At 46.5% G+C, this 1153433-nt stretch overlaps 2 protein-coding genes across 14 annotated transcripts in view; both read right to left on the bottom strand.

Moving 5' to 3' along the window:
• The window catches only part of PPEF2 (protein phosphatase with EF-hand domain 2), a 703213-nt gene extending 167347 nt beyond the window's left edge, over nt 1-535866 (bottom strand). The window contains exons 1-14 of one of the 10 annotated variants that reach the window (XM_069626300.1): nt 535618-535866; nt 528798-529090; nt 490833-490904; nt 439536-439559; nt 353502-353549; nt 309252-309379; nt 273439-273496; nt 223219-223394; nt 222919-223033; nt 189628-189674; nt 114370-114536; nt 114223-114259; nt 109564-109713; nt 10874-11281 (exon numbers count right to left, since the gene is read on the bottom strand). In XM_069626300.1, coding sequence (XP_069482401.1) covers nt 10874-11281; nt 109564-109713; nt 114223-114259; nt 114370-114536; nt 189628-189674; nt 222919-223033; nt 223219-223394; nt 273439-273496; nt 309252-309379; nt 353502-353549; nt 439536-439559; nt 490833-490887 — 1413 coding nt within the window. In that variant the 5' untranslated portion in view covers nt 490888-490904; nt 528798-529090; nt 535618-535866. Of the gene's footprint in view, nt 1-10873; nt 11282-109563; nt 109714-114222; nt 114260-114369; nt 114537-189627; nt 189675-222918; nt 223034-223218; nt 223395-247162; nt 247224-273438; nt 273497-309251; nt 309380-353501; nt 353550-439535; nt 439560-490832; nt 490905-528797; nt 529091-535617 lie in introns of those variants that run through there. The other 9 variants (XM_069626302.1, XM_069626301.1, XM_069626304.1 and 6 more) reach the window with 9 other exon arrangements.
• Nucleotides 535867-612953: 77087 nt separating this feature from the next.
• Nucleotides 612954-1152949, bottom strand: NAAA (N-acylethanolamine acid amidase). 4 transcript variants are annotated; one of them, XM_069626299.1, is made up of 12 exons: nt 1152846-1152949; nt 1095020-1095187; nt 1023334-1023460; nt 993619-993709; nt 946886-946962; nt 869095-869267; nt 859044-859106; nt 797437-797503; nt 730749-730777; nt 663026-663097; nt 630742-630807; nt 612954-617164 (listed from the first exon to the last, which is right to left on the bottom strand). In XM_069626299.1, coding segments are annotated over exons 2-12 (834 nt in total). In that variant the 5' UTR covers nt 1095088-1095187; nt 1152846-1152949; the 3' UTR covers nt 612954-617163. The 4 variants fall into 4 exon arrangements, with proteins under 4 accessions (XP_069482400.1, XP_069482399.1, XP_069482397.1 ...); XM_069626298.1 differs by having other exon boundaries at nt 1152852-1152948; XM_069626296.1 differs by lacking the exon at nt 1152846-1152949 and adding an exon at nt 1152293-1152673.
• Between the last annotated feature and the right edge of the window lie 484 nt (nt 1152950-1153433).

Raw genomic sequence — 1153433 nt, 5'->3', positions numbered from 1 at the left:
AGGTGACTGGGCCAGCGTCTAGAGGTTGAATGCGGCCTCGCATTTCGATTGTGTAGCACCGTACTGGAAGTGCTTATCGGCTTGCAGAGTGGCTCTCCAGTTTCACACTGGTCCCCGTGTATCAACCCGTGCCCCACTGTGCGTGATGGGTGGCTGGGCCAGCATTTGGAGGATGAGTGCGGCCTTGTGTTTATATTTTGTAGCTCCGCATTGGCAGTGCTGATCAGCTTGCAGGGTGGCTTTCCGAGGCTCGCTGAAGACTCAAATGTGAGCGTATTCAATGTGTTTCACCTCCGTTGTGGCATTGCAACATTGTTGCTGGGGCTTCGCAGAGCCCAGCAGTGGATTGTTCTTTTAAAAAAAAAACATTTCCTCCGATCCTTACATCCCCCAGTCCGGTGCCTCTGCCAGGGAAGTGGGCGCCCGCAATGTCATATTGTTCTGAGCATCCGCTCAGTGTGCCAGGCAGCTCCCGTGTCTCCCGGCGCGTGCGTCTGTTTCTCGTGCGCCGATGCTGTAATTGTCTGTTAGTGGCCCCAGGCGTGCTTTTCAAGCCCGTTGTGTGGCGGCGAGGGATCCTAGTTCTTCGCCTCCATTGAGACCAGGCATTCTCGTATGTGTTCGGTTTCGCTTGGTTCACCTGCAAGCGCCCGCCTATGAACGGATTCTAGGTATCGGAGCAGCTCCTTTGTTTGCCTTGGGCCGCCTCTTGCCTGCTTTGTCTCCGCGCCACTGCAAGTTTCCTCGGGCTGCTAGCACACAAGTCACTGTGCCGGTCCGCTCCGCATTTTGCTCCAGTCGTGCCTCAAGTATTCACAGGTCTGCACATGAAATTTCTGTCCCCAGCAGTTGGTTTTGCGTGGCTTTTAAAAAGGATCAGTGTAGGATCGACGGGAGCCCCTCGGTGGACACGTCCTCTTACATGGCCCTTAAGCCACGCCCCCCTCTTGAGACACCCTTTTCCAAATATTTTCTTTGGTTTTTGCTTTTCTAGGTACTGGGTTACTACCTGTATCAGAAGCTGCAGTATCATCTTCTACAATACCTAAATCAGGCTCTTCAATGGGATCTGAACTAACAGAGTGATTTAAACTTGACATGCCACCATGTCTCAGTGTCCTCAAATATTTATGAGAGTCCTTGTTTTTTTTTTCCACATTTTTATTGGTTTTTGTGTACAACACTTTGACAACAAACAGTGCATATAATGCAACTCTCGGTCGCGGGAGCATCATACTGTTTGTATGGTTTGGCGCTTGTTCCAGTCACACTACGTTCCATTTCCCAATGTCTCTTGTGGGTGTCCAGGCATGTTTTCCTAGAACGGCGTATGGTCTCTGGTCTACCCGCTTCAAACTGTCTACAGCTCGCCGCTAGTACAGCGTCCCCACCTTCATTAGAGTCCTTGTTTGCATTACTCTTCTTCGCTGGGCTCTCCGGGTTGTTTCCTGCATTGGGTGCAAACAGCTCCTGCACCATTTTGTTCCATGGCATTATCTTTTCGCTGATTTTGTGTGCTCCTCTTTGTAGGGCCACTGTCAATACTGTCGACTCAGCCAGTGACAAGAGCTTTAAATCAGCCCACCATGCTTCGATTGCCAGACCTGTTCTGGATTTCCAGGCTATCGCAATTCAGCGTTTCGCCAAAATACTCATTAGGTCTTTCATTTTAGCCAGATGCACTCTTTGCTTGTTACCCCTCAGGAATAGTCCCAGCAAGTAGGATTCTGGTGTCCAAGCATGCATTTGGATCCCTCTGTGGCATCTTTCGTCTTGATTTGGTCCCAGAATTGTGCTATTACTGGGCAGGTCCAGAACATGTACAGCATATCTGCATTTTCTGCTGCGCATCTGGGGCAGGTCTGTCTTGTTTTGCATCCCATCCTGGATATTCTACTCAGGGTAACGTAGGCTCTCTGCGTGACGTATAGTTGTCTGTTTGAATCTCACGTTTCCGGCACTTTAAAGCCATTGCTGGAGTCGGTATTCAGCCCCTTAGATGCAGGGGCAGAGACAGCCATCAATGCTGGATTATGCAGATTCTGAAGGGTGCAGACAGGCTCTGGCCTTGGCATACAGCCATCATGGTTATGAAATCTTCAGAATTCAAAAGTGGCAATGTTTGAAGTGGTTGGCCTTACAGTGGTGGAGATGGGGGTGGTAGGATTCCATGTTTCGAAAGTTACTGGTAGACTCAGAGAGCTACCTCTCAATGTGTTGGGATTCAATGACGCAATTCCAGGTGGCAGCGTTCAAACTGATAAAGTTCAATGTGAAATGACTCAATGTTGCAGAAGATTCAAGGTTGAGTGGCAGGATTCAAAGTGGCAGAGTTAATGGTGTTAGATTCAAAGCAGCTAGATTCTCAGGCTGCAGGGGTTAGGGTGGTAGGGTTCAAAGTGGCAAGATATAGAAGTTGCAATATTCAAGAGTGGCAAAGTTCAAAGCAGCAGAATTCTAATGCAGTAAAATTCAAGGTAGCAAAATTTCCAGGTTACAAAATACAAATGCTAACACCTACAAGTGGCAATGTTCAAAGTGGCGAAATTCAAGGATGCAAGCTACAAATTGGCAAAATTCAAAGTAGCAAACCTCACAGTCGGAAACTCAGTGTGACAGAATTCTAGGTGTCAAAATTCAAAGTGGGAAAATTCACAATGGCCTGATTAAAAGTGGTAAACCCTCATAGTGGCAAAATTCAAGGTAGCAGAATACTAGTAGGCATAACCATACAGTGGTAAAATTCAAAGTGGCAAAATAAAAACTGACAGAATACAAAAAAACGTAATTCAAAGGCAGATCATCACAGTGTCAAAATTCCAGGTGGCAAGATACACATTGGCAAAATATATGTTTGCAAAATTCAAGGTGACAAAATAAGAATTTGTCAAATTCAGAGACAAATCCTCAGTGGCAAAATACAAATTGGCATTGACCTTCAAATATTTGAAATATGCAAAATAATTAACTAAAACATCAATTATACAAATCAATGGCCAGGCTGCTACAGGCAAAAGCTACCTAGCCTGTGTAGTAAGTGACACAAGAGGCCTGGCTGTGTACAACATGCGCAGGAATAAAGTAAATAGACTATTCCTGGAACTAATTGAAAGTACTACTGAAATGAGCTACACAAAGCTCAGTGCAGAAGCTGCTCAAGAGGTTGCCAAAATGTAAAGGCAAGAAAGTACTACATGTGTGGAGTTTCTTTGAGCTGGCTCAAAACATAAAATGCTCTAAAGTTGAAATTAACTTTAAAATGTCTTAATTGGTTTTTTCACAGAGTAGACATCTGCATGATTGTGCAGCTCCTGTAAAAATAAATCACTTCTGCTTGTATATTTTCGAAAGTGGAACTTAATTTTCTTCACCTCAGCCTTATCACAAAGATTCAACTACAACTAAATTGGTCCTTAAGCACATGAAAAATAAACAAATGTGCAAAGAAATAAACACAGGAAATGGATGATGACTTTAAATAACTGAGTGGCGGTGAGTGGCAGTCTTGCAGCAGCCAGTGTTTTTTCCAGCTCTATCCTCGAGAGGTGTGTCTCCCGCTACACCTTTCCCTACAAAACCTCATTGACTCCGCGGAGCGGACGCGGAGTGGCGGTGAGTGGCAGTCTTGCAGTCATGCCAGGCAAGACGGGCCTGGCGGCCTCATCACCTTCAAAACCACAATGGTTGGACTCAGAAGACTTTACAGGCCGCTCTCTAAGAAGTAAAATCAAGTTGCTAACCAAAAACACAACTACATCACCCACACAACATCAACTTCAAACTAGTCCCCCTTCGACTGCAATGGAAACAACAGACGACCGTGATATCCTCACGAACCCAAGCCTCAATACTAAAACAAAAATGGGAAATAGAATCTGTGTTGCCAACGTCCAATTTCCCCACCATAAAACCATTGAGAAAGGCTCTGCTACCTATAGCAACAAACATTTACCACCCTGCAGCGAAGCTGCCTTACCCGAGGAGGAGCTTGCAGTCCTGGGAGTAGACGCCGCGGGTTTCCCCCAGACCGCTGTGTTGAAGCCGGCCGCTGACAGCCCGCGGCCCGGGCCGGCACTCTCGGGGGTTTTGCTTGGCCCCGAGAGAGAGTCGGCGCCGCCCGCGTCGTTGCCTCGTCGAGGACTCGGGGGGGCCCCCCGGAGGGGGGACCGCCTTGAGCCCGGAGTCGGAGCCCCCGAGGGCGCTGATAGGGCCGAGTGCTCTGATCGTCCCCGCCACTGCAGCCGCGGCTCCGCGGCCCCTCGAAGGGGAGGCGGCGTTGAGCGGGCAGGCAGCGCGGGTCTCGACGGTGATCGAGGCTTACACGGCGGGGTTGGGGGGGGACCCCAATGAAGGCGCCTGGCACGCCAACCAGTTGAGAGAAGGAGAGACACAGCCAGTTGGAGCCTCTGAGATCCGGCGCCCATCGGCAATAGGGCAGGAGTGCCCGAGTGGCTTGAGAGTCAAGCACGGCTCATCAACCTCATCTTACGGTATCAGCAATGATACATAGGGAAACCCATATCAACTTACCAGCAAACATACCAAATCCAGAAAACAACGCGATGGCTTCAACAAGCTCATTTGTGCCCCAAGAAACAAAGTCACCATCGCAGGAGTCTAATATCATAACAAAAAAAAAGAGATCACGACCTAGAGACGTCTCTACCAAGAAAAATTCAACCCTAGAATTGTCAAATAACCAAGCGGAACCCACAAGATTGGTTAAACCGCTACCTAAACAAACACATCCTACTAAAGCTCCTCGTGCCGGCTCCAAAACAATAAGAAAGGGCAGTAAAAAACCACAACGCCCTTTTAAGCTATTATCAGACTTTTTCAACAGACACTCCAAAGCCATCCAAGAAAAATGTAAAGAGCTGACTGACGCAGAAATTCTAGAGGCAGCTGATGCAATAACACCACCTAGCAAGCATCGTAGATTGTTACAAGCAAAACGAAGATCCCCTATCCCCCAAACAAAAGATGACACCTGGCCAGCTCCGGATATTGATCCAACAAAATGGCATTTCTCAGGCCAAGTGTCCTCAAAAATACCACAAATTATCCAGGAAGAGTTGGGGAATTCGCAGGTTCGAAACTTGGCACTACTATCTACAACTAATCTAACACCAGCCCCAGAAAGCACTACTTCTGCGAAAACCTTCATCAGTGATCAAGAAGTGCAGAGTCGCACCCAGACTTTCACGCGAGAGCAAGTCGAAGGAGAGAGCTTTGTTCCTCTCCTAACCATCTCGGCACCACCAAAGCAAACTGGCTCTACGATAATAAATCCCACTCAATTTCTGATACAAGACCAACAAACGACCAATGACACATTACATCAACCAAACGACAGCACCAAGCACAAAGATCAGGTTCTGTCGACCTCACCACAACAACTAAGCGAGCCCTCAAGATTAATCCGACAAACTCAAGACAAAGATGGTGGAAGTCAGTATTCTGTCAAATCTAAAAACAAGTTACAGTTTGAGAAAACTTTAGATTCTTTCTACTCAAACCTAGACAATTATAGTAACCAAAGAAGACATTCTTATGACTTCCCCCCTAGAAGATCATCAAACATTATTGCACCCCCTATACGACCATCAACTCCGGGGATAATTAAATCAGCTGTTCATCATGACACCAATGCAACTGACCCACATCCAAAAAAGCTTGACACTTGTACTTTAATGTCAGCACTATCGATAGCCCTCAACCCTTTCATTAAACTATACGAAACAATAGCGGACTCGTTGAAAGATCACACAGCGATTCAAACTTCAATGCTGAACAAAATAACTTTTTTAGAGGGTTATATCATGGCACAAGAATCAAAGATTTCCGCATCTACGATCAAACTGAACCAAGATCAGATTACTGACCCACCTCAAAAATTGGCTCCAACTACGTGCTATACCCCCCAGGTCATCTCGCAAACAAACTCAGAAAGTACTCAAATTTCTTCATTCATCGACCTAACTGTCCCACCCACTTTCTCGACAGAAAAAACCAAGTTGACAAAAAGGGTGGAAAAAACAAATTCTCACCAACAAGGATCAATACCAATAAAACCTTTAATTCAACAAGTGAATTCAACAAGCTTAAAAGCTATAGATGCTCAAAGAGACCTCTTTACTCCATCAAAAATAAAGGATAAACCAAAGAAAACTGGGGTGGTAAGCAGAGTCGAAAAAGAAATACAAAATGTATCTCCTAGAGGAATAGAAGCATTTCTAAATGACGAAGAAATGATGAACATCTCTCAACATATCAGTGACCAATCATCCACCTCGAACCGAAACTCGGAAGAAATACTTGATTCATCTACAATTCCTACACTGCCGGTAGGAAATTCCAATAAAGAAACAAAGACTAGAGAATCTCCATTTCTAACTCTAGAGGAACGAAGAACGCGACTGGCCATGACCAACCATAAATTTAAAGATCCTGCACTTGAAAAGTCCTTGATAGCCCCTAAAACGAACGATCCAAAACAAGAAATTGAAATACGGAAAAAAACTTTTTCGAGTAAACAGCCAGCAAGACGATCCCATAGATCGCATAACAATTCCCAACGTTCGTGGCCAAAAGCACAACCAAAGAAATTTTCAACAAGAGCCCCCAGCAAGGAAGCCCAACGACCAATCTACAAATCAAAAACCACAAAACACCACACAAAACCTCTAATACGATGGATATTGAAACTAGAACAGATCCCGGGAAATCATGATGAGGTAATATTAAATAGAAGATCGGTTATGGACTTATTCAGCTACATTCCGAAACTACGAGTAGTGAAGTCTGATGATCTCCAAATTGTTGACCCGAGCCATCAGGGATCCAGGGCAATTTCACACCTATACATAGCGTCATACGCAACAAAAAATGCCCTGGAATCTGCCCTTGAGGAACTTTTAATAATGGGCTACGATCTCACCGAATCTTCAAGAGAAATTAAAACCTGCAACTACCAAGCTAATAAAGATTTCTTGGCATCTACAAAAGTAACAGAACACTCCCAGTCTTCACGTCAAAAACATCACCAATCATCAAAAAAAACGATCAACGGCCCAGCATTGGATCAAAAACCTAACCAGTCTGAAATAATCAATAAATCAAAATCTAAGGAGCCATCTAAAGGCCCGGAAAACCTAAACCCAGAGTATAGAGAGCCGGCTGGTAGACTGACGTTCCCAAAAGAAGGTCAAAAACTCCAAAGGACAGTTCAGAACGAACCCTATCCAGTGACAACAAATCCATCTTCAAACCCACCTCTACTTTCTCTCTGGTCATGGTTACCAAAGGCTCTAAAGTTAAACCAACAAAAGTAGCCATTCGAGAATACGATCAACAGCAACACAACAGACCGTCTAAATGCAAATGTTCAAAACCAAATAAAATTGTGCTCGTGGAACACCAGAGGTTTCCTTCATTTAACATCAGGATCTTCAAACCTAATAAACTATGATATTGTCTGCTTACAAGAGACATGGCTTATACACTCTCCAGTACTTGATGGCTATGAAACCCACACAGTGTTAGCTAAGAAAGGTTCTTTAGGCCGCCCAACGGCTGGTCTCCTGATCGCAATCCGTAGCGGACGAGGTCTCGTAAACTCGCAAAAGCTAAAAGAAAACCATTTCATGTTGATGGTAAAGCTAAATTGGATTACCAAAAAAAGAGAATCGTCTAAAACCTTGCTAAAGACACTCATAATTGTGACCATCTACTGGAACCCAGCCACTATTGAAAGTTCAAGATTCATCAGTACAATAGAACAAGAACTGGACTGGGTGCAAGTTACACATAAGCCTGACCACGTAATTTTATGTGGTGACCTCAACATAAACAGTCAACCCTCGGTAAACACAAAGGGATATAGATCAAAAAAATCAGCAGCAGACCAGAGGCCGACAAAATGGCAAAACTTAATGAAGTCTAGATCTTTTGACAACTTAGATCTAACATTTCCCGACCCTAATAGACTTCCAACTTGGGAAAGAGCAAACTCAACCTCCACAATTGACTATATCTTTGTATCTCGTTCTCTATTACCTCACATCATCTCCTTTAAAGTGATTAAAACAAAGGAAAGTGACCATAACCTACTAGAAACAATCTGGTCTACCTCCTCTCCGATTAACCACACCATGACTTCAGATATTGAACTCTCCACGCAAGGAACAAGACTCAGATTAACGGAAAAAGCAATAACTACTATTACAGCACAATATAAAGACCACAGTAATCAACTCCCTAGGACAGACGTGGACTACCTACCCCTACTGACCATCTTCAAAGCTCCTCAAAAAAAAAAGAAGACTCCACCACCAGACCGAAAACATACCTATGACACATTAGTCACGGAAAAAAAAAGAGAACTGAGGAGAATAAAAAGACAAGCAAAAGGGTTGGAGCCCTCATCTGCACTTGAGACCATTAAAGTGGCCGTTAAAGACTACAAATCATGGTTAAAATGCTACCGTCATAAGTTGTACCAACAAGACGCGGAAAATATTCTCACGGCCATCACCAGAAACAACGCCAGAGACTTTTGGACCTTACTTCATTCAACTGCACCAGGAGATCGACCATGCCAAATAAATGGAATTGGTCAACTGACCTGGGAACACCATTTCCAAACCCTTTTTAAGAGTCCAACTATCAAAACCCCTTTGATGGAACCAAACGAAACCCCCTGGATCAGTGTGGACAACATTGAGGACATTATCGCCTTAATTAAAAAGTTAAAACCATCACGTGCGCCTGGACCGGATGGCATCACGAACCTCGATTTGAAATCTCATCCAGAGACTTGGGCTCCTCTTTGGAGCCAAATATTTAAACGCTGCACAGCCACAAAATCAATTCCATCTTCATGGACTTGTGCAAACGTTGTCCCTATCTACAAAAAAGGGGATAGATTAGATCCAGCGAATTATCGCCCTATCGCCCTCCTTGATCCAATAGGCAAAATGTTTGGGTCCTTGCTGCTAAAACATTTCATTACTTGGGCCAAAGATTCCCCGTGCCACGACAAGCTTCAAACTGGCTTTAAAAAGAATTTGGGGACAAATGCCAACATTTTGATATTGAGTGCCCTCAAAAGCAAAATCTTGGAGGGTCGCCCACGCCTACATATCATCTTTGTCGATCTCACACAAGCTTTTGACAAAGTCGATCGAGAAAGACTGTGGAGAAAGCTTACCCTATGGAGATGTCCATTAGACGTACTCAACCCAATTAAAGCCCTCTACTCAAATACTACCATGAGGGTCCGTCTGAATAAGCAAGGCACTCTAACACAAGCAATAACAACTAACAGAGGCGTCAAACAGGGATGTCCACTGGCACCGGCTTTGTTTTTGTCCTATTTAGGCGACTTCCAGGAAACGGAAACAAAGATTAGAGTTTTCCCCCCTAAACTCGGAGGAGAACAAATTAGTCGCCTACTCTACGCCGACGACCTGATTTTGCTGGATAATACCCCTATTGGTCTTCAACGCCAATTAACAAATCTTCAACTCTACATGACGTCAAACAATTTGGAAATAAATGAATCCAAAACAAAAATGATGATAATAGAGAAATTCCCTAAAAAGAAATCAGCACCGAATTTGAAACTTGGCACTACTACCATTGAAAAAGTCACAAATTTTTAATATTTGGGAGTCACCCTAGATAGCTCATACAAAGAAAAAGCAATGCAAGAGTCCCTACGCGCCAAAACTACCAAGCTAGCCACACAAGGAAAGGCGATTGACATCAAATATGGTAGATTCTCAATTAGACCTGTAAGAGATTTCTACAAAAGGAAAGTTATCCCATCCTTGACATATGGCGCCGAAGCAATGCCGAATCTTCCTCACGATTTATGGCCAAAACTAGAAGCAAACTTCTGACGCCCAATCTTGGGCCTGCCGAAAACAACTCCGATACCAGTAATTAGACGAGAACTAACTCTCTCCTCGCTAAAATCAATTGTGGATTGCAATAGCGTCAGGCTTTATCGGAAATGTAGACAGAAAGAAACGCCCTACGCATACCAACTGATAAGTGAAGAAATCCGACTGGGTACTTGCCATATGCTCACTCGATGGGAAACTAAAGTCTTGAACATCTTAGACTCAGTTGCCTGCAACACAGAAGATCTCATCGCCAATCCCGTTCGAGTTGTCAAGAAAATCAAAGAACTCGACTGGATCAACACCAACGACTCTGCCTCAAAGTACAAACTTGCCAGTCACCTTCCTCCCTTCTCTAAGAAACTCGACTGTATCCGACCTTTTCTGAAATTATTTCCAAATAGAGCGGCCCGAAATTATTTTTTAAAAATAAGATTGAACCTTCTAGAAACTAACGAAATACTGGCGATTAGACAACAATCCTTATCCAGCTTCTGCCGTCTCTGCAAGTCCACTACGGACAAGGAAACCATACGCCACCTTCTCCTGAACTGTCCGGCGACGATAGAAATTCGTGACAGATACCTGACAGACATTTTTACAAACTTTACTCTTCAAAAGGAAGAAACGTGTTGGAACAAACTGTTGGACGGAGACAAACAGGCATGGCAGTTGGCAACTATAAACATCATGAAATACATCCTTAACGTGCTTCTTCCAATACAGACTGAATGAAAAGTTCCACCGTTTCTTTCGAACAAATCCTTTCTTCTCAACTGTTTTTTTTTTTTTGGAAACTTTGTTAAAAAATCTAGAAAGATTATATACAAATAAAAAAAAAAAATAAAATAACTTGAAAAAGTGGAAGCTCTATATAGGCTTTTGACAGCAATAAAACAGTGGTTCAACAGACTGAAAAACGCAAAGGGGGTGGGGGAATACAGATGCTTTGTAGACTAGCTCACCTGCTTCCTCTCTTTATCATTGGTATCCATGATTTGAGTTTCGTTGGATTCAGAGTCCGATTCGGACACTGAGTTGGAACTGGTTGGCTCGGCATAAGACTCTGAAAAGCCAACCTGCCGCCGGCACTTCTCCAGTTCCTCCTCCACTGACTGCCGAACCCGTTTTGATATCTCCTTCTTGTCAATGGTCATAGTAGTCGGGCTGCTGGCAGATCTTTTGTCTTTGCAGGGATTGGGAAGAAAACTAGAGCTTGAGCTGTAGGTTAGTGATCCACTTCTCTGAGGGATGCAAGCAGGCTCAAAACTGAAGCTCTTCTCTTTCACTGAGATTTTCCCTCCTTGTGTGGAATTTGCATCCAGCTGTTTTGTCTTCTCTTTCTTCTTCCGGGGACGTAAGGTTGACACAAACTAAAATAAACAAAAAATAGATGGGTAGATGTTAAAGACTGAAGGTAACAGGAATTCTATTACAGATTGTGGCATACATGTAATCAAAAGAATACAGGAACATGAAGTGGTGAGTCGGTGACAGGGGTTTTAGCTATATCACCTATCTTCCTGCAAGTTATGCTGTAGCTGGCTATCGTAAGCTTTTGTTTACCAGGTTGCTAGAAATGTTATGCTTTACAATGGAAATTAGTGCAGTAGAAATGGGATGTCACTTTACCAATTGGTTGGCATACGCTGACGATTTGGTCTTAATAGACCACACTCCTACTGGACTACAAAGTCTGATCGTCGCACTTGGGAATTTTGCTGAAGCAAATGGTTTAGTTATCGATATAGAAAAAAGTACAACAATGACCGTCGCCCAGTCAGCCCACATGTCATCATCTCGTCTATACCCTTCATGGGTTGCAATTGGAGGATGTCAGCTGTTAGAAATATGTAGGCATACACTTACAAACTAATCTGAAGTGGGATACTCATTGGCAGGATATTAAATGTAGATGTAACATAGTCAGCACCATGAGGACTTTTATAGGTAGGCAATGTGGCATCTCAATCAAAACCATACTGTTGCTGTATCAGCTGAAAGTACGTTCTTTTGAATCTGGGGCATTAACTGTGGATCGTCAATGAGACGATTTGAAGCGGTTATATTGCGTAAGTTACTCTGTTTACCACTGTCCCTTCCAGTTGAGTTCCTGTATGTGGAATTTGAACTGACACACTTGTGAAGTCCATAAAATTTTGTGATAAGTTGTTAAAATCTAAGACTGGCACTATGATGGGGGACCTTGTGACAGCCTTTTGCGAAATCGATGCCCACAACACAGTAGGAACCCTTGGTAGTCTGATAACTAACCACATTAAATGGCAAGAGGGTTTCTGCAGCCTCTCGTTAAATGGAGCCACTTATGTGGTAAAGGCCCGTTTGAAAACAAAGCTCTCACAGTTTAGCAAAGAACAGCACCTAGTAACCTTATTTACAGGAATCCATAACTCAAGTCTTTTGTGAGTATATCTCCAATCGAGAAGTCAAACCCATATCCTCATAGCACCATTGCAAGACAGTATTTAAGAGTGAAATTTAATATAAGTATAGCACTCATGACTAATGGTGCTCAGTTAGGGATTTTGCATAATGCACAATTTTGTAGGTTATTTTGGGACTGAGGAATTGAACACTTGCTAGTACATTGTTAAAGAGCCTCCAAAGGCTAAGACAAAGCTATCTGAAGGCATATAATAATTGTATCAACTTGGATGACCTAACACCTATATATGGTACGTGAAATTTAATTTGGCATTCTATTTTATGGTACTTCATTTACTTATTCGTAGCCCCTAGGAGAGCCCCAGCTTCGAGTGCCATTCCCCTGCACTCACCAGTCCTCAGCGTTCCTCTCTGGCTGCTATGTTGCTATGCTTCAGCTTCGCTGACTGGCTTGCACTTCGGGTGCTTTTCTGCACATGCCGGCAGCTCTGCTTCCCTTCCAGGGATGCTGGCGGGATCCTTTCTCCTTTGTCTGCAGTTCCCGCTGCTCTGCTCTCTGCGAACCACGGAGGCTCCCACGCCTGTGGAAGTCTAGCGGGCCAGCACTCCCTGGGTTTCAAAGGTCTCCTGGGTTGTCTGCCGGTGTCCTCGCTTCCTCTCAGGTCCCAGCACGGATGCCTCTTAACGTGCAGGGTCCCCTGCTGGTCTCTCCGACTCAGGCCTCCCTGTTGGTTGTCCTCTTGCTGCTCTTTTCCTCTCCACTTATACACCTGCAACCACTTGACAGGTTGCAGGTCTGAGCTCTCAGTTGGGCTTGCCTGGCTGTAGTTAGAGGGACATGCCTGACCTTCACAGTACTCTACAGGCATTTTCCTTATCCCAGTACTAGAGCAGTGAAAGGAGTCTTACTAGTTTTCATTACTCCTAGTCGCCTCTTCCTCATCCCAGTACTGTCATAGGAAAAATGTGGGGAAATGAGGGGAGATGTTTTACAATAGCCTAGAAAGGCTGGGGAGGGTTAGGTTGGTTTTCAATAGGGAAAGGGGGATACCATGTGTCAACCTGTGGGTACTCCACTCCCAATCTCCAAGGACCCTCCACCCAGGTGATCCTCCCTCGCTTCTCCACGCTCAGGGTCAGGATCCAAAAGCGATGGCCATTCCCTGGTAACTTCCCCCTTGCATATATTTACAGATATTCTTTGGGAGCTTGTTTTTTCATGCGCACGAACACGTCACCCCGGAAGAAACTCCCCAGCCATTTTTACATGCACCATTGCACAAAAGGGAAGCAAGGTCAGTTTTTCTTACATACTCTGCATATATTTTGGTGGTGCTTTACTTTAGAGTAATGATTAACTCTCGTTCCCTTTTTGTTGGTTTTTTATGTGCTGTGCTCCCTTCACTTTCATCCACCAATCCAATCCGTATGTATACCTTTTTATTTCTGCATTTACTGTGTATGACTTTATATTGTTTTTATGCTCTGATTGGTGACATACACTTATATATGGGATGAATACCTTTGGAAATAGACGTGGAATGAATGTGGCCGGCATTGACTCTGTGCTAAATGGATTTATGTACTACGGTCATATGTTTTTTGAATATCTCCTTCATTTGGTGATGTTTTAATTTCAACTTGTGTTATTATGATCATTACTAGGCCCTGATGAAGGAAGCTAAGATAGGAAGTCTGTTACCTTGTTCTCGGCCTTTCCGGTGTTCCACTGTTAAGCAGTAAGGTTGAAGGTCCAGGTACCACTGCATTACCCAAGGGTTGGATTCCTTCCTCTGACTGATCCATACTAGAGGAGAGTGGGTGTTATTAAGTGAAACCTGTGACCCAGGAGGTAATACTGTAGATGAATCACTGCCCACTTGATTGCCATTACCTCTAATTTGATGATTGAGTAGTTCTTTTCTCCGTGAAAGAGCTTCCTGCTGATGTACAAAATCAGATGTTCCAGACCTCGTAGACCCATTAAGGAAGCATCAGTCGGGAAGAAGAATTCTTTGTAAAAATCTGCAACGTATAAAATGGGGTTTTGGCATAGGGCTTATAACATATCTCTTCTTCTTCCAAGTTGATCTTTTGGGGCTCAGCATTTTTCAATTTATCTGTCAGTCTGGATGTTTTGCTGGAGAAATTTGGAATACATCTCTGGTAGTACTGTATTAGTACCAAAACGGCCATTAGATCTTTCTTAGTTTTTGGAGTGGGGGTATCGAGAACAGCTCTCTCCTTCTCTTGCTGTGGTTGGACAGTGCTGTTATCCACAAAGAACCCCAAATACTTTACTGCAGATTGGACCAGTTTGCATTTTCTGGGATTAGTGGCCAGTCCTGCTTTTCTTAACGCTCTCATGACTGTGTAAAGGTGGTAAAAATGGTCTTCCCATATACTGCTATGTATCACAATGTTGTCTATATAAGCTCTGCAAAATTCTGAATATGGGTGTAAGATTTTATCCATTAATTTTTGGAATGTTGCAGGAGCACCATGCAGACCGAAAGGCCGGACTTTAAAAAGAAATACCCTATGGGATTGGCAAAGGCAGTTTTCTTTTTATCTGGTCCAGGCAAAGGGACTTGCCAATACCCTTTCATTAGATCTATCGTCGAAAGGTAGACAACATTACCCAGCCAGTCTATCAAATTGTCGATACAGGGCATTGGGTAAGCGTTAAAGGCAGAGATGGTGTTGACCTTTCATAAGTCTATACAAAACCTCCAACTTCCATCAGGTTTTGCCACCAACATGCTAGGGGAGGACCAAGGACTATTAGAAGGTTCAATGATGTTAGCATCTAGCATGTTTTCAACGTCCTGAATGATGGTCTCTTTTCTAGCCTTAGGTAACCGATGAGGTTTCAAGTGCATCACTATGCCTATGGGAGTGCGGATGTGATGATAAATATCCTTCACTCTTCCAGGCTCCTCTCGGAACACATCAGTAAACTGTCATATAAGGTTGAACAGGTCTTGCTTCTGATTGTTACTGAGGCCAGGGGAAATTAAGGCTTTGTTTTCTGTGTCTTCTGGTAAAAGACAAGATAATATTATAGCCTGGGACTCTGTAGGATTTTCCCTCCATTCCTTCAATAAGTTTATGTGGTAAACTTGGGTTTTTAGACAATGGTCTGGGTGTGAGATCTTATAATTACAGGGACCCATTTGTTCCAGTACCTTGTATGGTCCATGCCATCTGGATATCAACTTATTTTCATAAGTAGGCAAAGGTACAGCACCTTTTGACCTAGGGAAAAGGTCCTTAAAGAAACCTTTTTATCATAGGAGGACTTTTGTTGTTCCTGTGCTTTACCCATGTGAGTCTGGTCTAAAGATCTAACAGCTGTCATGTGCTCTTTCAAACTATTTGCCGTTTGGAGCCTCCTCTCTCTCTTCCCATGTTTCTCCCAGCATATTTTGGACATCTTGGTGTTCTCGTTCATAAAGGAGTTAAAACGGGTAACATCCAGTGGAGGCCTGAGGGGTTTTCCAGACTGTAAACAAGGCCCATGGTATCATTTGATCCGAGTTCTAACCATCTTGCTTGTCTAACTTGCAGAGTATGATTTCTCCTTCAAATTCTTTGTATTAAATTTTGGTATAACATAAAAACCAACTCACTCCCCCCTCCTCCCTTTCTCTCTCCACTCCCTTAGTCCCCCTTCCTGGACCCAAACTGTGTATATTAGATATCAATGATTCACTCGTCTTGCCCTATGATATGCGCAATGTTTGCACTCTTTGAGGGCACATGGACTCTTTGTAGTCATTATGCAGAAATGATAGAAATGATACCCACTCCACGCTGAAGTGGGCCTGCTCCCTTGGAGGGAGTAAGTAAACCATTCCAAGGACACAAAGTTCCACACTTGGTTATCCATTCTTGCTCATCTGGAGGGTGTGGTTGTTTCCATCTCTGGACTACTGCCAGCAAAGCCGCCAGGGACACAATAGTATATGCTTTCCTTTCACCTCTGATCATGCCTTTATGCTCTGTGCCCTTGAGTCCCAGTATGCCCATTCCATGGATCTGTTCCTCGGGCACTCGAATGTCTCTTCCAGCCTCCCATTCACCTCCGCTTAGAATTGATGCAACTTGGGACACAACCACCAAATATGCCCCCAGTCTCTTACTCCCCCACATCCCCTGCAGCATAGCAAGGGCATGCTTGGGTAGAATCTGCGTAGCTTTTCTGGCATGTAGTGCTACAGAAACATCACCTTTAGCCGCATTTCCCGTGTCTGTATTGCCCTTGTTAGTTTAGGGATATCGGCCGATAGACACTCCCATTGTTCTAACTGTATCTGGCGACCGATTACTTTTTTCCATTGGAGCATGTACGGCCAGTTCGGGGGCATCCACCAGCAGTTTATATAGTGCAGAGATCAGATTTATGTCGCCTGAGTTAGTAGTAATGTATAGTTCAAAAGGGGTTAAGGGTCTTGTTGTGGCAGTTTTCACTGCGGGATTGACCAGCCAGTGTCTCAATTGCTGATAGCTGAACCTTGCAGATTCTGTCAGCCCAAAATCGAGTTGACACTGGTCAAATGTTTTAATTTCCTGGCCCTGGTTCAAGTCCCGCAGTCGCTTGCAATTGCCCCCCACACACTGCTTTTACCTTCCCCGTTCGATGCCAGGGGTAAATTGAGGATTATGGAAAATGAGGGTAAACGGGCAGGGAAATGACGTAATCCCCCTACACTTAACCTGCTCATCCCAGATACCTTAACTACGGCTGTGATTGCACTCTTGTGCATATTCTATTGCCTGTTGACTTGTGGCAGCCATAATGCTTTGTCTAAAGGTTTGCCTACTATCACCCTTTCAATCCTGCACCATATTTTTTCACGATTACCCATCCGCCAGTCTCGTATGATTCTATGTTGGGCCGTCTTGTAATATATACAGAAGTAAGGAATGGTCAGGCCCACTTTGCTACGGGAGGCCACATCACTCTCCTGGCTATTCTTGGTATCTGCTTTCTCCAAATAAAAGCCGAGATATGTTTGTCTAGGGCATTAAAAAAGGATTGGGGAATTTTGATCGGCAGCGCTTGGAAGAAATATAGGATTTTTGGGAGAATAGACATCTTTATTGTGTGGACCCTGCCTAACCAGGAAATTGCCAGAGGGCCCCATTTGTTCAATGCGTCCTTTATTTTCTCGAGAAGGGGGACATGGTTTGTTCTATAAAGCGATACTAGGGAGTTAGTTATCTGGTTTCCCAAGTAGGTCAGTTGCTTTTCCACCAAGGTATATGGTGATGTGGACTTTAGTGCGAGGAGCTGGGGAGCCCCCAAGGACAGATTTAACATTTTGGATTTCTTGACGTTAATCTTAAGGCCCGTCACCACCCCAAACATTCCAAGTTCCCGGGATATTCCCTGTAAAGACCTATATGGGTCGATTACAGTGAGAAGCAGGATATCAGCGAACGCCGTGACTTTATGCTCCTCCCTCCCAAACGAGATACCCTTATTGTGTTCCGCAAGTTGTATTTTAGTTAATAGTGCATCTCAGTATATTGCATAGGGTAAAGGGGATAGAGGACATCCTTGTTTCATGCCCCTGATAATATTTATCGATTGGGAGAATGACCTGTTTATTACTAATCTAATTGTTGGGGTGACATAGTTGCTTGGACCATATGGATGTAACTCCTGCCTGTTTATTTATTATCTGAATGATTTTCTGGCTAGCCCTTTTCCTCAAGAGATGTCTAGCCAACAGGCTATCCACCTTGTTCGCTTCAACATAACATTTTTGTTTTGCATCTAGGAAGGCCTTTTCTGAACTCCTTGTATATACCATTTCCAGTTGTCCTTGCACACTTCTAAGTTCCCGTTTTAGTGACCTACTCTGGTCTTGCAACATACTTGACATTAACCCCTTAAATTTGGTTTCTAAATCCATCTCCAGTTGATGCAGCTGCTTGGCCCTCGCCGCTGTCACTGCAATGATATGGTCCCTCATTACAGCCTTAAAGGCATCCCATACCGTCGCCTCTTCCACATCTGGTGTACGATTCATGGAAAAGTATTCCCTCATTGTGTCTCCTAATTCCCCCGTCAGGACTTTATCTTTTAAAGGCTCTGCCAGGAATGAACCCTGCCAGAGCCTATCAGATATGTTTGGTCATTGCAAGCTGATTATCAGCGGAATGTGGTCTGACTGAAAAATAGCCCCGCCCTCTATTTGTTTTATCCTGCCCACAATCAAAGAGGATGCCCAAACATAATCTTTTCTAAAGAATGTGCGATGTACATGGAAGAAATATGTGTACCCCTCCAGGTCCCCTTGTTTATTCCTCCATACATCTTTTAATGTTAGGAGGTCCATTTTTAGTTTCAACGCGTGCAAGGGCGGCGCCTGACTGTGATATATTTTCGCACAGGATCTTTGAGTGAGTCCCATGCTATGTTGAAGTCACCCATTAAAATGCTATCCCCTGAGGCGAATACTTCCAGAGTCGCCAACGTGGAGCTTATGAAACTATCCCATCCCACGTTTGGTGCGTAAACGGATGCAATTGTCATCAGTTGAGTCCCCAATTTACATTTCACAAACATATATCTGCCCCATTCATCCACCTTAGAGTCCAGGATGGTTAAGCCTTGGTTTTGTCTAAATGCTACAAGGGTTCCTGCCTTCTTCCTTTCTGCATTGGCCTAAAACAGAGTCATGTATCCTCTAAGTTTACGCCTCTGCCTTTCTTTTGTACAAATATGTGTTTCCTGGAGTGCTATAACCTCTGGGTGTTGTTTGGCAAGGAAAAGCTCCTGTTTTTTTTCATTTAACCAGAGGAGTTGAGACCCCACACGTTGTATGTTAGCATGTTAAACTGACCACCGATTGCACATCCAATCCAGGGGGCACTAGCATTGCTTGTCCTGGGTTGCTAGTATACCCCGACCACAAACCTGAGAGCCCTACATTCACATGTACCCTATGCATCCCTAATCCCCAGCACTTGGATCTGCTACCTCCCCTAACTCCCCTGCCCCTCCACCCTCCCTCCTGCTCCTCTTAATCCTCCTCCCACACCTCCAGCCCCCCTCAACCCCTACCCACCCCTCCAGCCCCCTCCACCCCTACCCACCCCCAAACCCTCCCCTCTGGTGCAAACCAAAGTTCCTAGTGAATCCAGGGGGACCATCCTCCCGGCATTGACCCGCCAGACCCCCCCAAAGAAAATGTGTAGGGCGCAACTATTCCCTAGCGAGATCCACCTCCTCCCCCCCCCCCCCCCCACCAACTTCCTACTTTGCTGGCTTATGACCGTCTGACCTGGGTTTCTTCCAGAGTCCTCCTTTTTGGTCGGCTAGAACCGAGTTTCCATCACGGTACCTAGCAATCTTGTTTGTCTTTTCTCGCACCTTCTCCTATTCCCAAGGCTTCCACTTTGGCAGAGCCTGCTTCCCGCCCACTGTTGTGACTTGCTAGTCATCCTTGTCTATCTGTAGAATGGACATCTTATCTCCACAAGTTGTGATTCTGTGCTGTTTGCCTTCCCATGTGATTAGGATACCAAATGGGAAAGTTAATTTACATCATATCTTCTTTTGTATGAGAGCCCGAGTAACCAACCCCATTGCCCGGCGCTTGATCAACGTGGATTGTGCAATGTCTTGCAATAGGAGAATTTCCATACCATTCACCTTCAATGCTCCCGGCGTACTTGAGGCGTATAGAATTCTCTCCTTCTGGCTGTATATTGATAGCGCCGCCAGCACATCCCTGGTTCTGGGGCCATGTTCCCTCCTCTTGGGGCCCACCCTTTCAATTCTGTCTATGGGTATAGGCATTTCCGGGTCTTCCCCCAGAATATCCTTGAAAACGTTGTGGACTGGCTCTTTCAGGTCTTTGTCCTCGATTGTTTCTGGTACATTTTTGATTCTGATATTAGAATGTCGTGAGCGATTCACGAGGTACTCGCATTGGAATTCTAAATTGTGAGCCACCCTCGATAGGTTCTCCATCAGTTTGTCACCTTTCCTGACATACTCTGCTAATTCCTGGAGCGCATCTTCAGTGGCATCTGTGCGCGCCCCCACGCTGGTTATATCCCCCTAATCTCTTGCAGCAATTGTTTCAAATCTGCTTTCATAGCTATGAATTGAGACTGTGGTGAATACGACATCTTAGCCTGGAACTCTTGAAAGCATTGTTGTAGATCTTCCTTATTCATTTTCATGAATGTGAGGGAGCTTGTTGCCTGAGGCTCTGTTGGGGTGGTGCTGCTGCCGCTCTGGGTCTCCTGTCATCAGCACCTGTGGAGACTGCCTTCCAGTTGCCTTCTTGTCGCTTTGTTGTCGGGCATACATTCTTTAGATTTGATTCTGGGCATTGAAAACTGGAGGAGGGGTCACCCTGTCCTAGGCCCTAGGACTTGGCTCACAGCCCTGTGATGGTTGGCTCTGCCGGGTGGCCACTTGTTACCTTGCCTCGGGTGCCCCGTTCCTCACGCGCCCTCTCCACTCATATGGCCTTCTGCTGGTTGTCAGGGGCTGGTTACTGCCTCCCTCTGGGTTAGTGGGGGTGTGCCACCACCCACATGTGTCCTTGTGCCTCATGAATTAGTTGTTAAATGGCCCCTGGGTGCTCACCTTGCTGCAATGGACTGTTCGTGAGGCGGCCCCGGCCTCCCTTTTCCTCTCCTGATCAGTTCAGACCGTTACTGAGCTGTATGCGGCCCCGGTTGATTCGTCTGCCGGGGGCTGCCTCTCCTTCCGGCCTGCTGGTGATTCTAACTTTGTGCGGTGTACCTCGCGGTCTCCTCTGCACCTCGGGCACTCCAATACCGTGTCCGCCTGGTTGTTCTCGATGTAGTCACTGCTGCCAGGCCACCAAAGCTCTAATGATCACGGCCCTGGGAATGGTTAGCCGCTGGGGCCGCCTCACCTCCTAGGCACACATGCCTACGCAGCTGCCCGCCCCTCGGCTACTGTACTCCCACTTTGGCTTCTCCGGCGGCTTTTCTACACCCCAGGCCCAAGGACCAACTTGCCCAGATCTGATTGTGGTGTCCCAGCAGGGCCTCACTTACTGCAGGCCGAACCTGCGCTGTGCTAGTTTTCCGCAAATCACTCCAGTTGCCAACCCAGGTCAGGCTTGCTTATTTGTAATTAATCTATTTTGAGAGCCACAGGAGAGCAGAGCCCGCACCTTCATGGAGTACCCACACTGGTGGCCATCTTGGATCTTCCTCGGAGTATGGTTTTGAGGGTTTTATTAAATCTTTCCACAAGTCCATCTGTCTGGTGATGGTACACGGATGTTCCGATGGTGGTGATATGCAACAGTTGTTTAACTTCCCCCATAAACTTGCTCATAAATGTACAGCCCTGGTCAGTCAATAGGCAACATTACGGGTCCGGCGGTAACCGTGCCGATGCTACAGACGGGTTGCCATCGGACCCGTAAAAAAATGACTGCCACCTCACTTCTCGGTGCCACCTGGCTATTCCAAGTCCGGCGGCTGGGAAGTCAGGGCCAGCAATTTCGTTACTCCCTATTCCCATAGAGTCCCATAAGACTCTATGGGAGTGGGTACACAGAAGCACCGGCAACGTTTTTACCGGTGCAGTTGCTTTCGTGATGGCTTTGCCTGCTGTGACCACTGTGCCCGGCAGGGTCAGACCTGTCTGGCACAGCGGCTCTGGCAGGCAAACCCGTAGTTTGCCTGTCCGGAAGCAACAGTTCCGGTAAGCTTACCGGCACTGTTGTTTCCGTACCTGCAAACTTACAATGAAGCCCAATATCTCCTATGGAAACCATACTTGAGAGAAGATAGGGAGCAGGTGTTTCAGGATTTGTTGTGTTGTGTTGTTTTTGCTCTCGGGATATCGCCTAGCATAATTTACAATGACCAGAATGTATTTATTCCCCAATTTGGAAGTTTCCAGGGGTCCCACAATGTCCATACCAATTCGAGAAAAATGGGAACTGGTGATGGTATGTGTGCGGTAGTTTTCTGGCAGATTACGCACGCTTGAATTAAGTTTTTAATGTCAGTGTGGATTCCAGGCTAGTAAAACTTGTTTGCTATATGTGTCTGAGTTTTGGACTGTCCCAGATGGCCTACCTTCAGATGTGACTGGGCTAGCTCTAGGGCCTCCTGCTTGGGACTTTTAGGGACACCAACTGTGTTTTGACCAGGTCCTCTAAATTGACGTCGCATCAATAAAAGCCCATGTTTCAAAAAGAAAGAAGATCTTCCTTTCTCACAACCCTCTGGCTCCGATGTCAATTGCAAAAATGCTTCAGCTAACAAGGGGTCGTTTCTGTGGGCAAAGACTAAGTCTGGAAGTTTGTCAGGCTCTTCCTCTTTAGCTTTTCTGGGTTCGGGGTTGGGAGGGCCATCAGATGTTTCATTGGCCTCCCCAAAGCCTTGAGTTCCTCTGTGTCCTTTCCTTCCCAGATTCATCCTTAAGTCTAGTGAACAGTGCTTTCTCAAGCACCCCTTGGGCGATTTTATCCCCTTGATGAATTTGGAATGGGTTCTCCTCGTGATTTTGTAACAATACTTTAGCATCTTCTCCAAAGTCTGAGTCCATTACTCCTGCTATACATCAATACCAAACCTCCATGCAAGCCCTGATTTAGGTGCTAGTCTAATGTATGCACCAGGGGGTGGAATTAGTATCAAATCAGTGGGTATCAGTCTTCTTTTGCCTGGAGGAATAGTCTAATCCATACTGCTACAGATTTCAAATCCAATAGAGCTCTTAGTAGCTACTGAGGGGTCTGATGCTTTGTCACTTAGGTTTTTAAATCTTAAGGTCCCCCAACTTGTATCGATTGAGCCGCATCCCACTTCTAACACCATTTGTGAAGGTATCATGAGTTAAGACACAGACAACAGATTTAAAGTTCAAAGTAAAAAGATTTATTAACTTAAAAGTCAGGATGGTTAAAATCCTAACTTGCCCTAAGCTAAGGTGGGATTTCCCTACCTGAACGAAAGTAGGGAAAGCCTGAGTCAGAAGTTTCAATTTAAGTGTCTGTCTGTGTCCAAAACCTATTCTTGCCTTCACAACTAAGCTAAACAATGGGATTCAATACAAATTTGCAGGTCCGGAAATAAGGTTGCCGGTAAGCTCACCGGCACCCTTGTTTCCGGACTGGCACCCTATGGGTTTGCCTGACGAAGACACTGTGCTCGACAGGTCTGACCCTGCCAGGCACAGCGGTCACGGTAGGCAAAGCCATCACGGAAGCACCGGCACAGTGCCGGTGCTTCCGTGTCCCCACTCCCATAGCCTCCTGCGGGACTCTATGGGAAAGGGGAATAACATAATTGCCGGCGCCTGACTTCCCGGCTGCTGGACGTGTAATAGCACGGTGACACCGTGAAGTCAGACGCTGGTAATTTATTAAGGGTCCGGCGGCAACCAACCAATAGAACTGGCAGTGTTACAGCCCGACCTGTAATGAGGCCCAATGTGTAGGGATGTCAATAATCAAAGAAAAGATGATCAACACAAAGTTCCGAGCTTCTTCAACCTCTGAGATTCCTTTTGAACTCCCCTTCCACAAGAAAGTTCCGCAAAAGTCTTATGATTACCTTTCTCAAGTGCAAATAGTTCCACAAATCCTTGGGGTTAACTTTCCCAAGTTCAAGGCAACACAGTTCTACACAATCCTCAGGGTTCCCTTCCCCAAGTTCAAGACAACACAGTTCCACACAAAAAGGTCTTGAGGGCTCCATCCTCAAGACAGCATTGTACTTATACTTGGCTTCAATCTTTCAATGTTCAACACAACTTCAGGTCAACCTGACACTCCTTCTGGATTGCAATAACAGTTCACTTACAGTGCTTCTTCTTGGCTTATTTCACAATGTCTTTCACTTTCACAACTGAGGGCTCCCTGGTCTAGGCACAGTTGTCAGTTGCGCAACCAGGAGCCCTAGGCTCTTTAGCCCATACAGGTTCTTCTGTATCTGCTCCTATGTACAGATTCACATTCATTTGGTTTCTCCTTGTTGGCCTCTAATGCGTTATGTGCAGGGGCACCCTCTCCTGGCTTCTCCTGGTTAGTCTCTTGGCTTTGCCACAATGTGTCACACAACCAATGCCAGTCTTTTGCCTTGCTGCACTGTATTCAATAATAAAGTTCACTTTTTCGTGGTCTTATTTATTCCCCACCTTTCTGTCATGCTCTTTCATACTTGCGCTCTTATTTCATCTGTTGCTTTCAAATGGGCGTTTTCACTTTTAACTTTCATCAGCCCATAGATTTGATCACAAAGTTCTCATTCAGTTCAGTATTCAATATGCGTGATTTTACTTTGCTCTTTAATTCTCATTCAGCATATGGTTTAGGGTTTATATCAATCTGTATATGTCATTTCATTTGGCATTCCATTTTTCTTCATACAGCACTTCATGTACTTATACGTAGCCCCTAGGAGCGCCACGGCTTTGAGTGACATTCTCCTGCACTCACCGGTTCTCGGCGCTCCTCTCCGGCTGCTGCATTGCTCTGCTTCAGCTTCGCCGGCTGGCTTGCCAGTCACTGCGAGCTCCGTGCGCACTTGGGGTGCTTCTCTGCACACGCCGGCAGCTCTGGTTCCCTTCCGTGGATGCTGGTGGCGTCCTTTCTTCTTTCTCCTTTGTCTGCAGCTCCAGCAGCCCACTCCCAACCACAGAGGCTCCCACACCTGTGGAAGTCTAGCTACCCAGCCCGCCCTAGGCTCCACAGGTCCCCTGGGTTGTCTGCCGGCGTCCTGGCTTCGTCTCAGGTCCCACCACAGCTCCCTCTTCACGGGCATGGTCCCCTACTGGTTCCTCCCAGACAAGCCTCCCTGTTGGTCATCCTCTTGCTGCTCTTTTCCTCTCCTCTTATACACCTGCAACCACTTGACAGGTTGCAGGTGTGAGCCCCCAATTGGACTTGCCTGACTGTAGTTAGAGGGACATGCCTGACCTTCACAGTCTTCTGCAGGCTACTTCCTCATCCCAGTTCTAGAGTGGTTAAAGGAGTTACTAGTGCTCATTATTCCTAGCTGCTTCTTCCTCATCCCAATATAGAAAAAATGTGGGAAATGAGGGGAGATGTTTTACAATAGCCTAGAAAAGCCGGGGGAGGGTTAGGTTGGTTTTCAATCGGGAAAGTGGGATACTATGTCTCGCCTGTGGGTACCCCACTGCCGATTCCCAAGGACCCTCCACCAGGTGATCCTCCCTCGCTCCTCCACCCACAGGGTCAGGATCCAAAAGTGATGGCCCTTCCCTGGCAACACCCCAGAAGATGGTCCAAGGGGAGTAGGAGTTTGGATACCATGAGATTTCTCACAATACTTTGCAAGCAAACCTTATTTAAAGCCTCACCATGATATTATATGCAGTTTGGAACAAGTTACTTACCTGTAACTGTTGTACTCCAGCATGGGTCTTGCATGGATTCACATGCTCATGAATATTCCCCGTCAGGCTGGGAATCCTCGGTAAAGAAAAAATCAGTATCAGTTTCGTTTCTGATCTGTCTTTCGTAGTAGTAACCAATCACTGATCTCTGCGTCATACTGACCACAGCCAATGACTGCCATCTCCCTAAGCCCCGCCTCTGGCAGCCATCTTCAGATTTGGTAGCACGTGAAGTGGCAGTATGACCAAGTGAAGAGCCGCAGAGGGGTAGGCGGGAGGGTTCGCATGTGAATCCATGCCAGACCCATGCTGGAGAACAACAGTTACAGGTAAGTAACTTGTTCCTTCTCCAGCATGGGGTCTGGCATGGATTCACATGCTCATGAATATAAGAATACATAGCAGTACACACATGCACAACCACGGGAGGTGGCAAAGGCTCAACATTAAGCAATACAACAACTCAACATTAAGCATCTCTTACCTCCTCACCAGGATCACCTTAAGCGAACAGGTTGCGCAGCACTGCTTGGCCGACCCTGGACTCCTCCCTGGAATCCCGATCGACGCAGTAGAATCTCGTGAAGGTGTGCGTCGACCTCCACGTAGCAGCCCTGCAGATGTCCAGCAGGGGCACACCAGATAGGAACGCCGTAGTAGCAGCGATCGCTCTGGTCGAATGGGCTCTCGGACAGCCTGGCAGCGGTCGGTTAGCCAACCGGTGGCAGTGCATGATGCAGCCGGAGAGCCATCTGGAAATAGAAGACTTCGAGAGAGCCTTCCCTTGATTCACATGTCCAAAGTTCACAAACAGCTGTGATGTCCTCCGAAAACTCTTAGTGCGGTCCACGTAAAACTTCAGCGCTCTAGCCACATCCAGCGAGTGCAAAGCCCTCTTGGCCGGCGACGAAGGAGACGGGAAGAAAACAGGTAACACCAGGGGCTCGTTAAGATGGAAGTCCGACGGCACCTTGGGCATAAAGGAGGGGTGCGTCCTAAGCACCACCCTCGAGGCATGGAAAGTCAAGTACGGTGCTTTGCAGGATAGGGCCTGGATCTCTCCCACTCGTCGTGCGGAGGTAATGGCCACCAGGAATGCAGTCTTCCACGACGCAAACTTCATCGGTGCGGAGTGCATCGGCTCGAATGGGGGCCCCATGAGCCTAGTCAGCACCACGTTAAGTTCCCACGCCGGGGCCGGGGCCTTCACCGGCGGGAACGACCGGAACAGTCCTTTCATAAACTCTTTCACCAGTCGATGGGACCACAGGGACGTCCGTCCTGTGGTTCTGGTATATCTGGAGATCGCCGCCAGATGAATCTTAATGGAGGCATGGGCTAGCCCAGCCTTTGCCAGCGATAGCAGGTACGGCAGCACCTGAGGGGCCGTAATCCGTAGGGGGTTGATCTTCTGTGCTCGGCACCAGATAGAAAACCTCTTCCACTTGTGACCGTAGCATTTGAGAGTCGAGGACGCCCTGGCCTTTGCAAGAACCTCTCTGCCGTCGGCCGGTATGTCGTACCCTCCAAACTCTAGCGCTGCAGGAGCCAAGCCTGCAGGTTCAGCGACGCCGGGTCGTGGTGGAAGATGGCGCCTCCTTCTCTGGAGAGAAGATCCGCGTCCGCCGACAGCTTAATGGATGGGGACGTTGACAAGTCCAGGAGGTCCGGGAACCAGATCTGCCTCGGCCACGCCGGTGCGACGAGGATCATCCTGCACCGGGACCTCTTGAGCTGGTTGATGAGTCGAAGCAGCAACGCCAACGGAGGGAACGCATACAGGTATAGGCCGTCCCAGGGGAACGAGAACGCATCGCCCATGCTTCTCGGCTGGGGAACCCTGCTGGCGAACCTCTGGCACTTCGAGTTTGTCGCTGTTGCGAACAGGTCGATTTGGGGTTTGCCCCATCGTCGGAAGAGTTGATCCACCTGATCCTGGCGCAGCTCCCACTCGTGACACGCGCGCAGCTCCCTGCTGAGCGAGTCGGCGATGGTGTTTCTTACTCCTGCCAGGTGGAAGGGAACCAGGAACATCCCCTGGGCGACCGCCCAGTGCCACAGATCCTGCGCCTCCTTGGATAGGGCTGGGGATCTGGTACCTCCCTGCTTCCGTATGTAAAACATTGTCGTGGTGTTGTCCGTGAAGATCCACACCACCTTGCCCTTGAGCGACGGGAGGAACGATTTGAGAGCCTAGAACACGGCTCGGAGTTCCAGGATGTTGATGTGCAGGAGCTTCTCCACCGGGAGCCAGAGGCCTCTTACGTGGAGATCTCCGGTGTGGGCACCCCAACCTTCCAGGGAAGCGTCTGTCGTCACCGTCTCCTGGTACGCCGGCGTCTGAAAGTCCTTGCCCGCCATGAGGTGCGCTCGAACGCCCCACCACTGAATAACCCGCCGGAACACCTCGTTGAGGGGGACCCTGTCTTCGAAGGTGCCCGTCGCCTGCGTCCAACGGGCATCGAGAAATTCTTGAAGAGGGCGCATCCGTAGTCTGCATAGGCGCACCAGGTAGATGCAAGAGGACATCATCCCCAGGAGGGACTTGATGGACCTCACCCTGGCCACGTCCGTGGCTAGCAGGCGCTGCACTTTGCCCAGAATGGTCTTCGTCCGTTCTTCCGACGGTGCCGCCAGGCGCATCACTGTATCGAGCTTCGCTCCCAGAAACAGGGCCACCTGCGACGGCACCAGGTGGGACTTTGGGTAATTTATGGCGAATCCCAGGTCTGTGAGTAGTTGGACGGTCCTCGCAGTGTGTTCGACGGCGAGTTCCCTCGTCCTTGAGCGGATGAGCCAGTCGTCCAGGTAGGGGTAGACGTGAATCCCCAGCAGGCTGAGCCGCGCCGCCACAGGTGCTAGGCACTTGGTAAAGACCCTGGGGGCCGACTTCAATCCGAACGGCAGTGCTCTGAATTGGTAGTGGCGTCCCTGGACGACGAACCTGAGGAACTTTCTGTGACTTCTGAGGATGGGAAGGTGGAAGTATGCATCCTCCAGGTCCAGCGACGATAGAAAGTCGCTGTCATGATCTCTGCTTCCAAAAGATCAGGACTTGACCGACTCCCTTGGAAGCAGACCCATAACCCCGGTTCCGAGTGCCAGCCAGTCCCAATTGGGACCTTTTGGACCCTGTCCTGGCGCCAGTGGCACCAGGCTCATAAAGATGCCCAGTCCCAGCGCTGGAAGCGCCGGGCTCATAATGCTTGGGTGGACTTACCTGCAGCAGACCATGCTGCTTACTTACCTGCCAGTTGAACCCCTGATCCTCTTCTGTTTGGGACTACTTTTCCTGTTGGGTGGGGCAGGAGCCACTCCCTAGGTTCAGAACACTGGAACTCTTCTGGAAAGCAGGAACTCTTTTCTTACCTAGGTGTGGCTGTGGAAGGAGACACCTAAGCACTACAGGAGGCTATTTAAACCACACCCGATGGATGAATCTTGCTTTGCGTTATTCTGCATTCTCTGCAGCAGAACGCTCATCGTGTCTTCTGCTTCTGATCCTGGGCCTAAGGGAACAAAGGCTTACCATCCTGGAATCCAGTCTTCAGCAGCACCTGTAAAGACAAAGAAAGAACAGGTTAGCACTACGGTCTTCAGTGGCAGCGCATCTCTTACCTGGTCCATCGGCTGTCACCAACGCCTCGCGCTGCATTCCGGCATCTGAAAGACAAAGGCTTACCTACTCTTCGCATGCTCCGGAGGTCTTCGCACTGCATTCCGGCATCTGAAAGACAAAAGCTTACCAGCTCTTCGCACGCTCCGGAGGCCTTCGGCGCTGCATCCCGCATCTGAAAGACAAAAGAAGGTGCGTTTAAAGACATTGGGCAACTTTATTACTCACGTGCCATTACTCCTTCCCACGCCGAATCCAGTGGGTATTCCAGCACCCTTCAGCTTCTCTAAAGCTCCGAACTTGTACCTGCAAGATAAAAGGGACAGTTAGTGCGCATCGTGAAGCAGGCTACAAGCGCTTACTTACGTGCTTCCAGGCGCTTCTATTCCTCACGCGGGTTCAATCCTCAACTCTCATCAGCCCGCCATCCGCCATCGCCGGAACCCTGCAAAACAAGAGATATCATTACAAAAGACTTTTAAGACATTTGAAGTGCCCAGAACTTACCGTTCGTGCAGTTAACGACGGACAGCAGTCCTCTGAGGTCAAGAGGCCTGCACCCTTATCCAGTGAAGAAACTGGTTACGGCACCCTGCCCCGAGGCAGATGGAGAGCTCGGCGTTCACTTACCTAAGGTGAGGGTGTTAACCTTTGGGGTTCTACAGGAGAAGAGAAAGGGAAGAGGAGAGAGGCACCCAATAACCCCAGTTCATTAATCCCATATTTTCTATCTGCAGACATCTTACTCTTCGAGTCAGACATACAGTGCACAGAGGTCCAGCCCAAAGAGCCAACCGTGTGTTACACATCACCTTTGAAGATACGGCATTCACCCAGTCAAGACCGGCGCCTCTGCGGGAATCAGGTGAGCGTTACAGTCGCCTTCCTCCAGCTGTCCCAGCACGTGCTGGAGGGTGACCATCCTGAACTTTTGTGACCTGACGTATTTGTTCAAACGACGAAGGTCCAGGATGGGGTGCCAGCCGCCCGTCTTCTTCCTGACGAGGAAGTACCTTGAGTACGCCCCGGAGCCCCGGAGCCTCTTCGGGACGGGCTCGATGGCGCCTTTCCTGAGCATCACCCGTACTTCCAACAGCAGTTGCGGGACGTGATTTTCCTTCCTGGCCACAGGTGGAATGTGAGGGCACTTCTTCAGGAATTCGATAGTGTCCTCTTGCCAGGGTATCCCGCACCCAACGATCGGTGGAGATGGACTTCCACACGCCGACGAACTTCGTCAGCCGGCCTCCCACTGGGGTGCTTCGGTGGGGGCCCGAGGCCACGGCCGGTTCAGTCCTGCTTGGAGGTGGTGGCCTTGCCGCCCTGGCCACCTTGCCGACGGCGGCGAGGCGCTCCCTGCTTGCCGCGACCCCTGTAGGCCTCCTGAGACGAGGAGCGTGCCACCTGGCGGTAAGACGACGAGCCACCGCTGGATCCCTTGGAGGCCCCCTGTCTGCCTCCGGAGCTCCGAAAGGGCTGTCGTTGCTGAAGGGCTCCTAGGGCGCGGGCCGTCTCCGTGTCCGTCTTTATGGCTTGGAGGGATTCATCCACCGCCTTCCCGAACAAGTTGCTGCCGTCGAACGGCATGTCCAACACCCTGGTCTGGACATCCTGACGGAAGTCGGTCGCCCGGAGCCAACCCCGTCGTCGTAGGCAAACTCCGTTGCCCAGCTGGCGGAACCCGGTATCGGCAATATTGGTTGCCACCGTTATGGCGTGGTCCGACGCCACCTCGCCTTCTTGAAGTATTTCCAGGGCCTCGGACCTCTTGTCGTCCGGCAGGAAGTCCAATATGGGGGCCAGCTTAAACCAGAGCTCCCTGTCGTAACGGGCCACGATCGCCAGGGCGTTGGCCGCTTTGATAGTCGTCGCCACCGACGAAATGACCCGTCGCCCCATGGCGTCCAACTTCTTTCCCTCGCCGTCCGGAGGGGAATTCGACGTTGAGGCTCCTGACCCCGCCGCTTTCTTCTTCGCCGTCGCCGAGACGACCGAGTCTGGCGTTGGCTGGGCCCTGAGGCACAGGGGAGCGGTTTCGGGGACCCGGTACTTCTTCTCGTACCGGTCCCGTTTGGCTGGTGCCGTGGAGGGGTTCTTGAGTACCGACAGGCCCTCCTCCCAGATGTCATCGATTAGAGGCACCGCGATGACAGTCTTCCTCTTGGCCTCCCGGCGCTTATAGAGGAAACCTTCCTTTTTCTGCTCCTCCGGGCAGAGCTGGAACAATTCGGACGCCCTGGCGATCATGGCGTGGAATGAGCCAATCTCGTCGGGCGGAAATGGCTGTGCGACGGGAGACCCGTTCCGTCGTCGTCGCCCTCAAAACCCGTCGTCGAGCACACCGCACCGTCATCTCCCGACTTGTGGGAGGATGAGGAGGGAACTGCAGGCCTTACGGGGGCGAGCGGAGGAGAGGGTTGGGTCCTCCGTCGTTTGTTCTGAGGACTTCCCGACGGGCCAGGTTGCGGGTCCTCCGGCCTGGGCCCTGGTAATCTCGTCCTTATCTCAGAGCAAAAGGACTGGATCGCAAACAAAATGGCCGCCGAGCTATCCTGAGGCCTAGGTTCCGGCTGCGCCGGAAGGGAAGGCTGCTCTTCCTCGCCATCGTCGTCTTCCTCGGTTATCTCCCGAGGATCTTCCTTGCGGGACCGAACCTTCTCGAATTGTACTTCGAGATTCCTCGCGACCTCGGTCAGTTCCCCCTCCGAGGCTGACTCCGAGCTCGAGGAGGCTACCGTGCCCCCCCCCCCCTTGTTCCATCATGGGGGCCATGACGATGGGCTGAAAAGAGGATTCCCTCCTTGGCGGCAGGGAAACTCTAGTCCCGGAGGCAGTCTCCGCTGGCGGGGTCTCTGCCGGCTTGGCCAGAGTACCCGCGATCGCCTCGATAGAGGCCTTTGCCTGCTGGGTAGGGGCCTTCACCACCTTAGGTGCGTCCCAGGCCTTCTCCTTGGGGGAAGAGGCGACGCCTCGCTCCCCCTCTTCCGAGATCGGACGGGGCTTCTCCCGAAGCTTACCCGGGGTCTCGGACTTCCTCTTCCCCGAACCGGAGCGCTGGCTCGTGGTTGACGGTGCTGGGGAAGGTGCGCCCTGCCTGGCGACCGAAGAGCCCGACCTTTCGGCGCTCCCGGAGCCAGCGGACTCACGGCGCTTGGCCTAGTGTTGGGCCCCCGTCGCCGGGGCGCCCGCACGGGACTTAGAAGCCCGCTCGGACCCTTTCTTCTTCTTCTCACCCGTTGAGCCCTTCTCCAACCAGCTGGTGAGACGAGATCGACGGTCCCTCATGGTCCACTCCGACAAGTTCTTGCAGAACTGGCAGTCCTTCTCTACGTGAGTCTTGTCCCCATGAAGACAGTAGAGGCATCGCGAATGTTCGTCCTCCTTAAACACATTCTGCAGCCCGCATCCAGGGCAGCTGCGAAACAGCTTGGGTCTGGGTGACGAACTCGCGTCCTGGGCCATCTCGAAGTAGGCCGCGAATCTTCTGGAATCCTCCAAGAGATTGATTCGACAATATCTTCACCCTTGAGGGGTGTAGGAAAATCCCGCAACAGGTACCCGTTAACGGGAGTAGAAACGGTGGAGCTTGAGGCTCGATTAACTGAAAAAATGTAAAAATTCACCTGAAAAAGCGCGAAACACGCAGTAAAAGCTCGAGAGCTAAGCACGAGGACTCCCAACACTTGAACGTGCGGTAAAAATCTGAAGATGGCTGCCAGAGGCGGGGCTTAGGGAGATGGCAGTCATTGGCTGTGGTCAGTATGACGCAGAGATCAGTGATTGGTTACTACTACGAAAGACAGATCAGAAACGAAATTGATACTGATTTTTTCTTTACCGAGGATTCCCAGCCTTACGACAGGGAATATTCATGAGCATGTGAATCCATGCCAGACCCCATGCTGGAGAAAGAAAATGTTGTGAAGCTGCATGTGCACAATTATTTTGAGGTGCATACAAGATTGTTTGCAACATACCCCACCCTTATATTGTTGGGTAGGATTATACAAGTACAAGTTCATGCCCTAATACTATATATGAATAATGCCAGGAATAGTCTGTACCTATTATCCCTTGAAGGCCCCATAAATGATATTGCAATGTTGCTCTCCATACATAGGATAATATTAGCAATGCTAAAGTAGGCGATGCTGCAAAACCAAAAGGTGATGTCTGGAAGGTTTTGAATCAATCGTAACCACTGGCACAGCTATGGCAACCCTCTAGACCATCGTTGTTCTGCCTGCCAAGCCATTAGAGAAGGGGAAAGGCCATATACAAATCAGGCTTCGTCCCACCCCAAAAGGGGCAGTCCAGCTCAAACTGCTAGGCCACATGCCTTCTGCATGAGACCACAAGCATCCTCAGACATGTTTCAGCCTTATTGGGCGTCATCAGTGAGAAGTAGCTTGGGCCTCTAGGCCAAGCAGGCTCTGGACCCATGCCTGGGCATACCCATCACTCTCGGGGTGACTAAAGCAAAACCAAAAGGTGATGGCTGGAAAGTTTTGAATCAATCATTACCACTGGCACATCTCTGATCAAGCCTCCAGACCATTGTTCTTTAGCCTGCCAAGCTGTTACAGAAGGGGAAAAACCATATGCAAATCCGGCATAGTGCCAGATAATAGATGGTGAGCATGACATTTGCCTACTAAAAATCCTAAGAGGGAAATTTCATATTTGAGTTTTATAATGCATCAACTTGCAAGGGGACTACTTCAAAGTACTGGTGTCACATATGTACAAAGAATAGCAAGCATGGGATGAGGTTACACATCCAAGTGGCGTGCTTACTTGCAGTCAGTATCCGATATTTGATCTGACAGTTGGGTTACATGGTGTGGGTGGGTAACGTTTTTGCTAAGGCACTATGAGTAATAGAAATTCTGATGCTTGAACGCTATTCATATTATAACAAACAAAAAACAAGTGGATGCAGGTACACGTGTGGTAACCTTTCACAGAGCCATGGTAGGACAAAGTTGTCTGTTAATATATAAATGGGACCTGTGGCGGACGTTAGTCATACAGTATAAGTGTGGTAGAATCAAGTATGGAATTCATGGGTGGGGAGGGAAGATAATTTGGTTAATGTGTGCAGGCATTTTGTAGTTAGATTGTGTGTTCAGGGAGCCACAGTTTCATAATAGTTTTTAACCTTCTCTTGTGTGTGTTTTGTTTTAGGGTTTTGAAGATCACACTCGCTAATGTAAATGGGCTACACCAGACCCGCAAGGCAAGGTAGTATAATCTTGTTTTATTTTGAGAGAAAGCAAATGTAAGATACTTGCTATGACTTGTGCCTTATTAAATCCTTTTGGTGGGAATTGTTTGTGTGTGCTGCTAAAACTCTTTTGAGCGGCACCCAGAAGGAAGCTAGGCAAGCACACATGCACACAGCTTAGAGGGAACAATATGTCTCTTAGCTCTAAGGCTGTTTTTGAGTATAGTAATCACAACTCACAGGACAACAGAATCTGTATAGTAAGCAAAGGCGCAGGAATTCTGATCATAATGTTCTGTGGTGCAGTTATCCTAATGCAATTATCATCCTTACCAAATTATATGGGGCCTGTTCTCCTGGTCTTAGCATGTTTTCTGACACATTCCTTTTAGTTGCCATTATTGTATTGCAAATATTGTATCCTGTCTACATTTTGTGACAGCCTGTAACTCACCGAGCCGGAAGGTGTGCGTGACCCCAACCTGGATCAAGATGTAGGATGAGCCATAGATGTCTCCAAAAACCCAGGTCCCCTGATTTCAAAGAATCGGGCTTCCTCTTCGAGAGGGGCTCTTTTTCACGATGTACCACTCTGCTATTTATGTAAGAACAGACAGAGTAGTCTATTATGCAAAAGAGCGGGATTGAGCGCACCGCCAGTCCAGTGCTGCAAGAGATACAGAAAGGTTTTGAGTATTATGCCTAACTTGTTTCTTTTTAAATTATTTTTATTTAACACAATAGAACTGCTGGTACCTGAGGTAGTGTATGTGAGTAGACCTGAGAGGAAATCCTGGACCAGTTTCAATAAGGAATACAAAATCCAAATGGTGGATGACAACGACAGGAAAAAATAATAAAATGGGAAGGTTAGTATTAGGGAGGACAGCCCGAACGGCACGAAGGACGCACTAGGGCCGGGTTGGTGCATGTCCTGGAAAGCGTTCGTAAATGCACTTCAGTAGAAAAACAAACAGTCTCCCAGTATGCGAACACAGTTAATCAGGTAGTTGGAGCAAAGGCAATCCTTGATAAGCAGCACTGGTAGGAATGGACTTATACTTCCAAATAGATGGTTCAGATAGAACAGGAAGAAAAGGACCAAGCAGCGTCGCGCTGAAGCAGATCTCAGCAGATCTTGATAGTAGAGCCGGAACTCAGATGGAAAGCAGAGGCGTTCGTGCAAGCGTAAGTTGTATGAGAACTGGAGTCCAGTTTTGAGCGGAAGTGAAGAGCCGCAGAGCCCGTAAAACTGAAGCTTGAGCGGGGAGGCTCCTGCAGTTTAACGGCAGTAAAGGAAAACTGCATGTGAATAGAAAAAGCCGTGGCAACAAGTCCGTAGGGTAATCCAGATAAGCAGAAACAGAGTACAAAGCAGAGGTCTGGTAACAAGAGTTCAGAGTCAAAGGTTCACAGAGGGTAATCCGAGGAAGGCAAACAGTGCCGTAGGCGGGCTACAGAAAGGCACGTAGTAACTTACAATTAGCAGCAACGAAGTTCCTGCGGCTGAAGGCTTTAAGGAAGAAGGGGGCCTGGCTTCCGTGTAAGTGAAGCACGTCCGATCAGCTGACTAGCACGTTTACGTAACCTGAACAGTTTCCAAGGCAACTTGTAACGATGCCAAAGCAGATTCCATGGTCGGGAAGTTCTTCGTAAGAAAGCCCTTTGCTGCCGTAGTGTAACACAGCCACATCAGTGATAAGTGATATTTGTTTTTTTAATACACATTTGTTTTACCAATGGCATAAAATACTTTCTGCATTGTCTCTGAGCAGTGGTCATAAAAGAATAGCCACAACTAAAACTATTGTTTATACTCAGTATACACAATGCTTTTTTGTACATAGACTTTCTTTCTCTGCACAGGCGTACTTTTGGTAGGTACTGTGGCAGATCTTGAAGTCTTGGACTGGTTGATGAGCTCTCCTTATCATATACAAAATAGTTGTTTTTTAGCTTATATGGTTGGAAAAAGTGCTGAACGATGCATCCCTTTTACACTGATTTGTAAAGAATTGCAGTGGTTGTGAAGGGGACATTCCCTTCCAAACTCTGCAGAGATGGTAGCTCACTAACTACGTACGCTCCACATAGTGGCCTACATCGTTAGTTAGTTGTGCACATGGAAAATAATGTTTGCACAAAAGGAAACCATTTCTGTACTGAGAAAACTGTTAAACGGACTGTCCTCAATAGATGCAAGTCATCAAAATTAAACTGATTTTCTATGATGCCTTTGCCCACAATGCATGTCAGCATATTTTCATGCTGGATGTATCCATACATGCTGCACCAGTAGATAGCAGTATAAACATATAAACATATATACCTCTTGGCTTTACAAGTACAGAATGGAATGCCACAGTAAGAAAATATGTCCAGGTGACTTCTCAACGTAGGCCAGTTTTTCCAGGTAACAACACTTATCATGTTTGCTTTACCCATCTTGGGATGAATGCAATGTCGTAGTAAGAAAAGATATCCAGACTGGCTGCACAAATATAGGTCAGTCCAGACACATAACATCACTCATTACGCTGCCTTTACCCTAGATGCGTAGCTAAAATGCCATGCCACAGTAAAGAAATATATCCAGACTGGACCCACCAATGTGGGATGGCACACGTAGGAACACTTATCATGCTGTCTTCTTCCTTGATGCCCAGTAAAAAATACCATGAACAGTGAAGACTTGTCCGGACTGGTTCCACAAATGTGGCCCAGTATCATGTAGAAACACTAATTATTCTGCCTTCACACTTGATGCCCAAAATAAAATGTCATGCCATAACAAAGAAACCTTTCCAGGATGGACCCACCAATGTTGGCCAGTAGCACGTAGGATCACTCATGCCAAATAAAAATGTGAAAACCTTTTGTTTTTATTCTATGGGGTTTAAAAAGGAGCATACAGATGTTCACTCTTACTTTGTTTTGATTACTGGAGTTGATCACATACAGCATTTATACACGCTCTCATTCACGCACCCACTTACAAATACAAACCCTCGCATATACGCACACACAAACCTACATTTTAAAGAAATGTTCTTACCTGAAGCCCGTTCTGGGCTGCAGTCGACTCAGCCTTATTTTGGCTGCTCCCACGAAGACCCTCCAGGTCCCCCGCAACATTCAGTAGGAACCAGGTAGCAGAGTGTGCATCCTGGCTCCTGCATATGCGCAATTCAACCGGAGCGCTTTCATCAGAAGGCCACTCATTATTATTATTATTTATTTTAAAGATTCTTGTAATGGATGTTCGGTGAGGTGGAAGAAAAACGCCCCCTGTCTTGCATGGCTCATTGCACAGGCACGCTGCGTTACTACTGGGTTTCCCTTTGGCCATTGCACAGAAGCCAGCACAGGGGCGTGCCCTCAGGGGCTTACTGCAGCTGCGGGAGCGCTCAGTGTTTTCACAGGACTGCCATGCCCCATCCATAATGAGTTGCTGGTCAATGTCAGTAGCCCATTGTGGATGTGCAGCTGCTGCTCTGTGCCAAGGTTTTGGGGTTCAAGATCTATTTTTCAGGAATTTAATACTAATGAAACACCGTTTTATAGATTCTTGCCATTGAAAATGACTGCCATTTATGAAAAGAAAACATTTTGCATACCTATGCTTAGGGCAGGGAGTTTAGCTCACCTGTAAGATTGGAGGACAAGTGAATACCTCAAGCATAGTTTGATCCCCCAGCCATGTTCAACTCAGTCTTTCATCTTACTCAGCCTTTTATCCTTACAAGGGTGAGTATCAATTTCTGTGAGTTTAGTGTGTGTGCCTAACACACCCAACAATGCATATGTAATACATTCGTTATTTTCTCCCTTTTTGCTTTTCTGTTGACCTTTGAGTATTTTTCAAAACTATTTTTCCCTCTGCTTCTATTCTTATTTGTGTCAAGTCAAATCAAATATTAGCTTTTAATTTTTTAATTTGCCATTTGGTTTATTACAGACCTTTGCCAGTTCATATAAAAAAAGTCAGCAGAGATAAACCAGCATTACCATGTAACACAAAATCCTGTCATTTTTCCTTTAAAATTGTTTTAACTATTTCATTCATAAATTTTTTTATAACAAATGTAATTCTAATGTTGTCGCCTTTACACAACAGCTCCCACCATGCTTCGGCCTCTTGGTTTTGGGATTTGCTCACGAGGACACCTAGGAACTTAGTTCGCTGGGCCGCCAGTTCTGGACAGATGAGAGCTTGGTTGTCATTTCTGCAGGCTCTCGTGTTCCTAACAGAGCCATGGTTCCTGCCAACTCACAGAGAACATCTTTTCCTTTTGCCCAAAGAACGGTTTAGCCCTGCGTTCCAGGAATTCGTCCCAATCACGTAACAATACGCGCCGTGCATCACGGTAGAGCAGCGTTTGAAGACGCTACTTAAGTCATTCGGATTCCGAACACCAACACTTCTGATTATTGTTTTCAACCCGAAGCTATCTCCTGATCTGTTACTCCTTCCGGCTGTTCCTTGACTTCCTATCACTGACCTATTTCTGCTCACGGACTCCGCTCCAGTCTCTGCCCTGGTTACTGTTATTGCACGAACGGTTAAATGACCACGGCTTGAATTTGGATTGCCTTTTGTTATGTATGTTCTTGTTAATAAAGTAAAAATACATCTGCATTCAGATCGTTATCTCGTTTATTGGTAAAGGAGAGTTCCCCCACTGCGTCCGCTATCTGTCTTCCTCCAGCTCAGTCTCACATCGAATCTCAGCTCGAGGAACGCCCCATCGAACCACAGTATGTGAAGGTTCTATTAACCTTCACATTGTAGCATCTCCCCCCCCTTAATACAAATCACAATAATTACATACAGAGGGCATAGGAGAAATGAAAACAAAAACGGAACAAAACATTAAATGCAGAATCAAAAACAGAGAAATCTGCAAGTGAAAGGATACACGTTGTCTCATCTTCATTAAGTTACATTGGTCTATAATGTAACCTGTTCAATAATAATAAATGAAGTCTTCTTTCATCCGTGGCACTCTTCTCCTGGATCCCAAACCAGGGACATCATTGTTCATTAGGTCACTATGGCATGCAGTTTTGGGTGATGCAGATCCTTCTTTCTCCATCATATCTCTCCTCTCCACCCTGTTGTTGTCATCCATCATCACTCTTCCATCCGTTACAATGATGTCATCACATGACCATTTACTACCATCCTCTAGTATTACAGATTTATTTGAACAGTTCACCACTCTTTGTGGATGACGATATTTAGATTCTCCTTTCAAAACTCTCCTGGGTTCTTTCACTCTGATCAAGTCACCCACCTCGATCTTAATCTCCTTCACATGCTTCTGTCTATCATAATATTTTTTGTACTTCTCTTGTTTGTCTTTTACTCTCCTGACCACTGCATCCATGTCCACAGATTTATTCTTCTTCAACGGTAGCCAGGCTGGTCTCAATCTATTTGTGGCAACTCTTCCCCTCATCATAGTAAATGGCTCTTCCTCCGTCTTAGAATGTGGCGTGACTCTATAAGTTACCAAAGCTTCTTTAAGAGTCTCTCTCCAGGGCAAGTTGTTAGCTACAGCCAGTTGAATAGTATCTTTAATAAAGCGGTTCATCCTTTCCACCAACCCGTTCCCTATGGGATGGTATAGAGCTGTGGTTCTGTGCTTAATAGCCCTTTCCTTGAGAAACTTCTGCACCTCTATTGACATAAATTGTGCACCATTGTCCGATATCATCTCTTGGGGTTCCCCTTCTCTATTAAAAATTTCTTCCAGAAATGTTTTAACCTTCATAGCTGAAACTGACTCTTCCATTATGCCACATTCCACCCACTTGGAAGTGTAATCCACCAACACAATGATATAGATTTTGTGGGGTTCTAATATTTCAAATGGGCCCGAAATATCAACGGCCAACTTCGTCCACACTGAGTCTGGTATCGTTATAGGCTGTAACGGTGTGGCTCTAGTCACTTTTCCTTTGTCGCTCACTGCGCATGCAGAGCATTCTCTTACAATGTTTTCTAGATCACTCCATATATTGGGCCACCAAAATGTCTCTCTGACTCTTCTTTTCGTCAAGTTTCTTCCTATATGCCCCTCATGTGCTATTTCCATTATCTTCTCTCAAAAACTCGAAGGTGGAACTATACGATCTCCACGGTATATACACACTTCATCGCAAGACATTTCATCTTTCTTACTTTCCCAAGGAACAATGCTTTCTGTTACCTCTCTCCAATCACTTTTAATTGCCCTCCTAAGTTGCTCTTGCTCATCATCCCTCTCGCTAGCCTTGACCCATTCTTCTTTGGAAAAACTGGGGTGTATTTGTGCTATCACACAATCCATTTCCACCTCCTCTTCCTTGGCCACTTCATGAGTTGTGGAACATGGCAAGCGGGATAAGCAATCAGCAACTCTGTTCCTTTTGCCAGGGGTAAAACTAACCGTGAGATTGTATTGCATTATAATTAGAATCCACCTTCTGATGCGAGGAGACATTAAATGCGAATTCTTGGGACTTAGAATGTGTATGAGAGGCTTATGATCCGTTTTAATTTCAATGGGGCTTCCCCAAATCAACCCTTTAAAGTGCTCTAAGATCCACATCACTGCCAGAGCCTCTCTTTCAATTGTGGAATAGTTTTTCTCTGCATCCTTTAGTGTCCTAGAGGCAAAAGCAATCGGGACAATTGTTCCATATTGAACTTGTTCCAACACACCTCCTAAACCCACATTACTTGCATCAACTGATATAATGGACTTGGCTCTGCAATCAAACATCTTCAAAACAGGGGCCTTGTTTATTGACATTTTGATGTCTTGCAGTTCTCGCCTGCATTCAGGTGACCAATCAAAACTCACACCCTTCTTCATCAAGCTCCTCATGTGGCTCGTCCTGTGCGTATAGTGATCAATAAATTTGGAGTAATATTCCGTTAATCCCATTAAGCTCCTCAATTGATCCTTATTAGATGGGTCAGGCATTTTCAGTATCGTATCCACAAGACTTTCTTTAGGCCTTATCCCTTCTGCATCAATACAATGGCCCAGATATGTTACTTCCTTCTTTTTAATTCTGCATTTTTCTATTTTTAATGTGAGTCCTTTTTGTTGTAAAATCTGTAGAACACCAACAAGTTTGGCATCATGGTCTTCTTCTGATACAGCTGATATCAGAATGTCATCTTGAAAAAAATAGACACCCCTTAAGCCTTCAAAAAGGTACTGCATCAGCCTTTGGAATACAGCAGCTGCAGATGCTAATCCAAATGGCATCCTTTTAAAGCGAAAAGCACCCAAAGGGGTTATGAAAGATGTGAGGTGCCTAGACTCTTCTTCCAACACCACTTGGTGGTATGCAGAGGATAGATCAAGTGTGGTGAAGTATCTAGCTGGTTCCATAGTGGAGAGCATCTCTCCTATGTTAGGTAGGGGGTGGCGATCAACCCGTATACTGTTGTTCAAATCTCTTAAGTCCACACACATGCAAATTTCTCCCCCTGGCTTCCGCACTATCACAATAGGGGACAACCATTCAGAGCTCTCTATAGGCTCAATAATGTCTTGAGAACACAGTCTTTCTAACTCCTTCTTCAAAGGTTCACGGGTACCAACTGGTATGTTCCTTAATTTATGTACAACGGGCTTTGCTCCTTTTTTCAGAACAATGCAATGCTTAAAACCCTTGAGCAAACCTATATGGTTATTGAATACATCTGGAAAACTGAACCAAACTGGCATCTGAATTGCAGCACTTATCTGTGACACTCATGATGGGAATGGTTTCCCCCGGATGGATTCTGATTTTCAAAGCCGCTTGTTCCCACCAGCCGACTATGGCAAACCCTTCGCGGGCAACATATAACTTGCAATATGTTTGTCTCCCTTCAAAAGCCAACTGGACCCACACATAACCAAGAATGTCAATGGGAGACTTGCCATAACCCGTCGCTTTGACTTTGCTGAGACATAGATCCTCACTTTTTTTTAAGGATTCTATGGAACGTGTTTTCATCCACTATGGTATATGGGGATCCTGTATCCACCATTACTTCTATGGTAATTCCATCAATAGACATTGGTACCCATGAGCCAATATTATTTTCTTTAGACGAAAGAGTTAAAATTTGCACCACATCATCCATTTCTTACGGCATCATCAGAACCATGTGTCATTTCCACGGCTCTCACCCCCATCATGTTGCTCCTGGTAGACTGGCGATAACCCCTGTTTCCACTCCCCCGCATGAAATTCCTTCCTCTGATACTTCTGCACATTTTTCCATAGTGACCCATCTGGCCACACTTGAAACACTCCACACCGTTAGCTGGACAGTCTCCATCTGGATTCGCATGTTTGTGCCAACCACACCTATGATATGATATGATATGATATGGTATTTATAACGCGCCTATACACAGGTGTTTCAAGGCGCGACGAGGCAGGGAGGGGAGGAACAAGGGGAGACAGACAACGATCCTACTAGGCCAGGTGTCATTCAGATCGCGCAAGTGCAGGGGTGGGGGAGGGGGAAAAGTGCAAGGGGAAGGGGAGGGGGGGAAGTGCAGTACAAGGTAAGTGGCGAAAAGTAATAAATAAATAGGGCCAGCTGGTGGCAAGTGCAAGATAAGTGCAGAACAAGTGCTGGGGAAGGGGGGGGGGGCTGTAGGGATACAGAGACAGTCCCGCAGTGCAGAGGGGTTCAAGGGCATCAGTGCAAGTGGAGAGTGGCTGGGCCCAGGACCGAGGCCGTTTAGAGTGGTCCAGTTTCAGGATCAGTGCAGTTTCAGTGAAGAATTAATTTGCTGTTCAGCAGGGGAGAGGGAGAGAGAAAGCAGAAGCAAAGAGGAAGGTTTTGAGGTGCTTCCGGAACCGGAGATGGTTCTCCTCAAGTTTCAGGGAGGCAGGAAGGCTGTTCCAGAGGGAGGCCCCTGCCGCGGAGAGAGATCTACCCCCATCTCGTTGCTTCGAGAAGCGGCTAACCATGAGGGAGTTGGAGGCGGATGAGCGAAGGGCTCGGGAAGGAAGATATTTGGGAAGAGAGAGTTGAAGGTATTTAGGACCCAGGCCCCAGAAGGCCTTGTGGACAATGCAGAGGGTTTTGAACTTTATCCTCGCAGCCACTGGGAGCCAGTGTAGAGATTTCAGTCCTGGAGAGATACCGTCCCTGGGCTTGAAGCCAAGGACAAGTCTCGCAGTTCTGTTCTGGATGAGTTGCAGAGGGCGGAGAGTGGAGGCAGGCAGATTAAGATAGAGGCTGTTACAGTAGTCCAGCTTCGAGAGAACCAGGGCTCGGGAGACAGTGAGCTTCTGGGGGAAGGAGAGGAAGGGAAGAATACCTCTGAGGAGGTGCAGCTGGTAGTGTGACCTCTTGGCGACGTCAGAAATATGAGGAGAGAAGGAGAGTGTGGAGTCGAAGATGACCCCAAGGTTTTTTGCCCTGCACGTAGGAGCAGGGAGGGGGCCAAGGGAGGCAGGCCAGAGAGCTGCAGGGAAGGAGGGAGTGGGAGTACCGATGAGTAGAATCTCAGTCTTACTGGCATTAAGGCAGAGGTCATTGGCGGCACACCATTCTTGGATAGCAGACAGTCAGAGATGAGGGAAGGAGAGGGGGAGGCTGAGGGTAGCCTGAAAATGAGCTGGGTATCGTCCGCATAGCACTGGAAATTAGGGCAGAGAGCAGCGATGCGGTGGGCAAGGAGTGCCAGATACTGGTTGAACAGCCAGGGAGAGAGATTAGATCCCTCGGGGACACCACAGGTGGAGAAAAAGATGTCGGAGAGGAAGGGCCCCAGTTGGACCTGGGAGGGTCGATTTGAAAGGAAAGAGGTCAGCCACGCCAGAGCCTGACCAGTGATACCTAGGTTTTCCCGGAGACGGTTGAGCAGGATGGCATGGTTGACAGTGTCAAAGGCAGAGGAGAGATCGAGCAGAATGAGAACACACGGAGTGTTGGAATCGAGGTTCAAGAGCAGGTCTTCACGGATGTTCAGGAGAGCAGTTTCCGTGCTTCTGGCAGCTCTGAAGCCAGATTGATGGTCATGAAGACTACCAACAGATTCAGCATGGAGGTTAAGCTGGGAGATGGCCAGTTTCTCCAGGAGCTTGCCCAGAAAGGGAGTGATGGAGATAGGGCGATAGTTATCCGAGCAGGAGGGGTCGGAAGAGGGTTTCTTGAGAAGAGGGTGCACAAGGGAGTGCTTGAGGGGGGAAGGGAAGACTCCAGAGGCGAAGGAGTGGTTGCAAAAGTCAGCCAGGGCAGGAGCCAGGGAGTCGATGTGGTCCTTGATAGTTTTGGAGGAACAGGGGTGAACCTGTTTAGACGAGACTTTCATTGATCGGACATGTCTGGAAACCTCGTCAGCAGAGAAAGGTGGAAAGGCAGAGAAAGAGGGAGGAGGGGTGACCGCAGAAGGGCCAGAGGAAGGGCCGGGTAGGGAGGGAGGGAGGTGAAAGGAGGAGAGCGAGGACAGGATGTCCTGAGTTTTAGAGATGAAGTGAGAGGCCAGTGCAGTGCAGAGGGCCTGGGAGGGGACAGGAGAGGTAGAGACTGCAACAGGGTTGGCCAGCTCCTTGCAGATTTTAAAGAGTTCGGCGGAGTTGTTTGATGCCGCAGAGATGCGGGCTTGGATAAGGGCTCTCTTCTTGGTGAGAACGGAGAGCCGGTACTGCCTTTGGAGCAGGCGGCAGGCCAGTTTGTCAGAGGATGAACATGAAGCACGCCATTTCCTCTCTGCAACCCTGCACTTGCGTTTTAGGGTGACGAGATCCGAGTCATACCAGGAGTTACATTTGGCTTTGGGCTTCAGGCGGATTCTCATGACGGGGGCAAGGATATCAAGAGTAATAGATATAGCAGAGTGGAGCATGGAGAGGGCTGTGTCAGGGTGGGAGTCAGCCGAAGGGGCAGGGGGGGGCGAGAAGGTAGCAGCGAAAGCCTCAACTGACACACGCTTCATGGGTCGGATGACCGAGAAGGTGGGTGGCAGTGAAGAGGGTGGCTTTGCCTGTGGGGTAGGGAGGGTGAGGTGGGAGGATAGGAGAAAGTGATCACTCCAGGAGAGAGGAGTGGAGAGAGGGACGGAAAGGGGAAGAACACCTACCGCAGTTGCCTTGATTCCATGGTAGCATCTCCTTACTTTGTCTGGTGCCCTTGTTTAGATCTGACCTTGCAAACTTTTTTACCATGGCAATCAATGTCTCTTCATCTTTATTCATTTCATCTCCTACTACAGCTTTAATAGGGCCTTTGTCGAACATTTCTTGCTTACTTTGCACTTCTCGCATGCATTTGTCACCCAACTCAATGGAGCGTGCAATATCCAAAGTCTGTTCCAAAGATGGATTCTTCGCCTGCCAAAGTCTTTGTTGTATTTTGGGATCAGCAACATGAAGAACAATCTGATCTCTCAAATATTCATTTGTTAACCCAGTAAATTCACATGTAGCTATGAGACCTCGTAACGCTGCAACATACATGTCAATGGACTCATTTTTGAGTTGTCTCCTGGTGAAAAACCTGTATCTTTCTAACACCACATTAGTCTTATTTCCAAAATGTTTGTTTGATTTCAACAAGGCAATATCGTATTTCCTTGAACCGGATGTGGAATCACCAGAACCACTTGCAGTATCACCACCATCAGGTAACGTCCGAAATATTCTTAAGGCTTCAGCCCCACTACAACTGAGTAAAGTGGACTCCTTTAAATCATCACTGAACTTTGCGCCGCCAATGGCCCTCATGTAGACCTGGAAATTGTCTAGCCATTGTTCCCACGATAAGGTTGGAGTCCCAGGTTGTGCTAAGAACTTCTCTGGTGCCACTATGCTTTGCATGGTAGAATATTAGAAACACTTTTTTTATTTTTTATTTATAATTTCTTTTTATTTCTTTATCTGTGTATACAGTATGTGCAAATTCCACATATGTACTTAGTCATGAGCCAGCTGAAAGTCTGTGGTGGTAAATGTGTTCTGCCTACACAGTGTAGTTAATCCACTTGCATCAATGTAGTATAGCAGCCTGATCTGTTCGTTTGACAAACGAATATCCTGTTACATAACTACTTCATTAGTGTATTGGCAGTCTGTGAATTCATATTGTTATTGTATAATTGCCATAATGCGTCTTCCAGTTGTCTAGCGTAGTCTTTAACTCATACAGACATAACGTAACTATGCGTTGTTAAAACACACCGCTCGGTGTTTTTTTTGTTTTTTTACAGTTACTATGTCCCAAAATGGCGGCACGTACAGGACGCTGCAAGGTCCTTTACTCTGAGTACGTCACGCCGTGCTTCGTATTGTACACGTATGGTTTCAGCAACCGAAGCTTGTCCACGTTTCAAAAAATGCTCCGCTTCGTTGCCAGGTTATTACGCAACTGTACTTGTTATCTTTTCCTTTTTATCACTTCTCTTTCTTTTTTAAATTGGCATATTCTTATGTTGTACCTTGGTTTGATCAGGGTCCTTCTTATTTCTTCGTTGTATCGCCCGTATTATTTAGTAGTTGTTGGTTCCGGCCGCCCGTTCCTTATATAATCACGACTCCGGAACTCTCCTTCGTGTGAAACAGGCGGCCTCCTCGTCGCCACTTGTTATGTATGTTCTTGTTAATAAAGTAAAAATACATCTGCATTCAGATCGTTATCTCGTTTATTGGTAAAGGAGAGTCCCCCCACTGCATCCGCTGTCCGCCTTCCTCCAGCTCAGTCTCACATCGAATCTCAGCTCGAGGAACGCCCCATCGAACCACAGTATGTGAAGGTTCTATTAACCTTCACATTATAACACCTTTTCTTACGGTCTTGCTGTTGTTCCTCTGCCCGCACGTTGGTGACCGGGAAATCTACACGGACTCTGCTTCTCCTGCCTCTCCACGGCTGAATCATTGTAAGGTACTGTAAACTCTGTTTGCATTCTGAGGGCTAAAACCTCCAGTGTTCTAGCACCCAGCACTCGTAGCATACATAATTAAAGTATACCTGATACTGAATCTACTTCAAACCTTTTCTACTGGCATAATTACCTCCTTCTATCCTACCCCTTACTCCATGTCCCCTCTCCCTTGGTTTTCAGTGCACTGGACATTTGGACACCCTGCTGTACTCTCCTAAAAGTGCGTCCCTCCACAGTGTGTATAGGGGTGATAGGAGGGTGGAGGGTGGTTGTTTGGCATCTCCCTAAATTCTGCTTTCAACTTGCCTTCCTAGGAGGAGTCGAGAAGGAGGTACATTACCATCATTCAGGAAGTCCGACATCCCATTCCTACCAGGTTAGTCCAGCACGATTGGGAGTATATTTACTGTACTAGAAGAATCATTACTGATCTTTTGTCTATCTGATTACAGCCTGGTGTGTTCCTGTTATCGTGGATTCTCAGCCCTTCCAATTGATTCACTCCTCTGGCTTTTTGATTCTTAATAGGTAGTGAGGTGTATCATTGGGAAGGTCATTATTTGAATAGAGGTAATCACCTTCTGAGCCCAGGGCTTCATCGATTAGGGCAGTGAGATTCCTGGTCCATCCAACAGAGGTCCGGAGCCATCCTGGTGAGTCTTCCTTGTTCTTAGTTCTAAGTCTCTACCAGATTGTGATATAGGTGCATTAGCATTTCTTTCTGGGCTTTGCACAGTCTGCAGGCATCAGAATCTCCAATCCCCATTTTTCTCGTTGTCAACACTTGGTTTGTTAGAAGGAGGTTCAGTCTGATGCATAGCAAATTTCAATGTTAAGGGCTGGGAAATTTTGTCAGGTATTTTGGGACTACATTTCTTGTTTTAGCGTCAGTTATTATATAGCCATGAGGGTTATACTTCTCATTCGATTCGACAGTTTTTATCCAGTCCGAGTCCCAAATTTCTTTCTCGCTGCATCTGGTTTATTCATGAGGAGGTCAAGATTTACGTCATCTTCCACCATTACTGCTAGGCATTGATTAGACCAAAGAGCAAGTACCCAGTCATGGGTCGCCCTGTTGTCTAGATGAATATTGTCATATTGCTTTGATCGATTTTGCAGAGACAGAGTCCTAAACAGGGCAATAGACTTCCACACAACGGCCGCGTAGATGGAAGGCAGGCCTAATTCTTGTTGAATGACCGGTATGGGGACACATCTTGGCAATTCTTGGATTTTCTTCCAAAACACACCCTCTAGGGTGATCCATGTCTCCCATGGAAGTCATAAGGAAGCTTCAGAGGCATAGGTAAGTATAGGAATTACTTTTTGTCTGTAAAACCTAATTACTGGCAACAATGAGAATTTACCAAATATTTTATGTATAATGTTGACTTGGGTTGCCAAGTTCTTTGTTTTAGACATTAGCTATTTTATCCGTGGTGTATTATTTATGCTCAAGTTTATACCCAAGCTGAGATATCTCATGTTGGTCACCTGAGTTAAAATTTCATTACTGATTTGCCATTGGAAGTTTTGGAGTTTCTTCTTTCCTGTTGAATTAAGATTTCTGATTTTGGGGCGTTGATTTTTAGTGCATTTGTGTCGATGTAGGTATGTAATTTGTCGAGTTTTCTCTGTAGTCCGATGTGAGTTTGATCTAGGATGATAAGATCATCGGCGTACAGCATCCACCCGACTGGAGACCCTGGAAGTTTTGGTGGAAATGATCCATCAGATGACATTAGATGTTGTATATCTGAAATTAAAAGGTTAAATAATTCTGCTGCAAGAGGGCAGCCTTGTTTTAGCCCTCGTAAAGTCAGTATTTATTTGGCGAGTAGGCCTGCTTGATTCAGCCTTATCCAAAGAGATGTTGATGTGTACAGCGCCTTAATGGGTTCCAAGATTTCATCCGGGCAACCCCAGGTCTTAATTATTTCCCACCACAAGGCTCTGTCGGCACTGTCGAAGGCTTGTGCCAGGTCTACTGCAGCTACGTAGATGTTTGTTTTATCCTTTAGAGCCCTAAGTTTGAAGATCTTTAGAATAAACAGGTTCAAAGAGCCAGTGCCCTTGACAAATCCTGTTTGCCTCTGGTCGTAATGGCCTGAGCTCTTAAACCAGCCTTTTAGGCGGCCCAGGATCAGAGAGGCAAATAATTGCCAACAATATGTAATAATGCTATGGGGCGATAACTCTTTGGGTCTAATCTAGTGCCTTTTTGTAGATGGGAATGATGACAGCAGTTTTCCATGACTCTGGGGTTGCTTTTTTATTAGAATTGTGGTGAATAAGGACAAGCATACCTCTGCCCCCTACTACCTTTTTTGTATTTTTGCAAGGAACTTGGGGTTGGTCACCCTAAGTTACCTGGGGGAACCCGGATGTGGCCCCCTTGCTCACTGTGCTCAGAGAAGCACAGCTCCACCTCACTGATGAGGCCCAACAAGGATGAAACATGTGTCTGTGGTTGCTGTTGGTACTCTTGTTCAAGGGAAGTTTGCCTGGCATTTCGGTGCTGGACTGCCCTTGTGGGCGGGACAAAGACTGATAAGAAAATGGATTTCCTCCTTTGTGAAAGTACAGTGAGCAAACAGTGATGGCGCTGGACTCTCAAAGTGGGGAAAAAACACAGAACAGGTTATCATTCCATGTTCTTTCTAGACAGGTGCGCCTGCTACCTTTTTTGTGATGAAAAGTAGAGGCCCCTGTCAGCAGATCTATATTATTCAATAGCAGAAAGGCTTATTAGGATCATGATTTCACAATCCCAAGAAATGAAACTCATTCAGTGAACATTACTCATGCATTGAAAAACAAATGTTACCTTTAAATTTACAAATGTATCACTTAGAAAAAAATGGCAAAATGTGTTATGACCTTGAGGATCTACTCTATCATATGAACCCACATTTGAATTACTTATTTTTTTAAATCATAGATAAAATAATAATAATTTCATAAGAAATTATGCTGCACATTTGTGTCGCAAAGCCAGACGTCTATCTAGCCCGGGGGAGCCCAGAAATCCATATTTCATTGAGGTGACACGTTGCTACAATGAAATCTAGAATACAATGATTTCTGCATTTATACATTTTGGAGCAAGTAGTCCCCACTGTCTTCTTTCTTTCACATGTATAGAAATTATGATTAACCTATAAGAACTGGGGTGTCTAGTCTATTGCAGTGTCTGACTATTGAACGAGCCAAAGAGAATGATTTGACTTATCAAAAAGTATGATGCCATCAATGACATAGTGTGGGAATCATTTCAATAATAAAAAGAGGAACACACAGGGAATATGGCTATCTGGATGTGAAATCAAAAGCTGCACACAAGGGATACCACCTGTGCCAAACAGATGAGTGCTGAATCTGGATATTACCTAGAGAACTGGGCCCTGCTCATGAGAGCAATATTACCTGGAGCAAATTTACAATCTATGAGGGAGGAGTCTCTGAAAACTCATCAGGGCCCCTTCCAACTAAACACCTTAAAGACTATTTCATTGCCATTATAAATATTCCCCCAAATACAATTAGAAAAGCCCTTTAAAATCATTGCCCTGTTAAGTCCCTTGAGTGGAAGAGATTGGGAGGTGATTTTAACTAAGGGGTGCTCATTCCAAATAGAATATCTTGGTATTTTTTGGTGAAATACAACAGTGCATTCTCACTATATTAAATGCCAAGTGAAATGTAACTGCTGGTAGAAGTATATAGCATTTTCTGTGCAGAGAGGTTTTGATGCATTGACTGGATACATTATGGTATCCAGTCAATGCATCAAATACAAAGCATTGAATGACAAAAGCTTTGAAAAAAAGCATTTTGAAAGGTAAAGGTTTTATTTTAATTGTAGTGGGTTTTAAGGGGTAAAAAAACAGGGGTTGGGGGGGGCATTAAGAAAAAAAAATACATGCAATGCTTTTTTTGTTGTTGCTTTTTCTTAGATGCTAAGGCATTAGATGCTTTGGGATTCGATGCAATTACTATAAACCATACATTATTATTACAAGAATGAGGATAGGATATTGTACTTTGTTATTGTGAGTTATATCCTCCTTTCATTGTACTAAATCTAAAGGAGATTACATTTAAATAAGAATAAAAATGTTTTCTCTGTGCTGTATGCGCTGGATAAAACAGGGAACCCTTCCCAACACCAACAGTGCTGCATATGGTAAATGATAGCTAAAATAATCAGAATCCTGTGGTATTCACAAGTATAGTTTAACACTTTAGGTTGTGAATCAGTGGCCATGCTTCCTACCCTAAATACAGAATGCCATGATGATTTGCCAACTGTGAGTGCCACAGATATATAACGATGTCAATATAAATATATTCTCCTCTAAATTGACATTGTCGGCAAGGGAAGATTCTGCATGTGTGGAACCTGATTTGTGAAGTAAAGTGGGGAGGGTACTCATTCCTGTGTAAGAAAATCATAAAATCAGTGTCCTATGTTGAGCTGGTGAATCAATATCCTGTGCATTATACATTGACAACATTACCCTTCCTCAACCAAAGCTGTAGAATTAGATGAAACACACTACAGTGTGCCTTCCAATTGCAAGCACATTTTAGAGATCCACAATCCCACAATCACAAAAGAGGGTTTACTGATGTAAATATGTTTAAATAAATGTCATTTTTCTATGCAACTTTTCTCTAATACCAATACTTGTTTTTGATACTGCAGAAAATAAAAAAAATGTTCTAAATTTACTGATTGATTGTAATGTATGAGTGTTTGACCACACTGGCCGATATGCAGCAATGCCCTTATTCAAGTATTTGGTATGGTCCAGATCCTATTTTGTAATGATGAAGGTTAGCAAGATTGTTACAGGTAGGCCAACTTTAATTGTGTAAACAAACCAATGTTAAAGTATATCTGATATCTTGTGGTTACTTCCCCTGCATCAAGTAAGGGGAACACCATTTCTGGGTTCTTTTTATGTAAATAAATTTGAGTTTTGATGATACAAGCAGTCTGTTAACTGTACCAGAATTGTGGGATGGAGTGCATATTAGGGAATGTTAGATTTGAGATTGCCACTTAGTGAAAAAAGTGACATATAAACAAATATCTTAACAGGGCTAAAGGGGCCACATACCTCTCTAAGCCAGGGGATGAGGGTCTTAGGAGTGGTATGGGGAGGAGCCACTGGTCACCAATTCTTAGTGCCTGTCGCATGGCTGGGAACAGTCACATTATCACCACAAACACTCTTGCTCCTTTAAGGTAGTAGAGAAACCATGGTCCTGCAAAACCAGAAAGGCCTGCACACTCTTCCTGTAGATTTGTAAGGGATCTCTGCACCCACGTGAGGGGTGAAATCCAATATAAATCAACAGAGGGAAAGAGAGGGACCTGAATAAGGATAGGAAACTCGACAGGCGGTCAGCCATCATACAATGCCTCCACTCTCATACAGTTAGAAATAAATAGTCTAAGGGAGTCTACCCTGGTTGAGGGGACAGAGCATGTCAACCAGAGAGGGCCCATGAGGAGAGACTAGCCAGCCCTATGTTGCACATCAGAACTGGTAGCCATCATCAGGGGAGGGACTCAGCAGCCAATGCCTTCACCAGCTGCCTAAAGTAACATAAAGTAACACTGTTGAGTCCCCTTTCATCAGAGGGAGGCTCTAAAACAGGCTCCGGTCTTGTCAGACCGAGTTAACTGCCCATGGGAGATAGGTGTTTTGGAGCAGAGTGGCAAATATGGAGAGCACATGAAGGAGATTGGAGGGAGAAGAGCGGGTTGAGGAGAGAATTAGGTATTTAGAGACATGCAGGGTAAGAGCAGGTGCTTAAGGAGGAAGTTGGTGAAGAACATCAGAAAGAGGTTGGGTAGGTGTGTCAGATGAAGGTTGAAGAGTGTAAGGAGGAGCATGGAAAATATCAGGAAGTGTTTAATTACTGGAAGTCAGTGATAGTGAGGAGGTGGTAAGGAAGCACCAGGTGGAGGTTGCTGATAGTTCAGAGGAAGTTGGGGAAATAACAGTAACTGGGTGGTGAAGTGTTCTTGGATGAAGTTGGTGGAGAGTGTCAGGAGTAGATTGGTGACAGCAGTAAGAGCTCACTGTAGAACACCAGGAGGTGGTTGGAAAACATCAGGAGGTAGAGATCACAAGCAGGTCGTAGTAGGTGGAAAGTTTTGTGAGAAGAGTTTGAAGAAGAGGCTGAAGATGAGGGGGGAGATGGAAATGGTTGGCGAGAGTAAGGAAGAGGCAGAACAACCCCATGATATTATTGGGGGAAGTCAGATAGAGGTTGAAGAGTATAAGTGAGGGGTCAAAGGACAAAAGTGGTAGGAAAGACAAGCTGAGAGAAATGTTTTGGGAGGTATCACACAGAAATATAGTTGAAATAAAACCGATTGGTTGAAATGATTGAATTTCGGCTGTACCAAAATTACATGCAGCCGAAAATGCTGAACATTTTACTCAGTTTTCATTATAGCGAATAAGGAAAACAGGGTTTGCGAGGGTGTCCCCCGCACCCTTGTTCGCTATAATGGAATCGGGGATGGTGGGGGTGTCCTCCGCATCCAAAACAACAATGTTTCAAAAAAAAGAAAAACAAAACAAAAGGACCTTGCAGCACCGGTCCCATCCATGGAGGTGAAGGGAACTGGCGCTGCAGGATTCGGCGGCACAAAGAAAAGTGTGCCGCCAAAAGGTAATTAAGTGGGTGGTGGGACCGGGGCCTCCAAAGGCCATTTTGCTCTGGGGTGCTTATTTCGGATACAAACATTTCAAATTCAACATTTTCGTCTTTGAAATGTTCGTATTCAAAATAATCACGTACATCTGTTTTGGGAACATATGAGCTCAAGGACACAGAATAGAAAGGTTTGGGAACCCTGTTTAAACCTGCAACCGACAGTATAGAAGTGCAACTGTGCGGCAAACCCTAAAACCTCAAAGACAAAGCAGGGATCAAGAAGATCAAGCCTAGCAATTCTGTTATGTGGGGACTTGAGAGAAACAAACCAGACTCTCTCAGGGAAGAAGAGTGAGAGACTAGGATAGGAAGCACTTTATAAAGAAGAGGATAACCTCATGTGCTGGGAAAACCTGAGATTTTGAGTTATGTACTCATAATTTAATATTTTGGCCCTTCATGCATTACTAGCAGTTTATTACCATTTGTCTTGCATACATCTTGATCCTGGTCACACTCATGACCATTATGAAACTGTAATCTTAGAAAGTTCTAAATGTGCCAGTCACTAGTCCTCTTAAAAAATTGAAACTTGCACTTTACACTGGCAAATTTGATATGGTGTTGAGATTTGATAGGATTTTTGAATATGTGCATTGATGTATTGATTTGTTTTAACTTTAACACTGTGTATTGTATTGTTATGTACTGTTTATAAGATGTGTAAGGTTTTATTATTAAAACCGACCACAATTAAAAAGAAAAATGTATCCTAACTGGATCCCTGTCTCAGTCAGGGGATCATGTCTGGTGTGCGTTTGGATATAGCAGACAGCTTGGGAATCAATGTTTACAGTCTTGTGTGGCAAATACTATCCACAGAACTTCTGAAGAACATACTGTGTGTGTTTCAAATCTGTTAACAGGTATATTTATCTACGTATAAAGCACTTCTTCTGACACACAACCCCTTCTTGCTTCGCAATGACAGTAAAATTGGTATTTGGTTGACCCATCTGTTTAGTTCAACCAAGTATTATGCCGGTACAAAGACTTCAATTTGTTGAGAACCTATTATTGCAGTATATTTTGTTTTACCAGATACTTGCTTCTTTGAATCTGAAGCCCTTGCCAATCCTATCTAGCTTTCGTAAGTAACTGAATCGGAAGAGTTTAAACATCTATACTGTGTGTTAGGCTCTTCGGTAATCCATGTGTAAGGACAACATCTGACATGATTTCTGTGAAATCCACCTATCTAGCCAGTCCAGGCCAACACTCAAGTGGTAAATACCACCAGTGAGAGGAAGGTGTAGAGGTACAGTATTAAATATATCTCACACTAGAACCTCACTGGGTGAATTGGAAAGGTTGTAAACTGGATTTACTAAGACACAAACGACAATCCTCTTGTCACAGATTGGCTCAAGAACACACCAACTACCACATAGAGTGCAAGGGTTTTTACTTAAAATCTTGGCACGGCCTTAGTGGCTGTCCTATTCTCTCTTTTTCTCTCTCTCTCTCTGAACTAGGCATGGGTAATAATCCCACCCTAACTCTGCCTTCCCTCGACCCCCTACTGGTATAGTGATTGTCAACCCCTGCTATCTAGAAACTATCTATAGGTGATGTCTTAAAGGCAAGCACCTTCTCTAGGTAGACTCCCTCTTGAAACAATCTAGGTGACACCTATCGGGGACCCAAGTTGGAGAGTGTTTTTCAGTCTCTCTGGGTAGTTAGCCTGGTCTACCATTCCCTTCTACCCCTTTCCCTGGATCCTGCCATCTCTCTTCCTTTGTCTTTTGACACTCCCTTCTTACTCTACCCATGGTCTTCTCTTTTTGTCGCCCTACCACTTCATCTCCTGCCCCTCCATGTTTTCTCCTACAACTACTTGCCTCTACCCTTCAATCTTACACCTGCCTACTCTTGCTTTCCTCGCTATTGCTTCTTCTTACAATCCACTGATACTCTCTCTTCCTCTCTCATCTACTGCTTCCACTTCTAAACTGTCACTCCTCCCACCTCTACACTTCGACTCCAACATCTACTCTACCACTTTGCCCACCTCTAGGCTACTTCTACTTCACTTCCGCCTCTCTGTTATGCCCCCTATAATCTACTGCTTCCTCCACCTTCACACTAGTATGACTGCACTCCACCTTCTCCTTAGTCATCCTCCTTTCATTCCGTCAGTCAGGGGAGCCGACTTATGAATTTCCCGGAGGGGTGCAAAATATGACCGCATTTGCACATAGTCGCTGACTTGGTGCAAGGGGGTGGCGCAGAACAGTGGAAACATTGTCTAGCATGTACTGCATAAACTAAAGTCAACTAAGAAGAGTTCCATGTGTTAATATCTCTGCCAAAATATCGCCATACAAAAATATTGCCATATTTTTGCTGCTAAATTAAGGCATGGAACCTGCTGGGGACACCCTGGCAACCCCTGCATTATTTTTAAAGGAGCAGGGAACAAGCCTGCAACCCCCACTCCCAAAAACCCCCAAAATTATCCCCCCCAAAAATATTGCCTATAGCCGTTCCAGATGACCATATATATGGCGATATTTTTGGTGGGGATAATATGTAGTGATACCGTAAGAAGGAGATTTAAGCCTCCCAGTTGCATTCCAGTAAGCCATCACTGTCCCTACTCCACCACTCTATAATCATCCAGGTTGGAGCAGCCCTCAAAAGGCAGAGCAACAAGACTAGGATGGGATAACGACATGCTCGCTAAACAGAAGGTACAGTTGCAAGGTGGAGTACCACCACCACCACCCCCTACATAACGTTCCCAATTCAAGGGAAAACAATAAGTAAAGAAGTTTTCTGATTAAAAAGGACAACAGTGCTTTGTCACGACCTACATCATACCTTGCATACCGCAGCATGACTATCACCCCAAAGGTGGTCTACATGCCCACCTGAAGCTATGGCAGGTTTTCCTCTAGACTGTATTGCTGTACCAGAAGGACCCTCTGGAAGTTAGGTCACTGCACTCTGGTGCAAGAGAAACTACTACCCCTGAGAACAGGGCAGACTTACTATTAGACAGCAATATTGTATTGGGTCCACCTTCTGTGTGAATATATATATTATGCTTTTTACCCAATTGTTGTGTTTTTGATTAACATTAATAAAGCCACACAACAACATGTAAATCCTTATAGAAAAATGTTAAGCCAAAAGAATATCATTGTGGCTTTAATTTTTACATCCCGAATGGTAAACTATAAGTCCCAGAATGCAAGATAATGTCAACCAGAAGAATCTATTTAAGCCCACTATACTTTCAGTGGTTTTAAGACATGTAATAAAAGAAGTTGTGTAATAAACATAGATATGCAGATTCTTTGTCACAAACCTTCGGTATATCCTTGCTGGCTACACAAATCCCCCACTCCCACTAGAAGTATGGTGTATTTGCTCACTAACGGCAGTAAAAAATGTCATGCCACAGCTAAAAAACATAGCCTTGCATGCTGCACGAATGCCCCCATCCCAATGTAAGAATACTTATGTTGCCTTTGGCCGCAACACCAGTAATAAACTGCAGTGCCATAGTAAGAAAACATGCCCTTGCTGGCTAGCAGGTAAGATCGCTCCGCAGGCTGAGTGCATGTTGTTGTATTTAGAGTGTGATTCGCATGTTCGAATCCTGGCAGGACCGACTTAGCCTTTCATACTTCAACGTTACCTCCCTGATCTCTACCCTCCTCTATGGACCTTGTACTATTATGTTGCTTTTGCACTGTGTTCCCTCTCTCTTACTCTGTACTGTACTGTTTTCTCTGCTCACCAAGTTGTACCAGTGTTGTGATACTTACGGGTTTGGGCGCTGTCAATAAATGCAATAAATAAATAAAGCACATTAAATGAGTGCAGACTTCAGCTACGTGATACATTTTATGTAAATATGTTTTCTGTACTGCGCTTTGGCGAAAGCGCTATTTAAATAGCATACCATTACATCAATCCCCCCCATATAAGAACACTTATGTTGCACTCATGTTATACTACCCCGATGTAAGAATATTTATGTTGCCTTTGACCTTAACACCAGTAAAATAACCCAAGTCAAAACAAGGAAACATGCCCTCACCATGTAAGAACACTCATCATGTTTCCTTTGACCTTAATGCAAGTACAACATTCCATGCCACAGTAAGACGCAGCCAGGCCAGCCCCACTACAATATTCCCCACCACCCCCACTCCAACACGTGCATACACACATATACACAGATATAGACGCATTCAGACACATGCACCCACACAGCTGATCTGTCATTCACACAGCACCCAGAACATTCAGGCTGTGTGCTCAATAACACGTGCAGTTACACCCATGCACACCATTCACACTGTATTCATTCATAGGTGTGCACTTGCAAACACATCCTAGCATACAACCACTTACACACTCCCTCGCATGGATGCACGCATACATTCATACATGCATGTATACAAACAATCCCTGCATGCACACAACCCTACTTTTCTTTAAGTCAATCCTAATTGACAGCATGGGCCATGTATAAGCTGAGTCAGGAGTTAAGCCTTTAGCTGAATCATAGGGGTGGGGGGGATTACTGATATCCCCCCAGGCAGGCTTTTGTCCTCTGCCTTCATTTCAATGCCTTTTGTCTCACCTCGGAGAGCAGTGTATTTGCTTAAGTAAATACACCACTCTCCGAGGTGAGAAATGTGACAGGTTCATTGCTGTTCTAGTGCGGCTGGGCCACAGCAGACACTCCCAGTGCCACGGACCAGGCCCGCTGAGAGAGAGACATATGTCTTCTCTCCATCCCGCCCAGAGGGGGCTCAGCCCCGAACACATTCTCCTGGCAGGTGCCCGGGCCCAGTAGCGCCCGCGTACTCTGTGCCCCTGCCATCAGTCAACCTTCACTCACTCCGTACTGTGCTACTACTGCTTTCACTCACACACCTTACAAGCACACTTACAACAGAGTACCACTTTCTATCAGTAGCCAATAACCTTTTCTATAAACCACCTCCACGCTCCTTCCTCCTTTTGGTCTCTTGGTCCACCTCTTCTCCTCTGACCTCACCCCAACAACCCACTTCTTCCTTTTGTCGTCTTTTATCCTCCTCCCTCCAATGGTTCTCCCTATCTGGTTCCACAGGCCAATTAGTCCCTGTCTTCCCCTTTTGGGAGGTGTTACAATCAGCAAAATACATGTGAGAGGGGTCTAAGCCCCACTCCTTTCTCGCATTCAGGCCTGCTGAAGTTTGTCAATGGCTGCTCGCTATAGTAAATGTTCCATTTTGTATGAGGGTTTTTTAAGTTTGTGGTATTGCAGTCCTTGTCGGGCAGCCATATTGTGACTCCATTGCAGGTGAGCGCTATGCTGGTATGAGCTGATTTCAGTTCTTGTCATAGAGCCACTCTGCCTCTGTTTCACAGGTGAGCATTGCTTCCATATGGAGTGCATTGCAGTGTTCTGTTTCTGCGCTGACACTTGTTGTGATGGGAAGTTCAGCGTCAAGCAACTGTTTCCCTTAATCTTTCTGTCGGTTGTGGTGTTATGGTATGCAGTTTCTATGTGGAGGCTCTTGTGAACTGTTTTCTTGTTGGGCCACTGCTAGGGATGTTAGTTTTTGGAGTTCTCAAGAGAAAGCAGTGAGAAACTGGCCAGCAACTTGCAACATAGGTGGGGGGGATCAATAGTGGTACTACTGACCAGCACAATAGCACTTCACGAAGAGACAGGGACTGGGGCCGACTCAACTACCACCTTCTCCAACTGGGGTAGGACCGGCTCTGCCTTCCACCCTAGTAGGATTCCCAACCCAGGATGAGAGGGGTCCCCATCCCTTTATTGACCGGGTCGGTTACTGGTCCTATCACAATAACTAACAACACTTCATGTGAGCTTTATTGTTTGTTAACAAAGCGCCTCTTGGTGGCATAGGCCTTTAGTAGCATAGGTTTATATGTAAAGTTAAGGTTTGTTCTACTTATGTTCGACATGTATAAGTGCAAAGAACAAGTTACTCCTTACCTGGTAATGTTCTTTTGATGGGATGTTCCTCCGACGTATTCCTTATCTATGATATTTGTATCTTCAGCTTGCTGGCCTCGGAAAAAAATGTTCCCCTGTAGAGGGCGTTGTGCGTCGACGTCCGTCGAGAAGGTGTTCCTCCACAGCCACCGTATCGACACCGACATCATCATGCCTATAAATGGCCACGCGCAGAGTCCGTTGCTCAGTTCCGTTTTGTAGAGTAAGGTAGTTATTGCATGAATGGTTACTACCCTTGAAGGAGCGTAAGCTGCAACCACAAGGGAAATGTTACTGCGGGGATGGATGGGAGGGGCGATAAGGAATACGTCGGAGGAACATCCCATCGAAAGAACGTTACCAGGTAAGGAGTAACTTGTTCTTCGAAGGGATTGTGTCCTCCGACGTATTCCTTATCTATGATAGACTCCCATAGCAGTGGTATGTGATTGGAGGCGGGAGTAAGAGATGCCATTTACTCTTGAAGAATGAACAGAGTGTAACACAGCTTTGTCAAATCTAGTCTCTTGACTAGAGGAGGAATCCAGGCTATAAAATTTGGTAAAGGTATGTGCGGACGACCATGTGGCAGCCGCACATATGTCTCGAATTGGTACCCCTCTTTGAAGAGCTGAGGAGGCTGCGATACCCCTGGTCGAATGAGCCCTTAGATTTTGAGGGGGCTCTTTCCCTGCCAGTTTGTAGTATTCCAGAATGGCTACAATAATCCATCTGGAGATGGTTTGTTTGGTTATTGGTAATCCCAATTTATGTCCTGCGTAACCTACAAAGAGTTGGTCTGTTTGTCTAATTTTAGCAAGTCTACTGATATAAAAACTCAAGGCTCGCTTAAGGTCCAGCCAGTGTAGTCTCTCTTCCTCTTTCCCTGGATGGGGAGGAGGATAGAATGAAGCTTAAGTAATCTTCTGAGTAATGTGAAATTCAGAAACTACCTTTGGGAGGAAGTTAGGCTTCACCTATAGGACGACTTTGTCCTTGTGAAAAATTGTATGAGGAGGTTTACAAGATAGGGCTTGTATCTCGCTAACCCTTCTAGCAGATGTTAATGCTACCAATAAAACAGTTTTTAGGGTGAGAAACTTCAATGAACAAGAGTGGAGTGGTTCAAAAGGAGCACCCTTTAGGAAGTTTAAAACTAGATTTAAGTCCCATAAGGGAACTTGGAATGGTCATGAAGGGTAAACATTAGTTAGACCTTTCAGGTATTGTATTACCAATGGAATTTTGAAATACGATGGCTCCTCTGCAGAGCGCTTAAAGATCGATAGCGCTGCGAGATAGCCCTTAATAGTGCCAACTTGAAGGCCTGAATTTGCCAAATAAAGTAAGAAGGATAACACCGCAGGTGTACCACATGAAAAGGGTTTGAAATTCTTTTCTCTGCACCAGCTGCAAAATGTATTCCAACGGCAGCGGTATAGAGTTTTAGTTGCTGGCCTTCTGGCCGAAAGCAACACCTCCATGACGTCATCTGGAAGGTTCCAATCCTTGTACCTCAACCTTTCAGATACCAAGCATGAAGGTTGAGGGCCTTGATGGCTGGATGGAGAACCTGACCTCCCTTCTGCGAGAGAAGATCCTCTCTGTACGGTAGACGAATTGGAGGATGGATGGACATGTCCAGAAGGTCTGGGTACCACGTTCTCCTGGCCCAATCCGCGGCAACTAGTATCATGTTCTTCCGAAACCTTCTCAACCTCCTGATCATTTGAGGAATGACAGGGACCGGAGGAAACGCGTACAGAAGTGGGAACTCCCAGTCCACTAAGAACGTGTCTCCTAGAGCTCCTCTCGGGGGAAATTCCCTTGAGCAAAATCTGACGCACTTCCTGTTGATACTGGCGGCGAACAGATCCAATTGAGGAGTTCCCCAAAGGGCGAAGATCTCTTGAAGGACTTCCTGAGCTATCGCCCACTCGTGGGAGACTGTGTTCTGCCTGCTCAGAGCATCCGCTGTCAAGTTCTTCTCTCCGGCTAGGTGAATTGCCGATAGAGAGATTCCTTCCTGAATTGCCCAAAACCAGAGCTGCATCGCCTCTCTGCACAGTGGCAGTGACCCTACGCCTCCTCTTTTGTTGAGGTAGTGCATGGCCACTGTATTGTCCTTCATTATCAGGACGTTTCTCCCCTGTACAGACGGCAGAAAAGCCTTCAGTGCCAGTCTGATGGCTCTCAGTTCCAACAGGTTGATGTGTAGTCTGGACTCCGATGGAGACCAACGACCTCTGATGGTCAAGTCGTTGGCATGGGCTCCTCACCCCGTGAGTGAGGCGTCTGTGACTATTGTTATCTCCGGCCATGGTTGCCAAAAGAGTTCTCCTTTCAAGATTTTCTCTGGACAGGCCCACCATTGAAGGTCGTGGGCTACCTTGTCTGAAATCCGGAGGAGATCTGTCATCCTCCCTGAGAATTGTGACCACTGAGTCCTTACTGCCTACTGAAGGGATCTCATTCTCAGGCGAGCCTCTGGCACAAGGGATATGCAGGATGCCATGAGGCCTAGCAACCTCAAAAAGTCGAAGGCTGGGAGACGTTGGACATTTTGAAACCTGGTGACCATCTGCAGAATATCTTGAGCTCTCACCTCTGGTGGCGAGGCTTTTCCCAGGGACGTGTCCAGGACTGCTCCAATTAACTGGAGTCTCTGTGATGGTATCATCTGTGACTTCTTTAAATTGAGGGAGAAGCCCAGCTTGTGAAGGAAGTGGCAGACATAATCTAGTTGGATCCGAGCTTGTTCCGAAGAAACTGCTCTGATCAACCAATCGTCCAGGTAGGGGTAGACGTGAATCCCTTCCCTCCTTAGACTTGCAGCCACAACCGACATTAGCTTGGTGAAGACCCTCGGGCGGAGGTCAGCCCAAATGGCAGAACTCGAAATTGATAATGAGTTGCCAATTGCGAACCTCAGGTACTTCCTGTGCTTGGGATGGATTGGCACATGGAAATAAGCATCCTGAAGGTCCAGAGATACCAACCAGTCCTGAAGCTGATGGGCCTGAAGGATCTGAGAGAGAGTTACCATCTTGAACTTGTCCTTCCCGAGGAACTTGTTTAATTCTCGTAAGTCCAGGATGGGTCTCAGTCCTCCGTCTTTCTTTGGTATGAGAAAGTAGGGGGAGTACCAGCCCTTGTTCCTGTCCGCTACAGGTACCGGTTCTATGGCACCTTTCTCTAGCAGGTCTACAATTTCCTGCAAGAGGAGCGGATCCGGCACTTTCAGAGAGCTGTTCCCCGGTGGATGGCTCTGAGGGATGCGTAGAAAAGGCAGGCAATAACCTTGGGCAACCGTCTCCAATGCCCAAGCATCTGACGTAATAGCCTGCCATTCCGTCAGATGGTGAGTTAACCTGCCCCCTACAGGTGTCTTGTGATGGGAGACCTCAGAGTGGTTTGGGAGCGGCTGATGCAGTTGCCGAAGGTAAAGCGGCTCCTGCTGATGCGGCTTTCTTTCCTTTACCCCGTCCACCACGGGTACATTTTCCTTGGCCTCTTTGAGCCGGCCGTCCTCTGCCTCTTCCATATGAGGAATAATAGCGAAAGGACCTTCCTCTCCAAGAGGATCCTGAGGGACGAAAATTAGTTTGGCGGATTGCAGCTCTTAGTGACTTGGCTGCTGCTTTAGATGTTTGCAGTTTTTCCAAACTGTCATCCACCTTCTTACCAAACAGGGAAGAGCCGTCAAAGGGCATATTCAAAAGTCTAGCCTGTATGTCAGAAGCAAAGCCGGAATTTCTCAACCACGCATGCCTGCGGATTGTGGTACTTGCCGCCATGGCCCTGCTGATACTGTCAGCAGAATCAATGCCAGTTTGAAGGGACTCACACATTGCATCTTTACCATCTTTGATGATATTTAAAAATGCGTTGCTTTCTTCTGCTTCCTGGAGGCAGTCAGCCGCTGATTAAGCACACTCCCAAAGAGTGTGGCTGAACCTAGCGAGCGTACACATCGCATTAACAGATTTTAAAGCCATGCTACAGGCCGAGAAGACTTTCTTAGCCATGGCATCATATTTGTTATCATCCCTATCCTGTGGAGCAGTGGGGTATGCAGATGTACTGCCTGATGAAGTTGCAGCCTGGACCACCAGACTCTCTGCAGTAGGGTGCTTAGATATGTATTCAGGGTCAGCAGCAGATACCCTATATTTCGCTGTCAACTTCTTGTTAACCGCAGGGACAACTTCAGGAGTTTCCCAGTTAGTTAAAATCTTTCTTTGTAAAGCAGAATGAAAGGGAACCACAGGATCCTCCTGTGGACCTTTATCCGGAATATCTGTGAGGTCATCCTGTTCAAAAACAGGTGAAGGCGCAGACCAACCCATGAACTCCATAATTCTTGACATTAGGGTTCTATAAGGGGTTTCAGCATGTTCCCCTGGGTCTGGTTTGACAAATTCCACCTCTGGGGAAGTGTCTAGACCACTTGCTTCCTGTAATGCATCCTGAAGGTCTTTCAACCTTCTTTCCTCAGAGGCAAAAGTCTCTGGTTCAGGTGATGTGGTCCTCTGCAGTCCAAAAGGCCTTTCTTGATCAGAATCTTCCCTTTCTTCATAAATTGAAGTTAAGGGGGGATGCTATGGCCTGTGAAATGGTATAAAACCCATCTCTAAAGCAGAGGGAGCCATCATCAGTGGCCTTGAAAAGGTTGATGTCGTTGACGCCGATGTAAAAATCCTCGAAGGCACTGACAAAGGCGTCGAGAAAACTGGAAGAGGCCTTGAAGAAGTAGAGCGGATCGGAATCCTGCTCGAGGATGTCGACGACGTTCTCGATGTCGTGTCGGAGGCTCTTGGTGTAACCGTTGGCTGTGGAGTAGCCGGGGGTTTTTCTTTTATCGGCGTCGATGTCGGCGCCGGCGTCGACTCGATCGACGGATGCGTCGAAGAACCCTTCGATAACGGCGTCGATGGCGCCGATCTATGCTTCGAAGGGGCTTTCGACGATGGCCTCGAACATGCTTTACTTCCCGATGGCTCATGGCGCTTTCGGGTTGACGCTTTCGCCGGGTGCTGCGACTCGCGGCGTTTAGATTTTTTGAGCTTTTCACCCGGGGTATCACCCTCAGCTGACTTCGAGGGGGTCGAGGCCGCTTTCTTGAAGACGCTTAGCATCTTTTTTCTGAATTCCTCCCACTCCGCCTGAGAGCTGTGTTTTGTGGGGCAATTTACTCTTTCAGGGGAACTAGAAGACGACGACAAAAGAGATCTTCTACCTCTCTTCTTCGAGTGTCTAGACCGCGACGAGTGGTGGGAGCCACTTCGAGACCTAGACCGAGAATGCTTTCGACGGTGAGGAGACGAATGTCTCGACTCTACCGCGGAAACTTTCGAGGAAGTTAAAACTGACTGACTTACCTCTCTCGAGCTTCCCCTTACGCTCCTTCAAGGCTTTCGCCGTCATGGATAGGCATTCCTCACACTCCGAACACTAGTGTTCGATTCCCAGACACCACAAACCGATCCTGTGAGGATCCGTCAACGACATTTTCTTCCCACAGTCTCGGCATTTTTTGAAACCGGACCGAGGAGTCGTCGGGTCGGAGGAGGAAGCCATCGAGTACGAGTCGGTTTTCTCGAGGAAATATGAATATATTTCGACTGACGAACTGAGCAACGGTATACCGAGGCACACAAAGCGCAGAAAAACGGAACTGAGCAACTGACGCTGCGCGTGGCCATTTATAAGCATGATGACGTCGGCGTCGATACAGTGGCTGTCGAGGAACACCTACTCGACGGACGTCGACACACAGCGCCATCTACAGGGGAAAATAAAATTCCGAGGCCAGCAAGCTGGAGATACAAATATCATAGATAAGGAATACGTCGGAGGACACAATCCCTTCCAAATGCATTTACTGCGCTACTACATATTCATAGATAAATATAATGTAACTGCCTGCCTCACATAGCCCATAAGTCACAAAGTGGGTTGAGCGCCCATTGTGTGTGCTCTGCGGGTCGCAGTTTCGAATCCCAGCAAGGTGGACTCAGCCTACCATCCTTCCGGGGTCGATAAAATGGGTACCAATTTCAATTTGCATAATAGTTGTATATACAAATGTTTTCTGAAAAGCGCTTTCCATACAAGCGCTATATAAACAAGTTATTATTACATATGCATGACATTATATGGAACCGAAAACACTACTTGCTCTTGAACTGTGTGGTAAATCAGAATCAGGAGACTGACAACTAATTGTGGTTTATACTCCATGATTTTATTTTGGTTCCCAAAAAGACTACGCTAGCCCTAAGACTTTGGTCACTATACTAAAAGAAAGGAAAAGAGCTCAATGGGTGCAGGTCGGGATGTCGTTTCAATATCACCAATAACTGTCTCTGTACCTTTTGCCTGAGCTACAGTACCAGCACAAATGTTCAATAAGTCTCCTTAGGGCCTCTTGCCCATGGAATAATGAATGTCACTAGGCCTCCTGGCCTGCTGTTCAGTTCCATTTCTCTACAAAGCAATGTCCTTAGATATCCGGGTCTCTCCCGGCTTGGCTCGGAACCCCTTTGGTTTCTACCCCTACTAGGGTCTCGAGTTTCACACGCCCTCTTATGGTTGGTCTGATAGTGGCCCACTCCAGGCCCAATGGATTCTCTCGGAGGTCTAGAGTGGCATACACCCTTTTGGGGTGTCTGCTTTCTCAGCCCCGCTTGTGCTGTTTATTCTCTCTGTCCCTCTTGTGCTCTTTGGGCTCTGAGTCCAGCTTGTGCTCTTTAGTGTCTCGCCCCAGCTTGGCATATATGGGTTCTCCCCTTGTCTCAGGCTAACTGGTGCCTCATACCCTCTTGGGCTCTTTGCCTTCTCACCCCAGCGTGGGATAGATTCTCGCCCTCTCTCGGGCTATCTGGTGCATCAGCCCCTTTTGGGCTCTTAGCTTCCTTACCCGGGTGGGGTATATAGACTCTTGCTATCTGGTGCCTCAGCCCCTGTTGGGCTCTTGCTTTGCCACCCTGCATGGAGTATATCAACTCTCACCGCCTCTTGGGCTATCCAGTGTCTCACCCCTTCTTGGGATATATCCGAGCCTGTCCAACCTCCTCCCGGTTTCCTGAATGCAATGCATATCTGACTTGTTACATTGGTGTTCCTCGGGCTAGACAACGCGCTGTTCTGGCTTAGAGAGAGTGGTACCAAGTTGATAGGGTGAAGCTGTGATTGGGAGTGTGTGAGAGATAGGAGAGGGAGCAAGAGAGTGCAGGTAGAGAAGTGAAGAAGGTGAGAGAGTGTAGACGGAGTATGCATGGTTTGAGACAGGAGGCAGTAATCAGCAGAGAAGGGAAGAGAGATTGGGAAAGATAAAGGAGAAGACAGAAGATAGGTGGGAGTAAGGAGCAGGATGAGAGACAGGTGGAGAGGACCTAGCAAGCAAGACCATAAATCGGAAGAGGGAGCGAGGAAGAGACCAGGAGGGAATATGAGGAGAACATGAAGTAGATCAATGTGTTGTAAAATCAGAGAGAGAGAGAGAGAGAGAAAGAGAGATATCATTTGTGTGTCTTTGTCTGTCTGGAAGCCTACAGGCAGAGTCATGAAGCACACTGATACAATCTTGGGGAAACTGGTTGAGTAGGGAACCCGTAGGGAGTAAATTGGAGGAGGCCCTCACTTTAAGCTTATTTTAGATTAGACATTAGGGGTCACCCATCTCTAGTCTCTGCTATAATATTCACAAATAGGGAATCCTCGGCTAGGTGGTGCGAGCCCATGGGAGTATGAGGGACCAAGTAGAGAAACCCCATTAGCTTTAACCATCATCAGTCTACCAAATGAATAAAACCCTTGAACCATCCTCTGGATTCTGGAGATTATGGAAGCCACCTGTGACAATGCTGCTGGCATTGCATTATGGGACCTTAAGTGTTGCGGGTTCCACCGAAAAGGTAATGGCGCTGTAAACATAGTGTGCTGCAAATTTTGCAGTGGTAAACATGAAGTAAATTAAATTTGTTGTTTGGGAGATGAAGATGCCTCTGGGAATGCTTGCACTGTGCCATAAAATTGAAAGTGGAACAAATAGTTTTATTATCTGCTGTTGTACAAATGTCTTCTTCCAAAATGTATAGGCCTTTCCACAAATCCACCAGAGATGTAATAAATTGCCTTTGAGCCCACAGTCTCTCCAGCATTGAGGAGAGAGAGTCTGGTTAATCCTATTCAGACGAGTTGGATACATGTATCATTGAGACAACATTTGATGCACATCTTCTTTGTGTCACACAGCGGGATGCTGTGGTGGCCCTCATTCATATCCTTCCCCAGGTCTCCTCAAAAACAGACTGGTCCAAATCTCTTTGACATTGTGACATGTAAGCAATCTTCACAGCAAGGTCTGATCTATCCAGCAATTTGTACAATTTGCCGATCTATTTCTTGAAACAGCCCTCCCTCATGCTGAGCTAAGGTGCTGTGGGCATGAGCATTCCAGCGCTATGTGTCGCAGCATTTGGCACCCAATGCCTAAATTGACAGTATCCCAATCGGTCAGACTCGGACATGTTAAATACAGTCTTACATTATCCAAAAGTAAGCAGGGTATCCCCACAGTATAAGTGGCTCAAGTTTTTTTTATGCTTTTGGCTATTAAACAAAACATAAGTACATTTACAAATTAATATCATATCAATCATACATAATATAGTTTATGTATCATCATATGTGTTAAAAACATGTCAAAATTAAGAAAAAGCCTTAAAGACACATTTCAACAAATTTTAAAAATTGATAATCAAAACACTAACATTTCCTGGAAATGTTTCTAATGCTACTTAAACACCTTCATAAATCAAGAATAGCTTTTGTGCCTTATTCCAAATGTTGTAGGCGACCGCAGTTACAACAATGGATTCGGCACCGTGGAGCACACTCCAAAATTGATCGGTTCAATCTGTTTCACAAAATTATTGTACCCCTTAAGGTAGTAAAGTTTTAAAGCTGAACAGACGATAAAATGTGACGACTTGTCTCCATCGTGTTTCTGCAAAGGCGGCATAGCCTAGCTTCATGCAGAATCTTTTCCCAAGCGCCGGTATACTCCAGTGTGGGAAGAAGATTTAAGCGTAAATATATAATAAACCGCCTTAATGCGAGAAAACAGGGTTTAGTTAAGTATGTTCTAGAAGTGTTTTAAAGAAAACCTTGATGAGAATATTCTTTGTATCTCTTTTTGGTGGAGAGTTCATCAATGTTTTGTATTCTATCCCAGTCTCTCAATGTATTCTTAATGGCCACTTCTATATTCAGAGTTCCCAAAGCAGCTCCCAATTGTCTCAAGTGGGTAAACCCACCCTGCGCCATTCTTCAAAGACCCCACCAGTTAAGCCAGGGAAGAAGCCTGGATTACTAAATATCACCTTAAGGGTGCCCAGCCCACGAGGTACCCCCGACAGACTGACGACTTTGTCCCAATTGAAAGCCATACCAATCTGGAGGACAGGAGAGCACCATATAATGGGTTTCAAGCTCTCAGGGTCTTGCTGAGGTGTGGCAGATCTTGTAATGCCATCTTAGTGTCAGACTTCTCAATATCGACCCAATGTGCCCTGCCAATATCATTCATCCACTCCAGCATATGCAATAAATTAGCCGCCAAGACATAGTTATGGAGTATGGGAAGACGCACACCTCCATTATATTTGTCAGTATGGCAAGACTGTTTCTTCACTCGCGGCCATTCGATCTGACCATACACATTTCATCATCTTTTGATGTAGGACCCGGATAGAGGAGTGTGGAATCACAACTGGGAGGTCCGGCGCATGATATAAGTGTCTGGAGCTGATATTCATTTTGATAGACATGATACAATCCATCCAAGAGATCCCTAGTGCCCCACCTTCAGAGGTCATCTCCTAGCTTCCTGAATAAGGATGGAATGTTGCCCTGATATAACTTTGTAAAACTCTGTGTCAATTTAAACCCCAGGTAATCCAATTCACTAATGCCTCAAATAAAATCAGAACTCACTTTTGATTTTAAACATTTCATCTGAAGACTCGTCCCATAGATTTGCCTAGGTTTACGGGGAAACCCAAAGCTCATTCAAACTTCCCAAGTTCTACCATCTAAGCCGACAAAGATTAGCAAGTTTGCGACATCATCCATAAAACGTCATCCACATATAAGACTGCCTTATGTTCAGTCCGCTCAGTTGGGGGCTCGGTATGCCAAATTCCTGGATTATTTCTGGGTTGATTGGCCGATGGTTACATTATAAAGGTCAAAGCTAGGAGGGTCAAGGGGCAACTATGTTGTGTAACTATGTAGATCGGTATATAGCGTGAATAGTTTTCATTAATGCATATCTAACAGGCCATAATTAGGGTAATAAAATTGAGACCAAACCCAAACACCCAGAGCATCGAGGAAATTAACCTCTGATTAACCCCATGAAAGGCTTTGTTGGTGTCGAGTGCAAGCAATGTTATTGGGATTTTAGGCCTATGGCCGATCTCCACTACATTCATGGCTGCCCTAATATTGTTATGCAACCTTCGCTTGACAATGAATCCAGTCTGATCTCGGTGTTTCAGGGATAGAAGAGCCGCCATTAGCCTGGAAGCCAGTACCGGTGTCAGCGGTAAGGAGGGAAATTGGGCAGTAAGAATTGCACGATGTGGCATCCTTACAAAAACTAAGGATCAAAGACATCAAGGAGTCCCCCATTGTTTCCAACACCGTCTCAGACTGCAGAATAGACTTAAATAGTGCAGTGAGGGAAGCAATCGGCTGGGCCTTAAATGTTTTGTAAAACAATGGTGTGAACCCATTTGGACCTAGGGCCTTCTGATTGAGAACTGAATTAATCACCATTTCATTTTCTTCTTTCGTGAATGGAAGCTCCAATTGGTCACAGAGTGTCTGAGAGAGTTTGGGAAGCGAAGTAAGATAAGTGTCCTGCTCTACAGAGTCCAAGCACTCAGAAGTCATCAAGCATTCATGAAAGTTGGAGAAAGTCTCCAGCTTCTCAGGCTCTGTGAACAGTAAGATCCCAGAGTCAACCCTGATGCCCGTTATTTGATTTCTGGATCTCTCTTCTCATCTTATATGCAAGCAGCTTGTCACCCTTGTAATAATGTTTTTTGTCCGCAATAGGGATGCGGCAGTCTCAGTTGCCATGTGCACTTCCAAATTTGGCTTTGCCAATCACAATTCCCCATAAGCCTTTGGGGATTTCATTTGGTCATGGGCCTTCTCTCGTTCGCGCACCTGCGTCTCCAGGTGCTCCATCTTGTTTTTTCAAGTTAAAGTAGGCCACTATGAGGCTGATGAATTCTCTAATGAATTTCCCCCTTTATCACTTCCCACAACACTCCCCTCTGTATCATTATCAGTAAAATAGTTACTAATAGATGTGGCAATTTCTCTACTAATGACCGGGTCCTGGAGGATCGTATCACAAAGAGACTTTGGAGTGATCTGAGAATAGTCTAGAGCCAATATCGGAGCTCGAAACAAAATGGACCAAAGAGGCTGATAATAAAAGGAGTTTGATTCGAGAAGATGCCCTATGGACATTTAAGTAAGAAGTATATTCTCTTTTAGTCCTATGGAGGAGCCTCCAGACATGAACAATGCCCAACCTCCGCAAGGGTCTCAGCAAGGTGAGACCAATTCTGTAATCTGCAGGAGTGGGCGGGAGCATTTTATACACTCCCCGATTCAGAACCAGATTGAAGTCACCCCTGATGAGAAGTTCAACCTTCGTAAATGCTGCAAGGGTTGGGGGAATTGTCCCCAAAAAGTCATGCTAATTATCATTCAGCATATATAAGGAGGCCAATGTTACAGGATGACCAAGTAGGATTCCTTGACATATGAGGTATCTGCCCCTGGGATCTTTCAGCAACCCCTTTTTCACAAAGCGGATGTTTCTTGCGATCAGGATAGCAGTGCCCCTTTCTTGGATACTGTTGATGTGCAAAGTATTGTGTGTGGTAAGCCCTGCACCTCAGCCTGTGCAGATCATGTAATAGAAAATGAGTTTCCTGAACCATGACTATACCAACATCAGACTTTTGGAGCCTCCATAAACGTCCTCTTCACTGGGGAATTTAAACCCTGAGCATTCAGGGTTGCAATTATTTTAAGCTTCCACTCCCGCAATCTGGGCGCAGGGGATGGAGAGAGGGAATCAGACCAGAATACAACTCTTTGGAATGAGACTCCTCTTCCCTGGTTAACAGTGAAACCAACCTGACAACAGCGCTAATGTTGTGAACTTATGCACCAAATTAAAAAAGAACTCCCAGAAAACAATTCCAGTTAACCCCCACCCCTTACTAATCCCAAAAGGAACAAACCAGCCATTGCCTTCTGACAAATTATGCCACAGTGGTAGAAAGGGCATAGCCTGCAGCACACCTGTCTAGAGTAAAGCGCATACAACCCAAGTCATGGCCCATCCGTGATCGACTTAAGTTCGGGTAAGCCATCCCACACTCCTTCATGATGAACAAAAGATATTTGATAACAACACTTCAGCTGGGCATTGATCAACATCCAGATTGGCTTCCCATATCACATGTTAATGAAGCACGTGGGATCTGGCATCAGGGGGCTGTTGCATGTGGAGTATGAGATATGGTATTAGTTCCATTCAACTTTCTATGACCATGTGAACATGTGACCTTAGTCAATGCACCCCTCTGAGATGGACGACCTTCAGATTGCTCCTTAACTGATCTGGTGGGCGACGAGGGTTGTGAAGTTGGGTTCATAAGAAGCATAGCATCCTGCATGGTTTTGACTTTTTTCTGTTCTCCATCAAGGGTAAAAATCACTGCAAAAGGAGACCCCCAGCAATATCTTGTACCCCTCTCCCTTTGCCAGGATGTAAAATCACAAAGGGCCCTTTTCTTGGCCTACATCGAGGGGGCAAGGTCGTGCAGCAGAATTATTTTCAGGCCTCTGAAAACAACCCCCGGGGGTTGCCCTGGCAGCAGTCATGAGATATTCTTTCATACGGTAGTAGTGGACTCTCGTCAAAACATCCAGAATCCACTTATTTCGGAATTGAACAGTAGAAAGCACTTGGTGGGTTCTGTCCAATTTGTTCTCTGGCCTTTGGGTCAAGAATTTAAACAAGTAAAAGAAATAGGCTCGAACGTCAGAATTCTGAATCTGCAATGATATGCCTCGAGGCTGAATGTTATTACTGCTTGACCTGTTCTGCAGCAGGAATAGCGTGGAAATATGTGTCTCCTGCTCCTCCACTCTGGTAGTCAGCTGAAACAGCTCATACAAATATTCACAGGTATTGTACTCCAGTTCATCACTGCAAGCTTCTGCTGAATCCACACGCTTGCTGACTGTGGCTACCGTCTGCTTGAGCTTGCCGACCCACCATGCCCTGCATTTCTTTCTTAAGGTCAGAAACGATTGGCAAAAGATAGGATTTCGTAGCAAGTACAGACGGTGGCAACCAAGAAGGAGGACTTGGACTAGAGGATATAGTTTACACATACATTTATTTAAATAAGAAGAAAACACCTCACTGACCCTATCCTAAAAACTATAAACTAAGGTGATCATCGATAGTCCAAATAAAACAGTTCTCAGTCCAAACCGTTTCACTAAACTGGTCTCACCACTTTGAAAAATGTAAAATAAAAATAGGTTGAGTGCCCTGCATGCAGGGGTTTTCACCATCACCTCTCTCGGGGGTCCCAGCAAACCCTCCTGGATCTCGATCCAATATCCATTAGTTAATACCAGTTTCCTTAAAAGAAACCCTTCTTGGCAGTCTGCAAAGGTTCCTCAAAGGTTTCGCCAAAGTTCCAACAAACAGTCTCAAGTTCCTGAAAACACAAAATGCCCACATTTCTTAAGGTGGAGGAATATTTCCCTGATCTCTCTCCGCCACGTTGGCTGATCTCTCCCCACTTTAGTCAACTGTTGGGTGCCTCCGTGCCCCCTCCTGTTCTTTACTTTACCTATTGGACCCCTGTGGCTCATTTGGGTACATCTGTCCCAATGTCTTCACTTATCTCTTTGGGGTTTTGATGACCGCTCTGTCCATTTCGCTCTCTAAATTCTGTTGGGACCATGTGACCCTTCTGAAGGTTTGTACAGCTTGGGTTGCTTGGGCTCCTGCAACCCTTCTTCTCTTCTGGTATTACCTCTCTTTTCAGGTCCCTCTGACCCTTGGATGGGGTTAGGGTAGTCCTTCCCTCTACCCCACTCCCTCGTTCCTCTCCTCTCACCTGGGTAGCCCGCGTACCTGCTGTATTGCAGGGTTTGCTCCAGTGAGGATCTGCTTCCCCAGCGGACATAGCTTTCTCCACGGTTTGCAGCCCTTCAGTACTGGAGATTAGTGGTTTTCGCATCCCACTTGTCTCAGAGTTCTCTCGCTGGTTGGCTCTTGGGTTGAAAGTGATGGACCCTATTCTCCCTTTGTTCCCGGATTCGGCGGCTGTTTGTGTACTCCGGACCCACTATGTCCTGTACATGGTCGCGCCTCCAGGTGAGATCTTCTTTGCATGGCCTCTGCCTCCCAGGTACCGTGTTCTGCTATGCTGGGAGGACAGCGTCTCCCACGGGTGTCGCGTTTGCTTTCTCCCACGGTACAGCTGGCTCCACTGTTCTGCGTGGCTCCGTCCCTCGCTGACTTTCTCATGCCAGAGGCTTGCCTCGGCATAGGGTTACTCCTCCTCTATTCAAGGGTTGTTGGCCCTTTATTCTTGCTCCGAGATGGAAAAGGGCTGGGCTATTCACCACAGGCTGTGAAGCCTCTATGAAGTTTAGCTCTACCTTGAGATAAACACATAGAGGTAATGCCAGTGTTACCTCCAGTCCAACACATAGATGTAATGTCAGTCTTTCTTACTCCCATGTAGGCAAATAACGCTTTTATGTATTGGGAGTTCGCAGTGGGAATAGGAGTTCTTGCCCGCTTACAGGGAGTCACTCTCAGTGAGGTACCGCTTTCCTAAACCCCTAGGAAGGGTTTTGCTGTGTAGGCTCACCTCCCTACCCTCAAGAGGGTGGCTCCCCCTAGGGAAGAAGGAACTATGTCTCCAGATTTGTCATGAGACATATCCCTCTCTGCATCTGAGCCAGAGTAGACCTGGGCCTCCACCAAATGCTCTGTCTTCTTGGACTTATCTTGGTTTTACATCAGGGTTAATACAACGCCGCATATACCTCCTTTAGGTGTTTTTGCTGACATCATAGCAAATTCTGGTGTGTAGCAGCTCAGAGGTCAACAGAGGGCCAATGGGGCTGATTCAAACATGAAAGAGGGCCAGCAACAAACTTCAATTCAGGGAGAAGATCAATCCTTCCAGTTTCTCCTATAGTACTATTCTATCCTTGCAGCAGTGGAGGCCACTAGGCGCAGAGGTATATCCTCTGGAGGAACCATCATGAGAAATAGAGCACAAATTGAACAGGACTATATTTGTTACCTCCCCTCCAGTGCAGGGGCTTACCAAGTGCTAACAGTTCACCCATGGGAGCAAGTAGACATTCAAAAACAGCTTTGAGAGGACCAGATGTTGAAAAATACCTTCTCTGTGCAATCATTTTACTATGCCAGTCCACTGAAGGTCACCACACCAATCAACAGTCTCTGTCCAACAGAGGTGGAAGAGCAATGGGGGAGGTTGTAGAAATGGTCCCCACAACAACATCCAACGACTCCCTGTTGAAGGGGAGAGATACCTAGTAGTCCAGGTCCCACCTTCATGCCAGTGGCCAAACTTTGCCCCCCACTCTCAAGGGGAAGGGATGCAAGCCACCCTCACTTCAAGGCCCAAAGATCACTGCAGGAAGAGGAGCCACTGACTGCACAGCGGCCCGTGGCATCATGCGCCATCTTGGATGGCCTCCTGTAGCCAGCATCGTAGCTGAAACAGCTCAGTTCCTGGAGGCCCTGTGCCAAAGAAATGATGCTTGTTGCACCCAGGGACTGCAGGAGGACTCCAGCATGACCGCCAGCAAAACTCAGGTGGTATGAGTCTGCAGTGGGTCCTGGATCGCCCGCGGTCCACAGAGCTCACATCAGGCACATTTACCGCTGTGCCTGCCTTGGCCAACCAAATATCCTCTTTCAAAGTGTGCTGTAGGATGCCAAGTAGTGACACACATGACACAAAGTAAATGTAGTTGAAACAGTTGGTTTTATTTATTTGAATAATATTTTATTTTATTAATAATATGCTCACAACAATAAAAGCTTTGCATATATAAACACATATAAATACATCTCAATAAACTCATTAACAATCAAGATCTAAAAATTCTATTAGTTTCCGTAAAATAGACATATCTTTGTTAAAACACCAATATTCCATTCGATAATTCTTTTAAAATAGATAATATTATCACATAAAATGTCATAATTTAAAAGATTAAATTCATATCATTCCCTTCTAACAATCTTACCCAAATATCGCTCAGATTGCAGTTATGCGTGGTATCATCATACGCCAAAATATGTTTACTCCGTAACTCTATTAGGCTTTCACAATCACATATAATATGCTGCACAAATTCTAATATATTTATTCCACATAGTCTGCAATATCTATGTTCTTTTTTAATACCACCTTTTGCACCTAATATTTCTAAAACATTACATAAATTAAATTTAAACATCAAATACCAACAAATGGTTATACAGTCAGGGTAGGTAAGTTGATATACTGGTTTACTCTCTCTAAAATACCAATGTTCTAAGAACATTCTACTATTAGCTTTTGTTGCCAGGTTAACCAGCTTTTGTTCTCTATCTAAATCATATATCAGGCTTTTCAACTTCCACTTAACCAGAGCAATTGAGTATAATAGCCAGCATGAAACATCATTATTGATCCATTTAAGATAAACTCCTCTCCATCTATGTACTGTTAGTAAATCAGCTTTGTTATTTAACTGTCCATACTGTTCTATTAACTTCACCATAAAGGTACCGTTAGTTAGTCTTGTCAATTTAACATACAGCATAGCCATCATATATTGCACTGAACAACTAAAGGAGCTACGGGAATCTCTACAAATAGGCAAGTTCCGAATAACTGTGTCAAGAATGGGTCCGCACAGCATGAAATATTTGTCTGGTGGCCAACACCTTCAATGGCGTTCCTCCAACGTATGCAGTTTAAACGTAATCTTACAAGTCCTTGTTCCTGCAGTGACACCCTGATCTACAACACAATGTCCAACAATGTAGCCAACAGAAAAATCCAAACCGATGCTTAACAAGATTTTAGCCTACAGGCTACATCATATGCCCAAACACAAGTGTCCCAAGCTTTGGTGAGCACAAGGAATCACACAACCTATGCTATAATGCACGGCCATATTCTAGCATACAAAAGAAAGGATTGTCTCCTGGTAAGGACTTTCCAGGCTTTATTCACAGTCTAGGCCCACCTTTCGTCTTCCTGCTTCCAGTGAACGGAGGATAGCACAGGAGTAACACGTTGTTCATGGAAGCAAGACCGCGTAGAGCAACAGAGGTTCGAATCCCGGATCTGCGCTTAGAAACCAAACTCAGGTACAGTATTAGATGCGTCATAAAAAACAATTAAATAACTAAATTAAATAAATTCTCTCACTCTAACCACTTCTCAGATGATGCCTCTATAGGCTACAACTCAGCGGGCCTCATTACGAGTAGGCCGGTAAAAACAGGTTCATTAACGGCATGCCAGTAAGAGCGGGTCCGTGTTCGTATGAACCCGCTAATAGCGGGTGATTATGAGTGCGCGAGCACGCGCGAACCCCCATGCCGGTAATGGAAATACCGGCATGCCGCTAAAGGCCCTCCAACCCCCCGATAGCGGCATCGCGGGACCCGCCTATACCGGCACCGCCTAGGAGCAACCCCTAAATACTGGCCCGGTAATACCACTATGCTAATACCGGGTTCGCAAGACTGGACCCGGAAATAACGTCATCGCGCAGGAACTGGAAATGGGCCGGCGGCCATCTTTAAAAACACAATCCATTGCCATCCTCCCTAACCACCAGTCGATACTCGGAGAGCAGAGTGGAAATCCATAGAGAATGTCAAAGGCTACCAGGAAGACCACCCCCCGGCTGCGGAAACAGCGTTACTCAGACACAGAGCTCACCATGTTAGCGGACACTCTAGCTGCACATGCAGACACAATACAATCCCACGACAAGAAGCGGGAGGTGCAGCAACAAAAGAGGCAAATCTTGCAGGAGGTAGCCCGCAATATATCAGCCGTAGGTACCACCCCGCGCAGTGTGAGGGACTGCAGGAAGCGGTGGGATGACCTCCGGTTGAGGGTACGCAATATCATGGCCAGCAATCAGAGAGAGGCCATGGCCATAGGCGGGGGAGCCCACCCCCCTGCCAAATTGATGCCCTGGGAGGAGACGGCTAGCAGATTCATCAGTCCTGAGTTCATCGAGGGATTATGCGGGATGGAGACGGGTGCGGCATCAACCGCGGAAGGAGGCGAGTGACCCTGCAGATCCCTGTAGGGAAGACCATGACGTAGCACAAGTGAAGTGCTAGAGAGTCTAGGCAAGGCAATGCATGTCCCAACACCCACATGACCATATCCAAGTCCAGATGGCAGGCCAAACGCTGCCACACTGAAATTCAAGCAGAGTGCCAATCCCATTACCAACACACAGCCAACACACCTGGATCTTGCCCATGTGATACATCACACAAACCCAAAATCAACGGCATGCCACCTGCCATGCAGTGAATGCTAACATGCCCCCTCTGAATACCCTGCGTGACACACCTGTAAGACATGAATGCATGATCAAATGAATAATGAACAGCACCATCTTATGCCTCTGCCATGTCACACCATCACTGATGCCCTGCATCTCTTCTACCCCCCCAGGCACTGACGAGGAAGAAGCAACCCAGGAGACAACCGCGAGGGCATCCACCTCACACCCTAAGAAGAGGGAAACCACCACCACCACCACCACCACCACCTCCGCTGTAGGCAAGCAGACCACACCCACACCTGTCCAAGGGGAGTCCCTGGAAGCACCCGCCTCCACTGGGGAAGAACTTGATGCCAGTGTGGAGCCTGAGGGAGACACTGAGGTGACATGCCCAGCCGCCCTGAGCCTCATGCCCACCCCCTCGCCCCAACACCTGCAGTCACCCACCTGCAGTGAAGCTGATCCCTGCCTCCGTGACTGTGACCTAGCCACCTCTGAGGATTACAGTCCCGAAAATGCCATCCACATGACTGCACAACTCACCACTCCAGCCCTCTCCAGAACCCTAGAGACACGATTGTCGATGGTGGAGGCCCAACAGGAAGCCATGTTAGTCCTACTCTGCCAGTACATAGCGGACGGGGAGGAAACCAGGCGGGGTATTGCCACAGCAATTGCGGGGACCACAGCGGCCATTGAAGCCAACACAGCCACTGTCAATGCATCGGCTCGGCTAATGAGGGACTGCCTGGGGGCGGTGACACAGGTGCTGACTTCAATGCTGCTTCATATGCAGCGGCTACTGCTTGCAGGAGGTGTGGAACCTACTACCTCCACACCAGCTTCATCTGTCCCCACCAGCCCAGTGCGCCACACACGTAGGAGTGCAAGGCACACTGAAATGCCACCTCTGGACAGGAAGAAGTCCCGGAAGTAGTGTGGGGGGACAATGGTAGTGGGACACAAGTTTGGGGGTGAAGGGGTGCATCTTGTGGAGTCTATTGGGGGTGTTGGTGTTTGTTGGGGGGGTCTGGGAGTTTGTTGGAGGGTCTGGGAGTTTGCTGGGGGACTGGGAGTTTGTTGGGGGGGACTGGGAGTTTGTTGGGTGGGTCTGGGAGTTTGTTGGGGGGTCTAGGAGGGGGGACTGGGCACATTTTTGCTGTTGTAAATAATACACACATTGTGATTAGAAAAATCCATGGCTTATTTTCGCGTGCATCCATTTAATGTGTTACGGTGTTCAGTGGCCAACTCCCAACATTCCCTGTGTGCATGTCCACATTGGCCCAGTGTCTGACTGACACATGTCTTTCATAGTCCCCGTGTTTCAGAAGTATTCGTGAATTAGTGCTTGGCGTAGAGCATGGCCATCCTGTGCATTAAGTACTGGCATGGGGGCTACTTCACCTCCGTCTCCATCCTCACCCGGGCCATGCATGTCATGTCAGGTGGCAGTGGTACATTTCTCCGGACGCACATGTTGTGCAGCATGACACAGGCCATGGTGATCTTTGCCACCGTCTCAGGCCTATATAGGAGTGCCCCACCAGACCTGCTGAGGCAGCGGAACCACGCCTTCAATAGGCCAAAGGTCTGCTCAATCACAACACGGGTACGGGTGTGCACACGGTTGTACTCGTCCTCATGGCTGTTCTGCGGGTTCCGCACAGGGGTGAGTAGCCACGGCCTCAAGGGATATCCTCCATCACCTGCAAGCAGATACAAATTGGTGTGTGTGTCACTCTGAACTGCCACCTTCAGGGAGCACAGTCATGGCGGCAGCTATTTGGTGTGGGCATGCACATGTCCCTGTATGCATGCAAAAATGTTACCTAGATGCAATCTATATTGTCATGAGGTGTCGTAGTCTGGATGGCGTTCAATAGATGATGCAGGGTGTAATCATGCATGCTGAGGCAGATGTGCTGTGGTAGTGCAACAATGTTTAGCCTCCAATTCATGCTGTTCATTCTTTACTGTGCATGGTCACACTGACCACATTGCCACAGTTGCCATCCTGTTCATTCATGCATTGCTTGCCATCAACATGGTGGCCTGGTTGTGCCTCTTACTTGTTGTCATCGATATGCATTATTTGTGATTTGTGGCCCAGTGATGTGTCATGTACCGTTTGACTGGTTCAGGTCAGGAGTGTTTAGCTCTACATGTATTCTCCAATCAATGGCTATTGCCACCCAGGTGCAGTATGCCCCCTCCTTTCCCACCCAAGTGCAGTATTCCCCTCTCTTTCCCACCCAGGTGCAGTATGCCCCCCCTTATGCATCCTCACACATCAGTACCTCAAAGCACTGCCATGGGACAGTTGTGCAAATCACCAAGCAGCCAGGCACGTGGCCCAGCATGTCGCTCCATGTGATGGGGTACCGTGGAGTTACACAGTACCATGGCATCATGTGTTGATCAGGGAAATCGGGCACAGCAATGTGTGATGATCCTGCTGGAGTCACATACCATTTGCACATTGATGGAGTGGTATTGCTTGTGTTTGCGGTACACCGCCTCTATGGCATGGGGGAATACCAATCCCACATGGGTGCAGTCGAGTGCACCGACACAATTGGGCATGCCTGCCAGTGCATGGAAGCCTACTTTGGTGTCGGCTATCTCCTGGGCAGTCCGTGGTAGGGATATGTGGCTGCTTGCGTGCTTCAGGAGGGCACCCAGCACTTGGTTCAACATGCGTGAAAATAGTGGCTGTGAAATGCCATGCAGCTAGCCCACTGTGTGTTGGTAGGTGCCTGTGGCCAGGAAGTGTAGCACAGACACCACCTTTAGTAGCGGGGGGATGGCAGTGCGTATTTCAATGAGGCTGGCAATGTCATTTTGTATCATGTCCACTATGGTGGTGATGGCGTCACAGTCCAACCGGTACAGGGTGTGGATCTGCTCAGGGGTTAGGTTAAAAGAGCTGGGTCTGGTGCGAGGGATTGGTGGTTGCCTATGAGGCACTGCTGCCTGCGCTGGTGGTAATTGCTGGGCTTGTCTCACCCTCCTTCTCCTCCTGCGTCTCCTCTGTGCAGCCTGTTCTTGATGCTGTAGTTGTTGCTGTAGTTGCTGTAGTTGGAGCAGTATAGGCATGTCCTCCAGCGCCATGATTGTAACAGCTAGTGGTAGCATTTTGGTGTAGGAAGGGGTGTGGTGTGTAGGTGTGCTCAGTTTATACTGGCACAGCCTCAATTGACTCTACCTGTGGGGATTGTGTGCACCTGTGGCAGCTGCCTTGTATCCTGCCTGCTGTTTGCGGGTGGTCCGCGATGCCGGTATAGCCGGCATCGCGCAGGCCGTGATTACCGGCTTCGCGATGCCGGTATTTGCATGTATGCGTGGGTTGGAATTACCCCCTATTACCGGCATGCCGGTATTTGCTCCCTGAAGGGGCGCGTGTACGCGCCTATGCCGCTATTAGCGGCACCGTTGTTTAGTGTGCCGCTAATACCGGGTCGGAATGCAACGGGACGGTAAACGATGCCGGCATTACCGCACCGGCATCGTTTTTGCCTTACCGGCATACCTCGTAATGAGGCCCAGCCTCTTTATCTTATTTTATTTTTTATTTGATCATTTACAGCACAAACCTAGCTCAATAGCAGTATAGCACTTTACAACATGTGTAAGTCAGCGTTGGGCATGAGGTTATTGGATCATAGCACAGAGCTGTTGGCGGAAGGGTAGAATTACATAGATTTAGTCATGATGGAGGTATTGCTGGAAGGGCCACGTTTTTACTGTTTTTTGGGAGCTGCATGATAGTGGTGACGTTCCGAACATGCAGCAGGATAATGTTCCACAAGGTTGGGGAGTGGCTGGAGGATGTCTGTTTGCAAGTCTGCTCTTAGCAGGCTAGTTTTAACTCCAACCTTTTGATGCATTTGCTACAGTAGGTGCAAAAGCCTCCAGGGGTGTGAGGTTTAGCCACCAGGTATGTTGGTGTGCCATTCAAGACTGCTTTGTAGATGATTCAAGCACTTGTGAATGTGATCGTGCTAGTGAGGGGTGTCAGTGGAGGGAAGGAGATATGCGGACAAATTTGCTGGTGACTGTATGGGGGTTGCGGTATGAAGGACAGCCTTGATGGGGGCCAGATATGTGATTAAGAGCTGGTTAAGAGGCCAAGTGCCTCATGTGCGAGATCAAGAGAGCCCGAATCACAGTGCCGAAGTTGCACGGGGTGTGATGAAGGGTTTGATTTGCAGAGTGTGTAGTTGTGCATAAGGCCATTCGGGCTTTCTTGACTGTGCTTTTGGAACGAGCAGCTGCTGTCGTCAAGGGAGCCTAGGAACTTAGCTGGGTCTGATTCTTGTAGTTGCATAACCTCAAGACACTTTTGGATGACAAGGGGACTGATGAGGATGACTTCAGTCTTGCTGGGGTTAAGCTTAAGGTAGGCATTAGACATCCAGGTTTGGACAATGGCCGGGCATTCACATAGGTAGCTAATATCCTGGGGGGCTTTGATCTCGAGGTACAACTGGGTGTCGTTGGCATATTGATGAATGGAAAAATCCTAGAGATTCCATAAAGTGTTTAAAGGTGATTGGGAAGAGCGAGAACCCTTGGAGGACACCACATGTGACTGGAGGTCGTTTGCATCTGAACTGACCTACATGTACGACTTGGTGTCTTCAGGATAGGTAGGAAGCAAGCCCTTTTGGGAAGGTACTGGAGAAGCCCTTAAACTGGTCTTGTCATTGGCTCTCCTTGCTGCACTGTTGGGTTTATTCCCAAACTCTGGTAATCCACTCGTTGGGATCTTGGATGGTATTAGATCACATTGAACCAGTCTCGCAGGATCAGTGGTAGATGATTTGCTAGAAACACACTGCTCTGGGTTGGGTACCTCTCTCGCACTAAACCACCTCTTCAGGGAGCCACAAAGAACAATGGATGGAAAGGAAAATGGGAACTTGAGACTGGCAAAGATCTTCAGACTGCCTAGTTACCTGTCCATGGTCTCCTTGAAAAGACTATACTGTTAGAACAGATAGCCGACAAAAATGATTTACCCAACAGATTCCACCCTTCGTCCACTTAGAGTTGCCAGATAAACATTCTACGGCTTTTGTCCTCTGATGAAGTAGTTGAGGAGACCCTTTAGTCATCTCCCCGTTCAACACCAGATGTTATCAAAACTAATTTTGGTAACAGTAAAATGCATGCTGCCACTGTGTACCTTAGCAGCAGTGTGGTTTATGTTCAGCGCTCAGGCCTGCACAATCAGTTTCACAAAAACGATATATGCCTGGTCCCTGTTTTAAGGGCTTAGATCCTGCATAGGTCAGCATTTCAGTATATAAGAAAATAAACTTGATTGGGAGGCGGACATGATTTGTTTCCTTTCCTGCTTTCATCAAGAAAATGCACCGTGCCAAGATTCTAACATTCCCTACGTGTACTACCCCCGCCCTGCCCACTGTAAAAATGGGCACACTCATAAAAGTGTGATTGAACACATAGTGATGTATGCTCTACTTTTTGAAATGCTAATTGTATGCATATGATACATGGCGAACCTGGAACCAAAGCATGCAGAGCGCTTCAGAAATTCAAATATTAAGCTCACAAAAGTTATAAAGTTGAATTTAATGCAGATATTATTTCAAATAGAATTAATACAAATATAAAAAGTAATACCCACAGCCAATAACCTATCAAAAACCTAAGAAACAGTTACTAATGATTCTACACAGCAGACATGTAGGTTTTCAGTTACTAACAAAACAAGCTTTGGCAACGCCAACAGTTTGGCCTTTTATTTTTTTACAGAGCACGGCTTCAATGTTGTGTTGCTTCAGGCCTGAAAATTGTTAAGAAGATCCTCCGTTTTAGACCACCCGAAAGACAACACTGATTGAAGACAGTTTAGCAACAAACATCCATCCTGCCGTCCTTATCGCCGGCAGGAAACCCATGCTTTGCGTTTCATTCATTCTCTGAAGTCGGATACATGGTTCTTTAGGAGTTAACCGGTGCTAATGACAGGATGACAGACAGCTGTGCGGGCCTGATTGATGCTTCGAAGTGGTCATGAATAAAAACTCGATCCACGCGGAGAGCTGTACCCTGCAAGGGGACATCCGTTCGGGCGTTAGAGAGCTGTACCCTGCAAGGGGACATCCGTTCGGGCGTTAGCAGGCCAGGGACTGTGGTGTCCACGAGCATGCCCATACGGTGCAGTCAGTGCACGACACAGTGCATTTGGAGTGCACGCAACGTAGGGTGACCAGATTTTTCACACAAAAAAATCTGGACAGGTCATGGATATAAAAGTAGGACTAACATAAATAAATAAAAGAATACAGTCCTACTTCCATGTCTATGGCCTGTTGCGGGGGCTCTGAGGGTGTGCTCACATGCACACCCCTCCCATTGGAGGAAAGTGGCCGGGGACGGGAAGGAAATGGGGACACGCCCCCATTCGCGCAGTTACAGTTGCGCCGCGACCCGATTTCGGGATTTCGAAGTCGGTTCCCGGCACAAAGTGACCGTGGGCACCCACCATTGAAAACTCCGGACTGGGGGCGATTTCCCCGGACTGTCCCGGAAAACCGGGACGTCTGGTCACTCTAAGGCAACGTCTTTTGTGCTTCCGCAATCCGCTTTCCCAGAGCATGCAAAGTTAACGTGAACACCACTGCACACATTTTGTGCATCTGGGTATGCGTTGGTGTGCTAAGGTACATGTATGCGGTACTGTCAACTATGTAAAAGGTGCAACGACAAACTGCCCCCCTACCGCCCTCCCCCCCGCATTTGAACTATGTAGTAACCACTAGTGAAGTAGAGCGACCCCAGACTAACTGTGCACATATTTGAACAGTAGAATTGAGTATATTGCTATGAGGATTTGTTATTGATGTTCAAGGTGCACTTCATGAAATGGCCCAGTGTGGAAAAAAAGCGCAGTGACGGGTAGATCAGACGCCTCCCCCAACCTCGAGGATACAATTTTGCCTCCACAGGAGAATGACATATGCGGCTATGTATATATACAGGGAGGGCGTCATGGCATCATAATCGTTCAAACCTTTCAGTGGCAATGGCCTCCCAGGCCTTGGTGGCCACCTCCTACCTCGTCCCCCTGGACCTGGTAAATAAAACAGCCTTCCTTAAGTGGTGATTAAGGAGATCAAGGTCAACACTGAAACACTGGCTGCCTTTGTTTGTTCCGCAGTGCGACGGCAATAACATGCCGCCTGCACACCACACACTCCTTTGCCTTATTGAGGATCTCATCACATATGACACCTGGGGCATTGGGCAGACCGGTGCTGGCAGAGCAAGCTACGTTCTTATCCCGTCCATCTAGGGGACATGCATTCCCTAGAGGAAGCCACTACACTGATGGCAGCCTGAGAAATGGGGTTAATTGTGTTATCAAATATGTGCACCAAAGAAAACTGCTTGTCCCCCAAAACGTAAATACCGTTTTCCACCACCCTTTCGATTATGTCCCTTAACTGCCAGGCTATTATGCAATTCTGCAAAAACGGACGAGCATACACTAATGCATTTTTGTAGCTGGCAATGAAGGCAAGGTTTCCCAGCTGAAGGTAGCAGCTCACCCAGACATCGTTTTGAAATGGGCACATCTTCAGTCAACCGTCACTGGGCTGACTGAAGATGAGCCCATGCATATATCATTGCTTTGTTAGTGCGCATTAAACTACCCAGTGCATAAAAGGGGCAGTGATTAGCAAGGCAGCTCGCCCAACAGCACTTAACCAAACCATGCACAGTCACAAGCAGCATGGCATGATGCCTGCTGACCGCCTGCCCTCACCTTGGTTTACATACAGGTTCACCCGAGTGCTATAACATTGCTGTGCTTGGAAACCGCTCAGTGTGCATAAGAGATAACAGCAGGGCGGATCCCTGAGCTTCTGCTAGTTCCTGTAGTGAAGGCTCTTCTTCCTCTCATTGGGAGGGACGCATTTACTGGGATAAAAATTCCTGCAATCCTTCCGCATCTGAGACTTCAAAAAAGGTAATTTCTTTGCGATTTTTAAAACCTTTTATACTGAAAACCTGTTTGGAAGCAGTCACTGCACTGTAGTTATCGTGACCCAAGAGCCTGGCGTGCGATTCCTCCTTTCAGCTTCTTACTGGGCCATCACCAGTAATCCAGTAGAGGAGGGCATGAAATCAGGAAGGGATCCCTTGTATCAACCCAGATCCCAACCCTGGGGGCAGACAAGTGAGGGGGGGATCACCTGGGTAGAGGGTCCTCGGGGATTGGGAAAGGAGGGCCCAAGGCCGAGGCATGGTATCCCCACTTCTCGAACCCTGACCTATCTTACCCTCCCTTTACTGTGGTTGGGTATTGCCATGCATGTCTTGCCTCATCCCAAAACCTTCTGACAAATATTCATTCTCAAAGGATGGTAAGACCTGGCGGGAGTAACGCCACCTGCCTGCAGGCGGAAATGGAAACACTGGCTCCGTCATAGACCCATGGGACTCTATGGAAATGGGGAACCACATAGTTACTGCCTCCGGAATAACCGGCACCCAGAGTTGTAATACCCTGGTGTTACCGAGTGGTTCGAAGGTGGTAACTGTTTACGGGTCCGGCGGCTACCTGCTGGTTTTTCCGGCACGGTTACCGCCAGATTCGTAAGGAGGCCCATTGTGTGGGAAATGCCTGAGAATAACACTGACACATTTTAATGGGTAATTGATTCACTAAATAACTACTTTGCGCCATTGAGGAACGTAGATTACGAGAGACATATTTTTCACACTACCACCCAAGGGGAAAACATGGACAATTTTGTGATGAGACTACGGAAATGTGCCAAATATTGTGACTTTGACAGATATTCCACAGAAGAAGCACTCGAGTCGCAGGCAATAGCAGGCTGTGAGTCTCCCGAATTCCCGGAAAAAATTGCTACAAAAGAGCAAAACTCTGGAAGAAATTTTCCAGCTAGCAAGAACAGACTCTGCTTTATCACTGCAAACAGAATCAATTGGCAACATTAAAATTACACAGTCCGCATCCTCAGCCACCGTGTGCCCCATCCTCATATCAGAAAATTCAGTAGAACAAAAAAAATGCTACAGATCCGGATACAAGTTCCCACATGTCGGCCCATGTCCAGCCATAGGACACCACTGCGACAAATGCAGGGGTGAGAATCATTTCAAGTCAGTCTGCCGAAACATCAGATTCTTTCAATCAGCAGAAACCAGCAATCCAGGACGATCCCCCACCAACAGGAGATGCAGCTCCCACATCGACCCACGTGAATCATCGCACAGAGACAGATGGCGCGAAGAGAAAAGAGATCACTCCAGTCATTATAGGAGCAGGCGGGACTCACAATGAAGGGCCCCGTGTTACTCACCGGAATGGAGAGTACGTAAACAGGCCGGACCTCTATTGCTGGGGAGTTGCTTGAAGGAGCTAGGGTTGGAGCCTCCTACCCAAGCCTCCTCTCTGTGAGGGAATGAGCTCTTTAAACCGATATGACCACTTGCTGAACTGTACAGACAAGGGGACCGATCGATCAAAAAAGCGGGGAGAACAGACCGTCTCAAACCCAGGCTGTAAAGGAAAGGATAACAAGTTAATAATCTGCCAATAATGAAACTGGTTTATTCCCAAGACTATTCCCCTTTAGTAGTACCTGGTTTAATCTCCCCTTAAGCCAAAGGAACCGGAGTAACCTATAAAGTAGAGAGGTCTTAGTATATGGCTAACGTATAATTCTGCAGTATGGAAAAACCAAGAAAAACTATACTTTACCCCTGATGGAAATAGGATTGAAGTAAGAGTCCTGGGAAACAACGAAAGTATAAAATAAAAAAAATAGGGAGGTTAGTAAGGTAGCTATCCCCGAACGGAACGAGGGTCGCACTGGTTTCGGGATGGTGCACCACAGCAAAGCGTTCAAAAGATGCACTTAGGAATGAAGTCGAATTCCACAGAAAATGGTGTTCCACTTAGAGTTTTTCTTACCGGAGTAGTTACTGTCTGAGTCCAGGAAGCAGGCAGGGGTCTGGTGCACAGGCGGTCACGAAACACAGCAGAGTCAGTGTCCAAGAGTTCCGAAAGCAGGCAAGGGGTCTGGTACACGGGCGGTCACGAAACACAGCAGAATCAGTGTCCAAGAGTTCCGAAAGCAGGCAAGGGGTTTGGTACACGGGTGGTCAGAAAACAGTTCAATCGGGGATTCAGAATAAGGAGTCCGTGTGCAGGCAGGGTCGGTACACGGGAAAACAAGGACTTCACAATTCAAGATACCGGGAGAGCACTTCGGAAAGTATGCCGGTTGTAACTTTAAACAGAAGCAGCGTTCTGTATGCCGCTGTGGAATAAATAACAACAAGAGGCGTATAGTTAGAAAATGAGGCTCCCCTCTCAACGCCGAGAACTACAACGTAACAGGTTTTCTGGATACTGTAGTTCGTGTAGAAATTTGCCATGGCAGCTGCCAGCGCGATAAGAAGGGCGCATGCCGGCGCCGTAACCCTTTATGAAGGGCGATCACTTTCCTGTCCCTTATTTTGGTTTTAACCGGAATTCCCCAATTGTTCTTGCTCATACGAGAGTAACGAGGCAGAACCCGGGAAACGCGGCGCGGCCGAGGGCGAGGTGTAACACCCCGAGACAAAAAGTTAGATACTTGGAGGAATCACCACGACATCGATGAGACTCGCACTCCTCCTCATCCAGCTGAGACAGTAAGAGAGGATACGTCCACGCCATAGGGAACAGCATTGCCACAGAATACAGCCCGACATTATTAATACAGCTAAATGGAATTCCTGATCCACACGGGAGCCACAGTAAATGTGATCATCGAGGACACCTACAAGTCCTTAACAAGCAAGAAAGAATTAAGTGAAGTGGACACGCAAATCTACCCATATGGGTCGAACAAGTCCGTCAAATGCCGAGGCATGTTGACAGCCACATGCCAATACAAGGACAAGTGTCTGAATGTTAAAATATATGTCATAATAGGAGAAGTACCAGGAGGAAGCATACTGAGCTTCTTGTCAGCCATTCAGATGGGCCTCATACATATAATGTACCAGAGCATGTCTGCATGTATGACCAACCTGAAGGACATGGTACAGAAAATATTTCCATCGTTGTTCAAAGGACTAGGGAAGCTCAAAGACAAACAGATCAAATTACACATAAATACACAAATACCACCGGTCGCTCAACACTATAGGGGCATTCCCCTCAATATTCAAATACATGTAGAAAATGAAATGAAGTCCCTTTAGAACAAGACATAATTGAACCTGCATCAGGGCCCACCCCATGGGTGTGTCCCGTCGTGCCCGTGCCCAAAAAGGAGATCAATGCCAGCATTCAAATCTGCATGGACATGAGGGCCCCTAACGTGGCCATAGAAAGGCAACGTCATCTTGCACCTCGGATGACGGACATGAGGCATCTACTGCATGGTGCGAAAGTATTTTCAAAATTAGTCTTAAATAAGGGTTATTACCAGCTTGAGTACACCAGTCCTCCAAATACATCACTGCATTCTCCACGCACCTAGGACTTTTCAGGTACAAAAGGCTGTGGGATATACTGACCCACTAGACAGCAGTTCCTCACATCACTAAGCTGCATTTGCGCAAGAAAGAGCAACCTGACTGCGCTGGCGCCTCTGTGCACCAGGACCTCAAAACTGCGTTTTGGCAGCAACAAAAAGATGGCTGCACCATCCTGCGTAGCACACTTCAGGCAAAATGGAACAAGGGGGCACACTGAACAAGTATGCCCGTGCGTTCTGAAACCTATAAATGCAATCAAGTGAAAAGGAAAGCCTGCCATTGCTGCAAAAGCCAAAAAGCCCCTTCAAACTGAAACATTTTCACCCTTTAAAAACGCTGCTTTGATGCTAATTCAATCTGTTCATTCTGAAACCACTGTGATTAAAAAGGCCCTGTCATGCCCAGGATATTTCACTGTGTTTCACCAAAACCAGGTATAATTCTGGAGTGACAGGCCCAGTCAAACCAACTCTGAGAGAAATCAATAAGCAAGTTCACTTTCACTTGCACAGGAACACACGTTTATTTCTTGCCAAAAAGTATCCAGGCTCAGCAGTTCAAAGAGACTTTAACTCTCTGAGCCAGGTCAAGTGTAAATGTACCTATACTTTAGATAAAACTCCTGCATTCAAGGAAATGACTACAGCTGCAAAGACAGTGTGGGCATCTGAGGGAGCTGCCAAACCGAATTGAAAGATAGAAATGCTATCAGTTTTTACACATGTGGAAAAATGGGCTTTGCTGACTGAAGAAAAAATGGGCCTGTTTAAAAATAAATTGTGAATGAAATCCTGCTTACTTAGCAATGTAAAGTGATTACGTTAGTGGTGATAATACACACACAGGCTATTTTCTTTCACAGGTTTGTTTTAATTCAGGACCCAAAATAAGAAATTAAAGAGTTTAAAACACATGGGCTAGATTTGCAAGCTCTCAGAAAATCCAGTCATTCCAGTTGCCAGCCAGGAAACTTCCCCAAGGAAGGGAGATGCACCATAAATTCAGGACACGGAAGTGAAAATTGCCAGCTTGAAAAAACTTTGAGTGGGCCAGGACAAAGAAAGCTCACACGCTCGTCAGACATTCGTCTGTGCTCGAGGCTGGGACAATAGAAGTCAAGGGGCAATAAAACCTTCAATTAAACTGGGAACACCCCACCCCACACAGGGATGAAATGACAGTTGGTTGCAGTTGGAGGAAGAAAAAAAAAAAGATCTATTGACAATGGACTGCCTTTTGGTTACAGCAGCGAGAATTAGTAAAAATGTAAAAGATTTGCAGGTGGAGTCTGGCAGAGTCTGAGGAGCGAAGGAGTGGAGTCTGTTTTCCTTGCTGCTCTGCTGGAAACTCTACTGTGTCTACACTGCTGGGCGTGTTTACCTTCAAAAACTGCTTCCCCCTGCGGAGCGGGTGCAGAGTCTGGCAGAGTCTGAGGAGTGAAGGAGTGGAGTCTGTTTTCCTTGCTGCTCTCCTGGAAACTCTACTGTGTCTACACTGCTGGGCGTGTTTACCTTCAAAAACTGCTTCTCCCTGTGGAGCGGGTGCGGAGTCTGGCAGAGTCTGAGGAGTGAAGGAGTGGAGTCTGTTTTCCTTGCTGCTTTGCTGGAAACTCTACTGTGTCTACACTGCTGGGCATGTTTACCTTCAAAAACTGCTTCCCCCCGCGGAGCGGGTGCGGAGTCTGGCAGAGTCTGAGGAGTGAAGGAGTGGAGTCTGTTTTCCTTGCTGCTCTGCTGGAAACTCTACTGTGTTTACACTGTTGGGCGTGTTTACCTTCAAAAACTGCTTCCCCCACGGAGCGGGCAGAGTCTGAGGAGTCCGAGGAAGTCCGTGGAGTCTTGGTCTGGGCGTGCTCCTCCTGGGACTTGCCTCCTCTAGCCCCCTGTCTTTGCTCCACCCTGTCTCGCCCGTGTACCTTGCTGCTTCTGGCCCCAATTTTTGCTTTGGCCGACTTCGGTGTGGCTGTCCCTCCACCTTCATACGGAGCCTCTACTGCTGTAACTTTTTGCTGAGCCATGTGCGATACTACGAAATCTGTTTAATTTTCCAAAACACGTGCACAACGTAAACTGGAAGCGGCCTCGTACGGGCTTCAGGAAATGCATCCAGAGCCATCACTGCTACTGCCTGTGTCCACGCCACTGCACCTGCTACTGCATCTGCCTCAATTAAGTGACAGTCAAACACATTTGATAATGTACTTGAGAATGCAGAGAAAGCGAAAAACAATACGCGAGAAGGGCACCTCGCAAATACTTATGATCCTGCAAACGGGGCACACTCGCATGCGACGGATGGGAGAGACTGTGTGAGTGTGAGCGCGGCCCCCCCCGCCAGACATTGCAATCGACGTTTCAGTGAGCTGCTCTACATCCACAGTGCTTTCCACCCAAGATGTTGCTACCCTGTGCGAATTGGTGTGGCGTTTGCTCAACAAACGTGTCCACACAATGCCCAATAGTGACGGCTTGAATGTTTCTCCTGAACTCACGACTGGCGAGGAGGAAGGCGAACTCATGTACACGCCGAGTTGCTACAGAGTGTGTTCGAATGGGAGCAACTGTACGAGGATGGGGTCCCCTCGCTTCTTCAGTACTTTTGAGAACCCAGGCTCTTTACCATTGCGTAGCCCGGAAGTTGTCCTCGTAAAAGGGAACGAGGATAACGTGTTTTGCCCCTCTCATGGTTGTACGGCAGCGAGGGGCATCGCAATGTCAGGTTCCATGCAAACCCAGTCTCCTTTTAAACTATCTGACCCTAAAGAGCCACACTGTCGTGACGCAGAAGAAACTCACTGGATGTGGTAAATAAAGTACTGACTGACCTCACTCGACTAAACAAAGAGAGAACTCACAAAACCACAACTAAGGCAGCATCGGTTGTGTTGGAGTCTTTAACTGAGCCACTTGCTGCCGTAAATTCTTCAGCCGCGAAGCTACAACAGGCTAAAGTTGTTGGCACAATGAGTCTCCCCAAACGCAGGAGAGTAGACTTGAGCACCTCACCTAGCATCAGATGCTCACAGAAAAAGAAAACTAAAATGGCGAATAGTTCGCTAAAAACTCAGCCTAACTCTTCAAGTGAGGAAGTGCCTCTAGGCGGAGGCGTGACAGATGCTCGACGTTTGTCAGCAGACTCTTCATCATATCAATCCTCCCCAGATTCCCCCCTAATGGAACGTCCGTTTCCAGAAATCAGACGGCAATACACCGTCAGAGGTGCCGCACACGACACGAGGTAACGGATGACGATGTAGTGGAAAAATACACAACATTCGAAAGATCTGCAAGCAATAATAATGTCTTCCATGGTGATAACAATTGCGCCATTTATTAAAATGTATGAGCATCTTAATGATAACATCAAAGATCTTTCAACTCTGGGCTCCTCCATGAACAGTAAACTTTTGTGTATTGAAAATGACCACAGCTCCCATAAGAAGCACTCCATGGGATGCACAAGAAGACGGACAGGGCATTGGACATATTGGCTGAGTACACCAAAAACACCAATTTAGATTAAAAAAAACTCTTGGCAGAAGTAGCCAAAGAAGCACTGAAACTTTTCAAACAAAAACACGAGGGTAGTCACTCAGTCGCAAAATCTGACACAGATCTGGGAGAGCAGGTCATGCCCAATGAGAAAGTTGTGCTCAACAGCGAACCTGTTAAGAACGCCCAATGGCCAGCGTCCTTGTGCCTGCATGAGACAACTACAGATCCGAGTGGGTCACTCCCAGCTGTGTCAAACCGGCTGGCAGACGCTTCCGGGACTGCAAGCGTCAAAAAAGAAGCCAGAGCTACTGTGTCACCACAAGTATACAACATACACCTTGAAGACAATCTGCCGCCCACTCAGTTCACAACCATCCTAAAAGAGAGCCAAGCAGAAGGAAATGTGGCCCTACAAGACCCACAACTGGCGTCAACTTCCAACATAAGTCTAAATCCTCAGACAGTGGACACATCCAATTCACCTCTCAAGTCTGTCGTTCACAACAATTCTCCAGTCCTGTTCGATATATTCAAAAAGCCAGTGAACAGCCAAGTGCCACACCTAGCCCAGTCACAACTTTGAGGTGTAAGCCTGAAAAAACCTAAAAATCAACCTCTAAAGAGAACGAAACAAGGAAATGATTCACGTAAGTTTTTACGTAATATTAAAACGGTCAATGTGACGCTAAATAGAACTATTGTAAATGACAAAAGATGTGAAACAAAAGTGGCCCCGAAAGACGCAAAATCATTGTCTGACAAAGCAATGGCTGTTGCTACGTGCATCAGCGATGTTTCTGCGGACTTGATGAATGAGTCAACATATGAAGATGATGATGGAACGGAACTGAGTGAGCCTGATGTTCCCTTGCAGGTGGAGTGTAAAGATACACACGACACATACAGTCGAGAGAATTCAGACATGGCTAAAGATATAATTCACCAAAACAAAGTTCCACCTGTCATGACCCATACGGAGGTCCCGAGAGAGGGAAAAGGTGTGTCCCATCTAAACAAAGTGCCAAGACTTTGCCAAGTGATTCAACAACCCCTCAAATAGCAAGATGGAAATACTGATCCTGTGGCAACTTTTATGACACTGGATGAAAAACAAACAAAGTTGGCTGCCAGGCCCCAATCAATAGATGAGTACACAGGTACAAAAGACAATCTATTCAGAGGTTCCACCTGCAAAATGCCACAATTGGCTTGTCGTCCTTTAAGCAACGACCAAAATGGCACACCAAATGAGTCTAAAACTGACCCAAAGTTGGCTTTTCCTACACGTGTTACCACAAATAACAAAGTAAACGTGCCAGAAAACAGCTAAATCTACCCTCAAACACTGAATGGTCAAAAAACACAAGCTCTCAACCGATTGCTATTAGAACGCATAGAGTCATCGGACGACTTGATTTTAAATCGTCACAATGTGCTGTGGCTGTGTCATCTTGTCCCCAGCCTCAGAGCCATTGAATCTGAGGACTTGAAAATCATTGAATTTGTCAACGAAAGAAAAAATTACGCTGTGATATTGAACTTGAAGTCCAAACTCATTGCGCACACCCTGCTTGAAGCTGGACCGGTGTTGATGTCATTGGGGTTTGACATCTCCAAAGTGGCTGACTGCTCATCGTCTAGACTTCTAGAAAACGACACATTCAGTGTGTTAGACCGAGGACTCAAATGAAGCAAGCTCATCTGCCCCACTGAGCTCAAATCTTCCAGATATTGAACCGCCGGCCAATTTACAGATGGACGAACTTATAAGGATAACAATCCAAGGTGCAGAAAGAGCAATTCCAAACTTAGACGGAGTTGAGTTGGTCGCTAACCTGGCAAACAAGGCAAACGATTGGTCCTGGCTTGCAGGGACATTAAATATGGAACAGGACAAGTAACACCAGGCTCAAGAGGGGCCCCGAGGATGTACCATGCGATCCTGGAACACAAGGGGGTTCATGCACCTATTTTTGACCGTTGGGCTGAAGATCTTGATTTGCTTTGCTTACAAGAAACCTGGTTAACTGAAACTCTGATCAAAGAAGGATTCGAAATAGTGACTAATCCTGTCATAAAACAGCCAAAGGGAAGATCAATGGAGGGCCTTCTGTTGGCGGTAAAGAAAGTTTCTGGCTTTAGGATCGAGAGAGCCTTCATTATATCACCATTCATTCAAGTGTCCGTTGTCAGTTCTTCGCAAAAAGAAAAGTCTCAAGTACCATGGATATATATCATCAACTTATACTGGAATTACTTGGCAACTGGCTGCGTGGCCTTTATTGACCAAGTATCAGTTGTGATTGATGATGTAATCGAAAGAGAAAATCCAACAGACTTAATTATATGCGGAGACCTAAACATCGACTGCATCACACACAAAGATCCATCCAGTGGCAAAATGAAAAATAACAGCCAACAAGCGCAGATAACAAACCAATGGTGCCTAGAAATGGACCTTCGTGGGTTAACGATGCTAAATGGACACACGGCCGGCGACATTCCAGCTCAGCCAACTTGGAGAAGACTTGCACAAAGCTCGATTCTCGACTATGTTTTTGTGTCAGAAAACATCCACACAAGGACAACTCGCCGAGAAGTCACTAAAATGACTCACAGTGACCACGATATGGTGAAACTAAGTTTCATCTACGACATTCAACGCGAACAAGCTTCTTGGCCACATGTGGTGAGAACCGGATCCTGCAGGATTCGTCTACACTTACAAGACGATCATGTAACTTACATTACATCTGAATTTCAGTTGAAACCGAGGCTATTGGAATATCAACATGTGCTGACACAGTTCGAGGAACGTAAACGCAACTTAAAACATGCTGATTTCGCCCCAAAACACAAATTCGACTTGGCGATACTGCAACGGAAAAGAATTCTGTGGCGCGAGCTAAGAAACCTGCAAGGAACGACTAATGTCAATACACGTGAATGCAAAAGAATAATCAAACAAACATATTAGAACTGGCTCAAGTTGCACAAGGCTATTATGTTACAAAACGACTCGGAGCTCATGTTGTCCAAAATGGCAAATAAAAACTCTGCCGACTTTTGGAGGTTGATAAACCATACCTTAGCCCCGCAACCTGCCTTACAGGCAAATCTGGTTTCGGAAGCAGAGTGGGTGTTGTTTTATACTAACCTCTTCTGTAAAGATGAAGCAACTAAGGTGTGGGAAGCCCAAGTTCTGACACATTTGGACCTAGTGTTTGAAAGTGAGGACATCCCACAAGTCATTAATAATGTGCACGACTCCAGAGCACCAGGCCCGGACGGGTTAACGAACTATACCATCAAGCGTTACCCGGACCGATGGGCAGACTTTTGTGTCATCTTGTTTAACAGAATAGTCAAGTGTTGTACCACCCCAAAAATCGTGAAAGAGTGCTGTGATTGTACCAATCTTTACAAAAGGAGACAAAACAAATCCAAAGAATTACAGACCAATAGCATTGCTTGATGTGCTGGGAAAAATCTATGCTACCCTTCTCCAACAGAAACTTTCAAAATGGTCTGCGGAAACGAATCACGTAGATCCAAGACAAGCAGGGTGCGTAAAAGGGGTTGGATGCTGAGTGAACCTGTTACTGGTGAACCTGTTGAAGATGGAGGCACACAGATCCAACACCAAGGTCTACTTAGCCCTAATAGACCGCTCTTATGCCTTTGATAGCATAAATAGAGAGCTGATGCGGAAAAAACTAAGTGTGTGGAACTGTCCTCCTAGTCTGTTGGCTGCTATCCGAGAGTTACATTCCAACACTTCAATAAAGATCAGACTTGACTCTAAAGGCACGCTTTCTGCTCCAATTAATACACATAAAGGCGTCAAACAAAGCTGCCCTTTGGCAGCGATTATTTTCAACCTGTTCATATCTGACATCAATGTGGGTTTCAACGGTGCAGCCACTTTTCCACCCAAAATTCATGGCTCCCGTATTGATTATCTTGCCTATGCGGATCACCTTATCCTAATGGATTTGACACCTATAGGTCTCCAGCGGAAGCTCACTATCCTCAAAACCTACATAACATCTAACAGGCTTAACATAAATAAAGGAAAAAGTGTAATCCTGATCTTTAAAAACTGTCAGGAAATAGTGGGAACAGAAAAAAATGTAATTGGTTTCTCGCAAACCAATTAAGATTGTAAAAAAACCCACTTACCTAGGCATGAGGATCAGTGCAAGCAGAAACGATGCGCCATGGGCCGAGGTGACTAAGAGTAAATGTCGCCAGTTGGCATGCCAAGCTATATTGATCAATAAAAAATATGGTAAATTCTCATTAAAGCCAACTGTTACCTTTTTTCCAACAAAAAGTTGCCCCGGCACTTATTTCTGGTGGTCAAAATGCATTTGGATGTGCATATCACTTGTGGAACTCTCTCGAAAATATCTTTTGGACAAGAGTGTTACATCTGCCCAAGGGTACATCAACGGCCTGCATAAGGTTTGAACTGGGTACATCTCAATACAAGCCAGAGTCCCTTGGAATCTCCTGAGCCTGTTTAGAAAAATGATGCAAAAGGTTCCTGTGCCTCAAGTTCAAATACTGCACAAACCGGACATGGAGGAAGTACACACAATCCTTTCTAAATGGAGCGTACTATGTCTCGAATGTCCTGGGAAAATACGACATCACTATACAACCTTTGAAGGAAAATCCAGAGTTGGCCAAGAAGAAATTATGGAGAGCAGACTGGATTAACACATGCAATTTAAGATCTAAATTGAAAATGATGAACCAGGTCCCTGGAGAAGCTAGAGCATACGGCCAGCTTCAAGCCTACTTAACTTGCTTCCCAGACCAACACACGAGAGCCCTATATATGCACTTTAGGCTTAATGCGCAGGCAACTAAGGAACGCTTAAGCACCTGGTCCCAGTTCGCCGACTTGAATCTAACATGTTGATTTTGTAGAGCAAATAAGGAGACTCTGAAACATCTGACAATGTCTTGCCCCCCGTGTTTCTTCAGCACAGGAAAAATATCTTCGGCCCAATCATCAGCAAACACCAAACCTTGACTGTTGAAGGCTGGTGGAGTGCACTGTTTGATGGGTCAAATAGATCAGTGATATTTGCATTGGTTGTGTTTCTCCGAGTTCTAAAAGAACGTTTAGACGCTGAGAAAGTAAACTCAGAGATCAGCCAAAGAGTGTGTTTAAAATCATTGCTTGTGTGGTAATAAGACATGCCATTTACTGTACTTATCCGTGGACAGAAGATTAGATGACTGAAATGTGTATAAAGGGAAAAATGTATTATTCTTTTGTTTGTTCTTGACGTTCTGCTTTTAAAGGTTTAACCAAACCAATAAAAAAAAAAAAAAAGTTTGCAGTTTCTAATCTATATATTTATATGGGCTTTCTTGTAAGACTTGGCCGCATGGGCAACAGAAGTTACAAAATATGACAGATTCCAAGGGAAGTATTAATGTTGCAAACATAACATTTTGTACATACATCCCTGGGGATAATTTGCATCTGTGTGTAAAATTGTGGATTAGGCCAAATCGTTTATTTTTAAAATTACCAAAATGTATCAGAAGGGAGAAACAAGGTCCCACAGACCTGAGGATTGGACTGATCTGTGCTGCACATAATATGTAACATGTGTGTATAATTTGCCAAGAGATTGCAATTGTGGAAATGTATGTTTTTGGCAAAATCAGATTTTAAGTAAAGTAAATGTGGGAGTTTCTGGATATTGTAAAACTCACCTCATAAACCTGATATCATTCCCTTGGAAATCCAACCAGTTGAGAGCAAGGCGGAGACTAGCACCCCTGCCCAATCCAAGCAGTTTAGGGGCAAGCATAGTTAACCCTGCCCAGCCTCTACCTTGATGATGTCATTTTGCACTATAAATAAGGGTCCCTGACAAGACTCTACACACACACTCTTCCTGATTTTCCTGTGCCACCGTCCTGTTCCATCTATCCCGACTCCAGATCCAAACTACAAGGCCAAGCATTGCTGATCCTGCTCCAGCAAGGTCTTAAATTCTGAAAACCACTAAATTTCCCATTACCAAGGGGAAAACTATGGTACCTTTGGCATCCTGATCCAGCTTGGCTTGCTTACACTCACTGCATGCTGTTGCCATGCTGCTACCCTGATGACCTATATTATCCAGTGGCCAGAATTGCCAGTCCAGTAATGCTACCCGGTAACCAGTCCCTGCCCAGCTGATCCTGTCCCACTGATTTTGTCTGGCTGTCCTTTGTTAGACCAGATCCGTGTGGTGACCAGAACCGCTGACTGTCCAAAATCCAAACTAAAAATTGGACTGTAAGTATCAATAGGAACCATAGAAAACCATAGTATACTTTGTCCTTAGTTCCCCTCTCTAAGTCATCCTATACTTATCCTGATAACTTGTAATATTGTCAGAATTATTCTTGAAACCCTGTGTTTAATTTCTAGTGCTAGTGCCATCTCTGAAGTAATTCTGCCTTGTGTAAATCCTAAACTATTAATCCTCTTTCGAGTGATCGGACTGGTTCCGCCAGGGCGGGCGCTGGGGAGCTAGGGTTAAATTTGCGAATCAACTATGGAGCTTACTGTGTCCCTCTTTGTAGACTAGCCTGAATGCTCTAGTGTAGAGTAAAACTGTTCTTGTCAAAACTGATTTCCTTTCCTTTTTCACCGCTCCATTTTACTCAAAACGCACCTTTCTAGATCTCGCATAACTCACTCAATTTACCAGCTAGAGACTTAACTTCACTTCCATAGTGTACCTATGATATATAGCTACACCCCAACACCACAACCGCATTGCGATTTACAATATTTCACCTGTTTTTTCTTAAAAACCGTTTTGGTAATTTCAGGCGGGAATTGCAAACTTTGATAATTTTCCAACGTGTCATTTGCTGCAAACATTTTTTCAAACCTGCTACTCATATACGAACTGTATGCTCGTGCTAATCCATTGCTTGTGATTGTTAGTACCTTTACATTGTTGCTTTAGTGAAGAACAGTATTTGTTTCAAGGTTTTTGCATACATTCATAATTCTATTCATCCATTTCCCAGTGTCATTTTTAGCATTGCCAGGGTTTAAAATCCATTTTTCTCTCTCGTTTGGGGAGGGAAGGTCGGATTTTAATTCGGTTTCCTGTTTGTCATTCCTGATTACCTGCTGCTTCTGTTTATCCACATAGAATTGATTATTTGTGGATTGAGGGAACCTTGCAGGGGGAAATTTCAGTGCTATGTTTCCTAAAATCAAAAAGTGCTCCTATTCCCTGATGTTTTGTAGATGTGTCAATAGAAGGTTAAATTAAGTGCATTGCTTACATTCCTATTGTTCTGATCACCCCAATGGTGATTGCTGCCCCATATTAAAAATTGTATGATTTCCTTTTATTTTAAAATAAATATTAAATTTTATCAACCAGCCTGGTTCACGGTCCATTGTGACCTAGGGTATTTGAACAGGGTGTGTGATATGAGTGGTGTACCATCTCAATATTGAATCTAATCTAAAAACATAAGTATTTCAGTTGCGCACTGCATACTAGGCCGAGACTAAGGTGTGCGTCGCCTTATTGAAATACTTAACAAATTTGGGGTCTCGAGTCCGGGATTGAGTTTGGTTGCCACCCGTGACAGTCTAACACAGCAGACTAAGCTGCTGGTTAGTAATACTTTGTGTGGTGTGAATACTGTGTTACACTGAACAAAGTGCCACCCAAAACAAATACTGTAAGCACCAGGCCTGTCTATAAAAGTAAAATTAAATCAACCCCGAAATAATCAATAAATAAAGAACATTTCCAAAATGGCTGTTCCAGTAGAGATCAATATGGCTAGGGAGCACCTTCTGCACAAGCTATTTGTCAGAGGTGAGTGGCCAGAACAGGATGAAAAAGTCTGGCTACAAGAAAAACCCAACAGGTCACCGCCATAGACCTGGATACATGGCAAGACGGTGGCCTATTACACCAAGCTGTGAGCAAGCTGTATATGGCCCCAAAAACTAAAGAGGAGCAAAGCAAAATTGCCAGAATCACAGCCTACCTGTATCTCCACACGGGAGTTATGCGGGGAAGGCAGGAGGAAAATGAAATTTTAGCGCAGAATCAATCTGAACTGTTAAATAAAATCCAGATTGATTTAAGTTTAGCGGAACAAACATTACAAAAGAGCCAACTAGAAGCAGCAAAAAATAGAGTGTCAGGAGAAGGTGGTCTCTCTAGAAGAGAGTCAACAGAAGCTGACTCAACAATTAACCTATAACAGGGTCTGCTCAGGACAAATAACCATGTTGTAAAATCAGATAGATGAATTGAAAGAGGAAAATAATAAGTTAATCTTGAGAGACCTCCACTCTCAAACGGAATTTCATGAAGAGCGCCAGAAATTCAATATCATCAGGCAACAAAGGGATGACCTGGCTGAACAGAGGGGCACCCTAAGTCAGGAGAGAGACATCCTAGGCCAGGAAGTAAGCCAATTAAAAATTCTGGCCATGGCGAGCTATTGTACGCAATACATCTAAGACTTTGCATCAGTGAGCACCCCCCTTCGACTACTCACAAGGAAAAATCAAGAATTCTACTGGTCTCATGAAACACATCTCATCAGCCTCCTGCATGGCATACTATGGCCCAGACCTCAACACGGAGCTGACAGTGGATGCCAGCCTGGTGTCATGATCTCTGCTTCCAAAAGGTCAGGGTTTTCCCAACTCCCTTGGAAGCAGATCCATAACCCAGGTTCCGAGTGCCAACCAGTCCCAATTGGGACCTTTTGGACCCAGTCCTGGCGCCAGTGGCACCAGGCTCATAAATATGCCCAGTCCCAGCGCTGGAAGCGCCGGGCTCATAATGCTTGGGTGGACTTACCTGCAGCAGACCATGCTGCTTACTTGCCTGCCAGTTGAGCCTCTGATCCTCTTCTGTTTGGAACTACTTTTCCTGTTGGGTAGGGCAGGAGCCACTCCCTAGATTCAGAACACTGGAACTCTTCTGGAAAGCAGGAACTCTTTTCTTACCTAGGCGTGGCTGTGGAAGGAGCAACCTAAGCACTACAGGAGGCTATTTAAACCACACCCGATGGATGAATCTTGCTTTGCGTTATTCTGCATCCTCTGCAGCAGAACGCTCATCGTGTCTTCTGCATCTGATCTTGGGCCTAAGGAAAAAGGCTGACCATCCTGAATCCAGTCTTCAGCAACACCTATAAAGACAAGAAAGAACAGGTTAGCATTACGGTCTTCAGTGACAGCTCTTCACTTACCTGGTCCATCGGCTGTCACCAACGCCTCGCGCTGCATTCCGGCATCTGAAAGACAAAGGCTTACCTACTCTTCGTGCGCTCCGGAGGTCTTCACACTGCATTCCGGCATCTGAAAGACAAAAGCTTACCAACTCTTCGCACGCTCCGGAGGCCTTCGGCGCTGCATCCCACATCTGAAAGACAAAACAAGGTGCGTTTAAAGACATTGGGGAACTTTAATACTCACGTGCCATTACTCCTTTCCACATCTAACCCAGTGGGTATTCCGGCACCCTGCAGCCGCTCCGAACTTGTACCTGCAAAATAAAAAGACAGTTAGAGCGCATCGTGAAGCAGGCAACAAGCGCTTACTTACGTGCTTCCAGGCGCTTCTATTCATCACACGGGCTCCATCTTCAACTCACTTCAGCCCGTCATCCGCCATCTCCGGAACCCTGCAAAACAAGAAACATCATTACTAAAGACTTTAAAGACATTAGAATTACTCGAAATTTACCGTTCGTGAGGAAACGACGGACAGCAGTCCTCTGAAGTCAAGAGGCCTGCTCCCCTTATCCAGTGAAGAAACTGGTTACAGCACCCTGCCCCGAGGCAGATGGAGAGCACGGCGTTCACTTACCTAAGGTGAGAGCGTTAACCTTTGGGGTTCTACAGGAGAAGAGAAAGGGAAGAAGAGAGAGACATTCAATAACCCAGTTCCTTAATCCCATATTTTCTATCTGCAGACATCTTACCCTTCGAGTCAGACATACAGTGCACAGAGGTCCAGCCCAAAGAGCCAGCCATGTGTTACACATCACCTTTGAAGATACGGTATACGCCCAGTCAAGACCGGCGCCTCTACGGGAATCAGGTGAGCGTTACACCTGGTTTACGGGCAATATTACCAGAGACACCACCTGGAGCCTCTCCTATGTCCCTGAGGCACATCGTAGCATACTCAAGCCGCAGCCTCTCAGCAACCGAATGCGCATACTCACAACCGGAGAAAGAGAGCTTTTACAGGTTGTATGGCCATGTGAACACTACCATCTGTTTCTCTATGGACGCCCATTCACCATTATCACTGATCACCAGGCTCTTACCAAAATGTATGGCAAACCAACAGCTAAAATGCTACCGCGCATCGCAAGATGGGGACTCAGGCTCCAAGTATACTCTTTCAAAATTGTACACCACATAGGCAAAGACAACAATCCGGCAGACTTCCTGTTGAGACATCCGCTCCCAGCTCATGATGAGCATCAGTCCATCAAAGCGAGTCAATACAAACATTACTTAATAACCAACACACACCCCAAATCAATCACCAGTGATCAACTAGCAGAACCCCTGAAGAAGGATCACCTTCTCCTCTGAATACAGGAATATCTGCGATCAGATCGGTGGCACGTCAAAGACAATCATGGACAACCCATGTCACCAGAGGAAGAAAGACACTTTCACACATTCAAACTAATCAGACACACCCTATCCATGTCCCCGGAAGGGTTCCTCCTGAAAGAAAACAATCGTCATTCCGGCAGTTCTGCAAGAAGAAGTGCTCGCACTAGCACACTCGGTACACATGGGAGTTGTGTCGAGGAAACGACAACTTAGAACCAAGGTATGGTTTCCCCAGATGGACGAGAAAGTAGAACAGCTACTAGGCAAATGCATTGCATGCAAGTCAGTCGCTCCACGCACCTTCCCACAGCCACTTAGTGTCATCAATGCCAGCGCAGGTATCGGACGAAGTGGCTGTCGATATGTTAGGTCCACTAGCCAACGGCAAGTATGTGTTGGTAATCTTCGACAAAATGTCCAGATTCCCAGAGGTACATCTAATTCACTCCACCAGTGCTCAGGCCATCATACCGGCTCTATGCAAGAAATTCGCGGACTGTGGAATTCCAAACAAAGTAAAATGAGACATTGGTCCACCTTTCAGTGGACATGACTTTGCCATGTTTTGCAGAAAATCTCGGCTTTCAACACCGCAAGATTATGCCTATGTGGCCACAGGCCAATGGAATGGTAGAAAGATTCATGGGGAACCTCAAATGAACACTCCAAGTCTGCTCCATCACCAATGGTTCTTTCATGCAGGCCATATGCAATCTACTAAGGGACTATAGAAACACACCGCACAGCTCAACAGGAGCATGTCCCTCAGCTTTGATGTTTGAACAAGTGGTAAGAACCACGTTGCCACACAACCCAAACAGCATTCTTTCTGACACTTATATCGACACAGCACGGACAAAGGACAAGGAGAGCAAAGCTATGACTGTTCGTGCTGTCGAACCACGTCTCTCCCCTGTACCTCCACACTCTCCTCACCTGAACTTCCCGAGTTGTCTGTGCCTTGTAGGTTCCGCCGACTCAGGTAGTCTCTTTCCTTTTTTAGGAGCACTTGCCTGTCACGGAGAGAAGCCACAGTGACTGCTGAATGGACAGCAGTTCCGGGGCTCCTCTTCCGGGAACAAGCTGGAAAAAAGGGAAAAACCCACACGGGGAAAAAAAACCTTGAGGTTACAGAGTTACCGTTGCAGTCTGGAGGATCCAAGCAGGCAAGACCGGAGAAGATACAAGTCCAACTTGCAGGTACGGTGGAGTTCAGAGAAGATCCAACGAGGATGAGACCGTAGCTGAAGGGTCGAGAAGTACTCCGTTGGAAGGCGGGGCAGTCCTATGAAGTAGGAGCAGGCAGCAGTGAAAAGGTGGCCAGTAGGTACTAAGTGGACCGAGGAACACGGCCCAGAGAAAGGAAGCAAACAGTTCCCAGAGAAGGAGAAAGGCGGAGGGAAGAGAATGCAGGAGATCCTTACCGCTACGGAGAGAGAAGCGGCCAGGGGGAGAAGGGAAAAACGCACGCTGCCGAGGCAGCGACCGCGAGGGGAGAAAGCGTAAAACAGAAAAAAATACCGGCAAAGCAGCGAGAGAAGAGGAGGGAGAAAGTGTACCGCAAAGGGAGCGGCAGCGAACGGAGAAAAGACAGGAAAATAGAATCGCTAGGAGAGCGACACCAGCAGGCACCAAGATCCTCTTCGGAGGCCGAGGCAAGCGGAGGGATCAAGAGGGGCCAAAGCAGAGCGAAGGAACCAGGAGCGCTGGAGCGAAATCAGCGTGGGTTCAAACGCAGCGACTTCCGCGTTGAGGGAGAAGATAACTCCCGGCAGCCCTGCGTCCGGCCAATGAGCCTGGACCAGAAACAAAGGAAGGACTAAAATCCCTTTCGTCCGGGTTCCAACTGCGGCTGTGGTGGCGGATGACAAAAGCAAAGATGTAGGAATATGCGGCTGTACGAAGAAAGGCAAAACCATGTAACATTCAGATAGGGGACCAAGTACTGGTACGACAGTCACAAGCTGCCAAAGAGGTCCATGCCTTCAAGCCTCAACCGATGACTGTGACCCACATACAAGGGTCCATGATAACGGCTGTAAGCCCCCAAGGCACTATCACCCGTAACACATCATTCTTTCTAAGTTTCAAGGGTGACAAAACCCAGGAGAGCACCCACCTCACTTCAGAAGAAGACTCCTCTGACCTGGACTCTGATTCCAGAGAAGAAGACAGGGACGCTGACAACAGTGCCAGTGATTGCCCTGCAAGTGGCGCTCCACCTGCTTGCAGCCCCTCACGAAGAGAGGAAATTAACTAACAGGCCCCAGGTTTTGGGTTAAGGAAGGGGGAGATGTAATGTCCTCTTTCGATAGCTATGGTCGTGGGTTGCGACCCAATTGTAACGTCCTATTTTGATTACTATATTTGTGGGCTATGACCATGTGTTTGTGGTAGGTGGGGTCTCCTGGCAGAGCGTCAGTTCGCACCTGATTAGTAGAGTGTTTGGCAGCTCCATAATCTGTCTCATTACTGATGCCCATTGAACTGTGTGCATGTTACTGGCGAATATTTAATACATGCCAGCCTCTGAAGGTGCATAGGATTAATAGAATACATTAGAGGTTGAAAATAAATTCACTTGAAATGGTAGATACTGTTACAAAGAAAGGAAAAATAAAATATGGTTGAACTCTTAAGAAACATTTGGCGATGACGTTTACAATGGCATTAAACTATTTATGTGAAAGAGAACTAACCCAGCATAGGTGATCGAAAAATGCCAGCATGTAAAAATGGTTTGATCTCTATAAGCATAGCCATTTGGTAGCATGCTCTCTAATCTAACCCCTTTTAGCTGAGTTCAACTTGTAGAAAGCTTGTTTTCAACCTAAAGTCCCATGAAACGAGCAGATTACGTTAAAAAAAAGAACACCACTAATAAGCAGACAGTATTCAAGACTCAACCAGCTCAAGACAGCCTTTTCGTCTGGAGGCGGCATCCTGACACAACCCTTTTAGGCAAATTGAAGTGTCGTTGGAATATTGATGAATGCTGATGCTGTACTCTGCTACAAGACAACCTGAGCGGCTCCATGTAGTTTACACAATATAGGACATGTGCTAGACCTCTGAGGTACTGAAGTGGTTAAGGTAAGGCAAAGAGGCATGTACTGTTAGGAGATTATTTATTTATAATCAGAGTTAAGTAAAGGTGGACAGACCCCACCGACCGCGGGCAGCAACTGAACGTTACACGTTTGAAACTCGCATTGACTCCGTCGTGCGTCACCGCATTCCATTCATCCTTTTATCACGAGGGAAACTCGCGCAGCGCCTCGTGATGAAGGATGATGAGTACATTACAGGTACGCACAGGCAATACTGCCCTACTCTGGCACACCTTTATGCCCGCTACAACATTGCTGTACCTGAGTCCTGAGCTAAAAAAAAAACTACGGCCTCCCATATGTTGATATTTAGAACTGCCCCATGTAGCTCAGAGGATACCTTAACCTTACTTCCTGTTTTGAGGCCTGGCGCATCTTGTCTGTTAGTTCACCATTGGGAGAATTCAATTGATTTCATTAACCCCTCTCAGACCCAGTTATCAGTTTGGATAACTGCAGACCATGTTCCGGCATTGCTGTAGAACCCAATGTGTTTTCAATTTCCAAACATTGGACTGCATGTTTGTAAAATCACTTATCTGAGACACTGGAAACACGCACCCACTGTGACCTTTAGTTACCCACCAAGCTAAATAATAACTTGCTGTATTCATTCTTTATTTTACAACAATCAACAACCCATTAACAAACACAGTGAACTACTCTTTTCCAAAGTTTCTGGGGAAAACAAATACACCCTATGACACTAACCTTACATTTATAATACACTAAAATGCACCAGGTTTACAATACTTGTGCATTAATCAAATTAAACACCATTCACTGCAATGAAAACTTAATATAATGTTAGAACGTGTTACTAACATTCCATTGGTCCTGTGGATACTTGTGTATTCCATATGATAATTGATTTTAATTTTCATGCATAAGGTTTTAACTAACCAATTGGCACATTAATAAATACAATTAAAAAGTATTCCATATGTGACAATTAAGGACCCTCTATAATAGGGCTACATGTTTCAAACCCTTCTAATATGTATCAGGATTTTTTTCAGGGGGAGCAGATGGTTGTCATGGTGTGGGCTACCTGGGAAAACAATAAATTAGGTTTTAATGAAAAGGTACCATAAACTGAGTAAATAATTCTGTGTATAGGAAACACCAAATTAGTAAGTCTTACCTACAACCGGCTCAGGGCAGCCATCAGGAACTAACAGGTACCTAAAAATGTATTATTTTTTACTTCTATTATACGCTGCCAAATATTTTTATTTTACTTATTTGCGTAGAGCTATAATTCGACATATCAAAGCATTCTGAAGGTTCAATATTCGTTTTAACGGAATATATGCAATGGCATTCCTACGTAGCTCTCTAAAGTGTCTGTAAATTGGCAGCATCTTGAATGTTTCTGAAATACAGTCAACAGAGTCTAGCTCGCGTGGTGAAAATACCATTTAAATTGGAGTTATCCTGTGAGAATGTGGGTTCATGATGAAATTATCTTCATATTTAGAATCAGGAATATGTTTTTTGAAGTGGCTTCTTGTATAAAATAATACTTCCACCTACACGCACATTCTCTTATTCCTCCATCATACCTAACTATTTTTACTCTTTTCTGTCCTCTTACATATATAAAGCCAACAAACATGCACATTCAAACAAAAGTGGCCACGAAGTAGGAAGGTATGCATGTAACTATTCAAACTGTGGGCAAAGAGAAATGTGCTTATTACGATTGTCCACTTTGTGGATGGTACACTACTACTTCCCACAAGTAATATCTCATTTTAAAATCAATGCAATGAAGAAGAAATCCAACCATGACTGCCATCCATAGAATCAGTGATTTTCTGTGCTTTTATCAGTACTTACTCTTTGAATCGGACTGAGGATACTGTGTAAGTACATGTATCTGAAAAGAGAGAAATACTCTTTACTGTACCATACCTTGTGTCTTTCAATCCTGGCCAGAAAATCCAGGTCAGTAGTATCTGAGACTCCTCCATGTGTAACCAGGACTTTCTGATCAATGAGGGTGGCCAGCGGCAACCAGCTAAAAATACTCTGCAGCATTTTCAGGATCTTTTTCCCATATACCTGCAGAGGCCAAGACAAGCAAGTCTGGCTAAGATGGCAAGACTGGAATCACAAATCAAATGTTTAAACACTGGTTATCCAAAATGATTGATAGCAAACGATAGGGGCCTATTTGCATAGAAGTTACTCTGACCTACTCTTTGACTTTAACTTGGAGTGGTCTATTTGATTCACAAGAAAGCTATTATGAGGAAGTCCAATTTACTCAAAGGAAATCAGCAGTATGGCATAGTAACTCATAGAAACGTCTTTTTATTATTTTTTATTTTTATTTTTTAAAACATTTTATTGATTAACTCAACCAAACAATACAAACCAAACAGGCAGTACATATATAAGCAGTTTCATTATAGTTTCCTAACTTCTAGCCACTGCTTCCCTTATCCCCTCCTACGAGTCTATGAAACATTCTGTTTCTGCATCCTGTGGTACAGTCTCCCCTTCTACAGGTTCTGCCGGGTCCCCTATTGACCCAAACAGCTCGGCTATCAATGATTTCCAGGCCATCAGGGACTCAGTCTCCTCCTCCCCCCTGCATTGCTTGTTTCTTGCCATACCATGGTTTCTGCTTCTGCCCATTTCTGCAAATCTCTCCACCACACCTCCACACTTGGTTTGTGGCATGTCTTCCACCCCATGGCAATTCTCCTCTTTGCAAGCACATAAGCCAGATCTTTCAGTTTACCCACATGCTTGAGCTTCTGTGATCTTGGGAACCCCCCCAACAGACAGGCCCACACTGTGTCCACTACAATCTTGACCCCCTTTTTTCCCAGTTTCCCTTTCACTTCACTCCAGAAGCGTTCTATGACCAGAACATATGCACCATGCCTGCGTTCTCCTCATCACACTTGGGGCATGCTTGCCGTCATGCATTCTCAAACCTCGATATCCTCTGGGGTGTCATATATGCCCTGTGCGTAATATGCAGTTGTAGCTGTTTCAGTCTCGCATTTCTTGATATCTTCTTATGATACCCCTGCGCCCGTTCCCACATCCCGTCCTCCATCGGGGCTCCAACTTCCGTTTCCCAATCTAGTCTCAACTGCGTGACCTCCTTCCCCACTTTGAACATCAACATCTCATATATTCTGGATATCTCAAGGCCCCCTTCCGCTATATCGTATATAATATCTATGGTGGCATCTGGTTCCTCTTCCAGCACAGTTTCGGGCCATGTTCTCTTGATTCTCTTCACCATTCTGCAATATGTAATATATTGGCCCTCGTGCAACCCAGTTTCTTCCCGCAGCCCCTCAAAAGTAATGCTAGAGCCCTCCTGCCAAATGTCACCCATTGTTGCTACCTCAACCGGTTCCCAGTGGTTTCTGATTATCATTCTTAGCTGTAAATCTGCCCCTGTTAATGCAACCAATGGTACCTGTGGAGAGCATGGGGACGGGTTCTCCATCATCTGGCATGCACTACGCCACATTTTCCACCCTAGTAGCATCATTTTAGGGCGCCCCATCATTTCCGCCTTGGGTACCCACATCATCTCTTTCAAATAAAATGGTGCACAGTCATGCCCAAACAGCCTGGATTCAGAGGTCTCCTCACCAGAGAGCCATTTAGCAACATATTGCAACTGGCTTGCTACATAATACACCTCATAGTTGGGCAATGTTATCCCTCCTTTGTCATGGAAATTCTGTAGCTTCCAGAACGCCTCTCTATTCCGCGTGCCATGCCATAAGAAATCCCTGCACATGCTATTCAGTTTGGTGAAGAACTTCTTAGGGATCAGGTACGGTATATTCCCAAAGTAGTGTAGAAGCCTTGGCAGAACCACCATCTTGAGCATTGCTCCCTGCCCCATCATTGCCAAGGGCAGCTTTGCCCAGAATTGCATGCACGTCTCAATTTTTTTAATGGCTACTTCCGTGTTGCACCTATGCTCCTCTTCCACTGTGTGGTATATGTTTATCCCTAAGTACCGAAATGTGCTGACCGCCTATGGTACTTGCAATATGGGTAATCGCTCTGATGGAATACCTATGTACCCCCCTAATGGGAACATGCTGGACTTCTGGGGGTTCACCGCTATACCGGACAACTCAGCGTATCTCTCCATCACTTCTAGAATGTAATGGAGATTTTCTTCTGGGTGTCGCAAGTACAGTAGCATGTCATCTGCGTATAGGGAGATCAGATGTCGCTCCCCTTTCACCTCTATGCCTATGGTGTCATATTGTTGTCTCAAGTATATTGCTAGAGGTTCCAGGGCCAGTATGTAGAGCATTGGGGACCACGGACATCCCTGCCCGGTGCCCCTGCTGAGCTGCCACCTTCCCGATATCACTGATCCTGTCTTAACTCTAGCCAGTGGTTCGCTATACAATATTTTTGCTCACAGTACATATCCAGGACCCAACCCGTAGCCCTCCAGGGCCGCAAGCAGCCAGGGCCATTTAACTGAATCAAAGGCCTTTATTGCGTCCAAAGACACAATTGCCATTTCACCATCATTTTCGCTGCCGCTCTCAATAATTCTTTGGAGTCGTCTATGGTTATTGGTGATGTTTCTGTTTGGGACATAACCCGTTTGATCAGGGTGTATTAGTTTGCCAATAACCTTCTTCAGTCTATTTGCTAAGACAGCAGTCAATATCTTGCTGTCTTGATTCAGCATCGACAAGGGTCTATAGGAGCAGCAGCTGTGCCCAGGCTTATTAGGTTTGGGAAGCGGTATTATAATTGCCTCTCTCAGTGACTCTGGTAAGCTTTCTGTCTCAAACGCTTCATTTAACATTTCTAACAGTGGGGGAAGGACCTCTTCCATATATACCTTATAAAATTCAGTTGGGAGTCCGTCTGCCCCCGGGGTTTTGCTAGTAGGCAACTGCCTCACCACCTCCCCTAGTTCTTCGAAGGTAATTGGTACATCTAGCTCCTCTTTCTCTTCCTCACTTATCTTTGGCAAACCTATGTCCTCCAACGTTTCTCTCATCATAGCGACACTACTCTTACCATCGTCTCCATATAATGCCTTATAATAGTCTGCAAATTCTTGATTAACTCCCTCTTTGGTGTCTGCAACGCTACCGTCTTCTCTCTCTTTAGTCCTGATTGTGACTCTGGGGGTCTCGCTCTTATATAACCACGCCAAGAGTCTCCCTGGTTGATCACCTCCCGCATGCTGTCCCTCTACATATTTTTTATAATTGAGGTTACACAATCTATCCCAATATTCAGTGCATTTTTGCTGTAGCCTGAGTATCAATTCTAACTTCTCTGCTGTATCAGCTTCGCCCCTTAAAGCCTCTTCTAGTTTCTCCTCCGTCTCCTGCAGATCAGCTAGATTCCCACCTTATAGACCCTTGGATTTTGCTATGGCTGCTCCCCTCATCACAACTTTAAAGGCCTCTCACAGTAACGTCTTTGTGAATCATATAGTCCGCTCCAGCTTTAAGTCGTGAGTAAGTCAGCATTATTTATTATAACTCCTTTGTGAATCAGCCCCTATGTCACGGGCCAACACATTGTCAATTGTTTCAAAAAAAATTAAAACATCCTCAGTATGCACTTATGGAAGGAAGCTTTGTGTTAAAATGTTTTTCTAAGAATTTAGCAGCAGATGTTTAACATACAAATGCATACAGGCCAGATGTACTATGTACACTTGCTTCCTATTCCATGAGGCAGACTTTATGCCATAGTACCTCCAATCAGATTGTGAAACTGTGATGCATAAAGGGCTGAATTGACACGTATATTTCAATTCACAAGCGTGAGAGATCCTAGTTTACTTGCTGTCTCATTGCTAAGCAGTGTAACACTGATGGCAAATCATTGTCTTGCTAGCACTTGGCCAGGCCAAGACTGTGGCAAATTTTTCATTTTGAAAAGTCATACTGAGAGTACATTGGTAAGATGGCCGGTACCCACTCAATCTCCTGCTTATGACATTTACAACCGCTTCCAGTCATTCTACAATATTGTTGGGACAGCCAAACACATGTTCAAACCTGTTGGTTTGTGCCACGCCTATTGCAGTCAATGTCACATAATCTTCATCCAACAAAGATAGCAATGTGTGGCACAAATCATTACAGGCACCTGCTGTGCAATTCAGGATTCTTCCCTGATCTTACATTAACTTATTTAGATGCCACATTGCTGTAAAAAATAGGGGCACAGCCTAATCATTCTTAAAATCCGGATTGGCTTTGAAATGCCCTGCAAAGGAGTCCAGCTCATGCTTCACCAGTGGCATGTAGGTAGACCAGAGTTGAGCAAACCTGCTAAGGATTTGTGGAAAAGGCAGATTTTTATGGCAAATTTGCAGGTGGTGGGAGGGCCATCAGGATATAAAAGGAACAGAAGTGGGGGCGGTGATATCCTCAGCCCCTTCCCTAGTCCTGTCACTGATTTTCAGTACAGTACACTGCTTATTTTCTATGTGCTGTGTCTATCAAGTATTTAAAATATGAACCCTGAGGTACTTTTGTTTTCTTTGCATTGCAATATAGGGTGCACATTTTAGATACCCAAGCTACTATAACTTACCGTGTACTTTTTCATAACTTCCTTAGTGAACCCATACCTATTGTTAAAAAAATACAAATGTAAAAACAAATAAAAATGATGTTTCACTACTGAAATCCTAGTGCTCAACAATTTCAAGTTTAAATTGTTCTGCTCCATTTGCCATACCGTAAGTTGACCATGTAGTCTTCGTGGTTTCCTCGGTTTAAATGAACCTCTGTGGGGTACACCAGCAGGAAAGCAAACAGGATCAGCAAAATCTCAATGGATTGTTTTCCCCTGTCCACAAAGTCACCATTAAATACATAGGGTCTTTCTGGGGAGGGAAGGCCATTCTAAAGCAAAATGTGAAATGGGTCAGAATGACATGCATAGGGTTGACATGAAAGCAAGACAAACAATTTCAGGACGCTTTTCAGGTATTGCTAAATACACTACAGTGCTGTGCCTTTTGAGAGAAGGACTCAAGTTGATCAATACCAGCATTACCTTTTTATCAAACACATTTTATTGGCATTTAACATTGCTCAAAATGGCAACCATAAAACAATAACCCTCTCACTTTTCCCTTTATCTCCACCCACCCCCTTATACTTCACACTTTTAAGTCCCACAGTCACAAACATCTGTTAAATTGGAAAACCATCTCTACATCAAATGGCCTTATGTCCACCCAGCATGAGCTGAGAATTAGATTGCATTTAGAGATTTTCCCTAAACCTGTCAATGTTTCATTGGGCTTCCCTTTCCTTGTAGACTCATTTCTCATTTGCCATACTTCTGTTCGGTCCATTCCCCCACCGTACGCAGGTCTGGAGGCCACCACTTCCTATCAATCTCTCTTTTGGCTGTTAATAAGGCCATTGCAATGATCCATTTCTCACACCACATGCAAGGCTGGCCAATGCACGATGTGGGTCAAGCTGCCATTCCAACACCATATTAATCTCTGCAGAAATAGCCCTCCTGTGATGCTGAAGTTGGGGACAGGACCAGGTCTATGGAGGAAAGTGCCTATAACAAATATGCATTTGGGTCACAGGGCATTTTCCCTTCCACTAATCCTGTTCAGTGCCATGAGGGAATAGTAGAGCCAATGTAGGTTTGAAATTGGATCTTGCGCTTATTGCAAACTCTCTGGATGTATACAAAGCCCTATCCTAATTGCCTCAGGTCTGCCTCCCACCTGGTCTTCAGTATAGTAAGTGGTCTGCCAGTATTATTAACAGTTACCTTATACAGGGGCGATTGATTTGCTCAACATCTGACTTCCCACCCCATTTCACTCCAATAGAGAGGATTCTGGGAGTCTATAATCCCCTTTCAGCTGAGCATTTAGGGCATCCCTGAGGTGTATGTATTGATAAAATCTCCCTTGGTCCAAAACCAAACTCTTCCTGTAACTCTGTAAGAAATGTTCTATGCCCACATTTGATGACGTTGCCTTAGGGTCTGAACCCCTGGAGGCTAACCAACTGTTGACGCAGGAATTATCCTAATTTCTGACAGTGATGTGTTGCCCCGCAGCGGACCCACTAAAGTGACCCTATCTTTCAAACCCATTTTATTTGTTAACTGCCATCAAGTCTTCATCAGCAAAGCACTGACAGACGGGAGTCTGCATAACTTATACCTGCCATAGGGAACATGATCCTGGATTTATTACCCCTTCCCATTTAGATTGCACGGTTATTACGATCTAAGTGTGCCCGCTTATAAGCTACAACCATCTGTATTTCCCAGTAGTATTTTCCAAGTCTTGGAAACCAGCATTCGCCCTTCAAGGCTATATTAGTGCCTCCACCCTAGGGGCTATCATGCACCAAAATGATTTCTAGATCTCTCCTTTCAATTTGTTTAACTCCATTTTGGGAATCCTGTATTGTGTAGATTGCAGGATCTTGAGGAATCAATGTAATGATTGCAGCCCCTCCTAAATATTCAATCAATTTCTGTGAACACCCCCGCAACCTTTGTTTTGAAAAAAAAATTCCCCTTACAAATGGTCACCATACATAATGTCGCCACTGCCTTTTCCCGTTGACTATATGTATGGCGACCATTTGTGTGAGGGGTAATGTTACTGGATAGCTTTTAACGGCACCAAAGGCAGCCCTCAAATCTAAATGCTGTATACACTGGTTCTTTCATACTATAGACAGATTTGGATATTACAAGATCTGAAATTAACATGTGGTAACCGGCCCCAAGGCCCTCACAAGACCGAATTGAAAGTTTGCCATCAGATTATTCGCAGTAACCCAGGCTTTCAAACATTTTAAACATTGAGTCCAGCAGCATTCTGGGTCTTGTAGCAATTTCGGACTACTCTTTCCCCCATTTAAAACAAAGCAACATTGCTGCTTTTTGCCAAGAGAGAGGATGGATGCTTTTAGTAGTCATAACATTAAACATATTACTGAATAATGGGGCTCACAAATTGAGAATTTGTTTAAAAAGATCCCCTGGGACATTATCCAGCCCTGAGCTTTAATTCAATTTGAAAAATGTACGTGCATCTAGTACTTCTGTGTCTGAAAAGCTTTGAATTTGTGCTTGTTCACCCCTTTTTGGCCTGTGATCATTTTCCTATGATGGGTGAACACTTGTGGGTCTTGATATAATGTATAAGAGTGAGCCACCCACTTATCAGAGGGAACATTAGCTTGTAAATTGTTCACCTGCTAGACGTTCAGTCTGTAGGCTACACATTTCTTTAATGTGCGGAAGTCATGATCCTTAGAGACCTGAAACAATTCTCTCAAGCTAAAATTCTGATAGCTGTTTTCCTTGCTGCGAAAGTACTATTATCCTTCCGTAAACTAACTAATGTGCCAAAAAACATCTTGGAAAAACGTATAAAAGCCCGAAGTAAACTTGTTTTGGCAAGTTTACAGGATTTATCAAATCAACTTTTGTGCTTACATTACCTGGTTGGTCGATAATATTTAACCTGGGAGGATAGCTCAGGGGCAACATGCTCGCCTTGAAAGCAAGACGGCACGGAGCAACACAGGTTTGATCCCCAGGTCTGCGCTTAGGAACCTCTGGGTATTACGCGCGTTATGAATAACCTATCATAACATCATAACTGCAAATCTCTAACACTGTTCCGGGCTCCCAGTGACACAGGACTCAATGAGGACAGAAGCAGGAAGTGGGTGTTAGCATACGCTTTATTGCCAGTATAATGTACCACACAGGGTACTACCGAGATGTAATCTCCAGACACCAGCACCCACCACCCAGGCTGGCTGCCAGGATCTCTCTTCTACTCCAACGGTAACCACTAACTTGCACCAGGGGACTCCAGCACTCGATACACCAAAAGTTCCACACATGAGCTCACACTGGAGTAGAGCTTGCACCACACCTAGCAGATCCAGATGACCTCCACAACTGTCTTAAAATTAACAACGTTTCTAGATTGATTTCAATATTCAAACAAACCTGTAATTGCTGGTTAATCTTGATGTGCAGTTTTTCCAATAAATCTTTTGAGATTACTGTGCTCCATTTGATGGAACACTTATTTACTAACGGTTTGCGTTCAGAAATACAGAAGATTCTAGAACTGGCAGCAGAAGCATCAGCCCCTTGAGAGCTACATTTCTGCCATCTCTGAAAACACAAAGCAATACTGTTAGAAAATATAGCAGATTCACATGAAATGGACGAGGAGCCTTCCTCAGAAAGGTCTTGAGAGAAGCATGAAAGTGGGGAAACACCTATTGAATCTCCAAATGATGTACAGCCATCTAAGAGAGTTAGAGAACAGAAGCAGTTGGACTCTGCTGTTAATACCTGTGCTGAAGGCCAGTCCATAGAGGACTATTTGATGGAAATTATGGATGGAGTGGTATTATCAATAGGAAATATCAAGCAAACTGCTTCAAATGAAACAAGACCATGACCTGGTTAAGGAAAGCACTGAGGGGCTGGTGTATAGAGTTTGCAATTCAGAACATTGTGTTCAAACATTGGAGAAAAGGTTGCTGATCTGTCTCTGCTTTTGGATACAGCCAACAGAAGGATAGCTGAGCAGGAAAATTACTCAGGGCGGTCAAATATTAGGATCATTGGATTTCCAGAAGGTGTTGAGAAAGGCCGCCCCATTGACATTTTTCAGAAAACTTTGCCTAAACTTTTGGAACTTCCTCCTGGAAAAGTGTTGGAAATAGAAAGAGCACACTGTACCCTGGGTCCAAAACCTAAACCAAGTGAGCCTCACAGAGCTCTATTAGTCAGGTTATTACGATCCCCAGTCAAAGAGATGTTGTTGAAGAGAACCAGAGCTCTAGGTGTGGTGAGCTGGGAAGATAATTGCAAGTTATGCTTTTTAATGACTATAGCAGGGAGGTTGTTTCTCAGGGAAAATTGTTTGATGAGGCAAAACAGATGGCAGAAGTAAAAATCTCAATTATTACATGATATATCCAGCCACCTTCAAAGTGATTGTGGAGGGAGTTTCTCACTCTTTTTGTGGAAAATGAAAAGGCAACGCATTTTTTACTGGAAGTGCTGCCTAAAAATATGAACCCTTGAACTCTGGATTCAAAACGTTAATGGTGGCATCATTTCTGCTAATATGCTATTCTGACACTACTTTTCTATAATTTTTCTTAGGATCAATGCTTTCTTATAGTTACAAATTTTGTATTATTATTCAATATCTACTTTCTGCACTGTTGGATTGCATGGATCAAAATGGCGCTGAGTTCACTTGTTTGTTGGTTTTAAGAACGATGCAAATGTCAACAATTATTTTGTGAGATTCAGCGTCCTTTCCTCAGAAATGCTATATGGAGCAATGCGGTACGTTGTGTTTGTGTCGGTCCATTACAGACTTGTTTGTGGGCGTCGGCGGGGACAAGTGTTGCTAGGGGAACAGCATTTTTCACTGAGAGGCTGGGCATTCACCTGACTGTGGAGTGTGTCACCGCAGACAAGGACAGTTTGCTCAGGAATTGATGGATGAACTGGAATGGAAAATTGCAATGGTGGCGAGACTGGCATAACTGTTTCAGCATGTACTGTCACTTATGCTTTGGTATTTGTCTTATATGGCCACTGTGCATATTCGTTTTTTTACAAACATGATTACATGAGTATGTGGGGCAGCTTAGAATATAAGAAAGGATCTGTTATAAAATATATGATGGGGATGGGCACTGTTCACGTTCATGCCAGGAAGGGACACAGATTTATTTTGTGATGGGTAGTGCCTATGCTGACTTGGATATATATATGTGATGTCAAGTAAGGTATATGGCTGTTTTAGAAGACCTACCTTTTTTTTTTTTTACTTTTCTTCACTTGCCTTGGCCAATGAGCTGCATGGTGTTATTTAATATTTCAATTGAACACTATGGATGGTTGTATTGCCTTGTATTTGTATAGATGGTTTTGCTTGATTGAAATGCATATTGAATTGTGTGTTTATAACTGTGCTATATGAGTACATGTTTGCACATTCTGAGCTGTAATGTCAGGGGAATAAACGGATCTACGTGAGAATTTTGAAGCCGCAAATTTCAAATTCTAAAATTACGAATTTGAAATGTATGGCGCTGAATAATCACATACATCACCACCACACTTTATCCCCCCACTCTCCACCCTTACCCCTTAATCTTTGGGGTATTAAAACTTACCTGCTGTCCCTCTCTGTGGCTCTTTCCCTGTGACGCGATTTCCACCATTGAGAGGTGGAACTTCTGAAGCAGGGGGCATTTAAAAAGAAAAATGCTATTTGTCCCCCGCTTTCCTTCTTACGACAGCAGGGGACTCCCCTGCAATTCCAAATCCCATTAATGTCCAACAAGGGGAGCGGGGGACACCCCTGCAACCGCTGCTCCCCTTATTCAACATTTTCAGAATTCCTATTTGTTTTAACAGCCGTATTCGCCATTTTTGTGCATTCAGGTTTTTTTTTCTGGATTTCTGGGTAATGCCGAACAAAGAAACTGTAAATAGGAGAAAAGTACTGAATTACCAAGAAAGAAAGAAGGTGGATATTGCACTTTTACAAGAAACCCATTTGTGAATGGGAAATATGGTCTATATATTGAAGAAGTGTTTTGAGAAGGAGGTTTGTAGTTGTTACAATAGTTGTCCCAGAGAGGTGAATATATTGTTAATGAAACAATTACGAATTTCATTTGAAAATGTTGTACTGGATCAGGAGGGTAGATATGTGGTGTTAAGCTTCATGGTAAAAAAAACAAGACATTTGACCTCATTACAAGTGTGCCTACCAGCAATGTTGTTTCCGCCCCGGGCACTGCAGCCACGGTAAGCGAGCCGTCACGGAAGCACCAGCATCGTTAACAACAGTGCCGGTGCTTCTGTGATCTCCATCCCCCAATAGGACTCTATGGGAATGGGGACTTACAAATTGCTGGCACCTGACTTCCCGGACCGCCAGGGCTGTAATCCCCTGGTGTTATCGGGAAGTCAGGCACCGATAATTTATTCTGAGTCTGGCAGCAACCCGCCGGTAGCACCCGCCGGGTTACCGCCAGACTCAGAATGAGGCCCATTGACTCTATGTGCCATTTATGCACCCAATCTGGAACAAAGATAATTATTTGAAAAACTTGGTGATGTTCTAGGAGATTTGGGTAACCCAGATATAATAATTGGAGGTGATTTTAATATTACTTAGGATGGGAAGCTGGACAAGACAGGAAAGCAGAACTCGTATATTAAAAAGAGATTACGCACAGGCCTTTTACATTTTATGCTGAGTTGGTATTTAACAGATATATGGCGAGAATTACACCAAGATCATAAACAATACACATTTAATTCTACTCCACATGAAGTGTTTTATCGTATTGATTTTTTTCAAGTTTCTAGGAATATCTTTGGTAATTTTAAAGCTGCTGGAATAGATAGTTTAATAATTTCTGACTATGCTAGTGTTGAGGTACTACTGGATAGTTCAAAGGGGGGTGCGAGGGACGGTAGGTCAGGACACAATCGTTGGCGATTTAAGGGACACCTTTTGTCAGATGATGAACTCATCAACCATATCAAATGTGAAAATTGAGTTTTAATTAATGTACAATGTGAATACCGTCTCTGAAATATCTGTTGTATGGGAGGCTTTGAAACAACCATACGTAGTAGAATAATACGTTATACAGCATATAAATGGAAGAGGGGAATGATATAGCTGATTAAACTACAATATGACCATAAGGAAGCTGAGAAGAGGTATAATGATTACCCGTCTAAACGCAATAAAATTGAATTGGACAATGCGAGATGCCCCCTCGGGCATAAGTTGAATAAAAAAGAATAGCGGGAATTGTTTTTGTATAAGGCCGGTATATTGGGAGTATGGTGAAAATGTTGGGTTTCTATTGGCAAATCACTTGAAGAAGAGAAATGTGAATAAGGGGCAAGTTGTATTCATATAGAAGGAAGGATGGCACTGTTCTTAGAAAAAATTAAGATCTCTGTGAAGCCTTTATAGAGTACTATTCACATTTATATTGTGACTCGGGAAAAATGATGACGTAGCAATGAATGATTACTTAAGGGGAAGATAGACATTCCTACATTTACTGATAAGAAATTGTAGCGGCAATGGGGGACGTGTGCTTGGGGAAGAATCCGGGTCCAGATGGCCTACCTATTGAATTTGATAAGACTTTTAGTGATGCCCTAGTTCCTTTTCTTAAAAAATTATATGTGGGCAATATCCAGAAAGAAAGGGTTACGGCTTCAGTGAAATCAGCCTGATTACTGAGATGCCCAAGCCTGGCAAAAATCATACAGAATATGGTAATTGCCGCCCAATTTCTCATTTAAACGTGGATGCAAAGTTGCTAGCAAATTATTTTTCTAGAAGATTAAGTAGGCTTTTTCCTGTATTGGTTCACAAAAACCAGACAGGCTCTGAGAAGGGTAGAAATAGTTTTGATAATTTACGAGAGTCAGTTAATGTAATTAATCTGCATAAAACTTCTAGTGAGGTTTGTGCGGCTATGAGTATAGATGCTGAGAAGGCCTTTAAAAGGGTCACTTGGATTACTTAAAGTAATCTGTGGCCCAATGTTCCTGAAATTATTCTCAGCCTTGCATAGTGGAGTGAAAGCGCAGGTAACAGAGAATGGTCTCTTAACAGACTTGTTTGATGTCAAAAGGGGAACGCGTCATGATGTTCCCATTATTATTTGATTTGTTTATTAAACTGGTAGCAATTTTAATTAAAGGAATTGAGAGTAATTCCTGTATGTCAACGGTTCTTCTCTATGCAAATGATTTTCTGGTACCTTCTGAAAGTGTTGTCATCTTTTGGAAAAGTATCCGGCTATAAAATGAATTCTTCCAAAACTGAATTTGTTCAGATCACGACTTTGTGTCAAAGAGACCTTTTTGGGACACCTGATCATACATGGGCAAGTAAGTGCCAAATTCATGATGGTGATGACTTAATAAGGTTTGAATTTATGAAGTTCAAGTACAAACTACATGACCAGGCGATAAGTCGATACCAACAGCTTCAGGACTTATTTCTGGTTGTGTTTGCGCCTTTGAATACCAAGTTCCATGATTCCCCAGTATTTTACAAGTGTCTGCACTTATGAGAATGTCTGCCTCTTCTATTTATAAGCTTCTGACTACTCCTGGGATAGGTCCAATCTGACATAGGAGCAGAGCTGCTTGGGATTCTGATCTGGGAGTGGTGCTTATAGACAATAAGTGGAATCAAATATGTGCAGGTGCAAGTAGATGTAAAATAGATCTCAACCTAAGATACACTCAGCAAAGAATCATTAATTATTCTTACTGGTCACCATGGAAAATGTGGTGTTGCAAATTAAGATAAACTAGTGATTACTGGCAGTGTAAGGGTAAGGATCAGACAGATACAACCTTACATATGTCATGGTCTTGTCACAAAACTATTATTTTGGGGTGAAATTATGCAGCGTATTGACCTTGTGTTGGGGTTCTCATTCCCATGTACATCGACTGCTTGTGTATTGGGATTACCTCAGTTTTATGTGAATTTAACAGCTAAATTAGGATGGGTTTATAGGGCGCTTATAGTGGCAAAGAAACACATTATGAATCATAGGATGAATAATTCTAGACCTATGCTTGATGATTGTTTGAACAGTATGATCATTCTTTTGCTAGGGAGAACGTTTTATTTCAGGACAAGAAGAAAACGATAAGTATGAAATGTTGGCCATTTCTAAATTACTTTATAATTGGTTGTATGAAAGCTGTGGCTTCTAATTTATCTCTTGCCCCTCCCCCCCTTTTTCATAATACATGAATTTCTGTTTTGTTATTGCATAATATTGTTGCAAGTTATAGTCTGTTGGTTGTATTGGAAAGAAAAACATTTTAATAAAATACATTTTACAAGAAATACAGCCAAAGGCCAGGCAGTGAGATTTAAATTTTCCAAAATTGTCTGTTTTAAAACTGCATGATCGCTCCCTGCCCAATTAATTACTTGAACTTCAATAATCGTTTTCCATATGATCAGGAATGCTATGAAGTACTCTTATTTATGTACAGTTTGTGGCTACAAATATTGGCTTACTTGGGCAATCAGAAGGGATCAACTATTTACTGACCTAAATCCTCTAAGGAAGCTATGAAAAATCAATCACTCTGTATCAACCTTCTTATCTAAACTACAAATCAGGTTTATTTCATATGCTATGTCCTAATTAGGACTGAATAAACCTGCTGAAGGCCCAAGCCTTAACATAGCGTTGAAATCACCCTTTGGTATGACGATCAGCTCTTTTCCATCTAAGCACATGTCCTCAGCATATAAACTCAAATCATGAAATTGTGTTCCTGAAAAAAATTTCAAGTAATGGCAGAAGGGAAGTTGTAACAGTTAATCAAGAAGAGACATTTCACATCATTGCAAACAATGTTTACCACATTAATAGTTTCCTGATGAATTACAGTATTTGTGTATTTGAATACTAATCGTACCATAAAATAAAAGCTCACCAAGTGTAGTTCCTCTCTGCTGGATGAAAAACAAATAAATAACCATCATCAAAAGAAAGGGAGTCCTTAAACTGGGCTTAAAGGGGTCACTGTTCAAAACTTATGCTAGATCCTTCACTTTCACTTCCTTATCCTTCGGAGGATTGTCCATTTTAATCAAGGCCTTGCCACCATGCCAGAAGAAAGTTAACAGAAGCTTGGACATTCTATTTATATGTTTAGTAGATATCACTAAATGAATCATGCTGAACTATGTGGTTCTGTTCTATACGTCGATGCTTTATAGTCAGTTTTGTGGGTGAACCGGCTAGCTGATGTCATGCCCTACTAAAAAGCTCCAAAATAATCAGTGAATGTGTGTACATTCATGTTTCTATTACTGCAGAACCATATCATTTTGCTCAAATGCATGGCATTAAGTGTCCCCTGAAGCAAACACATTATACAGGGATAATATAGTGCTTGGAAACATCCTCTAACACTGAATTTCGAAACTACTAATGAAGCATTTTGAGAAGATAAAATACAAATACATAAGGTTTGTTTGCATTACACACACAAAACATGAGGGATTAGTATTTCTCACAACGTGGAGTTAAATCTAACAGACCTCATTAGAAACCCTTTCTGAATTAATTGGTGTTTGTTATAAACACAGAAGGATAGAGATGCTAAGAAGCAAAGAAATACAGCATTTTATCATGAGACGAGATCCAAGGTTTTAAAGGTCCATTTTCAAGGATATTGTTTTTTAGAAAAAGAAATGGCATTGATCCCAATGCTCACTATGGCATCCTACCAGAAAAAGCTACATTTCCCTTGTGTGGTGTCTCTCCCTAGTAAGCACTGGTGGGCCGCCTCTTTGGTATGGGGGAAGGGAAAGTAGGGGAGGCTGACTCTAACTCCTCAATCTAGCCTCCAGAAATACTCCTATGTTATAGGGTTTCGCTTGATAAGTGTCTGGAGCACACCCAAAAACACCACTGTTCCTTGAAATTAAAAGAACCCCAATACTTGGTTGAGGACTTGGTACAAATGGTCTCATGCATCGTGATGCAAGGGTACTTTTCCCAATCAATAGCATCTGTTGTATAGCTAATTTCTTTGTTACTATCAGTCATAGCACCTATTACCTCTATTAACTTGGTCTAGTATTTTCCAAGCTTGGGGCGTCTCTGCCATATATGTACGTAGGTTCCGCATCAGCAAAGTCCTCAGCCTAATCTCTGCCCATGTGTTTCACCCAGTCAGAAACCATCTTCCTATAGATTTGTATGTAACTTCCTAATGTTGGGCACTAACAGCATTTTCTCTGATCCCATTCCAAATCTTACTCCAAGTGTCCTCACATGATAGATCTTGTAAGTTTCTTTTCCCAACCTAAGATATATGGATGTATGCTTGTATCTATGCTCTTGTTTAAGTATTTAGAGTATAGATGTGGGATCCTTTTCAATATTCAAATAAAATAAAATGTTTTCAAATTTTGTTGGCAGTCTAGTAGCAGCCTCTTTATTCAATGTTTTGTAAGACTCAATGGCCCTCATTACAAGTTTGCCGGTCCGGAAGCAACAGTGCCAGTAAGCTTACCAGCACCGTTGTTTCCAGACCGGCAAACTACGAGTCTGCGAGCGGGTGCCTTACCACCCGCCAGGATCACCTGGCAGGCAGAACGGCCCTCGCCTGCAGACATTCACGAAAGCACCAGCACCGTTATTAACGGTGCCGGTGCTTCCGTGATCCCCATTGAGTCCTATGGGACTCAAATGGGAATGGGGGTTAACATTTACCGGCGCCTGACTTCCCGGAACGCCGGGGTTGTAATCCCCCGGTGATTCGTGCAAGTCAGGCGGAGGTAAATCATTATGAGTCCGGCGGCTACCTGCCGGTTTTACCGGCACGGTTTCCGCCACACCCGTAAGGAGGGCCAATGTCTCAATTTTCAATATTTGAAGCGCACCCCAAAATCCATCTTCCATTCTTCAAATAGTCTGATTGTGGCTCCTCTGAATAGGTGCACCAGGAATTCACATACCCCTGTCCAATTATCAAAGATCTTCCCTTAACACCCTTGTATAAAACTTGGGTTGTACTGTATTGAGGTCGATGGTGTGAAAAACCAGAGGGTTTTTCACTGCCCAGTCCTCAGGGATCCTTTATTCAGGTGGCCAGGGGAGGTCCATCACTTTTGGTTCGCGACCCTGGGGGCAGACAAGCAAGGGAAGATCACCTGGGTGAGAGATCCTTGAGGAGCGGGGATGGAACACACAATGGTGAGACGCGGTATCCCCTTCCCTGTAACACCTTTACCCCATCCTACCAGATAGGATATTTAGGAACTCTGCCCCCATCCCTTTTACAACACACTTTCTCACGGACAGTCCCCTATGAAAGAAAACAGACTAACACCCGAGCAGTATACCTGATGTGTCCCGATACAGTGGTCAGGCGAGATCAGGTAATTACTGACCATCACACACACCTGACTTCCATTAAGCTTCCCCACACAGATAAAAGACGAAGCACGGGAGCACACTCTGAGCGAGGCAAAGCACATGAGGAAACAGCAGTTTCAAGACGGCAGCTGACGAGAGAGGAAAGACTGGAAAACAGAAGGGGAATCGCAAGGAGGGAATTTCCTTTGACCTTTTCGACAAGGAACTTTTACTTACCAGCGTAAGACCAAAAACACAGGCTGAAGAATCCTGCATTGTGTGTCGGAGATACCCGGGGCACTCCCGTGTCAATAATCAAGGCAGGGAGAAGCGCCAGCCGCTGTGGTACCGTCCTTGGTTCCAAGAACAAAGCAACACCAGTGAAATCAACACAGCTAGTAAGTTTGGGAAACCGATTTGAGACTGGTCTGTGTTGAAACCAAGGTTGCAAGCAGCAATATTGTATGGCAGCCCTGGAATGAACATCACAAAAAGTTGCAAATAAAGTTGAACTGCTGATGAGGGATTGAACTTTAAAAGCAAAATACAGTGCCTTTGACAGAGTGGTCTGGCACTGTGTGGGTGCTCAATTGAAGATCTCTCTAAGGTATCTAGCTGAGAGGTGGCCAAAGTGAACTGAGAAAAGGGTTATATCAAGACGAGAACGAGTAATTGTGAATCGAAGTGGTCTTGCGACGGGTCAAGCTAAATCCTGTTTACAGTCGAAAGTCTTTGATTTTATTGAAGTAAAGAAAGTTTGGAAAAGTAGATGAATTTGGTCCGAACCCGGCAGAGGTAGAGCAATTGAAGGTTTTCTGTCAAGGTGGGTCTGAGCCTGGCGCACGGGGACCGGGGATGAACAGTAAATCACCCAAGAAGTTGTATATGTGAAATCCTAAGAAGAAAGGAAATGTAATGTTTGTCTTGTTGCATCAGGCCCTCTGAAATAAGAGACTTTGAATGGCAAAGAGACTTTGGCACAGAAGACCCTGATGTTAAGGTTTTTGAAATGCATCCTCGTGCTAGAGAAGCCAGAGAGTGTGCTAAGCTCGAGTGAGCTGCCTTGTCCCGTGCTGAAAACGCAAGGAACGAAGCCAACTGCTTGAATTTCCTGACCTATAATTTCTTGAACGCTTTTCTTTTGCATAACATTGTTTCCCACACTATTTGTATTTAGAAGTAAGGATTGGCAATAAGTTTATTAGTATAGGCCCTTTTATTTTGACAGACTCGACTAGGACTGCGTTATTATTTGATGGTCATAGCTTGCTCCCATCTTTAGATTTAGGATTAGACAGGTGTTTTACCAACCCATTTGAAAGTTCAATAACCACCCTTGAACTGTGATCACTTGTGTCTCTCCTACTCTTTGCTACCATGTCTTCCTTACAAAGGGCTTGCAAATGTGGTACATTTTCTCCTGGTTGCGATGCCATTTCAAATATTCAGAGCCTTTATAGAGGGAAATTCATAAATGGCTGCAGGTCGAGAGGGCGCTAGAGCGCGACCAAGATGGCCGCTCTGGTGTGAGCTCTGACAGCGCACCTTATACATCCTGCTAAAAATCGCGGATCCGGGGGCCATCCGACCCCCCCAGCGGTGGGATAGACATCCCAATTCAAGACGCACCTGCCATCACCCCCACAACGCCAGGGGAAACTCCTGTGACTACCAGCTGGAGTGGAGGAGTGGAGTGGGGAGGCCCCGGTCGGCTGCGGCCGGCGGCGGCACCAGCATCACACGCGGTCTGGAGATATAACCCCGGAGGGCAGCCATAAGACCTGCGGCCCCTCCCAGAGCCACCCGCGAGAGCCTAGAACCACAGAGCGATGGCCTGTGACGACCGCACTCGAGGGAAGATGCGGCAAGCTCCGAACTGCACAGTGACCAGCAGGGGAGGCCCGGTCCCGGCGGCCGCCTTGGCAGAGACAAAAACCCGGCGGAAACAGTGCTAACTTCGAGCGCCGAGGCGGCAACCCGACCCCGCCCAAATGTGTATCCAGCTGATTCAGGGGCCATCCAGCCCCCCGGAGGTGAGACAGGCCTGCGGCGACTTGGCGGGCGGCGGCACAGGGAGAGGGAGGCCTGCTCTAGCTGCATTCCACGACCTCCCCGAAGCGGGGAGAAACCACGCAAAACACAGTGTGGCGGGGCCAGCGGCCTTCCAGACCAGACCGCGTGGGCCGGGCGTCCACCACCAACATCCAGGTCAGTCGGGGGACCTGACTCACGAGGGCGCCATACTACACTCAGCGGGCCCCTGGATGGCGGGCCAACTCTGTCGACCACTCAGCACCCAGGGAGCCCACACCTCGCTGCAGGAGGACAAGAACGGACAGCGGCAACTACCAGCGTCCCAGGCAGGCCCCCCCTCGAACCCCGACGATTTAGGGGAAAGGCAGCCCCATTATCAAAGGTAGAGCACAGAGCAACAACGACGTGCTGACCAAAGCCTACGGATCACCAAGCACACACCCAGGAGGGCCACAATATATAGAGAGAACATTCACCCCCAACATATTCGGCCTAAGCACAACGACACCACTGCGATGGGGAAATCAGACAAATCTCAGCGGAAACTAACATTCGAGGCTGGAACCATAGTTAAAACCCCAAAAGCACACGAGCATCAAGAGAACCTGGAAGAAGCCATGCCCCAGGACGATGTACCCGCTCATGACACGGACATTAAAGAAATCCTTCTCGAATTAAAAGCGGGGATTGGCAACATAGACAGCAAGCTTGACTCCCTGTCCACCAAAGTTGACCAGCTACATCATCGTCTGGACAAACATGGGGACAGGCTCGACACTGCTGAACAACAAATTTCCGACGTAGAGGATAATGTGCCCTCCATGGCCACCAGGGTATCAACATTGGAAACACAAATGTAAGCTGTCATGGCCAAAAACGAGAACCTCGAAGGGCGATCACGGCGTAACAACATCAGGGTACTTGGGGTAGGAGAGCAGCAAACCACGAGGAAAATGGAAGACTTTATCGAAAACCTATGCAAGGAGGTATTTGGAGGCCCAGCGCTGTCCAACCTATTCGTGGTGGAGCCGGTTCACAGGGTACCAACCAGCCAACCTGTTCCTAGAGTGGCCCCCCCACCCAATAATAGCAAAACTGCTCAATTATAAAGACCGAGATACAATTCTCCGCCTAGCAAGGGAGAAAGGAAACATACAGTATGACTTAGATAACATGCAATTTTTTCCCGATTTCTCCCCCTCGGTCCAAACACTCCGCAGAACATTCACTGGTGTGAAACGCCGTCTACAGGACAACAAAATGTTGTATTACATGCTCTACCCAGCCAAACTTCGAATTCAACACAATGGCAAGTCACAATTTTTCAACACTTCCGAGAAGGCAAATTTGTTTCTCGATAGGCTGGGGTGCAAACAAAACTTCAGCAATCTAAAACCACAAAGGGAGAACGAGCAAACGGAGACCCACCGTGAAGCCCATCTATACCCAGAAACGAGCTGCCTTGCGCCGCTCAAAATGCCCCCCCCCCCGGATTGAAGAAGTCACATTAGAGTTTAAGGTGAGCTGGACATTGGAAGTTCCCTAGCACCCCAAGAGCAGCTAAGTTATGTTTGGGGACGTTGGGAGGGGAAAACTGATGGGCGAGTTGGGGGTTGCCCATGGTTCGGAGGAAAACTGTTTAATGTTATGGAAGCGTGCTTGCCAGAGTCCCGCACCACCCCCCCCCCCCCCCCGCCGCCTCCTGGTGACACCCAGCAGAAGCACCAAAACCGGCCCACATCCCGGAAAACGAGAACTCATAAACCACATTTCTGGGGCATCACTCGACAAAAAAAGTCTGACATCCCGGCCAATAACCGATCAAAATTCAACTATCCACAACATTCAAACTAGCCACGTGGAACATTAAAGGGGGCAATAACCTGACCAAAACCAGGAAAATGACACAATACGTCCGAAGACACAAAGTAGATCTCGCCCTGGTTCAAGAAACTCACCTCCTCCACGGAACGGAGAACCGATGGGCCCGTGACTGGGGTTGCCACAGGTATTTTGCGTCCTACTCCACGTACGCCAGGGGAGTGGCAATCCTAATAAACAGAACACTGAAATTCAAACTGCTCACAACCAAAAGCGATGAAGAGGGGAGATCACTTCTGGTCCATGGGACTCTGGAAAACACAGAATTTATAATTATAAACTCCTACGGACCGAATATAGACCGATACAATAACTTTGATTGGGTAGTGACACACCTGGGAGATACAAGATCAGCAACAATCGTATGGGCAGGGGACATGAACACCACTCTCGACCCTAAGAAGGACAGATCACACTTGACATCCACAACCACCCCCAAAGCAGCTCTCCAGGTCCTCGAGATCTGCAAGGCATATGACCTCGTGGACATTTGGAGGCGCAAACATGGTGAGTCCCGAGACTATTCTTTCCACTCCTGGGTCCACCAAACTAGCTCACGTCTGGACTATATCCTTGTGTCCGCACACAGCCAAGATCAATGGACAAACAGCCAAATACTGCCCAGATCCATGTCCGACCATTCAGCCGTCACGGTCGAATACACCCCACCAGACCCATCGGGAGGGAGGAGGCACTGGAGGTTTAAGCCCGGGTCCCTGCAAGATCAGGTCTTTGCCGATGAACTCCGTACAGAAATCATATCCTTCCTTGAAATCAACCAGGGCTCAGTGACATCCGCCGCGTCCCTGTGGGAATCCCTGAAATGCTACATCAGGGGGGGTATGTCTCTCCAAAGAACAAAGTATCTTGAAACTCATTAGACGAGAACTGTCACTGAGTGAGATCAGACTGAAAGAGCTCGAGCAAATGCAATTAAACTCACCAGAACCACTAGTGCTACCATCTCTAAAAAACAAACTCGACAAGTTCAGAGCGGCTGCTGAAAGAGAACTAAAATTCATATCACACGGCCACCGAGTCCGCCAATACGGAGAAGGTCAGAAACCGGGCGCCCTTCTTGCGAGGCTGATAGCAGCAGACCGTAAACCCATGCAGATAGAGCAGATTAGAAACCTCCAGGGCATCCTAGTGTATACCGAACAAGAAATAGCAGAAACGTTCCGCATTTTCTACCAAAACCTATATGGAAGCAACTTCAATGCCATCCGGGAGGATCTGTCCCACTATTTAGCAGATATAGAATTATACTGGGTAGACGCCATGCTGAGGGAACCCCTAAACGCACCAGTTATGACGGAAGAAATCCTGCAGGCCATTAAAGACCTACCAAGCACCAAGTCTCCTGGCCCTGACGGGCTGATAGGCGAATTCTACAAAACATTCGCACTCATTCTTGCCCCGTTATTACAACAGGTCTATAAGGAGGCACTCGAAGCCGGATCACTACCCCCAACCCTCCGAGAGGCGAACATGATATTACTACACAAAGCCGATAAACCCCCAGAGGAATGTGGCTCATACATGCCAATATCTCTGATCAATTTAGATAACAAAATATTAGCCAAGATCTTGGCTTCCAGACTCGTTCCCCTGATGCCAGCATTGGTACTGACTGACCAAGCCGATTTTTGTGCCAGGCCGCAATACCACGTTCGGCATAAATCGCATGTTTGGGGTCATGGAGGCACTAGATCCCTCGCACCAAGCGGTGGCAGTCGTCTTAGACGCCGAAAAGGCGTTTGACTCCATCGAATGGCCATTTCTCTTTGAAATCCTTCAGAGAATGGGCCTCGGTAAGAGGTTCCTCCAACTAACTGCCCTGCTGTACAATCAACCCCGCTCCTACATCATCCTAGGGAAAACCAGATCGATGGCAATCAACCTCCAGAGAGGAACAATGCAGGGGTGCCCACTTTCCGCCCTGCTCTTCGCACTGGTGATGGAGCCCCTCGCCTCTGATCTTCGAGCTAAGCACTTACAAAGTGGCCTGTCCTTCGGTCCCCATAAACTAATAATATCACTATACGCTGACGACATTGCCCTTTATATACGCAACCCGACAACAAACCTAAATCCAGTAATTTGCGATATAATAATATTCGGCAATTTCTCCGTCTTAAAGATAAATCACAGTAAGTCAGTTATATTCCCACTCACTCCAGAGACCCACGAATTCCAAGACGATTATGGCTTCAAATGGGAACGCATGAACGTACGCTACCTAGGCATTCACTTAGCCAGAGACCATCAGACCCTGTTCCAAGACAATTACGGTAAAGTAATCCAGTCACTACTGGGGAAAGTAGACAGGTGGAAATCCCTGACGCTCACCCTATGGGGCTGAGCATCGCTGGTAAAAATGGTGATACTCCCCAAACTTCTTTACTTATTCGTAAACCTCCCTATATTAGTACCCAAAAAACAGTTCCAACAGTTGAGGAGCATAATCCTGGAACTACTCTGGGCGGGCAAACCAGCCAGAATAGCCTATGAGACGCTAATTCAACCAGTAAAAAAAGGCGGAATGGCACTCCCCGACATGGAACGCTATTACTGGGCGGCACAAGCCCAATTCCTAGGGCACTGGTACGCCACGCAATTCATTCGTCCTCATGTCCAACTAGAGTGAGCCTTGGTATCCCCAAATCTGCTTAGAGCAGCTATTTTAGGCACGTTGCAAACCCTGCACCAATCCCTATACCCGGTACTTTCCACCATAGCAATATGGAAAAAAATAGCGCTGAAATGCAACATTCAGACCAGGTTCTCCCCCTTGCTCCCGGTAAAATTCATCCCCGGAGTCCTCCTAACCGCAGAGAAAGTCTACCTGAATTGGGTAGACGAACTAAAATTTGAAAACATAGGCGACCTCTTCGTCGATGGGCACTTCCTCACCCCCCAACAGGCCAAAACTCGTGGAGCCTCCACCGCCCTAGATACGTTCATCTACTTCTGCCTGAGAGGCACCCTACAAACCATTCTGCCCTCGTTTCCCCAACAACCCGCAACTTGGCAGCTTCTCCACGGGGTTATCCAATCACAAGGAGGGGGTAGGCTGGTCTCAATGCGATATAAATCCCTCATAACAGACAGCCCCGAACCCGACAACATTAAAAGTGAGATGGGAAAGAGCCCTCCAGACCTCAATTCCAGAGGAAGATTGGGATTATATTTGAGCACAATCGCAGAAGGTATCACTGAACACAAGATACAAACTAATCCACCTAAAATTCATCCTTCAGGCATACCATACCCCCACCAGAATCCACCCCTCGACCCCCCCACAATGCGGCCGCTGTGGTGCACCATCGGCGGACTTCCTCCATCTCGCATGGGCCTGCCCAGCAATACAACATTTCTGGACATCGATATTGGAAAAGACGGCCGCAATAGTAGACACACCCATTGATCCCGACCCCAAGATCACTCTATTGGGTCTCACCAAACACCTTCCCCCCACAACGCATAAACTAGGAGGGCTGCTACTACTTTTGGCACGCAGAAGAATTGAAATGTCTTAGGGAAAGGGTCCCACACCGACCACGCAGCATACTGCCAGGACACAGAAACAAACTTCATCAAGTTATTGCCCCTGCACGCTCGACCACCTGACATCTGGGGCCGTATATCGCATACTTGCTGTCCACCGAAGTCAGTGACTCCTCCAGAAATGCAACCCCAGAATCCCAAAGGAGTCGCAAGGAGGCATGTCCCAACACGACCAATGCAATCGCCTGCGAACTATTACTAACTCAGGCTCGGGTGTGATCCGGCAGGGGGTGGGGGTGGGGGTGGGGGGAAAGGGGAGCCAGGACTAGAAGGACAGTTACTTCCATGTATGTTATGTTATGTTTTTGTTTTTTACAAATATCAAAAAATAAAGTTTAAAAAAAATAAATGGCTGCAGGTCTATCTTTTTTAGGCAGCCAGATCATGTATCTGAAAGGCTTGCCCACTATTTCTTTCTCTATCGTTTTCTAACTTTTCAGACTGCATGGGTTTACCCAGTCTCTAAGAGGTCTCAATTGAGTTGCTTGATAATTTAAAAAAAATTTCGGGCCTCCAATTCCTCCCCTTTCTTTAGGCATAGTGTATTCCGTAAGTGGATCAGAAATGGGATGCGGAAAACTGGAAATGTTTGAGAAAATCATTGAGGATTTTATTGAAGTAAAAAGAATTCCCTCATCTAGCCCTATTGCTATGGGAGAGAATCCCGTCTAATAAAGAAAAACAAAAAGGTGCTAGTCAGGATGTCGTACACAAACGGGTTCTTTCCTCTGTCCAAAATCTAAGCTATCTACCTGACCCTAACACTATTAAAGGAAAAGCAAATTCAGACAATAGCTGGTGCTTGTCCCCTCCTAACCAATGTCTCTGGAAATTGCCCCTCTTGGTTTCCCAGGTTCTCTGTTACTTTCACAGTTTCAATGAGTCACCAAAAGTTTAGTGTTCCACTTGTCTTTCTTGGACCTGGCCTCCTGTAATTGTCTCAATAAGCCATGAAGTTCTTCATAGTTTCCTAATAGCAGGAAAGAGCAACTCCAAGTCTGTGCAAACTTTACAAGATTCTGTTCTGTATGTAGGGCTTGGTTTGGTGTATATTTCAACTATTCAAGAGTTTTCTTTGCTCACCCCCTCCGGGCTCTCTCGTTCTCCGAATTGCATAGTTCTTGGCAGCCCCACATTGGTCTGTAGTTTCAGATTCAATCAACTGATTTTGGGTTTCTAGCCATCGTCTATGACTCTGGTTTTGTCTGGTTCTGGCCTTTGCTTCTCTGTTGGGTATTTCCCTCAGGGAGGCTGTGTTCTTTAAATAACCTCCCCTCTGGACTTTTCCTCCTCTTCACTCTTCCCCTTTCTTGGGTAAAAGCTTCTCGTTTGCCCCATTTTAGGGATTCTTTTATCTCCTGGTTTCTAGTAATCCCCTGTTTGGGATTCGTGAACCTCTTTGTTGGAGTTTATTTTCTTTTCATTTTTTAAAAATTGTATTTGGTTAAATATAAACCTCTTAAAATCTATAAAAACACAATTTTTATACAATCAACATTAACTTATAAAAAGAAAAGACAATACATTACAATTCATATTTCTTTGAGGCCATATACGTTTCATTAAACATTAAATAACATAACATAAGCTATTATTTAAAACTACAATACATCTTACTATCCATTATAGTATTAAATAGAATAAAATAGAACTCTCTTTTCTTTGCTAAACTCCCAGAGATCCCGATTATGGGTTTTTAACCTCTGTCTGTGGCTTGAGTTATCTGTCTGGTTCTGCATTTGTCTCTTCACTGTGTCTTTAAGGAAGGTTACATCCTTTACACAAACCCCCTCTTTGGACTTTTCCACTTCTTCAATATTCCTCTTTCTAGGGTATATTCTTCTTGTTTTCCCCCTTGTAGGGATTCCTTCATCTCCTGGTTCTAGTAATCCACTCTTCTGTTCTGGATTTTCACTGCACTACTCGATTAGCTTCATTAATCATTCTCTCTTGTGTACTACCGCAGAGCTGAGCTGCTCTTCTCCCTCCCCTTATTGCATAGTGCGCACCCCGGTCTCCATCCCAGGGGGAGGCAGTTTTCCTGTTGTAGCTTCCTTCGCTACGGTTCTTTGGTCTCCTGCATTGGCCGTGGTTTGGTCTCTTGCCGACAGAGACCCTCAAAGCTGTGGTCCTCGGGCACACCTGGACTTGGCAGCATTGCCTGGCTGTCCGGCCACCAAGTAGCGGTTGTGGTCCAGACTGCATTGGCTCCACAGTATAGTGGCAGTGTCCACTCTTAACGGCTTCCTCTGGGTTGGCTGGATTCACGACTGCTCCTTTCTCCTCCCATGTAAGGGCTGTATCACTCATATGCCAGTCTCTTAATGGAGGAACTTCATTCCATTGGTCCTGAGGCGGCTTCTTCAAGGACGATTCAGCAAACAAGCCAAACATGTGGGAGCCCTCCGTTACATTAATACCATCATCTGCTTGAATGTATGCAGAAAATGCGTGGCACGTTAGATTTAAGGGAGATGTTACAACCTTGTTTGACTGGGAGTCCTTGTACCCTAAAGGGGTGTCACTCCCAGTAAGATTCTGCATGCCCAAACCCCTAGGGAGGGCTTTGTGTAGCAGGCTCACCTCCCAAGTCTCACAGGGGATGGCACCCCCTTGGGGTGAAGGGACACATTTCCTGTATTTGTCACAATTCATTGCAATCCTAACTAATCTAGAGCCCCTTATGAATGCTTTTAACTATTTTTGCAGTTTCTGAAGGGTTATTGAAGGTATCGGCACAGTTAGAGCCTGGAAGTGGTAAAGGAGTTGTTGCAGGATATTCATTTTTATGGACGCTATTATTCCAAACCATGAAATCGCTTTGTTATTCGAGCTTCTCAAGTGTCTCCCAACCTCTTTCCACAGCTTTGGGTGTTTCCACCTGTGGCGTGAAACATTAGTTACCTCTAGAATCACTCCCAAGTATTTTAATCCTTTGTGGGTGCTGTAAGGAAGGCATTGTATCAAAGTAAGACAGATACAAGTGATCACAGTTCAAGGGGGTTTATTAAACAGTAAAGTGGGTGCGATAAAAGCCTAATCTAAACCTATATCTAAGATAAGAGCAAGCTAAAACCATCAAATCATAAGAATACAGTCCAAGTGGAGTCTAGTCAAGTAACAAGGGCCTATACCAAGAAAACCTATTGCCAATTCTTACCTCTATGCTACAATAGAGTGTGGGATAGTGTTCACAAGAAAAGAAAGAAGTATTCACAAAATAATAAGCCAGGATGTTATGGCTGGGGTCTCCCTTCTCCACGTTTTAAGCACGGGACAAGGCAGGACTCTTGAGAACAGCACACTCCTGGGCTTCTCTGGCACAAGCTTACAGTTCCTTTTCTCTAGATCAAGGCCTTCTGTGCCCAAATCCCTTACTTGGAGGGCCTTATATGCCAAAACAACAAAACAAAAGTTCCTTCTGCTAACTTTCACGTCGGGTGATTAATCATCACCCTAGGAACCCCCTCAGCCAGGCTCCGATCCTTCTTTCAGCTTTAGCCTCTCAAAGCACTTGCCAATTTCACAGTTCACATGGCGTTTCCCTCAGCCGGGCACAAATGCTAGCTTCACAACACCGTCTGTCAGGTTCACACTTTCCACAGTTCACAATTTCAACATCTCCTCAGAAAGCAGGGGTTCCCTTCCCCTAGCTTTCTCTTGACATCCCTCCATCGGGTTCACATTTGCCACTGTTCAAATCTCAACAAAAGTCAGTCTAGACTCTTTAGGTTCTTCCCTTTCCCTAAGTCAGGCTTTCTCTAAAGCCCCCAGTCACGCTCTCTATAAAGCCCTCAGCCAGGCTCTCTATAAAGCCCTCAGCCAGGCTCTCTCTAAGGCCCCAAGTCAGGCTCTCTCTAAAGCCCCCAGTCAGGCTCTCTCTAAAGCACCTAGTAAGGCTTTGCGCAGTTGGTTCACACTATGTATGCGCAGGTGTCCCTCAGTCGGGTTCATGTCTGCCTCCACAACATGTCAAAAATGTCTATAATGTGTCAAGGACTTTCGATTGTACAAGGGTTTTGGCCCTTGTATGACCACCTTGATACCCACGCCTGCCTTCCCTATGGCCTCTTGGTATTTGTAGTTTCTCATGTTTCGGGAGTGGTGGCACCATCCAGAGACCTTTCAATGAGCGCCCACGTGTCGCTGGACAACTCAATCTCTGGTACCAGTTTCCGTCTCAAAGTTCACAAGGGTCTCCCACTGCCGGGCCCGGACCCCTCCTAGGGTTGACAAGGGGTCTCGCTCTGCCGGGCTCAGATCCCTCTGCCAATGTTCACAAGATTAAGAAAGGGTCTTCTTCCAGGCTCAGACCCTTCACAAGATTTCCAAGTTTACAAAAGAAGACTTCCCTATGCCAGGCTCAAGTCTCCTCTCACACATCACAGTTTTCCAAAAGAAAGGTATTGGTACTTCCAGTCCCACAATGCACTGTCAGGATTTTGCTCCCATTTCTCAGCTCCCCAAAACTACATTTGGCATTGTGAGCCGCAGGAGCTAAAAGGGGATAATGTTCTGAGGTCAGGGTCTCTTCTGTTGACCCTCATAGACCTGGGGTGACTGGCCCAGGGGAGGGGTATTGCTGTGGGCACTGCCAGGCAACCCCAGCTGCCCCTGGAATTGCCTTCTGGAGGTACAGTTCCCTCTGCACAGTGCAGTCTCCTCTGGACTCACAGGGCCAGTGTCAGGGAGGTTTTCTCCTCCTCCAGGTCTCCCAGTGTCTCTGCAACAGCTCTTCTGGTCTTCCTCTGGCTTTCTGCACCTTCCAGCATCCCCAACTCACTCAAAGTGTGCTTTCTTGCCCCGCCTTTTATACTTCCTGGGAGTAGTGATTGGATTCTGGTGTGAGTGGTTGTAAGGGAATGCCTGACCCTGCCTATCCTCATTAGCGGGACAATATGGCAGTCGTCCATAGTAATTCATGGCCCAGGGATTCCTATAGGTAATTCCTTCCTCATTCGTGCTTCCTCTTCTTCACAGTATTATGGTTCAAAGCACAGCCTTAAAACAACTGTTGGCGGGTCCACAATTTACTGTCATTTCTAGAATGACTAATGTCGGATGTATAGATCTGATCGGCTGCAAAATCGGGACCAATGATATTGAGGCTGTCCAATATGCTTAATACTGACTATAAAAAGAAAAGGAGGAATCCGGAAATTTGTGCCAAAATCTAATGATTTTATTGATAGAGTTCAGGTGGAAAAAGAAAATCTTGTTCACTTTCTTAGGATATTTTGTGGTCCCTCAACACGCATCTCCCCACCTGTTTGTGGTGGTTCATCAGGAGGGTTTAGTAATTACATTTTTGGGTATTAGCTGTCTGTCTCAATTGATCAATACAAATTGACCAGTTTCAAGTTGGCGAGTTAGAAAGAAGCACTTCTTTTTGTGGTTATTGACATTCTGCAGTAGGTTGAGTGGGGTTGTCTGGAATAATCCTGCTGAAGTGGCTAATTGAGCAGATCCTTGTAAAAACATAAGGCAGTAAGAAAGGTTTTCTCGTAATAGGTGATGTGATGAATCTGGACTTTTTGACCCTTCTCCCCAGAGGGGAGGCACCCTCTTTGAGGCTAGGGAAGTGAGCCCACTCAGCAAGACCCTCCGTAGGGGTCTGAAAAAGCAGAATCGTACTGGGAGTGACTCCCCACTTGGGGACAAGGACTCGCATTCCTGCAAGGACCTCCCCATCCACCACACATTATGTAAATGCATGGAAATCAGAAAGACTGCTGTTAACCATGTTTTGGATTCACTGAATAGAGACATTTCTGCAGTCTCTTTTGCTTCAGGTAATGCTGCATCATGCCACAGTCAAAGAAGGACAACCCCTTTTGTTTGTGATGATGTACATAAAACCACGAGGAACCTTGAAGTGAGGAGAGAGAATCCAACGCAGAGGCGAGCCTCAGACGGGAGGACGCCCTGGAAGGGCAGAGCCACACTAGACTGTGGAGGCGGTGGTAGCATGGAGAGTGAGCGAATCGCTAGGAAGACGCTGGAAGGCTGGCACCCTGAACGACCAAGAAGCTACGGTCGGGAGAGAGACGGAGATGCTAAAGCGGCCATCTTGACTGGTGGCACAACTGCACTAAGCCACGGTAGGCCTGGGGTCCTTTAACCGACACCCAGACCAGACTACACTGGAGAGCTTGGACCCCCGAGCTCCACACGAGAAGTGCATTAGCTGCCGAGCAGAGCAGTGGAAGGAAGCTACCTCTCCCCCGAGGAGGTTATGCTGTTGAGAGGGGCGAACCGCAGTATCAGAAGCTGGGAAAGATGAGCAGACGCCATACTGAGGCCTTGCTAAAGCAAGCCTGTGTTGGGACAAGAGGACTTTGGGGAGTCCTGGAGACAGGAGACATAGTGAACAGAACTGGGAGGAGATATAACCTGGAGGGTTCCAATGTTTAAAAACAAGCACCAAGTGAGAAATGGTAGAATTGTGTTAAGAAAGCCTTGTCTTTTCTGAGAAAAGGGAACCGTATGGAATCTATGTAAAGCCTTAACGCTTGGCATACTGAACCTGCAGAGTGGCTGAGGACTGTACTGCAAGACATTGATGAACTTTGTGTAAAGAAATACAGAAATGTATAGTATAGTGAGTGGGGTCTTGCGGGGCATACCCCGCAACTGTTCCGACCAAAGAAAAAGAAATGACCTACACCACCAAATAGATACTACAAAATGTCCTACGAATATTTAGTTAGTAGGACATTTAGTAGTATCTATTTTAGGCAATTTGGTGGTGTAGGTCATTTGGATCCTGTCATTTTGAACGAATCCGTAGAAAGCACACAATGAGAGGCCTTGGGCATTTACCTTGGTCTTTTCTGTGTCTCACAGATCTGTGTGCCCTGTCAATTTATTGCATGGTCCTCAATGTCAAAATGGAATGTAGAGGGCACCAGTTTTAGCATAAAGGTGTGGGGTAGGGCTGTCATTTTGTGAATGTTGGGTCCAGTGTATGTTGATGCCAAGGTTAAAATCCCAACAGCCTCCAGCTCAGACAGCATTTAGAGTAGGAGCGGAAGATGGAGCTGTGCCAGCCGCACCAGCATAGTGGTGCAGAGAGGGCAGCACCATCAAACAGTGATATTTGAGCACAATACCTGCAGGTCTCCAGAAGCAGGCCCAGTGGGGCACCACAAAGGCTAATACATGGGAAGCTCATTAGCGAAGAGGCAGAAATGAGGCACCCCCTCTAGGATGTAAAACTGTGGGAACACTTGTGGGAGGAAACAGCTGGCTCCCCTTTGTCAGCACACTTGCCTGTTGTGTCAGCAAGGCGAGTTAGCACCTGCAGCCTCTTGCAGGATGTGCAGGCTCTTATAGGTTCCCGAGGGTCTGCGTCCAACAGTTGTTCAGTCCAGTGGAGATACCACTCCAATCAGTGGCGGTCTGTGCCCTAGTAAGTAGGGTTAAGGAAGGCAGTCTCCCAGATGCCTCTCAATCATCGGAACTTGCAGGGCAAGCATCTTTCTTGTCTGCAGTTCAACAACTCCTGCATTTATCTCAATCTCGTCTGGCCAACTATGCCAGTTTTTTGCCCGTTTTATAATTTGTATACTCTGCACTAAATGAACTAGCTCAGGTGTCGTGTGTCATCAAGGGAGAGTGACCTGAGCTACTCCTGGGTTCTCACTCCCTTCCTCACTTTCTATGGTCCCTAACCTACAGTGTGCACCTGAACTCTATTTCCAAATTCAGAATAATTGCCTCAGCTTTTTTGAGTTCCCTGCCAACTGCTTCACTCAGTGCCAGGGAAGGCTCGCTCACTTAACGCCTTCATCCCAGAGACCACCGTCATTTCCCCCAAGAGCTAACACCTAAGACACTTCACAGTAACTGGTTTGCTACTTTGTTGTTGCTTCCCTATCAATAGTGATCTTATAGAAGCACTTGTCCATTGAGGGGAATCCAGATTTCAGCTGCACCTGGTTTCCTTAACATCTATCGATGTATCTCAACCCATGTCTCTTCTGCATTAGTAAAGGATCATGCTTTTCATGCTTTGTCACAGAAGCTGAAAAAAACATTCCAAGTCTTCGATACTGTTCAAAAGTTTTTTTGTTAAATATTTCAATGGGCACTATTGCTCTCCTCCTCTCTCTACTCTTTTAAAGCCTCTCCTATCCCTAACCCAGGAGTATCTCAACCCTACATTAGTAAATACTGAATATTGACCACTACTGAATAAGTTATGACTTCAACTAACTTCCACCGGAAATGAAGGTCTAAAGGTAATTTGCCTTTTCTATCTATAATTCCTCAGAGTCTTCCGAAAGTGTCCCTACTCTATTCTGCTTAGTAATTCTATAGGGCACTGCGATGTGCCTTTCAGGCAATCTCCATGACTCTATCAAACCCCCTTCTCCCTTTCCCTCTTACCATCTGATATTCCTCCAAGCCTTCCTGCTCCTCACTCTACTCCTGATGTCTGTCCCTGATGTCTCTCACTCCTTCCAAGTCTCACCTCCACTCTGCAATACTACTGCTCCCTCTTGCCCTCTTTTACTCCTTCCTCCACACTACTTTCTTCTCCACACTACTACTCCCTCCTCCACACAACTAATGCAACTCCACCCACTTCCTACTCACTTGTTACGCTTTCATGCACACTCACAAGGCAGTACCACTTGCACTCACTATCAAATGCCTCACTTGCTCCAAGTATCACCTCCATCGTCCCCTCAATCATCTTTCCACCTCCTGACTTTTGGTCTGCCACCTCCACCTTGTCTGACCTCACCTGAACAACCCAGACCTTGCAGTTTCCTGGGGGTTTTCTTAGCCCCTTCCCTGTCCAATGACTGACAGTCTTTCACTATCAAATTGAGCCCTGTCTTACCCGTCCAGGAGTTGTTACAAACAAGGAAAGTTTTAAATTACAGGTTAAGTCTTGCCCTTTTCCTCCCTTCAATACCGTCATGAGGCAACAATATCAGCCTGCACTGCATATTGGCCAACTTTGTGTCATGGAGCCTGGTGCTGCCTCCTTTGAAGTTAAGTGTAGCCCCACTAGCGGTTTCTGCACTTTCATTAAATCTCTGGTGGTTTAGGGGTCCGTTTAGGGATCCCCTACAGGTGTCCCAGTGCTGACGTGTAATGTGTGGTTGACTACTCTGCCACATAGGAGTTCCCGCTCCAGTCTCTAGTGCTCCTACCGCACCGAAAACAGGCATATGCGGTTAGCTGCAGGGATAGTGTCACTCTTTCCTCTGGTTGTTCTTTCTTGTCGGGGTGCTCACGGGAATGTGAGTGGTGCGCTGTGGATCACCTGTGCAGTAATTCCTCTTCTGGTTTCTCCATAGTTATGAAATTAGAAGAGAACACCCTGCTAGGATTTTGGTTCAGAGGCATTGGGTGATGTAATTCAGCACTGCCCAAAAACATACTTGCACTTCAGGGGGCCGGTTAACAGCAATTGGGGTCTTCTTAACTGCTTCCTCAGGGGTAGGACTTGCTCTGAATATTCCCATCTAGGCCTATAGACCTCCTTACCCTAGTGGTGAGGGGTTCCTCTCCCCACCTAGGCTACAGTACTGGCCTTGTTACATTTATCACTCTCACCTTTATTTCTATGAACTTGTTGGGTTTATATGGTTGCCAATCAAGCTGGGAAGCAACACATTGATTTGCAACAAGGCGCTTATGTAATATTTGTTTATTTATTTATAGTGCGCACCAGACCCAGGGGTATCAGGGCGCAGGGTACAGAGAGAGTTGCAAGATTACTTTCAGCTTAAAGATGATTAAGTTACAGGGATACAAAACAGACGTAAGCACCGCTCCCTAATACAGAGCAATTTTAGGGATTGGTAAACATAGTAGATATGCAGGCAAATTACAATAGTAACTACAAGAGAGCAAATATATAAGTAGATAACGTCAAGTAGTAATTACATATTTATTTATTTATTACACTTGTATAGCGCACAAACAGCCCTTTGGCATCGTGGCGCTGTTACTTGAGGGGAACTCAGTTGCAGGTACAAGTGGGTTTATACATTTACATGTTGTACATTTATACATTTTTTAGCATAGTTTATAAATACACTTTGCAGGTTAACAAGTGATGAATAGGATTCAATAGTATAGATTATCACAAATCCGGGGAATACATGCCCTCTCCCCAGGGAGGAGCCACCCCCTTTGGTACTAGGAAGCTGAGCCCACTAAGATTAACACCCCCTAGAGGACATGGCAAGCAGGATCTTTCTGGTGGGGCCCTCCCTGCCAGAGGTCAGGTGATCCCAAGATAGGGATATTTTGCATCCTCCCTCATGTGAGGGGTCAGAAATGTGAAGCAGGCAACTTTGTGAAGGTTTTTAAAAAGATGCAATTATTATTAACTCAAAAGGTTGGATCACTATCCCTACCCTGACAATGATTTCCCTGCCTAAAATAAACTAAACGAAAACACTCTAACAAAAAGGTTTCTGTCCCTCACAAGTATAGACACCATGAATCAATAAGGAAATATATCCCAGTTTAGCAACATGTGTAACAGTATAAGTCACATCCCAATATCTGCTTCTTCTGATAACTTGGGTGAACTCCCCTTTCCCAGATTCTAGCAGGCTTTTCTTTGAATGTTCAAAAAGCATAATGAAATCCTGTGTCATAAGGTTCCTTTTCAGTTCTCTTTCTAAACCAACTGGATAACACCACAAGTTCCAACTTGAATTCCAAAGATGGTTCACAATTGTCTAACAAAGCTTTCCTCTTTCCACTTGTAGTCAAGGTCTTGAGACAGCTTCTTGTCATCAACAATGAATATTTCAGAACTTCATTAACACAACTGAAACGCAATTTACTTGATGTTTAAGTGCCTTACAAATGCATAATGAAATAAATAAAACAAATGTCTTTTTGTCAGGATATTATGGCACCACTTCAGCTCCAAAACAAACATCAGCTAAGAATATTTCAAAACTTCATTAGCTTCAAAACAAATGTCTTTGTCAGGATATTTTGGCATCACCTCATCATAAGCTTTACTCCACCACAATACTTTATGAATTTCCACCTGGTTTACTCTCATGCCAGTTTACCACTTCTACAACACTCTGCTCCGGTGTGTTCCTGCCAGAACAGAACCAATGTTTACAAATGCTCTTGGTCTGGTATACCCTCCTACCAGCCAAGATAAACTACTGAAGTTCCCTTTGCAGGAATACTCTCCTGCCCAAACAGAACCAATTGGCACAAAGGCCTAGGACCTGGTATATTCCTTTGCCTGGTCCAACTACTACCCCCAAGTACTTCTGTGGTAAGGGTCAACTTCAAAAGGTGTTAACAATGTCTTCTGCTTCACACAATTATGTTTAGAATTTTCTTCAAACGATACAAGAATTACACTGGTGCTATTTATAACACCTGAGTGTTTGCCACGTGCCAGACAGGCAATGCCTCCTTCCAGCATCACAATATAATAGCTCACCAGGTTTGGCGTGTATGTCCGTGTACCTCGCTGCTCCCAGCTAGTCTGCTTCTGTTCTTCGGCCCGGCAAACTTAATACATGACAGGTTATAATTGCATTCACCCACTGTGTTTATTTTATTTGTTATAGCATGATTCTGGCTCGTAAGCAGCAGAGCGCTTTACAGAGTTCAGAAGAAGCCAGAAGCTAGCATTGAGCTAGTGTTTTTAATAGTAACACAGTATTGTAGGGGATTGTTAGGGTTTCAGTCCTGGGGAGAAAGCAATGAAAGAGCCATGTCTTCATGATTATGCGGATGAGGCATAGCAGGGAGGACTGGCTCTCTGGTCCTTTCCTTACGGGTAAGCGTGGACTCTAACCTTTTGATGGCCGAGCTGCAGGCAGTGTAGCAACCTCCTGAGATAGAGTTTGGCTGCCAGGTAATATGGGGTTCCATTGGAAACCGCAATGTATGTGATGCATGCAGTTTTAAAGAGAATCCTTGCGGGGAGAGGGAGCCAATGGAGATCACGTAGGATGGGGGCGATGTGGTTGAATCTACAGGCACCCATGATTGATAAGACGGACTGTGTCGTGGTGGGCAGCTTTGAGGGGAGCCAGGTACGTGCCTCGATCAATGTGTGAGATGACCAGTCTCTGGACTACTGTATGGAAGTTAGCAAGGAGAATGAAGGGTTTGATTTTCCTAAGTGTGGAGATTTGAAGCCAGGCAGTTTGGGCTTTCTTGGCCACATGTTTTTGGAGTGAGAGACTGCCATCGTCAATTAAGCCTATGGATTTGGCTGAGTTGGCCAGCATGGGGGTGATTCCATCTAGCTTAATGTTGTTCAGCCAGTTTTGAACGATCTGTTGTTTGGAGGGGGGAATCAATAAGGAGAAACTCAGTTTTAGTGGGGTTGAGTTTTAGGTAGGTGGGGGATATCCAGGTCTGGATGGTGTCCAAGCAGCAGAAACGAGATTGAGGTCTTGAGGGCCAGTAACCTTAAGTTACAGCTGCGTGCCATTAGCATACTGGTGGATGGAGATGTTGGGGTCATTTTAGAGGTTTTCAAGGGGCTTCATATAAAGGTTGAAGATAATGGGTGAGAGAATGGAGCCCTGTGGCAGGCTGCAATATACTGGTAGGCGTTTGGACCTGAACTGCCCCATTTGGAAGGCTTGGAATCTGTTGGCGAGGTATGAGGGGAACCAGTCAAGGACTTTTCCTGTGAGGCCCATTCTGGTGATGCGGATCGAGATGAACGTGGGGTGGTTGACCGTGTCGAAAGCCGCTGAAAGATCGAGGAGGACGCGGAGACAGGAGTCACCTCTGTCGGTTATATGTAGTGCATTGTCTATCACCTCAATCTGTTACAAGTAACTTTAGGGAGTACCCGTTCTATTTGACAACATGCCATTACATGTACTGGCATTAATGATATTCCCTTCCTTGAGGTAAATAAGTACTGCGTCTCATCCCATGAAGTCATCCTGTTTCCCTGGGGCACTTATCCTTTCAGGTGATCCTCACGGCTAGCACCGCCCCCACGGTCAGGCTCAGGAAGCGTTTTAGGTAGGGTTTTCGTTAGAACTCCATAGGATTCATCACATACCCTTCCCCTAAAGACCTGACCTCTCAGTCCAGGTTTTCTCCCTTCTACATCATCAGTCCCAACTGCATCTTTAGTAGGTTCATCCAATATTCAGTCCCATACAGGATCTTCTGAAAATGTTTAGTCTTGAACCCAAGAATTATTAGAGGAATAAAAAGAGGGTAAGGATCTATTTACATTTTTTTGTAATATTTCAAAATTTGATGGAAGAACAGCAGCCTTTATATCGGTAGTATTCCCTTGAATTCCAATTGTGACAGGGGTTCTATAATACATTTCTTCATCTCCATATACGGAACAAGTTACTTACCTGTAACTGTTGTTCTCCAGCATGGGTCTGGCATGGATTCACATGCTCATGAATATTCCCTGTCGTCAGGCCAGGAATCCTCGGTAAAGGATCGTTTCTGATCTGTCTTTCTCAGTAGTTACCAATCACTGGTCTCTGGGTCATACTGCCCCTAGCCAATGACTGCCCTTTCCCTAAGCCCCGCCTCTGGTAGCCATCCTCAGATTTGGTAGCACGTAAAGTGGCAGTATGACCAAGTGAAGAGCCGCAGAGGGGTAGGAGGGAGGGTTCGCATGTGAATCCATGCCAGACCCATGCTAGAGAACAACAGTTACAGGTAAGTAACTTGTTCCTTCTCCAGCATGGGGTCTGGCATGGATTCACATGCTCATGAATATAAGAATACATAGCAATACACACATGCACAACCACGGGAGGTGACAAAGGCTCAACATTAAGCATTACATCAAAACTCAACATTAAGCAATTCTTACCTCCTCACCAGGCTCACCTTAGGCGAACAGGTTGCGCAGCACTGCTTGGCCGATCCTGGACTCCTCCCTGGAATCCCGGTCAACGCAGTAGAATCTCGTGAAGGTGTGCGTCGACCTCCACGTAGCAGCCCTGCAGATGTCCAGCAGGGGCACACCAGACAAGAACGCTGTGGTAGCAGCGATAGCTCTGGTCGAATGGGCTCTCGGAAGGCCGGGCAATGGTCGGTTTGCCAACCGATGACAGTGCATGATGCAGCCGGAGAGCCATCTGGAAATGGAATCCTTCGAGAGAGCCTTCCCTTGTTTCACAGGTCCAAAGTTCACAAATAGCTGTGATGTCTTCCGAAAACTCTTTGTGCGGTCCACGTAGAACTTCAGCGCGCTAGCCATATCCAGCGAGTGCAAAGTCCTCTCGGCCGGCGACGAAGGCGACGGAAAGAAAACAGGTAACACCAAAGGCTCGTTGAGGTGGAAGTCAGACGGCACCTTGGGCATAAAGGAGGGGTGCGTCCTCAGCACCACCCTCGTGTCGTGAAAAGTCAAGTATGGAGGCTTGCAGGATAGGGCCTGATTCTCTCCCACTCGTGCGGAGGTGATGGCCACAAGAAAGGCAGTCTTCCACGACAGGAACTTCAACGGTGCCGAATTCAGGGGCTCGAATGGCGCCCCCATGAGCCTGGTCAGCACCACGTTGAGCTCCCACGCCGGGGCAGGGGCCGGAGCCTGTGGGAACGATCAGAACAGTCCCTTCATAAATTCCTTCACCGGGCGATGGGACCACAAGGACGCCCGTCCTGTGCTTCTGGTGTATCGGGAGATCGCAGCCAGATGTATCTTGATGGAGGCGTGAGCCAGTCCAGCCTTGGCCAGCGACAGTAGGTATGGCAGCACATGAGGGGCCGTAATCCGTAGAGGGTTAATCTTCTGTGCACGGCACCAGACAGAGAACCTCTTCCACTTATGTCCGTAGAACTTGAGAGTTGAAGACGCCCTGGCCTTTGCAAGAACCTCTCTGCAGTCAGCCGGGGTATCGTACCCTCCAAACTCTAGTGCTGCAGGAGCCAGGCCTGCAAGTTCAGCGACTCTGGGTTGTGATGAAGTATGGCACCTCCTTCTCTGGGGAGAAGATCCGCGTCCGTCGGCAGCTTGACTGGTGGGGACGCTGACAAGTCCAGAAGGTCCGGGAACCAGATCTGCCTCGGCCACGCCGGTGCGACGAGGATCATCCTGCACCGGGACCTCTTGAGCTGGTTGACGAGTCGGAGCATCAACGGCAACGGAGGGAACGCATATAGGAACAGGCCGTCCCAGGGGAACGAGAAAGCATCGCCCATGCTCCTCGGCTGGGGGAACCTGCTGGCGAACCTCTGGCACTTGGAGTTCATCGCCGTCGCGAATAGGTCGATCTGCGGTTTTCCCCATCGACAGAAGAGTCGATCCACTTGATCCTGACGTAGTTCCCACTCGTGGCACGAGCGCAGCTCCCTGCTGAGTGAGTCGACAATGGTGTTTTTTATCCCTGCCAGATGAAAGGGCACCAGAAACATCCCTTGGGCGACGGCCCAATGCCACAGATCCTGGGCTTCCTTGGAGAGGGCTGGGGATCTGGTTCCTCCCTGCTTCCGGATGTAGAACATCATGGTGGTGTTGTCGGTGAAGATTCTCACCACCTTGCCCTTGAGAGATGGGAGAAAGGACTTGAGGGCCCAGAACACTGCACGGAGCTCCAGGATGTTGATGTGGAGCGGCTTCTCATCCGGGAGCCAAAGGCCTCTCGCGTGAAGTTCTCTGGTGTGCGCTCCCCTCCCTTCCAGGGAGGCGTCCGTCGTCACCATTATCTGGTGAGATGGGGTCTGGAAGTCTGTGCCCGTTGTCAGATGAGCGCGGGTGCCGTCGAAAGGTCTCGTTGAGCAGGATCCTGTCCTCGAACCTGCCCGTCGCTTGGATCCAGCGGGCGTCGAGGAACTCTTGCAGAGGGCACATCCAAAACCTGCACAGGCGCACGAGATATATGCAGGAGGACATCATCCCGAGGAGGGACTTGATGGACCTCACCCTGGCCACGTCCGTGGCCAGCAGACGCTGCACCTTGCCCAGGATGGCCTTCGTCCTTTCCTCCGACGACGAGGCCAGACGCGCCACTGTGTCGAGCTTGGCTCCCAGAAACAGTGCGACTTGCGGCGGGACCAGGTGGGATTTGGGAAAGTTGATGGAGAATCCCAGGTCCGTGAGCAGCTGGACGGTCTTCGCTGTGTGTTCTACGGCGAGCTCCCTTGTCCTTGCTCAGATGAGCCAGTCGTGAGGCACTGGGTGAACACCCTGGGTGCCGACTACAATCCGAACGGGAGGGCCTTAAACTGGTAGTGCCGTCCTTGGACCACGAACCTGAGGAACTTTCGGTGTCCTTTCAGAATGGGGATGTGGAAGTACGCATCCTCCAAATCCAACGACGACAGGAAATCCCCCTCCTACAGCTGTCCCAGCACGTGCTGGAGGGTGACCATCCAGAACTTCTGTGCCTTGATATACTTGTTCAGTCGTCGCAGGTCCAGGATGGGGCGCCATCCTCCTGTCTTCTTTTTCACGAGGAAGTACCTTGAGTATACTCGGGAGCCCCGGAGCCTCTTCGGGACGAGCTCGATGGCACCTTTTTTGAGCATCGCCCTTACATACAGTAGCAGTTGAGGGGCGTGATTTTCCTTCCTGGCAATGGGTGGAATGCGGGGGCACTTTTTCAGAAATTCAAGGGTGTGCCCCTGGGCCAGGGCGTCCAGCACCCAACGATCGGTGGAGATGGACTCCCACACGCTGATGAACTTCACCAGCCGGCCTCCCATCGGGGTGCTTCGGTGGGGGCCCGATACCACGGTCGGTTCAATCTTGCTTGGAGGACGCCTTGCCGCCTTGGCCTCCCTGGCGATGACGGCAGGGTCCACCCGACTTGCCTCGTCCTCTATAGGCTTTATGTGACGAGGAGCGGGTCACTTGGCGGTACGTAGAGGAGCCACCGCCGAATCCCTTGGAGGCACCCTTCTTGTCTCCGGTGCTCCGAAAGGACGGCCTTCGTTGCCGGAGAACGCCTAGGGCCTTAGCTTTCTCCGTGTCCGCCTTGATGGCTTGGAGGGACTCATTCACTGTTTTCCCAAACAGATTGTTCCCGTCGAACGGCATGTCCAAAACCTTGGCTTGTACGTCCTGGCGGAAATCCGTTGCCTTGAGCCACCCTCGTCGTCTAAGGCAAACGCTGTTGCCTAGCTGGCGGAAACCGGTGTCGGCAATGTCCGTTGCCACCGTAATGGCGTGGTCCGACGCCATTCACCTTCTTGCAAGATCTCCAGGGCCTCGGCCCTCTTGTCGTCCGGTAAGTCCAACAGGGGGGCGATCTTGTACCATAACTCCGTGTCGTAGCAGGCCACGATCGCGAGGGCGTTGGCCGCCTTAATCGTTGTTGCCGCCGACGAGATAACTCGTCGTCCCCTTGCGTCCAGCTTCTTTCCTTCGCCTTCCGGCGTGGAAGTTGACGTTGAGGCCAATGCCTCCCCCCCCTGCTTTCTTCTTGGCCGCCGCTGAGATGACCGAGTCAGGGGTCGGTTGTGCCCTAAGGCACAAAGGGGCCGCATCAGGGACCCGGTACTTCTTCTCGTACTGATCCCTCTTGGCAGGCGTCGTAGACGGGTTCTTGAGAAGGGTGAGGCCCTCGTCCCAGATGTCATCCAGCGGAGGCACGGCGAGGACTGTTTTCCTCTTGGCCTCGCGCTGTTGGTAAAGGAAACCTTCCTTCTTCTCTTCGGGGCAGAGCTGAAAAAGCTTGTATCCCCATGCGATCATTGCATGGAAAGATCCGATCTCGTCGGTCGGGGAGGCCAGGGCTGAGGGCGATGGGAGCTCTGTCCCGTCTTCACCGCCGTCGTCGTCGGTACCCGTCGTGGCCATGTCTGTTCCCGTGTCATCCCCAGGGACGGGGGACGTGGGCAAAGGTTGAGTAGGCCGCGAGGGCTGAAAAGGTGGGCTGGATGGATCCGTCTTCTCTTGTTCGGGGGGCTTCCCGCCGGGCCTGGCTCCTCCGTCGAGCCTGGTTCCGGTTCCTCCGTCGGTGGTAAGGGCAATCTTGTCCTTATCTCTGCACATAACGATTGTATTGCCAACAAAATGGCCGGCGAGTTGTCCTGCGGCTCCGGAAGTGATGGGAGCGACGGGTGACTAGGGCCCTCGCCGGTGCCGCCATCGCTCTCGTCGTCACCTTAGTCGGGATCCCTCCTGTGGGAACGGGCCTCTTCCACACCCTCGTCGAGGCCCTCTAAGACTTCTACTAGCTCCCCCTCGGATGCTGTGTCCGTGTCCACAATGGCCACCGGCCCCCCCTCTTTTTCCGCTGGGGTCTTCACGGGGGTCTTTTCGATGGGTCTAAAAGAGGCTTCTCTCCACGGAGGCAGGGAGACTCTGGGCCCCGAGGTCGCCTCCACTGGTGTAGCTTCCACAGGCTGCGCCAGGGCTGCCGCGACTTCCTTGATAGAGGCCTTGGCCGGGTGAATCAAGGCCTTTGCCACCTTATGCGGCGTGTGGCCTTCACCTTGGGGGGAGGGTCACCTCCTCGCTCCCCCTCTGCCGGATTTTTCGAGCTCGGCCGGGGCCACTCCAGAAGCTTCGCCAGGTTCTCGGCCTTCCTCTTCCCTGAGCCAGAGCATTGGCTCGTGGTTGATGGCGCTGGGGAGGATGTGCCCTGCCTGGCAGCCGAGGGGCCTGACCGTTCGGCACTCCCGGTGCCCGCGGACTCGCTGTGTTTTGCCTTCTGTTGGGCCCCCGTCGCCGGAGCGCACTCACAGGACTTAAGACCGCTCACACTTCTTCTTCTTCTCACCTGACGGGCTCTTTCCTTCCAGCCAGTTGGAGAGACGAAGGTGTCGGTCCCTGATGGTCCGTTCTGACATGTTCCCGCAAAACGCACAGTCCTTCTCCACGTGCGTTTTGTCCTCATGAAGGCAATAGAGACATTTCGAGTGCTCGTCTTCCTTGAACACATTCTGCAGCAGGCATCCAGGGCAAACCCTGAACAGCTTTCCGGGCGTCGAGCTTCCTTTCTCCTGGGCCATGTTTGGGTAGGCTGCAGAAACTCCTGGACTCCTCCAAGAAGCATAACTTGACAAACTCTTCACCCTTGAGGGGCGTAGAAAAATCTGACACGGATCCCTGTTAATCGGATGTAGAGACGGTGGAGCTTGAGGCTCTATTTGACCGAAAAATTAGAAATTCTCTTTGAAAAAGCGCGAAAACGCAGCAAAAGCTCGAGAGCTAAACACGACGACTCCCAACACTTGAGCGTGCGGTAAAAATCTGAGGATGGCTGGCAGAGGCGGGGCTTAGGGAGAGGGCAGTCACTGGCTGGGGGCAGTATGACCCAGAGACCAGTGATTGGTTACTACTGAGAAAGACAGATCAGAAACGAAACTGATACTGATTTTTCTTTACCGAGGATTCCCGGCCTGACGATGGGAAATATTCATGAGCATGTGAATCCATGCCAGACCCCATGCTGGAGAAACAAGTAACTTTAATAGGATATATTCTCTTCTGATTTTTCCATGAAATTTAATTAGGTCTTATTGCTGTTTGTCTACTAGCTGAATCAATTAGAGCTTTAAAGGGGTTTCCATTTACTAAAGCTGTATCATGGGTTTTAAATTCTTCATTCCTTAGGAACAAATTATTTATAATAATAATTTTTTTTTTTTTAGTTCAAATAATGAACTTTTACAAAAACATTTCATTTGACAGATTATACTTAAAAATCAGATCAATTTCAAATCTCAGGTCAAAATCACACATCACCATTCGAATCATGAATCACAATTCAGCAAGTCTCCCACCATACAAATCTCCCACAGTACCTACAGTTCCAAACTATTTGCAAACATACACACACACTCTCCTCGGTTTTGTATTTAAATTATGTACTCAATTGGGCTTTTATTTCACACCAAAGGCGGCAAAATGCTATCTTTACTAATTCTGTATCAGTGTTCAGGCAGTAGTGCAGAAAGCCTCTGTATATATGGAGTTGTACCGATTTATATGATATGAAAGGTTATTTATAACACGCTTAATACGCAGATGTTTCTAAGCGCGGACCCAGGGATCGAACCTGTGTTGCTCTGTGTCGTCTTGCTTCCAAAGTGAGCATGTTGCCCCTGAGCTATCCTCCCAAGACTTACGAATTTACCCAATAAACACATATACCTTGAACTCATTTTTACACATTGGGTCAAGACATGTCCCTGACGTATCTGGATTTTTACAAAGACGACAGAATTGCTGGCCATTTGGCATCTGGTTATACACTCCCTGTACCGTAAGTGAGGGAAGTAGGTTTATCCTCAATCGCAGCCTAAAACTGCGTGTCGACGGGCTGGGATTTTTAACCAGACAGGAGTGAGCTTTCAAATACTTAAATGCATGAATTTGATTATGTACTTATAGGTTCTTAATTTTTCCACAGCAGCGTAGTTACTAGCCCAGTCCCATTTTTCCATCTTGTCTATAAAGATACCCTTTAATGTCACATACTGGGTGCCCTTTTCGAAATCCGGAAACCAGTCTATTTGTTGAAAACACTTCTTGTTAAGTCTCCAATAGCATTTGGTTTTTGATCCCCTTTGGTCCTTTTTGTAGCTTTTCCCCAGGATAGCCAACAAGGGGCAATTCAGGTTACTCCTTGACTTCAGATAAAGGAGGTCTTAGCAAGTCATCGCCTGTACCTTAAGTGACACAAGACCCAACTCCAATCTCAGGTAGGCCATGGAGGTCGCAGGAGGAAGGCTTAACATTTTCCTCCAGAAACACCCCTTTAATACTCCCAGCCAAGATAAATCCTTAATTTCTAATGCTTCGAGACCATAAAGAATTGCCGGCACGAAACACTGCTTGTAGAGCTTCAAAACTCCCTCCATGGAATATCCGGCTTATTGTCTAATAAATCTATAAATAGCATGTGTCAATTGGTTGCCTTTGCGTCTCTTTCCTTCAATGATAGTATCGTAGGTACTGCTGGCTGATAGCTCCAGTCCCAAGTATGGATAACTACTAACATAATCCAGTCTACCCACATCAAAACCTAGTTTTACCCGGTTTATCTTTCCCCCCTGCTCTGACCATCATTTTGGTCTTGTTCATGTTTATGGTAGGATCGTTTTTACCAATGTATTCCAAAAATGCCCTGAATTTACTCCTCACCCCACTGATCGTTCTGTCCATTATAACCAAGCCGTCGGCATTAAAGGGCGCTAGTGACTAGACTGGACCCCACCTTAACTGAGCAACCAGCATCAACCCGAAACGACCCATGCAAGTCCGACAGGTATAAATTATACACCAGGGAGGGGCAAGCACACAGCCCTGCCTTACCCCCCAGCCGATAAGTACCCCATCTGATAAAGATCCCTCGTTGTCCAGACACACTTGCACCCTCGTGTTTGTATGGAGGCGGATGGTTATATAGAAGAGCAAATCGGGACATCCCAGCTTTCTTAGTTTTCCCTACAATATACCCCGATTTACAAAATCAAAAGCCCCTGTGAAGTCAACGTACACCGGGTATAAAGCAGGGGAACCCCTTCTAGAGGATTCCACAATCAGTGAGACTAGCAACCCGATGTTATGCATTGTACTCGATCCGGGACGAAAACCTGTCTGTGTTGTGTGTAGTATATTGTGGTCCTCAGCCCATTTCTGCATTTTTGCCAACACAAATGATGTGAATAGCTTCCCTGTCACATCTAGGAGCGAGAGTAGCCGATAATGTTCAGGCTGCTCGCTATCCCCCTTTTTGTAGACTGGTAGCATGATGCCACTTTGCCATGATGGTGCCATGATGGTCGTACCTCCCCCAGCCAACATACCTTGTCGTATAAGATTTTCAAGATTCCAGCCCATTAAGCTGGGTTTGCCTTTAAGACTGCATTTGACAAGTCAATTGGCCACAGGCACGGGAGCCCTTTAGTTGCAGTATGGCTGTATAGATGTCTTTATATGAAACACTCAGGGGCCAATGGGTAGTGATGGTGTGTTCATATAACGTAGGCATGGATTGTACGTATTTAAGTTTAAGGAAATCTATCCATTTTCTAACTGGTACTGTGGGCTTATTAACATCCATTGCCCTTCCCCCTTTGCCTTGGACAGCAGTTGCCAGCTGTCTCTAGTATTTTTACTGCACAAGGCAGTGAACATCTGCTACCAATTCACATTTATTTTGGAGAATTGCCGTAGTGATAGCTACTTTTTATATGCGCTTTTGTATAGCTTAAACTGCACTTCGTTTTGGTCAGGGTGCCCCCCGGACTGATTGGCTTTTCTGATGTTTCTCCGTAAATGTCTTTTTTTCCCCCTGTACCTCAGGGTCAAAAGTGTTATTACCCTTTTTGGCATGTATCAACAGGTTTCTTGAACCAAGTGACCCGGACTTAAAGGCAAGTTGGCTCAGATGATCGCCCATTTTATGCAAACTATAAGTGGCGGACTGGGCAGCTCGTTTCTAAATAGAAGTGAAGTTGCCTTCATGGCCCTTCCGATGTTTCTTAGGGTCCACCCTATCCGCTTTCTACCCTGGTTTATCGCTACCCCCCCCCACCACCACCCATTTGCCTTGGGCCAGAGACACGCATGTTTAAGGTCAAAACTAACATGTAGCGGTTGGTGAAATTCGGTGTCCAGTCAAATGGTTGACAGACAAATGGTCGATTTTTTTTTTTTTATTTACATATATATTTTTTTAGGTTTTCGTTTAGGGAAAAAAAGGGGTTTTTAGCAAAAAAAAAAGAGGGTTGGGGGGACCCCCCACAAAAAAAGGTGAAAAAACAAAAAAAAAAATTCGACCATTTGTCCTGTAGACCATTTATTTTTGACCAAATGACCTAGAACCGTATTCATCTCCTGTACTTTTCGAGACACCACCCTCTCTGCACAGTCATTACTGACAAAGAAATAATCAAGGGTGGAGGAATTTTTATTCATGGCCCAAGTACATTTCCCCAGCTTGTCCCCCATTGTTCAACCATTTAACATCGTCAAACCCCATTCTTTAAAGATAGATAGCCATTTTGCCCCTTTTTCGTCTTCCTTCCTCTTTACCATTACACTGACTGGGCAGACACAGTTGTAGGTCCCACACTTCAATGAATCCCTGCAGTGGGCATTTAGGTCTCCTCCGGTTAACCCTAATTCATGCCCCTCGATAGACAACCACTCAGCCCACACAGAGTCGATCATTTCAAATACCACCTCCAGGTTCACTGTAGTTGGAGCCACATATACATTTACTAAAAGCATGCTAAAATGTGATTTCTCATTTCACGCCACCACCTCTATGGCTATCACATCTTCTGTTTTGGCAAGCACAGTTGTGCTTTCTAGTGATAAACTTAATCCCACTATTAGGTCGCCATAGAGACTGCCCAGTGGGTCCTTATCAGCAAGTCTCTAAAACTGAATATATCCCTCCGGGTGTATTGGTTTTGTTAACCATGTTTCCTGCAGGAATATTATGTCATGGTGGCACAATGAGGGTAAAGACCCGTTTTGGGTGAAGAGATGACCATGGCCTCTGGTGTTCCTCGACACTACTTTCACAATTAATTTACATTCAGACAGGTTTTTCATTAGAAAGTTCTTGAACCACTCCCACCCCTTCTTATCCTCATCTATTTCTGATGCTGACTGCGCTCTCCCCTCTGCGCTAGATGTAGTGCCCACCAGTCCTCCCTTTAGCACCTGCGAGAACGGCTGCATAGTTGCTTGTTTCTCCAGGGAAACATGCGTTTCCTAGTTGACCAGATAACCCACCCCGGAGAAAGATGCTTGGTGAGCTCTGACAAGGGCCGTCACTTCTGGGGAAACACAATGAACCCAGGCATAGTTTCCCCCTTCTGAGGTCATTGGTTCCACAAATGTCTGCTGATGATAAAACCTGAATAGGCAAAACCTTGTTATACACTAGTGGCAAGTCTGATCTGTTTAAACTTTTTCCCGCAAAAGTAGACAGACAACGCCCCAGTGAAAAACCTTTTCGGCCAGGGCTGTGGGGTCACCTTCTGTTGGGGGCCACCACTTTGTGAGGGGCAACAGCCTGTCCACCTCTGTTTGGTGCTAATAACAGTTGTGTATTTGTTGGCGCTTCGATCCTGGGTTGTTTAATGGTTGTTTAATGGTGGGGTGACAGTCACTACTCAGTTCCACACATGGAATGTTTGTGGCTTTCCATCGCCCATTAACCAACTTGTTAGGGTTCCTGCGGACCTCTGCTTCCGCCTCTGCTTTTGCACAGCTTTCTTCTTTCATTTCCTTTTATTCCATGTTGCTGCTGAAATAATGGTGGAATTCAGCGGTTATGATGGTGGAGCTTTGTCTATGACTGTCGACTCAGCACTTTGATTTGCCCTATTTCGGGCTTTTGCCAGCTTTGACAGCCATCACTGATTTCTAGTCAGGTGAATGGTGATGTCAGGGAGGTTCTCCTCCATGAAAATTGAGGCTTCTGAATGAACTATTTTTCGCTGTATTTCCCTCGGACCTGTCTTTGGGCTGGCGGCTTGCGGCTTTGCTGGTCTGCTATCTGCTAATCGGATTTCACTCTCCATTTTCATTCTAGCCTTCATGAAGTCAATGGTCTTTGCCTGTCTTTGTACACCTTCCAGTATAAGACCACATAGCTTGAGCAGTATTTTAACAGCAAAATGCACCACTCCCGTGGTTGTTTTATTTGGGCTTGTTTGATCTGACTCAGCACTGTCACCAACCTCGCTGGAAAAAGCATCTTCGTGCAAGGAGGCGTGGAACAAGTCCAGCAAGGGCGCAAGCCGAGGGCTCTCTACTTGCAACACTGAGGGATCAGAGGTGTGGGGGGATGGGGGGGGGGTCCAGGGTGCAAATATCAGGGACTGCTCCTGAGTTTGCTCCCGAGCTTCCGCATCGATTTGATTTACATGTTCAGCCCCACTGACCCCAAAAGCTGCCTGTAGCGTGTAAACATGGACAATAGTGAGTTATCAACATCGCCAAAGTCGGTGCATGTACCTTTCCGAATGCCACTTGCCCCCTCATCTATTAGCAATATAAAGAAGGCCGGTGGAACTTTTTCAGACTGGTAGTAGTCTGTGATTTTTCCCCTACCATGATAGACATGTTTTCTTCATGGTTTGCCTTGTCTACTGCATCCAGGGAAGCTGCATTACTTACCAGAACATTTCTCATACGTGTATCTACACAAGTCACTGATTTAACATACAGCTTACCCTTTCTTTAGTTAGGATTCCTGGCATTGGGTTCCCCTTTTCCTGCCAGGTCTACAACTTCTACAACACTCTGATCTGGTGTATTCCTGCCAGAACAGGACCAATGGTTACAAATGCTCTTGATTTGGTATACTTTCCTGCCAGCCAAGGTAAACTACTGCAGTTCCTGTTGCGGGTATACTCTCCTGTCCCGACAAAGCAATTGGAACAAAGTTCTAGGACCTGGTATACTCCCTTGCCAGGTCCAACTACTACCTCTTAGTACTTCTGTGGTAAGGGTCGAATTCAAAGGTGTTAACAATGTCTTCTGCCCCACAATTAGATTTAGGATTTTCTTCAAGTGATACAAGAATCACACTGGTGCTATTTATTACACCTGAGTGTTTCCCACACACAAGACATGCAATGCTTCCTTCCTCCCAAACCTCTTTTATCAGAAGGGCAGCCCTCCTGCCAATCTTGTTCCAGCTTTGTAGTATTAACTAAATGCTGATAACTCTCTCTTCTTCATACTTCTTTGGCTTTGGTAATGTGAGTTTAAGACATTCTCTCCGCTGATTGTTTATAAATTCCCGTAATGTGCGTCCCTTTTGGCTTTGGCAATAGTGGTTTGTGTTTCCTTCGCAAGATACTGCCCTTTGTGTGGTTCACCTCCTTCAAGTGCGATCTTTAAAGTCTCTTTATGCCATCTGCCTTGTTTTATATCAACTTGGTATGGGTCATAATTAGTAATTTATTATACATCATTTCGGTATTCAAAAGGGATTCTGGATTCAAGTAACTGGTAATCACGGAGCGCTCCGGGGTCACAATATAATAGTGAACTCACTGGGTTTGGCGTGCACATCCGTGTACCTCGCTGCTCCCAGCTCGTCTGCTTCAGTTCTCCTGCGCGGCGCGGCAACATCTCCTGTACTGCTTCTCGTGTTTTGCATCTGTTACTTTCAGAGCCCTCGTGACTTCCCCAGCGATCTGGTGCTCGCCTGCTACCGCCGAACGCTTCACCATGAGGAAAATCACAGGAAAGTACACTTTCTGCAAATCGACCTCTGCAGCTGAAATCTCGAGCCCATATGACCCTCCCAGGACCGGCATCAATTTCTCTTGCACCTTTGGTCCCAGATTCCTGGCTCTTCCATGATTTCTTCCTCTGCTGCTTCGTGGAGATTCCAAAACTCCTACTACTCCTACTCCTCCTCCTACTACTACTAGTACTACTACTACTCTCGTGCTGCTGCTTCGGCTGCTCGCCTTCTTCCAACTTGATCCTGTGGCCTGCACCTAAGGGGGGCTCTTATGCCTCCCAGCCATCCACAGGTGTGGGTCATTAGACTTAATGGAATGCACTCTGCAATCCTGTGCCTCTGCAGCCCTCTTCTTCGTCCCAGTACTATTCTTGAAGGCCCTAACACAAAAGTCAGTTTTCTTAATAATAATTGCCCCAAGTTCCTTTTTCTCCTTAAAGGAGTATTACAAGGATACAAATATATATTTGGTTTTACACAGGACTGAGTTTTTCCAGTCTCAGATTAATAGTTTGAAAAGACCTCTCTGCATGCTTTTCCTGGGACTCATAGGATTTCCATTTCTGGGAGTGTTATACATTTTGCAAGACCTTTTCTCACCCTTAATACATGACCTGTTATAATTGTCTTCACTAACTCTGTTATAGTTAACTTTAGGGAGTACCCATTTCTCTTTGACAACATGCCATTATATGTACTGGCATTAATGATATTCCCTTCCTTCAGGTAGAGAAGTACTGTGTCTCATCCCATGAAGTCCTCCTGTTTACCTGGGGCCCTTCTCCTCCCAGATGATTCTCCCGGCTAGCACCGCCCCCAGGTCAGGCTCAGGAAGCGTCTGCCGTTCCCTGGCCAACTTAGAGGAGAGTTTGGGTAGGGTTTTCATGAGGACTCCATAGGATTCATCTCACTTATCCCAAGAAGATAAGACCTATGTGGACTATATGGGAATTGAATTGTGCACTGAAGCACAAGTGCACACAACAGTAATTGATCGGCCTTCTGACTCTTTCAGACACTGTCCATGCCTGAAGGGAAAGCTTGTAAAACAAACACACCCCTTTATGGGCTGGAACCAAAGGGTGCGATCAACGCTGAGGAAGAGAGAGCAAGATTTTCTGTGGAGTGGCATAGGCGGGGAGTCCTTCTACTGGGCGGCACGTCCAGAGGAGACAAACCAATGCCTGGTGTATCTTTTGAGCCAGTGGAGTTGACTGCCAAACGCTGAGATGCCAACCGAGGAAGAAACCGCCGACACCCAGAGTGTTGTATTCTTACACGCAATACATATACACAAGCCAATATAACAGATGTGTTCTGATATGTCTGGATCAAAACTGAAGCTGATAAGGAATCCTCTGAAACCTTTGTCTCCCTGGTACTATAAAACAGGAAGTGAGAAGTCCCAGAGAAATCCTATGGGGTACACAACCCTAAAGCAGGATGATGTTGTCTTCAGAGCGAAGTGGAAGGCTGTAATTCGATTCTTCTCAGTATCTTTGGAGCATGCTATGGGGTTTCATAAAGCAGGGTAGCTCAGAGATCACAGAAAACAGGAGGCACTGCATATAATAGAAAGGAGACAGAGTTTAGCACAAGCAGAGGATAGAAAAGAAGGGTAAAAGCTGAATAGATATCATTCAGAAAAATCACAAAACATATGGCAGCGTCAGTTGCTTAGGAGTAGCGACACATCCGGCTCCCTGAAGGCACAGCTTTTCTTGAGCTCATCGAACGGGATCCGGCTTCCTGGAACGTCATCACGTTGCATCTTGAATCCAGCAATGCGTGGAATGGAAACAGCTATACCGCTGCAGCAGAACGTAGAGAATGTGTCGGGTAAACCCAGTTTATAGTAAGGAAACGCACCATGGATATGTTTCCAGCAATGCCAGACAGAGAGAATCAGTGGCAATCAAAGCCTTTTGGCCATAATAAAATAGATCCCCCTCCCGAATCAGACCTTATTTGGAAAGCAATGATCTACAGTAAGGCTCATGTGCTTGCGATTCCTTGAGAAGATTCTGGTGAAAATCTGACCCAAAAAATAGAAAGGTAGCCTTAGGAAACAGTCTTTCATTCTGGAATCCAGGGAATGGGATCCCATATTTACGGGATAAGGCATCAGCCATAACATTGGTCTTTCCGGCTATTACTGTAAACGTGATGTTATAAGGTGAGAAGAAGTAGGCCCAGCCTGCTTGTCTGTTGTTTTGGGTTTCTGCGTGTTGAAAACTCTTTAGGTTCTGATGGTCAGTTGTTACTTCCACATGATAACAAGAACCCAAAAGAAGATGTCTCCATTCCTGGAAGGCCCTTTTGATAGCCAAGAGCTCTTTTTCAAGAATGGTATAGTTACATTCGTAAGGAGACAGTGTTCTAGATAAATAAGCCACCTGGTGTTCATCACCTTTACAGTTCTTCTGTTTTAGGACAGCCCCTAATGCACTGTGGGATGCATCCGATTCAATGATAAAACCTTGGGACTGATTCAGCATCTGTAGGACGTGGGCTGAGGTGAAGGCAACTTTGAGCGTCTGAAAAGCATCTCAGGCTTCAGGCATCCAAACAAAACTTACCCCTTTCTTGAGAAGCGCTGTTAATGGCAGTATTGTGCAAGAGAAATGTGAAATGAATTTCCTATAAAAGTTATTGAATCCCAAAAATGCTGAAGCTTCTCAAACTGTCATAGGAAGATGCCAGTCTAAAACCTCAGAGATTTTATCTGGATCCATGTCAGTATCTTGATCCGATAACACATAGCCTAAATATGTGACTTTCGGTTGGTGAAAAACACATTTTTGCAACTTAAGAAAAAGTTCATTATCTCAGTCTTTGCAATACAGCCTTTACTTACATGTGTTTCATGATCTTTGACGGACCGAGAAAAAATCAAAATGTCGTCCAGGTAGACGATCACAGAATGGAGCAGCAGGTCTGAAAACACTTGGTCCATAAAACACTGAAATACAGCAGGGACATTCAAGAGACTGAAAGCCATGACCCTGTATTCATAGTGACCAAATGGTGTCCAGAATGCCATCTTCCATTCATCTCCGGTGCGGATGCGTATAAGATGGTACGTCCCTCTGAGGTCTAACTTAGTGAAAATGGACATACCCCGGACGGCTTCTGAAATGTCAGGTATGAGAGGCATGGGATAGCGATTGGGCACCGTGATCTTGATACATGGGCGTAATTCCATGGTATTTTTCTTAGGTATAAAGAAAAGAGATGCCCCGGCATGGAATTTAGATTCTGTGATGAGTCCGTTTTCAAGATTGGTATGCAGATGTTCTTTAAGGCCCATCTTTTTGGTTTCAGACCATATGTACATGCATCCAAAGGGGACAGGCTTGTCAGGCTGTATAATAATAGTGCAATCATTCACGATGATGAGGAAGTGCTTTATATTACAGATCCATGAAGATGCCCTGAAACTCCAAGTGGGGCTCGGGAATGGTCATCACATTGTCAACCAAGGTGGTAGAGGAGTTCAGAGGCAGAGGTTGGCTAGAGAAGTGTAAACCTGCCGATCCCTTAGATATACAATGCAAGATACAGAATTCAGACCTTAGAAACAGCAAACCTACTGCCAAATAGACGAAGGGATTGAGGGGATGTAACCATGGCAAACCAAGGATAAACAGATAATGCACAGCCTTAATGAGGTCAAAAGAAATGTGTTCAGAATGAGAAGCTATAGTGATAGTTCCTTAAGAAGTCTGTTCCTTAATGGGCCCAGAAACCAAAGGGGAACCATCCACCCCTTCCACTGGAACAATGTTATCTTTTAGAGTCTGAGTTATTCCTTTTGATCTAGCCCATTGATCATCCATAAATATGCCAGCAGCCAAACAATCGACTAATGCAGCCACATGATTAAGTGATTGGGCAAGAGTAACGAGACACTGATGACCACAATAGACTGATTTGAAAGGAAGATCAAGTGTTGGGGAACACAACTTATTTTCCGGGATCGTGGTTCCCTCTACGACCGGGAGCTGGCATTTCCCGATCGCCATGTAGGAGCAATGGGGCAGTCCTGGATTTAATGGTCTTTTGATGCGTTATACATAAAAAGCCCCTGTGCCCGTCTCTTCTAGTCCTCTCATCGAAGGGGAGCGGACCACGAGCCATCTCCAACTGCATTGGTTCTTCTTGTTCATTTCCTCTTACCAATGAGCGAGACAAATCATGGGTCAGAAGCGCTGAACATCCCTTTTTGCGTTCAGTCTGACATTCTTGACGGCAGTAATCTAATTGCATGGCTAAGGCAATCCTTTATGCTAAATTCTCGGGTCTAGAAAACCGAGACACCTCATCCTTGACGCCTCTGATAGCCCTCTACTAAATAAAGTGATCAATACATCTAGCCATGCAGTATCAATAGCCAGTTGTTTGAAACATGTGACATTGTTCAATATGCCCATCGAATCTGTTTAAAATCTAATAGCTGTTCCTCAGCTGACACCGTAATTTCCTGGCGATCAAAAATGGATGCTATTCACAAATGCTTGATATGAATCTAAGATTGGGTTGCTAGTAGTTACCAATGGGATTAGCCCATGCCAAAGCCCTATCCCCCGACAAGGTTTGATATCATATAATCAGCCTTGTCGGCAGTGAAATATGCTGCTTTAAAGGTGAACTGGACTGTACAAGCGTCCTGGAACTCCTTTGATTTGTGGGGATTACCATCAAATTTACCATCAGGTAGCAGCCCAGCGGAATATACATCAGGCCCAGTGTCCTATTGATGTAAAGCCCCTTTTTTATGCTTCAGAGTCTGAGCCTCTACAGTGAAGTTCTGGCCTGCTGCAACTAGTTGCTGCATATGATCCCTTTTGTGAGGGCATTGCGTATTACACGCAATAAATATACACAAGCTAATATAACTGAACTTGTACAATATGTCTGGATCAAAACCGAAGCTGATAAGGAATGCCCTGTGACCTCTGTTTCCCTGGTACTATAAAACTGGAAGAGAGAAGTCCCAGGAAAACCCTCTGGGGTAAAAGCCCTGAAGACGGATGATGTTGTCTTCCGAGTGAAGCGGAAGGCTGTAATTTGCTTTTCCCCTTATTTCCAAACCCCAGAGCCTGGAACAGGCTCTGGGGTTTGGAAATAAGGGGGTAGCTCAGGGATCACAGAAAACGTGAAGCACTGCATATAATAGAAAAGAGACAGAGTTTAGTGCAAGGGCAGGATAGAAAAGAAGGGTAAAAGTTGAATAGATAGAATTCAGAGAAAGCACAAAACTTACGGCAGCGTCAGTTGCTAAGGAGAAGCGACGCATCTGGCTCAGTGAAGGCACTGGTTTCGTTGAGCCCATCGAATGGGATCCAGCTACCTGGAACGTTATCAAGTTGCATCTTGGATCCGGCTATGGGTGGAATGGAAACAGCTAGACCGCTGCAGAGACCGTAGAGGAACATGTCAGGTAAACCCGGCTTACAGGAAGGAAACATGAATGGATATGTTTCCACGATGCCAGACAGACCATTGTCTGCGCCAGGATGTAACACGGAGGGTCTCAACCAGAGAGACCGACAGTGAGGCAAAGCAAGAGAACCACTGAACACTCAGGGGGCGAGAAAATGTTTTCCTGTCATTGACTGTGGCCCAGGCGCAATAAGTGTTAAGGAGCCTGAGGTGAATCGCCACAGAGAGCAAGTTATGCGCTGGCTCAGGGAGACAGGAGAGGGGAAGGCCAGCCATAATCCACAACGGACTACCAGAAACTATACACCAAGTTTGTGTGCCAGACAACATACCCCAAGGTGGGGGTAGAAAGAGTATACCCCAAGACTGAGTGAGATAAACTATAGCCTAAAACGGGCTACCAGAAACCATACTCCAAGGTCGGGTGCCAGGCAAAATACTCCAGGGCGGAGTAACAAAGAGTATACACTAAGGGGGGGGTGACGGAATCTATCTCCCAGACGGGTTACCAGAAACCAGGCCCTAAAATAGGGTACCAGATATCCGACCCCAGGCAAGGGAGAGGACGATGGCATCACAGGGCGGGGAAACAGAAAGCAAAACCCGGAACAGTGTATGAGAAACCAAACAGCAAGCGAGGGTGAGAGCAACCCAATCCCAAGGCGCGATTCCAAAAATCAAAGGCCATGCTGGCCTGAGAAACCTGACGACCCTGGGAAGGGAAACCCATACTGCAGAGGGTTGACCAAGAGTCCTGGCTAGGGATCCAAGGGAAAATACTTGCCACTGTGTAGTGGTTGGGACAACAATCCAGGATGGTTCGTCATCCAGAGACTGACACAAACGTTCTGATGATCTGTATCATGGAAGAGAATAATCTGATAAGATGATGCAACCGTAAAAGGAAAAGAACACAAGAGACTTGTGTTAATGACTGAAATTCTAAGAGGGGCCAAGAGTCTGCTTTACCCGTAACCAGGAATGATCAAGAGGGGGTAATAAGTGAGTCACCATTCCTTGGGTGAGGAAGGAACCTTCTTGTGTTTATGTTAAACTTCTCTAATGTTCAAAGGTTTTTCTGGATGACTGGCATAATTTGCTTTTTAGGACATCTTTACAAGCACTCTTTAGACTTTTTTTCTAGGGTAGGGCTCTGCACATCAGTGATAGAGCATGTTTTGAAACCTTGAAATAAATAATCCCCACAAATACTACAGAGTGTCCATCTCCTGCTTCTTACTTAACACAAGATACAATTATAAGGATAGAATACTAAGGGTGCGCTTAGAAGGTAATGGAGGACCTAAATATTTACTTAAAGGAGTGTCTGGTTGTGCTCTGTTGCAGCTCAGCTCTCTCATTCACCAGGTTCCTCTTGTGATGAATTCAGGGAATTCATCCCCTCTCCCAATGGGGAGCCACCCCTTTTGGGACCAGGAAGGTGATCCATATAAGCTTATCACCAGGGCAAGCAAGATCCCACTGTCGCTAACCGCCTCCCTTAGATGATAGGTAATGCCCAGGGATAGGAGTTGCCCTCCCTTGTATGGAGACCACTTTTTCTTTGTTGGCTATATGGGAATTACAAATGACAACTATGTGAATACCCCTATAGAAGTGGCTGGTGTGGTTTCTGACCCTTTAGTGCTGGATTGCCCAATCTTGCTGCAGGGTGAAACATTAAGGTCCTGCGAGACGACACAGGAGAGAGAGTAAAGCCAGCGGGGTAGTACACAGGAGGCAGAACTACGCACATGGTGTGGACAGCAGAGCAGCCAGAAAGCCCACAGAGCACTGCTTCCTCCTATGAGACAGGGAGGCTCAAGCATGCCGGACCACAAAACCAGACCACCAAGAAGTGGTCGATGAGTGCCTGCTGTAACCAGCACCAAAGTGCTGTTGAGCCTAGACGGGAAGAACTAACGCGAAAGCCCAGAGGTACAGTGGAACCATGATTTCAGCACCGGCCGAGGAGACCGCCTCCCCGGAGTAGCATGCCGCAAAAAACAAGGTATGTGGTAGTTCCAGGGAACCAAGAGGAGGGTGGAGAGGCCCGGCCAAACTCCTGGGCGGTGTGAGAGACAAGATACTCCAAGGCGGTGTGAGAAATAAGAGATCCCAAGACGGGGTAAGAGAAGTTGAACACCAAGCTGGGTGTGAAAAGCAGGACCCCAAAGGGGAGCTTTGAGAATAAAGCCCCCCAGACAGGAAGAAAGAAGCAATACTACAACGTGGGGTGAGAGACATAATACCCCATGGTGGAATGAGAGTACTAGGACCCCGAGGCGAGGTGTGAGAAGTAATATTCCAAGGTGGTGAGAGAGACACACATCTCCAAGGTGGGGTGAGTAATGTCATATTGGAGGGAAGAGTAACTACGATCCGACTACAAAAGTCAGAGACTATTATACAAGGTGAAGAGGAAGAATAAAGAGACATTGTGCGAACCTGAACTGTACAACTGGGAAGGCAGCCTGGGAGAAACCAGAGAGACATTTGGGTGGGGGTCAAAAGCCAACCACCACTTCTTAGGTTGAAAAGAAACCCCTTACCAGACCTTTCTTGGTTGAGTTTGTGTTAATCCTTTTGTTTGGGTGGGGACAGAACTCAGAGTAGATTAGGCTTTGGACAGAGGACTGTTTTATGTTTTATGTTTGTAAGAAATCCTGATGATCACCCTTTTATTATATTCTTTATAGACCTCTGTAGAGCTAGGGATAGGATAGGCCTTATTCTCTTATTCTCTTCTGTTTAATAAAATACTGTATGAATACTGTATGAAAATGCCCTCTTGTGTGTCTCCTGAGTCTGACTTAGTAGAGTGAATAGAGAGGTTTAGAAGGATGGGATACAGGTTAGCGAGGGGAAAGGTTTTTTTTTTGTTTAATTTTTATTTTTCCAAAACAAAAAAAAATACAACCAACAATACAAACCAAACACGCAGTGCAATCCACAATTATTACATTAACATCAATTAGCCTTTTTTCACTGCCCCCCGGATCCCATCCCCCCTTTACGAGCCTGTTTGTCTTTCGAAACTCAGTACCTGCTACACACGGCAGGGCGTCAGTTTCATCAGATTCCACTGGATCTGATATTGTTCCAAATAGTCCAGATATCAATGCTTTCCATGCCATCAGGGTACCCATTTCTTCTTCCCAAGACATACTACTTGCCTCCTGCCATACCACTGTTTCAGCCTCCGCCCATTTCTGTAATTCCTTCCACCACACCTCCACCCGTGGTTTATGACACTTTTTCCATCCCATAGCTATCCTTCGCTTTGCAAGCACGTACGCCAAGTCTTTCAGTTTCCCAACATGCTTCAGCTTTCGTGCCCTATGAAACCCTCCCAACAGGCAGGCCCAGGCCGTGTCTACAGCGAGCGTGACCCCTTTCTCGGCTAACTTTTGTGCGATTTCTCTCCAGAAACACTCGATCACTGGGCATGACCAAAACATGTGTGTCATATCAGCATTCTCCTCATCGCACTTAGGGCACGCCTGTCTCCCAGCATTCTTGAACTTAGATATCCTCAGCGGGGTCATATACGCTCTATGCGTTACATACAGCTGCATTTGCTGCAATCTGGCATTCCTAGATACCTTCTTGTGGTATCCCAGGGCCCGCTCCCACATCCCATCCTCCATTTGGGCTCCCACCTCTGTTTCCCAATCCAATCTCAAATGTGTCAATTCCATTCCAGCCTTAGCCATGACCATCTCATACAATCTAGAGATATCATGCCCCCCTTCAGCTGTGTCATATATAATCCCCATGATGGCGTCCGGTTCCTCCGCCGACACTGTCTCAGGCCACGTTATCCGGATCTGTCGCACCAACCTGTGATACGTAACATACCTGCCCCCATGTAGTCCTGCCTCCTCCCCAAGTCCTTCAAACTCCCTGATGGTCCCCTCCTGCCATATGTCTCCCAACGTTACTAGCCCAACCGACTCCCAGTAGGTTCTGATAATCACCCTCAGTTGCTTATTTCCTCCCGCCAAAGCAACCAGAGGTACCTGTGGGGAACACGGGAGCGGGTCTCCCATCAATATACATACTCGACGCCACATTTTCCACCCCAGCCTCATCATCCCCGGGCGCTCCTTTATTTCTGACTCAGGCAACCAGATAATTTCTTTCAGGTAAAACGGGGCACAGTCCTGCCCAAACAATCTCAATTCAGGGGTCGCTTCATCAGAGAGCCATTTGGCCACAAACTGTAATTGACTCGCTATATGATAGGCCTCAAAATTAGGTAGTTTAATACCCCCTTTCTCATGAAAGTTCTGCAACTTCCAGAGCGCTACTCTATTCCGGGTACCATGCCACAGGAAGTCTCTACACATACCATATAGATGAACAAAAAACCTCTTGGGAATCATATGTGGAATGTTACTAAAATAGTGCAGGAGCCTAGGTAGAACCACCATCTTAAGCATTGCTCCCCGCCCCATCATCGCTAAGGGCAACTTCTCCCAAAACCTCATACATTTGCGGATTTTCCCAACGCTATCTCGGTATTACGCCTATGTTCCTCTTCCGCCGTATGGTACACATCTATCCCAAGATAGCGGAAGGAGCCCACAGTCCATGGCACCTGCAACACCGGCAACCTTTCCACAGGGATTCCCTTGTAACTACCCAGCGGGAAAATGCTAGATTTTTGGGGATTCACCGCTAAACCGGACAACCTCACATACCTTTCCATCACCTCCAGAATATACTGAAGATTTTCTTCCAGCTATCTCAAGTATAATAACAAATCATTCACATATAGGGATATCAGGTGCCGTTCCCCTCCAACCTCAATACCTATCACATCGTATTGCTGCCTCAGGTATAATGCCAGGGATTCCAGAGCCAGAATGTACAACATCCGGACCAAGGGCGCCTCTGTCTAGTGCCCCTGCTAAGTTGCCATCTCTCAGATATCACTGGTCCGGTTCGCACCCTGGCCAGCGGCGCACTATACAGCATCACCGCCCACCTAATGTACCCCGGCCCATTCCACACTCTCCCAAAGCCACCAGCAGCCACGGCCATCTAACCAAATCAAAAGCTTTTACTGCATCTAAAGACACAATTGCCATTTCTCCTTCATTGTCACAGCCCCATTCGATCACCCGATGGAGTCGCCTATGGTTGTGAGTAATATTCCTGTCCGGGACATAGCCCGTTTGGTCCGGGTGTATTAATTTACTAATTACTTTCCGCAGTCTATTTGCCAGGACAGCCGTTAGTATCTTGCTGTCCTGGTTCAGCATTGACAACGGCCTATACGATCCGCAGCTATGTCCAGGTTTATTGGGTTTAGGGAGCGGTATTATGATCGCTTCTCTGAGCGACTCCGGCAACCGTCCCACCTCAAACGCCTCATTGAGCATTTCCAGCATTGGGGGGAGCACTTCCGCCCCATATGCTTTATAAAATTCACTAGGTAATCCATCTTCTCCCGGGGTCTTACTAGTAGGCAGCTGCCTAACAACCTCCTCCAACTCCTCCAAGGTAATTGGTGCGTCTAATTCTTCTCTTTCTTCTACACTTATCTTGGGCAATCCTATATCCTGCAGAGTTTCCAGCATCTCTTCCCGCCTGCCTCCTCCTCTGTCATCGTATAGTTCTCTATAATAATCCGCAAATTCCCCATTGACTCCCTCTTGGGTGTCTGCCACCTCCCCATCTTCTCTGGTTATTGTCCTAAACGGAGGCCTAGGGGTTTCACTCTTGTATAGCCACGCCAATAGACGGCCCGTCTTATCTCCACCCGCATGTTGTCTCTCAACGTACTTTTTGTAATTAAGGTTGCAGAGCCGTTCCCAGTGTTCTGTACACTGCTGCTCCAATTTAAGCACCAGCTCGGTGTCAATGCTTTTATTTTTTAGTTCTCTTTCTAATTCCTCTTCCACCCTTTGTAGATCAGCCAAGACCCCACCCTGCAAGCCTTTCGATTTAGCGATGGCCACACCCCGCATCACCACCTTGAAAGCCTCCCACAGTGTCCCCGCCGAGTCAACACTGCCTGTGTTCACCTCAAAATAATTAATGATCTCGTCTCTTATATCCTCTAGAAAAACCAGATCTTTAAGCGCCTCCGCACGGAGGTGCCATGTCGGAATTCGTGCCCTAGTGCGGCAGTATCGCCAGCCCAGAACCAGGGGCGAGTGATCCGACAGGACCCTCGCTTTATATTCTATGTGAACAGTCTCTATCATTACATCTGGTGTGGCAAAAACATAATCAAGTCTAGTGTGCAGCTGTTGTGGGGCCGAGTAATGTGAATATTGCCTTTCATTAGGATGCTTTGATCTCCACCCGTCTATCAATTCAAAGTCGTCTAGCAACATCTGCAGTGCCCTAGCTGCCGGGGCAGGCCTGACCATCTTGTCATCCGATCTGTCCATTCCGGGGTCTAGCACACAATTAAAATCCCCTCCCCAGATCACCGCGCTACCCACACACAAGCTCAGGTTGGTGCACATAGTCCGAAAGTACTCCGCCGTGTTTTGATTTATTTTTTTTATTTATTTTATTACATTTGTTATACGCCCAGACCCGGGGGTATCACGGCGTAGTTACAGACAATGGGATAATGCAATCTTATAATGATCAAAGAGGTGTACAGGTATAACAATCAAGAAATATACAATAGTAGGAATCAATAAAATACACTAATATACAAAGCAGTCAGGTGAAATAGTTGATTGGAGGGGATTAGTGCACTGCTTCAATTAGAACTTGTTGAAGAGCCAAGTCTTCAGGAGGCTTTTGAATTTGGGGAATGAGGTTTCATTCATAATGTGGGTAGGTAGCGCATTCCAATATCTGGGGGCCAGTGTTTTGAAGCTGCTGCCCCCTGCTTTCTCTCTTTTGTATCTGCAAATACGCTGTTGTGAGTGGACTACCTGGCAACAATAGTGAGACCTGAAAATACCCACGTGTGACCCAGATGACCAGAAACGGAGCCGTGTTGATTGGACCAGGAAATCATGGCACCTGTGCCCCACTGTGCGCAGGGAGCTGAGAGGAGCGTGTAGCTATGGTGGAGGCCTTTTATTAAAGTCAGCACTCATACTGCAAACCGGTGATAAACGTTGCTGTGGGTCGGAAAGCGCACGCAGACCCCAACAGGGCACTGCTTGGAATAGTACCCCAGACCCACTTGGAGGGCACCATTGCGAGAATCCAAAAGGAGTAAGAGAACAGAGAGTGAAACTGACATCAGTACGGAGAGAGGCACCTCCAAGGAGATATTCGAATTCATTTGGGCTGGAAAATGGGTGAGAATAAAATGGGATAAGCTTGGGTTGCTTCCAACCAAAGGAGAGCTTGTACTTCCAGACTTTGAGAAATACTGTTTAGTGTTGCGTGCTCATCTCCTGGCATTGTGGTATACTGATATGTCTGACAGACCGCATGGCAACTAGAAAGAGCAGCAGCAGCCCTTCACTGCTGCATACAGTTATGGTATTTGGGGTTAAGTACAAAAGAAATTAAATAAATATAGTTGCATGCACGATTGAAGTCTGGAGGAAGATAGCGCTTAAGCAAGGAGCTATGCCCCCTTTGCTGCCAGTTAAATTCATGGCAAGGATACAAATAACTCATGGGGGAGCATATATACAACTCGTCATCAGACTAAAGGCCCCATCAGAAGTCTGGCGGTAACCCTTAAAAGTGGCGTTAATCGAATTAGCACGCCAATACCCCTCTGCCAGATCATGAGGCGGTGCAAATACTGCTGACTGTAAATTCATCTGGCGCTATTACAGCTGGCGGGGTCTGTGGGGGCAACTACAAGCGCAATCACAGCCGTATCACAAGTCCATGTGCAGTGGTATTAGTGCTGAAAACTGGCACTAATACGGCCTAATAACGGCGCTAATACTGCCGAAAACACAGTGCGATTACCTCCAGCTGGAGGTAAATGAACATAGGTGTCAGAAATGAAGCCACAGGTGCTCCCAGTGCACTCCAGGGGGCTACATAAGGCACACTCCTACCCAGACACTGTTCCAACACCATGCTGCCATTATCCACTGTGAACTGGGACAGGCAACTGCTCATGCTGCGCCTGGAAGCAGAGATGCAGGACAACCAGGCCAGGGCACAGGGCATACACGAGGTTGAGGGAGAAGGACTAGGAGAAAAGCCCAAGCAAGGCTTGCACCCATCCCCAGGGTCATGCCCTCACCCTGGACCCTCACTGCCACCCAGTTGGTGACCCTGTACTGCGTCAACAGGGAGACCATTACTAAGCTGCTCAGTACAATACAGGAGGACATAGGGAGCCGGATTAACACCCGTGCAGCTGTTCCCCCACTGCTTAAGCTAGTGTCAGTATTACAATTCCTGGGTACTGGCACCTACCAGCACTCTGTGGCCATGATGCATGGCATGGCGCAGCCTACACTTTGTGCAGTTCTTGCCCAGGTGCTGGATGCCCTCCTGCAGAATGTGCAACACCACATTGCACTGCCCGCCATCCCAGCACAGGTCAATGCCATGAGGGCACAGTTCTATGCTGTGGCCTAATTGCCTAATGTGATTGCAGCCCTGGACTGCAGCCATGTTGCGTTGGTGGCCCCCCAGGCCCACGAAGCATTGTACCGAAATCGCAAGAACTAACACTCCCTCAATGTACAGGTGACCTGCAACCCCAACCTCATCATCACCCACTGCTGTGCCTGCTACCCATGTTCCACCCACGACTCCATGTTCCTACGGAATAGCACCCTGCCAGGATACATGGAGAGGCACAGAGGACAACGGGTGTGGATAGTGGGTGAGTAAATCTGCCTGTACGTTTGCACTGTGAAGCACCTGCCCAATTTGGGGTTAAAGGGGTGTGAATAATGACACAAAGCATGGCATGAAAAGTAAATGCAAAAGCAGCAACTGTCCAGCTCCCGCACTAACAACAGAGTACAGCCCAGGGAGCATGCACATGTTGGACACACCTGGACGGACATGCTGATGAACACATACAGCAACAATTCAAACCACACACATTACTGCAGGTACCATAAAGCATCACGCATGATCCAAAGCAATAACAACAAAGTGCCACATTGCATCAAACCACAGCAGCCCTGCCATTGCCATAGCCATGTACCCATGTACAGTCACCCTGCAATGCTGACCCACTGCCCCCAGAAGTATAGGGAAGGCCAACAGGCAACCCATCATGCCACATGCACAAGAGCAATACACAGCCACTAAATAGTCACCAGGAACACATGTCACCGACAGACACATCATGAAACATCTACTGCTACATAACAGGGTGCATGTGGAGCCAACACAATGCATGATATCAGTGACACAGCTTGCACATAGATTGTACAGGCACATGTCATGGGATGAAGCCACATATGCATGCACATGATGTCCATTGGCCTGATACTGTAAGTCCACCCCCACATATTTCACAGTGACTATTGTCTGTACCTCTGCCCATGCAGGTGACTCCGGATACCCGCAGCTAGCTTGGCTAATGACCCCTGTGCGTAATCCACGAACGCTGCATGACATAGCCTACAACCACACATACAGCAGGACCCATGTGTGCATTGAGCGCACCTTTGGACTCCTGAAGGCATGTTTACGCTGCCTAGATCGTACAGGTGGAGTCCTTATGTACGCCCCAGAAAAAGTAGGAAAAATAGTGCGGGAGGGGCCCCAGCAGGCAACATCAGATATGACGTGAGGGATGGGAGACTGGCTCGGCAGGCACTGATTGACAATTATTTTAAGTAATTTCCCTGGCACAAGCCATGCACCACTGTGTGACTGTCACCTCTGTAAATAAACTTCACAACGACACAACCAGTAATGTCCCTGCATTGATGAAGTTAAACAGTTTTAATAGCATGATGTTCCCCAACTATCCCCCCTCCCACCACCAACTCCCCAGAACTCTATCCCCCTCCCTCCTCCCACCACCAACTCCCAAGCACACTCTCCCCCTCCCTCGTACCACCACCAACTTCCTAGCACACTATCCTCCCTACCTCCTCCCACCACCAACTACCCAGCATGGCCACTCAGGGCAATACGTGTCTCAATACTGTTCACAACCGAGGCCTCTTCCCCTCCCCCTGCCAGCCCCCTGTGATCTTGGGGGCGCAGATGGCGCTGAGACTGACGCCTCAGTGTGCTCTGCTGAGATTCCTCTGAGGGAGTCCTGGAACTGGAAGGGATGGAGCCTGGCCCCCGGATCTGTTGGCTTGTCAACTGGTTAATCTGGCAGATGGCTTCTGGCAGTTATAAGGAACTCATGGTGGCAACAGTAAAGACAAACACAAGTGACCACAGTTCAAGGGTGTTTATTGGACAATGAATGCAAGGTTGAAAAATGCCTAACCAAAATCTAGGATTGGAGAAAGCGTTGACCATCAAATGAAAAATAAGACAGTCCTAGTGGCGTTAAGTCAACATAAAAGGGCCTATCCTAAAAACAAAACTTTTGCTATTCCTTACCACTAATTATAGAAAGAGTGTGGGATAGGGTTTAAATAAAGAAAAGAAGCGTTCCAAATAATAAGTCAGGATGTGATTGGTAGGGGTCTCTCTTCCCCACGTTTTCAGCATGGGACAAGGTGGGACCTTGGAGCACAGCACACACTCGAGCTTTCTCAGCACAAGCTGACAGTTCAGTTCCAACTAACACAGTACATGCTCGAGCTATCTCAGCACGAGCTGACAGTTCCATTCTAACGATCAGGCTCTTCAATGGTAAAGTCTCTTTTCATTAAAAAGTCTCTTGCCTTCGAGGCTGGATGTATCCTACAAATGAACACAAACAACAAGTTATTTTCGACAGTTCACGTTGGGTGATGGCTTTCCCCCTCGGTCCCCCTCTTCCGGGTGCCCACCCCTCAAGTATCGTATTCAACCAATCAATCAAACAGTTCCTTTCTCAATTAACTTTGGGTGATGACTTTTCACCCCTGGATCTCCCTCGACCGGGCTCGGACCCACTTGACAAGGTGGACAATTCACTTCCCCTGGTCTTCCAATACCTCTTTTTTCAAGATTCTTGATGTCTTTTTTAACAGTACTTCAGGTTTCGACCCTGACTGTCAGCTTCCCTCTTCTGGGTTCACCCTCGCCAACTTTTACAGACAGTTCACTGTGGACACCCCTTGGTTGGGTTCACTTCGATCAACGTACTATTCTGGTTGTCGGCTTCCCTCTGCCAGGTTCACTTTTACCAACTTCTACAAAACAGTTCACTGTACTGCAGGACTTTGGACTTTGCCGCTTTTTGTTAGCATCCCTCCGCCGGGTTCACTCTTACCAACCTTTTACAAAACACGCTGTTCATATACTGATTTCACCATGCAGGATTCACTTCCCTTAGCTTCATAATCTTCTGTCAGTCAAAGACTTTCGATGGTACAGAGGAATTTAAAAGACCCCTGTATGACCACTTTGACCTCTTTTCGCCTTTTCCCAAAGGCTTCTGGTTACTGTAGCTTCTTACTATCGGGTAATCACCCAGAGTTTCCGGCCTGAGCACCCACGTGGTGCCCCTGTAAAACCACTTTGATCTCTTTTTGCCTTTCCCCAAGGGCTTCTTGTTACGGTAGTTTCTTACTATCGTAACCACATGGTGCCGTACTCCTCTGTTGCTGGTTTTCCCCTCTGTCGTCAATTGTATTGTTAATTCTTTCAATGTTCAAATTAGCCGTTGGCTACTTTTCATTCGACACAGTTTGGTTTCTTATCGATTCTCCCCTAGACTCACCGCTTGTGATGAACCGCTTACCTTTCTTTATCCTTGTAGTCAAGTTTGGTACTACCGAGACCAGCGTCCTTCCCCGGCTTGGTTATCAGCAGGGGAGGGTTTTGCATACCGTAGACATCTGCTGCAACACACACTGGCTATTGTTTGCAGTCTTATGATTCCTTATGTAGAGGATTCAAAGGCCTTGGTCAGAAATGTTGTGATTGCCTAGTGGAAGGCCCTGGCCCCCAAAATTGTTGTTGGAGATTGCATATATACACACGATGCCGCAGAATGCGCAACCCTCAGTTATGTGGACATCATACCTTAACTATTTGTTATCGACATCTAGTGATGCGACCTGAGATAAACCGCAAGATGTCCCCTTCATCAGTAACCAGAATCCCCTACAATATGTTTGGCAACATATTTTGGAATCCCTCGCCTCAAGATAAAATGTATCCTGCTGCTCTTGTTTATTTTTGCTTTATTCTATCATTGCAAATAAATAAATACTAATAAAACCAGTTGTTAATTCAAAAGGTGCATTCATTCTACCCCCCATGATCACCTCGTAGACCCAGCATGGAATACCATATTGTAATTTACATTTTTTTTTTTTAAATGTACATTCGTCGCCTGCAAAGGTAAGTGCCTGACAGAATATAAAAGTTGGTTTATGTCTTTTGAGAATTTGCCACACAGTACCACGCTTGAGTTTGTCTTTGTCGCACAATTCATTGACGTTTGATGACACACGTGAGACACTCTGCAGACAATATAGCCCAGGTCATGCATGACCTATGATTTGTGGAATGAACCCAAAAAAATATTCCAACTCCCTCCACCACATACTACCTGTAAAGTTGGTGTATCTGTTGCCCGAATAAAAACTATAATTGGAGTAGAGGGTGAGAAAACTGGTGTGCAGTGTCACAAACCTGCAATAGCATATCACGGTGAGCAATGTAGCATTATAGTCTTGGGTAAGACTGAACACACTAGACCCTGTCTTTAGTCTTCTACTTCTACCTTACCGGATTATCATTTATTTGGTGAGACATCAAATTATTTCACTTTCATCCGCATGCACTGTTTCCGAAGCAGCTAACGGGGCATCAGGAGTATTCTTAATCGTATCATTGTTAGTGGGGTATTTCTTCTGTTGCTGGTGGTCCAATCACTGTCTCTGATGTAGTTCGATCCATCCCCATGCTTGCTTAGCATCAGTAAAGAAGGTTGCCTGACCCTCGTAGTAAATATTTAGGTTAGCTGGATAATAGAGAAGCGTATTTGATGTCCCTGGCAAGCAATTGTTTCTTCAAGGCTTCAAGCGATCTTTTGCACCCTGTAGACCCAGTGATCCTTTTTCCTTGCCATCTCCAAGATAGCGTCCCGACATCGATAGTTAACAATTTTGGTGATAACCACTCTGGAGCTGGTGGGAGGTGGTGTACTAGGAGGCAGAGGTTTGTCCGGTAAGCGATGTATCATTTCTATTGAGAACGAATTAGAGAGACCGGTGGGACCCAACAAGCTTTTAAACCAAATTTCTAGAAATAGATCTGCAGAGGAGGCCTCTGCTCACTCGGGGATGCCAATCACCTGGATATTACTCCGCCTATATCTGCCTTCCACATCTTCCCCCTTCTCTTCCAGGATTTTGACTCAGTGTTGTGAGTCAGTTCGTTGTTTCTTGATAGAAGCGAGTGTGTATGCACGTCCGACAACCTCGTCTCCATTTCACACATGTTGGTGGAAATTTGTGTAGGTCATGTCAAAGGAAGCCCATGTCTATACCCAGAGTGTCATGTTTTACTTTCCATAGAGGATCTGGATCCCTTTAGGACGTGTATCAAGTCCATTAAGGAGGGTGCTCCGGATAGGTCTTGAGTTCAATTTTTCGACCCCTCTAACCCTTGGAATGTTTCCATTTTATTCTGTAAACCGTGTCTTTTCAACTTATCCTTTGTCATCCTTCTGCTGTAAGAGTGGGACTATTCGGGGGATCTCGCTCCTCGAGGGTCCAGAGGAGTAGCAGGGTACAGGGATATACAAATAAATTAGGGCAGATGTAGGCTAGGTATGTTCCAGCTTCTATTGATGTGAAGTCTGATTCAACCAGACATGCACGAATAGGGTTGACTCGGTAGGTACTCTTATAAGGAGTTTGATGACTATTAGAATATTAGAATTCATTTCGGATAGTGGCGTTGGGTGATCTTACCTCCAGCTTTTAGTATGAATTGCTGTCCCCCAAATCAGTCCAGCTGCAAGAGCAGAACAATTGGCTCTGATTGGGCCACAGCTCCTACTTCCTGAGCATGTTTAATGAGATAAGTCTCCAACAGTAACTTGGACGCCAGCTCTCGGCAAGTGGGCGTGAGGGCAACTAAAGCCATAGAGGTATTGGTTCGGAACAATGCTGGCAGGATATAGACTCCGGCAAGGTCACACCGCTGTGGTACTGGATTGCACCAGGAGGGACACTGTTCCTCCCGCCAATGAGACGGTCTGCCTGGCTTAGGGATGTTTCAGGCCTTGGAAGCTCAGGATGGCGACTGTCATCCAGGTCTCAGAAGGGGCCCAGCAAAGGTATGAGGGTTGATGGTTCAAAGGGGCATCCTCCATGATTAGCTTGTGCGTGGGTTTTCCCTCACCTTCTCAGGTCACATCCTCCAGCACCCGGTCTCGATCCACCATAGTGTCCAGTATACACACAGGTACCAAGCTACCCCATATTAAAGGCCATCTTGATCGTCAGGTTTCCACCATCAGAAGGTCGATGTCAATAACCTTATGTCTCGGGCCGGAGAGTAGAAAGCACAGAGGGGACCTCTGCTGTGAATCAGGCCGTTAGTGGGTCTGTCGTGTATCAAACCGCCAGCCTACTCTGTTGATCGGGCCGCGTCTTGAGACACAGGGCCACTTCATGTTACAAGTCGCTATAATCAACAAATGTTTAGCATCGGAGTGGGGTGTCAGTGTCACTTCCAATAGATTGACATTCTATGCAGGGGGCTGAAGGTTGGTGGGACTGCTCGGATAGCAGGATAAACTGCAGTTTGTATATGGTGCCACTAAGAAGTGGAAGTACATCTCGCCACTGTGCAATAGCGCACCTGTGACATTGCATATTCTACCGGGCATCAAAAGTAAAACAAACATAAGTGTTATTACATGGCTAGACTAGGCTACATTGGTGCAGCCAGTCTGGATATTGTGACAGGGTCTGGGACTGGTCTCTGTCATGTGGGAAAAGGGACCCCTCCCAACTTGAGGCAGGGGGCCTACCAGAGTGAAAGCAGAGTGTACTTGGACTCTTTCAAGGTGGAGTCGCAATCTGTGAGTTACTGCCCTCACCTCAGGTCTTGTGGCCTCTATTGAGGGAACTACAACCACTGACCTTAATGAGGGCTAACACATATCACTCTCTTAAAAGTGGGTAACGTGGACAGAGCTACAAGGCTATCCTCTGAGTGGTAGAAGGTTGATGCAAAGTATTAATTAGCCCATACACATATCTCAAGAAAATATACTAAAATGAAATACTGAAAAAAATGTATACTTTATTAAGTCACGCATAGAAAACTGAGGTCAAATAAATAATTATGGCACAATAGACAATATTATAAAGATACACAGTATTTCATAAAACAAAATAATGATCTTAAAGGACTCACCCCACTGCCTAGATGTGGGTCCACTACCATAGGTGTGCACTCAGCATAAATGAACAGGAGGTGGGGAGAACAAGGGAAAAACACAATTTAACAAGCAAGTTAATCCCTCTATTTGGCCTGAACCATCAAATATAGTGTCCTAAAGACACAGCACACCCCTGGTAAATGTGGCCAGTAAACTAGCCTGGTCAGGAACGGATGGGATCCTTTCTCAGCTGGGAGCAGGAGGCATACCAGGGAGCAGTCCGGAGCCGATCCTACCCCTGTAGTGGACTGTGTCAGTTGAGAAGGCCCCAATTCCTGACCCCCCCTGTGCCAGTATATTTCTGTGCATGCCGCTGTTATCTCCAGCTTTACCTCCAATGTCGTATACTTTCCAGTGTCTTTCCATTTTTAGAGCTCCACAACCTGAACCAGAAGCCAAACAAACCCATCAAACAGAAGAAACAGACGAGAAATCAGAATTATCGCCTGGCCACTGCAGTGATCGGCCGCAGGTAGAGAGGGAACTGTTGGCAAGAAGGGAAGCAGAAATACTGCAACAAATGTAGATAGGAGTCATCAGTGCCCAGCAACGGGGCGAGAGAAAGCAGCACAGAGAAGCTACTTCCATACATGTCAGAGCAGAGGACCTCAAAGAGCTGCTGAGCAAAGCAGGCAAGCCCACCAACCATCTGGAGGCCCACTAGACCACCAGGAACTCAAAGGGCAGAAAGACCCACCATCCCCTAAAGAGCTTTCTTTGGGATGCCTTTGAATTGGGTCCCACAACCCAAACATGAACGCTGACATTTCACTGTTTGCCATCACGAGTATGCAGCAAACTCGTGTGGAAAAGGTAGACGTGGCTTTGCCTGCTATTTAAGGCTTTCCAGTTTACACACACGCCCCGGGTGGGGAAGAACAGGCCAGATTGGCATGGGAAAGAGATCCAATCCTGGCCAAGGGAGGGGACTATAAGCCAGAAGCAGGAAGGGTGGGTCATTCGAGTGAAGTCAGAGGTGGAGGATGGCTAAGAGACCAGCAGGAGGGAGGTAGACACAGCAGATTGTGGATGTGATTTCTGGAGCAGGTGAGGTATTGGTTAGAGAGTGGCAGTGGCATTGCAGTGAATGTGCGTGTTTGTGTGGCAAATGGGTAGAGAGGTTAGTGTAAGGAGTGATTGTGAAGTGGATGTTGCTGAGAGAAAAGAGGTACTTTGAGTAGTGTGGAGGAGGGAGTAGTGTGTAAGGGGAGTAGCAGTGTGGAGTAGGTAGTATTAGTGTGGAGGAGTGAGTTGAATCAAGGAAACAGGAAAAGTAACATCAAAGGGTGGAGGCAAGACCATGCAGAGGAGTGAGAACATGGAAGACACAGAAGATTGGTGGGTTGAGCGAGCCGAAGTAGAGTAGTAGTAAGAATAGAACGCAAGAGGTAAAAGTGATCCTGTTAGACAAGGGGCCTGAATCAAATAATCAAAAAACAAACAAACAAACAAACAGGTTGTTGATCATTTATACAGTTAAAATCAAACTGGCACCATCCAAATTCCCACTAGTACTAACCGCTGGATAGTATAGGGAGAGTCAGGAGGCCCCTGAGACACGCTAGTTAGATAAGGTGTTCGGCCTTTACTTCCTCACTGCTAGCTGAAGGTAGAACTAGACAGCAGAGGTCCATGTCCTGTATCTACTAACCTGGGGTCAGGGACACCTGGTTTGGGGTCGAGATTCTAGACCAGTTGAGAGAGCGAGGGACAGCCATGGCCTCCACAAAATCCTCAATAAAACCCCTTGAACTGCCTCTGAGACTGGGAGTGATTCTTTAGCCATTTGTGACAAGTCAGTTCTACCCCACAATTATGTATCCTGCAGCAATCAACCCAAGGGAAGGCTAAAAGAAACCTCAAAGAAGAGATGCAAAGGTCCATGGATACAACAGAGCTAGCGGACCCCACCAATAGAGGTCTATGTGAAATGCGGTAGAGACTCCCCTTCAAAAGATCTCACCCCAGACCAGAGGGATCCCTGAAGTTGAGTATCAGAAATAAGCACCCACCCATGAACCTAAAAAAGGTATGAACTCACGTTGACAGTTTTTGCAAAAATAGCTCCAGCGCTGCCAAATAACATGGTAAGTACATGGCTTCTTTTCCAGGCGTTGTTTACAGAAGCTGGTGTCAAGGGGCTTGCACCCTGACCCAGTGATGATCTGAAAAGGAACAAATGACCTTCCCATGGCATTGACCTATAAACCTGCAGCAATTAACTCAGTGAGGAAGACTCAATGAAGGCAAAGGAACCAGAGCAGATGGCTCACAGCAGATTGGAGGACAAAGGATGGAGGCAGTACATCAGCAAACAATCCCAGGATAAGGATAGCTGCTGGAGGAACCCTTGGATGTCCTACGCTGATGATTTGGTGGGCTAGTGTTGTCTTAGCACCCTTCTGGACCACGGCAGGGACCCACAACCAAGAGGAAGATCCTGGCGGTAAACCGCTTCACATTCTGAGATGTGTAGACAAACGGCCTGTCATTCTTCCTGACAGCACTCTGCTGTGGGCTGATTCAACAGAACCGAACATCTGATGTTCAAAAGAAGAAACCCAAAGGGGAAAAAAACCTCTTGACGAAAGGTACCTTCAACTGTACTGCAGATATTGCTTCACTAGTAGAACTACTGAAGGTGGAAGCAGAATAAGGCCCTCAGGCTTTAGACTGATAAGAAGAGTAATCCTGGTTAGAAGACCTTACACCACAGGGATCGCTGCAGCAGGGAGCAGAGTGAGATGGTTAATTTAGCTGAGTGGCAGATAGCGGGATACTGTAGCATAGCAGAAGGACAGGTAGAAAGATGCTTGAACAGACAGAGCCAGTGGAGCAATAGAGACTGGAGGGGCACTGTGCGAGGCAAACTCTGGAAACGTGGGCATGACAGGAGGAAACACAAGGAAGGATTCAGGAACAGAGAACCATGGACAGAGGAAATGAGACTTTTGGATGGAACTGCGGATAGCGTCAACTCGGGAGCTAATCTAAGCGTTGCAGCACGCTGAGGCAGAATCCATCTTCCATTGGTAACTCTTGTTCTGGAGTCTGATCCAGAAATATAGAGACAGGACTTCAGAATACAGGACTTGCTCCGGTCAGACACAGTGAAATGGAATGTTACATTTCTGCTCAGTAATCCTAAATATTACGGCCCTCGTTTCCATCTATGCCACAGACCATAGTGATGCATGACACGGGAATTGAACTTGGACATTTAATCATTTTAGAATAGACTGCTGCATTTATTTATTGGACCTTCTTACTGGCACTGTATAACCCAAAGTTTTAAGCTCTCTTAAGTTTAAATAGCAACCCACATAGTCCCTATAGGAATTAATCCAACCCCTACCTTCCAAGCTAAAGGGTGAAAGTAAGCCACAGAGTGAGCGCTTCACTATTTTCAAAGGCAGACTATTAGCAACCTAAGGTCCTTAACCAGCCTCTGCCATACCAATATGTTGTCCCCCTAATCTTTTTTGCTCATTTTTGATAGTATAGACAACTCAGACATTGCATTCTTGTAGCCTTATTGCTTCCCATAGACCTTCATCCAACCTTCCCTATAGTGAAAATAGAGGTTATGAACTGTTTGACCCCATGCACATACGTGCACTATCACCATATCTGCTCTCACTCAACTGCTCATCTTCTTTCTTCTTTGAACTGTGCTCAGTCATGCTGCTCTGTACTGAAGGCACAAACACACGTCCATCAACCTTAATAGATCTTATTGATCTATGCCAAACTGTGTTGAATGTAGTGGCAGCCCATCTACAATGGGAGGTACGGGGGCCGGCCCTAATTACCCTCGCTCATTATATAGGAGCTGTTCCAGCCCAAAGTAAATACTGAGTGCTTCTTCTGCTGCTTTCTGCAGTTGATAGAGCGCTCCTCGGCTGGCTTAAACTGTCAAAGGGTAATCCTGTTTGCCTTTGACAGTTCAGTAGTGCCCCTGTGTACTTGAATAATGTGTCATGCAAGGCAGGGAATGTTTTGCTTCCCCAGCCTTGCATGGCCCATTGGGGATGCAGGCTTGGTACTGCAGGGCTGAGTGTGTATGGGGCGCTCTTGCACCTCCCTGCACATTCACAGCCTGAGGGGTAGCGTGATGGAGCTGCTCTGGCAGCACCGTGCATATGCAGGAGCCAGGAAGCAGATGGCAGCTCTTACTGTGGCATGGCATTTTTCACTGGGCATCAAGAGTGAAGGCAGTATGAATGTTCCTAATTGGTACTGACCCACATTTGAGAGTCCAGTCTGGGCATGTCTCTTCACCAGGGTTCAAGGGTGAAGCCAGCATAATGTGTGTTCCTACATGGTGGTGGATCCAGTTTGGACATGTTTCTTTACTGTGGCATACAGTGGTCGAAGTGTATGAAAAGAAGTAGTGGCCTGCCCCAGCTCCCCACAAACCCATTGCTGTGCCCCTCCTAGATGCAATCCAAACCCTAAGCCATTTCGGAACGGTTTCTTTTTAAAATAAAAGTATAGGAACAATAAAACATAATTTTAAAAAGTAGAGGAGCACCGCTCCGCCCACTTCAACCACTGGCTGCACGGCATTTTTAATTGGGCATCAAGGGTGAAGGCGTCATGCTTATTGTTCACATGTGATACTGGCCTACATTTGTGGGCCCAATCTGGACAATCTTCACTGTGGCACAACATTTTGTACAGCTAAAGCCAACAGGAATATGTTATTTTATGGTAACAGTGGCATATATTGGTGCAGCCTCGATGCTTATATGGGCACAGCCAGGATCAACATGTTTTTTATACTTGAATATATTATGGGCAAAGGCATCAAGAAAAGGTGTTGGAAAATGCTCCTTTGCAATGTTAGTGACATGTTGCATCTATTGGATTTTTACATGTTGCCCTACAAAACCCACTGCAAACTGTGGCTTTTTACACAGCTTTTGACAGTGTGCTGAAAGTGCAGTTTTAAGCAATTTAATTTTATTTAAAATGCTTTCGGGGAAGAACCCTGCAAACTCTCTTTTATTTGGTCCTGGCTCCCTCGCTATGCTCTGTCACTCTTTATATTCAGGGAAAACATTTGTACACATCCTATTTAACAAGCATTGGCAAAGTCAACAGTTTTGGCTTCTGTGCAAGTATTAGGCATTTGGCAAGCACTGCTATTAAATGCCCAGGTATTCACACCATTTTGCATCTGCTACCGAGCCGGTCCGATAGCACAGTGAGTAGAGCGCTTGCTTTGACATCTGTGCAGAGCCTGCTGACTCAGGTTCGAATCCCGGCAGGGCCAAACTCAGCCTTTCATCCTTCCAAGTTCGATAAATGAGCACCACCCACTGTGGGTAATAAGCAGCGCTGCGAAACCTGAGGGGGTTTCGTAGCGCTATATAAATGCTAAATAATTATTATTATTATTATTATTATTACCATCAAAGGGCAGTTAATACTACTACGTCTGTGCCTGGCAAGTGCCTTTGACATGCCTTCACAAAAGCCCAAACTGTTGGCTTTGCCACTGCTTGTTTTTTTAATGAATACACAGAACTTAATAAAATATCTATTTACTGAAACCAGTTTGGCCTGCTGGCCCTTGATGGTGCCCATCGCAATCCTCAACTCCTAGTTCTATTTGTGCCCACTTGTATGCCGCCGACCCACTATTGATTTCTAGAGACGTCACAGAAGCCAAGCCTGCTTACAATGTAAGGAGCCTTTGCTGTAAACCTAGAGACACAGAAAAATGCATTTGGGAGAGTGAGCATTACAAGCAGGCCATGAGAATTGAGTTTATGCATACCCACAATCCTTTGCACTTTCAGTTTGCATTCCTACACAAAGGAACACAAATGTGTTCCAGTTATTCGATTATGCATAGCATTATTGACCATGTACACGTATCGTTTCTTTCTCACCCACATATTGATAGGTGCCAATTCGAGGCTCTTTGACAACCTTTCTAAGAAGGAATGCTGTTTAGTCATTTGCTGCTTTCCTTATTCACATATTGTTGCTTTTTGCAGTATTAGGGGATTTGTTCACATATATCTTTTTTAAATCTGCAACTATTCGTACTTCTGACCGATGTCCAGATCAGGGGCGACAATAAGTCATCATAATTTTGTTGCGGCTTACATGTCATGCTACTGGATTAAATGATTGTTAACCTATTCTACCTCTTGCTTCCCCAATCTTCTAGAGGATACTGTATGCTATGCTGTGGTTTGGATGCCTCCAGGTACTAACAACGAACAAAAAATGGGAACTCAACCGCTTCAGCAGCGTTATGAGTTTGAATGCACCTCACCTGGGAGGTTAATGAAGGAGTACGCATATTACATTACTCTCAAGCCCTGTCCCCCTACTTGCATAAGGTTCATACATGTATGTACGCATTGTAAATGGCATAGGGATGTAAACATTCAACATTTGCCCAACTGGCTGTCCTATAGCTGGCATTCTCTCAGAGTAATTGACTTTATCACTTGCCTAATGTAATGCTTAGCACAGGATTAGCCTTTGCGCTGTCAAATAAGGCCAGAGCCACAATTGGGATAAAAGGCTGGCTATCTAAACCGCGAGACTTTGTTAGTAGGGGAACGGCTTGCTGGGTAGTGATTTACGTTGCCCAGGGAATGCAATGCAGCTAAAACTATTTTATAGTCTGGAGACTGGGATTATCCACATTCCTCAACTTCTAGAGTGATTAAACCATTTTGTGGTAACAATACATCTTTTCTTTTAAAGGTCGGTGTGCATTCAATTTTCTCAAATTTTTGTCTTTTGAAACAATACAGAAATGTTGTTCTGTGAGCGCCCTGAGACATTCTTAGGCAAACTGTGCCAGCTCATGGCCATTGTACAGACCCAAATATTACACAATGCCACCTGCACCTGAAATTTGGAAAAATACCTGTGACACTGCCTGGCTCTGTCCCATCGCAGAGCCTGATTACCCTGTATGATGGTAAGTGGAGAGGTCCCTGTGTAACTATGCTGACTGGGCCGCTGTCACGAGTATCTGACAGACACAGCACGAGGCAGCACACATTAGTTACGCTAATCACGTAGATCAAGTAACTCTGATCAAAGATGAAAATGGCACTGCTCACTCCTTTAAATCATCCAGGTTAGTCAATAGATTAGCTGTTGCTTGACAGTCTCTTAGTTACTATATTCAGACCATTTATCTTGTGCACCTTATTAGTTCGGGTGATTATTTATAAATGAAAGGAGGGCATGGCTGCCAATGCGAAAGTGACCAATTTTGAAGAGACTGATTTTCCCTGGGCTCTGACAAGCCGGCTTACATTTCAAGGTTATCATTTCTGAAATACTGCGGATATTCTGGAAACAGCAACTAAGCAGATGAAAACCCATTTCACAAGAAACTCCCCATCACGCAAGCTAAGAAAATGGCTATCTTGTGGAGACAAGCACATGCTCTACACACAATCGCATCCTACTGACACCCCTAACATACTGCACCTACAATCAGATACTGCTTACATCACAAAACATTAGACCAACACCCACAAGTAAGTACATGGACATTTTCGGGAGACATTTTGGAACCAAACGTATCTATAACAGTTGTTTATTTTTAATACAAAATAAATACAAATATTTGGCATAACTTAAAAGCACTAGTATATATTATTTTAAATCTAAAAACAAGTAAAATCATTTTGTAGAAACATTAAAATATAGCGGCTGCCATTTTGGAAGTACAAATGGCTGCCAAATTCAGCACACAATACAAATGCAGGGAAAGAGTGCAAAAGGGGTGTGGTTTTGGGTGGAGATGGATGGCAATGAGTGAAAAATCATGTAGATTTGACGTAGAAATGGGAGTTAAATTGGGGGAAACATAAGCAAACAACACCAAACGCCTATGTACCCATCCTCACATGTCATCTCCATTGAAAAGCATTACAGACCCTCATTCACAGCTCATATTTGAAGCTCTTATTTTAATGACAATAGTTTCAGCTTAAAGGTAGCACTTTCAGCATCACTTGATAGCCAAAACAAAAAATTAACCAACCACCCCAGCCCATGGAATCTCTTTTTCAGAGGTTCTCTGAACTGAAGTAGCCTAGTCTTCACTCATGTCGCACCACCATACCCACTTGTCTGATGGACACTGATGTGCTGGGTCCAAACAGCTGCCCGTGTTGTGCTGTGAAATGAATGTGTTTGTGTGGTTCACACTTTAGAAGAAGTATAAGTAATAATAAAAAAAATCTGTAAATACAACACATTTACTAATGCATTATGAGCCTATTTTCCCATTTGTATTGTTACTCGCAGCTAATATTCCTAACACAATGGGATATTGATGTGTCGTACGTATAGTAGTTAAACCACATGGCTTACACCAAAGATATCTCACTACAGCAGTTAACTTTTAAAATTCGCAATTGCAGAAACATAGTCACTTAATAATGCAACAAAGGCAGCCATCATCTAGGAACAATTGTAATAAAGAACAAGCCTGAACACTTACCTTATAAAATATCAAAAACAAGTCATCAAGCCTTCCATGTAAGTCACCTGGCATGATTTGAGGAAAAAGATGACATCTGTTTAGTGTTTTCTTTTTGTAGAAGAAAATCATTAAGATTATATTGTTAACAAATTGAAAGCATGTTTGCAGAATCCACAAATGCTACTCAAGGACGAAAGACTTAGATCTGGGACCTTGGATCAGCTCTTTTGGTTCCTGTGAATGTTGGCATATTATGCTCAGACAATGTTGCCATAAAGCCTTTATAATAACATTCTCCATTATTTTAAATTATTGTGAGAAATGCAGTTTTGGGTTAGGAAAGCTTTGTAAATCATGTGTTACATGTTAAAAATTGCAAAAGCATAACGCAAATACATATCAGTAAAATGTGCAACATACTTACTACAATGACTTCAAAACATTGAAAAGAACACAAAATAACTCATGCTTTCAGATATGTGATGTGTTCTGATTAAAATGTTTATTATGGGTGATTAGCAGTCAAAAACATGACATTATGAGCACTTCTTTTTTTATTTGAGATGTCTACAGCAAAAACATCTGAAGTTTTTGGGAACATTTATATTTAGCAGATGGTATGTACTGTCGAGTGAGTAGATTGTAATGTTTAACAATAGTATGAAAATGTCATACACAATCAAACAAAACTCTAAAATGTTCATGTACTTTGTATTTGGAAAACATATTTTAAAGGCACTCCAGTTGTAATGCAGGGAACACAAATTGGGACACTGATGAAAGCATGTTTTTCTTTTTAATTCAACACACTGCCAGTGGGGGGCAGAAGTTTTGAGATGAAGAGCGATTTTTTTGGGCAACACAAAAAGCAGGGCCAGCCCAACCTCAAAATCATAACTCATGATTTAAGTCATTAAGCTTCACACTGGAAAGGTTGATCACTAATAGTCATGGGAGTGGCCGTGTAGTTATGGTTAAGTTACTGTTTCCATAGGAAGAGCACTTTTTGGGCGGCTTATAACTTCGCTCCCCCGGGACGAATCCTTACAAAACTTTGTCAAAAAAAGTATATGGGGCACTCTGAATATTTTTGCAAAGTTTGGTGAGGTTTGGTCCGGGGGGGGGGCAAAGTTATAGGGGGGGCTCCCAAAACTTCTGTTTTTCCCATAGACTGAATGTAGGAAAAACTTTGCGCACGGCTACAGGCCAAACCGCTGGACGGATTTTCACCAGATTTCCGGCAGGAGCAGCAGCTTGATCCTGAAAGAGTGCGTTTGTAAATTTGGTTGCCTTCCGTGTAGTACTTTTCTTTAAAGCGACCAAAAAGTAGGGCTTAAAAAATTAGTGATATCTATGTCCGTTCCGCGGTCACACTTCCCTGTTCGGTCCATGGACAAGACTCCGATTGGCTAAGGGGCTGGCGTCATGCTCGCGGACACGCAACGTCTCTGCCGATTGGCTGCAGCGAGATGTGTTCTGCGTCAGAATGTTTGGGTGCGCCCGATATCTTGGATCCGCCGACCGCGGAGCAGGTAGCAGTGGCAACAACCTATTTCGAAACTTATTTTGCTGTGTCAAAGTGCTTGGGGAGGTTTAGACACTAAGAGATGGGTGATAAACTGCTTTTGTAGTGGCGGTAGGTGTTCCTGATGTACTTTCTATGGCTGACTTGTTCGGGATGTTTGTACGTACAGACAATGAGGGGTCTAATAAGGGTAGTATTTCAGTCCGTACTCTGTACAGGGAACGTGAAACTCTTCTAAGGACACGCGTGCTGTTAGCGAACATTGAAATTGAGTACATGCCGTATTTACATTACTTTTTCCTATGCTTACGCCATTCGTTCAAACGCCACCACGGCTGTGACATGCTGCGGTGGTTGTGGCCAGGGCCTAGAGTCTTGGATGCATGGCCGGAGGCCATATTTCCAAGACTCTGGACCCTGGCCACAACCACCGCAGAATGTCACAGCCTTGGCTACATCTGTAGTATTGATTATCGATTAGCTCGTTGTGGGAAGTGTGTGCAGTCTTGGGTGTGTGGCCGAAGGCCATTCACCCAAGACCAACGTTATAAGCACTGGAGGTTTAAGCCACTGTACACCCATTACTTCTAATATCTATGCACACACAGCTACGCCTCCAGTCTCTGGCCAGAAGCACTGAAGCATAACACACATATTCATATACCCATACTACGGCACATCACTGAGGCGGTTGTGGAGATGACCTGCAGTGTTCAGTGCATGGCCAAAGGCCATGCACCCAAGAACAATCCTATAAGCGCTAAATTTATAAGCCAACAAGATTTTTATGTAGTGCAGTGGTTGTCGGCAGGCCGTAACCTTTTGTTTGCATGGCTGAAGGCTGTAGGCCACACACCGAAGAGTGTAGACCCTGGCCACAAGCAGTGCAGGACATCACTTTCTTTCACCACGGCCATACATTCCATTATGTATCTGGTAGGTCTGACCAGGGCCTGGAGTCCTGTGTACAAATTGAGTACATGGTCCACTTACAATGTTTATTGAATGTGTGTGTTCGTGATGTATAAGCAACCATGGATGTAATATGCTGTGCTGGTTGTGGCCAGGGTCTAGAGTCCTGGGTGCATGTCCGTAGGCCATACTTGCAAGACTCTAGGCCCTGGCCACAACCACTGCTGCATGTCATAGCAATGGATACACCTGTCATATTGCTTATGGATCAGGTGGTTGTGCAGAGTGTGTAGAGACTTGGGTGCGTGGCCGAAGGCCTTGCACCCAACAACAAATGTCTAAGCACTACAGCTTTAAGCTACTGCACACCCACACATTGAAATATCTACGGAGAAACTAATAAGACTCTATACTATGGCCTCATCCACTGCAACATACCACACCTATACATACACCTGTAGTGTCGCCCATCTCTCCGATGGCTGTGGGGAGGGCCTGCAGTCATGGGTGCTTGGCCGAAGGCCATGCACCCAACAGCACATTTATATGTAGTTTAGTTACAAGCCACAATGGGTGTGATATGGTGTGGTAGTACATTACTCAGGTAGCTGTGGGGAGGGGCTGCAGTCATGGGTGCATAAACGAAGGCCATGCACCCAACAGCACAATTGTACGTATTGTAGTTACACGCCCCAATGGGTGTCTTATGGTGTGGTAGTTGTGGGCAGAACGTAGAGTTTTTGGTGCTTGGCCGAATGGGCATGCACCGAAGAACAAAGTTATACACACTGCAGTTGTAAACCACCATGTATTTTAAATACTATATACCCCTACATTGAAAAATCTATGGCCACACACCCGAGTCTGTAGCCTGTGGCCACAACTACTGCAACATATTGCATATATACATACACTCGTACTGTAAAACATCATTCAGGTGGTTGTGGGGAGGGGGCATAGCGTTTTTGGGGGCATGGCCGAAGGCCATGCTCCCAAAACGAACTTTATACGTAGTGAAATTAGAAGCCACAATGGATGCTATATGATGTGGTGGTTCTGGCCAGGACCCAGATTATTGGGTGCATGGCCTTAGCCCATGCACCCAAGACTGAAGTCATAAGCAGTGAGGTTATAAGTGAACATGGGTGTGGTGTGGTGCGGTAGTTGTGTGCATGTCCCAGCGTCTTGCGTGCATGGCTGCAGACTATGCACCCAAGAGTAAACTTATAAGTAGTCAAATTACAAGCCCCATGCTTTTGCTATGCAGCGATGGTTGTGGGTAGGACCTATAGTCTTGGTAGCTTGGCCGTAAGGTGTAGGTGATAGGTTAAACAACGAAGATGCAAGGCCTAGCGTGCAGCCGCTGCAGCATATTAGTGCCATAGATTACACGTGTAGATTCGCATATGTATGAAATGACTGTAATATACTTACTGTTTACTTTGTTCAGAATCCATTTATGTCTTACATGCCTTTAGTACTTGGCGGAACTATCCTTTTTTAATTTCTGTGATAAATGAAAAAGCATGTTAGTGTTTGCATTTTATGAAGACCTATTACATTGTATAATAGACAGTTTAGCTTTTTTTTTACCCTCATATTTAGTTTACAAACCAGTGTACTGTGCATTGTGCTCAGTTTCTGTGTTTACTATGAAATCATTGGGTCTGGGGGAAAAACATCCTTGTCGGATTAAAAAAAACCCTTCATTTGCTATGCTACACACTATTTTTTTGTTTTCTTTGAGTGTTTCCTTCTTCTTTCTGATTAATGTTATATTTGTTGCCTTGCTGCTGATTAGAAATTAGATACCTGTTGGCGTATCCTAACTGTGCATTTATGGTTATGGATTTGTGATATTCATTCATCTGTGTCGTTGTTATACACTCTTGGGCAGTTAGATACCTGTTGGCGTATTCTAACTGTTTGTAGTCTTTCTCTTATTTTTTTTTTGGTAATGTTGACATACACATTAGTTATTAAATTTTGGCTTTAAGAAGATTAAATACGCATTTGTGAGATTAGCTGGCAATATCTGCTTTAGAGTAATGGTGCTAACATTACATTCCAACCATCCACATTTCTTTTTAATGTATGTAGTTTAGTGACCAGCATTGGTTGTAGCTCCTGCATGGTAGATTATACCTATTGTTGTAAAGGTTTTCTTTCCAAGTGACACTTGACCGCGTGTGAATCCAGTCAGCTTGCAGTTGTTTTTGGTACCGTCTGCATTATAACATAGAAGCATAAGTATTATGTAGTTACTATGTGTTTGTATCAGTAAGGTGGAGTGATTGTCTGAATTGCATATAGTACAACATCTGCCATGGTTTGCATTCTGTACAAGTTGCTGAAATGGAATGGATTCACAACTAGGTATGGATACATACACAAATCGCTCATTTGGAATTTGTTCCTGTATCACATTGCTACAGAGAGTGCATGTATGTTTCCACATGTATGAAATCTGGAAGATTTCATGTATAGGTATGCTTTTGTTTTCCAGTACTTGTAGTAAGTACATTAGAAATTCTTGTGGATCTTCTTGTGTGTTTATAGTGAATCTCACCATTCCAGCACAGTAGTCCAATTCTTGTCTTATTCCGTGAACACTGTACGTGTTGTTTGTTGCATTTCTATGCAGGACTAACATTTGCAAATACAATTGGTCTGTACTGTGTAAGTAAATATTGTTAACAATTGGTGGCATTTGAAATAGAATATTCACTGCTACATTTGCATAGCAACTTACACCATTTTCATTTGAAAATTTGAATGGACCAGCTAGTTCTGTATCTGACTGCATTTTTCGGCCTTTCTGTTCCTTCTTTGAAGAAGTACCTGGTTTACTTTCCCTAATAGGTTCTTTTATGCTTGTGGTACTTGATGAACCTTTAGCTTCTTTGGTTTTCTTTGAAGGATTTGCTATCAGATTCTGTTGCATTTCTGTTTGATTTAGTTTTCTTTTACCACGTTTTACTTTTTCTGGAACAGGATATTGTTTCAGATGTGGAGAGTACAGTGAATGCAGTCTATTGTATTCTAAACTGCAAGGAATATCAGCGTTCACTTTACTTGCATCAAAGTTCATTAGAAATAGACCGTCAAGTGTACGTAAGCGTGATAGTGCTACGTAGCTCATGCCTTCTTTAAAGACTGTGTTTCCTATATCTATCAATGCTTTGTCTACGGTAAGACCTTGGGATTTATGAATGGTTACTACATTGGCAAGAGTTAGAGAAAATTGTTCTCTATGTATATGCATGTCTTTGAAGAGAAGGAATCGAGCATTTGAGCGCCCTATCCTTTTCACTTCTGAAAGTTTGTCAAAGCGAATATTGACAAACTGAATGTTGTTGTCACGTGGGTATGATTGAAAGCCAACAACTGTACCCAGTGCCCCATTAACTAACCCTTGCTCCACGTCAAGGTTACGTTTAAGCATTACTCTAAAATGTAAGGATAATTTTAATATTTTTTCCAACCCAGCTGTGTTGGAGATTGAATTTTCTAAGCTATTTAGTCTTTTTGTGGTTTGCTCACACATGGGTAGTGTCATACCATGTACGTCTAGTTTGTCTGTGGCGCTAATTTCTATTATTGGTTGCATTTCTCTATTTAACATTGTTTCATTGAATTTGAAACTGCTTGCAAGAGTTGGCATTAAGGCCATACAATTGACATTTTTGTGGGCTAATTGTTCCATAACATCAGGAGCACATGCATTATCGCCATAAAGTGCATGAATGTGCCGGTTTTTCAATATTGCCTGTGCTTCTTGCGACAGTACACCAACTCTTATACTTTTTAAGATGTTGGCATAAGTGAGATCTGCAGATTGCTGCATGTTTTCTGATAATTCTCTGTATTGGAAATGTTGCCAAAGGTTGACATTTCCTATGCTGCCAACAGTTTTACGGCAGAGTTTGTGTCCTAAAGTTTTAAAAATAGGTTCACCTTTCACTGGTGTCAATTGTAGAAGATCTCCGAAAACGATAATGTGTTTTCCTGCAGAGTTCCGCGTAGTTTGTTTTAAGTACTTCTTGCAATCTGAGGTGAATCAAGGCCAACATTAAGTTGGAGACCATGCTCACTTCATCTATTAGTAGCATTTTCATTTGTTTTAATACTCTGCGTAGTTCCATTGCAGCTTCTCCAGAAGGTTTGTAATAGTCTAACTTGTTTTGGTGCTCTACTGGAAGGAGTAGTAATCAGTGTAAAGTGACACCGCCTATGTTGTAGGCAGCTAATCCTGTGGGGGCAGTTACAACAGCTGACAGTTTGTTGTTTGTCAATTGTTGAAGGAACTTGCTGATGATTTTGATTAAGAATGTTTTCCCAGACCCAGCTTCACCACTGACGTACAGAAGTATAGGTTTGTAATTTTGGCAGGTATATTCGTTATTTTCATGTTGCACACCATGTACAATTTGTTTTGTTACGTCTTCAAAAATGCTGCGCTGATCTTCAAGTTTTGCTTGTTGTACAGTTAGGTCTTTTATATCTTCTTGATAGTGACACATGGTGTTTTCCACTTCTGTCATAGCTAATTCTGGCTCATTTGCTATTAGTGGCTGTTCTAGTGGTTCCTGGCTTCCTGTTACAGAAGGTTGACTACTGTCGTAAGAGTCCTTATCTAGTTGGGCCTGCAGTTCTTCTTCGTGTTGCTGATCATTGTGTAACATTGTTTTGTATTGCGTTAACTTCACATCGGTGATAGGGCTCTCATTTGCTTTGAAAGCATCTTCATAGCAGTCATAGTTATCTAGTATCTCTTCCTCTTTTCGCCACGGTTTAAAAAGTTGTAGCAGAGACATGTAATATAATTCTTTTTGTTGAGGAGTTTTTAATGACAATTTAACATGATTAATTAAGCTTCGTTTGGTAAGTTTCACTAAGCTGCCTTCGCAATCGGTTACTTCATATCCACCTTTGCTTTTATCTGGTTTTACACTATTTTTGTATGCAAAGTTTTGTGCTATGTGGTATAGACACATGCTTTCCAAAGTGCTACTCCTGTTCGGATAGTATGTGTCCAGTAAATTGTTTTTTAAAATGACTTGGCTGTTGGGATCATTTCTATGTCCTCATATGATTTCAGAACTCTTTTTCTAGATTTAGCAGGACCAAGACGTAGCCATACTATGTTGTCTGAATTTCCATACAAAGCCGTACCGGTTAAACGATCTGCTGCTTCATAGGCGCCACATTCTCTATGAGAGAGCATTTTTATGCCTAAGCTGTACAATTTCTGCGATAGTGTTTTATCTGATGCTAGGTCAACCCACAGGTCTTGAAGCTCTGTTTTTTCTGCTTTTGTTAAGTAGGCTGTAATATATCGTGCAACAGCAGTAGAATTGTCTGCAATGTACTGCACATCTATGTTTGCATTACATAACAGGGCAATGATTGCATTGTAAACATTGATATATTTTGCTTCTTCTGTTCTTTTTATGTAATACGTGTTCTTAGGTGATTTACCTTTACCGACGACAATATTTGCCACATTTGTGTCTTTGAAATTGTAAAATCTGCCCATGCAGGTCACTAAGCGTCAGTTGTGATGGGATTTCACAAGTGACATATTTTTGGATGAACTGCAAAACAGTGGCATCACTGTTGTGACCAAATTTAGGTGCACCTTTGATCCATAAAAGCATGTGAATATGTGGTGCGCCTCTCGCCAGATATTCTTTTCTCCGAGAAGTGCTGCACTTCTCCGAGGGGAGGAACAGTTTTATTGCAAATAAAGTGTAGCATAGCAATGAAACGATGATGGAAATATCTTGACACATTAACTGGATCTAGAGAGCAAAGTTCTCCAGGTGTTAACATATCTATGTTGGTTTTGTTGTTGTTTGCTATGCGTAGGAACTCATGTAAATCTTCCCATGCATATTCTGCACAATTTAGTGTCACAAACCAAGTTGGTGGTCCAAGGTTTCTGATCATACAAGGTACGTCTCTGTGCCGTCGAAACCAGTATTCTTTTGTACCACGCATGTTTGCCAACAAATTTGTTATACTTGATTGTAAAACCTCATCTTTTTCCTGTACTTTTTGTATTAATTGTGTAGCTGACATATTTTGAAAGTGGGTTCCAGATTTCAAAATGTGTGCAACTCCGTTACATAGCGTTGCTAGTTCACTTTCAAAGAGTAGGTGAAATATGTACTCCACATTTTGTCTAAATCTGGGATCTTGCGAATACATTCGTAATGAGCGGTATTCTGAGGCCGTAATCTGAGTGGGTCTATCATCGTATCTTCCACCTTTGCCAGTAGGAAATAGCAGTGGAAAAGCATGTGCTTCTATACTTTTTTCCCATATACTCATTGGTGAACCTTTGGTTTGTCGCATTTGGTAGGTTTCTAGTGCATCATCTATGCTTTCATTGGAATGCAATGGATGAATTGTGTACTGGTCCAAAAGAGTGCATACTGCAGCAGGATCCAGAAGTTTAAATTGTCCATTTTCTGATAGCTCTTGAATTATTTCAGTTGCTTCCCTTAAGGTTTATTCAATATTTATTTCCTTGTAGTACTCGTTATTGTCTTTCAGATATTGCAAGGCTTGTCTAACTTTATGTAAGTCCAACACTTGTTGCCAAATTTATTTTTCCTTTGTTGGAACACCATTTACCAAAGCAATTAAAGAATGCTCTATTGAACGTTGCACTCCTAGAGTGTGTACATTTTCGGTGAGATCTAATGGCAAATAAACTACTTTGCCACGAATGCCTTTCACCAATTCAGAGGGGGAAATTTTGCTGTTTTTGGGTGAAGGCATATAATTGCTTGAAATGGGTGAACTGTTTGAATTATGATGCTCTCATACAAATTGAGTTGTTGCAGGGTTTTGGTAGTGGGAACAATTCCAAATTATTTGTGATAGCACGTGAAGGAGTTTGGCTGTTGTCTAGTTTTGTAGTGCAGTAACTGCAACAAATTAGGGGTTCTCTTATTTCATATTTGTTTTCTACTAAAAGGTACAGAGCTAATTGAAACCATTTGGAATCTTCATTGTCTTCTATTTTGTATGCTATGTCTACATTTTGTGTGCTCCTTTTGTAAAACGTTCTGCGGCAACACACACACACATGGTTTAGTACTTCAGCCGATGCACTTTTAAATTTTAGTATTTCTTTTTTGTATGTGTGTAATAGAAGTTCGCTATGTGCAGGTTTGTTGCTACTCTGTTCTAAAACTATTGCATTTTGTGAGTGACTTTCACTTCCAAAATATTTTCTCTGGATACGGTCAATTTCTTCTTGTAGGTATTTGGGTGTACCATGCAGAAGAGTGTAATTTAAATTTGCCAATTCTGAAGCTGGACTTTTAGCATGGTATATTTTATACACTAGATTTCTTACATTTGAATGATGTATTGATATCCTTTTGATATCATGGAAGGTGCTTTTGCAAATAGGTCCAGAAATGCAGGCTAATGAATGTCCTTGCAGTCCTGTGTATTTGCGCACTGGGCAGATATTCATATTTTGCAGCACTTTCATTTTTATTTTGTCTTTACCTTTCACATACTGATTGAGGAATTGACGTAAAGATTTGAAAGATTTGTTAGGACTGGCACACATTGATGTGCACTGCCATTTGTATAGTGGGCGGTCTGGTCCAGTCAAATCGAGAGGTAATTCTGAGTTTTCAGGGGATATTTTTCGAAGCACTGCTTCTTGTTCCATGATGGTATTATTGATTTTTTCATACCCTCGTCAACTGCCATGGATGGCAATTGTGTTTGTTTGCTTTTGTTTGTATGCTTCTTCATTAAAATATGGTTCTGTGGTTGTCGTGTGACTCCATTCACCTCCACAAATATGTAAGAAGTTATGTTTGTTCACATTCCATTTATTGCTAAGTTTCTTTTGTAGTTTGGTACTTAGTTTCATTAGTGATTTCATCCTATTTAACACTAATATGAACAACGTCCTTTTGAGAAGGATTGCACTGTCCACGAGAGCTTGTAGGATTAATTTTCTACGGTAGATTTTAAGGGTTGACAATGATTTCGGTCCTGTTCTTATAAGATTCTGAAGGACTCTGTGGCAAAACATTTTTGCTAAAATATTTTTTTTACTATGCGTTCTTGTTACTATATCAGGATTAATAGGAGCATTGTTAGAAATACTGGTAGGCGATTTCTTGTGAAGAGTTTTGTGTTTCATGCTACATTTTGATGGAGGAGGTAAAGTTTCGGTAGTTGAAGCTTCCTTTGTTTTCCTAAACGACTGTATTAGCTGTTTTGTCCCAACGTTCTGTACAAACTCTGCTACAGATGGATGCTTAGGTTTGACACTTTTATTTTTATTTGCTCTACGCTTCCGTTCCTTTCTACGGACTTGCTTTTTGGTAGGCATTCTTTGGGGTCTGTTGAAAAAAAGAAGGCATGGTTTTGTCTGTTGTACAATGTATGTGTGCTGTGTGCATGCGTTGAAGGGGAAACTCTTTGTGGTGGTGTGTCAATGTGCATTGGCCTCTTACAATGATTTGGGAAGGCTATTTTTCTGTTTGTATACTACTACAATGTGCTTGAGATGAGAGTACAAAGTGGACTAGTGGTGAGCAGAAGTATTAATAGTAAACGTAATGGCATACAATTAAAACATCTAATTGTTTTCTAGTACTAACATTCTAACATTTTTTTTCTTATTTGCGTTCCAAACACACAGGGATTTCTGAGCCATTCTGCCTGTTATTCTGTACATAATAAATGAGGATTTGTGGGTACAAGGGTTCCGAAATCAATGTTTGCTTTGGTGTACAAATTAAATAAATAACCCACACAGTCTCTTTGAATAATAGTTAGAATATAAAGGTAGTACTGTACTTACTTTTTTTTTGCTGAATGACCAGGTTTCTTCGGATATGTCGTTTGCAGTGTAGATGCTGTTGATTTTCAGGAGAGTAGTTTTCACTGCGAAAGTAAAAAAAAAAATGTTCTACCTTTGTGTGCTTAATGCAGTGATGTTACTATATACGTTACTTTTGCTTCTTTTATCGGAGTATTCGCCTTTCATATTTCAACATAGTGCATGTGCACATTTCACTTCCCTATGTGCCACCTCTATATGTTATTTGCAATATCTTAATTGCACGTGCTTCAGAAATTAGTACACTTTTTAGGTTATGAAAATGCCTTGTTTTTTAAAGCTGTATTATCTATAGGAGAGAGGTTTGTAAGCGATAGGTCATTATAGTAGATGGGAAAAATTCCTCTAATTTCCGATTATAAATATGATTCCGAAAAATCGGGAGACCCTCAGCGGGAGATGCCACCACAGCAATCGGGAGCATTTATTTTTCTCATACGACCGCACTGCAAGTAGCATTAATGTAGGCGGTACACGTTACAAAATTCAGACATTTCCTAATGGACAATAGAGTTTCGCACTCAATAGGGACGGTTGTGACGTACCTATAGGTTATGCCGGAAACATTAAGAAGTAGTGCGGTTGTCAATGAAAAATCGCATATCTTGCACATAAAGGAGGAGCGTTGGTATGTATTGCCTATGCAGAATTATTGGCATTAATTTGTTTAAATTAAATCATAAGGGTGGCACATGTTCTCTGATTATAATATGCATATCTGTACTTTATACTCATGCATGTGCGCATGCATGGAGATGTACGTAGAAATCTGCAACACTTGCCCAGTAGTTTTTGAAGTAGGTGCTTTGCAATGATATGCAACTTCCCTTCAGAGTCATCGATAGTACATTTGAAGTGCGAAATGTTGATGACAGAGTTTGATTTAGCGAAGATGATTGTGATTGGTGGGTGGCTGTGTGACTGCTTAGTTCTGTCCAATGTGGGAATGGATTCGCGATTGATGTAGAAAGGGTAGAAGGACTGGGTAAGAGTTACGTTCCACACGTACACACAGCTTGTCCGGGGGTAGGGCGTGTTGCATATGGGTTTCTACAGCAAATCCAGCATGGAAAGGGAACTGTAGGCTTCAGCCAATCAGATGTTCACATTTCTCTTTTGTGATAAAAGACAGTGCGTACACTGAAGATGGCAGAGGTGCAGAGAGTCAGGGTTTTGGTGCTTGGGGATATTTTTGTCCATGGTTTACAACACTATGCCGAGAGTAGGCATGTGGCACCCCATTTCGATGTGAGAGGAGTGGAGGTGGTGTGGAGCGCTGAGAGTGATCGCAATGTTGTGGCAGTTTTGGAAGTTTGCCGACACATGCGTATGATGACCACTCCGCATGTGGTATTTTTGCACTACGGTGCTTGCCATTTGGGCTACGCGACTTCATGTACTTTGTTAAAAGACTTGGAACAGTTGGTTCAAGCTGCCATGAACATCTTTCCAACTGCAACAGTCATTTTTTCTGGTTTACTCCCTAGAGGAAAATGGGACAACAGTTCTGTTTTCTGTCCTGATCAAAATATTGGGAGGTGTATCATCAATCACGGCATGCGTGCTTTCATGTTACGAGCTGGTATGTTTTTCTGCAGCCATGATAACATTGTGCCCAGTAATGCTGATTATTTTGAAGCAGATGGTGTTGTGTTGTCTTCTTTGGGAAATTCCATGTTCTTTTGGAATGTACGGCTTGCTTTAGAGAAGGTTCTATAATGGTTGTAAGAGTAAAGCAATAAAAAAAGTATATTGAAAAAAACACAAAATAACAGGTGTCTGTAAGGCATCTGCCCAAAAACAAACAAAAAACGTCTCTTTTCAGAGCCCAACTTAAAGGGGAAAAGGGGAATAATACTTAAATGTACAGTCGTCGCGCTCGGATCCTTTACGTGTCCGCGGACATGGCGGTGGTTTGCAGGCAGCGCATGTTAACAAGGGGGATTTTGGGGTGGAGACGTATGCAAATGAGAATGAACAGAGCTAGGGATTGGTCAGTAAAGTTCAGTGGGTGTGTTCTGAACTGAGAAATTTACTGAGACCGTCTTCTCCCTGACAGCAGACTAGACAGCCATGGCTCTGTGTGCGCAAAAACAGATTATCTAGATTTTGGGAGACTCCTAGATGCATTTGTTGAAGGTGCACGCAGAAAGTTGCGGTCTATCTGCAGATATTGGATTTCCTCATGTGGATGTACATTGGCATGGCGTGCGTGGAATGAGGTGGCTCGACTTGGTACCTCTCTGTACTACTTTACAGAAAGAGCGTCATCCTGATATAATTATCATTCATTGTGGAGGAAACAGTTTAGGCCATGTCTCTGGAATTTCTTTGCAATTTCCAATGAAGGAAGGACTTGCGAAGGTCATGGACATGTTTCCAAATGGTCAAATACTTTTTTCCCGTATTGCACAAAGAAAAATATGGCTGCGTTCTTCTGCATTTGGTCCACAAATGGAGAAAGCGAGGCGCAACGTCAATAAGGCTGTTTGTGCCTTTCTAAGAGATGTTGGCATGTCCTCTTTCCACAATGAATACATTTTGTTTCGCAGCTCTTTCATTTTTCGCAGAGATGGAGTCCATCTCACATATGCTGGCAATCGGATTTTTCTTTGCAATGTACAATCCGCATTGCAACCTTTTTTGCATTGACTGTACCCTATTTGACAATCCATTTTTTTCAAAATGTACAATTTTTTGACGCACACACAACACCACCAAAAGGCTCTTTTCAGAGCCAACACTTACTCCCAGCATACAGTCCCGCGACTCAGCACCAACTGGCACTGGTTACACCTCACAAGGTTCGCACGTGCTTTTGGTACGTTCCCACAAACAGAAAGCAACCGCCACATCCACGACTCCTGGCGAGTGCTTGCAAGCGGAGTTCCTCAACCTCATTCTCTTCTTCCTCTTCCTCCTCAATCTCTACATCCTCACCCGTATATATCTCTCTGCAGGCCCTTGGGGAAGTGGTGGCGGAGGAGGGTTTGGGGGTGCTGCTGAGACTAATGAAGCAACAGTACCCATGGATGCCATGACGGATACTTTCCTATTGGTCGCAGTAAAGGCAACACAACTCAATGTGCAATAGCCAGAAGCACAATGAGGATGCACTTGGGGGTGTGGCCATTTATAGGAGTGAAGGGGGGCGGCTCACGACAATCTTCATCACTCAAAAGCGTTCCAAAACCTTCAAACAATACGTACACAGCTACAGCTATTGTATGCAAAATGTGAAATGATGATTTTATAATGTGAAATAATTTCCCTTTCCACATATAACTTCTTTTGTAATGTTGCAGAAGCACACAAACTGCGCAAATTAATCCACACGCTCAGCGTGGGTGCGGCCAAATGATGACGTCCTGAACACATCCGCGAGGGAAATTAGTGCCCGCTGGACAGCAAATGCAGAGTTACAAACGTGCACATGCGTGGAAATGTCCTACGGACAGTGTTCGGGTCCTGCGACTAATTAAAAGTGCAACACAAGTGATACGGACAGTTAGGGACAGGCGCAATGTTCGCTGTACTTATGAGTATACTGCGCATGTGCAAGCATCACCTCATGACTGTACAGACAGGTCCAGTGTCCTTAGGACACCTCCATTTTCTTTGACTACGAACATGCCGGCCACCGCCCCGTTCTACGGACACTTCCATCTTGAATGCGGACGATACAGACAGGTATAGTATCCTTAAGACACTCCCATTTTGCTCATTTCCAGACATCCCGGACACCTGGTGTCTTCTAAGAACATGTTTTATCTCATTTATGAACGGTACGGAGAGGTACAATGTCCTTAGGACAGCCCCATTCTGTTTGTTTACGCACAACATGCACAGATGGTGCGTTCCAACATCACTTCCATCTTGGTTGCCATTGCTATGGTTAGGTGTATTGCCCTTACAACATCCATACTCTATTGCTTAAGAATCGCTCGAACAGGCGCGCTGTTCGTGAACATTTTATGTCTTTTTTTAAAATAAAAAAATTTCCCTCAAGCTCTTCAATAACAACTAATACACAAAAACTTTCCACATACACACACACACACACTTCAATCGCCGGAAATACAGGGGAAGCAGATATTGACACGAATACAGGGGAATTAGGATTCAATACGGGCTGATTGTGAGGGGAAAATTTGTGCAGAGAAGAAGGGATGGATGTTTCATCAAAACGTCTATTTTCCTCTTGAAGGTTTGGGGACGAATCACCCTTACCAACAAAAGTACACACAAATATAAGAAAAATGAAGCTCACTTTCTATTTCCTTGTAATTTGCCTTCCTTGCACTGCGTGCTTCCACTGTCGATCCTGGCTGCAGAGTTTCTGCGAGGTACTTGCATTGGAGGCATACCTTTTTTTTGTTATGGTATAATCCATTTCATTCTTCATGATTATTGAATGCATGGTTTTTATTTCACACGTTTAGGTTTCCATAATAATTTATTAGTACTTATCATGTCTTTATGAGTCCATTTTCAAAGTTGCCCATTTATTGTGTAAAACAATATTACAATTTCCGATACCCCCTGACTGTTTGGTTTCTGTTGACCTCATCCGCGCCCGTCCGCAAACAGACGCTCAGTCCGTGCCTTACAGATATCAATAGCAAGAGAGCTCTGTATGTTCTATGTTACTTGTATATAAAGTCAGTACATTGCACTACAAATCTCCCAAAATCATATGATGGTGCATATTTAGCAAAAAAACTTTGTTACCCCAATGTTATGATTACGTTCTACCTTCCAAAAACCTGTGAAATTCAGTAACAAAAAAACTTTGTTAAAGGGACGTTATGGTTAGGTTGCCCTACTAAAAACCTGTAAAATTCACTATAAAAAAAACTTTAAGGGGACGTTATAGTTAAGTTGCCCTACCAAAAACCTGTGCACTTCCCTAAAAAAAACTTTTCAAACGCCCCTTTATGGTTCAAAGTAAAACCGTAAAACCCCTGAAATTTGCCAGTTATGGTAGCCTAAGCAACCACACCTGCCATCACCACTATGCACTGCTAAAACTAACACCCAGGAAATGAACGATGGCCTCACAAATGTCATTGCTGACATCACTGTCGACATGACATGTTTAGCCCCTTTGTTTTTGTTCACTCCCATATCTATATATGTATATTCAGTCCAAACATTTCTTAAAGGGACGTTACACTTCACAGTAAAACCGAAAGACACTCGACATTCCCTAATTATGGTAAGCTAAGCAACCATAACTCGCGCCACCTACATGCATTGCTAAGACTAACACCCAGGACATCAAAGATGAATTCACAGATCGGGCCTCATATTTGAATTTGGGGTGCTGCTTAACACATCCAGCTCTGTCATGCTTGCCATTCAGTCATTGACACCCATTAAAATCTGATGCCACGCTGTTGTTGGCTGGTCAGGGGTGCCCATTGAGCTCCAGTGATGATCTACCCAGTCCACCACTTCCGATTTCAGGTGGGGACATATACACATCGCAGGGTCTCTTCCCCGGGGTTCACTGGTTTAATAGCTGAAGATGGCATTATGGCTTGCCGTCGTGCTTCGGTGTGGAGGCCGTCATCAGTGCTTCATGGGTATGTCTCTGCAGTGTTGCAGCATGGGTGGCGTGCCTTCTTACTTATGCCTCTACCCTCTGCACTCAGTCAGCGGTATCCGCTCGACATGGCACTGTGAACTTCGTCATATGAGACAAGGTTTTGCTATTTGGAAGCTGGGAAACCCCGGATATCCATGATTTGTTTGAAACCAAAATGTCCAAAGGAGAAAAAAACGAAAGTTATTTGAAAGGAAATAACTTTCAGGTTTCTCTCACGCAGACATTTCGAACAACTCGCTCCACCGCCACCGCCTTACTTACTTTCGGGCAGCACACTTTGCTGTGTGCCGCCGCCTCCGCCATCCCTCTGCGACATCGGTTCCCTTCACTTATGTGCATGGGAACTGGCACAGCAGGGGCCTTTTTGTCTTTTTTACTTTATTGTGTGGGTCTGATGTGTGGGTCCGATGCGATTACAGTGAACAACGGTGCAGGGGATACCACTGTATCGCACCGAATGGTAGATGTTTTTGAAATTTTCAGCGGTGTGTAATTTTCGTACAGCCGAAATTCGATCACATCTACCATTGTTTTTTTTTTAATATGGATACCGCAAACCCCAAATCCTTCATCCTCACCTCTCAGCCCAGCATGATGAATGTGGCTGCCACTCTCCCATGTAGCTTTCACCAAGGCGATGTTGATCTTGCAGCAACTTGCCGCTCACTGTCACCTCAACTGTTAACCAGCAACTATGGTCCTCAACACTTCCATTGCTGTTCTTTTTGCCAGAAGCAGATGGTAAGTTACAGAGAAGAATCTCTGTTTGGTTTGCTCCTCTAGAATGTAGCCATCTCGCTCGGGGTCTCGAGTGCCCCACCCCTATTGGGGTCCTTTGATGCTATTTTCTCTGGGGATCCTGAATTCTGTTGCTGGAAGTGTCTGTGTCTTCACACAACATATTTGCTGCCAATATCTTTAGGTCTTTAGCCATAAGCTTTGAAGGCATTTTTGTAATGTGAGTCTTGTTGCAGGCTTTCCTGGGGCTTCCTGTCATCTGCGACTAAGATCTCTGAATCTTGCATTGCCCGTTTTCCGGGGATTTCCCTACGCTTTTGTTTATGGTGTCTGAGTCCTGCATGGTGAGATTTCTAGGGATTTACCATGCGTTTCTCATCACAATGCCTCTGTTCTTTCAGGGTATTGGAGTCTTCAGCCTCCAGTAGACTCTGGCTTATAAAGTGGTGTATTGTCTTATGAGTTGCGTCTTTTGATAAAAGGAGGTGTGAGAGAGGCATGGTATCAAGAGACAGACACAGACACAAATGATGCAAGTTCAAAAGCCTTTCCTTGGTTAAGTGGGATAGGATAATACCTAACTAGTCATATTTCTATATGGGAGTAATCTAAAACAGTAAAATAAAAGAAGAATAGTCTGAGTCTGTCAGTCAAAACAAAAAGGCTGTCCGTGTCAAACCTTTTCATGTCCTCACTCTGTGGAATAACAATGTGCAGGATAAATGGACAAACGTAAATAGTGTGTAAAAGTAATAACCAGGGGAAGAGGAGGTAAAGAGAAAAATGTCCACCCCTGCTTCAGTCTCCTCCAGTGCAGTACCATCATCAAAACTGCTTTTAGGGATTCTCCCATCCCACTTAGGTAGGGGACATCTATTGAACCATTTGTTAGAATGGTGCAATATTACCACGGACACATGGGTGCTATTCCTTTTTGTTTTCTGATCTTGAAGGATGGAGGTCTGTGACCCATCTTGGACATGAGATGCTTGAACAAGTTCCTCAGGAAGGACAAGCTCAAGATGGTAACACTCTTGCAGATGCTCCAGGCTCTGGAGTTCCAGGATTGGTTGTTGTCAAGTGTGTTTCTGGGTTTGTAAAAGATCTCGGGCTACGCTAAAGTCAAGACTGTTAGGACTTGGGGCTAGCTTGCCTTTTGGTTGTAGTCCCTGAGCTTCTACCCGAGGCTACAGCCAAAAGTCCCAGGGCTACAGCCCTCCCCTCCCCCCCAGTTGACGTCCTGTGTCAAACAGCCTACTTCTGTTCCTCACTCTTATAACTAAAATAAAGAGGTAGTGGATCTTCTTGGTCCAGAAGAATGGTTGCCTTCTCCTGGACAGCGGATCACAGTTCCAGTTGTAAGGTGGCATCTTTACCGGGGGGAATGACTCCCTTCCTGAGGTCTCAATCCCTTTCCAAGGCTCAAAAAAAGTTTCAGGTTGTAATGCCAACAAGCAGTAAAGTTCTCCATTCAACTCAAAAGGTAAAGTACTAGTTCAAACTTAATTCCTTATTGTCCATAGTTGCTCCCTCACTATTAGGTTCCTAGAGAATGCCTCCCTTCTCTAGATATCTTGCTCCTTGGTTTTCCACCACCAGGGGGAGTGACTCCCTTCCCCTGACTTCAATACTTCAAAACAAAGGATTGCTGGCTTTGCATCAAAGGTTTATAATTAATACCATACCAGGGGAATGACTCCCTTTCCCCTGGATCACTGGTTTGGTTCATTTTATTAACTCAATTACCCAGGAGAATTACTCCCTTCTCCTGGTGTCTGGTTCTCAGTGTTTTCCCCACACAAAACCAGGGGGAATGACTCAGTTCCCCATGACTCTCTTTTCACTTGGTTTTCACTTGGTCACTTGGTTTCTCAATGGCAGGGAAATGATTCCCTTGCCATGGCCTTCCTTGTTTTGTTCTCACTCTCTCTTGGCTTTTACTTTCACAGTTCACAAGACTAGGGGTAAGGACTTCTTTCCTATGGCCTTTCTTATACATAAACCTGTTGCTGCAGGTTCTTTGGGGTTTCGTCTGGGGTTTCGTCTGGGAAGAATTGGTTGACTCACCTGCCAAGTACGGCCACAAAGAAGATGGCTAGTGGTGATCTTTTCCACAACCTGCAGGTCCTCAACCCTTTTTTATCCTCTGTAGTTTGTTTCTGATATACCTGGTTTACTCTCCAGCCAGGTATTATCATATGGCCAATTACTTAAGATATTACCCTTGGGTATATCTGGGTCCCAGACCTCTGGTTTGAGGTGTCTCTTGCCCCTTCTCTCGATCCTGATAGCCCGGTTATGTACCTTCTGGGACAGTTCTTCTCGTTCGGCTTCTCGTGCTCTTGTGCTGCTTCCCTGGCATCTGCAACAGCTCCAAAGCACTTCTCTCTGGGCGGGTTGCATGTCTTGCCACAACGTGCAGTCCAGTTACTGCTTCTACCCAGACCTCTGCTCTTCCAGTTTCTCGGTCTGCCTAGGCACGGTCGATCCAGATAGGGATGCCTCAGCTCCTTCATTAAACATCTGAGTCAGTAGCAGCCTCTTTCTTCCATGCTGGATGTCTCCAGACTTGCAGATCCTCCTGGGAGGGTCTGACAAAAAGTAAGTCCTTCGTCTCTCTTTATGTTGAATGAGCAATGAAAGCTAGAATGCTCATTCAAGTTCTTAAGAGGACTCTACCTTTTTCCACTCCTCCTCCTCGACTCAGTACCTTACATGGAAATCTTCAATGAGTCATCCCTATTCTTCCTCGTCTCAGTATCTATAGGGTATTCAGTCTCACATATATACATAGACTGCGTGGTATGGAAGTGAGGGATGGTAAAGTGGGCCTCATGGACTGAGAGGAGGCAAAGGAAGTGGGTGGAGTGTGAGGGATGTTGTACTGCGTTCTTCCGAGATATCCTCCCTGATCCCCAGAGGGGATGCCTCCCCCCATGAGATCCTCCTTCTGAATACCACCCCAAGGGGGACTATCAGGTAGCGGCCTCACCTCCCTGGCCTCATGGGAAGGAGCTCCCCCTTTGGGAAAAGTGACGACATCTCAGAATTTGGTGCATGGGTCTCTCACCCTGTGCATAGAGGCGACTCAGCTCTAGGCATTACAAAACAATATTTTGTTGTCGGCAGTTCACCTAGCCGGGCAGGCAAGGTTCAGTCACCCATGAATGCAAATCTCTTCTGCTTCAGTGAATTTGCCCAGAGAGGAGCACTGGGGGATGCCTTCGGTGTGGACTGGAACTTTCCATTCATGTATGCGTTCCCAATGATTCCTGTCATTTCTCAAGTGATCAGAAGGTTGAAGTGGTATGAAACAGCCATGATATCAATTGTCACAGATTGGGCCAAGAGGGCATTGTACCCAGACCTTCTGGACCTGATCATCTGTCCTGTACTGCATCTCCCCAAGAGAACAAACCTACTATCCCATGAGAGGGGACTGGTTCTTCACTTGAGCATGGGTATGCACAATCTGCACACCTAGCTTCTGCAACGCTGTGGTATAGAGACTGGGACTTCCTTGAAAACGTAATGGAGGTGTCGCTTTCGACTGAAGTTCCAGCAACAATAGTGTCATGATGCCCGCTCCCGGGGAGCCGGTTCAAGCCCGGCGTCCCCGAAAGCGAACATCCAGTCCCCAAGGAAGGACCCAGCAACCCCATATAGGGGCCCTTTGGACAGTGTCCTGGCGCCTATGGCGCCAGGCTCATAAGACATCAGTCCTGGCGCCATAGGCGCCAGGTTCATTATGGGAATGCTTGGGTGCACTTACCTGATGCAGACCATGCTGCAGGATCCCGGCCTCCTTGAGGCCTGAAAGGAACTACTTTACCTGTGGGACTAATTTACCATCCGGGCGTGGTCGGGGAAGGATACATACCTGATTGGAGGAAGGATACATACCTGGAACCTCTTCCAAGGCTATTTAAACCCCACCCGAACAGCCACACATGCTACGCGTTGTTCTGCATCTAGCAGCTGGACGCTCACCGTGTCTGCTCCTGCATCTTGACTTCTGCCACGCCTGCCAGCATCCTGGATCACCTGCAAAGGAAGAGAAGAAGAGAACAGAAGAAGGAAAAGTCCTTACCTGCTAAACCCGCATCCCGGAGACATCTCGCCGACAATCCTGAAAAGGAAGACTTTAATTTAAAAGCTCATCGCGTCGATCGCTGCAGCGCCGCATTCCACTCACATTTACAGGGCGCCTCCATGTTCAGCAGCGATCATCCGGATTCGCAGTCACGCCCCAGCGCCTAGGGAGAAAAAGACCAGAACAAAAGGTGAGAGAGAGAAGGGAATAAGGAAAGCTAAATCTCCATGTTAAGAATTACCTGTTGATTCATTCCCTCTTCATTTCGGGTCCGCGCTGCATCCTGGCATTTCCGGACCCCGGCCCCTAAGGGGAAAAAAAGACATCAGCGTTAATGAGCAAATGAAAAGACATTACCAAAAAACGCTCATTAAAGACTTACCTGATTTCTACAAGGATTTCACCACTCATCTCGGGTCGGTGCCTGTTCCCCAGCATTCCGTACCCCGGCCCCTATGGGGAAAAAAGACACTAGCATTAGTACATTAATGCATGGACACAAGGGGAACCTCTTATCAAAAAACTTACCTGGAAGCCAAGCAAGTTTGGTTCTCACCAATCCGAAAATCCAGTGAAGTAACTGGATACCAACGCGCCCCTGCATCAGAAGCAGGATGGAGAGCTCGTCCTTCCAGACCCTAAGGTGAGACGATACGAGAAATCACAGAAGGGTTTCAAGGAGGGTGAGAGGGGAAAGTGGGAGGCCGATTGCATTACCCCGCAGACAGTTAATCCCCTATTTTCGCCTACAGAAGGATACTTCTGCGAGCCAGACAAGCCAGATTTGGGGGCCCGGTCCAGTCCGTCTTCCGAACCCTGCGCATCACCTTAGAAGAGGTCACAGCAGCGCGAACCAGGCCAGCGCCTCCGTGGGAGTCAGGTGAGCGTAACAGAACGCGAAGCCTTCCTACAAATTCCCACCGTGGCGCTATGGAAAGTTCTGAGACTGATCAGTTGGCCCAATTACTGGGGGAATTACGGGCCGAAGTACATGCCGCTCGTCAAGAGACTAATGCCCTCAGGAGGGAATTAATATCAAAGGAAAGAACTGATGACCTGGCCAGACAGCTTTTGCAAGGTCAAGCTGGGCAAACTCCTCTACCCGGTTCCGGAGGGAACCCCGCTCCTATGGTTTCCATTAACCCTGTGCAGATTAATCTACCTGGAAACATGCCACTGGCCCCACCCGAACGCTTTGCTGGGGACCCCAAACGATTCGCCGTATTCATGAATCAGTGTCGTTTGCACTTCCTATGCAGACCTGGGGCCTTCCCTAATGATCAGACCAAGGTAGCCTTTGTATTGTCATATCTCAGCGGCTGCGCTGCCGATTGGTCAGTTCCACTGGTTACTCAAGATGACCCGATTCTCCGTGATTTTCAAAGGTTTCAAGCAAGCATGGAAAGGTTATTTGCTCGACACTCTCGGGGGCAGGCTCTGGATGACGAACTTCTATCCCTGCGACAGGGCAATCAGGACCTCCTATCCTATATTGCAACCTTTAATAGACTAATTGTGGAAACAGCATGGCCAGAGAATAAAAGAGTCACATTGTTTTATCGAGGCCTTCGCGGAGAACTTAAAGATGTCTTGGCCCAAGTTATAAATCCGCCCCAAGAATGCACAGAGTATATAGACTTAGTGGTCCAATTGGATCACAGACTTCAAAACAGAAAAGCAGATCGGTCCAGGTTTGAGATCCGGGTGTTGGTCAAGACCCATGCTAATCCCAAGGGAGTTGATGTCTCTGAGCCTATGCAAATTGGAGGGGTTAAAGGACCCTTAACTCAAAAGGAACGTGAAAGGAGGCGGCAGTTAAAATTATGTCTTTATTGTGGGAATTCTGGACACTTTCTACGAGATTGCCTGGCAAAACCGCCCCGAAAGACGGTAGGAGCTGCTGATAAAAACCATGAAGACTCTGTTTCGGGAAACTACTCCGCCCGACAAGTGTAGGGGTCCGCTTGCCGAGCTTGAAAACTAACTCTCAGACCTCGCATTTCATTGTGCCAATGGTTCTCGTAGATCCAGAACAGCCTAAGCGGTTGCATGCAATAAAGGCATACATCGATAGTGGGGCTATTGGAAACTATGTGGATCGTGAATTGGTCTCTAGGATTAACCTCCCTCTCCGTCCTAAAACCAGCAAAGATGTCATCACCACAGTCGATGGAACTGAAATTGCCTCTGGACCGGTAACACATTCCACTACTGAGGTGACTCTTATTGGTCCCGACGGCCATCGGGGGGGTGTTGTGTTTGATGTAATCAAGGCTCCACAGTTTCAGGTTATTCTTGTAATCCCTTGGTTAGAGACACATAATCCTCGAATTGATTGGCGAGCTAAGAGAATAACCTTCCCGGATTGTACACAAACCTGCTACCCAGAAAACCTGAAGATTAATCTAGCATCTGTAACCTCTGCCTCCAGGCAACTACCTCCGGAATACCAAGACTTTCAGGACGTCTTCCAAAAGGAACAGGCCAACACGTTACCTCCTCACAGATCGTACGATTGCCAAATCGATCTGGTGCCCGGCGCACAACCCCCTTGTAGCAGGATTTATGCCCTTACCGAACCTGAGAATCTGCATTTGAGACAATATTTGGATCAATACCTAGCTAATGGTTTTATTCGCCCGTCAAAGTCCCCGGCATCCTCGGCTTTGTTCTTCATGCCCAAAAAAGAAGGCGACCTTAGAACTTGTATCGATTACCGCGCATTGAACCAGATAACGGTTAAAAACCGTTATCCTCTGCCTCTGATCCCTGAACTCCTTGACCAGGTGAAGGACGCTTGCATATACACCAAGTTAGATCTCTGGGGGGCTTATCATCTGGTACGAGTTAAAGAAGGCGATGAATGGAAAACTGCCTTCTGTACTAAATACAGATTATTCGAGTACCAGGTGATGCCTTTCTGATTGTGTAACGCGCCGGCTGCCTTCCAATACTTCATGAATGATGTCCTTCGGGAACTCATCGATGTTTGTGCTGTCGTATATATCGATGACATTCTGCTGTACTCCTCTTCGGAATCTGATCACAGAAAACATGTCAGGGCAGTACTTGAAAAACTGCGCCAACACAAACTATTTGCTAAATTGGAGAAATGTGTTTTCCATACCCTAGAAGTCGAGTTTCTAGGTTTCATCCTGACACCCAAAGGAGTCCGAATGGACTCAAGAAAAGTGGATGCCATCCTCAAATGGCCATCACCTAGCTCTGTAAAAGGGGTTCAAAGCATGCTCGGCTTTGCCAATTTCTATCGCAGGTTTATCCCGGAATTTTCACGCGTGGTACAACCCATTACTGCACTCTTGAGGAAAAATAAACGTTTTGAATGGTCTGAAGAAGCCGAGCAGGCCTTTCAGGATTTAAAAGCTAAGTTTACCTCCGCACCTATATTGAAACACCCGCGTCCAGATCTCCCTTATGTCGTCGAGACTGACGCATCCAGCCTAGCCATGGGAGCTATCCTGTCCCAAAGAGATCCCGAAACCAACCAACTGCATCCCATAGCATTTTGGTCCAGAAAATTCTCAGCACCCGAGGTTAATTATGCAATCACGGACAAAGAACTGTTAGCCATTAAGTCCGCTTTTAAAGCCTGGCTGCATTACCTGCTTGGCGCTCGACATACCATCACAGTGATCACTGATCACCGGAATTTACAGTATTTGAAAACCGCCAAGGCTCAGTCATCACGGCAGCTCCGATGGGCTTTGTTTTTCGCTGAATTTGATTTTGTGATTACCTATCGACCTGGCTGCAAGAATGGCAAAGCAGACGCCTTATCCCGGATTGGAATGGGAGAATCTGATACAAACTCAGAACCAGTACCAATAATTCCCGAACAGAGGATTCTAGGCATGACTTTGTTACAGACTCTTGAAGACATTCAAGCCAGAGTGCAACAACTCCTGGACCCTACAACCTTACAGGAATGGACACAAAAGGGATCAGACTTTACCATAAATAATGGTTTACCTTATTTCCAAGGACGCTTATTCCTGCCACATAAGGAATTACACGAACTAGTTATTTCCGGTTATCATGATACATTAATAGAGGGACACCCCGGTATTGCCAAGACAGAGGAAAAGGTGAAACGACAATTTTGGTGGCCCTCTTGGCGAAAAGATGTTAAATCTTTTGTGATGTCCTGTGGTGTTTGCGCCCAAAATAAAAGTCAAAAGAAAAGACCAGCGGGTCTCCTTCAACCTCTAGACATACCACCAGCACCCTGGCACAACCTAGCAATGGATTCTATTACGGACCTGCCTCCTTGTTCGGGGTACAATACTATTCTGGTAATTGTGGATTTGTTTTCCAAAATGGCCCACTTTATTCCTTTGAAAGGTTTACCTTCAGCTTCTGTCCTAGCCAATGAATTCCTCGAAAATATTGTTCGGCTACGTGGATTCCCATCTATACTAATCTCTGACCGGGGAAGCCAATTCATTTCCCACTTCTGGCGCAAATGTTGTCAAATGGCGCAGATCGACTTAAGATTATCGACCAGTCACCACCCTCAGATCGATGGTCAGACCGAGAGGACAAATCAGACCCTTGAACAGTACTTACGGTGTATGTTACAGCAATCTGAAAGCAACTGGAAAGACATTCTTTGGATAGCCGAATACGCATATAATAATTCGGTACACTCTGGAACTGGCCACAGTCCTTTTTATGCTTTGTTTGGGCATCACCCTCGAACCTCAAATCTTGACTCACCTCAGAACCTCGGAATGCCTGCAGTAGAACATCTGCATTCTACAATTACCCAAGCCTTCAAAGAGGCAACTACGCATTTACAACAAGCCAAGAGAAAATACAAGGAGAATGCTGATCTACATCGGAGTGAAGCACCTCCGTATCAGATTGGGGATCAAGTGTGGTTAGCTACCAGACATTTACCACTCAAAGGGCCTCGAATTTGTAACCCAAAATATCTGGGACCTTATTCTATTACGGCAATAATTAATTCAGTGGCTATTAAACTTGATTTACCAGCTAGTATGCGAATTCACCCTGTTTTTCATGTGTCACTTCTGAAACCAGTGGTACCCGGAACCCGACTACTCAAACCTCCAGAACCTATTCTAATAGATGGGGAGCCCGAATTCGAAGTGAAGAACATTTTAGACTCAAAAATGTTTAGGTCAAAACTGTTCTACCTAATTGATTGGAAGGGGTACGGACCTCAGGAGAGGTCGTGGGAACCCAGCGACCATGTGCATGCACCTCGATTAGTCAGGAAATTCCACCGACTCTTCCCAGACAAACCGAAACCCCCGGAGGGAACAACCTTGGGAGGGGCCTTGGGGGGGAGTGCTGTCATGATGCCCGCTCCCGGGGAGCCGGTTCAAGCCCGGCGTCCCCGAAAGCGAACATCCAGTCCCCAAGGAAGGACCCAGCAACCCCATATAGGGGCCCTTTGGACAGTGTCCTGGCGCCTATGGTGCCAGGCTCATAAAAGACATCAGTCCTGGCACCATAGGCGCCAGACTCATTATGGGAATGCTTAGGTGCACTTACCTGATGCAGACCATGCTGCAGGATCCCGGCCTCCTTGAGGCCTGAAAGGAACTACTTTACCTGTGGGACTAATTTACCATCCGGGCGTGGTCGGGGAAGGATACATACCTGATTGGAGGAAGGATACATACCTGGAACTTCTTCCAAGGCTATTTAAACCCTAGCAGCTGGACGCTCACTGTGTCTGCTCCTGCATCCTGACTTCTGCCACGCCTGCCAGCATCCTGGATCACCTGCAAAGGAAGAGAAGAAGAGAACAGAAGAAGGAAAAGTCCTTACCTGCTAAACCCGCATCCCGGAGACATCTCGCCGACAATCCTGAAAAGGAAGACTTTAATTTAAAAGCTCATCGCGTCGATCGCTGCAGCGCCGCATTCCACTCACCTTTACAGGGCGCCTCCACGTTCAGCAGCGATCATCCGGATTCGCAGTCACGCCCCAGCGCCTAGGGAGAAAAAGACCAGAACAAAAGGTGAGAGAGAGAAGGGAATAAGGAAAGCTAAATCTCCATGTTAAGACTTACCTGTTGATTAATTCCCTCTTCATTTCGGTCCGCGCCGCATCCTGGCATTTCCGGCCCCCGGTCCCTAAGGGGAAAAAAAGACATCAGCGTTAATGAGCGAATGAAAAGACATTACCAACAAACGCTCATTAAAGACTTACCTGATTTCTACAAGGATTTCACCTCTCATCTCGGGTCGGTGCCTGTTCCCCGGCATTCCGTACCCCAGCCCCTATGGGGAAAAAGACATTAGCATTAGTACATTAATGCATGGACACAAGGGGAACCTCTTATCAAAAAAACTTACTTGGAAGCCAAGCAAGTTTGGTTCTCACCAATCCGAAAATCCAGTGAAGTAACTGGATACCAACACGCCCCTGCATCAGAAGCAGGATGGAGAGCTTGTCCTTCCAGACCCTAAGGTGAGACGCTACGAGAAATCACAGAAGGGTTTCAAGGAGGGTGAGAGGGGAAAGTGGGAGGCCGATTGCATTACCCCGCAGACAGTTAATTCCCTATTTTCGCCTACTGAAGGATACTTCTGCGAGCCAGGCAAGCCAGATTTGGGGGCCCGGTCCAGTCCGTCTTCCGAACCCTGCGCATCACCTTAGAAGAGGTCACAGCAGCGCGAACCAGGCCAGCGCCTCCATGGGAGTCAGGTGAGCGTAACAAATAGTCTCTGTATTGCTGCAGCTGGAAGAAATGTTGCAGCTTGTGCAGACCAGTGACATTGATTATTTTCTGTGTGACACCTCAAAGACTCAAAGGGCCTCATCAGAACCTTGGCAGTATCCCAACGGTAAATCCGCGGGGATAACGCCAACGCAAATAGCGTTACCCAACTCATTCTGGCTTTATTAGCGCTGGATCCCGAGTTGTGGTATGGCTGTTACTCCCCATTTTTTGAAGAGTTCATAGGACTCTATGGGATAGTGATGGAGCTACTACCACCAGGGGTATTAGTACTACAGTGATAGTGGCGCAAATGGGCGGAAAGTGTAAAGTTTTACCTCCAGAAAAAAGCTGGAGGTAAACCGCCAACTTTCTGCCCAAACTCGGGATTGGGCGGAACGGTAATGCAGCGGTAATAGCATTCCCACTGCATTTCTGCCACTCCACCCAACCCCTGATGAGGCCCCTTGCCATTCTTCTTGCATCTTGCCAGGCAAGGACTGCAGATTATGACAGTCAAGGACTATCTGTCTGCACTTTCCATCTTCAAGCACACACCCGAACAGGGGTCGTTCTTCACGATCCTCATTTTAAAAAAAAAACTCTTTATTGGTTTTTAAATACAACAACCTGTTACAACCAAACAGCCGTACATACATACATACATACATACAAACATACATACAATGGGCGGTTACTTTATGCAGCACATTGTGTCTATACAGAGCACTATTGGGACATATTTCATCGTGTAAAGCCAGAGTGAGTCTGGGATTACTATTGCAGGCAAGGGGGGGCCACAGTTCCTTGTTGCCTGTCTCTGTGATGTGTTGGTCCGGGCGGTCTCAGTTCCCAGGGGATGCCTATTCTCCGGGCCATATCCCCAGAGTCATTCAATCAACGTAGCCTTTATTGGGGGAGAACATCGTTTGTACAAATGTATTCCAGGCCTCCAACCCAACCTTATTCTCATGCAGTCCTCTCTGCAATGCTCTATGCCATACTGTCGACTCGGCCAGCGACCAACGTCTCAAGTCTGTCCACCATGCTGTTTTGGGCCGGAGTCAAATTTCCAGGCTATTGCAATCCTGCGCTTTGCCAGAATACACATCAGATCTTTCATTTTGGCTAGGTGCACTTGTTGTCTGTTGATTCTCGGAAATAGCCCCAGTAGGTAGGACTCTGGTGGCCACTGTTGCAATTGGATGCCACCCACAATTGCTCTTTCTTTTATCTTTTCCCAGAAGTTCTCCATCATCGGACAGGACCAAAACATACGTAACATGTTTGCATCTGGCATCGCACATCGTGGGCATGTTTGCTCTTAATTTCCTCCCATTTTAGTTAATCTATCCGGGGTCAAATATACCCTTTGCGTTACATATAGTTGTGTTAATTGGAATCTGGCATTCCTAAATACTTTTTAAATATACTGTAGGGCTCTTCCCCGCTCTGGGCCTGTCAGATCTCTTCCCAGTTCGTTTTCCCATTTGCTACGTGCAGGTAGCTGCTCAGTGTTGTAACTGTGTAGGAATAGTTAATATAATCTGGACACTGCGTGCCCTCCCTCCGCCACATCGAACCAAGTGTCCAGTACTCTGTTGGCCCCTCCACCCCCATTTTCCACCCTGGCCTTCTTTTGTTCAGCGTCTGTCATGCTTTTGTATAACATAAATTGGCCTTTGTGGATGTCATAGACCGCCATCAATTCCGAGAACCCACCCCCAGCCTTCCTCTTTCCATAAATCGCCTATGTGAGCAATTCCTTTAGTTTCGCAGTCCCTACGGAAAGTACACAGCGCTCCCGATGTCTTGCCTATGAGCCCTGCCAGGGGAACATGTATGGAGCAAGGATCTGGTGTTCTAAGGATCTTCCATGTTCTCTTCCACAAGGCGAGGCCTAGTGTAATGAGTGTGGGGGTATCTTGCCTCTGGGCATTACCCGTCCATAATATTTCTTTCAGGTAGTATTGGCTCAGCTCAGGTTGCAAAAGTAATGTGTCCTGCGAGGCCTCGTCTCCCAACCAGTGTAGGACAAACTGTAATTGGGCAGGTAGGTAGTATAATTCAAACAGTTGTAATTTCATTCCCCCCTGGCGGTATTCCCTCTGTAGAGTGCGTAAAGCTATTGTGTTCCTGCCTCCCACCACAGGAATTATCTGATGATCATGTTCAGTTGCTGGAAGAATTGTTTGGGTATGTCGTTGGGTATGTTAATGAAGTGGTATAGTAGGGAGGGGAGCACAATCATTTTCAGCAACGCTGTTCTCCCTGGTATTCACAGGGGCATTGTTTTTCCAGAACCTCATGGAAATCTTGACCTTCTGATCTACTCTAAGCTCCCTGAGTGCTGCTAGGAGAAACACGCAGGACTTTTCTATGTTGACCCTTATGCCCGACATCTTAGCAAATTCTTTTATGACGTCTAACAGGTATGGCAGATTCTCTTCTGGTTGGTTAACATACAAAAGCATGTCATCTGCATAGAGAGAGATTAGGTGGGTGGTATTATTAATGCTTATCCCAGCGTCTACATACTCCTTCCTAAGGAAGGCCACCAAGGGTTCTAGGGCCAAGATGTAAAGCATTGGCGATAGCGGGCAGCCTTGCTTTGTACCCCTTTAAATCTCCAATTTTTCCGCGATCTGTCTGCCTGTTTTGACCCGGGATGGGGCCTTACGTAAATCAGCTTGACTCATCTCGATAATGAGGGACCTATTCCGCAGTGTGCTAGCACCTGCAGTAGCCAGTCCCATTGCACCGAATCAAAAGCCTTCACCGTGTCAAGGAGGCCACCGCGGCGTCTCCGGACATGCGGTTAGTTTATCTATGATGTGGTGGAGTCTTCTCAGATTCCACGTTGTGTTGCGGCCTGAAATGTCCCACGTTTGATCAGTGTGTACAAGTGTCGCTATGACCCGTCTTAACCTATTGGCTAGGGTGGCCGTGAGAATCTTACTGTCTTGCTTAATCATGGAACGAGGTCTGTATGATCAGCAATCTAATGGCTGCTTCCTCGGTTTCAGGATTGGTACTTCAAGATCCTCATCATTATACAATTCCTAAAAGGACTAACAACCCCCTTTGCGCCTACCCCCTTTTTGTGGTACTGGAGTGGGATTTATACCTAGTGCTAACATTTCTAATGGGTCACCCTTTGAGCCAATGCACTCTTGCCTCCTTAAGCTCCTTGCCTGGAAGACTGTGTTCCTTGTGGTGATTTCATCAGCACTTAGGGTCAGTGAGCTTCAGGCCTTGTCTTGCAAGCCACCCTTCCCAATTTTTGTCTGTGTCTGAGCTTAACCTGGCATTTGCTTACTGGGTTTTTTACAAGCCGCCTCATCACTCAGGAGGAGGAGAGGCTACATAGACTAGAGCAGAAAAGGGCATTGAGTTTTTACATTGCTAGAACAAGCCCTTTCAGACTAGACGATTAGCACATTGTGGGTTACACTGGCCTGAAGACTGGCAAGGGAGTAACAAAACACACTATTCCTAGATGGATCATTTTATGCGTCGCTGAATGCTACTCTAGGAGGGTAAATTGGCCCTGAAGTCTTCAGAACGCATTCAACCATGGGCATAGCTGCAACATCAGCATTCCAAAGGGAGTCTCTATTAAGGATATTGTCAGGCTGCAACGTTGGCTTTTATATACACATTTGCAAAACACTACTGCCTGGATACCTTGTCAGGTCAGGACGCCCGCTTTGGCAGAGCTGTCCTGCAGCAAATACTTAGTTGACACCAAAAGATAGTCTCTCCTCCCGCCCCCTGCATCCTAACATTGTTATGGGAGTATATCTAAGATGAGAAATCAGTAGGAGCACACAATCCATTAGAAGAACAAACTACTTCCCTCTGGTAATGTTCTTTCTGATGAAAGTGCCCCCAACCACTGCTTCCTCATCACCCTCCCAGCCTGCCCCTCAATCGGGGAGCTTCCTTGCACTGCCATCTCCTTCAACTCTTTAAGGCACCACCATATAATTTGTGATCCCCAACACGGCTGAGCAGGGTAAAAAAGATAAACTGGGATAGCAGGGTGCAGTGCTGTCTATTTGTACCAACGCCACGTCCAGACTTGACAACGGCGCTGAAGATCCTCAACGACAGAGCCACACTGCACCCCCTGTCGTCAAATGTTTCTGAGATCTGCTGCCGCAGAAGGAATATATCAAAGATGAGGAATCCATGGGAGGACCAACCATCAGAGAGAACATTACCAGAGGTAAGTAATTTGTTTTTCGAGTTGAAAGTAATAGGCAGTTAAAGGCCCAACACTTGCAAAGCACATTGCACCCACAAGGCTTTAGACCTGATCCAGTCCTTCCACCCCATCCATGTAGGTCTAGGATGGCCAATGCCTGTCTTGGTGACAGGTGTGTGCCTGACTCTTCAGTATTAAGGAGACCTGACTGCAAGCCACATGCTCACAACCCAGCCTTCTGTATATCTGTCTTCCTGCGAGTAAGGGGTGGTGAATCAGGGGAACGTTGTGGAGACCACACCCATTATAGTATGTGACAAGCACTTTACTCATTGCAACCTGCAGCCAGCATTCTTTGAGCCTCCCTCTCAAAACTGTAGGAAAGGCTGTTCTGTTTAGTAAGGCACTCAATACAATTCTTTGCATATTTGCGTGTCGCACAGTAAGGACCGGCTGTCCAATCAACATGCAAGCGGTTAATTCAAAGCCAAAGTATTGGATACAGTTCATTAGCATACTTGAGCATAATCGTTCGAACTAATAACACATTGCCATGAAGGTCATACATTTATATAATGCTTTTGGAAATAGAAGAAGTTCATATTGGATCATGCTTACCACAAATGGTGATATCCTTGCTGCAGCAGGTGGATATGCGTGTGATATTTGGCAGCTGTTTGAGATGCTTCCTCGTCTCATGCAGGAGCTTTAAGACATAGTAAGCATGGAGCTGCTACTGGGAGAAATAGCAAAAATGAATTCGAGAATGCAAACTATTTTTCCAATCGATCATTTTGCCCTGCAGTTTACACAAGTGTCTTATTTTACAAAACAGAGAATGTGAAGCTTTAGATGAGACAGAATAAACTAGATTCAGTTGGATAGAATGGTGGCCAAAATCACTTTTCTGACGCTTACTTGTTTTAGTTTGAAAGCTTCCACTAAGGCAGCTGCGTGGTCAGGCATGATTGGGAAGGAGAGGCAGGGTCCTTTGTAGAAGTCTGGCACCTCAATGGATTCATATTCGCAGTATTTCTCAAGTTCTGTGTCCTTGTAACTTTCTTCTTCTGTGAACATGCGACAAATGAAGTCCCCTATTTAAGTGCAAATACGTTAGTTACCTTCAAATCTGCGAACACGACAACACTTAATTTCTATATTTATCAATTGTTAGAAATTAGGTTAAGAAGTTTTTTTTCATATTAGATTAATTTGCCAGAAATAGGATGGTGCTGGAAAAGTGCAGCAATCCTCTATTGCCCGATAAATCTTCATAGAGGGTAAAGGCTAGGACATGAGAGTAGGGTGATCATTTGGCCCGGTGACTGCCCTGCTAAGTGAGGCAGGTTTTAGGCACATGCTGGATCCCCAGGGTCCAAATCCCATGTCTAGCTTTGTCTGCAGGAAACCCACTACTGCCTTGGGAACTTCATTAAGACCCAAGAGTTGATGGCAAGATTGAAGATGTACATGAGGGGGGGAACATGAAATCTTCTGCTTATTTGCTTTTACTGGGGTCCACATTCTGCATCTTGCCCAGGGATATTCTGCTTGAGAATTCTGGTGCAGCACACTCATTTTACTTAGTGGAGACCCCCACATATCATGAACTAGGTTAACCCCACACTTAGGGTATCCCAAAGGGTGAGCCTTATTAACATGCAGAAATAATTGCTTGCTCGCAGAGTACTCCCATACAAAATTACAAACGGCAGACAGCCACTTTCTTAACTCGGTGAGCAGAGCAGAAGGACGATCCACTAAGCAACAAAAGTCACCTGTGGAAATTGTCATTTGCCCAAGGTTTACCTAGCAATAGATTATTTGGCATATGCTGATGATATCGTTTTGTTCGATCTGACACCCGTAGGCCTCCAAAGGGCTTTAACAGCGGCCAACTAATATTTTACAGCACTGGATCTGCAGTTAAACGTAAAAAAATAGATGGCAACACGATTAAGGTGATGAAGGAGGTAAAAATACTAGGTTTCTACCTGGACTCTGGTCTCACCCTGACAAAACAAGTAAACGCCATGGCATCTGCCATGGTTTATATGTGTAAACTGATCAGATCAGCCAAACCTTTCCTCTCTACAAGTAGCTGTACCACACTTGCAAGAGCACTTGTGCTATCTAGGCTGGACTATTGTAACGCTCTCTACATTGGGGCCAACAAATATATTACTAAGAAAATACAATTACTCCAAAACCATGCCTTAAGAGCGGCGTTGGGAATGTCTAAAAAGATTACATCTCCTTAGCAAGGAGAAACAACTACTGGCTATCTACTCTTGATAAAATCAAACTTAAAACTGCCTCCCTTACCTTCAAAGCCCTCAACAATGCAGCACCTCCCTATCTCAATAAAAGGTTAAACAGAAGACCGACAATCCGACCTACCAGATCAACCTACACCAACTGCTTGACAGTTCCATCATTCAAACGAGCTACCATCGGGGGAAATAGCTTCCCTGTCAAAGCTGCCCAACTATGGAACTCCCTGCCTCCACACTTGAGGGAAAACCAAACATACCGACACTTCAGGTGTAACATTATCAATTGGTTTAAATCCAATGATATCTAAATCCAGACTACGGAGAGAAGGGCCTCTAACCTCTCCCAGTACCCACCGTCTCACGACTTTCATCATTACTGTTGTATACTCTTACCAACTCTGATACGCCTTGCACTGGAACCGGTACGCTCTATACCTAATATGGATTATGTAAATTTGTAAACTCCTCTGCGCCTCTGCATGCAACTCTGTAAGCCTTCTACCTATTTTGTAACATGTAAATTTATAACATGTAAATTTGTAATTTCCAATGTACTATACTATGTAACTTTGTAAGCCCCTTACCTAATATGTAAAATGTAAATTTGTAAATTCCAATGTACCACATTATGGAACTTTGTAAGCTTAAAATATTCTTTGTCTCCACGCCCGTATACCTCCGGGTATGGCACACGCTAAAAATAGATAAACAAAAATAAAAAAAATCTGGTGCTGAATTATGGAAAGAAAAACAAGGCAAAATGTAAGTGGACCACAGTAAAAGAAGGTTCGGAAATAGTCCAATCCTTTAAATGTCTTGGCCCCTTTTTTATTTAATATGTACGTTTATGTATTTATTTAATTTAATATACATTCAGCCAAATGGCTTTGTATATACAACAAGTAAAACAGAATTAACATTTACACAATTGTCCAATTGACACATAGAACAACTAAAATGCCCGGTGGTCAGTACATCAAATCTCCAGATCTTATCATAAAAGGATTTACTGATCTTAAAAATATTACAAAAACTAAAACCTTCATCATTAAATAAAATGTAACATTGGCATAATGATTAAAATCACATACAGATAAAACAAATGCCATCCATAAAATCAGCAGGCTACTAAATTCAGAATTTCCACGCATTTCCAATAAAATTTTACAAGATAAAATATCAAGTTAAGATCACATCCATTTAAAAACCTGGGCCATATTAATGTTAAGTCTTCTAAATTGTGACCATTGTTATATGATTTCAAATAGCTCATTCTTAACTTGTGTAGGCTTTCACAGTCTATTAACAGATGTTCAAGTGTTTCAGCTTCTCGTGTACCACATAGCCTGAAGAGGCGCGCATTGTGCGAAATACCCAACTGTGCACCTTGCGTCATGAGTGCAATATTTTTATAAAATGTAAGTCTTAGGTGTTGTCTTGCAATGGAACTATTACGCAGTTTTACATTAAAGATATGGGGCCTCATTACACCCCCATACGGGTTCTGGGTCCCCGTTCCCGGAATGGGGAAGTACCGGGCCATTCCGACCTTGGAGGGCCCGGTAATTCCCCATCCCGGGAACCCGGACCCGGTACATCCCCATTCCTATTCAAGCCCCCATAAGGTTCAATGGGAATGGGGAGGATGCAAAAAACCGCCCCGTTAATGACGGGCCCATTGTTTGCATCCTGGTCTGCTTGCGGGACCGCTAAGGGCGCCCGGTAAAACCATGCGTCCTTAGCAGGTCCTGCGAGGAGACCTTGTAATGGGGTGGTAGAGGGATGACGGGGTCGGCATCCCTACCGTCCCAGTTATCCCTCTACCGCATACCTCGTAATGAGGCCCATGGGCTTATGTTGGGATTTAACACGGACGAACCCTTCATATGTAGGACAAACCAAAGTCCAGTATTTAAACTACTCTGAGGATAGAATTACCTGTGATATGACACTGATTGGCCTGCAAAGGGCTCTCAACAGTACAAACGCATATTCTTTAGCAGTGAAGCTTAATCTCAATATTTTAAAATACAAAATATTAATCCTGAATGCAGAGAAATCGAAGTGGAAAGTGTTTATATGGAGAATATGAAATCAAATTCTAGAAGTTGTTAATCGTTTTAAATATCTGGAAACTTTTATATACTCAAGTGTAATGAAAGTGTCAACAAAAAAGCAATATTCCTAGCATCTGCCTCTCGGTTGTCCCAATTTGACTACAAATTCAGATAATTCTCATTCTTGCCTATGATTAAGCTTTACAGGCAAAACATACTTCCTAAACTGATTTTTGGTGCAGAAAATGTTAATGCAGATACTCCTTGGTCCAAACAGGCAGTGTTATGGAGAAAAGTTCTGCACTTGCCTAGTTGGGTACCAATGGCTGGAATTGGGAACAAATTGGGTTTACTTCCTCTGCAAATGTGTGTAGAGTATTGCAAATCTATGCCTCCATTTTGTCACCCCCTCAGTCACTATCCACAGGAGAACGTAATGTGGATAGTAAGCAGAGGCACAGGAATTTTGGATCATCATATTCTAAGGTGCAGTTATTCTGATGCCATTATCATCCTTACACAAATTAATAGAAGCATGTTTCCGGGCCCTTGAATTGCTTCATTAAAGTGGCACTAGAACTCCTTTCAGCATGTTTTTGACACATTGCTTTTAATTGACATTAATCCATCGGCAAATGTATTCTGTCTGAGTTTCTTGACAGCCACATCAGTTATGTCAAGAGATATTTGTGTTTTGTAATACAAATGAGTGATTTTCCAGTGGCATAAAACATACAGGGCCTCATTACGACTTGGGGCGGTATCCCGGCATAAATCCGCCAGAATTCCTGCCCAAACGAATTACTGTTACTGCCACTTGGTCCGGAGGAATTTCCGCTGGATTACAACTGATGGTGGCGGTGTAATTCCTCATTCATATTGAGTCCATTGGACTCCGTGGCTTTTTTGGTGGAATTACAGCAGCGGAAATTCCGACGATTTTGGCGTTGAGTTGGAGAATTTACCTCCAGGATTTTCCAGAAGGCAAATCCTCCACTCCTTGCCCAAAATCGTAATTTGGCGTAGTGGTAAAGTTGGCGGTAATGGAGTTACCACCAACTTTACCACTTAACGCCAAACTCGTAATGAGGCTGATATTTTTCTCTGCGCAGAAGTACGTCTGCAAGGTACTGTGGCAGATACTGAAGTCTTCGACTGGTTGATGGGTTTTCTGTATAATCAAGTGAAACATATTTTATTTTAGCCTATGTGTTTGGAAAAAGTGTTTTAAGATTTTTAAAGAATTGCAGTGGCTGGGACGAGGAAATTCCTTTGCAACTCTCTTCTGCGACAGTAGCTCACAAAGTGACTTAACTTACCTCATTAGTCAGTTGCGCACATGGAAAATAATGTGCGCACAACAGCCAACCGGTTCCGCACATAGAGAAAAATAATTAGTGGGAATATTGCCCCTCACCCCCCAAGTGTCTTTATATGTTAAACTAAAGGAAGAACAAAATCAAAATCAAACTGTACAGAAATGAATGGATTAAGAATAGGGATGTTTTAATGAGTTACCGTTGTTTGAACGATCATTTTAATTGGACTGTACATTTTGTTTTGGCACCTTATCTAAAAAAACACCCCTCAAAAGAGTTTAGATTCAGGATATTAAGATTAAAATTGAATCTGCTCCCAACATTGGATGTTTTAGGTATCCATTTGAAGTCTCTGATGGATAAAAAAGGTTATGTGTGTTACGCTCACCTGGTTCCCACAGGGGCGTCGATCGGACCTGGACAGCTGCGGTCTCCACCAACGTGATGCGTAGTGCAGAGATGACAGTCTGGACTGGCCCGCCTAATCTTGTCTGCTGGACTCATAGAAGTATTCTCCTGCAAGTGGAGAAAAGGATTTAGCCACCCGTGGACTTTAGTGATGGCCCCCCAACTGTTCTCGTTCTCCCCACTAATCACCTCCGATATCCCCTCTTGGTAACCTCACCTTATGTTTTTAAATGATGAGCTCTCCATCCTGCATGGCATGCAGGGGCGCGTAGATACCAGTTACTTCACTGGTTTGTAGGTACTGGAGGAGTTCTGGAGGAATATTGACTCCAGTGTCTATAAAGTTCAAAGAGTTCAATATGTCTGATGTTCACTCTTGTTCCATTCCCTCGTTAGGTTGCAGCTGGGTCCAAAAGAATATTGCCTGGAGGCAGCTGATGGCGTTCAGGTAAGTGTCTGGATTACCAAATACTGTCCGGTAAAAGTTGCATGAGTTTAACTTTATGTTTTCTCTCCCTTTATAGGTGCAGCATAGGAAGATGCGGCGAATTAAAGGATAATACCTCTGGTGGTAAAGCAGGTAAGCCTATGATGGCAAGAGATTGTCTTTGTCTGTTTTCTCGGCTCACCTTGTTATTCCTTTTGTTTTCCCCCCAGGTGCTGGGTTTCAACGAAGAAAATGATGGAGGCTGCACCGAGTCGAAAGATGCGGTGGACTGGTGAGTATAACGTGGCGTTGCTGCTGGCGAAGCGACGCGTGCTGAAATAATGTCCTTTCCAGGCTCGGAGCTGTGCTGGGTCCGGAATCAGGTAAGGAATCAAATAATGTCCGTGATCTAACCTCTTCTCCTTTCTTTTCCTTTTATCTAGGAGCTCCGGATTCGAGGCGGGCGTGGCAGAAGACTGGATGCTGACTTGCAGACACGATGAGCGTTACGCTGCTGGATGCAGAATAACACGAAGCATGGGCTGCTGTTCGGGCGTCGTTTAAATAGCCTGCAAAGTAGTCCCAGGTAAGAGGTTCCCCAGAACCACACCCGAGTGAAAAATAGTCCCAGTAATAAAATAGTCCCGTCCAGGCCTCACGTTGGCTTGGACTCATTTGCAGCATGGTCTGCATAAGGTAAGTAAAGTCTATGAGCCTGGCGCCTATGGCGCCAGGACTGATTTCTATGATGAGCCTGGCGCCTAAGGCGCCAGGACTGAATCCAAACAGCCCCCAGCTGGGGCTGTTGGGGTTTTAATAAGTATCTGGATGCCTGCTCCCGAGGCTGATGGACTTGATCTGGATGCCCGGGGGTAGGCATCATGACAATGTGGTCATTGTGTTACCAGAACTGAGACCCTAATACATTTATGTATCGAGTGCCCGGCACTATCGACAATACGAAACGAGAAACTGGGCGGATTCACACATTACCAGGAGGAGGTGTTTTTAGAACAGCTATGGATTTGTATCTTAAACACAATTTTTCTTTTTTTTTTAAATAATCATAGAAATCAGGGTAAAAGATCACACACACTTTTCCTATTGTATTCCTACACAAGACAAATAATGATTTTGAATTTTAGCAAGGTTAGCCAGATCCGTCGGCCTTGCAGTTTTTTATTTTCCATACGTTTTTCAATGCAAAAAGGCAGGACCCAAAGATACTTGACTATTTACAATTTTGTATATGATACAAATAGGTACAATCCAATCAGCTAGACTGGATTCTGGTGAACAAACAACATGTTTTGCTTCGGTTAGACGACAAGTTAAATTTTCAAATACAATGTGAACATAGAACAGGGCACATTTTGGTGAACAGAAAAAACATATATCAGTGTATTGAGTAGACACTGAATTTTTGAAGAAAAAGTTGACACTCTTGTGTTTTGGCCCAAGGTGATGCTGCTTGATGTAGCTTATGTGTGGTGGGCCTTCATCAGGACGTGTGGCAGATGTTGTGGCCATGTCCTGGGGTCTCTATCTATAATCAATGATAGAGGATGTGTGGGTTATAAGATGGTGTGATCTCGGAATATAAGTACATAATTCTGGGTATGTGCAATAAATGCTGCTATTTTATAAAACACACGAAACTGAAACAATATTGTCTCTTACCATAGTCTATCCTTTGTTATTGTGAAATCAAAAATGGTCCCTTTCTTGAGTAGATGGGGGAACAGAGGTGATTAAATCACTAGATGTTAGCCTGAATCTGGTTGCCTGCAGAGAAAAAAGAAAATCAGGAGAAAAACCTTTGTGGTTGGTTTTTGAGTGTGGCCTCTAAAGGTACAGAAAGTCAAGACAATGTTAGTGCTCTTACCTCTGTGGGCTACAGCTTTGGGTAGGTGGTGATTCTCAAAAACCTGGAATCGGGATCCCGGAGGAGGAATATTCACAACTGTTGAACAAGGATACACAAAAAATGTGGTGTCAATCAGCCCGTCAATGCCATAATGCATTAGAATGTGAGTAAATCACTGTGTGGCCGGCGCCAGCGTGTATGGTGTCTCAGCACCGTCACATGGGTGGAATTGCCATGCACTAAATGCCAACTTCAAAGGTATGCCAGAGAAAGACCCAGTGAGAACACCCTGCTGCAGTTTATATTGGATCACACAATGCACTTAAACAATCCGTGTGGGAATCATCTAAACGTATTAGTGAATTTCGAAAAAGAAAACCCAGCATCAGAAAACCCTCACAATCTAATGATGTGTCGTGACCCTGAGTGAATGTTCATCCTTAATAACACATGCTGCAGTAACGGGATCAAGTCATCCAAAACCACATTAATGCCAGTGCACACTATACGGACATTCAAGCCGATTTTAAGTATTTTGAAAATCACTATCTAGATCAGGATGCAGTTACTAGTCGGCAGAAATGCTGTACCGCTTAGCTGCGGCTGCTCGCGTGCCCCCCTGGAACGCATAGAATGCAGGATTGAACGCATTACCCGGGAGACCGCTAACTAATGTGAAATACCTGCCGCCATTTTCTAACCTAACCGAGTTGCGCCCACTTTGGGGTATCATGCCAATCCGGACTGGCCACAAGTGCCATCCCTCGGGGGTGTGTGCTTTTGGCTACGCCTACTAATCTAGCAGGGTAGAAAGTCACTGTAATGCTGCAGGACGAATGCATGATTACCGTAGGACCCTGTGCAAACGGACTATAGGACGTGTATACAGATAAGCAATCTGTCTACTTAGTCAGTTGTCTTGTCTATCGTACAGAAACATCAAAAGTGAAACACTTACGTAATAAGTCCACCACCAGGGAGACCTATTGTCTCTGCCTTCGACTCATTACTTGAGCCCCTCTCATTATACACCAATTATTTCCTAAAACCTTTTGTAGGTAAGATGAGATCCTACATCAAGGACACCACAGACGTGATACGCATCCTACAAAAAGTGGAATTGCCACAAAACTGTATGCTAGCTACAGTGGACGTGGAATCACTATACACCTCAATCCCCCAGGCAGAAGGTTTGGAGGCACTGAAGATCTGCCTTGAAAAAAGGCAGGACACGGCCACTACCCCCACCAACTTAATCTTAAAATGTGTCCGACTTGCCATGTCCGAACATTTCTTTTTCTTTTTATTTCAAGAACAACTGTTTCAAAAAGTGAAGGGGGTCAGTAGGGGGGGGCTACCTTTGCCCCAGATGTGGCCAACCTCTACATGGCACAATACAAGGAGGACCACGTGGAGAATGAAAATAATCCTTACAAGACACACATCAGATTATGGCGTCGCTACACAGATGATGTCTTACTTATCTGGACAGGCACTGATAAAGATCTTGGATGTTTCCATCAGTGGCTCAACTCAAGAAACGGCCATATACAATTCACCATAGAATGGGATTACCAAGCTGTAGACTTCCTGGACCTTCACATATACAGGTCAGGCAACGGTTTAAAAACAGAATTATTCAGGAAACCCACCGACAGACACAATTTACTGCATTTCTCAAGTTACCATCCCCAAGGCTTGAAATATAATTTACCATATGGCCAGTTTCTCAGGATTAGGAGAAACCGTTCAGACAAGGAAAAATACAAAGCGCATGCAGATAATCTACAGACAAGGTTGAGCAATAGAGGCTACCCGAAGAAATCCATCAGAAGTGCATGCAAGAGGGCGGCCAACACCGATCAAGAAGTCAGCCTGACACCACGGAAAAAACAGCGATCAACCGGATTGTTTGTGTAACCTCATTCAGTCCCCTCAGCAACCTCACCAAGCACACCATAAACAAATACTGCCATTTGATCAAAAATGAAGGAACGCTCGAGAGGAAACCCATCTTTGCGTTCAGAAAAAATAAGAACTTACAAGATACCTTAGTACACACATACATAGAACCGACCAGAAAACCAAATACACTGTGGAGTCTACCACCTGTTGTCGACACTACCAGTGCTGCCAGTGTGTGGCATGTCACTGCCCTTTACCCACCAAAGAGTTTATTCACAATGATTTTCACTGGATTCTAAAAAGCCACACCATCTACAATAGCAAATGTGTGATATATGGCATCAGATGTCCATGCAACTTGTTATACGTGGGGAAAACCATCAGACCCATTAAACAACGTATCTCTGAGCACCGCTCATGCATCAAGAGCAAAGTACAGGATAAACCTCTAGTTGAACACTATTACTTGATGGGGCACACCAATGAAGACTTGGTATGGACAGTGATCCAACAATTGACCCCACAAAAGAGAGGCAGAGACATAACTAAATCACTGACCAAACTAGAACTGCGGTGGGTCCATAAACTCCATACAGTCAGGGATGGCTTGAACGTTACTGTAGAATGGAAAAAAATGTTGCACTAACTAGCACTCTTGATTATATCTTACATTTGTTAACACTACAGTATGTCTGCTGAATCCATGATCTTAAATACGAGAACAACACTGATGTATTTTGGACACCTGATTTAGTTTGGAATGGTGCTCAAGCTTATAAATAATGCGTAGATTGGACATTTGAATTAGTTTGGAATTTTTTTAAGCCTGCGAATAATGCACAAACATGACGGTGGAAATCACTGGCTATACCAGATATGTGAGATGTAGTCACCAAAAGACCCGTTTTGATTGCTACACCAGCTAGTATTGATTAAATACACACGCAGCACCTACATTATTAACAACCATCTATTTATTTACCCAATTTAGCCCATACACACACCACATCCAACAGTGCAGGCATTGGTTACGCAGTGGACAGAATCGTATTGGTCCAATACACGGAGTTCTGCGGCGAGTAAACATGTTTCCAATCCCACTGGGCACGTATGTTATGTAAGTGTTTCACTTTTGATGTTTCTGTACGATAGACAAGACAACTGACTAAGTAGACAATACGTCCTATAGTCCGTTTGCACGGGGTTCTATGGTAATCATGCCTTTGTCCTGCAGCATTACAGTGACTTTCTACCCTGCTAGATTAGTAGGCGTAGCCAAAAGCACACACCCCCGGGGGATGGCACGTGTGGGGTGTCCGGATTGGCGTGACACACCAAAGTGGGCGTAACTCTGTCAGTTTAGCAAATGGCGGCAGGTATTTCACATTAGTTAGCGGTCTCCCGGGTAACGTGTTCATCTTGCAAATTTCATGCAACTGAATTTGGTTTAAATCAGGATCATGAGATGATACACTTTCTGTAAACTTTAAATCTAATGAACTATTATTGTCATGAATAATATAGGTCTGAATAATTAATGGTGATTCTTTACTCCGTAGTCACCTCTGAGACAGACTATTAATATGTTGTCCCCGTTTATATTGTGTATTTATTCAAGGAATCTGGAGCTTACAGTGTCAACCCAAGCCGCAGTCTATAAGTATGAACCAACATATACGCAAAATGTTGAATGTTCTTTATTAGGAAATCATCATGGAAACTAACTAGTCCTGACGTGCATCTGGCACTTTCACAAGTCCCGGAGTAATACACAGCTAATATCTTTTTGTTTTAATATGACACCCTCGTATTATATTATTTACAAATATGGTGGCGTTTTAGACTGTCCCCACGCATGTGTATATTATTGTGATTGATCACAGGACGTAATTGTATAAATAAGAGGCTCAACTAGCATTATAATTATATTTACAAATGCCATTTTTTCAAATTGATAATTATCCCGAACCAATCAATAGTTTGCAATGTATAGGGAGCACGTTGGGTTTTCTCCACTATTGTCATACAAAGCATGCAAACCTATCCCAGCATATGGCGCCCGGCAGTATTGCTATGGGCCTGGAATCATAGAAACTAAAGCAGGACAAGCGTTGCCTCGGCAACGCTTGCATATATACGATCCATCGCAGTACTCGACCGCAGGCAAGCCCTTAGAAGCGATCTTCGCCTGAATGAGTGGGTTTACCATAGCGGGTCTACACATCCCGTGGACCCTCGTGTTTGGACTACATTGGGCTTACAAATGCAAGCCCATACACAGTAAAAATGCGAATGGAACGTGTTTACTTGAATCCAAGTGTATGTGTGTACATTTGCCCGTTGGGGTGTATTATTTACTTCCTAAATGTAACTAAATGCATCTCGACAGATCTACCTCATGCAATCTATTTGAGTAGATTATTAAAACTATAGCTTAGTCATACTACTGGAATATGTAAATACCTGAGGGCTCGAATTTAAATATTTACAGCGTGATAACTTTGCATATCGTCATAAATAATATAAGGTTGCACACAATGGACCTAGAAACCAGGAATGCACCGAAGAGATTGGGCTATAAGGAGGAATCCACCAATATGCTCCCAAACTAGAACATGAGACGTTAGGCAGCTTTCAACCGGCCTGTCTAAACAGGCAATATAACAAGCACAGACATTATTGATCCATGATTCTCCTTAATTTACTCTTCAGGAGGATTTAACCCGAGAATTAATGACCTCACAGATTGGAACATGTAATATAGGAATTAGGTAAGGCGCCGCAATGGGCGACAATGTTGTTATTATGAAATAACCTGGGATTTTGGATTCAAAGTACTGACCCTTTTTTGTTTATATATTTTTTGCTTTTTCTCTCTTTTAACAACCCTTAACCTACACCCTTTTCACCCCTCCTCAATTTCTGTGACTTTGTAAACAATAACATTGTTGTAACTGAATTTTCTTTGTAAGATTTGTGCTTTTTAAAAATTCCTTTTTTTTGCCATTAATTTTGTCACTTGCATAATGCAGTTTGTATTACCCCGGATTTGAAAAGGACACTGATGTGTCAAAACACGTGTTATCCTAAAGGGCGCCGTTTGTCAATTATGTTTCATTGAACAATGATTCATTAATTCAGAAAAACTTACCTACTAAGTGTGGCGCAGTTTTTAAGTGTGAGGCAAGCTTTTTTCATTATTAAGGATGAACATTCACTCGGGGTCACGACACATGATTAGATTGCAAGGGTTTTCTGATGCTGGGTTTTCTTTTTGAAATTCACTAATACATTTAGATGATTCCCACACAGATTGTTTAAGTGCATTGTGTGATCCAATATAAACCGCAGCAGGGTGTTCTCACTGGGTCTATCTCCAGCATACCTTTGAAGTTGGTATTTAGTGCATAACAATTCCACCCACGTGACGGTGCACCATACACGCTGGCGCTGGCCACACAGTGATTTACTCACATATTCTGATGCATTATGGCATCGACGGGCTGATTGACACATATTTTTTATGTGTCCCCTTATTCTACATTTGTGAATATTCCTCCTCCGGGATCCCGATTCTGGGTTTTTAAGAATCACCATCTACTCGAAGCTGTAGCCAACAGAGGTAAGAGCACTATCGTCGCCTTGACTTTCTGTACCGTTAGAGGCCAGACACTCAAAAACCAACCACAAAGATTTTTTTTCCTGATTTTGTTTTGTCTGCAAGCAACCAGATTCAGGCTACCATTAGTGATTTAATCACCACTGTACCCCCATCTACTCAAGAGAGGGACCATTTTTGATTTCACCATAGAAAAGGATAGACTATGGTAAGAGAAACGATATTGTTTCAGTTTTGTGTTTTTTTTTTATAAAATAGCAGCATTTATTGCAAATACCCAGAATTATGTACTTATATTCCGAGATCACACCATCTTATAACCCACACATCTTCTGTCATTGATTATAGATAGAGACCCAAGGACATGGCCACAACAACTGCCACACGTCCTAGTGAAGGCCCATCACACATAAGCTACATCAAGCAGCTTCACCTTGGGCCGAAACACAACGTTGTTGACAGTTTCTTGACAAATTCACAGGGAAATTCATGGACTTAATGTGCGCTGAAAAGGGGAGTGCAAGTGCGAAAATCGCAGCGCACGCGTGTGAAAGACGCGCACACAGCTGTTTGTCGATTCATGGAATGCGCTGCGCGTTGCTTACCTGAGATGTGCGCTGAATCCGCGTGTGGTGCACATGTTATTGCGACATCCCAAAGGCTGTGCGCGAGACGGCCAGTGAAGGCACACACAGGGCAGCGCACACACCTAAAAAGGTGGTGGAACACGCAGAATGGGGAACAACACGTGAAAATGTGGGCATTACGGGGGAAGTACCGCTGCTAAATCCTCGCAACACCCACACGTGCGCCAACAACACGTAATCATGGAATCGAACAGAGGAAACCCGCGTGCCACAAAAGACGCGCTAATCTGGAAACACGTCCGCCAGCAGGAAGCAGGCGGAAGCGGCCCCGCGCAGCATAAAAGTGCACGCAAACAACAAAGAAGCTCATACGCTATGATGAACATACTGTTCCTCGCAGCAGTGGTCGTGGGACACCGCAGGAGGAGGAGGATAGCCAGGCCCCGCATTTTTTTACCCAGGACCAGCCTTTTTGGGATGCCTGATGACCAGGTCTATGGGAGGTACATGTTTCCACCCCAAATCATCCTAGAACTGGTTGCTGAGTGGGAGGATGACCTCACATCACCCACCCTGTGCTCCCAAGCACTGAGCCCCTTGGAAAAGGTGCTCAATGTACTGCATTTCTTGGCTACTGCGTCATTTCAGTGGACAAGTGCCATAGATGGGGGCGTCTCACAGGCCACACAGTCACGCTGTCTACACCAGGTGTTGGCGATCATGACTGCATGCCCCTCAGTCCGCAGGCACATATACATGCCCAGAACACCCGCAGAAAGGTAGGCCGTGGTCCAGGACTTTTATGGGTGGCACACTTCCCCGAAGTGCTAGATGCCATTAATTGCACCCATGTGGCTCTACGTCCTCCTAGGGCATCTGAGCACATCTATCTAAACCGCAAGCACTGGTATTCCATCAACCTGCAGGTTGTATGTGATGCCAAGGGAATCATCACCTCTATATATGCCAACTATCCAGGGTCCAGTCATGATAGTTTTATATTCAGAATGTCCCCCCTAAATCGGGACCTGGACCTGGGAAGCATGGCGACACATGGCTCATTGGTGAGTAGAAATGCCTCTGCACATGCATGCATGTCAGACACTGACAAATGGCAAAACCCAACTAATGACAACCATTATCACCTCCCCAGGGGACAGTGTCTACCCTCTGAGCACCTACACGTGCTACATTGTGTGCATCCCTAGCTACTTAAAACAGACCCAATGCTGTGTCAGTAAAAGGCACACGTTCATGCAGCATGAAGGACTACCCCCTTGCAAAACAGTGCACCCAAATAGTGGCATGTCACCCAACCCCACCCAAACCCCATCTCAGCTGCCCAACACACCATGGCATGGCATGCAATGTCAAACCAACCAAACGAATGCGCAACACATGACACAAGTATCACAAAGTGCACCGTCCCAAATGGAAACAGGCTAGAGACAATTCCATCTCACCAATGCAAAAGAAATAGCACACATGAACAAATACTTACCAGCAAGACAACATATTAATACAGGACCCAACAGTGGCAACCTATGACAGTAAGAAATCACAATAGTGCAAGTGTCACAACCTGACAAAGGCAGCACATCAACCCCTTTCATCTCCAGTGTGTTGCTGGTAGGTAAATGTGGCAGTGTACTGCATACAACATGAACTGCATCTACAATGGAGACAGGCAAGTTAAGACATGAAGAAGCTACATGCAAATATGCATAATGGGCAGTATGGAATACAATATACAAATCAACCATGCAGTGGAGAAATCATCAGCAATCCCCACTAGGGGTGTATACACAGTTTGGACTACAGACTGCCCACACAACTTATGGAAGCCCAATGCCTCTGTGTAAGTTACTGTCACACGGTGACACCCTTACAAGCCCATGGAAAGGGGAAGCAGGAGTGGCATATGTGGCAGGACCCCAAGTTTCAAACACAAGCACAGGACAAGCCTACATGGGCCCAGCTGGAACACACAGTGGATGCCTACGGGTGCCACACAAAGCAACACACTGTAACATGTATGTACAATCTGAAAACAAAGTTATCAGCAAAAAAGGAAAATAAAAAATGAAAATAAAATGAAAATGAAAACTAAAAAATGAAAATGAAAAATACTAATTCAAATCAAAAAATGAAAATGAAAAAATAAAAAATAAAATGAAAAATTCAAATGAAAAATTCAAATGAAATATGAAATGAAAATGAAAAAATAAACTCAAAAATTGAAAAGAAAAAATTGAAATTAAAAATTCAAATTGGAAATGAAAAATAAAAATAAAAAAGAAAGATGAAAAATAAAAATTTAAAATGGCCATGGGTCATCCGGGGGGGAGGGGACCTCCCAGGAGGGAGAAGGTACAGGGTGCACCCCAACACCCACATGCGTGGATGTTGAGAAAAAAAAAACCTCCATGGGCTCATGGCCTGCACGGCTACCCGATAGTGGGAGAACTGGGAGAACTGCCGTCGCTGTCGTCACCCTCTGGTGTTACATTAGAAGGTGTGAATGGTATGGGAGACAGACCAAGCATGCGGGTCTGAAAGGTGTGGATCTGCAGAATGATGGTCCGGATATCCCCATGCAGCACCTCACGGGTAGCACAGACTTCTGCCTGCAAGGCCTCACGTGATGCCCGGATCTTCTCACGGGTTGCCTGGAGCTCAGCTGAGATTGTGTGTGTTAGCTGCTCGAGCTGCTGTTCTGACCTTGTACTCTGGGACACCTCAAGTGCACCCAGAGTATCTCTGAGGTACCTGTGTTCTACCCTCAGGGCATCCCTGTGGGCCTGTGACTCTACCGATATGGCTGTGTGCAGAGTCTCCAGTTCAGCCCGTCAGCCCCTGTTGGACGCCAACATATCCTCCCTGTGTGAGTGGCACGTGGACTCTGTTGCCTGCTACTGGAGCTCCACTTGCCTTTCTGGGGGGAGAATGGAAGTGGCCACCCTATCCACGGCCTGAGCCATCATCTCACATGATGCCCCCTGTTTTGCTGCAATAGCATACATGGAGTTTTCCCACACAGTATTGTCTGGTGGTGCACGACCACCTCGTTGGCGGACACCACACCTGTTTGGGCCAAGGTGATGTGCACCTTGCTGTGCTGGCACTGCCTGAGGCTGCAGGACTGCATTCCTCCTTTGATCTGCTGGCCCAGGAACAGGAGCAAATATAGTGGAGTGTGACCCTGCATCCGTAAACCGCCACAGGCGGACATTCCAACACTGAATGGCCCATTGAGGGGTCTACCCCCAGTTCAGGTGCGTTGGACAGAACAGCATCCCTGCCAGAAACACTCACCTTCGATGGGACATAGAGGTTATCTGAGGTGTACCCAGAGACACCCGTGGACAGGATGGTCTGTAGCACTAATGGATTTTCCTGCACTACCACCCCACGACCTCCACTGGTGCCTGGTTGGTGCTCTGAGTACTCCTGCCCCTGCACCATCTCCTCCTCCTCAACAGCATCTAGTGCCTCATCACCTGCACAAAAATAAAACAAAATTAATGAAGACAGGCATGAACAGCATAGCCGACACACACAGGCATCACAATCTACACATCAAATACATTAATGAGACATGTCACACATGACACTAACTCTGGCATGCATGCACTGGCAATGAAGTGGAAGGGGACCCTAAAAGCAGACACTGAGGACTCCGAAATGGAAAAGCAACACATGTGCTGCATGGTGCATAGCACCTGCATCACACATTAGCCTGTGAGTGGCATGTACAATCCACAAACATAACACATGCCAGCACATAGATGGCATGTAGCATAGCCATGGCAGAATTGACAAGGACATGCAGATGGTAGTAAATCAGTACTGCCCCCCATCCATGTGAGACGCACATCATGAAATAGAACATGCAAAAGAGTGTGACAAAACACACATTTCACACGCTGCAACAACGCCAGTGTTTACTAATACAGTGATGCGAGGCACATGGATACATCAATGGTAGGTCACTTGGACATGACACAAGTCAATTGTCATGTTGAACATTCAAACAGGGCTCCGAAGTGATCGTGTGCAGTGCATGTGTAGGTGCACAAAAGTCAATCAGCCTGATTGATGAAATCATTTCCATAAAAAGTTAACAAATCTGGGGCATTGTGGGGTGAAATCTATGTCTGAAGTATGGGGAATTTGGGGCAGAACGGCACAAAAATGTGTGTTTATCATGCAAATGATTCCATCAATCAGGCAGAATGAAAAGAAAAAAAGTATTAAGAATGTTGTGGCATGATGCCAATTGAAGGGCAAGTGCAGTCATCAGGTGCAAAGTGGTTTCTGCGGTCAGTAGGGATACTGTGAAACCCAAATCCAAGGGCGGGGGCTGGTTTGGAGGCACCACATGGGTCACATATAGCAGTCATGACTACACAGCCTGACCTGGCACTCAATCAGAACAAATCACCCAAGCAACATACACATGGTCTGCACACACACGCATGGCCACTCACCGGACATTGCCTCAAGATCTGGTAGGTCTCCCATGCCTTGGATCTGATCCTCTGTGATGAACCCTCCAGCGATTGCCTCATGTTCTGTGAGTTCATCCTCCTCTGGTGGAGACCCACTGCCAGTCACCTGAGTAGAGGCATAATTGAAAGCCAGCTTGTTTTTTGCTCGGCGTTTGAGGTCATTCCACCGCCTTGAGCAATCATCAGCTGTGCGCTTCACAAATCCAAGGGAACTAATCTGGTCCGCGATGCACTGCCAGTGGGCCCTACGTTGAGCAGTCGTAGTCTTGCACCCTGCAGTCACCAGCATGTCGCGGCCATGTGCCGACACGTAGCCCACAAGTGTGTCTAGTTCCACATCATTGAAACTCTGCTTCCTTGACGTGCCAGAGGGGCTAGCCGTGTCTGGGGTCCCAGCCTGTTCCGCAAGAGCACGCTTCTTCCTCTTGAGAGGTGGTGCGGACCCTGAGTGGCTTACGCCACTCTAGTTGGTAGGGGCTGTAGGGCAGGTGGACTGGCCACTGGAAGCAGGCACTGGCACGATGACCAAAGGTCTCACTGCAGGCATTGGCTGCTGGGTGCTGTTGCCAGGACCAAGCGGCACAACTGCCTTGGTGTGATGGTCTGGGAACAACACTGTCCCGGCTGGTTGACTCAGAGCCAATTCAGCTGCAGCTGCCCCTGCAACCTCCTCACCCTGGCTACTTGGGGCAGCAGATGACATTGCTGCCCCAGATCCATGTGGCCTGGTGACAGCAACTTTCACCGCCACATGTGGATTTGACTTCGTGACATGGAAGTCGGCCTGTGAGTCATCCCGTGCCAGTTCCAGGGCCTGAGCTCGGATGGTGTCAGCTGCATCTCCCCGACCCATTGGGGGGGGGGGCATAGGTGTCCCTGATTGGTCCTCCACACACTGGCCTCTTAGGCCACCCTGCCCACGTTGGCCACCACTGCCACCTTGGCCACCCTGCTCATCCTGGCCACGTCCCCTACTGCGGACACCTCTTGGGGGTCGGTCACCTTTGCCTCCCTTAGCACTTAGTTGCCTCCCAACCATGGCACTGATGTTCTTGTGTGAATGGGAGGTGCAGTAAACAATTGTCCTGGGCAATTAGGGTGAAGGGGGCAGGGTACTAGATGGAATATGTACCCCTGTGCTCTAGCAAGGCTGTCTGTGACCCCTGGGGGAAGATGATGGGTCAAAATTTAATGTGCATGTGACCTCTCGGTAGCCCACGTGCGTGGAATTAAGGACCCGCAGTACGCTGTGGCACTCAGAAACACAAAAAAAGCATACGCGTGTTAAACACAGGCTACAATGACCTCTGAATGGGTACGTGACACACGGTGGCAACCACAGTGGAAAAATACATGCACGACTCACTGTCTGCTTGGAAAAAGAATGTGAAAAAGACACGCATGGGCATATTGGCAACACCCCACACCAAAAGAAGAATGGAACGCTGTCTCAGTAAACAAGGAGTAATCACTGCAACCGTTGTGAAGTAATCGCGTGTGAACTGACAAGAAGTACAAGAATCACCCGCTCGCTTTCCACAAAAAGCACATACAAGAAAATTGTGTCCTATGTGGACCTTTAAACCCTGCCCACATAAACGCCCATGCGTGCCACGTCACTTACACGCTTAGGGCCTTTCCTCCAATTACACGCAGTGATACGCAGACGTACTGGTTTTGCACGTGTGGATTCAATATGCACCCATGCCGAGGGAAACGCCTGCGCACGTCACGTCACTTACCCGCTTATGCGCTAAGGGCCTTTCCTCGAATTACATGCTGACGTGGTGTTTTTTCACGTGCCAAACCACTCCGTATCAAGCTGGCCACGTGACAACACACGGAAGACCACGCTCCAGCACAGAAGGCCTTTTTCCTGCCCCCATAGCCCTGAGCCACCTCCCACAAGCCATCTGCTGCTGCCTGCCTGCCTGCTGGCCACGTGCCCTGCTATTTGGTGCCTGCACGTCAGCCATTTGCAGGGGTCCAGTTGCTGTGACCACCCCTGCTGGAACAGAAGACTCCTGACTGCAGTTCCATTGCTCCGCAGCCCAGCACCAGGACCCAGTTGCCCACCCACACCTGCCTCGGGGTTGCCATGTCGGGCCAAAATCCATCTGGACCAGTGGTGACCCCCCCCGGCAGAGAGGCAGAGGGCTGCCAGCTTCACTGCAGGAGAAGTTGGCATCCTGGTGGAGCAAGTCCTGGTGCATTATGATGCCATCTTCTGAAGAACACCCGCCGACAAGGATGGACAGAAGAGGATCTGGATGGACATCGCGGTTGCCATCAACGTTGAGGGTGTGGCAACCCGCGACCTACCACACGTCCATAAGCGCTGGGAGGACTAGGTCCAGCACCCTCAGGAAGGCCCGGTGCCTCTTGGACGCAGCGGATGCAGTGAGGTGCTGGGTCCGCCTTACCACCGACCAGATGAGGGTCCTGTAATGCATTAGCCCAGCGGTTCACCTCCAGGTCCTCGAGAGGCAGACCCATCCGGAGTCGAGCGGTAAGTGTCTATGCATACTTATTGGACGCAGTGCATGTTGAGGTGTGCCAGGAGTGTGCAGCTTGGACATATGTCTGAAAAGGCTGATGTATGGATATGCATGTGCAGGGACATGACCATGCTGCATGAGTCCAGTCATGTTTGATGCACATCAATGGTGTTTGTGTTCCAAAGCATGATGCACAACTGCATGTGGAGATGCACACATGTTAGCATTTATGTGTATGTACTATGCCATGGTTGGGGTGTGACACATGGATGCTGGTTCCACCTTCATGTACGTGCACGGCGTACATGTGTGTGTTTGACATGTGTGCAACTGTGATACGCCATGGATGCATATGACACAGACATGTAGGAACCCGATTGGCAGATGTGACATAGTTGCCGATGATTGCACTGTGACAGGTGGTGGAGATGTACAGAGGCATGTCTGTCTGGTGGCGTCTGTGCATGTGTTCGGCACTCCCCATGTTGCTTGTGATTTCATGCCAAGTTTCAGACTTTTATGCTGTTGTCTGTGTATGGATGCTGCTGCCTGCTACACGATTCCTGTTAATTTGTGCATGTGTGTGGGTTCAAATGATATGAGTGTTGGGGAGTGTGATGCCATCTGTGAAGTTTGACACTGCCACTCATGTGCAACTGTCATGTGTGTATCCGACCATTGGACAGTGCCCTGATGCCTGTGTTGTCTCTCCCTGTCTGCAGCGTTGACTGATGAAGAGGGCGGAGACGGTGCTGTGGAGCACAGCGGCAGGGATCCCACCGTCAGCCGGAGACGCAAGGCCCAGCTCCCCTCCCACGTACTGATATCTTCCAGGAGTGAGGAATCTGGTGCCGCGTACATGGCCGCAGTTGCCGAGGGAAGGTCCAAGAGGTGGAGTTTGGAGGTGGACTCCTCAGCAGAAGTAGGGGCAGCCGTGCCCCCACAGGGGCCTACGGAGGAAGATGGCACGGAGTCATCGAGGTTGGTGGGGAGTTTGGTTGAGGAGGAGGCTGTGGAAGCCCCACGCACGGGGCCTGGAAAGGGGGGATTCCACTGGTGCTAGTGGTGCAGTCCAGGGGCAGGGACAGGAGGCAGCACAGGCCGCCGCGGAGGTGCCTGCGTGTAATCCTGTCCCCGATCCTGTGACTGCATCATCCAGCACCAGCAGGTATGCCTCCGTCCAGACCCGTTTTCAGGGAGGGGATGCGCAAACAAAAACTGACCTTCCTCTCCCTGAGGACGTTGCAATCCGTGACCGGATTGAGCCTGTCCTAGCTGGGGTGGCGTTGCGTCAACGTGGTATTCGGGATGACATGCTGGGTTCTCGTCTGGACAATGCACGTCATTTTGAATACCTCTTTGGCCGCGTCGAACTACTAGGACAGGTTGTCGACACTGGGTTCATCCGTGTGCTGGATCTTCTTGCGACCCCCTCCTCAACTGAACCCCCTATGCGCCAGTCGTCCTCCGTGCCATCTTCCCACCCAAGTATCACCTGGGCCCCCTGTGGAGCTGCCCCCGAGCCAGCAGCCAGGCTGTTAGAGGACACATCCCTGCCACAGTCGGGAGTCAGAAGTCCAGCAGGGGTGGCCACCCCACCAACTGGACCTCAGCAAGAGGAGGACGTGCAGGCATCAACAGGCAGGGCATGCGCACAGCAGCAGGCTCAGGGTGGGAGCGATCATGGCTCGGGCCATCAACATCCCAGAGGCAGGCATCTTCCATATCCCATTCCACATCCCAGGGGAGTGTCTTCCATATGGCAGCGGCTGGGCCAGCAAATGGATGCGGAGCAGCGGCAGGCGGAGAGGGCCTGGCTCACAATGGTCAGGGCGGAGAACTCCATGCACCGGGCGTTGAGGTGGGCTGAGTTGCTCGAGGTAACTCGCAGGGAGTTGGAGGGGGCCATGGCTGCATCCCTGCGTGACCTCCAGGACATTGAAGTGGAGTTCGATGATGCCCTGACCCGGGACATCAATGAGTGAGCCGTCGGACTAGCTTTACGCCTTTGTATATAGTTATTTATGTTTAGGTTTCATTTTGTTTTTATTATGATTTGGAGTCCACGGACTTTGCTCCACTTTTTGTATATAGTTGCATTTTAGGTAGGGTTTTAGGTAGGTTTCCTTTTGTTTTGGGATCATGAGTCGGGGCCTGCTTGGAGGTTGCCGTCACTGGGGGTTGCGGACATGAGTCGGGGCCTGCTTGGAGGTTGCTGTCACTGGGGTTGGGGGACATGAGTCGGGGCCTGCGGGCAGGTTGGCGTCAATGGGGGTAGGGTGGGGGACATGAGTCGGGCCTGCCGGAAGGTTGCCGTCAATGGGGATGGGGTGGGGGCCATGAGTCAGGGCCTGCTGGCAGGTGCCCATCACTGGGGGTGGGGGACATGAGTCGGGACAAAAGGTGAAGTGTAGGGGTGCACAGGTCTGTGTAGAGGATCATTCACTTTTTCTATCTAATTTTTTAGAAAGGACGTTATTCAAAATGATTTAATGGTAGTATACCAATTATTTCAGGTGCAATCGGGCTAATGTCACAAGGCCACTTGGGACAGAAAACTAGAAAAGAACCAAAATTATGTATTGCTACACAGTATGCCCAAATGCACTCCTAGGGGATCAGGATCCCTATTACAATATAATAATCTTCATGGACATTTTCGCCAAGAAGGGCAGACATGAAAATTCTATCATATCCTTTGTTTTTTACTCAAATTCAGTCAATTAGCTGTTGAACCTATAACAATCAAAACTAGACCTCCCACTTATGTTGAACATATAGATAAACCAGAACTCAGACCATACAGATAGCTCTTGAATTTTAACCATTCAAGTGGGAAATCAAATTTACAATGTGTCCCATAATTACAGACAGAATATTTCTTGTCAATGTCATATACAGTACAGAAAACATTTTCAACAGTGGAAATGCTTTACATCAACAAGCATTATGCAAACTAATTACAAGCGTTGACAGATTAAACCTTCATCCATCAATCAATCAAATTGACTTATATCTCCAGAGAAGTCCCTTTTTGAATATCACAAAATAACCGACGCGTTTCGGGTCATAGATCCATCCTCAGGGTTGGGGCTTCAGTGTTCCTATTCACAAATGTTTTTCTTACAGTGGACCCTACAGGGTAATGGAAATAAACATCTATTGAGTGATTACTGTACACTTCTAAAATCAAGTTAAATATCCAAAGGTAGATAATAAGTAAGGGTTACACACCTCTCCGAATTCATAGAAGGGGTCCAGTGAATGACCTAGCAGTAGTACAGGAAAAAATTGGGTGTCCGGACTAAAGGCATAGACTCCAACAGTCCAGAAGATATGTTACTGTATGTAAAATGAGAATGAGAAAGAAGGTGACCAAACTACTCACCCAGCCTTCTGGCAGAGCTCATGCGAGACTGGGGTTCGATCAATTACGGTCAGGAGATGCTCTGGAAGGAACAAAATGACTCATTTGTAATAGCGTGTGTAATATAAGCATCTCTGAGACAGTCCCGTAGGGGACTCATAGCCTAGAGTGGCGTGCATACGTTGCAGCGGGTAAAAAAGGACAAGTGTTTCAACAAGAACCGAGTTCACCATTCAGAATAGTAATAGACCAATATGGCCCAAAGTAAATGGGGCACGATTAGTAAAAGTTCCTAAAAACCATTAAAGAAATCATTCTCTAAATGTCTCTAATGGCAAAGACTGTAATCCATATTCAGGCCATGGCCCCTCACGTAAGATAAGGATCACACAAGATCGTGTATCCTACTTACCAGGGTACACAAGTTCTCCTGCTCGATCAGACTGCTGCGGGACGCGCGGTGTGAGTGAGCCTAACATAATGCGTCGTCCCGGGACCCCGCGCGTGGGGCGCCGGGGCAACGGCCATCTTGGTGTGGCCATGGCGTCATGCTTTGTTGTCTAGACAACGGGGTAGACGAGCCACCCACAACATTCGTCAATCTGAGTGTTATGTATAGACTAGATAACTAGTGTTCCAACATCCAGGACAGTGTTTAATCTGCACCCGGCTTTCACAGTGTTTCAAATCAGGTAAGAGATACGGGTCGAGTAAACCAACACAGTTACAGAAGAGTAACCATAGACGTGCATGGGGGCACAACCGCGGCTCGGCAGAAACCGCGGGGTGCCCCCATGATGCGCTGATTAATGAGGAGTGGTAGTCATCAGGGAGAATCTGGTAGACACTCATGCTCTGCGCTACACCAATCCTGCACCATATGCAGTGTTTGCGGTTAATTAATCTGGCTGCAGAACTGCAGACAGAGACACGCATGGGGGCACCACCCCGGCTCCAATTGAATCCGCGGGGTGCCCCCACAGCGCGTCATGTGTACAAGAGCGATAATCCTCCCAGTAAAAATAATGTCACTAAGAGTTGGAGGGGGTCCGACAAAGAAGATACCGTCAGTGGGGGTGGGGACATGAGTCGGGGCCTGCTGGGAGGTTGCCGTCACTGGGGGTGGGGAACATGAGTCGGGGCCTGCTGGCAGGTTGCCGTCACTGGGGGTGGGGCGGGGGACATGAGTCGGGGCCTGCTGGCAGGTGCCCGTCACTGGGGGTGGGGGACATGAGTCGGGCCTGCTGGCAGCATGCTGTCAATGGGGGTGGGGTGGGAGGACATGTGTCAGGGCTCCCAAGTGCATGGTGCCATGTGGGCTGCCTGCGGGGCATGCTCAGGGGTGATGGGCTGCCTGCGGGGCATGCCCAGGGGTGTAGGGTGGCCCCCTGTGGTGTGGGCTGCCTGCGGAGCATGGTCACGGGTGATGGGCTGCCTGCATGTCATGGTCTGGGGTGATGGGCTGCCTGCGGGGCATGCCCAGGGGTGTAGGGTGGTCCCCTGTAGTGTGGGCTGCCTGCGGGGCATGGGGAGGGTGGGAGTGGCACACCCGGGAGGGCCCACGGAATACGCGTACCCCGCTCGAGCCATGCCAATCGCGTGTAAAACTCCCTGCGCACCCCCAGAATACGCTTACCACGCTTACACCAGGCCAATCGCGTGTAAAACTCCACACGCACTCCCGGAATATGCGTACCTCGCCTGTGCCAGGCCAATCATGTGTGAAACTCCTCACGCACCCCCGGAATACGTGCAGGCAGCCCATCCACCCTGACCATACCCCGCAGGCAGCCCACACCACAGGGGACCACCCTACACCACTGGGCATGCCCCACAGGTAGCCCATCCACCCTGATCATGACCCGCAGGCAGCCCACACCACAGGGGACCCCCCTACACCCCTGGGCATGCCCCGCAGGCAGCCCATCCACCCTGACCATTCCCCGCAGGCAGTCCACACCACAGGGGACCACCCTACACCCCTGGGCATGCCCTGCAGGCAACCCATCACCCCAGACCATGACCCGCAGGCAGCACATCATCCCTGACCATGACCCGCAGGCAACCCACACCACAGTGGGGACATTTTCCATGCAATTTGCCTGGCGCAGGCAGAGAACGCGTATTCAAGGGGCGCATGAGTTGATTTCCACACGTTTTGGCTGCAACGAGCGGGGTACGCGTATCGAAGGGGGTGCGCAGGGAGATTTTCATGCATTTTGGCTGCCGCGAGCAGGGTACCCCTATTGAAGGGGATGCGCAAGTACATTTTCACACGTATTGGCTGCTGTGAGCGGGGTACGTGTATCGAAGGGGGTGCGCGGGGAGATTTTCACACGTTTTGGCTGCCGCGAGCGTGGTACCTGTAGTTTTTCACGCGATTACAGTGTAGCGGCCCTTCGCGCTGTATTGGGGATTTCGATGGCTTTTCCTTGCGCAAAGGGGTTTTTGGGGGTGTAACTGGCGCTGCGGGATGTACGCTGCACCACGGCTCAAAATGGCTTGGAAAATATATGAATACGCGGTGCGCCATAATGCTGTTTAGCGCACACGGCTGGCGCACGCTGGCGCACGCTACCTCTCTGCGTTGCCCGCGTGCGCTGCTTCTGCGCTAAATTCTATGAATTACCCCCTGAGTGTCTACTCAATACACTTATATATGTTTTTTCTGTTCACCAAAATGTGCTCTGTTCTATGTTCACATTGTATTTGAACATGTAACTTGTCGTCTAACCGAAGCAAAACATGTTGTTTGTTCACCGAAATCCAGTCTAGATGATTGGATTGTACCTATTTGTATCATATACAAAATTGTAAATAGTCAAGTGTCTTTGGTTCCTGCCTTTTTGCATTGAAAAACTTGTGGAAAATAAAAAACGCAAGGCCAACGAATCCGGCTAACCGTGCTAAAATTCAAAATCATTATTTGTCTTGTGTAGGAATACAATAAGAAAAGTTTGGGTGATCTTTCACCCTGATTTCTATGATTATTTAAAAACAAAAAAAGAAATTGTGTTTAAGATAAAAATCCATAGCTGTTCTAAAAACACCTCCTCCTTGTAATGTGTGAATAAGCCCAGATTCTCGTTTCGAGAATTTAAGAGACAACAAAAAAAAAACCATCCAGGCGCTCAGCCATGATAGTGCCGGGCACTCGATACATAAATGTATTAAGGTCTCAGTTCTGGTAACACAATGACGAAATAACCTTTTTTTCCATCGGAGACTTCAAACGTACACCTAAAACATCCAATGTTGGGAGCAGATTCAATTTTAATACCCTGTTAGGCAGAAACCTGTGCAGTTCCCTTAGGGACCACTGCAAAAGGCTTAAGACTACAGGTGTTGGCAGTAAACCCAATTGGTAGCAGTCTGTACCACGCAGATTTACCTGGTAGCTGTGGCTGAGCAGCCAGACTTCTCTCAAGAAGAGTTAGACAGTATATAGAGTATATAAGATAGGTACCACAATACAGTAGCACAAGCAAACACTGACCAGAGCTTTGGTATCAAGTATGACAATGCATTACTTACCGTAAAAGCATTTCTGATGGTTGTATCTGCTTAGATTCACATGCTGTGCATAGGTCCGACATCCAGTGGTCACTGCGGAGTATTGCATTTTGTTTTTCGTAGTCGAAAAGGGGACGTCGACAAGGCGTGTCTGTAACACTATCCCTATAGTGACGTGCGTTGTACCCACAATCCCTCACGCGTCGAGGTCCCTCTGTTTGTATTTTTCTGCCCTGAGGGAGCCTTCTAGACGTGAGTGAGTACAGAAAAGAGAGAAATATATAGGAAAGGATGTCTATGTTCCTTCCATCCGAGCGGGGAGGAAGGGCGGGCGCATGTGAATCTAAGCAGATACAACCATCAGAAATGCTTTTACGGTAAGTAATGCATTGTCTTCTGATGTTTGTTAATCTGCTTAGAATCACATGCTGTGCATAGACTAGCCAGCAGTACCCGGAGTTGGCGGTGGGTTATGATAAGGAACAGTAGAGAAAAGATGTCTTAATACTGCGTGTCCCACCTGGGAGTCAGATCTAGAGTGTGCATCTAGACAGTAGTGTTTTGTAAAGGTGTGCATCGAACTCCAGGTAGCCGCTTTGCAGATGGACTCAAGGGGAACATTTGCAATGAATGCTATGGAAGCCCCAGTGCCTCGAGTGGAATGTGCTCTTGGCTTGAAGGGTAGTTCTCTCTTAGCAAGAGTGTAACAGAGAGTGATACATTGTACAATCCATCTAGATATAGTGGACTTAGAAACTGCATCTCCTTCTCTTCCTGCTGCCACCGAGACAAAGAACTGATTAGTCTTTCTCAGTGTTCTGGTTCTTTCCATGTAGAACATGACAGCTCTGCGTACATCTATTGTATGCAGACTTTTTTCTCCCAAGCTGGAAGGGTTTTGAAAGAACGTTGGTAGTTCTATAGACTGGTTTACATGAAATTTCGAGATGAATTTTGGTGCAAACCTTGGGTGTGTGCGTAGAACCACCTTATCCTTGTGAACTGTTACGAAGGGTTCTGGTACAGAAAGAGCCTGTAGTTCACTTACTCTCCTAATGGAGGTGATAGCTATTAGGAAAGCAGTCTTAAGAGTGAGGTATTTAAGAGTTGCCTTGTGCATGGGTTCGAAAGGGGTGCCCATGAGTCTAGAAAGTACCACGTTTAAGTCCCATCCGGGAGCTGGGTTAGCTATCGGAGGGTGTATTCTCTTTACCCCCTCCATGAAGGCCTTGATAACTGGTATCTTCCACCACGACACTTTAAGTTGGGAAGTGGTGTATGCAGAAAGTGCCGCTAGGTGGACTTTAATGGAATTAAACACTAGACCTGAATCCAGTAAATGGGTCAAGTACAGAATAATGTTAGTGGCAGAGCAGTCAACCGGGTTGATGTTCTTACCTCTACACCAGATGACAAATCTTTTCCACTTGCTAGAATAGCAGTGGCGAGTATTAGGTTTTCTGGCTTCCCTGAGGATGTCCATACATCTCTGTGGGAGATGTAAATGTCCAAATTCTATGATCTCAGGAGCCAGGCTGCTAAGTTCATGGTCTGAGGGCATGGATGCAGTGTCCTGCCCTTGTCTTGTGACAGCATGTTGTACGGGCAGGGAAGTTTCATTGGGGGAGATAGGGACATCTCCATCAAGTGAGCGAACCATGGCTGCCGAGCCCACATTGGGGCCACTAGTATCATGGTAACCTGCTCCTGGGGCATCTTGTGCACCACTTTGTTGAGGAGGGGAGTCGGGGGAAAGGCGTAAACAAATTTCCCTGACCATTGAATCGACAGACCGTTCCCCTTGGACTGGTTCTGGGGGTACCTGGAGGCGTAACTTTGGCATTGTGAGTTCTCCAGGGTTGCGAAGAGGTCTATTTCTGGGAATCCCCATTGCGTGAAGACGTCTAAGACGATGTCTTCGTGCAATTGCCATTCGTACTCTTTGGGTAGGGGGAAGTCTCTGCTGAGTTTGTCTGCTAGCAGATTGAGTTCCCCTGGTACATGTTGTGATAGTAGGAACATGTTGTGTTTGAGAGCCCACTTCCATATATTCTGGGACAGCTTGGACAGTCCTGGAGAGTGAGTGCCCCCTTGCTTGTTGAGGTAGTACATGGCTGTGGTGCTGTCTGTGAGGACCATCACTGTCTTTCCTTGTAAGTGTTCCTGAAAGGCTTTCAGTGCTTTGAACACCGCTAGTAGTTCCAGCAGGTTTATATGCTTGGATGCTAAGCTCGGAGTCCACACTCCGTGAGCAGTCTGATGGGATAGGTGAGCCCCCCATCCTGTAAGGGATGCGTCTGTGGTTAGAGTGGCTTCCACTGCGGGTGTGGCAAAAGTTTTCCCTAATAACAGGTTTTCCTTTGTCCACCACCGTAGCGAGAGAACCAAGGCCTGCGAGACCACCACTAGATCGTCCCATTGTCCGCTGGCCTGACACCACTGGCTGTAAAGCCACTCTTGCATTGGGCGCATGCGCAAGAGCGCGTGAGGTACCAAATAAACACATGACGCCATCATCCCTAGCAAGCGCATTGCTTTGCGTACCGTCACCTCTCGACCTGCCACATAATAGGGGATCTGAAACAGCATGTTTTGGACCCTCTCGTTGGAGGGGAAGACGAGGCCGTCCTTTGTTCGAATTAGAGCCCCTAGGAATTGTTTGATTTGGCTGGGGTCTAAGCTGGACTTCTTTTCGTTGATGGAGAAGCCCAGTTGGGACAAAAGGTCTACGGTCTTTTGGGTATTGGAGAAGCATGTTTCGTAAGAATCCCCTGTTATGAGCCAGTCGTCGAGGTAAGGGTATACTGGGATGGATAACCTGCGCAGGTGGGCCGCTGCCACTGCCAGTACTTTCGTGAATACCCTTGGTGCAGATGCTATCCCGAAGGGTAGTACTCTGAACTGGTAGTGTTTGTTCTCTATCTTGAACCTGAGGTATTTTCTGTGCGCTGGCGACATTAAAATATGAAAGTATGCATCTTTCATGTCTAGTGTTGTCATGTAATCCCCCTGTGATAAAAGTGGGATTACTTCCTGCAAGATCACCATACGAAACTTTTGGGGTTTGACAAACTTGTTCGCTGGGCGCAGATCTAATACAGGGCGCATGGTTAAATCCTTTTTGGGTACAAGGAAGTACACTGAATAAATACCTTCTGTTACCTGAGATAGGGGGACAGCCTCTATAGCTTCTTTTTTCAGTAGCTCTTCTACTTCTTGAAGAAGAATAGTGAGGTGTTCCGGTGTCATGCGTCGGTTCCGCGGGGGTCTGTATTTCGGGGAACCGTTGAATTCAATGCAGTATCCGTGGGCTATGGTGGATAATCCCCAGCGGTCTGACGTTATTCCCTCCCATGCTGAAAGGAACGATGTTAGCCGGCCCCCGACCGGTGATGCATGGGAGGGGACCCGAATCTTCGGGTCATTTGTTGGTATTGGGCGTGGGACCTTTGGGGCTGGAGCCGCGACCTCTTCCTTTGCCACGACGTTGGCCTCTTTGACTGAACTGGGTGCTTTGGTTAGAGGGCCAGTTGGTAGCAGAGTAAAATTGCTGTTGGCTTTGCTGCTGGCGTTGGCCACGAAAGGAGCGTCTATTGCCATAGCTGCGTCTGTTAGGTGGCCTAGAAATTTGGTCAAGAGCCTTGATGGTATCAAACTCTTTCTTCGCATGTTCTAGGGCCTCATCAACTGCTTTCCCAAACAGATGTGTTTGTCGTATGGGCTTATTTATCAGGGAAGCCTGGGTTTCCGGCTTAAATCCCGAATTGCGCAGCCAGACATGGCGTTTGAGAAGTATTCCCTGAACCAAGGAACGGCCAGCCGTCTCTGCGGCATCTAAGGAGTTCTTTACGATGCCCTGGTTTACAAGAGTTCCCTCTGAGATTATAGCTAGCAGGCGTGAACGCAGGGGTTCTGGTGCGTCCTCTGCTTCGCTGCGCAGCTTGCTCCACTGTGCATCTGCGTAGCTAGCTAGTAGGGAATTGTTATTTGCAATCCTAGTTGAGAAGGCCGCGGAGGTCGTGATTCTCTTCCCAAGTGCATAGAGCTTCTTGCCCTCTTTGTCAGGTGGTGCCTCACTAGTGGATAGTGGTACCCCCGCTCTTTTTTTTGTATTAGCAACTACAAGTGAGTCCGGAAGAGAATGTCCCCTGATGTACAAAGGGTCAGAGGACGAAGGGCTGAAGAGCTTTTCTATCCGAGGGTTGACCCCCCTGACTAAGGCCGGATTGGAAAGGGAAGGAGTTATTCTTCTCCTTATAGAAGCCAGGAGCGGAATAGACTGACTAACCGGGGCTTTTTCTTTAATAACTTTTTCTACAAAGTCTATGTCCGGAAGAGTCTCCCCTGTGTCTATTTCAAAATGCGCTGCTGCCTTGCGCAATAGTGCATTAAGTGAAGGTTGGTCATCTATGGGGGTGGTGTTTCCAATAGGTGAGTCCTTGGGAGGAGAAGGGTGAAAGACATCAGGGTCTGAGTGCACTGATGGGGATTGCCAAGGCTGCACTGATGGGGATTGCCAGGGCTGTGAGGTAGCTGTATCTTCTTCAAAAGCTCCTGCACTAGTGTAAGGGTCTTCTTCAAACCCCTCTTCCTCATGTTCTTCCTCTCCACCCAAACACTCCTCATCTTCCTGGAGGTATTGCTCCTCTTCCATGAGGTCATATGCGTCTGTAGAAGGGGGAAACAGCCTAGGAATCTTGACCCTAGGGTCATCCTGGGTCCATTCTCTTGGTCTTTTGGGGGTGGGTGGGTTTTGGCTACCCAAAAACCTTTCCATCTTCTCCATACAAGAATGGAGTCTTTCAAGGGTCTCATGGGGAACCCCTGAATAGTCTAGAGGGGGGAAATCAGTGTTTTCACCTTCCAAACGCTTAGAACGCTCCCACAACGTCGACGAAAGGTTTCCGTCGCCCTCAAAAAAGAGCTCCGTTAGTTCAGAAGTGCCCTTAGATGAAGGGGGCAGTTCCTGGCTACTCTTGTGCTTTTTCAGCGTTTCTATATCTTTTTGTGCGGTATTCGACGTCTGTTTCGTCGTCCGCTTACGTTTGTCTTCGGAAACAATTCTCGCCAGGCTCTCGACAACGAGTTCGTCAGTAGAGGGTTCTGGAGTCGACGTTGCCTGCGTTACGCGTTGTTTCTCGACGGCCGCTCTATGGAGCGTTACGTCGGATGTTTTTGAGGTAGCACCCGTGTTAGATGAAAGTCCAATCGCTGGTCGCGGCTGCGTTTGCGGGTGGGGCTTGAGACCCTTACGGTCTGAGGTAGACGCCGGAGTGCCCTGCGTCCCCTTCGGCGCTGATGGATCCTTCGTCCTCGACGAAGAAGAGCCGTGGGTTGTGTGCTTAGGCCTATGGGGTCTGTGTGCGTCCTTGTCGCCGGGGTGTTCATCCCCATAAGCAGGGCGTGAGCCGAGCCCGTCGGGGCCGGGGACGGACGTCGAGGAGCGCGAGCGCTCCTTCTGGGGGTTAATGACTTCCGTAACGGACGTTGAGTTATCACCCTCCTCGTCACTTTCTGTAACAGTGGCGGCGGGTGAGGGAACTGACTTCGACATAGCGTAGTCCGCCCACCTCTTAACTTTCCGTTCTTTAAGAGTTCTTGGTTTCAAGAGCTTACAGGCCGCGCAGCTGTCCTCTTTATGATCGAGGGGCAAGCAACAATTACAGAGCTTGTGTTTGTCCTTCCAAGTGTATTTGCCCCTACAGCGTGGGCAAAACTTAAAAGGTGTCCTCTCCATAGCTGAGGCAATAAAAACTGGTGATAACAACCCCAAGGGAAAGATAGGGGAGAAAGAAAGACATTCTCGACGAGAAGATAAAAGTTCGAACCCCCACTCTCCCTACTGTATGTTGGCCGGCGAGGCCTGGCCACGTGTTCGGCAGCGCCCAAGGATTTCCTCCGTCTCTTCCCCTCTGTCGAAAACTTGCTCGGCAGAGAAGCAGCTTCACAGCTAACGTCGAGGGGAGGGATCTTTAACAATAAGTATAAATTAAGGACCAAGGTCCGTAGTAAGTGTTTTGCAATGTCTCTCTAGGAGCTCCGCGTAAGGCGACCATAAGCTGGGCGGAAAAAAACAATCTGAGGGACCTCGACGCGTGAGGGATTGTGGGTACAACGCACGTCACTATAGGGATAGTGTTACAGACACGCCTTGTCGACGTCCCCTTTTCGACTACGAAAAACAAAATGCAATACTCCGCAGTGACCACTGGATGTCGGACCTATGCACAGCATGTGATTCTAAGCAGATTAACAAACATCAGAAAATTATTTATTTAAAGACACACTTAGAAACACTCTAGCACTATTATTATAAGTTAGTTCAAAAACACAGTCACTATTAATATATATTCATCCCTTATTCCTTATTAGACAAGTCTTAGTTAACACCACTTATTTCCAGACAGAGGTGAGCGCTTAACTAAAGATGGCACTCTAATAAGTTTAAGAAAAAGGGAGGGAAAAGGCCGAAATTAGGAACAGCACACAACACAATAATTTAGAAGCACTCAGCAAGGCAGGAAAGTCAAAGTCTACTTGTGAGCAAAAAGTTCAGAGGCCAGGCTCCCTCTTGGAGAGAGTAGAACACCAATGCGCCCAAGATCACACAGTTTAAAAGGTTTGGAAAGTTTTGCAGAGAGTTTAAAAAGGAATCGGTTCAGCTCAGAAAAGTTCAGTTAGCCAGCCTAGGGCCAACACAAGTGGTAAAATGAGGATTTACGAGACACCCCACACAGACCGTTGCGAGGGAGGCCAAGCGGACACAGTACCTTGAAAGTGGAGAGTATCCTCCAGCGGGGGCAGTTGTTCCTGGCAGTGGATGCAAGTCACGGCGTCGTCCAGAGGAAGAGATGATCTCGACGTGGAGGAAAGCTGAAGGTCGTTGCACTGCCAGGGAAGAAACCAGCCGCGGAGTTCTCCGGTAAAAAGGTACTACCGTTTTATTCGCTGTAGTAGAAAAACGTGGTATCCTGGTTGCCGGGGTGCTTGGCACAGGCAAGTCGGCCACGAGATGATCCTGGAAGGCAAAAAGGCGGGCAAACTGGTTATCCCCACCAGTCAAAGGAAGAAGACTCTTCGGGATGAAGATCTCCTCTGTCGTTGAAAGAAGTGGTGAGTCGGTTCAGCAGGGCTCCACCGGTGGTGTCGTTGTTGCAGGTCGTCTCAGCTTCTCCCTCTTCAGATTCTTTGGTCTTGTGGCGACGTCTGAAGTCCCAGTCCCCAAAGCCCTGCTTTTATGCAGAAAACCCCCATTCATCTGTCCTAGCTGTCACTCAAACATGCTAAGTGGTGAGCCGGGCGGCTCACCACTGGGCCAATCACACAAGAGTGCGACTTGAGTTGCCGAGGCAACTCAGTCCAGGGTGCCTAAACCCCACTCCCACACAGCCTATAGACCCAGACAGAGTGGCACCACTTTTGGAGGCTTCTGTGTAGAAGCCCGCCAAAAAGTGGAACAAAGGGCTCGACTTGGGTTGGAGTTACAGAGGCGAACACAAACGCCATTTTAAAACCGAGTCCTGGCGAAAAGACCCAACCGGGGAATAAATATTAAATAAATAACCCGACTGTATCTTTAACATTTTACCAAAAAGTGGTGCGTTTAAAATGAATGGGAAAATCCCATAGTAAATATTCTTAAGGAATATTTCGCGTGGTAACCACTGCCACCAGCCAGAAACTCGACGAGGGGGGACTGCACAGTGCGTCCTCGAAAAACAGACCCAGGGGCAATCTAATTACCCCTACTAGTACTTCCACAATATGATGGTTTGTACTGGTTCTGTTCCCAATTTAAGACTAGTAAAGTCAATGGTGACTTTACATGCCCTGGGAGACAGTAGTCAGTCCCAGGGTATGGAGTCTATGTTTGGGGGTCACTATGACACCCCTGTGTTACTGCACTGAGGGTGCTGTGTAACACACTTACCAAAAAAACACATGAAACCCTATGGAGTAAAAGACCCCATAGCCCATAAAACACATTACAAAGTCAAAGGATATCTCAAATCATGTCTAAGAGTGGGAGAAAAAGAGTCTCACTCTTAGCAGGAGAAAAAAAGAAACCCCAAAAATCCAGCAAAGCTGCTGGGGGACTCGCTGGGTTTTGGGAAATTAGCCTTTACAGAGAATTCTCCCTAACATACCCTGAATCTAAACTCTTTGAGGAGTGTTTTTTTAGATAAGGTGCCAAACAATTAAAGTATACGCCCACCTGGGCATATCAGGGCCTAGCCAGGTGCCCTTTTTTTTTTTTTTCTTCTTAAACACAAATGAAATATTATTAATTGCAATTTTAGAATTCGTGAATTTAGTATTGGTGGATTAATTATGATGTAGCAGATTTGTGTAACATTTTGTATATTTTGTACTTTGTAATGTTTGTAATGTATTATTTGTATTAACGATGTTGAAGCATGTGTGAAAGGTTCTGTTGAGAAAACAAAACGCACAATAAATAAATCCAAATATATATTTGTGACCGGCTCTGCCCGGGACTCTGGGCTTTGAGGATGCCTGCAATGAAAGAAACAAGACTGGCAAGCAAGTGTTTGAAGAAATATGGGGTGATGCAAGGTGGTACTACTCAAATAAAAACAGGCATTTGGGGATGGGACTGGAAGTCAATGCCATCGCCCTCTTTTGGGATAGGACTTGCTCTTGCTACCACCCTGGAAGGCCTCCGACTATAATGCCTCTGAAGTGCCTGTTGTCTGGAGAGAACGCTGCCTGCATGCCGCTTCATTTGTTTGAATCAGCTGCTTGTGGCTGGGCCCCCTTCCAGATTTGACTTCCTATAAATTTGGCGTGCGCGCGCACTATAGAAGTGCCTCTGAAGTGCCTGTTGTCTGGAGAGAACGCTGGAGAGAATGCTGCCTGCACGCCGCTTCATTTGTTTGAATCAGCAGATTGTGGTACGAAAATTGGATAAGCAACAGAGAATTTAAGTGACTTTACTTACAATACTGAGGCGCAAATGGCACAACATTGCATTATAGACCCTAATACGGGCTATTTTTCTTTTTATTTAGGTTGCGCTCGCTTCCAGACTTGACTTCCTATATATTTGGCGCGCACGTGCACTGCAGAGGTGCCTCTGAAGTGCGTGTTGTCTGGAGAGAACGCTGGAGAGAATGCTGCCTGCACGCCGCTTCATTTGTTTGAATCAGCAGATTGTGGTACGAAAATTGGATAAGCAACAGAGACTTTAAGAGACTTTACTTACATTACTGAGGCACAATAGGCACAACATTGCATTTTAGACCCTAATACGTGCTATTTTTCTTTTTATTTAGGCTTCGCCCCTTCCAGACGACTTCCTATACATTTGGCGTGAGCAAACGCGCACTGCAGAAGTGCCTCTGAAGTGCCTGTTGTCTGCTATCTGGAAGCTGGGAGCGGTGAGCTGTGTCGGTAAATTGAATGAATTAAGTGCTGAACTGTGTTGGACTGTGTGAGCACTACTGAATAGCTCCTTGGCCCCATTGGGCTGAGTCACGTGAAACGCGAGGTAACCAGCAGTGCTATTAGCGGTCCCTCGTTGTCACTCTGTCTTCTGTGCCTGAGTTCATACTGATCGGATGCGGGTGTGTGAACCACTTGAGCCAAATCGAGCAGGGAGTCGTAGTCTCATATTCAATGTCATAGCCTTTACCGAACCAGTAGGTGTACAGCTCAGTGTGTGTGAGCAGCTCGCGCAGCTCATTGTGCACGGCTGCAAGACTGTGTGCACCTCGCATAGATATATTCATTATTCTAAAAGAAGGTCTGAGGTATAAAGATTGAAGACTGATAGTGCATTGCTGAGCTTACTGTTATAATTTGGTGTCATATGTGATGTTACCTAAATCCAGTCCGAACATATAAAATACGACATTTTAATTTGATACTATATGCCTAAATTGTAGGAGCTCTGGCAGCATTTTAATTGTGAAAAAATGGTGCTGTAAAACGGGCATAATTATAGTATGACTACAGAAGTACGTGTGATTTAGTAATCAACCATACGATTGTAGGTGTGGTTGCGTTGTGTTGAGTTGCACAGCGTTAACCACGCCGATTGTATTACTTGTACTTGTGGACATGTGTGTTTTAATAGTTTTTAATTTGAGTTGGCGGATATACGCACCACTATAACATATATGGAGAAACAAACTAGCTTTGAGAGCAATACGCCTGCCAATATATCGCACAGAAAAGAGCATAAAGCGCAATCGAAACCGAGAGGACGCTGTGTATGTCCGACTCAAATCATATCTCAGCCTGTAAAAGAAATGATCACCCGGAAGATGACCAACTATTATCCTAAAGTTGGTCCACCGAACTCTACTGATGCAGAACAGGCTGCATTGGCGGTGACTAATGAGCTTCAAGTATCAGTTACCTTGATTCCAAATTAGTGAATAAACTACTGGTACCTGTTAATGCTAGTGGAAGTGTAAATCGAACCGCAACTGAAATTATTCCTGTCATTCAGAAGTTTATCCAGGGTGGTAACACAAAGCCTTGAACGCAAGTTTATCTGAGAACTCGAGCGGATCATGCTCACACACTAATAGATCTATGTGAAGGCGACTCGTCCTCTATGTACAAGGAAGACTATGATAAAGAGGTTCCGCCAGCAATTATTCCTGATTGCAAACATACGTTTGATGCCCAAATACACACCTCCTCTCCGGATAATATCAAGCTACTAACTTCTCCTCCGCAGCAAATTGATCTTAACATGAGTAGATATGATATTGAGGTGGAATTTATAGGCCTGTTAGAAAACGCATTACCCTTGTTAAGTGCTCCTGATGATCCCTCTTCCTGCTTAGTTAAATCTGAGGTACAAAGTGAACATGAATCTGATATTTGTAACCAGGGTACTATTGATAATGTAGGTGAGTCAAATGACCATATATCTGGCATAATGAGTAATGCAGTCACTATACCGCATTTAGAAATTATTGGCTCTGAAAAAGATAAAGAATTAAAATGATTACATGCGGATGATATATAGTAACTTGTTAAATAATCACGGTTCTAGTACTAGAATAGACAGGAAGGATAGCACACTGAGTACCGATAGCATGACATCGGACGAAATGTTTCAAGCTTTTGAACGCCTTTTAATAACATTAATAGACAAATGCGAGAAGCTTGATAAAAAGATTGATTTACAATCCCTTTTTTGCTGCATAAAAGCATTAATAGGGGAAGGAGAAATGTGCATGATCAATCCACAAATACTGAGTCTTTTGTATTCTGTCCACCTGTTAATGCTCAATCGATTACTTATATTTTTACAGCTAAGACTAGCTTAATCAAGAAGAGCAACACACATGGTTTAAAAAGTAACTAAAGGAAAAAGAAAGTAGTATCTCAGGCGGTGATGTATGCAAAACGACCACGGGCAGGCAGAAAACGAGTATTACATCGTTTGCACCATCTGAAATACCATCCAACTATACGGGCGCCTTAAGTAGTAAAATGAAATTACATGCTGCATCAAATGCAAAGCCTAGTAAATGTAATTATGTAGTATCGGAAGATGTTGTTACTTCTAGCCTGCAGGTCCTACATGTAAACAATATGATTTGAAATCCTAAAAGTGATTGTTGCTCTGATCAGCGAAACCTTCCCGAGTTATGGGCGCTCTTGAATAGACTAGCTGAAAACACCATGGTTAATCAACAAAAAAAGAATAGATTACCTAAAGTAGAGAACCTGCTAACGGTATTTCAGCTGCAAGCTATACCGTCAAATGCATATGCTCCTCCCTTGAATTGGGCTGCAGTTCTTAATTTTTTTTACAACATAGTACTGCTACGTGTTGTATTGTCTGATGATATATTATTAGTTGACCAAGTAGATCATAGTGCTACTAATATAACTAATATGCACTTTAGGACATTGGCATTCTTAGACTATGTAATGTCTCATCAAGAAGTTATCTTTAAAATGGCCTATACAAGTGCTATTGCACAAATTCCTGCGATCAAGAAGCAAGCACGATTTGTAATATATGATTGATTCTAATGCCACAAAAATACCTGCCTCTATTCCCACCAGGAAATTAGATCTTGGTGGAAATAACGAGAATAATATTGTGGCTAATTCATGTTGCAAACACCAATGTAAACAGCAAGTTAATACATTGCCTAACAGTGTTACATAAGATAAAAATACCCAGTCGAATAGTCAGACTGGCGATATACCATCTTCTCTTGATAAACGGCAGGCCCATACTCCAAAGCCAGCCAGCAGTGATGCTGAAAGCGGTTACTGGCAATGGCTTCCGGCCAGCTTTAAAACCTATTTCACGAAAATGTCTCGATGACATTCAATTACGAATGTCATGGAATACGAGAGGATTCACCCATATTTTTAGTGATGGAGGGTTAATATCGTTCCTAAGTAATTATTCTATCATTGCGCTTTAGGTGACTTGGCTGTGTGATCAAGTCGATTTCGATGGACGCACAGCAATTTCTAAAATCGTGCTTAAAGGACCTAAAGGTGGACCCAAGGCAGGGCTGTTGATATCGGCTCCCTCTCCTTGGAAAAGCGACGAAATACAGCACCCTGCAACGACAGTGCTAGTAGCAGATTTGTCCCTCGGCTCAAATTGATTGGTTCTAATGAAAGTGTACGACCCGCCGAATAACAGTGCAAAAAAGGTGAATGTTGCGTCTGTGAGTAATGTGCTGAGTAAGTACAACTGACTAGTTCCTATAGTATTAGTAGGAAACTTCAATGCATTGATTGAAACAGAAGACCTAGAACAATGTGATACCAATTCCTCTGAACCTGTTATTCCCTCATGTGCCGCTAGGCGACGGGTAAAACAATGGGTAACGCTTATGGATGATTACACAATGATAAGACTGAATGGAAACTGCCTAGGAGATACTCCCATGACATATACTTGTGTAAGTAGAAATTCAGCTGCAACCCTTGATTACATATTTGTGAATGAGATTGGTTGCACCTTATAAGAGATATGGCTATCATCCCTCATAGCAAAAGTGATACTTTTCCATTGTGTCTGCTTCTTACAAATCTACTGAATTGGGATCAACAATCACTAACAGCTACATATATTGACTAATATACAGGGCAACAGAATACGGTGGAATGATCAAAAGATTGAAAAGGTATCAAAACTCTCACACTTGCTAGTTACTACATTTAATAAAAGCTATGAAGACCTAAATGATGGGGGGGATAGAGTAGATATTGTCTCTTCCTTTGCAAGGATGGCCACACTGATTAAAGAAGTCTCTATGGAGAAGCGTAAATATAAAAATCTAACAGAAAAGTAATAGGAAACTGCACTCGCGAATTGCATAGACCCAGAAATAGCAGCTGCTAAGCGAGAGCTTGGAAAATGTATTGGCAATGCTGTTTTTCATCAGATTAGGCCCTTATCCTGTAGTTAGGTTGGCAATTATATTAGACTGGTAAAAGATCAATCTCGTAAATGGTTATCTGATCATTAAAAAATATGCAATATGAATATTTGGAATGATATTGCCCGTCTTGCACTTGGGAAAGACACTACCCGATTTTGGGAATTGATGTGTAGTACACAACCACGTGGGCTATTGACCATTGGTGTGAATGAGACAGATTTGGAAATACATAATGCTAAAGCCCTGGGATTAGATGTGAATGACGGTAAATTTGATACATCAATAGACGAAACATGGATATGTCAATCTACCCCATCTGATATTGCTAATATTATCAGGCATTTAAATCAATCTAGGGCTTCTCGGCCAGATGGCCTTTGTAATGCTGTGGTTAAACTAAATCCTGAACTCTGGGCACAGCTTTTACTGGTTGTTCTCTCACATTGGACATTTTGGCGTAATACCACTGACTTGGAGGGAAAGCCAAATTCTGCCAGTCCACAAAAAAGGAGCTTGAAATCTGGCAGCTAATTACCGTATGCTGGTGATGCTGGATGTTCCCTTTAAAGTATTCGCCAAGGTCCTGTTGATTGAACTTAATGACTGGATTGCGGTAAAATTGGCATTCATAGAATTTTCAGTCGCATTTGACTCTGTCATCAGAGGCATACTTTGGAAAAAGCTTGTGACCTGGAACATACCGTTGGGACTCTTGAAGATGATAATGCTTCTTTACTCATATACGTCTGTTAGGATCAGGTTAGATGGTGAGGGCAGCCTGATCGCCCCATTTACTACCAGATGGGGAGTTAAGCAGGGGTGTGTGGTTGCAGCCACCCTTTTTAATCTGTACCTATCTGATTTGGGTCTGGACATTACCAATCTAACATTATGCCCTGTTAAAGTAGGTCGCCACTTCACAAGTTGGTTAACTTACGCTGAAGATTTGGGGCTGGTTGACTATACACCAAAAGGTCTCCAAAACCTGGTTGAAGCCGTGGGAATTTATGCATGTAACAACAGGTTGGACATAAATATCGACAAGAGTAAGACCATGGTATTTACTCCAACCGTCCACAAGGCTAGAATTTATCGGTGCACTCTGAATGGTCTGATGTTGGAGAATGTTGATACTTATAAGTATCTGGGTATCCATCTTCAGAGTAACCTGAAATGGGACACACATTGGAATGTGATCAAGGGTAATTGTAATCAAGCAGTCAATGTGATAAATAATTTTGTAAGCAGACAGAGAGGTATGTCATTTGAGACAGTGTTGTTGCTTTACCACATGAAAGTTTGTTCAATCATATTTCACGGCATTGAAATATGGGGTGGAAATTATTCAACTGTTCTGAGAAGATTTGAAGCAACTGCACTTCGCAAGCTTTTCAGGATTCCACCAACCTTATCTATAGAACTATTGTACTTGGAGTTTGAGATTCCTGGAATTGAATATGTTGCAATCAGGAAAACTATTCTATTTTGTGATAAATTAATAAAATTAGAAATTGACACCATGATGGGTGCATTTGTGGATGCTTTCTGTGCGCTCGACACCTACTATACACCGGGCACCCTGGGAAAGATGGTTCGCACTTGCATGAAATGGCATGCAGGATGTTGTGGTGTGAGATTGGACGGAGGGGTCTATATAAAAAAGAATAGCCTCAAACAAAAAATCTTACTGTGCAGTGAGGAACAGCATTTAATTAATCTGCTCTCTGGTAAAATTCACACTGGTTTCTGTGATTATATTGAAAGTAGAGACGCTAAGCCCCGATATATGGTGGCAATTCCTAGCCGTGTAATAGCTAAACAATATTTAAGGCTGACATTTAATGTAAGTATTGCCTTAATGACCCACGGTGCACGGTTGGGAATTCAGCACAGTAGACGCTATTGTAGGCTGTGCGGTGTTGATTGTATAGAGACTTTGGAACACCCGTGAATGCGAAAGTCTAACAGGCTTACGATCGAAACATCTGAAAGCATATAATAACACCACCAAATAGAAGATCTCTCTGTGATATGGTCAGAATTTCTTACTGTGATATTAATTTGATATTGTTTCCTGTTATATTTTATTGAAAGTGTGATGAAATCATGAAGATTTGGGATATTATGATATGATTTTACCATTATAAACATTGTTTCTCCTTGAGTAATGATATCATTTTACAAGTGAACATTTCTTATTAGCTCTGTTTTTTAAAATTGTAACAAAAATGTTATTGTTGTATTTATGAGTGTATGTTTTTATATGTTGTATATGCAAAGTTTTCGGCTATATGTGCAATAAAATAAATAAATAAATAGATAATTAGGCTGAGAATGGTTCCTATCCCCTTGTGACAAGGTCTGATTTATTTTATAATGCTTTTATTGGCATTTGGCATTTACAGTTATATTCCGGACCATTACAATCATGGTTTGTATCAAGCATGAATTGCATACCACTTATGCCTTATTTAGTTATGAGTAACATTGAACAGTGAACAAAACAAACAAGAGGAAAAAAGGGAAAAGAAACAAAAGAAGTAATAGTGATAACAGTGACTGTCCTTTGGTCTCTGAGTTATTGTAGTCTTTGCTTATGAAGGTGAACCCCAGTCTCTATTCCGTTGGGCTCTGACTGGTCTTCGTGGTGCGCGGAGGGGGGGTGGCTTGTGCAGGATGGATGCGGCAGTGCACGAATTTGGCCATTGTGACATTTGTGGGTGGTTGATTCAGGGCGGTTTATAGGTCGACGAGAAGATCATGTCTCTCAGAAGGGTCTTCCAGGCCTCAAGTGTGGAGCTCGAGTCTTCCCCACCCCGATTACTTCCCTCCTCCCATGCTCTAGTTTCTGCTATCGTCCATCTTTCCATCTCCCTGATCCAAGGTTCGTACCTGGGGCCTGCTGGGGATTTCCAGGCCATTGCGATCGTTCTTTTTATCAGCACACATGCTATGTCCATTAGTTTCACCAAGTGCTTGATCTTGCTTAGCCTCGGGTAGGTGCCTAGGAGGCACTCTTTCGGTGTCCATTCATATATCTCCAGGCCAGCTTTCCTACAGGTCTGTTCAGCAGCGGACCATAGTTTCTGAGATTTAGGGCAGGTCCAAAACATGTGGATCATGTCAGCGTGGTCAGAGGGGCACCATGGGCATATCGGGCTGACTCTGTCATTGAAGGTGGATATTCTGTGTGGGGACATGTAGGTCCTATATAAGACATTGAGCTGTATTAGCCTGAACCTGGCGTTCCTAGATATCTCCTTCGGGTATGTTAGGGCTCTAGACCATTCTCCCTCCGTGATTTCGGTCCCCAGGTCGGATTCCCATTTCTCTTTCAAACGTGTACTTCTAGGGTTAGATCTGTCGTTTATTTGGGTGTATAGTCTTGATGTTGGTTTCCAACCGTCGCTGACTCCGTGCATCTCCTGGATCAGGGCGTATGTTTCGGGTTCCTCAGGCCACACATTCCATTTCTTCTTGGCGATAAATTTTACCTTTTGGTACCATAGGTAGTGACACAGGGTGAGCCCATCGTTTCCTTGTAGTGATTCAAAGTCTCTGAATTGCCCTTCGTCGAACATGTCTCCCCACGTGTAGACACCACAGTTCTCCCATCTTCTCATTGTTGGTAGGTCGTCGGGGACTACACATACGTCAGCAAGAATGGGAATCTCGGGTGAGTATGGGTGCTTCAGACCCAGCATGGATCTAATCTTTTTCCACACCTGTCGACCCACCTGCACTATTATGGGCGGGTCAGGAGGCCCTATTTTGTTGTTCCATATTAGCTCTTTAGGATGCAGGGGTGAGGTCAGCTGGCAGAGAAGGTTCGTCTCAGTCGAGGGCTCATCGCTCAGCCATTTGGCGACATGTGTTAGTTGTGCCGCCAAATAATATCTTTGGAAGTCGGGTAGCTGGATTCCTCCAGCGGAGTAGGGAAGTGTGAGGATGTTCAGTGTGATCCTGTGACTGGTTCGTCCCCAAAGAAAGTCTCTGATCAGGGATTCTAGCTTCCTGAAGAAGGATGGAGGAATGTAGTATATTATGTTGGTGAAGTAGTAGAGGAATCTGGGTAAAATTATCATTTTAGATATTGCAGCTCTGCCCATCACTGATAGCGGTAGTTTTGACCAAAATTTGATGGATCTCCGTACCGCCGATAATGCGGCTTCAGTGTTGCATTCGTGAGTGGAGATTGGTGTGTGCTTGATGGTGATGCCTAGGTAGCGGAAGGACTCAGCTTGCCACTGAATCCCAATCTCGGGTAGCTCTTCTGTGCCCTTTCTCCTAAGGCCAGCCAGAGGGAAGGCGGATGATTTCTGTCGACTGAACTTTATGCCTGAGTATTTCGAAAAGTTATCTAAGATGTCTAGGGCTATCGGGGCATTCATCTGGGGGTCTCAAAGGTATAAAAGAACATCGTCTGCATACAAGGAAATGAGGTTATCTGTACCGCCAATACTTATGCCCGCATCAAACAGCTGTTTCCTGAAATAAATTGCCACTGGTTCCAGACCTAGTATATATAGCATTGGCGAGAGCGGGCATCCTTGTCTGGTCCCCCTCTTAATAGCCCAGGCCCCCGAGACCAAGCCCCCTGTCTTAACTCTTGCCACTGGGTTATTGTAAAGAACCTTGACCCATCGGATGAAGTGTTCGCCCATTCCAAACTCTCTCAGGGTTTCGATTAGCCACTCCCAGTAGATCGAGTCAAAAGCCTTGATGGCATCGAGCGAGAGTACTGCCAGGTCTTCTTTGCATTCCTCTCTCTGTGCCATTATGTGCTGGAGCCTTCTCAAATTGGCTGTAGTATTGCGTCCAGGGACAAATCCGCACTTGTCCACATGTACCAGGGAACCTATCATCTTTGAGAGCCTCTTAGCGAGTATGGTCGTAAGAATTTTGCTATCATAGTTTAGGAGCGCAAGTGGGCGATATGAGTCACATTTGTCAGGTGGTTTTCCTGGCTTGAGCATCGGCACTATGAGGGTCTCTCTCATGGTGCCTGGAAGCGTGCCTGTCTCGAATGCCTCCGCGTAGACTTCGTGTAGTATGGGAGAGAGGATCTCTTCGTATGCCTTGTAGAACTCGGGGGTAAGGCCATCGGTTCCAGGGGTCTTGCTTGTGGAGAGGGACCTAATCGCGTCGGTGATGTCTTCGATCGTGATGACCTCTCCCAGCATATTTCTTTGCTCCGGGGCCAGTTTAGGTAGGTTTACTTCTTCGAGGGTGTCTCTTATGTCTGACTCGGGTATAAGGTCGCTGTGAGCATATAATTCCGCATAGAAGTCAGTGAAGACCTTATTTATTGCTTGTTGTGTTCTGTGGATTGTGCCGTTACCGTCTCTGACCTCTGTAAGGGCCTGCTTCGGATGTTCCTTCCGGCACAGCCAGGCTAGTATCCTGCCTGGTTTATCCGCCTCTTTATGAGCTTTCATGGTGCGGGTAGAGAAGTCAAACTTCGAAAGCCTTTCCCATGCTGTTCTGCATTCCTCCCTGATTTCTCTCAGCTTGCACTCTGTCTCAATTGTGGGGGGGGAATTGTTTTCGAGGTGCTTGATCTTTTCCTCTTCAGCCTCTAGTTCCCTCCTCAATCGCTTCCTGATTCCACCCGCCTCAGCAATCACCTCTCCCCTCGTCACCACCTTCATTGCTTCCCAGAGAGTACTCCATTTTTCCACTGATCCCTTATTGATCTCTAAATACTCCTCCAGTTTCTCGGCCAGGTGGTCCTTGAATGCGGGGTCAGTTAGTGTCTCCACTGGCATACGCCACGTTGGGATAGGAGGTAGGGGGGGTCGCAGGCAGAATTGCACTATTAGTGGGGAGTGATCTGAAATTGATCTGCCTAGGTACTCTGCAGACTCGACCTGGGGGGTCAGCTCGTCGTTTATGAAGAGGTAGTCTATCCTGGTGTGCAGGTTATGGGGGGCCGAGTAGAATGAATATGATCTGTCAGTGGGGTGAGGGTCTCGCCAGGTGTCCACCAAGTGCAGGTCTTCAATTGTTCTGTGGAGGGCCAGAGCAGGGAGGTTATTATTTGATTGTGGTGTGGTGGATCTATCCAATTCCGCATTAATGACGCAATTGAAGTCGCCTCCCCACAGGAGGCTATGGTCCCTGTGGAGCACTAGTTTAGCGCACAGCTTCTTGAGGAAAGAGGGTATGCCATGCTGGGGGAAGTACGAGTTCACTATGCATATACGGTGCCCTCCAGCATGCCCCACAGCAGCAAATACCTGCCTTCGATATCCTGCTCCACCCCCAGCTGTTGAAATGGTGTGTCTGGGATCACCCATGTATACACTCCTCTTGCATACTTCGAGTATGATGATCCGTAGCCTTGGCCCCCCCAGTAATTTGGTAACTTCTTTGCAGAGTCGGCAGAGGGGTGTGTTTCTTGTAGGAGTGCGATTGATACCTTCTTCCTCTTTAGGTAAGAGTGTATTCGATTTCTCCGAAGGTAGGACCCCAGCCCCCTGACGTTCCATGTGATTACTCTAAGTTTTGGTGCCATTGTTTGGTTGCGTTAATTGTTGAGGAGGGGTTTACGACCTCTTTGGGACTTGTTCGCTTGTTATTGTGAGCCATGGTCTGTCTACGTTGAGTGGGGTGATTAGCTCCTGTGGTTAGTTTTGGGTTCGGTTCCCTTTGGACGGATGCTCTCAGAGTAAGGACAGTCAGAACGGTGATAACTTGTGTGAAACAGTTAAAACTGGTGCACCCAGCGACTGACACAACGGTGGAGTGCTCAGGTGCTCCCGCGCTGCCTGTCCCAATCCGGGTGTCTGGCGCGGGTAGGTGTGTGCTGGCAACTGGCCTGCACTGGTCTTTCGTGGGGTTGAGGTCCGTGTCCATGCGTGGGAGGTCAGGCGAGCCCCGCAGTCTTTTAGCTACTCACATAGTAGTTTTGCTTCTTGAGATTAGAGTTCCTTGATCTCTCAGGCTATTGTGGAAGGGTGCAAGCATCTGTGTCGGGGCGTGCTGCCCTCATCTTTGGGTACCTTCGTTAAGTTTCCCATGTGGGGATTCAACAGGGATATCAGCCAGGTTATTGTGTTCCATCCACATGTTAGCCGCAGCTGGTGTCTCGAGAAATATTGATTTTCCTTTGTAGATTACCTTCAACCTGGAGGGATATAGCAGCATATATTTTAGGTCTAGTTTCCTCAACCTGGCCTTAACTGGGACAAAGGAGTTCCTCGCTCTCTGGACCGCCTGGGTATAATCGGGGTATATCGTGATTCTCGAGTTGCCTCGTTTTATCTCTCCTCCCTCCCTTGAAAACTTCAGGATCACCACCCGGTCTCGGAAATTTAGGACCTTCGCTATGATGGGGCGAGGGTAGGAGCCTGGGGGTGGTTTCTTCTGGAGCGATCTGTGTGCTCTCTCTATGGCGAAGCCCTGTGAGAGGTTCGCCACCCCGATCTCTTGTTGGATTAAGGATTCCACGAAGGTCGTCGGGTCAGCAGTCTCTGTCCCCTCCGGTACACCCAGTATCCTAATGTTGCTGCATCTAGCGCGGCCCTCCGCTTCCTCGGACCTCGCCTCCAGCAGGGTTACCTTATGTTTAAGTTCTGCTAGTTCTGATTTCATGGCTGCCGATTCGGTTGCCATGTCCTCTTGAGAGGACTCCACAATGGTGACACGTTCAGTTAGGTTGCGAGCGTCTTGCCTTATCAGCTGGATGTCGGCTTTTACTTCCCCTATCTTTGTGTCTATAAATGATTTTAGGGCCTCAATCGCCCCTAGCAGCTGATTATGTCTGGTGTCCGGGCTATCTCGTGCTGCTGAGTCATCTGTTGAGGTCTGGGGGGTGGGGTGAGATTTCGCCGTGACAAAAGGATCTAGGGTGGCATTTTTGGTTTTGTTTCTTGCTGCCGCCATGATGGGCTGTCTCAGTTCTGGTTGGGAGCGCAAGGGGATTCCCGTCAGGGCAGGCGGCCTCTCCCTTTTCTGGTTTGATTTCGGCGGGACGTAGAGGTGCGGGGATATTAGGCCCTGTGTGGTTCGGGATCTGGGCGCACAGCGGGTGTGAGCGCCCTGCCTTAAGCGGGACAGGAGAGGTCCGGATCCTTCAGGGTGACAGCGTTGCCTAATGTGGTTAGCCGGGGGGAGCGCAGGAGTCGGGAGTTCAGTGGGAGCCGCTTGGGGTGGGCAGGCAAGGTCCCACAACCCCGTGAGAAAGCCGCCAGGCCCGGACCGCTGGGAACGGCCCAACCCGGGAAGGTCTCACCTGTGAGCGTTGTAGTTTGAGTGGATCTGGAGCCAGCCTCCGGTCCAGTTCGAGGTGTGTAGGTCTGCGCTGGTGGGGGGATCCGCTCTCCGGAGGATATGAAGTCCGTCCTGAACGCCCCGGGTCAGGAATGCAGTAGGTGGTCCGGAAAGTCCAGTAGTTCCGACTCGGTGACCCCCCTCCACAGTCGCGCTCCGGCTTCGTTGGCGCGAGCACCAGCACCGAGCGCCCCGCTCCGGTCGGTGGTCGATGTATCGATGGATCGATGGGGTCTTGTAGCGGCCCGCGCCCCGGGACGGTAGGGGGCAATGGTAGAGGCGCCTGGAGGGCTGGGATCTGGCCCCTACAGGGTGTGCGCTCCCTGTCCTGCTTCGGGGTCGTTCCGGTATCGTCAGATCAGCACGGCCGCCATCTTGGAAGTCTCTTATGGGAGAGAGGGGGAGCCCGACCGGAGCGTCTCAGCGGGCCCCGGCTCTCCGTTTTTTGTCGGGGCAAGAAGTCGGGTGCAGCCAATCGGCTGATTTACGGCCACACCAAAGGCTGGGTGCCGCAGAGAAGCCGCAACGCCCGAATCGGGAAGCGGCTGCGCAACTCGGCAGGTCCTGTGCACCTCTCTCAGGGGGCAGGGGGAGGCCGGGGCGAAGCGTCGGAGAAGTTCCCTGATCTCCGATTTCTGTCGGAACAAGTCGTAGGGTGTAGCTAATCGCCTGATGTACAGCTGCACCGAAGGATGGGTTGATTTGTTGGGTTTTCGGTACCCAGAACAGGATCGGACTGCGCGGCTCGGCCAGAGCTCACGGGAACCGCGTCCTCACACCATGAGCATCAGGCCACGCCCCCGTGACAAGGTCTGATTACTAACCTTTTCATAAAAGATTGATAATATTTTAAAAATCATTGGCATGTGGGCTCAGACTTCAAAAAACGTGTTATAAAAGGTAAGCAAAAAGATGGTCAATTCCTTTAAAGTCTTCTGAGGAATACTTTACACAAGCATATCATACATATGCTCTCTATATTCTGTTCATATTTGTTTAGAAATTATCTTCTAAACATTGTAGTTTCTCTAAACATGATTACATTTATGTGCCAGCACCTCTCCCAAATGTGCAACATCAGTGTCCACAAATGCAAAGATTTAGACTTACTTTCTTTACTGTTGCTAGGCGTGAAGTGGTCCATGAGATAGCTGAAAAAATCGTAAAGCTGCAAAGAAAGCAGATTTTGTTTATCATTGTACATAAAATGTTGTCTTTATTATGCAGTAAAAAACATCATGCAAATCGGACATATTAAGAGCCACCTTTTGTACCATTTTAAGGAGATCTCTCCAATTTTCAGAAAAGTGAGGTAGTACAAAGAGACATTAGTAGAGATGTGTGTCTCGAAGTTGAGCGCAAAACATAGTCTGGTCACAGGAGGATATTTGTAATGGGTAAGAGATTATGCATATTAAAAGGTTTGGAAAACCATGTTTAAATTGGTCTCAAGTCGGATCAAAATGGGCATTACAGTGTTTTGATTGTAGACTCTTTTAATTTGGTTCATATTTTTAACTTGCTGTAACCGATTTATCATATGCTGATGCAGGGTTCTCTATTCTCTTGCTCTATCGCTTTCTATCTGGGTAAGAGTAGTGTAATCCATGTGCATGTTTGCTAGAGCCATCAATCCTCTGCTGACAACTGTGCAACCAGAAAAAAATAGATAGCTTGAGAGAGGTTTGCGGGTGTACAAAAGCAGCTATTAAAAAAGCATACTTAATTGTACTAACATTATAGACTATCTTTATATATATATATATATATATATATATATATATATATTTATTAGTCATAATAAGTTTACATTGTTACCTTACTGGACAAAGTCCACTATCAAATCCCAGACTAACTATACAAGTTAATTTCCAAGACGGACAGTCTAGTACATTCCTATTGCACTCTTTCAAAATATCGCTGTGAGAAAGAGAACTGGGATGAATAGCACCAGTGAGGGGGTTCAGCCTGTTTTGCATAAAATCAAAGAACATTTTGTAAATAAAACAAATTCCACATATTTTATCATTAACAAATAGGTCTGTGCTAAAAGGGCAATATGTTTGAATCACTAAGTACATAATGTACATTGGGCTTGGTCTTCATTTAATTTTTAACAACAATCACCAAACAGTGAAATATTTGGCAAATGGGTATAACATCTGTAACATCTTGGCAGTCCAAAGATCATCCCCTGCCAGAAATGTAGATAAGTCTCACAGCAAGGATCGCTCTGCAAATGCTCAATTGTCAATGCAAGGTTATCCTAACAGAATTTATATATATATATATACACATTTACTGAAAAAACGTTGTTAAAGGGACGCTATGTTTAAGTTGCACTAATATAAACCTATGAAATTCAATGAATAAACTTTAACACACACAAACTGCCACTTAACAATCTTCTACAAATCATTTGCGTCTGCATTTCCCTTACTTATACAAAAATAATTGTACACAGTGATCCTATAAATGCACATATGCATTGTGCAGTGAGAGAAGTGCATAAATAGAAGGGGCAGTACGGATGGGCAAGTGCTCATGAGAAACCAGGAGGGAAATGCCAAGAGATGCCAAGGTGGGACGCCACTGGCTAACTACTGGAGCAGAGGAGTCCCAAGGGTGGGATGCATCTGAACCGTAACATCCTTTTAACAAAGTTGTTTCTGTAAATGTAATAGGTTTTTATAAGTGAAAATGTTTCATGGTGTTATAACACTGTATATTAGTCATTAATAATTCCTCTTTTCATATATATGAAAGAACTGTAAACCTCCTTTAAGAAACATATTTTTTGCAACACATATTTATGTCTGTTGTTATCAGCAGAGCATGCTGGGGATGCAAATCATTGTTCAATTGCCTACGGCATAATCCTGAACCATGACCCCAGCCCAACCAAACCACCCCTATTATTCACTGCACCTACCCTGCATCCTAGCTCAGTGTCCACTATAACCTAATAATGTAACCAATGGCCAGTGCTCATGGCTAGTCTCCAAATCCATGGTGCATGGGCATTAGCCATGCTGCACTCCCCAATAAGAAAACCAGACTACACATTTGTGTTTGCCGAGGGCCAGGGCCACTATCACTAGTTTTTCTACTTACATTCTTACACTTTGGAAAAATAAAACACAAGGCATTTTTCCAAAAACATGCTTTCAAGTTTGTTGTAATCTAGTCCACCACCGCAGGCTGTAACCTATATAGCCGACTATTATTTCCCATTCAAACCTACCGCTTCAGCCATGTTGCATGCCCCAATAAGCAAATTACAGTACATATTTCTTCTTGCTGATGGACAGGCCCATTGCCCAGAACGAACAAGTTACTTACCAACTGGTAACGTTCTTTCGATTGGATGTTCCTCCAACGTATTCCACATCTTTGACATGTAATGTCCACAGCTGTGTACTTAGGAAACTTTTTCGGCAGAGGGTGTCCCGTGTCCATGTCGAAGGCCTCCGAGGGCGACGTCACTGGATGTTATACATAGGACGCACAGCGCCGTAGCCTCAGTTTCTCCAGAGAGGCAGGCTGGGAGAGCGATGTGGAATAAGTTGGAGGAACATCCAATCGAAAGAACGTTATCAGTTGTTAAGTAACTTGTCCTTCTAATGAATTGTGTCCTCCAACGTATTCCATATCTTTGACAGACTCCCAAAGCAGTACCAGAAAATGGAGGAGGGAAAATAATTTAGAGTACTCAGATGGCGGAATAAAGAACCGCCTTACCAAAGGCCATATCTTGACCATTGATCGTATCGAGGGAGTAATGTTTAACAAAGGTGTGGATAGAAGCCCATGTGGCTGCATCACAAATATTCCTAATAGGAACTCCATGTTGGAAGGCAGTGGAAGTAGCCACGCCCCTAGTGGAAAGAGCTCGCAACCCTTCAGGAGGGTCCTTACCCGCCAATCGGTAACACTCAGTAATGGTGAGGATAATCCACCTGGACAATGTCTGTTTGGTAACAGTATGACCTAATCGGTGTCCAGCATATCCCACAAAGAGTTGATCGTCCACTCTGACCCTGGACATCCTAGAAATGTAAAAGCTCAAAGCTCTCCTAAGATCTAACCTATGGAGTCGCTCCTCTTCCTTACCAGGATGAGGAGGAGGATAGAAAGAAGAAAGAACCACTTTCTGGCTCAAATGAAATTCTGATACTACCTTAGGTAGAAAGGAAGGACGTACCCTTAGTACAACCCTGTCCTTGTGGAACACAGTAAAGGGCGGTTTAGATGAAAGTGCCTGCAATTCACTCATTCTGCAAGCGGAAGCAACCGCAACCAAGAACACTGTCTTGAAGGACAATAATCTCAAAGGACAAGAGTGCAAAGGTTCAAATGGAGCACCCATTAGAAATTTTAAAACCAAATTCATATCCCAAACCGGCACCTGGAAAGGGGACGGCGGGAACACATTAGTCAGTCATTTAAGAAATTGAGAAATCAAAGGAATCTTAAAGTAAGAACATTCTTCAGATGAGCGCTTAAATATAGACAGCGCCGCCAGGTAGCCTTTAATGGTACCTGTACTCGATGGTAATGGTACTCGAAAGCCCCTGTGGGCTAAAGAAAGTAAGAAAGACAAAACCATAGGAATGGAACACTGAAAAGGATCAACATTTTGTCCTCTGCACCAGTCGCAAAGCTTAAGGCAACGGCAACGGTACAGGGATTTTGTTGCTGGCCTTCTGGCCGAAAGCAACACCTCCGTCACATCATCCGGGAGGTCCCAATCCTTATATAACAATCTTTCAGACCACCAAGCGTGAAGGTTGAGAGTCCTGACCTCTGGATGGAGAACCTGACCCCCCACTCGCGAGAGCAGATCCTCTCAGTAGGGAAGGCGGCGTGGAGGGTAGTTGGACATGTCTAGAAGGTCCGGGTACCAGGTTGTCCTGGCCCAATCCGGAGCAATGAGGATCATGTTGGACCCGAACCTCTGTAACCTCCGTAACACTTGAGGAATGACGGGGACTGGAGGAAACGCGCACAGCAGTGGGAATGACCAATCCACTACGAATGCGTCTCCTAAGGCTCCTCTCGGAGAAAATTCCCTTGAGCAGAATCTTTCGCACTTCCATTTGGTACTGGTGGCAAAGAGTTCCAAAGGTGGCAAAGGGCGAAGATCTCCAGAAGGACTTCCTGAGCAACTCCCATTCATGAGAGATCGTGCTCTGCCTGCTCAGAGCGTCCGCAGCTGCATTTACGTCACCGGCCAGATGAACTGGAGAGAGCAGAATTCCTTGCTGGATGGCCCAGAACCAGAGCTGGATTGCCTCTCTGCACAACGGGAGTGACCCTACCCCACTTTTTTGTTGAGGTAATGCATGGCAACGGTGTTGTCCGTCATGATCAGGACACTCTTCCCCCGCACAGACGGCAGAAAAGCCTTCAGGGCTAGCCTAATGGCTCTGAGCTCTAACAGATTGATGTGGAGTTTGGATTCCGACGGAGACCACCGACCGCTGACAGTCAAGTCGTTGGCTTGAGCGCCCCATCCTGTGAGGGAAGCATCTGTCACTACAGTCACCTCCTGCCATAGTTGCCAAAACATCTCCCCCTTCATCAGGTTCCCTTCGTTGGCCCACCACAGAAGATCCTGGGAGACCGAGATTGGAATCTGAACGGGATCCGACATCTTGCCTGAGAACTGCGACCACTGCATCTTGAGGATCCATTGCAGGGATCTCATCCTCAGCCTGGCCTCTGGCACCAGAAAACTGCAGGATGCCATGAGGCTGAGCAACCTTAAGAATTCGAAAGCCGGGAGACTCTGGGCATGTTGAAACTTGTCCACCATCTGCACAATGTGATGAGTCCTCACCTTGGGAGGTGAGCACTTCCCCAAGGATGTGTCCAACACAGCCCTGATGTACTGGAGCTGTTGGGAATGTGACTTCTTGAAATTGAGGGAAAAGTCCAGCCTGTGGAGGGAGCGGCAGGTGAGACCGAGGTGATCCAATGCTTGCTCGGGAGAACGCGCACGGATCAGCCAGTCATCCAGATATGGGTAGACATGAATCCCCCCTCGCCTGAGATACGCTGCCACCACGACCATTAGCTTGGTGAAGACCCTCGGGCGGTGGTCAATCTGAATGGCAGGACCCGAAACTGAAAGTGCGAGTCGCCAGCCGCAAACCTTAGGTACTTTCTGTGCTTGCAATGAATCGGCACACAAAAGTAAGCATCCTGTAGGTCCAAAGACACCAACCAATCCTGAAGTTGAATGGCCTGAAGGACTTGAGAAAGAGTGACCATCTTGAACTTGTCCTTCCTGAGAAGTTTGTTCAACCAATGCAAGTCCAGGATGGGTCTCAATCCCCTGTCTTTCTTTGGAATCAAAAAATAAGGGGAATACCATCCTTTGTTCCTCTCCGCTACAAGCACCAGTTCTATAGCACCTTTCTCTAGCAGGGTCAAGATTTCCTGCACAAGGAGCGGATCTGGAATCTTCAAAGAGAGATTCCCCAGTCAATTGTTGTGAGGCCGCTGTAGGAAAGGAAGGCAGTAGCCGTGGGCTATGGTATCTAGAACTCAAGGATCCGAAGTAAAAGCTCGCCATTCTTCGAGATGCTGAGACAGTCTGCCCCCAACCGCCGAACCATGGGACATGGCCTCATGACTGTTTTGGAGTGGCTGCGGCAGCGCCTGAAGGCAAAGAGGCAGCTGCCTGAGCGGCTTTGGCACCTCGATTTCCACGACCACCACGGGTACTTTTACGCTGACCCCTTTGACTGGTGGCTCCTCTCGTTCTACCAAAGGAGGAGCTAGCTGTCCCCTAGGACGAAAAGGCAGAGATTGACGCACAGCTGCGCTTAAAGATTTTGCTGCAGCTTTTGAGGTCTGCAACCTCTCAAGGCTCTCGTCAGCCTTGCTGCCAAACAAATGCGCGCCATCAAAGGGCATGTTCAAAAGACGGGCTTGCACATCCGGGGCAAAACTCGACTTCCGCAACCACGTAAATCTGCGTATCACGGTGCTCGCAGCCATGGACTGGCTAACACTATCTGCCGTGTCCAAGCCGACTGAAGGGATTCACACATGGCATCCTTGCCATCTTGCACGAGAGCAAGGAACCCATCCCTCTCTTCCCTTTCGGGAATATACTTAGCCACAAGAGAAACACAGTTCCACAGAGTGTGTGAAAATCTTGCTAAGGCACAAGTGGAGTTGGCCGACTTCAACGCTATACTCCCCGCAGAAAACACCTTGCGTGCCCAACCGTCTAAGCGTTTGTCGTCCCTATCAGGAGGGATGGTAGGGTACGCCGCCTGCCTCGAGGTGGCCGTAGCTGCCTGAACCACCAAACTGTCAGGAGTGGGGTGAGTGGGTAGTATTTTTTGGTTAACGATTTGTTAACAGCCGGAAGAGATTCTGGTGACTGCCATGCAGCCGCCACCGTTTTCTGTAAGGTCAGATGAAAACAGAACATCGGGTCAGAGGACGGACCCTGATCTAAAATGTCTGTTAGATCATCTAGCACAAAAGCTTCCGGAGGACTGGACCAGCCCAGTTACTCAGTGACCCTAGCAATGAGCGTCCTGTAGGACGACTCAGCATGAGCCCCAGGCTCAGGCCTGTCAAAGTCCACTTCCGGAGAAGTGTCAAGGCCACTAGCGTCATGAAGAGTTTGCCTCAACTCTTCCAGTTGGCTACCCCCTGAAAAGACAGGAGCCCCATCAGGCTCACAGGGTCAAGATCAAAATCTGACCTCTCCTCCTTCTCATAGATGTCATTCAGAGGGAGGTAAAAGTCCTGTCTCGGAACAGCCGAGGGTCTGGAGTCCATAACAGGCCTGACAGACATAGAAGTCGCCTTCCTTGGAGGATCCCCAGTATCAGGGATCACCGATGACAAATTTCGGCCAAAAAGCCCTGAAGGCGTTGAGAGTGCTGATGGTTTCAGCATCGAGGGCGCCGCCGGCTTTGGCGTCGGTGCCGCCGGCAAAGCTTCAAAGTCTGTATCTGACAGACACATCGTCGACGCCGCCTTCGAGCCCTTAGCAGGTTTCTGCGGTCTCGCTGGGGACGAGGACCGAGACCTGGAAGCACATCTCTTGTGACCATCCTGAGCCTTATCCGAACGGGACCTTGAAGGTTCCCTATGAGGATCACGCCGAGGACACGAGCCCGAAGGCGTACGAGCCACGGATCAAGACCGTTCCTTGCCGGCGTCGTCAGAAGGCGCGAATGGAACTGTGCCCTGCAATTGGAAAATCGCCAACATCTGCTCCCTAAATGCAACCCATTCCTCCAGAGTCGAGGACCTAGTTGGACAAGCCACTTTCCTCGCGGCGCCATTTTACAAGGAGGACGGGGAAGGCAACCACTGACAGCGCTTCCTAGAACGCTGAGATGAGGACGAATGGCGGGAACCACTCTGGGACCCAGACCCCCGGGACTCCTTCCAACACGGAGAGTCACCCCTCGAATCATCAGTGGACATACCCTTGGACTTGGATTTACGAGACTTACTGGGTTTCGAACCCTGACCTACCTGAAGCTTCCCCTTACGCTCCCGCAAGGCCTTAGCAGTAAGAGACTGACATTTGGAACAGTCGTCGGTGTTGTGACTCTCACCCAAGCACCACAAACAAATGCAACGCGGGTCGGTAATTGACATTGTCGACTTGCAGTCCCGGCAAGTCTTGAAGCCAGACCGTGGAGTCGGAGGGGTTGAAGAAGACATATCCACAAGGAATAGACGAGGCGCACCGAGTCTCCAAAGCAAACACGTTTGCGGAAAAAATGGAACTGAGGCTACTCGCGCCGTGCGTCCTATTTATAACATCCGGTGACATCGCCCTCGACGGAGGCCTTCCAGGGACATCAACCCAATGCCCTTGTTGCAGGACGCCCTCTGCCGAAAAAGTTTCTGAAGTACACAGCTGTGGACATTTCATGTCAAAGATGTGGAATACGTTGGAGGACACAATCCATTCGAAACCAATGTCATATCACTGTGTTCTGTACTTATATTTTCACATTTTCAACAAAATAATATACAGGACATATTTGCAAAACCATGCTTTCAAGTTTTTGCTGATCCTCCTCGTGCATATTTACTGCAATCCCAGCCAGCATTTCAACCTGCATCCACGAGCAGAATTTATTTTCCCATTCAAACCTATACCGATTTCGAAAAACTTTACCACATAGCCGGTCCCTGGTGGCCATGCCCACTTTAACTGCATTGCTGGTCCCTCGTGGTCATGGCCAGTAGCCAGTTTGTCCGGGTCATGCTCATGAACATCTAAGACTGCATGCACTGTTTTGTAAGTCCATGTTGGTTTTAAATTGAATTTTAATGTAAGAAGAAATTCCATGTAAGAAGAAATATTAAGTTTGTTTGCACTTTAACAGACACGTGTGCTCTAACATTTTTTGTTCAAGCCTGAATGAAACTGTCTGCATTCTTCCAATTTGGTTTTTATTAGCATTTCTTGAAGCCAACATTCAAGTGGTGAAACTCCCCCCTCGCTCCGCCCCCTCTTGATCCAGGAGTAGCAATGTAGCCTGTCCTCCTCTCGGGGATATTCTGTACAGTTTAGAAGAGTCCTGTGTCCTCGGCCACTTAGTCGAAGGCAACTTCAGATGGTGCAGCTTTCCCCCGCCTCACGGGTCGGATTCTTCCTGTGGGTCGATGATTCCCAGCAGTGTCATGGACTTCAGGCACCATGCTCTGCACGCTCCCTCCTTTAAATATGCTAATAAATCAGATCAGTCCGTCCTGAACTTTATATGCTCTCCTTGTATTGAGTAAGTGAGCCACTCCATAGCTAGCACCGACCATATTTTGGCGACCCACTCATCTTTCTGTGGAGGTTCTCTGGACTTCCACCTGCGTGCCAGCACCTGCGCTGCCGACATCATAATGACGTATACTTTCCGGTGGGATTTTGTGGGAATATCCCCCAGGGCTCCACCCAAGCATATCGTATCCAGAACCCTGTTCTTGCCCCCTACGTCCCCCAGGGTCTGCACCACCGCCTGATGTGCTTGCCCCCAGAACGTGGCCAATTTTGGACATTCCCACCATATGTGGGCCCATGTGTCAACTCCCCCACAGCCTCTCCAGCATCCCTGGGTAGAGTGCAGATAGATCTCGTTCAGTTTGACCGGTGTTAGATGCCACTGGAACAACAGCTTTAGCCAGATCTCACGGATCTGGAGGGACCTAGTTAGTTTCGGTATTTGTGCCCACAGCAGTTGCCAGTCCCGCTCTCCTATCTCAGTGCCTGTGTCCACCTCCCATTTCCTCATGTACTTCCTGCTTGGTGGGTTTTCCCCCTCCTTTATGTGTTTGTATATTGACGCCATTAAACCTCTGCCCCCTTAATGCATGTCCAGATATTTCTCGAATGGGGTTAAAGGTTGTGTGCCTGCCTGCTTCAGTTCAGGATGGGTCAGCCAATGTCTCAATTGTATGTACCCATATCTGTGCCTCTCATCTAGGTTAAGGTCTGACTTGTACTTCTCAAAATCTTTCACCGTGCCATCTTGATACATATCACGTATCATCCGACAGCCTCCCAGGTACCATGCATCAATTCCCATCTTTTTGCAGCCCGGAGTGAATTGTGAGTTGGCGAACAGAGGGGTGTAGGGTAAGGGGAATGTGGTGATGTGGGCCCATTTCACTGCAGTGTCCCATGCTTCTCCTGTAGTCGATGTGATTTCGCTTGCATACATTTAAGGGGTTCTGTCTGCCCTTGACTTCCATAATATTCCCTCTAGATGCCCCGCTACCACCGCTCTGTCCATTGGCCGCCATGGTTTGCGTCGATCGTCCTTCTGCCAGTCCCTAAGGATTCTAATTTGAGCTGCGAAATAGTATGCCCTAAAGTCAGGCTCCCCCATTCCTCCCTGGGAGGTTAGGATTCTTCTGAGAGATGCTGCCAACCTCGGTTTCTTTCGGTTCCATATAAACCGACTTGTGACCTTTTGAAGGGTTCGGAAGTATCTATGTGGGACTACGATTGGCAGGGCAGCAAAGTGGCATAAGAGCTGCGGCAAAACCACAATTATTAGTACATTAATGCGTCCCAGCCAGGAAATGGTTAGAGGCCCCCAGTCAACCAATTTTGATTTAATTTTCTCCATCATGGGCAGATAGTTTGCCAGAAAGAGTTCTCCTACAGTCCTAGTTAGGTGCACCCCATGATATTTAATATCCTTAGATGCCCATCTGAAGGCATAGCCGTTTTTGATATGCCGCTTGGTGGAGAGTGATAGTCAGAGGCTGAGTATTTCTGACTTGTTTGGGTTCATTTTCAGCCGGGCCACTAGTCCGAAGCGGTCAAGTTCCTCGCAAATCGCTAGGAGAGATTACTTTGGTTCTATCAGCGTGAGAAGTAAGTCGTCCGCAAAGGCGGCCACTTTATGCTCCTGCCCCCCGAACGGTATGCCTTTTATGGTTGCTGCCGCCCTAACCGCTGCCAGGAAAGGTTCCAAGTGGAAGGCATACAGCAGCAGAGAGAGTGGGCAGCCCTGTTTTGTAGCCAATGTATTTCGGAGAACCTTCTCCTTCATCAGGGCAAGTCTGTGGTGTACAAATTGCATCCATGTGTTTTGTTAAAAATCAACATTATAAAGAAAAATGTACAAACATGATAACACAAATAGAATACAACATACTGTTAATTGATGGTTTTAAAGGTGAATGGTAGCACACAGAAAGAAAAAAGAAAAAAGATTAAACAAAGTTGAGAGGGACAATATAGTACAAAGTGTCATTGGTGCAAACAAAATGCCATAATCACATCTGTTACCTGAGTGATGTGAACAGCCCAAGTTAAAAGTGATGCAGGGTAATATCCGTACGAAAATAGTGTACAGCACCACCTGTGACCATGGCGCCCTTCTCTTCTTTATTATTACCTGTATTTTGATCAGGGTACTTAATGTTATTCAATGCTGCACACTTCTGTTTCCTATGCTTGGTTTTTTTTTTTTTTTTTTTAGTATTTTAGTTTTATTACCCCTCATCGACTTCTCCAGTCTGATCTACTTACTCCATGGCAGTTTTCCACCCACGCATCTCTAGACACGATGCAGTTCTGAGTGAATTTGTCATAGTGTTGCCACAGTAACAGTAAAACTGAGCAGTATTTCTTCTATTTTCATTTTAACAAATGATGTTGTTTTTTATTGCTCCATAATTCTTGTTAATTACCCAGATGTCCTCTAAATTGATTGATGTTGCGTTTTTTCAAATATTTGAGCTTCTACCCGTGCTCTGTATCCGCATCGCGCTACCAATCGCACTACAGATGCGGTCACGTGCTATTTATAAGTAGCGTTGCCTTGACAACGGTTTCAACACTGCAGCCCCTCGCACCGTTCACGCGCCCGCGATGAGCTGTGATTCAGTCCCCTGTGTATATCCAGGTACACTCCGCTCATTGCTCTGATTACCTGACATTGCCTTCTTATTCTACTATTGAGCTTTACTGATCCGATCTTACTGATCTTTTCCCACAGAACGCCACGTTTGTTCTGACGTGTAGTACACTGGGCGGCCATTTAGAACGCTGTACACTATTTTGGTACGGATATTACCCTGCATCACTTTTAACTTGGGTTGTTCACATCACTTAGGTAACAGACGTGATTATGGCATTTCGTTTGCACCAATGACGCTTTGTACTACATTGTCCCTCTCAACTTTGTTTTATCTTTTTTCTTTTTTCTTTCTGTGTGCTACCTTTGAAACCATCCATTAACGGTATGTTGTATTCTATTAGTGTTATCATGTTTGTACATTTTTCTTTCTAATGTTGATTTTTAACAAAACACATGGATGCAATTTGTACACCACAGACTTGCCCTGATGAAGGAGAAGGTTCTCCGAAATGCATTGGCTTGTTAAGTCTGCTATGTATATCACATGTGTCAGCCACTTCCTCACAAAGAGTTTTAGTGATGTTCCTTGGGATTTGTTTATAAAAAATATTGTTGCAAAACAACAGAGACTCTTTCTTGGCAGCAACCTGCTCACTTGATTCCTAATAACTGCAATTTCTACCAAATGCATACAGTTTTGATGAACTTTATAATTTCATTACCCAGATTGGGTGCAACCGAGAGCGGCTGTGTGACTCAGTTTTTTACCAAATCTCCGGCTGCACATGTTGTTCGAGTCACAGTGTTTAAAGACTCATCACAGCCAGCTCCTGAAAACTTACTTTGAAGATCAGAGTATTATAATTTTTCATTTTTTCAATTTGAACTATTGAGCCTAAACCAAAGTGGTGCCTGCTTTTTTCTATTTTTTCCTTATTTTTTCAGCCCTGTTTTGTACCCCGCTCCACCGTCACCGGGCCTGATATTCGACCATTGACTGCCAGCCTGAGAGTCGGGTTTTGATAATTGGCCATGACCTTGTCCATAATTTGGGACTGAACCCCATCCTGTTCATCGTGGCAAAGAGGAAGCTCCACTCCACCCGATTGAACGCCTTTTCGGCGGCTATTGCCAGGAGGAGAGCCGAAATCCCCCTCATGCGCACTTTTTCTGTCAGATGGGTTATCCTCCTTACATTATCGGCCGTCTGGCTGGCCTCTTATGAAGCCCGCTTGATCGGCCCAAACTATTGTGGGCATTACGGTGTCCAACCTGGACGCCAGTATCTTAGTATGTATCTTGGCGTCCACATTTATTAAGGCTATCGGGCGATATGCCCCGCATACCTCCGGGTCCTTGCCTTTCTTGTGTATAAGAATGACCTTTGCCTCCTCCATTGACTTGGGCAGCGCTCTGGTAGACCCTATTTGGTTGAATAGTCTAGTGAGATGGGGAATTCCTAATTCCCCAAGTAGCTTGTAAAACTCTGCTACGAACCCATTTGGGCCTGGGGATTTATTAGTTGCCAGGGTAGACAACACCTTCCTGACCTCATCTAAAGTAATTGGGGCATCCAGCTCCTCTCTTTATTCAGCACTGATCTGCGGCAATCCTATGTCCTACAGTGTTTCTAATATCGCCTGTAATAGTCTGCAAATTCTTGGTTAACTTCCTCTTGGATATCAACTGTACTACCATCTTCCCTTGTTATTGTTCTAATCATGGGTCTGGGGGTTTCACTTTTATATAACCATGCCAAGATCTTTCCTGGTTTATCCCCTCCCGCATGTTGTCTCTCTACATATTGTTTGTAATTAAGGTTGCACAGTCTTTCCCAGTGCCCAGCACATTTCTGTTGCAGACTAAGTATCAATTCAGTATCTTCCTTGGTATTATTTTTTCCCCTCAATGCCCTTTCCAATTGACCCTCCGTTTCCCTCCTTGCAATCCTTTGGATTTTGCTATAGCTAACCCTCTCATCACAACTTTAAAGGCTTCTCACAATGTGCCCGCCGAGTCCACACTACCAGTATTCGTCTCAAAGTAGTTAACAATCTCCTCCCTCATATCCTCCCTAAAAAAGGGGTCTCTCAGCGCCTCTGCTCTGAGGCGCCATGTTGGAATCCTCACTCTTGGGGGCGATATTGCCATCCGAGGATCAGGGGCGAATGGTCCGAAAGGACTCTTGCTTGGTATTCTGCTTGTGCGATCTCCATCAGCACGTCTGGTGTGACAAAGACATAGTCTAACCTTGTATGTAACTGCTGCAGGGCAGACTAATGCGAATATTGCCTCTCATGGGGGTGTAGCGTCCTCCACACATCTCCAAACCCAAAATCATTCAGCAGTGTCTGCAATGCTTTAGCGGCTGGGGAAGGTCTATCCATTTTCCCATCTGATCTATCAACCTTGGGGTTTAGTACTCAATTAAAGTCTCCCCCCCAAATCACTGCACTCCCCACACACCTGCTGAGGTTGTTGCACAGTGTTCTAAAATATGCCGATGTGTTTTGATTCGGGGCATATGTATTTACACTAGTTATCTCCTTATTTTCCACCAATCCCCTCATTATGACCATCCTCCCGTCCGTCTCAGCTATCTTCTGTACCAGCTTAAACGGGACATGTGGCGCCACCCAGGTAAGTACTCCCCTAGCATAGGCCGAATATGATGCACCCACCACAGTTCCCTTCCATTTTTTCCCAATCATTTCCATCTTATCCTGCGTCAAGTGAGTCTCTTGCAACAGGGCTATGTCTTTCTTTTGTCTGTGCAGGTATAACATGACCTTGTTCCTTTTTAAATAGCTATTGAGCCCCCTAACGTTCAAAGTAATTATTTTAAGGTCCCCCATGGCCTATTAGAATCCTCCTCCTCTTACCATCAGTGCAGTCCATGTCCAAGTGTATTCCCTCTCTGTATAGGCTTGTTTCCCAACTTAACATCCCCTTAACTAAAAACACACCAAACACCCCTACCCCCCTCCCTCCCACCTCCCTTCCCTGCCCCAACAATGCCCTCCCCAACTGTTTCCCAGCTCCATCCCTGGATCTTAGGCACCCCCGCATCTAGCCCTTTCTGGCAATTGCCTGTACTTGCGGCTCAGCAGGGTGAAGTCGCCCTAGTGGCTACCTTACTACTACTTCTGGGGGTTAAGGTGCCTTCATCCTGCTGCTCCTGTTTACTTCAGATTCGTCATACTCCATGCTACCAGGTTTACATGTGTACTTTATGCTCTATAATCCAGTCCAACAAGGTCAACAACTCTCAGGGCATCCCAATACAACTTCGACGCTACCCGTCTGTACTCTTCCCTTGTTCTCTATACCAAAGTCTCTCACGGGACTCCTCCCCCATTTATCATTTCGTCATACATGAAAATCCCCATCACTTATCGTGCTTCTCATGGTCCTGCTCCCCTGCTTGCTCTGGACAGCCCTGCAAATCCAACCATGCTGCCACTTCCTCTGGAGAGTAAAAAAAAACGCTTTACTTTTGTGCAGGACTTTGAGCTTTGCAGGATATAATAACATGTACTTGATTCCAGCCGTTCACAGCCTCCTCTTGACCGCCACATAGCTGTAACGCTGTCTCTGCACTAGCATAGTGTAATCAGGATACGCTGTGACGGTTGCAGACGCTCTTTCTATCGTTCCTCCTTTGCGAAAATACTCCAGAATTTTCTCTCTGTCTTTATAGTTCAGGATCTTTGCGATTATTGCCCAGGGGAGCCCCAGGCCGCGGCCTCCTCATCAAGGCCCTGTGCGCACGCTCGACAGTAAATCCCTGTGAGAGTTTGTCGGCCCCTATCTCTTGCAGGATCATATTCTCCACATAGTCCGTGGGGTCCTGACCTTCTTCCCCTTCCGGCAAGCCGACCACATGAATGTTGTTGCGTCTCGCCCTCCCTTCTGCTTCCTCCGCTCGGTTCTCAAGGTTAGCTACCTGCTGCTTTAAAATGTGAACCTCCTTTGTATTACTTGCGCTGGTTTCTGTGTTGGTTTTCACCGCACTCTCCAAGCCACTCGTTCTTTCTGCAAGCGCTCTGACATCTTGCCGCAGTAGGGCAACTTCTATTCCTACTGCATCTATTTTGGCCTCCAATGCAGTTCGTAGGTCCGCCATTGTTATTCCCCATGAGGGCTTCAACTCCGTTATAGCTGCTAGGATTTGGTGATTTTCTTTTGTCGGGGTGCTTTCCTCAAGTGCAGCTGTTGCGCCTTGTGCCGATGCAATGGGGGTCTGTTGGATCTTGGCAAATACGTCCATCGTGGGTTGTTTAGCCTTAAGCTTAGTCCCTCTCGCCGCCATCGCGCTGTCTGGCCTGTGCGTCTAGTTCTGGTGCTGTCGTAACGTGCCAGTTTTGTGAGCCCTCTCTGCTTTGAACCCACAAGGACAGTTGGAGCCCGGCAGCGTTATCCTCAGAGAGCTGCAGTGCGTATTACTATGTGTTGAGTTATATTTTAAATGGGTTGCATCCTCCCACGTGTTTGATACCACCAATGTTTTAACTCAACCCTGCTTACAATATTTCCGACACGGTGCCGGTCAGTGGCCTGCACATTCGTTCTCTAGGGCAATGGATATACCCTCCTTTCCTCCAGAGTCCCTCCACTGCTCCTCGGACTCCCACTGTATCTGGTGCCATTAAAGCCCCTCATCGAGGGTCTGCCTACAGTGTCGGCAGCCCAATTTTCCTATACCTCTATTCAGTCCATGCAGTCCTCCAGCGTCTTCTTGGGGCAAATCGGGTGTAGTTTTTTTTAGATGCCGCCGCATCCATATTACACAGCACAATATTTTTACGTGACAGGTTTTTAGTACCTACGCCCCATTTTGTTCCTTACTGTGATTAACAACTGATAGTCAACGTCCGTGTCCTCTGGGCACCAGTATGGCCTTTCTTCCGTATAGTGTGCTTTTTCACTTGACACCGGTGGGAGGGAAACTTTGTTCAGGGCTTCTGTTTATGCATTCATGGGCAAAGATATTGCACGCAAGCTGCGCCGGTCCCCTCTCACTCAGCGCGGCTCGTTCGTCCTTGTTCGCTCGAGGTTGCAGTGCCAATCACCATAATTTTCCCTTTCACCAGCTATGCGACCACTCGGGACAGTCCGATCCTGTCTAGGGCGCCGACACCATTGTATCCAGTTGCCACTTAGGGCGGCTACTGTATCTGTTGCGCTCTTCACCCGTCGCTCCGAGTCCTATAGATGGCCTCAACATAGCAAGGCACTGCGTGGTATGAGCCTGTGCTGCTCGTAATGTAGGTAGCGAGCAGGGACAAAGCCAAAACCCCTGCACAAGTGTTGGAAGCCAGGCCTCTTGATCACTTTCCAAGGCACAGCTCTGTCATCTCTGCTGTCGCTGCTGGGGACCCTTTGTTATCCGCCATCTTGTCTTTTCTGTGTATATGCACCCGTATACATAAGGGTTTCTTTTCTTCCCAACCTTGCACTAGCTTCTCGTGCTTCACTTCGGTATCGCAGGACACCTGTTCCGGCATCTTTATTCACATTTATGGGGCACTCCGGTCATTTATCCAGCAAATACTCTCCATGCGAGCCGCGCTGACTCCGTCACTCTGCGCGGATCATTTGCCAATGTTCGTTTGAGATCGTGATATGCAACAGTGTATCCGTCCTTTCGATCCGCGCCTGCTACTGTATGCGCGGCCACTTAAAGCATTCCATCGGTGCCTGCAGCTACAACGAATTCGTAGCGGGTGTCCGCTACACGCGTCTACCGTGCCTGCTACACGGTGCGCTCCACCACTCCAAGCACCGCAGCTGCCCGCACCCTGCTAGGCGTTGCGTTCTGCAAGCCAGCACCGCTCACAACATGGGGAACGAACGGGCACGAGAACAAAGCACCACCCAGATGTCATATGCCGGTCCGCTTCTTTAATCTCCCCGGCACTGTTCAGTTTACTCCTCAATGGCAGCTGCGACCCCTTTGTGGTCCGCCATCTAGCCTGTCCGCACATATATGTGGCCGTATGTTTCAAAGTTCATTTTCTCCATGATACTTCAATCAGCTTCCTTGCTTCTTGCAGTTGTTATGGGCCACCAATTCCGACACCTTTGCTTTTATTCTTAGAGTACGCAGATCATTTTTTCAGCGTGTTATTCCGGATCAATGTCGGATCCTCAGGAGCAGCCTAGCAAGGCACGTCCTACTCCATCGCTAGTTAGCCACGCCCCCCTTCCTGACCTCATCTATAGTTATTTCCACCTCCAACCGTTCCCTTTCTCCTTTCAATATGGACCTGAGATTCACTCTATCTAGATACCTCTTGGGCCCGCTATGGTCTGGATTACTTGAGGAATATAGATCCGGGAGTGGGTTTTGTGTGCATGTGAGTAGAATGTATATCCGGGAGAGTTTCCCTCCATGCATCCTCCATTTCTATCTCGCTGTTGCAGGTGTATGTCTGGGCATCCTCTCCTCTGATTTTCAAAATAGTTTTGTCCCTCCCTCCTTTCGGAGCATTCTGGCTAGTAAGCGATCGCATCTGTTCGCCTTAATGTAATATTTTTGGCGTAGGCGTAATAAGTTCCTTTCCACTTCCCTGGTGTGGATGAGATTTAGCTGGGTTCTAACTGTGCGGACTTCTCTTTCAATGGCCCTCAATTGTTTCTCAGCCATTCGTTCCACCGCGTCCTTGAGTCTATTACCTAGCTGTTCCTCTTTCAATCTCAGCTCCCTCTCTCTTCTTGCTTAGATCGCTATAATCTTACCCCTTATTGTGGCTTTGAGGGCGTCCCACCCAGCTATTATGTGTTACAAAATCTTGTAGTTCCTGCTCAATTTCCTTAACTAGGATAGTGCCTTTAAAAAGCCACTTCCACACCCTCGGTGCCCCTCGAGGCCTGGTTATCGACAAAAGGGTGGGAGCGTGATCAGAGACCAGGATGGGACCTAGTGTAATGTCTACTACGTTTCCTAAGAGCGAATTAGATACCCAGATATAGTCGATCCAGGAGTGGGTTTTGTGTGCATGTGAGTAGAATGTATATCCGGGAGAGTTCCCCTGGGTTTCCCTCCATGCATCCACCAGCACCATGTCTCTCATTTTCGTCTTTAGGTCCCCCGAGGGCCCTCCCTGTGAGCCCCATACCATCTTACTCCTATCCCTTTGAGGTTCCCAGGCCATATTGAAATCTCTTGTTAGTATGATGCGGCCTGCAGCGAAATTGCCCAGTCTGGTGAGGGCCTTCATCATAAAGGGATCTTGGACGGTGTTGGGCGTGTAGATTGGTGCAATTGTGTAGACCTCCAATCTGCACTCCAGCAGCACTGCCAGATATCTACCCTGGGAATCCTTCTGTGAAGCCTTAACTGTCAGCTCTACTCCATCTCGCATAGCGATGACCATCCCTCCTTATTTGGTAGACTGAGGAGCCTGAAGCAATCTAGAGTATCCCCACAATCTAATTCTATGCGAGTCTTGAGTTCGGATATGGGTTTCCTGTAGTGTGACCATGTGGGGCTTTTCCTTACGTATTAACCTCTCCACTTTCTGTCTTTTGAGTGGCAAGTTTAACCCATTTACGTTTAGGGACAGTACCGTCAATTGCACCATGCTAGAAGGTGATGAGGAATTGGGAGTGCGTCTAGTATGTCCTGTAGCTTGGGTCTCAGGTAATTCCTGTTGTCGGGAGCTCATTGATAAATTTGGTGTCTGTGTTAAAGATTTCTGCCTCCTGGATCAGCATTGGACCCTCCCTCCCCCTTTGTCCCCCTCTCTTCCCCCTCTTGGTTTCCCCCCTGGGCGAACTCAGCTGGCAGAGTGCCCCACTCGTGTCGTATCGATGAGAGCTGAGCTCTAACGCTTTCCCAGTCCTGAACAATGCGGGATCTCCCCATCCCATTCCAAGATTCCCCCCCCCCCCCAGCAATAGCCTTCCTTGTAAAGCTAATGTTTGCCTGTGTCGGTGCCCCATCCTTATTTAGCGAGTGCCCTCCCCGGACTCACTTGTTACACACACCTCTCTTTCGAGAGGCTGGACCCGGTGGGACTCTCCGGTGGACCGTTTTGACCGTTGGTGATGGGTTTTTTTTGGCTTGTTGTGTCGCGCTGCGGGGTGGTCATATTTGGTTGGACGTTTGGACTTTACTGTGGTCCATTCCCATGCTTTGTGTGGTTTGCGGCGGGGTGCTGCCCCACAGCGCTTGGTGGTTACTGCTCCTCAATTACCAGCAGATCCATGCCTTGCTCGCATATCGTGATCTTGTGTTGCCTGCCCTGCCAGTTGAAGGTCAGGTCAAACGGATGAGACCATCTGTACCTAACTTGTTGTGCTCTCAGGTGCATCAGAACGGGTCCCAGTCGTCTCCTTTTAGCCAAAGTCGCCTGTGCTAGATCCTGATACAGGAAGATCTCAGATCCATTGTAGGTGATGTGACCCGCCTTTCTGGCCTTTTCCAATATCTTCTCCTTTGTGATGAAGCTGTGAAATGCCCTTAGGACGCCTCTTGGCCTAGTGCCAGGCTCTGCCCGGGGAATCCCCACTCTGTGGATTCTGTAAAATTGGAGATCTAAGGCCAATTCCTCATCTAGGAGATCCATGAATATGGTTGTTAGCGTTTGTGTGAGGTCTTGGGTCTGAATGGCCCCTGGCAGGGCTTTAACCCGTATATTGATCCGTCTGGAGCGCTTCTCCAACTCCTCAGCCTGCAGCTCCAGATTCTGAGTGGTAACTGCCAGGGTCTCCAGCAGGGTTTCCGTTTTCCGCGCATCATCTGTTATCTCTTGCATTGCCCGTTCATTAATGTCAACCCTCTCCTCTACTTTATTAATATCCTGTTTAATTTCCCAGAGGCCTTCAGCAAGATCCTCCCTTGGGGTTTCCATCTGCCTTTGGCCTGCTGATGTGATCTTATCCACCATCTCTCCTAGGAATTGTTTAAGTATCCCATGTGTGACCAGCGCATCCTTAGGGGTATGGTTGGAGTCCTGACTTGTGTCCCCTGCTCCTTCTTCCCTGTGCGAATCCCCTTCTGCATCGGGGTCCCCGGACCAGATTCTGGTGAGTGACCCATCCTGGGTCTTTTTTATGTTCTTCATAGCTGAGGAAGGATCTTGGATCTATTCCTTGACATTGTGGAAGGAGCTACTTTCAGGCCCGGATACCCCCGTCTGTAGGAGTCTCTGGGCTGGTGTTAGTGTGTTGATCGAGTACTGCCGGGGGCCTCACTGCCTTCCTCCGTCGGCGGTCCCCAACCCTGGGTTTTGCCACCGGCCCTCGTCCCCTCGCTGAGCCAGCTGGCGTTGGTGGAGTAGAGTGCCTTTTGGCCAGATCCAGTAAATGTCCCTATATATATGGTGTGCACTTGCTGTGGTTTAGGGAGCTTCCAGCGCGGCACCCTCTAGCGAGAGCCCTCTACTGCAATTTTTGGTAAGACCTCAGGGCACCCGGGAGTCTCAGAGGTTTCAGCCCGGTCCGAGCCCCAGAGCTGAGTGGTTCGGGCAAGATTGTGTGCCCCTCTAGGTGCGGCCAGGTGCGGCGTGCCTTCCCCTCGCCTGTGGTGTTTATGCTCCTCCAATGCAGGGCAGGACTTGCCTGGTCACGGTGGGCCCAACTGGGGGAATCGCCTTCTGGGTTGGTTAGGTGGTGGACGAACTGGGGGCTCTGATTGGGGTATGCCCCCCCCCCGTGGATATGGCCAAGCAAGAATTGCGTCCAAATGAAGCTTTTCAGAGGCCCCCCTCCCCGCTCTCCTTACTTATTTCTGGGCCTGGTTAGTGGCGGGGGATCATGCGGGGCTGGAGCGGCCGCTCCGTCTGGGCGCCTCGTGTCCTCGCCACCACCCGGGGACTTCAGCCAGGGCTACCTGCTGCTGCCTCCTCCAGTCGCCGACCTCCGTGATGGGCTGCCCCGCGAGGCTCCAGGCGCCTCTCTCAGGTCTGAGGCGCTTGCAATGCTCTGGCTAGATGTGACAGGGCACTGTATCCCCGCACCGGGGGCCTGCAGACAGAGTGGTTCCTTGAGTTCTGGGCCGCTGTTCCCGAGCGGCCCGCATTGCCCCCGTTTCCTCTTCCTCTCCGGACGCTCTGCACACAGTCCAAGGCCCGCAGGCAGAGTCCCCCACAGGGCCGATCTGCCCGATGCTCGTGGTGTTCTAAGTGGGGGCGGCCTGCCGCATCCGATGCTCTGCGCTGCTGGAGTCCCCCAACGTCGTTGGAGGCTTCAGTGTCAGCACTGGAAGCCCGTGATTTGTGGCCAGTAGGGTCCCTCGAGCTGGGGGTCGCGTAACTAGTGGACCTGCCAACCGCCACCTCTGGCGTGTTTAGTGCCTGCTCTCTGCCGTAGCTGCTCCGGTGTCCTCTGACTCTCAGCACCCGATCCTCTCAGCTCTTTCCCAGTCCCCCCGAGATTCCGCCCGGCAGGTGCTTGAAGGAGGGGGCAAAATCAGCTGGGGAGGGCCTCCTGCTGCTTCTATGCCGCTGTTGGCACCGTCAGGCCCTGAGTGGATCAGGGAGCTCGGGTGTCGCGGGGGTCACCAGTCGGCGGCCATCTTGGAATACAACTGTCTACATTCTAAGTGGACCGCAAGTGAGGTTGAATGATTTCTAAATATTAAACGTTTTTTCCTGCAACAGTTGGAGCACCCGCTATAAGTAGGAAAGTGCATCATATAGTGGGAATTGTTTATTTCCATATTGTTTGCGGTAGCCGCCTCCTGTTGTATTGTGTATTTTGACATCGGTTGATATACATCAGAGCATGCAGAGTAAGCAGGGAGTCTAGGCAATGGTCACCTTTTGATTAACAAGCGATCTTAACACAACGGTTAGCGTCTTCTAGCCTACCTACAGTCATTCTTTTGTTGGTTTGGGTGTTGAAAGGGTCTGGTACTAATGCAATAGAATTTAGATTTAGCATTAGTAAGAAAACGGCATTGCTGTGGATCTAAGTGCATTTATCATCCCAGACTAGATTTAGCTGGGTAAATTATTGACCAACATAGCGGGACAGATTGAAGCCAAGAGATTTGCAGCAGCCCAAGTTCTATTTAAGATGGAAAATGCTAATAGTGCAACTCAGTGTGAAGCTCAGTTGGCTTGACAGTGACACAAAAAAAAAAATTGACTAAATGGAGGGACTGAAAAAAAAAAAAAGAAATAAGCAAATGGTGGGAGGCCATGTATATCGAGGAAAAGAGGATTCCTAGAGGGTTAAAGATTCTATACAATTCGATCATATGAGGAAATTGACCCAGAAGTGATAGAGGAATGGACAGACCACACAAATATTTTCTCTTTTTCTATGATCATGACACTCATTACATTTGCCACGACAGATCACATCAGAATTTTAAGTGATATAGAGAAATTTGAGGAAGAACTCTTCAATTCGAATGAGGACGATGAATGTAAAAAGAAAGTAGCCAGAATGGAAGATAATTTAGAACGTCATGAAGGTGAAATACGAATAAAGAAACAGAGGTTACAAAGAGATAAGAAAGACTATGAGCAAGGAAGAATGTATACCTTTGTGAGGAAATATGATGAACCAATTAAAGAACAGTTTCAAATGAATAAAAAGGTTTTGAAATCAGCTGCAATTCCTGTGACAGAATGAACTTCATCTCTGACCCAGAACTCAGACCAATGAGAATCTATTTTTTAGCTGAATTCAAGCTTATCCACCTCGAAAGCAAAAACAAAAGAAAACCAAGGGGAAGGACCACCTGGGTGGGGATGAGGAGCTATAAGAGAAAGACTTGGAGAGAAAAGAAATGCTGGGGAAAATACCTCTTAAGGTCCGAATACTCGTTTTGGGAGAGGACAAAGGAGCAGTGGGAGAGGTTGACCAAACAAGAATTAAAAGCCAAAGTATTCAATATATCAGAAAGATTGACAACAGAGATAGAAAAATATGTTTTGGAGTTGGGTTTAACTTTCTCTCCCACACACAATGTTGACTTTGCCTAGACCAGAATTGATTTAAGTTTCTAAGTAAGGTTACATTGAAAACATTCTTCTTGGCAAAGATCAGCAATCTGAGAAATGATTCATCTATAGTCATACGACAGGCAGACAAGACTGGAGGAGTGGTTGTTTGGTCAAGAGATAAATATATCAGTGAGGCAGTGAGACAAGGTAATAATGTTGAATGCTATGAACACATTGAGGTATGATATTCTTTTTTTTATTTTTTTTTATTTTTTTATTTGTAACATCTAGATTTTTTACAAACTTTTATTACAATTCATACCAGTTCATAAGTCCCAATTTATCTTTACAATTTCATTCTATGCTTTTCAGTTTAGGACCTTATCTAGAAAATTTATCACTGAGCAGGTTAAATGTACTGAGCTTCCACTCAGTATCCGGATCCACAGGTCTTCCATCGAGTCATTTGCAGGCTTGAATTCACTCAAGTGGATGGATCTCAGCCCATTTAAGGCCACACATTCAATTGTTAGGTGTTTTATTGTCTCTACGTGGATTTCACAATGCCGACAAGCTTCATCGGTAGCTAGCTTTATTTTTCTCAGCACCAACATTTGGTTTGTTTTCAGTAGGTTCGGTCTAAGTCTGAGAAATCGATCTCTATGATATCGTGAGGGAAATTGGCATACATATTTCGGCATATTGTCCACTTTATTCTTTGTCAGACCCAAGTCTAAAGCTGTCGGCATCTTTGCGTACCTATCCAAATTGTCTGTCCATAGCCACTCTTTCAATTTAATTCTCGCAATTTGCGGGCGATTCAACAATGTATCCATTGAGATATTTGCATCTAACATGATGGCTTTCACTTTATCTGACCATCTCAAAAGCAAGCCTGTATGTTGATGTTTTCCCTCTGATCTTAATATTTTAAAGGCTGGTTCACAATGCATTATCTCCATCTTACGTAGCAATGATAAGGATTTCCAGAGTACTGTTCCATAGAGACTTTCCAGTGCCAGTTCGTGGCGTATGATCGTCATTGAAAGATAATTAGGCAGTCTCAGAACTTGCCGCCAGAATAAGCTTTCCAATTTGGTCCAGATCTTATGGTCCAAATTCCAGCCGGCTTCTGCTGCAAAAGTTATTGTAGGCACTACTTTTTGAAGGTAGAACATGCGGAGCGGTATTGCCGAAAACTTTCCATACAAGGTGTGTAGTCTCGCTCCTTGTAGGGAGAGCATTCTGGTTCGATTGAACAGGTCTCGGACCCAGCTCCACTCCCGTATTGAGATGTTCGTCAATATTCCAAGATAGTGAATTTCTTTGACTTCTTCAATGACTTTATTGTCGATTCGCCATTTAAAGTTCTTATTTTTGGCGTTCCGATCACTGCCAAACTTCATGATTTTGGTTTTGTTCACATTGATTGATAGATCGTTTTCAATCATATAAGTTTCCAGTTTCGACAGCAGCCGTTGTAGGCCTATCTGAGTTTTATCAAACAGTACTATGTCGTCAGCATAGATCACGTAACTTATATGATGTCCGTTGATTTTCGGAGGGAAACAATTCACATTTGCTAGGGCCATGGCAATGTCAGCAATATAAAGCTTAAACAGAGTCAGCCCTGTTTCACCCCTCTGGTAGTAATGATTGATTTAGACAGGTCTCCACTTGCATTTAATCTTACTTTGATTGAAGTGTTGGAATGCAATGCCTTAATTGGTGACAGCAAAGAGTTTGGACAGTTTCTGTCATGATGCCCGCTCCCGGGGAGCCGGTTCAAGCCCTGCGTCCCCAAAAGCGGACATCCAGTCCCCAAGGAAGGACCCAGCAACCCCATATAGGGGCCCTTTGGACAGTGTCCTGGCGCCTATGGTGCCAGGCTCATAAAAGACATCAGTCCTGGCGCCATAGGCGCCAGGCTCATTATGGAAGTGCTTGGGTGCACTTAACTGATGCAGACCATGCTGCAGGATCCCGGCCTCCTTGAGTCCTGAAAGGAACTACTTTACCTGTGGGACTAATTTACCATCCGGGCGTGGCCGTGGAAGGATACATACCTGATTGGAGGAAGGATACATACCTGGAACTTCTTCCAAGGCTATTTAAACCCCACCCGAACAGCCACACGTGCTTCGCGTTGTTCTGCATCTAGCAGCAGGACGCTCACCGTGTCTGCTCCTGCATCCTGACTTCTACCACACCTGCCAGCATCCTATATCACCTGCAAAGGAAGAAAAGAAGAGAACAGAAGAAGGAAAAGTCCTTACCTGCTAAATCCGCATCCCGGAGACATCTCGCCGACAATCCTGAAAAGGAAGACTTTTATTTAAAAGCTCATCGCGTCGATCGCTGCAGCGCCGCATTCCACTCACCTTTACAGGGCGCCTCCATGTTCAGCAGTGATCATCCGGATTCGCAGTCACGCCCCAGCGCCTAGGGAGAAAAAGACCAGAACAAAAGGTGAGAGAGAGAAGGGAATAAGGAAAGCTAAATCTCCATGTTAAGACTTACCTGTTGATTCATTCACTCTTCATTTCGGGTCCGCGCCGCATCCTGGCATTTCCGGACCCCGGCCCCTAAGGGGAAAAAGAGACATCAGCGTTAATGAGCGAATGAAAAGACATTACCAAAAAAACGCTCATTAAAGACTTACCTGATTTCTACAAGGATTTCACCTCTCATCTCGGGTCGGTGCCTGTTCCCCGGCATTCCGTACCCCGGCCCCTATGGGGAAAAAGACACTAGCATTAGTACATTAAAGCATGGACACAAGGGGAACCTCTTATCAAAAAACTTACCTGGAAGCCAAGCAAGTTTGGTTCTCACCAATCCGAAAATCCAGTGAAGTAACTGGATACCAACGCGCCCCTGCATCAGAAGCAGGATGGAGAGCTTGTCCTTCCAGACCCTAAGGTGAGACGCTACGAGGAATCACAGAAGGGTTTCGAGGAGGGTGAGAGGGGAAAGTGGGAGGCTGATTGCATTAGCCCGCAGACAGTTAATCCCCTATTTTTGCCTACAGAAGGATATTTCTGCGAGCCAGACAAGCCAGATTTGGGGGCCCGGTCCAGTCCGCCTACCGAACCCTGCGCATCACCTTAGAAGAGGTCACAGCAGCGCGAACCAGGCCAGCGCCTCCATGGGAGTCAGGTGAGCGTTACAGTTTCTTTTTTCTAACTTCTCCCATAGTTTATTTCGACTTATTGAATCGAAAGCCTGTTGCAAATCGATAAAGGCCATGAATAGCTGGGCCTTATTATTCAGTGCTTCTAGCTTCAATAGGTTCACCAAGGTTAAGTTGTTCTCTATGCCCATGCCCTTTGTAAATCCTGTTTGTCTGATATATGGTAGATCTATTTCCTTTGCCCATGAAGTTAACTTTTTTTGCAAAAATGTCGCCAGCACTTTGCCGATAGTATCTAGGAGGGCAATCGGGCGGTAGTTGGCAGGATCGTCCCGACTGCCCTTCTTGTATATTGGTACTATCATTGCTTCAGTCCATGATCTCGGCATCTGCTTTCTGTCTGCTATCGCCACAAATAGCGTTCTGATGAAAGTTGACCACGCATATCTGTGTTCTTTTAACTGTGTTTTGCTGATCCCATCCGGTCCAGCAGCTCTCGATGTCTTTAGTTTGTCTATAGCCATAAGAATATCTTCTTTGGACTCAATTATGTTCCAGGCTATATCAGTGGTGCCACTTTCAGCGCGCTGTATCATCTCCATTCCTGTAAAGACCATTTGATAGTGCGTCACCCAGTCGTTTTCCGTCACTCCATTTATCATTAGGGCATCCTGGTTTGCTGTTCCTTTATTCAGGATTCCCCAGATTTCTCTTGAGTTGTTTTTTTTGATCAGTGCCAACATTTCTTCACCACTTTCTTGGTCTCTCAAATAGGAAAAGGATTTCAACCAATTCCGATATTGTTGTTTTCTCTGTTTTAAGATGCTCGTAGCATTCATTTCATACTCTTTTTTCAGTTTGATCAGGTCTTTGCTTAGCTGCTTTTTTTGGTTTTTCACGATGAAACTCTATTTATGCTTGTGCTCATTAAGACTTTGACAATTTCTCTTTGTAAAACCTGGTTTCAAACAAGGGAGCAGCGGTATATAGTCAAATGACTCAACATTGTCATGGTATGTTTCCTGAATTTCATTTGATATTTTAATGATTTGACGGTCATTTATACGTAAACGGTTTCTCCCATGATTTACTTCTAGTACTTGACTATTGTTGCCAGATTGCTTTTTGCACATTAGCTTGCAGGACATTACTAATATATAGTGGTCACTGTTTGTGGTTGATGTAATTTGTAAATTATTGATTGTTACAAAGACATTTCTCGATGTCCAGAAATAATCTAAGGTTTTTTTGTAGCCCATGTTTTCCCAGGTGAAATTTGGTGGTATATCACCTTTCACATGGCCGTTTACCATCATACAATCGCGGGCTTCCAGATTTCCACGCCATTGCGATCTTCTTGCATTACCTTGGCATCCGACAATCGATTTGTCTTCTACAAGCTTCTTGTGTTCATCAAACCATGAGATGTTCAAATCTCCACACAAAATAATTGCAATGTCCAAGCAAGTCCTCTGGTAGTTATCAATTATTTTCATTACAGCAGCTATGAATGCATCAGCAGAGATTTTTAGTGGGTTCCAGTACACGTTCAACAATAAAAGATGTTTTTTATTATTGTGAGCGTTCGTGGTCTGAAGTAATGTTCCTTGGACATAACTGTTGGGGTTGATTTTTTCCATTATTTCCCAGTTAGTGCCTGATTTTATCATGGTGAGTAGACCCGAAAATGGCCGTCCCTTGTTGTTTTTTACGGCTGGATTTAGCAGTGTCACATAGCCATCTTTAAACAGGGGCTCACGCATCCAGGTTTCTTGGAGACAAATTGCAAAATTGTCGGTTAGCTCGACCGGAAAGTCATTATATAAATGACTAAAGCCTCTCATATTCCACGAAATCACAGTCACAGGCGCATCATTTTCATCTTTCGTGAGTTACTTCTTTGTTGACTTGACTCCAGCGCTCCCGTTCTTTAAGTTTAACAATGGTGCAGTATTAAACTGTCTCCGTAGGTCTTCACGTCGCTGATCCATGGATACTTTTACGCTTTTGGACTCCGGTGTCTCGAATGTGCTTTGTGTACTTGTTGGATCATAAGACGAGATCTCAAACCCCAAACATAGAAGATCTTGCTTTGCGGTTAATAGCATATTACGTACCGCTTGGGAATTAATGTGCAGTAATACAACATCCACTCGATCTTCCGATAGGTATTCGACAATGCGGATGTCATCGGACGTTATGGTCCGCAGCACTGGTACTGCATGCAGTAGGCGCATAGTGTTAGCACGATTCAGATTGACATCTAGTTCATTTCTAAATATATTTTCAATCATTATTTTTTGAGACGCATCCTTAAAGGCACTGCAAGGGGCTTCATGTGATTTCGAAGGAGAATGTCGACTCTGCGCTGTTGTGTGTTTTGGATTCAACACAGATCGGCAGTTATTTGATGGCTTGGAACTAGAATCTATATGTCTTTTTTTCCATTCGAATTGAGTTTTATAGGAGGCTCTTTCTTTCGCCCATAACTCTCCATTTTTATCTTTATGGCAACTTGTCTTAATTAAGTGATGTTTCTCTTGTTGTATTCGGCTTAAAGAGTTAGAGCTACTTGTCGACGTATTCCCACCGTCCACCACAGATTCTCCAGAACAATCTTCAGCTTCGCCATCAGAATATGTGGACATGTTACATAACTCTTCCATTAGAACCGCAGAGGAAGATGAACTCACGTCGGATTCAATTCTCCTCCGCTTTTTTGGATTTACAATCACTTTATTTGCAGGTGCTGCATTTTTCTCTTCGTGTCTATCTTTGTTATTTGTGTCCGGTTTGCCAAGTATTTTATTTTCATGTAGTTTAACTTTTACAGGTGTGATCAGGTTTCTTATAAATTGCTTTATATTACTTCTATGTTTTGTAGAAGTCTGTATGTTCTTTTTTTTCCAGCTTTTTCTTGGCGTTGCCATTTTTCTGTGAGATTATTTTTTCTTTACTTGCCGTGATCTCATGATTTTTAGCCGGACCACCGAATATGTCATATGATGCCTTTGCAGAAGAACACGAAGGAATCTCCAAACGCACCTCCGGTGTCGTATTTGCCTCGCAGGCCTGGTTGCTGGAATCAGCCATCACGTCTTTGGTACCTATTGCAGATAGATGTTTTACGCTGGCCGTGATTTTGTTTGGTTCGTTATTAGTTCCATTTGTCGTTGACGTAGCTGTTGTTGTTCCACTTTTTCCTGTTAGGTCAATAAGAACGTGTAAGTTAGGCTCATTGGCTGCTGTATTTTCGTCATTTGAGTTTCCTGCTGCTGCTGTGTCCACTTCTATTTTGCATTGAATCCCTACATCTGTGCCACCGTGGGTGATGTTTGCAATAGAAGCTTGTTTCACCAGTAGTTGAGATTGCATTTGTTTTGTGTTGCCAGATATTCCATCTAGAAGCAGTTTGATTCCTTTATGTTCTAACAACCTCTGCTCAAAGTGTCTGCTTGTATGTTCGGCAGATTGAATATTTTCAGCTTCTTGTCTTATTTGAAAAGCCACAAATTGCGTCTCAATTTTATTGATTTTGTCATCTAATTGCCTCATTATAGCTCTATTATTTTGTGAAGATTCATTTAAGCTTTCATACAGCTTTATAAATGGTATCAAGGCTAGTGAAGTGGCAGCCAAAACATTGTTGTGAATCTGTATGGCAGCAGCAACTGACAAGTTCGATTTTAAGGCAGGGTCTTTACTTTGCGGGCTGCCGCTATTCTCCTTACTTGGTGAACTCAGGTCGCTCCTGTTATTCGCTGGGATGGTTTTCGGCCGTTGCTGCATGTGCTTATCTGACACTTGATCGCTCTGACTTTTCGATTTGGAGCTGGGATCATCCTTAGAGCAAAGGTTCTTTCCTTTACTTTTAAAGCACTCCGTTGTTACATTCGCCAGGTTTAAGCCCAGATTAGCAGTGTCGTTTTCCAGCTCGATAGATTTTTGGTTCGAGCCTGTCGCTTTACCACTGGTAGAGCGCTCGTGTTCGCCTTCTTTATTATGTCCCATGGCTGATTCCATAGTAGTGATATCACTTGAGGTGCCTAAAGAAAAGCTTGCTGTTAATCTCTCCTTCATTTCCTCAAAGTCGGCTAGGAGTCTCTTGGTCAGACGTGCTTCTCTCGCTGCTAAATCGATCTCCTTCAAGGGTAAGTCATTGCGGGAACCCTATTGCATTCCATTAATTAAGTTCCCTATTTCAGCTCGTGAAGAATTGTCACCACTGTTTAATCCGTTTGAGGCATTGTTTTTACTGCTATTGGTATTACATGCAAGTGTTGACTTCATGTTTTGGTTGATGTTCTTAGGACCAATTGCAATTTTCTGTATAGGGGTGCTTTCCTTACATAAGTTCAAATGCTGTTTAGCAGACACTGGGAAAGTAAATTTCAGCAAGCTTTGATCTAATGCTATATTCGGCACCTCAAGCGCAAGCAATTCATTATCGGTCACATCAAAAGGAGATTGGAATGCTTCCGCATTTATTTCGATCACTTCTGCAGCATCGTGCTCACAGTCGTTTACCCCCTTATTCAGCCTAGCACTTGGTAAAATGCTGCCCCATGTATTCATAATATTTGTATTATGCAGGTTCGTGGGATCCATACGATGTTCAACAACAACATTGTTCTTGCTAACCATTCCATTTTGCAAGGCTACAGTACGCGCGCTGACTGCCTGTGCAATTTCGTGGTTCGCTAGGTCACCTAGATATAGTTGTTGTGGTATGGAAAGTACTTTGTCATCAAGGTTCTCCATGGGTTTTACCTCACTGTCTGCCACCGAAGCCTGAGCAGGCGCTGGCTGGGGCCTTTAGTGAGTTATCCGAGGTCGTCTCGAACTCCGCAGACACCGGCTCGAGCTCTGCTTGAGTCCGAGTTTCTAGAGTGCTTGGTGCTGCTTTTGTTTGACTCTGAGACATCCCCTCTTGCACATCCAAAACTGTGTCCATAGTGCAATGGACCTTACGAGGAGCGGAAGTAACAGCGGGTGCCAGTCACTCCCACTCCCACTTCTTTCTTCGCCCCCTTCATTTGTATCGTCGGGATGACGCGGCCTTAGAACACTCCCATTCTCGTTTCCACTTTCAACATCACTCCCCGCGACACTATCTACATATAAGTCCATATCTGCCGTGGTACCAGGGAGGGGTACTATTGAATTCTGGGCTTGTTTTAGCTTAAGCCTTGTCAATGGCCCATTGTCACCCATGAGTGCCTCTTACCTCTTGATTTCAGGCAAGCGCTGCTGCCCTCCGCCGCCCGCTGCGGACTGCTGCAGAATGGACTCTGCGCACAGACTCCGCGCGCGCGCCGCGCTTTGCTGGTCTTTTTAAGGTCAGTTGTGCTTTTTTTTTCCTTAAACGCACATAGAATGCTCAAAATCACTGGAAACAAAGTTCGTGCACCGTAGCTGCAGCTCCTCTCTCCTTCTCACACTGCTGCAGACTGGACTCTGCGCACGGACTCCGTGCGCGCTCTGCGCTTTGCTGGTCTTTTTTTTGTATGATATTCTACAACCATTTAAGCTGAACTTGATGACATTTTACAGAAATGTAAATACAGAAATCTATTGGAAGGGGATGAGATTCTTTTCATGAAAAAAGACTATCCGGTTAATTCCGATATTGTATTTTAGGCCTAAGATCCATAAGAACATAGAAACACCTCCTGGGAGACCGATAGTATCCTCCCAGGGATCATTGCTTGGAAATGTCTCTAAAAACTTGGACTTTTTTCTTCAACCTTTTGTAAAGAGTTTAAATTCATACGTAAGGGATACTACAGACTTGCTTAATAAAGTACAAGGAATTGAATGGGAGCCCGATTACAATTTGGCTTCATTAGACGTAGTGTCTTTATACACTTCTATTATACATCAACATGGCTTAAAGGCATTCCAATATGTCCTGGAATCTGGGTCTAATTGCTATAAAAACATAATGAGGTTATCATTACATTGCTAAAATTTTGTTTGGACCATAATATCTGAACATTTGAAGACCAATTATGCTGCCAAAAGTGCTGGAACGCCATGGGTCGGGCATAACTCCCACCTATGCTAATTTGTAAATTGGGCAGTGGGAGTATGAGATGGCATGGTCAGAACAACATGAAAAATATCTAGAACAGATTACTTGTTGGTATAGATATATAGACAACCTGTTCGTTATTTGGAGAGGGACAAAGGAGTCTCTGAATGAATACATTAACCTTCTGAATGACAATTAATTGAATCTAAAATTGACTTCTGTTATCAGTCAAACAAATCTGGTATTTTTAGATGTTGAGCTGTTTATTGAAGAAAGAAAAATGTGTAGTAAACTTCATAGAAAAATCACAGCTTCAAATTCAATTTTGCATGGTAAGAGCCATCACCCTAAGATACTTATCAATAGTATACCTTACGTTGAAATGATTAGGGCAAAAAGAAACTGTTCTTTAGAGAGAGATTTTCAAGAAGTAGTATGTGATATGGGAGCACGCTTTTTGGAAAGAGGTTAGCCCAAGACAAAGTTTAACTAATGCCTATAATAAGACAGTTTACCGTAACAGCCATGAATTATTACAGGCGAAAAAGAAGGAAGAAGACGGAGAATCTATTATTCATCACCCAATATAGTCTTCAGGCCAATCAAGTAAGAGCCACATTTCATAAACATTGGGGGCAATCTTACAAGCAGATAATGATCTCAATAAAGTTTTGGGGACAAAACCCTAGATTACATTCTACAAGGCTGGATCATTAAAAGATCTGTTATCACTGAGCTTGTTGTAACCTATAAATAAAAAAGAAAATTGGTTGCAAAAACTGTACTTAAGAAAGGTGTTGAAAAGTGTAATGGATGTAAAATGTGTAAGTTTGTTGATTGCCACAAATTTGTAAAATATGGATCAAGAGATCAAAAGAGATGGTATTTTACACACAGAATCAATTGTTTGACAAGATATGTTATTTGTGGTATCTTATGTCTGTGTAACAAAATGTATATAGTGTCGACTATATGCCAACTAAAGTTCTGTATCTTAAAACATTATCGAGCTATCCTGAATAAGGATGAGAGTTATCCTTTAGCTATACATTTTGCAGAAAAACATAGAAGTGATGCCACATTAAAAGCCAGCGAGTTTGAAACAGGGCGATCAAAGGCTGTGTCAAAGCAGCTGTGTGGGGTGACGAAACATAACTGAGGGACGGCAGGAAAGCGTCTTATCAGTTGGCTGAGAGTTGACAACCTTGAAGCTGAGTGTGGTGGTGGCGTGACCTGTTATGGGGGCTCTTCGGTACAAAAACTAGACTGAACCTGCCAACACTAGCCTAGCGGAGTCACTTAGGCAATTGCATGGGAAGTATGAGGAATTGTGGTGGTTGTGCGACCTGTAACGGGTGGACCATCTGGTCCAAAACTTGTGGCCAGACCACCAGCATGAAAGGACTGTGAAGTCAAGTGGGCTGAAGAAAAGCAGAAGAAAGAAGGAACCCGTGACCCCTGGCAAAACCGCTGAAGAGTTCCCAGAGAGAAGGTAACAGAAACAGTTATAAGTCAAGGTGGGGGCCGGGAAAACTTGAGAAAGTAAAACAAGGAAGACAAGAGAGAAGTAGATCATTTTGTGAGGCAACTCCCAGGCCAGTTCCATAAAACTATGGTACTGAAGATTCAAGAAGGACTCGGGGAGCCTCGTCCCAGTGGGGGCAGTTTGAATAATATTGGTAAAACGTTGAAGAGTCAAGGGGAGCTTGGCGAGTCTCTCCCTCATCCCAGTGGGGCAAGTTGAAGGACAGTGTTCTACTGGAAGTAAAACAAAACTTTTGGAGTGAACTGAGACTATTGATGAATAAACTAAAATTGAAGTAACTCAAGAAGAGTCTGTTGAAAACTCAGTGTACACTAGGAGAAGGGAGCCATTCTCCTAGCCCATGAAATTGGTAAAACGTTTGTGAAATCCAAAACTTTGAGAGACTTTTACCCAGGAGAAGGGAGTCATTCTCCTGGGCTGGGATAAGAACTCTTTTCCTCAGTTTAGTCACTTGGGGAAATGGGAACTGAAGAAGCCTGGTCAGCAGAGACAAGCATCCGTTGGAAGTTGTCTTCAACAGCATCGAAATATCCCTTCCCCAAGCGGTGGAGGTCTATAAACATCCACGAGAAAGTTTCCATGTTCCAAGGTGAACTTCAGCACTGTGGAGGATAACTCATGTTAAGGAGTTGGTCTTTGGTCCAGGTGGATCTTCCTCTGTGTTTGGTATTGCGACAACACTGGATTACCACAAGAGTCAGCTCCTCTTTCCATCTTCCCTCTCTTTTCAACGAAAAGGGACGAAATCCTCAAACCCCCTTCAACAAGGGATTCTAAGAGAACAAAGCAAGGAAAGAGAAGATTGAATAAGAAGAGACTTTCAAGTGAAGGTCTAGCACACAAGCTAGGAGAAGGGAGGCTTTTTCCTAGTCATAGACATTTTGACCGAGGAGAAGGGAGACATTCTCCTGGGATTTGGTGGTGTTGTTTTTGGACTTTTGTGTTTTAGTGGCAGGGATCATTTAGAAGTTTGGATCAGGGTGGATAGTTGTTATTTTTGAACATCACAGGCTTCCCGACAACCCTGAGTTTTAGTTTGGTTGGGGTAGGAAAAACCACCTCTAGAGATAGGGAAAGATAGTTTTTTTGAATCTTAAAATAAAACTTGATAGCCCAAACTGCAATAGCCTGGCCAGACTCCTGATTCTATGTCACCACAAACCCAAGTTGGGCTAAGCAAGCCCCTGGCCTACCCGCGGCCGAAAATAGGAATGTCCAAACAGGAAGAAGAAAAGAGTGGTATTTTCCCAAACACAAATGGCCACCAATCAGAGGAACTCATTGAGGTTAATGTAGCCCTAAGGGGTTAAACCAAGAACTAATTGGGCTATCTGATACAGCCGTCACTGTGAGAAAAGAACAGTAAGAGACATTTCTTTTTCTTTCTTTTTTTGTATGTTCATCGAAACCACCAGGCCAAGAACTTTGTTGTAAAGAATTGTTTCCATTGGAATTACCAAACCAGAAGCCAGACGGGACTTTTTGAGAACTCTTTGGTGGGGTTCGGCAAACCAGGCACCACTAAGTAAACCAAGGGAAAACAACCATAATCTAAGTACAAGATAGATTATTTCTTTCTTTTCATAGTGGTAGGGCAGATGGGAGGATAGTTTAGGGCATGGATAGAGGACCAAGTTTATGTATTTAACATTCTGACGGGCACCTCTGTTTGTTGTTTTTTAGAGCAGGGAACTCATTATAGTGGTAGGGCTTGGAGATGGTTTTCTTTTATTTCGAATAAAAGTGCTGTTTAACCATCTCCTCTTGTCCGTCTCCTATACCTGAATTACCACACTGAATAATTGTATTTTCTGGAAAAAATATTTCACGTTTAAAAAAGAAATGGTTGGGGGAAAGACGTGGTTAGTGGAGACTTTCGAAAGTTTCTATGAAAAGAAAATGTGAATTATAGTAGGTAACACTACTCTTTCCCTTTTTACCCTACCTTGATTTGATCTTGCTCCCCTTTGTACTCTATGGACTGGAAGATGGTCCAGGTGCATCTCCGACGTACTTCCAGCTGAGCAATGTAACGGCGGTACCATCTTTGTATCAGGACTGCTGACTTGAATGCTAAGAGACAACAAAATAATTACATACTCAATGTATTCTTGCACCAAAAGCAATAGAACATTGCTGCTCGGCGTGTTGGTCCTAATTCCTCAATTAATGTCGAAAGCGGTGTTCAAAGTGAGTTAAATGGCATTATTTGAAGTACATTGATTTTCCAAGCTGTGTTTGTATATGCATGCAAGACTTTGTGATCACTGGAAATGGTATTGTACTTTAACAATATGAAGGCAGCAAATTTAAGAATGTATATCAATCCTAATTTAGAGACCAAATCTCTCATTGTCCCCTTAACTGTTAGTCCTTCATATCAAATTTTAACTTGCTATGATTACAGTATCTCTACTTTTCTACATATGTTAACAGAACCATTTTATAATGGGCACCATTTCATGCTCAGACCTGTCCATGCAGCCCAAAATAAAGGTACTTGTCTCTCTACAGTGATGAGGTCGCAAGTGGAGGCTCAGCATTGGTAATGGAAGACCCTAGGACCAAAAGCCACCGTCCTCTCTGCAATGTTGGGCACAGACGTGGTACCAGGGATCCCTCAGGGTCCCCAACCCACCCCTAGCTCCATATGCCAAACATATGATTGTGTCCCAAGACCACCATTGTTACATAAACAGTATTATAATGGGTTGGAAATTAGAAGCATGAAGGCATCAAAACCTACTGCAGTTGAGCATGGGGTTGCAGGACTCCTCAGGCCACATGTTATCCTTAGTAGATGTCACTTAGCAGCTTGGAATAGTTGTGTAAGCACAGTTAAGTGGTGTCACCACAAACCCTTGCCACATCAAACCCCAGAAGTATGTTCTGGCTCAGAGACTCTACCGCCAGTAGAATTTTGCACCAGGTCATAGCTAAACAGTAAGCCAGAAAAGAAAGCACTGCCTGACTTCAAGATAGCAGATGACCATAGCCTAACGGAGCCATGTGGGGGTGTCCAGTGACATTGACTGTCTGTATTGATTTCTAAATTACTCTAGACTAGATCTAGACTAGATTGTTATAGATATCAAATTTCAGGTGTCTGAGGTGTATTTTCAATTTTTTCTTTTGTTATCTATATTATCGTTGTCTTTCTTCAGTGTTTTTGATATATAGATGTTGTGTTTGAGTTGATTTCACAGCATATGATTCTCTTTTGATGCACTAAATAATGATTGAATACATTTGAGCCATGCGACAAAAGGGCTCTGTCTACTGTTTCGCTGTGTTTTGTGGAGTAGACACTTGCATCTGCTACACTTGCTTTTACCTGTGTGACTATCCGTGTCACCGTTTTGACAAGCACCAATGAACTGTTGCTGAATTTGAACTTGCACCCTTTTTCACGAAGTAAAACGAGTACTGGCCCCCGTAACTCCGACCCAGTGTGCTACAACCAGCGTCATAACAGCTGACTACATAATCAACAGCAAGCCGCCCTTGCGGCGTAAGCCCTGTGACAAAAGGGCTCTCTCTACTGTTTCCCTGTGTTTTGTGGAGTAGACACTTGCATCTGCTACGCTTGCTTTTATCTGTGTGACTATCCGTGTCACCGTTTTGACAAGCACCAATGAACTGTTGCTGAATTTTAACTTGCACCCTTTTTCATGAAGTAAAACGAGTACTGGCCCCTTTAACTCTGACCCAGCATGCTATGACCGGCGTCCTAACAGCTGACTACAAAATCAACGGCAAGCCGGTCTTGCGAAGTAAGCCCTGCGACGAAAGGGCTCTGGCTACTGTTTTGCTGTTTGGCACGGAGGCGTGAAACACAGAGAGGTAAGACCATCCACATCAGTTACTTGACACAGACTCTACATCTAGCTCGGGAAGGTCAGGAAGTCTAACGTCTCCCATTTATTACAGAACAATTACTCTATTCGCTTAGTCCCTGACCCTGCTCCTCAGACACACTGGATACCTCTGAAGACGTAAATCCAAGCAGAGATTCTACAAGTGTTTAGATTAACTAACCGAGTATCTGAAGTGACTCCAAGTGCTCACTGGTCATATTAGCACGCAAATAGACTGAAGAACAGGTTATTTTAACCAGATCTCTTTGTCCTAAACATACATAGCGTGTGACTTCGATACCAACAAACCACGCTAATTCATTCCAAGAGTCCTTAGACAACTATACTGAACTTTGGTTTCCTGATCTTTCAATTTTAGATCACAACACCACGTCAGCCTTTCCCAGGGGACTGCGGGCGACTGCCTTTGACACTGGCAATGCAAACCTGTAATCAACGAACTACACATCCGCCTACTTAAAAGGACTGCGAGCGACTTCATTTGACCCTGGTGACACGAACCTGTAATAAACAAACTACACATCTGCCTACTTCAGGGGAATGCAGCCTTTAACACTCAGAAAAAAGGAGGAAAAAAAGGAGGAAAAATAATAATAAAAAAATATAAAATAAAAATCTCTTCTTTGAAACAGCAAGTCACGGTTGATACAGCAATTTAGCTTATTGGAGAAAGGGCGATAATTAGACAAGTCTTCACATTACATCGCTTCGGATCCCAGGATGACAAAAACGAAATTACACAAAAATAAAACAGACTATCAAACGGGCCCGCAGACACGGCACCGTTCAAAGACTCCTTCTACTATGGCTACCTCCTTCGCCTTTACTTTGACACCTACAAATCTTTTCTCATCTACCCCGATGTTAGAGTAGACTTCTGTAGAAGCCACACAACAAATACAACCACATGAAGATCGGATCATTGAAGAGATCCTCCTTAATGATCCCAAAACTCTGAATTCCCTATCAAGAGTCGCCACCAAAAAAATCACAAAAACTTGGACTCCACGATAGAAAACATCATTGAACAGACATCCGCAGAAAAGCTAGCTGATCCCACTATCACTGTGTCTTCTACCCATCAAGATTATCTATCAAATGCTTGCAGAGAGAAAGAACCATTACTCTGCCAAGATAATGATACCACCTCTCCATATACAACACCTACAAAGGATCACACAGAGAGCAAGAAGACAACACAGGAAATCCAAACTCTAAACATATCCTTAAATACGCGTCAGGATAATGCTGCAATGTCAACAAACATATGGATGGATTCAAAATTCATAGAAAACGATTCTGTGATTCTAAAATTGTCCCAATCTCAGCAAACTAAGACATTTAGCATCTCCCAGAAAGACAAAGCGATACTTGCAAAAAGGAGATGGCAATCATTGTACGAACAGCGAAGACAATCAGGGGACATGATTCAGTCGGCGGTTAGCCAGCAAACTGCAGGAATGGCTCGTATATCGTTAGACATACTGGAGATTGAGGCACTCATCCAGAACCAGGATAGGAGAAGAGAGGTCTTTGGATTAACAACGAAAGAAAATTAAAAGGATACACTTTTACACTCAAATCCAAATAGAAAGAAAATAACAGCCATTCTCTCCCAAAGCCTTGATCCAATATTATCCGGTCTATCTACTTTACAGCACAGAGAGAAAACCGCACACTCTACAACGTACAACTTACCCCATATAGCAGCAGGACACTCCTGAAAAGAGAAGGTCATGGAAAGAGAGACCGGAATCTAATCGTCAACAAAATTTGAAATGTACCTGTATAGAGAATGAGCCACCTATAACAGAGGCAATCCCGACGACCATGCTGGATTTGCAAAATATGCTAGTTGCCATCACCTCACACTCCATGATTTCTTTTAGCAAACTTCAAGAAACCACGGCTGATTCAATTAAAGAACAAGCATCGCTGTTATCTTCAATACTCAATAAGCAAATACAGATGGAAGTCTTCGTCGAGACGCTACAAGATGTACTCAATAGTGAAGCAGAAAACTCAAGAAATTGGCAAGATAGACTGGCTGAGATCGCCAGGAATGACAGAATGGAAAAAAAAGAACTTACACAAGCGCTCCTCACCTTGATGGCAACTCTGAACGGATCGAAAGATAAGAAACAAACCAACGCAGAAGCACAGATTAGTTCATCCACCAATGTACAACCACCAGTTGATAACAATATGATCATTTCAGCCCGCAGTTTGTAATCTTACTGAATTAGATGTAGACCCAAACCTTGCACATCAACCTTCAGCATGTAATATGTTAAGTACCAACCCCGTGGCTAGAATTGATGGGAGTGGAACACTGACAAACAACTCAACTACACAGGAGAAATATCAGATCTTCAATCAACCGATCAAAGATGCTACTAATAATTCAAAGAAGGACGCGACCAAAAAACCCAAAAGAAGACAAAATGGATCCCAAGCTTTTTTACGACATTTTACCATTCCAAAAGCCCCTCCAATTTATCTGAGCCTCAAACAGACAGTTCAGCAGATGGCTGTCACTGAAAAAGGAAAACCTGTGAAAATTGCACATTGCTCCAGTGATTGCATGAGAGCTGTGAGAGACGAAAAGGCAAATATGAAGATGCTCCTAGAATTGTCTCAACACCTGGAAGACTTGCCAGAACCATCTGAAGAAGCGCAAGTCCAGCCAAGTGACTCCACGCTCATAGTACTCGATCAATATGGAGACTCTCAGCCTTCGTACACATCACAGATGATGATGTCCTGCGAAGAGATTTCAAGCTCCACGTTTATTTCGCACAATGACGAAAACATACACAACTTATCTTACATAAATGAATCCACTTTTAAGACTATCTTGGCCTCCTCTACTCCAACTCGCTCTCTACGTGCCCCAAGATTTATCAACCCCCACAGCTTAAATCAGACTGAAACCTTCAGCCTGTTGCTGCACCGGATATTAAAGTCTAATGACGAACTAATACTAAACCGGACAAATCTACTTCGATTATTTGAAGTTATTCCAATGCTGGCAAAGATACAATCAAAAGACATACAGACCATCGAATTTACAGAGCTCTCTAGATTTGATAAAAATCTGCATAACTATAAAAGCTTTCAACACCTGACAGCTAATTCTTAGCAGCAAGCAACATCTTCTCTCTTTAGGATTCACAGTACTGAACTCTGAAAAGACGAAACAGAATAGTGAAAATCATAAAAACCTCCAGACAAGTATCAGTCAGAGTAATGACAAAACAAAAGAAACTGACATCAAAAAGGTTGGACAACGAACAGGCACACACAGGACAACCCGAGATCCTGAGACCACAAGGCAAGATAAACAACACAAATATAGGATGCGAACTGACTATACAAAGCATTTCATCTGGAGAGATCTGAACTGTTCACAAGATCAGTAACCATTAAAAGTAACTGCAAAACAATCACTTTCTCTATGCACATGTAACACCTGTGGAAATGTTCATCTCTTCAATGAACCTAATCAGTATTTAGCCCATTTTGATATCATATGCATCAAATAATTTGGATTACTGTGCAACCAATATGCGATGGTTACATGACCCTCATGAATCCAGCCTTGAGAATAGCAAGAGGCCGTCCGTCTGCAGGTCTTCTAACACTATTGAAAACGGGCATTAATTTGGAAGTTATAGAGTTGACTAACGCTCAAGAAGGGATTCAAATGACCATACTCAGACAAATAAGATCACAAGCGATGAATACATCAGCTATTAAACCTCGCTATACAAGAGAATGCCTTGAAATAATAAATTTGTACTGGAATCCTGTCACCATCTCGGACCAAATATACATAGACCTAGTATGCTCAGCGATTGACACAGTATCATCTTCATACTTGGGTATAGATGTCATTGTATGTGGCGATCTTAACATCCATATGTATAATGAAAAGGGATTATTACTAGAACACCACATGCTAAGCACCGAGAGCCCGAGAATGGCAGAAAGAAATGGATCTGAGATGTTTGAATAGAGTGACTATGCAGGACAAGAACTCTGACTTCACAAGTGGTAAATGGAGACAGGGCAACTCAACGGCTACAATTGACTATATTTACTTGTCAGCTGAACTTCACACCAAATTATTTAAATCAAGAAGAATTAAAACTACAAAAAGTGACCATGACATCTTGGGGATTGAGTGGAGCAAGCAAACCCGTGAAAATGAGAGAATATCTTTTCCAGCAAGGACAACGAAAAACTGAACTACACATGGCTTTTACATCCGCACAGATTTGCTAAAATGAACCACCAGCGCAAAACTATGACACATCGCCATGCCTACAATGAGGTAATAAAAACGATTATGGAGTTGCGAAGACATATCAATAAAAACCTCAAACAAACTTACAGAAATTGGAGGAAAGATAATAGGGCGATGCAAGATCCAAATGATGCAGAAACTATGTTACTTGCTCTAAAGAAAACTAATACTCGAACCCTATGGAATCTCCTGAATCCTCCACAAATGACATGCCAGAATATGATAGTAGATGTCACAGAACTTTCATGGACAAACTACATAACTGAACTATATAAAAATACCTCAATCCAAGCTCAAGTCAGGATGGACATTAGCATGGCAAAATGGTATCTTGAATGGACCCGACCGACATAGAAGATGCCATCAAGAAACTATATCCCTCCAGAGCTCCCGGCCCGGACGGCCTTTCCAACCAGATCATTAAAAAAGATCTGAAGATCTGGAAGGAACTTTGTGAAAAATTGTTTACTATTATATCAAGAACTAACATGATTCCACGCTCCTAGCAATTGGCTGTATTAATTCCAATATACAAACAGGGAGACTCTAAAGACCCACGCAACTACAGACCAATTGCCCTCCTAGATCCGCTTGGAAAGATATTCGCAACAATTCTCTTAGAACAACTGCAAACCTGGGCAACAGAAGCAAACATCTGCGCGACGAGACAAACTGGTTTTGTGAAATATATCGGTACCAACATCAATTTGTTTTTGCTGAACCTGGCAAAACAGGAAGCGATTAGGACTCAAACCACTCTGCTTGCCGTTTTCGTTGACCTACAACAGGCGTTGGACCTCATGAATAGAGAGTTACTTTGGAAAAAGCTACTTACTTGGAGATGCCCTCCTAACATACTGGAACCGATTAAACAACTCTATACCAACACATCCATTAGGGTCAGGATGTCTAGATCAGGTACAATAACTGATTCAATCGTCACATGGAACGGCCTTAAACAAGGATGCCCTTTAGCAGCGACGCTTTTGAACCTATTCACATCAGACTTTGAAAAAAACATTTACAAGCCAGAGACAAATTCTCCTAAACTAAACATCACACTCCTTCCTTGCATAACATATGCAGATGACATTGTGTCATTTTTCCAAAACCACAGATGCCTACAGTTGGCCTTGTCCAACATGGAAACATATATGGAAAAGAACCACTTAAAGATCAACATTCAGAAAACGAAATTAATAAATTTGACACAGAAGCCACTAACAAAGAAAAGCAATAAAGTCCTTTTCCTGTACAAAGAAAAGCTCAGCCAGGTAAAGACTACTAAATATCTGGGAATCTGGCTGAACCAATCCCCAACAGAAAATGATTGGTCACTCTTGCTAAAAGTCAAAGCTCACTCTCTGGCCAGACAAGGACGAATGCTTCACTATAACATATGGTGGAGAGACACTGATCAACTTGGACCCAAAGATATGGCAAAAGTTAGAAGGGATCTTTTGGAGAAAGGTTCTATCCCTTCCACAATCGACCCCAATGGCGAGACTAAGATATGAGCTGGTGATACAATCATTAACTTCATTGATAACTTAACAATTGAACAAAAGTCGAAATATCAACTTGACCTACACTGACCTACACTGTAAAGTTGACAACAGACCAATTCATTGTCTACCGAAATATCTGCAAGCGTTTCCTGATAGACACATAAGGGACCCCTACTTGAGATTTCAATTAAATTTGCTCCCAACCAATGAAATCTTAACAAAGAGAAAATTAATCACTAAAGAATTCAACTTCTGCCGCTTCTGCAAAGAAAGAAAATGTGGTTGAAACTTTGAAACATGTTATTATGAGATGTCCAGCGCTAAGTGAGAAAAGAACAGTTTTATACATGAAACCCTCGTCAGAGTTATCACCGGAAGACAGATGGGCAAACTTCTTACTAGGTGACAAAAAAAAGAAATCTTCACACTTGTGAAATTTTGGGAGTGCATGATATAACATGCTGAAACTTGATGAAAGGTTTTGTAAATAAAACCACAGCATCAAAAATAAAAAAAAAAAAGAATACATTTTGCATCTTTTTTATACTATTTGTTGTATTAATTTGTTTGATCGATTTTTGTATATGCAAGATCTATTAAATATGTCTTACAGCAGACCTGGCACTACGGTGAGAGGAGAGGCTACGGCCCAGCTCATCTAAAGTAAATAATATTTGAATAATCTGCCAAATAATTCCTGGTGGGAACATACCTTTGTGTATTTATCTGTGGTCTGTCATAAGAGCAATCTTACATGTGGAAATCGTTTTTGGCAAAGTATACACCAATCACAAAGCCCAGTACTGAAACCTGCACAGATAAGATCTATCTCTCGCTTACAAGACCAATTACAGGTCCCACTGGGAAGTGAAAAGCATAGTAGCCACCGTGGGGTGTGGATTTTAGGAGTCTGTTGGAAAGAAAGCAGATTGAGTTGCAGAGAGGACAGGAGAGAGAAATCAGAGCAGAGGAAATGGGAGAAAGTTTAGGAGTATGAACATAGAGAGAGAGATGGAGAGAACAGAGCGGGGGGATGGGGAGCAGGTAGGAAGAGGAGGCACATCCAGTGAGAGAGGAGGGGTAAGAGCACCATAAAAGGAGCCAAGAAGAGGATTGCGAACATTACACTGGAGAGGAAAGGGAAAGGAATGAGTGGGGAGAGAGCTGGAGAGAGAGAGAGAGAGAGAGAGAGAGAGAGAGAGACAGCGAGCGAGAGAGGGATAAAGAGAACAGAGGCCGATGAAGATGAGATTGAGGAGGAAGGCTGGAGGGAAGCATAAGTGTTAGAACATCTGAGGCGACTGGAAGTAAAGGAGGTGCGAGATACAAAAAACAGAGAAAGGAAAGTAGGTTAAAGCATCTACTGACGAAGGAAAAAGAGGAGGTGGAAGGAAAACACCAATGGATGGAGGTCAGACAGGACTCAGTACAGTGCAGAAACTGTTAAACATAAAAAAGTGAGGGAAAGGAGCATGTGGGGAAAAAGATAGAAAGCAGGAGACAAGGCACAGCAGGAGGGTGGAAAAGATATTAAGGTGGAAAGCAGGAGAGTATTCTTGGTGAGAAGAAAAGGGTGTGGGAGTCCTTTTAGACCTAGGCCTGGAGGATGAGTCTAGGCTGGTGGAGAGGGACAAGATCAAGGGCCAAAAATCACCTTGAGTCCAGAATCTAGGGGAGGTAAAGTCTTGTGTAGCCCTAAGTTGCGAGAAGGTATTTGAGAAGAAACTGAGGGGAAAGTTGAAGCTCCTTGGGGTCTGAGTTTGCAGTGTTTGACGCTTGACCCTCTTTAGATGATCTAAGGGTACCGGAAGGTGGTGCCTGATAGTGGCATTAATGAAGACCAATACAAGAGGCTGACGATCCCTGCACCAACCCAGAAAAGCACAGTCAAGTCCAGAAAGAAGTGGTCAGCACACTATCTCGTGGGGTTCCACTCCTATTAGGTGGCCACCTTGTTTGGACCAGTGTTTTAATGAGCTAGTCAAACGACTAGGGTTTAGTTACAAAAATACATATTTTATTTGTATAGATCTGGGTTCAAAAAGTTTGGTTTGTGCAGTACACACAACAATACATAAAGACAGTGTTCTACAGCAAGTGTATTTTGTTACACTGATATTAGGAAAGTGTCTAGTGCCTTGCAAGAAAAAATTCTTGAATATAACTCACATCAAGCATTCTATTACAACTCATACTCGCTCATACATTCTTATTGACTCATACTCATATGTCCCAACATGTTTCTTTCCTCCACATCAAATTGCATGATATTGCAGGAAACTCTTCAGGGGCTATCTGTCTTGTTCAAATGGCGCAACAAACTATATAAAACACATTGATTTGAGAGGGCAGATGTCACACTTCTTATTAGTGGTGATGCGCTCTTGGATTTTTATCCATGCTGTGGTCCTCACTTGAGCGGGACACTGTGTCCTCACCCGCATTAGTGGGTTCGCTGCTGTAAACATCTGCAGCTTTCTGGATGTCGGCACGGGGGCAAGATGCTGCTGCGTCTTCGCTGTTGTCCTCGGTTACAGCAAGGTTGTCGGTCTCTAACTCTCAAACGCATGAGTACTTAAATGCGCTCTTCAATCAAAAGTTGATCCATGTGGGGCTAAAATGGGGGGGAAGGCTTGAGTAACCCGTGCTTCATACGGTTGGCTAGTGAAAATACAGAGACTTGGTCCATGTGCGTTAAATGCATCAGTTGCCCTTAATGCTGCGTCCTTGCAGTTAGTCACCAGGTGTTGGCGTTCCTCGAAACTCTCGTGTCCGTGGCTGCTTCAACAGATGGTACACTGTGAAACCCATCAAGGCTCGATGATGACAAGGTGAGGGGAAGGGGACGTACCTCACTTAAACGAGGGCCGCATGGGTCGTGATATATTACGTGTAGATATATACAGAGTTTTGTGAGCTGCATCTCCTACTATCTCCTACTATTATTCCCAGGGAAAAGGTAGAGTTGGTATCACCACACAGGTCACTTTGATGTATCAAGAATCAGTGACATCAAGAGCTTTTCATCTTTGATATCCCTGAGGCCTCTCATTAAAGTATTTTAAGCAAAGGGCTATGTATAATCTGCACCAAGAATTTGGCATGGACTACCTTGCTGATAGCTTGGAACGTAAGCCTATTTTATGATGCATATTAATTTAGCAGAATGACCTGGCTGCTCTAACAAAGAGCTTAAAAATGGCGAGATGCCAAAATAACATCTAGCGATTTGGTTTGCACATCCTGACTGCTTTCCTAAAGATGGTCATAATATGTTGAGTGCAGAGGGACTACATATTTAAACTAATATGAATTCATGAAATGTATTACATTGTTTCATTATTATATTGTTGGAACGTTGAAGATGGGGGTGGGGGGTACTTTGGCAATTTTAGAATAGCCAATATTATGGTTTACATGCGCTTGATCAGAATTGACACTACCAAAAAGGTTTTCTTTCATTTTCCTTTTTTTTATATGTACAATTATTATTCTCGTTCTCTTCCTCCATGGCCACTTGTGTTATGTGACAGTTTGATATTAACAATGCCACTATGAAGAACCATACTAAACAAAGTTTGATGGTTATTTCCTGGAATGTTAATTGCATTAACTGTCCCAGCATTATTATGCATTTGTAGGGCGCTTATACATCAAGTAAATTGTGTTTCAAAGCACCCACACGGCAATAGGGAGGGAACATGGGAATGAAAGCCAAATATAATAACAATGAAGAGAAAGGAAGAGGTGGTCCTACTAGGCCCTACTAGACCTTGTGAGCATTCAGAACGTGCAAGTGCAGCGAGAAGAGACGAGGGTAAGTGCTAGGATTTCCACGGAAGGAAGTGCCACGGAGTAAGTTGTAAGCAGTTGTTTAATGCCTGGCAGAGATTACTTGCTAAGAGTGGTCAACTGCCAATGCAATAAGAGCAGGCCTCTGAGATAGCACAGCCCAGTGGGTGCCAAAAGGCAACTGCTGGTAGTGGGTGGAGGCTGAAGGCTTTTGGAGGGGGAGGGCCAGGACCCAGAAAGACACATAAAAGCCCTGGTCACCAATCTCAGCGACTGTGGGGTTTAGCAAGGGAGGGAGAGGGGAAAGGAGGAGGTGAAAAGGAAAGTCTTAAGGAGGTTCCGGAATTTGATGCGATCCGGCTCAAGAGAGAGAGGAAGGGGGAGTGTGTTCCAGAGGCGGGAGCCAGCCGAGGAAAGAGATCGGCCACCAGCTCGCTGTTTAGAGAAGCGTTAGACAGCAGAGAGTTGGCGCCGGAGGAGCATAAAGATCTGGAGGGAGAGTATTTGGTGACAGCCAGTTGTAGATAGCGTGGTCCCCAGCACCCACCACCCTTATGGATGATGGAGAGGGATCTGAATTTGATCCTTGCAGCAAGCGGGAGCCAATGGAGAGATTTAAGGGCTGGAGAGATGCAGTCCTTGGGCTTGAGGCAAAGAATAAGCCTTGCAGCCCTATTCTGGATAAAATGGAGGGGATTTAGCGAGGAAGAGGGTAGATTAAGGAAGAGGCTAGAGCAGTAGGCCAGCCTACAGAGTACCAGAGCTCTAGAGACATTGAGCTTCTGGAGCAAAGTGAGGAAAGGAAGAATTCCTTTGAGGAGATGGAGTTAAAAGTGGGCCTTCTTGGCAAGGTCCTGGGTGTGTGGGAGGAAGGAAAAAGAGGAGTCAAAGATGTCTCCAAGGTTTCTGGCTTCAGATGAAGGAGAAGGGGGAAAGCCCATAGAGGGTGGGCAAAGTGAAGGGAAGAAAGGGGGTGCAGGAGTCCCAATGGGAAGGATCTCAGTGTTGCTGGCTTTAAGGCAGAGATCATTAGAGGCACACCAGAACTGGATGGCAGATAGGCAGTCAGGAATGATGGAGGAAGTAAGACGAGGATCAGAGGGAAGTTTGAAGAAGAGTTGTGTGTCATCTGCATAACACTGGAATTAAGGGTAAAAGTGGAAAGTAGGTGTGCAAGCGGAGCAAGATAGATGTTAAAGAGCCAGGGAAAAAGGTTGGAGCCCTGGAGAACGCCACAGATGGAGATAAGAGGTGGGAGAGGAGAAAAGCCCTGGATAACCTGGGAGGGACGGTCAGTCAGGAAGGCGGTCAGCCAGTCCAGTGCCCACTCTGAGATACCAGGAGTATCGTGGAGCCATGTTATGAGGATGTAGTGGCTGACTGTATCAAATGCAGAGGAGAGGTCAAGTAGAATGAGAACAGCTGGAGAGTTAGAGTCAAGAGATGTGAGCAGTGTAACTTTTGTTTTCCAGCATGGGTCTTGCATGGATTCATGTACTCATGAATATTCCCCGTCATCAGGCTGGGAGTCCTCAGTAAAAAAGAAAGCAGTTAAGCTTTAAACTAAAACTGCTCATCTCCTCTATAGCCTATCAGTGTCCTTTGGGTCATACTGCCCCCAGCCAATGACACTCGTTCTCCTGAGCTCCACCCCTGGAGGCCATCTTCAGATTTGGTAGCCCATGTAAAGTGGCCGTACGAACCAAGAAGAGCTATAGAAGAGAAGGACGGAGGGTTTGCATATGAATCCATGCACGACCCGTGCTGGAGAACAAGAGTTACAGGTAAGTAACTTGTACCTTCTGCAGTATGGGGTCTTACATGGATGCACATGCTCATGAATATGATTACACAGCAGTACATGTAAACAACCATGGGAAGTGGCAAGGCTCACAGAAGCAATGCACTTACCCCCGGAACAGACTCACCTCAAACAAATGGGTTGTGTAGGTCCCTTGTTTGACCCAGGATTCCTCCACGGAATCCTTGTCGAAACAGTAGAATCTTGTGAAGGTGTGGGTAGATGTCAAGCATGGGAACACCAGAGAGAGAAACAGTAATTTCCGTAATGGTTCTGGTAGAGTGGGCTCTCGGCTTGCCTGGAAGCAGTCTGTTGGCCATACGATGGCAATGCATGATACAGCCGGAGAGCCACCTGGGGATGGAAGCCTTAGACAGGACTTTCCTATTTCCCACAGGTCCATAATTGATGAAAAGCTGAGAAGTCTATTGAAAGTCCAGCAAACGCAAAAACCCTTTCAGCAGGCAAAGAAGGATTAGCGAAGAAAACTGGCAGAACCAAAGGCTCTTTAAGATGAATATCCGACTGAACCTTCGGCATGAAAGAAAGATGAGTTCACAGAACCACCTTAGTGCCGTGGAAGGCTAAATACAGAGACTTACAGGAGAGGGCCTGTATCGCCCCTACCCACCTGGCCAAGGTGATCACCACCAGAAAGGTGTGTTTCCATGACAAACTTCAAAGGGGCACGATGCATTGCCTCATCAGTTTAGACAAAACCACGTTCAGTTCCCACGCCAGTGCAGGAGCTTTTACCAGTGTGAATGTGCCAAATAGACCCTTGAGGAACTCCTTAACGAGCCTGTGCAACCACAGCGAGAGCTTGCCTGGAGCCCGTGTGTACCGGGATATGGCGGCCAAGTGGACCTTGATAGACGGATTAGCAAGGCCAGACATGGCCAGTGAAAGCAGGTATGGCAGGAGCTGTGGGGCAGTCACGCACAGCCGCAAAAGCTTCCACGACCAGCCCCACATTGTAAAACGCTTCCATTTGTGCCTGTAGCAAGTCAACGTAGAGGGAGCCCTGGCATTAGACAGGATCTTCTTGAATTCCAAAGGCAGCCAATAGTGTCCAGATTCTAAGGCTGCAGGAGCCAGGCCATGAAGTTCAGCGACGCTGGGTAGTGTTGCAGGATTGAACCATCTTCTCTGGAGAGTAGGTTAGGAAGTGGAGGCAGTTGGATGGCAGGAACCACCGAGAGATGGAGACGGTCTGAGTACCAGATTTGCCTTGGCCACGCCGGTGCAATGAGGATCATCATGCAGTGGCAATGTCAGAGTGTGTTGATCACACGTGGTAGCAGTGGAATTGGAGGGAAAGAGCACAGGAAGAGACCTTTCCTGTACTCTGTACTCCTGAAGGCATCCCCCAGGCTCCTCTGCTGAGAATATCTGCTGGCAAACATCTGACATTTGGAATTAACAGCTGTTACGAAGAGGTTGATCTGAGGAAGATCCCATTTGCTGAAGAGGCGCGACACTTGCGCTTGCTGAAGTGCCCATTCGTGGCAGGACCACAGCTCCCTGCAGGGAGAGCAGGTGATGGTGTTCTTGATGCCTGCAGGTGAAAAGGTGTGAAAAACATGTGCTGAAGAATGGCCCAGTGCCATAGCGACTGGGTTTCCAGGGAGAGAGCAGGGGAGCACATCCTCTCCTGTTTTCTGATGTAAAACACGGTGGTGGTGTCCGTGAAGACCTGCACCACCTTTCCCTAGAGCTCAGGCTGGAAAGACTTTAGGGCCCAGAACACCCCCCACAGTTCCAGGATGTTTATGTGCAACTCCTTTTCTTCTGGGCACTAGAGGCCTCTGGCGTGAGTATGTCCTATGTGGACTCCCAAACCTTCTGGAGAAGCATTGGTCATGACTGTAGTCTGGTACGGAGGGATCTGAAATGGAGCTCCCTGAGTGTAGTGTGGACGAACTGACCTCCACTGCAGGGTTTGCTGGAATGCCGATTAAGGGCAATCTTTCTGTCCATGTGCCCGTGACTTGCTCCCACCTGGAATCCAGAAATGCTTGAAGGGGTCTCATCTGAAGCCTACAAAAGGGGACCAGATGGATGCAGGAAGACATCATACCCAGCAGGGACTTCATTGACTGGACTGTTGCAACAGCCGCTGCCGACAGCCATTGGACCATTCCGAGGATGGCTTTCACACTCTCTTCTAAGGGAATCTCCAGAGAGGAGACTGTTGAGTCGGGCGCCCAGGAACAGAGCGTTCCGAGATGGCACTACGCAGGACTTCAGATAGTTGATTGAGACGCCTAGTGACGCCAGAAGTTGGATGGTCTCTGCTGTGTGCTTCGTTGCCAGAGCGTGGGAGCGGGACCGAATGAGCCAATCGTCCAGGTAAGGGTAGTAGTAGATTCCTTTGCAACGTAGATGCGTTGCCACCGGGGCCAAGCATTTGGTGAACACCCCTGGAGCCGATTTCATGCCGAAGGCAAGGGCCTTAAACTGGTAATGTCTTCCATGGAAAACTGGTAATGTCTTCCATGGACGACACAACATAGGTAATGATGGTGCTTGCGATGAATGGGGATGTGGAAGTATACTTCCTCCAAGTCGAGAGTTGCCACAAAATCCCCTTCCTCCAGCTGGTAGAGGACGTGCTGAAACGTGACCATTCTGAACTTTTGGATTTTTAGGAACTTGTTGAGAGGCCGCAATTCTAGTTTTGGTTGCCATCTTCCTGACGTCTTCTTTACCAGAAAGCATGTGAAGTACACTCGGGTGCCCAGGGGTGCTGAGAGTCTGGTTCTATTGCCCCTTTGCAAAGCATGGCTTGGACCTACTGTAGCAGCTGTGCCATGTGCAGCTCTTGACACATGACAATAGGAATGCGGGCGCACCTGTCTTGAAATTCCAAAGTGTGCCCCTGCTGCAGAACATCCAGCACCCATTTGTCTGTGGAGATCTTTTACCACTGATTGACAAAGTTTGATAGTCGGCCTCCCACTTGGGTGCAGAAGTGGGAGTGCGGTTCCTTGGCCAGTTTCAGGCCTGTTCCAGCATCTGCGTCCTGGAAGCGGGGCGATGATGACACTGGATGCCACTGCTGTCTGCCTGGTAGCGACCCCTATAAGCCTCCTGGGGGGTGGTGCGGGAGGGCTGGCAACAGGGGGTGGTGTAACCCCTGGAAGATCTTAAGACTCTCCCCTTTGGGGAACGAAAAGATAGCCTCCTCTGCTGCAGGGTCCCCAGAGAGCACGCTGTCTCTGTGTCAGTCTTGATGGCCTGAAGAGTGTCATCAACCTCTTTTCCAAATAGGTTGTCCCCATCGAACGGCATGTCAATGACTTTAGTATGCACATCCGTGGAGAAATTCATAGCTTTTAGCCAACTTTGGCATTAGAGATCCACACCATTCCTCATCTTTCGGAATCCAGAGTCTGCAATGTTGAGAGCAACAGTGGTGACGTGGTCAGAAGCCACTTCCCCTTCCTGGAACAGGGCCAAGGCTTCAGCCTTTTTATTATCAGGAAGGAAGTCAAGGCCCAACTTGTGCCACAGCTCCATGTAGTACCTTGACAGGATGGCAAGGGCATTGGGGGCCTTGATGGTGCAAGATACTGAGGTGATGATGCGCTTCCCTGCAGCATAAGACTTCCAGCCCTAATGGTCTGCAGGCACTATGGACGATGAAGAAGGATAGGAGGACCTCTTTCTGGCGGCAGCCAATACCACTGACTCCTGAGTAGGCTGAGACCTGAGGCACATAGGGGCCGAGCCTTGAACCAGGTGTCTCTTCTCAAACTGATCACGCTTAGTAGGCATAGTATTTGGAGCCTTCATGATCTCTTACCCATCCTCCCATATGTCATCCAACAAAAGGACAGATACAATGGTTTTCTTGGAGGATGCCCGCAGCTCAAAGAGGAACCCCTACTTTTTCTTCTCTTCTGTCACCAGATTGAAGAGTTTGGCAGCTTTCAAAATGATGGAGTGGAAAAAGCCAATTTCATCTGGGGAAGAGGACCTGGCAGGCTCATCAACATCCAGAGGTCCACCACCCGTGGGATCGTAGTCGTCAACCCCATCTGTATGAGTACCGGTGGTGTTGGTGTCTGTGACAGTATCAGTTTTGAAATGCCTCCTCCACCACTGTAGGCAGAGCTGCTGACAGAGGCCATGGGCACAGTGGCCTTGTGAGACGGTATCGGCTGATGCCAAGGGGCCCTTGGAGGACTCATGGCCGGAGCAAGGACAGGAGCAGTGAGCAGTCTCTGTTGAATTACTGCCACCAGAGTGTGCAGGGTGGTTAGGATGTCCAAGAACATGTCTCTTGGCACAGGAGCATGTGCAGCTAGTACAGCAGAAGCAGGAACTGGTCCTGAGCCCCTTGGAGGGCTAAACATCAGGAAAGGCCCATGGGTTGGTGACCTCTTATGAGGTATGGATAGAATGTGGACAGGTTCCCCATGCCCCTTTCCTGATCCGAATAAACATTTTCTGGCAGGTCCTCTTCAGAACTGGTGTAGATGGCTGGGGACTCTCTTGGGGATCCCAGAGGAGCCAGAGTAAAGAATTGGACAGCCTTGCTGGGCATGGGCAGGAATTCCAGAGCCGGAGGCATGTCTCTCAGCGGATCAGAGCACTTTGGAAAGGAGACGACAACTGGAGTCTGCAGAGCAGGAATAGATGCTGTTATCGATGGGATTGTCGTTGGAACTGCTGACAGAGGCATAGGAGGCAGAGATACCCTGGGCGTGGTGACTGCCGAAGAGGTAAAGGTGATGGTCGTTGATGAGCCCTTCAAGGTAGCGGCCGTTGAAGGAAAAGTTGACTTTGCAGACCGAGTCGTTTGGTGGGATGGTTGTCGACGTGGCGACAGTGTGGATGGTTGAAGTGTTATCGACGAGGGCGTCCACAACGGTGGAACCGGAGACAGGTCCGTAGATGACTTGCTCGTCTTCGACGATGACCTGTGCTTTGATGAAAAAGCCAGTGATTTCCTCACGGATGGCGGTAACCCACTAGCTGGTAGTCTCTAACCATCGACAGAGTTGACAACAGTGACCAACCCTTCTCGGAACTGGGTCCCACAGCCGCGGAGACCATTGACGAGGAAGTTGGAGTGTGGAATTTTGCCATCATTTGAATCTTCACCTGGGAAGCACCCACAAAGGAGTTCGACCTCTTCTTACCAGGGGGAGTATGCTCAGGGGGCCTGCCGGCGCTGGAAGAGGCATGACTATGCCCGGAGACTGCGTCAATCCATGCCATCAAACTCCGGTGGCTGTTCTTCCGAGTCGTCAATGAAAAGGATGGACAGATTGAGCATCTGTTCGCGTCGTGGTCGGGATGAAGACAGTAAATGCACTTGAGGTGCAGATCCTCATTGAAGATAGTCTTCAGGTTGCAGCTTTCACAGGACCTGAAGAGGCTTTTCTTCATGGCATCCGCCATCGTCGAGGTGTAGGCCCAAGCCTGTGCCTGTGGTGCCATGGGGTGAAGATTCAATGGTGGAATGAATATCTTTGCTGACAACGGGTCCCGCTGCCAGTAGTCGCCCCGTGGTGGTAAACTATGAAGAGATGGAAGATTTCTTCAAAAAACAGCAAAAAACTACTGATTTTCATTTTCGAGGAGCAAAGCACGAGGATACCCAACACTAGAAACGTGCATTAAAATCTGAAGATGGTCCCCAGGGATGAAGCTTAGGGGGACGAGTGTCATTGGCTGAGGGCAGCATGACCCAAAGAACACTGACAGAGTATAGAGGAGACAAGCTGTTTTAGTTTAAAGCTAAACTACTTTCTTTTTTACTGAGGATTCCCAACCTGACGACAGGGAATCTTCAGACGCATGTGAATCTATGCAAGACTCCATGCTGGATAAAGAATATTAGATCACCTTGACAGAATCGGGGCAGTTGTGGCTTTAATACAAGAAACTCACCTAATTGATTCTGATATTAACCTACACAGAGGGTGGGTGGGCAATGTGTATAGCCTGTGATTCTCCACGAATTTCAGGGGCTTTGTAACCTGGTTAGGAAGAATCTACCAATATCCCTAAATTCTTATATTAAAGATCAAGAGGGAAGGATCATCTCAATTAATTTGAGAGTACAGGATTCGGGTATGTTATATGCAATGTGTACACCCCAAATGGAGGTAATGGTTCATTTTATAGGACAGTGTCACAGTTCTTACACAATATTGGACAGAGCAATATCATTCTGGTAGCTGTGAGGAACCTGACATCTTCTCCCTGTAGCCTCCTCTCGGGCGGCCAGGGAAAGGTCATTGCTTTTGGTTCCCGACCCTGGGGGTGGATCCGCGAGGGAGGGTAACATGGGTGGATGAGACTTGGGGAGTTGGGAGAGGGCGTCCTTAGGTGAGACACTGTATCCCCTCATTCCCTTTTCATAATGAACCCGCTATGCCGCAAACCTTTTTAGGTTATTGTCAACACTTTCCCTATTCATCCCTCCAAACTTTCCCCAAGAAACGCCAGCTCAACACTAGGATGGGGCAGAATCCATCTAGGAAGATACATCCTCATTTTATTAAGACAACACACATCAGCCTCATTTTGTTAATACAGACACATATCAGTCTCATTTTGTTAACGCTGACACTTATCAGGCTCAGCTGTGTACTGGGACAAGGAGGAGGACAGCACGAAAAAGGCAGAACTACCATTCTGATGGTGAGCGGTCTAGTATTCCGCAACTCATTATGATGGCAGAAACTTTAAAAAGCAACATGCTTTGGTAAATGGAGTAGGCTGTGGAGTGTAAGGAAGGCATGGTATCAAAGAGTAAGAAAGACACAAGTGATCACAGTTCAAGAGTGTTTATTGAACTTTCAAATGGGTTGGTAAAACACCTATCTAATCCAAAATCTAAAGATCGGAGCAAGCTACGACCATCAAATAATAACAAAGTCCTTGTATAGTCTTGGTAATATAAAAGGGCCTATACTAATAAACATATTGCAAATTCTTACTTCTAAATACAAATAGTGTGTGAAACAATGTTATACAAAAGAAAAGTGTTCACAAAATGGTGTCAGGATATTTGAGCCGTTGGCTCCCCTTCCGCACGTTTTCAGCACGGGACAAGGCTGCACACTCAAGCTTAGCACACTCTGGCTTCTTTGGCACGAGGATGCAGTTCAAAACCTCAGCATCAGGGCCTACTGTGACAAAGTCTCTTATTTCAGAGGGCCTGATGTGACAAACAAACACCAAAATTCCTTTCTTCTCAGGATTTCACATGCACAATTTCTCAGGTGATTTACTTTTCACCCCGGGTCCCCCTCTGCCGGGCTCAGACCCACTTTTCTCAGGATTCTCACATGCACAATTTCTCAGGTGATTTACTGTTCACCCAGGGCACCCCTCCACCTGGCTCAGACCCACTTTAACACAATATTCTTAACCGATCTCCCTCGAACAAGCTTGGAATATTTTAGCTCATTTTCCAATCTTTCCTTTTCTATATAAAAAATCAAAGACTTTCGGAATTTGTGTGGGATTTTGCTTGATCCGATGCAGGACCACTTCTATTCACAAAATCTTTCTCTTTATAATTCTTTACTTTCACTTCTGCCACCTCTTTATTGGATACCTTACAGAGACCTTCAATTGAGCATGCACACGGTGTCAGACCACTCTGTGAAAAATATCGTGTCCTTTCAAAGTTCAAACATTCATCAGCGGTTCAACTTTACTTGCGTTTTCACCACACGCATTTTAACAATGTTGTTCCAGCGCTCGTTATACAATATTGCTGCTTGCAACCTTGGCTTCAACACAGACCAGTATTGTATCAGTCTCCCCAACTCACTGGTTGTGTTGATTTCTCTGTTGCTACTTTGTTCTTAGAGCCAAGGTCGGTAACACGGCGTCTGCTGCTTCCCCCTGACTCGATCAGTCAAGTTGGAGGAGCAGACTTGTTTCCGGGTCTTAAGCTGTCCAATCTCGGGGTCTCTTGAACATAACAGGTTCTTTCCAGGAAGGTCAAGGGAATTTACCTCCTTGCAAACCCCTTGTAGTTCACTGTCTTACGTCCCTCATTCAGCTGGCATCTCCAAACTGATGTTTCCTCGTGTGATTTGCCTCGCTCAGAGTGTGCTTTCGTGCTCTGCCTTTTATCTGTGCGGGGAAGCTTAATGGAAGTCAGGTGAGAGTATCGGTCAGTAATTGCCTGACCTCGCCTGACCATTGTATTGGGAAATGTCAGGTATACTGCTTGGGTGTTAGTCTGTTTTCCCCCAAAGCGGGCTGTCCGTGTGAATGTGTTTGTGTGGGAAAATGGGGGTGGGGGTAGATTTCCGACATAACCTGCATGGTAGGATGGGGTAAAGGTGTTACAGGGAAGGGGATACTGTGTCTCGCCATCCGGTGTTCCACTCCCACAAGACCCCTCACCCAGGTGATCATCCCGCACTGGTCCACCCCAGTAACTGGATCCAAAAGTGATGGCCGTGTCCTGGTCACCTGGACGACAGATCCCCAGGGACTAGTGGGTGAGACAACCTCTGGTTTCTCACAGCAGGCAGAGGCAGCAGCTGGGAAAGCAACTCCATCTCAGCAGTGTGGCAAGCAGAGCTAATGCAGCAGGAAGTGAAATAAGGTGTGCTGGAAACCAGTGGAGACCAGTGTGACCAAACAGAGTGGTCACAAGAATCCTGACCTGCAGGCAGAGCATTACTGGGGAGCCAAGCCACAAAGAGCGCTGAGAGAAGAAGGCGGGTACCGCATGAGACGGTGGAGACCGTGGCGGCAGAGCACACACAGCGTCGTAAACTCTGACCAGTGAGTGGGGGAAACACCGGGCTGGCAGGCAACCATGCAATGAGCATTACTTTTGAATACCGAACTGAATGAAAACCTTTAGAAGTGCTTTCGAATAACGAACCAAGCAAAAGCAAGTCCTTTGAATAACGAACGAACTGAAAGTCATTTGAATGTCGATCCGAGCAAAAGCAAGTCCTTTTGAATAACGAGCAAACGGAAAGTCATTTGAATGCTGAATAGAGCAAAGGCAAGTACTTTTCAATAACAAATTAAAGTCATGCTAAATACATTTCAATCCAGACGGGGCAAAGGCCATTTTTGAGCACTCGTGAGTGGAGTGAAAGAAAGGTTGTCAAAGTAACGGCTACCACAAACTGTATTCTTCTGAAACAAAAGCAGTGACAAAGTCAAGATAAGACTCAGAAGGGTATGGTATGAGAAATCAGATATTTGCCAAAGCCAAAGAGAGTACAAGCAACTGCATGTTATGAGGAAGCATTGGCAAGAGCCAGGAGAAGACAGGAAAGTGGGCTCAGTTGCGTGACCTGTAATGGGAGGACTGTGTGGTCCAATAACTGCGCCTAGACTGAGTGGCCCCTACATGGAAGTGGTATTGATGAAACACAGCCAAGAGACAGTTATCGGTTGCGTGACCTGCGATGGATGGATTGTGTAGTTCAACAACTGCGCCTAGACCGAGGGCCCTGTATGGAGAAGCCATTGAAAATATCTATAAAGAAGTTTGTTTTGCAATAACCTTTTTTATTATTTTTAAATCAAGATATTGAACTGCCTATGTGAACTAGTGAAAAGAACCAATAGCAAAGGAGCTGGGAAGAGTCCCAAGGAACTGTATTGTTTTAAGAAAGCTGGAAGATTTAAACTCTTTGCGAAGGGAACCCCAGTATTTTGTGAACTATTTTGAACTTGGAGAAGGGGAAGCTGATTACAAGCTAAGAGCTGGAAGAAGCTCTGAACTTTATTTTGAACACTACTCATTTTGATGGTGACATCCCTTTGCATTGCATACAGTTAGTTGTGAGGGCTGTTAAGATAGATTTCTGAACTTCAACCTGTTGGGCAGAGGTTCAGAAGGCCAGCCTAGTTTCTTGTAACAGGGTACCCTTCTGGACAAGCCAGACCAATCAAGGTAGCTTTGGCGGCGGTCAAGACTAGGTCTCAGGAGGGGGTGAGGATGATCACAAGCACACAATCAGCACACACAGTAAATGACACCACAAATTACTCTGTCAGGTGTATGTATCAAAAATACATATACATTTATTAAAAGCCTTTTAATTCAATCACACAGTAAAACTCCGAAATGTTAACAAAACGAACACAACACTAACTAGGAAACATATATACTGTAACTATTGGCCTAAAGGAACATTACACAGTAGAGATCCACAACCTTTCATACAGTGCAAATGTACTTTAGGCAGTCCTTCGTCAATTCAAACCCTAACTAACAGGCAGTCCAGTCCCTAAGGAGTGTGGAGCCTTGTGCTCAAAGGTACATTCAGTGCCGGAGCACTCGATCGTGCGGTTAAGTTCAAAACAGGTCTCTTCAAGGGGCTGTAGTGGCTCAGGAAGGTGGGTGAGGGGATGAAGAATAAAGTTTCACTATTGAAGTAGGGTCTCCACAAGAGGGCAGAGCGATTTCTAGGAATCGGGAATAGGTTGGTAGCTGTCAGGAAACGTTATACCAGGTATCGTGAGCCTGTTTCTGATTCATCTCCCAAGACCCTAAAGCACTCCACATACATAGCGCCACACACCCGATCTCCCAGACTGTCAGTATTCCGGAAAAGGACACTGTTCCTTAATTGCTGGCAATTGACATGGCGACGGGTGAAGCCTTTTGTTGCACGCAACTTGGTGAGGTTGAAGCGCACGTTGCCGAATCATTTGACACTTCAGCACGTCACCCTAGGAAATAAAGTCCACCCTCTGTTCATACTCAGTGCTTGAAATGGAAGTTCCTTGAACCTTCATGCTCTTGCTTACATCTGGGTTTATCAAGTACTCTTTGACCTCTGCTATGTTTTCCGGACCTGCCTTGCTCTACGTTTTCCCTTGTTTCCTGCCTGATTGTTACCAGTCCCGCCTGCTTTCTGAACCTCATTATTCAAAGTCTTGTCAATTTCGCTGACCACCCGTTACCGAATCCGGCCTGCAAAACAGACTCCTCTGCTTTATGTTAGGATTTGTCATTTGCCTCTGACCAACAGTGGTTTTCCCACGAACAGTTACCCTGCCTTAGCTTCTCCAGGAAAACTGTGATTTCCTTCCACCTAATTCCACTCAACACCTGAACATCTTGCTGGGACTCCATTCATCTGTACAGCACATGGACTACAGACGCTTACTGGCTTACTGTTTCTGCTGCAACCACCTAGGCATCCTTGTGCCGTCGGGGTAGGCTTGTTGAACTGGATTGAATTCCGAACTTCTGTCCTCCTAGGATTACTCAGTTGTCCTCGTGCCGTCGGGGTAGTCCTTGGTGCCTTGCTGGATTTCTGGACCTTCATCGCCCGTGTGGACAATACACTGGTAAGACTTGTTTCTCGTGGTTTATTGTCCTGAGTTATTGCCCTAGTTGCTCCTCTTAGTGTGGGTATAGGTTTGTTCCAGATATCCTCCAATTTGTGGGAAGATACCTAGGGCACTTTGTCACCTGATCCATCCCATTGCCAGGCTTCTTGCAGCAATTCCCACTCATAGTGAGGTTGGTTCCATTCCTCTCCCTGTTATCTGTTGGGGGTTTGTTACTGAATGCAAAGCTGAAATTGATTACCTGTTTTTTCCCTCCAGAGCTAGCGTGTCGCGGGTCTGTGTCCCATCTTCCAACTACTAGATCCTTCTGGTTGTTTTATTCACACAACAGAGGGTTACAATAGTGGGAAGAACTCTTCAGCAACTTAAGTGTTCCATCCCTGTGGCTAGTGCTCCTTCTGCACTACACACAGTATTGGCCGTGATTCTTGACAGAATTAGAAGCCTCCAAAATGGACACAGCTGATGCCCTAGACACCCTGGTTCGCTTGATCTTGGAGTTACGTGCCAACATGACAGCAGCGAACAATGCTACTCATTGTCGCATTGATGCCCTACAGGTCTCCACACAATCTGCTGGGCTAGCGGCAGCCGCTCCAGCGGTGGCCTCAGGATCTGGGTTTCTGTTGCCACGACACGACCCTGTTCCGGTACTCATGTCAGCCCAGTTCCCTTTGGCAGCCCCAGTGAGGTTCTATGGGGTCCCTAAACAATTCAGAACGTTCATCAACCAATGTAGGCTCCACTTCTTATGTCGTCCTGCCTCATTCCACGATTCCACGACAAAGGCGTCATTCATCTTGTCATACTTAGGTGGAACAGCCGCGGCCTGGGCCAGCCCTTTATTGGAAGAGAACAGTTTCATGTTATATGATTGTGATGCCCCGATTACCGCCCTGGACCGTGTGTTTGACACCCAATATAAAACACAGGCCACTGACTTTGAACTGCTTGGTTTGCAATAGGGGAACACTCTGTTACTGACATACCTGGCTAAATTCAATCAGGTGGTGGCTGAGAAGGTCTGGCCGGAAGACAAAAAAGCCTCTATTTTTTACAAAGGCTTATCCGAGTCCTTGAAAGACACCCTGGCCACCGTTCCGGTTGTGCCCATGGCATTTCTGGAACTCCTTCATCTGGTTCTACAAATCGACGCCAGAAGAGCTGAAAGAAAGGGTGAGAGGAGACCCTTACCCCAGTATCTTCAGGCAATGATACCACAGGGACTAGTGATGCCGAACCCATGCAAATCGGTGCAGTATAAGGTCCTTTGTCTCCTGATGAAATAAACATTCGGAAAAGAACAACCTCTGTTTCTATTTTGGCTCCCCGGAACATTTCATTGGATCATGTCCTAAAAAAAGAAGAAAAAACAGGGAAACGCCAAAACTCGACATTAGATGGGTTCCGATTGTCGAGTTCCATGCCAAAGGACTCTGTGCCTCCTAGTGGTCTATCTCCGTTCACGGTCTCAGTGACACTCTATTTTCCGACAGGAAATCCCTGGACCACTTTGACCATCATTGACGCTGTGGCCACGGGCAACTATATAGACATACAATACGTTCATGAAACAGGGATCCCCACCGTTCCTAAATCCAGACCTGAGGTTGTCAACTACCTTGGTTTTGGGATTGGTGACTGAATGTACTGTAGAACTGAACATGAGCACTGAGTATGGGCACACGTAAACCATAGCTTTCGATATGATCGCTGCCCCGCAGTTTAAAGTGATTTTAGGCCTGCCATGGCTATCGGTGGACAAACCCAAGCATTGATTGGCAAAAACAAGATGTTTGTTTCCTTTCTGATTTTTGTGAAGCTCAATCTTTCGATGCTGACAGCAATCAACCGGTAGGACCCTGTCACCCTCTTCTTGACGCTACTCCAGTAGTTGGTTCAGTCACCACCACAGCCGTGCCCATTGAATACGACGTTTTCCAGGACGTGTTTGACAAGGGTAACGCAGATCAATTGCCTCCCCATAGACCATATGATTGCCCTATTGACTTGATCCCTGGGGCACGGATACCCAATGTCCACGTCTACTCCCTCACACAAAAGGAGGACATGTTCCTGATGGAGTACATTGAAAAGGCTTTGCTCACGGGGTTTATACGCCGGTCCCCCGCAGCCTCCCCGTTATTCTTTGTTCCAAAGAAGGAGAGGGACCTGAGACCCTGTATCGATTACAGGGCCCGTAATGCCGTACCTATTCGTAATTAGTACCCACTACCCTTGATTTCAGTCTTATTGGATCAACTGGGTGCCTCGGCTTTGTTCATTAAACTGGATTTTCGCAGAGCCTATAACTTGGTAAGGATCCACGAGGGGGATGACTGGAAAATGGCATTTAAAACTAGGTATGGCCTATTTGAGTACTGTGTCATGCCGTTTGGGCTCTGCAACGCCCCGGCCACATTTCAAAATGTTATGAACGATCGGCTCAGAGATATGTTGGACCACTATGTAGTAAAACCTGGCGGGCTGTCAGGAATCCGCGAGCAGAACTCGTAATGCAGCAGGATGGTATGAATAGTGCCGGTGCCTTACCGGCACCGGTCATACCGTCACCGCCAGGGTCCTAATGAGGCCCAATGTCTCTGTGTGGCATCTGTTCCAACTCCCTTTCATCGGCGCGCCTTCATACACTTGTATGTGGGCGCGATACAAATGGCATAAAATACCATAACACTTCATATCATATAATGCACATACTGCATTCATGACAACATGATGCCTGTCACGTACCTTGTAAAATTCTTAATATGGTCTTCCCACTGTAATGCATGTACTACAAATGTCGGAAAAGTGAACCCACAAAAGCAGCAGGGAATCTACATTAGCAACGTTAAGCAAGTGTGTGCAGTGCATGCATACAAAGAGGATGCATTCCCCTTACCTTGCACACTTTCACCATAGCCTCCTCCATTTATCGGTACAAACGAACCTTCTGTCACAGTGTTTATGTACACACCGCAACCAGCCACCACATTGCCCCATGTCTTAGCCTCCACATGGCCAATGTCATAGGTGCCATCCTAAAAATAGCTGGACGTCTAATCCTCAAAGTGCTGCGGAATCCACTGCACTACCATGCTAGAAACTGGATGGGAAGGTTGTTTGGGGTGTTCAGGGGGTGCGGGAGAGGAATGTGAAACGGGTGGGGATTGTGTCTTTAGGATTGTCTCTAAAAACACATTTTTTTCCTTCTTTTTGTCGAGTTTTTCTTATGTACGTGCATTCATACCGTTTTTTTTCCTTGTTTTTCTCTCTTTTGCTCACTGTCTGTCTGCTTCTACTCCTCACATTTTTCTCGACTTAAGATGAACGCTTATGTCACATTTCTACAGAATTCTCTGCAACGCTTCGTGCAAAGTGGAAAACAGAACAGCAAACAGAACAGCATTGCCAATGGAGGCCAATAAAATGCCATTTCCTTGAAACCACTGGAAATCTGGCTGGTTAGTAATGCTTTCATAGTCAGTGCAGAACATCCCGGCACTGCACATAAAGTCGCACATGCTTCTGTTTATCCAACATCTCCCGACCTCTGGCTGTGGACAATTTACACTGCCATTCTCCCATTGTCCTCTTGGTGTCATCGATGAGAAAATCACCTTTGCAGTAGGAAACATCTGCATCACAGCTGTCATCAACTTCTTTAAGTAAGCGAACAAACGAGAGCATGGCATGTACACCACATGTAGTCCTCCAAAATGCACGACCACCACATCTACAGTACCAACAGAGGCCACATATTGGCAAAGAAGATCCATGCACCTGAAACCCCACTCAAACTGTGCCCCAAAAAGCCTGCACTCCTTCCAACTGAAAGTCAGTATCAAAGCCTCTTTCCACGGCATACCTGTGCAGATCATGCACAAGGTATCACCAACTATAAGCACTCGCCGTCTGTCCATTTCTGCCAACATCACTGCATCAAACTTTGGGTGAATAAGTCACCGCCCCTACCGGTGAACCACATCCTCGAATCCTCACTGGACAAATCCCCACATTCCATTTGCAAAGCCTCCATGCTCAGAAGGCCATGATGTAACACGTGTGCTTTTCCAGCTACAGCTAGGGCCATGCCCCAGTAAAGCACACACAATACTTCTTCCCTTTGCACTCAAATTTTCCAACGCTAACTTAGTGCCGCCTACTGCTGAATATAAAATTTCAAAAACGCATGCACCAATCTCATACTTAACCTCGCCATTCCACACTATCGTTTCTGTACACAACTCCATATTTCCCGTTAAACACTCTGAGAGCACGTTCCCTTTCCTTCCAAAGCCCATCCACCAGAAACGTTTCCTACAGGATGCCCTATTTCAGCATCCACAATTATCCTGCGGCACACCAGCACACCTTTCGCCATTCACACAACACTCCACCCTTACCCATACCCAGCACAAGACTATCAATCCATGCATGCAACCTTGTGGCCAGCTAACATTGTGCACAAACGTAACATATGTAGCGGCACTGCAACCCAACTCCCTCACACCATAAAACACCCATTCACGAAAACAGGTTACAATTAGCAGCATCCAGAAACATACCACAGCCTCCATCACCCCTACCCGCTGCCATTCCCAAAGTATTGTGTCAATACCAACCTAAGCACATTTTCACAACATTGGCCCTAGTTCAACAACTCTGCACACAGCATACTGAACAACCCATACAAGCTACACTTCAACCATAACCTCTGCCATACTGCCAGCATGCACACACTGCACCCAGTGCACACACTGCATGACTTTTCGTTGCACCATCTCCAATCACACATCCAAAACTTTACCACGTTCTGCCAGCGCCCTCACCTGCGGAACCAAACATACACACCTGGCAGCTCACTTCTGCTGCTCTATAGTGTCTGAAATGTACTGCACAACCATTCTTTACAGGTCACCACCCTCTACCCGATACACAGTCAAAATTGCATTAGTGGCGTGGGTTTTGTCCATCAAGTGCTAGGCTCTTCAATGCATGGCCTACGGGCTACGGCCATGCATTGCCCCTACTTCAACAAATCTACACACAGCATGGTAAAGAACCCATTCATGCTACACTTCAACCATACCCTCTGCCATACTGCCAGTATGCACACACTGCACCCAGTGCCCACACTGCGTGACTTTTCATTGCACCATCTCCAATCACACATCCAAAACTTTACCATCTTCTACCAGCGACCTCACCGGCGGAACCAAACATACACACCTGCCAGCTCACTGCTGCTGCTTTAAGGCATCTGAAATGTACTCCACAACCATTCTTTACAGGTCACCACCCTCTACCAGATACAAAGTCAAAATTGCATTAGTGGCGTGGTATTCCTCAAGTGCTAGGCTCTTCAATGGCTGGCCTATGGCCTTCGGCCATTCACCCAATAGGCTAAGCCTTTAACACAGGCACTGCAATGTAATGCCACCATGCATGTAACTATATCACCAACTATGCCTATCCACATACACACCACTGCCACCAGCACTCTTACCCAACCTGTACACGCACCCACCAATCACATACTGAATCTCTGCATTGCATCCAATCATGAAAACAGGTCACGATCTGGACAATCCACAAACATACCACAGCCTCCACCACCCCTACCCACACCCATTCACAAAGTATTTTGTCACTATCAACCTACCCACAACCTTCTGTACAACATTGGCCCTACTTCAACAAATCAGCACAGTAACCAACCACATTTAAGGTGCACGTCTACCATATCCTCTTCCATACTGACAGCATGTAAACCCAGCACAGAGTGCCCACACTGCATGGCTTTTCACCTCACCATCGTCAAGTGCACATCAAAAACATTAGCATCTTGTAACAGTGTCCTCACCTACTAAACAAAACATGCACGCATGACAGCTCACTAGTGCTGCTGCAATGCACCCAAAAGGCTAGGCCTTGAACACACGCACTGCAACGTAATGGCACCATGCATTTCACCATATCACCAACTATGCCAATCCACATACCCTCCACTGCCACCAGCACTCCTACCCAACCTACCCACGCATCCACCAATCACATACGGAACCTCTGCATTGCACCCATTCCCTATCACCAGGAATCCACTAACATATCACAGTCTCCACAACCCCTACCAACACCCATTCACAAAGTACTGTGTCACTACCAACCTAATCGCAACGTTTCCACCTCATTGGCCCTACTTTAACAATTCAGCACACGCCATATAGTAAGCAAGCACATTCAAGGTGCACTTCTACCATATCCTCTTCCATACTAACAGTATGCAAACCCAGCACCTAGTTCCCACACTGCATTAATCTCCCCAGCACCATCGACAAGTACACATCAAAAAAGTTACCATGTTGTAACTGTGTGCTCACCTGCAAAACCACACATGCATGCATGGCAGCTCACTTCTCCTGCTCTATTGCGTCTGAAATATGCTCTGCACCCACTACTTACAGGTCACCACCCGCTAACTGCTGCACAATTCAAAATGCATTACTGCTGGGTGTGTCGGAAACTCCTAGTCTCTTGAGTGCACGGCCTTCGGCCTACGGCCTTAGGCCATGCACCCAACAGTCTAGGCCTTCAACGCTCTCACTGCTAAATAATGGCACCATCCATTGCACCATGTCACCAACTTCGACTATCCACATACACACCACTACCACCAGCACTAATACCCAACCTGCACACCGCCATGTAACTATGTAGCAGCAAATTGCACCACTTACCACATGCATGCCATCATGTGCCCCACTACCACATTCCATCCGCATAGCACAGCCACACGCACTCCCATCCAACCTATGTCATGTGCACTTCATTTCCCTTCCAAAATTGCTAAACAACCACTCACCACAGAAAAAGGTTGGCACAAACAGGTCGCGGCACAAGCTATCAGGGTTTTACGACACCTGCCTTGTACTCTTCACCCACTATTTACAGGTCACCACCCGCTAACTGCTGCACAATGCAAAATGCATTACTGCCGGGTGTCGTAGACCCCTAGCCTCTTGCGTGCATGTCCTTTGGCCCACGCCCATGCACCCAACAGTCTAGACCTTAAACACTCTCACTTCTACATAATGGCACCATGTCACCAACTTCGACTATCCACACACAGCACCACCAGCACTCCTGCCCAACCTGCGCACTGCCATGTAAGTATGTAACAACAAATTGCACCAGTTAACATAATGTATAAAGAAAACACTCTGTCCTGCACCCCTCTGCACTTTCATTCACATACAATGCCCGTCCCCACTTGCATCCCCAAACTATTGTGTCATTGCCACACTACTCGCAATCGGTTCGCAACACTGCCCTACTGCAACCAATGGGCACACACCGCACTATGCAAGCAGCACCCTGTACTGGATGCACACCCACACTTGCGTTACTGCAGTGGGTATGCTAAAGCCGTACGCTCTTCAGTGCATGCCCTACTCTCTACGACCTTCGCCCATGCACTCACTAGTCGAATCCTTCCACAGACTGAAAGCAACTTCCTGCATCCATGCATGCCACCATGTGCCCAACTATTCCATCCGCATAGCACAGCCATCCGCGCTCCCATTCAACCTAGGTCATGTACACTTCATTCCCCTTCTAAAATTGCTATACCACCACTTACCACGGGAAAAGGTTGTCGCCAGCAGGTCACAACACAAGCTATCGGGCAGTTACGACACCTGCCTCCAATCACAACATAAAGAACTTGCTGGTCTAGCTACCCGCGACTTGGTGCAGAACGCGCAAACACTGCAGGCACTCCTCTATCTTCTTCCCCCGATCTACTGACGTCACATTAACCACATCTCCCTCCCCCACCCGTTCCCTCCCTTATTGCGGCCAACACATTCCGTATAGTACATTTTCCAGACCCTTCCGCTGCTGCACTGTCCTCCGATACACCATTGCGGCTTCCCCAAAAAATGTTGATGCACACCACGCTTTCCTCCAGTCAACCACCGTCCACGTCCAAACTTATCCGACGGCACGCCGTACCGCCAGCCAATGACACTTCTGTCCGCGGAGCGAACCGGAAAATGGGTCCGCAGAGCAAACCTAGATCTCACTCATTTTTTGGGATGTGCATTTCAGTTCTTTGCAACAAAAGTACCGGTTCGGATATCCACCAAACACACAAAAGCATGCTTTCTGACCCAAGCCCCCACTCCTGCAGCAAATTTGGTGAAAATCCATGATAAAAATGTGCCCCCCCCCCCCCATCGTGCACAAAACCTCCCCCAACTTGGCGGGAAAAAAATTCAGAGCCGATCATATACTTTTTTGCAAAGTTTGGTGAGGATTCATCCAGGGGGAGCGAAGTTATAAGCAGCCGAAAAAGTGCTCTTCCTATGAGTTTAGCAATTTAACCATAACTACACAGCCACTACCGCGGGCCGTGTAATATATATATATATATATATATATATATATATATATATAACCATGGGCACAACGCAAAAGGAAAGCGCTGGGGACTTGCCATTCTATGGCTCTCCGTGAATCACAGACAAAAAAAAGCACTCCAAGGCTGCTTCAAACGAATATTAATGAAATTCCAGATTTATTAGAGCGTCCAAATGATCAGAAAAAGTGATAAAAATGACGCGTTTTGCAACCCACTGGTTGCTTGTTAACATTCATATATATATTGCTCTCTCTCCCTCTCTCCCTTTCCTACTCTTTACCTACCCACACTACTCCCTCCTTTTTCCTATCCTTTTGATGTTTACACTCTCCTAGCCATGCCTCAACCCTTTGATTTAACTTCTCTCTCCTCCGCACTACTACTCTCTCCTCTGCACTATTTCTCCCTACTTCACCCTACTACTCCCTCCTCTGTACTATGCCCCCTCCAAACCGCTAATCCTCACCCTTCTACCACTCAGTATCATTCACTTCACAATCACTCCTTACAATAACTGTACGCACTACAATTACCACACAAGCATGGATATGTAAACTGCAGTGCCACTGCCAGTCGCTATCCAAAACCTCACCATTTTTAGAAAATGCCTCCATACTCCACTGCTCCACCCATCCTCCCTCCTGCTGCTCTTCCTCCTCTGACAGCACCTGAGTAACCTGCACTTCCTACTTCCTGTTCCTTGCTTCCCTCCTTCCTTATTGAGATTAGTCCCCTTTTCCTGGTGTGGTAGTTCAGACACAGGAGACAGACAACTAGACATTTTTCAAAGACTCTTGCTTTTATTAAAGCAAAGAAAAATGCCTCACCTAGGCCTTCGTCGAGGGTGGAGGTACACTAATATAAAAAAATAAGAAAAAGGTGCTTGTCAGGACGTCTCATATAAATCAACCTTGTCCTGCTACCCTGCTGGCTGTCCCTACCTCTAACAAAGGAAACAAAAAGACTTAAGAGTTGGCCAGTACACAGTAAAAGTGCTGGTAATAACGTTTACCAACACTTTTACTGGACAGGCCAATTCCAACTTTGCCAGTAGGGGTGACGGATTTACCGCCAGCTAAGAGCCGGAGGTACATCTGACCCCTACCTGCAAAAAATATCTGCATTACCAGCACAGTAATACCATTGCTGGTAATTGTGGCAAAATCCCCCCATAGAGTGCTTTGGGACTCCATGGAAATAGGAACTTACCATGAATACCGGCACTTGTAATCTGCCGGTGTTTGTGTCAGACAAGTGCCAGTAACAGTATTTCCGTCTGCCGGTATCCCAGCGGTATAACCTGCAAACCCATAATGAGGCCCTTAACCTAGAGAAGTGTTCTTACTGCCCTTCCTTAACATATGCTAATTGGTGTGTGACCCTCATCCCCAAAAATGTCTCTAAAATTCAGTTTTCAGGGCTTAACTTGCTTGTATAGTTCAAAAACAAAGTTCAAATGTGTCTCAACTTCTCACCTTGTTTTCAGGCTTATGCCTGATTGTACACTCCAAATCAAAGTTCCTTGATTTTCTACAAAAAGGGGACTCCAGAACCCTCCCAGCAAAGCCTTGTTAAAGATAAGAAGTTTGCTCTTCAGATTTACAATTTGACAGCAAATCCTTCAATTCAGGTTCACCCCCTTCGCTTACTCTATGGTCTCTGGTGACACCTTTACGGGTTTTTGTTTTCCAGTTCACCTCCTCAGAGTGTTTCTCTCTCTCTCTCTCTTTGGTATTTGGTAACCCATCATGGGTTATTGGGTTCAGGCTCACACCCTCGGAATGTTCTTCATGGTTTCTGGTTACTTGTATACTTTATCCGCTTTCTTGTCATTCATATTTTTTTTAAGTGTTTCGTAGCTCGGCCACACTCCTCTGTGTATCTTGTGTGCCTGCTTCTGTGTGGTGACCTTCTTTGGGGGGAGGGGCCACCTCTGTAGCATAGAAACCATGCTTCTCTGGCCATTGGTTCCCTGGTTGTACTCCTTAGTCCGGGTGCCATCGTACGGACATGCCGGTATCTTGCGTCAGTCCCGGTTCAAGCTCTCGGGGTCTGAGACCTTGGCGTCTGAAGCTCCCGGCCATTCTAAGCTCGACTGTGATCCACTGGCTCTCCTCCCACCATGTGTACGATATGGTACTGCCTCGGGATATCCAGGGTCAGCGCTGCAGTGCAGGCTTACGCTAAACCCGGTGTTGCTCGGCCTGGCTCCTATTCTGTTGCTGGTTTGCTCCACAGGGCTCCTACTCTCCAGGTAAATGTCTCAGCCCTTTTGCATCGCTCTCTGCAATGAGAGACATGCCACCATGGGTTCTCAGTTTCAGTCAGCAAAGTACGGCCAGCAACCAAACCAGCAACCAAACCAAAGGGTCACTGTACATTTGTGTTGTGATGCACCCCCATATATCGATTAAAGCATTGTCACTCTAGTGTTAAGGCAGATGTCATTGATTTGTCAACTTGGGAATTCCTTGTTCCCGAAAGGCGGGGGGCGTAGAATCAGTCCAAGTAATATCCTGCTTGCCCTGTTACCTAGGGATTGTTTTTCGTAGTGGGCTCACTGCCCTAGTCATAAAGGGGTGGCTTCCCCTTTGGGAAAAAGGAGAAGGGACAAACTCCCTGGATTCGTCGCATTGGCCAATCTAGCCCTGTCATCCCAGCCCTGGGCGGTACAGTTTAGAGTGAACTCTAAAATGATGGGCTAAGTCCCACACACTTTCGTCAGGCAGACTCGCTGTGGAGCGGCCATGGCAGCCTGGAGAAGTCCATTGTCTATGTTTGTGTTAGTGGAGCACAGTCGTGTTGATCTGCCAGTAAATCTGAAATAAGTATGGGGGGTTTGTTTTGCCACAAGTCCCAGGTGGTCTAGGGAAGTTAGCAGTGGTTGTGCCTAACTGCCACACTTCCAGCTGTACTTCACTGCTGTTTCTGCTGCTGCATATGGGCGTTTTGGGTGTCTCATTTTCTGTTCTGGAGAAAGATTCACTTTGGTAACTGGGGCGGGGTGATGGTGGTCTGCTAGAGGCTTCTCTGTCATTGCTGTGCAGCATCCAGCCAGAGCTCTCTTCGTTGTGTACCCTACTGGATTCTCATGTTGATTCTCTAGGAAAATCAGAGTAAGACTGAGCAGTATTTTGCCACAGAGGTATGTATTGAGTACAGTTTGGTCTGCACAGAAACATACTGGTTTAAGGGGGGACAGGAATGTAGGCTCTCTCAACTGCCTCCATCCACCACAGGGGTAGGATTGGCTCTATATTTCTCCCTAGTAGGCCTCCCATCCCCGGCTAAGATGGGTTCCCATCCCCTCATGATGAAGCCAGGCTACTAGCATTGTCACACACCTCCACACTTTCACCTAGGTAGTTCTCTTCTTTACCTTCTCCATTGGGTCTATCTGATTTTGGATATCTGGAAATGAAGCCAACGTTCGCCTGCTTGGTTTCTGCTCAGTGTTCAACTATGAACAAAACTGGGTTTGTGGGGCCAATAATCACGTCAAGACGTGGGGATTAGTGCATTTATTTATGGACATCCAGATGAGCAGAGCATGGTCTGTCATCAACTTAAAGCTTAGTTCAGTTGGGTAATACAATGGACTAGACACTGCTCATTTTATGGCAAGAGCTTCAAGTTATACATAGGGTATTTCATCGCTCTGGGATGTAGTTTGAAGCTAATGTATGTTATGGGCTTCTCCTTTTTTGGACTTGCGATAACACAGGTCCTAAGCCTACGGTTGGGTAAAACTCCTTTGAGAAGTCTGACATAATGAGAAATGGGCTTTGACTTAAGGCCTTTTTGGTGGAAGGCCTTCTGGCTCTGCTCGTCCCACTTGATGTGATGATGTTGGGATGCTCCCTTTTTAGCTTGTCCGTTATTGGGCCTTCAGTCTCAGAACACTTTGGTTTGAAGCAACGGTAATATCTAACTAGGCCTAAAAGCCACCTCCTCTGACCTCACCTGAATAACCCACTCTTCCTACTTCTGTCCTTCTTTAGATCCCTCCTTCCCTGTTGAGATTGGTCCCCTTCTCCTGGCCAATCTGGTGTTTTCTTCCCCATCCGTGGTAGTGTTGTTACATGTGAATTTAGAAATAGAGGGCTAAGCCCCACCCACTTTCTTCACACTGGCCCACCATGGAACAGCCATGGCAACCCGGGAAGCGCATTGTCTCGGTTTATGTTAGTGGTGCAGTCGGGTTGCTCTGCCAGTTAATCCCAAGTAAGGAGGCAGCATTTTATTTCCCCACAAGTTGCTGGTGGCCTAGGGAAGTCAGTGGTGATTAAATCTGAAAGCTGCACTTGCGCGGATGTACTGTGCGGCAGTTTCTGCTGCTGCCTATAGGGATTGTAGCTCTCTCTCTCCTCTTCTGCTCTGGACAACAATTCACTCTGGTAACTGGGGAAACGCTGCCTGATGGTCTGCTTGAGGTCTATCTGGAATTGCTTTTGGGACTCCAGCCAGAGCTCTCTTCATTCTGTGCGATACTGGATTAACATTCACAACAGTCCCCTCCTCAACCATGGCTTGATTGGTGTTTACAACAGGGCCCTGCTGGTCCGTGGCTTGGTTAGAGGTCACAGCTGATCCTGCCTGGACTATGGGTTGTTGTTTAGTCTTCACCACAGGACCCTCCTGAACCACGGCTTAGTTAGGGTTTAAAACAGGTCCCTCCTTCCTCAGCCTTCACAATGTTTTAATGGGTACTCTCCCACCCTAGTTCAGGGTACTTGTCAGGGTTCCATGTAATAATGTTGCCACAAAAATATCGCCATACAAAAATATCGCTGAAAAATTGTCGTTTTTTGTGGCAACATTATTGCATGGAACATGCGGGGGACACCCCCGAAACCCCCAATTTTTTTTTATTTTATTTAATTGTTTTACATTTTTTTTTTTTGCCCCTGTCGCCATATATATGGTCACCCAAATTATATCACCAAAACATTTTCCCGGTGACCATATATATATATATATATATATATATATATATATTTGTGCCGATATTATTACCTGATACCCTTGTCAGGTAGTTCTTCTTTGGTCACCCTTCTGCCATGGGTCAAAGCTTTGCTCTGCTTCCCAGGGGTCATTGGTGGTAAGCCTTCAGTCCTGGCAAACTAATTCCCAGAGGTTATGGAGTTACTCCTGTGTTCCTTTAGGCACAATCCCCTCTTTGGGAACTACTACAGCGTTTCCACAAGTTTTAATGGTCTCTACTGCCCTCTTCCAGGCCAGACAAACACGACTCCACTATTCCACTGCTACAGTCTTGTAGCGAGTTGTATTTTGTCATGGGTATTCCAGTACTTTGAGTCTTTGAGTCTCTGATATAACTCTGTCTCAACATCTTCTGTGGCATTGCTTCCAAGGTCCTTTCTTTGGATATGAACTACTGCTTTATGTTCAGGTGCTGGGCAAACTCCTTGTCGCATAACCAGATGACTTGAACTTTGCCAATCTTCAGCCTGAGGTGTTTCTTTGGCATAGGGTCTACCATGTGTGACAAGGTGCTCAATACGTCCGAGACAGATCCAAAATATTTTCGTTTTTATTATAAAGTAATTTAAGTCAGATTCCTGTACAGCTCAACTTTTTAGGGGCTCCCAACTCCCTAGCCCAGCCTCCCTACTGCACAAGGTTGTAATGCAATGCCAATTAACTACAGCTAGGGTATGCCTGCTGACTGGCCCATGTCTATCTATCTTAGGGAGAGCCTAAAGGCTGTGGCCATACTTATTTGACTCCTACAGAGACTTCCTAGGTAAACTAGAAGGGTCATCTGATGATCCTGGCAACCGTTGCCTACAAATGACCATCTCTCAAACATTCCCTCACTTGCTTGTTTCCTCTTTTCTCCACCCTCCTCCCTCTCATTCTCTCCACTCTCTCCCCCTTCTACTGTCTCCATTCCCTCCTGCTCTCTCCCCTCTCACTAAATCATCTCCAGGTCTATTTATCTCTCCTCTACTCCTGTCTCCACTCTCCAGCTCCCTCCCAATCATAGCCCCTTCCCTCACAACACTAACATGCCCATGCTCTTCACCCACCTGCCTCTCACATCCCTCTCCAATCCTCTCTCCAAAATTACCTCCAACCACTCCCTCACTCATACTCAATTAGTACTCCTTCCTGACCACTAACACCTTACCTCCTCTCTCTTCTGTTTACACTCCAAAGACTCATCAAAGTCCTACTCCAGCTGTCTTCTCTGGTCTGACTGATAGCTCTCCCCTTCTTGCAGAGGAGCTTCCCTCCACTCCTATTTGCCTACCACTCTCAGCTGATCCCCTTGGCCAATCTCTGTCTGCGCTAACCCCCTGTGGCTGGGATTTCCCATGGACGTCTTCAAAAAGACCTCTAGCCCCCCCTTGTCAGCGTCCGCCTTTGCTATGTGGTCATTTGTTTTCTGTTCCTCATGGATCAAATAAGTCTCCCGGTCTCTCCTAGAACTGGATAGCAACCTGTTTGTTTCATCCTCTTATCTACAGCCAGTCTGGGGTTTCTGGAGTAAGTGTTTGGCCCCCTATTCAGCTTCTGAAGGGGGTAGCATAGTCCATTCTCATTGGGGTATCGAGTCTTTTCCTCCTGTTCCAGACCAGGTCTAGTCTATTGGGCTCAGGTGTTGTTATGCTCACCTGGACCCCACAGGGGTGTCGATCGGACCCGGACAGCTGTGGTCTCCTTCAACGTGATGCGTAGTGCAGAGATGACTGTCTGGACTGGCCCGCCTAGTCTTGTCTGCTGGACCCAAAGAAGTATTTTCCTGCATGTGGAGACAGGGATTAACCACCTGTGGGTTTTAGTGATGGCCTCCCAACGGTTATTGCTCTCCCCCACTAATCTCCTCCGATATCCCCTTAGTAACCTCACCTTATGTTCATAAAAGATGAGCTCTCCATCCTGCGTGTCTTGCAGGGGCGCGTAGATACCAGTTACTTCACTGGTTTGAAGGCGTTGGGAGAGTTCCGGTAAGTATTGACTCTGAAGTCCCTGGCGGGATTGGTAAGTATCAAGTTCAAAGAGTTCAATGTGCCCGATGTTCACTCTTGCCCCCTTCCTTCCTTAAATTGCAACTGAGTTCGTGAGAAGAAGGTCTCGTAGCTGCTGCTGGTGTCAAGGTAAGAGTCTGTGTTACCCAACGCTGTCCGGTAACTATTGCATGCGCTAACGTGTTGTTTTTCTCCCTCTTTACAGATGTGGCAAATGAAAATGTGGAGAGTTATGGAATAATACCGCCGGTGGTAAATCAGGTAAGTCTATGGTGGTAAGAGGTTGTATTTGTTGATTCCCTTGGCTCACCTTGTTTTTTCTTGTGTCCCCTAGGTGCCGGATTACGGCGAAGAAATGATAGAGACAGTGCCGGATCGAAATATGCTGTCAGAACTGGTGAGTATGGTGTTGTGCTGGAGCTGGCGACGCGCGCAGGACTGATGTACTTTCCAGGTCCGGAGATGAAATGGTTCCGGAATTAGGTGAGGAATTTGAAATAAGTTCGTTTTCTAACCTTGTCCTTTTCTTCTTCTTTATTCTAGGAGCTCCGGATTTGAGACTGAATGCTGGCTGCAGGCACGCAGGCGTGGCAGAAGACTGAATGCTGCTGCAGGCACAGTGAGCGTCACGCTGCTGGATGCAGAATAACGCGAAGCATGTGCTGCTGTTCGGGTGTGGTTTAAATAGCCTCCAAAGTAGTTCCAGGTAAGAAGTTCCCTAGAGCCACGCCCAAGTAAAAAATAGTCCCTGTAACAAAATAGTCCTATCCAGGCCTCATGTAGGCTTGGACTCTTTTGCAGCATGGTCTGCATCAGGTAAGTAAAGTCTATGAGCCTGGCGCCTATGGCGCCAGGACTGACTTCTATGATGAACCTGGCGCCTAAGGCGCCAGGACTGAACCCAGACAGACCCTAGCCGGGGCTGCTGAGGTTTAAACAAATGTCTGGATGCCTGCTCCCGGAGCTGAGGGCCTTGGACCTGATGCCCGGGGGTAGGCATCATGACAGGTGTGTTCTGAAGCTTCTGCTTCCCAGGAACTATTATGCATCCCAGGTGTCTGGTGTCTAATGCAAGATGGTCATTGTAGTTTCTTATACAAATAGACCTGGCCAGATGAGAGGCTGATAGGCATTGGGACAGAGCAACCAATGTATTGGGTGGCTCCATGCTTACCAAGGAGCTGAGCACACATGTCCCCTTCAACTCCCCATTCAACCTGTGGGGTTGGTCTGCCTCTGACATTGCCCTTTTAGGCTGCCTACCCCATGTTGAAAGGGGTCCCTGGCTCCTGTTTGACAGGGTCAGACCGATGACCACCCTGTCACACATGTCTCTTGAGGAAAAGCGAAACGGGGATTCTTCCTCAACCACCCTTTGAGAGATACATTGAGTAGCAGCAGGACAACCCAGTCTCTAATGGCTCGCTTCCCCACATAAAACAATGGATTTTGCACAACTCTCCACACCACAGTAAATAATGCCAGTGCTTAAATAAAATACCAATTGCTTTTCCACTTTGATTAGCATCTTATACTGGTAATGTTCTTTGGATGCCTGTCTATTGGGAACCAAGCATGGGCACACAGCCTTCTTACCCTGATCCCTAGCTAAAATTCTACAGTTGGAAAAGAAACATTATCACAAGATAGTCTTTGGATACCAATGGAGTACATGATGTTGCAGCAGTTTTTTCATCACATCCAAATTCTGAGGCTGTCTGAATCTGTATATATGCTTCAATGTTACAAACATTTTATTGTTAGATTGCATGTTGTAAAAAAAGGAAATGAGCACCATGCCCATTGTGCCTCATGTACTTAGTTATTCAAGTGCACAACCCTTTTATCACAGACATATTTGTCAAATATAAAAATCTGCAGTTATTCTTATGTTCTTAAAATGCTCTTTAGTTTAATGCAATGCCGCCTGAAGCCCTCACTGGTGCTATTTGTCCCAAACTCCTTTCTAACAGGGGTATTATGCAATTGTACGATAGAAATGTATCAGGCTGTCCATCTTGAAATGATAACCTTTCACAAAATAATGTATATAGCTGTTCTAGGTGTTGATATTTTTTTTGCTCAATGTAACGTTCTTATTATGAGTACCATATATGGTGCGGGCAGTATTTTGCAATAGGTCTAATGGTATTGTTGCTAATGTCCCTATATAGGGTTTCTAATAAATCTACTCGGTGCCATTGCTCCACTTTTGTCTTTCCCTGCCTAATCCATTTATTTTAATATAAAGGGAAACAAGTTTAGTTTGAAGCTCATATTGGATTTTAAATCCACGTTCCCTCTAGGGCTTCCTTCAGGGTACAATTCAGGTAAACCTTACAGCAATCGGAGGAGAACTGAACCATGAGAGGCCAAGGGTCTCAGCAGACACACCACTGTTGCAACGGGTAAGACCATGCATGTGATTTATCTGGGGAAACGTTTGATAAACCAGTCAGTAAAAAGTACAGGGCTTATTGCCTGAGGTAAAGTTTAGGACTTTCACCCTCACATTGCGCAAACACTATAAACAACACCATGGCTCTCATTATGAGGTTGCCGGCAAACTCTGCTTACCATTTCCACCGCCCGATATACTAGTAATATAAGTACCCAATCCCATAGGACTCCATGGGATTGGGAACGCTGAAGCACCGGCACTGCAGTTAATGTTGCTGGTGCTTCAGTGAATGATCTGCCAGTAGGAGTCTGAACTACTGGCAGGTCATGCCTGCCGGTAGTTCAATGCCCCTACCAGCAGACACAGAGTATGCCGTTCCGTAAAAGGTGCTGGTAACGTTGTTACCAGCACTTTTTTCTGCACCGGCATGGCCGTAATGAAGCTTCAATGCGTCAACACACATTACTCCCACATTGGAAATCATGATTGGGAGGCTTTGGGTGGCCAGGAATTTGCTGTGAAGGCAATCACGACTGCTAGTACAATGCTATAAGGCACATGTATTGAGGCTGGGTTGCATGGAGTTTGCTGCGAAGGCAGTCACGTCTTCCAGTACAGTGCTATAAGACACATGGCACATATATTGCTTGTTGCAAAGTAGAAAAAAACAAGGCAACAAAAAAATCCAAGTCAATGGCCCTCATTTGGAGTTTGCCAGTATCCCGCCAGTAATACCAGCATTTATTCCAGACAGGAAAAACTGTAATGAGCCCCAATGTCTAATGCAATAAATCTTTCAACTAGTTGGAAGTGTTGGTTTCAGTTCACTCTCCACCATAGATCATTTTCTCACAACTAGGAACAGCCATACCCAGTCACTGGCCCTCATAACAAGTATGGTGGTCTGGAAATAAGGGTGCTGGTAGCAACGCACCACCACCCTTTCCGGACTGCCATTATACAACAATGCCGCTAGGGGCAAATGATCCCCCAGCAGCCTCACCTCCCGGGCATTCAGACCCCTACCTGCATGGTTGTCACGGAAGCACGAGCACCATTGGCAACGGTGCTGGTGCTTCCGTGTCCCCATTTCCATGGAGTCCTAATGGACTCCATGGAAATGGGGCGTAACTGTTACTGACGCCACTTGTGATATCGCAGCGGGATATCGGGCGGCGGTAACAGTGTTACAGGGATGGCGGCAAGGCACCGGTAGCACTGGCGGGTTACTGCCAACCTCGTAATGAGGCCCACATTAACATTTCAAGTTATCTGCATCTCCCAACACATATCTTTGCATACAAAGGTTTTCTTCTTTTAGTTAAAGTTTAAATATGAATGCAACTTCCCTTTGAAAGCCTTCAGGATGTTTGGGGAACTCAAATAGTAAGGGAAAATTCATATATTGGCAATGGATTTCCACAACCATTATGCCGATGTACATAGTTTCTTTCCCTAGGCCGGCATTGTGCCAGTCAGAAAAGAGAAAATATATTATTCCTAAATTGCTGAGAGCTGACATAAAGTTTGTTGTGCATGAAAAGTTAGTAATGTCTCTTAGAAAGAGCTAGAATATTTAAACCTGACTATATTGAGGAACGGATGAAGCAATGTAATTGTCTACTGATTGGCAAATGCAATTAAATAGGACTCAGATGCTATATATTGTGACCTTATCAGTTTCAGCATATGTGGTCAATCCCACAAAACACAAGACATTTCTTGGATTTCATTGCTCTTTAACTTTTCCTAAAGATTCTGAACTTCTCTTACCTGTACCTGCTCCAGATCCTCCCCCAGATCCAGCACCACCGGCAACTACTGTAGAACCATTTGAAAAGCAAAAATAAAAAATGAAATCATAGAATGTTACTTTCTTAACCAAAAGCATTAATATTAATAGGGGAAGCAGACTACTTATTTTTACCAATGGAAGTTGGTGTCATCTACATTTATACAGAGAATGAGACTGTCCATCATAAAACCGCGAGGGCTCTATGTATTACATAGGCTGGTAACACATCTGTGCCAAATTGATTTACATATATATGGGAGCTTTGAAATGGAGATGAGCCCTATTGTTGTGCTTGTTATTAGCAGCATCATTAAGAAAAACATGTGCCATGAGATAATCCAGAACTGCCAAAGGGCAGAAAACCTTCCTTGTGTTTATAGTACAGTCCACTGTCATTATTGAGTGTCGATTGGAATAAGATGGCGAATGTTTTGGACTTCAGGATGGAAAGAATGGTACACAAACAAAATCATAATAACTAATCCGTCTGTTTCGGACACGATGATACATGACAAATACAGGATGTTCTACAGATTGCAACAACTGTCTGAATCAGTAGTATTGATCGAGGGAAGATGTGGAGAAAGGATTTTATAATGTAAAATGTTCTTTTAGGTTAAGCCTATGGGATCTGATGTCCTACTGTATGAAGCATCAGTGAATTGGGCAACAACAGCACCTGATATTAGAGGGTGGTGGAAACAGGAGGAAGCCGGCATGAAGTGCTGCATAAAAACGTGATATAATTTGTATTGCCTTGAATAGGGAGTAGGCTGGGCCTGGCCACACAGAAAGGGTAACTAAACCTGCATATCCTATATCACCTATTCTTTGTGAACTAGCAGTTGAAATTCCAACAAATGCTCCCAGATCCAATGATGAGTTTGATTGAGTTAAAATAGGTGAAAACAAGTACAAAGTGTTGTCATTCGTCCTTGACATTCTGCAGGCCACAATTACCCATCGCATCCGTGCCAGCTGTTATTGAGACAGTTCATGATTGAAGTACTTTCTCAAGGTACAGAGTACACTGGGGTAAATCCGAAGTATTTCTCCTGTAATATAATCTTAAACTGGAGGATTGTTTTGCAGCTTTAAATGTTGTGATAGGAGCTTCCGATATTTGGGCATGTTCTGTACCATCATTTCTATTTTTGGTATTTGTATTTTGTTTATTTACATAACGAGCCAAACCCTTAGGTAACTGGGCGCATTTCTTAAGGTTATATATGTTACAGATTTACATAGCAGTAAGACAGAGTAGGAATTCAGTACAGGAATACATGAAGTAAATTGCATAACAGATAGGTGCAAAGGATGACATTGTTATAGGTCGATCAGGTTAGCACATCTCCTGAGAGATGAGCCACATTTTTACATTTTTTCTAAAGTCAATGTATGAAGGTTCTGCTTTGTGGGCTACAGGCAGTGAGTCCCATATTGTGGCTGCTAAGACTGGGAAGCTGCTTCCCCCTGCATTCTGAAGCTTATACCTCGGAATCTTCAGCCAATTGCATATTGCGTCGCAGCTCATATACATGGTGGAATCTCGGGATATTCATAGATGATCTAAGAGCGTTAATTTATTTTGGTTCCGGTGGTTGGTTCCTAAGCATAAGGCATTACAATAATCTAACTTGGAAAGTATGAGTGCTCTGGCTAACACAAGAAGGGTCTGCAAGCATTGGACAAGAAGGGTCTACAAGCACTGATTAATTAATTTGCAGGTGTTAACAGTAGCTGATGCTATCGCATTGTCTTGTCTTGTCAGAGTTAACACAGAGTCCAAGTTGCTGCCTAATGTTTTCACTTCTTTAGATACATTTATTTTGTTACCATCAATGCAGAATGAGTTGAACTCTTTATATAATCTATTGAGTCTAGTTTGTGATCCTATAAGGAGTAACTCTGTCTTACGTCCCTCCTTTCCTGTCACTCTCTGGCTGGCCTCTCTTCGCCCTCTTCCTGCTCCCAGTTGTAAGGCTAAAAACCTCAGGGTCATATTCGACTCCACACTTTCCATCTCTCCTCACATTTCTGACGTCTCTAAGAAGTCACACTTCCTCTTTGCTTCTGCTTTCTCTCCTCCTCTCCCCTGCTGATCTCCTGGCTGAATCTGAAATTGCACTGGTTACCTGGCAACCCTCTGATCTCGGGCCCAGGTTCCCCCCTGCCAGTTCAACACCGGCACTGCCCCCCTGGCAACCCTTGCACTCGGGGACTGTTTCTGTATCCCTACAGCGCCTACTAGCACTCGACAGCTGATGTCTGCACTTATCCTTGCACTTGCCACCAGATGGCAGCATTTTTTTTATTGTCTTCATTTATTTTACTGTTATCCTATGTACTGCACTGCCCCCAGCCCTTTCCCCCACCCCTTTCCCCTGCTCTTTTCCCTTTCCCCCCTCCCCTGCGCAATCTCAATTTCACCTGGCCCAGTAGGATCGTTGTCTCTGTCTTCCCTCTGTTTCCCCACCCTTGCCTCATCGCGCCTTGAAACACTTGTGTATAGGCGTGTTATAAATGCCATATCATATCATATCATCATTAAGACTGACTCTGTGTTTGGCCATCCAAGCTTGTAGGATAAGATATGTATCATTTAGGAGTTTAGAGTCAGTGTGATAGTCACCAGTGATGGGGATGAGAATTTGGGTGCCACCCGCACAGTTGGTGTAGGAGACGCCCAAATGGTCTAGGTCATCAAAAAGGGGCTTCGTGAAAATATTGTACAGCGTCAGAGAGATGCAAGTGCCCTGAGGTACACCACACGAGACTAAGGCTGGGTCGGCCGATGTGTAGGCTGTTAATACTCTAGTATTTCTGTTGTCCAAGAAAGACAGGATCCAAGCGGTAGCTTTGTCAGAAAGGTGAGCTGCAGACAAGAGGTGGCTGCATAGGAATTGGTGGTTCATGATAGGTCTCCTAGCAGTAGGAGGGTTAAGTAACATTGGTCTTTTATGTTATCCATTTGTGTTTTTAGATCAATCGGGACTGTTTCAGTACCATGTCTAGGTCTGAATCCCAATTGTCGGAATTCAGCCATGAACCACATAGTGTATTTGATCACTGAAAGGGTTATGTAATCTGTTAAAAAGGTTGTAGCTAGATGGTTGGACTTCACATCTTGGTTGTGGGCTAACCTGAGTATAGTTAACTTCAATGCATAATAAAACATGTACGTATGTAACGTTTTTTTATACCAGGTTCCTCCCTCTTGCAAGGGTTGTAATGTGCTGTGGTGAGTCAGAATCAGGACTCGGACAACAAGTCTTTGTTTTAAGGGTTTTATTTTGATCAAGTTCACCTATTCTTTCCCTAAATCTGCACGCTATATCCCCATTCTATAAATGAAAGTCAAAAGGGTGCTGGTCAGGATGGCGGTAAATTAATAAAGTCCTCTGTTTAGAATCCTCCTATAACCTAACCACTTTCCCTATCTGACAAAAGAAAAGAACAAAAGAAACAGAGAAAGACTTTGTGGAATTATTAACAGGAAGGGATGATTGCTGACATCTGACCCCAAACCTGTTCCTTTTAGTAAAGGCTTTGTCCATAGTTCAAGTTCAAGATCAATAGTTCTTGGTGTGTTGGAATGCTATTAAAGTGATCCAGCCCAGGCTACTCTGTCTCTTCCCACTCTGGGATTCTTTCAGTCTTTCTTCCTCTCCTCGCCACTCTGGGTTATTCTCAGTCCCTCCCCACTCTGGGGCTCTTTTCCTTCATACTCCCCACTGTGGTAAGCCAGAATCAGGGGACAGACAAGGTGGTATTTTGTCTCCTCTCTTGTATTCCAATAATAAACCTATTCTGCTCCTAGAACGATTCTGCAACCAAAAGTCTGAAGGGTACTCGCCAGGATGTGTTACAAATAATAAAGTCCTGTCCGTAAGGCTATGCTAACCTAGATTATGTCCCTACCACTTAAAACCAAATATATAAAGCAAACAAAGATACATATTGTCCCTTATCCCTGGTAGGTGAATGTTGGTTGATTTCTGATCCCGCTCCCACTGGAATAGTTTTATCCTGTTAGGTTTCCCAGCCTTTGATGCGAAGTTCATACAGTGCTCCATGTGTCAGTTCAAATGTTCTTTATACAGTTCAAGAAATCAACAAAAATGTCTCTCCTTCTTTCTATCACACAACAAAATCACAGGTTTTCAATTTTAAAGTTATTTATACATTCCTACCAGAGGTGTAGCCTACAACTAACTTGCCCTCCAACATATCTTGCCAAACTCTTGTGAGCTTACTACCCCTGCATCGCGCTGATGGGCCGCTTATCTAGGGTGAGGGAATAGGAAGAGGAATCTGGCCCTATCTAAGACTAGTCACCATTCATTTCTACAAAAAACTTTCTGCAGAGTGTGTGTTAATTGCTACACAAATGAATTTTTCACTTTTATTCTTTTTCTTTGCTAGGCATTTTCACAATTTTAACTTTACTGCCGTTGCGCGACGCCACATCAGATCGGCATGGCAACTAGAGTAAACTACATTATCACAGAACTGCGTGTCCACTAACAGCTCCAGTCCTGTTGCCGCCACGGCAAAACGAAAGGTAAGCGTTCCATACTGCCCGTATAGAGATGCAACATCTTCCCAGATGCAACATCTTCCCAGGCAGCAGTCAATAACAGCTTATTATTATTATTATTATTATTATTATTAGCTGATGTATTTACTTTACAGCTATGTACACGAGGAAGTGAAGCCTCACGCAGTCGCAAGATAAACTTGCTTTTTAATGCATATATCCATTCTCAACAACGTCCCTTACGGACGTTTCAAGCCCAGATTGGTATTGATCAGGTTGTGAGTTTTGCCTCTCCATTTTTTTATTTTTTTTCTCTCTTTCTACGCACCATTGGAACTAAAGCAATACGGCCATGAGCTAGAGGTACTTTTTCTCATTTAACTTACACGTACTTAGTTCATTTAACATTATCCAATGCAAATTACTCATGATAGCATTATTTGTTTTCCATCCTAATTACGCTCGACCATGACTTGAAAATACATATGAATACATGTGGTATGTACCTTGTGCTATTAATTGAATATTATTTCTTATTTGCTGCACGTTCTTTGTATATGAAAAACGATTATTTTTTGTTGAATAATGTATAACATGGCAAAACTAAAGCCCTGAAAATGGAGAAACTCTCCGAAATGCATAGGCATTGAAGCCAGGCCATGCTGATTCTTGGGGAATTGCTTCCTGTAAATATTACTTCACATTAACAAAATATATAACAAGATCCGGTCTAACCGGATGAATAAAAAGTGAATATCATTTTCAGTAAACAAATGACGTTACGAGTTATTAATGGGTACGGAATAAAGCAAAAAGACTTCATATGTTTATAAAGAATTGAGCTCACTTTGAGCCATTATGAGAGCACCAGACTTAGCTGGGTGAGATCATCCAGCTTTTGTGGATTTCTGTATTACTTGGTTCAGGGGTCATAGGACCAATATATAGTTTGGTAGCTCCTCTTATTGTTATTTGGAATATAACAAGCAACTTGAACATCAAACAAGGTGGTGCCCACCTCAACTTGCCCCTTGCTATATAACTAATCTCACGCCACTCTGAGGTCGAGTTTCCTTCGCCCCAGCTTGAGATAGGGTTTCTTGCAACACTTCTTGGGTACTTGCTCCTCTCGCCCTGCCTTGGGCTATGATTCTTCTCACCCCACCCTGGGGTATGATCACATGGACCAACACTCTGGGTTTAGTTTTTTGCACCCCATCCTGGAGTATGAACTCATACACCCCACCTTGGGTATGGTCCCTTTCAGCCTGCCTTGCCTCCCTGATTCCCCGGAACCACTGCGTACCTGGCACTTCGGTGAGGTGCTCCTTAGTTGCCTGGGGAAGTTTGGTGGCAATGTTGCTGGTTCTTTGTCACCCTCTGCTTCCCTCACTTTGGGTGGGACTTCTGCCTTTCTCTTGTGGGCTCCCCGCTACTCTGCTGCACCCTTCTCTCATGCTGCTTGTCTGTGCACAGACTGGGCTGTGCGCTGGTGTCCTTGTCGAGGCGTTCCCGGCCTCACATCCAGGACGGCTCTCAGGGTTCCACTGCCTCTGTCATACCTGCCACGCACAGTGTGTACCTTCCTCTTCCTACCAAACCTACCATGGGAGGGCTCCACATGTCTGACACTCAGGGGATGTCTCTCTCCTTCCTCTAAGCAAAATTGACTGTTTATTCCTCCTTAAGGGAGTGGGACTTCCCATGATTCGTTCAATCCTCACTGATACTGTACCCACAGAGGGTCAGAATCCACACCAACCATTTCTACAGGAGGTTTCTGGTTATCAGTCATTGTAACCCCCATGTCGCTAACAAAGTTAGTATTGGGGTCTTGGGGATATGGAGGATAATGGCTGTCATGTCCTAGGATCCTCCTATTCTCAAGGTGGTCGGGGGGACAACTCCCAGTGGGATCCTGCTTGCCCTGTCCCCCACCCCTCAAAGTCCATGACTTGCCCCTGCGTCCCCTCTGACCCTTCCTATATTCAAATACTTTCCCCACATATTCCTATCAGTCCAGAGTCTCTCACCAATTCCTTGGTGACTATCCATCTCCCTCTGGTGTCTGTATCCATTCCATCCCCTACCCTGTCTCAGACGACTCAGTTCACGGTGGCCGTAGATCTTCGGTAGATGCCAGTTCATTTAATAACTGTCCCCAGTCCATCTCCAAATCATTCTCCCCTCAGGGTTTCTGTCTTTACTCAGATACTCCACTTCTGCCATAACCCACCTGCGTACATCCTAGAGCCATTGTATCTAGTGGCTTTCCCCTTTTCCCAGGGTGTTATGATTCACTGTGCATTTCTCTTGATATTATTTCTTTCTCTTATATACCACCAGTTTAGATTTATTTGCTTTAATGGTGACATCCACTAAGACAAGTGGGTTGCAAGATATAAGGATCCCTCCTCGGTCTCCTGTTTTCCCATTGTCCCTGTTACCTTCTATAATGTAGGAGAATGCCTTCAAGAGCCTTGTTCCTCTGTGGCCTTCTCTCAGGTTTTGGACTGTCACCGCCGTCCTTTCGTCTGCGTAATCCTCCTTGTGGTCTCTCTCTCCTCTATCCAGTATCCCGATCTTCCGATGACGGATCAGATACCCTGCAGCTTTCTATGCGCAGTGGTCTTGGCAATGGTTGCAGGAGCAGCCGTCCACCACGGGTCTTCCGTGGTCTCGCCACCACTTTCCTTTGGGCTTTTGCCCTGCTGCATTCTGATTTGCTGGGGAAGTGCTGCGGTTCTGGCATACCAGGCTTTTCTTATAGGCGGCTGCCCTGCTGGTTTCTCATGCTGGGCTCGTGCTGTGGCTTTGGCGTCCCAGGCTCTTATTTCAGGCAGCTGCCCTGCTCGTTTCTTGTGCTGGGGTCATGCTGTGGTTCCAGGGTCCCAATCTGCAGTGTCAGGAAACTTGCGGGTTTCCTGGTTTGTGCTTGCTCGGCCCCTTCGAGGTGTTACGCAGCGCAGGGCCTCCCAAGGTCTGCGTATGCGATTCTCTCTCTCTATTTCCTCATTGAGGTTCATTAAGTGTCTATTATTTAACCTACTCACCTCAGTATATTGGGTGTTTGGCTTTAAAAGGGTAAGTTACTTTTCTGTATTATATTGTCATCTTTTAAGAGTTTCTTCATCACAGTCGTGATATTTAAAAGGTTCTGGAATTGGGGAGCATGCCATGTAGCCCACAGTATGTACAGCTTTAGGGAGTTCATCACGGGAACAGGAGTCCTTGTTCCTAAGGGGGAGTCCCCCCCCAATGAGGTCCCGCTTGCCACGACCCCTATGGAGAGTGTTGCAAATCGATGTTGCCCTGTTCTTGTCCTTTTTGATGTTCCACTGAAAAACAAAAAGATTACTAATCCAGGAATCTTCTAATGACTCTGGCCTTGGTGTTTTTTGTAAACTCATCCAGGTCAGGGGAGAGTGATCAGTAATCTCATTTTATGGCCAAGGCTTACAATTCCAAAATAGCATAGGACTGTTCCCCAGGGAAAGGTTTTCGGCTTGTGTACAATGTGGGATGTTCACTCATATTATTGTGAGAGTACAGCTCGTAGCCCAACCTTAAAGGCATCAGTTTGTAGCAGGAGCTCCTTATTTCAGGCCATTGAAACTTTCATGATCTTCTTTACTCCAGGCCAGTTTCTGTGGTTTTGCATTTTTCAACTTGTCTGTTAGGTTGGCGGTGACGCTTGAATAGTTAGGGATACATATTTTGTAGTAGCCTGCCAACCCCAAGAAGGTGAGAAGTTCTCTCTTGGTGTTGGGGGTAGGTGTTTTTAGGACCGCCTTTACCTTTTCAGTTTGTGGTTGAATTAGGCCTTTTCTGACAAAAACCCATAGATATTTTAGTGCGGACTCGCCAAGATGGCATTTTCGTAGGTTGGCTCTGAGGTCAGCTTTTCTCAGGGCCCTGGGGATCACATACAGATGGTGAATATGTTCAGACCAACTATCAATATGAACCTAATTATCACCCAGGTAAGCTTCAGACGGTTGAACAGGGTTTAAATACCCTATCCATTAATCATTGAAATGTGGCTGGGGCTCCATGAAGGCTCAAAGACAAGACCTTGAATTGAAATAGGCACTGTGGTGCTGAAAAGGCTGTCATCTCTCGTTGTCTGGGTTCAGAGGTACCTGCTAACATCCCTTCGTGAGATCTAAAGTTGATATGCATTTATCTGAGCCTCATATTTTCAATTCGTTCATCGATTCTTGGCATCCGGTAATGATCAAATAATGAGATGGAGTTCAGTTTCTTAAAGGCAATGCAAAAGCGCAATGCCTGACCTGGTTTGGTGTCCAAGGACTCTCCGAAGGTCTCATTATGTCTGCCCTAAACAGGTCCTCTATTTCCTCTTTGATTTCTTTCATTCGGGCCTCTGGAAATTGGGGGAGGTTTAAGGTTTAGGCTCTTCCCTACCAGTGTCCTAGCCCTGGTTGCTCTGAGAATACCTCAGGAAATTGTTCTAATAGATCTTTGATATCAGCTTTTTGGGAGGACGACAGCTCGGGGTAGAACAAGGTACTTTCCAGAGGGGAATAGGTAAGGAGGACCGCCATGGTAACACTGGTATTCTTACTAGTGTCTATCTTGAACTCCTTCAGCAGGTTTACACGATAGACCTATGTCATTTGGTGTCTATCTGGATGTAAGGTGAGATAGTCTGATGGTCCCTTCAGCTCCAAGTATAGGGGCCATCATTTCATTTTCTGATGTAGGTTAGAGGAACAATAACGACTGCCAGACCGAAAAGGTTCGGGTGACTGCACATCCATTATAGGCAGCCTGCTGTTGTTCCTGGCCCTGTGCCAAATGTTTCCTTACAATCTCTCCCACTGCTTTCATATAGCATTTTCAATTTTGTGCAGTTTGAGACATTGGCAATAAGGGCTCCTTCCCTCTCTTCCCAGGTTTCCTTCAGCATGTCTGGGACATCTCAGGGTTCCCTTGCATACAGGAGCTCAAATGGAGAATATCCCTGGGAGGCTTGAGTGTTTTTCTGACTACAAAGAGGGCCCAGGGTATCATCCCGCCCCAATTCTTCCCATCGGTCTCTACCAGCTTCTGTAATATTCTTTTCAATGTTTGGTTGAATCGTTCCTTAACGATACACTGATGTCCTTAGTGTTTTGATATTCAGTATTTCTTTTACCTCTTGCATTGGATGGGACATAAAGATGGTACCTTGGTCAATAAGAATTTCTTTTGGAACCACTACCCTGGACAGGAAAGGTAACAGGTGTTTCAAATTTACTGCATATTATTGTTACGCAGAGGAAAGGCTTCTGGATAGCGAGTTGCATAGCTAAGGATTCTCCTGCATCGCAGTGAGACTTTGGAACTCACTTCCAAAGGAAATACAAACAGATCAGCTAAAATTCAGGAAACATAAAAAATCATAGCTCTTTAATTCACCAACCTAAAGAGGGAACACTGATGAAGGAAAACAGCCAACGCAACACAATAAACAACTCCGAAACTGGATCATCCAGAGAAATAAATCACCATAGAATAAGATCAGACCAACAGATAACCCAACGCACAGAAAATTACTCTGACGACTGCCAAATAACCCTACTAAAAACTCTCCAGTACTTTGCATACCCACGCCCCAAGACTGAAAAACACAGATACACACCTCCACCACAAAAGACAAAAACACAACAAACTACAAGCACTCTACTTCCACACAAATAAAACACGCATTTATAACCACTCAACAACGTCGATCAACGAAAAACAAACCAGCACACAGTGACTGCTTTTTCCGAACTGAAGCTACCCACAGCACATCAAAGCTCTCTTGCACTTTTCCCTCTCAATCCCACTAACTAAGCCATCCCAACCCCCTTCCTTTTCAGATCCGCCTAGGTGCCTGGAGACCATGAAAATGGCAGCGGTGCGCAGTATAAATCACAATAACATAGCATATGTCTGTGTCATCTTAGGACTGCCTTGGCTCCGGCAGCACAACCCTCACATAGATCAATAATGCAGACAGGTGTGTTTCATACTGGCTCTATTCCCTGGCTCTGATTTGTCCAAAGAGCAGCCAAGAGCATCGAGACAAGCATTATTAACTCGTTTCACTCGGTCAGTGCTATTCCACTGGAACTACCTCATGAATACCATTAGTTTTCTGACATATTCAGCAAAAAACAGGCGGCACATCTTCCCTCTCACCGGCCTTATAATTAGCCCCATCGACTTGGTCGAGGGGGCTAAGATACTGTCTGATTGTGTGTATTTCTTGACTCCTGCAGAAGGCCAAGTCTGACAGCAGTACTTAAGGACAGTGAAAAAACAGTGTTGGGGTAGACTTTTTAGGTTCCAACATGGAAAAGAGGTTCACACTTCGTACATTGTACTAGGCTATGGTGTGGTTGTGTTGGATGCGATGTTGCAACTAAATATGTGTTCATTGCAGTTAGAAGAATTGAAATTAGTGTTACTTTGTATTTTAGTTGCATGAATTTGTAGAGTCACAGTAGGCAGCAACATGAGTAGCAGTGGCATGGATACAATGTATTGTGTAATGTACAATTTGTAGCGCTGACAAGTATGTAGTGGAGAGCTTTATACATGTGATAGAGTAGTTCATTGAAAGGTAAACTAACATGTGGAAATTCAACAATCGTTTAGATTGCAGACACATTTAGAGCATAGGGAATTAGGGCGTTCATGTGGGCACATGGAGAAATCACAGAATGCAGGTTTCACCTATTTGGAGTTTTAATAGGCAGCAGAGTTCCTGGATTCACAGGAATGGGTTTTTTGCCTGGTTTGGAGAGCTGGATGACCTAGGTCACGAAAGGGGGTAGAAAGTGAACCGCATATGGGCAGTTGTGATAACATGGCAAAGGGCTGAGGGCGAGAACTGAATGGAAAGCCATTTGTTAGATTGTTATGGCCAGACTGGGTCCTTAAATGCAAATTGTAATTTTTCTTGGAAAACAATGGCTTGTTTTTTGATGATGAGAATGGTCCGGTTACATGGAGGCTTCCATTGAGTGCTGATGGTTTATAGGTGTGCAGGGAAATATGCCAAAGGCTGTATGACTTGAAATGGCAGTCGCAAATAGGACATGCAAGAATGCAGGAAACAGTGTATGGTACGCCTGGAGCATCTGGAAGGATAAGGACGTTTATTGCTGCTTCAAAGGCATGCTTATTTATTTTTCTCCCTCCCTATGCCTTAAAGTGTTTATGGAAAGCCTTGCACAATCACCATTTGGGTTAAATGGGTTTCTGTTACATGCTCTGAATAATAGTTATTCATAAACGATAAATGTATTATGTGGATTACGTCATAACTGATGAGGGAAGAAGATCACATGCCAAATGGGTTGCACTTGGGAATGTATCCAATGGGGTTTTAGAGCTAGGGGAATTACATTACTTTGTATTAGAGTTAGCCAATGGAGGGTTGGGGCACCACTTTGTAACAAAATATTTGTGATTATGTAAATTGTCTAACTGGGTATATAAACTATAACTTTGTTGAAATTCGGAGAGAATCTGGTTAGTTTTCAGCTCTAAGGAACTCACTAGCCCCTCCCGGTCTTTAGCATGCAATAAACGTGCTTTCCTGCCACAAATGCATTTGTTTTTTCATGGAAGCCGTTCTTTCACATTGGACTGTTTGGGTTACTGCCTTTCAAAAGCTACATCTGACACTCAGGGTCCCCGACCGCATCTCTCTTGTTTTTCATCCCTAAACGGGAAGAGAACCTCTGTCCCTGTATTAACTATAGAGCCTTGAGTCTTATAAGCATCATGAACTGGAACCCACCCCCAGTTATCTCGGTATGGTTGGACCAGTTAGGCTCTGCAATTCATTTTACCATGCTAGACCGGAGGTGCCTACCACCTTGTAATAATCCGTCCAGGGGGCGAATGGAAGACAGTGTTCAATACCAGGTATGGGTTGTTCGAATATAGGAAAATGGTAAAAGTGTGAGGTGAACGACTGAGTTCTCAACACATATAGTCGCATCCAATCACAAGTACCCACTTCATTAATAAATTCTGATTGTTTCTGGTCCAACTGGGTGTTGTTCTCTGACCAAGGGAAATGCATAAGCAAAAAACCAGAAAATAGCCTGTTGTTGTCAACAGGTAACCCAAATGCACTCTTATGGGACTAGCTCCCCTAAGTTCTCAATTTAAAAATCAATCCTTTCAACCAGGTGAAAAAAATACTTTCAATAAAATTAACAAAGAAAAACTCCAAATGAGAAATGTTCAACATATTGTGTTTATCATTTCATATTTGAAAAAAACATTACTTTTTTTCATTAATAACAAAGAAAACAATCAAGTTTTTCAAAACAATATTTTTTACAGTTCATTGCACTTCATTTGCCCAGGCTTGTCCCAAACCCACAAGTGGTACATAGCCAGCTTTTTCATAAACCAGAAAACAACTTGACAACAAAGTTTAAGGATTTAGTGCTTCTTTCATCAACTCCTAGTACCGCCGTTGCATTTAGTTGACTATACATGTACTTTTTTATCTTCAACCAATAATTTACCACACTTCATTACAGTAAGATCTAAATGCACTTCAAGACTCTCCAATTGCATTATTTGCACAGTCAGAATATAGCGGTCTAAGAGGCACGAGGCCGACAAGCTGGTCGGGTGCCCCATGACCGCTTCTAAATTTACATTGATCTCAACCCAACGATGAAACCACCATCTTTAAATGAATAGATACATCTAGTCAGCACTTTTCTTTTCTTTTTTTTTGATAAATCAGTAACAGTGCCATACCCAATGACATATTTGCCCCAATTACAGAAAAAGAGGCACATGTTCCAGCACCCTGGTGCGGAACCCCATAGTTGCACGTATGTCTCAGTGGGGACCAGTTTCAATGCGTGAGCCATCCTGGAACTAGATTATTTCTCATGTCTACACCAGTAGACCACTATATCACTTTTACCTTGGCAAGACCTGCATCATTTCAATCACACCTGCCACCTTTTTCACAAGCTGGGCTTCTCCCTCAACTTAAAGAAGTCTCACTGACACCTTCTCAAATGCTTCATTTCGTTGGATGGTGAGTGGGTTGTGGTCCCTGGCGCGGACAAAAGTTCACATAAACCTGTTGGAGCTGAGGGCGATAACTGGTGCCGATGGCCATTTTGTCCTCCATACAGGGGAAGACTGTCCTGGTCATGATGGACAACTCAGTGGCCATGCACTAGATAAACAAGAGAGGCAGTGTAGGGTTACTCCCCCTGTGCAGAGAGGCGATGCAGATCCGGTTCATGGTGTTATAGAACAAGATCTCCCCATCAGCAATTCATATCGCCAGGAAGGAGAATACGAGAGGGAGCTGTGCCAGGAAGTCCTTCTAGAGATCTTTGCCCTTGGGAATTCCCTCCAGTGGATCTGTTTGCATTTAGTGTGAATAGGAAGTGCAAACTTTTCTGCAACTGGTAGTTTCTCCCGAGAGGAGCACCAGGGGGGTGCATTTGTGGTGGACTTGAATTCCAGCTTCTATATGCGTTTCCAATGATTCCCATCATTCCTCAAGTGATCAAGAGGTTGAAGCATGGAGGAACCATGATCCTCATTCCCCCGGACTGGGCCAAGAGGAGGTGGTATCCGGACCTTCTGGATATGGCCATCTGTCCTCCACATTGGCTTCACCGGAGGCCATATCTCCTCTGTCAGGAGAGGGGCCTGATTCTTCACCAGAGCGTGAACACGCTCAACCTGCACACCTGGCTTCTGAAAAGCTAAGGTACAGGGATTGGGATCTTCTGGAAGACATGATGGAGGTGTTGTATTCAACCAGCAACAAAGACTCTATATCGCTGCCATTGGAGAACATTTTGTAGCTGGTGTAGAGCACAGGATGTGGATCACTTTTTATGCAACACTCAAGCGTATTGTCTTACCTACTTCATCTGGCAAGACAGTCTTCAGGTCGCCACTGTTATGGACTATTTAGCAGAACTATCCATGTTTAAGCGCATGCCAGAAGAAGGGTTGTACTTCACAATCCCCTTGGTGGTCCAATTTTTAAAAGGCCCAACTAACACCTTCCCTTACGACCTCCTTAATGGTGCCAGCATGTGACTAAAACCTTGTACTCACATGCTTATGGCTGCCCCATTTGAGCCATTGCATTTGGGCCCTTTGAGATTACTTTCATGGAAGAATATCTTCTTGGTCGATATATCCTCGGCTCAAAGGGTGAGTGAATTGAAGGCTTTGTCTTGCAAACCACCTTTTTACCATTTTTATCAAGGACAAGTTAACTCTAATGGTATGCCCTTCTTTTCTTCCAAAAATCGTATCAGAATTTAAATTGTTTTAAACAATTTGTTAGCCAGCTTTCTACCAACCTCCTCATCCATCTAAGGAGGAAGAAAGGCTGCATAGGCTCGACCCTTGAAGGGCGTTGTGTCACACTCAAGACCCAATCCTCCCTGTTCGTCCTGCGGTGGTTTCTTCTTTCTGGGTTTCTCCGATTTCCGGACTGTCCTTGACTTGAACAGGTACGGTCAGTGATCCTCAATATCCAGCGTGAAGCGTAGTAGGAGACGGAGGAAGAGTTCAGAATACCAGGAAACACGGAATGACAACGTCCAGGAGTAAGGCGCGGAACCAGGAAGGGAGAAGCTGCTCACAGGCTACACGCGGTCGTGGGAGAGGAGCAAGGTAAGGAACCAGGAAGGAAGAGAGGGCGGTCAGGAATGCGAGAACTGCACAAGGTCCAGGGATGAAGGGAAAGGGATTCAAGGAATCAGCGATACGAGGAAGAATCACTAGGCACACTAGCTGCGGACTCGCACCGGAGCATTGAGACGCAGAGCGCCGCGGGGACATGCCCTTTTTGTAAGATCCATTGTTCCGGCGTAAACGATGGAGCGTAACATGATCGTTGTGGCGGCCATGTTGAAAGGAACACTGCCCCTGTAGTACGATGCATCATGGACCATGAGGTCTAGAAAGGGCGCAAGTGCCGATTCATGACCCTTGAGCATCTACATTTCTAGAGCAAGGCAATTCAGACTTGAGGACCAACACTTTATTGACTATTAAGGCACAAAAACGGTCAAGGGTGTACCAGAGCAAACCATTTCCAAATGGATAGTGCTTTGTGTCTCTGAATGCTACACTAGAGCGGGTAAGCAAATTCCTGAAGGCTTCAGAGCACAGTCCACTAGGGGTGTAGCAGCTCCTTTGGCTTTTCAAAGAGGAGTACCTGTAAAGGATATCTGTCAGGCTGTGATGTGTTCTTCCATGCACACTTTATTACTGCCTTGACACCATATCTGCAAATGACTCTTGTTATGGAAGAGCTGTCCTCCAACAGGTGATGATATAACTGCTGTGTAGTTTGCTCCTTCCCTCCTCTGTGATGTCTTACTGCTATGTGTGAGAAACCTGAAGGTGTCTCACCCGCTAGTCCCCAGGGATCTGTCATCCAGGTGGCCAGAACACTGCCATCACTATTGGATCCAGTTCCTGGGGGTGGACCAGTGCGGGAGGATCACCTGGCTGGGGGGTCCTCGAGGAGTGGAAGTGGGACACCGACGGGTGAGACGCGGCAGCCCCTTCCTTATAACATGTTTCCCCATCCTACCCCGTAGGATATTCCGAGGTTCGTACACCCCCCTTTTCTGACACAAACACTTTTACACCATGAAAGACAGTGGACTAACACCAGGGCCATTTACCTGACATGTCCCAACACAATGGTCAGACAGAGTCAGGCAATTGACAAAACCTGACGGCCCTTTCCCTTCCCCACAGGGATAAAAGGTGGTGCAAAAGAGCACACTTTGAGCAAGGCAAAATGCACGAGGAGGTGGCTGTTCCAGGACGGCAGTTCAAAAGGAGGAGAAAGGCGGTGAGACAGTAAAGGACGACAAGGAAGGAAGTGCTCTTGCCCTTATCGACCCAGACCCGCAAAGCCTCTGTGAAAGGAATTACAAGACCAGGAAATACTGCCAGCGTGTGGTTTAACAGTTGTCAACGGTGCACAGGGCTCTCCGACACCAATAACTAGGGAGAAGAGAGGAGCTTGCAACCGTGGTACCATCCTTGACTCCAGAGACAAGAAGTGCCAAGGATTCCGTACAGCCTGTGAGTCGGAGGGAGAACCAATAGAAGACTGCTGTGTTGAGCAAAGGTTGCAAATGCAACATGATATGAATTGAAGAACAGAGATCTTGTGTGTTACAGAACATTTAAACCCAAGGAAAGACCAGCTGCAGAGTGGTCTGGCGCCACGTGGGCGCTTATTTCGAAAGACTCTGGTTGGTCCCCTTTTGTTAAAACTACAGGTACCACAAGGCCCTAGGAGAGCCAACGTAAGAGGTCAAAGTGGTCATACTGCGAGACTTGTCCTTGGCCTCAAGCCCAGGGATCGTATCTCTCCAAGACTGAAATCTCTGCACTGGCTCCCAGTGGCTGCAACGATTAACTTCAAAACCCTCTGCATCGTCCACAAGGCCTTCTGGGTCTGGGGCTTCAATACCTTCAACTCTCTCTTCCTAAATATCTTCCTTCTTGAGCTCTTTGCTCCTCTGCCTCCAACTCCCTCATGGTCAGTCGCTCCTCCACGCAACGAGTTGGCGGTAGATCTCTTTCTTCGGCTGGTGCCTCCCTCTGGAACAGCCTCCCTGCCTCCCTTAAACTTGAGGAGAACCATTTCCGGTTCCGGAAGCACATCAAAACCTTTCTCTTTGCTTCTGCTTTTTCTCCTTCTCTCCTCTGCTGACCTCCTGGCTGTAACCGGAACTGCACTGGCTACCTAGACACCCTCGATCTCTGGCCATGTCCTCCCCCGTCAGCATCGTACACCTGCACTGCCCACCAGGCAACACCCGCACTTGGGACTGTTTCTGTATCCCTACAGTCCCCCTAACTGCCCTCGACACCTGTTGACCGCACTTACCCATGCACTTGCTACTTGCCGGCTGTTACCAATTATTATCCTGTACCATGTACTGCACTGCCCTGCCCCTACCCCCTTCCCACGTACTTGCGCGATCCGAATGACACCTGGCCTAGTAGGATCGTTTGTCCGTCCTCCCTTTGTTTCCCCTCCCTTGCCTCGTCGCACCTTGAAACACTTGTGTATAGGCGCGCTAAAAATGCCATATATCATATCATATATCATACAAGGGTCGGGTAAAACCCATTGTACAATCGAAAGTCTTTGACCGATAACCAAGAGAAAAGCTAAGGGAAGTGAATCCTGCATTGTGATAAAGCAAAGTGAACTTTGCAGCTGGCAAATGTGAACCTGGTTGAGGGATGCCAACAAGTTGGGGTGAATCATAATAACCCTCTGAACATTGTGTTGACGTGAGTGAACCCGGCTGAGGGATGTCCACAGGGAAAGGTTGTTTAAAAGGACATTGAGACTCGTGAAAACTACAGATGAAAATATTTTGAGTAAAAAGGCTGTAGTGAACCCGACAGAGGGAGGCTAACATTAAAGAAGGATCGGATCCCAGTTGAGAGGGATCTAGGGGTGAAGAGTCATCACCCAATGTAAAGGATTATGGAAAGGAACTTTTGTTTTTGTTATTTTGACACATCAGGCCCTCAGAGGCAAGACACTTTGCAGAAAAGAGACTTGGCCACCGAAGGCCCTGATATCGCTGAAAGGAACTGTAGCCTTGTGCTGGAGAAGCCCAGGAGTGTGTTGTGCTCAAGAGTACTGCCTTGTCCCATGCAAAAAACATGGGAAAGGGAGACCCCCGGCCATACCATCCTGAATAATCATTTGTAAACACTTCTTTTCTTGTAAACACTATCCCACACTATTTTGTAACTTAGCGATAAGGATTGGCAATAGTTTTTTTTCGTATAGGCCCCTTTTATTTGACAAGACGCTACTAAGACGGGCTTATTATTATTTGATGGTCGTAACTTGCACCCATCTTAGATTTATGTTTCGGTAAGGCAGTTTTCTCACCCATTTACACAGTTTAATAAACACCAAATGGCAACTGAGGTCACAGAGCCCTTTGCGCGCCATTTGTGCTGGCGTCGACGTTTCATCCGGACTCGAAGCTGACGACTCGAAGATCCTCTGCTAAGTTGCAGGCCGGCCCCTGCTGGGAAAAGGTTTCTGAGAGTGCTACTAAGCAGGAGAGAGCATCTAAAATGAGGAATCAGCAGACGGAACATCCATCAGAAAGAACATGACTCAGAAAGAACAACCATTCTAATGGAACTCAAAAGCACAAAACGCCTTCGAAACAGCAAAGCAAGCATTTATATCGGCTCTGGTGTTGCAATATCCAAATCCCGAGGAATTGTTTGTTCGCGAAGCTGATGCATCCACTGTAGCCTTAGGAGCGGTTTTGACCCAGGTTTGCTCTAGACCTGCCTGCTGCATCCAGTGGCCTTTTAATCCTGCAACACATGGCAGCTGAGCAAAACTATATAGTCACCAAAAAAGAGCCATCTTTTTGGAGTGGCAACACCATCTCTTAGGGGGCCAAACATCAGATCACCGTTTATACAGACCATCAAGACCTGACTGCTGTGGCTTCCTCGGTTTGTACCAACGCTCGGCAGTGCTATTGCTACCAATTCTTTTCCATCCTTAGCTACTGCCCGGGAACAAATTATGGAAAAGCGGACACGCCCTCACATCAATACTGTCAAAAAGGTGAACCCATATCTCCACAATTGATTATTCCTACAGATTGGGTGGTCTGTTTATGTATCCCATTACCTGTCCTGGTTCAGTCCCTGAAAGACTGTGTGATGGAACATTCTGATGAATCTGACTCAGTCCCTTTCACAATACATGAAAGGCTTCCCATTTCACAAGGAGAGTTGTATCCCCCTACCACTGAAGTACGAGAACAAGCTCTCTGCTGGAGCCACAATGCCAACATATCTGCATACCCGGTGGTCTCCAGACCCATGATATACTTGTTTGATTTGGTGGCCTTTTATGATGAAGCATGCACTACAATACATCCAAACTTGTTCAGTCTGCTTTCAAAGTAAACACCTGAAAAGGGAAAACGGTGGGCCCCCTTCAACCACTGCCTATTCCCCAACGACCATGGCGTGCCATTTCTATGGATTTCATAGTGGAATTACCTACTGTGCTGTGTTATGATATCAGCTTCCTGGTAGTGGATTACTTAATCAAAATGGCTGTTTTCACGCCCTGTCTCAGAGTGCCCCCTTGCCTGGCACATATACATATAATGGGGAATATTTACCTCAGTGGCAACCATCTTGGAATGCGATCCAAGATAACTTAAAGCCATAAACAGCAGTAGTTCAATCAACAGGAAGCTACTATAAAGGTGAAGGCAGTCATTAATATCGCCAAAGGCGCATCCGTTGTGAGTGGTTGTGATTTCCCAAGGTGGCTTATTCGTTGCCAGTTCTAATGGTACTGAAAGGTCGCATTTGGGAAGATTCTACTGCAACAGTGATAATGGGGCAGTGCACTGCAAGTACCCTATGAGCTAATTTCTGTGCTAACAGAAGGGGGCAGGGAATACAAGCAAAGCAAACACTTTAGGTTACCACTTGGGATGTACTTTAGAATGGGGGCAAGAGTTTCCCAAGGGACAGGGCAAATTCCAGGATCATGAGTTGGTTGTTACTACTGGCCCCACTCTGATTGCTCACAGAAAAGAGCAGTGGATGTCTGTGTCTGTACCCTAAGTAACGAACAATGAAACAAATCTGAAGCCTGTACGAGTCCAGAAGGCATGAAACAGTGACTGCCTCCTAAAACAGGAACCAGCACACTGTTTACAGATTTTGCAAAATGGAGAAGACTGAGACACGACAAAGTAAAGGGGCAGAGATTGCCTGCCGGTAAATTGTATGAAGGAATTACACAAGCACAAGCGAGAACAAGAACCGTAACAGAAATATCCACGGAAAGAACAGCAAGTCAAAGTGAGCACAGTTCAGGACAGAGAACAGGAAGAAAGTGCATACGCAAGAAAACAAGAATCTAAGCGCAAGGGTACAGGGGACTGGAACCGTAGGCTAGAAACTAAGGACTGGAATCAAGGAACAGCAGGCTGAACTATAGAGCAGAAATAAGAAAACTCAGGATTGAAACTCTGGGCTAGGATAACAAGGAATGAACTGCAGACTGGTAACAAGAAGTACAAGTAACTAACTCTGGACTAGAATAACATGGGCAGGACTGAACAAGGAACTTCGGGCAGAGAACAAGATAATTGGTGGTAGATAGCAAGAGGCTGCAGACAGGGAACAGAGAACTGCAAGCAGGGGAGCAGGGCAGGAAGCACAGAGATGCCGGGCAGAAGACTGGAGAGTGCAGCCAGTGAGGAAGGGCTGCAGAGCAGAGAGCACAGGGCATTGGAACAGGAGCAGGTTCTGGAAGCAGCAGCAACAGGATGCAGGAGAAATCCAAGGATCAAAGCACGAGGGGATGGCAGCAAATTGAATGCAAGAGCCCTGTGATCCTGTAGGCAGCTGCTTAAATACTGATCCACTCTTTGCTGATTCAGGCTCGTTAGCAGCACCTGTAACACCACACATGGAATTAATCTGCCTCTTCCATCTCTGGACCTGGGAAGGTGAAATCAGCACTGTTCTCTAGGGCATCAGGAGATTGTAGTTCTAAGACTGCTGCATAGGAATAGTCAGGTAATGACTACTGCCAAAAGGTGTATTATGGGATATGTAGTTTGTGAAATGAAATAGGGAAGTACCAAAGTCTTGCAAAGGAAAAGTAAAGACAGAAATATGAATAGGTATTGCCCAAAACGGATTATGATGATGAATTTGGAGTTCCAATTACTCCACATTGGTGTTCCGGTGGCACTGTTGTGACAGTTAGTAAGGTGAGGGAGACAAACTACAGTTGCCCCTTGAGCAATTCAGGCATTCCTTACTAAAATAAACGGTAAGAGCCCCCTCAGTAGTGTTACCAAAACTGGTCAGATTGCCAACAGCTACATGGGATTATTATTTGGGATTGCCATCTCTAATGTACAAAGCACAATATATTGTAATATGATATACTATGCATTGTGGTTATCACTCCACTCCAAGATGTCCAAACAAAAGGCTACCAATAATATATCCCCAGACACTAACCACAAAATAGTAGTCTGCATCTCCAAACCTATAACTGAGGTAAACAGCTTAATACGTGAAATTGAGACACTATTAGAAGATATAAATCAGAAAGGGGTGTCACTAGGAAAGACAGAAACACAAGAATGGAATAATAAAGATCAACATTCTGCTACTCAAAAGGGGAAAAGGTGCTCCCTGACAAAGACTCACCAAGCAAGGTCACCATTTGTTAAACTGGATGAAGGGGTCAAATTACTGAGCAAATGTTATGATTGTTACCCGGTCGAAACTTTGAGAGGCCCCATTCAAGAAGGAAGTTCATAATTGTACTAGCTACATCCTCCACAAAAATCCCCAAAAAACAAATTGACAAGACCTTAACACACCACTCCAGAGATTAAAGTGCAAAAGAGAAGCACCCTGAACCAATTTTTAGTGTTGTGGAGAGATGCATCCCATTGACACAATTGGACACAGAGCTGGAAGAAAATGTGTGCATCAATGGGTAAAATATAATGCATAGTCAAGATAATACCCCAAATAATGATTCTACTCACCCAAAGAAAGAGGATAAATTACAATCTGACAATCTGAACTGTGTAGGTTTTGGGTTGAAAAATAAGATGCTTTTATTGTGCAAACTTGTTAAGGATTTGAAAAAGTCATAAAAGATGGTGTAATGGACAGCTGCCTTACAATTGCTCGAGCCACCATAGGATCTAGGCTTGATTATTTTAATGCCCTTTTTGCAGGTACCACGGTCCAAAAGATTTGGAATATGCAAGTCATCTAAAATAGACTTAGAGCAGCTCTGAACATCCCCAAAGTTGAACATATCACTGCAGCTCGAAAAAAGGTCCACTGGCTCCCTATTTGTAAGCGGATTCTCTACAAAACACTGTGCATCACGCACAGGTACCTGTCCAAGGATGACCCACCCTACCATTCTCAAAAAATCACAAAGGTGTCATCTTTCAGACCTAGTTCAGCAGCCTCTGCCCACTGCATCATCCGGCCCAAAAATCAAACAGGCCAAAGCTGGAGGACCCAGTTTCCTGGCCATTGCAGCCAAACACTGGAACCATCTCTCACCTACCTTAAGAGCCAAACACTCAGATTGGATTTTCCGAAGAGCCCTAAAAACACTGTTGTTCACTTAAAGTGATCCTCCAAGTGTAATGTGAATCGCAAAAAGCTTTGATATCTGATCAACTGTGTATGTAACAAATGCATTATATTGTCATTTGAGTAACTGGTCATGTAACAGCGCCTTCATACAAATATAAAAATAAATTAATAAATACATATCAAGAACGTATGCTTAGAAGTATCCCACAAAAAGAAAACAGCCACTATTATACAGAGACAGACTTCATGGAAGTTATAGAGCAACCGCCCCCGGAGAGAAGAGAAAAAACAGGAGGCCTGCATGTGATATATCTCATAACAGATATAAGCCTCCAACTCCCATAAAATCATTGGGATATACCTTAAAAACAGTTGAGGGAATACCCGATCTAGCTTAGTGTTAATAAAAGGGTCTAATTATAATACTCAACCACCAAGAAAGGGGTCATATATATATGATACATTACTCACCGTAATCGTATTTCTGATGCTTGTATCTGCTTAGATTCACATGCTGTGCATAGGCCGACATCTAGTGGAAGCTGCGGAGTATTACAGTTTGTTTTTCGAAACTCGAAAATGGGCGTCGACACAGGGCGTGCCAGTAATACTATCCCTAGTGTGACGTCCACTGTACCCAAGATCCCTCACGCGTCTAGGATCCTCAGATTGTATTTTTTCTGACATGAGGTAGCATGAGGAGTAGCGTGAGTACCGATAATCCAAGCAGATAGACAGAAAGGTAAGACTACAAGCAATCATGCGCCTTCTCTCAGAGGGGAGGAAGGGTGGGTCGCATGTGAATCTAAGCAGATACAAGCATCAGAAATACGATTACGGTGAGTAATGTATCCCTTCTGAGGCTTGTGGAATCTGCTTAGATCACATGCTGTGCATAGATTAGCGAGCAGTACCTGAAGAAGGAGGTGGGATGTGAGAAGGGTCATGAGCAAATAAGTGTCTTAGAACCGCTTGTCCCACTTGTGTATCTGCCTTGGAATGGGTGTCAATGCAGTAATGCTGAGTAAAAGTGTGAATAGAGCTCCAAGTAGCTGCTTTGCAAATGGTGTCAAGGGGTACATTTGCAATGAAAGCCAGAGTGGCCCCAATGCCTCTAGTAGAGTGGGCTCTTGGCGTGAAAGGCAGAGTTCTTTCAGAGAGTGAGTAACACAGCTGGATACAGTTAATAATCTACTTCAAGGTGGCACCTTTAGAGACGCGATCCCCCACTCTGCCTGTAGCTCCGGAGACAAACAGTTGATCTGTTTTTCTTAGCGGTCTGGTTTTATTTACATAGTAGAGGACCGCCCTACGCACATCTAGGGTGTGTAGTTTCACCTCAGCCGAGCTTTGCGGGTCCTGGAAGAAAGCCGGAAGCTCGATGGACTGGTTTACATGGAATTTTGATATAAATTTAGGTGAGAACCTAGGGTGTGTGCGTAAAACCAGTTTGTCTTTATGGACAGTAAAGAAGGGATCCTGCACTGACAGAGCCTGAATTTCACTGACCCTTCTTATAGAAGTCATAGCTACTAAGAAGGCCGTTTTATAAGTCAGGTGTTTGAGACTGCTTTTATGCATGGGTTCGAAAGGGGGGCCCATGAGCTTGGCTAGCACCACATTAAGGTCCCACCCTGGTGGTGGGTTTGAAATAGGAGGGTGAAGTCTCTTTACTCCTTCCATGAAGGCTTTAACTACTGGTACTTTCCACCACGAAACCTTGCTATGGGAAGTGGTGTAAGCCGACAGGGCTGCCAGGTGTACTTTCAGTGAGTTAAAAACCAATCCTGCATCTAGCAGGTGGAGCATGTATGTAACAATAGTGGAAGGAGTGCAATCAACTGGGTTGATTTGTCTACTCTGGCACCAGATAACGAACCTCTTCCACTTGTCAATGTAACAGTGCCTTGTGTTTGGTTTCCTAGATTCCTTTAGGATGTCCATACACCTCTGTGGCAAATTGAGATGTCCAAACTCTATGACCTCAGGAGCCATGCTGCCAGGTTCATTGAGTTGGGTTGCTGATGCACTCTTTGACCTTGGTGCTGGGACAGTAGGTTGTACCAGGCTGGAAGTTTGATGGGCTCGCACACCGCCATCCTGCGTAGGTGTGGGAACCACGGTTGTCTTGCCCACATGGAAGCAACTAGGTTGAGCGTCATCGATTCCCTGTTCATCTTGTTCACCACTTTCCTGATGAGAGGAGTTGGTGGAAAAGCGTATGCAAACATCCCTGACCAATTCATCCACAGGGCGTTCCCCTGGGAGTCTGGTTGGGGGAACCTGGATGCAAATCCTGGGCATTGTCTGTTTTCGCTTGTGGCGAATAAGTCTATAGTGGGGAAACCCCACTGAGAGAAGATATCTTCTACGACCTCTCTGTGTAGAACCCATTCGTGTTCCTCTGGGAGGGAGTCTCTGCTCAGAGCATCTGCTAGGGAATTGAGCTCCCCTGGAACATGTTGTGATGACAGGAAGATGTTCCGTCTGAGTGCCCATATCCAGATTTTCTGGGCAAGCTTGGACAGATTTGGCGAGTGAGTCCCTCCTTGCTTGTTCAGGTAGAACATGGCTGTTGTGCTGTCCGTCCGGATTTGCACTGACAGGTTTAGTAGGTGGGACTCGAACGCCTGAAGCGCTCTGAATACTCCGAGAAGCTCTAGCAGGTTGATGTGGTTCTTGGCCTTGAGTGAGACCAGAGACCCTGAGCTGTGTGGTGGAGATGGTGAGCTCCCCACCCCGTCAGACATGCATCTGTAGTGACTACTGCCTGTACTTCGGGGTCGTAAAAGGGTTTCCCCTGTGCGAGATTCTCTCTTGTCCACCAGTGAAGGCTTTGTACCAGTGTTGGCGAAACGACCACTAGATCGTCCCACTGACCACTTGCCTGAGACCACTGTTTCGCCAACCATTCCTGCATGGGACGCATGCACAGGCGCGCATGGGGGACCAGGTAAATACATGACGCCATCATGCCCAGTAAACGCATTGCTTTGCGTACCGTTATTTGTTGACCGGACTGATAATGCCGAATTTGCAGTAGTATATTCCGAATTCTTTCTTCTGAAGGAAAGGTCAACCCCTCTTGGGTATCCAGGATTGCTCCTAGGAATTGTTTTGAGGTGCTTGGCACCAGGCTTGACTTCTTCTCGTTGATTGAGAAGCCTAACTCGTGGAGGAGGTCGATAGTCCTTTGAATGTTTGTCCTGCAAATTCCTGGGGTTTCCCCCGTCATGAGCCAGTCGTCCAGATAAAGGTACACCGGGATTGCCTCCCTGCGTAGGTGTGCAGCCGCTACCGCCAGTACCTTGGTGCTGAAGCTATCCCGAAGGGCAGTACCTTGAATTGGTAGTGTCGACTGTCCACCTTGAAGCACAAGTACTTTCTGTGCGCTGGGAACATGGAAATATGAAAATAAGCATCTTTCATATCCAAGGTTGCCATGTAATCCCCCTTTTTTAGGAGGGGTATTACCTCTTGTAGCGTGGTCATACGAAATTTTTGGGGCTTGACATACTTGTTGGCAGGCAGAAAGTCCAATACTGGGCGCATTGTCAAGTCTTTCTTTGGCACAAGGAAGTAAGTTGAATAAATACTCTTGTTTACCTGGTGTCCCGGGACGAGTTCTATCGTGTCCTTTTGTAGCAGAATGGCTATCTCCTCGAGGAGAATCTTCTGATGTTCTAGGGAGTGTACTCTTTGTCGTGGAGGATGGTTCCGGGGACGCTGCAGTAGCTCTATACAATATCCTGTGGATACTGTTGACAGCACCCACCTGTCTGATGTGATCCCTTCCCAAGCCTGGGTGAAGTTGGAAATGCGTCCCCCTACTGGGGTTGCGTGAGAAGCGACCCTGAACTGAGCGTCACTGCTTTGGTGGAGGCGTGCCGCCTCCCTTGCTGGGGCTGCCTCTGCCTTTACCACAATCTCTCCTATTACCCCTGCCGTAACCCTGGGTAGACTGTTGGTTGTTGTTCCACTGTGTACCCTGCCCCTGGGAATAGTTAGATCCTCTCTGGCAATTTTGGCCGCGTGGGCGACGAAAATTACTATTCCTCTCTGGTTAGGGGGTTTATTGGTTAACTGGCCAAGGGACTTGAGTGTCTCGTATTCGTCCTTGGCATTTTTCAGTGCGTCTTCGACCGCCTTACCAAACAACAGATCGGTTTCCACCGGTTTGTCCAACAATGATGCCTGGGTTTCTGCCTTAAAACCAGACTGCCGTAACCATGCATGTCTTTTGATAACAGTGCCCTCCGCTATCAATCTGCCTGCGTTGTCCGCGGCGTCGAAGGTTGCTTTCAAAATGCAACCAGACACGGCTCTACCCTCTGCGGAAATCTGAGCTAACTGGCCCTTTAAAGGTTCAGGAGCAGAGGCTATGAGTGCCGTGACTTCTTCCCACTGATGGCAGTTGTAGCTGGCCAACAGGGTGGTGGAGTTAGCAATCCTTGCTTGATAGGTGGACGTTGAGGCTACTTTCCTGCCGAAACCGTATAGTTTTTTGCTCTCCTTGTCGGGAGGAGCTTCTGACGATGACAAGGGTGTTCCAGCCCTCTTACGAGTGTTGGAGACAACTAGGGAGTCTGGCTTCAGATGTCCTCTTATATCGAGAGGGTCAGACTGGGCCGCCCTGAAAAGTTTTTCAACCCTGGGATTGACTGCTCTGGTGAGGTTCGGGTTCACCAGGGACGGATCTATTCTCCACTGAATGGACTTAAGGATAGGGATGGTCTGGGCAACAGGCCTCCTTTCTCCCACTAACTCTTCTGCGAAGTCCCTTTCCTCCTGGACACCGTGGGTGTCAATGTGGAAATGTTCTGCTGCGCGAGCGAGAACCTCATTTAGGAGGGGTTGGTTATCGACCGGGGAGTCGGTAACCGGGGCTTCGTTCTCTACCGGGGAATCTACTCTGTATGTTTCCGGGTCATCCTCTTCTTCTTCCTGGTCCTCATCATCCCCATAGTAGCCCGTCCCGGTTTGCTCTTCTATCATACCAAATTCTTGGTCCTCACCAAAGGAAGCCTCTCCTTGATACCGTGAATATGGTCTTGCGTAAGGTAGTACCTCGAAGGGTTCTGACCTCAGAGTTTCAAACCGGGGCTTTTTACTCGGGGGGGGGGGGGGGTAGGATCAGTAGAGCCTGAGGGTGTGGCCCCTTGTGGATCATACGAGAGGAAATGTTCTGGATTTTTATCATAAAAATCAGCCAAAGAAGACATTCTTGACATGACCCTATCTATGTCTTCACTGGACCATTTTTTGGAACTGGGAATGACTCTCTCAGCAAGTCTATGGGATTTATCTTGAGTAGCTTTGCTGGTTGTAGACCTATCAGCAGACCTGGTTTTGTCTGTCTGTTTAGGGGGAGTGGAGTGTTTCACAGGTGTGGGAGAATGCACAGGTAGTTTCTTCTGCTGTTTTCCCCCCTCCCCGTGCGTTGAAAAATGTTTTCCCTGTCCCTTAGTGGTTCCAGAGTTTTTCGACGCCTGGCGTCGAAGATCGGGAGTGGTGTCCCTGTCCTTCGAGTGTGGGGCCTCGCTGGCTTTAACTGCGGGCTCCGACTCCTGCAGCGCGGCCTGGACGTGGAAGTCGTCTTCGTCTTCCGACGATCGAACTTCTGTTAGCCTAGGGAGCGAGGCACTCTTGGCAAGAGTGGATGATTGCCTGGAGTCATGCGGCGATCTTGATCGAGAGCGCCCAGAGGACACCGAATCGGACCGTTCTGTTTGTGCCTCTTTCCGAGAACTCGACGTCGTCGAGTCTCGGTTGGACTTCGTGTGTTTAGTGTGTGTAGTATGTGAAGCGCTTGTGTCGCCGGGGGTCTTCCCCATAGCCGCCCTGCCGGACGACCTTCCGAGGTCGGGGACCTGCGCTCGGCTGTCTTTCGACACCGTAATGCCCTCGCCGTCCGAAAGTACGGCGTCGCTGCCATCGCTGAAGGCGCCCTCCGCTGCCATGGCCGCCTGCCTGGCGTGGTGGGCCCAACGCTTCGTCAAACGGTCCTTAAGTGTCTTAGGTTTAAACCTACTACACGCTCTGCAGTTCGCTTCGGGTTGGTCCCTCGGCAAGCAGAGATTGCACGTGGTGTGCCTGTCGACCCAAGGGTACTTGCGATTGCACTTGGGGCAGAATTGAAAAGGGGTACCCTCCATACGCACCTTGAGGCAGCGGGCAGTTAAGTGTAGGAAATGTATAAGGTGAACCTATATACCAAGAGTGTAGAGTATGAACCACCCCCCACTCTCCCTACTTGCAGTGCCGAGGCCAGAGGCCTTCCAAGGCCCGGGCCGAGGCCAGCGGCCTTCCGAGGCCCAAATCCGTCGTGCAGCAGCCGACGGTCGATTTCTTCTCCAGCCGGCGTCGAGTGTCGAAGTTCAACGTTGGGGTGGGGAAGGGTGTGAATAGAATAATCTCTTAAATTTTTAGCAAAAGTATGGCTAGGCCAGGGGACTCCGCAAAATGCTTCCGACCAGTATGGCGGAAAAAAACAATCTGAGGATCCTAGACGCGTGAGGGATCTTGGGTACAGTGGACGTCACACTAAGGATAGTATTACTGGCACGCCCTGTGTCGACGCCCATTTTCGAGTTTCGAAAAACAAACTGTAATATTCCGCAGCTTTCACTAGATGTCGGCCTATGCACAGCATGTGATCTAAGCAGATACCACAAGCCTCAGAAATATATATATATATATATATCCAATGTCCCCGGAGTACAATCCGGCTAGACAGAATGGAAGGAAACGCTGATAAATGTACCCATTGGGTACGCTATAAAAAGGAATGTTTATCAGTTATAAGGGAGGATAGAAAAGATGCTACTCAATATGAAGCGCAAGGGCACCCGAATCAAGATATTAGATTACAAATGACAAACAATAACCCTTGTGTCTGGCTTACTTTCAAGCGGGCATCACATTGAACTTATGATATGATATGATATGGCATTTGTAACGCGCCTATACAGAAGTGTTTCAAGGCGCGACGAGGCAGGGAGTGGGGAACAAGGGGAAGACAGACAACAATCCTACTAGGCCAGGTGTCATTCGGATCGCGCAAGTGCAGGGATAGGGGGAAGGGAAGAAGTGCAAGGGGAAGGGGACGGGGGAAGTGCAGCACAAAGTAAGTAGAATAAAAATAAATAAATAGGGCCAGCTGGTGGCAAGTGCAAGGTAAGTGCAGACAAGTGCTGGGAAGGGGGGGCTGTAGGGATACAGAGACAGTCCCGCAGTGCAGGGGTTGCCAGGGAGGCAGTGCAAGTGGAGAGTGGCTGGGCCCAGGACCGAGGTCGCTGAGAGTGGCCCAGTTGCAGATTCAGTGCAGTTTCAGTGAAGAATTTAGCAGGGGAGAGGGAGAGAGAAAGCAGAAGCAAAGAGGAAGGTTTTGAGGTGCTTCTGGAACCGGAGATGGTTCTCCTCAAGTTTCAGGGAAGCAGGAAGGCTGTTCCAGAGGGAGGCCCCTGCCGCGGAGAGAGATCTACCCCCAGCTCGTTGCTTCGAGAAGCGGCTGACCCTGAGGGAGTTGGAGACGGATGAGCGAAGGTCTCGGGAAGGAAGATATTTAGGAAGAGAGAGTTGAAGGTATTTATGCCGCAGGCCCCAGAAGGCCTTGTGGACATTGCAGAGGGTTTTGAACTTAATCCTCACAGCCACTGGGAGCCAGTGTAGAGATTTCTGTCCTGGAGAGATACGGTCCCTGGGCTTGAGGCCAAGGACAAGTCTCGCAGTTCTGTTCTGGATGAGTTGCAGAGGGCGGAGAGTGGAGGCAGGCAGATTAAGATAGAGGCTGTTACAATAGTCCAGCTTCGAGAGAACCAGGGCTCGGGAGACAGTGAGCTTCTGGGGGAAGGAGAGGAAGGGAAGAATACCTCTGAGGAGGTGCAGCTGGTAGTGTGACTTCTTAGAGACGTCAGATATGAGGAGAGAAGGAGAGTGTGGAGTCGAAGATGACCCCGAGGTTTTTTGCCTTGCAGGTAGGAGCAGGAAGGGGGCCAAGGGAGGCTGGCCAGAGAGCTGCAGGGAAGGAGGGAGTGGGTGTGCCGATGAGTAGGATCTCAGTCTTACTGGCATTAAGGCAGAGGTCATTGGCGGCACACCATTCCTGGATAGCAGACAGACAGACAGAGATGAGGGAAGGAGAGGAGGAGGCCGAGGGTAGCCTGAAAATGAGCTGGGTATCGTCCGCATAGCACTGGAAGTTGGGGCAGAGAGCGGCGATGCGGTGGGTGAGGAGTGCCAGATACTGGTTAAATAGCCAGGGAGAGAGATTAGATCTCTGGGGACACCACAGGTGGAGAAAAAGATGTCAGAGAGGAAGGACCCCAGTTGGACCTGGGAGGGTCGATTGGAAAGGAAAGAGGTCAGCCACGCCAGAGCCTGACCAGTGATACCCAGGTTATCACGGAGACGGTTGAGCAGGATGGCATGGTTGACAGTGTCAAAGGCAGAAGAGAGATCGAGCAGAATGAGAACACACGGAGTGTTGGAGTCGAGGTTCAAGAGCAGGTCCTCACGGATGTTCAGGAGAGCAGTTTCCGTGCTTCTGGCAGCTCTGAAGCCAGATCGATGGTCATGAAGACTACCAACAGATTCAGCATGGAGGTTAAGCTGGGAGATGGCCAGTTTCTCCAGGAGCTTGCCCAGGAAGGGAGTGATGGAGATTGGGCGATAGTTAGCCAGGCAGGAGGGGTCTGAAGAGGGTTTCTTGAGAAGAGGGTGCACAGGGGAGTGCTTGAGGGGGGATGGGAAGACTCCAGAGGCGAAGGAGGGGTTGCAAAAGTCAGCCAGGGCAGGAGCCAGGGAGTCAATGTGGTTCTTGATAGTTTTGGAGGAACAGGGGTGAACCTGTTTAGACCAGACTTTCATAGATCGGACTTGTCTGGAAACCTCGTCAGCAGAAAAAAGGGAAAAGGCAGAGAAGGAGGGAGGAGGGGTGGCTGCAGCAGGGCCAGAGGAAGAGCCGGGAAGAGAGGGAGGGAGGTGATAGGAGGAGAGTGAGGACAGGATGTCCTGAGTTTTAGAGATGAAGTGAGAGGCCAGTGCAGTGCAGAGGGCCTGGGAGGGGACAGGAGAGGTAGAGACTGCAGCAGGGTTGGCCAGCTCCTTGCAGATTTTAAAGAGTTCGGCCGAGTTGTTAGATGCCGCAGAGATGCGGGCTTGGATAAGGGCTCTCTTCTTGGTGAGAACGGAGAGCCGGTATTGCCTTTGGAGTAGGCGGCAGGCCAGTTTGTCAGAGGATGAACATGAAGCACGCCATTTCCTCTCTGCCACCCTGCACTTGCGTATTAGGGTGACGAGATCCGAGTCATACCAGGAGTTACATTTGGCTTTGGGCTTCAGGCGGATTCTCATGACGGGGGCAAGGATATCAAGAGTATCAGATATAGCAAAGTGGAAGTAAGACTTAGAAGTAAGTCTCCTGATCCTGTTACTCTTACTAGTGGGAATGATGCAAGATTGATCCCACCTGTTATAGTTGAAGCAGAGCAAATAGTTAGTACGTCTGATATAGTGGCATGACAGTTCAACCCCCACACACTTGACTGATAGACGTCATGCATCAAATAACAATGCAGCCGCTAAAAGTTCCACTTATAACCTCTCAATGATTACCTGGAAGATTGGAGGGTGTTTTAAAGAAACACAAATTATTATGACTAGCTAAATTTTATACAGAAATGTGATGTAACATGCTTTCAGGAAATGTGGGTCTGAAAACAAATTACCGTTAAAGGGTACATTTGTTTAGATATTCTAGCAAATTATGATAGTGGAGGTAGAGGGCGATCAAGTGGGGGACTGGGTGAATGGTGAGCACTAAACTGGATGCAAAAATCAAGTAGGTATGTCTGATTCATTAGATCTTCAGGGTTTATTCATGGAACTATCAATTGGCTTGAACATTCTTTTGTTTAATATTTACAATCACCTTCATGGCAATAAAGGGAGGTTTTAATGTCCAATTTGAGCCCCTAAGAGAAATGGATGACCTCATGGAAAAGGAAGATGAAATATGGAATATACCACCATGAATTGTGCAAAGATTAAATTGTCAATATAAATATGCACTGTCGACAGGGGCCTCATTACGAGGTCAGTGGTAAAACCTGCAGGTAATCAGTGGGCTACTGCCGACCCCGTAACACCATTTCTATTGACTGAGCGGCAGCGGAACGGTAAATCTCCATTCCCGTGGAGTCCTATGGGACTCTACTGGAATGGGGACACTGAAGCATGGGACCGTTGCTAACGGTGCCGGTGCTTCAGTGAAAACTCTGCCGGTAGGGGCCTGAACTCCACGGGAGTTCTGTGGCCCCTACCAGCAGACTCATCACTTAGCGGTCTGGAAAGGGTGCCGGTACGCTGCGCCCTTATTTCCAGACCGCCAAACTTGTAATGTTTAAATTAGGCTTCTGTGCAAGCAATGGAAGCATACAGGGAGATATCCTGCCCCAACCCACCTTTCACAGAGAAATAAAAAAGAGCCATATAAAGTATATTTTGATTAAAATAGCTAATTGGAAAAGTGTCCTAAAATTGAAGGTTATCCAGAGGTGTGAAAGTAATCAACATGCTGTAGCCATTACACTATCTACTAACAATACTAAGAAGGAAGTGACTGATAAGACAAATAATGCGCAGGGAAAAAGCAAGACCCTTTGTTGTACAAACAACATATGAAGATTGAAATGGGAACATCTTGACATAGCTATTTTGGCCCCCAAAATGTACAAGGGACTAAGGCCAATACTGGAACTAGTGTTGGGGACACGAAATAGAGATTGTCCAAATGTTTGTGCAGCAAGTAAAGAAATGACCACTGTTTTATAACCTTTTTTGCTCAAGCCTATTGCCAAAGTGTGAAAATAACAGAGGAAACTGTGAGCTCTACGACTGATGAAACCGTCAAGGGGGTGTACTTTCCTCCCAAATGCGCCGTAGGGTGAATAAATAAACACACTTCTAGTGGGACGGAGCAAAAAGGCAGGTTCTCTCTCAGCTGAAAATTAAGGTTTCAGGGAGTTAATACAAGGTTAACAACCAATCACCCATCCCGTATGCTTACCTGTGACACCTCTTGCTCCTTCCTATAGGCAGGAGGCAGGATACCTACAGGAATCAAGGGAAGTTCAAGGAAGTGAAGAAAAAGCCCTCCAGAATGGCGAGAAAGTGAAATAAGTCCAGCAGACTGCGCCCTGGAGCAGGCTACAAAACAGATCAAACTCAGAAAACCGTTCCAAAACAGCACTCCATAGGATAATCCAAGACAATCCATGCCAACAGGCCAAGATCCAACTCGAGAAAAATCAATCCCAATAAATTTAATCAATATCCAAGGGCAATCCAAAAGCATGTCCAAACAAAGGGTGCAAATCGAAAACCAGTTAATCCAAAACTGCAGTAAGGAAGAAGGCAGAAGCAAGTCAAAGGGAATGCTGATGTTGGGCAGCTAAGTCCACACTAGCATGAGCATAGGAAACAACCAGATTCAAGGGCAAGCAGAATGGAGCCGAAGGCAGGTGAGAAGTCCTGGGCTGTGTGGCATGATGGAGTAAGGAGGCTGACAAAGTGGTATCATTTTGGCTACAGATGTTTATTCAAATAAAGAAAAGAACCTGTTCTCTCCCTATTTCTAGAGAGATGTTCACTACCTCAACATAGAATAACTAGGGTACTTATCAGGATGTAAGTCAAAAACCAATATACCCTCCCAGGGCTTGCTAGATCTACTATTCCACTTGCATTTGCAAGGAAAATGTATGAAGGGCAAGTACAATTTGCAGGCTACTCAACCTTGCTGGAGAGTATGGGGATGTTTGAACCTTTCATTTGACATTTACTGCAAGCAAAGTTTATTTGCAGTAAATGGCAAATAAAATAAAAGGTTCACTGTGAATGGCTGCCCTCTGGGTAGCAGAATTGCACCAAATAGGAAGTGTGCTAATGGACATTTGCACTATTTTCCAAAAGGCACTGGTAAATATTTTGTCACCTGTTACCTTGGGGCAATTCAATTTCTCTTAGGCCGAGTATGTAATCTAAGGAACTCCTCCTGCAGGTCCAGTGATATTTTTAAGACTTTGTAAGGCCTGCCTCCTCTGATCAAACCAACTACTCCTACCACTAAGAAATCCACCAAATGGATTCAATTAACTTCTTATCAAAGCCACCAGCAGAACAGCTCCCTTCTGCTGGTGAAATAATCCAGTCTTAAGCTGATTTAACAGTAGTCTCTTGAGCCAGGATCTGATTGACCAAATACACCTAGAGCACAGAATAACTCCCTTCTCCTGGTCTATCTGCAAATCTTTTGCAGACTGTTCCTTGATAGTCCTTTGTACAAATATTTAGAAGTATCTTTACTTCTTGCCAAGAATTTGTGAACAGTATAGTTTTTTTTCCAATATTTTTATTGGTTTTTTAACAATACAACATTGTTTATCATTAGTGTTTCAATGTAGAAATCTCCATTTAATAACCCCACCTCCCTCCCTCCCCTCCCAACTCCCACAAGACCACTCTATGCACTAGTTCAGTTCAGCCTGGCCAGGTGTCCGTCATGGGCTACTTGTGTCGTCGTTAGAGGAAACTTCCTCACATGGATGGAACAAAGACACTGTGAGCGCCACCCATTGTTGCAGATCTTCGCTAATGTCCAGATTCTGCGCTTGCTGGGCGTTCTCCCACGCTCCGGTTTCTGCTGCTGACCATTTACACAGGTCTTCCCACCACAATGTCACACTGGGTGTGTTGGGGCTTTTCCACCCCATAGCAATGCGTCTTTTCGCTAGAATGTATATCAAGTCCTTGAGCCTGTTCAGAGGTTTTTTGTTCTTGTTTTTTTTGGATCTTCCCAGGATGCACGCCTTCGGTGACTGTACGTCCAGGGTGATGCCTGCGCTGGCCACCTTAGTAGCAATTAGTGACCAGAAGGATTGTAAATACCGGCACCCCCAAAACATGTGGGTCATCCCCGCTCGGGGTTCGTGGCATTTTGGGCATTCTTTGGCTCCTGCTCCCTTAAATTTGGAGACAACTTCAGGTGTGAGGTATGCTCTGTTAATGATGTAAAACTGTATAAGTTGCAGCTGGGCATTTCTGGATACTTTTTTGTGGTAGTGTTATGGATTCCCATTCTTCATCTTCAAATTGCTGGGCTAACTCCTGTTCCCATTTCTCTTTGCACTTAAGGTCCTGCTTAGTTGTGCCGTCTAGCAATGTCTCGTATTGCCTTGAAGGTTCGTGTCCTCCATCGGCGGCGTTCAACATGTTTTCAATGGCGTTGTGCCCCGATTCAAAGTTCTCCGCCTTTGGCCATCTGTTTGTAAGCTTTTTTACTACTGCTCCATGGAGTAGGAACTGCCCAGTTAGTAGTCCCGAGATCTCATGCAGCTCTGCAAAAGTCAAGATGCTCTGGTCGTCCACCAGGTCGCCTAGGGTGGCAATTCCGCAGAGCTCCCATATATTCCTTATCTCTTTCACGCCTCCGGGTCTGCTAGTCATGATGGCTGCTATCAGGATCTGAGGGGAATAGGGTTTGTTTGTTTTCGTGGCTTTGCAAGCTCATTTCCAGACCTGTATTCCTAGTTTAATTAGGTATAGGTTGTGCTGGGTTGTTGTTGGCGAGGTCCAGAACAAGTCTCTTAGAAGCATGTGGGGAGTCTTCGGCTGAAGTAGCCGGGTGTCCATTGTGGCTTCGTCTGCCATCCATTGTACCACGTGTTTCAGTTGGGCTGCTATGTAATATAATTCAAAGTTGGGGACTTTCAGGCCTCCCCTGTCGTAAGGTCTGTGAAGTACTTCTAGTGCGACTTTGTGCCTCCCTTCCTGCCATAGGAATCTTCTGCAGAGTGTATTTAGGTCTTTGAAGAACTGCTGGGGGATATAGAATGGAACACTGGTGAAGAAATGTAGGAATCGGGGCAACGCCACCATCTTAAGAAGTCCCACTCTCCCTGCCATTGAGAGCGGTAATTTGCCCCAGAAGTCCATTGCTTTTTCCAGACTGTCTTTGGCTCTCACTCTGTTCAGTGCGTGTTCTATCTTAGGGTCGCGATGGATGGATAAGCCTAGGCATTTGAAGGAGGTGGTCTCCCACATAAAGGCCATGGTTGGGAGACTTTCTATTCTGGCCTCGCCTAGGGCAGCTAGGGGGAAGAGGCCATGATAAATTAGTATCCCTGTGTATCTGTGGAACCCATCTAAAGTCTTCAGTATGTATGGTAATATGTGTTCTGTGTTGTTTAGATAAAGGAGCATGTCGTCTGCGTACATTGAGACCAGGTGGGTCACTTTGTCTACCACTATACCCCCATCTCTGTACTCCTGTCTCAGGTATGCTGCTACTGGTTCGATAGCAATGATGTACAGCATGGGAGAGAGAGGGCATCCTTGCTGGGTGCCCCTATAAAGGTGCCATTTATCCGAATAGGTAGTATTAGTGCGTAATCTAGCCGTGGGATTGGTGTATGAGTATGGTCCACTTTAAGAAAGTGGGTCCAATTCCCATTTTGGTCATAGTGGCGAGCAGCCAGTTCCATCGGACTGAATCTAATGCTTTGGTGGCGTCTAAGGACGTCACTGCGCATTTCCCTTGCCTGCCATTAGTGCTGTATATCACACAGTGTTGTTTGCTTAGGTTCTCTGTGATGGATCGCCCTGGCACGTAGCCTGTTTGATCGTGGTGGATCAATAGGGGGACCGCTCTCCGCAGCCTCCTAGCAAGCAGCGCTGTCAGAATTTTGTTGTCTGCATTTAGCAAGGAAAGGGGTCTGTATGAGCCACATTCCTCTCCGTCCTTGCCTGGTTTCAGTAATGGGATGATTAAAGCTTCTCTCATGGTGTCCGGGAGGGTGCCTATTTCGAATGCTTCATTGAATACCTGGGCCAGGAGGGGTGCCAGGGTGTCCTTGTATGTTTTATAAAACTCCCCTGGGAGACCATCAGTTCCTGGAACCTTTCCGGATGGTAGAGATCTAATGGGGGCTGATACCTCCTCAGGTGTAATTGGCTCGTCGAGGGCCTCAGCCATTTGCACGTCCATCTTAGGCAGTTTAATGATGTCCAGGACATCTTCTATTTCGGTGTCTGTGGGTGATGGGGGGTCAGTATAGAGAGCTTGGTAGTACCTGGTGAACTCCAAGTTAATCTCGGCCTGCGTGTGTGCCGCTGTGCCGTCTGGTCTGCGGATTAGGCAGATGGGCTTCCTGGGGTCCTCCCGTTTGTAAAGCCAAGCTAATAGCTTCCCCAGTTTGTCCCCGAAGGCATGACTCCTTTCTATGTGTTTTGCATAGCTGAGTTTCCCCAGCCTCTCCCAGTGCACTAAGCAGGCTTGTTTGAGCTCTACCATTTTCCGTATATGGACTGGGTCTAAGGAGGCTTTGGCTTCTAATTCCCTCAGCTCATCCTCGGTGCTTGCCAGAGAGGCTACTATGGACCTCCGGGCTCCTCCCGTGGCCGCAATCATTTCCCCCCTCATGACCACCTTGTACGCTTCCCACGCTGTGCTAATGTGGTGCACACTATTTTCATTTATTTGCCAATAATTTAACATGCTTTCCTTAATCTGTTCACAGAAGGCCTTCTCCAGTTGGGATTCGCCTCTGAGCCTCCACGTGGGTGCGGGGGTCTGGCTGCTAGCACCGTCCACGAAGTTATTAGTGGGGAGTGGTCTGACAGCACCCTGGCCAGGTATTGTGTGTCCTCAAACGAGGCCCGATGTTCCTCGCTAGCAAATATGTAATCAATTCTAGTGTGTACTGTATGCTGAGGTGAGTAGTAGGAGTACTCTCTTGTATCGGGGTGCTGCTCCCTCCATAAGTCGCTAAGTGCTAGTTGTTGTGTTAGTGCTTTCAGTATTTTGGCGGGCGGGGAGGGGCGGGTGTGTTTGCTGTCTGATCTGTCTATCCGAGGGTCGAGGGTGAAGTTGTGGTTTCCCCCCCATATGAAGGTGCTATCTCTATAGGGGCTGAGCAGTTTGTATAATGAACGGAAAAAGACAGTGGCGTCGTGATTGTGAACATTATAGTTAAGGCTTTATCAACTCTTATTGTTGGCACTTTTTCAGGACTTTTTATATCTTGACTATTGGGGAGATTACTCCCTGACAATTCTTGGTCCATTTGATATCTTTCACATGTGTAGGCTTTCCCACTGTGACGAGAGAGTCCACTCCAGAGGCACTCTTGAGATGTATGGTTTCTCTTGTCACCACTGTGACGAGGGAGTTCACTCTTGATGCACTCTTCACTTTGCAGGCTACTCCTGTATTCCAGGAGACTACCCCTTTGGCTTTCTTGACTCATGTTTCATTGTAAATCACCACTGGGATGAGGGAGATCACTACTGAGGAATATTTGACTCATGGTTCTCTGGGTATCCCTACTGTGATGAGGAAGATCACTAGTGAAGAATTCGTGACTCTTGGTTCCCTGGATATCACTATTCTGATGAGGAAGATCACTCCTGATGAATACTTGACTCTTAGTTATCTATGTATCATTACTGTGATGAGGGAGATCACTCCACAAGAATACTTGACTCTTTTAGCTCCCTGGAACCCACTCGGCTTTCCCGCAACTCCAGTTACCTGTATTTTCACTGAAGAGCACTACTGGTTCTTCCCCGGATCTCAGGTCGCTGTTGGCTCTGCATGTGTTCCATGCACATTCTTCCTTTCTTCTTCTTCGGTCTGTGCAGCTCCACGCAGCGGTTGCTGCAGCGATCTCTGCGTGTTTTATGAACCACACAGACCACCTTGGAGAGGCCATACAACTATACAACCATTGGGATTCTTCCTGCTTCCGCAGCGAGTCAGGTTTGCTCCAGCTCACGTGCTTGCCTAGGGGGACTATTGGATAGTGGCCTCACCTCTCTAGACTCACAGGGAAAGGCTGCCCTCTAAGGAGAAGTGATGAGAGTGAATCGTCACAGCTGGCAGGCAAGTTCATTTTTCTTTCCTGCTTACGGCACCTGCCGGCAGCATGCTGAGCTAAGCGCCACCACAGGAAATTGTGGTGAATGTGATTCACACCGGGCCAGTGAGCCTTCAGTCTAAGGATGCGGATCTGCCAGTGGGCCGGGATCATGGCGCAGCAGCAGAGGCGTTGCCAGAATTGTTTAACGCTTTGGGCCTGAAGCTAATGTGGTTGGGCCAACTGCAATGACATTAACATCTGTAAATGCCCACACAGCACTACTGAGTGGACATTTACAGATTTTGGGTGGGCCTTGCCCCTCAGGCCCTACCCTGTCTACACCACTTGGCTGAAGACACAGTATCTCCCTTCGGAGTCAATCATTTAATGCTTTACCCTTCTAGGCAGTCTGCTCCTCCACATTGAACCTCCAAAAGCTCATCTCACCAGCTGCTTGACTCGCCCTCGCTCAAAGGGCTTAGAACTTGAATTAAACCCTAAGTCAAAAATGACTCATTTAAATGGTATAAATCTATATCACTCACTCCTTTCCAATATGACCTCGCCATAGGACACCATTTAGTTCCTTTTTACTGTTGATTACCAGCATTGCGTAAATTAAATTTGTTCAAAAGTTCATTATATGTATATACATTTAATAATAATCACAAATAACTAAGAAACAAGTCCTTGGAAATTAAGCAAACTCCTAAGTAAAAAAATGATTACTTTAAATGAAACACATTATGATATGGCATTTCTAACGCGCCTGTACAGAAGTGTTTCTAAGCCTCACAAGATAAGGGAGGGAAGACATAAGGAGGACAAGACAACGATCTTACTGGGCCTTGGGCCTCATTACGAATCCGGCGGTAACCCTGCCGGTGCTTCCGGCAGGTTGCCATCGGACTCGCAACACTTTACCGGCGCCTGACATCCTGGTGCCACTGGGACATTACAATTCCCGACAGATGGAGGATAGGCGCTGGTAAATGTTAATCTCCATTCCCATGGAGCCCAATAGGACTGCAGGGTAGTGGTGAGATGGATCCACTGGCACCGTTGCTAATGGTGCTGGTGCTTCTGTGAAAACCCTGGGAGCGGGTACACTGTGCCAGGCAGGTCTGACCTGCCGGGCACAAAGACCCTGCCCACAGGGTTGCACTGTGGCGGTCCGGAAACGGGTGTCCGTGCAGTGCGACCGGCACCCATATTCCAGACCGCCACACTAGTAATGAGGCCCCTTGTGTTATTTGGATTGTGCAAATGTGACAATAGAAGTGCAAAGGGAAGGAGAGGGGGAAGTGAAAGGGAGAGGAAAGCGGGAAGTGCGATCAAGGCAGCATGGCTCTGAGTAAGTGAAGCGAGGGCAGCACGGCTCTGTGTAAGTGCAGGAGACAGTGGGGCTGTAGGGGTTACAGTTACAGCCCCTAAGTGCGTGGTGGGCCAGGAGACAGTGCAAAGAAAGACTAGTTGTGGAGGAGCCTGGTACACAGTGAGATTCTGAGAGAACCAAGCAACCTTTCGGTGCAAAAGACTGGTAAATTAGCAAGGGAGCGAGAGAGAGAATGCGGAGGAGAAAAGGAGGGTCTTGAGCTGCTTACGGAACTTAAGGTCATCCGGCTGAAGTCTGAAAGGGGAAGGAAGGCTGTTCTAGAGGGAGACATCTGCAGATGGGAGAGATCTAATCCCCACTCTCTGTCTGGAGAAGCGTCTGACTCTCAGAGGTAGCGAAGGGCTCTATAAGGAAGGTATTTCAGAAAAGAGTTGGATTTAGTGCGGGCCCCGGCCCCAGAAAGCCTTGTGAACGACGCAGATGGTCCTCAAATTGATCCTTGCAGCCACTTTGAGTCAGTGAAAAGATTTCAGGGCTTGAGAGATATGGTCACTGGGCTTGAGGCAAAGGATAAGTCTTGCAGTCCTGTTCTGGATTAGTTGCAGGGGTTGAAGAGTAGAGGTAGGCAGAATGAGAAGGAGGCTGTTGCAGTAGTCCAGCCTGGAGACAACTAGGGCTCTGGATACAGTGAGCATCTGGGGAAAAGTGAGAAAAGGCAGAATACCTCTGAGGAGGTGCAGCTGGAAGTGGGCCTTTTTGGCAAGGTCCGAGATATGCAGAGGTAAGGAGAGAGTGGAGTCAAAGATGATGCCATGGTTTTTTGCCTCACAGGAAGGCGAGGGTAACAGGCCCAATGAGGACGGCCAGAGTGAGAGGGGGAAAACGGGAGCAGGGGTTCCAATGAGAAGGATATCCGTCTTAATGGCATTAAAGCAAAGATCGTAGGAGGCACACCAATCCTGAATCATGGATAGACAGGCAGGAATGAGCGATGCAGGAGAGGAGGTTGAGGGAAGGGTATCATCCACATAACTCTGAAAGTTAGAAGAGAAGGTTAAAATCAGGTGGGCTAAAGGGGCCAGATAGACATTGAAGAGCCAGGGTGAGAGGTTAGAGCCCCACTCTCTCCGAAAATGGCCTCCTCATAAAACACAATGTAGCCCTTTTTTACCACCATTATTTAAAATGAATTCAAAGTGATGCCCCTGTTAAACCAGATGCCATAGACATGTGGCAAGTGTACCGTTGTCTTCACTGTTACGGATCTATGTGATTACTACGAAGTGTGTAATTGCGAATCCAAAAATATCAACTTCCAAAATCACGCTGCGCAGTGATCACATAACTTTCCCGTCATCCGCATCCCCCTACCCCACTTACCTTTTCGGCGGCACACACAGAAGTATGCCGCTGTCTCTCCTTTATCCCTGCGGCATCAGTTCCCTCCAACTAACATGGTCCAGAGCTGGCGCCACAGGGTCTCTTTTTTCTGTTTTTTATTTTTTTTAAATTGTCCTCTGCTTCCATTGTCATGGAAGCAGGGGACACACCCGCAACCCTGAAGCACATAATGCTGAACAAAGGGAGCGGGGGTTCCCCTGCAACCACCACTCCCCTTGTTTGACATTTTGAGCTTTGCACTGTGACACCGGATAAGCCTATCAAACCTATTTATTCACAATGACTAGTGGTTGTCATTAATTAATAATATACTCAGTAACTGCATTCACAGGCTAATGTACCTGATGCCCAATTTATCAATGTTCACGAAGGAGAGCCTAAACAGTCCAGCTCAGCTCAATTGAAAAGTGTATCGAATAACAAAACTAATCAGGTGAGCTGATTAGACCGGCAAGCTATTATAGGTTTGGTAGGGAGGAGATGTCTTCCGAGGAAGATGAATACTGCATTTCACCCCACGCAATCCTCTTATTCCCCTGGGCCCTTGCTCCTCCAAGGTATCCTCCCGCACAACACCACCACCAAAGTCAGGATCAGAAAGCGTCTGCCTTTCCCTGGCCATCTGGGAGGAGACTTTAGGCATGGGTTTAGGGAGGAGTCCGTAGGATTCATCAATGCTACCAACACTAATAATGCACCTACAGTGATTTTGCATGTGATTGATTTCCAAGATTAAGTAGTCAGACTAAATCAAGGTGTTGAAACACTGTTCAACAACTATTACCTACACTAACATGTTTAAAGTTCATATAACGGAAGCTGATAATTGGAGAGTTAAAGATAGCACAACCAATTGATGTTGGTCATTTTCAACTGTGCAAGTGAGTGCTGGTCAACTTATATCTCTCACTATTGCTGTTGATTCTATGTCCCACAGAGTCCCAACAAATTCACTGGTCCTGTGCCCTTCCAATAACAGCCGAAAACAAAAATGGGGGGATTTGGCCCTAAAAACAAATTTGCCATTGGCATATCTGGAAATTCTACCAGTTCTAGAAGCTGTAATGACCCCCCTACCTGGTTAATGATAGCATAATGATAACAATGGCTACATTATTCCATCTGCTCTTGCCCCCTTCTTCTCCAAGCCCTCGAAACTTGTGGCACAGTCACAGACCGCTGAAGATAGCTGGTATGACCATGAGTGTAAAACAGCAAAGTGCAAGCTAGTAAGAGCCCTAACAGACAAAGATGGAGGGGGAAAAGAGAAGATTAAAACATATAGGCCCTCATTACAACTCAGGCGGTGGACCATGGTGCTATTAGCACCATGGTCCATGCCGGATTCCGCCATGGTGGATGGCGGAGTTACCGCCCCATTCCAAGGTGAGTGGGGCGGTAATTCCCCATTCACCATTTGCCCTTCCCCATTCCCATTTTTGCCCCATAGGGCATAATGGGGATGAGGAAGGCGCTAATTACGGCACCGTAAATTACGGTGCCGTAATTAGCACCAAGGTCGCTTAGCGCCTTGGACTTTAACGCCTGCAAAAAGCAGGCGTTAAAGTGTGAATCAGACGTTAAGGGTTAACGGCGCCGACGGCGCCGTTAAACCCTTAACGCCTGACTTGTAATGAGGGCCATAGAAAGGAATACAAATCGATTGTAGAGAGGGAAAGAAAAGCCCAAACACTTAAATTATGGGTTTCTCTTAACAAAGCGTTAATGGAGAAAAATACTAAAGAATTGTGGAGGACAATTTCAATGCGAAACTGCTCAAACAAAAATCCAGTCGAAGGTGCCAATACCAAAAACACCTGGCTTGATCATTTTAGAGGCCTGTATCACAAAACAAGACCTGATTTCTTGGACTGTGGGAGGGAATTTGCTAATCTTGTGGCTAATGGTCTTGATTAATCATTGCTAGAACTGCCACAGGAGGAGGTTCTTAAAGCAATATCCAGACTGGCTAAAGGAAAAGCACCAGGCCCTGATTTTATGCTAGTAGACTTGTATATAAGCAAACCAGTAATATGGACACCATATCTCTGGCTACTATTTAATGTCATACTTAAATCAGTCCACAAACCTCCATCTTGACAAGTGGTGGAGACTGTTCCCATTTAAAAAAAAAAGAGAACTCTTGTGACCTTGGGAACTTTAGGCTGAGCTCCCTACTAGAGGCTAGTAGCAAAATCTTCTGTAGAACACTACAAATAAAATTAGAAAAGAGGATTGTGGAGGCTGACGCCTTAAGCCATCTTCAGGAATGTTTCTCTAAAGGGGTGAGCACCATGCACCAGGTCCTCAGATTTATACTAATGATCAATAAGTATGCGTCTATAAAGGGTGACAGCTTACATTTACTTTTCGTTCACCTGAGAGCCGCCTTCAACAGCATATCCAGATCAGCAGTATGGTGAACTTTAATTGCCAAAGAAGTACCCCTGCCACCGTTGAAAGCAATAATGGACCTGTATGAAGGATCATCGGCATGGGTGAAATGGGTCTTGTTGGAGAGACCACTGAGAACTTTTAGGTTGAAAAAGGTGTAAGACAAGGTTGCATGCTTGCCTCTCTCCTTTTCAACCTGTTTTATGATGTTTATTAATAAAATTCTCAATTCATACAACGGACGCCCCATGACTAAGGGATGAAAAGATTGGCATCCTTTTCTTTGCTGATGACGTGGTTATTATGTCCTGAACCCCGTCAGGCTTAAGAAAAGAGCCAAACCACTTTGTTAAATTTTGCAGACAGAAAGGCTTGGAAGTTAATGAAAATATAGCAGAGGTAATGGGATGTGGCAGGCAGCAAGGGTGACGGTCAAGAAGGGACATTAATACAGAAACGTGGCAATTAGTGAAGTGAGTTAGTTCCACTACCTATTGGAGGAATGTGCCTATCCCCCTAAATTGTGGCATTATTGCTAAGGCCAGATTTAATACCTACCAGTTGGGGAAGTGCACAAAAATGGTTAAGGGGCATGGCAGTGAATTGCAACACAAACTGCATGTGCAGCCCTTTTGTTTTATTCTGCCCCTATTCTGTGACCTTGGAGAAAAGTTTTTATTGAACATTGTAAGAGAAAGCAGAATCAGGATCCAGTGTTTGCATTCATGTTTTTATTAAGCACGACAAAGCCAGTTGTAATGTTAGCTTTTGCCAGTTTTCCAAGGAGTGCATGGTGAAGACAAAGTAAACTGTGGGGCAGGGGGTTGGGTTGGGATACTGTAGCGCTGGTATAAGTTAGATGGAACAAGTTACTTACCTGTAACTCTTGTTCTCCAGCATTGGTCTTACATGGATTCACATGCTCATGAATATTCCCTGTCATCAAGCTGTGAATCCTTGGTAACAAAAAATCAGTTCAGCTTTAAGCTTAAACTGCATGCTGCTTGCATAGCCTATTGCTGTCGCTTTGGGTCATACTGCCCCAACCAATGACATCTGTCCTCCTTAGCTCCACCCCTGGTGGCCATCTTCAGATTCACCCCCTCGAGAGTATTGCAGCACGCGAACAGACGCAAAACTGATATGGAAAGGATCTAAACCGACTACTGTGGAAGACTAATGCCAAATGTAATACGGGCACTAGAGGAATTCAAGATTAATAGCCCTGATTTGAAAAAAGGTCTCAAGGGAGACCGAAACACGTGTCATCACTTAAGGGCACTTTGAAAAATAAAAATCTTTTTTGAATATTGGGCGCAGTCTCCTTCCGGGTTATTCAACTTTATACTTGTGCTCAAAGGGCTTTCTCTTGGCAAACCCAAAACCCGGTGAGACGCGACTTATTTGCATTTAATGAAGCTTTTTGGAATACATTGACAACAATAAGGCATATGTCGCCATGCTAGACCAAACCGCTGCAGCCAAGAGTTTTTGATCAATCATCTTCAGATTCGGGTGCGCACTTAAAGTGGCAGTAGGAACCAAGAAGGGCCAAGAGGAGAAGGAGGGAGGGTTCATTTGTGAATCCATGTAAGACCCATGCTGGAGAACAAGAGTTACAGGTAAGTAACTTGTTCCTTCTCCAGCATGGGTCTTACATACACAAGACTCCTCCCGGGAATCCTTGTCAACACAGTAGAATCTCATGAAGGTGTGGGTAGATCTCCACGTAGCTGCCCTGGAGATATGCAGCCGGGGAACACCAGAGAGGAATGCTGTTGTCAACACGATGGCTCTGGTGGAATGGGCTCTCTGCTTTCCTGGTAACGGTCTGTTGGCTCGCTGATGGCAATGCATAATACAGCCGGAGAGCAACCTGGAGATGGAGGCCTTGGATAGAGCCTTTCGACACCCACTGGTCCAAAATTGACGAAAAGCTGAGAAATCTTTCGAAACTTCAAGGCACGCGCAACGTCCAGTGAATGCCAAGATCTTTCAGCAGGTGAAGAAGGGGTTGGAAAGAAAACTGGTAGAATGAAAGGCTTGTTTAGATGAACGCCCGATGGGACCTTTGACATAAAGGAAGGATGAGTTTGTAGAACCACCTTAGCTGAGTGGAACGGCAAATATGGAGGCTTACATTTCCCCAACCCGCCTGGCAGAGGTGATAGCCAGCAGGAAGACGGTATTCCAAAACAGAAACTTCAAGGAGGTCTGGTGTATAGGTTCAAATGGGGGCCCATCAGTTTCAACAGCACCACATTCAGCTCCCATGCAGGGACAGGAACCTTCACCGGAGGGAACATTATGAAGAGACCCTTGAGGATCTCCTTAATGAGCCTGTGTGACCACAGGGAGAGATTGTCCAAAGCATGAGTGTACCGGATTTGCTGGCCAGGTTTACCTTGATAGAAGCATGGACAAGGCCAGACTTGGCCAGCTAGAGTAAGTAAGGAAGAAGCTGCAGCGCCATTATGCACAGCAGATACATCTTCTCTGACTGGCACCACAGTGTAAAACACTTACACTTGTGTTTGTAGCAGGCAAGTGTATTGGAGCCCTGGCCTTGGCTAGAATGTCCTTGCATTTTGAAGGCAGTGAGTAGTGTCCAAATTCTAGGGTTGCAGGAGCCAGGATGCTAGACTGCTGGCTCATGGTGCAGGATAGACCCTCCTTCTCCGGAGAGTAAGTCTGGAAGAGGAGGTAGCCGGATGGCTGGAAACCAATGACAGATGGAGAAGGTCCGAGTACCATATCTGTCTGAACCACATCGGGCAAGGAGGACCATCTTGCAATGAAATCATCGAAGTGTGTTGATCACTTGCTCAAAGAGTCTGCAATGGTGGATTGAATGCCTGCTAGGTGAAATGGGACGAGAAACATATGTTGAGCAATGGCCCAGTGCCACAGGTTTTGCGCCTCCAGACAGAGAATGGGGGGAGTGTGCCCCCCCTGCTTCCTGATGTAAAACATGGTGGTGGTGGTGTCTGTGAAGACTTGCACCACCTTCCCCTGGAGCAGAGACGGAAAAGACTTGAGAGCCCAGAAGACCGCCTGTAGTTCCAGAACATTAATGTGCAACTCCCTTTCCTCCAGGAGCCAGAGGCCTCTGGCATAGGATTGGCCCATGTGGGCACCCCAACCTTCTAGAGAGGCGTCGGTCGTGACTGTCTCTTGACATGCAGGGGTCTGAAAGGGAGCCTCCTGAGAGAGATGAGGGCGAATCGACCACCAGTGCATGGGTTGACGGAATGCGTGATTGAGGGCAATCTTGTCGGTCCAGGAGCCTCTGACCTGCTTCCATCTGGCATCCAGGAACTCCAGAAGAGGCCTTACCTGCAGCCTGTAATGAGGTTCCAGATGAATACAAGAGGACATCATCCCAAGGAGGGACTTGATGGACCGTACTGTTGCAATCTTGGCCGCGGACAGTCACTGAACCTTACTCAGGGTGCTCTTTAGCCTGTCTTATGAGATGGTTGCCAGACACATGACTGTGGTGAGGTGGGAAGCACTAAATAGTGCATTCTGGGATGGCACCCTGCAGGATTTGGGATATAATTATCTCGAATCCCTGAGAGGTTAGGGTCTGGATAGTTTCCGCTGTATGCCATACCGCCAGGTCGTGAGAGCAGGGCTGGATGAGCCAGTCATCCAGGTATGGATAAATGTAGATCCCCCTGCGGTGAAGAAAAGCTGCCACTGGAGTCAAGCACTTGGTGAAGACCCTTGAGGACGATTTCAGGTCGAAGAACAGTGCCTTTAACTGGCAGTGTCTTCCTTGAACAATGAACCAGAGGAACATTCAGTGTTTTGGTTGCATGGGGATGTGAAAGTATGCGTCCTCCAAATCCAGGGATGCCACGAAATCCCCTCTTTCTAGCTGCTCGAGCACGTGCTGCAATGCGATTATCCTGAACTTTTGGGATTTTAGGAACTCGTTGAGACGTCTTCAATCCAAGACGTGTTTCCACCCTCTGAACTTCTTCTGAATCAGAAAGTATCTGGAGTACACTCCAGAGCCCCGGAGTCATAGTAGGACAGGTTCTATGGCCCCTTTCCACATCATGGTTTGGACTTCCTTGAGGAACTGGGCCCCAGGCTGCTCTTGGCTTGCAGTGGGAGGGATGCAACATTTGCTTTGAAACTCCAAGGTGTAACCATGTTGGATGACAGTGAGCACCCATTTGTCTGTGGAGATGTTGCCCCAATAGCGGACAAATTGAGACAGCCGGCATCCCACTGGGGTGCGAAAATGGGGGCACAGGCCCTGGGCTGGGTCAGGCTTCTTTAGCTGTTGGCATCCTGGCTAATGGGGGGTGATGACATTGGGCCCCTCATCTGTAGGCCTGCGAGTGTCCTATATACGCTTCATGTGTGGAGGATCGAAAGGGTTGATGGTAGGCTGCACTGGGAACCATAGAGACTCTGTAGACCCTTCCTTTAGACGAGTGAAAGGACTGCTTCCTGAGCTGAAGTGTGTCCAACAACGAATGGTCTCCGTGTTCATTTTGATCGCTAGGAGACTCTTGTCCACTGCCTCGCCGAAGAGGCTGTCCCTGTCAAATGTCATGTCCACCACCATAGCTTGCATCTCTGGGCGGAAGTTAGTGGCTTTGAGCCAGCCTTGTCGATGCAAAGCCACTCTGTTCCCCATTTCCAGAACCCAGAGTCTCCAAAGTCAAGGGCAACGGTGATGGCATGGTCGAAGGGCAACTCGCCTTTGCGCAAGATGGCTAAAGCCTCTGCCTTCTTGTCATCCAGGAGGAATTCAAGTATGGGGCACAACTGTTACGCTCACCTGATCTCCACAGGGGCGCCGAACGGAGCTGGATGTTCTGGTGATGAGTGGTTCCTTGTGCTCCCCTCTGACTTCGTCACGAAAGCAGGTTTGCCTAAAAATGTTAAATCAAATGGTACCCAACCATAAGGACAAGGGCAACTCCCGCTTCCCGTGACCTCCTCTTGCACCCCTCTGCTATGTCTCACCTTTGTATTGTGAATGGCGGGCTCTCCGTCCTGCGTCTCTATGCAAGGGTGCGTAGTAGTTCTAGGATCTAGTTACTTCACTGATCCTGCAGAGTTCCAAACAACTGTGACTCAATAGGTAAGTCTCTTTCCAATGGTATGGATTGCTTAAGAGTTCAAGTTGTAAAGTCCACTCCTGTGCCCCTTCCTACAGGTTTCCCCTCGTGCTTAATATGGAGCGAGGATCTTTTCAGGAATGGTAGCTGGCTTCCAAAGGTAAGTTTTGCACCAGCGCTATGCAAAGTCGGATGATGGGCGGCGATCACGTGATGGTGCTCTGATGGACCGCTGGACTGAGCAGGCTTATGGTAAGTATAAGCGTTGCGCTGAATAGCGATGTAGCTTGCGTGGTCTGCGCAGCTAACCGGCTGTCCTCTCCCTTACAGCTTGGCAGTAACAGAGACTCCAGCAATATCGAGATGGAAAATCAGGTGTCTTGTTCTGCTCTCTTTTCTCTTTCTTCCTTGCAGGTAGCTCGAGACAACTGGACGGGCGTAGCTGAAGACTGGCCTGGAGTTTGCAGACACGGTGAGCGTTACGCTGCAGGAGTGCAGAATAACGCGAAGCGTGTTCTGTACAAAGGGCGTGGCTTATATAGTCTTCAGAAAGTAGTCCTTAGGCAAGTAGTCCCTTCAGCCTGCTTCAGATTGGTTTACACATGCTTCACTGGGTTTGAAACTTGTCATGTTGGTGATGGCAGTATGAGCCTGGCGGGACGGTACAAGATGAAGATGGGTCAGCTGACCTTTTCCTTGCTCCAGCAGAGAACACAGAGTCTGGAGTGGTATGGGACCTGAGGCACTTGGGTGCAGTATCTAGGACGGAACAAGTTACTTACCTGTAACTGTTGTTCTCCAGCATGGGTCTGGTATGGATTCACATGCTCATGAATATTCCCTGTCGTCAGGCTGGGAATCCTTGGTAAAGAAAAAATCAGTATCAGTTTCGTTTCTGATCTGTCTTTCTTAGTAGTAACCAATCACTGGTCTCTGGGTCATATTGCCTCTAGCCAATGACTGCCCTCTCCCTAAGCCCTTTCCCTGGCAGCCATCCTCAGATTGGTATCACGTAAAGTGGCAATATGACCAAGTGAAGAGCCGCAGAGGGGTAGGAGGGAGGGTTCGCATGTGAATCCTTGCCCAGACCCATGCTGGAGAACAACAGTTACAGGTAAGTAACTAGTTCCTTCTCCAGCATGGGGTCTGGCATGGATTAACATGCTCATGAATATAAGAATACATAGCAGTACACACATGCACAACCACGGGAGGTGGCAAGGCTCAACATTAAGCATTTCATCAACTCAACATTAAGCATCTCTTACCTCCTCACCAGGCCCACCTTCAAGCGAACAGGTTGTGCAGCACTGCTCGGCCGACCTTGGACTCCTCCCTGGAATCCCGGTCGACGCAGTAAAATCTCGTGAAGGTGTGCATCGACCTCCACGTAGCAGCCCTGCAGATGTCCAGCAGGGGCACACCAAACAAGAACGCCGTGGTAGCAGCGATCACTCTGGTTGAATGGGCTCTCGGACGGCCGGGCAACGGTCAGTTTGCCAACCAGTGACAGTGCATGATGCAGCCTGAGAGCCATCTGGAAATGGAAGCCTTCGAGAGGGCCTTCCCTTGGTTGACCGGTCCAAAGTTCACAAAAAGCTGCGATGTCTTCCGAAAACTCTGTGCGGTCCACGTAGAACTTCAGTGCTCTAGCTACATCCAGCGAGTGCAAAGTCCTCTCGGCCGGCGACGAAGGCGACGGTAAGAAAACTGGCAACACCAAGGGCTCGTTGAGGTGGAAGTCCGATGGCACCTTGGGCATGAAGGAGGGATGCGTCCTCAGCACCACCCTCATGTCGTGAAAAGTCAAGTATGGAGGTTTACAGGAGAGGGCCTGGATGTCTCCCACTCGTCGTGCGGAGGTGATGGCCACAAGAAATGCCGTTTTCCACGACAGGAACTTCAACGGTGCCGAATGCATCGGCTCGAATGGCGGCCCCATGAACCTGGACAGCACCACGTTGAGCTCCCACGCCGGTACCGGAGCCTTCACCGGCGGGATTGACCGGAAGAGTCCCTTCATAAACTCCTTCACCAGGCGATGGGACCAGAGAGATGATCCGCGGTCCTGGAGTAGCGGGAGATCGCCGCTAGATGGATCTTGATGGAGGCATGCGCCAGCCCCGCCTTGGCCAGCGACAGTAGGTACAGCAGCACCTGAGGGGCCGTAATCCGCAGAGGGTTAATCTTCTGTGCACAGCACCAGACAGAGAACCTATTCCATTTGTGTCCATAACACTTGAGAGTCGAGGGCGCCCTGGCCTTTGCAAGTACCTCTTTGCAGTCCGCCAGGATATTGTACCCTCCAAACTCTAGCGCTGCAGGAGCCAGGCCTGCAAGTTCAGCGACGCCGGATCGTGGTGGAGGATGGCGCCTCCTTCTCTGACGAGGAGATACGCGTTCGTCGGCAGTTTGACTGGGGGGGACGCTGACATGTCCAGAAGGTCCGGGAACTAGATCTGCCTCGGCCACACCGGTGCGACGAGGATCATCCTGCACCTGGACCGTTGAGTTGGTTGATGAGTCGCAGCAACAACGGCAACGGTGGGAACGCATACAGGAACGGGCCGTCCCAGTGGAACGAGAAGGCATCGCGCATACTTCCCAGCTGGGAGAACATGCTGGTGAACCTCTGGCACTTGGTGTTTGCTGCCGTCGCAAACAGGTCGATGCCGGAAGAGGAGGTACACTTGATCCTGCCGCAGTTCCCACTCGTGGCACGAGCGCAGCTCCCTGCTGAGTGCGTCGGTGATGGTGTTTTTTATTCCTGCCAGGTGGAAGGGTACCAGAAACATCCCTGGGGCTACGGCACAATGCCATAGATCCTGGGCCTCCTTGGATAGGGCTGGGGATCTGGTGCCTCCTTGCTTCCGGATGTAAAACATCATTGTGGTGTTGTCGGTGAAGATCCTCACCACCTTGCCCTTGTGGGATGGAAGGAACAACCTGAGGGCCCAGAACACGGCTCAGAGCTCCAGGACGTTGATGTGAAGTGACTTCTCCTCCAGCCGCCAAAGGCCTATTGCGTGGAGATCTCCGGAATGGGCCCCCCATCCCTCCAGGGAGGCATCCGTTGTCACCGTCTCCTGATGGGCCGGGGTCTGGAAGTCCATACCCGCCGTCAGATGCACACGGGTGCCCCACCACAGGATCTCTTGCCGAAAGGTCTCGTTGAGCGAGATCCTGTCTTCGAAGCTGCCTGTCGCTTGCATCCAACGGGCGTCGAGGAACTCCTGCAGCGGTCGCATCCGTAGTCTGCAAAGGCGCACAAGGTAAATGCAGGAGGACATCATGCCGAGCAGGGACTTGACAGACCTCACCTTGGCCACGTCCATGGTCGACAGCCGTTGCACCCTGCCTAGGATGGCCAACGTCCTCTCCTCCGAGGGAGAAGCTAGTCGCGCCACTGTGTCGAGCTTGGCTCCCAGGAACAGGGCGACTTGCGACAGTACTAGGTGTGATTTCTTGAAGTTGATCGAAAATCCTAGATCCGTGAGCAGTTGGACGGTCTTCCTTGTGTGTTCGACGGCGAGCTCCCTTGACTGTGCCCGGATGAGCCAGTCGTCCAGGTAAGGGTAGACGTGGATCCCCTGTAGGCGCAGCCACACCGCCACTGGTGCTAGGCACTTGGTGAACACCCTGAGCGCCGACTTCAGTCTGAAGGGAAGGGCCTTGAACTGGTAGTGCCGTCCTTGGACTACGAATCGCAGAAACTTCCAATGTTTTTTCAAGATGGGGATGTGAAAGTAGGCGTCCTCCAAGTCCAGCGACGATAGGAAGTCACCTTCCTCCAGTTGTCTCAGGACGTGCTGGAGGGTAACCATCCAGAACTTCTGGGACCTGATGTACTTGTTTAGACGACGAAGGTCCAGGATGGGTCGCCAACCACCGGTCTTTTTCCTTACGAGGAAGTACCGAGAGTATACTCCGGAGCCTCTTTGGGACGAGTTCGATGGCGCCTTTCTTTAGCATCGCTCGTACCTCCAGTAGCAGTTGTGGGACATGATTTTCCTTTCTGGCCACAGGTGGAATGCAGGGACACTTTCTTAGGAATTCCAGTGTGTGCCCGCGGTCCAGCGCATCTAGCAAGCAACGGTCAATGGAGATAGACTCCCACACGCTGACGAAGTTCGCCAGCCGGCCTCCCACCGGGGTGCTCAGGTGGGGGTCTGACACTACGGCCGGTTCAATCTTGCTTGGCGGCGGCCTTGCCGCCCTGGCCTCCTTGTCGACAACAACGAGATCCTCCTTGCTTGCCGCGTCCTCTGTAGGCCTCCTGCAACGAGGAGCGAGCCGCCTGGCGGTACGTCGAGGATCTGCCACCAAATCCCTTGGAAGCACCTTGCTTGCCTCGGGAACCCCGAAAGGGCGGTCGTCGTTGCTGGAGAACGCCTAAGGCATGAGCCATCTCCGTGTCGGCCTTGATGGCTTGCAGCGACTCATCCACTGCCTTGCCAAACAGGTTGTTCCCGTCGAAGGGCATGTCCAGGACCCTGGTCTGCACGTCTTGATGGAAATCGGTTGCCTTGAGCCAAATGCGCCGGCGAAGGCAAACGCCATTGCCCATCTGGCGGAAGCCGGTGTCTGCAATGTCCGTGGCCACCGTTATGGCGTGGTCCGACACCACCTCTCCCTCCTGTAGCATCTCTAGGGCCTCAACCCTCAAATCCAGCAGGGGAGCGATCTTAAACCATAGCTTCCTGTCGTAGCGGGCCACAATAGCGAGGGCGTTGGCTGCTTTAATGGTAGTCACCACCGACGAGATGACCCGTCGTCCTATGACGTCCAGTTTTGTCCCTTTGCCGTTCGGCGGAGATGTCGAAGTTGACGCCGCCGCCCCCGCCGCCTTCTTCTTGGCTGCCGCGGAGACAACCGAATTGGGGGTATGCTGTCCATGGGGGCGGAATCCAGAACTCGGTACTTCTTCTCGTGCCGGTCTCTCTTGGCAGGGGCCGTGGACGGATTCTTCAGGAGCAACAGCCCCTCACATTCCAGATGTCGTCGAGCAACGGGACCGAGAGGACCGTCTTGCTTTTGGTCTCCCGTCGTTGGTACATGAATCCTTCCTTCTTCTCTTCCACGGGGCAGAGCTGGAAGAGCTCGGATTCCCTGGCGATCATGGCATAGAAAGAGCCAATCTCGTCGGGCGGGGAGGCCCGAGGAGGTGGTGATGGATGGTCCATTCCCTCGTCACCACCGTCGTCATCCGTCCCCTTCGTGGCTGTCTCTGTTCCCATATCATCTCGTATCATCCCTCGGCTCCGGAGACGGGGAAGAAGGCTGTGCAGGCCGAGAGGGAGGTGGATGAATTCTTCTCCGCTTACTTGGAGGGCTCCCCGACGGTCAAGGCTCTGCTGGGTCGTCAGATGGTGGTAATGGCAACCTTGTCCTTATCTCCGTACACAAGGCCTGGATCGCCATCAAGATCGCCCCTGAGTTGTCTTGTAGCCCAGGGACCGGTTGCGACGGGTGCGACGGTTGAGGAGTGGAATCCTCCGCCTCCACGTGTTCCTCGTCGCCACCGCCATCGCTTTCCTCGTCTGCCTCTTTGTGATCCTTCCTGTGGGACTGGACCTCCTCGAACTCCTTTCCGGCCAGTTCCTGTATCTGTGTCTGTGATGGCCACCGCCCCCCCCCTCTTTACCCACCAGGGTTTTCACGGGGGTCTTATCGATGGGCTGAAAAGAGGATTCCCTCCCCGGTGGCAGGGAAACTCTAGGCCCTGAGGTCGCCTCCACAGGCTTCGCCAGGGCCGCCACGACTCCCTCGATAGAGGCCTTAGCCGGGTGAATTAAGGCCTTCACGACCTTGGAGGCGCTTGAGGCCTTCACCCTGGGGGGAGGGTCACCGCCTCGCTCCCCCGCAGCTGTCGTCAGGATCGACCAGGACTTCTCCAGAAGCTTACCCATGTTCTCCGACTTCCTCTTCCCCGAGCCAGAGCGTTGGCTCGTGGTTGATGGTGTCAGTGAAATAGCGCCCTGCCTGGCAGCAGAGGGGGCAGTATGTCCCAGAGACCAGTGATTGGTTACTACTAAGAAAAACAGATCAGAAACGAAACTGATAATGATTTTTTCTTTACCGAGGATTCCCAGCCCGACGTCGGGGAATATTCATGAGCATGTGAATCCATGCCAGACCCCATGCTGGAGAACCTGTATTTCTTCTCCAAGCGCTTCTTCTTGGGAGGGGCTGAGTAGGGGCTTTCTCATCACCACCAAGCCATCCTCCCAGATGTTGCTCAGCAGGGGGACACCAACCGTCATCTAGATGGAGAAATCACTACGTTGATAAAGAAAACCTTCTTTTTCTCATTGGGGATTAGGTTAAACAGCTTTGCAGCCCAAGATATCATGGCTGAAAAGGATCAAATTTCAACCAGAGGGGAGTCTCTGGTCAGCAAGTCTGCATCACGCAGCCCGGCATCTGCAGGGATGTAGTCGTCATACTCATCTGTCCCCTGTGTGCCTTTCTTTATCTAGTTGGTGTCATTGTTGGTATCTGTGCCTGTAAGATCTGGCTCTCCTAGTACAGGGGGGGGTGGAACAGGTGGCTGCAGAGGATAAGCAGGGGCTGGACTTAGTGGCGTCTGGTGAGACACTGGAGGCCTATGGGGGCTTCCAGCTGGGCTGGAATCCACTGGAGTGCTGGAAACCACAGGTGAAAGATCCTGCTGAATCTCAGAGACAAAGGTATGAAGAGTGGTCAAAATGTCTAAGGACACAACCCTGGGAGCAGCAGGTGCCAGTATTGGGGCAGGAGGCCAAGGGCTTGTGGGACCAGGCAGCCATGTAGCCTGTGGAGTTGGTTGTGGATGAGGGCCACCCTGATATGGTGGGCATAGGGGGAAAATAGAGTGCAGAAGGCAACTGTTTCCTTATACCGGAACCCCTAGGGCCTGACCAGTCGACAGTGACATTGCTGATGATTGACGGCCTTCCAAAGAAGGGATCATCTTTGTGGTCGTGGTCGACCCTGCTGGCGGAGATGCTGCATCTGCGACGGAGCGTGGGACGACTTTTGCTTTTTTTGGTATCGTCCCCTCTGAAATGTGCTCAAAGGATCTCAACCTCTTGCCAGAGGAGTACACTCTTTGGGTCTGCTTGTCCTGGCAGAGGCATGACTACGCAGAGATGCCAAGTCAGAGGCCCTACCTTCGTTTATGCATGCCACCATTGTCCCATGATGGTCTCTCTGCATCTTGGAGGAGAAGGACTGGCAGATCGGACATATCTGCATCGTGGTCCGGATGAAGGCAGTAGATTCACTTCTGATGGCGATCTTCCACAAAGATGTCTTTTAACCTGCATTTCGAACAGGCCCTGAAGAGGCTCTTCATCGATGCATAAGCCATACCTCATGTAGTAGGCCCAAGTATGGGACAACGGCTCCACACAACTGCAACGACATCCAAAACCAATACCAGCAATTGATCTCTGTTTCTGCAAGTCAAAACGTGGCTGATGGAAACATTTCGAAATTATTTGTACAAAAATAGGCAAAACTGAGTCAAGATCTTGAAGAGTGAAACTCAAGGACTCTCTGCACAAATAATTGCAGTAAAAATCTGAAGATGGCCTCCAGGGGTGAAGCTAAGGAGGACGGATGTCATTGGTTGGGGCAGTATGACCCAAGGTGACAGCAATAGGCTATACAGGAGACATGCAGTTTTAGTTTAAAGCAAAACTGCTTTTGTGTTCCTGAAGATTGCCAGCCTGACAACAGGAATATTCATGTAATACCCCATGCTAAACAACTATGCAAATGCTGTCAGCTGGAGGATGTTGTGACTCAGTTGGTAATTTTTAATCATTGTTTTTATTTGTTACTATTTATAGTGCAGGTTTTTGATGTATGTTTTATGTTGATTAAAGGTTTTATGGATATGAAAAAATATCTGAAAAGAACTTGTCTGACTGACTGACTACCTGGGAGTCAGGATTGCTTTGGATGGCTCATAGCAGGAGGACCTCACAAAGGCTAACCTAGCATTAGCTGGGAAATGCAATGGTATTTTATCCTTTGCAAACAGTTTGGGGAAAAATCTTACAACCCCGGTGATTGAAATGTATAGAGCACATGCTTTAGCAGGAGCTATATATGGGGCAGAAATATGGGGGCACACTAAATTCACAGCTCTCTTGGCAACTGAAAAACGTTTTTTAAAAGGCTGTGTGGGTTCCCAAAAGTACACCAAATATTCCACTACTCCTGGAATTTAGCCAGTAATGTATTACCGACCAAATAGCTCTAAAACCAGTTTTAGTCTTAGTGCATATTTGGTTCTGTAGAAGCCCGGTACCTGGGGCCCTTTAAGACGAGGTACCAATAGTTAAAGATGGATGGGGATAAAGAGATTACATGAATAATCAAACCGACTCAGGAAGTTGGCAAAACACTGTGCTGTTTTATTAACAATTATCTAACAGGGAGTTACAAAGGACATCAACAGACGTTTGCTCGATTTCTCTCAAAGCATCACATGAAAAAACAGCATTATTATACTAAAGATTCATCACTACTGACGTCATCCTATGTGGCAAACTAAGAAAACCTACTAGGGGATGTAATAGGCTTAAAGGGAACATCTAGGTATACGTTCCATACTGACAGGAGTTGTGACTGTGTCTCTAAGATCAGGTGGACAACTAAGCCCATCCCAGGTGCAAGTCATCTTCCGTGTCATAATAATACACGACACCCTATTGGTTACACAAACTATAGGGTTCCTTAATATGTGGCCCTCTAAAATTGGTTGGCATGATTGTACCCTTTGGGAATATTGCACTTGCTAGCAGCACGCAAGCTGCTTACCCCAGGGAGGGTTGGCTTGGTCAAGCCTCTCCACTCAATTAGCCCTCATCCATCATCACTCCTGGGGTCTGTCATTCAATTAAGGCTTTGAACCTGGCCTTGTAAAGGCTCACTGTGCCTGAGAATAAAAGGGGGTTTGACATGGTCTTATCTTTTGGTTTGGTGTAGCTCGACCCACAGTCTATTTCCATCCCACCATGTGACTGAAAAGCACATTTACGAGCTCTTTGTTGCATACAATACTATTAAATGATGAACTCTTTCAGTGTTTTTCCATTACACCTCAAACATGAGTTTGCTTCTTTCTCATGTTCAGGTAGCTTTTTTGACACGCAACCAGGCTCACGGTGGCCCCGACTCTTGATGCTGGACCAGCCAGCCTTTCTTGAATTTTCCTTCGACATCAGCTATTTTCAACTGCGCCACACTTCAAGCTCTTTCCATTCAATGGGTTTAAGTTTGCTAAAGTGCATTGTGGAACATCCAGATTCTAAACATTTCTATGAATATACATTGGCGCATCACCGCAATCTATTTACTACGTAGCCAGGCTCAGGATTACTTTGTCTACTTTTGTTACAGCATCTGTAAAATTGTAAATGACTTTGCATTTTGTTCAGTGTTTCTTTGCACAAGCAATCTTCATTTTGTTCCCGAAATGTTGCTTTACTTCAATACTTCATCCCCAGATCCTATAGAATGTCTATATTCCTTCTATCATTTGTGCCTTTTCTGGGTGCACCAATTATGCTTCATATGACGTCACCAGTCTTCTTCCCCATTCATTTTCAAACTTCTTCCGGGTCATTTTCCAGAAGACCATTATTTCTTCGTGAATGCGTGTAGGGTTTTCTCAATGCATACCTTGTCTCAAGGATTCTATGCAGTATAGGTATCCTCACTGGTACTGCGCATGTCACAATTTCTGATTCCCAACATATAGGCAACATGGGGGCGCAGCTTCTGGTAGGGGTATTTGGCTCTTCCACTACACTGCGATACTCTTGAAATATAGAGCAGCTGTTAAAGACGTTCTCTCCTACCAAAGTGCTGCTTCTTTAATATGGTTTGGACACATCAAGTGGAATTTGTACCAGTTACAATTAGAAGAATTTTGGAATAAGCCAGAGTCAATTAATGGGAAATGAATGGTCGCAGCAAATTGTTATCAACGCCCAGGAATATTGGATGTGGGGAGAGTATGCATCCAAATGTCAGCGCTTATCAATGGGGTATGATTTTCAGTACCTTACGGAAAGCTTTTCTCTGGGAAAATACCTGTATCATATTGAATATGATTAGGTAACCTACCATTAGTGGTGGTTAAAGCTCAATGGAACAATAAATACCCATAAACCTGTCCTTTCTGCCCTGAAAAAAAGAGTCACTACAGCACTTTCTTTTTGTTTGCCCTCTTTACTCTGATATCAGGTGGAGGAACCTGAAAACCTGTATAGCGCATAGAGGTATTATTTCGCTGATTGAAGCGAAAGATGTGTGTAAAAGGGCAGGAAAAATGCATGTAATTTTTGCAGTTTCTACTTACCTAGCACGTTCCTGGAAAAGCAGAGAAACCTGCTTAAACATTATGCCATGATCAGAAAGTTGCAATACTAAAAATGGTTTTAAGACACTGACCACACCAGAGGAACACTTTATGCACCAGGAATGAAATTAAACTGCACCAGGAGCCGGTGCTGTCAAAACTATTGTTTTAATATAAGATTGTATGTGTAAATGTAGCAAAATGGCAGGGTTAATTTGTTAACAATTGCTCTGTGTATGTACCCAGCAAGCAACTCATTAATGAGTCCATGTTGTCTGTGTTTTAATTGGTAATATCTTGTGTACTTTGTTTTAACACTTTTATGGCCAAATGCTGAAATAAAGTTAATATTGAATTGATATGAAATTGGTAATACAAGAATTCAAAGGTACAGAAACTAAGGCACTGTAACGCTCACCTGATTCCCGTAGAGGCGCCGGTCTTGACTGGGCGTATACCGTATCTTCAAAGGTGATGTGTAACACACGGCTGGCTCTTTGGGCTGGACCTCTGTGCACTGTATGTCTGACTCGAAGGGTAAGATGTCTGCAGATAGAAAATATGGGATTAAGGAACTGGGTTATTGAATGTCTCTCTCTTCTTCCCTTTCTCTTCTCCTGTAGAACCCCAAAGGTTAACGCTCTCACCTTAGGTAAGTGAACGCTGTGCTCTCCATCTGCCTCGGGGCAGGGTGCTGTAACCAGTTTCTTCACTGGATAAGGGGAGCAGGCCTCTTGACTTCAGAGGACTGCTGTCCGTCGTTTACTGCACGAACCGTAAGTTTCGAGTAATTCTAATGTCTTTAAAGTCTTTAGTAATGATGTCTCTTGTTTTGCAGGGTTCCGGCGATGGCGGATGACGGGCTGAAGTGAGTTGAAGATGGAGCCCGTGTGATGAATAGAAGCGCCTGGAAGCACGTAAGTAAGCGCTTGTTGCCTGCTTCACGATGCGCTCTAACTGTCTTTTTATTTTGCAGGTACAAGTTCGGAGCGGCTGCAGGGTGCCGGAATACCCACTGGGTTAGATGTGGAAAGGAGTAATGGCACGTGAGTATTAAAGTTCCCCAATGTCTTTAAACGCACCTTGTTTTGTCTTTCAGATGCGGGATGCAGCGCCGAAGGCCTCCGGAGCGTGCGAAGAGTTGGTAAGCTTTTGTCTTTCAGATGCCGGAATGCAGTGTGAAGACCTCCGGAGCGCACGAAGAGTAGGTAAGCCTTTGTCTTTCAGATGCCGGAATGCAGCGCGAGGCGTTGGTGACAGCCGATGGACCAGGTAAGTGAAGAGCTGTCACTGAAGACCGTAATGCTAACCTGTTCTTTCTTGTCTTTATAGGTGTTGCTGAAGACTGGATTCAGGATGGTAAGCCTTTTTCCTTAGGCCCAGGATCAGATGCAGAAGACACGATGAGCGTTCTGCTGCAGAGGATGCAGAATAACGCAAAGCAAGATTCACCCATCGGGTGTGGTTTAAATAGCCTCCTGTAGTGCTTAGGTGTCTCCTTCCACAGCCACGCCTAGGTAAGAAAAGAGTTCCTGCTTTCCAGAAGAGTTCCAGTGTTCTGAATCTAGGGAGTGGCTCCTGCCCCACCCAACAGGAAAAGTAGTTCCAAACAGAAGAGGATCAGAGGCTCAACTGGCAGGCAAGTAAGCAGCATGGTCTGCTGCAGGTAAGTCCACCCAAGCATTATGAGCCCGGCGCTTCCAGCGCTGGGACTGGGCATATTTATGAGCCTGGTGCCACTGGCGCCAGGACTGGGTCCAAAAGGTCCCAATTGGGACTGGTTGGCACTCAGAACCTGGGTTATGGATCTGCTTCCAAGGGAGTTGGGAAAACCCTGACCTTTTGGAAGCAGAGATCATGACAGTACCCCCCCTCAAGGCCCCTCCCAAACCGGGCTTCTCCGGGGGTTTTGGCTTGTCAGGAAATGTTCGGTGAAATCTTTTGATTAGGCGAGGAGCGTGGACATATTCAGCAGGTTCCCAGGATCTCTTGGGGGCCGTAGCCTTTCCAGTCAATTAGGTAAAATAGTTTAGATTTGGAGATCTTGGAGTCCAGAATGCTTTTGACTTCAAACTCGAGTTCTCCATCAACTAGGATAGGTTTTGGAGATTTAGTTAGTCGGGTTTGAGGTTGCACGGGTTTTAATAGAGAGACGTGGAAGACTGGATGTATCTTCATGTGCGGGGCAAGTCCAACTTGACCGCTACTGGGTTTACTATGGTAGTGATGGAATAGGGACCAAGGTATCTTGGGTTGAATGTGCGTGGCCCTTTTAGAGGTAGATATTTGGTGGATAACCAGACTTGATCCCCTACTTGATATTGAGGGGCTTCCTTCCGATGTTGATCTGCTCCTTTCTTGTATTGTTCTTTAGCCCTTTGAAGGTGAGAAACAGCTTCCTTAAAGGCTTGGGTGATTGTAGAATGCAGGTAGTCTACTGCTGGTGTTTCAAGATCTTGGAGGGGATCCAACTCCGAGTTTCGAGGGTGACTGCCGTACAAAAGAAAAAACAGGGTTTTCCCAGTTCCCGAATGGACAGAGTTATTGTAGGCATATTCGGCTATCCAAAGGATGTCTTTCCAAGTTTTTTCAGTTTGTTGCAGCATGCAGCGTAAATACTGTTCCAGAGTTTGATTGGTCCTCTCGGTTTGTCCGTCGGTCTGAGGGTGGTGACTGGTCGATAGTCTCACATCAATTTGAGCCGACCGACAGCAACTTCGCCAAAAATGAGAAATAAATTGACTACCTCGATCCGAAATTAGAACCGAAGGAAAACCGTGCAGTCGGACGATGTTTTCGAGAAATTCTCGGGCCAGAGTTGCTGCTGTTGGCAAGCCTTTGAGCGGAATGAAATGCGCCATCTTGGAGAATAAGTCCACGATTACTAGAATCGTATTGTATCCGGAGCATGGAGGTAGATCGGTGATGAAGTCCATAGAAAGCGTATGCCAAGGGCGAGGTGGGATGTCAATAGGGCGTAAGAGGCCTGCTGGTCTTTCCTTTTGACTCTTGTTTTGGGCGCATACTCCACAGGACATTATAAAGTCTCTGATATCTTTTTTCCAAGACGGCCACCAGAAGTAGCGCTTGATCTTTTCTGAGGTCTTGGCCATACCGGGATGTCCTTCCATTAAAGAATCGTGATAACAAGAGATTACTTTTTTCTGTAAATCTGTGCTGGGTAGGTATAATCGTTCTTGGAAATACAATAAGTTGTCCTTTACTGCAAAGTCCTTTCCCTGCAGATGCCAATTCTGTATGTCTGCTGGAGTTACAAGTTGCCTGGCTTTATCCTTAACTTCCTCTATGGATTCTGTGGCGATTACACCCAGAATTCTTTGTTCGGGAATGATTGGTACAGGTTTAGGGTTGATCAAGTGTTCTTCCACTCCCATCCGAGAAAGGGCATCAGCTTTACCGTTCTTTGTACCAGGTCGATAGGTAATTATGAAGTCAAACTCGGCAAAGAATAATGCCCAACGGAGTTGTCTAGAGGATTGGGCTTTTGCGGTTTTCAAATATTGCAGGTTTCGGTGATCCGTAATCACAGTAACGGTGTGTCGGGCCCCCAGCAGATAATGCCGCCAAGCCTTAAAGGCAGACTTGATAGCCAGAAGTTCCTTGTCAGTAATCGTGTAATTGATTTCAGGAGGCGAGAATTTGCGGGACCAAAATGCCACGGGATGCAACTGATTGGTTACCGGGTCCTTTTGTGATAGAACTGCCCCCATGGCAAGGCTTGAAGCATCAGTTTCCACGATGTAGGGGAGTTCGGGGCGAGGGTGTTTTAAGATTGGTGCAGAGATAAATTTAGTCTTCAAATCCTGGAAAGCTTGTTCCGCCTCGGTAGACCATTCAAAACGTTTGTTTTTCTTTAACAAGGCAGTGATGGGCTGGACTATTCGAGAGAATTCGGGGATAAACCTGCGGTAAAAGTTAGCGAAGCCTAACATGCTTTGCACACCTTTTACGGAGGATGGTGATGGCCATTTGAGAACTGCATCGACCTTCTTTGAATCCATACGCACTCCGCCAGGTGATAATATGAATCCCAAGAATTCAACTTCAGTCACGTTGAAAACACATTTTTCCAACTTAGCGAAAAGTTTGTGTTGACGCAATCTTTCGAGGACCATTTTCACGTGTTTCCGATGTTCAGATTCCGATGAAGAATAAACGAGGATGTCGTCAATGTAAACAACAACACACACATCTATGAGTTCTCTGAGGTCATCGTTCATAAAATATTGAAAGGCGGCCGGGGCATTGCAAAGTCCGAAGGGCATGACCTGATATTCAAATAGCCCATACTTGGGGCGGAAGGCCGTCTTCCATTCATCGCCCTCTTTTACTCGTACCAAGTGGTAAGCTCCTCTAAGATCCAGCTTTGTATATATGCATGCTTTTCTGACTTGATCCAGGAGTTCAGGGATCAAAGGTAACGGATATCTATTCTTAACGGTGATCTGGTTCAGGGAGCGATAATCTATACAAGTTCTAAGGTCTCCTTCCTTTTTTGGAACAAAGAACAAAGCTGAAGAAGCAGGGGACTTGGAAGGACGAATTAACCCATTTGCCAGGTATTGATCCAGGTATTGTCGAAGGTGAAGGTTCTCAGGCTCGGTGAGGGCATAAATTCTACTACAAGGAGGAGTAGATCCAGGTATCAGGTCTATCTGGCAGTCATAAGACCTATGAGAAGGTAGAGAGTTAGCCTGATCCTTCCGGGAAAACATCTTGGTATTCTAAGTATTCGGGAGGTAACTGGGGAGTCTCTGAAGAAATTGCTGCCAGTGCAACACCAGGTGGAGGGTGACAAGTAGAGACACATTCTGGAAAATGGACCGTTCTTGCTCGCCAATCGATCAGAGGATTGTGTTTCTCTAACCAAGGTATTCCTAGAATAATCTGAAACTGAGGGGCCTTGATCACATCGAACACGATCTTCTCATGGTGTCCATCTTGACTTACTAGCGTCACCTCTTGAGTGGTATGCGTTACTGGCCCGGAGGCTATCTCCCTACCATCCACCGTAGTAATGACGTCCTTTACAGCCTTGGGACAAAGAGTTAGATTCATCCTCAAAACCATTTCATGATCCACATAATTGCCGATGGCACCGCTGTCGACGTAAGCTTCAATTGCATGTAATCGATCCGGATTATCAGGGCTAATGAGGACCATAGGTATCACGAAATGCGAGGTCACGGAACTGGTTTTCACGCTCGGCAAGAGGACCTCTATTCTTGTCGGGCGAGGTCGTTTCCCTGCTCAGAGTTTGTAACTTTGGTAACTGCAGCTCCTACTGCCTTCTTGGCAGGTTTCACCGGACAGTCTCGAAGAAAGTGCCCTGAGTTTCCGCAATAGAGGCATAATCGCAACTGTTTTCTCCTTTCCCGCTCCTTTTGTGTTAGAGGACCTTTCAGACCCCCTATTTGCATGGGTTCCCCGGAGTCTACTCCTTTGGAAGGAGTTGGCGGTTTGGAAAATACTCGAGCATCAAACTTGGAACGATCGGCCTTCCTGTTCTGCAGTCTGTGATCTATTTGAACGACTAAGTCTATATAGTCCGAACAATCTTGTGGGGGATTCACTACTTGGGCTAACACATCTTTGAGCTCTCCACGTAGACCTCTATAAAACAGGTAATCCTTTTGTCCTCAGGCCATTGAGTTTCCACTATCAGTCTGTTGAAAGACGCAATATAAGCCAAAAGGTCTTGATTACCTTGTCGCAACGAAAGAAGCTCATTGTCCAAGGCCTGCCCCTGTGAATGTCTTGCGAACAGTTTTTCCATACTGAGCTGAAAAGCTTGAAAATCATGGAGGACCGGATCATCTTGATTTACTAGAGGGATCGACCAGTCTGCCGCATTGCCACTAAGGTACGAAAGCACGAAAGCTACTTTAGCTTGATCAGTTGGAAAGGCTGCTGGCCGGCATAAGAAATGCAACCGGCACTGATTGATAAATACTGCAAACCTCTTTGGGTCACCAGAAAATCGTTCGGGCGGAGCCAGAGGTACATTCCCAGGTAGGATGATCTGCACTGGATTCATAGAGGATGTAGAAGGAAGATTTCCCCCAGATGCGGGTAACGGGGTCTGTCCGGCTTGTGACTGTAGCAATTGTCTAGCGAGATCATCTGTTCGCTCCTTGGAAATAATCAGTTCCCTTCTTAGAGCGTTCGTTTCCTGACGGGCTGCATGCACTTCTGCCCTTAGTTCCCCAAGTAACTGGGCTAGCTGGTCGGTATCCGAGGTTTCCATAGCGCCTGGATGGGAGTTTTGTGGTAGGCTTTGCGTTCTGTAACTCTCACCTGATTCCCGTAGAGGCGCCGGTCTTGACTGGGCGTATACCGTATCTTCAAAGGTGATGTGTAACACACGGCTGGCTCTTTGGGCTGGACCTCTGTGCACTGTATGTCTGACTCGAAGGGTAAGATGTCTGCAGATAGAAAATATGGGATTAAGGAACTGGGTTATTGAATGTCTCTCTCTTCTTCCCTTTCTCTTCTCCTGTAGAACCCCAAAGGTTAACGCTCTCACCTTAGGTAAGTGAACGCTGTGCTCTCCATCTGCCTCGGGGCAGGGTGCTGTAACCAGTTTCTTCACTGGATAAGGGGAGCAGGCCTCTTGACTTCAGAGGACTGCTGTCCGTCGTTTACTGCACGAACGGTAAGTTTCGAGTAATTCTAATGTCTTTAAAGTCTTTAGTAATGATGTCTCTTGTTTTGCAGGGTTCCGGCTATGGCGGATGACGGGCTGAAGTGAGTTGAAGATGGAGCCCGTGTGATGAATAGAAGCGCCTGGAAGCACGTAAGTAAGCGCTTGTTGCCTGCTTCACGATGGGCTCTAACTGTCTTTTTATTTTGCAGGTACAAGTTCGGAGCGGCTGCAGGGTGCCGGAATACCCACTGGGTTAGATGTGGAAAGGAGTAATGGCACGTGAGTATTAAAGTTCCCCAATGTCTTTAAACGCACCTTGTTTTGTCTTTCAGATGCAGGATGCAGCACCGAAGGCCTCCGGAGCGTGCGAAGAGTTGGTAAGCTTTTGTCTTTCAGATGCCGGAATGCAGTGTGAAGACCTCCGGAGCGCACGAAGAGTAGGTAAGCCTTTGTCTTTCAGATGCCGGAATGCAGCGCGAGGCGTTGGTGACAGCCGATGGACCAGGTAAGTGAAGAGCTGTCACTGAAGACCGTAATGCTAACCTGTTCTTTCTTGTCTTTATAGGTGTTGCTGAAGACTGGATTCAGGATGGTAAGCCTTTTTCCTTAGGCCCAGGATCAGATGCAGAAGACACGATGAGCGTTCTGCTGCAGAGGATGCAGAATAACGCAAAGCAAGATTCACCCATCGGGTGTGGTTTAAATAGCCTCCTGTAGTGCTTAGGTGTCTCCTTCCACAGCCACGCCTAGGTAAGAAAAGAGTTCCTGCTTTCCAGAAGAGTTCCAGTGTTCTGAATCTAGGGAGTGGCTCCTGCCCCACCCAACAGGAAAAGTAGTTCCAAACAGAAGAGGATCAGAGGCTCAACTGGCAGGCAAGTAAGCAGCATGGTCTGCCGCAGGTAAGTCCACCCAAGCATTATGAGCCCGGCGCTTCCAGCGCTGGGACTGGGCATATTTATGAGCCTGGTGCCACTGGCGCCAGGACTGGGTCCAAAAGGTCCCAATTGGGACTGGTTGGCACTCGGAACCTGGGTTATGGATCTGCTTCCAAGGGAGTTGGGAAAACCCTGACCTTTTGGAAGCAGAGATCGTGACAGGCACAGAACCTAATGATTTAATATTAGCACAAATGCAATTAAAAGAAATTTGAATTATTAATTAGTGCATGAAATCACGTTGTCCTCTAGACTCTGAGGAAGCAACCGATGTGGGAGGATTATATTCCACAAAATGTGAAACACGTGTTAGGTGCAAGAAAACTAGCTCAATAGACACATCTCATCGAAAGGGACTAAGGATGCATGAAAACTAGCCCAACAGACTCATCTCATCGAAGGGACTAAGGGTGCAAGAAAACTTGCTCAATAGACTCATATCAAAGGGACTAAGGATGCAAGAAAACTAGCTCAATAGACTCATCTCATCAAAAAGGGACTAAGGGTGCAAGAAAACTTGATCAATAGACTCATCTCATCAAAGGGACTAAGGATGCATGAAAACTAGCTCAATAGACTCATCTCATCAGAGGGACTAAGGATGCAAGAAAACTAGCTCAATAGAATCATCTCATCAAAGGGATTAACGATGCAAGAAAACTAGCTGAAAAGACTCATGTTACCAGAAGGCACCAAAATGTTTTTGTAGCTATCAATTGAATCACAGATATTTTGTCATAGAGGAGAACATTTCAGGAAAGCAAAGGACTATCTAATTTATTAGAAATGAGAATTAGAAATAAGAACGTGAACGTTCATCACAAATATGTAAGTTTTATTGTGTAAAGAATGATATATTATCAATGTATTTTGTTTATCTGTTTTACTGTTGTCTCCATTATTGTTCGCACATGAGCGCATTGGCATGCAAATCGTTTTCTGATTTGTTATAGTAGGTGTGCCAGTAGGTTCTAAGATAATAGTATTCAGTAATAACTGGTGCAGGTATTTGAAGAATGTTTTGCCTTTATTCTCATACCACTTCCTATTTTTGTCTGTACCCAAAGACAGTTTAGGTCTTTAACTCCATTTTCGTTCGCACATATGCTTTTGCATTCATTTATTTTTAGTTATCATTTTTTTGAACTCACCATTTATTTAGCAAGAACTTATTTTGACACAAATAAGAACCTTTTTTGACACAGCATTGGGAAATGCAAAGCAGGGCACGGTGTGGTAGACACTGCCAAGCAGGTCTTACTTGATTGGTTACCTGCTCATACAGATACGGCACAGGCTTATTTTTCTGCAGTGGCAGGCAACTCAATCATGCAGTTTGGGCCAGCATGTAGTCTTCATATTTCTCCCACTCCCCAAAGGCATGATCAACACTGTTCAGCAAGCCAAGCCAGCGGAATAGGCTGCACGGACTCCAGCAGAACTACTTGGCAGCAGCCCGTCCCTGTGACTGCTATTAATTTTATTTATTATGCATTTCATTATTTATTTCATTTGATGTAGCGCCCAGACCCAGAGGTATCACGGTGCTTGAACAAAGTAGGTGGTTGCAGACATGAAACAAGGTAGTGAGCATAGTACGTTACAGGTAATGCATATTTGTTGAATAACCACGTTTTTCAGAGTTCTTTGGAGACGAGGAAAGACGGTTAATTCTGGATGTATTCGAAGAATGTTCCACAGGGTGGGATCAGTGACACAAAAGCTAGAGCCCCCAGCTCGCTTAAGGTCGAATCTTGGCATGTACGAAGCGCACAGTAGGAGTAGTCGAGGGAGCGCTTCACTGGTTTTGCTGCAATCCTTGGGATGAGTTAGAAGGGACATTCTTGTGCAGACATCGGTGGGCGATGGCCAGCGTTTTGAAATCAATCGGTGCTTTTATGGGAAGCCAGTAAGCCTCCCATCTTGTTGATGAAATGTTTGCCGAATGGTTTAGGCCCAGGGCTGCATTGCAGTTTTACAATGTTTTTGGCAGAGATTCCTGAAAACCCTCTATGACCCATGTAGCGCCCAGCCCAGGCTGAACCCACACGTCTATTGAGCCACGCCGTTACATTGTAAGGTTGCTCCTTTTAAGAGTCTGACACAGCACTCCGCTGTTTGAGGTGCTGTGACTTCCTGCATCTGTGCACTATGGTCGGCGAGCCTCATTAGTGTTCCTCTCGGTGGCCCTTCTTGAACTTTGCTGGTCTTCCGGCAGCAACTAGGTGCTGCGCTGCTAAGGCTGCCCGACTTATAGGGAGAGCCTGCCAGTTTTCCAAGTCTTCATAGATGTCGGTAACCATCCCATGTTCTAGGGGTCATTTATAAGTTCCGCCCTGAAGAAGGTGGCGAGAACAGTATGTCCACCGAAACGCTTGGAATGCGTCCAGGTCCATAGGAATTTTAACATGGCCACACAGTAATGTTTGGAAGTGCGTTAACCAGCGTAGACCCTCAGTGATGTTGATCTCTTGCACTTAAATCTTGGTGATTTGTGACCCTTTTAGATTAGGAGTAGGAGACCTCTGCTTTTTATAACTGTGCCCTTATTGACCTGCATGTCAATTCGTTTTTTATGAGCAGTTTTAAATCACACACTTTTCAGTTTTTATTTCCATGTGTTATATTCATCTGTGAATCCTTTTTTTGTACATACTAGAGTTATGTCATTCGATTTGGTTTATTATATTGTGCCAAATAAATGTGTAATGATTTGATTGCTACTGCATATTCTTTGCTGGTTTGTGTTAGACTTTTCTAACTGTGTCAAGCAAATCCCAAAAAATAATTCAATTCAGTTTTTGGTTTACATTTAGATAGGGTTATTGCTAGTAATGAAATGTACAGCAAACAACAAAATGAAGTCATCTAAGTAATAGCTTTCTTAGAATTATTCCAGGTGGGAACAGTTCTTTTTGTGTTTTGCACACCCTGTGAGGCATAATTGTAGGGTTGTCCTCCGTTCACAAGGACAAGACTTAGGGCCTACAGGGACAGGTGATGGTGGAAATCATCCCTGCTTGATGTTGGTTCTTCCAAACTGTGATCTGTCCCACCCAGGCATTGTGGATGGTGAGCCTGGCCCCCAGTTCAGTAAGAACTGCAGATACCGACATGGTGGGTAGATTTAGTTCTCCTTACAGGGGGCTGTTTGTTCCATGCTGCAGTAGTCTTTCTTACTCCACGACGAGTAACTTGATCATTTGCGGAGTTCAACTCAGACAACTGTTTGGTTAAACCAAAGACCTGCGATTCATGGTTCCATTTGGGATAGAGGGGCATAGAAACATTAAGTTGGCAGGCTAAGCGCACCAGTTCTCTATTCTTGTCTTTTGGATAGATGCAATCCACCTCCTTGGACATCCTATCCCTGGCCCATAATTCTAACAGACTAACTGTTGGTGGTCCCGTGAAAAAGCAAGGTACTTGCGAGGGATCTGATCTGTGAATAGGGCAAAGGTTATTTTCCAGTCCATCTGTATATGGATTGTAAACTCCCGCTTAGCAGCGGCATGTGACATGGCAGTGTACCTCAGCCTATCCGCTCCAGCTCTCCTATAACTGGTCAGGAGAAGCTAGCTGCAGTATTACACAGTCCCAACATCACTTCACAATGACTTAGATGTAACAGGGTCATGGGTGTGACCCTGTCAAGGACAAGGCATTAGGTGATGTAGAGCCCTGTTCCCGACTCATTGGTATGTCTGACGGCATGCATGTCAGTCTGTGCCCATATCAGCCTTTGTCCTGATTAAGTCTCCTTTTTCCTATGTTTCAAAACACATCAACTGCAGCAGACACCTGAGCCCTCAGAAGCATGACCAGAATCACCAGTCTAGATAAAAACTATCAGCAAAAGGGAAATGCAAACTATCAGTACCAGAATGCACATGGGTACAATGAACAAACCCAGCCTCTAGCCTTAGGAATGGGTTGGCCCCACAAAGGAAAAATATTGGACTTTGATCGCCCACAACTAAAGAAGACACCAAAGACCCACCCCTAGAACCTCAGATGTATTACCAGGAAGCTGTGCAACCAGAGAACTGGAACTGGCAATAGACTGCATGGAGACAGGGGAGACACAGACACACTCCCCAAACCCTTCCTTCACAGAGACTCACTCAAACCTGAAGGAAACGCAAGAGAAAACAATCAGTGTGAGCACATGGCTGCCTACAGAGCAATGGAGTCTGAAAAAGGGGTGGGCCAGGAGACTTCTTAAAGATTTTAAAAGAATGTAACATCCTAGCCCCCAGGAAATTAGCTTAACTAGAGATTGGCAAAGAGGAGCATATGGTTTACAATGCCAGCGGGAGCTAGGTGAACTCCAGAGTAGGTAGCGCTGGGCTATAAAATGCTAACAGTTTTTTAGTAGTTGATGAATGATTTTCAGTGAGCTTGGAAGCAGAGAGGAAAGACCAAGCGATCAGCAAGGAGGGTGTGTCAGGTTATGCCATGCTATGTTATGTTGATTTATACTGTGCACCGCTGGCATTTGTATTTTCGCAGGCGTACACGTGGCTCTGTAATAAAAGTGGGTAGGGTTGGTAAGTGAGGAGAGAGGGACAGGATAGAGGTTTTGCTCATCTGTTGATGCTTGCAGAACCAGGAGAAACTGGCATTTGTTTGTTGTCTACAGGTATTGGGTGTGTAGTATGATTAGAGAGGGTTGTGTGGTTTGCGTGTTTTGGGTGGGTTGTTTCACTAGCCCTCTCGGCGTTTGTAGTATGTGAGAGGTAGGAGGGTGTGGAAAAGTGAAGGGGGTGGTTAGTTGGTTTCACGTGATCTCTGAGTGTTGAGTAGTTTTATTGTCAATTCAAGATTCTGTATTGTCCCTTGTTTACTTTGGCCCAGGTGTATGGTTTGTAGAGGTACACTTCTAAACTAAAACTAAACAAATAAATCAGTACAGTTCTAGTGTGGCTAGGTTCAAAAATAGTGGACGCCAAATCAGTACAGTTCTAGTGTGGTTAAATTCAAAGGCAGTGTTAACTAAATAAGTACAATTCTATTATGGCTATGTTTGAATGCAGCGGGAACCAATTTGGCTCGAATTTTATTGTGCTGTCTCTCACCTTCTTTTCGATGGTCCCCTGGTTGGGGCGGGGTCAGTGCCTGCAGAGTAGGGCGCCATGCAAACAGGCCATCAGGAACTACCCTTACCCACTGCCCTTTGCGGGCTGCCTAAGCCTGCCCTTCAAGGGCCAGAGGAGAGTGCTGTTTGGATCACGTGACCCCCAGCAGCAGCAATCAGTGCCTGGGGAGGGAGAGCTGGGGGAGGGACAAGGGTGTGGGCTTACGTTTTTAAAAAATGTAAATGGTGATACTAGGATCGCGGTTGAAGAAAGAGTTGGTTTGGGTTTAGAGTTGCTGGCCAGTACGACTTTCACTTACCTGGGTGGGTGGCGGGGTCTCCTCAACCAAGCAGAGGTGGGAAGCAAGTGCAATGCAGTTTGTAAGGAATCTGAAGTTGACAGAAGAGCAAAGTATTTGAAATCCTTTCGAGAAGTAGACTTAGCATGGTTTCAATGCAAAACTGGAAGTAAAGAAAATTATACTACTTTGAAAGTTAAGAGCACAGTACCTGCAAGCAGGACGGATGATGCAATGGATACAGACTTGCACAATGAACCCAGAAACAACAAGTTCTTATCCTGAATGTTGCAAACCGGACTCTTGAAGACCTTTCCTACAAAAGATTGGAATGGCTCTGGGCACAAAAACAGTCCCTCAGTATGATTTTCTTTTCACTGGCAAACCTCAAGCAGCGGTACTTTCAACAACAAGGGAAGGAGTTGGAAGAGCCAATTTGAGTGCTGTGACGGAGTGAATGTGAGGTATTGTGTGTCTGAGAAGAGGCTACCAATTTAGTTGTTTAGTGTCAGTGAGAGAAAGACTAAATTGAATGATGAGGCTAAAAGGTGCGTTTGACAGTAGTGACAAAAGGCTGCATGTGAATGGGTGAGAGAGACGGGCGTTAGAGACAAGAGGGTAGAGGAGGAGAAGAAAGTAAATGGTAGTGTTGGGAACGGACGATCAGAAGACACTTGGAGGATGGAGATAGGAGGGAAACAGAGTGGTAAAATGAGGGAGGGAAGGAGAGAATTCATATATTTAATTCACCTCCTAAGCACATTCAATGGGTTTTTACGTTAAACTCTGCATCTCACAATACCTCTGTTTCTTCTCAGCTTACACAGCGAGTGCTTAAAATTCCTGTACCAGCGACATTTACAATATGTCCGGAAGCAAGCTTTTATTATGCCGTTTCTTGTTTTAAAGAGAGATTCTGGGGACCCACGTGCATCGACTTCAACTTTGTAGACTCAGCTGCCTGCTGGTTTCTCTCGTTCTCGATTTTCATGTGTGAGCATCTTCCAGGTCTCCGTGCATGTACACCTTTGCAGTCGAGTGATACGTTTTTTTTTCGTATCACTCGACTGCGAAGTCGATGCACGTGGGTCCCCAGAATCTCTTTAAAACAAGAAACGGCATAATAAAAGCCGCGAAGAAGCCTCTGCAAGGAGGTCAAAAGCCTTAAACCAAAAAATGCAAAAACGCGTCTGTCATCCCAACGTTTGAGAAACAGATTTGAAGTTACGAAGTGGATTACTCATCCCAATTTACAAATTAAGAAACAGGAAGCTACTGCCTGAAAGAAAATCACTAAATACTTTAGTCCAACCAAATTAAGATCAAAAGAGTCTCCCATTCAATTCTAATCAAAGGGAGACCGGAGCATTGAACGTACTGTCGGTTTTTTGAAATAACGCACTGTCCTGAAGAGGGCTTTAAACAATAACAGCGGAATATCAGGGAAGGTGTTCACGAAATTCTGTTCAGCCAAAACATATGTTGACATCCCTAAGACACTTTGAACAACGCCATCTTCTTACACAAAAAACTCGTGTAATTTCTGTTTGAACATTGATAGTTTGCTCCTTTGCTAAAATAGATGTTGGTAGTAATACTTCATGTCTATGCGTAATTGTGATTGTCACTCACTAACCACATTTGGAATAAGTTTGTCAGTAGTCTGGATTTGTTTTTTCAAATTGTCTTTCTAAATCGCTTATTGAAAAACTTTTTTATATATTTGAAAGGTGGCAATGTCTTTTGGAAAGCATATACCGCCCCATGTATTGAATGTAATTGCTGATTAAAATGTGTTTTAATACTTGTACTTATCTGGCACGACAAAAATATTTTTTGCCAATACATATGTTTTGTGGGTAAATTAAGTAGTTAACTTACCCCTTTAGTTTAGTTTCAATCTGACTAGCTTATAAGGTGGACTAAAAGAAAGGTAATTGAGCATCGTTCTCGCTGTTTATACTGTATACATAGTCCCTTTTTTGCTCAATCCCCCTTAAACAAAAAACCCTGGGACTTACCCATTTTTCTTTTCCTTAAGAGTACTGAGGAATTATTTGGTGCTCCTACAATTTGGAGGGTGGCAACATTCTTAATACAAAGGTGTGGCCATTGGCCCTGTTCTTGCTGCTTAGCAGTTAGTTGTTCATGGAACAGGTTTTCATTCCCTGTTTTGGAATTTCTTTTGGTAATATGGTGCTCCTTTTTTCTGGCAATGTTTTTTTCATACAAACAAGCAAGGGAAAAGGGTGTGGGGTTTTCCCAGTTAAAGCATTTTCTTCTCTCCAGGTACAATGACTCCCTTGCCTTGATTACTGGTTTGATTCTCTTTGTCAACTCAATCACCAAGAGAATGACTCCTTTCTCCTGATGTCTGTCTCTCAGTGCTTTTCTCCACATACAGCCAGTGGGAATAGACTCCCTAACCCTGGCATTCCTTGGCTTTGTTATGACACTTTACTTTTACAGTTCACAATACCAGGGGGGATGTATCCCTTCCCCTGGCGTTTCTCAGGCTCTTTATCACAGTTCAACTACACCAGGAGGAATGACTCCCTTCCCCCAGCCTTTCTTCTCTTTCCTGCTCTGGCAGATGGTTTAAAACTTTCTTCGTTCTTCTGTGCGGATCCCAAACCCAGATTTTCTCTTCTCCTCCCTTTGGCAGACCTGGTTCACTACCCTGCCAGGTACTGCCACGAAGACAATGGCCCCAGAGGCTATTCGTTATTGGGTGAGGGTTTCAGACCCGTCTTTCATCACTCTTCAGTCCTTCTGGTGTCTCACCAACTATCCTGGCAACCCAGATACCGGCAGGGCACTTGCAGTGCTTTCCGATCAGTTGTGGGCTTCTCGACGTGCCCTCACGGGCTTCGAGGCTGCTTCTCCAGCGACTGTGATGGCTCTGTTCTATCCTTCTCGGGCTATGCTTCTGCAGCTGACAGCGCATTCCAGCTCCCTTGGTTGGCTGGATGCCCGTTCTTCCTCCTGTTTCGGTGGCCCTGCCAGAACCGCTTCTGCCGGCAGACAAGCATCTCGGGTCCCATTCTCCCTGCTTGTCTTTGTTTGCCGGCTTTGAATCTCACAGCACTTTCAGGGAGGGATTCTCTCTCTCTTCTGTAGTCCTTCCTCTATTTCAATGTGTACTTTTTCAATGGGAGTTAGAGAACCACTAGAAGGCTCATTGGAGTTTCAAGGAGTAGTCGGTAGGGCTCCAACGCTCCTCCTCATCCCAGTACTTGCCCATTGTGTTCGTTCTGGGTAGACTTTGCTCTTCTTTGTCCCGGTATGAGCCAAGGATGTTGCTCTTGGGTAGTCCCTTCTCTTCCTCGTCCTGGTGGATTTTAAGTGTTGGGCTTTACAGAGACACATGGATGCCTGTGGTACGGAGGGGCGCTGTGTGGAACAGGGTTTAGGGCTAGGGATATACAAGGATGTTGGGTGTGGGTTGTCATACCGTGTTTCCTTGAGATGAGCGCCCATGTCCCTAGATGCAGAGTCTCTCCCCATGAAATCCTTCATTAAGTACCACCCCCTGGGGACTATCGGGTAGCGGCCTCACCTTCCGGTCCTCATAGGAAGGGGCTCCCCATCCGGGAGAAGTGATGACATCTAATGATTTGTCACAGTTCACTTGGCTTCTTTCCATATGAATGGTGTGCCATTTAAGTTCTATCTGTATTGCCTGGGGAAGGACTCAGGCCATCCCCTTGTTCAGGTAGAGCAATCAGCCTTTACTATCAATGAGGTGTCAAAGTACCTATACCCCTTCATCCTGGTTGATGAGTCAAAGGGTTCCTCTACCCTTCTTTCCAAGACCCAGGTGGTGCTCCTTCTATCCCCAGGAGATTGTCTGTGACCTCAGTAAAGTACCACCACCTTTATATGGATTAATTCACTCTTTGATACCGGATTTGCATCATTCGGCCAGCAAGACTATCATCTGTTTATGGAATGAGTCACTTTGGTATGTAAATGCAAGTGGATACTCCTTCAATCTTCAGTTGTAAAGTGGTGTTTTTATCCCAAGGCCCACACAATGTGTAAAACCCCTCAACTTTCCTCCCGAGTTGTATATGTGGGTTCTGCCTCATGGATTATGGTTTCTGGAACACATCCATTCAGGTATTTCTTTCTGTCGAGTAGGTGTGGTCACTGAAGTACTCAGATGGCTAAATAGTCTGTTTGAGATTTTCCTCATTGGCTGTTTATGAGGGCAGAAGGTTGCTTCTGTTTCTGACTCAATATCAATATATATGTTACTCAATTCTTTCTTCTCTGATCGACCCTCCCAGGTCCAACTTGGGTCCTTCCTCTCCTCTATCTCTATTTCTACCTGTGGTGTCCCCCAGTGGTCTAACCTCTCTCCCTGGCTGTTCAACCAATGCCTGGCACTTCTTGCCTACCGCATTGCTGCTCTCTGCCCCAACTTTCAGTGCTATGCGGATGACACTCAGCTTATTTTCAGGCTACCTTCAGCCACCTCTTCCCCGTCTCTCATCAATGACTGTCTGTCTACTATCCATAAGTGGTGTGCCGCCAATGAGCTCTGCCTTAATGCCAGTAAGATTGAGATTCTCCTCATCGGCACACATGTTCCCTCCTTTCCTGTCGCTCTCTGGCTAGCCTCTCTTGGTCCTGTTCCTACCTGCGAGGCCAAAAACATCGGGGTCATCTTCGACACCACTCTCCTTCTCTCCACACATCTCTGATATCTCTAAGAAGTCACACTACCAGCTGCACCTCATCAGAGGTATTCTTCCTTTCCTCTCCTTCCCCCAGAAGCTCACTGTATCCAGAGCTGTGTTACATCTCTCTACGGACGGTGGTCATGGTGGCGCCGTGGGCGCGTTCATTTTTCTGCCACTATTGGGGATTCCAACATGGCTGCCGGCTCGCGCCTTCCTTCTTTGCCGCTTGCATCCTCTCCAGTCCTTTCAGGTGACCCGCCTACCATGGGTCATGTGACACTTCTTATACCGGCAGTTCCTGGTAAGACTTGCGTCGCAACTCCCTTACAAGACGCTCTGTAAGTTCCTGGTCCAGGGATTTCTGATTTGAAACATTCTATCCTTCCTGTATTACTTACCTTCTCTTATCTTTAGATCCTCTTCTTCCGCATGTTCGACCGCGGCAGCTTTACGAAGCATTCACCAAAGCGGCAGCTCTCCCCCGCAAGCAGTTCCGGATGTGAGCCCGGGCTTCAGTCTGCATCAGAGGGGGAATCCTTTCCTAGTTAACCGCATGCTCTAATCTTTTGTCTCCTTTCAGAGCCCGTACTCGGGGAACTATTCATCGGCGCTCGAATTCCATGCCTCCAGCACGGTAGCCACTAGTCAAGTCTGCAGCTCTCCCGCAGTAAGTTGGATATAGAGGGCGGGCTTAGCCTTTTGATTAGCGACCCCTCTCATTCTTTGGGTTCCAGGGATCCATCCTGATACGCGAGCAAGAACTGTCATCATTTCTTCCTGAGTAGACTTCTGATCGGGGAACTTCTTATGCTAATAACAGGTGCCGGTTCCATTCCCTCTCTAGTCCTGATATTTCTGTTTCCAACTCATGTCGATACTTACTGTCTGTGCCTTCTTTCTGTAGACAAGGTTCTCTGCCAGCCCATTGAGACTAAAGAACCAGTTTCAGCCTGATCGTGATTGACGAAGGAAAGAAGACATCATCCCCTACGCTCTCAATTCCTGACCAGGGTTTTCTTCCCCAAAGGGTTTCCCAGAGTAGTTTACTTCCCTCCAGTTCCTGTCACCTTTCAGGAAGGGGGAGGTAAGGCATCCAGGGGGATCTTTCCTGTTGTCAAGGACAATCTGCATGCAAGGTTAGTGGTCACCGCTGGGTATCTTTGCTATACTTGTTACACTCTGGTTCTCTCTAGGCTGGACTATTGCAACAGCCTCTTTCTAAATCTGCCCGCCTCTACTCTCCGCCCTCTGCAACTCATCTAGAACAGGACTGCAAGACTTGTCCTTGGCCTCAAGCCTAGGGAGCATATCTTTCCAGGACTGGAATCTCTGCACTGGCTCCCAGTGGCTGCGAGGATTAAGTTCAAAACCCTCTGCATTGTTCACAAAGCCTTTCGGTGTCTGGGGCCTCAATACCTACAACTCTCTCTTCCTAAATATCTTCCTTCTCGAGAACTTCGCTCATCCGCCTCCAACTCCCTCAGGGTCAGTCGCTTCTCCAAGCAACGAGTTGGTGGTAGATCTTTTTCTTCGGCTGGGGCCTCCCTCTGGAACAGCCTCCCTGAAACTTGAGGAGAACCATATGCAGTTCCGGGAGCACCTCAAAACCTTTCTCTTTGCTTCTGCTTTCTCTCCTCCTCTCCCCTGCTGAACTCCTGGCTGAAACTGTACTGGTCACCTGGCCACCCTCTGATCCCGGGCCCAGGTTGCCCGCCAGTTAGACACCCGCACTGCCTCCCTGGCAACCCCTGCAATTACAGACTGTTCTCTGTATCCCTACAATCCCACACCAGCACTCTCCCCACCAGGACTTGACACCTGATGGCTGCACTTACCCTTGCACTTGCCACCTGTTGGCCCTACTTCTCTCAATGTTTTATTATTCTTTTTCCCATTTACTGCACTGCAGCACCCCCTCCTACACCGCACTTTTCCTCTTCCCTCTTCCCCTGCACTTGCGCTATCTGAATTACACCTGCCCTAGTAGGATTGTTTCTCTGTCTTCCCTCTGTTTCCCCCCTCCCTTGCAACACTTGTGTATAGACGCGTTATAAATGTCATATCATATCAGGTTAAAATGCATGCAAACATATTGCTTATTAGCACCCGGGGCGGGGAAGCCAACCAACCAGGTTGCTGGGATTGTGGGCTGAATCCCATGACCCAATCCCACGTTCCTAGCAACCTGGTGGCTACTTTCCCCGCCCGCCATCTTCCTCCACCCTCCGCTCCCTTCCCCTCTGGTCTTCGGTCCCCTCCCACCCACCCACACTTACCTGATATCTTTTGGTGGCGGCACACAACCATGACGCCGCTGCTCCAGCCTCCTGTGCTGCCATGGAAATGGAAGAGGGGCTCCGCCTTCCACATCCATGGTGGCCATCTTAAGTAAGCATTTTGTTTTAATGAATAGGACACCGTGAGGCATCCCGTTAATTGAAACAAAAAACATTGTTCTTAGCACCCCGGTTTTTTGGATTTCAAACCCGGGTGCTAATAGCAATAACTCCTTATCTTAATTGTGCTGCCTTGGTAGATCCTCAATCAAGTAAGGACTGTGACGAGCAAGATGGACGAGAGGGTAATGCCTGATTACTTATCAGTAATCTTCATTACACTAAGTCTTAGTCTTAATTGTCACAGTCCTAGAGTCCTACCCTCTCCTGGACCAGGTTGGTATCAAAACAGGAAATAGTATGAGATGGGCTGGCTTTTATAGGTCAAATGAAGGGGAAAAAAGAACCTAGAGGAGGGTCTAAGGAAATATAGGTCACTCTTCTATGTTATTCTTGGAAAGGGTAAGAGGGCGAGTCTGACTCGTGTGCTAATTCCTAGCTAAGTAAGGACTGTGACAAGGAAGACAATGACTCAGAGGAATGAAGATCACTGGTAAGTAATCAGGCTGTTGCTTACCCCTTGTAATGCTGCTCAACTAGTGAGCCATAGGTGTAAGAGGGCAAGCCGGACGCGAGAGAAGGACACCTACAATATCAATGTATATAAAAGGCCTGCAGTATGTCGCTCTGGACTTCCGTTGCTGTGGTTGGGGCTTGCGCATTCTTGATGTCATCTACTTTCCCTGGGTTTGGTGACACCCCTTTTTCGTTGAAGACGTAGCCGAAGAAGGTCAGAGTGGACTTCCCAAATTCACACTTTTCTTCATGTAGCGTTAGTCCCCACTCTTCTAGACACTGTAGGGTGGCTGCTAGCTGGCTGTTGTGCTCTTTTACGGTCCTGCCGTAGACCAGGATGTCATTGCTGAAATGTGTTACTCCCGGGAGATCTTGGAGTACCTTACGTATCTCGTGTTGGAAAACATTGGCGGCTGACGATATGCCAAAGTTGAGATGATGGTAATTTCTCAGCCCCAGATGTGATGAAAATGTCGTAATGTAGCGTGATTCTTTCGCCAGGTGAATTTGATGGTAGCCTGATTGTAAGTCCAGCTTGCTAAAAACGGTGGCGCCCGTCAGGTCTACAATCAGCTCGTCTATCGTAGGTGTTGTGTCTTTTTCTCACCATCGCCACATTCGGCAGGTGCAGGGGGTGGGACTGGTGGTCTTTTCAATGATTCTGAGGCTTTCCGTGTGTCGGTTTTACTGCTGATTTCGTGTGGACCTTGTGCTAGTTTGTGTGACTTGGGGACTGTTCCCTGCTCGACTATCTGTTGCTGCTGTTGTCACTGTCAGTGTCTTCCCCTTCTATCGCTCTGGCCCGTCCTTTCCTGGGTTCTCAGGCTTTGCCTGGTTGTCTCGGCTGTCGGCGGTCATGCTGCCTTGACGGGCCTGGTTGTATGTTGCGGGGTCTTGCGTCATTCTTCCGGTCTGGTGTGTTCCTCCGGGGCCAGTAGTATCTTGCCTTCTGAGAGCTCTGACACACCGATGAGTAATGGTTTACCTTCCCACACTTGTGGCAGGTTGTGCTGTCCGCCACACCACAGGCAGTCCTTCGGTCAGGTGGCTGTTTGCCCTTGTTGGGGTCTGTGCTGCCGCAGGGCGTTGACTGTGGTCATGCTGTTACGTGGCGTTTCGGTGTCAGTGGCAGGCGGCTGATTATTTGCTCCATCTCCGACATGTGCTCGTCTGTTCTTTCCCACAGTCGCCCCATGGACAGGATGGTGTCCAGCGGGGATTGGTCTCCGACAGGATGGATCTCCTGAGCTTGTACAAGGACAGGCCATGTATTACCTGTTGCCTCACCTCAAGTTCTTCATCCGGAAAGTCCCAGCTGATGGCCATCTCTCGCAGTCAGCTATGGAAGTCGTCAATGCCTTCCTTTGGCCGTTGTCTAGCTTGGCTTATTTTGAATCTTTCAAAATCAGGGCTGTTCTTGGGTTCGAACTTCCTGGTGAGGATGTATTTCGCCTTCTCATAGTTGTCTTCTGTGCCTCGGTGTGGGAGTGCATTGAACATCCGAAGGGCCATGGTGCCCAGGTTGAGCATGAGGAAGGTTCTTTTCTTCTCCTCACTGGTGATGTTGCGAGCCTTGATGCTGAGCTCGAACTGTTGGATTCAGATCTCCCAGCAGAAACCAGTCCGGGGCTCAAAGGGTTGAAAAGGTTGCATGAAGGTACCATGCGTGGTCACCTGTCCGTCTAGCCAGGTGCTGGTGTCCGGATTCTGGCCCTGTTGCGTCTGTGGCGTTGCGGTGGGGTCTTCTGCCATATTGCAAGGCGTGGGGGGTGTACCTGGAGTGCATCCTGGTATGTACTGAGCAGCAGCATTGGGTATGGGGGAGTCGACTTGGTGGTCCTGGCTGTGTGTAGGCGCTGTCACAGGTGACCAAAATAGAAGAGGACCTCTGCTCTGGGTGCGCTGACTGGGGCTTGGGCCTGGTTTCAGGTGGAGGTAGCCTGCTGTGGGTGCTCTGGGGCAGATGCGTTGTGCTGCAACTTTGGTGCTCCTTAGGGCCTTGCAAGTCGGTGCCGCAGCACAAAGGGTGTCTTGTGCTGTTGTGGCCGTGCTCTGCGTGTGTCATGGCCCCCCCCTTTCAACTGGAGCTGTGGAACCAGCGCGTGTTTGCTCCGCCAGGGGCGTTTCCAGGCCTCTGGTGGTCCCTCAGTGCCTCTGCCATGAGAACTGCCACCGTGGAGCATCCTCAGCTCTCACGGCCACGTCCCACGTGTGTGTTGGGCCTGGAAACTCCGTCATACGGTGGGAGGGGTGCCAGAGGGATGTGCCATGGTTTTCTCCTTGGCATGCAGCGCAGGGGCACACTTATTTTGTGACAGTTGTGTTTTTTTTTTCTTTTTTCCTCCCTGACCGCCCAAGCACCTTCGAAAGGGCGCAACAAGAGTCAGCGGGCCCTGGGGTGCGGCGTCGGGTGTTGCAGCATGCCTCTCCTGTTGATTGAGCGCTGTTGCAGGTCATCACGTTGCCGCCGCCCAGGCACCTCAAGCGGAGGGCGCGGCATGGGTCAGCTGGCCCAGGGGGTGTGCCTGGGGCGCGGTATGGGTCGGGTTTGACCCGCTGCCGTGGGGCTGTGCTGGGTGGGCATTCGTCTTCCACCTCGTCGCCAGTGTGATGTGTGGCTGGCACTCGGTGCGGGGCCTGTTGTGGCTCTTAAGCGCAGCGCGGGCAGGCGCAAAATAAGCAGACACAGACGCTGTTGCTCTGGAGTCAGAGTGGGAATTGCCCTTCGTGTGCTTTTCCTACACCTTTACTTCCTTGTCCACGTGATGTGTATCACGTTCACAGTATACATCAACAAAAAAAGGTTTTCAACCTCCGAGTTGAAAACTCATCATCCATGAAGCAACTGGAAACTCCTTAGTGAAAACCTACCTCATCTATACATGAGCTACTAAAATGTGTTTGCACTGCTATGGTTACAACCAATTTTTCTGACAGATGCTTTACTCACAAGCGGAACCAGACAACTGCTTAGACTTTTTCAGGTAGAGGAAGCAGCTAATAACAGAGGCACGACGTAGAAGTGCTAAGGGATTGTTTGATCCTTTGCACTTATTTAGCATATCAACCTTGTAGTAATTAGTTGCGTCAATTCTGAAGGCAGATTAAATTCTACTGGAACGATGCCGAGGCTTAGCAGCGTAAAGCAACAGTTGTCGTGCTGGTGCGCTGGCTGAGTGTTTTCGCCATTGCCGTTTTCAGAATTTAACCGAGAGTGGCCTACGAAAGCAAGCATTCATTGGTTAATCTTGGCTATTCACCTTACAAAACTGTCTGATCTTTCTCTAGCTCATTAACTTTGCCCTGGATACCAGAGAATGGTTGCAAGCCAAAGTAATGCTGAATGGGGCGCTGCAGGCACAAGAGGAAAGGGTTGAAAGAGAAAATGTACATTGAGTCAAGCAAACAATATTTTCCAGCTGAAGTTTGATGTGGCACGTTACATACTGATGGGGATTTTATTTTGAGGACAAACTATATGTTTAAAAAACAATGGGCCTCTGATACATCCCAAAATAGTGACTCCCCCGCCCCTGCAGTTGCGCAATGGTGTGACGCAAAACCAGTTCACATCAGATGTTTAAGTACATCATCACTAGAACCACAAAAAAGTATGTAGATCCCTAACGTTCTAGGATCACAAGCAATCTGCTGGCCAACCGTCTCCTCAGTGTCAGTGTGAGGCCTGCTCACTGAGTACACTTATATAAAAGTATTCACATTTCACTTATTTTTAAGTTTTATAACGCTCCAAATGACCTAAATTGTTTCACATCGCCAGGAGGGACCAAAAGCAGCACAAACATTGCAAGTCTGCAACAGTCGGTACATTCGTATTTAAACAGCATAGGTGTATACCACAACAATAAACATGAGTAAAAGTGCAAAAACAGAGGTATGGAAAAACCCAAAGGACAGGATGGCACATGCCTATTTGAGCAGCACAGTTACAGCACATGAATTCAAATGTATTCAAGTGCTAAATAGGGAAAGAACAACACAAGGAAACATTTCGAACTGTGGTCAGTGAAGGGGCCGGTGCCCGGGCAAGGCACCTAGAAAAGGCCCAGAGGTCTCAGGCTGGGTAATGGGCTACGCCTCTACCGATTATGGACAGGCCGGCCTGAAAAGTGGTTTCTTGAGGGCCCTTCCGAAACTGCGATGGGTTGTCTCTTCTCTTGGGGTATTAGGCAGGCCATTCTAGAGATTTTGGCAGTCTCTGTGAAGGATTTGAATCTTTGAGATTTTTGAATTTAGGAACTTTCAAGAGGTTTCTCCCCTGCTGATCTGAGAGTCCTGTTGTGATGTAAGGGATCAGCTCTTTGTCATGTACATATCACTAAGAACCCAACAAGGATAAAGACGGTATCACACCAGAATATATGAGCCCATTAATGAGAAGCCCAGAAGACTGAATTCTGAGCGCCACATTTTACCATACATTTATGGGGGTGGCGGGATGAAAATGGTGGAGGGGTATCGGGAGGAAGGCTCTGGGGGTAATCCTGCAATGCAGTAATATGGTGTATTTTCGAAATAATCACATAGATCCATAAAGACTATGTAGGGAAACATGTATCATATTTTAGGGGGTACCTAGTTTCAGTCCTTGAGGTTGACAAATAGACTAGGATCATCACGAGTTTGGCGGTAACCCTTAAATGCGGCGCTAACGTTATTACCGCTGCATTTAAGTGTCTGCCAAATCACGGGTTCAGCAGGATTTACCCCCAGCCCTGAGCTGGGGTAAATTTGCTGCAAATTTGCTGATTTTGGGCGCAATTACCGTGCAGTAATACCGCTGACGGTAGTTGCGCCAAAAATCGCCCAATGGGGAATGGGTAATTCCCGAATGGGCCCAATGGGGAATGGGCAATTCCCGTTCTGCCAAACCTGTGATCTGGCGTTAATAGCGCCGGGGGTTTGGCGGTAACGCTTTTAGGCCCGGCAGTATCACAGCGGTAATACCGCTGGGATACCGCCTAACTTGTGACGAGGCAATAGCCAGGATATCATCCTTTAAGTGCAGGCACGACTAGAACATGACTTTTGACCCCTTTTTTTCCTGCTTTTCAGTTAGTGGACAGGACAAAGGCATAAGAGTAGGTCAAGATGGAAGAGGTTGAAAGACACATAGTGGGCATGGCAGGAAGTTACCAACATATTGGAAATATCATGGAATCATAGACTTACCTTGGAGCATTGTAACAGTGACTGCTGTGGTAGCAAAGAGAAAATAAATCCATAAATGTCGGTATAAATACCCAACAACAAATTATAGTTCTCTTGATAGGTGCCATATACATGGGTACTAATTCATATAGTAATATTATTCAAGAGGATTGCATGCATTTCCATTATTAGCAGTTTAGCATATGTACAAAGCCAGCAAAGTCAGTGGGCCTCATCTCTATCGAGGAAGTGATAAGTGATTGGCAGGCGGCCATATCAGGGCCACAGCTGGCCAACAACACGTGCTTCAACAAAAGGACATGATCATCTCGTGCAACTTTTCCAGGCTCGCTTTGTGAGTGCACGAGTGAATGAATGATTGACAAGATGCTGCCCGTATCTAATCCATTCGGAGTCTCCTAGTATTCAACAAATAAAGAAGCTAAAGTGATGCATTAAGTGTCAACTTGGGCACCATTCTGACAGGACAAACAGCGCCCATCTCCTGCTGAATGAAATATTTCGCAAATAAAATCATGACTCAGGAAAGTTGGTTTAGACACGAAATACTGCTTGGTGTGTTATGCAGCATAATCAGAAAAACAAAACATGCATGAGATCGCCATAATTGTAAAATTGTATTTATTCCTCTGGACTCTTGACAAAAACAATGAATTTTGAAGCACGGTGGTGTAATTTTCTTGTTGGCGTGCGGCATAGTGTGCTGTGATGTCACATTGATGGGTGACTGCAAAGACACAAGGGCTTGAATTCGTGTTTTTTTGTTGTCAGGTGGAGAGAAAGCTGCGAGTTGAATGGATGGTCTGAGTGGTCATTCTCTGTAACTCATGAACTTACCTGTAACTCAAAGTAAACACAAGAAATAAGCATGCCTGTTACAGGCAACTGGAGAGTCGCGCGCCTATCATTACAAGACAGGAGTAACAATGGAGGTGAGAGTGGGATAAGCCATGTTTGCTGTGAGGCGGAAGCAGCGAAGAAGTACACTCATCACCCCCATCCACAGGCAACAGCACCATCCAATATTCAAGTTTACAGCTTGAGTCTACTAGGAGAAGCGTTGAGATCCTTTTCAGGGAGGCACGAAGAGCGTGAAGCCAGCTGTCCTTTTCCACAAGGACCTGTTTGATGCATTTTGATTTTTCTGTCCTGCTTGTTTTCTTATGTTTACCTACTAGATGATTATTAAGAATTTCCTGTGATTGGTTAATTTTTTCATTTAGCTCCTTTCCTTCCCCGAGGTGCCTAGTAACAGCTTACACATGTTTATGAGTGGCTTGCTAGGGAACGATGCAGCTTCCTCCCTCCTCCAGCAGTGAGCTGAGCGAGTGGCTTGTGCTTTGCAGTCCTAACTCTACTCGTTGCATTTTTGTAAAAAATATTAAGCTTCATATTTAACTAACCGGTGTAGGACATAGTAACTATGCTTTGCAACTCTGCCATGCACTTTGCCTAACCTGTGCCGGCTACATAGTAAGTGCTTTGATTAACCTGTCCACTTCCTAATTCCTTTGCCTGTCACACCCATACTTAGACCATTACGGCTGTTGGGCCACCCTAATGTGTGGCATCTTCCGTGCTCAACCGTTGGTATTGGTTAAATCCACTGCACAGCCCACTTCTCGATAGCGTACCACCCATTCACACGGCAGCGACATGCCAGCTTTACAAGCCAAAGCATCGTCATCTGTTCACCTACCTCTTACTCTAGGTATGGCCAAAGTCCTCCCTAACTGCAAAACCATCCTGCCATCCTCATTACTCCCTCAAATGCTGCAATTCGAAACCTGCATTCATCTTACCTCTAACACTACTACCAAAGTACTCCCCAACCCTACCACCAACCCATCTTCATGCCTAACCGTGCCTAAGCAGCACAACGACTCCTTAGTAACCACCATCCTTACCACTCGACAACCATCCTTACCACTCGACAGAGAAACAAAAGACTCAGAGACAAGACAAAAAACGTCCTCAAACTAATACCAAATTATAGCCACTCATTCCTCTGGCAGCCAAACTCACTACAGAACACCTACAACCAATTCAGCCAGGGCTATCTTAAGTACTTTTGGGGCCCTGGGCACGGACATCCTTGGGGCCCCTCTCCACCAAACCAAAGGAATTAAGTGATCAAGAATATCTGCCCTGTCACCCCCCACCCCCATACTCCCAGCCGCAATCACAACCCATAGGTTGATATGCTGCTTCACAGCATTAAAAATAAGGATGTTTACTCACTTTAAGTCCCCTTACCCTCTTCATTCTTGCTCTAATTAGAATGATAAACAATAACCATTTGAAGGCCAACATTATCAGTCTACGAAGAGGTTACTTCTGCTCTAGCATAGATACAGGAGACTTTTTATCAATAACATCCAGGAAGGTATGCAGTCTGTAGTATTGATGCAGGACTGTATGTAAAAGGTACATGTAACCCAGAATAGACAGGGAGCTCACATTTGCTGCCTTACAGAACGCAAACATGCTCAAGCATGGATAGAGGAGAACAATTGGTAGGAAGGAGAAAGCTACACATACAATAGCATGGATAGTGGATGTAGATTAGAAGCTACCAGGAAGGTGTCTGTATCCAGACAGACTGAGATTATAAGTGGGACATGGTTTTCAAATAGTGTTGCCATTAGAGATCAAAAGAATAAAGTGCCTTTGGTGTGCAATACATCAATGTTCACTATCATAGTGGAAGCAACACTATAGACAGTGAAACCATGAAAGAGGCTGCTTTGAAGATCATATCCTGAGAAGGAAATCTCTCTGAACGGCTGACAATTTTGAAAGATTTAGGGACTGGCAATTTTCGAGAGGCTAGGCAATACAAGATTAAATTAGATGCCCAGCATTACACACACTGGTTTAGGGGTGAATCTGGGATTGGTGCCAACTCTGGCAATTTCTGCATGTGAACACTTTCATTACCAGTTCTTACCATGAACTAAAATAATCTCATTTTTATAAAAGTGACTTGGAAAGTACACCAATCACATAACCAAACATGCCAATTTTTAAAAACAAAATATTATAGAATCGTTTAACACAGAATGATTCTAGCTACATTCTCTGCATTCTCTCAATCATCAAAAGAAGTATATAAGAACCAGCATACCAATCAGTTTGATTTAACAGATTTAATCTGGGTTGGTCTTTTGTATTTTAAAGCTTTATATACTTCCAAAACACTGGCTTGTGAAATTATCATTTATAAACGTTCAGAAAAACCTTTGACTTTTAACAAAATGCAAAACATTCTTTGTGTCAAGTCCTGCACCACCTGCTGCACTCCATTCTGTCTACAACCCCTTCCACTCAAATGGCCTACATAAGAAGAAAGATCAAGTAATGGGCTAAAGAATGCCAAAAGCATGCGAGGAGGCAAACCTCACAGAAGACAGCACAGTAATGTAGGAGATATTAGATGATTTGACCAGGATCACTGTATTGTCTGCTGGCAAATTTGGATGCTTATTCATCTCTTGGACTAACAGTTTATGCTCATCGTTGGAGGTGATTACCTAGGTTTTACAACACCCCATCTGAACAAGCCCATTTCTAGACCGTCACTATAAGGATGACATGTTTGTTTGTATAGCAACCCCTATCTGGTGCAGATAGATTGCTGATAATAGCACCTGTTGTGCTGCAAGACCACATACATATGCAGGCAGGTTTATAAACTTCAGACATAGGAAAGGCTCAACCAGCCTTACAGGAATGTGCTATTGTAATCTTGCATAGGAGCACACATCTCTGCAATGAGTGCTTAACACACTGAGCTAACTTCTGTACAATTGTGGCACTCAATTTAACAAATATGCATTTCAAAATTGGCTATTGCACATTATCAACATAATTCCCAATATACCACAATGAACACAGAAAGAATTACATGATGAATGTACTTGCCAAAACAGACAGGCAATAGGTTTAGAGCCTCAGCACCATGCCATAAAATATCCTGATGTGTGCTATTTAAGTCTGGTGAACAAAGCAATCTTACTTCTTTAGATCATGCCGCTTTGTGGGGGCCCTGGGCAAATGTCCCTTTCGCCCTCTCATAAAAACGTCCCTGAATTCAGCTGTACCTATTGCAACCCTCCAGCTGAGCTGAGATTAAGAAAAATAGATTAACAGTATCTATGAGAAATCCATCCCCTACTAAAACTATGACGACATTCAACAGGGATAAAAATGGTAACACATCTACCCACATCAAGAGAGCCCTTATCAACACCAGATCCCTCCCAGCACACCCCCCAGGCATATCAGATTTCATTATTACTAATGACTTCATCGCCATAACAGAAACCTGGCTGCATCCTGCAGCTGGCCCTTCCTTGGCCCTCGCCCCACCAGACGGCTACTCTATCATTAGAAAAGATAGAACCACTGCAAGAGGAGGTGGTATTGCCTACATATCCAAAACTAACGTCAACATACGAGAAATCCCTAACTCATCCCTCCCATCAGGAGAATTACTGTCCACTAAAATTACCATCTCCGCCACAGCCTCCCTTACAATACATCTCCTCTATAGGCCTCCAGGCCCTACCTCCTCCTTTGACGAGGACATTGCCGCGCTACTGGCTACAGACTTAAAACCCACATCCAAAGTCCTAATCCTCGGAGACTTCAATCTAGGACTTAATGACAGCACTGACACACAAGCCACTACCCTGGCTAATACCATAGAAACACAAGGCATCACCTTGCGCACCGCAGGCGCTACACATACTAAAGGCTGCACACGACTGGCTTGCAGAACATAATTGTACTACACACATCACTAACAACAACCCATACCCATGGTCAGACCATAACACAATACTATTCTCAATCGTTACATGCACACAAGCATGCACTCCTACCTCTATCACACCTGTGACTCAGACTCGCAACCACCGCAATATCACACCTGATAACGCGCTGCTCATATAACTCACCACACACTGGAAACAATGCTGCTCTATCCTCCTTGGTAGCCACCTATAACCAAACTATGGAGGCAGCAATTAACCAAGTGGCACCTATGAGCAACTGCAAAGCTAAACCCAAATCACATATCAACCACTTGTTCAGCCCTGAACTCAAAGACCTACGGAACAAAAAAAGAAATGCAGAAAGTAATTGGGAAAAAAAAACCTTACAACAAGAATAAACAACAATTCGCCATACTAGCTTCTGAGTACAGAGAAGCCACCTTTCTAGCAAAGAGCAACGCATACAACATGCAGATAGAGAATACCAATTCTAGTACTAAATAACTCTTCTCAGTCCTGCAGGATCTAGAATCACTGTCACAGACCCCAGACCTCTGCAACAAGGACCAAGCCTGGTGTGAAAATATACAAAGGGCACTTATGGACAAAATCTCATCCCTCCAACTCAAGATCAATTAAAAAAAACTGAAACTTACCACCCCTGCCCAACCCACTGTGGAACACAACCCACCAAAACCATTCCCCGAGTTTGCATTCTCACCCATTACCATAGAGGAGACCGTAAAAACTATAAAAGGCCTAAAAACTTGGATATGTCAAGGTGATATCTGCCAGCTACGCTAATCATAGACTGCGCAGATAATCTGGCACTATTCATCACCTCACAAACTATTTACTCATTCGCTTCCAATAAAGTACCAGAAAACTGGAAGGAAGCCTGGTTACTCCCCCTACTGAAAAAAACAACTTTAGACCCCAACGTGCCAACCAACTACAGGCCTATTACGATGGTGCCATTCCATCTAATAATACTAGACAAGGTAGCCTACATACAAATCCAAAACTACCTTGAAACACATAACCTTCTTGGCCTCTGCCAATCAGGCTTCCGCCATGGCACGGAAACGGCCCTGGTAGATCTAAAAATCCAAATGGATCAGATAAGAGACAGAGGCGACCTATCCATCCTTCTCCTTCTAGACCTCTCGGCGACATTTGAGCTAGTGAATCACAACATCTTATGCCGCCACCTAGCTAGTGATGTCCACTTCTCCAATGACGCCATAAACTGGATTGAATCGTTCCTCTCAAACCAATACATTAGAGACTTTTCATCCACAGCGGCGGCTCACCTTACTCCGGTTTACCTGCGGAGTGCCTCAGGGATCATGCGTATCCCCCACGCTGTACAACACATTCACAAAACATCTCTTTAATAGACTAGACACATTGGGTTTGTAAATATGAATGTATCCAACCCTGAAAGAAAAAGAAGTCTAAAGAAGAATTTTGGTAATCACTCGGTGGCTACTCAGCGGGTGACATTTGTGTTATCTCAATCCTCTGAATCAATTATTTATAAAAATCTTGGGGTAATTGGACAAATTGGAGAGGGAAGAAAATGTTTTGAATGTTTGCTCTTTTAATTCTCAGTAATAAAAGGCGCTTTTGAAAAGTGCGTTCAAACTCAACAATTACATCTTTCCAAAGTATAAAAAGAAGTAAATAATATACACATTGTGATAGACAAACTTAATCGAAGTACATCATGACAAAAGCATTGATCAACATAAAAACAAGAAATCAAATTTCTGAATATAACATTGGAAGTGAATTTAAAATAGGAAGACTTGAATTCAGTTCCCTAGTACTGCACCCGATTAAGGGTATCCTATCCCTCTCCAATGGTTATTCTGTTTTGGTGAAAAGGCAGGAATATAGTAAGAATTAACGAATATCCTAAGGGTCTAGTCAAGCCTGTATCTGGGTCTTTAAGGTTAAAGAATTCTTTGCCTACGTGGGGCTCGGTCTCCAACCAAGCTCTTCACGTTTCGGCGGTCATTAGATGCTTTTTAGGCCGCCTTCATCAGAGCGTCTTGTTTGAAGACCCTGCCGATACTGTGATCCCAAGTCTTGGGTTGTGTCCTATCTTGAGCCCAGGGAAACCCTAGACTCGAATGTGGTGGCTTCTGTGTTCCTTAGTTGCATCAACCTGGTATCATTTCTGGTGGACCCCTTCCCATGGATCCCCCTTGATGTGTAGTCGTGCTGCCTCTGTGTTCATCCAGGATTCTTGCTTCCAAATGATTGCAATTATTGCTTGTATGGGTGCCAATAGGTGGAGGGGGCGTGTAAAGCCTCTAAGTTTCCAGCGATGCCCAGTTACAACTGAAAATGCTGGCTCGCAAAATGGGAGTTTCAAAGACGTAGTAGTGGGTCCAAACGGGTCCCATACAGTCCCAGTTCCTCTATTCAGCAGCAATTTCTTTCACAAACTAGTGGAGCTCCGCGTGGTGAATCGACAAATTGGGTGTCACATATACAAATTATGCCGACGACATCGAAATACTACTCTCAATCACAGGGGACTATGACACCGACTCCAAAGCACTTAACACTATCTATCTCTCTTTTCAAGCCTGGATGGCCCAAAACGAACTCTGTCTCAATGACGATAAAACAGAAATCCTGATCATAGGAAGCCCAGCGAAACTCAAGAACCTCCCATCCTCCTACCAAATCTTCGACATAGATTGCAACAGTATCACTATAGCCAAAGAAGTCAAGACACTAGGGGGTGTACCTTGACTCATCACTCACCCTCTCCCGACAAGTTAATGCCATCACCTCAGCCTCAACCTACACTGCTAAACCCATCAGTGCATGCAGATCCTACCTCATTGAGGAGAACCGCGTCACACTGGCTAGAGCACTAATCCTCTCCAGGATAGACTATTGCAATGGCATCTTCTCAGGCTCCGCCACTAAAAACATTAAGAATTTCCAAATTGTACAAAACAACACTATCAGGGAGGCTCTTAATATCCCGAAGTCAGACCACATTTCCACAATCGGAAGAAATATTCATTGGTTATCAGTTAAGAGACTGTATTAAATTCAAAGTTCTTTCTCTCACCAACAAATGTCTAACTAACACCGCTCCTCGCTACCTGTCAAACCTGATCTCCAAAAATCAATCAGCCAGACCAACCCGTTCAGCCTACTTAGGGCAACTGACCACACAAAGATACAAAAGACAAAAAGCAGGTGGATCTAGCTTCCCTCTTATGGCAGCCAACTATTGGAATGCCATGCCAATGGAACTAAGGACAGACCCGTCACTATGGTCCTTTCATTTAAAAAAAAACCTGGCTCTTCAACCAGGATACTAAGAATCAACCTTGCTACACAAAGGAGCACTAGTTTTCCCCCTGGCCCTCTGATTGTAGACAACACCTACACTGCTTAACGAAAAACTGCAATACTGTAATTGCATTTTCTCTCTGTATTGATACCATACCCACATTTGTAACCATATTCTATAACCAAGTATCTGAAATGTAACCCTATTTTTAAGTTCAAGCGCCCAGATGCCTAAGGGCTAGGCACGCTATATAAATGTAATAAATAAATAAATAAAATAAATAAAAAACAACCTTGAGCAGTGGAGTTGTTCCATGGTTGTCTTCTGGCAGCACCACGACCTTCTAGGACATGTAGCTTTCATGACAGGATTTTATCTCAGCCTGTTCAGGGGTACGGGTCTGTTATGTAGTGGTTACCTACTCGAGGGAATCTTGTTCCATGCACCCTCTGGGGGGTAGCGTCTGGACCAGCCCAATCCTACTCATTCAACAGGGTTTTGGATTCCTAAACTCACCATGCTATAGAGTCCCTGAAGCCAGGCTTAGGTCCCTATCTGACAGAGTGGCAGGTTGGCTGCCTTTGGAGCCAAGGTGCCATTAGTGAAGCTGTTGTGATCATGTGTCTCCCTGTATATCCTGGGATTGCCTGGACTGGGTGTGTGACGCAGCTATTTCCTGCTTTGTAATGTATGTGGGGGGGCACATTGCTCCCGCTGACTTTCCGTTCTGCTGTAGAGAGGTCCTGTGAACAGTGGCTTTGTTGTTGATAGGCGCTGTGATGAAAGTTCATCAAGGCTGTGCAGTGTGTTAAGGCATAGTTATGCCATTGTACCTCAGAAAAGGCTGTCTGGTAAGAGCATAGTGGGGGAATAAATTCAAGTGAGTGAGTAGCAGACACCTGTAGAATGAACCTGATGTTTCCCAGCGAATAGGCAAATGACAGAGAATGGCAAAGTCTGCCAAGTGCTCTTTGCCACAGGGTTGAAGTTTCCAGTTGAGTTTGCAACTGTGCTGGCTGTGGGGACGTGACGAATTGACTTCTGCCCAGTGGCAGCTGGTGAGTTTGAAACCTGGGGGCGGGCGTACATTTCCACGGGGCAATTTTTGAGCTCGGGCACGCAGCGCACAAGCCTACACCACCGCAACATTTTTTGAAAAATGGCCTCCAAAATGTGCAATTTACTGTCCAAAAAACCCACCGAAATATGACAAAAAGCATTAGGTTTTACATACTAATGGTGGTACATTACTGTTACGTGTGCAAGTGTGACGGTGTATTTTAAAGCAGCTTGCATTGAGAATAGCTGGTACTATGGTGTATGCATAAAGAAATTAATTATATAGTCAGTAATGATGGAAACATATATGTTTGTCATGTTACTGGCATTCATAGGTCTTCATCGTCTTACTAAGGAGGGATTTTAGGAATTTTCTGAAAGGGGAGAAACTAAGCTAAAATATATGTTTTTCGTTTTTAACCTCTAATGCAGGGGTGCACAACTGATTTTGACAGAGGGCCGAAAGTACCTTACATGAGGGCTATAGTGGGCCGAAAAGTAAATGTGGGCGGGGCGGTAGGCGGGGCGTGGCAGGAGGCTGTTTCAACCCCCAATTTGTATTAAACACATGGAAAAAGAATATGTTTTTGAGGGCTAACGATTTTTATTTGCATTTCAAACTTACATTTTGTACTACACATTTTCCATTGTTATAATTTATTTCTATTTAGTTATTGTATCTCGTCTGTTCAATTAAATTATATACATTTTATTGACCCTAGATTGGACATTCCGTTATTTTGGACCGCTATAGTTTGCTGTTTGGGTTGCCCAAGAGGAGTATGGCCTTCGTTGAGTCAGGTTTCTTCAAAAAGCAAATGATGCACATCTCCTAACTGTGCCTGTTTTAGCTTTATTATTGGGTTGACTCTTGGACTGCAACACTATGCCCCATGGCTCCCACCCCCAACCAAACACTATGCCCCATGGCTCCCACCCCCAACCAATCACTATGCCCCATGGCCCTCACCCCCAACCAAACACTATGCCCCATCTCCCACTCACCCCCAACCAAACACTATGCCCCATGTCCCCCTCACCCCCAACCAAACACTATGCCCCATGGCACCCTCACCCCAACCAAACACTATGCCCCAAGTCCTCCTCACCCCCAACCAAACACTATGCCCTATGGCTCCCACCCCCAACCAAACACAATGCCCCATGGCTACCACCCCCAACCAATCACTATGCCCCATGGCCCTCACCCCCAACCAAACACTATGCCCCATGTCCCACTCACCCCCAACCAAACACTATTCCCCATGTCCCCCTCACCCCCATCCAAACACTATGCACCAGGGCCCTCTTACCCCCAACCAAACACTATGCCCCATGGCTCCCACCTCCAACCAAACACTATGCCCCATGTCCCTCACCCCCAACCAAACACGATGCCCCATGGCCCCCTCACGCCCAACCGAATACTATGCCCCATGGCCCCCTCACCCCCAACCAAACACTATGCCCCAAGTCCTCCTCACCCCCAACCAAACACTATGCCCCAGGGCCCCCTCACCCCCAACCAAACACTATGCCCCATGGCTCCCACCCCCAACCAAACACTAAGCCCCATGGCACCCTCACCCCCAACCAAACACTATGCCCCAAACCACCCCCACCCCCAACCAAACACTATAACAGTTGGAAAAAACACCTTTTTGGAGGTGTACCGTTTTATTTGTATTTAAAACTTACATTTTTTACTATACATTTCCCCAAATCATACAGGATGAAACAGTGAACCAGACATAGTTGATCAGTGAGAAACATTGCAGCGTTTCTCAGCTGTCAGTTTCTGGATCTCGGGCTCCAGTGAGGTTGTTCCTACTCTCAGGATAGCATGGAGATGTTAGTCAGTTAGTTTTGTCCTTAGGCTGGATTTATGTAGTTTCATTTGTGGAAAACTTGCTCACAAATGTAAGTACTGCCAAACATAGGTACCATCTTTAATGCTTCCCGTGACAGATTGGGGAATTGAGCAGTGTCCAGAGACTGATAGACGACTAATAAAGGCATCTCACTGTGCTTATTTGTGAGGGCACTACAGCACTGAAGTTCAATCAGTTCCAGTTGCAGTTCAGGTTGCACACTGTCAACATCAGCTGAGAAAGGGTCTGCAAAAAGTTTAAAAGAGGCTTGCTGGGATTTGAATTGTGAGAAACGATTCTCAAAAACATTTTGCAGTTCCTTCAGGACCTTCACATGCCGATACCATCCTACATACTTGTCATGGGGGGAAACCTCTGCACATGCGGGGTAGTGTACCAGCATCCCTTTCTCCAGTTGGGCTGTCAGAAGCCTTAACTTTATTTCAAAGGCACAAACTGCCTCAAACGGATCCGATATGAGATGTTGGCTTCCTTGGAACTTTAAATTTAAATCATTGAAATGGCCTGTCAGGTCAGTCAGAAAAGCAAAGTCAGCCACCCAGTCAGTATCCTGCATGACAGAAGTGTCCATTCCCTTTTCATCAAGGAATGATTTTATTTCATGCCGTAAAGCAAAGAATCGATTCAGCACATTGCCACGACTAAGCCATCGAACATCGGTGTGATATAGGACATCACCATAATCCGCCTTTACCTCTTCTAAAAATGCCTGAAACAATCAGTGATTTAAAGAGCGTGCACAGACAAAATTAACCGTTTTCACAACAAAGTCCATCACTTCAGTGAATTTCAAATGTTTTGCACATAATGCCTCCTGGTGGATGATGCAGTGATAACTTTTTTAATGGACAGCCTTCTCGTCCAAGTGCCTTTTCAAGCAGCCAATAAACCCATTTTGCTCCCCAACCATGGCTGGCGCCCCATCAGTCGTCACGCCTACCAAAGCATCCCATGGCAAATTTAAATCATTGATGACTTTTTGAAAGGCATTAAAAATGTCAGCACCAGTAGTCCTGCCATGCAAAGATTCCAGGGAAGCCAGTTCCTGAAATACTTTGCATTGATTATCGACCCCCCGAATAAAATTAAGAGTTGGGCTGTGTCACTTACATCTGTGCTCTCATCAAGGGCAGCTGAAAAGAACTTGACATCCTTACACCGCATTTTCAGTTGGCTGTAACAATTGTCAGCCATGTCTACAATACGCCGCTGGATACTCATACGTGAAAGGGGAACATTTGTAAAAGCATCTTTTTTTTCTTTACACACTGCCTCGCAAATCTCCATCAGGCAGTCTTTAACGAAATCCCCATCTGTGAAAGGACGTGCTGACCTTGCAATAAACTGTGCAATCTTATAACTCGCAAGGTGGCAGATTCTTTTTTTTTCTGGGCAAAAACACCCTGTTGCTTAGTCAGCTGTGTTTTTAGCTCCCCAGCTTTCTTAATTCTCGCTTCCCCCTGCAAATCCTTTTATTGTGAATGTTTTGTTTCACAATGGCGGCGGATATTATATTCCTTGGGGACTGCTATGCGTTCGAGACAAATGAGACACGAGTACACATTAGGTTTGGACTCGATAAAAAAAACTTCAGTCCACTCATCCTTAAATTGACTGTGCTCCTGGTCAATCTTTCTTTTTTTTAGCTCACTGAACATTGACAGGGACATCTTTGGATAAAGATACGAACTCCACTGTTATGCTCCCACTACGATGGTCCAAGTCCAGAGTATATACAAATTATATACTTTTTTGAGAATCCTAGAAGCGACAAAAGAACAAGATCAGATAAAGAACATAGCCTTGCCAGCATACCTTTTCATGCACTTATTGATGGATACTTTCAGGAATAGCGGGCTGCATAGCATATCAAACTGCTATGTTTGAGATTAAGGTGGAAATTGAGGACATTCTTTAAAAAAAAAATAACATTTTAAAGCACAAGCTGTTGCCAAATGATAAGATTTTGAAAGGAATTATCACAGGATGACCAATTACTTTAGTGAACATACAAAGAAACTGATCTCAGTTTCTTCCTGGCCAGGGCAAAACTGACAGGAGCTCTACCATATTGCGCCAGAGAACAGTGCTACAGGTATTGGCCACATGATCCACAGCTGGGTGCAGGCAATGGGACGCCCTGAGCTCGCCCTTTTGTTGCCTGAGAACATTTCCAATATATTTGTAGATTCTAAACTGCAATATCAATTAAATCTTGGAACCTTCACTTTGTATAAAGTGCTTGCTGTTTTGAATTCCTAGCAGATGAATAGAAATGTATTCCATAAAGTTAGCCCTGATATGTATTCCTTTTGTAAATATTGGGCTTGGAGAACTTTGAGGACCTTTCAAACCCCCGGTTTCCCCTGTATTCTCCCCAGCTAACATTCCAATGGAACCTGGGCAATGTGGAGTGGCAGGGTAGAAATGTTTGGCTTCCATTTGACTTTTGGAGCCCATTCCCAATCAGGCACAAAGTCGACCCCCCTCCAACTCAGAACACACACTCAAACATGCAGTGTTTGGTTCATTGGTGAATTCTAAACTGGACAATGTTAATGCCACCTTAATAGGCATTCCTAAATATCAGATTCAATGACTGTAAGTAGCCCAGAAATGTCAAACAAGACCCACAAGCTCTGTCTCTCTCCTGACATCCTATCTTCCGCCTAGCTGTACTCCAATGAAATAGTGTTGGTACAGGTGGTGCTTTACCAACACCCAATAACCCAAATTAAAAGCAGAGGCTCAGAAAATGAGGGAAAGCTCGAGTACAGGGATGCAAGCATTTTCTTTTTTTTCATGTTGAAAATGCCATCAGAAAAATGAAATCTGGGCATCCATGTTACTGAAGTGTAATCATCCATGTTCATTCCCCATACCTACTAAATGGCCAGCTTTAGCAGAAAGTCCTCGCAGAGCCGCATTGTTTCATCAATCGCCAACCAGATTTGTAAGCCCAACACACAGGACACTTAGTCTCCTATTTCAAGGGAAATCCGCATAGGAAAAACTCGAGACAGAAACTTACACGGCTGAATCCTGGATGAGATTAATATAATCATTACACATGTGGAGAAGCCAATGGACAATGAACCAAGAGAATCCCCAATAAATAAAGTTCTCTCCTGGCTGCACCAGAAAGTAGGGCACAATGTATAAGATCATATGACTTGAGTACTTTGTAGGGTACGGATTGATTGGTGCTCCCTTAGTAAAAGAGATTGCATAGTAGTGGGATGTGGCAAAAGTAACCTTTCCCAATTAGTGTATGCAAAAGCTTGTTGAATGTGCAATCCAACCTGAAAACCGTGCTCGACTATGCAGAGGATGCATAGGCAAGACAGGGGGAGTTGGTTAGGAGTTAATGAACCAGTAACATTCCACACTGGGTGCATGCTTTCTTAATTTTAAGGTCATGATCTTACTATGTACAAAATGACGTTATGACCAATGTATATGTTTTACGTTTTTATGTTTTAAATGGTCTGTGGTTTGTAATTGCTCATGCATCAGAAACTGAATGATGTGCTATTTATATAGCACCTTAATCCAAAGCAATTATGTGTTGGTCAATATTGTTTGTATCTGTGCCCGTTTGCCTATGGGCCTAAGGCGCAATATAAATGATTAAATAAATAAATAGATAGATAGGGGCACCCATACAGAATCTAACCCCCACCTCCCAACTCTGAACCCCAGACCCCCCCATCAGCACAATCTCAAACAAGCACCCATACAGACCCGAACACCCCAACTCAGCACACACACTCAAGCATGCACCCATACAGACCCGAACCCCCCACCCCCAACTCAGCACACTCTCAAACAAGCACCCATACAGACCCGAACCCCCCACCCCCGAACTCAGCACACTCTCAAACAAGCACCCATATGGACCCGAACACCCCGAATCAGCACACTCTCAAACAAGCACCCATACAGACCCAAACCCCCCACCCCCCAACTCAGCACACACACAAACATGCACCCATATAGACCCAAACCCGCACCCCCCAACTCCGAACCCCCAACCCCCCAAATCAGCAAACTCTCAAACAAGCACCCATACAGACCCGAACCCCCCACCCCCCAACTCAGCACACACACTCAAGCATGCACCCATACAGACCTGAACCCCCCACCCCCAACTCAGCACACTCTCAAACAAGCACCCATAAAGACCCAAACCCCCCAAATCGGCAGACTCTCAAACAAGCACCCATACAGACCTGAACCCCCCACCCCCAACTCCGAACCCCTCACCCCCCAAATCAGCACACTCTCAAACAAGCACCCATACAGACCCGAACCCCCCACCCCCCAACTCAGCACACACACAAACATGAACCCATAAAGACCCAACCCCCTCACCCCCAACCCCCACCCCCAAATCAGCACACTCTCAAACAAGCACCAATACAGACCCGAACCCCCCACCCCCAACTCAGCACACACACTTAAGCATGCACCCATACAGACCCGAACCCCCCACCCCCAACTCAGCACACTCTCAAACAAGCACCCATACAGACCCGAACCCCCAAATCAGCACACTCTCAAACAAGCACCCATACAGACCCAAACCCCCCACCCTCCAACTCAGCACACACACAAACATGCACCCATACAGACCCAAACCCCCCACCCCCCAACTCTGAACCCCCCAACACCCCAAATCAGCACACTCTCAAACAAGCACCCATACAGATCCGAACCCCCCACCTCTGAACCCCCCATCCCCCAAATCAGCACACTCTCAAACATGCAAACATACAGACCCAAAAACATTCAAAACCAAACATTCATACACATCCGACACCCCCCCACCCCCGCATCTCAACATACACAACACAAACATTCATACACATCCAACACCCCTCACCCCCGCATCTCAACATACACAACACAAACATTCAAAACCAAACATTCATACAGATCTGACACACCCCCCACCCCCGCATCTCAACATACACAACACAAACATTCAAAACCAAACATTCATACACATCCGACACCCCCCACCCCCGCATCTCAACATACACAAAAACAAATTCAAAACCAAACATTCATACACATCCGACTCCGACACCCCCCCGACCCCCGCATCTCAACACACACAAAAAAAAATTCAAAACCAAACAGTCATACACATCCGACACCCCCCCACCCCCGCATCTCAACATACACAAAAACACATTCAAAACCAAACATTCATACACATCCGACACCCCCCACCCCTGCATCTCAACATACACAACACAAACATTCAAAACCAAACATTCATACACATCCGACACCCCCCACATCTCAACATACACAAAAACACATTCAAAACCAAACATTCATACACATCCGACTCCGACACCCCCCGACCCCCGCATCTCAACATACACAAAAAAAAATTCAAAACCAAACATTCATACACATCCGACACCCCCCCACCCCCGCATCTCAACATACACAAAAACACATTCAAAACCAAACATTCATACACATCCGACACCCCCCACCCCCGCATCTCAACATACACAAAAACACATTCAAAACCAAACATTCATACACACCTGACACCACCCCACCCCAACATACACAACACAAACATACAGAGAAACAGCCCCGACACACAAACACAAACAGACCACTTACCGGAGACGTGCTGGAAGGCAGGTAAGCTGGAACGCTGGTGAGGTAACTGGAATCGTGCTACGGCTGGCGTGGTCCAAGGCTGAAATGCCTTCCGGCATCAAGCCTTATGGACCACGCCAGCTGTAGTGCTGGCCCTCCATTGGTGCAGCACACACGCACTACGTGGCTCGTAGGAGCGACGTGGTGCGTGTGTGCTGAGCCAATGAGGGCCAGTGTTTTGTCCGGCCGGGAAGACAACAAAGACTTTCCTAATGGAGGGCGGCCGATGCTGCTTGCGGGCCGTCCTCCATTAGGAAAGTCTTTGTGCCTCGCGGGCCGGACAAAAGAGCATGGCGGGCCGCAACTGGCCCGCGGACCGTATGTTGTGCACCCATGCTCTAATGGATGTCTGACTCACTGAGTTGGCATTGCTTCAGTTGCTCAAAGTTGAAACACGTGGAATGCACAGGTCACACAAATAGCACATACATATTGCATGGAGAAAAATGCAACATAAATAGTTTACCATTTTCAGTGCTTTATTATCAACCAACAACCATAACATCATAATCTGATCAATTAAAGATCAGTTTGTAGCATTATTTTCCCCATCCCGAATAGAAGCCTCCAATTACCAACATGCCGCGTGCCATTTAATGTGGGCCTAAGTAAATCACCTCTGGATTAGACCGCTCTACTCTCAAAAGAATGCAGATTTATGCACCATCCATGCCCATTTCTATTCACCCGACCCAACATAACATTGTCAAACGCAGCCTGCTCTGTGCAGCATCGTGGATAGAAACGGCACTAGAGGACTCTAACCCCCACCTTCTGAAAACATACAGTAAAGAGCAATTCAGCCATTCATGTATTCAGCAGCTCTTTTTGCTACAGTTTGTAGCAATTCGAATCGTAGTGCTGCAAATATGTATGGGACCATGTTTGAGCTGTCTGTGCGCATGTAACAGGCATGCACCCTATTTCATTGTAGCATGATGACGGCACTGGTTGGTGCCCAAATTGCACGGCACATTTTTTTCTTGCTAAGTGACGACTCATTAACATCTCAAATGAATGGCTGGCAGAAAGTCAAGTGGGCATCACCCGCTGGGGAAGTCTTTCCCTGGAATCCTCTCTGCACTCAAAAAGACTGTATAGCTTTTCTTACTGTACTCTCGGCAGGGGAGAGGGTGGGGCAACATGTGACGAGGTGTTGCGGTCGGGGTCTCCAAAGGCTCAGATTACAACTTTACACTGGCACAGAGACATTCATGCACAAATCCTCTGACGGTCGGAAAAAGGAGAGGGATGGTAAAAAGATACAAATGAAAGTTGCGGAACACAGCTCCCAACCGTTCCTGCTCATTAGTTCGATCCACTGTACTCCAAGAAACAGAGAAAACGGGGCACACAACTTAATGCTTTATTGGGGGGGGAGGGGGCTGCCATTAGCATTTTCATGGGTTTCGCTTTCTCTGAGTGATGGCGGGCATGGAAAGTACAACAAAAATCATCGAACTTCGAATACTCGTCTCCGCCGCAATTCTCTATGAATGAATGAACTAATGTCGAATTGCGGCAGATTCGGGTGCAGAACTCATAATGGCGATGATGTTTGTGTTCAGCTGTTTCCGGGGCTCCCCCGGCCCGGAGGAAACTTCCCACAAACATCATGGGTATAATGAGTCCATCCCTTACCTTTGTCTTGGTGAAGGCCGAGTGGCGGGCAGTATTAGAAGGCCTGAAGTCCTCCTGAACATGCGCCGCAGCCCACACAATGTGGGCTGCAGCGTGTGTTCAGGCCTACTACGGCCCGCCGCTCGGCCTTCACCAGGATACCAATCCTGGTGAAGGCCGAGCGCGGTTGGGCACGACCGAGTGCGACTTCCTTCACAGAACACGCGCCGCGGCCCTCGCTGGGCAAGTCCATTGTGCGGGCCGCAGCGCGTATTCAATTAGGCAGGAAATTTGAATCAGGCAGCATTCAGCAACGAAGTGCGAAGTCGAACTAAGCATACATTTAAATTACTTGTTGCTTCCTTTAAGCAAGTAAGTTAATTACAGGGCGGCTCAGTTGACTGGGCTGGAGTCAGGAGCAGGAGGGCAGGCAGCAGCCGAGTGAACGTCCGGTCTGTGGATGGGCCTGGAACTTGCAGGAGCTGCGAGAAGAAGTCCACAACGGCGAGTCAGTCCACCACCACACCAGCAAGGGCCCGGAAACTAAGAAAGAACAAGAAGAGAAGGCGAGGCACTGTGTGCCCATGACCCGACTCTACCCACCACGGATTGCCATTGGCTAGCAAACAGCCAATGACAATTGAATAGACATCTATTGTTGCTATGCTAGCATGCATGGCCCTGCCCATACAGTTTTGGAGGAGGACACTCTGCGCTGTTTGCGCAGAATACCAAGACTGCAGGGCCACCCCTCCAGCGCCCTGCCAGCCTCTTGAATGGGCGAAAGTAACTAAATTGGACGCGCCCCGCGTGCAGCAGCAGGCCAGCAGCCAGGCTGCAGAGCAACAGATTAATAAATAAATAATCTGCCGCTCTGCACAGGTTTAATTAATTTAAATAAGTTAAGAGAAAGAAAGAGAGACTCTGAGCCTCATTACTAGGTATGCCGGTAGCCATGCCGCTATTGGCGGCATGGCTGCCGGCACAATCGCATCCGTGTCCTCGGAATGAGGACTTACCGGACCATTACGAGTTCGGATGGCCCGGTAATTCCTCACTCGAGGACAAGGACACGGTTCATCCCCATTCCCATTTCAGCCCCCATAGGGCTGAATGGGAATGGGAGAGGGAGTAAACAACGGGCCATTACGAGATGGCCCGTTGTTTGCTCCCTCTTCCCCTCGCGGGACCCGGTATGCACGCCTGGTTTTCCCAGGCGTGCTTAACGTGTCCCGCGAGGGGACCTCGTAATGTGGCGGAACGGGTTGAACGGCGCCGCAGCCTTTTACGGCGCCGTTTAACCTGTTCCGCCAGGGTCGTAATGAGGCCCTCTGTCTCGTCTCTTCTCTCTGTGGGGGGGGGGGGGGTGGCGCCCCCCCGCTCAATGTAAGCAGCCGCCACTGTTTCTGCCCTACCGATGTACAAGGGTGAATAGAGGCTAAATCACCTACTCAGCTCTCACACTTCTGTGTACCCAATCATAAAGGTAAAACCGGGATATTTAAGAGATATACCTCCTTTGCCTTTTGTGGTAACGTGGGCCGATGGGAGGCGATACTGATAGGGCAGGACACAGACTGATATGCGGGGAAATTTCTTCTCTGTGAAAAGAACAGTGAGCTAAAGACTTGGTTGAGACTCTCCCAGGGGCCATCCACCCAAGAACAAGTCAAAGGGCTGTGTTCGTGCTGGTAGAGAGTTTCCCAGACCTCCCTCTGTTTTGCATACCAAGTAACTTTGGGTCTCACCTTAAGTTACCAGGGGAATCCAGACATGGACCCCTTGCTCACTGCTCTTAGAGAGGGACAGCTTCACCTCACTGATGATGCCCAACTAGGCTGAAACACTGGTATGGGGTTGCTGTGGTACTCTTGTTCGGAGGAGAATTGCCTAGCATTTCGGTGCTGGACTGCCCCTGGGCAGGACAAAGACTGATATGCGGGGACATTTCTTCTCTGTGAAAAGAACAGTGAGCTAAAGACTTGGTTGAGACTCTCCCAGGGGCCATCCACCAAAGAACAAGTCAATGGGCTGTGTTCGTGCTGGTAGAGAGTTTCCCAGACCCCCCTCTGTTTTACTGATAGTAGGGGTGTGAATGTGAAACCGTAGCAACCCAGACAGCAAAGTATAATAGTCCAAAAAAAAGAATTGGCCAATCAATATATATATACTTTAATTGAACACGCCATATGCAATAATAACTAAATGGAAAACACTACAAATAGAAAGAACACAGAATATGCAAGATATAGCACTCTGGGAAGCGAGAGGGGCAGAGAAAAGGCAATACAAATCACAATGTTCGTATAAAGGATATGCTCTTGAACTGCAAAAGGAATGAAAGTGACCCAGCTAGTGTATAGGGCCCAGAACGGATCAGGGAGACAGTTATCAGGCAATTATACTTTTTCAGTGTCTTGGGGTTTGACAACGGCGAACCAGGATTCTTGCCACTGTTTGATTTGGTTGCAAATGCGGCGGTCACGATAGTCCAGAGGCAAAGATGTCGAGGCGGTGTCAAACAGAAAAAGGCTGCGGTTCGAAGCAATGCTCGAATGATGTGGATCGTGGATGTCCCCAAGTTTGGTTCGATGGTCAAAGTTCAGCGGATAAGGTGATAAGGGAAAGCGCAGGCGAGTCAGCACAATGAAGTGCTTGGAGGATGCAGTTTGGAGAGAGCAGCAGGGACACTTTAATCATCGACTGGATTACTGATGAAAAGGCTGTTGGTTCTAACAGTGGTTCGAGCGATGCAGGTGCAGCACTACTTCTTTGTTCGACCCGAAGCAATGATGAGCTTCAGCTGGCGTGGTGCAGCGGTTAACTGGTTTGAATGGGCAGAACTATGGTTGAAAGGCGCCACATACCAAAGGCGGCTCCAGAGGGTCCTGTTGGTTTGAAACAGTGTCAAATGAGCTCGAATCACAGCTCAAAACAGTTTAGCTGCAAAAGAGGAGGAATCCTGGCTGTCTTGGCTCTTAGGAGCTGAGTCCCACTCCAGGATCTCAGGGGCAGGAGTAATCCTTTTTCTCTGGATCCCAAACATGAGGGAGGCTGGCACACACCTTTTGGGGTCCAAGAACAGCTCTTCACAACAGGGTCCAAATTAAATCTTCTTGAAGGTTTAAAGTCCAGAGATGATTCCGGAGAAGTTGGAGAACCCTTCTTTTAAAAGCAAAAGTCTACAGGTGATTGTTCAAAAGCAAGCCTGCTTTAAGGGTCTAATCCCTGTCCTTGCAAGAAGTGGACTTTGTCTTCTGACATCTGTGAGGAAGCCAGGGAATTCATCCCTTCTCCCCAACGGGGAGCCACCCACTTTGGGACTAGTGAGGTGAGCCCTCTAAGCTTAACATCCCCAAGGGGACAGTGCAAGTGGGATCCCGTGGAGGTGACCCACCCTTAGACGAAAAGGAATACCCAAGCTAGGGGATTTAATCCCCCTCCCTGTAACACAGAATTCCAAGTGTGTGTTGGCTATATGGGATTTGAGATGGGCACTATGTACGGGGCCCTTTAGAAATAGATTGTTTGGAGTCTGACTTGCTATTGTTGCCACCCTTACTTTAATTAAGGAACCAATGGATGATCCCATCCCATTACAGGGAGGAACAAAAAGGTTCTGTGAGACCAACGCAGAGAGGAAGAATGAGACAGAGAGTGAGACAAGCAAGGATGCTTAGATGCACATATGAGGGAATGTCTCTCTCATAGGAGGAGTCTCAAGGCAGCGCCATGCCTGCCATGTGGTGGGCAGAGGGGTTGAGAAGCCTGTGGAACACTGAAATCTCCAGGAAGGCAGGGAGCCCGAGGAGTTCAGAGCCACGTAGAAGAAGAGACATAAGGCCGCCCCAGGAGCGGCATACCAGTGTCCTACATAACCAACACCTCAGTCCTGTTAGACAAAGCCGTGAGGAACCGACACTAAAACTCTGACAGAGAAGACCATACAGAAAGAGTCACGGTTCCGCACCAGGCCGAGGGACCGCCTTCCCCGACAAGCACCACTTCCAAATAAAAGGTACATGGTATATAGAGCAAGAAGTGGGAGGAGGGCAGTAAGGCTACTAGATTCCCCATGAAGGGGTGGGCAAATCGAAACCGCAAGAAGGGCTAAGATGCCACATAGCCCACGCTGGCCTCAGAACCAAGCTACCCCACAAAGGGATGAGGAATCCGATGAACCAAGAAGGGCTGAGAAGCCCAGTAGCCCAGGGTGGGCTGAGAACATTGAAAGCTCATAGGCATAAAGGGGTTAATAAACCCAACAAGCCCAGTGAAACGAGGAACAGAGAATGGCCGCACAGCAGTGACTTACAAATTATCCTTGGGTGGGGTGGGAGACATTGTCATTTAAAAGACAGAAATACCTAAGTAGAAATAAATAGTTTTCCCAGACAGGGTGAACACATAAAGAGACTATAGACAGACCTAAAGTTCAACTCACCCAGCCAGGCAACTTGCCTGGAGTAAAACACAAGAACCTTTTGGTGGGGGCCCGGATCAAGCACCACCAGGAAAAGAGAAAGACTCAAAGACATTGAAATTGTACATTCAGGCCTATAGCCTGAGATAGAACTAAGAGATTTGGGTGGGGTCAGAAACCAGCCACCGTTTCCCAACTAAGGGGAGTCTTTTCTTTGGCGATGTTTATGTTATCTTTTTATATTAGTGGTATGGACAGACGCTAGGTTATATCAGGTTCACAGGACTGATATTTAGTATTGAAAGACATCCTGACAAGCACAGGTTTGTTGTTTTCTTTTGAGATTAGGGAAGTATCATCTCAGAAGTAGGGATAGGAGAGGTATTATTTCCTTTAAAAAACTGACCCATCTCAAACATGTCTTCTAGTCTGTCTCCTGTGCCAGACTTAACACACATCACTTTGTGCTACTGGAAGTGGAGGGGGCAGGAAGGAAAGTTAGAAGCAGAGAGAAACAAGATGGTGGAACCCTCCCCCATATGTAAGGAGCTTCCTCTACACTATCCTGCCCTGGAACAGAAGAACACTTCAAAGGTAAGTTTGCTGAAGGATGAAAATAGCAGACTGAAAGGCTGCATTAAACATTTAAAAAACTCCCCGACTAATCTGTCCACAAATTGTAGATGAGAAGCAAGATGAAGAGACTGCAAAACATCAATGTGCACACGCTGGCTCTTAAGGCTCAAGCAGTCTCTCCAACCGCCCTGGTGGTTTTTCCAACCACACCTCCAACATGTCAACCAGCTCTGGTACAGACAACTACTCGGACCGCTGTGAGTGCTCAAAAACCACTGATCCTCAGTGAGGGAGGGGCCACAGAACCACAGTTCTCACAGATACTCATCTCATTTTCCTACTACACCCCATCTTTGACGAGGGGGTGTGCTTTTCTTGTGATCTCTTCCAAAACAAGCTGAGTGTAAACCGGGCTAAGGTCCTTACCCCTGTAAAGCCCTCCCCATTTGGATCTCGGAAATGGGTCATTTGAATGTACTGGCAGTGGAGCAGCAGCCAGTGAACCCAGCTTCCGCGGTTAGGAGGAAGACTATATTTTCTCCTTGCCAGACCATCCTAAATAAAGTGTCCTGGCCTGAACCTTCACATTTATTTAATTTGCCCTTCTTTTGTTTTTATACTCCTCATTTTGTAGATGGTGGTTGCGGTATGAACAGGGAGCTGTCATGGTGCAACAATGGTATGGTAAAAAGTAATGTATGGAATGTCACAGAACATCAGTCAGAGGTTTTTATAACTTGCAGCGGAGTGGATATCCGAAAGAGAGTGAACATCGCGGCAGTGATAGGAAGGGATGGAATAGACCGAGAAGAATTAAAAACTAGTAATGCAGGAACCAATCTTATGCTAATTTCAGTTTTCTGATAATCTATCTGAATGTAATGAACATGAATCCTTGCGCACAAATGAGTCTCATTTATTAAGTCAGGATCTGAGTGGTAAGGAAAACCTCACCTGCTCCATTATTCAACTCTTAATTTCACATATCATAAATGTTTGAGTCTCAGAGTGTCACTATAATAACTCAGCAAGCTATTTGGAATGATATGGTTAGTGGGATAGATAGGACAGAGTCTCGATATGTCATTGTGAATGCATCATTGGCTACCATTACCTTCACCATTCCTTTGTCTTTTCGGTGACTTCTGTGAGAAAACTGAGGGCGTCCTCACATCTACTCCGTTTGGGTCCTCTTCTCAGGTGGCCAGGGAAAGGCCATCGCTCTTGGATCATTACTATGGTGGTGGAGAAGCGAGGGAGGATGACCTTGGTGGAGGGTCCTTGGGGATTGGGGATGAGATGTCTTCAGGCAAGACACAGTATCCAGCGTTTCCATTTCAGGAGGAACCCTCTTTCCCAGAGGCAGTTATGGGGTATTGCTATCACTGGCCCACTGACCTAGAACACACCAGGAGATATTGCCCATCTAGAAGCACCAGAAAGAGGGTGAAGAAGAAAGGGGTTAAGGATAAAGTAGGTGAGACATGGTATTCCCCTTTCCATATTGAAAATCAACCTAACCCTCCCCAGGCCTTGATGGGCTATTGTAAAACATCTCCCCTCATTTTCACACACTTTACCTATGACAGTACTGGGACAAGGAAGAGGCGATTATGAGTAATGAAGACTAGTAACTCCTTTCACCACTCTAGTACTGGGATGAGGAAGATGCCTACAACGTACTGTGATGGTCAGGCATGTCCCTGTAACTACAGTCAGTCAAAGCCAATTGAGAAATCACACCTGCAACCTGTCAAGTGGTTGCAGGTGTACAAGAGAGGCAGAGAGCAGCCAGAGGATGACCAACAGGGAGGCTTGTGTTCGAGAGACCAGCAGGTGAACCTGCGCGTGAGGAGGCAGCTGTGGTGGGACCTGAGAGGAAGCCAGGATACAGCAGAAGTCCCAGAGGACCTGTGGAGCCCAGGGCGAGTTGGGCCGTTAGGCTTCCATAGGTGTGCAAGCCTCTGTGGTCGAGAGGGAGCAGCTGGAGCTGCGCACGAGGAAGGAAGAAGCAAGGATGCCACCCGCGTCTGTGTGTGAGGCGCAGACCTGCCGGCGTGTGCAGGGAAGCACAGGGAGAGCGAGCGGGGCTCGCAGGGATCAGCTGCCAGCAGGCAAAGCAGACGGGAAGCAGCGAGGCCGCCGGAGTAGAACACTGAAGACCGGCGAGTGCAGGGATGGGGCTACGCATAAGTAACAAAGTATTGCATGACTCAAATTGAATACCAAACTGAATGAAAACTTGAAATCACACATATTGAATATCGAATTGCATAAAAAACTTTGCGGGCAAAGCTATAAACTGATGAAAGTTAAAAGGGAGAGTGCCCTTTTGCTATGATATGATATGGCATTTATTACGCGCCTATACAGAAGTGTTTCAAGGTGCGACGAGGCAAGGGAGGGGGAACAGAGGGAGGACAGACAACAATCCTACTAGGCCAGGTGTCATTCAGATCGCGCAAGTGCATGGGCAGGGGACGGAGGAGAAGTGCGGGGTGAGGGGAGAGGACAGTGCAGTACATGGGATAAGACACTAAAACAATAAGTAAAAGTACGGCCAGCAGGTGGCAAGTGGAAGGGTAAGTGCAGACGTCGGGTGTCAAGTGCTAGAGGTGGGACCGTAGGGATACAGAAAACAGTCACCAATTGCAGGGTTGCCAGGAAGGCAGTGCAGGAGAGTGACAGGCGGGGGAGTGGACCTGGGCCCGAGATCAGAGGGAGGCCAGGTAACCAGTGCAGTTCCAGTGTCAGCAAGGAAATTAGCAAGGGAGAGGAGGAGAAAAAGCAGATGCAAAGAGAAAGGTTTTGAGGTGCTTCCAGAACCGAAGATGATTTTCCTCAAGTTTCATGGAGGCCGAGAGGCTGTTCCAGAGGAAGGCCCCAACCAAAGAAAGAGATCTACCACCAACTCGTTGCTTGGAGAAGCGACTGACCCTGAGGGAGTTGGCGGCAGAGGAGCGAAGAGCTCGAGAAGGAAGGTATTTAGGAAAAGAGAGTTGAAGGTATTGAGGCCCCAGGCCCCAGAAGGCCTTGTGGACGATGAAGAGGGTTTTTAACTTTATCCTTGCAGCCACTGGGAGCCAGTGCAGAGATTTCAGTCCTGGAGAGATACGATCCCTGGGCTTGAGGCCAAGGACAAGTCTCGCAATCCTGTTCTGGATAAATTGCAGAGGGCGGAGAGTAGAAGTAGGCAGATTTAGAAAGAGGCTGTTTCAATAGTCCAGCCTGGAGAGAACCAGAGCTCTGGAGACAGTGAGCTTCTGGGGGAAGGAGAGGAAAGGAAGAACACCTCTGAGGAGGTGCAACTGGTAGTGTGACTTCTTAGAGAAGTCAGAGATGTGAGGAGAGAAGGAGAGTGTAGAGTCGAAGATGACCCGAGATTTTTTGCCTTGCAGATGGGAGCAGGAAGGGGGCCAAGAGAGGCTGGCCAGAGAGCTACAGGAAAGGAGGGAGCGGGAGTGCCGATGAGGAGAATCTCAGTCTTACTGGCATTAAGGCAGAGGTCATTGGTGGCACCCACTCCTGAATAGCAGACAGACAGTCAGAGATGAGTGAAGTAGAGGAGGAGGCCGAGAGTAGCCTTATTTTGCAAAATAATCTATGAAATAGGAGTGCACATATGAAAGAGCATGACAGAAAGGTGAGGAATAAAAGAGACCACCACAGAGTGAACTTTATGAATGGATACAGTGCGGAAAGACACAAGACTGGCATGAGATGTGTGACATGTGATGGCAAAGCCAAGAGGCTAACCAGGAGAAGCCAGGAGAGTGTAAACCTGCACATAAAGCCAATAGGCCAACAAGGAGAAGCTAAGTGTATATGAATCTGTACACAGGGGCAAATACAGAAGAACGTGTACGGGCTGATGAGCCTAGGGTTGCTGGTTTGCGTGACCGGTGAAGGGTGGACCGTGTGGTCTGACAACTGTGTGGTCTGACAACTGTGCCTAGACCGGGGAGCCCTAACATTGTGAGAGCCAGAGACATTGTGAAACAAACCAAGAAGGAACAATGTAAGTGAACTATTGATGCAATGCAGAAGGAGGGTCAAGTTGACCTGGAGTTGTGTTGAACATTGAGAGACTGAAACGAGTACAAGCTGCTATGTTGAAGTCTTGAGGAAGGGAACCCAGAGACTTGATGAAATGCAAATTTTGAGGACGGAGCCTAAGACCCTTTTCTTGTGAACTGTGTTGCCTGGAACTTGGGGAAGGGAACCTCGAGCATTGTGTGCACATGTATTGCCTTGAACTTGAGGAAGGGAAGCTCAAGGATTTGTGGAACTTTCTTGAACTTGGGGAAGGGGCGCTGAAAAGGAATCTAAGAGCTGTAAGAAGCTAGGTACTTTGTTTTGATCACCATTTCTTTGATTATTGACATCCTTACACATTGTTTAGCTTTAGTTCTGAGGGTCAGGATAGGTTTTTGACAAAGGCTTAACTCTTTGACTGCGACTTTCCTTAGTTTCGTTCAGGTAGGGAAATCCCACCTTAGTATAGCGCAAGTTAGTCCTTCAACCATACAGACATTTGATTTAATAAACCATTTGAGTTTGAACTTTGAATCTGGTGTCTGTGTCTTGCTTCATGATACCTTCACACTTCTCAGTTTCCTAATTGCTTGAAGAGAGCAGCTATCCGCCTTGAGCAGCTACGGCAAGTAAAGATATCCAGGAGGAGTAAGAGGGAACTCTCTGCTACAGTGTGGGATGGAGCAAATATAACCCTTGCAGCATGGAGTATGTACAAGGACCAGTCTCTTTTTGACCGGTTTGACATTTAGAAAGACAGTGCTTATTACTGGGGCACACAGCTCACTAAAGCAGATGTGAATACAGGTGAGCTCTATGTCATCAGCGCATTCAGTTAAACCACTAAACAAGTTCTGACCCAGTTTATCCATAGCAACATAGCTACTGGAGCAGTTCTGGAATGGGAATTGTCATGTGTAGAGGTACAAGACTTCTTGAACAATCAACTCATAAGATTCTGACAAGAGATCCTCCATCACATATGGCCAGACTTGGAAATTATTCTGGCATCCCTGAAAATATATGGTCATGAAGAAAATAGTGGAATTACAGCAGTTGGAGATGTCAAAGACGAATGTGCCCCTTTTAAGCTAGGAGTCGTCTGGAAGCCCAATTGTACCAGGTCCCTGGAAAGTCTGACATTGGGAATGGGTAGGTAATCGCGATGTGTGAGAAGTGTCACATCCTGCAGGTGCAGCTCGATAGCTGACCACTGCACCAGAAACAATCTCTGACTTGTGGATAGGATTAGGCACACATTGGTCATTATGGCCCTCTCAACATCCACAGCTGCAATATCTTAGAAGGTTAACTAAAGATCATGTATTATTGGTGGGGAATAGGATATGTTGGGAAGGATATGCGACAGGTAGCATGCGTCAAGGTGCAACACTGCTTCAGGAAAATAATAGCTGTATAAAATTAGTTTCATAACCTTCTAAAGACGTTCATTTTCTCCTCGAGACTGATTCTAGGAAGCATTATATGTTCTGCCCAAGAGAAAGGAACCAGTTGGAAATGTTGCAATTTGATATTGAACAGAATTGGATGAGCTTGATTTCACTGAGCTTTTAAAATGTACTAGCATTGCTGTGGCAGGTTGAGAAAATAGTGAGAGTCAGAAGGCCCTACATGTGTAATAGGTAGTCTTAAATGATGTAAAACAAGCATTCCAGGTAGACCACCAGACTGCCACTGTGTATACCCTATAATTGGATATGTTATCTTAAGGAACGTGTCAAAGAAAGACCTTTAGTTACCACTGCCTTGCACCTGATAATGTGTTTTATTCTGTTAGTAGGATTGCTGATGTATTGTTGCAAATACAAAAACAGAGGGGTTACCTCCAGAACCTCTGGAATGTTAATTCATCTTTCTGTTATTCGTTTGGAATGTTCAATGATATTGTCTATGAGTCAAATGAGTTGAATGAAGATGCATATGCGCTCTGATGAGAAATGACAATTAGATTGTAATTTAGAGGAGAATAAAGGCCTGTCATATTGGGCTGCATTCAATTATACTTACATCTCAGTAACAGGGCAAGGGACTAGAGATGGTTGTAATAAAATATGGATTTTGGTTGTGTTGAACAAAAGTGCAAAAGGTGAGTGTGGGGGAAATAAAACTGACCACACCCTCTATCAGCCCCAGAGGATTTTATTATTAATGAACTCTGTAGTATTCCCTGATTCTGTTGGCTTAGCCACTGTTTGTTCTTTACTTTGACCTTTCTGATCATGCACACTTTAACAGCCTAAAAATGGCTGTTCAGCAAGAACTGGTGCCAAGCTCATCAGCGCCAACATCTTCGACTGAAAGGGTCAGATCTGGTAAGGACAATGGGTTGCTCATAAACGGATGGAAGTCGTCATGGTGGGAGAGGTGTCTGCACCCATAAGTGAGAATTGCCAAGCAGGAAGTCGTCATATGACGTGGTATCCGGAAGTGGACACTGTAGAAGGACTAAGGATCAGTTACAGAATTAATTGTCCTGGCAGGAGGCAGGATAAGTATTGTGAAGGCATCATGAAGCAAGACACAGACAAAGTTCAAACAAAAGGTATGTATTAACTTAAATGTCAAGATGGTTGAAGGCCTAACCTGCCCTATACTAAGGTGGGAGTTCCCTACTTTAACACAACTAAGGAAAGTCTGAGTCAAAGAGATCAGCGTAAAGGTCTGTCTGTGTGCAAACCCTATTCTTGCCCTCACAACCGCACAGGTTGTTGCTAACAAAATAAACAGCGTCCAACTCAAAGTCTGAGCTTCTTCCAGCTCTCAGCTTTCTTTCACGTTCCCTTCCCCAAGTGCAAGTAAATCCCACAAAGAGTCTCAAGATGACCTTCTTCACATTCAAGGCAACACAGTTCCAAATAATACTTGAGGTTCCCCTCCCCAAGTTCTAACAACACAGTTCACAAAATAAAGGAGTCTTAAGGCTTCACCCTTAAGACATCATGTACAGTTCCTCAAGTCTCAGGGTGCCATTCCTCAAGATTTCAACTCTGCCAGATCTATTTTAGTCTTTCAATAGGTGCAACAAAACTCGAGGTCAACTTGATTCTCCTTCAGGTTGGCTTCACCAGTTTATTCGCAATATTTCTCTTTGGTTTCTTTCACAACTCATTCAGGGTTCACTGGTCTAGGTGCAGTTGTCAGACCACGCACTCCACCCATCACGGGTCGTGCAACCAGGATCCCTAGGTTCTGGGTCACACAGGTTCTTCAGCTCCTGCCTGTGTGTACCAAGTCACTTTCACTTAGTTCTACTTTGTTGGCCTCTTGGCTTTATGTGCAAATGGACACCTCTTTGGCTTCTCCTTGTCAACCCTCTTGATTCTGCCGCCATGTGTCACACACCTCTCGCCAGTCTGTGGCCTTGCCACATTGCATTCATTCATAACATTTTACCTTGGTGTGGTTTTATTCACCAAGGGTCCCACCTTCTATGGCACCCTTTCACACTTATGCCCTTTTTCGTATCTTATTTTCAGATGGGCACTGCAATTGTCCTTCAAGGTTTGCTTTGTTCATAAAGTCTTTAGTGCATTCAATATTCAATCTATCTTATTTCAGGATTTCATTCAGTTCCGTATCCAATATAATTCTGTTATGTTTAATTTCACCTTTTCATTCAATTCGGTTTTAAAAATGCATTCTTTTGGCTTATATTGAAGTTTCCATTTAGTTCGGTAATTATGATGCATCTGTTATCCTCAATTATAGGTTTTCATGCAGTTCAGTATTTATAATGCATACGTAATATGTAATTTCAAGTTTCTGCTCAGTTTGGTATTCAATAGGCCTATAGTGTACTTGTTTCAAAGACCATTAGCAATTCCAGTCTGTTCGTAGCACCCCGGTGCCTAAGTGTTCCCTCTGACACTCACCGTCTGATAGCAGCTCCCACTGACGGCCCTTGCAGCTCCTCTTTGTCTGTGAGGCCGCTGGCCTTATGATGCAAGCCCTGCTTGCCTGCCGGGCAGTCTTCCCTGCAACCCAGCACTCAGAGAGACGGTGTCCTCTCTCTCCTGGCATCTCCTGCAGCTCCTGCTGCTCATGCAACACACTGGAGGCTCCGACACCTGTGCCAAAACACGGCCCACTTGTCTTGGACCACACATGTTCTTTGGGGTCTCTGCTGGGCAACCTGGCTCCTGCACTGGTCCCACCACAACGGCCTCCATACATGAGGGTTCCTCTGCTCGTCCCTCCCATGCAGCCTCCCTAATGCGCCTCTCTCCTACTCTGACCCTCATTGTATACACCTGCAACAAGTTAATAGGTTTCAAATGTGTGTATTCAATTGGGTTTGCCTGACCATAATTAAAGGAACATGCCTGACTCTCTGCAGGCATCCTCTTCGTCCCAGTACTAGAGTGGTAAAAGGAAGGTATAGTGTTTACTCCCTAGTCTCTTCTTCGTCGCAGAATTTTTAACTGTCAAATGTGGGGAAATGATGGGAGCAGTCTTGTAGTACCCCATGAAGGTTGGACGAGGGTTGGGTAGATCATTATTAGGGAAAGGGGGATACCATTTCTCGCCTGAGGGTACCCCACTCCCAAACTCTGAGGACCCTCCACCCAGGTGATCCTTCCTCGCTTCTCCACCCCCAAGGTCAGGATCCAAGAGTGATTGGCTTTCCCTGGTCACCTGAGAAGAGGATGCAGGGAGTTTAGGAGTGAGAATACACTCAGGATTCTCACAGTATTTGAAGGCCTACTGATGGTTTTCAGAATGCTCTTCGGTTTCAAATCTGTCAAGTGGACATCCGGAGGGTGGGTTAGGTTAGTGTGATCAGCTCCTGATAGACGAATGTTGTATCCTTGACTTGCAAGCCAAAAAATGAAGCTGCCTCTGTTTGTCATCACCCAATATTGTTGTGTGAGTCTGATTTCTCCATCACTCTTTTCAGTAAGACAGATAGTATGTTCCGGGAGACTACATTGGGAACAAAGTTGTACATTTTGCTAAGTTTCTATTGATTCTATTGTATCAAGGAACAACTTGTGGGGAACAGAAGAAATTGAAAAGGTCATTAAAGTTTCTACTGGAAAATCTGTGTTCTTTGGCTGATGGGCAAATTATGGATCCTCTGGTCTGTGGCATGCCTCAGACGCCACACTGGTGAACAGTGACTGACTCGCCTATCTCTTTGAAGCATGTAAGGAGCTGGCATATGGAGCAGTGGGGGTCTCATTAGGTCTTGTTTGTGTAATTGGGCTAGTCGAGTGCTGTCAAAGGTGTACCAAGTGTGTTAACTGTTGATGTGTTTAACTGCATATAAATACATTATAGTGGTCAGAGGCCTTGCCCTATGTTTAGTGGTGTCTTTGTGTTGCCATCATTTAAGGCTATGTGGTAGATCAGAATCAGGAGATGGATAATTTGGTATTGTAGTTGACATACTTTTACTAGCACTCTCAACCTACACTTTCGTTAGCTCTAATGCTCTTGGCCCTACCCTATAAAGAAGACTATAAAAGGGTGCCCTTCAAGATGTCGTTACAGATCAGAAATGTCTTCTGTCCAGAATCATATACTAACCCTACCAGTTACAAAAGAAACACACAATTCCAACAAAGAACACACTTAGTCCCTTGGCCCTAGCAAGTGAACGGTGGCTGGTTTCTGACTCCCACCCTGGTGTGTCTTTCTTAATGAGGCTCTTGGCCCCTGGTGAACAGTCTAAGCGAATATGTTACATGTCTCTTCAATTTCTCTCTCGCCTGCACAGTCCAATTAAATGTGATAAATGTCTCTTCTCCCCTTTTCTTGGCTTAGAAACAACTGGTCTGTGACTTTGCTGTTTTTAGGAGGGTGTTCTGAGTTTTTTCTCTCAGGCACTTTTACTCCCTTAGCTTTACCCCACTTTGGGTTTTAGTTGCTCTCACCTTGCTGTAGGGCCTCTCTGATCTCACCCTGCCTTGGGGTCATCCCTCTCTCACCCTGCCTTCGGATTTCACTTCTTTCACCCCAACTTGGTGTCGTCTCTTTCTCATCCGACCTTGGGGTTTCACTTCTTTTACCCCACCTTTGGGTTGTCTCTTTCTCACCCCACCTAGAGGGTTGCCTCTCTCTCTGTTTCACCACACCATGGGGTTACCGCCCTCTCTCACCCACCTTGGGGCTTCACTCCGTTCACCCTACCTAGGGGTCACCTCTCTCTCTCACCCTGCCTTGGGATCATCTCTCTGTTAGTTTCCCATCTTCTACCCCACCTTGGGGTCAGGTTCTTCTCATCGCACCGTGGGGCCTGGTTGGGCTTCTCCTCCCCTCTCTCGGTTCCCAGGAGCATCCACATGCTCCCTTTTGTGTTGTGGCGGTGCTCCTCGGAAAACTTGGAGAGGTCGGGCAATGCGCCTGAACTTCTTTGGCTTCTTCACTGTCCTCTGTGTCAGACAGAGCTTGCCCTCTTCTCCACGGCCTTCCATCGAGACTCGGGTGCCTGTCTCGTGGAACTCCGGTTGCAGGCCGTTAGGTGCTCCAGGTAGCTCCTGTCAGTTGGGCGTGCACCCGGTTTCTGCTTCCGCAGGGCCATAGCTGTTCTGCAGGTTTGGGACCAGTCTGGTCTGTGATCCTGGCAGCCTTCTCTGTTTCCTCCCACTTTTCACAGGAGGCGAATTCTGTGCCTCTCCAGTGCCACAGGCTGTCCCCTTCTTCCTGTGTCAATCCTGATGGGCTCTTTATCCTTAATTCTGTTAGAGAATGGGACTTCACACTGCTCTCTCATTCCCAGCAAATACTGCATGTATAGATAGTCAGAAACCACACCAGCCATTTGATTTATTTAAAACTACTTTATTTAGATTTGCAAAGAGAAAACAAAAATACACTCAACAAATGGCCATCAAAGGCAAACAAAATTAGTATTGCATCGGTACAACTATATTCAAACGTGAAATTGGCTCATTTTAAGGGCACATTCCAGTCGATGAATAAGCAGGAGGAGGCCAATACCAAGTGCCATGCACATTGGTGAAGACATACTATAATACAAGGCTGCAATCATTTCCATCACAATAAGATAGGGCTGTATTATGCTAAAAAAAGGGATAAGGATCGAAACAGATTCGGTCTGTGGGTATTGGACAGTGTTGACGAGCAGAAGGAGGCAAAAGGGGACCAGGCAATCTGGAATTTTGGCAGATTACCCTAGAGTATTGCAAACTTTCTCTCCATTGCCCAGGTGTTTCACAGTGTTGACCACCACAGGTCCAGTGAGGGGCTCTATGGGCTTTTCCAGCGATGGGCTACTGTGAGTCTAGCAGCATTTAAGGCATGTATGATGAATCTAGGGTGCGCAAAAGAAATATGCTCCTCCTCCACATTTCAGGCATTACCCAAAACAAGGATCAGAGGGTCCAGATGCAGATTCGAGCCCGACATTTCTTTTATCTTAGCTCGGATTTTCTTTCCTAATATTTGAATAATTGGGCTTCCCCACCACATGTGGCCTATTATACCTGTTGCCCCACATCCCCTCCAACACTAGGCCGAGAACCCAGGGACACAACCCTGTAGGCGTTCCAGGTTGTAGAACCACCTCAAATATATCTTATAGAGACATTCCTTTAGTGGTCTTGCATCGCAAAGCTTTAGCTGCATTGACCCAAAGCGACATATTCCATGTGAATCTGCAGGCCAAGCTCTTTCTCCCATTTCTCTTATGTGGGGGAAAATATTTCCCCCTTTTGTCCCCCAAAGGCTGTAGAGTTTGGATATCCTAGAGGGGCAGGTTTTTATCTCTGATGGTTGATTGTGGGCTGTCTATTCCCGGTCTCCTTAACAGCTCGATTTGTGAGCCAGTCGCAAAGCTGGATATAAGTGTACTTTTCTGTTTCAGCAAGGTTAACCTTCCCCTTAGCCTCCTGAAACGTTAGCGGGTGGCCCTATGGAAAGCAGGCTCTTAAATGCCTCAGCACATCAGCCGCCGGGCTGTTTGCGGGAGTCTTCCCTTTCAGGTGAAGTGAAACATTCACACTAGCCATTTTTACAGGATGTTTCAAACCTTCATGAAGGCCAACTCTCATGTAGACAGCAAAGACATTGGGGTCTTGGTATTAGGGAGGATAACTTATATCGCTTTCTAGGGATCTTCTATCCTCTAAGGGAGGGCACCCGCAGTGCGATCCCGCTACCCTGTCTCCTGGGGGTATGGACTAATTCCCTGGATTAGTCACAGCTGCTTTGTATTGTAAATGCCTTTTTGCATAGGTGAGAAGGGTGGATGTGGTTTACAAGTTTGTTCAGGCTTTTACCATTTTAAATATTGCTGTGTTGGTGTTGTGGCTTCATGTTGGGTTAGTCGGTGGGATAACTGCCTAGTACAGTTTTAAAATGAAGTTCAGGCCTCAATTCAATTGTGTGTGTGTGTGTCACAGTCCAATGCATTGTTGCATGAGGTGTGTCACAAATGCACAGTCATTTCTATGAAGGTGTTGTATACATTGTTCTACACGTATGTACCCATCAGGTTTGTAAATTGACTGTAGTTGTAGAGCTTTTTTACTTGAATGTCCGGTATTGTACCAGTTACTGGGAGTTGCACTTGGTGCCCTGGAATGGCCGGGTGGGTTCTGGGAGCTCTTGCATGGGTTTTATGTCCGGGAATGGCAGAATGGGCTCTGAGAGCATCCAATGTTATGTTTGTCTGTGTTTTTCACCATCCTATAAAGGCCGAGTTAGTTATGGATGTTTGTTGCATGATTGGCTGTTGAGGCGTGTGTGATTGCTTCAGGTGTCAGTGTTATGGCATTTTGGGATGTCCATTTGACTCTGACATGACACAAGTTAAACACAACAGACCTCCCTTAACGTTTCTTGAACGGTTCCAGGGTCTGAGATGTGTTGCATGGTTATGTCCATGCCTCAAGTTTTCACTTGCCATTTACACTCCCTGTTGAAGTAGTGGTCTCATGTTACGCAGCTACCTCTTAGCATAAGTAAGGAGTGGTTGATGTTTTTTAAATGTGCGCTGATGCCAGCATCATTTTAAATTAGCTTATGTTGTTGTGACCTCACGTTGAGTATGTTGCTATAACTGCTTAGTATAGCTTTTAATGTGCCTTGGATCCGTTCCTAATGCATATGTTAGTATTATGCATATTTTTGCACGAGTTCCCCCCCGCCAAGTTGCTAATCAGCATTGGTTCATACCAGACTTTTCGGCCATGGCTCAGGGTTATTGCAGGCAATATGTTATCTGTGAACAAAATAACGTTGGGAAAGCAGTGAACACAACACAAGGAGCACATCCACCTCTAAACAGTCCTCTTTTTTCAACCTGCAATTTGACTTTATTCAGTTACCCTTAATGGCAATGCACTCCCAGAACATCATCACCTCATACTGCACTGGTGACAAAACAACACACACACGGCCCCTGGTTCTGTTTACCATATGCAAGGTGCAAGTTGATTTCAAAGCATTCACCTAGAAAAAAAGAATGAACAAAGTTCCAAATAACGGGTTTCACCAAAAAGCTTCATCAGAGTTGAACAACACACACCTTACGTATAGTGTTAGCACCAGTTTTACAATCCATTGACCAACATGCAGGCATCCATGTGCTATAACGGGCTATTGTGTTCTGTCAGCGCCATCTTGTAATGATGGTTTTATCACTTTTACTGATTATCTTTGTTCTATGGGCGCTGTATTATAAGTCACACCACATGTTTTGTTTCTTTATTTATATGTATTGTCGTTCATGTTACCAAACCCCCACAATCTTTTATTACCATGGTCCCTTTTTTCTACTCTGCATATTGTGTTAGAGCTATCTCTTATAAATTGCATAATGCAAGCTCGAGTACATCCCTAAAACAGTAAAAGACTAATTGCAAATGTGCAGAACATATTCCATCACTGTGACTGTTGATGTTAATTCCAACTATCATATAGGCACTATATTGACAATCATAGTTCAAATTTCTCTAAATGCACTAAGCATCTAGGCACTATATTGACAATCATATAATTCATATTTTTCTTCATGCACAATGCAAGTGCGGTATTTAGCAACAGTATATACTAAAATGCTAGATATGGAGCTTCCATATAATAAAGTGCTCAATGTACCATACTTTAAAATGATGCTTAGTCTAATGCTTGATACAGATTTACAGTGCACAATTCTACGTGAATGGTAAAATGCATACTACACGTTTCTAAGTTGCAAGCAATGCTATCAAGTCCCCAATGCTTGGTACTGATCTATGTTGCATGGTGTATGCGCCATAATTTAAAATCATATCTAATAAAGTGCTTAGTGCAGATAAACAGTATTCTACGTCATATAGATAGTAAAGTGCATAGTGCACATTTATCATTTACAAAGCTACTGTCAAGTGTCCAATGTGTATTACTATACCTACATTGCATGTTACATACTCCATAGTTTGACTTAATATTCAATAAAGTGCTTATTGCAAATGTTGCAGTGCTCTATTCCATGTGGTAAAGTGCATAGTCCACATATGCTAATGCAAAAATGCTGTAAACTGCCCAATGCTTAATACTAACCTACATGTTTCCACAGGGGATCTGCATATAGTAATCTATGCCACCTGCTGCATGTGCTTAAATAATGTTTGGTAAAGCGCCATGTGTGGATTACCACTTATCTAGGCTGTATAGATGATAAAGTGTGTAGTTCACAGTCTGTCATTTGGAAATACTGTATGCCCAAACTGCCCATATATTTAGAAGTGAAAAAGTATACTATCATATCATAATAAATAATAAAAGGTCAGATGTCCGAAGCCATCCTGCCCGCTTCACCTGTTATCACTTGTTTTACGTATACAATAATAACACTTCAGGTTCATCTTCCAGGTGAACAAAATGTGTATTTCACGTTATTACCATTAAAGGGAGCTGTTGCCTTACGTATACAACAATAAGACTTCAAGTTCATCTTCCATGTAAACAAAATGTGTATTTCAACAATGATAACATACAATTAGCTGCAGAAAAGGCCCAAGACGGGAAAACTACTTTAACAGCATACTTCAAGTTGCATACACTAAGAAAATATATAGATTTAAAAAAACATATAAACAAAATCCATTTGATTAAGTACTATTTCGCTAACAAAATAAATAACTTTTGTTAAATGTCCTTATGTATTATGTAATTATTCATTGTAACAGTTCTTGGTATGTATTATTATAGCAATAATATTCTTCATGTACATTTTAAACTTTAGTTAACTTCAATTTACTTTATGTTATAATCTTGTGTCTACTTCCAATCATGCTGCACGTGAATTGTATTACTCTGACTTTCCACAACATTATATATTTGAGTCCAAAACCCATAAGTGGAATCCAAGACAATGAGTAGCAGATACAACAATTGGCTGTATGCACTATGTTAAACTTTCAACAGATTCTGTGACATTTTGTTTGAGGTTACTACTCCTCCATGTAAAAAGGAAAAAGATCCTTTAGAAAAAGCCTGTTTTTCTATTAACATAAATTACGTTAATATACACAACATATTTACACTCTGAAAATGTCTTTGTTTGCACACATTGCCAATGTCTATGACAGACACCACTCTTCTACCCCACTAGTTTCTAATGGACCGGGCTAGATTCCCCATTTGCATGAGGACCTATATATAAGGAGGTGAACTCTAAAAGAAAAAAGCTCACGTGTCACATACACCCTGGTGCTAAATGTGCTAAATGAGTGAATACATGATAACATTTGAGTGAAGTTAAAAATGGCCATCCCCAGGGCTGCATATTCTGCTTTACTTCCCAATCCAAAATGTGTGGTTCATATTGAAGAAACAAGCTCCACAGATTGCTCTTCCTCTCTTTATCTCATTCCTCTAGGAACATATGCATCTCTTCATCCACATTATGGTCAATAGGTGTTTCCATGTTAAAGTCCAAAATATACCAAGATTTTTTTTGGCGTGGATTTTTCTCTCTGTCACCCCATCTGGGATGAATATCAATGGTATTGATAAAAAAAATACCGGAATGTTGAGAAGTCCCTTTGATGTGTTTCCTGCAAGTACTTTGCTAGTATATATGTTGGGTCTTTGTTTTTTATGGCACATATTTATTATAATATATGTATTTTGGCCTTATGCTTAGTGCTCCCAACAGACCATTTCATGCAGCTGTTTGTCTATAGCTATTAATGCCCACTACTTTTCGTCACGCGGAACGCCAGGCTATCCCACGAGGGATTTGGGCCCATCAACCCCATATGAGAATTGAGGAGTTCTTGATTCTAGAACTTAATATATTTATCCCTCTTCATCATTAAGAAGGGTATGTTGAAACTTTAAGAATTAAGCAACCAAGCAGGATATAGAGATACAGAAAGTGATCCCATCAAGGAATTGAATGTGAAGGGTCCACAAATACTTTTTTGAAGATGTGTGGAAAAAAAGATTATCCCTGATGACAGCCTTATGAGGGTTGAAATATGTATTGGCTATCCAATAAAACACTGAGTGTCTAATTAGGAGTATTTGTGTTGTGACTATCTGATCAAATAGAATTGTATTGGGTTGAGGTGCAGGTGGCTAGTTTTGTTACAATATAAATGGTTTGTCTATAGTTGTCGTCTTCTGTATATGGATGAGTATATGTCTTTACATTAGTGCCATATCTGCATGCTTTACATTTTCTACACTTATAGAAACCTCTAACAGGACCTAACATCCAATTAGTTGTTGTCTTCGTTGCCTTATTTTGGAATAAAGAGGATACTGCCATGGTTCTGATGGATTTAGGCTTCCTAAAAATCAATTGGACTCTGTCCTCTATTAGTGATCGAATGTCTGGATCTGATTTCAGGATCTTCCTGTGTAAGTCCAAAATGTTCTTAATTGTAGGTGCTTGTTTGTTGTATGTAGTAATGAATCTAGGGTAATTCTGTCAATCCTCAAATTTTTGTTTTTTTGTGAGAGGTTCTTCCCTGTTACGTATCTTAGCTTTATTAAATGAATGTTCAATGATTTTCTTAAGGTACCTACGTACATGGAATCTCCAAGCTGTTCGGCTCGCATTTCTGAGGAATTCCTCTTCCTTGGAACAAATTCCCCATAGGTAATGCTGTGTATTAAATTCATTGGGCGACAGCTCTCTGCATGCAGCAATGCATTTGTGCTTGTTGATTTCCTGTGTATGGTACTTTGCATTTTGTAATCTTCCACATACATTTCTACATCTAAATAAAAAATGTGTTTATTGTGGTGTTCCGTAAATTTGATGTTATGAGGATCAGTGTTAATATCTTGTACAAATTCTAACCATTGTTGTGTGGTCCCATTCCAAATGACGAACAAAAAGTCTATACACCGATTCCATGAAATTATTTTTTGTGTATGCTGACTTAATTTCTCCAAGTGTAATATCTCCTGCTCCCAACATTCCCATCACCAGATTTGCATACAAAAAAGGCAAAAGTGGCACCCATTGCGGTCCCACAGACCCGTAGACAGTATGTGTTGTCAAAGAGGAACACATTATGTTCCAAGCAAAACATCAACATTTCTATCAGCATGTTAGAATGGTCCCTATAGCTGGCTGATTTGGTTGATAAGAAACCACTGATAGCTTATAATCCCCAATTTGTGATCGATACAGGTTTAGAAAAATACTATGTCAAAAGTTGCAAGGAGATATGAATCCTCCCAAGGTATATCCGAGTCTTTTTAAAAAAAAATCCTTACTGTCTCTTATATTTGAGGGAGGGTGGCTACAAATGGAGAAAAAAAACTATATATGAAAATAGATGTTTTTGTCACATCACGCAGATGGAGTTTCTGTAAACATTGGCAGCTACCTTCCTGTTTGGTTCCATCATGTTTACGCTGAACACGTACCAGTGGTCTAGTGTTCAACCAAGATGGCCGCCACACAATTTCTACACAGCACTGATGCATCTCAGAGCGTTGCAACCCTTGCAGTTAGCTTTGCCCAGGCTAGACACTGTTGGTGCTTCCATTCGCATGTATGCCTTTCCTCCTCCCTGCTTTCCTCTCCACTCCTGGTTCCTTCCTTCTTCCTCTCTCTCTGCTCTCGGTTTTCACCACATAGACTGGCCTGTCTTCCCTCCTGTCCAGGTCTGGTTTTCTTCCTCAGATTCCTTCGGTTCTCTGAGAATGAGTACTGGAGTTTACATTCAATTGTTTTCTTGTGTGCCGTGAAAGGCTTTTTCCCCATCTGGGCTGTCTCCCTGGGGTCCACACCGCTGAGGTTGTTCCCCAACCGGGACCCGTGGCCTCCAAGGGAGACGGACCCTATCTCTTCACTAAGAAGAAAACGATTAAGGAAACAAAGAAGAATAAGGGAAGAGAGCGATCTTGTAAGGACTCACCGAATCATCAGCCGAGGAAGTAGCTCTCCAACTCGAAAGTGGAGAGAGTGAGTGTGATCCTGCCTTGACTGGGCAGCATGAACCTTCCAGTTTTGAGAGATTGCAACACCTAACGACCTTGAACAATATCAGGAACTGGTAGCAGCCCTACAAGGACTCATTGTGGAAGTCCAAAATCTAAAAGCGGAGAATGCTGCTCTGCGACAACAGGCCACAGTTAGAGATGATGTGAGGACTGACTTACCTCCACTAAATGTACCTTTTGGCAACTATGATGGCACTCCTCGCAGACTGAAGGAGTTTCTAGATACCTGCATTGTTTACTATACATTTCGCCATAGGACCTATGGGTCAGATCATGCGAAGATTGGGTTCTTGATTTCGAATCTGGTCGCAGCTGCTGACCCGGCACTCCCAAGATTTTCCCAACTTTACGCGCTTATTCAAGGAACAGTTAGAAAGACCCGAAGTACTTTATTCCTAATGTGAAACCTTGTTAAACATCCAACAAAGTGCCACGGACGTACAGACTGTTACTACGTTTCAGCGCATGGCCTCAGAAGCAGGTTGTCTGGAGTCTGCTCAACAGACTATATTTCATAGGAGCCTTAATTAAGATATAAAGGATGAGTTGGCTAGAGTAGCAAGACCAGCCACTTTCCAAGATCTTGTAGCCCTCTCACTCCAGATCGAATATTGAACGGCCAAAAGAAGATCAGAATGCAGAAAGAAGACAGGGTTTTCACAAATTCCCCCAGCGTTACCAGTTCGGACAGAAAGAGTCGCTTCCGAAGAACCCATGCATATTGGGGCTGCCAGAGGACCATTGTCGGCGGCGGAACGAAAGAGAAGGAGAGATCAAGACCTCTGCATGTATTGTGGGGCTAACACACACCTGCTGCATACCAGTCCAGATGTTCCCCCTCAGAGACAGGGAAACAAAAAACCCTGGTCCTGAAAGGGACTTTGGATCAGTGAAGGAATGGAAGTTCCTGCTATATTACCCAGAAGGTGGTCACTCTGAGTGACTACAGATTTATGGTGTTCCGAGAGATGTTGGATCTTCACAACAGAGAGTTTAGTGAGTTACAAACTCTGTTGGATTGTGGGGCGGTAGGTTATTTTATGGACGCATCATGGGCTAAGGAAAGGCTCATTTCCATAGAGAAGAAGAACAAGCCTGTACCTGTAGTGGGTTTGGATGGCACTCCGCTGGTCCCAGGCCCCATCACCCAAGGAACTCACCCACTCTGCATGAGTATGTTCAAACACAAGGAAATACTTTCTTTTGATATTATTCAAATTGGCCATTTTCCAGTGATACTGTGCATACCCTGGTTACGACTACACAATCCCACAATAGACTGGACTCTTAACACGATACAGTTTCGATCACAATACTGTTCCTCAAATTGTGGTATCATTGAACACACTACCTGGGATAAGGCTGTAGGAATCGCCCTTCCCAGACCAGTGGTGTTGGGAATACCAAAGCATTACCAAGGGTTCCTGGATGTATTTGGAGACAGAGAACACCCTCCTCATAGGACTGAGGACTGCTCCATAGAAATGAGACCTGAGGCAATTGTTCTGTTTGGCAGGATGTTTCCTCTTTCTCTCCCTGAAAAGGAGGCTCTCCGAGAATACCTAAAGATTAACCTCCAAAACGGCCTGATTAGGCAGTCAAAGTCTGCGGCCGGTGCCTCCTTATTGTTTATCCCCAAAAAGGTTACAGATAATTTAAGGCCTTGCATAGATTACCACATTTTAAACAGTATCACCATCAGAGACAATTATCCTATGCCCGTTATAAAGGACATCATGAAGGCTGTTCATGGGGCGAAATTCTTCACTGAATTGGACTTAAGAGGCTCATACTATCTGCTGTGAATAAGACAAGGGGATGAATGAAAGACTGCCTTCCGAACACCTATTGGTCATTATGAATACCAGGGTATGCCTTTTGGCCTAGTAAACGCACCGGCAGTCTTCCAACGCTTTATGGATAAGATCTTTGTGGACCTCCTCTTTCGGACAGTCATCCTATATCTGGACGATATCCTGGTCTTTTCTGTGTCCAAGGACCTACAGATCAGGCATGTCAATGAAGTTCTAGGACATCTACGCAAACACCAACTGCTAGCTAAACCCGAGAAGTGCCTGTTTGATGTCACCTCAGTGCCTTACTTGGGATTTATCCTTTCTGAACAAGGAGTCCAAATGGATCCTTGCAAGATAAGGGCAATCTTACAATGGCCTGAACCTCGGTCAGTTAAGGATGTCCAACAGTTCTTAGGGCTGACAAATTTCTACAGGAAATTCATCCAGAACCTTTCGGACATGTTGCTACCCATCACATCTCTTCTGAAAAAGAATGTTACTTTTATTTGGAACACTGAGGCGAAAGTAGCCTTTCAAACACTGGAGGTTTCCTTTTGTTCTTCTCCGGTTCTCCTCCAACCTGATCAGACAGCACCATTCTTCCTGGAGACCGATGCCTCAGGAGGAGCGATAGGTGTAGTAATATTATAAATGAGTCCAGACCAAGAAGAAAACCCAGTGGCCTATTACTCACACACGCTAACACCAAGTGAAAGACTACTCTGTGTTGGAAAAAGAACTCCTGCCCATATGTCAAGCCTGCATAGAATGGCGGCATATCCTCCAAGGTGCTTCTCATCCTTTCGTGATACAAACCGAACAGCAATTTATGTGTCCTTTAACAGATGGAATGTCAGAATTCCCGACATGTCAGATGGGCATATTATTTCTCACAGTTCGATTTCATAAATACATACATCCATGGCAAGAATAACATAGTTGCAAATAGCCTCTGCCATAGCTATGGGGAAGATACAGGACGATATCAAGGAAAGGAAAATCTCTTCTCTGGAACGAAATTCATTTTTGGAAATCAATACTTTTCTACAGGACATTTGTGAATTTTCTAGAGACATGAAGGATCTTCCGCAAGATATCACTCAGTCACCTATTGAGGTACATGACGGATATCTCTTCCATGAAAACAAACTGTATATTCCAAACAAAGATCTCCAAATCCTGGTCATGTCCTGGTGTCATGACAACAAGTCAGCAGTTCATAAAGGGATCTCGGCCACATTGGACTTAACAGCTTGTTCTTTGTCGTAGCCTACAATCAACAAGGATGTTCGAGAATACATGATTTCCTGTCCATGTTGTGCACAAAGTAAATACTCAACTGCAAAACCTTTAGGTCTTTTGCAGCAAGACACCACACTCCAGGGACCATGGCAACATGTGTCGATGGATTTCATTGTTGAATTACCACCTTCCAACAGATTCACAACCATAATGGTTACTGTGGACACATTCAGTAAGGTGGCTCATTTTTCTCCTCTAGGGAGGATTCCCACAGCCCCCAAATGGCGATTGTTTTTCTTCAAGACATATTTAGACTGCATGGTCTTCCTAAAACCATTGTCTCTGACAGAGGGTCACAGTACACCTCATCTTTCTGGTCCACCTTGTGTAACCTACTAGGAATACATTGAGCATTACATCAGGCTATCACCCGCAAAGTAAAGGTCAAACAGAAAGGTTGAATCACACACTCGAACAATACCTCAGATGCCTTATCAACACAAAACATGACGATTGGGCCGAACATAGCAGAATTCACATATAATAACCCTAAACATACCACCATCGGTATGACTCCCTTCTTTTGCACCTATGGATATCATCACAAAAATGTTCCAATGACAGCCTACCCACCATCCAAATTCCCATCCGTGGATGCCCTTCTAGGAAGCCTGACACAAGCTCATAAGGAAGCCTTTAAAACTATGGAAAGGAACCAGGAGAGACATAAGACCTACGTAGATCAGAACAGAAGAGACAATCCTCTTTGGGATGTTGGAACCCTTGTTTGGCTTTCAACAAAGAGTCTTCCCAGGTGTATACGTTCATCCAAGTTCCCTTCCTCGCTACCTGGGTAATATGAGATAATTTCTAAAGTCAACCCCGTAGCCTTCAAATTGCTGCTTCCAAAGAGCATGAATAGCATACAACCAGTTTTTCATTCTTCTTTGTTAAAGACATACCAACCTGATAGGTTACGGTCGAAAGAGAACAAGAACCACTGTACCCTCGAGCACTGAACCAGAAGAATACGAAGTCTCACACATCATCGACTGCCGGTACAGACGAGGTACTCTTCAGTACTTAGTCCACTGGAAGGGATATTCAGATGTTTAAAGGACATGGGAACCAGTGCCGAACATCCATGCTCCACAGTTACTTCAGCGATTTCATCTCCACAACCCTGGCAAACCTGGAGGAGCCAGTTTGAAGGGAGGTTATACTGTCACATCAGGCAGATGGAGTTTCTGGAAACGTTGGCGGCTGCCTTCCTGTTTGGTTCCATCACGTTTACGCTGAAAGCGTACCAGAGGTCAAGTGTTCAACCAAGATGGCTGCCGCACTAATTCTACATATCGCTGATGCGGCTCGGAGTGTTGCAACCCTCGCAGTTAGCTTTGCCCGGGATAGACTCTGTTGGTGTTTCCATTCGCAGGTATGCCATTCCTCCTCTCTGCTTGCCTCTTCCCTCCTGGTTCCCGCCTTGTTCCTCTTTCTCTGGTCTGAGCTTTGAGCACGGACTGGCCTGCCTTCCCCTCCTGTGCTGGTCTGGTTTTCTTCCTCCGATTCCTTCAGTGCTATGAGATTGAGTACTGGAGTTTACATTCTATTGTTCTACAACGGAACAGCAAGAAAGGACTTCTGGGTTTTTTTGTGCTGTGAAAGGCTTTTCCCCCCATCCAGGCTGTCTCCCTGGGATCCACGCCACCAAGGTTGTTCCCCAACTGGGCATTGTGGCCTCCAAGGGAGACAGACCCTATCTCTTTGTGGAATCCAAAAAAATACAATATTACGGCTGTTACACCGAGCAAAGGAAAATACACCGACACAGGCTTATAAAGATTCCGAGAATCTTTATTACAAAAATGAACAGTATTCAACAAAGTACACAAATAGTTATTTGGCCGTCAATACATCACAGAGACCTCCAGCAGGGTTCAATTTAAGCAGTGAGGGAATTTCCTAGCTGGACATTGACACATTTATACAATTTGTAAAATGATGTCCAGCCCCCTTACAGGTTAATCATGCACTGGGCTAGGGTCGCGCCAGATTCACTTTCCTAATTTACATATCTTGTGTATGCGGTTTACTTTTCAATACATTTACTAACACACTCCATTATTCTTCAATTTAACATTTACACTCTTTATATATTGATTTAATACAGACCAAACAATGTTTCGCATATTATATTCGGATAGCATTACTGTTCTTGTATACTTGTAGTTTAACATTGCTAATTCAAGTAATCCCCTGCTACCGAGGTCAACAAAGGACAAGGTCTACATGACCCTAACATGTAGCCTGAGGGCAGGTTGGACAATAACTCCCCTACAGAGGTTGGAGAGGTTAAGGCAAGAACAAGGACACACGAGACGGCCATTTTAGATTACAGGGTGACTTTGTATAAAACCCCAAAATGGCGGTTTCTAACCTAAAATGGAGGCTTGATTCAAGATGGCGGCTTACATCAATTTCTAAGGTCAAGACCTTGCCGCAGAGAGTTATTCGCGTACAATTTTTAAGCAACTTGGCGTAGGCCAATATACATACAAATCGTTTGTAATAAGAGGCATAATTTAATTTCCGGTTTGACATCTTCACTAAGAAGAAAACAATTAAGGAAATAAAGAAGGGAGGAGAGCGATCTCGTAAGGACTCACCAGAATCATTAGGTGAGGAATTAGCTCTCCAACGCGAAAGTGCAGAGTGAGGGTGATCCTGCCTTAACTGGGCAACATGAACCTTCCAGTTTTGAGAGTTTTTTCCAGTAGTGATCCTGTGGACACCACTATCGACCAACAAGGTGGTCTCTTGGGGACAAAATACATTGAGGGCATGATGGAATGTTTGACTGATAGAAAATCTTTCTCCTCCCATTCCAAGAGGCCCTCCTCAAAACATCATCTCATCTTTAGGGCATCGTATTATCATACATGCCGTAAAGCCCTTGCAGGACAAGGCCGCAGTGTTATGTGATGGAGGTGCGCAGGAGACACTGCCCATCGATACGTAATACGTTGCACTTACGTCTTGTCCTGCAAAGCCCTCGCAGGACAAGGCTGCAGTGTTGTGCAACACAGGTACACAGAAGACGCTGCCTGTCGATCCAAATCTTTGAGAACCGAGGATCAGACCCTCTGCGGCAAAGCCCTCGCAGACAAGGCGGCAGTGTTGTGCGGCGCAGGTGCGCAGGAGACGAAGGGGTAGCAGCGCAGAGTGCAGGCGCATAAAGCAGCCATCAACCATCAGCGATCAAAAGGTAAGAAAGGTGTGGGATGGGGGAGCAGCCACTACTGCTCTCTACTAAACTTCCTGTCTTTTGCGCGTACAACCATCTGACATAACATACTTTATCTCTGCTCAATAGGCTCTCCCCTCCAGCGGTTAGCATTACTTTGTGTTTTGTGTCCCTTCTCTAGGTCCCCTCAATTGCAGTGACTATTGTACTGTGATATGTGTCCCTTTAGGCTCTCTCCCATTCTCAACCCCCCCCTTCCCTTAACTATGGTTACTGTTGTACTGTGATCTGTGTACCATCTGGCTCCCTGCTTCTCTCTAGGTCCCCCTCAACTCTAGTTACTGTTATTCTGTAAACTGTGTCCAATTAGGCTCTCTACCCCTCCCTTAGGTCTCATCCACTGTGATTACTGTTGTACTGTGAACTGTCCCCACTAGGCTCTCTCCCACTCGCTAGGTCCCCATCCCGCTGGGGTCACCGTTTGTACTGTTGAGTGTACCTGTCTGTCCCTTCTGTGTGTTCCCCACTGTTTGACCCCTCCATCTTCGCATCCTGAGCTATGCAGCGCTGGGCTGTGTATCTCCCCTCTCTCTTTCGCTCCCTCCTCCTCCTACTTACTCCTTGCAACCTCTATGGTGCTTTCCGTCTCTCTTATCTTCTCTAAATGCTACTCTATCTCTTATCCTATCCCTCTCACTAAATCGGGAAGGAAGAGTTTCAAGAGGAACATCCTGACTCCAACCCAGGCCTCCCTATCGCTGAGACCTACATCAATGCTTCTTCCAGATGTACTCTTACCGTCATTGTTTTTGTCGTTCCCGCTCCAGACCCATGGACCCCTCAAATGGTCTCTGTTCTCTCTCCTTTTTCCTCCTCTCCCATTAATGGTGACACTCAGTGGGAGGTCCAATAGGCCACTCTAATAATAATAATAATAATAATTTGGCACTTATATAGCACTACGAACCCTCAGGTATCTGAGCGCTGCTGCCACGGTGTGTGGTGCTCATTTATCGACCTCGGAAGGATGAAAGGCTGAGTTTGGCCCTGCCGGGATTCAAACCTGCGTTAGCAGGCTCTGCAGGGATGTCAAAGCGAGCGCTCTACTCGCTGTGCCACTTGACCGGCTACTCTAGCCTGATAATAACATTAATCATTTTACTTTACCTTTGTTGCCACTAACAAATGCCTTGTGGCAGTAAGAACATGTATCCAGACTAACTGCACCAAAGTATGCCAGGCTAGCCACGTCATAACACATGTTTGCTTTACTCCTGATGTCCAGTATAAAATGCCATGCCACAGTCATCGGATATGTCCATACTGCCTGTCTATACCTCCAAAATGGAGGTTTGCTCCACGGTCACAGGCAAGCGCACACATTCATACATCATTTAGGCACATTCACCTTTGCACCAACACATAATTCATACACTATTTCACCAGTGTACACATACCTCATTCATGCACTCTTTCAGCTGTGCATCCATATAACATACACTCTTTCATTCACATGTGCACCCAAACAACATACACTCATTTACACACAGCCATGGATGGATGCACACATGCGCATGTGTCTATTTTTTCTTTCACTCTGAAATCTTTGCACTGGATCATCCACAAGGCTTTCTGGGGCCTGAGACTACTCCTACCTCCAACTCTCTCTTCCTAAACATCTCCCTTCTCGAGCTTTCCGCTCATCCACTTCCAACTCTCTGAAGGTCAGATGCTTTTCCAAGCAGAGAGTTCGGGGCAGATCTCTGTCTTCGGCTGGGCACTCCCTCCGGAACAGCCTCCCTGCCTCTCTCTCAAACCTGAGCAGAACCACCTCTGGTTCCGGAAGCAACTTAAGACCTTCCTTTTCACTTCCGCTTTCTCTCTTCCTCTCCCCTGCTGATGTCCTGACTGCTTCAAGCACTGGTCACCTGGCTAACCTCTGAACTCAGGCCCAGGCTCCTGCATGTTCAGTTACCCTTGCACTGCCTCCGGGCTCCCCCAGCACCTATGTTCTGTATATGCAACCCTACAGGCCCTTCTCTCTGCACTTATGAGACCCCCGCTGGCTGCACTTATTAAGTTACCTACACTTCCCACCCCCCCGACACTTCTCCCCTCCCACTTCCCTGCACTTGCGTGATCTGAATGACACAAGGCCTAGTAAGATTGTTGTTTTTCTCCTCCCTCTGTTTCCCCATCCTTGTCTTGTTGCACCTAGAAACACTTGTGTACAGGCGCATTATAAATGCCATATCATATCATACCTGTAGTGCCGGTGCAGGATCTGCTCTGCCACTGGCTCCCACAATGGCTCTCTGGCTCCCACGGTGCACCAACAGGAACCAAGGAGAGCTAGTTCCTGCAAATGTGCGATGGATCCAGACCTGCCTGGTGCTTCTTCCTTTAGCAAAGGTTATCTCCCTTGAGCCACCTCCCCATATCTGTGTGTGAATTCTAGAGGCTGTGCATGGATAACGAAAGATAGAAGTACTAGCTAACTCTTCAATAACACAGCTTTATCACCCACGATTTCATAACTAGATTTTTGCATTCAACTAACATCCAACATGACGAAATGCTAAATGCATTTTTAGACAATTTGGTGCTTAATTTAGAATTGGTGATTTAGATGGGTCCTGGAAATTGGACAAAATATACCTGCATTTTTAAATATTATTTAGCAATTCTTAGAAACTGCTTTACAGGTATAACGCATCCAAAAGGGGTTGCTTTCGGGACATACATATGAATACATGTCACATTTGGGGCTGATTTATGCAGTGGCTTTTGCATATCCTTATGGGAAAATATGTAATCATCCCCAAACTCTGCACATTCCTTCTTTGATGGCTTAACTGTTGTCTGGAATATTTGGTGCAGATTGCTCAAAAGTGACCAAGGTTATCAGCTGCCACAATCTTCCATTTATAAAAGATTGCCGATTGAACCGGAACTGGTATTATTGTAATGTATCTAAGCCCTTTGCGTCCTCCTCAAGATTTGATGAACTCCAGTTTGGAGGGTTAGTTGTTTTTACTGTGCGCATTTTGTCCAAATAAAAATTAATTTGTTTGTGTTTCTTTCATTTTGCTGGCAGTGATTTTGATTTTCTTGGGCGAACAAACGTATATTAAAATCATGCCAACAATATAGCAGACAATAGATTTAATTTTAACTCACTCTTTTCTGGTTTGTATTCAGAGTGCTCCTGTCTCGAGGAAGTACCACATCCCATGGTTCCCAACAACGTTCCTGTGTGGTGAAAATGTTCAACAATTAGGTTAGTTTGCACTGACTGAAATACAACAATGAAAGCATGCATTGCCAATTTCCACACATGTGCTCCTGTAATCATCCATCTTTTTGTATTGTTTTCATTAGTACATATATACATACTCAAACTGAACACTGTAGTTTCATAGTAGGCCTTGGTGAGTCAATTCAGGAAACCCCAAACCACCAATTTTTCTACATTCTTGATCATTTGCAAAATTTCAAAAGTTCAGAAAAAAGCGGCCGTCTGATGAAGCAGGTCTGAGAATTCTAGTAACAGCAAGTGGCATGGTTATGACGATTATGCAAATTAACAAGTGGGGTCCTGGGAGTCCCTCTGCCATAAATTAGTCCTGGTTACGAGAGACTTACCCAGAGTCTTTAGCTCACTATCTTTCACAGAGAAGAAATATCCCAAACAGATCAGTCTTTGTCCTGCCCTGGGGCAGTCCAGCACCGAAATGCTAGGCAATTCTCCTCTGAACAAGAGTACCAACAGCATCCCCAAACACGTGTTTCGGTCTGGTTGGACCTCATCAGTAGGGAGGAGCTGTGCCTCTCTAAGAATAGTGAGGAAGGGGTCCACGTCTGGATTCCCCTAGTAATTTAGGGTGAGACCCAAAGTTACTTAAATATGCAAATTAACAATGGGGTTCCTGGGAGTCCCTCTGCCAGACATTAGTCCTGGTTACGAGAGACTTACCCAGATTTTTCAGCTTGCGTATATTCATAAGAAGCATAGTGGGCGGGTGGCTGGCCAGACTGCCAGCAATTTTGAGTGGCAATTGAGCATCGCCTGCGCATAGCCCTGCTCACCCTGATCCCCCACACACACTAATGCTCATGGCTGATTATGCAACCAAACCATGGTACTCTCGCCATCTGGGAAGCAGATCTGAACTATCATACTTTGCAACACAGATCTTCAAAAAGTGAAGTACCTCGTGTGTGACCAGCCCAGTAGCTAGTGTCCCACTGCCCTGAGATACTGTTTCGCTTGCCAGGGTTGCCAAGTTAGGAGTGAGAAGGGACCTAGCCCAAATGTCCAATTCCACACCAGCAACAGTGGAGGACAGAGCTTAGTTATACACATAGGTAGAAACTTGAAAAAGGACTTACTGTCTGAAATGCATCAGATCAACACACAATGAAAGCCTGTTTTTCTTTTATACAAATTACATTGCTGGAATACTTTACTGTTGAAGTACAGAAGCACAAGTTTATGGATGAATGATAATAATTGATACAAATATGCTATAAGGCTAAGCCATAGAAGGTTCGCCAGTTTCTGACAGATCTCTTGTTAGAATCTACTTTGTCAGTCAGTCAATATGTTTATTCGGATAAATTATCCATCAAACACAATACAAACACCCTACATCAAAAGATAAAAAAAACAAAATACACAATTCATCACAATTATAGAACCACAATTTCCAAACTTCAATTTCAACCCATTCGGATCAAGACAATATAAATACAATTTAGATAAGTCACGGTTTTGCCAGAATACCCTTTCTTTTATACATGGCTCTTTTCAAAAAGGACAGAAAGGCCCAAGCCGTCAAAACAGAATCTGCGACCAAGAGCAATAGTATAGCCGGCCTGTGGGAGTGAATGTTCGATGACCTGAGGACCGCTAAAATTATAGACCTTCTAATGTCACTATACACTGGACAAAACAGAATGAGGTGCTTCAAATGCTCTCGGTTCCCCCCACAGGCCAGACAGCTTAAAGTATCAGGGTACCTTACCCAATTTGCAGTATTTCCCCTCAGCTGTAGACAGTCAAATCTGGGTCGCGTAATCAGCCAACGCTCACCACTTTTTGGATTCAGTAGGAGCTATGGCTGATTCTCGTTCGCCCTGCTAATAACGGCATGATTTCTGTCCCGATTAAGGGGAAATTATGTTGAGTCCCTTTTCTCCTTCATTGCCAGATTCAAAAGAAGCTTATAGGAGACCAATTGCTCAGATGTCAGCGGACTGGCTGGAGAAGAAAGAGCCTGAATGTTGCATCTGGACAGGGACGCAGCAATGAATGCTAACCAGGGGATTATAGCCCAGTTTGCCCTATCCATGATGGTTCTAATGATAAAATGACAAAGTAGCACGCTCATTATCCCATAGGCGGAGCCAGAAAATAGTCGGGCTATTTGGTCTTCCAAAAAATCCATACCCAGTTCCCTGTGGACTGAAATCGTGGCTGCAGATCGAAGTAATCCCAATAAACATCTGAACAAACTTATTTTCCTTTCCCTGTAGCTCTGGGGCTTTCATATAGCCCCGCACTGGTGCTCCATATAATGTTGCAGCCTTGGTATGCATAGAGTAGACTTTTAGAGCCATGTCCAGGGGTTGTGCCTGACAGCGAGACAGGAAACAGGAAATGCCACCTATATATTGTGTTAACTTCATGGATTGTTTATTAACATGAGCTCTGCCAGTGGCTGATTCTGAAAATCTAAGACCCAAATAGTCGAATTCTTTCACTTTAGGGATAATATCCCCATTAAATGCCCAAGGGTGCATTTTCACAGGTCTCTTCCTACCCCCGCACCCGATTACCGCAGACTTTAAGGTGTTGACTTTAGCCCCAAGTTGCTCATAAAATCCACATAAGCATTTATCAAAGTGTGAAGGGCCCTTGGGGCCGTGGGTAACAGCACCGTGTCATCAGCGTAAACCAGGACCGGAAAAGCCCTACCCCCCAAACTCGGGTAGACTGTCCCTGTATCCACCAGGGCGTCCGGGAGGCCATTGATGTATAGTGTGAAAAAGAATTGGGGCCAAGACGCACCCCAGGCGAACCCCACACCCCACGTGGAAGCATGCAGTATAGTGACCCCCTGATCCGCTGCGCACACACGCCAAGTTCTCCCTGTGCAGTTCATGCAGCGCACTTACAATATTTGTCTGGCACCCCATGGACCCGAGCACGTCCTAAAGTTTTGATCTGTCCACCTTATCGAATGCCGTGCTCCGGTCCATGAATGCAAGGTACACAGCCTCCCCGCCTAGAGAAGAGGGCCTACCCATGGGCAAAAACCAAATTGAATGTCTGTGAGGAATGCACTCTCCGTTAACCATGATTCTATGTACCGCAGGAGCACCCACCAAAATATTTTAAACAAGGTATCTAGTAGAGAAATCGGTCTAAATGTCATTGGATTCACAATATATCACCCTTTTTTGAAAATTGGGAAAATAATGTCAGACTTCCAACAGGGCGGAAAGTAGCCAGAAACCAGATAAGCATTAAAGCTTCCACATGGGTGCTCCTTGATCGTTCCATGTGTTTGTAGACCGGGCTCCATTGAAAAAATGCCCAGAATGCTTTCGAGTTCCTTGACCTTGAAGCCTCCAAAAAAATCTTCCCAGGTTTTTACTTCAAGCTCTATTTTCAACTTCTTGAGCTCCACCCGGTAATCAGCTCTAGCCTGGATGATCTCCCCCCGAGTGCTACCATGTGATTTCAGTACCATTAAGAGTAACGTTTTAGCCCGGGTACAATTGTCTTCAAATCACCCTCTCTTCCTAGTGTTTGTTTTCTGTGAGTGCTGCACCACAAAGCCCTTTGTGAGTGCCCCCAGCACATTAATAAAGTGTTCCACAATCTGCTCTGGGTTAGCTGCACAGTCTAGGATGCCCTGGATGTCGGGAGTTCCCTCTGCCAAGATGTTTCTCAGAATTCCGGATTCTTTCCCAGTTGATCGTCCTCGTGGACACATCTTCCACATTTACCATACATGTGGGTCTAAGGGACGGGGCTACCATTCCTACTACTCCCCTACGTTTCAAGCCAATACGGTTGTGGTCACTACTCGGATCAAGCACCATGTCAAAAGCCACTATCCTGTTCCACAGTTCCACGGAAACACGAAAGTAGTCTATAGTAGAGGAGCCCAAATGGTTATTAAAGATCTGATTGCCCAGAATATCAGGCGCTATGCAACCATTTACAGATCGCATCCCCCATTCAATGAGTCAGAGACAGAATTGCAAGTCCTTTGCGCACACCCGGGCATCCTTCATTAGAGGTATAGGGATGTGTAGAGATGTGTTCTTTTTTTGGGATGTTCAAAGCTGCTCTTAGTGCATTATTCTGTATGATTTGGAGTTTTTTGATGTTGCTTGTACAAGATCCAGTGAATAGGGCGTTACAATTGTCTAGTCTGGACAGTTTTAGGGCTCTCGCTAGTGTGATGCAATTGTCAGGTGTTAAGAATGGTCGACAGGCGTTGATGAATTTAGTTGTATAGGCTGCTGCCAAGGCGGTTGCGTTGACTTGTCTGGTTAGGGAGAGCGAGGAGTCGAGAGAGACCCCTAAAGTTTTCACTTCCTTCAGGACGGTAATGGGGTTCCCATCTATGGTAAAGGATTTGTAATTGCAATCCAATTTGTTTAATCAGGATTGGGTCCCTAGTACTAGGAGCACTGTTTTAGCGACATTTAGGCAAAGTTCATGTTGCGCCATGCAGGCTTGGTTGATTTGTTACATTTTATTGAGGGCATTGGTATCCTTATTGTATTTGCCAGTGATAGGCACGAGGATCTGCGTGTAGTCTGCATTGTTGACATAAGAGATGCCTTGTTCATCCAGGAGGTCGAATAGGGGCTTAGTGAAAATGTTATAAAGTGTTGACGAAACGCATGAGCCTTGGGGCACGCCGCAGAGGACTGGGGCTGGCGTGGCAGCCGCTAGGTTGGAGAAGACCCTCATTGTGGGATTGGATAGAAAGGATTCGATCCGGTTTTGTTTTGGAGGAGATTTACTAAGTCGAAAGCCTTGGAGAGGTCGAGTGGAAGTGGGATGTCTACATTCCTGTTGTCTATGATCTCATCCATTTGGATTTTCAGATCGAGGAGTGCTGATTTCGTGCCATGTCCTGGGCGGAAGCCAGATTGGCGTAGGCAGAGGATATTTATTGACTCCAAGTGTTCTTGTGTTTGCAAGTATTCTGCTTTGTCTAGAATTTTGAGAAGGAAAGGGACGGTAGTGATGGGACGGTAGTTGGTAGGAGTGGGAGAACCAAGGCATCTTTCAGGTTATTCGGAAAGATACCTTGTGTGAAGGAGTTGTTGATGAGCAAAGTGATGAATGGTGCGAGTTTTGCCATGCAGTCTTTGATAAAAGGGGCCAGGCAGATGTCGCCTTGGCATCTCAAAGGTTTGAGGCCTTTGATAATTTTCGTGACTTCTTGTATCGTAACTGGTCTGAATTCGAATAATTTGTTGGGTTGGGCGGTGTGTCAGTGTCAGCTAGTTTATCTGGTAGGGATAGTTTGGGTTTTTTTGGCAGCGATTTTGTTTTGTAGTATGGTGGCTTTGTCAAGGAGTGCCTTTTGGATATTGGTACACCAAGTGGAATCCTTGAGGCAGCTTTCTGGGGGAGTGACAGGGGATTTGAGTTCCCGCAGGATGGAAAACAGTTCTTTTGTGCCGGTTTTGGCCTTGGCTATGCGCTGGTTATAAGTATGGCTCTCTGTCTGGATTATGGCCTGTTTGCACGTTTTTGCTGCTCTGAGGAACTGGTCTTTATTCGCTTTTGAGTGCATGGTTTACCAGGTGGGCTCTGCAGTTAACTGGTGGACCGCAGAGTTTTTTTTTTTTACAACTTTATTTAAATCTGGTTGCAGCAGGTTACATTAAAGGCTTTAATGCAGTGGTAATATTATCACTTATCCCCATATTTTCCCCTCCTCCCACTCGCCGTCTTCCTCAGCGCGGATTCTTGTTCCCCGTCTTCCCGGCTTGCTTTCCCGGTCGGCACTTCTGTCTGTAACTAAGTTCGTAGGGTGAGTTTCACCTGCCATGGCTGGAAGGTCTGGGCCAGGAAGGATTTATGATATTCCAGGACCGGCTCCCAGCAGTCTGGGAAGCAATGAAGTGTCCCTTCTTTGGCGGCATTGACCTTTTCGGCAACTAAGATGTACCAGATCTTAACCCACCACAGGGAGGGAAGAGGGCATTCCTTAGATTTCCATCTGCGGGCGAGCAAGATCTTAGCCGCTAGCTGGGTGATCAGTTTTGGCTTGAGCCCGATCTTCGGTAGCAGTCTGGATGTGGGGTGCCCAGGAGGACCACTTCTGGCGATAGCAGGAGTTTGCAGTGGGTGATTGCTTCAATTGTTTGGAGAACCTGCTCCCAGTAGGATGGTGCTAGCGGGCATTCCCACCACATGTGGAAGTAGGTTCCTCAGGCTCTGCATTGCCTCCAGCAGTTTGTCTAGTGAGTTGTGAGTTGTTAAAGTGGTGTAGTCACTGCGGGGGGTAGTACCATCGCTACAGCAGTTTGAGTGCCCCTTCTATATTTGTGATGCATCTGGAGGCGAAGTTATTTCTGGTCCAGATGTCGATCCATGTCTGGTCCTCGATGTCAAGTCCTAGGTCCGCTTCCCATTTAGTCATATATGTGGGTCTGGTGATTTAGCATGTCTTCTTGTAGCAGCCCGTAGAGTTTGGTGATGTGGCCTCTCCTGTGGCCTTCCGCTAATGCAAGCTTTAAGGGGAGTAGTTCTCTAGTGGCTCCCTGTTTGGTTGATGGCTGGGAGATACAGTGGCGCAGTTGTGTGTAGGCAAACCTGTCTATTTCCACTAAGTTAAAGCGGGCTTTACACTCCATGAAGTCTAGGGGGGCTCTGTTTGTATACAGTTGGGACACAGTTAGTAGGCCTCCATGGGACCAGTTGTGGAAGTTCACTACCTGTAGTGCTGGGTTACCGAGGACCGGGGAGAGGGGGCTCAGCCCCTTGGGGATCTTTTTCATTCGTCTCGCGTTCTCCCAGGTTTTTATGGTGGCCTTGGTCGATGAAAAGATTGTTAGCCATTGTCTGCATGTTGCTGCTGATGTGTGGAAAAGGTCGCTGAGTGGGATCGGCATAGAGCTTGTTCAGTGTTAGCCCATTTCGGGGGATCTATCGAGTCAAACCACGTCAGGGTATTCGTCAGCTGGGGCGCAGTACAGTAGTTGCGGAGGTCGGAACTCCCATTCCGCCCCATCTCGCCGCTCCCGTCATCACCTTCAGGGGGATTCGTGCTTTGCCCCTTTTCCATATAAATCGGGAGATTTGCTTTGGCAGCAGGAGGAGTGGTCGCAGGGGAAGTTCAACCGGTAGCATGGAGCAGTGGTACATGAATCTCGGTAGAAGGTTCATTTTGCATGCCATCACTATCCCCAATACTGAAATCTCCTAAGTCTCCCATCTCCTGAGATCAGCCTTCAGCTCGCTAAATAAGAGTGGGAAGTTTCCCGAGTACCGTTTTTGGGCTCGGCTGCGATGTGGACCCCTAGGTATTGGGTCGTCGTCGTGCTCCATTTCAGAGGGCAGATGCGGCGGAGCAGGTGCAGCGTCTCCTCCGTCAGCTGCACACCTAACGCTTCTGATTTGGAGTAGTTAACAGAGAAGCCTGCTGCTCGTTCAAAGGCCTCCAGCACTATCAATGCCACTGGGAGTGAGCTCCGGCATTTGGTGAGTGATAGCATCACGTCATAGGCGTAGAGGGACGCTTTATATTGCTCCACTTTGGACCGCAGAATTCTAAGGTATGGCCGTGTACCAAGAGTTTAGGTGAGCTTTAGGTATTGGTTTGCGAGTGCTTAGTGGGGCAACTTTGTCTACAGCTAGAAGGAGAGTATGAATGTATAGCTCTACCATAAGGTTAAGGTTGCAGTCTGAGTGTTCATAGTCAGTGATAGGGACGTATTATCTGGAGTGACGTTGAGTGTGTTTCTAGATTGTGAGGCAGGAGTCAATTGTGGTAGGACTTTGGGTGTGGTGTATTTTGGTATAGTGAAAGTGATGATGTTGTGATCAGACCAGGGGCAGGGGAGGTTGGAAATGATGCTGGCATTGCCGTTCATATCTGCCAACCAGTCTAGTGTGCAGCCTTTGTTATGTGTAGGCTGGGTGATGCGTTGTGTGAATCCTAGCAATTCAATCGTGTTGGTTATGGCCATGGCATTGGCATCTGTGGGGTAGTTGAGGACAAGATTGAAGTCTCCCAAAATAATAATTCTGGAGGAGGGTTTGGCATTGTTAGCAAGTAGGAGGGCAATGTCCTCGTCCATGTATAGTACTGGACCATGTGTTCTGTATATGATGTGGAAGGTTAGTGAGGCAGTATCAGGGAGTTTTATTGATAGCAACTCTCCTGAGTGGAAAGTTAGGTTAGGCAATTCTCTTATGGTCATATGCGTTTTGGCGATAAGTGCTACACCGCCTCCTTTGGCTAGAGGTCTGTCTTTTCTGAAGATGGTGTAGCTCTCAGGGATAGCTAGTGAGAGGGCCGGGCCGACATCTGCGTGCAGCCACGTTTCCGTGATGGTTAGTAGGTCAAGTTGGTTGGACGTGATGAGATCTGAGATGTTGAGTGCGTGAGCTGAGAGCATTCTAGCATTAATTTGGCCTCCTTGGATGTTGGCTAAGTCTTAGTGATTACAGTGATGGTTGTGTGGATCTTGGGGCAGGGGGACATAGGGTTGTGAGCTAGGGCTGCCAAGTTAGGTTCAGAGACGTGCTCTGGCCTTGGAGAGTCTGTGGCATTCATACTGGGCTCACACATGGTATCAGCAGTAGGGCGAAATAGACATGACTCACACATGGTATCAGCAATAGGGTTTACTAAACATGGCTCACACATGGTATCGGCAATAGGGTTAACTAGACATGGCTCACACATGGTATCATCAATGGGGTGGCTCACACATGTATCGGCAATAGGGTTAACTAGACATGGTTACCACATGGTATCAGCAATATGGTTAACTAAACATGGCTCACACATGGTATCAACAATAGGGTTCACTAAGCATGGCTCACACATGTTATCAGCAATGGGGTTCACTAGGCATGGCTCACACATGGTATCAGCAATGGGGTTAACTAAACATGGCTCACACATGGTATCAGCAATGGGGTTCATTAAACATGGCTCACACATGGTATCAGCAATGGACTGGTCTCATACATGGTGTGAGTGTTGGCAGTGGGTGTGTGCTTATACATAGTACTTAGCACTTGAGCCTGTGAGGCGAAAGTGTCATTCTTCATCGAGACTGCGAACATGTTGCCTGAAAGGAGGAAAGGATCTGAAGAATGATATGCATGGTGTCAGGGGGTGGGAGGGTGGTGCGCTGTGCTGGATTGATCGTGCGCTCTGTAACTTATCTTGCTCGACGAGGCCGCAGGACTTCCTATAGTAGTGTGGGTACTTCACAGGGGGTCGTATGCTGGCTGTACATATAACCAAGCATAGGTTTCATTCCCTGAGCGAGCGTTGGTTCAGTGGGGCAGCTGCGATCGCATTGCGTGTGGGTTCTCTGGGCGGTAGATGAAAGGGCAGAGCATCTAGAAGAAAGCTTGAAGGCGGTCGATTGAGTTGGTCGGTTAAGAAGAACTTGGACATGCATAAACCCAGGATTAATAGCCATTTACCCAAGTGCTCGTGTACTTGCTCTGACGTGATCGCCGCCCCCTGGCCTCAGTGGACTGACAGGGCCAGAAAGGAAAAAGCCTTGGTAATGGGCCTTCAGAGGGGGCCGGCTTCACCTGCTGGCACTCCCTCATTAATATAGAAGAAAAACTTGTGGCCAATCCGTGGGCCTGCTCGCCCCAGGCAACTGTTCAAATACGTAGACGGCCATCTTAGACTGTAGTTCGCTCTCCCGGGCCGGGCTTCAGTCGCATGCAGTGCGGGCCTGTGGGGTGGGTTCTGCCATCATCTGGGTTGCCTGGTATGGAAGCACTTTGGAGCTTGCCTCCTGCGTGGCTTGCGAGGTCTGCTCTGTTCCGTTAAGGTTGATGAGGCAGGGTAGACGGGCATCTGCTGCATGGGGCACTGCCTGATTGCCCAATGTTGATGAGCATTTGTAAAATGTGGCCACCTAAATCTGAGCATGGAGAACATGACGAGAACATTCATCATCCATAAGAAGAGGAAGAAAAGAAACGGGAAAATATTAATAAATAATGCCCGTTTTTTTAATCCAAACAAGAAAAATCACAAAATTGATTGAGAAATGGCATTTATCCTATTTTGGTTTATAATACAATCTTATCTGTTGAAATGCTGGGAAAGCTGAAGGACTGAAGGACACAGTAGTTTGGCTACACATCAGTGAGAGTATCAGGCCTGTCCCACAGCATCCCAGCAGGGTAGGCTTCCGCCTACAGCAGGCAGTGTCCCAGGAACTGCGACAGCTAATGGATAATTACATAATTGAGAGGGCAACCAGTCCCACATCATGGATTTTGCCCCTGGTCGTAGTGCCAAAGAAAGGGAATAAGATAAGATTATGCATTGACATGAGAGTGGCCAACACCGCGATAGAGAGGGAGAGACATCCAGGACCCAAAATAGAGGGCATGATTGTTCTACTGAACTATGCCACAAATTTCTCCAAAAGGGACCTCAACCAGGGGCATCACTCGTTGAAGCTACACCCCAAAATGAAGATAACTATGACATTTGCCACACATGAAGGTTTGTTTTGCTATAAACGCCTCCATTTTGGGATATCGTCAGCCGTAGACATTTTTCAGGAAGCCACCAGGCAGCTGCTGATCCCAGTGAAGTCAGCATTCAACTACTCTGACGACATTCTGATATACGGAACATCCCAGGAAGAGCATGATCATGCCCTCATGGCTGTGTGTGGCTTCCTGAGTCGAGCTGGACTCACATTGAACTATGAGAAATGCAATATCACCAAAAACAGACTATGTTTCTATGGTCACATATTCAACCAGACCTGGAGAACATACGTACCATCAATGAGCTCCCGGCATCAACGCAAGTGGCTGATGTCAGGTAATTTCTGGTGGTGGCAGGGTACTATTGGAGCCTATTGCGGAAAGAACAGCCATTCCACTGGTCACAAGAATGCCAAAAGGCGTTCAACACCATCAAGAGGGAGCTAGCCAGTGCAACACATTTGGCCTATTTCAACCCAGCCTGGCACAGGGAGATTGTGGTTGATGCCAGCCCTGTAGGACTAAAGGCGATTCGCAACCAACGTGAACAGCTGGAGGCACCGGCAAGTTTTGTCATGGCCTATGACAGCAGGGGGCTATCCCACACAGAAAGTGCGTACTCGCAGGCCGAGAAAGAAAGTTTGGCTGCAGTATGGGCATGAGAATACTGCCACCACTTTGTTATAGGGAAGACATTCACGCTTGTGACAGACCACCAGGCCCTCCTGTTACTGTTCGCAAACCCGAGGACGAAGATGTCACCGAGGATAGAGAGGTGGGGAATCCGCCTCCAGGAATACGATTCTTACATCATCCATAGGCCGGGAGTAGACAACAACCCAGCCGACTACATTTCGCGACACCCGAGTCAAAAGTACCAGTCACTGAGAGAAAGAGAGGCAGAGTATCTCTGCTACGTTCTGGCGCAGACCATGCCACCAGCACTGACTATGGAAGAACTGGCACAGGCATCACATGAAGACCTGTCCATCAGCATGGCCAAGGAGCTCACTAGCACCAACAAATGGAAGGATGATAAGCGACAGTTCCGTGCCATAAGGGCACCAACAAGCAGGAAATTGACAGGATGGTGAAGGTATGGACGAGACAGCCGTTTCTGATTAAGGATTATTGCTGAGAGTATGTCGCCTGGTCATACCATCCTCCCTGCGAAGGGGCTTAGTGCTGTTGGCACATGAGGGACACCGGGGGTGGAAGCGACCAAGAAGATGGTCAGACAGATTGTATGGTTCCCGTTCATGGATGTCATGTTCGAAGAGGCGGTCAGGAAGTGTTTCCTGTATCAATGTGTGACCATGAGTGATCCGCCACTCCCACTACAAGTGACTGTGATTCCCAAAAGGGTGTGGTACAAGGTTGCAATGGACTTTTATGGACCATTAGATATGGGGGACAACTTACTAGTAATGATGGATGAGGTTTACACAGCATTTGCACAGGTGGTGGGGGGGGTAATCAACAAGGGCTTCAGTGAATGGGGCATCCCCCACACCTTGAAAACAGACAATGGACCGCCATTCAATGGCCAGGAGTTCCACAACTTTGCGAAACATCTAGGGTCCACGCACCAGAAGATAACACCACTGTGGTCTCAAGCAAATGGCATGGCAGAATGGTTCATGTCATCCATAAAGAAGACGATACAGCAAGCTGTTTTTGAAGGGATGCCAATACTACAAGCGTTGTGCCGAATGCTACAGGAGCAGGATTACCTCCTGGTGACCTGATGAGAGCTTACAATGCAAGGACAAGGCTACCCCAAGTGGAAGGAGTGAACCGGGCCCCGATAGGAGATGTAGAGATCCTGGAACAGATGTACAAGAGAGAGATGCCAAAGGGAAAGAAATGGCCAAGGAGCGAACTGACTGAGCGAGAAGGGAAAAGATGAAGGTCTTTAGTGAAGGAGATGAAGTCTTAGTGAAGCAACGGATACAGAGAAAGACAGACTCGAGATAGGAGAGCCTGCCATTGCAGGTAACAGATGTGAAGGGCACAATGCTCACCACTACCATTGGGAAGAAGGATGTGACCAGTAACGCGTTGTTTTTCAAGCGCCTCATATCGAGAGTGGGAGCGACGTGGACCAGAAACATGCCGGGGTGCAGGACGCACAGGAAGAGACAGGTGGAGAAGAAGAAGCTGTACACCATAAAGAGTCAGTACCCCCGGAAACAACAAAAGTCCCAGCAGACTCATTGAAGAAATATGAGCTGGATGTAAGGAGATATATGTGGGAGAGGTGTTGTAAGGGAATGGCACATGTCGGGGGAATGCCACATGTTGGATGTGCCCTTTAAGGGTATATCATTGAGAGAGGAAGAGGACGGGCGAGGTGAAGAAGAAGGCAGAAAGAATACAGTATGTGAACAGAGAGCACGACTCTGTGTCCTTCCTTAGTGTGAGCCTGTGCATGCCAATAGACACCAACACCACACAGGTTAGGTACTGAGCATATATTCCTAATTTGTCCCAGTTTACTTGGTATCATTTAGCACAATAAACCTGACTTCTTATTCTTGAATTTTACAGTTGGTAATGTTGTGGCATTGGTGTAGAGTTCAGTAACATGTTGGATCCATACCTCTTCTGAAATAGGATTTGCTTGAGCCTCTTCCTGCCTAACTTCCATAGCATTCACTATTCCCCAAAAATCAACCTCCTTCTTTTCCACAATGATAGCCAGCATCCTGTCTCCATCTTGCTTCAATATCTGATGTCTATGAGCTTTCAACCAGTTTTGTAGGGCCTGTTTTTCTTTCTTAATCACACTCCTCATTGTGGGAACACAAAAACTCTTCTTAATTTCTTGGATGTTCTTCCTACTTTCTCTTTTCCTGTTGTGTACTTATTTATTGATTTCATTTGTATAGCGCCCGGAGGTATCACAGCACTTCTATCACAAACCCATGTCTATGTCGTCCTCCTTTCATCGATTCCACAAAACGGCGAGTTAATGAAGCAATCGTTTTTTAAAATGAAGTATGTATATTATTTACAGAATAAATGCTTATCTTTTGTTCCAGTGTGGTGTTTATAAAAGTATGCTGTATTTTCTCATAAAAAACAGCGATATTCTTTTCACTCTATTTAAGTCTATAGTTAACCACTAATGGTCCCAAACTACACTAATGGTCCCAAACGACAAACAGACCTAACATTCTGATGATCTTTAAACTTCATTATGAGCATATTGTTTATTTTTTTTGTTTAATTAATGTATTTATTTATTAAGCGCTCAACGTCCAAAGGCAACTAGGCGCTAGTGCAAACTTAGAGGATTGTTATAGGTTTGAGGAGCATAGCATCATTGTTACGTAGTTACACATTTACACATTACACAGTAATATTAACAGCATATTTAAACATTACAGAATATACATTTATATACACAGGTAAAGCCGTCATTGATCCAGATCTAAGAGGCTGCTGGGGTGGATCTGGCCTGAAAGGCAGGGTTTTCAGAGGAGGTGTCGTTTCTAAGGTGGGTAGGGAGGGCATTTCACAGTTTAGGTGATATTGTAGGGAAGCTTGAGCCTCCAGCGTTTTGTCTTCTGAATTTAGGGGTGGTGAGCAGACTGGAATACTGAGAGCGAGTAGGTCTGTTTGATTGGGCTTTATGAATAAGGTTGCTGAGGTATGGTGGTGCCTTGTTAGCCAAGCATTTGTGAGTAAGCATGAGGATTTTGAAATTGATTCTGTCCTTGACAGGGAGCCAGTGGATCTTTCTCCTGATGGAGGAGATATGCTAATGGCTAGGAATGTTTAGTGCGGCTCTAATGGCGTTGTTTTTCAGAACCTGTAATTTTGTAATGTTTCTTGAGCTAGTACCTGCAAATGGGGAGTTCCAATAGTCGATCCTAGATAAGATCAAGGCTCTAGCCAGAGTGGTAGTATTGTCAAACGTAAGGAACGGTCTACTAGCCCTTACCAATTTGGTAGTGTAGGCTGCAGAGGAGGCAATAGCTTTAACCTGTCTATTTAGAGTGAGGGAGGAGTCGATATATACCCCCAGTGTTTTTATTTCATTGGCTACTGCAATAGTATTGCTGTCAATGTTGAATGATTTGTAAGTCTGGGGGAGGTTGCTGAGTTTGGTTTTGTTTCCAATGAGGATTAACTCTGTTTTATCGTCATTAAGGCAAAGTTTGTTGAGCGCCATCCAGGCCTGGATGGCTTGATAGATCTTGTTTAGGTTTTTTTAATCAGTGTTGTGGCAACCGTAATGGGTATTACTATTTGTGTATCGTCCGCATAGTTTGTATACGTGATACACAAATTGTCAAGTTTGTCAAATGGGAGCTTGGTGAAGGTGTTGTAAAGTGTGGGTGACACGCAAGAGCCTTGCGGTACGCAACAAGTCACAGGGACCGGTGGGGCCACTGATTTGTCTGAAAAGACACTCATGGTCCGGTTAGTAAGCAATGATTTGATCCATTTGATGGAATCTAATGAGAATTGGGAGGCGGTCTGTAGGTGTTCACAAAGTATGTAGTGATTGACCAGATAGAAGGCAGTAGAGAGGTCTAAGAGGAGGGGGATGCACAGTTCCCCTTTGTCTTTGTATTGATCCATTTGTGTTTTCAGATCTAGTAGGACGGTCTCTGTACTGTGCCCTGGTCTGAAGCCTGGTTGGCTTAGGCCAAGGAGGTTGTTGTCTTCCAAATGTTTTTTGATCTGCAGGTAGGCTGCACGGTCGAGAACTTTTAATAGGAACGGTACCGTGGTGATGGGGCAGAAATTGGTAGGGACATTACGGTCTAGTGTTGGTTTTATAAGTATGGGTAGGAACTAGGCAGTTTTTAGATCGCTTAGTACGGTATTAGAGGCAAATAAGCTGTTGATAAGGCTAGTGATAAAAAGGTGCAAATTCTGTTGCACATTCTTTTTACCAGATTTGCTGGGCAAATGTCGCCTTTGCATTTGGACTGTTTTAGGCTTCTGATGATATTGACGGCATCGGAGATGGAGAGTGCAGAGAATGAGAATTTGTTAGTCTCCTTCAGGGGCGGTGGTACTGTCTGAGTTTGGTTGTGGCACATTTTTTTTGTTCTATTTTACGCTGAAGTAGGGATATTTTGTCTGCTAAGGCGTTTTGAATATTAGAGCACCATTGTTCGTCTTTGACTGTGTGAACTGGGGTAGATGCTGGGGATTCTAATTCACGGAGAATGGTGAATAATTCTCTCGTGTTGGATTGAGCATTAGCTATTCTCTTCTTATAGATTTTACTTTTGGCTAAGAGGACTTCTTTTTTATAATCATTGGCAATAGCCTGAAAAAGGCTCTTATTTGCTGCAGTTGGTAATTTGCACCAATTATTTTCAGCAGATCTTTTTGATGCACGCATTGTTCTGAGTTCTGGGGTAAACCAGGGGTTGATGTTTGCTGCTCATTTAGGTTTTTTTATTTTTAGAGGTGCGACTTTTTCTATGATTTCTGACATGACTTTGTTGTATTGACAAATCAGGGTTGATGGGTCATTGAGTGGGTGCAGAGAATCTAGGAAGGGAGCTAGGAGAGGTAGCATGTTGTCTTTGTTCATATTCTTCAAACTTCTAGCGGGAGGGCTGGTGGTGGAAGGTTCTGATTTTTGGTAGTAATAGTGGAGGTGAAAATTATGGTGTTGTGGTCCAACCAGAGCGAAGGGTTGTTAGAAAGTGCGATGGTAGTACAGTTATTGTCTGCTAGCCAATCTAAGGTATGACCTTTTTCATGCATGGGGGCAGTGATCCTTTGTGTGAACCCTTGGGCTTCATTGGTTTTAGCTAGAAGGTCAGCATGGGCGTCAGATATTGTTATCATTCAAGTTAGTTTGTTTAATACGACAATTAAGACAGTGTAACTACAACCCCCCTGGTGACAGATAATCGAATAATGATGCTGACATCCCTTTATGCCACATTAGGTGTGCGCCCAAAGCTTCCTCCAGTTGTTCATTTAACCCCCAATCTTCCGCTATCTGTCTCCACCTTAATCCTTGTTTGACTTTATCCATTTCAACATCCAAACCCCTCCCTCTCATAACCCCATCACCAGTAATATATTTCCCACAATAGGCGATCTCCTGACACTCTAATCTGTCCTCCCGGATAGGTAGCATACAACTCTTCAAACAAGATATTCTAGGAAATTTGCGAGGTTCCTTCTGTGAGCTCTGCCAGTAAATATTTACTACCAAAAGAAAATTGGTCACTCCTTCATATTTAATGTTCCCAATAACTGCAATCATTCCTATGCATATGTTCAATTGCTTTACTTTTTCATACCTAGCACCATTTTGAACTGCTATTATTAAACCCCCAAAGGGGTTGTCCCGACCCCAATAACCTTGCAGAGCTGGCTGAAACACTATTTAATACCCATCCACTACTGGACATGAGACCAATCACACCTCTTGTAACATTAGGATTGTATGTGTTTTTGGAACGTTACACAACTCTCCATTATAAATTTCACTATGACCATGCACATTGCAAGAAATAAATTTAAGTCCCTCATTCATGCTAAAGATGTTGTTTCAATTCTGTTAACTGTTTAATAGTCTCTTTATGTTCAAGCGCCAGCCATCTCCAATCATTTCTATTTAAGGGACTTCATTTTTGAATTCCCAGCCCCTGCCCTTCCTGTACTACCCAATTAACACTCTGACAATTTTCCTCATTCAACCTCTTCTGAGATTCCTTCTCCCCAATTTTATTAACCTTTTCCTCATGATGTACAATTCTTTGATCCTCATAAGGGGACAAATCATAGCCCAACTGGTGCAGGGAGTTAACTTCCTCCAACAACACAATATACATTATCCTAGAGGGAATAGATAATGTCACACTGTCATCCCTTCACAGGTCTATGAATTCCACAACCTCAATATCTCTAGAAGTTATCAGCCTAAGGTTGGGTTTTTCATAGAAAAGGGATAACACATTTGAGCTGTTTAGAATCCCCAGGCCACCAGTCTCAAAAAGGTAAACCAGGAGCAGTTTAGATATTATTTGACTGCCCCTTTGTCCAATTCCATCATCCTTCTTCAATTATGCACTGTTAACATTCTGTTTCGTAATGGGGTTCAACATACCCATCCCATCCTGAGGTAGATTAACATGGGGAACATTTATTTGACATTCTACATCCTTCATAGTTGGTTTCTTTGCCGGAGAATCAGGGACAGCAGTATGTCCCTTAAACAAATATTTGGGTTGACAACCACTCCACAGGCCACCCACATGTTTATACATGGCCCCATTCTTTAATACCTCTCTGTGTCTAGGTTTCTCATCATATTGATCCTTAACTGGTGTCAACCTGCTCTGTACTTGCCGTGCCATAACCTGGTGTATCGATAGGTTGCCAACTGTCAATATAGATTTGATGTATCCATATGGTAGTTCATCTTCCCCTTCCTTTTAAGTGTCCTTCACTATGTTTTTGATTTTTGCCTTCCTCAGGTCGATTCTTGCTCAATTAATTTGAGAATTAAGTTCTGTATATTAGCTGTAAATGTAATGTATAATATCACCAAGTTTGTTCACATCTGAAGTAGCTGTACCGATTGGACTTCAAATTTTAACTTTCATCTGTACAATCTTTCAGTTCTCATACTTGGGTGTTTCAAAACAAATACAATCATATATTGATCTCTTGATACTGCAAGTAAAAACATTCAGGGCTATACTTATGTTATTGGGATTAAATGTAGAATCCACCTTGGTTGCGCTTTCACTTCCAATCATTTTGTAGACAAAAAATGATGCTTGGTTTACTTTACCCCTTTTGGTTTTAATTGAAATAATACATCATAAGTCAAATTAGTTAGAACAATTTAAATGGATTCCATGTAACAATAGATAGTAGTACATTCCATAGATGAGTATTCTGATAGGACCAAGGTTTGGATAACAGTGTTTTAGGCTTCCATTTGAACTTTCATTGAATTCACTTCATTCAATACTTGTATAGCATAACAATTTTACACACACAACTCCTTTGTTCAAATTGGTCCAATAACAGTGTTTAGGCTTCCATTTTATAAGTTAATTGAATTCAATACTTGTGTAACAGAACAATATTGGTTGTGTGTTTCTCTCTCTACATAGACCTATGTGCGCCCCATAGGTTCATTGGATTTGCTTCAGTCAATGCTTGTCTGGAAAACAATATTTGTTTCAAGTCTCTCTCTTTACATACAACTTTAATTGCTCCCCGAAACGTGTGTCCCTGCCATTTAATTGGGCGGTTCTTCAGGAGGTGCAAATGTTTGAATCACAAGGTTTGCTTGTTTGTTAAAGAGTTTAGGTAATGTCAGTTATGCTGTCTATGTTTGATTCCTTCTCCGTCATCCTCATCGAATGGAGGGAATTTGCATATGTGTAGTCCTCTTGGTATTCACCCTACTTGTAGGTACTTTTGTAAGGTCCTTATTTCCGACCATCGAAATAGTTCTTGTTTGAGTAATTTTTCTTGTTGAATGAAAATATATCTTAATGACTGTGGAGATGCTCCTTGTGTGTCCACTGGTTGAGTGGTAAGTTTTGAAAATAAGAGTTCAGACTCTTGGTCTCTTTTAGAGTAATTCTTTTGAAAATAGATTTTCGAGATGATTTTGTATTGTATGGGAGACTTCCTTCGCTGCGTGATCCAAAGTTGAGTTTAAGAAAAATGATTAGCCTTTAACAGCGAATGGCGCTTCACCTTAATTGCGTTTAGAAGTAATTTTGTGATATGCTAAGTGAGCTGCTAAAGGGGATTCAATTTCCTGAGGCTGACCGTGGGTGTATAATTATTGGGATTAAATGTCGAATCCACCTTGGTTGCGCTTTCACTTCCAATAATTTTGTAGAAAAAAATGATGCTTGGTTTACTTCATTCCTTTTGATTTTAATTGGAATAATACATGATATGTCAAATTAGTTAGAACAATTTAAATGGATTACATGTAACAATAGATTGTGGTCTAGTCCATGGTTTGAGTATTCCGATAGGTCCAATGTTTGGATAACAGTGTTTTAGACTTCCATTTTAAGTTTCATTGAATTCACTTCATTCAGTACTTGTATAGCATAACAATTTTTCACAAGATGAGAATGGAATGGAAATTCCTTTTGCTCGATTTTTAATGCCGGATTATGCTCTTTGATGCAAAGTGTAATTTTCCTGGGAGCACAAAGGCTTGTTTTTTGATGACCAGAAAGATCTGGTTACAAAGGGGGTTACATTGAGAGTTGATGGTTTATGGGCTTGCAGGGAAATAAGCAGAATGTATGCCAAAGGCTGTATGACTTGAACTGGCAGTTGCTAAATAGGATTACATGCAAGAATGCAGGAAAAATGGTATGGAGCGCTTGTGGCATCTGGGAGGATAAGGATTTGTACTGCTGCTTCAAAGCCGTGCTTATTTATTTCTCTCCCTCCCCATGCCTTATAGTGTTTATGGAAAGCCTTTCACAATCACCATTTGGGTTGATGGGTTTCTGTCACATGGTTTGAATAATAAAGAGTTATTCATGAACTATAAATGGATTATGTCGAGTACGTCATAACTGACTATGAAAGAAGATCACATGTAAAAGGGGTTGTACTTTATGAATGCATCCAATGGGGCTTTAGAGCTAGGCTTATTACATTACTTTGCATTAGAGTTAGCCAATAGATTGTTGGGGGATGACGTTGCAACAAAATATGTTTGATTAAGTAAATTGTCTAAACTGGGTATATAAACTGTAACTTTGTTGTCATTCGGGGAGCATCGGGTTAGTTTTCAGCTCCAAGGAACTGACAAGCCCCTCCTGGTCATTAGCATGCAGAAAACGTGCTTTCCTGGCAAAAGTGCCTTTGTTTCTTCGCGAAAGCCATTCTTTCACATTAGAATGCTTGAGTGAATTCCTTGAAGCTTTTTAATCTTAAATGGCAGGTGTTTGTACATGTTTAACATTACTATCATGTTACTTCCATTGTTAATTTACCGGACATAATGTTGGCTTCTGAATGATTATCTTTCTTGTCCAAGCTATTCCTTCCTATGCGCAAACAGTGAGTGATCGGTAAAGTACCTCTCAGACTCTTCAGATGGAAGGAATCACACCTTAACAGTGGATTCCTCTCCTTAGACGTTCTGGTTTGACTTTAAGAACTCCTTTTTCTGAAGCAAAAATATTGGTAGCCAAAAAAGGAATGTGCTTATCATTAATCATATGTGAAAATCTAAGATGAGGAACTTACGTATTCAGTGACTCAAAAAACCTATGTGCTAAAGCACATGTACCATCCCAGATTATAAAGATAAAGATGTTGAGTACTACTCTGACTTAAATTCCACCAGCCTGCATGAGGCAACTCCTCACATCGTATCATATCATGAATAGGGCTGGGTTAGTGTGGTTTGATGATGGACCAGCTAGCTCCACTGAACTCATCCATTACCACTACAGAGACATTTACTGCTGAAATAAAAACTAAACTAAGGCAAGGCCCCAGGCCCTGACGGATTACCTGCTGAACCTTTTAAAGAATTCAAGAATACCTTTCTAGCGGTATACTAGGAATCCATTAAGCGAAATATTTCACCTTGCCACTTCCGACAGGTGCTCATAATTATTATTATTATTTTTTTTAATTTGTGTATGGTTACAAAGAACATTTACAAAAAAAATAGTGAAAAAGAACAACCTTCTTAATAGAAATATGTACAGTTAATTCCAACATATTTCAGAATCCTTAATTATACATTTTTTTAAACCCATGTTTTTCTCTATATATTAAAAAAGAAAAGATGTTTACACTCAACATTCTGCAAAGGAAGAATAAAATAAACCACGTCTAAAAAACAAATCCCTCAGATAAATCAAATATATTTCAACTTGCTCACCAATAACTCTCTAATAATTTGGAGTAAACAACAGTTTCAATAAGCACCCAACCTAGGCTAATCAGTTCAGTAGTACCAAGGAAATTCAATACTGACTCTGTAGCAAGATATTAACTATTTCCAGCACCTGTATTACCTTTATCGTCAAATTTGGTTCCATCCCTGAAATCATTCTTTCCCAAAACATAACTTTGAGGATACCCTCCAGTTTGTCCACAAATTTGTGAAATAGCGCAACTCTTATAAACCAGGTACCCTTACATTTCATTAATAGATGTTTTACATTTTGCTTCTCGGGATTCAAACAAACTGTGCATCATTTTTGGGCAGTATCCCCCGTGCCCCGTTTAGAAAGGACTTCCCCTGTATGCACAAGATTTAAGCGCAATTTTAGGAAGTTTTGTCTCATCTTTCCATCAAGGAACTTCTCACGATATCTTGGGACACAACCCAATTTCTTTTCTGTCAGTGCAAATGAATTAAATTGATAATTGCCTCGCATTTGTTCAATTGTAGCAATCCAGTCCATTTGCTCTATCGCTTTCTTTGATTTTAGTGGGTTTACGACAAGAGTTTCAAGATCTGTATCAGATCTTGCTAGCACTTCGTTGACCCTCAACTTCAAATTCGACAGCATAGATGACTTATGGAGTACAAGATGTTCTTTAATGTCTGCATAAAGTGTTAATGGTTTAGCTGTTTTAATTAAGCAATACAGGGAAATTAGTTTCCAATCTGCTAGCGAGCCCAAGGATTTTAACCCTAGTTCGTATCTTAAACATGTAGTCGAATCACTGTTCGGAAGGCTTAAAGCCTTTTTCCACATACTACCCTCCCATTTGCGCCAGTTTGTTTTCCACAAAAGGGGCTTTGCCTCAAGTCCGTAAAGAAGTATGGGAACGACTTTCGCTACATAGAATTTGATTAGAGCAATGATTGAAAATGTACAATATTTTGCATGCTCATAATTGTCTTCCCTAAATCAAACAAAGACAAATCAGATGGTGTATTGTTTTGTATATCAAACCAACCACTACGAATGTTGAACCTAGGCAACTAATTACAGGCTAATATTCTGACTGTTAGATTGATTGCATTATTACTGTTGATTTCCTTAGCCGATCAGTGAGGGTTTATATCGGGCAGATCCACTACATCTAATGTTCAAAACCTATTTGATATCCTAGCTCTAGTCAATCTGTACCTACGTGCTGCGGCAGATGATCTGAATGCTGAAAAAGCATTTGCCTCTCTGGAGTTGTAATTCCTGCTAACAGTCTTACAATACATGGGGGTTAGGTCTGACTTTTTATCCCTTATATCACAGCTTTACACTCAGCAGGAGCTAGAGTGTATACTAATGGAGCAATCTCAGACCCATTCACAATATTCAGAGGTACCAGACAGGGGTGTCAAATTTTCACTGCCCTTTTTGCATTAGCTGAGGATCAATTAGTTTACATATTCTGTGGATTTCAAAGACTTCATGACTATTTTAATCATGTTAGTTTGGTTTTATTATATGTTGGTGATAGCCTTTTCTTTGCCAAGATTTCTGCAACTAGCCTGTAATATATCCCCTAACTGAATATGCGTTAAGGACTGGAAACTTTGCTGAGCTTAGGTGTAGTCTGGAGACTGTTCGCTATTTCGGCATCAATATAGCCAGGACCCCTCAAAGACGATACAATTTGATTTTTCTGTTTTTACAACCTCATCTTAGTAACATTCTCCATAGTAAATAATAAGTGGAGCAACCCCCCCTCCTCAATGATGATGGCATGAATCACTGTAATCAAAATAGTTATCCAAACTAAATGTTTGTATTTATTTACCAACATTCCTATCCCACTACCCCAAATGTTTTTTGCTAAGCTGAAACCTGCTTCTGTTATGCCTAGGAGTCCCAGACTTAGAGACATATGCACTGATTGCCATGACACAACATTTAATTGCCTAGTGTGAACCTCTGCCAATTAGTCCCATTTCTCTATTAGATTTTTTTTTACCAATACCTAACTCACTGGAACCCACTATCTTGACATTTTCTAAAAACCAAGCAAACCAGATTAATAATATAGTTGCAGTGCAGTGGACATGACACAAATCCCATGCCAGGTATCACCAACCCCTTCCTACATTGTTACTGCTTACTACATTTGACAGGGGAATTGAAGGAGCTGAGCAAATTGGCTTAATTACATTAAATGATTTATTCCTAAATTATACTTTTCTATTGTTACAGAGGTTTCAAGAATGTTAAGCCTCATCCTTTAGGCATTCAGTCTTTTATTTTTAATGTAGGGTGAAATATCCACTAGGTGTCCTGCATCTCTAAGCTCGCCTACAGTAAGCCCTGTCCTGGCCTCCATCGCTAAAGCTGGTCCCCACCTCACAAATAATGACGATGTATAAGAAAGTGGCCACTTGAAGAGTCAATGGCTATACTACGTTCAGGCGGCGATGTGAGAAGGCAATCATCCAACCGACTGCATATCTATGAACCATAAATATTGCCTATTGCCTTTACATTTCTTTACACCAAGTATACTATTACAGTTTGTAAATTTGACCCAACTGCCCCTAGGGCTTTCCCCAGTGTCAGGAGAGAGGATGCTGTAGTGTGGCACCTTGCTTGTGCAGGTCCCAGCATAACAATCTTTGGACCAAGGTTGTTAGAACATTATCCATGGTTATAGATGTCGCTATTTTGTTTGCTCCACTGTCCTGTCTATTCGAGATTGGCAAAACCAGAGGCAGGCTGGTTAATCTGGCACTTTAATAGGTAGTAAACTAGTACCTGGATGCAGCCCTCCTTTCCCTCGGAAACTTGCTTGACTCAAGGACCTTACTGGATGAAAAATTATGAAGAAACGTACAGACAACTGTCACATCCAAGTTCAAGGCCCAAAGATAAGTCAGCCTTTGTTTACTACTTGCGTGCCACGTCCTAACAGGATTGATACATTTTATTTGCAGAGATGTATTAAGCTATATAAAGGATTAGTGGAGATTAAAAGATTGGGCAATATGACTTTGGATTGTTTTCTGCTGATTACAATTCTTAACTGTATTTACATAATGCTAAATGTACCACTTAAATGCAGATTGCTGTGTGTTTTGCAAACATTTTGCTATGCAATTGATCTTTTTTTCATTAAATTGAATAGAAAGAAAGAACTGTGTGGCCCCCGGAGGGGATGAGATTGACAGAGACTCCAAGGCCAGCCGAGGTGCAGACAATTTCAAGACATCTGTTAATTATATCTGAGCTGGATGCTCCACTAAGCCAGCCAACAGAAACATTTCTTGGCCCCCAAAATTGCTTCTTGTCCTGTGGAAAACAGCAGCTGTCTGGACTGTAGATGTGTGAAATCTGATAAAATGAGATGCCTGGATTGTTATCATTAGAGAATCATAAGACCCATTGGTAGAGAAGCATTGCGGAAGTAGTATCCATATATTGACTGCCACTTTGCCATTTGCAATAGAATGACACTTGCACATATTTTGAAATGCCATGCTTTAGAGACACGGTATATTTGATATGTAGAGAATGATTGGCTATGCATCTATGTTTGCATTATAGCGCTTAGGCTGAGAAATGTATTGTTTGCAGGAGAGCAGAACGAATGAGGCCTGGAAATGACACACACAGTGCATATTTGAAAATGACATGAAGAGCCATTTAGAATGGCATTGTTATGCTTTGTAGAGACACATGAAGAGACTGGTATGTATGTATGTATGTATGTAGAGTGTGTATTTAGAATGAGTTTGCATTATGTAGCACTTGCATTGCGAGAAGAATAGCGTAAACGCTAGGAAGCATTTAGCACAAGGCCTATGAGCCATTTCTGATGGAGACACACAGAATTTGTTCGCACTGGGCTCAGTGCGAAGATGTTATGGTTAACTGTGTACCAGGAATTTGTAAACATTTGCTTGGCAGACACAGATAACATGAACCCTTGTCCGAGAGGGAAGAGGGAAGGAGGCTTATCCGCTTGAGCTGGTGTGCCGCGGAGACAGCATAGGTTGGGGCCATGTAGTGAGCGACATGGGGAGATGGGAGAAGTGCCTTTTGCATGAGAGAGAGATGGCCTATTCTCTGGACAGAGAGAGCATTTTGTGATGCCAACAGTGAAGTGAATGAGCAATAGATGGAAAAGATGCTGTTTTACAGGCACCACACACAGACAGCCATGAAAGAGATATGATGTCCAATGTCACTTGGACACAATTTGACACAGCACACGTAGTGACCAGAATGCGACAAGAACATAACACATAATCAGACAGGGATTGTTTAGAGAGAGAGTGTGACGGATTGGTGTGGATTTGTGTGGATTTGCCCATGAAGGAGATGGATGCTGATGCTTGCATTTAGACTGCACTAGAATCACAAGCTTGCATCAGAAACTTGCATTAGAAACCTGTAAGGCTTATAGTTATTTCATGGGAGATTTGCTTTGCACCAGAAGTATAAAAGGTGCAAATTGAACATTCCCAATAGTATTGGGATTGTCTGCATTAGGATTGCCTGCATTATTATGCTTAGCTGTGTGTGCATAAATAAATGTATTCCATTGTTATAATTGAATCGATTCATGTGTTTTCTTATGTGTGTTTTATGTTATTTGTGTCCACAGTAGTAAGATAGGAGTAACACAGTACACATAGGGCTTGAGATACAAATGCAGCAGGGGGTGGGATATAGTGATCCATAACCCCCTAGGGGATTGTCAAAGATTGTCTGAGACCGGAGCATGCTTGCCGAGGGGGGGGGGCAAGACGATGGTTAGGGATTTGGTTTTCCAGACTGACAAATGCTTCAATTTTGGGAATGTTAGCCTGTGTTGAAGTTTGACTTTGGAGACTGCAATTTCCCTTTGCAGTGAGTTGACAGAACTCCCTATTCTTGTATGTGAAGGGGGCGATCCGCAAGGTGGGCCTCATCAGGGGTAACGCTATTACTGCTGCATTACCGCTCCGCTCAATCCTGAGTTTGGGCGGAAAAGTAGCAGATTTACCTCCAACTTGCCACTTTCTGCTGATATGCGGCACTATTACTGCAACGCTATTAGCACCGGCGGTAATAGCGCTGATATTGCCCAATACAATCCTATGGACTCGTAACAAAATGTGGAGGAAGAGCCTTACCACAACTCGGATGTGACACTAATAGCTGAGGTGTTGGGGAGACCTATTCAAGCGAATGCTGAGAAAATGGGTCTCAAAGAGACCTGATCAAGCGAATGCTGAGAAAACCAGGTCATGGAGAGTCCTAATCAAGTGCATGTTCAGAAACCAACTATGTGGAGAGACCTGTTTTGAATGCCAATGTCTAGAAGAGACCTATCTGGGAAAGTGGTATACCAGAGATTAACGATAAACCCAACAGTGCAGTGGGAATTGCTTGTGGAAAGACCAGTATGTGCTGGAAAACAGAGAGGCTAACATGAAGCATAAAGAATAGTGTCAGAAGCCAGAGATCTTGGTGAGGACTAGAGAGACAGCTTGAAACCAGGAAGACCAAATGCAGATCAAGAATGTGAACAACCCTGGAAGAACTGTAATTTCTTTTATGTTATAGACTTAGGCTGGGGATTGCAATATAGGTTTTGTGAACCCTTCTGAATTGGAACATTTATCTTTTGGTTTAGGATTAGCCAAGAGGCTAAGGACATGTAGCTTTGGAACTTTCAGTTGGCCACATCTTTCGACATGGTACTGTAAAATAGATTGTCTCTGGGGGAGAAGGGCTTGAAAGACTAGGTTTGGAACTTTATGATTAGGGAACACACTCTTGGAGGTTTAGGGCACTATACTATATATTATAGTGAGCAGGGTGTTGCAGGGGACACTCCTGCAGCTTTTAATATTTTTTTTTAAGTTGGGTCATCTGCGGGGGTGTCAACCTAAATAGTATAGTGAGCGGTGTGTTGCGCGGGACAGCCCTGCAGCCCCCACAGACTTTGTTTTCTTTTTTTTTTACTGACCCCACCAAAATATACATACCACAAAAGGTTTAAACTTTTTGTAGTTTGAACCTTTGGTGGTATGTATTTGAGGTCTTTCGGTGGGGTCGGTAATTTCTATTCAGTAATTTTGACCTATGCCATTTCAACCACCACTCCTTCTATACTCTCATCGCACCTCCATGCTACTACTATTACCTTCACACCTTTACAACTCTACCAACCGTCTTCGCAATCACCGTCCTTTCACTCCCTCAGTCATCCTTCACTTACTCCCTACTCTCCTATTACCACTTCAGATCACACACCTTACACACACACACACACACTCTCACAACACAGTGCCACTTTCTTTCACCAACGAATATCTCAACTTTTGTATAAACTGCCTCCATTCTCCTTTCCTGTCCTACCTCCTTCTAATCTCTTGCCCTGTTGCCTCCTCCTTCTCTGACATTACCCGAACAACTATTGTGGCTCACTGTTTCACTCTTAATTATCACAAACCTATGCTAGTAGCTAAATAACACACCTCAGTAGGAGATAAAACATTCCTTCTCTGTAAGCCATTTCTATTCATAGTGTAATCCATCCCAAACCTGCAACATATTAAGTAAAGCATTCTGACCTTGTCCAACCCTGTGGAAAAGCTACTGATGTGACTCGGGCCCCATGTGAACAAGAGGATCCAGAAGATAACAGAACAGCTAAGTTGGTAGTTCTTCTAAGTAGCTGGTCCTCATGGTTAAGGATGCCGCAGCTGAGTATGACAAAATCGCTGAGTCCCAGGATTTTCAGAATGATCTGGATGTTGTTGCCTACACAAAGGCCAACAATGTGAGTGCATTCATCAAGATGACCCAGCAGCAAGTGAAGGGCCTGATTATGGAGAGGTTCAACTGAAGTTCAGGAATCTGCCCATTCTTATGTGTCCTACAGATTAACGAAACACGTTGTCGTAAGTAGTGTAGCTCCCCCAACATGTGAAACTCTGTCTTAGGACATGTATCCCTAGTTTGTTCACTTCGGTCGTATCACACCACTGACTCATTGGGCCAGCTTTACTCTATAAAGAGCATTAGATGTAGACAACACTGATTTTACGCCTTTTCTATATGATACCAAGTGTACCAGAGAATGCAACTTAGCGGGAGTGGCATGTGAGAAGGCAAGGGAAATCTGGTCAAATAGCTGTTTTATTGTTTATGCAGGAGAACACTCATTGGCCTATTTATATCAGTAATGACCAATGTAAATGACATGCATGAAGCAGCTGCCACAACATATCTATGACTGTAATGGTCATTTTAAATCATGTACATCTATCACTTCATGTGTTTCATTTAAAGTGACCATTCCTGGCATGGATAGGTTGTGGTAGCAGCCTCATTAATAATATAAAGTGCTCCTCTGTAGTGTACTGTTGGTGGCATGGTATTTTCTGGATCTTGTCATGTGAATCAACTGTACATTTTATGGCTCTCTACCTCTTTTTAATCGGCAATTGTGCTGCAAAATGCATTATTTCAGCTCATAATTTAAAAAGATTTCCCTCACTTAATTATTCTGTGCTCCCTTGCAGCGCTCAGTCGCTCACACTAATTTGAGGAACTATTTAGACCCCTCCACTCAAAATATTCACAAAACATGACTGCCCATGAATCATGAAATGTACTGTATATGTTTGTTTCCATAGATTAGCAATGATAAATCGTATGGCATTTTGTCCCATTTTTCTTTAAAATTGTGCTGCAAAATGCGTCATTTGAGCACATTATTTTAAAAAATGTTCTCCCCGAATGTCCCTCCCTTAAGTATTTAGGGGTCTGTGATGAATCCACAGAATGTGTCCCGTCTCCCCAAGGGGCTAGGGAGGTGAGGCTGCAACACAATATCCTCCCTAGAGAACAGAGCAAGGGGAATGACACAGGGGTGACCCCTCTTTGAGGACAAGGAATGTCCACAAGGAATGCCCAAGTAGGGATGCTATCCCACCTCCCCCATGTCAAAACTTCTCCATGTCTGTTGGTTATATGGGAGTTGAACAGGGCAAACAGATACAGGGTCCCTTTAAAGTGGATGGCATGGTTTCCGACTTGGATTTGGATTTTGAGTCCGTCTTTCCATTCCAGGGAGGGACTCAAATACAGTGGAACATCAAGCCTGAAGATGTGAATCCGCCAGAGAGCAGGTATCTCCAGCATGCGTGGATGAGCAACAGAGGTGGAAGCTCCCAGTAAAGAGGAGCTGGTATCCATGCAGTTGCTGTGGCAGCCCATGGAGTGCTGCCGCTCCAGGGAACTGAAGAATCCCAGAAAGCAGGGAACCACAGGAGAACCAAATAGAGACAAGAGCCACAAGGTCTGTCGTCGAAATCCTCAGCCAATGCTGAAATCCAGCAACGAAAGAGGTACCACGGGAAAGGAGACCACCTGAACCGAAGCAAGAGGAACAACACTGACCTGTAGCAGCCATAACTGGCTCACAGTTACACAGTGGTACCCAAGGAGCAGTTGGAGGGTGGTGAGGCTGCACTGAAGCCCAGACGTGGGCTAACTATCCGACTACCACGGAAAGGGGTGGATCCAAGCACAATCCAAACAGGGCTGATGTGGCTCAAAGCGCTCAAGCAGCAACTGACCAAACAGGGCTAAGCAGGCCTGAAGCCCAGACACGGCTATCGATCCAAATACCTCAAAAGGGGGTGGCCGACAAGACTGGGCTGAGCAGGCAAGAAGCCCAAACAGGTCTAATGAACTAAATACCTCAGAAAGGGGTGAAGGAAACCACCAAAGACATTGGGCTGAGCAGGCCTGAAGCAGACACAGAGCTAACAACCTGATTACCCCTGGAAAGGGTAAAAAGAGTAACCAAGCACATCTGGCTGAGCAAGCCGAAGCCCAAACAGGGTTAACAATCCAACTACCCCAGGAGGGGGGATCAGAGAGCAACCAAACAAACCAGGCAGAGCAAGCCTGAGGCACAAACATGGCTAACAAGTTGAACAACCCAGGAGGGGGAAAGAACAAACTTTGTTTTTGTTGGACACATAAGTATCCATCCATAGTGAGACTACATCCCATGAGAAGGGATAAAATAGAAACTTTATGGACTGCCTGATGATGACATTGTTTGACCCAGATGTGAAGCTGAGAGGCATTTCTTCTTTCTACAGAGTCGGGAGCAGAAACAAACCGTAAGAACTCTTTGGGCGGGTGTCAGAAAACCAGCCACCACTTAAGTTAACCAAGTTGGGCGGTGGGTGCTTTGAATCTCTTTTTGTCTTTCTTTGTATTGTGGTAGGATAGGTGGGAGGTTATCGTAGGATTGAATGTGCCTGGCATCCTGATGAGCACCCGTTTTGTTGTTTTCTAGCATTGTGAATCCATCATAGGAGTAGGTTTAGAGGTGGTTTAATTTATTTCTTTAATAATGGATACTGTTCAAGCATGTCCTCTTATCCATCTCCTATGTCTGACTTACCACACGTCCCTCATTAAGCTTGGTCACTCGCATACATTTGAGGAAATAATTAAGAGCCCTTCAGTAGAAAACATTCCCCACCCCGTAAAGGAAACCCCATGAATCATTTACAATCTTGGTGCCACTCCAGGAGCTATCTGCCATCCCTTGCACCAAAACCTACCTCCGCCACGTCTACATGGTCCCCAGACAAGTGGGCTCGACCACCCCTGAAGAGGAGATATGACCACGCCAAAGCTGGTCAACCGGCGCCCACAACCAATGACAATGAAAACCCTGTGAACAACCAATGGAATGTGCCAAACCCGACAAAGAGATCCGGAAGGCCAAGAAGAAACCTGAGGTATGGTTCTGCATCACAGCTACCAGAGTACATAGTTGTTCCAGGAAACAGGGTGGAGGGTAGAGAGGATCAGCCATGCACCAAACTGGGGAAAGAGAAAGGCAACCTCAAGCCGGGCTGAGAGAGAGAGAGAGCTCCCCAAACCAGGAAAAGAGAGAAACAGCCCCAAGTAGGGGAAAGAGAGAAAGAGCCCAAGCCGGGTGGAGAGAGAAACTGCCCCAAGCAGGGGAAAACGAGAGAAAGAGTGCCAACCTGCGATGTGGGAGAAAGTGCCCCAAGCAACGAGGGAGAGAGGAACAACCCCAAGCCACCATGAGAGAGAAAGTGTCCCATACTGGGGAATAAGAGAGATAGCCCCGTGCTGGGGTGAGAGAGAAAGTACCCCAAGCAGCAGTTGAATCCCAGAGAACTCAAGAGGGGAAGAGAAGTACTAGAATCCAGGAAGGAATTAGAAATACTTTTTCCCAAGTGGGGGTGAGAATCACAGTGGTCTATGGTGGGTTATTGGAAAGCAAAACCCAAGATGGGGAGAAAAGCACAAATCTGAAGTTGGTACTGCAAAACCATGCACGTGGCATGGGAGACGGTTTTCATAAGGAACTTTGCACTGTGTAGCTGGAAAGACACCCTAGAGTTATTAAGGCGTGGGTCTGAAATTAGCTAAAACGTTATATGACTGAGAAGAAATCTCTTTCCAGACTTGTTCTGGTAGAATATATGTTATTCCTTTCTTGTTAGCAGTAGAGACAGACTTAGAGTAGACTAGGCTTATGACACAGGACTGATTTCCGATGTAAGAAATCGTGATGAGCACCTTTTTCCTTTTATAATAAAGAAGACTTAAGAATCATGACCTCTTGTCTGCCTCCTAAGTCAATTTACCGCAGAGTGTACAGTTGAGTGGCTGTCATGAGGGGCAACATTTTCAGATCCATATCTGTAACATTTGTGTGTTTCTGAGTTGCCTCTTGGTAGGTTATTGAATGTGGCTGCTGGTCAGGAATCGGGACTCTCAACGATTGTCCATACTATGACGCTTGCCCAGACTGCATCCACAATTTGACCGAGAACCCAAAAGAGATATCCGAGAGTGTCATTTATCTGAGGGAAAGCTTTGAAACAGCTAGGAAATTAGGAAAAGGCTATCGAAAAGAGATCTGGAGGTGTGGGAAATTGCAAAAAGTGGACTTGAGGTGATGCATTTAGTGAATGTCAGTTCAGGAGGTTTGTGGATCTTAGGCAGCATCTAGGATTGCAGATTTGCCTGTCCTTAGCACAGAGTAAGATAAAAATGGCATGTAAGAAGTGGTGGCCTTGTTTCCCGGTGGAACTTCCAAAGTCTACATTGGTGAAATGTATGATTGATTTAGTGGGATGCCAGAAGATGATTACGGGCATCCACCCGGTCTTATCCTCCCGGGTCTTGCATGACTCTACAATATGTGTATTTCCAAGCAGCATCAACAAACGCACACTTTAACCTGATACAGTTCTGAATACAACACATATGTTATTTGTCAATGGCATGAGTACAAAGATTTAGCCCAGACCACCATCCTAGTTGCAGGAGATACGGTGAGGTGGATGGCACATTTTCTGCACATGGACTGGACAGGTCCTCTGTTACTGAGGAAGTAGTTGAAGGGATATCTGGAGAAATATATGGGTGGAAAGGGTTATTGACTCTTAAAAGTTGTATGCTGTGGATCATCTCTTGCAGGATGATTAGTCATTGATGGATAAGCCTGGTGGCCGGGAGGATAGCTCAGGAGGCAATGCATTTGTCCTGGAAGTAGTACAATGTAATGCATCATGGGTTCAAAACCCAGTCCCGCACTTAGAGGCTGGTCACAAATCCGAAGCGCAATATAAAAGCTCTATTTATTGTATTTTTCAAGCTCTTCTTATTGCACTTTTGCTATACAGGAAACTGATAGTTTGAGCATGGTTAAGAAGAACTTGATTCTGTATGAAAAATGGTGTATAGAATTGAATAAATAGGTAGTGGTAAAGGATGCTATACTGATGGAAAAGAGGGCAAAGTAAATAGAAAGCAAGGCGGTCGATGTAGGGGCTACCTTCTTGCAAGCCTTTTATAAAATACCATCTTCACACGTCACTGGTTGACTAGTAATTGTTGCTGAGCGCTGCACGAGGGAGGGATAAGCAGTAACGGGTGTTAACTGGAAGGAAGAGGGGGGCCTGATGTTCACCATGGCATTGTAACACTTTGTAAAAATTGCAACCTCTCATGTACAAGGCAGATCATATTTACCTATCACACATCCCTTCAAACATTGACCGGGTGTTAGCGGTGAAGTACTCCCACAATGCTTGATCATTTGTCACCCAAGATGAATCTGCAATACTGTCCCGTTAAGAGGTCATCCTGCCCAGAAGGTATCTGCTAAATCGACCATCCTCCTTTGTGAGGCCTCCCTCTTATCAGTCCAGAGCTAATAAGGGACAGAGAAGAAATTGTATCTCTCAGTAGAAGCATCTGACACAGTCACAGTCTACCTGACCCTAGGATTGGGTGGTGAGATTGCCAAGGGGGCTGGGTACTACCACCCTCTATGTGATGCTGGGTCTTTGGGTGGTATGGGGAGGATTCTTTGGCTATCCCCACCATGCCTTGAGAAGAGATAATGGGGATCGCCATAGTGAAACACTTGGCATCCCTGACTCTTTAATGGACATGAGTGTAAGCCCTGTAGCACATGCAACCATCACTTTCCCAAAAATCATGTTGCCAAAATGGTCAAAACTTCTAATTTTCAAACACGGTAACATTAAGCCAGTCATTCATACATAATATGCACAAAGAAACAACAAGCGAAAGCAATCTCTTGCTTGTGCTATCACCCCACAGCAGACCGATGTGTGGAGGAGGCATTTCACCCAACACGCATGAACATGGAAGGGAGACAAAGCTAGAAAGCAATTTTGCATTGTACAATAGTGGGCGGGTGCATCATTGGGGAATAATCTTGTCAGTCTACAGTTCTCATTGCAGATGGCAGATGATGCTTGGCACTACTGGAACCATCTGTGACCATTTGGCCATTGATGCTAGTTAGCCATTGAATCAATAAAGAATGACAACACGTGGGGAAGTTACTCAACGGCTCTACTAAAATATTAAGCACTGTTATTGCCTTGTAGACCTGGTTGGGGACAGGCTCTCTGGTTCACACAAAGCAGTGTGAATTAATTCCTCGGTGGAGTCCTAGTATGAGCAAGCTGTTTTCAGTATTATCGTGCAACAGGGAGGTGACTGTACCCATGGTCCTAGTTAGACTAGCAGCTGAGCAGTCTACTTCTGCCGTAAAAGGGGGGAGAAAGTAAATCCAAGATGGCTACCCCATATATATCCCCTCTGCTCATGAAGTCGCATAATGTTAACTGGCTGAGAACTGTCCAGTATTACAGGGAGGGAACCCTGGACTGATAGACTTATTTATTGAACACAGAGACTGTACCACGTCGGAATCCACCAACGCTATCCTGCTATTTTGTTCCAGGTTCTTTAGTTTATCCCAGCTTATATTTATTCAAAACAAACCTATACCTGTTTACAACCACAGTCTAATGTTGTGTGCCTCTTGTTAAGAACAGAGTACGACCATGAAGAAGAGTTTGAATCAAACAATCCATTGAATAACATCTTGGGTGCACCCATCACAGTGAACCACCACCAATTATTAATTGCCTATGAGACCGCGATCTTCCACTCCTGCAGCACTACTACTGATTGCAACTGCAGGTCAAGCTCTCCCCCCACCCCCCCCCCCCCCTCCCACACACACACACACTTCATTAGGAAGTGTCTCAGGGTGTACAGTTTATGTCTCAATGAAAGAGGTCAATATTGCTAATAGTGACTCCTGTATTGACTGTTGATGAGTCATGTTGGGGTCAGGCAAGTTAAGAGATAAGAACCACTGCTACAGTACCCTACAAGGTAACATCTGGACATATACATTAAGCTTCAAACCACCTAGCTCAGAGCAGACCTATAGAACACACCTACACCAAACACCCATCACCACCACAGCACCATTTTTCAAAGCAATATCCTCCCAATCCCACTCACCTATTCCACCCACAATACAATGCATCACTTGCGCTAATGAATGCAAAGTAAGAAATCCAACAGATTTCAGACATCACTGGCCTCATTACAAACCTAACACACTGTATATCAATCTTCATTACAGAAGCTTGATTATCAAACTCATTATCTCCCCCATTCAGCACTAGCCCATCTCTCATGGCTTCTTCATAAATCACCACCATCACATCCAGAAAATAAGTTGTGGTCTTGCTGTAATAGCATTCCTAAATCATTTTGTCTCTGCACAAAATGTCACCCAGGTTCTCCTTTAGTTTCTCTCCTGCAAATGCTTCCTTTCTCCCACCAAACCAGCAACCGTACAGAGGATCTATCACCGTTATTCAACAAGGACTGCTATGAGGGAGTCACAGAACTAAATATCCACTTCACACTAACAATATATTTAGTCATGAGGGTGACAAGGACCAATACCCAGGCCATGATAGACATGGCAGTTAAACTTGGTTTCTATATTTTGTGAGTATAATACAGGTTGGCAAAAATGACAAACACCACTGTAACCTAAATCAGGAAACTAATGAAGTCTTCTGGAGCTTTAGGGTCACAACAGGTGGACATATGATGCAACATAGTCCTGGTTTCAAGTGGTTCCTGCCCCCTTCATTCCCCTCCTTCTCAAAGGATTTTTCCCATGGTCTCGGGTCAAGCTTATGAGTTTCCTGCACCTTTCTTCTCTGTACCACTCTGGGTTTCCTCTCCCATGGATTCCTAGTTCTTAGTGAAAGGGGTTCCTGCACCTTTCCTCTCTGATCCTTTCTGGATCTTTTCCCCTCTGCTCTTCTTGGGCTCTCCTTATGCTGTCTTCAACTAGGATGCTGCTGGGGCCATGGTGTTCTGACAGGGGTGGACTTTAGAAGGGTATCTTTCATGTTCCTACCTTAGGATCCTGACTCCTACCCTCTTCAACCCCTCCCTACTCCCCTCTGGTCCTTCTCCTCAATGCCACACCACAGGTGTGTTCCTCCTCCCTCTGTGGGCTTGACCCATTCAGATCAGAGTCAGATCCCTAATCAATGCCTTAGGCCAAACATGCCCTCACATACCTTTCTCGTTTTACTAGGTTCTCTCTATTGTCTTCCTAATACTTCTTTAACACCTTTTCCAGATGTTCTACTACCACCTCCTCATGGTGTTTACCTGCAAACACATCCTGAGACTCTCCTCCTTCCGCACCCTAATGAGCTCTACCTTCCACCTCCTGATGCTCCATGCCTTCCACTGCTAGAGGTTTCTTCGCCCACTCTATTCTCCAAGTTCCTCCACAATCATGGTGTTTTCCCAGGGTGGACAATGTATGACATGGGTAGTCTCCCCCAGTGTTTTGCACAAATGTAACCAGAGGGACCACCCTCAGCTCCCTGCTAGAACTTTCTGGCTTTGCACTGACAGGATCCAAACACTGCATTAGTCTGCCTGGCAGACCTACTGCGCAAGTGCTAGGAAACTCTTGTGGGCCTCTGATATCTCCGAGGGTTACCTGGGAAAAAATAGAAAGTGCCTTCATTTTGTAATGGCGCTCACTCTGCAAGCCCGCTCAGACATCAGCGAGTTTCTACTATGTTTGTTCTGGTGTTTGTGTGCCATGTAAATTATGGTAGGTCTGAGAGAGGACGTGGACAACTGAACTTTGTTTCCACTTTCTTAATTTTATTGAAGTAAAAGAAATGCCCTCATCTAGCCCTATTGTTATGATGGAAGTTTCCTATTCGAAGAAAACAACAAAAAGGTGCTTATCAGGTCATTGTGTACAACTCCAATGTGTCCTCCATCCAAGAATATGCTACCTTTCTAATTGTCCCTACAACTAATAAACGAAAACAAAACTTAGCCCACAGAAGTGCTCTTACTCCCCCACGCTTGGCTTATGCTGGCTGGTGCATGACCCCCTCCCAAAAATGTTTCTGGAAATGTCCTTTTTGAATTCCCAGGCTTTTAGACCTCTCGCTCAATTCAAAACAAGTTCTTTGGGTTTTAACAGGGTCACAAAGGGCAAACTACAGTGCCCCTCCACCAAGCTTTGGTTAACAGTAAAAGTTCAGCCTTAAATGCACAAACTGGAATTATAAGTCCTTCAGTTGTTCAACTATTTCTTACTCACCCCTCCTGAGCGGGTCAGTTTCATACAGTTAATAACTGTTTGAGGTCTCAATTGGACCCACAGACTCTCCTTTGGGTAAGTGGTTGTGATTCCCCACCTTCTGTGAGTGGCTTTGATTCACAGACCGGACTAGGCTCTTGCCTTTCGTCCATGTCTACCCTTCTTGAGGAATCTTTCCTTCAAACACACCCCTCCAGGGTGCTTCTATTTCATTCTCACGTCTGGTAACACCTCTTACGGTATTAGTTTCCGATTCACCCCCCCCCCCTTGATTGGTTCTATTACTTTCAAGTGGCCCCCTTATGGGAAATGGTTTCTTTGTCCCTTTTTGGGGTATTTCTCTTAGTCTCTGTTTTTCTATTGGCCCACCATGCCCCTTCAATACTTAATCACATTCTTAGCATTCTGGCTCTCTGTCGGAGAGTTGCAGAGTTAAACAGCCCTTCTCCCCCTTTTTGCTAAGAATCGCATACCTGCTTTTACGTGGTGGCCTTCGTTGAGGAAGGTGGTCGCTCTTCCACGTCGGTCAAAGTTCAGTCTCTTCCCTCCAAAGACATTTGTGCTACCAGCACTCCTGGGTTTGGCAGTGTTTTGCTGGCTCTCCGCCCACCACTGGTCGTCCTGCCTCCAGGATGAATTGGCTCAGAGCTGCAGCAGCGGCTTCCGCTCTGCTCGGCCTCTCTGGCTGACCAGTTCTCAGTGGTCAACTCATTCAGCATTGGCTCCTCGACACGAGGTAATGGTCTTGTCCCTTATATGTCTCTCCCTGCAACAAGAGATACAATTCTATTGGTCCTGGAATTCTGGTTTGAAGGAGGGGTAGCAGCCAAACCAAGCCTAGTTAAAGGTCCCTTTATTTTAGCATTGTTATCAGTTTTCATGTATGCAACAAGCATTTAGGACAATGTTGTTAAGGCAGATGTTATAGGTCTGTTCACTTGGGAGTCCTTGTCCCTAAGTGGGTTTCACCCAAGTGAGATACCCCCTCACCCAATCCCCTAGGGAGTGTTTTCCATAGCGGGCTCACCTCCCTAATCTCAAAGAGGGTGGCTCCTGTTGGAGAGAAGGAACGAGTTCCCTGGATTCATCACAACAGGGAAATTGACTCCCCCATAGCAGGCTTTCTTTTTGCTCACAGAGTTGAGACCTTTCAAATAAACAGAAATTTGCAGACTCATGTGTACTAGAACCGTACAATGGACTTCTCTTCAACCATGTGGAGGCCATGCTCTCCTTCAGTCAATGATGTTCTGCCTCTAGAGGTAGGAGGTGTACCTATGAAGGGGATAACACCATTTAAAGAAAAATGTGCATTTAAACCGCATGGCTCTGAGTAGGAGAGTTTTACTTTTTGGCATCTCATGTGGTAAGGGTCTTGATGGGTGTAATGTCCAGGCTTGTTTATGGCCACTTCACTGAGTAATGGAAATGGAGCTGCACAGGACTGTCCCCTGCCCAGTGACATGTACTTGACCAGGGATTCCTCCCCATACCACCCTAGGGCCATCATCCACTGGCTCGGGGGAAGCACTGAGGCTCATGCTTAACCCACTAGATGTTCCCAGATGAAGGCAAGGGACTTCATCACAATTCCCAGGTGACTTAAATCTTCCCAAAACACACAAAGTGAAACCTTTCTAACTCACCGACACCCTAAATCATGCTCAAACCAAGATGACTCCTACAAACATCAGAGGCAATAAACTAGACAGCAACATAGCACTGGACATCTTAGAGTGCCACCTTTTTACGCCACTCGACTAAATTGATCACTTAGCCTTCCCATTCAACACCCCCTGCAGAAAGCCCCCAGCATCTGCCAGCTCAAATGTGAGTGGATTAATTACACATCTTTAAAAAACCTTCAATTGATACCCAGGACTGAAAAAGGGGATGCGCTGCCTAACAATACCACCCGACCATCCAACAGACTTGCATCTGAACAATGACAACAATCCACTCTTTAACCAATTCTAATATTGCGCCCCCAAAAATCTATTTAATCGCAACCAAAATACTCTGGGTACTGCCCCAGAAACCAATGCCTTAGAGAGAACCCTCACAGAGGCCCGAAAACAATGGCCCTTACACTGCTCTCTTAGAAATCACTGTGGTCTAGAAACGATTTGCACTAACCATAAACATGAGGTGAACAAAGCAGACTTTTCTCTTGAAACCATATGTACAGCTGTCAATATTTAAAGTTGTCTGTTATTCTATTAACCGTCTCTGAGAGCTCCCTATCCTGCACTCCAGTCATCAACTACCAAAATAAGTTTACCAATAGACACCTGCCATACCTCTCCCCCAGGAAAAACAAGCAGTACCAATTGCACCCCCTCTGCCTTCCAGCCGGAGAGACATCATCTCATTGAGATGGTGAGATCTTCCACTCCCCCATCATGAAAAACCACCCAACTTACCTTTAGACACGACTCTATTATAAATGCATCCCATTCCCAAACGAGATCCCCCTACTCCCAGAAATAATTACTGATGCTCCCCATCTCAAAAGGGACACCTCATTTTTTGTTGATTTCAACAACTGTCCTATCACTGCCGCCTGCAAGTTTGACCACATCACCAGCACTCTCATTACTCCTACCTACCTCTGCCCAGAGAATGCTCTACAAAACCAGTTGCATCATCTTTAAAGCTGTTTTTGTGTTATGTTATGAAGCCTTTAGACTGTGGTAAATCACCAGTCCGCTGTAGGCTTGTCTGGAGAGTGGTTTTATTGTAACCCCACGAGAGATTTCCAGACCTTAGTCTGTGGAGGAAAAATGAGCAGCGGGAAGATAAGAGGATTGGGAAGTAAATTGCACGTGCCACAAGCATGGGTTAGGGAGGATTCTGATGGGGAATTCATATTTTGTGGTAGTTTGGGTGTATGCAGATCCAGTTCTGGAGGACCATAGGCAGTCCATTTGATTAGAAATATTTTAGACTATACCTTATTTTCTCCAATCCTGATCTAACTGTGTAAACTGTCCTAAGGTAACCCTCATAACTAGAAGCCGAGTTGCCCATATGTACAGGTTTGCAAGAAAGGAGACTCCTAGGCTGACCTTTTCAGACGACGCTGCTAGGATTTGGGAAGCTCTGTCCCTCAAAATGAAACCAGCGGTCATACTTGTCCTCTTCAGGAAATGTCATATGACTTTCCTTTTCTTACAATATCTGCTTCAAGACCTCCAAACATGTCTCACACAATTCCTGATCAACCTAGAAGCCCTCCATCCTGAAAGGACATCAAAAAAGAACTTTGGGGAAGTGGGAAGCAGTACGGTATTTCCAGACCTATTTAAATGCTGTTTGAATCATCCTCACTCCGGAACTCACCACCCTACTATTGTGTAGCTATGTATGTTCATGTCCACCCACGTATTCTAGCTATGCTCGCTTTCTCCATCGTGCAGCTGGATCCATGCTTGAAAGTAACCCTAATAAAAAACACCTTTTTTTATTGTTATCTTTTATTGGTAGCTTAGCTACTAATTATTGGTGTATCGGGCAAAACATTGGTTTTTAACATACTACACGTTAAAGGCAGTGTGGCCAAATACTAGCCATGGTTTAGCTAATATGCACCTTTTCATAGAGTAATTAGCTCAAATGATGCAAGGAGTACATTTTTGGAATGCAGTTTACTAAACGTCAGAGAATGATTGTATTATGACTGGGTAAGGATACTCGCAATAAACTTTCCCTAAATATTGATTATGTAGATGGACAACATAGACTGGATTTGGGGTTATGTGCTTCGAGACTCTACTAAAATGGGAAATTGTGATGTTGGATGCCCTGGAGGAAAAGTTATTAATTTAAATGGCACCAACAATTCGCAAGGTTGGCAACTTCCATATGCTGCAAGTCACAGAAGACAAGTTCACAACAAATGCGGATATGCTCCTGCTCTTGGCCCTGTCCCCTCCCCTGCACATGCCATCAGAAGCCTAGGAATCCTCTGCAATGCTGTCCTATCTCTGGTTTCCCCAATCAATCAAATCCCTCGCTTATTTAACTAAACGTACAATTTGTCAAGCGTCTACTCCGTCATTGCCTCCAGACTGGACTATGGCAGCAGTTCCTACCTCAGCCTACCCAGCCTCCTTACCCACAGGCAGTGAAGCTTCCAGAGTGCAGCCCTGTCTTCAAAATAGGAAAACCAGTCACATCACGCCCAATCTCTCTCGCCTTCGCTGGTTCCCATTTGCCTAATGCATCCAATTCAAATGCCCATGCATAATGTACTGCACTTTCCACCAACTGAGCCCCCTTTCCTCTTCTGTAAACCTCAAGATTGCTCACCACCTAGGAGTCTCTGTTCCTCCACCAACCTTCTCTGTGCCCTTCCTTATAAACTAAAACATTCTCAGGAGGTTGTGTCTTTACATCATCACCTCTCCACTCGGGAACTGCCTCCCTTAACAAATCCTGTTTATCCTGAAGCACCTTGGCCTTCTGCAGAGCACTGAGAGCCTAACTCTTGAAGCGGGGAGTTCTCCTACCCGCCTCCACAGTTGGCTGAGTGTCAAGAGACCACCTTTGTTGTGAACCCTGTGCTTTGAAAATGGAAGAATAGTAATATGGCGACGGCTAGTGTCATTTTTCTTTCAAACGTTCTTCTAGTCTCATTCTAATAGGTCTTTCTGCTGCTTGTGACACGGTTGATCATCCTATTCTTCTGCTATCTACACTTACATCGTTGGATATTATGGGTTCTCCTTGCTCCTGATTTAGGTCCTACCTCTCTAGCCGTACCTATTCTGTTTCTTTGGCGGGTCAGCTCTCGCCACCCCATGTTCTTCTACATGGTGTCCCTCAGGGTTCAGTCCTTGGCCCATTCTTATTCTCTCTCTATATTATTCCTCGCTCTTCACTTATGTCTTCATACAATCTGCCTCTCACTTTCTTCACTTGAATTCCTTTAATCTGTTGTGCTCGCCCTTTTCGGTTTTTCCATGCCACTAAGCTTCTTGTTTTACCCCCTTTTTCCCGCATTTATTTATTGTTCTTTCTGTTGATTGGACTGCCAGCAACTTGTCTCGCTCCCCTTCGTTCTATCTATAATTCTGCTATTTGCTTACTCTTTCGACTATCTCCTTGCACTTCTATTTCTGCTGCTCTTTCTTCTGCTTCTATCCTGTCCTTGGAGTCACGTCTTTGCTTTCTTTCTATGGTTTTCAAATATCTTGATGGTCTTGCCCTTCCGTACCTTGCTTCTCTTGTATTTTCTATGTTCCAGCCAGATCTCTTCATTCTGAATCCACTTATCGGCTGGTTGTTCCAAAACCCTCCTGTGCCTCATCCCGTTGCTGCTCTTTTTCTCTTTTGGTCCCTCTACACTGGAATTCCCTTCCTTTTCTAATTCACTCTTCTACTTATTCTCTTGTCCGTACTGGTCTCAAAGCTTATCTTCGAGACCAGGCACACTTCACCTTCTTTTGCCCTGGATATTCCATATTGAGAGAGAGATGGTTGGTAACCCTCCTAAAGGGCTGCAGCTTTGTGCAGGATCGCCCGGCTTTATATTTCCTTTTGAAAGTAGTGGTCAGTCTCGGTATATATTCGGAGAGGGTGGAGAGTGCGTGAAAAAGGAATCAGCTCAGGAATTTAAGATGCTCCCATTCTCATGTGCTAATTTCTTCTTTTTTAAATAAGTATGAGCACTTTTTCTGGGTTATCAAAGTCTTTAGGTATTTATGAGTGTCGACTTTATGTGTAGGATGATGATTGGATTTTATGATGGTTATTTCTAGAACTCTATGGTGATGTATTTTATGTCTTTTATATTATTGGGTTTATATTTGGCAGATCGTCTTATGTATTCATTTCTGTTGTTCTTTTATGGATTATTGTTTCCGAAATAAAGCAATTTTACCTGACCTGTATAAATCACAATAAATGAAATAAAAGAAATGACAAATCAACCAGTGTGAACAAATAAACCTTGCAGTGCTGCATCAGAGACAAGGATTGGCTTCCCCTTGATTGGTTAATACCGGGGAGTATGTGCCATTGCAGATCGGTCTTAAACATAGTAACGTTTTTGAAACAAAAGTGGGTAAATGTGTTGGAAAAAATAATCTTTGTGTAGTGGACTACATGTACTTGATACTAGCAAAATATATTTGTTTCTGTGAGAGCAATTTTAAAAATTGAAGGTCATTCATCTGGTTAGTTGGGACGATTAGTTATTGAAATGTGCAAAGAATGACTCATGAGCTTTGCATTGTGATGAATCATTCATCTGTTTATCTGTAAGAAAGCTTAGCTCCCAGTGTTGAGCTCCAAAGTATGTCGTCGAACACGCATTGATGTTTGGGAGCGACCTTCATGAGGCGCAGCCGAACAAACTCTTGAGCAATGCATCTTCACACTCAGCTTGGCTTCTGCAGATTTGTGTAGACTGCACTGCCACACACTGAAGCACGCTTTGACGGAGTATCCACCATGCACAGGCTCCACACCGTTCCATGTGATAACGTCCCTGCAAAAATTTTGCCATGCACAAAATTCGCCCAAAAATTGCTGTTTTTTGCTGAGACATTATTACATGGAACATGAGGGGGACACCCCTGCAACCCCCAAAGCTTTATTTCAAGGGGAGCAGGGGTGGGGGGGGGGTGGCACCCCCGCACCCCCTGTCCCTATATATATATGGACACCCATATAATGTTGCCACAAACTTTTCCAGGTGACATTATGTATGACGACCATATAGGGATATTATTACCTGATACACTCCACACACAACACAAACTATACAAACCTGGAATGATATATGGATAACTTCTTGAAAATTTAGGATGTATTGTGTATCCTGCTGAAGAGTTGTGTTAACTCCAACATGTGTTGGTAGGAGTGCTACAACATTGCAACATTGTTTGAAATTAACGCCATAATATTGAGTAGCTGTCAAGGTTACATTATATGACATCAAGCCAATAAAATAAGATCTTAAAACTGATTAAGATCGATAAACCCCCGTAGTGAACCATTAACAGAATCTGGACCACCTCACCCACCATTCTAAGGTCTTGATGGCAACACATATATTTTGGCTAAATACAGCATTCCCGCAATCTTTTCAGGCTCCCTCGGATTTCTGCATTTCGACTTTGGAAATGGCCTGAGCTGCGTTAGGCATGTTGTATTTCCCAGACCCTCCCCTGAAGGTGAGAAAGTGGCGAGGGGGGTTCCTGTGTTACTTACAGTTGCCAGTTGGCGTTTAAAACATAGTTGCGGCGGTATTGTGGGTCAGCGCCCACATGAACTCAACCGATTTACCTCTCTGTGGCCCAGCCTTTCACGCATCCATGCCGTGGTAGATAGCCAAGTGACTGGTTCGTTTTTCTCCTTAGCCAAAGAAACGTGCTGCGGTGGGAGTCCTCAAATGTCACGCGAACATCTTCATTCATGGGTTATGCTGTGCCAACACGATAGCAGCCGCTACTGGGCATTACAGCCAATCCCACAATAGTCGCCACAGAGCCCTGTGGCGTGCTCGTCCGAAGGCTGCAAAACCGTGTGATTTATTTACGCAGCTCCAGCGCGAGAAGCTTTACGCGCTCTCCCATGTGACACGTTAAGACACTGAAGAGATCTGAAATGGATTAGGATTAGTTTTGAAAGGAATCTCTCGCTGCGCCGCTCGCTGTTGGGGGCACCGTCTCCAGACACGCGTCCCCTCCTCTCACCGATGTAGCTAGTGGTTCGTTTCTGTTACTTCATCTTCCACCACGTTCAGCGAGGTGGGGTTTGTAATGTTGGCAAATTGAGAATAGGTAATTTAACCGTGCCAACATTGGACGTGTTTATTTATAATAGTGCGGGGCCCAGTTTGATCGGTTTCGAGAACCCACTATTTCATCAGGAAATGGGCCAAATTAAAACTTTTAATAAAATTTCTCGCCAAATACTGTAGTCCAAATCCAATCCATTCCATTTTAGAGGCAAGGCCAGGGGGCTTCCCCAATCAAATTAATATTGGACGTATTTTATTTTTTCCAAGCACATTTGTCAAATGAAATGACTTTTGGCAAAAAAAAGTGTCATTTTCCGTACTACATCAATAAATATGAGCCGTAGGCCTTGATTTTATTGGTATCTATCCACTGGGGCTTAGATTAGATAATATTCGGGGGGTGTGGGCCGTGCTTCTGGCACTTTTAAATTAAACAATAGCCATTTTCTTACAATCACTGCCACTGTTGGACATGAAATAAGGCAAATCCAACAGTTTGGGCTTTTGTGTAGGCATGGGAAAGGCACTTGCCAGGCACTACCGTAGTGGTATTAACTGGCCATTGATGGTAGCAGGTGCAAAATGGCCCAAGTACATGGCTATCTAATAGCAGTGCCTAGCACATGCCTAATACTTATACGCACGCCAAAACTATTAGTTTTGCCAATGCTTGTTTTTAACAGGCCTTCAGTGAAGAAAACGATTACTGCTTATAAATTGAGTGGCTGAAGGCAGACCTGGTTAAGAAATTTGTATTATACCACTACCATGTTTACAATGGCAATAAAGTCATTAACCATTAGAAGACTGCTTTGCAAAAATACTGGCAGGCCCTTTCAGTACAAAGTTTGATGGTACGGCTTGATTAAAGCAAGTGTGATGTCGTCCTGATCACGGGTTGGATCACATGATGTGTGAGGGAGCCGGAAGGCACAGGCAGCGGGGTGTGCGGAAGGGGAGGGGATTAGGTTGGAGAAAGAGGAGAAATAAAAACGTGTTATAATCAGCTTGGTGTCCGCGCCTTCTTATATAAGTGACTGCCACGTTGATGTCTCCAAGGGAACGGGGGTGGGAGGAAGAAGAAGTGACGAAGGAGGGCAAGTGATGCGGGAGGGGGTGGGGAAAAGGGATGTTCCAGTTGAATGTTAATAAAGGTAGACGTGTGTATGCAGAGCTCCGTGCCTGTGTGTTTTCTTTGCTGCGCCACCGCTGCAGAGGCCGTGCCCGGCCATCACAATGGCGACGAGGAGGGCGGTGAATTTAGCAGAGCAGTTCTCGGAGGAGAGCGCTGCTATCCGCCCACCACGAACACACAGAGGAGGAGCAGAGCACCCGAGGACATGGGCCCGCTTAGTTGGTGCAGCTCACAGCACGCAGCCCGGGCTGCAGCGGTGATTACTGGTGCAGAGGGGTCGTGGAACTCCAGCCTGCAGCCACGACGGGGTGGCAAGACACATGTGCCCTCCACGAAGGAGTGAGCCCCCCCCATGGCGGCCGGCTCGCAAGTCACACAGCACACGTGCTTCCCCACGGAGGAGAGAGCCTCCTCATGGCTCCAGGCCCACACGGAGAGAGAGAGGCGCACGGCACGTGCACACTGCCAGAAAGAGGAAAACCGCTCACGGCAAAAGGGCTCCAGGCCGCTGGTACTGTGAAGGCCCCCAGAAGAGGTTCGGGACAAACTGATGGTGCTCGTGCCACATGTGGCGGCCATCAATGCCGGTGATAGGGGAAGCCACTCTCTGTAAGGAGGGGAGAAAGTACAGAGGACCCTCATCCAGGTACTCAACACACCCAAGGGATGGTGCTTGTGCCCCAGCGGCAGCCATCAAGAAGAGGGAGCAGCCAGTAACGCGCACATCCAGTAAGTAACCACCCCCTGAGCAAAATGTCGGGACAAGATGATGGACAAGGAGCACAGGCACAAGGGAATGGGCCCCCAGCGCCAGCGGCGCCAACACCAGATCACGTGCCGTATCAACTACTAGACACACTGGCAGCCCAGATGCCAGGAGCATTCAATGTGACGGACGCTAGCAACATGGGTCCCAGGTGGACCAAGTGCATCAGAGACTTTGATCTGTACATGGGAGCCGCAGGGCCAGTCGTTGACGCCAGGCAAGTGTGCCTCCTAAAGTTGGCCGTTGGATCTGCCACACGTGATATAATCAATGAAATGCCCCCTGACTCCATAGACTCGATCCAGGACCTCAAAGATGCGCTAGTCACTTATTTCACAGCATCAAGCAGGCGAAAGGGGAAACCATGGACGTATATGTAATGAGACTACGCACCAAGCTAAACCACTGCGACTTCGCAAACTACTTAAACACCGAAGCACTGAGGTCGCAGATCATCTCAGGATGCGAGTCCCAAGCTTTCCGCAGGAAGCTACTTCAAAAATCCCTCACGCTGGAGGAAATACTAACGCTAGCAAGAGTTGAAAGGGCCATTGACTCCCAAGTGGAGAGTTTTGGCAACACCAGCGCAGGGGAAAACGTAAATAGACTTCAATTGGAGAGGAAAACTGAAGAGCTTTTCTGTTACAAATGCGGGTTTGAATACCTGCACTACGTAACATGCCCCGCAATCGGACAACACGGCACCTCTTGTGGCGAAGAAGGGCACTTCAAAGCCGTATGCAAACTATTTCGAGACCGAGGGAGAGACCGACCCAAAGACAACCCTCCACGCTCGAGAGGTAGGTACAGGGAGTCCTCAAACAACAACCCATCCCCAAGCGCTCAGACCACCCCGAGTCAACCCACCGGTGACCAGAGAGACAGAGATTCAGGAGAGGACCGGCAGAAGAGGAGAGAAAGAAGAAGGTTTGTAATGCGCTCAAGACCCGAGCGCAGGTCAAGACACCATGTATGATACCTGGTGGAACAATCCCCCACAGACTCTGACCTTAGCTCATCAGGGAGCGACCAGAAGAAAAAGGCCTATGTATACGGCCTGGGCAACCCCACTGCAACAGCGCACAGCCCAACACTCATCATCAAACTTCAGGAGAGACCAACGGAGTTTCTCATAGACACGGGAGCCACGGTAAACGTGGTAAGTGAGAAAGTCTACACCGACCTCCCTCAGAAACCCAAGCTACATCCAGCAACTGTTGACATATATGCATACGGGGCCAAGACACTCCTAAAGTGTCTGGGACAATTCAGCGGGCTCTGTCGCTATAAAGGACACAAAATGAGGATACTGATACACGTCCTGGCCACAGAGACAGACAGTGCCTGCGTTCTAAGCTTTAAGGCGGCTGTCGACATGGGTTTGATACATATTTTATACAACATCATGGTCCACTACATGGTCCAGTACATAGACCCGGTTGAAATGATCAACAATCTATACCCCAAAATATTCAAGGGAATTGGCAAACTTAAAAATAGGCAAATCAAACTCCATGTGGACAACTCCATACGCCCTGTAGCCCAACCTTACCGCGGAATTCCGGTCAACATCCAGAAAAAGGTTGAGGATGAGCTCCAGAAACTACTGGAACAGGACATTATTGAACGGGCCACAGGACCCACCACGTGGGTGTCCCCAATTGTCCCGGTCCCCAAAAAGGGATCCAGGGCCATACGACTGTGCGTAGACATGCAGCGCCCGAATCAAGCCATCCAAAGGGAGAGACACCCAGCGCCCCGAATCACGGTCATGATTCATATTCTGAATGGGGCGAAGGTCTTTTCCAAACTCGACCTGCAAAAGGGGTACCACCAGCTAGTTGTACAACCCGAGAGCAGCAACATAACATTTGTCACTCACGTCGGCCTCTTTAGGTACAAAAGACTTTGTTTTGGGGTGTCCTCGGCGGCAGAAATATTACAGGCCGAGATCCATAACATCATCAAGCACATCTCACGACCCGTGACCCAGAACCCCACTGGCATGGTCACATGCCAGGTAGGGTTAGGGCTCGGGGTTCATTTGGGTCCCAAGGGCCTTGTATTGTCACCGGAGACTCTCCTGGAGTCAGTCCTGGCGCCTTTGGCGCCAGGCTCATATTTGGAATGGGACTTGAAGGGACTACTTTTCATATGGAGGCCTGCAGCCAACATGGAGGCACCCACACATTCTAGTCCCTAAGAAGCAGACTGTGCGGTGCAGTGTTTTAGGGTGTGGTAGCCCGGACTACTTTACCCAGACTACTTTACAGGGTAGGCTATATAAACCAAACCCAAGCTAAAGAACGTGCTTCGCGTTATTCTGCAGCCAGCAGCGTAACGCTCACCGTGTTCAGAGAGCAGCACCCGACGTTCCTGGAATCGCGGACCTGCAGAGGAGACAAAAGACATTATTAGCAGTTCCAGCTTACGTGCAGTCTTCCATCCTTCGATCCCAGCTGCTCGCGGTCTTCCATCCCGTTGCAGCATCTTCAGGACATCGCACTCACACCGGAACGAAGCACCTGGGGAGGAGAGAAAAAGGGACAACGTTAAACAGGCTACTCACGGCAAGCGCAGCAGTAACCAAAATCTCCTCACCTGGCTGGGCATATATTGGCCGGTTCCACTCTGGAAAACACTGCACGCCCAGAAAGACCATTGTAACCTGAAAAGGAATAAAGAATACAGGTTAGCCCAAAAAGACCTTAGCGCGCCACACTTCGCGCTGGACCTACCTTTCTTCATACGCTCCGCGTCCATAAATCCTGGCAGGAGCCGAACCCAAGCAGCGCACCCAGCAAACCTCGGCATACCTAAGGGGGAAACAATCAGGGAAAGACATTAATAGCACGCAGGAAAGCATAGGCCCTCAAAGACTACTATAATCGAACTTACCTCTTTAAAGATACTTGAATGGGTTGGCATCAGTGAAGTTAACCCGGTCGCTTCTACCCGCAGAAACTACGCGCCCCTGCGCAGAAAGCAGGACAGAGAGCACGCCAGACATCATAACAAGGTGAGGAGGGGGGGCCTTCAGGTCGAGTCTAAGGGGCTGGTGGGAGGAAACGAAATCTGAACCTAAGCACAGTCCTCCTGTGTTTTCAGGCCCACCTGCCATAGAAGACATCATCCTGAATTGAGTACATCTGGGGGAAATCCAGCAACCAGGTCATACAGGCGTCCCCGTGGATATCAGGTGAGCGTAACAGCACATCCCAAACTGCCTCAACTACTCAGATGACATACAGGTGTTTGGAACAGATGCAAACAAGCACAATGAGACCCTGATGAAAGTATGCAAGGCCCTGCACGACGCCAACCTCACTTTGAACAGGGACAAATGGGAATTCCGTAAAAACACACTAAAGTTCTTCGGACACGTCTTCTCAGAGTAAGGAATGACTCCCGACCCGTATAAGGTAGCGGCACTAAATGACACCTCCGCCCCAGCTAATGTGTCAGAACTTTGGTCTTTCCTGGGCCTGGCCAGTTATTGCAATCGATACATCAGGGACTTCGCGCCCGTCAGCAAGCCGCTGAGGCAACTAACACATCAGGATGTGAAGTTCGAGTGGACCAATGACTGTCAAAAGGCGTTCGAAACAATAAGAGAAAGGGTTGCGAAAGCGGAAAACATGTCGTACTATGACCCCCGCAGGAAGACCGAGCTGACCGTCGACACCAGTCCCGTGGTTCTGGGAGCCATCCTGGCACAACTCGAACCCAAGGACCCCTCTCAGAAACACATAGTGGCCTACGCCAGCCGCAGCCTGTCCACCACCGAACAGGCATACTCTCAGGCAGAGAAGGAAGGGCTCGCCGCCCTATGGGCGTGTAAGCGCTTTCACCTGTTCCTGTATGGGAAACCGTTCCAGGTAGTCACAGACCACCAGGCCCTACTATTCCTATACGGCAATCCTCAAGCCAAGATGCCTCCGCGAATCGCCCGATGAGACTACAGGACTATGCATTTGATATCACACACAGGCCAGGAAAAGACGAAAACCTGGAAGACTTCCTATCTAGGAGACCACGGGAGGAGTGCGCACCCGAACCCTCAGTGGCCGACAGATACATGAGATATCTCATGCACCAGACCACGCCAGAGGGAGTCAACATGGAGACGCTCGCCCGAGAGACCGAGAGTGACCTGGCATGTCGCATCATCTGTGAAGGACTGGAGTATGGACTGTGGCGAAGGGCTAAGGAAAGGGGGAGAGCCGTGGGAGGCAAGGTGCAGGAGGACGTGGAACGCCTGTTAAAAGTGAAAGATGAGCTTGCATCGTCTGAAGATCACTTGCTCTTGAAAGACTGCAAACTGGTAATCCCTGAAGCCATGAGAGCAAAAGTCCTTGAGCTAGCCCATGAGACCCATAGGGGCATGGTATCCACCAAACGCATGCTCCGCCAAAAGGTATGGTTTCCCCACATGGACACCATGGTAGAGGCAGCACTGAAAGCGTGTCCTACATGCTGCCTCATCATGCCAAATCGCCACCCCGAACCACTGGTCATGTCCGAGCTCCCGCACAGAATTTGGGAGTCAGTCGCAGCCGACTTCTTTGGACCTATCGAAGGAGGAAAATACGTCTTGGCCGTGATGGACGAGTACTCACGGTACCCTGATTTTCAACTAATATCATCGACTGCAGCCCACCATGTCATCTCGCTTTGGACCACATGTTCTCGGCCTATGGAGTACCAAAAGTACTCAAGGCGTACAATGGACCCCCGTTTTGTGGGCATCAGTTCGCCCAATTCGCCGAGTACCTTGGGTTTCACCATAGGAAGATCACTCCCCTGTGGCCCCAAGCCAATGGGATGATTGAACGATTTATGGCAAACCTCAAGAGAGCCTTACAGATTGCCCGGCTGACAGGACAGCCATACGAGCAGGTACTAAACCAACTCATGAGAGACTACAGGGGGACGCCCCATAGCACCAAAGGGAAGACCCCGGCTGAACTAATGTTTGGACGAAACACCCAAAGGCGCATTCCCCAGACCGAGGCAATCAGTGCACCTCCTGCCCTAGACCAGGAAGTGCGGGAGCAGGACAAAGCAGCAAAAGCCCGAAAGAAGGAATACGCAGATACACGCCGGCGGGCATAGGCAGCCCAAATAGAGGTAGGAGACGTGGTGGCGGTCAGACAAACCATGACGCACAAGCACATGTCAGCGTTTCGCGATGAACCCCTGCTTGTCACCCAGAAGAAGGGATCCTAAGGGTTGGAGGGGTCCGTCACAAGGAACTCGTCCCACTTCAAAGAACTTCCACAGACGGGGACCAGGCGTCGAAGTGGGAGACTGCAAGCTCATTGGGATTATGAATCCGATGATCCCTACCAAGGAGATCAATGGGACTCTGATGAGTCAGAGCCAGATATGGGGAAGGAAAATGCCGAGAGTGGACCGTCACCAGGGAGGAGTCAGGCGCGCCCGCAGAGGGCCCGGAACAGACCTCGCTGATGGATTGAGGAAATGGACTAGAGGCCCACCAGACTGTCGCCCGTTGTGAAGAATCTGGTAACTGTTTAAAAAGGGGGGAGATGTCACGTTGATGTCTCCAAGGGAACGGGGGCGGGAGGAAGAAGGGAAGTGACGAAGGAGGGGAAGTGATGCGGGAGGGGGCGGGGAAAAGGGAAGCTCCAGTTGAATGTTAAAAAAAGGTAGACGTGTGTATGCAGAGCTCTGTGTCTGCGTGTTTTCTTTGCTGCGCCACCGCTGCAGAGGCCGAGCCCGTCCATCTTAGTGACGCTGTGTAGGAGGCTGGAGTGGTGAGGTACTGAAAAGTGATACTAGCGACAAATGGAAAACATCATCCCTGCTTATACGATGAACCCTGAGGTTGGCATGTAAAATCTTCAATGTGTCAGCACTTGCCGATGCAGCATGCACTGGCGGAATTCACTGGAGGCTGCACAGGAGTGCACAGTGAGACCCGGAGTGGGAAGGAAACTGGCCGACTATAGTCAAGGTAGTACAAGGGCCTGCAGCAGCAATTAAACTTGTGTGCACAGGGAGTGGCACATGTATCAAGTTTGAACAAGCCGACTGCCTTATCCTCTGTGCCACGGGCCTTGTTCTCCATGGCCACTGTTGAACACTTATAGCACAAGCTGGCAAAAGCGGGAGGACCACCCAGACACATCCTCAGGCTGGAATCCATGACCTGTCTAACCCTAACGCTCTGAAAAGTGCAGAAGGGGCCAGGGTCCACAAGGACTTTGTTCTAAGCAGTAGAGATTACGGCTGCCACGGAAAATCAGGGCTGAGTTCTGGTGACCTGCGCAAGGTGTTTCAGCTGACGCAAGATTTCTGAACATGGCCAAATAGCACTGCCTACCACGCCACCTCCCACACCACAAGGGGGCCTGCCGTTGAGGCTACAGGACAGTTTGGCCATGCAATTGCCAGGCCATTTTGACCTCATGGAGACCAGTACCCGTGGGGCCCAGATGGAAAAATTGGGTCAGAGATTTTATGTGTACATACAAGCCATAGGCCCATTGGATGACAAAAAGAAGCACAGCCTGCTTTCACTGGCCATAGGGCCCAACTTGAGAGATATCGTGGACGAACTCCCGGCTGAAACTACAGACATGTACACGGGCCTCCGAGAGGCACTTACTGAGTACTTCACCCCTCACTCCAATGTGGATTACGAGCGACATGTATTCCACACGACCAATCAAAATAAAGGGGACTCTTTTGTAATGCAACTGCATGTGCAGATGAAGCACTACAATTTCAACAATTACTCAAGTGAAGAGGCCCTGAGATCTCAAATTTTCACGGGATACGAGTCTCCTGAATTCCCAGAAAGGCCTCCTGCAGAAGCAGCGGTCGTTAGACGAGATCCTGAAGATAGCCAGATTCAACATTGTTCTGGAACTACAGGTGTAAGCGATGGGCAACATCAAAGTATCGACCCAAGCATCAGAAACCATCCACAAGGTGTCCACATTCTCAATGCAGCAACAGAATAGTGAACCTTTTTGCTACTGATGCGGCTATGAGTTTCCACAGGAAGGGGTGTGCCCCGTCCTGGGTCAGCAGTGCACAGCATACCGAGGAGAGAACTACTTCAAAGCAGTATGCTGCATGTCCCACAGTCAGACAAGAGGAGAAGGCACACAACTGGTAACATTCAGACTAAAAGATTTGTCTGCCACGTCTCACATGGGGGCGTCAACACCATATGAAACCCCACACAGATGTCACAAAGACTGAATGGAAGAGAGTCGGCTACCAGATAAATCACTGCTTGAATGATGTACTCGTCGCTCCTCCCGGTCGACATACCAGCGAAGACCCAAACGATACGTGAGGTGTCTGATAGAACAATCTGCCTCAGACAGCGGATCCAGCTATTCTTCGGGTGAAGATTCCAGGAGGAAACAAGGATCCAGACAGCCTGCACAAGAAGAACCACAAAGGAAAGGGCACCTATACGGCCTAGGAAACCCGATGGCAAAGGAAGTAGCCCTATTCTGCTACTTCAGATACAAGGACTGTCAGCATTATTCCTAATAGACAGAGGGGCTACCGTAAATGTTATCAGCAAAGAAATATATGGTAATAACCAAGGTGTCCCGACACTCAAACCTGCCGAAGTAAATATACATTCATATGGGTCCAGAACACCCCTGCCATACAAGGGATATTTCATGGAGGAATGCAAATACAAATACTTGAAGCTGCTGCCGGAAGTAGATGTATAGAGTTTTAGGGCTGCTATGGACATGGGGCTGATACACATATTACATTGCCTCATGGCACACAAATACATCGATACGACAGACAAAATGGAACAATTATTTCCCAAGTTGTTCAAAGGGATAGGCAAATTGGGGGACAAGCAAATACATCTCCATATCAACTAAGAATTGCGCATGATAGTCCAACACTACCGGGGCATACCGATAAACATCCAGAGGCAGTTGGCGGAGGAACTACATAACCTGCTTGAGCAAGACATCATCGAGCCAGCGACTGGACCCACCCCTTGTGTCTCGCCCATAGTTCTGGTTCTCAAGAAAGATTCTGATATCATTAGAATATGCGTTGACATGCGCAGACCTAATGAGGCTATCATGAGGGAGAAACACCGAGCCCCAAGAATAACAAACATGATCCATCTATTGAATGGAGCACAAGTTTTCTCAACAAAGGACACCACCAGGTACAGCTGAGTGAAGAGTCCAGATATATCACGATGTTCATTACAAAAGTAGGACTGTTCAGGTAAAAGCGATGAAGCTTCGGGGGATCTTCGGCTGCAGAGCTTTTTCAGGCAGTGATTTACATCATTAAACAAATCCCCAATTGTCTGAACTATAGTGACGACATACTGGTATTCGGAAAGGATCAGGACCAGCATGACAACACCGTGGCCAGTGTATGCATGGCACTGGAGGCAACCAACCACACTGTGAATATGAGAAGTGTGAATTTCTAAAAGAAACTCTGCAGTTCTTTGGTCATATATTCTCAGTGCAAGGAATGATGCCAGACCAGGAAAAGGTGGCTGCCCTCACCAACGTGGAACCACCCACCAACGTATCCAATCTATGCTTGTTCCCGGAGCTTGCCAGCTACTGTACGAGATATACACAGAACCTTGCACCTGTGCGTGAGCACCTCCATACACTCACCAAGAAACAGGTGCCTTTCATATGGACCGATGCCTTCGAGGAAGTGCTTGAAACCATCCAGCTTCGCATTTCATCAGCAGATAACATGGCCTATTTCAACCCGGCGCAGGAAACTGAGCTCACGGTGGATGCCAGTCCCGTAGGACTAGGAGCCATCCTTGCTCAAGTGGAACCCGAATCGCCAGACAGAAAGTACATAGTGTCATATGCTAGCAGGAGTCTAAATCCTATGGAATAGGCGTACTCACAGGCCGAAAAAGAGGGACTGCCCGTAGTATGGGCCTGTGAACACTTTCACCTCTTTCTATATGGAAAACCATTTACTGTTTTGACTGATCATCAAGCCCTCCTGTTCAAATTTGGAAACCCCCAGGCAAAAATGCACCCCCGAATAGCCAGATGGGGCCTCCGGCTACAGGACTATCAGTTTTGCATTGTACACAGGCCTGGCAAAGAAGAGAACCTGGACGATTATCTATCCCGTCATCTAATTCCATCAGCGGAAACAGAGCCCACAATGGCAGACCAGTATATCCACTATGTGGTCCAAGCGGCCACCCCAGAAGGGGTAGATGTTAACCAGATCTTTCAGGAGTTGGAAGATGACCCCGGCATCCAGATCATCCTAAGATGCCTACGGTCCGGCAGAAGGAATCAAGCAAAACAAATGGGAAGGAGCACCTGTCCGTGGACTGAAAGAGACATTGAAAGATTACTCCTAGTAAGGAAAGAACTAACATGGGCTGAAGAAGGGCTACTCTTGAAAGGCATACCTCAGAATCTGAGGAGAAAGATATTGGAATTTGCACATAAGGGGCACTGGGACATAGTATCCATGAAGAGGCTCCTGCGCCAAAAGATCTGGATCCCCACCTGTATAGCCAAGTTGAAGTGCTGCTTAAATTTGCCCCACTTACACTGTCATCAATCCACACACACGACCTGATTCTCTATGAATGTCGGAGCTGCCCGAGCATGCATGGGATATAGTGGCCATTGATTTTTTGGGCCCATTGCGGGGGGCAAGCACATATTTGTGGCAATGGTTAATATTCCCAGCATCCGGACATACAGCTAGTGGCCTCCAAAGCGGCCTATCACACTATCTCGGCCCTAGACAGGATGTTCACAATGTATGAAGTGCAACGAATCATCAAGTCTGATAATGGTCCCCCATTCATGGGACATCACTTTAAGACATTTGCTGAATATATGGGATATAGACAAAGAAGAATTACCCTGTTGTGGCCTCAAGCCAATGGAACAGTAGAACGATTCATGAGCAACGTGAAAAGGACTGTCCAGATTTCCCACTTGACGGGGGAACCATTAGAGAAAGTGCTATACCAACTTTTGTGAGACTACTGAAATACTCCACATAGCACCACCGAGAGGACTCCATCAGAAATTATGTTTGGACGAAATGTCAGAACTCGACTACCTCACATCACCTTGCCAGGTGAAAGGTACCTTGAGGGCCAAGCAGTGAGAGAGAGAGATGCACGTAACAAGGCTGACATGAAGCAACATGCCGACAACAGATGAAGAGCGAGGGAAGCAGACTTCCAGGAATGGGATACCATAGTTATAAGACAACCTTGCATGCACAAACACACACCAGCATATAGCAACACTCCGCTGGCTGTCACCAGAGTCATAGGCTTGCTAATAACGGCATAATAACGGCAGGGGATGGATAGTGGCAAGTAACCAGGAATTTGTCACATTTTAGGAAGTTCCTGGAGCCGCAGGATGGGGGAACATGGAGAGGCCATGTCGGAATACGGGGAATAGAAAAACCATATGGCAGAGAAGAATCTGCTGGTGAGATTGGAACCCTCCAGAAGACTCTAGCCCAGACAGGGTTGCAGAGGACCCCTCAGGACGGCCACAACAAGCCAGGAACAAACCAAGAGACTGATGGACGAAATAGAGTGAGGCTAACTTCATGTGTAAAATGGGAGTGGTTTTGATGTCGTCCTGATGATCACAGGTTGGATCATATGAAGTGGGAGGGAGACGGAAGGCACAGGGAGTAGGGTGAGCAGAAGGCAAGGGGATTAGGTTGGAGAAAGAGGAGAAAAAAAGACGTGTTATAATCAGCCTCGTGCCTGTGACTTCTTGTATAAGTGGCGCTTTGTGGAAGGATGGAGTGGTGAGGTACCGCAACGTGATAGCAAGCTCAAAGAATTCCCATGAGGAGGTGTTTTGGTTTTGGGGAGGGTCAAGAACTGGGTGGGAATGGCCATAGCGGATAGCATAGCCATGGGCAGTCAATTGGTGGGAAAATAACCAACCAAGACCTACAAGCTTTCTATCCCTCCTCAAATGCCATTTCTCCTTATCTGTATTCTAATGCAATTGTTTCGGCTTATAGATGGCCAAGCGCCATCCAATAGCCCAAACTAATGACACCTACACTATATAAGACGCTATGTTTGCAGTCGCTCAACTTTTCAGTGAGATTTGCATCCATTGCCACATCAGGACGAGAGTAAAGTCATGCAGTTAGTTTACTACTCAGTGAATCCAGCTCAATGAGGTATCGGATATCATATCAGCAAATTGATACATTGCGTGTTACCAGAGGTTCCTAACTTTCCTAGGCATGTTCTCTATTAACACCCAGCCTCAAGAATAATGAGACTGGTATTGTGCATGCCTTTGTGCCAAATAACCAAAGAGTAACCCATGGACCACACTCTCATATCGTGGGAACGGGAGCAGTAAGGACAAATCGAAAGGACATGCTATTTGCGAATTATGACCTGTACATGTTGACAGCCTCTTTTCCCGTATATATAATTCATATATAATTCATCGATAATCTAGCCGCATGGTGATTTGTAGAAATGCATATGTTTAGGTTGCAAAAGTACAAAACAATCAATGAAAACACAAGACACACACGCAATGAAAATCCACTATCAGACTTAGGGCCTCATTACAACTCAGGCGTTAAGGGTTAACGCCACCGTTAACCCTTAACGCCTGATTCTGATTTTAACGCCTGCTTTTAGCAGGCGTTAAAATCCATGGCGCTAACCTGCCATGGTGCTAATTACGCCGCCGTAATTTACGGCGGCGTAATTAGCGCCTTCCCCACTCCCATTATGCCCTATGGGGCAAAAATGGGAATGGGGAAGGGAAAATGGGAAATGGGGATTTACCGCCCCACTCACCTTGGAATGGGGCGGTAAATCCGCCATCCACCATGGTGTAAACAGAGTTTACACCATGGTGGTAAAGTTGGTGCACTTAGCACCAAGGTTGTAATGAGGCCCTTATTCAAAACTAGTGCTGTAAAAGGGACCATGGAACAGTTGGTAGAAGCTGGACTCCTCTGTACCCATTCCCTCTGAGTTTAGAGCGCTATCAAACCAAATCCCAACTCCTGCAGATTCGACTCTTCTTACATTCCTTGCACTACAACATATGCTATTAATACACATACCAAACCGAGACCAGGGCCCTCATTCTGACTCAGGCGTTAAGGGGTTTACGGCGCCGTAAACGGCGCCGACCCTTAATGCCTGATTACAAGGTTCCCTTTGCGGGATGGCTTTTAACGGCTGCTTTTTTGCAGCCGTTAAAATCCATGGGGGTCATTCCGAGGTTGGAGGTAAGGGTTAACGGTCACCGTTAATGGCAACGGTGACCGTTAACACTTACCACCATATTCCGAGTTCCCTTTTGCGGGTTGGCATTTAACGCCTGCTTTTAGCAGGCGTTAAAAATCCAACCCGCAAAGGGACCTTGGAGTAAATTACGGCACCGTAATTTACGGTGCCGTAATTTACTCCTTCCCCATTCCCATTGAGTCCTATGGGGGCAGGAATGGGGATGGGGAACCGGTATGGTGAATGGGGAATTACCGGTCCCTCCAACCTTGGAATGGACCGGTAATTACTCCATTCACCATGCCGGATTTCCATGGAGTAAATTGCTCCATGGTTGCTTACCATGGTGCTATTTACTCCATGGATAGCGCCAGCCTCGGAATGAGGCCCCATGCTGCAAAGGGACCTTGGCGATAATTACGGCACCGTAATTTACGGTGCCGTAATTATCGCCTTTCCCCATTCCCATTATGCCCTATGGGGCGAAAATGGGGAAGGGTAAAATGGGAAATGGGGATTTACCGCCCCACTCACCTTGGAATGGGGTGGTAAATCCGTCAACCACCATGGCGTAAACGTAGTTTACGCCATGGTGGTAAGGGTACGACCCAGGCGGTAACTTACCGCCTGGGTCGTAATGAGGGCCCAGGAATGGTTTTTGATAGCTACAATTAATGCCAAGAACATGGAGCATTTATCTGTTCTAGTGAACAGAGAGTGTGTCAGCGGAAACAAAATTCAAGTTAAAGTGGTGACCGGCAATGGGTTGGGGAGAGAGGGGGCCCCCGAAATTCGGAATCACAGATCAGACCATATAAACCAAACAATAATTGAAAAACATGAATATTTTATTTAAATTCCATTTGTTAAAACATACATATTAAATTTTAAATTTTGTTACGAGCTCATCTCTAAATAGCAGCAGATTGTTGTAGAATAAAGTGCATAGTGAAACAAAGTGCCAATATAAAACCAGACTGAAAATTCAGTCAGTATTAACTTCATGTTGCCAAGCTGTCTGAACCTCAAGTCGGCTGAAGGGGGTCACCCGGCTGGTGGTCAGAGGCTATGGCCGCATTTAACAATATAGAGAAAACCCCAAAAATATGTGGACAAGGCAATGGTAGTTCCTAATTAGAAAAAGGGGTGCCATACGTCGACTACTGTACTGTCATGACCTACTATATACACTAGGTCTGACATATACACAGGAAGTAGTTTCGATGGTGCGGAGCATCTAGGCTGTTTCACGGTTGATGCCCATCTTCTTCAGGACGGCGCACTCCCGTTGGAATATTTGCCACTTGAAGGTTTTAATGTAGCAATAAGGCAATAATACACACAGGAATACAGAATTATGCAAAATGAATCCATAATTTTACCTAAAAGAACCAAATAAAAAAGAGGGAAAAACAAATAAAAGAACAGTAAATACATAAACAAAACAACACCAAGGATACATTGTGTATCGACCTGCAAAACTAAATCAAATCAAGAAAACAGAGGGCATAATGATTAAAACATACTGATCTGTGATTGACGAACATTTATCTGTTCTCCCACTTCGCAGAACACCTGAAAAACCACCAATTTGCCTGACTCGCTGCCTTTGTGCCATGTATGCAGAATCCTGCATGTCTGCCCTGCGTGAGTTATGGATACCTGGAGACATGGCATCCTGGCTCAATGAACATATAATAGTGCTCGCAATGATTGCTTTGGTCTAGTAAAATCTTTACAGCAAATTCCGATTTCCACGAATATGCCCCACCCCACCCCATGACCCCCAAACCCCCCCCCATTCCCCAGGTCTATAATTGTTTCTAGAATTGCAACACTGGAAGAATAGGCTGTGATGTCCCCGGCCGTGGGGATATCCACATGAGTGGACCACATTCATGGAATCAGATCCTGGAACATAGACGTCTGGTAACAGTAACTTTATTTCTTAACTGGGCTGGGCTGGGCTTGGCTTCCCATCCGCCCCTTCGCCACTTCCGCCTCCCAGGCCACAACTAGGCCCCTCCCACATAATGAGGCCACATGGCCACAACATGACATCTCCCCTTTTCTTAAATAATGAGTCCATCATCTACTCCATCTCTTCTATAAGTGTTATGGGTTTTAGGCGTGTCCTTACCGGTCTATTATCATGACGATGTTCCCAGCTCAACCTGCACCCCGCTCAGTGTCCCATGCTGTCCTTCTTCATCAGAGTCTTCCACATCTCCTCGATAGGATTCTTCAGAGTCATATTTGCTGCGTTTACTTGTGGGATAGCTCCACAAACGGCTTTCTCCACTAAGCCATCTAATGAAATGAGATATGTTCCACGTGATGAACCACCGAGCCCCATCACGGGCAGTGATCACTGTGCCACGTTTGTCCAACACTCTCAGAGGCTCCTGCCTAAACATTGAATCTTCTTTCCTCTGTTTGTTCTGCCTTGCTATCACTTGATCACACACTTGTATGTCTCTTTTTCCCCCTCCAGGCATCTACCACCTCTTAAAATCCGTTTTTGTTCTGCGTCTGTTGTTCCAGTTCACTCATCTCTTTCCTGTTAGGTCCTTGTGGTAATCGAGTCCTCACGACTGGACCGAACATGAGGTCAGCTGGGCATACTCCAATGGAGCTGTGGGGTGTGTGCTTGTAGTCACGCTATAATTGGTAAAGTGTTTGTTCAAATGGTTTCTGGGTGACATGAGCAATCTGTAACGCCATTCGCCATAAAGCGTTCAACAATCCTATTGGCTTGAGGCCATTGTGAGATGATCATTCTGTGCTTGAATCCCATATACTGCATGAAGTTCGCCAAATATATGTTTGTGAATGGCGGGCCATTGTCCGACTTAATGATCTTCGGGATCCCATATGCTGTCAGTATGTGATCTAGAATGGGAATGATTCAGGTGGCAGCTATTGATGGTACTATCTGTGCATCGGGAAACCGGGAGGGTTTATCGATCACCACCAGTACATGTGTTCCTTCTGTTGTCAGTCCAAAGAAATCAATCGCCAGTTCTTCCCATACTCCTTCTGGCATAGGTGACATTTGTAGAGGACTGGTTTGAGATGGCAGCACCAATACACAGCACGTGGGGCAATTCTGCAGTGTCTCCTCTACCCTGGAGTCCAGTTTCGGGAACCAAATCTTTTGCCTTAATAGTTTTTTAGTCAAGACTACACCTCTATGACCTTCGTGGGCCAGGTCAATTACTTGTTGTCTCAATGATCGGGAAAGTACAATCTTGCACCCTTTTAGGAGAATGTGGTAACACGTGACGGTGAGCTCATCTTGGATGAGTGTGATGCATTGTTCGTCCTCCTGTGTGTCTCTATCCATGTCTTTTGCCAGCTGCTTGGCATGCTTGATTTTACCCCTTCTGATTCAGGAGACGATTATGGACAGCGCTGAATCTTGTTCATATTCTTGCTGAAGGCTGGCCCAGTTGATAGCAAAAGGCTTCATCTGATAAATTATGTATGCATCAACTATAGATGGTTCTGCCCTGGCAGATCCTGTGGGGTCGCACAATAAATAGTCACCATGATTTTCATCTTTTCCTGGTCTGTGTTTGATGGTACATTTTTGTCTTGGAGGCGCAGCCCCATCTAGATATTCTTGGCAGCATTCTGGCTTTCTGTAAATAGCGCTTGATTATCAATGGCAACTGTGACCTCTTTGCCGTACAGGAATAGATGGAAGTGCTTCTACACCCACATCACCGCCAGGCTTTCTTTTTCAGCCTGAAAGTAGGCTTGTTCGGCGGGTGATACACTTCGTCTGGCATTGTCGTGATCTAGATGAGGCAACTCAGGAAGTACCCCTACTAGAAGCATGTTCACTTGTAGAAAATACAGCCGTTGAACAGTAGACCATAGACAGTAAAACCTTCCCCCCAAGAGCACGGCCTGCAGGACAGAAAACACCTGACAAGCCAGGGACTTGGGTGAAAAGTCAGGAGCAGCAACAGAGCTAAGGGAAAAAAGACAGAGATCACAGGTTCAATGTACACTACTATGTCAGTCAATCCCAGCCGCTCCTCAGCAACCCCACTCTTACCTGCTGTGATTAGTGGAAATGCGAAGAACCTATTTGAGATTCAGGAAGAGGTGCTGGAATTGAGTGAGAGAAATCCAATAAGTTCCCAGAGGTGAAAGTCCAGATCAGCTAACCCGAACGGCACGAAAGCGCACTAAAGTTAAAAAAGAAACACAATCCAAAGTGCAGCAGCAAAACGTCCCAAAGAAAATCCAATAGCAGCAAAGCGTCCAAAAGAAAATCCAATAGCAGTAAAGCGTCCCAAAGAAAATCCAAAAGCATCAAAGCGTCCCAAGGTGAAAATCACCTAAACGAGAAAACCACAAGTGACCCAGATGTCAGTCAGCAGAGCGTCAATGGGGTCTCTGGAAGGTTTGTTCCTTGTGGTTCTTGAGTGCAAAAGAGAAATAGCAGAATTAGAGTATTCATGGTCAGCACAGAATACCTGTATCCCGTGTGAGACATCTGATGTTATTACGCGGCGGCTGCACACAAAACTAAACTGAGGTGTGCCAGCACGCTGCGTTGGTGCTCAGAGCAGGACAAAAGTATCTGAGAAGCACGAAGAGCAAAATATGGTGCTAAGCAAAAACAGAATCGGGGGGTAAGCCAGGGGTCCAGTAATCAAGGGAAGCAGTACGGATGAGGAGCCAGGCGCCAGGAGACAAACGGGGTAATCCAGATTCCGAAGTCGAATAACAGTCCAAATTTCAGGATACCAGGAAATCCAGCAGAAATCAAGCGCGACTTAACACAAGGACAGAAAGTAACAGTTAAGGAGCACTTAGGCAGAGTTCACTTCCTGTATATGTAGCCGCACAGCGGGGAAAAGGGAAAGCACGTCACGTGCGAGTCATATGACTATCCCCGACCCGGGAATGCTGGGAGATGCAGTTTTTACGGTATTGGCGTTGTGACAACCGCCAAGGCAATCTCCAGACCCTTGTGGAAGCAGATCGTGGTGACAGCGGGATGAATCGGGTCACGACACTGTCCCGGATGTGAGATATTTTGGGGTCATGCTAAGTCAGTATGGCGCCCAGACCCACAGGGCTGGCATCCACTGTTACTTCAGTGTCTTTGGCAACATTAAAGGATGACATATCTTCCTCTGCCCCAATGTTTCTGCAAATTTTCTCGAATGCTTCCTGACACTGAATTGTTTTTTGTTTTTGGTTAATTCTCTCAACGCAGCGCTTACAGTGATATAATCTTGAGGTATCTCAAGCCGTAACTGGCCAGTCCCAGGGACGATCATAGATTGGAGATTTTTTCTGGACTCAGGGTGTCATTCAGTGCAGCTACTTTACCCGGATCAGGCCGCATGCCCTGTTCCGAGAATATGTGGATGAAGAATTTGAGAGTTTGTTAGAGAATTCCCACTTGTTTTTGTTCAATGTGAGTCGAGCTTCCTCCAGTGCTAGGCAGACGCGATGTAATAAAATGATATGATATGATAAGATATATGATATGGCATTTATAACGCGCCCATACACAAGTGTTTAAAGGCACGACGAGGTAAGGGGGGCAACAAAGGGAGGACAGACAACAATCTTACTAGGCCATGTGTCATTCAGATCGCGCAAGTGCATGGGAAGGGGGGAGAAAAGGAAGAGTGCAAGGGGGAAAAGGGAGAGGGGAAAGTGCAGTACATGGGAAGTGGAATAAATAAGATAAATAAATAAGAACACATGAAAAAACAACAGCCAAATGCAAGGAAGTGCGGACAAAGTGCTGGAAAGGGGACTGAAGGGATACAGAAAAAACAGTTCCCAAGTGCAGGGGTTACCAGGGAGGCAGTGCAGGTGGGCAGTTGACCGGGCCAGATATCAGAAGGGTGGCCAGGTAACCTGTGCAATTTCAGTCAGGAGTTCAGCAAGGGAGGGGAGGAGAGAAAGCAGAAGCAAAGAGGAAGGTTTTGAGGTGTTTACAGAACCGGAGGTGGTTCTCCTCGAGTTTCAGGGAGGCAGGAATGCTGTTTCAGAGAGAGGCCCCTGCCAAAGATAGTGATCTGCCACCAACTCGTTGCTTGGAGAAGCGACTGACCCTGAGGGAGTTGGAGGCAGATGAGCGAAGAGCTTGTGAAGGAAGGTATTTAGGAAGAGAGAGTTGAACGTATTTCGGCCCCAGACCCCAGAAGGCCTTGTGTACAATGTAGGTGTAATGTAATGTGGCTTCATTTTCCTCTATAATTTTTCCAAATACCAAGATATTTTTACTATAGTTTAGCCAGTGGGGTATGTGTCTTATCACTTTGTGGATCTCCTGCTGGAAGATCTCTGCTGCAGAGGACACCCCACAGCTAAACCTCTTATATCGATACAGTCCTAGATGATTAACAAATGTGGTAACATAGCAGGATTCTGGGGTTAAATCCAGATGGTGATAGCCTTTGTTTAGGTCTAGTTTGGAAAAGGCTGTCACCCGTGCAGGAAGTGAATCATGTCCGTTATTCTTGGAGCCTGGTGTCTTTCTCTCTGTATGGCCTCGTTGGCCCTCCTCATGTCCACTCATAACCTTATTGATCTGTCAACAGCTTTCTTAGGGATGGGTACCCTAGAGTAAACCGAGGTGGTGGGTCCCATACCTGGTTCGATAATATTTTGGTCTAACAATTTCAGCATTTGGCCTTCTACCCGTTTCTGGATATTAAAAGGTATCGCCCAATAGTGTTGGCGTACTGGTTTCACAGATGGATCAATGTGTAGCTGTACCTTGCAATCACATAGCTTGCCTAGTCCCTTGAATAGAGCCGGAAATGTCTTTTTGATGTTCCCATCAATGGCTAGGTATTTGTGTGCCATGATCTGATATAGCATGTGCACCAAACCCATGCCCACTGCAGTTCAAATACTCAAAATACATCCACTTGTAGTTTCTGTCTTCAGGACGTGTAGTTAAATGCGGGCTGAACGAGATTTGTAAGAGCAGGTGGCTGTGAATACACCCCGTCATGGAAGGGATGTGTGTAATCCGTACAGATAGATGTCTACCCTGGATGTTTTCAATTTTGGTGGTTGTGGCAATTTGTTGTACGCTTCCTCGCTGAGTACATTAACTGTTGCTCCTGTGTCTATGAGGAAGTTGGTATTCCATTTACCTGCATTGATAATATCAGGCTATGTTCCTTCACTGTGTCGTTCCCCATAACCCATACGTATTCTTTCTTTCTATGGTCATCATGTGGACTCACTGCTTGACAGGGATTGTACCTCGATGTATTGTACATGTTTCTTTGACCACCTGTAATGGTGCCTCTCTGGCGAGTAGCAATCTTTTCTGGTCTGAGGTCTGCTATCTTTCCACTCCTTGATGGCAGGGTTTCTGTCTCGTCACTTGCCCTGGTCCCGTTGCTCCTGTACTGCATGTATCTTTTTCCTTCTCAAGGAGATATATTTGTATGTCTCGCTGTGGGTGCGTTCCGGCAGACTGCTCTAAAGTGATCATCTCCCCCGCAGGCGGCTAATTTCTGTCCCATGTCGGGGCATTACCCGTTGTGTGGAAAATTGTATCCTCACTCTGTTCTTCCTGCAGGCATGGTTGGTGTTGGTGCAGCGTGTTGACACTATCACCCCTGTGAAAACAAGCTATCCTAGCCACATACACTCTCAAGGCCCTCTTGGGGTCCAATCTTTACTCCTACTTTGAAGGATGAAGGGAATGGAGGAAAAACCTGTGACTGAATTATTCAGTTCATGTGGAAGTCTAAGATAACCTTGGTAAAAAGGAAGGTCTCACCTGAAGAAATACTTTTTCCCTAGAAAACTGAAGATAAGGGGGCTTACAGAAAAGCACCTGCACCTCAGTAACATGTCTAGCAGGTGTAATTGCCACCAAGAAACAGTTTTTAATGTGAGGAGCATAAATGAACACAAATGTATTGGCTGGAAAGAGGAACGCATAAGAAAGGTGAGATTAAGGTCACATGAAGATAACACAAACTGTGCCGGTGTAAACATATTTGTCAAGACTTTCAAAAACAAGGCAACAAAAGGAACAGTGAAAAATTAACCTTGATCTGGAGTTCTCTTGAAGTTAGAAATGGCAGCAAGGTAGCCCTATACGACTTGAAGCCCTTGCCTTGACAGTGAGAACAAATATTTCAAAACCAAGGAAATGGGATACAACGCATCCACATTACTTCCCCGACACCAACCTTCAAACTTCTTCCACCTGCACGCATAGACCTCTTTGACGGAATGCATACAGAATGCAACCCACCAAAGACTTTTCCATTCAGCTCCCAGTAGCCATAGCTCATACTCTCAGCAGCCACGCACGAGATTGTAGCACCTGACCCCGTGGATGGGGTAACAGATCTGCCCTGCAAGGAAGGAGCCACTATGAGATGATCATCTCGAGAAAGACTGGATACCATGTCCTCCGAGACCAATTGCGAGCAATCAGAATCATGCAAGATCTAAACCTCCTTTGAACTAAGGGGTAACAGGAACTTGTGCAAATGCATAGTGGAGCCCGAAAGTCCACTCCACTAGAAATGTGTGCCTCACTGCCCCCATTGGAGGAAAACCCCTCTCACTAAAAAAAGTGTACCTTTTGCGCTTTGTCACACAAAAAATCGAGTAGAGGGATTCCCCAAAAGTCGAAGATCCCAGAAAGAACCCACGGCCAAAGGTCCTACTATGAGAGACCAAGCCCTGCTTGCTTAGGGCATCTGCTAACTGATTCGATACCCCCGGCTAGATAGACTGCTGAAACCAAGATGTCATTCTCCAGAACAAAAGCGCATGGCCTGCCCACATAGGGTCAATGACCACCCTCCTCCCATTCCCCCTCTTTTTGAGTAGTGCATGGCCACTGCATTGTCGTTCAGGACCAGGACATTCTGCTCCAGTGTGATAGCTTGCCTAGGACCAAAGCCTGCTCACCTTGAGAACCTCAGGTGAGCACCCCAGTCTTTCAGGAATGCGTCCATGACAATCTTCACCTCTGGTCATGGTTGTCAGAACAGCTCCCCCACCAACAGTCTCCCGGTGTAACCACCACCAAAGATCCCTGTAAACCCTCTGTGAAAGCTGGAGAAGACCTGACATCTTGCCAGAAATTTTAAATCATTGACGTGGAGCAGCCACTTCAAAGAACACATTCTCGACTGAGCCTTAAGCAACAGGAAAATTCAGGAAGCCAGGAGGCCCAGAAGGTGGAGAAACGCTGAGGCTGGCATCTTGCATGAGTGCTGGTATTTATATGATCATCTGACAAAAGCTGTCTATCATCAGGGGGTGGGCAAAGCCTTCCTTACCCAAGTGTCCAAGACTGCCCTGATGAACTGAAGCCATTGTGAAGTTATCAGCTGAGACTTCTGGTAATTCTGCAGGCCTCCAAAAATCATAAAAATCCTGCTAGACCTGAAGGTCGAGTAACTGGAATCAATCTATTCAACCAAAGAGAAATGCACTCTACCCATGAATTGGATGGCATCAGCTTTTTTAGTGATGGTTAATTTCACTTACCATTTTTTCTGACAAGTCTCAAATACATTTTAATGTTTTGGTGGTAAACTCTGTGATGGGTACCTTTTTCTTGTGGGAGAGTTTGCAAAGTTTCAGCCAGATCCATGCCTTTTAAGGCAAATAACATGACACACACAATGCTTTATTTTCTCCCTCAAATTCATGTGCTGTTTATTTGCCACAATGAGTTTGCGTCACATTTGCTTCCTCATATAAAACAGGCAGCACCCCTCTGTCAAACTAACTGAAAGCAGGTTACCTTATTATACAGCATTTTTCTTCGTGTCTGAGGGCCTTGTTACAAGGTCCCCGGTCCGGTAAATATACCGGAAAAATTGCTGGTAATACCAGCACTGGCCTTTCTACCGGACATGGGAAACTCAAGTTTGCCAGTCGGGGCTCTGATCTACCGGCAGGCCTGACCCGCCAGTAGATCAGGGGTCTACTGGCAAAGAAATGCCAGAATCACTGGCACTGGTACTACCGGTCAATCCAGCAATCCCATCTCATGAAGTCCTATGGGATTCCATGGAACGGGAATTTACCGCCGTCTCTGCTGCCGGTAATACCAGGATATCAGGTGGCAGAGACGGCAGGGGCAGTTTCCCAGTATCCAGCCTGAATTACCGACGGGATACTGGGAAACTTCGAATGAGCCCCTAAGCCTTAAAAGTACATTTCAAATACCCAGAACAGATTATTGTTATCTTGCATTGCTTTGTATTGTTGCATTTGCGCTCTTTCATTCAAGCTGAGAGAAAAATAAAGGTACAGTCATCTTTCCCTTAATATTTCTGAAAGTATTTATGCAATTGTCAAGTTGCTTTATTATGATGTGTACGTTGAGCTCTCTCTCTATAAAACAGCCCGCACATTTCTATCAACTAGAGCTTGCAACATATGAGGTCAAGTGCCAAAGCTGCAGACTGTTATAAAATCCTGCTCCTCCCTATTAACTTGTGCGATCCCCGACACATCAGGTTATCCCCCTGTGCCTTCGCTGTGAACATGAGAAATCCCTACAAGGCAGTCAGGGCTCGTCTGGCAAAGCCTCATGCGATTCCTTGTGATGCAATTTCTCTTTATGTCAGGGAGATCAAATAGAAGCACTGCATTTCTATTGCATTCTATTCCCTGCCTAATTAAAGGGAAATAAGTCAGCAATGTTAATCCTCTTTAAAAAGCTTGAACATATTTATTGCACAACACACATGAAGGATGTTGAACTACCATACTGTGGGTCACAGGTTGCTAACCCTTTAAGACTTCACATGTTGGGAGTGGGGCTAACTTGAGAGACTGTCTGGGGGGCAAACTTACTTGTGTGAGGGCGTTCTCAGCAAGGCATCTGTGTGGGAATTAGTGTCAAGTTAGCAGCAAACTGTGCAATTTAATACACATCAGTTCACTGACACTGCTTCGAAACATAATTGGTCTGAAGGACAAAATGCAAATTTCTATAGGTAGTTGTCAGCACGAAAATCGGATTATTTGCCCAGAATTACACAGTTGGTTAAGCAGTGAAGCCATGATTTCAATTTTTCGTGTTTGTTCTGTATTGTTTCCTGCCCAGGAGTCCACGTGGGGCTCCTGACAGTGCAGCTCTTCCTCTCTTTTGGTTTGGTGTTCAGACACCTGGGATACCCTTTTGGCACCCATGGGTTGGGGTACAACCCTGTACCCCTCGTGTATGTTTTTAGGCACCTGTGTGTGGCCCACAGAGCAGGGTATGGGCTGGTGGCAGCTCCATGCTGAATCTGACAGGTGCTCTGAGTATCCTCCATTTTGGGATACCCAGTCCCTGCCATTGGAATCAGTTGATTCCTGATAGGAGACAAGGTGGCCCCTGTGGCCTCTTGCATTCTATTGCCTGTTAGCCTGTTTTTCCCAAAGTCCTGGGAAGCTCTGACTCTATCCCTTCGCCCGACTGGAAGTTCCATATATGGTATTGTGAGGAAGTCCATGCCAGACTGGCTGGAGCCTTCCCAGTGACTGTATGTTGTGGGTACACCCTTGAGGTGGGGCCTGGGTGAATGAAGTGTGTGACCAATATACACTTCATGTTATGGGTGCTGCCCGAAACTGGTATGCATGCAGTGTGGAGTGCTGAATGACTGGGTACGTGTCCCAATACACATTCCCTGCTGTGAGTGTCTGCAGGGAAGTGAATGGCCTGAATGCACCGTGATCCTGTTTGGCTGCCTGCCTGCCTGCGTGGCTTGAATGCCTTTCTGAATGATTGGTTGCCTGAGTGTGACCCATGTTAAGACCCATGTTAAGACGGATTTCTGAAATCTGACCTAGCGCCGGCATTAATAACCCTATCGCCAAACCCCCCGGCGCTAATAGCACCAGATCACAGGTTTGGCGGAACAGGTATTGTCCATTGTCCACTGAGCCCATTCGGGAATTCCCCATTCCCCATTGGGCTCAATGGGGAATTTTCGTGCTCTTACCGCCGTTGGATTTCCCGCCGGCGGTAAGAGCGTGAAATTTTGGTGGATTTCCCCCCAGCTCAGGGGGGAAATCTGCCCAACCCGCGATTTGGTGGACCCTTAAATGCGGCGGTAATACTGCTACCACCGCATTTAAGGGTTACCACCAAACTCGTGATGAGGCCCTAAGTCTCAGGAGGGGTGAGGGTGACTGAAGAACCTCAATGAGCACACAGAGCAAGGACACTTAAAATTACTCCAAGACAGGTGTATATATCAAAAATATAAACACATTTATTACAAGGCCTTTGTAACTCAACACACAGTAAAAGAATCACAGTAACACTATCAAACCAACACAACACAATTCAATACAAGATATTTACAAGACCAGTGGGGTCTGAAGAACCCCACTGGTCCTTTAGTGATCGTCCCAGGAGGATAGCTCAGTGGCAACGTGCTTGCCTTGGAAGCATGACGACCCGAAGCAACACAGGTTCGATCCCCGGGTACGCACTTAGAAACCTCTGGATATTTAAGCGCGTTATAAATATGCAACTAAGACAACAACAAAACAAAAAATCTGTAACAGTGCCTCGATGCCCCCGGGCTGTGTGAGCGCTTTAAAAAATACAAATAAATAAATAAAAGGGTTAAAGGCACGAAATATGTTCACAACCTAGAGGGGAAGGAAATGTAACGCTCACCTGATTCTCGCAGAGGCGCTGGTCTTGACTGGGAGACTACCGTATCTTCAAAGGTGATGTGTAGCACCCGGTTGGCTCTTTGGGCTGGACCTCTGTGCACTGTATGCCTGACTTCAAGAGTAAGATGTCTGCAGGCAGAAAATATGGGATTAATGAACTGGGGTTATTGGGGTGTCCCTATCTCTTCCCTTTTTGCTCTCCTGTAGACCCCCAAAGGTTAACGCTCTCACCTTAGGTAAGTGAATGCCGAGCTCTCCATCTGCCTCGGGGCAGGGTGCTGTAACCAGTTTCTTCACTGGATCGGTAGCGCAGGCCTCTTGACTTCAGAGGACTGCTGTCCGTCGTTTACTGCACGAACGGTAAGTTTCGAGTAATTCTATTGTCTTTAAAGTCTTTAGCAATGATGTCTCTTGTTTTGCAGGTTCCGGCGATGGCGGATGACGGGCTGAAGTGAGTTGAAGATGGCGTCCGTATGATGAATAGAAGCGCCTGGAAGCACGTAAGTAAGCGCTTGTTGCCTGCTTCACGATGCGCTCTAACTGTCTTTTATTTTGCAGGTACGAGTTCAGAGCGGCTGCAGGGTGCCGGAATACCCACTGGGGTTGATGTGGAAAGGAGTAATGGCACGTGAGTATTAAAGTTCCCCAATGTCTTTAAACGCACCTTGTTTTGTCTTTCAGATGCAGGATGCAGCGCCGAAGGCCTCCGGAGCGTGCGAAGAGTCGGTAAGCTTTTGTCTTTCAGATGCCGGAATGCAGTGTGAAGACCTCCGGAGCGCACGAAGAGTAGGTAAGCCTTTGTCTTTCAGATGCCGGAATGCTAACCTGTTCTTTCTTGTCTTTATAGGTGTTGCTGAAGACTGGATTCAGGATGGTAAGCCTTTTTCCTTAGGCCCAGGATCCGATGCAGAAGACACGATGAGCGTTCTGCTGCAGAGGATGCAGAATAACGCAAAGCAAGATTCATCCACCGGGTGTGGTTTAAATAGCCTCCTGTAGTGCTTAGGTGTCTCCTTCCACAGCCACGCCTAGGTAAGAAAAGAGTTCCTGCTTTCCAGAAGAGTTCCAGTGTTCTGAATCTAGGGAGTGGCTCCTGCCCCACCCAACAGGAAAAGTAGTTCCAAACAGAAGAGGATCAGAGGCTCAGCTGGCAGGCAAGTAAGCAGCATGGTCTGCTGCAGGTAAGTCCACCCAAGCATTATGAGCCCGGCGCTTCCAGCGCTGGGACTGGGCACATTTATGAGCCTGGTGCCACTGGCGCCAGGACTGGGTCCAAAAGGTCCCAATTGGGACTGGTTGGCCCTCGGAACCTGGGTTATGGATCTGCTTCCAAGGGAGTTGGGAAAACCCTGACCTTTTGGAAGCAGAGATCATGAAAGGAAAATAGGCAGTGCAGATAGCCTTTAGTCCCCTTCAACATCAAACACACACCTAACTAAGAGGCAGTCCAAGGCCTAAGAAGAGAGGAGCCTTATGCTCAATAGTACATGGTTGCCCCAATGGGCAAAACGGGGTCTCTTAGGGGTCTCTAGCAGCTCAGGAAGTTGGGTGAGGCAATGAAGAACAGATTCCCACTATTCATGGGGGCCTCCACTTGAAGGCAGAGGTGATTCTAAGGTTCGGGAATAGTGTGCTAGTTCACACTCGCAGTGGAAAGGAGAGGGACCCCCAGAGGCCACTCGTGCATAAAAATGGATGGAGGCGCTAGGGGCCACCGGTTAGGGTTACTCACCGGCCCCAGGAGCACTCCGGACCAAACTTCGCCAGTCGAGTCAACTGCAGTTGCAGGTTCAAATGCAACAAAAAGGACATCTCTGCGGCTTTCAGTTCCGGAGATACAGCAATGATTCCCAAACGGGACAGTGGTGATTTCTCTGCTCCTGATGGATGGATCAGGCCAGTTTCACTGCAGCAGGCTTCAAGGGCAAGAGAGTCACAAATGCAGCGCACCTGCAAAGATATTTGCAGGTGGCAGAGACAGAGCAAAGGTCCTGTGTAAGCTGGTCAGCTCACTGGTTGGCCCAGACACATTTACGAGAAGGCTTACTTACAGGTTTTGTTGAAGGTGCCGAGAATAGTTGGTCCCACTTTTCTAATGGGTCGAAGCGTGTCATGACCACTGTGAGGGGGCACAAGTTGTGCCACAAGCAGGCTCCCACCAGAACCCGGAGTGCCTTAAAACCACTGCAAAAGGGCTCCTGGAGCCAGTCCTGCGCCTTCTGGAGCCAGTCCTGGCACCTTTGGCACCAGGCTCATATGTAGGAAGGAGGGGCTGTTCAAACTAGGTCCCATTTATGTACATGGGCCTTTAAATCCAACATGGAAGCACCCACACAGTCTAGTTCTAAGAACCAAGCCATGCGGTCTAGTGTTTTGTGTGTGGCAGGCCTGGAACTACTTTCCCTGGGACTACTTTACCTGGGCTATATAAACCACACCCTTACTGCAGAACACGCTTTGTGTTATTCTGCAACCCGCAGCGTGACCCTCACCGTGTCCAGCTCCTGGTTTTCAGTATCTTCCTGTAATCCTGCAAGAACAAGGACAAGATTATTCTGTCTTACATGAGAAAACACCACCCAGCACTCAGCATCTCAACTGGGCTGCAATCTGTGGAAACCTACAGAAGAAGAAACATCACTCACCTGTGAGTACTACCTTAAGGACTTCCAGCGAACCGCTACCACAGCTGCTGTTGGAACATTGAGACCCGCAATAACGAGAAAGGGAAAAACAATATTAGAACACGTGCTTCCAAAACAAATCGAATTCCAAATGTCTTACAACATCTGCAAAGGAAAAGACACATATTCAGGTTCGCTTTCAATATTAAACAACCGCACAGCGCTGTTCTTACCCTAACGGATTCCGGGGGCCTGTTTTTCATCGCGCTCTCATCCACTCGCAGCACCACAGCGGTTTGTGAGGAGAAGAAGAAGAAAACACAGGTTAGCTTTAAAAGACAATAAAGGCGCTACGCTTTGTGCTTTCTCTTACCTAGAAAATGTGCCTCTCCATCCAGCACGCCAGCATCAAGACCTTCGCACCTGAAAAGAAGGAGATAAAGACATTAACAAATTCCCACCATAAACTGAACAAAGACTTACAATTAACAAACCTACCTGCCTACCGGCAGATTCAGGGTCACAGCAGGCCTGGGCCCAAAGAAGGCATATTGCACCAGTGAAGCAACTCGGGCAGCTTGCCAACAAACGTCAAGCGCCCCTGCACAAGAAACGCAGGACGGATAGCTCACCCTACAAATAACTAAGGTGAGAAAAGAGCCCAGTGGGAAGGGAATCGGTCAGAGGGAGGTGGGAGATTCACCCATTAGAGACAGTTATCACAAATTCTCCCTTCTGTAATTGCAGATTAAATTTTCAGCACTGGGCAACTACGCATCCAGGGTTCCAGATCTCAGAGCCTTCCACACGCCCCTGGGGATATCAGGTGAGCATAACAAAGCGTCTTCGCAGACCTTCTAGGATGACCAGATGCAGAGGGGTACCACGGGACGACAGTGGGCTCAGGGTGCCAAACCTTCCAGCCATTCACCAGTGGTTCCTCGACTTGGCTTCTTAGCTTCAGGATACTTGGCTCCTATCCTTAGTTCAGTGAGAACTCCAGAGATCGACATGTTATGGGTGTTTAGGGCCTCCTTTTATCCAGAGTCTCCTTTGCGCCAAAACGAAGAGGAACCAATGGGAGATCTGCTCACAAACACACACTCCATACGTGGACCAATCATGGACCACGGTGGACCCAGGCATTCACAGCACTCTAGACTCTCTGGCACCCAGGATGTGTATTGGGGACAGACACCCGAGGCCACATCCTGGAGGCACACACACAAGGCATGCAGAAGCCTGTGAAAGATTGGCGTTTAATGGGAAACTGCATGACCAAATAAGGACTGACCCGGGTCGGCTCGACCTGGGGAAGGCAAAGGGGCAAGATGGCCAAAGGACAGGAAGAAGAAGAACCTTGTGGCATCTCCATTTTGGAGCCAGGCAACCTATTCATGCCAAACGCGGTAATCGCAGTTTAAATGGCAGGAAAGGGTTAAAATTACATGAAAAGATAAGCGCCACCAGCCCTGTCCATAACACATCGCACATCTCCTAAAAAGTCCTACGGGAGTATCTAGGGTCTTTGGAAATGACTATGAGACCCAAGTGCACTGTACTGTAAGGTACATTGTGCACTTGTGACATGTTGCAGAAAAGTTGCAACATTGGAAAAGGACTAAGGGAAACAAAGTCTCCCAGTACTGACTGTCTTAAGGGCATGTCAGTTTCCCCATAAAAAGTGAGCGAAAGCCCAGGAGTGCAGCAGAAGGCTGTGCTCCCCTGGCAAAGTCAGACTAAGGTGTTTTAAACAGCAGCAAAAAGTTGGGGGGTTACACAACTGGTGGGAAAATTACAAATATAATGGAAATCTTTCCTAACAACCCAGCAGAGTGAATAAGAGACCAAACAGTATCTCAGGGGGCCTCTCACTGATGGAAATCGTTCAATTCAAGGATGCTCTCGCCAGCACGGCTTTCCTCCTATGTCTATTGTTGGTTCACATTATTAACTAATTTGTATGACATTTGAACTGAGTACAGTTAATGCATTTTAATGGGATCTAAGAAGTAATTGTGGTACCACATAGAAACTGTATATATTTATCATTTTAGATTAACTTGAGCACAAAGTGTGGTATTGTGATTGTGTACATAACTTGATCCTTAATTATATAAAGAACTGTGCTATCACTAACATAGTGTGTGGACATTCCTTTTTGGGTGCTTGGGGACTACACTGTACTTAAGAACCAGCCTGCATCACCTCCTGAGAGCTTAAGCCTTGATTGCTCGCCCATAGCCACCGAATACAGAATCTTGGCTGGGGTGCTCTGTGCTTCTACTCTGCCATATAGAGGGCAGGAGTACAGAGAACCCCACCTCCAGTTTTTACACCCTGCAATTTAGGCACCTTACCACACATCTTCCAAGCTATACTTCGTACAAATGTTTGTTTGGCAATATGGCAATATTGCAATAATACGGTCTTATAGAGTTTACTTGTAAAGTACAAAAAGAAACATCGCAATATGTAAAGCCTAATATAAACGTGTTAAGCAAAATAAAATCACCTTTGAAGCTCCATTTGTCACAACCTGAATGGACGACTACAGGTCCCGGAATGTAAATCCACTTTTGTTTTCATCTTCAACTAAGAACTCATGAATATAAACTCAACTTTAAAAAAGTAGCTTTGAGAGTCACTTGCTTTCTGTGGGCATTCCTGACCAAAGTGTTTAGGGCCCACAACTGCTTTAAACATTCTAGTGAGACTCTTCAGCTGAGGCTCCAATGCTAAACGCTTCCATAACTCGCCACTTCATGTCTCAAACTAGACATTTAAGGACTACTGTAAAGATGATTTGCCTCCTTTCCCCTTTCCCCTTCCCCTTCCAAGCATTCACTTAACATTCAAGTGCGAACATCCCATCACGATTTCAATTGCCTCGGCATACGAAAAGCCCAGATGCTGTCAAACAGTGAAATGTTTTACAAAAGTGTTTGCCAGCAAGGTGCCAGGCTCGGGTTACTATCAGTCTTGTCCTGACAGCTCCGTAGGTGAGTGAGGTCAAGTCTACATAAACCAACGTTTCGTGGGAGGAGGAGGGGCGTCAGGGTTTAAGCCACATTTACCCAATGGCCATCGTGTCCTTGCTATGAGCCTCCTAAAATGTATCTTGCTATCAAGAATATAAATGAGCCTGTTGTCGACTGAAATGAAAAGATATTCAGCCTCATCACGAGTAGGCTGGTATCCTGACTGGGATACTGCCCAACTGTATTTGCGTTATCGCCCACCCATCCGGCGCTATTAGGCATTTCTGCAGTGCATTTACCCCCAGCTTTCTACTGGGGGTAAATGCTGCCAACTCATGTTTGGGCGGACCCTTAAATACAGGAGTAGTAGCGTTACCGCAGCATTTAAGGGCTACCGCCCAATTCATGATGAGGCCCATTGAGTTTTGCTATGGATAGGGACTCCAAGCAGGCAATTAGACCCCTCAGTTCTCTGAGCACAGTGAACGCCAGCAGCTCCGGAGACCAACCCTACCCCAACCACCTCGCCACTGAACAACCTGTAAACAATAGGGCAGTCAGCCCTCCATGAAGTCGTAGCAAGATCCTTCTATGTAAAATACTGTGCACGCTGCTTCCATCTAGTGGGCACAGAGGACAGCACAACAAATGAACTCAAATTGCAAACAAGCATCGCCGCAGAGCAGTAGCTCGCCAGGGTGGTTGTGTACATTGAAACTGACACTCGCCCCTCATCAAAAACCCTCAACGATGCAAGAGGGCAAGGGGAATTTGCAAGGCCTGTTCAGGGAGAAGCCCCAGCTGTGCAGCAGCAGACTGACTCCTTGAGGTGTTTCAAAATATGCTTCAGTGATTGGCCACGAAGGAGCCAGTTGTTCAGGTAGGGGAAGAAGGGAATCCTGTGCCTCAAGACATGAGTAACCACTACTGCCATTAGCTTGGTGAAGACCCTGGGTACGAAGGTCACATTGAAGTGAAGCACCTCAAACTGATAATGGGTGCTGCCTATTACAAACCTCAGGAACTTCCTATACTTTGGGTGGATCGGCACATGGAAATAAACATCCTGAGGTCTAGAGACACCAACCAGTATTGGCTCTGCAGAGCCTGGTGGATCTCTTTCAGAGTCACCATCCTGAACTTGTCCTTCCTCAGGAACTTGATCAAGCCCCTGAGTTCTAGGATGGGGCATAATCCTACTAAAATGTTCAGGTCCATGAAATGCCAGAAGCACCATCTAGACCATTCTCTCAAGCCTAGCACAACTTGCATGGCCCACTTGGCCAGAGGAAGCACCAGTTCCTCCAAGCACGCCGGCTTCAAGGCCCAGAAGGGAAGCAAAGGGGGTGGTGCCAAGGTTTCTTTAGAAAAGGGAGGAAATATCCATCCAAACCAACTTAAGCACCCAAGCATCAGAAGTGACTGCCTGCCAATCCTTGGCAATGGAAGATAATCAACCCCATACAGGACCAGAATGGAGAGAGACAACCTCAAAGAGGCTGGGAAGCAATTGCGCCAAAAGTGCAAACTGTTGCAGATTGGCCTTTGGGGGCATCTCTCCCCTTGCCGAGGCAGACATACCTACTCTGATCAAGCTTGACCAATGGAGCAAGGATATTTCTGTGTGCTACTGAACTAAAATGCTATGCTGAAAGCCTTGACCTCTGGCAACAAATGCAAAAGGGCCGGCAAAAGAAGGCTGCTGGGCCGCCAAACTGAGCAGCTTACCCGTGACTTTAGGAACAAGGACCAAAGTTGATGAATATCTTAAGAGTCAAAATAAATGAGCTACCTAAAATGGCATATCAAGCAGTTTAGATGGCAAGTTGGCAGCAAAACCTGACATTTTTAAGCAAGAAAACTTCCCATGGATCAGCTGACACAATTTGCTTCATCTAAGCCAGCCCTGCAGCGCCTGCATGCTGTCTCCTTCCCGTCAGCTAAAAAATCCAAAAACCTGTCCCTGACCTCGCCCTTGGGCAAGTCTGCCGAAGGCCTCTGAAATAACAACCCACAGTATATGAAAATATTTTGCCAGGGCGCAAGGCATTCACAGTTTTTAGAGGCAAGCTCCCTGAAGCAAAGACTTTATTTGCAAGTGCATCCATTTTCTTCCTGTCCCCATATGGGGAAGAGCCTAACAGGACGAAGCTGACATCAGTGAAGCCATGGCTGCCTGACCCACCACACTTGCCAGTGAGGGGTGCTGCAAAAGGAACATGTGGTCACCCAGTTCCGGTTTATACTTCTTAGCTCCTAGTTGACCATGGATTTGGAACCAGGAAGAGGGCAAGAATGAAGACATTTGTAACCTCATTAAATGGCAATAACGTTACTCTCTTAGGGCTTTAATCCCCCTTAGCCAATTCCTGAGATACAGGAGAATAATATCAGAGGAGGCCAAATATGAGACAAAAGCCAAAAAGCTCAGCAACAAATTCCTTAAGAGAGGATACGACAAAAACTCAGTGTTACAACATGCGACCACAGTAAGAAACATACCGAGAATTGAGGTCATGAAAGAAAAAGAAAAAAGCAGCAAGAACGACTTGGTATATATAACAACCTACTCTCAACAGAGCAACAGAGTGAAAAAAATAGTTAAGACAAATTGGGAAATGTTGGCACTGGATCCTACCCTAGTGAGTTTGTTCCCAACCTCACCATTCTTTGCTTATAGCAAAAGCAAATCCCTCCAAGACCATCTGATTAAATCAGGTTTCAGTTACAAAAAATCTGAAAAGAAAACCTTTGGGGGAACAATCCCATGCAACAAATGCAATTGTTGCAATAATGTAATCAAGGACAATTACATCTATCACCCAGACAAGGGACACAAAATTCCATTGATGCACACATCAACTTGTGACAACAGGAACGTAATATGTGGGATAAAATGCCCATATGGGTTATATTACATAGGACTCACAGGAAGGAAATTCAAAGTGAGATGGGGAAAACATAAGTCAAACATTAGAAACTTATCACTAAGATCTCCACTAGCACAACATTTTAGTGAACAAAAACATATGGTTGCTCAAATTAAATTTCATTCTGGAACATGTCTCATTACCAAGAAGAGGAGGTAACTTGACCAGGTTACTCTTAGAAAGAGAAATTTATTGGATTGATAAATTAGACACCATGCATCCTCATAGAATGAATATTGATTGAGACTTGAACTGTTATCTGTGAACTGTTACCATCTTTGTCTGAAATACTATGTTGTCATCCCATCTGTTCAAAAAACCTTGTTCGAGTACTAGCTTGATGGACATGTAACGCAGTAAATATTTAAGAGAATTTGTCATACTATGTACTTTACCATATATCCATATATGGGTTATCCATCTATTGATGTGTCTGATATATGAAAGGAGAAGTTTTAATTAGAACAAAGAAAATGCTTGATTGATCTCCTAGAATCAGGATTTGTTTCCTCCATAAGAAGGCTCAGTGATAAATCAACCTCTAGAGGGATTCAACGAAAGTAGCATGAAAGGATCAAGTAATTGAAATAAAACATTATATACGGATCTCAAATTGAGACTGTAGCACCCCTGGGTTAAATTAAGCCTCCAAGTAAACATCACAGGATGTTCCTCTAGCACGATAATTTTCAGGTCATTGATTTGGGATCTTTCCAATACATAGAAATCATGATGGTGCTGACCGCATTGCAAAACGCGTAACACACCCAAGATGGCGTCCAATGATAGACACACTTAGGTAAACTGAGAGCAAGCTTTAATAATGTGCAAGCAACTTGGTCGCTAAGCAACCTCCCGATGCTTCGACCGAGAGAAGCTGCCGCTGACTACATGAGACGGAGCGCGAAGGTTTTTGCGAACCGTAGGTATATAAAAAGAAGTACCTTCTATTATCCAGATATGATCTATTGTAAATGGCAGCATTAATGAGAGCGTGCCCCTCTTTAACTTAGCAAACGTGAACTTGATAGATCGGGAATCCTACGAAGACCTCATCAGTACAAGCATATTGCTGCGGGAGCCGGCATCTCCGCAAGCACATTGCAGAGTACATTTAGAAATGAGAAACACGCTGCCGCTTTAGAGATACGTTGTGAGCTTTGAATGAGAACCTGTCACAATAAATATATTGTTAAAATCATTAAGCTAACAATAGGGACTAATAAGTACCATGGACATTGTTTTATTTACAGTGAGAAAACAAAGCATAGTTGAAAGAAACAATTCTTGCAAACCACAAATTCACGTACACCAGGAAAGCAAATAGGTGAGTGAATATCTGAAAGTATTTGAAGAATGTAATTGAAAGAGGAATAATCTGGGTCTTACAGGGGGACCCAGCACCTTATAAAGCGCTATAGTCCCTCTGAAGACTCATCCCCTTTTAACAATACGTCACTCTAATATAAGGTAATTTTCCTAACAGTTATGAGACTTCCCCTGACTAAAACGCCCGGCGCCATACTAATCAAAAGGTTAGTGCCCAGTGCTTATTTGATCTAAAATTACGATATAAACTAATACAATTACTTTGAATCTCATGAACCCTAATTAGTTTAAAATCGAAAGAAACTCTTCTTTATTATATTGTTTTTAGAAGAATCATCTGAAGTCTTGATATCTAAATCTGAGGAAGGGCAAATGTATGCCCGAAACGTGTAGTTTTTTGATAGGAGACAACTCACAGGACAATGCTGAGTATTATTTAGTAAAGACACTTATCAAGATATCTGGATGAATCCAAACTGTTTCAAATAATTCCTGTAAAAAGGATAATTATTATATTGTCATGACGCAAGATCAATGTTGTGAAAATTATATGTGAATTGAATTGTATGGTATTAATTGAAATTACATGATATAAATACATATGCTTTTCTTTTTTTTAAAATTAAAGTTATAGTGATAACTACACTCAAGCATCAAGAGAATAATTTGAACTATTAAACTGGTTAAACACTGAATAATTGCAATTATATTACATACAAAAGTGCCCCCATTTGTCCACGGTCATATGACTCGGGACCACATCCCCACAACTCTTTAATCCAGAAGGTTTATGAGCTCATAACTGACCAAAGGCTTGGATAGCGCTCTGAGACCCAATGTGGCTTCTACCCTTTCAATGGTCGCCCTTTTTTCCACATTTTAATGCCCATGGTCTTTTCAATCTCCTCAAATTCTTGTTTTACCTTCTTTGCCATGCCAGGCTCACGAGAACCTGGATGTTGTATCATATAGACTAGTGTCCAATTACGACTTTGTTGTTTTGTACTTTGCAGTGTGGCATAGATACATTCAGTGGCATACAATGGTATCAGCTCTCCTTCCTGGCAACACTATGCCTGTCCCACAGAGAGGGAGGTATGCAGCTGCCGGACCTGGAGACGTATTACCTGGCGGCACAACTTAGCCCCGTAGTTCTCAGATGAGACCACCTCCGAATTGACACTGCTGCAACGATTGGTTGCCCTGGCACACCTTAAAGAGGTCTTGTGGCTACCACTGAGCTGCTTGGGCTGTGTGCCCATGGTAGTCACACTAGGACAACAAATCTGGTGCCGGACTCTGAAGTTGTTGAAACTGGAGCGGCCACATTCACCTGAGACCCCAATACCGGCAGATGTATGCAGAGATAGACGGGACTTGGCTAGGATCAGACACTGGGAAGGCTGGGGTGTCTATACTTGGGGAGATCTGTATGTGAAATGTGTGTTTAGGGAGTTTGGGTCACTGCTAGAGCAGGAGGGACTGCCCAAAGGACAGTTTTTGTGGTACCAGAGGGTGAGAAGTGTTGCAAAAGGAAAAAAGGAGGACTGGCCGGAGGAACCAGCCCCAAGCCCCCTGCTGATCCTGATGCACAATCTGGGTGATGGCTGGAGATCAGTATCCAGAATATACGGCCAGCTGTCAGACAGACCTAACCCTAAGAGCGTGGTACTGAAAGAACGATGGGAAGGGGACCTGGGAGAAAGCATTAACGACAAGGAGTGAGAACATATACTGTTTTACCCCCGGGAAGTGTCTCGGAACCTCCGTTTTAGACTGATTCAGCTAAATGTCTTTTACTGCACCTATATGATGCCAAACAAGGTAACTAAATTCAATAATTGCGCATGACCAACATGTCCTTGGTGTGGAAATGAGAACGCGTATTTCATACATATGTCCTGTGGATGTATGCACGTACAGGGATTCTGGGCGAAAAATAGAACAGGCCTGCAGAAGTGCGGAAATAACATGATATGCCTGGAAGCCGAAAGAGTGTCTGTTGGGGGCATACCCCCGAGTTAGCAAATATAACCACGTTATGAAATTCATGGACATGGCATGCATACTGGCCAAACGATGGATTGTGATGGCGTGGAAGTCAGCCAGGGGCCCCCAATATCCGGGCTGGCACAAGGATTATGAGCACTGGGCAGAATTGGAAACAAGGGTGTGGATGGGAGTGATTACTAGCTTGGTGGAAAATGCCAATGCCACTTACGAAGCCTGGAAGTCACTGGTCTGAGACATGTTACACCCCTCGGATGATAAACCCTGTGAATGTTTGCATTGTATTGTTCTGCTACCTACTGCACGATTTAATTGAAATGACAATGGTGCCGCCCCTGCAGCAGGACCTATATATGCTTCCTGATGTACCATGGACAATTTGCACTGTGTTAAGGAAACATAAGTTATTCACTGTACCTGTCAAGGGAAGACATATTGTTTTTGTTTTGTTTAGTTATTATCAGAGTATTACAATGAATGTATAAATATGTGTCTGTAAAAGGTGGTCTTGTACCGCGTTTGTTTACGTCTGCAAAAAACACCAATAAAATACTTTTGAAAAAATCAGCTCTCCTTCCTGTGGAAAGTCGAGCCCTTCCTCACGCCAGACAGCTTTAGATCCACTGCTCAAGCACTGGTCCTGTTCCACTTGGATGGGAGCAATGCCCTCCTCAAAGGCCTCCGGTCGTCTTCACTTGTGGCCCTGAGAAGCATCCTACATGCGGACGCACACCTCATCAAGGGTCTATGCAGATAGGACCACATCACCATGGCCCTCATCGACCTTCACTGGCTCCCACTGCACGCACGAATAACCTTCAAGTCGTGCTGCATCATCTATAAAGCAATCGCCCTCAAGTCACCTAGCTACCTCGTGAAGAAACTCAGCGTCTCTGGCAGACAGCGCACCACCAGAAGCCAGGGCATGTGCAGACTTGAAATCTGCCGCTGCAAAAGGGAAAGGACCTGAAAAAAAGCCTGGTCTTTCTATACCCCAAGGCTATGGAACCTCCTCCCTGTCAGCATCAGACTCGCCCCCACGTCCTACAATTCAAAAAAGAACTCAAGACCCACCTCTTCAAGGAGTCTCCCCTCCTTGTGAGAAACCAAAGGGTGTCTCAGCCACTAGTCCTCAGGGACTTGTCATCCAGGTGGCCAGGACAGGGCCATCGCTTTTGGATCGAGTTCCTGCGGGCGGACCAGTGCGGGTGGATCACTTGGATGAGGGGGGTGGGGGTGAGGCAGCCGATGATGAGATGCGGTATTCCCCCCTTTTTTGTTCATCTCTCCATCATATCTTTTAGGATACGATGGGATCCGAACCCCCCGCCCCACCCTTTTTACACAAACACTGGGCCGAGGAAGAAGGTGACAGAGTAACAAGACTAACTTTCCTACATCGTACTGGACATGTCCCATTAATCGTGTCAGGCAAAGTCAGACACTTGACTTCAAGTGCATACACCTGATACCAATTAGCTCTCCTCACACGGATAAAAAGCAACACCTAAAGACACACTCTGAGCAAGGTGGAACACGAGTATGAGCAGAACTTCCGGGACGAAGGCAAACCTGCTGGAGCAGAGCGATGGACCAAGGGACTAGAGCTGCGTATAGAAAATCCCAAGAGTTCCCTACTGTAGGTCGTTGCCTCGACATGCCGCAAAAGACACAGATCGCACAAGTGAAGACTGCAGTGTGTTTCAAGGATGCCAGCAACCCTCCCGGGTGAACGGAGGTGAGGCCAAGCCTGTGGTACTAACCTTGACTCGTGAATTAGAAATGTTATGTTATGTTACTTTGCATTTATATATACCGCCTTATGTATAATTGGTATGATCTAAAGGTGCTGGTAGGTTGAACGCCCTCAGGAACCGAAGTTCAAATCAGTAGAGAGAGACATAAGGTGCGTGGGTGCACCGGATATGTGTGCAGCTGGCGTGGCACTTGCATGATAGCTGCTTCTTAGCAGTAGGTGTGGTGGTTGGGAGATCAGGAATATGTGTTCATTCTGGTTGGTTGAAACCCAGACTGATTTGTGGCTGTGCTCGGCCTGAGGAGACGCATAGGCTAGCGGGTGTGCTGAGCCAGCTGTGTTTAATTAGGATGATGAGGAGTATGTGGCGGGTGTTAGTATGAGAACAGCTATACCAAATGTGTCATAGTATCACTGTTTCCTAGATGAGTGGTGGTGTATGAGATTGGGCACACATCTGAACCATTTATTCTATCCATCCACTCCGTCTGTTCCATCCACTCTATGCATTCCATCGGCTCCATGCTGTCCATTTGGTCTATCCACTCAGTCCGATCCAACCATTCCTTTCGATCCGTCCATTCCTTTCGATCCGTCCACTCCATCCGTCCCACGCACCCTATCTGCTACATGCACTCTATCTTTTCCATCCATTCCACGCACTGTATCCGTTCCATGCACTCCATCCGTCCCACGCACCCTATCCGCTACATGCACTCTATCCTTTGCATCCATTCCATACATTCGACCATTCCAAGTACTCTATCTGTGCCACGCACTCCATCCGTACCACGCACTCCATCCGTACCACGCACTCCATCCGTTCCATCCACTCTGTCTGTTCTATGTACTCCCTCCGTTCTATCTGTTCTAAGCACTCCATCAGATCCATGCACTTCATCCATTCCATCCACTCCAACCGTTCGACATCCTCCCTTGCATCCACTCTGTTCGTTCCATCCACTCTAACCGTTCCATCCACTCTATCCGTTCCTCCACTCTATCCGTCCATCTAGTCTATCCGTTCCATCCACTCTATCCGTTCCATCCACTCCATGTGTTCTATCCGCTCCATGTGTTCTATCCGCTCTTTGCGCTCCATTTGATCCATCCGCTCCATCTGATCTAGCCATTCTATCTGATCCTCATCCGTTCCGTCCACTTCATCCATTCTGTCCACTTCATCCGTCCCGAGCACTTCATCCGTCCCGACCACTTCATCCGTCCCATCCACTTTATCCGTCCCATCCACTTTATCTGTCCCATCTGCTTCATCCGCTGTATCCATTTCATCCATTTTCGTCCTGCAGCATCCATTTCCCTCACTGTATCTACTTCATTCCTTTCATCCGCTTCATTCCTTTCATCCTCTTCAATCTTTTCATCCGCTTCACTTGTTCTATTCAGTTTATCCATTTTAATTTACATTAGCAGTTTTTGTTTTTGATTTTTCTTGCTCGGATCTCGATGCTGGATTGTTATTTTTTTGGTATAGCCACTTTGGGCTACTGTCTTTGTTGCTGTTACACTGTTTGAGTTAAGAGTCAATTTTAGGGGAAGATCCACGTTTTCAGTAATTTGCAGAAGGACATGAGGCCCTCGGTGAGTCAGATGTGGGGTGGAAGTGAGTTCCACAGAGTGGGGGCCAGGGCTCAGAATGATGATCCACCTAACCTGACTGAGTTGGTTTTTGGTATCACTAGAAGGCCGCCAGAGCTTGAACTTAAGAGTGCGTGGTGGATGGTAGGGTTTTAGTTTGTCCTGAAGATATTGAGGTCCGATTTTATCCATTGCCCAGTGAGAGATGCATAAAGTTTTGAAGGTCACCCTTCGGGCAACTGGAAGCCAGTGCAGAGTTTTGAGAGCTGGGGAGATGTGGTCTCTTGGCCAAGTGCTAGTAGCAGTTTGGCCATGGCATTTTGTGCTATTTGTAGTTTAGTCAGGTAGTACGCATGGACTCCGAGGTAGAGGGGGTTAGCATAGTCCAGTCTTGACATAACAATTGATTGGACTGCAGAGAGGCTGTTGGGAAAGGTGAGGTATGGAAAAATGTGCCTAAGAGTTTTGAGGTGGTAGTGGCAGGACTTAGAAACGTTGTTGACTTGGAGCGAGAGGGTTAGGTCAGAGTCTAGCGTGCATCCAAGGTTTTTTACTGAGTTTGAGGGAGTCGGGGAATAGCCCATGGCAGGTGGCCAGGGTAGGGGGTGCGTAAGAAGTTTGGTGTGCAGCACTTTTCTGCCTTGCTGGTCATTTATAGTTGAACTGTTTTTATCATGAAGCACGCCCTGCAAGGTGGCAGCTTCACTCTGAAACAGAAGGTTTTGGTGAGTTGTGGCTGTTGAAGGTGGCGGCCCAGGGGGGAATTTCATTTGGACTGTGAGAGAGTTTGGGGTTTGAGGGAGACAGCAGGGTAGCGCTCTAGGTGAAACAAGCAGGCATTCTCTGCTCTCGAAGGGCACATTTCCTAGCAGGCCATTGAGCATAGCACTTGAGCATGTTGGAGTGAGATTTGAGGCACCACTCAGCCTGCCAACCAACATAATAAGCAAAGTAAAATGGGTGCCTGTGGTCCTCCAATTTCAAGCAGCGCTTCCTCTGAACCAAACGTTCTTGCTTCCTATGACCCTTAGCAGGTAGTCCCTGCAGATGATGGTTATGTTTCTCATGGGATAGAAAGTATCTGGACTTGTGCCTTTCGCAAAACCCCGAAAAATACGCACAAAGCCGGTGAGTTGGTAAGCAACCTGAGAGACTGGTGTGTGTTAAAGTTCTATCACAAGGGAAGGATGCACGCGTGTGGATGAGATGCGAACAAAGGCAGACCTGTGAGTGAACTTTGATGTAAAGGACAGGTGTGAAATCAGTGACAATAAGTATCGGAGTGGTCCGGTGAACGGAAGTACCCCACTCGAAAGTCTCTGTGAACGGTATTTTGTTTAAAGCGAGAAAGCGAATGAACAGCAAAAGTGAAATAACGAAGCTTGGTTCCTAGAGAAGGGAAGAGTAAAAGTTAAGCCATGAACTTTGAGTCAAAGTGGTCCTGTGATGGTCTGTAAAGAATGCCACAAACATCCGAAAGTCTTCGACATCCAAAAGTGGTCCGAGCCCGACAGAGGGAAACCTGAAGTGAAATAAGCTTGGGGAATGGAGCTCCCTTGCAAGTTTGTGTTGAACTTTATAGTGAATGGTCCAAGCCCGACAGAGGGAGACCCGAAGTGAAATATGCTTGGGGAAGGGAGCCCCTTGCAAGCTTGTGTTGAACTTTATCGTGAATGGTCCAAACCCGAAAAAGGGAGACCCGAAGTGAAATAAGCTTGGGGAAGGGAGCCCCTTGCACGTTTATGTTGAACTATATCGTGAGAGGTCTGAGCACGACAGAGGGGGACCTACGAGAACTGTGTGGTGAAAGATGTGAGCCTGAAATCTTTGCAAACGTTTTTGTTGAAACCTTATTTTTAAAGTCAGAGAAAGAGACTTCAATGTGGAAGGCCAGGCGAACCTCGATCCACGATTTTCAACTGTGTATTGTGTTTGAAGCCGAGCCAGAGTGCGTCATCCTGTCTACAGGGTCCGCCTTACTCTGTGAGGCCTAACGTGGGGAGGAGAGCTGTTTCGACCAAATTATCATTTGAACACTGATTTTTCCTTTTGCATACATTTATCCTTTTTACACTTTTTTGTACAAGCGATAGAGCAGGCATTAGACTTTGTTAACATAGACCATTTTGATTTTACAGACTACACTAGGACTGCGTTATTTATTATTAGATGGTCGAGACTGCTCCCATCTTAGTTATAGGGCAAAGTAGGAGTTTCTCCAGCCCCAACATTTTCAATAAAGGTTTCACAAACTGTACCCATTGTCACAGTGTCATACATATTGTGATACGATGCCTTCTCTACATCCTCAACACCTAGGCCATCACGTCACCAGCTGACTGGCTAAATGCTGTGCGCCCCTCTCCTCCACTCCACCCTGTACAGCTGTACCCCTCCTCTGCGTCTATTGTTATTGTGATTTCTGGGCACAGAAAAGTGAAAAGTCCACCAAAGAAGACTTTAGATTACTTTTTGCGAGACTACCACAATATTTTCCCACCAGCCTGTTTGTGTGACCATTGCTCAGCGAGCTACTGGTGTATTATACAGATTCTGAGATGTGCATGGGGAATTAGGAAGATGCATGGAGACTCATGACCTTTCTGACGGTTGTCACCTGACCCAACTTGAAAAAGCGGGACGAGTGTTTGTAAACCCTGTACCCTTTTCTGGTGTTGGATAGACTTTTGCAGTTTGCGTGTTTAAAACTGCCCCTGGGAAAACCATCACCCTGCTTGTTATGACACTGGGCTTTTTCTTGTTTATTGAGAAACCCATGCTCTGTAACAAGATCTATAGTGTTTTGTGTGTGCCAAAGACATGCCTGTGCATTTTTTCCCGTGATTAGCCAATCGTCTAGATAGGTATACACTGGAATTGCTTTGCAATGCAAGTGTGCTGAGAATGCTGCAAGCACCTTGGTGAATACAGTTCCAAAAGGTGTGTGATGGGTCTAGTGAGATTATCACTAAAAACCTGGTATGGGCCTCCTCTCATGTGGCATGGGTAAGGCAGCCGCTACCCGATCCTGACCCTGGGGGCATTATTATGTGGAAGGATCACATGGGTCAGACTCATATCAGGGGGAAGTGGTGACTTCTTTAACTCATAATTTCCCTATTCTCACAGAAGTGTTAATAGCATATTGTAAAGTAAAACAAACCAATGTAACTGCTATGCAAACCACTATGGACTTCAATGTCCATAGTGCATGTGGTACTGGGATGAGGAAGAGGAACTCAGAGTTACTGAGGATCAGAGGTACTGCTGAACATAATTTGCAGTCTAGTTGTTGTACAACAAGTCACCTGAGCTGGACATTTAAACCCAAGCCTGAAGCAGTCTGGAGTCCTGGAAATGCTGCAGAAGCCAAAGGAAGAATGGCATCTGAAGCCGACATGATAAGAGAAAGCGGGCGAGTCTGCAGAGCGTATACAGCAGGAAGCGGTGACGTGAATGACAATGGGAGAAGAAACCCAGCCGTATGGCCGTATGGGAAACATATTGCTTCATCGATGAGCGGGAGGACACAGAGGTGCAACAGTGCTGGCAGTGTTCTAGAGAAGAGACGGTCAGGACGCTGATGTTACATGGGAGCTGGCAGAGGAGCAAGCTAAGTGCAAAAACTCTGTCACAGCAGCAGAAAGTGAAACAAAGACACCACAAAAGACTGATGAGTTGGCCTGAAGTTAAAGGTGACCCCAGGGCACTCCGGGCAGGACATTATGCAGAAATTAATGATTTTCAATACTGAACTTGTAAAGTAGCAGTTCAAAGGTGACAAGGGCGCAAATTCCCCTTTTCTGGGATACCAATTTGGGGAAACCTGTAAGTCGCATTTCCCACAGTCAAGAGGTTATAAAACAGCAGCACAAAGGCGACAAGGGTGCAGGTCCCTTTCTTTGTAATACAAACTTGGGGACACCTGTTACCCATATTGTCAAGGGACTATAAAAACAGGCAGCCTTTGTTCAATCCTCCTTATATGGGATACTGTGTGGAGAACCTTGAAACAAATATTGTCACTAAGACCGATTGTAGTTGTAAGAGTTTTTCATCCTGGCAGCAGAGTAAACCAGGAAAGGGATCCTTTTTTAATAATTATTATTGTGCATTAGGTTAATAAAAAATTATAACCTTAAGCACAGTTCCAAAACAATAAAATCAAGTTACACATTACATAATGATTGCAGTCCTTTAACATCATCCTTAAAAAAAATTATAAGTGTTTCAATATACATTTGATTAACAATTTTATTAATCCTCATAAAATGATATAGAGCCTGATCCCGAGTTGGGCAGTAGCTCTTAAATGCGGTTGTAACGCTAATACTGCTGCATTTATGGGCTGGCCTGATCAAGGGCTGGGGGATAAATGGGATGTGTTGTCACCATTTAGCACCCTGTTTTCAGCACAATCACTGCTGCCAATATTAGCGTGCGGTAATTGCGCCGAAAATGCTCCATTGGGTATAATGGACCCAATGGGGAATGGGATTTTCCCTTATCGCCCAACCAGTGATCCAGCACTAATAGCGCCGGACCAGGTGGCACTAACGCAATTAACATTACTGCCGGGATACCACCCAACCCGTGATCAGGCCCATAATATCTCTGATATGTTAAAAACCAATCAGTAAATGCACACACACACACATTGTTCATTAAATCAATATTGATTAGCAAGTAAGAATGAATGGTTAAGCATGAGCCTCACTGCATTCAAGGGTACAGAACAGTATCACAGATTCCATGAGTAAGTGGGGTGAATTGAGACTACTTATTAGGAGTCCCTTCTACCATTCAATACCAAAAGGGATCAATAGTAGTTAGTCCTGACAGGCGAGTATACCAGGAAGGAAGAAGATATTCTGAAGAAGTGTGGTTGTGGCAAAAAGCTGTGGTGGAAAGAACTTGTTAACCATATTATCATTCCCATAAACTGTTACATCACTAAAGGTAGTTGCTGTGCTATCCTGGCAAAAGTATTCAATTTGAAGAACAAGTGTGATATGCTAATAATTGCTTTTGCATCTTGAGGAAATCAATTGCCTTGGTTTATGAACTTATGTTTTGTGAGAGAGAGATTTGCCTTACCAAGAAGGATATAGTGGAGAGCAATTGCTTTGAGTTTTGAACAAGTGTTTATGAAAGAGACATTATTTTTTTTTAAAAAAAACATTATTTGGTATGATGAAAATGTGGATCCATCAAATTAATCTATAAAAATACACATAAGTAAAATATACATATTAAATTATATCAAAGATGTCCTTAAAATTCATATAGCTTTCGCCAACTAAGCATTAATATTATCACAAGTAATTTAATAATTTAACTAAGTTTAATGAGTACAGGCTTATGAAATTCAAAGCACATGAGATATTAAAAAATCACTGGAATTAACCTTAAGACCTCTGTGGTTAGGAATGTTTCATGACCAGCACTCATCCTAATCCAAATTGCATCTGGAATGGGCGAGCAACTAATGTCGAAGAAACAAGCCAAATATTTTGTACGGATGTCTATTAGTTCCACGCATTCTAATAAGATGTGCCGTAATGTTTGCACTTTTCCAGAGCAATTACAAAAGCTACATATACCCAAGTGTGGATCCCTAGACAGAGAACAAAAGAACAAGACTTCACCTGTGTTTAACAGGTATAGGCGAAAACGTAGAAATTGACCTTGATGCAGTGGACACGGATAACACTCCACCTACTTTGGTGATTCACCCAGGGCTTTATCCTTAACAGAGAAGGTGGAGTAAAGGCGATAATTTTTTGTTTCATCTATCCTTTCAATCCAGTCCATTTCTCAAAGACGCTTTTTCACCCTATGGGATTAAATTTACAATCCAACAGGCTTTGTCGCACCTTTGCAATGAGGATTCAGCAATTTGTTTCATCTGCGACATTAGCTTTGAAGAGTTAGCAAAGAAACTTTTACTTTGCCAGGTGGAAAGTGTCTTCCACACAGATCAGAGGGGCGTTGCCTCCCATTTTTTCAAAATCAGTTTTTCCACAGCGATTAATTAATTTGTTAATATCACCGCTGGTCCATGGTAATAACTAAGCACTTCTAGAGCTTCCTTAGAGACTATTCATTGGGCTAAACAGGACTATGAGGAGACCTTCAGCTTCAATGCTATGGTCCTTTCTTTTATATCGTTGTTGTTCTTCTGTACATGTGACTGTGCGTCACTCTGAACCTGAGGAGTACTTGAAGCATGAGCATGACGGAGCAGGCAGTTTTCAGCGCTGTGGCTTAGGTGAATGGCAGCGTGCCTGTGCCATCTGTTTCTCTGTCTTCGCCCGGGTTTCCTTAGTTCCGCACGGCTCAGGATATGAGGTGTTGACCCAGAAGTTCCCCAGCCTGCACGGCAACCAGTTCGACATGCACCGAAAATTTGTGGTGCAGCTCTTCGCCGACGAGTGGGGCAAATACATTGATTTACCCAAGGGTTTCTTGGTGGGAGAGAGGTGCAAAGTGCGGCTGGTGCCCCTCCAGATCCAGGTAGAAGTCTGTCCGACTGTCAGCATCGACGAGGGTGTTTGTTGAATGGCCATGCCTTTATGATGCCTCAAGCAAGCAGTCAGGAAGAGTCCCTACCCTCTCAGTTCCGTTGTGGAGATTTGCTGCCAACGCAGGTCCATGCTTGTGCCTTGCAAATCCACTAGAAAGGTGTTCCTGCACCCAGAGGTCCAGGTTTGCACCCATGTATAGATTGGTATTCCTTCATGAGCAGGTCCTGCTCAGTACTGCTGCGACTGAGACCAGAGGAGAGTAGTGTTGAGAAGAGTTGCACGCTCACATACGGCCAACATTTTACGTACTTTGCATTTTTGCAACCAAAGTTGCTTGTAGTAGTTGGCAACTACCGAGTGAAGTGTTATTCGTTAATGTTTTCTTTTGGGTTCACCATGTCATTCGTCATGCATGATTTCCTTCCAAGTGAATTGCTTCTTTTTCTGCATGCTGCGAGATGCAATCAAACTTGAAATCGGGGCTGCAATTGATTTAAGCATCCAATATTAGGAAAACAAACATTGCAATAACACTTGTCAGAGTACCTTGATTTTTCTGTACCTCGAGTAATACACGTTGTGGTAGGTGTTTGCTGCAGCGTTTCGCGATGCATCTAGTTTTATTTTTACGGCAATTACTTTGGGGGGGAGGTCATTTTTGGTGATTGGCTCTGTAGTGATGGGGCAGTCATCAGCACTCTGCCCCAATCCTCCCCTTTTATCTCTTTCTAGCTTTCCCCCGTTCTACCTTCCTTCCCTATTTCTTGCTTTCTTTCTCATATTTGTTTCATCCTCTACCTCACCTACTTTTTCTGGTTCTCTCTCCTTTTCTTGTTAGTTTGGGCTTTTAGGCATCACTTCTGAAACCTATAAGCCGGAACTATTGCATTAGAGTACAGATAGGGAGAAATGGTATTTGAGGAGGGGCACACAGCTTGTAGGTGGTGTTTAGTTATTTGCCCACCCATTGACTGGCCATGGTCATGCTAATCCCCATGTCCATTCCACCCAGTTCCTGCCCCAAGCACCCCGTCGTGGGAACTCTTTGAGCTTGCTTTAAACAAGCCTTGCCATCAATCTTTGTACTCAAAGTGCCTGGCATGTGTTTTCTTTGAAAGCACTCTTCTGAGAGTTAATGACCTAATTGGAGGTGTAACTCCCCCCTGCTGGTGTAATAAAAATTGCTTAACCAGGTGTGCCTTTAGCCACTCGATTTATAAGCAGTCTGTGTGTCCTTCACTGAGCATTGCAAAGCCAACAGTTTAGCTTGTGTATAAGTATTGGGCATTTACCAGGCACTGCTATTAGATGCTGAGGTACTCGCCCCATTTTGCACCTGCTCCTATCAATGGTCAGTTGATACCACTAGGGCTGTGCCTAAAAAGTGCCTTTCCCATGCCTAAAATAAAGCCCAAACTGTTTGCATTGCCAATGTACTAACATCTTTATTTCAGTGATATCACACCATAAAAGATCACACAAAACGAACACAAGAATAACACAATCTTAAAACAAATACAGAACATCATAAATAGCTTTAAACTTCAGGGCAAACAAAACCGCGTCCTAAAAGCATAATTTAAAAGGCTACAATAGCTTTAATTTCTACTAATAAAGTGCCACATTTCAAGGATTCGAGCGCAACAAATGCAGATCTTACATCTAGGCACAATCAGTTTGGCTTCAACCAAGGTGACCTCTCAAGGTGCATAGGCAGGACAAAAACAGAAAACGTGCATTTCGTCCTTAACTGGAGCAAGGCAACAGGGACACACAGAGGACATATTCTCCCCCCATTTGCAAGTGCAGAACGCAAGTGCCAAAATGACAAGTCTAAATTTCGAAAATACACTCATCTCTTTCGGATTCAAATGGAGGTCCAAATACTGCTCAAGGCCCCAAATCTTTTTGATCGATATTTAGTCGCTGCCTTGCTCATAAGGTAAGGGTCAATCATCCTACCCCATGTCCAATGATTAAAAGAAGTCTTCACATGGCTTTTATATCCAGAACCCAGTTTTGTAGGGTTTGACCAAAGGTCAGCAAGTCCAATGTAGTAAGCAAAGTTTGCACGTGCGTAAATCCCAGCAGGGATCTGCCTCCAGTGATGAAGCGCAACTCTCCCAGCCCTTCCCTATACAGTGCAACAGCCTCCGAGTGCCAAATCCTCAGCAAATACAACACGGGCAAGAGCATAATGATATTTTGGATCTGGACTTGCCCTACTTTACAGGCAGCTGCTACAGAGGGTGCATTAATAGACAAGCCAAATAACCTTTTGAAAAATGTATTCTCTGTCATGTGAATAGACTGACAGTCAGCCCATCCCCATAACTCGGCTCCAAGGAAATTGCTGGGACCACTTGGTTTGAGTATAATTTTAGTGTTATCCCAATTACCTCCCTCCTCAGTCGTGAGACCATACTTGCAATAAGGCCACATTGATGTGCATCCTTCAAGGCACTCCTCGCAGACTGGATGCCCATTTTAGTTTGTGAGAAAAGGCCAAACCCAGCTAATTATAGAGAATCCACCAACTCCAGTAGGTGGTCATTTAAATGAAATGTAGTTACTAATTGAAGATAACGTCCACAAGGGGCACAGACCATTGTCTTCATATTTGACTGATTGATACGAAGGCCTTTTGCAACACATCATTTCCCAAAGGCATCAAGCTGATTTTGAAGGCCGACCAGAGTTTTGGCCAAAATAACTGCATGGTCTGGGAAGAGAACTAGGTTCCATTTGTGAGAACCCAAACGTGGAGCATCCTTGGCCACTTCATGCAAATCAGAGGCAATGGCAGTAATAAATAGCAAAAATAAAAGAGGTGCTAGCACACATCCCTGTCTAACTCCAATGCCAATAAGCACTGTTTCTTTCATTTCACCATTGAGCCCACAACGAATACGAGCACTGTTTCCAGAGTACAGTGACCTAATGGCACGTCCTAAGCTCAAAGGAATTTGCAACCTCTCGAAGGACGCCCACAAAAGGTCTCTGGAAACTGTGTCAAAGGCCATTTGTAGGTCAACAAACGCTAAATACACTGGTTTCAAACTTAAACATACATATTTGCACAATAAAAGATCCAACCTCATGGCCTGGTTGAGCATAGAGACCCCTGGACGAAATCTCTCGTGTACGTGGGAAAGGATGCCTAAGTCATCCACCCATTCCTCCAATCAATGTAAAATGACCCTTGTATAAATGTTAGCCAAGGAGTCAATCAGAGAAATGGGCCTGAAATGTGATGGTAACTTTGGGTACCCTACTTAAAAATAGGGAGTAGAACAGCTTCTCCCCAACTATTCAGAGGACTACCCGTAGCGCAGACACCATTGAAAAATGTAGCAAGAAAGGGCACCCAAATACCGGGTTAGCTTCTTAGGGGTGTATTCTAAACCAGGTCCACCTTTTCCCTGTATTGCTATCATCACCGAATTCCATAAAGATTTTCCCATCATATAATTAGACAGTTCCTCTGACCATGGTGTTTCCTGAGGGGTTGACCATCAGGGTTCTAGAAGTAAATCTTCTTCTTCTAGTTCTGACACTAGCCTTTTTCCTGCATACTAGATGAAAGTGTTTGTTTAATTTAACTTCATGGATGTTAAAATGGATGTTCCCTCGCCTTCTGTGACTGTGGAACTCCATTTGTGTGTCTTTGACAGCGAAACATCCTTAGAGGTCTGTTTTTATCTGCACTCGGCTTTGAAAGTTGTTTGAGTGTCTTATGTTTCGGTTTTGTCCTGTGCTTATGTGCACCCCTGCCCTGTTCCGTCTGCGGCCTCGATTTAGGTGCCAAACTTGCATTGTCATGAGGTTTATTTTCGGTGTTGAAACCGAAACGTCGTGCAAATGTTTTATTTGGTGTTCCTCCGGTTTATTCTTGGGCTTGGGTTCTTGCACAGCCTTATGGACGCCAGTGCTTGCCTCCACAGTACGACCTGATTTCGGCCCTTCTGAGCTGGGGGAAAGTTAAGAGTAAACGTTCAACATTTCCTCCAAATCCTGCTCTTCAGCATCACCCTCAAAGCCGACGCCCACTTCCTGAGCCTCACAATCTTCCACTGTAGTGGCAGATCCGCCCAACTTCTGTTCAGCTTGCATTGCGTTGGCTGTCCACCTTTTTGTACAACGCACTTTCAAAGTCTTAGGTTTAAAAAAAAAACTGCAAGCTTTGCATCAAGAGTCGTCGTGATCCCTTGGGAGACAGTTATTGCACCCTCGGCGCATGCCCTTCCAAGGGTATCTGGTATTGCACCTAAGGCAACATTTTAATGGAGTTTTCTTCATTGATTGGCCAGGAAATGGGTGAGCTAAATGTAGTGAGTGCAGGTGATAATACAATAAGGGTTAAAGGCATTCCGTAAACTTATATTTAGAAAAGTGAACCCCTCTCGCACTCTCCCTGCTGGATCCCTACTGGATCACCTTTTCAGCATGATGCGCCTTTCGGCTTTGGCTGTTGGAAAATGTCCCTGCACACGTTGCGCGCAATGCTGTTTTGTGATATGGGCTTCAATGGTTTTCGACGACTTTGCGGCTCATTACAGGGATGCTGGTAAAGCCTGCCGGTAGACGGCGTGTTACCATCAATCCTGTAACACCCTTACCACTGCCTGATATCCCAGTGCCACTGGGATATCACAAGCGGCGGTGGTAACGGTAAATCCCCATTTCCATGGAGTCCTATAAGATTCCATGAAAATGGTGTCACTGAGGCGCCGTTGCTTGTGGTGCCGGTGCTTCAGTGACAACCATGTCGGTAGGGCCCTAAAAATTCAGCAGGTCAGGCCTGCAGGGGGATCCGTGGCCCCTACCGACATTGTTTTAATATGGCGGTCCAGAAAGGGTGCTGTTAAGTTGCTTCCAGCACCCTTATTTCCTAAGAACAGGGGACCAGGCAGGTAAAACAATGATTAGTCCTACAACAATTGTGTCAAAGCAGAGTGTCTTCATACCAGCTAGACACCCATTTCTCAAAACTAGTTTCCATGGGAAATAGGAAAGAACGTAGAGTGAATGCACAGTCCCTTTAGGACCGCAGAACCCAAGGACTGCTCAGTGTCATGCTGCAAAAGTAGCAGTTTCGCCTGATATGGAAAAGGCTAGCCTGACTAAATCAGTAGAGAGGTGGGAGAACCCTGCATTACTTTCTTTGCCTTGTGCACCCAAATTACGAAATGGACACAGGCGAGTTAGTTCATTCTGCCTGCTCACCAACCTCGGATGTTCCTGCAAAGAATCTTGAAAAAACCCTGGGGAAAGTCAATGGCAAAGAGTGGAGAAGACAGCCTCAGGATGCAGTGGTCATCGAATCCATAAGCATAGTACAATCCAAGATGGCGGCCCAGCCACTTAAAGTGTTGGTCTGCCCCAACAGTGAGAAACCATCCTCGTGTGTTCCGAGTGAAGATAGCCAATCAAAGTCCCTCACTTGTTTTTCACACAGCTGCAGACCCTAAGAAGGAGGAACACCCAAGGTCACGGGTTAAGAAATTATGTACATCTGGGGTTCCACTCAGGCAACATGGGAGTTTAGAGACTCGGCTGGAGAGAGCAGACTCCTGTCGGCCAGGAATTGCTACCTTGGGGCTCTTAAGTGGCAAAGGTTCCCAGAGTGTGTGAACCATTCCAAGAAGTCTGGGATGTTGAAATGTTGGGAAGAACCCCACTGCTAGGTTACATGACAACACAGACTGCACAAGAAAGGAGAAACAGAACATTCTGACATAATATCACAGAGTTGACAAGCAAAGGTTTTATTTTCAGCTATAACAGAAAAAGGGAAAGGACGTAGGAATCAACATAAAACAATTCATCCATATTGAGGTTTAGTGTAAGCACTTTCAAATCAGTAATTTCATTGTATAATCAGACGAAGGGTTTCGTTCCCCTTTGCATGCCTGCTTGGGCAAAGCATTTACTCCTGGTTGACCCCAAAGTCAAATGGAAAGTGTTAGTAATGCCTCTGGAAAGTGGGGAAAATAAGAGGGAGTCTCAGAAGGGAATCATACTGGACTTCACTGTCTGAAAGGGCTTTGGGAGAAAACAAAGATATGTGCATCTACTGTTCTATGTCCATTCCATATTTTAGAAACAAAGGTCCTGAGCATCCGCTCAGGACAAGTTTGTCAGTAACTCACAGTCGTAGGGAGATTTAGAGTGCTCTACTTGACCTTGGTTTCTATCACTAAAGACTATGGTCAAGAGGCAAGACAGACTTTAGTGATCTTTGTGGTTGCTTAAGTGAACCACACATCTCCTGGCATCTCATCCTGGCAGAAGTGGTGGCCAGTGAGTAGTCATCTGGGCATTATTTGTAGCGCCATCCTCCATTAACGCTCAGGGTAGGCACTCTGCTCTATGTAGTAATTCACCTCTTACTGGGTCCTTACAGGTAGTGTTTTTAAGCACAAAGAAGTGGGTCTTGGTTGTAGCACTCAATCAATCTGGGCAACACCCCCAGCTGGGGGTTCATACAGTTCTTAACATACAGTTCTTAATTAGTGACTGGCATATGCCTCCCTTTGAGCACACGTTTGTAGAAGGCGTCTTGGGCTTGCTTCTCCTGCAATCAGGCCTGTCCCACTATATGGCCAAATTGGCTTAGCTGCCTATGATTATACATTTCTCTAGTTGGCCTGTTCACTCTGTCAATTTCTCCCTATTTTATCACTGTCTCCAAGCATTGAGGGAATGATGGCGCTGCTCCAGAGAAAGGTGTGCAGTTTAGACGTGTCTCTTTTTATAGGGGTTGTAATTACTAGATTGATGCAATGAGTCCCGTGCTTTGTGGGTCCATTGCCCCACAGTGACTGTGGGTAAGTGTGTCATGACTCACTGTGGCTGGCCCTGGTCACTCTGGAGCCATTGGTGCTGGACTCCCTTGACTACCATTCGAGGGGGGGGGGCCTGTTCAGTGGGCTTCCATTCATTCTCTGCTCCTTCAGCATCTCTCAGTGCAATTCTCGCGAAAGCATGTGAACCTGATCTCGATTTCTGCAATTCTTTGTGTAAAGGTCTTGCGCCCGTTGATCTTCTGCCTTAAATTCCTGTCACTAGTCTTCTATGACCTACGCGTGGTTTTCCTCAAGGGATAGCACCAATCATTTTCCAGCTGTTAATTCTTGTCTGGCATCAAGGTTGCATATCAAAAGGATAGACTGCTTCTCACAGCTCCTTGCACCAGAAGGTGCGTCCAGCTGAGACTTGTCGCTGACAAAGTATTAGACACTCATGATTGAATTAACTTACTCCTCTAGTGTGTGCACCTTTCTATGTGGAAACTTTGTATGATGGATCGGATTGGCCCATGTTTTGAGCTCCATGGCACTCACTTATAAAAAGTCTGTCCGCCATCTTGGTATCGGACATCCCGATCAGGGCAGGCCTTTTGATCCTGAGATGTTTTTCTGTGTGCAAGTACATTTTTGCCTGGTGCTCTTGCATTGCTCATGATGCCCTCCTTGTATGTTATTTATAATGCCTTTGTTTTTTTCCCATGAGCTCGGGTCCGCAATACACTGCGTGTCTCAAGGAGCGGGTATGTATTTTTTCCCAGCCCTCGACTCACCGGCAGGATTGTTGTGCTGACAAATTGGCCCTGGAACGCATCTTGGGACCTTTACTTGGCACTAACAATAGACAATCATCTTTTGCTGTTGCTCTCCACAACTTTAGAGGTCTGGTATATATTAAAGGGAGAATTTGGGTATCTGCGAGGAATCCTGGCTACACTTACTCCATGGGTGCATCACAGTGTGGCTGGCACCCCTTAACCCTTGTGAAGGACTGGTGATCTCTGGGTGCAGGCAACTTGGCGATTGTCACAACACATGCAAAGTCCACCGATGGCATGCTGGTGTTTTTGAAATATTGTTACTTACAATGTGTGTTGTGATGAAGTCCCTTGCCTTTCTCTGGGGACAACTAGTTGATTGATCAAGGTAGGAGGATTCCTCCACGACCTAGTCAATGATGGACCCAATGGTGGTATGGGACGGATCCCCTATTTATCCCAATTTAATATCCTTAAATCGCTTTGTGTGATTTTCTTGTGCCCTGGGATGGGAACCGTCTCTTTAAGAGACACAGGCCCACACTTGGTGAGTTTGAAGACAGGGAAAGGGGAAATATTGTATTCCCCCCCCCATTCCATTTGAGGTGCTTTGTGTAGTCACTGAGCAGCTAAAGCTTGAGACACTAATTGCTTCAACCTTGGACCTCTGCTCTCTTAAAGGCACAGACTCCTTCACATCGATAGTGAACACCGGCTTAAACATAACCTATACCCTGAAAATTCCTACAGTACTCACACTATGAGCCCACTCAGACATCAAAGGCACACCACATTTTTCTACACTGCACTCGCACTGCGAATCTGCTTAATAAACACGTGCCGCATTGGGGCCCGTGCTGCAAGGAAACTAAAGAACGCAAACAGGACAACTGTGCCAAATTCAATAGTGCTTTACATTTGCTTACCACCATTCAATAGTCCCCCTGAGCATGAGTGCCGACCCCATAGCATTTGCAAACTAGTGGAATGCTGTGGACAACATGGGACTGCGTCGTCTCCCCAGTTGGTGAGTGAAATCAAGGGTGGTGGGTCAGCCTTATGAAGGTTTGGTTCCACCCCCAAAGCCACAAATCAAACATGAGTGATTAAATGAAAAGTAGTCAATCACAGCCTCCCTCTCATTCACAGGGTGCAGACCCTCACAGAAAGGGCAACTGAAGGGCAGTGTGGGTGTTGGGAGAAGGAGGTAGTGGTAGGAGTTGGAGCATGTTTTTTAAATCGGCATTTGAAGATGAGAGGAGGCAGGAGATTAGAGGGGAGAAAGGTTAAGAGTTGGTTGGTTTAGACCAGCAGCAGGGGTCGCAGTTGAGTCAGAAGGAAGTACAAGAGGCTATTGAGGTGGCAGCTCGGAAAGACCGAGAGGGCATGCTTATTCTATAGCAAGGGGTGGGGTAAGACCCTGATCTTAAGGGGTTCATCTCAAAGTGGGAGAAGGAACAAGCATGTGGTGTGGTTAAGCAGGTAAGCTCATAGCCACTGTTGTTTCTGGACCGGCAAACTACAAGTCTACGGCTGGGTGCCATACCGCCCGCCAGGGCAGACCTGGTGGGCAGAATGGCACCCGGTCGCAGACTTTCACGGAAGCACTGGCACCGTTATTAACGGCGCCAGTGCTTCTGTGATTCCCCATTCCCATGGGAATGGGGATGGGCCGGTTTCGCGCCTTGAAATACTTGTGTATAGGTGTGTTATAAATACCATATCATTTCATAACATTTACCGCCGCCTGACTTCCCGGAATGCCGGGGTCGTAATCCACCGGTGATTCCAGCAAGTCAGGCGGCAGTAAATCATCACGGGTCCGGCGGCTACCTACCGGTTTTACCAGCACGGTTTCCGCCGGACCCGTAATGAGGGCCAGTGTCTGCTGGAGTTCCCCCCCCCCCCCCACCGAGGGAACCAGCACTAACCCACCAGGGAATTTTAACAGGCCTCATGAAGGCCTTAAACCACTTTGCCACCATGGATTTTTTTTTTTAATGGAACAAAGACCCCATAGAGGCCTTTACCCCTACACCACCAGGGCCAATATATGTTTTTAAAAGGCCTGTGGGCCTTCAGTGTACCAGTGTCCCAGGACCCCAGCAGGATCCATGTTGGTAAAGGGGAACGGCTTACCCGCCCTTTCAAGTCCTCACATGGCCTTCCCCTGTCACAAAGTTTGGAGGCAGGTAAGTGATTGGACAGGGTACGTACCAATCCTGGGAGAGGGTGGGGTATTTAAGGAGGTGTGGGTTAACTGGGTAAGGACAGGAGGCAGTGGAGGATGTTCGAGAGACCAGTGGCGGCAAGAGCGATTGCAGTGCAGAGGCTATTGTTACGGAGGGGGTCTGTGGAGTGTTTGTGTGAGAGAGGGTGAGTGTGAGAGTTGGAGTAGTCGTGGACTGAAATAGTAGTAGTGGTAGAGGTTGTTGTAGAACTAGAAGTAAGTTATGTAGGCAGTGGGAGTAGCAAGTGAAGGAGATAGGTGGTAGTGGGTAGTTGAGGGGCATATCCCTGGGTGTCCCTGCGGGTATTGCCAGATGCTAGTGAGCGAGGTGAGCAGGGTATGATATCCCTGAAGGTCCAGTGAGAGGAAGACACTGGTAGTAGAGAGGTAGTGGTAGTAGCATAATAAGAACAGAAGTAGAGGTAGAGCGGGAAGAGCGACAGTGAGTGGGAGAGTAGATATTTGGTGTAGACTGAAGTTATAACTAGAGAACCAGTAAGAGGCAGAGCAAGGAGAGAGAGGAAGAAGGGAAAGGAATAACAGAGCAAGGAGGATAGTTGGAGATGGAAGAGGTAGTAACAATAGGAGTGGGAAAGGAAGTAATATCGAAGGGTGGCGGTGGAAAGGCAGGGTGAGAGATTGGAGGGACAGTAACATGGTGGGAGAACAGCTTAAGAGATAAGTATAGCGAAGGGTCAGATACGAGAAGGGGCAAAAGGTGCAAGCGTGACGCTGGGCGAAAGAAGGCACCACTCCCTATTCCATGAGTACTAACCGATGACAGGAGATGGAAAGTTAGAAGTCCTCTAGGGAGTCAGCTAGCAATCGTCTCAATGCAAACACCTAAAGTGTACAGAGAGGAAAGACAGCTAGGGGTTACTGATCTGAGAGTTACTAACCACCCTGATACGGACGTCTTGGCTAGGAGATGGGAACCAAGCCTGTGGAAGCTGAAGAGAGGAAAGGGCTGGCTCTAGCGCCAAATATCCACAGCCCCATCATGTCCCAAAGAACCTTAGTGGAAGTTCTTTTTATGCATCATACAGCAGCGATCAAAGCTATGACAATGCCTCCCAATATAGTTGCTGGAAACTGTTCTCTCTCCCTTTTGAATTTCAGAACTACAACTCCAAAAATCCCCCTGTGAGCAGCTAAAACCTGAGCCCGAATTCACCAAAGGGAGAACGATCAAAATGACTGCCCAGACAAACCACAAGCCTTTACCACATCCCAAAAGCAACCCACAAAACTAGAAAACTTAGCAAAGCTGAAGAAAAACGAACGTTTAAGTCCACAGCACGACAGGAAAAAAACATTACCGGTCTGTAAAACCATGCTGAAAAAGTGTGGCTTACATTTGTTTTGGTTTTTTTTAAAGTCTCTCACCTGCGTGCTGGCGGAAAGACTGACACTGAACGGTGCAAGATATCAGGTGAGCACTGTAACCAGTGGCAAGGGAAGAAAAGCACAGAACCACCAGCTCTGCACTATAAAAGCAGACAGCAGCAGAGTGCAGGTTGCATGGTTGAGGTTGCAGGTGGAGATAGAGGGGTGGCCAAGAGACTAGGCGAAGTATGACAGAAAGGAGAATTGGTGGCAGCGCTTTGAAAAGAGGGAGGTTAGGTATTTGGGAGAGAGTGGGGTCAGTTGTGTAGTGTATTGGAGTGGGAAGGAGGTCGTTTAGAAGATAAGAATCCTAGAAGGAAGAGTGGGAGATAGCAACAGAATAGTGAGTCTAGTAGTTATTGTGAGAGTGAGTGTTAGGACAGGGTGGGGCAGGTAGCGAGGGGTGAAGGAGTGGGGTCCAGTAGTGAAGTGGGGAGGCTGTGAGTAGTGAGAGTGCGTTTGGTGGAAAGAGGAGCAAGGCACCATATTCCTGAGTTTGGTGGAGAGTGGAGCAGTACTAGAAGGTAGAGTAGTAATAGTGAGAGTGGTAATCATAGTGAGAGTAGTAGTAATGTGGAATGCAAGTAGAGTAGTAGCATGAAGAAGAGAGAATAGTAGCAGTGTGTATAAGGAAGAGCAGCAGTGTGGAGAAGTTAGTTGTGGGAGGAGTGTTAGTAGTAGAGAGAGAGAGAGGAGGAGGCGAGTTAACATCCAAGGGTGGAGACAGGAGGATAGAACATCAAATAGGCAGAGGAGGAGGACGTAAGGAGGAAGCAGAGAAGGAGTGTGGAGTTGGACAGAGGAGAATAGACAGAGAGTAGTACATATATGTAGAGAAAATAGCACATATACCTCACCCACTAGTACTAACAATCACTACTGTCATGCAAGGTAGGAAGTCCCTCAAGGGGATTAGATGACCAACGTTTCAGGGACTCACCGTTAGACCAGGCTAACGGTAGAGAGTAGGGATTACCGGTTAGTAGCACTGATCAGGGATTTTGCACACATGGGTAAGGGTGGGAATCGCACAGGAGATGAAAGAGAGGAGGGCAGCCCTAGCTCCATTTCCCAAACCCCTATTTCAGCTGGAGCATCTAAATAGTTCCTTGGAGCAGTGATGACAGATAACTATCTATACTTTTCCATTATTTATAATAAAATCCCTTCAATCGTTCTTGCGAGTCTGCAAATTATTATGGCCACCTGTGACAAAGCTTAATTAAGACCATTTTTTAAATAATGATAGAATGCAAGATATATATTGCCAGCCTACCAGTAATCGAAGCATATTTTATGAGTATACAACACCTAAGACAAGCTTTAATTCTTTTACATTTCATGTTTCTGAGCTTGTGAAGAACAATTTATATACTTCAACAGGTGGCAAAGGACTGTTCCATATTTATAACACAAGCGTCCTCATCCTCTTAAATGACAATATTCCCTATACGGGATAATTCACGTTTGGTTAATTGCAGGTTGTATAACATTGAATTGTTGCATATCAATATTATTTAACTGAATTAATAAAAAAGTGAAATGTCCATGAAAATGTATTTGCCACTGGAAGATATGATTTTAAAAGAAAAACATTTGTATGTGTTATAAGGTTTTTTTTCTTATGTATACTAGGTCTGAAGTAGCAAACGTATGCACTCCTCTCCCTTATCTTTTGTTTTTCTCTGGCTCTACCAGAAATGTTGTCAGGCCTAGTACGGTAGTCGCCTGTCTGTTTCCATTTCCTTCCCACTCTCCCCCTCCCTTCCTTATCTATGTCTTAGCTCTTGCACTATCTGAAATGTCGTCAGTCAGGCAGAGTATGGTAGTTAATTTCACATCCTTACTGTTCATGGCCTGATGGAGAGGGTGGTGATATCAGCATTTATTTTGTATAGGCTTGCCTGGCAGGGGACAGCGCCTCGCCTATTCAGCCTCAATGGTGGCGCTGCCCCTCGCCAGCTGGGGAGGGGCAGCGTCACCATTAAGGCTGAAAGGGTGAGGCCACTGGAAGCTGAGGCCTTTTTCCTAAAGACTGAAACTCCCGCGAATCCGCGGAAGCTTCAGTATTTAGAATGCAAGGCCTCTGCTTCCAGCGGCCTCACATTTTCTCCATAATGGTGGCACCGGCCCACGTGCATCACTTGATTAAAGGGATGCCTCGCAGGTGCGGCGCCACCATTATGGCTAAAAGGCATTTTTTTCTGAAGCCTGAAGCTCTCGCTCACGAGCGAGAGCTTCAGGCTGTAGAAAAAAATGCCTTTTCGTGTAGTGGCCGGGGCTGCCAGGGGAGATTAGTGGGCCCCGGCAGGGCCCCGCCTCAAAACGAAATTTCGGAGCCTGCCGGGGCCCAGCCCTGGCGGGCCCCAGCCCACTTAAAGCCCTGGTGGAGAGTGAATACAATTGCAGAAGTCAGTAGTAACACATAATGTTGCAAGCCAGGATACAAGATGAAGATGGGAATAGAATGATTCAGGGCCACCATGAGTACAAGATGCAAAGGAAGTCCAGCATGAGAGTTGAGAAAGAGTGACGCACCGTGAATGAATGAAGTCCATAAAAGTCAAATCCAGCATTGGCCACAAGACGGTGATGGTGAAGGAAGGCACCAGGTGGGAGGGGCTTGCTAAGTGGTGAAAAAGAGCAGCAGGCAGGAAGGTACCAGGTGGGCGGAGCTTAGGCCAGGTGACCTAGATCCACTTGCACCGGCTCCCCATCTGCAAAGGAAAAGAAGCTGGAGGGTTCCTTAAGTAGGGGAAACAGAGCGGCAAGCAGGAAGGCACCAGGTGGGCGTGGCTTGCTAAGTGGTGAAAAAGAGCGGGAAACAGGAAGGCACCAGGTGGGCGGGGCTTAGGCCAGGTGACCTAGATCCACTTGCACCTGCTCCCCATCTGCAAAGGAAAAGAGGCTGGAGGGCTCCTTAGGTAGGGAAACAGAGCGGCAAGCAGGAAGGCTGCAGGTGGTTGGGGCTTGCTAAGTGGTGGAAAAGAGTGGCAAGCAGGAAGGCACCAGGTGGGCGGGGGTGCTAAGTGGTGAAAAAGAGCAGCAGGCAGGAAGGCACCAGGTGGGCGGGGCTTAGGCCAGGTGACCTAGATCCACCTGCCCCTGCTCCCCATCGGCAAAGGAAAAGAGGCTGGAGGGCTCCTTAGGTAGGGAAACAGAGCGGCAAGCAGAAAGGCACCAGGTGGGCGGGGCTTGCTAAGTGGTGGAAAAGAGAGGCAAGCAGGAAGGCACCAGGAGGGCGGGGGTGCTAAGTGGTGAAAAAGATTTGACAGAATTTCTTTTGTTTGAAAATGCAGGGGTAGACCCCCCACCTCCTCTAACCCTAACCTAGTCCCTTATCCGGATTATTGCAACAGACATCTTTAATTAAAATTGACCTAACATCCTTAAGAGCTTGAACAAAAAAATGTGGCCAATTCGGAAAAGGTAAATTGGGCCACGTGCTAATACCCTAATAAAAATGTCTTACAAGGCCCTCCTTCAGCCACTTGATTTACAAACACTCTCTCTGTTCTTCACTGAAGTCCTGTTAAAAGCATGCATTAGCAAATCCACTGAAGTCCTCTTTCAAACAAGCATTGGCAAAGTCACATTTTTTGGCTTTTAGATACGTTTTCTGCTTTTTCCAGGCACTGCTATTAGATGCCCAGGTACTCGCACCATTTTACACCTGCTACCAACAATGACCTGTTAATACCACTATGGCTGTGTCTGGCAAGTGCCTTTGCCATGCCAACACAAAAGCCCTAACTGTTGGCATGGCTAATGCGTGTTTGCCTCGTTGTTGTTTAAATACCTTTGCCGCTAAGGTTTGACAAACGTTCTATACTGCACTTGTTCTACTGTGATCAATGTGATGCGAATAGCTAAGGCACCGTGTGGAATTCAAAAGAGCCTTCTGTTTATAGCATCAAGGGGTTGGAGTAGGACAGTGGAGACACATTTAAATCAACACATTTGTAAATGAATACATTAATTTGAAATTACTTAACAAGGGTACTGTAACCCAATCATTCGAGTGATTGCCCGTTTTTCATATACTCTTTCAGTAAAATTAATCTACAAGGTGTATCTTATCTGTCTGAAACCCTGCACTTGCCATTTGTCAATCTATGAACAATACAACGGTAGCTATATGTAAACAAAAGCTTTGGATGATCGATGAACATTTTGTGGGCATTTGTCAGGAACTGTTATCACATGACCAGGGAGTACCACAGTGTGTCAAGTACTAGCATGACATGTTCAGCTACCACCCACTGACTACCACAGCCTGCTGAGTCCACAATAATTCCTCTTTGTACAAAGCACAACCACTGTTCCTTTTCACAAACCACGTCACATTTGCGTTATTTGAATTACCTTACATTCTCTCTCTTTGACTTCTTTTGGGTTTCAGGTTTAAGGGTAATTTTAAATGTCCCATCACGTCCCTGTTGAGCACCTTCCTTGACCAACAAGGTGGTTTGCTGAGCCCTGGAGGGAACCTACTAAGTACATCTTTCCGCTACATAAGGATCAGTTAAACATGTTTACTTCTTCAAAACCGGTGTTATAACTTTCCGCCAACTACCTCTCAGGATGGCCCTCTCTGGCCTGTCAGGGAAACAAGGCTGGTACGAGCAGGAGCAGCCTATTCCTTGGAAGGTGAGTGGATTTGAGGCTAGCGCTGAACTGGGGCGTCCCTTTGGGTACCACCTTTGGGGCATACATCTTGGAATAATCGGTGGCTCCCAGATCCCAAGGTCACCCCAGTCCCATCATTCAGCCTATGACAGGGGAGCTCGTCACACATCAGAGTGCCAGATCACATTAGGCAGATCTGATAGCACTGCAAACTCTGGCTACCTTAACACAGAGATGACTAGGGCTATATGTACTTACAAAACAAATGGCGATTCCTCTCAGTCTTTCACAGCTTTCCTATATAAATAATTCCTCCTGCTGCCAAGCTCTGTTTTCCGTGGTTGTGTAGCATTTGAAGTGCTGTATAAAATAGTAGTGATTATCCTTATTTGTGCCAGCATTAGATTAGACTGACAACCGCAAAGACAAGGAAGGACCTATGCATGTTGAAACGGGTATCTAAAGGGACCTTGGAAATTCTTGTCCTCAAAGCAATAGTTGCAATACAATAGGTTTCAATGCTAAATCAGAAATAGCGTGTATTGTGCATATTTCTGTGGATAAAATCATGTTTATATATTTCCCCAATAATGCCAAGTTATGAAAAGTCCCAACAATTTAAAGTAAATCGTAATACAAAATGACCTCACTATTTTTTTAATATTCTCTTTATTTGCTTTTTCAACAGGTTAACAAAAGGAAAGACAATACAATACAATACAGTAAAACTGCAACAAACAAGCGGATGTGTGTCCTCAGAACCGAGAGAGAGGTAGCAAATAATCAAGTCCTGTGCAATGCACCCTCTCAAGGATCAGTTCTTCTCATCTTGCCATCACTGAGGTTGCGCACAGTGCGCCTGCCAATCTCCGATACTTGTATCTGACGTTCTCTCTCAAGTTCTCCTCGGCCCATTCTTGCCCACTAGCACTCAGCCGAACCGGGCTTAACGGCCCCAACAACTTAACAGTAAATAACGGAACTTGTGCACGCCGTACCCATCCCTCGAGCCTGCTGATCATCTCCTTCGGATAAAAGGGTGTAAATTCGCCCTGCAGTAGCTCGGTATCCAGGGAGACTTCGTCAGCCCGCCAGGTCACTACGAACTGCAGTTGTCCGGCAAGATAGTATGCTTAAAATACAGCAGCCTGACCCCCCTCATACCACCAACACCTCTCTGAAGTGCCTCCAAAATGCAGCAAGACATATTCGTCACCCCCCGTCACCCACATAAACCCTCTTACTGCTGAGTCAAGTTTGCAGAAGAACAATCCCGGAATCTCATAGGGTACCTTCACAAAGTGGCACAACATGCGTGGCAGGCCAACCATTTTGAGCAGGGCAGTGCGGCGCCTTCATTGATAGCGGGAGCCCCGGCCAAAATTGCATAGATTTATCGACACCGCGGAGCGCCCTCAATGTATACGCCCCATGCCCCTTCCTTGGGCCATCATACATGTCCACCCCCAAGAATCGGAAGGAGTCCACCGCCCACTTTATTCCTAGATCCAGTAGGCGCTGTCCCAGTTCCGGCTGGCCAGCCAACGAGAACAACTTAGATTTGTTTTTACTTACTGTGATACCAGACAAACATGCAAAGCCATCCAGTACTTCCAGTATGTAAGGTAGGTTGGATTCCGGGTCCTGCACGTAAAGCAATATTTCTGCATACAGCAAGACCACATGCATGTTCCCTTTCTTGGTATACTTGCATCCCTAAAGTCTGCCCTGAGAAATGCTGCCAGCGGTTCCAGCGCCAAGATGAACAGCATAGGGGAGAGTTGGCACACCTGTTTGGTTCCCTTACTCAGTTCCCACGCTTCTAAGACGTGTCTCGCGGTTTTCACTCGGGCCATCCACTTCTCATACAATAACTGTACCCATCGCGCAAAACGCAGCCCCACTCCAAAGTGCTGCAGCACTGCATGCAGCCAGTCCCATCTTACTGAGACGAATACCTTTATAGCATCCAGCAAGACCACAGCGTATTCCTCGTCATACCCCTTGGTCTTGACTATTACGTGGTGTAACCTGCACACGTTTCAGGATGTGTACCTTCCAGGGACATAGACCATTTGATCAGAATGTATCAAAGTGCCGATAACACCCCTCAGTCTGTTCAGCAACATTGCAGCAAGAATTGTGCAATCCTGGTTATCCTTGAGAGTGGTCTGTATGACTCACACTCAAGCGGCAGCTTGCCCGATTTGAGTATCAGCACTATGATGGACTCTCAGAAGGTCACCGGCAGTAGGCCCCCCTCGTATGCGTCTTCAAACATCTGCAATAGGGGCAGTGCAAGTTCTCCCATGAACTCCCTGAAGAATTACACCAGGAACCCATTCGCACCCAGCGTTTTACATGAGGGCAGCATAAGTATGGTTGCCTGCAACTCCTCTACTGTGAACAGAGCATCAAGCATCTCTGCCTGCTCCAAGTGGGGTAGGTCAATCTCCATCCAAACTTCATCTAGATCCCTGGTGTTGCCCTCTTCCCCTGCATTGTATAACCGCTGGTAGAACCGGAGGAAGACAGCATTGATCTCGCTCTGGCCTCTACGTTCCTCCCCATGCTCGTCGTTAATGGAGCTTATCAGGCTCTTTCTCTTCTCTGCGCGGCTAAGCCTGGCAAGCAGTCTTCCCCAGTCTCATGTAGTCTCTCCAAATACTTGCTATAATCATGCTTGCCGAGTCGCTCCCAAGCTGCAATGCAGACCTGCCTGAGCTCTGTTCATTTCTTTTTGCGCTCTTCTCTTTGCCCTCTTCCCCTGCCAACGTCCCAATCTGTGCTTCCATGTTAGAGATATTATGCAAAAGATCTTTCCATATTCCTCCAATCTTCCCAGTTGCCCCCCCTCATTAACACCTTGAAGGACTCCGACACTCCCCTCATTAAAGTTCAAGAATTCCTCTATTTTATCTCCCATGTAGGCTCCGAACACTCGTCAAGCAGTGCCACTGTGTCGGGATCGGAGATACCCCTGCTGTCCTCTGCCACATCACCACGAGTGGCACATGGTCTGAAAGGACTCTCGCTGTCACGATACTAAAGCCTGTTTCCCCTTCTGCTACCAAGGACACACTGGCTGCTCCGCGTACTCGGATGCTTTCCTGTTTTCATTATGCAGCAGCCTTCTGTTCAGGGCCCTCCCCATCCGGGCGTCTCACTCACTGCCTTCAAATTAGCTCCCCCTTTGCATTCCTGATTCAGGTCGAAACCAACAGTTCTCCCACGCCCAGCCCCGAGGTTGCGTCTGTTCCTCCCCTGCCTCTCGTCTGGTCCCAGCCTAGCAATATTCCCCCACACATATACTCAATGTGTGCCCGCACCAATATGCAGGACTGGCTGGCATGCTGTATAACTTCCCCCAAATCCCCAATGGCACCTGGGCCATTCAGGCTCAGCTGCTTCTCACACTTAACCAGTGTCTCTACCCCCTCCCGCCAGTCTCGCATGCAGCAGCAGCAGGGTAGCTCTGCTTGGTACCCCTTAAAATAAAAGAAAGGTCAATGACAGGGGCGAAAGGCCCCTTCCCCTTGAACCGCCTGGCAGCAGTCCCAAAGTAAGCACCTCTCGGTTCCACTCCTCCAGTGAGGCACGCTGTCTCTCCCTGCTGTTAGTTAATAGCATTATGCCCTACTGCGTGTCCCTGAGGGCCAGGCGCACCCACCCCGTTGCAGCTCGTCATGGAGCCGCGTACTGCCTCCTCCAAAGTTGAACCGTTCCAATTGTGTCCATCCAGGCCTGCACTCCCTCTGCTGTCAAAAAAGCGTGAGGTGCCATTATGTAGTACTTTAACTTGGCAGGATATACCTGCATGTACTTCAGGCCAGCCTGTCGCCATCTGCACCTTCGCTCTGCTGCCTCCAACTCTGAGGATCAGACACTTCTCCACGCAGAGAGTAGGGAGCAGATCACGCTCCTCTGCAATTGCCTCCCTATGGAACGCCCTCTCTGCCCATCTCAAATTTGAGCCGGCCCACCGGAGGTTACGGAAGCAACTCAAGACTTTCCTTTTCTCCTTTGCTTTTTCTCTCTCCCTTCCTCACCGGCTGACCTACCTGCCTGCTGCGCTGTCTGGTTGCTTGGATACCCTCAGAGTCTCACTGGGTAGCTGACTCCTCTATGACGAGTCTCCCTGCACTGCCTGTCGCGCACTAGGGGCTGCAACTGTAACCTCTACAGTGCCCTGCCTCCTTGCACTCACCCAGAGTCACGCTGCCCTCGCTGCACTTACTCAGAGCAATGCTGCCCTGATCGCACTTCCCCTTTCCTTCTCACTTGCACTTCTCCCATCCCCTTACCCTTGCGATACCACACTTGCAAGATCTGAATGACACAAGGCCTAGTAAGATCGTTTGTCTTGTCTTCCCTCCAGTCCCTCCCTTGTCTCATCGCACCTAGCAACACGTGTACAGGTGTGTTATAAATGACTTACATCATATCACCCTCAGCGTGTAGTCTGGGTATACCGTGATCTTGGCGGACCCCCTTGTCTGGAAAATGCCAGGATCGCTTCCGTCTTTGGAGTTCAAGAGCTTCGCGATAAGTAGCCTCGGGGGTGCCCCCGGTAGGGATCTTCTGGCCAGTGACCTATGGGAACGTTCCACTGTCAAACCCTGCAACAGGGTTCCTGACCCGATCTCCTGCAACAGCATGTTTTCCACGTATGTCGTACGGTCCCTGCCATCTGTCCCCTCCGGAAAGCCTAGTATTTGTATATTGTTCCGCCTTACCCTTCCTCGGCATCCTCCGCTCTACTCTCCAGCGCAGCCACCTTTAGTTTTAACTCCTGCACTTTAGACAGAGCTCAGGCTATGTTTTGCCTGTTTTCGTCCGCCTGCTTCTCCACATCTATCGTGACCTCATCTATTACCCTCTCCAGGGTAGTTTGCAGCATCAGTATGGCTTTCAGGATGCAGTTCTCGTCTGCTTTAGCTTCCTGCTGCGTGGTGTGGCTGTCCGTGGGGGGCCTCGCTGCTTTCCTTCTCCTTGCATGCAAATGCTTCTTATCTTGGTTTGTCTGGATTTACTGTGCTGCTTGTCTGGCACGTGTCAAAAATGTCCTCCCTTGTGGCGCCATTCCAGCTGGTAGTCTCGTGCCTAGTTGCACCCTCGGGGTGAAGCTCGTTTGTATGCCTTGCCCCGGCCCGTCCTGTGTAATCCGTGGGTCCCCGTCTGGGGGTATCCCCAGCCTGACCGCCACAGGCTATCCCCCAGGAGTGCCCAGCCCCACCAGCCAGCTGCTATGCGCAGTGTCGCCTTCAGTCAGGCTATGCGCTATAGAGGGGTGCAAGTGCAAACCGCCTCTTCATTTCTGGTGTCAGGTGGTTGCCAGCAGCCCGGCACCCTTCTTGCTCTCCGCTATGCTTCCCCACACATCCACCACGAGGGGCAGGGCAAGCGAAGCAATTTCAATATTGAAGAAAGGCGGCGGTGCAGTACTGGGTCCAGGGGCTCTGTCTCCTCTTTTCAAAGCAAAGCAGTCGTGGAGGCAGATCACTGCGCCAGCACAAAGTTGTAAAATGGAATTAGCCCAGTGGTGTATGGCTCACATTTTGGAGCAGTAACCTGCAGATTCTGCCGTATTTAAAATGCCCACTACACGTATTTCTCCACTGTAAAAGTGTGGCTCATCAGAGGGGGATTAAGTCCCAGTCTCAACTCATACAGTGACTCGCAAAGGCTGGATTGGTAAATGTAAATTGTCAGGCCTTCATTGTGTCCCCTGGCGTTCTGAAATTAGCGTCTTGTAAGAATGAGGAAGTTCCCCTTATCAGGTGGAATGCATGGCGAGGTCCCGTGCCACAGAATCAACCTCTCCGGTCCCAAGTCCTTCAACCACCGATCCCGATGTAGGCTTCCCGGTCCGCTCCCCCAGCCCCCCGCCCCCCCCCCCCCCCCCCCGGCTCTTTCTTGCTGCCTTGCTCTCACCTCCGTGCACCACATATGCAGGGCATGCCTCCCTCTTTGCCATGTGCCACGCAATTCAAGCTGGCTGCCCATTGGTGCCCGACCCCCACTGGAGTCCCTCCCAACAGGTTCCCACACTGTCTTGCCACCGGCTTCCACACCCTCCGGTGCTCCTGTGTTACCGAGGCCATTGCCCCAGCGTCCCGCCTTCCGCCCTTTGGGAGCCGGCTGCTACACATCCTCCGCACAGGTTTCGCTGTTGCTCAGCGTTCATAAGTCTGCTGCCCTGTCCCCATGCTTCACTGTCCAGGCGCCAGGGTCTGCCTGAGCTTCTGTCGGCTTGAGCCTCTGGGAGCTCTCTGGGAGTCGGGTCCGCTGCAGCTACGGCTGCTCCCTCAGGCCACAGGCACCATTTTCTTACATCAGCGTCCCAGCAGTATCGTGTCTTCGCTGCCGCTCTCCAACACCGTCGTTCCCCACACCTTCTCGCCAGCACTCCCTGAGTGCCCAGGGTTATATCTCAGTGGTTTATTTGCAGTGTTCGATGTATTTGTGTGCAGTGGGACTGATCAATTAACGGTTCGGGCAGGAGCTCCAGGAATACACGTCTTCACTGCATGGCCGCTGGCCCCGCCTCCATAAATGACCTGACTATAGTTGGCAAGATCTCTTAGTGTTTCCTATGCCATGTTACTATGTCTTGTCCCCCAAAGAAGGGATAGCTGTCATTTATATCATAAAAATCCCAGATCGTTATACATGTATTATTTTTTTCGCAACCTCACAGACACAATATTGGGCCTCACCACGAGTTGGGGGGAATCCCTGCTGTAATACCGCCCAACTGTAATAGCGTTTGCACCCACCGGTCCGGTGGTATTACCTGCCGGATCACGGGTTGGGGCGTTAACGGTAAATCCCCATTCCCCATTGGATCCAATGGGGTATTTTTGGCGCTAATACTGCACGTTAATACAGTCAGCGGTAATACTACCGAAAACAGGGTGCTAAATGGCATTTACACCTCCATAAAAAAGCTGGAGGTAAAACAGCCCATTTAGCACCCAACTCGTGATAGAGCCAGCCCTTAAATGCGGCGGTAATACCGTTACCGCTGATTTAAGGGCTTCCGCCCAACTCGTGATGAGGCCCATTGTAAGAGGAACCCATGAGAAAGCTTTGGGTGAAACACGTCTGCTTCTTCACCCCTTTAAGAATAATTTTAAAAACATAATTTAAAAAAGAACAAGGCATTTAGCACACAAATTGAAACAAGAAAATAATGGAAGTGAAAAAACTTGTATTTTAAAGCGCCCACAGAGCAACAGGGAGGGAAGATGGGATTGAAAACAATTAATACACTAGGGGATAAAGACGGACCTACCGGGCCTTGTGAGCATTCAGAGCCTGCAAGTGCAGAGAGAGGAGAGGGTAAGAGGGAGTGAGGGGTAAGTGCTGGAGCGCCCATGCTCGTGAGTGAGCAGTGGATGTAAGTGCCCAGTGTAGGAAATGCTAAGGAGCGTGCAGCTGTGATAAATAGGTATGTGCAGGCCTACAGTGGCATAGGCCATTGGGTTCCAAGGCAAGTGCTGAGGTTGATTGGGTGTGGGAGGCCAGGGCCCTGAAGGACACATAAGGGCCCTGGTCACCAATCTCAGCAACTGTGGGATTAGCAAAGAAGGGAAGGAGGAGGTGACATGGAAGATCTGGAGGCGCTTCCGGAATTTGAGGAGATCTGGCTCAAGATGAGGACAAAGGGGGAGGCAGTTCCATAAGAGTGAGACAGTTGAGGAAAGAGATCAGCCACCGGCCCTCTGTTTAGCAAAGCGCTTGACACACAGAAAGTTGGTACCAGAGGAGCGTGGATGTCTAGTGGGAGAGTATTTATTAAGAGCAAGTTGCAGATAGCGTGTTGCCTGGCCCCAGACATCCTTATGGATGATGCAGAGGGATTTGTATTTGATCCTTGTAGCAACCAGAAGCCAGTGAAGAGTTTTTAGGACAGGAGAGGTGTGGTCCATGGGCTTGAGGCAAAGGATAACTCTTCCTGCCCTATGCTGGATTAGCTGGAGGTGTCGTAGTGAGGAAGAGGGTAGATTCAAGAGAAGGATATTGCAGTAGTCTAGTCTAGAGAGAACCAGAGCTCTGGTAACGTTGCGCTTCTGGGGGAAGTGAGAAAAGGGAGAATTCCTCTGAGAAGGAAGAGTTTAAAGTGGGACTTCTTGGCAATGCCCTGAATGTGAGGGAGGAAGGAAAGAGAGGAGTAGAAGATGACTCCAAGGTTTCTGGCTTCAGATGAAGGAGAGGGAGGAGAGCCCATATAAGATGGCCAGAGTGAGGGAAAGAAAGAGGGAGCAGGGGTCCCAATAGGAAGGATCTCAGTCTTGCTGGCATTGAGGCAGAGATCGTTGGAAGTGCACCAGGACTGGATGGCAGAAAGGCAGTCCGGGATGATGGAAGAAGAGGGTCAGCAGGAAGTTTGAAGAAAAGTTGTGTCATGTGTGTAGCACTGGATGTTAGGGGAGAAGGTCGAAATGAGGAGTGCCAGTGGAGCTAGGTAAGTGTTAAAGAGCCAGAGGGAGAGGTTGGAGCCCTGGGGGACCCCATAGGTGGAGAAACAGATAGGGGAAGAGAAGGTGCCCAGAAAAACCTGGGACGGATTGCCACTAAGGAAGGAGGTCAGCCAGTCCAGCGCCCGCTCCGAGATACCCAGGGTATCATTAAGCCGTTTTATGAGGATGGAGCGGTTGACTGTGTCAAAGGCATAGGAGAGATCAAGTAGAATGAGGACAGCTGGAGAGTTGGAGTCCAGAGATGCAAGCAGTTCTTCACAGGTGTTTAGAAGAGGAGTTTCCATGCCTCTGGATGCTCTGAATCCAGATTGATGGTCATGGAGACCACCAACAAGTTCAGTGTGTGAAGTAAGTTGGGGGAGGGCCAGCTTCCCCAGGAGTTTCCCGAGGAAGGGGGTGATAGAAATAGGGTGGTAGTTGGCTGGACAGGTGAGGTCTGCTGAAGGTTTTTTCAGGAGCAGTGGGCGCACAAGGGAGTGATTGAGGAAGGAGGGGAAAAATCCAGTGGCATAAGAGTGGTTGTAGAAAATAGCAAGTACTGGGGAAAGAGAGCCAATGGGCCTCATTACGACCCTGCCGGTCCGGAAAGAACGGTGGTGGTAAAACTGCTGCCACCGTTCTTTCCAGACCGGTTGATTAAGAGTCCTGCAAGTGGGAGGTGTCACTCCTGCCAGGTCTGACCTGGCGGGTTTAACACCACCCGCCTGCAGGTGGACATGGAAACACTGGCTCTATCTTAGACGGAACCAGTGTTTCCATTGTCCCCATCCCCGTGGAGTCCTATGGGGCTCCATGAGAATGGGGACTTACACAATTCTGCCACCGGAATTCCCGGGTCACCGGGGTCGTAATGCCCCAGTGATTCCGGGAATCACGGAGGTGGAATGGTAATACGGACCCGGCAGTAACGTGCCAGTTTTTCTGGCTCGGTTACCACCGGGCTCGTAATGAGGCCCAATGGTGTCCTTAATGGTTCTGGAGGAGCAAGGGGAAACCTGTTTAGAGGAGACCTTTATGGAGCGGACAACTCTGATGACCTCATCAACTGTGACAGGGGAGAAGGAGGAGAGGAAGGAAGAGGGAGGAATAGGAGGCAATGGAGTGGAGGAGGGGTCAGGGGAGAGGGACGCACGGGTGCTCAGCATGCCCTGAGTTTTAGTAGTAAAGCGTGTGGCCAATGTGTTGCAGAGGGCATGTGAAGGAAGGGTGAGGATGAGACTGCGGAAAGGTTGGCTAGTTCCCTGTAGATTTGAAAGAGTTCAGCCATGTTGTTGGAAGCACCAGAAACCCGCACCTGGATGTGGGCCCTTTTCTTGGCATGGATGGAGAGTCTGTAATGTCTTTGGAGCAGGCGACAGGCCAGTTTGTCAGAGGGTGTGCCAGAGGTGTGCCACTTTCCGTTCTGCAGACCTGCACGTATGTTTCAGGGCTGCAAGTTTAGAGTCGTACCAGGTATTACGTTTAGAGGTATGTTTCAGGCGGATCCTCATGACTGGGGCAAGAATGTCGAGAGTGTTGGTAATGGCCAGATAGAGCCTGCTCAGAGCAGAATCAGAGGTAGAGTCTGAGGTGGGAATGAAGGTGGATGAGAAGGCAGCAGCTGACACTAGTTTCATCAGACAGATGTTCGTGAACGAGGTTGGCAGGGATGTAGGAGGTGAGGTCAGATGGCTGTGGGGACCTAGGTGGGAGGAGAGTGAAAGATCAGAGTGGATGAGTGCGTCAAGAATGTGTCCAGGCAATGGGGTGGACCAGAAGGGAGAATGGAGAGGGAGAGCGAGGTGCAGAGATCATGGAAGAGTGTGGATGCTGTGATTGAGGAGTCTAGATGAATGTTGAAATCACCCAAGAGAAGGAGTTTAGAGGTGGTTGACAGGAGAGAGGAGCAGAAATCTGCCCATTCAGAGAGGAACAGGGTGGTAGACCCAGGGGGCCTGTAGATAGTGGAAATGGTCAGAGAGGAGGAGGGAGACATGACTAACTTGCAAATCAGGCTTTCAAAGGAAGAGTAAGGCAGTATAGGTATGAGGGAGGAAGTAACCCACTCAGGGAAAATCAAGGCAACCCCACCGCCAGCAGGGTTAGGGCGGGGCTTGATAATGATCTTGTAGCCATCAGGGAAAAGGGAGTCAAAAACAGTGACTGAGCTGGCACTGAACCACGTCTTGGTAAGAGCGAGAATGTCAAGGTCAACGTCTTCAAGAAGGAGGGAGATATCAGTGGAGTGTTTGTTGGCTGAGCAAGTGTTAAGTGTGGCTAGATGAAGGATCTCTCCACCTTTGAAGGTTTTCCGAGGACGGGTACAGGGGTGTGGTACACCAGTCGGAGGGGGAGAGACAGAGAGAGTAGACAGGGGAGAAGCAGACGTGGGAAGGCAGTTAAATACGGACGGCAGCCGCCGGTCTAAGACAAAGAGGTTGGGTTGAGGACCCTGAACCATGATAGTGCCAGTTTGATAGACATTAATGATACTCTGGGATGAGACGCACGCCAAGAGGACTTCCCCACTTGGTGCCAACATTAATGGGAGAAGATGTGAAAGGGGAGAGAGTAGAGATGAGATGAGATGAGGACAACATAGATCTGGGGAGGGGACAGAGAAGAGGATATCAGTGAAAACCTGTCTGGAGGTTGCACTGGCATAGGTGCCTGCGATGGGTAGGCTAGGGTTGGCGGTCAGGGTGTCTTTGTTGTGCTTTTTTCTTCCAGACTTCGTGAGAGGGGGGGTAGGTGATAGTGTAGCAGTTAGAGAAGATAGGAGAGATGGTGAGTGCCATGGGGGTGGCAGAGGATAGCTGAAGGAAGGAGGAGTGGCTGCACAGCGCAGGTCCTAGACCAAACTCACCAAGCGGCTTAGTAGTTACAAAGGGACACCAAGGACACAACATACAATGCTAGATGCAAAATGGGGTGCAGGATGTTAAAAACGCACACACCTAGATTTGCAAATCAAAAAAGGGGCACAGAATGCAATGCAAAAATGGGGTGCAACATGTTAAAAACACACACACCTAGATTAAAAAAACAAAAAGGGGCACAGAATGTAGTGAGGAAGAGGTAGATTAGGTGAGCCAAGGAAGGCAGAGTGAAGAAAGGCACAGTTATGGTTCAGATTTGTGAGTGAGGAGGCAATGGAGAAGTTCAGCGATCACTCACTAGTCAATCTGCAGAGAGCATGGAGGTGGAAGGGCCCACGTTCGTGTGTGGTATCCGGATGCATCAAGAGGCTGCTTCATTGTTTGCAAGAGTAAAAAGGTGGGAGCACTCCTGGCGCTCCTTGGCACAGACAAGGACTTAGGTGTGGGCCTTTATTGGAGGGGCCAGCTTCTGCCTGCCGGCACCTCGGATTGGCTGATGGTGGAGAGGAAGCCAATCACAATGAGGACAGAGGGCTTGCACTGGGTGGCTTACCCGAGCCTAGGCAGGGTCGGCCATCTTGTAGAGTGAGGATTTCTGCAATGAAGAATGGCAAATAGCCACAGGGAAGGATTAACACCTTCACAGTTGCACCCAAACATGAGCACTAGGCAATGCTATTTAAAAGCGCTTTCTTCCTGATCTTGCATTACATCAAAAACAAGCAATAAGAGTCACCACCCTAGACTGGTCGCACAACGCCGCCGACAACAGTAGAACCATCATGACCCTGAAATGTTTGGGAATGATGGGGCACATATGCATGCATTGATAAATGATCCAGCGCAGGACTAGATGCCTTCACATTACCTGTGCAGTTTATGTTTATCCGGTCATCAAAAACTGAAGTCATCTGGTGGCCTAAGGCTTGTTTGTGTGTGCCTTTTTTTTATCCATGCCTCCAGCATAAAGAAGGCAGCACTATATGCATATAAGAGATCGCGTCTCCCCCACGAATCACAGTGCAGAAGTGGAAAGAGTGCCAATAAACTAAGCAACTCTGATCACGCGCTAACTCCGACAGCTGGTGTGACGATACGAAGCCAAAATAAGACTCATAACACAGAGTATAATTCAACATCTTTATTAAACAACATCTTGGGTTAAATAAATGCATATAAGGGTAGGAGACAGTAAAGGACGCACACCAATGGTATTAAACATAAGATTTTTATTATTTCTCTTTGATTTCCCCGGGCACCCTGGATCAAAGTTTCAACATCCGTAGTCAGTCCCAGTCTGTCCTTTATGCCCTCTTGTAGCCATAAGAAGTTGGGGCCAGCGCCTACAGGGCCTAGGTTTTCTTTGTACTAGAACTCAAAAAGGCAGTGCTAAACTGAAGGAGTCGGGGTGAGAACTAAAACAAGGTGGAGAGTGCCACCATAAAGAACATTGCGTCCTTGTCAGAATTCCCGAATCTGAGGTACACACTCACTTGTATATAGCACCCCATTAACCTCCTTAGTTCAATCACAGTCTAAAGGCTAAAGCACCCTCCTTGACTTATTGGTCCCAGGGATATAGTGGCAAGCACTCTTCTCCGATCTCTGCCTTGGTGTGGTCTCTCCAATTTCTGGGATATAAGCTCAGTAGGGGCCCAAACTCCAACTCCCTGATCTGCTCTCCATCAGTGCCCGGGACATAGCCACCCAAAGCCTCTCTGTTTTCTCTTTTCTTAATATTCTGCCATGGCAGGCGTTCAGACAAATAGCCCTCTCTTTTCCGTTATATCTGGTCTCTGTCAGCATCCGGGATCTAACCACAGCAGACTTTCATGTTTCTCTCCGGGTTTGGCTCATCAACAGGCTCTGGCTCACCCCTAATTCTCTCATTGGCTCGTCCCCAATACCCTCATTTTGGAAGATGTAGGGTACCATCTCACAATTGGAAGGGTATGGTGTCCTGGATTCTGCAGTCTCTCCATGCCCATCTGACTATTCTCAGCTCTCCTGGCTCTGCGTTCAAACCTCTCAGACATATGTCTTCACTCTTGTTTTTCTTAACCCACACTGAGAAAACATAACCTCTGTCAACTTCGCTTGTTTCACTCTCATTCTGGCTTGCTGCCACTTTTAGCAGTTAAAGGGTGTTAAGCCTGGGGAATTTTACATTTCTAGGGCTTGCTTGCTGCCCTTTTCCATAGAGTTGTAAATTGGTGTTTCCCATGTGGTTTAAATGCTGGTTAAGTGTTTGTATGCATAAGTCCTAGTATTGAATGGGGACGGGAATGTTCTCCACTGTGCTGTTCTGGTGGAAGAAAAAAGGTTGATGCTATCAGTGTGTGAGGGAAGTGTCAAAATATGTTATACTTCTCTGTATGGGGTTTGGTGCACCCCGAAGTTGGTCTGGGAGAGTGTAGCCACTGGTTCAGTTTAAGCAATTAGTGCGGCTGCCAGCTGAATACTGGAGTTGTGGGGAGGGATTTTCTCCATCTTGATGGGAGTCTTCAGAAGTCCTACCATAGGTTGCCACCTTGCAAAGACGTGATGGGTTCTCTGGAGCTCTCGCTAAAGGGGTCAGGTGAAGTCAAATCCCTTTGAAGTCTTACAAGAGAGTTAAGACCTATTACCCTGCTCCCTACTGTCTGGACTAACAACCAGGAGGCACAAAGGAATGGGCATGGAAGAAAGGCTCCAAGGATCCACATCCAGGGATTCCTGTTGCTTGGTTGGAAGATTTCAGTGGTTCAATAGTGCCTTCTAGGTCCTAAAGAAGAGGTGTTGCTCAATGGCACTTCATCACAGATGGTCAATCCTAATGCACTCCCGATTGCCCACTGAAGGCCTGGAATACCAGAGCGGGATGGGGGCTGCAGAAATGGAGGCTGGTGGAAGTACCGAAGGAGGGTGTGGATGCTGTTCTGGGTCAGTGGCAGCCAAAAGATCTTGCAATCACTGCTGCTGGCATGGCGATAAAACAAGAGCTTGCTACAGCTGGAGCTGCTAGTGGGGCACTCAGGAAGAAAAAAAGGAATGTAGAGGCCTTCAACATCTAAATAATTTGTATGTTGTCTGACTAGGCTATTTCAGGGTTAGGCAAAGCCTGAATGGATGAATACTGAACAGGAAGAATACAGCAAGATAAAGTGTAGTATCTTTAAACGAATACAGAAACCTCGCCTACAATTATATTTTGGCCACCAAGGTGGCTCTGCCACCTCCTCTCAGCCAAATGTTCTCAGTCACTGTGCCTCCGTCCCCAAGTGCCCCCTCCCGTTTCCGCCCCTTCCAGCTCCTAGCCCCCCTGCACTGGAACTCGCTACCTCTCTCGATTCCTACCTTCTCCTCATTCTGCACTTCACTTAAATCTCTCCTTCTCCATTACCCGCCTTGAAACCCCTTGCCCTTCTTGCTTCCACTCCTTCCTTTATCTTTTGCCCTTGATTATCTCCCTCCCCTCCCCCTAACAATTTCCCTCCTCCTTCTCCTCCTCCACTCCCTCTCCCTGACAGTCCTACTGCACCACTCTCCCTATTCCCTTCAGTTTAATCGCTCTTCTTACTGTTTTGTTGGACTGATTCATAATTGTAATTTGCTTCTACAGTTATATTGTTTTATGTATCAAGTTGTTAAAATGTGCAGCATTTTGGAGTAAAGCGCTATATAAACAAATAAATACAAATACACATGTAAATATCATACTGACTAAATTAACGTATGGCATTGGCTTGCAACAGTAGGGCCCTACTTCATTCCATTGCCAATAAACATGTGCCATCTCGCAATGTTAACACTTTGACCGTTTTAAAAATGGCCTTGATGATTTTAAGAACAGGTTCTGCCTGCCATATGCCATCAGTTCAAATAGATGGACGGGAGCATTTACAGACTTTAAAACTCATTCATCATTGGCAGAGTAATGAGTAGACAAAAGCTTTGCTCTGAGAAAGAGTGAGTACATTTATCTGTTCACTCCAGTGTGATAGTTTCCAAAGGAAATAAGTGCCACCCTCCTTTCTGGTCTTAACTTCTCCCCTTCTTAATATGTTCTGCTATTGCATTCTTTTTGGGAATATGTTGTTTCATCAAATGGAGTTCAACAAAAAAGGACACCCTGATTTCGAAATGGGGTTACAAAATCCCATTTTGAAAAGGGGCCATGGGTGTTAGTGGGAAGTTACAGTTAGAGGGGCAGGGTAAGAGGAAGGCTGAGAAAGAAAACAGCAAAATCTACGACCAGGGATGGAAAAAACCTGTATTTGTTGAAACAACATATATTCTTCCTTTGTAGCCTTACTTCAATGCGTGCCCATGTCTGTACACACACACTTTCTTGCCAGGTGAAGTGCAGCTCACATTAGGAGGGGTGAGGGTACGCTATTTTTAGTTTTGGCTATAAGCCAAAACTATTCCATTAGAATACAGATAGGGAGGAATGGCATATGAGGAGGGATACAAAGCTTGTACGCGAAGTCCAATTATTTACCCACCCATTGAATGCCCATGGCCATGTTACCCCCTACGGCCATTCCCATCCACTCCCTGCACCTCTCTGCCCAAAATACACCCTCCTGGGATCTCTTTGAACTTAACATCAAACTTTGCACTCGAAGTGCCTGCCCATGTTTTTTCAAAGCAGTCTTCTGAGAGTTAATGATTTAATTGGAGTGCAAATGTACTACTGGTATAATACAAATGTTTTAACCAGGTCTTTATTCAGCCACTTAATATATAAGCACCATGTGTGTCCTTCACGGAAGGTCTGTTAAAAACAAATATTGGCAAAGTCAACAGTTCTGGCTTCTGTAAAGCTATAACAGCCAGTTAATACCATTACAGCAGTGTCTGTAGAAAACACCAAACTGTAGCTATTGCCAATGCTTGTTTGTAATTACAAAAGGGTGTTTTAATGCCCAACTATAATGCCCAACTGCAATTAACACGTCTTCAGTGGAATCTGGCCAAATGACACATTAAAAGATGTCCATGCATCTGCTTGCTTTCCTTTTACAGCACTTCGGCGTTATTCTAGCACATCAAAAATCATATTTTGCTTAGATAATGCGGCTTGTTAATCAGATAAGATGTATACTTAATTTCTGAACCTTTCTATTTTAAAATGTTTTCCCAAATGCAGAGGGAACGTTCTAGTAACATGTACTGTCGAGTTAGTGCCTCCGTTTGTAAATGAATAGTGTGTTTAAAATTAATTTAAAACGTTGATGATTTGCTTAATTCTTATTCTTATCCCGCATCATCACAGATTATCAGGAACACTGCTCCAGGAATGACTTCCTTTTCGAAGAAAATTCCAAAAACGAATATTTTGAGTTCACTCACCTATAACGAAACAAGGAAAATAATTAGTAAACTGAAGTCCGATAATAAGTCTGTCCATTGTGAAAGCAACACACGAGGCACAATGTCCGCAGAGGAAAGAAAACATAGCATGTGGCCAAGATAAGGAACACCAGAACCAGAGAGCGCTGCAGTTCATCCTTTGTGTACAGAGAAGGCCAATTCTGGCAAAAGTGCCTGATTCTGTCTGCCAACTCTTGCGGAACACATGCATTGCTGCTTTTGGCTCAGCCGCTGCTTGCAGGAGTTTTGTTTATTAGCACTGAAATGCTTTTAATGTCCTATATACAAGGGTCTGGCCATTCCAGGAGTTGTCAGGGTGAGCTATTGTTGGGAAATGCTGTGCTGGGGTTACGAGTGCTGGGCTAGTCGTGAAAATGTATGGGTGAACCGGCGGTGGTTATTCACCAGAGGTTGGAGGGGGAAAGCCTTGTTGGTTCTGGGAAGACGACAAAAGATTTCCAGCTGCCAGAGCCATACAAACCACTATAACTAGGGGTGTCCCGAATGACATTAAGGGACTGATTCATGGAATTTGTGCGCCGAAAAACGGGCTTTGTGCGCCATCCTGCCCACAAATCCCTGTTTCACAAATGGGGATTTGCGGGCAGAATGGCGCACAAAGCTCGTTTTTCGGCGCAAACATTCCATGAATCAGCCCCTAAGTATCCAGCCAAAGATGAAGCCGTACAGTTCCAAGTTTGAAAAACACCTTTTTTTAAAACCATATGCACAACTTTAAATATGTTTAATCTATTTCTCTGGTTTACTGTGATTTTATTGCTGAAATAACAGTGACTTACAATTACAAAGTGCAATAAATATTGCAAGAAAAAATATCGACATGCCTTTTACATTGCCCATTGTCAAAATACCTTTTTTTGGGGGGGGAGACCACCGACCTCCCCTTACCTCACCTAAACTCTCCTGGTCTCCCTCCTCTTTATCCCAATTTGAACCTAAATCTTTTTTTTTGTAACACCTAAAACTCACCCCTATCATTACACTTCCTTGCCTTTATGTCGATATTTGTTCTGCTGGTCAGTATTTTTTTTACCCACTCTATTAATTCGAGCAATATTTTCTCATTTTTGTAAATTCAGTAGTTATTATATCCTGCAATATTATCACTGGATACCCACCAGCAGACAGTAGGATTCATTTCAAGTTTGGAAGTGTGGGCCTTTTTTTCCAAATTATCATTTTTGGGGGATTTACCAAATGGTGGAATTACGGTGCAGTAAATCTGCCGATTTTCAAAGCAAAAGTGGCAGATACACCTCCAGCTTGTGTACCACACAGTAAAATCTGCCAAAAATCCCCATGGAGTCCCGCAGACTCCATAAATGGGGAATTACTGCCGCTTGTAAGCGTGGTAACTCTACAGGATCAAGTGGTGGTAACAGTGATTCCGTTTGGCAGTATTTCAGCAGATTTACCACCGAAGTGGCGCCAAATTTATAATGAGGCCCACAGTGCTCTATATTTCTATCCACACAGTGCTCCCATCTCACACACCTTTCCTATTGGGGCAAAGTGGTCCACAATGTTATATGAGAAATTACTAATAAGCAAGTTCTTCCATGAGCCAATATGTGGGAAATGGCAGTTGCATCTTGCACTGTCTGACAAGTAACCTACTCACCTCCAGCCTTATTGACCTACAAGAGGCAGACTGCCTGTTATGAAGCCTTTCGATTTCAAAATTACCTCCACTCCTAATCAATTCACCAACTCAACATAGGTCCTTGTTTGTAAAGAACATAATCGGACACCAATCTCTCTGTACCTCTAGGGGAGCTGGAGTCATTTCCCAAGTTCCTCTGCCAATAGTGGCATGCCACTCTGCCTGGAAAATGGCAAGCGAGTTTCAAGCTACCCCTCCCTCTTGTGTCAATATCTTTAGCCACCTGTGGACATAATGCAGGTATATTCAAATTACTGCAGTGGACCTCAACTCAGGCACTTCAGTTACTAACCCCATATTGCATGATTGCACTTTAATGAGCAGGTTTGACTCATCAGCTGTGTAGGAAACCTGAGGGTGCTCTCCCAGTAAGACCTTGAGAATCCCTTATTCAGGTGGCATGGGAAGGGCTGGCGCTCTCAGATCCCAAACCTGGGGCTGGACGAGTGAGGGAGGACCACCTGGGTAGGGGAGCCCGGGTTATGCTAGGAGGAATACCCTATGTGAGGCGCGGTATTATATCAGAGAAAGGGACGAGAATGACGTGGTCTGTGAAGCTTTTATAGGCTGTAGTAACTCGACCTCCTTTCCATCCAATTAACCTCCTTTTCTGAAATCCAACAACCACTCTCTGTGTAACAAATCCCCTAGGATCCCAATTCCCATTGCTCCCAGAAACTACCTCTCCCAGAATTATTGCTTTCCTATTTCCCACCTGAATGATTCCAACTGTTCTTTTCCACGTCCATCTGATCATTATCTCCCACACTCCCAACCAACTCAGATAAAACACTACCATTCCTACAATCCCCCTTGTTTACTTTATAATAAAAACCCTGGTCATTCCCGTCCTTTCAAAACCCACCCTTCACAAAATGGCAATTTGAAACAAGTTCAAAGAACTGTAAAAGTGTTAAGGGGAGACCAGCTGCAAAGGGAACCAGCACCACGTCGGTGCTAACTCGACAATCTGGTCAATCCCTGTCTGAGTAAAACTACAGATACCAGAAGGCCGTAGGAGAGCCGCCAAGATAGGTCAAAGTTGTCATACAGAAGGTCATGCAAAATCCCTGTATGGTCAAAAGCCTTTGACCTGAGAACTGCAAAGAAAGCAAGGGAAGTGAATCCCGCCACATGAGAAAGCAAGGGAAGTGAATCCTGAAAACATTGAAAGTAAATGTAAATGTGAAGTTGGCAAGAGTGAACCCGGAAGCGGGATGCTGACAAGAAGGGGCAAAGTCTAAAGTCCCAAGAAACAGTGTGTTGACAAAGGTGAACCTGGCCGAGGGATGTCCACTGGAACTGTTTAAAAAGACATTAAGATGTGTAAGCGAAAGGACAACTCGTAGTGAACCCAGAAGAGGGAGGCTGAGAACCGAGATAAATATTCGAAAGAGGGGTCTGCTCCCGGAAGAGGGGGACCAAGGGGTGAAGCCATCACCCGAGAATTGAGCCATAGTGAACCCAGTGGAGGAAGGTTGAAAGCAAAGAGGGGTCTGCGCCCGGAAGAGGGCGTTGCAGGGGTGAAGCCATCACCCGAAAAATACGTAGAACAGAACTTTGTGTTTGTTATTTGAAAACCTATCAGGCCCTCGGAACCAGGAGGCACAACCATTGAAGGCCCTGATATGGATAGGAACTGTTTTAGGATCAGCACCTGGAAGAGAGGGACCCATTGATGAAGAATCCTCACCCTACGTAAAACCAGAAAGCGGACTTTCATTTTGTTGAAGGAACTTTGGTTTTGTGATTTGAATAATTCAGGCCCTCCAAGGGAACAGACTTTCAAGGGAAACGAGACTTGGCCATCGAGACCACTTTGCCCCATGCTCTAAACGTGGGGAAGAGAGGCCCAAGCTACCCCGTCCTGACATATTATTTGAGAACACTTCTTTCTTTTCTTGAAAACTATCCCACACACTTTTCGTAGTAGTTTTAAGGTTTGGCAATAGGTTTCTTAGTATAGGTCCTTTTTATATGACACACCACCACTAGGACTGCCTTATTTTCATTTGATGGTGACGCTGACTCCCATCTTAGATTTAGGTTTGGACTTAGATTTAAGAAACACCCCTGAAATGTGATCACTTGTTTCTGCCTTTACTGTTGCCACCATGAGTTCCTTACAGCACTCTGTTTTTTTTTTTAACCTGAAATAAGAGTTCAGGTCCAATGCAGCAATTTAAACATACCTGCATTATGTCCACAGGTGGCTTAAAATATTCACACAAGAGGGAGGGGCAGCTTAAAACTTGCTTGCCATTTTTCTGTTGTAGTCCCCCACGATTTGAGGTTAGCACCCCGGTAACAAAAAATAGGGTTCGACCCTTGTGTTATAAGATGCCACTCTGCTTGACATGATACTGCCTCAGTTTTACTCGTCTTCACTACCTGTTGTGAATTCTTCATGAAACTTCATAGACAATTCCCATAGGAACAAAGAATGTTCACCTTTCGCTCATCCTCACAACTCCTTCTATCGAAATCACAAAAATATATGCCCATAGTCATGTTTAATCAGGAAAACTAATGCTATCAGACAATTTTTAATGGTATTCCATTTTGCAATCTGCTCCCCAAATTTGCTTCTCTGAGTTGTTACATTGCATTTAAATGTGGAAGCAAATGTATATGGCAGGTGCCGAAAAGCAAGAAACTACTTGGTCGGTACTGAATAGCATCTTTTCAGTCAGAATTTGGCCAAATACTTGCTCAAACTGAAGTTCGGTACAGCCCTAACTAGAGCTCCTAATTAAATGTGAATTAGTGGGGGCGTTGCTGAGAAGCAACGAAGATGGCTGCTTGATCAGCAAGCTCTGAATCCGGTGAAATCTTGTATTTGAAAATAGCCCTCCAAAACCCAGACGAGTGTGTCCCGTGTTAGTGGCGGATAGAAGAAGGAGAGCAGGCGGAGTTCGTCTCCCGACATGATCAGTGGGGTTGGGGTGCTGACGGTGCTGCTTCCAACAGCAAGATGTGCAAGCAGGCTTGCCTCGGCTGTGGCTCCAGAACTACTGAGGACGGCCCTGACATGACATCAGTGCGTCTGGCTGCCTATAGGAGTGGCAAACAGGCACACAAAGAATCCCTGGTGGCGGGTAGGCCTGTTGCAGCACCCAATGACTGCAATATTATAACAGCAGTGTTTACTGCTCTGGCACTGGAGGTGCTACTGGCTGGAGTGAGACCGCAGCACCTGCGGTGGAACAAGGGCCTACTGTGCCAGCCCTTAGAAATAAGTGTGCCAGGAGCTGTCTGCGGGTGTTTCCTGAGGGACCGTCTCAGTGTGTTATGGATATGGCACACAGACAAGAATGCACCCTTCAGGGGCGGATGCAGCTGATTGCGGTACCCCGAAAATACATCATCGGCTTATAGGGGAAGCGGAGGCTGAACTGAAGGTGTGAGCTGCTGGGAACGAGTTTGCAGTTCTGAGCCGTGTTTTGCGATATTGCTGGGGAGGGCAACGCAGACATCCTTGACCAATCCTGAGAAGTCAGTGGACCTGCAGCCGCAAGTGGGTGTCTCCTGGGAGAGTTGGTATAGCATTGGGGTGGCCCTGAAAAGACTGGGCCTTGACACGGGCATAGCGTGTAAGCTGGCGGAACCGGAGCGTGGTGTCTTAGAGGATATGTACGCAGGGATGGCCTGCGCTGGCGGTGTGTGCCGTGAGAGACATTAGTGCCGGGAGGAGGATAGTATTGTAGTAGATATGGTTGCTCAGTGCTGGAGCTGTGGTGTTTGTTACATTGCCCAGAATCTACTTATTGTAGATATCAAACCTTATTGAAAAGGTCCTGTAGGGATAAGCCCACTGCAATCTATTTAATAGCCCACAGGAAATAAGACTGAGCAGAGCACATAGCTACGTCTGTAGGATAATCATTACACTACACTGTATTATTATTCCTCTGTGGGGCTTGAAGTGGCTGTTAAAGGTGTGAACTACTGCATGTTACTGGTAAGATGAGAAGTATGATATACTTAGTGGCGGCAGCACACTTCATGCATAAGACAAGATTATTGGCCTGCATTTAAAGGTGCATCTCACAGCAGTGCCTGTAGAGCAATCAACTGATCTAAGATAGATACCCAGCAGATATGACAAGGGGAGCTGGAAAGAATAAGAAGAGTCCTATGGAATCTTTTACTAGTACCCCGGTGAGAGAGACAACAGCGGTCCCGCTTGCTAATAACATCCAGATAGATGGTCCATCTACCCTTACAAATATGAAGCCCACCATGTCTGCAATGCAGGATTTTCTTCAGTTAATGTGACAACATTATTGCCAACATTAACTCTGTACGTACAAAGTTGGACAAAGAAAATAGGCGCAACAACATGGCGGAAACTTGAATAAGTGATCTTGACGACAAGGTACATGATAGATGACCAAGAATAGAAATAATTAGAAAATAACTCACTGTGGTGCACGCAAAATGTGATGATTTAGAATCACGCTTACAGCGTAATAATATGCGCATTGTGGGAGTACCTGAGAAATTAGTTCACAGTCCTATGGAACAGTTTGCTGAGGGCCTTCTGTAATCACTCTTTACGGATGTGTAGTTTTCAATGCAGTTCCTAGTGTAGAGGGCATATCGGGCACTGGCCCTACCTCTGAAGCTGGGTGCACCGCCACATATCGATAATTGCCCGTCTGTTGAAATACTGTGATGGGGATCAAATATTGAAGATTGGCAAGAGAGCGTTGATCACTTCAGTTTGAATCAAGTTAAAGTGCTCATTTATCCAGACAGCTAGACAATCGTACAGCCCAGTCTGAGCATGAACATTGTTAACACTACTCGGGAATACCTTGTACTACAAGTTGGATATGTGCCTTATGGGCTTTTGCTGCTCCTATACCGGATGTTTGCACCATGTTGCTTGAAGTTTCATGGGGAAGGTTGTGGGGATACCACTGACAGGTTGGGGTGGATGTGAGTGGGGCAAGTTATGTTCAAAAGTTTGACAGACATACTGTTTATTGGAAAGCTACAGTCAGTTCTGACTTGGTGGGACAGTGGGAGTGTTTGTTCTGTCACTGCATCTCTGGGGACTAGCAGGATGGGGGACATGGAATGCCTGGGGTCTGAATAATCAACCCACGGCCAGAAAGGTGTTTGCTTATTTGGAACGACACCGCCCTAAGATCCTAATGGAGACACATGCCCTGGGGAAGAAACATGCAGGATTTGCACCAAAGTGGGGCCAGCAGCAATTATATACAGATTACTCCTTGCAAGAGAGAGGCGTACTCACCCTCACTAATCATTCATTGGGCTTCCAGGTCACTAAGAGCTATATTGGCCCTCTGGGATGGTACATAACAGTGTGGGGGAACATTTCAGGTGCACTGGTTGGATTGGTAAACCCATATGGGCCTAATATGGATGATCCACATTTTTATAGACAAGTCCCTGATATCTTAACAAGGGCAGCAGATATCCCCAATAATTTGCGGAGGTGATTTGAATACTATCCTGGATGTTGTACTGGACCGATCGGCCACTACCCCATGCGGTCTCACTAACTCGGCACAAATGATCAGGTAGATAATGTCCCACCTGGTGCTGACTGATGTTTGGAGAAGTAGGTGTCCTAGCGTTAGGGAGTATACTTTTTATTCTTCCGTTCATGATACGATGTCCAGGATAGACTACTGGTTGCGCTCCTCTAATTGGATGCCTACGGTGCTGGCATGCAAGATCCACCCATGCACCTTGTCTGACCAATCCCATGTGGAGATGTCTCTTGTGTTCGACGGGTGTCCTAGACCCTGGCCCATGTGGAGGATGGCTCCATCCATGTTAGATTCTGGGCTGTGGTCGTCCCCCAGGAAAAAATCAATGGTTATTTCACGAACAATGCAGAGTCGTTGGCTTTGCATTCAGCAGTGTGAGAGGCATTTAAAGTATGGTTAGAAGGGGAGCTACTGTCTGTGTTTGGTGGGGAACTTAAAGGTATTAGAACAGAGCTGTGGGAGGTGGAGGAACAATTGAGAAGGCCCGAGAATTAATATGGTTCGACAAACCATACAGCATTGCTGTGGTTAATTAAGGGGAATGTGCTAAAATTTCAGGAACTAGCGGATAACGAGGTGCTCTATATTACAAAACCAACACTTGCTCAGAAATATGGGGAAGCAGATAGGCCTGGGAGGTCATAGACCAGAGCAGCTAAGGCGGGAAGTAAGGCACGACCTAGTACTGAAATTCTGGGACAAACTGGGAAGAAATGTACCTCCGAGTACGATATAAATGCTGAATTCTTCCATTACTATCCAACCTTATATACGAACGCTGATGGGTGCACCGATGTGAACCTGGATCAATACTTCAAGATCTCCCGCAGCTGCCGGAAGAGGCACGCCTAGCCCTAGAACAGCCTGTGACTGTGGAGGAGATAGGTAATGCAATCATTTTGCTGGCATTTGGGCCAGGCGCCTGGATCGGATGGCTTGGGGATTGAACTTTATAAAGACTTCAGGCAGACCCTGGCACCACGGCCATTACAGATATGGGAGGAATCATTAGAATTAGGGAGACTCATGCCATCCGTAAGGGAAGCGATTATTACATTAATGTAAAAACCTAACAAATCACAAGAGATTGCCTCACATGGTCACTGTTCAAGCCCCCTGCCAGTGTATTGAAAATGTGCATGCATCAACGCCAGAAAGACTTATGAATTCAAATGCAAGCACATTTTCAATACACTGGTAGGGGGCTTGAACAGACATCGCATTTTCATGAGTCACTATTCCAACAAACAAACCTTTACTAAAGCTCGCAAATATGCAAAATAAATAACTTTGTTAGCCTAATTGAGGTATCGACTCATTGGTTTCTTCTGGATCAACATCAAATACATATATCCACATATATATATATATATATATATATATATATATATTCAGTGAAAAATCTTGGTTAAAGGGACGTTATGGTTAAGTTGCACTTACAAAAACCTATCAAATTCAGGGAAATTTCTTTATTAAAGGGAAATTCACCAGTTATGGTAAGCTATACAACCATAACTCGCGCCACCCCCATGTACTGCTAACACTAACACCCAAGACATCAAAGATGACATCAATGATGACATCAGAGATAAAAAAAGCAGATTTTTTTTACTTTTTATGGCCGTATGCCATCCCATCATCATCACCCCTCTCCTCCCCAGAGATGGTTTTATTAGTTTGACAAATGTAATCTTGTGGTTTTTAATGATTTTACTGTGCTGTCCGCCGTCTACGCGCACCGTTTGCGAATCCAACCTGGTGTCCGTTTCAAAGGTTTTGACGCACCACACATTTTTAATTGACCAATCAGTGGCTGCGTACGATGTCTGGGAACATCACGCAGCTCTCTGATTGGTCGAGAGGTGTCTCGGACTCCAAACCAGGAATTGGGCCCATTGGCTGGACCCAGATATCACACATTTCTTTTGACCTACATTTTGGACAATTTTTAAAAAACGACTTGACGATTTCCACCAAATTTGCAAAAGCACGCTTTTGAGACCAAGCCACTGCTCCTTGCACACGTTTTGTGCAAATCCGTCCAGCGGTTTATCAGGATTCCAAATGTTTTGGTGAGGATTCGTCGAACAGCGCCAAAGTTATAAGCCACCCAAAAAAATACTCTTCCTATGGCTTGAGCATCTATGTATGTATGTATGTATGAATATATATATATATATATGGCGTGAGAGGAAGAGATGGAGAGAGAAAGAGAGAGAAAGAGAGAGAGAGACAGAGACAGAGAGAATGGAGCCAGTTTCATCATATCAATAAAAACCCTTGAACTGCTCCTGCCTGGACGTTGACCTGCCTCTCGCTACTCTGCAAGGGTCGTCTGTACTCCTGGTCCCATCACTCTGTCTGATTAAACAGAGCACCTTTTATACTGCCTGGACAAGAGTTCTGTTTCATGAATGGATCGGGAGGTCATGGAGTGACCGGATTCATAGCGAGTCTTTGTAGTACAGAACTCAGAGAGGAGTGCTTTAAAGGGGCTGGTGGCCATCTTCAAACCCTACCATGTGCGCTCTGCAGCCTTTCCTCTCTCTACATAGTTTGCCGCCTTCTTTGCAGGTAAAAGGGGTACAGCGTGGGAAATGTCACATTTCGGGGGCGTGCATGATACACCTTTGCTTGAGGATTTCAATTTGGTGTTTCCAATCTAGTTTTAAGGATACTGTTTTTTGCATGTGCAAGCCGTGTTGCTGAATGAGATGGGGGAATTCACAGTGCTCTCATGGCTGAGTGAGAGGAGGCCATGGGGGTGTTGGGATATGTTTTCCTTCACCTCTGGCTGGTGCTCGCAGCACCTTGTTTCATGGATCCAGAAGTGGGGGTTCCACTGAAAGAGGGAGTTTAGTGGATATTGGGAGTTGTGGGGAGAGGGGATCTCTTGCAGCATGCCAGGGTCTTGGGATGTTTGGAAACACATTGCGGAACCCTTAGTGTTCCAGCTAACAGGGCCGAAGTTGAGTGGTTGCCAAAGAAGGTCAGTGAGATGTAGCCATTCACATTCTATTCGGAAAGGGGGGTAGGAATTGTGGATGCAGCCTCAGGAACACCGTGATGGGGGTTTGACATGCAGCACCTGCAGTTCCCCAATATGTCTGGCGGAGGCGATGGCTATTGGGAACCCCACTTTCAAACAATGTTGCATTTATGTATTGATTTGTAGGGAGATCTCATCAGTGATGTTAACACTGTGTCGAGTTCCCCGATTGAGGGTTTGCGAGAGCCCTACTTTCGACAGTGCCATCTAGTATGGCAGTAATTGTGATGCAGAAAGGGTGAGATCCCAACAAAATCTCTACAACACAAAGCGCTTCCATTGATTAGCATATATTCTGCCTGTAGATGGGGATATCATAGCTTGAAAGACCACCAAAAAACTCAGGAGGCAAATTCAAGTGGCCGACATGCGATCCCTTAAAAAAAAAAAGAAAGTCTTCCACCATGACTGGTGTGACATTTGGATACACCTCTCAAAATATAAAAGAGTTGGAGATTTGCTAACGGTCCATAAGCAATTCGCGGCAGTTCCACTGTATTTGCAGCCTTTTCCATCTCCCCTAGCCAGAATGGCATATATGTTTTCTGCCTCAACCTATAAAAAACCCAAAGACAATCTGCTTCTTTGAAAAAAAAAAGGGCGTTGGGGCCCCATTCTGCAGGTTCTGCTTAGAAGAATGTGAGACCTTAGTTGGTTTTCAAATGCGAGAATCTAAATGAAAAGAGGATATTTAACTTCAGGGGTTTGTTCATTCTATGGATTTTTCAAAAGTGATGCATTATGGGAAATATTTTTAAAAACCACTTAGGTAACTATAATCCTTGCACTGCCGACATTTACAACCAATCAGTGCTTGCAGCCATTAACTCCATTGCACCGCTCAAACTTAGGAGACCCAAACATCGCGCTCACCTCAACTCGTGGTTCATCCCCCAGCTCAGAGTAAAGAGAAACGTATTGCAGTCACGCTGGAAAAGCCACCCCTCTGACGTCCACAAGGACGGTCTTCTATTAGCCACTCTTAACTATAAAGAAGCCTTACTCCAGGCTAAAAAAAGATTCCTACAAAAACCGTATTGTGTCAGTCCAGTCTAACACCAAGGAACTTTTCTAAATTCTTAAGGAACTGGAGACTGCGGCCCCCCCTGACTCGTGTACCAAAGATAGTACTTGGTGCACGAATATTCAGACAGCACTCCTGGGTACAATTGCCACCCTACAAGCCAAAATTAGAGATAAACAAAAATCCCTACAGCCTGACCAACCACTAAGCACACCTACACCTAATACTCACCAAGCCAATCCCTCTCATAAACCTTTCTCTTTCTCCCCGCTCACCACCCTTGAAGTAGAAGGAATCATAAACAACCTCAAACCGTCCAACTGCCAAGGTGACCCTTGTCCGGCACCCATCATCAAGGAAGCTTCTCACGACCTAGCCCCTTTCATCACAGCTTTCATAAATGCCTCCTTCAAGACGGGTATAGTCCCGGATAACCTCATGGATGCGTGGGTAATCCCACTTCTCAAAAACCCTTCCCTCGACCCTAACATCACAACTAATTTCCGACCAATCACTACGGTCCCGTTCCTGCTCAAGATCCTGGCTCGTGCAGCCTACCTGCAGATTCAAGACTATCTCGAATCCAACAATCTTCTGGGGTTAAGACAATCAGGATTCCGCCCTACATATGGCACCGAATCAGCCCTGATTGATCTGAAAACGCAGATGGAGACACTAAAGGACAATGGGAAGTTAGCACTACTCCTTCTCCTTGACCTCTCCGTGGCTTTCAATTTGGTCAACCACCAAATACTCTGCCATCACCTTAAATCTGCTGCCCACTTCTCTGATTCTGCCAATGCCTGGATCCACTCATTCCTGAGCAAACGATCCATGAGGGTCTTCTCGCCTACAGCATCGGCTGACCCCTCCCCCATTCACTGTGGCGTTCCACAAGGCTCTTGTGTGTCCCCTACGTTGTACAAAGTATTCACCAAGCCCCTCTTTGATGTGCTTGACTATCTGGGTGTCTCCTATACTAACTATGCGGACGAAACCTAGATACTCATTCCTATCACTGGTGATCACACTGCCGACACCAAAGCCTTGAATGATGTCTACCTGGTCATTCAGGCCTGGATGGCACAGCACGAATTTTGCCTTAACGATGAAAAGACCGAGCTTCTATTACTAGGATCAAGCCATCGTCTTAACAAATTAGATCAAACCTACAAGTCCTTCATCATCGACGGTAACAATATCAAGGTCTCTAAAGACACTAAAACCTTAGGCGTCTATCTGGATTCAACTCTCTCCATGAACAGACAAACAAATGCAGTAAGGTCGGCTTCAGCCTATACCTGCAAACTTATCACCGCCTGCAGACCCTTTCTAAACTCTCTTAACTGCATTACCCTCGCCAGAACACTCATTATGGCCAAAATTGACTACTGTAGTGCTCTCTACTTAGGGACCAGTCAATCCAACCTCAATAAATTGCAAACTGTACAAAACAATGCCATAAGGGCAGCCTTAAACATCCCAAGATGCTCCCATATCTCCACCGTCAGATCTGACCTTCGATGGCTCCCGGTAAAACAAAGAATTGCCCTGAAAACTCTAGCCTTGACCCACAAATGCCTGAATAACAATGCCCCACTTTACCCCGCCTCGCGCCTTACACTCCACACCTCTTCTCAACCTACTAGATCAGCCCAAACTCACAGCCTCACCCTGCCTAGATTCAAACTACAAAAAGCGGGTGGTGTGAGTTTCCCTGTCCTAGCTTCCAAACTTTAGAACACTTTGCCTACTCCCATCAGAACTGAACCATCGTTCCTAACCTTCAAGAACAACGCCGAATCTTGGCTGTTCTCCCACGACTTATGAGGCTCCTCACTCAGTCCTGCCCTCCACGTGAAATATAGGTTATGTATATATGCACTTCTCATTGTACCTGTATTATAATCTGCCAAGGGTATTTTCTCTGTATATTATGTAAATTAGTGTAAATTCACGGTGTATTCACTTATTGTAACCTGTTTCAGGGTATTTTCTCCGTATATTATGTATATTTGTGTAATTCACTTTGTATTCACTGATTATTGTAACCTGTTTCAAGAGTATGCACTTTATAAATAAACTAAACTTCAAAACTACTGAGCTTTATAAGTGAAATTAGGTTAGCTGCCTAATCCTGAGAGCTTTTATATTAGTTAAAACTTCATAAGCCCAACTTTATTATCACACACAATTTGAAACATATTACTGTGGACAAAATTGGACCTCTTCTCGACCCCGCAATTCATTTTTTGGACCATACCACCTTACTAGATATGTCTTCCATCCTTACGTCCAACCTGGCGTCCATCTCCCAGTCTCTTGCTACTGCCAAGTCTAAAAAATAAAAATAAAAAAAAATGAAAATAAAAAAAAAACGCTCGCCCCTAATAGAAGTCATTTATGGTTCACCAAGGACTTACAAAAGTCCAAATTGTCTACTACCACCCTTTTCCATCAATGGAAAGCCAACCCTACTAACCTTGCCCAAGCTGCAAACAAAACTGCTGCTAAGGCCTACAGATTAGAGCTTACAGTAGCAAAAAAGACAACAATCAGATCCTCAATGCCAAATCCGACACTAAAGAATTGTTCAGGATCCTAAAAGATTCTGAATCTACCCCCGAACCACAGCGACCATCTCCACCATTAGATAACTCTTGGTGCCTACAAATCCAGAACGGAATGCACAATAAACTTCTTGGCATCAGAGCTGATATCGTACATAAACAGTCCGCCAACCAGGATTCTGCATATAGTAAACCTTTCATTAGTAATCCCCTATCACCGAATTTAATTATCGCTCAATCTCAGAGGCTGAATTAAAATCCATCATCGAACAACTCAAGCCTACTATGTGTAAGGGCGATCCCTGTTCTTCCTTAATTATAAAATCCTGCCCTTCTCCATTGCTAAAAGCAATTTGTACTTTTGTTAATGCTTCCTTACCAGAGGGCTGCATCCCCGACAACCTTAAAGCCGCCTGGATCACCCCCATCCTTAAGAAGCCCAGATTCGGCCCTTAATAATCTGCTTAATTATCGCCCAATCACTAATACGCAATTCCTTCTCAAAATTCTTGATCGACCAGCTTACTCACAAATAGCCTCCCATTTGAACCAGCATCCCATCCTAAACATCTACCAGTCTGGCTTTAGGAAGGGCTATGGCACAGAGACCTCTCTCGTAGATCTTAAATCACGTCTACTTGCTACCATGGATAAAGGCCTAGCAACTCTTCTTGTGTCTCGGGATTTATCCGCGGCATTCGATTTGGTTGATCACCCCACTTTGGTAGCCAGAATGACCTAGGTGGCCACTTTCTCCCCCTCCGCTGCATCATGGATTAATTCCTACCTTGTTAATAGACAAAGCAGAGTCTGTATTGGGCAATTTGAAGCGGACCCAAGCCTGGTCTTTTTTGGGGTACCACAGGGTGCTAGTACCTCCCCCTGCCTTTATAACATCTATACTGCTCCCTTCTTTAAGATGCTAGAGGAAGAAGGTATCTCATTCTCCAACTACGCTGATGATACCCAAGTCCTAGTAAAACTTTCTGGGGTATATTCCCAGGATGAACATGAGCTAAACAGAATTTTCTCACTTAAAGAAAATTGGATGATGGCCAATAACCTTGCTTTAAATAAAAGCAAAACCCGAGCTTTAAAACCTTGGCAATACAAACTACCTCGCCAATTTGGACCCTAGTATAAATCATTTTGGCTGGGCTTAGTGGACATCTCCCTCCAACCTAAGTTAAAATACTGGGTGTCGTCTTGGATCAGTCCCTTACCATGAGAGCCCACGTTAGTAGTGTTATCTCCGCTTCCACTTATTATGTAAAACATTTAACCCATTTAAGACCTTTTATCTCGCAGGCCAACGCCAAGACAATTGCAAGAGCCATAGTCGGGGCTAAAATGGATTATTGCGGTAGTCTCCTGGTTGGATTAGGAAAAATTGATTTCAATAGACTTCAAGTAGTCCAGAACGGGGCTGTCCGGATAGTTAAGGGACTGCCGCGACGTGACCACGTCTCATCTGCCCGACGCTCCTTACACTGGCTGCCGATCAAAGCCCGTGTTAAATTCAGATTACTTACGATTGTCTATAAATGCAGACTTGGCATAATGCCCAAATATCTGCTTGATCAAATTCAAGACAAAGCCAACCCTAGGGTACTTAGGTCTAGCAACCAGAACTTGTTATCTCTTCCACGCTGCAAACTCAAGATAGTTGAGAATGGGGCCTTTTACACTACAGCACCCAAACTCTGGAATTTGCTTCCCTCCATGCTTCGCCAGCAAGCTTCGGTCTCCTCCTTTAAAAAGATCCTCAAGACACACCTTTTTCACTAGTCAATCATTTTCTCATCCACCTATGCGGATCGGTTTCCATCACATTCGGACGTTGTGATTGTCTTCCCTTCCTGCTTTATGTTTATTTTCTTTTCGTACTTGTTTTGTTACATATCGCGCCCTCACGCCTTAGTGTTCACAGCTGCGCGTTATAAATTGAATAAAGTAAAGTTAATGAAATGTTAGTATTTCGTTTTATAGGATTTTCTATTTGTAATTTGAAAATAATGTTTTGATGATGGAATTCAATTTTGTGCAAGGTTTCTTTTGTAAACCAAACACGCAATAAAAAAAATTAGAAAACTCAAGTGTGCATATTTGTGGTGTTCAAGAGCCACTCTGTGAGCAAGAGGGATCCCGGGTTGTGGGACTGTATCTGACCTTCCTGCTGTCTCAGGAGCATCTGGTGGACAAGAGGCAGATGGGCTCTGATGCTGGCATTTTCATGAGAGTGGGGTACCATATTAGCCTGGCCTAAGCCGGTGCGACGAGTATCATTTTGCTAGGTTGCTCCCACACTTGCCTGATTATCGTGGGTACCAGAGGAAGCAAAGGGAAGATTAATGGGTCTCTTCATGTAGTGGCAAATGAGTCCCCCGTCACTCTTGGTTCCCAGAGTCTGCTTGCAAAGGGCTGACCCTTGGCATTGATTTTTGTGGCGAATAGATCCATGCGTGTGGTTCCCAAAACCTTGAACATTTGCTGCAGCTTCTGGTTATTCCGTTCCCACCCATGGGACGTAGTGTATTCCCTCCTGAGGCGATCCACCCTAACATTGCCCTTCCCTAGCAGGTATTCTGTTTGATCAAGATGCTTTCCTTTAGAGCCCATTCTCTGACCTAGCTCCACCCTGCATGTTCGTGTAATGCATGGATGTGCTGTCTGTTACTGTGCTCCTTTGAAGGTCGAGTTAAAAGGACTTACAGGCCCACCTGGATCGCTCTCAGTTCTAGGACATTGATATGTAGTTTGGACTCTAGCTCTTACCTTAACTTGGAGATGGATCAGCTGGGCTCCCCAGCCTAGTAGGCATGAATCCATCCTCAGCATTAAAAGTGGATGTGGGTGTCTGGAAAGGTATCCCCTCTTGCAAGTTGCTCTTCTTCAATGACCAGCGCAGAGAATGGTGGAAACTGGTGAATGCTCAATTGGAGGTGCTCTTCCCAGGAGCTCGCAGCTTGAGCTCACTGAGAAGGAGCCCCGTACAGGAGGATTTGGCAGCACAGTCTGGGGTACCAGCGGTTTATAAGATGACAGCATGCCCAAGAGGATTTGGATTCCTACAAAGTGCACATTTTTATTGCTAGGAGCTGGTTCACCAATGTTGCAAGAGCTGAAATCCTCTCAGCCGATGATCTGAATGAAGGGATGGTGGTGTTGAGGTCTGCTCCAAGTTATCACATCGTCTGTGATCCGGCAGAAGTGTGGCGTTGTTGGCGTTGAGAGAGAACATGAGAGTGGCCAGAGGCAATGGTTGGAGGGTGCCATTAGCAACCAGTCATCCAAATATGGGTAGCGTTCTACACCTAATCTGTGTAGATATGCTGCTACTAGGGTCAGATACTTAATGAAAACTCTTGGTGCAGACCTTAGCCTGAAGGGTAGAAGCCAAAACCGTTAGTGGTGGTGCGCTCCCACTGTGACTCTGAGGTAATGCCTGTGGGCCCGATGGATGGGGACATGTGCATCTTCCAAGGCGAGAGTAGGCAGAACCACCTCCTCTGGGGATACTTTTATACCAGCCCTTGTTGTGGTGTTTGTCACAGGGAGCTTGACCTCTTCCTCTGTGGGCAGTAGAGATGAAGGAGCAAAACCACCTGCCTCTGGCCCTGGATCAACAGGCTGTTGCTGCTGCTGGACCACCAGTTGCAGCAATTTTGCAGTTGCCTTCGAAGCCTGGCATTTTTGTAGGGATTAATTTGCCTTCAACCAAACAGGTTGTTGCTGCCAAAAGGCATGTCCAGTAGCTTTTTTCTAGACATCCAGGGCAAAACCTGCTGTTCTCAGCCATGTGTATCTCGTAACCACAGTACTGGTGGCCATCATTTTGGCTACACAGTCCACTGTGTCCAGGCCTGATGAAAGGATCTGGAGGAAGGTCGCTTTGCATTCCTTCACAAGTGCCGCAAATCCATCCCCATTTCACCCTCAAGGATGTGTTCTGCCACATCTGAGATGACACACTGAAGCCCAAATGAAAATCTGGCCAGAGCTCAGGAGGCATTAATGCATCTGAGGCCAAGGCTTGCTGAGCCAAAAAACCTTCCTCCTTATCTATCCAGTCTCTTGGTCTCCCTGTCAGGGGGCAGAGAAGGGAAAGATATAGTCTTCAGTTTATCCATGGCAGTCTGCATGAGTAAACTTTCTGCAGATGCATGGGCCGACCGGAGCAGTGGGTTAGAGGGTGCTGGTCTACACTTCGTCCGATCCCAGTCTAAAGTTGGGATGGAGGCCGCTTGGACCATAGCTCAAGGACAGGTGCTTCTAATGCTTTGTTAACCTGCAGTAGAATCTCTTTCTTTGGACCTACGTCCAGGATGTTAGTCTGTTCCTACTGCACATTGCGCCGTAAGGGGGATGATAACCATAGGGTATCCATCACCTTGGCAATCAGGCGCTGAAAAGCAGCCTGAGGCTTGTTCGGGATAGAAGTAGGTAGTAAGTCCATATCTGGTGAGGTGCCCAGGTCATTTTGCAAGTCTACAGCAAGGTCCATAATGTCACCATAATCTGCATAAAACTCCTCTGGGCAGTGCCTAACTTCACTAGAGTGAAGGGGTTCCAAGTCAAAGGGCATGGGGTCCCCTTCCTCATCATGAATGTCCTCCAAGTGAGACATGAATGTACTCCTAAGGAGAACGGCCCATTCTCAAGGAATTACGGCATCACTGACGTCGGTCAGCGCTGGTGGTGCTGTGGAAGGGTTGGTCGAGGCTGGAGGACCAACACCAGAAGACAGAGCATTGCCACCTTCAAACAGGATCTTGTTTGTCTTCTGCGCTGTCTGGTCCAAAGGCGCACGGTCGTGCGATTTGTTGGCATCTCTACCAGCTCGTCCGAGCTCAGTGGATTCCGTCGGCACTGAGGCCAAAGCTGTCAGCACCAGATGCTTGGCAAAGATGTCTAGCATCTTAAGCCTAAAGGCCTCACATTCCTCTGAGTTAGTTGATTGGGTCGGGAAAAGTATCAAAGGTATCAGAGGAGCCTGGTCATCTGGGGAGTTCCCAGAGTGGTGGCTCATCTTCTTCGATAAGAAAGAAGAGTTGTGCCTCGAGGAACCAGCGGGAGATGGACCTTTTGCAGTGCTTATAGTTCTTTTTGTACTTGCAGACTGGGAACCGTACTCCGATGCAACGACCATCCCCATGCGACCTTGAACAAGTCTGCTTTTCACCTTTCTCCTTGCGGAGGAAGCTGAACAGTTTTGCTTCCCATTCACAAAGTGCCTTGGGGTGCATCGGCTTACACAATGAGAAATCCTGCTTGTCATGCCCTTCACCGATGCAATGACGACAGAACCTATGAGGATCCGAGACATACATCTGACGTCTGGAGTCGACATAGGGTTTAAACCCCAAAGACTTTGATAGAGTTGGCATGTCGTTGAAAAACAAGAAAGGCTTAAAATAAGCAGTGTTTCTAAATCAAGCTGAGTGCACTAAAAGAAATGATATATGTTCACAGGCACAGTGACTCTATATATACTGGCCCTGACATGTCCGTTGCGGGTCATGTAGAGGCGTCAGGCTGAGCTGACGCAGAGCTGCTCTGGTGGCAGACAAGTTTCCAAAGAGCAGTGGCGTGCGGGAGATAGATTTAAAAGATGAGGAATCCATGGGAGGAATGAGTTGATAAGAAAATCACAATGTCATCTGGAGGTATAGCCCCTAAAACGAGTTAAGCTTCCTTTACTTAAAATGACAATCCTCCAATTCGTTTGCATCATCTTGCAGAGATGTGGAATTTCTCCCTCTTCACATGCATCAATTGATTGCTTCTCATCTGAATACTCATGATACCGATCTCTGATGCTGTCCTCCAAGGGACTGAGTCCTTTGTGAGGCCCTTCAAGGGGCCTTCATTGCAACGAGCATCACCATATTGACCTGGATGAAGAAGATTTCCTTTGCAGCTGCAAACGCATTAGGGTTAGCGTGTTTTAGGTTTTCCTTGGAACACGTGGTTGGGGGGAGTTGCTTTTCCTGCCAATGTAAGCACTGCTGTGTCTGTAATTCTGAAAGAATATTGTCAAGGGATTGCTTTAAGGCCGACTGGAAAAGGTCATTTGTGCCCTCAATCGGCCTAGACTTTACTGGCCATTCAGAGCTATCCGGCTTCGGGACTGTCGAAGGAAGTATGGGCTTTTGTTCATGATCTGAAAAATTGGAATTTCCCTGTAGGATTAAGTCCGGTAGGTCCGACATCTCCTTCATGGAAGATAGAGTAATAACATTCAGCCCTATGGATGAGAGGTTCGTCGACAGGGTCATCAAAAGGGTACACTCTGTGGACATCTGTGCGCTCGTAGAAGAGGTCTATGCCATAGACGGTGCTGGTTTCCCTGCAGTCGACAAGTGATTCTCCGAAGACCTATGGCACTCTGTCAACAAAATGTTTGTGGACAAGGCTTCCATAGACAGCTGGTGCATTATGGATGAGGACCTTACTCTGGAAGGGTTTCTTGACAACCCTTTCCCCATGGATGATGGGTCGTGTAGATGAAACGGACCTGCCTGCAGACGTATGCGTCCTTGATGGGTAATCAGTCGAAGGATTTGTGGACAGTTTGAACATGGACGGTTTGTCTGGTGATGGCCCCTTCGATGCGTGCAGGTGTTTTTCACACTGGATTTGTTCTGGTGCCCAAGAGGTTGTTCCCCTTTGGTGGGGATTTGATCTTTTACACATGTACTGCAGCCCATTCAAGTGAAGAAGCTCTCTTCTTTTGAGAACGCTTTTATGGGGTCCGGGAATGCAAAGAGGAAGGGGCTGTTCTGGTAAGTACTTTCCTTTGGAGACACCCTTGTACTCTTCCAAAAACAGTGCAAGCCTCCAATGGCAGTCCTGAAGACTGTTTTGATTGAAAGTCTGGTAAATCTCAGTCTTAAGACTTATGGAGATGCAAGCGAACAATGCAATCTTGGTGGGGGTCCCTCAGAAAAACATTCCTCCCACAACTGCTACTGTCCATAAACAGGAAGTTTGGGTGGGTTGAGTGCTCTTATGTACCTTCAACTGTTATGCTCTTGCTGAGGTGTGCAAACTTAATGTTTACAAAGTGCAGGGAATAGTGTAGCAAAAACTAAGGGTGTTGGGGTAAACAGCAGGCAGGCTTGCACAGCATAAATGAGCAAGCTCAAAAAATTAAACAGGAACTTCTAAATGAAGACAAGAAAAGCTCTGGAAGCTGAGGAGGATTCTTATAGACCAAACTTGCGGTTTCAAGCATGTGAACCTATAAAAGATCCAATGCAGTAGAATTGCTGCTAATCAATTGGATATGGCTGCCAATGGTAATATTCATAGTTTTGTAAGCATAATCTTTTCAGTAATGTGTATGGGATATAGGGGAGCCAAGACTTCGGTAAAGATGCAGTCTCTGGATTTTCCAGCTTTTGGTACCCAAGCTAATCATATTAGACTGGATGAACCTATTTCTATTATTAATGCTGTTGCCTCAAGTCATGATGGGGTGCCTGGATATCTTTACAAGAAGGCCGACTATCTGGATACCTCTGTTACTAAATATAATCAAAGCACTTCTGGTAAGCAGATCCCTTCCTGCTAGGGGGGTGCTGCCATCCACTATACCAATTTATAGAAAAAGGCCCTGACTAATATTTTCTTAAAGGTAACGATGGGTAAGTTTATCCTGAAATGGCCTCAGATTGTATACAGGATAAGAAAAGCTTATGTGACTCAACTGGGATTTAATGAGTCGCTGATTATGACTAACAGATTTAAGCATTGCTCAATCATTGGCAGATTCCATGGGTTCAGGAGAGACTCTCAGCAGCTATGAGCTGTTTTACCCATTATGGGTTTTGATGATTTTATCATACTTATGCAACTATATAGCTCTACCATGGCGTATGCCACCTTTGGGAGGAAGGGGGAATCAATTTCCCAGTTACCTAATGATCGGGGTGTGAGACAAGGCCGCACAATTGTCCCGTTACTATTTCCATTTATACGTAAATGGTTTGAAGGAATGCTTAGTAGGATAAACATATGAAGTTATGCGAATGTCGGGTAGATCATACACAGATGATTCTTTTCTCATCGCTCGCACCCTTTCCGTTAATATATGCAAGAGGCAAATGTACAATTTGAGATTTACATTTGAAGAACTAAAAGTTGTCTCAACATTTGATTTCTTTGGAGTTGGATTCTCAGGCACCTACTTGTGGGTGACGCATAGTAAAAAGATAATGGTCTAGATTAACCAGGCAAATAAAGTCATAGTTAGATTTGCTTCCTCTTATGGGGGAAATGCAGTAATACCTCCATGAAAAATGTGTGGCGGGAAATCGAGAGGCTAAGGCTGTTATGCTGCAGGTGTCTTGAGCCATGCCTCTTTAGACTTAAAAGTATAAATGAAGTTCCCAAAACAAATCCTTGAAGTTGTGTCTTCCACTACTAATGAGGTAGTATTTTTAGAATAAATCCCGTTACGAATTAAGACATATTTATCCTTCGCTTCTTGCTTACGCTGGGTGAATATGCGGAAAAATGAGAAGGCAGTCTTACTTAGATACATCTTAAGTAATATATTACATTTGGAGCCAAGGTGCAGATGATTACATTTTGTGGAGCTATTTTAAGTGTTAGTCCTATTTTAATGCTCCTGCTAACATATCTTTTCCAGTTAACTGTGAAATTAACGATTAATGGGTAAAATAAACATATCCACCCAAGATGGATAAGAATCATTCTCAATGTATAACTCATTCTAGGAAACATATTATAAAGACGTGGACCCCTTGCTCACTGTGCTCAGAGAGGCACAGCTCCATCTCACTGGTGAGGCCCAACAAGGCTGAAACACACGTATGGGGTTGCTGTTGGTGCTCTTGTTCAGAAGGGAATTGCCATAGCATTTCGGTGCTGGACTGCCCATGTGGGTGGGACAAAGACTGATGTGCAAATGGATATTTCCCATCTGTGAAAGGTACAGTGAGCTAAAGTGTCGCTGCAGACTCTCGAGTGCGTACCTTCCCAAAGAACAGGTCAATGGGCCGTGTTTGTTCTCGCATAGGGGCGCCTATGGACTATTTCTTCAGTATAGGATGGACATCGCAGTTGGCATGATTATATTCTCCATACAATCTGATGAGGAACAACGTACAATCTCAGGTTCACCCCTGATCTGGATATGATCGTCTATATTGTTTGTTTGTTCATAACAGGCATTACAACAGTAGTCATCTTTACTTTGGCTTCCAGATGGTGGATTAACAGTCTTGATGGAATCATGATTTTCAGAGGGCAAACGACGTACATGTTCGTTAAAGGAATGACCTCTGCAATAGGAAGATTTCTTAGTAGCTCCAGGCTCATCCTCCCAACATAAAAGCTCCCATACCAAAGGTGGATTATGTTGGGAGTGCACATTAGTCGAGAGGAGGAAACGACACCCGCCTGTTTGATACAGAGCATTAGGGATTGGAAAGTGGACCAAGTGACCATCACGCTATGAATCCACTGTAAGGATTTCCACGCAAAAGGAAAAGGAAGAGATTGTGGTTTGATACAACTTTGAACATCAGATATACTTGGAGTGAACCAGCATAGGACCTTCATCTACCAACTGAGCCTGTAACGTGAAGGTACATGGAGGAGTGATAACATTATCCCCAAGATTGAACAAAAGTGTCTCTATTTCAATAATATTGTTTTCCTCCATTATAGAGGCAGAGATAAATAAAGATGTTTGATTAGTTGGGGGGGGGGGGGGGTGGCTTGGCAGCCATGGAATAGGCTGGAAACCCTGCGAGCTCCGTGATCCAACCAAGAAACGCATACTTTTTTGATCAACGGCGGCCCAAAGAGTATGTGCAGGCGTGGGAAGACACAGGGCAGAGCATGAGCAGGCTGACTGCCAATTTACAGCGGAGAAACGGTCGTATTGTTACTTTGTTCTGAGAGGCTGGCCGCGGAAGGGACATCAAAATGGCCGCGGACGAGAACAAAGAGATCCCAAGAGGCGCATCCCTGGCACGGAGAAGCTGTCTCCGTTCTACAACAGCAGAGGAAGATCGCTAGGGACACGAAATAATCATCACATTGCCCAGTCCGGTTGGCCGCAGTGACAGAAAAGCAAGGGGAAAAAGGTTGGTGGAGTGCTCGGAGCGGAGTGTGGACGATCGAAGGAACCAGCAGATATCATCGGCCCTTTGAGGACAGTAAGAACCCACTCTTGCTGGGACTGAAGACCACGAGTGAAGGGGCTGACCCACGGCTCATAGACGCAGCGCCATGTCTAATAAACCCCCAAGACTGAACAGTAAGCAACCCACATTAGAGGAATACACTAAGACGCCACCAGGCCCGGAAGGAGCCAGGAACAAAGACAAAGCCCAAGTTGGGAGCAGTGCCACCATGGGCATGAATCATGAGGTCCTTGAAGCGATTGCCGATCTGAAGGCGGCTTGGGAGAACAAGCTCGAACTGGCGGTGGCAGAACTGAAAACAGCGCTGGAGCTCCAGGTTGGGGCAGTGCAAGAGGATGTGAATCTGCTACGGCAAGACGTTAGGTCCCTGGCGGAGCGCACGGAGAACCTCGAGAAGGAGATGGGCCCTAACACGGCGGACTGTGCTTCCAACCGGTCGGAGCTTCACGCCCTGGTGCAACGAGTGGGTAATCTGGAGAGCAGAGCGGAGGAGGCGGAAGGACGAGCCCGGAGAAATAATATCCGCATTGTTGGACTACCAGAAGGAGCAGAAGCACATGTTCCGTTTCAGTTACTGAGCTCGCAGGTAGAGGCGGATGGTAGGATGGTGATTATGAGAGGGATGGTGGAAAATAGGGAGATCTGCATTGTGAATACTTATGCCCCGAACCAAGATACAGCTGTGTATTTTAGGACCCTGTATAGTAAACTCAGTGGCAGCGTGGGGGGAGCTATATTGTGGGGGGGGACTTCAATTGTGTGTTGGACCCCACCATAGATAGATCAGACACTAAAATAGCTAGACCCACCCCGGCTGCAAAGGCACTACATGCACTATTGGCGGATTTCGGGCTTACAGATACATGGAAAACACGTCATCCGCAGGATAGACACTATTCACATTATGCGGCCCCACAGGGCCTACACACAAGACTGGACTATGTATTTGTCACGCAGTAGTTGCTGGCCGAAATACCGCAGGCTGAATACAAAGCTAGAGTCCTCTCAGACCACTCGCCACTGCTGCTAACATGGCAATACCGACCCCCCAGGGGAAGGATACCCACATGGCGATTGCGTGCAGAAGCGCTTAAAGATAGCGTATTCAGGGAGGATATGCGAGAGGAAATAATAAGTTATTTTGAGATATATACTGGCAGTGTCAAGACAGCGGGCACACTCTGGGAAGCCTTTAAAGTGGTAGTGAGAGGAATTGCCATAGCCAAGTCTAAAGGACTGCAGGATGGGATTCTGACCGAATTACAGGACTCTGAAAAGGAATTGGAGAGGGTATTGGAACGGGGCAGTAACACTAAGGCAGATACAGAAACGGCACTGGGGCTGCAGCAGAAATGTGCGGGATATTGGGAGAGATTATGTAATCTTAATTATAAAAAGTACATAGAAAGACAACATGCTGGAGGCGACAAACCAGGAAGACTCCTTGCATGGCTTTACAAAAACGAGACCCCTCAGGCCCTCAATTAGGACAATAGTGAAAGATAATGGCGACGTAGTAGATACGCAAGAGGGGGTTAATCAAGAATTTGCAGACTTTTATAGACGCTTGTACGGAGACGAGACGGGAAGCAAAAGGGGGGAAATAGGAGACATACTGGAAGACATTGGGCTACCCCAAATTAGTGTGGAAGAGAGGGAGGAGCTAGATGCCCCGATCACTCTAGAAGAGCTAGAAGAAGTGGTGAGGCAGCTGCCCACGTGTAAGACCCCGGGAACAGACGGACTCCCAAGTGAATTTTATAAGGCATATAAAGCAGAGATTCTCCCCCCACTGCTGGAAATGCTTAATGAAGCATATGACGTTGGGAGGCTAACGGAATCACTGCGCGAAGAGGTTATTATACCACTCCCCAAGCCCAACAGGCCTGGTAGAGACTGCGGTTTCTATAGGCCCCTATCAATGTTAAACCAGCATAGTAAGATGTTAACAGCGGTTCTAGCAAACAGATTAAAGAAGTTCATAACCAAACTAATTCATCCTGATCAAACAGGATATGTCCCAAATAGGAATATCTCGAATAATTTGAGGCGACTCCATCGAGTGATCGAACATACTGAAGGGGACATGGCGATAGTGTCGCTGGATGCGATCAAGGCATTTGACTCGGTCAAGTGGCCCAGGCTGAAGGCAGCCCTAGCCAACTATGTTATGGGACCAGGATATCTTCACTGGGTAGAACTCCTATATAGTGAGCCATTAGCGAGAGTGAAGACAGGAACTGTGATCTCTGAAAGGTGGCAACTTGGTAGAGGGACCAGACCAAACAGGGGTGCCCCTGGTCCCCCATGTTGTATATTCCGGCTTTGGATTCCCTGGCGATTTACTTAAGGCAGCAATATGACGCAATATGCATTGCCATTGGGGAAACATCACATTTAATTTCACTATACGCAGACAACATGTTATTGTATTTGCGCTACCCAGAGGAGAACCTGCAGTATATATTAGAAGTGGTGGAGAGGTTTGCCGAACTCTCAGGTATAGCCGTGAACCCAAGTAAATCCTGTGTGTTCCCGCTGGGCAGATATAGAGGGCTCCTGGAGGAGAATTTTCCGGTACTCCAGATACCGTGGGAGGCCACAACCTTTAGGTATCTTGGGATAGATATATATCATACACTAGAAGCCGAACATAGGCACAATACAGAAAGAACGGTTCAGAAACTGAAAAACAGCATGAAGTTCTGGGCGAAGCTCCCCTTGGCAATGATGGGACGTGGGGCGATGCTCAAGATGGTGGCATTGCCCAGACTGTTGCATTGCTTTGTGAACATCCCATACTCCATACCCCGGCAATTCTTTATCAAGCTGGACAGCATATGCATGGAATTCCTTTGGTACGGGATGAGGAACAGGGTAGCCCTATGGAAACTCCAAAACCCGCATGAGAAAGGAGGCATTAAATTACCTAACTGGGAAATATATTATGTAGCGAGCCAGTTGCAACATGTAGCCAAATGGCTCTCTGCGGAGCCTACCTTAGAGCATAAGCGGGAGTTAAGAGGTCGTCCGGGGATGTTGGGTCTTGGATGGGGGATGTGGCAGAGGGCGTGCCAGTTGATGGACAAGTCGGCCCTGTGCTCTCCGCAAATCCCACTGGTTACAATGATGGGAACAGAAAAGCAACTAAGGTTAATGATTAGGAAGTATTGGGAACCAGTAGGAATAGCAACATTGGGGGATGTGTGGCAAGAGGCGAAAATATTGGAATTTGAGGAGTTGGTGGAACAAACGGGGTTGAGTACTGGGCAATGAATAACGTATCATGGAATGGTGCATAGAATTAAAGATGCCTGGTCCGAGGTGGAACTTGCAGAGGAACCGGACACCACGCTAGATGTGATATATGATATAGCAGAAGGAGGGCATGAAACGTCTAGAGTGTACGAGATGATGATGGCTCAAGTGGGCAAAGAAGTGGTGCAACTTAGACTGGACTGGGAGGAGGAAGTAGGGGATATGATGAGTGACGGGATGTGGGAAAGTGCTCAGGGGTATCATAAAAAAGTATCGACAAATGCTAGCATATCTGACGCCACTAAAGATAGCCAAATTTAAGAACGCCGGAAGCCAAGTGTGTCCCAAATGTAATGAGGAAAACGCTGGAATGGTGCATATCTTTTGGCCGTGTCCACTGATAGCGAAATATTGGAGAGATATAACACATACAATGGAGGACAAGGGAATCCGCATGAAGGTGGATACGGTGTGGGCTTGCTTGTTGGGAGGGTTCCCCAGACCAAGGAAGCTTAAACATGTGAGCAAATTGAAAGATCTGGCATATGTACTGGCGAAGAGAAGGATTGCAATGGAATGGAAAGCGTGCCACAAGCCCAATGTGGAGACGTGGTGAAGGGACTTGCAGAAGTGGGCGGAGGCAGAAACAGTGGCATGGCAGGAAGCGTGTAAAGGGGACATAGAGGGTGAAGCCGGAGCCCTAGTGGGTTGAAGACAATTAATAGCAGAGTTGTTTGGGCCCTCGTATGAGGATTCAATAAGCGTGGCGGGAGAGGTCTCCCCACCACAAGAGGTAGAGACCAACAACGGGAGAAAGTATGCTTGGGAGGGGGTAGGCTTACGGGAAATACAGTGGGCGAAAAAGTGACAATGTATGTGCATTTATGAGCAATATATGTAACCACTGTAAGTTGAGTTGGGTTTGTTATTTGTTGTTTGAATAAAATCAATAAAATTGTTTTTAAAAAAAAAATCCAAAATGATGTTTTATTAGTTTAAGCAGGCGAAAGAAGAGTATGCGAGTTCCGCTTGTCACCATGAAACAGTTGGCAACTTATATGATTTGCCATAAAAAGAATAAAACATTTAATTTTCCACTTGATGCCTGCAGGTATAACATTAATCTTATAATATTATAGTGCTAAAGAGAATGTTATTCTTACACAGCTCAACAATCCCTGGGTCTCTTAGTAAGCACTCATTATTACCCAAAAGAGACATTCATGATAGAATAAGCATATAAGAAAATCTAATTTATCAAGGTACGAGTTCATAAACCTCGAGGTGCACAACATTGCTTTTTCCAGTGGTAATCCAACCAACCTTTGACAACCTGATGTACACCTTAAATTGTCCTTCAGAACCACAAGGATTTTCAGTGTTTATGAAACAAGTATCCAATCTGAAGCCATGCCTATTCATTAGTTCTCCAGAGATGCAAAATCCACTAACAGGTAAACATGCACCTTGTCCGGAGGGAATTAATACACTGAAATGATGAATGCCATTAGTACAAATTCGGAGCTCAGTGTAATCCTTCAGTCATACAGAGCTTCAGATAGCTGCTAAACTATAGCTTCCAAGATTGAGAGCTACCCTCAGCCACCTGAGCAAGATAAGAGCCGTAGATCATAACACACATCATTCAGTCATAAAATGCTATAGAAGCATTGGTTCCAAGTTGGAAAACACCTCTGGTCAACCGTGCCAATTTGCTATTGTCAGATAGCACACAACCTTAAACCATAAACTGCTTCAGATAGCTGCTGCCGAGGCATGGGCTCCAAGCTGAAGAAAGGTCCCCAGTCATCTATGCGAGGTACATGCAATAATCAGGTATTGCGTAGCCACATTTAATCCGACTCCTTTCTTATTTAAACAAAAAGAAATTCATCATCACATGACAGTGAATAACTGAAGAAGGCAATAAAAGTAAACAAGACAGTGATGTTTGATTCCTGTATTAAACATGTGTGACGCTGTCAAGAGGGGAAGGGGACCCCTTTCAATCTGGAGCAGGAGTCCTACCACTGGATTATCCAAAGCCAGCCCTGCCCCTGGGGTGGAATGTGCGAGAGCCCCAGTTTTTCTGTTCCTTCTACATGTGCCTGGCTGAATATGTCGAGTATCACTTCTTCATGTTCCATACCTGTTACACACAATGCTTGTCCGTGTTCTCTCAGTCAGCAGCTCGAAGCGGCGGCAAGAGAAGAGGCTTGGGAACACCACATGCACCACACTGGTAATGCAGACGCTCAAATTAAACCCAACATGAACTTCAAAAAAGAATTTGTTGGCAGTGGACTGCCATATCCAAGAGCCAGTGGACCCGCATATGAAATGGGGGTGGCCCTTAAATTCTGTTGTGTGCGTTTTGGTGATCGATGCGAGAGGACGTACGGTGGACGTGTGAGAAGAAAGTGTAGTCTCTTTCCACTGGGTGAAGCACCCTCCAGGCGTCCACCACTCCCAAGACTCTGAACATATGGAGAATCTCCAATTCGATTTTGTAGTCTTTAGGGGACAGCGCATGTGTTTTATCCCTGTCTGGGCCAAGAACTCCGTTGAAATCTTCTCCAATAATGACTTGGCCTTTCAGGAATGGGAGGAGGACGGACTCAAGATCAGCCAGAAAGCACTCCTGGCCCTCATTCGGAAGACCAGGGTGTGCAGCTGGCCCAGGAGCCTCCCTCCCACAGCTATGTAGCGACCTCTCGGGTCTATGACAGTGTCTAGTTCCTCGAAAGTGATGTCTCTGGCCACCAGGAATGCCACCCCCCCTTTTTGGTGCTTTCCAAAGCCAGGAACTGTTCTGGGAAATCCCTGTTTCGGAGACAGACGTAGTCCTCCGGACGCAGGTGAGTCTCCTGAAGGAATATCCCAGCTCCCTCTAGATCTTTCAGCCGCTTCAGTATGGATGTTCTCTTCACCAGAGAGTTGAGGCCCTTAACATTCAACATGACAAAGTTTACTTTCTGGAAAGGAGTCTCTATGCTGTCCTCTGTTGTTGTTGCGGGAGGTCGCGGGTGCAGGGGGGGGGGTTGTTCAGTCGTTGCCATTTATCGCGTAAGAGATCTTGTGTACCCACTCCAACTGTCTTTTCTTCCAACAAAACCACAAGTAACTTTGAACTGAGTCCGAACCATGGACTCCCAACCAACCGTCTGCTGTGGTCCATCGGCAGGGCACGCCAAGGGCCTTCCGGTGACATCCGCCTTGGAGTTGGGTTTGGACCATGTGAAGCCCATTCTTGCCTTCATCTTGTTCGCTGTTACCACAGATTCCAACGAATCAGATATCCAAGGCGGCAAAACAGGAGATTTTTTTCTTGGTGTTGCCGCTGGGGTTCAAATTCTGCAGCTGTAATCACAGGGGTCATTCATCTCGTGTTGCAGCCTTTTTGGACTCTTAACCAGGCCGCACGCTTTGGTTTCGGGGGGGGGCTTCCGAGTCCTCGTGGGGAAGTGGACGAGGAGCCAGTTGTCTTCTCTGGAGAGGAGATGTTCAGGATCATTTCTGTGTCTTCTAGATGTGCAATTGTTCGAGAAACCCCTTTGAAGGAAAATTGGACTGGGGTTGGAAACAGCCAGCGATAACGGATCTTTTGGTCCCGTAGGAACAATGTCAGTGGCCTGAGGGCCTGCCATTTGTGCATTGTCACTGCAGCTAGATCTTGGTAAATTTGTACAGGGGACCCCTGGAATGAGAGCTCATCTTGGGAGTGGCCTATCGCCATTATTGCCTCTTTCATTGTAAAGAAGTGTACTTGGGTGATCACATCAGGGGGGGGAGGGTTCCGTCTGCAGCCCTTTCTGAGGGCGTATTCAGTGGGTACGATCCAGCAGGAGTTGAGATTTCTCGAAATTTAGTAGGAGTACAGAACTCCTACCTATTCCGCCAAGCTATGATCGGGAACCGCCGAGGGCACCTCCCTAATACGCAGATTGTTTCTACGGGCCCTGTTCTCCAAATCCTCTTGCTTGAACTCCAAAATCTCATTTTTATCTGTCAGTGCCCAGATCTGCTGTTGAATAACGAGGAGCGACGCAGAGTGCTTGCGGTTCAGGTCCTTCACCTCTCCCAATCTCTGCTCGGCTTCGGTCACTCTTTGGTCTGTGTGCTCCAGTTTAGAGGCGAGTTCTGTCATACAGGAGCGGATTTCCGATTTGATGTCCATCATGAACGCCTGAATGTCCTCTCTTGTAGCAAGCTGTCCAGCTCCCCCCTGTGGTGGCTTGTGGCAGGAACCTTTCTGAATCTAGCCTTTTCCCTTCATCTCTGGCGAGTAATATGGCAGATATCTCCCCACTCTTAGGCGTCTTGAGATGTTTGGACCTGATTGCGCGTTACTTTCGAGTGAGGCAGGATCTCAGTTATTATAGGAGGCCACCACCACCAGATGCGGCCGCATCCTCAAAGTTGTGGATGTCTGCCCTCGCTCATCTCTTTATGGGCGAGATCTCCATGTCGAGCTCCAGGCCTCTGGGAGGGCCACAAGGGTACGTCTGTATCTTAAAGTCTTGCTGTCTTTGTAGCGGGCGGGGGAGGGAGGGAGACATCCGCCCGGCTGTCGTGGGTTTGAAGGTGTTCCTATCTCCCCCGTTTAGGGCCTAGGGGAGGAAGAGCCTGCTGCTTTACTGGCGTTGGGAGTTCTTCCACAGAGACGTCCCAAACATTTCCCAAATGATGTGATGTTGCGGGGGAGGGACTGTCTCTCTAAGAACCCAGGTCTGACGTGTGGCGGTGCAGAGATCTTGCCTCTATAATGAGGTCGTGAGTCCCTGTGCTGCCGGGGCGCTTTCTGCTCCCCTCGGTTGGCTCACCTTAAATACTGCGTTGTGTGAGGAGCTTTATTTAGCCCTGCTTGTCACTCTCCACTTCCATGTGTCCCAGCTGTTTTATGGGGCTGCCATGAAAGCGTTCCGTAGGCTGATTTAAGTCACACTGTACGGATTGCAAAGCTTCAGGGGCAGACTCCACCTCACCATACCCAGTGCAGCCTCCCAATGCCTGCGTGGTAGAGCAGATGTATTTCCATTGTGGTCAGCTTGCTCCTGTCGACCTTAATGTGGGGTTGTAACGGTGAGGCAGCTTCACAGGTCACAGCCGCCGATGCACTATTGTAGTGGCTCTCACATCGTTGGTATCTCATGCTGTGACTTATCTGATTGATCCTTGTACAATCGTTGGGTTCTGGAGCACAGAGGCTTTTGCCCGCCCAGGGCTCGCGGGGATGTTGCGGTCGCAGTCTGCTTCTGTCTCTCCAATGGCGCGGGATTCCCCTCAGGGCTGCCCCGCCGCCGAGGATAACTGGATGACTGGGCGGGTTCACCCAGGTTCCGCTGCTTAGCGTGGGGCGAGTCTCCCCGCCTGGAGTCATCCCAAATACACTTTTTGTCAGCGGGCCAGGTCCCATGCAGCAGACTAGCATGGAAGAGGAGCCGGGCGTCTCCCGACTCACATTTATTATGGTTCAGCACTCTCTCCAGTCCAGCAAATCACCTCCTGGGCTATCTCGGGTCGCTCTGCCAGGCTTGTCTTTCTACTCCAGGCGAGATATGCGGGTCTCACCTGGCATCTGCTCCCCGTCAAGCAGCTCCTACAGCCCGCTTCTTCCAGCGGTAGTTGGCCTTATCCTCGGGTTTGCAGCTTCATGAGGGCACCTCAACACCCAGTGTTGGAACGATCAGCGATTGACATCTTCATTTCTCTGCCCAGGACTTCTCTGGCCTCGAGAAGCAGGGGGAACTGTGTATTTTTACAAATGCAGCGTGCTTCACTCTGAGGCCATCAGCAGAGCTGCCACATCGGTGGCACTGCGGCCACACACCCCTATCAATAACTCTTGATGTTATTTATTCCTTCGAGTTTCACGGTTAGGGTCATGCCAAAACAAAGTTATGGGATAATTGGCGAAGCATGACTGCAATAAGAGACTCCGTCCTGGTCACTGGTTTCATAAATCACTGTTTTGTTGCACATTTCACTGATTGTTACAAGGTTTACATTGGTCCTATTCTGCAGAGTTACACCTGGATGCAAGTGTTATGTGCCAATCACTGTCAGAAATGATTCTTCAATTGATTCTATGTCTACAGAATGTCTGCCTTTCTCATCCACAGAGAATAAGTTATTTAACGAAAATGTATTTGCAGAATCCATTCAAGGCCAGAAGCAGAAATTTAAATGATGAACGTTTCAAATGCAGTTCATTTTCATGATTGTGGCTCCTGGCTAAATGTGTGCGCTTGCTGTGTGCATGTATACATCCTATTAGCATCCAGGGTGGGGGCGCAGCCACTCAGGTTCTGCGGATCGCAGGCTGAAATCTCTGATCTCAGCTTGTGTTCCATGGAACCCGGAGGCTGCCTCCCGAGTCGTCGTCTTCTCCCCGCCCTTACCCCTTTTTTAAAAAGAAACTTAGCCCACACACCCTCTGCAGCCCCATTTACCGGATTGTGGCGCCTTACCTTCTTCTCCGTTTGCAGCCGCATTCCTTAACCATGGCAGCCATCTTGGCACAGTATTTTACATCAATGAACGGGACGCTGCGCACGTCCTGTCCTTTAAATGAAAATAAGTTGTTTTTTTTTAACACCCCGGGTTACCGCTCTGGTAACCTGGGGTGCTTATAGCCTTAACACCCGGCTTCGCTTGGGCCTATAACTCAGTCTTCCAGGCCGTTACCCCCGTTCCAGCCCTTGGAAAGGGGTCTTAACACTACATTAAATGTTTACTCCAAAACTGAGAATGAAACATGTAAAGATTACTAAAAATGTAGCAGTGGTTTTTTTTATACATATATGAAGAAGAGAAGGAAATACACTGAACAATATAATCAAGGTGACTATTTCCTTTAGGCTCCCAATGCTAAGCCCTTACAAAATGGACCAAAAGCATAAATATAAAAATACCCTACAATGTGTATTGCAAATTCATATCTGAATCAAACATGATACAAGTCTAAAACACATTTGTAAAAACCCACAGAAAACAAATCAATACAAAAATAAACACACAAACAAAACATAACCCTAGTAAACAAAGCACATGAAATCTCTTTCCATCACAATTGGACAAAAAAAAAACAATTTATGATGGTCCAATTAGTGTAAAAATAATCGTTAGCCCAACATGTTTCTGTCCTTTCGGTATCATTTCGGTAGGACATTCATCAGGGGCTATCCACTGAAAATGTTGTTGGATTTGTTACATACAGTATGCAGGTAGTGGGGTGTGTTCATCTCTGCGGCTGACATCATTTTCCGAAAGTATATATATTTTTATTTTCGGTTCAGAAAGAATGCGAGACAATAAGAATGTCTGAATTTGGGGCCCGGTTGTGGGGCTTTGTGACATGTATATTTAGGTTCCTCCAGTAGGACTTGACATTATTTAACTGTGTATCTTTAGCATGCTTGGTCTGGTAAAACCAGGACTTCCAAGATGGAGCGTGCTCTGGGACTCAGTATTGGTTTTCCTTCCCGTACACAATAGTCCGTCTTCTACTGCAGCAGCATTTCCTGAGTTTTTCAGTTTTTGCCGCAGTACGCTGGTTTATTTTTTTTCATCCCTGGGCACGGAAGTCTTTGAGGTAAAGAAAGTTGCATGCCCTACATATTAGTGATGGAGTGCGCCTTTAGCGCCATTAGAAACAACAAACTATGCGTCGTTGCATACTGTGGGGACTATGTTATGACTTAGTGTTTTGGCCACAGGCGTGTTAATGCAAAGAGGTGCATTCTAAGAGGTTTGGATACAGTGCACAGAGTGGTTCTTTGTTCTCTGGGCTCTAGTATGGTGCAAGGGATTAGCTCCTGGTACACAGGCATTTTTTGCAGTTGGACATGAGGTGTGCAGGTATTTATATGGAATTATAAAGGCCTGTTTACACAGTGGTGGACTGTGATATTGCCAATATGAGTCTCCCATAGGTTTTTAAGGAACTTTTCTTTGTTCGCTTTCTTATAGATATGAGTTTTGGGTCCCTCCCCACATATTTGGGCACCCATCAAGACAACATTTTAGTCGCCAAGTACAATTTGAGTGTGCTGGGACGTCTCTCAATACTAGGTATGGCCATCATGTAATCATGGTTTTATGACTGTGTGGCTCTCATTATTTTGTGGATAGGAAAGGAAGAAGGGGGAGGGTTATTGTTTAAACCTGCCTCCAGTCTGTGAACCACATGTTATGTTTTTTTATGCATTTTCAGTGGTCTGCAGTGGCCAGTAGAGGCGGTTACACATCAAAAAAAGCTCTATGAAGTAGGACTGGATATTGGTTTTCCACCCGATGTGCATTACCATGCATAGCGAGCAGGTACCCTACACTAAATGTTTTTGGCTTGGTGTGCTCAAGTATTCACCAGATTAAATCATATTTTGTTTTTTTTCCATAGTATATGGATGAATTAATATCCGATTTAGAGATTGGTGACTGTTTTTCTTTTCTGATTGTTTTTAGTGTTAGAAACTTGCTTTTTGTCTCTAATGCCATGCAGATCATCACACCCACAAATCAAAAATCCAACACAATTTTCAGTGGATAGCCCCTGACGAATGTCCTACCGAATGGGTGAAAGGGACAGAAACATGTTGGGATGACAATTATATTTACCCAAATTGGACCATCATAAATTGTTTGTTTTTTGTCCAATTGTGATGGAAAGAGATTTCATGTGTTTTGTGAACTAGAGTTATGTTTTGTGTGTATTGTGATTTTTGTATTAATTGTTTTAGACTTGTATCATGTTTGATTCAGATATGAATTTGTAATCAAAGCTCTACTGTGTGTTTTATGTTTATGCTATTGGGTCAATTATTTCAGGACTTATCAGTTGGGAGCCTAAAGAAAATAGTTACCTCGAGTATATTGTTCAATTTATAGATTATCGATCCCAGACAGTACAGTTAGGTAACCCTGTTTTCAGGTTTGATCTGGAGTTTTACCTGTGTTATATCAGTGCTGTTTATTTTGGCACACCACCAAACCACCTTCTTTTTTAGTGGAAATACTATGCAAGTTATCATTCTCCAAAAACTGCTTCTGTCCCTCAGTCGCCCACGAGTAAGCATCAAGCAGGATTTTAAGTTAGCTCAATCAATAGCCTGAGAGAGTAAAGCACGCACAGGTGACTGGCACTCGGAAGGGATCAAATTAATAACATTCTGCTAAAGAAATAAGTGCAGGGAAGCCATCTGCCAGCAAGGCAGTACAGCCAACACCTGACTAACAAGTGATGATGCTGTCCTACTGTGGCAAAATGGAGGCAGAGGGTTATTAGCTAGAAATTAGTATGGCCCAGCCAGCCAGCAGGGGAGCTGAAACCATAAATGATCACATAAGAAAAGCTTTTAAGCATACTGGGCCTGGGTCATTTATTTACAGAATCAAGGTGATTTACTCACTTATTGAAATGCTTTAGGCCATGCCCCGCACATTTGGCATGGCCCCCTTTGCAGAGTCCCCCTCGATTTCATGTACCGCTTTTAGCCATGCAATTGACGATGGAGCCATTTCTGGTTTATCAATCAACAGCTCTTTGGATTCTGGGCCTTGTAGCTCACTTGCTTTCATAAGTAGTATTGACAGTGATGTTGCAACAGGGGAGAACACGAAGGATTCCAAAGCCATGCAATTTACTTCAGTGAGTTTATTAAAGTAAAAGTATAGTGGGTGAAATTAAAAGGTAGTTGGAATCTTTGCCCACAAATGAAACCTAACATGAATAACAAAACCATCCGGATGGTCTTCTCCCAGGCCATGTTCTCCCTGTCAGACACAGGGAGCCGACCCTCCCTTTCGGCTCAAGCATCAAAAGTCTCAGGTCTCAAAGTTAGTGGGAGTTTGCTTCTTAGCCTTTGTGGTTCCACTGACTCCCAGGCCACACTTTTCCCTAAAGCGTTCAACTTCCAAGGAGTTTGTTGCAATACCAATAACTGGGCCTTGTCAAAAGGGGGTCTGGAAACCCTCTCAGCTGGGGCTGAGAGACCGACTAGGCCAGAGCTATTCCAACCCCGAGGTGGAGAGTGGCAGCAGAGAGGGCCCAAATTCCTGTCTCCTCCTACTTTGTGCCAACTTGTTTCTGTACAGAACCCTGTCTCCAGCCTTACCTCAATGTGCATATGCTCACCAGTATTCTTTTGTCTTTTCAGATGCAGAGCCCACAGAAGGACACCAGAGAACACAGGACGCAAGGAAAATCGGAAACTGCCATTGGCACAACCACAGCTCCAATGCCTCTGAGACCCCTTCACAGTGGCAGAGCAGCTAGAGGAAGAAAGACAGCGAGTCCAACTGCACAGAGAGACAGAACAGCCACACAGAAGCAAAGCCGCATAGCAACCCCTGGTACTGCCGTGATACCTCTGGGTCTGGGCGCTACCAAAAAATACAATGAATAAATATGTTAAAGACAGGACCAGCAGAGCTCACACTGGTAGTCACGAAACACTAAACCACCATGGACCTGAAAGGGGAAGGACCCTCAATTCACCCACAGGGTCACTAATAGTATAAACCTGAAAATGAACTTTGAACTGCATACACCATCCCCATCAGATCTCCCAGACGGCAAGCCAGCAAAGAGAAAGTGGGAAGGGCTCAGACCCGCTTCTAAGCCTTTTCTTACACACACATGCCCAAGGAGGGCGGGTGCAGACAGAAGATTGGTTAGGGACAGTTGACCAATCTTCGCAAAGGGAGGGGTATATAATGTGGCTGTTCAGACTTAGAAGTCTGACGCAGCAACATGTTGTCAGGGCAAAGACTTTTATTAGTTAACAGTTAACCTGACCAGCAAACAAAAGAAACAAACTAAAATAATAACCTTTTCCTAACTTCAAAAGTCCATTCCCTAAATTAGCAACACAAAGTTCAAAAGTCCCAGATAATAGTCTCTGGCCCAAAACCTAACCTGAACCTTACACTTTCCCTACTCCAAACAATAAAGTAAATGGTGACTTGATCCATGTCAATATCTACTGTGTTCTGTTTGTTATCCACCCAAAGTCTTTCATACGTTAGCCCCTCAAGATTTGACCCAGCAAGAGTTCCAGCTTACTGGTCTTTAGATTGGCATGAATTGGGTTCTCCCTCTCCTAAAATGCCTCCCTCTTTTTTGGGGTGCTTCAGTATACCTCTTGGTCCTTGGGGTGCTTTGGTGTACAACCTCTTTCTTGGGGTGTTTTTAGGATACCCCATCTTTCTTGGGGTGCTTCATGGTACTGCCTCTAGTGGTGTACTGCCTCTTTCTTGGGAGTCTGTGGTGTACCCCCTTTTTCTTGGGGGTGGGGGCTTCTGGTGTACCCCCTCTTTCTGGGGGCACTTCAGTGTTCCCACTCTTCTTGGGGTGATTTAGTGTACCCCCTCTGTCTTAGTGAGCTATGATGTATCCCTCTCTTTCTTGGAGTTCTCTCTCTTTCACACTATTGTGGAATGGCGGACCCCCTTAGGTGGGACTCTAAGAAGATAGAGTGAGCCGCTTATGTGATACTCAGACTGGGCTGTCCCCTTCAGGTTCCACTTATTCTGCCAGGGTCCCTTGATCACCCAGCTACTCCCTCTCCAGGATAGGGCTTCTCCAGATGCAGGGGGTACTGCAGCACTTTCTCCCCGGGGAACCGTCAGGGCACTGCAGGGCTTCCCTCCATGCAGCTTCACAGGCACGGCCATGCAGGCAGTCTCCGCTCCCAGGTAGCCTCCTCCTCTTCTTGGGGCAGAGTTCCACTCTCCAGCAGCGGACCCTCCTTTACCTCCAGGAGCTTCGGGAATCCTCTCTGTGACTGTTTCAATATTCAATGGAAGCAGCCCCCTTATATAGCCAGAGCACCCTTATATGGTTGGCTTCTGCTTGGTTGGGAAACATCTTTGCATGGTTGGCCAGTGTTAGGGAGAATTCTCTGTTAAGGCTAATTTCCCAAACCTAGTGAGTCTGCCAGCAGCTTTGCTGGATTTTTGGGGTTTATTTTTTCTCCTGCTAAGAGTGAGACTCTTTTTCTCCCACTCTTAGGCATGATTTGAGTATGTCCTTTGACTGTGAATGTGTTTTAGGGGCTATGTGGTATTTTACTCCATAGGGCTTCATGTGTTTTTGGTATGTGTGTTACACAGCACCCTCAATGCAGTAACACAGGGGTGTCATAGTGACCCCCAAACATAGACTCCATACCCTGGGACTGACTACTGTCTCCCAGGGCATGTAAAGTCACCATTGGCTTTACTAGTCTCAAATTGTGAACAGAACCAGTACAAACAATCATATTGTGGAAGTACAGGTAGGGGTAATTCGATTGCCCCTGGGTCTGTTTTCCAAGGGGGCACTGCCCAGTCCCCCCTTGTCGAGTTTCTGGTTGGTGGCAGTGGATACCACGCAAAATATTCCACCGGAATATTTCTTATAGGATTTTCCCATTGATTTTAAACGCACCACTTTTTGGTGCAATGTTAAAGATACCGCCGGGTTATTTATTTAATATTAATTCCCCGGTTGGGTCTTTTTTGCCAGAACTAGGTTTTAAAATGGTGTTTGTGTTCGCCTCTGAAACTCTAACCCAAGTCGAGCCCTTTGTTCCACTTTTTGGCGGGCTTCTGCACAGAAGCCCTCCAAATGGTGCCACTCTGTCTGGGGCCTACAGGATGTGTGGGAGGGCGATTAGGCGCCCTGGACTGAGTTGCCTTGGCAACTCAAGTCGCACTCTTGTGTGATTGGCCCAGTGGTGAGCCGCCCGGCTCACCACTTAGCATGTGTGAGTGACAGCTAGGCTGTTGAATGGGGGTTTTTCTGCATAAAAGCAGGGCTTTGGGGACTGGAACTTCAGAAGTCACCACAGGACCTAAAGAATCCGAAGAGGGGAGAAGCTGAGCCATCTACAACGACGACACCACCGGTGGAGCCCTGCTGTACGAACTCCCCACTTCCCCGACGACAGAGATCATCTTCTTCCAGGAGAGTCTTCTTCCCTTTGAGCTGGTGGGACCGACCAGTTCGCCTTTTTCGCCTTCCTGGACGTCTCGTGGTCGAATCGCCCGTGCCAAGCACCCGGCGGCCGGATAGCCACGCTTCACCACACCGCAAATAAAAGGGTCGTACCTTTTAATCGGGAACTACGTGGCTGGTTGCTTCTCTGGCAGTGCAACATCCTCCAGCTTTCTTCCTCGTCGAGATCATCACTTCCCCTGGTCGAAGCCATGACTTGCACCCGCTGCCATGAACAACTGCGACCGCTGGAGCTTTTTCACCATTTCAGGTACTGTGCCCCACCTGGTCTCCCTTGCAACGGATTGTCCAAGTTGTGTCCCGTAAATCCTTGACCTTCCAACTGGGTTGACCTCAGACCTGCTAACTTTGACTTTCTGAACTGCTCCAACCTTTTTTTGACTTTTCTGCAAAGACTGAGTGCATTTCCACTGTGTGATCTTGGGCACATTCCGCCTTGCTCCCTCCAAGAGTGGGCCTGGCCTATGAACTTTTGGCTCTACAGTAGACCCTGCCTTTCTTGACTTGCTGTGGTTTCTTAAAAGTGTTGGTACTGTGTTATTTCCATACTCTGCCTTTTGTCTCCCTTTTAAAACAAATTATTGGAGTGCCATCTAAGGTTACGCGCTCACCTCTGTTTTGCTAATAAGTGGTGTCTTAACCTAGACTTGTCGAATAATTAACTAGGGAGATGTATATACTTATAGTGACTGTGTTTGAACTTGCTTGATATATTAATGTCAGTGTATTTTCATAAGTGTGTTTTTAAATAAATAATTATATACTTTTATACCAAAGCTCTGGTCAGTGTTTGCTTGTTCTACTGTATTTTTAGTCCTATTGTGTATACTATATATTCTGCCTAACCCTTCTTGAGAGAAGTCTGACTGCTCAGCCACAGCTACCAGGTAAATCTGGGTGGTGCAGACTGCTACCAATTGGGTTTACTGCTTACTCCTGTAGTCTTAAACTTTTTGCAGTGATCCCTAAGGGAACTGCACAGGTTTCTGCCTAACAGCCAGCAGAGTGTTTCCACTCAGATCCCCCTGTTAGTTCTCTTTTCTTATTGGTTCTTTAATAAGTAAGTTAGCTCAATTAGTGTCTTTTGTTAGGTATTTACTTGTATGCTCTTATTGTTTAAAGTGCCCCTTTTATTTATTATTTATTATTACACTCTGTACAAACCTTTAGGGGTTTTATTTCAATGATTTAGGCATATTTCTTTCCAAGTCCCCCACTGGAGATTTCGGATTGGGTCCTGCCCATGGGATGCATTGCTCTCTGTGAGTTGTGCTGATGCTGGCAAAGGGAGAGGCTAGGGCCTTTTTCCTCTCAAACTACAGTGGGTGTCTCTATGCCCTCTCCAGACCTGCCTGCAGCAGAACAGCTTGGGTTCCACTTCCTCCTCCCTCCATCCTTTCAAGGCTTTTTGTCAGCACAAGTGATCGAGTGAGAGTGCCAGTCACCCAGGTAAGGGGGTTTCTTTGGGACAAAGGGGTTTAGGAGGGGGGGGGGGGGCTCAATTCACCACAATAAGTAGTGGACGGGAAACACGAAGTGTGGGTGATGAGGGTGAAGTCAGAAGAGGGGATAGATGGCAGCTATGAGGACCAGCAGTAGTAAGGAGGAAGCGGTTGAATGTGGAGCATAGTTTTGGAGCAGGTGATGTACTGGCTTGGGAGTGTTTGTGGTTCATTCATATGAGTGTGCATGGTGGTGAAGCGCGTGTGTAGAGAGGGAGGTGTGAGAAGACAGGTACTGAGTGAAAGGAGGGTGAATCACTAGTAGAGTGGGAACAATGATAGTCTGGGAGTAGAAGATGCGGGAGGAGGAGTACAATAGTGAGAGGAGTAGTAGTGGGAGGAAGAGAAGAGTGGTTGTAGTAGTAGCAGTGTGGGAGGAGGGGGGAGTAGTAGAGTGGGAAGAGCGGTAGGAGCGGAGGCAGGATCCAGGTGGAGTGAACATTGGAAGGACACAGGATTGTCAGGATGAGTGAAGGAAGAGGAGATAGGAAAAGTAGAAAGGGTAAGGCGACAGTGAGTGCGATTAATTTAGATGACTGACCGACAAAGTGCAATGCCTTCTTCCCAAAACCCTATAAGAACACTAAGTGGGGTTAGTGCAAGGACAGTTAGGAAGTCCCTGCAGCAGTTTTAGATAGATACGGCCAAGACGTTGAGGTCACTGCCGCAGCTCAGTTCTAGTATTCAGTATAATGAGGGTGTTATCATCGATACAACTAATCTGGGGAGAAGGAAGCCTGGGCTAGGAATCAAGATGTACAAGACGAGAGAGAGGGACAGCCATAGGGCCCACAAAGTATTAAATAAAAACCTTTGAACCGTCCTTGAGACTCAGTGTTTTCTGTGCTATCTGTGACAGTTGCGTCACCTGCACCTTGCTTGGCATTGCAAGGTTGCTTGGTTCTCAAACTGACTTCTTTGTCTACTTATGTGTCTGGGCTTTCCTGGGACCCGACTCCTGCACAAATCCATCAGGTGCTGGGGGTAGAATTAATGGTTAGCATGGACAGAGAGAGCTATAGAGAGTGGTCTCTCAGTGAAGGTGACCAAGGCCTGGGCTTCTGTCCATCTTCCCTCTTTGTACTGGCCATACTCTCCCTAACCCTGCATTATCCCTTCTCCCACTGTGTGGTTCTTCCTAGGGGTGTCAGGGCCTGCAAGAACAGCCTGATCTGAGTTTTTCCTATTTCTTCACATCTGGGCCACTTCCTCTGCATCTGTTGCATTCCACTTTCGCCGGCATCCTTTGTGGCATAGGTGGCGTCCGATGCATTACATAGCCTTCACCTCCTCGCCCAACATGGCGCCTACAACTAGAAGCACCGGTTCAGCTGCAGCAGAGCCAACATGCCTCATCATTACAGCTCTTCCGACTGCATTGGTACTGAATGAGGAACGGCTGCAAGTGAGCCATTGTCATGGACAACGGCTCGTTGCTACTTCGATAGTAAGACGCTCGTAAGTTTGTTCCCTTCTCTGCTGTCGCTTTCTTCTACCATTTACTGGATTTTATGTACGTATTTTCAATTTGTCCTTCCTTTTCTTTGCTCTGTTTTTCTTCAGACCTAATCCCAGCATCCCTGAAGAGAACGAAAGGCTTGCCCTTTCCAATTTCGAGCCCAAACTTCTGATTTACCGCCCGCACCCGACGCGTGTTGGAGCTTCTTTCCTTGCCTCACTCATACCGGATGCTACCCGATCCCCCAAAGACCTCTCTCAACCAGTCTTACCTCATTTCATTCTCTTGGCCTTCTCATTGCTACAGTGTTACAGCGCAAGGTCTCAGACGCTTCCTGTCCTTGAGGCGGCATCAGCACTGGTTACAGTTTTCCGCTGACAGATGAACGAAGAACAGCATCACATTTGACACGGCCGGCTACTACTAACTATCTTCCGACCATCATGGTTTTCTTCCCCAGATAGTTGCCCTGGGATCCTTGTTGCCCTGGCTATCGCACCAGGGGAGATAAGGGACTCAGGGCAATTCATCACATTCTGCTCACCGTTGCTGATTCTGACAGGACAGTCATCCTATTTGCATGTCTCGTTATAACAGTATCACTGTCCCCTGAGGTTAATATTGGTTCAGTCTCACTCCTGGGATTTGGTTTTCTCCCCCCCCTATCTTCTGTACGAGTCTAGTTGCCTCAACCTGAACTTCTGTATATCTCTTGATCCTGTGCTTATCACCTCCTGGGTGGATACCACCTCATGAAGGTCATTCTCCTTTGATGTTGCCACCCAATATTTTTCCACCTCCTTCCTTTTTACGTTTGGGCTTGCTATCTCCAATTGCCCTACCCTTGGTTACTTTACCTCCTCTTTTATCACTCTGGATACCCCCATCTCCTTGCTTGCCACTCCTGATTTCCTGCATTCATCCCCATTATCACTTTCACCACCATCTTTCTCTTCCCTCCCGAATGCACCACTTTCCTCTACACTCCTGATAGTACTGCCTTTCTCTTCACTCCTGAATTTACCATCTCACCCTTTCAGCTCTTGATGATATTAGTTCCCTCTTGAACCCTGGCGTTACTTCTTTTTGAGCCCCGATTTCCCTGCATCCTTCCTCTTCCCTCTGAACTTAAGCACTTCTTTCTTCTCTGCTCTGGATATTACAGTTTCCTCTCCACTCCTGGTGTCACTACCTTTCGCCCTTTACCAGCTTCCTCTCCACTCCTGATATCACTTCAGCTCTTGCCACCACCCTCAAGCTCTCCTCTACCAGCACAACTCCAGTCTACACTCCCGTAGTCCTTTGTTCTTCCACTGCCTTCTAACCTTCAGCCTTGCCCAAACCTGAGCCACCTGCTTCTGTAACCCACTCCCCAGCAAGTGGGATGAGCTGTATTTATACTGTCCACTCCTCCACCTTGATGGATCTTACCCTGAGAGTGTGCACCTGTGAAGGTACATTTAGCGATGAGATAGATGGGTTGGGTTCTTTAGGCAAACCTGGGGCCGAACCGGACTCAAGGGGTTGGACCAAGCCTATATCTAGACTAGCAGTCATCTTGGGATGTTGCACCAGCTGTTCGGACCCTCCCAGCATTTACGTATACTGGGATGGGGTCAGTGTTTTATGCATAGAAATGCTGGGTTGGAAGCCTTTCAGGAGAGATCTCCAGTGTATCCAATTTGTTTGATAGGCTTGACAAGCAGGGAATGTGTGCAATGTTTCCAAGGATCAGGAAGCGCTCGTCAGGGAACAAGAGTGATGTAGAGTACCTCTCCACGCCAGTCTCTCAATGTTGAGGGAGTCACCGTTTTGAAAGACTGTTTGTGGGACTGGGAAATTCAGCACAAGTCCCGATAACTCCAAGATTAAATGTTTCTGCAGTGTCTATTGCACAGGTAACTGTGCCCAGACCATGTCCATCTTCACTCGAGGCACAAAGAGAGCTTCTCTTAAAAAGAAAGTCTCAGACTTCAGTACTGTATATGTCGCTGTTGCTGCAGAGATTACTGTGGTCTCACCTGCGGAGGAGGTGCCATTGGGTAGGCCAGTGTTGCAATGTGACTATCCTCTGCCAGGTAATGAGGACCCAGGCAAAGCGGCCAATGAATCCTCCCCATTTCACCCCTAAGCCCAACATCAACTGTCAGTCCCCAAACTTAATTAGATAACCTAGTCTCAGCATTAGGTGCATTAACCCACTGTAGGTGCATAGATCTGTGTGTACCGGAATATCATACCTTTGCATATATCTCATGCATGTAAGATTCAGTAAATTAGATTGGATTGAATAATGACAACTGCATACATGGGCAAAATGGAATCCCAATCTGTGGGGGGTAGGGGGGAATAATGTGTGCAGTTAGATTGGAATTGCATGTAAAGCAGAAGAGCGCAGGAATTCTGAAACCCATTGGTAGGAAATAGCTTTTTATGGGAAAGGTTACCCTTTAAACGAGATACCAAGAGAAATGGTGGAGTTTGTGCATCATTAACAACATTCCGCTTGTGAATCTATGAAGTACACTAAAATGATATCACTTTAAGAACCCAAACATTCCATTGTGGCTTATTTTATTTCTTACATGAGAGTTCGGAGACGGGTTCTGTACTGATCCGGGACGGCAGCACTCATTATTGTTGTGTAAACTGTAGAACTAAAAATAAAATAAAATGAAAAACATGTATTACAAAATACAACAAGAACAGTTTCAAACATACACTCATAAAACAAATTCAGCTGGTAACAAAAACGTATATGGTTACCAAGCTCTGGTCTGTGAAACAGTATAGCTATCACCCCACATTTGGGGGAAATACAGAACTGTTAATGGCACACCAGCCCAAGCCTAGGTAGCTATGTACCAGCCCTGTATGCCCCCGATGCAGGGGTGATCGCTTATTAGCACCGCATTACTTTTTCAGGGTGCAAATACTTTTAATGTTTTTCATCATGAGATGGGCTCCATGCATATTGCGCCAGCCCAACCAATGTACCAAAACAAAAAAAACAAGATGGCCACCACCAAAGCAAATAGAAAACGGAAACTTCCCACGTGGGGCATGTGGATCATGCAAGTTCACCAAACACACTTCTTCATTTAGGATCAATGAAAAACCATGGATCCTATGACAAATGAACTGCAAATTGAGGGCTTTAATTTATTGCACTGAGTGCACCTGTGGACTCTCATATATTGGCCAAACAATTCAGCCAGTGCACCAACCTATGCAGGAACACAGTTTAAGAATACACCGCAATATTATTGGCATCCCAGTGGTGCTGCCTTTTTAAAAAACGAATCACAATGAAAATATCTCATGGTATGTCGTAGGCACATTATCAATGCGTGGCAACTATCAGTCACGACTAAACAAGGAACAACAATGGACAGAACGGATGAGAACACACGTTATAGAACAAAATTAACCATTAGTATTGAACATATAACTCTTTATATAGTGTATATTCCAAATGTACTAAACCATCAAGCGCCACATATTATGTAAACTTCCACAAATACTCAGGAATTTCATATTAATACTGGAGTAAAAAAGATTGGTGATGTCCTTTATGCTCTGGCCTACCATTTACATGGAATTAATCTTTAATGTTGTGGTTGTGTGAGAAACCTGAGGGTATCCTCCTCCCTAAACCCCCTGGATTATCTTCTCAGGTGGCCAGGGAAAGGCCATCCCTCTTGGATCCCGACCTGTGGGGTGAAAAAGCGAGGGAGGATCAGCCGGGAGGAGAGTCCTTGGGGATCCGGAGTGTGGTACAGCCAGGCGAGACATGGTATCCTCCTTTCCCTATTGATGACCAACCTAACATTTACCCAACCTTTATGGATCATAGTAAGCCAGTCCCATCATTTTCCTTCATAAGATGTTTGATAGTATTGAGACGAGGAAGAGGCAACTGAGATCAATGAACAATATACCATTTCACCACTTAAATACTTGGACGAAGATGATGCCTGCAATGTGTTGTGAAGGTCAGGCATGTTCCCTAAATCATGGTCAGGCAAGTCTAATTGAGAAAGCACACCTGCTATCTGCCAGAGGGTTACAGGTGTATAAGACAAAAAGGAGAAAAAAATTCAGGGAGGAGCAGCAGGGAACCGTGTTTGAAGAGAGGCGAGGCACTGGAGAGAACTGCTGTGGGCCAGTACGCCTTGTACAGCATGCAGAGACGCTGGGGTCTGCCAAGAGAGAGGATCCCAGGAAATGTGGCATGGGTGCAGCGGCTGGAGCGGTCCGAGGGCTGACAAGGGAGCCGTGTGGAGAGGCTGTCTCTTTCCCTGTGTTAAGAAGCTGACAAAAGTGTGTCTATGGGGCAGGAGTTGGATCCCTGACAGCGAAAGTTTTGTACTCTGCACTTCTGGGAAAGCAATCAAAGCGACCAGTGAGTTTCTGTCAAATGAGTGTGCGAATGTTTGAACATTTCCATTGTTAAAGAATACTTGGTATCGGTGTGGTCACGTGTCGCAGGGAGCATGTTTTCAAAGGTCTCCAGTTTAAGACTTTTTCCGTTGCTGAATGTTGAAGCGCAAGGAATACTTTGCATCGGAGTGGCTGCGTGTCTCAGGGAGCATGTTTTGGAAAGTATCTGAGTGCTGGGCATTTCAATTAAAGTAAAATGAATGAACATTGAAAGTCACAGTTTCCCCTTCTTGTGGATTTCACACTGATGCTCTATGAGGAGAGCTGTAGCAACAGCAGAGGAGCCGCTCAAGCTAATGTCATTTCTTCCTGCAAAGTGAATAGGAGTCTCTCAGAGGGGCCTGTTGGAGTTGTTAGTGAATGCTATTGCATTTAATATGATATGTACTGTGCAGCCCTCTTGATTCTAATGCACGTCACTCCTGCCTGAGGGAGGCGTTTGCTCCTGGAGGTTGACACTCACTGGCAAACCCATTAAATAGGTTGTTTGACACCCCTCTTTAGAGAGCCAGAAGACGGTCCTTGAACCAGTTCTCAAGTGTTACAAAGACCACAGGCTGTGGTCAATAGAAACCACAGCCAGTCTCTTGGGGTCCTATGCTGCAGTTTGTTCTCAGAGGGTGGGAGGTTAAGAATGGCCTGGCTCCTGTTACGGTGCATGTGGGGCTCGGGCAAATGGCCTTCAGTTGCCACTGCAGCAATCAGGGTCCCCCTTTGCGCAATGAACCCTTGGAACTCCCCACCATCTTGATTCCCTCTGCCTCCCACCCCTCCCCAGAACCCTGATAGGGCATGCTGCCATCTCCTAACACCACAGTGGGTGTAATTTCTTTGTTGCCGGTCGGCGCGGCTCACTCCTTCCATCAGGAGCTGCAGTGAGTGCTTTCCCGTTCTTGTGCCCCCGCTTTTATTTATTTACTTTTGTAAGAAAGCAGTTCCTTGTGCTGATCGTGTTGCTCGTGGCCTCCATTCCCGATCTTTGCCGTTTCCCTCCACCCTCTTGCTTCCCTCTCCCTCACTCCTTCCCAGACACCCAATTGGGCGTGCTGCCATCTCCTAACACCACGGTGGGTGTAATTTGTTCTCTGACACTCAGCACGGCTCACTTCTTTCATCAGGAGCTGCAATGAGTGCTTTTCCATTTTTGTGCTCCCGCTTTTATTTTTTTGATCATTCCAGATCTCTGCCTGTTCCCTCGACCCTCTTGCTTCCCTCCATCTCCAACCCCTCCCCAGATCCCTGATTGAGTGTGCTGCCCTTCTTAGGTGAACCAAGCAGGTCAGCCCAATGCCCATTGCAGCACCCTAAGAGCCCTGAGGCTAAGGCAAGCTCTCACAATTGCAGCTCCAGAGGGTGTTTGCCAATGTTCGCCGTGGGAACATGAACCGCAGCCGTCAACCAGCAGCAACTGACAAGGTAAGAAAGGTGCAGGCAGGGGGAGAACAGCCATTACTGCTCCCTATTTAACTGTCCCTCCTCTCTTATTACTTTGATTAGGTAATTTTGCGGTCTGCTACATGTCACATTCGTTTGTTATCCATATCTGGCATTAGGTGAACTGTCGTAATTAGCATTGGGGCTCACCCTCTTCTAAAAGTCAAATCTGTGTGTTTTTGCATTTGCTGTTGTGTTTAAAAATTAGGCTTTTCCCCTCCTTCTAGGAAAACGGAATCTGGCTGTGGCGTAGCTCTGTGCTGTGTTGTTCTCTTCTCTCTTCCCCCTAACTCTTCCCTTTCTTTCTCCCCACCCATCTTCTCTAACTGATTGTCGATCACCTATCCCATCCCTCTCACTAAGTCTGGAAGGAAGAAATTCAAGAAGGATTTTCTGGTCTCCAATCCAGGCCTTCCCATCGCTGATACCTAACATCAGTGCCTCCTCCAGACAGACTCTCACCAACATCGTTTTTTTAAGTACCTCTCCCTACCGATGGACCCTACACATGGTTGCAATTCTCTCTCCTCCTCACCCATTAATGGTGGCACAAGATGGGAGGTCCTCTTGACCTCCTTCCTGTCCTCCAAAACCATCAACAATGTCTATCTAAATGGCCCTGTTATGGTCCAGGGCACTCAGCCCAACCTCCTCATTGATAGGCACCTCCCACGTCTCATCAACTACCTCCCTTCTCCTACTACTCCATCTACCACCTCTCTGGCTCCTCTGCCACCTATCTAATCTACCTTTCTGGCTCCTCTGCCGATCCCATCCACCTCTACCGCCTCCTTTCCGGCTCCCCCCTCTTCCTCCTCTCTGGGCCCTATGCCCCCCTCCTTGTACCTTTGCACCCTCTCAGGTCCCTATGCCTCTTCTACTGGGTGTACCTCTCTTCTGCACCCCTCCCCGGAAGACTTTCAAGAGTGGCAACCTGCTTCACGTAGCTACTCTCAACTCTCACTGTGCTGTCAAACACTTCTCTGACATCTGCCACCTCCTCGAAGACCTGGACCTGGATGTTCTCGCTCCATCCGAGACATGGTTCATGGCCAGCTCTGTCACAAGTTTTTACACTCTCCTCCCTGAGGGCTACAAGAGCCTCTCCAAGCCCAGCACCAATCAGCCCGGTGGAGGAGTGGCCCTGATCTTTCCTGAGTCGGTCCCTGCCTCTATCATTCCCACTCAGGCCTACTCCTCCTTTGCATGCCTGGTCTGCAGGCTCTCTATCTCTCCTGGCCTCTCTCTGACTTTGGTACTAAACACAAATTGATCAAGGTGTGCTCGAATACATAAAGACTCCAATGACCATAGAAATTTGAATGGATTTACTAATAAGTATGTTGAAAGGAATATTTGGACATCATATTACAAAAAATCACTGTAGTGTTAGACATACATATACAATGGTATAAACCTAATGTGTTCACAGGACAAAGAAAATGAATACTGAAGACACAAAATTCAAATAAACATGTAAAGACAAAACATTTTAAATACAAATGTTACAAGGAATATGTGGGTCCCAGTATGAACACTCAATACTGTGTGAGAAATTTAACACAGTTGTGTTTCGGCCACTTGTAGCAGTTGCAAGATGCTGTGAATGAGGCGGCCTTCATCAGGGCGGAAAGAGATTGATAGATGTTCAATTAATTATATTTCCTGTGTGCCTCTGTGAAATGATCAGAAAATGGTTCTGTGACTGAAAGAAGCAGTCTGTATTCGGGTGTATCGTACATAGTTTTTAAGAAGCTTTTACTCCTAAAGATCATGCTGAAAGAACCCAATGGAAAGCACGGTTGAAGAGGAGTCCACTACCAGTTATTTCAAGGGGACCTGGCAAGGCTGGTGTGAAAATTAAAAAAAACATCTTATACATGGTAATCTGCCTGAATGGAAAAGGAAAAATGGTTAAAAAAGGGTTGGTAAACCGATAAACACTGGACTATCTCATAAGTTAAATATGGTGCGCTAGTCTGTCCACAAACAGACAGACCCGTGTCCCTTTTTGCCAAGTCTTGAAAGATCGAGGGATGGTATGGCTTGGTTGTGCATGCTGCCGTGACCTGAAGTGAGCGCAGATATTTGGATGCACTAAAGGGTGCCGTGATGAAGCTGGAATGTGACGCGCTGCCGGCGTGGCAAGAATAAACAGACCTGATTGTGTTAAAAGAGAGCGGTCCATTTGTTAATAAGCAAATTCTAAAGTCAATAGAGGGATGTGACCTAAAAACGCCGGTCTATCAAAGTGTGTGCCGTGAGTGTGTATTCGGTGGGGGGGGGGGGGAGCATGCAGGGTGGCAAACGGCCTGAAGTTAATGGACGAGGTTGATCTGGTCTGCGTGCATGAGCCAGTTGCAAAGTCATGGCAAAATCCTGGCTTTATCCACAGCTCATCTTACCCGAGATAGATGTTGTGAGGAAGAGTCTCAAAATGCGCTCGCACTCTGCATGAATGTCCATACTTGGCTGAGGCGGTGCACTCGGAAATGTGTTTATCGTTGTGAGTGCTGTTGCCTGGGCAATGGCGCACTGCCGTGTTGGTGGAGGAAACAGTTGGTCATCTTGAGATGGAGTAGAATCTAAGTAAGGTAGATATGAATGGGTACCTTGTGGTCGTGTATCAGGAAAAATACGACCCAAATTGGAGGCACTTGTGGGGGCAACTCCACCCACTATATAAAAGGGGCAATCAGTGTGTCACAGCATCTAGGAATCTCTATAGCTCGTGTATAATGGCAACATGGAGCACATAGAAATCCTTGTGCTCATTTCCAAAACAAGAGTGAACACCATGTGCCAATAAACGCAGTCTATGGCACTGAAATAATTGTGTCACAAAAGTGGGTATGGGGACACTAATAAATGTAGGGAACCTGAGTGGCACCACATATTAGGTGGTGCCCACGTGTCATGGGGGTAGAAAAAGGGTTGCTATAACGCAAAAGGCAGTGAAAAGCACTGCTCCCAGATATGGTTCTGTGTTATACACAACATGCTGTGAAACATTAATGTATCAGTATTAATCAAAAGCAGCACAATATAGGAGAGAAGAACAAGTTACTTCTTACCTTGTAACGTTCTTTCGACGGGATGTTCCTCCGACGTATTCCTTATCTTAGATATCTCCTTCCAGCTCTGCTGGCCTCGGAAAATTTTTCTCTAGAGGGCGCTGCGCGTCGACGTCCTCCGAGTCGATGTCCCTCGACAGCCGCCGTATCGACGTCATCCTGCCCATAAAGGCCGCGCGCAGCGTCCGTTGCTCAGTTCCGTTTTGTAGCCCACAGTATTTCTGTCTGGACTAGACTAATCACCCTGAAGGAGCGTAAGCTGCAACAACAAGGGAAGTAGAACCGCGGGGAATGGATGGGAGGGTCAATAAGGAATACGTCGGAGGAACATCCCGTCGAAAGAACGTTACAAGGTAAGAAGTAACTTGTTCTTCGAAGGGATTGTGTCCTCCGACGTATTCCTTATCTTAGATAGGCTCCCATAGCAGTATTCTATTATTGGAGGAGGGAGTACTGACTTCACGCTGTCTTCTATTGATGAATAGAGTTCAGTACAGCCCTTCCAAACCTAGTCTCTTGACTGGAGGAGGAATCCAAGTTGTAAAATCGTGTAAAGGTATGGATAGACGACCATGTAGCGGCCGCACAGATGTCTTTAACCGGCACACCTCTTTTGAGGGCCGATGAAGCTGCAATACCTCTGGTCGAATGAGCCCTAAGGTTTTGAGGGGGCTCTTTCCCTGCCGGTTTATAACATTCCAGAATGGCTAGAATGATCCATCTGGAAATGGTCTGCTTAGTTATTGGTAACCCCAGCTTGTGACCTGTGTAACCTACTAACAGCTGGTCTGCCTGTCTTATCCTGGCTAGTCTACTGATGTAAAAACTTAAAGCCCTTCTAGGGTCTAGCCTGTGTAACCTCTCTTCCTCTTTCCCCGGATGAGGAGGAGGATAGAAAGATGGTAGGGTAATCTTCTGAGTGATATGGAATTCAGAAACCACCTTTGGGAGGAAATTAGGCTTCACCTGCAGGACAACTTTGTCTTTGTGAAAGATTGTATGAGGGGGTTTACAAGAAAGAGCTTGTAATTCGCTCACCCTTCTAGCAGATGTAAGTGCTATTAATAAAACAGTTTTAAGGGTAAGGAATCTTAACGAACAAGAATGGAGTAGTTCGAAAGGTGTGCCCATCAGGAAAGTTAGGACTAAGTTTAAATCCCATAGGGGAACTTGGAATGGTCTTGGGGGATAAACATTGGTTAACCCCTTTAGAAACTGTATTACCAAGGGTAACTTGAAATAGGATGGTTCTTCCGCAGTGCGCTTAAAGATGGATAGCGCTGCGAGGTAGCCCTTAATGGTGCCAACTTGAAGGCCTGAATTCGCCAAATATAGTAGGAAGGACAAAACCATTGGTGTACCACATGAAAAGGGGTCGATATTCTGTTCTCTACACCAGCTGCAAAATCTGTTCCAACGGCAGCGGTATAAAGACTTTGTTGCTGGCCTCCTTGCCGAAAGCAACACCTCCATAACATCATCAGGGAGGTCCCAATCCTTGTACCTCAGCCTTTCAGAAGCCAAGCGTGAAGGTTGAGGGTTTTGATGTCTGGATGGAGAACCTGACCTCCCTTCTGTGAGAGTAGGTTCTCTCTGAGTGGAAGTCGAATTGGAGGGCAGATGGACAAGTCTAGAAGGTCCGGGTACCACGTTCTCCTGGCCCAATCCGGGGCAATTAGGATCATGGTTCTCCGGAATCTTCTCAACCTTCTGATCATTTGAGGGATGACAGGGACCGGTGGGAACGCGTACAGAAGCGGAAACTCCCAGTCCACTATGAACGCATCTCCCAGAGCTCCTCTCGGGGGAAATTCCCTTGAGCAGAACAGATCGCATTTCCTGTTGAAGCTGGTGGCGAACAGATCCACCTGAGGGGTTCCCCAAAGGGCGAAGATCTCTTGAAGGACTTCCTGAACTAGCTCCCACTCGTGGGAGACTGTGCTCTGCCTGCTCAGAGCGTCCGCTGTCAAGTTCTTCTCTCCGGCTAGGTGAACTGCCGATAGAGAGATTCCTTCTTGGATTGCCCAAAACCAGAGCTGCATCGCCTCTCTGCACAGGGGTAGTGATCCTACGCCTCCTCTTTTGTTGAGGTAATGCATGGCCACCGTGTTGTCCGTCATTATCAGGACATTTTTCCCTTGTACAGCTGGCAGGAACGCCTTCAGCGCAAGTCTGATGGCTCTCAGCTCTAACAGGTTGATATGCAGTCTGGACTCCGATGGAGAACAACGACCGCTGATGGTCAAGTCGTTGGCGTGGGCTCCCCACCCCGTGAGTGAGGCATCCGTGACTACTGTTATCTCCGGCCAGGGTTGCCAAAATTGTTCTCCTTTCAGAATGTTCTCCTGACAGGCCCACCACTGAAGGTCTCGAGCCACCCTGTCGGGAACCTGAAGAAGATCTGTCATTCTCCCTGAGAATTGTGACCACTGAGTCCTCAGTGTCCACTGGAGGGCTCTCATTCTCAGGCGAGCCTCTGGCACTAGGAAAATGCAGGATGCCATGAGGCCTAGCAACCTCAAAAAGTCAAAGGCTGGGAGACGTTGGGCATCTTGGAACTTAGTAACCATCTGTAGAATATCTTGAGCCCTCACCTCTGGTGGCGAGGCTTTTCCCAGGGAAGTGTCCAGGATCGCTCCTATGAACTGGAGTCTCTGCGATGGTATCATTTGTGATTTCTTTAAATTGAGGGAGAAGCCCAGTTTGTGAAGGGAGTGGCACACGTGATTTAGCTGGATCTGAGCTTGTTCCGAAGATACAGCCCTGGTCAACCAATCGTCCAGGTAGGGGTAGACGTGAATCCCTTCCCTCCTTAGACTTGCCGCCACTACCGACATTAACTTGGTGAAGACCCTCGGGGCGGAGGTCAGCCCAAATGGCAGCACTCGAAATTGATAATGAGAGTTGCCAATTGCGAACCTCAGGTATTTGCTGTGTTTGAGATGGATAGGCACATGGAAATAAGCGTCCTGAAGGTCCAGAGATACCAACCAGTCCTGGAACTGAAGGGCCTGGATGATCTGAGAAAGATTGACCATCTTGAATTTGTCTTTCCTGAGGAATTTATTCAATTCTCGCAAGTCCAAGATGGGTCTCAGTCCTCCGTCTTTCTTTGGAATGAGAAAGTAAGGGGAGTACCAGCCCTTGTTCCTCTCCGCTACAGGTACCGGTTCTATGGCACCTTTCTCTAGCAGGTCCAAAATTTCCTGCAAGAGGAGCGGATCTGGAGCTTTCTGAGAGCTGATCCCCGGTGGATGACTCTGAGGTATGCGTAGGAAAGGCAGGCAGTAACCTTGGGCAACTGTTTCCAATGCCCAAGCATCTGACGTGATAGCCTGCCATTCCGCCAGATGTTGAGTCAACCTGCCTCCTACAGGTGTCCTGTGAGGGAAGTCCTCAGAGTGGTTTTGGGGCGGCTGATGCAGATGGTAAAGAGGCACCTGCTGTTGCTGCGGCTTTTGAATATCTACCCCGCCCACCTCGGGTAGTTCTTCTTTGTCCCCTTTGAGCCGGTCGTCCTCTACCTCTTCCGAATGCGGAGTAGAAGCGAAAGGACTTGCCCCTCGCAGAGGTTCCTGTGGGACGAAAAGGTGTCTGACGGATTGCAGCGCCTAGGGATTTTGCTGCTGCTTTTGAAGTTTGCAGTTTCCCTAAACTGTCATCCGCCTTTTTCCCAAACAAAGAAGAGCCATCGAATGGCATGTTCAAGAGCCTGGCTTGCACATCTGGGGCAAAACCAGACTTTCTCAACCAAGCGAATCTCCTGGTTGTTGTACTTGCCGCCATTGCTCTGCTGATACTGTCAGCCGAATCAATGCCCGTCTGGAGGGATTCGCACATAGCATCTTTACCGTCCTGTATGATATTCAGGAACGCCTCCCTTTCTTCTCCCTCCGGGATGCAGTCAGCTGCTGTAGAAGCACACTCCCAAAGTGTATGGCTGAATCTAGCAAGGGTGCAAGTAGCATTAACAGATTTTAATGCCATGCTACATGCCGAAAAAACTTTCTTTGCCATAGCATCATATTTTTTATCGTCCCTGTCCTGTGGGACGGTAGGGTAAGCAGTCTTGACATCAGTAGAAGATGCTGCCTGTACCACCAGACTTTCTGGGGATGGGTGTTTTGACAAAAACTCTGGGTCTGTAGAAGATACCCTGTATTTTGTAGACAGTTTTTTATTTACTGCCGGGACGACATCTGGGGTTTCCCAGTTCGTCATAATCTTCCTCTGAAGAGCTTTATGAAAGGGCACCACAGAATCCTCCTGTGGGCCTTTGTTAAGAATATCCGTGAGGTCATCTTGTTGGAAAGACTGTGAAGGTGCAGACCACCCCATAAACTCTGTGATCCTGGCCATTAAGGCTCTATAGGGGGTTTCAGCATGCTCCCCCGGGTCTGGCCTAGCAAACTCCACCTCAGGGGAAGTGTCTAACCCACTTGCCTCATGTAAGGAATCATGAAGATCCTTTAACCTGCGTTCTTCAGAGGAAAACGCCTCTCTAATTGGGGTTACAGGTCCCTGCAATTCAAATGTGTCTTCCTGTTCAGACAATTCACCCTCTTCCATAATTGAGGACATAGTTCTCAATTGTTCTGAACTCATAAAGGGTGTAAACCACATCTCCAAGGCAGAGGGTGCCAAACTTGTCATAATCGGCCTCGAAAACGTCGATGTCGTCGACGCCGAAGGCTTCGAGCGTGGCGTCGAAAACAAAGGCGGAGGCCTCGATGACCTCGACAGAATTGGGATTCTGCTCGACAATCTCGACGCCATCGTCATCGAGGACCTGGGGATAGTCACTGGGTGTGTCGTAACCGTGACTTTTCTTGGCGTCGACGCCGGTGTCGAAGATGGCGTCGAGTCGACAGACCCGTGTGTCGAAGGTCCCTTCGACAACGGCGTCGAAGACACCGACCTCGGCGTCGACGGAACCTTCGTCGACGGCACCTTCAAAGAAGGTTTTGAAGTCATAGTCCTACTCGAGGGTTCGAGACGCGCTCGAGAAGTTTCCTTCGCCGGGTACTGCGACTCGCTGCGTTTTTGACCTTCGGGTCTTTCGACCAGAGCATCGCTCTCGGCAGTCTTCGAGGGGGTCGAGGCCGCTTTCTCGAAGACGCACATCATATTTTTGCGGAATTCCTCACATTCAGCCCGGGAACTATGTTTCGTGGGGCAAGGGATTCTCTTTGGAGAAACAGAGGAAGAGGAAGACTGAGAAGGGGATCTTCGACGTCTCCTCTTCGAGTGCTTCGATCTCGAGGAGTGATGGGACCCACTCCGAGACCTGGAGCATGAATGGTGACGAGGAGACGAATGTCTCGACTTCGTCGAGGAAGAAGAAGCTTTAAAAGTCTTACCTTTCTCCAGCTTCCCCCTACGCTCCTTCAGGGCCTTAGCTGTCATGGACATACAGTCCTCACACTCCGAACAATGGTGTTCAGCTCCCAAACACCACAGACAAACTCTGTGAGGGTCAGTCAGCGACATCTTTTTCCCACAATCTCGGCATTTTTTGAAGCCGGACCGAGGAGTTGTCGGTTCCGACGAAGAAGCCATTGAGTACGGATCGAATAACTCGAGGTAAATAGGATTAACCTGACAAAACTGAGCAACGGTATTCCGAGGCACTGAGTAAGTGCGGAAATACGAAACTGAGCAACGGACGCTGCGTGCAGCCTTTATGGGCAGGATGACGTTGATGTCGATACGGTGGCTGTCGAGGGACATCGACGCGCAGCGCCCTCTAGAGAAAAATTTTCCGAGGCCAGCAGAGCTGGAAGGAGATATCTAAGATAAGGAATACGTCGGAGGACACAATCCCTTCGAAACTAATGTTCATGTATCATGCAGAGGTAACTCCGGATGGCTGTAACCCAAAAGGTATTTAACACATTACTGAATAATCAAAAATTCAGATTAAAAAAAAGGAACAGGCTGGTATGAAGTGGTTCCACTTCACCGGGATGTCAAGGCCCATTTTAGCAGTATGCAAACGGTGTATCCACGGTGTAGCCATCTTAGTTCAAGTTGTGTTAATTGTTTATTGGCATCGCCTCCTCTCGTCTGTGGGGTCAGCATTTGAAGAACAAACTACTTCTTTGTCCGAGTGTTTCTTCTGTGTGTAGTGTTCCACCAGAGGTTTTACGGGGACTCGGTTTCTGATGCAAGAACGGTGCTCGGAGATCCGCTGTTTTACTGCTTGTTTTGTTTTCGCAACATACAGTAAGCAACATGGGCATTCTATGATATAAATCACCATTTTGCTGTTACAATTGATGAGTGTTTGGAGGATCCACGGGATGGTACCAAATTCAAAGGTTTTTTTGGTTTCCGTGAATTTTGCAGGCCACACAGTGGGTGCATTTTGTAGTGGCCTTTCACTGGGGGCAGACACTGACTTGGCCATCATCTACAGGCGACCTGGCCAGGTCGCCATCTTCCTTTCTGAATGGGCTGATCTCACCTCCTCTCTCCTCATCTCTACCTCTCAGCTTCTCATCCTTTGGGATTTCAACATCCACTTGGACTCCTCTGACCTTGCTTGTGGCCTTTTCCGCAACCTATGCAACTCTCTCTCTCTCTCTCGCTCTATTCGTCCTTCAGGTCTGACACACTCAGCCTGACACACCTTGGACGTTCCCATCTCCTCAGACATTCCCCCCTCTAGCCCTCTCACTACTCTCTTGGACTGGCCACTTTCCTCTCACCTGAATCTGCCTGTCCCCCTGACGAAACCTATCCCAGCACTTCCACCTTCCTTTGCAGTCATTCAACCTATGAAGCAAGTGTCAGTTGCCGCTTTTGCCTCCACTTTCTCTCCTGACCCTACCCCTGTGGCTGACTCCCACTCTGACACAGCCCCTACCAACCTTCATCTCCCCATCTCCAAAGCTCTTGATATCCTTGCCCTGTCATGAAGATCGTCTGAATTGAGCCTCAAAGTGCAACTCTTCGTATGACTTCGACCTGGCTGTACTGAAACGAAAGTGCAGAGCAGCTGAGCGGAAGTAGAAGGCTTCGGGCACATCCCCTGACAAACTGGCCTGCTGCCTGCTCCAAAGGCAATACAGACTCTCTATCTTCTTTTTTTTTAACTTGTTTATTTTAATCCAGCACATATATGACAGTTAAATTAACAAAGATCAAACAACAAATTGCCTCCAGTTTGCCACCCGAACATGCACATGGCTTCACCCCCTTCGACCCTCTCTCAACTATCTTCGGGGTCTGGCGGGGCTTGGGCCAGGGCCCGTCCATCACAATCCGGGTGAAGGGCCCTTGCGATCAGGCGTGGTTTATACATTAATGCCGGGAAGTTTTGATCAGACTCTAAGATCGGCGTCCAGATGTTCGAAAAGCGGTGGAGAAGGCCAGCGTTGGCCACTGTAAGTTTCTCTTCTATCAGAATGTTCCAAAGTTTTATCCACCATAGAGTCATCAGGGGGCCCTCAGCAGACTTCCATGTATGCGCCACCGTGATATTTGCGGCGAACAATAGTTGTGTTAGAAGGGCAGCTATTTTGCCAGTTCTCGGGTAGATGCTCGAGGTCGGGACTCCCAGGAGGATGGGTTCCGGCTCCAGTGGGATTGCCACCTGGGTGATGTCTGTGATTGCAGCAATGCATTGGGAGCAAAACTCCTTTACCACAAGGCAAGTCCACCACATATGAAAGTAGGACCCTGGAAGGCCACAGCGATGCCAGCACAGGGGGTCCAGGGCCCAGTGGAATTGGTGCAGCCGGAGCGGGGGGTAGTACCATCAAAGGAGTAGTTTGTGAGCGCACTCCCGGGTGGTGACACAGAAGGAGGAGGAGTGCGTCCTGGACCAGATGTCTACCCAGGTCTGGTCCTCTATGGAATGCCCAGGTCTGCTTCCCACTGTGACATGTAGGAGGACTTAGCAGCGAGGAAGTCCACTTGCAGTAGCTTGCAGAGAGTAGAGCTTTTCCCTCGTGAGGGCAAGTCTTTCATGGTGAGTTAGAGGGAGCTAGGGGCACGTAGTGCTGCCAAGCGGGTCAGCGGGTGGGAGCACCAGTGCCGAAGCTGCGAATAGGTAAATCTATCCATTTCTGTTAATTGAAAGGCTGACTTACATTGCTCAAAGGAGCGTGGCTGGCTTTCTTCAAAAAAGTTGACCCAGTGATTCCAGGCCACCCGCAACGCAGTTCCTGAAGTTTGAGGGGCAGGATCCCAGTGAGAAGGCCGGAGTTGTGAATGACTGGGGAGGGCGGGCCCAAGCCCCTCGGGATGCCTTTATGTTTCAGGGCCCGATCCCATGCTGTCAAAGTATGTTTAGTAGACGATAAGGTGCCTGGCCAAGACGGGCGCAGCGGGGGGGGGAATGTGTGGAAGGAAGCGGAGGGGGAGGGGCAGGGGGGCCTGCTCTATCTCTACCCATTTTGGGCACCCTGAGGCGATGGCCCAGGCACGAGTGTGGGATAACTGCGCCGCCACCTGATACTTATGGAGGTGAGGGACCCCCAGGCCTCCGAGCCTTGAGCTGCTCATCATGGTCTTCTGCGGGATTCATGATTTCTTACCCCTCCAAATGAATCAGAATATTTTTGTTTGGAGGCATTGAAGCGGGGGCTGTGGGATTGCGGTGGGAAGGGACGTGCAGGCATAGAGGAACCATGGGAGGAAATTAATTTTGCAGGTGGTGATTCGGCCAAGAAGCGAGATCTCCTGCGGTAGCCACCTGCCGAGGTCCCTCTCCAGCTCTTTGAAAAGTGAGGGGATGTTCGCCAGATAGACGTGACTCTCCATCTTCTCCAAGAAAGGGGTCCACATTCAAGCCTGTCACTCTGCGGCCTCTAACAGCACGGACAAACTTTTCAAAATCTGCAAGGAGCTGGACAATCCAACAGCAGTCTCCACCTCTCCTGTACCGTCCCAGGCCCTTTGTACGGCCCTGGCTTCTAATGTCACCACTAAACCCCTTGATCCTGTCTTTGCTTTCCTCTTCTCCTCATCTTTCCCATTCTACCTCTCTCATGCCCCCTTTCTCCCTCCTCTCCGTCTCTCCTACCTCTCTCCTATATCACCTAATGATGTTTCTAAACAGGTCCGATCTATGAAAGTTTAATCCAGACAGGTGCTCCCGTGCTCCTCCAGAACCATTAAGGACAACATTGTTTCCCTCCAGCCTTGGCAGATTTCTGTAATCATTCCTTTGCCACTGGATCTTTCCCCTCCCTCCTCAAGCACTCCCTTGTGCTCCCTCTCCTAAAAATGCCTTCTGCTGATCCTTCTTGTCCGGCTAACTATCGCCGGATCTCTATCACTCCTTTCCTGGGCAAGCTTCTGGAGAAGCTGGCCATCTCTCAGCTAAACATTCACACTGAATCTTTTGGTTATCTCCATGACCATCAGTCTGGCTTCAGAAGGGCCAGAGGGACAAACTGCGTTCCTGAACACACGTGAAGATCTGCTCTCTAATCCTGTCTCCAACTCTCACACTGTCCTCATCCTCCTTGTGGCGCTGCCCTTGAAGGGACGCCCACGCTGCGGCGTGACGTTGTACGCAGCCGCGTGCAGTATAAATAAAAGGGGCGCTCCCAGCCACGACGGTGCGACCGGGAAGTCCGAGCAGTACAGACGTGTGTGTGTGTCTCTGTACGTGTTGGGGGCTTACGGGCATCGCGAGTGGGGGATCAGGACAAACCCCCAACAGTGGCGATGAGGTCGGTGGTATGCCTGGGCCTGGCGGTGAAAGTCACGTCAATATTTCTTCTTGAAGTGGAGATTGTTGGGGTTTTCGTTTCATGCCGTAGGCCGTGCATTCACCACACGGCAGGCGGCCATTTTGAATTTCGGCCGTGGAAACTCACCGGGCTCCGGTTTGCACGGTTATTGGCATCCAGGCCAAATTCTTGGACAAACTGTTAGCAGGCAGTTATACATGCGCACCCATGCCCGATTTTCGAATTTTTGTTGATTTTTGGGCCTCCTACATCGAGTGAAAGGGAGGAGGAGGGCTACAATGGCTGGACCTGCTTAGCCCAAATTCTCGTTGGCTCAATTTTTGGAGCATCCGTGCCCACACAGCGCTGCTGCAGCTGGGGATTCATTCTTCATCATCCTCTTCATCATCATTGGAGACTGCTGTAGCTGGGGACCTCCACATTCTTCATCCTTTTCATCATCATGTCCAGCTGCTATGTCTGTGCATGAGACAGTCTGTGGAGGTGGATACTCTGCCATCACCCTCATTACCAGGTTGGACATTTCATTTGCCTGGGTGCGTGTCAGAACTGTGGTGTGGTGGTGGAAGGGAGTTGCGGCCCCCGAGATCCACGCTGGGGGTGCCTGTGCGTTCAAGCCCATGAACGGGCCTGGTGATCAAGACGGTGGCCAGCCAGCTGATCAACAACAGCATCCTCAGGCCGGTGGGCAGCCAGCAGTTCAACAGCAGCCTCCCCAGGACGGTGGGCAACCAGCAGCTCAACAGCAGCCTCCTCAGGCCCAAGCAGGAGGTCAGGCTCTGTTGCCTCAGGCGCCACCAGCGGTACAACCAGTTGTTCAGCCACTACCTCCCGTCATGGCCCAAGCATGAGCCCCAGCGGCCCTACAGCCCATTCCCGAATTTGATGTCTCGGGTCCGCCCATCCAGCCTGGGGCCCAGGTGGAAAAGGTGGGTTGACCGCCTCGACATGTATTTCAGGGCCTCACAGGCGATGGATGATGACAGCATGCTGGCGACCATGTTGTATTCGGCAGGACCTTCGGTCCAGGAGATATTTGAGTCGCTTCAAACAGCGGACGGCTCCTATGCGGCAGCAAAGACAGCACTCCAGGCTCGTTTTCTGCCCCTTGCAAACTCCGACTACGAAAGATTTGTGATGCTGTCTGCAAGGCAAAAGGAAGATGAGACTTTGGACACTTTTTATGGCCGCCTCAGGCGCCTGTCGCTGGCATGTGCATGGGGCGATGCAGAGGACATGATAAGAACAAAGCTCATCCAGGCGTGCTCCGCTGGCAAGCTCAGACGGCAGGTCCTAAGAGAGCCGGGCACCACGTTGCCCCGCATCCTTGAGCTGGGGCGGTGCCATGGGGTGTCCGAGGCTCGGGCAGCCAGGATGGAGGCTGGGTCCCGTCCAGTCAAGTCAGAGGAGGTGTGTGCCATGTGGCGAGGTGTAAGAGGCATCAGAAGACCATCACGGGTCAGGCTCTGCCGTGGTTGACCTCCTTCCTCTTGGACCGACCTTGCCAGGTCCAACTAGGGTCCTTTTTCTCCACCATCTCTCTTCCTGCATGCAGTGTTCCACAGGGCTCTATCCTCTCACCCTGGCTCTTCAATGTCTATCTGGCCCCCTTGGCCAATCTGATCTCTACTTTCTCCTCTAACTTTCCAGTGTTACGCGGATGACATACAGCTCTTTTTCAGGCTACCCTCAGCCTCCACTCCCTCCTCGCTAATTCCTGTCAATCCGCTATTCAGGGACGGTGCGCCTCCAACAATCTCTGCCTTAATGGCAGTAAGACAGAGATTCTTCTCATTGGGACCCCTGCTGCAGCTTTTCCTCTCTCGCTCTCTCTGGCCATCCTCCTTGCGGCCGCTCCCCTCATCCTCCTGTGAGGCAAAAAACCTTGGTGTCCCCTTCGACTCCAATCTCAACTTCTCTCCTCACATCACGGACCTTGCCATGAAGTCCCACTTCCTGCAGCATCTCCATAGGGGTATTCTACCTTTCCTCAGCTTTTCCCCGAATCTCACTGTCTCCAGAGCTCTGGTTCTCTCCAGGCTGGACTATTGCAACAGCCTCTTTCTCAATATTCCTAACTCTACTCTTCGCCCTCTTCAACTTATCCAGAACAGGACTGCAAGACTTAGCCAGCTCTGAAATCTCTTCACTGACTCCCAGTGGCTGCGAGGATCATGTTCAAAACCCTCTGCATCATCCACAAGGCTTTCTGGGTCATGGTCCACATCATATCCAACTCTCTCATCCTAAATACGTGCTTTCTAGAGCCCTCTGCTCAGCTACATCCAACTCTCTGCGGGTCAGAAGCTTCTCCAAGCAAAGAGTGGGGGTAGATCTCTCTCCTCTGCAGGTGCCTCCCTCTGGAATGGCCTCCCTGCCCCTCTCTGACATGAGCCGGACCACCTGATGTTCCGGAAGCTGCTCAAGACCTTCATTTTCTACTCTTCCTTCTCTCTCCATCTCCCCTGATAATATTTCTGACCGCTCATCCTGACTGGTTGCGTGGTTGCTCTAAGAGTCACACAGGGTACCATGTCCCCCTCCTCCCGACCAGCCACCCTGCACTGCCTCCAGGCCTACTAAGCACTCCCGGTCTGGGACTGCACCTGTGTAGTCCTTTGCCATCCCTGCACTAACTCAGAGCCCTACTGCACTTCCTCCTTCCCTGCATTTCCCCTGCACCCTATCCCATGCAATTCCCGTTTGCACTTGCACAATCTGAAGGGCACAAGGCCTAGTAAGATAGTTTGTCTTGTCATTCATTTGTTCCCCTCCCTGGTCTTGTGGCACCTAGAAACACTTGTGTAGAGATGCGATACAAATACCAAATCATATCATATCATGTACAGATGTTGGACCGCCAAGACCGGTTTTCAAGGTCTTCGTTTTGGAGTTCTAAGTTGTGGGATATCCTGACCAGGTCCTCGAGGTGCTCATCCATTTTCCTAACATCTTCCACAATCTCCTGCAGCGCCCTCTCCGTGGTGTCCGTCAGCCCCTCTAGGCTTGCAATGTCCCTTTTCAAGTCCTGGGTTGCTTGTTTCATCTCTGAGGTGAAAAGTGTGAACTGGGTTTGAAAGGAGGCAGTAAGTTTGGTCTGGAAGTCATTAAAGCATGCTTCAAGTATTTCTTTGGACATTGACATGGTGGTATTGCTGCTGGGAGGTGTGTGTCGTCGTTGGCCTGCTCTGGTGCAGGGATATCGGCCTCCTCTGGGTCCCTTGCCCAGCACTGTTGGAGGGTACCTTCCTGTAGCGCCGGTGGTGGGTGCTGCTTGCTGGGTGGACCCATCCCTTGCTTTCCAACATTTGATGATTGTAGCCCTTGATTCTGGGGCACAACTCTGTTGGAGGACTTGTGGGGGGCACCGCAGCACCACTTCAACCATCTACTGTAGATGGATTGCCCTCACCCCAGCTCCACCACCTTTCCTTAGGGGCCAGGGGTAGCAGAGTTGTTGTCTTTGGAGGAGTCCCCCCCCCTGCTGACGGAGTCAGGTGGCTCAGGTACCTTGACAGAGGCCATTGGGGTTTAATTACAGGGGCGTCCCCTCCCCCACTATCCGCTCTGCTCTGCCTGGTTTCCTGCAGCGCCCCAGGGCACACTGTGTGGGTACTTGTTTTTTCATAGGTCTCCCACTGCGGCCTCCTCTTGGATTTTGGCACCTCAGGGGCTCCTCGCCCCAGTCCTGGGTCCTTGCTGCACCAGGTCACCAGCGCACCAGGTCACCAGCGCACCTGGTCTGCTGCCATTCACTGTAGATGGCAGCACTTATTTATCCAGGTTTGCAGGCTGCCACCGGCCCGTTGTGCCCCACCAGGCGTGCCCTGGTTATGGTGTTTATTGTTGCTCCAGAGGGTGGGGGAGCCTGTGTCAGCCTGGTGCCAGTGGGTCAACAGTGGCTTCAAACTTGGCACAAGAGACATTTACCTCAATCCTAGCATTGTACCCATAGGCTCATTCCACTCACATTGCCTTCCCTACCCTCAACATGGCCGCCGCTAAGTCCATAGATAACTCACAGTGCATGCTACACCTGTCGCAGAGAGAGAGCTACTTAAGCCCCGCCTCCACCAAAGCTCTCGCCTTCTCCGCTGACAACGGGTAACGCTTCCAGCGATCTCTGACAGAACCTGTCAATAGAAGAAAAAGAGTCAAAGATATTAATTTGCACAGCAAAATCAACAGAATAGCAGTAGAATTGTAAAGCATTACCGAACCCAAATATTTCCCTCAGTCCGCTGATATTCGTAGTCTCTGCATCTTCTGTCAGAAGCTCTGACGCAGCCGCAGCATTTCTTCTCTCAGCAGCTTTCGTCCGCGGTTGCAGTGTATTATTCCAAAAGATTTCCTCAGCAGTCTCTGCATCGTCCGAAGATCTTTTCTTCAACAGTTTTTCCGAAGACCTGCAAAACAAAGGTATTTAATGAATGAATGAACTTGCAAAAAGGAAAGAAAGAAGTTACATTTGTGCTTACCTGAAGTCTCAGCAAGGCTTTTCTTCGCGTATTTCTCACCGCACTTGTTTCTGAAGGCAGCTATTAATCCGTTTTTTTGATGAACTGACGTAAACTAATGTTTCTTCAAAACGAGTATAGCTGCAGCCATAAAACAGCATCAGCCCTTGTTAGGGAACCACGAACCTGCAAAAACTAAAGGAAATTGTAGCAAGAGAGATCTCGCCAATGTAGGGACCATTCAGTATCCGATGAACTGTATATAATTATTATTTTCACCAAAAGACTTGCCCAAAACACAAAATTATCAAGTGCACCACAATGCATAAATGTTGCATAACATAAAATGTGCCTGGTATCTGCTAAATAGTGTAATATTTATCAATAACATAAGCTTTTCAGATATTGGTAAACATTGGGCCTCATCACAAGTTGGGCGGTAACCCTTAAAAGTGGCGTTAAGGGAATTAGTGCGGCTAATACTGCTCTGCCAGGTCATGAGTCGGCGCAAATACAGCCAACTGTAAAATCAGCTGGTGCTATTACAGCCGGCGCCCTCAGAGCCGGTGGTATCTGCGCTGGACACACAAAGTGCAAACACAGCCACATTACAAGTCTATGTACGGCGGTCTTAGTGCCGAAAACTTGATGCAGTTACCTCCAGCTTTCAGCTGGAGATAAATGAATGAAGGTGTCAGAAATGAAAAGAATGGTGTTCCCATTAACAATGGGAACTCCCGTCCCCTGCACACCTCTGGGTATTGGATAACAAGATCCAAACAAAATATACTTTTTTGTTCACTTATTGTTGATTTTTAGTATTGCAAAGTATCAATTAAGCCACTCTTTTGTACAAATATTACATATGAAAACATGCAATGATTTGTTTCAATATACATAAAAGTTTCAAAAAGTCTTTATGAAAGCATGATAGTATTTTATGTCACGATTTGAGGAGAGAGGATTCCCTCAAAACATTCTTACAGAAGCAAAAGAAAAATGCCATCAAAAGACAAGATCAGACTTGTTAATGCACAAGATCATAAAGGATAAGGACAATCCTCCACTGATCTATTTATCACAGTATTCTACCAAAAGCACACAAATCAAAAGGATTTTGCATAAGAATTGGAAAATTACCAGGTTGGACACAAAACTCAGTAGTTTATTCCCAAAACTGAAAAGTTATTGCTCCTGAAGAAGAGAGGCACACTCTCGAAAAGCGTAGAGCTCTGAATTAGGAAGGCTTTCCCCTTTTTTTCTTGAATTTTTTTGAATTACTGTATATTCTTTTTGAGTGAATTGAACTCGAACATTCTTTATTATCATGTATATGGTACTAAAATACTATCATGCTTTCATAAAGACTTTTTGAAACTTTTATGTATATTGAAACAAATCATTGCATGTTTTCATATGTAATATTTGTACAAAAGAGTGGCTTAATTGATAATTTGCAATACTAAAAATCAACAATAAGTGAACAAAAAAGTATATTTTGTTTGGATCTTGTTATCCAATACCCAGAGGTGTGCAGGGGACGGGAGTTCCCATTGTTAATGGGAACACCATTCTTTTCATAGTTTCACTGACCTATGATACCAGGGTCTACGGTTTTTCTCCCCAGCACCCCATAAGACTATCCAACACAGTGACAAACCATTGGAGCTTTTAATTGCTATATGAAACTAGATTTCTCATCAAAGCATAGGGTGTGCAATTTCCTTTCCCTCTTGCAGGTGTCAGAAATGAAGCCACATGTGAACCGAATCCTCCCCATAGGGTTACATAAGGCACATCCCTACCCCAAACACTGTTTTCAACACCATACTGCCACTGTGAGCTGGGACAGGCAGCTGCTCATGCTGCGCCTGGAAGTTGAGAGGCAGGGCAATCAGGCCAGAGGGAGTACAGGGGATGGGGAGGAGGGCCCAAGCAAGGCATGCACCGATCCCCAGGGTCAGGCCCTCACACTGGACCCTCACTGACAGCTAGTTGGTCACTCTGTATCGCCTCAACATACAGGGAGACTATAACTGAGCTGCTCACCACAATACAGGAGGATATAGGGAGCAGGATCAACATCCTGATAGCTGTGCTCCCACTGATGAAGCTGGTGTCTGCCCTACAATTCCTTGGAACTGGAACCTTCCAGCACTCTGTGGACATGATGAACAGCATGGAACAGCCCACATTCTGCGCAGTGTTGGCACAGGTGCTTGAAGCCCTCCTACGGCAACTGCAACGCCATATCTCACTGCCTACCACCCCAGCCCAGGTCATTGCCATGAAGGCACAGTTCTATGCTGTTGCCCAAGTGCCAAATGTGATCGCTGCCCTGGACTGTACCCATGTTGCGTTGGTGGTCCCCCAGATCCACGAAGAAGTGTACAGTAAACACAAGCACCACTCCCTGAGTTTGTGGGTGACCTGCGACCCCAACCTGTACATCACTGCTGGGCCTGCTACCCTGGTTACACCCATGATTCCATGGTCCTAGGGAACATCACAGTGCCAGGATACATGGAGAGGCACAGATGACTACGGACTGTAAGGAAGGCATGGTATCAAGAATAGACAGACACAAGTGATCACAGTTCAAGGGTGTTTATTAAACTGTATAGATAGGTTGGAAAATCACCTAATTTAAACCTAAATCTAAGATGGGAGCAAGCTACGACCATCAAATAATAATAAGGTAGTCCTAGTGACTTTGTGTCAAATTAAAGGGCCTATACTAAGAAAAACCTAGTGCCAGTCCTTACGCTAAATTCAAAAGAGTGTGGTATGGGGTTCACAAGAAAGAAAGAAGTGTTCACAAATGATAAGTTAGGATGTGTTAGCCGGGGGTCTCCCATCCCCACGTTTTAAGTATGGGACTAGGCAGGAGTCCTGAGCACAGCACACTCATGAGCTTTCCCAGCATGAGACAACAGTTCCTGTTCATGTATCAGGAACCTCAGTGGTTAAGTCTCTTTTCTACAAAAAGTCTCTTGTCCCCCAAGGACCTGATGGGTTTCAAAAATAACAAACAAAAGAAGTTCTGTGCCAAATGTACGTTGGGTGATGGTTTCACCCCTGGGTCCCCCTCTTCCGGACACAGACCCCTCGAACAGTTCTTATCAATAACAGGATCTCCAGCGGTTGTCTCTCCTTCTTCCGAGGATCTGATAGGTTCAAATAACAAACAAAAAGTTCTTTCGGATTGCACTCGAGGTGATGATTCTTCACCCCTGGGCCTCCCTCTTCTGGGGTAGACCCCTCTCGAATATCAGCCTCCCTCCCGTCGGGTTCAACTATGGCTTTTCACAAATCAATTTCTCTTTTAGCACTCACAAATCTTAATGTCTTTTTAAACAGTTCACCGTGGACATCCCTCTACCGGTTTCACTTTTATCAACACACTATCTTGGGACTTTAGACTTCGCCCCTCTTTATTGGCATCCCTCCGCTGGGTTCACTCTTGCCATTTCACAATTTCTTTTACTTTTTTCTTTTTTTTAAACTTTTATTTATTAAGAGAGCAGCTTCATAGCGAGACCATTTACATAAACATCACGTTGTGGCTAAAACATAGTTCTGTTGTCCATATATACATATCAGGCAGGCAGATATCGCAAATCAAGGTGATGGCGTGGGTGTTACATCAACGTAAGGCATTAAATTACATAAATATAGGCGCAAACGTATCCATATATCCTTGGGGCGACAAGATGTCGGGACCGACAATGTAAAGAGTTCCTCATCATCGTTTACCATACATAAGTCTTTCAGGAAGTTAGCTTGAGTCGGTGCAGTTGCGGATTTCCAACATTTCAGGATACATCGTTTGGCAACAATACATGAGATATTAAACAGTCGTCTTGTGGTTTCCTTCACCTTACCGATGTTCCCAAACAAATACTTCAAGGGGGCCAGGGTAGCCAGGATTGCCGTTATTTCCTCGATAAGTCCCGCCACAATTCCACAATTAAGGGACAAGACCAATACATATGATATGTTCCAGCGGTAGTGGCATTACATTTTGGACAAGACCCTGTACAGTTTTCTACAAATTTGACTAGTTTAGCAGGGGCGTGGTGCAATTAATTAAAGATTTTAAATTGTATCAGCCGGAGGCCAGAGTTCATTGACACAGATTTGGTAAGTTGACAGTAACGGGACCATCTGATGTCGTCAATCAGGGTGCCCGTGACGCGTTCCCAGGTCTCTTTAATTGTGTTGCGTGAAAAGGAGTGTGTCTGCAACAGGGAGTATAGAGTTGAGACCCCCTTGCCATGACCATCTGTAGATATCATAGCTCTAATACATTCATGCGTCTGGGGTTGCAGTGGAAATGTTGGCCATCTAGTAGCGAAAGCAGCCCTCATTCGGTGGAACTGAAAGCGTTTAAGCTGGCTCCCTCCCACCGCATCGACAAAGTCTGTAAATTCACAGAAAGTGCCATCAGGAAACATGTATCGCATCCTGAAGAGCCTGTTGGGGTCCCATGATTGCTGGAGGGCCCTGTCAAAGGTTGGGGAGATGCCATGGAAATTCCACAAGGGAACCTCTGGGTCATAAGGAGTCTCCAGGCCGATCCTTTTATAGATCCTGGACCAGGCGTGAGTGGTGGCACGTACCGGGTCAAATGGGCAGGTGCCCTTGTAGGTGGAGTTGAAAATAACGCAACGTATATCGGGACGGGCAGCGTGTTTTTCAAGGAATACATGTGGGGCCGTGTTCTCAGGGTCGAACCAATGTTTCGCAAATTGTGCCTGTGCAGCTAAATAATACAGTTCAAAGTCTGGGGCCGCAATTCCGCCCTGTGCATATGGTTCCACCATTTTAGCCCAACCCAGCCTAGCCTAGCCTAGCCGTCTTCCCATTCCAAATAAAGGAGGATGTGAGTGACTTGAGTTTCGTAAAAAAGGGTCTACTGGGCTAAATCGGGATGTTATTGAAATAGTATAGATGTTTCCCGGCGTGGCCTGGAGCCGACTCGTCTGGTATGGCTGCCTGAGCGCTCCCGTCTGGCCCAATGCGCCTCTTCACAAAACTCCCAGTTCCAGCCTCCGTTTTTTCCTGGAATTGAATCCTCCGGTGGAGGAACCCCCCAGGCACCCACCGATCGAGTGGGTCCCTGATAAGCACCGAAACAGCCGAGGATGACCTTCCTACAGTCCCGGGACCCACTCGGCGGTAAAATGGCCGCCACAACAGCGAGAGCCAGAGCCTACCCAGGAGGGGGCGGAACAAACATTGAAGCCTTGCCGATCAGCTCCTGTCTATGGTGAGCCGCTGCCCGCTTGCTCGTCGCATGCCGTGGTGCCACCGTGCCAGTGGAACTCGACTGGATCAACCCCCTGCACCTACCTGCTCCCGCTCACCCTTTGGCTTGGACGAAAAGTTTGGACAGCTCCTTCCCCAGGGGCCCGATAACAATCTGCGCCGGCCGGCCTCCACACATCCAGCTGCTCCCCTCGCCGCCGGAGCTGTCCCACTGCGGCGCCTCCCGCCTGGACCTGATCCACAGCTCCAGCTCCCCCGAGCCTGGCGCCTACTCGGAGCCCATCGCAGGACCACAGCAACGGAGCCCCCGTGCCCAGAACCGGCCACCATACTTCCAGCTTTTCCCCTCAATTCCGGAGCTTGAACGCACGCCAAGGGGGGCTTGATCTCCTGGTCCTCCCCGCCAATCCCACCGAGGACCGGACCCGACTCCCCTAACTCGCCGCGGTGCCTCCGGCCGGGCCTAGACCCGCTCCCCTGCGGCTCCGGCACCTCCAAGTCCCTGAAATCCCCCGCCAAGACCCGCGCATCACAACGCCGCAGCAACGGGGCCCACCCCCCCTATCTAACCTCCAGATCTACGGCAACCGCACAGCTTCCCTGCGCCAGGAGGTGAGGAGTCGGGGGGAGTGTGGGAAAATAATCCGATTGCACCGGAGGGAGGCAGAGGGAAGGGCCCGGATCCGCTGGCTCTCCATTTGCCGCGCCCCTGCATCACCGGGACTCCCCCGATCCCACCTCCTCAAACTTGGAGCCCGACCTCGTAATCGCCAGAAAAACACTGAGCCTCAGCTCTGAGCCCCCGTGCCCGGAACCAAACTCCATACATCCAGCTTTCCCCTCGACTCCGGAGCTCGAGCGTACGCCAGGGGGGAGTAATCTCCTGATCCTCCCCGTCAATTTCATCGAGGCCCCGACTCTCCTAACTCGCCGCGGCGCCTCCTGCCGGGCCTAGACCATACCCCTGCGGCTCCAGCGCCTCCAAGGCCCTGAAATTCCCCGCCAGGACCCGCACATCGCAGCACCACAGCATCGGGGCCCTGCCCCCCCATCTAACCCCCGGAACACTCCGGGGACCACATCTACTGCAACCGCACAGCTTCCCTGCGCCAGGAGGTGAGGAGTCAGGGGGAGTCTGGGAAAATAATCCGAGTGCACCGGGGGGTGGCGGAAGGAGGTGCCCGGACCCGCTGGCTCTCCATTTATCGCGCCCCTGCATCTCCGGAACTCCTCCGATCCCATCGCCTCAAACTTGGAGTTCCACCCCCGAAATCGCCAGGAAAACACTGAACCTCAGCACCTCACTATCTTAGAGGCAACATCACGCCCCGCAAGCCCCCGCGACAATGTCTAAAAGCGGGAAGGCGCCTAAACAAGCGGACATTATTACCCTCATGACGTCAGCCACCACCGAAAAAGCTAAGAAAGTTGATCCACCGGAAGACACCATGAAAAATAACACTCCACCAACCGCAGAAAGAGACCCCACCTCGCCTCAAGCTGCTACCAAAGCGGACCTACAGGACCTATTGGCAGCCCTAACCAGGGAAATCCAAAAAAGTTCCGAGGAAATCACCAAGAAAATAAATACACTGGACAAAAGAATGGGGGAAGTGGAACATCGGACCGCCGAAATCGAAGCCGAAGTCTGTGACCAAAGATTTGAAGATGAACATAACAAGGACCGGATAGCTGCCCTTGAAGCAAGATGTAACATCCTGGAGACAAAACAGGAGGATAGTGAAAATCGATCAAGGAGGAATAACATCAGAGTCCGAGGCATTCCAACCACTATTCCAGATCCAGACCTGAGAGCTTACATATCAGATCTCTTCCGATTCATTATCACCCTCCCAGATACTTCCCCCCTAGAACTGGACCGGGTGCACAGAACTACTCCAAGGAAAACTTCCACTCTTCCCCCGGATGTCTTGGCTAGAATTCACTTCTTCCAGGTAAAAGAGGACATCATGCGTGAAGCAAGGCAAATGAGACAGATCACCTTCAGAGGATCTACGATACACCTGTACCAAGACCTGGCGAACGCAACACTCCTGAAGCGGAAAACATTGCGACCCCTGACAACCTGGCTACAAGAGAAGAAAATCATATATCATTGGGGCTTTCCCACTTCAGTGAAATTCAAATGGGACGGAACGCAGAGACAAATACAATCACTAAGAGAGGCTGAGAAACTAATGGGCATAAGCGGAGACGACCCCGGCACAGCGTCAGAAGAACCAGCTAACCCCCCCCGAGACAACTCCCCAGGAGGGTCATGGTCAAAATCCAACAGACGGCGCAGACTCAGAGGCCCTCCGAAAAAAGATGGCGACAGGGGCTGAGTACACAGCGGCAGCCCCCCCAACTCAAAGCTATGACGGCCTTTTGAGCCGGGGTCTCCCAAAAACCAACTACAGCTTTGAGATCCTCTGATAGCATCACAAACAACTCAGGTGCTCACACACAGAGGTAGTTCCTTCGACGAGCTTGCACCCGGTTCACCTCGACGGCCCGGTTGGCCACAACGAGCGCATTGGTGCCACAAGTTCCCCAGTGGCAATAGGTAGAAGTTTCACCTACCAGTTCAACGGTGGGAAAGAAATAAAAGATAAGAGAAAAGTTAGGAAATTTACAAGAATGCTTCATGCAACACGGCTACACCCCGTCCTCAAAGCCATTCAAAGACCCCGCAACACAACATGCAACAACATACGAAATCAAGCCCACAACTCACTCCAATCAACAGGTCGCACGCAAATCCCTCAGAGCAGCCCAGGGATGATCCCCACGATGCTTCCTCGACGACCCGCTGCCAATCATGTCTAACATAAATGAATTAAGATTCCTCTCCTGGAATATTCAAGGGATGAACTCCCCAAGAAAACGCAGATCGGTGGAACACCGCCTGGAACAACTGGCCGGAGACGTGGTCCTATTACAGGAAACACACCTACTCGCAGAGGATGAGCGCCGCATAAAATTCAAGAGATACAAACAATCCTTCTTCGCCACTTCTGGCTCAAAGAAAAGGGGCGTTGCAATCCTGCTTAGCGACAAAATTCCCCTCCTCAACATCACAATAAAAAGAGACCCAGAAGGCCGTTACCTACTCCTCAAAGGCATCTTCGAAGAACTTCCCATCACGTTAGCATCAATCTACGCCCCCAACTCCGCCCAAAGCAAGTTCCTAAACGACATATTACCAACAATCCTATCCTTCCGTGAAGGCCACCTATTCATCGGCGGTGATTTCAATACTATACCCAACCCAGAGCTAGACAAATCCCTTCCCGCCACAAACAACGATTACACCCAGGCCCTCGCCTTACTCAAACTGTTCAGAGAAACGGAGACAGTGGATGCATGGAGAATACAAAACGACACTATAAGAGACTATACACATTTCTCCAACGTCCACAAGGGATACTCAAGAATAGACCTAATTTTAATCCCTGGCATCCTTGTACCCTGCGTCGCCAACACAGATATCCACACACGCATGATCTCGGACCACTCCCCGATATCTGTAAACATAACCATCTCAGGCCAGAAAACTCCCCCACAAAGGTACTGGAAACTGAATGACTCACTCCTCCTTGACATGAGTATAAGGGCCGAAGTCGAGGACTCATTGATAAAATTCTTTGAAGAAAACACTACACAAACATCCCCCATCAGCATAATTTGGGATGCAATGAAGGCGGTAATCAGGGGCGTATTAATAGGGGCCGGAGCGGAACAGCGAAGAACCTCAAACTTAGCCTCCTCCAAATTAGAAAAGGAAGTAGCCCTCCATGAATCACAGCTAAAAAAACAATATTCAAGAAAAACCGAACGAGCCCTAAGGAAGGCAAAAACAGCCTTGGAAATGCACTGCGCTGATCGTACAGCCAAATCCCTAGCATACACAAAACAATTTTATTACGCCAAAGGAAACAAAGCTAACAGAATATTAGTACAGAAGCTAAGAGCGCTTCGGAATCGGAACAACATACTCAAACTACGTGGGGAAAATGGAAAACTACTCTTCTCCCAATCGGAGAAAATAAGAGAACTATTGAGATACCATACCTCCATAATGTCCAGCGTTCCGCTAGATCTAAAAGACGTTCCAGGATTCATGACCGCTCTACCCCCCCGCAACTCTGCCCTCCTGGAGCACTTGGAGGCCCCTATCGGAATGGAAGAAATTATCGAAGCCATAAAATCTCTCAAAACCTCCGCACCAGGCCCAGACGGCCTAACCGCAACCTTTTACAAAAAATTCTCCAGAATCCTAGCCCCACATCTTACCTCCTTATTCAATTCCTTCCTATCTACGAAAACCGTCACTAAATCCATGGCCGAATCAATTACGATCCTGCTGCAAAAACCCGGAAAAGACCCCGAATTGCCAGACTCCTACCGGCCCATCTCGCTACTTAACAATGACGGGAAGATCTTCGCCAAAGTATTAGCCAGAAGACTGGGCCCAACCCTCCCAATCCTAATCGACTGCGACCAAACAGGATTCATCCCTGGCAGAGGGACCCACGACAACATTCGGCGAGTCCTAGATCTAATTGAAGGGGCTCACAAATCCAAAACAAAAATGGCCGTAATCTCACTAGATGCCCACAAAGCCTTTGACCAAATGGACTGGGGATACATGCACGCAGTCCTCCAACGCCTTGGCTTCGGCCCTAACTTCATAACATGGGTCATGTCCAACTATCAAATCCCCACCACACAACTCCAAGTTAACGGCTCGAGATCTGACCACATCCATATCACCAGAGGCACCAGACAGGGCTGCCCGCTCTCGCCCCTAGTCTTCGCCCTATCCATGGAGCCCTTCGCTGCCAGAGTCAGACGAAGCGAAACCATAAAAGGCATTCAGGTGGGAAACCGTGAGTACAAAATTGCACTCTACGCTGATGACGTGATGCTTACGATGACGGACCTACCAACCTCCCTGGGAACCCTATGGAAAGAAATTAAGACATTCGGCACCATGTCAGGATTTAAAGTCAACCTAACAAAATCTTCAGCACTCCCCATCAATCTATCTCACCTAGACGAGACCGAGCTTGCCCCCCTCTCACCAATTCCCTGGGCCAAAGACACATTAGAATACCTCGGAGTGCAGATCACTGGAAACCCAGCACGCCTATACTCCAAAAACATCCCACAATTACTCAGAACACTGCACAATGATCTCAAAAGATGGAAACAACAAGAAATCTCATGGTTCGGTCGAATCTCAGCCGTGAAAATGAACCTAATACCCAGATGGTTATACCAATGCGCCTCCCTACCACTCCAAATCCCACCCCCGGCCATAAGAGCACTACAGAAGAAACTAATGGAATTTGTCTGGGGTGGGAAAAGGCCCAGAATCAATAAACGAATCATGACTAAAAGCAAACCCCTAGGTGGAATGGGAGTCCCTGACCTGGAAAGATACTCACTGGCGGCTCAATTATCCCATGCCTTCGCCTGGGTGCAAGAAGCAGACCCACCAGTATGGCGCCAAATCGAAGAATCCTGGTGCCCAGTCCCACTGCGGGATCTCCCTCATCTGCCAACACTTAAACCTCAACCCAACTCAGGACCACTGTCGGCCACGACCACGACAACCCTAAGCTGGAAAACCGCAGCGCGGAAATGGGGAATCCGCAGCTACCTGGGACCCATGTCTCCCATTTGGAACAACCCAGACTTCTCCCCTGGTAACCCACCTCGAGACTTCCACGCATGGATAGCAGGGGGCCTGGCAAAAACCAGCGACTTCATGGAAGAGGGATCCCCCATCACCTTCGAGAGGTGTAAAGCGAAATTCGGGGTGGGAGAACGAGAAAGATTCCGTTACTCGCAAATCAAGCACTGGCTATCCCACAGAGGAACTCGGGACAAATGCTCGAGAGAGCCCACAGCCCTGGAACTCACGCTAACATCCCCGACCAACAAAGGGAGAATCTCCACCATATACCGACTCCTCGACAGATCGGACCCAGAAAAGAAAGAAAGATATATGACGGAGTGGGAAAAGGATATTGGCCGGGAAATATCAGTAGAAAGTTGGGAGCAAATTTGGACCAGACTACATAAAAGCTCGCAATGCGTCACGAACAAAGAAGGAGGCTATAAGATGTGCTTCAGATACTACATCACCCCCACACAAATCAATAAAGCCAACCCGGAGTTTCCCGCTACATGCTGGCGAGGCTGCCAATCCCCCGGCTCCCTCTACCACTTAGTATGGACATGCCCAAAGGCAGAAATATATTGGAAAGAGGTGCTGAAACACATAAAGGAAATAACTGGCCTCTCAATCCCATGGGACCCAGGCATCGTCCTCCTGGGCGAAACCGGCAACGGAGCATTCCCAATCACAGGCCATATTGCCCGCCTCTGCAATCACCTACTACTGGCCGCGAAGATCGCAATGGCTCGCTTATGGAAAGATAAAGGAGGCCCCTCAATTGCCCTATGGTGGGCCAAATGCTGGGAGATTGCGGTATCGGAGAAAATCACGGCAATACGCTCCGACTCATTAAATAGAACCCTAAACATATGGGACCCGTTCCTGGTCTATGCGACCAAATACCCAACCCTCACCAGGAGGCCACCACTCACCAGATGGCTCCATTGCAGCCCTCTCTACTGATCCCCGTCCAGTCCCTGAACAGTCCAGAAATCAGAGGAAGAAGCAACCAGATCTCACCCGCCCAACCTCCACATCCAGGACCCTCCCTCTCTCTCCTCCACCATATGACTCGAAACAGACTGCAAAAGCCCTAATTAACGCTCATTCTGACCTGTAATGCGTTGTTGCATATAATGTACTATCTTGTAAAAATCAATAAAATGTTGTTGAAAAAAAAGAAATAGTATAGATGTTTAGGCAGGACCACCATTTTAAGTAGTGCCACTTGGCCGTATAGGAACAATGGAAGATTAGCCCACAACTGGAACTTGGTCGTCCGGTTTAACAATAGTTCACCGTGATTTTTTGTGTATAGCGTTTGTTTGTCCCTGGTTACCCTAATTCCCAAATAGCGTACCTGAGAAGTTCGGACTTCGGGACATTGATTTTGTATCCCGAATAATCCAAGAACTCATGTATGTCTGACATTATATGTTGCACATTTTCCTGTGGGTTCCGGACATACAGTAGGGTATTGTCCACGTATAGCGATATGATCTGTGGGGGACCGGTCATCCTAAGGCCTCTATGTGAGTGGTTCTTACGAGTATATTCATCCTTTGGTTCTATAGTAAGTGCGAAAAGGATAGGTGAGAAGGGACAGCCCTGTCTGGTTCCCCTATGTAGCAAGAATGTGGGGGATAAAGTATTATTTGTTAGGACTTTGGCAGACGGCTGAGTATACAATAGTCGCACACATTTAATGAAGTAGTGACCAAGACCAAGGCGCTCGAGCACCAGAAAGAGGTATGTCCAAGAGACGGAATTGAAGGCCTTTTCGGCGTGTAATGCCACAACCACTGCCCTTGCAGTTGGATCAATCTGTGCCATCACGCCAAACAGACGCCTTAAGTTCAGGGCTGTGGATCTTGTTGGAATAAATCCAGCCTGGTCCGGGTGTACCAGGATTGGCATGTACGGCAGGAGTCTGGTGGCCAGTACTTTAGCGAAAATCTTCGCATCAGTGTTGATTATAGAAAGGGGTCTGTAGGAGGCCATATCTTGTGCCGGCCCACGGGGCTTCAGGAGGACCGTGATAATTGCCTCACGCATTGACTCCGGGAGAACACCCCGGTCCATAGCTTCCTCCCACACTTTCAATAATAAGGGGGCTAGTTCGTCCTGAAATTCCTTATATAATTCAGAGCCCAAGCCATCCGACCCAGGGGCCCAACCACGGGACAGGGATTTAATAGCTGCGACAAGTTCCTCGACTGTGATGGGTTGGCCCAGTATGCTTCGTGTCTCGGGGGTTAATGTTGGGAGGTCTAGGTCATCCAGGTATCTAAATGTACCTTCCTTGGTTTTTACATCGTGATTGGAGTATAGAGAGGAGTAGAAGTCGGCAAATGTGGAGTTAATGTCCTGTTCTTTATTAACCATTACCCCAACCGGTGTCTGTATGCTGGCAATCGGATTGTGATGTCTATCGGCTCTAAGCATATTAGCCAGGAATTTGCCCACCTTATTACTTTCCCCATACCTGCGGGCCTTAGCTGGGGCAGACATGTATAGGACTTCCCTATTGGCTAACTCGTTGAATTCCTTAAGTGTAACGGGAATTTTCGACAGGGTTTCTTTATCAAGTGTGGTGCTATATTCAGTTTGTAACAAGTCTATTTTGGCTTCGGCTATACCCACTTCCCTGCGCACAGACTTCAGCATACCCGTGGACTTGCCCAGTATGGTTCACCGAATCCAGACCTTGAAAGCCTCCCAAAGGGTAGCATAGGTGCTCACCGATCCTTCATTCAGTTCCAGAAATTCCCCGATCTCAGTGTGTAGGGCTTCACAGATATGGGGGTCTCTCAGGATCGTGGGGGGGGCATCCTCCATCGTCTACATGGAGGAGGAGTGTCACCTAAGTTAATGTCGAGCGTTATCGGTGAGTGATCTGAGAGGGTGCGGGGGTGTATATTGCAGCCAGAAACCCTTCCAGCCAGTGACGAACTAATAAGCCAGAAATCTATGCGTGAATGGAAATCATGGACGGACGAGTAGAAGGTAAATTTCTTCTCAGATGGGTGTAATATACGCCATGCATCTATTATATCGGACTGTTCCATCAATTGTTTCACAACCAGTGCAGCTTTGGAAGGAGCCCGTGGGTGGTTGATGATCGATCTAGGGAATGGTTGAGTATTGTGTTAAAATCTCCACCCCAGATTATTTGTGCCTCCCCCGATGTTGACAGCATATCCAGTATTGTGCAGTAAAATTGCGGGTCGTCTACGTTGGGGCCATACGTGTTAATCAGTATTATCTGGCGCCCCGCTATCTCCCCCCACACCAGTGCATATCTACCCTGAGGGTCTATCATAATAGAGTGATATCTGAAACACAGCTTGGGATGTATAAGTGTCAGTACTCCCCTAGATTGAGTTGAGTATTCTGTGTGGTATCTGTGGGGGCCCCATCGTGGCAGGAACTTGGTGTTAACACCACCCAATGCATGTGTTTCTTGTATAAAAAGAATATGGGGGTTATGGTGCCCAATATATGCTGCAATCTTCCTTGCTTTAACCGGGTTGTTAAGCCCTCGGATGTTCCAGGATAGCAGTTTAATGTTTAAGCCTTTATTAGCTTGTGTCATAGGCGTACCTAGAGTCGATCGTGTGCCTGTTGTATTGCCACATTCTCAAGTAGTGCAGGTTCCCCGCTACAAAACAGCTCTCTGATTTAACCGTTATAACTTCCCCAAACAGACCTGGCATATCGCTAGGGATAACCTTTTCTCGATTTCCCACCAACCCCCACCCGCATCATCAACCCCAACCCGATGATGTATCCCTTGAACCATAACTTGGGAAAACTCCTGGGGGTGTAAGCTGTACTCACATGGCCGCCATCCCAGGGGGGCTCACGGCCCTACTTCAAACAAGTAGTAACAATCAGGGCCACCTCGCCGCCCTCGGTCTTAGACTTTATACCAGTGTGGCATGGACGGAAGCCCGTCAGCCGGCGGGGTCGTCTGGTTCCTCAGCGAGCTGGGGTGGCAAATTCGGAATTATTGCCCGGTCTCAGACAAGCAGGGGGATGGAGGCTTCGACATATGACATGGCGTCCGTGGGATTTTCAAAGAAATTAGCTCGGCCTCCATGTTGAATCCTCATTTTTGCTGGAAAGACGAGCGAATAGGGAATCTGACATAGTCTCAATTGTTTCTTAACTGGTTCATAAGATCTTCTCAGTGTTTGCACATTTGTCGAAAAGTCTGGATATATATGTATCCCGTTGTTCTCGTAGAGTAGACTGCCTTTTTCCCTGGATATCCTCAGGATAGCGTCTCTGTCCCTATAGTTGAGGAGACGGGCGATTATCGCACGAGGTGGTGCTCCAGGTCTGGGAGTAGGTGCCAAGAGTGCGGTGGGCACGTTCCACAAGGAAATGGTCTGAAAAGGAGTCAGGGCCCAGAAGGTCTTTCAAGAGGGACTCCACTTGGCGTTCCATGAACCCCTTGCCAAAGGTTTCGGCCACTCCGACCAGATGGATGTTATTCCTTCTGGATCGAGATTCAAGGTCCTCGCATTTATTTAGGGTTTTTTGGCGGTCACCTTTCAGTTGGGCGATGTCACGGCTGTGTTGTATTATCGAGTCCTCATTGGTGCCGATCCTATTTTCAGCCTCAGTGATGCGTGTGCTTTCCTTATCGACCCTTGCCTTCAGGGAGCTGATTGCCGCCGATATATCGTCCAGTTTGCTATTAACTGCTAGGAAGCCGTTCTGAACCATTGACATTAAGCGGTCCACTCTCTCGTCCATCGGGGGTTCCAGTTGGCTGTCATTTGGCTTTAGTGGTGGCATGGTGGACCCGTTGGGTTGGGAGCTAGCAAAGGAGTCCATTGGGCCCGTTTTCTTGGAGCCCACCCCTTTCTTTTTGTGGCGGCCCATAAGGCGGGCTGAGTGGCTTGTGTTCTCCCACATCCCTCTGTTCTCTATAGGGATATATCCGTTGTCCTTAGATGAGGCGTAGAATGTCCGTGCACCTTGATAACGATCACTCTGTCACAACCGCGGGTTCCTGGCGGTTGTGGAACAGGTGGAAACATGGCCGCCACCGTGTTGTGCCGTCACGTCTCCTCCCTAGTCGTCTTTTGACGGTCTAGTTCTTTCCAAGATGGCCGCCGCCAAGTGTATTTTACTTTCCACTTTCGGCGGCTCGGCGCGTGGCAACTCTCGTACTACCCCTTCGTTGCCTACGCTCCTTGTTATTTCCCTTGGCGGTGTTCCGCCCTTTCCTTGCCTTGTGGTTTTTCCTCCTTTTTCTCTCTCTCTCTGCATCACTCCGGACTCTCTGTTGCTTCTTTCGCCCCTGTTCCTGCTCCAGCTCAGTATTCTCTTCCCTCCGGTTCCCTCCGCTCTCTACCTGCATCTCCCGGCTCTGTCTGTGCCTGGACATTGGACTGCTACGCTTGTACGCTTGCTCCCCTTCTCTGCTTCCGGATCGCTGGGATCATCATCCAGAGGGTTTTTTGTGCCGCAAGGCTTTTCCCCTACTCCATCTTGTCTGTCGCGGAGGGGAGTCTCTGTTGACCAGTTTCAAAGGTCACAGTGGCTTCCTTCTGAGGCCGGCCTTACCTACTAAAGAAAGGCAAGACACACGGGCGTCAACTCGTCGGAAGAGTCTGGACTACTCCTCTACATCAGGTGAGGAGGAGGGGGATTTTGGAGACACTCTGTGTTTGAGTGAAGAGGAAGACATAACTGATATATTGGAAAACTTACCTACGCAGTCTGATACACCTGATAGCAACGCCAGAGTACCGACATGGGAACTCCCCAACAGCTGCAGGAACTCGTAGCAGCGGTACAGACCCTCAACCAAGAAGTGCAAACCCTTAAAACAGACAATGCCGCTCTTAAGCAAAGGGTAGACGCCCGAGAACAGCAAACCACAGATCTTCCCCCTCTGCCTTTGGTATCAGGCAAATTTGACGGTTCTGAAAAGAAGGTTAAAGAATTTTTAGAAGCCTGCAACATACATTTTTCCTTCAGACAGCACGCCTTTTCCACAGACCATACTAAAGTGGGATTCATGATTACACACATGACAGGGAATGCCTTGGCATGGGCTACTCCCTTAGTCACCCAGTCTGACCCAGTTCTTCAGGACTATGCGGCATTCAAGGATCTATTAAAGCAGACCTTCCTTCGCACCGAAAGCGCTCACATAGCAAGTGAAGACCTACTGGATGTGCGTCAAGGAAGTTCAGACCTACTCTCCTGCATCTCCTCTTTCAAGAGGTTAGCGGCTGAGGCAGGCTGGCAAGAAGAGGCACAGTACACCATATTTCGGAGGGGTCTGCGAGAGGAGCTAAAGGATGAGCTAGCCCGGATATCTCGCCCTGACTCGTTCTCTGACCTCCTAAAGGCCGTGGTGAGAATTGATTTCCGTTTGACCGAACGGAAGAATGAAAGAAGGAAGGCCCGCAGTCTCGGTCCTTTCCTGGAAACGCATTCTTCTACCTCTTCACCTGCTACCCGTCCTCTTACCAGAGAAGAGCAAATCGGAACTACCAGAGCACCCCTGACTGCTGAAGAAAAGAAGAGGAGAAGGGAGGGAAACCTCTGCTTGTATTGTGGCTCTGCCACTCACCTCCTGAGGGACTGTCCCGACGTACCCCCCAGACGGTCGGGAAACGAACACCCTCGTTAGTCGACAGGACAGACTACCGAGGGGCTTTTTCCAGTTCCTACACTACGCTTTCTGTAACCTCTGCCAAGTCCTCTGAAGATCACCGTTTAATGGTGATATCGGTCCTGCTCCAGTTCCGAGGAAAGGAGATAAAGACCCAGGCTCTGCTAGATTCTGGTGCTGCGGGGAATTTCTTGGACACCCTATGGGCCGTTAAGGTGGACCTACATAGAATCGCCAAAGAAGAAGACCAGAAGGTAGAGGGAGTAGATGGTACCCCTCTATGCTCAGGTCCTATCACCCACACCACGGAGGATGTGCTTCTTTCTATCCAGCAACATTCGGAAACATTGAAGTTCTCAGAGATCTTGGAGATGATCCAGGGCTCAGTGATATTCACTAAACTTGATTTACGAAATGCCTATCATCTGCTCAGAATCAGGACCGGAGATGAATGGAAGACGGCCTTTCGCACTCCCTTTGGCTTGTTTGAATACCAGGTAATGCCTTTTGGACTAGTGAACGCTCACTCCATTTTCCAGAGGTTTTTGGACCGCATATTCTCGGATCTGTTGGGTCTGAATACAGTGGTCTATCTTGACGACATCCTGGTTTTCTCCCGCCAGACCAAAGAGCATACCCTCCAGGTAAGGGAAGTACTACGCAGGCTGCAGCAACACTACCTTCTGGTCAAACCGGAAAAATGCTCTTTCGCCCAATCCTCCGTATCCTATCTGGGGTTTATCCTGTCTAAAGAAGGAATCACCATGGATCCTAGGAAGGTTGAAGCCATACTTGACTGGCCCTCTCCTTCATCGGTCAAGGATATTCAGAGGTTCTTAGGTCTGGCAAATTTCTATTGGAAGTTTATCCCTGAATTTTCCAGACTCACCCTCCAAATCACTTCATTGTTAAAAAAGTCCTCCAAGCCTTTCCAGTGGTCCACCGAAGCCGAAGAAAGCTTCACCCGCTTGAAGAACAGGTTCTGTACCGCACCCATTCTAAGGCAGCCCGACCAACGTTTGCCCTTTGTTTTGGAAACTGACGCCTCGGCTGCAGCAGTGGGAGCTGTTCTCCTCCAAACCAACCAGGGCCGGGAACATCCCATAGCATACTATTCTAAGACATTAAATCTGAGCCAACAGAATTATTCCGTGATCGAGAAGGACCTCTTGGCCATGAAATTGGCTTGTTTGGAATGGAGACATCTGCTCCAGGGAAGTTTGCATACTTTTTTGATTCGCACCGTCCATAAGAATCTTCAGATACTGCGACAACAAGAATGCTATAACACTCGTCAAGCCAGATGGGCACATTTCTTTGCTCAATTTCATTTTTTCATCACCTATATTCCCGGCTCTCAAAATCAGATTGCTGACGCTCTGTCTCATAGAGAGGAAGTATCTCCAATGTACCGAAAGGAATGAATGTTTCCCCATACCAAGATCATCTCCACGGTATCCTCTTTCCTGGAAGAAGTCATAGAAGCATCGCTTTCCCCGGAAGGATCAACCTTGTCCGTGGGCAAGCTGCCGGTTGACGAGAAAGACGGTCTGTACTTCACGCAAGTTAAATTAATCCTTCCCTCACAAGCCCTCCGTCAGCAAGTTCTTCGGTGGTGCCACGACTCTAAGGTAGCAGGTCATTGAGGCCTGCGGAGCACCCTAGATCTTCTCAGACGGTCATTCTATTGGCCCAACATGAGAGCGGACACTCAGACATACCTCCGGACCTGCTTGACCTGCATGCAAAATAAACACTCCACACAAAGACCCATCGGCCTGCTTCAACAGGACCAGATCCCTCCGGGTCCTTCGAAGCACATTTCGACCGATTTCATCGTGGACCTACCCAGTTCTCAAGGGTGTACGTGTATTATGGTGACAGTGGACTCTTTCTCCAAGTTAGCTCATTTCTCACCCCTGTCAAAGATTCCTTCGGCTTCAGTCATGGCAGAGGTCTTTCTCAAAGATGTATTCAGGCTACACAGGCTTCCCAAAAAGATTGTGTCCGACCGTGGTAGCCAATACACCTCTAAGTTCTGGACTGCATTATGTCAACTGCTAGGCATCGAAAGGGTTCTGTCTTCAGGTTTCCACCCGCAAACTAACGGACAGACGCAAAGGCTAAATGGAACCCTGGAACAATACCTAAGGTGTTTTGTCAACCAGCTACAAGACAACTGGGTGTCCCTACTCCCCACCGCAGAGTTCACTTACAATAACTCAGTTCATGATGCCCTCGGGTTTAGCCCTTTCTATTGTACTTATGGTTTCAACCCTCAATCTATTGTACCCGGTTTTTGACCTGAGACTCTGATACCCTCCATTGAAACCTCCCTGGCCGAAATAAAGGAAGCTCATAACACAGCTAAACAAAGTCTCCTAAAGGCCAATATACGGAACAAACAACAAGCTGACAGACATCGGAACCAAGTACCGGCATGGGAGAAGGGTCCAAGGTTATGTTGTCTACTAAGTTCCTGCCTCGTTGGGTCCGTCCTTCTAAGTTGTCTCCTCGGTACATCGGACCCTTTGAGATACTGAATAAGATCAACCCAGTGGCCTATCGCCTCAAATTACCAGGAACCCTTAGTCGGATTCATCCGACATTTCATGCCTCTCAATTGCGCCCCTTTGTGTCGGACGACAGGAAGCAGAATACTCCCAAACTACACATCCTACCGGATCCTATCTCGGATGAGTATGAAGTCTCCCGCATCCGAGACTCTCGGTACCACAGAGGATGCCTTGAATATCTCATCCATTGGAAAGGATATCCTTCATCTGAGGATACCTGGGAACCCCAGGCTCATGTACATGCTTCCCGTTTGTTGCGACAGTTTCATAGGCTCCATCCCAGCAAGCCGGGAGGGAGCCACCTTGGAAGGGGGCATACTGTCACAACCGCGGGTTCCTGGCGGTTGTGGAACAGGTGGAAACATGGCCGCCAACGTGTTGTGCTGTCACATCTCCTCCCTAGTCGTCTTTTGACGGTCTAGTTCTTTCCAAGATGGCCGCCGCCAAGTGTATTTTACTTTCCACTTTCGGCGGCTCGGCGCGTTGCAACTCTCGTACTACCCCTTTGTTGCCTACGCTCCTTGTTATTTCCCTTGGCGGTGTTCGCCCTTTCCTTGCCTTGTGGTTTTTCCTCCTTTTTCTCTCTCTCTCTCTCTCTCTCTCTGCATCACTCCGGACACTCTGTTGCTTCTTTCGCCCCTGTTCCTGCTCCAGCTCAGTATTCTCTTCCCTCCGGTTCCCTCCGCTCTCTACCTGCATCTCCCAGCTCTGTCTGTGCCTGGCCATTGGACTGCTACGCTTGTACGCTCGCTCCCCTTCTCTGCTTCCGGATCGCTGGGATCATCATCCAGAGGGGTTTTTGTGCCACAAGGCTTTTCCTCTACTCCGTCTGGTTTGTCGCGGAGGGGAGTCTCTGTTGACTCGTTTCCGAGGTCACAGTGGCTTCCTTCCGAGGCCGGCCTTACCTACTAAAGAAAGGCAAGACACACGGGCGTTGCACTCGTCAGAAGAGACTGGACTACTCCTCTACATCAGGTGAGGAGGAGGGGGATTTGGGAGACACTCTTTGTTTTTGTGAAGAGGAAGACATAACTGATATATTGGAAAACGTACCTACGCAGTCTGATACACCTGATACACTCCTGCCGCCCAGATCGGGCTTGCGAAGTTCAGCCGAAGAGAAATGAAAGTGCTGGGGCTGTTTTGAAGTCCAAATTTGAAGGGGGAGCTGTAGGACGGGCTCCAGGTGTTTATTTAGGCTCTGCCAGCTCCTGAGGTTTCGTGCTTTCAATGTTTCTTGTAGATGCCCTACTGCAGTCTTTTGCCAAAGACAGAGGTTGTGGTGTGTCCGTATACTCAGGGTAATGCTCAGTGTCAGTAACCAGAGCAGCGTGGACCCGAGCAGTACTGCAGACCCTTGGGCACCAGTTATGGGTGTTTTCAGACGTCCCGGTGGCCCCAGCAAGGATTGATCTTGAATCTGGATGGGTATGGATGGGAGCCCTCCTCTCAGGCAGCAACCAGCGTCTTGTGCAGCACCGCCCCCTGTGGAGTACGTTCTCCTAAGTGGTATCCCTCTACGTATGTGTTGCGATCATAGTGCTTGTTGTAGTTCTGTTAGGACGTGGGTTAAGTTTCCGAGGGTCGGGCCTCCCTCTTAGCCGGATATGTGATATGGCATATGAATGTTCCTTTGGTTGTCAGTTGGTTAAGGATGAGTTTCCCCCAGTGGTCGTGGCGCGGCCCCGTTACCGTCCTAGGGTTGTGGCGTCCGTTGTCTGCCACGTATACAAGCCCGATTTGCTCTGCAAGGGTTTTACTGTCGAGTGCAGGGTCGAGATCGGGGTTTCCTGCCAGTAATGTGGGTACTACTAGCACGGATCAATGATTGGGCACACAGTCCCACTGAGGAGTCTCTGTTATCCGTCCCTCTTGCCCACTTATATTGTTGTCAGGCAGTAATATCCTGTTTCTGTTTTGGTTTTTTGTCCTCCTTTTTATTTCCTTTGTACTACCTCTCGTGCACTTACTTGTATTGCGTGCCTTGCAGATCGTATCAGCCGATGCGTTACGTAGGGAAGAGCTTTCTTACATTCCCCTTCAGCCGTCGTCAATTGTGACGAGATTGTCTGCTTGACCGTCAGCCCCGCCGTGGACGGCCGCACATCAGGATCATTTAAGGCTCGGTGTGTGGTCCCACGCTGACTCCGTAGTCCCGAAGGGCTGCCTGCATTCAACGCAGCCGCCGCCCAGCGGGTCCCCATCCGCAGCGTTTCTACGTCATTGCAGGGCGCTCCACCGATGGGGCCAATTAGTCCAGGGATCAGGTAGTCCGTCGACTACTGTGCTCGTGCGGGGTGTTTTCCGGATCTCTGTGTGCCTGCAATCCGATGTCATCAGTGTTCCGCTCCCTCCGTACGGTTCACTTGGTGTGCGGCCCCTCCCCCAGCGGCTCCACGGGGGAACCTCCTAGAACTCGTGGGCGGCCGCGCCATCGTCAGGGCACACAGGATTTTCCACACAGTGTTATCCCAAAATGACTGTTCGTAACGGCCTCAATTTTTCACAGCTTGTGCCTCTAGTCATGAGGTACCTGCCGGTGTGTTTTCCTTGCTTCGCGGGTGGCCCTGATGCAGGATAGTTGCGGTTAAGGATTCATACGGGCCGGAGCTCTGGAACTAGGCGGCCATCTTAGATGCATGCAACAGCGCCCCCCTCCCTTTGACTTTTTTTCTGATGCAGGATTCACTTCCCTTGTGTTTTCAATGGTTTGTTGGTCAAAGACTTTCGACTGTACAGGAATTTTGCTAGACCCCTGTATGACCACTTTGACCTTCGCAGCTCCACTAGGGCCTTCTGTTATCAGTAGTTTCATTCAACGCAGTATCAAACTAGCAAGCCAGAGTCTCTCGAGTGAGCACCCATGTTGTGCCGGACCCCACTGCAGCTGGTCTTCCCTTAACAGTTTACAGTTCTTTGAACTTTCCTCAATGTCATTTTGCGACTTTCATTCAACACAGTTCAGTTTCTTTATCAGTTCCCCTTTGACTCTGCGGCTGTGATGAACCGCTTGGCTTTTCACTATCTGCAGTCAAGGCCAGTACCACGGTAGCAGGAGCCTCCATCTATCCTGCTCATCAGCGTGGGCATGTTCCGTATACCATTGTCATCTGCTGCAACACACTCGGGCTATTGTTTGCGGTCTTATGTTTCCTTCTGCTGAGGCTTCGTGGGACTGGGTCGGAAAGGGCAAGGTCGCTTCTCTCCTTGTCACACCCTTCAATACTCGCCACCTTTTTCCTCCGCTTTAACTGCCATGCTTGGATAGCTCTCTCGTTGTGCATCGTGGAACGTATGGAGCCTGGCCCCCGGATATGTTGGAGTGTGACCTCCGTGCTCTGGTGGATGCCTTCTGCGAGTGCCGAGACGCCTTCGATCAGCTCCCTGATACTATCAGGGAAGCTGCACAGGCAGCTGCCGCTGCCCAGTTCCTCATCGTGGCCCGCACAATCCTGTGGGTGGTCCCTTGTAGGCAGTCATGGATGGCCTGCAGGTGTTCAGAGTGTGTGTGCTCTATTGCCTCCATCTCCCTCTGTCTCCACTCCATCTCCGAAAATAAGAACAGGGTAAACTAAAGCTCAAAGAGCCGGAGTGGCAACTGCCTTCCTAAACCGTAGGGAGATACTGGTACACAGGGGACGGTTTGCTGGGGAAAAAAGGTTTGTCAGCTTGCCAATCAGGGCAAGACAGAACAACTAATGGAAATGCTTGAGCGGTGGTCCTGCTCTCTTGGACACAGGGTAGAAAGCTGATCTGGTGCTCTACTGAGACACCCAGACCCCACCGGTGGGAAGCCGGGGGGGCAGGGGGAGGTGTTATGTGGGATATCTAACCACAGGCGATGATGGACGTGCTGCCTGACTGGAGGGCAGTCTAGCTGGTGTGAGAGGGCTTTTGGTCACCAACAGCCTGACATATGGAAGGGGGGGCAGGGGGCAGGAATGGGGGTGGGGCAACCAGTACTATTATATAAAAGAGTGCGAGAGGGGGATTAAATCTTGTGATCTTGGATCTAGACGACTAGGAATGACAAGTGCAAAAATTGAGGCATCAGGATTTTCTTGTGATTTTATTCACCCTGGTGACTCGAAAGTTCCTTGCAGATGGATGGTTGCCCGAAGAGTGGATTGAGTGAGACCAAATTTTTGCTAAAAATGCACTGTCCCACTAGCTAGGGGATGTGCTGGAAAAACCCATGCTTTCTGTTTTTTTTTTTGCAATCTCCTCCAGCCTCTGCAGCACTGTGCTGCTTGGTGGTGTGTGTCGTATGGCAGGGGGGCCAAAGGAAGACGTGTCAATGTCCGACTCAGGTGTCTGAGCACGCTGGCGGTGGCAAGGGCGCTTGGGTTTGTGCACGCTAGTGCCGGTAAGGGCTCTCAGGGGTTTGCGCATGCTGGCAGCGGTGGGGGCTCTCTGGGGTTTGTGGCCCTTCTGTAGGCAGTGACACCGGGCTGGTGTCCTCCTGTGTCTCCACAGTCGCCCTGCCTGGAGCTGTGGCCTCGGTGTCAGACCCTCCAGCTGTGGGAGTGGGTGCAGTGGTTCGGGTGGGCTGTGGAGCCAACATGGGCTTGGCCCTGCTGGGTTGCGATATCTCAAGGTGGGACAACCGCCTCGGTGTACCCTGTCTGTGCCTTTTGCGGGGTGGTTGTTGGTAATGGACCTTGAGGGCCTGGATGCGCCACTCCCAGATGGGCCAGCGCCCTCGTATTCCTCTGATGCTTCTGGCGATGCGTGAATGCCTGTAGGGGGCATAGGCCGATAAGATAGCTCAGTAGGTTAAGTGCTCGCTGCTGCGATCTGCAGCTCGCAGGTTCGAATCCAGACATCGTCAACTCAGGCTTTCATCCTTCTGGGGTCGATAAAATGTGTACCACTTTTGATTGGGTATTAATAATTGTTCTATGTAATCGCCTTTGGATAAAAGCGCTATATAAATAACACATTATTATTGAGCTTTCTACTGTTTCTAAAGCCTCCCTCCAGGGTCTAGCACACAATAATGCTGTGAAATACCTGAGGGTATCTCACACAGCGAACCTCGAGAGACTCTGATTCAGGTGGCCAATGAAGGACTTATTCGCTCATATCCCAACTCTAGGGGTGAAAGAGCGAGAAAGGCTCACCGGGATGTGGAAGCCCAAGGTTATACTCGAAGGAATAACCCAAGGGAGACATGGTATGGCACAAGCCAGGGAGGAGGAGAGGAGGGCGAACTCCCTAAGATCGTTAAAGGCTCTCATAAATCTGCTCCGCTTCCTTCCATTCAATCTCGCTTGCCCGGATCCAATGATCCCTCCGTACCAAACCAACACCTGTCACATCCCAAAACAATCGCTCCCAGAATCCCTGTTTTCCGGCATCCTGCCCGAACATTCTTCTCCACGTCCCTATGATCAGCCCTACCCGAATACTCCCAGCCATTTTCCTTCCCGTCCACCTGGTTTACTTCACGGTCCCAGCTATTCCTGTTTGCCACACAAACCCTACCAATCCCGTCCCTCCGATTGTCATCTTCCCAACACCCAATCCACTATGACAGAACCCTACCGGTCCCACAATCCCTTCTGTTCACAATCCCGGTCATTCTCAGCCATTTCACAAACCTTACCCATCTCGTCTTTCTCAGTCTACCAACCGACCCCCTTCTTATAATACCTTTTTCCCATCTTATTCGGTGGGACATTCTGACACTCCAACACCTCAATTCTCTTCCCCCTCCCTCTCCTCCTCCTTTCATTCATTTTTCTCCTTCTAATCTCCCCATCTCTGACCACGCTCGCAACTTAGGCATTCACTTTGACTCCTCTCTCACCTTTTTCCATCATATCTCTCTCACCTCTCATGCCCGTCCCTTCCACCTCTTTAATATTTGCAAAGTCCGCCCCTCTCTCACTTTCCACGCCACTAAACTTTTAACCTCCTCCCTTATCTTCTCTTGCCTCTTCTACTGCTCCTCCTTACTCTTTGGACTTCCTACTTCTCATCTTGCCCCCCTTAAATCTATCTACCAATCTGCCGTCTGTACCCTCTGTCTCCTCTCCTCCTGTGACTCCATCTCTGCTTCCCTTTCCTCACTTGGCTGGCTTCCCTTTTACTCCCAACTTAAATTTCATTTTCTCTGCCTAGTCTTTAAATCTCTCCACGGTCTTGCTCCCCCTTATCTCTCCTCCCTCCTGTCTTTCTACACTCCCTCCCGCTCCCTTCGCTCTACTGACCACTTCCTTCTCACTGTTCCTCCATCCCCTTGTGCCACATCCCGTTTCCGGTCCTTCCAACTCCTAGCCCCCCTGCACTGGAACTCCTTACCTCTCTCACTCCGCTCTATTTCTACCTTTCCCTCATTCCGCACATCCCTTAAATCTCTCCTTCTCCATTCCCTGCCATGAAACCCCTTCCCCTTCCTACGCCCCTCCCCCCTTGCCTCATCACCTTGATCATCTCCCTTCCCTCCCCCCTCATCCCCATTCTCACCCTTTACCCCATCCGTTTCCCTCCTCCTCCTCCTCCTCCTCCTCCTCTTCCCCACCCCTCCCTCTCAGTTCTACTGCACTACTCTCCTCTTCCCTTCAGTTTAATTGCTCTACTTACTGTTTTGTTGGTCTGATTGACAATTGTAAATTGCATCTACTGTTACTGTTGTAATGTTAATTGTTTTATGTATCCTGTTGTTAAAATGTGCAGCGCTTTGGAGTAAAGCGCTATATAAACTAAACAAATACAAATACCTCCCCTTTACAACACGAATACTGGTTTACAACACACTTGTAATGAAGCTGTTTAACTGGCATGTCCCGATACAAGTGTCAGGCAAAGTCAGGCAATTGACCTAAATCGCACACACCCGACGGCTCTTTCCTTTCCCCACAGGGATAAAAGGTGGAACCAGAGAGCCGAGTACGAGCAAGGCGAGCACGGCAGACAGCACAAGGAGACGGCTAATCAGGTGCAGCAGTTCAAGAGAAGGAGAAAGGCGGCAAGAATCGAGAGGGTGGCGAGGAGAGAAGTGACCTTGGCCTTTTTGTGCCAGACCAGCGGAACCTTCGAGGAAGAAAGCCTAAGACCGCGAATAATAGCAGAAGTGTCTTGCAGTAGATGTCAACGGTACACGGGGCAAGCCTACGCCGATAAGCAGGAGCAAGCCAAGCCCTGCGACTGTGGTTCTGGCCTTGACTCCAATGAAGAAGGAAAGCCAAGTGGTTCATCACAGCCGGTGAGTAGAAGGGAGAACCGATAAGAACCGAGCTGTGCTAATTGAGAATCGCAAAGTGGCAAATTTGAAGCAAGTTCAATGAACTATGAAAGAACTGTAAAAGTGTTAAGGGGAGATCAGCTGCAGAAGTAAACCGGCACCACGTGGGTGCAAACTGCAAAGACTCTGGTCAATCCCCATCTGTGAGCGAAAACACAAATACAAGAAGGGCATAGGAGAGCCACCGAAATAGGTCAATGTGGTTATACTGAGGGTTAAGCAAACTCTCTGTACAATGGAAAGACTTTGATCTACAAACTAGGTGAAAAATAGAGAAGTGAATCCCACAGTGAGAGAAACAAAACCTTGAAGTGAGTAAAAGACACAGCAAGAGTGAACCCAACTAAGGGATGCCAGTGAAGAGGGGCAAAGTCTAAAGACCTGAGAAACAGTGTGGTGACAAAAGTGAACTCGGCCGAGGGATGTCCACTGGAACTGTTCAAAAGACATTAAGATTTGTGAAGAAGGAAAAGCCAAGAGGGGTCCCAGCCCCACCGAGGGAGATCCAGGGGGGAAGCCCTCACCCATGTATTGGCAGTCAAAAGGGATCCGAGCCCGACCGAGGGAGATCCAGGGGTGAAGCGATCATCCAAACTTCATTGAGAAAGGAACGGATATATAAATTGAGGAACACGATAAGTGAGGGTCAGCGCCCAGAAAAGGGGGACCCAAGGGTGAACCATTCTCACCCTAATGAACTTTCATTTGGTTAAAGGAACCTTTGTTTTTGTTATCTGAACACGCCAGGCCCTTGAAGGCGAGAAACTTTCAAAGGAAACGATACTTGGGCATCGATGGTTCTGAGAGCTGCCATTGGAACTGTCGTCTCATGCTAGGGAAGCCCGAGAATGTACTGTGCTCCACGATCCCACCTTACCCCGTGCTCAAATTGTTCCGTGGGGAAGGGAGACGCAGGCTACCGCATCCTGACCTATTATTTGAGAACACTTCTTTCTTTTCTTGAGAACTATCCCACAAACATCTTTGTATTAGCTGCAAGGTTTGGCAATAGATTTCTTAGTATAGGCCCTTTATATTTGACACAACGCCACTAAGGCTGCCTTATTTTCATCTGATGGTCGACGTTGGCTCCCATCTTAGATTTAGGTTTAGATTAGGTGTTTTTCCATCTTGTATACAGAATTCATTGTTCAATAAACATACTTGAACTGTGATCACTTGCGTATGTCTCACTTGTTGCCACCATGATTTCCTTACAATGCATAATTCTTCTTTCATTCACTTTCTTCCATACGCTTTACAAACTTTTTGGGGAGGAAGGATAGCTCAGGGGCAAAACGTTTGTCTTGGAAGCAAAACAACAAAGCGCAACAAAGGTTTGAATGCCGATCCCGCAGTTAGAAACCACTCACTGGTATTAAGCGCATTATAAATGAACAATAAAATAAATAAATAAGAAATGTTGTCATGTATGGTTTTCCAACATGTGTTGGCATGCAAGACAAATTTGCTGTGTTACAGAGTGGGAGCCCACACATTTGGACAGATGGGCATAGTTGGTCAGGGGAGACTGCATGTGGGCACAGCATTGTCGGGATGGTTGCAGCAATGAGTGTGTGACACATGGCCAGTTGGTCTTTGGCCTGTGTGCGGGGACAGCAGGCAGGGTGTCCATGCTGGGGCAGCTGATGTATGGCTTGCACGCTTGCAGTCCTTCATGCCCGCACAATGCCCTCCGCGGGTGGCACCCGCCTTGTGGGTGTGGTGGCTTATTCTATGGCACTGGCAGGGCTCTATGGGGCCCTGCTGTGCAGCCAGCAGGGTTGCGCTGTGATGTACAGTGATTGGCTGGCTCAGCTCATGTTGGTGTAGGGGGACGTGTACTTCCATGTGGCTTGTCTACCATGCCAACATGGGGCAGACCAGTTGGGCCAGCAAAATGCTGGTGTGACTGCTGCAGTGTCGTGGTTACTCACACACCGCAATCCCGCTGGCACTGGTTGCACCGGCAGTGGTGTGGTGTACATGGCACTTGCATAGGTCAATTGCCACCCCTTCCCGCTGCTGTTACGTTCTGGGGTGCCCTGCCCCATGGCTGCTGTGGAGGGGAGCTGATGCGCCACCTCGTCACTTCACCCTGTTGGCATGCCCAGGTTCTGGGCCTGCTGAGATGTGTCCCTGTCCACTGGGGAATCTTATGCTAGGCTTATGCGCTTGTCCTGGGGGTAGAGGAGAGTCAGCTCACCTCCGGCCTCCTGGCTGCTGGCACCCGCCTTCACACCTCCGACTTCCTCTATTCCCTCCATATCCAGGACAGTGATGCACTTTTCCTCTCAGGCAGTGAGGACCAGTGGTTCCATGGTGCCTCCTCCAGTTGCCTGGGACTTCTGCCAGTGTTGGGACAGTAGTCCACACACCCTTACCCTCAGGTCATTCCACTGCTTCCGGCAGTCCTCTCCGTCACTGGGTACACTCGCCACAGCAGTCACCTTCTGGCTGATGGCATGCCAGGTGGCTGTCCTGTGCTGTCCAGTGGTTTTACGCTGCCTACTGCCATATAGCTCCCCACAGTGGGCAATTACCTCATCAGTGAGGACCACCAGCTACGCCTCACTGAACTTGGGCTTTCACAAACGATTTTCAGGCACTTTGCCTATACTACTCTCCTGTGACATTTTGGCTTGTTTCCAGGTCTGGATGGCTGCAGGAAGTGAAGATTTTTGATGGATTGTGTTTTTTTAAAATGGAAGCCGCAATGCTTCCCGTTCCGGCGATGTAATTTCCGCCTGCACTAATAGCATTACCGCCAGAGTGGGGTCCGCATTCACGCCAGGTTGTGATGCAGCGCTAATAATGCCATTCGACCTGGCAGCAACGCTATTTCCCCTCAGCGAAAATTGTGTCGGATTACTGCCAGACTGGTGTTGAGGCCCATAATCAGTAAAAATAAATATAAATGTACTTTAGGCTATATAGTCTGAAAGTAAATGGTAAACTTAAATATTACCTGAATTTTAATCACTATCATATATTATAATAATCCAAATCTGTGTTATGCACAATACTAATAAATTACACAACATGTATTATGTAGTGTTATATCTACTTGGCAATACTTTGAATGTAAATATACACATTTTTTATCTTTAATTTGTTAGAAAGTGCTTTGAGTTGAGGTGTTTCTATTGCATGTGTTAAGGTGTTACATATGGAACAAATTACTTACCTGTAACTGTTGTTCTCCAGCATGGGTCTGGCATGGATTCACATGCTCATGAATATTCCCCGTCGTCAGGCTGGGAATCCTCGGTAAAGAAAAATCAGTATCAGTTTCGTTTCTGATCTGTCTTTCGTAGTAGTAACCAATCACTGATCTCTGCGTCATACTGACCACAGCCAATGACTGCCCTCTCCCTAAGCCCTGCCTCTGGCAGCCATCTTCAGATTTGGTAGCACGTGAAGTGGCAGTATGACCAAGTGAAGAGCCGCAGAGGGGTAGGCGGGAGGGTTCGCATGTGAATCCATGCCAGACCCATGCTGGAGAACAACAGTTACAGGTAAGTAACTTGTTCCTTCTCCAGCATGGGGTCTGGCATGGATTCACATGCTCATGAATATAAGAATACATAGCAGTACACACATGCACAACCACGGGAGGTGGCACAAGGCTCAACATTAAGCAATACAAAAAACTCAACATTAAGCATCTCTTACCTCCTCACCAGGCTCACCTTAAGCGAACAGGTTGCGCAGCACTGCTTGGCCGACCCTGGACTCCTCCCTGGAATCCCGATCGACGCAGTAGAATCTCGTGAAGGTGTGCGTCGACATCCATGTAGCAGCCGTGCAGATGTCCAGGAGGGGCACACCAGATAAGAACGCCGTAGTAGCAGCGATCGCTCTGGTCGAATAGGCTCTCGGACAGCCTGGCAGCCGTCGGTTAGCCAACCAGTGGCAGTGCATGATGCAGCCGGAGAGCCATCTGGAAATAGAAGACTTCGAGAGAGCCTTCCCTTGATTCACCGGTCCAAAGTTCACGAATAGCTGTGATGTCCTCCGAAAACTCTTTGTGCGGTCCACGTAGAACTTCAGCACTCTAGCCACATCCAGCGAGTGCAAAGTCCTCTCGGCCGGCGACGAAGGAGACGGGAAGAAAACGGGTAACACCAGGGGCTCGTTAAGATGGAAGTCCGACGGCACCTTGGGCATAAAGGAGGGGTGCGTCCTAAGCACCACCCTCGAGGCATGGAAAGTCAAGTACGGTGCTTTGCAGGATAGGGCCTGGATCTCTCCCACTCGTCGTGCGGAGGTAATGGCCACCAGGAATGCCGTCTTCCACGACACAAACTTCATCAGAGCGGAGTGCATCAGCTCGAATGGGGGCCCCATGAGCCTGGTCAGCACCACGTTAAGTTCCCACGCCGGGGCCTTCACCGGCAGGAACGACCGGAACAGTCCTTTCATAAACTCTTTTACCAGTCGATGGGACCACAGGGACGTCGTCCTGTGGTTCTGGTATATCTGGAGATCGCCGCCAGATGAATGTTAATGGAGGCATGGGCTAGCCCAGCCTTTGCCAGCGATAGCAGGTACGGCAGCACTGGAGGGGCCGTAATCCGTAGGGGGTTGATCTTCTGTGCTCGGCACCAGATAGAGAACCTCTTCCACTTATGACCGTAGCATTTGAGAGTCGAGGACGCCCTGGCCTTTGCAAGAACCTCCCTGCAATCGGCCGGTATATCGTAGCCTCCAAACTCTAGCGCTGCAGGAGCCAAGCCTGCAGGTTCAGCGATGCCGGGTCGTGGTGGAAGATGGCGCCTCCTTCTCTGGAGAGAAGGTCCCCGTCCACCGACAGCTTGATGGGAGGGGACGTTGACAAGTCCAGAAGGTCCGGGAACCAGATCTGCCTCGGCCACGCCGGTGCGACGAGGATCATCCTGCACCGGGACCTCTTGAGCTGGTTGATGAGTCGAAGCAGCAACGGCAACGGAGGGAACGCATACAGGTATAGGCCATCCCAGGGGAACGAGAACGCATCGCCCATGCTTCTCGGCTGGGGAAACCTGCTGGCGAACCTCTTGCACTTTGAGTTCCTCGCGAACAGGTCGATTTGAGGTTTGCCCCATCATCGGAAGAGTTGATCCACCTGATCCTGGCGCAGTTCCCACTTGTGACACGCGCGCAGCTCCCTGCTGAGCGAGTCGGCAATGGTGTTTCTTTCTCCTGCCAAGTGGAAGGGAACCAGGAACATCCCTTGGGCGACCGCCCAGTGCCACAGATCCTGTGCCTCCTTGGATAGGGCTGGGGATCTGGTGCCTCCCTGCTTCCGTATGTAAAACATTGTCTGATGTTGTCTGTGAAGATCCGCACCACCTTGCCCTTGAGCGACGGGAGGAACGATTTGAGAGCCTAGAACACGGCTCGGAGTTCCAGGACGTTGATGTGCAGCACCCTCTCCTCCGGGAGCCAGAGGCCTCTTGCGTGTAGATATCCGGTGTGGGCGCCCCAGCCTTCCAGGGAGGCGTCCGTCGTCACCGTCTCCTGGTATGCCGGCGTCTGAAAGTCCTTGCCCGCCGTGAGGTGCGCTCGAACGCCCCACCACAGAATCGCCCGCCGGAACACCTCGTTGAGGGGGACCCTGTCTTCTAAGGTGCCCGTCGCCTGCATCCAACAGGCGTCGAGAAATTCTTGAAGAGGGCGCATCCGTAGTCTGCATAGGCGCACCAGGTAGATGCAAGAGGACATCATCCCCAGGAGGGACTAGATGGACCTCACCCTGGCCACGTCCGTGGCTAGCAGGCGCTGCACTTTGCCTAGAATTGTCTTCGTCCGTTCTTCCGACGGTGCCGCCAGGCGCCTCACTGTATCGAGCTTCGCTCCCAGAAACAGGGCCACCTGCGACGGCACCAGGTGGGACTTTGGGTAATTTATGGCGAATCCCAGGTCTGTGAGTAGCTGGGCGGTCCTCGCAGTGTGTTCGACGGCGAGTTCCCTCGTCCTTGAGCGGATGAGCCAGTCGTCCAGGTAGGGGTAGACGTGAATCCCCTGCAGGCGCAGCCACGCCGCCACAGGTGCTAGGCACTTGGTAAAGACCCTGGGGGCCGACTTCAATCCGAACGGCAGTGCTCTGAATTGGTAGTGGCGTCCTTGGACGACGAACCTGAGGAACTTTCTGTGACTTTTGAGGATGGGAACGTGGAAGTATGCATCCTCCAGGTCCAACGACGATAGAAAGTCGCCTTCCTCCAGCTGTCCCAGCACGTGCTGGAGGGTGACCATCCTGAACTTTTGTGACCTGATGTATTTGTTCAAACGACGAAGGTCCAGGAAGGGGCGCCAGCCGCCCGTCTTCTTCCTGACAAGGAAGTACCTTGAGTACACCCCGGAGCCTCTTCGGAACAAGCTCGATGGCGCCTTTCCTGAGCATCGCCCGTACTTCCAACAGCAGTTGCGGGATGTGATTTTCCTTCCTGGCCACAGGTGGAACGTGAGGGCACTTCTTCAGGAATTCGATACAGTGTCCTCTTGGCCAGGGTATCCAGCACCCAACGGTCGGTGGAGATGGACTTCCACACGCCGACGAACTTCGTCAGCCGACCTCCCACCGGGGTGCTTCGGTGGGGGCCCGAGGCCACGGCCGGTTCAGTCCTGCTTGGAGGTGGCGGCCTTGCCGCCCTGGCCACCTTGCCGACGGCGGCGAGGCGCTCCCTGCTTGCCGCGACCCCTGTAGGCCTCCTGAGACGAGGAGCGTGCCGCCTTGCGCTAAGACGACGAGCCACCGCTGGATCCCTTGGAGGCACCCTGTCTGCCTCCGGAGTTCCGAAAGGGCCGTCGTTGCTGAAGGGCTCCTAGGGCGCGGGCCGTCTCCGTGTCCGTCTTTATGGCTTGGAGGGATTCGTCCACCGCCTTCCCGAACAAGTTGCTGCCGTCGAACGGCATGTCCAACACCCTGGTCTGGACGTCCTGAAGGAAATCGGTCGCCCGGAGCCAACCCCATCGTCGTAGTCAAACACTGTTGCCCAGCTGGCGGAACCCGGTATCGGCAATATCGGTTGCCACCGTTATGGCGTGGTCCGACGCCACCTCGCCTTCTTGAAGAATTTCCAGGGCCTCGGACCTCTTGTCGTCCGGTAGGAAGTCCAATATGGGGGCATGCTTAAACCAGAGCTCCCTGTCGTAACGGGCCACGATCGCCAGGGCGTTGGCCGCTTTGATCGTCGTCGCCGCCGACGAAATGACCTGCCGCCCCATGGCGTCCAACTTCTTTCCCTCGCCATCCGGCGGGGAATTCGACGTCGAGGCTCCTGACCCCGCCGCTTTCTTCTTCGCCGCCGCCGAGACGACCGAGTCTGGCGTTGGCTGGGCCCTGAGGCACAGGGGAGCAGTTTCGGGGACCCGGTACTTCTTCTCGTACCGGTCCAGTTTGGCTGGTACCGTGGAGGGGTTCTTGAGAACCGACAGGCCCTCCTCCCAGATGTCATCGATTAGAGGCACCGCGATGACAGTCTTCCTCTTGGCCTCCCGGCGCTGATAGAGGAAACCTTCCTTTTTCTGCTCCTCCGGGCAGAGCTGGAACAATTCGGACGCCCTGGCGATCATGGCGTGGAATGAGCCAATCTCGTCGGGCAGCGAGGCCCGTGCGACGAGAGATGGGAGACCCGTTCCGTCGTCGTCGCCTTCAGAACCCGTCGTCGAGCCCATCGCACCGTCATCTCCCGAATCGTGGGAGGATGAGGAGGGAACTGTAGGCCTTACGGGGGCGAGTGGAGGAGAGGGTTGGGTCCTCCGTCGTTTGTTCTGAGGACTTCCCGACGGGCCAGGTTGCGGGTCCTCCGGCCTGGGCCGTGGTAATCTCGTCCTTATCTCATAGCATAAAGACTGGATCGCAGACAAAATGGCCGCCGAGTTATCCTGAGGCCTAGGTTCCGGCTGCGCCGGATGGGAAGGCTGCTCTTCCTCGCCATCGTCGTCTTCCTCGGTTATCTCCCGAGGATCTTCCTTACGGGATCGAACCTTCTCGAATTGGACTTGGAGATTCCTCACGGCCTCGGTAAGTTCCTCCTCCGAGGTTGACTCCGAGCTCGAGGAGGCTACCGTGCCCCCCCTCGCTTCTTCCAACATGGTGGCCATGACGATGGGCTGAAAAGAGGATTCCCTCCTTGGCGGCAGGGAAACTCTAGTCCCGGAGGCAGTCTCCGCTGGCGGGGTCTCTGCCGGCTTGGCCAGAGTCGCCGCGATCGCCTCGATAGAGGCCTTTGCCTGCTGGGTAGGGGCCTTCACCACCTTAGGTGCGTCCCGGGCCTTCTCCTTAGGGGGAGGGGCGACACCTCGCTCCCCCTCTTCCGAGATCGGACGGGGCTTCTCCCGAAGCTTACCCGGGTCTCGGACTTCCTCTTCCCCGAACCGGAGCGCTGGCTCGTGGTTGACGGTGCCGGGGAAGGCGCGCCCTGCCTGGTGACCGAAGAGCCCGACCTTTCGGCGCTCCCGGAGCCAGCGGACTCGCGGCGCTTGGCCTGGTGTTGGGCCCCCGTCGCCGGGGCGCCCGCACAGGACTTAGAAGCCCGCTCGGACCCTTTCTTCTTCTTCTCACCCATTGAGCCCTTCTCCAACCAGCTGGCGAGACGGGATCGACGGTCCCTCATGGTCCGCTCCGACAAGTTCTTGCAGAACTGGCAGTCCTTCTCCCCATGAAGACAGTAGAGGCATCGCAAATGTTCGTCCTCATTAAACACATTCTGCAGCCCGCATCCAGGGCAGCTGCAAAACAGCTTGGGTCCGGGTGACAAACTCGCGTCCTGGGCCATCTCGAAGTAGGCCGCAAATCTTCTGGAATCCTCCAAGAAGTTGATTCGACGAAATCTTCACCCTTGAGGGGCGTAGGAAAATCCCGCAACGGGTAGCCGTTAACGAGAGTAGAAACGGTGGAGCTTGAGGCTCGATTAACCGAAAAAATGTGAAAATTCACCTGAAAAAGCGCAAAACACGCAGTAAAAGCTCGAGAGCTAAGCACGAGGACTCCCAACACTTGAACGTGCGGTAAAAATCTGAAGATGGCTGCCAGAGGCGGGGCTTAGGGAGAGGGCAGTCATTGGCTGTGGTCAGTATGACGCAGAGATCAGTGATTCGTTACTACTACGAAAGACAGATCAGAAACAAAACTTTCTTTACCGAGGATTCCCAGCCTGACGACGGGGAATATTCATGAGCATGTGAATCCATGCCAGACCCCATGCTGGAGAAGTTGTTTATATGTCACCCAAAAATACACTTGAACTTTCATATGTTTTTCTGTCGTCTTTTTTTTGTCAATTAGTTTGAGGGCGAGTAATGGTTCAACAAAATATAACCAGGCTGCATGTAATTTTGTTTCATCAAATTAAATTAAACACAGGAACTTGGAGTAAGACCTATTGGACCAGACAGGGAGTGGCTGTAGCAAAATAGGTGTTCCAGGCAGAGTTCCCGTCTGCACCAGATACTGCTTGGAAAGGACGTGCTTTTGCTGCTTCTCCTGTCTCCACGCTATTTTTCCGGCAACCTGCACCTTTAAGGAAAATAGCCTCCACTTCCTTCAAAAACTCTGTTTCCGCGTGGAGCGCGCGCGGAGTTCCGGGCAGAGTTCCAGTCTGCACCAGTCCGCATCAGGACGTGAAGAGTGGAGCGGAGGATTGTGCAGCACCGACGGGAGGTAGGCTGTCTTATTCACCCCTCCTGTCTGACTTTATCATGACCCTTTGAACTGCTTCGCGTCCTATTTTCATGTGCTCTCCCCTCATTGCTGAAAAGTAACAGTGACTTGCTGTCCGAGGCGGCCCGTGCGCTACATCCTCCCTTCTCCCTTCCCCCTCCTTCCTTCCTTCCCCTCTCATCCCCATTTCTATCTCCCCGGCACTCACCCTCCCCGTACTTTTCCCTTCCTGCTTTCCTGCCTTCCCCCGTTCTTAGCTCCTCCCTTCTGTCCCTGTTCCCTACTTCTTGTCTTCTCCCCAACTTCCCCCCCCCCCTTCCCCTATCGCACCTTTTGTTGCCTTTTCGGAGCCCTTCTGGGATGGAAGAAGACCCGGAGAAGCGCCTCCTGCGAAGCGATGTAAAAAAAAACGGCTTCTAACGCAGACCTATTCACCCACGATTTCCAATACAGACCTGCCGGTGGTTGCTTTGACTGCTCCTTTGTCCAACTATACGTCTACTAGCCCTTTTTTGGGGCAAGATGGCCTTAGTGGAATAAAAGCGCCAAACTCTTTGCTTCCCGGAAGGACCTTCCCCACTTTGAACTCTAAGGCAACTAACTGTGTCTTCAATGGGCCTGTGTCACAGGCCACAGTGACAGGCCCTGGAGAGCTTCCAATCTCCTCCGCCGCTAACACGGCCTGGGAGTGCACACGCTCCCGCCAGCCAGCGCTGCTTGCCCTGACACCGCTTCGGCGAGTGGTCTGCCCCCCGTGAGGGTCGGAGGACCCCAGGGGGAGGACCTGAGGGAAGCGGCTCTGGCGGGCAGACCTGCTCAAATGCTATCCCAGCCTGTCTCTACCAAGGCAATGCTGGATGTGCCTAAGCCTTCTGAGCCATCTCCTCAGACGCAGCTCCAGTCACAGGATGTAACCCCCCTTGGGAGGCGCGACCAACTGACTGTTCGACCAGATGCTCTACCCCTACAAACTACCACGGCCATGATGCACGCTCCTTTGGAGGTCTTGACCACAGAACCTAACGAAGCAAGGAAAACCCTATCTTCATTGTCTCCCATAGTCCCAGCAACAATGGCCCTGTCTTCTGAGGAATTTTTACATCCTAGTACTGTGGATTCACCTATGGGCCCTCTTCCATCTAGGGTCGTCGAGCAGATCATGGCTGCCCGCCCTATCCCTCAAAGGATGAGAGGCCCCCCCTGAAGCTATTTCAGAATCAGAATCCAAGTCTATCTCGGACCTCTCCCCTGTATCCCGAGGGAGTCCTACCCGTCCCTACAGTCTAACATAAAAAGACCTTTATATAAAAAAAAAAGGGAAGGCGACTCAGAGAAATGTCCCGTCCCAAGGCATCATTGGTAAAAGTTTCCCCGTCTAACAAACCACAACAAAATCAGGCGGATCCTAAAGGAAAGAATACTAAACAGACGAAACAAACGGGGCCTCCGCTAGCCCATAAAAAAAGACCCTCGGGGAAAAGTCTCCTTTCAACCCCCATGTTGTCGAATGCCCTCTTGAACTTCTTTAGGACACAAGGGAAAAGAAAGGCACTCATTGATTCCGAACCATCGGATGCTGAGATACTGGAAGCATTGGAGCAAACCCCGCCGGCCTCTAAGTGCAGGAAAACAGCAGAGGTGGCAGCTCCCAGCTCAGTGTTAGACGAGCCTGATGCCCCCCAGGCTCTGGACTCTCGGCAAACCACTATAGCGGTTCAATCCTCATCCATACCGACCCCACAAACTTCAATGATCACTACCCCAGTGCAATCAATATCTCCGCAACTAGATGCAGGGGCAGCTAACCTCACTATTCCGCCATGCATAGTGCCGCAGTCTCTATTCCCCGAGGCCAGGCCTCTTCGGCATGGAGTCTCAGAGATCTTGGATCTCCTACAGCCTAAAGTATATCCATCCCAAAGAGAGATGTCTGCACAAGTATGGATTCCAGCCCACTCGAATACACCTAAAGCGGTCTCTCCATCTCATGAACCTGGCTTGAGACGGAGACATTCAGTTACTAATGCAACATCGATAGAACTGAAGTCTACACCTGCCAGGAATGGAAGACCCAATGAGGCCGAATTTCTGAGGCATAAAGAATCACCTACTAGGAGGAAGGACATGACAATGATCATGTTTCCATCACAATAGCAATGGCTCCGTTCTGCAAACTCTATGAATCCCTGGCGGATACATCAAAAGACAATACTGCATCTCTAGCTATCATTCAATCCAAGCTTACCTTCTTGGAGGGCTTCATTGCGGCAATTGATCTAAAATATGATACTCAACAAAAAAAAAAAGAGACTTGCCGGAGGAAGGCGTGCCCTTTTCCTCATCACGCACATGCTCCAAAGGAAGACTTGTGGACGCGGTGGTCCACAAATCCACACAGACCTATGCATTTACAGACAGGGAGGAACTAGCACCTTTGTTCCGAAATAAACCCTCAGCTTCAACAATGCCAAATAGATCTACGGTGAGCGAAGCACTGACAGGGGGATCTGGCTTCTCCCACCTGAGGGAAAAAAAAACCCACTAAAATTAAGCAGCAAAGAAGAGACGGAACGGTCGACCGCCCAGTCCCTACTTCAAAAACTGGAGATAAGTGATTCAGCCTCCCAGGTCCACCCAGAAGGGGGTGCATTGTCCGTAAGGGGCAACCTGGCAGTCTCTACTACGGACTTAACTCAGTCGCCAAAATCAGCAGATGACTTTTTGGACTCAAGTCTTATAGCAAACATCTCCGTTCATCCCGATGAATCTCCAATAGCTGCAGACTCAAAGTCTATAGAAACTCAAAAGCGGCCCATTGCTATAATTACCCCACCACGGAAAGCTAATTCTAGGAAGACCTCAACATCTCATAGAGCAGCCTCAGAGGAAACTACGTTTTACCCGCCAGCCTTAAGGGACACCTCTGCAAAGAAAAATCGCCAAAATGGATATTCGGAATCCCATCATAACAACTCACACAGCCGTGTACAATCTCGTGAGGCAGAAGTGAACAGGAAGAACCAGACCCGCTTGTTCAAAATTGAACAAATCTCCAGTAAAGACAATTTTATGATTTTAAACCGAAGAACAGTTTTGAAAATCATATCTTCGACAGTCAGTCTAAAGAAACTGAAATCTGATGACTTTAAATGGATTCAGCCCTATCACAGTGATAACAAGGCCAAGGCTTACCTGTTCATATACGCCACTCCATTACAGGACTTCTCCAGGGAAGTAGGAGACGAATTAAAATCCTTGGGGTTCTTGTTATCAGAAATAATATCCCCGGAAAACACCAGTGATCGGACAGAAGATAGGGTTGCTGCCAGCAGCTATAATCCCCGAAGCCCGTCTCATTATCTTTCTGCACGGAGAGAAGCCTTAAAAGCACACTTCTGCGACTCAGTGGATAAGAATAAAGCACCTAGGGGCCTAAACCAAGACGCACGCCACTCACCGGAAGTAACTCGATGGACAGATAAACAAGTTCATTCTCCTGAACCATCCCGACGAACACACCATCTCGCCCGAACGTATGCGGCGGCTGCATCTGACTTCTCTAATAGAAGAGGCCGCATTGAGAAGAACAGGGACACCCCCGTGTGAACAATGTATGGACAAATATCGACCATATGTGCCGAGACATGTTACCAGAGTCTACTCACCGGCCCCAAGAAAGGACATCCAAAGAAAATATCGGCAAGGCTCACCTACCAGGAAGAGCGAAGGTAGGGAAAAAACATCTTCAGCAGGTGGTCCTTGGAACTGGATCAAAGGCGCGCTGAGTGCTAAACGATCTAGATAGCAACCATCCTCCGAAGCCAGCGAGTTGTGTGTCCAAAAGACTTTGACCCTGGCTTCATGGAATACGAGAGGACACACCCACTTAGCGGAACCCAGCACCGTAGATCTAGCATTCTTTGATATCTTCTGTCTCCAAGAGACCTGGCTCCAGGAAAAACCGTCGATCGACGGATTTGAAATTGAGACTTCACCAGCTATTAAGGGCCTGTTAGGCCGCCCGTCTGCCGGACTTCTAATCGCGGTTCGTTCAGGACAGAACCTGAGAATTATCAAGACCATGAAGAGGTCATATGGGGTTCTGGCAGTCCTGATAGAGTGGAACTACGAGGCTGACAGCTTACGCCCTGGTACTAAAACCCGTCATAAGCACCCTCTAGCTTTGATAACCACGTATTGGAACCCGCAAAGAACAACAGCAGCAGACTTCTGTCAAATCATGGCTGAAACCATAGATGAAATTATGCTGGAATGGAACACCCCGTTTGCAATAATTTGCGGAGATCTTAATGCGAATTGCAGCCACAGTAACCAACAAGATCTTGTGGACGTTTCCACTACGCAATCGGAATATAGAGGTAAAGCCTGGATGAACCTCATGGCTGTAAGAGGGATGCACAACGCAGCGTGGATCTTGGGCAAAGATACTCACATTCCAACCTGGGAAAGAAGCCAGTCGACGGCAACTCTAGATTACATCTTTGTCTCACAGGCACTAACCACAGAAATTCTCAACTACCAGGTGGTGAAAACGGAGGCAAGCGATCATAACATGCTCACTTTGGAATGGTCAGCCAATGTCAAGCTGTGTAACCAGTATTCTCCTTCCATCGAGACGAATTCCCAACAAACCCAGCTTCGCCTTACTGCGGCCAATGTGCGTTCTCTAACCCAGCATTACGCTGAGATAGCTAAAACTCCTAACACCTCCGGAAAGACACAGAGGCCCAACTACCTTCCGCTTCTGATTGAACATAGAAAGAAGATGGGGCCTAGGAGGACAACGGTATCATCCTTTACTCATAATTATGACAAAATCATAGCAGAGAAAAAGAAGGAGTTAAGAAAACAAAAACACAGAGCAACGATTGCAAATACTTGGGCAGCGTGGGACATGTGGGAAAACCACAACAAAATCTACAAATCATGGATAAGATCAAGGAGAGCAGTTATATATCAAAACGACGCAGAAGCAATGTTAAGAGCCATTGCCTCAAAAAAAAACTGCCGACTTTTGGAATCTGATAAACCATTCACAGAGCAACACACAACAATATGCTCAACGCAGTGTCAGAAGCAGCCTGGGTTCAATTTTTTACAGCGCTTTTCACAACCCCACACTCCACCATAAATCTGCGGGTAGAGTTGACGCAGTCATCTTGGGCCGATTTATCAGACAAAACAGATATATCTATGGCCATTCAGAAATTGAAATCCTCTAGAGCCCCGGGCCCTGACGGCCTCTCCAACTTGGACCTAAAAACTCACATCAAGGAATGGGTTCCCTTTGTAAGTCTTCTCTTCAAACACTGTGCCGATAGTAGGAAAATCCCTTTATCCTGGACCAAAGCTATAATAATACCCATCTTCAAAAAAGGAAGTCGAGATGAACCAGGTAACTATCGGTCCATAGCTTTGTTGGATATCCTGGGAAAACTATTTGCTTCTCTTCTGCTGGACCGCTTCCGCCGCTGGGCGCTTTCAGCCCCCTGCAGAGACCCCTTTCAGGTTGGCTTCAAGAAGAACGGAAGCACGTCGGTAAACATCTTGATAATCAACATCTTGAAGGCGAAAATCAAACAAGGGGCACCGACAGTATACGCGGCCTTCATCAACCTCTTGCAGGCTTTTGATAAAGTGGACAGAATGCTTTTGTGGAACAAGTTAAAAAATTGGAAATGCCCAGATGCCATCCTGAATCCAATAATGGCACTGCATTCCAACACCACGTTAAGTGTCCGTCTCAATAAACAAGGGTCTCTGTCAAAGGAAATTTCAGCCAAAAGAGGAGTCAAGCAAGGTTGTCCACTGTCCCCGGTGCTTTTTGCTGCCTTTCTGGGTGATTTCAAAGAGTCAGAATCCACTGTGCGCTCCTTTCCTCCGAACTTTGGTGGCTCCAAGCTTTCTCGAATCTTATATGCAGACGATATGATCCTGCTTGATCAAACGCCCATTGGCCTCCAACGCCAGCTGAACAACTTAGCCCATTATATGGACACCAACAACTTGGCCATAAATAAACTGAAAACTAAAATCATGATCTTCTCCAAAAATCAGCCATCAATGAAAAATATTAGGCCCTGGACTGTCCACCAAACAAAAATTGAAGTGGTTTCTCAATTCAAATACCTTGGAGTAATTCTTGATGGAAGTATTCAGGATGCTAAAATGCAAGAACATCTATGGGCGAAAGCAAAAAATCTAACTTCACAACTAAGAATGGTGGATCGCAAGTACAGTAAATTTTCTTTGATACCAGCTATCAATTTCTACAAGGGCAAAATGGTTCCGGCTCTGACTTACGGTATGGATGCTACACTTACCATACCAACCTCCTTCTGGCAGAAACTGGAGGGTTTAATCTGGAAATCTGTTCTCGGCCTCCCGAACTCTGTTCCCATTGTGGCCGTGAGAAGTGAGCTGGGCCTATTATCATTGAGGGCCACGGTGAACGCTTATACACTAGCACTATTCAGAAAGATTCACATAAAAGATGGGCTCCCCATCTGCAATTTCATTGCTCAAGAGACGACTTCAACTGACTGTAAGGCTCTTGCCAACTGGGCTGAACACCAAAAAAACAAACTGCAGGAGCTAGCGTGTACCATGGATGACCTAATCTCCAATCCAGTAAGAGTCAGCAAAAAACTGAAAAATCAGGATTGGATAACGACCAATGATCAAGCACATGCCTGCAAGCTGCTGAGCCACCTCCCTCCTACGTTCAATAGGCTAAACACTCCTTTAGCCTAGTGTTCAAAATTTCCGGATAGGAAATTAAGATCTATTTTTTTAAGAGCATGCTTGAACATACTCCACACAAGAGAAATCTTGGGAATAAGACACCAAACTGCTATTAAAAGCTGTAGACTATGCAAGGCTCCAGACTCTATCGAATCAGTTCGCCACCTCCTTTTGAACTGTCCTTCCTTAACGAAAGAACAAATTACTTTCCTGTCACCCTGTTGGGTCGATCGTCAATTAATAGAAGACACCTGGTGGTACCGTCTCATTTCTGGGGAAAAAACCCGCTGGACTGTTGCAACATCCAAACTGCTGGAAGCAGCATTTATTAGAATCAACGCCCTTGGAGCATAGCGCATTCCCAGCCCATTTTCTCGCTCTAACTGCTTCTGCGAGGGGTGAGGTTCCCAATGGAAATTCTCTGTCTCATACACAGGCAAACCGCTGTTTACCTGTCACTACACTCGAACTCTGGTAACTGAGCCATACATGCCCGATCTCTTTAATCAATGTTTAGCCTTGTAAAAATCATGTACTTTTGATTATGCACAAGTAAATAAAAAAAATTAAAATAGGTGAATACCTCAATTTAACAGTTGTGGTAGGCCAGAATTTGGAGACAGACACAGAAGCATGTTTCACACAAGTTTTATTCTTGTTTTAGTATAAAAAGGACAAATTGTTCCCTAAATCTAAGATTCCCAAACCTACTCTGTAGAAAAGAATGCCAAAAGGGTGCTTGCCAGGGTGTCAGGTCGGCTACACAAATGAAGTCCTCTGACCAGAATCCTAATGTTCAACTAACTTCTTTTCCTACCACTCAAAAGAATAACACAAAACAAACTCGATTTACTTTTGAGGAATTGCCCAATTAAAGGGATTGCTGCTGGCTACTGACCTCCACCCCTGGCGCTTATCGGTTCGCTCACCACTTTGAGATTGTTTCTTTCTCTCTCTCTCTCCCCACTCTGGGGCTTATGTTTGTTCCCCACACCTGGCTTGACTATGTATCTTCCCCCCCACACCGGGACTTGTCTGTCACGTTGCCGCCCAACTCACATTCCTCTGGGGCAACTAGGTACCATTTTGCAACTGGTGGTGCTCCCTGGGCAGGTTCTGCACTCTTTCTGGCCCTTCCATCCCACAGAACCGTTTTGGCGACTTGTCCACTGGCCTCCGCCTTGGTCCGTGTCTTTGCTCCTTTGCAGTATACTCAGTGTAGTGCTCTCGTGGTGGCTCTAATCCTGGGGGTTTGGCCCAAACCTCCGAGGTGTGGTTTAATTTCGGTTTGGGGGGGGGGGGTTGGTGTCCAGAGTCCCTCTCTGAGGCTTTCCTATCACGTAAGTGGGAGTCGCTTCCAGAGGTATCTCACGTACCCTTGTCCTCTAGGGAGTGTTAAGTGTAGCAGGCTCACCTGCCTAGTCCCAAAGAGGGCGGATCCCCCCTTTGGGAGAAGTGATTATCTTCTTGGATTCATCACACAGTGCAGAGATTCAAGGAAAGCACAACCAAGTGAAAAGGTTAGTCCTGAGTTCCAGTTCCCTAGTCCGCTGAATCCAAGACAAAGATACTGGAAAATTACTGTCCTTTTCTCACTCTCTTTTCTCCACTTCCTCTCTTTTCTCTATTCCACCTTCACCTAGTCATTTTTTGCCATACATATTTTTCTCTGTCAGTCTTTCCCGTCTGCATTTTTCTTTTTTGGCCCCTGCTGTTTTCAATTTCAGTTGTGACGTTTACCCACTCTTTCAGTTCCAGTGATTACTCCTGCCCCCCACTCACTCTGCTAATGTTTTTCTGTTTTCTATTTATCCCCCTGATTCACTCTTACTTTTAATAAGAACATCTTCTTCCAGGCCTTTCCCACTTTCAACATCAGCTTCTGCCTCATATCTCTGCTCTTCTGCACCTTGATCTTTCCTCTTTCAGCTCCAGCCGCCCCCCAACTCTCGTCTTCTTTTCCTCATTCTCCTCCCCTTACTTACTCTGTCTTTGTTCTGTGAGCAGTCAAGTGATTCTTAGGTGGGACATTGGTATCGCCTGCGATGTGTCCAATGTGGTGCCCATAATTGGCTTGCTATCAGTCGTTCCCCAGTGTGCCTTGAAAAATATTAATTTAACTTGTACTGAGGCTCTGGTTTGGAGTTTATGAAATACAGAGCCAATGTTTTGGCATTGGGGATAACTGCCCTGTTGCTTGTCTGCCATTGCCACGGTTCTCAGTCTCTTTGTGTCGGCATCTCAACAAAGCCCCAAGTTTCTGGTTTGTGACTCGCAGGTCAGCTTCCCCACAGTGCGTGCTCCCAACTTCGAACTCAAAAGCACAGGAATCTTGTCATGCAGAAAGGCTTGCGAACTGTCGGAAGCAGCCTCTGGTCCCCTGTGGTAAGAAACGTATGGCCTTGGCTCACAGACCGTGACGTAGGTGCTAAGGTATCCACAATCCTGCTCACATCCACTTGTGTAGTGAGGGGAGAGGTGGTCTGGGAATCCCTCATCTACCACCTACATTGTTTGCATTACAAAGTGGGTGGGTTCCCCTGGCCCCAGAGTCTCCTGAAAGTCCTCCAGGGGTCTTCCAAACGGGACTTCATCACAGGTGGTATTCAATCTTCAACAAGAAACCTAAACAAGGCACAGTCTACCTCAATGTTACAGGGCTGACATTATTTACCAAATACATAAAGTTTAGAGCAATGAACTAAGACACGAATAGGCACTTATGAACCCTAGTCTGGAAAGGGCAGAAGTAAAGATGGAGCCTATACTTAGAAGGCACAACCTCAACACAACATAGAAGAGACACTCATTGAGTTTGGAAGGGAATATTCATCTACCTCCAGATGAGCAACATCAAAAGACTAAGGAGATACCAGAACTAAAACAACCACAGGAACATACAAAAACACAAAAAAAACATACAGACAACCAACAAAGAACCGCACAGAGAAAAACACCAACACAAAAAAGGATCCAGGGAGAAGAGCTAAACGAATCACACAACAGCACTCAAAAGCAAGGAATATATGTTGCCCCTATGACTGGGCAAACAAAGTTAGCAGAAACTGTACAGTTGATGTAAGCAGCAATAAAAGCAATCGCTCACATAACCTAAGACAGCACAGGAACACCATCCACACTGCACGTATCACTATGTTTCAAAGCAGTTCTAAGTCAGATATACTAATACAGTCCTTTACCATCCCAATCTGGAGCATACAAGGACTGAAAATGCAAATGTTTGGAAAAATAACCTACAAGAAAAGATTTTACAAAAGATACCTGAGAGCCACAATATTTTAATCCCCAACGAGCAAAGAAATATTAAAAACACAAGCAGTGTGCTTTACTTACTTGTTTAGGACTGGCCTCACTGATAAAACCTGTGTACAAAAAAATAAAAGCTTTAGTTAAGCAAGCAAAGGTTGTTCAAAGCCTTACTGGGAATTCCATTGGAAAAATGTTTATATTTTGTAGTCCATGACAACGGAATTTTAGTTTTCAGAGCACAAGAACTAAAAATCAAGAACTTTATTAAAATTAACGCAAAATCTATACAAAAAAATTATTTTGACAAATACATTTGGATACACGTATATACCACATGCATTTTGCGTTGGTGGTCATTGAATCATGTTGAAGGCGAGCATATAAAATGTAAGTGATTGCATTTATTTATCTTTTGATGATTTGGAAGGCACACACTGAAGGACAACTGCCTCGTGTAGTCCTAAGGTAAAACGAGTAGGTGGTGTTTTGGGGATGAAGCATTACACCTGGTGGGGTAAAAGGAGAATATAAGGTTACAACAATAACAAGCTTGTCATTAAAAGAACTTGGGGCATTCCAGATCAGAAAAGCGATTAGGAAGATGGAATGGGGTAAGTGCATAAGTGTTGGAGCAATCCAATTTGCTCACTCGGGTGCTTGGAGCCTTCCAGATCAGAAAAGGGTTTATAGCGACTGTTTCGACAGTCAAAGTGTCTACATACAAAAGTTTCGACACAAGAGCATCGAAAACAAACGATTTGAATGCATTTTTAAAACAAACATTTTAATGAGGGGGTTCCCCCCTAACCCCCTGTTTTCTTTTAAAAACAAACAAGTTACTTTCTTACCTGGTAACGTTCTTTCGAGGGGATGTTCCGACAACGTATTGCACATCTATGACAGGTAATCACCACAGCTGTGCTGCTTCGGAAAATCTTCGGCATCTGCATCCCTTCGAGGACCTCCTTCGACGGCTGACGTCACCCGATGTTATTTGTAGGACGCACGCGCCCCAGTTGTAATTTTTTCCCCAGAACGTGTGGCACCAATCTTCTGCCAGTATTACTACAGAAAGCCTTGCGGAAACAAAAGCTGCAATCGCATAAGAAATTCTGCAGAGGGGCAGGTTGGGAGGGTTCGATGTGGAATACGTCTTCGGAACATCCCATCGAAAGAAGTAACTTGTTCTTCGAGGGGATTGGTTCCTCCGACGTATTGCGCATCTATGACAGACTCCCAAAGCAGTACCAACGTATCGAGGCGGGAAACGAATTTAGAATGCCCAATCAAATTGCAGAATAGAGGACTGCCTTACCAAAGGCCAAATCTTGCCCATGGATAGAATCCAGGGAGTAGTGTTTGACAAAAGTATGGACAGAGGCCCATGTGGCTGCTTCACAAATGTTAAGAATGGGAACACCCCTCTGCAGAGCAGTAGAGACAGCCACACCCCTAGAAGAATGGGCCCGTATGCTTACCGGAGGGTCCTTACCCGCCAAACGGTAACATTCAGAGAATGGGCCTCATCACGACCTCGGCGGTAACCCTTAAATCCGGCAGTAGCGCTATTACCGCCGGATTTAAGGGTCCACCGAATCAGGGCCTCGGCGGATTTCAACCCAGCTCTGAGCTGGTGTGAAATCCGCCGAGAATTCGCACTCATACCGCCGGCGGGAAATACGCCGGCGGTATGAGCGCGAAATTTCCCCAATTGAGCCCAATGGGGAATGGGGCATTCCTGAATGGGCTCAATGGGGAATGGGGACTTCTATTAGCGCCGGGGGCTATGGCGGTCGCGCTAATAGCCCCCGCGCTAATACCGCCGGCGTTACCGCCGAGGTCGTGATGAGGCCCAGTGTCAAGATAATCCATCTAGACAAAGGGCCTCATCACGAGTTGGGCTGTAGCCCTTAAATGCGGTGGTAATGGTATTACCGCCACATCTAAGGGCTGGCCCTATCACGAATTGGGCGCTAAATCGGCTGTTTTACCTCCAGCTTTTTTCTGGAGGTGAAAATTCCTGTTTTCGGCTGTATTACAGCAGGCTGTATTAGCCCGCAGTATTAGCACCGAAATATTCCCCATTGGATCGAATGGACCCATTCAGGAATTGGGGATTTACCGTTAAGGCCCAACCCGTGATCCAGTGGTAATACCGCCGGTCGGCGCTAGGGCCATTACAGTCGGCGGTATTGCAGCCGGGAATACAGCCCAACTCGTGATGAGGACCAAAGTCTGCTTAGTAACAGCTTGTTCCAAACGCCTTCCAACGTAACCTACAAAGAGCTGATCGTCCACTCCGACCCGGGACATGGGTGAGATGTAGAAACTTAAAGCTCTCCTAGGATCCAACCTATGGAGCCTCTCCTCTTCCTTACCAGGATGCGGAGGAGGATAGAATGCCGGAAGAATGACCTTCTGGCTCAAATGAAATTCCGACACAACCTTCGGAAGAAAAGGAGGACGAACCCTAAGGACAACCCTGTCCTTATGGAACACCGTGAAGGGTGGCTTGGCGGATAGTGCCTGCAACTCACTCACTCTGCAAGCGGAAGTAACCACAACTAAAAATACAGTTTTAAAGGTCAACAGTCTCAAAGGACAAGAATGTAAAGGCTCAAATGGAGCGACAATTAGGAATTTTAGAACCAGGTTCAGATCCCAACCGGGCACCTGGAAAGGTGACGGTGGAAACACATTAGTGAGCCCTTTCAAAAACTGAGAAATCAAAGGAATCTTAAAATAAGAACACGCCTCAGACAGGCGCTTAAATATGGACAGCGCTGCCAGGTAACCTTTAATGGCACCCACTTGCAGGCCCTTGTGGGCTAACGAAAGCAAAAAAGACAGAACCACAGGAATGGCACATGAAAAAGGATCCACATTCTTAACCCTGCACCAGTTGCAGAACTTTCTCCAACGGCAACGGTACAGGGACTTCGTTGCAGGCCTTCTGGCCAAAAGCAACACCTCCATCATGTCTTCAGGGAGGTCCCAATCCTTATACCTCAACCTTTCAGAAGCTAAGCATGAAGGTTGAGGGACTTGACCTCTGGATGGAGAACCTGACCCCTCCCTCCCGTGAGAGCAGATCGTCTCGGTAGGGAAGACGGCGTGGAGGACAGATGGACATGTCGAGAAGGTCCGGGTACCACATTCTCCTAGCCCATGCCGGAGCAATAAGGGTCATTCGGGAACCGAACCTCCGTAGCACTTGCGGAATGATGGGGACTGGAGGAAATGCATACAGCAGTGGGAAGGACCACTCCACTACGAACGCGTCCCCTAAGGCTCCTCTTGGAGGAAATTCCCGCGAGCAGAATCTTTCGCACTTCCGGTTGACACTGGTGGCAAAGAGATCCACTTGTGGGTTCCCCCAAAGGGCGAAGATCTCCAGGAGAATCTCCTGAGCCAGCTTCCGCTCGTGAGAGACTGTGCTCTGCCTGCTCAGAGCGTTCGCCACCGCGTTTTCGTCTCCGGCCAGATGAACTGCCGAGATCGAAATGTCCTGCTGGATGACCCAGAACCAGAGCTGCATCGCCTCTCTGCACAGAGGGAGAGACCCTGCCCCCCCTTTTTGTTGAGGTAGTGCATGGCCACTGTATTGTCCGTCAGAATCAGGACATTCTTCCCCCGCACAGATGGCAGAAAAGCCTTCAGGGCTAGCCGGACGGCCCTCAGCTCCAACAGATTGATATGGAGTCTGGACTCCGACGGAGACCAACGACCGTTCACTGTCAACTCGCTTGGCATGAGCTCTCCATCCTGTGAGGGAAGCGTTCGTCACGATCGTCACCTTCAGCCAGGGTAGCCAAAATGGAGCCCCCTTCATCAGTTTGCCTTCGACGGCCCACCACAGAAGATCCTGGGTGACCGAAGGCGGCACCTGAACGGGATCTGACATCCTGCCGGAGGACTGTGACTACTGTATCTTGAGAGCCCACTGCAGAGATCTCATCCGCAGCCTGGCCTCTGGCACCAGGAGAATGCAGGATGCCATGAGGCCGAGCAACCTCAAGAACTCGAACGCCGGGAGAATCTGGGCATGTTGAAACTTGTTCACCATCTGCAGAATGTGATGAGCCCTCACCTGGGGAGGAAAACACAGCCCCAGGGATGTGTCGAGCACTGCTCCGATGTACTGGAGCCGCTGGGTAGGTGTCAAGTGGGACTTCTTTAAGTTGAGGGAGAAGCCCAGCTTGTGAAGGGAGTGGCAGGTGACTGACAGATGATCCAGGACTTGCTCGGGAGAGCGCGCCCTGATCAACCAATCTTCCAGGTAGGGGTAGACGTGAATCCCCCCCTTTCCTGAGATACGCTGCCACTACCACCATGAGCTTGGTGAAGACCCTCAGGGCGGAGGTAAATCCGAACGGCAGGACAAAAAACTGAAAGTGCGAGTTGCCAACCGCGAACCTCAGGTACTTCTTGTGCTTGGGATGAATCGGCACATGAAAGTAAGCGTCCTTGAGGTCAAGAGACACCAACCAGTCCTGAAGTTGAAGGGCCTGGAGGACTTGAGAGAGAGTAACCATCTTGAACTTGTCCTTCCTGAGGAGCTTGTTCAAACCACGCAAGTCCATGATGGGTCTCAATCCCCCATCTTTTTTTCGGGATCAAAAAATATGGGGAATACCATCCCTTGATCCTCTCCGCTACAGGCACCAGTTCTATGGTGCCTTTCTCCAGCAGGGATTTGATTTCCTGCGCAAGGAGCGGATCCGAACTCTTCAAAGAGAGATTCCCTGGTGTCGCAAGGCCTATGCCGGAAAGGAAGACAGTAGCCGTGGGTATGATCTCCAGAACCCACACATGTGAAGTAATGGCACGCCATTCTACAAGATGCTGCGCCAGCCTTCCCCCAACCAGCGAACCATGGAACAGGGCCTCATGACTGAGCTGAAGCGGCTGCAGCAGTGCCTGAGAGCAAAGAGGCAACTGCTCGAGTGGCCTTGGCACCTCGAGTGCCCTGTTTTCCACCTCTGGTAATCCTACGTTGACCCCTTTGACAGGCCGCTCCCCTCGATCTACCAAAAGACGAGTAGTCTCCCCTCCATTGCTGTCCCCTAGGACGAAAAGGCAGAGGTTGGCGGACAGCAGCGCCCAACGACTTCGCTGCAGCCTTTGAGGTCTGCAACCTCTCAAGGCTCTCGTCAACCTTGCTGCCAAAAAGATGTACACCCTCAAAGGGCATGTTGAGAAGCCGGGCTTGTAGGCCAGGAGCAAACCCTGACTTCTGCAACCACGCAAATCTGCGCATCCAGGTGCTCGCCGCCATGGACCGGCTGACACGGTCTGCCATGTCCAGACCCGACTGAACGGATTCACACATGGCATCCTTGCCATCCTGAACGAGGGCAAGAAAACCATCCTGTTCCTCCCCTTCGGGAATATGTTCAGCCGCCAAAGACACACAATTCCACAGAGTGTGAGTGAAACGTGCTAAGGCACACACAGAGTTGGCTGCCTGTAAAGCCATACCCCCTGAAGAAAACACTTTCTTTGCCCAGCCATCAAAACGTTTGTCGTCCCTATCAGGAGGGGTGGTAGGGTACGACGCCTGCTTTGCCGGGACCGTAGCCGCCTGCACCACCAAACTCTCCGGAGTTGGGTGCATCAAGTAGCGGGGGTCGCTACTGGCTGGACGCCACCCTTCTCTGTAAAGCCATATGAAATGGCAGCACCGGGTCAGTGGGTGGACCTTGGTCAAGGATATCTGTCAGGTCATCCTGCAGAAAATCCACTGGTGGTGCAGACCACCACAAGTACTCCATCACCCTCAACATGAGACGCCGGTATGAAGACTCGGCGTGCGTGCCAGGATCAGGCCTACTGAACTCAACCTCCGGAGAGGTGTCCAGACCACTGGCGTTGTGCAAAGACTGACGCAAGTCTTCCAACTGGCTATGACCAAACAAGAGTTCGTCAGGAACCTCATCAGGAACCTCATAAGGAACCAAACCTTCATCAGACCCTTCTTCCACCTCAGAGATGTAATCCAGAGGTTGAAACAAATCCCTGGATGAAGGCACAGAAAAAGTTCAAATACAAGCCTCACTGACTTCTTCAGGGCCTTCCTCGGAGTTTCCACCTATGCACGGGGTACCTCCGGTAAAGCCTCCACGAACGCCGTCGAGGGCTTCGACGGAATCGGAATCGACGTCGAGCGTGGCACTGATGGCTTCGACACAGGCCTCGAAGGCGGTGCCCCGAGCATGTCTTTCGACGGCCTTGGCGCCGATGGAGTCGACGACTTCCTCGGAGGCGGAGCCTCAAGAGAGTCCTTCGACGGACATGGCGCCGATGGCATCGACGTCTTCTTAGAAGACCTCACAGGCTCCGATGGTCTCGAGGGCGTCAAGGACCGGGACCTGGAACGGGCATGGCTAGAGCAATCGACCTTGTCTGATCGGGATCTCGATGGCTCCCGATGATCGCGCCGACCGCCCGAGCCCGAAGGCGTGCAAACGGTGGCCATAGCGCATTTCTTGCCGGCTTCTTTCAAAGGTACGGAAGGAACGGAGCCCTGCGATTCAAAAATCGCCATCAACTCCTTGCGAAATGCGTCCCATTCTGCCGGAGATTAATGCTTGCTGGGACAAGCTACCTGCCATCTGGTGGAGTCCTCGGTCGAGGACGGGGAAGGCGACCTGTGACGGCGCTTCCGCGAGTGCCTAGAAGTGGCCGAGGATTGGCGGGAACCACTACAGGACCGAGACCCCCTGGACTTACGCCGACGTCTCGGAGAGTCGCCCCTCGAATCGTCGGTCGAAAGCCCAGCGGATTTCGACTTTCAGGGTTTAGAAACCCTACCTACAGTCAGCTTCTTCCGCTCCCGCAAGGCCTTCGACGTTAACGACTGGCAATCGTCACATTCATCGGTGGCGTGGTCCTCGCCGAGGCACCAGAGGCAGACGTCGTGCGGGTCCGTAAGTAACATCTTGGAACCGCAGTCCCGACACTTCTTGAATCCCGACCGCGTGGTAGAACAAGACGAAGACATGATATCTTTTTCACAAAACACTGAGTTCGAAGAACCGATAGAAGTAACAGAAGAACCGAAGCGCGCCGAGATTCCGAAGCGAACACGGTCGCAGAAAAAACGGAACTGAGGCTACGGGCGTTGTGCGTCCTACATAAAACATCGGGTGACGTCAGCCGTCAAAGGAGGTCCTTGAAGGGGCGTGCCGACGTCATCCTCGCAGGACGCAGAACATTTTCCAAAGTAGCACTGAGCACTGCTGTGGTGATTACCGGTCATAGATGTGGAATACGTTGGAGGAACCAATCCCCTCAATTTTTTTTTCTATACGAAAAAATAAAACCTGTGACATGAAAAAAATGCATTTGAAACTTTTTTTTAATGCTTTTGTGTCGAAACTTTTGCATGTAGAAACAATTTTTTCAAAACTATGACTGGACAGCCCGAAACGACTGGCAGTGCATCAATTCAAAGGAGGAGTTAGTTATCATAGATGTTAATAGGATTTGGCACATACACAATCATCCAATGGCAGGGAAAAGACGTTATGTTAAAACTAAGAGAAAGAAATGACACGGATCTTATATCAGAATCCCTTTTCTTCCCGTCCTACCCTGTTTAGGTATTGGTTCTATGACCAAATCTAAGTGTATTATTTTCGGCCTATCAGGATTTTGCCCGGTTCGGTATCCAAGCTTAATTAGTTCCTGGCCTTGTGACTGGCAGTTGCATCTCTAGGACAGTAATTTTCCTTCAAGGTTACAGTATATTCCTTTTTGGCAGAAAGAGGAATGTACATCTCTCAACACAAATGCCTCTCTGGGTCTCTCTCGCCAGTGCCAATCCCAGTCTTGTTCAGAAAATGATATTCTTCCCGTTCTGTAGTTTTTAAGCTTTCATCGCCCAAGGCCAGAGAAATGGGCCTGAGGCAGAGTAGTGCAGGCTGGGACTATGTTCTTGACCGCATACATGTCTAGGGGTCCTGGTTCCTGGCTTATGATTTAACTCGGGGTACATAGATGACAAGCAGCAAACAGCACTCTCAGATACCTTGAAATGAACCTGAAGAAACCTAATGGAGTTGATTTTTACAAATGCAAAAATTAAGTGGCATGACACTAAGTGTGACTGGTTGAAATGCAATTGAATAGGAGATAAATGATAACCTGATTCTATCATGAATGAAACACTGATGGGAAGTTTATGCTTTACAAATTATGGGTAGATTGTTGCCCCTGGGAAAAGGGTTAGTTGATCACCTGAGAAATATTGGCTGAGCTTTGGTACTTTGATGAAGAAACATACTACCACAGATTCTTAAAATTATCAAAAGGAAGCCATGGAAGTGGTATTCTGGTGAACAGTCATTAAGTAGACCAGAAATGGGCAGGGAGGTATTGAGATCTGGATACTGACCCCGACGTTGTAACTTGGAACTGTGATTGCTTTTTATATAAGAAAATGGTTGAAGAGGAAGTGTCAAGTGTCATCCACACTCCAGCCACCCCCTTTGTAGCACCCGGTACGTGACGTATGAAGAACAAATAAACCAGCAAAGAGCAGCAGTTGGGCTCTGCCCAGTGCCTATTAGAGTAACAGCAGCTATTGAAGTACTGGCACGTAAGAAAACCTGGACAGTAAGGTACCCATTGAGAAAACCATATCTACAGTGAGGACAAAATGACGTTTGTCAGAATGGAATACCCAAAGAAGTCAAGAAGATAATAAAGGAAGACGAATAGTGATGTCATAATACCTCGGACACACACACACAGATGATATAAGACCAGAGAATGCTGATGGAAAACGAAGTCAAAAGGAGATACTATGGATAAATGACATCTTGAACCCAAGATTAAGAAACCTATGCCATATTCACGATGAAGATATTCAGTTAGTTTAAGCGTGTACAAATGCAAGAAACCGCAAGAAGCAAAGAAATTGTGATGCTTGCTTATGCTTAGAAGTAAATAGATTGCGGCAAGCGCCAACATATACATATATATATATACCTCAAAAGTACTTTATACATGAGTAGAATTCCACTACACACATGAACAGAATTAAACAAGGTTACTAAAGGTCTCAAGAGGAGTGTCGCAGCAAAAAAAATGAGAAATAAGACGGAGCAAAACTCAGCTGGTTGGAAAAGGCAGACAGTGGATACAATTAAGGAGAAAAGAACAGAGGAAGCTGGGGTGCAGACAAACTCCCTGCACCTGGCTGGTCTTTCTGCATGCTGCTAGACGTAAGTCGAAAAGTATGAGTGGGGTTGATGCCAACCCAATCATAGTGGACCGTGTAATCTAGTGTCCTATAGAGAGTAGAGCCCATGGGACGTCGTATTTTAGTGACGCTCATGGTGGCCATTTTGAAGAAAGGGCTTAGTTGCCCCACCTGAAATTGATTATCCAATCCCATATCCCCATTACCACATACAGATATAGTACCTATGAAAAAGTAACCTTCCTATAACCAATCACGTTGCAGGTTAGGTTTTTAAGATTGTACGTCAATGATGATTTTTTGCTCTAAATACAGTGTTTTTTCTGAAATTAAGTTGGAAGAGAGAGAGAGAGAGAGAGAGAGAAGATCGAGCGGTTGCTGATGTTCATTGTGCTCCCCGTTTTACGTACTTGTCATTAAACAGACTCCCTTTGCCAAACTATTGAGATGTCAGTTATTTGATGCACGAGTATGAATCTGCATCCCCATCTATCTCGAGGGTACTGCTACTCATCTTAAAGGGCTGTTTGGAGATCCCCACTCAGAGGGCTGGCTGGAGACCATCCAGTTCACTTGGTAGCAGAGACTGATTGTATGATTAGATAAGATACCCATCGGCCATCGACATAAGTAACTTCGGGTCCTCAGCAATATCACAAGTCCTTTGCCATCCGGCTGACAGAACGAAAAGCTCCCCGTAGATAGTGGTTAGTTTAATTGAAAACCCTGCAGAATAGGTGTGAAGGGACCTCTGCTTGCTCCCAAAAACCTCTTCCCAATTCTACAAGCAGCTGATCGAACGAGCGGCATGGAAAGGCGGTAAGAAAGGCAGTGATCCCGAGCGTCTGGAGAGGAAAAACATGCGAACGGTGAGTGAAAAAGACTGAATGTTTTGGCAAAAGCTGCATGCCTTAAAAACAAGTAAAGGGAAGGTAACAGAGGGAGGTGGGACAAATATAACGTCAGAGTAAGAGTATAACGTAAATGTATATTTAAGGGGAAAATATTGACTAGAGTGTGGCTGAGCAATATAAAGAGATATTGTGAATGTCGCCATGATAAGAGTATATGTCCAGTGCCTGGGTTTTAAAGAGCGCTAGCAGAAGCCTTCATCTAAAGTCCTGATTGATAGGATGATGTGGGAGAACAGATCGATAAAAGACGATCTGAAAGAGATGGGCTTACATTCCATGTCGGAATACAAATAGGGGCAGCATGCATCTGAGGAAACAGATGGCATGACATTTGTGTGGCCGGCCAGAGTCTGTCTGCCTGTTTTATGTGTTTTAGTTCATTTATGACATCATAAGGTAAAAAACCTTTTTGAAATAGCATGAAAATTGCACGATTATAAAGAAAAAATGTTGCATGGCATGGATTGATGGTTGTTGTTAACAAAAGTAAAAGTAAAATTATTGTTGAAAAAACGGGATTGGAGCTTGCGACGATTGGTGCTCGCTCATAATGTTGATTTTGTTTGTGAAATGTAAGGTCTAATAAAGTGTTATATAAAGAGGATAACGTGTTAAGCATGGAAGACATTACCCCATTGATACACTTGTGCAAACAGTTGCCGAAGCATGCACCTAAGCTTAAACAGTACAGTGCGGAATAGGTTAAAGGGGCCACAGACAAAATGTTTATGCCACGGCCCCAAGGTGGATCGCTATCTAAAACGGTCCTGCGGAACATGACAACATATTTACATGCCACGTACACAGGAAAAAAGTTAGACAAAAGCCTGGCTAGTTTAGAACTTTTGAAGATGCACCAAGAAGAAAAAGAGGAGGAGCCACCGTTAGATTGGATATTGAATGTATGCACAGAGGGGGGTTAAGAGCCTTCTGCGCCACCCACCCCGTCTGAAACAAAAAGCGAAGCTTGTAAAGACAAAGGATTGTACCCATTGAGAGAACTTAAAGCAGCCACGGGATATAGCAACCCGTCATATGAGTCGCCTACGCAAAGTAGCGACGAAAGCCCAGAAAAGAACAGAGAAAGGGATATTACCTCCAAAGTCCCGAAGGACAAGGAGAGATGCCAAAAGGAAAAAGGAGATCAAGTACAAGTAAGTACATCTCGAGGTACGGGAAGAGAGGTAAAGAGATGGAAAGGAGATGAGGATAGGACTGATGAGATAGCATTCACAGAGAACGAATGGATGGGAGGTCAGATTTTATTGAAACTTGATGGTAAAGACATTGAGGATATGAGACAAAAGGGAGAACAGGACGAATTGGAAGGAAAAGAGAAGGAAAAGGAAAAACGATTAAGAGACGAAGGGGTTAGGAAAGAAAATAGGCAGAAACGAGAGCAGCTATACCATGCGAGGCAACAATCGAAGACAGAGCACGTGATCTCGAGTATCTGAAAAGAGAGGTTAAAAAACCCGATCCAGTAGTAGACTGGGAAGATATCGAAGAATTCTTTCCTGATTACGATTCAGTACCAGGCACGTCTAGAGTAAATTTAGAAGACGACTTCGACACCAGAAGTATCGGAGAGACAATCGATAGAATATATGATGAGATGGATCTAGAAAATATACCCCATGGTAAATCAGAGGATGAGCGTCTTGAGAGCACTCAGTTTTATGATATAGCGGCCGCCTCCCGACGTAGCAGACATAGAGACCTGTCCTTAGATAGGCTGACACTGAATAAAAATGAAGAAGATGAGAGAAGTTGCACGAGTTGGGCACAGACAATATCAGACGCAGAAAGAGGAGAATGTGGAGAAAGACGCTTCTCTAGGGGAAAGGGAATAAGATGGTCGGATTCTACTGGATCTGCACCTAAAGCACAGGAGTTAGCCATACAATCAGATCAGCATGAAGGAGTGTCAGAAGGGGGTGTCTCCACCATCATATGTGAGCAGATTAAGGACATTGCCAGGTAGACAGCGATGCAGGAATATTCCCTGCAGTAGACAGAAAAATTATGGGAGAGGATAAAGAGTTTAATGTGTCGCAGTTCCCCTTATTAGAAAAAGGAGGAATGAGGCCACAATATATAACTTGGCCACAGATGGATAGAGAAAACCTGAAAAATAAGCTCCCAATGTTGACATCTGGAGCCGGAAAATGGATACATGAGTTAGAAAAATTATGAGAGGAAACACTTTAGCTATAGGGGATATTAAGGGTCTTTTAATCGCCATACTTGGTGATAGAGCCGACGATGTGTGGACACGTGCAGGTTACCCTGGGGTGACTACAGTTAATACTGCGCATGACGGAGCGTTGTTTAACAATTGAGGAACCGCGGTATGGAAAGCGATTCGAGTGCTATAACCAGACACTTCTGATATGGAAGCTATAATGATACACAAGATGAAGGAGGGAGATGATCCGTTGGCTTTATATTCAGAATTTCCAAGACACATAGTTATTGGAAACGTGGCAATCTTGGGGGAAATCTATACCCCCGTTTTACCATATATCATGCCAAGGGCTGCCAGAACAGTTACAGAAGCAGCTCAAGAAATTGGTAGGGATTGAGGCTAAGCCATGGTCTGAAATACAGCTGACCATCACGCACGATTGCAGGCTGCTGAAAGAGAAAAATCGCAAAAAGAATGCTGCACGTAAGGGCGAAGAGGCTAAATTAGTGCAGAAAAAATTATCAAAATATGCCATTCAGGGGGCAATGATAACAAGTACAGATGGATCAAATACGCAGCAGGTGAATAACCAAAGGCAGTTCAATCAAAGCCAGAATGGGTTTTACCCAAGAGGATGACAGAGTAATCAGGGAGGGTTTCAGAGTAATCAGGGAGGTTTTCAAAATATGCAAAATGGGCAAGTAATCAGACCACCGCCAACATGTTGGACATGTGGGATGACAGGGCATCTTGCACGTATGTGCACAAGTCAAGGAATGGTGCAAAACGACCAATTCACAAGAGGAGGGATGGTGAATCTATCTGCGTTCTCGCAGCAGGGTGGAAATGGATTTGTGCAGAATCACGTGCTACAGCACCAAGAGTACAGCAAAACTTGCAACCGCAGCAGAAGGTGACACATTTTCCACAGGGACAGTCTCCACAGTCTCTGATGCAACTGTCACAAACAGGTACAGGACAGGTATTGAATTCTGGAATAGGATATGCCACTGGTGATGGAGGAAATCCATCCACTCAGTGTGGGACAAGATTATATATGGACTAGGACAGCTCACTGGGAGACCTGATGTGTTCTATTTTATCAGTGACACCGAACCCTCACGAGGAACCAAGGGTAGATGTCTTTATAGGGGATAAGGAATATTATTTCTTAGTTGACAAGGGTGCTACGCGTTCGGTTATACGTGAAGGCAAGTTTTCTTTGTCTGGCGACGCTATACTCAGGGCTTTACAGGAGCAACAAGTCGTGTTCCTTTTACAAAAGAACTTCCAGTTTCCATAGGAGAATGTGACATGAAAGTGCCACTGCTATATTCAAGGCAGACTCCTGTAAATATATAGGGACGAGACTTAATGACAAAGCTAAACATGACAATCTTGTTCACGGAGAAGGGCATAGTATGTTCAACTCCAGGAATGCATTATTTGAACGTGTGAAAAATGATTAGAGCATACGCAGGACAAATGACTATGAGAGCTACTCCACTGGAACAAAAGACATTCGCATATGGAGTGCGCATATTAATGTCATGGCTACCAGGCCTTGCAGACAAAACAACGAGAACCCCATATGAATTTCTGTTCAGAACAAGAATACCTATGCATGAGGAAAAGGAACAAGCGTTTCCCTTAAAGGCATGGTCTAATAAAAAATGTTATTGTCCCTACAGGTCGGCCATGTTTTTTTAAGCCTAAGTGGCTCGATTTTAGAAAACTTTCCTATGGACCTTACCCGAGTTTTCGTCCATTAAACGCACGCGAAAACAAGCACCAGGGAGCCGCCATTTTCTGATAATCCTATCTTTTCCCCGATCGCCCTGGCTGACCTGCTTTTGCGGCACTAAATAAATTCCCCCGCCCCTGAGCCTGTCATCAGCAGACTCGTACCGCCCATTTCCCAACGCCAAAGCATGTCTTGTGTCAACATTCGCTGCGCTTCAGCTAATGACGTGTCGCCATGGAAATGGCAGGACGCCTCATTCCTCAATAAGTATAAACAGACCGTTTCACAACACAAAGCAGCAGATTTTCGATTCCATTCCTCTCTCTGTGTTACTTTGAGTATTCTGTGACTCGTTTCAGTGCTCTGGTCAGCTACCTTCGCTGCTTGTAGCCCGTGTGAACAGATACCAGTACCACCGCTATAAATTATTTTAGTTTGTTTAACACACAATGGCTACAATAATGCCCTACATGTACGAGCCCGAGTATACCGAGGAGGAACTACTGGAAAGGGAAGTACGCGAAAACGATGGGGATTCGGACGGCAGTTGGCAGGACGAATCAACAGATGAAGAGCCTGGGCCTAGTCGAATGGACGGCATCTCCACCTGGTGCACATGCAATCGGTGCGAGCTAATGCCAACTGAGGACGAGAACTGCTGCTGCCAAGAAAACTCAGGATGCCTGGCCTATATTTTGGAAGGCGAGCCACGACCGAAATGCATCACCGAGCTGCCAGACTTCAGGGCAGCCTGCCTCACACGGGCCGTGTTGAGAATAATGATGGTGTTTATGCACGAACTTCGCGCAACTGTTCGTCCTCGTAATCCGAGTAACGAGTAAGTATACTCTGCTTGTCATGCCACTCCTATTTCATGTTCTTCTACTATATCCAAAATTATATCTACATATCATTGTAACGCATGTAAGTCGTTCAATAGTGTGCATTGTCTAGATAGCATTTGTCCGTGCAGAATGCCATTAGTTACAAGAATTGTCATTGACAACAAACGTTTATTAAACTTATCTTGGTCATTTAAAAACAGTTTGTTTCATTCCTTTTCACAGGTGGTACAGGCTGGTGGCCTATCGTTCCTTTACATGGTGGCTCCACGGGAGACTTGGACACAGCGTTCGAAGAGTGATACCCGCCTGTGCCGTTCGTGCCATTAGAGAAACGTTCCCGAGTGACAGCGGTCAGTACAGGGGATTTTCTCTCGCTGTGCTGCAACCTGACCTGCATAATCTTTAAAGTCTTGTATTTTTGTGTCATGAAAATAAGATACAAAATAAAACATCACATATATTTCAACAACGGTTGTTTCGATTTTTTAAATGAATCAAGTGTGTCTCCATTCAAGGATGGACATCAGACATCTGTGCTCCGAATGGGTGAAGGTCTGGTCGCTGTGAAGCAGGGTGGTCACTATCATTCCAAGCTAACATAACATATTCTCGATAATGCATGCACTAAATAACACTTGTTCAAAGTCTTTCAGTGGGTTATGTCTCTATAAAAGTCACACATATGTCTATACTAACAATTACCATTGGATTATACAGGCCTTAGGGTCTTGACCACTATAATACACCGGTTGAAGTGTGGGTCTGTGCTCACAAGAATCTCCGGTATGTGGCATTTGTTATTGATAAGCAACGATATACTGGTATAAAGGCGGTTCGCGCCGGTGGATGCGCGCTGGCATGGGGGGTGTCGGGGGCGTGAAAGGCCAAGGTGCCAAACTACATGTACACTTCAAAAGGTGTCCCACACCAAGGGGCCATCAGTCACATGGCCTCCTCAGACCCTGTGTCTCCAGCCAGGCCTCCCCTTGAAGCAGGCCACCCCCCTTGCAATCGACATAAGTGTGTCTCCATTCAGCAGTGTTCCTGTGCCTTATCTGCACGCCCCAGGCCCATCCATCCCACCCCCCTCTATCAAAGGCGGTTCGCGCCGGTGGATGCGCGCTGGCATGGAGGGCTGTCAGGGGCGCGAAAGGCCATGGTGCCAAACTACATGTGCACTTCAAAAGGTGTCCCACGCCAAGGGGCCATCGGTCACATGGCCTCCTCAGACCCCGTGTCTCCAGCCAGGCCTCCCCTTGAAGCAGACCGCCCCCCTAAGACCACGACATACATACGTCATTCATTCACAAACACACCCCTGTTTCTAATACTTTATAAACCACTTGATATGTCTCATGAGAACATCTTTGTGCTTTGCAAGTCAACTCCTGAACGTGTTACCTGGCAACCACTGAGATCTACGCTAATCTGCTCGCCGTCGTGCTATCCGTGAACTTCTGTGACCGCTTAGAGCAAACCCATCAGTGTGCTACCTGTGGCTACCCACCTATTCTCCTGCAACATACTGCTCTGCTTGCTGAATCCAACTGTTTGTTGGTCAAGGTAAGGCCATGTATCCTAGTCATATTTCGCAGAGTTTTAAATTTCTATCTATTTGCGAGTTGAGTACACAATAGTGCTAGGTTCATTGGTCTCATTGCTATTGACTTGAGTTTCCATTGCTATGCTATCAATAGATCTATTTATTTTCATCTGTGTCGCAGACAACGGGGACAAAATTGGGGCACTTAGAACGCGCCAGCCAAGCGGGCCGTGGCATTTGGGAGAGAAGCCAGTCGCATTTGCACATTGAGGCGCACTACATAGACGGATTCTAAACTTCAAGTTCTCACAGATGCCTATACTACGTGATGTTGCAAATAAAGAATGCGAAGGACAGCGCCCAGATGAGGCCCACAAGGCGCACTGGAAGTATAAGGGTTTATTGTTTTTTGACCTTGAGACAGGGACCATGCCGAAAGAACTACATTTGAAGGGAGTGCGCAATAACGTAAGAGACGATAAGGAAGAAAATTCAGAAACTACACCAAGTTTCATTTTAGTTCAGTATACGAAAAATTGTTGTCAAGAGCACGGTCCGTTTTACAGACTGCATTACGAAGAGACACAATGGAAATTTCAAATCTTTACACGCTTTTATACCGGAATGAAGATTTAATGAATGGATGCATGAATAAATGAATGAATGAAGAGCTAGGAAAAGCAAGTAAAACGTGTTCGTAGTGGGCACATGGGCATGCAGGTCCACTGGTCTCACCGATCTCGGTCCTTGGCCCAGCCACTTTTCCCTGCACTGCCTACCTGCACTACAGGACTGTCTCTGTATCCTTCAGCCCCTTCTCCCGGCATTTACCTTGCACTTGCCACCAGCTGGCCCTATTATTTAATTTGTATTCAACTAACCATTTACAGCCCTTCCCCATGCGCGATCAGAAAGACACCTGGCCTAGTAGGATCGTTGTCTGTCTGCCCTTGTTCCCCAGCTGCCTCGTCACGCCTAGAAACACTTGAGTATAGGCGCGTTACAAATGCCATATCATATATCATTCCTCACGCATGTAGACTAACTGTCGTTTATCATTGTGTGTTGTCCTCGATTTATCTTGTTACTTTTCGTATTGATTTTAGAGACAAACATACTCCATTGAACTATCCTTGCAAGCAAATAGTTTCTGATCGGCCGTAATAAATAAAATGAGTAATATTAATGAAGTTCGGCTAGCGAGACTAATTATAACTTTTTTTTTTTTCATAACAGGTATTTGATCCCATTCTGCCACTGCCATCTGTTTGAGACACCGGCGGATGGATTCTTCAGCAGACACCTGCAGCTTCGTGTCAACAACTGGAGCACAATTACCATATTATGGGATGATCGCCAAGGGCCCACATGCCCTTACGCTGTACTTGTGGCTAGAAGCAACATATCAACCTTTAGGCTGGACTAGTGCCTAGTAGATAAAAGAAAATAAATGGCTTTCTGAGTTCATATGGCAATTGCTGAATATTCTCTAAACATTTAATGTCAAATAAATGTACTTTACCAAATGTACCGTGTTGCTGTTTCATTTTAAAGTACAGTTTCATATTCCGAATTGTGGTGCGCTGTGTTGTGAGTTGATCTGTGTTGGTTTCCGGTTTCTGTGTGGAGTCGCGCAGAAGACGACTGGGCGCGTTTGCCTACGCAGCACAGTAACGTCACGGAGAGAGGCGGGGAATATGAATGTTTTGATAATGTCAGGCTCAGGAGCGGGGGAATTGATTTAGTGCAGCAAAAGCAGGTCAGCCAGGGCGATCGGGGAAAAGATAGGATTATCAGAAAATGGCGGCTCCCTGGTGCTTGTTTTCGCGTGCGTTTAATGGACGAAAAAACTCGGGTAAGGTCCATAGGAAAGTTTTCTAAAATCGAGCCACTTAGGCTTAAAAAAACATGGCCGACCCGTAGGGACAATACACATTTTTACTAGACCATGCCTTTAAGGATACAAGCAGCCATAGTGCAATGAGAGATGGCTTTGCTTGATGGTTGTGATGATGAAGGCAGACAATGGTGCGCAATAATCGCCATTGGGGAAGGTTACAGATTGACTGACGTCACTGATGATGATCTATTTGAAAAGCAAATAGGTGAAGATGAGATGGCAGTTGAGGTAAATCTCATTTATTGGGTGGAAATGATTAAAAGAGAGGTACATCAGAAAATGATGTTGGCACAAAAATGTCCTAAATAGTTTGATGACGACAAAGCAAAGGTGCCTGTTTCAGTATGGACTAGAGGCCCTTATGACGTAGGCTTACTGAAAGGAGTCGGAGAAGTGAAGATCAAATTGAAACCAGGAGCAATTTTACCAAAAGCACATCAGTATCCCATGTCTAAAGAGGCAGATGAAGGCGTTTTTAAGACAATTTCAGCCATGATGGATCAGGGCATCTTAGTGACGTCAGAGTCGTCATGCAATACTTCGATTTACCCAGTGAAAAAAGGGAAAGGGGGGGTCTTGGAGGCTAGTACAAGATCTTTGCCCGATAAACCAAATAGTAGAGGCCGAGTTCCCTCTAGTCCCTAACCAGTCTACAATTCTGTGTAACATACCTGTTGAGGCATGTTATTTCACTGTGATTGACTTGAAAAATGCATTTTTCTCAATCCCATTGCACAAAGATTTGCAGGATTTGACATATTTTACGTTCAGACAAGTTCGTCTGAAAAGCACAAGGCTGCCTCAAGTGGATTGTGAGTCTCCTTCAATTTTCAATAGGGTCCTGCAGATGGACTTAAGCAACATTGCATTAGAGAGTGTTGTCTTGCAATATGTGGATGACATTCTAATTTGCAGCACAACAGAGGAAAAGTGCAGACGCGATTCTATTCAGCTATTGACTATACTTGCTGAGAAAATAAATAAAGTTGACAAAGAGAAGTTACAATATTGTGTAAAAGAAGTGCTGTACATAGGCCAGCTGATCTCACATGAAGGGAAAAGGGTTACCCCTGAAAGAGCTGAAGCATTTAAAAAACAGCTAAACCACACACAATAAAACAAATGCAGAGTTTTCTAGGGTTTTGTAATTGCGTCAGGGCATGGGTCTCTGATTACAGTTCGTATACTAAGCCCTTATTACAAGCCTTAAATAAAGCCTTAAATAAAGCACAGGCAACGAAAGAAAAAATCGTGTGCACTAAGACCATGGAGGAAGGGTTTGATGAACTAAAAGAGGCCATTTGCACAGCACCAGTCTTGGGGATTCCCAATTATGCAGAGGAATTCTATCTGTTTTCACACACAAATGGCAGAGTTATGACAGCAGTCCTTACACATGAAAACCACTTGGGGTACAAGCCCATGGCATACTACAGTGGGAATTTGGACACAGTAATGAGAGGTCACTTCTCATGTGAACAAAGTTTGGCTGCCGCAGCGTTCACCATAGAGAAAGCTACAACCATTGTGATGGGGTGCCAAATGACATTATTCGTCGAGTATGCATTATTTGCCATTATAGAGAAACCAAAAGGCACATTGACAGCTCAAAGAGCTTCTGCTTATGAAGTGGTCATATCGAATCCAACGATTAAAATAGTTTGATGCAAAATAGTGAACCCTGCTATGTTTATGGCAGAGCCAGTCCCTGAAGGAGAGCCAATACATGATTGCGCAAACTAGGAAGAATTTTATGATGAGATTCCCAGAGTGAAAGAAAATGCATTGGCAGAAGGAGAAATTGTATTCATTGATGGTTCTTCCAGGATCGATCAAAACGATGGACTAAGATATACAGGTGCCGCTGTGATGAAGCACACGGCGAATGGGGAATTCTGAGTACTCATTAGTGCACGGTTACGGTCCCATTATTCAGCACATGCTGCAGAACTATTGGCATTGATACTTGCACTCGAGAATCACGCAGATCAGGAAGTAACGGTGTACAGTGACTCCGCCTATGTGACATCGACAGTGCACGCAGGCTTAGCGCGCTGGAAAAGGAGGGGCTACCTCCAAGCGGACGGCATGCCAGTGCTGCACGCCACCTTATTGGACAGGCTCATTAAGGCACTACAGCTTCCAGTGGGCATAGCGGTTGTGAAATGCGCAGCCCACACGAAAGGGACAGATTTGACCTCACATGGAAATCAAGCAGCAGAGACTGAAGCCAAGCGTGTGGCAACCGAAGATGAAATAATAATGAATGTGCAAATGTCTGATGTGCATGAGAAAATGATTGTTGCACACAGTGAGCCAGAAGGCTATAGCAATATGCCAAAAATTCAGTTAATGGAGCTCCAAGGAGAAGCACCACAGGAAGAAAAGAACCTATGGAAGCGGAGAGGATGTTCTTTAAACCCCTCAGAGAGCTTGTGGCGACAAGACAGCACTGGTAAACCAGTGATGCCTATAGCCTTATTGAAGATAGCACTGGAACAGTTACACTATGCAGCGAAAATAACAGAGGGGAATCTAGCAGCAACAATTTCCGAAGACTGGTTTATACTGAACTTGGCAGTACATGTTTCATCTTTTATGATAAATTGCATAATCTGTCAGAAGTTTACGGCTGGGCATACACTACGTGTGATTAGAGGAGTCATCCCAAGGCCTGATGGGCCTTTTGAGCACTTGCATTTTGATTATGTCGATATGATTCAAGTATGTAATTGGTACAGGTGTTTAATTGTTGTGGTGTGTCAATTCTCTAGATGGATAGAAGCAGGTCCATGTACACACCCATACTCTACCTGTGGGGCCAAATTCCTAGTGAGGGAGGTGTTTCCCAGATAGGGAGTGTGTGAAGTGATGAGGTCAGATAATGGTCCTCCTTTTGTTAATGCAGTATTTGAACAGATCAGCTTGTTGCTTGGCATAAAGCACACGTTTTCATCGGCGTATCATCCTCAAGAGAATGGGATATGCAAGAAGCTCAACTGCTTGTTAAAGGAAAGGATAGCCAAGTTGAAACTTACTCTGAAGAAGGGATGGTTAAACTGTCTTCCACTGGCACTGTATGCACTCAGACACCAACCTGGTTCTGATAACCATCTCACGCCGCACAAAATCGTGTCAGGCAGAAGGATGCAGACGCCATTAACACCTCGAACTAGAGCTAGATGTGATGCTCAGCCAACAGGAGAAGTGTTAGGATTGGAAATGCAAAACTACTTGAATTGCATGACATCTTGTGTTTCTGTCATTTCAGGTCTGCGTCAGCGACGACAAGAAGGGTGTAGGGCAGTACAGAACACAGAAGGAGATGCTACAACAAATAAAGTTTCAGAATTACGTGTACCTCAATTATTCCCTGGGGACACTGTCTTAGTAAGGAATCGCACAAAAAAAAAGGTGGGACGAGCCAAAGTTCCACGGCCCGTTCATTGTAGAGGACATCAAACCCTCTGCAGTCAAGTTACAGGGAAGAAGAGCTTGGATCTTCCTCAGTGACATCAAGCCATACATCGGAGAAATCCCTTTGCCCGCACCCCATCGCGAAGAGACTACAGACAACGGGGAAGAACCACAGCACGTGCAGACAAGATCCATGACGAGGAAGAAAGACACATGACCAGTCAAGCAAAAGGCAAGAACCCTTTGAGCAAAGTTGTGGCTTAGTTCTGGACATTTCCTTTAAGCAAAATAAGGGAAGAAGGACACAAAACACGAACACTATGTGCGCCCTAGTTGCAAGGTGAAAGAAGAGAATTGCATTTATAAGCCACAAAATAGCTTGTTGACTTTGAACTTTGGACTGAGGCACAGCTGAAGCCTTGATAAGAAAAGCTATGCCAAATTTTGATCGAACATATAAACTGGAAGAAAATACAGTATCCTGAGTCCTTCGCCACAGAATTCTTGTTTGTACTCACTTATGGTGCCACTCAATAGTGACCTCACCAAAGACATTCTGATCTATTTCGAGTTACTATTGAGGTCCTACCCGTCGTTGGTGGGAAGGCTCACAAAGATAACAGAGTTTCTTCAAGATCCTGAAAATGAAAAGACAATGAAGAGGCTGCTCACAGTGATTGCAGAACAGTTTCTTTTACTTCCGGAGTACAGCGAGGACAAGACAAATATCCCTATCACAAGAAAATAACAGACGAGCTAATGCTGTATTTTTTTGCTTAATTGAAGACTTTCCAGAACTTGTGGGGAGACATGCCAATGTCGATGTCCTCACTTTCATCAGAGATCCAGCAAACACTACATATCAGAGTATGCTCCTGCATAGCATTGTGATTCAGGTCGAACTTTCCAGTCATCATCGGAATCACAGAAGAGTGTAAAAACTTTCCTCCGAGGTACAGATCTTGAAGGTGTTGCCAAGGACTTTACTTTTATTTATGCTGACAAGAAAACAACATGTCATCTGGAGTAAAGAAGATTAGAGGCATAGACTGGGAATTGGTCTATATGGAACATGCAATTTAAGACTTATTGAACTGATTGCCTCATTTGGAACTTTCGTTAATGGAAAGAGAACTGTTTCCAGACCCAAGAGACAAGTCTATTATTCGGACCAAGAGGATAATCGGTCCAGCACTCGTGACCTGCAAGCAGAGATAGCAGAGTCCAGATATAGTGACACAGTTTAGTATGTATTAAAGGAATTTGTTTTGCTTCCTTAGATGATCGAGATGGGAAGCCAGAACAGCAGCATAATCCTCCTCCATGAGGGGAGGCATTCATTTTGGCCCTAGAACAAATGTTGTAAAAATACCTACAAGTGTATAACTTACACATGCATTGTGTTCATTATCATACTGTTGTCATTAACAATTAGAACTACATTTCTTATAGGTGCACAAAGCATTCAGATTCCTGTGCACCCACCTAATAATGTACTCATGAGGCCTACACAGGTGCCCAGACCTTACATAGTCAACGAATAGTAAGAGTGACTGAGCTTGAGATGGATGTGATAAACAATGACACACACAGCACTTGTGTTAACAAATGAATTCAAACGCCGGAGACAGGGTCGGCAAAGTAACCAGATAAGGGATTGATGAAAGGTACACCTACACAGATAATGGGCACATACATACCTGGTCTAGTGTCAATGATTTCAGAATCACATTCGAGAGAATGGGGAAAGCCTGGACAAAAACGACGAGAAGTTTTACGGCTGGCTGGAGACCATCCAGTTCATGGTGTACAATTCCAGGATGGCAGCCGGCGGAGGAGCACGTGCGTGAGCGTCTCTCCCCACCGGGCCGCATTAGAAGCAAACAAATCATGTGACGTGGAGCAGAATATCAAACTCTCCACTCCCATCAAAATAGGGTAACACAGGCAGTGTCCCCCCAGCAGAGAAGGGAATGGTAGCCCAGGAGAGTAACTCCATCAACCAGGCCCGTAGGAGCAAAAGACAAGGGGGACCTGCAGATACAGTGCGAACCCCGCCCTGTAACAGCGGAGGCTCAGCAGGCAATGAAAGGCCCACAGTCTGGAGGGAAGGCCAAGGAGAGTGTGGGACCAATGCAAGGATAGCCCGGGGAAACCAAGCAGCGGCTGCTATATGGAGGAGGGCCCCTTCTCAGAGGAGCAGTGAATCCCAAAGGGTTGGGATTCAGAAAGGGCTGGAGACATTTCAACAATAACAAGTGCCTCCCAGAAGCTGAAAGGTGATGGGGAGCAGAGCAGTAATGGGGGTAGCCATGGCGTGAGACTTTATCGCCAGCGCAGAATTTGATCAAGAGATAAAGCAGCAGTGGTACGCTAGAGAATCACAGTGGTGCCCACATGTCCAAGACAAGGGGGAAGGTGGGGTCGGCAACCCAACAGACCCCTCAATTAAGACGAGAATCAAGCATTAAACAGTTGTGGAGTTCGGAGACCGCAACACTCTTGAGAAGTGGAGGAACCAGTCAAAACTCACAAACACCAGGGACAAGATCAGAAGGAGAAATGCAGGACATGCAGAGCTGGTATAAAGAATTCCAAGACAAGTTTATGAGGAAGCCCTGGAACACCTATCGCGCCGATCACACAATCTGGAGGCCCAGAGCGAGGATCTGGAAAATTGCTCACAGAGATCCAACATCAGGATTAAAAATCTTGCAGGAACAGTGGAGGATAAAGATCTGAGAACCACAGCTCAACAACATTTTTGCAGACATCCTGGCAAACAGTGCAGAAGTAGTAGTTCAGGTGGATCGTGTGCATTGAGTGGGCCAACGCAGAGCAGGAGACCCGGGTGCATGTCCATGAGATGTACTAGTGGCAATGGCCTCCTACAGTCAGAAAGAACAAATTCTGCGGAAAGCGAGGACGGCGGATCAAGTTCAGATAAATGGGGAGGAAGTACAACTATATCAAGACCTAGCACAGTCCACGCTGCAAAAGAGGAGGCGGATGGGCCCACTGGTGACATTTCTGGCGATGTATACATGGACATTTACGTTTGATAGGAGTAACACGAAACCCATCAATCGTAGTGTTATTGGATGCAGAAAAAGCGTTTGACAGGGTCGAATGGTCCCTGCTGTTCCACATACTAAAGCATACAGGGTTCGGGGAGAAATTCATTTAAATGGTGCAGGCGAATTATAACTCAGCGGCGATTCGCATTACCCTTCAGTGGAACAGTTACAGGGAAGGTAACATTGGGACGGGGTACTAAACAAGGCTGGCCCATCTCTCTGCTCCTTTATGCAATCTACTTAGAACCTTTATTGGCTAAGATTCCGGAAACAGACTGGCTCAGAGGAATAGAAATGGTGGGAGAAAAACACAAAGCAATAGCATTCGCAGATGAAATGCTGGTGGCATTGACGGATCCAGACAATCATTGCCGGTGCTAACGGAATTGGACAAATATGGGGTGATATCAGGGTTAAAACTAAATAGGCAGAAGTTGGAAATGTTGAACCTATCGGTAGACGCCGAAGTGATGGATAGGCTGGGAACGAAAACACAACTGAAAAACGCAGAAAAGGGTATAGCATATTTAGGCATAACCCTCACAAAGATGAGGCAACTGTATGGCGCAAACTATCCGCATTTGTTAGATAGGATTACATTCGATCTCATGAAATGGAACCCACTCACAGTATCATAGTGGGGGAGAATGACAACAGTAAAAATTATGATCTTGCCAAAGCTGTTACATTACTTTAAGGCACTGCCCATTAGGGGCCCGAAGACCTTCTTTAAATCTCTCATTGTATATCTGGAAGAAAAGATCCCCAGAGTAGCAATGTCCATATCAACAGCTCCAAAGAACAAGGGGGGGGGGATTAGCCCTCCCACATTTTCATATATATTATAAAGCAGCCCAGCCACGAGTTATGAGAGAATGATTGGCCGAAGGTCTACATAAAATATGGGCACGACAAGACAGGGCGGTAGCGGGATCACCCCTCCAAGGGCTCATGTGGCTAAATAAACAAAAGAGACATCCTAATGTTAAAATTAGTGAGATAATTGGGGTAGGGGCAGAGGTATGGTAAAAGACACTTGAACGAGGGGCGCTCACAGTGAAACCATCCCCATTCTATCTGATGTTTGGGAACCCGGAATTTCAGCCAGGGGTGGGAAAGGGGGCATACAAAAAATGGAAAAGAGTAGACTGTCAAAAGATATGGGATATGTACCATGGACAGACCCTTAGGACTTTTGAGGACTGTTTACAGGAGATTGGTTTGAAGGGGAATGACCAGTTCAAATATAACCAACTGAAACACAGGTTGACTACCTCATCAATTAAGGAGGCAGCTATGTGACAGCTGACACCATTTGAAAAATATATAACGACCCACACTGGGTCAAAGAGTTTAGTATCAAATCTCTATAGATTTTTGAATGACCAGGAAGAGCTCATCCAATGGAACTACATGAAGAAATGGGAAAAAACCCTAGGGGAGACAATTTCAAGGAAGCAGTGGGAGTACCTTTGGGGAACCATCCCAAAACAAACTCGCTCCATTCAGGTGAAGGAAATGTGGATTCAAATCCTCTTACAATGGCACTATACGCCAGAGAGGATCCATGCAATGTTCCGCCAGACATATGATCAATGTTGGAGGGGATGTAAGGCAGTGGGGGACTGGACACATAATTGGAGGAAATGTCCACCACTACAACCATTCTGGGAGGGGGTGAAAACCCAAATGCAAGGAATGTTCCAGGGGGTGGAGCAGTTGGGGGAGAAGATCTGGATGTTTGGGATGAGGGATCCGGGGTTGAAAACACTCACTTAAAGTACAGAAACTGGGATTTATGATCCTATTAATAGCGGCATGGTTGCTGATAGTGCAACAGTGTAAACAACACGCACCACCCACGCTCTAGGACTGGCTACAGAAAGTTTGGAATTTTGTATCATTGGAGTGGGTAACGTATAGGATTCAGGGACATCAAGAGGGATTCAAACAGGAATGGGGGGCGAAATTGAGTTTTCTGCAAAGTGACTACTTCCAAGTGCAATGGTGCCCACACACGATCAGGATACTGGACATAATGGGAATCTAAAGCAACCTATGCTACTTAAAAGATGGACTACACCTCTGTCGAGGGAAGGGGTGTGGGGTGAGTTGATACATTCAATTTCTTCTCTTGTATTGTACATTGAGACACTAATAAAAATGTTTTTTTTTAATGGTGTACTGAGGCATTATTTTTTTACTTATTGTTTTTGTACACTTGTTATTAATTTAACTGAAACAGAATTACGTAATAATGTGATTTACACTAAAGATTGTAAATTTGACACTCTGAAGTCGATATATCTCTGTATTATTATTGAACTGATTAACCCTGTTGTACTGCTTAAGAATAACATAAGGAAGACTCCTGTTAAGAGTGCAGGCCATTCCTTAATCCAGGATAGAGTTGAGCTCTTGAATATTTTACATGAGGAATTAAGCTGGAGTTCTGGTTAGGTTTTTTTAAACTTAGAGAGGTTACACAAATCCATGAGTGTGACCCCCTATTTTTTTTTATCCTGGTCCCCACCAACCCATACTGACTTTCCTCCATGTCTCTCCCGATGTCAGCTTGTGCCTAAGGGACCTAAAACCTGATCTAGAACCTGTATTCTCTTCAACACCAGGCAGTCAACCTCAGCACCCCACCACATGCTCATTTCACCTACCGCCTCGTACACACAACCGGTAGGCATATGTTGTGTACCTCCTTAACTGTAATGACTCCTCACCCTCCACCACTCAAACCTATGATTCTCATCGTTCTTAGGCATTTCAGTTTTCTCTGTTTCTGGAATCTGTGGAAATGTACTTCAAACAAAAAGATTAATGGTATATTTGTTCAAATGAGTACAGCCGAAAACCTTTAACGAATACACCATTCAGTCCCATTATAGTGAACAAGGGGAATGGGGGCTGTAGGGGTATCCCTGCACCCTTGTTCACTATAATGGCATTGGGAGTTGCGGGGGTGGCCCCCGCTCTCTATACAATCAAGTTAAAAGAAAGAAAAAATGAGAGGACCCTGCGGCACCGGTTCCCATCCACGTAAGTGAGGGGAACCGGCATGGCAGAGGGATGGGCGAGTCGGTGGTAGACAATGAGGTGTGCCGCCAACAGTTAAGTAGGGGGGCACATTTCGAATTCAGCAATTTCGAATTTGAAATTACACGCCACAGTAAAATCACAGATTTCCCTGCATCTTACTCGAACCCATTCTTTCAATAAATCATGTAATTTTATTGTGTTTCTTCCATCTATGCTCCTCTACATTTGCTCACTACACTCTTCTTACTACTCCTTGCCATATATTATTTCCACTGTCTACCCTTCCCTTCTCCTCCGCATCATTTACTGTTCTCAAATCTTCCCTGCATTTCTACCCAGAACTTGCCAACCGTTCCTTATGCACACCAATCTCATGCTTTTCTTCCTCCCAAACTCCACTCCATCTCAGCCTATCCTGGACATCCAACTTCTCGTTCACTCCCAACCTCCCCTCTACCTCCAGCCTCTGTTTCGTGTCTACACCTTCTCCTCCACTCCTCTTGCTAATCCAAACAACCATACAGTGGGCTTTTGCTTGCCTGGGTTATATAGCCTGCTACCCCCAACCCTGAGCTGGAATTTGGTTGCCCAGCCCAGGATTGGCTAGGTATTCATTGTTTAACTAAAACCACCAGTGTTTCAGATTTGTGTGGGTGCTGTGGACAGAGCTCATATCAGGTTGGTTTGGTATTTTCAATTCTATCGTGCGAAAACTGCATACCTCTGGCAGGGCATCCACTGCTCTCCCCAGTCTTCTACTGTGTTACAGCTTGGTGCAACAGCAATTATCTTCTCCCCTTCCTTCTCACCTTTCATAGTGACATTTGCACAAGAACCCATAAGCACTGGATCCTCACTCATGCTCCTGCCACCATGCTCATGCTGCACCTGGGCTGTTAAAGAGCTAAAGGATTTAACGGGCCACAGGTGATGCGCCACTGCCCCAGGACCTTGATCCTGTGGAGTTGACCAGGGCAATCTTGCTATATCTGCCCGCATCCAACATCAGAGAGCAAGTGGTGGCACCCATCTCTTAAAGTCACCTCCCCATTCACCCCACTCACTCATAAACAAAGGCTCTTATGGTACGTTACTGTGGTTTATACTACAAGTTTTTATGGGCACGCAAGGGATCCTTCTCTCACAAATAACGCGCCTGTCACTGCTGCTGGCCGGGACTGGTGAGAGGCGCTCCCCTGACAAGTAGGCGAGCAAATCACAATCACTGCTGCCTCTGCGGTAACCCTCTCAACACGGCTGCGGCCCGGACACTCTAATTACCAGCGCTCCCCACAGCAGGGAGTGCCCAACTTTGCAACAGCCTTTTCAGCGGCACAATTGTTAAAGGTGCAGCGCCCTTCCAGGCGTGACGTGGATTCAGGAGTTTGCGGGGTCCCCCATTACTGTAGTCAACACAGGGCTGCATAGAACATACGAGGCCAGGCAACTTAGAAGGGACTCGTCCACATTTCTAGAATTTGCTAGGCTGAACCTACCACACGCAGCCCAGCCCAAGTAAAGACTGTGGGGCCTGCCACACACTGCTGCGGTCTGCCTGCCAGGGAACCATCACAAGTGGGCATCAGAACGCAGAAAGATCAAACAGCAGAAAGGACCTTGAGGCAGCCCTGGCCAGGCTGTGTCCAAAGTAAGGCATCTATATATAGTTTGTACAGTGCACTGCATAAAGACTTGACAGATGTTTTTAAGAAAGATTTATATTTTAAAATAACAAAATATTTTACAAAGGACTATATTTTTTTAAAGTATTGATTATGCAGCTGCTTAGGTTTTATATTATTTGTATATTGTGTCTCGTGTTTCCCCTTTTTTATACAAGAGGAGGAGAAAAGTATAAATAAACAAAGAACTAAAGAAGCACACACCAGCATTCCTTTGTCTTTACTTTTGTGTGCCAGTTATTTTAACGTAGTGTCTTTCTCCTTGGGGGGTTTGCGAAAAGCCATCCTGCACTAACCTTTCCTTTTCCATCCCTTCTCCATTCCACAGCACCAGGGATATCTCGAACCCTGGCAAACAGGGTTTGGAGACAGGTAAGAGGCGGGTCAAATAGTAAGATAAGGCACACAAGATGTACAATAAGTGCCTAGGAGTGGTCCATGACATGCAAAAGAGAGAAGAAAGGTTCAAGTCTTCAAGAATGTAGAATAGGAAAGCGGGAGCTGGGAACAAGGAAACTTGTAGCGCGGCACTAGAACAAGGTAACTGGAGCAAGGGACTAGAATGAGGTAAATGTAGTAAGGGACTGGAAAAAAGGTAACTAGCAATCTGTGATAAGGGACTGAATCTAGGAAACTGAAGCAAACTAATACCAGACTGGAAACACGCAACCTAGAAGGCAGGAACATAGGGCTCTGAACTAGAACTAAGGGGAAAGGAGTAAACATAAGCAAGCTATACAGGGTCATGTTTTAGACCATATAGACTGAACAAAGCAGGGAAAGAGCAGAACAGGCAGCAGGGGTGAAGACCGCAAAGACTTAGCATAAGGGGTAAGGGGTAGGAGGCTGTAGGGAAACAGGACAAGTAGCAGAGACTGGGCGATGCAGGGACAAAGCACAAGGGAAAGAAGCAGGGAGACTGTCTTTGGCAGAATGGGAAGGACTGGGCTTCCAAAGCAGAGCAAGAAAAAAATGGGGGAATACAACACTGAGCAAGAAAAAAAATCACTGAGAAGGCAGAGAGCAATTCAAATGGGGTCCCACTGTAAGAGGGTCTGAACTCAATCAGCGAACATGAAGCTTCAGGATGTGGAAGCTTATAAGCAGTGCTAACAGGTAGGAAATCCAAGGAAGAGCCATATGATCGGACTACACACAAGGTCACATGTGTAATAAGTGTAAATCTCTGGCGTGTACCTTGGGAGAGGAGCCAATCCAATAGATTCTGTAGAGAAATTAAAGCATAGCTGCTGCCATGGTACTCAGAGTACTGATGTCCTTTGAAATAGGCTTCCTTCTTCCATTCATCATGAGGCCTGTGTGCGTGCAATTAGATGCCTGAGACAGTAGGGTATCAGGTTTTGCAGATATATTGTAGGTGCATTATGCCTCCCCTGCTATCCCACAAATGATCCTACGCCTTCTTACAGAGCCACATTTTCTACGTTCGGTTTTGGCACTGCAGCCAATATTTTTATTCAGCCCCCACTTGCTCCTTGACCCACGTTTTGTGTGGGGGACACCTTCACAGCCCTCACCCATTCCACCCCAAGCATGTGCGACAGGAACTTGTTGGAAATTCTTATTAAAACAAAGCAGCCTTTTGGGAAATTGTGGTGAAAGTGGCCAGTCCCTTATACAAGACCACTTATATTACATTACCATCGGTTTGAAGTTGAACACTGATCCCAAGCTAGTTCTTCTAGGAATTTGGGTGGCATATATATGTCAAAAATATGATGCACTGTTTGTAATCAGTGTAACTGTTTGTAAATATTGCCCTGGTGAAAGCTAACAGGGACATGGCAGGTGGACCTAGACACGTGCATGGAATTGGAGAAAAAGGTACATAAGCAAAGAGAATGTGAAGGGATATGATATGATATGATAGTTTATTTATATAGCGCCTATACACAATGTGTTTCAAAGCGCTTCAGGATACGCAGGGAAACATGGAGTAGATGGCTTGCTATGGTATAAGAATGTAGAAGTGGGATATGAGGGTTGTTTGGGTGCCATTCCAAACAGCCTTACTGGGGTGGATTCGGAGCTTGGAGGTACCGAATGGGAATGTCCTGGAGTCTGGGGATCAAGTCAGAAAAAGGATGGATCGAAGTAGGTGGTGGATGGGGGAAGAGAGTTGTCTGTTCTTTTGTTTTTATTGTTCATGGAAAATGCAAATAAAATGTGATTATCACAAGGAATTGTGAAAACTGAATAATGGGCACTGAAAAAAGAGGAATGCTCTGACATGCATTATTGTCAGTTAAAATCGATTCATTGTGGCCGCTGCACATAAAAGCTAAAACGTCTCTTAATAAAACACACATACAGGATATACAAACAATAAAAGAAACCATATCAAAACAGAAAAGAGTAACATACCATTATATTCATTATACTAAGAATATAACCACAAACAATACACATAAAAAAAACAAATATCAAGCAATAGTGGGCCTATGAAAGCAGACTTTCTCCGGTATCAAAGCTGACAATAAACCAAGTCTGGTCAGATATAGTATATCAACACTTTCATGCCTAGGAAAGTTGTGTAACATTGCCCCTGAAAATCAGTTTGAATGCATATCTCAAGTTAAGTAAAAATGATTTCAGAATTGCTGGCTTGAAGAATCCTAGCCATTGCGGCTCCCAAGACATTTGCCACAGCAAATATGATTTAGGGATTATTTGTAAAACCACAAAGAAGAGTAAGGTCTATGGGGTGTGGCAAATGCCTGCATTATTAAGGACTGTTTTAATCCACCACTGCATATCCATTATACACAGGACATATGAACAAGAAGGGAGAATTTCTTTGCATCTATACAATGGGGACACTTACCCTGATCTGCAACTGCCCTCTGGGGTACAGCTGAACAGTGAAACAAGGGACGCTTTAGGTTTTGGATCAAGATGGCCTTTATTGCTTGGTTCTCTTCGAGGACAGGCATAAATGCCTGTCGGGATTAGGAGTTCATCATCAAATAATACATTCTTTAAACAAAACAGTCCCAGGGATGGAGCATGAAAAAAACAGTTCCTTGTAGAGATGGGGCCAATTTGCCACACTAGTAAAAATAATACTCAATAATGGAGTACTCGGAGTGAACAGTAAACCCCAGCTTTATTCAAAACACAGAATCTCGGTCGGGACAGCATACAAGTAGCTTAATATTATGATGAGTGTATGCAGATTTTATATAAAAAATACATAAGCAATGATGTGTGAGAAATCTGAAGGTGTCTCACCCGCTAGTCCCCGGAGATCTATCATCCAGGTGGCCAGGACATGGCCACCGCTATTGGATCCAGTTCCTGGGGTGGACCAGTGGGGGAGGATCACATGGATGGGGGGTCTTTGGAAAGTAGAAATGGGGCACCGAAGGTTGAGATGCGGTACCTCCTTCCCATTAACACCTGTTCCCCATCTTACCTCGTAGGATATGAAGAAGCTCTACTCCCCCACCCCTTTTTCGACACAAAAACTTTCTTACACCCTGAAAGACAACAGACTAACACCAGAGCCGTTTACCTGACATATCTTAACACAACGTCAGGCAATTGACAATAATTACACACACCTGACGGCCCTTTCTCTTTCCCAGAGGTATAAAAGGCAGAGCACAAGTGCACACTACCAGCAAGGACAAAAGCACGAGGAAGCAGCTATTCCTGACTGGCAGTTCAAACAGAGGAGAAATGCGGCGAGACATTAAAGGACGACGAGGAGGGAATGGCCCTTGCCCTGTTCAACTCCGGCCTACAAAGCCTGAGAAAGAGAAATCATAAAACCGGGGAGACCAGCTGGCGTGTGGTGTAGCAGATGTCAACCGTGCCGAGAGCCCTCCCGCACTGATAACCAAGGTGGGCAGACGCGCTTGCTACCGTGGGCCTGTCCTTGACTCCAGAGGCAAGAAACGCCAACGGGTTCAGCACAGCCGGTGAGTCGGAGAGAGATCTGATAAAAAACCGGACTGTGTTGAGCCCAACGTTGGGAACTGCAACATTGTATGAACCTTTGAACAAAGAACTTGTGTGTGAAAGCTTGAAAGAAAGTCCAGTGAAGGACCAGCTGCAGAGTGGTCAGGCGCCACATGGCGCTCATTCGAAAGACTCTAGCTGGTCCCCTTTGTTCAAACTAAAAGTACTAGGAGGACTGCATGAGGGGGCAGAGGGGTCGTACAAGGGTCGAGTTAAACCCTTAGTACAATCGAACGTCTCTGACACGTTGACAAGAAGGAAAAAGCTAGGGGAAGGGAACCCCACTTTCTGATGAGATGAGCAAATTATGAACTGTATTAGAAAATCATGAACTGTGTTACAATGTCTATGTGAACCCGACGGAGGGATGCCAAAGGGAATGCTAACGAGAATGAATCCTGAATTGTGAGAAAGCAAATTGAACTGTGTACTTGACAAGAGTGAACCCGGCTGAGGGTTGTCCAAAGTGGAATGGTTGTTTGAAAACACATTGAGACTCTGGAATGTTAAATTGTGACTGAAAAGCTGTAGTGAAACCGACGGAGGGAAGCCCACATTGTAAGAGGGATCGGAGCCTGGCAGAGGGGGGTCCTAAGGCGAAGAGTAATCACTGCATGAAGATTGATTAAAGGAACTTTTGTTTTCGTTGATTGTAACACATCAGGTCCTCTCAGGCAAGAGACTTTCCTGTAAAAGCTGCTCAGTTGCGGAACTCACTGCCACCTCCTGCACGAGTGGACCAACCATATACGCACTTTAGACAGAAACCTATCAACTGGCTTAAAGCACACGACCAATGATTTTACTGTATAACTGTACTTCCCTGTATTGCTACCTGTGATTATCCCTGTAATCAAGATTTGAATCCTCTTGTAACGTCTGCACCCTAATACGCTTGGGTCTGGCGCGCAATACAAATGAATAAACAAACAAACAAACTTTGTGTGAAAGGGACTTGGCCACAGAAGGCCCTGATATTTTGGAAACGAATTGTAACCTTGTGCTGGCGAGGCCCTGGAGTGTGCTGTGCTCAGGAGTCCCACTTTGTCCCGTGCTAAAAACATGGTGAAGGGAGACCCCAGCCATACCATCCTGACTTATCTTGAGAACACTTCTTTCTTTTCTGATGAACATTATACCACACTATTTTCCTTAGCTGTAAGGATTGACAATAGGTTTTTTTTGTATAGGCCTTTTTTATTTGACAAGACATTGGACACTAATTGGCTGGCGTTATTCATAATGGGTGGTGTGGCAAGAGGGATTTCTATTGGTTTTCACTTTACTCACCAACCTTGGACACTTTGATGGGACGTCAAGATTTGAGAGACAAATAGGGTAGGGGCAGCGAGAAGTCTGTGGTCTGCACTAATACCAATTAAAGGTACTCCCCATGATTCCCAGGCCATGGCCCTTATATTCCTTTGTATTTCACCTTGTGTATCATCTCATGTCAGTGTGCATGCTAGGGAGTTCAGCAGGAGTCTTATCTGTACTTGGTTAATAACGATTAGTCAGTGTTCTTCATGTCTTGATCACGTGTTAGGGGACAGGGTCGGATAATTAATTTCTTCCTATTTACTGGACTGGTAGCTAATTCTAACACGCATGTTGTACTCATTGTTACCACTTAAGATACTCTTCGTCTATCTGCAATAGAGTCTTTTGACACGCTGATCTCATGCACCTGGGCCTCCATGGCTGTTTGTACTCTTATTGAACTTTAATTAGCTTGGGAGTCTGCTGCTTCTCATCCTGGGAACTGTTAACTCGTCCCTGCATTCTGTACATCCACTACTCTCTTCCATGCACCTGACCGTGATGCCTGCTACGAACTGCTGTTCTGGGCAGCTTCAAAACTTCTAAAATAAATATGTTTTAATGTGTTCAGCATCTTGTCTGAGGCCTTGCTAATTCTTAGGCCTGCTGCAGCCTTTGTGCTGAGAAAAAGGATGCATTTCTGCGCTTCTGGCCTCGAAATTAGAGACCTATATTCGTTTCTGCTCATTCACTTTGTGCACCTGCCATACGTTTGTTTCCCTGAACGTGTATGCTGCATTTATCCTGCCTATAATTCCATCTGCTTCATGAGAGTAGTGAGTCCCTCTCTTGGTATTTCGGAATCCTTCACTCTTCTATGCTATATACAGCACACTACCTGTGCTCTCTGCTATAGAGCTGTAATCTCTACTAGTGTTGCACAACCTAACTAATTCTTTATGGCAGAGGCATGTACATTGACTATTTAAAGTATTGTTTGTTGGAACCTGCCTTAGTTTGTCTCGTCTCTCACCCCTAGAATCATTGTCCGGTAGGGCTGCCTCAGCTGGCATCATTCTCTCACCTGTGCGGTACTGGTGAGGAGTAGGGGCAGGAATTGGTATTTGCATACTTATCTGAGATGGGGCAGAAGGTGATACCTGCATATTTATTTGTCTGCCCCATTACATCCTTTTCCAAGGTACAATAATTTCAGGTAGGGGAATTAAATAAATAAGTTCTTAATATATTCCTTTTAAGTCCTTGCCCCTCCATCAGCCCTTATTCTTCAAAGTAATGTTGAACGGTGTGCCAACGGAAAGTTGCAAACCTTAAACATCACAGGATTGTCTTCATTAGGCCTCTTCCTACCTTGAGACTTTCTGACATACATTTTGCAGTTTGTAGGCTTCTCCTAGAACCTCAGCTTCTATACGTTTCAATCTCATCTCTCCCAGATCATGGCTTTTCTCAGCAGGTCTTTCCCAGAGCATGGGTTGTTCAACATGCACATCAGGTCTCTCCTAGACCTTTGGTTTCTTCAACTTTCTGCTTAGGCCTCTCCCAGACCTTGGGAGTTTCTTCAACATTTAACTACAGCCCCTCTCAGACCTTGTGTTTAATGGGCATTTTCTCCTCCCTTCATTCAGGGTCCTTTTCTGAAGTCGATATTCTGTCACCCTCTTGACACGGGTCGTTTCTGGGAAGGAAGCGTCTGCCTGGAGGTTTTCTTCTGCCTGGTCTAGGAAAATGATCTAGGTCTGCCTACATTCCAGTAGTCAGTACTCTTTTGAATCAGTACATTCATTCAGCACTTCCCTGAGTGACAGCTTGGGCATCTTCCACCTAGATAGCCAGGTGCCCACGTACCATGGGATGATATGGAGTTGGGACTGTATGCCTCCAGATCTTGCCTCTTTCCATTCTCTTCTTATCTTCCTTTTATAGGACTTCTGGGGATGAGGTCTATGAATCAGCCCTTTGGATTGGCTAAGGCAATTGTGTTTAACTGTCTTAATTTTAGATTGGTCCCATGCTTGTACTTCCAACAGACATTTGAATCTGTACTTTGGATTTTTATTACAGGGTTTTCTTGGGAGTTGTTCTCACCGGTTTCCTCCATGACTACAAATGGTACTTGGACTGTCACTGTCATCTTGGAATTTCAGTCCAGGAATCTGCAGCATTCATGCCACTAAACCGCAACATCTGTCTGTAGCGCTCCCTGATAATGGAAGATTTAGTCCATCACAATCAGGTACGTTTGAGAACTTCTCCGTTTTCTTAGTGCGTATTTCAACGCTTGTGCCCGCAGTGAGCGAGTATGTTAAACGGAATGACATTCCTACAGTGCCAGTAATGGGTTTGGCTGATGGGATGACTGAAGTGTTCCTCATTAGCTTAGCCCCATACGCCAGCATAGTACCAGGCATGGTGGTTGATTCAGTTCATATTGGTGCATGTTTAACAATCACTGATTAACTAATTATTTACCTCTCAGTAATGTTATTTCTGATGGACATTCCATAGCGCAGCTGCACTTCAGAAAACCTTTCTGCTGCTAGGGGATGCAGCGCTGCTTTAACGACACCACCCAATGCCTCTACGAGCCCTGCGCTTGACCGGACATTGTGGTCAGTATCTATAGGGGCGCCGCAGCGCCTTGGCCTCAGCTACACCCTTTTCCCTAGCAACGAAGAACTTAGTGTAAAGGTACAGAAGTAAGGCTCTGACACACAGGGGTCATGGTGATTATTAGAAACTTTTATTTTGTTCCAAAAAGGAAAAAGAAAACCCTAACTTGCCTAACTCTAAGAGGGGCTTTCACTACCTCAACTGACTAGTGTCAGAATGTCCAAAGCAAAAGTCCCAATGTCCAATGTCAGAATCCTAATTCTGTCCCTCACGTCCAAGCTTAAACTAAATGAAAATAATGTCTTTCCAGCCCCAAAGGGAGTGGCACCCTTCCCCCCTGAGCAAAAGGCAGTTCTGGAATCTTCAAACCTTGAGGTATTGGGGAATATCACCCTTCCCCGGCCTTGTTCATGTATCTTGCAAAGTTCAACAACGTTTGGAGAAAACCCTGCGCCCCAGTTATTCCTTCTATGGCAGACCTTGTTTCTTCTCACAAGGCATAGTTGCAAAGACAAAGATAGAGTTCAATAATTGTTGGGGACTGGAGACAGGGTTTCCTCCCACCAGGCACTGCAACGAAGAACAACCTGGATGCAATCCCAGGCTTTGGTGGGTCCCTGACATTGGTTGGCAGACCTGGTTTTCTTCCACTGGGTAATGTGACGAAGGAGAAAAGCTTGGATGCACTCCCAGGCTTTGGTGTTATCTAAAGACCTGGTTTACTCGCTTGCCAAGCACTGTATTTATTGTTCATCTCTTTATATGGGTGCAGGACCCAGACCCGCACTGCGGGTTTCCTTTAGTAGACCCCTAAATCTGGCCCACTGTTCCACCAAATATTCTTCACCTGATTAGGCCAGTTGACTTTTGTTAGGGTCCCAGACTAATTTGTCTGGCTCTATGGGCTTACTTGCCCCCTCAGATTGTTCTCAGGGCACCCGGCGCCTCCCCAATCATCAGCTACCTGGGTTTGTGGTCTGCAATATTTCTTGGGATGTCCTGTGCGCCTGCCGTCAATGGTGGGGCTTCCCCTGCTTTCGTCTATCGTCTCCAGAGGCCGGCAGCTCCGCCGTGACTGCTTCTTCCTTGTCGGCATAGGACCATCTTCCCATGACTGCCAGCCTTTGGGGATATCAGGAGTGTCCTTCTTACTGCTCACGACGTTGTCCCTGCACTCTGGACCAGCTCTTCTCCCTGTTCGGATCCCCGGTCTGTCTTCCTTCTTCCCTGCATTTACTCTGTTTCGCAGCTCCTCCAGGGTGGGCTTGACACTGGTTTCCCCAGTGAAGAGTTTGGCAGGTTTCTCCTGCTCTCCTTCTCTTGCCGGCTGGCAGAGGTTCCCCGTCTGTGTGGAGGGTGAACTGGTCCACAGCCCCTTCTCGGTAAAGCACAGCTTCTGTTTCCCTACTCCTGGCTCCTCAAGGGAGGGCTTGTCAACACTTCCTACCTGGCTACAGACACCTGCAAGACCAAGGCAAAATAGTACCAGGGTAATCAGTGCTGCTAAGGTTTCTCCCATACCAGGAACCAGCCATCCAAACAAACCAAACCCGTTGCAGGTCCGACCCCCCCCCCCCCCACTTTGACACCCTGTGGAGGGTAAGGGAGCTCTCCCAATTCGTTTACAAGTGCAAATCCATCATCACAGGCGGATGGGTGATATCCTTTATCCAGCAGGGTGACATGCTGGAGTTTGTCAAGCAGCCACCCACCATTCCTCCCTTTCGAAAGTCAGAGAAGCACGCCCATCTGCTACTACAGGAATATCAATCGCTTCTGTCCAAGGGAACCATTGAAAGAATCCCATCCCATCAGCAGGGACCAGGAGTATACCCCCCTAATTACCCCAGACCCCGGGTACTTTTTGGTAAAAAAAAGGTTTTGGATTTCCATTGCTGGGGCACTCCGGAAAATTACCTGTTCGCCACCCACCACAACAAGAGGTGCGTGGCCTTTGCCAGCAGGATTCCTCATCCGGAGAGCCTGGGGGATGCCTTCACATTCCCTTGGAAGGGGAAGTTCCTCTATGCCTTCCCCTGGTCCACCTAGTGCATCGTGTGTTAAATACCTTAAGATAACATCGGTGCAAATTGATCTTAGCAGCCCCTGGCTGACCAAGACAGATCTGGTACTAAGACCTTCACGCTCTGTTTTCCGCTCGTCCAATAAAGCTGCCTTCTCTGTTCGATTTGCTCCTAGAAAGCAGCGATGTCCCACTGCCCCGGAAGGGCAAGGACATTCTAGGGCGAGCACATGCTCCTTCCAAGCTTAAATGTTACAAGAGGAAATGGACACGCTTTTCCCACTGGTGTAAAGCGCAGGCCCTAGACCAGTTTACAATTCAGCCGAAGGACATCTGTCATATCTGCTGTCGCTGGCTAAGGTGGGCCTAGCACATTCCTCCATTACAGTTGACCTTGTGGCTATCTCCCCATACACCGGCTCCCCTTCTGCATCTTCTCTGTGGTCCAACTGCTTGGTAAAAGAATTCAGCAGGGTACAGTTCAGTTCTTTTCCACCAGTCAGACGACAAGCACCAACCTGGGAGCTGAATGTCGTCCTTTCAAGACTCATAAAACCTCCATTTAAACCTATGCATCAAGTTCCCCTCAAGTTCCTGTAATGGAGGACTGCTTTACTCGTCCCCATCACGTTGGCTAGGCATGTAAGCAATTTTCCTGCAAAGCCCCCATCCCAGTCTTCCACCAATCCAAGGCGGTATTATGGACTAATCTGTCATTTGTACCCAAGGTTCCTCCTGCGTTCCATCTCAATGAGCCAGTAGTACTACCTATCTTCTTCTGCCCTCCTGTTTCCTCTGTGGAATGCTCGTTGCATTCTCTGGAAGTAATGTGTGCTTTAAGATACTACGTCTCACACAGAAGATCATTCAGGAAGACTGTACAGCTTTTGTGGCCTTTAGCCCCTCTGGGTTAGGGAACACACTTTCCAAATCATCAATTGGCAGGTATTTCCTCCTGCATCTCTTTCTGTCATCAACAAGCTGGCAAGCCTCTCTCTGGCAGGCCCCAGAGCTCGTTTAACGAGGGCCATTGCTATCACAGCTGCTTTCCTCTCGGGGGTACCCCTGTTGGACATTAGCAGGGCTGCAACCTGGAGATATGTGCATATCTTTAAAAGGTTTTACTGTATCTACAAGGATTCCATGGCAGAGTACAGAGTCGTTCAGGCGGTTCTGCGTAATCTGTTTGCATAAGGTCAGTGTCTCCTGTGGTAAGTGTTTCTATGAAGAGCTTGCCCCTGCCCATTATGGTTATGTGGTACTGCTTTGTAATCTATTCATACAGCATGTCAAGCTATGAAAGATCAAATGCTGGAGAAGGTATAAGTTACTTACCTGTAGCTCCGGTTAGCCAGCATTGGTATCCTTCATAGATTCCTGTGCGACCCTCCTCTCTACCCACATGACTCCATCTTGGATCTTATCAACACTTTACGTGCGCTATGCCAAATCTGAACATGGCCTCCAGGGGTGGAGCTAAGGGAGCCCTTTCCATTGGCTGCGGGCACAACGACCCAAGAATGACTGTACCATTTAGTGACTTAATTTCTATTTAAAAATTAAACTTCTCTTTGTTACAGAGGATTCCCAGCCTGACGGCTGGGCATAGTCAGACAGTATGTGAAGCTATGAAAGGTACCAATGCTGGAGAACAGGAGTTACCGGTAAGTAACTTATCCTTCCCTCAGGGACTTCCGAGCTTTCAGTTCTCTAACCGTAGGTTAGTTAGTGAACTAAGGGATTCAGGTTTGTGCATTGCACTTGCTCTGTTAGACTGAGGCCAGTTTACTCACACACACTTATACCTCTCCCTCTCTACTCTCACTTCCATATCCCTCCTTTTTCTTCTCCCACCAATCCTCTAAACCTCTGATGTTTCACTCCTAGTTCTCGTCTTCACCCTTTGATGTTACCACTCCACTCCTCGATTTCTTCTTCTACACTCCTCACCATACCACGCCTCCCTTTACTGCCACCACTCTCCTCCTACCACCATCACTACCTCTCTCCTCCCAACTTCCACTCTTGTCCCACTTTTACCACTCCTCTCTCCTCTACGACCACTCCTCCCCCCACTATGACCACTCCTCTTACTACTACACTCTCCAAACACCACACTATTCTTGTACACTGAACCAGTCTTCTCACACTCATTCCTTACATTATTCTTTCTACCCACTCGTCTCACAGATGCACATTCACACAACCGAATCACTTTCGCCATTACACCAATACCTCCCCATCAATCTCCTCCACAAGCTGCTGGTCCTTCATTCCTCCTGCTGGTCTTTTGGCCGTCCACCTCTGATCTTACCCAAAAAAACCATACCTTCTTGCTTCCTGTTTCCCAGTAGATCCATTTCCCCTTTCTGGGACTAGTTGGCTCTTCCAGTCTACGTTTGACTTTTCTTCCCTGGCGGATGTATGTAGGAAAAAGGGGTTTAGCCCTTCTCCCTTTCTCCGCACAGATTCCTCATGCTTTTAACTTTCCACCGGACCTCCCTGTTAAGTCTAATTGTGGTGATGGCATTGCATCCTCCTTGTACACCCCGAGATTGAGAGACTCTCCAGAGACATTGCACAAGTTCATCGGCCCGGCAGCACTGCATCAGGATGTTTCTGGCAACCCGATACAGAGGAGCAGCTTCCCCCCGGTACCGCTGGCCCTCCTAAAAGAATGCATTCCACGTTCCGTCTGCCCAGCAGTTTCTCGTTGCTCCGCTGCACCATCTGCTCGCTCCTCGGCTTCTCATTCCACTTGCACTAGCCCATTCAGGGATAGGTTACACTTCTCCAATTATGCTTCTTAACCTCCACTTCCCTCAAAGCAGATGCCCAAATAGACAAACGTGTTCACTTTATCTATTTGGGTTCCCACAACAACCAATCTTGTCTTCAAAATGTCACTGTACTAGCAGGCTAACATTTAGATTTGCTTTCATTAATCACAAAGCTTTTTATTCTGCAAAGTTCAGCAAAGTTCTACAATCACATAGGTGTTTTCTTTATACTTGGGACACATACATAGTTTGCAAATAGCAGAATGTTCATCCTCCTTCCTAGCCTACCACCCGCCCCACAGCTACCCCAACGTTAGGAGTGTCAGACTCGACATATGCCAAATTGAAAACAAAGTACAATTTAACAAGGGTGGGAGACAGGACACAGTCCTGGAGCACACCCCTTTCCACTGAAAATGCTGGTCATCTCCTCCCCACCCTCTCCACACTCGTGTAGTTATCTCTATGAAGATCAATGATGGCTTGAAGCAACTCCAGGGGCAAACAATTGCAACAACACATCTTACAGGCTCTCTCCTGGCAGGGAATTAAAGACTGCTTTTGGATCAGGTTGATACATTTCTGAATGGGAAGGTGGAGTCTCAATGCCTGATCCTACGTGCCAACACCATTATGAAATTCCGCCAGAATGTGGCACATTTTCAAACCCTTGCTAGCCCATTTTCCACTCATTTTTACCCTAAAACACAATTTCTCCAAACCATCAATTAATAAGATGGGTAGTGTGACGACCAAGGGAATTCATCCCTTCTCCCCAAGGGGGAGACCCCCCCCCCCACCAAACCTCTTTGAGGCTAGGCAGGTGAGCCCGCTCCTCAATACCCTACTGCAGTGTAGAGGCAGGTGGGACCTCACTGGGAGAGACTCCCCCTTAGGGAACAAGGACTCCCGTTCCCAGGAGGAACTCCTGCCAGCCGGACGTACCATAGCCTACATGAGATGTTTTAAAACAGAAGAAAATATGAACTGTCAAGGTTGGGATGAAGAAGCTCCTAAGGGATATTGTTATCTTGTGAGAAAAGTTAATTTCCCTTTAAATACTGACATCTACTTTATTGGGACAAGTATGTTAAAAAGCATGCCTCCAAACAGGGAGGAGGAGAAGCAGGGGAAGAGAGAAAGGATTGTAGATGCAGGCTGTGGGAGGCCCCACGCTGCACAACACTGGATGTGAACAAAAATCAGGAAAACCGTTAAGTTTCAAACTCGTTTGCAGCTGCTACACGGGACCCCAAAGGTACAGCAATCTCGACATCCGAGAAGCAGACAGGGAAGAAACCCAAGCCTAAGCAGAGGTGGCGGCGAGACCACAGAGAAGAATCTGTGGTGTACCCTCATTATGTTAATGTTAAAGGATATTTGTACAGGAGTGGTCCCCTGGCGCTCTGGCGGATCTGAAAGAAAAGGGGGTAGGTTAGGGCGTGTTAGTAGGAAAGCGTTTGGAGAGGAGCAAGGGAGCTGTGATGTGCTGTTGGCAGCTTCAGTTTGGTTAATACAGTTCGCTGAGGTTTTGGTGTGGTATTCAGTCAAAGTCCATATAGTGTGCTGTGGTTTGAGGGCTTGTGCGTTTTGTTGTTGCGGTGTGGTGAAGTGCATGCGGGTTGCTGTGGTTTAAGAGGTATTGGTTGTGTTTAGTTTGATTTTGAGAGGTGTGTGAAGAGGGGAGAGATTTTTGTAGTTTTTGTAGGGTTGGTTATTAGCATTGTCCTGAGAAACGCACACTCCTATTGTGTGTCTTTTCGAAATTTAGACAAAGTTGTCTTCCTTATAATGATCTATTTTAAACTTGATACTGCCGTCTCATTTCTCTATCATTATTTTGCCTTAACTAATCTCTTAGCTAATCTCTACACCTCCATCTTTGCTCCGACTTAGGCCAGCCACCACGTCCCAGTCTGTGGTTTATGCAAACTGGTCCCCACGGATCCATCTTCCCACAACCCACTGCCGCACCCATCTCTCTGTCTGAGTGGGTAAGGTTAGTGGTTGTGCCTGTATGTGTCAGCCTGGTTTGCTATTGTTCTTTCCTGATAGGGTTTTCGCTCGTGGTCGGTTCCACCCAGCATTCTCTCTCTTGTTCTTATGGGAGTTTCGCCTTTGTCAGTTCTGGGTGTGGTCTGTGCAGTCATGGGTTCTGTCAGCCTGTTCTTTTGTATTTCCTGTTTTATTGTTTCAGTTGTTTCCGTCTGATTGCGAGGTGTTGAAGAGCCAGGTTTTTAGTAGTTTTCTAAATTGTAGGTGGTCTAGGGTGTTTCTTATTCCTTTTGGGAGGTTTTTCCAGGTTTTTGCCACCAGGTGGGAGAAAGAGAAGCCCCCTAGTTTTTTCATGGCTTATGGCTTTGGTTCCAGACGGTTTTCATTGTCTCGTTGACTTGTAGATCGTTTTTTTCTTTTGTAGGAATTCAGCTCCCTGTATGCTGATTGCCCTGTGTGTTATGCACATTGTTTTGAACGTGATACGTTGTTTGATTGGAAGCCAATGTAGCCTTTTTTAGTGCTAATGTGATGTGATCTTGTCTAGATAGCTTGAGGAGGAGTCTAGCTGCTGCATTTTGGATGCGTTGTAATTTCTTTAGGAAGTGTTCCGGTATAGAGGTAGAGGCTTTTTGGATAGTTGATTCTTGACATGTTGAGGTTGTTGATTGTTAGTGATTTGTGGGTGAAGGACAGGAAAGGTAGGATTCTTTTTGTTGAGTGAAGGAGGAAGAAGCATTTCTTAATTATCGCGTTTACTTGTGGCTCTAAGGTTAGTGCGTTGTGCATTAGGAATCCCGGGTTTCCGACTACCTTTGATCGTATAAGTGCGGTTCCCAGGTCTATCAGCCAAGCCAGGGTATGTGGGTGGTGTTCTCTTGGTTTGTGAATATGAACATGATTTCTGTCTTTCCTGGGGTGAGTTTTAGGTTGTTGGCGTTCATACAGTCATAGATTTCTTTTAGACATTCTCCTAGAGTTGAGTGATCTGCTTGTGCATCATTGGTTTTGTAGATGATTTGAGTGTCGCCTGCGTAGTTGTAGCACGAAAGGTTGTATTTTTTGAAAATCTTGATTAGCAGAGTCTGATAGATGTTGAAGTACAGTGGTGATAGTGAGGATCCATGTGGTACTCCACAGTCATGGAGTTGATTTGAAGGGCTTTATCCATGCAGTTTCTGTCCTGTTTTGCTAGGAATTATTTAATCCAGAGTAGTGCTATGTCTGCTATACCTATATCTTCCAATCTCTTGATCAGGGTGTCAGGGCCATCTTAATCACTTTTGGAGCCCGTGGCACAGATACCTGTGCTCCCCCCTCTACCAAACCAAAAGAATTAAGGGATCCAAATATCTGGTTGTTACCCTCCCCGCCATCACGATCACCGCTCATATCTTGATAAGTTGCCTCGCATAATAAGCATAGGTACTACCTTTCAGTCCCATTACCCTCTTCGTTCTTGCTGTAATCAGAATGATAAAGAAGTTGCGTTTCAAGGACAACATTAACAGTACACAATAAGGGTACTTCTGTAGTAGCTTTGGTACAGGGCACATTTCATCAATAGCAGCCACAAGGAAGCTATACAGGCCTTAGTATGAATGCAGGCCACAGATCCCATGAAAAATGTGCGGATAATCCAGATCAGACAGACTACTTAGATTACTTTCCTCACAGAATGCAAAAGAGATCAAGCATGGATACAAGAGACCAATCAGAAACAAGAAAGCTTCACCTACCATTGCATAAATACTGGATGAAGATTAGAAGCTACTAGGAAGGTATCCGTATCCAGACAGACTGACATTAGAAGGGCATGTTTTCCAAGTAGTTTTACCATTGGAGAGCAAAGAAACAAGTGGTTGTAGTGTTCAACATATAAATGCTCACTATTATAGGGGAGGTAACATTGTAGCCATTGAAAGCATGTGTGAGGCTTTTTTGAAGACCATACCCTGAGAACGAAATCACTCTGAGCGGTGACATTTTTTAAAGGTTTGGGGACTGATAATTTTGATAAGTTAGGCAAAATGAGATTTAATGAGATGAGGATCACACATTGGTTAAGCAGTGACGCTGGGATTCGTTGCCATTCTGCAATTTCTGCTAGTTTCCTTTCCAGATCTAACCATGAACTAAAATAATCTAATTTTATACAAGCAAATTGGAAAGTACACAGGTCAAACAACCCAACTTAAGTTTTTTTAAAACTACATTTCATAGAAGCATATAATGAAAAATGGGGATGATTCTACCTTAATTTCCTCCATCATCAAGGAACGTATTTGAGTATCAGCATACTAATTGATGTGATCTTAAAAGATTTTATATGGGTTTCTCTTTTGTATGCAAAGCTTTAAATATTCCCAAAACACAGGCTTATGAAATTGTTATTAATTTATAAACTCACAGATAACCCTGTGCATTGTACAAAAAAGCAAACCACAGCACAGTACTGTCAGTTATATAAATGATTTGTCCAGGATGACTGGATCATCTGCTGACAAAGCCAGGACATGCAAATTAACATCTTGGTTTCACACTCTTGAATTAATACTTTATGCTCATCTTTAGGGGTGACGGCCTGGGTTTTACAACCATTTGTCTGAAGAAACCGACTTCTGATTGCTAGACCTTTACCAAACCGATACTTTTTGTTTTTATAGCAACCCATATCTGGTGCAGGTGCAGGGTCGGATTGGCCCCTCGGCCTTTTGGCCCGTGGCTGGGCCGAAATCGTCCCTGAGGAGTGGGGGCCGGTTTCTGCCCATGCCTGGGCCGGTTTTGAGGAAAAAAGAAACATGTTTGACATTTTTTTTTTGCAATACCCTATTTGACCATATTTTTCATAGTGTACTTGGGAACAATGCTATTTGATGCCACTTCCTGTTTTGTCAAGGGGTGAAAGGTCGTGTTTCATTGCTTCCCGGGATGTCACTTTGGGGTGGGCTCAAGGTCAAGGGTCTTGAGACGAGGGGTGGACCACTTTTCTGTGGGTGTCTGGGCCTATTTCTTGTCCCAGTCTGACCCTGTGCAGGTGCATTTCTGTTAATAGCACCTGATGTGCTACAAAGCAAAGTGCATAGACATACAGGTTTATGAACTTCAGAGATAGGAAAGGCTGAGTCAGCCTTTGTGGAATTTGGTTTTGTAATCTTGCATATGAACACAGATCTCAGCAATGAGTGCTTAACACGCTGAGCTATTTTCTTCACCATTGCCGCACTCAAATATATCAATATGCATTTCAACTTTGGTTGTTGCAAATAATCAAAAGGGTCCCCACAGAAAGGTAAACATGCTACAGGAGCTGTGCTATTGTGGTATCACAGACTATGTATACACAATGAACAAAAAGAATTACAGGAATAGTTAATCAGATAAGAATATTCTTGTCAGACAGGCAATAGGTTTAACCTCAGCAGCAGCCCGTAAAATATCCTAACGTGTGCCATTTAAGTTTTCTCAACAATGGAACCTGGTTTCTAAAGATAATGTAGCCTTATAGTGCCCCCTCTAAGGTGGGGCCTGGGGCAAGTGCCCCTTTTGCCATCCCATAAAGACGTATCTGCAGGGTTTCATGGCTTATTTTGTCGAATGCTGCCTAGAGGTCGAGCAGAATCTGGGCTGAGGTTGTGTTGGAGTCGGCGTTTGTTTTTAGGTCGTCCCAGATGGATAGGAGTGCCGATTCTGTTCCTCTTGCGGGTCTGAAGCTGGTGTTTTTCTACGTGTTCTTGGGTTAGTTTGTATACATAGGTTTCTAGGAGTTTGGCCGGGTAGGGGATGTTTGAAATCTGTCTGTAGTTGGTGAGGTCTTCCACATCGCCACTTGTGTTCTTAAGAAGTGGTTTTATATATGCTGATTTGAAGGATCGTGGTACAGTCCTTGTCACGAGCGACAGATTTGTCTGCTGACTCTAAGTTATGAAGAGGTTAGGACGGATTACTCAGGCTACACTTGTATAGATGTTGTATTGTTGCTACACAAGTGTAGGTTGAAAATATTTGGACCGAATTTAAAAGTTGTCCTCAGAGATGGTTGAATCATTTTGTGTAAGAGGTAGACTACGTAGGTCGCTCCCCGAATTCAGACCAAGAAATTGCTTGTTAAACTTAGTGAGAATAGATACGAGATTGTATTTTAATTATATTTTTATGTTTTTTAGAATTTGTATATGTTCACCTATGCTGAAGAAGACACACAAAATCTGTTGAGTTGTTACTGTTTGTTAACCCGGAAGCCCTTGTGTCAATGAAGATCTATAAATTGGGGCACCTATAGTCGATACTTGTTGGAGTGAACAACTGTTAGAGATACAGTCAAAGTGATTTTGTATATGTCCAAGCTCTTAAAAATTATGAATTGTTCTAAGATGTGAATTTAGCTTGAATGAATGTATGGATGCATGATGCTAGGATGTTCTTTACGGATTATATTGAAATGTTTGATGATGTTTATCCTTATATTATAATCAGAATGAAATAAAAATAATGATTTAATACTTACAATCCCTCGGTCTCGTTCTCACTAGTTTTTCCAGTTACCCTGGCACCACTTTCGTTCTATTATATTGTTCTACCTCAAGGTGCCAGTGATAGATGAGGATCCCACCCTTTGGGTTTGTTGATTATTGTGCAGCACTTTGCTGTGTGAGTAAAAGTTATTTATCAGTTAGGTCCTTTTGAGTACGCCTTCGGGTTCCTTCGAAGACCTTTCTTTCTTTCTTTCTTTCTTTCTTTCTTTCTTTCTTTCTTTCTTTCTTTCTTTTATCTTTGTCTTATTGACAAGAAGCATTGTTTCCTATTCTTCCTTTCCAGCCCCCACTGTTTGTCATGTCTGCCTCTGATTCAGTTTCTTTTAGCGAAGAACAGTTAGCAGAAATTATTAAGATTCCTTCGTTTTTCGATAAACTCCAGTTGGATAATGTCACTGGAGATTACCTTAACATTACAAGTGACAGTATATTGCGCCTCAAAAAGAAGAAGTTCAGAACTGAAATGCACAGCCACCTTTTGACAGAATACTTAAAGAAAAATATCATTCCAACAGGATTACTCGTCCGCAATGAGCCTTGCTTATTCGTGGATGATGTAGAATATAAAAATGCTTTCTCTAGTATAGAAACGAAATGTAGTAGAGATTGGATGCTCCTCACAATAAACACAGCCTTGAAAAAAAGCATGGCTGTTGAGGAAGAGATCCAAAAAGCCGAATTGGCTTTCAAAACAGATACCACGATTAACAATATCAAAAAGAAATTGGAAATTATTCAAAACCAAGTAATTGAATTTATTAAAACCACAACTGCAACAAAATGAAAAAACTTATTAAAGATGTTAAAAACCTTTCGAAAGAAATGGCATATCCCTATTTGAATGCTGATTACCAGAGACCCACATATTGGAGAGACCCGGATAATATACCAGGGACACCCACTCAGAAAAAGGTGGCTTTTTCAGATACATCATCTGATGAGGGACATGGCAACTAAAGAGGGAGAAGAGGCTATCAGCATAATTACAGGCAAATGAATAGAGGTTATCAGAGAGGAGGTAGGAGAGGAAGACAGAATACCTTCTTCCAATATCCACCATATTTCTACCAACAAGGCTTTGCTCCTCCTGGGCAGATGCAGCCTTGCCCACCCCAGGAACTCCCTTTTCCTCCTCAACAAATAGGGCCCCCTCCTTTAGGAAACCTGTTTGAGGCAAGAAGGAGAGCGTACCGAAGATACATTTCCCTTTCGGCTGTTTATAATCTATCAGACAAGATACTCACTCCCAAAGAGACCATCATTTTGGAAAAGGGGTTTTCTTTTATCCCCATGAAGGATCCCAGTAAAATGGATGTTGAGATTGAACTGAGGAGTTTTTTTTGGGAAAATTAGGCTAAAAGACTTTTTTGGTACTGAGCAGAAGTCTCTTTCGGGAGTTATACCCAACACTCCTTTCAAACCTCCATCCAAGTTTACTCCCTCCTCTAATATGATCTTTAAGGAGACGGTCATATTTGAAAAAGCAGTTCATCATGACTTCAATTCCATCTATGAAGGTAAAGGCAAAGCTAAACCCTTAAAACAATTTTTTAACTTCTCAAAGAAGATTGGGCATTTCTAAAAAATTTGAAAGCAGATAGATCAGTTCTGATTAAAAAATCCGATAAGGGAGGGGGGAGTAGTTATTTGGGATGTGGTCAAGTATGACCTTGAAGTTATGAGACAGGTTAACAACAAGGAAGTGTATGTTAAACTACAAGGCGATCCCACACATACCATTCTGAAGGAAATCGAAAGGTTGGGAAAATTTGCCTTAGAGAGGGCGATTATTACCCAAAAAGAATTAAGTTTTTTCACTCCCAGTAACACCAGGATGCCCTTAATCTACATGTTGCCTAAAATACATAAAAATATGAGTGAACCCCCAGGTCGACCGATTGTGTCCCTGAGCAGATCAGTTTTAGAACCGATTGGGCAATATTTAGATTTCTCCTAAAGCCTTTGGCAAGAAATACCCCTACCTATTTGTCTGACTCCACTGATGTCATTCGAATGGTGGAATCTCTTCCTTTTAATACAGACAAAGACATCTTAATTACTCTAGATGTGGAGTCATTATACTCCAATATCCCTCAGGCAGACTTGATGGGTACTATGAAAAGATTCTTCCAAACAAGAACCGACATCAATTCGGTTCCCAGTGAATTCTTGGTAGTACTATTGGAAATTGCACTGACCAGGAATTTCTTTAGATTTAAGAACACATACTATATGCAAATAAAGGGAATGGCAATGGGGGCAGCCTTTGCCCCTAACTATGCCACTTTGTATATGTGGGATTTTGAAGAATCTAACATATTGGTAGAATCCAACCCCTTTAAATCTGCACTTAAACTATACAAAATGTATATTGACGATAAACTCATTATTTGAGATAGTTCTATGGGCGAGTACAAAGATTTTTTCCATTGGATTAACAACTTGAACCCCAATTTGAAATTCACCATGCAAACCAGTAATAAGGAGATCCCTTTCTTAGACCTCTTGATCAAGGTGGATGAAGACAAACTTGTGGTTGATCTTTTCAGAAAGGAGTCTGATAGAAACACCATATTGCATCAAAGTTTTCACTCACAATCGTTAAAGTCCAATATCCCCTATGGACAGTTCCTAAGGGCTTGAAGAAACTGCACTAGGGTGGAAGATTTAAAAAAACAAGCTACGATCATTGAAGAAAGACTAAAAGTGAGAGGCTATCCGAATAAATTGCTAAAACTCTCGAGAAAAAGAGCCAGATACCAACACAGGGAGGTTCTTCTGAGAAAGGACAATAAAGAAAGAAAGTTGGGTGAGGACCAATTGGTATGTGCTCTTACTTATAATACTCAACATCATAGAATTAAAAAATTGTATCCAACCATTGGCATTTACTCCAGCTAAATATTTCGCCCCTACCCAAACCGATTTATGCTTTCAAAAAAGGTATGAATATTAAAAACTGGGTTTCTAAAGCCGACAGAAATCAGGCACAAGAAAAACAATCCACTATTAGATCCTCCTGGTGAATGCCTCCGGTACTGGGACATTACCCTTGTGGCAATTTCTGTAATTGTGCTAGTACTTCGCATATTTCAATTATTAACATTCATGGAAGAAACTGGACGCTGAGGCACCATACCACCTGCTTTAGTTCCAACGTAATATATGTAATAATATGCCCGTGTAAAAAGGCTTATATTGGGAAGACCTCGTGGGTATTGAAATTATGTATAGGTGAGCACAAATCTAAAATTAGAACCAGACAATTGAATGCCCCATTGGTGTCTCACTTTTTGGAATTGAATCATAGCCAAGATGATCTTAAATGGTGGGCTTTGGAAAAGGTCTTTGGTACGGATGCTGCTGATACTGCGGCACGTTTGTCACAAAAGGGACAGTGGTGGTTATATCACACACAAAGTTTTGCCAAGGGCCTTAATCAGCAAGAAGAATGGAACTAATCCCATTTTTTTACCTGTGTTCCCCCTCCTGTTAGACCACTAGGAATTCCATCCTGTTTAAATATAATAGGAGATTCTTCTTTAAAAAGGAATTTTTTGATTAAAAAACTTTTTTTTATCTGCCTTCCCTTAGGCTTGATGCTGTTTTGTGTCTCCTGACTTAACTAGTACCTCTCTGAGTACATACGTAGAGGCCTATCTAGTTTGGATGCCGGCCGGCTGTCTGACTTCCGCAAGGCTATCTGTGAATTTTGAATTTTCAGTTATTTTTCAGTTTTTCTTCTTTTTTTTTGTTTTCACTACATGCCATGGTGAGTGAAACTTTGTGGTCGGCAATCAACCACTAGTTGGTTGGGGTTTGCACACACTACACTTTGATTTGTGCTTTAGTCCTTTTTTAGTGTTCACTACCCCTGGGACTACTTTCAGTGCTCATTTCCCCTGGGACTACTGTCTACACGTTATAAATAACATTGGTTTGTCATACATTCTAATTGAGTTAGAAATTTTCCTTTCCTTTTTCTTTAGTTTTTTCAGTTATTATTATACTTTTCCCCACGTGAGGTATTGCTGAGCTGAGGACTCGGCATATATCTTCTTTCACCGAGGCCCTAGTGGTCGGTCCTTTGTGTCAAATTTCTTTGACCAATTGAAATAAAAGACGGACCACAGCGTTTTTGAATTCTCTCTTCCTCGTTACGGATGGCAGCTTCCTGTTTTTTTCCCTCGGTCTGATGAGATAACGCGACTAGACGAAAATAGAAGGTAAGCGGGAGCCAGCATTAGTAGCGCCAATAACGCTTAGAGTCTCGCGTACAAACGAGTTTGGCTTATGCTCTTTCCTTTGCCATTTGTCGGCATTCGTGCAGGTTCTGAAAAAAGAAACAGCGCTGACCACACTCAGTGAAGAGAACACTTCCTTTTTATTCCACCGGGAGGTGGGCCCCACACTCGTAAGAAGATACATTAGGAGAGCTAAAAAAAATTCTCTCCTCTTATTTACACCAATGGGCTCTTTTAGCTTCTAGACAGTAAAGCTCGTATTTTCTGTTCTTTGTCATCTTACAGAGACTTACTGTTTCCATTCTGAATATATGGAACAAGCTGTCGCTTCGAGTGGAGGCATATAATCTTACTATTTGGGAAAGGTGCCCCCTTTTCTGATCAAAGGTATTTTTTACCGCCCTTGGCTCATCATTGATTAGGTTTAATTTCTCCATCCCTGTTCCTCACCTTTATTTGTTGTCTTTTCCTCTATAGTTTTCCCGTGAAATTAATTATAGATGAACACCAGAGATTATTGGACCAGAAGCTATATGGAGCTCTGATCATATTCTGCAGGTATGATGGGCCATTTCAGATAGTAGGACATACTAGAATTGAACTGCACCATGGCAAAAGTGGTTGGCTTAAAAGGCGATATGGCATAAAATGTTTTTAAATATTTTTTCAAATGAAACAAGATGTTTGATTTAGAAGATTTACTCCTCTAAACACACTGTTTTGATTTGTCTGCTGACTCTAAGTTATGAAGAGGTTAGGATGGATTACTCAGGCTACACAAGTGTAGGCTGAAAATATTTGGACCAAATTTAAAAGTTGTCCTCAGAGATGGTTGAATCATTTTGGGTAAGAGGTAGACTATGTAGGTCGCTCCCCGAATTCAGAACAAGAAATTGCTTGTTAAACTTAGTGAGAATAGATACGAGATTGTATTTTAATGATATTTTTATGTTTTTTTTTTTAGAATTTGTATATGTTCACCTATCCTGAAGAAGACACACAAAATCTGTCGAGTCGAAACTATTTGTTAACCCGGAAGCCCTTGTGTCAATGAAGATCTATAAATTGGGGCACCTATAGTCGATACTTGTTGGAGTGAACAACTGTTAGAGATACAGTCAAAGTGATTTTGTATATGTCCAAGCTCTTAAAAATTATGAATTGTTCTAAAATGTGAATTTAGCTTGAATGAATGTATGGATTCATGATGCTAGGATGTTTTTTATGGATTATATTATAATGTGTATTGATTTTTATCCTTATATTTAAATCAGAATGAAATAAAAATAATGATTTAATACTTACAATCCCTCGGTCTCGTTCTCACTAGTTTTTCCAGTTACCCTGGCAGCACTTTCGTTCTATTATATTGTTCGACCTCAAGGTGCTAGCGATAGATGAGGTTCCCACCCTTTGGGTTTGTTGATGTTTTTCTTTTAACCATATGTTGAAGTCCCCTAGGATTATCAGAAGATCATGCTGGATGGCTATGTTGCTGATGGCTTCTATGAAGTTGTCAAAGGTTGCATCGTATGTCGGTGGTCTGTAAACCAGTATGAATTTAATGTTTGTTGGTGGATTCCTTGATAAGTTTATGAGCATGGATTTGCAGTTCATGATATTTAGAGGTTTGTCTGTTTTTATTTGCAGGTGTTTGAAGTTGGGGATTTTACTCTTCTGTCGGAGCGGATTCTGTTTTTGTTCTTGTTGCTGGGGTTTGTTTTGCCGTTGTGGATCTTTGGTGGCGTTCAGTTGGGTTTGTGCTCTCTGCCCTTTGTCTTTCTCGTGGTCCAGTTAATTTTCGTGGCATTTTCTGTTATTTGGCGGTCCGCTGAGGGGTTGGTGTCAGAGTTTAACTCCCTTTTGGTTTTTAGTTTGGGTTGTTGCAGTTGTGTTCCTTGTAAATCGTTAGGTTTATATTTCCTTTGAGATTCTTTCAGGGTTGAGGTTGCAGTTGAAGGGGCGGTAGCCCACGTGCAGTGCTTTGCTGGTTGGTTTTTTTTGTTATGAAAGTACAGTTGTAAGCATTATTTCTGATTGGTTTGGTTCGGTTCTTTGCGTGTATGACTGTGGGCTTGGTGTTGTTGTCGCGCAGAGTCAGTCTTTTGTCGTTAGTCTGGCTGTCTCGTGGGGTTGGTCTGGGTGAGGTGGGTTTGTCCGAAGCAAGCTTGGGGGCTGTCAGGTGGTATGATTTGCCAGATAACGTGTGTCTGGTTCAATATGTGGCTAACGTGAGGCAGACTATGGGATTCATTACGAGCATGGAGGAAATGAAAAAAGGAAGGCGTAATGGTAATACCGGCATTGAGTACCGGTCCGGGCCATTACGAGCCTCAAAACCCAGCATTACCACCACCGCCTGTACCGTGCCCCTACTTACCGGCATGCGCGCGTCCTAGCGCCCTTGGCTGCGGCAATACCAGGATGCCGCTAACAGGAAGACATCACAAGTTAGGCGGGCATGCACCTAACGGCATCCCGAAAGCGTTAAATAGGGCCTGGACGATGGCGCTACTACAGGCATCGCGGACCACCCGTAAATAGCAAGCTGCTGTGTACCCAACTGCCACAGGTGCACTCACTCAATACCACAGGTGGAGCCAATGGAGCCTGACCCAGCACAAAAGGAGCACACCCACACACCACACCCCTTCCAACACCAAAATGATCTCACTTGCTTTAGCAATCCTGGGGCTGGAGGACATGCCTGCACTGCTACACCAGCAACAACAACAACTACAACAACAGGCAGCACAGAGGAGACACAGGAGGAGAAGGAGGGTGAGACAGGCCCAGCAAGTCCGACCAGTGCAGCCAGTGCTACCACGTAGAGAGCCACCAATCCCTCGCATCAGAGTCAGTCCATTCAAACTAACTCCTGTGCAGATCCACACCCTGTACGGTTTGGACCGGGACACCATCACCACCATAGTGGACATGATACACGACAGTCAGCCTGAGAGAAATCCGCACTGCCATCCCCCCTCTACAGAAGGTAGTGTCTGTGCTCCACTTCCTGGCCACGGGCACCTACCAGCACACAGTGGGCCAGCTGCATGTTATATCACAACCACTCTTTTCACGCATACTGACCCAAGTGCTGGATGCCCTACTGAAGCATGCAAGCACACCCATATCCCTACCACGGACTGGCCAGGAGCTCGCTAACACTAAAGTAGGCTTCCATGCACTGGCAGGCATGCCCAATTGCATCGGTGCCCTCGACTGCACCCATATAGAATTGGTGGTCCCTCATGCCAATGAAGTGGTGTACCGCAATCGCAAGCAATACCACTCCAATGTACAGATGGTATGTGACTCCAGCAAGATGATCAGACATTGTTGTGCCCGATATCCCGGATCCACACATGATGCCATGGGGCTGCGTAACTCCTCGCTACCCCGCTACATGGAGCGATATGCTGGACGACGTGCCTGGCTGCTTGGTAAGTTGCCTGACAGGCCAATGGCAGTGCAGTGGGGGGGGGGTGAGACGGGGGGAACGCATACTCCACCTGGGTGAGATTGGGGGGGTGCATACTCCACCTGGGTGAGATTGGGGGGTGACGCATACTCCACCTGGGTGAGATTGGGTCGTGAGTGGACAATGCACATACAGTGAAACACTGTAGCCCTGAACATCCCAACCTGAACATGACACATCAGTGCCATACATAAGACCAATGCTGCACAGCAATGACAATATGCCAGATGTACAAGCAGGCTACCATGGGAATGTCAAGCGATGGATGCCAAAAAATGATCACACCTGTGTGAATGCCGCTATTGGGAACACATACAGAGTGCCACACATTACCAACATGGGTGTTAATAAAAAATTCCGCATTCACAGTACATCTGCATCAGCATGCAAGTGAACGCCCTGCATCATCTGGACAATGCAATCCACACCAGCAGACCATAGTACAGTACACATTGAGTCAAATAAACCTGCATGCATCCGGGGACATGTGCATGTCAACACCGAATAGCTGCTGCCATGGCAGTGATTACTAAAGGTGTCAGGTCAGATATTGACTAACACATACCTCATTGTGCCCCCATGCAGGTGATGGTGGCTATCCCTTGAAGCCGTGGTTACTTACCCCTGTACAGAACCCGAAGAACAGGCACGAAGAGGAGCACAATTGGGCTCATACCCGTACCCATGTTGTGATTGAGCAGACCTTTAGCCTGTTGAAGGCACGGTTCCACTGTCTCAGCAGGTCTGGTGGAGCACTCCTTTACGGGCCTGAGAAGGTGGGAAAGATCACCATGGTCTGTGGCATGCTGCACAACATGTGCATCCGTAGAAACGTTCCACTGCCACCTGACATTGACCTGCAAGCACCGGGTGAGGAGGATGATGATGATGATGAGGATGATGGAGGAGGAGCAGCAACCCTGCCAGTTCGCGATGCACAGGATAGCCGTGCTGTGCGCCAATCACTGTCTGTGTTAGTACTACACTGGGCACTGGGATCGTGTGGATATGGAAACAGGGTGTGTGGGGAGTTGGGCACTGTGCGCTGTCATGAATCGAATAAACACACAAAATGAACAATGTCCAGTCATTAAATGATTTTGAACACAACGGGTGTATTAGAAAATTAACAATATTGTGCTTGAACCCTCCACGTCACACACTGTCATGATTCCTGCCCCTCATGTCCCCAGCCCTCCAAGATGTCAGGATGGAGCAAGGCCACGATCACCTACATGGCCCTCAAAGGCCTCTCCATCCCCCCAAAGACCCACTTGGAGTCAGACTTGGCGCTTGTGGCACCAGGCTCACTCACTCCCATAGAATAACATTGGGGATTGGACTTATAGTGGATTGATGGGGACAAGATGGAGGCCCCCACATATTTCGGTTCCCAGAACTGCATGTGCGGGCTAGTCTTTTGGGTGTGGGTCAGCCCAGAGACACCTGGGATATCCAGAGACTATTTAAGTCACACCCAGGCTGAGAAACATGCTTTGCGTTTTCTGCACCTGCAGAGTGACACACCATGTTCGGATCGGTCTCCAGTAGGCCTGCATCTTTCTTCTGCACTCAGCTCCTGCAAGAACAAGAACACCGTTAGGAACAGCCTTACCTTGCGGCGCTTCTGCCCATCATTCATCGCTCCTTCTGTTCGGCGGGCATCTTCGGCGGTGTCATTCGCATCCCGGCACGCCGCTTCCTAAGGAAAAGGGAAAAGAACAGAAAAAAGGCATTAGTAAGCATTCTGCAAATCTTCGCTTATTTTTAAATACTGTACAAGCTTCAAATGCTTACCTGAATCCCAGCCGCTCTGGGGGAACTCTGTCTCCGGAACTTCTCATCCATCTGCAAGAGGGAAAAGACACTCCAGGTTAGCGTGGAAACATCTAGCGGCGCCGCATACCGTGCTTACCCACCGCATTTGTTCTTCATAACCGGCATCCACGCTGAAAACGTCGCGGCACCTAAAAGACGCAGAAAAAGAACTCAGTTCAATGCAAATACGAAAGGGGTGCATCGCGCATCACGCTCTAACTCACCTTCAGCGCTACTCATCTCAGCAGCACGTCGCCATCCACGTACACCGGCCATCATCTAAGGAAGGAAAGGAACGAAGTTAGAGAACTGTTCAAAAGACTCATTATACTTACCTGTCGGACTCTTGCCAGTGAAGTAACTAGGCAGCAACGAGCCCGCATCAATCAACACGCCCCTGCGCTGAAAGCAGGACGGAGAGCACACTGTCCAAGAAAACAAGGTGAGCTGTGGATCAAAGGGAAGGGTTGGACCCCGGGGAAGAAGGGGTTCAAGCACACAGAGACAATAGGGAGTAAAACTCTACCAATCCTGTGTTTCAGGCCCAGTCTCCAGTCAAATAGCCTCCAGGGAAGGGTTCGAGGTCATAAGAGGTCAGAACAGGCTGAGTGACGTCCCCGTGGATACCAGGTGAGCGTTACACACACACCCTCCCCCTTCCTCGTACCCCAATGCCCCCAACACCCCATACCCTCCCCAACACCCCACACCCCCCCCAACACCCCATACCCTCCCCAACACCCCAAACACCCCCAACACCATCTCCCCCAACACCCCAAACACCCCCAACACCATCTCCCCCAACACCCCAAACATCCCCAACACCCCAAACATCCCCAACACCCCAAACATCCCCAACACCACCTCCCCCCATCACCCATTGTCATCCCACACACAATGTGCCATTCATGAGTTTAGCAAGGTGGCAGTTAGCACATGCAGGGTGGTCCTGCTATTTCCGGCCTCTGTTCGGGTCTGGGGGCAGCATGTCCGTGTGTCGTGCGCTGCGCCTGGCCATGCGCACAGGACTTGAGGGTGTCGAGTTGGCAGGTATGGTGGATGGGGTGGAGGTGGATGTCTGTGCGACTGCCGGCGCAGGTTGTTGCTGCTGCATATGCTCTAGATTCCTGCCAAAGACCTGTGTAACCGCAGCTAAACTGTCTCTGATGACAATGGTGTTGGAGTTCATGGCCATTATAGAAACCGCATTTGCCTCCCGTATCTCATGGCGGGTCTGTTCCCCCTCCACCACATACTGCTGGAACAGTTCAATCATACTGTCCTGGCGGGCCACAACCCTCGTCAGGCGGGTCTCCATGTTGGTGGGGGCTGTGGAGGTGGATGGTGCAGTGGCAGGGTGGCCCATTGCTGGACTGCCCTCTGATGTGGTTGACAGATGCAGACTCCCCAGTACAATGGCATGTTCCTGCATGAGGCATGCTGGTGTGCCCTGTGTGGAGTGCAGGGGGGTGGCCTGGGGGCTAGGTGTATGGAGACATACTACATGGATGTTATTTTCATTTTCTAGGAATTACTTAGCTTTGCCCTCCACGTCGCTGAGGGGGGCAATGGCTGCTACCTCCCCTATGGAACTTGTGGCAGCTGACTGCGTTCTATCTGCCTCTGCAGGAGTATACGCCTCCATTGTGGCTGTGTTGTCGGCTGGTGTCGTCTCCTTCTGTGCTGGCGTGGCCTGTACTGCTGGCCTGAGTTGCACTCTGGGCGTTGGTGTTGCCCTGGAGGTGGAAGGTCCAGTGCCTACTTGTCTGGCCCTGGATCCCTTTGAGCATGTACTGGCCTTTGGGGCAGACTCCTGGCCTTCACTTTCTGCATCTGTGCCTGTGGGGGAACAAGAGATGCAGGGCATCAGTGATGGTGTTACGTGCAAGATGCATGATTTGGTGCTGTTCATCATTTCACATTTCATGCATTGCTTTCTTGTAGATGTGACGCTCAGGGTACTTGCAATGTGGGTGGGCCATATTGGCATAGGCCGTGGACTCTGATGTGTACCAGGTGGCATACCGGTGTATTGCGGTTTGCATGATGTGTGACATGTGATTGATCCATGTGTGTTCGGTGTCTGTTAGTTATGGGATTGGCACGCAGCATGCATTTCATTGTCCCAGGGTTTGGCCCACCATCTGGACATGGATCTGAAAATGTGTGTATGATGGGCCATACATTGGCTTGGTTCACTTTCACATCTGTTGTGCTACGCCATGCTTTGGTTCTCTGGGGTTTGTGGGGACACTCACCTCCATCTCCCGATGTCGGCACTCCCGTCTCCATTTCGCCAAAGCCCTCGATCGATACGTCTCCTCCAATCTCATCAATTTGGTGGGACAGTGGTCCCCGCCGCCTGTAGCCATGGCCTCCCTGCGGTTGACTGCAAGTATGTTGCGCACCCGGAGACGTAGATCGTCCCACCTTTTTTTGCAGTCCTTCACCGTGCAGGTGGTGGTGCCAACCCCAGTCACCTTCCGTGCCACCTCCTCCCATATTTGCTTTTTGCGCAGTTGTGCTTTGCTTTTGAGGTTATTGGCAAACACCTCATCCGCATGGCCTGCCAGCGTGTCTGCCAGCATATTAAGCTCCTTGTCGGAGAAGCGCTTCTTGTGCATGAGGGGGTGGATTTACGGGTAGCCTTGGACATGATGGGGTGATTGGGCCTGCTCTCCACTCTGTACCAGTGCTGTTAAGAGGATTGCAATGGATTGTGTTTTTTAAGATGGCCGCCGGGGCATTTCCCGTTCCAGCGCGATTACGTTACTTCCGGGTCCGGTATTAAGAACTGGGTATTTTCATGATGGTATTGCCGGGTCCGTTATTAAGGAGTTGCTCCTGGGCAGAGGCGTATCGGCGGGTCCCGTGATGGAGCTATCTGGGGTTTGGGAGGTCTTTAGTGGCATGGCAGTGCAGCCATTACCAGCATGGGCGTTCGCACGTGCTCTCGCTCTCATAATCAGCAGCTATTCGCGGTGTCGAGGGTACACGGAGGCGCTAATTACACCATGCCAGTAATTACTGCGTTTTCCCCACGATTCTCGTAATGAGGCCCAATGTGTAGTTGGTGACTGTGGGGATGGTCTAGTCGGGGTTATATAGCTAGGGCAACTCTAGTACTGTCCTAATGTGGCACTCTCTAGATGTGAATTAAGGCACTATTAACAATTCTCTAAGAGTGTGACGCAGGCTAATATTCACTGTACTATCCCAGTGTGGTATATGCTAATAATCACAGTACTGTCTCAGAGTGGCACAGGCTAATAATCAGAGTACTTTCTCAGTGCGGTACTTTCTAAATGTGATTCAAGTCAATGAGAGCAATTCTTTTAGGGTGCAACGCAGGTTGATATTCACAGTACTATCCCAGTGTGGTACAGGCTAATAATCACAGTGCTATCGTAGTGTGGCACAGGCTAATAATCACAGTACTTTCCGAGTGTGGCACAAGCTAATAATCACAGTACTATCTCAGTGTGGCACAGGTGAATAATCACAGTACTATCCCAGTGTGGCACAGGCTAATATTCAACATACTATCTCAGTGTGGCACAGGCTAATAATCACCATATTATCCCAGTGTGGTACATGCCAACATTCACAGTAATATCCCAATGTTGTACTATCCCAATGTGGCACTCTCTAGATGTGACTTAAGGCACTATTAACAAATCTCTGAGGTTGCGACGCAGGCTAATGTTCACAGTACTATCCCAATGTGGTGCTCTCTAGATGTGACTTAAGGCACTATTAACAAATATCTGAGGGTGTAACGCAGGCTCGTGTTCACAGTATTATCAGAGTGTGGCACAGGCTAATAATCGCAGTACTATCTCAGTGTGGTACTTTCTAGATGGGATTCAGGTCAATAAGAAACATCCTCTAAGGGTGCGATGCAGGCCAATATTCACAGTACTATCCCAGTATGGTACAGGCAAATAATCACAGTACTATCCTAGTGTGGCAGAGGCTAATAATCACAGTACTACCTCAGTGTGGTACTTTTTAGATTTAAGTCCAAATGAACACATTTCTAAGGGTGTGACGCAGCTAATAATCCCAGTACAATCCCAATGTGGTACTTTCTAGATCTGATTAAATCAATATGAACAAATCTCTAAGGGTGTGGCGCAGGTTAATATACACAGTACTATCACGGTGTGGTACTTTCTAGATGTGACTCAAGTCAATATGAACAAATCTCTAAGGGTGTGACGCAAGCTAATAATCACAGTACTAGCTCAGTGTGGCCCAGGCTAACAATCACAGTACTATCTCAGTGTGGAAAAGGCTCATAATCACAGTACTATCCCGGTGTGGTACTTTCTAGATGTGATTCAAGTCAAATGAACAATTCTCTAAAAGTGTACCAACAGGCTGATAATCACAGAACTATCCCAGTGTAGCACAGGCTAATAATCACAGTACTATCCCAGTGTGGTACATTCTAGATGTGATTAAGTCAATATGAACACATCTCTAAGGGTGTGATGCAGGCTAATAATCACAGTACTATCTCAGTGTGGCACAGGGTAATAATCACAGTACTATCTCAGTGTAGGCTAGTATGCTATGTGGAAGGCCTTCCAGGGTAGAGTGATTGCTCTACTCATCACCCAGGGCACTCTTACCTTGATAGTGGCTGCTGGTTGACGGCTGGCCACTGGCTTCCCCTCCTGACACCTGCAGACACTGTCTGGAGCCGCCTCTGTTGGAGCTGCCTTTTGCCTCGGGGCCCTTAGCCACAGGTGCTGCACAGGCAGAGGGCTGCCCTGGGAGGGTGAATTAAGAACCACGATCGGACCAATCATGGCCGGCGGGTGGCATAGGAGATGGGAGGAGGGAGATGGAAATGGGACCGGGGAGAACAGGGTCAGAGGGCTCCAAAAAATTGACGGAAATAAGGCCCAGGAGGATCTTGGATTTCCCGCACTCACCTGCTATGCACTAGATAGAAGTGGCGTGCAGACAGCAGTGCCAGGACTAGGGCCAGGCAACATACAGTCCTAGGGACCAATCAGGTCTGTGGGTTGGATGGGAGGCGGGAGGAAGGAGATGGAATGGGGAAATGGGACCGGGGAGAGGGTCGGGGAGATTGGGGTCTCCAAAATGGATTGAAATAAGGCCCAGGAGGGTCTTGGATGTCCCACACTCACCTGCTATGCACCAGATAGAAGTGGCATGCAGGCAGCAGTGCCGGGACTAGGGCCAATCAACACACGGTCCTAGGGACCAATCAGGGCCGGCGGAGGGATGGGAGGTGAGAGGAAGGAGATGGAAACGGGAAATGGGACCAGGGAGAGGGTCGAGAGATCGTGGCGTGGGGCTCCAATTTAAAAAAGAAAAACAATGGATGGAAATAAGGCCCAGGAGGGTCTTGGATGTACCACCTGCTATGATATATGTCTATATGAAGAATGAAAAATGTTGAAGAGACATCCAACAACAGAGGACCACAATGTATCCGGCAGTGCAGGCGAGCACGGGGACACCAAGAAAAGGAGTCAGAGGCCACCGACATGAAGGCTGGGGAGAAGACGTCCACGATACAAAGAGAGAGAGAGAGATAGGGACCCTGAGACCAAAACCCTCCAACAACATTTTCCTTCAAGAAAGAAGGTAACCGAACGGGAGGTGCAGGGAGAATCAAGAGGATCCGTATATCGCACAGCTAATTCGTCATAGTAGAAGATATGAAACAGAGTTAGCTTTGAAGGCAAATGGACACAAAGATTGTGAATTAAGAGAAGATAATTATAACACACAGTTAACTCGTCAGAGTAGAAGATATGAAGTGGAATGAAAACTCCAGGAATTTGTCAGCGCTGGCACCTCTCTCAAAGCCCATACCAGAGATTGGAACTAAGCACACCTGTGATTGCTTGTTTGCAGCTCAATTATAGGACTCAAACATTGGTTACCTCCCTGGCAGCAGTGCTTCTAGGCTGCCATGACTTGAAACTCAGCAGTAAATTGCTCTCTACCTTGCCAGTGACATGCTCCTCCTGCTGTGCTGCTTTGCTCCTTTTCCTCCAGTCCTGCCTTGGATGCTCAGTTCTCTATGCCTAAGACAGTTTCCCTGCTCCTGTCCTTTGTGCTGTCTCCATGCCGCTTCAAGGCTGAGCTACTTTTGCTGTTTTCCGCTATCCTCCTGCCCCTGCTCCTTGTTCGGTGCCCAGCAGTCTCAACCAATGCTCCCTGTTCTGCTATTATGCTGCTTTCGCAGATATATTTAGTAAGAAGCTTTACCCTATATAGCCAAGATCCTGTTTCTCTTCCTTCTGTTTGTTCCCTTTTCCCTTTGTCTCTGCTTTCTATAACTCCCACATTTCCAGTCCAAGATTACAACTTTCTCCAGTTACCTACCTATATTCAGTCACTTGCTACACATTGCTAATTACCTCATTTCAAACCATTTGCACACAGATACCTATTTCTAGCCCCTTCCTTGAGGTGTCTTGACATGGTCCTAGCTCATGCTTTCCTGATCTGAATTCTTGTTGCCTTACACCTCCCTGCTTCCTGTCACTTGCCTTGAATCCCTTCTGGGCTTAGTGTCTGGTATGCATTCTATAGTGTCCTTGTTAGACCAGAAACGTAACCCTATAGTCAAATGATATGTATAATATGTTGGCCTGAAACCAATCGCATCATGTGACAAACATCGCGATCAGAGAATCGTCAATGTAACTAAAGGGCGTCCATTTTGTGAAATGTCAGCCATTTGCTTTTTTCCTTTCTGTCAAATCGCTTTGCAAAATGTATTCTATGCTTTAGATTCGCACATCGTGCAAGGCCACGGCTTGAACGCTGAAACACTAACACAGACAGGAATGTCAAACTGTGCAGAAATACATTGTTTTTCTCTCTCACTAAGTCCTTGAAGTCGAGCAGAAGCCACATCTAATCAGCAGACCAGGTGCCGGTTTGTCTTGCAATCGCTGTTGTAAAAGGCAGTAAAACATGAATTATATTCTTCTAGTGGTGCTCCTTCGCAGAGAATGGTATTTTCTGCTTCAGGACTATCTGACCCTTAGCTCATGAACCAAGACACACAGATAACATAGTAAGGCATGTTTCCCTACTAAGAACATGATATCCTTGCTGAGCCAGAAGCTCCATGTTCCCCACAACAGAAAGAAGTCTCTGCTGCCCTTGCTAAAATAACTATGTTTAGGCTGAATGAAGACTTGTCATAACGCGTCATAATTGGCAATCACTGAACCCTAGCCTGAATGACATGTATGTGGGCGGATTGAATTGCCTTCAAAGATTATGTATAATGTATATATATTGCTGCTTGAGCGCTGTACGCTCTCTCTCGCATCTCACAGTGTTTGGGAACACCACGTCGTGAGGCTGTGAGATCCAGTCGGCCGACTGACAATACTTTGAAATAAACCAGACCCGTTTGGAAAACGAACCTTGTGTCTGACGTGTCGTTTTAGTATATGGTTATTGTGCCTTAGTTTTCATATGCGGTCTTTATGGCCTAGCATCTTTGCATGTGCCTCTGTGCATTCCTTTGTGCAGAGGTTGGCTCCTATTCCAGAGAAGACAATCTCTGCATTTCCTTTGTCTTGTTTTACCTGTAGTCTATAGCGTATCTCATGTAACAGTGTGTTCATTTATCTTTCACAGAAGGCATCTACTATATACCTTAGGTAGACCCATATATATACATTTGTCTCATATAAGTATACATCTTGGGTTCTATGTGGTTTCATCAAAGTAAAATACCTTGTGGTGATATACTTTGCTGATATGACCTCAAAATGACCTCCTGCTTTTTCATTTTCTTTAAATGGGCAGCCCCCTTAGCCCCTCTACCCAACCCCTACCCATCCAGTCTCCTATTCTTATTCCCATACCCTTCAATGCATACATACCTTTATCTACCACCATGAGGTCATTTTGCCAAAGTAAATTACCAAAATGTAATTTACTTTGCCGAAACAGTACACGACCCCTTGTTTGTGCCTTGGGATCCAGACACAAGAGTCACTCTTGCTGCCCCATTTCTGTGGCTTCCAAGGTGAGTGTCTGTAATAGTAACCTATAGAGAGGCATTGGGATTCCTTTTCTTCCGTGGGTGGCCTTGAGTGGGACCTGTGTACACGGCTAGTGGGATTCCAAAGTGTTTCCCTAATACATGGTTCCCATCCCTTCTTGTTCACCATGTCAGTCTGCCTTTTTCTCCTGTCTCATTATTCTTATTGGCCTTGTCTGTTCTTTCTCCTGTTATGTGCACCCTGCATACTCTTTTACATCAATATTGCAGTTTACAATCCCAGCTGGGTTTCTTACCTGAGCCCTCTGGCAGCAAGACATATGTACAATATTTACAATATAATGTGCATCTTAGGGCTGGATCAGGGATCATAGTGAGAGATGATGTAACTGTGTTATGTGGAACTTGATACAGAAAAAGGATACATACCTCATATAGAGTGTCCAAATTGATATTCTGTTGTCCAGTTGCATTCATTGCTTTGTTGGCTGGTGTTCTATGGATACAAAAAGACCGGACACTTAAAAGCAGGTTTCATAACAATATCTATGGTATGTAAAATAGCAAATGGGAGAAAAAATGTTAGGCATCAATCAATAGAAAAGAACAACTCTGCGATATTGTTTACACAGCTCCTGCTCAGCTAACTACTGCCCTATCTCCATTACCCCCTTCCTGGGCAAACTCTTGGAGAAGCTAGTCATCTCCCAGCAGATCCACCACACTGAATCTGTTGGTTGTCTCCACGAGCACCAGTCTGGCTTCAGAGCAGCCAGAGGCACGGAAACTGCACGCATGAACACCCGTGAAGACTTGCTCTCAAATCTCGATTCCAACTCTCCTTCCATTCTCATCCTTCTTGACCTTTCCTCTGCCTTTGGTATGGTCAATCATGCCAAGCTTACAAAACCGGCTCTGTGATACCGTTGGTATCACAGAACTGGCACTGGACCGGTTGACCTCCTTTCTCTCTGACCGACCATCCCAGTTCAACTGGGCCCTTTTCTCTATTTCATCACACTCTCCACCTGTGGTCTCCCTCAAGGCTCTACCCTCTCGCAGAGGCTCTTCAACATCTACCTTGCCCCCCTAGCAGATTTAATGACTGCATTCTCGCCCCACTTTCAGAGTTATGCAGATGATACACCGCTCTCCTTCAAGCATCTCTCCACTGCTCCATCTTCTTCCTCTCTCATCCTGGACTGTCTGACTGCTATTCAGGCATGGTGTGCTGCTAACAATCTCTGCCTTAATGCCAGTACAACAGAGATCCTTCTCATTGGGACCCAAGCTCCTTCCCTCCTACTCTCTGGCCACTGTGAGAAACCTGAAGGTGTCTCCCTGGCTAAACCCCGGGGCTCTGTCATCCAGGTGGCCAGGACATGACCATCGCTATTGGATTCAGTTCCTGGGGATGGACCAGTGGGGGAGGATCACCTGGATGGGGGGGGGGATCCACGGGGAGTGGAATTGGGACGCTGACAAGTGAGATGCGTATTCCCCCTTCTTTCAACACTTTTTCCATATCCTACCACGTAGGACATTCAAAAACACTGCCCCCCCCTTTTCCGACACAAACACTTCCGCACAACACGCAAGAGTACAGACTAACACAAGAGACGTTTACCTAACATGTCCCAATACAAGGGCCAGGCAAAGTCAGGCAATTGACCAGAATCACACACACCTGACGGCCCTTTCCCTTGCTCACAGGGATGAAAGGTTGAACAAAAGAGCACAGTACAAGCAAGGCAGACCGCACAATGAGACAGCTAGTCAAGTCCGGCAGTTTAAGAGAAGGAGAAAGGTGGCGAGAATCGAGAGGGCGCCAAGGAGAGAAGAAACCTTGCCCTTTCCAGCCCGAACCAGTGAAACGTTCAAGGAAGAAAACGTAAGCCGAAGAACAATAGCTATACAGTCTTGCAGCAAATGTCACAGTACACAGGGCATGCCTACGCCAGTAAGCAGGAGTGAGGGAAGACTCCTGCTACCGTGGTATTGGCCTCGACTCCACATATAAGGAAAGCCAAGCGGTTCTTCACAGCCAGTTAGTTGAAAAGAGAACCAATAAGAACCGGGCTGTGTTGAATGAAAGTCGCAAAGTGGCATATTGAGAGAAGCTCAAAGAACTGTGAATTTGTAAAAAGGGATGACCAGCTGGAGGGGACCGGCACCACGTGTGTGCTGTATCTAGAAACCCTGGTTTATCCCATATTGAGGAAACTACAGATACCAGAAGGCCGTAGGAGACCCACCAGAAAAGGTCAAAGTGGTCATACATGAGGTCTAGCAAAATCCCTGTCCAACCCATTCAGCTGGACGCCCTCATCCACTCTACATATGGGATACATTACTCACCATAATCGTATTTTTGATGTTTGTATCTGCTTGGATTCATATGCTGTGCATAGGCCGACATCTAGTGGAAGCTGCAGAGTATTACAGTTTGTTTTTCGAAACTCGAAAATGGGCGTCGACACAGGGCGTGCCAGTAATACTATCCCTAGTGTGACGTCCACTGCACCCATGATCCTTCACGCGTGTAAGACCCTCAGATTGTATTTTTTCTGACATGAAGTAGCATGAGGAGTAGCGTGAGTACAGAATATCTAAGCAGATAGAAAGATAAGACTACAAGCATCCATGCGCCTTCTCTCAGAGGGGAGGAAGGGCGGGCGCATGTGAATCTAAGCAGATACAAGCATCAGAAATACGATTACGGTGAGTAATGTATCCCTTCTGAGGCTTGTGGAATCTGCTTAGATCACATGCTGTGCATAGATTAGCGAGCAGTGTTAGAAGAAGGAGGTGGGATGTGAGAAGGGCCATGAGAAAATGAATGTCTTAGAACCGTTTGTCCCACTTCAGTATCTGTCTTGGAATGAGTGTCAATGCACTAGTGCTGAGTAAAAGTGTGAATAGAGCTCCATGTAGCTGCTTTGCAAATGGTGTCAAGGGGTACATTTGCAATGAAAACCAGAGTGGCCCCAATGCCTCTTGTAGAGTGGGCTCTCTACGTAAAAGGCAGAGTCTTTTCAGAAAGGGGGTAACATAGCTGGATACAATTGACTATCCACTTGGAGATGGCACCTTCAGAGACGCGATCTCCTTCTCTGCCTGTAGCTACGGAGACAAACAGTTGGTCTGTTTTTCTTAGCGGCCTGGTCTTGTCTACATAGTAGAGGACTGCTCTTCGCACATCTAGTGTGTAGTTTCACCTCAGCAGAGCTTTAGGGTTCTTGGAAGAAGGCCGGAAGCTCAATGGACTGGTTAACGTGGAATTTAGAAATGAACTTAGGTGAGAACCTAGGGTGTGTTCGTCGAACCAGTTTATCCTTATGAACAGTAAAGAAAGGATCCTGCACTGACAGAGCCTGAATTTCACTGACCCTTCTTATGGATGTAATGGCTACTAAGAAGGCAGTTTTATAGGTCAGGTGTTTGAGACTGGCTTTATGCATGGGTTCAAAGGGTGGGCCCATGAGCTTAGCAAGCACCACATTAAGGTCCCATCCAGGTGGTGGGTTTGAAATTGGAAGGTGGAGTCTCTTTACCCCTTACATGAAGGCTTTAACCACTGGTACCTTTCACCACGAAACCTTGTTGTGGGAGGTGGTGTAGGCTGACAGCGCTGCCAGGTGTACCTTGAGTGAGTTAAATACCAACCCTGCATCCAGCAGGTGGAGCATGTATGTGACACTATTGGAAGGAGTGCAATCAACCGGGTTGATTTGCTTATTCTGGCACCAGATGACAAATCTTTTCCATTTGTCAAAGTAACAGTGCCTCGTGTTAGGTTTCCTAGATTCTTTTAGGATGTCCATACATCTCTGTGGTAAATTGAGATGTCCAAACTCTATAACTTCAGGAGCAATGCTGCCAGGTTAATTGAGCTGGGTTGAGGATGCACTGTTTGACCTTGGTGCTGGGACAGTACGTTGTACCAGCACGGGAATCTGATGGGTTTGCACACCGCTAGTCTGCGTAGGTGTGGGAACCACAGTTGCCTCGCCCACATGGGAGCAACTAGGATGAGCGTAATCGATTCCCTGTGCATCTTGTTGACCACCTTCCTCATGAGAGGGGTTGGTGGAAAAGCGTAGGCAAACATTCCTGACCAGTTCATCCACAGGGCGTTCCCCTTGGAGTCTGGCTGAGGGAACCTGGATGCGAATCCTGGGCATTGCCTGTTTTCGCTTGTGGCGAATAAGTCTGTAGTGGGGAAACCCCACTGTGAGAAGATGTCTTCTACGACTTCTCTGAGTAGACACCATTTGTGTTCTTCTGGTAGGGGATCTCTGCTCAAAGCGTCCGCTAGCGAATTGAGATCCCCTGGAACATGCTGAGATGACAGGTAAATGGTCCGTCTGAGTGCCCATATCCAAATTTTCTGGGCAAGCTTGGACAGATTTGGCGAACGAGTCCCTCCCTGTTTGTTTAGGTAAAACATCGCTTTTGTGCTGTCCGTCAGGATCTGCACTGACAGGTTCAACAGGTGGGGCTCGAACGCTTGAAGTGCTCTGAATACTGCCAGAAGCTCTAGCAGATTGGTATGATTCGTGGCTACTGTGTGAGACCAGAGACCCTGAGCTGTGTGGTGAAGGAGGTGTGCTCCTCACCCCGACAGGGATGCGTCTGTTGGGACTACAGCCCGTACTTCTGGATCGTAAAAGGGTTTCCCCTTTGACAGTTTCTCTCTTGTCCACCAGTGAAGACTTTGTACAAGTGTTGGCGAAACGACCACTAGATCGTCCCACTGACCACTTGCCTGAGACCACGGTTTCGCCAACCATTCTTGCATGGGTCGCATGCGTAGGCGCGCATGGGGGACCAGGTAAATACATGACGCCATCATGCCTAGCAAACGCATCTCTTTGCGCGCCCCTATCTGGCGACCGGGCTGGTATAGAGGAATTTGCAGTAGTAGATTCCAAATTCTTTCCTCTGATGGAAAGCCCAACCCCTCTTGAGTGTTTAAGACAGCTACTAGGAACTGTTTGGAGGTGCTTGGCACCAGAACTGATTTTTTCTCGTTTATGGAGAAACCCAATTCGAAGAGGAGGTTGATCGTTCTTTGAATGTTTGATCTGCAAATTACTGGGGTCTCCCCCGTGATGAGCCAGTCGTCCAGGTAAGGGTACACTGGGATTGCCTCCCTGCGCAGATGTGCCGCCGCCACCACCAGTACCTTGGTGAATACCCTTGGAGCAGAGGCTATACCGAAGGGCAGCACCTTGAACTGGTAGTGCTGACTGCCCACCTTGAAGCGCAAGAATCTTCTGTGCGCTGGGAAACTGGACATATGAAAATAGTCATCTTTCATATCCAATGTTGCCATGTAATCCCCCCTTTTTCGGAGGGGGATTACCTGTTGGAGAGTAGTCATGCGAAACATTTGGGGCTTGACATACTTGTTTGCAGGGCGTAAGTCTAATACTGGGTGCATTGTCAAATCTTTCTGTGGCACAAGGAAGTAAGTTGAAAAAATACCCTTGAGTAAACAAGAAAACATTATATATCTTGTTAAGACTAAAAAGCCAACTTGTAAAGTATAATTGTGACAATGGCCTTTTCTTTCTTTTTCTCGTTTTTTTCTGATAAAGATGTTAATTTGACCAGGATATGCTCTCCTGAAGAACCATTGTTTAAAGCAATGGGGAAACACGTGTCGAGAGTGAGTGCGTGGAAACTAAAAACTAGAAAAACAGATATTACAATTTGAGAACTTTTCTGCATATTGAGTTACTAAGTGTGGAATGAACACTTGGATAATGGAATTATACATGTGAAGATAACATGTGAAACTTAAAATAAACAGCATTACAGAACAGCAGCATTGTATTGAAGACCTCTCTTTTCTACTTTTTTTCTATTTTTGTTCTTTTCCTTTTTGAAAATGTGTCAATTGAATTCATAACTCGAATACTCACTGCACTAAATTTACCTAAAAAGGTTGGCGCATTTGAGTAAAACTGTATATCTCACATCAATCTACTTTCAAATACCCTTGTTTACCTGGTTACCTGGGACGAGTTCTATTGCGTCCTTTGCTAGAAGATTGACAATCTCCTCGAGGAGGATCTTTTGGTGGTCCAAGGAATGTATCTTTTGACGTGGAGAGTGGTTCCGGGGACGCTCGAGCAGTTCTATGCAGTATCCTGCGGACACTGTGGACAGCACCCATCTGTCTGATGTGATCCCTTCCCAAGCTTGGGTGAAGTTGGAAATGCGTCCCCCTACTGGGGATGCGTGAGAAGGGACCCTGAGCGCAGCGTCACTGTTTTGCAGGAGGCGTGCCGCCTCTGCTGGGGCTGCCTCTACCACGGCCCCTTTTGTTTCCTCTGCCGTAACTCTGGGTAGTCTGCTGGTTGTTACCCCATCATGTACCCTGCGCCCCTTTGTATAATTGGAGCCCCTTTGTGAATTCTGGCCGCGTGGGCGATGAAAATTACCATTGCCTCTTTGATTAGGGGGCTTGTTGGTCAACTGTCCCAGGGATTTCAGAGTATCATACTCGTCTTTGTCAGTTTTTAATGCGTCAACCACCTTGCCAAATAGGAGATTTGGTTCCACCAGCATTTCAATTAGGGATGCTTGTGTCTCAGGTTTAAACCCTGACTGTCTTAACCAAGCATGCCTCTTAATGACGTGCTCTCTGCTATGAGCCTGCCCGCGTTATCGGCGGCATCAAAGGTTGCTTTAAGGATGCAACCGGACACGGCTCTTCCCTCCGATGCGACCTGGGCCAACTGGCCCTTTAGTGGTTCCGGTGCGGAGTCAATGAGGGCAGCTACCTGCTCCCACTGGTGGCAATTGTAACTTGCCAGCAGAGTGGTGGTGTTGACAATCCTTGTCTGGTAAGCGGAAGTGGAGCCTACCTTCCTTCCCAACCCGTAAATTCTCTTGCTCTCCTTGTGTGGGGGGGCCTCAGATGATGATAGAGGTGTCCCCGCCCTCTTTCTGGTGTTAGTAACTACCAAGGAGTCAGGCTTCAGTTGACCCATTATGTAAAGTGGGTCTGACTGGGCGGCCCTGAAGAGTTTCTCGATTGTGGGGTTTACGGCCCTGGTGAGGTTAGGAGTAAGAAGGGAAGGATAAATTCTCCGTTGGATGGACTTGAGAATTGGAATGACTTGGGCAATGGGTCCCTTCTCTCCCACCAGTTTTTCCGCAAAGTCCCTCTCCTCCTGTGCCCCCTGAGTGTCTATGCAGAAGTTCTCCGCCGCTCTAGACAAGACCTCATTTAGGAGGGGCTTGTTGTCTACTGGAGAGTCGGTAACCTGAGGTTCTTTGTGAACAGGAGAGTCTATCCTGTAGACTTCTGCGACGTCATCTTCCTCCCCCTCTTGGCCCTCGTCACCCCCATAATAGTCCACCCCAGTTTGGTCATCCAACATTCCCAAGTCTGGATCCTCATCGTACTGTTGTGGATCCTCACCATACGGAGTGTAAGGCTGTATGTAAAAATGGTCTGAAGTCAGTCCCTGAGTTGGAGTCACAACCCAAGGTTTCTTAGTAGGGGGCTGAGGGTCCCTGGATCCTGATGGAGTAGCACTGTCCGGGGTATAGGTGAGGAAGTGCTCTGGGTTCTTGGAGTAGAAGTCAGCTAGGGAAGACATTCTAGTCATTACCATGTCTATATCTTCACTGGTCCATTTTTTGGAGCTGGGAATGACCATTTCCTGAGAGGGTTCCCCTTCTATTCCTAGTTTGGACCTAGGGGCCTGGACAGGGGTCTTGGCTGTATGCTTATCTGAAGACTTTGAACTGTCCTTATGTGTCTGTGGTGCAGAAGAAGGGTGAGATGGTTTCTTCTGATGTTCACCCCCTTCCCCATGAGTAGAAGAGTGTTTCCCTGATGTTTTCACCTTCTCTGAGCTTTTCGACGCCTGGTGCCGAGATTCGGGGGTAGTGTCTCTTTCCTTCGAGTGAGCACATTGGGACTCGGAAGCAGCCGCCGAACGGTCTGCTGGAGACGACTTCTGGTGTGCGGCCTGGGGGGGCTGGAGGTCGGATTCGTCTTCTGACAAACATACCTCTGTGACTTTGGTGAGTGAGGCACCTTTGGCAACTGTGGACGGTTGCCTCGTGTCATGCGGCAATCTTGACCGGGAACGCCCAGAGGACACCGATTCGGTGGACCGCTCTCTTCGTGCCTCTTTCCGAGAACTCGACACGCGTGTTGAGCCTCGGTTGGACTTCGAGTGTTTAGGTGTAGAAGTGGTGTGGGTAGCGCTCGTGTTGCCGGGTGTGTTCCCCATAACTGCCCTGCCGGACAATCTTCTGAGGTCGGGGACTTGCGCTTGGGCGTCTTTCAACACCTCTTTGCCCTCGCCATCCGAAAGTATGGCGTGGCTGCCATCACTGAAGGCGCCCTCCGCTTCCATGGCCTCGAGTTGCCTAGCGTGGTGGGCCCAACGTTTGGTCGAGCGGTCCTTTAGTGTTTTAGCCTTGAACCGGCTACACGCTCTGCAGTTCGCCTCGGGGTGATCCCTCGGCAAGCAGAGGTTACAGGTGGCGTGTTTGTCAACCCAAGGGTACTTGCGGTTGCACTTGGGGCAAAATTTAAATGGGGTACCCTCCATACGCACCCTGTGGCAGCGGGCTAGCGTGTGTAGGAAAAATAAGAGTGTAGAGTATGTTTCCACCCCCCACTCTCCCTACTTGCAGGGCCGAGGCCAGAAGCCTTCCAAGGCCGGGCCGAGTCCAGAGGCCTTCCGAGGCCCAAAGTCTGTCGTGCAGGTCTCGACGGTTGTTTGTTCTCCGGACCGGCGTCGATCTTCGAACTTCGATGTCTCGACATGGGAGTGGAAGAACGGGGAAATTATATGATATTTAGCAAACTATGGCTGAAAGCCAGGGAACTCCGCGCAATGCTTCCGACAAGTATGGCGGAAAAAAACAATCTGAGGGTCCTACACGCGTGAGGGATCATGGGTACAGTGGACGTCACACTAGGGATGACCTGGCAACGCTGGGGCGGTGGCGCCACCTGGCTGCCCCTCCCCTTGCCTCTTTGCGCCATTGCGCTCCCCCCCCCTGCGCCTAACCCCCCAGGCCCTCTATTGCACGGCCCGGGGCCTGGGGCATACAGAGCTGGCAGGCCCTGGGTGACGGTCCAGTTGTCAACAGGGGAGGCGGCGCAGCTGTAATCTCGATCTGCTTCATGACGGCCGCCATCCATGAGCGCAGTGAGGTTCTGGCTGCACCGCAGATAAGTCAGTTCGCCGGCTCTGATTTGCGTCAGGAAAAGGCTGGTGAATTAGGCACTGGCTTCACACACCCTGGGGGTGTGTTTTGGTGTAGATATAAGCCGTGTAAGAAAGCTGCTACGAGGATCGAGCAGGATCACAGTGGGAGCTTCACAAAGTCACATCTTCACTACATGGGCTCAAACCACACTCTCATGAACCTGTCTAAAAGGTTCTTTGGGGTGAAAACTCACTGCACCTTCCCTCCGTCTTTAAAACCAAATCAGTTTTCACTGATGTTACATGCCTCGTGTACTTAAAGGAGTATTTTGATGTAACATTTACTTTCAAAGCACTGAAATGCAGTTAACATTTGAAAAATCATCTCACAAACATTTGCCCCCTTTCTCTGCGAGTGAACCCTGGTTAATTTATTTCTTTACTCCCCATTCCGGGCAGCCAGTGATGGGCCATAAAAAAGGGTGACACCTGTTTTCCACTGCCCTGCACCTGACACCTACTGTCTTGGACTGGGTCCACTGAACAGTCAGGTAAAGGGCTACAACCTGCTATTGCCATGGTTCTCTATTCTCCACATAAATTACTGCCCAACTGTGATATCGCTCCATAGTACCCATCTTAATTGCGCCCTGATCGCCTGGTATTGTTTCCTGGTATCACTTATTAACTGTTACGCCACTGTGATATTGTTCACTTGTCCATAATAGTTACTGGCCCACTATATCAAATCACTCCCTGGTCACCCATTTGTTATTGGTGCTGTACTGAGACAACCATTAGGTAAATTGCTACTCATTTTTACCTCACTGAGATATCGCTCTCTGGTTCCCTTCTTCATTGCATCCTCACACCAAACCTTTTCCCGGTATCGCTTATTAATGTCTTCCCTGCTACGATATTGCACCCTGGTATATTTTATTGTGGCCCCACTGGGATATTTCGCTCTGGTTGGCCACATGAATTAATTTCCAATTCCGTATCGCTATCTGGTGTCCACGTATTAGATGTTGCTTCAGGGTGATACATTAGATGTATTGTACAATGATAAAAAGTTACCAAACGTGATATAAAGTTACCAAAAGCGGCAACAAAGTAACAAGACTAAGGGAAACAAGGTTTCCGAGTATTGACAGTCTGAAGGACATGTCCGTTTCCCCATGACAGATTAACAAAAGCCAGTGCAGTGAAGCACAATGCTTCACTGCACTGCAAAAAGTTCAGGTCAAATTCAAAAATAAAAAGCAACATTTTTGGGGGTCCATAAAAATGTAGGGAAAGGTGCTGTAAAGAGAAATCTTTCCAAACAGGGGACAGGAAATTTATCACACTTAGATGGATTGCTGGGGGCAGGAAATGTGTTGCATTAGATGGATTTTTTGGGGCAGGAAATGTATCGCACTTGGATGGATTGTTGTGGGTGGGACCTATATCGCACTTAGATGGATTGTTGGGGGTAGAAATGTGTTGCTCCTAACTGTACTAAAAACTCCCCACTATCCATACTCACTTGAAAACTCTGAAATGAACACAACCATACTTCCGCACCACAAACCACATGCACTGCACAACACACAACCCAACACGAAACCAAACTATGCACATTCATACATCAACACCAAATGACGGCTACCAACCAAAAACCAATGTGACTAGTGACCAGTGACCGGTTTCTATGAACTGAAGCTTACAACAGCACATCAAAGCTTGCTTGCTCTTCTCCCTCTCAATCCCACTAACAAACCCCAACCCTCCTTCCATTGCAGATCCGCCAGAGCGCCATGTATTAGTTTCTATGTTTTTATACAGCTTGAACATGCAACTGAAGTGCATCAGAGCCCAGTATAAGGTGACATACAATAAACAGAGACAGATTACAAGCCCAATAAATACAGTTCTAACAGCAAGTCTCGCAGTTCTTGCTATAAAAACTGTGTCATCAGCATAGCTCAATGTGGGTATTTAAACTCTTGAAGAGGAATATACATGTTAAAACAGAGGGGTGTCTATGCAAACCTGCCGAAAATGTTTTAGTGCACTACCAGTTAGGACCAAACCAAATGCAGGCTGTGTTACCTGAGTGGCGCAATCTTAATATCTGGAGGAGGCAAGGAAAATATTGAGGTCCTCTAGAGTCATTAAGAGCCGCTCTTTGTTAACAAAAATCCAACACTGAAGTTAGATCCATTAGCAGCGGGGCGCTGGCCAATCAAGGAGCTTGGAACCAGGCTGTATTCACTGTAATAAGCCTTCATTCCGAGCTCCCCCAGTGCACCCCTCACCCTGTGCCTCTCGTGCGCACCCCAAAGCACACAGAGCTTTAAATGAAAAAAGATTAACTCACCTTCTGTCCGAGAATCCACTTCTTTGAGAGGGTGTCCGTTTTCAGTCTTGATTACGTCAGCATATTGAACATTTAAGACGCACAGCCTGTCAGAGATCAGATGTGCCGGGCAGACGGTGAGATTTTCTTTTTCTTAAAATATATTTCAGCCTTTACCATCCGCGCTGCAGTTTTGCGGGTGCTTATGGCGATATGACCCGACCCTGTGGTTTACAGCACCACCGCTCCCCCCACACCCACCCCCAACACACCTCTTCCAGCATCTACAGAGCAATAACTAAGCAACTTGGACTAGCACCCCCTTTCCAAGCTCCCTCAACTCTTCCATGAAACAATACAATTTTGCTCATGTTTTCCAAACGGGCTATGGAAAGCCTCCCCTCAAAAAACCCATGCCAAGTGTCATTGGCCCAGCAAACTACCCACCATTGTCCAATACACCACTTACCACACAAATCTGACAAGTTTACTTAGCAGCAGCCAAGGGAACTTGTGAAAAGCAACAACCACATCCACAAATTACAACATGGATTCAGACCGAGAGGATTTCAATCCACTGTATGCGCTCTATGGGACGTCCTAAAAACCAACATGAACACCAAATCATGTAGTTAACGCTACCTACTGGCCACCGAAATCCTGCCAATCATTGGATTAAGAGGCCCTGCTCTGTGCTGGATCACATCATTTCTTCAGATCATGTCCCTGCAGGCTAACGTGTGGAGTACCTCAAGGATCAATCCTATTGCATCTTTTTTTTTCAATCTATCAATGAATCAACATAACTTTATTCTGGCTTTAAATTAAAGGTTAAACAGTAAACAAAATAGTATACATGAAAGCCTTTTATCATGCAAAAGTTTGAAAAATACATTTCTAATTGGGACTAATTACAATTGTAAAAGGAAAAAGACATGCAAAATTAATTTAAAAAATGGAGTATGTATCGGTAAAGGTATTAAAAACAATTCACAGTTAATATTAATTGCCTACACACAATGGGCCCTCAATACAAGTTTGCCAGTCTGGAAAAAAGCACCTTTTCCAGACTGGCAAACTACAAGTCTGCCGGCAGGGACAGTGAACTGATCTGCCAGTAGTTCAGGCCTGTACTGCAGAATTTTCACTGAAGCACCAGCACTGTTATTAACAGAGCCAGTGCTTCAGTGTTCCCATTCCCATGGATTCCTATGCTTTGAAATAGAAAATGTGGAATCCCTCATACAGGAGGTGCAACACAGGAGGTCAACGCTAAGACCTTTGTTGATAAATAGGGTGGTTTGCCAGCTTTGGTACGTCATACAGCCCTTCCATAAAAAGAGTAACAACGCCCCCACATTGTTGGCTGTTGAATTACATGCTCAGCGGTTGCATTAACGGGGGTCTTTTGGATTAAAGGTAAGGATAGATAGCGCAGAGGTTTGGCCGTTTCTTTTAACATCTGTACTCCGACAATGGGAAGGGATCGCGTAAACTGGTGGGAGCATTTTTGACACCCTATACCTCTGCAGATTGATGAGGGAGAAGCTGAGGTTTTAGATTCCCCATTTACCCAAACAGAAATCTTGAGTGTGGTCAAAAAATGAAGTCTCGGACAGCTCCAGGTACAGACGACTTTACGGTTCCCTTCTATAAGAGATATGTGAATTATTTCACCACCCTTTCTTCTCAAACTGTTCAATTCAATCCTAGAGGGGGAGAGGCTCCCGTCTTTTGAGGAGGCCATGATTGTAGTCACCCCAAAGAAGGACAAAAATAGGAGTGTGTGCAGCTCTTATCAGCCTATGTCTTTATTAAATACAGATGTAACCTTTTTTCCGGCATTATGGGAGCAAGGGGTAGCCTATTTTTACACAAATGAATACAAAACAATCAAGTCAGTTTTATAAGAGGGGCGTATTACACAGGAAAAATCCTAGACTTAATGGCCTTAGCAAAGGAAACCACTGACCCTGTATTGAAAACATTTGATGCCACAAAGGCATATGACCGGGTCAGTTGCTGTTTATGTACTCAGTGCGTCCTAGGATAGGCATAGGCCATCATTGGATTTGAGGGGCAAGGACGCTATATCTGTGTCCAAGTGCTGTGGCTGTGGTAAACGGGATAGCCTCCGAAAATGTGTGTTGGAAAGAGGAACAAAGGTATGCACACTGTCTTCTGTCTTATTTGTTGTGGTTGTAGAACCCTTGGCCAAAGCGACTACTAGAAGGATCAAGGTCGATAACCAATAAGGTCTCTTTGCAGACAATATGTTGGTGCACATTACAGAACCAGTGACAATTTTAACAAACTTGACTAAACTTCTGGATAGACATTGAGCCCTCTCAGGTTTCAGGGCTCATCTCAATAAAACAGTGACTCTTCCCTTGAAATGGGGTTCCTCTGAGTAAAGTTTTTAGGATCTTACATTTTGCGAGTCTTTGGGGAGAGCATTTGATATCTACAGTCGAACTCAAAAAGTTGTTTGCAAAGTTATTTGAGGCCAACTACCTAGTCCTCAGAGGCAAGATAAAGGGAGACTTGCTTCTAAATTGGTTTTGCCATGGATAAACAGGTTGATGCTGATTAAAAGGAACATCCTCCTGAGGTTTCTTTTTCTAATTCAAATGCTACAGATCTGGATTTCAAACTCTTTCGTCAGGGAAGTTACTAAGTCGCTCATCAGTTTCTTATGAAATAACTTTAAAAATAGGCTTTCAATTTACTCATTGATACACCGAAAGGAGGAGGGGGAAGCAGGTTTTCCACACCTCAACAAGCATTCCTTTCCATTCTACTTCTCTCTTCACTCTCCGCCACTGAGAACATCTCAACTCTCTTGCCATCCCTGTCATCTCTTCTCCTTGACACCACCTCTCTTCTCGCTCCACTACCTCTTCTATCCAAATCTACTCCAACCCTAACTTCCATTAAACATCCTCTTCTTGCATCTAACCCCAGCACATCTCTGTTGCTCAAACTTAATGTTGCTATTCTTTTACACCTCACTCTCTCTTTCTATTGCTCTTTGGAATGCACAGTCTTGTCTGCAATAAAACCTCCTTTATCTCCAACTACTTGCTTTCGCATTCTCCTTCTCTTTACCTCATTACCCTGAGTGAAACCTGGATCTCTCCCTCTGTCCATGCAACCCTTGCTGCCCTACACCTTCACTTACACTCCCCGCCCCACTGGCAGGTGATGGTGGTGTAGGACTGTTTTAATCCTCCAAACTTCCTATCTATCCTACTCCGCTATTTCCAGTTAATTACCTCTCATTCGAATACACTATTGCTACAATTACTGCCCCTAGCGTATACATATTATCTCTACTGGCCACCTGGTCCGGTAGGTCAATTCTTCGACCACGTCTCCTAACTAATTGACTCTCTCCCTCCTGATCACCACCTCATTGTCATTGGTGACTTCAACCTCCCCTCATTCTTTGCTGCTCTAGCTGCTGAATTTAACTCTCTTCTATTTAACCACTCACTCTCTTCTGGCCACTCTCTGCAGACCCACTCAAATGGAAACTCCCTTGACGTTATTCTCATCTCCTCTGAACTCTCCACCTTTAATATCTCCACTGTGTCTTCTGACTGCGATCACTATTGTTTTTGCCTCAAGCTCCACTCCTCCTTCTTCCTCACTCTCTCCATCTACTACAGCTATTGCTAAGTGCAAGTATCTCTCCTCCAAACTGCTCGACTACCTCTCTGGTCCACATAACCTTCTCTCCTCCTACTCTGAACTCACCTTTCCATCCAATGAAGAAGCCTTTAGTAACTTTAACAATGCTCTTTATGTTCCCTTTACCTCTCACTACCTTCTTACTGAGCTCACTCCTAAATCCTCCACTCCACGGCTCTGATTTACACCTCTTATCTGCACCCTAAAAACAACAAGAACATACTGCAAGAAAATACTTTAATACATGCAGTAGGAACACCCCCTCCTATTTGCCCCCACTCGAAGGGCAGGTCTACAACAACTGTCTAGTGATACTTTGCTGCTCTTGCTGCACTCTGGGCCAGGAGATAGCAGCAATGTTGAACAGGGATTAGAATCAGTTGTCTCTCTGCCTTTTTCGCCACTTACGGTCAGTGTAGCCCAGTCTTAAAAAGATCTGGAAAGGGCTATATGGGCTCAAAATTAGGTATGGAATAAAGATATTGCACGCCTGGATAAATGTATAGGAATTATTGAATGGCTACTAAAATGCCCTAATGTTTCAATGAGTGCTGGTATGATGGTCAGTGGAGAAAAATCAGAATGGTGGACAAAGAATGTCAAACTCAGGTGGAAAGATGGTCAGAATTATTATTGACTGAACAAGTGGGGACAGGGATAAAGTAGGTTTGAACACATGTATGATAGTGACAAAGGATGCTCCTGCAGTGATGGGAGTGGTTACATGCTGCTCTCAAAAGAGTAGTAGTGATAAACAAGTGATCACTGACACATCCACTAAGGTCCCTAAGGCAACCAAGTCTGTTAAGAACCCAGCCCCCATGGATGGCATTTGTAATGGAGATATACGGACAAGCAGCGAGTGTAAAACTAAAACAAGTCACCAGGGACAACTTGGGCTGAGGAAGGAATCCAGGTTTGACGTACCTGAAGATTCAAGAAAGGCTTCACATAGCAGTCCGCTTGAAGGATGGAGAAGTATAAATCTGATATGTACTTTCAAAGGACAGGCGCACTGGGAATACAATGTCTATAACCCCGCTTTTGGTAAAAGCCTCATCAGAAACCTTATAAGTTAATCGGGTCAATTCATAGAATTCAGCGCAGAGTAGCGCATGTGTCTCGTGCAGAGAGGGAGCGTGTGCCACGCGTGTGCCTGGCGCAGCGCAAACGAGCATTGTGGCGCACCGTGTATTCATGGATTTCCCGAGCCATTTGCAGCCGTGGCGCAGCGAAAATCCAGCAGCGCCAGTAAAGCCCCCAAGAACGCCCCTTGTGCCAGAAAAAGCCATAGAAATCCCCAATGCGGCGCAAAGGGCCACGCTAACCCCGTACCAGCATACAGGCCCCCTACCCTGTATACGCATGAAAAACACTGCTCGCGCCAGGAAAAACGCATGCAAATCAACCCGTGCACCCCCTTGCATACGCGTACCCTGCTCGCGTCAGCTAAAACGTGTGAAAACTCCTTGCGCACCCCCCTTGAATATGCGTACCCTGCTCGTGCCAGCAAAATCATGGGAAAATCTGCTTGCGCACCCCCTTGAATATGCGTAACCCGCTTGCGCAAGGCAAAATGCGTGAAAATCAACCCGCGCACCCCCTTGAAAATGCGTACACCACTCGCGCCAGCAAAATCGCGTGAAAACTCCTCGCACACCCCCTTGAATACGCGTAGCCCGCTCGCACCAGCCAAAACGTGTGAAAATCTACCTGCGCACCCCCTTGAATACACGTAACCCACTCGTGCCAGCCAAATTGTGGGAAAATCTGCTCACGCTCCACCTTCAATATGCGTACACCGCCCGCGCAAACGAAATCGCATGAAAAGCGCCTCGTGTACCCCCGTGAACTTGCGTAGCCTGCTCGTGCTTGCCAAATCATGTGAAAAATGCCTCAGTTGCTGGCAGCACCCGCGAACACACCCTGAAGGCATCCTGACGCCTCCTACGTCGATCCTGCTGCTGCCTTGATGCCATATGCCTGTGCCACCACGACTGCCTCCGGGAAGATGCCAACCGCCGGGGCCGTCGTGCACGTGCCCTGCTCGAAGGTGCCTGTACATCCTCCATTGCCAGGGGTCCTGTTGCTGGGGTGGCCACCTCTGCTGGACCTCCGACTCCCGACTGTGACAGGGATGGGATCTCCACCAGCCTGCCCGTGGTGGCTGTGGCAGGTCCAGAGGGGCATCTGGGCCGGAAGACGGCATGGAAGACGACAGGCGCATTGTGGGTGAAGAGGAGGAGGGGGTCGGAAGAGCGCCCAGCACATGGAGGAAACCCGTGACAATGAGCCGTCCTTGCCAGTTCAGGATGGCACACGCCTGTTCGTGATGACGTGAGTAGTCCTGCCAGGAAGCACGCACATCATCACGAATGACGTGTGTGCGCATCACGATACCGACTAGGACAGGCCCAACCCTGCCACGGATTGCCTTGTCCGCAGGTAGAGGAATGCAAGTTTGATGTGGACCCTTCCACTACCTGCGGACGGGTCTGGTCCGAGGCATCCATGCCGGTGCACAGTGATGCAGTCTCAGTATCAGGGACAGGATTAGGCACAGGCCCCTCCATGGCGACCAGTGCTGCCTCCTACCCCTTGGCCTCCACCACTTGCACCGGTGGCATCACCCCGTCCAGGCCCCATGTGCGGGTCTGATGCGGCCTCCTCCTCATCTTCAACCACCACCAACCACCATCTTCCGCACTGGATTGCCCCTGTGGGGGCTCACCTGCCTCTTCCGTGGCCAGCGGATGCGGCACCAGTCCCCTCGCTCCCGGAAGATGACATATGGTGGCAGGGTGACTGGACCCTGCGTCTCCGCCTGGTGGAGGCATCCCCGCCGCTTTGTTGCACAGCCAGCCCTCTTCCTCAATCGCCGATGTAGATAGGGAGAGATTGAACACAAGCATCAGGGTACCGAACCACAGTCTGCTAGACACAAAGCAATTGCACATGAGTGGCACTGTCAAACGTCACTATCATCATCACCCTTCACAACACACAGGTCAGTCCAAGCAACACACATCCACAAACAAGCATGGCACATGCAACAGACATTTGCATCCATTTCCAAGTCAATGTGGGAACATCAGAAGGGGGGCTGAACCTTAAATGCATCATGGGACATGCACATCAGATGCACACACACCACCGGACAGTCATGGATCTGGCCATGTCTACCTCCTGTCACAGAGCACTCATTGGCAACTGTGCCACATCAGTCAATCATGCATCGAGATGGACATGTGTCATGCATCCATGGCGATTCCCAGTCAAACACTAGCCACTCAGACACACGCACATGTACACCATGCACGTCCATGAGGGTGACATAAGCACCCATGTATCACACCACAAACATGGCCGAGTACAGACACAGGCAAACATGTGTGCCTCGTCACATGCTGGTGCACATCATGTATTGAAACACAGACACCATTGATGTGGAACACGCTTGACTGGACTCACATGCAGCACCATCACGTCCCTGCACACTCCTGCCACACCTCAACATGCAGTACGCTGGAAAAGAACACATGGACACTTACCACTCGACTCCAGACAGGTCTGCAACTGGAGGACCTGGTAGTGAAGCGCTGGGCATGTGCGCTCCAGGACCTGCATCTGGATGTTGCTCAACTGGTCCTGGCGCCCCACTTCTCCACGAGCCGCAACGAGGTGCCAGGCCTTGCTGTGGGTCCTGGACCTGAAGTCCTCCCAGCACTTCAGGGCGCGTTGGTAGTCACAGGTTGCCACCCCCACCGTGTTGATGGCATCCACGATGTCCGAGCAGATCCCCCCCCTCTGTCCTTCCTTGTCGAGGCGCGATGACGAGAAAAGGGCATCATAATGCCCCAGGACTTGCTCCACCAGGATGCCAACTTCATTGGCAGTGAAGCTGGCAGCCCTCTGCCTCTCTGACTGGGGGGTTGCCACTAGCCCCAGATGATGTTTGGTGAGGCAGGTGTGGGTGGGCAACTGGGTCCTGGGGCTGGGCTGTGGCGTGATGGTACAGCAGTCGAGAGTCTTCTGTATCAGCAGAGGTGGTCACAGCAAGAGGACCTCTGGCAATGTCTTCTGTGCAGGCACCAAATAGCAGGGCAGGTTGGCTGGCAGCAGCAGATGGCTCGTAGGAGGCTGCTCGGGGCTTTGTGGGGCAGGTAAAGGGCCTTCTGGGCAGGAGCGTGGTCTTCTGTGTGTAGTCGCGTGCCCAGCTTGATGCAGAGTGACTCCGCACGTGAAAAAACAGCACGTCAGTGTGAAATTCGAGGAAAGGCCCTTAGCGCGGAAGCGTGTAAATGATGTGATGCGCGCGGGTGTTGCCTTCGGCATGGGTTAAAGGTCTGCACGGGACAGCAGTTCGCTGTACGTGCTTTTCATGGAGACCGACGCGTGTGTTTCTTCTACTTGTGGGTTCACACACGACATCTTCACAGCTCTTAGAGTTCGTACTTCTTGTTTCGGCGGGGGGTTGCTTACACGTGTGTTTTTCTTTTCAACGCAAGGCAGGCGGTGAGTCGCACATGCTTATTTTCCCCACTGTGGTTCCCCCTGTGTGTCGTACTCCGTTTTCGAGGTCAGAGTAGCCTGTGTGTTCCACGCATATGCTTTTTTGTGTCCCTGCGGGAGGTTTATTCCACGCACATGAGCTACCTGGCGTTGCGTGCACATTTGTTTTGTTTACTTGGGGTGCCTGAGCATTGCGTGACCTGTCTTTATTCACCAGGGGTCACATACAGCCTTGCAGGAGCACAGGGGTGCGTCTACCATCACATACCCTGCCCCCTTCACCACAATTGCCCAGGACAATTGTTGTGTGCACCTCCCATTGGCAATAGTCCATCTGAGCCATGGTTGGGAGGCCACCAAAAGGTAAGGGCGGCAAAGCTGGGCGACCTCCCAGGGCTGGGCGTGGTGGGGCATGTCACTGGGGTGGCCAGGGAGTCCAGGGAGGCCAAGGGGGGCGCAGAGGGGGACGTTACCAGGCTGTTCCACAGGGGCCACATGCTGGGACAGCCATGCCACCACCCCCAGCGCCTCAGGGAGATGCTGCTGCTTTAGATAACCCCGGCGCACATCTGACCCCACAGCCAGTGTCATCTGCTGGCACGGGCCACCAGGTAGTGGAAGCTGCAGGTGCAGCTGCGGCAACCACCACCCATGCTCGTGGTCAGCCAGCGCAGGCTGCCTTGGCACAGACGGCCGCCAAGGCAGATTTTCAGGTCAGGAAGGCCAAGCCACGTGTGCCTAAGGTAGCTGTGACCAAGGCACATGTATCTGTGGCAGTGGTGCCATCTGCTGCCCCGAGCGGTCAGGTGGTGGGAGCTGCAGGGGCAGATGCAGCCAATACCACCCCGGCAGTGAGTCTGCCAGCCAGGACTGTGTTGGTAACAGCCCTTGGCACTGAGGCAGTTGTGCCGCTGGGTCCTGGCAACAGCACCATGCAGCCAATTACTCAATCCAGGCCTTCCGTCCTCATGCCAATGACTACTCCCATTGGCCAGTCCACCATCGCCACTGCCCCTAGGGACCAGAGCGGCATTAGCCACTCAGGGTCCGCACAACCGGCCAAGAGGAGGAAGTGTGCCTTTCAATAAACAGGAACTGGACTTCCTTGTGGACTACGTGTCGGCACACGACCGCGATATGCTGGTGGGTTCAGGTTGCCATACTACGCCTGCCCAGCTTCAGGTCCACTGGCAGTGCATTGCGGAAAGTGTCTGTGCCATGGGATATGAGAGGCTCACAGCTCAGGATTGCTACAAGCGTTGGACTGACCTCAGACGCTGTGCAAAACAAAACCTGGCCTCTAATTACTCCCTGACTCTGGTGACTGGCAGTGGGCCACCACCAGAGGAGGATGAACTCACTCTGCACGAGAAAATCGATGCAGAGTTCATCGATCAGGGACTTAACCAGGAAGTGGGAGAGACGCCGGATTATGATGCAACGTCCAGTGAGTGTTGATGCTTGTGTGTCCAGCCCATGTGTGTGTTGCTTGTGTGATGTGTTGTGATTGACTGCCAGTTCAGGGTATGTATTCATGGGTGCCATGTGTAACACATGCAATGGTTGACTGATGCGTGCTTGTAGTGATGCAGTCTGCATGCAGGCCATGTGCTGCACACGGGGGCAGTCCTCATCAGCACACATGCTCCCTACTTACATGCAAGTCACTCGGCTGCCTCTCCTGTCCATGTTCAAGCTCACCAACATGTTTGCATATAGCCTGTGGTGGTGTTCCACTCAACACTCGGCCTATGTCGTCACATGACTGACAGCTATGTGAGGTCACCCTGCAAGCTGCTCCTCCTCACGGGTATGCTTGCTTGCCTCTCCACCACCCTGCAGCTCACTGTCTTCATGGTACTGGTGATTTCCGTGTTGGACTACTGCAATGGCCTGTTCCCCATTCCTGTGTACATGCACACTTCCCTCTTCAACCCTGCCAAACCTGTACTGTGGGGTACATCCTTTGTCCTTGATGCAGGGTGTCTCACTTGGACCGTGCAGATGGCACAGGCTCAGAGTGGACATGAGTGTTAATTCATGGACCATGTGCATTCCCTGCAAGCCCCTATGGGTCCGTGATAGGCTACTCCTTGTACTACATGTCCGGTATTTTATCGATCTCATGGTATTTGGTCATCCATATCATGCTCACTCAGGGTCACTTCCTCATCACGCACTTGTTTAGGGTGTCCTTGTCTGTGTCGAGCACAGGCCTCCCTCTATTACAGCCCCCCCTGCCTCTAGGCAACTGGTGTTGTGGCTTGTGCATGTATAGATGTACTTGTGATGGTTCCTCATGTGTCCTGCTTTCTGTCCCCCTCTCATCTGCTGTAGTCTCAGTTGACTGAGATGATGCAATTGACACCTGCCAACACTGTCTGTAACTTCAAAGTACTCCGGTCAGCCATTCAGATCCATGCACTGCCTCCCTGCCATTCCCCGGGGAGGGGAGAGGCATGAGGGGAGGGGTTCACTGCATCCCTACAACCCAGTGCCAACACTTTGCACATGATGACTGAACTTGCCCTTACAGTGACGTCATGTCACGACATTGACATCACTAAATCTTTGGTTCTGTTGATAGCTGAGGACGTACACATGTGCTGCACTGCACCCATGCACTTCTGAGCCATGTTTCACCCTTCAACATGCCTATTTGCTTGTGTGATGTCAAAGTGACCTGGCATGTTTGTATCCATGTGATATGTGTACTTTTTTTGAAATGTATTTTCTTGTGGTGCATGTTGACATGCGTTTTACATGTGTCATGGATAGTTCTAGTTGACCTACTGCAGTGGCGATTTGGGAATTGTGCCATGGCTATGCTACGTGCCATCTCTTTGTTGACATCTGTCATTTCCAGCTAAGATCTATGCCTGCCAGAAGGTTGCGTCTGATGCAGGTGATAGGCAACATGCACTACATGTGTGGGTTTCACATGTGACACACATCCATGTCTGCTTTCAGGGTCCTCTTCCATTTCATTGCAACTGCATGCATGCCATTGTTTGTGTCGTGTGTGTGACATGGCTGCCTCATGTGTTGGCCGTCAATATTGTGTTGTCTATGTGTGTGGTATGTGCTGCTGACATGTGTGTTCATGTGTTTTTTTATTTTGTTACAGGTGATGATGCACTGGAAGCAGGGGAGGAGGAGATGGCAGACAGGGTGGAGGTTTCAGGTCAACAACCATGCACCAGTGGTGGTGGTCGTGGGGTGGTAGGCCGTGAGCATGCATCGGTGCACCAGGCCATCCTGTCAAGGCTGCAGGCCATCCTTTCGAGGCCTGCCTCTGGGTATGGCTCTGAGGATCTCTTTGACTCTGATGTTGAATCGGATGCTCATCAATCTGTGCCGTCGATGGTGGGCGATTATGCAGTGGATGCTGTTCTGTCTGCCACACCTGCAGTGGGGGTTGAGCCCTCAAGGGGCCAGTCTTTGTTGGAATGTCAGCATGTGGTGGTTACGGGTGCAGGGTCACACTCCACACCAGTTGCTCCTGTTCCTGGGGCAGCAGATCGACGGAGAAATGCAGCCCTGCAGCCACAGGCAGTGCCAGCAAAGCAAGGACCACGTCTCCTTGGGCCCACCAGGTATGGTGTCCAGCAACGCGGTGGCCGTGCGCCACCGGGGAACACTGGCTGGGTGTCATGATGCCAAACCCCGGGCATCAGGACCAAGGCCCTCAGCTCCGGGAGCAGGCATCCAGACATTTGTTTAAACCTCAGCAGTCCCGGCTAGGGGCTGTCTGGGTTCAGTCCTGGCGCCTTAGGCGCCAGGCTCATCATAGAAATCAGTCCTGGCGCCATAGGCGCCAGGCTCATAGACTTTACTTAGCTGATGCAGACCATGCTGCAAAAGAGTCCAAGCCTACATGAGGCCTGGATGGGACTATTTTGTTACAGGGACTATTTTTTACTCGGGCGTGGCTCTAGGGAACTTCTTACCTGGAACTACTTTGAAGGCTATTTAAACCACACCCGAACAGCAGCACATGCTTATTATTCTGCATCCAGCAGCATGACGCTCACCGTGCCTGCAGCCAGCATCCAGTCTTCTGCCACTCCCGCAAGCCTGCAGCCAGCATCCAGTCTTCTGCCACGCCCGCCTCGAATCCGGAGCTTCTAGAATAAAGAAGAAGAAAAGGACAAGGTTAGAAAACAAACTTATTTCAAATTCCTCACCTAATTCCGGAACCATTTCATCTCCGGACCTGGAAAGTACATCCGTCCTGCACGCGTCGCTTCGCCAGCTCCAGCATGGCGCCATACTCACCAGTCCTCACAGCATCTTTCGATCGGGCACTGTCTCCATCATTTCTTCACTGTAATCCGGCACCTAGGGGACACAAGAAAAAACAAGGTGAGCCAAGGGAATCAACAAATACAACCCCTTACCACCATAGACTTACCTGATTTACCACCGGCGGTATTATTCCATAACTCTCCACATTTTCATATGCTGCATCTGTAAAGAGGGAGAAAAACAACACGGTAATGCATGCAATAGTTACCAGACAGCGTTGGGTAACACAGACTCTTACCTGAACGCCAGCAGCAGCTACGAGACCTTCTTCTCACAAACTCAGTTGCAACTTAAGGAAGGAAAGGGACAAGAGTGAACATCGGGAACATTGAACTCTTTGAACTTGATACTTACCAATCCCGCCAGGGACTTCAGAGTCAATACTTACCGGAACTCTCCCAACGCCTTCAAACCAGTGAAGTAACTGGTATCTACATGCCCCTGCAAGACACGCAGGATGGAGAGCTCATCTTTTACGAACATAAGGTGAGGTTACTAAGGGGATATCGGAGGTGATTAGTTGGGGAGCGCGAGAACAGTTGGGAGGCCATCACTAAAACCCACAGGTGGTTAATCCCTGTCTCCACTTGCAGGAAAATACTTCTTCGGGTCCAGCAGACAAGACTAGGCGGGCCAGTCCAGACAGTCATCTCTGCAGTACGCATCACGTTGAAGGAGACCGCAGCTGTCTGGGTCCGATCGACATCCTTGTGGGGTACAGGTGAGCATAACACTGGGAGAATGCCATGTATGCCATTGCACAGCAACAGGGGGGAGCGATTGAGATGTTGACTCAAGGCATAGAATGTATGGCCTATTCAATTCCCCCCACTGATAGGCAGGTGGAGCTACAGCAGCAGGCAACGCAGTCCACGTGCTGCTCACTCAGGCTGGGCACGGCTACCTCCAACAGGGCCCACCGGGCTGAACTGATGGCTCTGCGCTCAGCTATTGCTGCTGAGGGACAGGCCCACAGGGAAGCCCTGAGGGAAGATAAGACCTCCCCCAGAACTACTCTGGCTACACTCATTATGAGCCAGGGAACACGGGCAGAACAGAGGATGGAGCAGCTGGAACACACTCGGCTGAACTCCATGCAAGCCGGGAGGAGGTCTGTATGTCACGTGAGGCCTCGATGGCAGCGCTCTGTGATTCACGCGAGTCCTTGCGTATTACACGTGAGGTGCTGCGTGGGGACCTCTGTGCCATATTCCTGCAGAACAAGGCTCAGCAGGCCCACATGCTTGCTGACGTGGAGGGGCTTGCTGGGGCTATGCGTGGTCAGGCAGCTGTGCCACGCGCACCTCCCGATGTACAACCACGGGGTGACGACGACTTATCTCTCACTCAGGTTGGGCCGTGAAGTCCATGAGCCCATGGAGGATTTTTTTTTTGTCTCAACATCATCGCATGTGGGTGTTGAGGTGCACCCTGCACCTCCCCCCTCCTGGGTGCCCTCTCCCCCACCCCCACTATGGCCATTTTTATTTTTTGTCAATTGTGCATTCATGTTACAGTGTGGTGCTATGTGGCATCCGATGGCATCTACTGTGTATTCCGGCTGGGCCCAAACAGGTTTGTCCTGTGTTTGTGGCTTGGGGTCCAGACACATATGCCACTCCTGCTTCCTCTTTCCATGGGCTCGCAAGGATGGCACTGTGTGACAGTAACTTACAAAGAGGCATTGGACTTCCGTCATATCTGTGGCCGGTCTGAAGTCCAACTTGTGTATACACCCCTAGTGGGGATTCATGATGGTTTCTCCAGTGCATGGTTGGACTGCATTTTGGTGAGTATATTGTTGACTGTGCATGATTTCATTTTGCTTATTCATGTTTTGCCTTGACTGTATACATTGTTGATGCACTTCATGCTGTATGCGGTCCCATGCCCCCTTAAGCTGTCAAAGCCACTCACATGATGGTAGAGGAATGTGTGGTGGCAATGTCACATTGAGGCACTTGTGCTATCGTGTTTTCTCACTGTCTGACATTGTCACTGTTGGGTCCAGTGTTCATATGTTATGTTATGCTGGTAAATTGATAGTCCCAGGTTGGTTTTGCTTATGATGTGTCACGGATCGGCAATATGTTTCTGTTGCAGATGTGTCCACAACGGAGTAGTTCACATGGAAAACGTACGCAACACTGAAGGTTCATGCAATTCCTATGATAACATGCAGTGAATAGACCTGCGAACACACCCCCACAATACACCCCCAACCCCACCCCAACATCCACCCACGCACACACTACTTGCCTTCTGAGACATGCTGTGTTCCTGCTACACAAGTTCACATTGACTTTCGTGATCGTGAATTGGTGCCGGCAGATAATTTTTTCTTTGTTTTTTATGCAGCTGCAGGGTTTTCCAGGCTGCAAACACCACTCACTGTACTGTATTGAGTAGTGAGTGGGGTGTTGCGGGGGACAACGCTGCAGCACCTGCATTTTCTTTTCTTTTTGGGGATTCCCTGAAATGCATGCCACCAAAGCTTCGAGGTTTTGGTGTTCACACCTTTGGTGGCATGCATTTACGTACTTTTAGTATAGGTTGGATATTTTTGCTCACTCTTTTCTTCAGAGTCCGTGTCTGAGGGGATTGTCTGTGGCCTGTTTCCATTTGTGACGGTGTACTTTGTGACAGTTGTGTCATGTGTGTTGATATTTTTATTGTAGTTTTGACATTGCATGCCATGGCATGGTGTGTCTGGTGGGTGTCATCGGGTTGAGGGAGGTTTACGTGACATACCAGCATTTGGATGTGATATTTTGCATGGGGGTGTGGAATCTGTAGCTTGCATGTGTGCATTTTGGTCACACGGGATTGTGTTTAAGTGGCTAGGGATGCACAATATGCTGCAATTCCAAAGACACATTCTGAGGGTGTTAAGGTTGTGACAGTTGACTGTCCCTTTGTCATCATCGATTGTCACCTGGAATGTGCCAGGCCTGTGGGCACGCTGCAAGGGGGGAGTTTAGGTGAAAAATGTAGCCACAAGCTGGGTACGGGCTGCCTCGCCACGTGCCCTTTCTCCTCCCATGCGCAGCAGCCATGCTTGTGGTTGGGGATGTGGGGGCACCACCATGTCCACCGGTACGCCCAGCCGGGTTGTAACGTTGTGCAGGACACATGCTGCCACAATGATCCTGCACACTACTGGGGGCGCATATAGTAGCTGCCCACCAGAGCGGTCAAGGGAGCGGAAACGTGACTTGAGCACTCCGAATGTGTGCTCCACTATGCCCCGGGTTGCAATATGGGCTGCGTTGTATCTTACCTGGGGTGGTGTGGTGGGGTTCCGTTTTGGCGTCATCATGTAGGTGCTCAGATATGATATGATATGATTGTTTATTTATATAGCGCCTATACACAATGTGTTTCAAAGCGCTTCAAGGCAAGGGAGGGAACAAGGGAAAATACAACCACATTCTTACAGGCCATGAACAGTAAGGATGTGAAATTAACTATCGTACTCGGCCTGACGACATTTCAGATAGTGAAAGAGCTAAGACATAGATAAGGAAGGGAGGGGGAGAATGGGAAGAAAATGGAAACAGACAGGCGACTACCGTACAAGGCCTGATGACATTTCTGGTAGAGCCGGAGAAAAATAAAAGGTGAGGGAGAGGGGTGCAGAAAGGGAGGGGAGGAACTGTCCCCTGGGGAGGTGATAATGGTTGTCATTAGTTGGGTTTGTGTATTTGTCTGTGTGACATGCATGCATGTGCACAGGCATTTGTACTCACCAATGAGCCATGTGTTGCCATGCCTCCCAGCTTCCAGGTCCCGGTGTAGGGCTGACATTCTGAATATGAAACTGTCATGGGTGGACCCGGGATAGTTTGCATAGACAGAGGTGATGATTCCCTTGGCATAACATACAACCTGCACGTTCATGGAATGCCAGTGTTTGCGGTTGCAATAGATGTGCTCAGTGGCCCTAGGTGGACGTAGGGCCACATGGGTGCAATCAATGGCACCAACCACTTTGGGGTAGTGTGCCACCCCGTAAAAGCCCTGGACCATGGCCTGCCTTTTTGCAGGTGTTCTGGGCATGTATATGTGCCTGCGGACTGAGCGCCGTGCATTCATGACTGCCAACACCTGGTGTAGGCAGCGTGACTGCGTAGCCTGTGAGACGCCCCCAACTATGGCAGTTGTCCGCTGAAATGACCCAGTGGCCAAAAAATTCAGGACATTGAGCACCTTTTCCAAGGGGTTCAGTGTCACTGCTGCGAGAAATGGGACATTCATCGTAGCTGTATATGCTTGTTTGTTGTTTGCGCGCACTTTTATGCTGCGCAGGGGCGCTTCCGCCTGCTTTTGCATGGCGGACGTGTTTCCTGTTTTGCGCTTCTTCTGGCGTACGTGGGTTTGCCCTTTTCAATTCCATGAATACCTGTTATTAGTGCGCTTGTGGGCGTTGTGGGGATTTTGTTGCTGAACTTCCCCCATTACACCCACATTTTCCCGTGTTGTTCCCCATTCCGTGTATTCCACTCCTTTTTAGGTGTGTGCACTGGACGTTGTGTGCCTTGACTGGGCGAGTGGTGCACAGCTTTCGGGATGTCGCAGTGACATGTGCGCCACACGCGGATTCGGTGCAGGTCCCAGGTAAGCCAGGCACAGTGCCTTCCATGAATTGGGAAACGGGCACACGCGTGTGCTGCATTTTTCATGCTTGCGCCACACATTTTGGCGCACAATGATTCCATGAATCACCCCAAATATCTTGTATAGTATCTTTACCACCAGTCAGATCTGCTCTTATTGCATGTTCTGTTGAGGCTGTACCATTAGATTTGGGTTTCTGAATCTGCATATTAGGACATGCATAATTAACTGCAAGGAGGTGCTAGTGGCAAAGGGAATTGAAGTGTATATGGATGAACATTTTAAAATCTTTCACCTCCATTACACCTGGTTGAATCCTAGCTTGGGGTCAGTGTTCATTCCATTTATTTCTGCTGGGGCCATCCAGCAAAAACAACAAGAACAAAAGCTAATTTTGGATTGGCCTAGTGAAGCTCTGGAATGCACATTAAAGGCGCGGTACCCCTTCAGAACAGATGTTACGCTCACCTGACTCCCACGGAGGCGCAGGCCTGGTTTGGAGTGCTGTTGCCTCTTCTATGGTGAAGCGCAGGACTCGGAAGATGGACAGGACCGGATCCTCAAATCTGGCTTGTCTGGCTCGCAGCAATATCCTTCTTAGGGTCTGAAAGGACGAGCTCTCCATCCTGCTTCTGATGCAGGGGCGCGTTGTAATCCAGTTACTTCACTGGATCATGGATTGTAGAGAGTTCAAGTTTGCTTGACCTTCCCGGTAAAGTACTGTGAGAATTCTGTTTATAAGTATGATCCCGAAATAATAATTGTCCGTTGTCTCTATTTCTGGTGCAGAACAAAGATTCTGAGATGAGCAATGGAACCGACGAAGGAAACTCAGGTGAGTTGTTTGATGAGAGGTTCCTTTAGTGTCCTTGCATTAATGCACTAATGCTTGTGTCTTTTTTCCCCCCTAGGGGCCGGGGTTCGGAAATGCCGGAGATATGGCACCGACCCGAAGTGAGAGGTGCAGTTCCAGTAGATATCAGGTAAGTCTTTAATGAGTGTTCAGGTAATGTCTTAGCATTCGCTCACTAACGCTGAAGTCTCTTTTTTTCCCCTTAGGGGCCGGGGTCCGTAATTGCCAGGATGCGGCACCGACCCGAAATGAAGTGGGAATGACCCAACAGGTAAGTCTTATGATGGCAAATTAAGGTTTTCTTATTTTCTTCCCTAGCTCACCTTTGTTCTTGTCTTTTTCTCCCTAGGCGCTGAAATGTGGCTGCGGATCCAGATGGTCGCTGATGAACATGGAGGCGCCTAGTAAAGGTGAGTGGAATGCGGCGCTGCAGCGATCGATGCGATGTGCTTTTAAAATGAATGTCTTCCTTTTCAGGATCGTCGGCGAAATGTCTCCGGAATGCGGATTTAGTAGGTAAGGACTCTTCTTTCTCCTATTCTCTTCTCTTCTCCCTTTGCAGGTGTTCCAGGATGCTGGCGGGCGTGGCAGAAGTCAGGATGCAGGAGCAGACACGGTGAGCGTCCAGATGCTAGATGCAGAACAACGCGAAGCGTGAGTTGCTGCTTGGGCGTGGCTTAAATAGCCTTCAAAGTAGTTCCAGGTATGTATCCTTCCTCTCAGGTATGTATTCTTCCTCCGGCCACACCCGTGTGGTTAAGTAGGCCCCAAAGATAAAGTAGTCCCATTCAGGCCTCTAGATGGCCCGGATGTTGCAGCATGGTCTGCATCAGGTAAGTTTACACCAAGCACCTTTAAACACAAAGTCATCTTTTATGAGCCTGGCGCCTATGGCGCCAGGACTGTTGTCCAATATGAGCCTGGCGCCAACGGCGCCAGGACTGAGTCCAAAGGGCCCCTACTTGGGGCTGCTGAGACTTCCCTCGGGGACATGATGTCTGCCTCTGGGGTAGCTGGGCCTGGTCTGGCTCCTTGGAGGTAGGCATCATGACAACAGATCCATTTTCAGTTGTCCGTCTGAGAGTGTTTACTGTCGCATAACGTTTGTTCCCCCATTGTACGTTTAATGGTGCCTATGAGGGTAGCAGGAGGACTGTGGGAGGATTTAAGTGCTTGCGATCCGCCATGCCATCAAATGGTTACATTAAAATCCTCTCTTAGGATTGATGGCGGCCGGCAGAGCGGGACGTGTGTGAACCGCTCTGCTCCCAACGGGCCGCTTCATAAAATATACAATGAAGATTGGATGACTCCTGGATGGGGGATAAGCTAAGAAAGGAGAAGCAGTAACAATCAGGAACTATAGCCGGATTGAGAACAGCGTGGCGCACAACATGTGTGGAAACGGAGAAGGTCGGGGCTGAGTACCGATGCAGAAGCCAAGGAAGTGGACCTAAGGAAGTGAACTGACCCCGCAGACGAGTCGAAAGGAAATAAAAGAAGGGTCCGGATGGCGATTTCCACATAATCTAAGGTGGAGACAACTCCTTGACACAAGGGGAGATCCGAGGGAGTGTTAGAGACAGTAACGGGGATCAGAGCCATCCAGTTCATAGCAAGGTGGCAGCCGGGACACAGGGATTGCCTTCCTGAAGCTGGGCATTGGGAATAATAGCAGGAGACGCTATCGGGGCAGACAGAATGCCTTGAGGAAGGAGCTGAACATCCGGACAGGAGAAGGAGTCTGAGGGATTCCTCTGTTTCAGTGTGCTTCAAGCTGTGGCCAGGCACTGCAGACGAGGGACAAGCGCTCTGCCCCCAGGAGGGCAACGAGAAAGGAGACGTAGCGAATGCTCTGGGGGTAGTCCTTTCATCACCCTCCCGACGCTACAACCAAAAGGAGTTTGAGTGCAGGCTCCCATTTTATACGGTCGGCCGAACAGAGGCGCCTCAGAAAGTGGTACTGAAGATCACCAATACGAGCCAGTCATTTGGCTTGGAGAAGCTAGTAGTGAATAAGGGCTGACTGAGTGGGGCTTCCCGAACGTCTTACGTCCCGCTAAGCACAGAGCTCATTACTCGAAGAGTCACCGGGGCAAGAAGCAGACAAGGTGCATACCCTTAAAGACAGACAATCATACTCATATCCAAGACTAGGGAGAAAACATCAGCGGGGGCCGAGAAAAATCTTCAGAAGGGTTCTGACAACAGCATCAAGAAACTGTGGTCCACAGAGATGCCGCCGCAGTTCACAGCAGGGGAGGCAGAATGGAGCATGCAGAGGCAGACCAAGTTAGCGACTGGTACAATGGCTGTACAGAAAGAAGTCTTTCAGCTATGTTTTAAGGCATTCCAAGAGTAATTCATGACAACGTTTCAATCGCAATATACGCAACTAAAGACCGAGTTGAAGGAATCCTTACAGAAAGGAGTCAACGAGGCTAAACTTGAGGAGAGGATGGACATGTCGGAAAGGGCACTTCAGTATATAGAGGAGGATTAAAAAAAAAAAGAACGATGAAGCACTGGAACACCTCGCCCGCATCTCACACAATCTGGAACTTCAATGTGAGAACTTGGCGAATCGTTCTCGAAGGTGCAATATAAGGATAAAGGGTATATCAGAATCCATTGATGACAAATCCTTAAAAGCCACGACGCAACATCTATTTGCAGATCTCCTCTTACGAGAGGATGATAAAGGCATCAACATCGATATAATACACAGGATTGGTCTGTGACGAATGGAACCGGGCGCCCAGCTGGGGGATGTACTGTGGCAATCACATCAAATGCTCAGAAAGAGTCAATACTGAAGGCTGGAAGAACCACGGGCCCAATGATCATTAATGGCTCAGAAGTGTAGTTATATCAGGATTTAGAACAGTCAACATAACAAAAAAGGAGAGCGATGGGCCTGGTAGTCAGATTCTTGGCTCAAAAACAATTAATATATAAATGGACGTTCCCGTTCGGTGTGCTCTTTAAGTGGGAGGATAAGCAACACCGGATAACAACGTGTGACGAATGATTACAGATTTTACAGCTGCAAGAAGAAGAAAGGGAGGCGTCAGACATCGGTAGAAAGAAGGACAGGCGGGAAAGGAAGGACACAAAACCATGGGGATGGAAAACATTAGAAAAAAAAAACATTGGGAAATGAATAAGGGTCTGGAGGTTTAGGGCATTTTCCGCCTAGGCGACATACAGGCGGCCTCCAAGCACAAAGGGGATGAGGGTCTGATATTCAAGGAGGGAATGCAACAACAATTCAGTGTTATTCCTGCACAATGGAAGTGGAGACACCACGCAATGTCAAGTAAGATGGCAGCCCAAGGGGCCACGTGGTAGTAGTCGGTTGGAAGGAATCTCTGAGTGGGGTTTAGGACTCCCCACGACATTTCTCTGGGTAATTCTGGGAGCCAATAGTGTCAGACATTTCACCCTGGTGATCTTATAAACATTGGCCCCCCGCAGAGAACAGCAGTTATATTGAGGGGGGTTTGAGTTGAGTTATGTTAGGTTGGGGGGAAATAGAGGAAGGTTGTGGGGGCAGGAATGCACAAATCTGCCAGAGGAAAAAGCAGCATGAAATGGGGGAAAAAATGACTGGGGAACACAATGGGTCATGGAATTGCAATTAAGACCACTCAAGTCTTGTCCCACAATATAAGAGGCATCTATTCCCCAGTCAAGAAGAAGAATTTATTTATTTAAAGACGTGTGTAAAGCACGGACTAAGGCCCGCAGGCGTCTAGGTGCTGAGGGGGAAGCAGTGCATCAAGAAAGACCACTACAAATGAGAAAAAGAGACTTACGAAATCGTAACAAATAGGTTTCCAGGGCCCTACGGAAAGGAAAATAGTCCTCAATGGCTCGCAAAGAGGGGGGAAGTGAGTTCCACAGTCTGAGAAACTAAGAAAGTAGAGGGGTGTATTTGAAAGGGACAAAACCAGATATTTTGATGTATCAAGAGACGCATATTAGGAAGAAGGATAAAGGGAAGCTCAGAATGAGGGGATAGTCCGTTATATACCAGGCAAATGTGGCTGATTAAACTGCCAGGGTTCTTATAGCGATTAATGATAGGCTGCTGGTGCAGGTTCTCAACAGTAGACCCTGGGGCGGGGCGCTCACTGTTTCTAAATGTCATATTGGGAACGCAAACATATACATTAGCGACTCTATGCGCACACAATATGGGTCCAGATGGCTTTCTGAGGGATGTTTTTTCTCAGCTCGAAGGATTTGCTAAGGAGGATAAAATCCTGGCGGGAGATTTCAACTTGCTGTGGGTCCCCCAAGAAGATAGGAGCTCACGTGCCCCACAGCACATTGCAGTGTCATCTAAATCGCTCAAGTTTAAAATTACCACTCTGGTACCTTCAATTGGTTCGAGCAAACTATCACACACCACAAATAAGATTGCCTATCAACGGTGCTCACCCAAGTAACATAGCAATGAAAAAGGGTACAAAACATCGGAAATTTTGAACTTAACAGTGAACCATGAGACCTTGGAACGCCTGAGACCCCCGACGCAGCTTTCTTTAGCGGAGAACGATATAACATACCTGGGAGTAGTTCTAACAAAAACTCTCAAGGGTGAAATCTGACCTACAAAGATGGAACCCACTTACCATATCCTGATTAGGGTGATTGACAGTTGTTAAAATGATGCTCCTACCCAGAATATTATATTTTCAAGCACTCCAGTTCCAAGTACCCAAATCCCTCTTTAGCTTGCTTATGAAAATTATAACAGCTTACATTTGGAGAAAAGAATCTGCCAGAGTGGCCATGACCACCCTCAAGGCAACAAAACACTGGGGATGCTTGGGGCTCCCCCACTTCCATAGATAATATGAAGCCGCACAACTACAGGTCATAAAGGAATGGCTCTTTGGGGGTGGGGGAGAGATTTGATTTGGGCACGACAAGACAGTGCGGTCGTGGTCACACCCCTCTCAGGCCTCCCCTGGCTGGATCCAAAATTTAGGCCACTCCAATGGAAAACATAGTAAAATCATGGGTCTGGTTATTGAAGTGTGGGACACAGCAATGAAAGAAGGGGCCTTTTCTACACCCTCCTCCCAGTTTCTTCCGATGTTTCGGAACCCGGAGTTCCCCCGGGTCTGGAACCAGGAGCTTTTAGAGCTTGGAGGGAGGCAGGCTGTGTGAAAATACAAAATATGTTCCAGGGCCAGAATGATGGAAGGTTCGAGGAATGCAAAAGAGATCTGGGAGTGGGGGAGGTGGACAGATACCGCTATAGTCAACTACAACATTGGCTAATAAACCTGAAGATCAAAGGAGCGGCCACGTGACAATTGACATCTTTTGAAAAAGAACGACCCACACAGGCTCAAGAAACTTAATTTCAAACCTATATAAAATGTTAAATGAGGGTACAACTTTAGTACAGTGGAGCTAAAAAATGGGAGGTCACGTTGGGCAAAACGGTACCAAGAGAACAGTGGGATCACCTATGGGGAATAATACCTAAACTTACCCGCTCCATTCAAACGAGGGAAATGTGGTACAAAATGATGTTTCAGTGGCACTACACTCCCGTGCGATTACACACTAAGTACCCGATGGTATCGGATCTATGCTAGAGGGTATGTAAGATCAAAGGTGATTGGAGACATATATGGTGGGATTGCTGGCCATTAAACAATACTTGGATGAGGTGCAAAAACATATGGAGGGGAGGTTTTCCGACATGGGGTCAATAGAAATTGAGGTGGGGTTATATGGGTTTTGGGATCCGAAACAGAAGACATGGGGCCTCATTAGGAGTTTGGAGGTAACCATGGCGCTATTAGCGCCATGGCTGCCTCCAAATCCTTACCGACTCCGCCCTGGTGAATGGAGCTATTACCGCCCCATTCCAAGGTTGGCGGTGGCGGTAATTCCCCATTCACCAGGGCCCTTCCCCATTCCCATTTGAGCCGGGAATGGGGAAGGCGCTAATAACGGTACCACAAATTGCAGTACCGTTATTAGCACCAAAGTCCCGTTGCGGGTCCCGTCCTTAACGCCTGGTAAAACCAGGCGTTAAGGGAGGACCTGCAAGGGAACTCGTAATAGGGCGGTAAGGGATTACAGAAACACAGCTTCATGACTCTCCCCATAGCGGCGTGGCTAGTTGTGGCACAACAATGGAAACAAAGACAGGCTCCTACACTTCTTGACTGGCTACAGAAGGTTTGGAACTTTATTTCACTGGAATGGGCAGCTCACCTGGTCCAAAGGGACCAAGCTTCCTTTAAGCAGAACTGGGAGGATGTCTTGTGTTTTTTTACAAAGAGATTATTTGTTGCAATGGTGTACACACAGGATACGGATTTTGGACATTATGTGATTAAAATGAGAATATTGAAGCAGGGAATAATTGGTGCAGATCCTTTGACAGGGTTGGGAAGAGGGGACTTGGGGGTAAAGGTAAAGGTTTGTGTTTGTTATGAAAACTAATACAAATTTATAAACTAAAAACCCTCTCTTGCAATCTTACGGGGCTAGGGATGAGTGAAGAGGAGGTGGATTGGAATGAATTTGGATCAGAAGCTCAGATTATATGACTTCAGGAGACTAGGAATTTTGATCCAGGGCATTTGCAAGACTTCCAAACTTTTTTCCAACCAGCCATCAAAGGCCACAGAGGTGGTCCAAAGAGCAGGCTGATTATTTGGGTGCACTTAGATCTTGAAGCGAGTTGCAAACCTATGAGAATCCCTTCCTCGCTGGATGTTATGTGTATTACTGTTAAATTAAAACAAAAGGGGTTTTTATATCTCCTGAATGTTGACAGAGACATCTCAGGAGGCCAATGAGCTGTTTGATAATACTTTATTAGGAAATGCTCGAATGAAGATCAGGTGATGGGGGTAGGGAATTTTTATTGCCAGTATGAACCTGACCCTTTACTCAGCAATGCTCAGATAGCAGAAGATTAACTTTGGGGTATCCCTGAGTTATCTCTTACAGCTCCACGGCAATATTATTGTATGGGTAATAAGGTAGCTAATATTATCAATATGTAATATCTTAAGGACTGTAATGATTGGGTTTGGGGTAGTATCCTGGCCAAGCCTTCATACAGGCCGAGGACATCCCAGACCCACATTGATTATATTTTGGTTGGCCTGGAGTCTTGGCATAGTGGCATTGCCTTGGAGATTATTAAGGGACTAGAGAGAGGCCATGATCCTCTGGTGTTTACTTATGCTCTCCCCTGAAATTGGAGGTTACCATCTCTATATCATCTGTTCTCATTGCCAAACAACCCATAGTTGTTCGGAAACCTTTAAAATGGCATTTTTTCTTATCCTGAGCGAATATGTCAGTGCACAATCCCACTGTAACCTTCTGCTCTTTTACGTTAAGAGGCGTGTTACATCTAAAATGAATCACCATACAAAAAAGATAATACATTTAAATGGAATGATAAAGAACACTGGGGGGGTAGCAACTGGGATGAGATCAAAAATAAGCATTTAGAATATAAGTTATTGTTGGTAAGAAAAACATTTTGAATGGAGAAACAATGCAAAGCTTTAAAAACAGCGGTGAGAAAGCATAAGCAGAAGGATTTGTGGAGGCTAATAGTACAAGGTACAATACCAAACACAAAGGTAATGGTTCACATATTTTAGCACTCTGTACGCAGCTGAATCAAATAACTCTGATCAGAACAGGAGTCAGACTAATGAAGAATAATGATATGAGGTAGTATTTACAGTCTGCTTGGGTGGGTTACTGTGATAGGGAATCAGTAGCGGCCACCCTAACAAGGGATGAAGATACGGAACTGAACAGCCTGGAGGGGTATAAGCCAGTCATCACACAGGATAAAATAATGTTAAATATGAGGGAAATGAGCAAACAAATAGAGACACGGACTACATATCCCAGAATGCCTCAACAAAGACCTCATCAGTATAAAAGCCAGAAAAGGGGAAAAGAAATCAGGCAAATGAGACGAAAGACCGCATTTCCCTATTCAGGTGGACTTCCACAGTCAGGGTTTAACACTAAAACTCACTCCACGAGAATTAAGCAGGGAGGAGAATTAGCATCAGGTGTGATAACACTGGGGATGGGAACACCCAGCGTTAATTACCAGGGAGGAGGGGCATGCGGGTTAAAAGGCTCACAAAACGACTCCAGCTCTCTCTCGTTTTTTAGGAATGGAAGGAGGCTGACGGCGGAGGGACGGAGTGGAACGAGGCCAGTCCCCAGTACCGGCGGGCATACTAGTGACAAAAGGAACACACTCCGGTGGGCGCCTTATCTGCCCTGCAGGCAAGCCCTTCTGCGGAAGGAAGGAAAGCGCCAGATGAAAAAGGAGCTGGAAAGGGGGTGAGAAGTGGCTCCAGGAAGTTTTTGTTTATTGGGTGATTCGACCAGAGGCGGCAGAGTGGTAAACAATTGTGTGTTTTGACGTGCTTGCAGAGGAAAAAACGCCCTAATCCTTATGAACTGCATTTTTCTCAAGAGACAGCTGCAATCTTTGTTTTCACCTTAAAGAACGGCATTTCATTTGCAATGTACGGCAGCCAACCTTACGAACTGCATTTATTTCAAGGGACAGCTGTACCCATGGTTTTCACCCTATGAACAGCATTTTGTTTGAAGTGCTGCTGTAATTATGGGTTCACTAATTGCAGTCTACATTTCAGTGAAGGAGGGGCCCAGAATCCTTGTTTTTGCCTTTTGAACTGTATTAAAGTGCCTTGAAGTTAACCTAAAGTTCCTCGGTGAGCTGTACAATAAACCTCATTTGTTACCCTACCTTATAGTCTCTGGCTCGCTATTTAACAGTTACCCTTCACACTGATGTATTGGTATTTACCGATCGAGAGATAGTGATGGCCTTAATGAGGAAAATGCTATCAAATAAATCCCCAGGTTTAGATTATTTGCCAATCAATATGTGTAGGGAGGAGCCAGAAATCTGGGAAACCATTCTGACTCCGTTTTTTAATTATTTGAGCATAACTAATAGGATCCCCTGACGTTGGCAGGTTCAGTTATCCAAAGAAAGGGATCAAAATTACCCAGGCAATTATATACCAATATCTCTTCTGGATTCTGTGATAAATCTGATGATGTCATCTCTCCTCACCCTCCCGGGGATAGCCTCTCCCCATGTGGCCAGGGGACGGCAGCCGCTACCTGATGCTGACCTTAGGGGTGGCTATGAGGGTGTAACGCTCACCTGGCTCCCACGGGGGCGCTGGTCTAGTCTTGGTTGCTGTGGCCTCTTCGAGCGTGATGCGCAGAACTCGGAACACCGACTGAACAGGACCCTCAAATCTTGCTTGTCTGGCCCGTAGGAATATCCTTCTGCAGATGAGAAAGGGGATTAACAGTCTGCAGAATAGTGTGCTTGCTCCCCCCTTGCCCCCTTCGTTCTTCTCCAACTTCCTCCGAAATCCACGGTTGAAGCTCACCTTATAGTTTGAAAGGATGATGCAGGGGCGCGTGTTTGTTCAGTTACTTCACTGGTTTTCAGAATGGCGCTGGCAAAATCCACTTGACTTTTCCGAGCGGAACGCCGTAAGTATGAAGATTACAAAAGTTCAAGTGTTGAGCCTCCTTTTCTGTTGCCTTCCTAACCTGTGACCTGTCCTTTATTTCAGGTGCAGAATGAAGGCTATGAGTTGAGGGATTGAATTGCAGATGGTAAACTCAGGTGAGTTAACGATGGGGGCGATCCCTCTTAATGTCTTTATATTCCTCCAGTAATGTCTTTTGTCCTTTCCCCATAGGGGCCGGGGTGCGGTACCCGCCAACGAAGCAACGCCGACCCGAAATGAGGAATGGTCCACTAACAGAAGACCGGTAAGTGTTATGGCAGAAAATTAGGCTTTCCTCATATGTTCCTTCTGCTCACCTTTTGTCTCTTCTTCTCTCCCCTAGGCGCAGAGATGTGGCGACCGGTGCATGCAGTTGCGGTGGAGCCAGAAGAACTCCCGAGGACCGGTGAGTGAAGCGCGGCGCTGCAGTGAGCAACGCAGTGCTTTTAAATGAAAGTCTTTTCTCAGGAACGCTGGCGTGAAGGTTCCGGATGCAGGTAAGAAGTTTGATAAAATTCTTGGTTTTCACCTTTCTCTTCTCTTCTTTCCTTACAGGTGTTCCAGGATCGAGGCGGGCGTGGCTGGCGACCAGATGCAGGAGCAGACACGGTGAGCGTTCAGCTGCTTAGATGCAGAACAACACGAAGCGTGAGCTACTGTCTGTGCGTGGCTTAAATAGCCCCCAAAGTAGTTCCAGGTAAGGAACAAGTTACTTACCTGTAACTGTTGTTCTCCAGCATGGGTCTGGCATGGATTCACATGCTCATGAATATTCCCCGTCGTCAGGCTGGGAATCCTCGGTAAAGATAAAAATCAGTATCAGTTTCGTTTCTGATCTGTCTTTAGTAGTAGTAACCAATCACTGATCTCTGCGTCATACTGACCACAGCCAATGACTGCCCTCTACCTAAGCCCCGCCTCTGGCAGCCATCTTCAGATTTGGTAGCACGTGAAGTGGCAGTATGACCAAGTGAAGAGCCGCAGAGGGGTAGGCGGGAGCGTTCGCATGTGAATCCATGCCAGACCCATGCTGGAGAACAACAGTTACAGGTAAGTAACTTGTTCCTTCTCCAGCATGGGGTCTGGCATGGATTCACATGCTCATGAATAAAGAATACATAGCAGTGCACACATGCACAACCACGGGAGGTGGCAAAGGCTCAACATTAAGCATTACATCAAACTCAACATTAAGCAATTCTTACCTCCTCACCAGGCTCACCTTAGGCGAACAGGTTGCGCAGCACTGCTTGGCCGACCCTGGACTCCTCCCTGGAATCCCGATCGACGCAGTAGAATTTCGTGAAGGTGTGCGTCGACCTCCACGTAGCAGCCCTGCAGATGTCCAGCAAGGGCACACCAGATAGGAACGCCGTGGTAGCTGTGATCGCTCTGGTGGAATGGGCTCTCGGACGGCCAGGCAGCGGTCGGTTTGCCAACCGATGACAGTACATGATACAGCCGGAGAGCCATCTGGAAATGGAAGCCTTCGAGAGAGCCTTCCCCTGATTGACAGGTCCAAAGTTCACAAAGAGTTGTGACGTCTTCCGGAAACACTTTGTGCGGTCGACGTAGAACTTCAGCGCTCTAGCCACATCCAGCGAGTGCAAAGTCCTTTCAGCCGGCGACGAAGGCGACGGGAAGAAAACAGGCAACACCAAGGGTTCGTTGAGGTGGAAGTCCGACGGCACCTTGGGCATGAAGGAGGGGTGCGTCATGAGCACTACCCTCGTGTCATGAAAAGTCAAGTACGGGGCCTTGCAGGAAAGGGCCTGGATCTCTCCCACCCGTTGTGCGGAGGTGATGGCCACAAGAAACGCTGTTTTCCACGACAAGAACTTCAACGGAGCCGAATGCAGAGGCTCGAACGGAGGTCCCATGAGCTTGGTCAGCACCACGTTGAGCTCCCACGCCGGGGCCGGAGCCTTCACCGGCGGGAACGATCTGAACAGTCCTTTCATGAACTCTTTCACCAGACGATGAGACCACAAAGACGTCCGCCCTGTGGTTCTGGTGTATCGGGAGCTCGCAGCAAGATGAATCTTGATGGACGTGTGTGCCAGTCCAGCTTTGGCCAGCGTCAGTAGGTACGGCAGTACTTGGGGAGCCGTAATCCGTAGAGGGTTAATCTTCTGTGCGTGGAACCAGACAGAGAACCTCTTCCATTTGTGTCCGTAGCATTTAAGAGTTGAGGACGCCCTGGCCTTTGCAAGAACCTCTCTGCAGTCGGCCGGTATGTCGTATCCTCCAAACTCTAACGCTGCAGGAGTCAGGCCTGCAAGCTCAGCGACTTCGGGTCGTGATGGAGGATGGCGCCTCCTTCCCTGGAGAGAAGATCCGCGTCCACTGGCAGCTTGATTGACGGGGACGCTGACAAGTCCAGAAGGTCCGGGAACCATATCTGCCTCGGCCACGCAGGTGCGACGAGGATCATCCTGCACCGTGACCTCTTGAGCTGGTTGATGAGCCGGACCAGCAATGGCAATGGAGGGAACGCGTATAGAAACAGGCCCTCCCAGGGGAACGAGAAAGCATCGCCCATGCTCCTCGGCTGGGGAAACCTGCTGGCGAACCTCCGGCACTTGGAGTTCGTCGCCGTCGCGAACACATCGATCTGGGGTGTGCCCCACCGTCGGAAGAGGCGGTCCACTAGATCCTGTCGTAGTTCCCACTCGTGGCACGAGCGCAGCTCCCTGCTGAGTGAGTCGGCGATGGTGTTTTTTATCCCTGCCAGATGAAACGGCACCAGAAACATCCCTTGGGCGACGGCCCAATGCCACAGATCTTGCGCCTCCATGGACAGGGCTGGGGACCTGGTTCCGCCCTGTTTCCTGATGTAGAACATGGTGGTGGTGTTGTCGGTGAAGATCCTCACCACCTTGCCCTTGAGGGATGGAAGAAAGGACCTGAGGGCCCAAAACACTGCACAGAGCTCCAGGACGTTGATATGGAGGGACTTCTCCGTCGGGAGCCAAAGGCCTCTCGCGTGCAGATTTTCGGTGTGCGCTCCCCACCCTTCAAGGGAGGCATCCGTGGTCACTGTCTCCTGGTAGCCGGGGGTCTGGAAGTCCATGCCCGCCGTCAGATGCGCGCCGGTGCCCCCCCCACCGGATCGCTCGTAGGAAACTCTCGTCGAGTGTGATCCTCTCCTCGAAGCTGCCCGTCGTCTGGATCCAGCGCGCGTCCAGGAACTCCTGCAACGGGCGCATCCGGAGCCTGCACAGGCGGATGAGGTAAATGCAAGAAGACATCATTCCGAGGAGGGACTTGATGGACCTCACTCTGGCCGCGTCCGCAACCAGCATCCGCTGCACCTTGCCCAAGATGGCCCTCGTCCTTTCCTCCGACGGAGAGGCCAGAAGCGACACTGTGTCGAGCTTCGCTCCCAGAAACAGTGCGTCTTGTGTGGGCACCAGGTGGGACTTGGCGAAGTTTATGGAGAATCCCAGGTCCGTGAGAAGTTGGACGGTCCTTGCCGTGTGCTCCACGGCAAGCTCCTTCGTCTTCGCTCGGATGAGCCAGTCGTCCAGGTAGGGGTAGACGTGGATCCCCTCTCGGCGCAGCTGCGCCGCCACCGTGCGAGGCACTTGGTGAACACCCTGGGTGCCGACCTCAGTCCGAAGGGAAGGGCTCTGAACTGGTAGTGATGCCCTTGGACCACGAACCTGAGAAACTTTCGGTGTCCCTTTAGGATGGGAATATGGAAGTAGGCATCCTCCAAATCCAACGACGACAGGAAATCGCCCTCCTCCAGCTGACCCAGGACGTGTTGGAGGGTGACCATCCGGAACTTCTGTGCCTTGATGAATTTGTTCAGTCGTCGTAGGTCCAGGATGGGACGCCATCCTCCCTTCTTCTTCTTCACGAGGAAGTATCTTGAGTAAACTCCGGAGCCCCGAAGCCTCTTTGGGATGAGCTCGATGGTGCCCTTCTTGAGCATCGCCTTTACCTCCAAGAGAAGTTGAGGGACGTGATGTTCTTTCCTGGCCACAGGGGGGACGCGCGGGCACCTCTTTAGCCCCTAAGCTAGGGCGTCCAGCACCCAACGGTCGGTGGAGATGGACTCCCACACGCTGACGAAGCTCGCCAGCCGGCCTCCCACCGGGGTGCTTCGGTGGGGGCCTGACCCCACGGCCGGTTCAGTCCTGCTTCGACGAGGCTTTGCCGCCTTGTCCTCCTTGGCGACGACGGCGGGGTCCGCCCGACTTGCCTCGTCCCCTGTAAGCTTCCTGCGACGACGAACGGCCCGCTTGACGGTAGGTGGAAAATCCGCCGCCGGAACCTTTGGAGGCACCCTGTTTGTCTCCGCCGCTCCGAAAGGGCGGCCGCCGTTGCTGGAGAACCCCCAGAGCCCGGGCCGTCTCCGTGTCTGCCTTGATGGCTTGAAGGGAATCGTCCACTGTTTTCCCAAACAGGTTGTTTCCGTCGAACGGCATGTCCAAGACTCTGGTCTGCACGTCCTGACGGAAGTCAGTAGCCTTGAGCCATCCATGCCGCCTAAGGCACACGCCGTTGCCCAACTGGCGAAATCCAGTGTCAGCGATGTCCGTCGCAATCGTAATGGCGTGGTCCGACGCCACCTCTCCTTCCTGCAAGATCTCTAGGGCTTCCGCCCTCTTGTCGTCCGGTAGGAAGTCCAGCAGGGGGGCCAGTTTGTACCACAACTCCCTGTCGTATCGGGCTACGATAGCCAAGGCGTTGGCCGCCTTAATCGTCGTCGCTGCAGACGAGATGACTCTGCGTCCCATCGTATCTAATTTCTTTCCCTCGCCGTCCGGCGGGGAGGTCGGCGTAGACGCCGCGCCCCCCCCCGCTTTCTTCCTGGCCGCCGCGGAGACGACCGAGTCCGGGGTCGGCTGTGCCCGAAGGCACAAGGGGGCTGCGTCCGGGACCCGGTACTTCTTCTCGTACCGATCCCTTCTAGCCGGCGTCGTGGATGGGTTCTTGAGGAGGGCGAGGCCCTCATCCCAAATATCGTCCAGTAGAGGTACAGAGAGGACCATCTTCCTCTTGGCCTCGCGCCGTTGATAAAGGAAACCTTCCTTCTTCTCTTCCGGGCAGAGCTGGAAAAGCTCGGATGCCCTGGCGATCATGGAGTGAAACGATCCAATCTCGTCGGGCGGGGTAGCCCGGGTGGGAGGTGACGACGGCAGATCCTCGTCGTAAACCTCGTCGTCCGTACCCGTCGCGGCCGTGTCAGTCCCCGTATCATCCCCACGAGTCGTGGAAGGGGAGGAGGGCTGAACAGGGCGCGATGGCTGAAAAGGAGGTGGAGGATGAATCCTTCTTCTCTTAGGGGGAGGGCTCCCAGAAGGCCTGGCTCCGGGTCCCTCGTCGGGAGCGGTTCCTCCGCTGGTGGTAACGGCAGTCTCGTCCTTATCTCCGAGCATAAGGACTGTATAGCCAACAAAATGGCCACCGAGTTGTCTTGCGGCACTGGTTGAGGGGAGTCCGACGGGCGGTCAGGGGCCCCGTCGGCACCCTCGACATTATCGTCGTCTCCTACGTCGGGGTCCCTCCCGACGGGCTGGTCTTCTTCCACGCCAACGCCGTGGCTTAAGACTTCGATCAGCTCTTCCTCAGAGGTTGAGGCCGAATCCACGACGACCTCCTGCCCCCCCTTTTTCTTCTCCATCGGAGGTTTCACGGGGGTCCTGTCGATGGGCATAAAAGAGGACTCCCTCCGCGGGGGCAGGGAGACTCTGAGCCCCGAGGTCGCCACCACTAGTGTAGCCTCCACAGGCTGAGCCAGGGCCACCGCGACTGTCTCGATAGAGGCCTTGGCCGGATGGATTAAGGCTTTCACCACCTTAGGCGCGCTCACCGCCTTCTCCTTGGGGGGAGGGTCACTGCCTCGCTCCCCCTCCGATGGGGCCTTCGAGCTCGACCGGGGTCTCTCCAGGAGCTTCGCCGGGTGCTCGGCCTTCCTCTTACCCGAGCCAGAGCGTTGGCTCGTGGTTGATGGCGCCGGGGAGGATGCGCCCTGCCTGGTGCCCGTAGAGCCCGACCGTTCGGCGCTCCCGGTGCCAGCGGACTCGCGGTGCTTGGCCTTGTGTTGGACCCCCGTCGCCGGGGCGTCCTCAAAGGTCTTAGAAGACCGCTCGGACTTCTTCTTCTTCTCGCCTGACGGGCTCTTCCCTTCCAGCCAGTTGGCGAGACGTTTATGGCGGTCCTTCATGGTCCGCTCTGACATATTGCCGCAAAACGCACAGTCCTTCTCCACGTGCGTCTTGTCCTCATGTAGGCAGTAAAGACAAAGGGAGTGTTCGTCCTCCTTAAAGACATTCTGAAGCTGGCATCCAGGGCAGACCCTGAACAGCTTTCCGGGCGTCGAGCTTCCCTTCTCCTGGGCCATGTCCGAGATGGGCCTGAGAAACTTCTGGAGTCCTCCAAAAGCGTGGCTCGATGAAATCTTCACCCTTGAGGGGCGTAGACGAATCCAACACAGGTCCCCATTGATCGGATGAAGTAACGGTGGAGCTTGAGGCTCTGTTGACCGAAAAATAGAAGTTTTTTGAGAAAAAACGTGAAAAAATAGCACTAACGCTCGAGAGCAATAGCACGAGGATCCCAACACTTGAACGTGCGGTAAAAATCCGAAGATGGCTGCCAGAGGCGGGGCTTAGGTAGAGGGCAGACATTGGCTGTGGTCAGTATGATGCAGAGATCAGTGATTGGTTACTACTACGAAAGACAGATCAGAAACGAAACTGATACTGATTTTTTTCTTTACCGAGGATTCCCAGCCTGACGACGGGGAATATTCATGAGCATGTGAATCCATGCCAGACCCCATGCTGGAGAAGTTTCCTTCCCTGGCCATGCCCGAGTGGCAAAATAGTCCCAATGAAAAAATAGTCCCTTTCAGGTCTCAGGGAGGCCTGAATCTTGCAGCATAGTCTGCATCAGATAAGTGCACAAAACACCTTCCTTTATGAGCCTGGCGCCTACGGCGCCAGGACTGATGTCCAACATGAGCCTGGCGCCAAAGGCGCCAGGACAGAGTCCAAAGAGCCCCTATAAGGGGCCGCTGGGCTTTTCCCCGGGGGCATGATGCCTGCTCCTGGGGGTGCTGGGCCTGGCCTGGTGCTCCGGGGGTAAGCATCATGACAGAGGGAGGAACACATGGGGGAGGTGACCCTTAGGGAAAAAACATATCCCCTTTCCCTTTGAGGAATATCCCTTCCATTTCGCATGCCTTCATGGAATACTGCGACAGTCCCCTTCAACCTCCCATAAAACCTACTGAAGACATCTTTCAATATTCTGTGAATAGAATGCCAAGGACTCCCTATCATTCCCATGTATATAAAAACACTGGGATGAGGAAGCTGAATTCAGCAATGAGGGCAGAAAGCCACAAAAAGCCAGTGAATCCTGAGAAGGGAAGCTGGGGCACCAGGGTGCTTCGGCAATGCTATCAAGGATAGATAACAGCCAGTGAAGTGAATGAAAAGGGATTTGAAACACAGTATGTCAAACGGTATAATAACAGAAGTCAAGTTTGCAAGTGTGTAAAGTGAACCACAGAAGAAAGTCCTGGCAGGACAGTATACCAGGCAAAGTCATGTTTGCAAGTTTATAAAGTGAACTGTACAAGAAAGTCCTGGCAGGAGAGTATGCCAGGCAAAGTCAAGTTTGCAAGTGTGTAAAGTGAACCATATGAGAAATGCCTGTCAGGAAAGTACACCAGGCAAAGCCAGGCTTGTGAGTCAAATTGTATTGAATGTGGAGAAAAACCTGGCAGAGAGTATTCCAGGTGTTCTGCGAGGCTGGGACCTGCATCCAAGTTGTTTTGCTAAACAAAAAATGCCAAGGAAGACTCATGCCCTTAGGATTTGGAATTGTTTTAACAGAACTGTGGAAAGGAGACATTTCCCTGGGAGTGGAGTGCAACACAAAGAGGAAGAAGGTATCCTCTTGGGCTATACAGAATGTTGTCTTGTTGATCCATTGTATTGGTGAAGAGAAACATGGGGAAAGAGAGCCATTCCCTAGAACTATCCATTCAGAACGTTTGTGTTGGAGTTACACATTTATTACACATTTCTTTTGAACTTGAACATTTGTGCACTTTCAAGGCCAAAGGCATTACCCTTAGCACCATAGAGTTACTTTTAGAATGTAAGGGCTAGGATAGGATTTTGGACATCTTGACACAGGACAGACCCTTAGTTTTGGTTGAGGTAGAGAAATACCTCGTAGAGTAAGGACAGTGAAGCATTTTACAACCCCTTTATTGCTAAAAAAAAGTTTGCAACCACAATCATGAGTTCTCTGTGTTTCATTCCTGGCTCCACACAATTCCCTTTAAAAATGATATGCAAAAGTATTAGTCTCAAGGTTAGAACAGTGGTGTGAGGATACTTGTATTCTGTCACCAGCACAGGCAATGTTTAGAAAAGCTATTTCAACAATTGATCAGTCATTTAGACTAACCTTGTTACTAGATAAATATGTTAACCTTCGGAGATTGCATCTATATTCTGCTTTCATCGATCCTCAGACAGCTTTTGATTCAGTACCAAGGCCTCTATTATGGGCAATATTAGAATCTTTGGGAGTCCCACTTCCACTTTTTCTAGCAATGTCTCAACTATAGTCGGATCATTTTGGGGTGGTTCGCTGGGGCCCTGTAGTGGATTATATCTTCCCATTCAATATCAACAAAGGAGTTGGACAGGAATGTTTGATGGCTCCCCTCTCGTTTGCGCTATTTATAAATGACATTCAGTTGGTATAAACTACTTGGATGCAGATGCTTCTTTATTGGGTGGGATAAAATGGGACATCCTCCTTTAAGATGCGGTCTTGGCATCAAAAACACCTGCTGGCCTCCAAAAACAACTAACTGCATTTTTCGGCTAGATGTGAAGAAAACAAATTCTAAATAAGTATCTCCAAATCTAAAACAATGATTTTTACTCCGAATAAATACCCCAAAGGACGAACTTGTACCTTTTCTATGGAGATGCTAAATTGGAACAGGTGAAGGGTTACGATTATTTAGGCCTACATGTATGGTATTCAACCAGATGGAGCAATCAATTAGCAAAAAGTGCAACCATTTTAGCTAGTAGAGAAATGGTGGTGATAATCTCCTCTAATCAGTATGGTGGGCAGAGTATATGACACGCAATGGAGATTTACCGAATGCAGTCTATTCCAGCTGCTGTTTTTGGATCTGAAATTTGGGGCTACACAGAATCTAGAAGCTTGATAATTGAGGAAAAGAGGATACTTAAACGATTCCTGAATTTGCCAAACACTGCCCCCAATCTTCCAATCAAAATAGAACTGGGTTGGTATGGTCTCGAGTATCTGATAAGAAATAAACCTTTGCTTTATTGGTCAAATTATGGAATACTTACTAACTCTGTTTATCGTGAGGGACTGAGTGATTTATTATCCCAGCAAGGGGTTACCAGTCTCCCATGGTTTTCCTTTGTTAATAAAATGTCAACAAAATAGAATTTACCTCTTCTGTAGAGTAAACCTGCTAAATTAGGGTATGATTACAAATCTGTGGTGAGAAATGCTTATGTTTAACGGGAGGGAAAACCCTTGTGTATTAGGACCTAGGGTAAGGATAATCATGCAACAAGGAATGTCCTAATAGTCGGATGTATATGCAATATTATGTGCATTACTTTTTTAACCATACGCGACAATTAATGTCTAATTATTTTTTTTAGTAATTTCTGTAACAAAAATAACATTTTCAGCTTTTTTTCCTCTTTGAACCTGGTGGGCCTATATATTCCCCAATCTTTTTTTTCTCACTTTTATAGAAATGTGGTTTTCAATTTTTTCTTCATTGGTTCATAAATGGACCAAGTTTGGGTCCTATGACCATTCATGAACCAATGACTATGAATGATACATTTTAACCCTCAATAAAGCTCCCAAGGCTACTAACCCCCAGGAGTTTAGATCCACAGAAGTACATGGGTCACAAACACACCAACGCGTTTGTCTTGGAAGCAAGACAACAGAGCGCAACACAGATTTGAATCCCTATCCCGCAGTTAGAGACCACTCGCTGGTATTAAGCGTGTTATAAATGAACAATAAAATAAAAATAAATAAACACACAATAAATATAGTGTGTGTGCAAACTATTGGTATGAAATGCTGCCTGTAGACCTTACAGGCAGCATTTCATACCAATAGTTTGCACACACACTATATTTATTGTGTGTTTATTTATTTTTATTTTATTGTTCATTTATAACACGCTTAATACCAGCGAGTGGTCTCTAACTGCGGGATAGGGATTCAAATCTGTGTTGCGCTCTGTTGTCTTGCTTCCAAGACAAACGCGTTGCCCCTGAGCTATCCTTCCTCCCCAACTGTAACTTGTTTATGTCTTTTTACAAGATCCCGGGGTGCATTAGGTATACCCTGTCTAATACAACCTCGCAAAAGGTATTTGTTTCTATTTTCTGTATATGATTTACTGTCTATTATTGAGCATGTTATTCTAGCACAGATAATCTAGGACAGCACTGAATGGGTTTGTGTTTTATGTTTTGACACTACATGTTTATATATGTTTTTGATATTTCAAGCCAGCTCTGTACAACAGAGGCTTAACAGCAGAATCTGTAAAAAAAAATTCAGACTAGTACCAGAAAAAAATGTACATTATGGCTAATACAGAATGAACATATGAAGAAAAAATGTAAAACATTTCTTTAAAAATAAAAAATAAAGAATGGATGGGTGATATATATACGGTTATTTTTGTAGCAGCGATTACTAAAAATAAATAGACATTCATTGTCTTGAATGCCTAAAAATGTAATGCACATAACAGAACATATACATCAGACTATTAGGACTTTCCTTGTTACATGAGAACTGCTTATGACATTTGGTTCTCTAGAGAATTAAGTGACAAGTGTACAGATGAACATTTAGTAGTAGAATTTTTAGGGTTTAAAAGTTTTTTCTCCCTGGAAATGTACTTGGATATCCCATGTAAGAAATATCTGAAGACCCTGATGGTTAAATGTAGATGTACTGCTCGTTGGCATATAGGCCACTCGGACAAGTGCACATTTTGTATTACAAGGGTGGAAGATGTGCAGCACTTTCTGTTTATCTTTCCTCTATTAATTAAGGAAAGGAAGCATTATTTAAGACCACTGTGTATTGAGAAAAAAAATTAATTGTTCTATTTTCTAGCTATGTATCCATGGAAATTAATGTTTGTTTTATTGTTGTAGGTTTCTTTTTTCTTTTTCATGCCGAAATAAAATTGATCAGTTTATAGTACCTCCTTTACCCCAAACTTATCCTTTTCCCCTTCTCTTGACCTCATTACCCTAACTGAAACCTGGATCTCTCCCTCTGACTCTGCAACCCTTGCTGCCCTTCCTGACACTGCCTGCACCTTCACTAACTGTCTCCTCCCACTGACAGGAATGGTGGTGTATCTTCATCCTCCAAATATCCTATCTCTCCTACCCTCCTATCTCCTGCTAATTCTCTCTCATTTGAATGCACTATCTCCACAATCACTGCCCTCTATTGCATACATAGTTTCTCTCTCTACCGGGCACCTGGTCCAGTAGGTCAATTCTTCAACCACATATCCCAACTAATTGACTCTCTGCCTCTCGATCACCACCTCATTGGTGACTTTGACGTCCCTTCTCTCTTTGCTGCTCTAGCCACTGTCTTTAACTCTCTTCTACTTAACCATTCACTCTCTTCTGTCCACTCTCTACCCACCCATTCAAATGGAAACTCCCTTGACCTTATTCTCATCGCCTCTCAACTCTCTGCCTTTACTATCTCCACCACCTCTTTTCCCTCCTCTCATTCAATTGTCTTTGCCTCAATCTCCACTCCTGCTTCTTCCTCACTCTCTCAATCTACTATAAATATTAAGTGCAAATTTCCCTCCTCCAAATTCCCTGACTACCTCCCTGACCTAGTCCACTCTCTGTCTGCCTACAATGAACTCATATTTTAATCGACTGAAGAAGCCTTCAATAACTTTTAACACTGCTCTATATGCTCCCGTTTCCTCTCACTACCCTCTTACTACACTCGCTCCTCAATCCTCCCCTCCACGGCCTTGGATTACACCTCTCATTCACACACTCAAAGATACAATGTAGAAAAAGCTTTGCACTTGGTAAATGTCAAGACACTCCTCTGATCTCCAACTCTGTCTCACTGCTCTACAAAACGATTCATCTTTGCTTGACTCTGCTAAACATGACCTCTATATACCATTTCATCTCAATCCTCCCAACCTAGGCACCTCCAAAAAGCTCTCAACTCAATACACTCACCTTTTAAACCCACCTCCATCTCCTCTACTCTTTCTGCAAATGGCCTTGCTCTCGGCTTTTCTTCTAAAATGTCTATCATTCACAATACCTCACCAATTACTTTCTATCCCCTCCTCCTGCTCACTTGTCTCCACCATTCCTACCCTCCTCTCCCGCTACTATGTCTTCTTTTCCTCCTACCACTCCAGACAAGACATTGCCCTACTCCTCAAGGCTAACCTTTGCTGTGCGCCCACTGACTCACTGTGTTCCCACATTCTGGAGCACATATGCCAGTGTTGCTTCCCATCTTACCTCCCTCTTCAACTCCTCTCTTAATAATGCCACTTTTCCCTTATCCTATAAGACAGCTACGGTCATCCCTCTCCTTAAGAAACCTGATCTAGATCCTAACTGTCCTCCCAACTTTCGCCCAGTCTCTCTTCTACCACACTATTCCAAAATCCTAGAGCCGGTTGTATTAAATCGACTCAATGAGTTCCTTGATACTCACACCTCTGAGACCCTCTTCAATCTGGCTTCTGACCTCTGCATTTTAACGAGACAGCTCCCCTCAATGTAAGCAACTTCATCTCTTCCACTCAGCATACAAACCTGTGATCCTTTCTTATTCTTCTCGACCTCTCTGTTGCCTCTGATACTGTCGGCCATTCTGACCTTTTCTCTACATTATCTCATTGGCATCATACCCTTCCCCCAGACACCTTCAGCTGTCCTGGAACAGCCTTAGCTCTCCATTCAACCCCCCAACCCCCACCCTTACTGTTGGAGTTCCCCAAAGGTCTGTCCTTGGTCCACTTCTCTTCACTTTCTGTACTTCAGCTCATGGTGTCCTGATCTCCTCTTACGGTTTCTCCTATCAATTCCTCACTGACCACACTCAGATCTTCTTCTCCTTATCTGATTAACTAAATTGGAGGGGCTAAACCAGGTAGTTATGGGTGCTCAGTTTATTAAAGAACACTCTAGTGTTATATATAAAGTATACATTGTGGGCAGACAACTGGAGAGACACGTGGTAGAAAAGAACAAGTATAAAATGTTAACGCCCTTGAGGGGAGATATCAAATATTTAAATAGGTTACCAAAATATTTGCAAAGGGTCCCCAGGAGATATCCTTGCGACACATTGATTTGCTTCCGCATGAACCTACTACATAATAAGGAAATACTTTGTTGTAGGAATGTGGGAAAGTTTAATGACAATGTATGTTGATTGTGCAAAAACCATGTAGAATCTCTGCAAACATCTAAGCATGAACTGCCCTGGGCTAAAAGACTGCAGAAACATATGTTTCGGCGGCCTCATATGGGAATCCGTAGAGGTCAGCAATAAAGAATAGTGGAAAGTGTTATGTGGGGCTACACATTTTAGGCTGAAATGCGCTCTGATAAAGTTTTTGAAAGAAACTTAAAAAAAAACAGGTGAAAAATGTAAGTGATGGGAAAAGTAAGGGGAAAGTGGATGGTTTTTTAGATGTATTGAACTAGTGTGTATTTCTATTTGAGGTTTTATTTGTTTTAGAGGAATTAATTGATGTATAACAATGAATGGATTGAATGAAATTATTAATGATTTGTAATAAACTGTATAATAAATAAAGCAAATCAGCTGCAGATTTTGCCACCAATTAGGCTGACCACCTCCCTAAATAATTCACACATTTAAACAAGGTGTGCCATCATTTAATGTGCTTCTTAAAAATATCTCAAGCTGGTGTTCAATATCCATTCGATACTAATAGTGCTTGTCCAACTGAAAAAGATACTGTGACCTTCGTCACTGCGCTTATTGCCTCTCAGTCTATATCAGTTCCAATCAAAATAACTACAAGGAAAAAGCACTAAATTAGAACAGCCCATCCTGCCACTGAAGTGGTCAGTCAATTAAACTGTCTTAGTGGGTCACGTTGCTCAACAGTCCCATATTAATGAGCCCATAACTAATAGCCTGACCTCGAAACTATGTAAACCCTTAGGCTATTAGTTATGGGCTCATTAATATGGGACTGTTCGACTCACTCCTTGTAAAATATTGATTGATTTTGCCAATAAAAAAAGACAAAAAATATATATATATATAAAGTAACTGGCCTATTGTTTGTGACGATAACATTGAATACCAGCTTGAGATACTTTGTAAGAATTGCATTAGATGATGGTACATCTTGTTTAAATTTCCTCATCTGATGAGGTGTTGTCAAAAATGTCAAACTGTCTCACTGCCCTCAAATACTGGATGGTGTCTCACTCACTAATGCTCAACTTCACTAAGACTGGAGTTCTCTATTTCCCAGCCAAACAGGCAATCTCTTCCTCTCCTTCTCTTCTCTCCAGACTACCTTCCTTACTCTGCTTCCACTCGTACCCTTGGTGTCATCTCTGACCCATCACAAGACCCCATCGCACGACTTCTTGCTCTTCATCTCCAAATCTGCCACTCAGCAACACTCACTTTCCTCAATATTAGACAAATCTTTCATCATCTTCTTTAAATACTGCTAACAGCTATGCTACTCTTCTTTTGTAATTTCTAGATCCGACTACTGTGCCAGTCTCCTCTATGGCCTTCCCAACTATGCTTTTTCACCTCTGGCCAAAGTCCTCAACTGCACGGTCCACACGCTTTTCAACATTTTCCTCGCTTTACCTCTATCTCATCTGCCCATTGCCAGATTGGCTAGCTATCTTTGAAACAAGGGCTAAGTTAAACAACTTATCTTCAAAACTATCCATGGACTCACCCCACCCTACACATCTGCTCATCTCACTTCCTCCTCTCCTCCTCGCTTGTTAAGATCATCCTCAGCACACTTTCTTGCACCACTCAAGCTCCCTGTGCCCCCTCTCGTATCTTTTCTTTCTCACTCCTCGCTCCCTTACTCTGGAATGCTCTTCCTCTACTCCAACTCTACCACTAATTAAATGTAACCTCAAAGGCTCTCCTTTCTGAAGAACCTGTTTCCTAGCACTCTGCGCTACTGCATCACCATGTTTTCCTCTCTCCCTGCCTTTCATGGACAACCCTACAGCACTTTTTCGTCACCCCTCCGTCCTTAATTCGGCACTTCCCCCACTACCCTGATCCTATGTCATTCTGTCCTGTCTACGTCCCTGGTTTATGTTTCGACCTTTCCCTACAACATCTGGTCTTCAAGTCACATTCTCTCGCCCCATTGTAAAGGAACCATGTCCACCGCTCTGTTGGATAGAAATGTGAATGTCAGCATGCACCGCACCTAGATGGAATCCCTAATTGCAAGGACAACAATGCCAAACTAACCAACCAACTAACAATTCCATCCCTCTGCATATACCTCTCAAACTCTAACCAAACAACCCCAAGCCTAAAAAGCAGCAATCCGCACAAACTTCACAACAATGCAACAACAAAACTAAGCATACATAGACTTGCACAACAGCACACTATGACTACGGACCGTAAAACACCCCAAGCCCAGCCAACGGACCCACCGGGCTGAGGCTGCCAACAGCACATCACTGCTCTCTTGCACTTTTCCAGCTTATCCCCACTAACCCACCCTTCTCCTCCCCTTTTTTCAGGGCCGCCAGAGCGCCAGGGGACCACTTCGGTGGTGATAGTGCGCGGTACAAATGTCCTTTAACATTAACATCAATGGTAAATTCTACATGCGTTTTTGGCCAAAAATGCATTGCCTTCCCTGTGATTTTTTATAAATAAATAAAATATTATAAGGAAGTTCAACAGAGACTGCTAGTAGATCACCTATGAGAAAAAGTGTTCAAACACTGCACTGAGTTGCGGGGTGAATTGGATAATTCAGCTATAGCTCGCGTTACAGTTGGTCCCTGTGCAAAAACTCTAATCGAGAACACAGAAGCATCAGACTCGCCCCATGCTCCTACAATTCAGAAAACAACACAAGAACCACCTCTTCAAGGAGTCTCCTCCTCAACAACTAGGCCATGAAATCGCCCCCCCGCACCACCTGACTCGCAAGACACAATTCACCCCTCACCTCTCTGCCACCCTGTACAGCTGTACCCTCTCCCCTGTGCCTCCTCTGTATCAGACCCCCCATCGTATATCTGTTCTGTTACCCCTGAAAAGCGCTCCATTATCCTCATATACCTTTGTGAAGCTCTCTGTTGTGTATCTGTATTGTTGTATATCTATGTAAAACGCTTCATTGCTTCTCGAAGCTCGGTCCGTGCTCAATAAATACCATACTAATAATAATTAAAAAAGGAACCACCTGGTACTTGAGATACTATGGTGGTCATCACAAGCTCTGAGCTGGAGGTGAATGTCCCGGCTTTAAGGCCATTTTCGGTGCTATTACCGCCGGCGGTAATAGCACCCTCCAACACCATTGGGTCCAATGGGAATGGGGACTTACCGCCCAACCCTCCAAACCCCTGCAACTCATTATCCAGCACTAATAGCACCGGACTGAGTTGCGGCATCCCAGTGCAATTAGCGCCACGATACCGCCCAACTCGTGATAGAGCCCTATGTGGCCTGTGGAGAAGGAGAAGTAGCACGTACTTATTGTCTACTTGGCCGTCCCTTAAGATTCCAGAGCTGGCACAGGGCAGAACTTGAACGAGTGGGTCAGCTATGGGAGAAAGGCCATTTATTAGCAAAGATCGGCTAGAGCTACTGGTGAATACGAGACCCTTATTTGTTTTCCCCTACTTTCAACTCAAAGGTTAGGCACAGAAACTAAATAGGTGAGCCAGCTTATTAGAGACAATTTAGCATTTGGGAGGATATTGGATAGCCATGCGGGATCTAATGGGACGATGTCGAAGTTGTATGGGAGTCAACGCCAGAAGGGGGATGTCTTCATGCAGGTGGTTAAGACCCACTGGCAAAGAGATTAGGAGAAATATCTGATGAGCTGTGCGCCTATATGGGCCACAGGGCGTGGTTGTCTTCTATTGCTCATCAATATGAAATGCAAGGTTATAAACTAATACATAGGTGGCAGTATCACCACTCCCCAAAACAATATCTAGAATGTTTTCAGGTTTGAGCTCTCTCTGCTGGAGATGCTGCAGAGAAAAGTGGGAAGGCATTGGCCTACATGGTGGGGTTGTAGCCAGTCTCTGACATTTTGGAAACAAATTCTGGCATGGATAAGGGAGCTGGAAGGAATACAAAGGGAACTGAACCACATACTGATTATTTTCGGGATACTTGAGGAGCGGGGGCATTTATGGGCATGATGCCTCATGAACCTCACATCCTTGTTGGCAACCACTTTCTGCCTACTGGCCTCTGGTGAAACTCTGGTTTGATTCTACAGTCTCCTGGGCCTCGTCTCCAGCTCTGGGTCTCCAGGCTCCCCTAGCCTCTTCCAGTGTCTTCTGGCTTCACTCCAGTCTCTTTCCCCTGCTCTTCCCACCACCCAGATCCCAATTAAGTAACTCCCTCAGTCTTCCGACACAGACTATGCCTTTCATAGGGCCTAAGCGCAGTAATCTATCCTCTCTCTGCTCTAAAGGGATTTGGGCGTGTTAACTGGGTTGGTGGGCCCTTTGCCTGGGAAAGGTATCCAGTTCTGATGTGTTACTTGGGATTTGCCTGTCCCTCTCCTTGGGCAGTCCTCTCTCTGCTCGCTACACGTTGACCCAGCCGTCGGGGTGGGGTCCCTTATAAGAGTAGGGAGCTTTTGGAGGTATTTAATTGATTACTTGTATACTGTGTCCAGGTTCAAGACCGCCCCTTGTGCCTGTGGGTTTACAAAAGGAGTTTGTACCCATGTGTGGAGACTAACAATAACGGCTCAACTGGCTCTGTGGGAACGCTGCTACTATTAGAGGGGTCATGTCAGGGATCGTATCGCTCTGAATATATTGAAGACTGAATTTTGAGGGTCGGGAGACCATTGTGTGATGGAGTATAGTTAGCTTCAGCTCTTTCATAGCCAGACTTGTGTCTCTAAAATATACACTGCCCCTATTAACCTTTCTGTGGGAAACCTCCTGACATGTAACAGTGACTACGTGAGGGTAACTAGGGGATCCTCCTCACACCACCACCACCACCGGCCCCCTTAACCACCTAGGTTGATGTCCCCAGAACAAGGTATGGGATTCTGTTACAGATGTTAGATTAAAACATATGCCTACAGGTTTTTGGAGCTGTATATAGCTGATACTTGTATGCTGTTGTGTTTATTTCTCAAAGGCACTCGATCTGGTGCCACGCACTATCCTTTGGAAAAACATATCTGACTGGGAATAGATAGAAATCAGCTATCTTACATTCAACTCCTATACACAAATACAAGTATTGCAATCCGTCTGAATGTAGCAGGACAGTGTAGAAAATACCAAGAAACAAACACGGACTGAAATAGGGTTGTGTGCTCGGACCAACATTATGCAACCTATTTACTGCCGATATGGAAAAGATATTTGTAGAAGTAAATCATTTTCCACCTATAGTTAAAGGAGTAGAGATTTCAATGTTGGTTTGTGCGGATGATATTATAATATTTGATTGCACCCAGATTGGGTTACAGGGATCATTAAATGCTCTAGCACATTACGCCACAGAGAACACAATGGTGATTAATATAGAACAAACAAAAACACTGCGTTTAAGTAAAAAGAACATCAGTAATAAGACAAAATGTACCTGCCATATAAACAACGCTCCTTTATCAAATGTACTGGAGTACAATTATTTGGGATTCTGCATAACTGCAAATACCTCTGGAAAATGTTATTATGAAAAAGTGAGTGAGAAAGTATGGAAGAAGTGGCATGCTATAAGGCACTATGTAAACGACTGTGGGGGAAACAACTTGGAGGGTATACTAGAAATGTATAGAGTTAGCATAATTCCCACAATGATGTACGCTGTCCGTACTTGATATTGACAAGATAAATTGGCTGGAGCAATTAGAAGGTAAACTGCTGCGATCTATTATAAATGTTACCAAGTCGGTCCCTGTGGAAGCGTTACGTATTGAGTACGGGGAGACGGCATTACGAACCACTTGAAGAGTACAAAGAACATTATTATATTTAAAATTTAAATGAAGTAACGCTGATTCAAACTATTTGTGTAGATCGTTGGGAAAAATCTTAGACAACCACTGCAAAAACAGTTTTTTGAAATCTCTCAAAGAATCCGCAGAATGTTTTATAGATCAGTTGAACCTTGAGCTAGAAACATTACTACATGAGTAAAATAAAAATAAATAATAAAAAAAACATTACTACATGAGTAAAATAAAAAAAAGCTAAAGATTGGGACATGGCTAACTACGTGGACATTTCTCACACAAAGACGAATTATTAGGATTTAATCAGACTGGGATGGAAAAGAAACACACTGTCACTCTATTTGACAAAGATAACCAGTTTGGAGCTCAAGTGCTTTGTATTGCATCTACGCATGAACATCTTGCACGCAAGGGAATTCATAGGAGCATGGCTGGGCCTTCCCTATGCAGAACGACTAAGTAGATGCCGTAAGAAAGTAATAGAGACTAGCCGCCACATCCTGTCACAATGTAAAGCTCTGAAAAAAATGTATGTAAAGGGTTACTGTAAACACTTGAGTAAATTAAAGAATTGTACAGATGATCCATTTTGGTCATTCAAACATGGGGCTACATCAGTGGTAGCAAGCACAGCAGCTTACGATATATGGAAGGAGATACAGAAAAACAGGATTGAATCTTTAATCAGTATACCCGAGAGATCATATACTTAGATTAATTTCCCTATGTGATGGAAAAGGGTTTTATTGGGTATATTTTGATATAACAAAGCGAAATTTTAGTTGTAAAGTAAAGGCTAGAAAGATGTGTATTTTGATCATTTGGATATGTAAGTTGATTTGTAATGTTTTAAGAAAAATGTGTATTTTGATAAATTTGACATGTATTTTGATATGAAATGTGCTTAAAGTTTTAATGAATTAAACTAATTGCACAATAAAAATATATATATATAGCAGACAGATACTTTCACATGTTGCTTATCCATATCTAATGAAGCAATCTGCCAGCTTTCTGAATGATGACACTTTCAGGTTAAAGAGTTTTGAGGGTGCAGCAGTAAGGCACGGAAACAATGGTGTAATGTTTTTGGGCAGAAACTTTTATTATTAAAGATTGAATTGGAAAAATGACTCTCAATCCCTAAAACTAGGAAGAGTTGCCCTGCCTTGAAGAAACCTAAGGAAATTGTCAGAATGTCCAAAACTATAAAGTCTGTCATTGTCGTTCCTCTAAACGCCTACCTCTATTCCTAACACTAATAACTTAAACCATCTGTGCAACGATGATCTCTTCCCAAAGTAAAGTGCTCATTTATAGAACCAACCAACAGTCTCTCGGTCGCTCGGCAAAAATGCACAAATATAGGACCCCAAGGCTAGGGTCGTAATCCTTTCCCCTAGATTCTTTCTTTTACGACTATCTCCTTCTGAGCCTCTTAGGCCTGTATTTTCTTAACTAAATGTCAACAGGTAGTTCACCAGAATATACTTCTTAGATTTCTACTGTTTTATCCCAACAACTTGGCACACTCCTACCAAGCGTAGGATTCCTTTTCACTAATTCTTCTTTTCTCATTTTGGGTTCGGGTGGCAGACTCACAGTACTGAGAACAGTTTGGTTCACCCTCCTACCAAACCTTTGTCCTCTCATGGACTGTCCCTTTTTGGGTGCAAGTCCCTGACTTGCAATATGCAGAACTTCTTGGTTTACTCGATTGTCAAGCAATTCTCCTTTCATGACCTTCTCACTTGGTTGCGGGTCCTAGACTCGCAATGCTCAAAACTGCTTGGTTTACTCTGTTGCCAAGCACTTGTTCCCTCGCGGACTGTGTGCTCTGGGAGCAGGTCCCAGACTCACAACATTCTGAATAGCCTTGTTTCTGTTTAGGTGCAAATCCCAGACTCGTAATATTCAGCACTGCTTGGTTTACTCTCCTGCCAAGCAATTTTCCCCTCTTGGACTGTCTCTCTTTGGGTGCAGATCCCAGACTCGCAATATTCAGAATGGCTTTGTTTTGGTTTCTCGTACGGGTGCAGGTCCCAGACTCGCGATATTCGGAATGGCTTTGTTTCTTACATGGGTGTCGTTCCCAGACTTGCACTTCATTCCTCGGGACCGAGACCCTCTTATTCCTGCTTCTGCCTTTACCTCCTTGCTTCCCCGAACCTCCAGCGCCTCTCGGGTAACCCTGTACCTGTTTGCTTCTTCCTTGCGGGTACCGGCATTTCCTGAGTAGCTGCTATGTCTCTCGAGGCTCGGTTCTGGTGCGGTCTACAGCGGCTATTCGGACATCTGCTTCTCCCCAGCTGTGTCTCCTCCCTCTCGGATGCTTTGCCAGTGCCTGGGATGCCCAGAGGTTTTACTCCAGAGCAGCCCAAGCAGTCCGTCCTTCCTGGACAACGTTTGGGTTTTCCTCCTCTGCTCACAGCTTCCCCTCTGCTGGCTCTTGTCTGCTCAGCCGGTATGCGGCTCTCCGGATTCCTCACTGACGGACAGCTCTCTGTCTCAGCTGAGCTCTGTTTAAACTCCCACGCTGGACAGTGGAATTGCTTTGGTCCAATCCAATACTGTGAGAAGCTAGAGCATTCACTCTGCTTCTCCAGAGTGATCCTTGGCACTCCTGCTCATCCTCTTCTTCACAGTAGTCGAAATAGAGCCATATGCAGCATAGTTGTCGTTATCTGAGGTTTTACTGTGGTCAAGTATATTAGGTTGGCTAACTTGACAATGGCACATATTGGCCCTATCAAAAGAAGGGGAAGGAGAATTGCGTATTGGAGAAGGGTGTAGGTGTATTGACTTGGGGGAATACCGCGTTCTCTGGGTATGATCGTCCCCAATCCCATAAGGGGCTTCCTCGCCATGTGATCCTCCCTCGGTGCACCACGCCCAGGGGCATTATTGTACTGTGGACACATCACCCCGGCCCCATGGGAAATGACTCCTAAGGGCAGAAGGGATGACATCCTCATATTCGTCACAGGGTGCAGGTTTACATAGTGAGGACTCAGCTCCAGTGTTACAAGCTGAACAGATGGGATAGTAAACCACTAGGTACATTAGGAGATATGAAACAGGTTGGAACCTCATGACTACGAGTCACTATTTCAAGCTTTATATAATAATCTATATTAGGTTTGGTGGGGCTATCGTTCAAACTAGTCAATGGGTCTTATTTCCCCTCAAAGGGTTTGAACTTTCTCTTCTACTAACAAGTTTATCCTTCTGGCATTAATTGGAGTAGCTTAACATTTATTTAAAAGGTTATGGACATGAAGAGAGATTTGGAAGGGTGGAGGGCATTTGCAAATGGAGTGTTTTGTAGTACTAATTACTTAACTCACTCAACCATTACCATTGCTGTTTATAATACTTTCAACTTGTTTCCTCAATTTCCCTACTGTATTTTATTTCAATGTTTTAGTCTAAGAGTATCAGTGCCGTTTCATTATTATGTCAATTTGTCACGCTAGTCACCTACAATTTGTCATAGATGTTTTATTTTCTGTCAAAAAGCCATTCTCATTTGGAATTAATAAGGTAGTAAAAGCATCTCTGTTTTAGACTAAAACGCACTACAAATGTTTCATTTTGTTAAAGTAAAGTCTACAATAAAACTCACCTTCGGTCATCAAATGGAGGTGGTGTTGTCCAGTGGTCATAATTTGTCTCAACCCGGAACCACCTGCAGTGATAAATAGAGTGCTGAATAAAAAATATGTTTGAACTGTACTGAGCAAAACAGATCAACCAGATTATGAGCATAATTTTGGTGACACAACTAAAGTCCATATTCAAACATTATTACTTAATGAAAACTACTTCCTTGCGCTTCAAACGTCTGACAAATATTTTCTACCCTCCTTCTTTTAGGGCTACCCCAAGGTCTTAGTTCACCACTTAAACAGCAGCAGATGTAACCTGCAAATTCTGCCATCACAATATTACAAGAGGAAATCACTCTACAAATAAGGGCACCAATAACCTTGACAATCATATTCATACTTCTAAAGTCTCTGTAACTCAGTAAGCACCAAACAGGTAGCCAGTGCCCCAATCCCCACCACACCACCTACTTCCTCTTAAGTGCGCTATGTCACTGAGGTGTAGGCAGAGTGTGCAATGCCACAGACTGTCCACCTAAGTATCAGTGATAGCCTCCACTGCTTTTTTGATATAGTTGTCCTATCTCCACCAGCTGTGACAAATCCCAGGGTAGCGTCACTGCTTCCATTGGGGAAGCCCATTCCCATGATGCCAGGGAGGTGAGGCCATTACCCGATTGTCCCCCCTGGGGCGGTACTTAGCGGGCCTGATATGCCATAGACAAATACCCCCTGATACCCCCTGTGGGATGAGTGACAACTATATTGGGAGAAGACGGTATCCCCACCGATCACCTGACCATAGATCCCCATCCTATAACCTTAAAAACAACCTCTTGCCTAATAGGGTCATGAGTTATAGTCACCCTACCAATTCCCTAGAAAGTACTGCGACTATGAAGAGCGCAATCAACCCAAGGAAGATCAAGGGTAGAATACTGAAAGATATACTACTGACAACTACTGAGACAAGGAGGAAGAATGGAACAATGAAGATTACTCTTAAGAACCAGGACTAGTGGTCGAGGGTTTGCCGGCTACCCATTGGGTCAAGCAGAGTAGAAAAGGAGGAAAGACTCAGGAAGCAGTTGCCAAGTCCTCACTGGAGGAGCATGGAGAAGGGAAGTTATGCTGCAAGTGAAGGGGCTGTGGACCAGAGGCCTTGCCAGGGAGAGGGTGAACCTTTGCATTCTGGCAAAGTGCTAAGGACTGGGGGAATTCCTCTCTAAAAGACTTGACAAAGAGTCAAGCACTCGCGGGAGGAACTGAGAGAAAAGCTTAGACGGAGAGAAGACTGGGATGCAGAGGAAGAAGCAAGGAGGTCTGGAGCCGGTCCCGAGCTAGAAGAAGGGACCGCGGGCTGGCGGGCGAAGGCTATTGGCAGTACTATAGCCTGGTCAACGCGACAGCTACCAGGAAGAAGATTGGTTCTGTGGAGCGACCGCAGACCAAACAGAGCTGACCGGAGCACCGGGAGTCCTAAGATCAAGTACAGTAGTGGGGAGGAGTTGAGGCCCTCGCGGACCATGAGCTCAAGTACGCAAGTGGGCAGAAAGGGGTCAGGTATCACAGTCAAGAAACCAGTATGAAGGGGTTGGGGACCCACAACAAAGAAACCAGTACATAAAGAGGCCAGGAACCCACAATCCAGAAACCAGTATAAAGGGGTCAGGGACCCACAAGCAAGAAACCAGTGTGACAGGGTCTGGGACCCAAAAGCATTAAATCAGTGTGAAAGGGTCTGGGACCCACAATCGAGATATCTGTATAAAAGGGTCTGGGACCCACGATTATGAAACCAAAGAGAGGGGGTTTGGAACCCACAAATAAATAAGTCTGATATTAGGGTCTGGGACCCAAGTCAACCCCTGGCAGCAGAGTATACCAGGACTGTATTTTTGAAAATCAGCAAACCAATAAGAAAGAGTCATAAGGTCCAAGTCAATCCCTGGTAGGCGAGTATACCAGGGTTTACTTTTGAATACAGCAAAACAATAAAAAGCAGTTGAAAGACCCAAGGCAGTCCCTCGCAGGACAGTACCCCAGGGCTGTCTCAGAACATTTTAAGAAGGCCAAGAGCAGGGAAGAGAAATCAGGGGAAAGGAGTAATTCCCCTGGTGCAATATTAAAAATGTTGTAAAAACACCAAAAGAAGGCCTCCTCCTAGCTATTTAACGTCTACGAGAAGCAAGGGGAAGGGAGTCATTCCCCCTTGTGCTTGTGAACAGACAATCCTTGGCAGGAGAGTACACCAAGGCTGGCTAAAGATATTGGGAGGAGACCAAGAGAGAAGAAGCATCGTCCTGGATAAAGATATTGGGAGCAGACAAAGAGAGGAGAAGCATCGTCATGGCCCTGTAAAGGCTACAAGAAGCCAGGGGAAGGGAAGCATACCCCCTTGTGTTTATTAACTGTATGAAGAACACTTGAGGATTTAACTTGGAGCTTTGTTTTGATATCCTTTATGAGACTTTGTGTTGAGACACTTTGGAACTTTTGATTTGTCTTGTTTGGGGTACTTTTCTTTTGTACCTAAAAAGAGTCATCATCTGGAGGGAATGGATCCATAAGGGAGTCATTCTCCGGGACCAAGAACATTGGCCAAGCCTTCAGTTTTTGTATTAGTGTCAAGGTTGGAAATAGGTTTTGGACACAGGAGGGTGCATTGTTTAATATAAGAAGAGATAGATGTGCAGAAATAAAAGCTGTCGTGGAGTATGAGAAGGTGTGTAAGTAAGTGATCGATAGGTGGAGATTGCTGTATTTTAAATATATATGTAAAGTCTGGGTGTGTGATGGGCTTTAGATGTCTCTGACTATGTGAACAGTGTTATCTTGGCAAATGTGAACCAGGCTGAGGGATGCCTGTGAATTAGGGTGAAGAGTAATACACCCGTGAACATTGCGACGACCAACGTGAACCCGACTGAGGGATGTCCACAGTGAGTTGTTGGTCTGAGCCCGACTGAAGGAGGCTAATATAGAGAGAAGAATCAGAGCTAGGCTGAGGGGGATCCAAGGGTGAAGATTAATCGCCCGGCATGAAGATTAGTAGAAGGAACTTTTGTTTTTTTGTCTATGGCATATCAGGCCCTCTGAAGCAAGAGACTTTGCATGAAACAGACTTGGACACAGAAGGTCCTAATTTTGAGAAAAGGGACTGTAACCTTGTGCTGGAGAAGCCCAGGAGTGTGCTGTGCTCCAGAGTCCTGCCTTGTTCCGTGCTAAAAAAACATGGAGAAGGGAGACCCCGGTCATAATATCACGACTTATCATTTTGTGAACACTTCTTTCTTTTCCTGTGAACACTGTCCCACAGTATTTTATAGCATAGCAGTAAGGATTGGCAATAGGTTATCTTTGTAATATGGCAGAATGAACAAGTTACTTACCTGTAACTGTTGTTCTCCAGCATGGGTCTGGCATGGATTCACGTGCTCATGAATATTCCCTGTCGTCAGGCTGGGAATCCTCGGTAAAGAAAAAAATCAGTATCAGTTTCGTTTCTGATCTGTCTTTCGTAGTAGTAACCAATCACTGATCTCTGCGTCATACTGACCACAGCCTATGACTACCCTCTACCTAAGCCCCGCCTCTGGCAGCCATCTTCAGATTTGGTAGCACGTGAAGTGGCAGTATGACCAAGTGAAGAGCCGCAGAGGGGTAGGCGGGAGGGTTCGCATGTGAATCCATGCCAGACCCATGCTGGAGAACAACAGTTACAGGTAAGTAACTTGTTCCTTCTCCAGCATGGGGTCTGGCATGGATTCACATGCTCATGAATAAAGAATACATAGCAGTACACACATGCACAACCACGGGAGGTGGCAAAGGCTCAACATTAAGCATTACATCAAACTCAACATTAAGCAATTCTTACCTCCTCACCAGGCTCACCTTAGGCGAACAGGTTGCGCAGCACTGCTTGGCCAACCCTGGACTCCTCCCTGGAATCCCGATCGACGCAGTAGAATTTCGTGAAGGTGTGCGCCGACCTCCACGTAGCAGCCCTGCAGATGTCCAGCAAGGGCACACCAGATGGGAACGCCGTGGTAGCTGCGATCGCTCTGGTGGAATGGGCTCTCGGACGGCCAGGCAGCGGTCGGTTTGCCAACCGATGACAGTACATGATACAGCCGGAGAGCTATCTGGAAATGGAAGCCTTCGAGTGAGCCTTCCCCTGATTGACAGGTCCAAAGTTCACAAAGAGTTGTGAAGTCTTCCGAAAACACTTCGTGCGGTCCACGTACAACTTCATCGCTCTAGCCACATCCAGCGAGTGCAAAGTCCTTTCAGCCGGCGACGAAGGCGACAGGAAGAAAACAGGCAACACCAAGGGTTCGTTGAGGTGGAAGTCGGACGGCACCTTGGGCATGAAGGAGGGGTGCGTCCTGAGCACTACCCTCGTGTCGTGAAAAGTCAAGTACAGGGCCTTGCAGGAAAGGGCCTGGATCTCTCCCACCCGTCGTGCGGAGGTGATGGCCACAAGAAACGCTTTTTTCCACGACAAGAACTTCAATGGAGCCGAGTGCAGAGGCTCGAACGGAGGTCCCAAGAGCTTGGTCAGCACCACGTTGAGCTCCCACGCCGGGGCCGGAGCCTTCACCGGCGGGAACGATCTGAACAGTCCCTTCATGAACTCTTTCACCAGACGATGAGACCACAAAGACGTCCGCCCCTTGGTTCTGGTGTATCGGGAGATTGCAGCAAGATGAATCTTGATGGACGCGTGCGCCAGTCCAGCTTTGGCCAGCGTCAGTAGGTACGGCAGTACTTGGGGAGCCGTAATCCGTAGAGGGTTAATCTTCTGTGCGTGGCACCAGACAGAGAACCTCTTCCATTTGTGTAGGTAGCATTTAAGAGTTGAGGACGCCCTGGCCTTTGCAAGAACCTCTCTGCAGTCGGCCGGTATGTCGTATCCTCCAAACTCTAACGCTGCAGGAGCCAGGCCTGCAAGCTCAGCGACTTCGGGTCGTGAGGGAGGATGGCGCCTCCTTCCCTGGAGAGAAGGCTCGCGTCCACTGGCAGCTTGATTGACGGGGACGCTGACAAGTCCAGAAGGTCCGGGAACCATATCTGCCTCAGCCACGCAGGTGCGACGAGGATCATCCTGCACCGTGACCTCTTGAGCTGGTTGATGAGCCGGATCAGCAATGGCAATGGAGGGAACGCGTATAGAAACAGGCCCTCCCAGGAGAACGAGAAAGCATCGCCCATGCTCCTCGGCTGGGGAAACCTGCTGGCGAACCTCCGGCACTTGGAGTTCGTCGCCGTCGCGAACAGATCGATCTGGGGTGTGCCCCACCGTCGGAAGAGGCGGTCCACTAGATCCTGTCGTTGTTCCCACTCGTGGCACGAGCGCAGCTCCCTGCTGAGTGAGTCGGCGATGGTGTTTTTTATCCCTGCCAGATGAAACGGCACCAGAAACATCCCTTGGGCGACGGCCCAATGCCATAGATCCTGCGCCTCCATGGACAGGGCTGGGGACCGTGTTCCGCCCTGTTTCCTAATGTAGAACATGGTGGTGGTGTTGTCGGTGAAGATCCTCACCACCTTGCCCTTGAGGGACGGAAGAAAGGACCTGAGGGCCCAAAACACTGCACGGAGCTCCAGGACGTTGATATGGAGTGACTTCTCCGTCGGGAGCCAAAGGGCTCTCGCGTGCAGATTTTCGGTGTGCGCTCCACACCCTTCCAGGGAGGCATCCGTGGTCACTGTCTCCTGGTGGCCGGGGGTCTGGAAGTCCATGCCCGCCATCAGATGCGCGCGGGTGCCCCACCACCGGATCGCTCGTCGGAAACTCTCGTCGAGTGTGATCCTCTCCTCGAAGCTGCCCGTCGTCTGGATCCAGCGCGCGTCCAGGAACTCCTGCAACGGGCGCATCCGGAGCCTGCACAGGCGGATGAGGTAAATGCAAGAAGACATCATTCCGAGGAGGGACTTGATGGACCTCACTCTGGCCGCATCAGGAACCAGCATCCGCTGCACCTTGCCCAAGATGGCCCTCGTCCTTTCCTCCGACGGAGAGGCCAGAAGCGACACTGTGTCGAGCTTCGTTCCCAGAAACAGTGCGTCTTGCGCGGGCACCAGGTGGGACTTGGCGTAGTTTATGGAGAATCCCAGGTCCGTGAGAAGTTGGACGGTCCTTGCCGTGTGCTCCACGGCGAGCTCCTTCGTCTTCGCTCGGATGAGCCAGTCGTCCAGGTAGGGGTAGACGTGGATCCCCTCTCGGCGCAGCTGCGCCGCCACCGGTGCAAGGCACTTGGTGAACACCCTGGGTGCCGACCTCAGTCCGAAGGGAAGGGCTTTGAACTGGTAGGGACGCCCTTGGACCACGAACCTGAGAAACTTTCGGTGTCCCTTTAGGATGGGAATATGGAAGTAGGCATCCTCCAAATCCAACGACGACAGGAAATCGCCCTCCTCCAGCTGACCCAAGACATGTTGGAGGGTGACCATCCGGAACTTCTGTGCCTTGATAAATTTGTTCAGTCGTCGTAGGTCCAGGATGGGACGCCATCCTCCCGTCTTCTTCTTCACGAGGAAGTATCTTGAGTAAACTCCGGAGCCCCGAAGCCTCTTTGGGATGAGCTCGGTGGCGCCCTTCTTGAGCATCGCCTTTACCTCCAAGAGAAGTTGAGGGACGTGATGTTCTTTCCTGGCCACAGGGGGGACGCGCAGGCACCTCTTTAGAAACTCGAGCGCGTGACCCTGAGCTAGGGCGTCCAGCACCCAACGGTCGGTGGAGATGGACTCCCACACGCTGATGAAGCTCGCCAGCCGGCCTCCCACCGGGGTGCTTCGGTGGGGGCCCGACCCCACGGCCGGTTCAGTCCTGCTTCGACGAGGCTTTGCCGCCTTGTCCTCCTTGGCGACGACGGCGGGGTCCGCCCGACTTGCCTCGTCCCCTGTAAGCTTCCTGCGACGACGAACGGGCCGCTTGACGGTAGGTGGAAAATCCGCCGCCGGAACCTTTGGAGGCACCCTGTTTGCCTCCGCCGCTCCGAAAGGGCAGCCGCCGTTGCTGGAGAACCCCAAGAGCCCGGGCCGTCTCCGTGTCTGCCTTGATGGCTTGAAGGGAATCGTCCACTGTTTTCCCAAACAGGTTGTTTCCGTCGAACGGCATGTCCAAGACTCTGGTCTGCACGTCCTGACGGAAGTCAGTAGCCTTGAGCCATCCACGCCGCCTAAGGCACACGCCGTTGCCCAACTGGCGAAATCCAGTGTCAGCAATGTCCGTCGCAATCGTAATGGCGTGGTCCGACGCCACCTCTCCTTCCTGCAAGATCTCTAGGGCTTCCGCCCTCTTGTCGTCCGGTAGGAAGTCCAGCAGAGGGGCCAGTTTGTACCACAACTCCTTGTCGTAGCAGGCTACAATAGCCAAGGCGTTGGCCGCCTTAATCGTCGTCGCTGCAGACGAGATGACTCTGTGTCCCATCGTATCTAATTTCTTTCCCTCGCCGTCCGGCGGGGAGGTCGACGTAGAGGCCGCGCCCCCCCCCCCGCTTTCTTCCTGGCCGCTGCGGAGACGACCGAGTCCGGGGTCGGCTGTGCCCGAAGGCACAAGGGGGCTGTGTCCGGGACCCGGTACTTCTTCTCGTACCGATCCCTTCTAGCCGGCGTCGTGGATGGGTTCTTGAGGAGGGCGAGGCCCTCATCCCAAATATCGTCCAGTAGAGGTACAGAGAGGACCGTCTTCCTCTTGGCCTCGCGCCGTTGATAAAAGAAACCTTCCTTCTTCTTCTCTTCCGGGCAGAGCTGGAAAAGCTCGGATGCCCTGGCGATCATGGAGTGAAACGATCCAATCTCGTCGGGCGGGGAAGCCCGGGTGGGAGGTGACGACGGCAGATCCTCATCGTAAACCTCGTCGTCCGTACCCGTCGCGGCCGTGTCAGTCCCCGTATCATCCCCACGAGTCGTGGACGGGGAGGAGGGCTGAACAGGGCGCGATGGCTGAAAAGGAGGTGGAGGGTGAATCCTTCTTCTCTTAGGGGGAGGGCTCCCAGAAGGGCCTGGCTCCGGGTCCCCCGTCGGGAGCGGTTCCTCCGCTGGTGGTAACGGCAGTCTCGTCCTTATCTCCGAGCATAAGGACTGTATAGCCAACAAAATGGCCGCCGAGTTGTCTTGCGGCACTGGTTGAGGGGAGTCCGACGGGCGGTCAGGGGCCCCGTCGGCACCCTCGACGTTATCGTCGTCTCCTACATCGGGGTCCCTCCCGACGGGCTGGTCTTCTTCCACGCCAACGCCGTGGCTTAAGACTTCGATCAGCTCTTCCTCAGAGGTTGAGGCCGAACCCACAACAACCTCCTGCCCCCCCCTTTTTCTTCTCTGTCTGAGGTTTTACGGGGGTCCTGTCGATGGGCATAAAAGAGGACTCCCTCCGCGGTGGCAGGGAGACTCTGAGCCCCGAGGTCGCCACCACTGGTGTAGCCTCCACAGGCTGAGCCAGGGCCGCCGCGACTGTCTCGATAGAGGCCTTGGCCGGATGGATTAAGGCTTTCACCACCTTAGGTGCGCTCACTGCCTTCTCCTTGGGGGGAGGGTCACTGCCTCGCTCCCCCTCCGATGGGGCCTTCGAGCTCGACCGGGGTCTCTCCAGGAGCTTCGCCAGGTGCTCGGCCTTCCTCTTACCCAAACCAGAGCGTTGGCTCGTGGTTGATGGCGCCGGGGAGGATGCGCCCTGCCTGGCGCCTGTAGAGCCCGACCGTTCGGCGCTCCCGGTACCAGCGGACTCGCGGTGCTTGGCCTTGTGTTGGACCCCCGTCGCCGGGTCGTCCTCAAAGGTCTTAGAAGACCGCTCGGACTTCTTCTTCTCGCCTGACGGGCTCTTCCCTTCCAGCCAGTTGGCGAGACGTTGATGGCGGTCCTTCATGGTCCGCTCCGACATATTGCCGCAAAACGCAGTCCTTCTCCACGTGCGTCTTGTCCTCATGTAGGCAGTAAAGACAAAGGGAGTGTTCGTCCTCCTTAAAAAAAATTCTGAAGCTGGCATCCAGGGCAGACCCTGAACAGCTTTCCGGGCGTCGAGCTTCCCTTCTCCTGGGCCATGTCCGAGATGGGCCTGAGAAACTTCTGGAGTCCTCCAAAAGCGTGGCTCGACGAAATCTTCACCCTTGAGGGGCGTAGACGAACCCGACACGGGTTCCCGTTGATCGGATGAAGAAACGGTGGAGCTTGAGGCTCTTTTGACCGAAAAATAGAAGTTTTTTGAGAAAAAACGTGAAAAAATAGCACTAGCGCTCGAGAGCAATAGCACGAGGATCCCAACACTTGAACGTGCGGTAAAAATCTGAAGATGGCTGCCAGAGGCGGGGCTTAGGTAGAGGGCAGTCATTGGCTGTGGTCAGCATGACGCAGAGATCAGTGATTGGTTACTACTACGAAAGACAGATCAGAAACGAAACTGATAGTGATTTTTTTCTTTACCGAGGATTCCCAGCCTGACGACGGGGAATATTCATGAGCATGTGAATCCATGCCAGACCCCATGCTGGAGAACAAGGATAAGAGATTAGGACAACCTGAAAACTCTTTTAAAAAAAAATTGAAATCTGGTCCAATTGCCTAAGCTGATTTAAAAAAATCACCACACTTCACAAGGTACAAACATTAGGACATGGAGGTAGAGACTGTTGGGATAGTGTGGATGCGTTGTTAATTACAATCATGGGGAAAATATAGTTAATATTATTATATTTACCAAGTTACAAAAGATAAGGGTATAGGGAGCAATCATTTTATGTTCATTTTATGTTTAGTCCACAAAGACGTCAGGCTTTTTTCAGAGCCACCATAATGATTGGTTGTACGGTACTATGTGCCTTTGGATTTTTAATCTTGTATCTGTTTTTGCACTCACATTCTGCCTTCTGAGATCATAATTTCAAAAACGACATGGTGCAGATCAGATATCCAGACAGCACCATTGTGTTGTTCAATTTGCATACACATAAAGGGCTATAAGATACTGCAGGTTTAATACAATTCGTTTATCTGATGTTTTAACCAATACTCTCTACTTGGGCAGCCTGATATTTAACTTGAAGAAAACAATACATTTTCACCCACCATCCATTTAATGGATCAAGAGGCCAGATGTCTGCTGGCCCACTTCGGTCTCTGGTTATGACTACTCCCTCATTGGGCGCTATGCCTCCAACAATGTAGTAAACATCAGCGATGATGGGTGTCTTTGAAAGACTCAATACAGCTGCTTGAAAATCTTCTGCTTCACTCAGTGTCTAAACAAAAACAGAAACAATTAATTATTTCCACTATTGGAACAAATAAGAGAGCTATCTGTAGGGAAAGGTGATTTTTATTGTAAGAAAAAGTATGTACTGCGACTATAATGCATAGTAATTTCTTTTATATTAATGGTTACATTTTCTACAACATATTCTGATTTTGGACCACAAATGGGCACGTTTGTTTTGTAGGACTATGTATATGTGGAGTAAAAAACCTCCACATAGTGGGGTGCCAGCTGTTTGGTCCGGGGGGGGGCAAACATGCAAGAAGTCTAGGAGAAATATATAATTTTCTAAACACCAGCCACTGTAAACAAACAAACTCTGGGCGTCTTCCACCATAGTATATTTAGTATATTATGCTAACTTAGCAGTAAATTGTGCATATATAAACCTGTCATGGCGGTACTCTCTGTTAAAAATTGAAAAGATTATACCCTCACCCTGTGCGAGCAATCCTAGATCTAATCTCGCCTTTTGGGACACTATGTTCCTGAGCTACTATGATGTATAGGTAGGCCACCCGTATGACTTTAAAGTGCATATTTCACGTGAAATTAGTATGGGTCCCTGTATACACCTAAATACCACAGATAACTTAGAAATGGAGAAACCATTTGCAGTATACTGCATTCCAGCACAGCAGAAACAGGTATAACAAAAACTATAACTTGTATTCACACATAATAGAATTATTTTATATTACTAAAATTAAGCTGCACTTATAAAAGTTAAGTATAACCCAATTTGCTAACACTATGCTAAAACATTGCTAACTGATCACAAGTTTGGGGACAGTCTAAACCCCAAAGCTATTAAGGTAGATAAGTATGGCACCCGTATGTATTTTAAGTTCATATTTCATAAAAAAAAGGGAATGGGTCCCTATACACCAGTAGACATAAAAGCAGCCAAAACACAATTTCACAAACTAATGCAAAAACGCTTCGCTGCTTCTTTCTTATGTGGCATATGTGATTCAAGTTTATGGAAAAATGTTGCTTGAATACAAAAGAGAATAGGTGTTGTCTTTTGTAATGGACAGCATCTAAGGAGAGATGTCGAGATACCCTGCAAACTGTTTGATATTTCACAGTCACCAGAAACATTTATTCAGGCAAGCCCAAAAACAAAAGGAATGGACTTGTCATCAATTTTAATTCCAGCAACAGGCGATTTAGGAAGGCCCTTGTATTCAAATGAGCCAAAGCCCAAGTGTCGGAAGTGAAATTACTAACAAGAGAACGCGGCCTGTGCTGAAGAAAGATTAGTGAAAGACAATATGCAAATGATTCAGCAAGACATACTGTAAGAGGAAAATAACATTGCTATGCTATCAAAGAATGCACAGTTATGACCACAAACAAATTGGAATACCAGACTATCATTTTCCAAAGAACATCTGACAATTTACAACATCAAATTACCGAAAACATGAATTGAAATCCTTGAATGTTTCCTTGAGTCTATGCAAATTATTACACCATTTGTGTGATGTGGTGTCAAAGGTGGGATCGGGTATGCCCCGATATATGGGTCGATTGATGTCTGAAAGGGCTAAGTATCTGAAGCCGCTCTGGCCAGATATCCAACCATTTCAGCCTTCGGAACACAATAAATGAAAGGTAGGAGCAAGAGCTTGCCTCCCAATGTTTGGACTCCAGGGGAAACAAGAGGCCCTGGAGGGGGCCGGGGGAACAAATCATCCAGTTCAGATTACATTATTTTGAGTCTGACCCTCCTGCCAAGTCTCCTCAAGAGAAAGCGGTGGATTATCAGGAGGGGCATACAGGGGAAAGGTACTGGAAAACATTCAGGAACTCTGGCCTTAGACTAACAGGGAGACAATCCTTTTGGGTAGTGGCAAGATGCCAGCAGTGTAGTCATAGAAGAACAGACCCTTTTCCCATACCAACACCCATGTAGTGGAAAGTCCTGTTCGAGGCCTGCACACAACCAAGATGGAAGACTTGTTGCAAGCCTTGGTAGAGGGACAGCTTCACATTAGCCGTCAACATCAAGAGATGATTTCGGCCCTACAAACCATGATGACAGAAAGAAGAGAATGATAATGATGATGTGTTATTTATATAGCGCTTTCGCCAAGGCGCTGTTCAGAGAACATATTTACATACAATTGTCACCCAACCAATGTTGGTACTCATTGAATCAACCTTAGAAGGATGAAAGGCTGAGTTGGCCTGGGTGGGATTTGTAACTGCGAGCTGCAGATTACACTCAGATTCCAGGAGCGAGTGAGCCAGCATTCAGGGGAAGCACTGTAGCCTAAGATCAGAGACTAGACAAGGGTTCTCAAAGCACTGACCTACCCTACCGGCACAATAAGCAGCAGCACCCCCCAACCATCCTCAGAAGCTAGGTACGGAGGAAACCTAGATGCTTTCTTTATCAACTTTGAGTGGGTTTGCTGAAATGGCAGGGTGGCACCGTGACAGATGGACCAGTTACAAAGCTCTTTTACTGACTAGGGAAGCTCAGCAAGCCTTCTAGGTCCTGAAACCCTGATGGACGAACACTGTATGATGACCTTAAATGGGGGATCTTGGAACACTTCGAGTAAGACAGAGTACTACCGAATGAGGCTCAGACATCTGCGCCTACGACAAGGAGAAACCCTGAGACAGATGTCGTATTGAGCCTGGGACTCCTAAATAAATGGTTGCTCAATAAGACCTTTGAATAAGCGAAAGAAATGCAATGTCTTGAACAGTTTGTTGACTCACTTCCAGATCTACAGAAAGTCATATGGCTGTTACATCAGTCCACGTGGAGAAGCCCATCCAGACCACAAATGCCCATCAGAGGTCTATACGAATCAGAGAATTAGGGACTGTTCTCAATAAACACAGTGAGTCTTGTCCATTTAGTTGATAGAGGGAGGAAAGCCCGCCGGTAAAAAAAAACAACTCCCAATGTTCCAATCGAGGGCCTTTCCTAACCCTAGCTAGTGACGCTAGTAGAGGGCCGCTTGACGGGACTCCCACTATGGCCCAAATGTATTGGTTGGTATGCATGTGAGAAATAAGGACACCTGGTGAAGTTTCGCCTCAATAACCCCAGGGAAGAACCGATGGAGATTGGTCCTCTTCACGACAGCCATGCTCTAGCACCACACTCAGTGGAAGCCCCACAACAATTGACTAAGGACCGGAGTCCAAATACCTGTCCAACTTATTTTTCCAGAGAAAGAAAAGAAGACCAACAACTAACCTGGGCTGTGTATAACATATGTGAAACCGATTCTCAATTTCATATCCCTGTGAAAGTACAAGGACTCTAGATTCTGGAAGAAGACTGCAATTAGAGACAACCTCGTCGCTACAGAAGAACTCCAGCCTGATTGTTTAACCAGGAAAATGAGTGTATATGGAATGCTGATCTTTATCCACAAAGCCAATTTGACATTAAAGTCTTGCAGATACATCTCAACGTCCCCATGATAGTCATGCCCTAGCTCCCAGAGCAGGTCTAATTTGGGCCTATTTTCCCTTGTTTGAACAGAGTCGAAGCGGCACACCCAGAGCATTGCCCAAGGCAGACGGAGCAGCATGGGCCTGAGGCACAAATGTGGGAGCAAGGATGAGACGCTCCATGAGGGGGGAGTGGTATCTACCTCCCAGTTTGCTGTCATAGGAGGGAGATGGAATCCCACACCATTGGAGTGGGGTTCAGGACCCCAAGAGCAAGGGAGGAAGGAGGATACTGACGTACCTGCCAAGCTTCTCTGGGAACAGGAGAGTTGTTCCCCGGCGGCATCAGAGACATTCAGAGTGGAAGCCTTAACATATAAAGGGGCTTTGTTTGAGCCCCTATGTGAGCCTTTTCCCAACTCACACGCCGCTGGGCTGCAGATTTATTCCAGATAGACCAATCTAAGGGGTGTAGAGAATATAAGACTGGAGGAAAAACTAGAGGAGGTAGGCCAATTGGGTGAGGCTGATGGTAGAGGCAGGAGCAGACCAAGAGACTAATAGACAGACAGTATGTGGCAATGTTTGTTGGAGCGAGTGTGGCATTGAACGGAGAGTGGAACAGGGACTGCAGTGTGAATGAGTGTGTCTGTGTAGCAAATAAAGTTAGTTTAGACATAGTATTAGGAGTGGCTGTGTAGTGAGTGAAGTGGGAAGAGAAGTAGTAGGGGGAGTTGTAATATAGTGGGAGCTGGAGTAGTAGGGGTGTAGCAGGAATAGTGTAGTAGTGGGAGGAGGAGCTATAGTGATGTACGAGGAGTAGTGGTCATAGTAGTGGTGTATGAGTACTGGTAGTAGTGGCAGAGGTAGCAGTAGTGGGAGGAAGCGTAGCACTACAGTGGGAGGCGTTTAGTAGAGTGAGGAGATTTTAATATCAAAGGGTGGAGGTAGGAGGTAGGTTGAGAGAAATGCCAAAGAGAAAGAAAGTTGGTGGGGAGGAGGAGGAGAAAGAGGCAGAGTAAAAGGGCCAGGTGAGTCTGGACGTGGCTGGTCATAGGCAAGTGCAATGGAGCAGGTGTGGGCACTATCCCCAACTCCCAGAATAAGACTAAGCTAAGCTGCAGTAGGGACAATTAGCATGCCCCTGGGGGAGTTAGTGAGCGTGCATTCAGGGGAAATACTGTAGCCTAAGATCAGAGACTAGACAAGGGCAAGGGTTGTCCAACTCTAGGCCCGGAGTGCCAGAATCCTGATGGTTTTCCAGGATATCTTGCATTAATATTCACAGGAACAAATTTACATACATTGAGAATCATTGTTTGCACCTCTATCTCATACATATTAATGATGGGTGTCCTGAAAATTCAACATGCTTCCAGCCCTCAAGGCCTGAAGTTGAACAACCCTGGACTAGACAGTAGGGGTTACCAATTCGGAGTACTAACAAGGGAGGTATGGACACCTGGGCTAGGGTGGGTCTCCCAAGGAAGACGAGAGAGACAGAGGGATAGCCCTAGTGACAAAAACCCAAACCCCTTTTTCCAGCCTGAATACTAAATTGGTATATCAGACTACCATCTTCCTAAGAACATCTTTGATTTTGCTCGTAGTTGCGGCCAAATTCGATTTTGTGAACTTTGCTTTTAAATCGTGCTCTCAAGCACACGCTCGATTTACTCAGACAACTGTTTTGTCACTGGGGAGACCGGAGCGCTCACGGACTACATTTCTCAGCATCTCTGTAGTCTCTGGGACTATTTAGCTTCACGTCAGGCACATAAGCGCCGGTGCGTAGGGGCCGGTTATCTCCGGTTTGCTCCGGGTGTGCTCTGCTCTCCCACCCTTCTGTCAGGAGCGCCTCGTGATTATAGGTAAGAGTCCACCCCATCAGATGCAGCATATAATAGGGGAAGAAGGTATGGAGTGCACCGAAGGCTCGGTGTGCTCGGAAATAACCCAGACAAATACTAGCCAACATAGTGGCCTGCAGGACCAAAGTATCAGCCTAAAAGTGGGCCTCCTGAATTCTCGTTCCATGGCTAAACATGCATCCAATATTGGGGACTTGATCACGGACAACGACTATGATATATTTTGCATCACTGAAACCTGGATTAAAGATCCTATTGGGCCCACCTGTGAGCAGGCTATCCCGGACGGGTACACAGTCTACAATGAAAATAGATAGGAAGGATGGGGCGGTGGGGTTGCAATTGTTGCAAAAGATAATCTTACATTTTTCAAAGCCAATTTCAGATGTAGTGGGTGTGAGTCCATTAATTTGAAACTAATATTTGCACATAACTACTGCTTTAACTTAGTGGTAGTCTATAGACCACCTGCATTGGTCTCGGACTTTGGTACCGAACTATGCTCCCAACTAGCCATCTTGAGAACAAAGAACGTATCGACTATAGTAGCCGGAGACTTTAACTTCTGGCGGGCCAATAAAAGTGATAAGGGTGCTGTTACCTTTGAAAAAACCCTCAATAATCTTGACATTTTAGTCATGAATGATGAGGCAACAACCCCCCAGGGGAACCAGCTGGATTGGCTGTGTGCCTTTAACACTCAGATCATGGACTGTAAAACTACGCCGTGTATCTGGAACGACCATTATTTGGTGTCATCAACAGTGTTACTACACACTCAACCTCCACAACAAAACCCACACATTCAATTGAGCAGTAGGAACTTTAAGAATTTGGACAAAGAACAAATTCAGTCATGCCTAGAGAAAGTAAGGCTATCCTTTCAGGAACAAGATAACTGTACTACCCTGTTAGAAAAATACACTAAGTGCATAGCAGATTTGGTAGAGCGCGAGGCTCCGCTGAAGACTATGCTAGTGAGGAAAAACAATAATAACCAAAAATGGTTTTCGGCCGATCTCGCAACCATGAAGAGAGAAAAAAGGGTATTGGAAAGGAAGTGGCTAGTGGAAAAAAGCGAGGAAAATAAAAACAACTGGAAACAGAAGGATAAAACATATAGAGAAAAGATCAGGACGGCGAAGAAGAATTTCTTTAATGAAGAGATTGAAAAAGCAGCTAACAAAACTAACAAACTCTTCAATATCCTGAAGAACATAGAAAAACTGGAAAACCTTACTCCTCCTTTTCAGCCTACAGAGGACGACTGTAACTTGGTACAGATGGCTTTCACAGCCAAAATAGATAAAGCAAGGCGTAACATAAATGAAAGCCAGAGAAGCTGCATCACAGACAACACCGCTTATGGAGGACAATACTAGTCCTGGTGGTGTTCCCTTTAAATTTGAGAAAGTGTCGGAAGCCGAATTGCTAGAAGCACTGTCCCACATGAAACCCACACCGTGTGCAGAAAATATTCTGCCATCTAGTGTTATCCTACAGCACAAAGAACTTTTCGCCCCAATCCTATTTTAACTGGTTAATGCCTCTTTCAGGGAAGGCGTGGTTCCTAAAGATCTAAAAAAGGTCACTATTACCCCATTAGTAAAGAAGGCGGGCTTAGATCCTAAAGACCCGGCTAATCTTCGCTCCCCATAACTAATTCCAACTTCGTACTTAAAGTGCTGGACAAATTAGCTACACAACAATTGCAATTGCATATGGAAAACCATTCTGCTCTACACCAACAGCAATCAGGATTTAGAGCCTCACACAGCACCGAAACGGCGATGTTGGATCTCCAGAACCACATGCTTGGTCTGGTTGATGGTAATAAAACAGGGATGCTGATGTTGCTCGACCTAAGCGCAGCGTTTGATCTTGTAGATCATCAGCTCCTCATCAAAGCCCTTAAAGAGAATGTGGGTTGCTCAGAAGAAGAAATAAAGTGGCTGATATCCTTCCTTTCAGACCGCCAGGCACGAATTCATTGGGACAATATGTTCTCGGGCCCATGCCCAATACTCTTTGGAGTCCCTCAGGGTGCAAGTCTATCTCCCATGCTTTTCAACATATACATGCGGGCACTGTGTAGCATCCTGGTAAAGGCTGGGGTGTTCTTTACAAATTACGCTGATGACACACAGCTCATTTTTGAGCTGAGTGGAAACCATGATGCAGATAGCGCTTCAATGGGTAAAATATATGGCTTGATTGATGAGTGGATGCAAGCCAATTGGATGTGTCTGAATGACACAAAAACTGAATTGATGACATTTGGTTCAAACCAGCAGCTATCCAAATTAGGAGGGGAATTTAAGTCTTTCCAGATTAAGGATGCTATCATTCAGGTATCGGCACAGGTCAAAACTCTGGGAATGATGGTTAACGCAGAGGTCAATTCTGAGGCACAGACCAACTTCCTCCTAAAAAACAGCCTACTACCTTAGGCTAATAAAAGCAGTAAAACCATTCCTGAATGAAAAGAACCTGGCCACAATAGCCAGAGCCATCATTCTGTCTAGGCTGGACTATGGGAATGCTTTAATGATAGGGGCCACCGTGAAAGATCTGGCTAAATGCCAAGTAATTCAAAATGACGCGGTTAGATTGGTCAAAAATATGAAAAGAAGGGACCATGTAACAAACCAAAGAAGATCGCTTCATTGGCTCAAAGTGGAAGAGCGGATAAAATTTAAATCTCTCACGCTTGTACACAAGTGCCTATATGGTAAGGCCCCAGGTTATTTAAAGAACTGTATAGTTCCATATGTGCCACAGAGGAGTCTGAGATCAGAGGGTACAGGCCTGCTGGTCAATTCCCAAAAACAGACGTAAGTCGGGTTTGGGCAGATCTTTTGTGGTATTGGCACCTCAAATATGCAACAAGCTGCCCGAGGTCCTGAGAATAGAGGAAAATCATCTGGCCTTCAGGAAGCGTCTTAAGACCCTTATCTTTCAGTAAGTAGGTCCCTCGACCTCCATTCTTCAGTTAGAAAGTATTCATCAGGAGTATCTTTAACGCGTGCTCAGGCTAGGGTGAGGCCATGTTATGTGTTCTGTTTGTCCAAAGCGCCCTGATGCCTTCGGGCTACCGGCGCTATACAAAACTAAAATACATACATCTGATAATTTACAGCTGTAAAGTACAGAAAATAAGAATTAAAATCCTTGCAATCTCCCCTCCCTCTCTCGATGTCTGGGTTCTTTCGCCATTTTGTGACAACAGGCATTATTGAAATTATTGAAATACAAAGTCTCTACCCTTGAGGACAGAATAGAGGGGGTTGAGAACAATCAGGTATCCACCGCCATCCTGGAAACACAAATGGACGTAAGATTTAAGGAACGGGAGGAGGAACTTCGTCGCAAGGTGGACGACATGGAAAATCGGGAACGGAGGACTAATCTTAGGATTTTTGGTCTAGCAGAACCCGAGGGCGAGACCCCGCCGGGCCTGGAGGCCTTGGTTCAAGACATCATTAGGATCGTCCTGGGTTCTGACTCGGGAGAGTCCGTTCTAATTGACAGAGTCCACCGAGCTGGAGGAGGCGGAAGGGGTCCACGCTCGGTCCTCGCCAAATTTCACTACTACAGGGATAAAGCGAGGATACTAGAGAGGGCAAGAACCTTGACGGACATACAATACGACAATTCCAGGGTGGTGATTTACCAGGACATGTCCCCCCTCACACTGCAGATGAGGAAAAAATGCTCAGCAATCACCAGGTGGCTACAGGAGAGGGGGGCCCGATATAGCTGGGGTCACCCGTTCTACCTGGAATTTGAATGGCAAGGGGTGCGACAACGCCTCATCACCGAGGAGGATATACAGAGAGCCACAGATGAATTGGTGGGAGACTCTCCTGGCCCCTCTGGGGACAGGAACGAGACTGGCGGAGACTCTGCCCGGGCTCCCCGGGGTCCCCCTCGAAGCAGGGGAAACATAAGGTGAAGGGCACACGGAAGTTCCAGAAAACGAGGCATCCGCCTGCCGACCATGAGGACCCCGCTTGATCTCGCCAGGAGAATAACAGGGTAGTTTGCATACATGCACTGGCCATTGCAGTCGATTGGGGTCTCCTGAGTTCCGAGGGAACCACACACTATCTGTTGAAGTCGCCAGGGTTGGCGGATTGTTTGCTTCATTGATATGCCTTGATGTTTAGGTCCGGTTTGGGGGGAGAGAGTCTGGGGGTGAGAAGTGATGCGGGGGATCCTGGAGTACGAGGGGTCCCCTTGAGGGTCCTCCGGTGCCGGCAAATGTCGGATGTTGTCTTTTGTTTGACGCCACTGTTGGCAAGGTTTATGTTTAACTGATGTATTTGAACATTCGAGGCACCCCTATACGGGTGTAGACAGCTCAACGTCCTCTCATGGGGGTGGCGGGTCGGGGGCTCCCGAGGTTGGTGTCCGCTCCCCGGCACCCGCTCTAATTCAAAGAAAGACTTGGTGATACCTCATGAGCGGCACGGGGGGGAAGACAGCGGAGTGGGTCCCTACAGGGGGATCATAATCGGAAAGGGTACTCTTAACAGAAAAGTTGACGGGCATGTTCCGTACCATTTAATCTCCCGGGGTCTGGGTAGCAGCCCTGGTGGTTTGTTGACCAATCCTGACACTTGTCGGGCAAGGAAGACGAACGCCTTACACAATGGGTAAGGGAGATGGGGTAGAAGGGAAGAGGTGGGGGAGGGATATAGGAAACGGGGATACCACACCATGGAAAGGGGACTCAATTCAATTGATGAAGCGGGGGGAACTTATTGAAACTTCACAGGGTAAAGACAGCAACGATCATGGCTGAGGGGAGGGTTGGTACGCTCAACGTCAAGGGACTAAACTCACACAACAAGAGGTCCCTTACAAGTAACATGTTTCGCAAACAGAAGCTGCTGGTCCTCTTCTTGCAGGAAACACACTATAGGAGGGGGCTGAATTGGAGATAAAGGGGAAGTCTTCCAAGAAGGAGGGGGTGGGTATTCTCCTGAGTAAATCATTCCATCTCACCTATGTAGAGACAAAAAGGGGCTTTGGGGGTAGATTTCTGGGGATCAAGGGCTTGTCCCAGGGCATGAGGGTCACGTTAGCCACCCTGTATGCACCAAATACGGGCCAAATCAAATTCCTCCACAAAATCCTTGAAGTCATGGATAACTGGGCAGAGGGAGCCATGATTCTGGGGGGGGACTTCAACCTTATTTCAGATCCACATCTTGATTGGTGGTCGGTCAGAGGGGTTGTGCCAAAAGCCCCCACAAGGTATAATCTAGCATTGTGAGACCACTTTCGGGAATATTACTGGGTTGATGTTTGGCGGAAATGTAATCCTACCCCGGGGGGCTACACATTCTTCTCCCCTCCCCATCAAACATACACCAGAATTGACTTATTGTTGATCTCAGAAGAAGGAGGGGGGAGGTTGGAAACTCTATGGTTGAATCGGTGACCTGGTCGGATCATGAACTCCTTGTCATGGAGTGGCGACTACAGGACACCCCGAAAACGTATAGATGGCGTTGTAACGACACCCGCATGAGAGATCAGCTCTTTAAAGAGTCCCTAAGGAAAGAGATGGAAAATTATTTCACGACAAATGACACCGGGGAAATCCCAATGGCCACCGTCTGGGAAGCGGCTAAGACCACCTTCAGGGGCCTCCTAATTGCTGAGGGTTCGGCCAAAAAACGAGAGAGAGCACTAATAGAGTCCAAACTCCGCGACGATCTGCGGGCCCTGAGGGCCCAGCTCACGAACGATAATACAGACCGCGAAAGCCTTCTGAGTGAAATGAGGGACAAGAGGCAAGCCCTGCATGCGACTCTAATTGGGGAGGTTGTCAAAAAAATGAGGTACACGAAACAGATACTATGAAAAGGGAGATAGGGCCGGTTCCCTCTTGGCACACAGGTTGAGGGGCAACAGAGCGGGTAGGAGAATACAGAAGATCAGAGATGACACTGGTAGTATCCAAACAAAAACAGGGCCTATAGCCGAAGCCTTTGCGAACTTCTACAAGGCACTCTATACCAAACAGGAAGGCGAGTCTTTGGAAAGCATAAAAAGCTACCTGAAGGACCACCCTCTCCCAAGACTTACAGATCTTGAGAGGGAAACACTGGAAAAGGAGATAACCGGGGAAGAGGTGGAAGAGGCCATTAAGAAACTGAGGGTGGGCAAAACCCCGGGGGGAGATGGCTACATGGCTGATTTTTACAAACAGTAGCAATCAGTGTTGATACAGCCGCTCACTAAACTCTTTAACCACATTAAATCTTCAGACACTATCCCGCCGACATTCCTGCAGGCCATAATCACGGTGATCCCTAAACCCGGCAAGGACCCAGCGGAGTGTGGCTCGTATAGGCCCATCTCGCTACTAAATACGGACGCAAAGATCTTTACTAGGATCCTTGCAACCCGCTTAGAAAAATATCTCCCTCGATTGATCCACTTAGATCAAGTCGGTTTTGTGATGCATAGACAGGGGGCCGATAGCATGCGCAAAACCCTACACATACTAAGTTCGAAGGAAGTTAGGGTGAAGGGCGCACTTCTTCTGTCCCTTGACGCAGAAAAGGCGTTCGATAGAGTAAGCTGGACCATCATGGAAAATGTCCTGTCATCTCTGTGAATGGGACCCAAATGGCTAGGATGGATGAGAGCCCTTTACTCGCACCCCTCAGCAAAAATCACAATGAACGGATGCAAATCCAAACCTATCCCACTGGAGAGGGGCACAAGACAGGGGTGTCCACTCTCCCTCCTTATATACGCCCTAGTAATGGAGCCTTGGGCCATAGCTATCAGGGGAAACGATAAAATCCAGGGTGTTAATATGGGGAAAACCAACTGTAAAATATCCCTCTTCGCGGACGATGTCCTGCTCTATCTCTCCAACCCCTCCCAATCAGTTCCCGAGGTACTAGATAGCTTAGAACAATACGGGTCCCTCGCAGGTTACAAGATAAACCTAGATAAATCAGTGGCGTTCCCAGTGGGCCAACTTAGTGATGAAGAGAAACAATACATTGAGGGCCTCCCGCTCTGTAGACAACCTGAGGGATTCTGCCTCCTGGGAATCCAAATACCTTCGGATCTGGCCGATCTTTTCACTTCAAATTACCCTCCCCTTTGGTTGGCGGTCAAGAGAGACTTGGAACGTTGGTTGAAATCTGGCCTCTCGTGGATGGCGCGCCTTAATTCTATCAAAATGGTTATTCTCCCCAAATTCTTATACCTATTTCAAATGCTGCCGACTCAGATCCCGAAGCCGTTCCTCCTAGAGATCAAGAGTACTCTCCTCCGCTACCTTTGGGCGGGAAAATCCCACAGAATTGCATACGACACCCTGATAAGGCACAAAGACGAGGGCGGAGTTAATTTCCCTGACCTGGACACGTACTATAAAGCCTCCCAGTTGTGAGTCCTAGTAGATCACTTGACAATGGGCCCCAAGAAACAGTGGGTAGAACTGGACAATCTGCTCTTTTCCCAGATGAATGGCTCTGGGTCCCGAAGGTTAAGATTCCAAAAAGGGTATTGAGACACCCAGTCCTAGAGGTGATATGGACTATATGGAGGGAAGGGGACTATCTTAGGTGGCTCACAACGTGGCCTTCGCCCCTGAGTTGCATATGGGCTCCCCCAGTCTGGGAGGGTATCAATGAGCCACTGGCCTTCGAGCAGTGGTATGAGGCAGGTCTTTGTAGAGCTGGTCAGGTCTGGACGGATGGGGCGTTCATATCCTTGGAGGATCTGAAGGATGCCCTCGGCCTTCCCAATCTCTCCCCCTTTCGATACCTACAACTAAAGGGTGCCTTGACCGAGGGTAGATGGGGAGATACTCTCAGGAGGGAGCTAACAGATTTTGAGAAATGTATTATTACGCACAAGGGGACGAAGGGGGCTATATCATGGCTCTACGGCTTTTTGATGTTCTCCATCCCGCGAGACCCCCCACCTTCCCAGACACAATGGGAGAAGGACCTAGGCACTCCCATAATGGAGAAAAGGTGGACCAAGATATGTAGGCAGGCCAGCCGCTCCACAGCCGCCCCCCAGTATCGGCACCAGGCTCTAAAGCTGATCCATAGATGGCACTACCCTCCGCAAAGAATAGCTAGAATGAGAGCGGGTTATGATCCACATTGTTGGAAATGCCACACAGAAATAGGGGACTATGTTCATTTGTGGTGGAAATGTCACGCGGCACAAACCTACTGGAGAGAATTCCTCTCTTGGGTAAAAGAGGTAGATGGAATGGATAGGACCCTATCCCCCTGGCTAATACTGTTTCAGCACTATCAATAATGCTAACTTCCCCTCGTTTACTTATTAATAAGTACTGTCTATGTTTGCAAAGTCATGAGATCTAGCAAATAGTTTGCTTCTTCTCACCTGACACATCCGTTGGGGAGGGGCATCCTCAATAAAAAATAAAATCGACATGACGATCTTGAGTGTGAGTATAGTGTGCTCTAACATGCAGCACTCTCCACAACACTCACGAAGAGAGGCAGAAGTAGGCAGAAATGAATTGAGCCCAGTACATATCCCACGGATAACAAACACTGGGAGGTCAGTAATAAGCACCTTGGCAGTTCTACTCAACACACCTGATCAGCACACTTTAGGTTTCGTAATTAGATAGATTTGTTATCTATGTAGGTCCTCACCTGAATCTAGGAAGAGAGACCTCTAGGAATAACCCACATCCGAGCGGATAGGAACTTCCACCTGGACTGAGCATGTGCATTTCCCCATGTGTCTGAATGACTTTCAGGTCAGTAGTTTCCTCTAACTGGGGCCTACACTAGTGACTGTGCCCAGGTATCTAGCAACGGTTCTCACACCTATCCACTCTGAGTTTTGTTTGATCACATATTCTTCAAATTCAAAGGGTTAGACAAGAGATATAGCTTCATGAATAAACAACCTACTGTCCTGATGAACGCCCCAAAATACACCCAAAATAGATGACTGCCTGATGTGTAAACCATCATAAGAAGGGCTGAAACACGTTGTGTCGATAATAATCCATAGAAACAACCGAAAGCGGAAAATAGAACCATTTCTAATGATCCACATGGGTAATGCTTTGTAGTAACCATTTGTGAATAACAAACTCTGGGTCTAAATGGGTATGCAAAGCATACCCATTTAGACCTACTATGTATAACTCGTTTAAACACGCCCTCCACACATCAAGAAAACACCTTTACTCACCACACACTGTATAAGTGTTGTTTTTATGTAAAAATATATTTTGTATATGTTTGAGTTGCGTTTATTATTGGAATATTGTTTAATAAATGATGTTTTTTAACAGAAGGGCGAGCGTTGCATAGTGCAGCATTTATTCCACAACTGCACTGTTCTGAGAGGCACTACAAGGCCTGTACACAAGAGGGAGGGGTAGCTGTATACTCTATCCTTTTGTTTTCATTAGGGATTTTAATTACATCCTACATGGGAATTTAGAAAGCCTGTTATGTATTTTTAGTTTAACAGTGCTTAAGGCATGACGTCTGAGCCTAACTCCAAACCATGCAGTCTTTAATGTGAGCACCTAGTGTAATGCATTTGAAATATATTCAGGCAATGGGTAGGATTCACAATGAAGTGCAGACAATAACATTTGGTTTGGACTTCTGGGCTTCAAGCCAGGCTTACCTTTGTTATGCTATTTGCAAGTACCTTGTGAGCACCATGTCTCTGACTGTATTATAACAGTCTGGAAGGTGATCCAATATGATAAACACTAAATGCTCTAGTAAATAAAGCTTCTGGCACAATCGGATATGAGGGAAACAGAGGTTATTTAGCAATTAGCCATAGCACGATAGACTGCAGCCCGCTACTGGTTAAAAGGTTGAGGCAACTTATTGCAGACTTTGCTTGAGACATAAATAGATTTTTGCTTCTGTTAGATGTGCAACACTGATATTATGCCAATAGAGGGAGTTGACAGTTTACGCTCAGATACTATAAAAGGGCTGACTTTGGAAGGCAGAGCGGTAGATTAGCTGTTCTGATGGAGCTGGCAGACAAATACAGGAGGAAGACGGTGGGGTGCAAGGACAATCCATAAAGAAGCACTGGAGCCATTATCGTTTATGAAGAAGGGAGGGGCCGAAGTCCCTCCTTTTTTTCTTGTTTGATTTTAAAGCCACTAAATTGGATTTCTGTTTTATTTGAGGCATTTGAGTCCCCAAAGGACTCTGGCCATTTGCATTTGAGAACAACTATCTTTAATGGAGCTGCATGGAGATTAACCTTAGCCATAGCATGGGGAAGGAAGTAGTACAACTAAGACAGGACTGGGAAGAGGAAGTGGACGCCCCAATGAGTGATGGGATGTGGGAACGAGCCCAATGGTATCACAAAAAGTTATCAAGAAATGCAAGACTACAACAGATACAATTATATATAACCCATAGGGCGTATATGACACCCCAAAGGATAGCCAAATTCAAAAACACAGGGCAACAATCATGCCCCAAATGTGATGAAGAAAATGCCAGAATGGTGCACATGTTCTGGGCATGTCCAATAATTGAGAGAGTCTGGGGAGAAGTAGCACATAGACTAGCAGAAAAAGGGATTAAGATAATGGTGGACACAGTGTGGGCTTGCCTGATAGCAGGGTTTCCTAGACCACGGAAACTTAAGCATGTAAGTAAATTAAAAGACCTAGCGTAAGTACTTGCTAAGAGAAGTATTGCTATGGGGTGGAAAGCATACCATAGACCCAAGTTAGAAGTATGATGGAAAGACCTACAGAAATGGGCCGAGCCCGAAACTATGGTATGGCAGGAAGCAAGTAATTCTGGGGAGGAGGAGGAGACTGGAACCTTGTTAGCCTGGAAACAACTAATAGCTGAGCTATTTGGGCCCACGCTGGACTGGTCAAGTGATCGGGACCCAACAGAAACCACGGAAGAGGAATCCCCACTGCAAGATGAGAAATAGAACATGAAGCAGAATAGGCTCGGTAGGGGGGGAGGGAACGGGAGAGGCAGGGGACACGGACAAAGTGATGTATATTTAAATGTGGTATATGCACTGCAAGTTTGGTTTACGTTGTTTGTTGAAATAAAATCAATAAAAATTAAAAAAAATAAAATAAAGAAAAACCTTAGCCATAACAATTAGCTCACCACCTATTCACAATAGACTATTATTGGCTGACACCATGGGCACTACCAATTGACACTGCATCCTTTAAAAACATTTTTTCCTTTTTGCTGTTTTCACCAAAAGAGACCATGGCGATTCTGATAGGTGGTATTTAATGGTTTTTCCAATTAGCTGTGATATTTTAGGAATTTTTCTTGGTTTGTGCAGACTGCTCCAGGCATCCAGCCTTCTCCAGCCCTCCTCTCCCTACCTTCTGCAGATAGTAAGTATGAGAGGTTTTACCAATCTTTAATAACACATTGGGAAAGAGGGGAGGTATTGAAAGGACAGGTAATTCTATGAGGATTCCTAGCGAGAGGTTGCCTAGCAAGATCTAATGAGGAAGGCAGTTACTTTCAAGGTGGCTATGATGTCTCTGAGAAGGTTGATTCGTTTTGAGTAGGCTTAGAGGCAATGACATTGATTGCTGCATATTCATTAATAAGCTTTTGAATATTAAGTGTGTCGTGTGTATTGACAATAATGGTAACAATGTTTCTGTATTACTTATTTCTCACAATTAAAAGATTTACATTATACATGAAAGTGTCAGAAGCATTCATTGTGTATTAATTACTGAGGATTGTGTCTGTAGCATTTAAACATGAGGATTGTGTGTGGGGCATCTATTCAAAATGCTGTGTATTGGTATGTTATAAATGGTGCATGTCTTTAATAGCAAAACAATAGGTGTGATGGCTGGAAGGGTTAGAATAAATCCTAAACTCTGGCATTGCTCTGGGCAACCCTCCAGACCATCCTCCTTAGTTTGCCATGCCATTACAAAAGGGAAAGACCATATGCAAATCAGGCTTGGTCTCACCTCAAAAGGGGCAGTCCAATCCGAACTGCTTAGCCACATCCTTTCTGCACGAGACCACAAGCATCCCAAGACATGTTTCAGCCTCGGTTGGCCTCATCAGTGAGGGGTAGCTTGGGTCTCTAGGCCCAGCATGCACGGGACCCACGTATGGGCATACCCGTTCCACTCGGGGTGACTATAAGAAAACAAATACACATACAAACGGTTACTGGAAGTTTTGAGCAGTGGACCATCAATAAAATATAGGTGACATTAGTAAACCACTCCTGTGCAGACAACTGAGAGCAGCCACCCACTGCAGTGGGTTGATTGCCTGCTCTCTTTACTGCTGCAGTGACGGGTATATACTTTTTTCTGCCTCTTCTCCTACCACAGCCCCTGCTAGGGGGGTCTTGAACACTCTGCTAGTGGTGGAGGGGGGAAGGATCTGTGAGGTAGGAGTGACAAAATTCACATCAAGGATGGGAGGAAGCAATAGACTCTTTGGAGTGTCCACCAAAAAACGGGCAGGGTTGATGGAGGACATGTGCCTGAAGCCAGTTTGGTGAACAATATATGTTAATGGAGGGATACTCCTATGGCCTACAGGTCTTTTTCCGAAACAGATTTCACCATTACAGGAGAAGATGATATTCCTAAATACACATCAGTGAAATACCTGGTTATAACTTTCTCAGATCATGCATCCTTGTATGTGCAGTGTCAGTTGCATGGGCAGTCATCTCTGGTTCCAACACTGCCAGTAATCAGATGTGATTAACAAGTGGAGGAAAGGCTGGAAAAAGCAAGCTTCCAACTGTGGCTCAGGAAGATACCTGGATGCACTGAAGCTGAAGTAATCTGGCAATGATGGTAAAGTGTGGCTTAGATCCAGACAGTGATGTTATGCTGTTAGAATTTCACAGAACATTTTAAATCATGCTAGCTCCCAAGTTACTGGCATTGTGTATAATGAGCTGTTGGAAAAAGGGGAGTTGCCAAACTCTATTAGAGATGCAATCCTGATTTTACTGTTACAGCCGGGATAAAATGTGAATTTGTACAGCCCATAACACAAGCTTCCTCTACTATATTTGGATACAAATTATTGTGCAAAATAGGTTGGGGCAGCTGATATCTAAACTGGGTCATGAGGATCAGGTAGGAATTGCCACACAATGGAAGGATAGCTTAGGGGCAACGCATTTGTCTTGGAAGCAAGACAACGCAGAGCAACACAGGTTTGAATCCCAATCCCGTGGTTCGAAACCACTCATTGGTATTAAGCAGGTTATAAAAGAACAGTTATAATTATAATGTAACAATACTTTCAATTTAAGGAGATTTCCACCAGTGGATGTTGCCAGGGTATCTATTTTTACTGCTGAATGCAGCCAGGGTATTGGGGAATACCAGAGAAGTAGTGAGCTTGGATGCCCTCAAAGGTGTTCAATATGGTGGATTGGTGCTAAATAAGGTTAGCTCTGGAAAAATATGATCTGGGAGTTAGGTTCTTAAATTGGGTGGGTCAATATGTGTACAACTACACAATAGAGTAAAACAACTGCAAATATTTTAACTGAGTGGCCGATATAGCATGTACCAGACAAGGCTTCACGTTGTCACAATTAACATTTGCACTGAGATTGGAACCTCTAGCAGTGGCCTTTCATAAGTGCTTTGCAAGAGATGGGTTCATGATTGCAGGAAACGGCCATTGCATCTTGCTGTGAACAGATAAATTATTATAATTCGTAAAAGAACTAGCTTTCATGTTACTGAGAAGAGTAAAGATGATAGAGGAATTTTAGATAGAAACCAACTGGAGAGTAAAAAAATGGTGATGCACCCACTCCCAGGAGGTCTGAATAACTTACTGATCAGGTGTACTCCGGAGAGCTTCAGGTTATGTGTATGGGTTCACAGGGATTTGGAGTTAGTCTATCAGCAGAATGTAGATAGGATGCCACAAAAGCTGGAGAGCTTAGTGACTTTTTAGGGGACATTCCCACAATCATTAATGGAAAAAGTAGTGATTGTTAAAATATTAATGGTACCCCAATGTTTTCCAGCCCGTGCCTATGGTAACAACCAAGAGTTTTTTCGCAGACTGGATGGGCTTATCCTGAGGTGGCAAATGGAGGCCCAAGGATAGCATTAGAATCCAAAAGGATGTCTTGAGTTCGGTGGCATTGATGTCCCAGATTTCAGGTTGTAGTATTGGGACACAGTAGCACAATTTGTGGACCCTTGGTTTGCAAAGGGACCAGTGGACAACTTCACCAAAATGATTAATTATAATATATATACATATATATATATATATATATATTCACTACAGTGATGTCATCAATGACATTTCTGATGTTACCTTTGATGTTCTGGGTGTTAGTCTTAGCAATGCGGGTAGGTGGTGTGAGTTATGGTTGTTTAGCGTCCCATATTTAGGGATTGTCAATTCAATGACATTTGTAATGGCATCCTTCATGTTCTGAGGAATAGTGGTAGCAGTGCACAATGTTAATGGCAGGAGTGGGTGCTTAGCCTACCATAACTGGCAAATTTCAGGTGTTTTTAGGTTGTAATGTGAACCATAATGGCAGGCTGGAAACGTTTTTTTAGTGAAGTGCACAGCTTTTTGGTAGGTCAACTTAACCATAACGTCCCTTCAACAAACTTTTTTTCACTGAATTCCATAGGTTTTTAGTAGTATAATTGAATCATAACATTACTTTAACAAATTCTTTCTACTACATTTATTAGGGTTCTAATAGTAACACAATCATACTACTGTAAAGGAACATTTGAAGTAACTGCCCACCTCCCGAATAATTCCACATTATCATATGCTGGCGCACAGCTTGGGGGCGTGGTGAAAAACTCATACACACTTGACAATAACATGTGTGTCTGGTTGATAGTGCGGAAGTACATTGTATATTCTGGTAGGAACGTGTAACTGCAAAATTTCTGGGGCACAACTTCACAGGGCAAGTTTGCAGCACAATAGAAGCAAGAGTGCATAACGACGTATCTGGATCATGAACCCCCATTCCTCCCCAAAGAATGGGGGATGAATGCCATTAGCGATCGAGATTTTACAGCAGTAACCCGTGGTACCAAAAAAGAGGATTTTTTTGTCTTCCACCGGAACGCCTCCGGCGTTCCCGGCTGAAGAAAAGAAATCCTTTTCCAAGATGGCCACCATAGAAAGGGAAGACGGGTGTTGGATAGAAACCCTTCTTCGCTTTCCATTACAGCCTACAGAAAGCAAAAATGAAACCGTGTGACCGTAATGGCAGCACCACATTTTTGTTCCTTGAGAAATGTGTCGTTATGAGCAAGACCTTAACCAGAAAGCCAGTCCCTGGTGGACATGGCGACTTCAATGCAATGTTTTGTCCCTTCCAGTAATGGGCAGTAGCCACATCCCCGACATTGTGGCCACTAACCATACATAGAGCCTACCCCTCAGAGACGGAAGCTGTACCGTTGATTTGTTATGAACACGACGACACTTGTTAAATATCAAAATACTACTACATGCACAACACAAAGCTTTTTGGTCATTGTCAATGACCTTTACATACATGTGTTGTACATGCAGTAATTTGTTTCTGTAAAAATGTGCGTAGAAAATGCAAAGGTGTAGTCTTATTACGTCTGCACAAAAACACACCAAACTCTGTGATGGCAAGGGCAATCACCTCAGAAATACTGCAAGCAGCACCATTACCACTCACCTTTTGACACATAATTTCATAAGTGGCACAAGTCGAAAGGTGCGAAGATGTGTATTGGGAGGGTGCAACCATGTATTATTTTACAAACATTTCTGTAAAGCAAACAATTTCAGTGCACCTTACCTCATTTTTCCTCTTTTAGAAAGATGCTAATCATTCTGAACTAATGTGGGCATCTGGGTGACAGAAATTGGCCTGACGGTGACAGAAATTGGTCTGACGGCACTAAAGCATATGAGATGGGCCTGACCCTCCCATAGCCAAAGCAAGTGGTATGCAATACCTTTATCCATAACGTTCCTTGGCAGTCAATCCCTGTGATCTACACCACCAGAAAGGATGGAATGTTACTCCTTATGGCGACAGCAGCGTTAGGACATGGAGGTGTGACACGGTCATCCCACTGAATTATGATGCACAGACAACCGGTGACGAACAGTTGCATTTGACGGTTAAAAAAGCTGTCACTTGGCAGCTGCAATCCGTGACAATCACAATAGGGAAGGAAGTAGCTGAGGGGGAAATGGGAAATAATACATGTATCAATACGCAACCTTTGGACAAACCAAAGTTGTAATACATAACATTTTCAGTAAAAATTAATTCAATTGGTTGGAAATGTAGTGGGACCCTATGGACGGCGTCAATGTGCAATCTCCATAATGGGAAAAAAAAATTCAACGGGACAGAAAGCTGGAACGTCTTTATTAATAATAACATTTTTGTTTGGAAGTAGCTGAGCGGTGAAAGGGGAAATAAAACGTGTATCAATACGCAACCTCTACACAAAACTTTAATTTGGGAAAATGTAGTGGCACCCTACAAACGGCGACAATGTTCAATGTCCATAATGGGAAAAAGAAGTTTCAACGTTACAGAAACCTTGTGATTCATTAGCAAAAAGTTAATTTTTTCTTTTCGAAATTAAAAATGTAACGCCAGTTCGGTATACAGGCGGCAAAAATAAACTTACATGATGTGGACCGCCTCCATTGCGTTCAGTTCAGTCAGACAGTAGTGTATTTGGAAGAATGCCTGATATTTCATGTTCCTTACACACTTCTTTGAAGCATAACCTTATCAAACGATATGTTTTTCAAACAGTTCCTCCCTGCATTCTTTCTGCTTTTTCCCTGTAGCTCAAGCTTAGAAAACAAGTGACTCTTATGGGTGCCGACAAATATGTGGCCGTACTGAGCTTGTATTGAAAAAAGAAAATCAAGTGACCTTCACTGCGAATGCAAATGCATTCTCATTTTGCAACAACATATCAGCAGCTATTCATGAGAACCGCTACACCCGTACACATGCAGAAATGTTGTTTATATATTGTAACATGGACGCAGTAAGTTCATTTCGTACAGTGAGTAGCAAGTCGTATGACAGTGGTAACAAGAATACACCAATGTTTGACTTTCTACTGCCACATCTCATTAACGCTCACCTTTTGAAACAGTATTCCATAACTGTAACAAGTGCATTGGTGTCTTCTTCGTTTATGTATGTTAGCGGCGATGTCCGCATACAACAGAAAACGAAGTAGACATGGCGGACATATCGAAAGATTATGATGCACTTCACGCTGTGGCACAACCAATCAGTGAAAGCGCAGCATGGTCGCGGGCAGCACGCCACGGAATAGCCAATTGAAATCTTCTCCACGGAGCGAACAGGGAAGTGTAACCGCAGAGCGGACATAGATATCACTAATTTTTAGAGACATACTTTTTGATCGTTTTTAGGGAAACTACTGGACCGATTGACACAAAATTTACAAAAGCACGCTTTTGTGACCAAGCCCCCGCTCCTGCCGCACATTTGGTGCAAATCCGTCCAGCGGTTTGGCCTATAGCCGTGTGCAAAGTTTTCCCCCATTCAGTCTATGGCAAAAAAAGACGTTTTGGGACCCCCTTATAACTTTGCCCCCCCCTGGACCAAACATCACCAAACTTTGCAAAAGTTGCCAGTATGCCGGAGTGGGCCATATACTTTTATTGCAAAGTTTGGTGAGGATTCGTCCAAAGGGAGCGAAGTTATAAGCCGGCCAAAAAGTGCTCTTCCTATGGAAACAGCAACTTAACCATAACTACACGGCCACGATATATATCCCAGAACGTTTATGGAGATCGCTTTGTCTTGTATATGAAGGATCAAAGGAATATCAAATGCCAGTGTCCATATTATAGGTCTGTGCTAGCATGTCAAGAACAAAGTCATAGGAGAATGTATCTCTCATTAGGGCCGGTGTTGATTAGTGAAAGGTGCAGGTTGTCTGTCAGGAGAAGGATGTAGGGGCTTAGAAGAGACAACTGGGTACAAATTGACAACCTTATATAGAGGTGTTTTTAAAAAAACATTTTCAGAGTTTAGTTTGGGAAATGTCAGCTATATGATGTGTTTCCTTGATTAGCCTATGGTCACTGTAGAGGTACTAGGACATGGTATGATTTCCCTGGGCAGTCCCAGGAGCAGGTTGTGAATAAGGGACTTAGCAAATTCGAGGATATTGATAAGCAAATGTCCCTTTTTTTACAGAGTGGGTTTGGCAATTCTGTGTAAAGTCTTATTGAGAGTATGTGAGAAGTGTGAAATAGATCTGAGGACACCTCTGTCCGATGCTAAACAGAAGGCAGCATGCAAGCATATCAGGATGGTGATTAAGAATAGCCACTTGAAATTGGTTGACTAAGTATTTCATGAGGACAAAGCTTGCACATGAAGTGCTCTGCAAAATGTGTAGAATGGATTCCCTGGCATGTTGGAAGTGCAGGTTTGAGGCAGCAAACATTGCACCTATGTGCTGTAATTGCTCCAATGCAGTACTGTCCTGGGGTGGAAGTTTGCAAAGATCACCAGCTTTATTGGCTGGAGGTTGTTCCAGTTGGAAAGAAGGTACCTTTTCAACCTGCTTCCTGTTAAAAGGAAGAGAACTCAGCAATGGAGACTACTAGCTTTGGGTCTGGAACTGGCAAAGAAAAGCAGTTGCCATGCACCGGAAGGATAGGGCCCCTTGGCAGATCAATGGGTGAGAGAGTTGCATAAATTAGCCGCACAAAACTAATAGATTGGCGGGGGTAGACCAGTCCAAAAGTAAAACGTTCCATAAGGTGGTGAACGAAAAGAATTGGGAAAATTATCCTTGAGCGGCCCACAGTATCATTTCAGCGCATGGGTTCCTTCATGTGCCTATAAACACTGAGTGGAAGCAAGTTCCTTCATTTAAATTGTATGCACAGTGACAATTGGAATCGGAGGATAAACTACATGCTGTGTCTATTCACATGCACACTGTGCATTTTCTAATGTAGAACACTCTCAATGGATTTCACTTAGATCGCAAAAGTTCTATAATGGTTATGGATGAAGTTAAGGTAATTTAAGCCAATTAAGATATTTAAAAAATCCTTTTGTAATTCGATCAAATGAATTCCATTAAAAGTCCAATGATTTGTCAGACATTTATATGGGGCTCTATGTTCATTCATCGCTGGGTTTCTTTTTTTTGTGGCACTTTTTGCCGAAAAGGTTTTGCTGAAATAATAATCCATTGCATTTTCTTTTATTTGTGGGGTTACCCCAACCACCTCTTCTATTATTTAATCCCTATACACCACCCCACCCTACCCTACCCCTTATATGCCCTACCCCCCATCCCCCTCGTATTTTTCAATGTTTTTTATCAGCAATACTTTTTCGGTAAAAAGTGCTGCAAAAAAACTGCTGATGAATGAACATCGTACCTTATATGATAATGCCTTGGGAACAAGGTTAGTAACCTGACCCTGTCACGAGGGTTAGGAATCTCTCTCAGAACGGGGTGGGAAGCATACCAGGGTGGAAGTCAGAGCCAGTCCTAGCCCAGAGAGGGGCAGTGGCAGTTAGGAGGGCCTCATTTATTGTCCCCTCACCAAGTACCTGTCTTCACAGGTGCAGTACCAACTTGCATCACCCCGTGCCTTCTGAAGAAAGTGCTAGCCACGTTTTCCCTTTCTTTTCCAAAGCCACCGGAGAAGCCTCAGCAATGCAGGGTGATCTACCGCAGGACGGCATCCCATCAGCATCCCACATTTCCCTTCGGCAGAGGCATCGCCAACTAGGGGAGAGAGCACCACCAACGGAAAAAACAGGGAGCCTATGCAGCTTCTCCAAATCCCACTCAACGCTTCCCAGCCTCGACACACAGAACCAACACGGAGAGGGAGCATAAGCATAGGAGGAACCGGCAAGCCTTTGCAGCATCCAAGCATATGCAAGCAAAAGCTGCAGCCCTAACATAACCAAACAAGGCCTATAATGGAGTATGAAGTGTCCCCAATCACTGTACTTTACCTTGGGGGTGACCACACAGTGGGCCCCTACCAAGTACTTGAATATTTTGCAGCGTGGGCCGTCACTATTACAACATGGTGGTCCTGCACAGAAAGAGGCGGGGCTTAAGCCTCTCTGTAATTTCCCGTGATTGTAACACTTACCAGACATGGAAGACAGGGCCAGATTAGCCAGGATCAACAAACCAATCAGAGGATGGGGAGGGGGATAAGAGATGATACAGGAAGAAATAAGTTGTGGGTTGTGCAGGTGAACGCAGAGAAGGAGATTGTAGGATGAAGGACAGTAAATTGGAATGTGGAGACATTTTTTAAAAAGGTGAGGTATTGGTTGGTGGGAGCAAGTGGTACTGAGTGGTGAGAGTGTGTGCAAGGCAAGTGAGATTGTTAGAGGGAGTGTAGGGAGTGAGTGGATTCTGAGAGTGAAAGGAGTGTGACTGGGAAGAAGATGGGGTGGTGCAGTGGTAGAAGTGTGGAGGAGAGAATGTGGTAGAGAAGGCAGAAGTAGTGGAGAGAAGGGGGTTGTAGTGGAGAGGAGGGAGTAGTAGTGGAGAGGAGGGAGTAGTAGTGGAGAGAAGGGAGCAGTAGGATCGAAGGGTGGTGGCAAGTAGTAGATTGAGTGAGAGACATTGGTGTCACAAAGGAGGAAACCACATGAAGTAGGAGTGAATGTAGGTGGAATTGGGAGCAGGAGACTAGAGGAGTGAGCATAACATACTGAGACAGGGAAAGGAACATCAGGGAGTGAAATGAAGAAGACTAATTTGACAGTGTGTCTAAAAGGCACATCCCCAGAAGTTCTGAGTATTATTGACAAAAATGTTAGTTCAGGGCGAGTTTAGAAAGTCCTTTTGGAAGTCTAGATGGAGAAGCCATTGCATTTAGGTTATCCCAACAATCTAGCCTAGAAAATAGACAGTAGGAGGTCAATACTCTACATACTACCCCAGGGACTGGACTAGGGACACCTGATTTAAGGTGGAATACTCTACTTCTTGGCGAGAGAGGGAGGCCCTAGCGCCCTGCTAAATAAATCAATAAAAAACATTGATCCATCTCTCAGAGTTTGAGTATTCTTTGAGCCATCCGTGACAGAAAGCACCGGGTACGGGTGTGAGGCACATGTTCTCAACAACGTTCTTTTAACACAAAGTGCATTTGATTGGTAGATATATTTTTTTAATTTATTGGATTGACCAATCATCTCTTTTAAAGAAGTGTCACAGAGTGTTTTGAGACATGTTATATTATTACACTGACTTAGAGGAAGTTGGTTTCATGGTGGGTGAGAAGGCCCTTTAATTAAAAACTCAAATAACAATGTATCACCCAAATAAAATATCACGTGTAATGTGGACTTTTTATTACCATAATTATTAGAGTATTTATTGAGTGGGGACCTAATTTCAGGAAACAACAAATTAAGCACTTTACAATACATAGGGGGGGGGGGGAGTACGTGGCATGGGAAGCAGATCACGAGGGATCAATACAAGGGAGCTTTAGCTCGTAAGAAATTTCTGATTGGTCCAAGTGGAGATTATGTAATGTGTTATGGAAGGCTTGTGCGTGTGCAAGAGAGGCATATCATGTGCAAGTTGAAATGGTTGTGGTGCTAGCTTGTGTTTTTTTTCTTATGTTTTGCAATTAACGCTGTTCTCGATACTCAGCTGTTACCTTCCTTCAAGGGCTCCTGTCTTTATCTTTAAACAAGCGAAAGTATTTCAGGACCACATAATGATGTGTAATCTATATACAATGACTGACAGGCTTGGTTTATGAATGCTCCAGTAATCGAAGGTCAGAGACTTAGCTGTGGGGCCTGTGTCTAACAGCCCGATAGATCTAATTTCAATAATACATTTCAAGGAGCTCAGGCCCACACTAAACATCATTTTGGAAAAAAGGGCAACATTTTAATGGAGCAGTAAGAATGTTAAAACTGCAATCATAACATGAAGATGCCATTTTATTAACTCAAAAGGTTGTTAAGGGACTTCAATTCAGCACTCCAACTAAGTCAATGCCGAGTCTGGGATGCCCAAGGGAAGCCCTTAGTTGTATATTTTTATGTCTAGTTCATAGATCTGGATGATAAACCCTTGTATAACGCCCCTCTCTTTGAATCCCCCTGACCTCACTGAGCCAAGAAGTAGGTTTGTTTTGCAAATTAAAATATTTATTTGAAAATTAAACAATATATATATATATCACACTTTTACAATAAATTAATATTTGATCGCACACTTATGAATATGACAGTGATCAACAATGGATAATATTACACTAGCACACTTTTGTAATCACTAGGAGTTGGTATAGGAAGGATAAGGTAGCTGAGAATGCTTTTATTGGAAAAACAATGATGGAAAGAATGCAGCACAGAAATAAACTGATATGGTTTCAACAAGAGAGAATATAATCACTTTTCCCCTTGTGGCAATTCACTCCCCCCCATGCAGTATAAAGAGGTGGAAGGAGAGAACACAATTTTCAGGAATACCATCAAATGCAATACCAATTCAGTTCCCCCCTAGCAATCTTAGAGCAACAGGGATGATTTTAAAACACAGGCAAAAATACTTTAAATGTGATTTGCAAAGAAGTGAAAATATGCTAAAAATGATTTTAATTCCCTATAGGAGATTCAGGGTAGGTGATAGCTACTTTGAATTAGTTCAGGTCTACACTAGCAATGATTCATGAGGGATTATCAGGTTGAAAACGAATTTCAGCAATGGAAGCAAAAGCAGCTATTTTTTACAAGTGGTGAAATGAGCTAGTTGCAATTCGCGGCACTTTTTCCGAGTGCGTCAAGCACGATTACGGAAGAACTATCACGTGGTTCCAAAGATACGGACAATTTTGTGGCGGTAGATTTTCAGAAATAAAGTAATGATTCAGAATGGCAAATGACACTTTCACAGGTTTAAAGTCACAGAATGAACAAGCGATTTCTAATGCAGTTCTAGGCAGGTTGAATTGGATGGGATAAACTTATTTTAAACTAATAGATGACTATGCACAGTTCTGGCTGGGTACTCACACTATAAATTTGAAATAGGCCGTCAAGATCTGGTCAGGTTGGCTGCGGTTCTCTCGCCACGGGACGGTCTCTGGTACTGGTTCTGCTCACAGCGGTCTGGGTCAGGTCTGCGGTTCTGGATCTCTGGTTCTGGTCTCGACACTGCATACAGCTCTGCTTTCTGGGTGTTTCTGACACAAGGTTCTAGGCCAGAATCAAAAAGCTCGCTTTTGCAACCTGTTGAATCAGGTTGCAAAAGATTTTGAGGCCCGCTGAAAAGGATTCAGCTTGTAGTTTGGCCCCTCTGCTTTAAGTTCTGGAGTCTAAGTTCTGGATCTGTCTGGATTTGAAGTCTGGATTTGAAGTCGTCCGGCAAAATGCTTCGCAAGAAATCAGTTTGAAATGGAAAAGTGAACGTCTCTACCTGGGTCTCAATGACTCCTTTTATGTCTTTTGAAAGTGGGTGGGTCGGCTGACTCTCTATGCCCAACCCTCTCATGATTTGATAGGCTATAGACTTTTCTGTCCTCTGACTGGAGAACGGAGTAGTGAGTCAGGATGAGTCAGAGTGATGCTATTTTTATGGCTGGCTGAAGTCCCTCCCCTTTGCATTTACTTAGAAAAACGATTTTTCACAACCACACATGCTTCCCAGATACACAAGTTGTTGAAAATACATGTACACATGATGGATAAATTAAGACAGGTCTCTGATCAAGCCCCATGTTCCTGCGAGCTTGGGTTCAGAAATGACAACATTTTGCGCTTTTTAGTAGCTTTTGCAACATTGTTTTTTCCTCTAAATTTACACAGAGGTACACCCCCTCCCTGAGCACATTACAATAAGTTTCAATTCTCTAGTGTAAGAACAATGTCTGCAATATTAATAAATAGCGGGGTTCGGTCTTAGAACATTGTACGGAATTGAGTTTAGACTCAAATTGTAGGTACATTTTTCATATTAAGGATCTCCAAATTGTACATTTCTGTCATCTGGTTACAATTAGTTATCAGTATTCTTATAAAACATATATTTGCCTTCAATTCAATTCACAAAAGTGTCTAGGTCGGCCCCCAGAAACTTGGTGAGTCAGAGATCACATGTCCTTCCTTCCAGGCAGAGCACTGTTTACAGTCACACCTCAAATCAGCATATTCTTTTCAATTGAAAGAGTCTATTGTGTTGTTTCCTGCAGGCTGCAGGGACGTCCCCTCCCTCCCAATCAACAGGGCTGTGTGATATCCTGGCCTGTTGCTGGGAAGCACAGTTCTGCAAGACAGCTCTCCTGTCAGGATTTATAGAGCGCCAGCGCCGGACAGTGGCGTGCAGTGGTACTGCACCCATTTTCTTTTCGACAGCTGTTCTTAAATTTAAAAGGGGAATTTGGCTCGACAGTTATGATCCTTGCTGACAATGTTTTGATGGGGATCCTTGCGGTAGAGTGATGTGAAACACCCCACAAGAAGGTTGAATCTTTATAGTGGTCTTGTGGGCCATGATTTTAGCAAATTTTGACACCAATGAAACGAATTTGGAACAGAACCATCTCTCTTTGCACTGGTTGGTGGCAGGGCAGGCGACCATTTTGGTGTGCGCAAAACTGCACGGTTTTCCTGGAATCCGGCGCAAATGTGGGCTTTTCAGCCATCTTGGATTTTCTAAGCCCACAGCACCCAATGTTGTAGCATGATGACAAGGATTTCCCTGCCTACAATAAACTATAGGAAACCATCTAAAAAGGTTTCTGTACCTCACACTTATACATACAACAACTAAACAAGGTAATATATGGCAGTTCAAAGAGGACACATATAACAGTTATGCTCAAAGCCTGATAACTGTCTCTCCTTATAATCTGAGTGAATCCCCTTGTCCAGATTCAAGCATGATTCTGTTCAACAGTTTCAAAAAGATAAGGAATTAAAAACCTGTATTTATAATTTTCATACACATATCCACTATAGTCTTTACATCAGCATATCTATACAAACCTAAATTTTCTTTAAGCATCTAAGAATATTAATTTATAACAGTGTAATCTGACATAGCAATTAAGAGAGCATAGAATATGAAAGCAACATCTTTCAACATGTTTTAATCCATAAGTAGTGGATGAAACCTATAACACACAACCACAGCATAGTACAAACAAACCACAAAACAATCGAAAACTCACTTACACATTTAAGTTATTGAATTGATTCCACAATAGATATAAATCTTCATGTCTCTTATTCATCAGCATTACTTTTTCAAGTTTAGATAACATGAACATTTCCACAATCCAATCATCTACAGGTGGTTTTTTCCTAGTTTTCCAAACCTTGATAACTAATTTAACACCAATCACCAAAGCCTTATCAATCCACTCAAACTCTTGTGCAATGGAACATCTCCCATCATTCAGTAATAAAATCACATGTTCAGCTGTTCTTGAGAAAGTAATCCCCTGAATCATATCTAATCTATCCAGTACCTCCCTCCAATAAGTACATACCCGTGAGCAATCCCATAGTTGATGCAATAATGTGCCTCTCTCTATTCCACACCACCAACACAGTTCATCTTCAAGCAATCCCAATTTGTACATCTTAACCGGAGTCCAATACAACCACCCCAAGAACTTCTGTTTTATTAATCTCATTCCTGTATCCATCCCCACCTTGGGAGTGACTTGGGTAAATCATCCCAATCCCTATCTGATAACTGCACACCAGTGTCTTCTGACCATTTTTCCCTCGATCTTGTCCATGAAACTAAATGAGCAGATTCCATAGGCATCATGTTCATGTAAGTGCGCACACTGTATTCCAATCCATCAAACAAACTACAGATCCCACGTCTTGTCTCAAGCATCCCAGCCAACATACTCATCCTTACAATCAGCAACTCCTTTAGCTCCGTATAACGATTCAACTCTTTCCTGTGCAGCCCGAATCGTAGTTGCAACTCTTCAAATTCCAACACTCTGTTCTCCCTTACAACATCTCCTATTCTTTCAGCTTAACCAATGAGGACTTTTATTATGTTGTTGAATGGGCGGATTATACCAAAGCGATGCATTATAAATAAACCATATTGTTTGATCATTCTCCTTAAAGCATGTTATCAAGGCCACCTTTGTAGTCGATATCCTTGGCATCCTCCCGCTCTTCCCCGGCAGTTTCTCCATTGCATACAAGTTATTTATTACATATGGGCTGTAAACACTCTTCTCTATTTTCAACCAATTTGTGTCAGCTAAATCTTCAGTAACAAAATAATATTTTGCTTTTTTCACAAGAAACCCTCTGTGATATTTTAAAAGATCTGGGCATCCAAAGCCCCATCATTTACGCTACGTAGTAGGATACATTTCAGTATTCTTTCACGTTTACCTGCCCCACACAAACATTTTTGAAGAACTACATCCACCTTCTGTAAAATCTTTTTCAGCACCGGTATGGGGAGGAACTGTATTATATAGAATACCTTTGGCAGTAAAAACCACTTTTATTGCATTAATTTTTGCCCAATCCGATAAAATCATCCTATCCCATTTTTTAATGCCTGTTAATAATTTCTCAATTACTATATATATTATGCTGACATATTTGTTCTAAATCTCTAACAATCTGTACACCTAAATATTTTACTCCAGACACCGACCATCTGCAATTCCATGATCCTAACACATCTTTACCACAGTTCGCTGTAAGAGGAAAGATTACGGTCTTACTCCAGTTGATCTTATGTCCAACAGTTTCCCTACTTCTTTTGATTGCAACTTAATATTCAACCAACAGTTCAGAAGTGTTCCACAAGGCTTTTTCCTCTTTCCACTTGTGACAAAAGAGCTCAAAGCAACTTCTTCTCATAAACCAAGAATACTTCCACAATTCATTAGGATAAACAAAAGGGTCTTTGTCAAGACAATTCTGCAGAAGGTTATGCAACACTTGCTTTAGCATATTAATCTGTCAGGATGATTCTGTAACAGTTCACAACAACATCTTAGGGGTTCTGTCACTTCTGTTTTAAGACTTTTAACCACAATACTTCAATGACTTTCACCTGGTCCACTACCACCTGGTCCACTCACCTGCCAGGACTACTACTACAAGATCCTCTGCCGTGGTGTATTCTCCTGCCAGGACAGAACAAAACTACTAACTGCAAGGACATCTGTGGTAAAGGTTAGCTTCCAACAAATTAGCAATGTCTTTGCTTCACAACATCAAGTTTAAGTATTCCTTCTGGGAAAATTAGAAACACATTGGTGCTGCTTGTTACACTTTTATGCTTGCCACACACAATGCAGGCATTGCTCCACTCATCCTGAATATCTTCTGTCAGAAGGATAGCCCTGCTGCAACATTTCCCCACTTCTGCATTAACCAAATGCTGACAATGGTTCTCTCTCACTCATATACTTTGGCAATATGGGTTTAATCCAATTCATATTATGACCTTCTTTACATATGGGTTTGGCAATGTTGCTTATCACTTGCTGTTGTAAGATTCTCTTTTGTCTTTGGCAGTTTTTGTTTGTGTTGATTTCTCTAGTTATTGCCCTTTCTTGTTGTTGGCCTTTATTCTGACCCACATAAATACAACCACACCTTTCTGATCTGTGCGTCAAGCTCTGATTCTGCCACTTAATAAACCCTTTGAAAACCAAACTGATGCAAAGAGGAGGCTATTTGCATCAGCTTGGTTTTCAAAGGGTTTATTATTTAGCTTTACATCAGTTCGGTATTCAAAATAAGGTGTAATTTTCCCCTTCACTTTCTTTATAATACTTCTTTGCGTAAAGCACCCCTGCTTGGTCAGCGTGCGATCACAGATCTGGGGTCACAACACCATAGTAAACTCACCAGGTCTTGCATGCGCGTCTGCTCACTCCACTGACTCCAGATCTTCTGCTTCTACTGCTTTGCACGGCCCAGCAACCTGCTTCCTTCTGTACCCTGTGCCCCGCGCAACTCAAAAAAGAACGTTCTCTGCTCCAGAGGCTGTCCAGTGCTCGCCTACCACTGGAGCCCGCCTCACTTCGGGGGAAAACTTTCAATATTCATCCTTCCTGCTGTGCAACATCTGCAATTTCGGTCTGCAGGGGGAGAGCTTCCAACTCCACCGCTTCAAGCTGCGCAACGTCTGCAATTAGGGTTTCTAGAGGAAGAGACCCTATCTGGACATGCAATTGCTCGACCCACGACAGTTGCACATGCGTCACTGTTCTCCTCCAGATTCTGCTACTGCAGCAACGTGGAGAGAACATGACTACTACACCTCCTGCTGCTTCTCCTCTTTATGGCCTGGACCTGAGGGGGCCTTTCAAGTCTCCTAGGTTCCCTCAGGTGTGGGTCATTAACACCCTTAGTCTGCAACTTGCAGTCCGTGCCTCTGGATCCCTCTTCTTCATCCCAGTACTTTGGAAATTGTGGGACTTGGAGTCGACAATATCAAAATCAGCTTTTCTAATGGATATATTAACAAAAAGTTCCTTTCTTTCCTTATTTATATTCCCTAAAGGAGTATTATAAAGATTTAGTAATGAATTCAGCTTTACATGGGAATTATGGTTTTCAGAGTTTAAGTTGGTCATTAAAGATTCATCTTTAATATTCCCCTATGGATCATAGAAGCTTTCAACTCCATGAAAGTCACTGATTTTAAAAGGAATTTTCTCACTCGCATAACTGGTTATGATGTTTTCCCCCCCATTGAGATAGTTAGCTTGGGAAAATAAAAGTTCTCATCTATTCCACATCAATTATTCATCTGTATTGCTAAAACGCAGTCTATACCTCCATCGTGACTAGACAGTATTTTGGTTCCAGTATTTAAGAAAGGGTCCCACGCAGACCCCCAAAGCTACAGGCTGATTTCTATGATTGATGTCTCGGCCAAGGTCTTTGCTCACGTTCCCCTCAAGGAGCTGAGCTCTTGGGCCGCGGCCGAGTACATCATACCATTGAACCAAACTGGTTATCGCAAGGGCTATAGTACTACCACCAATATTCTCTCCCTATTGACAGTGATTCAGCAGGCATGGCTAATACGTAAAAGACCAGTTTACGTTGCATTCGCAGATTATAGTGCCGCCTTTGACACTGTGAATATAGCCAGACTCTGTGGTAAACTCCTAAGTTGGGGATCCCTCTAGGATTACTAAAAATGTTGGTGATGCTGCACGATCAGACCAGGGTCATGGTAAGATTGGAGGGAAATGGGGGGACCTCTAACTGGATTCCCACACATATGGGAGTCAAGCAAGGTTGCACTTTGGCTCCCATGCTCTTTAATCTATATCTTTCTGATATGGGGAAGGCACTGGCTGACCGGGAATGCATTCCCCCTCAAACTGGGATCGATGGTCCTTCAGTGGCTGGGTTTTGCGGACGACATTGTCCCCTTTGACCTAACCACTGGAGGACTAAAGGCCGCATTGGATGGTCTCTATGAATATTCGGTTGCTAATTCTTTAAAAGATCAATGTATCCAAAACAAAGAGCATGTTTTTTTACTATGAATATAAAAGGGCTGCAAGAATGAATTGGAAGATAAATGGTGAGTCTATCGAAGAAGTTACTCATTATACATATTTGGGCACTACTCTGGATTCAAAAATCAAGGGCTCTAGTCAACTCGATGGAGTTAAGGTAAAAGCAAACCAAATAGTTGGTGGTATTAGCACATTATCACAAAGGAGGCTGCTACTCAATAGGGATATTTATGCATCTTTATTCCACTAAAGAATTGCCTTTACTAACATACGTGGCAGAAACGTAGGCACTGGGAAGCTTAGAAACTATTTCCATATTGGAAACCACGATTCTAAAGAAACTATTAAGGCTTCCTCCCTTTACTTCGCCTGAAATGGTTTATTTGGAATTAGGCATCCTCCCGATCAGAGCACGAGTTATGCTCAATTGCACGACTCTTTACTGGAAGCTGGCTCATGCAGGAAAAGATACCCTCATGGGTTGGGTTTTTGAAGTAATCGGAAGTAAAATTGTATACATGCAGACTTGCATAATAGCAACAATAAAAAAAAGAAGCTGATAAATGGATTTCTAGATCACAAAGTGATGCTTCTGTAATGCCACTTCCAGCTTTAAAGGGAAGAATTAAATGTTTATTGCACTCCTTCACCACTGAGCATAATGATCATTGACCTGTCAACTAAATCTACGAGTCAATGGTTCACAAGATACATAATCAAAAGGCAGGTATCCCGGCATAAATAAAATCTTTCATTGGACATTTTTGGGTTTAGAATTACATGCGGCTTAAATTCAACGCAGTTAAGACAAACAAGATAGTTGGGGGGTGGAACAATATTATGAGAAATTAAAGATTCTGTCGCTTGTGTGGCAAACTCGAAATTGTGTCTGTTCCCCATCTCTTATGTTCATGCTCAGCACTACAATCGTTATGTTATCAAGCCTGCAAAGCCGCAGGAGTGGATGTGTGCACTACCAAGGAAGATCTATAGTTGCTTTCATGGTGTGACAAAGGATATATTGTGTACTTTACCAAATTTTGGAGAAATGTTACCCAGATTTGATTAATTCTAGAATAGGAATGTTACCTATGTGAGGGACTTTGTTTTATTTTCTTGTAGATGTGGCATGTATTAAAAGTTATTATAACTGCATAATACTTAAAATAAAAAAATTAAATTTAAAAATTAAAATGTCTATGTGCTGTACTCCTATGCTTACTTGCTCCAATTCTGACTGTTGCACCATGCCTATTTGTTGAAAATATCGACTGTTGCACCTTGACCAGTTACTGAAAATACTGATTGTTGCACCCTGCCTAGTTACTGAAAATACCGATTGCTGCACCCTTCCTATTTGTTGAAAATATTGATTCTGCTTAACTGTGGAAAATAATGATTGTTGCACCTTGCCTAGTTACTGAAAATACTGATTGATGCTCTCTGCCTATTTGTCAAAAATATTGATTATTGCACCTTGCGTAACTGTGGAAAATACTGATTGTTGCACCCTGCCTAGTTACTGAAAATATTGATTGTTGCACCTCTAGCAGTGCCAATACCAATCATGGTCACTGCAAGCCTAGGGGGTCGGCCGTGCTCAACAGGCTCAGTCATCCTGGTAGGGAACGGCCTTGCCCGTTTATGGTGTGTGCATCACCACCCCCCCTACCCCATTCCTTCCTAAAGCTCCCCCCTGCCCAGAGCCAACAATCCCACCCAAGATCACTACACCAGCACAAATCAGTGAGCCATCAGGTCTCACTGGCTCAGTCAGTTCTCACTCCACATGTCCTTTTACCGGACCCATAAGGAGATTTAGACTATCATCACAGACTGGTCCTCACCACACCCAAAGGTACGTTACAGTCCCCATGCTGTCTATCAACCTTTCCACTTTGCAAATACCTAAAAAAAAACAGATTCCGGACACATTAGTCTTGGTGCCAACTACACCTCAGCAAACCCATAGACCACCTCTACCCACAAGGTTGACCCTCTCCACTCCAGCATACCAAATGTCACACACAACTGGAAACAAGTAAAGAAAATCCAAAGAGCTACAATACTAACATTAAGAAGCCTGACCACACAGACTCTGTGCTACATCTGAAAGGTGCCCTTATTAATGCAAGATCAATCACAGCCCACGACTTAAACATTGCAGACCTTATTAAAGTTAATGATCTAGACATTCTGACAGTCACGGAAACTTGGCTCCATATGGCCTCAGGCCCCTCCCTATCACTAGCCATCCCAGAGGGATACACAATTTATAGGAAGGACAGAACGATAGCTAAAGGAGGTGGAGTAGCTCTCCTAGCTAAAAATACCTTTGATATTAGAATATCAGGAGAATCCCCATCACCTCGGGTGAAGTAATCACTTTGAAAATCGAACTTGCACATACTTGTACTTGCACCTTCCATATTGTCCATAGACCCCCCCAGGTCCTTTATCCACCTTCGAAGATGACATTACCTTTCTCCTAGCCTTCAATATGAAACAACATTCCAAAGCCATCATCCTAGGTGACTTTAATCTCGGTCTGAACGATGCTTTGGACACAAATACAAGCTTCCTAGCCAACTCCATGAAAGCCCAAGGATTCTCTCATTGCATCTGTTCACCAACCCATGAGAAATGACAGACCTTAGATTGGATTTCTGACACTAACTGTGTCACGGACATCCTATTTAATACCCATTCACCATGGTCTGACCACAACACCATAATCTTCTCCACCACTCCAATGACCAAACCTGCCAATCTCTCCCCACTCACATCAACGATACTGTCTAGAAGCTTAAAAAATACCAACCGTGACAACACGCTCCCTCTTATCACCACTAACAAACTCCACCTACCTAGATGCTGATCCATCCTTACTAGTCAATCAATATAATAAAACCATGCTAACAGCCATTGGTAAAGTTGCTCCATTGAAATCCAAAAAAGAGAAACCTAAACCACACATCATCGCCTGGTTCACTTCAGACCTGCAAACCTTGCGAGCTTCCAAAAGGTCTGCCAAATGTAGCTGCAAAAAATCACCAACACCTGCAAACAAAGCCCTCTTCCAGACGCTAACATCTACAAGGAAGCTTTCATCAAAGCTAAAAGTATATAAAATAATGAGAGAATCCAGAAGGTCCAATCAAGCTCTAGAGAATTATTCGCCATTCTCTGTGAGCTGCAATCACCAGCCTGACCCCTGACCATTCCATCAAAGAACAGCAATGGTGCACCAGTGTGCAAAAGGCCCTACCAGACAAAATCACCCTTCTGCAAAGTAAAACTTAAATAAAAAAAATCTAAACTCAACCTTGACCCTGCCTCCCAAACCACACCTTTGACCTTAGAACCACACATGATTAATAAATTCAAGTTCATGCCAGTGTCCACAGCAGAAACTTTTAACATCATCAAAGGGCTAAAACCTTTGAGATGCAAAGGTGACACTTGTCCTGCCACCCTTATAAAATAATGTGGAAATGAATTGACACCCTTCATCACCACCATCATCAATTGTTCATTTGCCTCCAGCTCAGTACCCAATGACTTAAAAGAAGCTCGGGTATTACTTTTGCTAAAATAAAAACTACCTTGGACCCTAACATCCCAACTAATTTCCAACCTATCACTACCGTCCCATTTTATTAAAAATCTTCGACCGTGTAGCTTACCTGCAGATTCAACAATTCCTGGAAACCAACAAAGTCTTAGGACCGAGACAATCTGGGTTTAGACCTGGCCATGGAACAGAGACGTCTCTATTGGACTTAAAAACACAAATGGACCAATTCAAGGACAGAGGCAATCTCTGCATCCTTCTCCTACTAGACCTTTCCGCAGCTTTTGATTTGGTCAACCATAAAATCTAATGCCATCATCTCGAAACTGCGGTCCACTTCTACCCTGAAGCCATCAAATGGATCTAATCTTTTCTTTCCAATCGTACGATGAGTCTCTACCTCATCAGTAGCCTCCCAAGTCCCACTAACACGCGGCATACCGCAAGGCTCTTGTGTATCACCGACATTGTATAATGCCTTCACAAAGCTCCGATTTGACAAACTAGACAATATGGTATTATGTATACCAACTATGGGGATGATACGCAAATACTCATACCTATCACAGGCTGTTATGACAATGGTGCCAATAACCTTAATGTACCTTGCCATCCAGGCCTAGATGGCTCAAAATGAATTATGCATCAAAGATGACAAGAGTTAACCTTAATGGGAAACAAACCTAAGTTAAACAACCTATCAAAACAATACAAATCCTTCAACATTGATGGCAACACTATTAATGTCACCAATGAAATAAAAACTCTGAGGGTTTAAATTGACTCTTCCCTCACCCTAACCAGACAGGTCAATGCCATTGTCTCGTCCGCAGCCTACACATCTAAACTTATTAGATCTACTAGGCTCTTCCTCTTGACAGATAACAGCATTACCCTAGCAAGAGCATTGATCTTCTCGAGGATAGATTATTATAATTCTCTATTTTCAAGATCTAGTTCTAGAAACATCAAAAAACTCCAAATAGAACAGAATAATGCTATCAGAGCTGCGTTGAATATACCCAAGAATGAGCACATTTCGTCAACCAGACAACACATCAACTGGCTTCCGGTCCATGACGGGATAAGATTTAAAATCCTCACTCGCACCCACAAATGTCTCGCCGGCAGTGCTTTAAGTGGGGTAAGAAATTGAGGGGGGGGCCTTGTTTGGGGGCGTGGCTTTCGTTGTGGGCGTGGCCTAAAAGTGCACAAATCATAGTAAGGTGCACAAACAAATATATAAATGTATGTGAGCATTTATATGTTTGTATGCGTACTACTATGGTGTGTGTACTTTTCAAGCCATATTTTATAAACATAGCAATGTTACATATTTCTATGTTTATAAAAGGTGGCTTGAAAAGTGCACAAACCATAGTAAGTTACGCACACTTGTGTGCTTACCTTACTATGGTTTGTGTACTTTTCAAGCCACCTTTTATAAACATAGATATTTGTAACATGTTTCTATGTTTCTAAAAGATGGCTTGACACGTAAACAAGTCAAGGCATCTTTTATAAAGCGTTGATGACACAACCGCAAGGTGGCTTTGTCCGTCGACAAAGCTTTATAAAAGATGCCTTGAATTGTGCACGTTTCAAGCCGTCTTTTATAAACATACAAATATTTCTACCTTTATAAAAGATGGCTTGAAACGTACACAGTTCAGGGCATCTTTTATAAAGCTTTGCCGACGGAGAAAGGCACCTCGGGCTCTGTGATTTATCTGCTCAGAGCACATAGATCACAGAGCCCGAGGCGTCTTTCACCCTCTGCGAACCCGCGGGCTCCGTGATTTAATCTGCATATTAGATCATGGAGCCCGCGGGGGTCAGTGACATGGGGAGGGAAAACAAAGGGACAGTAACTTCCTCTGATGACCCTGATGAGGGGTCATCAGAGGGAGTTACACTAACTGACAGAAGTGCCGCCAGCCTCAGCGTCGCTGTGGCTGGCTGGCACTTCTGTCAGCTTGGCCGACACACTGACGGGCGCATCTCCCGTCGCGGCTGCGGCCACGGCGGGATAATGCATCCCGCCAATGTTGTGTGGGACGGGGGGCCCCGGCTGGGCCCCGGCTCAGCCCCACTTTATGGAGACCCGGCAGGCCCCGGCCCACTTAAAGCACTGCTCGCCGGCAATGACCCAGCAAACCTCAGTAACCAAATTGTCAAAACTCAATCCAACAGACCTAATCGAGCCTCATACGCTAACCTCATTGCTACACCAAGATTTAAGAGATAGTAGGCAGGTGGGTCCAGCTTCCCAGTAGTAGCAAGCAAACTGTGGAAGGCCTTGCCACTACAACTAAGAAATGACCAATCCCTCTGGTCATTCCGAAAATGTCTGAAAACCAGACTTTTCAGCCTAGATTCCCAACAATGAGACACCAGACCTACATTAGACAGCCCACTCTTAACCAACTGCCCAATCCTATAAAGAAAAGGTGTAGGTACTTCTATCTACTTATCAATGCCTGCAACTCCCAGAACCATTGCTATGAATACGTTTTACTTATTCGTTAACTAGCTATAATATATATGTCATGACTACTTTGTATATCTGTTTTTCTGTATTCTGTAATTTATATGTTGAAGTGCAACTGTACCTGCTGAAGTACTCTCCTATAACCAATCTCTTAAGCTCTAGCGCATAGATGCGTTTGGCCTATGTGTGCTTTATAAATGTCAAAATCAATAAATAAAATATACAGGTATTACAAATGGCGTTGGCCAGGACAAAGGCAACTTATTGGAGACAACAATCTGTGAAAATAATATAGGTAAAATATCAGCCTATTTCTCAGATGGAGCCTTAAAAACTTGATTGGCGAAGTTATTAGGGGCAGCTGCTCTAGATGAACTGGCTTCCAATATCAGGTCATAGATAACTTAATGTGTAATGTTCAGAGACCAATCAGGTGGATCTAAATGCTCTAAATGAAAACCCAACATGAATCGGAATTCCCCTTTTTATATATTCTATCAAAGTGCTGTATCCAAATAGACTCAGAAACAGGATTTAATTGTACCAAGACCTGGTAATTCTTCATCCCATTAATTGTCTGCCAGAAATCTGTGGTATTTCTTTGAGCTAGAATTCCCAGCATTTTCTCATCATCAGTTTGTAATAATATACAATGGCTAATCATCCATTTTTTATAGCTATCTTTCTCACTTTTTGTACCAGCCAACTTTACATGAAGAACCATACGACTGCCCTTTATTATTCTAATTGCGTGTCTCATTTCTTTCTTACGCTCCGCAACCAGAGGATCAAATGGATTTAAATGTTTACTACCCTTGGCTGTGCCAGAGGGTATATATTTCTCAGGTACCAACAAATGGTTAAAATTCTCCCTGATACACGAGTGAAACGTGTTATGGTTGAAAGTATAACATTTCCATTCACTCGTACTAGTATTCCAATAGTGAGTTATCACCACATTAAACTTATTTATCTGTGACTCAATCAACCTAATTTTATTGTGGGCATTATTCACTATCAATTGACCACTTACCATAAGCTCACTCTCTCGAATTCTAAAGTCAAATTGAGCCCTCAACATATTTTGATCACTTAATGACAATTTTACCATTTAAATATTAGAACAATAGGAAAATAATCGATGGTCTACAAAAACCTAATCCAAAAAAGGACTCGGATTCACGGCGCTTCCAAATGTTCTGTGCGGGAATGTAACCACACACATTGACATTCAGCATCCTCAAACCCAAAGCTGTTCATTTTGAATGTCACTGTTTTTCATTTAACTCCTTTAAAGAAGTAATATTCAGATCAGTTAAATCAGTATCTTGATTAAGAATATCAATAGCCTGGCAAGCAGAATTAAAATCACCCCCTAAGTTAATAAAAACATTTTGATTATCAATCCAATTTTAAAAAAAATGTCCCTAATCTTGCTAAGAACACCATTGCATTATAGAAACCATCATGCCAGTAGATGTTGCCCACCAAGAGTCTAACCGGGAGCTTACCGGCAAAAAACCCCAAGTTAACCCCTGGACTCCTCTTTGGATATTTAACTCCCGACTATTCTTACCCACCAACTGTGATTTTACAGCCGTTAGGAGAACTCCTGAGGGTCTACCCCATCTGTTTCTTTCGGGTATTTGACAAAAAAACTTGTAAAGCCATCCAATACCGGATGGGTTAATAACCAAGTTTAATGTAACAATACTATAGCATGACTCAGTAACAAGGCCACCAAATCCATATTAGTAAAAAAAAATTACATTCCCCTGTGAGTTCCATGAAACCGCTTTACCTCTTCACTAAAGATGAGACTGTTTCAATGATTAATTTTTGTCTTGTTATGCAATGCTCTTGAGACCCATAACCAATTGTCCTCTCAAATTATTATCTTTAGGTGGGGAAAGCAGTTGAATATGCTGCCCTGCATCTATATGATCTTTTACCGAGATCATCATATCCTGAAAGATATTAGCCTGTTTAAAGTTCCCTGAATGCCCCATAGATTCATGCAACCTGGGGACAAATGGGGTAATATTATGTCCCAGCTGTCTTAAAGGGGACAACTCTTAGAATCACTTCATACACTATCGCAGAGTCTATGTCTATGGTAACCAAATCTAATCTCTCACCATCAATGAATTCAACCCTTGCTATATCCCTAGTGGATATTGCTCTGAGATTAGGTACTTCAGCACATATGTTTGTTCGATTGAGGGGTACAAGACAAGTATCCTGTATATGTACTCCAATAATAATCAATTTGGTCGAGCACTACGTGTTATAGTTGACTCCATTCATGAGACAGATTGTTACCATAACTTTTCAAACCCAATGACCCATAAACCGGTGCTTTCCATGTCTCGTTAGTTGAAGACAGAGCACCCAGTACCATACTAAATGTTCTGCCACATAGGACTTTATTCTCATATTCAACAGAATGATCACTTGAAAGAATGTATTGCAACATCCTCTTTCCTGTAGTTTTTCAGTTAATGGATCATTAATCACCGTCAATATAGTTTTACTCACGAATTCAGCACATTGTTCGATGTCACAGGAACACTTATTTTAAAAGAATCACTAGCGCCAATGCCCGCAGTTTGCAATGATTTAGACAAAAATAATGTATGTTGATCATACTGTCTTTGCAACAATCAATAACTTAATGTCATTATATGTCTCGGGAGGATAGCTCAGGGGCAACATGCTCGCCTTGGAAGCAAGACGACACAGCGCTCCACAGGTTACGATCCCCGGGTACGCGCTTAGAAACCACTGGGTATTAAGCGTGTTATAAATAACCTACCATACCATGAACATTTAATCCCAAAGATACATTTTCATTATGAACATCAAACCCAGGAGATACAGCCTAATTTCCCATGTTACAACTAGCTGCCACCGCCTCAGCACTCTCAGTGTCAGGGCAACCAACCCCCCTTTGGGAGTTTTACATTTATTTCGCCTTACAGAAGATTGCTGGGATGGAGGAATGAGACTTGACTGAGGCAGTTCTAATACTATTTGAGGCTACCTCATCCTTCTGAGTGTTCATTTTATCAATCAGGATGGTCCTCAAATCCAATTGGGTTTCAGTAATGTCAATAATCGGTTTTGTTGTAGCAGGCGGAAGTATAGAAGTGACAGTAATTACATCCCTGGAAGTGGGCACCATTCCAAGTTCCTGAGCATTTACAATGACCTGCTCATTCACAGATGTGACACAATCCACAATCTTCACAAAGGCCCCACAGGCCCAACCAAAGGCTCTATCCCCATAACGTTCTTAATACAGGTACCTTGAGTCTGTATATTCAAACTTGTAATCACATTTTACTACCCTACTTGAGAGGGTATAGTATCCTTATAGTATCCACTGAATTTGGACAAACAGTGATTTTTTTGGTAAGGCTTTTTAGCAATTGATCCCAGCAAGAGCCAGTACAATTTTACTTCCGATATAAAGCTACAAACTCTGTAAAAGCACAGTTCAGAGCAATTATAGCAGATGAATTATGATCGCTATTTTGTGGATGTCTCAGCAACGAGACATCCCCCGCCTCAATAAGAGCATTCAGAAGAAAAAGAGGAGCAATCGCTTTCCTCACTGTCCATCTCTTTAAAAATGGGAAGGGTATCAATATAACGATCACTATCATGAATCAATACATCTATTAAATGTCTCTTCGTCCCAGTTTTGGTGTTTAAAGGTTTCTGGTATTTTAGAGCATCCCATGTAGACCACAGAGTGCACAGCTATAGGGAGTTCCTCACAGGAACGGGGGTCCTTGTCCCCGAAGGGGAGTCTCTCCTGGTGAGGTCCCACTTGCCTCGACACCTAGGGAGGGTGTTTGCGGAGCGGGTGCTCCTCCCTAGCCTCATGGGGGGCTCCCATTTTGGGAGAAGAGGGGAATTTCCTCGATTCGTCACAGGTACCTCTAAAATACCACACATACTTTCATTGCATGCTGGGCCAATGACATATTCCTTTTTCCATTCATCTGGATTAACACAGAATTCCTATTTTGGGAATTCTAGTGCAAAATTTTGGGGCCCCTCAACGTTTTGCTCACCTTGTAGTTCTTGGATCTCTTTTCAGTTACCAGAGGGATTTGTCCTGAAGTCACCCCGCCATTTCTTCACTTTTTATCTTATAAAAGGTATAGGTATTGGGTACTTCATTGGTAGCACAAAGCATCTTTTTGGTAGCCACTGGGGTACCAATGGGTTTTTTAAAACCTGCTCTCATCCATTTTGTGTTTCAGGGCTTTCATTTGTCTAGGTGACCCCCAACTGACACCAAAACTGTCATTCTGACAACCTGGGCTCTTTGAAAGCCCACAATGGCAGCCTCCATATTGGTCCAAACTGGTTTATGCCAGTACAAGTCCCTAGACTATGACTCTAGTGGAGGTGGATAAGGCTAAGTGGCAGTTCTCCTGAACAACCAGCATGGTTGGTCATCTGACACAGATTATAGTTAGATGGGAATGGGTGCGTTAACTTAATCATTCAGATCTATAGCTGCATACTCAATCCTTGGAACTCAATCCGCACCGTTCTACACTGAACTAAATAGAAAAAAAGGAAGGCTTTTTTTTTTTTTTTTACAGATGTCAACACCTGATTCATGTTTTGTAAAAAAAAAACAAGATACGTTTATTCACACGTTTAAGAAGAAATAATAGGTTCCAATGTTCTAATATCAATCTTGTTATCATATTCCTATATCATAGCTTAATATCTTTATCATATCTTCTTAAAAGATCATATCCTCAGATGATCATTTTGTCATCTTCATATCATATCCTTGTGTCATCATGACGTAATATCACATTTTTTTTAAATGATCATGTTCTCATATCTTCTCAAAGGTACACATCCTCTGATTTTTTTGTAAAAATATGAAAACATGATCATCTGAAGAAATGTGATAATAAGTGATAAAATATGGATATGAGAACATGATCATCTGAGAAAATATGAAAACATGATCAGCTGAGAAGAACTGATGATATTAAGATATGATGATACAAGGATATAATATCAAGAGTGATATTGGAATTTACAATTGAAAATATGAGCAGTTGAGAAGATACAAATGACAATGGAACCTATTATTAAAGATGTGTAAATAAGGGGGCGCAGGCCAATATGGCTGCATGAGGAACAAGCTCCACAGGTGGCTGCACAGACAAAGAGATCTTCGTACCTCCAAGCTTACATCCCCCCTCAATGCAGAAGCAGCTGGTGGGACCCTGAGTCTTTGAGGGCACTCCAGACGGTATATTGGGCACAGTGTGTGCCCAACAGTGGCGTGGGGAGAGGACATGACAGGCAGTGACAGTGGGCCGTGTGTGCAGCAATCCCAGTGAGGGCTGTAAGGAAGGCATGGTATCAAACAGTAATACAAAGTGATCACAGTTCAAGGGTGTTTAATGAACTTCAATTGGGTTCGAAACATGTCTATCTAATCCTAAATCTAAAGATGGGAGCAAGATACGACCATCAAAAAATAATGACGCAGTCCTAGTCAAGTCTGTCAAAATAAAAAGGCCTATACTAATAAGCCTATTGCCAATCCTTACTTCTAAATGAAAATTGTGTGGGAAACAATGTTATGCAAAAGAAAGAAGTGTTCAAGAAATGATATATCAGGATATTTATAGATTTATTTATTTATAATGCGCTGACAGCCCGCAAGCATCAGGGTGGGATCCAGACCCAAACAGACGAACAGATAGCATGGGGTCATTTCAGCGAAGACTGGTCCGAAGGGCGAATTTACTTAAATAACCTGGTTTTTAAGAATGTTTTAAAGGTCCTAAAATTCTGGAATATTCAAGCCGTTGGCTTCTCTTCCCCACATTTTCAGCACTGGACAAGACGGCACACTCGAGCTTAGCACACTCTGGCTTCTCTAGCACGAGGATGCAGTACAAAACCTCAACATCAGGGCCTTCTGTGCCAAAGTCTCTTTGCCATTCAAAGTCTCTTATTTCAGAGGGCCTGATGCAACACAACAAACATTAAAGTTCCTTTCTTCTTAGGATTTCACATATACAGCTTCTCGGGTGATTTACTGTTCACCCCGGGTCCCCCTCAGCTCAGACCCACTTTACACAAAACCTTTAATTGGTCTCCGTCAATTATCTACTTTTCCAAACTTTCTCTACTTCATCAAGTTCGAAAAACATTCGACTGCGTGCAGGTTTTTGCTTGACCCGTCGCAGGACCACTTCGATTCAGAATTACTTGTTCTCTTCTTGATATAACCTTTTTTTAACTTTCACTTTTGTCACTTCTCAGCTGGATACCTTACAGAGACCTTCGATTGAGCACCCATGCAGTGCCGTACCACTCTGTCAAAGGTATTGTATCTTGCGTTTAAGGTTCAATCATTCATCAGCATTTCAACTTTATTTGCATCTCTTTTCACATGCGTTTTGACAATGTGCATTCCAGTGCTCGCCATACAATGTTGCTGCTTGCAAGCTTAGCTTCAACACAGACCGGTCTTGTATCGGTCTCCCCAACTCACCGGCTGTGTTGATTTCGCTGATGCTGCTTTGTTCTTGGAGTCAAGGATGGTACAACAGCGGCTGCTCCTTCTCCCCACCTTGGTTATTGCCGCGGGAGGGCCCTGGGTATCTCCGAAACACAATGCAGGATTCTTCAGCCTGGTTTCCTGGTCTTATGCTTTCTATTCTCGAGGTGTCTGGAAAGTAACGGTTCCTTATCGAAAAGGTCAAGGGAACTTTGCATATCCCCTTCTGTTCTGCTGTCTTTCTTCTCTCGTTCAGCTGCCGTCTCGAAACTGCTGCTTCCTCGAGTGCTTTGCCTCACTCAGAATGTGCTGTTGTGCTCTGTCCTGTATCCGTGTGGGGAAGCTTAGTGGAAGTCAGGTGTGTGTGATGGTCAGTAATTGCCTGACCTCGCCTAAACATTATATTGGTACACGTCAGATATACTGCTCAGGTGTTAGTGTTTTCTCTCATAGCGGGCTGTGTGAAAGTGTTTATGTTGTAAAAAGGGTGGTAGAGTTCCTAAATATCCTAGCTGGTAGGGTGGGGGTAAAGGTGTTACAGGAAAGGGGATACTGAATCTCACCATCCAGTGTCCCACTCCCTTTAATGGCTTTAATGGAGGACAGCTCCAGCAATCGTGGGAGGATGGGACACATAGCCAGAATGTTCAGAATTAGAGGGGGCATGCAGCAGAAGTGGCAGGCTCCAAGTGGGGGGGATGGGCTATTCTCTGCTGTATAATACAGAACTACAGGATATAATTCCCAAGATCAAACACAGAATCAGACAAATGCGCCGCAAATACAGCAGGCACAACAGAGCCCAGCACAAGTGCAGATGCTAAAAGGGTATCTACAGCAAGCGTCTATATAAGTACAGCAAGTACTGACACATCAAGCAGTAGCACCATAATGGAATACGAATACAGGGGCCCCATAAATATCCACACCTAGGACATAGAGTGTGACTGTGGTAAGAGGAAATCCTTTCACAGGTACTGCAATGAATTTATCACCACAATGTGACAGCCCACAGAGCGACCTGATGTGTTCAGTACTATCAGTGACACCAGACCCCCAAGAGGAACCAAGGGTCAGGGTAACGATAGGAGGCAAGACATTTTCATTTCTTGTAGACACTGGAGCGACTCGTTCCTATGTTCGAGAGGGAAAATACCCAATGTCTGGCATAAATTACCTATTTACATAGGAGAACATGATGTGTCCATGCCACTATTGTTTTCTCGACAGACACCAGATAACATATTAGGGTGTGATTGGATGACAAATTTAAACATGGCAATATGGTTTACTGACAAATGGATTGTGTATTCCACTTCAGGAATACATCTTCTGAATGTAAGCGAAATAATATTGGCATTTGCAGGCTAGAAGGTATTACGAGTGGTTCTTCTAGACCCGGAGGTATTTTTGTATGGAGTAATTATTTTGTTAAAATAGCTTCCCAGATTAGTAGCTAAAATCCTGAGAATACCTGATGAATTTTTGTTTAGATCAGAAATACCTATGGATGGTGAAGACAGACAGATAATTTCCATAGAGTTAGAAGCGGCAGTAGTAAGACGAAAGGGTGGTTGGCCATGGGACAGATGATGAGGGAAGAGGATGGAGAGCAGTGTTAGCCCTTGGTGAAGGATACAGATTGACAGATTTGACAGGTGAGGAGTTGTTTAAAGACGATCATTCGGAAGATGAACTAGTATTTTTCATATGTTTTACTTACTGGATCAAAATAGAGAACAGGGACATACCACAGGGAATGGTATTAGTGAGAAAGAAACTGCAATTCTTTCAGAAAGATTTAGATAAAGTGCCAAGCATCTTGTGGACAAGTAGTCCTTATGATGTAGGTTTACTAAGAGCGGTAGGCGCAGTTATAATCAAGCTCAAGCCTGGAGCTATCCTGCCATGAGCAAAGCAGTATCCCTTGTCCAGAGAAGCAGATGATGTCATAGTTGAAACCATTTTCACTTTAATGCAGCAAGGAATATTGGTGTCATCAGATTCCCTGTGCAACACGGCTGTGTACCCTGTGAAGAAATTGAAAGGGGGTTGTATAGATTTATTCAGGATCTCCACCCTCTCAATAATATTTTTGAGTTTCCTCTAGTTCCAAATGCAGATACAATATTATTCAATATACCGGCTATAGCTAAATATTTTACAGTCAGATTTAAAAAAAACACATTCCTCTCAATTCTCCTTCATGAGGACTCACAAGATTTGACTTAATTTTCATTAAAGAAAAACACCTAAAACATGCTTGTTTGCCTCAGGGGTACTGTGAGTCCCCCTCAATCTTTAATAGGGTCCTCCAGATTGATCTAGGTAATGTGCAGCTTGAGAGTGCCATAATTTAGTACGTAGATGATTTATTAATGTGCAGCGAAATAGAAGAAAGATGCAGAGAAGACTCAGTACGACTCATGACTATATTAGCAGAGAAAGGATGAAAGATGGACAAGCAAAAGCTACAATGTTGGCAGGAAGAGGTCCTGTGTCATAGGACAGTTAATCTCTCAAGATGAAAGGAAAGTGACACCTGAAAGAGCAGAGGCCATTCAAACACTCCTGAACCAGAGACAGTAGGTGAGATGCAACAATTCGTAGGTCTATGTAATTATTGTAGGGCCTGGGTTTGTGATTATAGCACATACATTCAACCACTTTTAAAAGGACTCAAGGAAGCACAGGTGTGCAAAAATAAAATAACATGGATAGAGGAAATGACTGAGGGATTTGAAGAATTAAAAAGAGCAATGTGCACAGTCCCTGTGTTAGGAATTCCAGATTACAATGAAGAATTGTATTTGTTTTCACACTCTTATGGAGAGGTAATGACAACAATTCTCACAAAGAAAACCACTTTAGGGCCTGGGAATAAACCATTAGCTTACTACAGTGGGATTTTAGACTCAGTAATGAAAGGCTATTATCCTTGCGAACAAGATTTAGCTGCTGCCACTTTCGCGATTGAAAAGGCTGCAAGTATTTGTAACGCTCACCTGATTCCCGTAGAGGCGCCGGTCTTGACTGGGCGTATACCGTATCTTCAAAGGTGATGTGTAACACACGGCTGGCTCTTTGGGCTGGACCTCTGTGCACTGTATGTTTGACTCGAAGGGTAAGATGTCTGCAGATAGAAAATATGGGATTAATGAACTGGGTTATTGAATGTCTCTCTCTTCTTCCCTTTCTCTTCTCCTGTAGAACCCCAAAGGTTAACGCTCTCACCTTCGGTAAGTGAACGCCGTGCTCTCCATCTGCCTCGGGGCAGGGTGCTGTAACCAGTTTCTTCACTGGATAAGGGGAGCAGGCCTCTTGACTTCAGAGGACTGCTGTCCGTCGTTTACTGCACGAACGGTAAGTTTCGAGTAATTCTAATGTCTTTAAAAGTCTCTAGTAATGATGTCTCTTGTTTTGCAGGGTTCCGGCGATGGCGGATGACGGGCTGAAGTGAGTTGAAGATGGAGCCCGTGTGATGAATAGAAGCGCCTGGAAGCACGTAAGTAAGCGCTTGTTGCCTGCTTCACGATGCGCTCTAACTGTCTTTTTATTTTGCAGATACAAGTTCGGAGCGGCTGCAGGGTGCCGGAATACCCACTGGGTTAGATGTGGATAGGAGTAATGGCACGTGAGTATTAAAGTTCCCCAATGTCTTTAAACGCACCTTGTTTTGTCTTTCAGATGCGGCATGCAGCGCCGAAGGCCTCCGGAGTGTGCGAAGAGTTGGTAAGCTTTTGTCTTCCAGATGCCGGAATGCAGTGCGAAGACCTCCGGAGCGCACGAAGAGTAGGTAAGCCTTTGTCTTTTAGATGCCGGAATGCAGCGCGAGGCGTTGGTGACAGCCGATGGACCAGGTAAGTGAAGCGCTGTCACTGAAGACCGTAATGCTAACCTGTTCTTTCTTGTCTTTATAGGTGTTGCTGAAGACTGGATTCAGGATGGTAAGCCTTTTTCCTTAGGCCCAGGATCAGATGCAGAAGACACGATGAGCGTTCTGCTGCAGAGGATGCAGAATAACGCAAAGCAAGATTCATCCATCGGGTGTGGTTTAAATAGCCTCCTGTAGTGCTTAGGTGTCTCCTTCCACAGCCACGCCTAGGTAAGAAAAGAGTTCCTGCTTTCCAGAAGAGTTCCAGTGTTCTGAACCTAGGGAGTGGCTCCTGCCCCACCCAACAGGAAAAGTAGTTCCAAACAGAAGAGGATCAGAGGCTCAACTGGCAGGCAAGTAAGCAGCATGGTCTGCTGCAGGTAAATCCACCCAAGCATTATGAGCCCGGCGCTTCCAGCGCTGGGACTGGGCATATTTATGAGCCTGGTGCCACTGGCGCCAGGACTGGGTCCAAAAGGTCCCAATTGGGACTGGTTGGCACTCGGAACCTGGGTTATGGATCTGCTTCCAAGGGAGTTGGGAAAACCCTGACCTTTTGGAAGCAGAGATCATGACAGTATTACAATGGGGTTCTCAGTGACGTTATCTGTGGCGCACTCTTTATTTGCCACTCTAGAGAAATCCAAAAGCACATTTACACATAGAGCATCAGGATATGAGGTCATTATTTCAAATCTGGCAATTACAATTGTTAGATGTAGAACAGAGAATTCAGCAACATTTCTAGCAGAATTAGTAGGGAAAGAGGACTATATACATGACTGCATCACGTCTACTGAGCTTTATGATTGTATTCCCCATGTTAGAGAAAATGCCCTCAAAGAGGTGCAGGGGGTTCTCTTTATTGATGGTTCTTTAAAAATTGGGGAAAGTCATACTGAGATGGCAGTTGTGAAGTTAAAAAAGAATGGTGAATTTGAGGTAGTGACAAGTGCAAGACTGCCTTCCCATTGTTCAGTACATGCTATAATTAGTGGCGCTTATTGCCGCACTCCAGAGATGCGAAGATGAGGAAGTGACAGTGTAATCTGACTCCGCCAATGTGACGTCAAACGCCAATGTGACGTCAACCATACATGCAGGATTGTCACAATGGAAAATGAGGGGTTTCCTCCACGCAGACGGCTCGGCTCACCAGTGCAACATGCACCGCTATTGGACAAGCTTAATAAAGTATTGAAGCTTCCACTGGTTCTCGCAGTCGTGAAGTGCGCAGCCCAAATTAAAAGGTGCAGGTTTGATTTCTCGTGATAACGAAGCCGCAAACTTTGAAGCCAAAAGGGCAGCATATTTCCCAAACATTTCTGATTTTGAAGTAGAAAGTGTTTAACAATTATCAGGACGGTGCATGATGGTACGGGAAGGATTTAATATGCTATCCATTGTACAGTTAATTGAGCTACAAGGTCGAGTTCCACAAGAACAGGATTTATGGAAAGGGCAGGGGTGTTTTATTTTTTAAAACATCTCTTTATTGATTTTACACCAGTGTTAACTTTGACTCCCCTTCTCTCCCCTCCCTTCCCACCTCCCTATTCCTCCCGGGCATCATGTTGATTCTCCAGGCCCCTTGCTAAGTCCGCTGAGCTTCCGTTTCAGTGCAAGTCCAAGAGTTTCAATCTTTGTGGGCACCCCATTGCGCTATAAAGTCTCCTTTCAGGAAGGTGAGTGTTTCTCCCCAGTCCGATGCACATTTCTGCGAATTATTGTTCGATGCGTGTGGCCCATTCCAAGGCTACCAATTGCCATATTTTCCGGAGCCATTCCTGCTCCGTCGGTATCGTGGGGCCCTCCCACTTCTGTGCTATGAGGTCAAAGCTGCTAATGTTAGTATCACCCTGGCCCTTTCCCTACCCCGAGGTTCCCCCTCCTACTCCACTTCTTTCATGCCTATTAGGGTGAGTTTGGGGTCCGTGCCTGCCCTCTCCCTGAATGCCTGTGCTTGGAGGACTGCCCCCCAGAATGGATGGATCCTGGGGCATTCCCACTATATATGTGCTGCGGTTCCCACCCCCCATACCCACCCAGCAATCTAGAGATACTTCTGGGTACATTCTATGAAGGCGTGCCGATGTGTAGTGCCAGCCGTACAGATAATTGTACCATGCCTCCTTAAACTGTGCCACCCTGGCTACGTTTGGTATTTTCCTACATAGGCTTCCCCATTCCTCGGTTGTTATCTCCTTCCCTAACATTCGGTCCCATCGGTCAATGTATGGCCATCTATGTGGCTGTGCCGCCCCTTCCAGCATCTTATAAAGGCTTGATATTAGGCTCTTGGTGCCGTCATTTGTCAGGAGGAACTTCTCAAACTGTGTGAGCTGTCTAGTGGCAGCTTGTCTCACTTCCTTGTTCATAACCCAATGCCGTGTTTGGAAGTATTGCAGCCTTTCGCCTTCCCCCACTGCAAAGTCTTGTTTGCATTCCTGGAAGGTTTTTATCCTGTCCCAGGTGAACATAGCCTTCATCTTCCTACAGCCCCCCTATCTCCATGCTTCAAAGGCCCCCAGCTCCATTCCCGGGTGGAAATCCTTGTTGTTAAATATCGGGGTGTACGATGATGGGTATGTCGTTATCCCTTTATCTTTTAACACTCTATCCCATGTGTCCGCTAGGGCTTTTGTAATCGCGCTCTTGTAGAGGTGTTGTGGTCTGCTATTGCAAGGGAGCCACAGGACCTCCCCCAGTTCATGTTGGGCCACCGGTCTGTCCATCTGGGTCCATTGCTTCCCCTGGTCATGAAGGGACCATTCCTAAATCACCCTCATTTGCTCTGCTACATAATATTGTTGAAAGTTAGGGAAGGCCAGTCCATCCATCCTCCTTGATGCCTTGAATAGGCAGCGTCTTATCCATGCCTTCTTGCCTTCCCAGACGAATTCCCTTATTTTCTTTCCCAGTTCCCTGAAGTCCTGTGGTATTAGTAGTGGGATTGCTTGGAAAAGGTAAAGCAGCCGTGGTAGTGCGATCATCTTCACCGCCGCTATCCTGCCTATCCATGACACCCTCTGATTCCTCCATTTCTGGTAACCCCCCTTAATTGCTTTTAGAGTGGGCGGGAAATTAGCTGCATACCATCCTGAACGGGATGGTGTGATTTTGACCCCCAGGTATCTAATTCCTCCTGGGCTCCAAAGAAATTGTGATATTGCCCTCTGTTCCCCCGCTTCCTCCCTCCCCAGTGTTATGTTCATTAACTAGGATTTCCCTAGATTGATGTTCAGGCCCAACACCACCCCGAATTTTGAGGAAATCTCCCCGCAACCCCATTTTCTCCATTACTCTGAAGAGGAGCGGCCACTCCACCCGGTCGAACGCCTTCTCAGCATCTAATGCAAGCAGGAGCGTCAGAGTGGCTGTTTTCTGCCCGTTTTCTGCCCCTTTTCTGCACCTTTTCCAGTACAGACTCACATGCCACTAGTGATGTTTTAGGGCTTGTGAGCGTCAACATGTCATCAGCGAATGCTGCCACTTTGTGTTGTACCCCCCAGAAGGGTATCCCCTATATTTCCTCCCCCTCCCTTATTGCCTGCAGCAGGGGTTCCAGATAAATTGCATATAGAAAGGGGGGGCGGGCACCCCTGCTTAGTTCGTCTACCCAGCTTAACTGGCCGTGACATTAACCCGTTCACCGCCAGACAGATCGTCGGGTTCCTGTAATTTGCTTGTACCATTTTGAGGAAATCTCCCTGCAACCCCATTTTCTCCATTACTCTGAAGAGGAACGGCCACTCCACCCGGTCGAACGCCTTCTCAGCATCTAATGCAAGTAGGAGCGCCGGAGTGGCCGTTTTCAGCCCCTTTTCTGCCCCTTTTCCACCAGGTGTGCCACTCTTCGAATATTGTCTGCTGTTTGCCTACTCAGGATGAACCCTGCCTGATCCGGGTGGATCAGTGCGGGGAGAAGAGCTTCTAATCTTTTCACCAGAATTTGGTATAGATTTTGGCATCTATATTTATGAGTGCAATTGGCCTATACGAGGTACACTCTGCAGGGTCTTTTTTGGGCTTGGAAATTAGTGTGATTTTCGCTTCTTCCATTGATGCTGCAATACAGCTCGAGGCCTTGAATGTGTTGAGCAGCTGCGCTAGGTGAGGGCTCAGGATGTGCATGTATGTTTTGTAAAAGAGGGCTATGAAGCCATCCGGGTCTGGAGCCTTATTCGGGGTAAGCTTTGCGAACCGGTTTCGCACTTCCTCCACCGATATTTCCTGGTTTAGGAGCTCTTGCTCCTCCCACGGGATCTGCGGCAGTTGTACCCTTTCAAGGAAGTAACTCTGCTTCTGTGTTTGCGGGTTCTGGGATGCATATAACGTGCTGTAGTATCTAGCCAGGCGTTCCTGAGTTTCCTCCGTCCTCGTGAGTCTCTGCCCCCTTTCGTCCGTCACTGCCACTAGTGTGTTCTGTCCCTGTGTTTCCCTCACCAGTCTGGCCAGTAAGGTATCAGCTTCGTTGGCTTTGGCATAATATTTCTGCCTCATGAAGAGCATCAGGCTCTCTGCCTTTTTGGTTCTCAGTATCTTGAGCTGTCCCACTGCACATCTGTGAGCCCTAAGCCTCTTCCTCATTGGTGAATCCGCTGCTTTCAAGCATGCTTCCACCAACTTCCCTATTAATTGCCATTCTAGGGCCTTCATCTGTTCATCCCTATGCGTCTTTTGAGCGATCAGCTCCCTCCTTATAGTGGCCTTAAATCCGTCCCACCTTGTGTTTTCGCTCGTCTCCGAGTTTTTGTTCACCTCAAAGAACGTTTTAATCTTCTCCCCATTTTCCTCCCTTGTTGTTGGGTCTCTGAGTAACTCCCCTGGGAGCTTCCATTTCCAGGCTCCCCGTCTATGGTTCGGTGTGCTCAGGGTCATTGAGACAACCCTGTGGTCTGCTATTCCCAGTGGGCCCACCTCCACCCCCCTTATTCTCCCTACTAGTCTGGCTGAGGCCCAGATCGATATATATATATATATATATATATAAAATCGATCCTGGATTGTGTGCCATGGACTCCTGAGACGAACGTGTGCCCCTCCCATTGCCCCTCAAGTGCTCTCCAGGTGTCCGTGAGACCCAGGGCTCGGAATTTCTCTCTCAACTGCGGGGCGGCTACCGCCCCCCCTACTCGGCCCTCTCGCACCATCCTGTCCGCCCTTTTGTCCCAGGCTAAGTTGAGGTCCCCCATAAGGATGATAAACCCCTTTGCGGTGTCCTCCAGTACCCTCAAGAGTTCTCTTAAAAAGCTTTATTGGCCAGTGTTGGGTGCGTACACTGACCCTATAGTGTATTCTATGCTGCCATGGTCCCCTTTTTCTATTATGCATCTTCCCCCTTTGTCCCTCATGATATCCCTTGCTCTGAAGTCCAAATTGTTACTGAAGCCTAGAGCCACCCCTCCCGTTTTGGTGGGGCCCGAGGAGAGGAACACCTGGGAGAAACCCCTCATTTTGAGACGTCCCCGATCCCTCTTTAGCAGGTGGGTCTCCTGCAGGGCCAGTATGTCTAGCCCAAATGTCTTGGTGAACCTTTCTAGTTTTTTCCTCTGAGCTGAGTCCCCTCACATTATGTGTCATGCATTTGAATTTGACATGATCCTCTCTCTGTGCTAGTTTTCCCCCTGATGACCCTCTCCCCTTGTCATGTCCATTCTCTCCTTTGTACCTCCCTGGGGTTGTTCGCAGGGGTGTTCTTTATCTCCCACTTAGGCTATAAGGAGGCAGGATAGCACTGCAAAGCCAGATATGGCTCTAGCATTATTGAAGAGGACATTGGAGAAGCTTCACTACCCTGCGCACATAACAAGAGAGTCTTGCTGCCACGACTGCAGAAGACTGGCTTTCACCAAATTTATTGGAACATGTGTCACAGTTTATTGTGAGCTGTATTGTATGTCAGAAGTTCACAGCAGGAGACACCTTAAGAACAATAAGAGGAGCAAACCCAAGGCCTAATGGTCCTTTTCAGCATCTACATATAAATTATGTGGATATGTTGCAAGTATGCAATGGATATAGATACATGCTGGTAGCAGTATGTTCTTTTCCAGATGGATTTATTTATTTATTCAGATTTGTAGAGCGCACGGCAGCCCGGGAGCATCGTGGCGCTTGTTACAGACAATGTCTTGGTTACATAGGATACAGTAATTACATACAATAATGAATTTACAATAGACATATATACATTGGCAACGCAGTATATTTACATGGATTCCTGAGAATTTCCTGATTATTTTGCAAGGACAGAGGTTTTTAGTTTCCTGCGGAAAATAGGGAGTGAGTATTCTGCTCTGATGTCTGCAGGGAGAGCGTTCCAGGTCTTGGCTGCAATGTAGGGGAAACTAAGACCACCGGCTTTGGCTTTTTTGATGCGTGGGATGCAGATTAAGTTGGAGTATTGCGTCCTGGTGGGATGGGAGGAGGAGGGTTTGAGGATGGTTTCAGATAGATAGGACGGGGCGGAGAAAGAGGCATTTGTGAGTGAGGGTGAGGATTTTGAGAGTGATCCATTCTTTGACCGGAAGCCATTGGGCTGAGTGCCTGGCCTGGGTGACATGCTCTCTTCTTGGGATACTAAGAGCGGCCCGGAGGGCATTGTTCTGCGTGACTTGTAGTCTGTTTATGTTTTTGGCTGAAGTGCCTGCTAGGAGTGCGTTACAGTAGTCCAGTTTGGCTCCAATGGTTGCCTTCGCTATATAGAGGCAGTTGGGTTTAGAGAGGTAGGGTTTGATGGCGTTTATGAGTTTGGTGGTGTGTGCGGATGCGGATGTGATTGCGCTGACTTGTCTAGTCATAGATAGTGAAGAGTCAAGGTATACTCCCAGAGTCTTTACGGCTGTGGATACGGGGATGATGGAGTTGTCTATGGAGAAGTTAGCGTATAGTTTGTCAGGTTTGTCTAGGGTGTTCTGTTGACCTAATATCATGATTTCAGTCTTATCACCATTGAGGCAGAGGCCATTGACTGCCATCCATGCCTTGATGACGGAGTAGATAGTGCGGAGTGCCTTAGCGTCTTCGTTGTATGATCCGGTAAGTGGTAGAAGTACTTGTGTGTCGTCCGCGTAGTTCGTGTATGTGATGCCGTATGAGTCAAGTTTGTCAAAGAGGGGCTTGGTGAACAAGTTATAGAGTGTGGGTGCAGTGCAAGATCCTTGAGGGACCCCGCAGTGGATTGTCGTGGGAGTGGCGTTGGCGATGTCCGAGAAGACTTTCATGGCTCTTCCCTCTAGGAAGGAAGTGATCCAGATGGCTGCTTCTTTGGAGAAGTTGGCTGAGCGTGTGAGATGTGAAGTGAGAGTCTTGTGATCAACCAGATCGAAGGCGGCTGAGAGATCTAAAGGGAGCAGGAGAGCAGGCTTGCCTTTGTCCATGATTTGGGTGATCTGACTCTTCAGATCTACCAGGGCTGTTTCTGTGCCATGTCCTTTCCGGAAGCCCGATTGCCTAGTCCCGAGGATGGAGTGGGTTTCCAGAAAATGTTGGATTTGGCAGTGTGTGGCTTTGTCCAGCAGTTTTAGCAGGAAAGGCACCGTGGTTATTGGTCTGTAGTTGTTTGGTTGTAAGGGGTCGAGAGTAGGTTTTTTTAGGAGAGGCCGGACCCAGGCCTCTTTGAGGTTAGCTGGGATGATGCCTGTTTTAAAGGACGCGTTGATGAATGCCGTGAAGAGCAGTGCAAAGCAGTCTGCGCAGTCTTTGATGAGTTTAGGGGGGCAAATATCGCCTTTACAGGGGGAGGGTTTGAGTTTTTTTAGTAGGTTAATAACTTCTGGTTCAGTGACGTCTCTGAAGGAGAAGTCAGGTATGATGGGCTTAGACGAGGTGGGTGGGGTGTTGGTAGGTTTAGTTCCTGTCTGTAGAGGAAGTGCTTTGAAATGGTCTTTGATTTTATTTTGGAGAAGGTCAATTTTGTGTAGCATGGCAGCTTGGATGCTGGTACACCAAGCTTCATCTTTGATTATTTCATCAGGTGTATTAGCGTGGGAGATGAGTTCATTAAAAATGGCAAAGATCTCTTTGGCGTGTGATTTGGCATTGGAGATACGTGTGTTGAAAGCGTTGGCTTTGGCATCAGTGATAGTTATCTTGTATTGGTGGGAGATTAAATTGAATTTGTTTTTGGTACTGGTACAGGGGTCAGATTGCCAGTTTTTTAGTGCTGCTCTTTTGTGGGATCGCATTGAGTGCAGTTCTTCAGTAAACCAAGAGTTGGTGTGTAGGGATTTCTTCTCTTTTTTCCATTCGAGTGGTGCTATTTCATTGATAGCTTTGGTGATGACATCTTTGTAGATGTCTGCTATGATATTGGGGTCATTAGCGAATGGGGGAGCTTGCTCGGGGGTATTGAGGTATGGGCGCAGGTTCTCCTCTGAGTTTTTTAGAGCTTCTGACTTGTGCAGCGCTAGCAGGGGGTCAGGGTTTTGTGGTTTTTGGTGACAGGAATAGAGAACTCGATGCAGTTGTGGTCAGTCCAGGGCAGTGAGGAGTTAGAGGTGATAGTGGAGAGGCAGTTATGGTCTGCAATCCAGTCAAGAATGCAGCCTTTGGTGCGCGTTGGACTTTCTACTTTTTGGGTGAAGCCCAGGTCATTGAGTTCTTTGGTGAGAGTGGCTGCAGATTTGTGCTTAGTATCGTTGAATCCGAGATTGAGGTCTCCTAGAAGAAGGGTTTTGGTGGAGCTTTTGATATTATTGCTGAGGATATGGATAATGTTGTCCTGGGGGTCTGGGGTGTTGCTTGGGGGGCGGTATAGTAGGTGAATGTTGATGGTGCTGTTGGGTGACAGTGTGAGTTTGGCTGATAGGAGGTCAGAGTTGTTGGTTGAGGGGTGACTGACAGGTCGGAGCTGGAGGTTCTCTTTGTAGATGAGGGCTACTCCGCCTCCTGTTCGATCTGGCCTATCTTGTCTGAGTATGGTGAAACCAGGTGGCAGTGCAAGTGCAACGGCGGGGCCTGATGCTTCATGTAACCATGTTTCAGTGATGGCTAATAGGTCAATGTTATTGTTGTTTATGAGGTCGTGAATATCAGATGCATGAGCTGGGAGTGAACAGACATTGAGGAGGGCACATTTGATGTGAGGTGTGTGTGGTTTGTTTGTGGAAGTGCGAGCGGTGGTCGTATCTGGTCACGGCAGGTCCATGCACACACCCGATGCTACATGCGCTGCCAAGTTCCTTGTGCGTCAAGTGGTTCCTAGATGGGCAGTGTGTGAAGTTCTGCGGTCTGATAATGACCCACATTTTATAAATGAGTTATTCGAACATAGTTATTCTATTAGGCATAAAGCACACGTTTTTGTCTGCTGATCACCCACAGGCCAATGGTGTCTGTGAGAGATTAAACTTCTTAAGGAAAGGATAGCGAAATTGAAGATGACTCTGAAAAAGGGGCGGATGCATTGGCTGCCCCTTGATTTGTTTGCACTAAGAAACCAGCCTGGTTCAGATCACCACCTGACTCCCCATGAGTTGGTGACTGGACACTGCATGAGAATACCCCTTGCTCCTCCCACTTGAACAGAAACTGATGCCCACAGTGTAATGAAGGCTCTAGGTGATAAGATGCATGATTATTTGACCAATATGACAACTACTGTTTCTTTTATTTCTCAACAGATCAAGCAGCGGAGGGAAAGGTCGAAGATGATTGAGGAAGACAGCCAAACTAGTGATCCCAGCAAATTGTTAAAACAGTCAAGGTTGTACCCAGGGGACCAGGTGCTAGCGCGAAGCTTTGTGCACACTTGGAATAAGCCCAGATTTGAAGGACCGTCACTAGTAGAGGATGTCACACCAACAGCTGTCAAATTAAAACACAGAAGAGCCTGGATTCATCTGAATGACATAACACGTAAAGCTCCACAAAGGAGAGATCCCTACCCCTGCGGCAAATGATGACAGGGAAGCAAGAGAAGAAGTTCCACGGATGACAACAAGATCGGCTTCCAAGAGCCAAAACAAAGACTTATCAGAATAAAGAACATTTCTGAACTTTTGAGCTATACCCAAGTTTGAAGGAAAGTGAACATTGCAGTGGTCCTAGAACATTGTTTTGCTAGGAAAAAGCAACAATGTGCCAGAAGCAAAGCAACAAGGTATATGCATATATCATTTCATGTTGCCCATAACCAAAATTTTGAGTACATTTTTGCATGCTCTCTTCACCTATATTCTCCAGTCTTACCCAGCTTTAGTAAGACAAGGCGTGGATGCAGTCACATTTTTAGGGGATCCTAAAAATGGCCTTATCATTTTTAGAGTTATCATTGTGATTATCCTGCAATCTTTGTTGTAAAAAAAGAGAAGAACTCGATAAAAGTGATCTAAACACACATTGGGCATCATTACGAGTCAGGCGGTAGCCATGCTGGAAAAACCATCAGGCTGCCGCCAGACCCGTAATACCATTCCGCCTCCATGATTGCCGGAATCACCAGGGCATTACAACCCCGTTGATTGGGTAATTCTGGAGGTGGAATTCTGTAAATCCCCATTCCCATGAGTCCCATAGGACTCCATGGGGATGGGGACCATGGAAACACTGGTTCCGTCTATGACAGAGGCAGCGTTTCCATGATCGCCTGCAGGCGGTGGTGTTACTCCCGCCAGATCAGACCTGGCGGAAGTGACACCTCCTGCGTGCAGGACTCAGAATCAGCCAGTCCGAAAACAACAGTGACGGCGGATTTACCGCCACCGTTGTTTCCGGACCGGCTAACTTGTAATGAGGCCCATTGAAAGAAAAAGAGAATAACATTTTTCAGAATAAAAGAGGTTCCATGCAAGTGAGAAGACCAATAAGTTCATTTGGATTGAAGCTAACATTGTCATTCTGTACAATGATTTTCCTTTTCTTCCTCATTATTACAGCTTTTCGACAATTCATTCTTAATAATACAAATATTAAGTTATCCCTAGTAAAGGTACATACAATGGTTTCCCCCAAGTTTCTGAACAAAATGTTCGAGCAAAGAAAGATGCTGCAGAAGATAATGAGAATATAAACCCACATCTTGATAATTCTGCCAATTTGAAGACTAATATGTGGAATCAGCACATGACGGATGTGGGGAGAATGTCAGAGTAATGCTGCTATGTGTGTTCTCTCATCCCTTATGCCATGAGCACAGCCAGAACATTTATTGCAAGCGAAATAACTTAACATGATGCGAAGTGTCTCATCCATCTAGAAGGTTGCACAACAAGAGGACAATTCGAAGGAAAATGGGAAACCCTAAGATGGAGGTCAAGAAAGACATTCCCATTTGAAGATGAATACGTAAAAACTCAGAAGATGGAAAAAGATCCAGGTTGGGTGAGCAGAATGTTCTTTTACGCACACAGTGGCATGTTGGGAGACCGGATCTACGTATCACTGCGCATCGGGAAATTGCAAATCCAAAAATATCGAATTGCGAAATCCTGGTGCATAGTGATCACATAGATCACTGTAGGCCATCCTGCACCCCCTACACCTTTCTCACCACTTAACTTACTCTCCTGTACCCTTGCAGCATCAGTTCTCTTCCACTAACGTGGGTCGCAGCTGGCACAGCAGGATGTTTTTTTTTCTATGTTTTCATTGTCTTTATTGTCCCCCTGCTTCCAATGTCATGGAAGCGTGGGGGGGGGGCTGCAACCCCCGAAGCCCATAATGCTGAACAAGTGGGTGGGGGACACCCTTGCAAGCCCAGCTCCCCCTGTTCAGCATTATAAAATGTGTTCTTTTTGTTAATGCTGAATGTGCACTAAAATCGCATTCAGCTTCTTTTTTCTGTATTTTGGGGGACTACCTGGAGACCAGATAAGGATAGTGAAACAAAAACTATTGAATTGTGCAGACAATTGGGAAACACCAGGATGTTGGGAAAGACCTCAGATCTTGGTATATGGACGAGCAGCAGCTAGCACAGGATGGCAAGATGGAATGCTAGCTTGCAGTGCACATTTGCTGATGGCAGCACCCGTGAAGATTGTGCAAATAGTGAATGACAAAGGTTTGAAATCATAGGCCAAGTTTGCAACATTATTGACATGGGTCAAGAATGAAGCAGGGCCTGTATCCATATTACCAATGAAGAATGCTAAAATATGTTTCCAAAATAGAGGACTGATTAAAATTGGAGAAAATAAAGAATGTGACCAGATCATTGATGTCCCTGGAATGAATGGAGGAACTGCTGTGCTAATGGGCCAATATTGGGCCTGTGGTTCCAAAGCTTATATGCAGCTGCCTAAGAATTGGAGAGGAATATGCTCTATAGTAATCATAGATGGTTCTGCGTTGGTAATTCTCTAAAGTGATCTTCAGATTGAAAGCTTTCCGAAAATGGATGCATACTAGAGAAAGAAGAGGTCAATAACCCTTCTTCGGCTGAAAAGAGAGAACTATTTCTTAGCAAAATTAATAAAAGCTTATGATAGCATTTCAGATCAGCATAAACGATTTGGCAAGACCGCAATGATACTTCCATCTATATATTTATGACAGGACTCCAGACTGCAGTGAGTGTCAAGTGTCACCGCTGGAGGGTCTCACCTGATATTCGGCGTGTTGCCGCTGGAGGACGCAATGGATTCCGAGAGGTCAGTAGTGGTTTCTTCGGGAGTACCCTTCTTTTTGAAGAGATAGGGTCTGTTCCGGGAACTCGCCACTTTGTTTGGACTGAGTAACAGTACCAACAAGAATGGCATCCTCCCTGCGCAGCCCATTAAGGGGAAAAAGACCAAAGGCACAAAAAAACCCTAGTTGGTATTCCAGAGTGATGGGCGACTCCAAGAAGTGAAGAGATCGAGATGATCTGGGTGAATGACGAGAGGATGAGATAAAAAGAAGTCCAGAGCAAAGGGACTCCAATGTTACAACAACAATGAAGTGTTGTCCGGGTGTCTTCAGGAGGAAACACAAAAGAGGAGAGCTAACGTCGCCAAGCTGGAGGAGTCAAATACTGTAGCAGCTGATGTGACCAAGGAGGGAAGTCCTGTGTGACCAAGGGGGGAAGTCCTGTGAGAAGAAGACAGAGCGAGGCCAGGGAAAAAACAAAAAAGGTTAGAAGCTAAGCAAAGCGGAGTACACAAGGAAAGGGTTAAGAGATAACAGAGAAAAAGGCAACAGGCACAGTGCTCCATGCTAACCCACATGTAGCGAGACTGGAAGGAAGCACTCACTAAAGGCAGAAGCGCAAGTGGAGGGTAAAGAGCAAACAAAGGAAATACTCCACCACCCAAAAGGATACATAGAGTGAGCACGCCAGTGCCGTGCAAGGATGGAAAAATAGCATTGACAGCGGCACGTCATTAATGCAAAATAGAAACAAATAAGTAGCACCGAACAGAAGCTAGGAAAGGAGAGAGAGAGCGCCGGCAGAGGACACAAGACGAGAGTCGCGACCAGCAAGCAAACAAAGGAAAGAACAGCAGAGCAAATAGGCAAGGAAAGCAAACCAAGGAAGGGTATGGCTGAGACTGAGTAAGGAAGGAAATTCCTAGGCAAAAGCACTAGAAGCTAGAGAACAGAACAAACAGTATGGTGTGCTAAGAATACTAGAGTTGCAACACACTGGTGGTAGGGGCTGAGAGGTACTTAAGGGAAGTGAAGTGAAATGACTAGAATGCTGAGGGGAAGAAAAGTGATGGCACGTTAATGGCAGATCTACCAGCTTAACCAAAGCTTTAAGGAATCATTCCCCATGACACCAAGTGGTTATAAATCACCGGATGGGAGCTGCTACTGACAATCAACACAACTATAAAAGGATTTAATGCAATTCGAGAAGAATTAAGGGCCATTCGATTGAAGACCCTTCAGAACAGGTATGTCTTGGACTTGATTACAGCAATGGAAGGTGGCGTTTGCGCCAAGATCGTCCCTTTTTGTTGTACTTACATACCTGCTCATTATGGAGAAAATGGGACCCTGACAGAGGCAATAACAACTTTATCAAACGTTCACTTGAAAATGGAAGAAGTAGACGAGACTGAAGGAGAGGTCTGTTTCTCATCCTTATTCTCTTGGATTCCGACCTGGATGGCAAATGCCTTTCAGCTACTAGGAGCAATACTAGTGTTGGTAATGCTGGGCTTCTGCCTTGTGAGAATCATCATTGCACAGTGTCAATAGACAACAAAGAAAGCTATTGGGATGAAGATAATGATTGACATAATTGCTGAAACTGGTGCAAGCAAGATGAGAGCTCCTCCTATGCAAATATAAAGGGAAGTCCCCTGGGGCCCCCAGGAACGAAGTTCTATTACCCTAAGGATCACAAGAAATATATAGGATGTTGGATATTCTGTCCACCATCCGGGCAGTCCTGCTATATGACATGGAGTGTGGATGAACATATAAAGAATGCAGGTCACCTGAGGGGGGTGACAAAGATATAGATCCCAAAGAAGCCACAAAGTGAAGTGAAGGTGGAGAAGATTGAGGAGGTAGTCGAGGACTCAACCAGAGGGAGGAATGTAGAGAAGCAAATGACGCTATCTCTAGTGCCCACCCCCTCACCTCCGTCATACTGGAAGAATAGCAGGAAGATCCGTTTATGACACCAAGTACTATCCCAATACCGTACTGAAGATACAAGAGACACTATGCACTCAAACAAGCGTATTTAATGTACCCTCACACTGATGTGGTGGAAGGATGTCTGCATACGCCTTTCGACATAGAAGAGCTGTACATGAAGTCAAACCAGAATAAAGTGGCATCATGAAGAGAAGATACTAAGACATACTGTAACAATATGCAAATGCATAAAGAATGATAATGTAACTGAACTGACAAGAGAAACATGTATGCAGAAACGAAGAAACCATCTACACAAGGAAAATAAGTAATCGAGAGGTGAATGTATATACGCCGAAACGCAAGGTAGATGAGATAAATAGAAGCTTGCTGCAGTAGAAATTTTAACGTGCGAAAAGCGGCCATTATGGAATTATGGACGTCAGATCGTGTCAAACTACCTCAGAGACAAACCAGTGCCGCAGGTGTAAAACGCTACATGCAAAGAACAAAGAATATCTGTTTTGCTGAGACTAAGGATGACACAGCAAAACATAATTATAAAGAACAAAGGGAGTTAAACAGGAAAAGCTATGAAAGAAGAGCTTATTTCTCTTAGATTAAGCAGAATCGAAAATATCTGCAAGTGCCAAGTATTGGACAATCAAGGGTGAAGAAAGCACATGTAAGACAGAGCAACCAAGTCTCCAGAGGCCAAGAGGAGTAATAGCACCCAGCATAATTAAATAAAATAGCAGTAAATAACAGGTTGAAATAGACAAATTTGTATTCTACTGACGCGTGGTGCAAGACTCGAGAACAAGGTCCATTCATTAAGCCTCAGATGAAGATAGTGGTGTATCCTGACTCCCTTAAAAGTCCCAGAGAAGAAAACAGCCTGCAAGATCAACTAAAAAGGAGAAGCCTTGGCTCATGGTCACTGATGAGAGATGGTAGGCTAATTGACCAAAGTGGGCAGTGGTCTGATGTTGTTCCCTGCACCCGTGTTTCGTTCTGTTCACGTGCTGCTAGCGAGCCGAATGTCCAAGATCGGGAAGAGTATGCCAACCAATCATGAGTGGCTATGTAGCAGCATGCTAAATGTGTTGCAGAACCCAATTCACTGGTATTTTTCATAATCCGTATTATACGTATTTGGAGGTAGTTTGAGGCGTGCCTACCAGATAAGGGACAGCCGATAATGTTAACACTTTTCTTTTTTTTTTTAAATAGTTTGTATTCATTTTTAATACCCACAACCAACAAAAACCAAACATTGATTACATTACATCATCATGTGATTCACATACTGTTGTCTGTTTAACTCCCCAACTCCCCCCCCCATTTGCCTGTTCGTCCCCTAACTTTTATTGTTCTGCCACATTGTACCCAATTTCTTCTTGTGAGCCTTGGGTGGCACCATCCGTTTCCTGTTGAGCAAACAATGTCTCAGTCAATGCAATCCATTGGTGAATGTCCGTTACAAGTTCTTGACGTTGTACCACCAGCGCTTGTTCCCACACCCCTGTTTCTGCTAGCCCACTTTCTCAGGTCTTCCCACCATCTTTTAATGCTAGGCTGTTACGCTCACCTGGTAGCCACAGGGACGCCACCCAGCCTTGTTACTCGCTGGTATGCGTCTCAGCTTTGCCCTGATGTGGTCTGTGGGGAAGGTTCTGCCTGAAAATACAGGAGGACTGTGTTCAAGACTGACCGACTGGGGTAAGTATCCTCCTTCCACTCCCGTATGATTTCAGTCGCTCTGGTGCCCTCTCCTCACCTTGTGGTAGAATTAGGCGTGCTCTCCGTCCTGCCTTCTTTGTAGGGGCGCGTAGTCTTTCATGGGCGAGTGCGGTCCAGTTACTTCACTGACGCCGGCCGGTTTGATATTGTTCAGGTAGGTCTTATTGCTGTTCTTTAGTTTTGTTGCTATCCTGCATGACTTTCTTTGTTTAAAATGTCTATTTTTTCTCCCTTAGGTATGCAGAGCTTCAGCGCGGCAAACTGGCTTGGTTGAGCCCCGCTGGTAAATGATGGCGCATTAAGAGCGCTATGATGCGGTAAGTAAACGCTATGCGCAGCGCTGCAAAGTCTTGCCTTTGTTAACCTGTGTTTTCCTTCCTTGTAGGTTGTGGTGTTCTTCAGCACGAGTGGAATGTCCCGAGTGGTGCCAGCCGAGAGGCGACCAGCCAGGTAAGCCTTTTCAGCAGTTCGTAATTTGTAAACGTCTCTACTGCTTTCTTTAATGTTGCCTCTATCTTCCTCTTTAAGGTCGTTCTGTCCGGGAGGCGTGCAGATTCGAGAAAACTGTTCTCAGTAGCTGCAAGTGTTTAAAGATGAAGAATGCAGGTAAGATGCTGCTGCTAATGATGTTCCTTTTGTCTCCTTGCAGGTTCTGCTTCTCTGAGGTTCGAGGGAATAGCTGGACACGGTGAGCATCACGTTACAAGCTGCAAAGTAACGCAAAGCGTGTTGTCTTGCTCGTGTGTGATATAAATAGCCCCAACAAAATAGTCCAGGTAAAGTAGCCCCTAGGCTACCACACCCAAAACACTAGACCGCATAGCTTGGTTCTTAGGAACCAAGCTATGTGGATGCCTCCATGTTGGCTGACAATACAATAAAGTAGTTCCCAAGCACATTGTTTTTCATGGTGTATGAGCCTGGCGCCGTAGGCGCCAGGACTGCCCCATGAGGGCTTTTGAAGACGATGCAAGGCTCTAGACTCTAGTCCTGACTCCACCTGGGCAATGGGTTTGCCAGAGGGGGTTTTGGGCGAGGGTCGTGACAAAGGCTCTGCGGCGGCTTTCCATCGCCTTACTATGCTACGTTTTGCTAGTATGTAGATGAGGTCCTTCATCTTTGCTATGGTTTTAGGTTTAGCCTTTTTCTTAAATAGGCCCAAAATGCAGGCCTCTGGGGATTGAATATCCAAAGAGATACCCCCTTGGGCCACTTTACTCGCCACTCTCCCCCAGAAGGCCTGTATCACTCGACAGCCCAAGAACATATGAATCAATCCCCCATTCTCTTTGTTACATCTCGGACACACTTGGCTATCCCCTCCCTTAAATTTTGCTATTGCTGCAGGTGTGAGGTATGCCCTTTGTGCAATGTACAATTGTATTAGCTGCAGCTTGGCATTCCTCGACTCTTTTTTGTGATATATAGCAATCCGTTTCCATTCATTCTCTTCAAATAATCTTCCCAAGTCTTCCTCCCACCTGGTCTTACATTGCAGTTGCGTTCTCGAGGAGAAATCGATCAACACTTCATAGATTCTAGATATAGCATGCCCCCCGTCAGAGATGTTTATGAGCGTTTCCATATCTGCACTTCCAAGAATCTCATCTGTGACGGTTGGCCACCTATATTTTATTGCACACAGTATTGTCCAGTGTAACAGGATTTGGCCCTCAGGTATATTAGTGTTCACCCTCAACCCTGCAAAATCCAACCATCCCTCTTCGTTCCTCAAATCTCCTATAGTCGCTATCCCATTTGCTTCCCAGTGTGTCCTACTCTTTGCCTATGTCCGTGCTTTTCCAACACCACTGCTGCCAGAGGCGTCTGTAGCGATATCGGATCCCCCAATTTCATGAATTTACATGTCCTCCGCCAAACCTGTATCCCCAACTTGACTACATAAGGGTGACTATCCCGCTTCTTCGGTGAGATCCAAATCAGATCCCTGAGGAATAACCCTTGTAACGCCGGCTGCAGGCTGCAAGAGAAATGTTTCCCCAGTGGGGTCGTCAGCCATCCAGTACATCACATACTGCAGTTGGCATGCCAGGTAATACAACTCAAAATTCAGGATCTTGATTCTCCCCTCTGCATATGGCCTCTCTAAAACATGCATGCCACTCTGTGTATACCCCCTTGCCAAAGGAAGCCCCTGCATATTTTGTCTGACTCTGTGAAGAACTTTTTCGGGATATTAAATTGGACATTTCCGAAGCAGTGCATTAGCTTCAGCAATGCCACAATTTTTAGAAGTGCCACCCTGCCATCCATCGACAGGAGTAGCTTACCCCAAAATTCCATTGATTTGGTCAAGCCCTCCATGGCCCCCGACTCTGTTAGCTTTGTGTTCCTGCTTAGGGTCGCGGTATACGGTCAGCCCCAGATATTTACAGGAGTCCTTATTCCACGGCAAGGGTAGGAAAGGCAGTTCGGCCCCTCTAAGTTTCGCCATCTCTGCCATTGGGAAAAGGCAAGACTTGTTTTTATTTATGCAGATCCCGGTTAGTTCACCGAAATTGTCCAGCACCTCCAACACATGGTAGATTTATCTCTGGGTCCCTGAGGTACAATAACACGTCGGCCGCATACATCGACACTATGGGGGTCATTACAGGTTTGCCGTTCTGGGAACTACGGTACCGGTAAGCTTGCCAGTACCATAGTTCCCGGACCGGCAAACTATGAGTTCTGCTCGCGGGTGCCATTATGGCTGCCATGGCTGTCCTGGCGGCTGTACCGGCACCTGCGAGCAGAACTTGACGGTAGCACCGGCACCATTAACGGTGCCGGTGCTACCGTGCTCCCCATTCCCATTGAGCCCTACTGGGCTCAAATGGGAATGGGGACTGACAATTACTGGCACCCGGCAATGGATAATTACCGGGTCCGGCAGGGTCGGAATACCCCGGTAATTGCCCATTGCCGGGTGCCAGTATTTTCACGAGTTTTTACAGGCACGGCTACCGTCAAACTCATAATGAGGCCCTATATGTCGAACCCCATCTATCTCTATGCCTGTGTCACTGTATTCCTGTCTCAGGAGTGCTGCAATAGGCTCCACAGCCAGTATAGAGAGCATTGGGAACGGCAGATACCCCTACCTCGTCCCTTTCTGCAGCTCCCATAGATCGGAAAACCTGGAGCCCGTCCTAACCCTTGCCATCAGTCGAGTATATATCAATTTCACCTACTACATGTACTTTGGACCAATTCCCATCTTTCCAATAGTAGCATATAGCCAGTCCCAATGGACAGAATCAAACGCCTTGGTGACGTCCAGTGAGGCCACAGCAGACTGCTCCGCCCTTTCATTGATACAGAAGACGACGTGGTGAAACCTTCTCAAATTCCCGGCTTTGCTGCTCTCATAGAAATAACCTGTTTGGTCTTGATGGAATAGCTTCGGTATCACCCTCCTAAGCCTGTTTTCGCCAGTAGCGCGGTCAGGATCTTGCCATCTTGATTGAATAGGGACAGTGATATACAAGAGCTACAATCCTTGTCTTCCTTGTTAGGTTTGAGGAGTGAAAATATCACTGCCTCTTGCAAGCTACCCGGGAGACTGCCCAGCTCATGTGCCTCATTATACACCGTAGTCAGCAATGGTGCCAACGTCTCTGCATAAGCCTTATAGAATTCCCCGGCAACCCATCCAGAACCAGGAGCTTTCCCGGAGGGCAATATTCTAATGGTAGCGAAGACTTTCTCTGGGGTAACCGGCTCTTCTAGGATGCTCATCTGCTGCTCATCTAATCTTGGCAGTTTCATTAGCTCAAGCACGTCCTGTATTTCCTCGTCTCGCGCCTTATGTGGGTCTGTGTACAAATCCCTGTAATACTCTGAAAAAAACCTTGTTCATACCGTCTTGTGTGTTGACCTCCTCCCGTTCGGAGTTCCAGATGGTGTGTATAAGAGATCTCACCTTCCTATCCTTATATAACCAGGGTAACATTCTTCCAGGTTTGTCTCCTTGCGCGTGACTTCTCTCTAGATATCTTGCATAGCTAAATTTCCCCAATCTTTCCCAGTGTGTTTAACACTTCTGTCTCAATCTGATCACCTCCTGCAATTGATCCTCTTTGGTTACCCGTCACCTTTCCACCTCTAGCAACTTCCCTTCGGCGTCATTCAGGTCACTAATGATGACTTTCTGTATCCCCAGCTGTGGCTATAATTTCACCTCTGATTACCACCTTATATGCTTCCCAAATCATGACCAACCGCTTCATGCTGCTTTCATTAGTTTCCAGAGACTCTGCCATAGTTTTCCTAATATGTTCTAGGAATGCCTTATCCTGTAGGGAATCACTTCTCAATCTCCATGTGGGTATAGGTGGTCTAGGGGGTGCTACTATGCAAAAAGCCAGCAAAGGAGCATGGTCTGACAGCACCCTAGCTTGATATTCAGCCCCTACAAATTCCCTGATGCATTCATGCACCGTAAACAAATAATGTAGTCCAGTGTAGACCTTATGGGGGGGGGCTGAATAATGTGAGTATTCTCTTTTATTCCTGTGTATTTACCTCCATATTTCCTCAAGCTGAAAATGTTGCATGAGGTACGCAGGACCTTGGCTCGGCGGGGCTGTCTTTTTATACTTGGTGTTGGACCGGTCAATAGAGGGGTTCAAGGTATAATTAAAATCACCACCCCATAGGACGGTTCCCACCCTGTATGGGCCCAACAGAGCAAAGGACCTAAAACATACGGTGGCATCATGATTGGGGCGTAATTATTGACTATACATACTTCTCTTTTTTCTACCATGCCATGTAGAATGACCATCCTACCTTCGTCATCAGTCTTAGTATCTGATCTCTTGAATGGGATAGCAGGGTTAACCTAATTTGAATAGTTGAGCCCACCGTCACTCCCCCCCATGTGCTCCCCAACTTCCCGAGTTTATGTGCATTCAAATGTGTTTCTTGTAGCAAAGCTATCCCAACCTTTTGTCTTCTCACGTAAGCAAATACCCGCAGCCTTTAAAATAGCTATTCAACCCCCGTACGCTCCATGACATGATTCTTAACCATTCATCCATCATGTGTTAACTTCCACTCTTCCCCTACAGTCTCAGGAATATTCCCAGCTCTCACCCGGACACTGTGTGGCCGTTTATTTTTTGTATCAGGCATCCCTCACTCCCCCTTGTCCCCAACCTCCCCCCGTTGCCAACATAGAACAACCCCCCAACTGTAATTGTCCAGCAATGCACTGCATTCCCGCTTCCGCTCCACAGAACACCCAGCAAACCGGGGCTCCTAGTGCCCAGCAGGTGGGTACTATATCGCACCCTATAAACAAACAAAATTATATGGGGTGGTAGGCATTCTCCTCCCTTGCAGGTCCTTGCTCCTGCATGTAGCTGCCCATTCTGCCATCAAAGTCATCATCACTTCTCAAGGAAGACAGTCTCACTTCAGTCCAACGTGGCTAGTCCCCCAGCTTTATTGTATACAATCTTTCTCAGACTTCTCTTAGCTGCCTCCGGGCTTCCCTTCTCTTTGCTCCTGCGCTTATTCCTCGAGCGGTGAGATCTTGGCATTGTCCATCCAGTCGTGTGCTTCCGATGGCGTCTCGAAAAACAAGACCTTTCCATTATGAATAATTTTCAGCTTGGCAGGGTATATCAGCATATATTTGAGTCCAGTAGTTTTTTAAGTCTCACTTTCATGGCAATGAATTGTGTGCAACTTTTTCGTAGTCCGGGTATATGGCCAGCTTTGCAGAGGCTCTCTGTATATTGCCCCCGTTCCTGGAGAATGCAAGGATCTTTTCTCTACCCTTGTAGTCGAGGACCTTCAGTATTTTGGGTCTCAGTGGGGCCCCCGGTGGCGGCTTCCTCACCAAGAAGAGGTGAGCCCGTTTCATGGTGAACACCTGAGTCAAGTTCCCGGCTCCCAGCTCCTGCAGCAGTAGGTTCTCCACATAGTCTGTCTAGTCAGATCCTTCCATCCCCTCTGGTAGCCCAACAATCCTTATGTTATTCCTTCGTGCCCTGCCTTCCACATCCTCTGCTCTGTCCTCCAGCAGCTTTACCTTTTGTCTCAATGTCTACTTCCTTCAACATCTGCTTTTTGTCAGTGGTGTTCTCCTTGACCTGCTTCTCCAGCTTGGATGTGCCCACAGACGTCTTGCCGCAGCAGGCCAACATCCACCCTCACCTCATCGATCTTTGCTTCTATCATGGCCTGCAAAGCTGCTATGGCATTAAGGATCATCTGATGGCCTTGATCTGCTTCAGCACGTTGTTTCTGGGGTTGTGTTTGCCTGCTGTGCTTGTCGGTGTCCGCCTCTGCTCCCACCTGACATTTTGCGAAGGCCTCCATAGCAGTCTGCTTGCTCTTGTTCTTGCTGCTTTTACCAGCCATCAGTCTCGTCCTGGCACACCTCTCCTCGCACCGCAGGACTATCTCAAGATGCTGTTTGTTTGACTCTGCTCCTCAGGCGCCATTGCGGGGGTCACTCCCGGCACTCCCACTGACTTCCTCCTCTACTCCCAAATCAGGCTTCCACGACCAGCCTTACAGTCTCTGCATTCGAGGCATGCCAACCTTCCCGTCATCGGCGTCTAGCCAGGACTGTGTTTCCCCTTCCAGCCTAGGGCTTCTTTGTGGCCCTTTGGCATTCAAATTTACTTTTTTCACACCGCCTCAGCCCACTCAGTGCTTCACGTGGGCCAGCTAGCATGCCATGGCGACCCCACAGATAGTCGCAACTTCGGCCACCACCCTGTTCTCGCTGTGCGGTGTGCTCCTCTGCTTCCAGTTCCAACAAGGGGTTACCATGCCCCACTCTGGTCCACTTCAGATGCAGTAGCTTGTTCTTTAAACTTAAGGCTGGTTATTCTTTTGTGCCAGTGCCCCTGCACCATAACAGAGCTTCCCGCGCCAACTTAATGTCCAGCCCTGGTGTTGTAAGGAGTGTTGCCAGCGTCCCCTGTTCAACGTGTGCACACTTCTCCTGGCTTGCACCGCTTCGGATTGCCCTGCTGCAGCTCACCTCCTGCTGCCACGGTGCTCCAAGCCACTGAGTCCTCAGGCATTCTACATCAGTATAAAGCGCTGATTTGGTGGTTGCGCTTTGGCGCTGGGCTTATTTGTCGTGACCCCCGATGCGTCTCCGCTTACGGCCAGGCTGCTCGTGTTAGTGCTCGAAGAGCCCCACACTGTGGTCACAATTCCACAGCCGAGGCGACCAAACCTTAGGCTTCCCTATCCCTCTATGAGTGCCCCGCCGGGGTCTGTAGGATACCGATGCCCTCCTCAGAGTCACTACATTGTTTTGGTCATCCGCTCGGAGGCTGTGTATCACCTCATAAGTGAGATTGTGCTTCAGCTTTACAGCTCCTCCTCCTCCTCCTCTGTCAGCTGTAACCGGGGCTCCGGAGTTGCGTGTGCTTCCCGGAACGTTGCAACAATAATGTCTCTTCCTGCTGTGATCCTCTCACTATGCACCTCGCTTACTTCCCAAGCCCCTTGCTGCCTCTGTGCCGTATTCGTGGCGAGGTGTCACTCTACCCAGTCCCCGCTTCTGATGCCTCTCCTTATACACAGCAAAGTTCCCCGCTTCGGATCGCGTCTGGCCGCAGATCCACTTTCAAGTATCAAATGGAAGCAGAATCTCACGGTATCTCAACGTGCCTGCGGTCACTTTTGCTAGTAGAGCCTTCCTTTGTTGCGGTGGCCATTTTGTTGCTCCTCTGCGTACTCGATACAAACTTGCCATATGCTCGTTGTCTCGGAGTTCCACCCGTTCCGACTTCAATCTGCTTCCCCATGCGCCCGGCACATTCATGAATCGTTACTCCTGTCTGCGAGCTCTCATGCTCGGTATTTGCTCTGCATTTAACCAGGATCATTTCGGATCTGCAGGAGCCATAAAGGAGACGTGTCCTACTCCATGGCCTCCTAGCCACGCCCCTCCAATAATGTTAACACTTATACATACTATAGGTATATATGTTCCCCTAACCAATCCCTCCCCTCGATAGGTTTTGCTGTTTGCCACGTAGGATGACGTCATAGCTGACGTACATCGAAGTATAAAGCCTTTGTGTAATCAAAACAGAGGTTGTGAGCTGCATTTCGTATGATCACCAGATTTCTCTGCTTTATTTGAGCTGACAATAAAGTAGTACTTTGCCATATTCTTTGAGCCTGTCCATTTATATGGATTCAGGGTCTTTTATTATGGTACTCCCATTCTGCGCATGAGATCCACTCCAAGGTACTACTGCACACTTCTGTTGCTACTTCTGGTTGCTGGGTTCATCTTCCGACCTCTGGAATTCTTCCCTAGGGTCTCCTCTGACCTTTGTTGAGGTTGATTATTGCAGAATCTGCATCTGTGGTGAAGACCAGAATTACCTCCATAAAAGTTGATAACCCATTAACTATTCGCATTCATTCCAAGGGAACTTTGAACTTACACTGGAACTCTCCTAAATAACTCTGGAGCATTTACGTGCCCATGCGTATGCGTATATATATATATATATATATATATATATATATATATATATATATATATATATATATATATGGGTGATTGTATGTTAATTTTTAAAGTCATAACTTATATTTCTATTATGATTAATGTACTTAAAAGCTTTCATTCTAGTAACAATATGTATATTGTTTCCCTGAAATGGTAAACGCTGCTAACATTTTTTACTGATTCTTAGAAGCCTTTGGCATTGGTTTACAACGGTTTCATTTTCCTATGGGGATAATGTATTATTATATGAGACAGTGCTTTAATACTTGCCCTTGGAGTCTAAATGATTGCGGTTAAGGTTATAGTCTTTAGGGATTTTTTGACCTATTTTCCCTGTTGGTAAAATTGCGAGGCCTTTTTATCCCATACCCTACCTTATCTTTTAGGAGCTGAGCATCAGGTCGAGGCCTCTCACATGAACTGGGATTGGAATGTGTCATTAGGACACTTCCACATTATTGTGGAAGCCCAAACAGGATTTATCAGCGTGTTAGGTTTTATGGTTTACTAGTTCTCCCCACACTCCTGCTATTTTATGTTGGGTGCTCACCTCTGGTAGAGGGCACACATATAGACACTGGGGTTTAAATAGCCCTTGTCTAAGAATTACTATTTTAATAATGCACTGGCCTTTATTTTAATACTCAGGCGGTATTAACTGAGGAGGCAGGCCACCCAAGCTAAGTAACACGGGTGGCGGTGCCATTACCGGCACACTCTGCCCGCCGCCTCAGTTAATATTGACACTAGCAACTGTGTAGTTCCCTATATGGGTGCTAATGGAAGGGTTATTTGGAAATAAAAAAAAAAGAAACTTACCTTTACAGCACAGACCTGTGCCGCGCAGTGCTGGTGTGCTCGAAGTACATTTTCAATGTTGATGACTGCGTACATTTGTAAAAAAAAAAAAAGACATCATTAGCACCCGTGTGGAAAACTACACGGGTGCTAAAGGGAGCGGGGAAAGGAAGAAAAGGGAAGGGGGTGCAGGCTAACTATGGTGCTGTGAACGTGGCCTTGTACCTTACAATACAGCCTGCGTTCTGAGCATCCTGACTGGGTAGCACCCCATCCCAGGGTGCTAATAGGTTTTAATACTCCATGTACTTATTTGAACCAATAGTTTATTAAAGTATATATCTTTCAATACATAATAGTATCATATTTTCTAGAGTTATATGTCTGGTCTAATTGTACCTTTGTGTCAACCTACTACCCTTAACTGAGTGTTAAGCCTTGTCACTTGCACCACTTTACCTACACTAACAGAGGTATGGCTTCTCTTTCTTATCAGGTGTGTGAGCCTCCCCCCTAGAGTTAATGCTTGCAGCGTCCTGAAGAGAGGGTGGTACAAAAAGTGCCTTGATAAGAGGTTATGGTTTTAGGGAGCTAGAAAACAATGCAATGGATAGACAAGAAGGTGTCCAACACATAAAAGGGGGTAAACATAAAACCAGTTGAATTTCCTTCTTAAAGACTTACATCCCTGACAAGCCAGCTGACTAGAGTGCTTCTTTTCCACAAAGCTGCAATTGCATTTTCCCACCATTGACCAGCATCTATGAAATTAGGCAGAAAGAAAAGTGTACCATATTATTTTTAATGTAGACAATTCAAGCAATATAAAAAAGTGTAACCTTCAAAAAATGTAGACTGTGGTATTTTCAAGGAAAAGGTTTGATCATGCCTTGTGGGCTTCTTGCAATCATTGGCCTTTGCATGACAGATTAATGGTCGTTTTATGCATAGTAGTAATTATTTCATTACGCTTGGATGTTAAACTTAGCATTACTATGACAGTCCATAAGGCCATTTCACCATCCGGGTTGTGGCCTACACATCCGGCATCACAAAACTATAGAGATTACACAGACATTGAGGTAAGTAAAGTGGCTGAGATTTTTTAAAAACTATTTCAGCACACTTGCTTTATTCGACAATTGTGTCTTGTAATCTTGTAATATTCACTACATACATACAGGAAATAAACAATTACTCTACATGTTAAAAATATCAATGCAGTATACATAATGAAGATAATAAAATGCACCCCACAATACATACAGTGTCAAAATATCAAAACACTCTAAAATATCCTAATTCATGTGCTTCTCTGATACACATTTCAAGAACAAAATTAAATTAGTTGTGTTCATCAGTTCGATTCCTTTTCAGCCAAGCTCTGTGTAAGTATTTATTCAGTAGTTCTGTCATTCGTATGTCTTCTGTGGATTTACAAAGAGACATGGACATGGTTACACGTCTAATGCTTTTCTCACGCAATAAAGATTGTAGATAAGCTGACCTCAGCTGAGACTATTCTGGGCAAAGGGACAGGGAGTGCGCTTCTGTTTCCTTGGTTTATTTGCATACTGCGCCTTCCTCCTTCTATGACTCAACCCATGTGTGCAATAGGGCTGCAAGTGGCAAGCTGCCAGAGCAAAACTTTATATAGAGAAATCTCGCAAATGCTGGTTTAATTAAGTCTAAATATCCCTCATACCCAGTTGCTCTCATGTTAGCCTGTTAAATGCAAGCAGTCATAGGATTTTCGCATGCTAGCATTGCTTTTACGCTTAAATAATTCACATATTTGTCTCTAACCACTGATTTAGTGGTTTCATTAATGTTTTCGGCGTTAGACCATAAATGTGCAAAACCCAAAGCAGTTAAAAAACAGATTTTATATGCCAGCAGCATGGTTTAGAATGTCGCCACACTTGTGCCAATACAGCAATCATGGCTTTGATGTATGCTGCGAGGTAGGGGGACGTCCATAACCGAAGCCAATAATACGCGGTTTAATGAGCTTCTCCTCACTATTTAGCTTGATATGAGGCAAATAGTTTGATGTGCTTTTAGATAAATGTAATGTTCTTGTTAGAAATTTGTTTTAAACCACTGATAGTTGTATTGATTCTGCATAAACCAATACCTGCGCGCCATACAGAGCATGTTCCTTTCGCTTGAATATTATAAATATTAAGGGCAGGGGAGATTGCACCATTTCTATGACTGGTAGCAAACTTAAAAATTGCATGGTAGGCCCTCTCTATATATAACCAGGCATGATTTTTCTAGCTGATCGGTCCATTTGTAGTTATCCATTAGCCTTATGCGCAATAAACAAACCTGTTCACTTGTTCCAAGGCCAATTCATCAATTGCTAAATGTAAGTGTGATGTTCTTTTGACCGATGGGTGAAATACCATCGTTTTTGTCTTATTTTGATTAATAATTAGACCGTTTTTGTAACACCCTTCATTGAAGAAGGTTAACTGTTTCTTGCGGCCTATTGGAGTCAATGAAATTAGAATGGCATCGTCCACATACAGCAGGAAGGGGACTCTTCTGTGGCCTAGTTTGGAGGCATCAGTTTTCTGTGTTGCAACCAACTCAATCAGCGTATTATGATGTGATATGATATGGCATTTATAACGCGCCTATACACAAGTGTTTCGAGGCGCAATAAGGCAAGGGAGGGGGATCAATGGGAAGACAGACAGCGATCTTACTAGGCCAGCTGTCGTTCGATCGTGCAAGTGCATGGGAAGGGGGAAAGGGAAAAGCGCGAGGGGGAAGGGAGAGGGGAAAGTGCAGTACAAGGGGTAGTAGAAAAAATAAGATAATAAACAGCCGGAGGTGGCAAGTGCAAGGTAAGTGCAGACATGAGTGCTGGTACGGGGACTGAAGGGATGCAGAAAACAGTCCCCAGGTGCAGGGGTTGCCAAGGAGGCAGTGCAGGTGTGCAGCTGTCGGTGCCTGGGCCCAAGATCAGGCAGGGTGGCCAGGTAACCAGTGCAGTTTCAGCCAGGAATTCAGCAAGGGAGAGTGGGAGAGAAAGCAGAAGCAAAGAGGAAGGTTATGAGGTGCTTCCGGAACCGGAGATGGTTCTCCTCAAGTTTCAGGGAGGTAGGAAGGCTGTTCCAGAGGGAGGACCCTGCCGAAGAGAGAGATCTACCACCAACTTGTTGCTTGGAGAAGCAACTGACCCTGAGGGAGTTCGAGGCGGATGAGCGAAGGGCTCGGGAAGGAAGGTAGTTAGGAAGAGAGAGTTGAAGGTATTTCGGCCCCAGAAGGCCTTGTGGACACTGCAGAGGGTTTTGAACTTAATCCTCGCAGCCACTGGGAGCCAGTGCAGAGATTTCAGTCCTGGAGAGATACGATCCCTGGGCTTGAGGCCAAGGACAAGTCTCACAGTCCTGTTCTGGATAAGTTGCAGAGGGTGGAGAGTAGAGGCAGGCAGATTTAGTTACAGGCTGTTACAATAGTCCAGCCTAGAGAGAACCAGGGCTCTGGAGACAGTGAGCTTCTGGGGGAAGGAAAGGAAAGGAAGAATACCTCTGAGGAGGTGGAACTGGTAGTGTGACTTCTTAGAGACGTCAGAGATGTGAGGAGAGAAGGAGAGTGTGGAGTCAAAGATGACCCTGAGGTTTTTAGCCTCAAAGGTGGGAGCAGGAGGAGGGCCAAGCGAGGCTTGCCAGAGAGCTACAGGGAATGAGGGAGCCGGTGTGCCGATAAGGAGAATCTCAGTCTTGCTGGCATTAAGGCAGAGGTCATTGGCGGAACACCACTACTGGATAGCAGACAGAAAGGAGTGATAGAGATTGGGTGATAGCCGGGCAAGTGGGGTCAGCAGAGGGTTTCTTAAGAAGGGGGTGCACAAGGGAGTGCTTCAGGGGGGATGGGAAGACTCCAGTGGCAAAGGAATGGTTGCAGAAATCAGCTAGGGCAGGAGCCAAGGAGTCGATGTGGTCCTTGATAGTTTTGGAGGAACAGGGGTAAACCTGTTTTGACAAAACTTTCATAGATCAAACTTGTCTAGAAACCTTGTCTGTGGAGAAAAGGGGAAAGGAAGAGAAGGAGGGAGGAGGGGTGGCTGCAGAAGAGCCAGATTAGGAGCAGGGAGTAGGGGGAGGCAGAGGATAGGAGGAGAGTGTGAACAGGATGTCCTGAGTTTTTGAGACGAAATGAGAGGCCAGTGCCGCACAGAGGCCCTGGGAAGGGACAGCAGAGGTAGAGACTGCAGCAGGATTGGCCAGTTTCTTGCAGATTTTAAAGAGTTCGGCCAAGTTGTTAGATGCCGCAGAGAGGCGGGCTTGGATATGAGCTCTCTTCTTGGTTAAGACAGAGAGCCGGTATTGCCTTTGCAGCAGACGGCAGGCCAGTTTGTCAGAGGATGTATATGAAGCACGCCATTTCCTCTCGGCCACCGTGCAATTTCGTTTTAGGCTGACGAGGTCTGAGTCATACCAAGAGTTACACTTGGCTTTGGGCTTCAGGCGGATTCTCATGACAGGGGCAAGGATATCAAGAGTATCAGAGATAGTAGAGTGGAGCTTGGAGAGGGCTGTGTCAGGGTGAGAGTCAGCCAAAGGAGTAGGTGGGGGTGAGAAGGTGGTGGCGAAAGCCTCAGCTGACACACTTTCATGGGTCGGATGACTGAGAAGGTAGGTGGCAGAGATGGAGGTGGCTTGGCCTGAGGGGTAGGGAGGGTGAGGTGGGAGGAGAGGAGATAGTGATCACTCCAGGATAGAGGAGTGGAGGGAGGATCAGAGAGGGGAAGGTCTGAGGAGATCAGAGCATCCAGAGTGTGCCCTAAAGAGTGAGTCGGGCCAGAGAGGAGAATGGTGAGTCAGAGAGAGTCGCAGAGGTCGCGAAAGAGTATGGAGGAAGGACAGGAGGCATCCAGGTGGATATTGAAATCTCCTAGAAGGAGGAGTTGGTAGAAGGAGGAATTGAGTGGTCGCGGCCAGGAGAGAGGAGGAGGAGATCTGACCAGGTGGCCGATAGATAGTAGCCACTGTAAGGGAATGGCTAGGTGAGAGAGAGAGCCTGCAGACGAGGCATTCAAAAGAGGAGTAGGCCTGCGTAGGAATGACAGAGGCAGGAATCCACTCAGGGAACATCAGGGCAACACCCCCTCCAGAGCGGTTGGATCTGGGTGCAGAGAGGATCTTGTAGCCATCAGGTAGGAGCGTGTCAAAGCTGGTGACAGAGCTGGCCGTGAATCATGTCTCAGTGAGACCGAGGATGTCGAGGTCAAGTTCTTCCAGAAGGCGACAGATATCAGAGGAGTGCTTGACAGCAGAGCAGGAGTTTAGAGTGGCAGTATGGAGAAGGTTACCATTCTTGAAGGACTTCCGGGGAGGGGTACAGATCAGAGGTACACCCTTCAGAGGTGTAGAAGGAGCCTGGGAGGGGGCAGAGAGGGAAGGGGAAGGCAAGGTAGCCAAGGAAGAGGCAGAAAGTGGAGCCGAGGAAACCCTGGAAAGGGGAGAGAGGGGACGGCTGGAGAAGGGAGGAAGTTGAGGCCTGGGAAGCGTTGATCAAAGAGATGGAGATTGGCCTGAGGGCCTTGGACCAAGACGGTCCTGTTCGAGTAAACATTAATGATGACCTTAGAGGAATGGAAGGAGGCCAGGAGGACGTCCCAGCGGGTGCCACCATTAATGGGAGAAGAGTGAGAGCACAGAGACCATATGAAGGGTCCATAGGTCTGGTGAAGGAACGACGAAGAGGATGTCAGTGAGAGTATACTTAGAGGAGGCACTGGTGTAGATGTCGGCGATAGGGAGGCTTGGGTTGGAGACCAGGATGTCCTTTTTAAACTTCTTCCTACCAGATTTAGTGAGGGGGGCAGGATAGTCAATAGAGAAGCAGTTAGAGAAGATAGGAGAGACAGAGAGCACCATAGAGTAGGTGGGAAAGGAGAGAGGTGGAGGTACTGGAGGAGGACGCTAGAGTAGGCAGAGCCGGGAGTGAGACGCAGGACGTTGAGCAGTGGGACAGGATGCCAACACTCAGACTTAGAGCTAACATCAACATTGATGTATAAACCAAATAATGTAGGTGCCAGGACATATCCTTGTCTCACTCTCTGCTCTACCTTTATTGAACTAGTTGTATCTCCTAAGTTCTTTCTTACCAAAGCCTCGTTATTATGATATAGGCTTTGGATCGCATTTAGCAGGCATGTTGGAATCTTTGATTCACGTAGGGTTTCCCATATTTTCCCTCTTAGGATCCCATCAAATGCTGCCTTCAAATCAATGAAAGCAGTAAAGAGATTCACTTTCCTGAGGACCACATGATTTTGTAACATAAGAAACAACCGAAAACCTTGATCAATAGTGCTTTGTCCCGCTTAAAAGCCAGCCTCGAAGTGACTCCCAGTCCCTTGCTCTTTTTGGCAAAGATCTTTCCTGCTCCATCCCGTAGAGAAACTGGCCTGTAATTGTCTGGGTCTTCGTGCCTGCCTTCTTTAAAAAGTGTGAATATTTAAGCCGAGGACCACAATGTGCGTGCAGCTGACAACTGTAGTACATCATTGAATAAACAAAATAGGACCGGTGTCCTCATTTCAGTTGCAGCCTTAAACAAATCGCAAGGAACCTTGTCACGACCCAGTGCCTTCCCTTTCTTTTGGCTATTTATTGCTTCCATAATTGAGATTTGTAATGTATCAGTATTGATAGCATCTTATTTCCATCTGTTGGTATTAAATTTACTTCACAGCAGAACTGGGATCTTGTTTCAGTATATAATTCTGTCAAGTGGCTTTTCCAGTTATCCTCACTAATGCTGGTTCCCATGTATAACATTTCTGCCATCAGTGTTTCCCAATATAGCGAGCTTCCAGAAGGAGACACTATCTACTTCTAGAATTGTGTGCTGTAACTCGTTCCATTCCTCAGCTGCATATGTTCTTCTTTTCAGGGATTCATAGTCCCTTCTTATTTTACCAAACTCTTCGTCAGGGAAGTTAACTTTGTTTTTGACAACCTGCACCAGTTCCAGTTTTTTTATTTTTACATTCCTTGTCAAACCATGTTGTGTGCCGAATTGCTTGGGGTCTAATTCCTTTGGTTTGGTAAAAAAAATATAGCATTTACTTTATCATGGCTTTGAAAGTTAGACTTATTTATTATCCACGGTAGCTGGACTCAACATCTTCTCCAAATGCCCCATAATCTGTACAAACAGGTGAGGTAATGCTTCACCTACCTCTGCATTGTTCCATTTTATTGATTGTCTGGAATGCTCTGCAATCGTGATGTCAATATTCCACCCTTCACTGATAGTAGTTGTTGCTAACCTATCTTCTCCTAGCAACAGGGGACCACTCCGGTGGTGATAGTGCGTGGTACAAATATCCTTTTACATTAACTGTAAGCTAAGGGGCTGGTGGTGTCTTTCTCTGTGCGGTCCAGAATTACAAAGGATTGGATCAAATGCCAGTCCTTAATTGACACTAAAATATAATCTACATGTGATTATTTATCACCTGAGACATAGGTCGCCCTAGCTGGCTGATCTCCTTTGGCCTGTCCACTGCATGCCTTTAGTTCTAAATTATAAAATATACGACGGATGTCAAGAACATGCTTGTTTCTTCTTAGTGGGGTCGGTTTGATTTCAGGGATGTTACAAGCCTGATCATCATCCTATAAGCCCATCACAAAATCAAGCGGTTCATATTGTGCATTTACATCTCCCATAATCAGAATATGAATCTCTTCACTATATTTTTCCTTGGCCTGTACAAATCTTCTCTGTGCCTTCCTAAGTATGTCTATCTGTAGGTTAGGTCTGTTGTAACTATTGTGTAGCAGTGTGAAAACATCATCCCATCTATAAAATTCCAACCTCTGTGTGTGTGTGTTACTAATTAGTCTGAAATGTCCGTGTAGGTGGTTTTAATAGTGATATTCATTAATTACTGGTGTACAGGCCCGTGTATACTGGCCAAAGTGCATGTTTTCATTGACACTGTAGGACCACTATATATCCTAAGTCTACAGATCCCTAGAGCCGTGGCAACAGGCAAAGCTATGCAAACTGTCATTGACTCTATATATACTAAGGCAACCGCTCCCTCTAGCTGTGACAACAGGCGAAGCTACTGCATTGGACAAAGGGCCTCATTATGAGATTGCTGATAAAACCCGACGGTAGGCGGCAGGTTACCGGCAACCCCGTAACACTGTTACTGCCGCCTGACATCCCATACTACTGGGATATCAGAGGCGGCGGGAGTACAGTTATTTCCTATTCCCATGGAGTCCGACAGGGAAACCTGAAGCACCGGCACCGTTGCGAACGGTGCCGGTGCTTCAGTAAAAAGCCTGCCGCTAGGGGCCTGAACTCCCAGCAGGTCAAGCCTGCCAGGAATTCCATGCCCCTACCGGCAGACTACCGGCAGACTCGCAGTGACGCGATCTGGAAAAGGTGGTGGTAACTTTTTACCGGCACCTTTATTTCCAGACGGGTCACTTGTAATGAGGGCCAAACATACAGAACAAACATACATCTGGCCTTTTATTATATTGTTAGATATTGGTTATGGTTGTGAATGGAGTTCCCTCAGGGACCACTCTACCATTTCCCCTGTTTGCACCAATTCCTTTCTCTGTCAATCTGGATGTGTCCTTGTAATGCAACTCTTTCTCTCCTCCTCTTAAATTATTTGTCAAAATTGGTCCATTTAATACGTGTTGATTGGAAGTACCAGGTGTGACTTTATTTCTCCTTAACAGATTCAAGTCTCCACATAACTCTGTTACTATATCCATTAAGGCAACATTTGTGATACTAAGTTATCGCATTTACAGCAACCACTTCCTTGATCCCCCTTCATCGTTTCCTATTATAATATCAGACTTTCCTTCCTACAATTCATTCTGACTCCTAAGGTACTTTGTGATTCAGTACTGATTCCGTCATTAGGTTGTTTTACCAGAGCCTTAACTCGGTCGATCTATACCAAATCTGTTTGGGTGTGGCTCTTGCTTAAGGCATCAAATCTGTTAGATGTTGTAATAATAGGGCCAATGATTATTAGTTCTTCCACCTCAGGTGGCCAGCTAATTTTACATGCCTTAGCTTCACTGGCCGTACAATCTGCTCTTAGTGTTCCTCCTTTGTCCATTTCTACTGGAACACTAAAGTTTCTTCCACGTTCTTGGTTTAGTGCTGGGGATTTCATGTTTCTCCATGAACTCATCATGGGAGTCGGCCTTTAAATTAGCAACGGCTGGGTTTGTCTGTGGCATTTTAATTGTATTCTCCTGTGGTGCTACATCATTTAATGAATGTAGCAAGTTTTCAATGTCATTAATCAGATCATTAGCCTCCTTCACCAGCTGCATTCATTTCTTTGATTTCTTTTTAGATGCAGTGCATGGAGAGAGATTTGCTGTGGCTTTCCTTTTTGTCTTGCTTGCTATTTGTAATATTCTAAATACTAGCCAATGTATTTAAAGTGCATACAGCCAGGTGACAAATAGCAAGGCAAGGAAGAAAAAGTGCAATATTGACTGTGCAAAGTGATATTATAAAATAGTTGCAAAATGATTAAACTAGTTAAAATAATTAAATTGGCGAATAAATATTATAAGACATTGTAAAAACATTAAAATACTACAGTAATGTTTAAAAAGCCCGATACCAATATATTTATAATTAAAGACCAGGCATTTAATTAGTTAAATGTCATAACAACCTATATCAATCATGTTATATGAATTAGGATAATTCAGTAATGATAACTGTTTGCTGTTTACTTGACTAAGTCCGACTATCCAACAGCCCAGCAGATCTTTACTTAGTTAAGTCTGGCTATCCAACAGCCCAGCAGGGGTGGGGAAATGCCCGAAAGCTAAAGGGGCTGACGAAAGCTAAAGGGGCTGACTGAGACGGTCTCCCCCACCCCTCCTCATATGCCTTTCCAAAGAGGTTTTCGTACAGGCTCTTAGAGAAAAGGGATGTAAGAGGTTCCCAGTGCCTCAGTTACACAAATAGGTAGTACAGTAATATTGTACTGTCCTCCATCTCTTGTGCCTCCCCCCTCGTTCCTTACTACAGTACTTCAACTTCCTTTAAACTCTGTTATAGCTTGCATTCCAGAGTGGGCATTCACAATAGAGATCATCCAAACGCCCAGTTCTCCGGTACACCTCTCCTGGTTAAAGACATGTTGGGAAACAGAATGCTGTCCTTCAAGCTTTCCACCTCGTCCTCAGAGGTATTCTCCCTTTCGTCACCTTCCCCCAAAAACTCTCCAGAGCAGCTTTGGCCCCCTCTAGGCTTGACTACTGTAACAGCCTCTTCCTCAATATTCCTTCTTCCCCTGTTTGTTCCCTTCAACTAATCCAGAATAGGACTGCAAGACTTATTCTTGGCCTCAAGCCCAGGGACCGTATATCCCCAGCCGTAATTTCTCTCCACTGGCTCCCTGTTGCTGTTAGGATCAAATTTAAGAGCCTCTGTATCATCCACAGGGCTTTGTGTGGCCTAAATACCTCCCCGCTAGAGCCCTTCGGTCTGTTAGCTCCAACTCTCTGCAAATCAGACGCTTCTCTAAGCAAAGAGTGGTAGATGTCTATCTTCCGCAGGAGCCTCCCTCTGGAATGGCCTTCCTGCCCCTCTCAGGCTTGAGCTGGATCACTTAAGTACCGGAAGCTCCTCAAGCACTTGCTTTCTCCTCCTCCTTCACTCTCCCCCCTCCCCTGCAAACACCTTCTTCAGCCTCATTACCTGGCTGCCTGGTTCCCTCTGAGTACTACAGGGCTCAAGCCAACCCCCACCCACCCAGTTTCCCCCCAACCCCTTCCATGCACTTACCTTCATTCCCTGGGCTCCCTTTTAGCACTTGCCTCTTAACCCTTTTCCTTCGTACCTTAGCACTTGTTTTTGCACAGACCCGCACTTTCCCTACCTCCACTTGCACTTCTTGTTCGGCACCCCCCGCCCCCTTTGGTCTTGTGGCATCTTGAAACACCTTTGTTGTATAGGCACCTTACAAATATCCAATAAATAAAATAATAAAATAAAATAAAGGCAAACTCAACTCTCTCTGGATTCTGAAACAACCAAACACTCTCACAATGTCAATGTCAATGGGTTACCTGCTTCGGCAAGATCAATATATGGTTAAATGCAATCACAGAGTTAGCAGGGTCTGCACAGGCTGCAAGATTTAATAAAATCAGTAGCAAACACAAAGACGTCTCGGGACTCGAGATTCAAGTGCTTAGGCACACCAGTATACACTGCACCAGCTCAGTAACAAAAAAACAAAGAAGAACAGAGCAACAGCCAAAATCACTCTCACCCCAAACAAGCAGGGAACAGCCTGCCTCACCAGCCACTCTGGCTATTTGTCACCTGTTGCTTCAATGTTGCAAACACTCTTTACACTTTACTAATCACCAAATTCGTTCAAGAAATCCAGAACATACACAATCCCCTTCAACTCAAACCTCCAACTCAAAGATCATGATGCCAGCTAGACTCCACTGGTTTCCAGTAATTACACATTTCGGGTTCTGTTGCTCTTTCGCAAGTTATTTTAAGCTTTTACTCCAAATATATGTATATCTTGGCACTATAAATCCAAATTCTTCCCCCTTTCAAACCCTCAATTCAGCCAGCCCTGAGAATAGATACTTGATGCTCAAAGGCCATTCTTTGTTTGGAACGCCAATAAGTAGAACATCCTTTCAAGCAGAGTCAGGACTGGAGAATCATGACGTTAAACTTTTAGCTCCCACTTATCACATGCTCAACTAACCGTGATGACTCCAGTGGGGTCATCACTAATTCCCCGGCGATTACCCTCTACCATGTGGCCAGGGGACAGCAGCAGCTACCTGATCCTGACCAGTATGCAGTGATTTTAACAAATTTAAAATAACGAATGAAATTATAACTAACAAAATATCCAAAATAAATAGATATTGGGTGGGTGTAAGGGGTTGAAAGGGGTGGACCCCCCACCCAAATAAAATTAAAACAAATTTGGTATTTTATTTTTCATTATAATTTTATGAGTTGAAATTTCATTAGTAAAAATCACATGTAACCATTGGAGAAGTCGCAATATTTCTCCTTTCCCCAAGAAGACCAGTTGACGGAGACCTTAATGGCCTATAGTTAACTAATGAAAACTCTTCCCTCAACTTATTTGACCAGAACTCCACCATTGACTTAAATATCCACAAACCACATATGGCACACTTTGTTTTGGATATACCCTTATGTAAAATCCCTAAGAAAACCACTTGAGTTAACACATGTACAACACCTTTCTCTAATATGCCCTTATGTGACAACTTGGTGGAAAACCAGATAAGAGTTGACAATCCAATGTCATCCATGGACTCCAGCTCCCATAATCACTCAGGTTCTGGGATGGGGAAGAGGAGTAAGTACTTTGTGCAAAGGAACAGGAACTCAAAGTATCACACACAGACTAGTTGTTTCGCAGTACCTTCAGTGTGCCGACATTTAAAGATGGAAAGCGCACTACGAAAGAGAGCTGTGCAGGAGAGGACGTTAAGCCCCAGATCGGGACTAGTGAACACAGAGAAGACTGCAGTACCGTAGGACGAGAAGGCATGTGCGAGCCAAGAGGGTTGCAGAGACAAGAGGTGCTGCGCTGGAGCTCCTAGAGGTCAGGTCGCTCGCTGAAGCAGCACACTTCATTCCCTAATGAAAAGGGAAGCCAGCGAGTCACAGCGAAGCCGCATAAGCAGCTGGGAGAATGTCTGCACACCTCCCAATGGAAAGCAGTTGAAAGAGTCATGCCGCAACGGCGTGAAGCGTATCAGAAAAGCAGGAAAAGCCCAGTGAGTCTGCCCAAAGCAGCAGGGGACCCCAGACTGTGTTCCAACAAGTGCAAGAACACAGATTGTTTGTATGGTACGTAATTGTTTGAATGCAGATAAGACAAGTGAGAAAGAATGTTTGAATGCAGACAAGAAAAAGTAAGAGAAAAGTCCAAAGGCAAACCCCAAACCAATACAAATGCGTGAGATGCCAGTGTGGGGGAGAGGTTTGAACAAGCATTGCTAAAGATAGATATACCAAGCACCTCACAGTATATTCTATTTTTAATGTAACTAAAGAACTGAGAAATACACAAGAAGTCCTGGCAGATGAGAATACCAAGCAATTTAGATTGAACCAAGATTTCTGGCAGGAGAGTATACCATAATCTGCAAACCTACAAAAGAAGCCCTGGCAGGGGAGTATCCAAGGCAATCTATAAAGTTACAAGACGTTTGACAGAAAGACTTCTACAGAGCTTTACTGCTTAAACAAAAACTTTGAGAGTTCAAAGCAGGTCTAAAATAATTGTTACTTAAAGGAACACTTTTGCAATCCTATTTGAAGAATCTAGGGGAAGGGAAACATCATCTGGGTCCCAGGGTTTTTACCTTGGAAAACATATAAAGCTCGCTCTCTCAGAGCTGAGCGCATCTTAATGTGCTCAACCAGCACCTGGATTCGTTCCGTGTTCTGCAACCCCTTTCATGCCGGTTAGGCTTTCTCCTCTCTGCTCCTGCGACTCCCTGTCCTACCAGTGTTCTGTCTTATCTCTTCACTGCCTGTTTCTCCTATTTGCCCTTCTTGTCCATTTTGCAGGTTGTGTCCTGCCCAGCTTTTCTTTCCATCCTACCTTCTTTCGTGATTTTGCCTCCCTGTTACTGTGGCCTGTTTGTCTTAAGCCTACCTGCCTTCTAATTGATTCCTGTTTAACAAGCTGCATCAGCAAAGTAGATTCAGCTATGGCCAGCAAACTTCCCCTGCCTGTGTTCGCACTGTTCTTGCCTCACGTAAATCAGGGAGAGTGGCCACGTTGTGTGGGGGGATTTGGTCCAAAATACCCAGGTACTTACCTTTCTGGGCCTGCTAACCCCATTTCGCACAACCACGCATTGACGGACTACCAAGATGCATCACGACGGACCAGTAACACTGCATGCAGGCGAGACGGGGCGCCGCCGTTTAAATATTAAGATGCCTTTCAGATCAGCTAAGCATGGAAGCACTTCAGCAACCATGAGGCAAAGTGCAGACTTTAAGACTAGAGGTAATGACATCACAGCAGGAAAACGCCACACTGAGGCAAGCTATCAACCAAGGAACCCCGTCCATGTTAAACTAAGGCCTGGTGCCCAAGGAAATTCAACAGAGATCTTCGCCGCCTGGTCACATTCTGCAATCACTGCAAGATGATATATTTTGCTTCAGCCATCGCACTTTAATGTTCCTTATGATAAAGGTATTTGTACCGTGCACCGTCACCACTGGAGTGGTCCCCAGGCGCTCTAGCGGATCTGAATAGGTGAGTGTGAACAAATGGGGGGTAGGTGGGGTTAGTATGGTGTAGTGGGAATAGGAAAGTGAGAGTTGTGATGTACTGTTGGCAGCTTCAGTACGGTTTACACCGTTCGCTGAGCTTAAGTGCGGCTTTGGGTTCTGTGAAAATTCCCATGTGCTGTTGTGCCAGTTTAAGTGTTGTTTGTCTGTTGTTGCAATGTGGTGAAGTGCGTGCGGATTGTTGTGCTGAGAGGTAGATGTGTGAGTATCTGTATGAGAAGTGTATGCGGAAAGTTAAGAATTGGGTTAGTGCAGTTTTCCTTACCTTTTTATCTTTGTGTTTCTGTGCTGAACATCTATGATTATCCTGTGTGTTTGTTATTGTAGTTTGTCCGCATAGTTGGCAGGCCTGTTGAGGAGTGGCAGTTTCCCTCTAGCGGTATGTGTACCTGGCTTATGCTGGCGTATTCCCCCACCCTGGGGTTGGGGATGTTTATATGAGAGGATTCTGATCCCTTTGTGCCCATCCTGTGTGGATGTGGCAGAGCAAAGATTTGGTACATTCAGAGTCACTGGACTGACAGTTCATTGGCATGGGCTGCTCCATACGTATCCTCCAACAGTCCCATATTCGATAATTTGAACGACTTTGAAAAGGCCTTGCTAGACTTCTTTCAGTCACCACATATTGCCTCCTACGTGCAAAATAAACTCCGACATCTGGCAGGGGGTCTATGGATACAGTATTATAAATCAGCCTTTTGCAGCAATTAGCCGCAGATTCACAGTGGCTGGAAGTAACACAGAGGACACCATTTCAGATCGGACTAAGGGAAAAAATGAAAGACAAATAAGTCTACATACCAGAACCCAATAAAGTACATGCTTTATTTGAATAGGTCTTACAAATTGACCACCATCTTGTGGAACGAGGAGGTGAATTCCAGAGAACCGAACAAGTATCACACCATTCAACATTGTTTTTGGCTTCTACCCCCTTGCTAGCTGAGAACATGGCTTCTACCCCCTTGCTAGCTGAGAACGCACTTGAGCCTACGCAACTCGGAGCAGAGAGAGGTCCTTTCACCAAAGCAGAGGCGAAACGTGGGATGAATCTCTGATGTTTTTACTGCGTAGGTGCCATCATTTTCTGGGTTCATGTGTGAGAAACCTGAGGGTGTTTTCACTCCTATTTCCCATGGATCCTACCTGGGTGGAGCGTCTGTGGGGACTGGGAGTGGGATGCCCTTAGGCAAGACATAGTATCCCCCCCTTCCGTTATATTGACCAATGCAACCCATCTGCAGTTTTCTTGGGGTATTACAAAACAGCTCCCCTGAATTATTCACAGAGAACTACAAAAAAGTACTGAGGCGAGGAAGAAGCAACAGAGCAGCGAAGACTAGTTGCTTTCACCACTTAGGGACTGGGGCGAAGAAGACGACTACTAAGAGCAGTAGAGGGTAGGCATGTCCCTTTAATGATGGTCAGACAGGGCTAATTTTGAACTCACAACTGCATCCTGTTGAAAGGGCTGCAAGTGTATAAAAAGCCCCACCAAATGAGTGTAAAAGAGGGAATGGTGACATAAGCAGTGGCAGTGAATTTGCAGCAGCAGAAGGCCAAGGAGAGCAATGAGCCGCTGTCCATGTGCAACACATTTATAGTTCAGGGAGGAGCGGCCCAGGAGCTGGGGCTCTTTGGAACCAAAGGAAGAGTGAAAGGAGAGCCATGCAGGAAGGCTGCCTCTTTTTCCTATTTCTCAAGCTGATTGTGCTCCTCGAACCACAAGCCAACCCAGGAGTGCCTGTGAGGCAGAAGGCAGAGCCCTGAAGCAAAAATGAGAAGGCTGGAAGATCTGCGCTGCTGGAACTTGCATCACAACAACCAGTGAGTTTAATCAATGCTGAGAACCCATTTCTTTAGATGTCATGCACTCACAGTCCTATCCTATCGTCCTGGGACTTGTGAGAAATCTGAAGGTGTCTCCCTAACTAGTCCCTGGGAAGCTGACAACCAGGAGGCCAGGACACGACCATCGCTATTGGATCCAGTTCCTGGGGGTGGACCTGTTAGGGAGGATGGGGACACCGATGGGTGAGACGCGGTATCCTCCTTCTTATACCGTTTCCCCATCCTACTCCGCAGGACATGCAAACACTTTACGCCCCTCCCCCTTTCCCACACAAACAGTTTCACCCATCGCAAAAGACGACTGACAAATACCAAAGCTATTTACTGGATATGTCCCAAACCCAGGGTCAGGCAAAGTCAGGCAATTGACCAGAATCACACACACCTAACGGCCCTTTCCCTTCCCCCACAGGGATAAAAGGTGGAGCACAATACGAGCAAGGCAGACCACACGACGTGAGCGCTAACTCAGCACGGAAGTTCAAGAGGAGGAGAAATATTGCGCGAAACAAGAAGGTGACAAGGAGAGAAGCGACCTTGCCCTTTCCAAGACAGGCCCATGAAACCTCCACAGAAGGAATCGTCAGACCACGAACAATAGCCAGCATGTTTTGCAGTAGATGTCAACTGTACACAAGACCCTCCCCTCTGCTAATAAACAAGCCAAGTGTAGACACTTGACTTCATGGTACCAGCCCCTACTCCAGAGAAAAGCAATTCTGAGTGGTTCGTCACAGCTGGTGATTCAAGGAGAGAATCGATAAGAAACCGAACTTTGCTTGAACAAATGTAACAAAACCGGCTAATTGAAGAAAGTACAAAGAACTGTTATTTCCATACAGAACAGGGAAAAGCCAGCTACAGGGGAGTTGAGCACCACGCAGGAGCTTGCTTGAGAAACTCTGGGTGAATAACCTATGGTTGAAGCCACTGTTACCAGAAGGCCTTGGGAGGCGCAAGAGACTTGGGTCGAAGTGGTCATACAGGGGTCTAGCAAAAATCTTCTGTACAGTCGAAAGTCTTTGACTGGCAAGTGAAGGTGAAGTTAAGGGAAATGAATCCAGCTTTTTGTGAATTACAAAGATTGGCAAGAACAAACCCGATGGAGGGATACCGATGAATAGGGTCCAAAGTCTGAAGTCCCAATATACAATGTGTTGACAAGAGTGAACCTGGCAGAGGGATGTCCACAGTGAACTGTTGAAAAAGACATTAAGACTCATGAATACAAGAAGAGCCATAGTGAACCCAACGGACGGAGGTTGGTGATCAAGAGGGATCTGCGCCTGGAAGAGGGGGATCCAGGGGTGAAAAGGCATCACCCAACATGCAAGCAGAAAGGAACTTTTGTTTATTATTTTTGGAATACATGGGATACTTGGAGGCAAGAGACTTTTTCGTAGAAAAGAGACTTAACCACTGACACCCCCGATAGTTGAAGGCAGGACTCTTAGCTCCTGCTAGGAAATCTCAAGCGTGTGCTGTGCCCCGGAGTCCTACCTTGTCCCATGCTCAAAACGTGGGTAAGAGAGACCCCGACTACCGCAACCTGCCTTATTTATGAAAACGTCTTTCTTGTGAATCCTATCCCACATCTTTTTAGTATTTAGTTGTAAGGATTGGCAATAGGTAGGGGCGTGGCTACATGGCCACAGAATAGGACGTGTCTGTGAGGTATTCCTGCTGATCCTCATATGATCCTATGATAGAACACGCTTTGAGACGGATGATAGCTCCAATGCTGGAACTGCATAGGAATGAAGATATAGAACACAAGACCGAACGAAGATACGAGCTTGGGCTAATAATACGGCCGCCGGCACACTAACCTCTTGCGAATCAAGACACCCGCATATCAACGGACCGGATCAGAGGCATCATATTGCACTAGCACAATAGCCTAAAGACGGTATAGGGCTCCGTAGCGGAATCCCCCTAACAATGACAGGAGCAAGATCAAGATACAATGTGAAGCGAAACAGTAACTAGCACGGGAAGTGTGTGGCCAAGCCTCCTGCAACAGTGAAACTGACACGCGAATGGAGCGCTAAGGATTCCCATATACTGCAGAAGCAAAGTTGACGCACAACACAGGCAAGCCTGCCACACAATGGAACAACCATGAATGCTATGAATACACTGAGTGCTCGCTGAGAGACACAGCCACTGGAATGCAATAAGCAGTGTGCGCGGAAGTAATTAAGAGCAATTTAAGGGCATGACAGAGGGAATCCGGTGCAAGACAGGAGCCCGGCCCATGTGCAGTAAGAGCTGCAGAGAATAACGGAAGGCAGGGTTGGAAATATGAACAGACTAGCACTGCAAGGGCTCGGGCATTGAGGTTGCACATAATGCAGGCCAGGAGGTGAACAGACCCATCAGACACTTGGGAACCACACGACTTGAAACCTGGTGCTATAGGGTGTGCTGGGTAATCTGACAAGAGAATTTGTGCCTCATATGATGCATAGGCACTCCTATGGGAATAGAGGATAGCGAAGACAGCCAGGCAGGCACCCTAAGCGGAAGAGCAAATTACTGCCTAGGCGGATCCTCACTAATGCAGAAACCAACAGGAGCTGCTGATATAATTGCGCCTTAGGTGCGGGACTGCCCTGGCAGATACGTAAGCCTGAGCACTACAGCAGAGTCCGCGCCTATCAGAGACTGAGACCGGAGGCCACGAGGACATAATAATACAACTCAGGGAACTGGAACAGTGTCAGCGGACCGGTGGCAAGAAGCACTAGCGGACAAGGAACATACAGACCCCATAGAGCAGTTACAGACTTGGCCTGATTTGAATATGTAACTTGCACATCCCTCACGTGGAACTTGAGAATCACCCACGGCCCCACACAAAAGGAGTGAACGGGCCATGATACAAGAACCAAAAGCGGCTGGCGAATAGCCAGTTCACATGTGGGTCCCGTGTGAGGACAACGTCAGAGAGAGCAGGAGGAGCCTTGATTGAAGTGGACAGTAAGCCATGGCGGCCAAAGCAGGCAAACCCAAGGGGAAACAGCCACTGATGGATATATTCACCATATCACCCCAAGAGGGAGAAACAACGAAAGCCGCTGACCGCAGCAGACAAGAGGTGGTCGCCTCTTCACCAAGGGGTGACCGTCAGATCCTGGATGCTATTGCAGAGCTGAAAGTGGCGTGGGGATCGCAGTTGGGATCTGCCATTGCAGACCTAAAGATGTCCCTGGAAGCCAAAATAGACATGGTTAGTGTGGATGTTAACCTGCTAAGGCAGGATGTAAGAAGCCTAGCTGAGCGCGCAGGAACATTGGAGAAAGACATGAAGGCCAACACAAGCGGCTGCACCACCAACATCGAACAGATTTCTGCACTCCAACAGCAAGTACGCAATTTGGAAAACAGGGCGGAGGAGGCAGAAGGAAGGGCACGCAGAAATAATATCTGCATCGTCGGGCTGCCAGAAGGAACTGAGAGCTCAGACCCGATCAATTACATCAGGAACTTGCTGCTGCAAGAAATTGGAGTTGGTACACTCACAAAATGGTTCGCGGTGGAGAGGGCGCACAGAGCATGGACGAGGAAATCACCCCTGGGTGCTCCCCCCCCCAGGCCAATTATCGTTAAAATTCTAAACTACAAAGACAGGGAGAAGATCCTAGAATACTTCCGTAAAAGGGGCACCATCCAAAGAGCATCATCCACCATTACAGCATACCCGGACGATACCTTTCAGGTCCAGCGACAGCAACTGGGCTATGTGTTGATCAAGAGACGGTTACGGCAGCCAGGCCTTAAATACATGCTACTATACCCGGCAAGGCTGAAAGTGCTATATAAAGACAAGGCGATTTTCTTTGAGTCTCCAAAGGAAGCGACAGGGTGGATGGATATGGAAAACTGCCTGGCGAAGACGGATGACCAGACGGAAGGAGGTGGAGATAAGTGAACTGTTGGCTGCTACATTTCAGCGAGAAGAATTTGCCTCAAACGAGGAGGGGCTGGTTGGATACATGACACTGAGGTGCCTTATTACGGACTTGCACTAAGCGAGGAGGGTATTATTTATACACAGTAGTTGTGCACCTTTGGACTGGAACATAGAATGCACTGCGGGTTTAGTGGGTCACAATACTAAATGTTCGGAAGACAGTACATTTGTGCAGGAGATCAGAGGGAGCAGAGTTCTCACCCCTATAGTTAGTTTAGTAGGGATACTAGTAGTACAGTATCCCCCTGCTGAGTCCTGAGTAGTGGGGAGACCACGAACGGGCTAGATGTGGGGTAGCCTGAGATCCAGGGATGGAGCTGGGCGCCTGTTCGGGTTGGGGAGGGAGGGATTTGGGAAGCAGGTTGGACAGTTGGGGAAGAGGAGGGCAGGGGGCGAGACAAGAGTTTGGGAGTTTGAAGGGAAGTTAACAGTCAGGGAGCGAGCTTACATCTATACACCACTGCGCATGGTGCAGAGGAAAAGGGAGGATAGGGGAGGGACTGGGTATGGATAAGGTGGGTGATCTAAAGATCGTCACCTGGAATGGCTCAATAGTTATTTGAAACGGAATAAGGTCATGATGTATTTGAAACGTTAGAGAATTGATATCGCTTTATTACAAGCAACTCACCTAACGGAAGAAAGGCAGGAAATAGTGGGGAGGAAATTGAGGGGCACCACCATAGGAGCGACATACTCAGCATACGCCAGAAGGGTTATCACGTGGATAGCACCACATGTCCCCTTTAAGTTGTTACAGTCCACTATAGAACCAGATGGGAGGATGGTACTGATAAAGGGCCTGGTGGAAAACAGAGTTGAGTATCATTAACACGTATACCCCGAACTAGGACACAATAGGCTACTTCCAGACCTTATATGGCAATATCAGCCCATACATAGGAGGGGCAGCTATATGGGGGGGGGGGATGGGAGGGAGACTTCAATTGCACGTTAGATCCCAAGGTGGATAGATCAGACAGTAAGATAGTGAAGGCCACCCCAGCAGCCAAGGCCCTGCAAACCCTATTAGGAGATTTTCATCTAGTGGATATATGGAGGATGCACCACCCACAGGGCAGGCAATATTCCCACTATGCGGCACCCCAGGACCTATATACAGGGCTGGACTATGTGTTTGACACATCAGAGCGGACAGGAGAACTAGTGCGTTCGGAATTATAAAGCAAGGGTCCTATCAGACCACTCGTCGCTGATCGTGGAGTGGCAGTATTCTCCACCAAGAGCGAGAATTCCAACATGGAGACCTAGGAGGCCTTGAAAGATGCAGTGTTTAGAGAGGACCTGAAAAAAGAAATAGTAGAATACTTCGAACACAACACCGGGAGAGTGGAGTCAGCTGGCATATTATGGGAGGCATTTAAGGTGGTAATGAGGGGAGAAGCAATATCTAAATCCAAAGGGCTACAGGGCGAGATTACTAGAGAGTTACATAAAACAAAGAAGAAACTAGAGGAAATTATGCACAAAGGAGGGCACTCCTCTGAGGAGATTGGGACTATTAGATGGCTGCAACAAGATTGTGAGGAATACTGGGGAAGATTGTGTAACTTGAACTACAATAAATATGTAGAAAGACAACATGCAGGGGGGATAAGCCGGGTAGGTTGCTGGCCTGGTTATATAAATGTGAAACACCCAGGCAAACAATTAGAGCAATATAGGGCAAAACTGGCCAAACACTCAATACTCAAAGGGAAGTGAACAATGGCTTCGCAGAGTTTTACCAATAACTGTATGCAGATACTGGTGGGGAGACAGAGATGGATATAATAGACACATTGGCCTTCTCAAACTGGAGACATCAGAAAGGGAGAACCTAGAGGTCCCAATTACCTTAGAGGAACTGGAGGCAGTGATCAAGCTCTTACCTACCAGAAAAGCCCCGGGGGCAGACGGACTCCCTAGTGAGTTTTATAAAACATACAGGGCGGAACTGCTCCCCCCGCTGCTGGCGATGCTAAATGAAGCATTGGAGAAAGGGGTATTGCCGGAATCTCTGAGGGAAGAGATTATCATTCCGCTCCTTAAGCCTAACAAGCCGAAAATGGATTGCGGGTCGTACAGACCGCTATCCATGCTTAACCAAGACAGCAAGATGCTTAGGGCAGTGTTGGCGAACAGGTTGAGACCAGTCATTAACAGACTCATACATCCCGATCAGACTGGGTATGTCCCACACAGGAACATATCTGATAAGCTCAGGAGGCTCCATCATATCATTGAACAAACTGAGAAGGACTCACAAGAGGTTGCAATAGTATCATTAGATGCGGTGAAGGCCTTAAACTCTGTCAAGTGGCATTGGTTGATGGCGGCCTTGAAAGGGTATGGGATAGGGTCAGTGTACTTAAGGTGGGTGCATCTGCTATATAGCGCGCCACAGGCTCGAGTTAAGACGGGGGCGATCATCTCTGATCGGTGGCAACTTGGTAGGGGCACCAGACAGGGATGCCTGTGGTCCCCGGTGCTGTTTATTCTAGCTCTAGAGCCCCTGGCTATATATTTGAGGCAACATTACAGAGAAGTGGGAATTCCCACGAAGGGAGGACTACATCTAATATCAATGTATGCTGATGATATGCTGTTATATCTAGGATACCACGAGGAGAATCTAGAATACATATTGGAAGTGATGGATAGATACGCATCATTTTCCTGCCTCCAGGTATAAACTTACCGAGTATTAAATGGTATAGATCTAAAACATGAACAAAACACCACTAACAACAAGCATTCGGCTCCCGTATGTCAAATACAACGTTGTTTATTTCGCGACTATCCTAACCAAGATGGCGCACACCTTTGGCCACCTAAGTGAAAGCTAACCAGCACACGTTTTTGAGTTTAAAGATGGCGCACAAATCACGTGAGTAGATCATGTGATGCCCATGTCCACTTCAATGAATTTTATTTAGAATACCAAGGGATCTGGCTAATGAATACTAAGCATATCTGTATGCCATATGATCACAAAGATGAGATGAATTAATTGAATGAAGTCAATTCAATGAAGTGAATTTTTTGTGAATCTACAATACAGAATACGAAAAGATACAAACTTGTCTGACCTTTTTTTTCAGAAATACTTGCATGTGTGAGCGTGAAGAACGTTTGGATCCTGTTTTTTCTATATACACTAATATTGCCCTTCACAGTCTTTTGGGCAGTGATCCAGAAACCGCAGCTATCACTGATACAACTCTGATCTTAATTAGGAGCAGCGCACGGAAGGAACAAGTTACTTACCTGTAACTGTTGTTCTCCAGCATGGGTCTGGCATGGATTCACATGCTCATGAATATTCCCCGTCGTCAGGCCGGGAATCCTCGGTATAGAAAAAATCAGTATCAGTTTCGTTTCTGATCTGTCTTTCTTAGTAGTAACCAATCACTGGTCTCTGGGTCATACTGCCCCCAGCCAATGACTGCCCTCTCCCTAAGCGCCGCCTCTGGCAGCCATCCTCAGATTTGGTAGCACGTAAAGTGGCAGTATGACCAAGTGAAGAGCCGCAGAGGGGTAGGCGGGAGGGTTCGCATGTGAATCCATGCCAGACCCATGCTGGAGAACAACAGTTACAGGTAAGTAACTTGTTCCTTCTCCAGCATGGGGTCTGGCATGTATTCACATGCTCATGAATAAAAGAATACATAGCAGTACACACATGCACAACCACGGGAGGTGGCAAAGACTCAACATTAAGCATTTCATCCAAAACTCAACATTAAGCAATTCTTACCTCCTCACCAGGCTCACCTTAGGCGAACAGGTTGTGCAGCACTGCTTGGCCGACCCTGGACTCCTCCCTGGAGTCCCGATCGACGCAGTAGAATCTCGTGAAGGTGTGTGTCGACCTCCATGTCGCAGCCCTGCAGATGTCGAGCAGGGGCACACCAGAAAGGAATGCCGTGTTAGCGGCGATCGCTCTGGTCGAGTGGGCTCTCGGACGGCTGGGCAGCCATCGGTTTGCCAACCGGTGACAGTGTATGATGCAGCCGGAGAGCCATCTGGAAATGGAAGCCTTCGAGAGAGCCTTCCCTTGATTCACAGGTCCGAAGTTTACAAACAGCTGTGATGTCTTCCGAAAACTCTTTGTGCGGTCCACGTAGAACTTCAGCGCTCTAGCTACATCCAGCGAGTGCAGAGTCCTTTCAGCCTGCGACGAAGGAGACGGGAAGAAAACTGGCAACACCAAGGGTTCGTTGAGGTGGAAGTCCGACGGCACCTTGAGCATGAAGGAGGGGTGCGTCCTCAGCACCACCCTCGTGTCGTGAAACGTCAAGTATGGCGGCTTGCAAGATAGGGCCTGGATCTCTCCCACTTGTCGTGCAGAGGTGATGGCCACGAGAAACGCTGTCTTCCACGACAGAAACTTCATCGGTGCCGAATGCATAGGCTCAAATGGGGCCCCCATGAGCCTGGTCAGCACACGTTGAGCTCCCACGCCGGGGCAGGGGCCTTCACCGGTGGGAATGATCGGAACAATCCTTTCATAAATTCCTTCACCTGTCGATGAGACCACAAGGACGCCCGTCCCGTAGTTCTGCTGTATCGTGAGATGACGGCCAGATGTATCTTGATGGAAGCGTGAGCTAATCCAGCCTTGGCCAATGACAGTAGGTACGGTAATACTTGAGGGGCCGTAATCCGCAGAGGGTTAATCTTCTGTGCACGGCACCAGACAGAGAACCTCTTCCATTTATGTCCGTAGCACTTGAGAGTTGAGGACGGCCTGACCTTTGCAAGAACCTCTCTGCAGTCGGCCGGGAAGTCGTACTCTCCAAACTCTAGTGCTGCAGGAGCCAGGCCTGAAAGTTCAGCGACTCTGGGTTGTGATGAAGAATGGCGCCTCCTTCTCTGGAGAGAAGATCTGCGTCCGTTGGCAGCTTCACTGGTGTGGACGTTGACAAGTCCAGAAGGTCCGGGAACCAGATCTGTCTCGGCCACGCCGGTGTGACGAGGATCATCCTGCAACGGGACCTCTTGAGCTGGTTGATGAGCCGGAGCAGCAATGGCAGCGGAGGGAACGTATAACGAAATAGGCCGTCCCAGGGGAACGAGAAAGCATCGCCCATGCTCCTCGGCTGGGGGAACCTGCTGGCGAACCTCTGGCACTTGGAGTTCGTCGCCGTCGTGAAGAGATCTATCTGGGGTTCGCCCCATCATCGGAAGAGTCGATCCACTTGATCCTGGCGTAGTTCCCACTCGTGGCACGAGCGCAGCTCTCTGCTGAGTGAGTCGGCAATGGTTTTTTTATTCCTGCCAGATGAAAAGGCACCAGAAACATCCCTTGGGCGACGGCCCAATGCCACAGATTCTGGGCTTCCTTGGATAGGGCAGGGGATCTGGTTCCGCCCTGCTTCCGGATGTAGAACATTGTGGTGGTGTCGTCGGTGAATATCCTCACCACCTTGCCCTTGAGGGACGGAAGAAAATACTTGAGGGCACAGAACACTGCACGGAGCTCCAAGATGTTGATGTGGAGTGACTTCTCCTCTGGGAGCCAAAGGCCTCTCACGTGAAGATCTCCGGAGTGCGCTCCCCAACCTTCCAGGGAGGCATCTGTCGTCACCGTCACCTGGTGAGCTGGGGTCTGAAAGTCCGTGCCCGCCGACAGATGAGAGCGGGTACCCCACCACCGGATCGCCTGACGGAACGTCTCATTGAGAGGGATCCTGTCCTCGAAGCTGCCTTTCGACTGGACCCAGCGGGCGTCGAGGAACTCTTGTAAGGGGCGCATCCGAAGCCTGCAAAGGCGCACCAGATAAATGCAGGAGGACATCATCCCGAGGAGGGACTTGATAGATCTTACCCTGGCCATGTCCGTGACCAGCAGACGCTGCACCTTGCCCAGGATGGTCCTGGTCCTTTCCTCCGACGGCGAGGCCAGCCACGCCACTGTGTCGAGCTTGGCTCCCAGAAACAGGGCGACTTGCGACGGAACCAGGTGGGATTTTGGAAAGTTGATGGAGAACCCCATGTCCGTGAGCAGCTGGACGGTCTTCGCAGTGTGCTCCACGGCGAGCTCCCTTGTCCTTGAGCCAGTCGTCCAGGTAGGGGTAGACGTGGATCCCATGTATGCGCAGCCGCACCGCCACCGGTGCGAGGCACTTGGTGAACACCCTGGGTGCCGACTTCAATCCGAACGGGAGGGCCTTAAACTGGAAGTGCCGCCCTTGGACCACAAACCTGAGGAACTTTCAGTGTCTTTTTAGAATGGGGATGTGGAAGTACGCATCCTCCAAGTCCAACGACGACATGAAATCGCCCTCCTCTAGCTGTCCCAGCACGTGCTGGAGGGTGACCATCCGGAACTTCTGTGCCTTGATGTACTTGTTCAGTCGTCGCAGGTCCAGGATGGGGCGCCATCCTCCTGTCTTCTTTTTTACGAGGAAGTACCTTGAGTAAACTCCGGAGCCCCGAAGCCTCTTTGGGACGAGCTTGATGGCACCTTTCTTGAGCATCGCCCTTACTTCCAACAGTAATTGAGGGACGTGATTTTCCTTCCTGGCCACGGGTGGAACGCAAGGGCACTTCTTCTGGAACTTGAGGGCTTGCCCTTGGGCCAGGGCGTCCAGCACCCAACGGTCGGTGGAGATGGACTCCCACACGCTGATGAACCTCGCCAGCCGGCCTCCCACCGGGGTGCTTCGGCGGGAGCCCGACCCCACGGTCGGTTCAATCTTGGTTGGAGGCCGCCTTGCCTCCTTGACCTGCCTGTCGACGACGACCGGCCCCACCTGACTTGCCGCATCCCCTGTAGGCTTCCTGGGACGAAGATCTTGCCGCTTGGCGGTAGGTGGAGAAGCCACTGCCGGATCCCTTGGAGGCACCTTGTCTGCCTCCGGAGCTCCAAAAGGATGGCCGTCATTGTTGAAGCACTCCCAGTGCCCGGGCAGTCTCCGTGTCTGTCTTGATGGCCTGAAGGGACTCATCAACCGCCTTCCCAAACAGGTTGTTCCCGTCGAAGGGCATATCCAAAACCTTGGTTTGTACATCCTGGCGGAAATCCGTCGCCTTGAGCCATCCTCGTCGTCTCAGGCAAACGCCGTTGCCCAACTGACGGAAATCGGTGTCGGCGATGTCCGTTGCCACCGTGATGGCATGGTCCGAAGCAATCTCACCTTCCTGTAGGATTTCAAGGGCCTCAGCCCTTTTGGCGTCCGGAAGGAAGTCCAACAGAGGGGTGATTTTGAACCACACCTCCATGTCGTAGCGGGCTACGATAGCCAGGGTGTTGGCCGCCTTGATAGTCGTCGCTGCGGATGAGATGACCCTTCGTCCCATCGTGTCCAGTTTCCTGCTCTCGCCGTCAGGCGGGGAAGTTGATGTCGAGGCCGATGCCCCCCCCCCAGCTTTCTTCTTTGCTGCCGCCGAGACGACCGAATCCGGGGTAGGTTGCGCCTGAAGGCACAAGGGGACAGCGTAGGGGACCCGGTACTTCTTCTCGTACCGGTCCCTCTTTGCCGGCGCCATGGCAGGGTTCTTGAGGAGGGCGACTCCCTCATCTCAGATGTCATCAAGAAGTGGTACAGTGAGGACCGTCTTCCTTTTACCCTCGCGCCGTTGGTAAAGGAACCCTTCCTTCTTCTTCTCTTCTGGGCAGAGCTGGAAGAGCTCGGATGCCCTGGAAATCATGGCATGGAAGGATCCAATCTCGTCTGGCGGGGAGGCCCGAGCAGGGGGCGACGGGGGACACGTCCCGTCGTCGCCTCCGTCGTCATCTGTACCTGTCGTAGCCGTGTCTGTGCCTGTATCATCCCCGTGGGTAGTAGACCGGGGGGAAGGCAGAGCAGGCCGCAGAGGTAGGAGAGGTGGCATAGGATGCGTCCTCTTCTTATGCGGTGGACTTTCCGAAGGTCCCAGCTCCGGTTCCCCCGTCGGGTCTGGCTCAGGTACCTCCGTCGGGGGGAGGGGCAACCTTGTCCTTATCTCCGAGCATAAGGACTGAATCGCTGACAAAATGGCCGCCGAAGTGTCCTGCGGCACCAGAAACGACGGGCGCGAGGGCTCTTGAGGAACCTCGTCCGCGACACCGTTGCTCTCGTCGTCGCCCTCGTCGGGATCCCTCCCGATGGGCTGGGCCTCCTCCACGACTTCGATGAGCTCTTCTTCAGAGGTCGTGTCCGTATCCACGATGGCCACCTGCGCCTCCCCCACCTTTTCCAACGAGAACTTCATGGGGGTCTTCTCAATGGGCCTGAAAGACGACTCCCTCCGCGGTGGCAGAGAGACTTTGGATCCTGAGGTCACCTCCACTGATGTAGCCTCCACAGGCTGAGCCAGGGCCGCTGCGACATCCTCAATCGAGGTCTTAGCAGGGTGAATTAAGGCCAACGTCACCTTCTGTACGCCTGGGGCCTTCACCTTGGGGGGAGGGGCCGAGCCTCGCTCCCCCTCTGCCGGAATCTTCGAGATCAACCGGGGCCCTCCAGAAGCTTTGCGGGTTCTCGGACTTCCTCTTACCCGAGCCAGAGCATTGGCTCGTGGTTGATGGCGCCAGGGAGGATGTACCCTGCCTGGCAGCCAAGGAGTCCAACCGTTCGGCGCTCCCGGTGTTAAGACGGATTTTTGAACTCTGTCCTGGTGGCGCAGAAGTTCAGAAGGCCAACCTAATTACTTGGAACAGGGTAACCTCTGGACAAGCCAGACCAATCAAGGTAGCGATCGCGGCGGTCAAGACTAGGTCTCAAGAGGGGTGAGGGTGACTGAAAGCCCGCAATGAGCACACAAAGCAAGAGCGCTTACAAACTACTCCAAACAGTTGTTATATCAAAAATAGATACACATTTATTTTAAGGCCTTTAAAACAATGACCGTAGCGAGAAAATCACAATATCACAATATTAAACCAACACATACCATATCAACACAATATATATACAAATACACAGTCGCAAGCGTTTAAAGCACGAAATATGTAGTCCACCTGAAAGGAAAGGAAAACAGGCAGTGCGATAACGCTTTAGACTCAGTTCGCCTTCAGAGGCACCTAACTAGATGGAAGTCCGAGCCCTGCGAAGAGTGGAGCCTTGTGCTCAAAGTACCTGCCACGCCGGTGCCAACGGGCAAAAGGGGAAGCTCTTCGGAGGAAGTCAGGCAGTTCGGGTTAGTGCACAGCAGAAGGAGAACAGGTTCCGCAACTCAAGCGCAGCCTCCACAGCGGGCAGAAGCAGAGCGCGAGTACGGCCAAAAGGGTGCTGTTTTTACACAGCAGGGAAAAACAATGGGATACTGCAGGAGGGCGACCAGATCCTAGCTTAACTACTCACCAGTCCCCGAAGCAAGCAGACCCAGGCTTCTCCACATTAGTTTCAGCAGCTGGCAGGTTCAGAAGAGCAGGGAACGCCTCGTAGTCGTGTAGAGCAAAAAGACGTCCCAATCGACGAAACCAGCACAGTTTGTTGCCGCAGCAGGACAACGGAGCGGCCGTGTGTATTCGAGCCAAATGTACACTCCTCCCTTCAGACTTGGGAACGCCAAGTGTACGAAGCGTGGGAGAGTGACCAGGACTCGAAATACAACACAACCTGGCGGCGGTTACAGAGCAGGACTCCCTTGTAAGCTGGTCAGTCAACTGGATGGCCCAGAGACACTTCCGAAGGCTTACTTGGCAGGAGTTGATGAAGTCGCCGGGAATAGCTGTTCCTGCTATTCCAAAGGTCGAAGCACCAGTACAGGCCTTCTGGTTCGATCAAAGGAGGAAAGGGTTTCACAGGACGACAGCAGTGCAAAGGAGGATTCCTTCAGCGGGTCACCAGCGATTCCTCGGTCCAGCCTCTTGGTTGCAGGATACTTGGCTCCTGTATTCCTTCGTTCGTGAGAACTCAGGAGATCGACATGGTAGTGGTGTTTCCAGCCCCCTCTTATCCACGGTTCCCTTCGCGCCAAAACGGAGGGGAGCCAATGGGAGATCCGCTCATCAACACACATACCATACGTGGACCAATCACGCACCACGGTGGTCCCAGGCATTCACACCACCCTAGACTCTCTGGCACCCAGGATGTGTATTGGGACCAGACATCCCAGCCCACACCCTGGAGGCACACAAACGACATGTAGAAGCCCGCGAAAGCAACCACGTTTCGCGGGAAAGTACATGCCCAAATAAGGAAGGCCCCGGGTTGCTCGACCTGGGGAAGGTGAAGGGAGCAAGACGGTCAGTGGACAGGACAAAGGAGCCTCGTGGTCTGGCCATTTTGGGAGCCAGGCCACCATTTTGGGTTCAGTGCGAAAAACGTGCTCAGAACGCCAAAAGGAGCTCAAAATAAACAAAACGATCGCTGCCACCATTCCAGTCCCTGAATGACTTGCACCGATCAAATACATTCCTAAAAGAGTATCTAGGGCCTGTAGAAGGCTAGAGACCCAAGAGAGCTGTAACTTAGCTTACAGTGCCCTCTTGTGTCATGTTGCACTAAAGCCGCAACATGATAAAAGAAACTACGGGAAACAGCGTTCCCCGGTACTGACTGTCTTAAGGGCATGTCAGTTTCCCCGTAAGAAAGGAGCGAAAGCCCAGAGGAGTGCGGCAGAAGGCTGCACTTCTCTGGCAAAGTCAAGAACAAGGTGTAAAACAACAGCAAAAAGTTTAGGGGTTGCCACATGGAAGGAAAATTACTTACAATTATGAAATCTTTCCTAACACTCGCCCCTCCCAGACTATGGACAGGGGGAACTAATCCACCCCTGGATGAGTCTCTTGTTCAGGTCGGTAAAACATTCTGGACAACCCATCAGCATTGCTATGTTGGACACCTGGCCTATGCTCAATAGTGAAGTCGAAGCCTTGTAGACTTATGGACCACCTAAGCAACTTTGGATTCTCCCCCTTCATGTTCATTAGCCACTTTAACGGCTTATGGTCAGTTTGCACAGTGAAGTGGGTCCCATAAAGGTAGGGCCTCAGTTTCCTTAGGGCCCACACAACAGAGAAACATTCTTTCTCTACCGTGGACCATCTGAGCTCTCTGTCCTTAAGCTGGCGACTAATAAAACCGATAGGGTGTTCCTTACCCTTCTCATCTACTTGTGATAGTACAGCTCCTATCCCAGTGTCAGAGGCGTCCGTCTGCACGATAAAAGGTCTTTGATAATCCGGGGCCCTAAGGACAGGGGCCTGGCACAAGGAGTCTTTTAAGCCATTGAAGGCCTTCTCACACTCGTCGGTCCAAGTTACCTTCTTGGGTTTCTTCGGAGTTGTGAGGGCAGTCAGAGGAGCAGCTATGGTGCCATAGTCTGCCACAGAAAAGCGGTAATACCCCGTGAGTCCTAAGAAGGCTCTCACTTGGGTTTGCGTAGTGGGGGTAGGCCAGTCTTGTACTGCTTGTACCTGACTGAGTAGAGGCTGTCTCCTCCCTCCACCTACTTCATGTCCAAGGTAAACCACTGAGCCTTGTCCATTTTGGTGAGGGGCCACTCGGACACCCTCAAAAGAGCTATCTGAAGGACTGCTTGGGAACAGGTCGGGGAGAGGTTCAGACTCCTCTCCCGCAACGTCTGAAGCCAGTAGCAGTGCTGCGATTTCGACGCTTGGGCCGAAAGCCTTCAGCCTATTCACGTGAAACACTTTTGGAGCCTGTCCAGGCCTTCCAAGGTCCACTGAATAGTTAACCTCACCCAGGGGCTCCACCACTGGGCAAGGACCTGACCATTTATCCTGTAAAGCTCGAGGCCTTATGAGATTCATGATCAGGACTTGCTGACCAAGTGTAAAGTTGATGAGGGAAGCTTTCTGGTCGTACCAATGTTTCACCAGCGCTTGCCCTGCCTTCAATTTATCACTAGTCAAGCCCATCAGAAGTACCATCCGTTTTCTGAGCCCTAGCACATAATCAACTACGTTGGTAGTAACAGGGGGAGTGGGCATCTCCCATCCCTCTTTGACGATGGCTAAGGGTCCCCGTACGGGATGACCGAACAGAAGTTCGAAGGGGCTGAAGCCAACACCCTCCTGTGGTACCTCTCGGTAGGCAAACAGTAAGCATGAAACCAGAAGATCCCATTTTCTTCTCTGAGGCTCCTCCAGAGCCCCAATCATGCTCTTTAACGTCCTGTTGAAACGCCCCCCCAGACCATCGGTCTGGGGGCGGTATGCAGAAGAGAACCTGTAGGTGACCCCACATTCTTTCCACATAGCCTGCCTATACTTCGACATAAAGTTGCTGCCATGATCCGACACAACTTCTTTAGGGAAGCCAACCCTAGTAAACATGCCGAGTAAAGCTTCTGCAACTGGCTTGGCAGTTACAGTTGTAAATGGGACGGCCTCAGGATACCGGGTTGCATGGTCGACCAGCACCAGGATAAACCTATTGCCTGAGGATGCTTGCGGGTCAAGGGGACCAACCATGTCGATCCCTACCCTTTCAAAGGGTACCCCCACAACTGGGAGCAGTACCAACGGAGCTTGGATTGTCGCGCCAACCTTACCAGACAACTGGCAGGCGGCACAACTCCTGCAGTGACTTTCTACTTGCTCCCCCATCTTGGGCCAGTAGAAGTGCATGGATAACCTTTGCTTGGTCTTCCTCATACCGAGGTGACCAGCAAGGGGAACTTCATGCGCCAACTGCAGGAGGAAGGGCCTAACAGCAAGGGGAACCACCAACCTCCTATGGTCTCCTTCTGTAGACTCTGTGGGCTCACTATACAGGAGTCCACCTTCCTGGTAAATCCTATGCATCCCAGGAGGTTCACCCTCAAGCTGGGAGCAGGCCTGTCTCCTTAGGCCTTCCAGAGATGGGCACTCACGTTGGCCTTTACTGAATTCGTCCCTATCAGGACCTCCTTCAACTAACAAGTCTTTTAGTTCAGGATGATCGTTGGGGTCGAATACTTCAGGCATCGCCACCTCCTCGTCAGGCCCGGGCGATTGACCAACTTCCTCCACCGCAGTGGTAGGCGAGCTCGGGGGAATATTCTCTTTCCCTCGTTTTGACTTGTAGACTCCTTTCGCCTTGGGTTTCCCCTTCGGCTGGGGCGGCGTATTGGACTTGGCCAATGCTGCCCGTGCTTGAGACCGTGTGTACGGTCTTTCGGCAGTGTCTCCTACGAGCCCTAAAGCTCTGAGATCATTACCCAACAAGACCTTTCCCGGGACGTTTCTCTGAATGCTCACTGGAATCCTGACTGCTGTACCATTTAAAGTAAGATTTACAGGGATCACGGGAAACATACGGAGGGGGCCGTCAGCCAACTTAGTGGGCATCAGAGTAGCTCTGGCAACTTCCTCTGAGTCTACCAAGGTAGAATCCACTACAGTGCGACTGCACCCACTATCCCTAAGAGCTGGAGTATCCACTCCATTGATCAGCACACTGTCTTTAAAGTAGTGCTTGGTATTATCCGGAATCCTAGCATAAGCCTCTGCGACTTTAGGCTCCCAGGAACCCAGGGACACTAAAACTACCTCAGCCTCTATCCCGCTGGGAAATGAGTCTGAGGAGAAGGATGCTCCTGTAATCTCTTCTTCCTCGTAGGAGGAGAAGGCCAGATTAGCGGAGTGGACCCCCAAAGGTCTAACCTTACACCGGGGATCCCCCTTCACGTGGTCAGTTGCTCCACAAGAAAAACAAGCCCCAGTGGGTCTGTTTACGTAGGGAGGCTTATTGTAACCAGAGTTCTGTTTCGGAGGCGGACCTCCACTGCCCTGTGAGTTCTCTTGTGTCTTACCCTTGTTTTTCTTTTTGTGGCCCTTATGGGAAGAAGATTTAGCAGATTCCCCACCCTCCATATCTTTGGACTTTTTCCCTTCCTCCTGCTTACCAGGATGAGTTTTGTCCTTATGGGACACTCGATGTGACACCCATAAGTCTGCTGCAATGGCCAGCTTCTTAGGATCTATCTCCTTCGAATCGGCCAAATGCTGCTTAAGCTCCGGGGAAGAAGCAAAAATGTGTTCCAGCATGACAAGATTTATCATGCCTTCGAAGGTAGAAACCTTATAACCTTCGACCCAGCCAGTTAAGTTTTTCAAAGATTCAGCGACATAAGATACCCAAGTACCACCTTCCTTTTTCTTATACTCTCGAAAACGCTTTAAATATTGGGCCGGAGTCTTCCCAAACTTTAAAATGAGAGTTTGCTTTAACATTGCGAAATCAGCTCGCTCAGCCTTCGACATTTCCATAATGGCACTACAGCCAGAATGGGGCAGTCTACTGAGCAACCACGCAATCTTATCAGCATTGTCAACTTCTTGAACTTCGCATGCATACTCAAACGCATTCAGCCAGTCCATAATGTCATTCCTTTCTTCATACACACTGAGCAGATCTTTCGGAAACCGTGGATGAGAGGAAGCCCCAGACCCATGTCCAGGACCCTTGGACCCATTTGCAACCTGAAGCTTGGCCAGTTCCAACTGGTGATCCCTGTCTTTCTGTTTTTCTGCCTGTTCGATTTTTAGTTTGGCTATGCTGAATTCAAGCTCCTACTGCCTAAACCGCAGCTCTTGCTTCTTGAATTCAAGCATAGCCTCCCCATCAGCACTGGCAGAGGAAACATTAGACATCTCGTCCTCCCTGTCCTCGTGGTCGCGATGGATCAGTGCAGCGGCAGAACCGTCGGTTCTACCAGTGAGACCAGCCCCACCACCTTCTGCACTGTCCTCAGAAGTTATAGCGTCAAGCTGCGCTTCTTGCCACGCCACGATTCTTTGGATCATTTCCAATTTCGTGCCTTGAGAGGAAACACCTCTCTCCGCACACATCTTTTTCAGCGTTTCTGATTTGGAAGCATTTAAAGTTAACAAGGTATTTGTTTCCATACTGTTTGATAGGACTATGGCCTTTTTAAAGTTATACTACAACAATTCACTACGTGTACTGGTTGGAATAACCTGAAATGCCTTAGTTCGAGCGCAACACTGGATACCTTCAGTCGTATCCCACCGCTGTACACCAATTTGTTAAGACGGATTTCTGAACTCTGTCCTGGTGGCGCAGAAGTTCAGAAGGCCAACCTAATTACTTGGAACAGGGTAACCTCTGGACAAGCCAGACCAATCAAGGTAGCGATCGCGGCGGTCAAGACTAGGTCTCAAGAGGGGTGAGGGTGACTGAAAGCCCGCAATGAGCACACAAAGCAAGAGCGCTTACAAACTACTCCAAACAGTTGTTATATCAAAAATAGATACACATTTATTTTAAGGCCTTTAAAACAATGACCGTAGCGAGAAAATCACAATATCACAATATTAAACCAACACATACCATATCAACACAATATATATACAAATACACAGTCGCAAGCGTTTAAAGCACGAAATATGTAGTCCACCTGAAAGGAAAGGAAAACAGGCAGTGCGATAACGCTTTAGACTCAGTTCGCCTTCAGAGGCACCTAACTAGATGGAAGTCCGAGCCCTGCGAAGAGTGGAGCCTTGTGCTCAAAGTACCTGCCACGCCGGTGCCAACGGGCAAAAGGGGAAGCTCTTCGGAGGAAGTCAGGCAGTTCGGGTTAGTGCACAGCAGAAGGAGAACAGGTTCCGCAACTCAAGCGCAGCCTCCACAGCGGGCAGAAGCAGAGCGCGAGTACGGCCAAAAGGGTGCTGTTTTTACACAGCAGGGAAAAGCAATGGGATACTGCAGGAGGGCGACCAGATCCTAGCTAAACTACTCACCGGTCCCCGAAGCAAGCAGACCCAGGCTTCTCCACGTTAGTTTCAGCAGCTGGCAGGTTCAGAAGAGCAGGGAACGCCTCGTAGTCGTGTAGAGCAAAAAGACGTCCCAATCGACGAAACCAGCACAGTTTGTTGCCGCAGCAGGACAACGGAGCGGCCGTGTGTATTCGAGCCAAATGTACACTCCTCCCTTCAGACTTGGGAACGCCAAGTGTACGAAGCGTGGGAGAGTGACCAGGACTCGAAATACAACACAACCTGGCGGCGGTTACAGAGCAGGACTCCCTTGTAAGCTGGTCAGTCAACTGGATGGCCCAGAGACACTTCCGAAGGCTTACTTGGCAGGAGTTGATGAAGTCGCCGGGAATAGCTGTTCCTGCTATTCCAAAGGTCAAAGCACCAGTACAGGCCTTCTGGTTCGATCAAAGGAGGAAAGGGTTTCACAGGACGACAGCAGTGCAAAGGAGGATTCCTTCAGCGGGTCACCAGCGATTCCTCGGTCCAGCCTCTTGGTTGCAGGATACTTGGCTCCTGTATTCCTTCGTTCGTGAGAACTCAGGAGATCGACATGGTAGTGGTGTTTCCAGCCCCCTCTTATCCACGGTTCCCTTCGCGCCAAAACAGAGGGGAGATCCGCTCATCAACACACATACCATACGTGGACCAATCACGGACCACGGTGGTCCCAGGCATTCACACCACCCTAGACTCTCTGGCACCCAGGATGTGTATTGGGACCAGACATCCCAGCCCACACCCTGGAGGCACACAAACGACATGTAGAAGCCCGCGAAAGCAACCACGTTTCGCGGGAAAGTACATGCCCAAATAAGGAAGGCCCCGGGTCGCTCGACCTGGGGAAGGTGAAGGGAGCAAGACGGTCAGTGGACAGGACAAAGGAGCCTCGTGGTCTGGCCATTTTGGGAGCCAGGCCACCATTTTGGGTTCAGTGCGAAAAACGTGCTCAGAACGCCAAAAGGAGCTCAAAATAAACAAAACGATCGCTGCCACCATTCCAGTCCCTGAATGACTTGCACCGATCAAATACATTCCTAAAAGAGTATCTAGGGCCTGTAGAAGGCTAGAGACGCAAGAGAGCTGTAACTTAGCTTACAGTGCCCTCTTGTGTCATGTTGCACTAAAGCCGCAACATGATAAAAGAAACTACGGGAAACAGCGTTCCCCGGTACTGACTGTCTTAAGGGCATGTCAGTTTCCCCGTAAGAAAGGAGCGAAAGCCCAGAGGAGTGCGGCAGAAGGCTGCACTTCTCTGGCAAAGTCAAGAACAAGGTGTAAAACAACAGCAAAAAGTTTAGGGGCTGCCACATGGAAGGAAAATTACTTACAATTATGAAATCTTTCCTAACACCCGGTGCCCGCGGACTTGCGGTGCTTGGCCTTTTGTTGGGCCCCCCTCGCCAGGGCGCCCTCACAGGACTTAGAAGACCGCTCAGACTTCTTTTTCTTCTTCTCGCCTGATGGGCTCTTCCCTTCCAGCCAGTTGGCGAGACGCAGGTGGCGATCCTTCATGGTCCGCTCCGACATGTTCCCACAAAACGCACAGTCCTTCTCCGTGTGCGTCTTGTCCTCATGGAGACAGTAGAGGCATAACGAATGCTCGTCCTCCTTGAAAACATTCTGAAGCTGGCATCCAGGTCAGGTCCTGAACAGCTTCCCAGGCGTCAAGCTTCCTTTCTCCTGGGCCATGTCCCCAGGTAGGCCTCGGAACTTCTGGAATCCTCCAAAAGCGTAACTCGACGAAATCTTCACCCTTGAGGGGCGTAGAAAACTTTGAAACGGATCCCCGTTGATCGGATGTAGAAACGGTGGAGCTTGAGGCTCTATTTAACCGAAAAATGAGAAAAATCTCCTGAAAAAGCAGCAAAAGCTGGAGAGCTACAGCACGAGGACTCCCAACACTTGAACGTGCGGTAGAAATCTGAGGATGGCTGCCAGAGGCGGGGCTTAGGGAGAGGGCAGTCATTGGCTGCGGGCAGTATGACCCAGAGACCAGTGATTGGTTACTACTAAGAAAGACAGATCAGAAACGAAACTGATACTGATTTTTTCTATACCGAGGATTCCCGGCCTGACGACGGGGAATATTCATGAGCATATGAATCCATGCCAGACCCCATGCTGGAGAAGAATAAATGGTGAACGACACGAAAATTGCTCGCAAACGCTATTCCAACTCTATTCGTCCACATTCCGCCACTGGTGAGTCAAGTGTCTGGATTTTGCTTTAGGCCTTGCGGTAATGTGTAGGTAGCCGAATGGATTAATTGATATTTTAGGTGTTGTGTCCCTTGTAATACTCCCTTGTAATACTTTCGATATTGATATGAGTGTATAGCTTTTTGAATAATGACATTTATCAATACATTTTTTTTCGATTTTATAACCCCCAAAGGAAATCTATTTATGGGCACAGGGAACTGTACTATATTGCGCATTTTCAATAGCATTATTCTCAAGTATTCTGTCGGTTTATATGGCATTTTTTTTTATATTTGCATTTCATTATCAAACAATAATTTACCTTTACAACTGCTTGACTATCCACTGAATCTAAAGCAAGAACATTCTACATCCGTGATGTGCCCGCAGTTATCAACCACTTCTAGCGCGTATCAGGTAATCATACTTGGCTATTCCGCTACAGACTTGTTTTATGCATGTCAAGTAATAGTTTTTATGTATCGTGTGATTATTTTACCAATTGTTTGGTTAGTGCTTTCCAATTGATATACACCTTAGTTGTCGTCCTCTGGTGTTTGTTTTCAGTTATAATTAGTGTTATCCATACTAATGCAAGTACTGTCTTTCAGGGAGATGCTGAAGCATCCACCACATTGACAACAGCCCTAGATGTTCTTCAGCAGCACGAGGTATGGATACTGACAGCTCCATCTACCGTGATCATCAGCACTGGAACACTTGTCGTTTGATTGATCTACACCATGTTTCATTTGTGGTTAGCCATTGATATGTACCTGTGCAGTCGACCCCAATTGTGTGTTGTGTTTTCAATATTGTAATCCTTACTAATGCAAATAATATGTTTCAGGCAGTTGTTGAAGCGTCAACCCACGCACTTGATGCGGAGCCTGACATTCAAGTAATTCCAGGGGAAGCGGGACCATGCGGATACGAATCGGCGCAACAGCTTTCGGAAGTGTGCACCACATTTACAACATCCATAGATATTCTTCAGCAGCACGAGGTATGGATACTGACAGCTCCATCGAGCGTGATCATATAACGTGATTCCATTTGCTATACTTTCTTCCCTATTAACACAAGTACTGTGTTTCAGGGAGACGATGGAGCTTCCACTACAATCACAAGATCCCATTTAGATGATGCAGATGTAAAGAAATTGGAGATATAAGTTGATTAAATATGATCGTATTTAAATATTCCTTGATTCTTTTAGACAATGCAACATTTGTGGTTATCTCTTTCTATGTACCTCTGCCGTCGACCCCAAGTGTGTGTTATGTTTACAATATTGAAAACCATACTAACGCAAGTACTGTGTTTCAGAGAGTTGCTGATGCCTCCTCTTCAATACAGTCATTCGTGGCAGTCCATGCAGAGCCAGAGGTATGGATACTGACAGCTCCATCGAACTAGGTCATCAGAGCTCGAATACTTGTCGTTTGATTGTTCCACACAATGTTTAAATCGTGTTTGGCTATTGAGATGTATCTGTGTGTTCGTCCTCACGTGTGTTTTATGCTAACAATATTTTGATACACAGTAATGAAAGTACTATGTTTCAGGGAGTCGATGAAGCCTCATTCCGTGCTGTCTATGCGGACACAGAAAATATAGTCGTTGCAGCGCCACAGGAAGGGAAGAGATGCGGAAACGAATCGGAGCTACAGCGTGCAGATGTTGAAGGTCGAGTCAAAAAAGTTGCAAAGAAAAGAAACAAAAATAAGGTTAGTTACAAACAGTTCGTAACTTTAGAAATGTTTTTGTGCTGGGGACTATTTTATGTTTTTTTCCAGTCAATTGTACTATACTTTATCTTGTGCTTAAACTGAACATCCCTTTTCCAATCTATCCTCTAGTTACCCGTGGGTGTCCAAACTATACATACACAGACAGTGAAGCAAACAAGAGATGTTGCTTGCCAGACCATTTACACTATGGAGGAACTATTAATTCAGACGCCGCGTGTTGAGACTCGAGATGCTCATGTCCAATGGACAGAACATGAAATGAATGTGTCCGGAGAATCCAGCAAAGTTGTATTGGACCATTGCTACAGTGCGACCGCACCACCACAACAACATGATACCGGATGTATTGAAGATAGCTCTGAAGTAGTTGCAGATCAATTCACACAATCTGCACCTGCCAAAAAATTGCCACCAAAAGAGCTGTCGACATTGTTGTGTTCTCCCATCAATGTTGAAGTAGCAGATGTTGAAATGACAGAGACTGAACGAGCAGCAGCAATCGCCGACGCATCAGAACTTGACAGCAGCGATATTTATTTCAAATGTGGTGATATGTCCTCAACGTCACACGCCGAAACAACTTTGACGCCGGATGACAGCCTAATGAAAGAGGGCAAATACAGAGTATTCGACAGTTGTTTGATGAATATTATAAGTATGCTGAAATGTGGGCATTCCGTTAGAGGGAAAGCATGTGGGAACCCATTGATTCATGTCACTCGTCAAAAAAAAAGGCAGTAACGTCAAAATAAATGCCGCCTGTAGATTAAATCATACGTTCTCATGGTCTGCACAACCGATGCTGGGGAAGCTGCCAGCAGGCAATCTACTGTGTGCAGCTGCATCACTTTTTAGTGGGTCCAGTTTTAGAAAGTTAGAGTCTTTCTTTCAGTTTGTGGGACTCCATTTCATTTCAAAAACGCAGTACTACAAATACCAACATGATTATCTGTTTCAAGCCATTAGTGATGCTTGGAAAATTGAACAATTGTCTGTAGCAATCACATTCGAAGGCAAACGATTCAGGCTAGCTTGCGATGGACAGTGCGACAGCCCTGGATTTTCTGCCAAGTACTGCACCTACCACTTTCAGGACATGGATAGTAAGAAAATTGTGAGTTCAGTGGTCGTGCAGGTAACACAATGTACATCCTCAGTGGCCATGGAGAAACTAGGATTTATAAAATCAGTGGAATATCTACAATCGAGGGGAATGCACATCGACCTCATAGCCACGGACAGACACGTTTCAATTGCTAAGACAATGAGAGAGCAGTTCCTACATATTAAACATCAATTTGACGTATGGCATCTTGTTAAATCAATCAATAAGAAAATCTCGGCTGCAGGGGAAAAAAAAAGGTTTGGAAAGTATTTCAGAGTGGTGCCAGTCTATCAGCAACCATTTTTGGTGGAGCTCCAAAACTTGTGAAGGGTCAGTGGAAATACTACTTGAAAAATGGCGGTCACTGATGCACCACTGTACCAACGTGCACCGCTGGTCAGAAAACCTACATTTCCACCAATGTGAACATGGCCCTTTGTCCCCAGTGGAGGCACGGAAGAAGAAGTGGTTGATTCCATCTTCACCGACACACAAAGCCATTGAGAAGATTGTTTTCGATAAAACTATCAAGAGATTTGAGTGGACTGACAGAATTCTGTCACACAGGAGGTTTGGAGGTGTTCCACAATATGTGCCTAAAGTACAGGCCAAAGCGCTTGCATTTCAGCATACAGGGCATGAGACATAGGACTCTACTTGCCGTCTTGGCCCATAACGAGAATCTCGGCCGTGAACAATCTAGGACTACGGGTAATGTAAGGATGCACCGCTACACTAAGGCCTTTTTTAAAAAGAAGTAAGCAATGGGTGATCAAACCAGTCTATGAGGAAATGGAGTTCGACGTTGTCAAAAGCCTTATTGTTGCTGTATTAGAGAAGCACAGATATGGAATTTTGAACGTTTCTGTGCAGAGCACTGATCCATTGCCACCAAACATTGCCACTGTGCCATGTCCACCCAAAGGAGAGCTGGTTGTGAAGTACAAATCCCAGTTTTAATAATTGTAATACGATTGTCTTTTTGTAAATAAATGTTACTGTACAGTGTACATACAAAGTATGCTAACCCTAACCCCTACCTTCACCATCCTGGGTGGCGAACAACCTGGGTGTCATCTGCGAATTCTCTCTCTATTCACCTCATATTACTGACCTTGTCTATATGTGTATGTATATATTTATGTTAATGTAACTAATTTTCGCAATCTCATGTAAATGCTGCGCACTGTTAACCGAGGGGAGGCTTGCGTATTGCAAATAATAAAACAAACAAACAATAAATCTCACTTTCAACTCAACTCCTTGGGTACTTTATACTTTCCCTGACCTTCCCCCAAAAATTAAATGTCTCCATAGTTATGGTTCTTTGGGGCTGCAAAGCTCGCAGACAACAAGGACAAAATTGGGGGCCTTAGAACGCGCCAAGCGAGCCATTGCAGATGGGAGAGAAGCCAGTTCGCATTTGCACATTGAGGCGCAGTACATAGATGGATTCGAAACTTCAAGTTCTCACAGATGGCTTTACTACGGGATGTTGCAAAGAAAGAATGTATGCTCATTTCTAGTGAAGGTCAGTGGCTTTGATTTTCAGCTCGCAGCCTGAAGAGGCCCACAACTCGCACTGGCAGTATAAGGTTCTATTGTTTTTTGACCTTGAGAGACAGGGACCATGCCGAAAGAACTTCATTTGAAGGGGGGGTGCAATAACGTAAGAGACGATAAGACAGAAAATTCTGAAACTAGACCGAGTTTCATGTTAGTTCAGTATACGAAAAATCATTGTCAAGAGCACAGTGGGATTTACGGACTGCATTACGCAGACACACAATGGAAATTGCAAATATAATGTAAGTAACTCTTTAGACGCTTTTATACCAGAATGAAGAATTAATGAATGAATGGATGCATGAATAAATGAATGAATGAAGAGCTAGGAAAACGTTTGTGGGATCGTCCTTGTAGCGGGCACATGGGCATGCAGGTCCACATTCCACATGCATGTAGACAAACAGTTGTTTCTCATTGTGTGCTAACCTCGATTTATTTCGTTACTTTTCGCATTGATTTTATAGCCGAACATACTCCATTGCAATATCCTTGCAAGCAAATAGTTTCAGATCGGCCGTAATAAATGATATGAATGATATTAATAAAGATCGGCTGGCGAGACTAATTATAATTTTTATGTTTTCAAAACAGGTATATCCTACCCTACTGCTACTGCCACCAGTTTCAGACCCCGGCAGACGGCTTCTTCAACCGCCAGCTGCAGCTTCTTGTCAACAACTGCACCACTCTGACGATCTTATGGGACAATCGCCAAGGGCCCATATGCCCTTACGCGGTACTAGCGGCTAGAAGCAACATATCAACCTTTATGCTGGCCTAGTGCCTAGTTGATGGAACAGCCTTGCGGTTCACCGTGGGACCAAAGTGCTTCTTTTAACGAAAACCAACACCCTGTGTACCATAAAGGAACAGCACGTGACTCACGATAAAACGGAACAGTTTTGTGGATAAAGATAAAAGAAAATAAATGGCATTCCGAGTTAATATGGAAATTGCTGAATATTCTATAAACATTTAATGTCAAATAAATGTACTTTACCAAATGTACCGTGTTGCTGTTTGATTTTAAAGTACAGTTTTATATTCCGAATTGTGGCGCGCTGTGTTGTGAGTTGATCTGTGTTGGTTTCCGGGTTCTGTGTGAAGTCGTGTAGACGACGACTGGGCGCGTTTGCCTACGCAGCACAGTAAAGTCACAGAGAGAGGCAGGGCATATGAATGTTTTGATAATGTCAGGCTCAGTGGAGGGGGATATGATTTAGTGCCGCAAAAGCAGGTCAGCCAGGGCGATGCGGCAAGTGATGGGATTATCACAAAATGGCAGCGCCCTGGTGCCTGTTTTCGCATGCGTTTAATGGACGAAAACTCGGGTAAGGTCCATAGGAAATTTTTCTAAAATCGAGCGACTTAGGCTTAAAAACACATGGCTGACCCGTAGGGACAATAACATTTTTTACCGAACCATTCCTTTAACTACAAAATGAGGTCTTGTCCACGGGTTCAACAGATTGAGTTTCAATTTCTAAATCTCGATTTGAATTCCTTTCCTGTGGTAGACCCATCGATTCACAATCACTCACAGACCTCCAGTTTTTAAGTATCCTCTTTCGCAACACCTGAAGGGAACAGAAGAGGTGGTGCCCCAGCCGCCAAACACCCTGATTCTCCCAAGGAGCACCATCCAAAGAAGAGAGGTATGCAGTGGCTCCAGGGAATCGGGAGAGGGGACAAGAGGCTCAAAGAAAGGTGTGGTGTGGGACCCAAGACCCTAAGGTGGGGTGAGAAAAAATAAACCTGAGGTGGGTTGAGATATGCCAAACCCCAAGGCCGGGTGAGAGACCCAAGATCCCAAGGAAGGGTATGAAAAATGTAACCCCAAGGCAGGGTGAGAGATCAGAGACCCCATGGTGAGGAGAGAGAAACCATACGCTAAGACGGGGTGAGAGACCAGAGACCCCCAAGGCGAGGTGAGAGAAACCAAACACCAAGGCGGGTGAGAGAATACAAACTTCCAATGCCGGGCGAGAGAAACGAGACCCCAAGGAGGGCTGAGGGGGTGAGAGAAACCAGGTGCAATGGAGGGTGAACAGAAACGATTCCTAAGATGTAATGAAGATCTCAAACTGACTGGTGGGAGAGAACGCCAAGAGAAGCATTCTTGGGAGAAAGACTACTTGGAAAACAGTCTATGAAAATTGCAGCATTTCTAAAATTTTCAAAGGCATACATTATAATTTGGCAGGATAATTTTAAAGTCAAGGCCCACCCCCTCTGAAACACGAGCTTCTTCTGTATGCCTACACATACCCTGTTCAACAGAAGGATCTTCAGTCCCTAATACCTCTGTCTGGCCTAAATGATCTTAGCCAATCCAAAAGGATACCATGTGCTCACAACTGGCTTACTCTTCAATTCACTTTAGTTTCATGGACTTGTTCTCTAAATGTTTGGATACTGCTTGTGCCAGACCACAGTCCTATTTTAATACCAATTCTAGAACATTTACAACAATACGACCGCAAAACAGGCCCCCGGGTGCATTAGATGTTGCCATAAACTGGGTCACCCTTCTGCCTGGCATATTATATCTCGGAGAGGTCCCTACAAAGGAGTGTATTATCTAACACATTCCCTGGGAGTGTGACATGCAGCACTCCCTTGTACCAATAGAGTTCTGACTTGTGCATAGGCCAGCTCGCCTCTATCTAATAATTTTTCTACTTTGTATGCAATGCATGTGAAATAATTATGACCCTTGAGCATGTTAAATCAATACATGCAAAGTGATGAGGTATTTATGGTCGTTTTTTTAACACAAATGTCACTGCACTTTCTATTTTGTTGTTGTTATTGTTGTATCAGGTTGCATAAACCACAACAATATCATACAGAAAATAAAAAGGTCCTGAAATAAAAAAAAGCTATAAAATGCAGCTGCAGCAAAATTATAAATGCTGTATGAGAACGTGAAGGTGATTATAAAGACAGCGATACTCCTGTCTTTGGGATACATCAAAAAGATCAATATGTTTACATAAATGATATGTAAATACCCAAATACCGATGGTAAGACGCCCCCCTCAGTTGCAACTCGTTGGCATAATAAGCACACATGTTGTGTTGGGCTGTCAACAAAAACCATTGTGCGCAGAATGTTCATGAACATTTTGGCACCAATACAAGTAGATGAGACTCTCGAGTCGGGTGCACTGCCCTACTTCAATTCACCAACATAACTAATTTCGAATTCTCGTGTAAGCAGTGGTGTTTTAGCTTTTGGTTCTCAGCTGCCATATTTATTGGCGCAAGAAGCGTGCATCTGCTTCTTCCAGAGTCCTCTCTAAACCTTCTGCGTAGCTTTAGTCTTATTTAACTTTAACGCATTATTTTCGGGAACGTTTACCTTCATACCATTTCACCTCATGTTTTGTAGAGCAAGGGGGAATTTTTGTAGCGGCTCGAATGCAGAAAACACTTTCCCCAGAACACACGGACAATGCTTCCGAGGGGGAGCGGAGACGTCGTCACAGCAGGTAGTGCCTGGTATATTAACTCAATTAGTTGTGTCTTTGTAGACTTGCATTATAAGCTTACTGTAGTTTATCACTTTTCCTCTAGTTCTGCATATGTCACAGGCTTTATTGTGGAGAAAAGAAGATTGGTTTCGGTTTGATTTATAAAGCGCACACAATGACAACATAAGGAAGCTTCAACGCATTCATCTTTTTCACTTTAATGTGTGCCTATGGACGTGTACAGTTGCTGTATGTCAGTCACTCAACTGAAAGGGGTGATGGGAGTTGCAATATCTCGGAAAACTCCCACCAGACCCTTGGCCAATTTCCTGTATCTCACGCTAACAGCACTTCCCTAGCTGAGGTCAGCCCATAAGAAATGAAACTGATATGCAAAAAAAAAAAAAAAACAATGTTCCTGTTTTCCTTTGTTTTATTTCGCATACATAATTATGTGGGCTTCCAAAACCACTGCAGTCCGACAATAGCATGTATAGGTGGCTGGAGATGACATCATTCATTACAAATACGACAGCTCTGCAGAGGCTGCCTCCACAGTCAACCACCACTTTACCCTAGGAGCTGAGCCACTGCACTAATGGGCCCCTTTTTTGTGTGACATCAGTATTCCAATATGTGTGAATTGTACAAACGTCTCACAAATCCCATTCCCTAAGGTTCACAGGTCAGTCTTTCAAGTGGTAAAATGAGAGCCACTATGTGTGGTAATAGCAGCGGTTAGGAACAGCCTCAATGGAGCGCAGTTCAAATGTACTTCACACTTTCTATTTTATCTGACTACTCCAGTGCTTTTATAAAGGACTTGAAAGATTGCTGCTCAACTGTAGCTCGCCAGCATTTGGAAAATCAGGATTGTGTACTATATAAATTCACTTTTGGTGAGATGGCTCAACAGTTAAAAATTCAAATCCCAGTAACATAGCTTTGCACATTAATGTGCTTGATGCAGACATCTATGTGGAGCCTTCAGGTTACAGGTTCAATCCTGGTGAAATAGCTGAGCTGACTAATGCATTTGCTGGAGCTGTGCTCTCACTGAAGCCCACCAGAAGCTTAATCCAACCCTGCTTGTGACAGCATCAGTCAGCAGGCATTAATAGCAGACAAAATGAACAGGCTGTCTGTCATATGCTATCATGACGCACATTTAGCAATCACCATGAATTTACTTGCAGAGGGTGTAGGAAGGGCTTTGGAGGACAGTTCCAGCCCGTGGTACCTCCATTTGACACAACCTTGACCTAGATTGTTCATGAATACTTATATTTCCCTTTTTCCTGACCTTGATATTTTTCTTTTTATTGGTTTAATGGTTTTGGTCATGTATATATATTTGTTTGGCAGAGTATTATTCGTCTAAGCAAAGCAACCGACAACAGAAATGTTCTAGTGAACATTAATCTTGGTATATAAAGACACTTACCTCGCTCATCGCCAGAGATACTAAATTGGTGTGGTTTTTGGCCAGTCCACAACCCAACATAACCAACAAACGTAGTGCCAGTATATGCAATCTGTAATCAGAAGAGGCACAACTAGGTTATACATGAAAAAAGTATTTTAACCCACACTTAAAGAGATTGATTTGCACATGTAACACACGCAAACTGACATTAGCTTGAGGGCACACAAGTAGAGAGTTTGAACAGGAGAGAAAGACAAGGCGGCAAAGGGAATACAGTGGAACGATACATCTATTTTGATTTGCAGTTGACTGTAGGGCCCTTCCAGTAAACCGTTTTAGGGAAGTGAAAGAAAAGATCATCTCCATGGAAGTGCTTCTGATGTGAAACTTGGCCAAGTTGGTGTTAGTACTTGGCCTGGTCATTAAGGAATTTCTTTTTTTTCAATGGATACATATTAACATTGTGTTGTTTTGTTATTTTCTATGTTGAGTAAACAGCTGCACACAATAGCAACATAAAATACCAGCAAAACACCAAATTCACATGCTCATGTATGAATTCCCAAAAAGGGGCTTTCTCCTCAATTGCATGACCAGAATAATGTTTTCCTCCTCCTTTTAAAAGACAAAATTACACATTAGCCTCCATCAATGTACACAACGAATAAAGTGTCCTTGATTGTTGGACACTCCCGTCCCCTGCACAACCTGTGGGCTGGAACTATAACCAGTCAGAATCGATCTAAATAGTGTCACATTTTATAAATCAAATTAATTCATCAAGGGATGAGATATCTTCAATAATCGAAATACATTCGATACATTCAGTATGGTATACCCATTTAATCAAGTTTTATATCAAAGCTATTAAATTCTGACAAGCAAATGAAAAATTCACATATAGTGTAAGTAACATATGGGTTAAAAGAGCTCAACGCGTTTCGGCATAAGAATTCCCTTCATCAGGAAAAAACAATTAATCAGGATCAAAAACAATTTAGGTTCAAGAGTTTGTTCAATCTTCAACCTCCGGATTCATCTACAAAGCAAATTAGAGACTAGTGTCAGTGTGGGGCCATTTGATGTATGTACAAAATGTTCAACAAGTTACCAAAAAACTGAAAGCATCACCTCAATTGACTGTTGGTGGAGGTACAACCGTCTGGTGTATGGTACTCTGTACACTGTCCTTCGCTTAGCGGAGTGTAGAAATGCCAAGAAAGTGGGCTTACCCGCTGGAGGTAAGTTAATTGGCTCGGATGCGTATCGCCTTTTCGTAGAGTGTTGTAAAAGAAAATGAAATTGAAGACTGTCCAGAAAAAATTCCATAATTATTCGCGAGCATATAGCACATGAAACGCTGCGAAACATTTTGCCACTTGTGACTCTACATTTCTGATATACTGTCTAATGTGTCCCTGTGGGAGTTACTACGTTGGCCAGACCACCCGTAAAATCAAAAACAGAATAACAGAGCACAAATCCAACATTAGAACGGGGAGCCAGAAATCACCAGTCGCAAGACACTTCGTAGATAATAGACATTCCATAGCACAAATGAAATACGTAGTAATAGAAAAAGTAAGAACTCCACCAAGATGAGGCGATTTGAATACCCTTTTAGCTAAAAGAAAAATGTACTCAATCCACAGACTGGACTCAATGAGGAATTTTCCTTAACTCCTTTTCTTTGAATTTCCAGCCAAAACAGTACTAACTTAAGCTTGAAGGAACTGAGTTATGTGTTATTTTTTTTGACACTTCAGAAATGAATAGTCCACTATACTAGATTGTTATATATGTGATGTATGATTACTGTATATGGACACGGGACTTAATGTAACTCAACTATGGACGTTCAACACATTGTTTTGTCCTAAAGTAATGAGTCTCTTTAGAAATGTTTACATACTGCTATAAAGATGGAATATGTGGGTTCCACAAACCTTAACTCACCCCCTGACTCGTGAACACCTTCTGCATTCCACAGTGTTGGCACTGATCAATGTCAACTGTATACTTGAAAGTATGCATGAACTATCATAATGTGGATAATTTCCATATGAATATGCAAATTGAATATGTATCTGCTTATCATGTTTTCTGTATATGTAGCCATCACTTAAGCATACAATACTCTGTACACCTTATATTGAGAAGAAATGTGCAACACACACGGGACATCTATACATTGTATTCCCTTTCCGTGTTTCATATTGGGCAGATTTAAGGGGAGTAGAAGTAGAACCCTGTTATGCTCTCATTCCATCCCCCATCCACGTGCACATTTGCACCCAGGCAGTACCCAAGCCTACTCAGTCATATTGCACCTACTTGTTGACATATGACATCAAACGTTCTTAACGTCATTTACATATATTATTCACTTTGCAGATAACATAGCCGTTTCTGCTCGCCGAACATTATCAGATGCACCCACGTGTTGATCTAATGAGAGTAAGCACCTCACTACCTCGCCCCCATCGAGTGCTTTGTTAGCCGCTCTTCCTTTAAGCTAAGTCCCACATTCTTGCTTGAACAGAGCGGGCTATCGTTTTCGCACAACTGTCTAACAGACACTTGAATTTTGTATTTTCCCTAGTCGGCAGAATCGCTGAATAAGGGATTATTCGTGCACTATTGGTAAGCGCGTTTTGTTAAACAATACTCCTAAGTGATTCTATTGCATATTCATGTGCTATATGCTCCCGAATAACTATGGACATTTTTTCTGGTCAGTCTTCAATTCCATTTTGTTATACAACACTCTGCGGTAAGGCAATACGCATCCGAGCCAATTAACATACCAGTGGGTAACCCACTTTCGTGGCATTTCTACACTCAGCTAACAGAAGGACAATGTACCTTTAAATACCCAATATTTTGTGACATGTTTCTAATCTATACTCCACAGGTTAAAGATGGTATGTGCCACATGAATGAGTACCTCACGGAATGAGAGTACCTACCATTATTGGGAGTAAAGCGATTTGTGCACACACAGGAGAATAGAGGTAGGCTTTTAATCCTCCATCCCACGTCACTGATATATGGACTCTGGACATATTACCATACTGACAGGGCACAGTGTTTTATGCCAGAACTTGTACTACCCTACACAATAAACGACTGCTACCCTTGGATAAAGAGATCATTGGGACCACAGTACCCTACAGCAGACATTTGTACCCCCACCAACAGTCAATTGAAGTGATAATCTCAATTGTTTGGTAACTTTTTGAAAATGTTTGTACATACATCAAATGACCGCACTCTGACACTAGTCTCTAATTTGCTTTGTAGATGAATCTGGAGGTTGAAGATGGAACAGACGTTTTAACCTAAATTGATTCTTATCCTGATGAATTGCTTTTGCTCCTGATGAAGCGAATTCTTATCCCGAAACGTGTTGAGCTCTTTTAACCCATATGTTACTTACAAAATTTGTGGAATTTTTCTTTTACTTGTCAGAATTGAATAGCTTTGATATAAAACTTGATTGAATGTGTATACCATACTGAATGTATTGTATATATTTCTATTATTAAAGATATCTCATCCCTTGATGAATTTGATTTATAAAATTTGACACTATTTAGATACATTCTGACTGGCTGAAGTACCAGCCCAGAGGGTGTGCAGGGGATGGGAGTGTCCAACAATCAAGGAGACTTTATTCTTTGTGCATAATTTAGTGATGTATGGTGCCAGAGTCGCTTTTTCTCCCCTGCACCTTTGAATCACTTTAGTGGTTACTCCTGAGTTTATAATACTTAGTTAACAACAAGGTGTGTGTCATCTGTATCTACTGCATATACTCCTCCATCAATGTAACCAGAGAGTACAGCTACTGCACCAATTTATAATATGAACACTTTAACATATCCATTTTACTAAGCCAAATAGCCCCAGCCTCCCCATCCTCCTAATGCCATATGTACTGTTGCTCTACTGATTACCTTCTACAGATAATACTGAAACGCAGACAACAGACTTTAGGTATCATGACAATTAGTCTAACCACAACAGGAAGAGTACTCATCAAATGATCGTTTTCCATGGTGTCCATCCTCCGGCTCATAAGTAGAAGGCTCTGCATGTATAGAATGAGAGGAAACCATTTTATCTCCAGATTGCAGCCCATTTTTTATTCAGTTTTTCCACGTTTTGAATTTCCAAAACTTTAATGGACCATTCCTATTGAGTGGGGAGAATGGATGCGCCCAAGTGCTTACTAAACAGGCCCTGGCTCCACGTAACAACCTGTGAGTCATTTGGTGGAGGTGTCCACCATGACTGATTTCCGGTGAAAGTCCAAACAATACTCGGAACGGATCTAGTGGCATTGGGATTTCTTCCACTTGCCTGATCAATATCGGGGCCTCCACCCAAGATGTCTGCATGTACATGGTGCAATGCACCATGCACACCAATAAAGGCCCGTCTCACCACACCCCTGCAACATGAAGAAAATGTTTTTGGGAATATCATTATTATTTTTTATTTATAATGGACAATAGGCCATAGGTCTCAGTGCGCACACAGACAAACAGCAGTAAATCACAGTGGGCACATAGTCAAGTCCAGGGAGATCAAAAGAGAAGAATTAGCCTCTTAGTCATTAGAATTGAACAACAAGGTTTTGAGGACTTTCTTGAAGTTCTGCAAACAGGGAAATGCACGGATGCCAGGTGGAAGAGAGTTCCACAGGTGAGGTGTACAGACATTAAAGCTTGTCCCTCCAATGTTTTTTAGTTGAAAATGGAAAAGATGAAGGTTATTGTTGCTGTTAGAGCATAAAGATCTAACAACAAGGGTGTCATGTAACTGTCCCAACAAATGACCAAAAGCCTTACCTGCACAGCATTTGTACATGAGGGAGAGGATCTTATATGATATTCCCTGTTGGACCAGCAGCCAGTGGAGCGATCTTCTTGGCTCAGTCATGCGAGCATTCCTGGCTAGACCACAGACTGCTCGAACTGTGCAATTTTGGGCAATCTGCAATGTTTTTAAATTGGCTTTTGTTGCACCTGCCAAATGGCTGCTACAGTAATCAATTTTAGAATTGACCAAGGTGCAGGCAACAGTCGACAGATTGTTCCTAGACAGAAAAGGCCTAATCTACTAGATCAGTTTAGTAATATAAGCACTGGTGGTTCTCACATGCCCCACTTGTTTTTTCATAGAGAGATTAAAATCAAGATGGACTCCTAAAGTTTTAATAGATGACAAAACCAGAATGAGGCAGTCAGCAATCAAACTGCCTGTATCTCTTATCCATTTTTTTAATGCGTTGATAAGAATGAAAAAATTGGCAGCTGCGTTTTGCCATCCAAGTTTGCATCAAAGTATAAGCTCAATTTATATAGGAAGAATCAAGATCATAGCTCCCCGCCAACTCAATGATGACCTGATTGCCATCTTTGTACATTGTATATTTCACTCCAACAATGTCCAAAAGATAAAAAAGTGGACGAAGATAAATATTAAAAAGCGTTGGGGAAAGGCAGAAGCCCTGTGGCACACTGCAACCAAGTGACACAACCAGTGCCCTACAATCACCAATTGAGACCCTTGAGGACCGAGGGCCCAGAAAGGGCCCAATTTCAGGCCAAACTTGTTAACAATCTTTGTCAGCCTTTCACTCATCAGGGAATGGTCAACAAGATTAAAATCTGCCGGCAAGTCAAGCAGCATAAGCAAAGTTAACTGGCCTGTATCAACAATCTCAACAAGGTTATTTTTCCATAATTGTAAACAAAACAGAAAGGTTTGTGATGGGAGAATAGTTTCCACATCTTCAGGATCCAAGGTCTCCTTTTTAAGTAAAGGGGTTACCCAAATGTTCTTAAGTATGGTGGAACTTTAGTTGTCGAGAAAGAGTTGCAATACTGGTAATTAATGGCGCAAGACAATGAATAGAGCTCTTCATTACACGTGCAGGACATGAATCACCCGTATATGAAGCTGGTTTCAGCCCAGATACAATTTTAGTCATTTCATTATCTGTCACCTGCTAAAAGGTGAACTTAGGTGGAGCAGGGTTACATCTCCTAACTATTTGGTACTCCTGTGAGCAGGGAGTATATATATCCTGTAGGCTCACCTGTTGAATAAATATATTTGCTTGATGTTGCTTGATTTTCCTTGAAAACTCATTCCGAATACTGAGACACCAGGCATCAGTCTCATTACCAGAAATACCACAGCCCTTCCTTCCTTCAAGTTCTCCAAGACCAATGTTCCCTCTGATTGGATTTGGCACTAATAATCCTGCTATTATATTCATCCAGTTTAGCTGACAGGATCCTGTCTTTATAGCTTGCTGCTGCAAGCCGATGTGTATTCAGGGTTTCTGGGCAGGGATCCTTACGCCACAATCTTTCGCACTCCCATGGCAGCACTGAGTTATGTATGGTGAGGGGGACAGGCCAAGTAAATGGCTTGCTCGTATGGCTTGCCAGGAAAGAGGCAGTGGGTGCATTCCTGTGATTACTGACACGTCTAACCAAATCTCCATGATCATAGAAGATACCACCCCCTCTTCTTTTACACCAGTCTCCTACGATTTACTACTTAATACTATATCCAAACTCAAAGCTTCAAATTGCAAAGGAGATAACTTTCCAGCCCACCTAATCAAATTATGCGCCCCTACTCTCACACCCATAATCACTAATTTTGTGAATGCCTCCTTCCATACTAATCAGGTCCCAGCCAGCATTAAAGCGGCATGGGTCACCCCTCTACTAAAAAAAACGACATTAGATCCATTAGTGCCTACGAACTACAGGCCCATAACGACCGTCCCTTTCCTACTTAAAATCATCGACAAAATAGCCTACAACCAAATACAATCCCACCTCGGACAAAATAACTTACTAGGAGCTAGACAATCTGGCTTTAGACCCAACCACAGTATGGAGACAGCACTCTTGGACTTGAAAATCCAACTGGACTCCATTAGAGACTCAGGCAAATTAACGACTCTACTGTTACCGGATCTATCAGCAGCATTCGACCTGGTAGACCATCACAAACTATGTGACACCCTAAAAAAAGATTTAAATGTTTCCAGTAACGCTACTCAGTGGATCAAATCCTTTTTAACGGACCGCACATCCAGAGTTGCCATTGGAAACTATGCAGCGGACCCCATAGTAGTACCTATAGGAGTCCCCCAGGGTTCCTGCCTCTCGCCCACCCTTTACAATGCATATACTAAACTCCTTTTCTCTGCTCTTGACAATGTGGGTGTCATATACACTAATTTTGCAGATGACACCCAGATCCTCATCCCCATTACAGGGGACTACACCCGAGATACTGACACCATCAATAAAGTCTATGCCATAATTCAAAATTGGATGGCCCTAAATAGTCTCTGCCTTAACGTTGAGAAAACGGAGGTCCTCATCGTGGGCTCCCAAAAAAGAATAAGCACCCTCCACTCTAACTACTCACATCAACATTGATGGTACACAAATCCCAGTACTCAAACAAGTTAAAACGCTTGGTGTTTACATATATGCCAACCTCACTATGCACAAACAAATAGCAACTCTCTCCTCCTCCACAGCCTACACAGCCAAACTTATCGCACTTAGCCGCCAATTTCTCACCCCAACAAATTGCATAACCTTGGCCAGAGCACTGATTTTAACAAAATTGGACTACTATAACATCCTCTTCCCAGGAACCTCCAAAACCAACGTGAATAAACTCCAACTTTTACAAAACAAAGCCCTTAGAGCAGCTCTAAGCATAAATAAATCCGATCATATTTCTAGCATCAGAAGAGAAAACCATTGGCTGCCAATTGAAGGAAGAATCATCTTCAAAACACTCACCACAGTCTACAAATGCAACACCAATAAAGCGCCCAGCTACCTCAATAACACCATCAAGAAAAAAATCTCCTGCAGGACATTGAGATCTAATAAACTGGCCCTCTTGGAAGTTCCTCATTACAAATACAGTAGAGCAGGAGGGAGTAGCTTCAAAGTTCTAACCCCATCGCACTGGAACGTACTACCCCTTAGAATCAAAAATTAGGACTCTGTACCAAGATTCAAAAAAACACTGAAAACCTGGCTTTTTAATAAATATTAACCCTCACCATTCCCCTACACCTTAGTACCAGAATGCTTCAGATTACCTCATTTCTTTGAACTAAAACACTAAATGTAATCCCATGGCCGGCATGAACCTCCAGGGGTCACCTCTTGATCTGCAACTAGTGTTCAAACAAAGTGTGACCTACTACTGTGACTGACTGTACCTTAGTATAAGAAAGTTGACCCCATGACTTATTGCAATTCAGGATAAAAATGTTCTTTATGATTGTAACTAACACTGTATAAAAATGCCACAATGTATATGAAAGTTCGCCGTGAAACCCACGGGTCTGGGCGACTAACAAATAAAAAAAAAAAAGAATGTTTAGGTAACCTTTTACACACACCGGCAACTGTCAATTAAGTGCTCGCCAAACTTTACACAGATCTTTATGCTAATGCTGATACGCGCATACCAGAAGGTACTGAAAGATTTCTAGAGGCATTACCACTTAGTCATCTCTCCCACGATGCTAAAACCTCTCTGGAACAACCGATCTCTCTGACTGATATCATCCAAGTTATTGAGCACTTGCCATCTGGGAAAGCCCCTGGTACCGACGGCCTCACAGCCGAATTCTACAAACGATACAAGACCCACCAAGCCCCATATCTACTGCAATTGTGGCAAGAATCCCTTAGGCTGCAGACATTACTGACCACTATACGTGAAGCTATTATCACAATCCTCCTAAAACCCAAGCAGCTAGCGGAACAGTGCAGCTCCTATAGGCCTCTCTCTTTAATTAACACGGATGTTAAAATATTCGCAAGCTACACAACTGATGCCGTTTATGTGGCACATTATTCACCCAGACCAATCGGGATTCATTCCTCGGAGATCCACGGCACTGAATCTACGGCGCCTCTTTAATATACTGGCCCAAATAGACACTGGAACGCAAGAGGTTGTGGACGCTCTGGACGTCCATAAAGCATTCAACTCGGTATCCTGGGGGGTACATGTACGCAGTGTTGACGAAAATGTGGGTTTGTCCCAGAGTTCCTCGTCTCTTTGCATCTTCTAATACTAACAGGACGCTGTCTTCGCCCTTTGGGACAGAGAAGGGCACCCTACAGGGCTGCCCACTATCACCCCTCCTATTTGCGATAGTTATTGAACCTTTTGCAGATCTCATACGGCATAAATATAAACACTAGGATATTAGGATGACTGGGGAACCAGAAATTATTTCTTTATATGCAGAGGACACACTACTTACTATACATAAGAGACCCCTCTAAAAATCTGGAACTCATTAAGTCTGATGTCTCAGACTTTGGCGAGATATTGGGTCTTAAAGTTAATTGTAGTAAATCAGAACTCTTTCCCCCCTCACAGACGTCACTACTTCACCTCTTGACCTACAGGGATTCACGTGGTCTCCCCTGACCATACGCTGATTGGGAATCACCATTTCTAGACACTGCCCTGAGTTACATGACCACATCTATGCTGTGTAAGCTGCATCGCTGCAAGATAAACTCAAAATATGGGCTAATCTCCCCATCAGGACTGTGGGAAAAATAGCGCTTCTTAAAATGACTGCTCCCTAAATTGCTATATGTATTCCTTAACCTACAGATGTAGCCAGGCGGTCATTCTTCCAAGACTTAGAAACCAATAAACGTAAATACATGTGGCACTCTGGAGCAGTGCGCCTGAAGTGGAGCACACTATCGCAACCATATGACAGGCACGGATTTTCTGCTCCGAACTTTAGCTTATACTGGATGGTCACACAGGCGCAATTTGCTACTTACTGGTATTCTGAGGAACAGCCTTCTCCTCAAACGTGCTTAGAAAAACACTCTGCGGGTGACAAAGACCTGCACTCATTGATTCTCCCTGCTTGGCTCGCAGATAGCTGTGGATTTGACCCGGCCAGCACCACTGTACTCGCTTGGTGCAAAATATGGTAAGTAGTCAGTGTATCCTCCCTGTACCATAGAAACATCCCCCTGTGGGTTTGTGTACCCCATCTACCACAAATGGACTCACGTTCACGCAAAAATTGCACAAGACACGGATTCAATACACTAGGGACCCTTTACTCTGAGGGAAATTTCATTCAACCTAGCGACACTCCAATGCTTGCATGCCACACATCATCACAGTGGTTGCAATATGCAAGCTTACGGTGGACTTCCCAGTGGAGCCTGTAGATGACACACTATCAGCATACGTCCTAACTGCAGGATGAAATCGAGGTCTGGTGTCATCTCTATATCGGACGATACAGAACCACCAGGCTGCACCACAGTGCAGTGTCTGATCCAAATGGGCGGCCGACCTACAAATTGACATCACGGACGACCTTTGGTCAGTGTTACACAGGTTTCATTACACACCGGCCAGGCTACGCATGTTCTCTAATGAAGTGACCGGGGCGTGTCCTCTGTGCAATTGTCCTGATGCCAAATACTTTCACATGCTGTGGGATTGTCTGAGGGTGCAGCCGTTTTGGGGGTGAGGTATGCACTGTTATGTCAGAAATGGCAGACCGGGAGGTTCATCCTGTCCGGCTGCCATGTCTGTTTTACATATTTGATCCCCCCATGGGCAACATGAGCAAGTTTGTAAAATTATGCTTTCTTCTAGCTAAATGATGCATATTACTGCAATGGACGAGTGCAAATGTCCCCCACAATGAACACTGGTTGAGAGATGTTGTGTGGGCCAACGACATGGACGAACACTGGGCGCAAATGCAGCCAATTTACTCTTGCCCAAGAAACATTTGGGGGTCGTTCATGGCCTACTTCTTATGTGGGTCACCAATTGGCAATATAACTCCGATCTCTTGTTTGTGTTACTTTGTGCACCAATCAACTGACGTGTCATATTGGATGCTCGTTCAGGAACTTCTGTGTGTGTCTTCTGCCCCTGTCTGGCTCACTGTCACTGTCCCCTGGGTCACCCCCGCCCTGTGTGCCCCCTGTGTACTTTCCACCTACAATGCCAAATATATTGTATTGTGATATGTGATGCATTGCCATGTGTTAAATAAAGAAAGTTTCAAAAAAACTAAAAACTAAACAGTGTTCAAAAAGTAAAGTTCTGAGCTATTTCCAGCACTGACTTATTTTTCAGCTCCACTTCCCCAAGTACCAACAAGTTCACCACAGTGTTCAAGTTACCTTCTCTTTGATTTAAGGTCATACAGTTCCACACTTTCTCGGGATTCCCTTCCCCAAGTTCAATACAGTTTCATTGAAGCAAGTGTCAGGGTTTCCTTCCCCAAGTTCAATGTAACAGTTATCACAAAAGGAGTATCTTAAAACTGTCTACAATTCTGAACTGTCCATATAAAATTAAAGGAATAGTGTGTTCAAAAATATTATTGTCCCGAGCGTTCGGGCATGTGGTTTTAAGCAAACTGATCAATCGTAAAAACATTTCCTATGCACCTTACCTTAGTTTTCCTCACTTTTACACATGCGAAAGCAACAAGCAGGGCGCAGCCATCTTGTGCTAATCTTATCCCTTGATCCATCGTCCTAAATTCAAGTGCCCCAGCGGCACTAAATCATATCCCCCACCCCTGAAGCTGACATCACTATTCCTAGCTATATTCTCCACCTATTTTCACGTCATTAGTGGGCAGCGTAGCCAAACGCGCACCGTCATCACATACGTATTAAAGTCATTTGACGCAGAACCCGGAATATCAACACACACCATCTCACAGAACAGCGTGTCCCAAATCTGAATTTTTAATGTAAACACCAATACTCTGCAATTTATAATGTGCTTTTATTTCACAAGAAACGCTCCGAGAACATCCTCCAATTGCGATTATGAACCAAATGTTTAATTTCGTTGTATGCAAGCATCAAATCTTTATCCAGCGGTAAAAGGTGTTCCTTTCGGTATAAGAAGCGCATTTGACGCATCTTGAATCACAAGTCTTCGCCGTCAGCTTCTTGCTAGACCACCGTAAACGATGACAGGTTACTCCTAGAAAATGTATGTTTTCTGTCCATGAGTCAATGTCGGATCATCAATGAGCGCCATTTTTCCAAGTAGAATTTCCACAGACCCATCACAAGTTTTGGAGCACCACCAAAGATGATTGCTGAAAGACTGAGACCACTGTAAAATATTTCCCAACCCCTTTTTTTTACCAGCAGCAGTAATTATTTTATTCACTGATTTGGCAACGTGCCATACATCAAACTGATGACGAATGTTTGGAAACTGCTTTCGCATGGCCTTGGCTATTGAAACATGTCTGTCAGTGGCTATGAGATCTATTTGCATTCCCCTCGATTGAAGATGTTCGACAGATTTTATGAAACCATGTTTCTCCATGGCCACAGAGGATGTACATTGGGTCACCTGCACAATGTCAGAAATCAATTTTCTTTTAGTTTCCATGTCTTGAAAGTGGTATGAGCAGTACTTTGCAGATAATCTTGGGCTATCATACTGTCCGTCGCCAGCTAGCCTGAACCGTTTGCCAGAGAATGTACTTTCAATTGACATTTGTTAAATTTTCCAGACTTCACTAATAGCGGGGAATAAAAATTCTCTTTGTAGTACTGGGTTTTAGCAAGGAATTGAACTCCCACAAATGGACAGAAACTGGACAACTTACTAAAGGTGGAGCCACTCAAAAGTAACGCTGCTGAACATAGTAGATTTCCAGCCGGCACTTTGCCCAGCATCGGTTGGGCGGACCATGAAAATGTATTAGGTCGGTGGACACATGTTGCTTGGATTTTCAGGTTAGTGCCTTGCAATACATGAGTCACATTCACTTATGGCTCCCCGCATATTTTCCCCCTCTCTCGATGGAAATATTTCAGCATCAGTATAATCTCTACCAGGCAGCTGTCGAATACAATCTATTTGTTCTCCTTTATTAGCCAATCGTCCTGCATGAATGTGGTTTGGGACTCATAATGCTAAATTATTATTATTATTATAAATGGACAAATCGGACCAAACTGCCCACACTGAAGTCGAGATCTTTGGCAAGTTCATCTGTCAATTGCGTTGAAGCTTCAGTCTCTGTTAATTCAGTTTGTGCAATTTGTACACGAATTGGCGAAACTGTCAACATGGAAAGTTTATTGGGTGGAATTTTCTTTTTTTGCAGGTGTAGATTGTGCCAAGTGGTCAGCGAGGTAATTCAATGCATCTTAATTATATTCAGCATCATCTTGTGTATTTCTCGCATTGTAGCAAAGGTCCAATAATACTTTGCTGGCTTCGCCAGTCACATTCAATTCAGTTTCAGGTCATTGGACATAAGCATCTCGAGTCTGCTTATTGACTGGACCACGCTGCGCCTCAAATAGTAGTTGCTCCATTGTGAAATCGGTTTGGCAAGCAGCATCTTTGGTTTCATTTGTTGTCTGTGTCTTTATACTTCTTTTCCTTCTGGGCCTCTAGGAGATGGGTTATAAAACATGTTCAATGTATAGCACACACACACAGACAATGGTGCTTTAACTGAAAAAACTTAAGAAAATACCAGCCCAAAACACTTCTAGAAAATTACATTGTTTCTTATTTAGCTGGGTTTTCTTGATTTTCTTTGAAACCGTGGTCTTCTCTGTAATGACCGCACCAGCAAGCTGATCCACCACACGTGTACCTCCACCTCTGATGCCACACTTTGTCTACATACCTTGAATAGAATATTCTTAAAAATAAAGAAAATAGTCAATCGTATTGGAAATTAAAAACTTTCATCGTACACAGCACTTGTACACATACCCTCGCAAACAGTGTACGTCATTTTGCCTAAATATTCTTTTCAAATTTCACCGGATTGATGTCAGGTGTACTTCATCAGAGATCACCGTGCAAAACATACTGGTGGTAATGTCACCCTCAAACATTTTGCAATGTACTCTGCATTACGGATGAAGTGTAATTTAGAACTGAAATCGTAAAATGTTTAAACACTGCAGTGCATACATGTCACTGTCTAATAGTATCCTATATAGGATTTACTTTCTTTCATTCAAGGGAACCTTTGGTCACGCATACCTTGTACTCTGGACCTGCTCCAAAGGACGATGTAATTGTAGTCGAAGTACCAGCATGCCCCTGTAACACAGTATTTTTTTTAGTACGGATGAAAACAGCGAAAGGGAACAGAGAATGTGATGCAGACAATGGTACATATAAAGAGACACCCATAAATGACACAGTGTGAAGAACCAACTGGATCCATAACAGATTTCATATTATTTTAAATTCCAAGCATAATACATTCTCGTAATTGAAAGGTGAAGTAAAAATACCTGATAGGCACTTGAAGTTGCTTTTGACTCTGGTAAATAAATGGATGCAGAATCTTGATCCTTCATTTCCAGTCCATTGTCATGAAGTGGTAAAAGGGAAAATAAGATTTGCATTAGATATGTGGGAAGATGAAACTGTCTAGAATATGAACGTCTGCCAGTCTGTAGGGTTCACCATTGGTATACTGGACGTGTCGGTGATATGGTCACTTGCGAGGGTCTGTGCTTCCGTCAGTATGCTCTCCTAAATAAATGGACATGTCAATCAACCGATTATGCTTCTTTTGTAGGGCACTATGGCATTGTATTCTATGGTCATAGTTACTTTCTTTGATTGTCCATAAACCCGGGACCGATGTGTAGAACAATGTGGTATAGTTAAAAAGTAATTAAATCTGGTAAATATGCAAACTTTAGTAAGACATTTACACCGAAAGCACCTATACGCACATGTTACCTGTTCAGTACCCAACAGCCTACAGCTAATTGATCAATAGTGAACTCACCTGAGGCTGCGTGTGCATGAATAGAGTTGGAATTGCATTTGGTAGCAATTTACGGGACTCTGAGTCGATGCTTTTTTGTATACTGCGATTGGTCGTACATATCCTCTCCAAAGTGCAGGCTGCAGATGCGGAATCGATTGGCCCTCGAGTCTCCAAAGACAGCCTGGGTTCTACTTTCAAGCTCGTCCACCGGAAAACCACAATGTCAAACCCATTCTCTTATTAAATTAATATCCCTCGGGAATGTATGCAGGATTGTGCCCTTACTTTTGACATGGCTCCTAGAACAGCAACCGGAAACCGTACAACCAGGCATTCTTGAATAATCTATAAGATCTGTATAAAAAAGGTAGACATAATTACAAGAAAAATTGAACTGAATGCACGAAATTGATGGCATTATATCTAAGTTTTCTATGCAATGTTTGTTTTGGTCAAAGAAGCAAAACCTGTGCAGCATAATCGAATATACACTGGGATAACTTTCATAGAGAATTCATTGATGCAACGCAAATAGTAATGTTTTACTTGTCCGTTGAATGTACTTTCATGAATAAAAAGGAAACATGCTAATAGAAATGGTCCGAGAAACTTGCGATTCTATCACAATTGACACAGACGACATTTGATATATATTGAGATCAGAACACTTTAAACATTACACAATGGTAAAGTCATTGAGATGAATGAACATTGCACTACTGGGTAGATTTGGTGGAAATAGATGGAAATATTGAGATCAGAAAGAGATGATTACAGTGAAGTTAATAGGTGACCTGCTCTTACCTTGGCTAACAATTAGATTCAGCAAGCAGGGTAGTTAGTAACAGGAGGACAGGTAGCATGATCAATAGTTTACTTTGAGTGCTCACAGAAGACACGATCACGAGTTGACCTCGAGTGTTCACAGAGGTTCACAGGTAACACTATCACAAGTTGACTTCCAGTGCTCACAGATGTTCCTAGGATACATTTCAAGGGGTTAGGAGGTTTATAAAGAAATCAAAAAATGGGTGTGTATGTGAATGAGTGACATGTTTCTGGCGCGGTCTGCTTCAGAGGAGCCTGGAGACACTGGGTCTGGGGAGGCCATGAGAACAATGGTCACCGAGCAGAAGAACCCTTTTGACGTGTACATGGTGTTTGGCACCTTGGCCGTTCCCACGCTGCCAGCTTCCCTGGGAGCGCATGCCCACAGGTGCGAACTGCCATTGAAACTGGAGATGGCATGGTTGGCCATGAGGCATGCAGAAAAGGGCCGGAACACTGCTGAAGGGAGACACACTTATGTGGAAGGGGCTCGGTGTGCTTCAGAGGAGCCAGGAGACACTAGGTGTGGGGAGGCCATGTGCACAATGGCCGCTGTGCGGAAGATACTTTTGAAGTGGACATGTTTTTTGGCCCCTTGGCCTTTCCCACCTGGCCAGCTTCCTTGGGAAGGCACGCCCACAGGTGCGAACTACAATTGATACTAGAGGGGGCATGGTTGTGTTAGGGGACAGAGGTTGTGTCCTGCCCCCCTATATCAATCTCACCCCATGTAAAAGAAGCATGAGTCAAGGAGGGATCCATCTCTGCCCCTCCAATATCTATTTGTATCAACTATTTCTTGATATAAGTGTATTAACGCTGTGATAGTGCATGTAGGTTGGACTCCATTGTGTATCTTCTAAACGCCGTCCTTTGCTAGGCCTCTGCCACTCTGCTGAATTGTCAGCTCTGCCTCTCCCAGTGCCATGCACAGCCATCCCAGGCCACCTCCAACGCCTGCCAGCACCGCGCGAATCCTGTTCTCACAAAAAACTCAGCTATTTCATTGTTGCTATTAGCAAATATAAAGAACTTACAGGATTTGCTCTTCGCAGAATGTGAGACCAAGGCCTGCCCGAGACCCTGCGCCCCATCCAACTCTGATGACCGACTCATGCCCTCTCTACCCCCTCCCTGCTAAGCCATGGTCCAGGGACCTGATGCCCTCGATTCCCTTTGAATGCAGCTACCTATCAAGCTCTCCCTCTGGACCAGCCTAAATTGCCCACCATATAACAATCTTTGGCAGTCATATATCCACTTAATAAAATAACACGCATCTCCCATGTGTCTGGAACCAAGAGGCTCAGGGGCTACAAATCACTGATCAGCCCTTTTGATAAGGCACCTGAAAAGAAGACCCTTGCCCCATGCCCCCATAAATGCTTGTGTTACAATGCCCATATATTTGTCTGCATTTTTTAGACGAACTCTTTTGGTGAAATAAGCTGTTCCATTCATCTTTCTCCAAGAGGGGTCTGCTTCGGGGGAGCCTGGAGAAACTGGGTCTGGGGAGGCCATGTGAACAATGGCCCCTGTGCGGAAGATACCTTTGAAGTGGACATGTTTTTTGGCACCTGGGCCGTTCCCACCCTGCCAGCCCCCCCTTGGGAGCGCACAGCCACAGGTGCAAACTGCCATTGATAGTGAGGGTGGGAGTGGGGGTCGGGGGGAGCGGTGATGCGTGCGGAAAAGGACCGGAACACTGCTGAAGGGAGACACACTTATGTGGATAGCAGGGGCGCGGTCTGCTTCAGAGGAAGGAGCCTGGAGACACTGGGTCTGGGGAGGCCATGTGAACAATGGCCGCAGTGCGGAAGATGGCTTTGAAGGGGACATGATGTTTGACACCTCAGCCGTTCCCATTCTGCAAGCCCCCTTGGGAGTGCACAGCCACAGTTGCGAACTGCCATTTTTAGTTGCGGGGGGCATGGATTATTGCAGAGGGGGTGAGCGTAAAAGCCCACCAACCATTGTTGCATGTCACTCATAGACAAGTGAGTCTCCTTGATTCACTGAAAAATTTCAACTATTTGTAAAAGATCATTTGTATTTTATTTTGTTGCTGATGGTGGAATGTACTACACATTGGGCCTCATTACGAGTTCGGAGGTAGCCATGTCCTTAATAAGGTGGGTATTATTCGCCGAACGCGGTATCCAAGCCTCCCATGAAGCCACCATGTAAACGAACGATAGGCCACCAGCCTGTACTACCTGAGGAAGAGAAACATACATACTGTATTTAAATAAACCTGATAGGTGTACAAACCTTATTTGAAAATACATCCTGTATCATATGGCATAGTTGCCTGTACAAATGTTACTTCATGGATCAATCAACTTGGGCTTTAAAGTGTATAGACAATACAAAAGTGAACACCTATTCAATCCATAAAGTTTGGGGCACAGAGAAATATTGTATCTTGGTTGTACGTGAAAGACACATAAGATGGCCACTATGATTTCAACAGAGCGCGAGAGATGTATTGAATTCCCAGACTGCATTCATTTGGCAGTGAAAAATCAAGGTTACGACAATATAGGAGACAAACATGAAACGTTAGTGGCCTGAGTGGGCAAAGTGACATCACATCCAGAGTACACTTACTCGTTACTTGGATTGCGAGGGCGAACTGTTGCATAAGCACCATCATAATCCTCAACACGGACCTTGTGAGGCAGGCTGCCTTGAAGTCATGCAGCTCGGTAACGCATAGTGGTGGTGTGTCTCCTTCTGATATGTAGGCCAAGCATCCATAGTTTTCTCTGCAGCAGCATTTCTCCACCTCGGTTGGCATGACCTTGCACCGATAACAGGTATACCAAGTGGAAACGTCTTCCATGCGACTAGGCCCAGGCTCATGATCCGGTGATTTGTCCTCCCAAATGTCGTCCGATGCCCCATTCTTTCCGCATCTTTCTCTTTCAACTAATTCTGCCTCGGAATACTCTGGCTCGTACTGGTAGGACTGTACTGTTGCCATTATACAATATTGAAATCGATAATAATGATAGTACTAGTATCTGTTCGCACGGGCTATGAGCAACGAAACAATTGAAAAAGCAACTCTGATGTTGTCTGATGAGAAGCGGTCGGTTTATACTTATTGAGGAAAGAGGCGTCCTGCCATTTCCATGGAGACGGGTCATTAGCTGGCACAGAGAACATTGACACGAGACGTGCATTTGTGTTGTGAAATGGGCTGTACGTGTCTAGTGATGTCAGCTTCAGGAGTGGGGGATATGATTTGGTGCCACAGGGGCACTTAAACTTAGGCTCGGTGGATCAACGGATAAAATTAGCACAAGATGGTCGCGCCCGGCTCGTTGCTTTTGAATGTGTAAAAGTGAGGAAAACTAAAGTAAGGTGCATAGGAAATGTTTTTACAATCCATCACAGTTTGCTTAAAACCACATGCCCGAACGCTCGGGACAATAATATTTTTGAGCGCACCATTCCTTTAAGTTCCTTTACACTCCATGACTGACCTCCGTTTTCTTTTAACCAAAATGTTGCTGATGAAGTTTTGAGATGTGGCACATATAAGGTCTTTCCTGAACAACTCAGTCACTTGTTTGTCCATGATCTTGCGAAAGATAACTTAATTAGGACAGATCTGAGAATTGTGGTATGTGTGCAAAGAACTCCAGTTAAAAGTCAACTGCCGAGACTGCGCACCCAAACATTGCTTGAGAGGGTGTCATAGGCTTGTTCAAAAAGGAGCTGTCCTGCCTGACCAATGGCTGCACTGGCACTGTGCATAACACCCACCTGTAGACTGTGTTGGCTGTCTGGAATCTTTTCACCAGGTTTATCCTCAGCTCCCCTGACTCTAGGTCAGGATAAATGCATCAAACATCTGATCTTGCCACTACTGCCATGTCGGCCAGTTCACATGGGACCATCACTCCAAAGCATATCAGGTAGAAGAGCAGGCCTTGCTTCTTACGGCTTCGAGAAAACCTACTCTTAATAGATGACAGTACTGTCTAGGTCCCCAGCAACGTGGACATTTCCTCTAGTAAGCATCCTCGAAGAAGAGCCCCTGTACAAACAGGCCCGCTTCTAATGAAGAACTTTGCCTATTTTAGTGTCTATCTTAATGGGCTTGCCTTTACATCTTTGAGGAAATAGCACAATTTGCATTTCTTCGAAAACAAATGGCGCCTTGTACCCATCCCACCAACACTTCTTGGGACCTTCCACATTCTTGTCCAGGAATGTAATTATGTTTGCATCAATACCTGGCCTTGGGCGCTCGGCTCTGCGGCGTAATCATGCTTCCTTGTCAAGGGCGCCTCTCAGCCTGGTCTTCAGGTACTTCGACTCCATGCGTGAGGGAGTCTTGTCAGACTATTTGGGATGGGCAAACTCTTCTGGGCTACCCCTAGATGTGTCCTTGGATGTGCCTGGCCGGGTCCCTTCTGTTGCCCACTCCTACGGACTGCCTGACCCCTGTTCTATCAGGTTAAAGGTTTCATCAGAATCTGTCCCCTGACGCGTCAGATGAGCCATCGTCACCTTGGCACAATTTCTCTAAATTAGAGTGTAAGAGTCTAGAATTGGGCGCATCTCCCTTTTTTTCAGGATAACGTCCAGCAGTTTCTAAAAGATGTCTGACATGTAAAAGCATGTTTAGTGTTGTTTTACAAGAGCCAGGCAGTCGGGGGGGGGGGGGGGGGGTTCAACAAGGTTCACTACCCCTTCATTCTTTTTTTAGGTGTCTTTCTTGGTCCTCTCTTTTCCTTCATATGTGCCTCCATGTTGCCAGGCCTCAATTGATTGGGTGTAAAAGGTCTGCCACTGCTCGTTTAATTGTTGACATTCCTGGGGAATCTTAGGCCCTTTTTTTTTTTAAACTTTTGTTTATTCATTCAGCTTGGCAACACAGAAACAGGTGAATTACAATAGAGCCTTGGAAGCAAAACAGGGTAATCGGCATGTTACATGCAATACATATCAATGGGATACATAAAGGAAAAGGTAACGACATATGCACCTGGGGGTCCATCGAGGGTCGAAATAACAGGTAAATGAAAGACAGCTCAGGGGCCCCCTAAGGCTGAGTTAGGAGAGGGAGCTGGGGATACAGAATCTGAGTCGGTGTTGGTGGAGGACATGAACGAGCGGAACTTCTGCCATATGTCTCTAGGCCTGGAGCAGGCGGGTTGTTGGACCGCCCAGGATTCTTCAGTGTCGGAGGCCCATGTAGCTGCTTTGAGCCACTGCGCGTGGGTGGGGGGGGTAGGCCGTAACCAGCAGAGTAGGATTGTACGCACCGCTAGTAGCATGCAAAGGCCGGCCAGTTTCCTGGAGTCGCGGTGGAGTTCAGGGAAATCATGAAATAGGCATTTCATTGGAGATGGAAGGATGGGAGATTCGAGGATGGTCGATGTAGTGGAGCACACTGAGGTCCAGAATTGGGTGAGTCGAGGACATGCCCAGATCATGTGGATGTAATCGGCCTCCTCGTAGCCGCATCTAGGGCACCTGGGGGAGGAGTCGCTAGAGATGTGGTGTAGCCTGGTCGGGGTGTAGTGGTACCTGTGGGTCACCTTAAATTGGATCAGTTTGAACCGGGAGTTGAAGGACACACCATGGATCCGTGCACACATGTGGGACCAGCGTTCATCGGTTATCTCGAGGCCGAGATCTGTCTCCCAGGAGCGCCGTAGTTTGGGGAATGTGGGGGGTGATCTGGTTTGGAGTAAGGTGTACAATCTGGAGATTTTGCCCCTCATTGGTTCAGGTGAGGAAAGCTCGGTGATTGCAGGCTCGTCTGGAGGCAATGTTGGGAAGCCTGTGTACTTGTGCTTGAGGACTCTACGTAGGGATGAGTACTGAAGCCAGACGGAGGGTTTCAGTCTAAGGGGGGCCGGGAGGTCGGGCCATTCTATAAAATTACCTTGTTCGAATATATCGCGCAGCAGCTCATAACCCGCCTCGGCCCATGTGCGAACCACGGAGGGAGGAACTCGTGGGACTCCGGGGAGGAAATTCCAAATTGGGAAGTTACCGTGAAAGGGATGGGTGATGCCCAACATTTGCCAGGCTTTGGACAAGGCCAAGGATGTGCATGTCGCTGGGTCCAGTGAGTCTGGCATCGCCGGGGTTGGTATGAACACCAGAGATCGGATGTCACGGTCGCTGACTGACAGCCTTTCCAGTCTAACATGGGGTGGGGGGTCTGATATGTTGAACCAGTGTGCAGTATGCTGGAGTTGAGCCGCCAGCCAGTACTTGAGGAAGTCTGGTGCCCCAAAGCCACCCGCCTCCATTGGGGCAGAGAGGGTCTTAAGCTTAAGGCGGACCGCACCGGAATGCCAGAGGAAGGAGTTAAGAGAGCGTGTCAATGTCTGAAAGAATTCAGCTCCTGGCCACAGCGGAATATTAGTAAACCTGTACAGGAGTTGGGGGAGTACCACCATCTTCAGTACCCCTATCCTGCCTGCCAGTGAGATCGGGAGTTTGTTCCAGGCCTGTATTTTTATCATAAGGTTCGTGAGGTATGACTGAAAATTATCGTCCAAGACTCGTTCAGTATGCCGTGACACCACTACGCCCAGGTAAGTGAATCTAGATTGGGCCCATGCGAATCCCAAGGTATCGGGAGGGGGGAGCGTGCTGGGTGAGAGAGGAAAAAGGGTTGATTTAGAGCAGTTCACTGTGAGACCGGAGATCCGCCCGAAGAGAGTAATGTCTGCAAGTATTGGGGCAAGGTTAGTTTCGGGGGAGCGGATATAGAGAAGAGCATCATCGGCATATAGAGAGACTATATCTGAGGAGCCGGCCGTACGTAGACCTCTATGTGCATGGTTCTGGCGAAGCATGTCCGCAAACGGCTCCATTGCCACAGCGAAGATTAAGGGCGAGAAGGGGCAGCCTTGTCTGGTGCCCCTAGCTATTTGGAATAGGGGGGAGCAGCGGTCCTCAGTGCGAACTCTAGCGACGGGGTTGGAGTAAAGTAGCTTGACCCAGGATACAAAGGTGGGACCAAATTTGCATTTATCGAGCACCCGCCAAAGGTAGCTCCACGAGACAGAATCAAAAGCTTTTTGCATGTCTAGGGTCGCGGCCACCGCGTGTACGCCAGGGTTCACTCTACTCATAATATTGAAAAGACGTCTCAGATTTAAGGAAGTGGAGCGGCCCGGGATGAACCCCGCTTGGTCAGGGTGGATGATGTGTGGCATGTAGGGGACCAGTCGTAGGGCGAGTAATTTTGCGAAAATTTTAACATCGCAATTGATCAGTGAAAGCGGGCGGTAAGAGCCGCATTGAGTCGGGGGTTTGTTAGGTTTTAGTAGGACTGTTATGGTGGCTTCGCGGAGTGAAGGGGGAAACTGGCCTGCCTCCAAGGATTCCTCCCATAGAGCCACCAGGTGGGGGAGCAGGATGGATTTGAACTGTTTATAAAACTCGACGGGGATACCGTCTGAGCCTGGGGCCTTACCCGAGGATAGAGAGTCTATAGCATCTGAGAACTCCTCAGGGGTGAATGGATTCTCGAGGGATCTGATGGTGTCGGGAGAGAGAACCGAGAGTGGGAGACCATTTAGATAAGCATCGATCTCTGCATCGGTGGCACTGTCAGAGTGTGCATATAGAGATTGGTAGAAGGAAAGGAATTCCACATTGATATCTCCAGGGGAGGTGGCCATGGAACCATCGGGTCTCTGAATTCCGGGAATGGGCGGGGAGCCGAACTCATGGCGGAGGAGTCTGGCTAGGAGACGGCCAGGGCGTTCGCCCTCACCGTACCTCCTCGCTCGCCCGGGATTATCAAGAAACTTCAGCTCGCGGTCCGCGAGAGCGCGGAAGGTGTCCAATTCAGTGCCGATTAAGGCGAGGGTTACAGGGGTTGGATCTAGGGAATACCGCGCTTCAAGCGAGGATAACGTGGCCTCGCTCTCGGCGATCTCCCTGCGAATAGTTTTGAGGATGCCATTTTCCTTGGAGAGGGCTATGCCTCTGATGTAGACCTTAAAGGATTCCCAGAGGGTAGCCTGTGAGGACACGGAGTTGGTATTGATCTCGAAAAACTCCTCGATCCCCGATTCCATCTCAGAGCTAAACACCGAATCGAGTAAAGAATGCGGCTTCATTCTCCAGTGTCTGGATCGATCCCGATCTGGGCCCCAGCATAGTGTAACGGTTACAGGGGAGTGATCGGATAGGGTCCTGGGGAGGATTGTCATGCCCGATACACTCCTTATCAGCCCATCAGACAACAGCCATCTGTCGATCCGAGAGAAGGAATCGTGGACCGTAGAGTAGAAGGAATAAGAGCGGGAATCAGGGTAGAGAAGCCTCCATGCGTCAAATAAGGATAAACGGGGAAGAGAGGAGAGTGTAGTGTAGGCCGCTCTGGAGAGTTGACGGGGTCTGGAGCCAGATCTGTCCAAGTCCACGTCAAATATCGTGTTGAAATCGCCTCCCCAGAGAATCGGTACCAGAGGGAAGCCATCCAAGAGAGTTATAAGATCAGAGTAAAATCCGGGATCATCAATGTTGGGACCGTATATATTCAACAGGACTACTTCCTTATTCTGTAGGATACCGTGGAGTAAAACGTACCTGCCCAGGGGGTCGATAATCGTGGCTATGGGGTTGTACCTGAGGCTTCTGTGAATAAGGGTCATAACCCCGCGGCTCTGAGTGGAATAGGTGGTGAAGTATCTTTGGGGGCCCCATGTTTTAGCAAATTTTTCGCAGTATTCTGTGCAGGCATGTGTCTCCTGAAGGAAGAGGATTTTAGTCCCATGTCTCTCGGCTTGAAGTTGTAGTAATCTCATTTTCTTATGATTACCCAATCCCCGCACGTTCCAACTCATGAATGTCAGGGTTTCCCCACTCGACCCTCTAGGGATAGCCATAGAGAAATACGGGCGGGTGGAAATGTGCTCCCCATGGGCGGTGCTTACTGTGGATCAATCGAAAACGCCGATGGGGCCATGATGCTTCGGGCTCTGCTCTTTCTGAGAATACCAAGCTGCTTTTAACATTTAACCCCGATCCCCCCTCCCCCACCCACATCCCCCCCCCAAACGAAGGGATGAACAACCCACACCCAAGCAACCAAAACAAACACGATGGCATCAACGCCTGGGGGGCCTATGTACCGGCCTGGCGGCGAAGCTCCGAACTTTAAGGCAATTTAAGGATAAACATAGTGCCCACTAGTATTACCCGTACCCACCCAGGGGGGGTTCCATGGGTGACGGTAGGAGAGATGGGCAGCAGGTGGTGGAACAAGAGAACTGGATTGAAGAAAAAAAAATGTGTATAACCGATCCACTGGACCAAGGAGCGTATTAGCTCAACTGTGAGAGAGAATCCTAAGGAGAGGTGAACCAGGGGGAGAAAAGCATTTGGCGGCCCACCAAAGCCCATCAGGGAAGGGGGTGGACCGAGTAGGAGACTGCCCGGCGACCCGGACATGTTGTGAAGGGCCAATGAATCTGGGGGTAACAATCACAGTGAGAAACCACAACAGTGAAACCAACATTTTGTCAAAAGTGTGAATGAGGCGCTATTCAATAGACTAATCAGGTAATAGCGGGATTACAGAAATTCAGACAAGCAGGATTAGACGGTGACAGTTCAGCAGTTGGGGCGATCTGTTGCGAGCAAGTGTCAGTGGCCGCCGAGGGGGCATTTCAGCCAGGAAAGTGTTCATCAATGAACCTGGATGCCTCCTCGGGGAGAGTGAAAAAGTATACCCGGTTTGTGTGTTCGATACGCAGTTTGGCGGGGTATAACATTGCATATTTAACATGGAGGTCACGCAGCCTCTTCTTCACTGCCAGGAAGGTTTTTCGCTCACGTTGAACTGCCACAGAAAAGTCTGGATATAGATGGATCCTGGCTGCACCCAGGAGAAGGTCCCCCTTGGCCCTCGCCGCCCTGAGGAGTGCATCGCGGTCGCGAAAGTTCAGGACCCTGGCTATGATCGGGCGTGGGGGTGCTCCAGGTTTGGGTTTTGCCATAAGTGAGCGGTGGGCCCTCTCGATCGCAAACTGCGGGGAGAGTTTAGGGGAGTCGAGTAGTTGGAGTAGCATGCCCTCCACGTAGTCTTCCATGGGTTCGTGTATATTATCCTCTGGCACCCCGATTATACGGAGGTTGTTGCGCCTCGAACGGGATTCGAGGTCTTCGTTCTTCTTCTCAACCTCCGTAACGCGGGCAGATAACGTGGAGACCTCCGCACGAAGGGAACCCAGACCGTCCTCGGCGGCGCTCACCCGTGTCTCGATCTCCGTAACCCGACCATCAGTCCTCTCCATGTGTGCCTTGATAGATGAGATCGTGCCGTTCATGTCATCGAGTTTACTATGAAGTGTGGTGAACCCCTCTCGGATAAACTCCATCATTTTCTGGGAGTCGGATGGTTCCAGTGACAGTGAGGGGGAAGGTTCCAGTGATGACGCCTCAGCTCCAGGGGTCCCCGAGGGTTTGTGAAGATATTGATGGAGGATTGTTTCTTGCCGGTTCGTGTTGACATGTTGCCGAAAAAAGGGGGGGAACCCTGAATGCAAAAGAGATGGGGTAGGGCCACCAGGGGAGACACCAGGATCGTTAGGGAGACGTGTGGGCGGGAGGCCCAGGCAGAGCACCAGGAGTGAAGGGATATGGTGTCTCCGATGGGGGGTCCCGCCGGAGCACGAGGGGGTCGATAAACTTCAGGCGGACCTGAGCACCTCGCCGGAGAGTCTGTAGGGGTGGTCAGGGGCCGAGTGGTGGTGACCCGTAGTAGAGGCAGCAATAGCCAGAGTCGCAGGTGCTGATGTGGTGTTGAAGACCCCGACCGTACAGTGCAGTGAGGTGGGTGGTATACAGTGCTGATCACTGAAGGCGAGTGGATGGGCCCCGGAGCATCCCTGGAGGTTAGGTCCCCCAGACGGGGGGTTCGGTGAGAAACCTTTGATGATATTTCTGTGCGGGTTATCACCTCCTAAGGGCCCGAGGAGGGGGCTGCTGGCCGGGGGAGAGACCACTGGAGAGGAGCGCCCCCGATAGAAGCCGTAAAGCTGGTAGTGAAAGGAGGGATCCAAGGGCAATTGGGGCCCAGAAGCAGTGACACCTGGAATGTTGGTGGTTGGTGGTCCCAGCGCACTCCGGTGCGGGAGGGAGAGCAGCCGAAGGGGCAGGCTCCTCAGAGCGCCTTAGAGCTGAATTGCCATGTCGACGGGCCACATGCCCGGGAAGGTTAGAATGAGGCAGAACCGGGGCGCACACACCTCGCCTCACCCCGCACCCGGAGACACCCGCGGCCCCCGGGATATAAGAGTCGTGGGGCCGGGGATCGGGGCCCGGAGGAAGGGGGGAACTCACCGCCCGCAGCCGGAATCCCAGAGTCCAGTGGTGTGGTGTGCAGCCCGCCCCCCAGGATGGGGAAGCGGAGCGGAGCGCTCCGATGTCCGTAGTGGGGGGGCTCCCTGGTGAAGAGGATGAGGTTTGCCGTGCCAGTAGCCGGTGGGGGGGGTGGCCGTGCAGTTCAAGCAGGGCGCCCCAACCCCGCAGTGGGCCGCGAGCCGCCTGTCATCGGCGCGGCCTCGCGGAGTCAAGCGTGGGGGTCGGGGGCGCACCTGCCCGGCAGCACGCCGCCCAGGATGGGGCAGCGGAGCGAAACGCTCTGGAGTCCAGATCCGACGTCCACAGGATTAGGGAGAAAGAGGCCAGCCGCTCTTGTAGCAAGTGGGGGAGGGCGAGTGCGTAACCGAGTGAAGCGCCCCTCCCCCTCAGGAGGCCTCAAGCAGCGGGACTCAGCTGTGATCCCATGGATCCGTGTGCGGGGACGGGAAAGCTCTCCCTCCCGCTCAGCCCGCGACGAGTCGTATCTCCGCCGCAGGAGCGGCTCCGGGGGCGGCAGTTGGACCGCGGGTGTCCGGACTCCCCAGCAGTCTCCCTGGAGTGTCGGATGATCGTGGCACCGGGGCAGACAGGAGAATCACGATAAGAAGGTGCCTCGCAGTACGGAGCCGAGAATCAGGCGGCCATCTTCGCTGGGCACAACAGCGCCCCCTAATCTTAGGCCCTTTTGAAGCTTGCTCCAAGGCCGTGGCGTTTCTTGCCTATTGTCCACAAAATGTTTGGACCAGTGATTACCAAGGATATTCATTCAGGGAAGGTAATGCATGAATAAGACATTGTTATATGTCATTGAAAATAGCTTATTTATTGATGGTCACTTAATAAATGGTTAGATGTAAAGAATATATTCACGCAATAAAATTAAATGATGGTGTACAATGGGCAGAGCCGGATTCACAATTTAGAACATGTTCTTGCATCTAAAGACATGTCTGGATTGACACATTTTAAGGTGGGGAATAAGCATTATATAATAGTCAAATGCAATCACATTACTTTACAGCTCATATTCTGCCCCATATAAGGAGGGTTCTATCACCAGGATTTTTTAGCTGAGTTTTTTCAGCCGGTTTTTGGCTGAACTCACATTTTTTTATTTTATTTGGGGGGTTCCCCATCCAAGTTTTTTTAACTACCTATTTGCCACACCCCCTACCCCTTATATACCTTTAACCACCCCATATTTTTCTATGAGTTTTTTAAGCGGAAAATCAGCGGCAATAAACTTGGTGAAAAAAACCCTGGCAATGAGTGGACATTGTACCATCAGGAGTGAGTAGTCAGAAAGTCAGATAAAAACAAGCATTGATAGACAACCGTTTTAACAGGACTTCTGTGCAAGGAGCGGATTTAAATCAAGGGGCTGAAGGGACATTTAGTTAACACATTTCTATTACACCAGTACCGTGTTTTACAGATGCAATTAAGTCATTAACTCTCATAAAACAGTTTAGAAATAATGCTGGCAGGTCAAAGTTTGATGTTACTGATTGACAAAGCTCAAAGAGACCCCCCCCCTCAGGGGTGTGTGTGTGTTTGGGCGTGGAGGAGCAGGTACTGGGAGGAAATAGCCACTGGAATTAGTATGGTTATGGACAGTCAATGGGTGGGTAAATGACCAAACATCTCCATGGTAGCTGTACTCCATGCAATAGTGTTCACTAATAGGTAGCGCTGAAGCACCACCTACTAGCCAAAACTAAAAATGACACTACATCCTGAAACAACATGCTCTTTAAATGCATGATGAGCTCTTAGAACTACCTCTGAAGGTAGCCCAGCAATCTGCATGCATTTCCCAATTGTTACGGTCATAGTCTAGAGCTAAAGTGGCGGTGTAATGATCTCCAATCTTTGCTAGGGTCACATGGCCAACATTTTATGCATGTGGAGGGCATCAAGTATAAAGTATATCTTTTTCACCTTGAAATCTTCTTGCAAAGACCCCCAACCTCCCATTCTCTAGGTAAGGGTCAGTCCAAAGGCCATGTGTGTACATGTGTAATTACCTTTCCCTGCAGTGCCCCCCATGAATACTCTACCACCTGCTACAACCCCCCCACCATGAATACTCCACCACCTGCTACACCCTCCCAGCACAAAGGAGCTGTTGGACAACATGTAGATCCTAAATGAGTGCGCAGAAGCTGATAGCACGGCTGGGGGAGCAGAGCATGGCTGGAGATCAGAGCCTAGCAAGGGATGCAGAACTCAGTGAAGACTGGAAATACTGGCCAGGAATCAAGCAGAGGCACAAGGAGACTAGGTGCAATGTCTGAAGAGGGGCCTAGATGTGTCCAGGGCACGGCTGAGGTGTGCAGAGAGCACCGGGGGGAGGGGTTCGTAATGGCTGCACAGGCACATCTCCCGCAAATGCTTGCTTAGGCGTGTTCAGAACATGGCTGACTTTACAGAGCATAATTGAATGTGGCTGATGGCGTGTGTAGCATAATTAGATGTGGCTCAGTGGGCCTGCATGATGTGACTGATAGTGTGTAGGGTCTGAACAATGAAGTGCAGGTTCTACAGTTGCAATGATAAAGTTAATGTCAACATTGATCTGCAAGAATATTCTCCCTCATTGCGGACTACTTGAACCCTGCACAAGTACATCTACATACATACCACTAAAGAATAGCATCATTTTTAGACGTTCATACCTTTCCATCTTTCACAAAGTTCACATCAATTGTTAAATTTCTCAATGCGTTGCCAAAGGGGTAATCCAAGTTCCTGCCATGATAAATATGTCCTTTGCAGTCTTGCGCAATAATACTTGTACAATACCTTAAATAGAAAAAGGCAAGGGCATACATTAATACGTTTAATCTAACATTCCATTTCACTGTAATAGATTTTACTTGGAATTCGAGATTAATTAATACATCAGAACATCCACATCACATTGAAGAAATATAAAAACCTTTTTTCTAAGAATCAAATTAAAAGTTTCATAATGAGAAAAACTAGTACCTGCCACTATGTGCGAAAGGACAATTTATAGGCCAGGTGTGACAAATGTGTCCCAACACTTAGGAATAAAGCAATTCACTCAAGGTAAAAGAATGGGATTAAAACCCAAAGAATTGTCGGTATGTCGTTCTGTAAAGTGTGGTAAGCTCTCTCGGTATACTCGGGTCAGCGACTCTCAGAGAAATTCAAAGTGAAAGTTCCTCATTTCTCACTTGGGCCAAGTCCTTGTCCTTCCCGGTTCCTTAACATACCAAAATCAAATAAAGAATGTGCGAAGTGTCACAAATAAAAAAATTGCTGCATAAGAAATGTCTCTCACAATTCCTCAGTGAGCAAAGTCTCAGTCTCTGGTGATCTCCTTGACGATGATCCTGGACAACTAGGGTCTACCGCCTGAGTATCAACTCTGCATTGGAGCTTAATGGTTGCTTCGGTAATTGATGTTGCACTGGTGCGGACAGTAAACTAGGGTCCAGATCCACAGGCAGCCACTCTAAGGACTTTACAGGCCCCATTCTATGCATCTCACCACCTACTTCTCCTGTATTCTAGGTTCCAAAATCTTCCAGCCCAACCTCTTTTTCCACCGGAGCCTACGACCACTGACTCATAGCTATGGTAACCTTCACTTATTCCGGTAGGACGTCCTTTTGCCGACAGTAGTTTTTTCGATGGACTTTTTACTGAAAAAATGCCATCAAACAAACTAATCGAAATATATATATATGGGGTTAAGGGGTTAAAAGAGATGGGTAGGGGGTTGTGGTGGGGTTATTAACAGGGAAATGGGGGGGTTGGGGAGGATGACCCCCAAAAATAAAAGTAAACAAATTTGATGAGTTTTTTTAATGGATTTTTTTCAGTTAAAAATTCATTGAAAAAACTGTCGGTAAAACGACATCGAACCCTTTATTCCTTCCCCATCTTCCCCTCCATCCAGACGACTTCACCTTGTGGTCGTTCCTCCAGCCATCGCAGGCTTCCTAGTGTGTCTTATCTCTGGCTCCTCCACCACTTAGCTCTTTTCTTTTCCCCTTGACCGTCCCTTCCTCCTCCTCTTCCCCTTGTGATTTTCGGCCTCGCACGTCCACTTTTTTCCAATTATCTCCTCTCTGTTAAGTGCTTTCTTTTTAAGCACCTCTATATTAATGCCTGCTTCTCTTATCACCTCCTCCATAACTTCTCTCACCACCACCTTCCTAGACACCTCTGTAATCAGAGCTAACTTGGCAATCTCTATCTTCCAACGTCCTATGTCCTTTTATCCTCAGACTCCTTGTTATCTCCATCCTCAACCTCTTGGGTCTCTCTCCTAAGCCCAGCGGATCTTCCTCTACACAGGTTCCTAGGCACCCTTCTACGCCCTCTGTCTCTCCTTCACTCTCCAACCTCTTTAGTCTCTCTCCTATGCATTCTGGGTCCTTTCCCAGCTTCCCTGGGCTATCCTCCAGCCTCCGATCTCATTCAGCCAACATCTTTCCCAGCCTCCTCGGACCCCCATCCATTTGTTCTTCCTCTCCCCTGCCCTCTGTCTCTTCTCTGGTCTCACTTCAAGTCTCCCATTTCTTTCTTTCTCCTGCCTCCTGGGTCTCTCCTATGGCATCCCGTCTCCTGTTTCTTTACCACTCTTCCCCAGCTGTCTCCAAATGTGCTTCTTTGGTCTTCGCAGCCCTCTGCGACATGCCTCTCTTTGATAGGGCCATAACACTGCCTTCTAGTCCCAACGTGACCCAAGGGAACGCTGGTGTGTATCCCTGTGCTGATGCGGTGTAGATTCGCTGATGGGTTCGCCCCAGCAGACAGCTTCCAATATGGGGTACTCACACTGCCTACAGGTAGTACTCTCTCTGCTTACTACAGTGAGACCTTGTTCTTGGGGAGGAATCTCTTAGCCTATGTCACATTAGCAAGGAAGTTCACCTAGACTAGGACGCCAAACCCTTCCTTCCCTGGACTCTAGAAAGCCCAGATAAGGACCCCACCCCACAATTCCACTATCCAGGGAATGATGAGGAGACAGAAAAAGGGAATGTAAGAAGGAGGATCTTCACAGGTTCCTTGAAGAGGCCAAATGGTCAGAAATGAGATGCCTGCACATATGTTAATGTCGGATAATGTTAATATCAGTAATGAATAATAATAGTGTGACTTATGCATTGGAGAGCATGCGGCACGGTGCCACCGCTAACACCCGTCAGTCCCCTCATGTCCCTCCTACTGACACTAGAGGGAAGGAAAAATCTGGAAATCTAGGTAAAAATTGCAACTGGAACAGTGCACCCTAAGAGAGAAGGATGCAGTGTCCCAGGTGCGAAAAATGCAGAGAGATAAGGACTACCCAATAGCGAGCAAACAGAGAGACTGCATGTAAGGAGGAACGCACAGAAAGCTTTTGGGTGCTGTTACCAAGTAAAGTAGCAGGGTGACAAGGGCAGTGCAGGGAAAATTGCAGAGGTAGTTTAGATGTATATGCAGAGGAAGCCCCATATGAGGAGGGAACTTCATCACATCTCCTCTACTGCCAGACCCGTCGTTCATAGCTCTTTAACTTACTTGATATCTGTGTTTTTCTCTCTTTCCATGCTACAAAACGTATCTCATCTATTTTCTCACGTTTTGATTACTGTCCTGCTCTGTTGGTCGGTTTTCCCTTTCCTCAGCTTTCCCCCCTCTGTTCTATTTTCAACTCCGCTATTTGTCATTTCTTTCAACTACCTCCTTACTCTTCTCTTAAAAACTCACTCCTCTGTCTATCTCCTCACTTTTGATTCTCACCTCCATTTCCGCTTTCTTTATATTATTTATTTATCTATTTCTAACTTCTTCACTCTTTTTGACTGCTTACTCTCCCATTCTCTCCTCCTCTCCCTTTCTCCCTTTTTCCTATCTCCTCCCCTTACTTTCTTCTATGCACTTACTCTATCAGAATTGTCCCACAACCTAGTATGATAGCAACCTCGTCTGTCTCCTCCCCCTTACTTGTCCCTCCCCCCCAGCACTATCAAATGTCGTCAGGCCTAGTATAGTACGATAGTCGCATGTTTTGTTCCTCCCCTCCCTTTCTGCACCCCTCTCCTTCACCTTTTGTTTTTCTCCGGCTCTACCAGAAATGTCATCAGGCCTAGTCTGGTAGTTGCCTATTTGTTTCCATTTCCTTCCCACTCTCCCCCTCCCTTCCTTATCTATGTCTTAGCTCTTGCACTATGTGAAATGTCATCACACCAAGTACAATAGTTAATTTCACATCCTTACTGTTCATGGCCTGTAAGAATGTAATTGCATTTTCCCTTGTTCCCTCCCTTGCCTTGAAGCACTTTGAAACACTGTGTATAGGTGCTATATATATCATATCATATCATATCATACATCCACGGTGCTGCTCGCGCTCCTGTGAGCACAGGTACCGCCCTCATCTACGTCCTCTTTACACAGCTGCACACTGCAGACACGGACGTCTTTGCAGGGCTGCCTGCAGACTGTCCGCTACCTGCCCACGACTTCCCCTTTTTCACACCATGTACATCAGCACATTTTAAAGGGCCTTTCAGGCACACCGCTTTGCTACTGTGTACATTTCATATGTATTTATTTGTAAAACTGCATCTGTTACTTTTCAATTCTGATTCTCATACTATGTGATGTTTCGATTCTCATTGTGTTTGATCATGATTGCTACCTGCGGTCCATGTGCGACGTCACTCGGACCAAGGTCTGTTTCTGGTGATTACAAAACTGGGGAACATGCTTGTGAAGGACCGGAGGGTGGGGGGTCTGTACATCCACTCTCTATTTGGTAGAAGAGAGGCACAGAGGACCCCTGTCAAGATTCTCAATAAGGTAGCAATGGACAAGCAATCAAGGCCTAGCTTCTCAGGAGGTGAGCTGCAGGCTGGTTCTTAAGTACAGTGTAGTCCCCAAGCACCCACAAAGGAATGTCCGCACACTGTATCGATTAAAACACAGTCTTTATATAATTAATATTCAAGGTTATGTACAATATCACGATAACTCACTTTGTACTAAGTTATCTATTATGGCAAATATACAGTGCTACGTGGTACCACAATTACTATTAGATCTCTTTAAAGTGCATCAACTGTAGGTTTAAATGGCACACAAATCAGTTCGTAATAGAGGTAAGAGGAAAGCAGTTGGTGAGAACAATTGGCAGAAATACTGGTCACTACTGTTAAACACAGTTCTGTGTGGAGATCCCCCCCACCTGGGCAACCTGTAGAATAAAGATACAAGCCCAGTCCATATATTGTTTACAAGAGACTTCCCAATAGTTCTGCAACCCCAAAGTACCTGGCATTGTAGCGTTCCTCGTCGGGGAATCGACGGCCCTTCTTGAGTGTCCTACCTTTAAGGCAGGAGTCACAGGGCGTCAAACGTCCGACAGAGAACAGGGTGAGCTACGATGGTGAAGTGGCAGCTTCGTTCCTAGCGGTGCTCGTTGATGAGGAAGCGTAAACGTCCTGCAAGGAAGAGGCGTGCGGGGCACCTCAGTGTCGATAATTCTGGACCGCAAAGAGTTTGAAGAACTGTGGCCCAGCAAGGGCGTCGAGTCATCGGCGTCTCTGTGGTCTTTGGGTGGCTCCTTGGCGCTTCAACGGTCAGGCCTTCTCCAGTGGGATACAGCGGCGGCGATGCGGACAAGAGCGTCCTTGGATTCCAAAGAAGTTCTTAGGCAAACGGGCGCACGGCTGCTCTGGTCGGCGACGGCGGTCGTCGACAGTGATAGACAACAGTCCGGGCACTTCTCTTTGGGATTCCGCGGCAGTCCCAGTCTCGGGTCGGCAGCCTGTCGAAGGTCTGTCTACCAGGGAGCTTTGGCAAAGATCGGCTGTGCACGATGGTCCCTCGTAGCTCGGGAAGAGGGCGCTTTACCAGGTCCTCTCTGGGTCAGTCCTTGGAGGCACAGCAGCTTTCAGATTGATGAAGTAGAGCAACGGCAATTCTTCTCTTCCAGCAGGGCTTCAAGGTCAAGCTTCAGTTTCACTCCAGTTACTCTTCAGCTTCTGAACACGAAGTCTAGCAGTGAGAGGTACCCAGATATACTGTTGATCTCCCATTCATCTGCTAGGTCACACTCAGGCAACCAATCGGTCAGAAGGGCATTCATGCAGGCAGGCAGCCAATCAGGTGCATAGTGCATTCAGGCCATTCACTTCTCTCCAGACACTCACAACAAGTTATGTGTATTGGGACAAGTATCCAGCCATTCAACACTCCACACTGCATTCATACCAGTTTCGGGCAGGGCTGTTTCAGTCATTGTGTCAAACACCAGATACTAGACACCCACAACACAGAATGCGTATTCGTCACACATTCCATTAACCCAGGTCCCACCCACAGGCGTACCCACAACATACGGTCGTTGGGAAGGCTCCAGCCAGTCTGGTCAGCACTTCCCCACAATACCATATATGGAACTTCCACCCAACAGCCAGTCAGGGGGAAGGGACAGAGTCAGGGCATCCCGGGACTTCGGGAAGATCAGGGTAGCAGGTGATGGAAGGCAAGAGTCCACGGGGGCCATCTCCATCAGGAATCTACCGATTCCAATGACAGGGCCTGGGCATCCCAAAATGGAGGCGGCTCAGGGCACCAGTCATTTCAGCACAGAGCTGCCACCAGCCCGTACCCTGCTCTGTGGGCCACACACAGGTGACCAAAAGCACACTAGGAGCACAGGGTTGTACCCCCCGCCCATGGGTGCCATAAGGGTATCCCATAGGTCTCTTCACCAAAACCAAAAGAGAGAGCTGCACCGCCAGGAGTCCCACATGAAGTCCTGCGTGGAAAACACGACAGAACACACAATAAAAACAGTAAAGGACAAGGATACGGAGGCCCTGTCCCCCTGATGCATTTCCAGCATCACAATGCTGTTGTTTCCAGATTGAGTGATTTTGAGATTAATTCCAACTGCTGTTCATGTGTGTCGCCACATGAACCCCAGCTCCGGAACTTGGTTGGTTTTGGGATTGAGTGCCCATGTATTTTGTCACATGGGCCCCAGGATTGTGCGAAGATTCAGATGCCTATGTCCCTCGCTGTTTTTTAAGAGTTCTTTCTCGGTGCGCCATTGCTGTACAATTACTGTGCATTCTTTGGGCTGCCATTTTTACGGTCACTGCTGATTGTGTGACCTTGACCTTGTGGTTATCCTTCATCGCTGGGTTCATTTCGCCTTTCTCCTCTCCGTGGCTTGCCTTTGCCACCCACTTCAGGTTATCTCCGTGGTATGCCATTACCACACATTGGCCCTCATTATGAGTTGGGTGGTATTCCAGCGGTAAATCCACTGGGATACCACCCAAACGAAAAAATATATATATATATATTTTTTTTATTTATTTTTATTTTCAATAAAACCAAACAAAATAACACACATTACAACTGTTTAGGACGTACATAATCAGCATCAAACCATCACATTATACAGTATAATTCTCCGTCCTACCCCCTCCCACCCCAAAAATTAGAGCCGGCACACTCACGTCATCTATGGGAGCATTATCAGGTATCGCAGTGCTTGTGCACTCATCAGAGTCCTCTGATTCGTTATTGTCTTGGTGAGGGTTTGCCATAGAGGTCACCAATTGCCGCCAGGCCAACAAGGGCCCTACTTCCTCCTCTCCCCCCCTAGTAACCGCTTCAAACCAAACTACGGATTCCGCCTCCGTCCATCTGAGGAGGTCCGTCCACCATAGCTCCACCTTGGGTCTGTGGGCCGCCTTCCAACCCATTGCGATCCTGCGCTTGGCCAGGATGTAGGCTAAGTCCTTCATTTTGCTTATGTGCTTTAAATCCCGTGGCCTGGGAAAAATCCCGAGCATGCATGGCCAAGCTGATCCCACGTCCAGCTCCACTCCCCCCACCAGCCAATTTAGTTTTAATCTCATCCCAAAATCTATGCACCTCCGGGCAAGTCCAGAACATGTGTAGCAGCCCCGCTTCCACCTCCCCACACCTGGGACATTTCTGCGTAGCCGAGCCTCCAAACCTTGCAATTTTTCCGGGAGTCAAGTAAGCCCTGTGAGTGACATACAATTGGAGTTGTTGGAGTCTCGCATTCCGGGATACCTTTTTATGGTACCTTTGGGCTCTCTCCCATTGCCCATCTGTCATGGGTCCTCCTACTTCCTCCTTCCAGTCCTGCCTCAATTGAAGCAGCTCCTTTCCTACCTTTGCTCTTAGAAGCTCGTATATTCTAGATATCTCGTGCCCGCCCTCCGAAACATCATACATCGTTTCCAGGGAGGCATCAGGGTCATCCGCTAGCACTGTCACTGGCCATCTCTCCCTTACCCGTTTCATGAGCCTAGCGTAGGTTATATGCTGGCCTCTATGCACCCCTGTCTCTTCTTGCAACCTCTGAAATTCCAATGCCTCCCCTTCCTGCCATATGTCCCCAAGGGTGGCCAGGCCCACCGGTTCCCAAAATCTACGGACCGCTTCGAACAGTTGTGAGTCGTTCCCGCATAGTGCCACCAGCGGGGCCTGCTGAGAGAACGGCTCTATGTCACCCATCATTCTCCACATTCTGCGCCAAACCTCCTAGCCCAACCTCAACAGCCGCCCTCTTCCCACCAGTTTGTTCTTTTGTAACCACACCACTTCGTTCAAAAAGTATGGGGCTGAGTCTTCCCGCAGAAGCCTGGCTTCCGCCGAGTCTTCAGTCGACAGCCACCTGGCCACATACAGCAGCTGCCCCGCCAGATAATAAAGCTCAAAATTTGGCAGGCCTATGCCCCCCTTGTCACATGGGCTCTGGAGTTTCCACAGGGCCACTCTGTTCCTGGAGTTACCCCATATGAAGCCCCTGCACACGCTATGAAGTCTCACAAATAGGCTCCTGGGAATCAAAAACGGGACATTCACAAAGAAGTGCAGGAGTCTGGGCAGGACCACCATCTTAAGCAAGGCCACTCTCCCCATCATGGTCAGGGGCAATCTGGACCAAAACACCATGCTGTTCTTGACCCCCTCTATTGCTTTCTCTGTATTATGTTGGTGCTCCGCCTCGATCCTGTGGTAAATATTTACTCCCAAATACCTAAATGTCTCAGTCTGCCATGGTATCGGCAGGCTAGGCAGCCTCTGTAACGGGACATTCTTGTATCTACCCAAGGGGAACAGACTAGACAGGGTTCACCGATATGCCCGAGAGGGTGGCATATCAGTCCATCACCTCTAGCACATACTGCAAATTCTCCTCCGGATAGCGCAGATAAAGGAGCATGTCATCTGCGTACAGCGATACCAGGTGTCTACCACTTACTGTACTAATCCCCACCTCCCTGTATTGTTGCCTCAGACATATTGCCAGCGGCTCTAATGCCAGAATGTATAGCATGGGCGACCAGGGGCATCCCTGTCTGGTACCCCTGCTGAGTTGCCAGGTATCTGAGATTATGGATCCTGTTTTAACTCTCGCCACCGGGGTGCTGTATAACAACTGGACCCACCTGATATACCCGGGTCCCATTCCGTATCCCCTCAGGGCTGCTTTCAACCAAGGCCATTGCACCGAGTCAAAGGCTTTGACCGCGTCTAGCGACACGATGGCCAGCTCGTCCGTATCTTCCTCAGTGTGGTCAATGATGTGGTGTAGCCTCCTATGGTTATCTGTGATGTTCCTGCGGGGACATATCCCGTCTGGTCTGGGTGTATCAGCTTACCGATCACCCTCTTCAGCCTATTGGCCAGCACTGCCGTAAGTATTTTGCTGTCCTGATTCAGCATGGACAAGGGTCTGTAAGACCCACACTCTGCGGCCGGCTTGCCTGGTTTCAGGAGTGGGATGATCATCGCCTCGCGAAGGAACAATGGCAGTTCCCCCTGCTCATAGGCCTCGTTGAACATAGCAAGCAGTGGCTGAAGCAGCTCCTGTTTGTATGTCTTGTAAAACTCGGTCGGCAACCCGTCCGTCCCGGGTGCCTTACACATGGGCAAATGTTGGATCACCACCTCCAGCTCTTCCGAGGTGATAGGGGCGTCCAGTTCCGCGCGTTCTAGGTCGTCCAGGGTGGGCAGCTCTATGTGCTCTAACGTGTCCAGTATGTCTTGGCTCCTATCCTCCCCTGCGTCCTCATATAAGTGTCTGTAAAACTTGAGGAACTCCTCGTTCACCCCTCCAGGTTATTACAGATGCGACCTTCCTCATCTCTTATCTCATTGATCACTGTGCGGGGGTTCTCACTCTTATACAACCAGGCCAGCAATCTGCCCGGCTTATCGCCCCCTGCGTGTAGCCTCGCCGTATATTTCTTGTAATTTAGTCTACATAGCCTATCCCAGAGTCCACTGCAGGTTAACTGTAGGTCTTTTATCTTATAACTATTCTTCCGGGCGGTATCCTCATGTCGCGTGAGGCCCTCCAACTCCCTTTCTGTTTCCTGAAGTTCCCTTTCAATGCCCCCCTGGAGCCCTTTAGATTTCGAAATAGCTACTCCACGCACCACCACCTTGAACGCCTCCTATACTGTTCCAACCTAGCGCACACTGCCCATGTTTATATCAAAATATTCCTCAATGGCCTCCCTCAAGTCCTCCCGGAACCCCTCATCTTGTAATGCCTCAGTCCTAAGTCTCCATGTCGGGATCCGCGCTCTGGGGGGTTGGTGTCGCCACTCTACCACCAAAGACGAGTGGTCAGATAGTACCTGGGCCTTGTATTCTGCTCCCACCATTTCTCCCGCTATCTCAGCCGCTACGAACACATAATCTAGCCTCGTGTGTAGGTCATGTGGTGCTGCATAGTGCGAGTATTGCCTATCCATTGGATGCAACCTTCTCCACACGTCTTCTAGGCCTAGATCTTTTAACAATGTCCCCAGTGCTTTGGCCGCCGGCGCCGGCTTCCCCGCTTTGTCGACTGACCTATCCATTTTGGGATTCAGGGTGCAATTAAAGTCCCCTCGACACACCACCGCACCCCCAACCAGGGGGCTAATTTTGCTGTAAAGGGACCTAAAATAAGCCGCTGTATCATGATTGGGGGCGTACAGATTTATGATATGCACTTCCCTGTTTTCCAGGAGTCCTGTCACCGCCACCATTCTGCCCTCTGGGTCTACCATTGAGCTAAGCACCTGGAGCGGCACGTGCAGCGCCACCCAAGTGATAACCCCTCTAGCGTACGCAGAATACGTAGCCCCCACAACATGTCCCCTCCATTTTCACCTGACAACCTCCAACTTCTCCCTTGTGAGATGAGTCTCCTGCAACAGGGCCACATCAATGTGCATCCTTTTTAGATACAGCATCACTTTGTTACGTTTCAGATAGCTGTTAAGGCCCCATACATTCCAGGTCACAATTCTGAGGTTACCCGATGCCATCTACTCGGTTTGTTCCCAACCCACCTCTCCCTTCAATGCTTCCCTTGATGGTTTGTTTTCCGGTTCTCCCCCCTCCCCCCCTCAACAGTTTCCCCCCCTCCCTGTTCCCCAACTCCCATCCACTGCACACAACCCAGCCCCTCCCCCCACCCTGCCCTACCCCAACAAATGCCCAGCTCCATCCCTGGATCTCAGGCCCACCCGCGTCTGGTCCTGTCCCGTCGCCGAGGACTAGGACCCCGCGGGGCGTCACCGATCTAACAGTGACCTAACTAAGTATATTACTATTGGGTACAAGGGATGCCTCCCAGGAGCTCCCAGTCGTCTATTTTAGGATTGGTGGGTCCAGCGGGTCCAGCCAGTTGATACTACAACACACTCCCCACAAGCTTAATACAACTCTATAATCAAGTCCCAATGTCTTGGCCATGTCACCCTAGGTGCCACAGCCGTCTGCTACTCATCTCCTGCAGCTCCCATCCGGACATCCGGTTCCTGAGGTCGGCCCTGCATGTCCAGCCAGTCCATTGCCTCGGTCGGCATCTCGAAAAAAAAGGGATCTGTTCTTATAAAACACTTTCAACTTGGCTGGGTAGAGCAACATGTAGCGATGGCCTGCTTCCTTCAACCTCCTTTTCACCGATCCAAAGTTCATCCTACTACGCTGTACAAGCAGCGTATAGTCCGGGTAGGCCGTGATTTTTGCGGAACCCTTTTCAATCGTTCCTCCCCTCCGGAAAAATTCGAGGATCTTCTCCCGATCCCGATAGTTCAGGATCTTTGCGATCAGCGGCCGTGGGGGGCTCCAGGGGGCGGTCTCCTTGTCAAGGCCCTGTGCGCCCTTTCAACCGCGAACCCCTGGGTCAGCCCCCCGCCTATTATCTCCTGTAAAAGCATGGATTACACGTATTCTGTGGGGTTTGACCCTTCCATACCTTCCGGCAGGCCTACTATACGGATGTCATTACGTCTGGCGCGCCCTTCTGCTTGCTCAGCTCTGTCCTCCAGATTGCGCACCCGTTGCACGAGGGCATGGAGCTCCTTTCCATGTGCGGCGCTCGCCTCCGTGTTCGGGGCCATCTCCTTCTCCAAGGCCCCAGTGCGCTCCGCAATCGTTCGCACGTCCTGCCTCAGCAGGTTCACCTCCTCCTGGACCGCTCCGATCTTGAGGTCCAGGCCCTCCTGCAGCTCTTTCATTGCCTGGCCCAACTTAGTCTCCTAGGCCACCTTTAAGTCTGCGATCGCTGCCAGCACCTCCTGGATCGTGCCCAGTGTTTCCACCGTTGCCGTGGGCGTCTCCTTGCTCTTGCCCCCCTCCGCTTCTGGGGGCGACCTGGCGTAGGTCTCCATCGTGGACTGTCGGATCCTGGGTCTAACCACTTTAGAGGACATCCTGCTACGTTAACTGGGCGAGGGCCTGCCGTGCCTCCCTCCGCACAAAGGTCAGCGTGGTCACGGACCACTCTCAGCAGGCCAAGCATGTACTTGTATGTACTTGTCTCTTCTCTCGCGCCCAGAGTGGGCAGTCTTCTCCCATGTGCTCGTACCCTCTTGGTGTCGTGGCCCGGTCTCTGTCGTGTTCCTTCCGTGGCCAGTGCTCGAGTGCGCTCACCTATTCGCCGCACTCCCTTTGTTCCCCCTCTTCCGCGATCCCAAGGCCATCCGGCACACAATGCCCAGGTCCAGAGGGGCCGCTTTAAGTGCAGGGGATCAGCAATTGTCTTGCGTCGGCCTCAACCACCTGGCCTGCGCCGATGTTTCGCTGTGGAAAACTGCAGCCACCACCACCCGCTCGTTCGTTCGCGTCGGCCCCAGGATCCGCGGCCACCCAACTGGTGCGCTGCCACAATGAATCCTCCTGGGTTCCGCCGGCGTTCGATCCGATTACGCTGCGGGCCCAGTGTCGGTTACCAATGTGCTCGATGAGTCTCGGCAATGTACAGTCCATAGGTTGTACCAGCTCTGGGTACGTGTGCCCACAGATGTACGCCGCCTCAGTGAAGCAACAGCGCTTTCTGGTCCAGTGCCGCGGTCTGCTTCTAATCGCTGGTCTTGGAGTTTGATGCAGGGGCTTTACAGGACCTACATCTCGTGACCCCTGTTGTCCTCTTTGTCTCTGCCGCCATCTTGTTCCACTCGCCGATCCGGGGCCCGCGGCACGCAGACGAGTATAACTCAGTGTCCTCACCCTCCACTCGCATCAAAGTTTCAGCGAGTGTAGCCATCATCTTCACATGCATGGGCATTATTTTCCAGTGCCGGCCGGTTCCCGTGCACGCACTTCTCCTCCAGGATCATTGTAGGATCAGCGGAGCTCCACGAGAGCACGTCCCTTTACATGGCCGTCCAAGCCACGCCCCACCACCCAAACGAATTATCGTTACCGAACTTTGTCCAGTGGAATTTCCACCAGATTACAAGGTGTGGTGGTGGTGTAATTCCACATTTAATTTGAGCCCATTGGACATAATGGGGCTTCTTTGGTGGAATTACTGCAGCAGAATTTCTGCCGATTCTGCTGATTTTTCGGTGGTGAGTTGCAGGATTTACCTCCAAGATTTTCCTGCAGGCAAATCCTCCACTGCATGCCCAAACTCGTAATTTGGCGTAGTGGTAAAGTTGGTGGTAGCTGAGTTACCGTCACCTTTACCACTTACTTGCTAAATTCTTAATGAAGCTGATTGCCTTTAGCAACTCCAGACGTCTTTAAATTACTGCCTGCAGGCTTGCCTTGTCTTATTTGCCATTATCGCTTTTGGTTTGTGGATTGAATTGTCGGATTATATCTTAATTTATACTGTGCATTGCCCTAGCCTTATGGTACTGTTTCCCAATGCCCTCACCATGGTACAGACACACTAGTTCCCATACATAGCTACATGCTTTGCTACCATGCTCGAGGGTTGGCCTTCATTGACAAAGACATTTAAAAAAAATATTAAATTCTGGGATTTACCACCCCTTCAATACTTTATCTACTACATCACCCAGAGCACTGCAGTCTATATTATTGTTCTTTTTCACAACTGACGAGGCGAAGCCCATGGAGGCTCAGCCATCAGGTAGACAAGTGCCGGGTGTTTTTGCTGATGTTGACCTAAGCTGTTCCTTTAGTCCCATCTTGTATATTACTTTATCTTTATATTCTGACCTTTTGTATCACCTCACCTGGGTGTTTTTCATGCTGCCACCGGTAAATACCAATTATTGTTAGGTTGTCTGTACCACCCCTCTTGGCCTGCACCACCTGTCATTTTTGTCTCCCCGCTCTTTTCATTCCTAGACTAAGCGATGGGCTCTGGGTAGTCCAAGTCACAGCCAACACCCGCAGTAGGGACCAATGCTTTCTTCATGTATTCACCGTATGGAGCTTACACTTGTAAATATCTCAAGGATAGGAATTATTTTACTCGGTTTCAAAAGACATTTCAATGGCCACTTGAGGGGTCATTTGATATGGATCACCTCGTTGTCTTGCGCGGAGTGCTAGAACAGAGAAAGTCTCAAGATCATTGGTCAGCTTATTTCTCCTGGTATAAAGAAACCACAAACCGATTATCTGAGAGTCACACTAGATCACTTAAGAATACTCAGGCTAAGTTAGAGAAAGAATTAGAAAAATACAAGCAGTCCTACAAGGCAGTCCGGCCAAACAGTAAACACACTCTAAACACAGGCTTCTATCCAAGTGTACTGGCAGACACCGTTAAACTGACCCCATTGAATGTCCCTACAGTGCCACCGGTTGACCTTTTAGACAAACTACCACCATATTCGCCTCCATTTATTGTCATCACACCACCTAGACCGATGGCCCCAACCCATGGCACTGAGTCAGATACACAGCCAGCAGCCTCAATAGCGCAGCCAGCTGCCCCACCCACCCAACATCCTCCACATGCTCTCCCGCCTCCCCCTCCATCCCAATCGCCTCCTCACTTTTTACATTCTGCCACCCGAGCCAATCCTCTGGCCTTCTCCACCCCTATTGCTTCCACCCAACACCAACGCCATCACAGCCTGGAACACAGGTGGACCTCTGACTATTTACAAAGATCACTCACTGCAGCAGACCCAGGCTCGCCAACCTACATTGCAACGTTGCAGGAACCCACTAAACAAGACCTCCAATTGTCACATACATCCATGTCTCCAGCCTTTTCACTGCACACTATTGATGCCTCACCATCCACTACTGCAGCCACTGCCCTTCTACCAATGCAAACCTACCCTCAGATGAATGAAGATAGGAGTACGGAAGGAGTGTGTTACCATCTGGACTGGCTGCCTGTTTACCAGTCTTTCTTCAGTCTCTATTGTGAAGGAGGTTCCAGTGTTAAATGATGCCTGTCTCAAGCAAAGCAGAGCGAGTGTGGGATGAGTGTGTTACCGTATTCCCAGGCTGCCCGGCTGTGGCGAGGCCCAGGACTCCTTCCGCAAAATACTCCACCCATGGCTGCAATAATGACGAAGGAGCCCCATCAAACAACGGCGATGGGAACCCAATCACTGACTCGCAGCCAAATGAAGCTACAATACGGAGGTAAGGTTATTGGAGGAGGAAAGGGAGGGGCGGACATGGGTGCATATATGGGTGCAAGGCAGGAGCTCCCATCTAAACCTAAGCCCCCTGGCTGCCCTGGCATTTCCCTACCACCATTTCCTCCCCCATCCAGGCCCTTACCTCACATCAGCCACAATCTGGTGGCCCGGACAGAGGAGTTTGTGGGTGGACCCAGTCGCGGCAGCCCAAGGGTGGCGAATCCAATGTGCGCACAGCTTCCACCGCTTTCTGAATCCAGTGACAGCATTAACACTAAGGATGACATGTGAGCGGAAACTACCCCCCATGGTTTGGGTCTGCCTCGAGTAGGCGCTCCCCTCACACGGAGCCCAGAAAGAAACACTCCAGAGGTTGTTGAAGCCGAGCCTCTCCTTCCTCTGCAAAGGATTGGAAGGGGTGAGCATGAGGGGTTCGATGCTGGCTGTGCCATCTATGGGTGGCCTGAAATCGGAGAAGTTGGGCCTCAGCCCGCTAGCCAATCCCCGGCCACCTATTTGATAACGCATGGCTCCGTTCTCCTCCACTTAAAGAAACGGATGGCCAGAAAGGAAAACAAAGTGGCCTATCTGCACAGAAAGCAAGAAGCAAATCCCTATCTGACAATAAAAGCATCAGATGGCACTTCAAGGTTAAAGCACCGACAGCTTTACAACCTGCTCATAAATCACAAGATCCAGAGGATGATGGCTGGGCAAGCGCTGTAGACTTGGACCTGCTGAATGACGTAATTACCAATTCATCGCCACTGAGGATTCCTGTTCAAAACAAGTCGTAAAATTTGACTCAGGAACACAGCACAGTCGTTGCTGAGAATTTGAATACCCGTACAATATTAGAAGAGCATGAACACCCAAACTCTTCCTGCCGACTGGAAGCCCTGATTGCACTCCCGGCAACAGATGAAACAGCTGTGTCTAACATACCGACAGCCGAAATGATGAACTCTTCATGGATGCCACGGGGATAACAGGGGGCTTGCCCTCCCCCGGTTTAACACATACCTAGCCCCCCGTTTCGAGAGGCAAGGAAAAGTGCCAGACCTTAACCCTGGCGTCGGTAAAGATCCACTGGACCAACTGTTAACAGTAGCCGCAAACCAACAAATAAAAAGGCCCCAATCATGCTTGAACATGCCAAACAGGGGTGAAAAAAGGTGCATATGGGCTCTAGAAGATGACGATTCAATAAGCATAAGTGTAACTGCACAAAAACTCGAAACTATTCTCGTGAACAGCCAAATGGAGCTCCCGTCCCTTGAATTAAGGGCAAAACCAGTATGATTACATCTACAAGTAGAAAGCAAATGACCCTGAATAAAGCTGAGGAGCAGCCGACTGATTCAATGGGGGTCTCGGAAGAGTTGGACTCAGATGACAAGTCAGATCACGAGCCTACCATCATTGATCCGCGACCATCACACAGAGGAGCCCTTAAAAATAAAATCATCCAAAAAGCTCAGGTTCGTCAGAATTCCTACTTGAATAATACTCACCAGAACTGGGAAGATCAATGTGCGCAATTACAAGCATCAATCGGATCAATTGTCACAATAGCCCTCTCACCTTTTTTGAAGTTATTTATAGAAAGGTACATTGAAGTCTGTAGAGAAAAAAGATCTAGAGAAAGGGAATCGAAGGAGGTCATTTTCAAAACTCGTATCGATCTGATAGAAGATGCCTGTGAATAAAAAAAGTAATTCCTGGCGTGCTTCAGGGAAACTATTACTTTATTAAAAAGCCAAGATGACTTGGGATCGCCAAAACCATGTCTCACCAACTGAAGGTTGATGTAACTAACCCCCTTCCATGCACTATTATAGATCCTGAAGTAATAAGAGCTGATATTGCCAATGGACTAAAGCCTGTCCGAATGAATAGAGAGGAGGTCCAGAGGCCTTCCACTAGTGGCTTACAGAAAGAGTTTGGAGCAGCAAATGCCGATCCTGGTGGAATCCTCCACTCCTCCTCCTGAGGGTCGGGTCCCCTGGAATAGAACATTACAAACGGAAATACCTCTAGGGATGGGCCCTTCAGAGTCACGTCCAAACCCGGATAACTTTTCAATCTTTGCGAAGGACACTCATAAGTCCTTGAAAGCGCCTAAAAAGATGAAAGATCCACCCCCACAGTTAAGAAAAAATCCAAAAATATAATGTCAACAAAAGAGTTAAGAGGTGGTGGATCGAGAAACTTCATCAGAAACATAACCATTACAGTTCCGTCTACTGTCAGGCAGTTGGGTACGCCCCTAGAAAAGACCTCTTAAAAGGAGGACCTCCACCCCGGCTCAAAAATCATCATAGAAGGGGACAATGAATTAGACACAACGGTGGAAGGAAGGGACCCAGACCTTTATGTTGAAGAAGATCTGATGTTACTTTCAACCTACGAAGATTCGGATGGTGAAGACAAGTAATTGAACCTTAAGCCTCCGTCGACCCCAAAAAGAACCGTCAAGATAACAAACTCAGTGGAGCCTGTCCAAAATCACAAAAATGTTTGAAACCTTAGCGGAAAGGAGAAAAAAAACAGCAGAAAGGGGGCTAAAGAATCTCAGACCTAACCTATGGAATGAGCAACGTCCTAAAAACAACAAAAGCAAAGATCAACACTCACCTCTGAAAAGAAGGTCCCCAGACAGGAAACTAAGGAGTGAACAACTTGCTAAGTCTGGAGAAGCTGTGCTTCCCCTACGACGACGACGAGAAACCAAGTCTCAAACTCATCCTGGAACGGGTCCTGAAGTCCAATGATGACTTACTATTGAATCAAGCTAACGTTATGAACCTCTTTTACAATATACCCCAGTTATTACATCTGATGACATAAAGATAGTGGCCTTCCCAAGTGAGAGGGAATTCGACAGTAGTGCTGCACACGACATCTCCAGCTTTAATATCTCTGCTACTTAATGCATCCGACGATTTTAGGATCCTGGGATTCGATACAAAGGAAATTGATGGAACGGATCATCCAAAACCAATCAACTTTCCAAAGCCCTTTAAATCTACCGGGAGAGCACCTAAAGAAAACACATTCATTGAAGAAGAGGATTCCACAAGGCCTAATAGAGATGTACCGTTTGTTCTGCAGGGTCTGAACGCCTTGAAAATCACCATCAAAGGATTGAAAACAGGAAGTAACCAGGAATTCTTGAAAAACAAGGAAAATAATTTAACCCGGATCATAAATAACTCAAATGAAGAATCCTGGAGTTGGCTGGCGAGATCCCCATCAGCCCCCAAGGGACTCTAGAATGAGAGCGATTATAAGGGTGAAACTTTCAAAATCGGCTCCTGGAAAACCAGGGGCTTGTCACATCTGATGAGAGCACTTGACCATAGATTGAATAACCTAGATATCGTTTGTTTCCAGGAAACGTGGTTGCGAGAAACTCCCCTGCTAGATGGCGATACAAGCTATTTGAATTCTGCTACAAAAGGAAAAAGAGGAAGACCGAGCTCAGGGCTATAACCATGGTTAAAAACTATACCACAGGCACAGTCATTAAGAGTATCCATCCAAAATCCCTTATTGAAATTGTGCTAATAAAAATGGATGATCTGGTGCCTGCAAATCAGGGAGTACTAGTCCTTTTTAACTTGTACTGCAATCCACTGGCCAAAGAATCAAGCTCATTTATCCAAGAAATAAGTAAATGGATAGATAAGCTCAGAGCGTACCTTACTGACCCGTGGACTGTCCTATGTGGGGATTTAAATATCAATTGCCTCACATTAGCCCTGGAAGGAAACACACAACCCAGAAAGTGCATACATAAGTCCAAAACTTCAAGTGCCCAACAGTGGTGGGAAGAAACTGAAATAAGAGATCTTCATATGCTAAATGGGCAAGTGAATGGTGATCGTGAAGGTGCAATAACATGGCTCTCTCCTCTTGCTAGTGCCACATTGGATTAAGTCTTCACTGATGCAAGGACATACTCTAGGGTCTCCCACTTAAAGATCCTAGACTCAGATAAGAGCGACCACAACCTACTGATCTTTATCTGCCTAAAACCCAAACTAACATCAGATGTAAGGAAGAAAACACCAGTCTGGCCATATAGAGCATCATTGGAATCCAGTAGAGGTAGGTTAAGAATGAATCAAAAATCAATCCCAGCCTTGACTTGCTCTTTTATGGAGTGGCAACCAAATTAGAGGGAGGCTCTGGACTATGAACCTTGCTTAAAAATCTTCAGGGAAGGACAGTGTAATAATGGCAAACCATCTTTTATTTTTTTTAAACATGTTTATTTTTGATCGACACACCAGAGCAAAATACATCACAACATATTATTTCCTGACAATTAATATAGCTCATGGACCCTCTCCTCCCACACCAACCCCATAGCCGCATCCCCTCAGTCAACTTCCAAGTCCTGCCCTTCTATTTGTTGCGTCATCTCCCAGCCCTCAGAGCGTTTGCTACCGCCCGCAGCTTAAAAGTTAGAGCCGGATAACTCTGGTCGTAGTCTATCACTGGGGACCAAATGTTCGTGAAGCGGTGAAGAAGGCCTCTGTTTGCCGCCGTGATCTTTTCCGCGACAAAAACATTCCAGAGCTTCAGCCACCATAGGATCATTAAGGGTCCTTCCGGCGATTCCCAGGTTCGCGCCACCGTGATTTTAGCGGCCAAGAGTAGGTGAGTAAGGAGGGTGGCTTTTCTGCCCGATCTCGGGTATACACCTGGGATCGGGGCTTCTAATAGGATCGGTTCCGGCTCCAGGGGGAGCCTTATCCCAGTTATGTCTGCTATGGTGGCAATGCATTGGGTCCAAAAGTTTACTATCAATGGGCAAGACCACCACATATGGATGAGCGAACCCTGGAGGCCACATCAACGCCAGCAGTGCGGGTCCAAGGCTGGGTTGAAGTGACTCAGTCTGAGCGGCGGGTAGTACCATTTTAGGAGTAGTTTATAGGCACACTGACGGTTAGTGATGCAGAAGGAAGAGGCACGCGTGCGAAACCATATGTCCGACCATACCTGGTCTTCTATCGAGTGCCCTAGGTCCGTTTCCCATTGGTTCATGTAGGTTGCTCTAGCGACAAGAAAATTTGTCTGCAGCAGCTTGTACATCACTGAGATTCGCCCTCGATGTGGGGGATCTGCGATTGTCAGCTCTGTTGGGTCCAGGTCTCGTGTCGCTGCCTCGCATGTTGCTGGGTGGGAACACCACTGCTGTAGTTGCGCATATGTGAATCTGTCAGTTTCCGCCAGGCCAAAGGTGTTTTTGCATTGTTCAAAAGTGAGTGGCCGATTCCTCTCATAAAGCTGGCTCAGGGAACTAAGGCCGCCAGCGATCCAGTTCTTAAAGTTCGCCGGATGGATCCCTGGGGAGAACGCCTGGTTATGAAATATCGGAGAAGCAGGGCCTAGGTCTCTGGGGATTCCTCTGTGTTTATGTGTCCATTCCCAGGCTTTTAGAGTTTGCTTGGTGGAGGAAAGGATGGTCGGCCATGTTCTCCGTAGGACAGGGGGGAGATGCAGGAGGAAGCAGAGGGGGAGGGGTAAGCGGGATTGTTCAATCTCGACCCATCTTGGCCTGTTTGAACTTATCGTCCAGCTTTCAGTATGAGCTAACTGGGCCGCAATCTGATATTTATGCAGGTCTGGGACCCCCAGGCCTCCTGAGTTCGGACTGGCCAGCATCGTCCTGAGCGGGATCCTTGGCTTTTTACCTTTCCAGATGAAGCGTAGGATCTTCCTTTGGAGGCGCAAGAGTGGGGGCCGGGGGATCAGAGTTAGAACGGCCAAGCACACAAAGCAGCTGGGGGAGGAGGTTCATTTTACATGCCGCTATACGGCCTATTAGCGAGATCTCCTGTGGGAGCCAACGATTGAGATCTTCCTCCAAGGTCTTGAGTAGCGGCTGGAAGTTCGCTTGGTGGGTATCTTCCGATCGGGCTGTGATGTGTACTCCTAGGTAGGGGATAGAGTTGTCGCTAAGTTGGATCAGGCAGAGGGTTCGGAAGGAGGCCTTATCTTCTTGCTCAAGTCTCACCCCCAGTGCTGATGATTTCGCGAAGTTTATCGCGAATCCTGAAACTTTGCCAAAGCGATGAACTTCTGCCAGGGAGGACCTCAGCGAATCGGTGGTATCCGATATGGTTAACAACACATCATCTGCATATAGTGCTATTTTATGCTGAGTTGGGCCTACTTGGAGGCCTTTGATTCTGGGGTTCAATCGGATCCGCCGGGCCAGTGGCTCCATGACCAGGGCGAAGAGGAGGGGAGACAAGGGACATCCTTGTCTGGTGCCGCATGATAAAGGGATTGGATTAGATAGGGAGCTGTTAACTCGGAGCAAGGTTTTCGGTGATTGGTAGTTCGCCAAGACGAGTTTCTGAAATGCAGATCCGAAGTGAAAGGACTCTAGGGTGAGTCGGAGGAACGACCAGTCCACCTTGTCAAAGGCCTTAGTCGCATCTAAGGCTATCACTGCTAATTTTCGCTTGTCTCGTTGCGTGACTTCGACCAGGTTTAGGATCCTGCGGACGTTGTCTGCAGCGGATCTGTTCAGTACGAATCCTGTCTGGTCCGGGTCGATAATATCCGGGAGCACCTTCGCCAATCGGTTAGCCAAGACTTTGGAGTAAATATTAGCGTCTAGGTTTAGTAGGGAGATGGGTCTGTACGCCGCTATGTCCCCAGGGTCTTTTCCCGGCTTCAGAGCAAGGACAGTGATTGATTCTTGCATAGATGGGGTAATTGTCCCTGAAGTGGCGAAAGAGTTAAAGAGCGATGCCAGGGGGGACGCCAGCTGGGAGCGGAAGACTTTGTAAAAGCGAGTCGAAAATCCATCCGGACCCAGGGCCCTTGGTTTGAGGCTCTTGATGACTTTGTCGATCTCCTCGCATGTGATCGGGGTCTCTAGCTCGTCTCGTACCGTAGGGGCTATCCGAGGCAATGCTGCATCTTGTAGGTAGGAGAGCTGCTCCTCGGGCGATCTCGGGGAGGCTGTCATCGTGTCTGTAAGGTGAGTTACTGCAATTCGCTGCTTGTCTCCTTCTGCGAATTGGACTCTGCCTTGGGGATCACGGAGGCTCAAGATGGCGTTTCTCTTTCTGGTCTTCGCCAGCTTTTCCACTAGGAATTTGTTCGCCTTATTCCCTTTGGCGTAGTAGCTCTGCTTCGTTCTGGCTAGTATCTGGGCTGTGTCTTCTGCATAATGTGCTTCCAGCTTCTTCCGGGCTATCCGCAGGGCCCGATGGGTTTTGGGCGTCCAGTTTTTTGCTTTACATATAGCTTCCGCTTTCTCTACTTCGTCCTGTAAGATCTGGCGGGACTGTCGCTTCTGTTTGTGGTAGGCCGCACCTTGTGAGATTAGGACCCCTCTCACTACTGCTTTCATTGCGTCCCATGTAGTGGCTGATGAGGTGTCTTCGCTCTTATTTTCATTGATGTAGTCTTTGAATGGCAAACCATCTTTAAAGCACAAGCACGTGTTTGATACCTCTATGGCACTGAAAAAGACTCAATTATATCGAGGCCTTAAAAGGCTAAACCATCTGCCAATATTAATTAGATGTCAGGAAAGGAAGAAAGTGAAACAGCGATTTCGTAACTAGGCGGCAACCCACAGGGCAACCCTCTTTCAGAATGATTCAGAAGGCATGTTACAAGCTGTATGGTCCAACAATGGAAGGAACTTGTGGGAATTGCTCAATGGCAGGGAAGAGGTTGACGGCTCCCTGCAATTGAATCCCATACACAAGTCAACTTGGATTGCTAATTTTGAGGCCTTATTCACCCAACAGGTGGAGAGAGAGCATCCAGTCTCGCAAAAGTCTTTTGGTCCATGGGATATTAAGATCGATAGAGCTGAAGTCAAGAACATCATTACTAGAGCCAGTACGTCTAGGACGCTGGGCCCAGACGGAATGGCTAACTATGTTGAAACGCGCCCAAGATCTGTGGACAGACTTCTGCATGGACTTATTTGCAGAAATTTTAAGCCAAGGAAAAGTACCACCATCATGGAAAAAGGCGATAACAGGTCCTATTTTCAAAAAGGTCTATAGTTCCTCAGGTTGAGCCTATCGCCCACCTTGACATCATTGGCAAAGTCTTCGCCGGAGCCCTGCTGAAATGTCTGAAGGAGTGGATAACAGAGTCAAAATCGTACAACCCCAGACAAACGGGTTTCATGACGGTACCGACTGTGGCCTCCACTTGCTGATTCTGAGTCTTCTGAAGGCATAAACACTGAAAGCAAAGGAGTGCCTCTATGTGGCCTGTGTAGATATGGAGGCTGCTTTTGATTCCATCGACAGAGAGCGACTCTGGCTAAAATTGATGGAAAGAGGATGTCCCAAAGACCTTGTGGCCACAATAAAAGATTTATACTCATGAAAAACTTTGCAAATACGGCTGCTTAAAGAGGGTTGCCTTATGAAAGAAATCTGTATCACCACCAAGGGCCAGAAGCAGTGGTGTCCCCTGGCACCCATGTTGTATAATTATTTCATCAGTGACATGCTGCATATACTGAACCCGCCAAGATCTTGTCCACCTAAGATCAACATAAACTCAGTGGGATGGTTGCTGTATGCAGACGATTTGGTCCTGTTGGATAGAACCCCCCTTGGCCTCCAAAAAAAGCTGGATTCTCTACAGGTATACGTCAACCCAAATAACCAAAAAATAAATGCGGCAAAAACTGAGATCCTTCTAATCGAAAATCCAGGAAGAAGAAAGAGGCATCACCTTTGATGGTACAACAAATTCCATTAAATATCTTGGAATTATGATAAATGCTAGCAGATCGGAGATGGCCTGGTTTGCACACCTAGTCCTGAAAAACGACCAGTTGAGAGCGCAGGCTCTTGTGATTACCAGAAAATATGGTAAATGTTCTCTTCAGCCAGTAATCCAATTTTACAATAAGAAAGTGGGGCCAGCCTTGACCTACGGCGGTGAAGCGGGACTGGGCCTAGCTTGGGAAACCTAGGAAAAGCTTGAGAGCAGATTTTGGAAACGTGTCTTGAGATTTCCATACTCGATCCCAATGGCAATTATAAGACACGAACTGGGTCTCTTTCAATGCACGCAAGATTAGTCTGGAAATCGTTCACAGTTTTTGGTAAACTGAATTCCTGGAACAGTATAACATCAAGAGCAGGCCTGAAAGCTTCTTTGAATGGACGCTGAATGAATGGAGTGCCAAATGCTTGGAAACCCTGACCCAACTGGTACCATCTTTAAAAATCCTCTGTGAAAATCCACTATTGATCAAAAGAACACTGTGGGCAGCCGACCGGTCTGAAACAGAAGCAAAAAGGTTGGCCTCGCCACATCATACTTTATCTTAAATTCTGACCAACTGTTTTATTTCACTGCCAGCCTATTTAAAAAGATCTGCAAGTCCTAATGTCATGATTTCCCAACGAGTTCCCTGATTTAACCCATGTTTCTGTAGGTTATTATTGCTCTGTCATTTGAGAGAAGGTATTGTTCCCATTCAGATCCATATAGTAAGTCATGGAAAATTGGGATTCCAAGATGGCCGCCTAGTGGTGTACCCAGGAACTAATCTGTAGGTCTAGTCTTTTGCGACCTCTGTTATAAGTACTCAATTTCTGAGGAGACTCGCGCTTCGCGTTGCTGACTGCCTTGCAGTACGGACGCTCACCGCGGTCTCCGTCTAATTCCAGTCAGAGTTTCCCCGCCCTTCATATTTCCAGTCAGAATTTCCTCGTCCTGTCCCATAGTCTCCTTCACTGCTCACAGTCAGTAGTTTTCTTTCTTATTTGATGTTGCCTAGTTACCGCGTCCTCAGTTCCAGTCCGAAGTTTTCCTGTCAGAGTTTTATACGCAAGTACCAGTGCCTAGTTGTTCTCTGTTACGAGTTTTTTAGCAACGGATTAGTCATTGTGCATATTCGCATTTTTGGTTTATACTATACATAGTTGTTCCTTGTGCCAATGTTTGAAACTCATTTGCTGTGCCAGGTTGTTGTCACACTGCCCAATATGTGCCAAGTTGTGTAGCTGTTGTAGCTAGTTGAACATTCTTTTTGCATATCATTCCGCATTACACTTTGCTGATAGTTATTTTAGTCAGTTCCCGATAGGACAGCGCTACACCTCTCATGTCATCTATATTTCCACTATTGCCCTCCAGTTTGATTGTACTAAGGTCTTCTCACAGCTACACTCATATATGACTATGACTAAATAGGCATTATCTTCCCCTTGTCACCAGTCTCCTTTATTCCTTATATAAGAATACTATTGACATCTAGACTACACTGTTTTCTTCAGGACATGCGCCCCTGTATGAATGCAGGATGGAGGGCTCACTAAAAAAGCACTTTAGGTGAGTTTTCCTGATGTTGGTTATCATTCAATTTTCAGTACTGGAGAGTTTTCTCAGAATAGGGTAGGAACCTTATTAAGGAGGGTTGTTATCTTGTCATCCTTTCTACAGGGATTGTGATTACTGAAGTTCCAGGGAGTTCTTCTGGCGTTCCCGCAGATTGACAGGTGAGCGTTACACCTAACTCCAGCGACCTGTTTTTGAGATTTCGTCTCAACGTTCTGCATACAAGATCCGTGCTGTGTCGATATGGAGGAAGGGAGAGAGACAATACGTGCAGACTTTGCAATAATTGTGATGAAACACTACAACATCGGAGCCTCTATTGCCCTGAACTAAGAACAGAGAGAACTTGTCTACTTTATGAAAGAATGAATAACATGGCAAGCACTGACAAAGAGTTATTGTGGGAGCACCTGTACGGAGGAAACAGTCCATCTATAACTAGATGGCTGGTAATTTTCTTAGAGGACATTTTTAAGAAGAGACTTAAAAGTCCTTTCAACGGGAAGCTAATGCCACAAGGTCCTTCTATTGAACCTATAGATTAAACTTCCTCTGAGGAATGAGCAATCGTGGTCAAGAGGACCTTACAGGAGAGGCCGAACAACAGAGAATATAGAATCGTCCAGATTCAACGCCTGACTGCATACTATACAAGCAAACCACTCTTTCCTTCTTTAGATGCAAGGAATGTCTCAGGAGTCTTGATCTAAAAGCGAACATTTTACAGCTATTTTATCTTTTTAGCCACTATGATTGCTGGATACAGCGGATGGTTTTGATGTTTTCATTTCTAGATGTTTTGATGTTGGGTGATGAAACAAAAGATTTTGTAATTAAACTGTATGTTTATAAATAAAATCAAAATAAAACAATATATATTGAATGTCGATACAGCACCTATGAGAATTCACATTCCATGGAGCTCCACTGATTTATACCATATGGCACAATAATTCCCCACTTTGCCTAATAACCCCACTGCTTTCATGGAATATTTGAACACAGTAATACACTTTTATGATGCCACGACTGAGAACCTTAAAGTCATCCTATGGGCAGTGCTCAAAGACACTCTATACAAACAGGTTATGAACAAACTACAATGGCCAGAGACACTGGCTGAATGTTTGTTTCTCCTGCAACAGCCAACTCACCCGTAGCCTCCTCCAGAGCCTCCATCACTCCTCACACCTGCACAAGCTAGACAGGTACAACACCTCATTGACTCATTACCCGTCATCCTCTGGGCAGCACATGCCAATGATGTTGGCCACATTCTCTCTGCTAAACCTGCTTGCATCACCCTTACTCCTGAGGTCTCTCTGCCACGAGTGCCCCAGTACAGGATATCCCCTCAAACAGAGGAAGGTATCAAGCCTGTCATCTCTTCCCTCATTGACCAGGCCATTCTATACTACACCACCAGCCAGTGCAATACCTGATACTCTCAATATTAAAAAAAGGTACGGACACATTCTGTTTTGCGCAGGATTTGCATGCACCTAATAATGCTGTCATACCCTCACATCTGGATTTCGAGGACCCCCTGACCATTCTCTCATGTATTCCGCCCAACGCTCAATGTTTCACTTGCATTGATCTTGCCTCTGCCTTCTTCTCTGTCCCCATCCACCCAGACTCTCAGTACCTCTTTGCCTTCACTTATAAGGGACGTCGGCTCACCTATAGGTCCCTTCCCATGGGATTTGTAGACTCCCCATCTCTCTTCTACCCGATTCTGCAGGAAGACCTCCAAGATCTCACCTTCCCGGGAGGCTCCACTATGATCCAATACGTTGATGACCTGCTCCTGGCATCAACTTCCTTTAGGGACTTCCTCTGTGACCCCAGAGTTCTCCTCACTGCCCTAGCAGCGAAAAGTATGATATGATAAGTTATTTATAACGCACCTGTACACATGTTTTTCTAGGTGCGACAAAGGATGGGACGGAGGTAGGACAAGACAAATGATCTTACTAGGTCTTGTGTCATTCAGATCATGCAAGTGCGGTAACGCAAAGTGCAGGGGAAGGGAATGGGGGAAGGGGAAAGTGCAAGGGGGAGGGGAAAGTGCAATCAGGGCAGCATTGCTCTGAGTAAGTATAGCCAGGACAGCGCGGCTAGGGTAACTGCAAGGAGGCAGGGGACTGTAGAGGTTAGAGACACAGCCCCTAGTGTGCAACAGGCCTGGAGGCAGTGCAGGGGAGACTGGTCAAGAGGAGCCAGGTACCCAGTTAGACTCTGAGGGACACCAAGCAACCAGTTGGCGAAGCAGACAGGTAGATCAGTAGGGGAGGGAGGGTGAGAAAGCAGAGGAGAAATGGAAGGTGTTGAGCTGCTTCCAGTACTTCAGGTGGTCCGGCTCAAGTTTGACAGGGGCAGGAAGGCCGTTCCAGAGGGAGGCACCTGCAGAGGAAAGTGATCTGCCCCCCTACACTCTACCTGGAGAAGTGCCCGACCATCAGAGAGTTGGAGGCAGCAGAGCAAAGGGCTTGAGAAGGAAGGTATTTAGAAAGAGAGTGTGGAATATAGTGCAGCCCTGGCCCCAGAAAGCCTTGTGGACGATGCAGAGGGTCTTGAACTTGAACCTTGCAGCGACCGGGAGCCAGTGGAGATATTTCAAGGTTGGAGAGATATGGTCCCTGGGCTTGAGGCCAAGGGTAAGTCTTGCAGTCCTGTTGCAGAGGGCAAAGAGTAGAGGAAAGCAGATTGAGAAAGAGGCTGTTCCAGTAGTCCAACCTAGAGAGAACCAGGGCTCTGGAGACTATAAGCTTCTGGGAGAATGTGAGAAAAGGAAGAGTACTTCTGGAGGTGGTGCAGCTAGTAGTGGGCCTTCTTGGAAAAGTCTGATTAGAGGAGAGAAGGAGAGGGTGGCGTCGAAGATGAGACCAAGGTTTTTGCCTCACAGGAAGGCGAGGGAACCGGGCCCATGGAGCGCAGCCAGAGTGAGAGAGGGAAAGCGGGAGCAGGGGTCCCAATGAGAAGGATCTCTGTCATACTGGCATTAAGGTAGGGATCGACTAGGTCACAAAGTTAACAAGGCAGATATGCAGTTCTGCCTCCCCATAGTCGGTTACCTAGGACAAGACATTTCCCATGGCGCTAGGGTCTTGCTCCCTCTTGTGTATCCTGCATCTTGCAACATCCTATGCCCATCACTAAAAGACACCTCTGCTTCTTTTTAGGGAAAAGCAATTTCTGTCGCCCTTGGATCCTTGATTATGCCTCTACTGTAGCCCCTATGCGCAAGATGCTCATGGACCCCCAGCCTGATAAACTCACGTGATCTCCTGAAGCTGCCACAGCTTTCTCCAAGATCAAGACTCCTTTCCATTGCCCTTGCCCTCCCTCATTACTCTAAATCCTTCACCTTGTTCTGTGATAAGAAGAACACGTCACTCTCTTACCTGGTAAAGTTCTTTCAATGGGATGGTCCGACGACGTATTCCATATCTATGACAGTAATCACCACAGCTGTGCTGCTTCGGAAAATTTTCTGCGTCTGCGTCCTGCGTCGATGGTGTCGATACGCTATCCTCGAGGGCCTCCGTCGAGCAGACGTCACCGGATGTTATAAGTAGGACGCACGACGCACGTAGCCTCAGTTGTAGTTTTTTTCCCCAGAACGTGTGGCACCAAACCACTGCCAGTATGACCACAGAAAGCCTTGCGGAAACGTAAGCTGCAATCGCATAAGAAATTCTGTAGCGGGCCAGGTGGGGAGGGAGCGATATGGAATACGTTGTTGGACCATCCCATCGAAAGAACGTTACCAGGTAAGAAAGTAACTTGTTCTTCGAGGGGATTGGGTCCTCCGACGTATTCCATATCTATGACAGACACCCAAAGCAGTACCAACGTATGGAGGAGGGAAAAGAATTTATAATATAGAAATTTGGAATGCCCAATCAAATAGCAGAGTAAAGGACCGCCTCGCCAAAGGCCAGATCCTGCCCATGGATAGAATCGAGGGAGTAGTGACGTACAAAAGCATGGACCGAAGCCCAAGTGGCTGCATCACAGATGTTATGAATAGGAACACCCCTCTGCAGGACAGTAGAGGCAGCCATACCCCTAGTAGAATGAGCCCGTAAGCCTACCGGAGGGTCCTTACCCGCCAAGCGGTAACATTCAAAAATTGCCAAGATAATCCATCTATAGAAAGTCTGCTTAGTCACAGCTTGTCCCAAAAGCCTTCCAGCGTAACCAATAAAGAGCTGATCGTCCACTCTGGCCCAGGACATGCGAGAAATGTAGAAACTTAAAGCTCTCCTAGGATCCAACCTATGGAGCCTCTCCTCTTCCTTACCAGGCTGTGGAGGAGGATAAAATGCCGGAAGAATAACCTTCTGGCTCAAATGAAATTCCGACACCACCTTCGGAAGAAAGGAAGGAAGGAAGGATGAACTCTAAGGACAACCCTGTCCTTATAAAACAGAGTGAAGGGTGGCTTAACTGAAAGTGCTTGCAACTCACTCACTCTGCGAGCGGAAGTGACCGCAACTAAAAACACAGTCTTAAGGGTTAACAGCCTCAAAGGACAAGAATGTAAAGGCTCAAACGGGGCACCCATAAGGAATTTCAGAACAAGGTCCAAATCCCAACCAGGCACCTGGAAAGGTGCCAGCGGAAACACATTAGTGAGTCCTTTGACAAACTGAGAAATTACTCCTCGGATGAGAGCTTAAACATAGACAGCGCCGTCAGGTAACCTTTAACAGTACCCACTTGCAGGCCCCTGTGGGCCAATGAAAGCAAAAAAGACAGAACTACAGGAATGTCACATGAAAAAGGATCCACATTCTTAACCCTGCACCAGTCGCAGAACTTTCTCCAACGGCAACGGTACAGGGACTTTATTGCCGGCTGTCTAGCCGAAAGCAACACCTCCATCACATCTTCAGGGAGGTCCCATTCCTTATACCTCAACCTTTCAGAAGCCAAGCGTGAAGGTTGAGGGATCTGACCTCTGGATGGAGAACCGGACCCCCCTCCCGTGAGAGCAGATCGTCTTGTTCGGGAAGACGACGTGGAGGGCAGATGGACAAGTCGAGAAGGTCCGGGTACCACGTCCTCCGAGCCCAAGCCGGAGCCGGAGCAATGAGGATCATCCGGGAACCGAACCTCCGTAACCTCCGCAGCACTTGCGGGATGACGGGGACTGGAGGAAATGCGTACAGCAGTGGGAAGGACCACTCCACCACAAACGCCTCTCCTAAGGCTCCTTTTGGAGAAAATTCCCGCGAGCAGAACCTTTCGCACTTTCGGTTGACACTGGAGGCGAAGAGATCCACCTGAGGGGTCCCCTAAAGGGCGAAGATCTCCAGGAGAATCTCCTGAGCCAGCCCCCACTCGTGAGAGATCGCGCTCTCCCTGCTCAGAGCGTCCGCCATCTCGATTTCATCTCCGGCCAGATGAACTGCCGAGATCGAAACTTCCTGCTGGATGGCCCAGAACCAGAGCTGCATCACCGCACTGCACAGAGGAAGTGACCCTGCACCCTCCTTTTTGTTGAGGTAGTGCATGGCCACTGTGTTGTCCGTCAGAATCAGGACATTCCTTCCTCGCACAGTCGGCAGAAAAGCCTTCAGTGCAAGCCTGACGGCCCTCAGCTCCAACAGATTGATATGGAGTCTGGACTCTGACGGAGAACAACGACCACTGACTTAACTCGTTGGCATGAGCTCCCCATCCCGTGAGGGATCCGTCCGTCACGATCGTCACCTCCGGCCAGGTTAGCCAAAATGGAGCCCCTTTCAACAGATTGCCTTCGACGGCCCACCACAGAAGGTCCTGGGCGACCGAGGGCGGCACCTGAACGGGGTCCGACATCCTGCTGGAGGACTGCGACCACTGCATCTTGAGGGCCCAATGCAGAGATCTCATCCGCAACCTGGCCTCCGGCACCAGAAGAATACAGGATGCCATGAGGCCGTGCAACCTCAAGAACTCGAACGCCGGGAAACTCTGGGCGTGTTGAAACTTGTGCTTCATCTGCTGAATGTGATGAGCCCTCACCTGGGGAGGAAAACACTGCCCCAGGGAAGTGTCGAGCACTGCTTCGATGTACTGGAGCCGCTGGGTTGGCGTCAAATGGGACTTATTTAAGTTAAGGGAGAAGCCCAGCTTGTGAAGGGAGTGGCAGGTGACGGACAGATGATCCAGGACTTGCTCGGGAGAGCGCGCCCTGATCAACCAATCGTCCAGGTAGGGGTAGACGTGAATCCCCCCTTTCCTGAGATACTCTGCCACCACCACCATGAGCTTGGTGAATACCCCCGGTAGGTCAATCCGAACGGCAGGACCCGAAACTGAAAGTGCGAGTCGCCAACCGCGAACATCAGGTACTTCTTGTGCTTTGGATGGATTGGCACATGAAAATAAGCGTCCTTGAGGTCGAGAGACACCAACCAGTCCTGAAGTTGAAGGGCCTGGAGGACTTGAGAAAGAGTAACCATCTTGAACTTGTCCTTCCTACGGAGCTTGTTCAAACCGTGCAAGTGCATGATGGGTCTCAATCCTCTGTCTTTCTTCGAATCAAAAAATAAGGGGAATACCATCCCTTGTTCCTCTCCGCTACAGGCACCAGTGCTATGGCGCCTTTCTCCGGCAGCGATTGAATTTCCTGCGCAAGGAGCGGATCCAAACTCTTCAAAGAGAGATTCCCTGGTGGATTGTCGTGAGGCCTCTGCCGGAAAGGAATAGAGTAGCCGTGGGCTATGATCTCCAGAACCCACACATCTGAAGTAATGGCACGCTACTCTACAAGATGCTGCGGACATGGCCTCATGATTGAGCTGCAGCGGCTGCGGCAGTGCCCGAGGGCAAAGGGGCAACTGCCTGAGCGGCCTTGGCACCTCGAGTACCCTGTTTTCCACCTCTGGCACTCCTACGGTGGCCCCTTTGACTTGCAGCTCCTCTCGATTTACTAAAGGATGAGTAGTATCGAAAGGAACCTCCCCTCCATTGCTGTCCCCTAGGACGAAAAGGCGCAGGTTGGCTAACTGCAGCGCTCAACGACTTCGCTGCAGCTTTGGAGATCTGCAACCTCTCAAGGCTCTTGTTGTTCACCATCAAAGGGCATGTTGAGGAGCCGGGCCTGCACATCAGGAGCAAACCCCGACTTCCGCAACCACGCAAACCTGCGTATTACGGTGCTCGCCGCCATGGACCAGCTGACACAATCTGCCATGTCCAAACCCGACTGAACGGCCTCACACAAGGCATCCTTGCCATCCTGTACAATAGCAAGAAAACCATCCCGTTCTTCCCCTTCGGGAATATGTTCAGCCGCCAGGGAAACACAGTTCCACAGACTGTGCGTGAAACGTGACAAGGCACACACGGAGTTGGCTGCCTGTAAAGCCATACCCCCTGAAGAAAACACTTTCTTCGCCCAGCCATCAAAACGCTTGTCTTCCCTATCAGGAGGGATGATAGGGTACGACGCCTGCTTTGCTGGGGCCGTGGCCGCCTGCACCACCAAACTCTCCGGAGTGGGGTGCGTGGTCAAGTAGCAGGGGTCACTACTGGCTGGACGGTATTTTCGCGGCAAAGACTTGCTCACTGCCGGGAGACTATCCGGAGCAGTCCAAGCCGCAGCCACTCTTCTTTGCAAAGCCATATGGAATGGCAGTACCGGGTCAGTTGGAAGACATTGGTCGAGGATGTCCGGCAGGTCATCCTGCAGAAAATCCACAGGTGGCGCAGACCACCCCAAGTAGTCCGTGACCCTCGACATAAGGCGCTGGTACGAGGACTCGGCATGGGTGCCAGGCTCAGGCCTACAGAACTCCACCTCCGGAGAGGTGTCCAGACCACTGGCGTCGTGCAGTGACTGACGCAGGTCTTCAATCTGGCTGTGACCAGACAAAATCTCGTCAGGCACCTCCTCAGGCACCAAACCTTCCTCAGATCCCTCATTCCCCTCAGAAATAAAATCCAGAGGGCGGAAAGAGGGCACAGAAAAAGGGACAAAGACATGCTTAGCCTTGGCCAGAGCCTTTCTGGGGGGTTCCACCGTGCCACGGGATACCTCTGACAAAGCAGCCTCGAAAGGCGTCAAGGGCGTCGACGGAATCGGCGTCGAGCGAGGCGCCGACAACTTCGACGGCGTCTACACAGGCCTCGAGGGCGGAGCCCCGAGCGTGTCCTTTGACGGCCTGGGCGCCGATGGTGTCGATGACTTCCTCGGAGGCGGAGCCTCGAGAGAGTCCCTCGACGACCTCGGCGCCGATGTCTTCCTCGAAGACGGCGTCGAGGACTGGGACCTGGAACGGGCACATCTAGAGGCACCATCCTTTTCCGACTGGGACCTCGAAGGCGCCCGGTTGCCGCAACGACCGCTCGAGCCCGAAGACGGACGAGCGGTGTCTCTAGCACGGTCACGGCCGTTGAAAAATCGCCATCATCTCCTTTTGGAAGGAATCCTATTCCTCAGGAGTGGAATGCTTGTTGGGACAAGCCGACGGATGAGGACTGGGAAGGCGACCTGTGACGGCGCTTCCGTGAGTGCCTCGAAGAAGCAGAGGAATGGCGAGACCGACTCCTGGACTGAGACCCCCGGACTCATGACGACGATGCGGAGAGTTGCCCCTCGAATCGTCCGTCGAAAGTCCAGTGGATGGCGACTTCTGGGGCTTGGCCACCTTACCCACCGACCGCTTCTTCTTACGCTCCCGCAAGGCCTTCGATATAAGCGACTGGCAGTCGACACAGCCATCCCTATCGTGGTCCTCCCCGAGGCACCAGAGGCAAGCGTTGTGCGTGTCCGTCAACAACTTCTTGGACCTGCACACCCGACACTTCTTAAAACCCGACCGCGGGGTGGAAGAAGCCAAAGACATAATTTTCAATATACAAATGAACAGGTTTGAAGAACCGAAAGAACAGGATGCAGTAGAACCGAGGTGCGTCGAGATCTCCGAAACGAACACGTTCGTGGAAAAAACAGAACTGAGGCTACGGGCATCGTGCGTCCTACTTATAACATCTGGTGACGTCGGCTCGACAGAGGCCCTCGAGGACAGCGTATCGACGTCATTGACGCAGAAAATTTTCCAAAGCAGCACAGTTGTGGTGATTACTGTCATAGATGTGGAATACGTCGGAGGACCCAATCCCTTGGAAAGAGGGATATGCCTTAGGCGTACTCACACACAAGCCCAGGGACCTATAATGCCGGTACCCTATTTCAGCTCAAAGTTAGGCCCTGTCGCCTCCACCTTTCCCAGATGTCTCAGAGAGGTGGCTGCGGCTTCCCTTCTCCTTACAAAAGCAGACATTTCCCTAGAACACCACATACACGTAGCAGTGCCACACTCTGTATTAGCACTCATCCTCAGGGGTAAAACACAACACCTCTCTGCTGCACGTCTCACCAAATAAGAAAAACTGCTCCTCTCTTCCACCAACATCACTCTCATTAGATGCACCCCACTCAACCCTGCTTCCCTCCTACCCAGCCCACTTATGACAACGGTCACCTGCATGACTGCCTTGCAGCAGTTGAGGTTGTGTTTTCACCAAGAACCGACCTCAAGGATATTCCCCTCACCAATGCAGATCTAGTTCTCTTCATTGACGGTTCTTATTTTAGGAACTCTGCAGGGATTCTCCCGGCCGGCTTTGCTGTTTGCACCTCCTTTGAAGTGTTAGAAGCCTTTTATCCCCCATCAGTACAATCAGCACAAGTTGCTGAATGAATTGCCGTCACACGGGCTTGCACAATCGCCACACAATGCACAGCCACAATATATACTGATTCATGGTACGCCTTTGGTATCTCACAAGGCTACAGGACCCTCTGGAAACAGAGAGGTTACCTGACCCCAGAAAAGTGGAAGTTTCACTTGAATCCAAGAACCACTGAAGTCTGTTCATTCAGGAATTACAAGAATCAAAAGATTTGGTAAAATAACTATTTTGTGAATTAAAGGAAACTACCTGTATTGTATTAATCAAAATTGACAATGTATCTTATGAACCATAAATGACGCACCAAGCAATGTATTAAGTGCCTTGACAAAGCCCAAGAAAGGGTGAAACAAAAGCAAGTGCCTCCTAGCAGAGAAATGTTGGCACAAACTTTCTAAGAAAATGACAAAAGGTCCACTAAAGAATGTGACTATTGGCACAAGTTCACTAAAGAATGGTATTATGTGAGCACATGCTTATCAAAGAATGTTATTTTGAGCACAAGTTCACAAATAAAATGATATTATGTGAAGACTCTTTATGATGAATGTTAAACAAATTATTTAAAACGAACCAACTTGCGACTACCAAAAGAAGTGTGGACATAATAGTTATTACATAACTGAAAGTTGTAAGGATTGCTTACATGAATGTGCACAGGCTAACAGAAAAACAAAACCTTTTCTTTGCTTATCTAACAGACCGACAGGTGAATGTTGGTCTCTATGTAGCCATGCAGCCACTGACCCCCAACTAACTTGGATAGGTCAGGAATTAAGTGAAAACAAAAATACAAAGCACTATAAATGGAACAATAGCAGGTAGAGCGCACAGACTAGTAATATTCACCAAATCAAAATAATCTAGAGATATTGGTTTGCTCCTAAACTCCCCTCCATTGCTCAGAAAAAATGTGCTCATTGTCCAACATGTCTCATGTTCAATCCAGGGAAACCCGTGAAAACGGCTCAAGGGGAACATGAAGTCCCTTATGGCCCCTTTGTGAATCTGCAAATTGACTTCATATGCATGACTAAATGTGCCTTTTTCAAGTATGTCCTTGTGGTAATTGATATACTTTCACGATGGACTGAGGCCTACCCTTGTAAATATGCTGATTCCATTACAGTAGCAAAGAAACTGTTCAAAGAGTTCATCCCGCGTTTCAGCCTCCCAGTTTCCATAAACTGATAGGGGCACCCATTTCACACAAATTGTACAGAATATTTGCAATGCCCTAGGCATACTCCCAAATTCCCACTGCTCATATCACCCACAACCGGCCAGGTCGGTGGAACGCTGAAACTTGGGCTTGAACCGCCTTGCCAAGGTTTGCCATGAAACAGGCCTATATTGCCCTGATGCTCTCCCGCTTGTGCTCATGGACATAAGAAACACTGTAAATGGAGTACATGGCCTCTCACCACACATGATTCTCATTGGGAGGGCCATGTGTATGCCAGTAACTCCGCCACTTCTCCAGAACTTGTGATTTACAACTGAATGATGATCTTGTTGTTTTCTATGGCAAAAGACTAATGCTCACTGTCAGTTCTCAATACCAGCAAACCCAAGAAGCTCTGCCTCGACCGCCTGAAACACTGTGCCACAGCCTCCTGCCTGGGGAGTGGGTGGTCCTGAAAACACATCTGCAGAAATCCTTGCTGCAAAAGTATCTTTCCAGGTCCTGCTGACAGCTCACACTGCAGTCTGCAGTAAATGCCATGACTCCCGGGTCTACGCCAGCCAGTGTGTGAAAACCATGCCTCCAACCGACACAGAACAGCAAGGGGTCGGACAAAGACACCCTGCTGTCTGAGAGCATCAAAGACACAGCCAAGCTGCAATCTTCAGGGGTCCAGGAGGAAGACACTCCTTTTCAGCTACCCACCGAGGTCTAAGCAACCGCACCCCTGGTGATGCTGCATCCAGCCCTCCTCGACGATGAAGCTCTGCTACTTGTCCTGAGGTGTAACTTGCAGAGTGTTGCTACCATCTGACCTGGCGTCAGCAGGGGAACCCCACACACCAGAAGCACTTCACTGTTACACCTGTTTGCTACGGGTGGCCCAACGCTCTCAATACTTGGCTACACCTGTCTCTTAGGGGTGGCCCGATGCTCTCAATACTTTTGTCATCAAGCAGCCACAATAACGCTGTGCACCATGATTGTAGGTTCATATGTCCTCCAGCCCACAGGGTTTGAGGGCCAGCAGAATGTGCCCTGCGCCTCAGCTGTAGGATTTGCCCTGCAGTTACCGATTTCTTTACATGCCATCCACGCCAGACCCACGGGAAGCATCTAGGTCTCCTTATCGCTGGTTTCTGTGTGTGCTTTGCATCATCTCCCTTATTCACCTGTCAGAAACTATCTGGCATGCCTACCACCGATTATAACTTGCAGCCCGCCAGGCTATTATAGTAGAACATTGGCTTAATTTCTTGCAGCTCTATGCCTATGTCATTGTTATTCATGCTGAAGTTGAGAGGTAGAGGCAAAAAGGGAGGAGGAGAGGTAAACCCACTCAGAGAGGATGAGGGAAACCTGGCAAGGTGGCCTGTAGATAGTAGTCACAGTGAGAGAGAGTCCAGGAGAGATAGAGGGCCTGCAGACCAGCCATTCAAAGGAGTAGTCGTCCTGTGTTGGGATGGCAGAAGCAGGGATCCACTCCAGGAAAATCAGGGATAAACCCCAGCCGGGACAGCTGGTTCTGGGTTCGGAGAGCATCTTGTAGCCATCAGGAAGGAGAGTGTCAAAACCTGTGAAAGAGCTGGCCGTGAACCAAGTCTCTGTGAGACTGAGTACATCCAAATCAAGCTCTTCCAGGAGACAGCAGATGTCAGAGGAGTGTGTCAGACAGCGGAGTGAGAGTTGAAAGTAGCGATGTAGAACAGATAGCCACCTTTGAAAGACTTCCGTGGAGGAGTACAGGCCAGAGGTACACCCTGCGGAAGTGTTGGGGATGCCCGAGAATAGGCAGAGGAGGAAGGAAGAGATGGCAGGGTAGTCAGAGAGAAAAGTGTGTCAGAGAGGTGAAAGAGGAAGGAGGCAACAGGGTGGACAAAGAAGCAGCAGAGGGTGCAGGATAGGTGGCGGAGGAAGGAGGCAGCAGAGAAGCCAACGGAAGAGATGGCAGGGTAGTCAGAGAGGAAGGAGAGCATGCCAGAGAGATGGCAGAGGAGCCACAGACCGGTAAGTAGGGCTAGCAGGAGAAGAAAGGAAGTTGATAAGGTGCAGGAAGCATCTATAAGAAAGGAGGAGATTGGCCTGAGTGCCCTGGACCAAGACGGGGCCATTTAGGTAGACATTAATGATGGTCTTAGAGGAGTGGAAGGGGGCCAGGAGGGCCTCCCACCAGGTGCCACCATTAATGGGAGATGAGGAAATCAGAACAGAGACCATACGGGGAGTCCATAGGCCTGGAGAGAGAACGACAGGGTATGTCGGTAAAGGTCTGTCTGTAGGAATCACTGGTGTAGGTATCAGCAATAGGGCGGCCTCGGTTGGAGACCAGGATGTCCCTTTTGAGCTTCTTCCTGCCAGACTTGATTGTGGGCGGAAGAGAATGAGGAGGAGTAGGATGTTGATGGCTGGGATGTAAGTGGCAAGGCGGAGGCAAGAAGTCACAATCCGCACAAGGGCCACACCCTGGGCCCTGAGAGATGGACAGATACATACCCAGTACCGGCTAAACAGGGGCACAAATCCAAGAACTAACCCAACCCTAATCCAGGGCAACATAGGGAGCAGAATCGGCATCTGGACAGCCATACCACCACTGTTGAAGCTGGTGTCGGTCCTGAATTTCCTAGCCACAGGCACGTTCCAGCCCGCCATGGGCCAGCTGCATGGCAAATCGCAGCCGGCCTTCTCAAGAGTGCTGGTGCAGCTGGTGCAGGTACTGGTGGCCTTCCTTTGCAATATGCGCGAGCACATCTCCCTCCCAATCACCTTGGCACAGGTGAATGCCACCAAGGCCTCCTTTAACACACTTGCAGGCATTCCAAACGTGCTCAGAGCATTGGACTACACACATGTTGAGCTGGTGCCCTCAAGCGCCACAGAGGAGGTGTACAGGAACTGCAAGAAGTACGATTTCCTCAACATACAGATGACCTGTGACGGCGACCTCACCATCACGCACTGCTGCGTACGATTCCCTGGGTCAACTCACGACTCCATGGTTCTGAGGAACAGCACCCTGCCAGCATACATGGTGCGGCACAGCAGAAAAAGGACCTGGATGTTGGGTGAGTGCATGGACAAGTGCACACACGTTGCTGCATGGTTCACAGACCAAAAGGGGGGGGCATGACACTAATGCATGACCCACAACCACTAAGCATCCGAGGGGGTGTGACCAGTGCATGCCCAAAACGTCAGTCCACGAAGCAGGAGTCTAACACCGGAATGTTGCAGTGTCAGTCAGTGGCAAGTACATACATTAACCCTGAGGAATAAAATCTGCAACACACTACAGGTACCACAATCTAACAATGCCACTGCAAAAAATCCATACCTTCAATGCACTGTCCCACCCAGGCCAATGAAGGCATATCCTAGCAAGGTGCATGCACACACAGATCGTGCAGAACCCTCAGTCACAGGCAACACAACTGTCATGCACTTACACAATCAATGCAAACGTCAAAGTGCCCCATGCAGTGCACCATTGGAACTTGTGTGAATGCTAGTGCACAAATGTGACTGCTATCCGACAAGCACAGGGATCTAACTCAGTGGAATAGGAGGGGAGACGGATAACACGTCCATGGAGTTCTGGTGCCAGATACTGTGATGACAAAGAAATACTGTGGATACTGAGCATGTGTGCCCTTATACCACGTTGATGCATATCAGTGCATGTCCAGACCGCAGCGTGGGTGTCATGTGGTGTGAGCAGACCATGTTGGGCCGGTGGAATGGCGATTAGCACACCACACCATGGGGCTATGCATTCTGGGCCTGTTGGTGGCTATTGCATTGCCACCCACATCAATCCACCCGATGTAGTACAACACATCTTGGTACAGATGACAATTGCCATCACAGTGCATGACTCACATACTTACCATGGTACTGGATGCAGAGAGTATCACGGTATCGAATAACGTGTCATTAGAATGTTAGTCCTGCCACATGCATGCCATGGCTCACCTTGAGTCACCCTCCCTTGCAGGAGATCCGGATATCCACTAATGCACTTGCTAATGACCCCATTGAGGGATCCACTCTTGCCAGAGGGCATGGCATACAACCATGCCCATGTGCGAACAAGGGCAACCATTGAGCGGACGTTTGGACTCCTAAAGGCAAGTGTCAGATGCCTATACCGGTCGGGGGCGGCCCTTATGTACAAGCCAGAGAAGGTGGGGCAGATAGTCCTGGACTGTGCAATGTTGCATAATATCTGCATACGGTGAAGTTAACCCCTGCCCTCGACATATCACCACCAGAGGGCAGAAATGATGATGGTGGCGAGGTAGCACCAGCCAGGCATAGGCACGTGCACATGAACGCCAGGGACGGGCGTATTGTATGACAAGAAATCATAGACAACTTCTTCTGAAGTCCCCCTCACTGTGCACCACCCATTATATGTCACTGTATTCAATGTGATCACTCAATAAATGCGTACACATGAGTAACGGCTGTCCACTCAGTGTTGCAAGTGAATAGATTAATGTATTGAACAGTTCTATTTTATTTATTTTATTTATTTGAATTTTTAAAGCGCGCTTGCAGCCCATAAGGCATCGAGGCGCTGTTACAGAGCCTCGTAAAGAGTTTGTATAGCGTGGGCGCGATACAGGAGCGATACAGGAGCCCTGAGGAACACCACAGGTGATGAGGCTGGGAGTGGCGGAGGCTGAGTCAGAAAACACTTTCATGGCCCTTTCTTGGACAAAGGAGGTGATCAATTGACAAGCTTTGGTGGAGAAGTTAGCTCGGGTGGCTAGATGGTGGCACAGAGTGTTGTGGTCAACCAGGTCAAAGGCAGCGGAAAGATCCAGGAGCAATAGGAGAGCAGGTTTGCCTGCATCTCTAAGATCGTCCATTTGGTTCTTTAAGTCTAGGAGGGCCGTTTCGGTGCCGTGTCGTGGGTGGAAGCCAGATTGCCGCAGGCCGTGGACACGGTTATCTTCCAGGAACTGTTGGACTTGCAGGTATGCTGCTTTGTCCAAGATTTTGAGCAGAAATGGTACAGTGGTCATGGGTCTGTAATTCCCAGGGACTAATGGGTCGAGCAAAGGTTTTTTAAGGCGAGGGCGTACCCATGCTTCCTTGAGTCCAGATGGAACATGGCCTGACTGGAAGGAGGAGTTAATAAAAGCTGTTAGGAAGGGGGCTAGGGTAGATGCTGAGTCTTTGATGAGGCTGGCTGGGCAGGCATCACCCTTGCAGTTGGATGGTTTGATGGACTTGAGCAGGGCGATGACCTCTGGCTCAGTGATATCTGTGAAGTCAAATAGTGGGGAGGAGGTGGTCTTGGTGGGTGGTTCAGCGCGCAAGTTCGCAATGAGGCTGGAAAGGGCTTTTTGGTGGCCGCGAATTTTAGTTTGGAGAGTGTTAAGCTTCTCTAGCATGGCAGATTGAATACTATTAGACCACTTGTCGTCATTGATGACTGATGGGGGGGGGGGGAGCAGATGATTTTTCCATTTCCCTAAAGATGGTGAATAGCTCCTTAGACTCAGACTTGGCATCATAAATCCTAGCGTTGAAGGAGGCAGCTTTAGCTAAGGTGATGTTAGTTTTGTAGGATTTCGAGATGGCTTTAAATTTATGTTTGGTGGCTTCAGAGGGGTTGGCTTTCCATGTGGAGAGGGCAATCCTCTTTTGCGCGCGTTGGTCAAGAAGTTCTTTGGAGAACCATGAGTTAGCGTGTTTGGCTTTTTTGGCTTTAAGGGTCAGTGGAGCGATGGCGTCCACGGCTGAAGTGATGACATCCTTGAAGGTGTTAGCTAAGGTTTCAGGGTTATTGAACGACGGGGCCTGCAAGGCATGGTTGAGATGGTAGGGTGCTAAGTTCTCAACTGTGAGTAGGCGTGAGCTCCTTGCGTAGGTGGCCGGGCAAGGTGGTGGAGGTGAGAGGGGCCCTTTCTTGGTTCCAATGTTGAATTGGATGTAGTGGTGGTCAGACCAAGGGATGGGGGAGTTGGCGGGTATGAGTATGGAGCAGTTGTGATGACTGATCCAGTCGAGGGTGCGCCCTTTGATACGAGTAGGGTCAGACATAGATTGCTTGAAAGCCAGGTTGGATAGCGCGTTCTTGAGGGATTTGGCAGGGGTATCCTTAGGGTCGTTGAGCCATAGGTTGAGGTCTCCCAGGAGTATGACCTGTGATGTCTTTTTGATGTTGTTAGACATTGCAGAAATAAGAGTGTCCTGGAAGTCGATACATGGGCCTGGGGGTCTGTAAACTATGTGCATGGTTATGGTGCAGTTGGGGGAGACTGTTATTTTTAGTAAGAGGTAGTCGCTATTGTTGTCCAGCAATCCTTCAACTTCTCTAATGGCCAAGGTTTCCCTGGCAATAAGGGCCACGCCCCCACCACTCTGAGAGGTGCGGTCTTTCCTGAAGATGGAATAGCCAGAGATAATGCTGGACCTAAACTCTCGTTGAGCCAGGTTTCAGTAAGGATGAGGAGGTCAAGGTTGTCCTTAATGAGCAGGTAGTGGATGTCAAGGGCGTGGGAGGGTATGGAGCGGGCATTGAGCAGTGCGCTGATGAGTGTGTAGGCAGTGGGGGGTGTAGAGGTGTGTGGGCTAGTCAGTGAGCAGGGTGGCTCAGGTGTAGTAGCTGGTATGGAATCAGAGATGATCATAGGGGCGACAGCGTGAGCATTGAGACATTTGGCACAGCATTAACAACTGTGGTCATGGGGGCATGAGCATTTAGCATTGAGACAGCAATGGGCATAGCATCAACATCTGTGGTCATGGGGGCATGAGCATTTAGCATTGAGACAGCAATGGGCATAGCATCAACAACTGTGGTCATGGGGGCATGAGCATTTAGCATTGAGACAGCAATAGAAATAGCATTAACAACTGTGGTCATGGGGCCATGAGCATTTAGCATTGAAACAGCATTGGGCAAAGCATCAACAACTGTGGTCATGGGGGCATGAGCATTTAGTAGTGAGGCAGCACTGGAGTTGGGCATGGCTGGTATTGCAGAATCAATGTTATTATTGGGCTTAGTGTTCGTTGAGCCTGGGTTGGCAATGCGAGTAGAGATGATCTGACGTTGAATAACTACCGTGTACAGGGTGGCCCTTGGGTTAATGTTGGCCTTGGTGGTGTGGCGCAGGTATGGAGGAGGCTGGCATCCCAGGCCTACCCTTGTATTGCGATATCCCAAATTAGGAATATAGTTGTTAGGGATAGAAGGGTGGGTGCGCGACTGAAGTCATGCATTCCTATAACATGGCATGGTGCGCATAGCCGTGGCCTGGAGAGCCCTGAGTGAGGGGTATGGCAGACGGGCATTGTGGCTGGAGGATTTACCGTGTTCTAGCCAGCAAGTGTATGTGGGCGCCATCCGCGATACTACAGGTCAAAAACCCTGCCCGCCACCCCATCCCCACACACCCCGACCCACTCCCCACACACCCTTCACCACTCACCACAAAACCCCTCCCTGCACACTACCACCCCATCCCGACACAACCTAACAATGAAGTGTCATTTGTCGCAGATCAGTGCCTCTTCCCATGAGGACCCTTGTCAAAGGCAGGCGCAACCAAATGTCGCTGGCAGTGGCACCTGGGACTGCTCTGCATTGAGCTGGCAGGGGTAACTGTGCTGGAGGTGCAGTCTGAGCCTTGTGCTCCCATGCCCTGGTTTGCCTGCACAGACAATGTCAAAGACTCCACCAGTGCCGACACTCACTCATTCCCCTCACAGACCCTTTGGGCAAGTTGAATGAGGGCAGAAGTGGTACGCCCTGGGCAGGGGCACAGCAGCGGCCAGTAGCCTGTATGGCCTACCTAATCAGCTGGGCCTCTGCTAGCTGCTGCCGTTGGATGCCATCCATCTCCTCATGGCGGGCCTCCATCTGCCGTTTGCGCTCGTCCATCTCCCTGACAGATGGCATTGGTAGTCTGTGGAGGATGGATGGACTGAAGGTGGGGGAGGGATAGGTGTAGTCTGTGTCGTGTTGTCCGTGTCTTGCCCACCATCTGCCACCTCAGCCTCATCAGGGGCGGTGCCATGTGATGCGGGGCATGATGGATGGTGGGTGCTCTAGATGGCCGCCATGGGTGTGCCACTGCCTGGGCCTGTGGAGCAGGCTGCTGATCTGGGGCAGCTGGCTGGGCATGCAGTGGTGGCGAGGCTTGTAGCACTGGCTGCTCCTCCTGGACACCTGGCTGGGCCTGTGGGGCTGGCGTTGCCACAGATGTTGTAGGGGTGGGCCGTTGCCGTGGCTGGGTCATGCACGGCCAGCGTACAGACCCGCGCCCTCACTTTCAATGGATGTGCTTGTTACGGGGAGAAAAAATAGCAATTGGAGGCCTGTGTGTGACATTGATACACTTGCATTACGCTACTTGAACACTGCATGTTCCCTGGCCTGGTCAAGGTGTGCAGGGGTGGATTGTGCACTGATGCGTACGTGCATGCATGCATGTATGGGGTCTGTCCGTTTTGGTTGGACTCATGGCACGGTGGTTTGTTTTTGTTTGTTAATTGGGGAAGTCCTAACTGTCCAGTCATGCCATTGGGCACATGACATGGACATGCATGCCTTTTGGGTACAATGGTATTACCTGTCTTACATTGGATCTGACCCCTGTCTATCAGTGCACTGGGATTTTAGATAGTCACTACTACTACCCCTTTCCTTGTGCACATTTCCCTGGACTGTTTTGTGTGCACCTTTTGTGTGGTGCAGGGCATTCTGATGTGGCTTGTATTCACTGCCATCCTCTTGGGTCCCAGCTTCAGCCTCTGCTCCTCCGACACCCTCAATTCCCTCCAGATTCGATGCCATCCGTGATTCAGGATTATTGCGTCTCCAACAATCTCTGCCTTAATGCCAGTAAGACGGAGGTCCTTCTCATTGGGACCCCTGCTCCCGCTTTCCCTCTCTCACTCTGGCCGCCCTCCTTGGGCCCTCTTCCTTTGCCTTCCTGTGAGGCACAAAACCTTGGTGTCATCTTCGACTCCACTCTCTCCTTCTCTCCTCACATCACAGACCTTGACAAGAAGGCCCACTACCAGCTGCACCTCCTCAGAGGTATTCTTCCTTTTCTCACTTTCCCCCAGAAGCTCACTGTCTCCAGAGATGTGGTTCTCTCTAGGCTGGACTACTGCAACTGCCGTTTTCTCAATCTGCCCTCCTCTAGTCTCCGCCCTCTGCAACTAATCCAGAACTGGACTGCAAGGCTTATTCTTGGCCTCAAGCCCAGGGGCCATATCTCTCCAGCCCTAAAATCTCTCTACTGGCGCCCGGTAGCTGCAAGCATCAAGATCAAGATCGTCTGCATTGTCCACAAGGCTTTATGGGTCCAGGGGCCGTACTACATCCAACTCTGTCTTCGGTAATACCTTCCTTCTCGAGCATTTCACTCAGCTACTGACAACTCTCTGAGGGTTAGACGCTTCTCCAGGCAGAGTGCCTGCAGGCGCTCCCTCTGGAACGGCCTCCCTGCCCCACTCAAAATTGAGCCAGGTCACCTGAAGTTCCTGGCTGACCTACCTGTCTGCTTTGATGACAGGTTGCTGGGCTACCCTCAGACTCTCACTGATTACCATGCTCCCCCATGATCAGTCTCCCCTGCACTGCACCCAGGCCTACCACGCTTTTAGGGGGCTGTAACTGCAACCCCTACAGTCCCCGGCATCCTTGCACTTACCCAGAGCCGTGCTGCCCTGGCCGCACTTACTCAGACCAATGCTGCCCTGATTGCACTTCCCCCTTCCCTCTCCCGGAAACTGGCCACGCACTTACTCAGAGCCTTGCTGCCCGATTGCACTCCCGACTTCCCTTCCCCCCAAACTTGCACGATCTGAATGACACAAGGCCTAGTAAGATCGTTTGTCTTGTCCTCTCTCTGTTCTCCCTCGTCTTGTTGCGCCTTGAAACACTTGTGTACAGGTGCATTATAAAAGACTTATGTATCATATCAGATGCATGATAGAGTTGCATCCGTCTTGCCTTGCCAGAGCATCAGTCTGATGGGAGCGACCATCCCACCTCCTGTAGCCATTGACTCACGGCGGTGGGCTGCCAGCAGTTTCCGCACCATCAAGTCATCACACTGCTTGCGGCAGTCCCTTGATGGACCCCACCACAGTGTCTCTGCTGGCCACCTCCAGCCATATGGCCGACTTGTGCCGCTGGCTGGTGAAGTGGTTGTCGCTGCTAAACAGCGTGTCAGCATTGTCCACAATGTGGACTGTCAGGGCTGTCAATTAGCCCTCCAAAAAGCAGGGCTTTCAGAGCCAGGCTTCTAGTAGCCTGCTTTTGCTGCTTCCGGACATCCTCGTGGTGTTTCCGGGTGTGGATGCCTACAGGAAATGCCTGATTCAAATTGGATTGTGTTTTGCAAAATGGCCACCAGCCAACTTCCAGTTTCTGCGATGACACTGTTTCCGGTGTCGGTGTTACCGGTGCAGGTATTTCCAGCACCATGAGGACATATCCGGTGTTGCGGTGGCACTGCTATTTTCATTTTTTTCCCCTATTACAGTGTTGCAGGAGTCACTGTTTCCAGATCTGCTGGATGCCCGTGCCCACAGAGTTGTAATATGCCAGTGATTCCGCCACACCAGTAACCGGTAATGCCACTACCAGATTGGCGGAAACACTGGCATTGTAATAGTTAACTTGTAATGAGGGCCAATGTATTGTTGTTTCTGGGGGACACAGAGAAAACATTACCAATAGTAATAGAGGTTTTACAGCTGTTTGTAGAAGTATCAGGGTTCCTAATTAACTATTTGAAATCTAAAGTACTTAATATAAATTAAAATCCTGACCTGCTGAAGATTCAGGCTATCAGATCAGATTTTCAAGCCTGGCTCTTGTGAACCATGCCGTGTGCACACCCTGGCGCATTTGGGAGAAGCATATGCTGGCTTCAAATAACAAAATACCAGAACCTCCTCTCCCACTCCCACCAAGATATGCAGCCTGATTCATGGAATTATTTGCGTGAAAAACGCAGATTTGCAAGCCTTTCTGCCCGAAAATCCCTGCTTGAAGTATAGGGATTTTCAGGCAGAAAGGCGCGCAAATCTGCGTTTTTCACGCAAATAATTCCATGAATCAGGCTAATAATCTCAGCAAGCCTTCAGCACTGTAAGAAGGAGGTTGGAGATGACACAGTCTTCTTACCCAGAAGAACTATACAATAAAAGAAAGACAAAAATAGACATGAGTAGGTTTTCTATTAGAGAATCAACTTACCTACCATTAAGCAATTCCCAAAGTCATACCTGTAATGGAGTGTCAGTCCTTGTACAAGGACCTCAATACCTTGTATCCTACAAGATCTTGGAATTAATTAAACAAAAAAAGTCTTTATCAGCCAGACATCCATGGCGCAATGAACGGTCGTATTCTTGACCGTAACAAAAAGTGAAGATCCAAAATGATCAAACAAATTCTAATTACCTATAATTCGAGAAGTATCCGGATTGCAGGAACGGGTCGTAGTTCCTTAAATGTTGTAAGGAGATGCGTGATGCTGTGTCTTGATAAATGATGACGTATACATCCTTATGTCTCTCTATGTCAGATTGGTACCCGTCATCTTGGAATGGGATGATTCGAGTCTCACATCTGCAATCCTCTGAATGAAAGCCTCCCCTTTAGTCTAAACTGGTTTTGGCATCTTGACAGAGGTTTCTTTCCTACATGCAATATCCAGGGATATCGGAACAGGAGTATGGAGGTAACTTCCATAACGCCTTGTTCAGAATAGTTGCCATGGACGTCCTGGCAATAGGTGGCTTAGACGGTTTCGAGAGTTCATGTCAGGTAGGCACTTACTGTGTGGGAAGGCAACAGAATTGAATACCTAGGGCTTAAGTTGACAGTATTCTATGAAGAGTTACATAATGTCAATTTCCCTTCTCTCTGGAACTCAGTCAGTGAGGTTCTAAAAAGGTGGTGTATGCAGAATTGTCCTGGTTTGCTAGAATAGAGGCTATCAAAATTACTATTACCAAGAATTTTATACGGCTTTTAGGAACTCCCTATTCATATTTGGGTAACCAAGATTAACGTTTGCAAAATCAAATATTCTCCTCTATCTGAATTAGGAATATACCTTCAATCAAGAACATAGTCCTTACTCGAGCACCATAATCAGGAGGATGTGGTATCCCAGATGTTAAGCGATATTTGTTCTACACACAACTTACACCTATATTAGAATGGACATTGCAACCCAAGGGTAAAGGATAGAAGGATGTAGAACAAGACGCCACTTCCTTCCCGCTTGCCAAGCTTAATATTTTTGGGAAAACTTCGAGACAGGCGGTGCGAAGGGGTCAATAATTAGCATCCACCAAGTGTTCTTTACAATACTGGACCGGGGCACTGAGAATGGGCGTAATAGCACCGGGACTGGGTCCTCTGTCGCCAATCGGCCATAACTCGGAATTCTCAACAGGGTTGGCTAAAAAGTATCTGGAGCGATGGGTAAGGAAGAGAGCGATATGGAATTAGCTGACCTGTACAAGGAAGGGAGGCCTTTATCCTTTTCAGACATGTAAAGTGAAATTCACAATAGGAAAAAAAGAGCAAGCTTGGTACACCCAAATTCGGCATTGTATTACACACAGGGTAGTGAGACTGACGGGCACCATAGTACCTGGCAGGAATAGAGCTCACTATGAAGGAAGGGATTGAACGAGGGGGCATCTCCGAGAATATAAACTCTTGGACAAGGCTTCCCTGGCTGAAAGGCTGCTTTACATGGATCATTGGGAACATGAATTAGGCAACGAAATACACCAGAACGCATGGGGGCGCATTTGGGAGAGAGCACATAAGGCATCAAAAGGTTCCTCCATTGAAGAAAAAGCATTCAAAATATGCCATTGGTAGTACCACACCAGATTGCGAATTAACAGAATAAATGAATCTGCCTACCTGCTTTGTTGGAGAGAGTGCAGAGAGATTGGTAACATGGAGCATATGTGGTGGTCTTGCCCGAAATCACAAATGTATTGGAAAGAGATATTGGGACATATCAAAGCAATTACGGGCATGCAATTACCACTCGATCATAAAGTAGTGGTTCTGGGGGATGGGACAGCAGGGTTTTATGCATTGAGAGGACCTCAAGTGGACCTACTCACACACTTGCTGAATGCGACTAGACTAACCCTGGCCCAATTCTGGAAAACTAATGAGGGCCCGGTCATCACACAACAGTGGGTTAAAATATGGGGATTAGTGGCGATGGAGAAAATATTTGCATTGCCAATGGTCGTTATCAAACATTTCTTGGAGTATGGTTCCCTTTTCATGAATTTGAGCGGGAGAGTGAGCAACACTTTTATAGACCAATGATGTTGAATTTTTTTTCCATATTGTGACTTGGTATTCTTAAAGGGTAAGTGAAAGAATGGGCCTAAGGAGATGGGGGTAAGTGATAATCAGCTATGAAGGTGAGATAAGAAAGCGCAACCATCCTGAACTCTCACATGTTGCCACGTTACATTATGTTATTGCCACAGTTTCAGTTGTAAAATATATTTTATTTCTGAAGAAACATTTGGACTGGTCTGCACACTAGTTGTTGTGGAAGGTATGATTTTTGTTAACATGTGATCATAAATCATGAAGATAAAAAAGAAATGCTCATGCAGCCTCTGCAAAAAAAAGTCACAGTCTGGAAAACATCCCCTCACCACCCCCATGTAACAACACTCATGTTGCTTTTGAGCTTGACACCAGTAAAGAAAATGCCATCCCACAGTAAGGAAACCTGCCCCCCCCTCTCCCATGTTAGAACAGTCATTTACTTTTGACCTTGACACCAGCAGAAAAATGCCATCCAAAAGTAAAGAAAACAAGTCCTCCTCTGCCAATGTATGAACACTTATCATGCTGCCTTTGCCCTTAATGCAAGTGCTAGCACCTAACCGGCCCCGTTGGAGTACCCTCCCCGAATCCCTCCTTCACGTAATTACACTTAAGTTGGCTTTGCCCAAAAATACCATTTAAACATGTCATGCCCTTGTCAAAAGATTGTCATGCCCCAAAGCGCACACACATTCATATTCTCTCTTAAAACAGTTACATTAACCTCCTACTCTGTCAATTCCCCCGCTAACAGCCAATTGATGATTTGTTGGTGTACACTGTAAATGTCCCCCCTAGACCACCGATCACCCGGATTATAACAGAGGTATCCGTCTAAAAATATCTCTGACCAGTAGAATCATTGCAAGTAAGCATAGGGCTAGAGAGATATTTAATGTCCACTACGCTTGCAAAAGATAGAAAACAGACCGGTATAATTCAGCAGAGCAGCTACAGAACAGCTTCCCAAAGCCTAATACTGAGCTACCAGTGGGAAAACAGCCAAAGTAACTACAGGCCCAGTACTGCCTCTAACCCACCAGAGGGAGAGGATTCTACCCCAGATCGTTTGCTTGTTCCAGAATGCAATCCATGTATTTACCTGCTAGTGTAGAGACACTAGGACTATATGCCAGGGCACAGTTGGCACCTGTTAACCCAGAGGCATGGTATTCCAAAAGTGCCAGTCTAAACTGTGCCAGCTGATCTATTTTCAACTGCAGTCAAATTCAAAGAAATTAAACTGAAAGGCCACATATATACTTATCCCATATCAATTGGTGTCTCAGAATAACTTCCTCTATGGAATAATTGACTATCTTGGATCTGACAGCATAGACTGAAATTGCAAGTCCTGCAAATACAAATAAGACATCTGGTGTACAAATGATGCTTACTCTTCAGAAATGTTAGCCATCAAAAACGTTACTTTCTGCACTCTTTGGAGATTAGAGGATAAATGCATTGTCATCGGTGCCTAACCACCAATACCTTCTTATTATTGAATTGCACAAGTTTCTCCTGGAAAGCTAGAACACAATTTTACATTTTCAGAACATTTTGCCATTAAGGGAATGTTTGTAATTCACAATAAGTGTTTTTTTAAGCCCCACTACAGGTTAACTTCCAGTGATGGTTGTTACTGGATGGAGATGTGGCAAGTGTGCTTTGTTAACTGAAAGGGCCTATTCTACTTAACATCCATCTTGACTCTCCTGACTCCTCAGGAGCTTTCCGCAACCTATGCGACTTGCCCTCTCTCTCCATTCTCCGCAGACATCCCTCTCTCTATCCCTCTCACTGCCTCACTCTCGTGGACTGATCACTCTCTTCTCACTTAAAGCTTTCTTCCCCTTTAGCACTGGCACAACCTGCACTGCCTCCCACCTTCAAGGTTATCTGACCCAAATGTAGTGTCTCCCTTTGCCTCCACCTACTCTCCTCCTACTACTACTCTTACGGCTGACTCCCATCCCGGCAAAGCCCTCTCTTTCACCTTTCCATCTCCAATACTCTTGACATCCTTGCCCCTGTCATGAGGGTCTGACAGAAGCCTTCCAAAAAGTGCAACTCTTGGTACGACTCTGACTTGGCTGCCCTTAAACGCAAGTGAAAGGCGGTCAAACGGAAATGGGGATCTTCAGGTGCACACTCTGACAAGTTGGCCTGCCGCCTTCTGCAAAGGCAATACAGACTCTGCATTCGGTCCAAGAAAAGAGTCCATATTGAAGCTTGCATCTCCACAGCATCCAACAACACAGCTGAACTTTTCAAAGTCTGTAAGGAACTGGCCAACCCCTGCAGCCTCATCCTCTATTGCACCCACCCAGGCCCTTGGTGGGGCCCTGGCTGCACACTTCACCGCCAAAACACAGGACATCCTGTCCTCTCCTCTGCACCCACTCGTGCACCGTCATCTCCTGGGCCCCCCTCGCTCTTCCCCACCATGCCCAGTCTTCTCTGCTCCCTCTCCACTGTCACACCCGAGGAGGTTTCTAGACAAGTCTGGTCTATGAAAGCCTACTCTAAACAGGTGGATCCTTGCCCCTCTAAAACCATCAAGGACAACATTGGCTCTCTAGCTCCAGCCTTGGCAGACCTCTATAACCTCTCCTTCGCCACTGGAGTTTTCCCCACTTCTCTCAAGCATTCTCTTGTGCACCCACTTCTCAAAACACCCTCTGCCAACCCTTCTATTCCAGTAACTATCTCTCAGCTTACCCTTCACACTGAATCTGTTGGTTGTCTCCATGAACATCAATCTGGCTTTAGAGCACCCAGAGGCACTGAAACTGCTCTTCTGAACACCTATGAAGACCTGCTCTCAAACCTTGACTAACTCTGCCTCTGTCCTCATTCTTCTTGACCTCTTTTCTTCTTTCAATACGGTAAACCACGACATCCTGATCTCCCGTCTGATTGATACCCTGGGTATCACAGATCAGGCAATGGCATAGCTAGCGTCCTTTCTCTCTGACGGTCTTTCCCAGGTGGAACTTGGGTCCTTTCTCTCCACCATCACTTTCTCCATTTGTGGTGTCCCCCAGGGATCCAATCTATCCCCATTGTTTTTCAAAGTCTATATGGCCCCTTTGGCCCACAAGAACTTGGCCTTCACACCTCCAACTTTCAGTGTTATTCGGTTGACAAAGCTCTCTTTCAAGCTACCCTCAGCCTGTTCATCCTCCCCGCTCATTCTTGACTGTCTCTCCGCAATTCATTCCTGGTGTACTGGTAATTATCTCTGCCTTAATGCCAGTAAGACAGATCGTCCTCATTGGGAACCCTACTCCCGCTTTCACACTTTCACTCTGGCCAGCCTCCCTTGGCCCTGCACCCTGACCCACCAGTGAGGCAAAGAATCTGTGGGCCATCTTCGACTATCTCCTTCTCTTCTCACATCTCGGATATGTCCAAAACGTCTCACTACCCAGCTGCTCCTCCTCAGAGGTATTCTACCTTTTCCCACCTCCCCCCAGAGGCTCACTGTCTCCAGGGCCCTGGCTCACTCCAGACCGGACTACTGCAACAGTTTCTTTCTCAATCTTCCTACTTCTACTCTCCGACCTCTTCAACTTATCCAGCACAGAACCGCAAGACTTATCCTTAGCCTCAATCCCAGAGACTGCATCTCTCCGGTGCTGAAATCCCTCCACTGTCTCCCGGTGGCTGCAAGGATCAAGTTCTAAGTCCCTCTGCATAGTCCACAAGGCTTTCTGGGGTTGGGCCCTTACTATCTACAACACTCTCTTCCTAAATACTCTCCTGCTAGAGCCCTTTGCCCGGCCTCCTCCAACTCTCTGCGGGTGAACAGTTTTTCCAAACAGAGATTTGAGGGTATATCCTTCTCCTCTGTAGGTGCCTCCCTCTGGAACAGCCCCCTGCCTCTCTCTGTCTGGAGCCGGATTTCCTTAAGTTCTGAAAACTCCTCAAGTCCTTCCTCATCTCTTTCTCTCTCCACTGCTAACCCCCTCTCTCTTCTCTCCTGCTTCCCGCCTTCTTTCTTTTCCCCAACTTGCTCAGTTTGCTTACTGGTCACCTGGTGCACCTCCAGATCCTCACAGGCCCCAGGGCTCCCACGCCAGTCCTGCACTTGCCTCCGGGCCTCTGCACTCTACTTGGCACTACTGCACTCAGAATACATTTCCATGAGAGGAGAAACCATGCTGCACTTAACCCAGGCCCCTGCTAGACTGGGCACACTTGTCCCCCCCCTCCCCTCCCTTGCACTTCCTGTCTGCGCACTTGCACAACCTTGAATGTACTAGGCCTAACAAGTCTGTCTGTCTGTCCTGTACTGCCTCTGTCTCCCCTCCCTAGCTTGGTTGTGCCTAAAATCCTCATTAGAAGACCAACTACCAATCAATCAATCTGAAATGTCATCAGGCATAGCACGGTAGTTTATTGTTCTGTATGTCCTCCCCCCCCCTTTCTCTCCCCACTCTTCTGTCACGCACTTACACTAGTAGAAATGCCACTAGTAGAAATGCCTCTGGCCTTGAAACACTTGTGTATAGGTGCATTACAAATGCCAGATCATATCATATATATGCCAGTTTTTGTTGTTAGATCATTCATTCGGAATCTTCAAAGCATATGAATGACAACTGTATTCCCTTGTTCCCTTCACGCCTTGAAGTGCTAAGAAGCACTTCACTTGTGTATATGCACTTTACAAATAAACAATTAAAATTATTGCTGCTGAAGCTCATACAACCTTTGTGAATGTTGAGGCCACAGGTGTACACTTCAATATTGCTAACCATATGATGTCTGCACTGATACTATGGTACTGTCACACCCCAGTGCTAACCGTACTATAAATGAGTACCTGTGCCAATTCACATATATTTTTATGATTTCACTTCACATTTTGCATTCCACACCTACATGCAATTATTGGCTTCTACCAGAGATGTTATGCAATTTGTTACACCAGAGTCAGAGGGTACGACATTCATGTATCGCCCGTTTTTATTTTAACGGAGCATTTTGCAGGCGATGTTTTGCTGCAAAAACTCATCAGAAAATATTGGGGGTATATAAGGGGTAAGGGGTATGGGTACAAGGTTGTAAATAGCTGGGAAGGGCATGTTTGAGGGGGTAACCCCCCCCAAATAAATAATCAAAGAGTTTTTGTGGCAAATAATCGGCAGCAAAAAGAAAACGGGCAATGGAATGACAAAGAACCGGTCAGAGAGGACTACAACTTTAAGGTAACTTCCGTTATTGTGGCAGAGTAATGTGTCCCGCTGTATTCATGCATTATATTTGCTGCATTTCGGCTATTGTTCATGATAAATAAAAGACTGATCAGAAAACAATTGTCAGAATATAGGATATTTCAAGTGCATTTGTAGTCATTTTTTTACCATGTAGGGGCAAAAGGCTAATAATGGTCCTCGTTACAGGGGTGCTGTAAAACCTGCCGATTTCCGGCAACCCCGTAACAACCGTACCCCCGCCTGATATCCCGATGCCACTGGGATATCACAATTGGTGGCGGTAACGATTATTCCCCATTTCCGTGGAGTTCCGTAGGACTCCATGGAAATGGGGACACAGAAGTACTGGCACCATTGCTAATGATGCTGGTGGTTCTGTGACAACCATGCCGGTAGGGTCCTGAAAACCCGTCAGGTCAGGCGTGCCGGGCTATCCATGGCCCCTACCGACATCGTTGTAGTATGGCGTTCCGGAAAGGGTACCAGTACGTTGCCACCGGCACCCTTATTTCCAGACCGCCATACTTGGAATGAGGCCCAATGTGTTAAGAATGAGGCAGAGTGAAGTAGATGAAAGATTGTTATGTAGCAGTTACCCAACCTACTCACCAACACACTTTCTAGGTGAGAAACCTTGCCAAAGGACAAAATGGGGTGGTACAGGCGAGGGAACAGTCCTTAGCAGAAGGACCTCCTCTCAGCTGTATGACAGGGTCAGAGACATGACCCCGTCAAGAGTGGGGTAGGACCCCTCTCAATCTCGGGTGGGAAGCATACCAAGGTTTTTTTCAGAGTCAGTCCTGCCCCAGAAGCAGGGTGTGGGAGTTGAGGGCCCCATGATCTGTACCGCCTATCAGTGCCTGCATGACTGAAATAAGTACCTCCTTTTCTTGCTCCACACCTGTATAGATGATAGGTTATTTATAACGCGCTTAATACCCAGAGGTTTCAAAGCGCAGACCCGGGGATGGAACCTGTGTTGCTCCGAGTCGTCTTGATTCCAAGGTGAGCACGTTGCCCCTAAACTATCCTCCCGAGAATTTTCTATTGCACAATGTTAGCCAGTTTCTTTAAGTTTGCCCTCTAGGACTACATCACCCAGAAGGCATGACAGAGGAGAGATCGGGCTGCCCAACTTTGAGGGAGTCGGAGAGAAACTGCAGAACTGCCATGTTACGCACACAACCAACCGGCAAATCCAGACACTCTGTAGGACCCAGACTACAACCCGGACTTACCCTCAGCCTGATCACAGAGTGGTCCACATGCCCAACCAGTAATCCAAATGCACCACCTGACACAGACTGCAACCATGATTATACATTCAGCAGGGCCGCGGCATGGTCTGAATATCAAACTGGCAATCTGGACCCCCAGTTTAAACCTGACCCGAACTCTAGAAATTACTATGCTTTAAACCGGCCACTATTTCTGATTGCCGGCAGACACACATACAAAGAGTGGGTGGGGACTAACACCCTTTACATGTGCTGGTATAAGGGTTACCCAGCCCATTGGGAGAAGTGAGTGATGGCACAGGGAACCAGCTGAGGGAGAAAATCAATGCAGAGGGAAGGTGGATGATAAAAATGGCCACAGGAAACCAGAAGGTGTAGGCTTTTCCGATGAGGTAAGGGCGGAGAAGCAGAACCAAAAAGCTAAGCAGTAGAAGGGCAGTGCACAGAAACACTGAGAAAGATTGCTGAAAGTGTGTACAAAGTGAGGTATTGGGAGAAAGTGGCACTTGGGCCTGAATGTGTATGCAAGGGGAGTGAGACCATCAAAAGAGAGTTAAGAGGTGAATGGGATGGTGACTGGGAGAGTTAAGGTAAGGTGAATGTAAGAGGTGTGTGAGTGCGGTGAGTAATAGTGTGGAGAAGGAAGAGTAGTAGTGGCAAAAGGGAAGGAGAGTGGTACAGAGGGAATGAGAGTAGGGTTTGTGAGAGAACATTGGAGGGTCAGAAGGGGAGAGGGAGAAACAGAGTGGGAGGAAGAAAGGGAGGAGAGTAGAAGAAAGAGTGAAAGGATGGAACATCGCGGGGGGGCGGTGGGAATACAAGAGCGTGCAGGGAAAGGACAAAGTGAGACCTGAGTGCCTGGGCTCCTCTTAGACTATTGTTGTGGAATCTAGGTTATGATTCAACTAGATTGTTCCCAGAGGGAGAGAAAGAGAGAGAAAGGGTGTTTGCCCTTAGGCAATCACAACTAGCCATTCAGTTGGTGGACAGTAGGGGGTTAACAAAGTTTAGTGACCACCCTGGGGGTGATCGACACCTGCGCTAGGGAGAGAACCATACCGGGGAGACAAGTGAGAGAGGGGCAGCCCTTAGTGAGCCCCTTTGCAAATATCTCAATGAAAACCCTTGAACTGTCTTCGGAAGTAGGTTTGTTACCAAGGCCATCTGTGATGCTTCCCAAACTTTGGTAAGGTAAATTAGGTAGAACATTCTCTGGAATAAAGGATTAGATCTTGAATTGATATGAGGTACTTTGAAGGGGTTTTTCTTGTGATTTGTTCCTATTTAGATTATGGACCTTGCATATAACAGTTTTTGAAAACTATGATTCCAATCACAAAAAGTGGGACTAAAGGTCTCAGTCTGCAGAAAAAACAAACTTATAACAACACTACAACTAAAACGGTTGGGAAGTTTATTGATCTGTCAAAATAATAAGTTAATTACCTGCTTGAATAAAGGTCACTGTGGAGACTGCAGCAGGTAAACATGCACCCAGACTACTCATCAGATTTGCAGGAAGGGAAACATTGGAGTTCAAAGGTAGGCCAGCTGATCAAGCCATTGGGAATGAGATTGCTAATGAGTCAGATAGGATGGACAGCATTAGACTCATAAAAGAATCAGAAACGGCATAAAGAGGGCCACTATATCCCATATTGAGGTCTGTACACTATATTCTTGGGGAAGGGAGAAGTGGGATAGGACCTTTGACTTTGTATGAGGATTACAAATAGCAAGATTGGCCCTATATCTCTTGTAAAGGTCAACTGGACCAGAAAGCAAGTGATGTGCTATATCCCGGATACTGAGTTGAACAAAGAAGCATCTATGAAATATCCTTGTGAGCGTGTTGAGATTTGAATTCCCGAAGGAGGCTAGTAGTCCTAATGTACAGAAACCCTGGCACTTTATAGGATGTTCCAGGAAAATAACTTTTGTTTGTTATAGATAAGCCCCTAGCCCCTCAAGCTGTTTATTCCAATCTCTTGCTATTCAAGATAAGACATATGAAGAAAGCCTTCAGGGGCATTTGCCAAGGAGAGGGCAAGGGACCTCATTGTCCTTGTGGGAATAGCGCTAAGAGACTGGAAGCCGTGACACTTTATAGTGCCGCCCATCTTGGGATATTTTGATAAGCTTCTTCCAAGATAGAAACACCATGTTTAGTTGTAGATAAACCTCTAATTTCAATTTTATTTTGTTATTGTTTAAAGCGCGGACCTCGCTCGAGAGCAGCGGAGCGCTGCACAGTGTTTGGGTAGCCAGCATTTGAGCTGCCATCTTTTAACAGTAGCGCAGTACTGTGAGGTCTGGGCGTCGGTATGTGCATCAATTGGAATTAGTCATTGGTCAGGTGTTGTTGAAAGAGCCAAGTTTTAAGAGAGTGGCGAAATTGGAGAATTGTGGGAGCATTCCGAGACGACACCGGGATTGAGTTGTAGAGGGTGAATGCATGAGAAGAGAAGGATTGTTTGCAGGTCCTATCTTTGCAGACGAGTTGTGATTCATGCCGTTTGGTTGATTTGCTGCACGAGGAGCGTGTACCACCAGAAATGTCGAGCTTTGCCAGCAGGTACGCTGGTGTGCTATTTTTGACTGCTTTGCAGATGATACATGCAGTCTTGAACAGTATCCTGGTTTGGAGTAGAAGCCAACATAGTTTGTGTAGGACGGGGGCAATTCGGTCAAATGTATATGCTTCTGTAATAAGACGTGCTGCAACGTGGTGGACTGCTTTTAGGGGAGCCAAGTGAGCAGCTGGGAGCCTGTCAGGAGAGCATTTCCCCCATCGATGTGCAACACCACAAGGGCCTGCACTACAGTCCAGAAGTCCTGCGGCGGGATTCAGGGTTTGATTTTTCAAAGGGTAGATATTCTGAGCCAGGCTATTTGGGCCTTCTTGGCTACGTGTTTCTGGAAGAACAGGCTGCTGTCAATGGTGAAGCCTAAGAATGTTGCAGAGTCTGAGAGTTGTAGATCAAAGCCCTCTAGGCACATATCATTCAGCCATTGTTGGACAAGTAGTTTTTTAGCAGGCGGACCGATGAGGATACATTCAGTCTTGGATGGGTTTAGTTTGAGGTAGGCAGTCAACATCCACGACTGAATGATGGCTAGGTAATCACAGCGACAAATGTTGTCCTGCGCGCCATTTACTCGCATGTACAACCAAGTATCGTCCGTGTATTGGTGGATGGCTACATTGGGATCTTTGAGGAGAGTGCCCAAAGGCTCCATGTTAAAGGGTAAAAGGGATTGGTGAGAGGATGGAGCCTTGGGGGATGACGAAGGAGTCCTGGAGTCAGAACACAACAAGTTCATCTGGACAGTCTGGTGTCTGCCTGAGAGGTAGGAGGTAAACCAATTCAGGACCGTGCCAGAGGTTCCCATCTTGTCAGCAAGTGGAGAGAGAAGGATACGCTGATCGATAGTGTCGAATACAGCCGAGAGGTCAAGGAGGATGAGGAGGCATGAATCACCATTACCTGAATGGTGGCTGTCTCAATGCTACACTTGGGGGTGGAGCACTGACTGATAGTTATTTAGGCGGTAGAGTTGTTTTATTCTGGTGAGTTGTGTAGCAACTAATTTTTCCAAGATTTTGCCAGGTTCATAATGTTAAGGTGGTTGGCTAGGTCATCTCGACCTAGGGTTGTTTTATGCAAAAGAGGTCATATGAGACCAGTTCTGAGGGTGTCCAAGAATTATCCTTCTTCGAGGGAGGCATAGATGATGCTGAAGAGTACATTGAGTGCCGGGCCCGTCATTTGTTTAATGATGAAGGACAGAATTATATCGTCAGAGTAAGAAGTAGATTAGAGGGAGGCAATCATTTTTAAGAGATTCGAGGGAAAGAGCAGAGAATTTGGGCCAGAGGTGCAGTGTGAGTCCTGCGGTCCAGGGAATGCTAATATGCTGTGAGAGGTTGAGTCGATGGTCTCACAGAGTTTGTCAATTTTTTCAATTAAAAATGTGCACCACATTTTTTCTGAGTTGCTGGTACCTCGGGGTCAGGTGAGGGTCTGGTACAATGCTTTACTACTTCAAAGAGGGTGCTTCTCCTGTTGGAGGCTGCTGCAATGGTGGTGGAGTAGTAAGTAGCTTTGGCCTTGGTAATCAGAATCCTATGGTTTGCACAGACATTTGTGGTTGGTGAGGTCTCCTGAGTTATGGTCTTTGCACCACTGTTTCTCTAGGGCTCAGATGGAGCATTTGTTGGAGGCTATCTTGGGGGTGTACCATGGCGCGTATGGTTTGGTCTTTGGCCGGCTGTATTTTAGGGGGGCATGAGTGTCCACCATTTTTATAGCCGAGTTGCTAAATAATTCCAGGAGGCCTGAAGCATTCCCTGGGCTGGGAAAGTCTGCAAAATTTGCTTCTAGCTCATTCACAGGGAAGATATTTAATGAGTGGCGTTGAGTGAGGGGGTGTTTAGTCTGACCTTTGTGAGCCGTAGTCGAGGGGGTGACAGATGATGGGATGGCGGCCTTATCAAACCAGTGGGATAGGGTCTGCACAGGTGATGCAGGGGGATGATGGAGCATGGCCAAACACTCCGGTGGATGATTACCACTCAGACTCCTGCCCTTCCAGGTCAGTTGGCACGTTAGATGTAGGAGTTTTGGGGTAGAAGGATGTCGAAAATCTGTGGGGAGGATGAGGTAAACCATTGTTCAGTGATGAATAGGGCATCAAGGTTCTTGTATGATATAAGGTCAGTGATCTCTGCAGCGTGAGCGACTGCTGAGCAAGCGTTGATCAACATCAGAGGGCATGTGCATGCGATTCGTGGGTGTTGGATGGGTCAAGGGCAATATTGATGAGGTTCACTAAGGGGCTGCCCAGGGCACTTGGCCATTGGAATCATAGTGAGAGTGTGCATTGGCGGTGGAGGGAGGAGATACAATGTGATGTCTTTTGGTGAGTAGTAGCAATTAATTTGTAGGTGAAATGCAGTTTAACAGGCCAGGCCCCTGGCCAGAACAGGCCCAAACAGGTGATCTGAGGTCCTTCTCTTCACCCATCCCTTGCCTAGCAAGGCATAAAATAAGCGACATTGCATCGCAATTTGCAATACGATACCACTGGTTTGCGTTTTAATTTTGGAATCATGTCGCAGTTTCTGCGATATGATTTATGGCACCTTGCGCAGAGCTTAAAAGGCACAGATTACTGTGCCTTTTTATTTAAGCTCTGCGCTCTGTGCACTGACAGTGTGCAGGCAGAAGCTCCCGGGCTGGGCTAAATACATTGTATCAATGTATGAGCCCAGCCCGGGGGCGGCGGCGAAGTCACACGGAGAAGACTTCAACAGGAGCACCCCAGCTCCACTCACAGAACCGGCTTCCATCCGAGGTAAGGAGTCCTACTGGGGTGCTTAGGGGAGGGTGGAGGAGGGTGAGCCCCTTGTCTGCGGGGCTGGGTGTTAGCAAGTGGCCACGGCTAGGAAGAAATATTTCACCTGCCCATTCGGGTGGGAGAAATATTAATTCCAGCCACTTGCTAGTACCCAGCCCCACAGTAAAATGGCATGCTGGCAGATCGCCTTTCAAATATTCTTTCCTTCTCGTGATTCACGAGAAGGAAGGAATATTTGAAATGCCCTCTGCAAGCAGGCTATGTTATTACTGCAGGCCTGGGTGCTTAGAAAGTGGAAGTATACAATATCTCACCCACCCAAATGGGAGGAGAAATATTATTTACTGCCACTTTCTAGGCACCCAGGCCCGCACTAATAACATAGCCTGCTACAGAAGGCACTTTGCATTTTCTTTCAGTCTAGTGCTTAAAGGTGCCACATGCGCTTTAATCACGAGACTGAAAGAATATTTAAAATGCCCTCTGCAAGCAGGCTATGTTGTTGTTCTACGGTGTGACCAGACGTCCCGGGTTTTGCCGGGACTGTCCCCCTTTCTCAAGATTATGTTCCCATTGGAAACTGCAGTGGTCTCTGTTTTTTGCAGTAGGTCTTTATAGCTTGCAGGCAGGAATGCACAATCTCGCACAGAAGAAATTATTTATTTTACAAATTTTCTTTTCTTTTTCTGTTTCTTTGAACAGCAACACTTGAACCCCCTTCTCCTCCAAACGCTGCTGAAGTGTAGTGCCTTGACAGCCACTTTCAAGAGTTAGTCCTACTTTTATGTTAGTTGCCATGTCCCAGTTTTTTACTTTTTAAATTTGGTCACCCTATGGTGGCCTGATGGGTATTAGAAAGATGTTCCATTACGGATCGGGGTGCACTGGAACCCTGGCTTTCAGTCTCGTGATTAAAGTGCTTGTGGCACCTTAATCACGAGACTGAAGGATTATCTTAAGGCCCTCTGCAGCACCATGCTGTTATTAGTGCGGGGTCTGGGTGCTTAGAAAGTGGGTGGAAATAATTGCCACTTTCTAAGCACCCAGGTCCTGCACTAATAACAGCATGGTGCTGCAGAGGGCCTTTAGATATTCCTTCAGTCTCGTGATTTAAGGTGCCACAAGCATTTAATCACGAGACTGAAAGCCAGGGTCCCAGTGACACCTGATCCATTTTGGAACATCTTCGTATGTCAGATATCTGCAGTTTTAAAGCACACTGCTATCCATCTAGATAATCTAAGACTGTGACATGCCAACATTCTGGGACCAGTTTCAAAAATAGTAAGTAGCATATGATCACATCACAGTAGATGACACATCAATTTTACCCAATGAAATGACAAAAATAATCTGGGGGGGTTAACAGCCGCCGATTATCACTAAACGGCCAGGCAGCAGGAAGTTGAAACAATAATAGCCACTGAAAAGCTATAAATCCTATATAAAGCCTATGTCAGCAAGTGCCTGCTGTGGAGGAACCCGTGTGAAAAGGCAATGAGGTGATAACACTTCTGTATACCTCAAGGGAAGTGACGGCCGGAAGGGCTCCCGCAAATGCAGCTAAGGCATTAAGCCCCAGAACAAAAGTATATAAAAATTGCTGTGTTATTGTATAACACTGCAAACTGGCAACATGAGGAAGTTGCTGTGGACATCCCTGAGGCTCATGGCCCTTATCAAATGAAAAGGCTGAAAGGCCTGGATGCTGTCCCTGATTGCAGGGCTTGTTGTTAGCAAGTGGCTGGCAGTAATATTTCTCCTACCCGTTCCGTTGGGACAAATATTTCCAGCCACTTTCTGTGGGTAATCAGCTGCTCTTTGTCTGTTTTGTAGACAATGCAATGTATCTGTAGAGGACGATAACAGGAAAGAGTTAACCTTCACACTGACTTTGACAACAAACTAAGAGTCACCAGAGAGGTAAGAAAAGCATAGCCCATCTTTACATACTAAAAAAACATCTTTTGTGTTGGTGCCATAGGCAGCGCCTTACAAGAATGGAACAATATTTAAAAGGCCTTTTGCAAGCAGGTTGTGTTATGGGGCTATCACTTGTAGTCTTATATTCAGGGTGGTGCAAATACTCCCCCCAAAAGGTGGTTGCTTCGAGTGATTTGTGTTCTTTGCAAATAAACAACCATTTTGTGCTTCTTGAAACACAAAACAAATGTGTACTAATTAGAGCTTGGAAGGTATGTGGTAAGTTGCTGGAAAATTCTGGCTTCGCTGCTTAACCAAACTGTGTGATCCTGGGCAAATCATCTGATCCAACCCAGCCACACCAGTGTGCTGGCAAGAACAGAAATGTGCATTATTTATCCTTAGACAGTGTTGGTGGCCTGATGGACATTACATTGCACAATTTGCTGCTAACTTGCCACTCAGTACTTCAAACAATGCTGTGGAGTCACAAAATGCGGTGCCTGTGCGCCATAGGTTTAGAGAAGAGATTTCTGACCTCTTGGGCACCCTGATGATTTTTCTGTTGGCTTTTAGGTGTCTGGGACAGCACTGCCTCTTTAGATCATTTATTTTGATCTTTTAAATCATCTCAGTTTTTGCTGTCTTGCAATAACCCAGACCACAAATGGATGATTACATGTTAACTTGCTCGGCCTATTTGTCCCGCAGATGAAACTTTATGGCCCTAGTAACTGGTAGGTGCTGCATCAGGGCCTCAATGACCTGGGCATACCAAGAGACTGGCATATTGCCATTTGGTTCTGCAGAATAAGATAACTAATGTCCCCAATTTGTCATAAACTCATTTTAACTGCTGTCTTCATCTTGGGCAGTTGCTTGTGACTGTTTTATGCCAAATACTAGTTAAATGAAACTTGATAATAAAATAAAAAGGACACACGCACAATTGCGTCTTTATTGATGTCTTGTTGAGATGGACACTGCACTATGCACCAGTGACTGCTGCATGACCCTGCTGCACAGAGCCTTGAACTGAAAAAAGTTTTCAGAGCTTTTTTTATCAGATCTATTTATGTAGTCCATTCATGCAGTGAACCTTTACATTTTACACTCATTGCACGAATGTATTACTTCAGAGGTACATAGAAATACTGTATTCCTTCTAATTGTATGTCTTGGGGTAAAACTAACTTCTGGTGACATTTAAAATAGGAGTACAACATTTCTAATCAAATAGGTATACTTGCTATTCAAAAATATTTTAATTAGCAAATTCTGCTAATCAATTATTGAAAAGTAATTTAAGCCTTGCCTAGGATGTCTGCGATGAGGACGCCTAAGGAGGACTGATTAAATAGGTGGTGGGCGGAGCAAATGAGTGGCAGGGTCTGGTCATGTGACGAGCAGCCTACTCAATGGTGTCTGCCTGCAGCTGGCATAGAGTCCTGAAGTAGAGGCCTGGAAGTCCTCTATCCCAAACAGATCCTGACTTCAATAAAAGCTGTTAAAACACAATTCTTGTTTCTTTTTTTAAATTTCATATACTATAATACAGCCCCATCCGGCTTTTTATAGACAGGTTAAAAGCATCTCTTAAATCATCCAAATCGACAAACATGTTACAAGCAACAACCGTAACGATTAATATCCTAAAAACACAGAAAAGATAAAACATATACAAAAATTGTTATATCAAAATGATCAGTCCGGCACTTAATACAATAGCAAGACCTGAACATATAATTTTGGTCCAGCGCCTGAAAATTGTCACATAAAGGACCTAGTCCTATGAAATGCTAGAGGGGGCCAGAGACCCACCATGAATCAACTATACAGGTTGCACAATATTTCCACTATTTTCTTCCACATTTAAATGAGGCTTATATCATCCCTAGCAAAATATTTAAGCCAAAAATGGGAACAATCTAAGGAATCTGTAAAGTGACTGTGTGCCCTAAGAATGTTAGAACGGATAACACAGAGTGCCTCACATTGGATCAGAAGATGTGTTATACTCTGTCTCCTCTGTGCCACATAGTTGACAGCTGGTAATCTCCCAAGCGACCCTCACACAACTCCTAGTATCGTCTAGCGCTTACACCTGATTGAACTTGATACGCACACACGTCTTGACAATCTCATTATGAGGGTAAGCAGTGAGATGACCATTAATTCCCTGCCCCATCAGCCACTGAGCAATGTAAACACCAGGAGCTCTCTTGTTGGCCAAATTGACCAACTGTTGCTCATTTGTGAATCCACACAGTACTCTTATCTGAGTTGCTGATTTTTTGCAGTCAAGTAATTGTCTAAGGACAAGTAGCCTCTTCATTCAGCATGTGTAAAGAAGGTGATTGCGCAACCCAAATAATCTACCTCCATAGTTTGCCTAATAACTCCCAGCAAAGTTACCTCAACTGACAGGGTTACTTTTAAAACAAGGTTCATTTTACCAATTTTCAGGACACTATGCAGAGCGTTTAGTTTGGTTTGCAGATAGACGCACTCCATTGGAACAGAGGCGGGTAGACCAAGGAGGGATTTCAGACAACGCTTTTCCACTGGATTCAATTTATTATAGTACCGACCCCCCAAACCTTTGCACCAGAGTAGAGTAGATCTGATTTTTGCCTTAGAAATCTCTACCAAACTAATCAAGGAATAGCTCGCATGTGTCCTAGCAAATTGTGTAACCCAAGGAATAAGCTGCTTCGTTTGTACCTCAACGTTGTCAAAGTGCTTATCCCACGTCAGTGTCTCATCAAATGTGACTCCCAAATAGTCACAATACGATACATGTTCAATAACACGTTTTCCAAATGTTTGCTTCAAACTTTGTCCTTGCTTCGCTTTGTTCACCCCTAAAACACATTGGGCCTCATTACGACCCTGCCGGTCCACAAAGAACGGTGGTGGTAAATCCGCCACCACCGTTCTTTCCAGACCGGCTGATTAGGAGTCCTGCAGACGGGAGGTGTCACCCCCGCTAGGTCTGACCTGGCGGGTTTAACACCACCCGCCTGCAGGCGGACATGGACACACTGGCTCTGTCATAGACGGAGCCAGCGTTTCCATGGTCCCCATCCCCATGGGAATGGGGACTTACAGAATTCCGCCTCTGGAATTCCCGGGTCACCGGAGTCGTAATGCCCCAGTAATTCCGGGAATCACGGAGGCGGAATAGTAATACGAGTCCGGCGGTAACCTTCCGGTTTTTCCGGCTCGGTTACCGCCGGCTCGTAAAGAGGCCCATTGTATTAGTTTTGGAGATGTTAATAAGCAAGTCATTATCAGAATAATATTTCAGCAGATTATCCAAAGAATACTGCAGCCCCATTGGACATAAATCTAAGAGGAGCAAGTTGTTGGCATTGCCGAGCCAAAGTATGTTTTGCGGCTCTGTTAGGCTGCACAAATAGACAGTACAGACTGGTCAGTGTCCACTATTATGTATAACAGGTGGTGTGAAGTGGAGGATGCCACTCTCGATTATGCCATTGCAAGTGTCACCCATTGCATATTACTGGCGCGGTCAAGTGGTGGCTCCTACTCCCAATGAGGGGCTTGTGGAGGCTACATTAGTATGGAGTTTGCACAATGCCAACACATCTCTGACCAATCAGTTTGCATAGCGTCAAAGCCTGTCAAAAAGTTACCCAGTTTTAGTCTGTTTTTTGCTGGTTTAAAAGTGGGTTGACTTTGTGGTAGGCACCGACAGGCCTTGTCCAGACCCAGGGTGTTTGGGGTGATGCAAGGGCATTGTGCTCCATCACTTATTTATAGTGGGCCACAGGGAGAGAGGGAGCCACATGGTCTCCCCTCCACCGGCCAGTGACACTGCAGCACGAGAGCAACACAGCACTTCAAAATGGGTGTTACTTTGGAAAAGGGCCGAGTACAATTCATGGTTGCCTATATAGCGGGCAGGGCAAGCAAAGCAGACTGGGTGAGTGTGTGGGTTTTTGTAGTACATTTTAGTTAATTTTGTTCCATGAAAATGGCCAGATGGGAAATTGGGATTCTCACCTCGATTTCCCGACCGGGGCAGAGTGAGATTTCCTTTTGTAAACTTTGTTCTGCCATGTGGAAATATATACCCTCCAAATATTAAATGAATTCCACAGTGTTATGAAAGAGGAACATTTATTTATTTATTGTTTGCTTGTTAGGCACTTATACAATAAGAATATACTGTTTCAAAGTGCCCACAGGGCAGGGAGGGAGGGAGGGTGGGAAGTACAATTGCAACATTACAACACAATTTTTAAAGCAGAGGGGAAGAGGGAGGGGGGATGAACCTATTATGCCTTGTGAGAATTCAGAATGTGCAAGTACAGAAAGGAAGAGGTAAGAGGGGGGGTAGGTGCTGGGGAGGCTGAGCTCGCGGGTGAGCCATGGACGAAGTGCTAGAATGTTGAGTGCTATACGGCTTGAGCCGCAAGAGGTGTAAGTGCGAGTCTCCAGAGTGGAGGGTATGCAGATGCAAAGTGCTGTGGAAAGACAGGAGCTGGGAAGAATTGGTGTGGGAGGTCAAGGCCCCGAAGATGCATAAGGGCCAAGGCCACCGATTCAGCAACTGTGAGATTAGCAGAGGAGAGAAGGGGGAAGGAGAAGGAAAGGAGGAAAATCTTAAGGAGCGTCCGGAATTTGAGAAGATCCTGCTCAAGGCGCAGGGGGAGGCTATTCCAAAGGAAAGAGCCTGCAGAGGAAAGTGAGCAACTCCCTGCCCTTTGCTTAGCAAAGCGCTTGACACACAAGGAGTTGGTGCCAGAGGTGCAAAGTGATCTGGGGGAGAGTATTTAGAGAGCTAAAGTTAAAGATGTTCTGGTCCCCGGGCTCAGACAGCCTTGTGGATGATGCAGAGGGATTTGAATTTAATTCGCGCAGCAACCAGGAGCCAGTGCAGACTTTTTAGTGCAGGAGAGATGCAGTCCCTGGGCTTCAGGCCAAGGATAAGTCTTGCTGCCCTATTTTGGATCAGCTGCAGGGGTCGCACAGTGGAAGAGGGAACGTTCAGGAGGAGGCTGTTACAGTAGTCAAGTCTAGAGAGAACAAGGGCTTGACTCGCATTGAGCCTTTGACGGAAAGTGAGAAAAGGTAGAATTCCTTTGAGAAGGAAACGCTGATAGTTGGACTTCTGGGCAATGTCCAGAGTTTGAGGGAGGAAGGAAAGAGAGGAGTTGAAGATGATATGATATGATAGTTTATTTATATAGCGCCTATACACAATGTGTTTCAAAGCGCTTCAAGGCAAGGGAGGGAACAAGGGAAAATACGACGACATTCTTAAAGGCCATGAATGGTAAGGATGTGAAATTAACTATCATACTCGGCCTGACGACATTTCAGATAGTGCAAAGGTGACTACCGTACTAGGCCTGACGACATTTCTGGTAGAGCCGGAGGAAAACAAAAGGTAAGGGAGAGGGGTGGAGAAAGGGAGGAGAGGAACAAAACAAGCGACTATTGTACTAGGCCTGACATCGTTTCAGATAGTGCTGGAGGGAGGGGGGGAGGGGAACAGTAAGGGGATAGGGGAGAGACAGACGAGGTTGCTATCATACTAGGTCCAGGGACAATTCTGATAGAGTAAGTGCACAGAAGAAAGTAAGGGGAGGAGGGGAGGAAATACAATTGCAGAAGTCAGTAGTAACACATAATTTTGCAAGGCTGGATACAAGATGAAGATGGGAACAGCATGATTCAGGGCCACCATGAGTACAAGATGCAAAGAAAGTCCAGCATGAGAGTTGAGAAAGGGTGATGCACCATGAAGCAATGAAGTCCATAAAAGTAAAATCCAGCATTGGCTACAAGACGGTGATGGTGAAACCAGAATGTATCAGGACAGACTCCTGTGTCCAGGAAGGGGGGATCAAGGGAACAACACGGGGGGACCAGAGAGGGTGGGGATGGCCTGTGGGGACAGAGGGTGTAAACACATGTTGGTACATGCTTACCTGCTGTCTTAGCAGGGGGTCGGCCCCTGGATCCTCCTGGTCCAAACAGGCCCAAACAGGAATTGCCCTTTTCTTTGACTGCCCTTCGCTTTGGACGCCCGTGCGAGACACGCCCTTGATCTAAGAGTTAAGAGCAGGAAGGAAGAGGCAGGGCTAAGAAGGTGGGCGGAGCTTAGGCCAGGTGACCTAGATCCACTTACACCTGCTCCCCAGCTGCAAAGGAAAAGAGGCTGGAGGGCTCCTTAAGTAGGGAAAAGAGTGGCAAGCAGGAAGGCACCAGGTGGGCGGGGCTTATGCCAGGTGACCTAGATCCACTTACACCTGCTCCCCAGCTGGATGACTCCAAGGTTTCTGACTTCAGTTAAAGGCGCAGGGGGAGAGCACAAGGAGGAAGGCCAGAGAGAAGGGAAGAAGGAGGGAGCAGGGGTGCCAATGGGAAGGATCACAGTAGTTTTACAGGCATTGAGGCAGAGATCATTGGAGGCGCACCAGGACTGGATGACAGATAGGCAGTCAGGGATGATGGAGGGTGCAAGAGGGTCAGCAGGGAGTCTGACAAAGAGCTGTGTGTCGTCTGCTTAACACTAAGGATATGAGGCGTGCAAGGAGAGCAAGGTAGATGTTGAAGAGCCAGGGGGAGAGTATAGAGCCCTGAGGGACACCACAGGTAGAGATGGAAGAAGGAGAGGAGAAGGAGCCTAGGATGACTTGGGTTGAGCGGTTGGTGAGGAAAGAGGACAGCCAATCCAGTGCTAATTCTGAGATACCAAGTGTATCATGAAGCCTTTGTACGAGGATGGAATGGCTAACTGTGTCAAATGCAGAGGAGCGATCGAGAAGGATAAGGACAGCTGGGGAGTGGAGTCCAGAGATGCGAGCAGTTGTTCACTGGTGTTCGGAAGAGCAGTTTCCGTGCCTCTGGATGCTCAGAATCCAGATTGATGGTCGTGGAAGCCTCCAAAGTGTTCAGGGGAAAAGCCAGCTCCTAAAGTAGCTTCCCCAGTAAGGGGCGATGCAGATAGGGCGATAGCTGGCAGGGCATTAAGGGTCAGAGGATGTTTTTATTCAGAAGTGGGCGCACAAGGGAGTGCTTAAGGGAGATGGGGAAAGATCCAGTGATAAAGGAATGACTGCAGAAATCAGCGAGAGCAGGGGCAATGGAGCCAATATTATCCTTGATGGTCCTGGATGAGCAAGGGGCGACCTGTTTAGAAGAGACCTTCATGGTGTGGACAACTCTGGTAGCTTGTTCAGGAGAGAAGGTGGATGGAGGGGGGGGGTTGGTGGGAAGAGAGTGGGATGGGTTTCTGAGGGAGTGTAGAAAGGGTGGTCAGAATGTCCTGAGTTTTGGTGGCAAAGTGTGAGGCCAGTGCATTCCAGCGGGCCTGGGAGGGAGAAGGGGAGGAGGAGGCTGCGGAGGGGTTGGATAGTTCCCTGTAGATTTTGAAAGGTTCAGCCGTGTTATTGGATGCGCCGGAGACTCGTGCCTGGATGTGGACTCTTTTTCCTTTGCACGGATGGCGAGTCTATATTGCCTTTGGAGCAGGCGGCAAGCAAGTTTGTCAGAGTGAGCCTGAGGTTTGCCACTTCTGTTCTGCTGCCCTGCACTTTCGTTTCAGGGCTGCAAGTTCGGTGTCGTACCAAGCTCCACATTTGGAGCAAAAAACAATGTCTAAAGGGTCAGAGCTGAGGAACCGTAAACAGTTGCATCACTGTAATGTTGCATTTAGAGGAATGCATAAAGAGTCCATAACTCATGGCAGGGGAATATCCCACAACTTAGGATGCGCTTCCTTCTAACAGTTATTAAATATTTAATTACAATAGGACTACCTTTCAGTATTAGTAAATAACGACTCATCAAACCATAATAAAAACGTTCAATGTGAACTTTTAAAGCTACACATAAATCCTACAATAAACCTCACGATGCTTCATAGAAAGGCGGTTCATTTATAAACATACCCCTTTAAAAAATAAAAATTAATTTAATGTAATTCGTTTGTACCAAGTAGGATTCAAACTTGCAAACTTAAATTAATCTTTACATTCAAAGGAGATGAAGGCTTAAAACTACACAGCCAGGAAACTCTGGCTACTCTTTCTTGGATGTAACTCACTCCCTTCCACTGCGCATCTTCAAACCCCCATCTCGCACTTACGCAGTCACTTCATAGCACAGGTTGAGCATGAGAGCATCTCCAGCGCTGAACCCCATTGCTTTGGCCATTCCTTTCAGCTCCCCAGCATAGGGCTGGCGTATCAAGAGCTCCACCTCCAGGTCACTGATTGGGCGGAGCAGAACCTGGACCCATTTCGGCACAGCTGAACTGGAAACAAAAGAGAAATAACACATCATGTAATGAAGTACCATTTTCTAATTAGAAGTGGCATCGCAAAGTACAAATGTAAAAACATAAGACCTTATGCACAGTTGCAGACCTATTAGACGTTAACTAGCGGAACTATGAGAAGTGGAGAGTAAAGTAGTTTTACCTTGGTCATTTATAATGTCCTTTGAAGCATTCAACAACAAAGACAATTGCTAGTCAGTTTTAGTGATTCTGCTTTAAAGTGATCTTCCCACTACGCAATATCAAACTTATAAAAAATATTTGTCACTAGAAAATTATCAAAGACGTGATTACAAAAGAAACTCCTTTTGACATAAACCTCACTGTTTTGCTAAACTCCACAAATTCACACTCACACTGCAGTGGAACCAAGTTTTGAGTAATCAACAGAATTCCACAAGCAAGAGAGAGCCTTAATACAGAATTTGAGATCAATACAGTATCACTTTTTTTTTACAAACATATTCTGTCTGCATACATGTCTGCACCTACATATTGATAAAAAGCCAACACAATGACTAAGAAACACACATGTAAAGAAGTTGCGTCAATGGAGTAGTGCACATACGTATTATTCGCTCAATTTAACAATAAAAATAGTCTATAGATTGTATCCGAGTGACAGTCTACAGAGGAATAATTGTCCGGCTTTAGAAAGATAAGCAGGCAATAAATAAGTGCACTCCTCACCCATACATGGAAGGCATTCCTTTTCCATTCTTTATAACAGTCACATGCTATACAATTCATCATAGGTTTACTGTAGTTTCTGCAAGTCCTTTTTCTAAATGTTGAATTAATTTTCTTAGCTTTATATTGGCTACGATTTTTGACATAATTTTCCTTCCTCCAAATATAAGGATAGTGTATAGCTTTTTCAATAATCCTTTCACCAATAGTCAGATAATCTGGGTATTCGGCTGCTCAACACATTTTAAGTTTATCTACAAACCCTTCACCAAAAAAACGGATTAGGCACATAATCAAAAACATTTTATGTCAGCGCAAGAGGAAAAGGTCATCATTAACAAAACATTTTGCTGAACTCTGTGGCCCAAACATAATCAATGTTTAGGTCTGGCTAGATGGAGTTTGACCTCTCTGCCAGTGCTCTTGTATTATATTTTAAAAAGACCACGCTGATGTGTGATGCATGTCTTAGTGCATCATGGTTAAGGCTCAGTTATAGGGTCAACCATTTTGTAGACACTGGGGCTACTGTGTAGGTTTTGCGGGGGGGTTGTAGACCAGTACGAGAGCTTTTTGTCTACCCAGACTAGTGCATGGATGGATATTTTGTATACCAATTGCATGGAACACATTTCTTTAGGTTAACAACAAAAAAAGAGGAGTAAGCAACATTCTCCCCCTCAAGCCCGCTCCCCCCAAAGGGTGAATATCAGTTAAATACAGAAACATTAAATTCAGAGGAGAAGAATAACATCTCTGTGAAAATGTATTTATACTTTTTTTGGGCTATACAGCACTGTGCTCTGCGATAAATGGCTAAACAAAGACTTTATGTGTCAAAAACAAATGATTCAACATTCCCTCCCTCTACCCCAGGCCAGTACATCTGTTAAACACAGAGGAGAAGAGAAGCAATACATCTCCCAGGAAATGAGATGAATGCTACTGAGTGATTTATGATGAAAGCTGTTTTAGGATGGGCTATTTTGTAGAACCCAGGGATACTATGTAGGTGTGTACGTACAAGTTGGGCTGGCAGTTGTAGAACGTTACCTCTATATCTTTGACGAAAAAACATCAGTGCTCAAAGGTTACGTTTAGGTCAGGCTAATAACGGTTACCTCTGTGGCAGAGCTCTTACAGTAGCACGTGTAGAAGCCCTGCTGTCAATTAACTGTTTTATAGGGCAGAGAGGGTTCACAATTATTTATGTGGTTTGGTACATTAATGTTTTGTGTTTTATAGCAAATGTGACTTTTATTTGTCTAGTGCTGGGGCTTTCAGTTGAGAAATAAAATGAGGCTCTCAAAAGAATGATCAGCTGCAGTATGATGCAGAGTGCCATTAATCAGTCCATTGCATCATAACTAAACATGTGTTTTCACAGGTGCCATCTTGGAATGGTAGGAGATGCCTGAAAATTTTATTGTTCAACTCCATGATCATGTTTCTACTCACGGTGTGTTTTCCTGCAATATAATGTAACCATACTATTCAGTGAATCTCCCTCTGTATTAAATAGCAGGATAACATTTGTGCTGAAGGATTAATGTTATTCGCACTTGGAGCAAGTATTGGTTAAGTACTTCTTGGCTGTCTTGGCGTCTCTCTGCCTGTTGACTCCTTTCATGCTACTGTGCTTCCCATGTGCCTCCCGTGTTGCAGTTGGAGAAGAGCTCCACCTCCTTCTTGACTAGATTGGTCAATCCAATATAAACACTGTGCACGCGCATTTTCATGCACGCGCGTGCACTTGGTGCAAGTACTGGTTAAGTACTGCTTGGCTGCTTAGCTGCGCAGCCAAGCGGCCAGCGGTCGAGGTGACCGATCGTACTTCTACTTGCCTTTGCCTTGTCTGAGCAATCGGTAAATTATATTCCTAACATCTAACCGCTCTGTGCATTAAGGGTTGTTCTCTCCCTATGTACATTCAGACACGCCTCCATGCGTACTCTTTAAAAACTAGCATGCCTGTAACCTTACATGCTCAGCAAAATAACACGATTACCCTGCTTGCACGCGCCTTATGCTCTTCTCACAAGTCCATTACATTGTTCCCAGCGAATATGGCGCCTACCCTGAAGGGCTTGACCATGCCACCCCTGTCACTTGCGAGTGACGGTACCCCGAGCACACCAAGGGTGCTCCCCCCACGCGCCCTAACAGCTCTCCCCAACCTGGGCTCAGCTCTAACTTTTTTGCCCGTCCTCTCTCAGATAATACGATGCTTCATACCCCTCTCCCTCGTTTTTCCCTTCCGATGAGAGGCCCTGTAAACACTGCGGTGCCCCAAACCTCCTCGCCTTGCACCGATCCAGACCTTTCTTTATATGCGAGTCCCCAACCTCTATGTTCATTGGCTCGCATAGCATCCAGGCAATCACGCCAGGCTCTGCGGCAACCACAGGCTCCCCTACAGTATCTTTTGTCTACCCCACCCCGCGGAGACCTCAGGGTCAGCACCTCATGTTTCCATTCTCCCATCCCCCCCATCCCTCCCCCTCCTCCAATGCTTGATGTTACTTTGGCTGCCCTGCCATGCATCTGAACTTAGAGTCACTTCAAGTTATATGAAGGGCTAGATGCAAAAATCTCTGATCAAGCTATGCAAACTCAACAAGTGCTGTCCTTACTTGAAACGTTAGTGCGGCACTCGGATTCGAGTCCCCAAGACGCTTCAAATTTAGACTGTACCGGTGAATGATATTTCAATCATTACCATTGGCTCTACCGGGTCGCAGCACTCTTCCATACTCCGTCCCTACCAGTCTTCACAAATATCATCACCCCAGAGATAGAGATTGGAGTTGACGCCAGTGCTGCACCATCGCATGAGTCGTGGATTAGTCTCCCGACCACGCCGGTCGCCACGGAACCCTCTTCACCTACAGCCCCCCTGTTGGCCGTGAAGGCCACCGAGGAGGGGCCCCATCCTCAATCCCATCCGCCCCAGGCAAAAAATAAACAATTTCTAAGGTGTCCCGTTTGTCCTCTAGAAAAAAACTAAATCATATTACACTGAGACACCCAAAGCAAACGATGAAATCCTTTTTTCACACGTTGAAACCCAGATCAGTTAGAAGTAAGCCTACTGAAGAACTAGCCTATATACTACCAGCATCTAACAAAGAACCTTCGTCTACCTTGCCGCTTAGATCTGACCCACAAGAGCCCACTCCTTTGCAGCAAGATCTGGTGGTTCCCCTGGCAGCTGGTCTCCCGGTACCAAACAAGGAAATCCTGACCACTTTGCCACTCAGACATGACCCTCATGAGCCCTGTCCTTTTCCACAAAACCTTGTGGTGCCCCCAGCAGCTGCACCTTCCCCACCCACATATTATCCACCGCTTGATGCCTTAATTCGTGAACTGGACCACACAAATTCTCAGAGAATAGCTGCGCGTGTCAAAAATACACCTGGGCTAATACCCCAATTAAACAATGTGGCTCCCCCTGCCAAAATGAGTGCAAATGAGTCCTGCGATCTTGTAACTGTCCAAATACGCAAGGCGGTAGACTCCTACCTAGCGCTACGTACCCAGCACCCTGCACCTGCCCAGATCCAAAAGCCTAGGGAACCGAAATCCCATTTGCTCTTAATGGCTGCTTCCGAGTGCTGCCCCCTCGAATGCAAGTGGTTCTTACCAGCTCCCCCCACCCAGCAGCATTGTCCATCCCTCCCCCCTCCGGCATATGGAGTCTTTTCACCTTTCACGAAAGCCAGACGAGCCAATGGCCAATTGTAACCCACAAGGTGCCCCTGTGATGACATCTAGACACCATGCCCCAGACACCCGAAAATGCCATTCTCCAATTTTAAAATGCAGAGGAGGCAGTTTCGGCACCTATGACCTTAACAGACGCAATGTACTGAATATCTCTACAGAACTAGTGGAGCTAGAAGACATTTGTTCTAGTGATATTGAACAAATTGAGTTTATTTCTGATTCCACTTGTTCGGTGGTGCGTCTGTGGATACCCTCAGAGATTGTGTTAAATACCGTTTGGAAATCAAAAATGCAGTTCAATATGGGTTTCCTACTAGCTCAAGACCCAGCCCGTATGCATGTAGAAAATGATCTAAAGCAACTACCGACTAACACTTCTAAGAATTAAGTACCCACGAGAACTTCCTATCCTGAACACCCCTACATGTCATAACCAATAGTAACATCTACAGAATGCCACTTTGCTATTGCGAGCTGGAACACACAAGGCCATTCACATCTGCAAACTTCCATTTCCGGTTTTTCTGTGGCATATGATATCATAGCATTACAAGAAACTTGGCTTTTACATTCACCAGCATGGAATAATTATGAGATTGCCTTATTACCAGGCATCGCAGGCATCAATGGCCGTCCCTCTTCGGGCCTTCTGGTGGGGGTCAACATGTCAAAGGGATTCTCTGTTCAGTCTTGGGATTCGGTGTCTGCCTATATACAGCTTGTGAAAATCCTATGTCCACCTCATACACTAGCACTGATTAAAATCTATCGTAACCCCCTTGGGTTAACAGATGCTGCTTTCTATGCTGGTATGACTAGACTTCTTGACCTTGTAATTGTTACCCCTGAAATCACAGACACAATTATCGTCGGAGACCTCAATCTCAACTGTTTACATCCTAAAGACAAAAATACCATTGCCAAGGTTAAGCTTTGGTCATCGTTCATGTTAGGACGCAATTTCCATATGACCAATGGTTCTATACGAGGTGACATTCCAGCCCAACCGACGTAGCAAGGGGAAACCATTTCTAGTACTATTGACTATATGTATACTCATACCAATCTGAATGGTCATATACAATCCTTCGAAGTCATCCCACAGGTACATAGCGACCATCACCTGCTAGCACTAACAATAAATAGGATTTGTGCACCATCCAACAAACTGTTTCTTCAACAGAATCTTAATGTCAATAATGCCAAATCCCGCTTTCGCTGGTCTGATACCAATCTACTAGCCTTTTCCAATCTGGTCATCTGTAATAACAAGTCCTTCACCCCGATTCAGTACACAAACCTTCTGATCACTTTCAAGCATCCGATGAAAACTTCTAGTCTCTGAGGACCCCTGCATAAACATTCCTTCAATCCTTTAGTTAAAGCTAAAAAGAATGAATATCAACGTGAAAAAAGACTAATCTGTAAATTAAACCAGTCCTCTCGTAATTCACAGCTGAGATCTGCTAAATGCAGATATCGTAACTGGATGCGGCAACACCAAGCCCATATTCTGCAGCATGATAGTGATCACATGCTCAGATTAATAGTGAACAAAAACAACGCAGAAACTTGGGCTGTATTTAATCAGTGTGCCCATCAGACGCACTCTCTCTTGCAGGTCCATAATGTCAACGAGGCGCAGTGGATCCAGCATTATACCAACCTATATGCGGATCCCAGTTTTTCCAACTACGCTTACAGACAAGAGGGACAGAAAAAATGGATTCTAGAATGTTCCCCGACCATTCTCGAGGGATACACTAATCACGTTAGTCCCTCCAGAGCCATGGGCCCTGATGGCCTTAGTAATTTTATGTTTAAATCCAATACCCCCATGTGGGCAAAAATCCTGAATGATCTATTCCAACGGATCACTGCGTCACGTTGTATCCCCATTTCATGGAAAACCTCCATAATAGTGCCCATCCATAAAAAAGGCGACCAGACTCTTCCCTGCAATTATAGGCCTATTGCACTCTTAGATGCGCCTGGGAAGCTTTTTTGACAAACTAATCCTTTGTGATTTTAACATCTGGACAAAAGCTACCAAGAGATCCTTTCCAGATGGGCTTTCTAGCAGGCATGGGCACGAACATCAACCTGCTTAGCCTTAATGCAGTCAAATTCCAAGCACAGGCCTCAAAACAGGCCATTTACTTTGCTTTTATCGACCTTCATACAGCCTTTGATGCCATCTCTCGCCCCCTTCTGTTTTTTTAAACTTGAAAGAGACAATTGCCCTTATACATTGCATCATATTATTCAATCCTTACATTCTGAAGCTTCAATCCTTATCAGACTGAACTTGAAAGGGTTGTTGTCCATGGCAATTCCAAACGCCTGTGGCCTTAAACAAGTTTGTCTCCTCGCGTCCGCAATTTTCAATTGCTTTGTGCATGATGTACGGCAGGTCTTTGAGGTAATACCATCAGATTCACCCAAACTAAACAATATTAAGATCCAGACCCTCATGTACGCTGATGATTTGGTGCTAATTTCAAAAACCCAGAGTGGCCTACAAAATCTACTTGATGCATTTAACAGCTACATAGAGAAGAATGAATTGCGAATAAACACCTCCAAAACCCAAATTGTCGTTTATAGACCAAATAACTTGTACAGACATAAATCCCTATGGACAATCAACCAAATTACTTTGGCGAAAGGTCCGAACTACGTTTACCTGGGAATTATATTTGATGGTAATGCCTCAGTTTCTGGCCACTTGAATGTTGTAAAGCAAAAACTTGACACAGCTATTCGCAGGCCAAGGTTATAATACACCGTTATGGAGCTTTCACCATGAAGCCAGCTGTCATTTACTGGAAACAAAAAGCCACTCCATGTATCTTATATGGGCTTGAATCCCAGCCACCCTGGTCGGCAAAAGTCCTAGATAATCTGAAAAGCAAGTTTTGGAAAGCGCTTCTCCATCTGCCCCAATGCTTTGCAGGGGTTTGGTTGCGCTACGAATTAGGTCTAACTTCCTTAAATGCACAATATTATTGGAAGGTGTGTGCCCTACTTCGCAAATGTTTGTTGGCATCCAGTGAGAACATCTCGAAATTCTTTCCGATTATATATTCAAAACCAATCATAACTTTATCAAATGTTGGCTACGTGCCATATATACTATCTTAGCCCAAGCAGAAGTAACCATTGATTTGTTACTCACCAACCCTGACAAAGCTAAACATCTAATTTATCGTTATGGCTGGATTAAGACCAGATCTGAATGCTTACAATACAAATCTGCCATTCCTGAAAAATTTAAACATAAAATCCCGGGCTCTATGGAACCGTACCTTATCTGTGGCACACCCATGAGCTACTTGCTAAATGTAACTGCATTGACTCGAATTTGGCCTTTTGTCGATTTTGTTTAGACATTAAGGTCACTGAGACCTTGGAACATATACTGTCCCTATGTCCAGCTCTAATCTGTGAACGTTTGAAATTCTTTTCTACTCATTGCAATCATTTAGGAATTCTGGATCCTGCTCAAAGATGGTCCACACTGTTGTGCACTACAAATGTTTCTCTACAAATTGCAATGCTTTATTTTCTATATGCGGTGAATCTTACCCATAGAGCAACTTTTATATTATGCTTGTTTCACCAATTTTTCTCATCTGGTTTTTCATCGTTTTGATTGTATACCAACTGTGTCATACTTTGTTCTTCTTCTGTTTTAAATTTCAATGTTTTAACTGTAAAGTTTTGTATTGAAAAGTTGATCTAATTCAACTATATCAATAAAAATAAATACAAAAAAAAAGTTATTCTATAGCCAATTGGGGAGCACAAAAGGCTGGACAGCAGAAGAAGTATAAGAGAAGTACATTCTTTTACAAAATATCACGAAATAGAATGAAGAGTAGGGAACACCATAACAAATGGAAAGTCCCAATCGAGTGGCAGAGACGACTCGCTTCTGAAATGTGTTGTAGGTTTACTGGGATTCCAGAACCCTCCTTCTTTCGGTATTGGGTTCAGTGTTTTGGATTTCCTGCACACCGCTCTATTGCTTGTTGTGGGTATTTCAGTGTTCCCAAACCCTGGGTTTCATCAAGGACCATTTTGAAACCCTTGCTCCAGCCCTGGCTGATTTCTGCAACCACTCTTGTTACTGGAACCGTACCCTCCCCCCTTAAGCACCCCCTTGTGCACTCCCTTCTAAAGAAGCCGTCTGCCGATCCTTCCTCTCTGGCTAACTATCACACGATCTCCATCACTCCTTTCTGGGGCAAACTGCTGGAAAAGCTTGACATTTCCCAGCTTAATCTGCATACTGAATCTGTTGGTTGTCTCCACGACCACCAGTCTGGCTTCAGAGCTGCCAGAAGCATGGACACTGCTCTCCTGAACACACCCGTGAAGACATGCTCTCTAATCTTGACTCTAACCTTCCTTCTATCCTCATGTATTTATTTATTTTTCCATTTCTAGAGCGCACTAAACCCTTAGGCATCAAGGCGCTGTTACATTTATATGCTTAAGGTTACAGTTACGTACAATGCTTAAGGTTATGGTATCTGGTTGATTACATTTGGTTATAGTATGCGAAAAACTGGTGGCCGAAGTCGCTGGGAGTCCAACGCACTTGCAATATTAAATTTGAGCGTCACTCAGGCTGCGGACGACTGTAAGGTCTGGGTACTTAGCCACAGTACATCAAAATTATGAAGAATTTGATACAAGAACAGTCAGACAGTGCCAAATGTGAAGTGTCAACTTGTGCTTGAATTGCACAAATTAGTTTTATTAGAAAATAATTGATCAATAGAGCCTAACACGTGTTTCGAGCATGTCCTTGCGCTTCAGCATCCGCATACGGGCGTAACGGCCCAGATGCTTCTCCCATATATTTCCTCGTAAGCCTGCGCAGCGTTTATTTTCTGAATTCAGAACCTCTATAAGTTTTGAGTAGGTAAGAGACTTTGGTTACAGTCCCTTAGCCGTGAGCGTTATTGCGGTGGGTAATTGGGAATTACCAATGCTGCGTACAAGTTGACCAATTAAGTTGATTGAGATCTGTTTGTGTTTCACTTTCCCTTTCCGGATAATCGTGGCTATTGGTCATTGGAAAATACGACTTGATTATATTGGATTTATTTGGATTGTGATGAAAACCTTTTTGTGATATTGAACAGTTATTGACCGCAACTGCGAAGGATTAGAGGTATGTCCAGGAGATTTTCCACGTTATCATGACACTCACAGGTTGCTATTTAAGAGTTAGCATGACACTGTGCATATCTTTTCTCATGTTTCACTCTAGTGTCCGCTTATCCTACGGACACCAGCTGGTAACTTTACCAGACTGGACGCATTTGTTCGTTGGAATCCCAGATAACTGCCATAAGGTATTTCCAATTTATTTGGGTACACGTGTGAGTTTTCTGAGCTAGCTGGCGCCTCGTTGTGCATTGGATTAGGCAATATATATATATATATATATATATATATATATATATATATATATATGTATACAACAAGTGTAATTTTTAATTTTGGATCACTCAAATATTGTAGATTCACTAACATTTTCTTACAATGTCTTTTTCACCCCTTACCCTTCTCTTTTCTTTCTTGTTTTTAATTTCTTTTGTCCAATTGGATGGGTATTTATTACGATGGGAATATTCTTTATTGCTGCGATGTTGTGAGGACATTCACTTATGCTTCATTTGTAATGTGTTTTGTACAATATTTCAAATGTTATTTATGTAATATATCTAACTACGGGTTTGTGGACATTATTCTGTATTTTTCCATATTACACATGTACTATGTGACCTGTCCTACCTGGCTGGGCGCTTGGATGTTAACATCATTATTTGGCACACAACTGCATTTTGCAACCAACTATCACATTATATCAATTTGCCAACAGCCTCTGAAGAAGAGCAAGGACATGCTTGAAACACGTGTTAGGCTGTATTTATCAATTATTTTCTAATAAAACTAATTTGTGCAATTCAAGCACAAGTTAACACTTCACATTTGGCGCTGTGTGGCTGTTCTTTTAAAAAAATCTACATTAGCTTATAGGGTTACAGTTGCTATTGCTTATGTTGCTTAGGGTTACACCTAAGGTTGCTTGCAGTAACAAACATAGCTTAAGGAAACGGTTACAGTTACTAGATTCTTGCATTGCTTAAAGATTACAATTAGGGTTGCTTTCAGTTGCAAACATTGCTTGAGGAAACGGTTACCGTTACTAGATTCTTACATTGCTAAGAGTTACGCTTAAGTTACTTGCAGTTGCATACATAGCTTAAGGATACGGTTACAGGTTACTTGCATTGCTTAGAGGTTACATTTGCTGTTGCTTACAAATTACTTACATTGCTTCAATGTTATATTTGCTGCTACTTACTATACTTGTGGGTTTGTTTGAAGATGCTCAAGCTGTAGTGTCGAGTCAGGTAGGTAGCAGTGCAGCATGTCACAGTTGCAGATAGGATTTTTGTAGCTGAAGCCATTAGCTGAGATAAATGTTCAAGAATAGCAAGAGACCGCAAAAAAATAAGGCTATGACAATCAGGCAGGTTTGCAGGGACAGAATAGAGCATTTCAAAAGGGGTAAGTTCCAGGAGCAGCAAGAAACTGCAAGGCCCAAACAGTTTGTCAAATCCAGAACAACAGCACAACGCTGCAGGTGTGTTGAAGTTACTGGTGGTAGGAACGTTTTGTGGATATCAGTAAGGGTGGAGGTGTTCGGCAACTCTTCGAAGCAGCAGCCATCTTACCCATGCTTTTTCATAGTCGAGCACCATGTCTGATCGTTGTTGTAGGTGCTATATGGGTCCCATGGTGGCTTGTAGTGGGATGGACTCCATGTTTGCATAGGACAATTTTGATTTCCACTCGTCCCTATACCCTCCAATGCTGTCACTACAGCTCTGCACAGGTTGCTACACTCCGTCGCCAAGTCAGAGACAACATCACGCTCCTCCCCAGGGGAGCCATTGGAGAGGACTGTCTGATCGCCTTTGAGCAGGGTAACCCCTGCCGTGATATGCAGGTCTGCTGGCGCAGGATCAATGCCAGTGGATCCCGGGGAGCAGTTGGAAAGGACTGTCTGTACGCCTTCGTGCAGCGGACCCTGCCGTGATACTTTCTGCAGGTCGCTCCAGTTTCATGCCCAGGATCAAGTCTCCAGTAGTGTGGCGTGCAGGACCTCTCTCTCTCTCTCTCTCTCTCTCTCTCTCTCTCTCTCTCTCCAGCTACACCTCCTCAGAGGTAGTTTGGCTTTTCTCATGTTCCCCCAGAAGCTCACTGCCTCTCGAGCACTGGTCCTCTCTAGGCTGGACTATTGCAACAGCCCCTTTCGAAATCTGCCTGTCTCTAGTCTTTGACCTTTACAACATATCCATAACAGAACTGTGAGACTTGTCCTTGGCCTCAAGCACAGAGATCCTATCTCTCCAGCTCTGAAATCTCTCCACTGGCTCCCTGTGGCTGCAAGGGCCAAGTTCAAGACACTTTGCATCGTCCACAAAGCTTTCTGTGGCCTGGGACTGCACTACCTCCAACGTTCTCTTCCTAAACATCTTCCTTCTCAAGCCCTCCGCTCATCCACCTCCAACTCTCTAACAGTCAGACGCTTCTCCAAGCAGAGAGTGGGGGGTAGACCTCTTTCCTTGGCCGAGTCCTCCCTCTGGAACAGCCTCCCTGCCGCTCTCAAACTTGAGCAAAACCACCTCTGATTCAGGAAGCAACTCAAGACCTTCCTATTCGCTTCCGCTTTCTCTCTTCCTCTCCTTTGCTGATGTCCCTGACTGCTCCACACACCGGTCACCTGGGCAGTTACTGAAACTCGGGCCCAGGCTCCTGCATATCCACTTACCCTTGCACTGCCTCCGGGCTCCCCCAGCACTTAAGGGTCTGTATCTGAAACCCTACAGTGCCTTATCTCGCTGCACATATGAGCCACCCTCCGACACCACTTATTGAGTTACCTGCACCTCACCCCTGCGGCACTTCTCCCATCCCTCCTCCAAGCACTTGCGTGATCGGAATGACACAAGGCCTTGTACGTCTGTTTTGTGCTCCTCCTGTCCCCCACCTCCTTGTCTTGTCACGCTTAGAAACACTTGTGTACAGGTGTGTTTTAAATGACTTATATCTGGGTATGCTCCCCTTCATGGTAAATCTCCTGGATGCTTCTCTGTTTTCTTGATGACCCAGTGGTACAATAGCAATTTCTCTGCACGGACTAGGGGAGACCAAACCCATTCTCCTGCATTCTCTACCATAAGGAACCTAGTTACCATCCCCACCGGGGATCCTGATGTCTCACCATCTCAAGACCTCTTTATTCCTCCAATGACCTCCCCCTCACTGACACACAGGAATCTTGTTCCTCCTCCTACCTCTACTGCACATTGGAGACACTCATACATTTTTGACCTGTCTGACTATCAGGGCCCTGTGCGCCACCTCCTCTTGACATATCCTCTTCTCCTCATATTCTTGCACCTCTTCCTTGCTGCTCCCAACCTCCTACTGTTGCTCTTTACTGGCATCCTCCTGACTTTTCCCACCAACCACTTCCTGATTTTTTCCAACCTCCCTTCTCACTATCAACAATCTCCTCCTGATGCACTTCACCAGCCTCCTCCTCATTTCTCCAAATACAACCTCCTTAACCTCTTGCCTCAAACCTCCTCGCCACACTCTCCTCCCCAACTCCTGCAATGATCTCCAATGCACATCAACAGCTTGCCACAGCCTCCTTCTCCAAGCTCCCACCACGTGAGACGTAGCCTGTGGGATTGGATAACTATGCTCCCTCCCCTGTTCTGAGCTGGGATTTGCTGCCGCTAATAGGCTCTGGAGAGCTTGCTCAGTGGCTAAGGGTCTAGTCCAAGCCTATTTTTTGCATGTCTGACATCTTGGAAACCACTTCCCCTCTCGGTTTCTGAAGAGCACTGCTTGGGAAAGAACATATCAGTGTTTCCTCAGTGTGTGTGCATGATGCTGGTAAAACCATCAAACGTCTCTTTAATTCTTCTATCTGTGAAATTAATACTGGTCTTTGGTAAAACTGTAACTTTATATTGCTCACAAGTGGAAAGTGTTGGTAGACAAGTGTAATGGCAACATGGTACGACTAGTGGGAAATTGGGTCTCGGAGAATTTCTCTGGGGTTTTGGAGAGGTATTTCCTGCACCACAGGGTACTTGGCAACAGTGACAAGGGTGGTCTCATGGGATTCTTTGTTTCAACCTTGAATGTCAACCAGACTATATAATTGTGTTTACTTTCAGGATGTTTAGGTCTGACTACAGGGAGCTCCAGGCTCCTGTTTAATATGGAGATGGGGGTCACATAGATTCCTCTTGTGACTGTTCACTGCCTCCCGAGAGGGCCAAGGAAGGGTGACCAATAGATGTACCCCATACTGCCCCCAGGTTTATAATCCCCCAGCTTTGGGAGGCACCTTCCCCCTTGGTCATACCCTAAAGTAGAGGTTGCCTCAATCAGGCAGGAGAACTCGGGAAGCGTTTATCACCCAATAGAGACGTTATTTTAATGACATTGCTGGGGGCATAGATGTATGCATCAATTTGATTAAGCAATGTGTGAGGTTTCATGTCAGAATGAAAGCAGTGTCTCGGCCATGCAACACATCTTTATGGGAATGCAAATGAGATCTGGATAATTTCTGGATCATGTATGAAAGGCTCTCGGCAGCATAGAAACTAAAACCAGAATAAAGCTGCAGCCTAAACAGGGAACTTGGCAGCCTGTCAGACATGATGAAGCAGACCCGTGGGAAATGGTCTTTGAATGCAAATTTACAAAAGTAAGCATTAGCAATGCCAATATGTCTGGCTTTCTAAATGCAGAAGATACACATTTTTGTTCTGTAGGGCTTAACAAAATATCTTTTTTGTCTCTTACTCTCTACGGTTACTATTAGGCAGAATTATATGCAGTACCCTTTGGGAACAGTACACATAATTAGGACTACAAGTGGCAGCACACATTCACCTTTGGTGCAAGCCTGTACAACACAGTAAAGTGGTAGCAATGGCTGAGCAGCCAGACTTATCTCAAGAGCAAGCGAGCAGTATCAAATAGTTACACAAAAGGACAGCAATTACTATGATTCAAACAAACACTGACTCAAGGTTTCCAAGTAAAAGAACATACATTTATTTACTCTTCAGTTGTATAACATTTCACCAAAATGAAGCAGTTCAGAAATCACACTCTTAATACACCACACCCTCCCAATAGTTGACAGACAAGTTAAGCTCACAAAATGAAGTGGGAGCAAAATGGCACTCTGTTAATTAAAAAGGGAGGGAAAGACAGGCAGAAAGAAGCAGTATCAGCAGGTAAGTAGTCAGAGCAATCTAGAAAGAGGAACTACAGTGATGGGATCAAGTAAAGTAGGCTTAGGGCCAAAGTCAATAGGACGAACGTCTTTTGCTCAAGATCACACAGTTCAGGGTAGTTCGCAGTTAAGTCTTTGCCAAGAGTTCAGAACGAAGTTGGTCGGCAGAAAAGCTAGCTTAAAGAGAAGAGAAGGACAAGCCCTCAGATTGGCAAAAGGTTTCCACCCTTCCACTGCGGCTGGACAAAAAGAACAACCGGATGTTGAACAGTACCTTAAATGGAGAAGAAGCTGTGGCTGCGGCGGACGTTCCTGGTAGTTCCAGCAGGCTCACGGTTCCTGAAGCGACTGTCAGACTGACACGAAGTAGGAAGACTGGAGGGTCCTGTACCACCCAGGGAAGAAACCAGCAGCAGAGCAAAGCAACGAATAAAAGGTGCACTCCTTAAAACCCAAGCAGGGTCCGACCTTCCTGGCTACCCGGCCCACTGTAGCTCTGTACAGCGAATTCGACCAGAAGAGGGGGTCCTGGCTTGGAGTTTTGGTGAACTGGTTGGTCCCACCAGCTCAAGGGAAGAAGATTCCTGAAAGATCCTCTCTGTCGTTGGAGTCTGAATATTCGGACCTTCAGCAGGGCTTCACCAGGTGGTTCAGTCATTGTAGGGGTTCTCTTCTGTCAGCTCCTCTTCGGTTCTCTAGTTCCAGGAGCGACTCTGCTCTTCCAGAGCCAGAGACCTGCTTTTTATGCATTTTCCCCCATTCACACAGCCTGGCTGTCAATCACACAGCAGGGTGGCTGTCCTGGCGGGGACAGTCACCCAGCCAATCAAACAGGAGTGCGACTTGGGTTACCAAGGAAACCCATGGCAGGGCTCCTAAAACCCCTCCCTCACATCCTGCCTACCCAGACTTTCAGGCGCCTAAAGGAGGGCTTCTGTGCCGAAGCCTGCGAAAAGACTGAACAAAGGAACCAAACCTGGTTTGGCGCGTAGAGACAAACATGAGAAAGACTTTTCCAAAAAGAAATGGCGACTAAACCCAGCTGGAGCAATATTTAAAACAATATGGTCAAGCGGATTTAAGTTCGAGGCTACCAAGATAGCCTAAAACAATACCATGGTTATTTAAGATACCATGGTAGAAAAAATAGGGTAGTTACCACTGCCACCAGCCAAGAGAAACAGACAAAATGGGATAAGTAGTAACCCTTTCCAGTACTCCATGTAAGATGATTTGTACTGGGTCTGTGGTTTCAGAAGAGACTAGTAACGTTAATGGCAACTTTACATGCTCTGGGGGACAGTAGTCAGCCCCAGAAAATGGAGTCTGAGTGGGAAGTCTAAAAGACAACCCTGTATCACTGCCGGAAGGTGCTGTGTAACACACAGTAAAAAGATGATGCCTGTGAAGTAGGTGAGGCTCCACAGTCTATGAACACAAAAATGTTAAACACACACAACAAAACACGTGTAAGAGTGGGAAAAAGGGCTCTCACTCTTACCAGGTGAAAAAAATAAATCCTAGAAATCCAGCAAAGCTGCTGAGGGACTCACTAGGTCAGGGAAATTAGCCATATATGAGAATTCTGCCTAACAGTTACAAAGCCAGACCTACTGGCTTTCAAGATGCCTACATGGCAGTTATATTGAAAGTCTGCTCCCCAAAGAATACTTCTTGAAAGACCCTTACAGCCGACTCACCAAAAGAAATGAATGAGCTTATTGATCTTCATTGTTTTATCTACATGCTTGGAAGACAATAGATTTGCCATATGTATAACTGAGCCATTGGCATATACTTTTATTTTCTGACCACTACAGGTGTTTCTTCTTTTGCTAAATTCACCATGTTCTACTTATTTATAGAAATTAGCATAGAATTCTGAGAGAGAAAATTATACAGATTTAATAATAATGTTAAAAAAAATTGAGTTGATGAAAGCATTTTTGTTATGACTATGCAGCATTTGTGTAGTGATTACATTACTGGAACCACTAAGGGGCATGGGGTGGGAAAGCAAAGTGGTTTGTAGGGTCTTCTGATAAGAGGCATAACTACAATACAAATCATTGTAGTCTGATAAAAAAAAGTATTGTATAGACTTTCATACGAAGATATTAGTCTGGCGTAGAACATGAGACCAAAAGTGATCTAACAGAAATGTAACTGAAATTAGTTGAAAATGTCATAAGGTGGACAGAACCAATACCGCAGACCATTCAACAAGCTAAAGTGATAACCATAAAATAATAATATGATCATAATAGGTCAAATATGATGTGGGAGGGGATTCCAAGATGGCCACCAAAGGAAGCACACTGTGAAAGATGCTCTCCTGACCCCCAGAATAAGAAAGCTAAAAGCGTGTTTCCCTCCCCAGGCACGGAAGCAGCGGCACAATAGGGGGTGAAAGGAAACCAGCAAGAGTCGAAAGCCGTAAAAAGAAACAAAATACATAGCGGTCCGGTGCCATGGCATAAATAACCACGCAACGCGGGCAAAAGACTGAGGGATAGCCAAGCGACGTACCAAGACTAAATCCGCCCGCCTAGCTCATAAGGATGAAAACACTCAGGCCCCGGGGGGCGGGGGCGGAGGGGAGCCCCCCCCCCAGCAAAGGAGGTTACCTGCGTCCAGCTCAAGAGAGAAGAATCAAGCTGCGCCCGACCCAGCCGCAGAGAACAGCAAGGCAGCCCACCAGAGGCAGAGGGAAGGAAAACCACACTGTGACAGTAGTTAGCGCAGAGAACCATCAGGGCAGAGGATCCAGCAAGAAACCTGGAAAGCAGCGTGGAGAGGTAGCGCCGCGGTGGTGGAGTGGAGGGGGAGCACCCCCCCTAAATGTTGAAGGTGAGGCCCCCTACGAAGTGAGGAGGTCAGAGAACGGGTGAGCGGAGCCAAGAGGGAAGCCCCATTGAGCAGTCATCGTTAGATACAGTGAGAGCTGCAGAGCGGAGAAGGAGGCCCAGCAGTTATGGAGAGGAGTAGCCCTGCCATAGCCCATCTGGTCCAGAGAAGAGAAAAGGAACCACGGAATACGGCGGGGGAATTTGACTGGACGATGGATCATCCACCGGCTGCAGCTAGGAGCCGGACCGTATGAGAGGTGAGAAGCAGGCCCCCTCCACCCTGCAATTCCTAGATAAATGCGAGGCGCAGTCCTGGTCTGAAGGATTCTAAAGAGGGCAGGCACTTGGCGAGCACCCAGGAAAAGGGATACCCCCCCATTCAGAGGGGGGAGAAGGTAAACCCCGGGCAGACTAACTATAGTGGCCCAAAGAAAGGGAACAAAGGGCCCACTTACAAGGCACTGTGCAACCATAAAAAGGAGAGGGGAACAGCTCCCCCTCCACCCACCCACAACCAAGGGGACCAGGGAGAGGCTACCAAAAAGCCTGGAGGGGCTGAACTCCGGGGCCGAGCCTAGGGGGACACAGGGGAACTCCCTCATAGAGAAAGGGGGCCACATAGGAGAGAGCACTCATCCCCTGGAAAATCTGCCCCAAGAAGGCACGAGACAGAGGAAAAGAGGCAGAGGACAACCTCCCGGTTAGACCTAGAAGTCCTCCCAATAGGGGGGAAAGAAAAGGAGGAGATATAGCCCCAAAGACAGCTGGTTCAAAGGGGCAAAGTGATCACAAGCAAGACCCCCAAGTAAACAGGGGTAAAAAAGTGACCCGCCCCGAAGGCCTTAGCAAGGAAAAAGAACCACAGTGAGGATGTCAAAAAACAAGTGCAAGGAGCCACACGCAGCCCTAAAAGGCACCACAGAAAGGCCCCATCCAAAAGCTTTGGTGGAGAGACACGGATTCTCAGTCCGATGCGCAAGGGAGCCTGTAGAATCAGGAAAGCAGACCCACGCAGGGTGAGGAGGGACCAGGGCAAGCGATAACACAAGAAATCCTTTGAAAGTATTTCCAGGACTTGGTGATAAAATCGCAGGAACGGTCGAGACAGAGCTGGACAAGATTAGATAGGATTGGGCATCTGCCCTCCATGAGGTGAAAGGCGATATCAGTAAACTGGAAGAAACGGCAGATACGAATGAAATAGCTCTGCAGGGCCTGGCTGAGGACGCAAGCAAAACGGAAGACCTTGTAGAAAAACTGTCAACCGCCACCCAAAACTTAAAACTCCAGACAGAGGATCTGGAACAGGTCAAGGCGATCGAATGTACGGATAAAAGGCCTGTCTGAGGATGTCCGGGGCGAAGACATTAAGGCGGCAGTCAGGCAAATATTTGCAGACCTAATAGAGGTGGAAGGAGACTCTGAATTAAAACTAGATAGGGTCCACAGGGTGAGTCCACAGAGGAAGGAACCGGGAGCTATACCCAGAAACACCCTGGCAGCCCTACATGAATGCACCAGAAGGAGGAGATTCTCCGATTGGCAAGCAGAGCGAAACAAATAAAATAGAATGGATCGGAAATCCAGCTCTACCAAAACCTATCCCACATAACACTACTAAATAGGAGGAGAATGGGCCCTGTAGTAAGATTCCTCAGTGACAAAGATCTTAGATATCGCAGGACCTTTCCCTTTGGCCTGGTGTTCGAATGGGAGGGCAAACACTGCATAACAACCTGCTCTGAGGGAGCGGACATACTAGGACTAGAGGAGGAAGAAGCAGGACCCAGTGAAACAGGAATGAGGGGCCTGGAAACACAAGACATGGGAATGGACAAAAGTAAAACGCAAGAGCAACAAGAGGGGCCAAAAGGGCCCAGAAACAACATAAGAGGGCCAGAAAGAGAACAGACAATATTTGGAAAGTGCCCAGGGAGGGTAAACGTCATGATATGATCTGGTACGGTGGGGAAGGTGGGAATTGGGATCTAACACTGAGCGTGGGTGCGCCCGCAGCTTGCAGCTCTGGGGTAAGGAAAGGGCTCAATACCTGAGATGGCACGTCAGGGAGGGGCTAGAGGCCGATTGAGCTCACCCAGAGAGAAGAGGGGGAAATGGAGGAGGGGAGGGAATGGAAGCAGGGGGAGGGATCAGGGGGGCGGGAACCCATCTGAAACATACAGGGAGATATAGATAGCTCCAACCACCACAATGGGGAAGGAAAGGGATAGTAAAATTACCATGTTGCTGAATGTCAGGGGGCTTAACTCCCTTTGAAAAGGACAAACACTTGAGGTTGCTCCAGAGGGAAAAGCCGGACATCCTGACACTCCAGGAAACCCATATACAAGCGAAGGATGCACATAAGCTTAGAATCTGGGGATACAACAAATTATATCAAGCAAACGAGGGAAAGAAGAAAGGTGGGGTATTGCTGTCCATAAATTCCTCCCTCAATCTCTCAGCACCAGATTTGAAAAAGGATAACAGTGGAAGGTACCTAGCCATAAGACTACAAGCAGGCGGGGAGGTGTACACTATAGTCACTATTTATGCACCCAACTAAGGACAAGATAAATTCATACAACAGAAATGAGCGCAGTTAGAAGGATTTGCCAAAGGCCAGAATATCCTAGCAGGGGATTTTAATATGGCATGGCAACCAGAAGCAGATAGGTGTAGGCAGAGGGGGTACCCAAGGTAGACCCTCGAAAGAACTTAAAGAAAAAATTGATAGGCCTGCCCTGATAGACAGCCTGAGGGAAAAGAGGGGAGAGGCAAAGGGGTATAAAATCTTCTCCCATGTGCACCGGTCCTCTTCAAGGATCGACTACATGATGATCTCATGGGGCATGCTAGAAGAAATGGAGGTGGGGGCAATAGCTCTATCAGACCACGCTCCCATAACAATAACAAAGAGAAGGACCAACCTACAGGGGTTGTGGAAGTGGAAAATCCTGGCATATATAGTCAAGGAGGGCCCAATCAGGGAGGAGAGAAAAATGGCCATTGAAGAATTATTCTAACGGGGAGACACAAACCAAAACTCGATTTGGGGTGCATTTAAGGCCATGATTAGAGGAAAATTAATTTCAGTTAAGGCTTGGAGGGATAAAGAAAGGAGGCAACTGCAAAGGGAACTAGAAAACAAACTAAAACAAGTCAGGACCCAAATGGGGATCAGCGCCAGTGGGGAAACCCACAGAGAATACAGGACCATAAGAGGCCAACTGGAAGTCCTCCAAATGAGGGATGCAGAACAGACGCTGTTGCACCTAAGACACAAATATTATGTAAAAGCCAATAAGGCGGATAGACTGCTAGCCAGACTTCTAAGGAAGGAAGAAAGACAGTACCATAACCAAAATCAAACTATGTAGAGGGGGAGAGAGCACCAAGCAAACAGAGATAAAAAGGGAATTCACAGAGTTCTACACAGACCTGTGTAATTCGGAGAACCCCCTGGAACACAAACAGTTAAAATACCTAGAAAGTCTGCAACTTCCAACCTTGACAAGCCAAGAAAGGCTGGACCTCGATCAGGCTCTAACAGTCAAGGAGGTCCACAAAGCAATTAATTTGATGCCCAACAACAAAGCTCCAGGGCCTGATGGCTTCACGGCTGACTTCTATAAATCTTTCATAGAGGAACTAATTCCCCATCTAGTCCACTTATAGAATGAGTTTGGGAAAGACGGGAAAATAACTCCAACTATGGAAGAAGCCAAGATAGTCCTGCGACAAAAACCAGGCAAAGACCCGGCATGTTGCAAGTCATACAGACCGATAGCGCTAATAAAAATTGACGCAAACATCTATACAAAAATCCTGGCAGCGAGGATAGAACTCCTTCTCCCCAAACTCATTGGGATAGACTAATCGGGATTCATACGTGGCAGACAGAAAGGGGACAACACGAGAAGGGTAGCATACCTAGTGGAAAAGGCAAACATAAAAAAGGTTCCAGCACTTCTCCTAGCGTTGGACGCAGAGAAGGCATTTGATAGGGTGGAATGGCAGTTCATGTTCGCCACGATGAGGAAAATGGGATTCAGAGACTAAATAATGGCAATGATAAAGGCAAACTACAAGTCACAGGCTTCTGATAAACGGACAGCTATCAGGTCCGATTAAGGTAACTAGAGGCACAAAACAGGGCTGTTGCCTCTTCCCCCTGCTGTATGCAATTCACCTTGAACCGCTGCTGGCTACTATTTGGGCCACCACGGACATAGCAGGGATCCCATTTGGCAGGCATTCCCACAAAGTAATAGCCTTCGCAGATGACATGCCGTTAGCACTCACAGACCCAGAGAAGTCCATTAGGGCCTTGAAAAGGGAACTGGGGATGTTTAGAGAGGTAGTAGGGTTAGAAATTTACATTAAAAAATCTGAGGCCCTGAACCTAACGATACCGAAGAGGGAAGAACGGGAGCTTAAAGAAACCTTTCAATACAACTGGTCGTCCACGGGGATAACATACCTGAGGATCAACATTACCAAAGACATAGAGCCACTATACGCTAAAAACGATCCGACCCTTCTGATACACATTCAACAATTATTACAGGAATGGAGCCCACTTAGGATCTCATGGCCGGGAAGGATTAATGTGATTAAAATGGTCATTCTCCCCAAACTCCTGTACTACTTCACGGCAATCCTGACAAAAGTTCCCAATTCATTTTTTAGAACAATTCAAAAGCTCATTGGAGAATTCATTTGGAATAATAAAAAACCCAGAGTGGCGAGTGAACAGATGCAAATGCCAAGAAATAGAGGCGGCTTGGGGATGCCAGACATGAGAGCTTACCACCAGGGTGCCCAAATAAGGGTAATTAGAGACTGGATGAAAAATGACAGAAACAAGGTGTGAGACAAATGAAAAAGGCATTAGCCGGCAGACAATTGGACACAGTGCTGTGGAAGCCCAAAGGGGACAGACCACAAAATCTATATGAGCATGATAGGAGCGCTAGTGGGCAACGCATGGGATGAACTAATAAGAGTAGACCCAACAACTTACCAATCACCATATACCCCAATTCTTTACAACCCACAGTTCTCATCAGCAGTGGGAGGGAAGGGTTTCGGCAGATGGGAAAAGGGTGGATGCGGGAGATAAAATCATTCATACAATGCAAAGAGGACTTCTCCCTGGAGGACAAGGAAAGATTTAGATGCACACAAGTGAGACACTGGCTATTACAGCCGGTGGTAAAGGCAACTGCATTGAGGTCCCAAACGCCCTTTGAAAAACTTAAAAGAAAATGCGGTATAGTGGGCACCTTCTATAAATTCATTAAACAAAACAAGAAAGCAGGGACCATTCGACACAGGAAGTTATGGGACAAAGTAGTGGGCTGACAGATAGAGGACTCAGAGTAGGCCCAAGTGTGGGCCAACATTCCAAAACTCACGAAAATCGATATAACTACAAGAGTTCTGGACAAAACTAATGTGCCAATCGCATCCCACCCCGAGAGCTCTGAAAAAACTATTCCCGCAAACGAGGAAGGAATGCTGGAGGGGCTGTGGAAAAGAACGGACTTGGGGACGCGTGATGGGAATGGCCACAAATCCAAGTATATTGGGACATGGTAGCGTAAACAGTAGAGGAGATGACCGGAATCAGATGCAAGAATGACCGGGGTGGTGCTCACTTGGGACTAGTACGGAAAATTGAGGATCTTCCTTCGAAAGCACAGAAAAAGGTGTACGTGATACTAATGCTATCTGGGGCCCTGGTGATCGCTCAGAAATAGAAATCAAAAGGAACCACCCCCGGATCATGAATGGGTGAGCACATTTTGGCAGTTTGCTTCCATGAAATGGGTATCTCCATACAGGGAAATCACCAGGAATTTGTGGCTGACTGGGATTTGGTGATTAAATGCCGACAAAGCAATCAAGAGGCGCATGGTGCCTGACAACAATGAAACTATTGGGCCTGGTATAAGAGGGAGATCCAAAAATGGGTCGGTCTGGCAAAAAGGAAATTAAATGGAAATAGGATCCAGAGACGGCATGGGTCACACATAGGGTTGAGTACCCCGACTCAGCTGTGGACTTGGATATCATGCCCGTGTGTCCTTAGTTTCTTTTCTTTTAGCAGACTTAGTAGGCCCTCCATATCCCTGTTGGCTGAAGGCAATGATGAACATTGAACGCATACACAATTACATTGGACAACTGCACTCGATCGGTTCCATGTGTTAATATCCCTGCAAAAATATTGCCATACAAAAATAGTGCCATATTTTTGCGGCAATATTAAGGCGTGGAACCTGCGGGGGACCCCCGCAACCCCCATATTACTTTAAAGGGAGGGAGGGGACACCCCTGCAACCTCTGCTCCCAATAACCCCAAAAATTATCCCCACTAAAAATATCGCCTATGGCCGTTCCCGGCGACCATATATACAGCGATATTTTTGGTGGGGATAATATTACCTGATACCGCTCAATCCTCTTAGGGGTTGCTGGAACAAGGACATGGGCTCACTTCCAAAGGATCCAGCCAGCCACAGTCAGTACAAACAATGGATTTCTGTATGTTACCCAAAGTCGTCACAAGGGCGGCGGATGGATGCCCCTTTGGCTGATCCAGCAGGGTCAGAAGAACTTTCCTGGAAGTAATCTCCACTCTACAGGTTACTTCATACAGGAATTGTGTCATTTATTCATGGACACGAACAGACACTTTTATAAATGAATATTCATTTTCGTCAAGGAGGCGGGATGAATGTTCCAGAAGGGCTAGGGAGAGGTTTTGTCGAATATTCTGTCCTCAGGTGACCATGGAGCTATAAAGATACTGAGCCTGGCAGGTGGGTTAGGTTAATTAGGTGGGATTGGTGCAGTTGCTCTGCTGTGTTCCTTGGCTTGAAAGGCAATGAATAAATCACTTGTGTGTCAGATTAAACGAGTGTGATTGATTTAGTCTACAGCAATGTGCACTATAACATTGCAATTGTATTTCAGACAGTGCATGTTCATCCCAGTGGAGTATCTTGGCACTGATAGCAGGTGTTTATTGCTACACGATTCAATGGTGCTCATTTTATCATACTCAAGAGGATGAAGGGCTGAAGGGACCTGCCGGGATTCGTACTTGTGACTACAATGTCAAATAGAAAACCCCTGCAGTGGATACATCAGTCCACAAAACCACAAACCCAACTAATAAGAAGCAGCATCTAGAACATGGCAGAAGATATCCAGTTAAGTAGGGGCGACATATCCACAGTTTACAACCAGTGAACATAGGTATGTACCCATATATCCCAAAGCCTTTGTGCAATATCCAAGGAGAATCTTACGTAATAATGTCCCGGAAAAATGTCACCACGTAAAAACGTCAGCAAAACATTTTAGAATGTGCCCCGTACCACCTCCTTCGGCCAATCCCTTGGTTACCCTTATATCTCAGGGAAATTGTTTGTCTGGCTCAAAACAATATAGTGCAGGCCAAGCGCTGTTTGTGAATGGAAACAGCGAGAAAAGATACTAAGAGCTAATTCAGTGATGAGCCCAACTAAGTCATTCAGAACATAAATCATGTTGCACTCAACATATTAGATTCAACAGAATATTTGAATTTTTGTCCAGTACCAGAGTAAATGTGTGAGCCCCACCCCTTATTGTACATCCCTTCCAACAACAGGCAGCGTTTGTTAGTCCAAGTCTCAATAACCATGAGGGGGTGCAGTATATGTTGTAAATTACATTAAATTGGAATTCTCTATTCCTGTCACAGCAGAAACATAGCATGTGCTAGAAAGGACAGTAGGTCAACTGCATGTCTCTGGATGAGTAAATCAGCTGTCATTGTTAGCTGTCATTGTTAGCCATGGCTTTGATGCTAGCTTAAATATCAGGAATTCATAATTTATCAAAAAAATGGCGACTCTTGGGGCAAAGAGAATATTTACTTCCCAACACATCAGTGTTAAGTCAACGTTAGGTTACCCCTCTATTTTTGTAATATGAAGATCAGGTACATATATTGTAATCAATTTCCTAGTTTTGTGCGTAGGGTTGGTTAAAGGGAGTTAAAGTAGAGAAGGGAAGACTGAGTAAAGATCACCAACCGTGAAATGTGTGTCACCGTTGATGGTGGATACACCCTTCTTCTAGACCTTGTCACCATGGTACAGAATAACTCAGTATGGAGTGTTTTTTAATGTACAGAGGGATTTTACAGCAAAGAAGAAACACCAAAAGATCAGGCAAAACTAACCTCAAGCTGTTTCCAGTCCCAAATGTCACCTGTAGTCACCCATCTTTCAATGTACAATCACTAAATCACTAGGTGGCATCATGATAAGCCCAGACATCTGTCTGAGAATGATAGGCACCCCATTTGACTTTGTTGCTTCAAGGATTGACTGAATAACGATAGGCTTGTGTGTCCAGAGAAATTTGACAACCGCTCTATTTATGGTGAGTAGTGTTCATGTGGGGATTACTGACAGGATCATTTGACTAAAGTTGGGATGTTTTGGAATACTGTTTGTTTTCAGATTATTAATTCTACTTGGAAAAGATAATAGAAAAATATTGAATTTGTCCAGATGCAAAAAGATATTCCATAAGAATAGGGCTGCAAATGATAATGTATATACCGGGAGTCATTAGGCCCAAGGTGTCGAGAGAAAGATGAATACGTCATTCATGATGACGGTCCCTGCGCCACCTCTATATCGCAAATTTGAGAAACGCTATGTACTAAGGCAACCATACCGACCTTACCCTGCAACCAGTGACCTGACTGCCAAACTGACACGTGAGAATACAATAGACATGAAGCAGATATGCGCTCACCATGAGGAAGCACGAACACTAGGTCAAACGTGCATTTAGACATGAAGGATATTGCTTGCACCATATAGACATGTAGAACATAACCAATACATATGCTGAAACGCAACACAAATGGCATGGTCCTGAGAGTGGGTGGCGTTTGTGGTGCTTGCGCAAATAGTTTTGTAGACGAGAAGAGATGGAAAGAGACATAGAAGTGTTGGAAATAGAGGAAAACATTGTTGACATGAGATTGTGATGGAGGAGTGAAGAGGTAATAAGTTTGAAGAGGTATTAAGGCCTGGTAAGTATCGGAAGTCAAGCGTGTGATGTGCCTCTATGGGAGGCACTCCTCTTATGCATTCATGCAAATCGCTGCCTAGATATAAGGATAAGATCTATAAGTACCATTCTGAATGGGTTACAGGCACAGCGGGCAAAATGTTTATGCCCCGGCCCCAAGAGGAGACTCTTTCGAAGTCAGTGCTGCAAAACATGACAACATATTTGCATGCCGCATACAAAGGGAAGACATTGCAAAAGCGGTTAGCCATTTTAAAATTGTGGAAGGTGCATGGGGACGAGAAGGAGGATCTACCCGTGAGGGAGTGAATGCTTAATCAGCATCAAGGGGAGGGCACATCGCCAGCGGCTCCTCCTCCTCAGAACATCGACCTGTGTGACGAAGTGCAAGGATTACATCCATTGAAAGCAGCAGTGTATACTAACCATGTATATACGCCCCACGCTCACAGTAGTGAAGATGCAATAAATGGAGGTAAATTAAATATAATCATCGCGCATGGACACAGGCTTTTGTTTAATGAACGCCGCGAGCTGCAGGCAAAGCTGACAGAGGCTGAGTAAGTGACCAGAGACAGAAGGGAAAGTAGAGCAATAAGGAAGAGACAGTGATCACTCAAAACAAGTGGGTGAGAGGACACATACTGCTTAAATTAGACAGAAGAAACATGGACAATCCGAAAGACAGTGAGAGAGGGAAGTAAAAGAAAGACAAGAGAGAGGAGAGTAGACTAGAAGAAAGGGCACGACAGAGAAAAGAGCAGGAGAATGAAGAAAGAATGAGAGAATAATTGAGGAAGAAAGGGAAAGGAAATGTGAAGTAAAGAGAGAAGGAGAGGAAGCAAAAGGAAGAAAAGAAGGGAATTATAGGAACGAGAGAGAAAGAAGGGAAAGAGTGAAAAAACAGACGTAGAGAAGGAGAGAGCAAATGAAATGGAGTTAAAAAGAGACAGAACGACAGATGGAAATAAGCAGAGAAAGATGGCGAAAAGAAGTTGATGAGATTGTCACGAAACGCATGCGCTGAGAAAAAGAGAGGAACAAAGAATGGGAGCAGGAAGGGGCTAGGAGTGTAGAAAGACTTAAGAGAGGTGGAGGAGATACTGAGAAACTGTACCCTCCCAGATGAAGAGGAGGGAAAAGCAATCTGAAGAAGGATTGGTAATTTGTACAGAAGCAGGAGAGATGGTGGTGGCCGTAAGGTAAAGAATGTAGTAGGGTCACCACAAAGAGGAGAAGAGAGTTTACTGGAAAAAACAATGAAGGGATTAATGGGATGAGCCCTCTGAATAGCTTAGATTTTGAGGACAGAGAAGATGATGGAAGTGATGGACGTTGGGAGACGATGCTTTCAGATGAGGAAAGAAATGAAGAAGAGGAAGAGGGTGCACACGCCCCTTCAACAGGCTTAATACCGGGGGAAGAGAATGTGGGTGGGCTTCGAAGGAGCACATGCAATGCCAGAGCTTGTTAAAATATTTGGGACTCCACAAATGCAAGAGGTTTAGATGAAGGAACACCTTTTGTGAATAGGTTGAGAAATTTACTGGGACGGAAGAAAGCTGATGTCACAGGGCCAATACCCAAGAAACAGGAACTGACTGTGATTGGGCGAACCACAGAATTCACGCAATTCCCATTGTTAAGAAAGAGGGTCAGGGGGGACTATGGCCACAATATATACAATTTTCACAAATGGATAACCATAATTTAAGGTGTAAGTTACCAACTTTGATGTCGGTAGCGGGCAAGTGGATTTATGAATGAGAAAGAATGACAGCAGGGATGACATTAGCAGTAGGTGAGATAAAAAGCTTGCTTACTGCCACCATCGGGGAGAGGGCTGATGACATTTGGAAGAGAGTGGGGTACCCCGGGGTGACAGCTCAGAATACAACTCCCGACAGAGCACTGTTTAATTATTGTAGGGCAGATGAATGGAGAGCTCTCAAAACGCAATATCCCAATACATCAGACATGACGTGCAGAATGAATGATGATGAAGATCCAGTTGCTTATATTCAAGAGATTCAGGAGAGAAGGCGTCTTGAGACAAGGGAACCGTGGGATGAATCTATATCTTATTTTTATCACATTGTGCAAGGGATTACCTGAGCCAGTGCAGAGATAACTGAAAAAAGGAGCGGGAATCGAAGCAAAACCGTGACCAGAGATTCAATTGACTATAGTTCATCATTGACGATTACGACAAGAGAAAGACAAAAACAAACTTGATTAAATAAAGTTGGAGGAAGCAAAGTTAGTTCTGAAAAAGCCATCAAAGTTTTCTGTGGAAGGTGCAGTGTTAACGGGTGGAGTGGGAGTGGTTACACACGACGCACAGCAGTCACAGCTAATGGCTGGAGGGTATTTCACAGGAAGGGGAAAATACAATAACTGGCCACAAGGAAGAGGGGGTGCACCGAGAGGTAGAGGGGTTGGATTTAAAGCTCCACAAAGAGGAGGGTTTCATGGGGGACAGCCTTCATTTGGAGGACAGCATCAACAGTGCAGGACATGTGGAAAAATGGGGCACATTTCTTAAGCATGTAGAAGCAGGGAAGTGATGCAGCAAGATTGTCAGGATCCAAGAAGGGGGGCAGCATAACCTCCACCATCAAGTGCAGAGCCACCTGAATATTAAGCCAAGGATCACACACAGTATCAGACATATGTGCCACAAATACAACCTGTACAGCAAGCACCAATGTCAGCACAAGCACCAATGCACACACAGCAATCCCCAATGAAGGTACAACAAACAGCGATGCAACCACAAGCACCTGTACAACAAAATACCATGACAACACGGAATGCAAGTGCAGGATCGCAAGCACCTACACCCAGAATAGGGAGTGTGGCTTTTAGCTTCGCAATCTGTTCTTTTTTTTTTCATTAAGCATTATTTAAGTTTACATTTAAACTTTTTATGCTTTACATTTTGTAGATAAAAAGAAAAAAAAAGAAGAAAAGAGAAAGAAGAAAGGAAAAGATAAGAAAACATTTTAAAAAGACAAGAAATTAAAAGATCATACGTTAATCATACTAAAGATGCTTTGCCGCTGCAGTATGCATAAGGCTACTGCAGCATCAGAATGTCCAATTTAAAATCAAAGAAAAAAAAGCAAAGAAAAAAAAGCTGTGCTTTTAGTGTTCCAGACCATTACACAGGAAGATCTTCTTTGTCTGCATTTTTCATAAAGATTTTTTTAACGAACACCCGTAGCGCTAACATTTCAGTGGTTCTCCTCCCTTGACTCAGAAGGTCCCAAAGTTCGTTAGGCGATAATGTGATGGAGTGCTGAAAGAGTGGACTCAAGTGCCTCGTTCTGAGGTAATTAAGTGCTCCACACTCCGTTGTTAAGTGTGCAATAGTTTCCAGAGGATCTTGACAGAGCTGACAAGCATAGTTACGAACAAGTTTTGGTTTCCGTCCCTCTGTAACTTCCCTCGTTGGGTAAAGGTTAAACGTAATCTCATAAAGTCCTGGCTCAGAGCAGATGAAGGAAACTTGCTCAAGTATCTAGGGAGATCTCCCGGTTTCCTGCTGTCTCGGGATATTCCTCCCCCGCTTTTCATTAATCAAATCCATTCTCGTGTGGAGATCCAGTCTAGATCGAATTTTTCTTAACCAGATCCGGGTTTGCGATTAGCAACTCTTCATTTAAAGCTAGGTTTTTTAGGTTTTTGACACGTGTTCTTCCATTCATTAAGCGGCTTTTCACTGTTGAACAAGGCCTTGTGCATTACCTCAAATCCACCCTCTCCTGGCGGGTTTAAGCACTTTCTCAGAAAGGATAAGAATGCCAATAAAAAGTAATGTTGAGAAAGGATAAGGATTTCCACAACATAGTGGTGTAAGGTGAGACTGTTCCCATCTCTCCTCTTATCACCTCTATCGGCAGAGAATTGGGCATGCTCAACACTCGTCTCTAGAAACATCCCTCCACTTGATCCCAAAACAGACCCTGGGAGTTGCAGTTGTGCTTCCGAACCATAAGTTAGTATGGGCATCACCTTTAATTTATAAAAGTTGATAACCGGTAATTGAGAGAATTTACCGTATTTACTGTTAATGATTCTCAACCTGAGTAGGCACATTTTTTTATTTTAGTTTCACAATGGCTTCTCCATGGGAGGGAATCAACCATGCTCGTGTTTAGGGTTAATCCTAGGTATTGCATTGACTGTACCTCTGGGATTTTCCGCCCCTGCAAGTACCAACTTCTATTTAAGCGTCTAAGGCCCCTTGTGTCACCAATCGTCAATATTTTTGATTTCTTTGTGTTTACTGTTAACGCGTTTAAGTCCACGTAAGTGAACAAAGCGTTCAGTTGCCGCTGTAGCCGTATCTCAGTTTAATCAAGGAGAAGGAAATCGTCCACGTAAAGAAGTCTTCCGACTGATATACCAGTGATTTTTGGAGGGAAACATCTTACGTCCTCAAAAGCCTCCTCTACTTCGGATATGTATAACTTGAAGATGGCTGGTGCCAATCTACATCCTTGTTTGATCCCCATTGTGGTCGTAATTCCTCTTGACAATGTTCCAGCTGTGTCCAGCCTTAGTCTTATCGATGTTCCAGAATATAGTTGTTCCAGTGCCTCTCTTAGATCTATCGGGCAGCGCCAGGTTGTCAACTTCTTTCAGAGCAGGTTTCTGTCTATCGAGTCAAATGCATGGGCCAGGTCTATTGAAGCGATGTAGGTTTTGTTGTGCCTGGTCGCTTTTGCCCTGCATTTGAACAAGTTTATTAGGAACAAGTTGAAAGCTGTTCCTGTCCCCTTTCTGAAACCTGACTGCCAGCAGTCTTGATGGTTGTTTAACAATGACCATTTATTAAGGTGTTTCAAAAGGTTTGCCGAGAACAGTTTACCAACTACGTCCAAGAGGGCGATAGGTCTGTAGTTGGTAGGGTCAGACCTATTGCCCTTTTTGTAGACTGGCACCACTATTGACTTAGTCCAAGATTTTGGAATTTTTTTGGTCTTTTTGATTTCCTCAAATAGTAGTACCATAAAGTCTGCCCATTCCTCAGGGTCCTTTTTTAATATGGCATTTGCTAAGCCGTCAGGCCCTGGCGAGGAACTTGCTTTGTTTATAAGTACCAAAATCTCATCTTTGTCAAAGTCAAAGCACCAGACTGAGCTAGAGGGCGTTAAGATGTTGTGGCCTTCGATTGTCGAGCTAGAGAACAAACCCGCAAAATGTTTTTCCCATTTAGTGGATGAGACAGAGTTCAAGGATAGCATCTTGAGGGGCAGTAGATGTTTTTAAAAGCTTCCAGATCTCCAGTTGTGTTTTTGGTGGCTATTAGGCCCAACATTCTCTCACCGGCCGTTTGATAGAGGCAGTGCCGGTAGATTTTGAGCCAGTTTTTAAAAGATTGTTTTTCACGTTTTATGACTTCTCTTAGTTCAGATGATTTTCCTATTCTGTATTGTCGAGAAAGTCTTTTCAAGGCCTTTTTCCTATCTGCAATCTCCTGGTTGTAATATTGTTGTCTCGTAAACACCTACTTCAGCCCTATGGTTTTTTTGGTCTGGAATGCTTTAAGTGCCAGGAGGTATTGCAGCAGCGTCATCAGTTTTCCAGGTTGGTCTTTGCTGTTGCCAAGAGGCGAGTCAGCCCCTTAATGCCAGTTGGTGATTTTCTTAGCCGATTAAGGCCAGGCGTAACCTCAATGCTCGAAATATGGTGTGGTTGCGGAGCTCCCCCTGTTCTTCCCTTACTTTCAGGCCTCCCTATCTCTAGCAAGTTGTGGTCACTATTTACACAGGTGATAATTTCTAAGTGACCCAGCTGTCCCAAGAGTGTCTCTGAAGCAAAGGCGTAGTCTAGAATTTTTGACTCGGGCCTCTCTTCCAGGTGGCTTTTGGTGGAATGTCACACTTTAAACTGCAATTCATTAGGTTGATCTTTCCTTTTTCAAGAGCTTCTCTCAGCCGAAGGCCACTAAGGATCTTTGAATTAGCCTTTTTTGGTGTGTTGGTTATCAGCTCCTGCTTGGAGTTAAAACATTCTATATTTAAGTCCCCACACACTAATATGTCTACGTTTTTGTAGTTGACTCTGGTCACATTGTCATGACCCTTAACCCTGGCCCTAACTGGCAAGTCAGCCTTCCAGTTAGGGCCAGGTCAAAGGCCTTAAAACCTTATCCAAGACTCTCTTGGAGTCAGTCCTGGCGCCTTTGGCGCCAGGCTCATAACCATCATGAAGACCAACATTAGAATGGGACTATTTACCTTGGGGGGGGGGTTCAGCCAACATGGAGGCACACACATTGCTCAGTTACAAGGAACTGAGCTATGCGGTCTAGTCTTTTGGGTGTGGCAGGCCTGGGACTACTTTACCTGGACTACTTTGGGTGTGGCAGGCCTGGAACTATTTTACCTGGACTACTTTACCTCAGACTATTTAAACCACACCCAACAAGCAGAACACGCTTTGTGTTATTCTGCTGTGGGCAGCGTAACGCTCACTGTGTCCAATTCTTTGATGCCAGTTTACCTGAAACCAAGGACCTGCAGAGAGAGAAAGAACACTACGAAACTTACCTGGAATAGTATCCGGTCTTCAATGCATCGCCGACTTCAGTTCCACTCACCTGAAGGTACGAACTCCATCATCCGGCACCGCATGCATCCTGGAATACCATAACCTGGAAAGAGGAGGAAGAAAGACAGCATTAATAAGCATTTACTCATGTTTCCTCCGAATGAAGAAAGCAACACAGTTCTTACCTGGCTAGTCATCTCCTGGTCAGTATCATTGCTGGAACATCACGGCGCTCGGCGAGGAACATCGTGACCTGCAAGGAGAGAAAAGACAGGTTAGCAATATAAAAGGCGAAACAGCGCCACCCATCGCGCATTACTCACCGGACAGCATCGCGCACACCACGCTTTCGCCTACCGGCCCATGCTCATCTTCAAACTGCATGACAACACCAAAATACCTTTCCATACCTAAAAGGAAAGAAGCAAAACATTAATATTCGAACTAAGAGGAACATAAGAACTGCATATAAAGACTGTAAAGCAGAAAACCTACGGAGTCGCAGCAGGCCTGGATTCCCACAGGGGGCTTGCACCAGTGAAGTAACTTGGTCGCTGCTCGCCCCCCACATCTACGCACCCCTGCCACGAGGAACAGGACGGAGAATCCACCTTTTACAATATTAAGGTGAGGAGAAGGCCCAAGGGGAGGAAGGAGTTGAGGCCCAGGGAGGTGAGAAAACAAAGACAATCTGGTATTGAATCCAGCTCTCCTATATTGCAGACCCATCTTTAACCAGAAGCCTTACCAAGGGACCGGGAGAGGGTTCGAGTGTGCAAATCATCCAACCTGGGCTGGGTGGCGTCCCCATGGATACCAGGTGAGCATAACAGAACACAAAGCCTCAATAATATTATCCACCTGGGCGTCATGGAGACTTCAGAGATTGACCAGTTAGCTCAGTTGTTGGGACAATTACACGCTGAAGTACATTCAGCCAGGCAAGAAACCAACGCTCTTTGGAGGGATTTTTTTTTTTTTTTTTTTACCTGAATTTGTAGAGCGCACGGTCGCCCAGGGGCATCATGGCGCTGATGAGGAAGCTATCAAACAGAGAGAACAGTAATAGTCGGAGGGCTAGAATAAAGTAGTTTTCAGGGCTTTCCTGAAAGCCAGATGGTTGGAGATGGACTTGAGTGGCAGTGTAAGGGTGTTCCACAGCCTTGCCGCAGCAATGGAAAAGGCTCTGCCACCGAGTCTTTCCCGGTTATACTTAGGAACCACCAAAAGGTTGGTGTTCAGGGAGCGAAGATTGCGTTCCGGGATATAACGGACAAATTTGGTTTGAAGAAACTCAGCGCCTAGGCCCTGGATTGCCCGGTGGACAATGCACAGTGACTTGAACTTAACTCGCTGGGCCACCGGGAGCCAGTGGAGTTGGCGAAGCACTGGCGAGATATGAGCTCCATAGGGGGAACCTGTGGCCAGTCTGGCTGCCAGGTTCTGTGTGCGTTGGAGACGTTGGAGAAGGCCCGTTGGCTGGGCGAGGTATAAGGAATTGCAATAGTCCAACCGTGAGAGGACTAATGCAGCTACCACAGGGGGGCGCATAGCCTCTGGGATCATAGGGAGGACCCTCTTAAGTACCCTAATCTGGTGATGGGCAGATTGGCAGACCGTAGAGACCTGGTTTGTCATGGACAAGGAAGTGGAAAGAATGACTCCTAGGTTCTTTACTTTGTCCACTGGACAGGGCAGGGGGCCCAGTGAGGTAGGCCAAAAAGCAGGGGTCCATAGTGACGGGCAGGGGGGACAACCCACCAACATCACCTCAGTTTTGTCGCCATTAAGCTTGAGCCAGTTTTGGTCCATCCAAGCGCCGACTGATGTCAGACAGTCATGAAGAGAAGCTGAGGCCTTGGTATGATCCTGATCTAAACGGATCAGGATTTGAGTGTCATCCGCGTAGGAATAACAATTAAGTCCATACGAACGGATAAGGCAGACCAGCGCCCATATGTAAATATTGAATAGAATAGGGGAAAGAGAGGATCCCTGGGGAACACCGCAGGTGAGGGCACAGGGGACAGAAAGGAAAGGGGGCATAGCAAGGGTCTGAGTGCGGTCTGCAAGAAAGGAGGTAAACCAAGCCAGGACTGATCCAGAGATCCCGATTTGTGCTAGACGTGAGAGGAGAATAGGATGGTCCACTGTATCGAAAGCAGCGGACAAATCCAGCAGAATCAAAGCTCCGACTCCACCTGCGTCCGCAAGTCTAGACATGTCGTCTTGCACTGAGACAAGCACACTCTCCGTTCCCCTACCAGGTCTGAAACCTGCCTGGGCAGGATTAAAGATCTTAGAGGATTCCAGAAAGGAGGAGAGAAGGGGCGTGACCAGAGATTCCAAGAGCTTAGACAAGAACGGGAGCAGGGATATGGGGCGAAAATTAGAGGGGATAGTAGGATCAAGGGACGGCTTCTTAAGCAGGGGAATAACCCTAGCCGATTTGAGTTCCGGCGGGACCAGGCCAGACTGGCATGAGTTATTTATAGCCATTGTGACGTCAGACAGGATGTCTGGGGCAATAGTCTTCATCATACTTGCCGGAATGGCGTCCTCTGGAGAGGAGGACTTAATTTTAAGAATCGCTGCTAAAACCTCTGCCTCAGTAAATAGAGGAAAGGTGGACCAGCTGGCCGGGGGGTCAGTGGAGGTGAGTGGCACAAAGCTAGTAGTGCCAGAAGGTTGCGTGGCGAGAGATGTGGCGATGTTAGATTGTATCACAATGATTTTCGTAATAAAAAACGATGCCAGGTCATTGCATAGCTTTTGCGATGGTTTGACCATCGAGGTGAGGGGTTCAGAGGAGGAAAGTGATTGAACAATAGAAAATAGTGTTTTGGGTTTACACAGAGCACTTTCAATTTGTTGAGCGAAAAAAGTAGCTTTAGCCAGCTTAACCTTGGCTAGGTAGGTGGAAAGACTGAGCTTGTACAGGTCTTTAAGCAAAGGGTTGTAGCTAGCCCGCCATTTGCGTTCGGCTTGTCTGAGTAGCAGGCGGGCGCTTTTTAGCTGATCAGTAAACCAGGGTTGAGAGAGTAATCTCCGACTCTGGGTAAGTTTAAGTGGAGCGAAAGCATTAGCGGCGGAAAGCAGCGATGTTGAGAGCGTGGATAGAGATACCGGTCCCAAGGAGGTGCACTTGGAAACGATACAGGCACCGAGTGCCTTGGGGATTTGATTGTTACTAAGGATCGTACCGATGAAATAAGTAGACAACTGCTCCAATCACAGGCAGGACAGACCCCATTGCCTGGTAATATTCCGCCAGCACCTGTACCAACTTCTTCCACCAATCCAGTACAAATAACCCTTCTTGGGGCAGATCCTTTAGCTCCACCTGAACGATTTACAGGGGACCCCAAGAAGTACGCAACATTCATGAACCATTGTCTCCTTCATTTCCTTTGCAGACCTGGGGCTTTTCCTAACGACCAAGCGCGGGTTGCTTTTGTCTTGTCATATCTGAGTGGCAGTGCTACGGATTGGTCGGTACCATTGGTAAGTCAGGACAAATTGTTGTTACATGACTTTGGGGGTTTCCAGATGGAAATGGAAAAACTCTTTGCTCGTCATACCCAAGGCCAAGCATTAGACAACACACTTGTCACTCCGTCAAGGAAGTCAAGACTTGCTTACATATAAAGCAACATTTAACAGACTAGTCGTTGAAGCTGGGTGGCATGAGGAAAAAAGGACCACATTATTTCATCAGGGTCTACGAGGGGAACTAAAGGATGTCCTTGCTCAAGTGGTTAACCCACCTAAAGACTGTGCAGAATTCATCAACCTTGTGGTGCAATTAGATCACAGATTACAAGACCGAAAAGCGGACCGGATATGGTTAGAAACTCGAGCTGTGAATGTCCAGTCAAAGGATAATGTTCCACGTACATTGGAAAACACGGTAGAACCTTTGCAAATCGAAGGTGTACGGCCCCCTTTAACTAAAACTGAAAGAGACAAGAGAAGGCAACAGCAATTATGCTTCTATTGCCGAAAATCAGGCCACTTCCTCAAAGAATGTCCAGTGAAACCACCAAGGAGAACTGTTGGAGCCACAGCGAAGGAAGATAATAACAAGGAGTCGGAAAACTACCAAGCCCGGCAAGCGTAGAGGTCGAGCGAGAAGGATGATCCACAGACCTCACACTTTGCATTACAAGTAATTTTAATCAATCACCAATAACCGTCTCAGATGCATGCTGTCCAAGCATACATAGACAGAGGAGCAGTTGGGAATTATGTAGACCAAGATCTGGCAGAAGAGATAGGGCTTCCCTTATGCTCTAAGTCGACCACTGAAAAAGTTACTACTGTTGATGGGACAGAAATAGCTTCCGGACCAGTAACCCAATGTACAGCAGCACTAACCCTACTGTGCCAGGAAGGACACCGAGAATCTATTGCATTCTATCTCATCAAAGCTCCTCCGTTTCGACTAATCTTAGGGATGCAATGGTTGGTAGCTCATAACCCTCTAATAGATTGGCGTGCCAAGAAGTTGGCCTTTTCCGATGATTGTGCGCGCACTTGTTATTACCAAGAAAAGGGGAAAACAGACATGTACATCTGCTACTCCCAGTACGGCGGCGATTGTACTAGGTGTGACTAGTATTCTACCAAATGAATACCAAGATTTTCAAGATGTGTGCCAGAAAGAACAAGCCAATACTCTACCACCGCACAGGCCCTACGATTGTCAGATCAACCTCATACCTGGTGCGAAAATTCCCTGTGGCTGAATCTATGCACTTACTGAACCAGACAACCTCAATTTTAAATCTTATCTTGATCAGTACCTGGCAAATGGATTTATCCGCCCGTCTAAATCACCGGCAGCCAGTCCCTTATTCTTCGTACCAAAGAAGGAAGCAGATTTGAGGACTTGCATCGACTATCGCGCATTAAACCGATCACAGTAAAAAAACGTTATCCACTGCCCCTTATTCCCGAATTATTGGATCAAGTCAAAGACGCCCAAATCTATACCGAACTGGACCTTAGGGTGGCGTACCATCTTGCTCGAATGAAGAAAGGAGACGAATGGAAAACCGCCTTTCGTACCAAATACGGCTTGTATGAATACCAGGTAATGCCTTTTGGACTTTGCAATGCTCCCGCTGCATTCCAGTACTTTATGAATGATGTTTTGCCAGAGTTGATCAACGTTTGCGCCCTGGTTTACATTGATGACATCTTAGTGTATTATGCTACAAAAGAAGGACATGTCAGGCATGTCCGCTCCGTCCTTACTAAACTCCGCCAACATAAACTGTATGCTAAACTTGAAAAATGCTCTTTTCATGTCACCGATGTGGAGTTCCTCGGTTTTATCCTCACACCAAAAGGTATCAGAATGGATAGGCACAAGGTAGATGCCATTCTTAACTGGCCATCACCAACTTCATTTAAATGAATCCAGAGTATGTTGGGCTTTACAAACTTTTACCGCCAATTCATCCCAGATTTTTCCCAAATAGTGCATCCAATTACATCACTATTGCGAAAAAACAATAAAAAGTTCCATTGTACCGAAGAAGCAGAGAAGGCCTTTCAAGAACTTAAGAAAAAATTCACTTCTGCTCCGTCAACTGTGGTGGGCTCTTTTCATCGCTGAATATGACTATGTGATCACATACCGGCCAGGAGTCCGAAACGGAAAGGCAGACGCCTTGTCCCGCATGGGTGTTGATGAAAAGGTATACATAACTCCAGATCCAGTAGCCATCATTCTAGAAGACAAACTCCTGGGTCTTACGACAACATTGACACAGGATGAACTCCAAAACAAGACCCAACTCTTAATGGATCCCACTCTCTCACAAGAGTGGTGTACTCAAGGAGAACATTACACCATTAAAGACCAGTTACCATATTTTAGGAACCGTCTACACCTGCCATGTAAATATTTACAAGAGCAGGTTATTTCAGGTTATCACGACTCCCTGATTGAAGGTCATCCTGGAATTGCCAAAACTCGAGCTAAAGTAAAACAAAACTATTGGTGGCCCACATGGTGTAAAGACATCATCCAATGTATCCAATCTTGCGGTGTGTGTGCACAAAACAAGTCCCAAAAGCAGAAACCAGCTGGTCTTCTCCAACCATTGGAAATTCCTCCCGCACCATGGCACACACTGTCCCTTGATTTCATTACAGATCTACCGCCCAGTCAAGGATTCAATACCATCTTAGTAATTGTAGACTTGTTCTCTAAAATGGCACACTTTATTTCTTTTAAGGGTCTTCCAAATGCATCCAGTTTAACAAAAGTATTCTTGGAAGAAATCGTACGGCTACATGGCTTTCCATCCGTCTTGATCTCAGATCGAGGTATTCAGTTTGTATCCAACTTCTAGAGGAAATACTGTTCAATGGCCCAAATTGACATTCGACTATCCATAAGTCACCATCCTCAAACAGATGGCCAAACAGAAAGAACAAACCAAACCCTCGAGCAATACTTACGTTGCATGTTACATCAAGTGGAAAGAAATTGGAAGGACTTATTATGGATAGCTGAATATGCCTATAATAATTCATTACACACCAGCACTGGACAAACCCCTTTCTACACTATATATGGTAGACATCCACGTACTTCAGGATCTCCCAACCCCTTTGGAAATGCCAGTGGTTAAAACCCTACATACGACTATTTCCCAGGCCGCAGCAGAACATTTACTCTAAGCCAAGAACAGAAAAGAAATGTGCTGCCCAACATCGTAGTAAAGCCCCCGACTATCAAATTGGAGACAAGGTCTGGTTAGCATCAAAATATGTGCCCATAAAAGGGACTCTGACCTTTCGTCCACGATATCTAGGACTTTATTCTATTGAATCCATAATAAATCCAGTGGCAGTTAAATTAGCCCTACCACTCACTATGCAGACCCATCCTGTGTTTCACGTCTCACTCCTGAAACCGGTACAATCTGGTACTCGGGTTACAATACCACCAAAACAAGTATTAGTTGACGGAGAACCAGAGTTTGAAGTAAAGGATATCCTAGACTCAAAATACACCAGATCCGAACTATACTACTTAGTTGATTGGAAGGGATACGGCCCTCAAGACAGATCATGAGAACCTAGTGAATACATCCATGCACCTCGCTTAATTAAAAGGTTCCATCAGAATTATCCAGCCAAACCAGGAACAGGCAGAAGTGCCACCGTGAGAGGGGCCTTGGGGGTGGTGGGTGAGTGCTGTCATGACCCTTAACCCTGGCCCTCACTGGCAAGTCAGCCTTCCAGTTAGGGACAGGTCAAAGGCCTTAAAACCTTATCCAAGACTCTCTTGGAGTCAGTCCTGGCGCCTTTGGCGCCAGGCTCATAACCATCATGAAGACCAACATTAGAATGGGACTATTTACTTGGGACTATTTAACTTGGGAGGGTTCAGCCAACATGGAGGCACGCACATAGCTCAGTTACAAGGAACTGAGCTATGCAGTCTCTAGTCTTTTGGGTATGGCAGGCCTGGGACTACTTTACCTTGACTACTTTGGGTGTAGCAGGCCTGGGACTATTTTACCTGGACTACTTTACCTAAGACTATTTAAACCACACCCAAACAGCAGAACATGCTTCGTGTTCTTCTGCTGTGGCCAGCGTAACGCTCACCGTGTCCAGTTCTTTGACGCCAGTTTACCTGAAACCAAGGACCTGCAGAGAGAGAAAGAACACTACGAAACTTACCTGGCATAGTATCCTGTCTTCAATCCATCGCCGACTTCAGTTCCACTCACCTGAAGGTACGAACTCCATCATCCGGCAACGCATGCATCCTGGAATACCATAACCTGGAAAGAGGAGGAAGAAAGACAGCATTAATAAGCGTTTACTCACGTTTCCTTCCGAATGAAGAAAGCCACACAATTCTTACCTGGGTAGTCATCTCCTGGTCAGTATCAATGCTGGAACATCCCGGCGCTCGGCTAGGAACATCGCAACCTGCAAGGAGAGAAAAGACACAGGTTATCAATATAAAAGGTGAAACAGCGCCGCGCATTACTCACCGGACAGCATCGCGCACACCGCGCTTTAACCTACCGGCGCATGCTCATCTTCAAACTGCATGACAACACCAAAATACCTTTCCATACCTAAAAGGAAAGAAGCAAGACATTAATATTCGAACTAAGAGGAACATAAGAACTGCATATAAAGACAGCAAAGCAGAAAACCAAGGAGTCAAAGCAGGCCTGGATTCCCACAGGGGGCTTGCACCAGTGAAATAACTTGGTCGCTGCTCGCCCCCCAAATCTACGCGCCCCTGCCACGAGGAGCAGGATGGAGAATCCACCTTTTACAATATTAAGATGAGGAGAAGGCCCAAGGGGGAGGAAGGAGTTGAAACCAAGGGAGGTGGGAAAACAAAGACAATCTGGTATTGAATCCAGCTCTCCTATATTGCAGACCCATCTTTAACCAGAGGCCTTACCAAGGGACCGGGAGAGGGTTTGAGTGTGCAAATCATCCAACCAGGGCTGGGTGGCGCCCCCGTGGATACCAGGTGAGCGGAAAACTCATCTATGTAGTTTGTAACGGTGTCTAAAAGATTCTCTGCCAATGGAGAGGCGGGGTTACAATAAGGGTTGCATATTAGAAGGTACCACTTGTGAAGGTAGTAGTTTTTTTTCCAGTAACACGAATTGTACAAGTGGTGAAGGGTTCTGTAAAGAAAACTTAATCCATCTGTTAGTTCTTTTTCTGGCGATGATCAACCCTGCGATTGGTCTTCCCTTCACCCCTTTCGTAGCTCGATTTAGAAATGTTTCGTAGCCCTCCAGAGTTGGTGCAGCACTCAACCAAGTCTCCTGGAGACACAACAGATCGTATTCTCGAATACTAAATCGCCTTGTCCAAAAAGATGTGCAAAACCCCTTGTGTTCCAGGAGCAGATGACCCGATTCTGGAAGAGGGAGGCATCTGTACGCTGTGGGCGTTATGGTTTAGAAGCTAAAGTCCCAGCTAGCCAACTCCAATCTTCCTTTAGAGTGTTGTTACAAACTGATCCAGTTTTTTCTGGAGTTTGTGTCTTGCTTCCAGGACATCTTGTGAGACCACCCTTAGTAAGGGGTTTGACCCTCCTTTTGCCATCCCCCTTAGAAATTCCTCTCTCCCATTGTACTTTCCGCTGTCAGGACATCGTTCCCGTATGTCCGATTTCCTCTGTTTTAGGGGGCAGTGATGTGCCAGTTCGAGGGCAATTGGTTCGTTGGTCACCTGTTCCTTGAGCCAAAAGCCCATAGTTAGAAGTCTATGACCTTCTTTGTTTAAGATGTCCATAGTTTTGCGATCGGACAAGTGAATCATCACTTTATCTAGACGATTTTCCTCAGGAAATTCTATCTGCTGTAGATCTCTTGATTGTATGTTCCTGAGTTAGTCCACTGTGCCAATAAGTCTCATAACATTGGTTCTGTTCAATATTAGGTTGTCATTAATTTTTAGAACCCTCTCTAAGAGTAAAAGACGTGCGGTGGGGCCATTGTCACATTTTTCAATTGTGCAAGTGATCTTGATGTTGTCATTAACTTTTGTTACTTGCCTCAGTCCTGGTGTTTGAACACTTCATTCCTTATCTTGGAACCTTTTCTTTTCAGATCCCATATTTTGTATTCTTCAATTACCATTTGCTCCAGGTCCTGATTGTCCTTTCCCATTTCTGGGGAGGTTCCTATGGGTGGTGGAAAACTCAAGTCTCGTTCTCTTGCTGGATCCTTGAATTCCACCGACCTTTCATTATTCCCAAATATTACCATTACTGTTTTTTTAACGGCCAGATCCTGCGGGTTTTCCGGCTCAAGCTCCCCTTCTGATTCAGTGAACTGGTCATCTTTCTCCTCACTCTGATGAGTTCTTTCCCAGTATCCATATCCGTGGTTTGGCTCAAGGGTATTTGAGCTAGCCACTTCTATATCATCAGAGTAAGTCGACAAGTTTAATAGGGTCTCATCAATGTTGCTCTCTTGAGCCGATCCTCGATCTTGAGATCGGGGTATTTGTAGTGTGGTGATGGACCCCACATCGAGTTCCTTCAGCATACTTCTTGTCCTTGATCTTGTTCGAGGATCTGTCAAAGATCTCCAGGTCGACCGGCGTGATAATGTTACGGATTATGAGCGCAGATTTTGTTTTTGACCCCTTCTTGCGAAGGACTACTTTTGCTATTGTTTTTTCTGTTTGGAACTTGGCTGGTGGTTCTTTTCCCCCCATGTTTTTTCTCTTGTTCCAATTTCTTCCTAAATGCCAGTCTCTTGGTCTGCGGTGAGTCCGAGGTTTGAACTAAATCTTTGTCCTCCTCGCCCAGTTTACTAAAGATCTGAAAGATCTTAGGTGAACACTGATGTCGGTAACTGGTCTTGGTTCCTGTGCATCTGAGACAGTGGTCCGCCAGTTTCTTGTTTTTAATCAGGCGTAGTCCCGATGGGAGATGATTTACAGCACTCCTCGCCGTCAATTCCGTCAATGTCAATTACTTTTGTGTCGTCCTGTTTGTCACAATTTGGAACAATGTTTTGCACTTCTCGTGGCTTCTTGTAACCTACATTATCCCCCGTCGGAGCCCCCAACTTAGTAGAAGTGTCCTTACTTTTAATCTCGCAAGCTACAGAGTTTTGTGGATGTGTATTTGAGAAAAATCTTTCAGATCGTCTTCTCTCTTTGTGCAAGATGATAGATTCCAGTATGCTTTTTAGGATATTGGTGGTCTGCTCTTTGTTTTTGTCCAAATTGTTTTGGATGGCAGTAATAAATACCTCCACATAAATCATCTTGCTGTGCAACATTGCAATTACCATAGTTTGATCTTTGATGTGGTCATTTTGGGACTATCAACTTCATGAAGGGTGCCATCGTTAAGGAGAAGGCTGTGATCAACTTGGGATCAATCGTGTTCGACTTGTTTAATTCATCCTTACGAGGCTATTAGGTCCATTAGGAGGTCCTCGTCCAGTGAAAGTGTTGGTACTTCTTCCATGATAGTCCTTTGATGCTTAATTGAATGTGTCTTCCTCTTCAATTGCGCTGATTCTTTTCGGTGCTGCTTAGAGTCCACGTTAGCTAGCGATGGAGCTAATTGAACTGGAAAGTTTTCCCTGAGCGCATCCCCTATTGGCTGTTCTCCTGGGGTTAACGTATGGCACAAGTTTACTGGTGCAACCGCCTCTGTTACACTGGGGCCACTTCCCTTTTTGATGTTTGTACTAATTTCTAGCGGCTTTGAGGCAGTGTTCTGGATGTTCACCGCTCCCTTTGATGTTTGCCAATCCCACTGTTGCGGTACATCCGTTCTGTTATAATGGAACCTTTGGGTCCCTTTCAACAACACCAGAGTAATTCCCCTAGGTTTCCAAGCTCTCAATGAGGTGTTAAGAGCACTGGGAATGTGCAAAGCTTTTTTAACGTTAGGTCCAAATGTGTGCGTACAGTTCGAATTATCTCTCCGCTCATCCTCCAGAGAGTCATGTAGTTCCACCTCGGGTCCCAGTGAGTTCTGGAGCGGTAGACCTGATGGTGGCAGTGGCAATGTTTTACTGGTTGAGGTCTTTGCCTTAACCTTAGAGGGAGCGGTCACCCCCAAGGATGACCCTACCATTTTTCCTCTGGTGCCCGTTAAATTGTTGCTGTTCATTGGGCTCAGTGCCGTTGCAGTGTCAATCGTTTTGTTAAGTAGTGTTGCAGTCCCTAATATATTTTGATCCACTAAAGTAAGATCTTTCTGAGGAATGTTTTCGTGTGAGGCAGTTTTGTTAACAATTTCCACGTTGGGAATCAAGGGACATCCTTTAGGTAGGGGAGCATTTAAATGTTCTTGGATGAAATCGGGAGAAGGAACTACAACTTCTTTAGTCATGTTATCCTCATCCACCTTATCTTCCAGAGTCACGTTCATAAGACTCTTTCCTACTTCAAGTCCTAGTTCCGGTTCCAGGTCAACCCCTGTCATTTCTTGTTATGTGTCAAATGTGTGCTTGTTTTTGTTAATTTCTCAAATGTCTTAAGAGTAAGAGTAATTTTTCAAGGGCCCCCAAAGGGGTTTACTCACACTCACTCAGATTACTCAGCTCTGCTCAACTATGCGCTCTGCACCATCCCTTCTCAGTAGCTCTCTGAGTCTGCAAAGCCGACTGCTGAGAGCTCCAGCCGCGGCTCGAAGCACTCACCTGCAGCAGTGAGGCTATCGCGGCTTGACTTGGCTCACGCGACACACAGCACGCGGGGTACTCAGGGTATAGGTTCAGAATCAGGGACGTGGTTTTTCCGAATACAGGCCGGAGCCCCTCTCTCGCTGTCGGTGTCGCTCTCGATGCTCGCCACAGCCACAAATCATCACACGTCAATCCGCACCTCTCAGTAGAACAGGAAACAAGGAGACAGAGGCCGCTTCCGACGCAAGCTTTGGCTATGCAATCCATTCTTTGAAAAGGTGGTTGAGGTGCAGACAAATCCTGTTTGCCTGAGGGTGATGAGTGGAAGAGAATGTATGCTTAATACCAGATAGGACTGTGATGTGCTCAAGTCATTTACAAAAGGTGGTCCATTATCAGTCCGAAGAACTTCACACACTTCACTCATCGGGAAGACCCCATGTACGACAAAATTTGCAGTACATGTGCTATCAGGATGTGTGCGTGGACCGGCTTTCATCAATTAAGAGAAAGGACATACGACTGCTAGCATGTATCTTATTTATGCACAGGTAAAATCCTTAGGAGAAATGCTAACACAATTCCTTTTTTTGCTGCATAGGAAAGATCAATTTATTGTCTGTCTCAGTCTGCTGGTTCCTGTCTGCTCCTTGTAGCCGATTGTGTCTGCATCCATGCCACCTATTCTTCACCTTCAGAGAGTTGTGGCACGGGGTCAGTCCTTTGTATGATTTGACATCACTTAGGTGCAGTTAGGCTTGCCTTCCTTAGACTCTTACTGCAGTGGGAGAGACTTATCGACAAGATACAGCCCTTTGAAGTGTGGCTTGTTGCAGCGCTTAACATTTTTTATTAGAATCTGGTCACCCAGATACAATGCTGGTGACTCCAATAGCTTTTGAGGATCAATTACTTTGCTGTCTTCATCATTCTTCTTTCACCTCCCTTGCCAGTCTTGACGCTGTTCAGACATAAAAGCGACACTCGCCATCATAGCAGTCAAGTATTCATGCATTTCAGTACCAAGCATATCGGAAGCATCATGCGCATCAGTTATTGCTCAAGTGGGAGGAGCCAGCGGTACATGCATACAGTCTCCCGTCACCAGCTTGTGAGGAGTCAGGTGATGGTCTGAGCTGGGCTGATTGTGTAATGCAAATATGGTTAAGAGTAGGCAATGGAGCATTCCTCTTCTCAGGGTCACTTTTAGCTTAACAATCCGTAATCCGAGAAGGCCATTGAGGTGCTCACAAATCCTGTTTGCCTACGGGCGATAAGCAGAAGAAAATGTATTCTTAATACCCGATAGGATTGTGATGTGCTCAAAAACGTCCTTTACAAAAGGTGTTTTTTCATCAGGCAGTTAAACCCTCCCTGCAGTTAATGCTTCTTGTGCCCTACCAAAGTTCTCATGTCCAACACGGCAATCACAAATACAAGGTTGTATTTATAATTGCTGCGCCTTTGCTTTTTGCATTTCATTTTACGTTTTCTGTGCTTCCCTTGGCTTGTGGAGCACCAAAAATGTAAAATGAAAGTGAAGGCAGCCTCCTCAGCCCATGCAGCTCTGCTCTGGCTGCAGTAAGCAAAAGCTCCCAGTAAGGGACTTTTGCTGCTTGTTTAGTGCCGCCAGGGCAGACCTTAACATGAGCTGAGCAGGCTGCCTGAAATGGCAAAATGGATGCTCCCATGTAAATGCTTTGAGCCTCATTTGCTCAAAAGTTTACATAGTAATTTCCATTAAAATTATGTTTAATGCATGTTTTGGATTATTGCCCATCTTTTAGGACAATAATATTTTTGAGCGCACTATTCTTTTAATATCCTGCTTAGGCCAGTTCGGCTCTTCCAATTCGGAATCAACATCAATTTCAATGTCCACCACAAGTAGGCTCTTTTTGTAGCTTAGCATCATTTGTGCCGATGAGAGGAATTTGTAGTGGATGGCCGATACATTTGCATTCGTCACATGCAAAGGTTCTATAAACTCAAAGTCTTCCGATCTGAGTACACGTAGTTGTGGTACTGAGTGTAGTCTTGTCATTAACTCAGTTCTCGTTAACCAGCTACGTCCACTTTGTTGATAAAGTTTTTTAATGAGGCATATACGGTTACCAGATTGTGCGACCGTGTTCTCTTTATTCAATCCAATTGATTTAGTTTTGCACTCTTCGTCTGTAGTAGCATCCTTAAGATTTTTATTAGGTGTTGAGAAGTTTTTATCTTGTTCATTAATTGAGTGAGGTGAGCCCAGGTCTTGTAGATCTCCATCTTCTCTATCACTCTCAACTTCATTCTCAGGGAGGAACCAGCTAGTCGGATAGCTAAAAAACAAACGATAAAAAAGCAGGCTAACGCAACTTTTTTCCTTGACTTTTTAGAGCATTTCCCCGTGGGAGCTGTGTCTGGTAGTGCGGATGCCGTCACAAATGATTTCTTACTCATAGCAGCTGTTCTGGCCAGCCTACGTTGCTTGCGAGAAAAGAACATTTCTGAGTTATCGGCTGCATTTACTTCAGTTACAGTCGTCCCAGAGGGTTTAGCTAAGCTATTTTCTGCAGATGGAGGGTTAAAGATTTCTTTCCCAGTGGCTAATACTTTAGCAGAACCCTCGGGTGACAGTTTGAGGGTATTCTCCAGTATTCGGCCACACATCTTGAGCAGTATTTTAAGGCCAAACTGGAGAGAGGCCATCAAGGACTGTAGTTCAGCCATATCTGAAGGACTTATTGATGAAACACCACTCACTTCGTTGTCGCATACTGCTGCCGATGTTTCTGCATGCATGTTTAAGTTAGGCGAAGCTGACAATCTCGCCCATTGCTCCCTCATAGTCAGGGGTTCTTCTGGTTGAGAATCCCCAGAATTTAATGTCAAATACTTTGTGAGTGCTGCGGTCATGGATCTCTGCATTGACAGGCAGAGCTCAAGGAGTGAGTTATTGTCTATGTCCCCATAGTTGGATAGATCTTGCAGATAAGTATTATTAACTACATTAGGTTCCGTTTCATCCAAAGTGGTGGAGTTTGTTTCTGGCTGAACATTCGTGGGGAAAAGAATCTGTTATTCCACTTTTTGCTAAGGGTTCTTGCTTTTTCTGTTTACCCTTACTCACCATCTTGCCGTGGGAATTAGTGTTATTTTTATAACTGCGCTTACGCAAATTATAGTTCGATTGTTGAGCTCTTATTTGATGGCATAGAGCAAACTTGGTGTATAATTCTTGGTGTACTCAGTCAGGATTTATCTTATACGGAATTCAAAGAGTCAGAGCAAGAGTCAGTATCGTACGTCTTGAGGCGCTAAAAAAGGTGCTTAATCGCCAGAATGAGTTAGGTAATGTTTGGCTCTGTCTGTTTTTCTCGTAAAAAGAACAGAAAACTGTAGTTGCAGCTCGATATATAATTTCAGGATCGTAGAGGCTATTCTGTTCAGTTTACACACACCTTCAGAGAGCACTTACTGCGAGTTCAATGCTGCTTTCTTTCACACATTGTGGTGAATTAGAAGGGTAGGTATCTTTCCACGTACAATGCGGCCGGGATCAAAGGGACTACCCGCAGTCTCTCAGATGCTGCAGTAGGAGGAGATACAATTCCCGTTTATTCAAAGTAAACCATAAGTTTACATACATCTCCAGAGACACTCAATAAGAATTCAACGCTGTTTTCTTTTCACATGTTGTAATGAGTTCAAAGGGAGGGTGTCTTTTCTTCATATAAAGTGGCCAGGACCAAAGGATCTACCCGCAGTCTCCCAGACGCTGCAATATAATGGAATACAATTCTTGTGTTTTCAAGGCATCCAAAAAGAGTAATGTCCGAGCAGTCAGACACTTTACCTAAGTGACTGTAAACGGCTACAGACAATAGTAAATAACAGTTAAGTGGCAGTGAACAGCAATAAACTAGCCCAGCTTCAGCACCAATACATCCGGGACTTGCTGGAAGCAACACTGCAAACTCTCACCAGCTCGTCAGCCCGCCATAGCTATTAACAAGCTATTCGATACCACAGTATGCCGTTTCACTGGGCGTTCATCGCTGATACCCGTCACCTTGGCTCGGTGACTAAGGGGTCCGTAGTTCCGCCAGAACATCCGTCGGAGCAGAGCTTCCACAGCGTTCCGCAGGGTTTCCGAGGTCTGAGGAAAGGACCCACCATGCACGTAATCCAAACGCGTCAAGCCGCACCTCACAGCAAACAAGCAATCACAAAACGAGGCGAGAGAGGTCGCTTCAGATGCAAAAAAATGTTATATTTTTTTTATATTTTTCATACTTTTCAGCCCGCTTCTGTATCCTTGGAGTGAGGTGAATGGGGGTAACCACAACCATCCACAAGGTCATGGCGGTACCCAGTCAATTGACCAAAAATACTTCAGAGTGGTACATTTCACTGAAGACCATAATACCGAAAATATTAAATAATTAAATGAAGGGTAGTGCGGTAAAGGGTTCAAATGAGTCACGTTGGGGTGGCATCATAAAGGCAGAAAATCAAGGGGCTTTTTGGGGGACCCCCGTCCAATAAAAAAAAATGTTCTTCTGTATTTTGGTCGCCATGAAATGTACTACATATTAACCGGTCATGAATTACTATGTGTTGATTTGTCCTGGACTCAGTAGGTGAGAGCGGACCTCTCCTCAGTGAAATGAGCATTAGTCATGAACTTTCTTAACATTTTTAATTTTTTCCTATTATTTGCAGGGGTTCCTCTTATGTTAGAAAGAAATGTCAACGTCGCATTGTCCCTATATTGAATTATTTGTTGCCTTGCAAATTCGAGTTGCATGCTGAGATTTCACTAAAAACAAAAGGCAATATATGCATTTAGACAAGAAGAAAATTAACGTAGCATCCACCGATAAAGAACAGTAACAGGACCAATGTATACGGTGAATGAGACATGAACAAGGCAGTAATTAGTTTTCAAAAATTGATTAGCAGAGTTTGCTAATGAACATTCTTTTGATTATCAAACAGACCCATTTCATTAGCAATTTTGTACTAATAATGATAATGTCACCAGAAGTTATTTGTACCCACGACGTGGAATGAGCAACAATAGAGCAGCTTTGCGAACTGCTGAAATAAGACATTAGTGAGAGGAGTCGGGACTTGCAACTTCAGCTAGACCTGCAGGTTGGATAACTTAGTTTACCTATTGAACCTAAGAGAAATGCACTTGACCCACATGTACTCAAAGGACAACAAATGTAAAATGCAATTTCTGTAAAATGGTGCATGTCACTACAAACTCACTTTATGTTTGGTACACTGCTGCCACCCAGAGGCCAGCCATGCACAGTGAAACTTGTATTTGACATTTACTGCAAAGTAAATGTTAAATAAAAGTTTCAAACATCTCTTGTAAATGCTACTTGCCCTTCATAAAATCTACTCGACTTTGCGGGCGGGCGAAAAGGCTTTACGAGCCAGAGAGGAGTGTCTGTAAAATGTAAAAGGTTAGCTGCATGAATGGACACAAATAAATAGATATGATAAAAAGGCTCTTAACACAGTTTGGCCAGCTGGCTCCTGCAGGTGGTAATATATAACAGAACCATAATCATAAAGCACAGCGAGCTCTGATGTTTCGTATTGCAGTAAATCTGTAGATGTGCAGACTGGATGGAACTATTGATCACTACTTTGTGTAAGCATCTAGTTTGCTTTGTGTATTCATTATGTAAGAAGAAAAAGACTAAGCAGAGTGGATTGCATAGCAGGCAGAGAACTGGGCAAACTAGGTGGAATATTGTAGTTTGTGGTCATCTCACTTTCAGGATACCTGGTATAAAGCAACAGGGTGATAATATTGAAAGTCAAGGGATATGGGTTCGCTCATGGGTTGAGCACCAGTTGCAAGATGTATGCAACCTGCAGGTTACAGAACTAGGTTTGCCATCAAAAGCATTTGATCATGGGGGCGTGGCTTGGAGCCGACGCGATGCAGTCACTCCTCTAAAGCCACCCGTGGACTGCCCGCTGCTATAGCTAAATTCGTGCGGTTCCTGTGGCTTACACGATCCACCGACGCCAGCTATGTGGATCGGAATGATGGGGCACTAGCAGCTCAAAGATGAAAGCCGGGAGAAAGAGCACTGTGTCCGTACTCGCCGCCTGAATCCCAGTCCCCCCTGCCGCTCAAGGAATTCAAGATGGCGGGCGCACGTATGAACGCGTACGCAGCCGGGAGTTGGAGGCGAGCCTCCCCGTAACACACAGGCCAGATGGGACGGACGAGCATCCAGACATCCAGGCAAGAAGCGAGGACTGTTTCCGTCTGCCTGCGGGGGTGGCCCGGGTTCTCCTTGGACCGACGGGGAGCGCTGCATGCATCAAGGATTGGCGGGGGATTCCCCTGCGGAGTGATCTCCTTGCCTGGCCCCCGTTTTGTGCTCCCTCTCCTCCCTCTTCCTCCTGGGGCACCCCAGCCCACGCCGCTTTACAGCTACAAGCCCGGCGGATGGAGACCTACGCGGGCTGCATTGGTGGCTCCTCTGAGTGCCCGGTGGGGCCTACCTTCCGGTCTATAGACATTTGCAACGGCCCTTAAAGCGACTCAATTCCTTGGAGCGGGGACAGGAAACCCTCCCCCCATGCAACAATTGGCGACGGGAGCCTTCAGCAGGAGCCCCTTGAGAGCACTCTGTCGCACCTCACTGCCTCCCTGAGTCTACAACCAGCACCCGACCCGAATCCGAATTAAAGGTAGGCTTAGCCCGCATGCTCTTCTCCCTGAGCCTTTCCTGGGGCGCCCCGGCCCACGACCCTGCTTCCCGCGGATAAGGCCTATAACCCGCACAGGTAGCGCCCCCTAGCCTCTCAAGGGGCTCTGGCGGCCCCTGAGCGGCTCTCATTGCAACTCTCCTTCACCGCTACAGTGCGCCCGGCGGCCACTGACCCGCCGCCGGCAACCAGCGCAATGACTAAGCAACAAAAGACCACCAAGTCCTCGGACATAGCAACACTGCTGATCGCATCCGACAAAGCTAAGAAACAGGCCCCTGCTCCTCTATTTCACGGGAATCCCTAGACAACAAGGGACCTCTGGCGACCAAAGAAGACATACGTGAATTCATGGCGGATATCAAATCAGAATTCCGCTCTTGTATGACGGAACTCACTACTAAGCTGGAAAGCACGGATAAAAGGGTCTCGGAGGTTGAACAAAGAGTGGGAGTTGTTGAGGACCATAACCAAGATCAAGCCTCCGCCCTAACTGAGGTCCAACGCTCAATTAGACTTCTGCAAGACAAGTACGACACCCTAGAATACAAGCAGGAAGACCTGGAAAATAGGGCCCGGCGCAACAACCTCCGTATTCGGGGGGTTCCTACTTCGATCCCAGACAAGGGGTTGGCTGAATACGTGGGCCTCTTCTTCCCGTCTCTCCTCCCTGACCTTGAAGATTCACAGCTTCTCCTAGATCGCACCCACAGGCTGAACCCCCGTTGCGGAGTGGAGTCAGACGGCCCCCCTGACGTCATCACTAGGGTGCACTTCTTTACCACGAAGGAAGCCATCTCGGCGATAAGCCGCTCCAAAGCCGAAATTACATTCCAAGGGACCTCCCTCCAGATCTTTCAGGATCTTTCCCCTCTTACTCTCCAAAAGAGGCGAGCCCTCCGCCCACTAACCACTCTTCTTCAAGCCCAAAAAATCCGCTACAGATGGCTCTTTCCCACAGCCTTGCAATTTTCCTATAAGGGCTCACTAAGGAAAATTAGCCACCTGGAAGATGCTGAAAACATCCTGCGCCCAGATGCTTCCAGGCCTTCGCCTCCCCTGCCCTCCAAGGCAACGGCTGACTCAGACCTTGTGGCCTCCCCTAACCCCACACAAAATTCTTGGACGAGGGTTCCCAGATTCCGGAGGAGGAAGTAGCCGGATGCGGTCCCATGATGGAGCCACCACTTTCTGTCCCGGCTCGTCAGTCTGGCACCATGAAGCCGATCAGCACCCACAGGAACACAGATGAGCTCCACCCTCAAAGCAGCGGGCATTATTCCACAGCCCATGCCCGGTTCCAAGGCACAGTCCACCTATGAGTCCTTGGAACGATCCACTGAGAATACCTGTAAGATTAGCCATGTTGGCTACATACTGTTCTGTAGCCCCGTTGGCCAGGGGAGGCTCTAGACCTACAAAAGGTCCGCCACCCCCAGTTAAAACTCGGCCCTCCCGTTGGCGGCCCGAGCAAAAACCCCATAGGCAGGTTAATGAATGGCCATACACTCCGCGACATGATGTCTGATCCCTCTACGTCTCCCCTCTCCACCCGGGACTTGTCAGCGGCCCCGGAACTAGCCCCGGAACATCGGACTTTGAGGTTCGTCTCCCTGAATGTCAAGGGACTGAATTCACCCGCCAAACGCAAGTCCATCCTACAGAAGCTTCAGAATGACGATGCAGCAGTAGCTATGCTACAGGAAACCCATCTGCTGCCGGCAGACCACAGCCGCCTACGCTCCCGAAACTCCCCGAAGCGACTCTTCGCATCTGGGAACTCCAAGAGGGGTGGCACGGCTATCCTATTTGGGAGGGGACTGAACCCTCAGTTTCTAAACTCCATAAACTGGCCGGAGGGGCGGTACATGGCGGTGAAATGCCTGCTGCTGGGACAACTCTACTCTATAATCTCTGTATACGCACCCACCTCAGGCCAGGCGCTGTTCTAGGTGTCCCCGAATACGACTCTCTCTCCTTTTCTGGAGGGCCAGATAGTGATTGGTGGGGACTTCAATGGGGTCCCGGACCCCACGAAAGACAAGTCGCACCCGCCCAGTGCCGGAGACCTCACTATAGCCCTGGCTCTCCTGCAACTATTCAGAACTTTGGGGGTGGTGGGACTCATGGAGGGTACTCCACCCATCCGAAAGAAACTTTTCCTTTTATTCTTATGTCCACAGAACCTTCTCCAGGATAGATCTTCCCCTAGTGTCCCCGCAAATCTTCACATTCACCAACAATGTGACAATCGGCTCCAGAATCTTGTCTGATCACGCCCCGGTGACCCTAGAAATCCGAGTGCAGGAACCGTCTAACCCCCCCAACAGCGCAGATGAACACCATATGATCCGATTCTTAACGAGATGGCACTCAGAGACGCGATCGCAACCACGATCACCAACTTCTTTAAGGAGAACCCCAGCGAAGACACCTCCACCGTCAACAATTGGGACGCAATGAAGGCAGCAGTGTGGGGAGAACTGATTGCGCAAGGAGCGGCCTATCACAGGCATAAACGACAAACTCGCCAGGGTCTTGAGGAAGAACTTAAAAAAGCAGAAAGGACCCATAAGGAGAAGGGCTGGACCCCTAAAACTCACCGGGCCATCCGGATAGCGCAAAAAAAGATCGAGGCCCACTACGCCGAACACACTGCCCACCAAATGGCAAAAGCTAAACAGTTTTATTATGCTAAGAACAACAAAGCGAATAAGTTACTGGTGGCCAAACTTGCCAAGGCGAAGAGGAACAACACGATTGTGGGCCTGCAGGACCAACAAGGCAAGGTCCATTACGCTGACCAAGACAAACTACAGCTCGCAACAGCCCTGACCCAGGTGATGACCGCTCCCGTACAGGACATGAAGGAACAGAGGGAATACCTACGGAGTGCAGCGCTTGCCCGGCTAAAAAGAACAGCGAGTGACTCTCTGGAGGCGCTGATTACCGACGAGGAAGTGGACGAGGCAATAAAAGCCCTTAAATCCCGAGCCCCCGGCCCTGATGGATATACAACCAGGTTTTACAAGATTTTCAAACCCCAATTGTTAGCGCCTCTTGTACAGTTGTTTAACTCGTTCAGGACCACGGGCACTATAACCCTGTCCATGCAGGAGTCCATTACGGTCTTACTACCTAAACCTGGAAGCGATCCGAAGAACCCTGCGTCATATAGACCCATTGCCCTGCTCAACATAGATGCTAATATATACTCTAAAATCTTAGTAACACTAAGGGGGTGGGGGAAGAGAACCCGGGGGCACAACCAGCGGGCACAACAGTATCTAGTCCAGACAACAGTTCTCACAGGGCTCAGGCAGTGCCTGGTCCACCTAATGATGCTGATCTACACAAAGGAGCCGTCTCGCTGAATGTAGACGTAAACTAAATCTTGCTTGCCTGGGCCAAGGCGTAAATACGAATGAAGCCGGCCGCATGTTGCGGCTTACCTGAGGACATAGCTTTGTTAGGGCATGCACACAACTACATCGGTTAGGTCTATTCAAGGAAGGTGAACAAAGTTGAATATAGTAAGCACTAGTAAAGCTTTTCATTACGGTTAAGGCACAGGTATCATTAAAAGTTTACCAGAACATTTCAAATTTCCAACTCCGTAGGTTAGTAGGACTGCCACTCAGCCTAGACCTCTGCCAAAACCAGTGTAAACTAAGGAAGTGGTTGTCACCAGGGCTCACAAACAACATATGTGGTAGAACTGTCATTTTAAGGACATCTTGTGGTTTTCCTGAACAAAGGAAGCTCTAAACTACAAAATGGCCGAGATCAGGATTTAAAGAAATCCACTGTTAGCCCCAATAACAACAAAAAAGATCCATTGGGCTACCACTGCAGTAAAATGGCTTCATCTCTGCTGAAACCATGAATAAAGAAAAGCTGCCAGCTACGTACTCCCTAAAACCTACGTAGTGTGATCCAAATAGGCCAAGGAAAATATTACACCCCTGGGACTAGGTGTTTTAGGAGTGAGATAACAACATACCTTAAATAAGGTGAAACATTTTGTAATGACAGTGGCAACCAAAAACAAGTCATTGATGTTATAAAAAAAAAAGGAGGGGGGGGACGAAAAGATGAGGGGTCCTAAAAAATGGCGCTTGAACCCCCAAAAACTGGAATTCTGACTCAAGTCCACGTTTCTTAAAAAGGGCAAAAACAAAATGTAACAAATCGTACATGGAAATACAAGGCAGGCCGATTTATTTAGCACCCCTCGCAAGACCAATATAAAAAAGCGGAGTGAAGCAAGTGTGAAAGTCCAGACGGTAGATTAGCACGGAAACGAGCGACTGCTCAGCTGCGGTCAGCAAGCTGTAGGAATCGTATGCGTCAGGTGGTGGGGGAAACAAGGAAGTGGATTCCAAGCCTGTGAGAGCAAAGACACTGCAACGGGAAGAGCCGAGTGGGCAGAATACATTGCATACAGATATAGCAGCAATGGGACGACACCTGTGAAATGAAAATTAATAGGCGCCAAGTGGCAGTGAAATTATAGGTCAACCAACCATGGAACCACGGAGGGCAACAGCCACTAAAAGAAGGTGCAGGGTGCTGGAGTGTGCATAATTAAACTATATTTCTACACAAATGTGGTGCTGGGCTGCCTCAGTAATGCTGTCAATAAGTCGAAGCTGGGACCCGTCAGTCAGACCATCATATAGACGCAATCTATCTAGTCTTCTCGGTTAAATAAGTTATTATGGCAGATGCAGATTAAAACGACACTTTGTTTCTTTAGACATATGTAATGCACTAGAGGTAATGCAGAACACATCCTAACTTTCGCTTTGCAAGGAGGAGTGGGGTTCTCCAAAAAAAACACGGGACGAGGGGCCTGAACGCAGCAGGTACCGTCAGATCTACTCACCTCAGAATGTGTTCCATTGTCTGCAGCAGAAAACGGGGATCAAACCGCTGGAGCAGGGGCACCCAGCGCTCCTCCGGAGGGCTGTCCAGGCTCACATTGAAGAGTGGGGGAGCTCGCTCCCAGGAGGTTTCTGGGGAAGCTGAGGTGCACCCGGCAAACAGTGTCGCCAGCAGAAGAAGTGCCCCTCGACCCGAAGCAGGCTCCATTTCTCGACACACGGAAAGCCGGCAGCCAACCAGCAGCTGAAGTGTCACCTCAGAGTGCAGCAAACGGCACACGACTTGCCGTTCTCAACAGGAGGGGAGGGGAGAGGAGGCGACTAAAGAGGGGAGGAGCAGACCTGACCAGCGCCTGAGTTGGTCGGCAAAGGGAATACATTTGCAGTCGATACATTTTGCACAAATGTTATATTTTGTGCGCTTTTTTTTCATCTCTTCCCACTTTTTTAAGGCATTTTTGTAGTCTTGTTCCTGAAAGTATCACATTTCAGGTACTCAGTCATTATCAGTACTAATGTGAATTTAAAGAATGCCAGTACCACAACTGTAATTACCATTACCACATGTTGCAGGTTAGTCAAGGCCCTGTGTGTTGCCGTGAGCCCCCTCATGCTACAGACTCACACGGAGGACGCTGTATGCAGTTCGGGCTCCCCGGTCGCTCTGACGTGGTCGGGAACGCCCCGTTTATTTATAGGTACGCCGCGGAGTGCAACGTCACTCTGCCGCGTGCTGAACCCTTAAAGGGGCAGCACCACACTCCTCCTTTTTCATGAGGACAACAACAAACAGTATAACATTATTTTCAATAACACACAATACTCACTACAAACCAAAACCCACAAAAGACCCTTTTAATGACAACCACCGGACCCCAGTACTAATGGCAGCCTCCCGGCAGGCTCCTCCAGAATCAAGACTCAAGTACATAGTCACTGAGGTGAACAGGTTTCCCTCGCCCTATCCTCAGGGGGTGTCTCCTGGCAGCCTCTCGGATAGGGACTCCCTCTGCGGTACTCTCTATGGCTGGAGCGCCGGGGGAAGGGGCCACACCCCCACCCTCGTCTGGAACCTCATAGCTCTCAACTCTCACGCTTTTGGCGGGTGTCACCCGCCTTGTAAACAGCTGACTCACCCGCCAA

This window comes from Ambystoma mexicanum, chromosome 6p (assembly GCF_040938575.1).
Source record: "Ambystoma mexicanum isolate Mex_15411 chromosome 6p, UKY_AmexF1_1, whole genome shotgun sequence".
Lineage (NCBI taxonomy): Eukaryota > Metazoa > Chordata > Amphibia > Caudata > Ambystomatidae > Ambystoma > Ambystoma mexicanum.
This window is presented reverse-complemented; position numbering and strand designations above follow the sequence as displayed.

Coding starts and splice junctions, on each gene's coding strand:
- NAAA (XM_069626296.1), bottom strand. CDS start 1,152,498: ATGGAGCCTGCTTCGGGTCGAGGGGCACTTCTTCTGCTGGCGACACTG. Junction 946,963..993,618: donor TATCTCTGGCGATGAGCGAG/GTAAGTGTCTTT, acceptor CTAATTTCATAG/ATGCTGGTCAATGGTGGGAA. Junction 869,268..946,885: donor TCAGCTGGCTTGTCAGGGAT/GTAAGTCTTTAA, acceptor GTTTTTGTTTAG/ACACTGAGTGAAGCAGAAGA.